We start from the raw sequence: 932,500 nt of genomic DNA, 5'->3' as shown, positions 1-932,500 counted from the left end.
AAAACATTACCCTACTCCACTTCTGCCCCTTCCGTCCCCACCTACTCTATTCCCCCCACTAATCTCTCTATTCTCTCTCTCTCTCTCTCTCTCTCTCTCTCTCTCTCTCTCTCTCTCTCTCTCACACACACACACACACACACACACACACACACGCACGTGCACACACACACTCATCATCATCATCATCATCACAACCACCACTGCCATCACTGGGACTCCTTGTATCTGATTTTGCTACCCCAGTCCCAGCCCATGGCCTGAAATGACTCCTGGTTTCCCCTGAAGTGCCCTGATCCCTTCGCTACCAATCTAGATTTTTTACCCAGCACATAAAAGCTGAATTTCCTGCCATAGCACCCGCTCTGAGCCAGTTGGCCCAGCAGCCCTTCCTTGGACACTGAGAGAACAAATTAACTCTATTACTCTTCATGTGCCTAATCCTAGTCTGAATGAGAGAGCTGTGAGTGAGGAGGTGGGTATCAAAATATCTGCTTTATTGCAATTACAGCCTCCATTGGAGGGCATGGCTCAGATGTTGGGTTCTTGCTCTTCCCTTCCTCCACTATCAGCACCCACCAGTGAAGCTGAGAACCTGCAGGGGAAGGTTGCTGTCTCTGATGCTGACACACCTATCTAGGTTTGCTGCCTGCCATTGATTCAGGATGGTGGAGCCGAAAGAGGTTCTAGAGAGGCATGAACACATATACTTCCTTTTAGTGTTCTAGATGTACTTAGTCTAGGATCATGGACTATGCTGGCCACCCACTAGCCAGATTCCCACCTCATCCCCCTATGGAAAGAAAAAAGAATGTGACAAGACCAGGAATGCTTTGGGGAAATAGTGGAGTCTCCAAAGTCTTACTCAGATCTAAGCAATAATTGTAATTTCTCATTATTGCTAATATTAGCATCTTCTTGTATCAAGAGAAAAAAATTAGAGAGGGCCCCTTCTCTTGTAATAGGAGACTAAAACATTAATATATAACTATATGTATTTTATATATGATATAAAATTATATATTTATATAATACATAAATAAATATTAATATATACATTTCATTAATCCTCAGTTGTAGAAAGTTAAAATGCATGAAACTGTTACTGTCTGGCCATTTTGACTTACAAAAATGGTGATTTCTAACCTTAAACCGAATTGCACCCTCATTCTTACATATAAGATCACTGAGGTCTGGGTAAGTCAATCGACTTACCAGAGACCGCGCGGCCACTAAGCCTTCCATCTGTAGCTTACCCTGGGCTGACCCCACAGTCTCTAGTGGGAGATACATGGTGAGATGGGCTGCAAGATGCCCCAGAAAGACTCCTGGAAGGGTGTGAAGCTTGTGTCACACAGCGTAGCAAAGTCCCCAACTTGTCACTTACGAGGAGAGAAACAAATGAGAGATCAGTAAGATCTGTAATACATTAACTTAAAGGATTAGCCTCTTGTGCTGGCTTCATACAGTAAATGTTCAGTAAGTATGTTTAAAGCAGGTAAATCTTTCAAGCTCTGGGGCTTCTTACATCCCCAACAAGAGGAAGCCCAATGTGAGCCACCTCCAGCCTGTTAGTCAGTCTTTGCTGTGTAGGAGCTAACATGCACATGAGATCTGTGTTAGCCTGCTTTCCTGCTAAGCACCTGATTAAGGGCTGAGAGTGGTAATAACTTAGCCTGCTTTCTGAGGACTCTACTTTGCCACTGTTCAGAAGCCAGCCAGCTAACAATAGAAATCAATGCAGGTGAGGGAGAAATTTAAAGAAATTCAAGAGATTAGAAGGTGAAGTAATCTGAGATTTTTTTTTTCCTGAACATGAATCCATCCTGGACTCTCATGCCCCACATTCTTAGGGTGAAGGTCTTCCATAAGGTTCTGTCTGCCCCATGAGATGGGGCAGTAGGAGCTACATCCTGGCAAGCTGATTTTGCCTAGTTTTCAATATAAAGGTCTGGAGGGGTGTGCCCGATTCTGCTGTAGCCACAGACCAGAGTCAGGTGGGTAATAATCTCTTCTGCAAATTACGAATCTGTTAAGAACAAGAAGCCAGCCTGGATTAAGTGTCTGAATCTGTTCTGGGTTGCTATGACAAAATCTCCCATAGCTGAGTAACTTTTTTGTGACAGGATCTCTTTAGCTAATGGTACTGGTGGCCACGGGGTTCCAAGCATTATGGTGCTGGCATCCTGGGGAGGGCTTGCTGGCTGCACTACAATAAGGTCCAGAACCAAGCAGGGAATCCTGTGTACGTGCAAAGGCCATGCATTTGGGCTGTGAGCCTTGTACTACTTACTGGAGAGACAGCATTCATTTGCATGTGAGGATGGACTGTGTAACCGAATTACTTTTCAGAAGGCCTTACTTCTTGAAGACTCTGTCACCTTTTGTTGAGGACAAACCACATGACAGCCATAGCAACAGGGTTACCTGGGAACCCTACAGAGGTTAGCAAGGTCTACCCAGGGAGACTGGGGAAAGGAAGCAGATTTTCCTTGCTTCAAAGACTCCAAACGTTGTAATTTTTTTTTTTTTTTTTTATAAAGCCAAAACACTAAACTCTGACTGAGATAGATATACCATTAAAGATAACATTAGTACTTTTCAAGCTTCTACTTAATATATAACTAAATCCAAGACATAACGTTGTATTACATGAAAGCCGATACAACTATTTGCTGTGAGCATTAAGAATGCTCTCTAGAGCCTGGAGCTCTGAGTACTGGAGATCTGTTAAAACCCGATATAATAGTTCTAAGGTGAAGAGACACTGTCAAAGATCCCAGGGTAATCCTGTGGGTCTCATCCATCACTCTTGATGTCATAGCACAAGAGAGACACTGTCAGTGAGATTTGGTCCCAAAACACTGAATGTTCTGAGAAGATAATAAACATACGTTATGTGTGTGTTCACACTTGGTCTCATCTCACAAAGATGGGGGAGGGTGGGTAACTTGAAATGTAAAATTGAAACAGGAAAACATCAATAAATGTTAAGATACAGTGTCAAGGCAAGAATGCATTGGAACAGATGTTATTTGGGGAATGGAGGGGAAGAGACAAGAGCTCATTTCTGTTTTTGTTGTTCGTTTGTTGATCCAGGGACTCACTATATATCCCAGACTGGCCTCGAATAAAACTTTGAACATCCTGCCTCAGTCTCCCAAGTGTTGAGATTACAGCTACCACGCCTAGCTTAGAACACAGTTCTAAGCTTTCACAGCTGAAAGACCCTCTGCTTTATAATTGGAAGTGCTGGCAAGTTTAGCTTGTGTTCTCAAATGCCGAAGCAAAAAAAGAAATGTGAGCAGCAATATTCATCATCAGGCTGAGAGCTGTATCTCAGACCCGCACAACTTCTAAGTGCAGTGCTATGCTCTACATGATACCTAGCTCGGCACACCTTGGTTGGCAAGTAGCATTGAGAAATTTCAGATCGCACTGAGACGGGTGGAATGGAACTTTATTTTATCCTAAGTAAAGTGATCTCCCATCGCTAAACTACAACAACAACAACAAAAAAGTCACAACCTGCTCTGTCCTTATACGTCTGTCCCAAGGTTCTGAAAAGGAATTGGTCCAAAACTCACTGTGTCCCAGGCACTTTTTTGCTTTGACAAACACTGGAGTGAACTTTCCAAGTCGAGCCTCTGGCTTCTATGAGTGCTGCCTGCAGCCAGCCCACCAGGATCAGCCCAGTTTAGCAACCATCTGGGCTGAAGGGAACTGCCTGACCTGGGGCTCCTGGCATCTGATGGCCATTAGTGTTGAGTAAACACGCTCCAGCCCCTTATCTCAGTTCAGTTTGGGACAGTGTCGCAGGGACATCCTAGCTTCTGTGGAGACTGCGTCACAGAACAGCTTTTCTCTCTCTTCACTGTACTCTTCCCATGATGGTTGCTATTGTCAACCTGATAGGATGCATAATCTCCTAAGAGACAAACCCGATCCTGTCAGTGAGGGGGGTCTCTAGATAAGGTTAGCTGAGGTTGGAAGACACACCTAAATGTGGGCAGTAGCATCTCATGCTGTAGAGTCCCAGAGTGAACAAAGGGAGAACAGCAAGTAGAGTGCCAGCATCCATCTTTCTCTGCCTCCTCTCTGCAGACATAACGTGATCAGCCACCTCACAGTGCTGCTACCATTCATTGCCTTTCCCCCATCATAATAGACTGTGATCCGGGAACAAAACTCCCTTCCTTAAGTTGAGTTTGCTGGGTATTTTGTCACAGCAATAAGAAGTAATTAGTGCTGCCGTTCTTTCCTACAGGCTTGAATCCTAAAAGCCTTTTCCTAAAGAGCCTTACTCATATCCTCAAAGCAAACTCTTGGGAGAAGGGAAAGAGATACTAGGTTAGCTGTTGTGGGTTACAGTCCTGCTACCTCTCCCAGAAGCCACAGCGGAGAGAGGGAGGGAGGATGCTTCCTTGGAAGACAGGAGGGAGAAGGATGCTTGCTTCTTAGTGTTCCAGAGCCTGAGCAGTTCAATGTGCAGTTTCTTTCCTTTGTTTGCCTCCTATGGGAGTCTTGGGCTCTCAAGCCTCTTTCTCTTCTTTCATCATCTTACCTTAGGAAGCTGGAGAGATGGCTCAGTGCTTAAGAACACTTGCTGCTCCTGCACAGGACCTGAGTTCTGTTCTTAGCGCCTGCATCAGGTGGCTCAAAAACACCTCTCACTCCACCTACAAGGGACCTGACATGCTCTAATCTCAACTGGTATGCACACAGCAAGGCATACACTCACACAGACATATACACATAAATAAAATATAAAAATAAATCTTTAAATTCTGTTGATGTATTTTTAAAACTAACCTTGAGCTGTTTCCTTATGTTTAACAAGAGGGAAACAGACTCGGTGACTTGAAAGCACCGTAATTATAATCCTTAGAATATTTAAAGAAATAGTCATGTTCTTTTACATCTTAATCCACAGATTTTAGAAAGCCCCGATTTGTGTGAATGCAAACTAAAGGAGGCCACAACGTTGTACTGCTTGCATTTTCAATACTGTATTTTAGTAAATACATTTACGTCACCATCATTGAACATTCAATGAGCATCGACCAGATGTAGCCTATAGCACTTGAAAAATCAGCAGGATGGGATGTTGGCATGTTTAAATTTGGCTCAGATTACATGAAGCAAAATGCCTGCATAACTTAGCTTAGAAATTACATTTCTACTACATGGCTGTTGTTTCTTCTCCTTCTTCCTTTTCTTCTCAAGCTGCCAGATGGTGTGTATCAAATCAGACAGCCTGTATTTCTGCAGATGAGTATCAGGGTCAGTGCAGATTTTTGTATAATCACCATACCAAGGACAGAATAGCCCACCGTACCCCACACCCCACTAGTCATGGTATTGAAGGTTGATGGTGGATACAGCAACAGTTTTAAACGCCTATTGAGAATTTCTGGAATAAGTCTGTTTTATGCATTTTTAAATCTTTATTAAAAATTTAAGTTGCAGTTTTAGGTTTTGTTTGTTCATTTTTGAGTTTTGTTTCTGTTTTTGTTGTTTCCAGACAGGGTCTCACTATGTTACTCTGGCTATCCTGGAACTCATAGCAGAGAGAGCCAACTGGGTGGCACACATTCTCCAACAAGGCCACACCTCCTAATCCTCCCCAAGCAGTGCTATCAACTGAGAACCAGGTACTCAAATATATGAGCCTATCAAATATTTGAATTATCATTCAAACCACCACAATCATCTTCATTATAAAACTATAGTGGGGGAGGGATGAGAAATATAAGTAAATATACGGCTCTCTGTCAGATACATGGCAAACTCTCAGAACATATATCCGCTATTAAACTGCAGAAGATTTGAGCAAAGGAAATGTCCCCCAACATCTCAATGTTGGGTCTCATATGGAACCTTCACCTTGGGGGAGCTTAAAACATTGGTTGTCCACCACATTTAACCAGGAATGGCTCTAAACATCTGGATATGCACTGAGATGAGTGTGTGTGTGTGTGTGTGTGTGTGTGTGTGTGTGCTTGGTATCTCTCCAACACTGACAAACACAAAAAACTGAAAAGTGTCACTATTTATGTTCATATTCTCAGACAAAGAAATACAATATTGACATAGAAGATAGCTCAGTTTACATATAAGAGAGCATCAAGATACATAAAGGGAAAAGCAAGATGCAGAATATTATAATTTATGTAAAATTCATGGATATGTACACGTGTATGCATACACATACACATATGTGCATAGACAGCATAGATATATGCCTACATGGATATATATGACATCCATTCATAAGTATGCACAATATAGAGAGATAGGCAGAGACATATGACTAATAATATGTAGATGATACATAGGGGCACAGATGATAGATATAGATAGTGAGAGAGGACAGACATGGAGACACAACATCTATATTTCTTAATTTGAGTTCCTCTAGAATCAAACATTGAGCAAAGACACAAGTGTAGTCTATGTATGACCACAGAATGCTCCATAGGGCACTGGAGTGAGCTGAGGAAAGCCAGTCGACCAGGGGCATTATCTGCCAGGTTACCACTGATAGCAAGTGTGTTGCAGCCCTGCTAGGGGGATGCCTAGACAGCCAGGTGTGCAGAATTCCCGACTGAGCTCACTCACTGCCAACACGCCACTGAATATTTATCCCCTAGGTTCCACAACTTTGGCTGTGGTCCATTTCCAGAGATACCGACTCTCAGGCAATTCCAACACACTGATAATGTCCCAGAGGCCAGTGGGAAAAAAACCAAAAACCTCCAGGCAAGAAGGCCAGGTATGCACAGAAAGCAAGATTCAATGTGCCGAGGTGAAAGATGAGGGGATAGTAGGCAGGCCGGGAGCTGCTGTCGATGGATGGGAAGAGGGAGGACAACGGGAAGAGATGAGGAGGTACTCGGGATTGCTGTGCTCCCAAACTCTTGAAAACAGAAAATCCAGTGACACCTGGACAACATTCCTACAGTGTCTAACGGCCAGAGCTAGGGGGCAGTGTTGACTGTGAGGATGACAGAAACCTGTCCACAGTGTTTAAAGTCAGGGGTTAAGCTTTCTCTAGGAGCCACATGGCAGAGGGTAGAAGCAGGGCTGAGCAATGCCACTTCAGATCTCTACTTCTCTGGCTTGACACTTTGCTGTCTTCAGCATGTGAGGCTTGCTCCTCATGATCTCAAGATGGCTGCTGCATATCCAGCTAAGTGATTGTGCTTCAAGCAAAAAATGGAGTGAAGAGGACAAAGGGCAGAATCTCCCCTAGCAAGGCTCTGCCCTTTTATATATGAAAGTCTCTCCAGGGTCTTCTATTCACATCTTAAAAGTCAGAAGTGAGCCTTTGTGACAACATTTACTTCAAGTTGGTCTAGGGCAATGGTTCTAACAGGGTTGCCTACGACCACAGGAAAACACAGTATTTGCATTATGGTTTATGACAGTAGCAAAATTACAGTTATGAAGTAGCAACAAAAATAATGTTATGGTTGGTGGTCACCACAACATAAGGCACTGTATTAAAGGGCCGCAGCATGAGAAAGGTTGAGAACCACTGTTCTGGAGGATTGACTACTTTATTGCCTCCAAGGCTAAGGAAAGAAAAGAGTTGGAAAGGCTGAAGAATTCAGATTAAAATACCTCTGCTCACAGAGTCTCTCAAGTCAAAATTGTCATCCACCCATGATCTGGGCAAGTATCTGGGCCCACTTCCTCTGCCACTGTGTACCATATCTGCTGCTATTTCCATTGGAGCCCTACGTAGCATCAGGGCATGCTTTCAGGTGTCTCTCCTGCAACAGAGACCTTTTAGGTAGACATAAGTCTCTGAGGTCCCCTGCACCCAGCTAATCTACTCCAGTCTCAGTCACCAGCTTCTGCTCACATCTAGGCAGGGATAGTTTACATCCTGCCCTAAGAAGTGATGGAAAGTCACCAATCCATCTATTCAAAATCACTTTGAAAGATACGGACAGTAATGAATATAAGTTCAGCATTCCGGAGGCTGAGGCAGGAGAATTATGAGTTTGAAGCCAGCCTGAACTAAGTAGTGAGTACCATGCCAGCCTGGACCGCATGAGATGTTGTCTGCTACCCATCATAAAATCCAGAGGAATGTTGTGAACTGCCATCTTTGGACATGACGTAGCCATTGCTCTCATGAACCAACTGCAACCATAACTATCTGCGTTAAACTTGCATAGGATCCATCTGTCCCCATTTCCAGCAGGATGTTGGAAGGCACATGAGGTCCCACCCCTACCTTGAGAAACTACTGGCAATTAAGGGAGATGGAGTTATTTTTTTCTTCAGGGGGGGTATGGTCAGACTTGAAAATAGAAGGGGAACTTGTTGGAAGGAAGAAGGGGACCAGAGGGAGTGGGAAGCCTGTGAGAGAACTGGGGGTGAGACTGATAAAGATACAATATATACATGTATGAACATATCAACAAATACATTTTAAATGACCACTTTAAAAAACCTTGACCATTGAGCGGGGCCAGAGCAATGGGGGATGGGGCGGAACAAGCAGGGGAGTGGGGAGAGAGTGGAGCTGGAGCAAGAGGGAGAAGGGAAGAGGAAGAAAAAAAAAATTCTTGACCATGCTGTCCACATTGTCATGGACTTGGTAAACAGTAAGAACATCCTTTCGCTACTCCACTGTTCTGTTCTTCTTTTGATTGACACTGGTGGTCTCCTACCATATTTCAAGGCAGGCTACCGAAGTTCCAAGAAGTGACCTCTATTCACTACAATGATATTAGTGATTTATAGAAAGTCAAAATTCCACCCCTCTCAACACCCCATTTCATCCCTGACTGCCATTTTAAGGAAGCATACAGCATCCGGTGTGGTGCAAAGGCCTAAGTATGCAGCAAAATGAATCATTTGTAAAAGCCCAGTAGTCATTTAAGGTGTGAGCAGTCTTTCCATGAATTTATCAAGAGGAAGTGTTGAGAAGGAGCCACCCTTAGCTGGCGTATATAACTCAAGTTGATGTGGGACCAAGAAGATTAGGTTTTTAATGTTAATGATACCTAGAGATGAGGAAAAAAACAAAAAACAAAAACCTTTGGGTCCCATTAAAAAGCAGAAGGCAAAATGCAGGTCTCAGACACACCAACCCCCTTTTCCCCTTTCTTCCTCTGGATCCCTCTCTGCTCATAGCTATATTGTTTTCGCACCTTTCCCCTTCCTGGCCCCTTCCCCCACTCCCACCCTTCCCACCTACTGGTGGACTTCAGAAAGCACTACTAAAGGCTCCGCACATTTCTACACAAAGTATTAATTTGGCTCCAACACAGATATTCAGATTTATGCAGGGTGCCAGCCCGAAGTTGCTTATTCACATGCACTTCATGTTGAGCTTCACATCAGTGTTCAAAACCGGAAACTCTGGAATGTGCAGCATTGCGCAGAGCCCCTGGCAAGGTTTGCCTCTCTTAATTTACTTGCTCAAGGTAGTATCTGCCGCAGGGACTCTTGGGAAGAACAAAGGTCTCTCCTTTAGTTAGCACCGTGACCCCGGTGGGCTTGGTTGCTCAATTGCATCTGTTCACCGCCATTTGACAGATTTTTATTTTGAGCTCTTCCTGCACCCAGGCACAGCACCGAACCCTGGGGTTTCAAAGATTCCCTCAAATATGCTTAGCCTTCTAGAGCTCAGCCCCTGAAGGAGTCTATTGTCCTCTGTATAAGCTTTCCCTCTGTAAGAGCAGATCACCGGAAGATCAGTTCTTGTGGAATCTGTGTGTCAGAATTCTCTGGAGTCCTGGTAAGAGTGTCAGCTTCAATGCAGTCCATGTGGGCTGGGGTCCCAAAGCTTGCAAATCTAACAAGTCCCCAGGTGAGCCTACACTGCTGGCCTAGGGCCACACCTGAGGCAATGCAGTCCTAAGGGTGGGTGTCAGCCAGGAAGAGGAAGCCTGGAGGGGGCTAAGAGAAGCCCTGGGGAGCAATTAGAGGCTGCTTCCTCTCCATTACAGAAGCCCATGCTTCCGAAACTCCAGTTAAGTAGTATAGTTAAGTCCTTTTTCCAGGCTTTGTCCTCACAGTAAGGCCATGGTAAGGCCTGCTATTGTGTTGTCATGAACCAGAGGAGCATTTATTTTTCAGTTGTAGGCAGCATCTCAGGAGATGCTTGGTTAGAAAGGATGCAGGGAACGATTGCCTAGGAATGGAGCAAAGGAGCCTAATGACTGTTCTTTGGACATTGTGCTAGGAGGGTTTTAGTGTCTCCTTGACACAAATTAGAGTCACCTGGGAAGATGGAAGCTCCGTGGAGGAATTGTCTAGATCCTGTTAGTTATATGAGCATGTCCATGGAGCATTTTCCTGATTGCTAGTTGGTGGAGGAGGGTCCAGTCCACTGTGGGCAGCCCTATCCCTAGGCAGGCATATCTGGGCCATGTAGGAAAATCTGCTGAACATGTACTAGAAGGAGCTATCTAGTAAGCAGCATTCCTCCACGGTCTCTGCTTTAGAGCCTGCCTCCAGGTTTCTACCTTGACTTCCTTCAGTGATAACCTATGACCTGGAAGTGCAAAATGAAATAAACCTTTCTTCCCCAAATTGCTATTGTTCATGATGTTTATCTTAGCAGTAGAATGCAGACTAGACCTGTCTTCTTTTCTCTTTGCTGTTGTCATTGGGAAAAGGTGTTTGTGCGTGCACCATACCTTCCATGTTCTCCATGAAGGCCCTTCTCACCCCCTGCCCCTCACAGCTTGCTGCACTGGTCAGAATTCTTAAGGCTTTTTACACAGAAGATACCCAATAAGTGCTTCAACAATCTTGAGCAGAAACACATACTCTTGATGTCTTCATGTTGTTGTTGTTGTTGTTTCTAAAGATGTGGCCCGATTATGTAGCCTTGGCTGGTCTGGAACTCTGGAACTCACTATGTAAACCAGGCTGGCTTCTAATTCACAGATATCTGTCTGCCTCTCTCTGCATCCTGACTGCTAGTATTAAAGGCTTGTGCCACTGGACCCAGTCAAAGCTGTTGCCTGTTAAAGCTTGAAGCCAGATTCTAGTAACAAGATTTTATCTTCACCTCCTCTCCGTGTGTGCGTGTATGTACATGTGCGTGTGCGTGTGCGTGTGCGTGTGTGTGTGTGTGTGTCATTGCAGACTTAACTCAAAACCTCTTGTATGCTAAGGAAACACCCTTCCACTCTGCTATCTCTCCAGCCCTTTTGTTCCTTTTTTTAAATAAAGCTATGTGTCAGGAACCCTCTGTATGGGAGCCTTTGTAAAATCAGTGACTTCTCAGTCCCTCTGTGGTGTTTTGAATAGGTTTGGGTTCTTAGCTTCATGTGTTTGAATATGCTTAACCCTCAGGAAGTGTCACTATTAGGAGGTATGACCTGGTTGGAATAGGTGTGACCTTGTTGGAGGAAGTGTATCAGTGTGTAGGTGGGATTTGAGTGCTCAAGCTCCACCCAGTGTGGAAGAGGCCCTTCTCCTGGCTGTTTTTGGATCAAGATGTAGAACTCTTGGCTCTTCCAGTACCACTGTCATGCATCCCATCATGATGATAATGGATTGAACCTCTGAAACTGTTAAGGCAGCCCCAATTAAATGTTTGCCTTTATAAGAGTTGCCTTGGTCACAGTGTCTCTTCACAGCAATGAAACGAAGGTACCCTCAGACTCCAGACATGTGCTATTCTATGAACTAAAGATGTGAAACAAACAAGAGTTTCTGTTTTACTTTGGGGTTTTGTTTGTTTGGTTGTTTGGTTTTGTTTTGTTTTGTTTTTTGAGACAGGGTTTTTCTGTGTAGCATTGTATGTCCTGAAACTCTGTAGACCAGGTTGACCTTGAACTCACAGAGTTCTGCCTGCCTCTGCCTTCCAAGTGCTGGGATTAAAGGCATGTGCCACTAGCATCTGCCTAAGTAAGACCTTCTGTAATACTTAACTGTTCTTGCCTCAGGAAATTGACTTGGAGGTTCTGCTGCTGTAGACTGGACTGGTTCATTCCTGGAGGTCACCCTGTTGTCAGAAAACTTAGAATGGTCCTGGAGTGACCAGGCTCTGCTCTGTATGTCCATACTGTCACAGGCATATTTTTAATGGGACCAGTAGAGACAGGGACCCAAGTGCTTGTTTCACACTATGTCTTCTTAAATTCCATTCCAAAAAAAAAAAAAAAAAGCCACGTGTCTGGACCAGAGTGCAGGTAGAGGAGACTGAGATTACATCGAAAAGGGTCTTGTTTCCAGAAAGAGAGAAAGGCTGGGCTGCTATGCAATCCATTGCCTGGGCTTTCGCAGGTCACAGAGGAATGTCAGTCACAGTTGAGCTGATCCAAGCAACATCCCTGCACTCAGTACACAAACATCCACCCTTCCCTGCTCTCAGAAAGACAGAACAGCTGGGGAAAGTCAGGAGAAAACAAAGGCACCCAAGAGGAGGGAGCACAGCGGAGTATTTACTGACAATGTTCTATTCATGATCCATATTTAATTCGGGCTCAAAAGGACGCATTCACAATCTGCCAGGCTTTAACTTCCCCACCCTTAAGAGAGGCTCTGCAGCGGCAGAAATACCAAGATTTCTGCCTGTTGCAAAAGCAATGGCGTGAGCTGGCAAGGTAAACAAAGGGAAATAAAACAGCAAATGGCAGAGTGTGGAGTTGTGGGGAGATATCTAGTGGGGTGCCATGGGACAGGACGAGGCCTCATTCATCATCTTCACTAATGATCTGAAGAAGGCATGAACAATGCACTGATTATCATCAGAGCAATGCTAAATTGGGAGCTGTGGCTTCCACCAAAGATAGGGACTTGAGGACCAGGCAAAAGATACAACCAGCTTGGAGAAGGCCAAAGGTACCTAGGAAAACTTTACAGTATCACCAGGAAGGGAGCTAGCTGCCTGCATCCTATCTGGAGCTAACCAGGGTATTTACAAATCAACCAGAAGGACAAACCTTTCCAATAAGAAGGTGTCCCAAGAAATGAGATATAGACAAGTCGTGGCAGGAGAAGGAGAGATCAAACATAGGGATATGAGCAGAGAGCAGGGGCAGGGGAAGCTTGACACCTTTTCCTTTGTAGCCTCTGTCCCCCTAGGAAGCAAGCTCATGGGAACATAAACCCATGATTTCTGTTGATTTGTTTTAGGCTATATGCCCAGGACCCGGAATTATGCACATACAACACAGACATCCCTTGATAAGTATTTGTTAAATGAATTCCAAACAGAAGAGAGGAAGGTAGGTCATTGTGGAAGAAAAGGGAGTCAGTAGGAGAGGGTGGGGTACAAGACAGGGTGACGGGGTGAAGAGAATCAAAGTAAAGTGTGTACATTTATGAAAATGTCATAATGAAAATCATTATATGTAATTGATATATACTAATAAAAAACACTGGGGTGGCAAGATGAAAGCACTTGCCATTAAACCTGAGAACTGGAACTTGATTCCTAGAACCCACGGGTGAAAGAAGACCTAGTTGTTCTCAGACCACCACATGTGCATTATGGTCTGACCCCACAAATAGATAACAGATATATGGATGGATGGATGGATGGATGGATGGATGGATGGATGGATGGATGGAAAAAATGGATGGAGAGGTAGATGATAAATATATAGATGATGATGATAGATAGATAGACAGATACATAGACAGATACATACATACATACATACATACATACATACATACATACATACATTTGAAATTTTTAAAAGCTGGGCCTGGTGGTACATGGCAGAAGAGGCACACACAGCCAACTTGCAAAAAACCAGACTTCTAAAAAACAATGTAAGGGAGACCTAAGAAATCTTTAGAAATAATGTATGTCAAAATTAGACTGGTAAAGAAATGCTGAGACTTTTTTTTTTTGTTAAATTTAACTTAAAATAAATAAAAGTAACGTTCCTCTGTTTATATTTTACGTAACACTGGCATTAGAAGGAAAATAGAGATCAGATGGTGGTGGCACATACCTTTAATCCCAGCACTCGGGATACAGAGGCCAGCAGATCTCTGAGTTCAAGGCCAGTCTAGTCTGCAGAGTGACTACCAGTAGAGCCAGGGCTACATAGAGAAACTCTGTCTTAAGACAAAAAACCTAAAAGTACAATTAAAAAAAAAAAAACAATCATATAAAGGGAAACAGGATGGAGGAAGGATGAGGAAGGAGAAATGGAACCAAAAGGCAACCAAAGATGCTTCGTCTCCGTGAGGATCATACCAGCATCAAGGTGGAGCAAAAAGAAAGCAAAGAAACAGAGCAGAAGCTGGGGGTAGAAAGACCGTGAAGCAAGAAAGAGCTAACCGAGTTCCCCAGAAAGCAGAGACCCATTTGGTTTTGCAATAGACCTTCTACTGGAAACAATCATAGTGCCTGACCCTGCTCTCTGGGTTTGGTGTGCATTCTGGATTCGCCGACTCAGTATATCACATATGCTCTGCATATACCTTCACATTACTCCCATTTTATATATGATGAACAGAGAATGAAGAAAAGGTCCCAAATCTGTGGGAGTGTCAAAGATCCATTAAACTCACTGGCTTTGAGGTTTTTGTTTTGTTTTGTTTTGTTTCCCTACAGTCTTATTCTGCCTCCCAGGCAGGTTTGGGGGTGGGGAGAGTACAGGTTAGAGAGAGACTACTGGGGAAAGTAAATAACCAGTGAAGATTTTTACAAAGATTCCTCCAGCCTGCCCGCAGGGAGCATGCCCAGACTCCTCCAGGAACCACACCCAGGTTCCCAGGTTGGAGCCTGAGGCTGCAGACTCACAAAGTTCTTCCCTGTGTGGTGCCAGGGTGCTGTAGCTGTAGTCTTTAGTTTTGTATTTCACTTCTCTGGAACTATGCAAGAGAGAGAAAGAGAAAGGGAGAGAGAGAGAGAGAGAGAGAGAGAGAGAGAGAGAGGTTTGAATATACTTGGCCCAAAGGAAGTGGCACTACTAGGAGGTATGGCCTTGTGGAGTAGGTGCAGCTTTGTTGAAGGAAGTATATCACTGTTTAGGTGGACTTTGAAGTCCTTTGCTCAGGCTCTACCCAGGGCAGAAGAGACTCTCCTCCTGGTTGCCTTTGGATCAACATGTAGACTCTCAGCAACTCCAGCACTATATCTGCTTGCACACTGCTTTGCTTCCCACCATGATGATAATGGACTGAACCTCTGAAACTGTAAGCCAGCCCCAATTAAATGGTTGCCTTTATAAGAGTTTCTTTAGTCATGGTGTCTCTTTCTAGCAATGAAACCCTAAAAACGTGTGTACTGGAGAACAGACACATCATATATTACTAACCTCTGTTGTTGGAATTCCTTGAGAGCTTGTTTTATGTCACGAGCTATCTAGGAGAGGCTAAAGCTGACAGGTGGTCTTCCTAAAAGGTGGTCCACTATTTTTGCATGGTCTTCAGTGGGTGAGCTCAATGGTAAGATCCCAAAGAGACTTAATCTCAGGATTGCATCTTTCAGCTGACATGCCTTCCTTGTCATTATTAAATTAATATAAAAATCCCTAGGCATTAGCCCACCCTATTGATCAGATTTCCTGCAGATCAACATAAAGATGAACTTTTATGAATTAATGCTGTTTAGATGATTAGTGATTCTATAGAATTCCTGATTTGATTAAAATATTTTTAGGAAGAAGGTTTTTAAGAGATAGTCTTAGTTGCTTTGCTAGAAAGATGTAATAAAGTTAGACTCAAGAATATAATGTGCCCACTCCTCATATAATAAGTAAAGGCTGAATAATAAGAAATATAATGAGCTTTCATAATTACACTGAAAAGAGAGATAGACTTGGGACAAACTTGTATTCAAGGAATAATATTTAGGTCCAAGGATATAGCCTCAGGTGTGCACTATGATAAGGCAAGGCTATGTAAAAACTGTTGCTTTGAACTTTTAATGAGTATATTAGAACGAAACACTGCTTTGAACTTAATAGCAACATCCTTCTGTAACTCCCATTTATGTAACATTTTATCTCTGAGCTAATTTTCTAAAGAACTTTTTTTCTAAGAAGGTCCAGATAAAAGAAATAAAGTTGTTGGTTGGATGGTTTGGCTTGGAGGGATTCTGTACCATCCATCCATCCATCCACCCAAATGTATATTTTGTCTGTACATATGTGTGGAGGTATATGTGTATGTATGTAAACATGCATGAATACTTGTGGAGTTAATTGAGACAGACAGTCCGGCCCACCCAAAGTGTGTATGTATGAATGTATATGTGCCTGTGCATATTTGCCTGTAAAAAGCAGTTTAGTTATTTTCCTTTCCTTCCTCTCTGGTTCACAAAGAGTTAACCAGCCTAGTTAGAGAGGGTTTTGGCTCCTTGGACAGAGAAGGGAGTGATAGCAATAAAATTTTTATTTAATTCTCTGCTGCTAGGCAACAGGTGTTAATCTCCCAAGCCAATGGTTTTTAACCATAAAATAACAAAAATGTTTTTAGCATTTTTTAAAAGTTATTAGCAAGTATTCAGTATAGTTAGAGGGCTAAAAGGCCAGAGACCATCAGTCTTTAAAGCTACCTCAGAGATCATCAGTCTTTAAAGCTACCTCTGAGGCCATCAGTCTTTAAAGCTACCACTACATCTAACTCTGTATCCCACTTCAGCCCGTTCTAGGCTGGGCAGGCTCCTCGAAGTCTTAGGGTTGCTGTGAAAAAACCACCAGGACCAACAGCCAACTTGAGAAGGAAAAGGGTTATATCATCTTAGAGCTTGCAAACCATCATGTAGGGAAGTCAAAACAGGAACCTGAAAGCAGGAATTAAAGCAGAAGCCATGGAGGGGTGCTTCTTACTAGCTTGCTCCTCATGGTTTGCTCAGTCTGCTTTCTTATAGCACCCCAGAACCACCTGCCCAGGGGTGGCCCCACCCCCTCAATGGGCTGGGCCCTCCCCCATCAATAACTAACTTAAAAAATGCACTGCAGGTCCCACAGGCAGCACAGCAGGTGATACCTTTAGCATGGAACCTTAAAGGTGACAGAAAATTCTTTCACTTTTGTTCACCTCGACTCTAAAAACAAAACAAAACAACAACAACAACAAAACAAAAAACAAAAAACAAACAAAAAAACATTGTCCTGGGCAACTCTTTGCATTAAACTACTCTGGGTTCCTTGTCACTTTTGCTTTAGGTGAATTTAAAATAATTGTTTTGTCTGATACTTACTGTTTTGTGAAGTTTCCAAGGGAAAAAAAAGCCAGCTTCTGTTAACAAGCTTAGAAGGCTGATTGACTACCAGAACTTAGTGATTGTGGAGGGTTGGAATGTTGTAGACCCAGAGCCAAATTATCTTTGGCTATCTTTAGCTGCCTTAATAGACGTTTATTACCCAACTCTGTGTCTGACTTAACACCCCTTTGACTATCCTTTTGGAATGCTTTAACAGACCACTAACTTCCACCAACCCCAATGCTAGGGGTCATCAGACAATATCTAAGGTCTGTTGCAGAGGTTTCCCTACATACATGTCCTCCACCAGTGTATTTGAAAAGATTTAGGACTTTCCTCTGTTCTGTTACTATAACCTGGGTAATTAACCATTATGTGTGTGTTCCTGGCTGAGCCATTCAAGTTCCTTCCAAGGATCCCAGATGTGGCTACATCATGCCATGTGTCAGGATGGTCTTGGGCCTTACTTCTGTGACTGGGCACCTGGATTCCTTGGAGACCACTGTGAACTCAACTTTGATGAATGTGCCAGTCAGCCAGGTCTCCATGGAGATCTATGTGTGGATAGAGGAAACAACTCCTACTGTGTCTGCATGGGGAGTGGGTTCACAGGGACACACTGTAAGACCTTGATGCCCCTTTGTTGGTCAAAACCTTGTCACAATGATACAACATGTGAAGACACTGTTGACAGCTACATTTGTCACTGTTAGCCTAAATACACAGGTAGCCAGTGTGAGCCAGACATAAATGAATGCAGTAGCAACCCCTGTCAGTGTGTATGGGGTGGAGATGATACGCTGAGCTGTCCTCAGAAGATCTATATGAACACATTGCTTGCCTGCCTTTCTCCTTCAAGTACCTTGGAGCCTCAGGCTATGTTTGTATCTGTCAGCTTGGATTCACAGACAGGAGCTAATCATAACTGTCCTCTGACCCACAGTCAAACATTAGACGGAGCTCAGGAAGTCTCATGGAAAAGCTGAGGGAAGGATAGAGGAACCTGAAGGGCATAGAGACTCCACAGAGTCAACTAACCTGGACTCTTGGGGGTTCTCAGAGACTGAACTACCAACCAAAGAGCATACATGGGCTAGACCTAGGACCTCTGTACATATCCAGCAGAAGTGCAGCTTGGTTTTCATTCTGGTCCCCCAACAACTGGAGCTTGCCTGTCGATCCTGCTCCTCTAACTGGGCTGTCTTGTCTAGCATCAATGGAATAGAATGTTCCTAGTCCTACAGTGACTTGACTTACCAGGATGGGTTGGTTCCCTGGGAGGGGTCTCCCCCTTCATACAGGTGAAGGGAAGGAGAATGGAGGAAGGGACCATGTGGGGGTGGGGTGGGCTAGGAGGGAAGGCTGTGATTGGGATGTAAAGCGAATAAATGAATTGATTGATAGGAAACAAAAGAAATAGAAGTAATTTTTTTCACTTGATCCGTAGATCATGCATTCTGGGGTGTTCTCCTTGACAGTTAGTTGTCTATTGCTGGGATGGAGGAACAAGTACTCTTTGATATCATTCTTATGACTAGGGAGTGAATTCAATGCTTAATGGACTTTCATACCATTAAGATATCTAGCTCTCTGGAGTCGTAAGCCAAAACAGGCTCTTCTGTAAGTTACTCATGGTCATGGTGTTTCACCATGGCAACAGAAAAGCCAATAAAATAAAGCAAATAAAGGTGATATCAAAGATAAGAGGTACCCCACCCTTCCAGCTCAGCGTTATGGAACTGCCAAGGAAAACATCCCAGAATGTATAATCTAGGGATCCAATGAAATAAACCCTATTCCTAGGTGAGAAGGAACCCTGTTGAGAATACACACACATACAGGCTGATCACCATGTCTTGAGTATCCCCTCCCCATATCTCTCTGTCTTGTGCAGGACGAACCTGAGACACAGCAGGTATGAGAACACATGGAGCTGCTTCCCAATGCAATGCATAAAGATCATCTGAAACACACATTTTCTATGGAGCATACAGAAGCCTGAAATTTTCAAAGCTAGAGATTTAAGGAAGAGGGAAATTTGGGGGGGGGGACTACCATTTGCTATTCCAGATTTTTTTTATCTTTGGTAATTGTGTTAATTCAACTTACGAGTATCTAGAAAAATGGATAAAGATCACTTAGTTTACGTGTCCCTCAATTGGGGAATATTTAGTTCAAAAAAATTCATACTAAATCAATTCTAGACAGTAGAAATAAAACTCATGAATGGGCAGCCTACTATACTTTTTAAACATCTCAGAAAATAAAAGATAAAATCACTAATTTATGAAAATTAATATTTCAGAAACCATATCTGTGTTTAAAAGGAGATATTAAAAATTATTAAACTTAATAAAGAAACTCTAGAGGTTGTCTCAGAACTAGAGACAAATTCTAGACTCATTTATGTGTTCTCAATTCCCTCCCCTAATTCTCACTCTTTGACCTTTCCCCCTCCCTCTTCCACCTTGATCTCCGAAGGGGATACAAAATTCTGTATCAAAGGAAAAGATTGTTATGGTCCATTTTAGAATAAAACCTACAGGGAGGAGAGATTTTATATGAATATTTCATATATTTCAAAGCTCCCATTTGTAAGGACACCTGCCTCTGGTGATGAGTGCTTTCTGAAATATTTATTTTTATTAATTATTTGTATGTGTGTGTGAGTGTATGTGTATGCGCATATGTGTGCAAGTGCCCACATATGCCAGAAGAGAGCATAAGATCCTTCTGAGCTGAAGTTACAGGCATTTTTGAGCCATGGACATTATGAGCTACAATCCAACATCCTTACACAGATATACATGCAGACAGAACCTCGATGCACATAAAAAAATAAAAAACTATGTATGAATGTCTGTATGTATATATGAATATATATGTATATATGTATGTCTGTATGTATATATGTATATTCATATATACATACAGACATACATACATAGGATACTGGGATTCAAATTTGCCTCCTCATGACAGGACAGCAAGCTCTCTTAACCACTGAGCCACCTCTCCAGCCTCCTGGTTAGCTCTTAAACAGGGAAATATAGTAACCTAACTCTGCATAACAAGCTTCATTTAATCTTACTTTTGCTGGGCCTTTCTTACATCAAAATCATACAGAGATGCAAAGTTCACATTTTTGTTTTAACTGAGAAGCAAGCTCACTCTAAGTTAATGTAATGGTGTTACACATATGCAGGATAATTGTTTTTTATGTATCATTCTGAGTATAAAACAGCATGGGGCAAAACTCCCTATGCCCTTGAAACTCATGAACATACCAGAATAGCAAAACATAAAGCTATTTTGATTCATATTTTAACTTATTGTGAACTAAAATTGAAATTCTCAGAATGGCTAATTTAAGAAGTATGAATGAAGGGACTGGAGAGATGGCTCAGCAGTTAACAGCACTGGCTGCTGTTCCAGGGAACTGGGGTTCAAGTCCCATCAACCACATGGAAGCTCACATATGTCTGTAGCTTTAGTTCCAGGGAATCCAACATCCTTACACAGATATACATGCAGACAGAACATTGATGCACATAAAAAAATAAAAAAAGTATGTATGTCTGTATTATATTCACATATACATACATATGAATATAAATGTTTTTTAGGCTCTGAAGAAGGATAGGAAGAGGAGAAAAAAAGAGACGGTAGGGAGCAAGAACTTTTTCAAGACCCTTATCTTGGATGGACCAAGACAACATACAACTGGAAAAGCCTGAGATTGGAGTTTGGAAAATATGGTCCTTTTAAAAGCAAACAAACAGACAGACAGAGCTGGAGAATAGCTTAGAGATGAAGAGCACTGAGTGCTCTTCCACAGGACCCAGATGTGGTCCAGATGTGGTGCTTTAAGAATTTCCAGGCCAGCCAGAGCCTAACAGTGATACCCTGTCTCAAAAAACAAAATATAAAAAAATTAAATAAATAAACCATGCTTCTTGATTAAATGGTATCTAAGGGTCTAAGGGTCTGTAAGGTGGCACAGTGGGTAAAGGTACTCGTTGCCAACCTGAGTTCAATCTAGAGACCTACATGGGGGAAGGAGAGAATCAAGTCCTGCAAGTTGGCCCCACCCACCCACAAACACACACAAAGCAGATACGTGCTTATTTACACTTTAATGATTCTTTAAGGTGTTCTATGGTATAGTTGACTAGGATAAAGGAAAGTTAAACATTTATGTTTTGTTAATAAAAAGCAAAGGACAACATTAGGAAGTGACTTACTGGGGTTCTATTTCCCTTTCTAAATATAAAATAAAAATAAAATTAGGGCTATGCCCACAAGAATCTATAGAATCCTGATTTCTCCCAAATCTGACTTCCTTTTAAAGACTAATTCTTATTTTATGCCTATGAGTTTATCTCCTACATGTTTGTCTGTGCATCACTTGCATACTTGGTACTTAAGGAAGCCAAAACATCACATTGGGTCCCATAACTGGAGTTACAGATGACTGTGAGCCACTGTGTAGGTGCTGGGAATTGAAACCCGGTCCTCTGGGAAAGCAGTCAGTACTCTTAACTGCTGAGCCACTTCCCCAGACCTGACCTTCCTTTTTTCTTTTCTTTCCTTTCTCTTTTTTAAAGATTTCTTTACTTATTTACTTACTTACTGTATATTTAGGCTCAGTCTGTATAAATACCTAGAGGCCAGGAGAGGGCACTGGATCCCATTATACATGGTTTTGAGACACAATACAAGTGCTGGGAATTGAACTTAGGACCCCTGGAAGAGCCAAGGAAAAGATGAGTTTGTCAGAAGGGGTTTAAGGTGGTATTGTATTATCTGATTTTTTTCCATTTATTTCCCCAAATTCAAATCTAGTAAAACTCTAAAACAATAAGACAAATGAAATTATTAGTTCTAAATAAAATTTACAATCATTTAGATATTGAAGAACAATCTTTCCTAGAGAAAAAAATGAAATTAAAAGGTAATTTAATTTCTTTCAACTTATCCAAATGTAAATAAAACACTTATAAAGCACAAATCACTATAGATACAGGGGACACATATGGTCAGTCAGCTAAAACATAGATTTGCTGTTTGGTGAAATTCCTGTTTTTCTTCAACTGCTATCTTTTCTTCTGTAGGCCCTGCTGTGTTCTTGATTATTTTTCTAATATTTCTGTATATTTAAATGTCATATGTAAATGTTAGTTCTGATAAAGAGGGCAGGAGGAAAGTCAACTTAGATCATCATGCCTGATAATTTAAAGTGATCCAGAGATTACTTCCTTAATGACTTTGCCAACTGTTTTTCTCCTGAAGACTGGCTTCCTGCCTCTTTATCAGCCTCATCTTTTTATCAGCTCCTAGAAATAAAGTTCTTAGCACCACGGGACAAAAATCGATATTTGGCCTCCATTTGCATCAGATGTGATGCTTGGCCAGTGAAGGCCACTGTGAACTGAAGTCCCAAGGAAAATAGTTGAGCTGGTACTAAAGATTCTACAAGGCTGTTGACCGAGCAGGCCTGTGACTGTGGGACACTGGAAAATCAAAGGTCCAGCTCAAATCACCTTGAGCTATTTTTATCCCCCCCCTCCTTTCCCAATAACCTATTCATTATCCAAATCTGTATTTGACCAAATATCTCTGTGATTTCTGGAGCAGGCTGATGCACCATTTGTTTTACCAAACCCAATGCTTAGAATGTCATCGGAAACATCTCAGGCTTATAGCAGGAGTTCCTCTGCTTTGCTGTACCCCGTCTACCTTATATTCCCACCACTTTAAAGGAGCCTTGAGATATGACTTTCTTTTATTCTACTGCTATAAAAACCCCAAGAAACTATTACCACATTGGAAGAGCGACCTGAATCCCTGTTCCCAGACCATGGTCACTCATATTAAGCCATCTCTTACTCCCTTTGGGGTGAAAGCTGTGCCTTTGAATCAAAACCATGAATCGCTGAAGGATGTGTATTTTGGTCTCTAGACTCACCATCATCTATGGAGGCAGCAGGAGCCTAGGGAGAAAAGCTTAGGAACAGGCAGATGTTTGCAACAACTGAAAAGAATTGAAGAAACACCAAGAACAACTCTTATGGCACCCAAAGGTGTTCTAGTTCCTGAAGCTAAGGAGTTTCTTCCCCAAATTATTTACTTTATTTTTTTTTTTTTAATTTTTATTTCTGGTCTCCGTGGGCATGTCTGTCTGTCTGTCTGTCTGTCTGTCTGTCTGTCTGTCTGTTTCTGTATGTGTGTATGCACATACTCATGGCACATATGTGGAAGCCAGAGGGACAACCTTTGGGTATTGGCTTTCTCTTTCTACCATCTGAGGCCTTCTCCAAGTAGAATAATACTAAATATCTTTTTTATTGTTTGTCGTTTTGAGAGCCATACGCCCACTCTGTTAAAGGCTCCGAGTCTTCTAGTGCACTGACTAAATGTCACTCAAGCTAGTACTTCCCAAACAAATCCTAAAAGATTTATTCTCAGTAACACTACCAACCCAGGAACTCTGTGTTCCAGAGCACAGACTTCAGAAAATGTTCCCCATAAATATGACTAATTCAGATAATAGCGTGAGTTACTTGCCTGCTTGAGAGACCTGAGCCTCCAGGCCTCCAAACTGAAAATACCTTCCTCCCAAGTTCCCTTTGGCAGTGAGTTCTACAGTTTCCTACTCTAAAGACCTTCTTCTAAGGGATGTGCAGTTATAATGGAGTTAGGCATTATGTCAGCTAGAAGGAATAACTCAGTAGCTAGCTAAACAGTAGCAATAATTAGTTTATCTAAATAGCCACTCACCACCCATTGATTCTGAATGGAGAACCAGTCCCCCCAGGAATGGTCCCCATGAGTGGAGTGAGGTAAAAAGGGTCTTGGTGTGGAATGCTAGCTTGGCCTATACCACAGTGTAGTAGGGCAATGTGATTCAATGTGCTCTGCTAATGACCACTGGTGTTTCTCTGCTCCTTTGTAGCCTACGTTTTAAAAAAGCACTGTCTCTCTTGCTGTCTGGGAATATGGTTCAGTTCGTAAGTGTACTTGTTGCTTCACACACATGGACCTGAGTTCAAATTCCCAGCACCTACTAAAAATAGACAGACAAGAGAGGGGAGGAGAAGCAGAGGCAGAAGATTTGCTGGTGCTTACTGGCCACCAGCTTACCTCCAGGACTAGTGAACGATCCTGTCTTAACAGAACAAAGCAGAAACTGGCAAGGCAGGACAGCCAATGTCCTACCTTTAGCCTCTGTACACGTGTAGGTGTAGATACATGCAAATATACATCACACATACAAACACAGAGAGAGAGGGGGGAAGGAGGGAGAGGGAAAGGGAGAGGGAGAGGGAGAGGGAGAGAGAGAGAGAGAGAGAGAGAGAGAGAGAGAGAGAGAGAGAGAGAATAGTCTCTCAAACACCAACTGTGCAGTTCCATTTGTAACTTTCCTCTCATGTTTGCTGACCTGTCTTTCCCTCTTGTCAGACAACGCTTACCCCTACTCCAGCCACTGGCATTCTAGAAAGAGCCTCTATGATCTTCTGAAATCCCACCTTTTGGTTCCTAATAGTTTATATAAGTCCTGGACCAACTTGAGCCATCACGAACTTTCCTGGAGGTACTGGCTGTTCCATTAGAGTCAGCAAGTCCAGTTCAGAACAAGGAAGGTGGTGGGGAAAGGTGGCCACCAAAGCTATTAGATTTAAATCTGAATGCTGCCAGAAGCCATTTTTTTTTCCAGCCACAGGGAGAAAGCTTTGATTAGAATGTGTCCCCAAAAGTTCATAGGCTGGGAACTTTACCCCCAAGTGGTTGTAGCAGGAGAGGAGGACTTTAAGAGAGGCCTTATACTTAGCATCAGATTAATGCCATTGTTACAAGAACAAGTTCCTCATACAAAGATGGCTCTGTGTTCTCCACGCCCCTCCCTCTGATTCTTCAGCCATGGGACATCTCCCATTGGATAGGATTCAAGAAACAAAAAGGCTCTTGCCAGATGCAGCCCTTTCCAACTTCTGGGATGTTGTTCATCACAACTTCCCATTCTGTAGTCTCTATGGTAATAAGTTCCGGCAGGTAAGACTTTGACCACGCTATTGACCTTTGAGGTGAAGTTGTTCTCTTTAGGGAGGCTGCACTGAGTCACATAGGATGGTGTGTTGATTACTTTTCTATTGCTGTGATAAAACCTCATGGCCTGGACAACTATAGAAGAAAGAGTTTGTGTGGGCTTATGATTCCAGAGGGTTAAGAGCCCACATCCTGGGAGATGGCAGGAAGCATGGCAGATGAAGGCTGAGAAATTACCACAAACAGGAAATGGAGAGTGTACTAGAAACAGAGTATGGCTATGAACCCCACGCCCACCCCTTCCCCCAAATGATGTACTTCCTCCAGAAAGACCACACCTCTTAAACCTCTCCAAACACTACCAACAACTGGGGGACCGAATGTTCAAAAGCATGAGCCTATAGAACGAGACGTTTCTTCAGATTACCATAGATGGTTAGTTTTCGGCCTCTGTACGATTGATGCCGATAGCATCTTCCCCTGAGATGAGCTAGCCACACATCTCTCCAAGTGCCGGCAGTGCCCTGGAAAGGGGACAAAAATCCCTCCCCATCCTCAGGTGAGAAGCCCTAGTGTAGAGCATGAAGCTTACACTCAGAAAAGAGGACAAATGGGACAGGTGAGGAGAGAGTGTCCTGGTGACATTTAAGGCCTTGGCGCCAGCTGTCCCTGAGGCTCAACTCGCTTCAGTTCTTCCTGTGGATTGATTTCATGAGCCAATTAGCTCTACTGTTTTCCTCTAAGCCGGTTGAAGTTAAATTTCTTAGTTGCACACAAGAGTACTCTGTTAATCTATAATTTCCATTAGGATTTCTGACAAACTGCAAATAGCTTGCTTTCTTTCTGCTCGGCGCCTCCTCCCCTCTCCCTCCTCCAGCAAGTCCTTGACTACCATTGTAGGGCCTGAGAGCCCCAACTGACTGTTCAGCAAGAGACCAAAAACCATGAGGCTTGAATGGAGACTGTGGAAGCGAACTGAATCCTGAGAACTGTCAAGTGAGTGGACCCACCCTCTCCATCCTCTACCTGGGCAAGTCACAATAGCTGCTGGTGAACACATCAGTTTATTTGTTTTTTTTGTTTGTTTGTTTTACTTTGATAGATAGATGATAGATAGATAGATAGACAATAGATAGATAATTTTTTATTTATAAAAAATATTTGTATAAATATGCACACACACTTATATGCTTTGTTTTATTTTGAAGACAAGTCTTACTATGTAGCCCAGTTTCATGCATAACCTAGGATAGCCTTGAATTCTGAATCCTCTGGATCTTTATCCTGAGTGGGCTGTGTACCAGCCCAGTACCACCATGTTCCTGACTGGAGGGTATGTGGAGGTAACTGGGAAATAAGAAAACATTTAAAAAAAATTTTTTTAAAGAATTATTTATTTATTCTATGTATATGAGTACACTGTGGCTGTCTTCAGACACACCAGAAGAGGACATCAGATCCCATTTCAGATGGTTGTGAGCCACCATGTGCTTGCTGGGGATTGAACTCAGAAAAGCTGGAAGAACAGTCAGTGTTCTTAACCTCTGAGCCAGCTCTCCAGCCCAAAAACATTTTTTCTTAATGGTGGTAACAGCCTAAGGAAAAAAATGGAAAAAACAGAAAGTTGATGTTTCAAGGTCATAGGAAGACTATTTGTGTGTGTGTGTGTGTGTGTGTGTGTGTATACATATACATATACATATATATATATACAAGGAGAACTTTCCTAGCCAAGGTTCTTCAGAGCTTTAGAGTGGGAGCTGAAGGCCAAGGCCAGGGTACTCAGACTGGATATACCGGGGCAGCAGTGAGGTTAATAAAGCAAAACAAACTGGGATACTTTCATGCCAGCCGGTGAGAAGATTTTCTTCTGAGCCCTCTTGCCGGGTGGGGGGTGGGGTAAGGGGTGGAGTGGCTTTGCCAGCTCATCTTCTCCTTATATCACCCTGGAGAATGTGATGCTCCTGGAAGTAAAGGCTTAGTGCTTTATGCCAGGCAGCCCTAGAACCCTGCCTCAGAGCAAGCAAGCCTGCTTCTTCTCTGATTGGCCAGTGATAGTACTTTACTGGATATTAAGTGTTCTGAATATCACACCTGTAAAGGGAATCCAAATCCTGAGGGATGTGTGGAGGACTAGGCTGATTTGATCCTGCTCTGAAGTGCAGCTGCCTTGCTGCCAGCTCTTCGTGGGGCACACTCATTCTAGAAGCACTTGGAATGTGCACTCGGTGATGAAACAGCCTGGGCTCCTGCTGCAGGGCTCAGGGAGCAGGTGCAGTAGCAGAGAGAAGATGTGTGTTCAGAGCCATGGGTAGATAGAGACCTGCTCCTAGCAGGAGGCTGGGACAGTTGTCCTTTCCCGTGGAAGTCAGGCTATGGCTCTGTAGTTTTCTGGGGAATTGGGATGGATTGGGCAGGCTGCAGCCATGCCCCTTTGGTCCCTTCTGGTGGGCACCCGTGGGAAGTTCACAGTCTTCCTGACTCAGAAGAAGCTCACCCAACTCCTTGTCCACATCCAGGCTTTGCTGTATGACTCATTGGGCCACCAAGGCCACATGTGTACCAGGGGACTCATGCAATCAAGTACAGCTAAATATAGACCTGAGGGGGGTGTCATAGCTATTTCCTAGCATTGCTCTTACTCTGCCTAATTTAGGCAAAGCAAAGCTATGCCAGCATCTCTCCTTAATTCAGCGGATGTTCAGGTCAAGGAGAAATGAACCAACCATTTTAAATCCACTGCTGTTGAGAAGGCAAAGGAGGTGGCTGTGGATAATGGTGAGCAAAGTTCACTTGGACCAAAATAGAAGAAAGACCAGAAAATGACCCTTCCATAAATACCCTCTCTCCTTCCTGAATCTTCCACACTATGGCCCTGTCCCTCTGCTGTCCTGTGCTTTATTAAAGCAGGATCTTGTGTTCATTCCACAGACAACCATTAGCTGATAAGGCTTAACAACTCCCAGTAGGTATTTGCATTTTAATAGAGAATTATTGAGAACTGAAAAGCTTGCAGGGTCCACAAGAGCAAAGCAAAGAATTGGAGGCTGTAGGGTGATGTTTCGGGGAGCAGAAAGTTGAGCAGGTCATTCTCAAGTTTCCCTGTGTTTATTTCATTCCCTTGCCAATGGCCACTGCTTGTCTGGACCTTCTGACATTCTCTTCTTACACAGTCCCATCTCCCAGGATGCATTTGCTGGCTTCGACTTGTTTGCACACTTGCAGAAGGAAGGTTGACTTTGATCAGGAGAAGGGGCGAGTAGGGTGAATTGAGAAGTATGTGGATGGGGAGCTTAAGTCATGATAAGAAAACTGAAATAGAAAAGGTAAGAACCATTACGGAAAAAAAAAAAAATAGATGCATGGAGAATATGGAGATGGCTAAGCTCACAGTAAGAAAGGTCAATTAACTTTTAAAATAGGAATGCTGTTCTAGTTTGTGAGGAGTGCATCCTGGCACTGGAGACAGCCTCAAGCAGAATAGCAGAGTCCTGGAGGAGGGATGGCAGCACATGGGAACTGTCAGTTACAACACTGATCTCAAAGGTGACCCACTGGTCCATTCTGGGTAAGTCAGCCAGGGCCTCTGCAGCAGGACCACAGTGTGAGCTCACCTTCAATCTAAAGCAGCTCTCAAATCTTGTAAAAGGGATCCAAAGCTTTCTGTTGGTGATGCTATATCCCTTTTGTGTGTATTGCCATTATCAGTGTACACCGGCTCCATCATCATCTGCAGAACAGGGGTAAGTAATGGAGCCCACCAGAAGTTCTAAGAAGTGGCTGCAATTTCTACCCCTTCTGGAATCCATTCCCCTCACAGTGTAAGTCTTGGAACTCTTCACATCAGGAATTAAAATCTGTCTCTTCATTCCCTCGGTCTGGGTTATCTTGGAAATTATCCTTGGTCAAATGAAAGTGCATCAGAAAGGAGTGTATCGGATTTGGCCCAGACCCTGCCAGGAGGGCCAGCTAGAGCTAACACACTGGAGAAGACCAGATTCTAAAACAAGTAAATTGATTCAGCAGAGAACTTTCCAGAGCTGCCAGCTCCCTCCATCCCCTCCTCGCAGCAGCCCAGATGCCCACAGCCAACAGGCAGCTGCCCTGGAAGCAGAAGGGCCCAGCCAATCATGAATGAGGGAGCAAAAATAAATGTTCTCTGCTGAGAGTTTATGGCTGTTACCCAGTCTCGGTATAATAGATAAGTGTTACAGTAACACTTTCACTGCAGACGGAAGCATATAAATGTGCAGAACTTGTCCCAGTGCCAAGACCAGGATCCACCCTCCTTAAATGTTTCTTGTTACTGTTGTTGTCACGGTGGCACAGTCAGAGCATGCCCTGGAGTCTGATTGTTTGTATATCTGCCAGGTTCTCCTATATAACTAGCAGTTCCTGGGTGATGGGAAATCTGATCCCATTCATCCTGCATGATCTATTTCTCCATATTCAGGAACATATAATTCAACAGGGAGATTGACAGCTATATAAAGCCTGCAGCAGGGGCTGGAGATAGTAAGCATCCAAGAGTGCTGAGCAGGGAGCTAGCAGAAAAGTCGATGTAATGTACTGATAGAGATGATGATGGACAGCAAACATCCCTTGCATCGGGGCATTTGTGAACAGGCAAGATGGACCAGAACAGAGCCAGCCTTCTCCTGCGCTAGGCAAAAACATGGTCAGGGCAATGAAGGGCTGCTCTAGCTGTTTTATAGCCTAGCTGTGGCTCCTGCTTTCAGGCTCCCTCTCTCTCAGGAGGCTAACCGGCACATGATGCAAAAACTAATTAGAGCAAGCGTGGTGCCCAGAATAAGCGGCCTATTAAGAGCATGTGAGCCAAAAGAATGCAAAGGACATTTATTGTAAATCTACTCTTAACAAGTATTTATTTTTGTTCTTTCCCAGCTTTCCTAGGGGAGTTTATTGTTTCAGAAAAGGTAAAAACAAGAATGTTTTCACAGTGTCCCTCCTGGTCCCTACAGAGATCCTCTCTAGGGCAGCAGGCTGCATAGAGCCAGCTCCCCTTAGAAACACGCAGGCAGCAAGGTTAACAGAGACTCGGGCAAATTCATCTTCATTTCATGTCTTCGACAGCCTCTCAACTTAGGTCAGGTCCAAGGAAAACCGAGTGATTTTATTAGAGGTAGGGAGAAGTGGTGAGGAGCACAGGCACTCGGGCTTCATTCCCAACTCCAGGACCCACAGGCGTGGAGACCTTGACTTAGCTCCTTCATTTTTCTGAGTCTTTATTCCCTCATCTATGAAACACGTATAATAAGTCACCTTGCTGGGCGTGGTGGTTCATACCATAATCTCAGCACTGGAGTGACGAAGGCAGGAGGAGCTGGGATTCAGTTACGTGGGAAGTTCAAAGCCAATGAGGGCTACGTGAAACACACACACACACACACACACACACACACACACACACACACACACGAGAGGGGTGGGGGAGAGAAGAGGAGGGGAAACTGGTAGGAGAGTCAAAGAAGAGATGCCAGTCATGTGAGTCACAGTGGTGAGAGTGTAGGGTTGGCTAGTCTGGTGCCTGAGAATCAGGCTTGCAAGTCAGACAGTCTGCCCCTTGCTAGCCATTTTACCTCTGTGTCTCAGATCCTGTAACATGATCAAAGTGGGAAAAACAATTGCCATCTCTGAGGAAACCATGATGATCGAATGAGTTATCATTATAGCATGGCAAGTCCACTAGGACTGCTGTTTAAACCTCGTTACTAATAGAGATCTCTGATGGCCAGAGACCTTCTAATCACCTCACCAAAGTCCAGACATCAGCTGTGGTGTATCAGCTCAGACACACAAATGGTGAGCGTGGACTGAAGCAAATCATAACTCAGTGAGTCACCATTCCAGTTTGTAAGCCGAGAAGCAGCGTTCAATTTTTATAGGCAGCTGGGCTGCTAATTAAGAAGCCCTTAATCGCACCACCTGCCAGAGAAGCCCCGCCCCGCCCTTGCTCGGCTGCCATTTCCTCACCCCTCCCTTGCTCACTATTGCTCCATGTGTGTGTGCCTGTGTCCATTGAGGGCACGTCAGTTGTCAAAAGACTCAGAAAACAACAGTATGCCTGAATCTGGAACTTACATACTCTGTACACTGGGAAAATAATACGAGGCTCCCCATATTGGTGAGTTTGAGGGTGATAACCAACCGGGGAGCCTCAAGAGTAGGGGAAGCAAATGATCCATAGAATGTACCTAAGGAAACAAAAGCTTTAGTTTATACAAAACTCTATAGGTAGCTTTGTGTAGGAACTTTGTTCATACTTGTCCCAAAACCAGAAGCAATCCCAGTGAATGGCTAAACAAACCATGGTGCTTTCATACTATGGAATAGTATTTAGCAAACAGAAAGGGCAAACTAATCGTTTAATGAGAGTGATGCATTCTGAGAAACATACTCTAGAAAGTTTTGCCATTGTGCCAACAATACAAAGTATCCTTACACAAATATAGACGGCACAGGTTAATCACTCCACACAGCCTCTGGGAGGTCATGGAGAGACACAGCTAACACAAGATTGATGGGGCCACTGTTAGTCTGGCTTGACATACTGTATTATGGTTGGCTTTTTCTTTTATAAGTAGAAAAACAGAAAGTAGAGTATATATACAATGACACAGTTGTTTCTTGTCATTAGCAAGGGTTCTGCGCTATGTATGACTGTGTGTCAGAGTGTCTTATGACTACGGCTTTACGAAGACTGCTGACACTAGATTGCAGACATTTTTCAGTTCCATTAAAATCTATGGGACTACCATTATATATTAGTGTATCATGATCTGGTACAGCGGTTCTCAGCCTTTGGGTCTTAACCCCTTTGGGGTCCTGCATAGCAAATATTTACATTATAATTCACAACAGTAGCAAAATTACAGTTATGAAGTCACAACAAAAATAATTGTATGATTGGGGGTCACCACAACATGAGTGACTTTATTAAAGGGTCATTGCATTAGAAAGGTTGAGAACCATTGAGCTAAAATGTTGTTATATAGAGCATGCTGTGTTAGCACAAACACAGTATGGATATGTCTCAAATGACTTAATTTATGTACCCTTCCCCCCACCATGAGCTGGCCTGAGAGACGTTGTTTACCACAACAAGGTCAAGTGATAGGATCTAGGTGGAGTTACCCACCTTGGCTGCCCAGAACACAGAAGCAGAACTGCCCCTGGGCTTGCCTTGAGACATCTCCGGCCGTGACCTGGAACGGACTATGGATTATCCCACCCATCTGAAACCAGGAGGGGTTGTGGGTTGGGTCTTCCCCTTTAAATTGAGAACTGAACATTAAAACTTGGGGCCTTGATCAGAGAACTTTGTCTTGGCCTCATCTCTTCTCGCCCTCCTTCCCCCTTCAATTCCCAGCCCCCCTTTCAGGTGAACCCAGTTGACTTGTGGCCACGGGCGGCTACAAATTTAAGCAAAAGAAGGCAGACGCCAAAGGATACATGTTATACCTCAACATACCTAACCTGAAAATAAACACTTTCATAGGATCCTTAGAGCCACAAAAACAACAAAAAGAGACCTTAGTACCTCCCAAAGTCAAACAACCTATATTTAAAACAAACACACAAAACAAAAAACCAAAAAACGTTTTATGCTGCTTGTTTGCTTGTTTCACATGTGTGGTGTGTCCAAGCACATGGGGTAGATGAAGAGGTCAGAGGTCAGGCGTCCCTCACTGAGCCTGGAGTTGGGATGGAGGAAGAGGTCAGAGGTCAGGCGTCCTGCTCTGTCCCCCCTCACTGAGCCTGGAGTTCGGCTTGCAACAAGGAAATTCAACTGCTCTCCAGTCTCCACTCGCAACAGCAATGGGAGTTATCGGTGCTGAGGCTTAGGGCTTAGGTCCTCATGCTTGTGCTCCGATTGCTCGTAGACACAAAGCCATCCCTCCAAGTTCAACTGCGTCCATTTCTGAGGTACTTGTGAGTCTCTAACATGTAGTTTTAACAGTAGGAAATAAGTGATTTCATCAAATGTGGCAATGCAGGCATAGGAAAATACTTCCATTCTCAAGTAAAATCGACCTTGGAGGAAGAACCAGATACGAATTCGAATTCCGTTGTGCTTAGTGCCTGACACATCCTCCACAGGCTGATGTTTGGGTCACCTGTTGCCCAGCTGGTGGCGCCCTTTAAGGTGTCTGTGCGGCCTTTAGGAAGTGGGACTTGGTTAGGGGTAGTAGGTCTCTAGGGACTGGCTTTAGAAAGTTATCCCAGGCCCAGCTTCAGGTGCTGCTCTCTCTGATTCCTGATCTGTTCCTGAGTGAACAGCCACCTTGTATTGCACCTTGTGTGCCACCCCTGCCCTGCGTCTTCCTCACCCTCCAGGCTGAAAGCTCTTTGAATTGATGAGCCAAGCTTTTTCTCTTGCATATGCTGGTCACATAATGCAAAAATAATTCAAATCCCACCAAGGCAAACAGGTCCATATCCTTTCTCCAAATCAGATGTTGGATGTCATAGAAAGCCTCCAGAGAAGAAAGGAAAGGGACACCTCGGTGCCTTGCCCAGGCTATTCACACTGACCTAGAATAAACACTTCAAAACTCTTTCCACAAAACTAAGGCAAAGTTAAACACAGCTGAAGACTGGGTGAGGCTCCCAGAGTAGAAAGTGTCCAAGAGAACAGTCAACGTAGATAACAACCCAGGAATTCTCATTTAGAGTCATTCCAAACTTCTCAGGGCCTGGTCATGCACAACAGACCTGCTTTTCACATTCTATAGCAATATTCAAAGGAGGACCGATTGATGAGAGTTACCCCTCTTTCCAGTTCAAACCATTTCTCCAGCTCCAAACACACTTCACTGCTGAACCGTTAGTGCTAGCTACTCAGAAGGATGGCAGCTCCCTGGTGTCGGTTGACAGTTGAATACTCCAAGGCTGGGTGAATGTGGAGGAGGCCACCAGCAACACTAGCCAGACAAGATTATGCCAAGTATGTGTGTGTGTGTGTGTGTGTGTGTGTGTGTGTCCCCTTGTCAAGTCCCACCCTAGCCAACAAGGAGCATGTTATCACCACGGTACAGACAGGAGATAAAGGCTTTGAGAGGTGACACCATCTGCTCTTAAGCATTTTATATCTTCAAATGCAAATGTTCTGTGAGCCTGTGTTAAATAGAAATGGTGATTTCTGAAATAAATTTAGACAGGTTGCAGGAGGCAAGCGAGGAAATAAAATCATAAAGGAGTGGGCAGTGGTAGCTGGTAGGGATTTAACAGCCAGTGCTGGCATGGGGCAGGGAGTCACTTATACAATAAATATTCCTAACACTGGTCACATTCAGGGGATCCTCCTGAAGCTTGCAGACTGCCCACAAATTTTACAATTAGCTCTCCTGAAAGGTGCAGGTAGGGAGTGTGTGTGTGTGTGTGTGTGTGTGTGTGTGTGTGTGTATGTGTGTGTGTGAAAATATCAATGAAAGAAAATGTAAGAAGCATGTTAGCGTAGCAGATAGTATCAGGGAGAAGGACAGGGTGACTGAGGCAAAGAAAAGCTGAAAGGTGTAGGGAATGATAGAAAAGAGAAAACCCAGGGGTGGCTTAGAGGCCTCCTCTTACTAGATGGAGACCTTGCTGGAAGTATAAAAAAGTCAGAAGAATCCCAGATACCTTGACCTCTAAGGTGAAGGCTTTGAATATGGTTGGTGGCTGCTTCTGGAATCCAGAATGAGTGTTAAAGAATTTGTCTTGTTTAATAATTGCCATGAGATGGAGTATATTTGGTCAACTTGACACAAACTAGAGTCACCTGGGGAGAGGAACCTTTAGTTGAAGCATTGCTCCCATCAGACTGATGTGTAGGGCATGTCTGTGAACACTTTCTTGATTAGTGATTGATGGGTAAAGGCCCAAACCACTACGGGTGGTGCCATCTCTGGGCAGACTTTCTTGAGTTGCATAAGAAAGCAGGTTGAGGGGCTGGAGAGATGGTTCAGCAGTTAGGAGCACTGGCTGCTCTTTCAGAGGTCATGAGTTCAATTCTCAGCAACCACATGGTGGCTCACAACCATCTGTAATTGGAACCAATGCCTTCTTCTGGTGTGTCAGTGACAGCATGTTCATATACATAAAATAAACATTTTTAAAAATTAAAATAAAAAAATAAAGATCGAACAAGCCAGTATTTTGACAGAACGACTTGCATGCAGATCTTCTGTAACTGGAGTTATATACAGTTGTGAGTGGACATTTGGATGCTGAAAATTGAACCCAGTGCTCCTGGAAGAGCAATCAGTGATCTTCAACCAGCCTGTTGTCATAGTTCTTGAAGAAGCCTCTGCTGAAGAAATGGTCAGGAACACAATGATTACTGGGCAGGGTTTAGAAAGTAAAAGGATTACCTCTTCATAGATGGATAAGCCAGTTATGTCTGTCCTATGAATTTTGCATTCATATCCATTGTCCATTTCTCTTTGGAGCTTTCATCTTTTCTATGTGGATTGCTATGAACTCTTCATATGTTCAAAGAATCAGACTTTTGTGTATGAAGAACAGTAAGGGTTTTTTGTTTCTTGTTTAGCTTTTATTTTTGTCTATGAATGTTATTGATTGGGGAGAGACTTCTTTTGCATACACATGTCAGAATTTGGGGGAAATATTTAAATAATCAGCATTATTATTGGACATGAATGTTTCACAATTTATGTCATATTTAGTACAGCTGTGTCCATTCAAACTTAAAACTTATGCTTTTTTCTAGATGGTTGATGATTTATGGCATTCCTTTGGGGGTTGGAGCCATTGAATCTCCTTTGGTTGAAAGAAGTAATTCAAGTGGCCTTTGTCAAGTGGTTTTCCCTTGTTTGCAACATGGCTTACTGATGAAGCAGGAGAAAGAGTGAATGGAGCCATTGCTTCGCTACTGTTGAGACCAGCTCTATTCTAAATAGCCCTCATGTGTGTGCATCTTTTCACTTATGAATTTAGATCTTCTTTAATGGACTCTGTTTCCACACCAGTGCACAGAGAGTTGACCACTGTGATGTGGTCAAACACTTAAGTATTTAACAGATGTATTTCCCTATTTAAAATGTTTTAATTAACTAGTTTGTATGTATATAAGTACTTTGTTCACATGTATGCCTGTGTGCTCTGTGTGTGTGTGTGTGATGCATGTTGAAGCCAAAAGAGGGAACCTGATCTTCTAGAACTGGAATTATAGACAGTGGTAAGCTACCACAAGGATGCTGAGAATGTAATCTGGGTCCTCTGGTAGATTGTTTTAAATTTTTTATTTATTTATTATTTTGAGACTGGCTAGCCTGGAATTCACTATGTACACCAAGACGACCTTGAGCTCTCAGAGAGCTGCCTGCTTCTGCCTCCCAGGTTCTGGGACCAAAGGCGTGTGTTTTGGAGTACTCAAGTTAGGCAATGCAGAAAAAATGATGCAAAGCATAGTCCTTGAGGGTCCTCGTAAGATCTCATAAGGTGGAGATCTTATGGGATGATTGTTTCCGGAGCAGGATTCAGCTGTAAAACAGTTCAGAACTGAAGCAACTCCTGGGCAGGGGTGATGGACTGTGTTATAAATGTAGGCTTGCAGAGTTTAAAGAAGGGCTTACTTTGCTAAAGATTTGGGGGGTGGAGGGCTTCCAAAACATGGTGTGTTAACTGGATTTTGAGGAAAAAAAAATAAAACTACTGGAAACTTGATGTTTTCGAAAAGATTTTTCTAATTAAAAATACCTTATTTGGTAAATATTCATTAGTAGCAGGTACAATTCATAAGTATATCTTCATAAACATAATTGAATTTGTTAGATATCATATACATGTATGTTCACACATATGAGTCTTAGCTTTGCTGCATAATACAAGTACTTTCCCAGCTAGCATTATTAATTTCTACAGCACAGAAACGCAAGAACTTTACAGTTAAATTTGTCACTTCCTGTTTAATTTCTCCCATTGTTTTGGTCTTTCGAAAGCTACCATCTCTACAAAGATCTAGTCAATAGATTCTCATTTCGGCCACATTTTAACAGTCACGTGGAAGTTCTGAACAGCATCCAAAACATGACAAGGAATGAAAAGTAGGTTTTCATTTTTCACAAGTAAAAGTGAAAATAGAATGGACTAAAGAGAGAACTCTTGTATTGTCCCTGCAAATAATACAGAAGATGATGAGCAATAATTGTCCACATCCCTTCATCTGGGTGAAGAGGAAAACTGTGAAGAGCAAATTTTCCAAAAGGTTTTGATGAGCACAAAGAAGAACTTATTTACTATCATGATATTCAACTAATGGGAAAACTTTCAACAAAGGTGGGGGTCCTGCCGCATACATCTTATTCTTAACGATTCATCCCAGTGCTCTGTACAGTTTAGAAGTGAGATCGCAGGAGTTCTTTGGAGAATCTCACAAATGCTCTTAGCTGTAATCTGACCTCTCCTAGCAGAGGTGTAGGAGTTCTTCGGGGTGGCTTGCAGGACTGAGCAAAGGGAGAAGGTAGGACCCAGCACCAGCTCAGGCCAAGGATCTATTGACTAAGCAGGAGATTGGGAGAAATGGGTCTATCCTGTCCTCTGTTGTCAGGCGGAGTTCCTACTCCATAGAGAACCCAGGATCTCTTCTCTGCATTACTTGATATCAGTAGTCAAAGTGAAAGTGACTTTCTTAAAAATATCAATTTCGATGATGCATGATGGGTAAGAAAAACTAGACATGTAAGTCTGATGAACTGAGTTCCATTCCCAGACACTACATACAAAGCCAAATGTGGGGGCTAGAGAGATATTTCAGTGGTTAGAGCACTGGCTGTCCTTTCAGAGGACCTGGGTTCAATTCCCAGTGCCCACAGGGCAGCTCACAACTGTCTGTAACTCCAGTTCCAGGAGGTCTGACACTCTCACACAGACATGCATGCAGGCAAAACGCTACTGCACAGAAAACAAAAATAAATAAATCCTTTAAAAAATCCAAATGGCACATACCTGTAATTCTAGCACTCCTACAGAGAGCCAGCACTCCTACTGTAGAGACAAGAGAATTGTCCCAAAATGTGCAGGTCAAACTGGAGTGCCCAGTGTAAAAACAAAACAAAACACACGAGAGGGGCTAGAGAGATGGCTCAGTGGTTCAGAGCACCACACACTGCTCTTGACAAGGACCTGAGTTCAGTTTCTAGTACCCATACAACTGTCTGGAACTCCAGCTCTAGGTGTCTGTGGATGCCCTCCTTTGGCCTCCAAGAGCACCCACATTTACTGCCACCCCCATGTATTCTCATAATTAAGAATAAAAATAAAATAAATAGAACACATCCTGCCTAAAAATAAGGTGGAAGGAGACAGCCAAGTCCTCTGACTTAACATGGAATTCATGGCATCCATCCATCCACATTCACACACACGCAAGTGAGACTTTATATACATATAAACGTACATACATACATAGATACACACATATTTAAATATACAAATGTACAATATATTTTACATAGACTATATACGTAACTACATATATTACTCATTTTTTTAAAAAATGAATAACAATTTTGAGCTAGGTCTGATGACATAGGTCTGCACTCTGAGTCTGAGACTAAGGTAGTTGAAAGATCTAATCTCAATTCTCTGGAAGAACATTTTTAAAAATTTTATTTATTTATCATTTTGAGATTGCCTGGCCTGGAATTCACTATGTAAACTAAGATGACCTTGAACTCACAGAGATCCGCCTGCCTCTGCCTCCAGGATTAAAGGCATATGCTTTAGAGCACCTAAGCTAGACAATGCAGAAAGAATGATGCAAAGCATAGTCCTTGCTCTCTGCCTTCTTATCTGACGAGTGTTTCTGGGAGGGACTGTAGGAGGCCTTGTCAATTGAGAGAAATACTGACTCAGTATCTTGTAATCACAATAATAGACTAAGATGAAGGGCTCAACAACAGAGCCCTTAGCTAGTGTGCACAAAGCCTTGGGTCCCATCACTAGTACCACACACATACACAAAACAAGAAAAAGAAAAGGGGCTGGAGAGATGGCTCAGTGGTTAAGAGCACTGGTTGCTCATCCAGAGGTCCTGAGTTCAATTCCCAGCAACCACATGGTGGCTCACAACCATCTGCAATGGGATCTGATGCTCTCTTCTGGTGTGTCTGATAAACAATCAGAGAGAGAGAGAGAGAGAGAGAGAGAGAGAGAGAGAGAGAGAGAGAGAGAGAGAGAACACATCAGGGGCTAGACATGGCTCAGTAGTAAAGAACACTGGCTGCCCTTCATGGTTCACAGTTCAATTCTCGGCACCCACATGGTGGCTCTCAACAGTCTGTAATTCCAGTTCCAGGGATCTGACCATCCCTTCTGCCCTCTGAGGTCGACAGGCATATCTGTGGTATGCTGACATAAATGTAGGCAGAGCATCCATATACATTAAATGCAAAAGGAACAAGTAGATAACCCACTTTGGGTGACTGTGTGACTCTGTGATCTTTACTAATTCATACTTGGCCTTGGACAAATGAGTGAACAGAGACCAGTTTGTCCCTCAAATGCAACATGTTACAGAACTATATCAAACAACCAGAGCATGGAGAATATCATTTTCTGAAAGGAGAGAATTTTTAAAGCAAATTTTTCTGTGACTGAGAAATACTATGTGGGCAGGAAATGCTATGCTAAGGTGTGTTAGATAAAAATAGTTTAACATGTTCCCAAACTCTCAAATTAACATGTATTTATTTATTTATTTTGGTAGGGAAAGCCTATTCGGCAGAGAAGTCAATGGTCAAAAGCTGGTCTTTTGGTAATTTTGAAAACAGACCTAAAGATGCATATTTGAATTTTGAACCGTCTTTAATCTGACTACTGGAGCCATGGTAAAAGGAGATTAGAAAGTTTTCCAGCTGCCTGAGATTTTCAATGAGCCCCCTAAGAATGTAGGTGGCTATCTTTGATTTTACGATGGAGCCGATCAGTGGGAAGGAAACGGAGTGTCAGGCATTAGGAACACATTTTTTATTATCGCACATTTGTGCCGTTCACTTCCTCTCTGAATCTGAAGCATCCTTCATAGTGTCTTGGTGAGTGTGGGTGAGGGTACAGTGTGGGTGAGGGTACAGAGGCTGCAGCTGGGCATAGAGACAGTGGTGGCTGGCAGCCCAGTCAAGCTGCATAAAACTACCTTGTAAAAGGAAGGGTGGCCACCGAGGCCCAGAGTCCAGGAACTCCAACTCATCAGAATCATGCAGATGTGAGGACAACTGACTCACAAACAAGCAGACTTTCAAGGTAGAAGACTGAGGGACTGATAAGAGAGACCTTCAACTGCCAAATCCTAGGCAAGCACTGAAGAGTTACTTTTAGGGAAGAACTGGCCTATCACAGTGAATGGAAGAACAACAGAAAGTTTCTACAGCAAGCTGCAAACACAGAATTATTCCTAGGAGAGAGAAAGCATCAGGATTTAAAGTCAAGAGCAAAAACCATCTTACTGAAACCAGTTGCTTAAAGCAGGTAGGAAAGGGGCCAGTGAGAAGGCCCAGCAGGACAGGGCACCTATGCTGTTGTCTGACTTCATTCCCGGGGAAAACATGGGGAAGGTGAGAATCAGCTCCCTTTCCTGTGCATCGTGTGTGTGTGTGTGTGTGTGTGTGTGTGTGTGTGTGTGTATAAAATAATAAAATAGTAAAATAATACATGAAAAATAAAAAAGCTTAGGAGGACTGGTTTAGCTCAGAGTTGCACGTGTAGAGCTAACACAGTTTGTCCTTGTGTTGCTCCTGGAGCTGGGGGAGTTGTGTGTCTACATGTGGAACACGGAAGACAACTTAGTAGTCATTCCGTAAGTATTGTCTATCTTGGAGTTTTGGTTCATTTAATTTTTATGTGTGTGTGTTATTTTTTCTACATGTGTGACTGTGCACCTTGTACATGTAGTGCCCTAAAAGGACAGATGATGGCAGATCCTCTAGGATCTGGAGTTACAGACAGTTCTGAGCCATCACATGAGTGCTGGGAATTGAACCAGAGTCCTCTGCAAGAGCAGCAAGCACTCTTTGCCATGGAGCACGGTCTCTCCAGCCCTTCTCTTTTTAAACGTTTTTTTTATTTATTTGTTATTTGTTTTATGTGTATGGATGTTTTGTCTGTGTGCCTCATGTGGTGCCTGGGGTCTGCAGAGGCCAAAAGAAGGTATCAGTGCCCCTAGAATTGGAGTTAGACAACCATGAATCACCAAGCAGGTCCTGGGAATTAAAGCCAGGTCCTCTGGAAGAACAGCAAGTGCTCCTAGATACCGAGCTATCTCTCTAGCCCCTGTCTATCTTGTTTTGTTTGTGATAGAGTCTCTCAGCAATGCAAAACTTAACAAGTACACTAGGCTAGATAAACAGTAAGCGCCATCTCCCCAGCCCTTAAGTATCTTTCATGTTCCAGGCACTGTTCCAGGCATCTGAATAACATCAATGATTAGGATGACATGATTGACTCTAGCAGCTTTCTTTTTCTGGTTTTGTTTGTTTGTTTATTTGGTTTGTTTGTTTGTTGCTGATAAGAGAAAGGGTCTCACTATGTAGCCCCCAGCTGTCCTGGAACTTGCTCTGTAGACCAGGCTGCCCTGGAACTCACAGAGATCCACCTACCTCTGCCTCCTAGGTGCTAGGATTGAAGACTTGCAATATCCCACCAGGCCTCTCAGAGATTTCTTATATAAGCAGATAAATAACAAAAGTGTCTCATGTGTGACACCTGTAATCCCAGCACTTGGGAGGCAGAACAATATCTAGAGTTCTACATGGCCAGTCTGAGGCCATCCTATTTTACATTAAGCTTGATCTCAGAAAACCAAAGCGAAACATAAACATGTTGGTGGATCAGAAAAGGGTGAGAGGTATGAAACATGAATTGTGTCAGGGTAGGAGGATGGGTTCTGACTAAGTAAGGCATTCCAGGATGGCCTGTGGGAGGAGTGAAGAAAGTCCTCTTAGCACTCTCCTGGGGAAAGAGCATTCTAAGAAGCAGAGAGTGCAGAGGCACAAGGTTGGGAGGGAGTATGCCTGACAGGTTGGAAGAAATGCAGAGAAGCCACAGTGGGAGAAGCCACAGTGGCCTGTGAGAGTAAGCTGGGAGAGTGGAAGGGCTGAGGCTGGGGGTCACAAGGATTGAGCGTCTGTACATGTCCCTACATGGACTTTGGGGATGACCTTAACGGAAATGAAGGGCAAGAGTGAGGGAGTGTATGGAGGAGTGGAGAATTGAGAGTCCTAAATGAGGGAGGGATGGAGCCGAATGCATACCCAGTCAAGGGTGACTGCTGAGGACTGACTGTATGAGGGGCAAGAAGAGGCATGGGGAAACCAGGGATACAGCGAGGGCAGTTTTGCTGCTCAGGGTTGAAGTTGGGAGGGGCAAAAGTCACCTGTTCGGAATAGTTTTTTGAAAGTAGTGGGAACAGAAATTTCCAAGAGAGTTATGGATAACCCATGTGTAGTCTCACAAACTGAGTCGAGATAGAAATCCCTTTGAGGTCACATAAAGTTTGGAAAAGATGAGAAGGGTCAGAGGGCAGTTGGTCAAAAGTTCCATTTGGAGTTGTATTGAGATTGGTCTAAACAGATGTTCAAGTGCAGCTGTCAGTAGTCAGGAATCCAGCGTCTGGAGCCCAGGAGAACCCTGAGAAGAGATACAGACTTGGGGGACTGTAAATACGGGCATTGCATTTAAAGACCTGAGACTGGATAAGGCATCCACATAGGAGAGTGCAGACACGGAAGAGACAAACAATTAAGAAAGGACAGCAACCAGACTGTCATAGGAGAGGCGAAAAAATACTGTAAACCTCAAACTTGACTCAAAAAGAGCAATAACAAGAGAAAGCTAGAGGGACCAAGAAACTATTTAGGGAAAGGGAAAAAAAAGAAGAAGAATCCAATGCAGAATGGAATCTATCATATCTTTAGGTGAAAGAGTGTATTTTTTATTTATTATTTCAAATTACAAGCATTCAGACTGATTGAACAAGTAAAACAGCACAATTATGTGTAAAAGAAACAATCCACTATGGAACCCACCTCTACTCCCTTTGGGGTAACAACATAGCATTTGTCCCTTCCTATCATTTGCATGGCACAGTAGCAGTGTAAGCATTAACCTAACTCAGCTCTGTAGACCTTCTTGCATGTGTCCACTTTGCCAAAAATAGTGTTATCACATATGTTACCATTTTTTAAATTTTTAATAGTTTATCAATCACATTCTCAAATACTTGGGTATATTTAATTCCATCTTGTTCTAATATAGTGTATATTATTGTATGTATATGTACATGAAATATACACATATGCATACATGCACACACACATATACAATGTTTAAACATATGATTGTGGTCTGGATGCAAAGTTTCTCGCATAAGAATGGGTGTTTGAATATTTGGTCTCCAACTAGTGGTACTATTTGTAGACGTTGTGGGACATTTGAGAAGTAGAACCTAACTGGAGGAAGCATCTCTCTGGGAGAGGACTGGTGGACTTGAACTTTATTGTCTACTCCACTTTCTGTCTCCTCTCTGCTTTGTGTTACACATAGGTGTGAGCTAGCAGCTTTAAGAGATCCTGTCATCACAACTGAAAGCTGCTTCTCCCACCATGGTTTCCCTGCCATAATGCCTCCCTCCCCTAACAAGTGTCAAAGCAAACCCTTCCTTCTTTAGTTGCTTCTTGTCTTGACTTTGGTCACAGAAACAAGAAAGGCACATAATAAGCTCAGTAAGATGAAGATGCATTAATAGCATATCACAATAGGTTTTTGTTGTTTTGTTTTGTCTTGTTTGAGACATGGTTTCACAGTGTAGCCCTGACTGTCCTGGAACTCCTTCTGTACACCAGGGTGAGTCAAGATCAACCTTCCCATGCCTCATGAATGCTGGGGTTAAAGGTGTGAGCCACACCTGCACCTCTAACACTAGATTTTTTTTTTTTTTAAATCTGAATGACGTTCTTAGAAACTTTAGATCGGTATCTTTGTTCACCTCCCTCCTTTCAGCATCTCCCCAGATCTTACCCCAGAGTGGCAGAGCCATTGTTAACCCCATGCAGTCCATGCCTTACAATGTTCTTAATCTCATGCCATCTTAAAAAGATAGAAGTCTGCTTACAAACATAAACACACACACACACGCACACGCACACGCACACGCACACGCACACGCACACGCACACGCACATGCACACGCACATGCACAGGCACACGCACACACCAGTGTATATCAGTCTGTCTCCAGGAGCCATAAGACTCCAGCGGCTTGCCCTTCTCACTTCCAAGCTTGTGAGAATCCTAGTTCACAAAGAGTTCCAATTCTTCCTTGGAAGTCTAAGCCTACTATTTTATGAAGCAGAGACACTATTCAGCATATTTGTAAATTCAGCAAAAAGAGAGATTTATTAAACTCTTCCCTCATAGGTATGCGTTCACTTTGCTTTTAATTTTTTGCTACTACCATTTTGCATAAATCCTTCCGTATTGGCTTGTTGTTAATTATTTCTACATGCCCAGGGGTTGAATCACTGGGGCAAAGGTTGCGTGGATTCTTTAATAGATGTCTTTAAGACTATTTTCTCTCCAAAGACAATAACAGTTCACAGTTTCACAAACACTGCAATAGTAATAGTCTTTTGAATGTTTTTAATCTCATGGGTGTAAAGTAATGCCTAATATTTAGTGGGGGTATTTTATTTGGTGTTTTTTAGGCTGGGTCTCATGAAGCTCAGGATGACCTCAAATTCACTATGTAGCTAAGGCTAGCCTTGTTTCTCCTGCCTCTACCTTCTGAGTGTGGAATGATAGGTGTATGCCTACACATCTGACTAGATACTCATTATCATCCTAATTTCCAATACCCAAATGCTGGTGAGTTTAAAAACCTTTGACATGATTATTAGTTACTTGCACTTATTCTGTGAATTCCCTGATGCCTTTTGCCCCTTAAAAAATGGAATGTTTTATCTTTCCTTTATCAATTTCTCTGAGTTTGCTGTGTGTGAGAAATATTTACCCCTCATGTGTTATCTGTGTTTCACATGCTTTACTCAAGTTTTGACATGACTTGTCTTGGCATCTTTTGCTGTTTAAAGGTTTTGAGTTTTGTTACCACACATTTCCCATTTCCCAAGTTCCTGGTTTCAGTTTTTAGAACGTTTTCTCTGTCACCCACATTTGAATGTAGCTACCTGAATGTTTCTCTAAGGCTTACTGCTTACACTTAAGTTTTTAATCCATTTAGAATCTGTTTTGAGACTTGTGAAATTGAGACCCAAGTTCATTTTGTTCTAGATGAATAGCCAGTTACACCAGCACTGTTTATTAAATAAGCCATTCTTTCCCACAGAATTGAAATACTGCCTTTGTCACATATTAAATTATGATATATGCTGAGATCTATTTTTGGATTCACTGTTCAGTTCCACTGATTTGTCTGCCCCGATACCGATACCATGTTGATTGTGTTACTGTGATTTTTATCACTGAGGCTTTCATTCGAAGACAGGCCTCTCATTATTTATCCTCTACATAACTTTTTGGTGGTGTTATTATTCAGGCTTAGGATACTTGCGTGTGGATTCTTTAATGACTCTGTCTGACTTACTCCACTTTGTAAAAGGGAGAACCATCCAGACTGTAACTCAGATGCTACTGCTTTCTTAAAAACATTGCTGTTCATTGGAATATGTGAAAAGTTCAATAGCATTTAACATGTTGCTAATTTGGGGGGTATGAATGTTTTGCCTGTGTGGTATGTATGTGCACTACATGCATGCAATGCCCATGATGTTTAATCCCCTGAAATTGGAGGTACAGTCAGCTGTAATCCACTGTGTATGTGCTAGGAACCAAACCCCAATCCACTACAAGAGCAGCAAGTGCTCTTAGCCATTGGACCATCTCTCCAGTCCATTTATCATATATTTAAAATTAAGTGATTCCTGATATGAGGATATGTCTGATCATTGTTCTAATTCCCCAGTTATCTCACGGCTTATTTGGCTAGATTTCTAATAGATAAGCAGTCAGTGAGGCTGACGGTGGTAAGTGTTTAGGTTGTTTTAACCCACGGAATCCTCCCTCTTCTCCCATTCTTTTCTGAAGAAAAGTGGTTGTTTCTCAAGAACATTCCCTTAGCCTGAGTTTTGGCATCTGCACTCTTGTGGTGTCTTCTAATGTCTGACATTCATTTAGATAGCAGAGAAGGCCTAATTGTTGTTGATGCTGTCAGAAGCTCATCCATTGATCTGCTAGGACCTCCACAATGCTGAACAGATCCATCCTTTCATCTCTGTTAACTGGAACAGCTTTAGAAGATCCTTCAACAACAGTTGGCATCTTTTCCAACCATCTAGTGCCTGGGAATGTAGAAGAAAACAGAACTGTTCAGAGGATATGGTCTCCTTGAACCTGCTAAAGACAGCAACTATGTTTTCTTTGCTTCCAAACTGTCAGATATAAGCATAGTGGATGATGGTATATCAATGTAGCATAATTGTTAATTTTATTTGTTTCACTGCTCAGTGGCAGCTTTTTCAGATTGCTCTTGAGTTTTTGCATAGGGCTGGTGGGTCTTTGAATCTGACAAAGAAAGAATAAGAAAGGAAGGAAGGAAGGAAGGAAGGAAGGAAGGAAGGAAGGGAGGGAGGGAGGGAGGGAGGGAAGGGAAGGGAAGGAAGGAAAGGAGGAGTGGAGAGGAGGGAAAAGAAAAAAGAAAAGAGAAAAATCAGGTGCTCAGATCAGGTGCATTTCCTACCCAGACCCTTCCGGGCTGCAGCCCAAGGGGTCCTTCTGCCCACTGGAGGGATGTTGTCCGGAAGCACTGACACACTTGCGGAGTCATTACATTGGAGTTTTATCTGAAGACAGAGGAGAAAGTGGAGTTGGTTTACACATTTGTATGTCCTACACTTATAGTGGCATTTCAGACTAACTCACCTACAGGATCCCTAACTTGCTGATGTGCCCCCTCCCACATCTAAGACCTGCAGTTGTTGACAATCTCAACAGATCTGCTTCTTGAACTGGGGTCAGGAGTTCTTAAATATTTTTCACTTGCAACCCCTTTTCACTTGAAATTTGTTTCAGGTGCTGATGATCAAACCCCCTTTATACATGCAAATACTCTACCACTGAGCTACAACCTCAGCCCTTGCCTCAGTGTGTGTGTGTGTGTGTGTGTGTGTGTGTGTGTATACACATACAGATACAAAATAAAACATTTGCTGGAAATATAAAGAAATTTACTTTAAAACAATTATTTTGTATAGATGCATTTTAAAGACATAGGGGAGTTGAGACAGGGTTTTTCTGTGTAGCCCCAGCTGTCCTGGAACTCGCTCTGTAGACCAGGATAGTCTCAAACTCAGAGATCCACCTATCTCTGCCTCTAGAATACCAGAATTAAAGGTGTGTGTAACCAATGCCCAACTGACATTTTTAAATATATTTATGACATTTTTATTGAGTGTATATGTGTATATATGCATACACATGCCACAGAGCACGTGTGAAGGTCAAAAGACAACTTGAAGGGCACTTCTTTCTTTCTACCATGTGGATTTTAAGGACCAAGCCAAAATCACTAGTCTTGGCAGTAAGTACCTCTATCTACTGGGTCATCTCATGGACCTGGTGTGATAACTAGTGTACTGTCAATCTGACATAGGCTACAGCCAGTTGAGAGAATAGAACCCCAATTGAGAAAGTGCCTCCAGATTGGGCTGTAGGCAAGCCTGTAGAGCATTTGTTAAATTTTAATTAGTGATTGATGTGGGAGGACCTAGCTCATTGACTGATGTAGATGCGGTTATCCCTAGGATTATGGTTCTAGGTTCTATAAGAAAGGAGGTAAATATGCCATGGGGAGAAAGCCAGAAAGCAGCTCCCCTCCATGGCCTCTGTATCAGTTCCTGCCTCCAAGTTCCTTCTCTGTTTGAGTTCATGTCCTAACTTTCTTTGATGAACAGTGATATGGAAGTGTAAGCCAAATAAACCCTTTCCTCCCTGCTCCCCATGTTAATTTGGTCATGGTGTTTTATCACAGTAATGATAGCTCTAACTAAGATACCTGGTATGGAAATCAAATTTGCATATTAATTACATGGATGTGTGCTGTGGTTTGACTGTGGATCATCTCCAATAGGCTCATATGTCTGAACACTTATCCCTTGCTGTAGTGCTGTTTCAGAAGGGTTTGGAGCCCTTATATGGCAGTCTTGCTGGGGATAGTAGTTCAAACACATAAACTTTTGGGGGATGTAAATAAGTGTAGGGCCATCCTCTGGGGCATGAGCAGTGTACCACCCTCCCAAAGAAAAATTACTTTCCTAATGCCTAGTATCTGTAAACTGCCAATAGTTCCCCAGCTAGGAGTACAACCTTGTGAGCTTCCTGCATCTATGAACCTCTGGCTGTCCTAAAACGTGTTATATAGACCAGGTTGGCCTCAGACTCATACAGATCTGGCTGCCTCTGCCTACCAAATGTTGTGATTAAAGACATGTAACACTATGCCCGGCTATTTAATTCTTTATGTAAAAATAAATAAACATACACACTTCATTAGTATGTAAATTTGCTTTCATCTTTGATAAATGATAAAATTACATGCATGCTCGGAAATTATTTTAAAATATATTCCTTGAGTATTTATAATCAGTAAATGCTCGCTGTATGTGTTTACTTTATACACCTATATACCCGGTGTTACATGAAAATTCTCTGTATAAAAAAAGTCCAAGAAGCCTCTAAGTAGATGATTTCAGAAAACTGCTTTAGGAAAAACCAAAGTGAAGCTATTAACCCATGATCTCACTCTGAAGGGTCAAAAAAAAAGAAAGAAAATTTCCATATATCCACCACCTAGAAGGTGGTAAGAGGTTGTAGAGCAGGTGTATCCTGGGAAGTGGCAAGATATGTAGAGTGGGTGTATCTACAGAAAATATGTGGCTGGGAATGGTGGTACACACCTTTAATTCCAGCACTTGGGAGGCAGAGGCAGGAGGAACTGTGCCAATTGAAGGCCATCCTAGTCTACATGCATCCCCCCCCTTTTTTTTTCTCTTCATTTTTAATTTGGCTTTTTACATTGGCTTGTTGAGGACAGGTGGCCAGACCTGTCTTGGGGCACAAGTTGTTACTTTCGAGTTCTATAACAAGACCACAATAGCTGACTACTTCAAGTGGAAAAGGGACAGTATATGACTTTGAGGAACACTTGTAAAGAAAGCTGTTATAAAGAAAGCTGTTAAAGAGTGAACCGGCGGTGGCGCAGCCGTAAGGCGTCCACCTGCAGAGGGCATGGGGCCCTCTGCGCGCTCTCTCTCTCTCTCTAACCCCATGTCTCATGGGGGGGTGGGGTGGGGAAGAAAGCTGTTAAAGGAACTGTGATGTTCTAGAATCTGATTCAGGGAAATGGCCACCTATGGATCACCTGACAAGGAATGAAAATTAATTGGGTTCCAGGAGTTCAGTAATCCACAAAATAAAATGGTGACTTATAGTTACAGGTCTGGGTAGAGTGTATATGAATGAGAACTTCTGAAGGAAGCTGGGTCTGTACAGCCTAATTGGTTAGAACTGCAGTTCTGTGGAGGCCAGGGCTATACAGTCTCAAAAACAAAACAAATGAACAAAAAACCCAAACAAAACCAAAAAGCTTTTTAATCCATTAAAGCAAACCACTAGCTTCCACCAAAGCAAAAGCTAAGAATGTCGTCAGACACCATCTTGGGCCTATAGAAAGCTTTCCCCATCTTGCTGCCTCTCTAATGTGCCCGCAAATGTATTTTAAATTGCCTTGGTTTATGGTTGGTTTTGTTCTGTAAAGCTATCAAATTTCATGAAACCACTTCCACATTGGAACATGGAATTTGGGGAAAACTGTATCTGGACATTTGAGTCATTATCACTCAAGATGACTCCAGAATAAACTATCTCTTATTCCCTTTAAAAAGAGAGCTGTGGATTTGTGTGCTTGCATGATATTCTGGGCTGGATCCTATAGCAACAGAAAGACAAGAAAGAAGGTAAAGCTGTAGTTCAAAATAAAGAAAACAACATTTGACATGAACAAGCATAACAAGGGGATCAGAATCTGAAATAACTGAATGGGAATTCTTGGAGCCCAAATGAAAATGCAGTAAGTCATGTCAACACCATAATCAAGAAAAAAAAATTTGTGAACTGGATGGAAGTCAGCTTACTTGAAATTTTCTAGTTAAGAAGAAAAAAATGAGTTGAGCCATTATAGTATACATCTTTAATTCCAGCACTCAGGAGGCAGAAGCAGGCAGATCTCTGAGTTTGAGGACAGCTTGGTCTACTGGAGCGAGTTCTGGCATAGCCAGGGCTACACAGAGAAACCCCTTCTCAAACAAAACAAAACAAAACAAAACAAAACAAAACAAAACAAACAACAACAACAAAAAAAAAACCAACCCAAAACATCCAAAAACCAAGCAGACAAAAATGGAAGACAGAATTTTGAAAGTAACATAAGCAACCAGTCTAGTGATACACAAGGGCAAGCAAGCCCTGTCTCCAATAAGATTGGCTGTGAGTTTCTCAGCAGAGTGCTGGAAGAAACTGCCAGCCAAGGATACTTAGCCCAAGGAAGCCACCCCTGAGAAATACAGAACTGATAGGATGTTCTCAGACAAATAAAAGCATCACCACCAAACCTGTTCTACAAGAGATGTGAGGGATGTTCAGGTCCAGATGAAAGGACGGTGATTAGTAGCATGAGAACAGGTGACAGGATTTACTCACTGAGTATGTTGGCAAATTAAATTCTCTAATATAATGCATGTGGTGGTGCATGTCTGAAATCCTAGTACATGAGAAGCTGAGGCAGGAGGATCACAAGTCTAGTGCCAGCATGAGTCTAATCCTGTCTCAAAAACCCCCAAACAATTATTTAAACAAAACAAAACAAAAGATATTATGTTCTCTCTAGGACAGTAGAGCTCTAATGTTAACCCCTTACCACTCTCCCAACGAAAACAAAACAAAAAACAAAAAAACCCAAACAAACAAACAAACTCTCAAAGCCATGTGAAGGCTAGGGATGAAGGGATGTGATAGAGCACTTTCCTAGCATGCAAGGGTCCTGGGTTCACTCCCTAGCACTACATAATTTGAGAAGCTTGGAACAGGCTTGGAAGAAATGAAGACATTCTGAAGATACACTTGTCTCTCCCATTCTAAAGAAATGGAAATTTCTCAGGAAATCCTATACTGGAAGATGAAAAAGGCTTCAGCCAGAAGTCTCTAGAAAAATGTCACACAATGATGAGTTGGTGATGGGTGACTACTATATGACCGGATTGCTTAGTTGTATATCTGGCCTTCTACTTAAACTTTAACTTCAATTCAGGATCCTAATAATAGAATGGTGGGTGGTGGAGTGGGCTACGGAGTCTCTTTGTTCTGCTTTCAATGTGGCCATTTTGAATAAATCTCATCTTTCTGCTTCTTACTATTAATTTGTCTGCTGGCTTGGGTGGGTAGCAGAATCTGACATCTTGGGAGACAGACTGTGACCCCCAAGTTAGTACCAAATTGGTTAAGTCTGTAAAGACGATGACTACCAAGCCTGAAGACCCATGTTCAATCCCAAGAACATAAATAATGAAAGGAGAAAACTGACTCTCAAAAGTTGTTCTCCGACCTCTACATTTGTTCCACGATGCATGTGCCCATCACATACGATAAGTAAATGTTTAAAAAAACCCAACTTTCTAAAAATAAAAAAACTAAAAACTATATGAGTTGATACATATACTCATATACTAATTAGCTTTCCTTTGTTAACGATTATGAAATGTTTATGTATATAATTGATAAAATTGTATGCATATGTCCTGAGCTCTATAAAAACTATTGAGTAGAATTGCAGGTGTTCAGAGGGCAGACACTGTTCTTTGCCAAGTGTATCCTGGGACTCAAGAGGGAAGAAAGTCAATGGCAGTCACCTGCGGACGTGCTAACTCACAAGAACAAAAATCAAAAGGCAAGACGGCACAGTGCCTATAAATCCCACTCAGGGGATAAATGTGGACCAATGATATCAGGCTAGTATTGGGATGCTGAAATGGTGAGCTCTTCCTGGGATTTCCCCAAGAGGAAAATATCTGCAAAGTGTGAAAATGTAGAGAGAGAAGAGAAGCTGTGTGTAAGCATCCCATATAACTAAAGCTCCTGAAAGAATGTGTGCCTAGGAGGTTGGAAAGTTTAGTGGTCCATATGTACCATTGAGGGAAACACACCATAAGAGACCCTGGAGTTCATCATACGAATAGTTTGTTAGACTCCAGGGACCTGAGGCAAACTGGGGTATTTGCAAAGTGGAGAAGTTACCTGTCTTGCAGCTCTCATCACAGGAATGCAGAGGTCACTAAGACAGCTTCTTCAGGCCCAGAGACAGTATATTCTTAGAATAGTATTTCAGCTCATGTAGAGATGGCATAGAAGGAGGTCCAAAGCTTTAAGTTGGCCCCTCATACCACATGACCCAGAAGACCCTATAGTATAAGGGTATTGAGTGAGAAAAAAAATGATGTGTAGGTTTTATGACAAACTCCAATAGGAGAACCACAGTGTGGATTCTAGATCATAGCCATACCAACAGCAAAAGAGAAATATGTATCTTTCAAAACAATTCATGGAGCAATGCAATGTGCAAATAGAAACAGAGAAGTGGGAACATGGTGTCTTAGTTAGGGTTTTACTGCTGTGAACAGATACCATGACCAAGGCAACTCTTAATAAGGACAGCATTTAATTGGGGCTGGCTTATAGGTTCAGAGGTTTAGTCCATTATCATCAAGGCAGGACCACAACAGCATCCAGTCAGGCATAGTACAGGAGGAACTGAGAGTTCTACATCTTCATCTGAAGGCTGCTAGCAGAATACTGGCTTCCAGGCAGCTAGGATGAGGGTCTTAAAACCCACACCCACAGTGACACACCTACTCCAACAAGGCCACACCTACTCCAAGAGGGCCACACCTTCTAATAGTGCCACTCCCTGGGCCAAGCATATACAAACCATAACACATAGGAAAGCAAAGTTTGTTTCCATTATGGTTGATTTCCAATTATCAATATGGCATCCACAGGCCCACAACAGGTTTATTAAAAAACATAGAGAAGTGGGCATAGTGTACCTATTAGAAGGCATCCATTATACAGAAGATGCTAAAAAGCCATATATTATCCCATTACATCAGCCAGTCCACATCAGACTTATTCTATTACATTAGGAACAAACACACAAACTTAAGGACTATTGTGATATCACATATTGTAGTTCCAAGAGCCACTTTAGAGGCACCAGCTGGAGGGAACACCTTACAAAAATGGCATACTACCCTTTAGAGCACCATGTACCTTTTGAATGGATGACCTCTAATGAAGCTATTTCCCTAACAGTAGAATACAAAGGACCGGAAATCAGAAATCAGGAATAGAAATCTCTTTGCCTGTCTTCATTCCCAACAATCTATCTTTAGTTGTTCTCTTCTAATGAAGACTCTAGGTGTCTAGTACTAAGAGTACTTTTGGGGGCAGAGGGAGTCATTTTGGTTTTTTTTCCTATCTATCTATCTATCTATCTATCTATCTATCTATCTATCTATCTATCTATCTATCTATCGCCTGCCTGCCTGCCTGCCTGTCTTAGTTAGGGTTTTAGCATCTTAGTTTTAGTTATTGCTGAGAAGAGACACCATGATCAAGGGGACTCTTACAAGCGACAACATTTGATTAGGGCTAGCTCATAGGTTCTGAGGTTCAATCCATTATCATCATGGCATCATGGCAGAAAGCATGACAGTATCCAAGAAGGCATGGCACTGGAGGGGCTGAGAGGTCTATATCCCATCTTATTCCAAAGGCAAACAGGAAAAGACTGTCTTCCAAGGAGCTAGGAGGAGGGTCTTAAAGCTCACCCCCCCACCCCCCACCCCCCACCCCCGCTCCCAGTGACACACTTCCTCCAACAGGGCTACACTTTCCAACAGTGCAACTCCCTATGGGCCAAGTGTATTCAATCAATTAATCTATCTACTCTTTTTTTTTTTTTTTTTTTTTTTTTTTTGAGACAGAGTTTCTCTATTTAGGTCTAGCTGTTCTGGAACTTGCTTTATAGATCAGTTTGGCCTCAAACTCTGAGATTTGCCTGCCTCTGCCTCCTGAGTGCTGGCATTAAGGGTGTGAGCCACCACTGCCCAGCTATTTATTTATTTTAGGTGTATGAGTATTTTACAGACAACTCAAATACCTTTTAATTTTTTTATTAAAAAATTCTCCAGTGCCTTGCCCTTTTTATATACAGGGTTTTACTACATTGCCCAGGCTGGCTCTGAACTCATGATCCTCTTGCCTCTGGCCTCCCAAGTGCCCATATATATGGAGAACAGAGGTCTAAGGCTCAGATTTGCCTCTTAAGGATAGAGTTTAGGGATGGTTAACAAGTAAGAAGCAGGTGATGTAGGCACCTGAGAATGTTTGGATATGAAGAAATCAATTTCTGTCTATGTAGGATCATGGCTCACTTTTGGATACATCTTCTCAAAATGCTGGTGTTAGCATTGTCTGATGGTTTGATGTTGGCTTCCTGACATAAAAGAGCTTACCCACTAGATAGGTGAGCAAGCCTCAAGAGTTAAAACTGAACCAAGATCCTAAAAAGTAAACCAGGCAGCTGTCAGCATAATACTTTTCAGTTATCTCTAGCCAGGCTGGTGGGAGGCTGCTAGCATAGCCCGGTTGTATGCCTAACAAAATTATGACTTGTAAAGTCAACTAAAGGTACATGACACTAGAGCTTCAGTTATTCCCTCAGTTTTTCCATCATGACTTAAGGGGAGTGCTTTATCTCTTTCCAAGTTCTCACTTGGCCTTCTCCCACTATGCTTGAGTTCTGATACTTAGTCCTCAGTTTGCTCTGCCTTCCCATAGCTGCTCAGAAGATTCTCTGGTCTTTTCTGTTCTGTTTTTTTGTTTGTTTATTTGTTTTTTGGTTTCATTTTGTATTTGAGAAGCTGGCGGCCTTGGGCATACTACAAATTGTAGAGTAACAAGGCATGCTAGCATTTGCCTGTAATCTCAGTACACCAGATGTGGGGGCAGGAAATCCAAGAGTTCAATGTCTTCCTTGACTAGCAGGATGAAGGCCAGCCTAAGATACACGAGTCCCTGTCTCAAAAAATAAAATAAAAATATAATGAATACATTTTAGGGTAATCACTCCTCTTAAGTTCTTGTCGTCACTGTTTAGAACTTTGTACTTCCTTTTCTGAACATCACAGGATCTTTCCCATGAGATCTGTCCCATGGTCTGTTCTTTAGTACACTGCAGAAAGTTTCAGTGACTTGACCAGTTCCTTGTGACAGCTCTGTTTTACTTTATACCACTGATCCATTGATGGCAGAAATAGATTATTAATTCCTTATCCAATCACAGAATATGCTTTCTTGGATCAATCCTGGGCTCAAGTATTTGAGGTTGGGTTCCATGAACTGTACACTCCAAATCAAAGATGAATGGTCAGGAAGTTTATAAAATGGCATACATAGGATCAGCAATGAAGGAATAATGAAAACAGCTGGGTGTGGTGCCATCTGCCTTTAATCCCAGCCGAGGAGGTGAATCATTTTGAGTTCGAAACCAGCCAGGGTTATGTAGACTCTGTCTTTCTTTGGAAAAAAAAAAAAAAGGCTGGGCAGTGGTGGTACATGCCTTTAATTTCAGCATTCTGGAGGCAGAGGCAGACAGATCTGTGTGAGTTCAAGGCCACTCTGAAACAGACCTAGTTCCAGGACAGTAAGAGCTTCACACACACACACACACACACACACACACACACACACACACACAAAATCCTGTCTCAAAACAAAACAAGACAAAACAAGAATCAAAATGAAAAAACCTAACAAGGCATAGGCGATATAGCCAATGGTAGTAAAGTAGTTACTTGGCATGAGCAAAGCTCTAGGTTTTAAGCTCCAATATTGGAGGAAAAAAATTCCTATACTGAAACTCAACAGAGCTTCCTGGCTTAGGAGGACGATGGTGCACCGCAGGGTCACATGTCCTGATACTATGGGATAAAGGCCAGATTGTATATCCCTTACAGTGAACATATTGCTTCTTTCAGTGCTGCAGATCATTCTAATGAATTGTTAAACTGCAACTTGTCCTTGGTTGAACAGAGGCCAAGGCAGTGTGAGGGAGGACAACTGAGTTTATGGATGGCACCTAGGGAGAGGAAATCTTCAGATTAGCTGTTGTTGTTGTTAGATTTATTTTATTTTATGTGTGCGTGTGCTTGTATTTATGTGTACCGTATACATGCCTGGAGGTCAGAAGAGGGTGTTAGATCCCTGGGAAGTGGAGTTGCAGATGGTTGGGAGCTGTGGGTATTAGGAACTGCACTCAGCTCCTAGGCAAGAGCAGTGCAGCTTTCAACTACTGAACCATCATCTCTCCAGCCCTGAATCTTCAGTTTTATTAAGGACACTGACCTTAATTTTTGGGGTCTGAGGTAACATCACATAGCTGATGACCAAATTGCATGGGGCTCCAGAGATGCAATCTGTATGGGTTGCTTCTCCATCACTGTGATCGAATGACCAAGCATGGCAGCTCAAAGGAGGAAAGATAAAAGCAGGACGTTAGTGCTTTGCTGCTGTTTTAGCTCTTATATCTTTCAGCTCTTATATCCAAGCTGCACGTAAGTGGCCTGTCTTAGCATCCAGAGGATCACACCTCCTTATACAGTATCTGTTGTTCTCTTGGGGCCTACACAGAAATCTCTGAAGTTTTAGGATTTCTGCTTGAAATGCTTTCCTCCTTTTCGTCCTCCAACTCAGAGATGCATCTGCCTCTGCCTCCCGAGTGGTGCACCAGAACCTGGAGACTTTCTATGACCCTTGTGGAACTTTATCTAATATCTCTTTTCTCAGAGTCTCTCCTCCTTCTCCTCTTCCTCCTCCTCCTTCTTCTTTTTTTCTTAGTTTTTCGAGACAGGGTTTCTCTGTGTAGCCCTGGCTGTCCTGGAACTCACTCTGTAGACCAGGCTGGCCTCGAACTCAGAAATCCACCTGCCTCTGCCTCCCAAGTGCTGGGATTAAAGGTGTGTGCCACCACTGCCCAGCTCGGAGACTCTTCTTTCAACCTCAGTGTAGACCAAGATCACTTATCATATGTTCTCACCACCAGTCCTCTATAGGTGGCATTCTTAGGACTTGTCACAGTCTTGCCAAAGCAGCTTTCCACACACTTGGCTGTTAAATGCTGTTTTTCTCCTTCCAGTAAGTTTCATGAAGGCAGAAAACATAGCTGTTCTGTTTTGTTGTTGTTTGTTTGTTTGTTTTTTCCAGCTTCTCTAGCACTTTACTCAATGCCTGACACAGGCTTAAAAAATATCCATTGAACGAATAAATTAAAGATTGGTTGATGGATAATCTTGATGCCAACTTGACTATATCTAAAATCAATTCAAACCCAAGCAGCTGGGCATACCTGTGAGAAATATTTCTTTCTTTTTCTGAGACAGGTCTCATGATGTAGTTCTGGCCATCCTGGAACTCACTAAGTAGACCAGGAGGGCCCGGAACTGATATCTATCCTCCTGTTTCTGTTTCCTGAGTGCTGGAATTAAAGGTATTCTTCCACCGTCTTGGTGGCAGCCCCTATAAAAATAAGAATGAAGCTTTTGCTCTTTTCCGGCTTATCTTCACGTTCACTGGCAAGGTCATCTGTCCTGCTGCTGGGGTATTCCTTCCCTTGTATTAGAACCTATTTTTTGGAACTGCCCCCCACTCATAGACCAAAGATCAGCTGAGACATCCAGCCTCATGGACGGAACAACTACTAGATTCTTGACCTTTCTGTTGGAAGACAGTGACTAGCCAGAGCACAGTCTATAATTCACTTTAATAAGCTGATATATATGTATATATATTCATTCCCATAAATAGGACCCTGACTAATGCAATTACATAATAATAGTATAGAGTAGTAGTTATCTCCTCTAGTTTGGACATGACTATCTGTCTTAGTTAGAGTTTTACTGCTGTGAACAGATAACTGCTGTGAACAGACACCATGACCAAGGCAACTCTCATAAGGAAAACATATAATTGAGATTGGCTTACAGGTTCAGAGGTTTAGTCTATTATCACCAAGGTGGGAACATAGCAGCATCTAGTGCAGGAGGAGCTGAGAGTTCTACATCTTCATCTGAAGGCTGCTAGCAGAAGACTGGCTTCCAGGCAACTAAGATGAGGGTCTTAAAGCCCACACCCACAGTGACACACCTACTCCAACAGGGCCACACCTTCTAAAAGTGCCACTCCCTGGGCCAAGCATATACAAATTATCATACTACCATTATCCTATATCAGAGAAGTTATGATGGTAACACACAGGAGCTCCTCACTGGACTGACCCATTAATACACATCTTGGAGGGAAGAGGATGATCATGGGATTTGCAAGGCTTAAGAATCTGCATAAGAACCTCAAGAAGCCCCTCCTGTCCAGGAACTATAAAGAGGAACACAACAGACAGGGGTGGGACTCTTCAGAAATGTAGTTGCCTGTAAGATGCTTATGGGACTTTTCAGTGGCCCGTGTGTGTGTGTGTGTGTGTGTGTGTGTGTGTGTGTGTGTGTGTGTGTGTGTGAGAGTGAGAGAGAGAGAGAGAGAGAGAGAGAGAGACTTACTATTTAGATCTGCCTGTCCTGGAACTCACTATGTAAAACAAACTGATTGAACTCACAGAAATCTACTTGGTTCTACCCTCTGGAATGCTGGGATTAAAGGCACTCACAACCACATCTGGCCTAATAGGTTGTCAATGTACATTTAGAAGGTTGTATTGGATATTATGAAAGTCGTTTTTATTTGTATTGATGAATTTGTTACAGAAATAGAAGCTGTCATCTGCCATGTTTCTGTTGTATTTAATCTTAGGGATTGTCCTTCTGAGAATTTTCAAGGGACTAGAGCCAAGGGGCAGCCAAGGAGAGTCTTGACAGGAAGTGATACCCTGTGTTTGAGCTGATCCTTAGACCTCTTTCTCCCACACTTCTGGAAATGATGTAATTGAGCAAGCACATAGGCTAAAGGGAGAACCTCGTAAGTGTTACTTTGCCTCAGCCACTTGCCATTACAGTGGAGTCTTAGTGGATGAGCTATTTGTTGTTTTCCATCAGTCTAGGTGATCACATCTATAAAATGTCTTTCAGGGTTCATTCTACTAAGGAGCACAGCAACTAGGCGTGCTGGGGCACGCTTTTAATCCCAGCACCGGGAGGCAGAGACAGCGCCTAATCTCTGAATTCTAGGTTAGCCTCTTCTACAGAGCCTGTTTCAAGACAGCCAGAGCTACACAGAAAAACCGTATCTCGAAAAACCAAACCAAACCAAACCAAACCAAACCAAACCAAACCAAACCAAAACAAACCAATTAGGACAGAGAGAGGGCTAACATCTCCGAGTGCCTAATGTGTACACACGAACGGAGAAAGACTAGGGCAGAGGATTGGAGGCAAAATAAGGTGCTCAGTATGATTAGCTCCAATTTTCTGAACCCTATGCAAAATACCTATAGCTTGAATAAATAGATGTTATCTGTTCCGGGGTAAGTGGACAAAACGAGTCGCATAAATTAACATTTTTCCCACCGCTACTGGGCATCTGACGAAACAACTGCAAATTCTTGTTCTGGAGTTATAATTGTGTTCTCTTCTGCCACTTACCAGCTGTGTGACCTTGTTTTCTTAACCTTCCTGAGCTTCAGACCCTAAAAGCAAAAGTAAATACACAGCTGGATAGATTTCCTACATAGGACTAGGCTTTTTCAACTTTCCGAACGAACTCCAGGCGGTAAGTGACAGCTTTGAGCTGCGTCTCAGTCCTTCGCAACCGCTCAGATCAGTTCACTGCTACGAGAAGGGAGGAGCCCGCGAGGCGCAGAGCCATTCAGCCAATCGCACAGCAGGTGGGACGGGAGTTCCCGCCTCCGGACGGCGTGCGCGCGCACCACGCCGGCACGCCCGCCGCGGAGGCGCGCGCGCAGGCCCTGCCCTCGTCGCGGCCGCCATTTTAGCTCCTGGTTCGGGCCGCACGGAGTGGACTGTGGTGGCGGGAGGGGTGGGGGTCCCCGCGAGTTGAGCAGCGGGCCTCTTCTGTGTGGATCCGGCTGCTGGAGCCTCTCTTCTTCCTTCCTTTCTAAGCGTCTGCTCTGGGAGTGCGAGGATGTCCAAGAGGCATCGGTTGGACCTGGGGGAGGATTACCCCTCCGGCAAGAAGCGTGCGGGGACCGATGGGTAAGACAGGCCGGGGCGCGCAGTCGCGGCTCGGGCTTTGTTGGTTTGTGGCGGGGAGTAGGCCCGGCAGGCGAGTCTTTGTCTGCCGTCGGCCGGCTGGGGCGCGGGCCGAGTGTGTGCGGCCAGGGCGAGAGGCCTGTGGTGGCCACGAGGCCGCGGGCGGCGGGCGTGAGGAGCGGGCCGCGAGGCCTCGGTGCTCGCGTGAGGCCCGCAGCCGGGGAGAGCGGCCGGAACCGGGTGGCCAAGGGCACTGCCCCGTGGGCGGCCCCGGCCGGCGGCAGGGCCTGACTACTTGGGGATAGAGGCGAGCTGACCTCGGGGCACACGGTTTGGCGGGAGACGGAGGGCCTCCTTCCATTGAGACACTTCAGAAGAGGCTGTTGCCAACTTCCGCCCTCTGCCTCCCCTCCAACCATCTCCTTTATTTCCTGCTTTGCTTAAAAACCGGCCTTGCTAAGCATCACTGTGGTAGGCCTGTGAATATACGTATTCCCCCTCCGCTCTGTAAGTTATTTCTGTCTCCTCCCCACTTTGGACGCACTTTTCAAAAAGTGATCTTAAGCGTGTTTGAACAAACAACACCCACGTGCAGATTGAGAAATGCTTATACCGAGTCTTGGTCTGGCAGTTTGGTTCCTTTTCTTAGACTTTGGCAAAGACGAGGCATTTTGCGTGTATTATCATTTTCCAGTTTTTTTCTTTCACAGTTGATATTTAAAATGTGCTTTTGTTTATATTCCTACCCTCCCATTTTAATTACTTGTATGTTTATACTTCGGAAGTACAGAGATGTTTGGTTAATTTAAAAAAATATCTCCACAGAAGTCCGAATGTCCAAAACTGTTGTATGATTTTATCATTTTCTTATGTCCGGTGATACGGATTCGCTGTCAAGTCAGATGTGTGGTCTTTTGAGTTCTTGTTATCAGAGAGCCATTTGGGATTGATTTCTAACTACCAATGTGAAGTATAGGTCAGGATAGGATGTGTTCAGATGCTCTCCTTAGATTGAAATACTGACTATGGAAAGCAGGTTTGCTATGTTTTGATTGTGTAGATTTTTTTAAAGCTTGTAATAACAAGCATTGTAATAATACAACATCCCCAAAATTCCAAATGTTAGTATTTGAGATCAGTCAGTTGTTAGGTAGAAACACAGCTCATGACTATTCTCCAAGGGCGAGCAGAGTTACAGTGAGCTTTTCCATAGTTTATAGTAGCTTCTAGAATTCTTTTTCTCAACACGAAACTTAGTACTGTAGTTAGGGATTACCACCTGTCATAATGCCATTTATATTGGATTGGTAAAGTGGGAACTTCTGTGAAGTAAAAGTGAATGTCACATTTGCCTAAGATGCAACTAATTTTCCTCTTTAGAGGTCACATTGGAATGAACATTGTGAGATAGTTCTTGAAGTGTTTTGTGTGTGTATGTTCACTACTCAGTGCGATTAGTGCCTCCTTTACAGTGATTATGGTGAGTTCTCTTGGAAAACTTGACATTGGTAAAATGGTCTTTTGGTATACCATAGTAGCTTCATGTTTCCTCTGCATATTTCATATTTGTCAGTAAGTACAGGAGAGTTCAGTTGTACAGTAATTCCTTAACTTCTAGAGATTCTGGAGGGCAGTTTTGCAGTTTTCTAAGTTTTTTGAGTACCTTTTCTTACAGAAAGGATTGTAAAGAACTGGTGTTCTTTAGCAATGAGTTTACACAGTATTTGTGCTTGGTGTCTTTTTTTTTTTTTTTCCCTTCCTCACTTACTTTGAAGGCACTTTTGACTGTCAGGGATTCTTTCTTCCCGCCCTCTCTGCTCTTGTTTAGTATATTTGACAGCATAGGCTTGTTCATTTTGTCACCCCAGCTGTCACCAAAGCCTGCTGTCTCCATTCCAGCGCTTTTGAGTGTGTGGGTATATAACCACTGCTTGTGTGGCCAGCAGAAGAAAACATGGAGTCAGTTACCTCTTCTTGACCACGCTGGCCCCAGAGGTCAACTCAGTTTTTCAGTCTGAGCAGTCTCACCAGCTCCAGAAAAATCTGAGGACATTTTTATTCTAATGGTTCTTAGTATTCCTGATCAGAACTTGGAATTATGATTCTTTGTAGGTTAGAAGTGTGTTTCACTACAATCCTGTAGATGAAAAGTATGAGTATCCTTATGTATGCATGTTAATGCATATGCTTAGAAGTTCTGAAAGTGAGACTGTCAGAAAAAAGTAGTGTTTATATAAAATATCTGAAGTAGATAACTAGTTTCCATCCTTAGTAGCAGTACATCAGTGCTTGTTATTCCAAGTACAGTTTAAACTGAAACATCAGTAGTGACCAATGTTTGTTGGTTCATTTCAGATAGTTCAGGCAACATTACATGTATTAGCTTATTAAATGTTTTTAGTTCCTTTTCAAAAGCCACAGCTTACATGTGAGCAAGAAAACACTGTTCTTGATAATTGTCAGTGTTGACTAAAGTGCTGTTTAGAGCACTTTTTCTTTCCTGCCTGCTTTCTCTCTTCCCTCCCCTCCACTCCTTTCTCCCCCTCCCTCCCTCCTCCCCCCCCCTTTTTTTCTTTCAAGAGACAGCATCTGTCTACATAGCCCTGGCTATTAGAAACTCACTATGTAGACCAGGCTGTCCTCCAGCTCACAGAGATCAGCCTGCCTCTGCCTCCTGAGTGCTGGGACTAAAGGCATGTAACCACCACAACTGGGATTGTTTTTATTTTCTTTAAAATTAAAAGTATTGTTTCAACTAGAAAATAGTTATGAACAAAACTTTTATAGTTAAAAGTTCCCATATAAACAAGAAAATGTTTACATGGACATGTCTGCATTGTATACAAAGTGGAGAGGTTATGACCCAGTTGACAGACCTTTTAATGCCATCATTCAGAGTAGCCAGTGTGAACTGCAGCAGCATTCCTAGGCATTGCATCAGTTTTCTGCATATTCCTAAATGTTTTCTTGATAGTTCGTATTTTTCCCACTTTCAGAGTAGATAAAGTGAGTGTTAGGCCTTTGCAACTGTGGTTGCTATGCCCCCCCCCCTTTAATTTAAATTTTCACTTCACTGATAAACAAATCCTCATGTTTTGCATTGTATTTCTTTCTCTGTTATAGTAATGAAGCTGTAGGTGAAATGCGTCTTAGAAAAAGGTGTGTGTTAGTATAGGTATTAATTTATCACATAACGTTACATGGACTGCTATGCTTTGTATCTCTCTTTCCTGAAGTTTTGTTGCTTTGGAAAGGTTATGTCTTAATTATCTTGGTAGTATGGATGATACTTATTGAATTTCTTTTTGGCTTTCCTAATACGGTAATAACTACAAATATGAACCCTTTTAAAATTTTCTGTGTGTGTGTCCATTTGTTTGAGATGGGGTCTTACTGAATTTGAAGCTGACTATTCCAGCCAACTCTCAAGATTTGTCTGTCTCCCTCCCCTCTCACCAATACTGGGGATACAGGCACCACCAGGCCATGCCTAGCTTAAGTGGGGCCAAAGATTTGAACTCATGTTCTCTAGCTTTCACTGGACCATTAGGCCTGAAGGGTATATCTAGTCCTTGAGCCATTTGAGTTTATATCCTTTCTTTATCCTTATTTTGAGGTGCTATAGAGCCCAGTTAAGGAGTGCCTAGACAAGAAACAAAATTAGAAACAAAGGCGATGGTTGACATCTATTTCAGAGACAGACTTAGCTTGTAAAATTTTGAGACTTCATTTTATATTTCTTCTTTTCCCCTATTTTTCTTTCTATTAGATGAAAAGAGTTTAAATTTTTTTATTGAAAATAGATTCTTCTCATATAACACATCCTGACCATAGTCCCTGTTCTCTCTCTGTGTCTGTGTGCATGTGTGTCCTTATTCCGCCCCTTACCTATATATTTTTAATTATTTTGGATTTAGGTTGGCTTGTGAGGCTTTGTTTAGTTTTTTGTTTGGGGAGGTGGGTGTGTGTTTTGGGGTTTGGGTGTTTTGTGTGTGTGTGTCTGTGTGTGTGTGGCAGGGGAGGGGAGGAGGTTAGTTTTGGTCTTTTTAGACAGGGTTTGTCTGTTGGCCTGGCTGTCCTGGAACTCTCTGTAGACTAGGCGACCTCAAACTCACAAAGATTCACCTGCCTCTGCCTCCCAAGTGCTTTATAATTTTGTGTAATGGTGCCTCTGCCACCAGCACCTGCTTTATAATTGTGTAATGGGTAGACATTAGAATGGAAGAAGAGAAGTCACTGGCTAGTGAGGCTTTTCTTCACTGTAAGATTATATGGAATAGAATCTCATATTTTAAGAATAAGATTGGATAAAGGTACCAGTTTCCACTGCTGTGGCTGAACCATTCTCACACAGTGCTGTGTTTAGTTAGCATTTTAGCTGTGTTCTGTTTAAGGTCTTTACTGTTGCTCCCCCATTGGACTGTGGAGAGTCAGTGTTCTTCCTTGCTGAAATGGACTTTATATGATGTAAGTAAAGAGCAATGACAGGTTTAGGCGTTTGTTTCTGTCAAATCTCCATATTGCCTCATTATTTTGGTCTGGGTCCTAAAACCTATGGCAACTTACGGTGTATGAGTCGAAGTAGGGTTAGAATGAGTGAGTAGACAGGTTTCTTCCATCACTAATTACTCAGACCACTTTCAGATGCAACTTAAAGCCATACTGTTTGTCTTCATTATAAATTATTTTAAAACTACCTCATTAGGAATAGCTGTAGTAGATACCAGAAATGACTGCTCAAAATAAGTTCAGAAAAGTGGATTACTTAGTTTTTAAAACAATTCTGAATTTTGTATACACTGTTTTTAATTTGACTACATTTTATTTTGATTGATCCAGGTCTGTAGATTTACAAGGAACTCACTTGCCTCTCTGTCTCCCAAGTGCTGGGTTCTTAAAGGTGTGTGCCACTATACCGAGCGTCAGGTGTTTTTTGTTTTTTTAATTACATTGCATTTTGTGTTGAGGATGTGTCCTGAGTATTGAATTAAGGCTTGTTGGACTTGATGGCTTGTGGTTCATTTCTTAGTGTTTTAGAAAGATGGAACTAGAGACTTCGTGTAGTAAAGGATGTTTATGCTGTATGTGAAGAATCTGGTCATAATTTTTAATAACTAATTGAGATCACTCTGAATTCTATTTTTTTTTATTTCTAGGAAGGACCGAGAACGAGATCGGGATAGAGAGGACCGATCTAAAGATCGTGACCGTGAACGTGATAGAGGAGACAGAGAGCGGGAGAGGGAGAAAGAAAAGGAAAAGGAATTGAGAGCTTCCACCAACGCTATGCTTATCAGTGCTGGATTGCCACCTTTAAAAGCTTCTCATTCAGCTCATTCAACCCACTCGGCTCATTCAACACATTCTACACATTCTGCCCATTCAACACACACAGGACACGCAGGACACACATCGCTTCCACAGTGCATTAATCCATTTACTAACCTGCCCCATACTCCTCGATATTATGATATTCTAAAGAAACGACTTCAGCTCCCTGTTTGGGAATACAAGGATAGATTTACAGATATTCTTGTTAGACATCAGTCATTTGTACTGGTTGGTGAGACTGGGTCTGGTAAAACAACACAGGTGAGTTGTTAAATACCATGGTAAATATGTTATGTTCGTGTTTAAATTTAACTAAATGTGCTGATTGTGTCTTGGTAGTCCTTTTTCATTGTCTGTCAACTCATTTCCAGTTGTTTTATAGAGTACCTTGACGAATAGTACTTTGATGAGCACTTTTTAGTGACTTTAAGGGTGTGGTTCAAGTAGAGAGTTTTTAGTTTTTTCCGAGTCCACATAGGAAAATAACTGGTATGTTCTTCATTTTGTAAGGTATGGCAGGAATAATTTTCAACACGTTTTACCCCTGGAACAATACAGATTTAAAAATACAAAGTTTTCTAGTGCTTGAGTAAAGAGATCTGAACAACTGGAGTAGTTGTTGCCACTCCAAGTATTTGGTAAAATATTTTGAAGTATGTGAATAGTGTAAAAAAAAGTTAAAGTTGCCAGTCATGATAATGCATACCTTTTAATTCCAGCATTTAGGAATCAGATAGGCAAGCTTCTGACTTCAAGTTCAGTTTATCTATATAATGAGATCCTGACTCACGAGAAGAAAATGAGTGCTACAAAGTGTGGTTGTGACCTGCATCCGTCTGCCTCCAGTGTATAGTACTAAACATTGTTAAAGGTGTCTCATCAGGTGCCCACAGTTTTTAAACATGAACAAGCCATTACTTGATCTCATTGATAGACATGCAGCCTGTTTTTGTACATTATTGTGTCTATTTATATGTGTATATTTTTGTGTGGATGTACCCATGCCATAGCATATGTGTGGCAATCAGAATAACGTAGGCAGAGTTATTGTTCATCCTGTGGGTATTGAAAATTGAACTCAAGTTGTCAGGCTTAATGGCCAGTGCCTTTAAATCACCCAGCTGACAGAGCAGCCTTAGGCTTTGTTCAGTGACTTCAGGGACATGTATGTTTGTAGATTTTGAAATGGCTAGAGTCATTGCCGTTGTGCTACATGCAGACATGTAGCCCTTCTTTCCTCATAGAGCACATCGACTTAGTCTGTAAGCATCCATAAACTGTTTGCTTATATCCCTGAACTTGAGTTCTGTTAATCTGAAGGTTGAAAGTAGTACTTGTGGGTTTAATAGGCACTTGGAAAGCCATCAGTTAAGAGTTTCATTTTGACTACAAAAGTTGTTGGATATGGTAGAAAATTTCTAAAATGCCGGAAAATACTAAAATTAACTTAATAACTGCCCATTTTTATATGCAAAGATGAAAAAGCATTTATTGGTTTATTCTTTCGTTTTTATGAATGTAGGGTAAACATTTATAATTGACATGCTGCTAAGCAAGTACTCTACCATTGAGCTGTTCAGACTCCCTCTCCCCTGCCTCCCCCCTTTAAAGGAAGGCTCTTGCTATGTAGTCTGTCTAGGCTTGTTTTAGTTTGCTATGCCCTCCTGCCTGAACCTTAGGTGTGGACCACTGTATCTGGCTTAGGATTTTTTTTTTAATTACATGCTGTAGATCCAAAACTAAGTATTTCATAGAGACATTTTGATACTGTAGCAACCAAAAATATTAAAAGACTTAATTAAGGGGCAACTTGATGTTAATAAGAACTTAAACTTTTAGCTGTGGATGGTGACACCTTTAATTTCAGCATGTGGGAGGCAGAGGTAGGCAGAGTTTGAAGGCAGTTTGGTCTACAGAGAGAGACCCTGTATCAAACCCTTAACTTTTAAATTTAATGTGTTGAACTCTTTTTAAACGAGTCATGAGAATATAGCTTTAACTTTATTAATGCCAATAGAATTTTAAATTATTTCAGATGCTGTTAACAATCTTTGTTTAGTTAGTATTTTTGGAAAGTCAAACTACATGTATTTTTCATGCTTTATTCCATTTTAAGGTTTTTTGTTTTTTTTTTTTTGTTTTTTTTTTTTTGATAGTTTGCATTGTGCAGATGGACAGACATAAAGAGAACCAAGTGCTGTCTATCAGGGTAGACACTAGAATTGGGAATGGGATCTGCCAAATTAACCAAGATGAAATTAAGTTGTTCATTTCATTGGAATGGATTTTTTTTAATCTGAACTGTTTTAAGAATTAAGGAGTTAAATGTTCCTTTAATCTGCTAGTCAGTCCTTTGAATTTCACATTGTTTGATCACCACTTTTTACTTTTTTTTTGTGATGGGTTGGTGAAATGAAGGTAGATCCTTAAAGCTTTCCTAGAGAAGCACTATGAATCTGTTGTTTCTCAGAGCTAGGAAGATAGTGTTATTTAGTTAGTCGTTTTCCTCATTGGGGCCCTTGAAAGGCATGTACTATTTTCTTTGGAAAAACAGTATAATTGTCTCCCCTTTGAGTTATTTGTTGAGCTAGTCCAGTTGTAAAAGTAATCATAACAGTGTATCAGTCAACATTTCTCATCAGATGTCATACAAATACTGAGGTCCAAGCCCTCTATATTCTTTAGAATCTGTTTAGGATTTCAGAAGCTTTGATGAGACAGATCTAAGTACTTGTAGTACTTAGTATTTATTTATTCTTACTGAAGGTTGTGAACATTGACATCTTCCTATTCTTTTCAATTAAATGGCCAGATAACCAAACCATGAGAGAAGCCCTTCACGTCTATATAGTGTAATAGGTCACCATAATGACCACCTTGAGCTTCATATTTTCTTATCATGCTTTTCCTTGGCTGTTGTTCTCAGTCCTTTTGAACTTGAAGGTGGCAATTTTGAGAACTTAATTTTTAAGATGGTATCTAAGGTACTGTCACCACGCATAATATTGTTCCTGAGGGAAAAGTTAACAGTGTTATGATGACCTTTTGATGGCTTGCAATTTGGCTTAGAGTGCTCATGTTATTGTAACCTGACTCTTAACTTCTTTGCACAATTGAATTTTATTTTAAATAATGATAATAAGATAAAGTATTAGATACATATAGTTTGTATGAGGGCAGAGTACAAATAACTTAAATGTGAAATTATTTCATAGATACCACAGTGGTGTGTGGAGTATATGCGGTCCTTGCCAGGACCCAAAAGAGGAGTTGCCTGTACACAGCCCAGGAGAGTGGCTGCAATGAGTGTGGCTCAGAGAGTCGCTGATGAGATGGACGTGATGTTAGGTCAGGAAGTTGGATACTCCATTCGATTTGAAGACTGCAGTAGTGCAAAAACCATTCTTAAGTAAGTAGTCTATCTTTAAAATGGATACTACTCTAACTGTAGGTTTCTTTCCTTAGTTAAGGAGTTTTACTAATGGAGTTACCAGTTTTAAAATTCAATGAAGCAGACATGCTAGGTGACGTTTTATTTATTTATTTTTCTTGGTGGTAATGTATTTAGCTCTTCAATAGAAATTGTGCTTCAGTTTATTTATGTGGTGCCATATCATCTGTAAAATGTTACTAGTAGCATAAAATGTGGTGTTTGAGATTGTTCAGTTAAATGTGTTAAAGGGTAAAAATGTTAGTAAAAGTTACTTTTAGGACAAATGATATGTGGGTGGGATATGATTTGTTTATAGGTAAGGGAAATTGAGTAGTTCTTGGTATGTGTGAGGTCACGGAGGAATTTTGTTCTGTAATAAAGGATACCACCTCAAGATCCTGCTTCTTTATACCTGCTATATTTTTGACCATTTTGAGTCTTGTAACTTATTTATGTAATTGGGTTTTTCTTTGTCTTACAGTTAACATTCTGCTTAAGAGTGATATCTGTTGTCCAACAAATCTTACTTTTCCTGTTGATTTTATGCATCCACATTTATAGGCCATTTAGTCAGTTGTAGAGATAACTTGGTCACAGTGCAGTTTTCAGTTGTACTGTAAAACAGAACTTGGAATACGTGGTCAGTGACTTGAACCTGTGGTGTGCATAAGCCCTCTAATAAGATAAATGAGATTAATTGGATTGGGAAAAATGGTGTAGTAGCACAGTATGAGATAGTATCCATCTTCAGCCTTTTGATTTCATCCATATTTGAGCATTGATCTTAAATATTACATATTTTTGTTTTTGAATATTTAGGATATATCTTTTTTAAAAATTTATAACTTAAAAAACAATTCTTTAATTAGAATATTCTGTTACTTTTTAGCTAATATTTCCCTTTTTTAAAAAAATTCTTGGGTATTGTTTTATTTGAATTTCATAATTTTTTTAATAGAAAATGAACTTTAAAATACTAATCAGCTTATGTTTTTGACTTTTAAGGGATGTATTTTTGGTTTGGATCTTAGTTTTCATTGGATATAGGACATTATCTGTGATTTAAAATTACAGCATAATTGACTATATTTGCATAAAATCAGCTCTTTTTATATCAAGGACTTGAAAATAAAGGACAGATTTATTTTCTCATCTCTAAAAGGACTATCTTTTCAACATTTGATTGTGTACCGAATTTTTCTCAGTAAGCTACAGTTAAGGGGATAAAACAGTTTGGGTTTTTGAAAAAGTTATAAGCCGTATTAATAGCCTGTGTGGTAAAAAGTAGAGGAAGGATAGACTTTCAAAAGATGAATCCTGTGAAAGACTCTGTTTATAAAGAATAACAAACAGTTGCACTAATTCAAAGTGAAAGTATTTTTGGCACTGTCATTTTCTTATTAAGCAATTCTCAGAAATTATAATTAAGCTTTAAAAAATTATTCTAGATAAGGTAAGCTTATTGGTATTATACAATCTGTTCACTGTAGGGTAGAACTAATCTGGTATTGTTACCGGAATTGGAAATGGGTATATTTTTTATTTTCTTCAAGGAGAGAAAAATTGTAATGCAAGTCTTAGTAGGAAGAGTGCTAGTGATAGTTTTAATTGATAGGACTGCTTCACTGAGAAGTGTTGTTAAAATCCCTGGATATATTTGCATTAACTCACTGAAAATCCAGATAGTAAAAGCTGGTATAGCCTTAAACGGAAGGTCAGTTATGTATTGAGTAGGAAGAATGCATGTATAGACAGGTCTTTACCCTGTCTATTATTATTATTAGCTATTCTTCAGCCTAGAAATTAAAGTGTTTACATATTCATCAAATAGTCAAAGGAACTTTCAATACAAAAGGATAGTAGAGAAGACTGAAATTTTAAAGATTTTTCTTGAATATCTCAGAATTTAGACAGTTTGAGGCTACATTTGTATGTCTTTAAAATTGGTCCTATATAGTATCCATAATATGTTCAATGTTTGAGATGCATTAAATTCTACATTAGATACTGTGCTGTTTGCAGAGGATTTGATCTTGTACAAATTAGTCAACCCGGAAATTATGAATAAAAATCGACCATAGCATCAAGGAAGCTAATGAAACAGTCTAGTCTGAAAACTAGTGGGTTAGGGGTAAATACCATTGTGACAGTTATGTCAGAAAATCATGATTGATCATGATGTTTAGAAGAAGACATTGATTTGTAATACCATTGCTATGGATTGAAGGATTTCTTAGTATGAATTGTAACAAATCATAGATCATTTCTCAGTTTATTTTCAGGGAACAGATGACTTTGGAAAGGGAACAGTTTGATATTCATGTCTGTAGAAAAAAATATTTTAGAGTTGATTTTGTAGCTAATATTACTGGCAGTTGAGGTGATAAGACTTTTTCTTCCAGCTACACAATAAAGAGTAGCTTGATATTGAGGGAGCCCAGCTGTTTACCAGGAAATACTCAATACTTTAGCCATTAAACAGTGCTTTATATAGTAGACAATATAGTAAGTAGTAAATTAATCTGGTTTTAGTAGTAAGAAATTAATCTGGTTTATGTCTATCATGAGCAAATAGAAATACAAAGTTTCAGATATATGGAAGAATAACTTAAAGATTCACATTTGATGGAGAAATTGGTTTCTTGGTGGTGTTGTGGAGTCTAACCCAGGACCTTATGCTTGCTAGGCAAGTGATTTAAAATGAGCTGTATTTTAGTCTTGTCGGTAGTTTTGGTCTAAAATCCAGTTGAAGCAAATAGAAAGATTCAGGTATCGGGTGAAAGAATTCCAGGCTTATGGGATAATGTTCTTTTCCCCCCTATTTTCTTTGTTCCCTTAAGGGAAAGGTTAGCTTTTAAGCCTTTAAATATATAATTTGTGTGTTGGTTTGAGCATGGCCAACCACAGTACATGTGTGAGTATATATCAGAACAAGTTATGGTTCACCTATTGTGTGTGTACATGCTGTTTTGAGACAGGGTCTCTAACTCTATAGCCCTACCTGTCCTTTGTTTTGCTCTAGAGATTAGGATTGCCTAGAACTGACTTTCCTGACCATGTGGAGCAAGTTAAGTTTTTTGCTTTAGAAAGTACCACAGTTTGTTTTTAATAAAACGTTGTAAAACATTTTAAGCATTGAACAAACTTATACAAGCATATTTATTTATTTATTTATTTATTTATTTATTTATTTATTTATTTATTTATTTATTTTGAGACAGGGTTTCTCTGTGTAGCCCTGGCTGTCCTGGAACTCACTCTGTAGACCAGGCTGGCCTCGTTGAACTCTGAAATCCGCCTGCCTCTGCCTCCTGAGTGCTGGGATTAAAGGCTTGCGCCACCACCACCCAGCTATATAAGCATTTTTATGCCAGATTACTTTAAGTTATTAAAGAACTAGATTATGGACACGGTATAAGATCAAAGGTGGCATTTTTAAACTGTCTTGCTTAGTGGAGCTACAAATTTGGGACAGAATTTGAGTCTGTCTCCTTTGCTTGCCTTGTATGTGGAACTTGGTGGGTTCTTCCCTTCTCCACTTATTCTGAGGAAGGTCAAATGGGCAACAGGAATGTGAAACTTGTGACTACAAGAATCTTGATGAATGTTTAGCAAAATTAAGAAAAGGGCAGATTCAGTAAAGGACCTTTCTTTGATATCCTTTAAGGTTCTGTTGATGAAGCAGAGCATGGGGATCTAGTGATTTATATAATTTCCTTTTCACTTTGAATCTTTTTGGTTATCTGATTAACTTTAGTTTTGGGATTTTAAAGGAGACTCCATCTGGAGTTGGTATATAAAACAAAATATAATTTTTGAGTGATATGAGTTTGTTTTGTTGACTACTGTTCTGAGACTCTACTGAGAATTTTGTCTGGTATATAATTTGAGGATAAGCTGCTAGGAAGCCAAGAAAAGGTAAAGACAAGAGGACATGGTTGAAGTATCTGATAGGGAAAAATGAATGGCAGTCTTGAACTTCATTGTATAAACTGCTCCATGTAAATCTTGAAGGAAATAGATTTTTAACAAATAGTTTTATACAATTTAGATAAAAATTTGTAGAGTTGTTTTAATATCAAAGATAAATTCTTTATAGGCAAGAAGATGAAAGAAGCCAAAAGATACTACCAAGCAAAATACACTAAGTAAGGATTTTGGTGTAGGGAACATTTAAGGTTGGCACAGAGGCTTATGATGTATTACCTAGCAAATTTAATACTGAAGTGCTAACTGTATAAGAATCTAAAGTCTGGAGCAAAAGCCAACAGGGCACTGCAACTTAACAGATGGGGAATTTGAGAACCACAATCTAGGGTCTTGAGTTGGGTCTCAGCCCTATTAGTGTGATAATTAGTTGCAAGTTTTCAAAGGAAAGGGCTGATAACTGCCTCAAGGATTCTGAGTATGTTAATCTGTGCAGTAATGACATATTGACCCTCAGATTAACAATGTGTAGTCAACATGGCTAATATTTGCTGCTGGTGGTAGTGGTAGTACATTTCCAGCTTGATATAGAGTAGATTCTTACTGCCCTAATCAAACTAATCTTAGCTTTAGTTTGAATGAAAGTGGTTTCCATGGGATCAAGTAGTTTTGAACTGTTTGGGAAGGACTCCTCCAAGGAGTGTTTGAGGAGGTGTGTCACTAGGGTGGGTGGGTCATTGTCTATCTCATGCCTCCCCAGCTGTGAGGAGATAAGAAAGATTTGAGCTGCTGCTTCTGCACCTTGCCTGCTGCCATCCACCCTGCCATGATGGTCATGGACTCACCCTCTGAAACTGAAAGTTGTCTTGGTCTTGGTGTCTTCTCACAATAATAGGAAAGTAACTGGTGTCTACCAGCTAAACTAATTTAAAAGGAGCTTAAGAAAGCAATGTAATTGAATTACAGTTGAGGAAGGTTAGCATGAATTAAAATTTGATGTTTGTCGTTGTGGAATGAATGTAGGCAAATACCCTTAGGGCTTGAGATAAGAGGTTTTTACAGGTCTGCTACTTCTTTAAACCACAATTGTACAATTTAAAAGTAATTTATAGTACTAAGCTCCATTCTTATTGAAGTATAGTATGTAAGCTAAAAGATTTAGTTTGATCTTTGTGTTATTAGGCTGGGGAGTAAAGAATAATTGCTTAGTTGAGAATTTAAGCAGCTGAGTGAAATACTGTTACTTTTCAAGTGGAATCATTTCTTTTAAATCTGTATGTAGGCAATGTTCTGTACCACTTATGGAGGTCAGAAGTTGGTTTCTAATCATTAGATTAAACTCAGGTCCTTAGTTTTACAAGGGAAATGGTTTTTTTCCCTCTGCAAATAGAATTCTATTGACTTATCAATGTAAGTGAACTTGATTATCTACTTATTTCTAATATCTATCTATGCACTTGCAAAAAAATTACTTTTGGAAGGCTCGCTTAGTTTGCACAGTGCCAGTGTTTGAGAAAATATTGCATAGAAATTACAACCTTAGCTTTCTGTCATGTTTTGGGGATAAAGAGTATTGCCTTCAAAATTTAGAGTTGGAGTTGTGAAAGTATTTAAAAATAATTTGGTTTTTGTTTGTTTACAGTTAAATTTTTAGGCTGTTTCTTGATTAGGTCCCCTAAATTTAAAGCATAGGCTAAATATATTTGACATAAAAAACTGGTGTGTTTGAGTAAACATTTCAGCCACGAATGAATGTGTATGTATATGTGTCCATGTGTCACAAAGGGGTTTGATGTTTCCTGGATTTTGCTTTGTTTTATTAGAACATTAAGGTACTTAAAATACTGCATATTTCAGTTTTAAATGAGCACCACATCTAGTATTTCTCATTGTAACTGTAATGTGCTTTACATTTTGTTATTGAACTTGATCCCCTGAAAATTACCAAAAAATATTTTTGATATACTGAGCTACCTTGAACTAGTAGTAATGTTACTACATTAGTAACTACTACTATATTACTACATTAGTTTCTACATTAGTAGTAGTAATGTTTTAGATAGATAGGTAGGTAGGTAGGTAGGTAGGTAGAGAGAGAGAGAGAGAGAGAGAGAGAGAGAGAGAGAGAGAGATAGATTATTAACTATCCAAACTTTGTTTTCTTTGGATATGTCTATAACATAGCCAGGGATTATTATAGACTGTTTATAAAGAGAATTAATATTAACAACAGAATATCTCCCTATAAAACTGTTTTCATATTCTAAGGTTTGCTTGAAGTTTTTGTTTATTGCTATAAGTATTTTAAGTTAGCTCATCAGAAGTCCCATATTTTTAATACATAGATAAGCTACAGTAAAGTTGAACTTCTCCCCAAGGTTTAGGGACTGTCTTTTATTATAGATCTGTTTTCTGCTAAATGAAAGCCGCCTTTGCTTTGTTGTGTGCATTCTTGTTGTCATCCAGAAATTTTTCAATAGCTAACTGCTGTATGCTAAAGAATATAAACATAAATAGTTAGCATTGTTGGGTTTGCATTTGTGAAAATGAAAATTGAAAATAGTCCGGAAAAAATCAGTAACTATATTAAACTTGAACACTTGGTGTTTCCTTCCTTAAACTGTAAAACTTATGTTTTGTACATCTGGAAACTAAAATATATGTAGGAAATTGTTCAGAGTTACATGAAAATACTAATTTATATTAAAGACTTCAGGATTCACACAGATGCTTGGTGTACTGAAACCAGTCTTCCAAGGACACCATATTCAAAAGTTCATAATGTCTTTCAGAAATGTCGATTCTTTATAATTTAAAGAATTGTATTTGTGTGTATTTGTTTTTTCTCTTTGCTGTGACCATATGCCAGACAAACAATGTGAGGGAAAAAGCTTATTTGGGCTTACCTTTTAAGAAGGAGTGGGGTACATCATGAAGAAGAATGCCTAGTAGTCAGAAGTGTGTGGCAGCTGATCATATTCTGTCTGCAGTGGCAAAGCAGAAGTTAAGCTCAGGTGTTTTCTAATCTAGGACTTCAGCCTATGGCATGTTTACACCCACATCTAGAGTGGGTCCTCCCCCCCACCCCCACTACTTTAAAGTTTCTGAAAACACCTTTATTGGCACACCCAGTAGTTTGTTTTTATAATCATTAGTTAGGAGTCACATACAGTTTATTGGTCTATGTTTTTTGTATATATTTGTTAAAAAATACTTAAGCTAGGTTAGTGCTATTTAACAATTCTGGCTTTTTGTTTATTTTCTGTTGCTTTAATTTATTAAATAATTATAATTGGAAGCCTGTTCAGGTTACTTGTAATATGTCAGCTTTGCAACTTTCTTATAAATTGAGATATATCTTAGAATCAGTGGAAGTCTTGTAATTGATAAGAGTTGGGTGTTTGTCATTTCCTGTGAATATTTGATATTGATCTAGTTTTGTATCATTTAAAATACATAATGTGAATTTTTGGAAATAACAGGCAGAATTAATATGCCAATTAAAGTACATTCAGAAATACAGGGTTTCCTATTGCAACTGATGGTTTAGCAATGTGTAGAAACAGTCCTGAGGTATAATGGGTATTTGAACAAATATGTTGAAATAAGAACCACTTCTTTCATGTTCCCCTAAAAGTTAAAACAAGAGTTTTGTATATATGTAAGGCACTTATTTGCATTTACTTTGTCACTTGGATTGCCTAGCTCATGTCAGTAACTCATCTGAAAACAAAATTGCAAAATGCCCTCAATAAGATGAAAAATTTCAAGGCATCTAGAAGCCATAGTGTGACTTACCAGGTACCGGGCTGGATTGCTAGGACATTTAGTCATTGTTATTGACAGTGATTTTTCTTTTATCGTCTTAAAATAAAATCTTGGAGTTGATTGCAGAAATGGTGATGGTTTATTTTGAAAAGAACACTGTAGAAACACAAGCTGTATAAATGGGGACCAGGTCTGATAACTCTTGCCAGCACTCAAGAGTCCAAGCCAGCCAGAGCTATGTAAAAAGTCCTTGCCTCAAAATTGACTCACATGCATGTAGTGAAGGTATACTTGTTTGCCACATGTTTTAATAAGTTTAGAATTACTCTTAAAGTAAATAAAGGTGGGGTCACTATGTTGTCTGCTGAACTTAAGAGCTTCAATAGATGGTATAAACTGAAGTCAGTTGGTTTATAAAAGGTATGGTTAGATTACAGCACAAAGAATCAAAATTAAATCATAAATAATGGCTTTGATTTTTGTTATGCCATTTACATTTCTAAATACAATAATGGCCGTTTATTTAACTGACCATGAAAGGAGATGTTAGCATTTTAAGGCATGCTATATTTTTGTCCAGGTGCCAAATTTAAGGATAGTTGTTGTGTATTAATGACAGCAGTGACCAGAGTGGAATGGACAGGAAATGGCTGACTTATACAATGTCCTACAAAGCACCCTTGATCTGATACTGACTCTACATGGTTCCTTCTGTAATGGTTGGATTCCATACTAAATGCCTTCTCTGAAGCCATACTAAGCCTCTTTTCTTTTCTTTTCTTTTCTTTTCTTTTCTTTTCTTTTCTTTTCTTTTCTTTTCTTTTCTTTTCTTTTGTCATCGTTTAGTTTGATGTTATTTGCTTTTGATTTTACATCTAAGTGTCAGCATTCTCACGGTGCTGATGCTGTTGGTTATTCCCAGAGCCTTTATGAATGAACTCATATTGTCCTTTAGGTCATTTCATTTGTGGTGTTGATGGGGGATAGTAAACTTGTGCTGTCAGCTCTTGTTACATTTTTGCCTTAAAAAATTTGGGTTTCATTCTACCCCCAAAATGTACATTGTTGCATGTAGTAAATTGTTAGTAGTGCGATGGAATGGAACAACTTAAAATGGTTTGTTTATTGGCTTGTTCTAAATTTTGGGGATTTTTTTTTTCTTTTTTTTTTTTTTTTGAGACAGGGTTTCTCTCTGTAGCCCTCGCTCTCCTGGAACTCACTCTGTAGACCAGGCCCTGTTTTTTTTTTGTTCTTTTGTTTTTTTTTTTTTTTTTTTTTGTTGTTGTTGTTGTTTTTGTTTTTGGGGTTTTGTTTTGTTTTTGGTTTTTTTAAGGAATTTTTTTTAAGCATTTAAACGACAAATTTAGTTTTAGCAGTTGTAGGAAACCGTGTGATCATTCTATGCCACAATTAGTTGTATAGTGTTTCTCAGTATATTGTAGTATTTGGTAAGATTTTATGATAATAGAACTTTTTAGTGTCTCTTTAAACTGTTTGGAAGCTTAATTTTTGCAGTTTTTTACTTATGTTAGGATAATTAGTTTTAAAATTACATAGATGAGTTTTGACCAATGTTGTCTTTGATTATAGGTATATGACTGACGGGATGCTACTTCGTGAAGCCATGAACGATCCCCTCCTGGAGCGTTATGGTGTGATAATTCTTGATGAGGCCCATGAAAGAACATTGGCTACAGATATTCTCATGGGTGTTCTAAAGGAAGTTGTAAGACAGAGATCAGATTTAAAGGTGAAGAAGTAACTTTTTAATTTTTAAATGTGTGTTTGTGTATGCATGTGTAGAAGTATGCACATAACTGTAGGTGCTTGCAGAGGCCAGAGGTACTAAGTTCCCTAGTATAATAACATGGTGGGAATACACAGGACCTTCATCCCCAAAGAAACACTTTTGCTTTTGTTGTTGTTGTTGTTGAGACAGGGTTTCTTGACCTGCTAGCCCTGGCTTTCCTGGACTTGCTTTGTTGACCAGGCTGGCTTCGAACTTGAGGAGTTTCCCCTGTGTATGCCTCCCGAGTGATGAGATTAAAGGCATATGCTTGCTTACTTACTTACACCCAGCTTACTTACAGTCTTGTAATCTCAGGGCCAAGGAGGTAGATAATGGGAAAAACCCTGTGCCTTGCTAGCCAGCCAGCCTAAAGACCTTAGCATTTTTTAGATTTTCAAAATGTAATGTATTAATTACATTAATAAAATGTAATTGTATCATTTAACAGCTCTTTACTTACGTGGTGTATAATGAGTATACATAGGCTCTATACATTGTTTACTTATCATATATTCTAGTATTTTTAAAATGTAAATAACTCAGCTGCATTTTATTCCTTTTCTATATTTTCGTTTTGTTTTTTAAAAACAGGATTTCACTTTCTAACCCTGGCTGACCTTGAACTCACAGTGATCCCCCTACTTCTACCTCTTTTGAATGTTAGGGTTTAATGTATGTGCCACGACACTGGCCTATATTTTTAATGTTTCTTTAAAGACTTTTTTTTTTTTTCAGGGGTGGTGGTGAGACAAGGTCTCAGTATGTAGCTCTGGCTGTCTTGAACTCATTGTGTAGACCAGGTTGGCCTGGAACTCAAATGTGCCTGACTGTGCCTTTCTAGTTCTGTTCTGGGATTAATGATGACATATACCATCACACCCAGGTTTCAAAGCTGTCTTTATAGCTGATAATATATACTTATAGAATAGTAACTACTTTTTTTTTCTTCTTTGAAATTATCTAGAAATCTTTAGAGATAAAGCTTGAAAAGTAATTTTCTGTTTTCCTCCTATAGGTTATAGTTATGAGTGCTACCCTAGATGCTGGGAAATTCCAGATTTACTTTGATAACTGTCCTCTCTTAACTATTCCTGGACGAACACATCCTGTTGAGATTTTTTATACTCCAGAACCAGAGAGAGATTATCTTGAAGCAGCAATTCGGACGGTGATCCAGATACATATGTGTGAAGAGGAGGAAGGAGATCTTCTTCTTTTTTTGACTGGTCAAGAGGTATCATCATTTGCTTTATGTAGTTTTTATGTAGAAATGTCCAATAGCTAGCAACTCTAAACTTATATGACCAAGGCTGGCCATATTTTTTTCATCTCAGTTCTTCCAAGTTTTCAGTGTAATTGTTTGAATATATGCAATATTTAACCACCTCTTTTTGGGGTGCATATTTAAAGGGTGAAGAAAGTATACAGTCGAAATGGTAGATGTTTGTAAATTCCTTTAAATATATGAGTACCTTTTACAGTAGAAGGTCTGAGTCCTATTCTAGAATGTCTGTCTTAAGTATGATCTGTAGATTTCTAGTTTGAAGGAAGAGAATTTGCTCTAAAACAAGTTATGGTTTCTGTTGTTTGACATAAGTGAAGTTTAAGGGAAAATACGATGTCTGCAAGTTCTTTGGGTCATTTAAGATGTAGGGTCAATTTTCCAGAGGAGTGTTTTATTGTCCAAAAGATCCCCACTATGATACATAATGGCGCCTAAACTGTGTTATGGAAAATTGAATCTCATGCAAACTGAAGGCACGCCTCACTGCAGCAAAACCTCTTTTTATTGTGTCTAACTCCTATAGAATTGTTAGCTGGGTGATATTTTGGCACATGCCATTCACTTAAGAGCTATGAATTTGGGATAATTTTTTTAATCCCAGGTTTTGTGGGGGTTTTTAGTTTTTGGGTTTTTTTCTGGAATTGTCCTTATGATTTGTGTCTTTGGACATGGTTTTCTTAAATACTGTTTACATTGTGAGTTTGAAATTTTTGTGTTCTCAGATTCCTGTGCATTGTTGGACATTTATCAGCATCCCAGCCTTTCATATTAGATACAGCAATACTTTTTAGGCATAGCCAGCAAAGACATTTAGATATTGCCAAATGTCTTGGGGAAAGGTATTTGTGAATTCCTTTCCTATAGACATTCCCTTAGTTCTTTTGTGAGCTAAGGTGTGTTGAAAATACAGTTTTTTGAATAGTCTTCCCTCTTTCGATGCTACTTAGCCTTTTTATGCAGTTAAAGTGGAAGATTTTCTATAAAACTTCTGAATGACTTGACTAGTTGCTTTTCAAATGGCATGTACACATCATTCATGCTCTAACCGTTGAAGCTAATACTAGAGGGTATTCATTTTGTCCTCTTGTGTTTGGTCTCTACAATTTCTAACTTCCTCTTGACTTAATCTACTCTGACGAGGCGTATTTGAATAGTATTGGAAGTTTCAGCTGATCTCATGGAGAGAACCAAACAGGCTTTTTTTCTGAGTCAGCTTAGTGTAATTCATTTCATTCATCGGGGAAAGGAAAGCAGTAAGCCTCATGTTTTCAGCTGTGTGATGGCATGTTGTGAAGTAAAATTATAGTTGTGAACTCAATACATTTTGAGTTTGAACAGTTTCAGGTGGTTTGTTTTGCATAGATTTATTTATTATGTTTATTAATTAATACATGAAATGTAGATGTTAGGCTTATCACTTACCTGTTAATGTGAGCTATATAAACAAATCTGAAATATTAGGAGTCTAATTTTCTTTATTTAAAATTTTTCCCACTCTGATCTTAATTCCGAATTAACATGCCAGCAGGGGGCATTCTGATCTACATAGAACATTTAAAAGCAGCCTTTTTTCTTAAAAAGACTAATTTTTTTCAAATAGATGGCATTGATTTTTTTTGTTTTCTAGAAACTTGAGATCTCCAAACAAACTTTGGATTCTTAGTAGTAATTTCCTTCTGTGAAACAACCTTATGATGCTTAAGAAAATTGCTATTTCTTAGTAGGCAAAAAAGATTGTTCTATCCAAGGATTTTATATTTTTTAAAGATTTATTTTAATTTTGTGTGTATGAATGCATGCTTGCATGTGTGTATTATGTTTGTGCATCGATATGTACCTTGTGTTCTCAGGGCAAGAACAGAGGACCAAATACACTGAAACTGGAGTTATAGGTGGTTGTGAGCTACCATATTGATGCTGGGAATAGCCAATACTTGTAACTGCTGGCCAACCTCAAAATTCACACACACACACACACACACACACACACACACACACACCCTTATTTTATGTTCATTGGTGTTTTGCCTGTATGTATGTTTGTGTGAATGTGTCAGATCTTGGAGTTACAGTTGTGAGCTTCCATATGGGTGCTGGGATTTGAACGCAGGTCCTCTGGAAGAGCAGTAGTGTTAACAGTAAGCCATCTCTCCAGCCACAAATTTTATATTCTTTAACACGGAAACTAATACAAGTTGGTTTAAAATCATTGTCAGGAAACCTAGTTTGATTAAAAACCAATTTACCTGAAAATCCTTTTTTTCTCTTAACAGTACTCTCTGAGTAAAGAATTTGTTACTATAGCTGACTGCCTAGTTAATAGATGAAAGATTGTTTAATAATTGTTTAATGTATTTTCAAGTTTAATTGCTTTGGCAAAACATTTATTGTCATCATCAGCCTTCCTTTCTAAAGCCATTTGCTACCTCCAGAGCTGCTGCTCCTTTCTCACATGCATTTAGTATGTCTTTCTTTAAATTTGTATGTGAATACAAATGCAGTGGATTAGTTTGCCATGGTGGAGAACATTCTGATGTGGCTCTAAGGCATGTGTGTCAGCATACTTATGAAATATCTGCTGATATTGTAAAGGTGCTTGTTCTTATTAGACACAATGAAGCAATTCTTCCATATAATTGCATTAGTGATATGTGACATTAAAGCCTAATTGCTGTATTTTAAATATCTAGCACATCAGTTTCTTTCAGATTGTGAAAATGAAAAGGTTATGAGTGCAGTTAAATATTTCTGGGTGAGAAATTTCAATTTTAATATAATTTGTTGAGAATTAGGATGTCTGAGTCTTTAAGAAAAGGGGTATGGAATGCAAATATGGTATTTACATATTTGGCTCAATACAGAAATCAAAATTTCTTTGGTTGTTTCGAAATCACACTGACCATTTTTTTAAGTTTTGGTTATCAAATTTGAAATACGTTATTCATGAATGAGGGCAGATTATAGATATGTCAAATGGAATGTATACAATGAGGATGAATTTTGTTTTCATACTCTAACATTTTTATTTTGTAGGAAATTGATGAGGCCTGTAAGAGAATAAAGCGTGAAGTTGATGATTTGGGCCCTGAAGTTGGTGATATTAAAATCATTCCTTTGTATTCTACACTTCCACCCCAGCAGCAACAACGCATTTTTGAGCCACCACCTCCAAAAAAACAGAATGGAGCAATTGGAAGAAAGGTAACATTAAATATTCTCTATAGTCATTTTATTGATAGTAGAAAACCTGTGAGATACCATCGTCACTCATAAAATAGAAGCTAGATGTCATGGTACATGCCTGTGATTCTAGCACTCTGTGGCAGAAGAGGCGGGATGATAAACTAGCCTAGGTTATGAATTCCTGCCTTTAAAAAAGGAGCTAGCACAAATTCAAGGCAGTCTTGCTTGATCTGCATAGTGAGACCCTGTCCCCCAAAAGAAAACAACAAAAACCCACAACCACTGCCATGGCCAAAAGCTATGAATGAGTAATTGGCCACACCGGAATAATCTACATTTCAGAAGTGAATGGGAAAATGTATCAAAGTACATGTTTGGACCCTTTAAGAAAACGAACTACTTCCTCCCACAGAGGCAGTTTGTTCTTAGCAGGTAATAGAGTGCTTAGGAGAGTTGGGGAAAGGGAGGGGAAGTTGGCCAAATATTGTCTTGTTAGATATGACACTCCAGAACTAAGTGACATTTTTTAAAGTTTGTGCTTTGTCCCCTTCTTAGAATTTTGTCTAAGAGAATAAAATTTTAAGTCGACAAGTGTTAAATGTTGACTCTATACAGAATCTGAAGCATTAATCACGCTGAATAAATACATGAATTCCTTGAAGGCAGAACCATATTAACATTCTTTGATAGAGGGATATGTAGTTTTCTTGGGTGAGGGAGCAAGGGCACTTCAACTGAGTCACTGTGCTCAGTACCAGTTTCAAAATAAGTTAAGATGTTAAGATTTAGGTCTTAAACTGTTGAAAAATACCAGAGCATAAATTCAACTTGAGAAAGTTCTTGCTAGTGCTTCATTGGGTTGAAGTTTTCATCAGTGCATTCTCTAGGACATCTTAAATCATTTCTGTGGTAGTTAGTATGCTGTCCAGGAAGAGCCTAATGGACTAAATTTGTGGTGAAAGTATTTATATTTTGTATATTTATAGTTTTAATTATTTCACCAAGCTCAAAGCTACGGCAGGATGTAAAAAGAAAAACTCTATAGTCTAGTCTGGTCTTGACAGTCATTCTATTTGAGTTTTCTTAGTGTTGGAATAGCATGAGGCACCATTCTAAGCAAAAATAGTTGGGTTCTTTTCTGTTGCCTAAGCTATAGCTAATTAATGACTATTAAGCCTCAAAATCTGAATTGCTTAGTAAAATGGGACATGGCCTATGTGGAGATGGTTCCATGGCTTTGAAGAGAGGGTTATTGATCCTGTTATTTAAAGATAGTTAACTACACAAGCTAGTAAATGTTTTTGAATTGAAGGGGAACACCCCTCATGTTCTGGTGACTAAAAAAATGAAAATTAGCTTAATTGAGGTAATTATTGTGAACAAACAGTATTCAAGCATGGCAAGCCAAACTCCCTAAATTGTATTTGAAGAGCAGTTAGTGAAGTAAATACTGGTTTTATTTAGATACAGGTTATTGACTATAACTTAAAGTTTTTCACACTGATGCCAACTGAGGGCTTGTTTTCTACTACAACAGTACCTTAAGATAGTTTCATAGTCCTGAGATGTTAACACTCTGCTAATTTTGAACACATATTATAGTCTAGTACACAAGTTATAGTCTAGAACAGGCATGCAGCATTCCTACTTTTTTTCAAGTAAATTCCTTGACTACTTCAGGATCACTGCTGACTAGTTCCTAATTCAATGGTGAACTGTCACATCTAGATCAGATTTACTACTTGCTTTACCTTATTGATGAGATTGCAGTGCAGCTCTATAAACCATCTCTTGCACATACTTATTCATTCGTTCATTCATTCATTCATTCTCTCTGTGTGTGTTGTATGTTACCTAGTTGCAGCTGCTATTTTCAAATTTAGTGGTTAAGTCTATAGAAATAATCTTAGTTGTAACAACTTTTATGAAAATTAGCAGTCCTTTTTGTTCCTAAAACTACCTTTTATGGTTTTTAAATCCTGTCTTTTCTGTGGTAGAGACTTCCGTGACTATCAAGCAATAGCGCCAGACTAGTAATGCTCAGCTGACCTTGTGGGATTTGACATATGCCCAGCAACAGATACTTAAGTAATGACATGGAGCTTGCTGAGTTAGCATAATCCACTTTCTTAAACATGGAGGCTCACATGTATATATGCATAGGGTTTTTTCCAGAAAATTTACAAATTATATATATAATATATATTTAATATAAATAATATATATATTAAAATTGGAGCAAGAAACTCTGCTCCATAGTCTTAGTTTTATTGGTGTTACTTGTGGGCATCATAATCTTTAAATACTGAGTTTTAAGGAAAAATATAATTCCCAAGTTTTAAGTTATGTACTATTTTAAGATGCATGATGACATTTTCACTACCTAGTTCCCTTTTTGCACACGCTGTGAATCTTCCATCTGTTTATCATGTCCAGAGGGTGTATGCTACTTGAAGATTATCAAGTGACAAACAGTGCTTATGTTCTAACATGGATGCTCATTTGTAATTCCTTCACCTTGGGAACATTGCGAAACTTTATCACATTGTATATTAGAAGAACCCTGTGAAATGTCCTTTAAACATAACAGAAAATAATTGTCTTGCTTCATTGTCTTAAATATATTCAGAACCATGATCTTTAAGAAGTCAAAAGTACACATGATTCTAGGTATCAGATCTCTAATCTTGTTGCTCACAAACCTGTATTCATTAGTCTAATATGGGGAGTTTTAAAAGCAAATTGATGCTTGGGGATTTTAATACCTTTGTAGTATTCCGTTTTGATTTCTATCTCTGATACTTGGTTAACTTTGTTCAAGCTATAACAAAACTGACTTTTTACAAGAATAGTGCAAATAGGTTGTACTCTGTTACCATTAATGTTAAGCGTTATATGTTTGTTTCCCTTCTAATTGTCGATTGTATAAATATGTGATCTATAGAAAGTAAAAATAACTTCTGCTATTTGTCAGTGTTTTTCTTACGTTGACCAGTGTAACAGACTTTTTTTTATATTAAATCTGAAATATTTATTGCTAGCTGTCAAGGTTTTCTGCAGTATTTTGGTAATCTTCCAGTTAAATATGAAATAAGTAATGAACATTTGTCACTGAATTTAAGGTTTTTGAATTAAGGTTGCTCTCTTTTTTTCTGAAGTAAAAGAATGGCAATGAATACTAGTTCTTTCAATTCTTGTGTTTCTATAGTCATACTTATATATAAGCCCTGGGCTAAGCTGACCCTCTGTTCTGGGAATTTTTGTCTTAACATTTAGGCTCTAGGCTAAAAAGCTATTTTTATCTTTAAGTAGAAGATAACCTCATTTTAAATCTCAAAGCATTTCTTTGTCATTTACACACACTTTCAATGTCTAACCTCACCTTCCAAATTATAAAAGCTATGTAGGAGCAGACTTTGATACATTAGTGTGAACTTCTTGCATATATGTCTCCAAATGTCAGCATTACCATCAAGAAATAGACATCTCCTTTTATTTAATATCATTTCCCAAGTAAAACCAGTTTTGTCTCCTCCTCCCTTTTTTTTGACCAAACCTATTTTTTTTTTAACTTGCTAGTCAAGCACTCTCTAAGCTGAGTGAGCCCCCTCAAACTAATTTCTGAAGACATTCTAAAAATCTAGGAAAAACATGCAAATTCAGCAAGACTATCATAATAGTATCAAGTACCATTCCCTTTTAGTAAAGTTTTTTTGTGTGTGCGTGCGCACGCGTGCTAAACTATGCACTCTTCTTCCTTTTTTTTTTGGGGGGGGGGGGGGTCAAGACAAGGTTTCTCTGTGTAGCCCTGGCTGTCCTGGAACTCACTCTGTAGACCAGGCTGGCCTCGAACTCAGAAATCTGCCTGCCTCGGCCTCCCAAGTGCTGGGATTAATGCACTCTTCTTCCTAAACCCTTTACATTTCATTGTGAGGATCTGCCAATTCTTACTGGATTGTACCTTGGTTTTGTTGGTTTTGTTTTTATTTATTTAATTTATTTTTGTTCACTCTGCCATTTTTTTTTTTTAAACTATTGACGTGTGGTTTTGTGTTATACATGTGAAATTTTCTTTGTAAATATTGGCTGAAAATACTGGAATACATGCTATGTGAACTTTGAAGGGATATTCAATCTAAGAGATTTTATAAACTGTGCCTAATAGTGTGTTTTATTACTTGCCTTTTGATGTTACATTTCTATTTGTATAATCACTGTGCTTTTGATAATCATGTATTGATAAAGAATTGCTATTTGAGATAAGTTGAAATGATTAATATTGCACTTTTATAAAGTTCGTCTTATTTACTAGTTTAAAAGTTCTTTTGTTAGTGACAGTAGGTTAAGTCGTGTTTATTTTGCTTGATTTTTGAACAGGTGGTTGTGTCAACTAATATTGCAGAGACCTCTTTGACAATAGACGGTGTGGTGTTTGTAATTGACCCTGGATTTGCAAAACAAAAGGTAGCTATGGCTGGAGCTTACTTTATATGTGAGCTGAGGTGCTAATGCTTGTTCATCTTGTGGCTGAAACAGTTTTTCAGGGTTACTTTCCTAATTTTGGGTTTCATTTTCAAATTTATAACAGGAGCCTTGTGTTCTCTCTTGCTCTGAGAAATTAATGCTCAGTAATCTGGGCCACACTTTTCCACATGCTCCAGTATAAAGTTTTGTGTTCCATGTATGATGATGGTGCCTTAGGCATGTGCTCTCATGTATGGAGAGAAGTGGTAGGTAGTAATAAAAAATTCTGGATCATACTTATGTAGGTCAGCCAACTGTCCAGAATTAGTTTCTATATTGTATACTGGCCATACTTTTGGAATACTTTAATCCTCTAGGGAAAGGAACACCAGTTACTTCTAAGAGAATAGTTGCTAAAATGTTCAAACATGTTTTAGATAAGTTATTACATTGTAATCTTTAGGTGTATTATTAACAGAAAACTTAAAGTGAATGCATGTGACATTTATTGCCTGTTCTTAAGAATAGTTAGTTATTGCTGTCTGTTTTTCTTTCCTTGGAGTAGGGGACAGGCAAAATTCTTCACTAAACAACATGCCCAAGTTTACGTTAAGAGAGACAGATATAAGCCATCTGTATGTTAGACATTTTTAGCTTCAGTCTTTTAGAATGGTAGTCAGACTACCTAAAAGAAAGGTAGGCCATAAGATGAACAGTGTGGAAGCTGATTGTCATGGTCAGCAAACTACCCGTTATTTGACATTAATTGTGGCCTGTGAGTGTTGGGTTGGGTTTAATTTCGTGTTTTACTGAAGAAAGAATAAACTTTCTTTCCCAATAGGTATATAATCCTAGAATCAGAGTTGAGTCTCTTTTGGTGACAGCAATTAGTAAAGCTTCAGCTCAGCAAAGGGCTGGTCGAGCTGGACGTACCAGACCTGGGAAATGCTTCAGGCTTTACACAGAGAAAGCTTATAAAACAGAAATGCAGGTAAGGAGTACTGCTATACCTTGTGCATTTAGAAGAGTAAATATAATGTTCTAGTTGAAGAAAAGGGACTTCCTTTATTTTAGCTAACATTTTTGAACAGTGGTTCTTAACCTGTGGATTGCAATCCCTATGGGTGTTCTAAGGCCATCAGAAAACATGGATATTTACATTACAATTCACAGCAGTAGCAAAATTACAGTTACAAAGTAGCAATGAAAATGACGTTAATGGTTGGGGGGGACGGTTTACCATCACATGAGGCACTCTGTTAAAGGGCCGCATCATTAAGAAGGCTGAGAACCACTGTTTTAGAGCCTTAAGTGCCTTACCTTTGCCCCAAATCAGTTATGGTATAGTGTATTGATACATCTGATTTATATTTAAGATTTCAAGTTGAGGTGGCTGTCTCCAAACTTAAATATTACAGAAATAGTTGGAAAAAAGGTATTTTTTTTTAAAAGAATAATCTCAAGTGTTTTTTTCCCCTGTGAGATAGTTATGTACAAGTTTTATATTGCCAAAGCAAAGATTAAGGGGGCAAGGACAGAGGGTATTATTACCATAACATGTGCTTTTACTTTTATTAGGATAATACCTATCCTGAGATTCTACGTTCTAATTTAGGATCAGTTGTATTACAACTGAAGAAGCTTGGTATTGATGACTTGGTACATTTTGATTTTATGGACCCACCAGGTATGACTTAAAACAGCATCTTTTATCAGCTCTGTTAACTGAAGAAGTTTTTCTTTAAATTTTATAGAGTACATATGCGTTACGTACATTTTATCTTTTGCTTCCATTATGCATTAAGATTGATTTTATGGAGTAGTTTTAAAACTTTTAAAATTGTGGCAGTTAATTAATGAGAGCAAGTTAAATTCTGGGAATTTAATTATTGTCAGAGCAAGCAAGTATAAAAGTTATATTTTGGGGCTGGAGAGATGGCTCAGTGTTTAAGAGCAATGACTGCTCTTCCAGAGGTCCTGAGTTCAGTTCCCAGCAACCACATGGTAGCTTACAACCATCTGCAATGGGTTCTGATGCCCTCTTCTGGTGTGTCTGAAGAGAGCAATGGTGTACTCATATACATAAAATAAAATAGATAAATCATTAAAAAAAGAAGAAAGTTTTTTTAAAAAATTTTTATTTCTATACTTCTATTTCTTCTAATTTTATACTTTTAATTTTTCATGGAAAAATAATTGTCTGCTGGCTTTAGTCATACTAACGATATCATTGAGTTGATCCTGGCTTCTAAATAAATTATAGGCATTTCCCACAATGCCTGGCTTGAAAGTCATTTTAATGTAGTATTGTTTCCTCTATCTGTATTAGTGAATTTGATGATGATTTGAGTTCTGAACTGGATCCAGTAATGAATGAAAAATGAAATTGCTTACAATAGTTTGTACTTTGTCATATTTTTGCTTACTTAAGACAACTTGTCTAATAGATTGCCTTTTTCCCTTAGCTCCTGAAACTCTGATGAGAGCCCTAGAACTTTTGAATTATTTGGCTGCTTTAAATGATGATGGAGATCTGACTGAATTGGGATCCATGATGGCAGAGTTTCCTTTAGATCCACAGCTCGCTAAAATGGTTATTGCAAGTTGTGACTACAACTGTTCTAATGAGGTCCTATCTATTACTGCTATGTTGTCAGGTAATAGAGGGAGAGGGACCAAAAAAAAAAAAAAAAAAAAAAAACAGCTCTTCAGAGTTTGGGTGGACTTCCCTTCTGTTGGTTACTATTATTATTATTATCATTATTACTACTCAGTATGGTAATAGATTTTACAGATGGATTTAAGGAACTTAGTTTGTTTCCTAAATATCTTTCATACAAAAGTAAAGTTTTTGTGCACAAAATATAGTGAAACATTGGCTCTATTGAGTACAGAGAGAAATTGCAATAAGAATAAATGCAATTGCAACTGCATTTTTTTCTTTAGATCCATTAGTCCTATTTTAAAGGTTTATTGAAAGTACACAAACTTTGTTGTACTTGATACTATTCACTGAGCCTGTGTTACATTTAAATTGAACCTTTTCTACATGTATGTGTATTCAGTGACAAACACGAGTTTCTGATTTAGTGTCACATAGAAGTAGTAATGTATAATTTGGGACTTAAAGTCAAAATCTGATTTTGATATTCTTTTACAATGGCAGAAAAACCTGTTTAAAGAAATCCTTTTTATAAACTTGATAATTTTTAAACATTAAGTGTTACATAGTGCTCTTTCTTAGTGGCAATAAAACTCTAATCTACCTTGGAAATTAGATTTCCAGAAAGGAGAAGAAATACTGCAACAAAAAGGTGGTTTTTTGTTTTTTTTTTTTTTTTTTGTTTTTTTTGTTTTTTTAAAAACAGCTAAAAGTAATCATAGTACTGTATGTACTACTAGTTTCAGTACTGGAGAGAACTGACTTAATTGTAGAGTGGTTTATCAGTTTTGATTACTTATTGTCATAAATTCAAAATTACGGAATTAGAGAATTAAGTTTTCTAAATTATAATTATGGCATAGTTCAGATGTATGGTATATTCTAATGGTGTGACTTTTACTTAAGAAGTAGCTAAATGTTTTCTTGCAGAGTTATGACTGATCAGACTCAGAGCAGATGGGCAGGGCAGTATCAACGTTTTAAATAAATTGTCTCATTTACAGAGGTGGTGGTAGGTTGTTGTCTGCCTTGCGTATATGTTCGTTACATTCTCCCAGTTGTATTTCTCCCAAAGACTTTAGTTTTTAGAGAAAAGGGCAAGAATTATTAGTGTGATTGTGTTATTTGCTAGGATTTTTTTTCTTTATTATCAGACATGGTAAACAGTACTTTTGTTGTGTTTAGAATATTCCTTTACAGTTGGTCATTCTGGTGAGATTGAACTCATCAAGCTAGATGTTAGTTTTCTGTGTACTAGAAATTACGAAAAGCACAGAATTTACTGGTGGTTGTCTTGACACTACTGAGAATAAACATACATATAGTGTTTTTTTTTTTTTTTTTTTTTTTTAACAAGCCATTTGTGAACAGTGTTAAAATTGCAGTGAAAGAGAAGTCAGGACAAAAAGCAATTAGAGCTTGTGAAGATTTTTTTTTTCCCCCCTCTTTTTCTTTCTTTCTTTTTCCTTTTCTCATTAGTTTGAGGTTCTGAGTTGAAAACCAGAGGCCTATGGGCTCTCATGTTAATGTTTAGAGCTGTGAGATGTTTCTGTACTTTTATGAGTTACCTTGCTTCAGTTACATTAAGCAAGACCTACAATGCTTACTGTGATTGCTTTGACATCTTTTATTTGGCTTCTTTGGCATCTTTAAGGGGAAAACTATACGGGAAAGAGTAATTTGATGCTGTGTTTGATCTCATTGTTGATTATTCCCATTATTTTCTATCTGAATGATTTTTACTGGTAAGGTTATAAGAGCTTCAAAATATATTGAACAGTCCCAAGCTTGTTCAGTATTTATTTTGATACTGCTTTTTATAACTATGGAATTGCTAACGTGAATTAAGGAAGGCTGTAGTTCAAAAAAATGTAGTGTATACTTTATAAGAACTTAACAGTTTGAATTAATCTTGAGGCTCTAAACAACTACTATAGTTCAATATTTTTATGACCCTTAAATATTGACTGTTTCAGACTAATTGTCAGTTCTTTAATATTGAATTTACTTTTATATTGAGGGTTTGATTCAAAATTTTTTAAACTTGGGGCTTTATTAACTGATTTTTTAATTATTATTAAAATGCTGCAACATTAGACTGAATATCCCAGCCTTCTGGAATTTTCTTAATTCTAAGGCGGTCTAACCTTCCACCACTACTGCTATCATCAAACCCACGATTTCTTGAATCTTTTTTTTAATTTTTAATGTTTACATATGCTTTTGCTTACCGGTGCTAATAGTGATACCCACCAGTTGGTAATAGCCACAGATTTAGGGAAACAATTTTGATAGAAATGTGGCAGTAGACTGGTTGTTTTAGTTACTCAGTGGGCAAGTACAGCTTCAGCTTCCTAACTACAGCCATTCAGTGGGTTGTATGGATGGCCTTTTGAAAAATTACAGTTAACTAAAAGGCTATTGATACCATACTTCTGGTTATTGGTAGAGCTATCAGCACTGGTTTTTGAAATAAGTTGAGCTTTCTAGTAATTTGATGGCCTTCAGAATAGCTGTTTTGATGCCTACTTTTAGATCTAGTTAAAATAATCAGGTACTCTGTAGCTTTGAAACCCTCTTGTCTTACAGATGTGGTTAGGTGATGTACCAAATCAAGGTAGTAAACAGTCCAAGATGCAGTTGGAGGCCATCCTGCCCTGCCCTATGCTCTGTGAACTGACCTAGCTAGGCCTTGTTCCTCTGTCTGTGAATGCGTGACTCATCGATATGGGCGTTTGTGTTGGGCCCATACCAACCTTGTTTAGTCCCACAGTGTTTTGTTCGCCCCACGGAGGCCAAGAAAGCTGCAGATGAGGCCAAGATGAGATTTGCCCACATAGATGGAGATCATCTGACACTGCTGAATGTCTACCACGCTTTTAAACAAAGTAAGTAAAATTAGATTGAAGGTACTCTTTTGTCTAAATGTCACTTGTAACATAGAAAATGTTTTTTCATCTCAATTTCATTTATAATCTATGACAAGGTTCATTAGAAAAACTCCAGACTAGCATTTAAAATAGAATTGCTAATCTCTTCCAGAATTGTTTAGGTTTTATAATCAAGGGAAAGACAAACAATTACAGAAAACTTGAAAAATACAGTGATATAAATAAGACTTGTATAAATATACTGCCAACATAGAAATATTGTGATATGCTTCATGTTTTATTTCTAAATGTCATATTTTTTCAGTAATTTTGTATTACTGATGTAATCTTCACTAACATTTTTATAATAAAACTAACAAATTGAAGAAGCAATAGGTTTGAGTTCTGTTCTTGGTCATACTGCAAGTGGTCTGTAAAAGTTCACTTGCATTGTTTCTCACCTATAAAATTCAAAGTCATTAGTTGTCCACTTTATTATTATTAAATTTTTAAATTTTATATCAAGGCAGTTATGAAATTCAAATATACTAATAGAGTTTGTATATGTATTTTGACTTTTGGGTAGGTGTTTGGTGAAAATATTAAACAATGGATACCCAGATATGTCTACTCTGCCTATTGTATTAGCAACAAGTCAGAGGTGGGAAATGAATTGGAAAGTAATAGTAATTCCTTAGAGGCATGGTTTTTAATTAAATGCTTGTAGCTACCAGGAAAGGGGTGGTAAGCCTTGGTGGGTTTTAGACCTGTTACTCTATGTCCTTGTATTATATCAGAGGCAGCAAATGTATTTAAAAGTAGAACTGTTAGTCTTATTCACTAACTGCTACCTTTTAAAATATAAACTTTTGGGGCTGGAGAGATGGCTCAGTGCTTAGGGACCCCTTTCTGTTCTTCCTGAGGACCTTTCCGGCACCTACATTGGATGATTACAACAACTGTTACTCTAGTTCCAGAAGGATCTGAAGACTTAGGCCCGTAACTCACCTGCTCCCACATACAGAATTTAAAAACAAAACATGAAATTGCAATTTTAAAAAACAAAAATTTCAGATCACCATACCATTATTTGAATTTCTCATTTTGTTTATTGAATCTGAGATTTTTATCTTGGAAATATGGGGAAGCTAAGATGTCATGTTAATAAAATGACATCTTAATATTTGTACAATATTTACAATTAAAAGATTTTAAGTTATTTTTAAAACCTTTGTATGTAGGTAGGCCTCATTCTAATGTACAAGTGACTTTCCCTTGAATATTTAGAGTAGCCCTTGATGTTGTAAGGGGTGGTTAGCAAACATTGGTTTAGATTTTTCTCTACCCCAGTTATTTATTTTATTTTATTTTTTTTTATCAATTTAGAAATCCAGTAGAGCCATGAGGTTATCTTAACTAACATTGTCATTTGATTGGTCAGTTGTCTAGTTAGTTGATTTATTCAAGTAGATATTAAATTTGGGTGATACTCTCTTTCTGAGTAGCTAGGACAACAGGTGTGTTTAATCACGGCAAGCTCTTAATAGTCTTTGATACTTGAGTTTTAAAAATTGGGGAACTTTAAAAAGCTGCACTCTTGATTAGGGTATGCAAATCAACACTTTAATTTAGAGATCTTCATTGCCCAGCTTTTGGTCATATTTAGTTGGAAGATGTATTTCATAGTCCTGCTTATTCTTAATTCTAAAATGGTGTAGTGTATTCTGTACAATGATAAGTCTATCTACTTACAAGTCTGTTTAAGACTTGATGAACATTTCAGTTGCTTGAATCCCAGCACCAAGTAAAAATTGTATGTGGGTAATAGCTACTAATATAAGTACTGCAGATAGTAGAGTAGCTGAGGAAGATCAGCCTGGTTCTAGTTTTTAATGCCTTTTTTTTTTTTTTACACTTTTTCAATTTTGCTACACTCTCAATTTTATCAATATCAAAAGATCTGTGAGCAAATGATGCAGTTTCCCTGTGTGACTGTCATTAAAAATAGGCTACTCCAAAAGGATTCTTTTCCTTTGATAATTTTGAGCTCTGAATTGAATGATACTGGTTTGAAAGTTTTTCAAGAAATCATTAGAGAATACCTTTTTAAATAATATATGTAGTAAAAATGATTAATACTTGGCATGCTTATTCATAGGCCTTGGAAGACACAGATGACAATAAAATCTTGCTTGTAAATTCCTAGGCAGGTGTTGCAGTCAGGATTTAGCATCTTGGTGTAGAGGACTAGTTTAGGCACAGTTAGAGAGCATCATGCTACTTGTTTGAAGTTCACTTCATTAACGTTGTATTTGATTTTCTTCAGCTAAGGCTGTGATTTCTTTGAAAATGAGCAAAATCTGGCATTTTACCAAGTTCTCTGAATCTACCAGTGTCTAATAAATCCTTTGTTGGAAACAGCCAGGTGGCTGTAAATAGGTAAATAATTCAATTTGCTAAGAACCATTGATTCAAAATCATTGTTTTACTACCAGTTAGCCAGAAACCTTAGTACTGTTTCTTTGAATTCATTTGAATAAGGTTTATTGCTTGTTTTAAGAAATGTTGGTAATTATTTAGAGATGTATATAAATGTTCTCTCTTAGTTGTTTGGTTTATACTTCTTTCTTACTAAAGATTTTGTGTTATTTGTGAGCCTTTGTTTCTGTCTGTTTGTCTATGGGTAAATGTAAGTGCCTGAGGAGACCAGAGGCTTCAGGTCCCCCTGGACCTGGAGCTGCAGGTGCCCCAATATGAGCCACACAGCAGAGATGCTAGAAACCAACCTCTGGTTCTCTGAAAAAGCAGTACACACTTTTAACCACTTAGCCATCTTTCTAGCCCCGTAGCCAATTTTGTTTTTCTTTTATAAAAAGTTGCCTTTCAAAATTTTCTACTATATGGATGATTCATGGTCCCCTCTTTTTTCTTCCCTTCTACTTTTTAGATCATGAATCTGTTCAGTGGTGTTATGACAACTTCATTAACTACCGGTCCCTGATGTCTGCAGACAATGTACGCCAGCAGCTATCAAGAATTATGGACAGATTTAATTTGCCCCGTCGAAGTACTGATTTCACAAGCAGGGACTATTACATTAATATAAGAAAAGCTTTGGTTACTGGGTATTTTATGCAGGTAAGTAGTTAAATAACCAGGTAGTGTTTGCTTTTGGTTTGGTTTGAGTTGAAGAGTATATAAAAATGTTGGTTCTTACTGTTGGTCTAGTTTCTTTGAATGACTTATGCAGAATCATGTCTAATGAGTAACAAGTTAGTGCCTTAATTAGCTAAGTTAGAAGTTTTGTTTGTTTGGATATAATTTTAGAAGTACATGGTTTTTGTAACTGGAGTCTTTGTTGTAACAAATGAGTACTTTGACTATTACAGGTACAAATATAAATGTTAGCCCTTGAGTTTTGATAAATCTATTAAAGTTTCTTAAAATCTTGGTCTTAGTTTAAAGTGTATAAGACCACCAGTGAAGCTATCATAAGTCTACAGTCTATCTTCTATTTTCCTCTTTAAGCATTTTCCCATTTATTATTTTATATGTGACTGTTTAGCCTGAGTGTGTGTGTACACTGCAACCCACTGGAAGAACAGCTAGCTCTCTTAAACTCTTGAGCCATCTCTCCACATTTAAATAACTACCTGTCTTTTGTGTTTCTACACAGTGCTTATTGATATTTATGACTAACTTTGGGCACTGTAAAATCCAAGTGTCCTTTGATTTAAACCATTCTGAATTTTACCTTCTAAGTTATTTAATTGAAATGTATGTATTAGGGGTCATTGGAATGGTAATAAAAAAGCAGATAAATACCCTTCATTTTATTATGTGTCGGTATTTTGTCTGGGTAACTTGCATGCCTGGGTGCAAGTAGAGGTTTCAGAAACTCTGAAATTGGAGTTAGAGTGGGTTGTAAATCACCATGTGGGTGCTGGGAATTGAACCTGAGTCTCTTGAAAGAGGAGCAAGTACTCTTAACTGCTAAGCTACTTCTGTAGCTACTGAAAATTTAAAGAGTCAGGTAAATCAAAATAATGTTTGAAAACTCTTCTGGTAGTTAAGTTCAAACTACATTGCTTGAGTTAAAATTATTTTTTAAAATAATCTATCTCGTGCTTGTTTATTCTGTCTTTGGATGTTTCTTAAACCAGTTACATTAGCCTTAAAGCCATTTGTGAATCTGGATGCATTTGGTTCCATAATCTAAAATCAAATGAGATCCTGTGAAGTGTTTGTCTTTGAATTAAAGTATCGGAAAAAAGTGGATTGATGGTTTGTGAGAATGACTCCCACAAAAGGGTGGCTTTAAACTCCAATGGTTCTTTTGCCTTGTCGAGTGCTGGGATTGCAGGTGTCTGTAGTTCTATGGCTAGGAAGAACACTTATTTACAGTACAATGAGGCATTTTTTCTCAATTATATTTTAATATATACTGGTGGTATGTACTAGCTTTTTCTAGGTATTTTTCTTTTTCTTTTTATTCTTTGACATGCCTTTATTGCTCTTATCGACCAGATGAGATGTGACTTTAAAACTGCATAAAGGTGTGCTTCACAGTATATATATACACTGTGTGTGTGTGTGTTGATCTTTTCTATTCCTATCTTTTATTTTTTTTTTCTTTTTCCAATCTTTTTTTATTGGATATTTTATTTATTTACATTTCAGATGCCATCTACTGTCCCCATTTCTCCTCCCTAGAAAACCCCTTCCCCCTCTCCCCCTTTGCTTTTATACCGTTTTAATTACATGTAAGTATTAAGGTCAGTTCTAGGTTGAGGAACAAGCAATACAATAGATGCATATAGTCAAGGAACAAGCAAGATAATAAACATACACATTGGCCAAGGACAAGGAAGTGGACTTCAGGCAGGAATCTGACATTAGGCTAGAGCAAAGAAGTAATTTCAGGCAGGAATCTAAATCTTAGGCTAGAACAAGGAAGTAATTTCAGGCAGGAATCTAAATTTAAGGCTAGAACAAGGAAGTAGGCTTCAGACATGAACATGACTTTGGGCTAGGACAGGGAAGTAGGCTCAGATATTTTGGTCATCCTGATAAGCCCTTAGAAACAGTGGACATGAGAGTTTCTTGGTATTTCTTAAGTTTCTCTGTCTGTCTCTGTGTCTCTCTCTGTCTCTCTCTCTCTCTCTCTCTCTCTCTCTCTCTCTCTCTCTCTCTCTCTCTCTCTCTCTCAACACACAATTGATAAAGCTGTGCTTAAGAACTGTAGTCTCATGGGCTGGAGAGATGGCTCAGTGCAGTGAAGAGCACTGGCTGTTCTTCCAGAGGTCCTGAGTTCAATTCCTAGCAACCATCTGTAATAGGATCTGATCAATGCCCTTGTCTGGTGTGTCCTATACATATACGTAAAATCCATAAACCTTAAAGAAGAAAATTCTGAATTCATATACATAAAATACATAAACCTTAAAGAAGAAAAAAGAAAAGCAAACTAAAGAACTGTAGTATCTCAGCTCTTATTCTAAGAAACACCAACAAGTGAAATGGTACTTGGCACCTAGTATATATTTAGTATAAATATTTACTAATTGTCATTATTGAGTCATATACTCTGTAGAGTTGGAGAGCTGGGAATGGCAAACATTCTTGTTCTGCATTATTAGTTAGGTATTATTGGTTGTTAGGTATTATGAATGTAAGTGTATAATTTGGAAAAGAAAATAGGAAAGAATTACGTGATCTTTCCATGTTACCATTTTCTTTTCTTTGTAGGCTGCTGCTTTTGTGCTTAGGTTTCTTTTCTTCGCCTTAGTTATGTGGTAATCTTTGTCTACTTTGTAGTTAGTGTGTGGTGCTGAAGAGACATGCCTGAGATAGGAATGAGGGCTGGGGAGATCACTTAGTGGTTTAAGACCACTGATGATCTAGAGGACCTGGGTTCAATTCTTAGCACCCATATAACATCTAAAAACCATCTGTAACTCCAGTTCTAAAGGGATCTAACATTATTTCTGACCTCCTCAGGCAGCCACACACGTGGTATGCAAATAGGCAAGCAAAACATAACAGTAAAAAGCATGTATACACATAACAGTATAACAAACTCAAGAATATTTTTTAAGTTTTCATGTAAATATCCTCCTAGTGTTTTGTAAGTATTTCATTGAGAGCACTAATTATTTTTGTTTCAGGTGGCACATTTAGAACGGACAGGGCATTACCTAACTGTGAAGGATAACCAGGTGGTCCAGTTGCATCCCTCTACTGTGCTGGACCACAAGCCTGAGTGGGTGCTTTATAATGAGTTTGTGCTGACAACAAAAAATTATATCCGGACATGTACAGATATCAAGCCAGAATGGTAAGAAAGCACACTGTTTTCAATTTTGGTTTTAGTATTTTGTTGTGTTTATAGAATATGCTTAGTAGACATATCCTTGCTCATTGTATAGCTTGAACTCCTCAGCTAGGTATGTATATTCTTGTACTTAGACGGAGGATTAGCAACATAGTATGTTTTTTGTTTGTTTGTTTGTTTGTTTGAAGTCAGTGTTCTGGTGAGAAGGCAGTGGGAATGTTTAGTGTGGGCAGGGGGTTAAGTACCATCAGGAGTTTCTTGGTGCCATTTTGTAGTCTCTGTTGGCAGGTGTTTGTCTTAATATTTTTGTTGGTTTTTTTTTAAAAGTGTTTATCCTTGGTTATTTATTAAATGTTGGGGTGGGATTTTTTAACCTATATAAAGATAAAAGTACATCAAATTATTCCCTAGCATATTAGCTTCTAAAACTTGTTATTAAGACTGGCTATTCAAGTTTTAGCAAAATGGTAGCCTTGTGATTTCTTTACCACCACCATTTTTATAAGTTATGGGAATGTCAGCCAAGAGTGGACTGGAAAGCATTTATATTGGGTTGTGTCACTTAATATTTTGCAGCTTCCATCTATCACTGACTTACGGCTTTTGACATTTCAGTTGTGTAGAACGTTACCATTTTACTTATGTTTTGCTGAAGGAAAAATGTATAGTAAAGGAGATACAGTTTATATTTGTAAAAGTTCTTGATAATGAGAAGTTATTTGACTATTGAAACCATAACCTTTAAAATACAGGTTGAAGTGTTGGTGAATGAAACACTCAATAGCTTTGTGTTTTCATATTAATGTAACTAAAGTATTAGAAAAATTAATCTCGATACTTTTTTCTAACTTGATAAATTCAACAGATGTTAAGTATTTTTGCTAAGCTGATACTTCTTAAGCTGATATTTGTAAAAATGTGGTTTTAAATCTTTTATCATTGATTGGTATTTGCACATTTGCCTTCATTCAGCAGCAGTGTAATTATTAGCAACTCTAGTACTTAAATCTTGATTTCATAACTTTCCCCTCCCCTCCCCCCCATTCTGGACAGGTTGGTGAAAATTGCCCCTCAATATTATGACATGAGCAATTTCCCACAGTGTGAAGCAAAGAGGCAGTTGGACCGCATTATTGCCAAGCTTCAATCCAAGGAATATTCCCAGTACTGAATTCAATGCTTAGAACTGAAGGGATTCAGAGGACAGCTTTAAAAGATGAATGAAGTCAAGTTCAAGTTGTGCTCTTCATGTTGGTTCAATAATGGCCTTTATTTGAAAGCTTTTTAATTTTTCTTTACAGTAAATATTCCATTCTGATTTCATAAATTAAACATTTATGCCTCCCTTTTGTGTTGACACTGTAGCTCATACTGGAAAAGTCGATCAATGTTTTGCAGTTTATTGAAAGTAGTTCTATATATAACAATGTTATAAGCATTTCTTTAGAAATGGTTGAAAATGCTTCTAAAATGTGATTATCGACCATGGTATGCATGATCGTTGTAATTGTTGACATTCCTTTTAGAAGTTGTGAAATGTTACAACTTGTGCTTCTGTAGACACAATCTTCTGTCTCCATACAGAGGCACTGACTTCAATAAAGTCTATTTATACTAATCTTGGCCCAAGTCCTTTCGTATCTTTTATTCTAAGAGTCTATAGTGAATGGCTGCTTTTCCCGAGTATTGGGATTTTTCTTTTTTCATTGTAATTATACTGTTACTACATATTTAGCATTTTTTAAAAGGAGTGCTTCTTAGATACAGAAGCCATTAAACTTGAGTTTTAAAGAGCATAATGTAGCACTTTCTTAGGTTAATCAGTATGTAATCTAATGGGATAAAGTGTGTAATATTTTTTGAAATTGGATCCCCAGAGACAGAATAATGGAAGAATGGCTTTGTCCTCATTCTTAAAGCTCATTTCATAAGGCTGATAGTTTATTACCTTGTTAAGTGCCTTGTGTCAGGTCTTATTGTACGAAGATGAACAGTTTAAGCACTCCAGCCCCCTAGCACATGTTTATTTGTATTGGATAGGAGGGAACAATATTCTGGATCACCATTAGTTTTCCTAAATATTGAATGTTGGAAGCTTTTATAGTATAATTTGTATAATGTATTAAAATGAGAAGATGAGCTTCCTATTAACAGGCAGTAGACAAACTGACTTAAGTTCCTTCTGGAACCTAAAATGAGATGGTTAACATAACCAGTCAAAAGTACTGCTTTCACTTACTGACTACTGTTACTAAATTTGGATGTGCCTTTCTTTTGTTATTTTGCTTTGTTTTAAGACAGGGTCTCACTATGAAGTCCTGGGTGACCTGCTGTTCACTGTAGACTAGATTGGCCTCAGAAATCACTGATTTTCCTATCTCTGCCTCATTTTTTTTTTTTTTTTAATATGAAAGGGACATGTATAGTTGTGATCCATCGATGTGTCAGTTTCAGGTGATTTGAATACTTTTAGTGAACCTCTTACTCTTAATACATGGTGCTTTAGTGGTTCAGGATATCTAGAAACCACATCAGAGAGATGGGGGGAAAACAGAACTGGCTTATTGGCCTTGTCAGTAAGAGAAAGAAAGTAAGTTATCTACAATTGTTTCTGTCTTGCTCAACTGTGTCTTAAAAGAAAATCAGAACCAGATTATTAGAGACTTGTAACCCAGCATTTCTAGTGGAACCTCCTCAGAGGCTATAAAGAGTGCTCAGGCATACTAACGACCCTAGAATTCTAGGGCTGACTCAGATTTCAGCTGATTAGAATTCCTTTCTGATTCTGGCTTACGAGCTCATTGCTCGTTAATTTTTGTTACTCCTATCGTTCTACCACTGGGTCTTGGGGATTGATCTTAGATTGTTGGGTTTGTTGAGAAGTGTCCGAGTGATGCATCTCACTGGTGTAAAATCAAATTTAATCCATATGAAATTTAAAATTGACTAACTTGGTAGATACTTGCTTACACACTGATTATGTTTTGAATATAATATGTATTAGAGGACTTGGAGAGGGGGGTCACTTCAGATTTTTTTTTTTTTACTGATCCCCCATAAAACCGTACATTTTAAGACCTATGAATACAACGCTTCACAGGCAGTCATTACACAAGGGTAAGTATTTAGCCTTGCCACCAGTAAGACAAGTATTTCAAGTTATGGAAACTTGAGTTTTACTTTGAATTGTCTCAGGCCATCTGAACTCAGAATAGCAGAAGTGTTCCTTGGTGGCCTTCTCATTGCTACATAGGTAAGTTCAACTTAAACCTGAGTGTTTGGCAAGTGTCCTACACTTTTTTAAAATTACTGTGTGTTGAGGGTTTTTTTTCCTCCTTTTTAGATTGTTGTAGACTCATGATTTATAATCAGCAGATTGTAGGCATTGGAGGAGGAGTATTGTGGATTGAATCTAGGATATACTCCACCAGATTTATATACCAGACCCAGAGTAGATTGAACTTAAGACGTTAGAAATACAAGAACACATGGTATACAACTTTGTAGCTTTTTTTTTTTTTTTTTTTTGAGGGGGAGGGAGAAAGATAAAAATGTATGAATGCATTGGCCAAAGTCAGTGTCAGCTATCTTCTGTTACTCTCTACCTTACTGTTTTGAGAAAGGGTCTCCCATTGAACTCGAAGCCCACTGATTGCCGAGACTGGCTGGTCAGTGAGCTGTGGCTATCCAGTCGCTAGTCCATCTTCTCTACTCCTGTGTGGCTAGGGCTACAGATGAGTGAGTGCCACAGTGGCACTGTTTTTATGTGATTTTGGGAGTCCAAACTCGGGTCTTTATGCTCACATTACTGACTGTTTAAACCCTGGGCATTGTGTGAGGCTTATCTCTAAAGGTAGACCTGGTACTATCCAGGAAGGTCTCAACATAGGTCTAGTTGACTTTTTAAAAACTTTTCCAGAGAGCTATAGACGCCAGGTACAAGGAACATAACCAAGGCACCAAGGCAGGATTAGACAAGTTTTTTTTTTTGAACAAAAAACTTTTATTAAAAATGTTTTTCCATACATTATATTCTGATTATGGTTTAACCTCTTCTCCCAGATCTTCCCCAGCTCTCTACTAACCAGCCCTATACCTTATATTGTCTCTCTTTAGAAAAAACAAGCAACTAAATGATAAATAGCATGAATAAAATAAAATAAATAGCAGAATAAATAAAAAGCATGAGAAGAAAAACACTCATGCACACACACAAAATGGATATAATCACAAAAACCAGAAACCATGATATAAAAGCAAAAGATCAGTAAGGTAAAAAAAGTATCCAAACAAAGCAATGTGAATCAATAAAATCTGAAAATAACACCAATTAGTTTATTTTGAGTTGATCTTGTACTGCTGAATATGGAACCAATCCTTACCTGTAGTTTGTATGCCCAGTGACTCCACTGGGAAAACTAAGTTGTCCTTTGTATGTGGTTACACAACTTCACTCATTTTCTGATTTTATTCCATTGGTAATATCGTCAACATGGGTTTAAATGTGGTATGGCAGGCACTTTTGCTTTACTTCTTTACTGATGTGCATCAAAATTTGTTGGCAACCATCCTTTAAAACATTAATAACAATGTCTTTTTGACATTGGTGACTGGGAAGCTGTATTGGACATAGGTTTCTGACCCACCATTGCTTAACTATACCCCTGATGGGACAAGCTGCCTTGCCTCAAGTTCTTAGACCTTGTGGACTAGAGAACCAAAAAGAGAAGTTATAATGCCTCTTGTATTGTTACTAAATGTGACCAGTTATTCAGTCTCAATCATGGACTGGTTTAGAAATCGGTCCAATACTGGAAATAACAGTCCTCATTTGGAAGTCTGGTTCTGGACATTTTCAGAGACATATAAGGAAATTAGGTGCATTTCTCTATGATAGCAAGAGAGAAAGTTGGGGCAGGATCTGGATTTCACACAGATGTTAGCACATGTGTTAAGGCTCTTAATTGTCAAGTTAAAAATACTGTTGTTTCTTTTACAGTATTTAAGTTGCATCGATTGTACACCTTCAAATAGACAAGTCCTTTAAAGACACAGGAGTAAAACCAGGAAGCAGAGGAGTAAGTCAGCATGAACCATTGGGGTCAGCTACTTGTTTTCACCTGGTCCCCCTTGTGGAGGTTTAATGGGTTTACATTCCTAGATGATCAGTAGTAGTATAGCTAATACGGTTTTTAAAGGTCTGTTTTATTGAAGTATAATTTACATATAAGAATTTGTCTTAGGAATATAGTTTGGTAAAGTTAGGCAAATACACAGTAGTAATTATATTACCAGCATTTTTTCATTGCCCCTCGAAATTACTGTGTGTAACCTTTGTTCTCATCAGCCATTACATTTTTCTAGTTTTAGTTTTGCCTTTTAGTGGGATCATAGTGGAATTAGGCCAATTTATATCTGGCTTCTTGTTAAGATTTAAATGTATGTATCAGTGTTGGTATTTATTACTTGTTACATATCGTACTTATATATTTGCTAGTTAAATATATTTAGATTTCTATGAATAATGACATGGATTTATGGATCTTTATGTAGGCACTTTATATTTCTTGAGTTAAGCTTAATCGAGGTTGTTAGATTATGCAATTAGTCATGTTTAGTTTCGAAAGCTTCCAGTTTCAAATTGCTACACTGTTTCGCTACTGGCTTAACAGATTTCATAATTACCCATTTTTCTTAAAATTCCAGTAAGCAAAAACAAAAAGTAAAACATTTTAGCAAGTGCCTATCACAAAACAGACTACCATGGTGAAGGTTGTGAATTAGAACTGCTTTGGACTTAGTTTGGTTTTTAGCTAACCAGCTAATTTAGGTTTGAAGTAGAGGCAACAGGCAGGTAGCCAAATGAGTCAGATGTAGACTACCCGTATGTGTGTTGTATGACCCTCATGAGATATTTTTAGCCAAATAGTCATTTTAATATCCAAGAGGGAACTCAATATTTTTCTAAACATGCACAAATTGATCATCTGATCTCTATGATGTCCAGCATGTAAGAGTAGGCTTATGCCTGCAGAAATAATTGGACATTTTAAAGAAGAAATTTTGATTTACTTAAATCTGAATAGAGGACCAGAATGAATTAAGATGTGGCTGTTTTAGGGGATGATAGACCATCAGTGAACAGAAACTTAATGCTTAATAATAGCTGCATGTCAGTTTAGACTGTACAACTGTTCCCAAGGTATGGCGCTAGAAAATACCTTATGTATTTGGTTATCACAATTCAGTGTCTTAACAAAGGACCTGATATTTAATCCAGGGGACAATTGACCGGAGTTAGTAGCCACATTCTCAAAAGGGGAAATGTGTTTATTTTCATGTAGTCAGTTACTTTCAGAATTTTTTAAAGCTGATTCTTGATAGAATACAGTTACTTTGTGCTTTTTAATGAATGATCTGTATAAAAACATACTGAGGCCTACTTGGTCAAAATAAGATTCTTAAAACTTTTTATTTGTGTGTTTTATATAACTTAGTTCCTGTGTTTAATCATTCATTTCTAGTGAAACTTTGGACTTGAAATATATTTATATTTTATTTTTCCTTTATCTTTCTATACCTGCAAGGAGCTGACTTTGAAGGAACTCACTAAACTTTAGAGTGGTGCACCTGTATCTCACAGGGCCTGTGTACAGGAATTCTATTTCCTTCCTGTAAAAATAGATTTCACAAAGGGCTGGCTGCTGTAGCAGTGTCTTGAGTACATAGATCTGCTCCTGGTAACTTTGTAGTTGATGGAAAGAAGACTAGGGAAGCCTCCAAAACCCAAGTTACCCACAGATGTTGTCATGTGATGACAGATAGCTATGTTTTGGTAGAGTACTGATTGTCCGTGAGTAGCAGGTTTTATCCAGCAGGCAAGGTTGCAGTCAATAGAGAAAGTAGCATGGTGGGAAGAAAGAAAGAAATCAGTAATGATGGATGTTTCAGGGACTCAATTTCAGATCATAATTGAGTGTTACACATAGCCCAGGGCAGATGACCTTTTTCCTGAGTTTGGAAGAAGTGTAACTAAAGGTCACTGGCCCGGTCATCAGTGTTCAGCCATGCCAACTGTGCACAGTTTGGTGGTATTGACCTGTGTTATCCAGTGCTGGTCCTTGGTCAGGTGCATGCTTCTAGGATTGTGGTACTCATAGTAGTTTTGAAAGATGCCCAGGCTCTGCCCTAGTTCCTGGTGGACCTGGTGGAGCAGCGTTGTTGGCAGTTTTGTAGACTTGGCTCTGTAATCTCAGCTAGTCTTTAACATGACAGCACTCTTTGCCACAGGGATTACAGGTCTCCCACCATACCCATCTCCCCAATCTAGTTTTCCACTCTGATGTACTAATCACAAGAAGTGAGCATGAAAGAGCAAATAACAATGAAGGTTGGAAGAAGTAGGGTTTTTGTTTAGAGCTTTTACATTTTTTATGTGTATGGAAGGCATGTGCACTGTGTGTGAGCCTGGTCCTTTTAGCGTTAGTGATGGCTGTGAGCTACCACTTTTGTGCTGGGAACTGGACCCAAGTACTTTGGAAGATCACTCAGTGATCTAACGGATAAGCCATCCATCCAGCCCCAAGGCGGGTGTGTAAAGCTAGTGGTTACCTTATTCTAGTAGGTTTTTGTACAGTCACTCTTGATGGTGGCAGTGGAGTAATGCTGGGCACATGTGAGCATGCTTACTCTTAAGGTTTGTTGGCTAGAAACCTTGCATGGTAAACTTCATTTTCTGCTTACTCACACCAAACTGCCTTTTGTTGAGACTGGGAGCCATCCTTTCCATCTCTAGACATTTGAAATTCAGAGCAGTTTTCTTCTGCTAGACTGTGAGAGCCGTGTTTTTAAGTATGTCCCTAATGTAGCACCAAGACCAGCATGCTGTAATTTTTCAGCTTTTATTTTTACTTTTTTAGTTAATGTTTTACATTAACACGTAAAAAATCCATTTTATTTTTGCTTTAAAAAAACTATCACTTGTGTGTGCACCCATTCCTATGGCATGCCTGTGGAGGTTAGGGGACATTCTGCAGGGGTCAGTTCTACAGTGTGGGTTCTAGAGATCAGACTCAGGTTCGTAACTCTGCTGCAAGAGCTTATACCCTCTGAGCTATCTGAGGACCCTCACTCTGGCATTTTTGTGTATCTGCATTTGGTTCCCTGCCCCCATGCCCTCTGCCTCTACCCCTAGCAGATCTATTAAAAATGTAGCTGCTTTGACTCGTTTTTATGGCTGGCTCTGTCTTCCTCTGTCGTTCTTCACTCCTTTTCCCCTACTAAGCTAGAAACTGGACCAAACCCCAAGGTGGAGTGAGGTAAGTAATCTGAATGTGTAGAGGATAGCAAGCATCCTGAACAGACTGATTGGGTTTAGACACTGGCCCTGCACTTTTTCCTGTGTTCTTCTGGCAAAGAGATGGTGGGCTAGTGACTTTCTGGAGTCATCTCATTTACAGAAGGGAAGGACTGGTTACTGGGAGTACCTAACACACCTGGTCAGCGGATTGCCGTAACTGGCAGTTTCTCAACCTTCACCATTGCAGACAGAACTGAATAAGTAGTAGCTGTGGAATGCAAGTGAAGTCAGGAAGTCACACAGACTTTGAAACATTCCCTGGGATGTGTGAGAGATCACAGTAATCCCCAACTCTACGGATTCTTAGAGTTTCCTGAAGAGCGTCCACCTGGAGATGTGGACATCACCTTGTGACTGGAGGGCTTCACTGGGTGCGAGAAAGAACCACACGTTTTCTATCCATGGAGAAGCCACATTACATTATTGACTTTTGTAGTGTTTATGGTAATGCTTGTCATAGATTCAGTTGAAATTAGTCTGACTGCAAGTCAATGGCCCGAGCGTGTGTGTCTACAAAGGGAATTTGGGGTGTGCTATTAGGTTTGCAGGGAAAGAGACTACTTGTTCTAACCCTCCTTGTCAGTCTCCAGAGGATGTTTGGTTCCTTCCCTGCAGAGACGGAGAGGAGCTTTTTGAGATACATCACTTTGGTTTGTACTATTCCTCTACCCCATTCCCAGTTCCAAAAACAGCAAAAGGCATACTCAAGTGGTACAAGAGAGGTTCTTAGCCTGCTGGACTTCTATTAGAAATAACAAATGGTTTTTGGGTGTTTTGTTTTGTGGCCAGATTTTATCTACTTAGTAATTCTGAGTAGTTTGAGCCTTCTGCTTCTATTTGAGTGATTTCTTACAGCTAGAAGTAGTACTGCTCTGAAAGCGTTCCGTGGCCATTAGATTTCTTACAGAATCTCTTAGGTCGTTTACATTTCTCTTTGTGGTTGCTGTTTTAAATTATGATGTTTACTAGAAAAAATTATAATTAAAAGTGAAATGTCATTTCATCACTCCCATGACTTTTTCATCTAGGTTATTATTTGGTTTCTGGCTACAGCATTACCATCCTAATTTCTTTCTTTTTTTCTCTCTCTCTTTCTCTCTTTCTCCTTCCTCCCTCCCTCCCTCCCTCCCTCCCTCTCTCTCTTTCTTTCTTTCTTTCTTTCTTTTTTTTTTCAGTGATACACTAAAGCATTTGTGATAAGCCCTTAGCATTGAGTAAAGAAAGCCTGGGCTTGGTGGTGAGGGTGTAACGAAACAGGATAACAGGTTCTGAAATGATGTTGTCATAACTTTCAGTGCATAATAAATAGGGTTGTTGCCTTCTGACACTATTTGAGTGAAGGCCGTTTAATTGAATAGTTCTGTTCAGATAAGCTCATGAATCCACAATCAGATTTGTGAATGCTATAGTTAAGAGTATTTTTATTATTTAAGATTTGATTTCTTAAGTGATTTTTTTTTCCGTAAGTTCCACTTTACATGGAAAGCTATTTGGAAAATGTCTCACTGTATCCATTTCTGGGAAATTTAAACTTAGAATTGTAGCAAAATCCAGTAACTATAAAAGGTTGGAGACACGAAAATATGTTGGTAGTTTATTCTGCTGTGACTCTTCTAATGTTGTTAAAGCAGTCAGGCAGTTCATGTTATGAATGTGTAGGGTTTTTATCTGTTACTTCTTGAAGACTCCCTGGTGACTGAAGGTTCAGCTTCTAAGCATATCCCATTCACATTTCCAGCCTTACTGCTCCTTATGACACAAACAATAAACACTCAAGCCACTAAGCATTTTCCTACCTACGCAGAGAAAGGCAATTTGAAATAATTTTTGCATGCTTTGTCAACTTAGATTTTATACTAGGTTAAAAATCCATTTTGCTTTTACTGAGGTTGAGTTTTATTCTTTTGAGTCAACCTGTCTGCTATTTGAAAGAGGTTTTAGCCTCTGCAATCATGTGACACAAGACTCTGACTTTGAAAATGATACTGTGTGTTTTCTTTTTTGTGGAATGGGAGGGCCACATGGCTGGTTAACTTCTTTGCAATTGGAATAACTGTCCTAGAATCAGAAAGGAGAAATGTCCTAGAATTGAAGGAGCTAATAGTCATTGACTTCAAACTCTCATTTTCATCTAAAAATGACTTAGAGATAAAAGCTGTGTTCAAGGTCATTCAGATTGTTATTTATCTCTTCATTCCAAGGGAGGGCATGTTCTCTGTATACATAACAACATTCCTGCTGCCTTTTTGTTTTAAATCCAACTTGATCTCCCCATTTTACCTAAAGAAAGTTTTTTATTATTTTGTGCGTGTTTCACTTGCATGTGCTTTATGCATGCTTGGTGCCTGCAGAGGCTGAACGAAGACATTGAATCACCAGGAGCTGGAGATACAGGTGGTTGTGAACCACCAAGTGAGTGATGGGAATTGAATTCAGGTCCTCTACAAGACCAGCAAGTGTTTTCTAGCTGAGGGTGATAGTGCAAGTCTTTAATCCCAGTAGAGGCATGTATCTTTCTATGAGTTAAAGGCCAGCCTGGTCTTCAGAGAGAAAACGAAATTTGAACTGTACAAGTGGCATGAAGGTAAAAGATGTAAAATGTGATAATTTTAAAACAGTATTTTTCATTTTAATGATTTAACTGTGGAGGATAGTATAAACCTTTGGTCATTTTCTAACCATGTGATTAGATCCTAGTAAGACTATGACATCTTGGTTCTTTATAACTAGAGTTGAAATTTTCTTTAATTAGCAGGTAGATACTATCATAACCGTATAGTGATTATCTTAAGAGGAAGTTTGATCTATGGAAGACAAGTTTTCAGTTTGGTTGTACTCCTACTGTTTGAACAGTTTGTGTTGTATGGGTACAGTCCTAAGCACTACCACTTGCTATTCGTTAACGGAGCAGCCAAAGCTAGAGAACACTGAAAGTATATTACCAACCCCATGGTGTAGTGATACTCTGTTCCAAGCCTTGGCAGCACTAGGTGAGTACGGCCCACAGTGCCCATCCAAGTAATGTCTGCGTCATGCAGTGCCCCGTGCTCGACTCCCACCCATGCTCTTTGTACCACACATCTATGGCTTCTTCGCTTCTTCCCTTCCTCCCGTTGGCAGATGTCAGAACAGACCCGGCCACATCCTTACAGTTGGAAATTTCAGTCATCAGGCAGCTCCACTGTGCTTTTAAAGATGTAGCTCCAGGTGTCCTGGTGCCAGCAGCCTTTCAGGTTGTCTTCTAAATTGGTGACGGTTACTGGCCATTCCTGCCTCATCTTTAAGTCAAGAGGAAGGACTGAGGTCATAGCCCTCTGCTGTCTAATGAATTATTTGTACAGATTAGGACAGATGAATATTGATGTGTCTGCTTGCGTGAGTGACAGTTTAGTAAGCTTTCCCTGACATAAGTGATATACTTGGGCCAACTGGTTTTCAGTTCTTTGGCAAGTCTCATTTGAGTTCTGTGGGCGTAATCAAGTGAGTGGTAACCACCTCTTTATTTTCATTCCTCTGGTAACTGATAACCCATGGTCAGGCTTTCAGATCAGAAAACTGAAAAATTCTCAGCTTTCTGTTTCATACTCTCCACTGAAGAAGCCGCTGAAGTACTGGGTCAGGGGCCAGCTGCCCAGAGTGTGCTCTCCATTGTAGAATAGAAACACATTCTTATTCCATCCAGACTTGGTTCCCAAAGAGTGGGTAGAGATGTATACTAGATTTTTTTTTTTTTTTTTTTTTTGAGGAATGATGTGCTTGGATTTTGTTCAGATATGTGCATATAAAAGAAACCTGAAAATGGGCCCATAAAGGAGACCCAGGAGAATGAAGAGGTGGGCCAGCCTTGAAAGAGTCTTCAGCCTTTGGCTAGGGTGTTCTACTAGTGGGCAGAGTTGTTCAGAACTGTTATTTGCGTTTTCTGGTTGAATCCACATTTGCTGACACCTAATTCAGTTTTGAATTTATCCTGTGGGGATTATTGTGTGACAAATGCTGTGTAATTATCCCTTTGGTAGGCTTTGCTCTTCAGGTATTTCTGGTTTAAAGACTAGTCTAGGCCAGTGCAACTAGGCAGAATGAACAGAGGACAGAGGATGATTCTAGAGGGAAGTAGAAAAGGAGAATCGGTGTACAGCTCAAGCTTCCTCCACTGGCACTGCTGCAGAGCAAGGCGTGGGAGAGTGAGCAGACCTTGCAGCATCAAGTGGACTGAGCTGGTAAGAACCACCCATACCAGGGCGTGGCTTGTTGATACCTTGTAACTGGTGGCTCTGAGAGCTGCATTGTACAGATAGTCCTTAAGAGATACAAGTCAGAGGTGTATGGTAGAGGCAGACCTTTCCATGGTGAGGGTTTTGTTTAGGTTTGGGGTTTATTCTGGAACTTAGTTTATATATAGCCAAGGCTCAGAGATATTATACAGACCTCAGACTCAGATCCACCCTTCTCTGCTTCTGAAGTGCTGGCACTTTTGTACAAAGTGGACAATAACTTTCTAATTTCATTCTTCTGTAGATGCCCAATTTTGACATGCCAGTTTGCTCACTTCACTAGGCTATCATTTTTCTGCTGGTATTTTGTTGCCTTTGTCAGGAATTAGATGACCATACATAGCTTTATGGGGTCTACTTCTAGGTCTTTTCCTAGACCTGATACACACACACACACACACACACACATACATACATATACATATATATAGAGAGAGAATCAGGTATTGCCATGTCTACTACATTTCTGAGAGCAGCATACCAAACTGTTGTGGAATGTTCTTTATTTTCTTTATTATATATTATGAATTCTCCACTTATTATATTGTCATATTCACTGAATTTCCATGTATGAGTGGGAAATAAAAGATTTACTACTTCACAGTGTGGTTTACACCAGTTCTCACCAAGTTTGTAGCCAAAGCTTGGTATATTGAAAAGAATACATAGTTGAGAACCGTGGTGTGAAGTCAGTGGGCTTGGATTCAAATTCTGGATCTGCTGGGAACATCACTTGTCATCTTTTAGATTTGTACATTGTTGAATGGGTTTGTAGCACCAATTGTATTAAGCGAGAAAGTATTTATCAGCATATCTCTTAGCCTGATCAAATGCTTGGTCAGTTTCTGTGGCTTTTTTTAGTGGGACAGTCACATAATAGTAGGAGCAGGAGAGAATGCCTCTAATTTTCCCTTCTTGCTCTTATTCCCTCTTTGTTTTTTGCACAGTGTCTGGGAATCAAACATGAGGCTTTGAACATGCCTGGCAAGCAGTCTGCTTCTTACCTACATCCTGGGCCAATGTCTGAGTGATGCAGACCCAGCAGTGATGAGGTTTCAGAGCTTGCCTGGGTTCTCCTGTCTACACTAGGATCTTGATTTCTCTAATCAGATACTCTAGTCATCTTTTCAAGAAGTCTCCCTCTTTAGATTTCAGCTTCCAAGTGGCATCAGAGGGTTCTCATTAGCAAAAGGAAAGATCGGGGCCTCCTTGGAGAGTATGTGAACTAACAGAGCTGCCTGAGAGCCTCCTCAGCCCAGGCTCCAGCTGCTAGACAGTCACACTTACCTGGGGAAGAGCCTTCTCTGTGTGGGAATCTACCCACTGGAGTCAGCTACGGTCTGCAGTCTTGGAATGGTGGGCCTCAGACAGTGGTGTTAGCACAGCATGGCTCCACATGCCCAGGTGAAGTCAGTTCACCCACCTGGGAGTCTGTTTGCACATCCCAGGTTCTTTTGCATATGCACTCAATGGTGATAGAGCTCACCTTTTACAGTAAGGATGAGTATACTGATGGGTTGTTACCCAGTTGTATGACATAAGGGATACCTTAATATTAGTCATAAAAGGGGTCATAATAATAGCATTAATGTGTGAGACACTTGTTTTGATTTAAAAACATCTGAAATACTGAGCATGTGTTTGGTCAGTGTTGGCTCCTCAATGACAGTAGCTATTGTCAGACTTCATAGGACATTGTTGGCTTCCCCATCCACTTGAGGTGAGACTACCCTCAAACTTCTCCCTGCACTGAGAGCGGACAGTAGCCATATATGTATGGCCTTTCCAGGTTGGTCCCAGTATGTTGGGTGTGCGGCTGGTCTTCTGATGTCTGTCTTAATCTGGAAGTGTGGACTGAGCCCACGTGGGTTGTGGGAGGATATATACCTACTTTGTTACTCCAGCAGTAGCCTCTGGCTGGACGAAGCAGTATCTAAGTCACCAGGACTCTTGGAGGTTTGTTACCTCTCAAGTGGATCCCGCCTTTGTCCTGTGAACACAGGAATATTTAGGCCTTGTTATGTTGGCGACTCAGCCTACATTTTCTTATTTATGTGGGGGTGGGAGGGCATATGTGAAAGTCGGGGGACAGCTTGGAGGAGTCTGTTCTTTCCACCACGTGGGTGCCCAGGAGAGAAACTGGGTCGTAGGGCTTGGTGGCAGGTGTTCCTACTGCTGAGCCATCTCCCCAGCTCCTTTGGGTTTTAGCCCCAGGCACTGGAGCTCGTGTTAATCACACATACTCTTCAGTAAGTAATGCCATCCATTGAAATACCGTTCTGACAGTACATAAGAAACGACCATGGCTGTGTCCATTGTGACTGAGTCTTGGGTGGGCTAAGGTGGGATCTGACCTGAGCGAGGGCTCTAGTGTTTAATGCCCACTCCCAGATAACTATCCTGTGCTTCGACAGGAACTTGGTTTTTGTGTGTCATTCTGAGTGGATACTTTGGTTTTTCTTTGGGGGGGGGGGGGTGCGTATTTTGAGTTCAGAACCTTCCTTTTCCCCTCTTTAACTAACTATTGCCCTCAGTATTGCGGTGGGCACGTCTCTGTTGCTCCTTACCACCCCATGCTGGTTACAGCTTCAGCTTTCACCTCCTGGACACACACAGATCATTACGGGCAGCTGCCTCCTGTCTCCATGCTGCTGCTGTGGTCCTATGGTGCTACACAGGAGACCAGAGTCTTCCTCAAGCAGATGCAGTGTTGGTCTCCCCATGTCTTCCCCAGTGCACACTACATTGCTGCTGCCAGTTGGTCTTCGTATGTCTTCTCACTGTTGTCAAGTTGACAGCCTACTGTTCTCAATTCCATCTCTCTGCCAGTGAGTTTGCACACGGCCTCATGCGGATAGAGGACTCCACATTTGTAGTGAAAAAAACAAAGAGTTCACATTTCGAGTGAACCATTTCAGACCCACCACAGGACAGCTATTATACAGTGAAGTCCAATGCTTCCGTCCCCTGCACCAACAGGGGCCATTCTGCCAACAACTTTGTTACAGCTCTTGTCTCAGCTTTTTGTTTGTTTGTTTCGAGACAGGGTTTCTCTGTGTAGCCCTGGCTGTCCTGGAACTCACTCTAGACCAGGCTGGCCTCGAACTCAGAAATCTGCCTGCCTCTGCCTCCCAAGCGCTGGGATTAAAGGCGTGCGCCACCACCTTGCCTCAGCTTTTTAGTTGACACAGGAATGCTCTTTAGAGACCTCATGTCCTTACGCTAAAATTCTGTTTGCAGCTCTGCCATATCTGGATGCATTTTAAAGCAGCAGGCAGGTCATGAACCCAAAACACAGTCACTAGTTCCTCACCCAGGTGTGAGTAATGGTTTGCTCATGGTACCTGTGTGTCCCTTTATTTCTGGGTCTCTCATCTTTAGGTATACCAGTGGCTTCCCCACCTGACAGTCTCACCTGTGTGACTGCCCGCCCCCTCCCTCTGCTTTCCTGACTACCCTTAATGTCCAACCCACTCATTTACTGAGTGAGCCCTTCTCTGATTTCCCCACCCAGACCTCAAGAATGTGAAAACTGAGGTCCTAGCATTTTGACTGGTCAGAGGTAGGCACTGTACTCATGTGATAGACCGAATAATGTACTATCAAAGTTGTCACCATCCTAAACTCTGAATTTTTGTTACCATTCATTCCAAAAAGGGACTCTGCAGGTGTGATTAAGGATTGTAAAATATGAAATATTCTGGGTGCTTATCTTGACCCAAAGTAGTCACAAGGTAGAGGGATCAGAACGGCCACAGTGGATATGATACATTTGCAAAGGTTGGAGTTTTGTGAGGAAGGGAGGAATGCCTATAGCCTAGAAAACCTGTACTGGCTGGTTTTGTGTGTCAACTTGACACAAGCTGGAGTCTTCCTTGAGGAAATGCCTCCTTGAGTCAGCTGTAAGGCATTTTCTCAGTTAGTGATCAAGGGTGGGAGGGCCCATTGTTGGTGGTGCCATCCCTGGGCTGGTAGTCCTGGGTTCTATAAGAAAGCAAGGCAGGGGAAGCAAGTCAGTAAGTAACATCCCTCCATGGGCTTCTGCTTCCTGACCTTACTTCCTTTGGTGATAAACAGCAGTGTGGAAGTGTAAGCTGAATAAACCCTTTCCTCCCAACTTGGTTCTTGGTCATGATGTTTTGTGCAGGAATAGAAAACCAGAGAGGGAAAGTAAGCTGTATCTCCTAAAGCTTGCAGAAGGAATGCAGGTCCACTGACAGGTCCAGGTGTTTTGTTGTTGGGTTTTGTTTTAACATCAGTGAGCTTTGTCCTTGCAGCAATAGGAGACAACACAAATAATTGTATGATATGCTTCTGTAGAAGCAGTTGATCACTGTGACAGCCCCTTCTAATTTCCTGTCCCTGAGATGTCTCCCTCACATACCATGTGGCTTTCCTCCTAACCTCGATCACTTCCTTGAGCCTGGGACGCACATGTTAGAGGACTGCTTCAAATTATGCCCCTCTACAGGATACTCCTTTATCTTTTGTTATATTGCTCACTGCAACCTGACATTACTTGACGAGTGTCCTTTTCTGTGTAACTTTAAAATATTTATTCATTTATCTTGTGCGCGTGTGTGTCCCCACACATGTGTGCGTGTGCACATTCCAGAGTGTGCATGTGGCGGTCAGAAGACAACTATGAAAGTGGGTTCTTTCCTTCCCTCTATCGTGGGTTACAGGGATTGAACTCAGGTCATCAGGCTTGACAGCGAAGTGCCTTTACCTGCTGAGCCAGCTCTCCAGCCAGAAAAAAAAGCTTCTGTTTTTATTTCCATATGAGAGCAGCAGCTTAGTACAGCTCACTCTTGCCTAACAGAGTGAGGATCCATTAAGTCATTGATGAAGAGGAAAGGAAGGAAGGAGCTTGTTCGTAAGGATCTTCCCACTTAAGGGCTTCCTAAGTGATGTTCCCACTTCACCCATGTTCTTAACAGTATAGAGTTCATATACTTTTCCTTAAAATCTCCCACTAAAAAGACGATACTACTTCAATTGTGGATTTCTTCAAACACTGCAGATTCTAGTCCATTTGACACAGCATATGACAAAAATGAGTGCCCTAGGCTGGGCCAGCAGCTTCATAAAACCACAGTTGCAGGGATTTAAACTGCTGTGCTGGGCCAGGAGCAAAGGGGAATGGTGGTTCCCAGTAGGGCCACCTGGGCTTCCCTAAGCCAGGCTGCCCAGTAAGGTTGGATCATAATTCACCACCTAAGGTTAGCAGAGAAACTGGAGCTGAGTGAGCGGAGTTAGGTTAACCAATTCATGCCCTGCCTTGCCCGTGTGAGCCAAAACTATCTCCGTGGTGACGTGGTAGCTGGCTCCCGAAACACCGATTCTTTTCTGAACCCTGGCTTCCCAGGCTTCAGCAAAGAACTTGACAGGCTTTTTGATGTGGTTGGGCTAGAAGTCCTGGCTCTCTGGCATCAGTGCAAAGACTGACAGGTAAATGGTGACCTTATGACCTTTTAAATCTAATAGTGCAATCCCTGCCTTTGGCAGGATAGTCAGAGTTGCCTGAAGTTAGTGTGTCTCAAACGGCCTTGAGCTAGTCGGGAAAGAGGCGCTTGGCCAAGGCCTCTCCTTCAGTGGAGTTACCCAGTGTCCTCTGATTGGCTGCCTTCAGCTATCTCACCATGCCTGTTTGCTCACAGGAACACTGGGAAGAGAAAGGACAGTGCCTACCACAGGTGTGTCTTATGCCCACGAGGCCTCTTTTGTAACATACCATCGACTGGATAGTTTTAAAACAGCAGTGTATTTCCCACAGTTCCAGAGGTTAAGAACCCCAAGATCAAGGCACTGCTAGACTCAGTGTCTGGTAATGCCGTTCCCTTGTTTACAGACGGCATCTTGTCAAGTTGCTGTGCCTTCAAATGATAGAAGGGATGCATGAGTTCTCTAGTCTTTTAAAGGTCCTAATCCTCGGAAGTGTTCCAGGGTTCCGCAGTCATGACCGGCTTACCTCCCAGGCTCCCTGCCTTCTGATACGACCACTAATGGTTAGAATTTCAACATGAGAATTTTGTGGGCGGGTCACATTCAGACCACAACGCCTACAGGTAATAGTGGTCTCAGAACATTGTCTCACCCACAGGACTCACTCAGCAAACATTACTTTTACTATAGTAACCCCAGTAAATCTTTCAAGTGTTGTAGAAACTCCAACAAGAACGAAAGTGGCTTGGTTGGTTAATGAAATGATGGATCTTTCATAATGTTCCATCTGAAGATGGCAGGGCAGGACCGGTGCTGGGTGGGACAAGCAAGCACTGATTGGAATAGACTGGAGGGATGTGCTGGCTCAGCGGCTGCTCTTGTGTCTGTCTGTCTGTCTGCTCTTCCTGAGCACATGCACCCCAGGCTCCTTGCTGGTCTAAGTTTCTATTTGTCATCTAGTTGTGCTGGTTGACATGCTCTGTCCTGTACAAGCCACACCCTTAAATAATACACCGACTCTAGCCTCCAAGAGGAAGTTAAACATACTTGGAGAACTTATCTGAGAATCTCACTTTAACTTCCAACGCTTTGTTTTTCTGGCCCATGCCAAAGCCTACAGCATGTTCTTTTAAGCAACCTCCGTCTCTCCAGGCATGCCAGGACGTTCCACTAGGTTATTATAGGAACACGAACTTCTTTTCACACTTGTTTTTAAATAGGTTTCATAATATGTAATGTGAGTGTAGAAGCAAAGAAGTAAAATAAATGCTTCCGGTAGACGGGCCTCTTCTCTCTTTTGTCTTATCTGTGTGTTTTCAGAATCGGAATCTGCATCTACCTCATAGGGTTCAGGTGTCTGTTGTAGGATGGAGTAAACCAGCCTTGACAGCTTTCCTTCGCAGACGTTAACTCACTAGGTGGCCATTTGGGGGCATAGTCAAGTTGATCTTCCAGCATGTCACCAGCTGTGGGCATCATCAAATGGTCCATGGGTAATAAATAAGCTGCCTAGTTGAAAAAAAAAAAAAAAAACCAACCAAACAAACCTACCACATTATGTTTAGTAAAGAGGCAGGGGAAGGGCTCTGAAGAAGATGCCTTGTTCCGGTTGCAAGCCATGGTCATGCCATCACTAGAGGACAGGTGAGAGATAGTGTATCTGTCCCAGCAGGTGATAAGGAGCATATAGAGATGGGAAGGACCCTCCCCACCTCTGCCGCTGTGCATGAGACATAGGCTCCTGGCTCTCATAGCATTATAGAGAACAACACATGGGAGTGGGTATCATCTGCCGGAGATGCAGCTCTAGACAGAGGTTCCATGAAGGCAGGCCCAGGATTGTTGATTGTCCATCTGCGTCCAGTGCCTGGCGAGTTATCCATAACCTGCAAAGACTATGGAAGGGATTTAATTCTAAGTGTGAAGTGCACTCCTTACGGGCAATAAAGTGTTGAGAATCAACGCTTAAAGGTCCAGTAACAGCTGAGCACGGGGGTGCACACCTCTAATACCAGCACACACCTCAGTATTTGAGCCAACCTGGTCTATACAGCAGGTTCCAGGTCAGGACTGCACAGTGAGACCCTGTCTCAAAAATTTCCACATTACAACAGGATTCTTTTCACTCATTTCCCCAGTGGGAGCTGGTGGATGGTTGAGTCATTAGACCAGGTACTGGGAAGCCCTGTAGTGGCTAGACTGTTAGCCTAGCTTACCAGAGAGGGGCCCTCGATTAGATTCCCAGCACCGTCTACAGTGAGGTGGAGGCACCCAGGCTCTGCAGAGGTACAAGTTGGGACTTTTAAGTTTGAAACCTGGGCTATTTGGGGCCCTGTTGCTGAAACAGTGATGGAAACAATAACTCATTCATCCAGTATGTGAAGCCAGTTCTGAGACTGACGGGTCTCTGGGGATTATGTGGCCTTGAACTTGGGTGATAGATACTCCTAGAGCCAGCTGCATGTGGTACAATCCACAGACACTGAAACTTTCAAACACTGCGTTTGTCAGACAGAAGAACGCTGGTACTTTCTAGAAGTACTTTCTGATAAAAAAAAAAAAAAAAAAAAAAAAACTGTTCATTGCACCAACAGTTTCTACACCTTTGTGTGATTCACTGTATTGGCCTCCTGAAGGGGTCCGCACTGAAGTGTCCTACCCTGGTGCTGGGCACACCACACACAGCCCCAGTGCACGGCTGCTCTGGAGGAAGCGCCATGGTTTGCTTCCCATCAGGTTCGTTCCCACTTTTTTTTTTTTTTTTTCCTGCACCAGGATCCTGAGGCAACTGAGCTGATTCTTTACATAATCCTGTTGAGCTCAGGTTTTCAGCATCTAGAGCAACACTGCTCATACTAGCCGTGTGGAGTTTTGGTTTCTTAAAAAAAAACAAAAACAAACAAAACCAATAAGTTGTCTTTTTCATGCCAGGTGTAGGATATGGGGTGATTCAGGTTGTCCACAGCAGTTGACTATGATCTGCTTCACGCTCTGGTCGGGGAAGGGGCGTTAGTTAATATTGCCAGCTGCAGATAGTTTCTGTGATTGTGTGACAGTTGGAATTCTGGGGACTCTTCAAAGGGTATATAAATTTTAGGGAGCCTCCCCCCCCCAGGCGGGGTGGGTTGTTGGTTGTTGGTCGAAGTTTGTTAAGTACAACAATGCATTTAGATATCCTGATGGCAAAGAACGAACTTGCCCCAAGAAACTTGACACTCCTAATCAGCAGGAAGTAGTCCAGCCTCTGACTTTATTCAAGGATCTCTTTCCTCTCTGTCCGTTCTCTCTTATCTAGTGTTAGAGGGTTGAAAAGGGTGGAAGACAAAAGATGGAGAAGGGTAAAAGAAGAATCCAACAAGTCTCAACGACAGCCAGCTACATAGCCGAGTCTCTGAGACAGGGTTGTGTGCTTCGTGTCCTGTTACCTCAGCTGAGTGTGGGCTTTCAGATCGTCAACTCCCAATGCCCACAACCCAACTGATACTCGGGCTTCAAAAATAGCCCAGAAAGAGAGAGACATCCCCTACTCCCCACCCCACTGGGCAGAAGAAACTGCTCTGTGATTTCATCCCATTTGGCTAGCTTTTTCTAGCTCCTAGTTCATCAGGAATGCACTTACTTCAGTAAACGGTAGACTCTGGGTGAGAAGGGGTCCCAGTGGATCCAAGCTTTAGACAGAAGTCCATTTTACCCCTGGCTGCCCTCAGTTCAGCCATGTACAAGTAGACCTAGAAGATAGAACCCACATTTCAAACACTCTGTGTGGTGCGGGGTACCCACTGGTTGGGCTTGACTCATTGAAAACTTAATTGTCAACTCATAACTGGATTGAGAATTGTGGTTTAGAAAACTCCAGGCATCTCGGTTCTCTACAGCCTCTGTGAAGATGGCACCTCCGTGATGTGACAATGGCTAAGGGGCCAGCTTTCCTGTGCTGCCCTTTAGTTGCCTTGACTCCATTCTGTGTCTGTTCAGGATTTCTCACATTCCTCGAAAGTAAAGCCTCAAATGGACCAAAAGCCTCTTAAAATAGATATCGCACATCAGGAAGGGTCCTTGGCCCTTTTGCATGGTTTTCTTAAAACACTCCGGCGTCTCTGAGAGAGTACTCTCTCCAGAGAGAAGTTCAGTGTATCTGTTTCCCTGGAGATTTTCACCTCTGCTACACTTGTTGCTAGGCTCTCTTTCCCCAAATTGCATGGCAGGGTAGAGTCTTAAGATGGTTAGTTTTATATTTGAATCTGGCTAGACCACAGAGCCCAGATGTGGTTCAACATGTGGAGTCATGTGCTGGGTGTCTAGATTTGATGTTCCATTTAGAGGACTGAGTGAAAACCAATTCATCCACCCTTCAACTTATCCTACTCCTCCCCCAACACGCACATATGCACGCACACATGCACGCACGCACACACCTGCCCATCCATTTGCCCATTTACTCACTGTAGTATAGCTGTTTCCTCGGGGCTGGATATTACTGTTGACGTCCTGAATAGGAGAAGATGTGATCCCACACACAAGCCCCTCCAGAGAGCATTCCTTTGCGCAGAGTGTGGGAAGACTCAGAATACTGAGCCTTCTCCATTTTGAGATTATGTAACAGCCAACTGAGGTGGGACGTTGGACATCATGGTAGTCTATCTTCCCAGAGGACTTTCTGGCGATGTAGCTGCCTTTGAGTCACCAATGCGCTTGTAAGTAACCCCAGTAAACCTCCTGGTTGACCACACCGGACTTGAACAGACGAGTCCTTTCTTTGGTCTGTCAATGTTCTCTCTGGAGTGAATATGTGGTTTGTTTTTTATGTGTGTCTGGGAAAAGACCGAACACCGACCACCCACCGCCCCACCTGCTCATTCATTCCTTGGTGCACCCATCCCTCCCCTGTTCTGCCTCATATAGTCTACTTAGATCCTTTGTTTGCAAGCGTTTGTAGACTCAAGAGGGGGCAACAGATGAACGACAGGAGGCGTTAAGAAAGGCAAGAGGCAGGCAGACAAGCAGGGGGAGTCAATTATTGGTTGACTTGGCTCTGTTGCTTGCCAGGAAAAGCGCCTGTGACAGCGGAATGAGAGCACATGGGTGAGCGGGGTTTGTGAACTCAAAGCCTTATGGGTGCAAGGAACACTTACCTGACAGATGGGCTACCTGACACTCTGCCAGACACACAGTAGGTGCCCTATCACACAGTAGGTGCTATTAGGAAAGACTAATGGCAGAGGTGGAGAGCAACTGGCACTTGAGCCTTGCTCACTTCTGTAAAGATCTTAATAATATGAAGGCATTTCCCTTCCAGTCTCATGCCTGTGGCAAAACTGAAGCCCAAGGAACGGAATATTTACAGGAACATTTTCCATCGTCTGAAGCTCTTAGTTTGTGTTTTATTATTTTACAGCACTCAAGGCCACCAGCCAATCTTCCACTACCTGTTTGATCTTTAGAATACGTTGTAGGTTCCTACTTCCCTTATCATTTAAGGTCTTGGTGATGAATACAGCAGATTTCCTTGTGTGGCTTTGAATATGTTTTAAGATTTATTTTTATGCGCATGAGTGTTGCCTGTATGTATGTATGTATGTATGTATGTATGTGTATGTGCATGGAATGCTCACGGAGACCAGAAGAGGGCATTATATCCCACAGAGCTGAAGTTTTAAGCAGTGATTGGTCATAAGGGTGCTAGGAACTGAACTCAGATCCTCTGTAAGAGTAACAAGCCCTCTTAACTGCCGAGCCATGTCTCAATGCCCCATTGCTTACATCTCTCAATGTCCACTGTTAATCTGAGTCGTCATTCTCAATGAATGTGCAACTAATGATTATAGAGACATCAGGGTTTGAAAACCAGGCATGGTGCTGCACTAAGTATTTCATGGTCATCCTCAAGTACACAGTAAGTTTGAAGCCACCTAGGATATGGGAGACCCTACTTCAAAAACGGAGACCGGAAGAGAGAACACACAGTACCTACTTGGGCATCTTCCACGTGGTATCAGTGCAGTTAAATGGTGTTTGAGTTATCTTTGCTGTTTAATAATTCACCTCAAACATAGCACTGTAAAACAACCATTTTAGCCTGGTGTGGTACACACCTGTAACCTTAGGACTTAGGTGGTAGAGACAGGAGGATTATTGCAAGTTTGAGGTTCCCTCCGGCTACATAGTACGATCCAGGCCAGCCAGGGCTACATAGTGAAACCCTGCCTCCAAAACAGCGATGTCAGACTGTCATTCAAATGCACGATGCCTCACTTCCTTATTTTCAACGCGTTCCTTCCTCTGCCAAAGCATAAGTCAAACTGATCGTTTGCGCATATGATGTGTCTTTATCAATCGGTATATCTAGCAGGTCTGGCTGATCCTGGGCAGCTTCAGCAAAGCCAAACACACCCGCTTCTTTCGTACAGGCCTTTCTTAGGACTACGCATTTTGTTTGAGAGAAGCTGGCCACTGTCATGCCTCGCTAACTTCTAACCCCAAACCTCACAGAGGACTACCGCCTGGCGCCCATGTTCTCAGGACAAACTGGGTAACAGCCCCACACCCGTGCCTATTTGGGGTTACCCACATTCTTTTCCCTTATTGCAGGCAAAATCCAGGGCTGCCCTTCTCTGGTCCTAAAGACTGCTTGGCAGAGCAAGAGAGGCTCACTTTCTGTCACTCTTAGCTCTGAGATCCTGGGTGAGTTAACTAATTTCCCTAATCTCAGATTTGTTAGGTTTAATATGAACAAAATTCAGCCTTGAGCTGGGCAGAGGAGGGTCTTGCCTGTGCTGATACACACAGATGGGCCCCGAAGGTTCCCAGCTCGCCGTCCCTCCCCAGCAGAGCCTAAAGAGAGAGCGCACGCGCCCCCTAGTGGGCATTTCTGCCGCTGCCGCCTGAGCAGAAGCGAGAACACGTGGGTTGATTGCTGTTCCCTACTGATGTGAAGATGGTTGTCTTAAGACTAAAAAGGCAAGAAATTAATTCAACCAAGGTAAGAGGTTTGAGAACCGGGGTTATGAGCACCATCCCCATTTTACAGATGGTGACCTTGAGGTCGCATAGAAGTGACTTGATGACACTAAGATGGATGGATGGGTGATCTCTATACCCCTAAATGTCTGCGTGGACAGTAAAGGACATCTCTAATATCTAAATTCTTTCCAAAGAATACAAGTTACTTATTCATGTATTTATCATGCTGGGGATTGAACCCAGAGCCTTGCACATGACAAAGTGCTCTACAACTGAGTCACATCTCCAGAACAATAGTTACTGTTTATGGTGAACTTCCTCAGCCGGGTTAAAATGCTTCAGATACTTAATCCTCACCCCAAAATGGTAGAAAGGAGTCTCATTTTACAGCGTGAGTGGAAGCACAGAGCGACTAAGCCAGTTGCTTAAGGTCACACAGCTAACCAGAGAGGATGCCATTGCTTAACCCGGACAGCCTGATACTTAAGCAGTCTAGCCAGCCTCTCAGGAAGCTACCTGTTGGCCCCACGGATTAGCCAGTGACTGTTTCTGATGTTCCTACAGGGTGCCCACCTGTGTGCTGGAGCTGTGGAGAATACAAAAGATTCATGAGACTATTTGGTATATATGATTGCTCCAAAATTGGTTTTGACTACTTAATAAACGGTAAAATCCCTGGGGAAATACTGTATGATGAAATTTAAAAGAGTGAGTTTTTCAAAGTAGGAAGAAACTGGTTAATAGCAGGCTGAAGGGCAAACATCTTAAAAAAAAAAAAAAAAGAAGAAGAAGAAGCAACCTAGGGAGAAATCAACACTGTATTAGTGGCACGTATGATTTGTATGCCTGTGAGCAGAAAAAATGCAGAAGTGTGTGTGTGTGTGTGTGTGTGTGTGTGTGTGTGTGTGTGTGCGCGCGCGCGCGTGCGCTCCATCTCCCTGAGTAACTGAAGCATGGAAGTTCGTTAGGACTCTAAGGAAGTGTTAAAGAGGAAACCCGCCCTCCAGAGCATCAAGGGGCTGGAAGATAAACGATTCCGGATAGGTGCAAATTGGAAGCTGCAGAGGCACAGGCATGATCTGAGGAATACATTTACAAAAATATCAGATAAATAATAAATTATTAAATATGTTAAAAGCTAAAAGGATCCTTGCGTCGTCTGCAGGGCTCTTAAACTCAAGAGGGGGAAAAAAAGATGTCAGGTTGGTTTGGTCCTACAGGGTAGAGGGAGGGGACTGGAGACTGTCTCGCTGGATTGATTCACCTCTGAAGATTCGGGAACACCCTGGAAGAACATTCACAGGAAATCATGGGCCCAGCCTAAGATGGGAGGCTCCTCAGGTAGTGGTGGAGCAAGTTCCAAACACTGAGACAGACATTCGGTGCATGGGGGATCCCAGTCTTTATTCTTACCCGGGAGGCAAGGCTAGGCAGGAGGTGGCAAGCCCCAGGCAGGGAGAGCTGAGCTACCAAGGCTCCTCTCTGGACTTGCCTGAAGCCCCTTGACTGCTGCTAGTTTCCAGCTGTTAGCTGCTGCTCAGAGCAGCCAATCTGGAAAGGGAGTCTGAATACACAGGAGGTGGGGTGTGAGTATGTGAGTGTGAAAGACAGGGAGACAGAGACAGACAGAGACAGACAGAGACAGTGTTTGGGAGAGGAGGACCATCCACTTTAGGGTGGTTTCTTCCTCCAATCTGCAGGAATTGGTTCTCTCTTTGGTTTCTCATGATGTGGGTCACAGACTCAAACTTCAGATTTGGCAGCAATCCCCTTTCCCCATTGAAACATCCACTGTTGTTGCTAATCCCCGAGATGACCAATTTATGATCATGGTTTTGTTCTTGGTTTTGCTCTGGGATGATGGCTGCACTTCATGGCAAAGAATACTGCTCACCATAATTATGGCTGGAAAGAAAATGAAATGAAGAGACCAAAGGCATCAGTTACTTTTCTAGTTATGACCAAATACCTGCCAAAAAGCAGGGTGGGAATGAAGCACTCGGGGTAGCTTACAGCTGGAGGGGATCTGTCTGTTACAGCAGGAAAGCCATAGGGAAAGTAAGAATGGCTGGTCACACTGTACCCACAGTCAGGAAGCAAAGGGAGTGGAATACTGGGCATTTGGTGTTTGTTGAGTCTGGACCCCAAGCTGGTGGATCCATATTACCTACATTCAGACTTCAGAGTGGGTCTTTCCAACTGTAGTGGTTTACATGGGAATGGCCCCTTTAGTCTCCTGTATTTGAATGTGTGGTCCTCATTGGGTAGGACTGTTTGGAAAGGATTAGGAGGTGGCCTTGTTGGGGTCAGTGTGCCACTGGGGGTGGGCTTTGGGGTATCCAGTTAGCTCTCCAATGCTTGTGAATCAGATGGAAGCTCTCAGGTACTGCTCCAGCACCAAGCCTTCCTGACTGCTGCCATGTTTCTATCCATGATACTCACAGATTCCAACCTGCTGGAGCCATGAGTCCCAATAAACGTTTTCTTTTGAAAGTTACCTTGGTCCTGGTGTTTCTTCATAGCAATGGAAGTTACTGAGACACCAGCTCAATTAACCTTTCTTAGAAACACCCTCATAGACACACCCAGAGGGATGTTACCATTGTGATTTTGAATCCCACCAATCTGACAAAATTAACATCACATGAGACTCCCACAATCTATTTTAAACACATGTCCCAATAACAGGAAGACCTTTCATGAAACACCACCACCACCCCCCCCCTTCCCCTAAAGGTTTCACACCTTCCATAGACATCACAATGGTGATCAGGTTAGAAGCAAGCCTTCGGCAGCAGGCACTCACAATTCCTATGACAGCACTCCACGCATTGCTGTAGCTTCTAGGTGGTTTCTTCCACTTTGCCTGTGAGAAAGTCCTCAAGGCAGATCACCATGTCTTGGTTTCTGTATCACTTTTCTCATTTATAAGGATGTATTTCCTTCAGGGAGACATTCCACTGACCATTAAGGGGCATTGGTACATTGTAAGACCACTTATTGTTGTGGTGATCCCCTACTGCTACTACTATCGTGAGCTATCCAGAGACAGTAAAAGATGACGAAATACTGTGTACAGTACAACTGTATGTATAGATTGAAATATCGATTCCAAAATGGTGCTTGTTCTCCGTGCAGAAATGCTTTATCTGGTTCCGTCCGCAAGATGGCTCAGTGGTTCAGTGTGATTGCCACCAGCTGGGGCGCACATGGCAGAAGGAGAGAACCCACTTCTGTGAAGTTGTCCTCTGACCTCCACATATGTACTGTGGTATGCATTTGCCCACACATACACGCTCACAGAAAATAAGTGTAAATAAAAATGTAACAAAATAGAAACAAAAAAGGAATTTTTTTTTTGCTTACTTTTTCTTTTCTGTTCTTTTTTTCTCTTTCTCTTTCTCTTTCTTTCTCTTTTTTTCTTTTCTTTTTGATTTTTCGAGACAGGGTTTCTCTGTGTAGCCCTGGAACTCACTCTGTAGACAAGGCTGCCTCGAACTCAGAATCTGCCTGCCTCTGCCTCCCAAGTGCTGGGATTAAAGGCATGCGCCACCACCGCCCGGCTTTTTTTCTCTTTCTTTTGTAAACAAGGCCTTACCGGAGAACAGACTTGCCTTGACTTTCCTTGACTTTCCCAAATGAGCACCACAATGCTAGCTCCTCTTCTCTTCTTCTCTTCTCTTCTCTTCTCTTCTCTTCTCTTCTCTTCTCTTCTCTTCTCTTCTCTTCTCTTCTCTCCTCTCCTCTCCTCTCCTCTCCTCTCCTCTCCTCTCCTCTCCTCTCCTCTCCTCTCCTCCCCTCCCCTCCCCTCCCCTCCCCTCCCCTCCCCTCCCCTCCCCTCCCCTCCCCTCCCCTCCCCTCTCCTCTCCCTCCCCTCCCCTCTCCTCCCCCTCCCCTCCCCTCCCCCTCCCCTCCCCTCCTCCCCTTCCCTTTTCCCTCCACCCCTTCCTCTCTCCTCCCATTTTCTCTCTTCTCCTCTCTTCTCCCCTCCTCTCCTCATCCCTCCTCTCCTTTCTCTTCTCTCTTCCCCTCTCTGTCTTTACCACTCTAACTGTTGTGCTGTCTTTCTTCTTCATAAATATGGATTACTTTGTGTAATGAAAAAAAAAAAAAAGGACCCAGCATAATCTAAAAACTGGAAACAATAAAATAATAAACTGAGCAAAATTCTATTTCCAGGGACTTGGGAAGATGCTCTGGTCTCCCTTCTGTCATGATGCATATGCCCCTCCCCCATATAAGAGGCGTCAGAGCGAGATTACAGGAAGTCACACTCATCAAGTGCTCTTGTGATGAAACAGACTCTCCCTAAGCCACTCATAGACCTGGGTCACAGGCCCTATCATCACCACACGGTAATGTCTTCAGATCAGGAGCATCCGATCCCTTGGCCAGGAGTCCCAGCTTAAGAGTCTCCTGTGTGATTCAGAGCTCCAAGTCTATAACTTACTCACTGGAATCATAAGCTTCAGGCTGAAGCAGGCCAAGCAATGCCAGGAGCTTTCTAGAAAATACAGGTACATAAGCCCCATCCTAGCCCAGCTAGGCCAGCATCTGTCTCCCAGAGATCCCTGGTGGTTTATGTGCCCTGCGGTGCTTAAGAGTCTCTGGTCTCTGCTGCCTGCCTTTGGTACCTCCCTTGATGCTTCCATAGTATCAAGTCCCCGTCTCATTTTAGGATTTCCCCACTGCCTGCCTTCTTCCTAAGGGACTCTGATATCATCGCTCTGATGTCTCATTCTCCAGATCTCAGCAAAGGTGAGTTGCAACGTTTGAACCAGTTACTCTGAACTGATCTGCAGCTTCCAGACAAAGGTTTGATGGAAAAAAAAGTTTGAATCTGTAGACCTGCATGGGCTTATCTACTGAGTGTCTCTATTCCCATGATCCCTTTCCGAATAGTAAGCAGTAAATAGGATATTTTTTTTTTATTTAGGGGAAAAGTAAATACTGCAGGCTTCCAAACCCGAAGCCTCTGTGATCTGTTCCAGGGCAGTTTCGGAGGCCCTGATTTAAGAGCCTAGTGGTAGAGAGCAAGGTAAATCCTCCTGCTGTGGTTATTCATACACAATAATCAAATGCAAACACACCTCGTTTGGCTCAAAAAGCAAAACTGGAGAAAGCTATATCTAGGTATTAAACTATACAGGGCTGAGTGTCAGTGGGCTGTCTTGGTGGTGGCCCAGGCTGGGAAACCCCTAGTCGTCTCACATGAAAGGCATTGCAGTGGGCAAGAAGGATGTGCATAGAACACTTAGCAGAAGTTTGCTGTGTTTCTGGCTTTTTCTTTGTTGCTAGAGCTCTTGGAGTTATAATCAACAACAACAACAGCAGCAACGGAAGGTAGAATTGAGTAGCATGCTTTGTGTATATACATGTAAAAACACAAATACACACAGATGTACACATACACACCGAGATGCACACATACAGACACATACATACACATACACACACGCAGATGCATAGACACATAAATGCATATATACGTACACTCAAATTCACACACTTGCATGGATGTACATAGTCTCTCTCTCTCTCTCTCTCTCTCTCTCTCTCTCTCTCTCTCTCTCTCCTCCCCATTGGGCATTTATGGGAGACCAAAGGTCTTTTACGAGGACTAGGGAGATACTTCAGTTGGAAAAGTGGTTGCCTTGCTAGAATAAGGACCTGAGTTTAATCCCCAGGTCCCATGCAATGCAATGAGAAGCTGGGCGAGGTGGCACACACTTGTAATTCTAGTGTTGAGGCAGAGACAGGAAGATCGTGGGGCTTGTTGGCTGGCCAGCCTAGACTACTTGGGAAGAACACTGAGCAACCCTGTCTTTAAAAAAGGTAGCCATCTCCTGAGGACCAACACCAGATGTTGATCTCTGTCTCTTCCTGCTCATACTTACACACACACACACACACACACACACACACACACACACACACACCATCTATGGTAACTTGGTATTTAATTCTACCTGGATAACAGTTGCATCGGGAGCAAACCCTTTCTCCCATATTATCTGTATTTATGGACCACACAACCAGATAAAAGTCGAGGGCCCAGGCCTCAGCTCTTGTTTTTGCCACTTTCTTATGAAATATCAGGGCTTTTACACCAGCGTTAGAGCCAAGGCAGAGAACTAGAAAGATAAATGATTTAATTCAGCCTGTCAGATTCTGTTTGTTTGAAGCAAGGACTCACGAGGAGAAAAGCACATTAATTGAGGTCCCAAGGTGGTAGTAGAACACATTTTCTTTATTGCGGCTCTCTGTGTAGGGGATTGCTTTTTTTTTTTTTTTTTTTTTTTTTCCCTTCTTGTTCTTTTAAAGGTTTGTACAGTCTTTTCCAGTCAACTTGTATTGAGCAGGTCCTGAGCTAAATGCAGAAACCCAAGGTGTGCAGCTCAGCTTGCAGGAAACGACATTTGTGGAGAGAAGACACAAGGGTTACAGTCGCTGAGACCAGGATAAAGGGCTGTCCCCATGAAGAAGAGCTTGTCTCCAGCTTTGGAGCTAGAGCTTGGGAAGGGCTTTGCTAGACTGTCAGGGAAGGAAGGGTGTTTTGGACAGAACAAATATAAATGTGGAATTATACCCTAGAGACCATCATCGCTGAGAATGTCCGTGAGCTGGTCGTCCTCAGGCCACATGGGGCTTGGGAGACACAGGAAAAGGTGCTTGAAATCCAAGAGGCAAGATGCAGGTATCCCGTCCTGATGGCCTTTCCGTTCCTTAAAGGAACTGTAGGGTTGTGGAAAGCCATGCCAGGTATGAGGGAGGGGACAGGCAACTAAACTGAAGGAATTGGTGTCATTTTTCCGATAAAGATTTTGACCCAAAGATCAATGAAAGTCATCAAAGGGAGGCTGTGACTCCACACATGTCTGGGAAAGATAGGTCCCTTTACATGGTGAAGCATGCATGGTAGAGGGCAAGCATGTATGGAAAAGACCTGCTAAACTTCTACTTTAAGGCGAAGGTTGTGGTGGCAGCAGGGGGGAGGGGAGCTGCTCCAAGTGGCTGAGTTGGAAGGGGTCTTGGATACAGACGGTGAGCCGGTAAAGCCAGACCTTCCCTCCAGCATGGTCCACACTGCTGATGTCCCTTCTCTTCATATGACTTCTAGGACTTCTAGGTTTGGCCCACAGTGGCTTCTATGACCATTTTGGTCATCTGACATCTAGGTCCATCACCCAGCAAAGGTTGGCTGAAGTCAAGCTGTGTGACCAAGAACCTGATGTTAGGCCCAGCCAGCACCTTCCCTGTAGTGGATGCCAGCCATCTGCTCTATAATAGATACTGGAAGTTTAACTTACTCCTCTCTACTCCAGCACTCTCGCAATTAACTCTAAGGCATCACAAGGCCAGGAAGTTAAAAATTCTACTTCTCAGATGTCGTTGTAGGTTAGACCATGTGAGCAAGGATTCTGGTTTCTTTCTGTTGTTATGACAAACACCATGACCAAAAGCAGCTTAGGGGAGGGAAGGGTTTGTTTCATTTTACACTTCCAAATCGCAGCCCATTACTGAGGGAAGTCAAGGCAAGAACCTGAAGGCAAGACAGCATCAGTTCACCCCGCATCACCTCCATCCAGGGAATCTGCTCACCACTAAAACACAGCAGGAGCCACAAAGGATGCTGGTTGCTAGCTGGATGCTAGTTGCTAGCCGGCTGGCTCATGCTTAATTAGTTTTCTTACATAGCCCAAGACTAGCTGCCCAGGGATCAGAGCCTTCCTATATCAAAACAGCTCTCCACAGACACAGACAGAGGCCAGTCGGATCATGGCAGTCCCTCAACTGAGACTCCTTTCCCAGGTCACTCTAGGATATGTTAAGTTGAGGGTCAAAACCAACTATGAAATCAAGGTACTTTCAAGAAAACCTACTATCTCTAGACATAGGCAGAAGTTCTTGGCTAAGTTCAGAAAGACCTAATCTTCTGGCAGACAAAATGCTGGGCCTTCCTCCCTTCCAGGGCAGAGGATGGCAGGGGTGCTGGTGGTGTCTCATCCCTAGTGACACACAACTTTTTTATCTCTCCCAGCTTTGCTCCCTTTTGCATCATTCAAACCCATTTCTCTGGACCTTCAGAAATCGCACAGCTTCCCCAGGATTTTCTGCCTGATGTATTCAACGTGAGTTCTATTGCCAGCTAGTTAAGAACCTGCCATTCATACCTGAGTTGTGGCTTCATTATTTATTATTATACAATTCCTTCATTTGTACATGCAATGGAGCTTTTCTCTAAACATAGTCGGAGCTTCTTAAAGACAGGAAGGGGGTCATGTGTCTGTGGTGATCTCAGCCACTGTGTAGATGAATAATGGATGTCCCATGGAGCGCTGCTGTTTGTGTGTAAGGGAGCATGTGTGTGTAGATATGCATACATGCAGGCATGTGGAGTGTGTGTGTTTGTAGGCAACCTCCAGTGCCATTCTTCACAATCTGACTACCTTGTTTTTTGAGATAAAGTCTCTTATTGGCCCAGAAATCCCCAGTTTGTCTAGGCTGGCTGATTAGTAATCCCCAGGCCCCAGGGATCCTCATATCTTTACCTTTCTGGAGCTAAGACTACAGGTGCATGTCACCATGCCTATTTTATTTATTTATTTATTTATTTATTTATTTATTTATTTGTTTGTTTAGTTTGGGTTCTGAGGATTGAATTCACATCATTGGACTTGGTTACAGACACGTTTATCTGATGAGCCATCTTGCCGGTCCCCGAGAGCTGAGCTCTCTCTGTGGCCCCAGTTAGTGACAGTTTTGCCTGTTAACTGTCTGCTCATCTTTCTTATGGATCGAGATGAACTTTACCCTAGTTTTCCTCTAGGGAGTCGCACATGTCACCCGGGCTCAGTCATTTGATTTGCTGAGCCCAGTTCTAGAGAAATAGGTGATTCAGCCTGGCCAGTCTGAGACTGTATAGGCATACACCAATGAAAGGCACTGGAAACGAAGGGAGGGAGACAGCAGGGGAGGGAGGGAGGAGAAAGGTTCTACTAGGGGCCACTGATAGAAAAGAGAAGGTAAGCCAAGCATTATTGGTGTTTGCTGCCAAAGGCAAAAACAAAACCAAACAAACACCCTGAAAAATAGCACAGTCTTTAGCTTTTTCAGTTAGGTGAGCCAACAAAGGTCGCTTGAATCTGTTTATGTATTTACTTATATATTTATTGTTCTAACATAGGTCTTGATACTTTGTTACTTACAACCAAGGATCCTGACTAATACACAAACTGTCCATAAATATCCCCCAGAGAAGATGTGTGACACTGGCTGAGTTGCTAGAAATTGACCTTAAGTTGGTTTAAAATTAGAAAAATAAATTGGCTTATGCGCCTGGGACGTCTAGGGGAGTGTCCAGCCTCTGGCTGGGCTGGATCCAACCTCCCTAAACTCTGACAATTATCTGTTCTCATGACAGTAACACCGTGTAGAGGAGCTTCGGCCTCCCTCTGCTCTCTTGGCAGAAGAGGCCTGTTCCCAGCGGCCTTCGTATAACCCAACGCAGAGGTTTTGTGGGGTCAGATTGGGTTCCCAGTGTGCCCATGAAGGGAGGGAATTAGGGCCCATGGAGACTGAAGGGAGGTGGTTCTGGAAGGCAGAGCAGGGACCCGCTGCTAGCTGAATGGGAGCAAGAGCTCCAGTCTACACTGCTCCGTTGTCTCCTCCTTGGGGGACCTGGAGATGTGGCCATTCCCACTTCATCAGGCTTGTATAAGATAACATAACTTCATGCTTGGGCCAGATGTTATTGATACCCCAGCCACATTTTCACAGCCCTTAACATCTCAGGCACACTGTCCCCATAGTTAGCACCTTCAGCTGATGGACTGAAGACATTCTCTCTGCTGCTGAATCCCACCACACCTGTCCTGGCCACTGGCAGGGTGTGCCAGGGAGGTGACAACACTGCCAGTAGCTGTCCACCAGGGAATTGGGCCACCCGAGCCACCTCACTCTTGGTGTAGGATACCAAAGAGACATGATCCACACTGCCCCTAGAGAGTCCAAATGGGACTGAGTCCTCCTGGCCTAGAAGTATGTTGTACAGCTTCTTTCAGTTTTCTCTACTAGTTTTCTTAGATCTCTTTCCAAAACAAACAAACAAACAAACAAACAATAATCCAGACTTTGGCTGACACTGTAAACTTCTTGGAGATAGGTTTAAAATATTGGCTTTCACTTTGCCAGGAGTTACCATGGCAAGTTAGAACTCTTTGGTTCAGACCCAGCTATGCCACTAACAGCTGTATTCATGTTGCTGGAGGAGGAGGAGGAGGAAGAGGAGGAGGAGGAGGAGGAGGAGGAGGAGGAGGAGGAGGAGGAGGAGGAGGAGGAGGAGGAAGAGGAGAAGGAGGAGGGAAGGGGAGGGGAGGGGAATTGGAAGACAAGCCAGCACTTTGATTTCAGTAAAAGAGAGAAACTGAGAAAAGAGATCCACTTTGTCTGTGCACTACATCTGTTTCCCATCTGCAGTTTTAGCCAAACTATCTTTTTTTTTTTTTTTTTTTTTTTTTTTTTTTAATATCCACATCTATAAGAATTTGGCCTCTTGCATCTGCAGAACTGAGCAGCCAGTCACTAAATTTAGACGCCCTAGTGGTACTCGAGTGTTACTGCAACTCATTTATAAACAAGGAAACCACCACTATTAACCAATTTCCAAAGTGAGATTCTTGCTAACCTTATGTCTTTGGGGGAAGTGTTTGCGAATGAAGGAGGCTGGTTCATTAGCGGGACTACAGCATGTCAGCACATCATGCATTTTTTTCAGGGTGACAAGTCGTGACTTGGCGTTATAATAAAGGAAAGCACGCTGAAGATGACTGTGGTTTGTCTTGAGAGAGAACCAGCCACTGTGGATCTGGAAACCAGAAGCTTGCTGCTGTGGGTTTTCATCTTCAGACGTCTGTCTCTTGCACAGTGAGGAGCTGGCAAGGTGACTGGAGCCATCCTTTCTCAATGAGCTTGCGGCTTGCTCCCAGGGCTTCCCAAGGGGCCCAGCTCCATCTGTGCTGGCCCTGGGGGGTTGAGTGTGTGTGTGTGTGTAGGGGGTGGTTTGTTTTCATGTTGCTGAGAACTAGCAACGGAACCTCCACATTACTGTGCTTGTGCCAGTTGAGCAAACCTACTGAGGAGGGAGGAATTCTTTTGGGGTGGCAGGGCTGCCCCAGGAGAGGGCCATGTGGGACAGAGAAAGGAGACAGTTTATCAGAAACTGACTCCTGTTGGTCTTCTTTTGGGTGTCCTTATTAAAAAGTTCTAGAGATTTGAAGGGAGCCAAACGTTGATGCCTAGAGACCAGCCTTCATGTGTTCGGGTGTCCCTGAGTGTGCCAAGGAAGTTCTTGTCACTTGGGCCCTAGGCATGTTTGGTGGTTGCATATTTGTATTTTCCTGTGTGTTTAGTAATGAGAGAGACCATATTTCAAAGAAAGAGAAGTATTGAACTGAAAAGCCTTCTGTTGAGACCCAGGTGTGTAGGCAGGAGGGGAGGCAAGAGTTTCCTACCGAGTCTTAGTTTATTGATCTATAAAACAAAATTAAATCCAGGTATGATGGCTCATATGTTTAATTCCAGCATTTGGGCCTGAGGCAGGAGGATTGCTGTGAGTTGCATACTCACTGCATAGTGAGTTCCAGGTCATCTACAGATGCAGAGTAAGATTCTGCATCACAAAGCTCAAACCAAGCAACCCCTGCCCCAGCCCAGGATAAATGTCTACTTGTTATCAACTGGGGGCAAAGGGAAGGATGGGATTTCCATTTGTGAATATACATGTGAAGTAGCCAGTGCAGTGATGCTCTCAGCTGTACCTGAGTTGGGGAGGCAGATGAATTAACAAGCCTTGCATTTCACACTTTTCACGTCCTAGCTGCATGACCCAGAACATCACTCAGCCCATTTCCCTGTCTGTATAATGGAGGTAAATCCTTCCAGAGATTTTGTGATGAATACATCCATCTGTTCAACAAGTAGGCAAACTGATAACGGAGACTGAAGTGGCTCCCTTTGGCCTGGAAGGGGAACAGGAAGTAAGGCCCCAAATTAACTCAAGGCTTTGTGCCTGACTGTATTCTCTAGTCCCTTTGTATCAATATGTGTAGGGTGGCACCTGATCATCGAGATTGAAACAGGAGCAGGGTGAAGGGACCCTTCTTCATCTCAGCCAGGCTACCCAGGAAGTAGAGAAGCCTCTAGTCAACATGAATGAGATCAGTCACGGGGATCTGAATAGAATTCCCATAGGCCTAAGACTTTAAAGAATATAGTTGCATCTTTTATGCTCAGCCAGTTAGTGGTACTTGGTTCTGAAGTTACTACATTAAATTTCATCTCATAATGTTCTTTCCAACATCTGTTTTGTTTGTTGTTTTTGAAAAACACCAATCGTTTTCTTCCCTATTACAAATCTAAATGGTCAGTACATCTAGGGACGAGTGAAGGGACCCAGAAGATAGACTAAAAAAAAAAAAGTTACTAGACATATCTCAAAAAGGAGAGAGAGAGAGAGAGAGAGAGAGAGAGAGAGAGAGAGAGAGAGAGAGAGAGAGAGAAACAGGCGTTTAGCCGGACAGGTAGTATACAAACCCAGAAACACGGGGTCCATTCTGTTTGCAAATAAAAAGGGAGCCGTCTTTTTAGAGAGATCCTTTCTTCTTGCTTTATTTTCCTTCTGCACCCATGAGCAGAAGGTTTGTGACGTCACCAGGTTGCTGTGGAAATGTTTACTCCACAGAGGAGTTGGGCCTCACGTGGGGAATTTAGAAGAGGAAGTACAAACTCTTGGAAAAACAAAATTGATCTGAGAAAGAGGAGATTCAGAAAGAAAACAATATGAACTGCTAAGGGGAGGTTTGCAAATTTCCCCGAGAGAAATCAAATACTCAGAAGAACATCATACACAGATATGCTTTTTTTTTTTTGAATTTTACTTTCTATAAATATCTATATCAAGAGTCAAGAGAAGTAAGGAAAGAATATCCTGCAGTGAGAAAAAAGTTTCAGCTACTCAATTATTGGGCCGCAAAGATTCGGTCTTGAAATACCTTGGCGAGGGGAGGGGAGGAAATTACATCCATTTACATTTTTATTACATATAATGGACTTAAGAGGCTATATCTCTTTAAAGAATTGTAATTCTTGGGGCCTGACTCTTAGGGCAGAAGCTACAAAATCGTTTTCCGTTTTGAACGGTTAAATCAACAGAACACCAGACCAGAGCCTTTCTTCCTGCTGGGGCAGTATTGTCCCCTAAATCCACTTTCCAGCCCTCTCAGCCTAGCCTAGTTTGATGTAGCACTGACTTCGCCTACTACAGCAACCGGCGAAATAAGTGGATTTGCATTTGGAATGGTTGAGAAGGCAGCCACCGGTGTGTGTGTGTGTGTGTGTGTGTGTGTCTATGTGCGCGCGCGCGCGCGTGAGTGTGTGTGACTGTCTGTTTGTGCTTACAGCCGGGATTAGGGTGGACTAGTGGCTCCGGACAGGAAGAAAATCGAGACATAGCAACTGGGTGAACGCAATATTCCCGTGGCTGGGAAAAGAGTCCCTGCATGGGAAGACAATTTTAGGAATTAAGATGAAAAAGATTTTCCAGCAGAGTGGGAGGAAGGCTCAGGTTGTAACGGGGTGTTGTGTATCTCCCAGGCATACTCTCTCCCCTGGCCTGGTCCTCTCCTCATCCACCCACCTGCCCGCGACAGCACCTGCGCCCCCTGCCGTCTCGGGGGCGCACAGCCAGGAGGGGAGGACCAGGAGGTCCGTCCGGCCTCAGGGGCTGCAAAGGTCTGGTGGCGCGGGCTGATTTAGTGGCCAGGGCTGTAGTACAGGCTGTCCCCGGCAGCCGGCGGAGTCGGGGAGCCCACGTGATGGCCCCGGCTCTCCGGTGAGCTCCCCAAACAGACGCACACCCAGGCGCGCGCGCACACGGGGGCGCGCGCTCACACACACACATACACTCACACACGCACGCACGCACCCAGCCTCGCGCGCACACGCCCGCCCGCCTGCTCTGCCTCTGCGCCCTGCATCCCGGCTCGTTCGTTCTCTCGCCCTCTCGCCTCCCCTGCGGTCTCTCGCTCTGCGCGCACACACCGCACACACGCACACGCACACACACGCGCGCATACACGCAGCCGGCACAGGCGGCGGCGGCGGCGGCGGCGGCGGCTGCCGGAGTCAGGACGAACCTCTCTAGGTACGGTCTTGAGAAGGCGGCAGCAGCGGCGGCGGCGGCGGCGGCAGCGGCGGCGGCGGCGGCGGCAGCCCGAGCATCCCTGCTCAGCCGGAGAGGGAGCATCGCCGAGAGTTCCCGTCCCCTCGGCCATTCCCTTCCCCCCTCCTTTTCTTTATTTGCGAGAGAATTTCAGCTGCCTTATTGGTTTCGTTTGATTTGGAAACATTTTTGGTTGCTTTGTGTGTGTGTGTGTGTCCTGTTTTTTTTTTTCTTTCCTCGTTTTATTTGCATCCAGAGCATGGCGGGCTGCGGGCTGTCGGAAGACACCTTCCTCTCCTCCTTCTTTTACAACTACGGCTCCTCCTGGGAAACCCCTTCCAACCAGGTAAGGGGTGGCTCAGTGCCGGGCGGCGTCTTCCCGTGCCCCCCGCTGCTCGCTCACTGGGCACCAGGCGGGTAGACAGACTCTCGGGAGGGGGTGGGGAGGATGGGGGGCCAAGTGGGTCGCACTGTCTGGGTCAGCGCCAACGGGCGACAGAGGTGTTCCCCCTTCTCTATACCCCCATACATAGCCCCAGCTCTAGGGGCTGTCGCGTCCCTCCAGTGCCCATTTTGCCATGGACACCTATCTCGCCCCAAACCTCCCAGCCCAGAGGGAACCCGAGAAAGAGGCAGGAGCTGGCGCGTTACCCCGGACAACTCCAGGCAAAAGCAGGGAACTCGAGCGCAACCTTCACCAAGTCGCCGCGGGCGCCGCGCCCCTGTGCGCCGGGCGTTCGCCCGCCCTCCAGTTGAGCCCCCGGGCTGCCTAGCTGTGAGACCCCCCGCGACGCGTTGTCCCTCCCTCCACTCCCTTGGGGCCCGGAGCCACCTCTTTCCCTAAAATGGCTGCAATCTCAAGTAGATGCGTCCCCTGACCCGCGGGGATGGGGGTGGTAGTGATAAGCAGAGTGGATGTTCCACTCCTCCCGACCCCGCACCTCCTCGGGCGCGCAGGAGCACCCCACAAACACACACTTAACTTTGATGACTGTGCAATGCAGTCCGGCTGCATCGGGTCCTGCACGTTCCCCGCTGCCGGCCTGTAGGTGTGTGAATCTGTGTGGCTTGGGGGGCCGGGGGAAAGCTGGAGGTGGATGAGGGAAGTGGGGGCGTGGAAAGAGACCGGTGTCCTCCGGCCACTGATTACCTGGAGAGAGACAGGCATGTGCTCAGGTTCTGGGAGGGGGGTGTCAAAGCTATTCCAGGAGCTAGAGCGAGAATTAGAGGGAAAAAAAATTCCTTTTAATTAAATAACTGTTGTAGTCTGCTGCCCCCACCGCTTGTTTGGTGAAAGTCTACAGGCATCTGTCATCTTCAAACTACACGGGGAAGTAGAGCTAGGGTCTAGGGATGGGAGGAGGAGGAGGAGGAGTGTGTGTGTGTGTGTGTGTGTGTGTGTGTGTGTGTGTCTGCGCACGCTCGTGTGTGTACGGCTTGGGAAAGTTGGGGCCAGAAGCTAGGTGGAAGAGCATTGGTGAAAGCAGCACCAACTCGGTGGGCTGGCCAGGTCGCCGGGAGTTCTTGGGCCCCGTGAAGCGCGCACCCGTGAGCGCGGGCCCGCGAGGCTGAGGGTGCCGAAGGGAACTGCTCGGTCCCGCACGGCTCCCCAGGCTGCTGCGGCGTCTCTCTCCCGGAGCCCGCCCGCCAGCCTCTGGCGGCTCACGGGGCTGCCTGCCGCGCTTGCCCGCGCTAGCGCGCTCCCTCCAGGGCCCAGATCTCAGCGCGCTCCTGTGAGCTCGCGTATAGGGAAAAAAATTAAAAAAATTAAACAAACAAACAAACAGACAAATAAATAAACCGAAGCCCTGAAGTTAAAGAACCGAAAAATGTATTCCGTTACTCCCTCATCACCCCCTACGTCTCCCAGACACAAATATCCAAAGTAGTAGTGGCCAGGTGACGACCTCGCCTCCCCGGCGTGGGCTCTCCGGATCCCGCCGCCGGAGTGAATAATACATAAACCGCTCGGGAGATCCAAAAGGCTCCCGCCGCCTCAACCTCCTGGGAGCCGGACCACAAGATCCCGCCAGCCGGCCGGCTGCCGCTGCGATGGGGCGCCGGGCCGCCCCCAGATCAGCCGGCAGGTCGCGGGGCGCAGACCCACGGGAGAGAGCAGGCCCGGCTGCGAGCCGAAACTTGCAGGAAACTGCCGAGGTGGTCGCGCTGGCGGTGGAGTTGGGGACCCTGGAGAGACACGGTTGGGGTCAAGGGGGCGCCCTGGTTGCAGGTTGTAAGCGCCCCGAGGCTTTCCTACCGGCTACCCCACCCCGCGTGGCAGGCTCTGGTTGCTCTCTCCACGCCTGTCAGCTTTTGCTTGCCGAAAGCCACGGACCCCTCGGGCTTGGCAAACTCCAGGAGCCTGCGTGAGCGCGCCTGTGTGTGTGTGTGTGTGTGTGTGTGTGTGTGTGTATGACGCGCATGTGGCTGTCGATGAGTCAGAAACCAACCCCAGCTCGCCTTTGAGGACCGAGGCGCGGACCTGAGGTTTGAAGCACAGCCTGGCCACCAGCCCCGGGGGCTGTAGGGGATTCCTCGGCAGCGCCGCGCCTCCCATTCCTGGACCTGAATGCTTTAAGCTAAGTTTCCGGGCAAGTGGCTCTGACCAACACCGCAGGGAGCAGAAACTCGACCGCTTGCTATTCGTCGGGAAGAAGAGAGAAGGGAGACCCGGTGGGTGTCGCCAGGCACTCAGCAACGCCGCTCTGGAGCCATGGGAGGCTTCGCAGCATCTTTAAGGAAATAGGAAAGGAGTCCAAGAGCTTGGAAAAGCCTAGGGCCAGGGTCTCCTTTCGCAAGATAGGCAGTCACGTGCAAACTCCTTGGAAGCCCGAGTTGGTGGGCGTCAGTGTGTGTGTGTGTGTGTGTGTGTGTGTGTGTGTGTGCTAGGCAGGCTCGTAGGAGTCAGGTTGGGAGACCTGGAAATGATGAGAACCTTTTCGAAAGAGGCAAACTATTGGTTTCTCTTTGGGTAAAGTTAGTTTAACTTGATTAGAAAAAAGCATCTCCCCCAAAGACAACATCTTTCTTCTAGAAAGGGGCTAAGAAAATGGAAGGAATTTCTGAAAAAGCAGCTGGTGCCGCTCTGTGGAGGGTGGTTAGCTCACAGACTGGTACCGGGGAGCGAGCTAACCTGAGTGCATTGAAATTGGATGGCGGGGAAAGCTGATGATTTGAAGTATTGATTTCTTCCACCAGTGGTACGGTATGAACTTTAAGATAAAGTGCAGAAACAAACGAAAGACATGCATTGTTAGAGGAAGGGGCGGTCACTACCCAAGCTCTGATTGTCCGGTGGGAAGTGCTGGCGAGCAGTGCCTTACCGGGACTTGCGGTTTCCGGCTCAGCCACCACCATCACCATTTTCAAGGAAGGAGAATTATACAGTGTATGCATTAGGCCTTGCTCCAGTCTGCTCTTTCAGCATCCGAGCTTGGGCAAATGACTACGGAGACTGCTTGCAACTGTTCCTACGAAGAACAAGGAGAAGACAAAGGCAATAGTTTCAAATCTTATCCCAGGATTCAGGCAGCGCTGACATGGGGAGAGAGGCCTGGGCCAAATTTGAAAGAGTGAGACTTATTCATGATTTTACCTGAACTGCTGCCAAAAAGCTTACAAACCCTTCATTCCCTAAATATAGCAACGTTCTTCAAGTATAATTTGTTTACCTCAATTAAAAATAAAACCCTCTCCTTAGTGTTATAAAGTGCTTATGAAGGTAAGGGTTGGCTGTACTAAAAAAAAATCAAGCTTTTTATTTCTAGATCAATATGATGTGCTTTCAACATCCAATACCATGTAAAAGGAACCTTTTTACAACATCAATAGCAGGCAAGCGTGTCTACTAAGAACCTCCTTTCCTGGAATCACGAGGTGGTTTGATTTCTTTCGTTTTCACAAGAAGCACGATTATGACACCGTTCATTATAAACAAGGGATTGAAAAATAGGACGAGATGGAAAATCTGGAAAGTAGCGAGTCATTTATTCACTTCTCAAACCAGGCAAACAAAAACAAGCAAATAAACAGACATTAAAAATACTCCAGCTACGGGGATCATTGTCAAAGGCAAGGATTTTAGTTATTCGGTGACATTTATTGAAGCTGGAGGGGGTGGCTTGTTGATTTTTTTTGAGAGAGAGAGAGAGAGAGAGAGAGAGAGAGAGAGAGAGAGAGAGAGAGAGAGAGAGAGAGAGACTAATGTGTATTAGAGCCGAAACTACATCTGTTACCATTTAAAAACTGGGAGATTCCATCCTGTCTCTGAGACCATGCTGCAGGTATTTTGCATGGGCTTTCCAATGTGCAAAACAAACCACAAGTGTGTGTGTGGGCAGGAGTGGAGTGTGGGGGGAGCATCTGCTGAGGAGGAATCTGCTTCAGTTAGAATGAAACCCCCAATTAAAGTGTATCTGTGAGATGTGTCTGCTTTGGCTCAGTGCAGCAGACGGCAGCCCGTTCTTTAATTTACAGTTTCACGCCTAGGGATGGCAGTAGAGCAAGCTTCCAACACTCAGCTTTCTCTTTTTATGTTTTGCCTTTCAGCCTGGGCTTCTCCCCTGGAGTTGTTTAAGTGTTCTGGCTCCATGCTCTGCTGTGGCCATTACCTGCTTGCATTTAGGACCTGGGTCACCTTATTAGTTGTTACTATGTAAGCCCAGATCGAAGCAGGCCAGGTCTGTATGATACGGAATCAATCAGTTCAAAGTGAAAAAAATGAAGCCAATTAGCTGATTGAGAGGGTGTCTCAGAGGCCAGACATCTGACTTTCCTCACCTGATTGACCAGTTCTTTGGTTACCTGGTAGCTTAACCCCAAGTTTATGAAAGATGCATCACTATCTGGTGTGACTATGCATTTTAACTTTTTTTTTTTTTTTTACCTCCTGCACTACCAAACTCTAGGCTTTTAATATAAAATGGCCTCCTTGGAAGAACAACCCAGATGTATCTTTGTAGAGCAGGCAGGTTTCCTGCTGAATTCGGCTCTATATTTTTTGCTACTCAGTGCTTGTGGCTCTTTGTATTCTCTCTTGTCTAGCAAGGTAGAAGTTTTAATACAGGCTCATTACAGGAGATAGGTAAGTTGTTGAACACTTCTGTCTGCCTTTTGTTTTGGGTAGGAGGAGTAGGAGATGCTTGGCATTAGTTCCAGGAATAGAAATAGACAAAGCAGGAAACACCAGGTAGAATTGAATATATGTATGTTTTCTTTCTGGCTATTCCACAATTCTTAAAGTGATAACAGTGTTTAGATCCATAGAGATGTAACAAGGCTTGCAGGGAGGAATTTAACTTTTGTCCCCAGCACCCACGTAAGCATCGCAGGTGTAGTGACATGCTGGGGATGCAGAGACAGGAAGATGCCCGGGGATCACTAGACAGCCAGTTCAGCTTAGAGAGTGAACTCTGGAACAGTGTTGACAGTGGGGATGATAGTGCCTGTGAGCGTGGTACCTGAGGCTGTCCTTTAGTTTCTACATGCACACATGCGCATACTCATCCATGTATGATGTATGTCTGTTTACACATACATGACCCAATACACAGTAATGGAAAGAATTGTAACATACATAGGTTTGTTGTGGTCTTCCTGTAAGATGAGCTTCCTTCTTGTAGCTTTGGTTTGAAAATATCTTGCACCTTTTATAAATTTCTATAAACTTGGGATCAAAGGATTTTTGATGGTGGCTATTATTTTTTTTAATGTGGTTTCAAACACTTTACATGTGTATGGCTCTTTTAGTCTCCATAACAACATGGGATAGAGCCTTGTCTTGTTATTCCTGTTTTACAGAGAATGCAAACAAGACAGAATCAAGTGCCAGTCAGGAGATGTAGTGGGAACTGCTTTTGCAGCCTGAAGCCAGCTTCTTCTTACTGTCTCCACTTCATCCATTCCTCTCCGCAACACAAAGGCGCTATTAAGTGATGCTCCTGGTTCTGCCTCCCAGTTTGGAGATTTTTTTATATGGGTGCTGAGGATATTGCTTGAACAGCATCATTGACACTACTGACTGGTCCACCCCTCCCCCCCAGTCCTATTTTTCTTTGTTTTATATTGTAGATAGAATTCTTTGGGGTGAAGTTGTCTGTTTTGGTGGAGCCAACCGTAACCACCTGATGCTTTTCCCCTTGGTGATGGACCTTCCTAGATACTTGAGTTTATACTCTATTTGATTTGGATAGTCGATCCGGCCAGAGAAACAGGCAGTCTTTAGATTGATTAAATTCCTGAATCAAATAGAATAATTTTATAATTACTCAGACACATTAAAACTCTCTCATACACACACACACACACACACACACACACACACACACATACACACACACACGTGTATATACATTTAGGCATGCACTCATGTCCCTTTTATACATGAGCTCATATCAGTTTGGTTATGTTTTCAATTCAGACTGAGACTTGCTTTTCTCATCAACCCATGTTTTTCCAGGAGTCTTTTGTAAGGAGTTGGGCACCTAACATTCCTGTTCCTCAGGGAACTTTCTTGCCTTTTTGTGGTTGGGCCCTTATATCATGTTCTTCCACACTGTAGTCGTGGGAAGGGGAGAAACGACATTTGATGTCAGCAGCAATACGGGGAGGATGGTTCTTGCTGGCTTCACTGTTCCTGTGGCCCTAGCGGAAATATAAAAGTGCAGGGTTTGCATTGGAATGAGAATGGGGTCACCTCCCCTTTGTAGTCATCATCAAGGAAGCAGAACTTCCTTCCAAGAGACCATAGGAAATCAATGATCACACCTTGCCAGCAAAGAGGTGAATGTGTGCAGCAGATGGCATTAAATCAAAGGGCAGCAGAAACGTGAGACACTCTCTGAGACAGTGTGACTTTTTGGTCCCTTCAAAGAATTCACATTTTGATAGAATACTTGTATTTCGTTTATAATATGTTTCCATTTCGTTTGCACTATAATATGTTTTAAGAATGAAGAAAAGAGGAAAATGCCATTGCCCTATGTTACAATCTCTTCTCCCAAAGATACTTATTTAAACAAAGCCCAGTGCTTTTCAGGAATATGGCACCAGATCTATCTCTCATCCCCTCCCCCCTTTTTTGTTAATAAGAATCAATGCAATTTATGGAATGTAACTGGGCTTGTGTGCAATTATTTATTTCTTTGGTGTATTTACTTAAGCAGAAGGGGAGCTTGCACTGGCCAGAAGGGACTTTGGTACAAAGGGAACCTGGGGTGAGTTAGGGGGAAGATGGCTGATGTGTAGGGAGATGTAGGAATGGAGACTTAATGAAATGTGGAGAAGCAGGTGTGTGGCTCTAATACGCTTCCCTCTGTAGAGCACACTTCTGATTGCTTTGTGAGCTCGCCTTCCTGTACATTTGAAATTGAGCTGCAGGTAATAGCTAAAGATAAAGGGAATGTCTGGTCTGTACTAGAAGAAGACAAGACACCCAAGAAATCTCTGGGGGGGGGGGGATAGTCTTAGAAATCAAACTGGCTGGGAAAAGTCAAGGAAGGAAGAGGAAGGAGACCCAGCAGCAACCTTAACCACATTCTATTCCAATTTATTATTTCCAGTAGCGGTTTGTCCCTAATGTTAACAATGAGTGATTATGATTCCGTAGTTTCGTTTACAGCATAAATTAGCATTTTGTTTTCCATTACAGCTTTTGAATGAGGAATTATAATGTATAATTTGCTGAAAATAGATGTTATCATCTCTTAGGAGGAGAACAACCACATAAACTTGAACAAATGACAAGAATGGAATCAATTACGTTTCAAATGGAAGTAGTTTACAAACCTCCAAATACAAAGTGGCACGAGTAGCTGGTTATTGTAACAAATAATTAGTTTTTTTTTAAAACAACGTTTATTGAATTCCATTGACAATTTGGTAATTGTTCCCACCCAGTTGGCTGTGGTGCTCCCTCTGCTGAGTTGGAACTGGCTGGGGATGACTGCGTTTTATAAGCTGCTTTATGCCTCATTATTTCATGGTACACCCAGAATATATACTTCGATTTACTTGTAACTCTTCCTGAATAATAGGAAAACAATTCGGTCACCAAACTTTGGTGACAGTTGATTATATAAGGGCTGGCTGGTGACTGGGGCATTTTCAGGTTGCAGCAGGGGAGGGAGGAGGTGGTTGGAGTGAAGATGGGAGTAGGTAAACTTCTGGAGGCTGAAGGATGATCCTTTTACATGACCTATCACACAGGCCAATCGTGTTCTGATTTGACTTTCTCAGCCCCTCCACTTGCACCCTTAACTTTTTCTCTCTTGATGGTAACTCCTTATGTGTCTCTGTCATTGCACCTTCTGCCGAGGAAGCTTCTTTGGAGCAAAAACCATGGCTCTCAATGTTCCTGGTCCCTCATCATGCCCAGCCTGCAGCAGACAGCATGTATGTGCTGGAAACATGGCTGAGAGATCAGAAAACACCCCCCCCCCCTTTATGTGTGTTACTTTATATCTCTGTGTTCCATTGCTTGGGAAGATGAAGTCAATTCTGCGATGTCATTTTTGAAAATGGGAATCTGACTTGGAGAACAAATGAATTCTGTTTCTATTAACTTGTCCCCAGGGAAGAGCATGGTTGGGTTACCATAGGCTCAGTTGTACTTCTTAATTTCTAAAATGAAAAAGTATGAAGTATATGCTTAATACACTCAGAAAGTATAAGGGGATAAGTGAGAATTAGGGGGGAGGTTACACCGTCACGCTCTTTGGCAACTGCTACACACTGAGTGGATCATTCATTTTTGATTATTTCTAAAAGATTAATCCATTTCTTTAAAGTTAATGTGCAAAGAAATATGTTCAACATCTCTTTATTTTTAGAACCCACAATTCAGTCTGAAACAAATCAGTGGTGCATTATACACACACAAGAATGTATCTAATGACGGGGGTGAGCAGATGCTGGAAAAGATGCTTCTTTCCCAGAAGTCAGATGAAGCCGAGGGAGCTGCAGGAGAGAATCGGAACAAGTCTCTAGAAGTTGGAGGGCTTGCGAGGTGAACACCGGGAGGCAGCTCACTCACCAAGCTTTCAGTGTGCAGGGCAGAGCAGAAGAGACCGCTCAACCTCAGCACAGTTGGTGAGGGTTCAGAGAGACTATGGAAACCAGAAGACCTGTATTGAGAACACTTTAGGGCATGGTTAAGACAGGACTTCTCACCCATCCAGTTTTCTATGGGATATCTACAAGGGGAGAGTTTAGGACACAGTAGAGTCTCAGTAAATTATGCTGGCCCGTCACAGCAAGATCCATATATTGAGTATTTATTGTAACAGTGAGAACCCATTAAAGTGATTTCCATGATCAACTCTTCAAAGCAGCTCTATGTGGTGGCCACTAATACCAGTATTGTATATAATAAATGAAGCAGCCGAGGAACAGAGAAGTGAAGTGGCCTAACCAAGATCACACAGCTGGCAAGTGGGAGAGCTAGGATTTGTAGCTAAGCATGCATTTTTTTTTTAAAGTCAATGTTTGAACTCTCAAGAAGGCTACCAGCAGCTGGGTGAACAGATGGGTGAGTGGTCAGAGGAGCATCGAAGATAAAGGAAAAGTTTGTACAGCATGGGGACCCTTACTTGTGGTCAGAGTGATTAGAAAGTATCTGAGGGTCAAAGGAAGGACCATCACTGGTGCAATATGGAGGAGGCGTCTGCCTTCTTGCTGGAGGAACTGCAGAGTTTCAGAAGATCATGCCGTAGGCCATGCACTTTGAGGGATAAAAGATACAGGCAAAGAGGATAGGTGTGCAAACAAGACAAAAGAGGGCATTCCAGTCAGAAGGAAAACACAAGAGGGATGTATCTCAGAGTGGGGAGTTACTTGGTAAAATTTTTTATTTGGTAGAATGTATCACTTTCCTTGTACTTGTGTTATGTCTGTTTATCAGGATATATAACTTAGTAGGTTGTACACACACACTCATTTGCCTATAGTATGTATACGCAAGATAGGTGCATAGCTAGATAAGTGCCACCTGCATTACATATGTCTCTATATAAAGCATATAGACACATCTATTCATATATAATATATGCATATGTTGTCTTCTTTTGTTTATCTTCTATTCATGTATATGTATTTACCTGGCTGTCATCTGTCTGTCATATATCTGCCTATCTATGTAAGTACCTATGATCTAATTATCTCTCATCTGGTCATCATGAACTTTTAAACAGAAGTGGACAGGGAGCCACTTTTCAATGTGAACTTGAGCCTTCTTTGGGTTGATTGACTTATTTATCAGACACCACCCCCCACCCCCCACCCCCCACCCCCCGTCAAATTCTTCCTTAGCAAAGGAAAGGGAGATGGTGCCATTGGGATATCATGAGCCAGACTGTGGAGTTCTTTTATACATTGTCCTATCTCACACCAGTCAGCAAGCAAAAAAGCTTTCAAACTTGGGTGAAACTTAAGATCTTTGCACCACTGAAATCTGCTTGGCTGACAACGTCAAAAGAACAGTTTAATTAGTAAGTCAAATGTAAAGTTTTATTTTGAGGTTTTATTGCACTTCAACGAATTGCTAAACTTTTTATGAGATTAAAATTAGTCACCCAAGCTAGAGAGTGAAATAGTATCAGAAGTCGGGGACACACTCTGAGGCCCGTGCAGCCGTGCTAATGAAATCCTTGACGCCTTGCTTTGCATGATGTCAACCTAAAAGGGTTACAGGGCTTTGAAGAAAAGAGTCCAAAACATCACAAATAGGAGTGGAATCATCTCGGCAATACTTGTCAAAGCCTTATGGGTTTAAGAAGTAAGATTCCATTGCTAATTGATTTTTCTGACCCTGATAGTAATAGTTGCATTAAAAATAATTTAAAAATTATTTCCCTCGACTAAACTGGTTCAAAAGAACATTGTTTACATGTATTGCAAATAAATATTTATTTTAAAAAAAAACTTGGTCTTGTTTATTATTTTGCTATACCAGTATAATCCAGTATGAAGACTGTTTGGGGCATGTTTGTGAAATGTAAATGGATCTCTCTTGGTCATTCTCGTGATGGAAGAAGAAGATGCCTACGAAATGGAGGCCTGTTAGCCTTGAGTCCAGACCCAGGAACAGAATAAGCATTAAAGAACCATATTGGCCAATTATTCAGGAAGTTATGTTAGATTGCTTGTTTACAGTGACATTTAACACTTGCATTGTGGGTCCTAGGAGTCTCATGGGGTCTGGGAGTCACGGGGGCCTAGGAGTCAGCCTTATTAAATTTCTTCATTGTCTGTATAACCAGTTATGACCTCTCTAAGTATCCCCTCCTGTAGCTTTTATTGAGGTCATCTCAGGCTAAAGAGTCTTCCCCAAGCATCACTTAGTTGCTTAAATAAAGTAATTAGAGATTTGTTTGTAATGTGAGAGTGGTTGAAAATACTCAAATATTTCCTTTCTAGGGAATTTTGGTTGAAAATACTCAAATATTTCTTTTCTAGGGAAATATTTCCTTTCTAGGGAATTTTTTTAAATCTTGTATGTAGGAATAGACCATATTCAAGAAAGGTGCAAGCCAAGGTGTGATGGATCAAACTTGTAATCCCAGGAGTTGGGAAGCTGATGCAGGAGGATCACTACAAGTCTGAAGGTCCCTAGCTGATCTAATACTAAGCTGTAGGCTAGCCCAGTCTCTTTAGCAAGACCCTATCTCAAAAATTCCATAAAAAACCAACAGTATATACACATTAAGCATTGTTTGAAAGTGAGTTGTTACTAGTTTGTTTATATCCTTTGTATTTAGAGTAAAAATAGAGACAGATTTTTGTCAACTGTCTTAATTTTTTTTATATTGGTGTTTGTGTGTGTGTGTGTGTGTGTGGTGTGCATGCAGATGTATTTTGGTATGTCTCTGACATCACTAAATGACATCACATATCATTTTCAACATTAAATACAGCAAAAAGCATAGGATAGGTGCTTACTAATATTCTACTGGTCATTTATAAGAGAAGCAACCTGGAACTCACTCTATCAGCCTAGAAACACGATCTCATAGTCACACAACTATGAATTAAGTCCAGGAGCTAGAGGTCGAGGAAGATTATTTTGAGCACTTCCACATAAGGACATTTTCTGAAGAGTGGAGATTTTCTCTTGGACCTAAGAGGTTAGGCTCCCTCCTTTCCTCCCCCACCCCCCACTCTCTGCATTCTAATTTATAGAGAATATGTCTCTATATTTTACTGGCTAACTTAAACATATATTTAAACTTTGTTTCCTGGAGTACCATTGTTGGAAACTATATCTGGAGAAATGATTAAAGACTTTTTTTTCTCGTTATAGATATTATATTTCATGATGACCTTATTGTTTTGAATTTTTCTTAGAAAAAAATCAGAAAAAAGGAAGAAAATCAAAACCACCCTTAATCGAACACTTAAAGAGAGTTACAGATCACATTTCTATGCATATCATTCCAGTCTTTATTTATTTCTGTGTTGTGTATGAATGTGTGGATACATGTACTATAGTGTGTGAATGGCTGACAGGAGAACTTACTTCATCAGCCCCAACTTTTTCTCTAGGCGTTACCTGTAAATGTTTTTATAATGTGATATTTTAGTCCATTTTCCATATGCTGCTTCATAGTCCTCTGTGACATATGTGGCTGTAAGACATTCTATTGCATAATTATAGTACCATTTGCTTAATCTTCCTGTACCATTAGGTATTTAGGTGTCACGAATTAATACTAGATGATGCACATCATAATTCCTTCTTTAGGACAATGCACAGTAGTAGGAAGTCTTGGATAAAGAGCACACAAAACTTCAAGACTTTGTGATCACTATCTCTCTGTGAAGAAGAATCAGTTCATCCCTGGCAGCTCTGTGCCAGGGTACCAAATGGTGGCTGTTTTAAAATGAGCCCTCTTTCCCCAGAATATTCTCTATCTATTAAAATCTCACAAACAAACCTTTTTAAAGTTGCCATATGAGTCTAAGGGTCACATTCATTCCAGAAAAGATCTTTCTCCACCTTAGAGTCTGCAAACTCAGCTATTGGACCAAAATGTCTGGCATGGGCATTCAAGGCTGTAGTGTGGAGTTTTGACCCTGGTTAGCAGGCAGGTCCTTGATTCTCTCCTTTCTGTAGCACTGGCACACCTACCAGCTTAGTTCCTCTGAGACTTACAGAAAATGTCTTTCTAGTCACTGAGCTTCTTACACTGGGAACGAGAAGTCAGCCTGGACTCCTGGTCAAGTTCTTACGCCATTCACAGAAAAGTCTAAGACCACCCTTGTAGAATATAGGAATGCATCATGTTTCTGGTGTGGACTGGACCCAACCATGACAAACCATGAATATTTCTGTGAAAATAAAAATTTTAAGCAAAGTGAAATGTGTCCACGTGGTGCAGACGGTCACCGTGCTTGCTCTCCAGCATGGTCCTCTTCTGTCCTCAGTTGACAGTCACAGCTTCCTTGGATCTTGTCTTTTCAAAACTAACTCTTCTCCACATCTCTCTCTTTCTTACCTTTGCTTAAGAAAGGACAGAGGGGAAGGGGACAGGAACTACTTATTTGTTCACACCCTTTAGACCTGGAGCAGAGTTTCTCAACTTTCCCAATGCACAATTCTTCATGTTGTGGTGACCCACAACCATAACTGTCTTAGGATACCATAACCAAGGCATCCTTATAAGGACATTTAATTGGGGCTGGCTTACAGGCTCAGAGGTTCAGTCCATTATCATTAAGGCGGGAACATGGCAACATCCAGGCAGGCATGGTGCAGGAGGAGCTGAGAGTTCGACATCTTCATCTGAAGACTGCTAGCAGAATACTGGCTTCCAGACAGCTAGGATGAGGGTCTTAAAACCCATGCCCACAGTGACACACCTACTCCAACAAGGCCATGTCTACTCCCACAGGGCCACACCTTCTAATAGTGCCACTCTCTGGGCAGAGCATATAAAAACTATCACAATAAAATGATTTATAAATAAAATGATTTATAAATGATTTCCCCCCACCTATAATCTTCAACCACCTGCTGTCCCTATTCCCTGGTAATGAGTAACAAATCTCAGGATCCATCTCTTAAATTGTTATCTTGCCCAAGCCACAAAGACTACAATCTCTTACCCTCCTATATCTGTCCACAAAAAAACCAGTCTTCCATCAGTCCAACCATCCTGCATGCTTCATCGTATGAACCATGGGGTTGGATAAAGACCAGTTATTCCAAAGAATGACATTGAAAATGTATTGTCCCCCACCTTAGTATCATTCACTGTCTCTATCTGCAACTTCAAATACTCTGTTACTCTTGACTCTCTTGACCATCACTGGGTTCCTTCCCAAATAAGGATTCCTGGTCATCCAAGTTTTCTGGCCTCTTATCACCAAATCACCACTGTGGCTTACCTTTCACCAATGCTATGAACATATCTCTTTCCTTCTTCTAGACTTTGATCCAACACGTATGACTTCATAATTCAATAAAGTTCAGAAGGAATACACCCAAATCTATTTGAAGAAATCCCTCAGTGAGCCTTTCATTTCCACTTGAGGGCTGTCTTCCTCCTTTCTTTTACTGTGTGTTATGAAAGACTCAGCTTATACTGGAGATCATAAGTTTTAATGATGTCAGTTTGTATGCCTGAGGTTGGTTGTGTTCTGTAGCTCATAGGTTCTTAAAGCAAGAAGCACATAATATTAAGGCAGAGTGACAAATTTGTGCTACACTCAGCAAGAGAATTGTATTCGCTCATGATTTTAAATCCTATTCATTCTTCTTCTTCCTCCTCCTCCTCCTCCTCCTCCTCCTCCTCTTTCTCCTCCTTCTCGTCCTCCTTTTCTTCTTCTTTTCTTCTTCTCTTCTTCTTCTTCTTCTTCTTCTTCTTCTTCTTCTTCTTCTTCTTCTTCTTCTTCTTCTTCTTCTTCTTCTTCTTCTTCTTCTTCTTCCTTCTTCTTCCTTCTTCTTCTTCTTCTTCTTCTTCTTCTTCTTCTTCTTCTTCTTCTTCTTCTTCTTCTTCTTCTTCTTCTTCTTCTTCTTCTTCTTCTTCTTCTTCTTCTTCGTGACCTCTAATATGAATTTGACCCTCAACCCTTTGCTAGTCTTGTGGTAATGTTGTTCTAATTCATAAATGTTGGAACTCTATTTGTCTTAAATATTGGTGCAAGGTGTGTTGGTGTGTGTGTGTGTGTGTGTGTGTGTGTGTGAGAGAGAGAGAGAGAGAGAGAGAGACAGAGACAGAGACTGAGATAAAGAAAGACACAAACACAGACACAGACACAGACAGAGACACAGACACAGACACAGACACACACACACACACACACACACACACACACACACACACACAGAGAGAGAGAGAGAGAGAGAGAGAGAGAGAGAGAGAGAGAGAGAGAGAGAATACATAGCATGCATGTGTAGGTCAGGGGCCAGTCTTTTTGTGTCTGTTGCTCCACTATGTACCCAGGATAGCTGTCACTGGAATGTCCTTGTCCTTGATCTTGCTCTAAGATGAATGGAGTGACAGATGTATAGGTACTGGATCTGGATTTTGTTGTTTAAATGTAGGGTCTAGGGATCTGAAATCAGGTTGTCAGTTTTTTTTTTTTTTTTTTTTAGACAGAGACAGGGTTTCTCTGAGTAGCCCTGGCTGTCCTGGAACTCACTCTGTAGACCAGGCTAGCCTCGAACTCAGAAATCCACCTGCCTCTGCCTCCCAAGTGCTGGGATTAAAGGCATGCGCCATCACTGCCCAGCCAGGTTGTCAGGCTTCTGTAGCATGCTCCTTTTTTTACTGAGCCATCTCCTCATAATGACATAAATGTTGAAATTTTATCAGTCTTTTTTTTTTTTTTTTTTTTAAGACAGGGTCTCACTGTGTAGCCTGGGCTAGCCTGGAACTCAAAGAGCTCTGCCTGCTTTTGTTTCTCTAGTGGTAGGATAAAAAGTAGAAGGCACTATGCCTGGTTTAGCCATGTGCGTGTGTGTGTATCTATGTATTTATGTATATCTATATCTATGTTCCTATCTATCTATCTATCTATCTATCTATCTATCTATCTATTGATGTATCAATGATTTGACTCTGCTGAGTACTACCTTTTTCTTCTGTGGTCTTTCTATTATCTGTTATCTTGTCTCTTCTCCCTTCTTTTTCCCCCCTCCCTCCTTGATTCTCTTGCTTTGTCTAACCTTAAACGTTGATTTTGAGGTCTTACTATGAATCCATTCCCTCTTCATTTTTTCTTTCTTTTCTTTTTTTCTTTTTTTTAGAGGAATCTCCCCACGAATGGAAATCAGCCACCTCACTGTGTTTCAGATTTGTATTTCAGATAAGCCCTCTCTCCTGTGTGTTTCAGTATCTTGTAACCAGCAAGATACTAAACAGTCTCATAGACATTACAGAATGTTGAAGAGAGAATTTTCACCCAGATTGCTTTGCTTTTGAATTACTTATCTGGGTAGAAGGTAACAATACTTAATCTATGTTTACAAAAAAGTGCTGTTACTTTTTTGCAGTATACTAGAAGTCACCCCAAGACTCTGGTCTCAAACAGCATCCATGAGTAAATGTACAATATACATCAAGAACACATGTCGATGTCAGCAGGGCGCTTCTTCTGCTGGAGTCTGTTGTGGGATCACGTGTGTCTGCAGCCAGCCAGCAGCTGGTAATTTTGCCTATGGTGGCAGATGACTGGCTACTGACAGGAGAGTGGGCTAACTGAGCTGTGAGTCCATGTACCCATCAATCAGAGATTAGCTGAGTACCAATAGTAATGATCACAGGATTCCTAGGAAGAACGAGTGTGAGGTCTTAGGAGGCCTGGATTGGAACTCACAAGAGACCACTTCTAGATCACCCTATTAGTCAGAGCAAATCACAGGGAGCCCACATTCAGGGAGCAGAGGAAGCACTTAACTCTTGATTGGAAAGTTTCTCTTTCAGAGAGTCGTTAAAAACATACCATAAGGAAGTTTCATGCATGTGTGGCACAGGGAGCAGCTTACTGCATCCGTGACTCTACCCGACTTACATCATGTGTTCATTCACTCATGGCTAGTCATTAGGTCAAGATAATGGTGTCTTGATAGTGGTTCCCACTTGTCTACATCTTTAACTGCTGCCCAACATGATTCTCACACTTGACGTCTGCATTAGTTTTCTAAGGCCAGTGTAGCAAAGTACAAGAAACTGGGTGTCCTGAACCACTGATACTTACTTGATTGCAGTCTGCAGGCTTGAGGTCTGTCATACTGGGAGTTTGGATCCTTTCCCTGAAGATGGCCACCTCCTCCCTGTGTCTCATAGATTACTCCTGTTCTATGCATCTCTGTCCATGTTCCCTCTTCTTATAAGGGCGCTGGTCATGTTAGATTAGGGGACACTTTAATTTTGTCCCATGCATATACTTATACCTACAAGGACCCTTTTTTCCAATCCGACCACATTCTGAACTTCACCAAAGTAACACTGTTAGTATAACTTTTTATCAACTATTTTTTCAGTTTCACTCCACTGTGGGTTGAGGCGATGGCTCAGTGGGCACCTACATAAAACTGGACCTGGTAGCACATCTCTACCCTCCTGTAGGGCAAAGGAAGGCAGAGACAGTACAGTCTCCAGATGCTCTTGGACAGCTACCCAGGTGTACCTAGCTGCCAACAAGAGATCCTGTCTGAAATAACCTAGAAGGTGAGGAGTAATATCTGGGGTTGTCTTCTGACCTCCATATTCATCCCAGTGTGTACGTGTGCCTGCAATCACACACACACAAATATAAATGTGCACACACATAGAACAATGCATTCTGGGTATGAGGCTGAGATCTCTGGTCCTTTGTAGGACGGCTAATGTTAAGTGTTACCATCATTTTTCCCTGCTATTCTAGACTCCAAGCTCTTTGAAGGTAGGATATTTACCTTCATGTCTTCTAAGTCATGGAAGAGTAGATCCCTTGATACACAATGACTACCTTGAACAAGAACTGCAAACTTTTCCTGCTTATAGAAAAAGAAGTGAAATTAGCTACTATGAGGACATGGTCTGCCAGAGACATGACGATCTAAAGATTTATAAGGTCAAGAAGAGTAGCGAATGCAGATTTAATGCTTTTAGGCTGACTATCAACATGGAAGTGACAAGATTCTGGTCTTCAGTCATTTGCAGCAGGATTCTGACCAGTACAGAATGATAGAAGATTGACAGAGTGGGACTTCCTAGACCTGCTGTGTGATTAGCACATGTTCTGTTAACTAAAGAAATGGAACACCTTGCCAATGACAATGATGTTACAATTGTCTGACTCAGTCTGTATTCTTCAGGATTCTCTAGAGAAACAGACAAGAGTGTCTATCTATCTATCTATCTATCTATCTATCTATCTATCTATCATTTATCTATCTATTTTCATCTATCTATAAATATCTCTTCTACTGGATCTGTCCATAATTAATTGGCTCACACTGCTCTAGAGACCTGGTAAGTCCAAAATCTGCAGGGTAAGCCGTCAGGCTTGAGATGCAGGGAAGAGCCACAGCTTAACTTACAAGGAAACCATCACACGGCCTTCATCAGACTGGACGAGGTTTACCTGCCCCGGAGAGGGTAATCTGCTTTGCTCAAATACATTCATTTAAATGTTGATTGTCCAATTTAAACACTGCCATAAAACATTCAGAATAATGTCTGGTCAAAGCTTTGGGCATTGTGGCCCAGTCAGTGAACATTGTACAGTAAATTGTATCATACAGTCCATTTTTGATAATCTCATGGCAGAGAATGTCTGCCATATTGTAGAGAATGCCATGGCCATATTATAGACAAGAATATATTAAAATAATCTAGCCACTGATTTTTATACATGGGTAGGAGTGAATGACCTTGAAGATATCACTAGGGTACTTCCTGATTTAAATGTCAGTCAATGTTTAAAAACATACTCAGTAGTTTCAAGATAAATAGCCATAGGACTTAGGGTAACTACTGTTGAAGATAGGGAAAACCCTGAATATTTAAGGAAACTTTAATATTATTATTTAATTAAAGGGTTAATTAAATTCTGGTCAATAAGATACAACAGAAATATAGAAACAGTATTCATTTTTTATGCAAACATAAAAATGAATCAAAGTTTATGGTGTGTGTGTGCTTGGAGTGGTACAACAGTGAAAATCATGACAGTGTTTGATTAGGAGGGCAGGCTCAAGTGCTGACAGCCTGAGTTTCCTCGTCCTCTCCCAGTATCTACTGTCTGTGGTTCTCATCAAAAGTCTGATGCTTCCTGGTTTTGAGCAGATGCAGAGGAGTTTGGAGAAGAAACCACTGTTTTCTTAGACAGTTTTCGGTTTCTGAGAAAATCTTTTCATAGCAGAAGCAGTGTCCGTGGGTGGCCATTCATGAGGCAGGAAAGGGCGGGTCCCTGCATTAGAACTTGGGACAAGCTAGTTTCTTTTCTTCAAATAGCCAGATATTCAGATGATGAAATACTCTCTTCCAAGATGACTGTAGGCACCTGGCCCAGATTTAATATGCAGTGTTTATAAAATCAAAATGTGAGAGAAAGGTTACTTGGAGTGATAAATTCAACAAGGCTGTAATTAATGCTGCCATCATTTTTCTTAGTGAGTGTCATCCCTTCACTTTTGCCACGAAGACTCCTGGAAACATTTCTATCTTCCTAGGCAGACTTGTATGAGAATTCTGCCTTGCTTTAACGTTGTAGCCTCCCCAACATAAAATCCTCCTACAGGAAAACTCCAGAGGGAGTGTGATTAGATGTGACAGTGAAGGTCTCACGCTTCACAGTTGGTTTTGCACATCACTAACCCTGTCTTCTGACCTGTGAAATGGACCTTCAACATCTACTTTCTGATTTTAAGAGTTAAATGAGATTATAGGCTTGACGAGCTTAGGAAGACATTTGGCATGGAGGGAGCGAGTGGTGATGTCAGTTTTATACTGAGAGACAGATTGGTCAAAGTATAGAGAACAATTGACTGTTGAATGCTCAGACATAGTGGGACATCTGTACCCCTCACCCAAACCCCAAGGCTCAAAGTATAGTGTGGAAGAAGGGACAAAAAGAATGTAAGACCTGGAGGAGAAGGAACGTTGTAGAATGTTGACAGAGGGCATGACATGGCTGTGGTATCCTTGAAGTCAGAGAAGCTGTGAGAACCTGTACAATCTCTGCAGAAGCCTGGGTCCATCCGCACCGTATCAAGGAGAGGGAAAGAGCTTTGGGGTACTATTCTTCCAGTTATTTCCAGATAACGGTTGGTAGGGGATGATGGGACATTTTCTTCAGTGGTATAGCAACCAGTAAGGCAAACATTCTCCTGTAAACAAACTCTTTCAAACAAACTATTATAAACTACTGAAACCTAAATGGAACGCCCCCCTCATACACAGACATGTACACATGCATCATGAGTGGGAACAAAAGAAAGACCAGTTGGGAGGAAGAAGGTTAATGGGGATGGAAGTAGGGATGGGGACCAGAGAGGATAAGAAGGGGATATTATAGAAAACATTATGTACATGTATAAAAATGTCATAATAACCCATTATTATGTATAATTTACATATATTAATAAATCATTAAGAATGAAAGAGACAGAGGGATGGTATATTAAATGATATCAATTAGATATACAAGAGACCATTTTGAGAAACCATGGTCTATTTGGTTCAGCTATCCCATGCTGGATTTATTTCCAGAGATCATGAGGATGGTGAGTTCAGTTTTGGTACAGTATTTTCTAAGAGTGAACTTGTTTATTGCTTTATCCAGAAGCCTTATGCTCAAATATACACAAGTCAGGTCATTTCTAGGAGGTTTGTAGTCTGATTAAGATTTTAATATTTCCCTCCTGATTTCTGCATGCAAAAATGGAGCAATTTGCCCATTTATTTGCAAGGAATAAAAACATATACTACCGAAGAAAATTAGAAGGCAAAACTCTAGAATAACATGATTCTTCAGAAAATACAATCCAATTATAGAAGACAGGTAATATCCAGTTCTTTTTTGGTTGACCTATAATAAATGCAGATTGTCTAGGTATTTAATATAGAGTGGTATTTCAAAGCCAAATGGTGGCTATTATTTCTATTATTGGGGGGAAAGTAATATCAAGGTGGAAATTAGTACTCGGCTTAGAAATGGGGGAATGTCTTATGAACAAAAGTGTCTCAAAAACACCCATTCTTTTGAGCACAAGCTAGGAGGCTGTCCTTCTGAATAATGGAATAATGCTTTGGGAGTGCCTATGGCAGAGCAGGTCCTATTTGGGGACTTGGAAACAGGGAGCAAGAACAAAATAATCAGCCCAAGAACACCAGACAGAGTGGCATCAACACACAATACTATCTGAAAATGTCTGTGACTGTCATAAAAATGGGCCACATGACTGAACAGTCACCTGTGACAGGAATGGGTCACGCTGCATGAGATGGGAAGTGTCCAGGATGGAGGTTGTCACCTTCCTGGGGAGGGCTTGGTTGAGCCTTCTCTCAAGGCAGGCTCCAGGGGAAGCATTGTCCACTCAGCAAACTATGGCTGGGGAACATAGAGGGTATGGTTAGAGATAAGTTCAGGGGTCACATAGCTCAGGTTGTGTTGAACTGCAGGCCACATGAGGAATCTAGAATTGACTTCAATGACATTAGAAACCACTCAGAATGTTTCAAGCAGAGGAAGGACTAGGCCTGACTGATGCTTTCTGAAGTCAGTCTCCTTAACAGAGAAGGGGTAGAATGAGGTCAGTTGGAGGCTCTCGTGTGAGGCAGGTGAGAGGTGGTTTGGTGGAGATTAAAGGGAATTGCTAACTATGGTGCATGGTATTAATTGTCAACTCCATAGAGTCTAGACTAACATGGAAATAATCTCTGATATGCCTATGGGGATTATCTTGATTGCATTGATTTAGGTGGGAAGATGTGCTCACTCTGGGTGGTACCATTCCCTGGCTGCCACCCTGGATTGTCAAAACTGAGAAAGCACGCCGAGTACAGGAAAGCAAACATTTAAAGCTTTCTGCTTTTTGAGTGCAGATGCAGGGTGACCAGCTCCCTCAAGGACCTGCTGCTGCCAGCTTACTTCCTGGTTATCTAGGATGGCAAGCCAGATAAGCCCTTCCTCCCTTAAATTGCTTTCATTAGGTCTTTTATCACAACAATAGTGTCTTAGAAGAAGCTAAGACACTAATTGAAACCAAAAAGCATTTGTGCAGCTTTTTCTGCTTGCCAGCAGCATGCCAGGCTAATGGGCAGGCTTGGTGAGAAGAGCATGGTAATTTGAAGTCGATCCCTCAGGTGTTGGACAGCAGACAAACCCTCTACACCCAAGGTGTGCTGAGCCTCTGGCTCAGGCAGCTGGGTTATTGTAAAGTTCTGAGAATGTCCCATCTGCATATGTAAGGAAACCATCTTTATTTGAGGGAGAGACTAGAGAATTTAGCATGGTAGAAGGTAAGGGCGGGCGTTCATGTTTCTCTCCCATGAGTTGGGATTCCATGGCTGATAAGGATGGAGACAGGTCCTCTGAACTCTGTAGAGTTTTTAACACTAGAATGTTTTGGATGTAAAAAAAAAAAAAAAAAAAAAAAAAAAAAAAAAAAAAACACCAAAAATCAGACAGCTGTTCGGTTGGTTAGGGAGCAGAAGAGCTGCCCAGTTGAGGAATAAGCCAGAACCACATTTCTGGGAGACGTGAGTCATAGGCTGCCATTGTCTGGTAGAAAAGAGTGACTCTTGGAACTGTTTCAAGCCAATTTTTTTCTCTTTCTAATATTGAGGGGAACCTAAATGGGACAGGAATAGGTTATGTATGTGAGAGAGGGAGGAGGGGACCAGGGACACAGTAGAACCCTGGGAGGACTCTGGTGGTACTTTGCAGTCCATGGTCAAGAGAGAAGTGAAGCTGTGTTTCCTGTAACATAAGGCCAGGAGGTTCTTAGAGCCCAGTTCTGTTCTGACTCACCTGGGCTTGAGTCAGCAAAGGGCTGCCGGCATGTTCTGATCCCATACTCTCTCCATCTCAGGATCAGAGCCATCTCTTTGTAGCACTCCGTCCATCTCTGCTTCACTTGTCCCAGTTTTAAAGAGGGCAGTTAGTGCTTTGTGGTCAGCTTTTGGATTCACAGGCCTCATCCTCATTAGTTAAAGGAGCCTGGGGCCCTCCGGTTGGGCAGCATGTCAGTGGAGCTGGGTAGGTGATATTGGACATGCACTATTGTCTGATGAAGAACCATCTTCTGTTTCTCAAAAGGCTGGCTGTCATGTGGCAGGACACAGAGGACAGAGAGCATTTCTGGTCATTCTTGAAGAAGGCTCTGCTGGTGTTCTCCAGCTGGCATGGCCTGGGGAGAATTGCACAGTCTTTCTAAGGGAGGGCTGGGGGAACACAGGGGAGAAGAAGCAGCAGTCAGGTGGATGAGAGAGCCTGGCGGGGCACAAGGACATTACTGGAAAGAAATGTGTGTGTGTGTGTGCGCGCGCCCGGGCATGCATGTATGTGCAGTTTGCAGACAGATTTGCAAGAAGAGGCAAAGATGTGAGACAATTCTCTAGAAGATTCGGTTTCCCACGTTCTCTGCTGTGAGAGCCAGACCTTTCCCCAGCATCTTCCATGTTATTACACAAACAGAGTCTGTGTCTCTTTCCTTTTCTTGATGGATTAAAATATGTGAAGAGTTTCTTCACTCGATAGTGTAAACCCCAATGGGTTAAAGCAGACTCTGAAAAAAAAAAAACAAATACCACATGTTTTCTCTGCTATGGAGCTTAAATAGTGTGTGTGTGTGTGTGTGTGTGTGTGTGTGTGTGTGTAATTTGTACAACATGAATCTAGAAGTGGGATCATGAGAGGAGCTTTTAAAAAAGGATTATGTGTACTTGTACGTGGGAATAAGCATATGAACATCATCTCACAGAAGCCAAGGGAGTCAGATCTCCCTGTAGCGGGAGTTACAGGTCATTGTGAGCTGCTCTATGTGGGTGCTGGGAATCAAACTTGGGTACTCTCTTAACCACCAAGCCACCTTTTCAGGTCTGAAGGGAGCAATCTTTTGGGAGGACGAAACAGAAAGCGTAGTGGGACTTCTGTTAGAAGAAAGCAAAAGGCAGGGTGGGGGTTAACTGTGGGGAGAAGGAAAATGGGTCAGAAGGGGAGGAGACACCAGTGAGGGAAGATGGGGAGGAAACAAAGAAGAATAAAGTATAAGGACACGTCATGACGAGACCCACTACTCTATGTGCTACCTTAAAAAAAAAAAAAAGAAAAAAAGAAAACTACCTTAAAAATGTAGGCCAGAGACCTGAATACAGTCTCACCAGGAGAGGCACAGAAGTTCGAGACAGGTATGAGAGGATGCTCAGTCACTAAAATAGCAGGGAAATGCCAAACAAAACACACTTTGATATCACCACGCCTCTGTGTGATATATAAAAACAATATACTATAAGCTATTTATATGTGTATTATAAAATAATTATATAAACACTATATAAAAACACTAAACCTGAGAAATAGAAGCAGTGCCTGTTAGTGAAGATACGGAGAAAGTGCACTGTCCACTTTCTGGTTCTGGCTTTGATGCAGGCCAGGTTCCAGAGCAAGGTTCTGTTGGGAATTAGAAGCCCATTTCGGTGGTGTTGAATGAACACCTGTTTCCCAGAAATGTTCTCTGCACTCTCAGAATGTACGCATTTGCCCACTAAACATGGAAGTGGCTTAAGATTCTTCAGATTATTTTCACACATCTCTCCTGCCCTACTCAAACCCGAGAACCTTCAACATGCTAAGGACCGTGTGCTCTGGACCACTGAAACGCTTTAAACCTAAAGCCGAGCAAACAGCACATTTCATCCTCTGCACGTGAAATCATTACTATTGTATAATTATAGTAAACCCCATCCCTGCTACTTTGAAAAGAGCCTGTGTGAAATAGCAGGATACGGCACTGACAGCCTGGTTTGTCGGCAGAAGAGACAAAGAGGAATTGTCAGTGTATTGATTTTTGTCTCAACACAGCCTCACAGACACATGATTTAGAAAATGCTTAAATGAAAAAGCAGTCAGGGATTATGTGCCTTCAATAGAGCAAGACGATCCATCTTGAGATCTTATTCAATGGTCACACCTGTGGACACCACTGACCATAGAGTCTGGCTTGATGTAATGATCGAACATGGATGTGTGTTTGCGGTAGACCTGACTTTCCAGCAGCCTAACACTGGGAGAAGGTTTCAGTGGAAGATTCCCTGAGATGACTTCAGGCCTTGCAGTCTGAAGCATGGCTGGGGTGAGGTTATCCAAAGACCCATCCTTTGTTCTCCTTTCTCCCAGGCAGATGAGAGATTTAGTTGTTCATTCCATACAAACTCAAGCCACTGTTTCCTGGTAAGGCACGAGGCTAGCCCATGGTTTTGGCTCACAGTCAAGATATCATGTTTCATGACAACCTTCTTACTGTAGGGCATCATGTGGCAAAAGATCTTACCAAACTAGGTCACTCATGAGAGGTCCCATTTACCATTTATCCCTTCCTTCCCTAAGGCTAAATCCTCATTCCCTGCCTCTTAATATTTTACAATAGGGATTACAATTTCATATGTGTGTGTGTGTGTTTAAAGGATAACTGGTTTCAGACAATAGCAACTTTGTATTATTCTCTGTTATTTATTCATCTAGACAAGGCATCTCTGTGTAGCTCAGGGTGGTTTTGAACTCAAAAGAGTTCAAGAGTGCCCAGAGTCCTGAGCACTGAGATGATAGGTGTGCACCATCACGCCCAGCTGTTCTGATTTAGTGAATTAGTTTCCTCTTCCAGTTGAATAGGCGCTTCCCTGCAGGTGAAAATTCCCCAGTCCCAGTTTTTCCTCTTTGCTCTAACTTTAGTTTATGTGTTTGCATTTATGTATTTTTAGCTTAGACAAGTTCCATAGACTATTAATTTGAACTACCTAAAGTCAATGTTTCTAAAACAGAAGTCTGGCTGTGATAATCCCTTTTAAAAAATACTTTCACGGGGTGGGCAAAGTGACTCCACATCTGTAATCCCAGCACTCAGGGGCTCAGGCAAGAGGATGGAGAACACCAGAGTAGCCTGGGCTACCTAGAAAGTTCTAAGCCAGCCTGGACTCTGACCTGGTTGCTTGGCCATGTGCAAGCTTTGTGGTATCACTTTATTGCTTCACATAGTTCCTTCCCTAGTGCCGGAGTGATCAGGAGTTCTTTTTTGGTGTTGATGTGTGGCAAAGGTCTCAGGCCACTGAGTCTTGGCTCTCAAAGGTCTCTCTGACCAAATCTTCCCCTTCAGCTCTAATGCTTCTGTTTAAAAAAAAAAGCTTCATTTTTTTTGGAACTAAAATAGTGATATTAAAACAAAAGGAACAGAGGTAAAGAATATAAGAATCTATGAAGATTGTTTGCCCAGCCAGAAAAAAAAATAGATATTTTGTGCAGGTTAAAAAAGCATATTAATAACTTCACGAGGCTAACCAATTTAGGACTCAATTAGGAATGTGATCCCAGGAACTACATACAAATTATTGTAATTATCGTGACAGGAAATGGTACTCCTAGGAAATAGTAGGAGGCAGAAATTTAAAAGGGGGAATATATTATTTAAAAGTCAGGCGGCTTGTCTTTGTGGCCCTAAGAGTTGAACTGGGGAAATTAAAGAGCTCAGATCATAAACTAGCAGCAAAAGGAAGCCCCAAGCTATCCACTCAGCAAAGAAACTGTGCCATGACAGAAGAGCTGGGCTTGTGCTTACTTAATGGAAGCGAGTGCTGAATCGTGTCAGGGCCACTGTGTGCCATAGATTTAACATACCATCACGAACATATTTTGCAACTTGGACAATTAATTCCACACCTGTACTGTCCCGCATCCAGCTTTATAAAACATGTCATCCCCATAAAAATAAATGTAAGTGGCAAATAGCCTTCTCTCCCGTTTGCCAAAAAAACAGATTACTATCAGGATGGCCGAATTATCACCTGCTGTCAACAAATGGATTACCCAAGTTAAGGTCATTATTGTTGCTGTCATTATGGTGCATATTAAAGCTGGCGTATATGAGCAGAGGGTCGAGATGGATGGGCCAGAATCTAGCTGGGGCCGCTATTAGACCTTTGTGAACTTCATTGTGCATGCTTGCAAGATGATGAATTAAATCTATCCATGCAGCCCTTCAGGTTTTTTTTTTTTTTTTTTTTTTTTTTTTTTTTTTTTTTTTTTTTTTTTTTTTGAACTGCTTCTTTAAATGAAGACTTTTTCTTGCTTGCTTGCTAAAGGTTTTAGATTAACTCAGCATCCATGAACTTTTACATGTTGTCATCACCTGACATTTTTTCCTTCTGGATTTTTAGAAATATAATACAAGAGAAAAATTCACTTGGATTTGAAACGGCACGGAGTAGAGATAACCAGGATATTTATTTAGTTTACTCTTCTGCTTTTTTTATTTTCCTCCCTTGTTGTTTATGGAATTTATATTTCTCTCCCCTCCCCTTTAAGAAGAATGAATACCTTTTAAAGGCTTTTGCAGTTAACTTTGATTTTCATGTTTCTATTTTATTTAATTAAACTTTTTGAAGGCATTTTTCACCCTATTTAAATGAAACATGACTGCGGAGGAGATGAATATAAACATCTTTGCATAGCTGATATGTTGAAAAATGCATGACCACTTAAATGTCACAACTCGGCGGAGCCTTTTCTTTTCATTCTTGTGCTGTTGAATTTTAAGGACAAATTGTACTTCACATTCCTTGCCTTGCTTAAATCAGGTGGTGCCATGTGCTTCTGGGTAGGAATCCATTCTGTGAGGAGCCTGCTGGGTCTCAGGGGTTCTCCTGCGCTCTCCCCTCCTTCCCTTTCCCTCCCAGCCATCCCCTGTTGCCACTGGTCTTCCTATCTCTTTCCTCCTCCCTGCTTTTCTATCTCTTCCTCTGTATTTCCGTTTCCTCTCTTGGCAAATAGCCTGGTCAGAGGGGATGACAGATGTGAGGCTGGCCTTGGCCCGCGCCTGCAAGCTGCACTTTCTGGGCATTGGCCCTTCCTCCTGTGCCTCCAGGGCCAGAGACTGAGCTCTCTCCATCCTGCCAGGCCTAGCCAGCCTTAGGAATGAATTTTGTTGCTGCTAGCCCTGCCCTTGGCCTGACCCATGGCCCCGCCTGTGGTCCTGCCCCTGCTCCTCATTGACTTGCTTCAGAAGCAAGGCTGCAGTAGCCTAGACTCTGAGAATGAGGTAAGGTCTGGTTCAGATGTCCTACCAACAGGATCCCAACAGCAGGAGCAGGGCAGGGGAATACTAATCGGAAAAGGAAGTGGAAGGACACAGAAGAAATTAGGTAATTATAGCGAGAATAAATCAAAGCAGGGAGAAGAGTGTCAGGAGAGGGGAAGTGGGTCAGAAAACCTGTGCTAAGAAAACAGTGCAGGTGGAACCCTCCCAGGACTACAGCAGTCTGGCTACGTGGTGACTAGAGCATGTGTTTGTCCTTTGCTACAGTCACCACTCTCCCACAGTGTCTCTGCTCAGTAAGTGACAGCTGTTCAAAGGAATGTGAAGTTGACATAATCTCAAATCTTAGCTTCACGCTGCTCTAAATTTCTTGGCAGTGCGGGGGCGGGGGCATTGTAACCAAAAAGAACTTCATGTCTGCAGAGGAGGCAACCTTTCTTAGTCCATCAGTGCCCTGTAGGTTTAGCTTCTTCAGCGTAAGTAGTTATTCCAGTTTTACCTGTGTGTTTGCTTATTTTGCGGGTCTGATGGCTTTTAAATGTTGACAACCAAAGAAAAACTAAAAAAAAATGTGAGCATTACCAAATGAGTATGTTGGGCTGGGGTGTACATAAATGTGTCCAGGGTTACAGGTTATCGTTAGGTTTCATGTGATCTATTTTTCTCCCTTCCTGGTCTAGCCTCGATTGCTATTCCCCTTGATAGGAGCTAAAGGAAGAAATTGAGGAGGAGCTTGGAAGAGACTTTGAATTCAACAAATGTCCCCTGATACCCACTGTGTGCAGGAAAATGTACAAGGGTTTCTGTTCTGTAGAGACTTCTGGTCAACCTCAGAGCGAATGGAGGGGTATCTGTAAATGTTCCCACCATTAGACTGAAATAATGTGGTATTATTCTCAGGATTCAACAGCAAGTGAATGACGTAGATGACCTTGTTACAGGAACTCTGAGGAAGAAGGGAAACCTCTTTTTGGGCTTCATAGGCTGAAGAAGCTCCATGAATCAAAGGAACAAGCATATTACCCAAGACAGAGAGGATAAAGAGAATCGAGTTCAGAGTGAGGGATCTGGGTAGCTTCTCTTTGGGGAACATTCCTTCTGGAGAAGAGGCTCCAAGGTAAGGGACTTGCAGAGGCATACACAGGAGGTAACAGCCAGGAAAGCTAGGGCCTTAGGTCTTGCTGTGTGTAACTGTCTACTGGTCACCTTATTAGATGAGTCTTGAACCTCCGATGTCCAAGGATGAGAATAGTTATGACAAAGTCACTCCATGCCACTTCAGGGTTCCCATGTATGCTAGTTAGAGGTGGCATGGATTTTTAAAAATTTCTCTGAAAAAAATTGTTTTAAAGTAAAAGCAGTTGCTATTGGAACCTAGATGGTGGCTGTATTGCCTCTGGATATAAGAGTCTGCCCAGTACCAGTTCTACATTGTAAGGAGACACTGGGACTGCCTTGGACCTGAAAAAAAAGCCTGGGGGCAAATTATTGCAAGGGGGTACAGCAAAATGTGGAAGGGATCGAGCAGGCAACTTCTTCCCAGCATGCATCAGGAGCCCTCACTGCTCTGGAGAGCTGTGGATTTTTAGACCTGATCTTATTAACTGCAAAGCCCAGTGCTCAGCAGAATTTCTCACTCAAAACCCTTAAATTTAAAACAGATGAAAATGGTTCTCCCATCTCCCCACCAAGCCTTCTTACCGGGTTCTGTGTTTAGCCCTGGGGCTTGGGAATCCAATATTATATCAGTTTCTCTCTTAAAAGATGAGAAAGATGGAGAGTGTGGGAAGACAATGTTCTAGGCCAGGGCTCTCCACATCACAAGGATATTCCCCAGGCAAGTTCCCCACAGTGGGGAGAGGGATGGAGACAGCAGGTCTGTGTGACTCTATTTACTCTGTTTCCTCAAGTTCTGTCTGGTATATGGGCCGTCATATGCATCATATATTAATTAGCTCAGTGGAAAATGATCACAGCTAAATTACATTTTATTATATAATAAATTGAACATCAGCATATTTTAGGGGTATTAGCAAACTTATTATTTTTTTTTGTTGTTGATGAACTATAGTATCAAAACTATCTGGAGACCACACAGTCCTAGATTATAAATGTCAACCTTTGGTATTGCACATCCTATCCACTCCAGGATCTAATTCCCACTATGGCAAAATCGAGAAGCTCAGCCTTCCCAAGAAGAGAGTTTAACTGCTTAGGGGCCCTTGGCAATTTGTCATTTATGGCAGGTTTTGAGGACATAAACATTGCAGTGGTATTTTTGAAAGGAAATGTTTATCATTATAGCTCCCAAACACATCACAAACAGAAACAATAATTTCATTAGTGGCTGAAAATTGTAATAACGCCGTTGAATATAAATTTCACAGCTATGGTAATTCTAAAACACAAGGATGGTGAATAAATAATCACAGCAGTATTAGTGGGAATAAACTTCATCGCTGTGAGTAAGACGCAAGTGGGAGGGGCTGACAGAGATGGCCGTTTGGGTGATTGTCTTCAGCTGGGGGTCAGGGCGTTGCAGGAGGTGTGTATCCTGTTCTCCAGTATCATACCTTGGCCGGAGACTGTGATGACAACCCCTCACTCCAACCTGAATCTCACATCTCCTGTGCTTTAAGTCTTTTATCCACCTCTTCAGCTCCGAACTCTTACAAGACCCAAGGGTCAGCCTCCCTCTCTCTGTGTTTCTTCACTCTGAACCTCTGAAGACGCTTAGCTGCTTCAGTCCCTGGATGGTGTCCGGAGTCAGTCACTCCTTCCATTCCTCATCTGGTAGCTCCTGGTACAACAGACCCCTGTGATGCCTCCCACTGTCCTATTCTATCCTGTGTGTTCCCCTCCAACTGAGCCGTCAGTAGACTGAGCATTTATTACTACTATGTGGTCCCTGGATAAGCCCCTCTTCAGCTATAACCTGCCCGTGGCTTCCTCTTTCTTATAAAATCAGCTTCAGACTCTGTAACTACTCTTCAAACCCATGGGACTGCTTCTTCCCATGCACCTTTCTTTCTCATTATTTCACTTTGGAAGCTTAGACACCAGCCTGTTTCAGCCCCTGATACTCCTCTCCCCTCAGCTTATAGCTGATCTGCGCCCATCCTTCAAGACTACAACTGCTAGTCCCTTTTCATAGGAGTGCCTACCTTTTCAAGTCAGCTAAAATATCCCTGGGGGCTTTTACTCCTGTCTATCTCCCCAAAGCTGTGGTCTTCGGGCCTCCAGGGGTAGGCATTTCCCCTAGAACATAGGGTGGTCGAGATGCCCTTGAAACTCTTCCAGGAAGCAGTCCTCCATCATTTGTGGCTTTCAGGCTTACAGCTCCACTTCTAATGAGGACAGGCATCATCACACTCAACAAACAAAATGCTCCCATGTCTGTAGACACTCCTCTGGGCTCTTCACAGAGCAGGCCAGACATCTGCCATTTCCTAACCTGCCATGGGCCTGGGCTGAGGTGTCTGATAGATGTCAAGTTGTCTGCCACCTCTGCTTACCCCTGAGAGCGACAAAACTCAGAGCAGAGCCTCATGCAGCCACCTTGGAGCTCAAAGCAGTGCAAAGACCCTCTCTTTGCCCACTCTGCTTTTCTGCAAAATGTAGACATTTTGCTGATTATCAGATGTTTGTCTTTCTCTTCCCCTCTTTCTTCTTCCCCACTTAAAAAAGATTTCTTTTATGTATATGAGTATTTTATCTGCACGTATGTTTGTGTACCATGTGCATCTCTGGTGCCCACAGAGATCAGAAGAGGGCATGTGACACCTTGGGACTGGTACCCTGGGACTGGAGTTACAAATGGTTGTGAGCTGTGGAAATGAAGCTGGGCCCTCTGCAATAACACCATGTGCTCTTAACCACCGAGCATCTCTCTAATTTCCTCTCTCTGACTCCTGAATGTCAGATGAGTGATATGCCACCGAGACATTGACGTCAGAGTTTTTTTTCTGTATGCATATGGCATGCATGTGCACATATTTGTACAGGTATGTGTTTGCACATATGTGCATGTGCAGGCGGAGGCGAGAAGTCAACACAGGATGTCTTTCCCAATTTCTCTACCCCCTAGTTTTTGAGACAGGCTCTGTTACTATACCTGGAGCTTACCAACTTGGCTATGTTGGCTGCCAAGACAGCTTCAGGATTTCACCTGTCTCTGTCTCCTCGGTGCTTGGATCATGAATGGGTGCTGTTGCACCCAACTTTTGATATGGATGCTGGGGATACAAACCCTGGTCTTTATATTCACATAGCAAGCTCTTCACTGGGCAAGCTGTTTCCCCAGCCCTGCATGTCAATTTTTAAACGCTGCATTGAATCACTTTTTTGCTTACTGAAATTCTGGTGACTTTATGTTTGGAATCCAAGATGAGTGCCTCACCTACTCCACTGTGTCTCAGAACCATGTTGACCCAGATATGAGGGCATCTCAGGACCCAGAGAGGTTATTTTAACTGAGGGCAATGGTTGACAAGTATCACAGGTTGTGGCTGTATGGATGCAACCTAGTTTCCTACCCTGCCCGCCTGACACAAAGAGATCAGAGCTGAGAACATTTTTTTTTTTTTTTTTTAAATCATCCAGTATTGGCTGAGGTCCGAGAGCAGGTTTTAACACAGAAAGAGCAGACTTTGAGGGTCTCGGGGCTTCAGGCTCAGGTTTTGCTTTTGCAATCTTGCTGCACAGTCTGAGGCAAGGTAGTATCTTCCTAGAGCCCTCAAGTCTCTATTAGTCAAATGGAGAGTTAAAAGAGAATCTGTGTTAGGTTGTGGGGAACATGAATGAGACATTTGGCTCATCCCATACCTTCTAGAGAGGGCCCATGGTGTGCAGGTCTTTCATGTAGTTCTGGGATTGAGAGGTGAGGAGGTAATAAGAAAGGATTGTCCTCGCCCCCACCGCCTGGAGCCTTCGAGTAGAGGGGACAATGGAAAATTTTCTGGGTCATATGTGCTTTTGGGTTCCGTGTGCTCACTGCAAGTTCGTGTGCTGTGAGAAGGCAGGGGAGGGCCTCCTTGGGGAAGCTAGGATTGCGGTGATTACAGCAAGTAGGAGGGGCCTCCAGGCAAAGAAGGGCTTGGGCAAAGAAGGGTGGAGTGGGGAAAAAAGGAGTGCAGGACATTCATTTGTGCTGCCACTTTCTCATCACCAGTCTCTCTGCTGGGCCCTGGGTGATATAAGCATGAATTCTAGAAGCTTCCCTGGCTGACTAAGCTACCCTTGGAAAGAACAGTTGAGAAGTTTCCAGAAAGAGCCAAGAGAAACCCCATAGAGTGAAGAAGGAGAGAAAAAAGTTAAGTCAGAAGAGTCAACCTTATGATGGACAGGGAGTAAACAAGAAGGGACGTTTCTGTGTCACCTACCATTTTTCTTGGGAAATAAAGTTATTTTCCAGAAATAACTCAGGTGTTTGGCAAGAAAAGGTCCTAAGCTGTGGAGGGAGCTCCAGTGTTGGGGAAAATTCCCTAGTGTGTGAATATTTGTGAACTAACTATACAGGCAGTTTTTATGGACAGTATCCATTTGCCCATGAGGCAGGTGAGCTAAGGGTTACCATAAAGATTTTAACTGGTAGCTGGTAATATGTTTCCATTGTTCTGTCAGGAATGGATGAAAATTAAGAGCCAGGAAGAACAAAACTGTTGAGCTGTAAATGTCATCTCAATGCAGCAAAAGGAAATTTGCATTTTTTGCAGTATTTGATATTGGAAGAACTATTTCCCCCAGAGGTCACAGGACAGGTGGAGAAGAGCCACTGTTTCTGTTCCTGAGCCTCATGGTGTGACCTGAGAAAGTGTGCGCTTCCAAGTCCTGCCATGAAATGTGGTGGAAACTGTTGGTCACTCAAATGGCATTTGTGCAGCTGATATAGCCTAGACACTTATATAGAATCCACCAGAAGGTCTCAGCTCTTGCATCTGAGCCAGGGATGGAGAGGTGAGAAATCCTATGTTCCATTATGAAGTCCCTTTCCTCTCCAGTCATCCCAAGAGTGCTGTAACACCGAGGGCCATGTGTGGCATGCCCCATCAGCTCAGGAAGAAAGCTACATCGGATCGAGAGCCAATCCGCCAGCCAAACCCCATGATGCCAGCTTGGCAATTAACAGTTCCAGCTTTCCTGAGGGGGCTCGTCACCACCAAGCTGCGAAAAGTCCCATCTGAGAGGTGGCGGGTTGACAGCAGAATTCCTCTGTCTACTGTTGTTAATGTCTCTCAGCCTGAGTTCCTTCTTTCCTTCAGGGAGAGGAGGTCATTCTCATCAATAGTCTTCCGGGATCATGGGGGACATAAGTGAAGATTGGTGTGCCATTCAGAGGTCACAAGGTGTTGACAGTGATGGCAAGAGAGCCATTCAACAAGTTGTCCTGCCGTCCACGGCTTTGGAGGATGGGGGAAAAGCAGCGATTTTAGAGGCCAGTGAGCTTGGAGCCATTTGTGAGTCAAGGCTTTATGAGAAACGGGAGTGCACCATCTGGTCCTGGTCCCCTGCCAGGCTGAAGACACTTCAAGCTTCTTGAGTTTCTGCAGTGAAAATGGGGGCCAGAGTGTGTGTTCAGGAACAGTGAAGAGCTAGGGCTTAGTTGACAAAAGGGGCAGGAGATGGTCCAGAGGTGGATCACGGTGTGACATGCAGTCCATGGAATGGCGAAAGAGAAGAGGGCAGGGACACGGGAATCCTTACATCTGTGGAAAGACAGACTATAGGTCTCAGTACCTTCTGCAAGGATGTAAAAGGTATAACTCTGGCTGCAGCTTTGTATCCCAGGTTACCTCATTGCCTGTGGTCTGTGACTGACAGAAGGGAGAGATAGATCTTGAGGTCTGAGCTCTTACTCCAAGGATAGGGAATGAAAACAAAACAAAACAAAACAAACAAACAAACAAAAAAAAAAAAAAAAGAGGAAGAAATGGTTGGGTTGGTAGCTGATGTAAACCTGTAATTCCAACATTTCGGAGGATGAGGCAGAAGGACTGCCATGAGTTGTGGGCTAGCCAGGGCAACAGAGTGAGATCCTGACTCAAAACTATTGAAATGAAGAAGCAGACAAATAGAACAGGGTGCAAAAGAGAGTTACTATGGTGTGTTTAGTATCCCAAGTATACCCAGGGTCGGTGAATGGGTGCATTGGTATGTAAAAGCCTGCCTCTTGTTCCTTGGAATAAAAGACCCCATTTGTCAACCTAAAGCCTCATAGAGTGGCATGGGAGGTGGGGGTTCCCAGGAATGCTCAGCAGATTATGCTAAAGGATGTTAAAGGAGACAGATTTTTCTCATCTATGAAACATATAGGCCAAACTAAAGCCTGGTGACCTGTTGCATGAAGTAAATGACTGCAGGGTTGGTTGGCCAATCGCCCCCCCAGAGAGTCGCTCATCCCCTCCCCCCAGCAAAGCAAGTTAATATTTATTCATAGTATTAACATTTTTAAATGAAGTCATCCAGGAGCAGGCTCTGGAGAAAGAAATAAAAATGTGCAGAGACACTGGCTAGAAATGTTGTCACAGATGAAGACCATGGAGGCAATTAACACTGAGGAAAAAGTCAATCTAGCAAGCGAAGAAACTGAAATATTTATATAAAAAAGTTTTAAAAATCCCATTAGTTATTACCCAGGTGGACATATCACCATGTAATTATGGAGTCTGCTAACAAAAGAAATTTCTCTCTCTCTCCAGTGCCATCTCCAAGACATCGGGTTGGCGGGGCTTCTCTTCAAGGGGAAGTAATTTAAATAGACAGGGAGCAAGTTTAGGGTTGCTGTAAAATTTTCTTATTTTATAGGTTAAAATTGTGAATCCCAGAGCCGGAAACCACTGGAGAGAGGAGATGGCATGTGCCGTGTGGATGCTCCGTGTGTGCTCAGGGAACCGTATTATGAAAGATGGTGGAGATACTGTACCATGGGGAGTCACTGAAGCAGCAGCATGAACAAGGTGCAGGAGCTGTCAAAATAACCATCTTGTCTGCACTAGTGAGACTAAAACACACACACACACACACACACACACACACACACACACACACACACACCTCTCTCTTGCTCATTCTCGCTGACTGTGTGTCTCACTGTCTCTTTCTCTCTCTGTGTGTAGCAGTCTATTTGGGATGAAATGCTGGTCCTCTTACATGCTAGGCAAGTACTTTACCACTGAGCCATACCCTCACCGTTAGGGACACATCACAACTCATGATTATAGATAACCTTGCAGAAGAACGGTAGCATCTCAAGACCATAGCATCCTACCAATGTAGGTGTTCATTGTTCTGAGCAGCAGAGGAAAAACAAGCAAGCAAGCAAACAAACAAAACTGAGCTCTCTAACTCAGAGCAGTTTTCACGCCAAACTGGTTTCTTCTCTCCTTTCCGAGGCTCTGTGCCTTGTTCAAGGGTGATGGTACCAGCTGATACCATGGAATGCCGTGCTTTTCAGCTCAGCCTCTTAGATTACCCTCCTTTAGATTCTCTTTAGAGCCACTCAAAAGAGGTTCCATCACCCTCATCTTCCAAAGAGAGGACTGGGATTACATCATTTGAGGACAGCTTCATCTCCCTTCCGTATGCCTAAGCATCTGTTCTTGACAAGCAGAGCTTATCTCCCAAACATCATCAGGTCAGCTTCTCAGTCTTCCTCTAGGCTATGTGTCTCTTTCACCCAATTCATGTCCTTCACTTCTGGCTTAACTTTCATTTTCTGGCTGATTTGCTGAAATCTACAATTTGATCTCAGGTTGCTTCTTTCTATCGTCCCTGAAATTAATCTTCCACTCCCTTGATCCAGCATCCTATCTCCACTTTCTTCTCCCTTGATCCAGCATCCCATCTCCACTTTCTTCTCCCTTGATCCAGCATCCCATCTCCACTTTCTTCTCCCTTGATCCAGCATCCCATCTCCACTTTCTTCAAAGCCATAGTGATTTAACTTTTCTATCAACATACTGCAATGACTTTGGCTAAGCTCACTGGTAACCTAATTTTCAAATTTAATGACCTATTTTCAATCTTCCTTCTTTCCCGATTCTTTAAAACAACTCCTCTATTTTGAAAGCCTTTCCTTCATTGGTTTTGCTTTGTTTCTTCATTTGCTTCATATTTATTGCTTCGTACTAAGTGCTAGGGGGCACATTCTAGAGACACATCTGGAGACACAGTTGTATAATGTATTCTAGTGAAGAAGCAAGTAATGAATACTACAGAAACAAGGAGAAAGATGATGGTAATTAATGATGTGGCCAAGAAGCATCTTCCATGCCTGGGCAACCCTGCCTTTCCCAATGCCATTGACAATATCTCTGGATATTCTTCCATCTGGTTTTTCGGTATTCTTTGCCTCAGGCCCTCTAGGAAAGCTTGCTTACTACATATACCTCTGCAATTTTATTGTTGATATATCTAGTAAACTTGATTCTTTCCTTCCTGTCACTTACTGGACATATCCATTGGAATGTCCTCAAATTTGTCAAGTTTGGAGGGGCAACTTCCTATCACCCATCTGTGTTCATTGCCATGGTTACAGACAGCTGTCTCTTGATCTAGAACTTGGCCCCCATCTATACTGTAACAGTTGCTAAGGGCAACTTTGTACCTCTGAGATTGGGACATAGAATTCTGGAAACAATTGGAGATTGTGTGTGTGTGTGTGTGTGTGTGTGCACATGTGGGTGCTCCCCACACTTACATACACATAAGAACATGTGTGATATAGGAAGGTGTGCATTATTGTCATGGCAGTGATAAATGTATTTACATATTCTACTAACACTGAGTTCTTTGGGTACCTTGTGGCATTTTCTACCTTCTCCTCTATATCTCAGGCCAGATACTGAGCTTGAGGCTAAAATTCACAGTCTCAAACTAATGAGATGCAGACTTCAGTGAAATTGTGCAAGCATTTTGTCAGGTGGCAGCAGTAGTGTGACACCTGTCTCTGTCCTTGTCTTGGGTCTCTCATCACTTATGGAGGGCAGTGGCTGGTGGCATTGGGTCCATGTCTTCATAAATCTAGAGCCTGATTATACCATGGCCCCAGTCTGTTGGAATAAGGATGTGACTCACATCCATTCTAGGAAAGACAGGGGAGTAGATGACCAACATAGCTCAACTGCTTATGGGTATCTTTGAATGTGTTTCAGAACATGTCTGCTACCTCCTTGCAGGGAGACCAAACATCCACAGGCATTCTTTACTGTCAAAGAACACTTGGTCATTAAATGGCCACAAACCCAGTTTCATCTGAGCTACTTTGGAAGTTGGTGACTTTAACAAGATACTTCTATCTATGACACTTGGTTTTGTTTTCTGAGAGTAAAGGGCAGGCAATTGTCCTTGTAGGAGTGTTGACAATCATGTGGATTAAACAGCTCTGGACCTTGGACATACTCCAAATGTGACATTTCAAGGAAAAGAGAAAGTCTAGAAAGCAGAACACAATGGGACAGGGAAATGGGGTTTGGCAAAATGAAGAGATGGAAGACAGTGGGAGCAAGGGGGGAAGGAGAACAGGTTCATTCTGGGTAATTTTGTCAGCATGGAACAGGACACCTTTGACCTTTTGGGGTCTGATGATTCTTTGTCACAGGGGCCTGTTCCATGCATTCCCCCTGAATACTTGTAACTACCCCTGTCTCATTCTGTTAGTTGTGACTAATGTTAGGTACGCCAAATGTGTCTAGTCATTATTCAGAGTCCCCTGCAGACAAAAATCACACTATGGAGTAGCAGTGCTTCAGACAGAGCACACCATAGCTGTGGAGGAGAGCTGATAGTGTCAGGTGGGCCACCACCCAAACATCAGATCTGAAAAAATGGTCTTTAGTTCCTTCAACTAGAGACCCTACCAAGCCCAAAAAAGTGACATTACTTCCCAGATAGGCAAAGAGACAATGAGAAATTTGGTACTAAGAAAACTGGCAACTGCCCAGGCACATGCACCTGTAATCCTAGTATCAGAAGCTAGAGGCAGGTGGATGATGAATTCAAAGTTATCTTTGGCTATATAAGGGGGTTTGAGACCAACCTCTGATACATGAGGCTCCTTGGTGGTTTGAATGAGAAATGATCCTCATAAGCTCATGTCCTGAGCTCTTGATCCTTGGGAAGGCCTGGGAGGTGTGGCCATGCTGGAGAAAGTATGCTCCTGGGGGCTGGCTTTCGAGTTTCAAATCCTTGTTCTGTGTTTATGGCTTGAGACATAAGCTCTTAACTCTGCTCCATCCACCAGGCCTGCCAGCTGCCTCTGCTCTGCCATCATGGACTCTAACTCTCTGAATTCATAAGCTGAAATAACGCCTTTCTCCTGTAAGGTGTCTCTGTCATAATGTTTTGTCACAGCAACAGATAACTAACTAATACAGTCCCCTTCTAAAAAAAAAAAAAAATCAGAACTACCTGATCTATCCACACAACTAAATAATCAAACAAAACTTCTAGTGGCAAAACCCAAGTTAATTTGAAGCTACTGTCAGCTTTAGGATGTGGCTTTGATTGGGCTCAAAGAATATCAGGGCAGGAATGTTCTGGGTAATGAATTCATAGGCATAAGTAGAGAGGGATTGGTGCCAACCGTGGTCTATCTACTTTTGTGATTTACTGGCCAAACATCCTTGCAATCATGATTTTGTTTATCTTCTTGGAATTGCCGAGTTTTTTGTATTCTCCCTGTATTGCTTTGTTAAGAAACAACCAGTGGTCTTACTCTGAGTCCTTGTAGTTATTGATGCATCCAACAAGTCTTTTTCTCAAGCTTTAAAATGTCCAATAAAATTTCCCATCAAGCATTGCTTCTAGACTTCAGGCTTTTTAAAAACTCTTATTCAGACCTGCTTGCAAAGATTATTTTATGTAAAAAATGGTATTCTGATTTGTTCAGCAGAATTTCAAAGAAGAAAATGTATGCAACATTTTTTGGACATTTTAAAAATAGTTTAAAAGTATTATGCTTATAATTGACACATGAAAATTGAGCATCATCGTGGGGTACCTTTGAAGTTTTTTTAAAAAAATATTTGTCCTATTTTTATTAGTCTATTCACTGAGTAATCAGCTTCTTTATGACATTTTAATACACATGTGTCATATACTTTGTTTATTCTCTTTTCTTGTGGTCCCCTATATTACTTATTTTTCTATTGCTGTGATAACACATGACCATCTAACAGAAGGAAGGGTTTATGGTTCTAGAGCGATACAGATTTGTCATCATCATGGGGAAGCTGCAGGCATGGTGACTGCAGCAGCATGCTGAGAACTTATAACTTGAAGCACAAGCAGGAATCAGAGCGAGAGAGAGAGAGAGAGAGAGAGAAAGAGAGAGAGAGAGAGAGAAAACATTCGAAAATATCATGAGTCACTAAACTCTCAAACCAGTTTCCAGTGACATACCTCCTCCAACAAGGCCACACCTCCTAACCCTTCCCAAACAGTGCCGCCAACTGGAGACCACATATTTATATGTCTGAGACTAGGGGGTGCATCTCAGTCAAATCACCAAATCCTGCTTTATAATTTCACATATTTCTAATTTTTCTTTATTTTTGATAATTTCACAGATGCATAAAGTAAAATAAAATAAAATAAAATAAAATATGATCTTATGTAACCCCTTTCCCTTCTGCTCCCCACATACACTTCCAATATAACTCCTGCCAATTTTATGTCTTTTTCCCCTTTTCTTTTCTTGATAACTCACCAAGTCTAGTTACTGCTGCCTATACATGCATGCAGCATGAAAATCTACCAGTGACCTCATCCTCAAAAAGCAATGACTCTCCCATGTTCCCCCATGAACTGTCCACTGTAAATAGCTCCTCTGTCAGGGTTGGGGCCTAGAGATCATCGATTCCATCTGTGTCAGGACTTTGTGAAAGTAACCACAGCTGCTGCAGGTTCATGGATGCCAGTGCTGTCTCCTGTCCAGAAGACAGCATGTCGTAGCACTCCTTCCCAACCTGCCCCCTTCAGGTTGACCATATTTATCTTCTTAAATACTCATCATTTGTAAAAATAAAATTGCCTTCATTTGAGACTCCAAGATTGTAGCCCCCCCCAACAGTAACATTACCTTGCTTTCTTCCTAGCAGGCAGTTTGGTGCATGTGTGTTTTACTTGTTGGACCTGTAAAATGGGAATATTGATGTATCATTTCCCAAAGGTGAAGAACATATTACCTAAGGTCCTTGCAGCTTTCTGAGCACCTGAGGCTTAAAAAGGATAAGATGTCCCTCAGGGTCTGCTTGCTTTAGTGCAGTCTGCCTTCTGTGTATGTTTTCGACCACACTGTCTGGGTCTTTATCTTTTCAGGATAGCTCTATTAACCTAAGGTACATATTTTTCCGAACATTATAAGATTCCTGGTGTGATAACAGTAGAGGAAGAAAAATCCATGCATGTGAGCCAGACGTGGCGTGGTTTGAGCACTTACAGCAGGATTGCCTTGGCTGTTTGGAAGCTCCACATCTGCAGTGCTCGCTAGGCCATACTTACCCGTAATGCAGGGTTTTAAGGTCACTACCGGTTATTATCTGGCTGGTAATGACCACAGAACTATACATTATTGCTATTAGGAGCCATTTTGGTCCTATTTCCAGTTTTCCTTTTATTGAGTAGCTGCTGACACCCAGACTTTCAGAGGCTGGATTACAGTAGCTGGAAGTCTTGGTCACTCTCTGCATGTTGTGTTGGGGAGGAGTTGTGTACAGCTGCTGCTTTGTTCATCCGCTGTCAAGGAGACTGCAGAGGATTTGAAATGTTCCTTTAATATTTAAATGGCACTTGAGACTTTTAACCCCGAGAAGCTGTGCTTTCCAGCCCCTTTCAGTGGGGAACTAAGATTGAAGAGTTGGATTTGCTGGTTTTCTTACCTGTGTTTTTTTTTTTGAATAATTAGTAATAAAGCTCAAGGGAATCCCAGTGTCAGGGATATATATTGCAGAATTAGGAAGCATCTCATTGGGAGCTCTTACCTTTCTAAGAGGTGAAATGAGGATGGGCCTGGAGTTAGCCCACTGTGAGCATTTCCTTGCCTTGTAATTGTAGATTATTGTATGATGAAGATGCATATGCTCCTGAGACTGTGGTAGGCCTGTGGAGAGAGTCAGTAAGGCCTTTGGTTTTCAAACATGCAAGCAATCCTTTTAGAAATATTTACTGTGAAATAAAAAAGAAAATACCATGGGTCTTTTCTTTCTTTTTCTTTTCTTTTTTTTTTGTAAGAACTCATTTTATCTTCTTTAGCGTTAGTCAACCTTTATTTTCTGTGGAGATTTGAATATATCTATTCAGAAAGTGATACTAATATACGGGGAGGGGAGACCAGGATTGAGACATTATGGCACTTGATCCAACATAGGAATTTTCTCCATGAAAGTGCATAGGGATGAGAGGAGTTTTATTCAGCCGAACAGTCGAGTATAAAGGTCTTCATAATGAAACCTCAGTCTGACAGCTTTTACTGTTGGACAGCAGCCTTCATTATATTTGCCTTGTTGATTTATTATTTCCAACTCCTTTTACATATGTATGCGTGCCGTGCAGCAACTTCCCCCGTATCTTTTCTTTTCCATCGCTACGTGGACTTTTGCAAGAGCATATTAACATTTTTAATGGGAGATTTTTATGTAGGGATAAGGAACAACTAGCATTAATTATTATACTTGTCGAAAGTAGAGAAGAATCTAAGCCATATATCTTTGTCTATTTATGTAACTGTCTAGTGCTGGATAAATTATACCCTAGTTGCTGCAGTAAATTAAAAAATAATAATAATCCAAGCTAGGGGAGCTGTTTTATAAATCTATAGTTCTATGGAAATATTTTAGGAGACAATGAAGTTTGCCCAAGACTTTGTTATTATATCACATCCAAATCTTTGCTGCTGTGAGTCACTGTGGTCCAGTTATTGAGACAGTAATCGTGGCCTGTGATATTTTACGATTTTCTCTACAATCTGTGGTCATCATAGTTTTTCTTTTACAAGAGAAATCAGATGGGTGGCAAGTTGCATCTTTTGTGATTCTTTGCCATCCTAGAGGGCCATTGAGAATCTGGATGATGACAGAATGATCTTTTATACTCTTAAATACATAATCCCAAGAAGGTTTAAATCAATGTGTTAATTGGCAAGTGATACTGTAATTATATGCATAATCAGGGAAAATTTGAATGTAGATTATTTACTTGCTCTCAGGAAATTAATCTGCAGAGGTCATATATTAGATTGCTTGTTTATTAAGTAGAACCCCTGTAGTTACAAAATGCTGGCTGCTTCTGCCCTTCACGAAGTGTTCCTCTGGATGTTCCCAGCAGGTGTCAACGGCACAGAGCCCCAAGCGCTTATTGATCCAGATTCAAACAGTTCATTAATCTAAGTACACATTATATAGATTTTTCAATGTAATTTTGAGAGGGTTGAAAAACTATATTGAGTGATGAGATATGATACTTAAATTATGCTTTTTCATAGCACATCTCCCTTGGGATGGTGGCATTTGAACTGGGGTAAATATGTAACCCTAACCCTGAGCATGCGCACTTTCTTCCATTTCTCTTTGAGTTAGCTACTTGAGAAGGTTGCCTAGTATTGCTTTTTCCTACTAGTCCCCCCCACCATCCTTTCCTATTTGGTACAACTGTTGAGGCTCCCCAAACAATGATCAAACCATCTCTATTCTGTAAAGGCTGGAAATATCACACACAAAGCAAAAAATTTTTTTTAATAGGATTTCTGTTTTTCTTATGACTACAGTAAAAAATTCCTTAAAGTTTTCATTTATTCTCTAGACTTTTGGTTTTACACACATGCCTGGTAGCTTCAGATAGTATATTGTGTCCTTGAAAAACAGAGAGATGTCACTGGGCTCTATAAGGAGTTGTAAAAAGAGTTAGTGTACAAAGGTGGAGTACTACCATTATGGCCACAAGTTTGCATTTTTCTGTCTGAGCCAGGTGAGTGTCCTGCTCCTCCACTTGGCAGAGTGGCCTACTGTACCTGTTAGTCTGTTCAATTTGGGATGATGCCTTACAGTCACTATTTAATTGTGACTATTAGAACCAAGGCTGTGTCCAGAAACTGTATTATTCACATAAATACAAAACTACTGGCATATGTCCTGAGAAAGAAGAAGTAGAATGAGTAGATACTAAGAGCTTGACAGGAAGAGAAGGCACAGGAAAGAGAAACTTTAAGAGGGCATTGACTTCCTCCACACCACCCAATACAATTTAAGTTTTACCTCAACAGTCAACAAAGCTTGATCACGAGTAGATGCTCCCTTGATTAGTGAGGAATATTTACTCAGCCTTGTTTTGTCTTCCTAGATTAATAGAGCATGTGTTCACCTTCTCGTTGGGTTTCGTTTGGAACCATTTTGATAGAAATGAATGGACTGAGATGTCAGCCAACCTTCCCCACGACAAACATGAGGCACTGGTGAAAGTAAAGTAAATGGGTTCTTTGTCTTGAGGCAGTTAGGTCACTGGCTTGTCACCAGATGTGTGGTGATGGCAAGTTGAAGGTGCTGGTGTTACCACTATGTAGAGAGCTCCAGATGAGTGGCAAGGAGTCTGGGAGTAAGGAAAGAAGGCTTATAAGGTGACACGGAGTTGGAATTCATTAGGTGTAGGGTGTTTCCCAAGGTTTGGGAGAGTTTAATATCTCCACTCGCGCAGTAGGGATATAGTTTCATTTTCCTTTAAACCATGGTGGCCTACGTGTCCTCATCTGCGTGAACCGGCTTAAGCAGCTCCAGTATCGCTGACTTGTTGGATTCCAAAGCTATCATGCTTAAGGATGCTGAACGAGTGGTGTGCAATTATGCTTACTTGGGCATTTGCAAGTGATTAAGGCATTCTTCCCTCAGCCTACCCATTGTTTCAGAAGTAATTTGTGCATGATTATGGAAGCTACTGTGTTACCTATTTATGCGAACTTTAACATGTTCCACACTAAAAAAAAAAAAGTGAAGTTATTGCAATCAATTTGCCTTCCGTGGCTATAGTTTTCTATGAGAAAAAAATTTCCTTTTTCATTTTTAAGGGGAGCAAAACAAAAGGCGTGTAGATGCCTTCTTACTGCCGTGTAGTTCAGGTTGTGAATCTGCCAGAGTTAATAAGGGCAAGCTTACTAGAAGAAGTGGATTTTATTCTGAATCTTCAAGCATGACAACAAAGGGTGGAACACTCAGGAAGAAGCTTAAGAAAAGTATGGGAGGGACGTTCATAAAAGGGCTATGAAGTGGAGATGGAAAGCCCTGTGAGCTCTCCATGTCTTTATGTCATATGGCCACTCTGCTCCCCAAAGTCCTCATCTTGGAGACTCTCAACGTTCTCTCTGTTAGTTAGACTATCTGGTTGAATGAAGCTCTAGGGGAAAGGTCAGTAAACTGCTTGCTTGCTTTCTCTCTCTTTCTTTCTTTCTTTCTTTCTTTCTTTCTTTCTTTCTTTCTTTCTTTTGTTCTTTCCTCTTCCTCTTCCTCTTCTTCCTCTTCTTCTTCTTAAATTGGTGAAAGAGTCCAGACAGTTAATTTATCAGGTTTTGTCTGCAACATGCTCTCGGTGTTCTCCTACTCTGTATGAACACAGCCAGAGGTAGTACAAAGAAGATTGTTGTGGATATGGCCCAAATAAAGTTTTATTTGCAAAAACAGAGGGTGGGCCTGCTTTGAAGACAGGACAACAGTTTTCTAACTGCTACCTGAGTATGTTGCTTTAGTCCTTTTGGCACTCCTGATTGGACATCACTTACCCTGAGCAATGTCTACGCTGTTACTCACTCAGCTCCTTCCTATTGACTTGCTTTGTTTTATACTTTCATTTTATAAGGGACTCTAGGTCACCCTTATAGAAAAGTGGTATTATGTGTTGCTAAGATGGAGTTACTGCAAGTTAACAGCAATGAAGACAAAGCAGTCTAGTCATTAGCTGTTGTGATTTCCTCCTCTACTCCTCCCCCACATCTTCTACCTCGTTCTCCTCTTCGTCTTCATTTTCTCATAAGATCATTTCAAATCAGTTTCTCAGAATGGGTGGTTGTCTCTTGAGCATCTTAGAAGAATGTAGTGAAGCAGGCATCATCCTAGAGACTAAATGAGAAAGGGCTGGAGCAGGGAACTGCTTGCTCTATGAAAGAGTGGGTCATAATATAACAACGAAGGGGGATCCTGGCCTGGGGTTTGGATCAAGAATAGAATATAAATTAAACTTGAATTCCAGCTTGCATTAGTCAAGGTCTCTAGAGTTACAGAACTTATGAAATGTCTTTCTGTATTAAGGGAACTTATTGTGATCGCTTACAGTCTGTAGTCCAACCAACCTAACAATGGGCAGCTGTGGTTTGGAAGACCAAGAATCTAGTAGTTGCTCGGTTCCACAGGCTAGATGTTTAGGTTGGTCTTCTGTATAAGCTGGAATCCTGAAGAAGTAGATTCCAACAGACGTGCTGGCAAGTAAGTACAAGCAGGTGAAGAAGAGTGAATCTTCCTTCTTTCAATGTCTTTATGTAGACCTCCAGAGGGAAGTGTAGCCCAGATCAAAGGTGTGTACCACCATGCCTAGATCTGGGAGTTGCTTTGTCCCAGGCTGACCTTGAACTCAGAGCTCACCTTGCTTCAGTCTCCTGGGATTAATGGCATGTACTACCTTTCCTGGGCCTATGCTTTTCATGGCCACTATGCCTCAGGATCTCCATGCCAAGATCCAGGTCAGAAACCTGTGTTTCCAGCCTCAAGATCTGTATCACAGGTGAGCCCCCAATTCTGGATTGTAGTTCATTCCAGATATGGTCAAGTTGACAACCAGGAATAGCCACTAGACAGACCAACAATCATGTTTTAGTATAACTATATCCCCAGTATTAATTATATTAGAGCATGCTTCTAATAAAAAAATCATTTGTTTTTAAAATTTGAAAGTTGAACTTAATTGGTGTCTGATTTTTCTTATTGTTAGATCTGGTGCTGTAGTCTCAAAATGTGTGTCTCATCGTGGGGAATAGGCATTCGTATGTTGAAACTCACATTTACAATTCCAATAGTGTCAGAAGGAGAGGCTTTGGATGCTATTCTATCCTCATGAGTGAAATTAGGACCTTCATAAACAGGCCGGAAGAAGCTAGTCCTGTTTACCTGGTGCATCTAGATACACACAGTTAGATGGTGCCATCTATGAAGCAGGAAGCAGGTCTGAGCAGACACCTACCTAACTATTCTAGTACCATGATTATTGGCTTTCTAGACTCAGACCTATGAGATATGATCCTGGTATCTGTAAAGTATCCAGTCTAAGGTGTTTTGCCTGAGACACCTGGTTACAGCAGAGGCTGGTGAGTGGAGGAAGGATGGCATACTGGTGCATGCAGACAGTAGGCACAGAAGCATCAACTGGTTCACATGATAGAGCCCATAGAGGGAGAGGACAGATAATGCTGATCTCTTTGGAAAGCTTGGGTCAGAAATAAAGGCAGATGCCCTGACTTGGCATCTCAGCCAGAATTCTGTGCACGACCAGGTTCTGTGAGAGGAAACCACCGGAGGCTTATGAGAGGCTACGTGGCAGGACGGAAATGAATCTTTGAAACAACTTGGTGTTCGACTATTTATGTAGCTCCATCATGCCTCCAGTGCCCTGGAAAAACAATCAAAGGAGAATTTAGAGCTGTTCTCGGATTGTCAGTTTTTCATCTAAAAATGTTAATGTACATTAAACTTTTAATTAAAAAAAGCATATCCCATCACAAACTATTTTTAATATGGAATATTTAGCGGTGATGCACACATTCTGTTCTGAGCTCCAGCAGGCTATTAACCAGCATAATTTGGGTTTTAAAAAATGAATGGAATTAGGTTGTGTACCCTCAGGTTAAGTCCCAAACACATCACATTATTTAAATTGTCATCTCGACAAGGTGTGTACATGTTTTCAGTTGTTCTCTGCAGGGTGAAGCTGCGATTCTGTTGTGATTGTCTGATGCCATCAGACATGCCAGCGACTGACAAAAACATTTATGGAAAAGAGAAAAGAGGAATCTCATTACAGGTCTTTAGAACCTTTAGAGTTGGTCTTTTATTTTTTTCTTTGAAAATAATTTTATTTGTGTAATTGCAGGCCTGAGAAATTTGAAAGGGCTCCGGGTTGCCTGGATTTAGCTGTAACTACGCAGTTGTGAGCTTGCATGAGGATGCATTTGGACATGAAAACCTAAAGTTGGCAGGATCTTTTCTCTCCTCTTTTGTCTCTTCTGGTTGATTTGGGCGTGATTATAATCAGGAAATAGTTTGAATGTGCTAGGACCCCGATGATTTCTAATTCCAGCTGTCATGTGCACCAGCCACTTCTGTTTCTCCTCCGGGAAGAACTGAAGAGTCAGCTGATAGAAGTTGCCTTTTCAGACCGAGGAGAACTGGTGCACGCCTAGCTCACCTGGCCACTAGATGGCACTGCAGCCACAAGGAAGTGTGGTCACAGTTACATAGTTCGGCTGTGCCATTAAGGAAGTACCACTCCAAGGCTGAAGTTGGAAAAGGACAGCCTATGAGTCTCTGACCTCCCTAGATTGCAGGGCTCTTTGGATCCTGCTGCATGCTTGATGTGCCAAGGCTGCTGCAAGCAAAGAAGATTATTTGGTTAGGATGTGAGGTTTCCCATCGGTGCCGTGGTGTGCACATGCACACATAAGCACTTGCGAATGTTGAGAATTTGTTGGGATTTGTGTTAGTTGAAATGAGAAGTGGGTTCTGAGCTGTATTCTTTGCTCCAGCTGGACAACAGATGGTCTCCTGACCCTACCTTTTTCTTTGGTGTTTATGTCCTGGAAATGTACTCTTCACAGAGTTCTGGAAGCTGGGAAATGTCACAGCATCTCTCTGTGTGCCAGCCTTCTCTCCCGATTGTTTCCTCTGTTTCTAACCACTGAAAAGTGTATTATCTTCCAGAAGAATGCTCTTTGCTTTTCTCTTTACAAACAGAAGTGGAATATTTGAAACCTAGAAGCCTTATTTCCTGCCTCACAGAAGACTCTAGTAAGACTATCAAACATTAAAACTAGGAAAGCGAATTTGCCCTTATAATACAAGAATTGCCAATTTTAGCATTTTGGGCAGGGAATCCGTAGATTTGGCCTAATTGGTGAAAGATGTGATATTGATCAACATTGAAAAGTGTCTGGTGAAATAAAAACTTCTATCAAATAACACTAGGAAAAACTGCTTAAGAGTTTTGGTTAGAATCCTACGAACAATGGGAGTCAGAGTACATACAGTAATGGGTGTGTTTGTTGAGATCCTACGATGTGTCAGACACTACTGTGTTTAGTGTTTAGCATTTAGTGTTTAGCCTGGGTCTATGAAATGGATATTATTATTTGGCAGGTAAAGACATGTAAGCTAGCACCTGGCTTGGGCTCTAATGGCTTCAAAGCTCCAAAGAGAACTAGACCTGTTGGGTTGTGACCCATGTGTCTCATTGATTGGGAAATAACTTGGTAATGAGACATGAAGGTCGAGACAGTCAATATTGCTTCTCAGTGTAGCCCGTGGGATGCTGTAGAGTCTGGCTTGTTCATAGTCGGACTTCAGCACACATTTGTCCAACCCACAGATAACTATCAGAGAGCTGGAATATTCCACGGTGTTGAAACAATGTCTGCTCTGATGTATGGAAGACTGGAGTAGCTTCAGAGATGTGTGTCTCTTTCTAGGTTGGAAGGATGGGGACTTATTTTATTTCAATCAACCTAGCCTCAGTCTTGAGCTCACTGGGGTGGCTAGTATCACTGAATTACAACATGAGACACGAAGATTAAGAACCTTCCAGAGCCTTCGCTGCTAGAGTCCAGGTTGTCTGATTTAGGCTAAAGGGTGGTTAGTGAGGCTCCATGGAGAATGTTAGCTCTTAGAAATTCAAAACTTATATGTAATGAATAATAGCCTCATTTTAAAAACTTGATGTGATCCACATTTCTAAAAATAATCAAAATAGTTAGTGTAATTTGGAGGTGGCATGACAGACTTATAGAATCCATTTCACTTAAAAATATCCATGTTAATAAAAAAAAAAAAAAAGACATGAAAACAGAAAGGAGCTTGCTGGGAAAAAAGGGGAGTCCAGAGAGGGTGGATAAGAGAGGACGGTGGGGAGAATATGATCAAAGTACTGCGTATGTGCATGTGTATGTATTTGGATATGTATATATGTGTATATGTATAAATGTGAAATTGTGAAAATAAATAAAAAAGTTTTAGCTATAAGAAGTGTTTATTCTAGAAAAATAAACAGTTACAGAAGAGCAGACTGAAATAAGTCAGCGTTTTTGTTGAGAGTGAGAGACCATCATCATTATATAAATATATATATATTATTGTACTTATGTAATTTTAAAGAGATCATGCTTTGTAATTTGCTTTTGAAGTGCAATAGGTTGTACACATTTTATGTGTCAGGAAATTATTACTATGTCATAATTTTTAATGGCGGCAGAGTGATCTACTCAATGGATATAGCATAATTTATCTAACCAGCCCCTACTCTTGGCCTTTTGGGTTGTTTCCAGACTTTGAACTGTAATAGAAAAACATGGCGATGAATATCTTTGACTAAGAATCTTTGTGCAGTTGGCCTTGATCCACATGTGACCCGAACAGGTGATTAGGGTCACAGCATCTATCTGGTGGCAGTGGCCATTGTGTCTCAAGACTTCTGGGAGCCCTTCAGGAGCAGAGCAAAGCTATGCCTGGAAATGAAGCCAAGTGCAAAAAAGGCGGATCCAGGGGCGTTGTTAACCCTTAAATAGGACTCAGACTGTGGTTCCCCCTCTTGCTTTTCTTCTCCAACATAGTACTTCCTCGGTTTCCTTCCTGGTTTTGTGTCCTCTTCCCCTTCATTTCCTCACTACCCAACAGTTACCAATACATCTTCATTTCTTGTCCTCGAATTTCTCTTCTTGTGACTCCCTCCCTGTTTGAGTGGCTTCATCTATTACTGAATGATATAACTCTGAAACCCCAGTTCTCCTAAGTGTACTACTGTCTACCAAATGCTGGGCAAAAACATTCTGGAAGCTTCTAACGGGAGCCACTGCTGTCTGTGGGCTAGGTTTTTTACTCATCTGGTTCTGTTTGCTACACTTTTGTCTCTCAACTCTTGCCAAGTCTATCCAGCAAGCTCTGAGTGTCTGGCATCTTGCCCTTGCCTCTAGGCACCACCTCTTCCCCGATTCTTATTCATATCACCTTTTGCCTGGATGCTTGCAGTAGCCCCATATGGTCCCATTGCCTCCTAACCATGGCCAAGGTGTCTTGCACAGGCTTGGCAAACTCACTTTCCCAGATAGGTCACTGGCCTGTTCCCTTCAAGACTCTCAGTAACTTGACCCCAAAGTACCTCCTGGCCTTGGCTACCCTGTTTTTCAGTGTAAAGAATCTGAACCAGTATCCCGAGTAGCTTAGGCAAGGACTCTGCCTCTGAGCTGCAACCCACTCTGCCCATTTCTCTAATGTACCCACCATGGCTAGGTTCATCTGGGCTCCTTCCTATACTCTTTGCTCACATTTTTCTCTGAGCTGGGACACAGCCTGCTTCTGCCTTTTAGGATCTTAAAGCATAAATGCTACCTCTTCCAGGAAGCCTTGCTTGGTTTCTGAAGCCAAACGTGACTGGGTCCCTCTTGTTTAACCTCATCCATTTGCCACTGACCTGAAATATCTACTGTAGCTACATTGCTTTGTTGCTTAGGCCCCATTCCAGATTTTAATCTTTTTGTGGGTGGGAATCTGAATCCTCCTCCTCTCAGGTCAGCCTCAGTCTCTCAAGAGAGACTCAGCTCTTACTGCTATTGCATGTTCTCAAAAACTACTGTTTAAGCAAATAAATTAATATGGGATTTTAAGATATTTTATATCAATATTTGTTGGACACATAATCACACTATAAAGCAAACTCTAAAAGCTCAATATTGTGAACCCTTCTAACCTGTGTTTGAAAGAGCAGTTTCATCCTAGGCCTTCTCGTTACTCAATGTCCTGGCAACATGTGTGAATGGGATTCAAAAGTAGCTGCTCAGAAGGCCAGTGGAATTGTCTGGAGAGTTCTACTTTTGTAAGTGGGAACCCTTTTCTCTGTCCTTAAAATACACTCTGCCCCATTCCTAGCAGAAAGGTCACAAGACCAGAGCCAAACAAGTTGGAAACAGTTGGCCTCTGCTACTTGAAACCGCGTAATCCTAGGCAACTTTTGTTACTTGTGACAAAGTGATGACTACCGTGTTACTTAAAAATTGCATTTGGCTGTTGGTCCCAGACATTTGAGATGATGTCTTGGAAATAAAAAGATTTATTTTTTTCTTGTAATAGTCTGAAGATAACCCAGAGTTCCTAGGACATTGTGACCTCAGCTCTTACTATTTTTGCCCTTGGATATATATATATATATATATCTCTTAAAGCCCATATTAATTTATTTACTTAAACAGTAGTTTTTGAGAATGTGTATACAAGCACACACAAATATATATGTATATATATGTATATACATATATGCATATATACATATGTGCATACACACACACACACACACACACACACACACACATATATATCATACACAAGGCAACCCCACAGGCCAATGAACCCCAGCCATCATGTGTATTTTTCTTAATAATAAGAACTCACAAACATTTTCCTCATAAATTCTTCCCAACAACTTTAGTTTAGTGCAGACTCAGTGCCTGGTCCCAACAACATAATCAAAATACATGGGAGGCCTTAAAAATATCCATCCTTAGACTCAATGCAAAGAAATTAAGTCAGAATGTGTGTGGTTGGGGGACAGAGTCAGTTTTCAGATTATTTATTTATTTACTTACTTATTTATGAGACAAGGTTTCTCTGTGTAGCCCTCCGTGTCCTGGAACTTACTCTGTAGCCTAGGCTGGTCTCAAACTCATAGAGATCCACCTGCCTCTGCTTGCCAAGTGCTGGGTTTAAAGGCATGATCACCATTGCTCAGCACAGAATCAGTATTTTAAAAAAAAAACAACCCAGGTGATCTGATGACACAATCAAGGTTGAGGACCACTGACCTAGGGCGAGTATGTGCTTACTCATTCAGATCAGGACCCTTGAGAGGTAGGAGGGCCACATGAATAAGGCAAGCTTGTGACAATGATATAAGCTGAGCTTGTCTCAGGTGAACTCAGAGGGACAGTGAGCATAATTATGTCTCATCTTGTCCCCATCTCTCCAAGGTGGCTAGACACATAGCTTTAACCTTCCATTATCCTGGAAGAAGAGAGAACGGGAGACAAGACGTTAGCAGAGCACCCAGCACTCCATTCTTTTCCCAGCCAGGCTCTGGGTAGCGTGCACTAAGCAAGAAGAAATCATTTTGTAAGATGCATATACTTGAGGGATCTATCTAGAATAGTAGATATAGCTGTATCTATTCTAAGAATTGCACCCAGAAGAGCACTAGTTTGACTTTACTCAGATCCTGGTGGGTTAACTTAGTGCCTTATCTTAACTAATGCTAACAGAGTGATGGTGTCCCTTGCCTCCGAGGATGGACTTTGAGATGGGCCAGCATAGGTTCAGATCCCAGCTCTGCTTCCTCCTTTGCTCCTTGTTTGTATGGTAATTTATCTTTTCTATATCTTTTTCACTGAAAAATATGCCTGGCCTCTGGGGTGCTTACAAGGAACTAAAATGGACAGCCAGAATGGCTCAGCAGGTGAGGGAGCTTAACTCCAGGTCTGATTAACCCAAGTTTCATCCCAGAAACCACATGGTGGAAAAAGGGAACCAGGTCTAGAAAGTTGACCTCTACATGTGTGCTATGGCACATCTATCCATCTATCTGAGCTCTTGCACGAATGTGTACACACACACATGCACACGCACACACAAAAAAGGAAAACAAAGATAAAAGCTTGAGCTGTTGTTGCAATGGTTATTCTGTCATCATTGCTCCTAAGGCCACCTGGGATTTGCCAAATATGGACATCTTTTCATTTTCAATGACCTTCAGTGACAGAGATTTCCTTGAGGGACACTGGGTAGCGTCCTTTCTCTTAAATGCCTCCATTCCAGTGGTTCCTATCCTTTCTGACCACTAGCAAGGGTCTCGGCTAGCTGGAGGTCTTACTTAATGGCCAGAATGAAATCAACAATTTCAGTGAGTCACCAGGCACTTTGGGAAATTTACACCTTTGCAGTCACCTTTGCCTGTGGCCATTCTGTCTCCCTACCCTCTTTTCCCCCACCCTCCTCTTGGCCACTGGCCACCTTGTTGCTGGAGTAATCTCCCTTTCCTTCGCTGTCTTGCTAACTTGTACACTTTCTTCCCCAGGGCTTGCTCCTCTAATCTTGCCTGCTCTGAGTTTTGCTGGAGTCTTGTCTTCCTTTATTCCTTCTGCTTTGCTTTTATCTCCTTACCTTTCCTCCTGCTGAGTGTAAATAAACCTTAAGGCAAAGGGGGAAAAAAAAAAGCCAGACAGTATACTGTTTAGCTCCCTTGAAGGGAAAACGCTGGCTAAATCTTAGAGACGGCACTAGGTCCCGCTGGCAGAGTCAAAATTCAATACTTTCTACTTGTAGCATCCTGCCTAGACAATTCAAAGATGTGTAGGAAAGTAAGATGGCTCCAGGGAGGGATACCATGAAGGAAAAGTGCTTCTCAATCGGCCTGCCTGTGTCCTGGAGGATGGCTACAAAGCCTGCCTTTGTCTCACAGGTGTGATGCTTCTAATTGTGTTTGGGGCATGCCCACAAAATGGCTCCTATACACCTTGCAGTCCACACTACCTATTTGGTAAGTGCCTGCCCCACAGCTGCTTGGTGCAAAAGCAGCTACAGGACAGTGAGTAAGTGGTAGGCGTGGCTGTGTTGTCAATAAAACTTTATTTGTGGACACTGACATTTGAATTCCTGTAATTCTCACATGTTAATGCGTCTATTTGTTTAAACTCGTTTTTTTTTTTTTTTTTTTTTTTTTTCAACAGGTATATGTGGGGCTGGGGTTTGGCTTGGTTGGTAAAGTGCTTGTTTCATAATCACAAGGACTTGGGTTTGGTTTCCAGAACACACCTAAAAATACCAGGAATGGTGACATACATGTGCCTGTACTTTCAGTGCTGAGGAGGCAGACAGGAGGCTCCCTGGGTCTCAGTGGATAGCTGATTTGGCCTAACTGGTGAGCTCTAGGCTAAAGAGAGACCTGTTTCAAAGGTTAATGATAATGACATCAGAGGTTGTCTTCTGGCCTTCACATGTGCTCTCTCTTTCTCTCTTACACGCACACACACAAACACACACACACTCAAGTGTGTACATGTATACACACATATATGTGTGTACACCCTCTCCCCCATAAGAAAAAAATGTATAAGTCATTCTTGGCTTTAGGTTGTAGGACATCGTGGGTGGGACTTGACCTCTGGGCTACAGCTGCTGACTTCCTAACCTAGTGAAATGCAAAAAACGCAGTAACAGTTCTGATAAAACCGAACTTCTGGGTACTTCCTCTGGAGGCTAGATTCTATTTGCTTATTTAAAAAAATTAGAAAAGCTAGCTATGGAGGCACACAGAAGGCAGAAGCAGGAAGAATCTGCCACAAATTTGAGGTTATCCCAGTCTACATAGTGAGTTCTAGGTTTGCCCGAGGTATACACCAAGAGTCTGTCTTGAAAACAAGCAAAGAAACAACAATCCCCGCCCCCTCCAGTATCCCAGAGTTCCATGCCAGACTATGGAGTAGTCCAGTTCATTGACAGGGTGGACTTTCATTTATTGTTTGAATGGAAAGTGGAACAGCCCCTTTGGAAAAAAGCCTGACAATTTCTCACAAAATGACTCCCCCTGTAGCCCCACCAACCATCTGGTTCACAGTCACATTCTACCCAAGAATGAAAGCTTATTCTCTATCCTAAAATTTACATGGGGCTATTTTCGATACTTTTATTCATAATTTCCCAAGTTTGGAGGCAACTGAAATGAATGTCCTTTAATATTTAATAGGTAAATAGAGAAATGAACTATAATATTACCTTACAGTGGAATGTTATTCAGTGCTAAAAAAAAAATCAACTATTAAGCCATACAAAACCTCTTTGGAAACCCTAAAGTACAGTAGCCTGTGTGACAAACCTTCTTATCGTATGATATCAACTTCCTGACATCTTAGACAAGGTACAACATGAAGGTAGAGACATGGTCAGTAGGTACCAGGCCATGGAGTGGATGAGGGGTGAGATGGAGCATAGGTGACTTAAGCCAGAGAAACTGTTCTGTGTGTGTCTGTTATATATCACTGTAGCACCAATGGAAGCTTCACGGAGGACAGGCTCCACTCACTTTGGTGGGGCATGGTCACAGGAAAGGAGTCCATGCATATGTGGGGATGGGGAAATATAGTCAATCTCTCATCATCTCCTCAGTGGTGCATGCCTTGAGTCCCAGCACTTGTGAGAAAGAGACCAGAGGAGCTCTGTGAGTTTGAGGCCAGCCTGGTCTACAGAACAAGTTCTGGGTGGCCCTGGCTACACAGAGAAACCCTGTCTTGAAAAACCAAACCAAACCAAACCAAACCAAACCAAACCAAACCAAACCAACCAGCCCAGGGAGGTGGCCCAGCACTTTAGAATGCCTTTTGCTTTTTCAGAGGACCAGGGTTTGTTTACCCAGCACCCACATGTCTGCCCATAACCATCTGTAACTCCAGTTTCTAAGGAAAATGATACCTTCATTTGACCTCTTCAGACACCAGGCATGCATATGGTGCACATACATCTATGCAGGCAAACATTCATTCATACACACACACACACACACACACACACACACACACACACACACACACATCAAAAAGTTAAAAAACAAAGGCTACCTAAATGTTTTGATGGAGATGTCTACGTGTTACAAGGATAACAAGGATGGGTGATAAGGAGGGACTGAATGGAGCTGGTGAGGACTGAGGCCTTCATGTCCTCTTTCATAGAGGACCCAAGGTTAATTGTTTCTTTGCTTTTAACTCTGCTCTACATTAACTTTTCATTTTTAAGGGATGTATAGTGTGTAAAATACATTGGAACCAAGAGCAGTGGTTCACACTTCTTTTTTTTGTCAATGTAAGTTTATTTTTCTAAATTGTTTTTATTTATTTACATTCTAAATGCTGCCCCCTTTCCCAAGAGTTCTGCACCCCATCCACTCTCCCCTTTGCCTCTGAGAGGGTGCTCCCCTTTCCCCCAAACCCCCTTCTTACCACCCCCAATCTTTCCTCTATCCCAACCCCCTATCCCCTTCCCTGGGGCATCAAGTCTTTACAGGATAAGGTGCATCCTCTCGCACTGAGACCAGACAAGGCAGTTCTCTGCTACATGTCTGCCAGGGGCCTCTGACCAGCCCTTTTAGCCTTAATGAGGTAACCCAGACCCAAAAGTATATGTGGTATGTACTCACTGGTAAGTAGATACTAGCCAAAAAGTACAGAATACCCATGATACAACCCACAGACCCAATGAAGTTTAACAAGAAGGAAGGCCCAAGTGGCTCATACTTTTAATCCCAACACTGAATTGGCCAGCCAAGAGTACACACTGAGACCCTGTCTCAAATATGTATTGATAGTGAAAAAATGTAAACTCCAACACGAAGTGCCACAGTTTTGTGTTGGCTAGTCTTACCTCATAGAAGTTCACTGAGATGTATAGATTTTGGTCTTGTTAATTTCACTGCATTTTTCAAGGTATTTATAATAAAGTTTTAATTAAGGAAAAAAGCCAATTAAATATAATATCTGTTCAACTTAACTCACTATTGTTGAGTGGATATGATGGGTTAGTTTTGTTGGTTTGTTTGTTTTGAGACAGGATCTCACATAGCCCAGGTTGGCCTAGAACTTACTGTGTGGGCAGCAATGACTTTGAACTCCTAATAGACTTGTTTTTACCTCCCAAGTGCCAGGATAACAGGCATTCACCGCAGGGTTAGTTTGTAAAACAATTCTTGAACAGGAAGTAGCTGGAGTGTTAGTTACTGTCTCTTCTTTCCCCTGGGTGCTCTCAGAAACAAGAATTCAGAGAAATATCTCTTGAATAAAACATGTCTGGGTACCTTTTAGAGATTCACAACATACACAGTAATGTTTCTGAGGAGACTTGTCATTAAAAACAACTGTCACCAAATGCAAAAATCTCATTAAGGTTGTTTAACCCCACATTTCCCACACAGATGCACAACTTCAAAGTCAGCTGACAAGTGTAACAGCATTAAAATGAGGTGTCCTGGGGTCTGTGTCACTCTTGGGACAATGCTAGCTAAGGCGTTTCAATTAATGCCACAGAAAAATAGCTGCATGCTAGAGATAAGTTGGTGGAGAGCAGACGAGCGATAATGTCTTACCCTGATGATATTCGTTCTACAATTTGATGTTACCTAACACATTGTTAGGCTTTATTAGAAAATTATCAGCCATTAGCAAATGTATGAATTTACACTGACTTCTTAAATGCAATTGGTTAAGTGCCCCTCCCCCCAATAACAGATTATTAATATAGAAAGGCAGGGTCTAGAGGGCTGGCTCACTCAGTAAAGTGTTTGCCAGACAAGTATAAAGACCTGAGTTAAGGTACCCAGCACCCCCAAAAAATGTTGGGTGGAGAATGTTGCTGGTAAGATTAAAGTGGGAGGATCCCTGGAGTTTAATAGCCAACCAGACTAGCCAATCCATGAATTCCAGGTTCAATGAGAGAACTTTTCTAAGGAGAAATTATTGAGAAAGACACTCATCAGCATTGACCTCTGGTCTCTGCATGCACATACATGGGCAACCGTGCCCACACATGTGTACACCCAAGTGTACAGGGGAAAGGCAGGTTAATAGAATTTGTGTCTCAGGTCTTTTTCTTCCCTCCCTATAACTAGTGCATAAAGAGATGCACTTAGAAATATGGCTCTTGATATCACAACACAGGTTTGTAGATTAATTTAGTTTATTAGTGAAGTTAGTGGCTTGCTAGCCTGTTTGGTGTTGTTTGTGAGAACAGTTAATTATCCAAACATCACTGATAAATTTTGAGCAAGTTAGTCAGCAGGCTCTGACGTGGAGTTACCCTCAGTGAGATGCACTAAGGTTGACTTCTCATTGTGAGCACATAAGGCTTTCTGGTCCAAGGAGGACATATTCCTGGACTGGACTGACCATCACATACTTTCTTGAGAAATCCCGTTTCAGAAGGCCCTGAGTGATGAGCATGTGCTTACTCAAGATGCCCCATGATCCCAGATGAACAGTACAAACTGCATATGGCTTGATTTTTCATGGGCTTTCCAAAACATCCTCCCAAGTGAATTCTATTCTGCAGGTTTCCTGGGCGTGATGTGTGTTTGAGAACAAGAATTTTGCCTCCTTGGCACCAGTAAGCATATGTAAGCATCTTCAGGGATATGGCAAGGACCTTGGGAGTCAATGCCTTTTTTTTTTTTTTTTTTTTCTGTTACAAGCTCAAAACAGTTACATGCGTATGTTTATGGTACTTCATAGTATCCAATGTCCCTTTAACACTATAAGAAATGGCAGTACCATCAGGACAAAAAGTCTCTTTTTACATGAACCAGCAAATCCCAGAGAGAATGGAGAATGTGGCCAAGGACTTCCAGCTTGAGGTGAAGCAGGGGGGCTTGAAGATTGCTGTGTCTCTAAGTTCTTTGTTCTCTGCTGTCTTCTCAGAGGTGGACGTCCACACATGGACAGGTAATTATGAATGCACAAAGACTGGTCACTTAATTAACATCTGTGGTTCCTTATCCCAGGTAGAATCATCTGACAGCCACTAATATTTCTGTTTCCTGTGTACTTCAGACTGTGTCCTGCTAAATCTAGGGCTCTAACAAAGAACATCCCACTAGAAACCTTTTTTAAAAATATCCAAGAGGAAAGGAGAGGAGAGGCGTATATTCCCTCCTGATGCCTATCCTCATTTAAACAAAATCACTCATGGCTAAGCTTATTTTAACAATTAGCTGGATGGATTTGAAGATCTCAAATAGATACTGTTTCTTTTTCCTACTAACATCTAAGGCTGTATCTCCAACAGATTCAGTTTTCTAAGTATTTTGCTACATAATGGATCCCTTTCCAAACTTGTGGCTTGGATGCCAGCTTACAGTTATCCCTCATGGTGCTGAGGGCTGATTGACTTCATTTAGAGTTCAGTGTGACTACCATCAGCTTCCCATGGGGTGGCAACATCTGGAGATGTATGAGCATAGATCTCTGGATCTCTTGCTCATCTGATGCTCAGTTGGCTGTTACCATCTTAGAGAAGCTCACATGTGTCTCTTCTCCAAGCATAGTTGCTGAATTCTCAGGCCCAATGTCCCAGGAGTGAGAGTTTAGAGCTACATGCAGAAGTTGGAGACTCTAATGACCTAGTTTTGAGTTATAAACTTATAGTTGTTTCTATTGAAGAAGCCAATCTCTAAGACTACCAGAGACTGATACAGGAATTACACTCTCTCAATGGACAGAACAGCTAAACAAATAGAAATAATTATTATCACAGTGATTCAGTGGCTGTTCAAATTGATCTAATTTGAACAGTTTTTCCCCTCAAAGCAGGATCAAAAAGAGGTCTACATATTCTGTTTGGTGGATGTGATATCCCAAGTTGCTTTGAGTCTAAGGTCTCTCTCCTTCCTCCTTTACTTGTAGTCATTTGTTAAGAAGCAGAGTGGTTCACCTGTCTCACTTCCTGGTCTGGGTGTTGCCGCTTACATCCTCTGTCTGCTTCATTTCACGTTTGCAGACTGACTGACCTCTGGATCCAGAAGCTTGACCACACTCAATTTGGAGCATTTGGTAGAAACACTTGGTGGGTGGGGGCGTGTAGTTCTTAAAGCATCACTCCAGGAGGTGCAGAATCAGTTTTCCCCTCTCTGGAATTAGTGAGTTGATTTGTGGGTTCAAGAGTTGGATTTTGGGCTTTTGGCTCCAGTTGAGCCTTTAAAAAAAGAAGCTTTGAAGTACTTGCCTACCAGCTTGTAGGCTGAAATGTCATGTGTCCAGAATGGGTCTACCTTCGTTCATCTCTGCGTTTGCTGTGTGCTAACCAGGTGCTGGGCATCTCTTTTGGTTTATTATGATTTATTTTTCATTGATAACCCAGAAGAGGGTAAGTTTGAGTGTCCTCATTTTACAGACAGTAAACAAGGCACAGACCCTCTGTCCCAAGCCTCTAGGTGGTGGGTGTCTATTTATTCCTTTTATCCTCAGGTGGGTTAGTTCTATTTTCAGGATTTCTAGGGAAAACCAACCTTGGTCCAGGAGAAAAAAAACAAACAAACTAGGTTGGTATGAGGGAGAAATGAGGATTTTACAGATGTATTTACTCTCTCTAAAAAAAACAAAAAACAACAACAACAACAACAAAAAAAACCCAAGGGTCTCTGGAGCAGATCCAGGAGAATCCAGAGGCTGTGAGTAAATTGTGCCACGGCTTCCCTGTATAGGAAAATGATGTATTTCACATGAATATCCCCTTCCCTGTGTGTTTTCACTGTGTGATGGGGTCAGCAGGGTGGGGCCACTCCCTTTGTAAAGGGTGTAGGATGATGCCCCAATGGTTTACCTGACCGCTATTTGTTTTACCCAGGCACAGGGTGCCTGCAGGAAACTCAGAAATGACAATTTTATTTTAAAGAAAATATTTGCAAATGCAATTTGCAGTTTATACATGAAGAGTAATGAGCAAAATGGACGCAGCTGTCTCTTAAAGGAACCCTGCTGTGCCACCCTGTATTGCTTTCCTACTGAAGTGAGAATGCAGCCAGCTTTTGTGCCTGTCGTGAGGACTTTGGAGCTTTCTGGAGCCTCAACGTGAGAGTGAGTGGGGCTTAAAAAATGTGTGCATGCTTCGTGGTGCCTGCTATGTATTGTTGGCTGCCCGGGCTGAGAAAGAGAAGACTGGAAGGTAGCCAACCCAGGGAGAACACAGAAATACATAGACTGGCTGTCCCGGCTTAAGTGCTGATGTCTGGTCTCAGGAGCAATTCCCGTCCTCCCAGGAACATAGCTGAATTACAGCAGCCTTTCCTGCATTCCTGTAGAGCTGTCTTAATGTGGAATAAAAGAGTCATGCTCTATCTACCTTGTAGGCTTGTTCACTGCCATCTTGAGATGTTCCCCGACTGCTGTGCTAGAATAGAGTTACTTCTGTCCTCAGAGTAAGACTGTTTTGGATTTCTGATTTTCCCTGTGGGTATGAACGTGGGTAGCTTGGTTAGTCTCCAGGATCATGGACTTCGGATGTTGACTAATGTTTGAAAGGGCAAGATGACTAGTTCTGACAATCTTTTGGCATTCCTAGTATTGTCTTGTAGTTGCGTTAAAGGATAGGGAGTGAGTTAAATTCATTACTATAGCAGACACAAAGATCGTGCCTGTGACTCAGGGAAAGATGACAGGTACCTCCGATAAAACAGGGACATATGTTCCTAGGAAAATTTTTGGTGCAATGAGGAGCTAGGATTTACTTGGAAATATCATGACTACTTACATAGAGAAATCCTGACTTTCTTTTTGGGGGTCTTAGTTGTAGCTGCCACACTGGCACCTGATTTAACTTGAGCGCATTGGCCATAAAGGGTGAAGGTATTTCTACTGGCCAATTAGTTGCCCCATTAAGAATGTAATGACATGGGGTTGGAGAGATAGCTCAGCTGTTAAGAGTACTGACTATTCTTCTAGAGGACCCAGGTTCAATTCCCAGCACCCACATGGCAGCTCACAACTGTCTGTAGCTCCGTTTCCAGGGAATCTGGCATCTTTACAGATATACACGCAGGCAAAATACCAGCATACATAAAATAAAATTTTTTTTTAAAATGTAGGAACCCTTTAGGTATGGAATGGCAATGGCTGCTCACTGCTTACACTCTGTTTCGATAGCATATGCCTTTCCCACAAAGAGCCATCATGTGTTTTTTTGGTTTGAGTTGTAGTTTTTATTTTGTATCAGTATGACAGGGAGGAAAAGGGAGAAAGCAAAGGAAAAGGATCTAGTAGAAAGGGAGGAGAAGGAGTGGTGGAATGGGATGAGAAGAGAAGACATACAAAATCTTGTATTGAGCTAGGTTTGGGAAATCTATGAATGTTGAATCGGCTGAAGCCCCGTAGACTTGTTTGTCTATCTAGTATCAAGTGAAGAGATTCTTCTCTTTTGGCTAATTAGAAGCCACCAATAGTTCCACTTCAACTTAGGAGAACAGTATGGTGTCTCAGGTGGGGTACCATACCCATGGGTGAGGTAACAGGAGTTTCTGTCTCACTCTTGTATGTCATTCACACAGCTAGGCATCATGGGAACTGGGCTGGATTGATGTCCTCTCCAAGAATAGCACTGATTATAGAACAGATTTTCCCATATCCAGAGCCATTTTTAATTCACTGCCTACCACAGCTGCTTGCCTAGAGAGATAATTCCTTCTAGCAGAATAGTTTTAGTTATTATAGGGAAATAAAATTTGCATCGAAGCACTCTCGTCTCCCTCTTCCTCCTCCTTCTTCCTGTCTCTGTTTCTGTCTCTCTCTCACTTCCTGGTACTAGACATATACTTTCAATTATCTCTGTTGAATGAACTCTTTGGGAGGGGAAATACATTGGCCACCTGCATTCTTTCTATATAACTGAAAAAATTGTAGGACTTCCATTTTGGGTGACAGTTTCCATCCAGTACTCACTTTACCACATTCCACATGCTTTTCAATTCAAGGGACTGTTTAGTTTAGTTTAGTTTAGTTTTCTTTTCTTTTGATAGAGCACCGGCACCCAGAATATAAAGTGAACATTTCTTGCTTTGAAGTGCTTATTTTATTGGATTTATTCAAAAATTGGATGCAAAGAACAAGGCAGGCATCCTCAGGTTTATTTTTGCCATTGAAGAAAGTGAAACCCAGAGGAGGAATTTAAAGGCCAATGGGAAAGACAGTAGCTGGCAACCAAAGGGTTGACAGTGGGGTGGTTAGGGCCTAGTGTGAGTTTATTGTGTGACAGGTACTATAATGCTGTTCCACAGGGGGAAAGACTACCACTGCAAACTGTCAGCTGGAGGTTGCTTGTCTAAACCTTTTAATTGGACGTCATTTACAAATCAGAAATCTCTACTTCCTACTTTTCCCAATAAAAAGGCATTTAGCTTCTCTAGGAAAAGCTTACAATCCATGGCAACTCTGAGACTCCACTAATTAAGACTGAGAGGCCATTGGCTTTTTCTCCCTTACCCTTGAGCCCCTGAAGTCACCCATGGAAGCTCCCAGTTAAAGGTTTTCCTCTTTCATTGCTTAATCTGAAAGAAGACTGGGATTATGAGGGCTTTATTCAGAGCAGCATTCTTGAAGGACTTTTACAATAACTTCTCAATTTTTCCATGCCATAATTTTTCATTTTAAAAAATACCTAAGCCTCCCAAGATTACCCTCATGGGTTCTCATAATGACCCAAAATTTGGAGATCTGAGAAAGATGTTTACTTTATGAAGCACTATAGGCTGGTGCTCCAACCACTGCAGGCTGGTGCTCCATCTGTGTTCTTGAGCAAGCATGCATGGCTATTATCAGCATAATTGCTATCTGTTTCCTCATCTGGTTTAAGACATCTTTGGGGGGATGAAGAACAAGTGGAAGTTTATCCAGTGCCCGCATTTGCACCTGGGTGTTAATTTCCCAGTCTTGTAGGGTAAATCCCTGTGCAGTATCTAGTCTCTGCTTAGAAGGGAAATGAGGATATGGGCTATTACAAGAAACAGAGAGATGAGCATGGCACTGAAAACTCTGTAGATGCAAGGTGTTGCTAAATTCTAATTTGCTGTGCAAGCTTAATTGAATCATTTGATTTAGCCATGGGAATTTTAGGCTAGACAGATCACCTAGGAATCTAAAAACAGCATTGAAGTTCAAGGGACTTTCTGAGCAAGGATCACAGGCTTTCTTCCATATGCTATGCTGTTACTTCTCAGCAGTTAGGTTGATGCAGCAGTCTGCTGAGGGTCCCACACTGAGCAAGGCATTGCCTCATGCATCCCTTGCATAATCTTGCAGAACTGTGATTGGAAACTGGGGATGCTGTTTTCCATCCACACTCAGAGAAGGTGGCCTCCTGGAGCAGCATGATTTGATTTTAAAGCTACTAATGGCTCTCCTTTATGCCCTGCTTGCCCCTCGATATATTTCTTTCTTCTCAGTACTTAAAATTCCACGTAAGTTGTGTTGTTTTGGCTTTAGGCTTTGATTTTGTGTTAAGAAATCAGTTACCAGCTTTTCAAAGTGCAGTGTTTGCACAACACATTCAAGTTCCTTCTCTCTCTCCATCTTCACAGTAGCCCGAGTAGGGGAGTGACATGGTCTCCTTTGGGAATAGGAGATACGATTTGGGAACCAGATATGCTGCTTTTGAATTTTGTCCCCACCATTCATTAACTTGAGTGACCTTTGATAGGGGATTTAATTGCTTTGCCAGCATGCATAGGATTCAGATTGTACTTCACAGAGTCACTGTGAGGAGTGAGGTGCAGATTTTCTTTGGCTTACTTATTCATGACTCATTCATTCTAGAAATATTTGTTCAGTTCCTTACCGAGAACGAAGAACTCATCATAGTTCAGAGATGCAGTAGGAATCAGGAACTTGTCTAGTTCAGACATGTAGTAGGAGGCTAATCAGGCTCCCATTGTACCCTCATGGGGCTTAGAGTCTAGAGCAAGCACAACTCTAATGGTGTAACAGTCCCTTAATAAGAGAATGCTAGACGTGGAGCCATGGTGAATGCAGACAGGAGATAGGAGCTAAGTTTAAGCTCAGGCCATGTCTCCAAAATCTTTGGCTACTATGGGAGCTTAAGCTATTTTACTTCTGTGATCATCTCTGGCTGATGTTTTAGGAGAACACAGAAGGACTATGACCCACTTCTGAGTTGAGCCCCAGCTCTGCTATTTAACTACAGTATATCTTTGGACAGTTGGCCCAACCACTTCAGTTTTAAGATTCCCTATCTATAGGAAAGGGAAACTGTTGTCTTTGCCTCAGTAGCTCCTCATGAGGGTCATGTTGTGAAGCCCCTAGAATGCAGCAATAGGCTTGATCAGTGGCGGTGGTGGTCACAGGCTCTCAAACAGTGCCCATGTTGCTGGGAAGACATGATCTCCATCTTTCTCAGTATTAGTCACTTCATGGCTGCGACATGGAAGTCAATGGCAGGAGTTAGGCTTGAACATCTCTCTCTGTCTCTAACCAGTCATCTACCTCCTCTAGTTAGAAACTATGCTAGGTCAAGGCAGGTCAAGGGTTGACCAGGCCCAGAAGTTAGGACTTTACTTGTTTCTATATAGTTGTGTCCTGGGCAACAGTATGTGAATAGATGTGGGCTTCAGGACAGAGCTCTGATTGTGTGGGGAAAGTGCTGTGTATCACCCTGCCTCATTCAGTCAGGGCCTGAAGTAGAGGCTCTGAGTTCAAGTCCCAGCTTTGCCTCTAAAATGTAAGTAGTCTAATCTGACTTCCTTTTAAAAAAAAGCTTTGTTTTTATTATTTTTAATTATGCGTATGTGTGCATGTCTGTGTGTGAGTATGTGCACATGAGTGCAGATACCTTCTGAGGCCAGTGGTATCAGATCTCTCTGGAGCTGGAATTACAGGAAGTTTTTAGCTCCCTAATATAAGTGCTGATAATAGAACTTAGGTCCTCTTAATCTCTGAGCCATCTCTCCAGCATGTGAATCAGACTTTTTATATCACATTCTGTTTCTTTTTCTGGCAGTACGGTAGTAATAGTTAATCTCTGCCTCGACTGTTCCTGAAACTTCCAATTTACTAACCCTTCTGCCTCAACCCCTGTGTTAGCCCCTGTCATTATGCCTACCGGTAGATCAGGACACCAAGAAAGTGAAATTGCTTTGCTCCAGGTCAGTAACAGAACCAGTATTCAGACCAGATACAATGATTCCAGACTGCTGTGTTCCTCCTGTTTTTTTGGGTAGTGGTGGGGGGAGGGCGGTTTTTTTAAAGATAGAAAGAGGTAATCAAGGAAAGCAGTGAGTATCAAGCCTGACATATGCTCAATGCTCAGAAAATATTAACTGTGTGAATCTCTGAAGGTGGGGTAGCTTTCTACCTGAAATCATGCAGGTTTTTGAACAGTAGATGTAAAGTATCCTTCATAGGCCCTTGGTTCAGTATGCAGTATACCTTGACCTCATGCTGGAAGCTTGGAACCTGATGTCCATGAATTGTAAGGTGATAATACACACTATCATTCTTCTGCACTAATACTAATATTCCTTGTGAGAATAGAGTGTGTGTTGGGTGTCTGCATATGTCTGATGAGATTTCCAATGCACCATATATGATAAGCAGCTTTGAACCCTGTTTTGTCCAAACAACGAAGGCTTCATTTGTTCTGCACTGGCTTTTGTATTTAACCACTTGGCCTGTGAACCTCACATTTTTTATGAATGCAGTTAAAAGCCACTGTCCATCACTATCAGGAGCCTCATGATCATTGTAAATAATATTGTCATCTAGAATGACCTAGATCACTCCAGAATCCAGCATTGCAAACACACAAGGAATCTCCTTGTCATACACTTGAGTCAGGGGAAACAACAAATGGCAGAACAAGACCCTTAAGTATGCTACATGCTACACATCAGAGTTACGATGACACAGAAAAACAGTATGGAGAACGAGGAAGGTAGATTTAAAATGTACAGTGAAATCAGAGACCTGGAAACAAGAACACAGAAACAAACTTATAAAATATATATGGACTCCAAAGTCTTTGAAAGAAACTAGGAAGATTTGAAAAATGAGCAAAGCCGGGCGGTGGTGGCGCACGCCTTTAATCCCAGCACTTGGGAGGCAGAGGCAGGCGGATTTCTGAGTTTGAGGCTAGCCTGGTCTACAGAGTGAGTTCCAGGACAGCCAGGGCTACACAGAGAAACCCTGTCTCAAAAAACCAAAAAGAAAAAGGAGCAAATAGGACATGGAAATTAAGTTGTTGAAATCAAATTTAAACTGTGTTCTTTGTTCGATATTTGAACAAAATTTATCACTAACACTCAGAGTGGGCAGTATTAGTTATTTTTGTTCAATCCATGTGAAAATTGGTAAGTGTGCTTCCACAAGGCAAAATATTTTATACAGGTATAATTTTGGTTGTTAAATTTACTTTCTTTATAATAAGCACCCCAATGTATAGAAATAGAATAGAAACAAGGCTTTCCATTATATAAATGCTTTCTACTGTTAGATTTATGCATTTATTTGCTATTACTAGCAACACTCCAGGAACATGTGACAGAACTTCTAGCCCTTCTTAATGGAGTCTTCTTCTTTTTGGAATGTGGGAACGAATGACAGGGATATTACGTAATTGACAAGTAGAGAAGAGATTTCCGTATCTTACTGTGAGGGGATTGGAGTTTCCCGAGTCCTATGTTTGAGTTCATAGCCTTTTTCTGTAGGATCTAATTGTGGAAACTAGAAGAACTTTATAGAATGGGATCATCCCCCACCCCAAACAAGAATAAGTGGGAGAAAGGTAGTCATGAAGGGTATTAAATCCTTGTGTCTGAAGCATAAGTCATGACCAGGACAATACTCTTGGATCATTGAACTGATTGCTAGGGACATCTGAATTCTAAGAAGAAGAGGGAGAGGGAAAGAGACACGGAGAGGAGGGGGAAGGAGGAGAGAGAGGGAGAGTGGGAGGAAAAGATTGCATTCAGAACCCAGAGCAATTTACCTTTGTTGTTTCAACGTAGAGTAGGTTATAATAATTGTACTTATCCTACAGAGAGTGCTTCATAGACAGACATCTTGTCTGTTTTTTTTTTTTTTTTCTTTTGTGCTCTCAGTAGACATAGTCTCATTTAGTCTGCATCACAGTGTGCCCAGAGCACGAATACATTAGAGCACTTTAGCACTGGACTCTAGAGGTCAAGACCCAACGACTCTTTTATTTTTGCTGAAAAAAAAAATCACTATAGTTATATTATATTCTCTGAAAACTATAATTTTGTTAGAGCATTACAAAATATTAGATTACATTTTAAAGGAAATAAGACTTTAAATAGTATATATATTACATTTCAACAATGAATACATCTATAGACCTTTTAAAACTTGTTAAATTCATTCAATAATTTCATCAATATATATCAAATAAATATGCATGCACTAAATGTAGATTACTGTCATCCTCCCCTCCCCACTTCCCTCTAGTCTGTATTACTCTCCCCATTTCCTGCAAATCCTTCCCCCATATTTGTGTCTTTTGTCTTGTTTTGTGACCTGCGAAGTTTAGCCAGGACCATCTATCAGTAGGTATACAACCCAAGAGAGTGTCTTCCCTCCCCTAGAATCCATCAGTAGCCCATATTTCAACTTGGAGTGATAGGCCCATGTAGGCCCTTCCCCAGTCTATAACTGACTGTTGACAGACCTAGTGTTTACAGGCTCATTGTAGACAAACACTGAGCTCATGACTGCACTGACTGTGCCATCTCAGAAGACAGCATTCCACTGCCCCCTTCCCTATCTTTCTGTTCTCATGTTCTTTCCTCTTCTTCTTCTGTGTTGTTTTCTGAGCCTTGGAGGATGTGATATGAATATCTTATTTAGGGCTGAGCACTTGAAGAGTCTTACAGAAAGACTTTCTCTTAGAGATTATTAGACGGAACTTTCACCTAGCAGAGAGAGGTAGAAACTTGCCTGCCACCCCTAACTTGCCAACTTTGGAAGTGAATCTATAGCTAGCCCCTTCCTGCAGGTTTAGCTGTCTCCATGCCTACACCATCACTCCATCTGTCCTAAGTGCTGCTACTATGCACACGCTTTAGAGTGATACCACTCTACTGCCTACTGAGTCCTTCTGCTGTGTGTGATTGTCCTTGAGAGTGGTACAGTCCCCAGTATCCTTCTGGCCTTTTTTCCTGGCCCCATTACTTCCAGTAGCTTGGAATCAGATAGGTCCCATTGTGATATGTCTGAATTGGTGTCTTCCTCTATGTATTGAATAGTGGCATGTGGGATATTTCTTGGGCATGGCATGAGGCTTAGGTTATGGTGAAGTTTGAAAGATTTTATAGAGTAGTATCCCACATATTAAAGGGATGCTGTTTCCTTACCATAAAAAGCCCTGAGTCCTAACCTATATGGTACAGCAATCTACGTATCCTTCTTCAGATGGTTTATAGGTACAGATTTTCACAGGTATGTATTTGTTATTCTGGAAGAATCTTGGAGCAGGAAATTGTGGGAAGTTTGAGTGTGACATTGTATGTAAGCTGATCAACCAAAATGAATGATCTCATATAGAACCCAACTCTATTTCTTGTTGATCAGTCTTAATATCTGTGTTATTGCTGTGGGCATCAATAAGGCTTGTGCCAGTGGGGATGCTGGATTTTTGGATCTCATAAAATACAGAGGAAAGCAGTGTTACTGGCTAATGACCACTGCCATCATGAGATTCTAATTGCCATAGCTTCTGTTGGAAGCCACTTCTGGCAATCTAGTCAGGAAGCTGCTCAGGGACCTTAAAGTCTTCCAATGTTGAATGAACCAACGCAAGTTTTATGATTTTGTTACTCATTCAATTTCCATGGCTAGTAAATGATGGGAGTGGGACTTGAACCTGGGTATCCAGGGCTCAGGTTGGAATCATATCTCTATACTGCCTGGTCTTTAAAGAATGACAGTCTATTGCTCTGTTTCCACCCAGCAGGGCATTGTACCAGATACGCCTGTTCATTGTTTTCTGAATACCAATTAACTTCCAAGGTCTGTATTATTTGCTTTAAAGCAATAGTGATTAATAATGTGTCTCATTGATTTCAAGACGAGTACCCCCCACCTCCATTTTAGCATCTCTCAAATTGTATGCTTCTAACAAGTGATGGTGTATCATCATTTAATTGGCAGCATTTTTCTTTCTTAGTGGCACATAAAATAATGGTGTAGCTCACAATTGATAACATCTTCGACTTGATGAAAAGCGCTAATAACGATTTGGCTCGGAGAAAGGATGAGCAGTGTGGGGGAGCATCAACACAGTGTGACATGGGAAGTCAGGGCAGGGCCCTGCTGAGGGCAGCATAACCTATCTTCCATCCCATCTCCTGCTGTTCCAGCTAAGCCCGTTAGTGTTTCCTAACTGGATGGGTATCTCTGTTTTCCTCATCTACATTTTTTTAAAAACCAGCTCCTGACTTAGCAGAGCTCACAATGACTACAGGAGTGCCCTAAGACCCACCATGCTAGGAGTCCGAGGTACCTGAGTGACTGGATGAGTACTGGATGCAGTTTGAATTCTCTGAGCCACTCAGGGTATCTCAAGGAGCAGGTCTTGGGTTTGACGATGTCAAGTCTGTCACATCCTGTTACCATGCCTTCCTTCCCTTTGTTTCTTGTTCTTTTTTTCCTTAGCATATATTAATTGTACACATGTATGCATTTCAACATGGACATTTTTATGAGATTTGGTTGCCCACCCCCCTGTTCCCTTTCTCCTCTCAGCTTACAGTCTGTTCTGTAATTTTCTTCTACTTCAATGTCTTTTTCTTAAACTTGGATTTTGCATGGGAAAGAAAGCATGATATTTGTCCTTCTAGGTTTGGCTTATTTTACTCAACTTTCATCTATTTTCCTGCAAACAAATGATTTTATTCTTCTTCATGGTCAAATCATAACTACTCTGTCACGTAAACTTATCACAGTTTTTTCATCTACTCATCCACTGAGGATGTCTAGCCTGATTCTGCATTTTGGCTGTTGCCGCTACTGCCTCAGTAAACATAGGTTTGCAGGTATCTCTGCGCTGACTTTGAGTCTTCTGGGTGTATCTGCGAGGAGTGGAATAGCTGGTAGATATATCATCCTACCTTTGTGAGAAAGAAAGGTTAGGCTCAAGAAACCTTCTGTCTTCACTTCTTTTATTTTTATAGTTCTGTCATATGTAGGTCATGAGACATTGGCTTTCCAGTTATAACAGTGACTTGGAATTGCCTTTTGTAGTAGAAAGTTCAACGTGAGTATCAATGATAAAAACAAATAACATTAAGCACCAGGCAATGTTATGTTGCTCTATCAAGAATGATGAATGTGAAAGTCACTCCATAAACATGAGGTGGTGGTGACCCATCTCAGGAACCCCCTCTTCTCCCTGTGCTTCCCCATTCTGCTGCTCAGGCCCTTCTCATAAACATCAGAACCCCACGTATCCTATGTGAGACTTTCCCTGCCAAAATAGAGCCTGTATGCTCACAGGATGCTACTTGATATTTAACTGCACCGTGGCTCTAATCTTTCTTACTACAGTCAGAGAGTTACATAGCTATCTCTGTTGTGATGGGAACCTTACAGATAGGGATTGCTTTTTCACCCATCCCTGTGTCTTCCTACGACCTTCTGTGTAGCTGTATAAGAAAAGACAAAGAATGATGGAGTTACCAGCCATTTTGTACAATACCCCCTCATGCAGATATTCAGCCAGGTGACAGACATCTCCCTGGCTCCCTTTACTTTTAAGTATCACCTTAAATAATGGTTCTGGAAGCGTCTGTAGAACCCACATGGTTTATCAGTGGAACTATTATACATGAAAGGTTATTGGGTCATGTACTACCCCTCACGAGGTAGGGAACCCTGGGGTAAAGCTAAGGAAAGGCCGGGAGGATGTGTGCATTGTATACCACTCTGTGTGTGTGTGTACCCATGTGCACATCCACCGAGGAAGCAGTGCTCAATTGGGCTCAGAGGGTGTCTTCTGCTTGACTTCACTCTTCATTTGAAGTCCAAAAGACAAAATTCAGTGACCAAAGATAATGGTAATCTAAGCAGAAAGGAAGAGAGATAAATAAAATACTAGCAGTTTTTATACTCCAGCAGCCCTGTTATCCTTCCAGGGTCTCAGATAAGGAGCTCTGCTCAGCCTGCACAGCCCCGGCAATGGGAAGTGTGTGGAATCACAAAGACAGATACTGTTTTGCCAAGAGAGCGCTTCTTCTGCCACTGGTGCTGTCTCCTGGGGGAGAGAAAGCCAAAACCAGGATTCCAGACCACTAACTACCCCATCAGTTCAGGTGGACTCACGGTGCTTAAGCAGCGCCTCATAAAGCCCCCTTGTTTACGAATCATATCTCTGCCAGCCGGGACGGATGCCAGAGTCCACCCGCTGAAGGGAGGCGATAAAAATAGGAGGCAGCTTTATGGGACACACCTTTTATCTTCGTGTGAGACTTTCAAAGCAGATCGCGCCGTTCTCTATCAAAAATAGCCCTGCTCAGCTCACAGTGTGTTCTTGAAGAATCTGATGGGGGAGGGAGGCTGTGGCAAGAGGCCTCGTGGTGCGGTGCGCTTTAGGGCTTTCCGTTACCCCTTTTAGGATTCGCCGGCCCTGAGGTGCTATCAACATGATAGGTTAATTGTACTCCAAGGACCGCTCTCGTACAGTCCAGACTGACACTGACATATGCTGGTCTATGGCGTGAGAACCTTTATTTTTCAAGAAAAGATCTGCACCGAGCTGTCACTCACTTATAAAGGAGAGCTGGATGTAATGATTTATGGCAACTGGGTGCATCTAGCTACCCTCGCTGCCTTGTATCCTTGGGTCTTAGCTGACAGATCCAACTGGAAGGGGTAGATAATATGCTTCTCCCAGTATCAGGGTTTTCTAGGGTCTCCCTAGTGCTCTGGCAAGCTGAATTGGAATGATAATTAATCTGGTCAATTTGCCATTAAGAGTTAATTTCTGCTGGTACCTTCTGGATCCCATGGCAGGTCACAATCCTGTGGTCCACTGATCTTTAAAAGAACAGACAGTAAGTCTGTCTCTGAGTCCATTGAAAGTGATTTACCAGTTTCATGTTAAATATATGGGACAGTTGGTCTTGCGACAGCAATGCAATTATTCTGGAAAAAAATTTTCAGTATGAAAATAAAAGAAAGTTAAAATAGTCATAATTTACTGCTCCCGAGTATGGGGCAGCTGTTTTCTGCCTCGATCTGTATTCTAATAAGTCTTTTAAATGAAGAGATTTATGAGATTATTTTAATTTTGATGTCTTTTTAATGCTTCATGCATTTTAAATACAACCTTTTAATAGTTTTTGAGATTGAAGAATTTAATTTTGTTTTATACTGCAGAAATAAATGTATTCTCAGGAGACCACACCATGATTGTAGTTTTTTTCCTTTGTGAAATCAGCATGTTCTCCGCACACAACTCAGTTGCTAACCAGAACCTGTAAAGTCAGACTGCCACCAAGCATTTTCTAGGTGGGGGACCGAGCATACGAGAAGAATGTGTGGCTGTGATAGATTTCATACTTTTCATTTGATTAATTAATTGATTACTTGTGTGTGATTGTGTGAAGGCCTGTGTAAGTGTGGGTGTGTGTTTGGAGGTCAGAGAAACTCTTTGGGAGTTGGTTTTCTCTTTCACCTTGTGTGTGTGTGGTGGAATGTCTTCATTTCTGCTGAGTATGCAAATTCTGAGTATGCATGCTGACGTGTGAGCTGCCAGCCTGTTCTCCTGCCTTCACTTCCCCATCTTGCTGGGATTATAGATGTACATCGGCACCTCTGTTTTTTCCTACGTGTGTGCTGGGATTGGCTTTGGGTCATAAGGTTTGAGAGGCTAAAGCTTTTGCCCACTGAGCCATCTCACTGGACTAGAACAGACTTCTTTAAAAATAATTATTATTAACTAATTATTTTATTTATTTACATTCCAAATGTTACTCCCTCTCAGTACCCCCCTCACAGAGTTCTCCCCATCTCCCTGCCCCTTTGCCTCTGTGAGAGTGCCCCCTCCTGGACATCTCCCCTCCCTGGGACATCAAGTTTCTACAGGATTAGATGCATCCTCTCCCACTGAGGCCAGATAAAGCAGTCCTCTGCTACATATATGCCAGGAGCCTCAGTCCAGCCTGTGCCTGCTCTTCAGTTGGTGGCTCAGTCTCTGGGAGCTTCCAGGGGTCCAGGTCAGTTGATACTGTTGGTCTTTCTATGGGGTTGCAATCCCCCTCAACTCCTTCAGTCCTTCCCCTAACTCTTCCATAGGAGCCCCTGACCTCAGTTAAATGCTTGGCTGTGAGTATCTGCATTTGTCTCTGTCAGTTGCTGGTAGATCCTCTCAGAGGACAGCCATGTTAGGTTCCTGTCTATAAGCAAAACATAGAGTTCTTAATGATGATGACACTTATTGATTAATCGGATATGTTTATAAACAATTATAAAAAATTATAAAAAATTATAAAAAATATAAAAAAAATATGTCTTATGAACAATTGGGGTTGGTGGTGGGATGGGGGGGGCACAAAATCAAACTCTAATCACTGTTGTGTGTAAATAAAACTGCTGAAAACTGCCTTGGGAATAGTTTTATGAGGCCCGAGAGATGGCTCAGAGGTTGAATATGTATTGTTCTTGCAAAGGGACAGAGTTTGCTTGCTGGCACCTATGTCCAGTGGCTCACAATTACCTGCAACTGTAGCTCCAGGAGATCTGACTCCTTTTCTGGACTCTGGACCCCACAGGATTATGAAGAATATTTATCCAGAAACATATTTATAGAAAAATAACAACCTTCTAGTGAAACTGCACTCATGTACAAAGACACACACACACACACACACACACACACACACACACACGCACATAATTAAGAATAAAATAAAGTAAATGCTTAAGGGACTAGAGAGACTGCTCAGTAGTTAAGAGCACTTAGTATTTTTCATAGAACCTGGATTCAGTTACCAGCACATATTTGGAAGCTCACAACTATCCATAACTCCAGTTGGAAGGGATTCCATGTCCTTCTCTGATCTCTGCAGGTACTATGCATGCATGCAGTGCACAGATATACATGCAGGCAAATATTCATACCCATAAAAATAAATCTTAAGAAATTAAAAGGAAACCTCTCACAGTATTATGAATAATATTCGTCCAAAAATGTACTTTTAGAAAGTACCAATCTTCTAGTTAAATCAGATTTTAAAGAACTTTGTAATAATACTTTCTTTATTCTTATAGTCAGCAGACAAACCATAGAGCTAAGGAAGGTTTTGATACCCAAACACTTGAAGTACTCCAGGATACCTAGAAGATGCCAACACAGGAATCACTCCTTTTTCCTAATATTTTCAAGGCAAAATGCATCACGGTCCTAAGTTGCTTTAACCATCTGTACATGTGCTAACTGGAGTCGCTAGGACGTCATGACTCTTTGATCTATTGTGTCAGAGAGTTCTGAAACACAGGATTCTGTTAAATCTACTTACTTTCTCTCCCCCCCCCCCATCTGACTTTCTGTTTCTGTGGCTCTCTGGCTTTCTGTGTCTCTGTCTGTCTCTTGTGTTGGGTCTAGAACCCAGGACCCTAAGCACAAGCACACTAACACTCTACCACTGGCCTCTCTCTCTAAAGAGGAGTAACCAAAACCCAAAGATTATTAAAAGTACCATCCCAACAATAGCTAATACCAGGGGCCGTGTTCCTGATGAACTGTTGAATGCAAAAAGAATAGAACAAACCAGCATGCTCAGAATCCCCTTGATGAGTGAGTTGTGTTTGGAGACAATAATGACTCATGAAGCTACGATGTGTATGGAGGGATATATGTTCTCCTTTGAGGTAGGTATGTAAGAACACAAACACAGCCCGGTGTGATGGCATGTGCCTTTAAACCCAGCACTTGAGAGGCAGAGGCATGCAGAAACTTTGAGTTCGAGGCCAGCCTGGTGTACAAAGTGACTTCCAGGACAGCCAAGGCTATACAGAGAAACCCTGTCTCAAAAACCAAACCAAACACAAATCATGCACATGGAGAAAATATAGGAAGAGACTGGCCAGTGACTGGAAATTAGAATGAGTTGTAACTGTTCCCCATAATTTTCTATACAAAAGGGGTTTATGTATAGCTCTAGACCTGATGAAGTGCACATACTTCTATAAAGCAATTCGTAAAAGCAGTCAGGATTTATTCTTTAAATTGCTAAAAAAAAATCCTCCCTTTTGTTGTGATCATAGTCTTTTTCAAACAGTGATCTTTTAATTTGTATTCGAGGGAGAAGAAGTAGAAACTTCCTGTCCTGGGATTCAGATCTCATTTCCCAGCTGCACCCACAGGCCTGTCTGAGAAATAATCACTTCCCAGGGCTCCCTGGATCTGGCTGCTACAACAGAGCTTACAGACTGCTGCTTTTTGCAACTTGCTACTTCAGTCTTTTTCTCTGGGAAAAAAAAGTTACTTACAAGTCATGCCTTGGTTAGTGATTACTCCAGTTTTACAGTACCATTAAAATCCCTAAACTCATCTAAATGACTTTGTCAACAAAAACGCAGACCATAAACTCCCAACCAGCTTTCTCTCCTCTAGATCATGTCATGACAGTTGATACTCTCCAGCCTCCCTCCAATTTGTAGCTTTGGAACAGAGCCTCTCTCGTCCCATTACTAACATCTCTATTTGGAGGGAAAGCCTCCAATTGATTTATTTTTCAGGACCTCAGTTTTCTGAGCTACCTGATGGGTCTAAGATTTGACTTTCAGGGCTGCCCTGAAGTTATAAGATGCAAATGATAGTGTATATGCAAATGATAGTATGTATGTAAATGAGGGCATACATTCAGAGAGTGGTTTGCATGCAAAAGGTATAATAATTATGGCTGTTGTCCTTATTTATGTTATAATTATTAGGTGTAATATGAACAGGCTTTCTCAAGGCCAGAGCTCTGGTTCTCCCAGAATCCCTGTAGTCCCTAATAATAGCAGCCAACATTATTATCAGTGTGCTTATTTTGTTTCAGACATATCTCACATTGCCCTGCATGCATTAATCTCACTTAATATCTGCAAGACCTCCAGAGAGGGATACTCTCTTTCTATTTTGCCAATGAGGAATCTGAAGTACAGATCATTTCTGCAGCTCACGGTGGGTCTCCAAGCTAATAATGAGGGAGCTCAGATTTGAGACCCTCTGACATGCAGCCCTCTTGTAACTATTATAATCCTCTGAACTAGTAAGCAGAAACATCTGTTTGATGAGACATTACTGTCGGATGTAAGAAGTTTAGTGTCTTGGAAACGTTGGGATATAGACCTCGAACGCCTGAATCCCCTAATGTTAAAACACGGCCTGTTGCTAACATGCTCTTTCCAAGTCTATCTAAGGCTCCTCATTGGAATGGATTCAAAATCTGGCTGAAAATATTTTAAAAATACAATCACCACGAACTCAAAGCAAGCCAATAGTTAAGGGCAGCAACAGTTTATGCTAGAGCCGTCGGCCATCTTGGTTTTCAGAAAAATTGATCAAAAAAGATTGGGCCGGGCTGTGGTGGCGCACGCCTTTAATCCCAGCACTTGGGAGGCAGAGGCAGGCGGATTTCTGAGTTCGAGGCCAGCCTGGTCTAAAGAGTGAGTTCCAGGACATCCAGGACTACACTGAGAAACCCTGTCACAAAAAAAAAAAAAAAAAAAAAAGAAAAGAAAAAAGAAAAAGAAAAAGAAAAAGAAAAAAAAAGATTGAAAGCTATTTGCAGACACCGACGTATAGATAACAGGGTGCCTATCAATGATGCGTCCGTGATGCTGCAGTGAGTCACCCTGCATATGTGTAACTCCATTTAACCTTGATTCAGTTCTAAACAGGGCTCACAGTGTACGGATGAGTCACCATCTACAAATAGTCTACAAACATGTTTAGAGACCTTTTTTTTTTTTTTTTAGAATTCTTTTCTTACTTAAGACGACTTCCTTCCTATTGGTTTCGTCCCTCGATTATCTTCCCATCTACCCTCAGCCTCCTTTCTTCTTTTCCCTTCTTCTCCTCTCTCTTCCTTCTAAATTCCGCATAGTCTCGCGAGAACACTGAAGGGAAATTTGTAAATAGCAAGGAAAATAATTCTTATTCCTCAACATGGCTCTTTTTTTATTTTATTGCTTTGAGTTTGCATATTATTTTATCTTTGGGAAATTTTTTAGTTTGCATACATAATTTATAATTATATGATTGCGGTCGAAGTGAACAAACAATCTTACTCAGCTTTGTTTCGTGCATTTAATGAGTGTGCATTATTCCATTAAGCTGAAGTCCATAATTTATGTTGTCTTTTTTCATTGCTGATTTTTTGGTTGTTTCTAAAGGTTTTGTTTTTTTAGGCAGTGAACGTGGTTTTGCATTTAGCCTTTGCCTCTACCAAAGTTCCTAACATTAAATCAAATACTTCTGCGTCTAAAATGAAACTTTTAAAAATTTGGTTCAAATTTCTTCAACTATTGGTGCTACACAAATGGATTTTTTAACCCAACCAGCTTCAAGTCTACTTAATGTTGCAAGAATTATTCAGTTAATTAAATCTTGACTACTTGATACGTGATTTAGAAAAAAACTAATTCAATCCTGTTTTCAAATTATTTATAGCAGTAACTGAATGCTTTATATTAGACTTTTTTTTTCAGGGACCTGGTAGCATCAATATTTAAGGTAAGACTTTAGAAATTGAATCTCAGGATTTTTATAATTAACAGTTGACTGTGAGCATGAGTGTTAGCTAGATGATTCTGGCATTTTAAGAACAAGCATTTGGACATGTCTGGGTATATCCGTGTTTTGTGACTACATGATCCTGTTTTCTCTCCTAGCCTGTGACCACTGCTAAGGCTGCTGATCTCCTCCCCAGTTCATGATGGCGTTGGTAGGAGGAGCTGGTCTATTCCCACTCTTCTTAAATTGAACCCAGCCTTCCATCTAAACACCTGTAATTGCCCCAGCAATGGACAATGAGGATTTGTATTATCAAACATACAAACATTTCTGACCTTACCTCACTTGATCTCTGACAGCATTTCATTCCCTGAAAAAATCTCTACTCAGGTCTCACAGTGTCAGACTTTGGCATCCCCATGTTGGTCACTTTTGCTGACTCTGTGTGTTTTACTCATTGTGGAGAAGTAACCAGGTCTGCACTCCTCAGTTTGCCTTGCATTCTACAGCAATCCATCCCTATACTACACTATACTACACACCTACACACCTACACACACACACACACACACACACACACACACACACACACACACACACACATCCACACACTCATATACACACTCACACTCTCATACACGCACTCCTCACCTTCTTCTGCCTTCTATTCATATACACAGGGCTCTGTGCTCTGTGTTTTTAAGTTTGTTGCTTTATAATCACCCTTTGCTTTTGTGGGTTACATATGGGTCCTTGTTGGCTACTGTCTACTTTTAATGGGGATAGGTAGAGTTTTGTTTGAATCTATACTTCCCAAGTCTAATGCTTCCTTTGCTCAGATTTTACTCACTCAGATAATGATAGCCCTTTCCACCCAGTTACCTTGTCTAGAAACCTAGGCCATAGTTACATTAGCCTTAGTTTCTCATTCTCTAATATCTAACCCAGCACTCAGATATACTTATTCTGTTTTTAGTTGGAGTTGAACACCCTTCTTTTCTTTGCTGTTGGATAAGACTGTGGAACTACACTAATTTGTATCCTTGGATCTAGTCTTACTTTTCTCCAAGTCTCCTCTTGCTTTAGCCAGAGTGAGTAAAATTACTCACTGAATCCCCTCACACTCTTGAGCTGACCTCCACTGATGCCTACCTCTGCAGAAGTCTCCTTATGTCATCTAGAAGGGATGATGCTCACTCTTTCACAGTAGTCAGACTCTGACCAGCCATGCACCATCTCCTTCATCATCTTCTAATAGTGTTGGTCACGCTCTGCCACAATGGCTCTCCTTGAGTTTCCGTGCATCTCTAGGTTCTGTGACCCAGAATGGTATTTCTTGCCTTGCCTGTGCTGTCCTCACTAAGTGCTTGGTCCTCTTGTAAGATGTAGCTAAGGGCTCCCCTTCTCTGTCTACCTTGCACTTGTATTAAACTCAGGTACCCTGAGATCTCTTCCCACCTCGAAAGTCTCACACAGACTGATGATCTACTACCTTTCCAGTGAAGTCTGAGGTCTTCAGGACAAGAAACAAGCTCCTGTTTCCCTGTAAATAAAATTTATGCCCTACAATTTAGAAAGCAAAGCAAAGCAATCTCATCCATCTGGGCTGGTCCAAGCCTCTACTCTCAGCTGCGGGAGAGGCTAAAGGAGAAGGATAGGAAGCACAGCTTTGAGGCAAGCTTGGAGGAATTAGCGAGACCCTGTCCCAAAACAACATTCAAACAAAAGGACTGAATAGGTAGCTTAGTAACAGAGAGGTTATGACAGATGCTCAAGGCCTTGGATTCAATTCCTAGCACTGCAAAAAGCAATCAAAAACCACTTTATATTTTATCATGATCTCATGTAGCCTAAGCTGGTTTTGAACTTACAATATAGGTAAGGATGGTCTCCTGTCTCCACCTATAAATGGCTGTGATTATAAAGGTAAACCATCATTACTGCTTTTATGTAGTGCGAAGACCTGAATCTGGGGCTTTATGCATTCTAGGCAAGTGCTCTATCCACTGAGCCAACCTCTATAACTATTTATGTAGAGATTCTTTTGAACTTTAAACCAGAGAATGTTTCATGAAAAGACTCCTGTGTATTTAAAAAACATAATTTCTAATGACTGCATTATATTTGACAATATTATGTCATATAGATATACCATAATTTATTTAACCATCCCTCATTGATGCATGCTTAATTTTTTTCCAATTTCAATATGCTAATGCTTCATTGAATAGCTTTTATTGATATTTAACAGATTTTATGAGATAGAAGAGTACAAGGAAGATTGATCTTAAGTTTAATTTTTTTCAACCTTTACTGAGTCAGTCAAAGAGAGATTTGTTTGCAAAGTAGCAACTGCTCGGTGTATTAAAAACTTTGTTAACCCTTTAGATTTTTCCACAATATTGATGATTATACATGTTTAAAATATATAACCATTTCTGCCAATCAAACACAAAGTGTGTTAGGAGTGTTGCTAAGGGAACCCTGGCTTTTCCATATTCTGATTGTGCAGCAATATAGCTTTTTATGTAACCAGTTCATATTTGTGAAGTGCTTTGAAGATGAAAGCTATTATGTAAAGGCAAAATCACTTCATAAAAATGTTACACATAAGATACAAAAATCCATAGACGGGCTCTAAGATTTTCAAAGTAACATCAACTCTTTCATGTAATCGTTTATAACCGCCGTCTTTAGACTAGTAACCCAGCATTCATCTATAGATTATTCTCAGAGTATTTTAGTGTTATCTGTTGCAGTGAAATTGTTTTTCCAGTCAAAGACAGCGGTTAGGAATGACGTTACTCGTTTTTAACCATGGTTATTGAAGGTGTAGCACATTTATAAATAGACGAGGATAAATAAAAATTGGCCATAAGTATAAATTATTTTTTTCTGACACCCAGTGTTACAGCTCCAAAGATTGGTATTTGGAAGCAAAAGATTTCATCGTGTGCCATGTAGGCATTTGTAAATTGTAGCAGATCATTTTATTTCTGTAGCATGATTAAAGAAAGAGAATGGGGGCAGGGCGGGGTCTGATGAACCTGGAGAGGAGTCTTTTCTTTTCCTGCATCTCCAAACACCACCCCACCTGCTAAACGCACCGTCCCCAAACTCAAGGTGTACCCTGTGAAAATTGGAAGGCTTTCATTTTAATAACGATTTTAATTTTTGAAGCATCACGTTGGTGTTTGGGAGATGGATCATCAGGTAAGAAGAATGTTTACTGCACAAGAGTGAAGATCCAAGTTCAAATCCCCAGAAACTGAAAAAGTCAGGTGTGTCAGTGTGCACCCAGCACTTGAAGAGGTGGAGATATAAGGATTGTTGGAGCTTGCTAGCTGCTACCTAGCTCTAGGTTCAGAGAGAAATCTTGTCTCAAGAGAATAAGGCAGACAGTGCTAGAGCAGGATATCCAGTGTCCCCCTATGGCCTCTGAGTGTAGATACTAGCTCATGTGAATATATGCCACACACAAACATTGCACAATACCCAAAACCAAAATAAAATACTGGCTGTGAAGTTTCTCTGGCTCTCCTCTCTCCAACTTCTCTTACACATTGCTGCTGTCCCTGAAACTGAGGCGACATATTTTGAAATAGTAGTCCCTTTCATTATGTCTCATATCAACTCATCAGATCCAGATGCTCACCAGACCTTTTAAAAAAAAATTTAATTTTTATTTATATGCATTGGTGTTTTGTCTGCCTCACACATGTATGTCTGTGTGAAGGTGTCAGATCTTGGAGCTACAGACAACTGTGAACTGACATGTGGGTGTTGGGAATTAAATCCAGGTTCGTTGGAAGAGCAGTCAGTGCTTTTAACCAATGAGCCATTTCTCTAGCCCCTCACCAAACTTTCTTATGGTACATGTTTTCCTTGGCTAGAATTGAAAGTCAATTATAGTGGAGTTAATAACAGGAGATGCAATCACTGCGGCTGAGGGCACCAAGAATAGGAACAAACTTCTAGTCCACCAGATGCATCATGGTGGAAGTCTCATGCTTTGGCTTACACTTCTCTTTTGGGGTTTCGGGGTATGGATGTGTGAACTCAGATTCTTTAGCCTGGTGGCAAGAGCCATGACCCACTGGGCTGTCATGCTGGTCCTCTGCTTACCTTCTCGCTCACCTAGTTTTAGTTATTAATCTTTCTTCCTAGGCTCCTCTTCCTGTGTCTCATCCATTTAATTGAGACTCATGCCCTGTACCAGGCTGAACCTGGTTAGCCCTTTGGGGTACTGAAGCCCAGTACCCCAAAGGTCTTTCCATTTAATTCCCTGTCTTTCTTCCACCAAGTGTAGAAAGAAATCTACAAATTTGGTTTTACAATAGAGCATTATGGGGTCTAGTAATTCTCCAGTTTATAACAGTTTGGTAACTGGTGCTTTCCAGCATTTCTTATTGCACATAATTTTGTTACTAAAAAGGTTAGGCCATTTGGCCATTTTACTTTTAGACTAACCAGGAACCATTGCTCACTGAAAATTAAAATCCTGTGTCATTTCAAACATAGCCAACATTTAGCCTTTTATTTGGAGGTGGTTCCCTTAGGCTTAGCATGAGAACCCAAAAAGCAGCGTGCATGGTCAATGGGCTCATGTCCCTGGAAAGTGGGTAGGGTGGTAGCACAGGTGGACGTCTTGCAGGCAAGCCTTCTCTCAAGGAATCAGATGAATAATGATGGTCTTCACTGCACTCTCCATCTAGTCAGCTATTATTTTTTCCAGAACCCCAACCTCTTATCAGATGGTGAATTCTTTCATTCTAATGTGCCAAGGAACTGATCAGGGAACTGCTTAGGGGAGACTCTTTCAAAGTCTGTTTTACTTTCTGAATGGCTTAAGTGTGAATGAGAGGATGCTAAGACAGGATTTTCATAAGCCTTATAATGTTTTTTGGTGATTGGGAAATGAGAAGATGCTTTGCACAGTTGGGAATCTTTTGAAAATTACCCAAAGAGAAAGATAGCCTCCTCTACGGAGTGGGTGGGGTATGTCCTAAATGTGTCCAATTTTCACAGATATCTGGACCCTTTTGCAGTCTGTCCTCCCCACCCTCTGCAGGGCTGAAGTGTGTGTGCACCATGAGACATGCAGCAAATACTCAGTTGCTTTTGGACTTCACCCGTTGATGAAGGGCTCTTGCACTGGTCACTGTGGAAAGTGATGTAGTTGTGTGTGCTCCATTTATTAACCAACTGCAGTCACGCGTCAAAGAATGGTGTCTCAGCTAGTGACTGACACAGCAGTGGTCACATGAAGGTGTATTGCTCAGTGGTTGTGTAAGAAGTCTACAGTGTTAGTGTTCAAAGGTTAATGAATGTCCCTAGCTGTGTAGTTCTCAGAACGTATCCTATTGTTGAATGACATGTGACTATATGCATCGCAGTTAAAATTTTCTTAATGAGTCGATGATAATATTTAGTAGTGATGATTTCCCAAAGGAAAGTAAATGTATGGGCTGTTAGTGTTTAACGTGTGACTGAAGAGCTCTCAAAGGGGATGGAGAAGCCAGCGAACAGTGTGTTCTTTCTGCTTTAAGGACTATTACTTGTGCAGCTGATTTTTATGGCACCAGTGATTTTTATAATATCATTTGGCATCTCAAGCCACCTCAGGTCTTTTCTGCCTCTTTACCCTCAGGCTCCTCTCACTGAGAATATAAAAGCCTCACTCAGGATGTTGGGCTTTCTCATTTCTTTTTCTTTGGACACTAAGGTCATGGTGGCTTCCATCCTCTCCTTCTATGTCAACGTCAATTTCTTCTCTCAAGGGAGGGGTAGATGCCATGCTTGGTCTTTGTTGGCAACTCAATTGAACCAAGAGATGCTGAGAGGATCCGGAAAGTGTAACTCTGATTATGCCTGTGACGGCATTTCTAGAGACAATTGGATCATCAAGGCTCTGACCTAATGAGTAAATTAATCTCATGACAGAGTCATTGTCTGGCAGCACTATTAGGAGATGGTGAAAGGCGGGACCTAACTGGAAGCAGTAAGTCACAGGGGTACATCCCTGGAAGTTTGTTTTTTTTTTTTTCAAAATCTTTAAGTTCTTTGATAATTTCATCCATGTATATAATATATTTGGGCCACTCTTATTCCCAGCTTTCTTAGTTCCTTCCCTTTCTTTCTCCCATTCCCATCAACATCCTCTCCTCCCTACCTGTCTCTTTGCTAGGTTCATGACTTTTGGTTTTGTTTTGTGACCTATGGATTGGTGAGATGGAGACCATCACTGGGTACAGAACTGAAGGCAATGACTCCTCTGTCCCTGCATCTGTTGGTAGGAAATAGGTCAGCAATGATTGATAGGGTCTTTCTATCCATGCCTGCTGTGGATGGCCCACTCTTGTGCAGACCCAGTGAAGTCATCTGCAGCTTTTAGAGGCTGTGACTGTGATGTCTGTGTATTATCCATCATGCCCTGGGAATGGTGTCCTACCCTGTTTCTAGTCCCTTTCTGTTTTCTTACTGTCCTGACATGAGTGCTCTGCTCCTCCATGCCATATGCTATGATTTACTGACACCCCTGGGCTATGACAAAGTTCTTTTCTACTTAACCTGTCCTCTCAGGTCCTTTGGTTATAGTGACAAGAACTTAACGAATACAGTGGCCAATATCTCTTCATCTCGACCACAACACACTTTCTATGTCTCTTGTGGCTTTAGACTCAGTTTATAATGATTTTCTTTATTCTTTTCCCAATGAGTTTTTATTGTTTTCCTTATTGTTTTTCAGATTACAAGTCTTTATGATACTCCCTGGCTTGGGGTGGGTGCTGAATTATAAATATGTATCAAATAAATTAATCGGTTAATTGATAGAAAAATGCTCAACATAAGAATAATTCTTCCTTCAGCTAGGTGACATGACAGTTTTCCTTTTTGAGCTGTCTTTTGGGCCTACCCTCTGTTTACCTATTGAAGAAGCTGACTGATTTTGATAAAATTTGGTACACCGCAGAGCACGAGTCCCATCTTGAATTGGATTTATAACTCAGTCTGTCATCTTGAATCCAAATGGTGGCAGATAAACCTTGACAAATGGGACTTTGAGCAGATTTCAGTACAGTTTGGTACACGGATCGATGTACCATTTAATTGAAATGTGTGGAATCTTACATTTAACAAATCTTAACTCTAACCTGAACCTACCCCAACCCAATTTTCCTTTTAACGATACTGATTTCTTCAAAACTTAACATGTGGGGATAGATTAAAAGTGTCTTGGGAGGTGAAAATCAACAAGGACTTTTAATCGTGGATGTTCAGCTATTTTCTCAAAATGTCTTTGCATTCCTCAACCTGACAGGGCAGATGATAGACACAGTATTTCTGCATGACTTCTGTCAGCAAGACCATGGGGAAAGGCCTAGAAGGACAGAGAGGGTCTGTGGCGGTCATTCTCAGCCATACCAGTATGCCATGGGTAGAGGCAAAAGGAAAAAAAAAGTACCAGCCTTGGGTCAATTGAAATGAGCCTTTCCCAGGTTATGTCCCTCATCAGGGCTATTAGGGCTCTGGGTTTCACCACAGGAAACATTCTGAACATATTGGGAAAAATTTCTCTCTGATATTTGGCCTTTCTTCTTTGAAATCCATGTCATGGTGTAGAAAGTTTCACTTCTTTTATTTTAGCTTAAACTTTGTATGTTATGTGTATGTGTGTATACACTGATGTGAGCCTAACATGCCACAGTGCACACGAGGAGTCCTGTGACAGCTTGTGGGAGTCAGTTCTTTCCTTTTGCCACTTGGTCCACAGGGATAAACTCAGGGAATCAGGCTCCCTTACCCACTGAGTTCTCCTGTGTTATCATGATGGGAGAAAACCCGACAGATGTTTTAGGAAAGAGAGAAATCTGCATCCTTGATTTTCTTTCATGTTCTGTATGCCTGGGCTCGGTGCAAGGTTCTTTTGCTATGATTTACTGACACCCCTGGAATACCATGCATTGGCATGGGTGTTCCTTGGAGGCTTATTTGTGTTTGCAATCACATAGCAGTTCCCAGCAACTTCCAAAACACAGGAAGAGTCTGTGCCAACATGACAGGCAAGAAAGGCAAATACACTGACTATGAGTTGTTTGCTTTTTGTAGCAGCAAATTCTGACCTAAGTACCCTCTGGAAAGTGGTCCTTTGAGTGAGTAACCATCAAAGTTTCATTTGATCTGTTCTTAAAAACACAAGTCTCTCTTGATGGCTGACTCCTGTGCACACTTCCTTGTCACCCCAAGTCAGGCACTTCTTCCTCCTTAGCCTTTCCATCTCCTCTTTACAAGCAAAGACAATACGCTGCATTCCTTCCTTTTGATGCCCCACAATAAAAGACTTATTTTAATTGATGTATTGTAGATTTGCAATCTGCATATATATATATATACATATATATGTGTATATATACATATATACATACATATATACATATATATGAACAAAAGTCACTCACAGTTCAATACTTAGAGATTAACTGTATTCACATGGATTTAATATTTCCTTCCAGTCTCATCTCTTAGCCTATGTGTGTATAGATGGGGAGAATCTACTCTGTGGCAGAAATCTTGCAGCCTTTTCCTTTCCGCTTATTCTCAGTGGTCTGAGAAATCCATTCAGCCGAAGATGGAAAGAACAAATATCTTTTATTTGCTTGTCTGTCCTTTCTGTCTGTGCAGACACCTCTCTGCTCTGCTGTCACTAGAGCGACTGTTGGCTCATTTGCACCCGTTGACCGACTACCTCTCTTCTCCTGCTCTCTTGGATGCTGGAATCCAGGGCTGCCCTACTTATCTCCTGGCCTGCAGTTCTCGAAGTTCACACTTGTAGCTTCTCCCTTCCAGGGTGCTCAGAACTGGATCACACTTTTTCTGCCTCTGAGCAGCTGATCGCAAGGAGGATGTGGCCGCTCATGGGAGGGAGGCTGAACCTTGAAGCTCCGAGTGTCTTCCTGGCTGGCACAGATCTGCCCAGCTAAAGACTTAGGGATTCTAGAAAAGTCCAGCCTGGCTTTTGTCCAGCTATTTCTACTATGAACACAGAACAGTCCCATTACCTCTGCTCTGAGCAGTAGGAGAGGGCGGCGAATGATGGAGTCTTTTCTCTGCGCATGCTCACTTCTCACCATGGCTTAGAAAATAGATATTATAAACCCATTTTGGTGGGGGGAAAGCCAAAGCTTACGGAGATGAAGTGACCCATTAAGGTCACCATTTGATGATTTGTTTGTTTTCCAAGACTGGGCTTCTTTCTCTAACTTTGGATGTTCTGGAACTCGCTCTCTAGACCAGGTTGGCCCCGAACTCACAGAGATCCACTTGCTTCTGCTAAAAGTCATTTAATCGTGAGGGATTAAAGGTGTGCATCACCACTGGCAGGCTACCATGTGAGGGTCTTAAACCAGATCTGCTTGTCTCTAGTGCTTGTGTTTCTACCGTCTACAAAGTCTTTTTGGGGTAGGAAAGGAATCTTCTGTCTTCAATGCTAGCAGTCTCTTTTGTTGTTGGCTGCTGAATGCAGTCTGCTAGAAGCACATACACTGGCATGGATTCCTCTCTTCCAGCCTCCCATCTTTCAGTAGGAGGCTGGGGTCACAGAGTGGATCCTATGGCATCGGCTTTATTTGGGTTCTGGGGATTTGAACTTAGGTCCTCATGTTTGTATGCCTAGAATTTTTTTTTTTTTTTTTTTTAATCCATGGAGCCATTGACTTAGCCCTAAAGGTGACAAGTTTTTGCCTTTTTTTAAAAAAATTTTTTCCCAACAAAACAAGAGCAAAAGAAAAGAAATAACAGCAAACAAACAAAAAAAAAAAACTGCCAGGAAAACAAAACAAAACAAAACAAAACAAAAAAACCAACCAACCAACTGAAGTGGGGGAAAAAAGACTCAGATTTTATACATTTTGACCTGGTAATTTTATTTTCCTTTTTTTTTTTTTGACCTTCAGAAATAGTCGCAGAAGAAATTTCACATTACTATTTTAAATAGAAAATCACTATATCATGCTGAAAAGAGAAACTGAAAGACGCTTCCCCCCAACCCCAAAGTTAACACATTTAGGTAGACCCTGCTGCCTAAAAGCTGTGAACTGAAATGTTAGAAGGCTGGGGGCTGATGCCTGCTGTCCTTTGTTTAGAAGGAGTATAGACATAGTATAGAATCTGTTCTTTGTTAAAAAGGAGAGGGTTCTGAGGGGGAAGGGGTGGAGGCTTGTTGTCTCCAAGCCAAAACATTTTTTGATGGAATCCTGAGAGCAGAAGCAGACTGAAGATGAGGCAGCACAGGGTGAGTGCTGTGTGCAACCATTGCTCACTGAAGGCCTCCACTTTCTGAGCCCCAAGATGTGGTTGTGACTTGCTGGGCCCCTGCTAGCTTGCCAGGGTGGCGGGCACCCAAGCCTTGGCTTCCTCTCTTCATTGTGACTTAGTCAAATGTGTTGACGGTGCAGTAGTGTCGTCTTGAATGATTATGCAATGGCAAATATGCCAAATTTTCTTTCGCTGCATTTATAGCTACAGCTTTGCGGGGTGTTAAAGAAGCATGGCAGGCTCCCAGCTATCATGCTTTTAAAACAGTGAACGAGGCTGGTGTTTTCTATTTCTTTCTCTCTGTGACCAGCGCATTCTCCTGCTTCCCCTGGGGCTTCAGTTCGCTCCTGTATAAACTGGCTTCTGTTCAGCCTCCCTTACCTGCATTCACAGTTCACAGGATTATGATAATGACGGATGAGACAGTGATTGGCAAGCGCATTTACGATGTAAAGTATTGCTATTACTCCATTCAAATTAATTTACCTGTAACTCCCATGCCACTGAGCAGGGCTGTTGTAACCCTTGCCCTGGTCAGCGAGGATGAGCTTCTAGACCAGCTTCTTATTCCTGAAGGAATAGCCACACTCAGAGTTTGAACATGAGGTGAGACTCTGTTGGAATTCAATTGTTCCATGTTTAAAATAACTAGCTATTTTATAGCAAGACTGCATCAAAGTAATATGTGCGCTTATTGAAAACCTCGGTGAAATGGAAGAAAAGCCCAGAGAAGGAAGTCTCGATTATCTGTGTACCTATCTGTTTTTTTCTCCTCCCACCCCCGTTGCTATTAATGTTGCTATTAATTACCATGGGTCTTCAAGTCCTGTGGCCTTCGGGTAAAGACAAGGAGCTTGCCCAAGCTCAGACCTCTCTGCTGTGGTGTATGACCAACCAGATGGAGTGCCAGTGGGAGGCTGAAGAGATGCAGGGAAGGTTCTCTGACATGTCTGCATCCCTTCGTTGGAAGCATTTGTGTAAGTTCTTCCAGAGGAAAGGGATGGAGTCCACAGGTCATGAGAGACTTACCCTTTTTCTTCTTTTCTCTGGATCCTCATGTGTCTCCCGGTGTACACACTACATGGTAGGTTTAGCATTAAGGAAAGTTCTGATTTGATGCATATTAGGTTTTAACTACCTCCCTTGTGTACAACGCTTAAGAAATTAATTAAAAATACTAGTCAGTTCCTGGGACAGCCCATTGCTTATAGGATACTAAATTGTTCTCCTCATCTTGAGTGGTATAGATAATATAAAACAAGTATGGAATAGCATGTTAATATTTTAAAAGCCCTTTGTTCAGGGGATCTGCCTTCAGATTATGAAGGTACAGCTTGAAGGGAGAAACTCCAAGATTCAGTCTATTACTGTAGGAATCATGGATACCCAGCTTCATATACGAGTATAGTAAAGGGTAGGATTGCATTTAAAGTCAAGAGAAATTTTTTTCTTTCAATTCTAAATTTGCCTGTGAATACAAAATCTATTTATCACATATTGAAGATACCTGGTTAGCCTTTGTTGCCCCATCCATTATTTTAGAATGGCTACTCTGGGATCCATCAGCACTTCACAACTGCCCCCTGAACAGATTGCCGAGTCTGAGCTGGAGAAGCCCAGATAGTATGCAAATGGGGTTCAGAACTCATCCCATCTTCCTGTAGCTTCCAGTGTGCATTTGACCCAGCTGGTGACAGCAAGCATGTCTCACATCTCAACACAGCAAAGTGTTTAGATGCTGTGACTTGAAAGTCAATGAGAGATTTCTCTGTCATTTTGGCAAGTTATAGGAAGGTATTTTTAGAAAAACCTGACTTATATAATTTTGGTGTCTCTTACTTCCTCTTTTCTCCATGTAGAACGGTAGGTGCATAAAAGCAGGGCATCTGGGGGAGCGATAATATATGTTTCCCTTTGAATACAAGATTGCATTTGCTAACTTTACACCGGGTGAGATGGTCCCTGATTGCTGTGGCTGTCCCTGTTTGCCAAGAGTGTTTTACCATTTCTCTTGGCGTTTGATCCAAAGCACCAGCTCTCTTTTCAAGCATAAAAGGAGACTAAAAGTGGTTTGATTGACTTGCATTTTTTCTAACAACAAAGAAACAACAATAATATCTTCATTAAGACAGTATAAATATTAACATGTATTAACTCAGCAAGAATGTTTATAGACATTAACGTGCATTTCAAAGCAAGCAGGGGAAGATTTTTTTAAGGCAATTAAGGACATCTCCGACATGTTCTCCCCTTCCCTCCTAAACTATGTATTAATTGAAATTTATCTGGGGTTGTTTTCATCTTTCAAAATGCAAATTGCCAGCATTGTTTGTAGATATATGTGGCTTTTCTGACAAATCCTGATGTAGTAGGACTGCCTGTAAATTTCATTTTATTCAGAATTCTAGTGTTTGAGCCTTTTATATTGGTGTACTTAAGTAAGTGCTTTCGAAGTCAAGAGGTGCACTTAGGGTCTAAGTTTTCCTTGCCAAGTTTATTCATTCAACTCGATTCCAAACTAGATAATTTGAGTCTTATGATCACTCAGGTACAGTTATGCCTGGTTAGTGTTTGTTTCTCTTACGATGGAAGTGCAGGGTAATTTTCCTGATACAACCTCCCATTTCTTCCTCAGGTGCCCACTTTTCCTTACACAGCCGTGACCACTAACCCTTGGGCTGTTAATAGCAATAACCAGCCATTAGCCCAAATGCTTCTCTTGACAGCAATTGCCTTTCAAAAGGACTAAAGTCACATTTCAAACAATTTCATCCATCATGGTCTATTTTGATCGTATACAGCAGAAGAGAGCAAAGGTTTGGGAGCACACAACCTCGTCATTCCTTCACAAGCATCCACATAAAGTAGCACTCTCTCTATCACTGCTTTCTCCCCTCCTAGAATGTTCCTGGATGGCATCCCAGCAGAGCTGTCATCTTGTGAGCACGATCAGAGTTGGAAGGTACTGGGGAAAGAGGAGAAAAATCGTTCACTTTTATTTCAGAGATGTGAACCCTCTTGCTTATGGCTGGTCCCAGTGGACTTTCCCTTTGACTAGCCTCTGAGAATGGCCTGTCCATGTTAGTTAGCTTTTATTGACTTTAAATTCATTATGAGGAGGGCGTTGCCTAAAAATAGCACAAGGGTTAAACCGTAAGGACAGACAAGAGAGGCTTCATCAAGTCTCAAGTTTTCTTTTTTTTTGGGGGGGGGGTAACATCTGACCAGCCCTTTGGAAATTCCAGGATGCTAGTTTAATAAGTGTCAGTTTGTGTCTCCCTGTTTGAAATAGAGGAAAGCACCTACTGATAGAGCAGGAGTAGCGAGACTAGTCTTAAAATACAGAAGAAGTAGACAAAAGAATAAATATCCATTTGTAGCTAGAGTCCTAGAAGTTGCATTACACATTAGAGCAGAAAAAAAAAAAAAAAAAAGGAAATCACTGATAAACAATTTCTGGAAAAGACAAGCTTCAAGTAAGCATCTGCTCTCACATACATTGCACAGTCAATAAAAATTGGCCTAGTCATTTGAATAAACATGACATGATTTCTTTTCTCATTAAAGATTTAAGGAGTCATGCTATGTAAACTATAACTCTCTCCAGTGAATGAAACTGAATAAAGTATGTGAAAAAGGATTTTTGGCTGGCTTTCAAAGGAGAGAGATGCTGGTGTTTTGGTTCAAATGCCAAGGAATTCCATTTTTCTACTTAATATATCTGAGGTGATTCAGTTCTTGGCTAGGAAGTTCCTGACTGATGGGCCTTTTAGGCTCAAAGGTTCTCATCCAGTAATTTGGAGAGCAAGGGTTAGTTTGCTTCTTCCTCTGCCTTATCCCCGCTGCCTCTTAAGTTCATGATTATGAGAGAAGCCAAAATTAGAAGAGTGTAGCATAGCAAGTGAGCTGGCTGTTCTAAAATTTTCATTGTATATTCTCTAATCTTGAACCTGTCAAATGTTCTCTGTCAATCACCTGCCTATAGCTCTTTAAGATTACAGGGTCGTGAATGTGCATAAAGAGATTGACTAAATCCTGTGATTAGCGAGGAAACCTGCAGAAGAAATGTTAAAGCATTCAGTTAAAAGAATACAAAAACATATTTCTAATAAAGATCCCAGTGTTCAGTTATAAAAAGTAGAGAATCCATGATTGGGAAAACGGCCTTTTTTGAAGACTGCCGCCCGACTGGAATTTATCTGATGTACCTTTAATAATATAACGACGCTGCCGCACCTGCGATGCTTAAGAACAAGAGAGATGATTAGATTTGTGCATGGAAGGCAAAATTACTGCAAAGAATTGCTTTGGGGAATATACAAACTCTAGGAAATGAAATGGGATAAAATAAATACAGGGGAGAATTCTGGTTTTCCCCATTGCTGGGTGCATTCAATTAATTGCTAATATCTCACTGAGCTATGAAAGACTCAATCATGGCCATCGTTTCAATTTTGGAAATTTTTTCTTAAATACAGATTCATTAAAACAGCAAAAGTCACTGGGTGGAGAATAAGCTTATGACTTCCCATGCTGATTGTCACCGTCAGCTGTAAAACAGTGAAATATCGTGTGGAGACAATTTTAAACAATTCAGAAGATACTCACATGTCTTTACTTTGGCTTTATTGTCCTTAAAAGGCCTGTTGGAAGCCTAACTAGTTCAGTGAGCTGGTCTGGTTTTCAGAGCTCACTCTGTCTGTGGTGTTACCCTTGATGTTTAAGGGTCACAAAGTATAGGTTAGGGAAAGAGTTCGGGATTTTGGGCTCTAACAGGTCTGGTTCAAACCCTAGGCTTTCTGTTTTCCAGAAGTATATTTCTAGGTCGCAAAACTTCTCTGAGCCCCAGTTTCTCTGAGGCATACGGCGAGGGCTAGTGTAGTGTAAGCACGCACCCTTTAGGCAGCATTATTACCCTGGCAAGTCTTGCGCTCCTAAGTAGCTGCCGCTCATGCTTATTGAGAACTTGGTTGTGGTTGGGTTTTATGCTAATTAGTTCATGACCAATATGTAACTGTACTGTTGTTATACAACACGTGTATTGCATACAACAATATATGTGTACACATAAACACAAACATATATATGAAAATATGGAAATGAATAATTATAGAAATGTTGCGGTCTGCTCTCAGGAGTCAATGTTCTCACCAGAGATATCTTTACATTTCTTATTTTTTTCTTATTTATGTATGTATGTATGTGTGTATTTATTTATTTATTCACTTTACAGCCTGCTTACTGCCCCTCTTCCCAGTCACCCCTTCCACAATCTTTTCCCCCTTTTCTCCATCCCTTTTCCTTTGAGAGGTTGGGGTCCCCCTGGGTCTCCTCCCACCCTGGCACATCAAGTCTGTGAGGCTGGGTGCATCCTCTCCCACTGAGGCCAGACAAGGCAGCCCAGCTAGAAGAACGTATCCTACAGACAGGCAACAAGTTTTCAGATAGCTCCCGCTCCAGTTGTGCACCCACATGAAGACCCATCTGTACATCTGCTACATAAGTGTGGGAAGGCTTAGGTCCAGCCCATGTATGTTCTTTGGCTGGTGGTTCAGTCTCTGAATGCCCCAAGTGTCCAGGTTTGATGACTCTGTTGGTCTTCCTGTGGAGTTCCTATTCTCTTAGGAGCCACAGTCCTTCCTCCTACGCTTCCATAAGAGTCTCCAAGCTCCATCCACTCTTTAGATGTGGATGTGTGAATCCATCTGAGTCACCTGCTGAGTGAAGACAGCCATGCTAGACTCCTGTCTGCAAGCATAACAGAGTACCATTAATAGTGTCAAAAGCTGATGCTTGCCTGTGGAATTGGTCTCTAGTTAGGCAGGTTATTGGTGGGCCATTCCCTGAGTCTCTCCTCCAGCTTTTCCCATCCCTGCATTGATTGTAGGTCACAGTTTTGTGGGTGGGTTGGATGCAGGAGGTGGCCTCTTCAGGTTCTATATCCACAGTGCTGTGAGTCACAGCGAAGGTATGTTTACATGTCTATATTCCTAACTTTTCTTCTTACTGTAGAAGAAAGGGGCAGGCTTGGTGTCTCAGGCCTGGAGTACCAGTGAGGCTGCAACAGGGTATTAAGTCCAAGTTGTAGCAAAATAAAGAGCTGGTTCAAGGCCCTGTCTCTAGATGAAAAAGTGCAAAAAGGTGTGGAATATAACTCAGTTGGTAAAGTGCCAAGCAGAGTGTGAGGTCCACTTTCAACCCTAGTACAGCTTCTCGCATCCCCCCTAGGTAAGAAGAAGCTTGACTACATCTAACTGAAGCAACTAGAAGACAGAGGGACAGTATGATGAAAGAGAAGCCCAAGACCTTGGCCTCCTGTGATAGGAAGAAGAGGGGAGCTTGAGGCATGCTCTCTGAACACAGCATAATGCATCCATGGTGCCCTTGAGTTATTAGCGTGTAGTTATCAGTGCGCATGCACAAACTACACATTGAGCTTGTTCCTCCTCATGCCCTGCATCCTTCCTTTTCCCATCTCCTCTCCTCTTGATCCTGTCTGTTCCATAGTACGTTCCATCATATATGTGTATGGTTTTATGTACATATCGGTACCACAGATAGGAGACATGTCACATGATACTTTTCTTTCTGAGATTGTCTAAATTCACTTAAGATGATCATCTGCAGTTGTATTGATTTCCCTGCAAATGACAGGATTCTGTTCTTTCTGGAAGTAAGGTCCATTGTGGATATAAACCACATTTTTTCTGTCCCTTCCTTTGTTGCTGGACACAGGCTGGTTCCATATCTTAGCTGTTGAGGGAAGCCGCAGTAAACACCGGTGTGCAAATAATCCCTGTGACATGATGATTTAGCATCCTTTGAACAAATACCTAGAAGTAGTACAGATGGGCCACATGGAAGATCTATTTCATCTTTGAGAAACTTATATACTGACTGCCATAGTGGCTGCTGAGTTAGTTTTCATTCCTAACAACAGCTTTTACTATAACACTTCTTGTCTGAACCTTCCTTTGGCTAAGGGTTATACTATCAGACCTGCCATGCAAAACACAGTTTGCAGTTCATTAATGCATAGAGGGGAGAGTGTAGCTGCGTGAAGAAATCCTCTTCTATCATTTGAATGTCTTTAAACAAGCCTTAAACACTTGAACCCTTAAATCTCTAAGCAGTCTGCCTTGCTTGCAGTCCCTGCGAACCAGGAATGCTGGCTCACCCACGGTTGCTATTTGCAAACCATTTATTTTGCAGTTGTGGATGTTTTAAAAAGGGATGGACTTATTAGGGAGATCTTGGACATCTAAAGCTTAGTCTCCTGAGGAAATCTGTAGCCAAAGTCAGGTTTTTTAATCGCTATGTTAGTCATCCTACTGATTACATAAGGAACCCAGTAGGAGCATTCAAATGCCACCAGCTCTTGGCAGCAGAATGACAATGGGGAGGAAGCATTAAAAAACAGGTACTCAGAAGGCAGACATGGAGAGGGACCTCCAACTCCCTGCTCCAGAATATGCCTCTACATTAATCCTGATCTTTTATAAGAGAACTCACTGGAAGAGAAGCATAATTTGAATTAATTATTTGCACATATGGTGCACTCCTGATGTCAGCTAATGCTACATTAAGGACAGACATGCTGGGCACCCATTAAATAATCAAGTAAATATTTGTATTGTTTATGATAAATGCGTTCCTTCTGTGGATAGTTTCTGTGCCTTTGTAAACATTCCTTTAGGAGGCAGATTCTGCTTGTTGGGGGCTTCATACCGGGCTTAAATCTGACAGAAAGTGCTATTTAAATTCCAAACATGACAAAGAGACCTCACACCCACTGTGTTTTTTGGAGCTAAGTGAATATTTAGTAACACTTTAATATAATAGCCAGATCATTATGGCGTATTACCAAGCTGAAAGCATGCTAGGATTAGTCATGTGCTCCCATTCTCATCCTAGCCTGTGTGTTGTAAGTGTGTCTGTATGATCCCCACTATAATTCAATAGCAATTAGCGACACAATTATTTCGAACTGGCACCAAGTGTGTATATTGAACCAACACAAGTGTTGGGGTGCAGCATGTAAGTGAGCCTGGTCTCTGGATATGTATCAGGGTCAAGGCCAAGTGCCTTGGTTTTTCTTGGGTGACACGTATTACACAACTGGAATGTTGAGCATACCCTGAAGGTGTGATCCAGGTTGACTCTTTATATTACCCAGGGGCAATCACATGCTCTTTGGGCATAGTTTTCTGCAAAGAATTCAGCGTTTGGAAAGATATCTGGGAGGGACTGATATCAAGGCAGGAAGTTCTTGGGATATGAGTGCCCACTTCTGAGTATCCATTGCTAATGACTGTGAGGGCCCTCTGAGGGGAGCCCTAATAATGATCCCCAGTAGGCTTTAAGGAACCTCGACAGTCATGGCATGGTGTTTGAAAAGAGCTTGTGTGTACTTCTTCTTTAACCTTCTGGGAAGAAGGTTATTGTGCATTTGATTGTTCTCATAATACAAATGGGGAAGGGCACAGTGGCGCTCGACCAGGATTGTGCGGAAGCTGAACAAATCGTGTCTGACTGTCAATGAATGGAGACCAGTGGGGCCATTTGGATGAACAACCTCTAGATATTTCTTGGAAAGTTAGAGGCAAGATCTCAGTCCTTTTCGGAAAGTGGGGAGAGTGGGCCAGCAAATGCTTTTATCCACTTTAAGACAATGAGGCTTATATCCTTGGCTACTTCTCGGCTGTGGACTCTAGTCAGCAACAAAAAAATATTAATCATTTCATCTCTCCTTGCATTTTATTTTAAACAAAACAAATGTAAAGTGTCTTTACTTTTCCTCTGACCTCAAGGAAAGAACTCTGATCTAATGAATTCATTATTCATCTGGTCATTTTCTGGGCCTTGGATGTAAGGCTGGGTGATGAAGGTGAAGCTGGAGCCTGGAACTTGTGATTTGGGTGTGGGGAGGGGGGGGTCACAAAATGAGAGGGAGGAGGTGGACATTCCTAAGACTGAATCTGGTTACAGCCAGTCTCTGAGGTCAGTGCACTTCTGAAAGAGCAGGTACTGAGAAGAGCACCCATGAGTGTAGGCTTTTATGATGCTGGGTCTGGGCTGTGAGGAATTTTGGACCGATTGCAACACAGAATGAATACAAGTTCCAAATAGGATGTTCTCTGGCTGTCCTTAGAGCTTTATAATGACAGAAAACTCTCTCAGAAGTCTGGATTGGGCTGTCTGTTACCTGGTTCCTTCTTTTTTTATTTCTCTGTCCATTCCTTCCAGACTCTTTTTTTTTTCCTTCATTCACTGGGATTGGACCCAGAGCCTTTTGCATGCTAGGAGATCTTTGTTTGACTGAGACACACAACAGACTGTGATTTACCATTTCTTTTTTATTTCCTGTATTGGAATTCATCCAGACCATGGCTTTAGTCCGAGAGAAAAAAATCTGTTGGTGGCTGCCATCTTCCTGGATTTCCGGATGTTGGAACACAGTCTTTCAGCAGATCCTAGAGGCCTCGGCCCTTCCACAGTAGAAAGTTGCCCTTGATGGTGAGCTGAGAATGCAATGGCTTTCTTTTGTTGAGGTTCTGAATGTTAGTTCCTCAGCCTTGACATGGATGCCTTGCATAAAAAATAACTAGAATTTTCTCTGTGACTTTAAGATTCAGATTGGTTTGGGCCAACAGTGGCTAATCCAATTCAAGGTGTTACATGAATATCCCATTGTCTTAGTTACTTTCTTATTGCTGTAAAGAGACATCATGACCAAGGAGACATACAAGGTGAAGCATTTGATTTGGGGGTTCATGGATCCTGAGTGTGAGTCCATGCTCATCATGGCAGGAAATGTGGCAGCCGGCAGGCATGACACTGGAGCAGTAGCCGAGAGCTTACATCGTGATTTACAAGCACAAGGCAAGGAGAAAGACAAAACTGAGAATAGGGTGGACCCTTTGAAACTTCAAAGCCTGCCCCAGTGACACACCTCCTTCAACAAGGCAGATTTTTAAATTCATCACAAATAGTTCTACTAAATGGGGAACTATTCAAATATGTGAGCCTATGGGGGTTATTATTTAAACTGTGACACCCATCACTATACAAAGAAATAAGACAATGTGGAACGAGATATGTGTTAGATATGTACACATGTGAATGCACACAGAGAGAGAGAGAGAGAGAGAGAGAGAGAGAGAGAGAGAGAGAGAGAGAGAGAGAGAGAGAGAGGGAGAGGGAGAGGGAGAGGGAGAGGGAGAGGGAGAGGGAGAGGGAGAGGGAGAGGGAGAGGGAGAGGGAGAGGGAGAGGGAGGAGAGGGAGAGGGAGAGGGAGAGGGAGAGAGACCTTTGGAGGAAAGCACATGACATGCATCCTAACACTGCCTTGGAAAGATAAAGAGTCCCCTCTTTCTTCAGACCTTGTTTGCTGACTGTTGCTATAGGAACTGAATCTTTAAGCCCTTGGACTGTCTGAGGTGCATTCTGGAGTTTTAGTACTCACTATGACTTGGCATGTCTCATACATGCTATTTAAGATAGGTGTTTTCCTTTAAACGAGATCCTTTCCACACTACCCTCTGAAACATTTGGGACTGTCCTTGTTGTATGAGTCTTTGGTCTCTGCTCTTGACTGGCCTGCTGTGGCCTCTGTCATGTTTTTCTATCCTAACAGCAACTAGGGGTCCTGATGCCTGGAACCTTATTTGAGATCTTGCTGCCTCATCTGCTCTCTTATGTCTGCAATTCTCCCTTTTCCCAAGGGCCCTCTGCCCTGAAATAGTGACTAGCTAGCATCTCATTGAATTGAATTCTCAAGCTATACATCAACACAGCCATATTTAAGTCATATAACTGATTTAAGATATAACTGATCAAAACCAAGTTACGCCTTCTACTATGCAGAACATGTGGCTGTCCTATGGATTAGGTGTCCCTCTCATTCCCCTTGTTGAGATGACAAGATAGATGGAGACTTCAGAAGGAGCAAGCTCTCCCCTGTTGGCACCACACCTGCCATTTGGTCCTTTCTGCCATCTCATTGCTCAGCAGATGCCCTGACAGTCTCTGATGAGCCAGCTATTGTTTTGAGTGCCTGAAAAAAAAAAATGGTACCTAAATTCCTGACCATGCTCTTATGGGGTTTCTCTTCCAAAGAGGGAGGTGGGGTTCACACCAGTAAGGTAGTAGACTATAAGACTGGGGCAAACAAGCTTTTATAGCTTCTGGTCAGATGGGGAGATCGAACTGAGGTAGAGGGGCTGGCAAGGAAGCTAGAGTATTGAGGTCCAGAGAGTAGAAGGGTTAACAGGGAGGCAGGCTTTTGAATTCCCAAGTAGAGTTTGGATTCTGCTCCAAAGTCAAAAGGTAGTTGAGCAAAGAGTGACAGACAGTCTGGTTTATGCTGTGTTTGTGTTCATGTGTGTGAACCTTCTTCTGGCTTGCCATTTGCCTTGTATTTTGAGATGGGCTCTCTAACTGGAACCCAGGACTTGCAGATTATGCTAGGCTAGGTGGCTACCAAGCCTAAGGAATCATCTTTCTCTGGCTCCTCAGAACTGGGATTACAAGCACATGTCACCACACCAAGCTATTTATATGGGTTCTGGGGATAAAACTCAGGTTCTTGGTAAGGTACATGATAAGTACTTTATGAGCCATGCTCCTAGCTGTGGGTCATGGTTTTGACAGCAAATTCTTGCAGCTGTGTGGACTACAGATTGTGGTGGACTGAAAGTGGCCAGTGGGAACCAGTAGACATGCCTCTATTCTTTGGTCTGCACAGCCAGCAATTAAAGCTATCACTATACAACAGAATAGTATGGACCAAGCAACTATACCTTCCACTGAACAGTATCTACAGTGCTTGGGAAATAAGTTATTAGTGCTTGTGTCCATTTAATTTGTTTAGAGAAGTGCCCATAATGGCAACTTAACACTGTTGGCCACGTTAAAGAATCATGTGTGTCTGACACATTGAGGACATTTATCCAGTCAGACAGTAGTTTCATACTGAATAGAGAGCCTGTAATTTACTTACAGGTATCTGTAGTGGGATAACTCAGGTTAATGTCTGTGAACACAGACCAACAATTAGCAAGTTAATTAGGGTCCTGATTTTAGTAGCAGAGGATAGTCATTTATTAGCTTAGGTCAGACCCTGGGTCTTCCTGTGAAGTGACTTTGTGCAAAAATATTGACTGAGAGTGAATCCCTGCATCTCCCCCCACAGAACTCACATGCGCTTGGGAACCTTATTATTGCACAGAGACAGCCTGGTGGACGGCACGAAGTTTTGACGCTTGACTTTGACCAGTGTGTTTAAGTCCATGGCCTTAGGATAGGCAGAGTTCTTATATGATATAAATACAAAATTGCATGTTTTGCAATTGGGGCATGCTGTTTTTAAAGCTAATCTTTTTTTTAATTAATTTAATTACTCATTAATCTCTGTGCATGTGCTTGCGAACATGATTAGGTGATTTGTGTACCATGGCACCCGTGGAGGTCAGAGGACAACATCAGGGAGTCTATACTTGCCCCTCAATTTTCTCTGAGGCAGGTCTCTCTTGTTTTTGTGTCTGTGTTCTCATGAATTTCTGGGGGACTCTTCTTCCTCTGCCTCCCATGTCCTGTAGAGAGGCTGGCATCACATCTTTCTCTGTGGGTCCTGGGGATCTCATTCTCACCATCTCAGGAAGTGATTTTGCCCATGGAGCCATCTCCCTGGCCCTTGGCATGCTCCTTTCTACACAAATCTCAGATACATTAACATTACCCCAATCGGGCACTTACCGAGAAACAAAGCCGAACACCCTACAAAGGCCATTGTTGCAGCTCAGTCAGGAAAGGCATTAAGAAATAGTCAGCTTTCCTTTTTTTTTTTTCTTTTTTTTTCTTGTTTTTCACAGTGACAGCCATTGACCCACACCTGGGATTCTATACAAAAGGCTGGAGATTATAAATCCAATTTGGAGAAGGGGAGAGGGCATGGATTGAAGGGTCAGCTTGCAATGGAGGAAGGCGGAGGCCCGGTTCTTCTTTCTCCGCAGTCAAAGGCAGTTCATTGTGTCTGTTGTGGTGGCGTTTCTCTCTCCCACCCTTCCCTCTTTCTTTTGGCACTCGTGTCTGCTTAGAGCAGTGGCCAAGTTGCTTAGCATGTCCCATGCCTAATAAGGTGGGTGGTTGGCTATGCTTCATAAGCTATAGAAAGGATGATGGACAAGGCTTTTAAAAATCTGTTTGGCTCCTGTTTCCTACTCCATCAGTCATGAACTGTACATGTGAGTTGTTTCTGTTTGTGAAACAGAAGTGGCGGCGAGCCTGAGACAGACGCAGCTTTGGTAAGTCACTTCGGCTTTCCGAGAGAAGTCAAAGCAGGGTTCTGAGACATTCTTGATCTTCCTTGGCTGTCGGCATGTTACCTGTACACATCTCTCATGTTGGTTTCAGTTGACGCTGCTCAAGGAAATGCTCGATATTAGATGCTCAAGTTAAGACAAAAGGATGGTTTGAAATGACATATGACTTTTTTGGGGGCGGGGGGGGAGAGGCCTGAAAAATACCTTGATAAACTAAAATTTTAGCAATACAGGAAAACAAAGTGGCGCTGACAGTTGTGGTAGGCTCAGAGCAGTTACACAAGTCTTTCATCGTGGAGACTGTGTCCTAACCTTAGTGTGTGTGTGTATGTGTGTGTGCCTGTGAGACACACACACACACACACACACACACACACAGAGAGAGAGAGAGAGAGAGAGAGAGAGAGAGAGAGAGAGAGAGAGAGAGAGAGAGAGAGAGAGAACACATTGGGAAGGATATGGCACCCACTGCTGGTTCTGAGATATAAAGGGCTGTGTGCACAGAACCAACATCAACCTTTCACAGGCAGTAAATGATCCTGCCCCTGAGGCCCAGACAGGAGCTCAGTCCTGACAAGGCCTTGATTGGAGACCAGTGAGATGCCTGTCAGGGTTCTGAAGCACACTAAGAAGATGCATTTGTTTTGGCTGGAGCCATACATTTGTAGTCATCTGTTGTAGGAATGATGGGAACCCGTACATCAGCTTTCCCGCTGAGCCCAGGGTCTGTATGCTGCAAGCAGACTAGGCTGTTAAACATCCTGAAGCAAATCTCTGCCGCCAGAGTGTTTCCGACAATCCTCACCTGAAGTTGCTAGGAGGTCAGAAGATAGGAGAGATGGGGATGATTTGAGTGAATGATCAGGTGGATCTTCGTGTATCCAGCTCTGCTGGATCCTCACCGTGTGTTAACCTGCGATGTCGTCTGTCATGTGGCTATCATGTTTTACACACGGGAACCTAGTTCTGAGACGTTAATATCTTTCCCAGGCTTTTTTGCAGAAGTGTTGACTGACATGATGACATCCCAGACCCCCAGAAAATATGCTCATTTCCCATTCTGTCACTTCTTAACAAACATCAGGACATTGACATTTAGTGGTCCCTTCTACCAGAGAAACCAATAAAATAGAGTCAAATGTGGTGGTTTGTATCTATAATTTCAGGACTCGGGAGGTCTACATAGTGACTTCCAGGCCAGCTAGAGATCAGAGTATGCCCCTAGCTTTTAAAAAACAAAAAACAAAAAAACAAAAAACAGAAAAACAAAAACCAGTAGAAACTTTCCAGTCTCTCCTTAATGTTGCTCCAGTTACTGGAACACAGATGAAAGTTGAAGACATTTTTCTCTGCATGTTTCATAAACCTCTAGTGGGAAGGTGGGGCCCAGAGGAAATGGTTCATTTCTGTGCCCACATAAGTTCTCTGTGGGTTGGGCTTCCTGGCCATGACCAGCAATGCGTTGTAGCCCGCAGAATGAGCATCTAGTTTGTTAGCAAGGGAATCCGGTTGGAATTTTAGATGGAAAGATCTGGGGGAAAATGATTATTTCAAAGAGTCATTTGGAACTGGCTTGGGGAGGGGGATGCACATAATGTGAGCCTGACATGTAGGGTGATTTTCTTGCCACTTACCATTCATTACACATTACACAGAGAGAACGCTGGCCATCCATGGGTTAACAGAGCCCAGCGCTGGAGTGTCATGAGACAGCTTCTTTGAATGCAGCAGGAGTACTTATTGGGAGAACACTCCACAGTATTAACTCCAGGACAACAGAGAAGCAGCATACAAAGTGTACCAAGCTCCCTAGGATCTCACTGAAGACAGAGAAGATTGATTGTAACAATGAACGGGGGTCTGAGAGTCCAAGTGCTTGCCTTGTGAGCATGAAGAGCTGAGTTCAAACCCTAGTACCTGTATAAAAGCCTGGGTGTGCTGATGATATTTATAATCCCAGGGGCTTGCTGGCCGTCCAGCTTAGTTTAGTCAGTAAGTCCAAGATTTCGTGAGAGTACATCTCACAAAACAAAGTGGTGGGGCTGGAAAGATGGTTCAGTGGCCAAACGCAATTGTTTCTCTTGCAATGGATTCATTCCTGACAGGACCCAGCACCCACCTGTTGGCTCACAACCATCTCTAACTCTAGTTGTCGCAGATATGACTGGCTTTTTTGGCCTTTATGGGCACTAGACATGCACACGGTGCACATACATACATGCAGGACAAACATTTATACATGTAAAATAAAAATCAGTCTTAAAAGGGTGTAATTTGATCTCTCAAAGAACAAATAAAAATGAAGATCATAACAAAAGCAAACAGAATGGCCCTTCAGAAATGACACTTGGATTGACCTCTGGCCTCCACACACATGCATCCACGTATGCATGTGACCCTCATATGGAAACACACACACACACACAAAGAGACAGAGAGATAGAGACAAAGAAAGACAAAGAAACAGAGAGACAGACACCCCCACAGACACATGCACACACACACACACACACACAGAGAGAGAGAGAGAGAGAGAGAGAGAGAGAGAGAGAGAGAGACAGACAGACAGACAGACAGACAGAGACAAAGAAAGACAAAGAAACAGAGAGACAGACACCCCCCACAGACACACTCGCGCGCGCGCGCGCGCACATGCACACGCGCACACACACACACACACACACACACACACACAGAGAGGCACTTTGGTGAACAGATAGTCTTGTGTTTCATGTGGAGGGGGGGGAACTCAGAGATTATCTGACTGGGTGTGGCTGTTGGTGGCATATACCTGCTCACTAGTTGGTTTGGAAAAGTGGCTCTCAATGTGTGGGTTTTGACCTCCGTATCAGATATCCTACACATCAGATATTTACATTATAATCCATAACAGTAGCAAAATTATAGTTATGAGATAGCAACAACATAATTTTATGATCAGGACTCGCCACAACATGAGGAACTGTATTTAAAGGTCACAGCACTAGGAAGGCTGAGAACCTCTGCTTTGGAAGGATGCCCAAAGCATCCTTGCAGCTTAGAAAGTCTCAGCCCTTGACCTGGTTCTGATGGCTGGACTTGAATATCTTATTCTAGAGCCTTGTAGCCAGATACACTCCACCTCTGAGCTATGGGGAAAACTGTACATCCTCAGGGCATCTTAACCCACAGGGACTGGGTGCTGCTAGCTATCCATTTGTTGTCAGGAATTCTCTTACTTAGAGTTGTGCCTGCTTCTGGAACTTTCTCTTTTGCCCAGTATTAGGGTTTGGCCTAATTGTGCTGGCCATTCCTGCTCTAGCTTCAGCCTTACCTAGATTAGAGTTGGCACCACCCGTCATGTGCCCCCCTGTCAGAGACAGATGCCTGTGTGTATTTGTCCCAGCTTGCCACTTGTCCTCAGGCTTGAAGTCCTCTCTCCCTGCTGATTTCTGTATCTGGGTCAGTTTCCATTTTTCTCCTGGTCATAGCTGCCCCCGTCCCAGTGGCTCTGTGTAGTTATAAACACACCTCATTTGGGAGTTGGAATAGAAACAGAGTAGACTCCAAATCAGTTCCTATGGGGTCTGCTTGATTGACAGCCTCAGGTTTTCAGCGTCTTCTCTTTGAGGTTTTTCAATGATGCTAGAACCCAAGGAATATCATACCCAGCTCTGCAGCTTTTCTCCAAGCAGGAAAGAATTCAAATCCGTGTCAAAACCACAAAGTTACCCGGCTTTTCCTTGTTCCTACAACCGACTTAGATATTTTCTGAGTCTCCGGGTCAGTATAATGTTTCCCAGCACCCAGCAGGTAAGTACTTGTTAATTTATTTTTTCTTTACAGTAAAAAAAAAAGAAAATACATCATATATAGGTACCTTTTCACTACCCATTCATTTGTTGGCGGATAGCTGGGCTGCTTCCGTGTCCAATGTATTGTGACTTGAGTAACCATCAGCTCCGATAAGCTTCCATCTCTGTGGTAGGAAATCAAGTCCACTAGGTGTATGCTCAGAAGTGGTACAGCTGGATCATGTGGTAGACATATTTCCAGTTTTCACTTGGAACTCTCACTCTCATTTTCATAATGGCTGCAACCGTCACACTCCCACAAAGCAGTGAATAACTGCACCCCACCTGCCACCACTTTGCCAGCATTTGTTGTCTTATGTTATCTTCATCTTAGCCATTCCGACTAGGGTAAAATGAAACCTCAAAGTAGTCTTAATTTGTGTTCCCCATGGCCGAGGGTGGTGAGCCCTTTAACATTTGGTTTCTTAGCCATTTGTATTTCTTCTGTGAACTGTGTGTGCAATTCCGTAGAGTGCATTTTTTTTAAATCCATTCTTTCACACTATTACACTAATCCCCCTCACCTCTCTGTCCCAAAGTATCTATCCTCTGCCTTTGCAACCTCCCCCTAAAGAGAACAAAACAAAATGAACAAACAAACAAAGCATCTAGCTGTAGACCCGCAGTGTGTCAGGATGTGTCACACAGTGTGCCCTTTGTCCTAATAGCTTCACTTGTAAATATTCATTGCAACAAGTCTCTGGTTAGGCTCTTGACCTTTGGTTTCTGCTGCACTTCCAGTACCGGATCCTTGGGGGGGGGGAGTTGGGGGGTTGGGGGGGTGCGGGGGAAGGTTCCTCTCAGATATTCTGTTGTTGCCCTATGTCACAGAGACTCTGAAGCTCTAGTTCTCCAAGACCGGCTCCTTCACGCATGCCAGCAATTCATAGATAGGGTAGATGTTGGCTTGGGCTAACCCAAAGCCCTGCATCTGGGCCTCGGTAGTAGCTGAGTCGGTCTGCCTGCCAGCTCTCCCTGGACTGCGCCACTGCATGGCTGGTGAGGGGTGGGGCCAGCTCTCCCATGCTCATCTGCATGCCTGCAACCAGGGTCAGCTCTACCCTGTCCAGTGCTGTCCAGGCAACGTGCTGCAGTTGGCGAGGGTGGAAACCACAGACCCCCTTTTAATGGGGTTACTTGTTTTCTTGGTGCTTCGTTTTAAAAGTTATTTGTATAATCTAGACCTTAAGCCTCTGTCAAATGTACAGTGCCAACAATCTTCTCTTCCCATTCTCTAGGCTGCCTCTTCGGGTCAATTAGCAATTTCCTTTGCATCAGAGAAGCTTTTGGTTTTCACGAAGTCATGCTTGTTGATTGTCGATCCTATCTCCTGGGCAGTTATCCTACTCAGGAAGTCCTTACCTGAAGTTATATCCTGACGTGTGCTTCCTATTCTTCTGGAAGTTTCAGAGCTTCAGATTTAACTCTGAGATCCTTGATCCATTTGGGATTGATTTGTGTGTGGGCTGAGAGAGAAGGATCAAGTTTCATTCTTCTACATGTAGATATTCAGTTTCCGAGACACCACTGGTTAAAGATTCTGTCCTTGATATGTATTTTTGGCATCTTTTTCAAAAATCAGGTGGCTTTAGGTGAATGGTTTTATACCTGGATCCTCAAATTTATTCCATCGAAGTATGGGTGCACTATTTCTTGTTTATAAATGTGACTGTTTAATGCGTAAGGTAACATTTTTACTTCATACCAACACTTATTCAATGCTGTTCATCCATAAAGAATGATATTATGCCATTTTTGTGAAAATGGATGCTACTAGAGACTATCAGTAAGTGAATTAAGCCAATCTCAGGGAGATGAATATCACATAGCATTTTTCTTGATAACCAAGTTTTCAAGAAAAATATTTGTAGTCAAAAGTCTGTATTCGGCCTGCTATCAACAAAGCCATTCCCTTCTACCCAGAACTTTTGAGTTGTTTCCTGTTTTTTTCACCCATCTTTTTTGCCTTCCTCCAGTTATAACTCGTTTTTTCATTTTCAAAAGTGTGTATGTGTGTGTGTGTGTGTGTGTGTGTTTGTTGTTTTGTTTTAACACTTCTTTCTTCATCTCTGCTTGGTTGATGATAATCATGGAGACTCTAACATCAGAGCCCAGGGTCAGTCCTGGTCTATTATTAGCTGTGTGATTGACAAATTGCTCAGTTTGTCAGTTTCAGCATTCTCTGGTAAAAAGGAGAACAGTATGACCGAACATCATCTTCTCAGGCCTGATAGGAAGGTCAAGGGTATTCTTGGGAGTGAGATGCTTTCTGGGACACTGGAAGCATTCCATTAGGTGTGAGATATGATCACATTCCATCCTGAATAGATTTGAATAAAGGAAATAGCTATGGCCTGTTTTTTGTTTTGTTTTTTGTTTTTTTTTGTTTTTGTTGTTGTTCTCATACACCCACCAGTGTATATAGTTTTTTGTTAGGCTTGTTTTCAAATTAGTCTACCATTTAGGACATTTTAAAAAGATGCTATTTGTATTACTGTGCCTAAACACAGTGTAACTTTTTTGGAGGGGCAGGGATCAGAATGTACCAACTGAAACCATTTCACCAGAGAAGCATGCATAGAAATCTTGCTTTCAGCCCCAATCTCTTGTACATGCATATGTGGTATTATTTTTAATCAAGAAAGCCAAATATATTTTAGGTATGGATCACTAGCTTAGTCTGCTACAGCAAAGTGCCATAGTTAGTGCAATTTACAAACCATAGAAAGTTACATCTCACTGTTATGGAGGCTATGTGCTTCCTAGGGAGAACAGAAGGCAGGATGACCTTGGCTCTCACGTATCTTTTTTAAAAGAGTCTGTATCTATGAGTATATAGATCTCTTATGGCCAATCACATCTAAAGGACACTCTTCACTTAATACAGTTGCTCTGGGGCTCAAGTTTTGACTTGAATTGTGGAGTGACCCAGGCATTTGAACCATAGCCCTTACTTTGCAGGACTTATTGCTCTGTCACTGGTTGGAGCTTAGGAAAGCGGGACAGACTAATTCATCTATGAATATTGGTTAGGCTTGACTCAGGAAACCGTAGAAGTAGTGTTTTAATGGTGGCTCTTATTATTTTGAAACTTTCTGTTCTGGTTCTCTGCCCTTCTCCCCTCTAAAGGAATCCCATAAAATAATTGACCCACAGGTCTTACCTTGAAGCTCACTGAGAATGGCAGAAAATGAGAGGGCCACAGTGGGCTGTGTTTCTGGTCCCTAACTCAGCTTTAGGAAGTCAGTTACTTTTCTCTATCAGTCAAGAAACAAGGCACCTCGGTGGTAAGGACACGCTGGGCACCATGCGGAACCCAGAGGAAAAGTCAAAGGCTCAATATCAAGGTCCTTAAAAAGTTTCAGTAATTTAAAATTGGTTTACTGAAAAGAGGTAGTTTTGTTTTTAATCATTCCACCCATTTGCTCTAACATTTAAGCACTTTGATTTTACCATCATCTCAAGATGGAAATGCACTTAGAACCACACATTTCAGTCTTGATAAGTAATCCAGGAAAGGCTTCAGTATGCACGTGGCAGCTTTGATTTAGGTTTCTCTATAAAGAGAAGTCGGTGGGGTTCTCATATTTATATATTAGTTGAGGGAGGTTGGGATAGTGTAATAAATAAGACTAGAATATAAGAATAAAATCTAAAATTTGGTGATTGTTATATGATCCTGGTAAAGTTTCTTTCCTAATGGCTAATCCTCAGTGTCGACTGACTATTGAGAGTTTTCCAGAGGGTTAGTAAAGCATGATGTGGGTGTGTCTACAATGGTGTCGCCAGAGGTGATTTATCATGGGGACTCTGGCCTGATAAATGGATTAATCCTTTGACGGCTACATAGTAGGATGGTGTGATTGCAGTGATTCTCAACCTGTGGGCTATGATCCCTCTGTGGGGCAAATGACCCTTCCACAGAGGTCACCTAAGACCATCAGAGAACATAGAACTTTACATTAGGATTCATAACAGTAGCAATACCACAGTTATAAAATAACAACACAAATAATTTTATGGCTGGGTCATAATAACATAAGGAACTGTCTTAAAAGGTTGAAGCATTAGAAAGATTGAGAGCCACTGTATTATTGGAAGGTGGCAAAAGGTACAGCCAAGTTGGAGGAACTACTCAGCTGGGGAGTATTCATAAGCTATATCATGTCTTAGGCTTTTCTTGTTCTGTTTTATTTTTTATTTTATTTTATCTTTTTATTGTCCACTATTATGTGCACTGCCCTGCTATATGTCCTCTCTGTAGCAAAGGATTGAACTCTCTGAAACCATGAGCCAAAATAGATCTTTCCACATTCCAGTTGTTTCCTCAAGTATTTTGTTAGCCATGAAGACATATCAAATACACCTCTATGACAAATTTCTCAGATGACATCAGAGACAGATACATTTTAACACACATGAACAGGCATTTGCAGTTTTTTTTCAAGTGTGGATGAACTAATACTTAAGGAACACGCTAATGACTCAGACAGTGGGAGCTACATTGTTAAGTACTCACTAAATGTCTTTTTATTCCACGAACACAAAAGGGTCAAGGGCCACAGAGATGGACACAGTTTGAGGTTGCTGTATAAAGATATGATATGATATCATAGCGGCTCCTTGGAGGTAGAGGGAGAGAATCAGAAGTTCATGGTCATCTTCAGCTACATAATGAGATTGAGACCAACCTGGGCTATGTGACATCTCAAACAACAGAAAAGAACAACACAAAAACTACAAGATGTGGGAAGCTTGTGAGTTTCAGCAATAAAAGAAGACAGCTGGCTGGTGAGTGTTCAGAGGAATGGTGGAGATGCCTTTCAGGTATCTACCAGGCTGTCCAGAATCTGGGTGCTCAACATCCCAAGAGCCTAACATTAGGATTCTCCATTTCTTGCTTGCTACACTCCACCTATACTTGCCACTTTCACTGATATAATAGTCACCCAGCAGAGATGCCATGAGCACAGGATGTGTGCCCGACACTTGTCTTTGTGGAGTGGTGAACAATGCATCCTTGAACCCTTCCAGGACACCATTTTGCTGCTGCCTCACATCATGCTTTGATGTGTTCTTCATGTCAGCTCTGGTCCTATCATTTTTATTTTCAGTTTTCCTCCCTCCAGGAAATCTTGCTGATCTCTGAGCCCAAGCTCGATCTAAGTGAAATGTTACCATTATCCTTTCTTAAAGTGTCCTTCACTATGATTGCAGAACATTTAGTATGGTTTATCTGTGTCATTGCTTCCTGCCTCAAACACTACACTGGCAGCTCCATGAGGTCACAGGCTGTGTTGGCGTTACCATTGTAGATGCCCCGTACAGGACTTGACCGCTTCCAGTCAGGTTCTTAAAATACGTACCATGATTGAATAAAATAATTGATGTCATATTGAAATATATTTCATTGTATCACTACAGATGGGCATGTGCAGGGTTTTAGTGGCAATACATGCATTTAGATTGGTAGGTTTGTTTTGGCTCTTTCAAAAGACTTTATGCCTGTGTGTGTTTTGTATGTATGTATGTATGTATGCTTTAATTGTTAAAGTGTGATCCCAAGGAACTGGTTTTTATCACTGTGGAGCTTTCTTCTTTCCCTTCTTAGAGGATTAGTTCTTAAGAGTGCTATTTTCCTTGGGAGTTTTGAACCACCTTTCATCTTTGTGATAGCATGGGTCCCTCAGAATGAAAGTCCTTGGGTGTTGCAGAGGCTCAGTTCTCCATTTGCCAAATGTAAATCTCTTCCTTGATTTTCCATGTCATCCGAGGAAACCCAAGTGCCTGGTGATCACTTTAAAACAAGAGCAGATAGGTGACATGGCAACACCAGCCACCCATTTGTTTGCCTGGAGTTGGGGAAGGGGAGTTCTGTGGCCTTAGTGTTTAAATGTGTATACTTGATAATAGTGTCAAGTATTGGTCAAACAAACTTCATCTTTTTGGCTAAATTGATGGGGCCAACCTGTGGTGTTGCTCTGTTTTGGAAAAGGTGAACATCCCAAGTTCCAATACTGCTATGAAAAAAAAAAAATCCGCCACTGTAGCAATGATGCTGTTGGACTCGGACGGAGACCCCATAAAATCATATGGGTGATATTAATTTAGTCACCTACGGCTTAATAGTCATTTTATGGACATTAAAAAAAAGTTGTGTAGCCATAATGTTTTATCTGTCTTTATGGTCTCTTATGCTGTGTTTAATCAGTGTAATTATGAGAGGAGATAATTAAACATAGTACTATACAGTTCTTAAGATTTTAGTGCTGTTATTACTAATCTAACCACAAAAACGATGTGTAAGAACTAATGGCAAATCTTAAAGAGAAATATCCAGTCAGGATTTTCAGAAAGCAATCTGAATGATAGAGAAGTTGTTTCCCTTTAAGCTTATTTATATCATTTTAAGTATACTTTTTGGTTATAGCTAGCAAGGAAAATCAAGAGAAAATGATATTTGTCCAAGTTATATATCTTGACTGCTCAAGTGTTTATATCAGAAATAGTTTAGTGTCCCCAAAGGCTAGTCATGACTACGGTTTCACACTGAGATCACACATGCAATCTCTTATTATGTATGTATGCTCAATACACACTAGCCATAATTTTACTCAGATATAAATAAAAATAATTACATTTAAGAAATGAAAACAAGATTGCCACATAACTGACAAAGCAAACCGCCTTCTTGGAATGGCTAGAGTGAGCTCAGTAGCATGTCTGGTGTAACAGGTATTTTTAAAATAAACTATTTTGTGTGCCCTCACACGTGTGCGTTTGCATACTGAGGCACATGTGTGGAGGTCAGAGGGCACCTCTGCGAAGTCAATTCTCTTTACTTTCTTTTATCTGGGTTCTGGGAATTAAGGCCTCAGGGCTTGCTTTCCAAACACCAATTGGACCATCTTCCTGGGCCCCAAATCAAGTATGTAATGGAGACCACAGAACATACAGGATTTATGTTCAAGAAATCAGAATGTGAGGTGGGAGAAGATAAAAAGTCATGAAATCTCTGGAACAAAGGTAGTGCCCTCCTGCCTAATGGTTGAGCTAGGGGGTCTGCAGACCTGTGTTATGAGAACTTAGGAGAAGAAAGGAAAGTCTGTCAGTGTGGGAGGCTAACCCATGATGCAAGGGAATACAATGGACTATTACTTAGCTATCAAGAGGAATGTTATTCTAAGACACACACAGCATGAATGGGCCTTGAAGATGCTGTGATTACCAAAGCATGGCAGATGCTGAGTGAGTCCTCTTGTATGGAAGCCCTAGAAGTAAAAGTCATGATGAGAATTATGCTAGGCTTCTAAAAGATGGGGGAAGGCTGAAATGTGGGTTCCCTTTTGATAGGTACCACATAGGACCTGTATATATCAATCTCAATGAACTTAATAGCATGAAATACACACTTAAAGTGATTAAAGTGGTAAATTTTATGATATTTATATTTTTGCACAATGAAGAAAATAAAATCTGTAGGGACTGATTTCTGCAAACAATGGGAAGAGGTACTGTGGGCTTACGGGTGGGAGGAGCTGAGCAGAATGGAGGGTCTGGAATGAAGCCACTAGTTTTCTTCAGCTGTGAAGTCGGGTTGACAACTGTGCTGAAGCTTATTTCTGTATCAAACACATAGGAAGATGCATCTTTGGTCCTTGTAATGTTAAGGCGTGAGCAGCGTTGGCAGGTGTAAACTTTTGATGGGAAGGGTTTAGTCGGATTGCAAGTCGGAAGGCAGGAAAATGACACGTATCCTCTCTCTCTGAAAGGCTTTTTGGCAGTGCAAGAGTCATTTTGATTTCTTTTTGTACTTCTAGAAAACATGAGTTGGATGAGACAGAAGGGCCTAATGCTGTAAGTTAGCAGCCTGGAATTAATGGAAAGTGTGAGACAAGATCCTCTGTCTTTAGAGTGGTTTTGTGTACTGAATTGACGCGATGTTCTTTTCCATTCCCCAGGAAATATGTTCTCATTGTGTGCTCCAGGAAAATGATTAAAACACATCATTAGAATACCTCTCTTCCTTTCTTCCTCATTGGAAGATGCCACAAGTGCCTGACTTTTCAATTTGAACCAAATTTTTGCTTTTCTTTCGTTCTAATAGTTGTGTGTGGTTTGTTGTCTTGTACAATTTCACAGCCCCCCCCAAAAAAATCAAAAAAGGGGGTACAAATCATCATAACTCATCTTGTTTTAGAGACAGAGTTGGAGGGGGCTAGAGAGTTGTCATCGAATCCTCTTAGAATTCTATTACTTGTCTGGTGGTAAGAACAACTGGTACAGATAGTCAAGGTGACATATATTGGGACATGAAACTCAAGGATGAAGAAACGACCCATAGCACAACCAGAGAGAAAATTTGGGAGGTGAATTCTTGGAGGACAGAGACAGGTAGGCATCTCAGACAAAGCAGCTTGGGATCGGGGAAAGGGTGCACTTAGCATCATGTCACAGTTCCGGTCTGTGGGACCTCACTTGCCTTGTGAAGTTTTGAAATTAGAACTGGGTCTAAATTCAAAATTCATCATTTTTTCATTAATGACTTTTGGATAAATTTACTTCTCTAAACTTTGGTTTTGCTATTTGTGAAAGATTAACAATATCTTACAAGTGGAACTATTTGGAGACTAATGGAGACAGGGTTTGTAACTGCATGTGTCAGGAAAGATAGCCCATCACCATGTCGTCAGAGAGTCACCATGTCATAGGGTCACCATGTGATTGGTCACACATCACCCCACTGGTGGTCTTTCTGCCTCCTCTGTTCTCATCCCCTGTCCTTGAAGGAGCCCATGGCACATCCCAGGCTCATGCATGATAGCATTTCTGTCCCTTTAGAGTGATTTGTTTATATGTCTGTCTCCTCACAGCACCATGGCTCCTTTAGGTTACTGTTCTGGTCAAGCTCATAGCTCACACCCTGAGAGTAACTGTCCAGTAAGTGATTGGGTGAGCAATAGGGGAATGGCTTTGTTTGACTTGACTTACATAAAGGAGGAACAAAACTTGTGACTCTATGTAGGTGATGTGTACAGGTAGTGGTGAGAGGTAGGGTAAAGATGGGTGTTTGTCTTAAATGGAAAGCCAGGATATGATTATTGGATGTCTAACATTTGTTTATGAAATTTGTTGCAAGATACTTTACTTGACAAAGGGACTTGGAGAGAGTACAAACTTTTTGGATTATATTTGAACAATAGAAAGAAACTTAAAAGAGTAATAAATTTTAATCCAATTATTCTAGTTTTTGAAACTGTTTACTAAAGAAATAATTGAAAATTACAGAAAGAACTTTTTTTGGGTACAGTTGTTCACAGTAACACTATGGAGTAGCAAAAAAAAAAAAAGAAGACAAGCAAGATGACTCAGGAAGTAAAGGTGATGGCCACCCAATCTGACAACCTGAGTTTGATTCCTGGAACCCATGTGGTGGAAAGAGAAAATGGACTTCTGAAGGTTGTTTTCTGAACTCCACACAAGCACTACAGCACCTATGCCCTCTCCATTAAATAAATGAATGTTAAAAAGAAATAAAAAACAAACAAAAGACAAGTATTTACCAAAGAGCACATGGACCAGTGTATTTAGATATATTTACATACTGGAATAAGATGCAGCCATTAAAACTGATTGTTATAGAGATTATAATATCAAGGATGAGACGCATGTATAAAAATATATCCAGTTATATAGTATTTCTTAAGTTACAAGAAGAGCACACACATCTGACAGTGATGGCTTTCATATGTATTAAGAATTGTGGTTATTGTTTTTAGTTTTCTGTATTTTCAATAAGTATTTATTACTTTTATAATCAGATAACAAACTCCTGAACAAAGTTCAGTTTCCTTCCTCCTTTTGTAATTAGACAAGGCTGCAGTTGGGCATAACTTTCTTTATGTATTTCAGAAGAAAATACCCTCTCCCCAGATGTACCCACTTCCCCTTGTGTCTTCCTAGCAGCAGGAGAGGATGGTGGGACTGTGGGTGGATGGCAAAGCTCCCAACATCAGAGAGGTGGGAGCTGCAGAGGAGGCAAAGGGGCAACCAGTCCTCCAGAGGGAAGCCAGGACAGGCTGAGAGAAAAGACACAGAAAACAGGAGCACTTGGCAGAAAAGGGTACTGGAAGCATGGGGAAGGGGGGTGGGTGGGAGAGAAGGAGAGTGGGGGGGACGGAGAGAGAGAGAGAGAGAGAGAGAGAGAGAGAGAAAGAGAGACAGAGAGAGAGAGAGAGACTATTTTAGGGGGATTTCTTTTGTTGTTCACTGCCTCCTTGTGTTCTGGATAATAAAACAACAGGCACCTTGCTGCTATTTATTTAGCAATTGTAGCACTAAATAGTAAATAAATCGGCAAATCCAAATCCACCTGATTTCTGTCTCTAGGAAGTGTTTTTTAATTCAAATCGGAAGCCAGGCAAGATTTTCTTCCCAAGAGTTCCTGCCTCTTGGAGCAGCTGGTCTCCCCTGTTCAGGTGCCTCAGCCTTGTGGCATGGACGGTGTATGATTGTCATCACACAAATGTTCTATATTCCTGGTGACAGGGTCCTCTGAAGTATCTTGCAGGGAGGTGCAACTGTTTTATACCATGCATGGCGGCTTCCTGAGATTAATGATACCCACACTGTTGGCATCTGGCACGCATGAGCTGGCCTCTTACCTTTATTCATCACCTCAGCACTTGAAAGTATCAGTTAGCTTCTCAGCATCTCAGGTTCCTCAGGGGTAAATGAGAGTAGTCAGACCTGACTCATGGGACATTGTGAATGACACCTGTCCATCACCTCACACGTACTTGGTGGCCCTTCACGTTAATCCTTCTTCCACTCATTGACGTGCCTATCTAATGCCAACAAGAATGCTAAATGATTTCCAGGGCTCCTGCCTGGTAATTTGGAGAGACAACTCCCACTATTTCCTCCGAATGCAATAAAGTTGTTTTGAGTACTTCCTGATAAGTAATTGCTTCCCTTAATGATACTCCAGTGGAATACAATATGGAAACCTCTGAAGGTTTTTATTCTCGAAACTAATTTTTAAGTACAAGTGCTTCCAATTAGTCCTGGCTCGGTGTGATTTGTAGCATACCAAAAAGACTTGGGATTCTAAATATAGAAATCAAAACACTTTGTATCCTCTGAAAGCCGAGTCAGAAAACCTTACACAAAAGGAGAACAAGCCTACATTATTCTCTAGTGTAACCATGTATCACATCATAGGGAGTGCCTTCTCGCCAGCTGAAAGGTATCTCAGAAAGGAGAATGTTCAGTCTCTTAATGACTCATGCCTTGGGCTGGGGAGACCGCTCAGTCAGTAAAGTGACTGCCTTTTAAGTGTGAGGACCCGAGTTCAGTTCCTAGAATCCACAGGGAATGGGGGATCTGGTGGGGTGGGGGACAGGGGCAGTTGTGGTACATGCTTGTGATACCACTTCTGGGAAGGCAGTCATACAATAGGTGGCTGTCTGGAGGGTACTGATCACCCAGCCTAGCCTTCTTGGCAAGTTCTAGGCCAATCGAAGACCTTGTCTCCAAATAAAGTGGGTGGTGCTTGAGGAAAAACACCTGAGGTTGTCTTCTGGCCTATACGTGCATATATGTACACGTGCATGCATACCCATACATATGTGTGCATGATACACACACACACACACACACACACACACACCCCTCCTAACCTCTGCAACACATAAAAAGAGTCCTTAGAAAACAGATCCAGTAATTTAAAAAAATCCCAAATTATAGTTAGTAATAGTTGGATGATGGGGTACTTTATTAAGATGATGGCTCAATTTTTTTTTTTTGTGCAAATAAGAAAAAAAGAAAAAAGCACGAGATTTTTGTCAAGTGAGACTTCCTGAAATTCTACCTTAACATAACAGTATGCCTTTCCATGTGAGTTTTCTCTAGCATGTTTCAGGAAATTCCATAGTCTGCCTTTGACTATGCTCAGGCACACCTCTCTCTCTCTCTCTCTCTCTCTCTCTCTCTCTCTCTCCTTTTTTTTCTTTCTTTTGGTTTTTCGAGGCAGGGTTTTTAATGCGTAGCCCTGGCTGTCCTTAGAACTCATCCTGTAGACCAGGCTGGCCTCAAACTCAGAGATCTGCCTGCCTCTGCCTCCCAGACACTGGGCTTAAAGGCGTGTGCCACCGTCACCTGGCTCACATCTGTCTATCTATCTTCACAAAGTCTCCGGCGCTAGTTTCCTGGGAGATGAAAACAAGAGACCGCAGATTGCCTACTGACTTCCTGTGGCCTGTACTAATTTGGGTACCCAGCAAGCTGCAGTTTACTCAGTAGGGTTAGTTTTTTCACCTGTAAGATGGTGCAATGATATTTACCTCGGGGACTGTTGGAGAGAATCAAGGAAGTTGATCCAGGAGAAAGTGGAGTGCTTGGTTCCTCAAGTCTGCATCCCAGGCCACCAGTATCACCACCACACAGAAACTTACCAGAAAGGTAAATCCTGCTCCCTGCCCCAGACATCTAGATTGTGCTAAGATGGGAAATTTGATACCTTGTGACTTTAAGAGGCTCTCTCTGTCCCTGTCCCTGTCCCTGTCCCTGTCCCTGTCCCTGTCTCTGTCTCTGTCTCTGTCTCTGTCTCTGTCTCTGTCTCTGTCTTTCTGTCTCTCTGCACCTCTCTCTTCTCCACCCCTTGGCTCCACAACAGGATCCACAGTTCAGATGCTCCAGAGTGAATTTCCTGGCTCTTTCTCTCTTCCTCTGCCTAGCACAAGGTTGAGCCATACCTGAGGCACAAGTTCCTTCACTCTCAAGTGGGGAGACCAGAATAAAAACTCCAGTAAAGAACTGTATAATCATTAGCAAGTCTATTTTTTACAGATCGAATGTTTGGACTGAACATATATAGTTATTGAAATCATGTCATGAGATTTTAGAAACAATAAAAATGCATTGAGACACATTTTACAATTTTAAAGGTGTCTGAAGGAATTGGGATGTCAGAATGGGGAAGATGAAGAGTGAAGCTGTGAGCTCAAACCACTACACACGTGGCTTGTCAAAGTGTTTTCTCATCTATTGTATATTGGATGGATTCGGGGCATTTCAGGGTTAAAAACAGGCAGAGCTGTCTTCAGCATGCAGATGAGGAAACAGACACAGTAGCCTCAGTTTCCACTTCATAAAATCATTGACATCCAGTGTCACATCTTTCAACCATTTTCCCTCTGGAGTCAGTCCCCCATTTTTCTCAGTGGTGTTAGAAGTCCTGAATCTCATCTTATTTGTGAAGAAAGAGTCATTGGACTGCCCATGCATTTTGGTTATTTATAGCCGCCTCCAAAGCCGCCCCATAATTCAATAGCTTAAATTTGCTGTTCATTCTCCCAGTTTGTGAGTCAACTGGGATCTGATGCATGCTGTAGAAGGGGATTCCTTTTGTAGTGTGCATTACAGTCAGTTGAAGGTGGGACTGGACTGGGTAAGCCTCACGGTGTCTTCATGTACCAATGGCTTGGTGTCTGGGAGATTGACAGATATTCTTTCCTGGGACCTCTCTCTATATCCAGCTTGGGTTTCCTGTGTGACTTCTTACATGACATCTGACTTCCCTCAGATGAGCAGTTCTATGCAGAAAATAGAAATGTGAGGCTGGAGAGGAGGCTCAGAAGATCTGAATTTGCCTCCTCAGTGCACACATGCACATACACACACACACACACACACACACACACACACACACACACACAGATCCACACACCCACACACAATTCAGGGGCATCACTGGGAGACAGAGACAGAAAGATCCTTAGGGGTTGTTGGTTAGCTAGTCTAGGCAAATGGGTGAGCCTGAAGTCGAGTGAATAAAGCAGAGAATAATGAAGAAAGTATCTGACATCGACTTCTGACCTCCACACGCATGTGCACACACAGAAAATGGAAAGAGGCAGTCATATGACAGCTCATGTTTCAAAGTAAGTGACAAAGAGCCCACCAATAAGTGGGAGGAATGTCAGGGATCTGCGTCTCTGAAGTCATCAGTTGGTATAGAACACTTAACAATGAACATAGAACAGAGCATACCTTCAGTGATGATGACAAGGGAGAAAGCCAGGTGGGACATTATTAGAACAGCCCTGATGCAATAGTGAGTCACAGGCTGTCCTTATGCTACACAATAGGAAACTCAGCCCTTTGCTTGTGCACTTGCAACACAAAGCTTCTGTCCCATTGGGCAGTCGATGGCTCTTGCATACCATTTCCTTAATTCATGCTTTTGAGCCAAGAAACATGTGGGCTAATGTACTCAGGGCTAGATATATAAAAGTCTTACCAATGGTGAGTAAAACATTTAACCAATAGTCCCTAATGGATACTTATTTGTGATTGGGCCAAGACTGAAAAATGAACATGCAGGGTCTCACAGGTCATTAGAAGACAGCTTTGTCTCTGCAAATAACACTGGACCTGGAATGGGCGGGGGGTGCTGCCAGGTAAAGAGTGGTCACAAAGGCTGCTGTTGAGAGGAGCAGAGCCACATTTGTGTCAAATACAGTATTCCGGGAAAGGGGCCAGTGCTGGAAGAGGTCCCATAGGTCCCACAACCTATCACTGCAGAGCCTCCTTAAGGCCTGGAGATTTAATCCTAAGGGTAACAGGGTTCACTGCAATGGTAGTATTTGAAGACTTCCCCAAATCACCAAGTTTTTTTTTTTTTTAACCTGAAAAAGAAGAAGGAAGGGAAAAAAAGCTTAAAGAGATGGGAGATGGTGTTGAGGGATGAACTCGGTTGGTTTCACTTGGACAAATAAATCACCGGGTGCTATTTATCTCCAATCAGCAATAATCCCAGCATGTTCACCCAGGGTCAGTCTGGACAAAAGCAGCCCACTCAGCCCCTCTCCACATTTGCCAGCCTGTAATAGCATCCTTATCAGAGGAAATCTCTCGATTGCTCCCCAACATAAACTGTTTGCTGGGCAGCCAGGGTCATCGGTGCCTGCTAAGCCAGCATACTGACCCAGGTGCCCCTGTTTGAACTGCAGACGATTCAACAGAATTGAAGTGGCCAGGCTGAGGTGGTGATGTTTACCAAGGCAGGTATGAGACTGGGACTAGAATTTCTCTGAGCTTGTGAAGAACACCTGCGTGTGTTAGTTCACGGGCTGAATGGTCAGGCAGTGAGTGCAGCCAAAAAGGACACTGCTTTCCCATTGCTGTCCTCAAAGAATTGAGCCATTTAAAGCTAGTTCTCTACATGCAAGGAACAGAGTTTCCTATAGATTGCAGTGGGCTGTGTGGAAACAAAAATCTCCTTGTATTACAAAACAAAACACACAAACAGCATACATGGACATGACTTTTCTTGTGGCATTGAGAAAACAAAAATAGCTGTTCTCGACGAGGAAGGTGAGTTTAAGGGGTTAACTCTTTAACTACCTATCAGACAAGCTGCCTGGCCCAAAAGGCGATTTCAAACTAGCAGTTTGGACTGGAAAAAGTCCTCCCTACCCTCAAGGGTTAAACCATGGACCACATCACAGGATGATCCCCTCTTCTTTTGTTAATGGGAACTGACATTCCCTACAATCAAATGGGACAGAACTTAATCATATTCTCCATGACAGAAGAAATTAAGGTCTGTGGTAAAAGACATTATAATCTTGACAGAATTTTCATGCCTTCCAAAAGCCCAAATTACTCTGTTTACCAAAATCACATGCTGGCGGAGCTATGTTTTAATGCTCTGATTGGGGGGCCTGTTAATTTCCATTTCTTGAAGGAGGGGCTGGCTGTGTTATCCCTGGCTTACTGTCATTTATCTTCCTATGCGCTTGAACAGATAAGTGGCCCCATCCCTCAGCCCTTTGACTGGAAACTGTCCCCCATGCCGATGACGACTTCAGGCTTGCCCTGGCCAAAGGCAGCAGTGAGCACTGAGTCATTTTGCTTGTCTCTAAGGCCCAGCATGCTTCTTCCTTCCCAAATGATCTGTTTGGGATCTAGCAGCAGTGAACTGCCAGGGATGCATTCAACAGAATACCTGAGGTCCAATCTCTTTCTAAAAGAAAAGGAAAAAAAAAAAAAAAAGGGCCCATTTAAAATGATAGAATCTGGCACTTTTCAATTCTTACATCTAAAAGGAGACATAAGATTACTTCATTTGGTACATAAAATGACAATCAAGCAGTCGGTCACCATGGTTATTGCAGGAGCTTGGCCACGTTGACACAGTAGTCAGTCAGGATGGAGGCTGGTGTCATAGCATGTGGATATTTACTTAACAACTGACTCTCCATGCATGGTTTTCTGCAGCGTGACTTACGCCCATCCAGGCCACTTTCAAACTGGGGATGTGCTATTAACTGGCATTCAAAACTCCTACAAATTTGGCAGTTGGCTCCTCTCTGGAAGCAAATATAAGTCTATTTCAGCACTTCCCCCCCCTTTTTTTTAACATACACTGTCTGCAGTATGTTCTATCTTGCTATTATTGTCCTTGCATACACATGCAGATCCACATACACCCTAGGCAGACTTTTCTTCTAAAAATGTGAAGTTACAAGTGACACAGGCGCAGTCAGGCAGGGAATAAAGACTCTGAAGTGTTACCAGGTGAACCATCAGTGTGGTCAAGAGAAGCGCTGGCATTTGATGATGTCCTGCCAACCTGTTGTGTGTCAGCCACGAACTCAAGCTTCATCTTCAAAATGCGTTTCTCCCCAAATACCTCAAAAAACTTTTTTTAAAAAAGAGAAAAACATGCCAATTGAGGAGGAGAAAATAAATTTGTATCTTGGCCACCAGTAAAGCCAGCTTTGAAAGTTACCAACTTAAAAAAAAAAAAAAAACATTTTCAGATTTGGTATGTGGGTAAAAGGAATGAAGACTGTAATCAGGAAAGCTCTGCTGAGAGGATAAGAACTCTCCAGCATCATGGCTGGAATAGCTCCTTGCAAGTCTTCTTGGGGGCAGCTATGTTCTAAGAGTGACTGATGCGTCTGTTAGGTCAGTGTTCCACAGTGTTCCTTGATCTATTCTCCAGACAAAAAAACCAACTGTGTACAGTCTGTGAGACTTTTGATTTGAGCCCCTTGGTCAGTGGCCAATCAGTCCTCTTTCGTGGACATGTCCAGAGTTGCAGCTGGCAAGTGAAGTCCTTACAAAGAATTCTAATAGGCATCCTGCTGGGTTGTTGTTGGCTCCTAAGTCACTTTTCATTTGAGCTGGTAAGAAATAGAGAGTTGGCTGGAATGCTGCTCTCCTCAGAAGTGACCTTTGCAAAGCTAGACAATATAACCAACATTGATCATCACCCATCGCAACTAAATCATGGCAGTAGAGTTCTGGGTAACAGATACAGCTCTTGACAGACATGGCCCCAGCCATCTATAACATATCTACTGGTACCCTTTGGGACCTGGAAAGTGGTTACATTGTGATACTGCTGTGAAGGAATTAGGGAAATCTGTGCATCATCATTTTTTCCTTTTGCCTTGATTTCTTTATATACTGAAATTAGTTTCTGATTCCCACTTGGGGAAGAAAATAATACAGTAGCCCCTAGTGGGAAAAAAAAACCTGTCTTCAGTTATATTTAGAAAGGAAATGAGTCAAACTACTGAGAAACTGCCAGCTTCATCATTATGGGACTATGCATTTTAATGGGGCACAAGTTCGAAGGCCTTCTGGTTTGAGAGTTACGTCACACACGGTTCATTTTTCCCAGGCCCGAAAACTAGGAAGGTTTTAAAAGCCAGGTGCTGAGTGACCTCTGTTTCCTTTTGCTTCATTTTAATCACTTGATCCTTCTTACATGCATCCTTTTGGATGGGGGAGTCGACACCAGAGCATTTAATTCTAAGGGCACCTCTAGTTTGGAAGCTTTACATGATGACTTAGCAGAGAAATGAATTTCCTCTTCTTAGGAGCTTGCTTAGGTAATTCAGGTCTGCATAAAGAGGAGTCAGGCTTTACATTTTAAGCTCTCTCTTCCTCAGTTCAGCTGGGACTCCTGTAAGAAAATGGGATTGTAAATATCTTTGTGGCCACGTCTGGCTCACTTTTGGAAGGGGCTGGAATGGCTTAGCGTTATGGAGGACTGTCAGAGCCAGCTTTCTTGGGCACGGGGCATTTCTGGCTCTTGACCTTGTTTGTACAAGTTCAGATTTTGGCAAAATAATAACTAGGCATTCACCAGTCTATCATTTATCTTCCCACAGCCTGCCAGCTTTCCTTTCCCTCACTTTAGTCTTCAGTACTGGAGGGTCTGCATGCCACACTGAGAAGTGCTCTTTTTTTTTCTTCCTAAATTTGAATGTTATTTTATGTGGATAGATGCTTTGCTTGCATGTATGGCTGTGCACCATGATCATGCAGTGCCTGCAGAGGTCAGAAGACAGTATTGGATCCCCTGGAATTGAATTATGGGTGGTTGAGAGTTGTGGTGGGGAAGCTGGGAATTGAACCACGGTCTTATAGAAGAGCAGTCAGTGTTCTTAACCACTGAGCCATCTCTCCAGCTCCCCCTTCTACCCTCCAGAAGTGTTCTTATATAAAGCTTTGCCACACATTCCCAGGAGCTTCACTGCACTGTCCAGAAGAGTAAGAGAGAGAGAGAGAGAGGGGAGAGAGAGAGAGAGAGAGAGAGAGAGAGAGAGAGAGAGAGAGAGAGAGAGAGAGAGAGAGAGAGAGAGAGAGAGAGAGAGAGAGAGAGAGAGAGAGAGAGAAAAGACCTATTCACTGGCCCAGTCCTCCAGACTCGTATCTCTGTCTTCATAGAAGAATGCCGCTTTTTTTTTTCCTCCCAAATGATATTCATTACCTGGCAAAATGTTTTCAAGTTCTTGATACTTACACATATTTGGGAAATGTCAAAAAGTGAAAGGCAAGCCTCCATCTTGAAGGCATTGCTTTATGATGAGAACAGGGAGTAGGAGGGGCATATAAATCATGACTTGTATTGAATGCTAGGATTGTTTACTGTCCTTTGGAATTGGCCAGGGGCATGTAAGACTGGTAGGATAGAATCAGATGTAGAATGGATCCTGCAGTATTTATATTGTGGGAAGCAGCTATGTTACATATTCCAGAAGAAAACGGAGATGTAAACTTTTCTTCTTCTCTGCAGTTGATATAGGGTTGGGCAGGAAAACATTATTAAACCTCTAGAAAACAATGCACCTCAGGAAGGGTTAAAGGCATCATGGTAGTAGTTCATAGCAAATACAAGTATTTTAGGGAAATCCACTATTTAGAAACTTATAGGTGCTCTACTATTTTGTTAAAGAGAGTTTCTCCCTCTCCCCATGCCCCCCCCCCCAGCAAACCATTCAGGACAATGCTAGTTACCCTGGTTGTCTGATGCTGTTGTTTTTCTGGAGACTTAGCCTTATATAAAGCAGGACACACCGGTATCCACAAGGGCTCTTGGAGAACAATTGTCTTTCTTTTCGCTGAGTCAGCTTTTGTAGCACTAAACGTGAGAAAAGAAAAAAAAAATGGAAAAAGAGAAAGAATTACTGTGAAATCAACAGTGTCCCTGTGGACAGACACGGACACTTTAGAGAAAAGCCAGGCATCCTTCTTAAAGCGCATTCAACACATTCTGCAGAAATGGAATGGGAGGAAAAAACTTCTCCCAGACCTGGAATGTCTGCCATGAGTTACGAGTATCAATAGCATTAGCTGCAGCTACAGATACAGTCGTTACTTGAAGGGACATCCAATTCTATTAAGAAGTAAAGTGTGCCGAGATGTTTGTGGGGAAGAATACCCGCACCAGCTACCTCCAAAGCTAATTGTGCTTTGATCAAGGTATTCTCTCAACCTGTTTATTATTATTATTTTTTTATTTCCTTAATTTCATGAAGACTTCCCTTGATCTTGCCTTATGGTCCAAGGTAACAAACCCCACCCATCTGGCACAGTCCCAAACTTCACGTATTGATTACCAAGCTCCTCCTTCATTCTTGTCACTTTGTTCCTTACATTCTCTTCTCTCTCCCGATCTACTTTTACTTTCTTTTTACCTATTGATTCATTTTGATCTGTTTCTCTCTGTCCACAGAGTTGAGTCATTCCTGGCAATGGTGTTCCCTCGTTACCTTGTTTGTAGGTTGTTCAGGCTTTATTGGCTGGACCACTAATTTGGTACAACTAGTAACATGTTGTCATCTCCTTTGTACTTGTGAGCTCACCAGCCCGGACGGCATGTTCTTGAGGGTGGGTGTGTAGAGGTCCCCGAGTTACACACCTCATCTTCATCAATGCTTTTCTGGTTTACATCAAGATCATCTGATAGCATCAGAGACGGGGTAGCACACAAAGTTGATTCAGGCCACAGCATAATAATATTTTTCACACATAAAGTTGGCCATCCATGTCTTATCTGTCTGGAATCACCCGAAGTGTCAATTAACCACACTCTGAATTGTGGAAAGCACCGAGAACAGAAATATATCACTTATTCTGAACCAATAAGAGTAGAGATTTTTTGACTGGCTTTACAGACACTTTTCAGATCATAGTGCTGGTTCTTTTTAATTTTATTTTTACATTTTTCCCCAGAATTTTATGCATGGTAAGGTATTTACATAATTTCTACTCCCTCCAACCCTTCCATGTTCCCCACTCCCTCTGAAAGTCATGACCTCTTCTTTTTAAATTATTGTTACACACACACACACACACACACACACAGAGAGAGAGAGAGAGAGAGAGAGAGAGAGACAGACAGACAGACAGACAGACAGACATAGACAGACACACAGACACAAAAACATACACATCACCTGTTGAGAGCTTATTGCTGCCCCTATGTATGCTTGTTTAGGGCTGACCGTTTGGGATTAGATAACCTATCGGGGGCTTGCCTCTAGAGAAGACCGACTCTTCCTCTCTCAGCAGCCATTTATTCCCTGCACCTCAAGTTTCAAGAGTTTTAATTGGTTTCACAGAAGATCGGAAGCATCTCAGAAACGTTTCCCATCCTCCCATTATTCTAAAGCTAGGAGACAGAGAGGCACAGAGGATGTAACAAAATGCTGATACTGGGCCAAGCTCCCCCACCCGGAGCAGCTCAGGGCTTTTTTTCCCCCATCCTACCACGTGGTCTCCTGTCATTAGCTACTTGCATTTTTCTATTTACTGTACTTCATTTGACAAATCATTAAAAATAGATAGCACAACATTGGCCTCGAGACTAATCTTTGAGCGGCCCCATTATTTTTAGCTTCCCATGTGGAGAATTGGCTATTTATTCCTGCGCTTCGGCTCCTTTCGGTTAAGAAGGCTTTAATCACGACAGAAGTTCACCTTCTACCCTACAGTTCCTGACTAGCTCGCCTGGCTTTAATAGCCTCCTATGAGAGAGACCTTCCCAATAGTCTTTAGAGAGTCTAAATAAATTATGCCCACAGATTCCTTTTTATCTGCTGTTTTTAGCACACAATTTTCCCAAACAAAAAAACCGGGCCAGAGTGCACGTTTGTTTCTGTAGGTGCTTTGAAGCGTCTTTCTGTGGAGTTTCGCTGTCTTGAGGCTCAGGCAAGATGGATGCTTGTCTGGCGCTGGGGCTGGGGCTGGGGCTGGGGCTGGGGCTGGGGCTGGGGCTGGGGCTGGGGCTGGGGCTGGGGCTGGGGCTGGGGCTGGGGCTGGGGCTGGGGCTGGGGCTGGGGCTGGGGCTGGGGCTGGGGCTGGGGCTGGGGCTGGGGCTGGGGCTGGGGCGAAGGGGCATCAGCAGCTTTGCTGAGAAAAACCCTGCCAACAACTGATGTTGAGCTCTGAGACGCCACAGAGTCGGCTCGCCGCATCATTTTTAGCGCTGGCACTTTTGGAGATCGCCTTCTTTTCACTCCTATGCTCTTAATACTGGGCCTCCCCAAATACCTTCTCAGATGAAGCCCTTTGTTAGCTTCTTTTCTTTCATCTCAATCTGCCTTCAGTCCACAAAGCAAACACGACTTCTTCCTTAGGCCTCGTGGGTACACCTTTAGTTTTCAATCCTGTGCTGTGGCACATCTTTTTTTTGGCTTTTCGAGACAGGGTTTCTCTGTGTAGCCCTGGCTGTCCTGGAACTCACTCTGTAGACCAGAGCTGGCCTTGAACTCAGAAATCCACCTGCCTCTGCCTCCCAAGTGCTGGGATTAAAGGCGTGCGCCACCACCACCCAGCACGCTGTGGCACATCTTATGTGTGACTTTTACTTGAGAGTAGCCAGAGTTTTCCAGGCATCTGCTAGTGTGTGGGGCAGTGTGTTAGTCAGACCTTTTGGAACTGTGACGAACATCTGAAACCTTTTAAGTAGACATGATACATTTGGACTCATGGCTTTAGCAAGTGGTCAGTTGGCTCTATTGCTTTGGGTAGCACATCATGTCAGGAAACAAGGGCAGATGATGCTGCTCACCCATGGCAGGCAGGAAGCAAAGAGAGAGGCAGGAAAGGGCCAGAGACAAGAGATGCTTCAAACATGCCCCCAGGGACTACCCTTCCTCTAAGTAGATCTACTACTATTAGGCTATACATTCATCATCCTTGGATATTAAACATAACAATAATAACAGTAATAGATAGGGTTTATATAGCCATGGTTGCATGCAGAATGTACCTGAGTGACCATGGGTAGGGTGCTTATGCAAACATTTTATGTGTGTGTTCTATGCTTTTGTTTTTGCCATACTGAGGATTGAATTCAGGGCCTTGTGCATTTTTAGCCAGTGCTGTGCCACACAGAGCTATGTTCTTAACTCAGGTTATTCTTCCAGGCCTCATCTTTCTCATCTGTGTAATGGGGAGACTAGTGTGTACCTCCTAGAAAGGTGATGAAGGAAAAGCCACAAATACCCTAGAATTATTTTTAATTCTAGTTTGATATTACTTTACCTCTAAATAAAAAAAAAAAGTGATTTTTCTCTCTACCTGCATACAAGGCAGAAATGAAGCGTGGGCCCTGCTGCAGGGCTGAGGGAGTGGATATTTGTAACTTTGGCATTGCTATATTTGTGCAGCATGCTCTGTCTTCTCAGATGACTACTCAAGATTAGTCACTGTTTTTAGGACATTTGTATCAATAACCAGAAGGCAGGAAAAATCGTGGAAGAGGGGGTGGAGGAAAAAAAAAACCCACGAATGAGCCAGAGGATGGGGAGGCATGCTAAGAAATGATGTCTTCTGGCTACAAACAGACATGGCTTTTGTACTTGTGAATTTAAAGCAGCTATGCTGACCTGCACAAGATCTATATAAGATCGAGTCAACTGACTTTCTAGCATGGATGGGAGAGGTACTCATGAGTCTCTACCCCAAGCTAAGAAGAGTTTGCCTGTTGATGGCTTCTGGGGTAGGGGATGTTGATTTTCTTTGTGGTTGTGCTCCCTGGTATGTTTTCCATGCCACAGTGGACCATCTCACACTCTCACATTTGAGCGGCACTAATCGACTTGGATTTATAAAAATAAAAACAGGCTGAAAGGGATACTATGGGGGGAGGGGGTTTCTGGGAGATGCGATACATTGTATACATGTATTCAATTGGTACAGAATAAACATACTCATTTTAAAATTAAGACCTTTTTCATAGTTCTTGCAAAGTCCAGGCCCAGTTCATATATGGTCTCAGTAATTCCTCAGAATAAGTCCTTACTGATGAGTTTTCATTCCCATTTTACAGGTATTGAAATAGAAACTCACAGGACCCAGAACAAGGTTATTGCATGAATAAACATCAAAGCCAAGTATGAGCTTAGGGTCTTGTTCCCATTGTATGATTATAGTGGGGTCTTTGACTTGAAAGATGGCATGATATTTAATATTGCTTAAGCACCTCATAGAATTGACAGTCACCTAAGAAACAAACCTGTGGTCTTTTTGGTGAGGGAGTTTCTACACTGGGTTACTTGTGGTGGGAAGACTCAACATGACTGTGGGTAGTACCACTCCCTAGGCTGGAGTCCTGGACCGAGTAAGAACTAGAAACCAAGCCTAGCAGCTCTGCTCACATCTGCTTCTCGACAGTGGATGCCGTATGACCAGCTGCCTCATGCTTGTGCCGTCGTGCCTTCTCTTCATGATGGATGGTACCCTCAGACTGTGAACCAAAATGAATCCTTCCTTCCTGAAATTGTGTCTTGACACATTTTGTTGTAGCAATCAGAAAAGCAATACAGACACTGTCACGAGAACCAATATGGAGGGTTTAAAGCATATTTTCACTAGTTTACTGAGAATTTTGTACATGCGTACAATATAGTCTGGTTATATTCACTCCTTCACTCCTCTTCTTTCCCCTACCCTCCTTAGATCTACCTCACCCCCTTCCACCTGACTCATGTCCTTTTTTCCACCCACAATCCTATTTGTGCTGCCAATGAACTCATGGGTTTGGGGCCAGCTACTGGAGTGTGGTTTGATATAAGTTGGACCACACCCTTAGAGAAAACTGACTCTCCCTTCTCCAGAAGCCGTCAACTGTCCGGAGTTCTGTAGCAAGAGCCGGGGATGCATGATGCTCTCCTCCTGGAATCCTGACTGACTCTATCTTATGCAGCAACCCCGGCTGCTGTGAGTCATGAGGGCATCATTCTGTCGTGTCTGGAAGGGATTTTCACCTCAGTGTTTCCCAAAGTCTGGCTCTTAAAATCTTTCTAACCCTTCCAACATGATAGCCCCTGATCCTCAGTGAGAGGGCATTAAAAAAAGTATTCTTGCGTTAATGTTTGAGAAAGAGTTTGTTTGTAATGAAGGCCCAGCAGCAGCAGCAGCAGCAGCAGCAGCAGCAGCAGCAGCAGCAGCAGCAGCAAGCAGCAGCGGCAGCGGCGGCACTACCACCACCACCACCAGTTCTCTTTATTTTTACTTTCACAGGGGAATATAATAGCAGGATATTAAAAAAAAACCAAGCCAATTAAATAACCGTTGTGCATAAAGAATTGGGGCTTTGTGCTGACTGACGTCAGAAGTTCTGGTTTAGAATCTTGAGAAGATTTCCCTACTGACTCAGCAGCTGGCAAGATGCGGCTTGCTGTTCTGCCCACATATCCATCTTTCCTTGTATAGCTGTCTCTGTATATTGAAGATAGAACCTGCTGGGGCAGACACATTTGGTTTTGACAAATACAGCATCACTTTGGCTGTCCCTTCTATCAGAAGTGGTTGTGATCATCCGGTTAGACTAAGACAGGTGAGAACATTAATGATCCAAAAAAAACCATTCTGGAATCCAAGAGAAGGGACAGGCTGAGAGAACCCTCAGTCCATGTAGGTCAGACTGAAAACAACTGTGTTCAAAGGCTGTACCTTTGACTTGGTCTAGGTGAGCACTGGGTACATGCTGACCTGAGGCACTTTATGCAGCCTGGAGCTTCAGGAAGATACTATCCTTTAAGGCTCTATCCCAAATGCAAACTTTACATCCCATGCCCAGTAAGTTTGGCCTGGTCTAAGGGGAGAGTGTCTCAGTTCTGGTTCATTGACATTTGGGGCCGGCTTTGTCTTATGCATTTAACTGTCAGATATTTACCAGGTTTCTGTCTACTCTTTGCCAATAACATTTTTAAAAATGTGCTAGCTGTAATGTCTGCAGATGTTGACTGTTCCTTGAGACAACAAAGTTGGCCCTGATGGAAAAACACTGCTCTATGGTCACTGACTTGTGAAGTCTTTTTAGTCTGGTCAGAGTTAGTTAGTTAGTTTGTAAGTCATGGTTTAGTGACAACTTTTGTGGCCTCAATATACTCTTCAATCAGCAGCTAGATTGGGTAGAGTGTAAGCAGTAGCAATCTGTTCTTCATAGTTTTAAAGGCTGGGAAGTCATAGATGTAGGCAGCAGTGAGCCAGGCATCTGTGAGGACTTGTTTCCTCTGTGTGGAGTTCTAGAAGTGCCCTCACTTGACATGAGGGATGAAAGGTCTAGTTTACTTCCAAGCTCTTGTGCATTGATGCAAACAGGGTCTTATAACTTCAACACTTTTTAAATAGGGTGCCACCCCTTAATACCACCACCACCAAGGTTAGGTTTCCATGTAAATTTTCTAGAGGGGGCACATATAAACTGTACCATGAATCTTCACTGGTAAATGAAATACTCCTCTAATCCCTACCTTCTTACTCTCCCCAATCTTTTCAGAGCTACCCCGTATTAATAGTTTTCTGGGATGGAGAGATGGCTTAGTTATTAAGGGTGCTTGCTACTATTCTGAAGAATCAAGGTCAAGTATCAGTACCCGTGTCAGATAGACTGTAACTGTTTGAACTGAAGTTCAGTTCTGGGGATTCCAATGCCCTCTTCTGGCTTCCATGGGCACCCACATATACATATGGCACTCCCATACAATAAGTCTTCAAAAATTTATTATATGTCTTACTAGTGTATTTCCTACTGTGTGAAAAATTTATTGTTTTGGGGGTTATTTTAAAAACTTTGAATAAACATAGTTTATTCAAACCAGTGGTTAAGAGAATTGAGTCTTTCAGAGGACTTAGGTTCAGTTCCTAGCACCCACATGGCAGCTAACGACTATTCTAGAAAGATCTAAAGTGTTCTTCTGGCCTTGTGTGGGCACTGCATGTAAGTGGTGCACAGACAGCATGCAGGCAGTAAAGGAAAATGAGATCTCAGAAAAATCCAAAGCTTTTTACACACATGTTTACATGCTATTTGTTTTTCGTGTAAATGTCTTTCTTTCAAAATGTTACTGTTAAAGCTGTTACACATTCTTAACACTCAAATTGATTAGGAGTTGAAAGCTTGTAATGCACTACAGTTTCTTCTTAAAGAAATTTATGTTGTTACCCATTCTTCTTGCTTCTACAAACAATCTTGCAATGAACAACTTTGTAACTTCCCTAGGAATTCCTCTAGTGTGTCTAGCAAACGGTGACACTGGTGGCTCATCTGGCATAGACATCTGAAGTTTCACTAGGTAATGAAAGTTTAAATATTAATATTTATTCTTAATAGTAAATAAAATATAAGCACATTACAAGGGAATATCAATGTTCTCTGCAACTAGATAAATTCCCAAGTTATATTTCCACTAGTAGGGATTAGAATTGCAACTTCTGTATGCTCTCAGGTGGGTTGGATGACAATGCCTTTCTCTTGATTGATTTTTCATCAACTTGTCAGCTGAAACTTCCTGGACCTGGTGGAGGTTTTGAAGAATTTTAGGCTCTCTCTCTCTCTCTCTCTCTCTCTCTCTCTCTGTGTCTTACTGGCCTGTGTGGTTTGGAGATCTCTTCCTTAGATATCTTCAAACTGGCAGATTGTAACTGGCCTCCATCTGACCACAGTATGAAGCTTTTTAAGTGTTAAGAGAGAGTGAAGGAGAGAGAAATAAGAGATTCTGGGCTCTCCTATTTGAGTCTCTAGTGAGGCCACTGCTCTGACTGGAACATGGCAAATACCTCCTTTCACGGTTCCATTGACTTCTGGCTCCCTTTGATGTCTCTATTTGAGCTGAGCCTCTCTCTCACACATAATAAAGTTTTTCTTCTCCTTCCTCTACTGCTCTATTCTCCAGTGTGAAAACGGATGCAAATACATTATTTAATCTCCCTGCACTCGCCTTATCTTTCCAAACATCTCCTTCATGCCCAGCTTGTCTCTCCAATCCACTGATCTCTTTGCAGTCGTCTTATTTCTGACGTACTTAAAGAATTTAATATTATTTGTTGTGTTATCATTGGCTGTTTGTTTTCAAACACCACTTTTAATCCCTTCTAATCTATACTTTACATCTCACCTGCTAAAGTTGATTTTTCTGTAAGCCTTATACTGGAATGGATTTCAGTGCTTTGAAAAATTTTTTATCTTTGGTCTCAATAAACTTATGAACTTTGATGCTATTTTTTGGACCATATTTTTGTATGGTCTTGCTACTGATTATAGTTTTAAAATTTGGAACCTCTCTTGTTAGAGGCATTTTCTAAGACAGATTTATAGGAAGACTAGTTTATACTACTCAACTGTAGATGAAGCAGTGAGCAAATCAACCTAGGTTTGTTTGTTTGTTTATTTATTTATTTATTTATTTATTTATTATGTTTCAATACATTGTTGCCCTTTGTGCTACTGGTGAGGTCCTAGCAACAGTGTAGAGGGAGCTGTTGAGACAGTGAGTCAGTGAAGTGGCCATCTTTCTCCCTTTAATAGTTCAATGATACCCTCTTCTTTTGGGGGATGGATGAAGTAATGGAATTGAGCCAAAGGAATAACAAAATATTAAAAAAAATCACTATTTTCTGAAAAATAAAACCAGGGTGCCTTTTCTGTCTTCCTTGTTGGTTATTCTGTAGAGCCCCCTTGGTGTCACATTATCTCCATCCATCCTTAGATAGCACCTTGCTTTTGTCCAGCTGGATAACCTTGTCTATCAGGTCAGGTGATGTGCACAGACTAATGAATATTGTATTACAGGGCATTGAAACACTGTCTAGTTTTCTCAAAGTCATACAGTGTCTATGATTCATATATATAGTGTCTATTATTCATCCTGTATATAGTATCTGTTATTCAGTGTTTGAGGAAAAGCAAACAAAACAAGTAGAAATACTTTGTTTTATATTTAATGTAATTCTTTAAAAAATTAATTCTTTGAGAATTTCTTAATGCATTTTGATCATATTTATCCTCCAGTCACATTTCAGAATTCTACTTGGTTATTTTAAAACAATTTCTAGGGTTTACTTTTCCTTGTGATAGATTCTTTAGAGTAATTTATTGCATCCTTTTTTTTCTTTTCTAAATGTTTTTATTAGTGTGGTGGTTTGAATATGTTGGCCTAGGGAATGACACTATTAAGAGGTGTGGCCTTTTTGGAGTAGGTGTGGCTTTGTTGGAGAAAGTATGTCACTGTAGGTGTGGGATTTGAGATCCTTCTCCTAGCCACATGGGAGACAGTCTGCTCCTGGCTTCCTTTGGATGAAGATAGAGAACTCTCAGCTCCTCCAGCACTGACTGGACATTGCTATGTTTCCTGCCATGATGATAATGGATTGAATCTCTGAACCCGTAAGCCAGACCCAATTAAATGTTGTCCTTATAAGAGTGGCCTTGGTCATGGTTCTGTTCTCAGCGCAAAACCCTAGGTAAGACAATTAACATATATTGATTATATTTTCATGTATGTACACAATGTATCTCAATGATATTCCCTCTGACCAGGTTATCACTTCCAGATAGGGCCTTGCTATGTTGTCCAAGATCCATGACTTCTGACTTTCCTGCTTCTGTCTTTTAAAGGCTGGAGTGAGTTCCTGACCTGTGCCACTATGCCCAGCAATAAGCATTTTCTTTCCCTTCACTGAGCATAGTTCTAATAATTTCTCTGAATCAAATCTGTTATGTCACTATGTTTTTCTTATCCTTTTTGTTTGTTTGGCTGTTTGTTTGTTTTGAGACAGGGTTTCTTTGTGTAGCCCTGGTTGTTCCGGAACTTGCTTTGTAGACCAGGCTGGCCTCAAACTCAGAGATCTACTTACCTTTGCCTCCCAAGTGCTGGGGTGAAAGATGTGAACAAACACTGCCTGGATACATTTTTCTCAATTTTAAACCATTTCCCCCAAGTTTAACAATATGTTAAGTAATTTAAATTATATTCAAGATATTAGAGTTTTATGTTGTGGAGATCCAGGCTGTGTTACACTCCTCCAAGAACTACTTGTGTTTGTAGGCCATGAATTTGGCTGAACTCAGAACAAAAATCCATCTTTTGGGTGGCAACTGAAATCTCAGGTCCGTTGTTTCCCCCTTGGCTGATCTAAAGCACCAGAATGTTGTGTGCAGGGTCACCAGGGATTTGACTCTCCAGTCCCGAAGAATAGGCTTTTCTGTTAAATCAGCTAAAGCCATAAAAACGGGAAGCTCCCGTGACAATATCTTTTATCCAGTATTGATTTCTTTCTGGAATCTGCCTGCTTTTATTTACTTTCTAGAGCCTTCATGCAGTTGTTTGTGTTATTTTGTCCAGAGTTTATAGCTGTTGTCCTCTGGTTACTCAACCTGATAGGGGTGTTTTCAGCCAGACTGGACTTAAGTCTCAGGCTTGTGTTTTAAAATACAAGATCTATATGCATGCATAGAACATGTTTTAAACAAATATATATTTTCTTCATTAATTTGTTTATTTATTCATTGTACAGCCTGATCAAAGCCACATCCCCCCATCCTCCCAGTCCCACCTTTATACCTCCTCTCCCTCATTACCCTCCCATCTTCTCAGAAAAGGGGAGTCCCCTCATGTCTACCCATCCACCTTGATACATCAAGTCACAGCAGGACTAAGCACATCCTCTCCTACTGAGGGAGACAAGGCAGCCCAGCTATGGGAAAAGGATCCAAAGGCCTGCAACAGAGTCAGAGAGAGCCTTTACTCCAGTTGTTAGGGGACCCACATGATGACCAAGCTGCACATCAGCTACACATGTGTAGAGGGTCTCAGTCCAGCCCTGGCACACTTTTTGGTTGGTGGTTCAGTCTCTGTGAGTCACCATGGGTCCAGGTTAGTTGACCATGTAGGCCTCTTGTGGTATTCTTGACTCCTCTGGCTCTCTTATTCTCTACCTCCCATTCTTCCACAAGGCTTCCCGAGCTTCACCTGTTGTTTGGCTCTGCTTCTCTGCATCTCTTTCCAACTGTTGCTTGATGAAGCCTCTCAGAAGACAGTTATGCCAGGCTCCTATCTGCAAACATTGCAGAATATCATTAAGAGTATCAGGGGTTGTCTCCCATGGGATGGGTCTCAGGTTGGCTGGTTGTTGGCTGGCCTGTCCCTCAATCTCTGCTCCATTTTTATTCCTGCACATCTTGTAGCAAGAACAACTTTTGGGTTGAAGGTTTGGTTGGGTTGGTTGGTTGGTTGGTTAGTTGGTGTTCCCCTTCTTCCATTGCAAGTTCTGCCTGGCTACAGGAGGTGGCTACATCAGGCTCCATATCCCCTGCTGCTAGGAGTCTCAGGTAGGGTCACTTCTTTATCCTCTCTGGAGCCTCCCCATCTCAGGTCTCTGACTTGTCCCATAGATCCCCCCATTTCCCTTCTCTCTTCATCCTCTCACCCCAGCTCTGCTCTCCCCACACCTGTTCCTCACCCTTGATCCCCTCTCCATCCTCTCTCCACCTAGTTCCCTCCCTCCATCCACATCCAATGTCTATTTTATTTCCTCTTCTAAGTGAGATTCAAGCATCCTCTCTTGGGCCTTCCTTGTTACTTAGATTCTTTGAGTCTGTGGTTTGTAGCATGGTTATAGCTGATTACCTCACTCAGAGTGATATTTTCTAGTTCTGTCTATATGCCTACAAATTTGTTTTTAATAGCTGAGGAGTATTCCACTGTGTAAATGTACCACAATTTCTTTATCCATTCTTCATTTGCAGGACATCTGTGTTGCTTCCAGTTTCTGGCTTTTATGAATAAAGCTGCTATGAATATAGTTGAGCAAGTGTCCTTGTGGTATGGTGGAGCATCTTTTGGGTATATGCCCAATCTATGCCCAGGAGTGGAACAGCATGGATTTGGGATAGAACTATTCCCAATTTTCTGAGAAAACTCCAGATTGATTGCCAAAGTCACTTTACAAGTTTGCACTCCCACTGCTTTCCCCACATCCTCACCAACATCTACTATCACTTGAGTTTTTGATCTTAGCCATTCTGACAGGTGTAAGATGGGATCTCAGGTTAGTTTTGATTTACATTTCCCTGATGTGTAAGGATGTTGAACATTTCTTTAAGTGCTTCTCAGCCATTCAAGTTTCCTCTGTTGAGAATTCTGTTTAACTCTGTATCCCATTTTTTTTTTTTAAATTGGGTTATTTGGTCTGTTGATGTTTAATTTCTTGAGTTCTTTGTATGTTTTGGATATTAGCCCTTTTTCTGATGGAGAATTGGTGAAGATCTTTTCACATTCTGTAGGCTATTGTTTTTTTCCTATTGATGGTGTTCTTCTTCTTTTTTTTTTTTTTGCCTTACAGAAGCTTTTCAGTTTCATGAAGTCCCATTTATCAATTGTTTATCTTAGAGCCTGAACCACTGATATTCTGTTAAGGAAGCTGTCTTCTGTACTAATGCATTCAAGGTTCTTTCCCATTTTCTTTTCTGTTAGATTTAGTGTATCCGGTTTTATGTTGAAGTTCTTGATCCCCTTGGACTTGAGCTTTGTTCAGGGTGATAAATCTGGGTCTACTTTCACTTTTCTACATGCAGATATCCAGTTAGATCAGCAGCATTTGTTGAAGATGTTCACTTTTTTTCCATTGTATGATTTTGGCTTCTTTGTCAAAAATCAAGTGTCTATAGATGTTTGGGTTTATTTCTGGGTTTTTGATTTGATTTCATTGATCAGTTTGCCTGTTTTTATGCCAATACCATGAGGTTTTTAATTACTATTGCTATGTAGTACAGTTTGATATCAGAGATGGTGATATCGCCAACAGTTCTTTTATTGTACAGGATTGTTTTAGCTATCTTGAATTTTTTATTTTTCCATGCAAAGTTGAGAATTGTTCTGTCAAGGTCTGTAAAAAATTGTGTCGGAATTTTGATAGGAATTTTATTGAATCTGTAGGTTGCTTTTGGTAAGATGACAATATGGGATTAACGTATGTATTGGAGATCTTTTCATCTTCTGATATTTTTTTCAATTTCTTTCTTCAATGACTTGAAGTCCTTGTCATACATGTCTTCCACTTGCTTGGTTAGAGTTACACCAAGATTTTTTTTATATTATTTGTGTCTATAGTGTAGGGTTCCTTTTGCTTGTTTGTTTTTGCTGGGAAGAGAATAAATTTTCTTATTTTTTAAAACTGGTATTTTTTATTTACATTTCAAATGTTATACCTGCTCCAGGTCTCCCCTCTGGAAACCCCTTATCTCACCCTTCTCCCCCTGCCTCTATGAGGGTGCTCTCCCACCCACCCACTCCTGTCTTCTGGTGATGGCATTCCCTTATACTGGGGCATTGAATCCCCACAGGACCAAGGGTTCCTCCTCCAACTGATGTCCAACAAGGCCATCTTCTGCCATGGGTACCTCCATATGTACTCTTTGGTTGGTGGTCCAGTCCCTGGGAGCTCCAGGGGTCTAGCCAGTTGACACCATTGCTTCCCCCTCACGGGGCTGCAAACCCCCTCAGTTCCTGAACAGTGTTTTTTCCCTAATTTCTTTCTCAGCCCATTTGCCATTTGTATATAGATGGGCTACTGTTTTTTGTTGTTGTTGTTGTTTTCTGGGGTTTTTTTTGACTTAATTTTGTATCTATCTACTTTGCTGAAGGTGTTTATCAGCTGAAGGAGTTCTCTGGTAGAATTTTGGGGGTCATTTATGTATACTATTATATCATCTGTGAAGTAGTGATACATTGATTTATTTCTTTCCAATTTGTATCCCCTTGATCTCCTTTTATTGCCTTATTGCTATAGCTAGAACTTCAAGTACTATTTGGAGAAAGTGGGCCACCTTGTCTTATCACCGACTTTAGTAGAATTGCTTTAAGTTTGTCACCATTTAATTTGATGTTGGCTAATGGCTTGTTGTATACTGCCTTTATGGTGTTTAGGCAAATGCCTTGCATCCCTGATCTCTCCAAGACTTTGAACATGAAGAGATGTTGGATATTGTCAAAGGCTTTATCAGCATCTAATGAGATAATTATGTGATTTTTTTCAGTTTGTTTATATGGTGAATTGCATTGATGGATATTTGTATAGTGAGCCATCCATGCATCACTGGGATGAACCCTACTTGATCATGGTGGATGATGTTTTTGATGTGTTATTGGATTCAGTTTTTAATTATTTTATTAAATATTTTTTATCAATGTTCATAAGGGAAATTGGTCTGAAGTTACCAATCTTGGTTGAGTTTTTGTGTGGTTTAGCTATCAGGGTGACTGTAGCCTTATAGAATGAATTTGGCAGTGTTCTTTCTGTTTCTATTTTGTGGAATAGTTTGAGAAGTATTGGTGTTAGCTCTTCTTTGAAAGGCTGGTAGAATTCTGCACTAAAACCACCTTGCCCTGGCCCTTTGTTATTGTTAGGAGACTTTTAATGACTTCTTCTATTTCTTCAGGAGTTATATAACTATTTAAATTGTTTTCCTGATCTTGATTTAACTTTGGCAAGTGGTATCTATCAAGAAAATTCCATTTTGTTTAGATTTTCCAATTTCGTGGAGTACATGGTTTTGAAGTAAAAGCTAATGATTCCTTGGATTCCCTCAGTGTCTGTTCTGTCCTCTTTTCATTTCTGATTTTGTTGATTTGGATGCTGTCACCCTGCCTTTTAGTTAGTTTGGCTAAGGGTTTTTCTATCTTGTTGATTTTGGTTTTGTTGATTCTTTGTATTGTTCCCTTTGTTTCAAATGTACTGATTTCAGTCCTAAGTTTGATTATTTTCTGGTGACTATTACTCTTGGGTGTGTTCCCTTTGTTTCAAATGTACTGATTTCAGTCCTAAGTTTGATTATTTTCTGGTGACTATTACTCTTGGGTGTGTTTTTTTGTTTGTTTGTTTGTTTCTTGAACTACCTGCAGATCCTATTGGATTTACATGTACCCCATCCTTATAACTAATTAATATTGAGGCTGGAGACACGACTCAGAGGTTAAGAGTACTATCAACTCTTCAGGGTATATAAGTTCAATTCCCAACACTCATATGGCACCTTAAAACCATCTGTATCTCCATTTTTATGGGTTCAGTGCTCTCTCCTAACTTCCATAGGCACCAGGTACACAAGTGGCATACAATCATACATGCAGGCAAAAAAGAAAAACCTACCATACATATAAATATAAAAGTTTAAAATAAAAAATAATTAATTGACTTCTCTCTGTCTCTAATATTACTCTCTGTCCACTGTTGATCTTTTTTCTTGACAAATGCAAAGTTCTTAAACCTTGATCTTCCATGGATCTACCCCACATTTTTCAAAACATTTATATATTTATTGTACCCAACTCAGTATGTTCTTCAAAGATAAACCACAGTATGCGATTCTCTGGATAGAATTTCTGTGTAAATTATATGCATTACCTCTATATGAACTTGAAGTTCTATGACATTGTTTATATAGCCAGCTGACTTCTGTTCAACCTCTCCAACCTTATCTTTGGTACTTTCTCCACTAGAGCCCAGGTGCATGGTCCCTTGTCTACTTCTGCAGCAGCTCCCAATTCTTTTCATGCCTGGAGGTTTGCACTTACCATCCTTTTTACTTAGAATTTCCTCCTCAGCCCTTTTGCATGGATGCCTTCTCATCTTCCTGCTTGATTTCAAATACTATCTTCCTTAAACGACCTTTTCTAATCAGTCTGCAGAATTACTGTGCCTCATCACTTTGTTGATTTCCCTCCTGGTGTGTATCATATTTGTAATTATTTTGCTTATTTATTGGTTTGTCATCTCCCCTTCCAAATTTGGACCCTGAGGTTGATGAATACAGAATTATGATTCTATCTGGGTCATGTTTCTTCAGTGCTTGTGTGGCATCTCTTAGGTGGCAGGTACACTATAATAAGTGTTGAATAAATGACTGAAAAGAGTCAGGAATGCTGAGTTATCTCCTTTCTTTAATATATTACTCTCTTAACTCATCTAAACCTTCTCTTTCTTCTGATACATTATGTTGGGGAGGTGGTTCTTTTTTTTTTTTTTTTTGTGATTTTCTATATTGATATCAATCTCCTCTGAGATTTTTCCCAGTCATGTAATTTATTAGCTGATGGTGTTGGGTAAGACTTCTTCTTTCTTAGGGTCCTGATTTTTGTGTGTGACATAAGGAATCAAAAAACAATTAGCCCTTGACAATATTGTAAGCATTAGGAAAACTTCTGCTTTTTATTTCAAATGAATTCTTGTATTGAACTTCAACTGGATCTACTGATAGCAAGGTGAAAGACTTTGCCCAGCCAATTTCCTGCTTGACTCTCTGAGACTCATATTTGGAATCTGAGGTCTTCAGAATACAACCAGGAAATTGTGGTTCTTTAAGCCCAAGCAGCCTCTAACTTTATAAGATGATCAATTTTTATATGATGAACCACAGATAATAAAATTCTGTATTTTTACTATGGTAAAATATAATTAGTTCTTCTGTACCAAATATATATATTTGGTAGGCTGCTTTGACTTGTTAGTCTATGCTAAAATCATTCAGAGGATTTTTTGTTCTCTGAAATCACCACAACCAAAATTTTTAGTTTATATTTTTATTTTTAGTCCACTAGGTTATTTTGTTTTAATAATTAAGCTAATTAATTTAAGAACACACACACACACACATTCTTCATAGACAAGTTAAGACAAAGAAATGTGACTTTTAACCTATAAAGTGAATAAAAGTTAACAGGATATAAATGTACCTTCAAAAATGATCTCCACACTATTTTTTAAATCTTCTGAAGTTATCATTTTGCAACCCTCCCTCCATTAGTAGGACAAAGCAAGAAGTTGGGCATCACAGGCCTGGAGAAAGAGTCTGTGTGCCTTTCCATTCTGTAAACACAAGACATGGAATACCACACTGTAGCACTGTATTGGGTATTCATTAAAGAAGGAGGGCTGGCTAGTGAGAAGAACCATGACAATGTAGAAGAGTGGCTCATGCGTCAGCTGGGATGGAGGGTGCTGTTAATAGTTCAAAGATGTTTCATCTTTGGAACCAGGTCCTCTGCAGAGACTAAATCAAGGCTTCCTTTTCTTTATGTATACCCACGACACTAAGAGAATCTTCCTTCATCTAATTCACAATAGCCTTTGAGTCTTCGAGGTGTTTTACACAATCTCAGCTTTCCTGATTCTCTCGCACCATCTCCAATGGCAAAATATAGTGGCATTCATCTTTTGTTTTGCCTTGTGTAACTTTGGGAAGAGCAAAAGCTTCTTGAATCCAAGGAGGGTATATTAGCTATTTGTCTAATGGCTCTGAACAATACCACAGTAAAACAAGTTAAGGCAGAAAAGATTTGTTGTGGCTCATGCTTTCATGGGATTATCTGTCATGATAGAGCAGGATTGTTATGAGTGTGTGCACAGTTTATTTATCTCTTCACTTCCCAGCCACAGACAGAAAGTGGTGAAAGCTACAGTAGAACCGGAGACTCAGAGCCACCTCTATGGGGATGTCAACTCTGCTTCTTGTTCCAAATTCTTTATAACACCAGAGCCACCATCTGGGGACCAAGTGTCAAACACATGAGCCTGATGGGAGGGCATTTCATATTCAACTCATAGCACAATATGAAAATGGCCTCAAATTCCTTGACACTGCAATTTAACACATGTTTAGGAAAGCAGACTCCTCTCTGCAAAGGCAATACATGTTCATTGTAAAAGACTGAAGGGCAGTAGGAGCCTCATTCCAAAGGTCTATTGGAGGCAAGTGCTTCCATTGTCTTTCTGGATCTTTCAGTTCTAGTTTTCTTTCCTTTCTTAATGACAATCTCTCTACAGTGATTTCCATGACTCATAGAGTTCTTCCTGTATCTTTCTTTCCAAAGCTTTTATCCCCTTAAAGAAGACTTTCTGATATATTTTCTGCCATACATATCACCATAGTTATCTCGTGCAACTCTTCTGAGGATATGCTGGCCATAGTGCATTGCAACTGGAGTCCAGAACCCCTTTCCCTACTCTGACTTTATGTCCATAGCCATCTTGTTGGATATCTTGGAGAGGCAGAGGTGTTGGAAAGAGAAATGACCCAGGACCTTGATACAGGAAGTCTGAGTAAGTCTAATACTTATTGTGACACAATTAGGATGTAGGTTGGTTTTATTATTTCTATTTGACCATATTAAAGACACCTTTTTTTTCCTCCAGAGCTCTGCAGGTTTCTCATAAGGCTTGGATAGACTGATATTTCCTGCCTCAATGGTGATGATGCTAGTATTTTTGAAAGACATTCTGATTTTATGTCTTCAATGACATAATAGTATATTTACTGACAAAGATGATAGTGTGTTAGAAATACAAGGAATAGCTACAGATTTTAAAAGGACCTTTGGTTTCTGGATTGTCTGTGGCTATTATTTCTCACCTGGTTCCTTCCAATCATTGCTTTCCTAAGCTCTAAACCAATGACTGACAAAAGTTGACCAAATTTGCCTACCACTTGTTTGTGTTGATAAAGTTTTATTGTTACACTTCTATGTTTATTTTTACATGTTTGATTGCATCCAACTCTAAGGATAACATATAATATAAATAGCTCCTGTAATGTTTTGTTTGTAGACAAACTCTTTTTTTTTTTTCCAAGTTTGTTAGCCTATGGCCTAGACCATCACTCAAAACTTGTAGATAAGGAGACTAGTATGCCCAATGTTTACTCTACTAGCAAGGCCTTGGGTAAGTCATCAACCTAGTCAAAACTCAATAAAAAGACCAATTTTGTTCACCTTTTAATCTGCTTCTAATGGTTGTGTTCTTTTCATTTATGGGCTTTCATTACCCCACCATACTCTATTTTTTGGTACCATTTAGATTTCTTCCATAGGATGAGGGTAAATATTTGTTATTGTGCTTCTCTTCTCTTCTATAGGCTATCTTCAGTTGTGCACATCAGGTAGCTAATGATTCTGTTAATTCTATACACCTGTTTGCATCTTGGATGTGGAGATCCAGACACCTCCAAAATGATAGTGACCAACATCTATTCAGCAACAGCAAACATCATACTAGACATGTAACCCATAGCATTTATCATCATGTTGCAACCAAGACATTATACTTAAGTTTTATAGACTGAAAAGTAGATACTAAGTAGTTACTATGTGTCTAAGTCATAGAAATAGTGAATAGTAAGGGTTAGATTAAAATTCAGCTGTATTTCACTTTAAGATCATGGTATTTTCTATTGACTTCATTCCAAGTGATTATCTCTCTCCCTACCCCCCACCCCTGTCTCTCTGTCATCTACTTTTTGGTTAAGGAATAGTGTCAAGGTGGTACAGAGGACAGTTTTTCCTTTATATGTGTATATGTATGTGTCTATACATGTATATATTATATACACATGTAGCGTGTATATACATATGTGTAGTGTACACACACAGACACAGACACAGAGATAAACACACACACACATACACACACACCAGCCAGAGTATCCTTAAAAGCTATTCTTGATCATATTGTCTCATAAAATTCATTTCGATCCTCACAACTTACTTGCATATAAGTTTCAACTGGGCAGGGACTTTGACTTATTCTCAGCCACAATTTAAATGTACAGTACAGTGTTTGACACTCAATAGGTTCACAGTACTTTTGCTTAAATAAGTGGGCTGACTTTCCCACCCTTTCTATTCTTTCTTGAGAACTAATGACTCATGACATTTTTCTTAGCCCTTTCCTCTGTTTTGGAACTCTCTTTATAACATGTATATATTCTTTATAATAAAGAGGACTGTATGTTCCCATTTTCTAAGGATAGTTAAAATTTGCTTTTGTTAATTTAGGATAATTATTAGAAAGACTTACTCTTGTCCCCAGGAATGTCCTGATTAGGTGAATGAGTTATGTGGCTACACACTAAAATGTTGCTGAGCACAGAAGAGTTGAATTTTGGGGCCTGGCAGAGGATGGTTTCAAATATAGTCTCTGGAGTCAGACCTTTGGTTTCTAATTCCCACACAGCCATATACCTGCTGTGTATTTTGGGCCTGTAAGTTACCCTTTTTTGGGATTTACCTCACAGGACTGCTGGCAAGGTTACACCAAATGATAATGCATTCGGTGACCATTCATTAATGATCACTGAGTCATTAGATAGGCATGAGTGGCAGTTATTAGGAGTACTCCACTCCAGCATCCAAACTGCAGTAACATGTCCATCTTCTCAGATCATACAACACGTTGTGGCCTTTGTTAGAAATATCTGTTCTTTGATGCTTCATAAAATCCAAATTAACTCCACTACCTCCCCATCCCCATTTCCAAGGCTGTCCCTTTGAAACAGAAGCTGACGAACAGCAGGAACTTTATTGGACCAAAATGGTCCGTGTACCAAGGGAATTGTTTCTTCTAAATACCCACAGACCTTCTGAATTGTGAGCTGCTCCTTTGAACAAAGATTCTAGAGAAGAAGCTTTTCTTTGCAGTCTCTGGACAGCTCAAGGGAATCAGGGTGTGGTTTGCTCCTGAAAGTCTGCTTCTAAAGTAGGAAACCATTCACTGTGTATATTTCTTATTGAGATTAACTCCACAGCAGAAACATTCTCCTTTTACAGCACTTCCTGCTCCTGGCACTTGTTTTTAAAGTGAGAACATGTGAGGAGTACAGAGTTTAGTTAAAGTGGACATGCAGACTCTGCCTTAAAAGACACCATGAAGAGAAGCCCACTGGCTTCAGCAACCCCATTCTTCTGTACAGCAGCGTTTATTAGACCCAATGATGTCCTCAACTCCAAAACATTCATATGGGAAAAAAATTTGAAGAATTGTGATTAAAATTGATTTTTTCCCGTTGGGAAGTTGGAATCAAAAATGGTTACCTGCTCATTTATGAAACAGATTTATTCTGTTGACATGGAGGCTTGTTTGAAATGTAATTGAATTTCTGTTACCTAATGGAAGGTGACAGTTAACAGTATTTATTTTCCATTTGTGCCTCAGCAGATAACATAACACAATTTTGATTTGTAGTTAGCTTTGGAATCTGAGATTGTTCTATCTCTGTAATTGAAAAGATGTGAGTGTGATGGCCCCAATACAATCCTTTTTTTGTTGTTGTTTGTTTTGTTTTTTTATACAACCAGCAAAGGTAGCTTTAATACAGAAAACAGGCTCTCTCTCTCGTGCTGCTAATGGTTCTGTTCAGATTTTGCTGCGGATGTCCTGTCTTTCTTATTAGGCTCCGACACATCTCTTTATGCTGATAATCTCTCCATTTAGATTCACAGTTTTTTTCCCCCTCTCTGCAGCTAATTTCTGTAAATAACCTCAACTCTGGTGTCTGCCCTTCCATCTAGTTCAAAAATAACTTTGGTGGTGGAAATAAAGTGAATCTTCCAAATGATGTTTAAACCGAGCTGGTGGAGCTGCCATTTCTGGGTGCTTTGTGAATGGCAGAAGGAAGGTGAGGAAGGATAATTTTGGAAGATGGTGGAAGTTCCATCAGGCCTAGGTTTTCACCACAGGGGCAAGGCTTCTTTCTTTTGCATGATGTTACACCTTTTTTTTTCTTTTTTAAAAAAAGAGTCTTGACTATGATCTCTCACTTCCCTATACAAGATTACAATGACATCTAATGCAGGCTGACAATGGAAAAGAACGTTTGTTAAGCTCGGCTTCCTTAACACTGGAAGAAGCTGGGATCGGATCGTGAGCATGTCTCATGGGGTGGCAACTCATTTGTCTTCCTTTAGCTTCATTCCGTGGATACTTTGCTTTCTCAGAAACCCCTTTGGATGGATAATTCCTGACTGCCATTTGAGGAACAGCCATATGTGTGTGACAAATGTCAGATATGGAGGTTTCATGGCCATTGAACTTGATTATAGAATGCCCCGCCTGGCCCCCTGACTCACTAAGTGACTGTGGGAAGCTCGCTCCATCCACCTGCTGTAAAGGAGGGGTCTGGAAGGCCTTCAGCGGTGGTTGGATGAAAGGTCTTGAGCGAAGCTATGGCGTTTTGATTCAATAAAACTAGCCCTCTGCCTCAGGGCCACTTCCATCAAACACTCTGTCAAAGTGCCCTGGTTGAAGACAAGTGGCTGCAGTGGCCTGGAGGGCAGGGCCAGGGAGGAGAGAAGGCAGATGGTCTCATTCATAACCACAGCCTGTGAGGGGACAGGGGACATTTCCGTGTCCACTAATTTCAACATTGTCCATCAGTCTTTGTGGGCAGTGCAGATCTCCAGAAATAAGCATTGCAGCAAAGACAGAAATCAGAACAGTTTCAACTTCTTCTTCTTTTTTTTTTTTGTAAAGAATTGTGCAGCCATGAATTCAAGCCTTTTTATAGGACATAAGATAGCATAACCATCAATTATTATTCTGTCATCAAACCATTTCCTTGTTCATACTGAAAAATGAGGCAAGAAAGAAGATAGATTTCTGGAGGTGGCTTGAATCTAGAGGAGTAAGGGGGTCTGAGAATGCAGTGTCTGTCTCCCTGGGACAACTTGGGAGGAAGTGACTTGCTAAGAGCTCCAGAAATGGTATTCCTATGGGTCAGGGAGCAAATGCCCACGAATTAAGCAGCTGTTTCCCAGTGCAGATCAGTACTGTCCCCAGTGTGAGTCTGCATGATGGTGGCTCCTTCAAGGGGCAGTTATGGGGACCTACCTTCTGCTAGGTTAAGAGAGCAAGTGATAGAAAGACCCCAGCCAGGATCTTTGAATCCTAGGGAGTCAGTGACTAAGAAACTTAGAGCGTGTTGCTTTAAAAACACATGCACATAGTTTTTGATTGTTGGTTGTAGGTAACGGGGAATACACTTTAAATGCTGACTGTAAAGAATTTTCTTTGGTGGCTTTAGCAAGCTGACTAAGGTCTTGATTAACTGGTCTTGGTATTCACTAAACAGACCCCAGGCTACTTAAGATCTGATGACTCAGTTTCTCTGTCAATAAACCTATGTAGGTAATTTTACCTATCCCACCGGGCAAATTGTAATTTGCTACAAATTTCAGAGGTGTTAGATTTAAATCTCTACTGATGTTATTTACTTAACAGCTAGAGTTCAGAGCTCATCAACACGGACCTCGTTAACCTTGGACTGGAATGAGTTTGCTGGACAGAATCCTTCCAATTCATGGCATCCGAAATATCCTGTGCTTTTAAAGGTGTCATATATTAAGGCAAAAATCTGAATTGTGTTTATTTATTCACTATTAACAGGCTCATAAGTGACGATTTTTATTTTACTATGGATCACATAAGCATCCTATATTAGGTATCAAATGCATTCTGGCTTAAATAAGTTTAGAATTTTTGCGTATATGTATGTATGTGTGGTCATATGTTTAAGTGTGTGGTCATATGTTTTGTGCTCACATGTTTGGAGGCTAGAGAACAATGTCCTGTGTTTTACCAGTTACTTTCTACTTTCTTTTTTGAGACATGGTTTCTCACTGAACACAAACCTTACCACTTGGCTAAACTGATTGGGCCATAAGCTCCCAGGATCCTCCTGTATTGGATGTCTTCAGAGCTGGGATTACAGGCACATGTCACTATACCCAGGTTTTTACTTAGGTGCTGGGGCTCTGAACTCAGGGCCTCACGTTCACATGGCAAGAACTTTAGTGACTGAGCTATTCATCTTCACAATGTAAAAACCTCTATTAGCGAAAGGTAGAAACAAGCTCTATATTGGTTACACTGATGTGGCAGCTTCAGTGTGTATGAAGGACTCGGATTGCTTCTGTCTCTTTCCTCTCTCATCTGTAGTGTGTCATCTTTTATTGTCAAGATAAAACATAACTGCAGAATCTGCCAGCCATTATTTTATCCAATGAGAGAGGGAGAAAGTGGTTTTTTTTTAAAGAGACGATTTCCAATTTTATTTTGTTTTTAAAAGTCGTTTCTTGGCCATCCCAATGACCTCTGCTTGCACTTTGTTGGCTGAGTATCTCACCACCATTAGCGGCAAGAGGAGCTGTGAAATATAGCTTGAACTGGGTACCTTGGTGCTCAAATGAAATTACAGCTTTATTATTAAGGAGAAGGCAGGAGTGAATCTTAGCTAGGTAGATGACTTATCTGATAGATATTAGGTAGTCAGTGTCTGTCACATATAAACTGATGGATCCATTTAACTAGAAGGTTACTGCATATGTCAGTTTACTGCCAGACATCAAATGTAAATAAGTTTATCTAACTGGAAATTGATATTATCCATTTATAGTTATGTATGTGGGTGTCTATGCATACTTATTTTCACACATATTTTGATATGTGCTTATGCAGTGCCTCACCATATAAGCACATATCCATGCCAATTGTGCCTCCGTCATGTAAGTTTTTAACTTTGGCAAAAAAAAAAAAAAAAATTCTAATTTGAAAAATCTCATTGCTAAAAAGGATGAAAAAAATAAAAAAAAATTCTAAAGGTATTTGTAATGTGGTTTTGCTTTATCTCTGGACGATGAAGACCTACATATAGAAATGTGCAAATTAAACAATAGTCTAAAAATACAATGTCACAAATAAAAAGTGCAAACTGCTCCTAAGAGGGTAGCTGCATAGACAAGGGAAGCAGGAGAGACGAGTCTTGAGGCTTGCCTCACCTTGTCCCACCTCATCAGGCCTGACCTTTAGAAGGCTCTGATGCACTGGGGACCTTAATCAGATTGGAAATTATGAATCAAGCAAAAGCTTCAGTTGCAGCTATGAAAATGTCTAATTTTCACACCCCAAACACAACTCCACATGATTTTTCTGCTCCAGACTCACATCACTTCAGCACACATGGTTCTGGTCGATGAGGTTGGCGTACACATCCAATATACAAGGATTTTTATAGTTCAGAAAATGGGACTTTCTGGCTTGGACCATGGCTAAAGTAATGCTATTCATACTGTAGAGAAGATGGTTCTTTCCTGAAAGATCCAACCGTTCCAGTTTGTTGTTTCTTTTGTGGTCGCGTCTAACACCAGAACCATTCATATGTTTGGGAAGGGATGAATCAGAGATGCCCTAAACCATGAAGATTTGATCGAAAAGCAACCCATGTCCAAGTGGCCATTCATATAGGCACTGGCTCTTCACTCATCTGAGTTAGACTAGAATGTAGCAAGCACACAGTTGCTAGATTCAGCATAGCCAGGTTTGCTTTTTAACCCAGGCAAAAGTTGGTAAGGTGGTTAACCATTTCAGTCCTTTCAAGAAACCCTAGTCAGCAGATTACCACCCCAGAGCATCCTGCAGTCTTAGGAAGCCCATCTGCTCGCTTCTAAATGCCTTCTGTCACAACTGCTTAGGAAAAAAAAAAATGTTCATGTACAAGATGTAGACTTTGACCATTGGCATGTCAATATATTTTATGTTCTATCACAAATATGACTTCAGTGAATAAATTTTATTAGCAAAAGTTGCACTCATCAACCAGAGCCTGTGGTCAGCAGTGGCTATCTGTGCTGACAAAGGAAGAAATCAGGGATATAATTTAAAACCAGACCCTTAGAGGGGATGTGTAATAAGGAGGATAAAATTCTCTCCGCAGCTGTTCTTTGTGTTTGATCTGTGTATTTGGCCATGACTCTTGGCAGCGTGTGTGGTTCGTTTTGGGTGTGGAATATTTTATCCCTTTCATGATAATGAGACCTATGGATTCAGTTGACTCAATTCTGTACTTCTTTTTTTACTGTGCCGTCCACCAGTGGCCTATTAGCTGCTGTATTACTGTAGCAAAAGGGGTTGTTTAGGCTCTTATCATTAAACATTTAGTGTGCACATTTATTAAACACATATGTAGTATAAACACTGTTTCACAGAAGGGAGGGGTGAGTGCATTGAGATGTTTACCTTTTGAAGAGTAAATTTTTATGATAGGTACTAGTAAAACCCAAGAACTTTATAGGGACTCTGCCTCATGGACAGCTGTTTGTAGGTTTTATTTTACATGTCAAACTGAACATTTTAAAAGCCATACTTTACTGAGACACTAAACATTTTTTCTTACTTTGTAAGCGCGGACAGGACCTTTTTGGTGATTTTTTTCAGTGCCTATCCCAGAATCTAGTGTCTGTATGTGGTTACTTAGCAGATGAAATGAAGAAGACTGTTGTGGAGGCCAAATGCCATCATCAGGAGAGGTAGGCCACATTGCTTAAAGCATAGTGGGCAGTGGCAGTTACACACACACACACACACACACACACACACACACACACACACACACCAGAGATGGATTGATGATCTACATTTATGGAATAGTGACAGTATGGTGGACATAATCCTAAACCATTTACACGGGTTAAAACTTAATCCCTACAACAGCTCAATGAGACACTTAGTATCATCGTTTTGTTCTATAGACAAGGAAGGTGAAACCACAGGGCTCAGTAGCGTTTCCAAGGTTACATAGCTAATAAGACTCAGAGCCCTGGGAAAGCCAGCTCGGGGTCTGAACCTGTAACTACAAATTCAATATTTTATCCCGTCTAATGTTTTAGTCTGCCTACACATGTCCTCTTTTCTTTTCCTTTCCTTTACCTACTATTCTTTCCCCCTGCTCTCCTCTCCTCTTGGTCTTTCTTTTTCAGTCTTTTGGTAAGATTACCTGATTTTGGTTCATTCACATGGGCTTCAAGATTGAGACCAGACCATTCTGAGCCTCTCTACTAGATACTAGAAAGCCAGCATCTTTGGCACTGAGTAGGATGGCAGAAGGTGGCTGATCAGGAGTTGCGTTGCATTCTCATGTGGGTCCTCTGAGCTAACTTTTGTCCTTGATGCAGTTTTGGTACTCCCATCTTTCTTTTAGCCTATATGTTTCCACATGGCTTTATGTTTCCTCTTTGTAAGAAAAACAATATATAGGTGTACTTTGCCAAAAATAGCTTCTGTTCCATGCTTCTATAGTGATTGACCCAGAATTTTGCTGACAGGGGAGTGCTCGTTCTTACTAATCATTTTGTCTCCAGTTCTACGGATAGAGAACAGTAGACACATTGGGCTTCTGTAACCACTGTCTTACTGTCTACAAATAGCATTCTCATCCAATGTTTGAATTACATAAAAACATAGGACTCTCACTCTCTCCTCTCTCAAAGTTCATGTGTATGCACACATTTTCCCTCATTCCTGGGATGGAAATGAGCAAATTGACCTTTCTTGACCTTCTGGTGACAGATTATTTTATATCTTCTTTTGGATTGGTCCTTTTCTTCTAGATATGAAGTCTATACAGGAGGAATGCATTCTGTCCATTGGTTTGTATCAAGTGCTACAATCATTCCCACCATGGCTCATGGGGGACAAATCATGCTCATATATTTAAGATGAAGGCAAAAGCTATGAAGGATTCATGGGTGTGAAAGAGATGCTTTCAAAGTATTTTTCTGTGAAGGCTGTCTACAAGGACATCACAGTGGGTCTGAGTATGGGCCATGTGGGAGAGGAACTGTGAGATCATGGGTTTGATGTGGGGATCAACTTCTACTCATTTCTGGAGAATCTGTTCACCTCTGCCCCATTTTTCCTTCATGACATCAAGGTTGTAATGGTTACCTTCTACCTGCTTTGTGTAAAGTTTTTACTAAATGCCTTCATTATTGACAATAATGATCTGATGCTCAAACCTTCTAATGTGTTAGCATCTTGTGAGAGTTGCTTTGACATGTCATTGTGTCTTTCATTTGTTTTGCCTCAGTGTATTGGTCTTGATGACTAAAATCCCTTGTTGCTTATCTTTTTCCTTCACCTCCACCTGAGTCAGTACCCAGATCTAACATGGTCCTTTACATGGGATATGTGTACAATTCAAAACTGAGAAACAAACAAACACTAAGGATGAGATAGGAGAGTGTGTCCTGGGTAACAAGCCAAATTTTTATATACATTTGGTTATCTTCAGTTAGCTGGGTGACGCTGGACGCTTCCTTGCAGCCAGCCAAGCAATAACAACAACAACAACAACAACAACAACAACAAAACCCAGGCCTCACAAGGAAGGGAGGACCACGTGAGCTCATGGTATAAAGTCTAGTATGCTAGATGGTCTCAATGACAGTCATTTCTGGCTTGGAATGTGACTAGGCTCCACTGTAAACTCTGCCCCTCACCAGCACACCCAGGTCAGATATGAACACATGTTTAAATTACTAGCTGCTAATTATGTCAGGATGAAGGCCATGCCCTGAAATTGTGAATGTATCAAGCAAATAGTATCTAGCCTCAGTGGTAAAGTTCAAGAAGTAAGCTTTTATTTTGCATGAGGTGCCTACAAGACATGACTTCTTGTCTTCTTAGGAATAATCTTTCAGAGAAAGTTCCAAGTTAGATATGTGATACTCATAAACCTTGGTTTCAGATAAACAGTGGAAATTACAAGTATGTCCCATTAAATATTTAAAAATATTTAACATTTAAATTCAAGTGGATATCCTATATGCATACATGCATACGTTTGTCTGCGTGTATATGGGCAAATATATACATTTGTTTATATGTTTGTTTTTCTTCCTGAGCCTGGTAACCTTGTGTGGAGTTTCCACAGCAGCTCCCTTTTAATTTGGCAGAGGAAGGTAAGAGCAAAATCTCATAGGTAAAGTTGGATTTTTCTCCCCATATCTGACATTCAGAATGCTGTCCACTATTTCTCCTGATGCTTTCCCCACAAAATTCCAGTAGGATCCTGCTTAACCTTAATTTTGTGCTCATCTATTTTAATCCCATTCATCAGATGAATAGCATTCACTCATTCTATTTATATATGATCTATTTATAGCTACTGCAAAGGAGAGGAGATGTTTGGCAGGAAAAACAACTCTTATTTAGCAACTGGTAAACGTCAAGAGAGGTTTTGGCTTCAATAAACATCTTTCAAAGTTGTGATGGAGGGAAAGGGATCATTGCCATCGTCTTCTTGTAGGCAAACTGAGAAAGTGAAAACAAACATGTAAGAAGCCACCACACTAGTGAACGGAAAGAACTTGTTATTGTCCTTGTACAGTAGCCCGAGACTGCCTGCTGCTCAACTCCAATACTCAAGGGATTAACTAAACAGTTTTTAACTGGAAAGGTAGATGGATTGAAATCAAAGGCTGTTGATTGACCACAGAATGGTTCTCTACCCCGCCTTCTTTTATCCAGAAAAGGTATCACTTATAGCCTCAGATACTCCATATTTATTCCCAGAGACTTCAGGACTAAAAGTTCAAAAAAATTAATCTTCCTATGGAGAAACTATAATATACAGTTTGAAGATACTGCCCACATGTTATGAGCATCAAAGTACCACTCAACTCAAATTTTCTGAGTATCAACTATGTACCAGGAAAGGCCTTGACACTATTAAAATAATTATGTTAATAACTAGGACTGTTATATGTTTTCTTTCTACCAAATTAATTCAGTTGTAAGTGTCTGATGTAAATTGACTCATTGCATTTATATATTTACCCATTACTTTATTGACAGTGTAGAAATAGCTTCAGTTTTGGCATAAGCCTAAAAAAATACTGTAAGACGGAGATTGAAGAGATATTCTTATCCGAGCTCTTTGCTTTGAATTCAAAAGAAAAGTTTTTTTTTTTTTTTTTTTTTTGCCTGTGACAATCAGAAAACAATTCAAGGTGATTTGTAACACCAGAATTCAGAGCAAGAGAAGGGAACTTGGTGACAAGGCTTATTCTAGAAAGACCAAAGGAAAAGCTAAAGTTCCTGAATTAGGGTTGAAGGAAGCCTGGGTTTGATGTGATAGAGAGGCTCTGGGGTAGACAAGAGCATGCTGGGAAGTAGGACTGGCAGCCATGACAGGTGACATTTCTGTGGCTTCTCTGCAGAGTGTGTTTAGGAGATGGAGCATCAGACCCAGGGTACCACTTATTTCTAACTGACATTTTCCATAGAGCAGTGGACAGCTTTCCTGACCTGTTATCTCTTCATACTCCCCCTTTCTCAGAAGGGATCAGAATTGGCATAATCAGGTCATTCCAAAAAGCTTGCAACAGTTGCTTCTTCCAGTGCAGGAAGTGTTTGGTGAATGGATATTTTGTGCTTGGAGATTTGAATGCATTCTTCTGGGGTTCACCAGTGTGCAGGAGCCAGAACTTGGACCAGCTCCTATGACAATCCTTGGTGAAAGCTAAGTGTTTTGAGATATCTTGGTGCAGATGTATTTGTCACATCCTCCTAGATCTGTGTCTTCCTTTCGATCTAGGCCCCTGCCTTATTCTTCACCTATTTCTCTTGTTCTCTGAAGATGCATGGTCCCTCTGGCTGGTTTTCTGTGGCTGTCATAGTAACCCCTTCCTTCTTTGGTACTCACAGGAGCCTGAAGGAACTCTCATAGCTGCTCTAGCCATTTCTCCTCAAATTCACTTATGTCTTCATTTCTTTCATTCTCCAAAGAATTCTCTCTCTAGACCTTTCACTCTCCACTGGTTTTGTACCAGATGTTTCTCTCTGACTTGCTGCTCTCTTCCAGCTTCTTTTCTCTTTTAATTAATTTACTTATCCTCCATGTCTCCTAGTTTCTACTGCAGCTACACCAGCCTGAGTTCAGCTTCAGAGTTCAAGATGGTTCAGATCATGGGCTTTGAAGGCATCTGGGCTTGGCACAGGACCCAGCCGGTTCTACTGCTTCAGTAACTGTATGTTTGCAGACAAGTCAGTTTTAGCCCCCTGAGCCTCAGTATTCTCATGCCTGGAGATAAGACCCATGGAGTCTTCAATATCTTGCCTAGCAGGGAACATGCACCATGCACCAGAGAATGGCAGTCATGGGCTAGTATCTGTTATTTAACAACATCCTAGATGGTATCAGATTCAAGAAATTCTGCCTGCTCCTTGCCCCCTCCCAACAAAGTATAATGGCCAGAGATAAATATTATGTGTCTTCGTCTATTAGTCTTCCCCCCACCCCAGCTCTCTCTCTCTCTCTCTCTCTCTCTCTCTCTCTCTCTCTCTCTCTCTCTCTCTCTCTGTGTGTGTGTGTGTGTGTGTGTGTAATCCTAAAGCCCACTCTTTTGTCTTGACTAGCCGTTCAACATTCCCTGTCCTGGCATTACAAATGTTCTCTGTTTCATCTGGCTTTTATAAGGGTGTTGTGGACCCCAAATCCGATATTCCTGCTTTTGTAACAAGCATTTGACTCACTGAACCAGTCCCCAGCCCCCTCAAAAAGTACTTTTAAGCAATGTAGATGCATTTTCTTAGAATGTTGCACATGACTCCTTGTCTACTGCAAAACCAAGAAAGGGCAAATGGTGGGAAGTAGTTAATTTATTATGTCATTAAGACACACACACACACACACACACACACACACACACACACACATATATACATATATATATGTGTGTGTGTGTATATATTATATATGTACATACATCTATAGTAAGAGAATGTAATTTTAAGTTTAGTTTTTAAATTTTTTTGAGGCTGAGTTTCACTTGAAAGCCTATTCTGGCTGGGATTTCCATCTAGCCTGGGTTGGCTATGAACTTGTCCTTTCTCCATCTGTGTCCTGTGCACTGGGATTGCAGGTGTGCACCACCATTTTAGGGGAGAGCATTTTAAACAGGCAGAGGTTTTAGACTCAGGGTCTTGGGTTTATTAGAAAAAGCAAGGAAGAACAGCTTGTTAGACAGAGAGATACCTGTCCTCGTGGGATTCATTTGGCTTTTGGATGAAATATTTTAGAGAGACTGGAAGGAGAAAGCACACAAGGGCCAAAGTGCTGAGTTGAGAGGCAGAAAGTGGGGTGAGACCCAGATGAAAAGGAACATAGTGCCAGCAAATAGGAAGACACGGACACGGGATGCACTGGTTAAGAGGTAGACCATGAGGCTCGATTTGACGATAGCTATGGCTGTAGCTTTGTTTTAAAAAATCAAAGGGAAAGAGACATGGAACTAAATTTTAGTCAGTATGACTCAACTAAAATAGTGACAGGTTTTGTGCCACATCAAATAGATTTCAAAGTGAGAACCTCATAGGATAGCAAGAAAAGGGCGTAACTGGAGAGCAACAACGCTGAGTCACGAATTGACATGTTTTTACTTCACTAGTCATTAAGTGCCTACTGTGTGCCAAGCACAAGTCTACAAACTAGAGATATGAGCCAGCAAGGCAAAACCCTGTCCACTTGGAGATGACATTCAGTCCAGACCAGAAGTCAGGAGTTTTGAGATGGTGTCATATTCAGCATCCACTTCAATTGTGCTGCATTATGTCTTAATTCAAGGAGAACTATGTTACGGATGCCACATTATCAATGAGAAAAATTGAGACTTAAAGAAGATGACATGGGAGAAAGCAGAAGGCTGTGGATTGAGTTTTGTAGGACATTCACCAGTGAAGCTGCAAGGAAGTATAGGAACAGGATAGGTCAGCACTTGGGCGAGAGACAGAAACAGGACAGTCATGGTCACTGCTAAAGTGCCTTAGGAAGTTAAAAAGAATAAGAATTCAGAAAATAGCCCAGGACTTTGTGCAGATTACACTCTTGATGACCATGTGGCCAATCTGTGTACTGAATGCAAGTATATGCTGGGGTCTCAGAGTCCTCCCCACATGGAGGAATGTTTAGTGACAAAACAGATAGAGAGTGCTCATTGCGCATATCAGAGAAAGAAGAAAATCAAAGCACCAGCTTATAAACATGACACATGAGGTTGTTTGTTTAGAGTGGAAAAAGTGTCTATGAAGGCAGGTATGGAGGGGAGAGGAGAGGCTGTTGCAGAGGAGAAATGCAACAACTCAGGTGGCTGGTGACAGATGGGCAATCTTGGGTTGGAGGGCAGGAAGGAGAATGTCCCAAGAGGGGACATAGAGCCAGGCTTTGCATAAGGAAAGAAATGCAGAGTGCGGAAGGGGGTGGGGCCCCCAGCTTCACATAACTCAATTTTGTGCTTAGCAATAAGATCCCATGGTATCAGGTGCAACCCATCAGCAAAATGGCTTGGGGATGAAAAAGAGGGAGAGAGGCTTGCCAGAAAGTCCCTGGAGAACCCACCTAACAGAACTCACCGTGGGTTGGTCCCATTGCTAGTGTGTTTTGTTGCCTACTTATTTATTCAGGATTTTAAAAATAGCCATTTCTCTTATCCTGTTGGTGCATGTCTTGCTCCCGTAGAAGAATGTTGGTGATATTAAAAGGAAATTTGTATTTGCACTTTCGTTAGTCTTTCACATCCTCTTCCTGTCGACTTTATGAGTGTGAAATGCCATTAGTCATTACAATGTCACAAAACACATTTTACAATAATACTATTTCCCCCCTCCAAGATTTACCCTTACCGTTCTCAGAGATATTTGCATTGGAAATAGCTTTCATTTTGAGCCTTTCATCTTGAACTTTATAGTTATCATCAGGACTACCACCCCTTAGTCGATAATTGGTTTTGGATGCCTGTTATAAGATTTGAAATCTCCCGAAGGAGCTCTGGAAAGAGGTGGTTTAGGCCCATAAAAAGACCACAAAGTATTGAACAAAACAGACCATATAGCCTTTCCCGAGGACAATTTGTCCAAAGTCTGGAGGTTAAGAAAGCCATGCAGGGTCATAAATACGGTAGAGAGGACTGCTTTTTCTGGGACGGTGTCATGAGGTAGAGGAGGATGAGCTGTTGATGGCTCTGAAGGATGAAGTTCAGGTCCTGCATGCAGCTTAGGATTGGGGTCTGAATATGGAACTAGCCTGAGAACTGGAATGAGTTGAACGCTTGAAACAACGAATGTAGACTGATAGTGGAAGGGGAGGGGGAGGGGAGGAGAAGGGGAGGGGGAGGGGAGGAGAGGGAGAAGGAGAGGGAGAGGGAGAGGTGAAGGGAGAGGAAGGGAGGGAGAGAGGGAGAGAGGGAGAGAGGGAGAGAGGGAGAGAGAGAGAGAGAGAGAGAGAGAGAGAGAGAGGAGAGAGCGAGAGAGAGAGCTGTTTTCTCTTTTGCCCCATAGTGACTAACGCTTCTGTATGGTGACATTTTCTCCTCTATTTTATTTACCTACCCAGGTTTTTGCTGAATGTGTGGGTGTTACTAAGTACTTAAGGAATTCCAGATGGTGTAATACAGCCATTCATTTCTACGGAAGTGGTGGGATTCTTTTTAAAATTGCTACTCTTTGTATTCTGACATCTATTTCCATCCAGTAAAAATGCACACGATGGAATCAGCTGCCATGCTTCTTTTAGGCATGTGCATATGCACATATGTGTGTATATGTGTGTGCATGTGCGTGTAAAAGAGCAGGTAACTGAGAATTTCACTGGTCAGATCCTGGAGACATTGGTTGGGTACCAGGGTATCAGTGCTGTTGCTCCTTTGCTAACCATGCTGTTTACTTGATGTTTTAACTTACCAGTCTTGAATGACAGGAGAGAAGCACCTGTATCAACAGGTAAAATAAGTGACTAGTTGCTTTGTGTCTGTATTCTTGGCTTCCAATAACCGAAGGTCCAACATTAAGGGCCTTAAACACCAGAGGAGCTGATCATCTTATAAGGCAGGCAGAAGTTTGTTGCCTTCAGGATGCTTCTCCCAGACCCATGCTCTTTATGCCCCCGAATATGGACTTGAGCCTGGGTCTTGTAAGAAGCCACTGGTGCTAAACTAGGGCGATTTGTTCCTTTGGAGACTTTGGCTTTTGGTCATATTGTCTAGTATGTAGAGAACAGGTGCTGTTATACATCCCAGCAATGTACAAAACAGTGCCTCCTTCCCCAACAAAGAATTGTGCAATCCCAACCACTAAAAAGCCTTTTCTTAAAATAACAGACTACGACAGGAAATAATCTGATGCCATTTCTGAGACTGGGTAATAAAGAGAGAGTCTTTTGTCTCAGATGCTCTCAGCCACACTCCCTTGATTGCTGACTATTGTGGAAGCCAATGCACTGTTGTTGTCTATGGAGTGGCCTGTGTAAGGAAATTTGGAAGTGGACCTTCTTAGTTTTGCCAACAGCTCCATCAGTGAGCATTGGCTTGACTATAGCCTAGGCCAGCATCTTGATGGTGGCCTTGAACCTGAACCTGTTGTCTTGCCTCTGCTAGCTCTAAGATGCCTGACCTACCAACACTGTGGAATGTTTGTTATTAAAATGCTGAATCTGGGTGACTTGTTATGCAGTGTCAGACAACTCACATACAAGGAACCCTCGGGCAGATGCTTCTAGAACTGGCTCAGAGATTTATGATCTCATTCAGGCCTAGCACTTGCTGTGCCTTCATCTCACCTTCTGCAAGTTCAAGTCACTGCTCATGATCATAGGTATATATAGGCCTCAGATACACAGGCAGAGGGAAGATTCTTCTTAGCTGTACTTTTAATTAGAGATGAAAACTTTTTCTCTACAGACACCAATGGATCTTTCTCTTGGGGATTCCTGTGGTCCTAATTAAGACATGTGCCAGTGGATCAGTTGTGAGACAGGCTGAGAAAGTAAATATTAAGCATTTCCAGTCTCTATCATGATAAGTCGTTTTTAATCACTGAAAAAGAATGACAAGGCTGAAGAAGAGAAAACTCTCATGCTTTGTCCTCTGTGACCAGGAACCTGTAGCTTTATATATGACTTTCTTGGTGGAAATAGCCCTATCTTGATTCAAAGTTCTGGTGAGGTCTCTGGGCTCCTGGTGCTGTGGTAATCCTCTGGCTCCCTCCTGATTAATTTGTTAGTTCGAAAACTCAAATACTTTTCATGACAATCAATGCTGCATTACAAAGGAGCACACTACATTGGAAATAAAGACAGGAATCTCTGCTGACATTAGTTGTCAGCGTGTCTGCAGCCCTTATATGACCAGCTACTGTGATCAGTTTTGATGATGATCGAAATACAGAGTTATTTCTTCTAACTAAAGATTTGTTTTTGAGAATTTTGTACATGAGTTCTGTATTTTCATCATCTCTATCTCCTCTTTAGCCCCCCAGTTTCTCCCATGCCCTTCCCCCACTTTATATACAAACCTCCCGAGTCCCTTTGGTGTTGCTCAGATGTACACGTTTGGGACTGACCCCTTGGGATTGGGTAAGGTGTCAGGGATCTCATTCTTAGAGAAGACTATTTCTCTCTTAGTGGCCACTGATTGCTTGTAGTTCTTCACATAGGGGTGGGGCCTTGTGAAATTCTTCTTTCCTCATTGGCATGCTGACTGTTGCTGTCCTATGCAGGCTTTGCTTAGTCAACTGCATTGCCGAGATACCACCGGGGCAGCTTCCTTGTCACATGGAGAAGACACACCTTACATTGTGCTTCCTTGTCCTCTGGTTCTTCAGACCTTTTTTGTCACCTCTTCAGTGAAAGGCCCCAAACCTTAGGTATAAGGATTACATTATAGATTGGGTACCAATTGTGTCTGAGCATCTCATAGCTACTTATTCTCTGGTAGCCACATTTGACCAGTTGTGTATCTTCGTAATGGTCTCCATTTGCTGTGAAAGACAGTGTCTTTGATGAGGGCTGAGAGATTCACCTATAAGGCTGGTCTCCTCATCATGGCTTTATTTGCAGTGGATAATTCCTACAGAGATAGGCGCATATGCAGAGGATTGGTAAAGGAAAGTGGGAGAGAGAATATGAGTCTACGTATTTGACTTCTGGCTGCTGGTTGTCCCTCAGGATAATGTGAATAGAATACTGAGCATCATTCCCTTGGAATTTGAGGCAGAGGAGCTGACGAGAGATGAAATGTGTCTTGATCATTTTGCTTTGCCTTGAGCTCTGATGCTCCTGTTTCTGATGCTCTGACCATACTTTTCTGGATGTGGTGGTAAGATCAAGAATATATATGAGGAAGAAACACTATAAATCCAATGGCTAAATGATGATTCTGCCTCAGAAATAGAGACCCAGTGGACATAAGAATTGTCAGAGTAGATCACTTAGGAGATAGGCAGGGGACATGCACTGCACTTTAGATAGTGGGATGAGGAGAGACACTTAGCAGCTTAGCACTGTCTCTTATTAGCTGTGTGGTCTTGGGCAAGTCATCCAACTTCTTTGAGGCTCAATTCTATAATCTGTAGTTCACTAGGACGTGCAGCAGGGCAGGCAAACAGGAATGATAGCTTTTTTATGGGAGCGAGAATCTTGGTTTTTGTTTCTCTTTCTCTAGGTTTTTCCTTTAAAGTCTTCTTTCCCCTTCTATGTCTTATTCATTCCTGGGGGTGTCAAGGGTGTCTTACCACTTGGAAAAGGGATTCAAAAAATACAGGAAGAGCATAGGTGCTGCTAGAGGCAAAGAATTACTCTCTTCTGTATCTTATGCACATTTGCATTTTGAAAGCAGATGTCTGGATGGGACCAGGCTTAATACAAAGGCATGAACCATGACCTGCAAGACATCAGTGGCCAAACCAAACCAATCCAAACAATATAAGACCTCAAACAAACCTGGACAGTGGACATGTTCCTTCTATATCATCATTGCCATCATCATAATTATCATTAGAGACTTTTATCACCATACATCATCATAATCATCATCAGAGACAATGTCTTGCCATTTTATACAGGCTGGCACTGACCTCAAAAGTTCAAGTAATTCTCCTACCTCAGCTTACCATGTAGTTGGCGCTATGTGCAGGTGTCACTGCACTTGGTTCTTTTGTGACCTCTCAAATCATTTTATTTAGGCAAAAGCTTCTTCCTTCTCTGCCCAAGGCTGACATTGCAATGTCAGAGCTCTTGCCAAAGTGAAGGACTATACACAGCCTTGCTTCCCTCTGCCTCAGTGGATGACTTGAATTTTTCTCTTTTGAGTGTGAAAACTCTTCTGTTGTGTCTCATATCTTATCTCAGGGCAGATGGGAGTTTTTTATTCTTTAAGAAGGGTGAGAGAGAGAGAGAGAGAGAGAGAGAGAGAGAGAGAGAGAGAGAAGCTACCCCTAAGTTTGAAACATTTTAGGCAACTTGATCCTACCCATTAACATTCCACTAACATTGGGTAACAGGGTGAGTTGTCCTTGTGAGGACCTTTTCTCTCCAAAATGCCCATTTTCAATGGATGCCCAAGGCTGGAGAAGGAACCTATAGCTGAAAATCAAATGAAGAAAGGAACGGATTGGTTAAGAATGCATACCCTGGCATCTGACTGCCAGGCTGAGGTCTCTATGCTTCCATTCAACAGGCATGACCTTGAACACATCATTTAATTAACCTCTTAAAGCATTGGTTTCTTCATCCATAAAATTGGATTAATAAAATTAATAGTCAACAGTGCTTATCTGAGCTTCTATAATGTACCCAGACCTATTCTTACACATCATATGCATTGACTTATATAATCCTTGCAGCAATCCTGAAGGTCCTGCACCATTTTTCTCATTTTGGGTGTATGGAACTGAGGTCCAGCAGGGTTGAGTGACTTGCCAAGGTCACAGTGCTAGTAAGAACACACACCAGGAGTACACATAACTGCCCTTGTTCTTAGCTGTTTTCCTGCCCTGGCTTCACAGCATCCCTTTGAAGATGTATTGAGATGATGCAGGACAAAGAGCACAATGCCCCTGACATGTAGATAACTGGTGTTCTTATTCATTTATTATTATTTGTGAAGAAAACATGAAGTGCATCTTTAGAAGTCAGTGAGATTAAAGAATGAGCTATGATGTCCCTTAGAAATTTCCAGGAAAGATCAAAATGAAGATACTTCCTTATTTTGCATTGTCTTTCAAGTTCAGATGCTAACAGTTGAAAAGAACTTGTTAAACATCTGAAAGTGGGTGGGGAAGTTGTATGACCCTCATGTTGAATACAAGAAACAGGATGCAGTAATGAATCACGAGACTGGGTTGAGCTATATTGAAGACTCCACCCTGGTAGCTTCCTGCCAAACCTAGAGATTTCAGAGGGGTGTAGGTAGCAGTGAACCTTGCAGCCAAGAATACTTATCTTCCCCATCAGGACTTGATCTTGTTGGATCAACTGCCATCACCATGTCCTGACCATCCCTTTGTGTATCACAAAGCAGTGGCTTGTGGCCAGTTATGTGTCTCTCCCTTAAAATTGTTGCAAAGGAGAAGTGAAGGCCACCGACCAAGTCGGTTTGTAAGGGCCATAGGAAGTAACAGCCGTATTATTGAAGTTGACCTTCTGTTCAAACCTGTAGCTGTTTCATCAATCACCCACTGTTGGGTCTCCTGAAGGTCAGTCAAATGATTCTGTTAATCGCCTGCTCATTCTCAGGTCCTCGCTTCAGGAGTAATAAATTTTTAAAACTTTTTAAAAAGTGAAAAGTTGCCTGACAGGTGGGCCTGGAAGAAAAATAATCAGCTGGAAGAGCAGTCATTTAGGAGCATGAGGACGGAGCAAATGCTGGAAGAGGTAAAGGTTCCCCGTAGCTGAGGAAGACCTCTCTGGGCCGCAGAAGGATGGACAGACAAGGACGATAAGGTCTTTGATTTGATGTTTGTTACTAGTGCCATAGGTTTCAGGTATCATTCGGCATGAGGTGGTACCAGTCCTCAGTGAGATGCTCAGAGTCACATGTGGTGATGTTCAGTGCAGAGTGTACCACACAGATTCATGATACCATCTGTCGGACAAACTTCCTGAAAGCTACTGACCTGAATCTCTTTGGTCACATACAGTAGCCATGTCTTAGTTAGGGTTTTATTGCTGTGAACAGACACCATGACCAAGGCAACTCTTATAAGGACAACATTTAATTGGGACTTCCTTACAGGTTCAGAGGTTCAGTTCATTATTTTCAAGGTGGGAACATGGCAGCATACGGGCAGGCATCATGGTGCAGGAAGAGATGAGAGTTCTACATCTTCATCTGAAGGCTGCTAGCAGAATACTGACTTCCAGGCAGCTAGGATGGGAGTCTTAAAGCTCACACCCACAGTGACACATGTACTCTAACAGGGCCACACCTTCTAATAGTGCTACTCTCTGGGCCTAGTATATACAAATCATCACAAGCAGCCTTTCTGTTTGATTAAAGCTTATCAAGTGATTACGTTATGTCTGTATTATTGAAATCAAGCTTCTTTGCTTGTAGAAATAGAAGCTATTATTTGTGAGAAAGTGAAGTAGAGTCACTGACTGGGAGTAGAGTGCAGTGCCTTGCTTGGTCACTGCAGAGTTTTGAAGATCATGGACTCTCCTGTCAGAATGACCCGAATTCTATCTCTTCTCAAGCTGTGTGAATTTCGGCTAGTTACTTAACCTTTCTGAGTCTTACCTTCCTAATTGGTAGGTCAGAATCATCATAATTGCTCCGTAGGGTTGTAATTCCTTTACTCATTTAAAAAATTACTGCTGGAATAAACATCTTAAAACAGCATAGAGGTTACAAGTGTAGATTTTTGAAGCAGAGCAATGGTGTGAGTGCTGTTTTCAATGCTTATTTGAAAAGGACACAGAAGCCCTATGAGAGGCAGATTATATAGCTACCAAGAAGGAAAACAAAAAGAAAAGAAAACAAAACAAAGCAAAAACTCAAACAACAACAGAAGCAGCAGCAGCAGCAGCAGCAACAGCAGCAACAGCAACAACAACAACAACAACAACAACAAAGACAGGCCTGGGAAGATGTCTCAGGATGCGCAGACATAAGAATCCACATTTGGTTTCACAGCACTGTGTACATGGCAGGCACGGTGTGGCACAGCCTGTAACCCTGGTGCTGGGTTTGGGTGGACAGGTGGAGACAGGAAACTCTCAGAGGCTTTCTGGATAGCCAAGTTAGCCGAGAAGCAAGCTTTAGGTTCAGTGAAGGACCTTAACTCAAAACAGACCAAACCAAAACAACAACAAATAAAACCAGAGAAATGATTGAGGAAGATATCCCTGTATCGTACATACCACACAAGTGAGCATCCCTCCACCCTAAACACACACACACACACACACACACACACACACACACACACACACACACAGAGAGAGAGAGAGAGAGAGAGAGAGAGAGAGAGAGAGAGAGAGAGAGACAGAGAGAGACAGAGAGAGACAGAGAGAGACAGAGAGAGACAGAGAGAGACAGAGAGAGCACAGAACAGGACCCCATGGAACCCTTTAGGACATGTTACATATAGCCAGTCATATTTATATAGTTATACAGTTAGTTATGTAGTTAGAACATTTACCTGGTTAGTACTAATGCTAGTCACTGTTGTGGTAAGACCATGGGTGGCAGGCAGAGGGAAGATGGGTGCCTTTCATGGAATTTCCATTCTACCAGGGGAAGTCAAGACATACTGTATGCTATTGAACAGATGAAGTGATGCACAGTGAGTCTTCAATAAATGATAGTACTGAGTACTGTTGCTAAGTTGACTGGGTCTGTGTCATTAGAGGCCAGACATGCTTGTGCTTCAGGCTTAGTTCTCCCATCAAGCTGCACCTCTTTCTCACCTCTCATTTTGCATGTAAAATAGATGTTTCCTTGGAGGTGGGCATAGAAATGGAGGAGGCTGCCTGGCACCTCACTCCGAGAGTGGCTTTTCACCCATGATGACAAATATCATTCTCTAACCACGGTTAGTCAACGTGGCCTGCCATTACCTAGTCCAAGAGAACATAGACCTGCCTGAGTATCTTGAGAAATGAACTCTACAATTGTTTCAAGTTACTGTTGAGAAACATGCCCTAGAGAGTCAGAGGACCAGGAGCCGCAAAAGGCACAGACATGATGTCCTCACATAGGCAGTGGAGCGAGTGAAGGGTCACATGAAATGAAGCACTAATTTTCATTGAGCAGTTGCAGATTAAGTCCCGTGAAAAACTACTCTACTTTCCATAGAAATGTGTTCTGTAGTAAAGAATATGGCTGTGTGTGCCTCTCTATCCTCCCTCCCTTCCTCCTCCCATCTCTGAAGTAAAAGAGCATCCAAGGCCCAGGAGAACAGAGACTCACAGGAGCTGTCTGTAAGGGAGCAGAGCTGAAGCAGGTCATAACACATTTTTGAGAACAAAAACTGTGATCTCCTGCCCTCTCTGCTTCCTGGGAAGTTGGTTTCTTTATTTGGCATTTGTTTAGCATTTATTTACAAAGTTTAGGCAGCAGCTGTGACTTCAGCAGGTACACAGAGAAGAGAGCTAGCCGGCTGCCAAATTCCACGAGTACAAATCAAATGGAGTGCCATGTTTTGTGAGTTCCCAGCATCATGTGAGATTAAACTTTGGACGGTGGAGCTGTGATGTGAGAAGAGAGACATCCATTGATCTCGGCCAGCCAATGGGCAGTATGAAAGACCAGATCCCTGGGAGTCCTGGGGCACCCTTTTTGGAAGGAGTGGGGATATGGGGGGCATTGTTTCAGGAAGAGCACTGGGGCTGAATATTGGCTCTCAGGTTGAATTGGGCTAGGGCTCTCTAATAATAGCTCTCCCAGGAAAAGGCCAATTTGCTCTCCTGCTGTTTTCTAGAATGCTTAAATTCCTTTATCTCAGTGGCCCAGTTATGTACCTTAAGCATATGGGGACTCCAGCAACTATCTGCCCCAAATCACATACCCAGAGCACATTTCTAGCAGCATGCAGTTTTAATGGGGGAGCTTGAAGAAGGAGAAGGGGGAGCAGAGGCTGGCCTCTGCCCACGTGAGCATGGGAGCCAATCATCCATGCAGGAGGCTGCAGAGGAAGTGACAGTGCCTGAGGGTGCTGCCTGTGTCACTGGAGCTTTGTCACCATCTGTGGCAGGAGTGGGCAGTGAGGAGACCACGTGTGAGTCAGGACTGAAGAGCCTGCCGGATTCTGGCTTGAGAATTCTTTGTTTGACCTCTCCCACCTCATTTTGTTTGTTTGTTTGTTTGTTTGTTTGTTTAGAGAGCTAGACATGGGATACAAGATGGAAAGAGTTGTTTGTTTGTTCTCTTCTCTCCTCTGATATTTTTCTTGATCATCCTGAATGTCTGTGGTCACTTTTCCAGTTCCAAACGCTCCCCCCTAAGTGACCCAAATATTGGAGTTGTACAAGGGACACTCAGAAGGCTCACGGTCAGTCTTTTACAGCCGTTTCAGAAATCACTCAGCCTGGCTTTGCTATTCCCCCACCCCGACCCCCCAGCATTTGGACAGATTCAGGATCCTCAGTTATCTGTCTCTCATGGTTACAATAAGCAAACAAACAAAAGCAAACCAAACCTAGTGACCGGTGGCTTCCTCAAGCCAAAGGTCACCTTATTGATGAAGTGTGCTAGAAGAAGCAGAATACACTTGTTCTTTCTTCACCAAAGAAGATCATAGAAACCTAGGATGAGGAGATTAAAAAATGGTTAAATGTTGAAAATGGCCATCACTGGCCAGCGGTAGTGGAAATTCCAACACCATCACTTTCCTCAGTCTTTTGAGGCTTTCCTGTTTTTCTGGAAATCACTTCCACTGACTGTTAACTGACTGTTATTGCTGTGGAAAGGAATATCTGGAATCTTCTTGCGTGGGCACAGGAGTTGCAAGAAGGGATATAGGAGAGAAGTTGATGTCAAGCTGACTTGTTCTGAGGCAGAGACGGAGCCATGCAGGCTGACTCCGAGGATGGATACTTTTAGTAGGGGGCAGTAAAAAATTAATGAGACTCTGTCCTTTCTTATATGAATCCACAGTGTAAGGGAGCTGTCAGTTTGTTGAGTCAAAATACGACCCTGGTCAGGGGTCATGAGAATCAAGGGCAATAGCTATAGTGGAGGTCACCAAAGGCTTCCAGAGAACAGACAGGTGTCATCAACCACCATGAAGGACAGAGTGCTGAGTCTGTATATGAACTTATGCAAAAATGCATTACTTGCCTACCATCTGTTTCATCTTACTAGTAGCCTTAAGCATTGAAATTATAACCTTTTACAATGAGAGATCAAATTGGGGCAAATTCCCAGAGCCTGGACAAAGCCTGACCCACAGCTTATGTTCAACAAACATCAACTGAATGAATGAATGAATGTGCCTTATTGATCATTGCTTGGAATTCTGGGAAGAATGAATGAATGTGTCTTATTGATCATTGCTTGGAATTCTGGGAAGAATGAATGAATGTGCCTTATTGATCATTGCTTAGAATCCTGGGAAGAATGTAGAGATCACTTTTCAGTTGCTAATGATTTTTTTTTTGCATTAAAAATTTAAAGGTAGATATGTGTTCCTTGTGACAGCTGCCATCCTGAGTTGCTAAGACAGACTTGGTATGTTTCAGTCTATCTAATTTAATCTCCCTGTAACCCTGTTTGTTATTCTACTTTAGAGGTGATGGAACTAGAGTTCAGAGAGGGTGAGTTACTCTCTGATGGCAGATAGGTGTTCACATTAGCTTTCCTGTCTGGCTGACCCCTCCAGCTGGCACCCTGCCCCCACTCACCTTCCAAGTCACATTAATGTTCATAGTTGATTGGAAAGTCAGTCTTTTAAACAAGGGAATAAATGAAAAGTGAGAGAATTTTATTTCCCATCAGATTTTCTCTCCCTCTGAGAGATTTATTTCCTAGGATTGTATTTCATGGAAGCTTTTTATGACTAGCTAGATTTATAGGTGATAATCAATATAGCGCCGAGCTGGGTTTCTGTTGCATATACACACTCTTCACAAAGAGCAGGTAAAATGGATCTGCTCAGTTCCTCAACATCCAAGCTAAGCTGATACCAGGAGTGGGGGTGGGCTGAGTATGACATGGGGGCTGGTGGGAGTTTCAGAGAAGAGGCAGAATCCATGCTGGCCAGGGTACCAAGGAAATAGCAGGGGTTGGTGTCTATACTGGGGAACGCAAACCACCAAGGAGGTCTCTCTGCTAGACGGGGCATGGTATGGTTTCTACATCAAAATCTGAAGGAAACCTTGGTAGCCTGGTGCCTCCTAGAACATGCCAGGAATATTGGGAATCCTCTTTGCTGTCACATTATACTCAGCCTTCCTCATTGAGGAAGCCCAGATGGCTGACACATTCACCCATGGGCTCACTCAGAGGTTGTGTATGATCAGAGAACCATGTGTGTTTCCGTGTGTGGGACCGAGTCTCTTCCTGTGACTTTGTGTCTTGAGGGGGGGCGGTCTTCATGTTTCTCTGTTTAATTTCTGTAGACTTCCAGTGTCATCCTATAAGAGAACTAGAGATATTGCTTCTCCCAAGCAGTTTAATTTTAATACCCTCAGAGATCAGGAAACCTTTAAGGCAAAGGAATGAATTGCTAATTATGAGATTCCAGGCTTTTGAGAACTGCATTTAATCATTTCAGGAGCAAAAAGCTCATCCCAGATGCACCTCACATATGACCACTGGGGCCACTGCTCTCAAAACTTGGAACTGCATAGGAATAACCTTACAGCTTCTTCAATGTTTAGGATGTCGAGAGCAGGGCTCATGACATAGACAGGCTTGGTTGCCAGAGGACTGAAGGACTTTGCTCTGTGACAATCCAATTGACGCCACAATCCAAGGGACTGCTAAGCCTACTTTTCTGTGAGGAATGGGAGGGATGGTGTGAGTATAGTTAGGTCCTAGGTTTGTGTGGGTCTGTTTCTTCTCTCTAGCATCCCAATTGTGAGTTACTACCAAAGCTGTAAACATGGCTCCTGTGTCAAGAGAAAACAAACAGTGGGCATTTTGCTGAAGGACTGAGATTCCCGGGCATTCTTTGAGTCGTGGGAACTCCAGAGGGAGTGTTTGGTTGGATCTGATAAAGTTTCCCACTGGTGGTCTACAGCCTCCTGGATGAATGAGCACACCCAGCTGCAGGACAGAACGATTGCTTTTCACAGTACGTGGTCTTTCTGCCTTCCACAGTCCTGCTTCCTGCATTACACTAACATCTTCCCTTCATTTATTCTCTCCTTCTATCTCTAGGGGAAAAAATCAGTAGGACACTCAGTATTCAGAGAAGTAGTGCTGTAATTCTCTCCACCATCCTGTACATAATATATATATGCACATCACTTACACATTTGTATTGGCAGGACAGCTTATAAATGCTGCCATAAAGCTAGGCTCTTCCATCCAGGATGGGAATGGAGCTGTTAAAGACAGCGATGAGGTGGCATCTGTTGGCCAACAGCTTTATGCTGCAGTAGCTCTAAGCAGATAACATTAATAGGAATCACATTTTAGAGTTGTAAATTTGATGTAAAATACTAAATTTGACAATAATTGTATTATAAAGCAAAGATTCTATTTATCAAAGGCTCCTGCCTCTTCTTTGTGTAAGGGGCTCTGAAATTCTTGCTGGTGCCTGCCCCTAGCAATTATCAGACCTTCTCTAAAATTCTGTTTTATTTTTCCATTTTCATAACAACTACATTATGATGTGACATATTTTTTCCAGATATTTTGCTTGAATAAATAAATAGGATATTAAATTCAACTGGGGTATTAGATTATAAATTAGTTCTGTAATAGGCGTCATAATGTTATTTAGATTTTCAGTTTACACAGACCTTGTAGCAACTCCCCAGAGCTATGCTACAGAATTAGAAGTAGATAGAAGTTGATGTAAGAAAATTGGTTTTTGTAATATGCTGATGCCAGTAGAGTTGTACTCTGTGCAAAGGTATTTAAATAGAGCCTTCCTCCTTACTTCATGATGCAGACAAAAGAAGGATAATGACTCCAAATGACAGATTGGTTGATGCTTCTATTGGCCTTGTGCGCAACTAAAATATTTATTCCACAAACTAAGCAGTAGTTACTCAGGAAGCCTAAAATCTTAGGTTTCAGGGCAACCTCATATGGATGGAGATTTCTCCCTCATCTGGTTAGGTAATGAGGCAATCTTATGGCTTGTTTTGGTGACTGCACAGTCCATTAAGTTACACTGAAAGAAAGATGCCTTACCTAGGAACAACTTGTGGTCACTGAAACCATTAGCTTATTGAACTATTGTTTTCCCAACACAAATAGAAAACATGTGCATTTAAGAAAAAAAAAAAAAAAAAAACCAAATGTGTATTTCTCAGAAAAGTCTTAATAGTGACAACGAGCAGAATTTCTCTCTACTTCCTCCTCTTTTCCTTCCTACCTTCCTCCCTTCATGCCTTCTTAACTTCTTACCTTCCCACCCAACTCAGGGTGAACTTGAACTCACAATTCTTGACTTAGCCTCTTGAATGCTGGGATCTTTTCCATTGATAGTAATTAGGATTGGTCGAATTATAGTGTGTGAGACGGATCACATCCACCGCTTGTTTGTGTACACTTCAACAGCAAATACTGAGCTTTGTATTTTCAAATGGGTGGGTGAAATCAAAAAAGGAAGACTCCATGACACAGAAACGGCAGGAAATTCTGTCTTGGTAAAAGTTTTATCAGAACAAGCCATACTCATTCACTTACGCATACATCACCCATGTCTGCTGGTGTATAACAATGGCAGAGTTGAGCAGTTGCCATGGAGACTAGCCTGAAACAGCCATATCTGGTCCATTGCAGAAAATGTTTGTTGACCCCTGCTTTAAACCAAAACAAGGGTGGCCACATCAGGAAGTCCCTTGGTAGGAGGTAATTGAACAGGGAGTAGATATTCTCTGGGATTTCTGGTGATGGTCTTGATTTAAAAAACAAACAGATGAACAACAACAAAGCTGATTTGTATAACAGTATGCTATGAGGGATAAGCTTACTTCTGAGTTTTATGGATACTAGAAGGTGGGTGTTCCATGGGATTTTAAAAAAATATGCCTTACAGAGCAACTGTGTTTTAGAATCTCATCCACAATTCAACAGAGTTGGAAGGGATTCTGAGCTGGGCACGTGAGCCCCAGTCTTTGGGGTCTTTACTTTAAACAACACTAGGAGTTAGGAAAATGTCTGCTTAGGGCCTCAGTTTCTTTATTTGCAAACTAATGTGGACAGTCTTGGTGACCTGGGAGGTAACCAAGGTACCTCTGTGTCTGGCCTTAGCTTGAGAAGGTCCCACTCTCAGGAAAGCATGTGTCTTCTCCCTGGCATCTTAGTTTCTTGCCTCTAAAATTCTGCATTTCATTAAGGGTTCACAAGTCTTGACATGTTTGTAAAGAAAGACACTGCAGGAATTCATATGCCTTGTCTTATAACAAACACGTTGTGAATAACCTATATTTGGAACCCAATTTGTCACAGGGATGCAGGCAGAGTTTTAAGTCTGAGCAGCTTCAGAAATGCAGTATTTTGTTCTTCACGGTAGCTCCCAGGGCTCCCCCACTTTGCACTTTGAAGGGAGTCTTTATTGGAGAAGCTGCTCTCCATTGCCTAAGAAGAGGGGCATTTGCATTAAACGATGCAAGAGATGCATTGTAATTTCATGAGAATTACCCTTTCCAATGAATGTTAGATTAAGAACCAAGTAAAATCCCTTGAAAGTGGCTGGAAGATAAATTAGAGCTGAGCCGCAGTTAGGTAGAACTAAATTTTATTCCTTCCCTTTAAAATGGTTTTTAATTGATTTGGCATACTTTTTAAGTTAATAATGAATACTGTACCTGGGTCTGCATGATCACTCCTGTGAATTAGATCTATGGCGCCTGAAACAGCTTTCTCTTACTGAGGACAGTGATTTTAATGAACAGTCTTTGCTTATTGCACCAATGGAAATGTGTTTCATGGTGGTTCCAGACAGTTCTCTAATTAGCAGTCCAGTCTTTTCTCCCAAATATTTTATCTGAAATGGTATGGAAATGTGGAAAGAGAAGGTGCTTTATCACAACGCTGGGAGGAGGCCTGTTTCACTTTGCATGGAGGTCTTAGAGCTGGGAGAGGCTTGTAAGATGGAAGATCCAGAGATTTATAAAGAGATGGAAGTGGATAAACACAAATAGTCTCTGTGTTGAAATAAGTCACTTTGTGTAGTCTCCCTCCCTCCCTCCCTCCCTTCCTTCTCTCTATCCCTCCCTCCCTCCATCCCTCTGTCTGTCCCTCCCTTCCTTCCCTCCTTCCCTCCCTCTATCCCTCCCTCCCTCCATCCCTCTGTCTGTCCCTCCCTTTCTTCCCTCCTTCCCTCCCTCTATCCCTCCCTCCCTCCATCCCTCTGTCTCATCCTTCCTTCCTTCCTTCCTTCCTTCCTTCCTTCCTTCCTTCCTTCCTTCCTTCCTTCTTTCCTTCCATTCTGGGCATTACATTTCTAAGTTAGATCCCATGGACCGTTTATGTGGGTTATGTTGTGGGAAGAGGTGGGAACTTCATGGCTCCTCTGCTGAGCTCCTTGGGGATGGAGACTTCCTGGTGCTTCTCTACTGCTGGTGGCCGACCACAGCCAGAGTACTGAAGACATGCTTAATGGTCCTGATAGAGCACAAATAAAGGGTCAAGAGAAGATGAGCCAAGATACACATTCTCAAGAGCTGAAAATGTGAAACAGGACATAGCTTCCTACCTAGCCATCAACATTGAGTGAGAGGGGACATAAAGCTCATTTAGAAAAAGTGAAGGAGAAAGGGTACATTTATTTTGAAGAATATGGTATTTTTTAGAGATAGCTAGAAAATGGCATTTAGCATGTTCAATGTTAAATGAAACACTGGATTTCTATTATTTAGAGTTTGAGCTTGAAAGTTTAGGAAAGTGATGTGTCTATTAATATAAAATAATAATAACCATGTTGTATTGAAGACTTCCCATGTTCTCTATACTAGGCTAAGCATTGCACACAAAGTGATTGCTAGATCTACCGTTACAGCCCTCGGAAATAGCTATTCTTGTTTTCCATGAAAAGTTTACATTTCTTTATTTCAGAGTGGGATTGTGTGACATTGAACATGTGGAGGTCAGAGGACAGCATGTTTGAGTCAGTTCTCTCTACCCTGTGGTACCTGAACATCAAACTCAGATTGTCAGGCGTTGGTGGCAAGCACCTTCATGCAACTGAGCCATCCCACTGATCCCTGTCTTCCATTTTAAAGGACAGAAAACAGAGGCACAGAGAGATTACCTTTATTTAAATTCAAGTGCTCAGAAAGTGACAGAGCAAAGATTAAAATCTTTGGAGAGTAACTCCAACTCTCACGCTGTTCCAGTTGTGCTGGGAGATTGGGCTCACACTATTATTAAATTGCAGCCAGGGTTAGGGCAGAACCCAAGAGCGGCTAGCTCCCATCATGCACTTGGAGAAGGAGACTGCTGCATGCTCTCCAGCTACCAAACTGTAATTAAAATTATCATACAGTATAATGATTTCTAATACATTTCAGAACAAATCACCATCTTATATCTGACATGTTGTTAATGTTTACTACCGTAATTACCAATTTGAAATATAAGGCAGCAATTTTTATTAGTGTTTGGTTATGTGTAATTATGTCAAATATGAGGCTGCAATTTAGATGGGACTGTATTAGCTGTGATCGTGCAGAATGATGATACTGTATATTTGACATCCTGAGTGTTTTATATATCTATAGATTTTCCCCCCTCTAAACCATAAACAATCGTTTAAAGATAATTCAAGGGTTATTTATACTGGTTTTCATTTTAAACATTTTAGAACATAGGAATATACATAGTCAAAATGGGAACTACAGAGTCAGGCTTACCCTGAAAGGGATGCAAGGCCTCATCAGGACTATGCTATTTGATTTCTACCCCTCTACCTGATGCTTCAGAAAATTACTTTAAAAAGTGAAGTGCCAGTGCTGACTCACAGTTTTGTAGGTTTCAACTCAGGTTGCTTGGCTCTTCTGCTTCAGGGCCTGTGGAGGCAAAACATCTTGATAGGGGGATCTACTCACTTCATGCGGCAGGAAGCAGACAAAGGGCAATGGGCTGGGGTCCTAATGCCTTCAGGGACATGTCCCTAATGACCTAACTTACTTCTAGCAAGGCCCACTTCCTCAAGGCTCCACTACCTGACAATACCTTCTCAGGCTTGGTGTCAAGCCTTTAATTCACAGGCCTTTAGCAGACACGCAGGTAAAACACAGCATCTATAAAATTAGTAGTGTATTTAATGAGACAGTTTAATTATTCTTGTTTTTTTTTTTTTTTTTTTTGTCTCCATAGTGGTAGTTCCAAATCTCCAGAGAGAAAAAAACCAATAGATATTCTACATACACAAAGGCGTTCACACACACACACACACACACACACACACACACACACACACACATACTGATTTATTGATTGATTTTTACGTATAGCTTATAAAGTCTTAGAAGTCCCCCAAACTTACAGCCTATGGTCCGAGACTCAAGTTTCTTCTACAAGTCTCAGTGACAAGAAAGTCTAAGGCATAAGAACCAGGAGGATGGTGGTGTAGGCTCTGGTCCAGGCCTAAAGGCAGATGAGCCAGGCCCAGCTAGGAGATCTCCAGGCAGAGAAGAATTCTCTCTCTTAGCCTTTTGTTTTATTCATGCCTTCAGTGGCTTGAGTGAAGACTTCTTTGCTTTGGGAAGGCTTGCCTCATTCACTAACCCACTGCTCCAGATCAGAAGTTGACCTCATTGAGAAACACCCTCACAAACATGCTTGGAGTCATGCTGAACCATGTAGCTGGGCAGCCACATTAACCCCTGAAATTGACACCCTGTATATTTTCTCACAAATAAGTTCTATTAGGTCTATTTTAGAGCAAAGAAAAAAAAATCACCTTTAGCGGTCTGAGGGAGGTTTTATGCAAGTTTGTGCAAATTCACTCATGAGAGGGAAATTTGGAACTTGCACTGAAGAATTCTTTTTTTCAAATTTATTTATTTTATGTCTATGAGTACACTGTAGATGTGTCTTCAGACACACCAGAGGAAGGCATTGGATCCCATTACAGATCTGCTTTTCTCCTTTTATATTTACATATTATTCCATGTTACAGTTTTCTGAAAAGTCTCCACCCTATTAACATACTTCAGAATTTGGTGATCAAAATGTCCACATGTTAACATTTCAATGCTGATAGTAAAACAAAATGTAAAACCACAATCCTGGAAAGTTATTATTATTATTTTTTTTGTGAATCATCACATGATATAAAAGAAATATTTTAGATTTTGAAAGATTAATTATAACCCTTAAAAACACTGCCTTAAAATTACAAAGCAATTGATTGCTATCAGAGAAATGACTTCCCAGTGAAGAGACTTCTGTCTTCGATATTTTCAAATTGTATTTTATCTTTCTTTATTGATCCAAAGCTTAAGTAATACACTCCTGTGTCATAGAAGGTTATTCTCCTTGGGTCCTACTTGGTATCTATTGAAATCCTTTCAATAAAAATGTCTTCACAGTCACCCCTTATTACTTGTCTATGAGGTCCATGGCTAGCTACCTGAAGGTCATCTATTCTGGTTTCTTCAGAGGTGAGGGCTTGCTGACCAGCCACCACTGGGATAGGGTTTTGTCACCAAGATAACATTAAGAACCAAACAAAGCAAGGTTTGAGCATGCATTTGTTGAAACTAACCTTGCTGGGCAAATATTGATTGAACTCAGAGCAGTGGATAATGTAAAGTTGTTCTGTTTCAACCAAGGATGCCAAACCAGAGAATACTGGACAATAACCCATCCTTTCAGCCAACATGGGGGAAAAAAGAAAATATTTTGTTTATGATCACTTTGGTGAATTTATAGTAGGAACTCAACATGTTGGCTTAAAAGGTGTATATGTTGGAGCTAGAGAGATGGTTCAGTGACTAAGCGTGGGCATCTTCTTGCAGAGGACTTGAGTTTGGTTTCCACATCCATGTTAGGTAACTCAAAGCCACTTGTAACTCCAGATCCAAGGAATCTCATGCTGCCTTCTGGTCTCCCAGGACACAAATACTCACACACAGCTATGTGCACATGCACACATAAACATGCAATTAAAAATAAAATTGTAAAAATGCACATACTAACATCCAAAATACCAAGGAACACAGCAAAATTTCTGTTTTAATAAATCAAAGTTATTTACATTTCCACATATTTGATTATTTGTTTCAAGTGTTCCCCCATCGAGGAGACACGAACAAACCCTGTCAAGGATTGTCCTGAAAAAGAGACTCATAAATCCTTTAACCTAATTCTGCAATTGATCCCCTAAGAAAAGTTAAATAGCACCATTGTTTGTACATTGCTCGATCACCACAAAGATAATTCTTTTATAAATACAGATGGCACCCTTGTGGAAATGACATGACAGTAAGTAGATGCCAACAGAAAAAAAATAAAAAATGAAATTGACATGCTGATTAGCTGGCGACATAGAGTTCAGGAGAATTATGCTTCTCTTTCTGTGTACCTTATTTGAACTTGTAATGCCCTGTTTTTATTCTGGTTTTTAATACTTGTTCTTTTTTGAATGTAAAAAGAGTAAAATAATAAGAATTTGATTGTCTTGAGGTTGCAATGCTCATTACGGGCTGGTGGGGAATCAGCTTGTGAAAGTTTCTTACTATCTTTTCCTACTGTCTTCCCACCCAGACCTTTTTTCTTTTTTTCTTTTTTCTTTTTTCTTTTTTCTTTTTTCTTTTTTCTTTTTTTTTGTATCAGCCGATGAAGCTGCAGCAATTGCCAGAGGGCCAAAACCACAGCACTAGGCTCATAAGGACCAAAATATGAATCAGTGATTATGATTCCAGCCAATTGTTGATATAAAAATGACTTCTATTTATTCAGGACCTAGTATGTATCAACTGAGGACCCAGTATGTGTCACTTCACAGAAACCATTCTAGATATGGTTTTTTTTTTTGCTGGAACTTTTTTTAAATTTGTTTCCTGTGGCTTATACAGTTCCAAATTACGATCGCATCTTCCCTTTCTAAAATCAGTTTAACAAAATATGTGCAGAGGAGCAAACCTGGGCATCACAACCACAAAGTGGAGGCGGTTTGCATACCAGCACTGAATTTCCCATGTCTGATCCTGTGTTTGTTGGTGGATGGCATGTCGAGCAATGTTGCCCAACCTCTCAGAAACAGCACGTGAATAATCCCGTAATCAGTGTAATGTATTCTGCTCTGGGAGTAATCAAGTCATTGAGCTTTGAAGTAAGATCCAATTTTTGGAAAGTGGCTGATGAATGCACTTTTCTGTATTCAGAGGAGGCTGAGGTACCTGGACTATTTGGGTCTTCTGGTTGAATAAGGGGGGAAAAAGCACTTGAGGAAACTCAAGTGGACTATTCTAAAAATAATCTAAGGTTCGGGATATATTTTCCTAGCGGCATAGTATGCAATTTGAGATTTTAAAATTAAACATGTCTGTGTGCTTCTGAATTTTAGATGACAGAGAGAGAGAGAGAGAGAGAGAGAGAGAGAGAGAGAGAGAGAGAGAGAGAGAGAGAAAGAGAGATTGCTTAGCTGGGAGGGAGGGGTGCGGGAGATTTGTCTGAGGATCTTACTTTCCCCTCCTAGGCTGTTCTTTCTCTGGATTTTTGCAGGTAGAGTCCTCCTTGTTATTCATGTCTTAACTTAGAAGTTCCTGCTTCAGACATTTCTTCCCTGAGTTTATTTGCTTTGCCCTGAGCCATAAAACCAGAGTTACCGTTTCCTTCCCTCTCCTGCCCTGTCTCCCTTCCAGCTCTTTCTTGCTGCTGTCTTCCCCCTTCTCTCCCCACCTCTCTTCATTCTTTTCTTACCAACCCTCCTCTCTTCTCTCTCGTCCTTTCTTTCCTTTCCTCCTCCTGGCTTCCCTCCTGCTTTCTTTCTTTTTTCTTTTTCTGTATGTACACATGTGTGAGTGTGGAGAACAGAAAACAATGTTTACTGTCACATCTAAGGTTCCAACCAGTCTCCTCCTGTCCCCATTTTGTTTTGAGTTAGATTTCTTACTAATGTGTAACTCAGGGATCTGCCGGTTTCCGACCACCCAGCACTGAAGTTACCACCCTCTTGGCTTTTATTTTATTTTATTCTTTCCTGAGTCAGGGTTAAAGCCAGGTTCTCATGCTTGTAAGCAACTCAGTCACCTCTCAAGTCCTTCTTCTTAATTATCACCAAGGAAAATTCTTACAGGCTTGTGCTTGCTCATTTGGCCTCCTCGGGAGATGATGGGCTCCTGGAAAGAGAAACAAGGGGCTGCTCGCCTTGGTACTGACAGCCATGTGATAGTTCTTGGGGGCACTGGTGAAAAGACTGACCTACTGAATGAATGGGGATTCTAACCCAGGAGCTCCATAATTCTGGGACATAGGCAGCTGCCTCCACCTGTCAGTTCCATTGCTAAGTGGTTCTAAGAAGCTGGAAGCATTTTTCCTACTACACTCTTTCTATCATTATAGTGCAAACCAGCCCTAGAGTTTCATACACGGGGACCAGGCTTCCTAGATCCGTTTGATTCCAGGTTGGAGGCTGCAGCTAATTGGGCAGCTTCTGTTCTCAGGCAGGCTACAAGCTGGTAGTCAGGGGATAAAGTGTTCGTGGGTGCAGTCTATCCTTGGTTCCCTTGGCTTAGCATTCTAAATCCTGGTCATGCCAGAGCCCTTGGATGGTCTAGCAGTTGTCTCTTACAGTGCTGCACTGACCACTCTCCCTTGCTTGTTTCTGCATTTTTTCATTTCACACTCTCTCTTCATTCCTTTACTTCCTTCATCTCCCCACTCTTTGTCCCTCTCTCCCTTCATCTCCCCTCACTATCAATCTCTCTCCCCCTTTGTATTCTGTCTCAGAGAATGGAGCAGAGGCTTGTCCTGCCTTGGCTGCTAAGCACAGGAGGAATGAGGTCAGCCCAAGTTCTCCCTTCTCCCTCATATCTATTTCCTGTTCTAATATTACGAAAAGCATCCATGAAGGTCCATCCATGAAAATTTTTGTGTAAAAGCTAGAAATGTTTGGACTAATCATTGGTGTTAATAAATGATTAATAAATAATTATTAAGTAATAAATATAAATACATAAATGAAGGGGTTTAACACCTCTTCATTTTATCCCCTACCCTTAGATATTTTGCTCATGAAAGTAATGCATGCTCACCGAGAACCACTGAACTAATACAACCTTGGGTGTGGCTCCAAGCAGAAGACTTTCTAGGCGTATCTAGAAGGGGATTTGGCTTTCAAGAGAGTAATTAGCACAACTATTTTAAGAGGTTATTTGCTGTGGAAAGTGGGAGAATTACCTGTCCAGGGGAATGTGAAATGTTTAAATGTTGGCATTTCCCCGATTGCTCTATGGTCCTGGAATAATGACTCTTTTATAAGAAAAGGAAGAGAAGTTACTGGGGTCCAGTGGTTAGTAATCACCACTGTGAGGCTTTCTTGGTTTGTAGAAAATATGTACAAGTGTGTGTTTTCAAAGAAAGCCACCGGAGCACACCAGAACCAAATGGATTCACATTTCTTTTTCTTTTTTCTTTTCTTTCTTTCTTTTTTTTTTTTTTTAAAGGAGACACAAACAATGTTTCTCCAAGTCTATTCCACAGAATAGCTATCAAATGTGATCTTTTCATGTCCAAGGGTTCTGGCTGATATACATTGGGGAGTCATTCTTAATGCCATTGTTGACATTTCTTGTGGGTACATGGTGTCAAAGGGAACATTCTTTCATTTTTTTATTGTTTCTAGAATGTATACAACTATGGACTATTTTTTTAAAGTAATATTTGTTGCTGGAATTTCCAACCCCGATAATCCCATATAAAAACCACACAAGCCAGTTATTATAATTTTAAGCTATATGCCTAGATTAGGCGGATCTAACACTATACTAACTTAGTCCACAGTTATAAGACCCCTTGCTACTTATGGTTTTTCTTGGCCACGTGGTTCTGGTCCATCCTCCTCCTCCTCCTCTTTTTCTTTCTCCCTCTCCTCCTCCTTCTCCTTCTCCATCCTCTCTTCTTCCCCTCTTGTCCTCTTTTGCCTCTCTCCCTGCCCCTGCTCTCAAACCTCCAGTCCCACCTTGTGATCATGACAAGGGAAACAGTTCTGTACATATTTAGCACAGATGAACATTTTATTTTTATGGTTTGTGATTTATTGTTCAATTTATAGGTGTAGAATCCATGAATGTAGAGGCTGAAAGGCTGACTGACTGACTGTATGTATGTATGTATGTATGTATGTATGCATGTATGTATGCATGTATTGTCTATCTGTCTGTTTATCATCAACACCATCATCATTATCTGTTATCTATTTATAATCTACCTATATATCCACCTATCCATCCACCTGTCTATCTTCTATCTAAATGTTGATTTCATGACCTGAAACATAGCTGGAGCCCAGTGACAAATATTTCTTGGCATGAAATGGAAATAAAACCTATCTGAAACACGCAAATGTCTGTGCAATCCTTAACGTTCTCTGCTCTTTTCCATTGTGTTTTTCAATCTTGCACATGTGTTTACTCGCTTGCTTGCTACTGGAGTGTCTCCTCACCTCTGAGTATAAGACTCTGTGTGGGGAAAGATCTCTAGGTCATTTGTCAACCACTGTAGATCTACAGTAGATGATCTGTAAATATTTGGTGGAGAAATAAACAGACTAATGCAAGTTTTTATTACTACTTCAGCTTCCTGGAAGCGCCTCAGATTGCTTTTTTTTATTCATCTACTTCTCTCTCAGGAGTGGTTAAAATCTACTTAGGGCTGTAAATAAAGAAAGTCTTCATTCCTAGCCATTCCATGTGGCAAACACTGAAGTGTGAGTGCATGGGTTCTGGATGCACTATGGAGACAGTCGTGGTCTTGTCTATAGGCAGAAGTGAAGCCATAGGGACAATATAAAAGGTCACCACTCTGCTTTGTGCTTTACCTTATGACTTTCATCGCACAAATCTTTTCTGCAAAATCCCAAAGCCCCTCCAACCCCATCCCTGCCCCAAGTATAAGCTCTTCTGTCAATCTTCCCAAGCCACACCCTGCTTGGCTCCTTAACCCAGAATAGAGATTTCATACCATTAATGTTTTCTGCAGTCCTCTACATACTGTTCTTGGAAGGGGCCTGTTGATTTTGCCAGAGAACCTGGAGGATGCAGAAAGGCAAAGACTCCCCACCCCTGAAGAATTACTGTCTTGTAAACCTCATGGGTTATTGTGTGGTGCTTAGGCAAGAGTAAAAGGTTGAATATGATTTTTCTTTAATCTTTGAAATTTAGAAAAATATCTGTTACTGCCCTTTTTGCCCCTGCTTGCCAACTCATTAGAACTCACCTCCCCCCATTTTTTCCCTTCTCCCCTCTCCATTTCTCTCTCCACATATGCACATATCATGACTCTATGGCAGAAGGATGATTTAGTGACAACAACCTTCATTTCTGCAGAACCACCAGAAAAGAACACAGGACTCTGACCCCAGGAGAAATGCTGAGCTGAGTTGAAAGGCACTCTGCCAAGATGTTTTCCCTCCCCACTGGTAGAGACAGAAAGAGCCAGCCCTGATTGGATTAGTACTGCCCACAAGCACTTTAATCTCAACTGCTGCTACCTGGGGAGGGGAGGCAGTGTCTGACTTGTGGGAGGTGGGAGGCTCTCAGATACTGAGCCTCTTAGCAGCTAGGGCTCCTGCAGAGAATATTAAAGGGCTCACTCCAAAGATAAAACAGGGGATCCCTAAGAATGAGTCTGTGGATGGTCTGGATCCTGTGGGTTATAATTGTTAAAACAGACTTTGAACATATACAGCCTGGTGGTGGCAGGTTGTACATCAGGAGCTGATTCTATTCAGAGGATGAATGGAAGCTTGAAAGGGTTAGATATGAGGGGGTTGAGGCAAGAGCTCAGTCACTGAAGTGCTTGCTTTGCAATTATAAAGACCTGAGTTTGATGCCCAGAACTTAGATAAAAAGCCAGGCATGTTGATGAGCACTTACAATCCTAAAGCTGGTGAGCTGGTAAAAGATGAATCCTGGAAGGTCACTGGCCAGCTCTCCTAGCCTCCTTGTGAGTCCCAGGCCAATGAAAGATACCATCTCTCAAAAAACAGGCTGTCCAGCTCCTGAGGAAGGATATCTGAAGTTGTTCTCTGACCCCTACATGCATGCACAGGAACACACAGACACACACAGACACACAGACACACACACAGACACACACACAGACACATACACACAGACACATACACACACAGACACACATACACATACACACATACACACATACAGACACACATACACATACACACATACACACAGACACATACACACACAGACACATGCATAGACACATACACACACAGACACACACAGACACACAGACACACACAGACACACACAGACACACAGACACACACAGACACACACAGACACACAGACACACACACATACACACATACACACACAGACACACACACATACACACAGACACACATAGACACACACAGACACACACACAGACACAGACACACATACACACACAGACACACACACATACACACACAGACACACACACATACACAGCCACACACAGACACACACACAGACACACACACAGACACACACACAGACACATACACACAGACACATACACACACAGACACATACAGACAGACACATAGACACACACACACATATACACATACACACATACTCAGACACATACACACACAGCCACACACAGCCACACAGCCACACACAGACACACACACAGACACACACACAGACACACACACAGACACATACAGACAGACACATACACACACAGAACACACACATACACACATACACACATACTCAGACACATACACACACAGACACACACATAGACACATACACACACAGACATACACAGACACACAGACACACACATACACACATACACACACAGACACACACATAGACACACACAGACACACATAGACACACACATAGACACACACATAGACACACATAGACACACACAGACACACATAGACACACAAATAGACACACACATACACACATACACACACATATAGACACACAAATAGACACACACAGACACACACACAGACACACACAGACACACACATACACACACATATAGACACAGACACACACACAGACACACACACACAGACACATCCATAGACACACACAGACACACAAACACACTCAGACACACACCCATAGACACACACCCATACACACCCATACACACACAGACACACACAGACACACAGACACACACACACACACACACACACACACACAAAGGTACACGCTACATTGAGTGCAAAGGTAGGAGGATGGAGGTAAAAATAGTGCTGGATTATAAAGAAGGATCTCTCTGAACAACCAGAGGCAGCGAGCTAGAAGAAGAAAGGAATGGGAGAAAGAATGAATGAGAAACAAAGGGGAGAAACGCCAGAAACACAATCAAAAGAATTTGTCCGATTACATGCTGATGTCTCATGTTAAAGTAGTTGAATTAGTGAAAGTCCATTCTAGGAACACAGTTTATTTCTTTGACCACTCTGAATAAATAAAATAAAACAAAATATAAATAAATAAAAGAAATCACAAGAGATGACAAGTATATACAAAGCAAAACAGCAGAATAGAATACATTTTGAGACCCTAAAGGCTGGACCACTTGTTCTTTAGGCTCAGTGAGAGAGGGATGCGAGCACTGTGATTAAAGAAGCTGGTTCAATGGACGGCACATAGAGAGTACATGGCATTGGTGTCTGTGATGGATGATACAGCAATGAGTGATAGAGGCCAGGGCAGAGAGACAAGTAATAACTGGAACATTCTTGACCATGTGAGGACTTTCCCAGCAGGGTGAAAGGTTGGGAAGTGGGGAGTAGATTTCTGACTCCTAGAGGGATTCTTCTCTCTCTTTCTCTTTTTCCCAAACTCTCCACTTTTGAGTACAATATGCTTTTTAAGAGATTTGCTTATTTTAATTTCATGTGTATGAGTGTTTTGTCCCATGTCTATGAGTACCACATGTATGCCGTGGTCACAGAGGTCAGAAAAAGGCAGTAGATCTCTTGGAACTGGAGTCATAGATGACTGTGAGCCACAGTGTAGATGATGGGGACCAAACCTGGGTCCTCCGAAAGAACAGCAAGGACTCCTAACTACTGAACCATCTCTTTGAGTTTCTAACATGCTTTAAAAAAGATAGTCTTCACTTTCTCATTGAAGATGTTATAGGTACACACAATGCATTTTGCTTATACCCAGCCCCACTTTTCTTTTTCTCCTGGACACCCCACCTTCCAACATTTCCACTGTCCAACTTCATGTCGTTTTTTTAAAAAAATCTAATTAGTTTAGGTAGTACTGTTTCCATACACTCAGGGGTGGGAACATTTACTGGAACATGGACAGCTGTCTAAGTAGCTTTAACTGCCAATTGAACATAATCCAGAGTCAACAGAGAAGGATTCTTGACTATGGGATTGTCCGGATCAGATTGACTGGAGAACATGTCAGACAGGGTTTCTCTGTATAGCCTTGGCTGTCCTGGAACTCACTCGGTAGACCAGGCTGGCCTCGAACTCAGAAATCCACCTGCCTCTGCCTCCCAAGTGCTGGGATTAAAGGCGTGCGCCACCACCGCGCGTGCGCCACCACCGCCCGGCTTTTTTTTTTTTTTCCCCACAAGATGCGGGGAAACGGGACGGCGGGACTCGAACCCGCATACCAAGAGCCGAGCCACCGGCGGTTCGCTGGGAGAGATGTCTTGATGTGCCTTTTAGGGGTGGCAACATTGCCTCAGAAGGTTGTTCTGGGCTGTGGAAAGCTGGATAAGCATGACTCTATATGTGAGCCTGCAACCATTGTTTCTTTGTGGTTTCTGCTTTAAGTTTCTGCTTGACTTCCTGTCCTGACCTCTCTCAATGACAGATTGTGACCTGGACGTGTAAGCTAAAAACAATTCTTTCATTTCCTGAGTTGCTACTTGCCAGTGTTTTATCAGAGCAACTGAAAAATAACTACAACAGAAATCTACTAGTGGCCATATTCCTGAAGAAAAATACCTCTTCATCCTCTGGTGAGCTCCAGCTCCCAGTAGCTCCTCAATTAGGAGTGGGTCTTGTGAGCTCCTCTCTAATCCTTACTAGAATATTGACTAGCTTGATCTTGTAGTAGGCCTGTTCTGGCAACTACAGATGCTGTGAGCTCCCGAGGTGATGGCCTTGTCATATGCAGAAGACAGTGATTTCCAGAGATGCTCTTTAATCTCTGTCTATCCCAAATTTTCTGCCATCTCTTCCTTAATGCCCTCTTAGCCTTGGGTGTGTGCAGGATGGGATGATGGAAGTCCAGTTAGGACTGAGCACTGGAGTAATTCTTATGAAATCAAATCAGGAGTGTGGACAGGGTCAGATCTCCCGAGAATGGGAATTTCCCATCCTTCTGGGTTCCAGAGATATACACACACACGAGTTAAGTGGGAAACGTTACCCAGGAGTTGCAAGGTGGAAATCCATAGCTATTATTTTTGTGGCCTCTAGCTATAAAAGCTAGCAGGTGAAGATAGTCTAGAGACCCAAAGTGGGGAAAATGACATTTTAGCATTTTTGTCAGGTAGGCAATTTAAAAATAAACTTGAATTCAATGTATACCATTAATGCTAGAGGTTCTGTTATAACGATGCCAAAATGCCTTCTTCTTACTGGCAGGTAAAAAGTAAAAATCTATGTTGTAGGGGGTGGGGAACCTTATACAGAACAGGCTTATATGACGGTGAGGTGACAGCAGCCTACAAAGCCACTGAAATCAAACCAAGACTGCGCCCTGCAGAATTAGCACCGTAACCTATGTCAGAGACTTGCTATTATCCTAATATCAGCTTTTGGATTCTGTCCAGTCCCATTAGTAATTCCCATGTTGATCGCTCTGTTACTCGTGAACGTTAATTGCTTCTAAATCTCTTTGGATGTTCAGATGCTTGGAAAAAAATTCTGACTGGCAAAGGTGTGAGTTTTATTAATGTGGAAGCAAACAGGAAATCTGTTTAGAGACCTGAGTGAAGAGTCTGTGACTGAAGAGCCTGTGAGTGGCAGAGGTGGCAATGCTCTTCAAATGTCTGTCACATGTTAGCAGTGTGAGAGTGGGGGATGGGGCACAGCTCAGCAGAGATCTCTCTGGTGTTCCTTTAAAGCTTGAATGCATTTAGATAAGCCTAAGTGATCAAATTGTGCCCCCAAGGGTCCCTTCTTCACTTGGTTTGAAATGGTGACCTTGGTGACCTTGGGGACCTTGGGGACCTTGGGGACCTTGGTGACCTTGGGACCTTTGAGGTAAATTTGTGCTTAGTTAGAGCTATCAAATCAAGAGACGCAGAAAGGTTTGGATACGATTTGGTCTGTCACTCTGTCATTGATCTTCTCGGCTTCTGAAATAGGAGAAAGCTGGGAAATTTGCACTGGCAGTTTCCACACTTTACATATTGGGGAACAAGGGGCAATGGAGAGAAAGAGGAGAGGGCTGCAAAGGGGCAGTGAAGAGCTGGCCAAGCAAGGGGTTCACTCAACATTTGGTCCAGTGATCAAGAGAAGAGAAAATAAAAGATAAAATGGATGTTTATTCTGCTTTGTTTTGGAACCATCTTCATGAACGTTAGAGAAGTTTATGTTTTTCTTTTGGATGGTACAAAACATCTATTACTTAATATTGACATTCATTCATTACCAATTATGACAGTAAGTACCCCAGTGAGAGGGAAAAGAGGTGGATCAGAAAGGAGAACCAAGACCCATCATGTTTTGTTGATTACGCATATGGTTTCTTTTGGTCCTAAATTTAGCAGACAACAAAATATGCTTTGCTTGGTTTCTGTTGTAGTAGGCAGACATAGAAAAACAAAGAGATGGGCCATATATAACAGGGGCATGGTAAGTCTGAGAAATAAGGAGAAGACAGAGAGGGGAAAAAGTGTATGATGTGTTGCAATTCCTCTAGTTGTAATTGGAGGCAGTTTCAGGGGTGGGTCTTTAGTCAGTGATCCTATTGAAGAGGTGGGTAACCTACAATGCCTCTGTAGCAGAGGAACAGATTTTTAAAAAGAGTGGAAATACTTGGATATCTGAGGAGAGAAGAGATCAGTGTTGCATGGGTGAATATAGAGAAGGCCACATGAGACTGTGACCCTGAAATCATATGTGTTTGAAACTTTAGATTCATACTTTCTAGGAAAACTATGTTTTATCATTTCTGATAGCATGGCTTATATGTAGAACTCAGATTCACCATTTTGAAGATTTTTTCCTAAATATACTCTCTTTACAAGTGCCCATGACTTACTAGGAGTGTCCAGAAACGTACAGAACATTCTGGAAGACTTCTGATCATGGTGATTACATCTGCATTAACGTCACCAAACCACAGGATTAAAATTTTCCTCACGGCAAGACCACATTCTTGTGTCTTCTAAGAAGCCACATTTGAAGATAAACCTCCTCGTAGTAACAACCAAACAAATATCTTCTTTTTTTATGTGTAAACAATGGCCCATGAGTGGTAGAAAAGACGTGATGTTTTAGAAAGATTTGTTAAGAATACACCCTTCTAAAAATGTTGTTGTGAGATCCCATTTGAAGCATTCTGACTCCTTTGGAATGTACTTTAAACACAAGTCCATATGCTGAGATGTGAACATACGTACAACGAACTGAGCAGTAGAAACATTCCTTTTAGGCCAAATTTCAGTTGGATGATTGCATGTTGTCTGTCTTATTCTCTCTCCACGTTTTAAACAGAACTTGAGAAGTGTGTCCTACCTTCTCATGGCATTAAAAGGATGTCAGGGTCTGGCTTCATAATAATTCAGGCCTTTACCTCGATACTGCTTATCTGGGGTAACTGTGTGTAAACTGAGATTGTGATAAGAATCTCATGGGAATATCAGTCTCTAGGGGAGGAATGGGTGATAGTGTTATGTTGAAAATGGAAGACCTAAGTTATAACTCTGTTCTTCTCCCCTGTCCCATCTCACCATCAGAACCCTATAATGTGCCCCCTTGTTCTACTTCAATGTCCACATCTGCAAAGTGGGGGTAACACAATCCTACCGTCTCCCTTTCAGGTTTTTTGCGAAAATCAGTGAACTAATATTGGTAAAATTGGAGCCCCATGGATGAAGGGTACTTTGTAAGTATAACACATTCTTGTCATGTTCTTTTTTTCTATTGCTCCAAACTGCAAATACCAGATGTCTGCTTTTGCTGTATCAGGAATTCAGTTACACCATGTTTCACACCCAGATATTGATAAACTGACTGTCTTTGAGGAATTTAATGTTTCTGACCTCTCTAATGTTTTATCTCCATGTTGGATGTAGAAAAATACATCTTCCATAAAACTGTAAATTCATATAAAGTTGACTAGATAATTTGGAATAATAAATGTCTGCACAGTGTGTAAAAATGTTGCTATAAACTCTTGATATAAATTCCAGGTGTTTTTTTTATCTCTCTCTCCTCACCATTCTCCCCCCCCCCCTTTCTGTTCCATTGAAATTGTGTTTTAAGCCCTCAGTTTGTATTTCAGAGGAGGGGCTGGTTTCAATAAGGGTGAGTGACATGTTGATGATGAATGTCAACTTGATGGTTTGCTAAGTATTGTGTTTCTAGACTTGTGGAGAGGAAAGGAAGCCAAACAGGATGGTGAGCTGGGTGCAGACCACCTCTCTTATACATGACTACTGTTTTGGTGACTTAAAGTTGCCTCGTATTCATCAGATGGAGAAGGTTTCAAAGCCACCCAGCCGCAGTGTAGGGCAGAAGTAGGACTGTTCTCCAGCAGCGATTTCACTTGAGTTTCTCATTGTAATGGTACCACGAGGTACTTGAATCAACCAGCATCTTAGAAGTGGTATTTGACCATGGCCTGGCTGGCTCTGTGCCCACTACTTAACTCAGAGAATTTTCTTTGGAAAAAGTAGATGGTACCTTTTAAAAATCCCTAACCCAAAAGGATTCAGAAACTTCCTGGAGCACATTTTAATGCCCAGCCATGGGACTCAAGTATGAGGTTGTAGAGCTTACATCTGTTTGCCAATTCCAAGGCCTCCCTCTCTCTATTGCTTGGGCACCCCCAAAGGGGCAGAAATGTTACCAACAGCATTCATTGTTCCTGAGTTGATGATAAGTCCATTCTTTAGGCACCTTCCCTGAATTGAATCTTAATTTTACTATCTCCACAACAAACAAACAAACAAACATCCCCCCTTAAACAAATAGTTATGGTGGCACCTGCAAGTCCATTAAGGATAGTCTCAGGTTAATTTCTATCCATAAGGGGACTCATGGTAAGGGTCCCCAAATCCTGCCCCTTTGGAAAGGTTCTCATCTGTTCATATCTTTCTTAACAAGCAGCACTGAGAATTTACCTTCTCCAGGCCCCATTCTGCACCTCAGTGTCAAGAGAGGTAGTCAAAGGTGGAAGAGAACTACCTCAGAAGATACCGGCTGGAACCAGGTGTGCCCTTGGATTGCTTTGAGCATCAAGATGCAAGGCTCCCAGCCCTCTGTGAGGTGCAGATGACTGACAGGGAGAAAGTTGTTTTGGTTAATAATACAATCTGCTTGCCTCCCGTAGACACAGCAGTAGCTTACTAATTCGTTAGAAGTGAATTAAGGTTGTTTACTGATGTTTTAAAGTAACTGTCAGAGTGAAAAAAAAAAAGTTCACGCTAAATGAGACCACTCACCTACTTCAGAGTTGTTGTTTATTTTAAGCTGAGTGCATAAATAATATATTGAGATCCAAAGGGTGGTTTCAAGCATTAGAACACGAAGCTTCCTGTTTACTAACTGTCATTGGGCTGAAGAGAATTTAAACAGCTCTGAACCTTTTTGTCTGTGGATGCAAAGCATGAAATTAACTTTCATTTCATAGTTAGCAGAAATCATGATGACGGTGTCTTGTTGTCCTGTCTCCTGCCTATCTGGATTTTTTTTTTTTTTTTTTTTTTTTTTTTGCTATGCAAGTCAGCATAGCAGCAGAATGTTTTTTATTTCTCCTTTCAAACAAGACCCCTTCATTCTGCACCCCCCCACCCCCCCAAAAAAAAATAAGCAGAGACCTGTCTGAACCAGTCTGCTGGCTTTCTCTCGGTAGAAAGGTGGGCATATCTGAAATTCCCCTCTCCATTAGGAGATTTGGAATAATTGCATGTACTTCCATTGCTTGGTGGGAAGATAGTGAGACTCCCATGAGGTCATTGTGATATAATTTTAAGAGGTCAGGTATTGTAGGTAAGTGACTTGATACCAGCTGCTAATATTGTTAAGGCCGGATGCTAAAGCAAGGCTCAATTTTAAGTGAATTACATATACCAGCTCATCATATCTCAGCTGTCCCGTGGCATAGGAGCTGTTAAGATCCCAAATCTTACCACTCCCAAACCGAAGCAGAGGCAAGTCATATGCATCATCCTACAGCTAATTCAAAAGGGACGTTAACAGGGTCCGGAGTCTGTCTTTTACTGTTACCTTTTGGGGAGGAAGGACTGCTTTTCCTCTGTGAGATGGTACCTCTCATTCACACACAAGGAAATGAGACATCACCTCTAAAAGCCTGGACCACATTCAGGCTAAGAAAATATAAGAACAGCTTCTCTATCACCAGGGAGAGCTCCAGTTAGGTAGGGGTGTAGCAGACTGTATGGGTTAATTATGTTTTATGTGTAAACAGCCTGGTGATTCTTAGCTGAAAAGCTCTAAATGAAAAGACCTATTACTTGTAAATGCTTCCAGGAACAAGAAATTTGATTCCCTTTCTGTCCCCTTAAACTCAAAAGTGTGATAGCCTATTTGGAGTATAGGGAGAGTGTTAGAGAATGAATAGAAAATGTATGGAATGTTTAATTTTGCATGATTGCATTTCACATTTGCTGTAGCAACGGAGGCATCAGAGAACACCTATTTTTGATGTTTTGATGGCATGCTTCAGGCTTTACAGCGTGATTTATGAACTTTGTGGGATAAATTCTTATTAAGCAAATGAACAGAAATGCATTTGTGTTCACATCGCTGAAAACATGCAATTTGTACAACCAGTTTTTAAAATTTCTATTTACACTATATTTATTGGAATTTTGAAAGAGAAAAGCCTAAAGCAGTTCATGGGAGAAAATGACATGAATTTTGTGGACATTTCTTCCCCTTTGAAATAGGTTTAGTTTGTACTGGGGTTAAATTTAGACTGGCAAACAGTGAGGGTCTGACTTGCTTTATATTTCTGAATGAAGCGGTTCAAAAATAGAATCATTTCTATAATCTAGAGAAACGGATGGACTCCTGAGAAGTAATCAACTAAGGGAAAGAATAAATTTTGTCCTTCCAAAGAGCCCGAGTCTCTAGCAACTGCGGCTGTGCTTTGGCGTTTGTTAATACAGTAGGATAATTGCATAATTAAATACACTATGGAATCCCAATAATTGGAAACTTTGTTTCCTCGTCACAACACACAACTTGCTGATGCTGAAAAGCTCAGGCAGTACTTTCAAACGCTAGGACCATTCTTTCCCCGACATGTCCTCTGCAGTGTTTTGCGGCTCCTCTCGCGGTTCTAAGACTTGTCCCTTGCAGGTTATTTTTAGTCTGTTGGATTTAGAAAGGTGAATTGAAACAGGAAGTCCCAAAGTGTGACCTGCCTGCCCAGGCCATGCGGGTTGCAGATTGTTTTTCTGAAAGTCCCCTTGGTGATATTTAGATAAAGTGACCTGAACATGTTCAACTCAGGGAAGCTCCATTCTGTGTGTGGTTGGGAGGTAGCTCAGTGGAGCCTCCTGCAGGTCAAATCTGGTATGGCTTCTTTTCATGTGACTAAAAAAAGTTTTTTCTTTTTGCTTACTTGTAAAAGAAGTTTACTAGTCACATCTTGGTGTGAGGTCTAATATATAGAAAGGCCTTAGGAAGCACAGGTATATCATAAATCTCTAATAGATAGTGGCGACGTTACTGAGGTAATCCCGGCTAAGGCTTCATATCCATGTGAACCATAGCAAATCCTGGAGTAAAAAGTGAATAAAGAGACTTAAGTCCCACCATCCAAGAAATTTTTGTTGAATCCTTCAGGTGCCACTATCCTAGATGTCAAAGAAATAAAGATTAGGTAGTATCAACTCTTGACTAGCAATAGTTCAATCGAATTGGGAAACAGGTAGAAACATGAAAACATCTTTGATGTTCGGTGACAAAAAGTACATCAAACTGGTGCCTAGTGAATAGCAGAGAGATTTTTGATGCCAGGAACTGGCCTGTCTTCTGTGTATCTTGTATCTCATAAACGTACAATTTGGCTTCTTACCCTTTGGTTTGGAATTCAGATCAGCGTAGGAGCGCAGAGTGTATTTCTAACACTGAGTGGTTACTTAGCACCAAGTGGACTCATCGGATAAATGACACCAGTAAAATGGGCTTTAAGGAGTCAGAAGGGGTTGCCACAGGCAGTCTGTGAGTATAGATGTTTGCTCGTGTTGGCTTCTAGGGTAAGCCCTAGGCAAGTTAGGTGCATAGGTACTAGACTATTAAAGTGGCTGTCACCCTAAAGATCAGATGAGTGCTTCCTTAGTCTTTGAACCTTCAATGCCTCATGTACCTCACCAAGACCCATATCTGGTTGAATCCAGTAGTGTCACTGTTGTTTACGTCTGACCGAGCTTTACTTGTATCTGTGTATGAACTTTCCTTCCTTTATTTTGAAGAACTTGAAATCTATGGAAGTTGAAAGACTAGGGAGATTTCCAACCCATATCTATCAACCTGCTGATATTGTGTCTTTTTTTCTCCATACGCAACTGTGAATCTTGTTCTAATTCCCAACATTCACATCTTCCCACCACATCGTAGCTGCCAAACAACCTTTCTTCCTTCTGACTTCATATCCATAATGTTAAATTTACCTTCTAAAGTCCGTGTTTCCAACTTATAAGTATTGGAAAGAAAGTCAATAGCAACATTAAAAGAACTTTTCTTACAATTTTTTTAAAAAAGCTCACAGTTTAAAACCTACTTCTTAAATCTTATTTTTAGAGAGCATTCCAACATACTAAGAATGTGGTCAATATAAGATAACTAAAACTTAAAGGTTAGAAGATTTTTCTGGATGCTGTGACATTCTCTTCTATAGAGGAGGTTTTTTTTTTTTTTTTTTTTTTTTTTTTTTTTTTTTTTTTTTTTTTTTTTACAAATTCCCTTGGCCATCATTTTCATGCGAGCCTTTCAAAAGTAGATGGTAGTGTAATTATTAGTACAGAGATCACTGCTGTTTCCCACAGTAGGAATATTCACTGTAAGAGGTGACTTTTCAAACATACCACAGTGGCTAAGCTGTAAATTGGGGGTATAGTTTCAATCTGAAATAATTATACTATGGATTTGTATGACACTGACTAATTAATATGGGTCCCCTCCCCCTTTTCTGGTAGCCTTGACCATTTGTTAAAAATAAGCTATCTGTCACGAAGTATGACAAGATGTGCCAGACAGCTATTCTATTGTTCTTGGCCCAGGATGTTGTGAAGGGTATGTTGATGGAGACCAGGAACCGGGAGGGAAACCCTGGGGATTCTCTCAGGCCCATAAATTAGCTCTGAGATGATATGCTTCATTTTCGGCATCTGCCTAACAAACAATTTGTAAGAAAGTGTGCTATATCTACAGAAAAGCATTTTGGACATCACGACATTAGTTGGTAGTAGAAGAAATTGGAGATATTCATCCAGCCATGTCGGTTGGCAGTGAAAAGAGAGAGCTGTCAAGTTGAAGGGTGGGAGAGGTTGGAAAAAGCATGAAAAGCAGACCTAAGAACTAGAGTCCTGCTGTATCTGGGAGTGTTAAGCAGGGTCAAAAGCCTGTACATCCCCTAAGGCGGTGGTTCTTAAATTGGAATGATTCCTGCCCCTTAACCCAGAGGTTCTGATTCAATAGATCTGGGGAGGGACTTGGGAGTCAAGGTTTTTAACAGTCACCCTGCACCACTCAGAGAAAGCTTGCCCTGCGGTCATGTTTACATCACAGAACATGACAGTATTTGGTGTTGTTAAAGATGACCAGAGTTGTAAAGAAACTGTTTAGTCTAGTGTATTGCAAACCTTTTTGAAAAATCAGGGAAGTTTTAGAATGTTTTGCTCTCAAAACGCATAAAGGAGGAACAGTTACCCTGAATAATGGGGGTGGGTCACAGGGCAGACAAACAGCTACAGAATTATATTACAGTATAGAGTTACCAAGCGCTGGCAGAGAAGGGCACATGATAGGGGAGAGCAGGAGGCTGCATCTGACTAGGCTGTGGAGTGAGCTCTTGGCAGAGGAAAATTATAATAATGTCAATGAAATGGACACAGACTTTGGAGTTAGACACCCTGGGTTGGAGTCCTGACTCTCTGGTTACAAGTGATGGGAACTGCTCTCTAAGTCAGGGCTTTCCTCTTAGGGTCAGAACGAAGACTCAAGTAGATGAAATGTGAGGAGTACTGAGCACAGCACTTCCAAGTTAGTGGATACCCAGGAAGTGGCTGCAGTCACTTTTGTGTTTAACTTTTGCGTCGTTGGCGAATGTGCTGTTGATTGGCTCTGGCTTTGGTTGAAGTAGGTGAATGACTCCAACTAATACACCAAGGAGAGAAATGACAAGGTCAGCAAACCCTGAGGTAAAGGGTGACAGAGAGTCTTAGGTTTAGTGTTTCCAAAAGTACTGTTCATGGGGGGGGGGGGAAGAGCAGGGAGTCTAGGTGGCACAAACCTTTTACAAATATTACTGAAGCAGAGAATATTTAAATTGCCCAACACCACAAAGCTAGCAGGGGCATAGCTATTTTCCTGATTGCTTTGCTATGCTGTTTTATTAATAATGAGCATAGGAAAAAAACATGGTGTTATTGATATTGGTGTCTATGACAATGGTAAAGTTTTACAAGTAAAACTTTTATTTAATTAATTAATTAATTAATTTATTTATTTATTTTTACAAAGTAACTTGATTTAATGAGCCATATGAGATGAAGAATGGAGGAAGGCAATCAGAGATGATGAAAGTCCTGTGGGTGCTCCCCAGATGAACTGCCTGGGATGTTCTGGAGCAGTGAATGATAGTGGCAGGGATAGATTGGGGGTCCTGGGGGACCTGCTATGTTGTGTCCTCTAACTCACTGTCATGTGTAAGCAACAGCAATAAATTCTTTAACTCTGGATGCAGAGGAAGTAAGTTGGTCCTGGATGGAAGCTCAAGGAAGGACTTTGGAGCTTGAGAGAATTTTGTTTGCATTCTCCGTATGCCATGGGAAATCCCCACAAGGCCTTGCCAAACTGCAGGGACCTGGGAGACCAGATATTTCTGATATTCTCTCCCCCTCTTCCCTGAGACACTCTCCCTTCCTTCCTCTTCTTTTAACCAGTTCCCAGCTATTTTTTTTTTAAATTGTGTACGAAGACACATTTTAAAGGGGCCATGCACCAAGACTCAGAACGCTTGGTTCACTACACAAGTTGAACACCCCTTGCCCCCATATTGTTTTAACTTACTTTATCCAGGGAGGGACCTGTATCCACCCCAAGTCTCTCCTTCAGCTGTGGTCAGAAAACCCCAAAGCCCAGATAATCTTAAACCAATCTTTGCTTAAGCTTTTATATTTGCAATGGATTTTCAGTTTTTAACAACCCGATTGAGGCTAATATTAAAGTGGGGTTTCATTCTCTAAACAAATGAGCACAGGTGTGAGTTCATAAATTGCAAGAAACCATCATGGAACCAACTCCAACCAGGACAAGGAGTGGTTGCACCTCCCAACTGGAGTCAGGGTCCCTATGTGTCAGAATTTGGCTCTACAGTTTTGAGATGTTAGATGTTAGTTTAGTCTCTCTCTCTCTCTCTCTCTCTCTCTCTCTCTCTCTCTCTCTCTCTCTCTCTCTCTCTCTCTCACACACACACACACACACACACACACCAGGCTTCTTTACCCAATTTGGCCATTTGCTTTGTCTAGGGTTGAGGCAAAGGGTTCTCATGTCATCTTCCTCTGCTTCTACCATCTTGAGTTCTGGTGGGCCAAGGATCTACTCTTCACAGTGGGCTATTGCCCTTTGAACAACCGGTGATATCAATAATTCACTATTCCTCAATTCAAATTATGCTTAAGCAAATATTTATTGAGTGCCTACTACGCCTTAAGACCTCTTCATTTGCTGAGGGTGGCAAAACTGAGGCTTGGGTTGCAAACTTTTGGTTCTGTGCAGTTTAAGTGAGGATAGCTCTATGGGTAGGTTCAGCTTTCTGTTTTCTTACAGTATATTTCCACATGTTACAAACATTCAGGGAGTAAGTTTCTTCCCCTGCTAAACTGGGGGTTTCTTAAAACTGACTCTGCAGCATCTTCATTTGCCCACAAGGAGGTAGACCATTCCCCCTGTCCTCATAGCATAAGACACGAAGTGTCATGAAATGCTATTTCCTATTGTGAGCCAAGGCACAAAAGCTTCAAGGACTGCCTGCAAAAATGCTACCAAAGAAACTCTGTCCATGCCCCAAAAGCTGCTCCACAGATTAAAATAGTTGTCACAGTAACTAGAACATAGAGTTGATTAAACCTGGCTTTAGAATTGGTTTTGGGCAGTATGATTTTCTTAGCACAGGCTAAAGGGTAAAAAGAAAGAAACAGTGAGACTTCAGAACTGTTTTTCTTTCCTGTATGTTCATAGTGGTTATTTATATCTGGAAGTTTCCATTGGGATTTAGTTCAGGATATAGACTTGGCAGGGTGGCTTCTGCACTCTGTGGTGACATTTGACAGACTGCAGGCAAAGCAGGATGGATTTCTAATATCTAGATGGATGGATCTAGGGACGTAGTGTTGGGATTGGACTGCATTATGAAATGGATTTATTGACATGAATCTAAAAGCAGCCCTTTGCTTGTCAATATGCAATCTGTATCAATAACTTTTGATAAATTAGGGCTTCGACCTTTTGCTTTGTTTGTTTTTATCAACTCCAGTTTAGCAATAACAATAAAAGACTCCAGGTGGTGTATGGTGAATGGCTTATTGCACTCCTCATGAGCGTGACTGACCCCGGGGCTCAGTGCTATGATCTTGCACATGCTATCCATACCCAGAAGTGTGGGTTGCTGTGCCTGACTTCCTTCCCAGAATTAGATATTCCCCCATTTAGTTGCATCTCAATATCAGCCCGCTGCATTAACCTTGAGATGCTGTGCCTGTGATGTACGTAGCATCTTCATTTTCCAGATGAGGAAATTAAGACCCAGTGAGGTCCAATGAGCTGCCCAGGGCCACACAGTAAATCTTGAATACAGCTGGGTTCCAGACAGAGGTGCCATGGTTCTTGTGTGAGGGTATGAAATTTTCTTCTTCTGTGATTCCAGAGAGAAATCAGTTGGCAAAAAGCTTAGGCACAATACCTTTCCCCCACATGTGGTGAGGTGGACATCTTTCTCTCTGAGGCGTATACAGGGGAAGTCCATGGGTTTTGTGAGAATTAGAGGGTGTCTTTGAGTGTGGGTAGAGAATGTTACCACAGAGCAAGGTTGAGGATTTTCTTTATCCCTATTGGATGTCTTCCTTCAGGGGTGGTTATTATCATGCCTGGGTATCTTCTGTAGGGGAAAGTTCTGTGCCCAGCCAGATAGATGTTGGACCAAATGGGTGAGTTATGTGATCTTCTCCCTAAAGACCTATGTTTTAATTGTTGCAAATGTTGGATGCTAGTCTCTCCCCTCTGGATTCTTCCATTTGTAGGCCGATAGAAAATGGTATATAGAAGGGTATCAGGCCTTGCAGCTCCATTCTCAGGACTGCAGCCACCAACCCAAGCACAGTAAGCAACTGCACCTGCTAAGGCAGTTTGCTTTATTCTCTTACTCAACTCAGCCTGTGAGCTACCTGAAAAAAAGTTCACAACGCTATCCCCAGGCTGGCACTCAATGCCCTTGGTCCAGGCACGGTTCCAAGTAGATAGTTGATCTCTTTGATGTAAGTTATGTTACTTGTTTGCTTTTAAGCATCTTCAGGAATTTTAAATTAAAGTTACTTTACTGCCATCATAGTGGTAAGCTGGAATAACAAATGAAAGGAGTGATTATCTGTTGAAATACGGTGTCGCGTTTCATAGACGAGGGTGCTTGGGAAGCAAGCTGAGCTTTTACCAGACTATCTAGTGCAAACTTGAAAAAAAATTGACTTTGCTTGAAAATTCTAATGCATTTTCACTTCCATATTTCTGTTTTTAATGTCCCGGTATGTATTATCTAATGATGTAAATCAAGTTTTCTTTTTGTCAGGCCTGTGGGGTCATCATTGTGAGCAGGTATTTTATTTTATTATTGTATTTCTGGTGCATTGAGGTCACCAAGAGCCCTAACCAGGTAGGTGTCTTCAACTCAAAAACTGTTACATTGGGGATTTTTGTTTGTTTGTTTTTCATAAGCAGTCGGCTTATGAACTCATTTTTCATAATGTCACTATAGCCTTCTTATGGAGTAGGTGGAAGACCTCCTGCCATAATGTAAATATGTCTTCTTAGGCTTCATGTGCTGGGACTGTGACCTCCCCTACCCACCCCCCCCCCCCAAATTTTTTGCTAATGGCATTGGAAATGTAAGACCTTTGGAAGATGGAGTCATGAGAACTCTGCCTCCATGAGTGAATCAGTTTGTGAGTTAATAGACTATCAACACAAGAGCTGTGTTTTAAAAACAACTCTTTCCAGCATGCTTGCTGTCCTACCACCAAGCCTCTTATCAACTTGGAACTGTGCAAAAAAGGTCCCCACCAGCAAAAAGGTTTCCACAAGGCAGTCCCTCAACTGTGGACTTCCCAACTTCCAGAACTGTAAGAAAGAAAGGTTCTTTAATAAGTTATCAAGTCTGATATATTCAGCTGTAGCAACAGAAAAGGAAGTAATCAAACAGACATCCCAAATTCGTATTATCCAAGACTCATAGAAAGTGCTGGGAATACAGCTCATTGATACATGCTTGTTAGAGTCTGTGAGGGTCCAGATGTGCCCGCCATCATAAACAACAACAACAACAACAACAACAACAACAACTACAACAAAACCCTGAAACCAACCAGGAGCAGAAGGACAGTTTCACATGGAAATATGGTTAGAAGTCCATCTCCCTGAGATCCTGACCTAACTATGTTGGAACAGCTGCTAGAAACCATCACTAAACACCTAGTACTTTTCTAACATCACCTTAACAAGCATGGAAGGGTCTTTATTTATTTAGTTAGCTTGAAAATTAACTTCTAAACTTAGCTTAGAAAGCAATGGCCTCAAACACAGGCATCACTATGTTGTGTTCTTGCTCGTTTCAGCTCCTGTCTCCTACCCTCTTCCGCCAGCCCTGTGCCCATCTAGCAAGTTTCTTTGCTCCTTCCAGACAGTCCCACCTGTTTTCCTGGCATGAGTATTTACTAAATAAGTTATTCCCCACCTTCTTTAAGAGCCCTTTCTGTTCTCTTACAATTTCCTTTCTATTTTGATGTTGTATACAACCATACACATATATTTAAATGTAGATCTCTTTATATGAGAGAAAATGTAATGGTTTTCTTTTTCCGAGCCTGGTTTATTTTGCTTAACTTAATAATCTCCAGTTGCATCCCCCACCTTTTTCCTTCAAATATCATGGCCTTGTTTTTGTTTATGGTCAGATAAAATTTCATCAAGAAGATGTACCACATTCCTTTATTCCTTCATCTGTTGGTGGACATCTGGGCTGTTTCCATTTCTTGGCTGTTTTGGTGAGTGTAGCTAGGATATGTATTTCTAACAAGTATATGTTCTATGGAATAACACACTGAAGCTCAGTGTCTGAGAATTGTCCCACGCAAGCTTCGGTGAGAGAAGTCTGTATCTCCGGACTTTGAAACATGGCTCCATGGTTTGCTTAGGGGTAGCTTTTAGTCAATGTCCAGCTATTTCCTCACTCTCATGGAAAATGTAGGCTGTCTTATCCCAAACTGAAGTACATAAACATTCACTGATAATATTCCCTTTTGAGTCCAAAGTCTGCACGAGAAACAGTAGAGCACAGGTCACAGTGAATCATGTCTACCCTGCAACCAGGTCTGTTTTCATCACGGGGAGAATGTATTTCATGCAAAGCGTACATATTTGATTGATATCAAATTATAGGAAATCTGTGAGGAAAAAATCCAATAGCAGCAGAAAATTATCATATTAAAGTTATTCATCCAGAAATTTGTGTGCCGTGCAAACAAGCAGCCTTTGGAATCCTTAGTTTCACTGTGTACTGGTGCAGTTACTCTCTGAGCCCATTTCCTTTACCTTCAAAACAACATTATTGTGACTGAGGGTGTGCCCGTGGGAGTCTGTGCCCATGTATACAGCTTGTGGGTGCACAGCCATAAACAGACCACAGACTTATGACAAACAGGCAACAATTTAATTAAGCACAATTTATGTCAAAGTATCCAAATAGGCATATGATTATGTAACTATATGTAAAACTTTAAGGAAAGAAGGAAGCTTTTTCTTTCTCCATGTTCACTTCCACATTCCTCCATTCCTCCAGTGTCCAGCAGCTGTTTTATTATTTTTTTTAAGCTGCCAAGCTGGGTTGAGACTTGGGCCAAATCTTTTCAGAGGGAATGGTCTACACAAGCTGGCAGGCTGTCAAGCTGTGTGTGGTCCTCGTACCAGCAAATGAGTAAATCAGAGTTATAAGTTGCAAATGTGCCTCAAATTAACTTCTGCATAGCAGGGAATGCGCTTGGCATAAATGTGAGTTCGGCTCAGAGACAGCCCCATCTCTCTCTGCAGCTGAATCGAAGGGATGATGGGATATTTAGGCCTGGTGGGTCCTGGAGCTTCCATGGGGCATGAACTCAGTGTACTGTGCTTGAAATGTCACATTCCAAGGGCTCCTGGAATTACCAGGCTCAGTGTCAGGTCACACTGTGGGCTCCGTTCACATGATGCAAGTCCTTGCTTATCTGACCAGGTCTAAAATAAGACACACGGATGCTTTATTTATGAGCTCTGGGCCACCCAGGCCCATGATGTAAGTAACCTTGGGGTACACAGCATTTGATCACTTCAGTTCCCATTAACTACCTGTTTCTAAATGGGGAAAGGCATTTGCCCAGCACATAGTGTTATTCATGAAGACACAAAGCAGCCCCTTGTGCTGTCTCTGTGCGGATTTCCATGTAACGTGACTCCGCTATTGAGGGCTGCGGGTTGCTAGTTTCTAATCTTAGTTTTCTTCTCCATTTCTTTTATCTCAGTTTGTTTTTTTCTCCCTTCTCTTTCTTTCTATCCCTGTCCCTCTCCTTTCTCTTCTGATTCCCATTCTTAAAAAGACCTTTTCCAATTTCAGACATTGATGAGCAGGTAACTATATATTAAGAAGTTACTAAGATAGAGAAAACCCAGGAATTATAACTTGTTTTGAGGAAGCTTAGTTGAAATAAAGAAGTTACAGACTTCTCTTATGTGTGTGTGTGTGTGTGTGTGTGTGTGTGTGTGTGTGTGTGTGTGAGAGAGAGAGAGAGAGAGAGAGAGAGAGAGAGAGAGAGAGGCAAAGACATAGACATATATAGAGACACAGAGAGGGAACACATGTGTATCCGGAGACCACAGGACAATCTCAGTTGTCACCCTTGAGGTACACTATACCTTGATGTATGAGACAGTCATTCATTGGCCTCGAGCTTATTAAAGTAGGCTAGATGGGCTGTCCAGTGAGGTTCAGGAGTCTGTTTCTACCTCTGTAGTGCTGGGATAACAAGCTCCGGGTACCTGGCTTTACTTATACAGGTTCTCAAAAGCAAGCTCCTTATTAATTGAGGGACCACCCAGCCACTACTGCTTCCGTTTTCAACACAGGTCAAAGCGGGTGTCAGGAAACCGTTGTAGATAATGATGAAAATGTCTCATGCAGAGTGTCTGGGTTTACCTGGCAGTTTTTCATTATATGGACTTTCTTATAGATTGCAGGATTTTTTTGGGGGGGGGGAGGGGAAGGGAAACGACACCACTCCCATCCATTTACTAGCCCCTACTCATTTGTGACAACTAAAAATATATGCAGACATTTTTAAGTGCCTCTTGGGAGCAAGAGTGCCCTTTGTTGATTTAGTTTGACAGCTTACTGGGATTGGCTGATGAGAAGTCTCATGGACTCTCACAGAGACCGCAGTTGTGTTTTTCTGTTTTTGACACAGCAACAGGAAATCTGGGTTTGAATCCTGGCTCCAGTGCCTCCTGTCTATTGTGCTATGTGGCTGTGAGCTATTCAGCTTATGTAAGCCTTTAATTCTCCACTTACCATATAGGCATAATCACACATAGCCACTAAGATCATTAAAACACAGCAAAGTAATATGTGCAATGAAGAGAGTACATCAAACACACATAGAAAATTGATGATCTGGCTCTAAGACCTATCATATGAAATATTAGATACATGGAGAATAGTGAGAAGCATGACCTTCCAACCATGTGTCTTAGTTCTGGGGTTTTTCCTTGGTCCTTCTACTCCCAACTTCCTATCCATCCCTAACATTCTAGAAACACAATGATTTTGGTTAAAGATAGGAGGCTGGAAAAAAAAGATGCTGAGGAACAAGATTTTTTTTTTCTGGAAGGACCATTCCACTGAGAAGTTCCACAAAGAGTTATGGGAAGTATATTTAATTTCTTGAATGTAAACATATAGATAAGGTGCAGTTATGGGTGATGAGGTGAGGGTTTGCTGGGGAAAAAAAAGGCAGAGACCCACCCAGTGCACTAGTGACCTGAGCACCATTTTCTACTCACTAGACACCAGGTCCACCTTGTTTCTTTTGCTTAGAAGAAGTCACTTTTCTTCTATAGCAGTGAGAATGACCAATACTGTCACCCTCTGTTTTCCCAGGAAACAGTAAGAAATGACTCCATGTGACTAGAGCAATTTTCTGCTTGACTCTTCAAAGTCTGAGTCCCTTCTAAATTGTATCTAAATCTAAAATAAGAGCAAGAATAAAGAGGCAAGAACTGACCTCAGATGGCTGGCTATGCCCCAAGTCTCTGACATCATCTCTAGTCATGGCCCCCATGTTCACAGAGCCTCTCAGGACTACTACCTGCCAGAAACTCAGATAATCGTAATAGAAGTCCCAGTCTTCCTACTTGCCCCATCACTTTCCATTCTAACTAAGGGTGTTGAAATCTAAGCCATTTCTGCAGCCATCACTGTCTTGTGTCCCACTTCCTTATAGCAACACCATGGAAGACGAGTGTAGGAAGAGAGAGGAGAGGGAGAGACCATGTTCATTGGTTGGACTGTTTCTTCATAGTTTTGCTGTGTCTGCTCTTTCATTGTATGACTCTGGAGAGAGAGAGAGAGAAATCACTGTTTATACCTTAGCTACCAAGTCTAGTTATAAGAGACATGGAAACTGTCTTGGTATCTATATCTGCCCCAATCATACTCTTAAACATGCCCTAATAACCCACTATATGTTGAGATCCAAAACAAGTAAGATGCAGCTTCTGCCTTGAGATGGAGTGCAGTTATGGCCAATGAGGTGAAGGACTGCTAAATCATTCATTTATTCACGTAACACACCTTCCTGAGATACTCTGAGGAACCAGGGACCTAGCATAACACACATTCATGAGATACTCTGAGGAACCAGGGACCTTGCTAGGTCCTTGGCATGCAGTCATCCTGCTCCTGAATAAGTCACAGTCTAGTGCAAGAGGTAGACTTTCAGAAGTTCTTTGGGATAACTGAGGAAAGGAGGCTGATTCTGAGAGTACACAACTGGATTCTGACTTTGGGCAAACAAAGTGAAGATAGGGAAAATGTGCAACAGTGTGGGCATTAAGAGGTTCTAAGGTCGGAGAGAGGCCACTGTCCTAATTGAAGTGTAAGTATGGTGACGGGAGCAAGCACGAGGACATCAGGTATCCTCTATGAGGAAGCCGGCTGAGTTCAGAAGCATTTCAGGGAGCTATCAGTTACTGTTTGTTTTGTTTTCTTTTGTTTTGCATGAATGTAAAGTCTATGAAGTAATAGAAGAATTGTGATATTGTCTGAATTAGTCATGATCTTGTGGATGGAGAGGGCACTGAGATAAACATCCAATAGTGCCAAGGCTGCCAGAGCAGACTCTGCTAGTGATGTCATAGCCACTTTCTGGAGATAATGACATGTGAGTTCTTGAATAAGAAAGAGAAGAAAGAGCAGTGTTCCCCTAAGCTAGCTCCAAGGGGCAGTGTTCCAGGAGGGGAACAGTAACTACAGTAGAAGGCAGGCCTAGAAACTGCAGAACCTTCTAGAGCATACCTAGTTCTCTTTTCTAGGCTGGATCTCAGGACCAAGGGCAGAAGTGAGCATCAGTACCCAAGGTTGCAGGTTGGGTATCACGAGGCTTGGTGTGCAAGTGTCCAGGGATGTGGGTTTGTAGATGCTGTCTTCAGGAGAGCAAGGTCCTCACATGATGACTTAGAACTGCCCCCTGAGCTGCTGTGTGGAGTTATCAGGACATCAAATTCCAAGGAGAAAGGAGTCAACAGGAGTTAGAGTTGGGTGTCTTTCATGACACAGACACATAGAAGGTGCTTCTCTATAGCTTGGCACATGCTGGCTATGTTAAGCTGTTCTGATGTACAAAATGCAACTTAAAAACAAACTTTGCAAAAAAAGCAAAATGCTGCAATATTAGATCGCTTACACAGACAACAGGGAGTTTTTCTTATTTTTACCTGCTCTTTAGAATAGTATATGCATCTGTTTATCTTCTTTGTTAAACGTAGGGTATTAGTTATCAGATCCTGCATTGTCCTTCCTCAGACATCTGAATGTTTGATGATGTACAGACATGATGTTTAGATTTTGGCTTGAAGTTCTGCCTCTTTTTCTAGTTGTTTGGTGTCTGAGTGAAAACACTCAGGAATCTTAGAGAATATTTGTATCATAAAACTGGATGCTTAACATAGCCAGGGCCTCAGATGCATTGGAGGGGCTTAAGAAAGTAAAGAAAATGCACACACACACACACACACACACACACACACACACACACACACACAGTGATGAAATAACTACCTGAATAGTGGGTTCAAAATAGAATTGAAAATTTTTCTGACTGACCAAAAAGGATTGTGAAAGTTTATTTGAGCTCCCAAGGACTTCTTTCCCCTAGATAAATGCTTACATAGTACGGGCCATGGTAAGGTTGGGTAGAATACAGTTGTGCCTGTGGAGGAGGGTCCAGATGAATTAAAGTTGATCGTTTATCTAGGCTGACAAGGAGCTGAAGATCTTGTTGTCTGAGCCCATCTTACCCTTCTAAATAGCATCTTGTGACTGTTACACAAAGTATATTTTAGGCTTTTTGACGTCCTCATTGTGGCATTTTGTGAAAGAATGGCCTCAAAGGGTTTGGGTCACCATTTAAATATAGAAATTATACACAGATTGTAGAAAAGTCCTTCCATGCTGTAAACTCTGGAGCAGAAGGAAAATGCATAAAGGACTCTTTTGTCCATCTTCAACTGCTTGAAACTGTCTTGGTCATTCCTTGAGTGGAAGTTCTTTGCCTGTACCCCTTTGCTGTTCCTCAGCAGGGATGGTCTATTTGTCCACAGGTGTCTGTATGTTTAGGTGCGAGAAGGATGGGACTCTTTATAGGCCATATCCCCATCCATATCTGGGTTCCATGAGATGATAAAGTCCTCTGCCTTCTGCCTTGTGCTCCCTTCTTTGTGTCCTTCCTGGAGACTGAGGCTTGCTGGAAAGCCCTTCACTGCATCCACACCAAGTAGAGCTGCCTCACGGCTGAGTGTGCATCTTATAGTTGCATCCCTCTGCCAGCACCACCTCCCTTTGAACTACTGTCAAGGCAAAATTGCTTTATTTCCTAATTCTGATGATATTAGCAAATACATGTAATGGGAAATAAAATTAATCAGTTTGTGCTCGTGAAATTGCCTCCTGTTTACCTCAGCCTTGTAGCGATTTCCCCCCCTCCTACAGGGGTTATTTTAATTAACAGCGTGAATTTTTGGTAGTTTAATTTATTTTATGATTGTGTAAAAATACTCCTTTGTAAGGGTTTATATATAACTAGCCAGCTAATTAGCAGTAATATTTTAACAACAGCTGTAGAGGCAGGGAGTCCCATGAAACATAGCTTCTCCCTTCAGACCGCCACGATATTTATTGGTGCCTTTTCTTATCAGTCCTGGCTGAAGGCAAGAGAGGAGGGTAGTGTGCACATCAGATAATTAAAAGAGAAGTAAGCATTCTAGTCCTCCTCCTACCTGACACGCACAGCTTCCGAAGGACTCCGTGTCTCTAAGCTTCTGATTTAGGACTCTGTCTTCTTTCTTCTTTTTCCAAAGCCTGTTATGTATTCCTTCTGGGACTCTGTATAAGATATACCTTTCCAGAAAATTATGAGGAGTCTTTTAAAGGCATTAACTTGGACTAATAACGGTCACCGATATTTATTCTACACTTTCTGCTTATGTGAAGCACATTAACACATAGTGCGGGTCACATTACACTCATTTAGCATGCTTGATTTCAAGGATTCAAACTGGGAGAGAGTTCAGGTAGGTGTGGGGAAGAGATGGGGAGACTCAGAGGAATGGGAGCATAGAGAATAAAAGAGTGGAGGAAAGGAGAGAGTCAGGGGACACAAAGATGCTCAGGTAGGAATTACTGGGTGCATAACATAAATCATAGTATGCTGAGCCTGTTTTCCAATGCACACCTTATTGCCTGTAAATTTCTGATTAATAGCTTTGTATTGAACCTATCAGTTTAATGGTTCTAATCTAAAAATACCGCACATGCTGTGGTGGTATACACAGTACCTGAAACACAGGAAGTAGCTCTGATGTTAACATTATTTCTCCAACTTTAATGACATATGTATAGAAAATACTGTATAACATTTTCCAGGGAATGTTTAAATACAGATTCAGTAGAAGAGGGCCGAGGATGTGGCTTAGTCAGTAAACTGCTGGCCATACAAATGTGAGAATTTGAGTTTGATTCCCAGCACCCATGTGAATTGCTAAACACATTGGCATTTACCTATAATCCTAGACTTGGAGAAGTAGAGACCAGAGGATGGCAGGGGCCTGATGACTGTCAGCCTAGCTGAGTCCATGAGCCTCAGTGACAGATCTTGTCTCAAAAATTAAGGTAGAGAAGCAACTTAGTCAGACATTTTATGGTTGGTCTTTGATCTCTACACATATGCACAGGTGCTCTCACACCCATTTACACAGACAGCTCTGCCCATTACACACATACACATACATACAAATACAATGTATCAAGTCACACCCACACACTTAGGAAAGCATATTTATGTGTACATACACACATGCAGACAGTGTCGCCTTGATGTGATTCCACAGAGGCAAAATGTCCATTTGGGGATTAGGTAGAAACTCCCCAACAAGTAGAACCTGCCTTTACATTAGACACTCCAGTGATCACAAATGGCTTACACTTGTGAACCCTTCTACATTTACATCCTGTGTGAGTACCTGACAGAGCTGGCCCCCAGTGTATACCTGATGCAAGGCTATGTGATTTCATTTGGCCTTTATGATAACCTGCATGAGTGGGTGCTGTTATTATCTCTATTTGGCAAATGAGGGGCTGTCAGAGAAGTTAATGACCCTGATGTGAGTTCCTGAGCTGATCAATGACAGAGCCAGGGTCAAAAATCTCTGAAACCTAAGCTTTATTCCTTGTGAAAACAGGCAGTGGAGTCCCTAGAGAAGTCTGCACGTAGATAGAAAACAGCTGAATATGGAGGTAGCTCTCAGGTAGACGGAGGGGTGAGTACCCTCACCAATGGCTGCAGGTGAAGCTTTGTGAGCCATGGAATTTTGACTTTGCCTCTTCCTATAACTAAAGACGTTGGACACTTCACTCACAGCCTAACCTCTGTGTGTCTGTTTCCTCATCTTTTAAGTGGAAGCAACGTTAGCCCTTATCTTATGGTGTTGCTTTAAGGATTATGGGAGATGGTGCCATTGATTGAGACCTGCACACATCCTCAGGACTCAAAGATAGTTTCCTAAAGTAGGCCCACATCTTTTGCAGTGCCTCATATCTAAGGTTACCTCCTCCCCTTAATATTATTAAAGTATTTCCATCTATGTTAATGAAGGCAAATAGTTGTGAAGTGGAAAGAGGCATGATGGGAAGGATTTTAAGAACATCTTTGAGGAATGGACGGCATGTGGGAGGGGATGTCCCATGACTGGCAGCTCAACTATCCATGATGGATAACTGAACTTCATTTACTGTAATTGTTGGTGAGCACATGGCCACAGCGATCAGCCTTGCCCAAATGCCATGTGTGACGATTGAAAATTCAGCTCAACAGAAAGAAACATTGAAAAATATAAAAAATAAAGTCGGCCCAGTCAACTAAAGACTGACTTACAGCCTCCGTCTTAATTCCCTTTACTTTCTTCCTTTCTCTCCCTGTTAAGCAGCATAACACAACTATTGTGAAAACCACAGAGGAAGTGGCATTATTTTTAATAATCTCGAAGAAAAAAAAAAATCCAGAGCTGGGATCACTTTTGATGGGGAAACAATAAAATGTTAGATAATTCCCAGGGTCTCAGAGCAAGAAAACAATAATTATATTTTGCATTTTATTAGAATAATAGGTTCCCAGCTAAATGCACAAATCTAATAAAGTGTAATACAAAGCTACAATGGACTTCATGAATTGGAAATGGGGTGCATTTAAATGTTTTTCCGCACCTGCCACCCAGCTCCCCAATAAGATTTCTAATTTCCTGATAAGCATGTGCATGCCTCTTGAATTTAGCTCCACTGAGGGGCCAAAGCCTATTTCCGGTGCTTATGTTAATTTCTTACTGGCCTTGCCAGGCCCACTCTATCATGGCAAACCCCTTTGCCATTTAAAAGCAGAGAGAGCACAGGGAGAGATTTTCGTGACTTTAAAAGGGACTCGAACATATAATTAGCTATACAGGACCCAAAATGGTGAGTCATCTTGGGCCTATTTAAGTGTCTCTGAGGCACTGGGCATCATTTGTACATACCCAAAGAACATTGTGTTTGTAGAAAAGGTGAACACCTGTGCATAAGGGTTACCGTGGAAAAGTGCTGCCACCTGGACCTGAGTGTCCACTTTAGACTGGAGAGTCCCTTTCTCAGGACAGGGCATGGGTGTCATTAGTGGTTGCTGAACCCACCTTCAGTGGAGTGGGAGATTGGAGAGATGGGGGGTCTCAATTTTCAGTGTAGAATCTCAGCCTATGAAGAGGTCTCTCAGCTCAGAGCAGATATTTTACTGACCCTTGTTCATGTGTGACTTGGGGTACCACACTCTTTATAAAATAAGGAGAAGAGGATCTGATGCTTGTGGAGTTGACTTCATCTAGGGTCCCATCACACGGGACCTTATCTCAATTCCATGTCCGCAAAGGGATTCATGAAGAAGCCACTAGGAGGATCTTCTGTCTTTCGGGAGATCTTGCTCATGCCATCTAATGACCCATATGGCACTAGATGGCTGCAGTTTATGGGCTCAGCCCAAGAGTCTAAAAAACTCTTGCTATGAAGTCTTCAAGCATGTGGTAGTTTTTTCAAAATTGTTGGCTCCTTCACGAATAGTAACAATTAGGAGGTGTGCCCCTTTGTTCTCCTACTTCTGCAGCTCATAGCCAGGAGTTCATCCCTTAGGTTCATAAGAAACATTTGGCCATTGATAGTAATCTAACTGCTAGCGCTGAAAGTTCGCTACATTTAGTGTGTATAATCACGAGATGAGAGGAGACGCAGCTCTAAGAACATGCAGTGTTCCCACAGAATCTCACACCTCTACTGCTTTCGGCTTTCTTTGCTCTCCTCTGGGGCTTGGGAAAAGCAGTACAGTTGAGCTGCCTCACATGCTACGATCACTTCCTTATCAGCACGGGTGAGTTTACCTTGCCTTTGCCCCCAGTCTCATTTAATTAGATAAAGCCTACCTCAAAGTCATTTCATTCGGTTTCTTAACATTGACCACTGTTTCTTTTTTGGCTAACTCCTTGCCTTTCCCTGTGATTGAGGCAGTGGAGGCTGATAATTCATTTTGTTCCACCATTATTGATTTGGTGGCTCTGATCCAAAATTTGAAAATTTCTCCCTAGGTTATTCTTGCCCTTGTTTTTTTTTTTTTTTTTTTTTTTTTTTTTCTTTTCTTTTTTTTAAAACAAAGACATGGCGTAAAATGAAGGGTATGGGTCAAAAATAGCAACACCAGAGCTACTGTAGGGTACGAGGGTCCACTTTACTTTGTGAGAGAGGCTTATTGTTAATTACAGAGATTTCCAAGGGCATCACACTTCTCAGGACTATACCTGGGGAAAAAAATCCTTCTTACAAATGCTTTCTGAACTGAGAATGGATTTGAAAGACCATTGTCTGCCCAGGCTCAGAAATTATTCCCTCATAAAGGCCTTGTGTAAAGGTTTGCAAGATACCTTTATGTGGAAGATAAACTATGTTAAGGGCCCAAGAGCTGCTCACCACATTTTTACTGAAGCCTTCCTTTCTTGATTCTTATAAATGTCAGTTCCTTAAAGTCACCAGCTCCCCTGGATTAAGGGTTCTGACCCCAGAAGGAGAGGTTTCTTTTTAACTCCGGGTGGACTGGTAGCTGTTAAATGACCAGCAAAGGTTTTTTTTTCACAAAGGTTTTAGATCATTACTAAAATGAGATTATTGTTAGTCTCTCGTTTTGCCTCTAAAAGTCTTTCTAAAAAGGAGCTTTTCGGAAACCCCAGGAAGCAAGGATTTGTGTTGTTGACTCTTGTAGAGACTAAGACATCTGAACCCGCTACAGTGACAATGCTTTATTTTCATGCTGTAAATAGTTTTAACAACCGACTGTCCTTAAAGAAAACAAAAGTTGGGCTGGGGCTGTAACTCAGTTGGAGGATTGCTTGCCTAGAGTGCACAAAGCCCTGGCTTAGATCCTTAACACTGCATAAACTGGATGTGATGTCACATACCTGTAATCCCAGCACTCTAGACGATATAGGAAGATCAGAAGTTCAAGGTCAACCTTGGCAACATGGGGAGTTTGAGGGCAGCCTGAGATACATGAGAGCCTGCCTTAAAAACAAAACTAAGGGGGCTGGAGAGATGGCTCAGCAGTTAAGAGCACTGGTTGTTCTTCCAGAGGTCCTGAGTTCAATAAGCAGCAACCACATGGTGGCTCACAAGCATCTGTAATGGGATCCGATGCCCTCTTTTGGTGTGTCTGAAGACAGTGAAAGTGTACTCCTATACATAAAATAAATAATTCTTTAAAAACGAAAACAAAAAATAAAAACAAAACTAAGTAAGAACAACAAAAGTGAAAGTTATCCCTGCCAATAAACATGGTAAACTGAGCACATGACCACGAACACCTCTCACTGGATTGCAAGAAGGGGTAATGGGAAGGAATCTCAAGCATTATCTCCTCTGATGCCTCTTCCTTTTATGTGAGATGGATTCTTGGATTTGGCACACAACAGTGGAGGCAATGTTTATGCAAACTTTTCTTCTCCAATTTTTTTTTTTAAATGACAGAGCTAGAGCCTGTGATACTATCTTGTATTTTTAGAAAGCTGGTAGTAGACGCCTTCCAGAGACATCCTTGAGCTTCGGCTGCATTCTTCTCTCTTCCTTCCCAACTAATTTAATACCACTGCTCTTTATAAATCTATAAAAGGCAAGATGAGTTTATCATTGGCTTAGAGATCCACTCAGCCTTGACCTCATGGCTGTAATGAACTCAGTTTCTCATAGCAGAGAGTACCAGAATTGAAAAGTGTGATTCTTGAAGTCGTGCAGAAAACCCAGAGGCACAGCCATCTCCTCAGAACTTTTGAGCACGCTCCCTCTCAGCCTGTGAGGAACACTAGAAAAAGTGATGGGAAGAGGTTTATGAGCCCCACTTCCTGGCAGCTCTCAGAGCATCCAGCCTAACGTGGGGGAAACTTACGGTTTTTAACATTCTGGCTCCATGCAGCAGAATCTGAATCTACTCATCTTGCTTTAATTTCCATGGGCCCTCTAGATTGTTAATTACAAAGAGGCTAATTATGTAGTGCAAGCTCTCCCACTCTGGACGCTCACAGCATGCCTCTCCTTCTCCTTCTCCAGTATTGGACTGTTCACTCCCTCCACCCCCGCCCCAACCTTGTCAGACTAAGATTTAAATCCTTAACCTGACATTCATTGTGTTCTTGTATCAGCTTTTCCTGTCTTTCTGAATTACGTGCCCAATAAAGTTCTCATTTCTGTCATAGGTCAGGACTTGGTCTTTTATAAATTCTTAGGCTGCAGCCATTTAAATTCTGTTTTTGATTTTATCCTGCCTCTTCAAATTATTTGCCTTGTAAGCGCTTTCACTTTTGGCCTTTAGCTCTAGCTTCTTAGGCTATTAATATATATATTTAAAACTGTGTAACCATTGAAACACATTTACAGAAAAATCTCATGGACAGTGAGGCAGGTCCATTCTGGAGAGAAATGTTTGGAAGGTCCTCAAATATGCACGTCTGTGTATATGCACACACGTGCACATGTGAATAGATGCATCTTCTCAGCTTTAGTCAATGAAGGATTTTTCAATTAGCAGAGTCTCCATGATCCATGTACTTCTTTAGTGTTTGGTTGTCATACCGATGAAATACTGCTTTAGTTTCCATTAAATCTAGTTGAGAGATGAAGAGAAGAAAAGAAAAATATAAAGACACCCCACTTTTTTTTGTAGTAGCAGCCTTGGGGATCAAATCAATAATATTAGGCAAGTTTTGTACTAGGCCTTTTGTCTGCTTTTTAGTTTAAATTGAGACTAGGTCTTGTTAAATTGCCAAGGCTGCCCACGAACTCAGTCTACAGCCTAGTCTATTCCTGAACTTATGATCCTCCTGCCTCAGTCCTGAGCAGTTGGGCTTATAAGCTTTCATTGCCAGACCCATCAGAGATACAAGTCTTTAGTAAGGCTTACAAAGAAACCAAAACATTTGCTTGGTTATTGAGTGATTTACTAAACTATTTTGTCTTGTGGTTTTTCAGTTGGAGATGAAATTCTTAAAAATCTCATTCCTCTGAGTGCCTCTGAGTGAGATGTTGAATTGAGACACATTGATTTTGCATTTTTGTTAGGAGAAAGGTCCACAGCACTGGAGGAGCGGCAGGTAATGCTGAGTGTACATTGTCAGGGCTTTGGTGAAATCTTGGGTATCTTTCCTGGGTATTCTAGTAGCTATAGACATTCAGAATCAACTCTGCCCCATGTTCCCTTCCACTCTGTGCCCCACCCACCTACCTGTTTTTGACCCATCTTTTAAGGAGTTGCTTTCTATCAGCCAGGTCAGTAAATATATTTGTGCAAATCTCCCAGACTCTACTGATAGGACAAATATTTGCATTTTAATGGGCTCTTGTATTTTTTCTCTTTCTATTTTTTTGAGATAGGATTATTATCTAGCTTAGACTAGACTCAAATTCAAAATATTACCTCACCCTACTAAGTGTTATGATTATAAGCATGCATCACCATACCCAGCTTTTAACAGACTCTTTCTATAGTCAATGCTCTAAGTGAAAAAGATAGTATCCATTGTTAAGTATTTCATGTGATACTGTAAATGTCTCCTGATCAGGCTGGGCTGACAGCCAGCTTCTTTATACTAGCATAAGAAACTAGACCAATTCTACCAAGACAATAATGGCATGTCTTAGCAATTTAAAAAAATCTATTTATGTATTATGTATATATCTATTTCTGGGTGGGCAGTTTATTGATCTCAGCAGCTGTTGAATTTTTATATGCCATTTATGATTGTTCATGTGAAATAGTGAAATAGTCAAGGCAAATTTGATCAGTGTTTCTTTAAAAGGTCAAGTACTTCTGTACAGTGTTAGTCTGAAGACATTCTAGGACGTTCTCTGCTAGTCCTGAGGGAGTCAGGTAGGTAGGTATATTCGACTAATAGAGTCTCAGATGGGAGGCTGGCATTATGGGAGAGGTGTTTAAGCAGTCCAGGTTCTGTATTGATAGTGAAACTGAGTTGCTATCTCTTTGAGAGGGGACAATCCAATTCCACGGGGTCACTTCCCTCACAGAGACTGTGACATTCTTCTCTTCCAGGATATTCCCCCTTTCTCTCTCCGTCTCTCAGCAACAGCATCTGAGAATGATAGCAGTTGGTCAGCTACAGCCTAATTCAGTCATGTCACAAGCTGAACTGCCTGGTAATTTCATTGTCACACCGAAAGACAGATTGAGACATATTTCAAAAAAGTGTTTCATGGTGACCTGGAAGGTTATACATTTGAAGACGGCTTCAGAAAAGTAGACAGTGTATATACCATTTTGTGTGAATTTGAAAAGTTTTTTTTTCTCTTGTAAGTTGAAGGGGAAAACAGGGCTGAAAAAATAGACCAGATGCAGGGATATTTTCTTTGCTAGGATAGTTGCCACTGGCTTTTTTTTTTCTGGAAAAATAAATAGGTTACTATCTAGATCTTTGTGTTTTTCTCCCCCAACTTGGTTGTATGTCTTGTCAGCCTTACTCTGGTAGGATTACATTTGACAATGAGAGGACTGGATTCTGAGTTGGCAGAACAGAGGGTAAAAACCATGGCCCAAGTATTCAAACAAGGCTGTCCACTCACCCTCTCTGTTTTCTTGTGAAACTCATTCTTTCTATGAGTGGATGTTTCTTATAACTGGTCTCTTTTATAAACTGAAGCTGAGTGAGACTGCAATCTTCACTTTTGCCTAGACACTGTTGTCCAGGTAAAATTCCTACACATGAGCTGACTCTTAAGATGCCTGAGACTGATCCCTTTGGACTGGGATAGGCCAGGTCTCGTGCCAAATTCATATTGGGCACCCTGAGAAGAAAAAACAAACCACAAGAGTGAAAACTTTACATGGGTTGGAAATACTTCATACCTACAGGCTGCGAATGGTCTGGTCTGGGATTTTGGTGGAAGTTGTAGGTCAAGTTCCCTAGATGTAAGGTGTCCAGGGAGGGGAAACAGCTTTCTGGTGTCACATGACAAGTTAAAGTCTGAGCCCAGAGACAGGTTTTTCAAGCCAGTGGTAGTTGCTTCCCATACAGGGTTCTTCAGTCTCATGCTAGCTGAGGAGTATATAGCTGTCCAGAGCATCACGGAGGCATGGTGGATACAAAGGACTGGATCAGAGAGGAAGTTGAGCTGAGCTATGGACAGTTAACTTCCCCTCAGAAGTACCATGGAGCCCCTTTACCTATCTCTTCACGTGCCTCATGCTGCTTTCCCTTTGTTCCTTTTTCATTCATGAAGAGACTTGTAGATTAGAATGATCTTACCTCTTGTCAAAAAAAAATCCTATTAAAAATACCTTTTTTGATCTATCAGCTACTCTGCCCATATGCAGAGAGATGAAGACCTTTGACAAGAATTGTTTCCCTTTGAAATCAGTACTAAGCCAACTAACTTGACCATTGTGGCTGGAAGTCCTTTGTCCAGCTTCACCATGCTTGCGCCAGATGAAGGAACAGAGGCTTCCCTGTGTGTTTCCTTCCACAGGGACCTTCCCTAACTTCTGCCTGGAGTCCCCTTCCTTTCTCACAATAGGCAGAGCCTTCTGTAAGGATGTTTTCTTGCTTTTGTTGAAATTCTAGTTCAAGTTTAAGGTCAAATACTGGGACAAAATATTGAATGGCTCTATATTTAATAGTGAATGGCTCTAAGCTTATAGAGGAGTTAAGGAGTAGGCTCTACTGCCTCCACCAGCAACCAGCTGGAGACTTGGGGACATGAGCACACTTCTTGTCCATACCTTATCATTTGATCTTTGAGGTGAAGCAGTCCTCGTAAGATGGAAGCCAGCTCTTACTAAGGTTGGCCACAGACTGTCCTAAACTTGTCTCCCTCAGAATGAAGGGAGATTCATTCTTTTGTCTTCAACTCACTGTGTTATTTTTTTAAAAAAGGGGGGGGGCTTGTTTATACACATGAAGTCATGTAAGAATGACAGAAGATGATAAAATTGGGACTTGTTGCTGAGGGCAGAGCTGTAATCCACAGGGCTGCTGTGGTAATGACACCAATATGTCTAGCTAAAGAGATGTAAATTGCACTTCATCTGAAAGCAGGTTAGAGCCACAGTGGAGCAAGATTGGATGGGGCACTGGGCTGTCAGAGTAATGAGTTTTGATGCTGGGGTTGGGGCCTTGGGATAGCAGTACACATTGGCAGAGGTGCATCCGGCTACTATGTTGTCCCTTTTTGAGATGAAGAGTGAAAGGCTTGCCTTGAGAGGATGCACCACTTAAAGGAAGCATTAGAATCACCTGGAAAATTTCTAAAAAGTGAAAATGTTGCAGGTTTATGCATAATCAAGGAAATATGACCTGCTGGGTATAGGGCCTAGACCACAGCTGAGCTCTCCCATTACTCTAACATGCAACCAGGGTTGAAGACTTCCAAATCAGTTCGTGACTCCTAATCCTACAGGATGAAGCCTGGGTATGGATGTTTTAAACAAAATTTCAAGAAGACCTGGGCAATACTAGAGGAGAAAAGGAGGAAAAATCAGTCTACTTGCCAGAGGAGGATGAAAAGAAATGAATTTTGGAGCCAGGGCTGGTGGTGGTTAATTTCTGTAATCTCAATACTAGGGAGGCTGAGAGGCAGGTGGATTGCCCAGAGTGCCAGACCATTGAGGGCTGTAGAGTGAGATCCCATATCAAAACGAAACCAACCAACCAACCAAACCCAAAGACTGAAGTTTTTTTTGTTTTTTTGTTTTGTTTTTTTTTTTTTTTGTTTTTTGTTTTTGTTTTTTGACTTGATAATTTGAACAGTTTACAGTCTTGGTTATTTTCTGGTATTTCTTGTTGCTTGTCTTGGGTGTGATGAACAGCACTACAGTAGAGACTAAGGCTGCTCCTCATTGCAGGAGACTTCTGAAGGGTCTGACCTCTCATTGCCTTTCCTGAGTTTTGAGCAGACTGAGAAGTGAGTCAGTTAAAGCATTAGAAGTCAGATTAAGGCCTAGTGATTGAGAGAAACACTTCTGCCATACTTCTGGTTCTACAGTGAAATCCTTCTACTCAGGAACCTCTGCTCTTTCCTCTGCATTACCAAATAGGAGGAGCTGATTCCTCTGTCCAAATGCTATAACTTAGTATCAGAGGTTAGGCGGTTTATAAAGGACAGAAGTTGGTTTGGATCATAGTTCTGGAGGCTAAGATGCATGAGACCATGGCAGCAGCATCAGTTGAGCTGCAGTGAAGGCCTTCTTGCCATTAAATGGTGGAGGGAGTCACATCATAAGATGAAGCAGTTGTGCAAGCTTAGGCATCTCTTCCTACTGAGGCCACAGATGTCATGGCCCTACTCTCATGGCTTCCCAAGTGTCTTAAGTCCATATACCATTGATATATAAATCAACAGTTTAATTTCCAACAGAAATTGGAAGGCACATTAAAACTGTAGATTCTTTCATTATGAATATTCACAACTTAGGTACCCATGCTCTCATGTCTGAAAATGGCTCCCAGGGGCTTTACTAATGTCTAGATTCTTTTCCAAGGTAAGGATGACTCAGGGATGGTCCAAGGCTTGGAGGACTAGAACATGGGAGACTGAGGGGGAGATTGGAGATGGTGGAATGTTAGGGGCCTCTTCATCACCTGAGTCAATGACCCTCAGTATAAAATTACCAAATTTGAAACATCTGAGGTCATTTCTAGGGGTGTGTGTGTGTGTGTGTGTGTGTGTGTGTGTGTGTGTGTCAAGATTGACTAACAGAGTTGACATTTTACAAAGCTGGCATCTTTGATGCTTCTAACAACTTGGGTTTCTTTGTGTTACACTGGATCCATTTTATAGATGAATCCACTGAGTCAGAAAGATTTAGTCATTTGTTCACTGTTGCATCTTAAGCATGTTGGAGTCAAGAATTAAAATTCTTCTTTGGGTGAATGCAAGGTATGTGGTCTTTTTTCAAAATTTCATGTTCCACTACTCTGTTCAGAATAAACATCAAGACCATTGTTTTTTTTTCTAAAAGATCTCCAAAGAAGAAATTATAATTGGAGGTAAAGGATTGAGACCAAGTTTTCTGATTTCCCTGCACTTGTCTCTCAACTTCTGTCCTTAAGCATTTCACTATTTACTGGCATTACCCGGTCATAGACATAGACCAGCAGCTGAAGGGCTAAGAAGTCTTGGAGGGCAGCTGCTCACTGTTTTACTTCCTCTAACGGTGACAGTGAAGTGCTGTGGTGCTCTGTGACTGACTCAAGATGATGCAGCAAAGAGGAGATAACGCCATTTCCAGAACCTCTGGATAAATGAAGCTCCTCATCTTTGAATGTAGAAAATTCAGAGCCAAAGAAATAAACCCCAAGGAAAGGCCCATGGGAGGGCTTTCCTGGGATTATCCCAGGGGATCTAACTTGACTCTTAGGCAAGGTGTTGGAGTTGCTGACTGGAAGATCCATCCCATTGCTTTTCTTCAGTTCATATCTATACCCTTCCATGGGGAACAGCCATTCTCAAACTGCCTAAGGCAAGAATGCAGAGGCAAGAGCTTAGACTGGGTCTCATCCCACAGCAAAGCTGCTAGAGAGGACATGGGCTCTATCAGATCCCTTCTTTGCAGAAACCTGGATACTCTGCCATGCTGCCAAACATCCTCATTCCCTCTGATCCCATAGCTCAGCTGGGATGAGAAAATTGAGTGAAGACAAATGTATACAACCTTAGCTTATCTCTGACACTTACAGAGCCAGAGCATGGCAGAGTCAGACCCATGCTCAACTAAGCAGTCTAAAAGGAAAAGGGAAAATGGGAATGGGAGATAGGTGAGTCCAGACCTGACAGCAGGAGTCCTTGGAGCCATCTCTCATCACCCTTTGCTGCACCCTTCCTTTAGCTTTCATATCTTTTATTATAACTTTCTAATTTCCTACTATATCAGGTTCTACCATGAGCTTTACTCTCCCCCCTCCCCCATTCATTCAACATAAGATCGTGTCTTCTGGACAACTCTTCTTGAGTGCAAGTTCATGATCAAATGTGTCATGTCCCCAAAAAAGTTTCTTGTTTTCCTTCCAATGATTCCTATGGCTATTCCCATCTTAGCACATAGACAGTATATTTCTCCCTTGGTTTAGACCAAAGATCGTGAGGTCATTCTTGACCCCTCTCTATCACACATCATATCCAGTTTTAAATCTAATGGTATCCATGTTTAAAACATCCCTAAGACCCAACCATGTGAAGTATGTATCAATTATCATCCTAGTTCACATCTCTTAGCTAGATGATTATTAAAATAGTCTCCTCTGGTTCTTTTCTCACTAAAACGTATTATTCTCAAATAAACAGCAGATAGACTTTTTCTAGTCTCAACCCTTAGGGATTCCCAGTGTCCCTCACACTAAGGCTTTGATTTCAAAGTCGTCTCCAAGCTCCCAAACTGCCCCCCTTCTCTGAGCACACGGATGTACTCGTACTCCATCTGTACTGTTTTTTGCTGATCTTTGCACATGCTCCGCATACTCCTGCCCCAGAGTCTTTGTGCTTGCTTCTGCTTTGTCCTTCCTCACATATCCACCTGCTTTGCTTTTACAGTTCTTTTTTTTTTTTCTTGGATCTTACCTTTTCAGTGGGTTTCCCCTGAGCATATCACATAGAGTCCCAAGTCCTCCTCTTACCCTTTCTAATATCCAAGTCCCTTTACCTCTGTGAACACATGCATTTCCTTCATGTGTGATGCAATGGGAGTTCTGATTTATTTATTTGTTGTTCATTGTCAGCAACCTGCACCTTTCCCCTCTACTTTCCCTTCACTCCCCACTAGAATGAAAGCTCCCTGAAGACCTGGAATCTTGACTGTTTTGTTCAAGGATTTATCACCCGCCTCTAGGCCTTGTCTACCATATAACACATGTTCACAATTGTTACGTGAATGAATGAATGAATGAATGAATGAATGAATTAGCAGTAAGTGCATGAATGAACTGATGAACTATAGCCAAGTGTGCAATAGCCTTTAGGCATAAGTCATTCTCTTACTGATTCCTTTAATAAATAAATGTGAAAATTCTCTGGGTGGCATCCTCGAGATGTTCCAAGCCCTCTCTTTTACATTCCCCTTTCAGGACTCCTTTGCCATCTCTACAGCAACCTGTTGATGCCTTCTTGCTTTTACCTGCTTCACTTGTGCCTCCAATCTTGTCACCATCCATCTCTCTTCTTGTGACAGTTACCCCAGGTTCCCCTCGGTTCAACCTCACAATAGATACATATTCTGAGAAAGCTGCTCTTTTACCTCTGGCTTTGTCTTTGCTTTTAGGCATCTTTACAATGCCTGGAGAATTCAAGGTAGGTCTGAAGACAGGCAGATAAACCCAGGAATACGACTGTGTGCTCTTCCTCATTTGCACCCTGCCCAGATGGGCTACAGTGATGGCATATTTAGCTGGTCTCATGGCTACAATGCTTCATAGTGCTTCCAAAAAGATGCTGCTTGCATCTTGCATCTGTACTTAATTTTATCTTTACCAGAACTAGGTATTACAATTTTTGTTTAGTTTTTTTCTTTAGTGTTATATCTCAATAAGTGGTTTACACTTGCATTATTCTGCTTACTTGGGGGAGGTATAAGATTTGTTAGTCAACTTATGATTCCTCTAGAATGCTAGCAAAAGTTGTTTTCTCAGACTAGAATTTGTTCTTTAATGTCCTGGCCTTTGGCAAAGGTGGTAGAGAAAATTGAATTAACAGAATTATTGAAAGAGAAAAATCAATTTTTTTTTCTTTCTGAGAACAAATCTAATTAGACTTTTCTTTTCCTTTTTTTTTTCTTTTTTTTGCCATTTTCCAAAGGACCTTTTAGAGTAGGTTCTGCATCTCACCTTGGAATTTTCAAGACCTTGTTAGGAATGCTGATGTTGCCTCTTCCCATTGTCGAGTGGATTCCACACAGCCACTTGGAATACATGATAATAATAGTGGAAAATGTTTACAAATGACATTTACCATTTGATGGACAAAGTCACCATCATTTTGTATGCATTCGCTTCTCTTGAATTGTCACAGTGACTTCATAAAATAGGTATTATTATTGTTATTCCTATGGATGGATGAAGAAATTGAGACCCAGAGAGAGTGATGTATCTCATACATTAAAAAGCAGGGCTACCCAAATGATGCAGGCTCACTTTAAACCCATTTTCACCATGTCAAGGTACCGCCTTCCACTAGCTTAACGCACTGCAGTGTGGATGGGAGGTCGATGCAGAGTCCAGAGGACTTTCTGTCTATGCTAATGAGCTTCACTTCCCACCCCTAGAATGGAGGAGATTTATTCTCTTGACAACCGAAAGCACATTTTTCAGCCTCCTCTGCTTTTGACTCAAGTCCAGAATCATACACCCTGATGATATCTTTTGCCCTTGAAGATAGTTCCTGAATTATACTTCTCTAGTGCTTTTTCCTTCCCTCGTGTTATCAATGGGTATCTCTCAGTAAAGCAGATGTTTAGAGCACTAGGGCTTGCTAAAATTAACACGGACATTCTGAACACTGGCGTATCTGGGATGTTTTTAGTACATTTTTATTTCCCTACCGTAAAGAATGATGAACTTTGAGTGAATGAAGGTCTTATTGTTATTAGAACAAACCAAACCATCTCAAATAGCTAATTTAATTGCCACAAGGCCATCGCTCATCAAAAGCACCATTTTATCCTATTATATCATGCACAAATGTCTCCTTTCTGTTTGGTTGTAAAAGATAGTTGAAATTTTATTCGTACTTGGCAGTTAATTCAGTCCAGTGATCAAGAGCTTGGGTTTAAGAGTCAGAGGGACCTGGATTCAAACCAGGTTCTACCATCTCTCTTCCTGTGACCTTGGACACTGTATGATTTCTTCATGTGTGAAACAAGGATACTCCCATTTTATCTAAGAGATTTGCTGTAGAGAGTACATAAAATTACAAAGTATATAGGCAACACCCAGCATGTTGCAAGTGTCCAATAAGTTAGATATTCATAGTATTTATGTAATAAATATACAGGTAAAGTCTCACCTCAAAAGATTTCGGGGGTGCATATCATCTTTTTCTTGCTTTCTCTCTCTAATTGAGGAACTCCTCAATTATTGTATGAGTGAGTATATCACCTCACACATTGTACAAATTTCCCATTTTATCTTATCTAAAAGGGAGAATGGACATTATTCTCCCATAGACATTAATAAAAATGACAGTTTTTTTTTTAGTGAGTGTTAGAAATATCTTAATTTTGCCTCTTTATATTTCAGGAGAATAGGTCATCTTTAGTTTCTAGAATCAAACAAAAGAGTTACAAGTCAAGAAGACTTATTTAAAAGGAATACATTTTCAAACTTTATGCCTAATATAGTTCAAAGAAAAATGACTTCTCTGTAATGACATTAGCTTGCTATTGGTGTTATCATCAGAAAGTCCCCTCCACCCCGTGTAGGCCACTTAGCAAGAAGGAAATGCCAGTGGTGGTATTCCAGACTAGATGTAGCCTTGGTGTTGGGTCATCTCTGAGTGCCCTCAAATACTAAATCCAAGGGACTTCTCAAGAGCATTTATGTAAGCCTCATCACACTTTCATGCCTATAACCAGTATTGGGGCAGGGAAGGCAGGCTTCTGGTGTTTAGTCAGAGACTGCATGTCTTTAGTGAAGATAAGAGTTAAGGGAATAAAGGAGAACACCTGGTCAATTGATAGATTGTTAACTGAGTAGGACCCTGATCTCAATGCTCTATCTTGATAGTGGCCTTCAGACTTTAAAGGCAATGATGCAAGCAGTGATGAAGAGTTGACCAAAGGAGTTTGGAGAAGCAAATCCACATTTGCGAGTACAAACAACTGGTTGTAGGATTCTGCCCAGGACTGTAGCAGTTCCAGCAGGCATTGATTTGACAGCTGCACTTGGCGTTGGAGAGACACTCAGGGTCAGATGCTGCCAGATAACAAGCATTCAGAGCCAGATATGCCTCCCCTGGTGGCATGCTGGCACTTGGAGAAAGGTATAGCTGTCTCCTTGGCTCCTTGTCCAAGGGTCATGGGGCCATGAAGACTCTCCAAGATGTTTGGCTGGGAACCAATTACCTTATATGCTTACCTTTCTGCTGTCACTGTTCCTATATCAGTTGGAAGCTTGAATTCTAAGGGGAAAATTTGTGCTCCACTCTGACATCAACCCATAGATGACACTTTTGTTAATTGGAAGAAGGTTACTTTACGTGTTGTTCATTTGTGGTCTTGGTGAGAAAAGTACTGACCTCATGACATCTCAGACAATGCAGAATTAGGCATAATGGGGTGTACATCTCAGACACATTTAATCAGCAGTGTATATGAAGAAAGCAGTGTTGAATTTCTTTCCATTCAAGGAAGAGATTGAATGGTGGCTGAGGAAATTCTCTGATTGTGATGTGTAGGCTCCATGAAGAGATATGTTGACTAAAGAGGTTATTTCCCAAGCTGCCTTCTGAGATGGATTCAAAGTGTTGGCTGGCTTAGTGAGTAGAGCACAAAAGTCCAGGCCAGAGCTGAGTTGTTGGGGACACAACAGAGAAGACCACAGAATCAATCCTTCCCATCTGAGAATCGCAGTTATACTTCTGGAAACATCTTTCCCTAACATGCAAACACCTTGTTGAAAGGTTATCCAGTGTTAAGTTCTTTGGTGCAACCACAAGTTTTGGTTCTACTGTGCCCACTCTACTCTAGTTGACAAGAGCCACTTCCTTCTGTCCTCACTGGCTATTTACCTCATTCACTGTCTACTTTTTTTTTTTTAATCCACAAAGTGTGAAGAAACCTGTGTACATAGCTTATTCCATGCTTTCCACCATCTTTCATGGCCTCTCTATTCTGGCATAATGACTGCATTCTATCTTCGATGTATCAGGCTTAGTAGGAATGGTGGTGTTCTTCTTTATATTACTCTCCCTGATTCCCAGAGTAGAGTTCATGGCATTTATTATTTTACAAGCACGTGTTGAACACTAAGTTGTTTCTGTGTACTCTACCAGCTTCTTAGGTTCAGTATCTCTCAGGAGCTTCAGCACTGTTCTGCACCCCATGCTCCAGACTTCCTGCTCCTCTAGATTTCCTACGTTTAAATAGGTAACACCAGCTCTCCCAGGCACCCAAGGTTAATACCTGTATTGAAACATATATTATTTACTTTGACAATTTCTAAGCCTTTTGTTATTTTTATATAAATGTTAGTCATTTGTTGGAAAAACATTAGAAGAATAAGTAATTGCTGAAAACAGGAAAGCATCACTTGCTATTTTTAGCCAATTACCAGGTCCTGAAGGTTCTCTTATATTAAAGCCTCCTTCCTTGTCTCCATGGTCACCATCCAATACCCTCCAAGACCTCGTATTATTGTAACTGAACAATGACTACAGGTATTGTGTGCCTAATACCTTCTAGTCTCCATATCCTTGTGTGCTTGGGGCCGACTTGTGTGAAGGTGTGGAGTGGTTCAAGGAAGATCATATAATCAAGATAGAACGTTTATTCCTACAGTTTCTCAGCCAGTGGTTTATTCTGTTTTTCTATCTTTGGTTATAAAAACCATGTCACAGTGCTTTAATCATCCTCATGATCCACTCCTTCCAAAGAATATGAGTGTTGTACAAGTCAGAAAAAGTTCAGCTTGAGCTATTTGAGAGAAAATCCTTAAAGGACCCACATGGTCTTCATCTCCTTAGCCCCTGTTCTGTGCTTCTAACCTGCTTAGTAAGCACGTCTAGATTCACACACCTTAATTCCAGAGGCCGCAGAGACTAGTGGAACATACACTTAGCACATTGAGGACCTAGTGAGAGTCAAGTGCTATCTGTCATGTGATCTTTTGACAATGGTGCAGATATTATTGTAAGTGGAAAGATTTACACACAGAGAGATTAAACAATGCACACAAGGTCACTCAACCAGGTCTGCAAGCTTGATGAATACTCCCTTAGGGAAACTCTGAATGCCTAGAAAAATCCAAGAAGGGCTCATTAGCATGATCCCTTCTTGGGTAAGATTTACTTACTACTTTTTTTCCCCCTGGTAATAAGATTTGTCTTTAAGTTCTGGAAACTGTCATTTTAAATCCACTTCAAATATTTGAATAGAGACTGGGGCCCATGGATGTTTATTTTTAAGCATTGCTTCATGAAAGAAATAATTTGGGCCCAAACCCAAAATCACAAAAGAGCAGAACCAGTCTCCATGAATCTCTTCAACTTGAAAGAACATGATTATGTCCTCTCCATACCAAAACCAAACCAAACCAAACCAAACCAAACCAAACCAAACCAAACCAAACCAAACCAAAAAACAACCAGACAAACAATTGACATTAAGTCAGTGGGGTACTTGACTTTCTGTTTTTTTCAAAGAGAAGTCTGCAGAATGGATGGGTCTAAGTCATAAGGTCATTGTGTAGGTTTGGACAGGCCAGATCACTAATATCTAACCTGAATCCTATCCTAACACTAACCTTAGCTCCTGCCTTAGGTGTACCTATTCAAAACCCATTGCAGAGGTTTACACATACATGTAAACCAGAGGTAGGTTGAGTTGTAGAACACACAGCCCCTTGTACCACACCTAGAGTATTCACTGTCTGTCTTTAAGGTCTGGGGTTGGCTACAGGAACAAATGGACAGAAAATTTTATTCTCCACAGGTGAGTCCATTTCCCCAGACATCTCAGCATTAAAAAATCCAACATGTTCATATTGTAACTGAGTATCTTCTGTCCTAATTTAGCATAGGGTTTTCCCCACTATGATTTTCTGGCTCTTTCCAACATGGACCTACAGAGAGTGAACTGTGGATTCCCAGGGTGATGTCTTATTTCGTCTCTGTCAGAACATCGTTTTTGTTTTAAACTCCATTCATTTCTCTCTCTTGTGCATAATAGTACAGTAACACTGCAGAGCTGCAAGTAAACCATGTAAATAGATCTATCAAAAGCTGACGGATGGGGCTGAAAGTTATAGTTCAGCCTGTAAAATGCTTGCCTTGTATGTACGAGAACCTGCGTTTGATTTTCCCCAGAGCCTAAGTAAAATAAACTAGGTATGGTAGCGTGTATTTGCGATCCCAGTGCCAGGGCAACAGAGACAGGTGTGTCCCTGAGGCTTGCTGGACAGCCAGCTCAGCCTACTTGGTGACCATCATGCCAATGAGAGATGGTTTCTCAAAAACAAGGTGAACAGTAAGACAGGAACAGCAGTCTGTTGATCTCCTGCCTACACACACACATACACACACACACACACACACACACCACACACCACACACACACATACACACTCGCACACATACATGCACAGATATACATTCCTATACATTCACATGATCTTGTGTACATGTAAACACACACACACACAATGTTATTATTAAAAGAAAATTTATATGTGAGATTATGAAACTGGTCACTATAAAAGGCAAGCTTCATGACTGAGGCACCTGAGTTAAACTGGGCCTGGTGTTGCAGCTCTGTAATTGTAGTACTGGAGGCCAGTTTTGAGTTCATGACCAGTCTAGAGTATGTAGCAAAATCTATCTCAAAGCATTATTTTTTTTAAAAAAAAAAAAAGACCTCCCTCTCTCCTGCTTTTCTTTCTCACTGTCTTTCTAAGGATCTTAGTAAAAATCATTTTAATGAGGCCAATAAGCTCTCTCTGCAGTCAGTGAAATCCAACTGTGTTTCTAAGCCAGTTCTGTGCAAGTGTGTTCCGTGTCTGGGCAAGTGGGCATGATCTACACTACACTACTCAGGGCTCTGTGGCTGCAAGAATTATGAGCCGACAAGACACTGGTGAATTCACAGAAGCGCCATTTGTCTGTGTGCAGCCTGGGAGAGAAAGAGCGCTGTGCCCCAAATGAACCGTACTCGAAGCTGAACCTCTGAACAAGAGAGTCAGCATGGCATGCCCTTGGCTTTTACCACTCAGATCTGCTGCCAGCTGAAGGAGCATTTGGTCTACAGTGGTGATCCAGATTCTTTGTTTGTTTGTTTGTTTCCTGCTGTATTTCTGGCTTGTAGCCACACACCCAAAGATCCATGGTTCAGAGCTATTTGCTTGGTCACAAAGAACAAGAAGTGAGCCACATGCTTGGTGCATGTGTTCCCCCTGCTATGAGTCCCCTGGCTCTCTGGTCCCGTTTCTGCTTTTTAAAGAGTTTGCTTTTTTTTTTTTTGTTTCCTTTGTGGATTCTGAGATTTCTTTGTTTCTCACTTTCCAGATCTTGACTGTTGAAAGAGTATTTCCGTTATGACAAGAGAATGAAGCATGGGCTGTCCTGGGTACATCTGCTCTCCCCTAACTTGCAGGCTCGCTGGCTCTGGGACTGACCTGGCCTTGTGGTTGAGCCATCCTTACTCCACACATATTGTGGATGCTATTCCAGTGACTACAGACTCACACACTGCTCAATATGTCAGGCGCTGAGCACTCTGGGAATTGTCTCTACCATAGTCGGAATGGCAGTTAGCTGTGTTATCTGCAAGGTGATATTGCCCATTTCTTTAGTTTTTATGGTTTTTCTCTTTCTGTTTCCCAAATCTTCCCAAGATGTTTATGGAAAGCCCTTGACTGTAATTTTTTTTCTGCCCAACTTTTCTACGCAGGGCACAATTTTCTAGGCATGCATAAAACTCTCTCACCACTCACACAGGCTTCCCTAAATCCTTAGGAAAAGAACATAAAATAGTGCTGTTGTTTTCGGGGAAGCATGTCATTTGTTTTACCAGTCTGTAGTTGATTAATTTGCAAATGATATTCCCAATAAAGTGCTTAGAAGTAGATAATTACAACTATATTAACAGTTCCTGGTGAAGCAGATGGTATTGCGAGGATCTGCCATGTAGCATTAGTGCTGACGCGCCACTGTAATGTACCATCTACCCCAGAAAACCTCAGACACCACGCGCAAATCCTGCTGATAGTCCAGATTGGGAGGAAATTGTGCTTTTGCCTCACATTCCGTTCTTGTCGGAATGTTTATGTGTGTTTTCTCCATCTCTGTGGTGCTCAGTGAACTGGTACCTTTTATGTGGAGGCCCATAACTCTTCAACTCTGTGATGCTGAATTAGTCCCATATTAAGCCCCTGCGAAGTGTGATTTTAAAGTGTTCATCAGTGTTCCTCCTCCCATGCCTGATATTTTGAAACGTAGATTATCTCTGTACAAACATATAATTTCAATTTTCTCAATTACCTGAGCCAACATGCCATGCTAGATAATCAATTGGGGGATATCTGAAGGCTTAGCTCCTGATCTTTCTCCATCTTTGTGTGTCATACAAAAATGGACACATATGTGTATATAGACACATATGCCTTCATGTATACAGGTATGTGTGTGTAATACATATGCAAGCACATGGACACACCTTTGTCTATTTAGCATCCATATTTTAAGTTGATTGTTGGAAATTACATCTCAGCTGCTAGCTCTCCAGAGGAAAGCCACAGTATGGAGACATTTGTGTCTGTATATATGGATCTGGAGGCATCCCTCTTAGGTAGGTTGAATTTATGTGAGAACACACAGAAGGCCATAGGAGTGAGCCAAAAACCCCTCGATACAACCCATGTGTCACAAAGTTCATGCTGGCAATACAAAATGAAGTGTCTTTGGCGGTGGCTGCTAGACTTTTGCTGCAGGTAAAACAGGTGACAAGGACTACCCTGGTCAAGGGTTAGTCTTGAACTGTTGCCATCCCTGAATTCTGATTGGTTTGCAGAGACCATGCATAGACTATAATACTAGCCCCAGAAGTAGTCTCTGGCTGACCTCAGTCCACAGGCATAATGGTGACTTCAACTACCAAAAGAGTGTACAAGGCTGGCGACTTCTATTCTCTAAGCTTTCTTCTGCGAGCATTTAGGGAGAGGAACATGGCTGTAGGCTGCTCATTACATTGTACTCTTTTTATCCTTTAAGCAGGATAAAACCTAGTAGATTTTTCTAGAAGCAGGCTTCATGGTTCTTTCTGGAGGAGTATGCATTAGGGAGCTTAGTTGGATATGCGAGTTGGCAACAAGAGCCCAAACAAGTTACCCAATTTTTCCCATCAGCCTCCTTACTATAGAGTTTAGTTTCAGATGCCCTGTTTGGAGAGCAGCTCCAAATAGGAAACTCTTCAAGTATATCACTCCATTTAAGTCTCAGAGCATTTCCTTACATTAACAATATCTCCATTTTATCAGTGAAGAGTCTTAGAGAGCTTATTTAACGTGTTTCAGGTTATATAGCAAATAAGTGTCAAAGTTTAGATGGATACCCTAATTGGCTTGTCACCAAAGCCCAGACCGTGACTTCTGAATACTCAGCTATGTTATAAAAATAACTTAGACCAATCTAGGTGAATGACAAGAAGGCACTGGCTAGGATGGGTGAGAAACAATGGCAAGTAATGTCAAAGAGGAAGGGTTTCCAGAAGGATGTCCAACCTTAGATGTTGCAGCATGATGCTATGGTCTATAAATATGCTCAACCACACTCATATATACCCTGTGAGGTACTTGGCATGAGGGATGCAGGTTGAGCACACCAGCTAGAGTATTTATTAGTGTGTGGTGCCCATGGGTCTGTCAGTGTAAGCATTTAAAAATACTTGAACTCCTTTAATCCTTATAATACCCTGGGAAGTGAGATCTATTTTGTCTGTCATTTTATAGATGCAAAGATGGAGGAACGAAGAGATTAAACACTCACCAAAAGTAGCGTTGCTGTTTTAAAGTGCTAAATTGGATTCAATTTTAATCTGTTCACTCCAGATGCAGAGGTCTGGTCTGGCTAGCCTGATGTTACTTCTTGGAACCCAAGGAGTGTCAGAGTCTACCTTGTCATTCTCCATACAGGTCAACCATACATTAACACTGAAGCATTTATATCAGGTCTGCAGAGCAAAATATGCCTAAGCCATAAGGGAAGGGAATCGACATGAACTCATCCTGAGAATTCTTCTCCTGCTTCTTGAATCTTGGCATCACTTTCTCTAGCTGTTCTTGGGGGAGTAACAGTCACTTTTTCCCCCCATTTACCTTTCTTAAGTAAGGATTGCCTTTGAAGTTAGAGTCTCTTGTATATCTAGAATTAGAGATCAGGAGACTTAAGTGCTGGCCTTCTCCATAATTTAGAAAAGCATGGGCTGGGGAGATGGCATGTTTGGTGAAGTGCTTGCTACTTGAAGCTACTAGTATAAAGACCCAAGTTCAGATCTCTAGTGCCCATGGGAAAATCTGGGGATACCAGGGCTAAGGAGACAAAGGCAGGAGAATCCCTAGGTCTTGTTAACTTGCTAGTCTAATCAAATGGGGCTCCAGGTTCAATGAGAGACTCTGTCTCAAAAAACAACGTGGAGGAGCTAAGGCTGTAGCTGAGATGGTAAGGTACTTGCCCAGCATTCGTGAAGCCTTGGGTTTGATGTCCAGCACCATATGTGTAGTTATAATTCAGCATGGGAGAGGTATAGGTTGGAGGATCATGAGTCCAAAGTCATCCTCCGCTATATAGCTACAAGTTTAAAGGAAAAATAATACAGTGGAGAATAATCAAGAAAGGCACCTATTGTTGAGCTATGACTTCCACACATAATCTGCACACACACACACACACACACACACACACACACACACACACACACGCATACACACAGAGAGTAAAACATATTTGGACACACAGTGTAAGGTGTTCCCCTCACCCAGAGCTACTTACTGCTGTAGTTGTTAGTTTAAAAAAAAATGAGACTGGCGTACCTGCTGTGGGTCATGCGCATGCCAGGGAGGCACCAGGGGTGCTGAGAAGAGGCGCATGCAGGAGCCTATAAAGAACATAGTATCTTATGCTGACATAAGTAAGCAATTGCAGTTTAAAGAACCGAGGCGAACATGTTCATTACTCCTTTAAAAAACTGAAGTGCCTTAAAACGGTGAGCTATTATTGTTATTAACTCTAGTAGGGAGAGTAAGGGGGAAAAGTCAGAAAATGCCAGTAAAATCTAGGTTGGGGGTTGAGCTCTCTGCATCTCCTAGGCTCCTACTGGGCAAGGTGCCAAGAGCGCGGGGCCCCTCCAAGAGCACACACACCCTGGCTCCTGCTTGCTTTTGACCTTTCTGGAGAGTGCTTATATGAACACACTTCATTTTCAAAAGTTTAAAAATACACACTTGGAATTGTAGATGATCAAGCATGAATCCCAGGTCATACGTGGGTGGTAGGATCTGTGCTGATCTGGAAGTGCTCGGGGGCCATGTGCCCTGCGATTTGACGTCAGTCTAGTCCAGGAGGTAGTCAGCGTCTAGGCCGGGCTGTGTGGTCAGTCTGTGAGGCAATGTGTTTTCACAGCCTGTGAATCAATTCCCACTAGCAAAAAAAAAAAAAAAAAAAAAAAAAACCCACACACCACGCTGATCAACCGGATTTACCACTGTTGAAATCCCTGATTTTGCAATACTTAAGCACTTTCTCAGCTGAGAAGGTAAAACAGGGTAAGCAGAAAATAAAAAGCCATACAGATTCATTTGAACCAAACCCTTTCCTTTTTGAATGTCGACCTTTACTTTTCCAAATTGGGTAAAAGAGTAATTATCAGAAATCCCTTGGTAAAAGGTTGTGTGGTGGCAGTTTGAGGAAACAGCTTTATATTTATAAATCCTCTGAATTTTTTTTTTTTTTTTTTTTTTTTTTTGCTAGTTACCAGCATCCTTCTGATTTAATCTTTCGTGCCTACACTCTGAAGTAGGAGGAACATTCACAACTAGATTTTAGATGATGACACTTGGGTCTGACAATCTCTGACTTATCCAAATCCCTTAAACCTAGGGCAAAGCAGGAGAGAGAAGAGATAGGGGAACCAGAATTACTCAAGCAAAACTCCATTGGATTTAATTCTTTGCACAGTCCTGTGGGGATCAGAGTTCCCATTCTCCCTATAAGATTGCTAAACAGAGGGTATACAATTATTAGAGTTGAACTGAAAATCTAGTGTAGATCTCCTAGAATTCATATCTGTATTCAATACTCCATTAAGTTACGAATGTAACTCATAGGTGTTTGCTTTAGGCACCCAGCACGTGGGTTGTGGCACTCTGCAGGTATGAAAGACATATGCTAGGTAAACAGTGCAATCCGTGACCTTGTGTGGATGATGTCCAAGAACCAACGGTGAGTGTGGGAGATGTGAAAGGTTGGAGTTAAATTGAAAAAGGTCTTGGTAGTGCCATGGAAGGGTTTAGATAGCATCTGAGAGGCCATGGGGGAAGCCACTGGAAGCCCTATCGTCTCTCTGCATCCCACTTTGAAGCCTACAACCTAAGCTGTGCTGCTTTCTCAGTATCACTGAGAAAGTATGACATCTTCGCTGTCATTGATTAGAATAAGGAATGCCCACGGCACTAGTGAGGTGCAATTTTGGACTTGTCTGTGTATCTGTCAATGCTGTCCCAGACAGGCTTAACTAAGGGACTATGACCTAACCTGAGTGTTGGCAGTGCCATCCTGTGGACTGAGATCTTGGATAGACTAAAAAGGGAAAAAAGATAAAAGTTCTCAAGGACTAGCATGGCCTCTGTTTCCTGGCCCACCAATATGCTGGCAAGCAGTCTCCCTGTAGCCACAGTCAGGAGCTACTCCTGTAGCCTTCTCTGCCACAGTGGACTGGGTACCCTCACAGCATAAGCCAAAATAATCCTCTCCCTTATGAATTAATTCCTGTTAAGTATTTGGTCACAACAGTAAAAAAAAAAAATGTGAATATATTAACAAGCCAGCACACACAATTCTGCCATAAAATCCAGTTTATTTGAAAAATCCACCAGACAGTACAGACATGTATCAGTGTAGCTTCTCGAAGTGGAACTGTTAGCATTTGGGACAGGTCATTTTTTGTTGAGCTGTACTTTGCTAGGCATTGAAGGATGTGGAGCAGCATCTCTGGTTTCTATCCATTAGATTCTAGTAGCATCCTTTTTTTTTTTTTTTTTTTTTTCCAGTTTGACAGCTAAATGGATCTTTAGATATTGCTGAATGTCTGTCTCCCTGTAGAGGATAAGGGAGAAAAGTTTTCCCAGCTGGAAACCACAATCTTAGGGCAATGCCAGGGATCTTCTCTCCATTGCTTATGCTCTACAAGATGGCACACAGCAGTGTGTGTCTGGAGGCATTCTATCTGGCCCATTTTAGATGCATCCAGAGGACCCTTGGGCTTGAGTCCAGCCTATATTCGTCAGCTCTTATGGTTGGCCAGCCAGAAGGGAGGGCCAGCTGTTCAGGGATGATATCAGCCTTTGGACGGCTCTTGACCCATGAGTATTGTGTCTAATTTTAGTTTCTTGTGCCTCACTGATGATGGACTTGGAAAATTTTCAGTGTAGCTGACCATTGTTGTCAGTGTCACGGAGTCCAGGCATGGTGGCTTAGAGCTTGGGGTTCAGATTTAGGCAAATATATGCCCTGGCCTGAATTTTTTCATTATTAATCTCTGACCTGACCTTGTGAAGCAGTCTTTGTCACCTGTAACTTGGAGACAAGACATATGAGGAATGAGATGATTATGTCCTGAGGTTATCGTACTTGGTACATGGCTGCTCCTACTTCTTATCAAATAGGATGAGCTGTTATTTTTGTGATGATGATGATGATGATGATGATGACAGCATATAATAGACCCTTTCCTGACTTACAGTAAGGACTCATGAATTATATGTATTAATGCAATATGTAATACGATATGTAATATATGTTTCTGAGTTTGGCGAGATGATTTCAAATTCCAGGAAATGGACCTGTCTTATGTGTCACTGGGTCTCCTTCCTCTAAGTCAAATGGATTTTAACAGAGTGCTGAATGTCCCTAAAACGTCTACCTGTCAGAGGCTTGATCCCTGAGTAGATCTGTTGGGAACTGGTAGAAAACTATAAGAGGTGGGGTCCTTGAAGGAGGTCACTGGAGGTGTGCCTGCCTGTGAAGAAGCCCATAGACTGCCACCCCCCCATTTCTCTTTTCCTCTATTTCTTGGCTCATGATACCAGTGATTTGCTGAGCCAATTACATGAGCCACCATGACATACTACCTTTACCAATGGTTCCAAACAGTGGGTCATATAATCTTAGATTTCTCCTAGCTTTCAGAATTATAAGCCTAATAAGTCTTTCCAGTTTATAAGCTAATTGTTTCTACTATTTTTTTTTATGTGAGCAAAAGCTAATGCATAGGTAGTCAGTCTTCAGTGTTGACTCCATTTGCATGTGGGTTGTTCCTTGTAAACCATTACAAAATGCAATGTGACTGTTTTCTCCTAGTGTATGTTAGTGTAACACATAATGGCCTTGACCGGGTACTTAGTTCTAGAAGTCTCCTGGCCCTGTCACGCTATTCAGCAAACAAGAGTGAGTGGAGGCACTGGGGAAGGGCAGCTCCAACTTCTCTGATTTAGGGCATGAGGTCAAAATGAACGGGTTCCTCATCATCTTGTTTCATCAATGATCTTGCAGAAGCCAAGTTGTCAGGACTGTCTAATTGTCCCCTTGGTTACCTAGCTCTGTTTCCTAATGCAACTTTACTTACTTTACAACTTTACTTGGTTACCTAGCTCTGTTTCCTAATGCAACTTTACTTACCTGATTTTAGGCTATTAATGTACTCTCCTCCTCCCTTCAACCTGGGTAGTTTAAGAAAAAATAGAACCTTTTTAGGCTTTACAGAAATAAAAAAATATGTTGAAGATTTTTTTTTTAAATACTGGGAACACATAAAAATTCATCTATAAGTCCAACATAACAATGCTTGATAAATTCAGGGAAGAATTGATTGCAGCAGCAAGAGCTGATTTGAGCTAATGCCTAGTTGTGTCATCACTCAAACAAACAGGGGAACAGCATCCATTTTAATTTCAGTCTTGCTTACAATGAGTGAGATTATTTTTCTCTAATGACTGCAGATGATCTTCATCTTTCCATTTAAAAGAAAGAGAAAACTTTTCCACTGTTCTCTGACTCACTAGTGTTGTAGAGTCTTTAAATGCTAAGCACCTCAAACCTGTAATTTTGGAAATCTATTTATGAAAGTAGAATTAGTGGTGTTTGGGCATGGGGATCAGGAGCATGCAGGAGAATTGTGGGCATAAGCATGGATGTGCATGTTGTCTCTGAGCTAAGTGAGCTGTGCCCTTGGAAGCATCATGCATTCAAAGAAATCTATCACCTCTTAACTTCACCAAAGAACCTCTTTTTAGGTATGAATGGAGCGAGAGGCTAGAAACCACAGTCTCATGCAGTCTGGGATCGCTCAGAGACTACTTTGTGTTGAATTACATGTAAATGTCTAGCTGCATCACAATAACTTTTGAAATAAGAAAGAAAAAACATTTTTTTTTGCGTTTTCAAGACAGAGATCTGCCTGCCTCTGCCTCCTGATTGCTGGCATTAAAGGCAGGAGCAACCACACCCAGCCATGTCTGATTATTGTGACACTGTCTTAGAGAGGATTCTGTGCCTCAAAGTAAGTAAATGACAGGGGCATAGATGGTTTCAATTTTCTACATTATGAAAGTAAATGAAAAAATTAGAAAACTGGAAAGCACATAAAGGACATGAATAAAAGTTATAGGGAGTTTTTGCTGTCTCGTTGTTACCACAGTTAACATTTTTATATGGTCTTAAGTGGATTTAGTCTTTATTCCTATAAATGGGTTTTAAAGAAAGAAGCAGTGATACTACCCACACATATTTTCTCCTGGTTTATATCTTTTGTTTTAAAATTAACATATATTTAAATTGTTTTCCCCTTCTCTTTCCTTCCTCCAACTCCTTCCATGTTCCCTTCCCCCATTGCTCCTTCTCAAATTCATGGTCTCATTTTCTATAATTGTTATGATTAAATATACAGATGCATAAATGTATAAATACAACCTCCTGAGTCCTTTTGGTGATGCCTGTACATACATGATTTCAGGGCTGATCACGTAGCATTGGATAACAGATTAAAGGACTCATCTCTGGGGAAGACTAGTTTCCTACTCTGGGCATCCCATAATTATCTGTAGTTCTTTGTCTAGGGGTGGGCCCTATGAGAGTTCCCCCTTCCATGTTAGTGTGTCTTCTGGTGGTGCCCATGTTTAGGTAGCCATATGGTTGAGGTGAAGTTTTTCTGTCATTTCCAGGGAAGAAAATCTCACATCAGATTTCCTGGAGGTCCTCTGGCTCTTATAACTCTTTTGCTGCTTGTCTGTGATGTTCTGGAAGCACTAGGTGCGGGAGTTTTGCTGTAGATCTAACTATTGGACCAAGCAAAAACAGCTGTTCTTTCTCCTTTGACCAGTTATAGTTTTCTATAATGCTCTCTATCTATGGCAAAGAGCAGCTTCCTTGATGAGGGGTGAGGTATACACTTATTTGTGTGCCTGCATTTTTTGAGTGAATTTTCTTCTATCTTTCTCATAGTGGTGGATCCATAGTGGTGGATCCACGTTGCTGTAGACTTGCAGAATTCAATTTCTATATCAATGAGTAAGCCAGAATTGGCCAGCTTCTTCCTTTGTTGTTAGACACTGAGGTTGTATATTAAAGTCAGTGCAGTATGGCTTAAGTCCTTTCTCTGGGTCTTGTACCTTTCTTTAAATAGTGTTTTTTTAATTCTTTGAAAGTTCCATATATTTATACAGTATGCATTAATCATTTCCATCTATCACTACTCACCTGCAACTTCCCCCAGAGTTCTCATCCTATATCTTTCTTAGCTTCATGTCTTCTTTTTTATTTTTTGTTATTAATAACCTCCCATTCCCAATTAGTGTTGCTTGTATGCACATAGGTATGTAGCTTTCCATTAGGAGCATGTGTAACAGGCATATTCCCAAAGGAGAGTGACTCTCTTACTGTCAGCAACCATCAAGTACCTTGTGGCCCTAATTTATCTTAGCAAATTGGCCTGGGCTCTTGGGCCATATATCTTGTTTTCACTTGTGTGTGTGTGTTTGTGTGTGTGTGTGTGTGTTTGGGTGTGTGTATGTTCACACACATGCACACACATGGGTACTTATACAATTGGAGGGTACCTTTCCCCCAGAACTATTCATCTTTTATTTGAGACAGACTCTGGTTGGCCTGGAATTGACTATGCTGGCTAGCCAGTGAGTCCCAGGGATTCTCCTGTCTTTCGTGTGGTGCAGGATTACACATACTTGCCCTCAAGCCTAGATTTATCCCATGAGTTCTAGGGATTGAACTCTCAGCTATCTCCCTGATACCCCATATCTGATTTTTTTTAAATTAAAATTTCTACCCGTAAGCAAAGGTTAGTCTTAGTCAGAAGGCACCAAGTGGCTCAATGCACATCACAAACAGCTCTTAAGCCCGGGCAGGCAAGCACCATTGCCCTTGACCACAAGAATAGATATTGAATTGTCCTCCGCCAAGACAGGAATCCAGGCTAGGTTTTTGTCTTGCTTTTCAATGCTGGGTTTAAATTATTCAAGGTTTGCTTCCTTCCAAACTACTTCTAATACTAAATTGTCGGAAGTTTGTTATGTTTAGCATTGTGAAGAATTGCAGGTGTTCTCTTTTGGGTCGGAGGAGAGCAGCAGAGCATGGGGGGCAGGCTATGCAGAGCTCTTCAGCATTCAATGGTCACCCAGATGTTACACTATAGTTGTCATGAGAAAGGCATTATCTGCTATGTATATGCACGTTCCATATACACCTGTATTCCCAAATTTTCTCTCTTGGATAGGAGTTATACGCTTTTGGTCAGAGGTTTTTCTACTTTCTTTTCCTTTCTTTCTGAGATTCTTGCTCACAGCAATGACAGATACTGTTCTCAAAGGAACTTTTCGTTGCTTTCCAGTGTATCAGTGAGCTCTATCCATGTTCTAAAGTACTATGAAGATGAGGAAGATGATTTGCTATGGGCTGGATAATGTCTTTGAGATGCTTGGAAAGGCTGATATTGCCAGATACACAGGTGTGAAACTTAGCAAACAACACGGGATCACACAGTTTCCTGCTGGCAGTTCTTCTGTGGCTAACATTCAGCCTTGAGATTATGGGGCATCTATGTAGGTAGTTGCCTGGATCTGTGTCTTTACTTGTGCAGGGTCAAGTAAACAAGAGCTAACACAAAAGCTGTGAAGAAAATACTATAATACTGGGTAGGAGGGGCCCTGCATCTGGTACTCATGACACACAGCTTGGATGTCATCTTCTAGTTTCCCACTTCCTGATACGTGTAGGAAGAATTTCCGAGAAAATTATCCTATAACTATTTACCCACCCCTTCTCATTCCTTTATTGATTGTCAGATGTAGCCAACAAATCCTTATAAAGCAGGTTCTATTTTCCAGGCTGGGTTAAGAAAGCCAACAGAGATGGGGTTAAGAGATCTTGTCTTTAGAGACCTTATAGTCCAGGGAACAGTTGAGTGGCTGTCACTGCCCTGAAACAATGCCTTATTGTTAACCTTCCAGCAGCTCTACAAGCTTCTGTGTTGGTGCTCTAAACAGGAGCTTCTCCTTTGGCTCCTGGTAAGTCTGAGTCCTCTTTGCTGGCCCAGTGTGAGTTTTATTAAGATCATGCTATGTTCAAGGTGGTCCTTGTTAAACGTTTGTTGATCAGTTGGCTGATTGTGCTAGTTTCCAGAGGAGATATTTAAGTCATCCTTTAAAATTATATATATATATATATATATATATATATATATATATATATATATATAGTGACTTTTAGCTGGTTTTCAAGCGGGGCTCCCTGGGAGCTCACTCAGGGATGGCTTCAGCTATGTATCTGTAGGAAGCAAATCCTCACATCACTGACTCCTGGGTGTTGTGCTCTATTATAGAAACTTAATTTCATAGTGGTATCCAGCCATATACTTCCCAATGAACACTTCAAAGCACCCATAGGTGTAGCTGAGTCCCCGAGCACATTATTCACTCAGAATTGAAAGCACTCCAAGGTCTTTGGCAAAATCCTTTCCTTTTCAAGATCTCAGAGTAGTGGTTTTTCTTCTACTAGATCCTTCACCATCAGACATTCGTAGTGGGTCTCATCACCATCTTGCTTTCTATGAATCTTCAGGTAAATGGGTGATTTTTTTATGCCTTGTGTTTTAAAGATAAGATCATAAATTCTTTATCTTTATTTTCTATGCCTTTTTATTTCTTTATTTTGTTCTTGTTCTCCATTCTTGGAATTGTTACTTATTTCCATATTGAAAGGGTGAATTTCAGCTACTGCCAGTTAGTAGTGCAATATTTGTTGTTCCCGTGGGCGTTCCCACTTGGTGGGCAATTTAATACCTCCCATCAAGAAGTCTTCCTGGTTTCTAGTAGTTCTTACTTTCCTCTCTGTGGGTTTAAAAACTCACAGTCTCACTCAGTTCACGTGTGCATTACTATTGTTGTGTTTAAAAACCACCCCCCACTCAACTGGTGATAGCCCATTGCTCAGAATTGCTTCTCTGCTTTGATATGCTCCTTCTGAGGCCATGGGCCTTTTGGGGGGAAAGACTCCATCCTGGCAAGTGGGCAGACAGTGTCTTCATCCCTTTCTTGGTGACTTTCTCTCTTCAAAGGTCGTGTGCACTGTGGACTCTTTAAAGCTTGTTTATCTGGGAAAGGGCTTTAGAAGAGAGATTGAATCCTGGCTGTCAATGGCTCTTTTCTGAAACAGGGCAAGCAGATAAGGAGAGTTCATATCACCAAGTAATAACCTTGCTTGGATCCACTCAAGAGAGACAGTGGCACGAGCAGCCTGGCAGGTGTCTTCCTTGGGAGGTGTTTTTCAGGGTGATGCATGAGTTGATTCTTTGCCCTAAGGTATGTGTCTCCTCTGTTTCCAGAGGACATAAAAGGGAAAGGTTGTCTCATATGGATAGTTTCCCAGATTTTTGGCATAAATGCTTAAATCTTTTTAAGTTGCTAGAATAATTCAATATTTATTTGCTTAGAAGGGACCACTTGTCAGCTTTTACTCTAGCCACTAGAGGACTAGAGATGATGAGAGACCCAAGGTCACAGTCTCACTTGGTTCATGTGTGCATATGTCTGGCTCTTAGTTAATTTCAATGGAACCACAACAAAAAATATGACATAGTTACTCTTTCCTAAGAATTTTTTTTGAATCATACCAGGGCATAGACATATGCCGCAGCTGGAAAATAGTGCCCAGCTGTGTAGAAGTGAGCTTCATGTGGAAATGAATTTGCAACATTACTTAAAATTGCAATGAAACTAGAGATACTCTTGATGTCCACCAGAATGGGAATACTTAAAAATGATGATCTAACTAAACTGTAGGATATTCTGCACCTGTTATGATGAATACTGCAAATAGAACCATAGGTAATGACATGGAAAGATGGCCAAGACTATTAAACGGGGTTAAAAAAAAGGAGTACTTTCATATTAAAAGTACTCAGCTATGTTCGTGAATGTGGGCACATGTATGGAAAGGAAGATCTCATCATCTTTATTTTTGCACATTTGTTTTTCTGTTTCATAAGGATAATGCATTCATGTTGTTTACATAATCCAAAGAATAGATAAGAATCTAAGTGCCAGCTTATCTGTAATGAGAGACATGACAGCTGAGGGACACAGAGAGTGTCCTCCTCTGTCCCTACTCTGCATGTTGAAAGAGAGACTGGGGAGGTGGATGGTGTTGGTTTTCTGGAGTTCTGGTCTGGGAAGTGGTTGTGATAATCAATATGGCTTTAAAATGGCTGATTGTGCTGGTGGCGAATGCCCAAACGAGGGATCTACCATTTGTCTTTATTTTCTGCTCTGTACACAGTGTTTGTGTTAATAAGGGTGAGAGTTGGCAGTGTATCTTCTGGCTCTGTGGCCTCAGGAAGGTTCAGTGTGTTTTCCTGAAGTGGCTTCTTAGATCTTTAAAACAATGTTTTAATTTAATATTTTATTTAGTTTTATGTACATGTGTGTTTTGCCTGCATATGCATATGTATGCACCCATGTGCTCTCAAAGGTCAGAAGAAGGAGTTGGATCTCCATAAAACATGAGTTATAAAGATTGCTGTGAGTTACCATTATGAGGTGCTAGGAACAGAATCTGGGTCCTATGCAAGGAGAAGTGGTCTTAACCATTGAGCCATCTCTCCAGCCCAACTTTCATAGATCTTGACAACTTCCATGAGATGAAGAGTTGGTATTATATTGATGACTTTACTTTGTTTTTTTATACTAGCACTAGCCATACACTCATAAAGAATAAAGTGCTTTATGTTGATATTCTTTGATGGCATATTATAGCTACAAACTTATCTGCTCAGGAGCTACTTGACAGTATGTACTCTTTATTGACAGATTATGTAACCATTGAAGGTGTGCTGTCAGCCTGTAGGTATCTCCTTCAGTCGTATAGAATGGTAGAATTTTATATACTGAAAGTTTAGTAAGTACCTGTTGGCTGCATATATGGCTGGATGAATGGAAGAAGTTGTCAATTCGATATAAATGAGGTCACAAACTTAAAAATACACGATTAAATATGTCTGTCTCTTCAGCAAAATTCCTTGGGCCGTTTTTTAAAATATGCAATATTTCTAAACAGTGAAGACAGAGAAAATAATATAATGAATACTAATGCCCAAGAAGCTCCCATGTGTTTAATATCCATATTTAACAAATGCTATGTTTGTCATGTCTGCATTAGATTTGTATTCCTTAAGAAATGAAACATTTCAGTTATGGAAAAGTGCTGTTAACTATCTTTCCTATCTGTTTCTTTCAGTCACCTTTCTGATGTAGCTACTATTCTTCTATCCTATAGCAAAATATAATGATATATATATATATATATATATATATATATATATATATATATACATTATGCCATCTAGAGTCTTAGAAATATTAAATCTCACATGGTTGCACCAGGCTCTATACCCTGTTTGATGACTTGCCATCTTTGGTCAGTATTACTATTCCTCTATGTTGAAAATATAGATAACCTAGTGTCTTCATTTTAGCTGATCATTGTTTTTCTTTAATTTATTTTCTGACTATTGTTACATACCTATTTCCCCAACTCATGCTATTTTTTTTCACTTTTGCTAACTGTGGCATCAAGAACCCCCTCACCATTGTCTCCTGCACACAAGAACAGACCCTTTAGACAGGTACATGGAAGTGAAATGGCTCAACTATTGTTATTATATTTTCAATTTTACTAGATATTGGTAAACTATCATCCTCAAAGGTATTTAATTAACATTCCCATGTAGCATCACAGGACAGCTGCATACTCTGGCCTACCCTCGATGTCATTAGACTCTGTCTCTCAATTTTCAAGTAGGAATTTATTTCTGGCTTGTCCCGGCTATGTTACAAAGTTCATCTCTCATCAGCATCCTTCATGTTCCAGGTTTGTGTAATATAGCATGGCCTCATAGCACTGCCAAATCCATCACCTTTTCTAGGAATGCCTTTTTTCTTACCCATGATATAATGGACTAAACCTCTGAAACTGTAGTGCTTTTTGTGTGTGTGTGTGTGTGTGTAAGAGTTGCCTTGGTCACAGTGTCTCTTCACCATAATAGAACAGTGACTAAGATTCTCATCATAGTTTGCCAAGTTCTAGTTGTTCTCAGTGATCACAAGCTCAGGGTCCTACCTTGTGCTGGCTCTCTCTCCTCTCATTTTAATTTCTCCATTCTTCCTTCTCCTCTCAAACCATCTAACAGCCATTCTACTCCCAGTTCCCCACCTTCATCTGGAAGAACAGCCATAGAAAGTGCTGAAGGGGTAGAGAGGGGATACTTAGGGGAAGAACTTGAATGGAGGACAGGAATAAAGACAGGCTGAGTTTGTAAGGACATGAAGGAAAGCTGTTTCAGAAGGAGGGAAATGGAAGTCAATGCTGACTGCAGGCTTCAGGAAGAAGTGTGTTTGAGTTGCAGTTATAGGGAAGAAGTAGAGATCATGGGGAGAAGACACTGAGACCAAGGCAGAGAGCTGGAGATGAGGTAGGATCCTGTGAGGCCAAAACAGTTCATTCTTAATGAAAGAGCACAACAGATCTGGATAGCAGAGAGGCAGGGTGCACTTTAGGTTCGAAATGAGCAAATGCACACATGCATCCTTCTGACTGAAACAGAGATATCCAAATAACTGTTTTAGAGCTTCCAAGTCATGGAGGTCTGAAAGGCAGTCGTGTTCCATGAGACAGCACTGAATCACATAACTAACGATTCTGGTCAGGACCAGTTAGACTCTATACTTAGATAATCTTGGGGCTAGCTGCTTTCAAGAGCTGCTTTTGTAAGCATGTGGCAGAGGGAGATGTAAGAAGGAAGCATAGACAATAGGAATCCGAGGCCAGTTGGAATCTGAGAAGTGCTCTGGCTTTGGAAGTACTATCTGAAGTGCCAGGGGAAAAGGCTGACACTCTTGCCTTGGGATGGGTGACTTTTTATAGTCAGTGTGGACTTGTTGGTATTATACCCTAGCAGGCAGATTAGAGGACAAGGGGAGCTTCCATCCAAAAACAAACCACACAGCTATGAGGGTTTAGCCAACCCTTCAGGTTTGCACATGAGAAATTGCTAATAGCCAACTCAATGGCTTTTCCATTTCCTATGGTCACACAGGCTGGGTTCTGTGCACCTTCCTCTTTTATTGCCGGGAGTGGGGGTTGGAGGCATTTTGAAAGTGGCATTTATTGACATCTTGGTTGGAAAACAGGTATCTTGGTCAGCTTAAGGAATATGTCAACTCTCTGTTTAAGCCTTAGGAGTAGAAGGGCCTAATTATACAGGAATTCAGATATGTGTTGAATTCCTCAGGCCAAGCCATCAAGGTGTAGGTACTACAGAGAGACTGAAAGGAAGGAAAATGATAAAAGTTCAAAGGCAAGAAATGCCCTTTCTCTTCATGGCAAGTCAGGAATGAATAATCCCATGCTAATCTGGCTTTCTTTGGGCCTCCTGTTCATTTGCTCAGCACACATTAAATTTATCATCACTGGTGTAGCTGGAAAATGGAGGTCAAATTTCATTTTGGCCCTCAACGTGATAAAAATGACCTCCAAAAGGTGGATGACAGGTTGTTATTTTATGCCTTAGAAAATTGCAAAGATCAGATAGAGCCTCTTTGATGCTTTTTCATTTCTTCTTCCTCCCACCTTTCTTAAATGGTGGATACTAACTTTCCTTTCCAATACACCGTAAATGCGTAAATGCACATCCTGATTTGTTAGAAGTGCGAGCAAGGTTTAAAACAAGAGCAATCTATTTCTAACTGGCAATTTCCATCAGTCCAGGTTGACTAGGTACCTTTCGCTGTGTGAGTTCTTTACGGAACCACTGACAAGTCATAAAAATATCCAGCTCACAAGCGTGACATTCAAACACACTGTCTCCACTGCGTATAGTTCATTGACTCCCAGAAGTCATCTATTTATAGCAATTAATGATTTCTGAGCAATTAGATCCCCCTGCTTCAACAACGATCACGTTGTAGGATAAATCCTTCCCCACTGAAATGCGCATGGCAGGCAGTTTCAGATATGGGAAGAGATGCTGAAGTTGGCTTGTCCAAGGAAAGGAAACTCCCTGCCCTCCCCCTAGAAATTGAGGTGGGCTAGGGGTGACCTTAGATAAAAATCATCAGGGATGCTCTCCAACATCAAGAACTTTCCAAACTCCAGAAATGCTTAATTGCCATATAGTTTCACCTACAAGGCTGGTAGAATTGGCATCTGCTCTACCCTTTCCCTCCCACAGCCTGGGTACTGCATTGCAGCCTTCTCCACTGGAGGTCCTTCATGAGACAGAGCTACTTTTCTCTGCTTTGCTTTTCTCTGTAAAGATCATTGCAAGGGCTTATCTTGGGTAATTGTTATTACTGCCATCTGCATTACGGTATAATTACCTTTCCAAAATGCTCGATCTCTTTAGCTGATGTTTAAAGATAAGTAATAGCCAAATAATTGCAAGGCTCCGGAGACAGAGCAGGAGCCCTGTTGTAAAAGGTGGGCTGTGGGGTAGCACATATTTCTTTCTCCCGCTTTCACTTTCTGTTTTATGTTTATGTAGACTAATAACCAAGAGTTGTAGGATTTATCCTCACTCCGGTATGACAAGATTGGCAGGGTCACGGAGGCGACAACCATCAAACCTAATGTGTTGCGTAGAGGCCTTCTGGGCTGGAGAATTTTTCTCTGCTCCTGAGTACTCAAGGGTATGAAAGTAGACAAAATGTGTAGAGTCCATCCTATGCCAAACTTGAGGATGCAGACACATGTAGTGGAGTCTCTTTCCTCCTGACTGGAATAGTTTTTCTCGGTGGCCCCTTTCTCTGAACTTCCTGGGACAGTTTAGTGATTCAAGCATGGACAAGTCTCTGCTAGCATAATCCATCTTCGGGAACCCGTGAGCCTAGTGATTTTTGCTATGAGTCATAGTATATGTTAAAACCTAAAAATAGAAATAAAGAGACACGAAAAAGGAAGAGAACAGTACAGAGAGCTAGCTGAAAGATGGCTTAAATGGTAATATATAGAAAAATTATGTCAATACCCTAAAGAATTGTGTAAAACATAAATATTGAATTTGTAGTCTCAAATGCTACTTTAATTCATGCTAACTATTCAACGTTCTTGTTCTTCTGAAAATTCACTTGACTAAGCAAAACTGGCCCAAGTACTTACGCTCCTACGTTCTTAAGCAAGTTAGGCAGACGAGTGACTTGGAGCGTGTGGAGTCAAGGGGTAGTTATAATGATTACAAAACATTGAGATAAGTATTAGCTTGAAAAATGCCACCCACCCCCAACCTCATCTTCGCAATGAGAACGTTTGGCAGACATAATTAGTATTATGGAGATATTTAAAAATTCCAACCATCTGAAAATTACTTTTGCTACCAATCATACTAATCCTTCCATTAGAATTATATCATTTAATCTTCACAAGAGCCCTGTAGGTAAAATTGTGATCTTTTCAGTTTTATAGATAAGGAAACTAAGCCTGAGGAATTTAAATTAGTTGTCTGAAAGTACACAGTTAACACAGCTGGGTTTTGAACCCAGGTTTGTGTAAGGCAGGTCTAGAAGCCCATACTCACAATTACTTGGTAATGTAATATTTATATTCCCATCATGTCATGTAGGAGATGCTGTCTATGTTTGTGTTTGTGTGTATATGTGTATAAATACACACAACTACATAAATATACATATGTGTATATACAGACACAAACAGAGAAGAGATTATATTGGAAAAATATATCGACTATCTAGTATTTATTTGCAAAGCTGAGTATAAGTCTCTTCCCAGTAGAAATCCCATTTCCTGTCTTGTTCTAGTCTCATGATACACAGCACAGTCATCTTACCAGCATTAGACCTATAGCCTTTAATTTAAGAATTATTTACATCTATCTGAACCAATATTTAAAGAGGCATATACAGTAGTTTCTTTGTGTAAGTATATATGTGTTTTTCTCTCTCTCTCTCTCTCTCTCTCTCTCTCTCTCTCTCTCTCTCTCTCTCTCTCTCGTGTGTGTGTGTGTGTGTGTGTGTGTGTGTGTGTGACTCCCTAATTTATGTTTTGGACCACTGACATCTGAAATTTGCATCTTTGACCTTGACTATTCTGGCAGACCATTTTTGGTATTCTGTGTTCAAGGATGGCCTCTGAATTGACAGTAATTGCAAACAGCTTTATCACATGTTTTCTAGAAAACCAGGCAGGAGTGAGAGGAGGTAAAGAAAACATGAAGAGAGTGACTGCTGGTGGGAATTGGAGGGTTCTGTGGGGCTAGAGCGACTGCATAGGGCAGGTTTGGTAATATTGAGAGCTGGAGAGATAGCTCAGTGGTAAAGTGCTAAAGTGGTTGCCTTGCAAGCAAGTGCATCCGAGTTCAATCCCAGATTCTATGTTTCAACAACTGAAGCATGCACTTGTAACCCTGGTACTGTGAAGACAGAGATAGGTAGATTTCTTGAGGAAATGTTTCAGTCTATTGAGAAACCCTGTCTCATTAAAAAGGAGACGGCACCTGAGAAATAACTTCAGAGTTTGATCTCTGATCTCTACATGTAGCATGGACATGCCTATACACACACACACACATACACACACACACACACACACACACACACACACACATACACACACACATACACACACTCTCTTCCTGTCACAAATATGACAGTGAATTCTGGGTGTTGATCTACAAGTAGTGTTCTCTGTGTAGAAACCCCACTGGAAGTGAGAACTTGTCAGGCAAATATCTTTCTAGAGTTTCTAGAGTTAGTTTCCAGGTCTTCACGAAGCCTCTTAACAGCTTGCAATTAGTGGAGGTAAAGTAGATTAGTCCTCTTGGGGTCTCAGCGTGGGGTATTCCCTGCCAGGAGGCACTTCTGAAGGGCTGGGGAGAGGTGCTGCTGTTCAAAGCCCCTCCCAGCATGCCTCTGACATCTCTATAGTGAACTTGAATTAAATTTTAAAGTGAGGTCCCACTTCTTGATCCTGTGGCGAACATCTCAGTCACTGAAGCCCCTTTCCATCTTATGTGAGCCCAGCCTTGCCTCCAGTTATGTACTCAGGAGCTATGGCTAGGGACCATCTTAGTAAAGACAAATACATCCTGAACACACAGATTAATATATTCTAAGGAGAAAAAAAAAAAACAGAAAAGGCTATGCTGGATAGTTGAATATTTGTGAGAAAAGATGCTAAACATCCTTAAATTTGCATTACAACCTAAATACGCTTAAGCTTTTGCATTTATAGACTCAGTGGTAATTGATCTAGAAGTCTCTTTGCGCTCTCCCCTTCTTAATGTTCTGGTGCTGAGAAAAACCACATTTCTAATTTACATGTCCAAATTGGTTTCAACTTACTTATATTGAATGATAATAGATTTCTTTTTCTTATAATTAATGTTGTCTGAAAACATAATGCAGATTTAACTTATCATTGTAAAGATCTTAAGATTTTAATATTTTTTTTCAGAGGCATAAATACAGCGTGGCTATAATTATTTCATTATGTATGTGTAAAAATAGGATACGGCAACAAGTGCACGGTTTCCCTCCCTGATTACTCCTAATGTCTCCCAAATTTCCTGATTTACAATATTCTCCAAGGATGTAGATTTTTCTAATTGAAGTACAGTAATTTGCATATTTTTAGACCTTGTTGACATAGTTAATTGATATGTCATTACTTATATCATGCTGAATATAATTTGTGATCTTTATTCACAGCCGACTTACAATGCTGTCCTTTTGGGGAAGAATTCAGTGTTCTTTGTCTCGCTGCTTTTTCTTTCTGCTGGGCCAGAGGTGATTCCAGGAAATTCAAAATGGTCAATCGGTAGGGTTTTCTGTTCAGCGTAATATTGACCAGATCCTCACAATCTGGTAACACTCACTGGTGGTGACTTACATTTTCTCTAATGGTTTCCTATTTTCAAAGTCTTTTCACAGACTATCACCTTAGTTATTCCCCTGGAACCTTCGAGGCAGGGATTTGTACACTGTTTTTACCTGTGACCACATGGAGGCTGAGGGGGCCTGGAGAGTGACTCAGGCTCAAGGGCTGGAGCACTGTGGAGCTGCTGTGGGACATAACACATTTCTTTTGTCTCCAGGACAATGCTTTTCTTACCTGAAACCCACCAGAAAGTCAAGGGAAAAAAAAGAGCAAAAGCATATGCAAGGAAGAAGTAGAAGCTGAGAAAGAAATACTGGCGATTTTGTCAAGTATGTAAGGTGAAAGGTCACCTGGGGCTGTCTACCGAGTGTGTCTGGGCAGCTTCATGATCTGCTGTTGCTCTCTCTGAGAGCTTTGAGGGTAGGCTCCAAGCTTGTCCCTCCCATAATGCTTTGCTATGTGGCAATGAGGCACTCAATGCTAGTTGCTGAATGAACCAATGAATGGCATTCTTCATACATTGACTCTGTCACCTTACCATTCTCCTGATCAGTGGATGTGTCGATGCCAGCTGTAGCTACCCACATGAGACCTCCCTCATCTCTCAGGCCCACTTCCTGAGGGAAGATTCCTTCTTGCTTTTCTCTTTTTTCTTTCTGCTTTTCTCCTTCTTTCTTTCTTAAAGCCCCATTGTGCAAGCTGGAGAATTCTCTTATTTAAAAGACGGCTAGAATTCGGCCTTGCATTTGTGTGGATTGCTAAAGATGTAGGATCCGCTTTTGGTGGATTTCCAAGTCCAAGCCACTGAAAAATCACAGCAAATGGAGTCCGGAAAGCATGCGAAAGCAAGACATTATCGGATAATGGGAAAAGCATTGGCCTGGGAGTGAGACAGGCCTGGGCATTGCTCCAAAGTCTGCTATTTGCTATCTGTGTAACCCCTTGCAAATCACCCCTCAGAGCCTCAGTTTACTTCTCTGCACAGCAGGGCTCTAGTTAATGCCTCTCTCTGAAGACAGTTCATAGATTGGATGTACAAATGCCTGGCCTAGTACCTGGCACCTGTTGGAGGCAGATGTTTTTTCTCTTTTCTCATTTTTGTCTAAGCTGACATTGGCTTCACTGAGATGAGATGTCACTTCAGATCAGAACTGGAGAACATCATTTCATTTTTCATTCACCAACCTGAGACCCTATAGCTTTGTCATGCTTTTGGAAGTATGTATGCAGAGATAGATGGCTGTGTAGGTCTCTCAGTTCAACTCTAGGAGAGGAATGTTGAACATGGCTGGAATCTGCCTTTATTTCTAAGAGAAGGGGGTGGGAGGATTGTAAGAGCCCACCTAGGCCACAGGGACCTGTACTGAAACCTTATCACACCTGGTTTTTTAAAATCTACTTTTAGATTCTAAAAGATTAGAACCTTAGGACTGGTTGGAAATAATCGTTATTTTCACCATTTTCGATAGATTACTTAGGATCCTGATGTATCTATGGGCTGAATTGGGAACCATGTATTGAGACCTCACCACAGGCTGGTCTATAAAGGAGTCTGCTGTAGCTAAAGGCTGATGATTCTTGCAGATATTCTGTGACTCTGGGCTTCTCAGTGGATTCACGGCCTAATGCTAGCTGAGGAGACTCTGCTTTATAAGGTTTGATGCTAGCAAAGAAATTGGTGATTGGATGCACCAGTCCCATCCTTGCATCTAAGGCAAAGACTTGCAGAAATGGAGCACAGAGCAGCTTTTCTGCCTAGGAAGAGGGAACCAGGGAAGGGCAAAAGGCACAAAGTTTCAGGAGGCAGTGAAGAATGCTTGGTAGGATGGCTGTAATTATGTATAGCATCTATATATAAGAAAAGAAAACATGAAAATGACTTTGATTAGGTAGGTTGTTTGCAAGGTGCTTCTGACCTTGTGAATACAAGTGGGGGGTAAAATGATCAGACATGCTGGGAATGATGTAAGAGCTGGCAGTGGCCAAGTTGGGGATCTCAGTTGTAGTAGAGGCAATTAAGAATGGCTTCATGGGAATGACGACATTGGGGTGACCCTGCACACTGTGCCTCAGCTACACTCACTGCTTTGTTCTAGTTTCTGGAAAACACTATTGTCTTTCTAATCCCAGGCCTTGGAACACACACCCCTTCACATGGAATGTGTTCTAACACAGTTTAATGTACCTTCTTCTGGCCACCCTCCTGGTATTATTGATTTAGTTTTTAAAATTTTATTTTATTTTGCTTTTTAAAGTTTTCATATATTTTGATCATGTGCACTTCCCCTCCCCCACATCCTTTCAGATCCTCTTTATCCTCCCTAACCACACACTTCCTGGTTTTACGAACGAAAACTGAGAAAATGAAAGACAGACAAATCCCAACCATAACAAAAGCACGCAAAATATCATGTAGCCTGTTCTCTATTGGCCAACTACTCCTAGGCATAGACCCTGCCCTGGAGTAATACCCAGTTTTACTCCATGGGAGAAAACCAATTTTCTTTCCCAGCAGCTGTCAATTGCAAATAGCTTCTTGGTTAGGAGCAGGACTTTTGTCTATATCCCCTTCTCAGTGCTGGATTTTTGTCTAGTTTAAAGCTGTGCTGGCTTTGTGCACGCTGTCACAGTCTCTTAGTTCCTATGTGTATCAGTCCTATTGTGTCTGGTAGATGCTATTTCTTTAGAGTCATCTATCACCTCTGCATCTTACAATCTTTCTGCATAAATCCCTGGGCCTTGAAGGGAGGGATGTGATAAAGACATCCTGTTAGGGCTGACCACTTCATATTCTTTTACTTTCTGCACACTTCCCAGGCCTTACTTTAAGTATGACAGCCTTAGTGGATTCTCAGGCTAACATAGTCTTCAATGCTATTCTTTTCCAAGGGACCCACGACTTGCCTTTTTGCTATGTATATTCTTTTTGTCTTCTATTAGACCCTGAGCTCCCAGGAGGCATGAAGCTGGCCTGATTTCCTTTCCCTTTTTGTTTTTCCCTCTCTCTTTTTATAAAGACCACCATAGTGCCTAAACTATACCAGATGCTTAACGTTCAATTATGAATCATTAGATGTACGGCTGTATGGACAAATGCATACATCATATAAGTATTGATCTGAAGGGGACCTTGGCAGACATCTAACATGAAATGTTTTCATTCTTGGAAGAAAACACTGAATTCACGTCATGTAGCATCCTAAGCCAGGGGAGGACAGATGTCTACATTTAAAAGGAAGTCCCTGGTCCAGTGAAGTCTGGATGCCCCAGTGTGGGGGAAGTCATGGGTGAGGAAGTGGGAGTGAGAGGGTGGGTGGGAGCATATCCTCATAGAAGCAGGAGGAGGGATATGGGATAGAGGGTTCCTGGGTGAGAGGGAAATGGGGAAAGGGGATTACATCTCAAATGTAAATAAAATATCCAATAAAAATAAAATAAAATAAAATAAAATAAAATAAAACCACCCTGTTGGTTACAGAACCTATTGATTTTAGTTTCATGTAATGTGAAAGCAGATTTAATGTGGTGGCCAAACATGAAGATTCTGGAGTCATCAGCACAGGCTAGCTATACAACTGTGGACAAACTTTTCATCATTTCAGTTTTGTCACCTGTATATTTGGTATAAAGACTCTGTACCGTGTCAATGGACATGAAAACACATGGGGTAGTTTGGAAAAATCCCTTAAAGATTGGTGGTATTGTAAGTGTTTGAAGAATGGCTGCCCTTAGCATCACACCTCCAGTGCCACCATCATTTTCAGGTAACAAGCATATTTGCAGATGTCCAGTGGCACTACCTTGAGGTGCATAGGCAAACATGATTCATATTTATGCTATCCTCTTGCTTTAGAAGTCCAACGTCCCTCAAAGGCAATGGGAGCCGCAATCACACTGTCCTCTCTGTATTGTCTGCCAATTAATAAAAAGTAAAGTAAAACACATACTCAGTTTTCCTATGAATCAATGCTGATCTTAGAAATCTCTCTGCTACCTCTGAGAGAGTAGCCTTAACACATGCAGCAGACAGAGAGGTTTTGGCTATCAGTCAGTGGCCCCTTTTCTTAGGCAGCCTCACTCATGGTTGGGGTCCCATAGATTAGAAGAACAATCCTGTCCCCTTGCAAAAAAGGCATGTGCTTTAAAAAAGCTCGGACTGGGTCCTCACTTCTTTGTAACTTACCATCAGAGACTGCATAGCTTTAGTAAGTGTACGAGCAGTGGATGTTTGAAATGCCTTCCTTACCATTTGACACTGTCTGGGGCTCATACTCTCTTATGAATAAGAAAGCTCCCACTTTCATACTCAGTTGGTGATCTAACAACCCTGTTTACTGGGTTGTATTTATAGAGTAGGTCACTTAGACACAGCAGATACGAATAAACTGCCTAAGGTCATCCTTGGAGGATTTGATGCATGAGTGTCCAATTTAGAAGAATTCCTATTTTTAATGAGGGGTCACTAGAAGCATAGCTGTATTAGGTTATTAGTGGGGCTATGTGAAGCCCAAACATGTATCAAGGTGCTTGAGTCTTAATCACTGGACTTGACGAGGGTCCTCCTTGAATTCTGAGACACAAAGAATGGTGCTTCTTTATCTTGCTAGTCTTTTGGGGTATATCCTGTATCTCTTGATCTACTTCACAATAACTTCCTCGTTCATCTTTTCCTTACTCACTACTTCACAGAAGGCCAGTTTCCAGCTTCTGTACAGTCTATGCAGCTGATATTCAACACGTAGGATGAACTATCAACAAGCCATACATTCATGAATATCCTAATTAAATTTTCTGTACCTGAGTAACCAAAGATTCATTTAAGGATTTGTTTTTTCTTTATTTCCTCCATCCACCTTCCTCACATATATGAAAATAGAGCCTGACCCAGGGATGCTTCCCTGCAATGCTTTTGCTACTGTAATGGATAGAAAAGAAGTAAAGTCTAAAGTCCCGAAAGAAAGCCATACTCACACCTAAAAGAAAATTTATTCTATCCAGTTATAAACATGCAATAAATTACCTATACAGAAAGCCTGATCTTCATCCTGAAAATTGGCAATGCTGTACCTACTTTTTGGACTGGTAAGGGGGGGGGGAGTGCAAAGCCAACACCTCTACCCTTGAGGGAGAAAGGTGGCCTGTATTGATTGTGTGTGCTTAGAGCACTTTTGGGGTACTGGCAAGATGCTCAATTAGTGCTTTTGGAAAATTCCTGGCTGTGCTTTGTAAACAGAAGCAGGACTTAGCCTTTGCGTCTCAAATGAGAACACCAGCTAGCTGCCTTTCAGTTCGCTGGTCTCTGACTTAAGAATTTTAATGATTCTGAAATTACATCATGACAGGTTGAGTTTCTTTGTGGAGGGTGGTGAAGGACATAATTACGCCAGTTTCAAGAAATATCTGGTATTTCATGAGGGAAAATGTCAACATTGGTACATCTGATGATTTCATTTTACATGTGTGAAAACAGAGGCAAAATGTCTGTGTTTGAGGAGAGTAATTGTGTAGATCAGTGTCAGCACTTTTCTCAAATGCACTGTTAAAATCATAATTAAACTTCTACACTTGGTAGACAGTGAGCAGGCTCCCTCTGCTTGGAGCCTGGTGCCTCTAAGACGTTCTCAGGTTCAGTATGCTGCATAGCTATTTCTGGTGCTTCTTACCCATTCCCTCTTTCTCTGCTCCCTTGTTTTCTCTGTCCACTCCACCCTTTCAAAATTACACTCATTGTTTTCTTTATTTCTCTTCCGAGGCATGCCATTTCTTGACTCAATAAAACAATTTTAGCCAGGACACTGGAGATAGTCTGGGCTCTGGTACCTCATTCTAAGTTTGTTGGGCAAAGCAACTGCAATTTCAAGTTGCTGAAGGACAAAAAAAGATGGCAAAGGCAAAATGTCATCAGCATTTGTCCAGTGAAAATGAACATCATTACTTTCATCTGATCCAGCATAGGCTGGCACAGAGGGTGTGCATCACTTCTCAACTGACATTATTTGAGCACCTACTGAGAGCAAGGCATTAGGCAGTGTCCCATCAAGTCTCCATTGTTATCATGGTGACCTGATAGGATTGATTTTGGAAAACCAAACATACCACCAACAGATGTGTTCTAAGGACCTTTGACTAATTTTTTTGCATCCTTCTTTAGCAGAAGATTTAAAGGTCTTAAAAGAGCCATGTGGGAAGTGGAAGAGAAAAAATAATGAAATTTTAATGCTCACCATAGGCTGTATTTTTTCTGACCAGAAAACAAGCCATTTTGGGGGGGGGGGGTTCTTTTCTGGTACCTTTGCATATCCCTTTAGAAATCAGTTTTCTAGCTTCCAAATTTTGTAAAATAAAATTATAAAACCCTATGTGACTTCCATAGGTCAGTAGCCAACATGTTATGATATTTGGTCATCATTAGCTGCTATTACTATTATTGTCTCTATTGGCCACAAGTTTGTTGGCTTCCTAGAATTCTCATCACCAACTTCAGATAGTTATCAGTGCTTTTCTAACTCTACACTTTACCTACTGATACCAGAGGATAGAACTACAAACATAAAAGATGGAGACCAGTCAGCCATGAAGTACAGGGATTTTTTTCTTTTAGAATGATTTTTGTTGACAGTTACTAGACAAATTTTAATATGGCTCTGAAGTTAGGTATGGAAGACATTCTACTCTTCTTTGTACCAGATGCTACAAACTGTTCTGTGCATGTTAAATGTACTGCCCTCAAGTGTTAGAGCATGTAGATTGTTTTCTAGGGACAGCCATGGAGGAAGTCTTTGAATAAAGGATGAGCTGCTGCAGACTAAGTCACTTGGATGCTGCAACTGACTTGGACACAGGTAGGAGGGGACCAAAGCTGCTCCTATACTCTCGATGAAGTGCATTTTCACAAAATAAAAACAGCTACAGGAAGACTGGAGGGCTGGCATTCAGAGTAAAAAGGTGTTTCATCGCATCCTCATGTACTTGGTTCTTATACCTTTTCTTCAGCTTGCAAAACAATGTTTTCTCAGAATTCAGACTCCTGTACTATTTCATCAAAAATCATTTTGTCCAGGTGAGGCACTGTGTAGACGCTTGCATTCTCCCTTTTTCCAGAAGCAGATCCCATTTAAGGTCACATATTTCTGATGTAGTTTAAAAGGTCAAGGAAGGGAGAATTAAAGAGAGAAGTCAGAAAGGAAACCCACTACACACAGTAAGATTATTCTGCACCATAGAAACGAACTTCCCTCATTGCCAGCCTCTTGTGAACAGACTTGATTTCATTAGACTCTAGTGTAGGGGGCTGCAAACATACAGGGAACCTAGTAACCTTCACTAGCTCTTCTCGAGATCGCAAAGAGACATCCTAATTTTGATGGATGCTGCTGTGCAGCCTCCACACAAACAAGATGTTTCTTTGAGTTGGAAGGCAAGACTGGGAAGAACTCAAGCTTTGGAGCCAAACTGACTGGTCCACAGGCAGCATCTTCCTAACTTGTAATTAATCTGACCACAGGTGATTTTGTAAGCCTCCTAGGATTCAGTGGTCTCACCTGGCTAATGGGGCCAGCAAGACGTCTTCTCCCCCAGCAGAGTTGACTTCATGTCGCAGGCTACTCCTTGAGAACGTTTCCTTTTGTGCCTGTTGTGCCTATCTCCAGCTAGCATCCTACACCACGCCTTTTGACAAATGCTTCACATAAAACCTGTCACTTGACTCTTATTTCTGTCTGGTCCCTTTTTATAGCATTTCCATGTGAAATTGTCTCTTTAGCACCACAGACACAGTTTTCTCTTTGTTGCTTTCCAAGTCTCATGTCACTGGTGTTTCCTGTGTCATGTGACTGTTGGTTTGCTGAGGGCAGAGGGGATTGCTGCTCAGTTATTGTACCTTTTCATTTCTCAACCTCTGCAAAGCCAGGGGTGTCTGGGAGCTGGTTGTCTGGCCAGGCATAGATACCCTCCTGAGCCTGAGCTCCTTTTCAGGTCTTAGTTCCAGCGTTTTCTCATTCACCTCACTCCTCTTTGGATATGGCACAGAGCGCCGAGCATCATGTAGCAGCCCAGATCTTGTTGGCGCAGAGCATTTTGGGTGCACTCTGTCATGAAAAACGGAAGTCTGTATTTTCTAGGGATAAGGTCTTGGTGGTTTTTCTCACAAGCATTTTATCCGCCTGCATCTGGCCAAATAGACTCGCTGAAGCAAGATTTTCTTCACACAATTGCAGCTGATCATATAAGACTTTACTTTTGTCCCTGTCAAATGAAGTTTTCTTGGCTCTCTGCCCAAGTTTCTGTTTGTCAGAGCGCCTTAGACCTTTCATTCTGACATCTATTGTGTGACTTCTCTCTTATCTTCACTTCTCTTGTACCTAGTTAACCTGTAGGATTCATAGACCTTCCTTCAAGGAACTGAAGGGGCTGCAGAGGCAGCAAAAGAGTATCCAGTGTAGATTTCCTATATTGCTGTGTATGAGAAGCATGCTTGAATTATCCCCAACAGCAATGGCTGCTGCTGCTTACTGTATGCAAGGCTGTTTCCTAAGGGGAATGGATAAATGAGCTTACTTAATATTCAGAAACAGCCTACATGATAACTATTATCACTGCCATATATGTGTATCCGGTAACCTCTCTTAACCTAGTAAGAGAGAGCCCAGAGATTTACCCAGAACACTTAGACAATAGAGATATCTAGATTTGAATCTATCTTCAGATCTACACTGTTTTTTTTTTCTGATTAGTCCTATAGATTTTGACCCATTACTACACCCTGCTTATAGTGAGTTTTACTTCCTAGTTATAATAGCTCCTGGTTATAGGGATCTTTGACTGTTAGTAAAAATATTTCACCTCAGAGAGCTATGCTATTTTCAAAGACAGCACAGTGCAATTTAACCAATGTTTTGTATAAGTTAAGATTTCTTCTGGGGGCTGTGGACATAGTTCAGTAGTAGAACACTTGCCCAGCATGTGTGATACCCTGGCATAAGTCCCCTGCTAGTGAGTATGGGGAGTATGTACTTTAGTTAGGGTACTTTATTCCTCTCTCTCTCTCTCTCTCTCTCTCTCTCTCTCTCTCTCTCTCTCTCTCTCTCTCTGTGTGTGTGTGTGACATGGGTCAATGCTTTTGTCCCAGAGGGTAACATCTTGAGTTCTGAATTTGATTTTGTAAATGGCACAGGAACAGTGGCTTTCAACGCCTCTGCTTTAGAGCTTGTATTTAGGATGGAACACATTTCAAATGCAGTGGCTGACTGGAAACAGTTTAACAACATTTGCACAGTTATCTTCTGGCCCATGTGGACAGGGATTATCAGTCAGAAACAGTCTTACAGCCAGAGAGCCATCAGAGGACCTAGTGACATTTACCATGCCCAACTTCAAGTTGGCCACCCAGATCGTGAGCACTCGCCAGTGGAGAGTGATTCTGGACTCACAGTTACAGTTGTGCACAATTCTTTAGATGGCAGGTGTCCTGGTTTTGTTTCTGTTGCTGTGATAAAATACTCCAACAAAATCAACTTTTAAAGGAAAGCAGTTGATTTGGCTCATAGTTCCCTATGGCAGCCCATCATTGTGGAGAGGTTAGGCACTACTAGTCACATCACACCCACGGTCACTGGGAGAGAAATGAATGCATGCAAACTTACTGTTCAGCATGTTATTGCTAGTCTTAAGAAATTCAGGGCTCAAACTCAATAAATGGTACCACCTACTTTTAGGCTGTATCCTCTCACATCAGTTATAACTAAGAGAATGTCTCCCACAGAAGTGTCCAAATCCAACCTGATCTAAACGATCACACAATGAGACTTTCTTCCCAGAGGATTCTATATTGTGTCAAGTTGACAATGAAAACTAACCAGCATGGCTGGGCATAGCAGAAGTAAGCAGTGAGTTGTCCTTACTATCTGAGTTTCCTCTGGCTGATAAAGGCCTGGGAAGGCTCAGAAATATAGGGAGCTGAAGGAAACCAAACATGGCGAAAGCAGCATTTCTAAGACTCACATTGAATAATTTTAAATGACACACAGACAAATATACACACCTTTTATGTTTGTTGATACAATATATAAAATATAAATACTTTATAAAATAAATTATTTCATACTGTTCAAGAGTAGACAGAGTGAGATGTGGGAATCAACTTGAATTTTACTTAAAGAAAAACACTTACTAAATCATAATAATAATATAGGTACTTTACAGACTTGGCAAAAGTTGTATCAAGAATACGTAAATGATCAGAGTTTGAAGAACATTGGTTTAATGTGATGCTTATTAAAATACAGTATTGTGTATATAAATGACAGCAAAAGTTTTTCATGCTCATTGTATTTTCAGAGTTCAAACTGGGCATGTAGGCAGAGTAGGTGCAGTTACTCAGAATGTTAAGAAAAGTTAATTAATAGAGGGCCAGAATAAAGGTAAATTCTTGAAAGACATCACTTTTTGGTAGAATGATGGTATGGTTTTTGAAATAAATAAACACACACACACACACACACACACACACACAGAGAGAGAGAGAGAGAGAGAGAGAGAGAGAGCTCTGATTGTTTAAATGAAATAGAGCTACATTAAAAAATTCCTTTTGTGTTACTTTAAATTACCTTTCTCCAACTTTTATCTTTTAATTACAAGTCAAATATTTTATGTAAAAATAGAAACATACAAGGCAAGATGAATTTTACCCTCTGAACTTCACTTTTTACTTTTACCAGTGACATGTATTAGTTACCACTTGCTGAGTAACATACTATCCAAAGATTCAGTGGTTAAAATTGTCCTATGTCTCTCATGAGTCCATGGTTCAGTGGGTTGGTCCTGTTTTATCTGGGTTCATGAACAGGACTTTAAGGAGCTGATGGTTCCTTAGTTAGATTTTCACTTGATTCTTGGTTAGGTATCACCTATGGTGATTGGTCCTCATGTCTGGTCTTCTTCATGTGGTATAAAAGGCCAGAAGATTCTAGAACTGGTGCAATGCTTCTTTGCCCACATGGGTATAGCGGAGCAAGTCCAAGGCCAGTTCAAATGGATGCTGCTGAAATTACATGGCAAAGAGGGGAGGTTACTGTGGAAGGCAGTATTATGGCCATTTTTCAAAGTCCCTTCCAACCACTTGGCTAATATATCACCTTGGGGCAAGTCACTTCAGTTCTGCAGGCCTTAGCATCCTTATGTGTAACAACAGGGTGATGTACTAGTCCTTCAGCTGTCACAGCTGTGACACAAAGAGAAGCAGTCACAAACTCCACACCATGAGTGCAAACCACTTAGCCCACTCCTGGCGCAAAGAAAAAAATCCCATAAATTGCCCAGGCTTTTATTTTTTTATTATTATTAATAAAAGGAAGATAAGCAATAGGTGCAAATGCTGAGTAGCTTGTGATTAAAAAAAAGAAGCAAAAACCAGGAGAGAAAGCAGACCCATTGTAGTGAAATATGAGCTTACCCCTCAAATCTACAACAGCTTTGCTATAAAATGTATTTGTTCGTCACCGGCTGATGGCTTTTGAAATCATTTATTTTTATTGTCTAACAAAGAGCACTTTGTGGAGTGCTTCAATATCTGTAGAAACACTTTAGCATTCGCACCAAACCCCGTGCTCTGATGTGGGCGCTGGCAGTACCTCTTAGTGATAATTTTCCAGTTAAGTATTATGCACCAGGTAAATGATGGTGCATACAAATGCTCACTTTAGAGTGTGCATTAGCAGGTAGAAATGGACAATCTTCTCCAGGAAATAGTCAACTTTTCCCCCCTACAGTTAACTACTTCTAGTAAGATTGCAGGGCATGCTGTGTTGTTGTACAAAGTCAGATTAAAAAGAATAATAATAAAGGTCTTCAAACTATTAGTTAGCGCTTCCAAGGAAGGACTCGATGCATTTTCTGTTTCCTCTCCTCCCCCCATCCCTGACTATATAGCCTTACACACATTTATAGAGTTATTTGAGTAATGAAGGTAAAGGAAACCTTACTACTAATAAAGTGCCATTTAGAGCTTGTGGTTTTAACCCTCCGCACCCATTATTTTAAAGTATAGACACAGACTGGAATAGCAGGCAGCCTCTAGCAAATGTACTTCCATGGGCTCTGGAAGACTTGGACTGGGTCTTCCCTTAAATCTTAGGGACTTGCAGGTAAAGAGAGCTTAATAAGATGAAGGAGTTGTCAGACAGAGCAGGGGTGCATCACATCTCTTATTACCTTAAAAACCACCCTTTAATCCAAATCCTCCCACCAAGACTGTTTCCTGTTATGTCCCTCCCTGCCCTCAAGGCACCCTTGCTTCTGGTTTGCAGAGAGTAAAGTATCCAATACAGAATACAACTTTCGGAAATGTAGATGATTTTCTAAGGATCTAATCCATGCGATCTTACATAAGGGATATTCACTTACTTGTGTCTTGTGTCCTCAGATGTCCCAGTGGCCATGGTAATAATGAATGCTTTCTGTGCTGGCACATTCCCTCTGAAGGCAAATTCCTTAAAGATGTAGCAACCATCTCTTGTCACTTATGTATCTCAGAATGACTGTTAACTAGTTAGGTACTTAGATGCCGAAGAATTCCTCAGTGAGCTGAAGACCTTGCTGAAGCCCTACCTTGAAGGAGTTTATTGACTTGTGTTGAGTCAGCAGAACAGTTGGCATCTTGGTCATGACCTGAGGTGTTAGCTTGTGGTCCCTGTTTTGGGCTTTTGTCTCCTGGCTCTACTTCCTGTCACAGTTCTGTTTTTAGCATGTGGGTCTTATAGGGGTCCACCCTCAATATTACTGTTTTTCTCTATGAGGTGAGGTCTTCTCTGAGGAAGCTGGTAAGTAAGAGTCTTGTGGCCCATGGTTCAGATACTATAGCTCTTGCTCAAGACTCCCAGGGATGTGTCCAGCATAAGGTCACATACCTCCTGTCTATTAAAAAATACAGTCAGTAGAATAGAGTTTATATATTTTCTTTTTCTTTCTAGTTTCTTGGTTTGGTTCCTTGATTATACTTACACACCCTTATAAGATCATGTTAACAGAGATCACAAAAATTAAAAGAAATTATATTTTGCATACCTGCATAAGTCAGTCAATCTCCTAGTTTAGAGATGAAATCTCAGAAATATTCAGAGGCAGAGATGAGGTCAAAGTCACTTGAAGTAGTTTGATTAGTCCTCTAGAGCCAGATACAAGCCTCCTGGTAATACATTTTTTCCCCCTATTTCATAGGTAGGGTGCTCAAAGAGAGGACCAAGGTGCATTCCTACATGGAGTGGGCACACAGGAATCTACACAGAGAAATGATATCCCAAGCTTGGATTCTTTGCTGAAGGCCAGGGCAGTGGTATAGACAGGGCCTTCTCACACTTGTTACTTGTTACTTGGAATTTTGATTCTTCAGCTTTTATCTCATGACTGCTAGAATTATGTGAGTATGGCATCATACCCAACTTGTTTTCTGTGTTCATGCTATCCTGTCTTATTGCTAGAATTTGTGAACGTCTTCTCTCTTTAAACAGCACCTCAGGACTTGTGTTCACTCTACTCCACCTTTCCAGCTGTTTCTTGTGTTATATCTTCCTCCCATAACAGGTTTATTTGTATATTTTTATATATTAACAGTATGAAATCTGTACTTCTAGTAGAAAGAATCTGGGCTTTTTACATTCACATGCTTTGAAACAGCTACTCTACCACTGAACTATACCCTTAGCCTTGCATTACAAATGTTCCTTCATGTCAGGACTTCAGGCGATGATGGAGACAAAGGAAATTAAGCCGGTGTAATAAGTTATTTGAAGCAATTCCCAAAGTAGAGATAAAGAAACCACTAGCTTCAAACGTGTATCTGCCATGTCCATGCTATGCTTGTGTTAGGGACAAAGGTGAAGAAAAGAATGGCCAAGTTACGGCATGCTAGAGACATGGAAGCAGAGGCCTGCTGTGTATGTACACGTTTACTGTACATCCCAGGAACTCTGGAACCTAAAGTAAGTCTGGGAATGCAGCTGTGCTTTCTAGCTGGTCTACAGTTGTAAAGCACAAAGAAGTAAACATTTTAGACAACAGAGAAGAAAACAAAGTTATTCTTCAGAAAATCTTAATACAGGGAAGGGTAAACCTCTGTTTTACTTATGACCACCTACTCTTGATAGTGGATCAGTTGTCTATGAGCCTGGATCCTATACTTCCAAAGGCTCTGGTAAGCAAGAGGACATGATAGGATGCCTGTATCTGTGGTCATCCATGTGGTCATGAAATGAAAGAGATTCGGGGGGGGGGGGGGCTCTGCATTCTCTTCCACTAGGCAGATTTCTGAATGGGATTCAAGTGATTTCTAATAATATTTATTGTTTATGTATAACCTGAGATTATCAGCTATATGCACTATTTGAGAAAAGCAGCAGAAAGATTAAAAAGAAGTGTCACCAGAAATCGGAATGAGCCCGAAGTTGCTATTACAAATGGGAATCTCACTTTATCTGGAAAAGTATGAGGGGAGAGGGGATTCCTGCCTCCCAGCATGGCCTTCCATTTTTCCAGTAAATAATACAGGGTTCCCCCATAATTACCTGCTAGATGGGAATAGCTCCTTGGGATCCATTTCAGTCTATTGAGTAAATGATATGTTTTCTAATGGCATTTTTACCTAACAGTGAAGCCTGTGAACTAATGATACATACATATATATATATATATCCAGGCCTCTCTAGGAAGCTCTTTGGAGGCAGTAGCTACTTTTATAGAGTTATATGTCTAGTCTCTGTGTTACAAGATTCCAGGGAGACGACATTTGTATTTAGTATTACCGGAGAAAATAAACACTTTGTAAGGACATTCTTAGGGTATTTTCACAGGATGTCTAAAGTGGCCACGTGTTGGGCAAAGTGCCATCTCTAACCTGTGGCATCCTCTTTGGAAGGCAGCTGTCTTTTGTAGCTATGGAAGACATCCCAGTTAGTCTGGGAAGATCACGTGGTGAGTCTCAAATGGGGATCTGGATTGTTGGTTTCGAATTCTTGGATGAGAGCCTGATTTAGATCCCCAAGGTAACCATGGGATCATGGAAAAAAGTCCTGTGAGGAGTCCAAAGGCTTGGGCTGGAACTCAGGAGCAGTTCTCTCACCTCATTGAATGTTGCTGCCTGTCTGAAGATGAATGTGTGATGTGAGAGTAAAAAATGAGCCAAGTATAGTAGGTCCTATGTATGAAAACATCACGTGTTAGGGATGTAGCTAAGTCCTGGCTTTGAGCCCCAGCAGGATATAAATTAGGTGTGGTGATATATCCCTGTAATGCTAGCACTGGGGCGACCAAGACAGAAGGATCAAAGTTCAAGGTCTTCCTTTACTACATATTAGGCCAGACTGATCTACATAGCGTCACGTCTTAAAAAGAGAAAAGGTCATAACAGTATCTATTATTTTGTATAATTTCTGAGACTTGAAACAATGACCAAAAAATTAGGCATTAATATCTTTTCATCAAATAGATACCAGAGGGCGGGGGGGGGGATGGACCTGGGGAACATGACTTTAGAAAGGTCATATAAAAGCATATAAGAGGTCTCCAATGAGTGCTTACTGAGAGCATGAGTCAACAACTGGTGGCTTGTCCACTATGTAGCAGGTCTACAAACATACCTGATCTTGTGAATGACCCAGGATGCCTGCTAAGATACAGATGCTGTGATTGTCTGCCTGACCTCCTAATGGAGTCAACAGCTATTCCAATGTTTCTGTGTTTTGATGATTGTCTTAGGTGATTATTGGAGTCAATAAAAAAAATCAGTAAAGCTGAAGAAGCTGCAAAATATTCATTTGCCGACTTTTTCTCATCCCTGTGACTAAGTCAAGTGCATGGCTGATCCTATTATATATCCCAGCCATGTAGCCCTTGATCTGCAATTAGCATTATGACCCAGTCATTATGAGCAGTGGCATGTTGACTCAGGTATATGGAACAGATGTGCCCTAGGTCTCTGTCATGACCATCTCAGGGTGACTTGGCTACATTTCTTTGACAGACTGAGGTTTTTGTTGTTATTGTTGGCATAACTCCAGATTTCAATGCACTCAAATGTTTTCTAAGCTTAAAGTGAGTATGAATACAAGACTCATGGTTCTAAAGAGATAGAAATGAAACTGACCAGTCCACACAGCCATGTCAGAGTGGACCTAATGAGATTTATGTACTGCTGATGTCAGATGATGGATGGTGTGGAGTTATCATTCAAATGTTTCCTATAGTGACAATATATCTACCTAGGAAACCCTTCAGCTGGATATTAATGCACTATGCTAATGGTGTCCTGTGAATAGGCCCTGTGGTACAGGTAGCTTGGCATTTTTTCTGGAGTCTCCCTCTTTCACACAGAGAAAAGGCTGTCCCACTTAGGGCTTCTATTGTTATGATGAAACATCATGACCAAAAGCAATTTGGAGATGACAATGTTTATTCGACTTATATTTTCACATCACTGTTCATCATTGAGGCAAGTCAAGGCAGGAACTCAAACAGGGTAGGAACCTGGATGCAGAGGTTGTGGAGGGATTCTTCTTAATGGCTTGCAGTCTGATCCAGTTTTTAAATGTTACCCCATGTGTCCTCCAAGGTAGCTCCTACTTGAACTGATTGGCAGTTGTGTTACTAGAACCCAATTTCTAACCAAGATGATTAATCAATGTACTGATGTAGTTTCTTTATACACAATGATATTTCTGACAAATTAATATGCTTGACGTAGATGGAGTCTCATTGGTGCTGTTCTCAGACCCTGCATTCTTGCCTTTAATTTGGGTGACTCTTAGCAGTTTGCCTTTTCTAAACAGTCCTGTAAACTTCTTCAGGGAATGAGCTTATATTTCCATTGTTCTTCTATATAATCTTATGGATTTGTCACCTCCATTCTTAGTAACAGAATCTCAGGGCTCAAAGGGGGTTCAGTGATGCTTTGGACCAACCCTCAGTGTTAGCATCTTACCTATTCCATAAAACTCTACCAACCTTTTGCCAGAGCATCTACAGCAGTGGTTCTCAACCTGGAGGTTGAACAGCCCTTTAACAGAGAACACCTAAGACCATTTGCATATTAGATATTTACATTACAATACATAACAGTAGAAAAATTACAGTTTTTTTGAAGTAACAAAAATAATTTTATGGTTGGGGGGGTCATCATAACCTGAGGAACTGTATGAAAGGGTCTCAGCATCAGGAAGGTCAAAAACTACTGGTCTACAAGCACAGACAATTTGTTACCATTACATGCCATCTGCGAGGGTGTTTGATGGCTTTCTCAATGTTCACATTTATACCTTTCTACAGATTTCTGTCGGCCTAATGGGGAAGATTCAAAGCAACCAAAATAGAGAGCTCAAAACTTAGTGGATGCACAAACACAGGACATAGGATCCCTGGGTATTTGAAAAACAGACCTCTGAAGCAGCTTCACATTGAGGCCGGGAGCGTGGTAGGAAGGTGAAAAGGGAGGCCTCTCAGTCACATGGGGCTGAGGGAAAGGAAACACTGCAGTGTTTTCAGGATTGCAGGGAGAAAGTCTAAACCAGCAAAGGTAGAGTGCCCTGTTTGCATCTTATTGATTTCCTACATATTGATTTCAACGGATGAACTGTCTGCCTGTGAGAAATGGACTGAGAAGCTGAAAGTGAGAAGCTGAAGCTGGGGCATAGGGTCGGTCCTCCAGAAGGGGGGTACATAGAACCCCCCCACCTCATTTCTTTTTTTCACATTTAACCCGTGAGAACATTCCCAGGCTTTAATCCTTCGGAATACTGCACAGAAATAGATTTGTGGGCCCCAATCTGTTGGGTAATAAAACCAGGGAGATTCCTTGTGTTTGATGCCTCAAAGTATCTTCAATACCTAGCCACTGTGCATACAAATGCGGATTCTTCATGAGTTGCTCCCTTCCTTTGTAGGGAGAAGGGGTTTCAGGCATTTTGGAGCTGGGGTTTGTGGGAACATGGCGTTTCTTTCTGGATGAGACATCCCAGAGGGGCAGGGCTTGTCCTTACTCCTTTGTTTTCATGGTTCTGGTGTAGTAAGTCCTGGGAGGCTTTGGGGTTCAGTAGAAGTGTTTACCCACTTTGCTAATATGACAGGGCATTTTTTTTTTCCCTGTGGTAGTAGATGTAGGAGGCATTCTTCTGTTCCCTATGAGCTTAGCATGCAGTCATAGAATACTTTCTTGCTGGTTCCAAATGTTTTCAATAAGGGAAGCACTTTGCCAGTCTCTATGCAGAAGATGAGATGAATACATGTTTCATATGTGCTTTGGAATTCCTCATGCAGCACATGAGAAACAAGAAATCAATGATATCTATCTATCTATCTATCTATCTATCTATCTATCTATCTATCTAATCTATCATTGTATTTTCCATACTAGAGGCCAACCTTAAAAAGAGCGTAGATAGCTGGGTCTGGGCTGCTTGTATAGTATACACAAAGCCCTGGATTCCATTGCTGATACTGTGCTCTAAACAGTCAGTGATAAAAAGCCTGCAATTGAATAGGAATGGAAGGCTGAACAGTATTACCTGCATCTCCCGAGAATGTTATGCTCTATAGGTAGCTCAGGGGCTCTTGTAAAATGAGATGTTCACCAAATACGAGGCTTTCTTAAGAGTTAAGATTTGAATCATTTGTACATTTATATTAAACATAGGCAAGAGGTAGGTTAGCTAGAGTTGAGGGAGAGGGGGATGTAATATCAGCCAAATGGGATGAAGCAGGGGCATGGTGTTCTTGGACAGATCCTTGGCAAGGAGTGAGATCATTAACCCCCAGTGAAAGGCAGAAAATTTGTTGTCAGAGATGCTGTGCTGATGGATGAGGCACAGTGGAGACATAGATTTTCAGGTCCCTAGCAAGACCAAGATGGCACCATGATTCGGTGAAATAGAAAGTAGCTGTTTGAGTGCTAAGGGGGTATGAGTGATGGAGATTTGAACCCAGGCTCTCTGCTTGGGATGTGAGCCTCTGGGATCTAGGCCTGGCTTTGTTGCAGTAGGGATGGGAATTGAGGGAGCTTCTAGGAGTTCAATACAACATTTCATTTCATCAAGTGGAGTCTCACTTGGGCCCCCTCCCTGCCATGACAGTGCAATTTAGCTCAATTTAAAAATCAAGATTTTTTGCTCCCCTCAGTAGATTATACCCTCTTGGTAGATAGGTAGGAGGGAAAATAATTTCGTTTGTGCAGCTCCAACAGGTACTTTATAGTACATTAATGTCCACTTAGCTGCCACATGGATTGCTCTGTCAATACCCAAGGCATTTAACATTGCAGTTTTAGGAACTCTTTCCCGATGGGTGCAGACACACTCAGGCTGAAGCTGTTGCCTCTTCCACCTCCAGCTGTGAGGGACTAACAGACTGTCACCCTTCACCACCCCGCTCAGTGGAGAACTGTTGGGACTAGAATCCGATCTTAGGGAGTGCCACCTGCCACATAGTGTTTATAAAGCTTTCCTTCTCTCTTCAGCAGCTGTGGAGTCTGGTCTCACATCGGGCTGTTGAATGGTGGGGAGAGATGGGCCATGCATAGAGGATGGTCTTATTAAATGTTTGTTGTAAAACATTTGTTGACTACACATTCAGTGTGCTGCAATGACCATAGCACAGGGATCTCGGTTAAGTGTTTTGATGGGCTTTCGAGTGGGGCTCATGATAAAACCTGGGAAAGAGTCACCACACACAACCATCACTTACAGGATTGAGTTTCATGCCACAGCCTCCTAGGCAACATGAACCCAGGCATGTCTGGGAATTTTACTGTGTGGGAGATTTGACTTTTCACACATTTATTTATTAATCCAATCAGAGATTTATGGTCTCATGGATGTCAATGTTCATTTTTTTTTTAAAGCTGAGCTCTTCTCAGGTGCAGTTATAGCTGTTATATCTTGTTATAGTTTTTGCTTGTTGACTGAGCTCTATGCTTTGGCTCTTGAGTCCCTTTGATAAACTTCCATGTTTTATGTGTGTATGCACAGACAGAGGGAGCAAGTAGTCATGTCACAAAGTGCTGCTGGCTGGAGAGACATGTTTGTGTGTTTCCTGGGCCGAGCCACTGTAACTACCACTAGTAGTTTCATTAGAGAAACTAGAGGGACTTTGGGTCTCTGCTCATAGCAGACCCCCTTTCCCATTTCTTCTTTTAAGATAGAATTTTCTAGGCTACTAATTTAAAACAGTAAAACAAATCCAAACCAACTCCTCTCTGCTTGATGTCCCTTGTGTAAATCAGCTAGATGGTAAGATGGTACATATGTGGTGCGTTTGTCCATTTATATGTATATATGACACCTGGAGACACAGTCAGAGATTGATCTCAGCTCAGAGCTATCCATCTCTGGTGCCACTTCTGTCCTGATGACTCCATGCAATTGTCTCCAGCTCTGGGCTCTAAACAACCTGAGAGAGGTGATGAACCATCTCAGCACGAGGGGGGGGCATATTGTTACAGTGCTGCTGTGTTTTGCTGCTGACTAGAATTTTAAAATGTGGTCGGATGCAGGAAAAGAACCCTCAGCTCTTTCCTAGCCACCAGGGAGAGCTGGGTTGTATGCTTCGTTAGCAGGCTCCAGCTTGGTGTGGCTACAAATGGACTCAACTATGGCTTCCTCTGTGTGGAGCTTAGAGCTCTTCACACTCGTGCAAATCCATTTTTTTCTCGTCTTTCCTTTTAATTAAGAGCTCGTGTTGGGAGCAAGAAATAAGGATGCAAGGAAGATAGCTGATTGTTTTTACTCTGGTACACAATGCAGAGATGTTTATTTTGAAAAGGAAGATTATTTGGTTCCAACAGAATTTCTATTTTGCTATAAAAAGACAGCATAAGGTGAAAGGAACAGGGGAGAGTAGGTACGATAATGGAAGCCTATACTGCTTTAAAATGTGTTTATCTAAATGAACAGGCATGGCATTTCAAGACTGATAGTGGAAGGAGGTCTTTTCATTGGTTTGGAAAAAGCTCCCTGTGGGCTGTTCTTCTTTAACACAGCCTAATGGAGTGCTACTTAATGAGAGCCATGCGGATCTCAAATTCAATTTTGTTTCTAACTGGCTAACGCATGTATTTAACTTTGATCTGTAAGTAGGAATGAGGAGCACGATTGGCTAATGTTTGACTTCCAGTTGGTCTAATGAGATTTTATGAATATCAATATTGCTACAGCATCATAATGTATTTGCTGGCTTTTGTGGCAGGGAAAACATATTGCTGTCTATTAGGCAAGTGACTTAGTTTTCTAACACCACAGTAATTATTCCAAATTCCCTTCAGTGAGTGTGGGACCACGTCTTAATTTTTAGAGACGTCAGCATATTTTTTTAATTGAAGCTTAGTTGGACTATACCTAATGTCAGTCAACTGTTGTTAATAGGCTCTATTATAACACGAAAGTGCTGATATTAAACGTTGCTGGCGAACCCCGGCCATGCTGAAGAGCTGGGCTTGCAAGGCCACACTAGGCATACAGCAGCGGTCCTGAATTCATGTGGTTAAATTCATTTTAGCTACTGAAACTTGACAACTAATTTTGGATAAGAATGATTGGGATTGATAAACTCCCTTATTTTTAGAAGTGGCTGTTTTTCAGAACAAATCTTTTATCTAGCATGGCACATAATTTAGTGGAAACATACACAAATTGGCATTGCTGTTGATCATGCAGGCCAGAGACTGTTCAAATCATTAGGCCCATTATTATTATTATTATTATTATTATTATTATTGTTGTTGTTGTTGTTGTTGTTGTTGTTGTTGTTGTTGTTTTTTAGAAAGAAATGAGGAGTGTTGCATGAGAACTGTGATGCACACACGGAGTAAAACATGTGTAGCAACACTATGTAAAATATCATTTTTCAGGAAAAGATATTCAGTGTTTGTTATATACACATTGTTACTTTTAGAGGAAAATGTAATGAACACTTGAGCATTTCTGGCACAGCAGAAAATATAGCAAAAAGAAAGTAAGGGTTGCTTCCTTTATGAAGATGTTTACCTGTATGACAAGCCCCTTACATATGCTTCCATTTGTTCTTCATAGAAACTACCCAACGTGACTATCTCAGTGACTTTTCTGTGACATTAGAAAAATACCCTGACAAAAGCAACTTGAGGGAGAAAGGGTTTGATTGGCTCACAGCTTCTGGGGCAAACAGTCTATTGTGGCAGGAAAGACATGATGGCAGATGGAGAAGGCATGGAGCCAGGAGTAGGGGGTGCCTGTCATGTTGTATCCACAATCAAGAATCAGAGTAGACACAAAGTAGGGCAGAGTGTAAAGCATCAAGTCTCCCTCTTCTCCTTCAGCGACGCACTTCCTTCAGAAAGGCTCCACTTTCTAGAGGTCCTGTAAGCTTCTCAAACAGCACTACCATCTGGGGACCAAGTGTTCAAACATGTGAGCCCATGGGGAATATTTTGTATTTAGAGCACAGTAGTGGCTAGGAGTAACCTCACTTTACAGTTCTGGAGAAAGCTTCTATAAGACTGAGTTACTGATACAAGACTAGTTGCTAGACTATGGCTGAGTTGGAGTTCCTGCTCAGACCAGCTTGCTCCAAAGCCTTTTTCCTTTCATATGAGTGGATATTTACTGAATGGGTGGTTCTAATTAGTGTTCACCTCTGTGTCTTCCAGTATCTGTGGTGGCATTGTACACTCAAAGAAACGTAGGTCCCTGCCAGTCCCAAATCTGACTTTGGAACTTACCCTCTGAACCCCTGCCTCTTCTCTAAGTTCTTTCTTTGTAGTTTATACTTGACAGTATCAATGCTCTATTTATTTCCTGTCTATTCAACTTTCATTATAAAAGAAGTCCTGTATCTCTTATGACAACCTCAGCTCTGAAGTAGATCATGTTAGCTTCACCTCCAGGTGAGGAACATGGGCTCAGGGGAGTTAAATGGCCTTTTCTAGGCATACATCTCTGATATAACTGTCCTGGGGTTAGAGCCTACATTTTCCCTGTTTCAAAGTCTGGATCTTTTCCCATGGAATCTGAACTGGGGCTTGAAGGAGGAGATAGAACTCTAATGTTGGGCACTCTGAATGAGGTGGGTGGGATTAATGAGTGAAAGCTTTGAAGTGAGCACACACACAACCAGTCTCAGGAAAATAGAATAAGGTCATTAGGATGCAGGATGCTTCAGATGGGTCCACTTACCTCTGGGCTACCCCAATTTGAAGTCATGTTCTCCTGATTCAGGACAGTTCTTGTGACTTCGGAGATGTTTCATTGGAGTTTGTCTCTGGTCCTTAGATAAACTCTCTTATGGCCACCCATCCTTTCAGAAGAACAGTTCTTGTATCTTGTGTGTTCCACACTGTGTGTATGCTACAGCCTTACTCTAGGCCAGCAGTTCTCAACCTGGGGATCATGACCCCTTTGGGGGTTTGCATATCAGATATTTACATCACAATTCAAAATACTACCAAAATTATAGTTATGAAGTAGCAACAGAATAATTTTATGGGTTTGGATAAACACAACATGAGGGTCTGTGTTAAAGGGTCACAGCATTAAGAAGGTTGAGAACCACTTCTCTAGGCCATAGGAAGAATGGTTCAGTATCGCTGGACATGTTACCGTCAAAGCTGAGGGCACTGGGGAAAAAAGGCATCATTTGTTTTTCTCTTATGGCATTTGCTGAAGTCACCTCCCAAGGGCTTTGCTATGAGGAGAGAGAACATTTACCAGGGCTCTCAAAAATCTATTGCTGATGAAATGCTTCTAATTTTTTCTCCTTGTTCTATTGTTAAGTTACTTGGCAACCTCGCAGAGTTAAGAAATCAGACTATAGGGCATGGAGAGATGGCTCAAACAGTAAAGAGATTGCGTTGCAAGCACAAAGGCCCAGTTTGATCTCCAGTTCCCACATAAAACAGCTGGATGTGGTAGCACATGCTTATCAGAAGACTACTGAGAAGGCAAGAACTGGTTGATCACTGTAGCTTGATGGCCTACTGCCCTAGATAACATGGCAAGTTCTAAGCCAGTGAGAGCTACTGCCTCAAAATAAAAAAGGGGGAGATATTTGAGGTTGTTTTCTACACCCATGTGCACATATGTGTATGCTCACATGCATACACATACTCCCCCTCACATATTTACAACACACACACACACACACACACACTGGCAATCAAATAACAAATAATTCCCATCATGCTCTTGTGGGGTATTATGTAAGAGTTGTAGTGCCCAGCTTGTCACATGTTTATTTTAGATAAGTAACAAAGCAAAATTCTCAACTGTTCAGGTCTTGCATTGCTTAGCTAAGTGGAAGAGGAATGTCTTGATTTTCTACATGTGCCTTCTGACAGAGGCTCCTGTCCTGTAGATTACCCACCTTCTTTTCTCTGTCCCTATCTTGAGACCCATTGAAGCTGGCTGGTTTTCTTGGCAAACAGCCCAGTATTTCCTCAGGTCTTAGGAATGACGAAACCAGGCTAGTGAGGAGGTAACTTCATCTCTTCTCTTTGTTTCCAATGTCTCTACCTGACCAGGGCTCTGAAAACACAATGCCAGGCACATCCAAGCCAGCCAGTCTTTCTCCTCAGTGCCGCAAAGCCAGTGTCTGTTATGTGGTGGGTTCTGGTTTAGACCTAAGGAGGGCTTGACAATCCAAACAGATGATCTGTCTGTTTTCACCGGCTTTCAGAATACCTCTAGGATGTTCACCAGCAATAATTCTGTACTCCCCACAACGTCTCTCTGCTGGGTTGCTGAATTCCAGGTAGTGCGGTGAACTCTCACTGCCCCTTTATTCAATCAGCTCAGCATTTTGTGAAGCCGAAGAGACTGTTTTGCTCAGCAAAGCTGGAGAGTTTTGTGTATCCGTCTATCTGGATCATTTATAAAAATATTAAAGAAGGCTGACCTCAGCGTGGCCCGTGGGGCTCCCTTCAGGTGCACTTTGTCTTATCTTTAAGCCGATTTACTCGACACTGGTTAGGTATATACTAAGTGTTCAATAAATATCTTGTTGATGCATTGATTCCCCATTCCTTGTCAGCCTACTTCCTACAATCCCAGCATGACTCAGTGTTTTAATGGTCCCAGATCTGAAATACTATCAGAAGTCTCTTCTGAGAGCAAAGAAACCCTATGAGGTTTTTTTCCCCTCCTTGTTCCCATGCTTGCCCTCTCAGAGGAGTTACCTGATCAAGCAGACCTAAGTTCATTGCCTCCACCGTGAGCCATGGCCCCATTTTCTTTGTAAGTTTGTTATCTTCCTTGTGTAGCAAGATTACTGCAAGCATTGATTCTGAGAGTTTGCAGGCCCCACAAACTAAGCGGGTGGTTTGTCTTCCCATGGTCTGGTAGTCTGCCTCTCCCAGTCTCTCACCATATACTTGTTATTGGTAGCAACAGCTTGAATGTTTGGTTTGTGAGGCCCCCAGCTTTGCCCTTGAACTAAAAAGCCTATTTACGACTTGCAGAGTCATTTTTCCTGTAGTTCATTCTTGCAAATATTAAGTGCTAAGATTTCTGCTACGTATGAAGAGTAGAGGGCTCTGCATTCAGGGAGATTTTATTCTGGTAAGAGATGGCAAAGTAGCCAAGCTATCATACATAATAGTGAGGATTTCAGATTGTAGGGAGAGTGGTGAAACATAAGAATGTTGGGGGGCCTACAACAGTGCCTGGACTATAAGAGCTAATCATCCCCATGGAGTGGATGACTCTTGTCTGGTTGTCTGATGAACAGTTAGTCATATCATGCATGATCTTGATAAAGAATGCTTTTGGGAGAAGAGACCCTGACACAGGAGAACATTCTGACTGCTGTATTCAGAATTTCTGTATGAGTTTCAAGTGGACAAAAATTCCAGTTTTAGCATTTCATGTGACTACATGTACCTAACATTTTCACAAATTAACAAATACTATTCTAGACATTTTACCTCCATTTGCATTAGTTACTAGGATGTAAGCCAACTAAAGACAGACCCACTCACCAATTTTATTCAATGGTGTATCCTACATGGCCTAGAAAGTACTTAGTGAGTCCTTGGCAGACTCTTCCAGATTAGAATATTAATGTTTAGAGAGGTAATTTGGGTCAAGAGAAGAGAACTAGAATTGGATGAACATCTTTTAAAACCAAGGCATCCCTGCCACCTCCCATTTTGGGTAAGTGCCTAGGACCCACCTGCTTCCAGATTCTTTCTTTTTCTGAGTACCCCTTGAGTTCAGATCAAGGCAGGGAGCTAATTTGCCTGTTTTGCTCTCTTTTCATTCCTCAGAGAGTAGTCCCTTGGGGGCTCCATCATTAGAGAGCCCCACTGGTTTCTGAGCTAACATGCTGCCTTTGATATGAGTTCAGATCTTTTCAAAGGCCAGACCTCAAACTCTGCCTGCCAAAGTTTGCCTTCCAAGAGGTTTTATATGAACCACAGATACTCACATGCTTTAGAATTTGCCAAGTGCATATAAGCAGAGAGAAGTCAAGGAATTGAATGCCTACTAGGTGGTTCATTGTGATGGATATTTTGTGTTTTTGGTATACAACCGAATTTAATAGTAATTATCACAGGCACAGGGTTTTGAGAACTGGTCTGGGTTCAAAAAGAGCTGGATTAAAAGACAAGTTTCAGCATTTATAAACTCGACAACTTTGGAAAGTTACTTAATCTTCCTGTTCCTTAGTTACTTAAAAATAGAGCTAATGGGATTTATCCCAGACGCTGATTGTGAAAATTAATAAAATAAGAAAACATTTCTACATTCTCGCCTGAAGCCAGCATTCAATAAATATGACTTATCAGAATTGCTATGCTTTATTGAGTCTAAGATGCAATATATTAAGGACCATTATTTTACATAGCACTAAGAGAACATGCTGTCAGCTCAACTCTAATGCACAATCAAGTATGAGGCATACTGAGATACAAGATGAGAAAATGCACATTCTTCAATGATTGAAATATTGTATATAGTATTCATTCTGTATCCCATTAATAATGACAATAAATTATCAAAGCATCCAAAGCAAATAATTGGTTAATCTTTCTCAAACTCTAAAGAAACTGAGAATTGGCACCTTTCTTTATGGCCTCTCTCAATTATTCATGACCTTCAAAATCAACACAATTTTCTTACATTAAGTCAAGCTGTCCCACAACAATTTCAGCCAGTCCTTGCTTATTTATTTCTCTCTGGGGGTAATGAGCAAGTGGCCAGTGTCCTCAGAACGGCCATTCATCTGCTTATAACTTAAAGTCTTTTCTCTCAGACTAATTACAAAATAATTATCTGGGCCTGCAAAACATCTCACCAAAGTAATGTGGATGAATTCAGGGCATTAAGAGATTTTAAAAGCTGGCCATCCATCCATTCAACAGATATTAATGGTGAACATAATGTATGCCCGGTCTTTTACAATGTTGTAAATGCACGTGCCAGCCAAATAAGGTCTCTTCTTTCATGAAATTTGGAAGAGACAGTTAATAAATAACTGGCCAACAATATTCTGGATGGTCTTGAAGCCTGTGACAGGATAAAGAGAAAGTGACTGATGTTAAAGTTATTGTAGAGTACTTTAGAGTGCTGGGGAAGGCCACTACTGGCCAGAAGCTAGAGTGATGGGAAGAGGGAGCAACAATACTGCAAGGGGAATGGAGTAGACTGTGTTGGGTAGAGCATGGAGTACGTGCACAAGACAGAAGGAAAGAGGAGGTCAGGAAGGGCTGGATCATGATGGACATTGGTGAGGCAGGGATAACAAGGGTTTGTTCCATATGCAGGGTACAAAAGTCTTGAGTAAGGAGTGGACTGCAGGCTAAACCAGGAGGAGATAATACCTGCTTTGATTTTATTGTTTTTAAGTTAAAAAATGCTCTTGCTTCATAACAAAGACAGCTGTGGAGTAGGGGGAAACAGGGACTACCATCAAAGCAGAAAGAACACTTACTTAGAAGGGCTTAGATGTAGAGAAATGCTTGGAGTACTGCAGATTTTTTAAAATATTTCTTTTAATTTCTTTTTGTTCTTTTAAATTCTTCTCTCATATATTCATCCTGACCAGTTTCTTCTCTTTCTTCTATGACTTGTCCCTCCCCACCACCTCCGTCTTCTCCAGATTCACTCCTCTTCCTCCTCTAATTCCTTTCAGAAAAGGGCAGGCCTCCCAGGGATATCAACCAAATATGGCATATCAAGTTGCAATAAGACTAGGTACATCCCTTCTTATGGATAAGGTGACCCAGTAGGAGGAAAGGGGTCCCAAAATTCATGGACAGGCTCCCTCCCCACTGTTAGGAGTCCCATAAGAGCACCAAGCTACATAACCATAATATGTATGCAGAGGACCTAGGTCAGACTCATATACTTTCCCTGATTGTCAGTTCAGACTCTGTAAGCCCATGTGAACCCTCATTAGGTAATTCTGTGGGTGATTTTCTTGTGCTGTCCTTGACCCCTCTGGCTCCTACAATCCTTCCTACCATTCTTATGCAAGACTCCCTGAGCTAAGCCTAATGTTTAGGTTTGGGTCTCTGCAACTATTCCCATCAGTTGCTAGATGAAATGTCTCTGATGGTGTCTAGTCTACAAGTAGAGCAAAGTACACCCTACTCTGTCTGGACAGTATTATTTGTATATATATATTCAGGGCTGACCATTTTGTATTGGATAACCAGTTGGTGTGCTCTTTTCTTCCAGGGAAGACTATTTCTCCTGGTATCTATCTATCTATCTATCTATCTATCTATCTATCTATCTATCTATCTATCTATCATTCTTTAGTTGCCTGTAGTTCTTTGTGTGGACTTGACGCCTCCTGGTCTTTCCCTTATCCACTTGGGCATGTCCATTGTTTTTGTCCTTATTTAGTTCATGTTTAGGCTGTCATGTTGGTGAGACTTTATGGGTATAGTTTTGACATTTTTAGGAGGTGCATCTCACAGAAAACTCCTCAAACTGCTGGCTCTTTCTACAGTGATCCTGAGCCTTAGATGTGGGAGATGCTTTTTTGATGTATTTTTGGGGGGCTGAACTCCATCACTCTGTATTTGGTTGGTTGTGTCTCTCTATTGTGGCCTCCATCTGTTTTAAAGATAAGTTTTCTGGATGAGAAGTGAGAACAATACTTTTCTGTGGGTTTCTGTGGGTTTAAGGACAAATATTTACAATGTATGTAATGTAATATTTATAATGTATAGGGATTCTCATTTACTATAGTAGCAGTTGTATATTGTCCTCCAATTCCATGGCTTCACTAGCCCTGTGTTGTTGACTCAGTTTCCAGAACCAGGCCTAATTTCTGTCTTTTTGAGTGGGTCTTGTAAATCCCATTAGAGAGCCATTGGTTACTACCAAGGTATGTGTGCCACAACTGCATCCTTAAATTATTATGTTATGCTGGTTACCAGTGTGGCTCATACATATCATCATAGCTGGGTAGGACTGTTAGTTGCTTTCATCCTTTGGAAGCTTGAGTGGTACCTTGTGTACCATGAGAATTAATAGGTAGGAGGATTCTGGATCAGTTCTAACTCAGGGATCTCTGGCCTTACATCTATGTCTTCAGTGAGTATTGTGGATTTTTGAGGCACATCTTTTGAGGTATGGATTTGGGTGATTGACAGGAAGAAAAAAATCAAGATGCTTTCTCAGTAATTGGGATGAAGCAACAGAATGAATGGCACTAACATATACCAAGGCAAAAAAAAAAAAAAAAAAAAAGTCAGAGAAAAATATATCCAGGGAGACGTCTGTGGTTCAGGGACCACTGAGATGTCTGACAGTCATATGAAAAGTGATAGAAAAGAAGAGTCACACATAAAAGTCATGGTTTAAAAGGAAAAGATATGAGAAAGGTGCAGTCAGAAATTAATGGTAATTAATTCCCAAGTTGAGCAGATATTTAGAGGTAGAGAAGACTCACAAAGAAGATTCTGAAAGAGACCACAGTAAGTCACTATAGATGAGAAAGAACTCCATAAAACAATTAACTGGAGTAAAACAAACATGAGATTGAAGAGAGATTTAGCATACCCGGAGACAGATCATAGTGCAGTGCAGTTGCCTGGGGGAACATGGAGGTAGACTACCCTAGCAGTAATACTGATACTGATCAGAGAAGCAGCCACATTGTAGTCCACCACAAGAAAAACTGATAACTTAGGTGACTTGGCCAAGGTTGTAATGAAGTAACAGAGCTGGAATTTGAATCCAGAGATCTTTGTTCTAGTGTGTTGGTTCTTAACTCTCACTCCTACCCTATACTGTCTCCGTGTGGGATCTTTGAATACAGCAATGGGAGAAAGGCGATGGGGCATTTCAATATCAAAGGAGCAGAGTCATGGGGAATGTGAATTTGCTTGAATATATTTTGGTTGGCTTCATGGTTCGGTAATGGTGCCATTTTGGATGATAGAGAAGTGAATAAGCCTGATTTAGAATGGAGAGAGTGGGCAGAATTCATATTCTCTCTTTTCCAGGTATTCTAAAGAAGTAAAAGTCATCAATATGTCATCTGTGATAGAGAAAGAAAGGAAAAGGGGGAGTGAGAGCAAAGGCAGGAAAGAGAGAGAGAGAGACAGAGAGAGACAGAGAGAGAGAGAGAGAGAGAGAGAGAGAGAGAGCCATAAGAGCCAAGTGGCAAGCTTAATCTTCGCTATTTAGAATGATGAAGAGAAGTAATATGTGAAATCCACTTAAAATATGATTTCATGTTCTAATATACATTTTGAATTTATGGGGAACTGACTTCTGCCATTTATTCAGAGAGCAAAAAATGCATATGCTACGCAGCCGAACTTATCATCCTGTAATGGGACACCTAGCATTTTTCATACGTGATTGATCTTTCCCACCCCCGAACAGCCCTAGCTTAACTGTTACAGAAAACGGAATGCATTTCAAGCTTCTCTTGCATAGTACAGAAACCAGAGAAGGTGCTCACACTCGCCAGCTTTAGTAAAGGGGAAAAAGGTGAAGGGTGGGGGAGCGTTTGCTTTGCTCTGCAGAACGGGAAGGGGATTTCAACTAGGAGAAATACCCGGAGGTGGGTATGTTAATTGGAATATTCCCCGCTAAGGTTAGATAGAACGTAAACACTGTTTGAAGCTCACGTTATACATCCCCCCAATACACACTGAACCATGAGCTAAAGAAACTGAGTTTTATTTCCAGCTGTGTCGTTGATTTGAACAAGTTGTTTAGCTTGTATGAAGAGCTCAGTTTATCCATCTTCAAAATGAAAAAAAAACAAAAACAAAAACAAAAACAAAAAAAAAAAACAAAACACAGCATTCGCCTGTACCCAACAGAAAGCCAGATCCCTCATTCAAAGCTAAGGGTCCTGTTTCAAATTGAGGAGAGTGGATTTGTTTGTATAAAATGTCCGTAGAACTGAAAATAGGAAGACAAAGAAATAGCTGTGTTTAGTAGGGTGGTCAGGATGCATGTATCCTTCTTTAATTATGCAGGTCATAGTACCAGAGCAGTCTCGTTTCTCTATCAGGACTTGTTGCTTGGACCTCTCCAGGAGGATGGACTCATGGTGAGTTCCTGGTTTTTGCACAGAAAACTCCATGTCCTGGGAATGTCTAGCTCAAATGCAGATAGTCGATCACTCCAGATGTCATCAAGTCTTGGGTCCTGCTTGTCTTGGTATTTGTTTATGTTGGTAGCTCAACCTTCAGCTTTGGAGGGCACAGAAAGTGAAACATGTTTGTGGTTTTGATGGTTCATGTTGGGTTTATTGTCTACCCGCTTACAATAAAACACCCACTGATTTGTTCTAAGTTGTACTTTAAAATTTTAGGTATCTATCGTCTGTTCAGACCTCTTGCTAGGAAAATTTTGAATGCATTATTATACTTAATACTGTAGACTGTTGAGGGTAGGAGTGACCTTTCTACTGTGAGTAAAGAAACTGGGATTCAAAGGGGAGAAGAATACACACCAGGTCACCAACTGTCCTGACAGTTGTAGTGATGAGACGTTGAAACCTAATTCTTTGCAGAGCTATGTCCTACCCCCTGATTAGACATCTGGTATATTGGGAACCTGCAGCTTCCTAGTTCCTCATGTGATTGGAGGATGTCTGATGTACCTTTCAACAGCTAACCCAACTCTTCCAAAGAGCTTTCCCCAATATCTTAACACGGGTCACTGTTACTCTATCTGTCTGGAATTTAATCTGCCTGGCCTTTTACCTTGGTTTACATAATTGTATCTTGCTTTATCATTTGTGGGCAACTGTGTATCTTGAGAAGAGATGAGTTCCATTCTCATCGTTTAGTTCCCAGTGTTCATTTGTCCAGTCAACCACTGATTCATCAAAGGGTCCATGATTTGGCTAAAGGAAAGGGACATGCACTGTGTTTGTCTTGAAGGCAGTAGTAGGCAAATGTGCCAGAAAGCAGAGAAGACCTTGAATGGTGTGGGCTAGCTATATTTCTTGAGTTTATTTACATGCCAGGGTACTGGGATACATAGCAGACTCTTCCCATTTTCTTTCCTATTTCCCCCCCAAAGTACAAAACTCTACTAGACCATACACATGTTCAGGTTTTATGGATATTAAAAGAAGTGCTTTAATGGGTTAACTCACTTGACAGATATGTTTCTGAGTGTCTCTGGTAGCCGGGACATCATGTTAGGATATGTTGGAGACTGAAGAATGCAGAAATGGTCCAAATGGTGAGTTCTAGGATCAGAAAGAGACTCTGTCTCAAAAAATAAGGTGGAGAATAACATAGAAGGATACTTGAAATAAGCCTCCGGTCTTAAGCACACACAAACACGAGGGTGTGCTTACCAATGCATGCAGGCATGCGTGTACATGCACACACAACACACACACATACACACATGCATGCACATGCATGCAAGCGCACATCTTTAAAATAATAAAATTGTATCCCCAGTACCAACTTTCTCTAATAGGAAAGTTTTCATGACTTTTTATCATGCCCCAATAGTCTAGCCAATTGTGAGCTCACTGAGGAGTGAACTCAGTGGTTAGGGGAGAGCTCTCTCACGTCTCCAAAAATCCATCAGCTGGTAAATGAGCCTTTAACCCATGAGTCTTTGGAAGACATTTTTCGGTTCAAATTATAACACTTGTCATTTACAAGGATCGGTTTCAGTTTGGGAATCCTGCTATCGCTATGTGTGGCTTTAATTGGGTCGTATTCCTAGGCTCCTATGAGGGAAAACTCCATCTCCAAATCAGAGCACATCACTGTCGTTCATCAATACCAGTGTCACCCGCCGTCATTAACACAGCACAGAAGATAATATTATCAGTTTTTCATGAGAATGAAGAGTTGGGGGGAAATGTTTACAGCATTTTATGAAATTTTTATGGACTAAGGAGTGATTGACATGTTAATAAACAGCAGAAAAAAATATTTTGGCTTGCTTTTGAGTTATCCTTGTATTTCCTACTGGAAACCTGTTGTTAACAGGCATATGCCTTCCATGCCCAGTGTACACATGTCTGTGGATAATTGCTATTTATACTTCATTTATAAAGAAATCCTGCAGGAACGTTAAAATACCAATCTGTAGCATCTAGCTTCATTTTTATTCTGATCATATCGTTCTGTTGGTGAAAAGAAAGGAAGGCAGCTGATGCTTGAGTTTTTTTTTTTTTTTTTCTCTCAAAGCGTGCCATTTCTTTGAAATGTTTTTAAATTATTTTATTTCTGAGTGCTGGGAGCCTGGCAAATATAATTGAATTGTCAGTGTTTGGTGCAAATTCAAATATCCAATGACTAGGCTATTTTCAGTTCACTGGCATTCCTGGTCCTCATCCATGCTGCTTATAATCAGGGCAGTTGCAGAACTAGTGTTTTCAAGCAAACATTTTATGCTTCTCTGAAGTTACCTTTTCCAGAATCCAAAGTGTCTCCTGGAAATCAGATCCCAGCTATTATTACTGTCGCTAACAATAGCTCCTGTCCACAGCGGGGAAGAACAATTAACAAATTCATCAATTGTGTTTGTTTACAAGTCTGAGCTCAAGGCTAATTATTTAATTAATGTCTTCTGTCTTGAATAGAAGTGTTAGCACATGGAAATGTTGCCGAGTGGCAAACAAGGTGAGATTAGCTAAATTCCAATTTATTTGTGATACGTAAATAGACATTTATTTATTGAAGGCCTAGAGTTAGGAAGGGAGTATTTTTTTCATCTCAATGGTTAACTTTGGGAATGGTAGATACAGAGCTAACTAATCAAATTAGCTCATGTCTTTTGCAGTCCTTGGAAGATACTTTATAATATGACTAATTACAATGATCAAGAATAGCCACATGGTTACATATTTTGTAAAGCTCTCTCACACTCCATGTTGTAGGACTGCACAAATGTAGTTGAGCCCTAAAGCCCACCTTGATCTCTGCCTGTTCCCTCCCAACACTTTATGACTGTTTTGAGGTGATGTTTTAACTGGAATTGTGCTTTACAAAGCTGCCTCCTTGTCTGTGACTGTTGGCTTGTGCCTTGGAACCCCACGGCCAATGGCAGTGCTCCGAGCATCCCAGGCACTTTGCAAACCTTCACATGAATGGAAGGCTGATTTTCAGAGTTTCATTGATTTTAATACCAACCGAGGAAATAGTTTGCTTTTTAAGTCACTTGCCTTTCAAGGCTAGAAATACAGATAGGAAAGTGAGACAGTTGCAAGAGCTTTGTGGTTGATTTAAAAAAAAAAAAAAAAAAAAAAAAAAAAAAAAAAAAAAAAAAAAGCCTTTCTTGAACTAACTCTGTGTTTGGGATGGAAGTGGCTTAAAAGAAGAAAGAATGACCTTGAGTGACCTTGAGGTAGCCAGAAACTCCATCAGATGAAGAGTGTCATGGTGCCTTTTGTTCAACACAACAACAACAAAAAAGGTCAGTACATCACTGTGGAAGCAAGCAAGTCAGATGTTCCTTAAGATAAATTTGGAGTTTTATAAGATATATACATGTGTATACGTGTGTGTGTGTGTGTGTGTGTGTGTATCTCTGCACGCATGTGCAGGTCAGACAATCTTGGGTACTTTTCTTCAGCAGTCATCTACCTTTGTTTCTCCACTCACAGTCCCTCACTGCTCTTGGAATTACAACATAGTCTGGACTGGATGGCTAATAGGCCACATGGATCTGCCTGTTTCTAGCCCTCCAGTGCTAGAATTGTGTGTGTGTGTGTGTGTGTGTGTGTTTAAACATGGGTTCTGAGGATCCAGCTCAGTCTTCACCCTTGCAAGGCAAATAGTTTCCTGAGTGAGCACTCCCACAACCCTTGCAGAGTTTATCTCTGACACTTTGCATTCTTTACCTATTTTGACCTGTAATTCAAGCACTTTGATGGATGTGGTTCTGAAGCACAGACCTGTCTGGAGATCCCATGGTGTCAAGTATGACTTCTGGAACCTGACTATCTGTGTTTCTTCATTAGCTCACGGCAGATTGGCTGTTTCTCTGTGTTCCTGTGTCCTCTTTCGTAGATACTCACTGGGACTAGGTAGCTGGATGTAGGTGCCTATGGTAACCAAATGAGTTTGTATTTGTAACCAATAGAAAGAACTTAGAAAGAGTAGTTGGCATGGAAACATATGCAGTTGGTAGGTATTAATTTGGTGCTGTTTGTTCCTACAAAACTGATGTGGCTAGCTTACTCACAAATATGATGATCTCCAGAGGTGGGACCTTGGGAAGATGAACTGTGAAGGAGGCCCTGTCATGGGAGGTGTGCATCTGTTTCTAAAGGAAGCTTCAAGAGATTTCTCTACATACAATAGGAGATGATATAGCAGGAAAGAAGCTGCCTACAAGCTATAAAGGGAGCCCTGACCAGGAGCCAGATGTTCTACTACTTTGGTCTTGAACTTCTAGCCTCTAGACCTAGGAGAAATAAATTCCTCTTGGTGAAGCCACCTAGACTATGGCATACTGTTATAGCAGCCTATGTTATGACCCCAGGCATACAGCCTCTGCCCGCAGACAATGATTAACATGGGGAAAGAAGCAAAGCTGAGAAACCCTAAAGGTAAGTGCTGCCTTTAGATGCTACAGAAAGTGACTTGCTTGCCTGAGGAAGCGGGACACTATGTTTTCCCAGAAAGCAGGATTGCAATGAAACTTCGTGAGTGGTAGACTTTAGAATGTGACAGGATCTAGCCCAGAGACGCTTGTGTGAAAAGACTGTACATATGGCAAGGCATATGATATGTAGTGGGCAATAAGGATGGGGGATATGTATGGATCTTGATAGCAGCACCCAGCTACATACAGTGCACAGAGCATAGGCTTAGAAATTAGATTTACTTGGAAGTGATCTCAATTCTGCCTCTTTCTACTGAATAGGGCTGGATATCATTCTTTTTCTTTTCATTTAAGTTTGTAACTTTTTTGAGAATTTCTTCCACAGATACTGTATTTACACGTTATACCTTCCCTATCTTTTAACTCCTCTCATTTCCCCTGACTTGGTCTCAAATTCATGACTTCTTTAATTGTTGTGTGCACACACATGTACATTTGTCGGTGTGTGTGCATATAGGTGTTTGTGTGTGTGTGTAAATATACCCTACTGAGTTGTTTAGTGTTGTTCACATGTACCTGCATTTGGGGCTGACTGTTGGGATAAGGTCATCTAGACAGGGGCTTGTCCCTAGGGAAGATTCTCCTGCCCTCAGCAGCCATTAAATGCCAGTAGCTCTCAAACTATAGGTTGGACCTTGTCAGATGTCCCCTGTCCATGTTGGCATGTCAGTTGATATTGTTATTGTGCAGGTCTTGATTATGTGACTTTAGTTTTCGAATTTGATGGTTGAAGCTTCCTTGTCATGTAGGGAAGACACTATCTTGCAGCAGATTTTGTAGTCCTCTGGCTTTACAATTTTTCAACTCCCCCCCCCCCCCAAACTGTGTTCTTAGAGCCTTAGGTGTAGCACTATAAACGGATCAGTTTGTGTTGGATACCCCATGGTTGGTTGTTCTCTGCATTTCGCTCATTTCCTTGGAGTCAAAAACCTCTTCTGTAAAATCAGTATTGTTTACATGTTTTTTGTGCCCTAGGTGGTCCACAGATGGCTGCAATCGGTCTACTCTTAGCTAGCGTGCAGCATGGAGACTTTGGAATCAATGAGTTAATGAGAACACATATAAAAAGTTAAATTGCACAAGAATGGAGAGAACCTGTGGATGGTAAAATTTCAAAAGAATTAGACTAATTGCAGAGGGTCAGCCCTCTAGTTTTAATGTGAAAAGCTTAGTTGAGTTTGACAAGGTCTCTTGTTTTGAAAATTATTTCATCAAAAGCTGAAGCAAGAGCTCTCACTCATGCTCCCAGGAGACACACAGAGCCTTTAAAGCCACCATGGTACTTGCTGAAGGAAGTTCAGTAAGAGTATTATACATTAATTGACATTTGTGTAGTGCGCCCTTTATGCTCCACCACTTGTCTCTTCTGGATTGCAAATCCCGTAGCGAGCTGGTCTCTACTGACCTTCTTGCTTGATAGTTCACAAGTACACCATCCCAAGAGCAATTTTTAACCACAGGACTCAGCCTGGTGGAGCTTTCAGTTCATGACTAAGGTTGAAATAAGATTGTCTCGTCTTGTTTGCACGGCTGATCTGTTAGCTTTTTATTGATTACAGACCTCAATGTGCAATTTGTTTTTTCATCCTAAGTTAAGGATATTCTGTGTCTGTCCTCTCATCTATGAGTTATTGATTCATAATGGTCTGTAAAAAACTCCTTTGTCCCCAAAGTTGGAGGGTGCACCACCTTCCTAAAGGGTTTTGGAAAAGACAGTCATCCATTCTACTCCAAATCAATGCATGTTGGCTTTGCCTCTGAGGTTTGCAGTTAGTACAGAAAAATTAGATTTAGATTTAGATGAAAACAGTTTAGGCTAGGAAGGGTCCACTCTTAATTTTTATTATTTCATAACTGGCTTATTGCAAGGGGATCTATAAATACACATAACCACGTAGCAAAGCTTCCACACCGTTCTTCATTTTCTACCACTTGTTTAGGATGGCAGGAAGCCTGACATCACTACACATCTAAGAACAAGTGTGCCTGTTGGGCTGTTAGAAGGGAGCTTATCTGAGCTCTTCCAACCACACCACTCATTCATGGAAGAAATGCGTGTAAACTATAAAATATGTGAAACTCAAACCTTGAATGGCATCAAACTGATTCTCTAAATGAACAAAGTAAATTAGTAATAAAAAGAACCCTTCGTCAGGCCTTTTAGCTTTAACCTCAGCCCAATCCTGAACACACAGGTTCTGTCTCTTGACTGCCAATTTATTACCTTTATTAGAATACTGTCATAAAAGATGTTAGATATTAAAATCTTTCCCAATCTGCTACATCCAACAAGTCATTAATACTGCTTTACCTCTGTTTTATATGTTAGAAATATTGGTGTTAGGAGGCAAATAACGAATTATGGAAATACATACAGGTGGCATGTCTTCATTATTCTTGATTTACCATGCAAGATAGCTAGAAATAATAATAGTCATACTCATATAGGGAATGATCCCTCATGCCCATTTTCTGCTTACTCCCATGTTGCTATGAGCGTTCCTTTGCAATTTGCCTGTTTTATTTTTGTCATTCATTTAAGCAGGTGTTCTTTTTTTAAACCTCACTTACAGATAAGTATGGTAGTAATTTGAATGGGCACAGTGAAGGGGAAGACCACCCAGAGATTAATATTTGGATACAGCATGATATGAACACAGCTTCTGATGCTGAGCGGATGCTGGAGTTTTGACAGATCCATCAAGCAAGCGTGTGTACCTTGCACTTAGTGAGGCATTTATTCATATGTCTGTAATGGGTTTTCTTGGCTACTGTTCCCGAGCGTCCTTACAGATGAAGAGATGGCATTTCTCATCTGCCTTAGCAGTACATATCATGTTCATGTTCTCATTATAGAAACCTTCATCCCCCGGTGTTGAGCAGATAGCTTTAGCTTTGAGATGTACCATGACTCAGTAATTTGTTCACCTAACTCGGTCTGTTTGAATATGGAATTCCATTTTAGACCTGGAGACATATTCCTTCCCTAACCCTTCTAGGCATCCCAGGGTTCCTAGCCCACTTGTTACTATTTAGTTGTACATACTTTGTGATGTACTGCATATTGATATACAAAGAAGTCCTTCACGTACTGCTAGGCACTCCTTATATCTAGAGACTGTCTTTTTGGTTATCTATCCATAATCTAGTAAATCACATAGTAGATGCTCAACAAACAGATGATTTCAGAAAGTACTATATGACTATAGAGTACTTTTGCTTGGGATCACTGAAGATTTTAAAAAGTAGATAGAAGGGCTAGAGATATGGCTTAGTTGGCTAAGGCTTGGCTTGCAAGCATGAAGACCTGAGTTGAATCCCTGGAACTCATGGAGCATGGAACTCATGGCTTCTATTTATAATTCCAACAGCAGAGAGATAGGAGGTAACTGACTGGGGATGAAAGCCATGTTTAAAACAAAAAAGGAAAGGTATCAGAGAAATGATCCATAAGGTTCTCCTTTGTCTTCTGGATGCAATCACACACATGTGCATGTGTGCACCTAGACACACATGTGTACCCTTCCCATCACACAAACACATCATAAATAAGATGACAGTTCACCCATGAAAGAAAGGTATTCCCAGAAATAGCTCTTAGGAACATCATAAAGGGCTGAGGTTTCAATCCCTACTGCCACAGAGCTTGTTAGCTGCAAAGCTGCCATTCTGGTCAGTATTCAATTGAATGTAGGGAAAGCCACATGGTTGAGTTCAAGTACAGAGAGTGTAGGATGGAGCCTGATACAGCATAAAGAAATTCAAGTGAATCAGATCTCTGGTGAGTTGGAGTTAGTCATGTGAGACCAGAGCAAGACATCTCTTTCTAGCTCTGTTCTCTGCCACAGAGAACAGAGCGGTCTTTCAAGTTTCCCTAATCCTGGAAGCTCCATAGGGCTCCCTTTCTACCTTCTCTAGTCCCTTTCCTTATCCTCACTCTGGGGCCATTTTGGCTACATTCTATGCTCTAACTAGACCTCACAATTCTACTGTACATGGTCAGCATGCTAGTCTCAGTTACTCTGGGCACCCTCTCAGAAGAAATTTGGGTATTCTCTCAAGATTGGTTGGATAGAAACTTGGGGTTTCTCTCAAGACTAGTTGGATAGAAATTTGGGACAATTTCTAGATAGTCAAGATAAAGTAAGGAGACAGGCAGGCTTATAGGAGATTGAAGGACCAAGATTAAAATGAATGGTAGCCAAGACAGACAATAAAACATGCTCGTAGAAGTTGGGAAGGAAAACATGAAGTCATGGGATAGAGTTCTTTGGCATATTTAAAGGCTTTCTCAGGTACTCTGTCACCTGAAAACTGGTATACATGGCTGGCATTGACCATTCTGGTTCAAAAATCTTAGAAACAATTCTCATGACTCATGTTAATTCTGAGTTCTTGAAGAACATGGTCTTTTGGCTTGAGTATAAACCCAGGGACATATATAAAACACTTACCTCTTCACCAGAGCTTCATCCTTTTATCCACCTCACTCTTAACTTCTTTCCTTCTCTTACTGTGATTAGATGGCAGTCCCATGTGAGTATGAGGAAGCATGGTAACTGTACTGATTAAAATCCAAGACTGCCTGCCCCAAGGTATCTATTTCCTGGAGTCACACTTTCCCAAAACAGTGGATTCCTTTGACATATGACAGATATTTATTGGGTGGATACTCAGGCAAGGAGTTGTGGAGATGAACTTGATACATGTATTCCCAACTCTAAAAAATTGTGGTCCATAAAGGGAAGGCAGACAATCAAACATAACAAAATTATAAGAGACAATGAATGCTACAGAAAATAGAGGTATGAGTTGGGAGTCACTGGGCTGTTACATCAGAGAAGGTGGTCAAGGGAGACTTTCCTGATGAAGGGATAGTGTAAGAAGGGGTACATGCTTGCTGTAGAGAACACCCCCAGTCTCTGTTCCAAGCAGCTCCCTTCTGAGCTGCTGGCACAGTAGCCTTGATTTTTCTCTTTCAAGCTTCATTTAGGGGGCACATAGCTTCCCTTCTAACTGTGGCTCATCATTGGGAAAATGCTGATGGGGATCTTAATGTGTGTTCCTACTAAGGTTCTGATGGCATTGTGCTTCTTCTAGCAGTTGACAAAGATGCTCCAAATCCCAAGGTAGAATTATCCGAGGTCATGTGGAACTTTTGGCTCCTATAGACAGAGGGGAGACCTCTCTAGAGGGCTTTGTTCTTTCCTTTGTGGTAATCTAAAGGTGTTCTTCTTATTGAGGACTTCAAGTCTGCAGAGGTGTGCATTCTCTTCCTTTGCCCAGACCAAGAACACACATGGATAATAATGACTAAAGTATCAATGTGCATTCTCTTTATACTTTGGTTTCATATTCAGTACTGGGTCTGTCTGTGATTCCTTCTTCTAGCTTCCATGAAACTATGTCTTAATGGACCAACAACCAGCGAGGTAAGATTTATCCCTTTTTGCTGTTTCCTGGGTCAATACTTCCAGAAAATCTGACATAGTGTCTTCTGTCTTGCCGACCCAGGAAACAACACTATCTTGTATTTTGATGGGGATTGTGAATGGAAAGAAAACTTTGTGTTTTAGTGAGGTGTATGTATATGCATAATTGTTACTGAGCATTGTTCTCTCTCTCTCTCTCTCTCTCTCTCTCTCTCTCTCTCTCTCTCTCTGTGTGTGTGTGTGTGTGTGTGTGTGTGTGTGTGTGTGTGAAAGCTAGTAGAACAAAAGGAAGGAACAGTGGCCTCTTGTTCAGTAATTATCTTTCTGTTTGTTCTTGCACATAGCTCTGAGCAGCAGAGAGTGACATCTTTGCAATCTTCCTGGTCTTCACAAAGGTCAGGCATGATATGTAGAATGGTTCATGTGCTAGGCTTCAAATGTGTGTGTGTGTGTGTGTGTGTGTGTGTGTGTATGTTTGTGTATGTATGTATCATGTAACTCCTACAACATTTAAAACTGGGACTTACAAGCACTTTCTCTGGACAGTCATCCTTAGAGCTACCAAAAAGGTCCCTACACATACCTAACTGGGTGGTGTAGTAACTCCATCAGTGTTTCATCGAGTGTCTTCGCTATACCCTGCTCTTTTCTAAAGTTAACATTATAAATAATATACGGCACTGGGGTGGAACATTTTGAACATTTGTGACGTTAAAAAGTAATCAATACAGTTGACACCTGTCCACTTTATTTGCTACATACACACACACACACACACACACACACACACACACACACACACACACTTGGAGGCCAGAATTTGATGTTGTTATCTTCTGTCGTGGTCCACTTTCTTTGGAGACAGTGTCTCTCACTGAACCTGGAACTCATCTATTTGACTAAGCTGACAGCCAAGGGCTCCTCCTATCTCTGCTTTCACAGCATTAGGGTTATAAGATGTGCACCGCCATGTCCAACTTTGATGTGAGTATTTGAGATCTGAAATCAGAGCCTTGTGTTTGCGCAGTGAGCAGTTTGCTTACTGAGTTTTGTCCACATTCTTAAAGTGAAAGACGCCTCTTTAACTTCCTCCAACTTGAGTGAACCCTCATCCATTTTCCAGGTCATAAGAACTTGCAGTTAGTCCAAGGGAATGTTTGAAAATATTCACTGGCTCTGCATCTCCCAACACGGAAGTGTAGGACTCAGAGGAATCCACATGTCCTCATGGAAGTTTCAAGCACATTATCACTTACTTACAGGCACTAATGACTTCGATAATGTAGTGGAGTTTAGCATAAATAGGCTCATGATTAAAGTTGATGGCAGAAGTATAAACAAGGCCCACACTATTAAATTTGCTTTGTTCGTTATGCGTCTAGAATTATCCTGTCGTCTCTAGCTACTTCATACTGGATACTCACACAGCTTAGTATATGATATATATATTTCTACCCCACCCAAAACAATGAGGTGATTTTAGAAGCACATACTCTCCCATAAATGGAATAGCTAATGCTGGGAAGCACAGTCTTCTGTGTTTCTGAGGTGACACCTGTCATTCTGGTTACAGGTTTGCAGAGTAGAAGGGCTTTACAGAAAACACTCAGTGACAAATTCAGAGAAGTGGATTGAGACTCTGAGGGTGTGGTTCCTGGCACAGCATTTATATTCATTGACATATTTCTGTTGTCTATTGGCAGAGATGGCAAAGTGACCTTATCTATCTCAGCAAGTAGCAAGGCATCACACTCTGAGAGTGGCAACTATGGCGTGGGTTTGCAGTTGGGCGGGCTGGTCATGGCTGTTTGTTAATACAAATAGTGACTTTAAAAAGCCACTATTTTTCTTTGTTCCTCCTGAAACAGAACTGATAATATGGGGGGTTGCAGAAATTCAGTGCTTAGGGCTGTGCTCAGTGTTTGTGCACACACACACATGTTCATACATATTCACCACACTATAGCTTTACCATGAAGTAGATGAATTGAAACTGTAGACAACCATAGAGAACCATGCAATAGTTCATGCCATTGGGTTTTTGTTTGTTGTTTTCTCTCTCTTTCTTTTGTATTTTTCAAGCTAGGGTTTCTATATGTGGCCCTCATTGAGGTTCTGGAACTCTCTCTACAGACCAGGCTGCCTTGAACTCTCAAAGGTTCACCTGCTTCTGCCTCCTAAGTGCAGGGATTAATGGTGTGTACTGCCACCACCCAGCTATACTATTGGTTTTTAAAGATCCAGATGAAGACCAGAAAGAACCCCTGACATTGTTCTTTGCCTTCCCCATGCTTGCATGTTGAACAAGTGTGTCCTGGCAGAGACACAGAACAGTGCTTAGGTGGTTTTGTTCAGCGTCAACAATGGGAGGGAGCTAACATTTATGTGAGCAGCGTGTCCACTTCGCAGAGATGCTGTTGATGCTCTAGAGTCTTGCTGAGATGACCATGAAGGTTCAAGAACAGGTAGAACAGTGTGTGTGTGTGTGTGTGTGTGTGTGTGTGAAAGCTAGTAGAACAAAAGGAAGAAACAATGGCCTCTTGTTCAGTAATTATCTTTCTGTTTGTTCTTGCACATAGCTCTGAGCAGCAGAGAATGACATCTTTGCAATCTGCCTGGTCTTCACAAAGGTCAGGCATAATATGTAGAATGGTTCATGTGCCAGGCTTCAAATGTATGTGTGTGTGTGTGTGTGTTTGTGTATGTATGTATCATGTAACTCCTACAACCTTTAAAACTGGGACTTACAAGCACTTTCTCTGGACAGTCATCCTTAGAGCTACCAAAAAGGTCCCTACACATACCTAACTGGGTGGTATAGGAACTCCATCAGAGTGTCTCATCGAGTGTCTTCGCTATACCCTGCTCTTTTCTAAAGTTAATATTATAAATCATATACGGCACTGGGGTGGAACATTTTGAACATTTGTGACGTTAAAAAGTAATCAATACAGTTAACACCTGTCCACTTTATTTGCTAAAACACCTGACAATCATCCCAGGATTAAACATATAGTTATTTTCTTGGGATGCTGTGTATATTATAGTATGCTCCCTGGCTTTTGTACCTTACCAGATAGGCTATGAACTTTTTCAGCGGACACTGCCTTCCTTCTCTGCCTTTTATCTTTCAGTGCTAGGGAGGTACAGGGCATGTGGTCAGCAGGGCCCAGATGAGTGCATGGATACATGAAAAGCACAAACAGAGAGATGTGTGCTAAAGAAAACTAGTGTAGCTCCTCTTTTGGCTTCAAACTCACCGCAATCTTGGAGTCACACTGACAGGTTCCTCTGAATTGTTGGCTCTTCCCCAATTTGTTGTAATGCCAAGTAGCAGCTCTTGAGATCAGAGTTTTGCCTCTGATTTGACTTAAGCCTTCCTAAGAACAGGAGCAGTGTCTGTGATATTTATAACCCCCTTCCCAGCACAGTAGTGGATAAATGATATATGGTCAATAAACGCCTATTGGTGAACACATGACATAAAACGTTCTGTAACAAAACATAACCAAGACTCAAACCAGCCCCTTTCCTACCTTTGTAGGCTTTCCTTTTCTTTCTTGACAGATGCTCTTTCTAGGTAGCCCAGGCTGGCTTTGAACTCTCAGGCCTCCTGCCTCACCTTCCTGAGTACTGGGATTGCAGTTCTGTACCATTACAGCCTGTTACAGGTCACATTTATTACTATAACAGCTCTTTTCATTTCTGTCACCCCAGGTTTCCTGTTAGAAGCCTTTCTCATGACTCTTGTTTAGTTCTTTCTGCAAGTTTTGATTCTTCTGGGTTCAAACCAAGTCATCTTGGTGAAACTTTCTTTTGCCATTTTCTCTCTAACCCCCCTTTCCCTCTTGCAGACATTGCCGACTCTTCATGACACATGTTGCAGTTTGTACCAGTGTTGGACTTTGGTGGCGTATCTATATACTAGCTACCTTTCCTCTTGATGCTATAAGATACCTGACCAAAGTAATAAGAAGGAAGGTGTTGTTTTGGTTTCTGGCTCCATAGTCATTATGGGAATGGGAAGGACATGGTGGCAGAAAGAGAAATGACCCAGTCATATGACATGCATAGTCAGAAAGCAGAGAGAAATGCATGCATATATTCATCTCCATTTTCCTTTTAGTTAGTCCTGGACCCTATCCCCCCATCCCATGGAAGGATGGGTTAACTCAGTTTACTTATTCTAGACATGCCTAGAGATTGTTGCAGTGGCAGTTCTAAATCCCATCCTGTTGAAAATCTACGTTAACACTATAGTTTAGGAGGCCAAGGCCTCTCTCTATCTGTATACCATTTTGCTCCTAGGGCCCAGTACACAGCAGACACTCCATAAACATTTTATAAATAAACAAATTAATAAAAAAATAAAAGAACAAGAAGCTACTTTAAGTCTTCATCATCCTTTTTTTCTCAAGTTGATGCTTCAGCATATGTTCTTCTGTTTAAAAATACATGGATCAACCCGGTACAGTGGGGCACACCTTTAATCCAATCACTGGACAAAGATGGGAGTATCTATGTGAGTTTGAGGCTAGGCTCCTGAGTGTGAGTTCAAGGATAGCCAGAGATACCTGAGACCCTGTCAACATCCCCAATACACACACACACACACACACAGACACACACACACACACACACACACACAAATTTTACAAGCATAGTTTGCTCCCTTATTGACAGCTTCTGTAGCAGCCATAATATTTGTGCTTTCACTGTTGCTATGGTTAAACACAGTCACAATGTCCTCCCGGTTCTTTGTACATCCTAGGAATGCTCCAAACTCAGAGACTCATCACATGCTACTCCATCTTTCTGGAAATGTCGTCCTTTGAACGTCTACCAAACGGGTGTCAATGTCTGCACCTTTCTTATATGTTGTTCAACCATCAACACACAACTGCACTGTTCCCAGTGGGATCTCCTTTGACCACCACTGCCACCTTAAAATTACAGCTGCAGCTCTTTTCCCTCCTTCTCAGCTTACATTTTCCTGTAGTAGTTAGAACCTCCTCATGTAATGCATTGTTCTACTTGTTCATCAGATCTTCATATCTAAGATGCTCATGTCAGGAGGGCAGCAAATTTTCCTGTGTCTTCTCTTCTGCTGTACCTTCAGAGCATCAGGACCCGGAACACTTCACCAAGGTTGGTTCCAATTTCTATGTGTGGAGCAAGTTACTCCTGCATAACATCATGGCAGATGTTTAGGTCACACAGTGGCTTGCCAACTCTCTTGTAACAAATACAAGAGAGATAAGGAGTTCTTTGAAAAAGTCTTAGGGAAGCTTCACAAATTAGTTTTATGAGTCTTAAATTTGAGCTCAAAGCCAGTTTTTCAACTTCTACTTGGTAGTACTTTTTTTTTTTTTTTTTTTTTTTTGGTCTTGATTAGAAGCCTAGTTCCCCTTTTCTTGTGTTTCTTCTTAGGACCTGTTAGTCTGAGGTTTTGTTTTGTTTTGCTTGTTTGTTTGTTTTGTTTTTTGTTTTTTTTTCACTGAAGGAAACTGAGTGTCTTCCTTTTAAATGGTCACATCTCTAGATCCTGATCAGAGTGAAGGTACCATTTTATTTTCTTAGGACTCTACATGCTTTGCTTTTAAATAAGTAAGACACTCCTCCATTTTCCAGGCCTTCTCTCATTTGTATTTTTGACACTACAGTGGGGATTCTAGGATGGTAGCTGGTCCTCTGACCATGACAATATATGAAGTGGGGAGCCTTTCTTCCATTTCCCCTATATCACCTGTTTTTACTTCATGAAGTAATTTCTTACATGCCATGCTCTTTGTCTCTACTTTGCTGCCAGTCCCTACTCATTATTTTGAGAAGTACAAAGTGCGGTTGCTGGTTAGTAAACCACAGATCTGGAGCAGAAGTGTATCAGCATGGTTGACTCCTGATCAATACCCACTTGGTGATAAGACTTCACACCTCCCGGTGTCAGATGTATAGCTGTTAAGAACCCAGAAGGCTGGATGAGCTGTTACAGCAGGTTTCCTAAGATGTAGCCCCTGAGGCCTTTGGCCAAGACTTCTCTTGCCTTTTGAATGTACCACTGATTTATGAGCCACTGAGGGCATGGTCATCATTGTATTAAGCTTTCTTTGAATGTGGGGTGACTTCTCCCCATTTCCCCACATTTAAAAAATATGTATTTTTATTTCCCATGTTTATGATGTATATGCAGGTATCCTCAGAGGACAGAAGAGGATATTAAATCATTAGGAACAGGAATTGTGGGTAGTGATGAGGGGCCAGATGTGGGGGCTAAGGAGCCGAACATAGGTCCTTTGGAAGAGCCAGAAACACTCTCAAACCGCTGAGCCATCTCTCCAGCTTCTTCTTCTTCTTCTTCTTTTTTTCTGTGTTGTTTCCTAACTGACTGCTGTAAGGATCCTAACTCAGCAGGTCCTGGTGGCTCTAAAAACTGTTTAAAGCCCATGCATGGTGATTATTTCTCTCTGGAGTTCTCTTAACTCTTTATTGGTCTTTTTGTTAGGAGAATTATCTAATATGGTTCAGAGGAAAAAGAACAGTGGAAATCTGGCCTGCCAAGAGAACCCTCATCATCACTGGTACACTGGTAGATGGGATTGCGTCTCTCATTGTTTTCTTTCGGGGGAGGGGGGCTAGTGAGACAGAAGATATGTCGCCAACACATTTGAAAAGAAATACCTTTTGCTTGCTTCTGAAGATAAGTATACTTGGCAGCAACTGAGGGCTTGAAAGAGTTCTCCTGTCACGCCTCTCTCAGCCATGTGAGCACAAAGAAAGAGAGTCACCTTTCTTTGTCTCTCCATTTTCATCAGCAGAGTCCTATTTTTAGGGTGCTGGCATATAATCCAGCATCTCTCCCAACCAGGGGCTGGCACTCCTTTTAGGAATTTTTGGAGGCATGGATGGAATCCGACGAAGTTGAGGGCACAGGGTATTATCCTTTTCTGGTTGTGCACAGACTTGGAGAAAGTGCTATTTTCAGAATGTCTTCAACGTGGCATTGTCCAGTGATCAGCCACAAAATCACGGCTCTTCAGTGTTGCTGTGAACAAAAGAAATCCCTTGTTCTTGTCTTGAGGCTGTGTGATTACAGGACCTGTGATCAGATAGGTGACCCAAGACGGATGCCTTCCCGAATATAACTCAAGTTTATCTATAGCTGTCCCCACCTTTATCTGTGCATATGTCCTCAGCGTTTGAAGATGGATTTATTTTCAGCTTTGGCTTCCACCATGCTTTGTTTACCCTTGGGATTGGTACTGAGGGCGAACACATTCTCTCACCTGTTCTCTTATGCCCCCATGTCTCTTGAAGCCAGATGGCAAGCAGGCAGACATTGTGGGCAGTTTTTGGCTCCTGACCCAGCAATGCTGTCCATATGATCTCTGGAGCAGTAATACAGGAGACAGGCCTGTCTGTGTTAGGTCTCTGAGTATCTCAGTACCTATTCCTACTTCTGGGGAAGGAAGTAGCTTGTTTGAGTTGAGTGGGTAGTTTAGAGAAAGGCATTCAGCTAAGTCATTAGATACCCTTGCATTAGGGGGTTCTATGTCTTTTATTTAATCCCATGGACTCCTCCTGGACAAGAGTGTTATACAGTCCTCTTTAAGTGTGCACTCACTTTGCTTATTTATGCTCAGAGATGAGTGCTTCCCTTGGGTGTCACTGAGTGTGTCCTTTACCTGTTCTACATGCTCAAGTGTTTGTTTATGTGTGAAGGGAGTGCATAAAATAAGTGTCCAGTCACGGAAGGGTATGCACAGGATTCTAATGTACAATCAAAAGTCCTCAGAGCCAGGAGAATGGCAGAAAATTCAGGTGACAAGAACCATATTGGAATTTTGTGGATTTGCCATGAAATGCCCATCATTTAGTATTGTATCAATTAATAATAAAAATCCATTCTGTGACTTGAGTTGATGGCTCAGTGCTTAAGAATGCTTATTACCCTTGCAGAGCCTAGTGTGCTCCCCAGTACCCCTTTGAGTAGTCTACAAACCCCTGTAACTAGGCATCTGAAATCTCATTCTGGCCTCTTTGAACACCCATATGCATGTGCAAATACCCACATCAATATGAACGTATATACAAAAATAAAATATAATTCTTTAAAATGTCTGCTTTGCTTTCCATTTATGATTTTAAAAAATCCTTATTTACTCAATCAGTTTGTGTTCTTTTCACAGATTCATTCATGTTGTTGATTAAAACAATCTTATAGCAAAGAAAACCTAAAGAAAGCAAGGAAGAAAGAAAGAAAATAACAGAAAGGAAAGGAATGAAAAAAGGAAAGAAAGAATAACTTGTAAAGTTATTGGAAGTCTCTGATAATGGAGGAAACTTTCCTGGCAACATGCTTCAGATAAAATAGTTTAACGCACTTTGCATCTACCAAGGGAAGAAACACAGCCCTGGAGAAGTCCATTGTGTTGAAGGGGAGACATTGTTAATGGAAGTTAGCTTCCCTTGGTAGATCACAATATACAGCTCCAAACACAAGAAGTTAAAAGAGGTGTGGGATTGAGGCCACTGAGTGTCTTGCAGGTTAAAGGAACAAGTCTTAAAATCAATACTCTTGCTTAATAGACAGTCCCTGCTGGGTTTCCAGATAGGGAGAAATATATTCACATGCACACACTAGGGTTTTTGCATTCAGGTGAATTTCTGGATTTCTTTTGATATTTCTACCTGAATTGAGTCTGTGGGCCAAAGGGAGGGCTGAGTATTCAAATGCTCAAAGGCCTTTGTACTGTAAGGGGGGAAGAAACACACACACACACACACACACACACACACACACACACACTCACACACACAGGCGCACACATACATGCACACATGTGCATACACACCCACCAGACAGAGAGACACAGAGAGACAGAGAGACACACAGAGAGATACACAGAGAGAGACAAAGACAGAGACAGAGAGAAACAGAGAAAGACAGAGACACACACAGAGAGACAGAGAGACAGAGAGACAGAGAGACAGAGAGAGAAAGAGAAGAGTTGGGAGGAGAGAGGGAGACAGAATCCTCTTTCATTTTTTAACCCAGGATTTTGTAAAGGCTGGGAAGACTTCAGTGATTTATAGCAGAGAACACTTTCACATGACCAAGTTGGTTACTCCTAGGCACATGCTCTGGAGTTTTTACCAGGAACAACCAGAGGCCCCAAAACAAACAGCCCTAAAGGATTTGTGAACAGGAAGTGTACCTTCCCTTGTTGACCTTAACTTATATGTTGAGTAAACATGTACCCGGTTCTGCACCCTTGTATATCCAAGGCAGCCACTTGGACTGTGTCCAGTTGTCCCTTTGGTTGTGGTTCTTAAAACTGCCAAGGATTGGAGCTTGAGAGAGACCTGACTCAACTAGAGACACTGAATTGGAACAGGTACACTTCTTGGGTCTCAGGTGAGTCACCTGACCTTCCAGGGGGGATCAAGAGGGGCACACATGACTTGGTGGCCCCATTGGATTGTAGTTTAACTACAGACCTGGCAGTGTGTTTGTTGTTCTAACTTTTGGATGTTTGGTAGCTGGTTTAATCTAGTGAGCACACAGCCCAGGGGTATGGGCAGTTCTATACTCAGAACCTTGGCATCCACGGTGATGCTGGCCTTCTGGTGTTTCAGCTTCCTTTTGGCAAGGAGCCTGGCAGATGCTTGTGTGACAACACAGAGACAGTTCTGGGAAAATTTCATGGAAGATGGCTTTTGGGGCTGGTCAAAGTCAGTGACTAGAATCATTTTTATCATAGAGTTATTTGATTGTTTTACTTACATTTGAGCTTGAAAATGGGGTAGATATTGCTTCATTGTTTGGCTAGGACTATAGGGAAAGGATTTTGTAAAGATCATTGGCTTTTAGGCAATGATGGCAATGACTTCCGGCTGACCTCTTTTTGATGGCTTAGTCACACTGAACTTATGCTGAGGCAGGAAGCTGTTTATGGCAGGAAGCCATTCCTATTCTCTAGGCTCTTCAGTGTGATTTCCTACATTCACTGTGCTACAATCTTAATGTGTTTTTTGATTATATATATATATATATATATATATATATATATATATATATCATACACACATATGCATACTATACACAGTTTTGCATTATGTAAGTTCACTTTAACACAAGCATATATTGTATATTGAACATGTTTCTGTCCCTATGCCTGCTACCCATCCCTTCTGCACTCCTTTCTACTCTTACTTCCCCTTGTTCCCCTGGATCATTTTGCTTCTACTCTCATGCCATATAGACATACACCCATGGTTTTATGTAGCTGTATTAAAACTAGGGGTGGACCAGTAGACTGGGCTGGGTTTCTGAATTTTGGAAGGTGACTTCCTACTTCTTTGCTCTTAGCAACTTTAGCTAATGGATCTTGATGCATTTGTTACCTTTCTGTTTCTATGAGATGGGGCTGGGGAGGATGGAATGAGAGGGAGCCAGAATTCCTTGAGGGTCTGTATTCTCTATTGAATCTGATGGCTTTGATGTTTTCTAACCTAGCCTTAGTTGGGTCAGGATGCTGTAATGAAAATCTACTGACTAGGGGCCTCACATAACATAAATTTATTTCTTCACCATTCTGGAGGCTAAAGTTGATGATCAAGGGGTTGGCAAATTGAGTTTTATTCAGAAGCCTATTTCCTTAGTTAGTCACGTTGACTTTGGTCTCAAAATGGTTCTCTGTATATGCCTATGCTATGGTGTTTTTCCTAGTCATATGACTTCCAGACTTACCCACATGTTCTCACTCTATTTAATTATCTCTGTAAGGGTTCTTTCCCAGAATACCCAGATATGGCCTTGGTCAGAGGCACTGGGACTTACATAAAGTTTAACATAAGAATCTGAGAAACCCTTGAGTCAGCCCTTCACTTAGCACCTAAAAAGGGAGTGAACAATACTCTGTGTGGGACTAGCAGCCTGCTTAGGCTAGACAGGGTTGTGGAGTGTATTACATAGAAGGAGTGGGATCTAAATACAAGATCCTGTCTGCCTTGGGCCCTATTTGGCACTCTGTTTGTTTCTCTGCTTCTAATGGGACATACTTCTCTCCTGGGGCTGCTTGGCACAAGGACTTCTCAAGTGTGCTGTTGCTGCCATATCACCTCTGATGGTTTCTACTTATGTGCACATGGCTATGCACAGTCACTGGTGATGATCCTGGGTTCCAGGAGATATCTAACATGGGGGACATGGATTCCAGAGATTCAAAGAACATTCTTTGTGGGAATTGCAAGTGGACTCATTGTTACCTTTGGATGACCCCTTTTCTAGCCCAAGTTAGAGAATAAACACTCATTGACCCAGTTGACTATCCCCTTCATAATCTCTAAATAGTTCAATTAAGCACTTGTACAGCATCCCCATATGTTGGCTAGATGCAAGGTGCCAATATTTCGACACTGCATTCTCATTAAAATGATCAGGGCATGAGCCTGGAAGATTCCAGTATGTGGCTCACCTGGGACCTCCCCAAGGGACATGTGCCTGCCAAGCAAACCAGAAATAGTGTTAGGGAGGAAGCACTTCCCTCTGCTGGCTCCCCTCCTGGATGGGGTCATTAAGGAGCACTTTTTACCCTTGGCAGGGTCAGGTAAGCTGGAGAAGTGCACCTCCTGTGGTGTTTAAACACATTCCAGTTACTCCCATGACAGCAATGCATGGAGAATCAACATATTGACCCCCCAGAGTATATATTAAATTCTAAAGGATTAATCAAAACTGCACCATGTTGTGTGCAATTAAACCCTTGAAAGGCAAAATAAATTTGCCAGAGCAAGTAGCAGCTCTCGTACCACTTCTAGCCAGAATGAGGCAGTTTTCAGCTCTGTCCTAACAGATGACTTTGTGCTCAGAGCTTTTTCTCAGAATGTAGGATAGGCTAGAAGGAGCCATCTACAAATCCTTCCATGGATGGAGAACAAGGAACCAAACTCATATCATCTGGACATGGGTAAATACCAAATAAAACCTTTGTGTCAGCAGGAAAGAAGATGTGTCTAGAAATACAAGTTACAGGGAAATTGGAGGGCGTGACATTTAGGACATTTGCAAGAGGGCCACCAGGAAGGCTTTGTTCACTTAGTGATGCATGCACCTAACTTACGACTGGATCTAGGTGAGCAGAAATATAGAAAAAATTCCTTTTTTCCCACACAACTATGCTTGTGTTTACTCAGGATAGTACCTCGTGGAGATAACTCTGCACTTCACTGAAATGTCTGAGTTTTGCCAGAATGCCAGTTGTGCAGTCATTTTGGTTAATTGTGGTTTGTAAAGAGTCAATTAAAAGCTGTTGCAAAGGGATGAGAAGCAGTCTGTCATTTGCCAAGGCTCGACAGAGAAAGATGTTGGCATTGCATTGCTCTAAACATCTAGATATACTATAGCCACTGGGCTGCAGAAACACTGTTTCTGAGCGGGCCTGAGTACGAGAGAGAAGTCATAGACAAGACAAGGCAGAAAGGAACTTAGGAAGTTAGTATTTTCAATGAAGGTATGGATGAGAAGAATTCCATTTTTTTCTCATCTGTTTTGAGCAATCAATTTCCTGTGTTCTTCAGAGTGCCGAGGCTGTCAAAAGCTCCTGTGGATGTAAACTGAAGGGTGCTGCTAGGAACACAAATTCATTGCCATAGTGCATGTTCCACCTTAAGAAATCTTAGTGAGTCAAAATTCATACATTGTCCCTATTGAAACTTGTATGAGTTTGCAAGAAAGTTATTATGTAGAACGATGGGAAATTCTTCAATACTGCACATACACTGCAAATTAGAAAAATAAGGATAATGTGCCTAATTTATACAAAGTACATCTTTTTGTTTTTGTTCCTCTCTCAAAGTTCAGAAATAAATTTTATTGGAAGATGCATCGGAAAGTCTCCTGACATCTGGAATATGGAAGTCTAATTGCTGATTCAATGGTACTGTGAACACGCAAACATATTTCCTTGGTGAAATGTCAAAAAGATAGCAATCAAAATGAAGCGTTTAAGCATTAAAATGAAGAAATGATGACTGGCTTGATTTGTAAACATTCATCTCAGAGCTTACTTTATGAAAAAGAAGGGATAACTCAGTGTGGGATGGCGGATTTGCACATTTCAAGCCCTTAGAATGCGGGAATGGGTGTCTCAAGACTCGGGGTGGGTTCAACCAAAAGCTAACTCTGATAACCCCACTTAGCCTCTTATTGGGGATCTCTTATATCATAATAAACAACAAAAGATTGTGAGAGTATAAAAGAAGAAATGGGCTAAGGTGAAGCATTTCTCTTCAGACTTGTTTTGGGATCATTAATAACCCTGTGGTGTTATCTCATGTCAATATTTATGTTCATGTGTTACTGAAGAAGACAGGGAAGGGCCTCCAGTCATATAGGCCTCTTGGCACTGTGGTTTGGCAGCATAATTGTGACTCTTTCTTAGAGATCATTGTTCTGAAAGCCAATGTGGATGTACTCTAATGTAGACCCAGGAGCAGACAGTGACCTCGGGGTACATCTGAAGTTCGCTGTCTCTTCTAGTACAAGGGGCATCTGGCAACTGTCAGATGGGACATTAAATGTAAAACCAAAATGTGTTAATCCACCTAACAGTGAGGAAAAAAAATCAACTTATTAAGGTGGTTCTGGAAAATTATCAAATCAACAAAATCTTTGCCTTCTAGAGAATGTCCTGTACAATTTTGGTGGGTCAGTAAACAAATACTCTTCCAAAATGAATGTCTTTTCTGGGTCTCAAATTATACCAACAATCCTCTTCAAGGAAGACCCAAGAAAGAACTAAAATCTTTGCCCAAAGAGCAAAGTTGCTTTTCCCCAGGCCATGCATTTTGTAAGGTTTCCACGGCATTGTGCTTGCAAATAACATTTATTTCTGTAGTGTAAATATGCAAGAGTTCATTTTAATAAAAAGTAAGTCCTAAAATAAGATAAAACCCATGACTAGACTTGCATTTGAAGATTTTAGAGTGTATTCATCTGCTGGTTTGGGGTATAAATATTCATTGGATTTGAGCTCTCAGGTGTTGGAACTTTTAATCTGCATTCAGATGGAGGCGCTTTAATCAGATGGTTCATAAAAGTCTGCGACACCCCCCTCCCCAGGAAAAAAAGCCACAACAGAGTCACAGAGAGAGTAGGGGTACCTGCACTTCACAATAACCCACCAAGCTGAACTGCTTGGTGGAGGGGGAAGAAAGTAAACATCAAATATAATTTTGTACCATAATATCAATATTCTATTAAAAATAAATCTCTTGCTGTTAGACGGAGAAGTCTCAAAAACCTGTCAGTTGACTGCAGTCTTCAGAGATGACTGATAATGGGTAAAAAGTCCCATAGCATCTGTTTACCATGTCCTCACACAAACTGTTAGGGATGTTTTAAAATGTCAGCAGTAATGTATGCGTATGTATTAGCTGTCACAGAACAACTCTGAGACCAATATGGCACTGGGGACTGCTCTAAATTAGGTAGGTCAAGTGAGGAAGGTGCCTGAGGAACTCTTGAAAGGAGGCTGTTTGTCTAGGAGGAAAAAAAATCAGAGTTACAGATGTTAATGCAGGAATATGTGGGAAATCTTTTCACTGGCTCTTGAATGGAGGATGAAATCTCATGAAGCTTTACCTTCAGGATCCTGGTGCGAAGGTCAGTTCTGGGAGAGCAGAAGGTGGGAAGCAAACATTTCACATGAGCTATGCTCTGCATTAGCAGGCGCTCAGATTTCTCTCAGTAACCTAAGCACATAGCAAGAGAAGAAAGTCATTGAGTAACAAATGCTGACTAAACAGTGTAGAGGGTGACAGCGTTATTAGGAGCTGCTGCAGGTCTGCAAGAGCTCTGTTCTGCTTAACTACTTAAGAGAGGAATCACTGTTTATTGTCCCAATAGAGACACTGGGTCTCTATGAGATCGTCAAAGCAGGCTTGCCCAGTAAGGATGGCTTCACAAAGTTATGGGATAATTGACAAGTGGAAGATGGATTGGACCCCACCACTTTCAAGAGCCTAAATCCACACATGCCATTTAACAGTCAATATGTCTGCCTCAGGCTACACTTTCTCAAAATGGGGACAGTCTTAGAAGTATCCTCGTAGGGATATTGGAAAGATTCACTGAGATAATTCATCCAAAGTGTCCATAGCATTCAGTAAAAACTGAAGACAGATGCAGAATATGGATTAGTGACAAGCCTCACTGTGCCATGTTCACTCACATAAATGCAGTTTGTTACTGCAGGGGATACTCATATGCCCTATAGAGAGGCTGGCCTTAAGGGTTCAGTGCAAAGAGCCTCAGCTCACTTGCTCAGTTCCTGTGTGTGTGTGTGTGTGTGTGCGCACACACGCACACATGCACTTGAGTTTCTAGAATGGTTCTTTCCAAGGTATTTAAGAGAATCAGCTTTCTTTTGTGATGTCATTTTCCATATTAATTTGTTTCTTAAACTCCTCAAAACCTATATGCATATTTTATACATATATTATCTATCTATCTATCTATCTATCTATCTATCTATCTATCTATCTACCTACCTACCTACCTTTAGAATGTCTTCTTACACCTAAGATTTTGTTTTAAATTGTAATGTTTTATTGCTTGGCTAGTTATGTAAATTTAAAAAGGAAAAACAAAATCAATGTAATGCTTTCCCCTTTCATCAAGTCTAATTAGTAAAAGACATCATTGGAAGGATGCATGCCATCCCTCTTTCTGGTACAGTGTGAAAGCACTCTCTTCTATCTCATGTCATATTATAGAATAAGCTGTTGAGAGATCAACTCTGCAGGCCTCCCACCTAGCATCTTTGCTTTACAAGAGCAGGGACTTCGTCTTGCTTTTTGGAGTGTCTATGTTCTCAGAATGTTGCCTGGTATTTCCTGGATATTCAGTAACCTTTGTTGACTGAGAATAGTTGTGTAGGGCAATGGTGGAATTGGTATTCAGCTTCTAATGGTTTTAGATCAAGTGGTGAATTGTGCCTTTTTTGAGGCTAGCTACAACTTCAATGCTCAAATTAAAACATGTAAACCCTTTCTTAGACAGCATTCTTTTTCTTTGCCTACTAGGTGAATATTTGTGAAAGAAGAGCAGTGTTCTGAGTACCTGAGCGGATGTGGTCCTGGGGTCAGGAGAGGGAGATAAACAGAACCAAAGAAGTATTGGCAAATAAAAGAGGCTTTGAGAAGACAGGTGACTTGGATGTCATTTTAGTCTGACCTGGCTGAGAACCATTCCTCCATGAAGTGTGTGTGTGTGTGTGTGTGTGTGTGTGTGTGTGTGTGTGTGTGTGTTTAGGGTAGGTAGTGGAAGTGAACAGGCTTTAGCGAGATAGAGAGGAAAGAATCTTGAGCAGAAGAGTCAAAGCCACTATAGCTCCCAGAGCACATAGGATGATAACTGGATATAAGAACAACGTGGGTACTTGAGAAAAGAGAGACTAGGAAGGACCAATGTCTGGTATTAAGGAGGCTAGAGGATGACTTGAAGGTAGGCAGTGGTGGGTGATGACTGACTCACAAGATGAGTTGTTCTTCATTTACAGGAGCATTAAATGCTAGGACTGGAGGCAGACTCAGGATAGACCCTCTACTTTACATTTCAAGGTGGTGACACATCACAGGAAACTCAGTGGAGTGACTTCTATTAAAGCACCACATAGACAAAATTGAGATGGCTATCTTATTAATAACACCCCATCAAACAAGACACTCATTTTCTATTAACCTTAGTTCCTTCATGTTTAAAATGGAGATAGCAATTTTGTTTGATGCCCAGCTGGACTGACAGTATTGTAGGGCTTGGAGCAGGAAATGCCTATAAAGGCCTTTGGCAGCTAAAGAAATGCAGACATGGTTTGGTTACGCCAGCTTCTTTTCCTCAGTTTATCTGGAACCCACCTTTAGTTGCCCCACTTTTTAACTGAACAGCATTGAGTGAGCAGCTTCAGTCTTGGCCCTCTAGTTTTATGGCAGTAAAAATATCTTCTACCTGATTGATTGCCATTGCCTTAAATGATAGCACAATTACAACAATGTCATGTTAACACTCCAGACTCTTGTAAATGTATCCATTATTAATATATTACTTTTATCACGACATGTCTTATACTCTTCCTAATATGCCATACAGAGTTTCCATAACTATCTCCAAGGCTCTACAACCAGAAAGGACTCCTAGTTGACCAGTTGTACATTATAGATGTTACTAAAATGAGGTGCTTGTAACATGATGGCATAGAGTTTTTGCTTGATGGTGCTGATGTTATAGAACAATAGCATCAGTTGTGCCTCTCAACTGAGCAGCTCATGGAGGATTTTGGCACTTATTCTAGTGTGATATGACATTAGATTGACAACCACAGTGCTCCTTGGGCCTTAGTAACTATGTCAAGAATTGATATTTGAAAGACGAAATCTTGTGCTGCTATATATTAGTTACATTTTTATCATTCATATTTATGATTCAGATGGCTAGAACATTTGGATTTATTGTCTCCTTAGCTTAAAATATAGGTATCCTTAATATATGGAGTCATGTTTACAGCTGCTGCTGCTTTCCCATGATGCATTCTTGTTCTATGAGGCACCATGACTCCTTAGGAGAACATTTTGTACTTCTTTATAGAATGATGTGGGTTTGTCACTCAGAAGGTGAAGGATGTTTTATAACTCTCTGTGCTCATTGTCTTAGTGTAGCTTTGGTTGGTTGGCAATGTCTTCCTTCTTCATTTAACCAAAAGGCTCAGAGTTTCATTTCTGCTGCAGGGAAGTCAGCAAAAGTTTCACAGAACCAGACCTAAGTTGTTCATAAGAGAGAAGAGACATATGATTCTGTTTTCTAATTCATCTAAATGTGTCTAGTAATATGAAATAGAATTGAACAACTTTCACCCACTGTCCCATGTGTGTACAATGATTTAGTTTGTGCTTTCTTATTGCTGGACACACATGCACATGTGTTGCATATACAATGTGATAAATATTAGAGTTAACTCTGATACTGGGGGGTGAGATCACCCTTAGTTCCTTTTGCTATTGTCACTCAACTTTTCAGAATTGAACAGACGATTCATTCTTTTACCAATCTAATAATGATAAATTCAATGTCATTTTTGTAGAACCAGTTGTGAGGTACTATTTCTGGGACTTTATAGTCCACCATCAATTCATTTGATTTTCACAGTGCTCCATATGAGATGTATTACTCATCCCATTATATAGAAGCACAAACTGACTTACAGGGATCCTAAGTTATTGTTCCCAAACTCATGAAAGGTAAGCTAGAATTTGGGCTAGGCTTTTCAGCATCATGCTACTCTACAGACGATGCTGATGGAGACATGCTTCCCAAGGCCGAGTATAATGAGTACAGCAGTAATATTATCTTCTCTCATATCTACATGTATATGAAGGACACTGAGAGATTATTCCAGATAAGGTTCAGAGACAAACTGATTGTAAAGTTTAGCAGAAGGGTTTGAAATTTCTACTTGGAGTAAACATTAGTTATGGAGTATGGACCAAGCATTGGTGACTCTTCTGTAGCTCACTCTATTCTAAGGCATGTATACTGGGGCTCTCATTGGTCTTTTCTGGCTGGATGTTTAGCATTTCTGTTATTATGATTGTATTATCACCATTGCTGGGACAGTCATGCACTAATCAGTTTTATGTAACTTGTTCATCCAGACCCATAGAGCCCCAGCTACCTGGTGCTTCTGGAACACTGTATAGTGAGGAGAGAAGGAGTTGTCTTTCAGGCCCAAATGAAAGTCTCTCCTGGAAGAAATGTGAAGTGGTAATGGAACCTAGAAAGTTACATTTTCTGCAACTAAAGATCTCTCTCTCTCTCTCTCTCTCTCTCTCTCTCTCTCTCTCCCTCTCTCTCTTACTCTCTCTCTTTCTCATACACACACACACCTCTCACACATACAAACACACAGAGTGTATCTCCACGTATATGCATATGTCCATGTATGTGTATATATACACACACATACATAAGTTAATCATACGACTCTTGAAATTTGTCCAGGTGATTTTAAAATCACCAAAAGATGCTCCATTTCTGTTCCTATCTCCATTTTTATCAGATTCCATATTTTTACACAAATACTTTCCTCTTACACAAGCAGTCAGATTTTAGAAAACTTTGGTGCTTTGGTTTATGATGCAAAAGAAGTTACTGATCTCCATGCTGCCTTTCCTGGTTTTTATTAGCATTTTCTAAGTGCAAAGCCATTTAAAACTTCTCAAAGACTTTGGCCTTGACAGCTAATGGTGGACGGTGCCATGCTTAGGGAGTTTCTCAAGGCTAATCATTTTTCAAAGGGAGAAAAATAAAAACAAAACCCCAAGTAGATTGATCAAAAGGGCACGGTGTTCTCAATGAGGCAAACGGGATCTCCAGGCATGGCTCATCCCCTCTTTTAATTATCCAGTTCATTTAGTCAGCTGTGATCCAGGACTTTAGCAGGTCACCTGCAGTACAGAGAGGCAGGCAGGGCAGCTGCTGACCTACAGCGTGGTTCAGAGATGGAAAACGGCCACCCAGGCTGACTTGTCCTTTAACAGATGGAAGCTGGAGAGCAGGGCTGCAAACGTGGTATTGATCTGAGAAGTCCTCTCGATGCCCCAAGCTTCCTTGAACCTCATCATAAAAATAATTGTATTTGAGAAACTGGGTTGGCAGCCAGCTCCTGTGAGGAGTTCTTCACTGGAACGGAGAAAGGAGACTCCAGAAATAAAAGTTACAGGTGCTGGCTATGGGAAGACACACAGTCCTTAGGAAACCACAGTTATCAGTAATGTTGTCCGACTCCTAATGTACTGCTGGTTTCCACCCTTGCTGGACTGTTTGATGTGCGTGTGTGATCTTCTATTGTTTTCTGCCACCATAAGACAACCACTGAGACATCATCTTTAGTCAGGGAAAAGGGCCAGGGAAACTCTTCTTGTTCCTTCTTCCCCATATTTAAGACTCACTTGTCCTAGGGTGACTCAGAAAAGTAGGCAGCTCATCCTCTACCAGGCTTCTATTTAGTCCTTCTGAGGTTATGTGTCCCAAGCAATTTGCTTCCTGTTATGCAGCACATTTAAAGTTAAGAACTAGAGGCATGGTTTTATCCTTTTTTATAACAACTTTATATTGCAAAGGGAATTAATTGTTGATTAGTTGACTTGGAGAGACATTTAATCAAATTATTCAAATGAAATTTCTCTGTCTCTGTCTGCCTTTGTCTCTGTCTCTCTGTCTCTCTGTCTCTCTGTCTCTCTGTCTCTCTCTCTTTCTGTCTCTCTGTCTCTCTGTCTCTCTCTGTCTCTCTCTCTCTCTCTCTCTCTCTCTCTCTCTCTCTCTCTCTCTGTGTGTGTGTGTGTGTGTGTTCACGTTCAGTAGCCAGGGTCAGTCAATGCTTAAACCCCTATCTCAATATTTACCACTGAGAGAGGTTAGCTATTGTCAAATGATGCAGTTGGCACTGCCTTGGTTCCTGAGGTACTGCTGGCATCTGCATTGGTTACTGAGCCAGTGTGATCTGGACTTGAACCTGGTTGTGTCAGTTACAGTGGTTCATCATGACCTGGAAAACCGCTCAACGTTCTGATATGAGAATCTTTCTCTTATTTGCAAAGTAGAAGGGAATTGTGGCTACTTCAGTAGGTCAATCTGAGGATTAAAGAACCACCTTGTCTTAGTTAGGGTTTTACTGCTGTGAAGAGACACCACGAACAAGGCAACTCTTAGAAGGACAACATTTAATTGGGACTGGCTTACTGGTTCAAAGGTTCAGTCTATTATCATCAAGACAGGAAACACAGCAGCATCCAGTTAGGCATGGTTCTGGGAAGAAGTGAGAGTTCTATATCGCCATCCAAAAGAAGCCAGGAGCAGACTGACTCCCACATGGCTAGGAGGATGATTCCAAAGCCTACCCCGACAGTGACACTTCCTCTAACAAGGCCACACCTTCTGATATTGCCACTCCTTGGGCCAAACATATATAAACCATCACACACCTTTATTTCAGATCCAAACAGTCAAAACATTCAAAGAATTATATTTCTTAACTCATGTTCCTCTAGCAACCTTAAATTTATAGGCATTTTGTTAGTGCTCTCATGGAGAAAGAACCTGGCAAGCTACTCACAGGCCCAGAATGATAATAATAAGTAGAAGTTAATTATGTGGTCCCCATCATGATTAATTTAAGATGTGTTAAATTCCATTGTGTCGGACACTATATAACAGAGGATCGTTATTCTGCAGGCAGCTTGTGCTGGTCGTAAAACACATTCACAGTTTTTTTTTTCAGTTTTACCATGAGCTTCAGGTATTTTAACTTTGGCTCCTCCATGATGTCTAGCACCTTCCCGTTATTGTAGGATCTTTCTGGGCCCATGCTCATTCAGATTCCTTCTTTTCAAGGATGGAGTATGAAATATTTGCTCCAAGAAATTGCAAAGCCAAGGGAGGTTTTCTGGAATTCTTGTGCTCTCGTGTGTTTACCATAAATCTGAGCCAGTGATATGATCAGCAAGCTTATTTATGTCTGAATACAAAAAAAAAAGAGCAAGTAGAATTTAAACCAAGCAGCCTCTCCCATCAGACATTGAATATGAACCTGACAGCCATGCTGGCCAGTCTGTCCCACGATCAGATATTGATTAGTCATTTGGTTTGCAGTAAATTGTTCTCTGTGCTAACATTTACATATCCTTCTTTCAAAAGTCGCTTCTACCTTCAGCTCCTTCGCCAATGTCATTTGAAGACTGCATCTGGCCAGCAGCCCCAGATTCTCCCTCCCCCTGCTGTCTGAAGAACAAGTCACTTTCAGCTCAGACATGTAGTAGTCCAGGGTTTGCCAGGCTGCTCTGGAATGACACCTGAATTGTGGGTCATGCCATATACTGTCAACATAAAGTGTCTGCTGGCATCAATAGGACGACTCTTCAGGAAGTGATAACTTTAAAAATGTATGATGAGTGCCACTGAATTAAGACAGATGGGTTGATTTGTGTTATTCCTAAAATAACTGGCAAGTAGGTGTTTATCTCATTTTGCAACAGGACAAAATTGCTTTTGGAGTGATTCATTTGTGAGCCCAGCTAAGCTGAACTATTAATTTACTTTACTTCTGACTGGTATATTTGCCTCCGTATTTATTGTGTTCCCCACCAGTATTGTCAAGCTATGATGCAGCTATGGCACCTCAACATTTGCATTTAGATTATGGGGTTACAGGTTCGTGTGGAGAGAGAGTGCATCCAGCTAGACTTTGGAGTTTAAAGGAGGTATCCATAGCTATTTCTGATGTTTTTCCTTAGGTTTTGCATGTGCAATTCTGATGGTTATTCTAACCCTCTGGCATGTTCTCCTGTCTCTAATCTCTTCCCATCTATCCGATCAGCCTCCCTTTTCAATACCGTGCTCCAGTGAACTTTTTAACATGCAAATTTGATTCTGATGGAACTTCTCTTCCTCTCTCTTTTTTAAAGCAAACTCAGATTTCTACACATACCAGGCTTCACAAACACAAGCGTCTAAGTGTGGCTGTACCTATGGAGATGTAGAGAAAATGCTCCAAACCAATCCTGACAGAGCAATGCTGTTCTGACAGAAAAAAAGATAGCTCAGCTAATCCAAGGAAGACAGAGAGACCTAGGACAAAGCAGGACATGGAAGTATTTCCCAGGCCAAACAAGTCACATCAGTGTCCAGCCTTGACTCTGACTCATGAGTGACATCATACATCTCTCCATTGCATCTCAAGAAGGTGTCCCATCTCTTCATTATGGATACACAATTCTTCATAGTGAGGCTTCCTTTCTGCATATATCTTTTACCATGATATATTCCATCCATACCAATCTTTAGTGCTACTACTCACCTTGAATCGATTACTGTGAAAATCTTATATAATCTGAAGAATGGCTGCCAAGGAGTCAAACATGGAGAGCAAGGTGGGAGGGAGCACAAACTTTGGTGCATAAGATGACCGGGAAGACCCTTGGCAGGCTAGTTACTCAGGTTTTATAGATTTGGTGCATGAGTTAGAGACATCTAGTCACATTTGTAGCTTGGTATAATCAGGTAGTACATGTCCACTCTGGTTACTAGTTGAGAGGAGTCCTTCTGGTTAGCTGAAACTTTCAGAAGGAGTAGAACAATTCCTGCAGTCTCCAGATGGTTATTACTTGTTTCATTGGCTCACCCTGGAGCAATCAGAACTGGGGAATGTCTGTCTTATGGGAACCTGCCAGAAACAGAAGCATGTGCATGAACAACACACCCTTGCTTGTGTACACACACACACACACACACACACACACACACACACACACTTACCAAAGATATTAGCCCTTTCCATTTGGAAATCGAGACAGGAAAGAGAGCTAGATTATATTCTTAGCTCTATCTGAATTCACATTATTTCATGACATATTATCCTGAGTTGTTCTTGTACTGGTTTCTCAAATTCCAGCTGAGTAGTATTTAGCTCTGGGTTTTTGGAAGAGCTGTTCTTTCTGGTGGCTTCCCTCTGGCTAATTCCCTAATCTATTAGGATTGGCTCCTTCTCATTTAACCACCTTCTTGAAGTCTTGTCTAAGACCCCATTGAGAATCAGATATTTTTCCTTTTCAGGCTTTTGATGCATCTGAATAGCAGAGCATACCTTTTAAAATTGGCACATTGCAGTTTTAGGTCACAGGCTAGTTCCAAGTTGCTCAGGCACAGAGACCATGCTCTCAACTCTTTTCTTTCCCAGGACCTTGTGGTACCAAGTTCTGACACATTTATTGAATGACTGGGTTAAGATACAGCACAGCAGAGTATAAGTTAGTGTTGAAAATAGGGATAAGCAAGGACTCATGCTATCTCGCCTCTCTCCTTCTTAATTAACTTATTTTTATTTAAAGCTGCATAAGGCCATTTTCATGCAAGTACATAATGTCCTTTGAGTACATTACCCTTTTCCCCTGACTTTGCCTTGTTTCTCTCTCTTCCTTTCTTTTCCCAATAGCCTCCCAATAGCGACAGTTTAGCTACTAGAGTGCACTGGGAACATTTACCTCTAACACCTAGTGCCTAAAAAGGAGAGAAAATTTGTGATATTTGTCTTGCTGAGACTTGATGTGATTATCTCCAGTTCTTTCTCCTACTTTGTTGTGTTTGGATTCATAAATGTGCTTTCAAAAAAAAATCGTTCTTAAATGTGAAAATACACTGTAATAGTTGTTCAATGCAAGCCCTAGAAGTGAGAATAAAGACATCATAACTTCAGAATACAGAAGAGGAGAGACAGACCCTAAAATATAGTGCAAGCCAGTGGCTGCAGAAAAAAATTCCCACGCAAGAAGCTAAAACTTTACCTGGATAGAAGCATGTAAGGGTGGATATCTGCTTCTCTCTGACTGTCTCAGTCCCTGTGCGGGCTAAGAAGCTAGAGTGCCTGGGGATACCTTCCTCCCCACCCAACCCATCCGAGACATTATTCCAACACTTTGGTTTTTCTCTAAACTTCCTGGCCCAGAACAAAGTGCTCTAGGAGGGAGGCCTTTCTTGTTGCTTCCTGGCTTGGCTTGAAGTCAGACAGAACAGAAGAACCTCACAAATAGGTCTGCACTTGCTGGCCAGCCAGCCAAATTGTGAGGACTTGCTATGCTGGTTGAAACTCAAGTCCTAAGCACAGTGCCATGGGGGAGCCGAAACTTGCAGCAATCTTGCTGCTCTTCCCAAACCCTTCCCTGCTCTTGTCCTTTTTTTTCTCCCATGACTGTTCTGCCCCTTTGAGTCAGCATCAGTTATATGCTCTTCCCAGGCACTCCGCATTGAAGTCTTGCTAAAACAAAGTTCTCAGGAACAAAGGGAACTTGAGTTCAGGGTTAAGATGCTAAAATGAGATTGTTCTCACTGGCAGTAAATTGGTATGCCGCTCTCACCGCTGCCACAGATAAAATTAACCATGCGTTGCAGTCATTGCAATAGGTGGTGTCATCAAAGCTTATTTGTAATGAAAATATGATGTTTCAGACCTAAACTCAGGAGCATAATGGATGTAGGACCATATGTTCCCCTCCCACGCAAGGCTGTGGAGAGGAGACGCCATTTAAAATATATAGCTGTGGATGAGGCTGTGGTGTACCCTTCTCTCTTGTCATTCTGAGCTATTCGGAGAGAGCAGAGGGCACAGGTGACTGTCCTGGCAGGGTAGCTGTTGGGGTTGAACTGGTATCACCAGAGTCTCTCACTCAGTGGTGCTAGTCCACCCTTGTTGCTTCCTGTGAACTCCATTTTTTCTCATGGGTGTGTCTAGATAAGGCTCATTCTGAATCCTGTGACCAGTCCACTGGCTCCCAAGGGCAGGTTTGGCTGCTATTCTAACTTGTTGGAGAAACAACAACAGAGGGAAGATGTTTCCCTCTAGTTTGGAGACCCTTGTTTTTCTGGGTAGGATTTTCTTGGTCACAGCAAATTCCACAGGGACTGACCACTGGCATGTGACTGGAAATCCTGGCACTTCAGATACACTTGAGTCCCAGTGGTATGACACTGAGTTCTGCAGTTCTCTGGCCAGAAACTTAGTCTCCTGCTTTTTTGGAATAAGACAGAGTGTGCCAGAATGGTGGCCTATGTGCTCAGTTACTTCATGTGTGTTGTTGCAGGAAAGCAGAACATGGATGAGTCCAATGACCTAGTTTGACCGTGGCTTTGCTATATAGTTCAGTCAGGTGGAATGCCAAAAGTCTGGGAGCAACAAAATTGTATTTTTCATCTTCTGGAGATGGAGACACCCAGAGCACAGTCATTTCCTCTTGCTGTGTTCTTCTATGGTAAAAAGGAAGAGCCATCTTTCTCAGGTCTCTTTAATAGTAAGGAATTCCATTCATGGAGCCTCTGGTCTATAGCTGACATACTTCAAGAAAACTTAACTTCATGTGATCGTTATTGTTGTTATTGACAACTGAACAGAGGCTAGAATGAGAATTTTTCTAGAGTAGATTAACCGAGGGCTGGGGGTGGGGATGAGGGTGGAGGTGGGGTTAGAACCACCCTTACTACAGACAGTACCATCCCATTGGCTGTGGAACAGAATGGAATAAAAATGATTAAGGTAGCTAAACAGCATCATTTATCTCTCTCCACTTTCTGACTGTGGAAGCAATGTGGCCAGTTGCCGCACATGCCTGCCGCCATGCCTTTAGCACAATGACGGACAAACTACAACCACAACCTGTGATCCAGCATAAACTCTTTTTTTCTTAAATTGCTTTTGCCAGATCTTATTATTCTCTTAGAGAGATGAGGAAAAAATAAATTTACTCCCTAGTACTTAATACCCGGTGAGTTAGAATTTTAGCTTATAAATATTGGAGGGGATGTATTCAGGCTCTGGCAGCCACTTAATAAGCCGTGTGGCCATTCATACATCTCTACTTTTCCTGAGCCTTGATTTTCTCATGTGTAAAAAGGGGACAACATTCATGTTCAAAGTCTTTAGGGGAAAACATAAGATATTGTTTATAAAGGAAGGGGTCAGTGGTGGTCAGTAAACCTTGGTTGGGAGCATAGAGCTGTTGCCTCCCTATGGTCTGTGTAGTAAGAACTGCCTACCGTGTCTGAACCAGCCCTACTACATCCCTTCTGAATGGCTTGCATGGGGAGGAACTGGTTAAAGGGTGTGGGGTCTGTTTTCTCGGTTCTCCAACTGGCTGATGCCAGGATGTCCAGTTTCCTCACAGTGTATTCATAACACTGACATACACTTACATACTTTCACAGAGTTGTTTACAAATATTACACATGGCAACACACACATGTATACACACACACACACACACACACACACACACACACGGTTCCTGAGACATTACAGGGTTTTTTTTTTTTTTAATTTTTATTAATTTTTTTGCCTGTGAGAATTTTTGTTTGCTTACTGGCTTAATTACCTGGCTCTGGTTCTTTTATTGTTCTCAGGCTTGTTGGAGTATTGTTTGTCCCGGGGATATTTGGAATCTCTGAAAGGTACTTAAAACAGGACTGACAATTGAAGCAATGTATTTGAGATGGACAAATGGAGGGTATCTAAGAGTCTGTGAATCAGACATGGGTTTGGGTGGGTCTTATAAGGTGGAGGTTGATTTGCGCCTTCAGTCACATCTCAAATCAATGAATACATTTGTTTTCCCTTTACTGCCTGCCCCTATTAGAGACCTTATTATCCAAATAAGTATATAAACTAAAGTCAGTTTATGTACATGTATGTATACATACAGATGCATGTATGGATTTATGTATATATGTATGTATATATATATATATATATGGTATATATTGTATGTCACAAATTTTGTGAATAAATATATATGCTATATTATTGTGATGCTGGGCAAGTCTCCATTTTTAATTTGGCTTGTTAAAATAGTGAGGTGCCAACGAGGAAATACTCCATTCAGGTCTCTCCCTTAATGCTATTTTACCTTGAGGCAGCTCCACCCCTCTTGTTGTCACAGAGAAGACCTTTGTCTCCTGTGCTTTTGGTATTTACAACTGAGCAGTGAGAAGGGCAGCCTCTGCCTTCTGTCCTCAGGTCTTGGGAAAAAGTTAAGATCCGTGGAGCAGGCTGCATGTGCTGCTGGGGAGATGCAGAACATGAGAGACAGAGGGCTGTCCTCTTTCCAGCTTGACTCTTTCATGGAGAGTCTTTCTTGGACCAAGGAGAGGGCAGCACTTATGGAACAGGAGAGGAAGTATCCCTGCCTCATCCCCTTTGGTTTGATCAAAGTCTTTTGGAGAGGTTTCGCTGCCTCTGCATAGGAACACAGGCTTGGCATTCTGTTTTATGTCGAGACAATGCAGAGCAGAACACCTCTCCAATGACTGCCTGATAAAGGAATAAATTGACTGTACAAGGTGATGCGTTTGATAGGTCATTCTTGCCGATGCACTAGAAACACCTTCTATTAAGAACAAAATGAGGACAAATTTGTTATGCACCTTCTGTTATTTTTAGATTGCATTGACATTTTTCCCCCCTCCAGGTTGGAGCCTATTATTCTGGACTTCCTAAGAAAACAGCAGTGACTTCGAAAGCGTTTCATTGTGTTGACCTCTACTTAATTTTCTATGCAAGTGGAAAAAACGATTACAGAAGGCCAATCAACACTTTAAATATCCCATGTGTGTATGTTATGCTTATAAATAGATGTGGATATAGAGTTTGAATGTATTTTTATCAGCCTATGTAAGGGTAAAGGGCTTATTAAATATATATGTCTATATTTATCTGTTTCAGAGAAGAGGGGAAAATGGTTCATTTAAGGACCATTGTGGTTCAAGAGACCACGTGGGTGCTCAAATGTTAAAACGGGATAGTGTTCTAAAAATAATAATATTCCGCTGTGGCTTGCTTTTGGTGAGAGCTGTGCGTAGGGCAATTAGGCAGCAATGCGATTCTTCTAACGGTTCCTCTTTGGCAGAGGGCACTGATAGAGAGTTGAGCTGAAATCCCCACAAGGAGACCCAGGCATGGGAAACAGCACCTTTGAACATTTGGGGAATCTTTCTTTGAATTTTCTTCAAATGTTCAAACTGTGAGAGGGTGGGTTCCGCAGCTGTTCGTTGAAGCTTCTCCATGGCAGGCTGATGAGAAAATCAGAGAGCTGCCTAGGCCGGTAAATAGCAGGAAGGTGCTCTGTTTTTAAATGCCTGTGCAGATCATTGACTGTGCACATTATGGCTGGGATGCTAATGGCTTCTGTGGCCTGCAGGTGACAGGAAGATTTCTGCAGGCAGGGCTTTGTTGTAAATCCAGTCTGCTGCTGCCTCTTCTGGATCAGAGGATTAAAGGTGCTTTCCAAGTAGTGATCTTGGCCTTTTTGAGTTACGGTTAAGAGAAGCAAGATGAATGACCAGGCGGCCTCCCGCAGCTGGTGTTCCCAGCCTTCAGAACTCCGGAGGCTGCACACAGAGAGTCTATGCTGGAGCAATCTGGGAAGAAGAACAGAGACCTAACTTGTATGACTTGTAAAGTCTCTACTAAAGTGGAGACTTTAGCCAGGGTGTTGTGAGAAGCACGTAGAACTTTGTGGCCATGTTCTAGAACCATGGAGGCCACAGCGGTAATTGACCCAGCTCCATACATCTTCCTTAGCAATATCATTGATTATTAAGAGAGGCTCACTGTATCCTGTCCCTGCCAAGGGCCTTTTCATCCCACAATGTCCTTGTGACTGCCATCTAGCCTTGTCCTCATACCAAGTGGTAGACATTTCTGGAAGAGGAAGTGTTCACTTTAGAAGGGCCACCAAGCTTTCATGATTGTCACAGTGTGCCAGGTACTACTGAAAATGCTAATAGTGAGGAGAAATTGTCTACCTATCAGGCTCATGGGCCAGAGAGACAAGAAGACTCAAAAATCATATGCATATAGGAGCTGTTTTCTATACAATCATTTAAAATAATTTTAAGGAGGCAGAGGGAGTTTCCCTCTGTTGCTCTCTGGCCTTCTTCTTCTTTTTGTTAGTTGGTGTTTTGAGATAGAATCTCATGTAGCCCATGGTGGCCTAGAACTGAACTTGCTATGTAGCTGACAATTAACGTTAATGCCTAATACTTCTGCCTCCATGTCCTACGTGCTCGGACTATAGGTCTGCCACCATGTGTGACCTATCTCTTTTCTTGTGTTGGACTTGACAGTCTAGAGAGGTAATGTTTATAAGCAGGGGCAACAGGGTATACCTGGAGTGTCCTTGCTGGTTCACTTCTTGATTCCCTTATTAAATGGTCAAGGCCACCGTGCAGGGTTGTCATGGCTATTCGCTGCTATTAGTTCTGCTCTATCCAACAGAAAATAGGCAGAGTGAGCTCGGGGCCCTGAAGCAGGTAAAGGCATTGGTGGAATTTGAATGTAGGCCATTTGATCTTGGAAAACTACAAGCCCTTCTGTTTAAGGGGAAATGATTACTTCAAGATTCCAAAAGCCTGGAGGGTCACCCTTGCTCAGCACAGACATAATCCTTTCAGAGGCATGGTAAACTTTTATTCCTGTGGTTATTTACTAACTTTGCTGGGTAGGGGCAATCATTGAATTTTTTTGTTTGTTTATTTTTTAATTTTCTGAAGGCTGGATTAGAAGCTAGCTGGAGAACGTAGTCCAGTTCTGAGGATGGGCTCCCCCACACTACCAGAAACTGTGTACAGAAGGACACAGAAAATTCATTTGACCAATGAGCTGGCTATGGTATAGGAAGTGATAGGAATAGAACCTTAAAGGCATGACTTTGAGATTTTCCAGACTTTTTATACAATCCCATTTAGACTTTGATTTCATCCCCGATAAACGTGGAGCTATGAGAATTAGTCTGCTCATTTATTAATGTCCTGTCTCCCTCCTATAATTGCTGTTCTCTCTGAGCCTTTATGAGCACCATTCTTTCTACTTCTTATGCCAAGTTGGCCCTTCTTGTGTCTTTGTATTGGCTGTCTGACATTCTCTTTAGCTCCCAGGTTAACATTCACATTGAGAGCCTCCATGGTGTTACATTCTGTTCTTTGTAGCATTCATTTCTTTTCAAAACAATCTTTACATTTGCCTAGTTCTTAAAGATCTGCAATGCCACATCTTGAAAGTGGAACCATGACTAGTTAATGAGATAATCCTGTGTACAGATCCAGGCCTGCAGCAGGCAAGGCATTGAATAAACACCTGTTGAAACAATGAATGCAACAATGCATAGCTATGCTATCTATGTGGAGGGATATCCAGGATCAAGAGATGAAAAGCCAGCAGCACAAACCATTGTAATATCAAGCAGAATAGGACAAACTCAGCTCAGTCTAGGTCACTCAGATGTTCTGATGTGCTCTAGCAGAAATCTGCTTGGGTAGCTGCACCAAGCCTGCTCTCTCTGCCTCTGTCAGATCCGATAACCACGATGTAAGATAATAGCTAACTCAAAATTAAAAAGCCTCTTCTCCACATTATCCACACAGTAGTGCTGGTGGATTTCTTGGACGTGTGCTTGATTGGAATTGAATACAAATCAATGCCCAGTGAAGCCTGAGGCTCCCTTTAGATCTCAGGCAAAGCCCCACGTCTCTGATCTCATCAGGAGGACAGCGGAGGGAAAGAGGCTGCACTTAGGTGAGCCTTTGGAGAAGAAGGAACTGAAGATGAACCATTAATGATCTTCTGAAATTTTGCCAACAGTCAGGTGTGACATTGGTGTGACACTAAGGCCATGTGGCTCTGGAACTACATGGCTGCGTGAAAGCATGTGCTCTGCCATGCTTTCTTCAGGTTTCCTTAAAATAAAGGATTTTATCTGATTGATAATGTGCAGAATCTCAGAAACTCTGATCTGGGATAAGCTTTCAAGATAAAGTTGGAATTGAGATGCTCATTTTTACACAGGTGGGATGGAGTGTGCGACAATTCTCAGGTTTGTTTTTTTTCTCCAAGCCAAAGGATTTCCCCAAGCACATGTGATCATCTCTGCTAGCTACCCTTCACCCAAAAAATGTTTATTTAAATATTGTACCATCCCCTCATGCACTTTTATTATTTACCGATTTAAAAAGAATGTCATCATTACTTTTCTTCTGAATTTTTTAAAGCGACAATTGTGCAATTAAATTACTGAATTCATTTATATTTAATTGTGCTTTTCGTTTTAATGTGCTATTGGACGACATTTCTTTCTGGGGCTGTTAGTTTTCCATGCAACACAGAGAATCTGAGGCTATATCAAGGAAATGTATTACATGGGCAAGACAAAGTCTCATTAGTGTTATTTATAGCATGCCGAAACCTCATTAGGGGAAGGTATGCTGGATTCAAAAATGCATTACCGGGAACGCTTTATTTTTTTATTTTTTTATTTTTTTTTGTGCTGGAGAAATTGCTTTTATTGTGTTTCTTTGTCACAAGTATAGTGGCTACTGGACATTTTGGTTTCTTAAAGTATGAAATAAATTAAGTTAGAAGAAAAGAGTGATTAATCTGCTGGGAAGTATTGGCTCCTTATAAGCAGCATGGGACACACATGGTTGCAAGGATTTCTATTTGTTCATGTACCTTCTTCTCCACCAACCATTAATTTATAGCTCGTTTCACCTTGAACAAAAAAAGCAGTATTTTTCAGGGCAGTAGTTTGCATCTTAAGCTGTAATAACATTCTCTTAGTGTATTTCAAATCAGAGGTGAGTGAAACTTGAGGTACGGAGTCACAAACTGTCCAATTTAGGAAGGTCTGTCTTTCTAAGAGGCCATGTATCTAGTCCAGTGTAAATATGTCCACATGTGTGCCGAGAAGCCTGCAAGTAACGGAGTCAGCAGTGAGTCCCTGTGTTATCCATCTCAAGAGGAGATGTGTGCAGTATGTGTGGTGGCTGGCTCTTGCTCAGTCAGCCTAGTGACATGCAGCTGAGGATCCTAAGTTATGATAGTGAAAACTGTTTTTCCCCTTGCTGGAGGGAGGGTGGCAGAAGTCATTCAGACCTTGTCACTAGTTCCTCTTCCCATTGCCATCTGGCCTGTGGGTGTTTGTTGTCATTTGTCTTTTCGGGTGAAAGGCTCTTACACTTAGGTTTAATTTTCACTCTAAACTCAGAAAACCCAGCTCACAGTTGTTTGCTCTCTATGATTTACTTGCAGGGAGATCTGTGGTCCCAGAGTTTATCAGCTCAGCTCTGCCATGGAAAAGAGAGGTTCTGAGCATCCCTTTCTGCTTATGTTCTCCATTGTTTCTTATCATAACGATAGCCCCATGATTTCAAGAGAGCTGCCACAGCCCTAAGCATCACATCCACATACCTTGGATATTCTAAATAAAGAGGCCAGGGCAAAAAGCTTGTGGATTTTGATCTTTTTATTTTCTTCCATTGAGAGGAAGCCCTTCCCTTAAGTGCCACGGGCTTCTCCTTAAGTTTCTTAGAGTCACTGCACCTCTCTCTCAGACAAATTATTAACAGTATCAGCCAAATCACCAGGTTTGAGAAAGAGTCCTTGCTGCCTACGATCTTGGGTTCTCTGTAAGGAGGATAAAGAGAAACTAGGCTTATCCCATTGAACATTCAACATTATTTTGTCTGCTTTGTTGGGCACAAAGCAATTTATAAGCAGTTCTCTGTATCACGCATATTTCCACTAGTCATCTTTCTTCTAGGGGCAAGACAAAACAGTATTTTTGTTTCCTTTCATTAATCCATCCACCCACCTACTGGGCACTTGCAGTGAAGCTAAAACTTGCTGTGTACATATTAAATGTTCAGTGGCTCAAAAAGATATATTAGACATGGAGCCCCGATTTATTTTGGAATGTTATTACATACATACCCAAGCAAGTATTATTTAAAATAGAAAGGTAAGTTCAAAGGTGAGGGATCAGGGCAGCTTTTTGGAATAAGCCATCAACTGGGCAGTCTAGATCTATCATGGCACCTGTATTTAACACAGCAGTCATTTCTGAAGGTTTCTCATTGGAAAAAAAAAGTCATGATTCTCTCAGGAGTTAATTTTGACAGCTCTTCAGGACTGTGCTCTTGTGGCTGCTGGTGACACATCTGTGGTGAAGTCTCTGTTTGGGAAAGGAGTGGGGATAGTGCAGGAATGGGTCTTGACAGTCTTGTACTTCACTTGATAATGAGTGCATTTGAATTTGTGGATGAATTGGGTGGCTGGTTTTGATGAGATTGCTATTGGAATTATGTCACCGGTGACTCCAAGTGATGCATCCAGGACAAGATCACAGCAGAGAGAACCAAGAGAGGAAACAGAAGTCATCAGCCATGTTAATGGCGGTGAATGGTCAGGACATTGATAGTGTCTCATTTTTTTTCCCTCATAGAAGCAGACAACCCAGTACCTGGCTATGTTTCTAAGACAAAATGGCATCAATAGCTCTTAGATGTACATCCAGTTATGGCCTATCCACTAACTGCTGATTGACGTCAGGAAGCATTGAGGGCAGAGGAGTAAGCTTCAAGCTTATGGGTCAAATTCAGTGTTTGTATCTCATCATGTGTACATGTGCTTTCAAGAAATCCAACAAAAGACAAAAACTCAGATTTATAGATTTTCTTTGTAAAGTAAAAAGATACATAAGCTCTGGTCCCACATTCCTACAATGATTTCTTGGGTACATCCTCTTCAGTTGGCCACAGCACTACCACTTGGGTACCACTGGGCCTAGCAAACTCCCTTCTGTTATATCCTTAGCTTGAAGTAGCTCATCTTTAGGCAAAAGACAACAATACATTTCAAAAGTATTCTACTTATCTTTGAAAGCCATCAGAGTAGGGCTAACCATTGTCTTCTAAAAGCTTTGTCTAGAGTCAAGTGTAACTTTGTGTTTGTGAATAGTCCCCTTAACAGTGGGTTGCCATTTTATTCAGTTTCAAATGGAGCAAAAGTATTTGAGCACAGTTAATCTAGTTGTATAAATTAATATTTCTTCAGATAATATGTTTATAGACTTGTATACATATGTGGACACATGGTGGGCTGGGAGGTAATTGGAAGGCATTTAAAGCTTTCTAAACCTCTCATTAAATGGCCTTAAGTGTATTGAAAGAGTTAACATACCTCCCAAGAATGCAATTAACTTCTTTGGGGCACTGCAAATTACAATCTTGGAAAATTTGGTTGAGTTATTGCTGTTGTTACTATTGCTGTTAAATAGTAGTAATAATGGATTTATGTAGCACCTTGACACCACAGAGCTAAAAACAATTACATTTAAATATCAATTTAATTTAATGTGAAACCATGTTTTCTCTAATCATTGTAGCTAATTGCTATCCTTTAAAGGCACCTTCTTCAACATGTTTATTCACAGTCAGGTAGCAAGTTAGCTGTTTGGAAGTTTCTTATATAAAGTGTCCTATATTGTGAATTTATGTTCGTCAAAAGCTGTCTTTTAAAATGTATTTACTGGCTGGTATGTATATAATGAATGACCTGCTAAAGACTGGAAACACCACAAGAGAGAGCTTGCCTTTAAATTGCCTGTGTCTGGAGAATGTTCAGGAAGGAAAGATGAAGGCTTCAAATAATGAAGTCAATGTATACAATTGTGCAAAAGGAAATTGGCTTGCTTTCCCCTTTTGTCAAGCAGGAATCCCTATTAACAATCAATGAGCATTCAATAGATAGTCAGTGATCAAACGGTATTACAGTAAGTGATGTTTGCTGTGAGCTCCCCGGGGCAATGGGAGATATGTGGTCTCAGAACAGCAACAAGAAAAGATTAAATACCTCAAATGCTTTTTCTCTTAAGCTTTGAAAAAATAAGGAATAATGAAAAAAAGCTAAACTCAGTAGGAAGTAAAAACATTTACATTGTTTATGTGTAATGACTGCCCCTTCTTGGCTTAAATCAGAAGGTCCAAGCCTGGTTCAGTGGCTCACACCTATCATCTTAGCACTTGGGAGGCTCACGTTGAATAATCATTGATGGCCACTTGGGATACATAGGGAGTTCCAGGCTACCATGGACTACAGAGTGAGACACTAGCTAAGCAAAACAGAACAAGATCTGATCTTCAGGCACAATTTTTCTACTTTTTAAACTGAAAGTCCTTAAAGAAAATTATTAGATATTTCAGCTTCCCTGTCAGCTTCCTATTTGAAAATGAAAACCATCTTAATATGTCTCCTAGAGTTAAAATCAGATGTTATCTGTGTAGGTAACTATTATGCTTGTCCTGTGTTAGTGTTCTTTAATGTTACAAAGAAAAACTTTTTTGTTTGTTGTATGTCAAGAATTTTCTAGAATGGCTAATACTGCACTAAGCTTATGAAAATGATTTTACTATTACAACCAGAGACTTTTGGCTTGGTCAGAATATGCTTGAATGGCTTCTGGTAACTGAGCCTGAGCCTTATTTGCTATTGACTTATCTTCCTCATGATTTTGTGATTCTTCTTGTTGATAGAGATGGACTAGAGTCTATAAATCCCACAGCAGCACTCAATTCACTGAATGAGCCAAGCAGAGGTTTAGTATGTGCTGTTTAGACTGTGTAATCAGCCAGTAGCTGATTTCATGTTCAGGAGAACATAAAACCCATTTAACTGAGATATTTCAAAGTGAAGGAAAGCCTGCCAACCTCTTGGGCTACCATCTAGTGGCTTTTTTGCCCATTTGTTTTTACCATGTTTGGGTTTTCACCATCTGTAATATGCTTATTGGTCGTTCCATTTAAACAGTCAGAAGGAGCAGGGTAGACCAGATGGTTAGGTGTGACTATTGGCATCCAGTCCAAGGAGATGAAGCTTGCTGTGATACACAGCTAAGTGTTGGGTAGGGTTAGTAAGCGAAGTGGAAGGAACTACAGTCTGTCACCACCTGTGAAGATGGAGTGCTTTGTGAGCAGAATCTGTCATTCCTGCTGGGAGACAGTTGCTGGGGAGCCCTCTTCCCTTTATTTGCTATCTCTTCTCTAGGCTCCTGGGGCTTCCTCTTTTTTCTTTCCCCTGTGGGATGCTGAACTGACTTGTAGCAGCTGGTCGAGGATCTCTGGCTCTGTGCCACCATTCCTAAGGAGGTAAAAGACGAAGAAACACAAGTTCAAAAGCCTCATCTCCTTCTCTCCCTCTTCTTTTCCTGAACCATTGCTCTTCCTTTTCCCTTATGTCTTTTTGCTCACATCTGTGTAGAAGCCTAGAAAGGAAAAGACATATGACCTGAACCCACACCAATACTCCATGTCTGACTTCAAGGTTGATTGTTGGGGGATCAATAATTGAACAGCAAGCTCTAAATATCAAGTGTCATATAAATGCTAAATAGACCTATAATTGATATTCTAATGTTCTAGCTAGCAAATGGAGAGATGGGGAGAGAGCAATAGTTCTCAACTGTCCTAACTCTGCAACCCTTTAATACAGTTTCTCATGTTGTGCTGACCCCCGACTACACAAGTATTTTATTGGTACTCCGTAATTGTAATTTTGTTAATGTAAATATTTGATATGAAAGATGTCTAATATGCAACCCCTGTAGTAGAGCATATCTTTTATGACATTTATATGCCCATTTTCTGGGTGGAATTTCTACTATGTGGGTGGGTGGGTATGACACATGCCTATGTATGTGAACATACACCCAAATGTATATTAACATTGATTTTCTTTTTAAAACCTCTAGAGTCAGGACTTTCCTTATGATCCCCATAGGACTTCCAAGTTCCACAAGTTTACCAATATCAAATCCATTTCTCCATACTCCTCCTACCATGTTTTCAGGCTTCTTCCTCCTTCCATATTTTCCTTTGAACATGTTTCTTTTTTTTTTATTCCCTGAGTTGAGTAGCGTCTTTGGACATGCATGAAATCCAGGGACCCTCTAGAAATTCCCTGCTTAAAGGTTCTTGGGAATTGCTAGAAGGAGCATAGTCTGCAGAAGTTTCATGAGTTATACACAGCTGGCACATAAAGGTCAAAAGGACAGGCTCTGTCATCAGCTTTGAGGCTTCCTGGAAGTTACCTCATCTTTTAAGGTCTTAATTTTCTTATCTGAAGAATGGGCATAATGGTTCTTTCCTAGAAAGCCTAGGTGTGAATCCAAGAGTAGACCCACAGAAATTTTTCTGTGCATGTGGCCCATCATCCAGACTGTCATAAGAGGGGTTAGTTGCACACTTCCTGATTATTTCCTCCATTCACTATTTTGAAGGATAATAGTCTTTCAAAACAGTATTTTAATGGTATAACTAGAATGAACCATGAAATCATTGAGCTCATAGTTATTTTTTAATGAAGGGAGGGAACCTCCTCCTTCTTCATTCTCTCTCTCTCTCTCTCTCTCTCTCTCTCTCTCTCTCTCTCTTCTCTCTCTCTCTCTCATGAAATTTGGCAGAGAACTTTCATGCAGAAGAAAAGGAAATAAAGTTCAGGTTATTGCCAAGCAAAAGAAGCCAGGTGGAGTCTGTCTATCCTATACTCCTTCAGGTCCTAGCTTTTTCTTCTCTGACATCAACTTCTAAGACTCCAGGAAAACACCAGAGCTTCTCAAGTGCCTTTAGAACAAACAGAGCAATGAATGGAAGGAAGGGGCTGACTCTAATTGTCACCCAAATGCGATGTAAGCATACCTAAACACTACTTGTAAATAACCATCATACTTTGCTTTCTTCCCAGAAAACTTCTGTAGTGGAGAATTGACTCAACCAAACTTCTCCACTCACCTTCCCTCGTGTGTTCTGTTAAAGCTCACTTTCCCACAGCACAGTAACTATCTAGTAACCCAAGGAGGTTTACATTATCTCCCATTTTATGCAAAGAGTATAACATTGATAATCTCATCCTTTCTGAAGCTCTCTCACCTCAGGCTTAGCCAAGTCCACAGTAAGGACCTCAGTCACCCCAAATAGTCTTTCTTAAAGGATAGCTTTGATGACATACTTCCATGGTCAGAAATCCTCTATAATCCATTTTCACCTGCAGAATTTAGGACATACACGAGATCTATAGGATACTAAGCTTTTTTTAAACATTAAGTTTTATGAATGCCTTAGACCTTTCAACCTGTGCATTTAAAGTTGGCAATGTCCATAACATGACTAAAGAAAGAAACTAAAACCAAAAGCAAACCAAACCCTAATGGTAATATTAGGACTCTGCCATCTGCTACTGGTAAGATGAGGAACATCTGAACAGTAGCAATGGTGGCAAGGGCATTGCCTTGAATCCATTTCTTAAAGAATTGAAAGAGTACTTGAGCATGTCCTTTGTTAGCCCTAATAGATGGGAGTTATTTGAGAGCAGAATCTGATGTGTTTTTTATCTTCAGAAGCCCGTAGAGCACACATAATTCTGTTTACCTTAAGCATCAACAATTGAAGACATAAAAGAAGAAAGGGCCACTTGAATTTGAAGTCTAGTCAGGTTAAAAAATGATATGAGCTAATATACTCTACTAATTAATAGATTAAACCATTTGAAAAATGAAAACTAATATAGAAATGAGTTTTTATTATCCAATTCCCTAATGTGTTCTTTTTAGTTTTTATAAATGATGTACTTATGCTATTACAATATGTTTGTGTTCATTAATAATTTTGCCAGAGGAGAGCCAGTGTCCTCTTGGAATTACATGTGTACTTGGTCTTTTTTATTGTGGCTTTTCAAAGAAAGCTATGCCAGCTTTTATTTTTTTTTTTCCTCCAAAGAGAGACACATCACAAATCGCCCCAAAACTGGGTGACTTAATGCAGTCCCCACCATTAGTTCATTCTTTTTTGTTTGTTTGTTTGTTTGTTTTTTTCGAGACAGGGTCCATTAGTTCATTCTTATGGATGTGAGTCTCAGTAGGACTCAGTAGCTCTCAGCTGGGCTCATTGTTTTGTGCCTGAACTAACTACCCGTCCAGATAGTCAGGTGATCTCAGGCAAGCTCAGGCCCCTTCTTTTGGAGAAAGCAGAAAAGAGAACACAGAATGGGTAAGACCACTTGGCCTAAGTCACCATATTATATGTAGCTTAAGCACATCACAAATGAACATATATATGTTCAAGGAGTAGGGGTAAAAAAAAAAAAAAAACAAACAACTCATAGCTTGGGAGAAGTTTTAGAGTTTCAAAGCCAAAGGAATGAGTGGGTGTGGATAGAGGCAGATACACCACTGGTTTATAGGTCTCCAATAGATCTCCCACATCTCTTTTCTTTCTTTTCTTTCTTCTTCTTTGTTTAAATTAGCACGTCAAGGAAGATGCTTGAAAGATCTGGGCTTCCTCTTTCCTGCTTGAGACTCAAGTTGCTAGTGAAAGATGCTGAATGTTACTGTTCGACCTGTCCCTGAAATGGAAATGAATCTTTTAAAGCTAATTCTACATTTTTTTACGGCCTCTTAGCTTCTTATCTTCCTGTACAGGAAATGACAGATCACTTGATTTGTTGCCTTAGTATCTATAATGAATAGAGAAAAGACACTGGGAAGTTCATTGCGGACAGATATGTAGAGAAACTTCTCCGTTGGCTCTTCCTTGGCATGTTTTATGAAGGAAAAAAAATCTATAATGGCGAAGAATATGTGAGGCTGTGTTTTCTGGCTTGAGAAGGTTCTAACTAGGTGCGTGAGCAAATGTGGGGAAGAGGGAGCAAATGGAAATGCTGATCTGGGGTATTGGAGGGCATGAGAAGAAAGGGACTGATCAATAGCTATTTTTCAAGTGTGGAACATAATTTGTGTCTGGCTGCTGAGATGACTTAGCGCTTCGTAGTTAATGGCTACGAGCATATCCCTTCATTTCAGTCCTCTCCAAAATGTTTGCCATCAACAGTTCTTAAAGGCTAAGAATGATTCACAGCCACTGTGAGTAATGCCCTGGAACTTCATGAGCTGAGGCTTCTCTGAAAACCTCTTTCCCCCAGACTTCTTATGTCTGTAAGCTTAGTTTCCGGTTGGCAGGGCCCCTAGCTCCTCCCACGGATCTGCCATCTTGTTTATTTCACTTTCCTATTTTGTAAGTTGAGGCTTTCCTTGTCTACCCACTTAGCTCTTTCTCGGGTGATAAGAACATATACGTTTCTTGCTGAACTTTTCACTTTTCACATTCATATGTTAAGCTCCGCATCCTGAGAGTCGGGAATTAACCCCGGGTGGGCAAGAGCCTGGAACCTTGCTTCAGACCTGGGGAATGAGAGCGTATGCTTCAACGAAATGCCTAGTGGCTCAGGTGCGCAGGCTCATTTGAGTAACACTGATCTGATGCTGCTGATGTCTTCTTTGTCGTTTGTGTATACGTGGGGTACATTTATGGACATGTTTATGTGTCTCTCTACATCTATGTGTATGTGTCCATAGGCTAGCAGACAAAGTCAGCTGTCTCCCTTAGTCTCTCTTGAGAGAAGATCTCTTACTAAACATGAAGTTTAGCCATTTACCAGATTGGCTAGCCATCAAGCCCTAGGGATCTGTTGGTCTCTGACAAGTTCCGTGATTTGGGATTACAGATTACTGGTTACAGAGAAGCATACACCAGTATGCCCAGCTCTCTACATAGGTGCTGGGGATAGAAATTCAAATCTTTAAGGTTATGGGGAAAGCACTTTACCAATGAGAGCTCTCTAGGTTCTTCACATTGATTTTTGCCTACTGCGAATTTTATCTCCTCACTGTATACATCCCTGAGCCCTTCCCCCTCTGGCCTTAGATTAGACAGTGTTCCCCAACTTTTCACTTACCTCCCTATTATTCAGAAGTGGCAGGTCTCTACGATATGAGTAGAAATAAAGTCCTATTAAGAGGTAATCCATTTGTCAAGGCTGCATATTTACTCTGATAATTGAAGGGCAGTGGTGTCTGCAGGAGTTTCTTACTTTGCCAAGTGGTGGGAACCACACAAAAGCAAGCAGTGCCAAAGGGAGAGTTCTTCTTTCCTTACCCTCACTGCCTTTGCATTTTATCCAGACCTTTCTACCAGAAGAGGCACTGCACACCCAGTTTCAGGCGTTTGAGTCTGGGTAGATGTTGTGACGTGAGTTGTCTGCCTTCACTGAATCCTCACCACAAACACAGATGAGGGCCATACATCCGTGATAAGACAGAGCAGCTCCAGGAAGAATGATCTCCATTTTTACAGATGAAGAAAACTGAAGCTCAGGGCAGCGATGTTAATCACTCAAATTTCAAGTACGGCTGAGAAACCACTGTACTCGGCAAGAGCTACATTATCGAGTGTCCTGTCATGTGTTGTAGGTTCTGTTCTTTAGCATTAAACAGCTTTTCAGACTCTGCTTCCCATGTTTATATTTCAGAGGAAAGGAATCACAGTTAATTCCTGACGTTTGACCCTGAGGCTTAGGCATTTTGAGTGCCCTGTCCCTATCCTTGATTCCATTCCCTGCTTCAGGTGTTGTCACCAGCTTCCTGTCTATTCTGATCCCCATCAATCAGGCTTTACCTCTCTCCTTTCTGCTCTTGCCTTTAGTCTCTGGCAATTTGCTTACTCATAGAATTACCTGGCACCCATGCCAACAAGGTCGCTGCATCCTCTGCTCACTTCAGCCTGCCTGGCAATGTGCCTGCCCATCACAAATAACACATATTTGTTCAGTGAATTGAATCTCAGCTGATTTTCCTCTGATAGGGACCTTGGGAAAGTCAGAGGCCAGATGTGGGGGAAGGTGGTGGATAGAAGAGAAATTGCAGATGAGAACTATGCCACACTTCCTAGCCAGGGCCAACCCAGACTTCTCTTATAATACAGATGACACCTTGAGAAGCAATGTTGGCGGATAAATAATAAGTGGCAGAGTATGTGAGTCATATAACTGACACCCTGGCCCCATCTCCCACCAAAGGGGAATCCGATAGACTTTTAAGAACACTTGTTACTTAATAGTCTCACTAGTAAGACTCAACTAGGAAGAAGACAGAGAATGTTTTCAGCTTCCTCCTGGAAAGCTATCCTATCTTTGATTTTTTAGAATGTCTCCAAGAGATTTAGGTCTATTTTTAATACTCGTGAGACATGCTGGAGAGCTAAATATAGGGGTCACATCCCCCTTTCTTTTATTCATTGGCCTTAATCTTCTGAGGAGAAAAAGAAAACGTCAGACACATTTCATCCCAAGCAGCCGTGACGTTTGCCCTGTTGGGTCCTGGCGAAAGGAAATTCATAAATACTCTGTCGGAAAGAAGGATAATGAATGAATTCCTTTTTCGAGAAAAATACTAAATGGGAGTTTATTTATATTAAACCTTCCCAGTCTGCTGAAGACTTCGAGGTAGTCCCTCTTGTTTTGCTCAGGGTCTTTTGGGGACAGCAGTCAGCCTGTGTTACTAGAGTGAGCCTCAATCCCTTACCAACAGAATCCAGAGGAGCAGAGTTCTCAGCCAAAAATAACACACAGCATCAAAGCTGCAGCGATAATTCCGGTTCGTTTTATACTGACAAGGCTTTTTCTTTCTTTCCATATTTCTTTTTTTAAAAGAAGGCATTAAACACATCTTAAAAGCAAACAACTTTGAGAGTACTCATTGGGCCAGCAGGGACAGACATGTGCTTCCTTCAGCAGCTGGCGCCCCAGGCTGGGATGAAGTGCTTCTCTCTATGTCCTCCAAATTCTTTAACGCCTTTGTGTGTGCCACATGCTCTCAGGCTCCCACCTGTATACCTGTTTGAGAGGAATCCTCTGTCCTCAAGATTTGTTACGAAGTTTGGAAACATCACTGAAATTGCATCCTAAACGTGGTACAAGGGGCCATCTTCCTTTGTTCTGTTATTGGCATTGACTGATTGCAAGAAGAAGGCAACGGGGCATGAGCGCGCAAAGGTCTGTGGGATTTCTCCACATCTGGCCGAGGCCTTGCCCTTTTAAAGTCAGGGAAACTTTGGAAGCAATTATTCAATTTCTCCATGCCTCCTGTTTTCTCTTCTGTGAACCAGGGACATTTTAGAGTTGTTTTAGAGATTCAAGTGCACAGCGTGTAGCCAGTAACAAAAGGCCAGACCAGTAACCCTTAGCTTTCTGCTCAGATTCTAGACAGGACTTCAAGCTTCTGGCTACATATATAATCACTTTCTGTATCCGTGGGCTTCATATTCACAGACCTACATCAGTTACAGAACAAAGATATCAGAAACAGTGCATTTGTACTAAACATGTAGTAACTTTTTTCTAGTTATAATTCCGCAAGCAAACATTGTAACAACTATTTACCCAGGGTTTCTGTTGCATTAGGTACATAAGTAATATAAGTATGATTTAAAGTTTACAGGAAGCTGAACACAGGCATATGTAAATTTGACATTTTATATGTGGGGACTTGAGTGTCTGCTGATTTGCTATCCCAACGGACACCCAGAAATGCCTATATTTGCTGTTTTAACTACCCTCTGGGGCCAGCGTCTTGGCTTGATTTTGTTCTTAAGTGTTCAGTTCTCATTCCCAGTGTTGTTTTAAGCTGGATAACAACCTTAGCTTTAAATAAGAAGTTGTGTTAGGAAACATAGTATCCGATCCAGGTCCCTGCAGACATCCTACTCTCTGCCTCCCACTCTCTGCCTCACTAAACAGGAGAAGCAGCAATCCCTGCCTAAAAGGCTGAATCCCAGCTGGAAACAGTACAGCCTCTTCCAATGAGGCAGAAATCAGAAGGTCTCACTCAGCTAGCCCTCTTTACATCCAAGCCTTTGAAATTCAGTCTTACCATCCCTCTCAACTTCTCTAAAGAGACCCTCCTTTTCAGTCTCTCTGCTCTTAAGCTCAGTTTGAAAAACTCCTTGCATCTTTGCAGGTTTTGGATTGGGCTGCCTTTGAAATGAACATTAGGAGAAATAGGACCCATGGGCTATCAGGAGGATGTCTATTCCATATCTGTTCATATAAATCCTTGGCTGAACTCCAACAAAAGGGGCCTTCTGTATGTATGGCATTGCTGCTTTGTAGACATCCCTGGATGTTTGGATAGGGGCAGAGTCTGTTGAGTTTTCCTGCTAACAGGGGACAACAATATCAAGGATGCTCTTCTCTAAGTATACTGCAAAGTGTGATTGAGGACTCCAGAGAATGAACCCCATCCTGCAGAGAGCTGGGTTGGGGTGCATTCCTGAAGTAGGTTGGGCAGGTCTGAGTCTGTGTAAACCAGATGTTACTTACAGATGCAACAGTTTTTTTTGCCTGGCTATTTCATAGTACAGTGATGGCACATGTAACATTTCTTTATTTGTCAATCATTATCCCCTAACACCATGCTTGACACATAGTAGGTGTTTAGTATATGCTTAATGAATTTATTAATATATTCTAGGGCAGTTTAAAGAATGTGAAAGCCTGGCCTTACACAGGTTCACCCATGAACAGAGACATTTTGATTTCTGGTATAGGATGGCATATATCTACAATGTAGTAACTCTGTTAGGGCTTGAGTATATCTAAATTTGAATGTTGAAATCTAGTTTGGTCTATCTATAAATTCATGGTTTGTCTGATAACTCCTGGAGGCACATTTACAATATAAAATAAAGTGGTTTAAATAAATTGTAGAATTTGTCTCTTTTTCTCTTACCAACTGTTCTCTGAAAAATGTTACAATAAAAAGTGTGGGCTGAATTTTACAGAAGCCAGGTTAATACACAGTCGGCATCTGTAAATGGTAGTTTATTTGTTGTAGAATCTTAAAAAAATGTATGGCTGTGCTGACAGAGGCTGGGAAGTCTGAATTCAGCTCTTATTTTGTAGTTTCTGTCATGATGCATGCCTGAGGGAGAAAATGAACAGCTCTGTTTGTCACAAATGCCCTTACCTCTAAATTATATTGTTTTCCTGTGGTTTTAAGCCAGACCCTTGATGTTACTTTAACTTGGTTTGCACGGTTTAATTTATTTTAGTTGGTAAAGATTATTCATCGCTCATTTAATTCCAAGGTTATCTATTGATTCTTTTTTCCTCATTTGGTATTTTCTGACATTTTGTGGCACTCGATATTGATTTATACAAAAATCAGTCATCTGAATGTCCAGAGGAAGTGTCGTTTGCTTGTCACCAGCTGTTTTTCTGAACTAATAAGTGGGATGGCCGTGGACGTCCAGGGTGTTGAGTGATTTAAGGTCCCAGGCCCTGCCCTTCACATCAACTGTGTAATTTGTAGAGGAATCCTGTACAGAATGTTGAAGCAGAGATCATAGAAAAGGTTCTAGAGCCACACTCTTCCCCATTATGCCAGGCAGTCATTCCATTCAAATCTACAGCCCAATTTACAAATAAAGAGAAGGAAGGGAAAGGAAATATGGGAGGAAGGTAATTGGGCAAATGTAGATTGTGAGGGCAGCTCCTCCCATTCTCTCCAACTCACTACTTCTTAAACTTTAGCAGCCAACCCTGTTAAATCACACTCGAAGTTCTATAGGTCTGGAGTGTTGGCTCCAAGATCAGTATTTCTAATCAATTTCTTTCCTCCGATACTGGCCTCTAACATTGAATAAGAAGGCATTAAGTAGCCCATCTTCTGAGCATGTTGTCATCCTAAGCCATTCATATTTTGAAATGTAAGACTGCATCGGAGGTTCCTATGACACTGGGAGGTTAGTAGGTAGGGTAGAGAAGAAAGATGGGTTTCTCCCCCTGAAACCCCAACATACATTTTGTAGGAATCATGAGAACCTCATGTGGAACCCTATGAGATTAGTTTTAATAATCAATGATCAAAAGAATTCAGTGGTTTTTCAAAGCTAATTTTTAACAAGTCTTTGGACTTATTTTTGTAAATATCAATTTGGGGAAGCTTTGGCATTTGTCACCTCTGATCCAGGCTCTTCTGAGATGCTCTTGTTGCACTACTTTCCAGGACTGGCTGCTAAGAGTCTCATTCTCTTAGATGAGTTAAAAAGACTTATCCTTTAGTGTGAGGCGAGCAAGGTTTTTCATATCACCCTCAGGAGTATTTGGAGTTTCATAGTCAATCAAAAAAGTGTCTAAAGCAGATAATGTGGTCAAGTTTTCAGACAGCTGGAAGATGTGAGAGTGAGAGAAGCGGCTTCCAGTTTGCTTTGTATACTTCATCTGCCACTCCTCATTGTGCGTACTCATATGATCTGCCTCCCTACACCACTCATTAGCTTATTGGTTACTTTTTTTCAATGGAGGCATATGACTGGTGATCTTGTTTAGAGCAAACTCTTATAAGAGAACATTCTGGACATCATTTCTACTGTGCTTAATGTTTACCAAGTCTGTCCTCTACTGTCTGAGGCCTTTTGATGTCCAGTACATCGTAGAGTCAGGAAGAGGATATAAACATACTAGAAGGCTAGAGTTATTTTTACACTGAGTTGGGAAGGGTGGAATGTCTCCACTTGGTTGGAGTTGAATTTAGTTCTTTCTGAATGAGGGACAGATTTATCTGAAGAGGAAAACTGAGGTCTCTATCCTATGATGTCTTATAATTTTCTGCTTTGTTCTTAGACATATGTAGGTAATTCAGACACAGTGGGTAAGTCATCTGACTTCTGTCAGTGTGTGTCTCCTAAACCCTTCCAATCATAGGTATGTGCAGTTGTGTCATGCAGTAATCAATTGACAGGTACATGACATAAGCTGCTTCTCACTGAAGGGTTGAAATGAGTCTGTTTCTCAGTTTGAATATTTAAATCTATTTCTTTCGACCTCTATTTATTGCATGTAGGTTAGGACAAAAGTCTGCCTGCCAGCCATTTTTTTTTTTTTTAATAAAAAACATTGTATTCTATGTAATTGAAAGTGGCACATGACCAGTTAATTTTGCAAACTGAACAAGTTGGAGAATCATAAATTACATACAGTAAAGACCTTTCAGCTATCACTTAAGGTACACAAATGCATATTAACTTGATACTTTGTTGCTACGGAGGCATGGCTGTTGCTCTGGCTATGGGCCATTGGGGTGATATTCTCAAGACTTTCCCATGTAATCTTGTAAATGTTAAAGTGGAGTCTTTACAATTTCATTTTTAGATAGAATGAATTCATAGTCAGCAGATGCTAATGACGACATAACTTTGGAGTCTGGCAGTTTATATGAGCCCTGGCTTCCCTAGGGTGATTCTCTTATAGCAAAATTTCTTTATGGAGTCATTCCAAAAAGAAGAAACCACTGGACTTGATTTTATAAAAGCAACAAGTCCCATTCCATGCAAACTCATATTTTATAGATATAATTATTTGATTAAATTATGTAATTACATTAGCAGCGCTACTGGCATAAACAGGATTGGGAACAAACACAGATGAATCTTGGCACCCACTCAGAGCAAGACGAAGGCTGTGAGAATACTAGAGTTGCTTCTGCCAATCACAGGTCTTCCATCAGCCAGAAGACTGTAAAAATGTTCACTTCCATTTAGATACTGTATAGAGAGAATGGCAACATAATTATCCCCGTGAAACAGTGAACTCAAGCCCTACACTTGAGTTTTCTGATGAAATACAATGGTTGTAGGGCCAGAGGTGGGTTTCAGATCTACAGCTCTCAATGACATCTGACTTTCCTTTTTCTTTTGTTGAGTCACTATACAGATACCTCTGAGAGTGAGGCCTCAGTAGATCATTAGACTTTGTGTTGCTGTTACTGCCTCGCCAAATACAAAAACAAAAATAGAACTAAAGCTACAAGATTCATGGGGGACATGTATTGTTCCTGCCTTCCTGGGTTAGACGAGTTCACTAATGCAGATTTAAATTGGAATATATAGTAAAACAGGTAGTGCAGACTTCTGTAGTCTGGCATGAAGTTAAGTACTAATGTGTATAGCAGTCTATGTGTGAGAAAGACCATTGTTCCTATGTCTGAGGACTCCTTGGCTTTCTGCAGTTTTTGCTTGAGGTCCTCCTGAGTTCCTCCACGGAAGTTACTTTTCATCTTTCCTGTCAGACTGAAGATATGCTTCTCATAGAGCAGAGTGCTCTCTTCCAGCGTCTTTCAGCACTGTAGAGTGTGTGGTTAATTCTCCCGGAAATCACTTTATGGTTTTAGTCATTAAATGAAGTATCCAGCCACATTTATTTTGTAAGTTAAAGGAATTTGCCTTAAAATCAAGGGAGGATTGGCTGATTCACTTAGTATAGAATTTTCCTTTTATGAGTTTTATATGCAACTTTTTTTTATAAGGGAAGTGTTACAAATTCCAGAATCCTTTCTGTTTTTTATTAGTCAGCATGTTTGTAATATGCTGCTTTATCTTGAGGGAAAAGTAGTGAGAGTTTTCCATTACTTTTTGACATCAATTTGATATTATTTTCTCTATGGTACTAGCAGCTGAACCACCTCACTGAGGGCCCAACTCCCAATATAATAAACATGTATTGTTTATTCAGAGACAAAGAAGTATGGGTAAAAAAGCTTTTATAATGTGCCTGGATCCATCTACTTAAAAATTAAATTCTAGCATATATTTTGAAAGAAGGATGCATTGGTCTGCTAAGGATGTTAGAGAGAGGTCTACAGTCGAGATGGATCAAACACCAGTGATGCATTGTCTCTCTGATGGAAGCAGGCATAGGTCCTCCTGTGGACTCCAAGGGAAGAATCTGGTCTACTATATCTCCAAACTGTCAGTATTTACTGGCAGTCTTTACAATACTAGAAATGGCTGGAAAATGCATCATCTTGACCTCAGCCTCTCCTGCCCAGGATGTCTCACGTGCATATGTCTCTGTGCCCAGTTGTCCCGTTTATAAAGATGCCAGTGAAACCATGCCAGAGCCTATTCCAATGACTTCATTAACTTTGATCATCTTTGTAAACCCCTTGTCTCCAAATATGGTCTTGTTTTGAGGCGCTAAGAGTTAAGACTCCCACTTAGAGTTCAATATGATGCAACCTGTGGAACAGGGAACAGTATAAGCACTTGCACTTGAAAACCCTACAAACAGGAAGACTCTCAAAGCAATGTCTCAAAAATAAGGAATTAAGAGGCATAAGAGTTTGAAATAAAAGACTCTAGGTTCTTGAAGTTCAACATGAGATCTGGTAGAGGCATTTCGGTGGCTTTGATTACCTATTTATTGTCATAGTTGATACTTCATTGAGTGAATTAAGTTATCAGAGACAGAAGCAAAACTGACTTTTCTGCAAGACTAGCAAGTAAGAGCCTAGCTACTAGCTATTAAGAAATTCCTGTGTTCATATACTCTTGTTATGTTTATACTAGGAACTGTGAACTTCCTTTGTCAGGAATAGATTCACACCAGTCTCCATTTATGATTAGAGGCTTTATATTTTTTCTTTTGTTAATTTTCATGCCAAGTGATAAGTACTACTAAAGTCATGGTATTCTGAGTTTGCCTTTAGAGACAGAGGGACACTATTGTTGAACACATCTGCTTCCTCTTTAGAAATTATATTTCTGAGACATCTACATAAAAGGCCACAATTTCTGTTTGTTTCTAACCTTTTATAGCAGGAAAAATCAAGACTGTCAAACAAGGAGGGAATAGTGGAGTGTACAGAATGGGTAGAACAGACACATCTCCCAATTAAACCTGTTTTATGGAGATATTGCAGGTTGATTTAATGCCTGTGGTCTATACTGTAGCTATGTTAGATTTCATGTTGTCCTTAGAAGGACAACATGTATTGGTCAGGCTAGGTTATGTTGTAATAATACACAATCTTGGGTATTCTTTTCTTGTTTATATAATGGTGGCTGTGACTCTCAAGACAACTCTTCTCTATGAGCTGGCTCAGCACTCCAGTCAGGTTTGATGTCAGTGAACATCTAATCAGCGTGGTTCCCCTGTCGCTGCAGTGGAAAGAGAGGGCAGGCTGAGAGTTAAGTGCTAGGGACAGAGGCCTACATTTGAAAACTAATCATTTTTTTTATATGTCCTTGTTCCAACAGGAGTAAGTGTGCTTCCATATCAGGGATGTGTGATTGTCCAGACAGACAGTGGCATCTGAGAAGGTGGCATTATTGCAAGGATTGTAACTAGCATGAAGTAGGCATTTGAATCAGGTCTGGGATAACTTCTGGTCCAATCACCTAGGCTAATGCCTTCATCTTTCTTAGATTTTTCTCTCTGTAAATCAGAAGAATAATGATGACTTCAGAGATTGTGAAGGAGAAGTAAGAAGAACTGAATGAAGGACATGGCAATACTGGGCATTTATGTCTATAAACTGTAAATGCTGCTTTTATCACCGTGTGGATGGTTTTGCATGAGATCTTTTTGAGAAGACATGTGATTATTTGCCTCTATTTGCAGTTGTAGGTCATTGGAAATATTATAGTCACTCTTGGGGCACTGAAGTTGTGGAATACATTTGAGGTTGGCCACCAGGGTGGAGAAATGACCCAAAGCTGTTTTTTTGTGGTTTTCTAAAGAAACTAGCCATCTTTGACCTGGGAAGTATAGTTTTCAATAGAGACTTGAGGGCATGAGTTACCACGATCTTTTAAGAATCTGTAGGGATGTTTTGAATACTGAATAGGCTTCAAGCTTATTTGTACAGGATTAAGAATCATTATGTCTACAGGTAGAATGTGCAAGAAGGTATCAGATCACAAGCAACCAATCATAGGACAAGGTTGTCAGGGTTGGAGGAAATCCAGCGACAGATGAATGATTAGGCTAAGGAAACCTTAAATGATTCTTAGTAGTGACTTCAGTGATTCATTCATTCATCATCTATTCATTCATTCATTCATTCATTCATTCATTAATTCTCTCTCTGTTTCATCTGTCTTTCTGTTTCTCTCCCTGCTTTCTCTCTATATATGTTTGTGTGTATTTATGTGTTTGTGTGTGTGTATGATATGTACATTTATGTGTTTGTAAATGTTCATGTATGAATTCTGATTCTAATTATGTCTCCTCAATGAAAGGATATGTACCCTTTTTTTTCATTAAATAAAAGCATCAGTGTTAAGTCACACCGGATGTAATGCATTTGTAACCCCAGTTGTTTGAAAAGCTGAGGCATAAGTTCAAGGCCAGCCTGGACTACAAAATGCAACTCTATCTAAAAATACAACAAAAACAAAACAACAACAACAAAAATCCCAGTGCTTTAAACTCCACCACAGCCCAATTAAATGTGGACCTCTGGGAAATGAGCCTGAGCTCTAAAGAGCAGAAGACACATCTCTTCAACAAGAGTAGTTATGACACAGGACAGACAATTGTTTAGCTTTGACTTACGCTGACTCCCCATTTGGAGGTTCAAATGGAAGTCAAAGATATTTTTAGATATGGACATGGGAAAGGGCTGAGATTCATAGTCAGACTAAAGTGCTTACTATGAATACCTTGAAGGCGAGGATTGAAGATACCAGGATACAATTGTAGGAATGTATCTGTCTTCATCTACTTTTCAATAATGCATGCTTATTGACAGCTGAGTGATTCTTATGCTACATTTTGGGGGAGACACGTTCAAATGAAACATATTTCTACTGTAGAAAGGACAATATTAATTCAAGAATTCACTGGTTCACTGATACAATCCTACAGAACAACACAAATTCTGGTGTGTGTGTGTGTGTGTTTCTTTACACATCACAAAGGCATGCACCTTTGGATAGGATGAAAAGAAATACCTATTTCTAGAGCATAGGACTGGCCTCCATTCTCCACTGACCTTTACATCAGAAGCATAAGAATGACCCACTGGCCCTGGAGCTTGGTTCCTAATCTCTGGACACTTGTGGCTGAGTTGTCTTTTAGTCTGGTCAGCTGGCAGCTGGCTGGCTAGCTCTATGTAGCTTACATGCTTCCTTCTGCTCTGTTCTTCATCCTCTCACATGGCATTTTCTCCATGACATTCTACCCCTGAACTGCCCTCACTGCTGCTTTGGTAAAGGCTGGCAAAAAAAGAGACTAACCATCACCAGTGAATTCTACTTGTGCAGACAGCATTAACAATCAATGACACCTCCTCTGTGCTGGAAGGACACTAGAGAAAAAGACTTTAGAGAGAAAAGGGTTGGCACGTAAGTGATGTCCCTGACCTAAGAGGGGACCCAAATTACTCTACTCTTTGAGCCCCAAGTCTCAGTAATACACATGAATGTATTTGCAGAGCTGTGTTATCTGCAGGCACATCTGTTTGGGACAAACTATCATTAGTTTCGACTTCTTTACAAACCATTAAAACCAAAAAAAAAAAAAAAAAAAAAAAGGCAGATTCTCAAGCAAGCTGATAGGGTTTTACAAATCTATATAGATGATGCTAAATTTATACCTTCTTAATAAAGGCCCTTGAATTAACAAGTTGCAGGTGCATATCAAAGGAAGCACACAGATTTGGTTTGTATGAGTACAGGTTCATTGCAATATAAAAATTTAATAGAACACCTGTCACAAGACCTATGCTATGGCTTTACAGTAGCTTGGAAGAAAGGCTTGGTTTTAACTTATTTTAATGAGGTGGCTATTCTTTCAATATGGCCTGTATGCCCTCTTTATTTATGCTGGACTCATCAGAGGTTAAAGCTGTGGTATGTGGAGAATTCCAGCTAAAGGATTCATTTTGGCACACAGGTAGTTTTCATTAAAATATGCAAAGCGGTGATGTTTATACGTTACAATACCTATTTCGAATTAGCAAAATTATATGCTCCCAGTCTCATAAGCTGCCAAAAGAAATCTCTTCCTGAACCCTGCCGAACGGTTTGCTCAGTCTTCTCCTTGCACGTTACATACCTTTAATGCATATTGTTACACATCCACTCCATTGCCAGTTAATTAGACAACGACATCAAGGAGCAATGACTGAGATTTTTTTCCCGTAAAATGCCACTATCTTGTGGGAAAATACACATTCATGCATAAAACCTATCTTATGGCTGGTATTGGCTAAAGCCAAACTGTGATTTTTTTTTTATACATTTTGTTTATAACAACATTTTTATGTGAAGATGATGATTCAGGATAAGTTGATTCCCACCATCCATTTAAAAAAAAAATCAACCAACCAACCAAACAAATAAAAAACCCAAAACAAGTCTCCCATTTAAAGTAAGATTTCTTCTCCTGTCTGTAATAGATATTTTAGGGAACTGTGCAACTGTACTGACAGGTGAGCTTCCTTCTATGCAACATGATGTTAAATAAGGCATTTCAGGAATTCTTCTTCTAGCTTACCATGTAATTGAAATCCGTCTGCTTTGACTGGGACATTATTGAGAAAGCAGGACCATATAAAACAAACTCTGCTTGCCATTCTGAGGATGACATGTGGGGAGACATCAGGAGCTCAAGCAAATATCCAGATATTTTATAACATGCTAATGACTAAACGGACTTAGATGATTGTTTTTTGTCTTTTGCTTATGTTTGTTTTCCTTTAGAAAGTTGTCATTTTATATATAGTCTCCATTTTAAAGGAGAGTGGAGGAAGGATGTGGAGAAATGACTCCGAGGGCTCTGTGGGTAAAAGATTTAAACGAAAACCACAGAGTCCAAATGTTTGTGCTGATGGGTATCCCCTGTTCCTGTGAGCATCTATGAATCTGCAACTTGGTAATTTTCCAAAACAAAGATAACACAAATGTTCTTGATGCTCTAAAGGTGTCATTTCTTACAGTTTTTTTTTTTTTTTTTTTTTTTTTTTTTTTTTTTTTTTTGTTGTTGTTGTTGTTGTTAGCTAAAACTCTTCCAAAGAGCTGGTGGAGTTAGTAGTTAGAGACAGGACATCCCATCTCTGTTTTGATCATTGTGACCCTCAGTCCCAGCAGGACTATCACATAATACAGTCTACCGTTTCACCTGCTCCGGTTCTTCTCCAGCATTCCTTGACTCTGTCGTATCTTCACTCTGAAGTTGTCAGTAATGCTATACAAGGTTACCACATGCATGAAATCACCCCACTTACACCAATACTCATAGTATTCTTCATGGTGGATTTTGTTATACAAGTGAGTCCTTACTTCCATACACTTTTACAATGGTGGTATAAGGAGAAGATCAAAGATTGAAGTTATTATTTTTTGAGGAGCCTTAAATTATGATGGATGTTAAGGTTTAGTTTAGCCAAACAGTGAAAGCCAAGCACTTTCCACCTAAGATTTAACATCCACTGTGCTATGAGGTGTGTATATGTGTGTGTGTTTGTGTGTATGTACTTCAAACATATACATGTTATTTTACATTTTTTTAAATGAGGAAACTGAGGTGCAGGCAGTTAACATAGTCCTTCTCAAAGCCATCCAGGATCTAGTTCAGGCATGTTTGACTCAGTGTTTGAGTTTTTTCCACTAGCTTGCTATGCCATATGTGTTGAATTTCTTCTCATTTTTTAATCTTATGGGATAATAGCTTGTAAGCAGCTGTGGTGTGGGCAGGCAGGAAGCAAGAAGGAGAGAGGGAAACAGCATGATGATCTTCTAATGGAATAATCAATCTCTGAATCATTAAGACATTAATAAATTGTTTTTAATAGTGTAGTTTTAACCCTTATTTTAGACCAGGCACTGAGCTAAAGTGAGAATTCTTACAAACGCTCTGACAGAGTCAGTCCCTGTTGTGTCAATAGGGAAACAGACTCACAAGGCACCACTATTTTACCTGCTTCAGCCTCATTCCCAACAATCCAAGACTTTTGTCTGCTGTCTCCACTCTCATGTCATCTGTCTTGCTATGTTGCACAAGACAGACCCAAAGTCACATATCCACTGAAATGCTAAACCAGAAGTGGATCTATTTAGCATGTTCCTGAACCTTCTATGCTTTTTAATGAGGTGACTATTAGAGTGTGCTTCTGAATTCCATTTGCTTCATGCACTTTTTGAAAATTTGAATTCTTTGCCCTCGTGATGATGTAATGGGCTTGGTCCTTGAGAAGTCCCCCCAATAGTTTCTTTTGAACATAAATAAGACTTGGGCAAAATGCCTCGTGTACTTATTTCTTCAGAATGCATTTTAATTGGATGCAGTTTGCCTTAAGTGAACTGGCTTACCCGTGGAGTTGGAAATGAGCTAGATGCAATTTCTAAAGTCAACTGTAAATCTGAAAATCCAGTTAAGCATATAGCCCATACTGGAAAACCAACAACAGCTGTGTCATAGTCACTGTTCCTGGCTCTTGGGAGTTCTGCCAGCTTTGAGAGAGAGGAATAGAGAGGGTAGTGGCTCGTGCCTCCAGAGAACCTGGGGGCCAATGGCAGATTCACTTGAACTGGTACATCATTTCTCCTCTCATCAATTGAGATACCGATGCTTGGATAATGCCTTGATAATTCTTCATTTGCCTGGACAATTGTCAGAAGATACCAAAGGGCTTAAAAATGCATTTATGGATAATATTGTATCTAGGGGTATATTCTTTTTTAAAGTTAATATATTTTAATTAATTTTTTTGGGATAAGCTGTTTTTTTGCTATGTCACCCAGACTGGCCTTGAAATCTCAAGTTCTTGGATTGGTATGCCTTAGTTTCCCAAGTAACCAATATTCTAGATACATGGCACACTCACTGTCTTGGTGGTTCCCTCTTAAAAAAAAAAATAACCCACATAGCTGCTGTGTGGCCATTTTGAACCGATTTATCAATATTGCCTGTCTGTGGCTGTCTTTCACAAGAAGATGAATTCTTCAAGGGTAGAGGTGCATCACCGAGCCTGCTTCACAATAAACCCTGGCTGGATGTTTGCTAAATTGAATGGAACTGCATATTTGATCTGTAAGGAAGTATAGACACGATCTAGCTCCAAGGCCTTGATTTTCCACTTGAAGAGGGATGGAAAGTGAATGCCTTAGGTGGCAGAACTCTAGGTGAGCAGCAGGGATTGCCATCTCCTAGCCCTCTCTCACTTTTTTTCTCCCAGGCTCTTTTGTTGTAACTCCTTCCTAAGCCTTCACATTCCCAGAGAGTATCTGATGTAAACCTTCACAGACATCTTTATAAGAATACCCTTCATTGTGTGGCATTAGAACACAGTAAAGGTACCACTAGGTACATGTGAACAAAATACATCGTATTCATGTATTAAACTGTCATAGTGAAATTTGCTATGAATAATTAACATCCACTAACAAGAAACAACAATTCTAAGCCAAAGTTCTGAGTTCCATCTAAATTTGGTGGCCCAAGTTACCAACTGTGTAACAGTGGTAACATTTAAAGTCCCTCTCTCTGCTTTAGTGTTCTGATGTGTGAAGTGGGGATAATTATAGCCGCTACTATATAAGATTGTGTGGATTAAATGAAGTAATTTAGGGAAAATGTTTAGAATACTTTAACAACTGTTGTTTAGTGACTCATTAGCTTCATAGTATGTGGCCGTTATTACTTACCTATTATTGCTATAAGAAGAACCATTTAGTATTATTTGAGTAGCTACCTACTATGTGGGGACCATGTCTAAGAACAAAGGTGAAAAACCTGATAGGTTGCCTTAGTCCTGGTAGGGAGAGCATAGTAGGTCCCAGGTGACCCAAATGGGCTCAGTAGCCTAGATGAGTGGAAGAGCTGCCTCCAGGCCAGCCTTGAAGGGAACATGAAGAAAATGTTACTAATTATCCAATAAAGAGGAAGCAAACAGGGGACATCCCAGGAGAACTAGAATGTCCCCTAAGGGCAAGAGACAGAAAACATCAGAGAGAGAAGGAGATGAATGCTAAAATATGTGTTGAAAAAAAATAGCCAATTGTCCTCTGGTACTAGCCATTCAGACTGAAGCAAGAATCAACAATATAGTTTACATAGACAGGCAGGAGAAAAGTTCTAAACAGCTAGGATTAGCATCTTCCGTGGACAAGGGAGGGGCAGAGATGATGGACTTAGGTTTCAGAAATGTGTCTTTTATAAAGATCATTCAAACTTTGGTGTGGAGGATAACAGAGTATATGGGAGGAGTGGAGGGTGGAAACCCAGTTAAGCTGCCTTAGAACTGTAGATGAGAGCTGGCTACACCATGGAAAGAAAATGGATTTGCTGTTAGATAGACCCATGCCGAAATAAGGGTATAAGAAGGTACCGAGGTTGAGATGAATGTGATCATCTGATAAGAAATTTTCAGAGCAAGACTGGGGAGGAGGTAGGTATATGGTGAGGTGGATTGAGACTAATATAATTATGAGTATGTACCATACATAGTATGTTATAGTAGGAAGATAAGCAAGCCTAGTGAAAACATGAAGACATACAGTTCCAAAACAGAAAGGAGTTAATATTGATGGTGATTTCTTCCATATCAAGGGCTACTTTGTGCAGTTGCAGAATCATTAGGAACTATATCAATATTAGGAGATGTACCTATGGTACCATTTAGTACAAGACATAGGTTGATGAGATAACTATCCTAAAGAAATTTGGGGTTATTTGGCTCCTGTCTGTATCTATCCTTGTATGGAATGATGACACTCTGAAGCTAGTATACCCTAGATATTTCTGGGTTCATGGGACTGAGGCTCAAGATGTATATGTTGAAGTTTATAAGCAACCACTGGAGCTGAGGATAGAGGTGACGTCACACCTCTAAAGCAGGTATTTTTGGAGAAGCAGAACTTTGCAGATAGAAAACTGAACTAGAGTCTGGACTTTTGCTGGTTTTGGCCCCTCTCTGCTCAGTGTGGATATAGCTGTCTCCTTTATACAGACATCCCAATAATGTTAAATCATTCAAGTTTTTAAAGGTGTTACAAGCTAGCTTCACAGTGCCTAGCAGATACCACACATGGTAAAAGAGCCACTAGAGAAGCTAGGCCAGACCATAAAAGCTCAGCGCCCGGAAATAGGCATGACAAAAACTGCCACCTTAGAAACAGTCAGCCCTGACTGGAGGTCAGCTAGTCCTAGCTATGTGGCTTCAGGCAATTTTCTCACCTCCCAGAGCATTTTCCTCCTGTCTAAGAAGAGAAGAACGGGGTGGAAGAGAGGATTCAATGGTTAATAACATGTTCTTTTCTTACAGGGGACCCAAGCCTAGGTCCCAGCACCCATATGGCCATTCACAACCACCTGTAACTCTCGTTCTAGTGCAGTGGTTCTCAGCCTTCCTAATGCTGCAACCCTTTAATACAGTTCCTCATGTTGTGGTGACTCCCAACCATAAAATCATTTTGTTGCTACTACAGAGCTGCCACTTTGCTACTCTTCTGAATCATAATGTAAATATCTGATATGCACGATATCGGATAATGCGACCTCCCGAAGGCGTCATGGCTGGCTCTGACACCCTCTTCTGGCCTCTGCAGGTATCAGGCACGCAGCAGAGGATATACATACATGGAGGCAAACCAATTCTATTCATAAAATAAACATAAGTAAATCTTAAAAAAAAGATGAATGATCAAAAACACATTGTGCAACATTCTCTAAAATCTGATACTGAAAAAAAAAGAAGAAAAACATTGCTAGTAAATGACCATTCAAGTAAGGTATGAGTGAAGGCCCTTTCTCACTGTAAGCGTTCTATAATCGCAAGACTTACCTTCTACTGACCAAACTTAATATATGATCATGTTGTTAAAAACAGCAAGGATAAAATAGTCTTCGGTATTTTCAGCTTCTGTTTCTATCAGTATTTTGTGTTTCAGTCTTCATGGAGATGGGGAAATAAATACATAGGTTTGGCATGGCTTTCTGCTGCTGGGAGGATTTTCCCCAACCACTGGCATTAACAGTGGCTCATATGTTGGGTTTAGCTTATCTTTAGAGAAATCTGCTTCAAGATACTGCTATCATTATTTGAATGAGTAGATGGTGATGGTTGGCTGAAATCAGCATGTGAGGATTCGACCTGGCATGTCTTGACTATATGTTTAATGCTGGGTAAGATTTAGAAATAGTTGAATTAGATTAAATTAAGCTTTATGGCTTCATATTTATAATCAATTATTAAATTTCAGGCTAGGCCAAGGTACTATGAGAAGCCTCTGTTGCTTACATTTCAAAATCATTTTTGTTGTTGTTGCTTTTAAGTGTGAGATATACTCATTTATCTATTTATTCCTTCATGGGATCAGGGAAGGGGAAGTACTTGATGTATTTCTTTGATTCAAATATTATAGATTCCTAAGACTGGGTGGGACCTTGGGGCTGTTTGTTTTTGCCCCTACATGCCCCTCACTCTGAGCAGAAGCAAGTCCAAAAGGCTAAAGATGGATAACGTAATATTGCCTGCTTCCATAACTCATTCCTGGGTCTAACAAACGATTCTTAGGCTAGGGAAATTCTTCCTTGTGGCAGCTTTAAACTGTGCCCATAGCTACAGAGGCCTGTTTTCTGCTCCTTCATCCTCCCTGGAGGTGGAGAAAAACAGTTCTGTCAATGTCCTCAGGCATCAGCCTTCCTGGCCTTGAAGATGATTATGAAAGCAGCCTTCAGCTTTTGTGTCTCAAGGCAGAGCAACCTACATCCTTAGGTATCATTCTTCATTTCCATCTTCCTGACTTTTCTGAACCCTCTCCAGATCTGCTCCTTACCCTTAACTCTATCGCCTAGAACTTTCCAGGAGGATCTAGATAGGGGTTACCCAGCCCAATAATGTAATCATTCACGCACTTCATGATTACATAGTTACTGCCTTCTTATTATAAAGATTAGAACTTGCAGCCAAACCCTGGGGGCAAAACCCAGTTGGGGAAAAGGCAAAATAATAAAGCAGCTAAGGTGGCTGTCATAGATCATTCTGTAGTCAGATCACTGCGAATGTGTTATTTTAATTTCTGAGACAGTTCTCTCATGCGTAATGCGATGGCAGTATCTGTCCCATACAGTTGTAATGAGGTGTTCATAAAGAAATACACATAATGAACTTGGGAGAGTGGCTGGCATCTTGTCACAGCCATGTTTGATGAGCAAAGGAGAAGTGAACTAAGATACCGGACACTGTTTTGGGGTTACATCCATTATTTTGGTCAGGGTGCACTTATAGCGAACAAACAGCTAAAATCCAGCATGACAAGGCTCTAGAGGAAGGGACTGCTCAGAGATGGGGAAGAAATGTGACTAGAGGTATCAAGAACAGTAGCACAGATCTGGAGGACGACATGTTTGATGGGTTTCTTAGCAATGCGTGGCATTTGCTTGTTGTGCATTTCTTTAATGGATAGTTTTATTAATTATTTGAGAATTTCCTGCAATTTATTTTGATCATATCTACCCAACTCCTCCCCCTAACTCTTCCCAGACTCCTCTCTACCATCCTATTCACCCCAACTTTGTGTCCTCTTTCTACATATCAATTTTATATCCTCTGGACTCCCAATGTGCTGTCCATATATTTCTGGATTGGCCTGCCAAGAGCCAAAATTGCAGTTTTACGCTGAAGATCTCCAAATTGGGCTATGTAGGTTTGTGAAGATGGTGGAAAACAGTCTAGGTAGAAAGCGGGGTGAACAAAGACCCAGAGAAGTAAATGAGAATCACTTGCTTGCAGAACGTGATTTGGGACAGTTGCTGGTGCTTGTGTTGTAGGTAGCACGTAGCTGTAGGCCTTGCCGGGCTGTTGCTTTGTCCTTAAGCTGGTTTGTACTTACTATGCTTTATGTCTATCTTAGAAAGACGAAGATCAGGTAGAAAGGCTACCAAAGTCTTTGGTGTTTCTCCTCCACAGACTGAGTATCCCTGACCTGAAAGTCTGCAATGTGAAATGTTTTGAAATAGAAATCCATTTAAACACTAAGTTGATAATCACAAGTTAGATAACTCTGCATCATAAAATTCTCTCTCTCTCTCTCTCTCTCTCTCTCTCTCTCTCTCTCTCTCTCTCTCTCCCCACACATGGCTGTGTGTGTGTGTGTGTGTGCATGTGTGTGCTTATGCACTCATGGAGATTCAATGAGGAAAACATCAGATTCCCTTGGAGCTGGAGTTACAGGTGATTATGAATTTTCTACTAAAGTACTGAGAACCAAATCTGAATCCTCTGAAAAAGTTGTAAGTGCTCTTAACTGCTGAGCCATCTCTCCAGCCCCCTAATGTATAGGATTATTTAAAGATTCTCTACAAAATGATCTCCAGCAAATGTTATATGAAGAGTTATGAAAAACAAATGAATTTCATTTTGGCATATATAAGTCCCATATCTAAGATATCTTGTTATGTATATTAAAATACTACAAGATCTGAAAATAATACAGAATCCCAAAGATTTTGGCTCCCAAGCATTTCAGATAAGAAAATGTGCCTGTAGTGGTTCCTTTTCACTGTGTGGGATCAGAGCTGTCAATACTGGCATCTTATTTACCTGTTTACTTCCTGAGAGCCAAGCACTGCACCATATACAGAGGCAGTTTCAGTCATTACATGTGTTGGGATCAAGTTCATGTCTGATCAGTACCCAACTGTGCTTATACACAAACGAATACACACAAATAAATGAGTCTAGGCATTTAGTTTTTTACTTTGACTCCAAGTACTTCTTGGGATGGGAAATGTCAAGATACTGAAATGCACATTTACTTTTCCTTAGTTTTCTTGGCATTTCCCCATCCAGTTTCCTGTACCCCCTTGGCTCTAATGAATGCTCAGTGGTCTCAGACAGAGTGGCGACTTCCACAATCTCTGCCCCTAAAATCACAGCCCAGACCCCTAAAGGTTACCATCCGTGCTTGAGACAGCCATATTTGGTTACTTTTCTCATTACTGTGACTAACCACTTGAGAAGAAGCAACGGAAGGAAGGAAGGAAGGAAGGAAGGAAGGCAGGCAGGCAGGCAGGCAGGCAGGCAGGCAGGAAGGAAGGAAGGAAGGAAGGAAGGAAGGAAGGAAGGAAGGATTTTAGCTCACAGTTTTCAGGACTGCGTGGTTGCAGGAGGATAACGTAGCCGTTTGCATTGCATCCGTAGTCAGGAAGCAGAGACTGATGAATGCAGGTGTTCATCTGTTATGACCTCTTAAATATTCAACCTGAGATGCAGGACTATGGGATGGTGCCACTCACCTTCGGGGTGGGTCTATCTTTCCACGTTACACCTCTTTGTGAAACACCCTAATGTCCCCAAGATATGCCTCCTAGGGTGACTCTAAATCCAGTCAAGGTCATAATTGTTAGCCATTATGCTAACTAAGGACCATTCTAGACAAGGAAGGCAGATTTTAAAAGTGGCCGAGGAGGAAAGGCGTTTCACAGTTTCTAAGAAGGCCGTTACGCTTTGCATCAAATCCTCCCTGTTAGAGAAGATGTCAAAAAGCAGTGAGAAATACTCGAGTTGCAGCAGCTGGTTGAACGTTGCAATTCTCTTACTTAGGGCACAAAAGGCACAATTTTCTATCTAATTCACTACTCAATCATTTCTTGGCCCCTGTCTCAAGCTCAATTTAAGCTCAGTCCCCAGTACACAGAGCCACTGTACGACTACAAAGAAATGACTGGCCGAGGGGACTGAGGGAAGCAGAAGCCACGTGTTGACCCAAAGCTTGAGTTATCAAGTGGCCCCGGGACCCCGTGGCATCGCTCTCCAAGTCCTCTCATCAAGTCCATGTAAAATAGGTCATTTCTCCTCCAGCCTCTGCGTTCTGAGGATCACAGCCTGATAGGAGAATAGGATCTTTTAAAATGCCTGCTGCGTACGTTGGGGAAACAAGACTCATGTACTCCACAATCAGGGGCAGTGCCTGGATTGAAAGTTTGCTGCCTCCAGGGCTTTGAATTGAAATGGAATCGGCCGGCTCTCAGCAGAACTCCATTACTGTTGATGACTGTTTGTCTTTTTCAGAGGAGTTCGGCTGAGCAATAAATATGACTGCTCTTTAGGGAGCGCGTGCCGAGAACTGTTGGATCTTTCCTTACACATGTCAAGTGTATTTCAGTTTTTCAAAAGCCCTTTCCCACCTATAATCCTTTTCCAAACTCAAGAAAGCCCTACCAAGGAAATGGCAGCTACGCTCTAAGTACCAATCATGAAATGAATATCCAGAGGGGTTTCAGGGAAAGAGCCTTCCCCAGCCAGACAAGGAGCTGGAGTACAGGGCTAGGCTTCGGGTTCAGACAGAGCTTCCTCTCAGTTCAATGGCTAAGGGCACATTTTCCTAGTTTTTAAAATGTGTTCTCTGCTTGTTGTTGACATGTGTCACTGTACCTCCTAGGCTGGCCTCAAACTTTCTATGTAATCTGTCACTGGTCTCAAATTCAGATTTCCTGCCTCAGCCTCCAGATTATTGAAGTGATAGACATGTGTCACTATTCCTACCCCATCCCTAATTAGCTCCTCCATTGTCCCTTAACTAAAAGAGATTGGCATGTTTTGCTAAAAACTTGGGCAGAGATGATAACTCAGTGGGTAAAGTGCTTGTCTTACAAACTTGTGAATCTAAATTCAATCTCTAGAATACACACTAAACAAAACAAAACAAAACAAAGCAAAGCAAAGCAAAACAAAACAAAAGATCACCAGGCAAGATGGTGTGTGCTTATAATCCCAGCATTGGGGAGAACAAGACACACAGATGCCTGGGGTTTGATGGCCAGCCAGTAGGCTTTTATGATGAGTTCCAGGACAGAGCAGGATGCAGTCTCAAAAATAAAATAAAATAAAATAAAATAAAATAAAATAAAATAAATAAGCTGCATGGTGCCTGAGAAAGAACATTAGGGTTTGCTTTTGGCTTACAAGTGCACATGCAATCACAAACTTATATAATAACATGCATCAGACATGACCCTGCATGGGGAGAGAGAGAGAGAGAGAGAGAGAGAGAGAGAGAGAGAGAGAGAGAGAGAGAGAAGAAAGATGAGCGAAATCTTTATGTATGTAATCATTTTTAAGGGAGAGAAAGCTTTTCCTACCAATGCCAACAATGAAATTATTGGTGGGAAGGCAAGATGTTCACGCTTCCTGAGCTGATCACGATGCTCGGGGCATGGGTTTCTTGCAGTGGTGGGAGTCCGGCAGGGCTATTACACAGTCAGTAATCTGGGCATATGCTGGAGAAATACATAATTTTGTGTAACACTCTAAGAGACTTTATTTTTAGCATTGCTGGATCCCCTCTTTCCTTTACTAGAAAAGGAGGAACACTATCTCATCCAACTCAGCTGCTTGCCAAAATGAGACATCCCCAGCCCCAATCACCATAACACCACCTTTCACATAGATATGCAGTGACTTAGATCAGAGCTCATGAGGCCCAAATGCTTTTTTTCAGAAAACCTAGAAACTGAAATTTGGAAAGTGAAATGTGGTAATCAGATGAACATTCTTAGTTGTATTGTGTTTTGGTCTTTGAAGTAAATTCTTTTTTCTTTTCTCATTGATCTTGAGCTAAAGGAACACATCTTACAGCATGCGTTGCTTGCATCATTAATGTACTTGTGTCAACATGGTGTCTGATCAGCATTCATTTCTCTTCTTTATCTCCCAACCTCTCTCAATCCAAACAATCAATCAAACAAAGAAACCAACCAGATACTAACAAAACCTCCTAGTTATGGTGTGTGTGTATGTGTGTATGTGTGTGTGTGTGTGTGCGCGCATGTGGAAGTCAGATGAGAACACTGGATGTCTTCCACAATCTCTCTCTCTCTCTCTCTCTCTCTCTCTCTCTCTCTCTCTCTCTCTCTCTAATTTTTTGAAATAAGGCCTCTCACTGAACCTGAAGGTTGCTGATTCAGCTCTCCTGGTTGACTACTGACACTCAGGAATTCTCCTGCCTCTCCTTCCCTGTTGGTCAGTTACAAGTGCATGATATTCTGCTGGTGTCTTGAATGAGTGATAGTGATCCGAATTAAGACCCATCTGCTTGGGTGACAAGTTGACTGACTGGGCCACCATCTCAGCCTCTTGTCATAGTCATCCTCTCAAACACCCACCCCCATTCACAGGACTTCTTGGAATACTAAAATACATGACTGGCAAGCATTACCATTGCTGTAGTTTAGCTGAGTCATTACTAGTTGAGTAATTTATTATATATTTCTACTTCAAAGTTTCAGGTTTCCCATTTCCCAAAAGAAACCCCAGTAGTAACTTTCTTCTCAAAATGACTGTGAGGATCAAATGAATTTACACACCTAAATCCCCTGGTAGAGTCACTAGCAAAAAGGAATTCCTCAGTAAAAATGAACAAGTGTGATCCCTATTGTAGAAGTATTTACCTCGACTAGGGTCATCAGAATGTTATCTATAGTTCTACTGGTGCCAGCCTACTACTACTTAATACAAGAATGTTATAGAAATGAGGAGATAGACATTACTGTGTTATTAAAAGAAATCATTTTCACAAGAAAGAGGGCTGCTTAGAGCAACCAAGATAGCCAGAGGAACAATGAGAATGGAGCTAGTTGATGAAATATAGAATAAACATTTGGCAAGTAATAACTTTTTGCCTTAAGAGTGATAATTAGTTAGAAAATATAAAGGTAAAAGTCACTCAGGATAGCATTGACATATAAAACATCCAGGAATAAATATATTGAGTAATTATGCTGACTCTGTATGAAGAACACAGTAAAACTTTAGCAGGAGGTAAGAAAGAAGCCTTGGATGCAGAGAAATAGGTGTCGGCTTCCCAGAGAGGAGCAGGGCATGCTGTCAGCACTTTAATACTTCCCAAATGAATGTGCATGCCTAATGAAATTCTCATCGAAATCATGTTGCCCCTGTTGTTTTCTGGAAACTTCACCAAGTATTCTAAAGTTCATCTTGAATAATAAATGGAAGGAGAGAGCTCAAAAATAATAAGAGTCAAGAAGAACAGCAAGGCAGGCATTTCTCTAGGAAACACTAGAAGATACCTTAAGAACATTGGTAATTAAAGTGGGAGATTCCACAATAAGGCTCATTTAGTCAATAGGGCCCACAGACTTCACTAATAATAAGAGTTTAGGATATGGTCACGCTTGCACAACAGTTGAGGAAGTGACAAGTTATGTATGTCATCAATGGTCACCTGGTCAATGGAAAATGAGAAGAGCAATGAAAATTCGAAGGAAAAAAAACCCTCAAAACATACTTCTAAAATGGCTGAAATTATAGAATGGCATTCAATTTTTTCATGGAATGGGAAGATGTCTAGATATATAAAAAAGGGTGATAGAAAAATTCTTTACATGAGAAATAAAATAAGCAAAAACATATGACAAATAATAAAGTATAAGATGTTCTTTATAGATCTAGACCAAAAAATATGATATTTTTTTAAAATGAAGAATTTACACAAAGAATCTTGAAGCCAAGGCTGTGAGCATAAAAGGTCATTGCAGAATCATAAAGTCCCGATTTCAGATTCCAAGCACTCATGTGAATGCCGAGAGTAACTGCAGACATCTGTAAACCCGGGGATTGTGCACAGAGACAGGCAGATCTCTGGAACTCACTAGACATCTAGTGAAGCTGAAATGGTGAGCTCCAGGTTCAGTAAGAGACCTCAACTCAGAAAGAGGTTGGAAAAGCAACTGAGGAAGAAGGCATCCATTATTTCTTTGGCTTCTGCATGTGCAGATACCTTAAGAACACTGTTAATTAAAGTGGGAGATTATACAATAAGAATAAGTTGGTAAATGGAGTAAACAGAGTTCATTAATTATCAATTATAGGCAATCACAACTGCTTGCATACACTGTGTATCAGAGAGAGAGAGAGAGAGAGAGAGAGAGAGAGAGAGAGAGAGAGAGAGAGAGAGAGAGAGTGGTTTAGCAATCTACTAGGGAAATGTAGGAATGTAGGTCTGGAACAGAAGCAACTAACAGAAGATATATGCTACTAATAAATACATGAGAATGTGTAATGGTACTTATCAGCAAAGAATGCAAATTAAAACAATAATGGGACACAGCTGGCAAAGATTTTGAGCGTGGATAATGTCTCTGATGATGCTGGTGATGGAAGGATGAAGCCCATGTGGTGACGACCTCATTTCAGAGGAGAGGAGTGATTTAGAACCATCTTTCTGGAAATCAATCAGGTAATAAGTGTCAATAACCAAAATAAAAATTTAACAGTATTGTTCTAGAAATAAGTCTTAAGGAAAGTACCAGAGAGAGAAAGACCAAGTAACCACTTCATATGAAAGAAATTTTGTACCAGTGTTGCTGACTCACCCTACAATTCCAGTCATAGATTCATGGGTGGATAAACCAGGAGGAAGCCCTGGAAAGTGACATTTTTAGGGCCAATGTTGGGGAGTCATCTTTTGAAGTAAAATTAAGTGAAAAATGTTGAGATTGTACTTTGGGTTAAATATGGCATCTTAAGCCTTATGAAAAGACAGGAAAATCATAAAGAAGACTTAAACTTCAAAGGACTAAGAAAACGAAAGAGCAGATGATGTTGGTAGAGAAATGTCAATAACATTTTGTAAAGATAAGAAGAGAGCAAACACACTAGTGAATGCTGTCTGACTTGGCACAGCATTAAAATAAGATGGAAACGCAAGCTTTGAGGAAAAGAAAACAAGACAGCCTGGCAGGCTGCTTTGCCAGCTTCTGGAAATGCCCAGGGATCAGAGGTGCCAGGTACCTTAGATGGCAAGAGAAAGGCGTAGAAGTTAGGTGAGCATAATTATAGACAGAGAAAATTGAGGAGTATCTCATTCCTAATCAAGCTATAAAAGAATGTGTTCCCTAAAAGCTGAGCCAGAGATCTGGTCTAGGGAAATCTGGCACAGTGGAGGGAACCATAAAGAACACAAGAAATCCATTGAAAGTCTGTATAGAGGACAGTAGACTCCAGTCTCCCTTCTGTTCACAGTGTTAGCATCTAGATTTACACTTGACAGAGAAGACAGCAAGGGATTCCCTTCTGGGGAAGCTAGCCAGAGCCTCAAAAAAGTCTCTAATGAAAAGATATTTTTTCTCTTCCATGTTGTATGAAGACCCACCTCATTGAAGTTCTTTATGTCTGCCCATCTAGCTAGACTTAGATGTTTTGTACTTAAAGAGAAAAAATGAATATATATTTCTGGAAGCTTTTTAATATGAAAAAGAGATCACAACAGAAATATGTAAGGGTAGGGAACTGAGGCATCACGGGACAGATAGAACTTTCAAAAAATCTCTTTATCATTTGAGAGGTAAGAAAATACAGCATACCTCTCTTTTACTAAAGGTCAGTTTTATGAATAAATAATGAAAAATATGCACATTCACAGACATATATACATGTAGGCACTTTATTGGATATATATGTATATCAATATATATTACAATATATTATAATATATGTAAATCAATATATATATATGTATGTGTATGTGTACATGTACCTGTATCTATCTATATCTATATCTATATCTATATCTATATCTATATCTATATCTATATCTATATCTATATCTATATCTATATCTATATCTGCATGCTATCTTAGTTTCTTTTCTGTTGTTGTGACAAAACACCATGGTCAAGGCAACTTATAATGAAAGCACTTAATAGAGGGCCCACAGTTTTTGAGGATTAGAATCTGTGATAATCAATGAGGAATGCATGGCAATAAGCTTGCTGCTGGAACAGTGGGGGTGGGGGAGAGAGACAGAGAAACAGAGAGACAGAGACAGAGAGAGACAGAAGGAGAGACACAGACACAAAGAGGACACCCTGAGAATGGCTTTTGAATGCTACAGATCAGCCTCCATGGACACAACTCCTCCAAAAAGGCCACACCTCCTAACTCTTTTCTGACAATTACACCAACTGGGGACCAAGCATTAAAATATGTAAGCCTATGGAACCCATTCTCATACAAGCCACCACATACGGAATGACTGGAACACACTAAAATTTCTAAGAAGAAAATAAAATACATTTCTTTACCAAAGACTGAGAGTCACACTGGAACACACTACTTTACTACTTGAAGGTAGTATTCTGTCGCTGTCTCCTACTGGCATGGGAATAAAAGTAGAAGACATCTTTACATGAGAATACAGACAGAAAGGTAACAAGATTATGGAATAGAATGAGGTGTCTTTAGATACACAAGTGCTTTACAAACTCTCTAAAAGATACTGAAAGAAGCATGTGCCATAAAAACAACAAAGAGGGAGGAATGGGATCCAGGAAAAAACAGAGGTCCATGCCTTTGAAAGAAGTCAAGGACTTTGTAGTAGAAGAGAAACAAGATGCACAGAGCTGTGCTCTTCAGAATACCTGTGGAGAAGCTAAGATAGACCAGAGTGGGAGGATTAAGGGCTCCAAAATAGTGCCTCCCATGAGTGATGTGCGTGTGTGTGTGTGTGTGTGTGTGTGTGTGTGTGAGTGTGTGTGTGTGACTGTGTAACTGATCAGTTGTCAGATAAGCTTACATACTGAGGGGACTTTAAAGGAACTTAGCATATTGCTTCCTCAAAAACATATTAAATAAGACTATTAATATTATCTAGTGGAAATGCATTTAAGAAATATTATGTAATGATAATGTACTGTGTAACTCAGTAATGAACACAATTTAAATAGTTACAGTATTGTAAGCATTAAATATTCATTTAATAAAGTCATGAAGCTACTGCATTGGAAAGATGAAGGGAGAAGTTACATTTGTGTGTTGATTATGTACCTGGTTCTACTCTTCCCTATTTGAAAGGCAGCAGATGATATCTGAGACAACAGCCAAGTGAGATAGGCCATTATGATTTGCAAATAAGGAATAAAGGCAAGACTGCCGGATTTCTTTCCCCAGGATTCATGGCTAGATCTGGACGCTGGCTGCTGGGTCCCTAGGTTTACTACTGAACTACTGGGAAAGATCGGTTTAAATGTGTCCTTTCTCTTTCTCCGTATCTACAAGTTAGATCACTAGATAAAATGCTCCTTCTCAGGAAACAGTATTTAAACAAGTAACCATTGAGTTTTATTGTCTTTCATGTGGGGTTCATTTTAAAAAGCTAAAAAAATGCAATTGAGAAACTATTTTGTAAAAAGAGTAACATGCATGTACATGCATACACAAACACATTTATTGATTGATTCATTTCTGGGTTATTTAAATGCCCTGGGTCTGGTTTAGAAGATGACTCTTATAGAGAAGAACTTTCCAATTTTCAATTTCTTGGGCAAGCTAATGCATGTATCCCAAGTCTTGGTTTTCTCATCTGTAAAATGGGCATTAAGGAGTGGGCATCTGGCAGGACTAAAATTAAACACAGCATATAGATCATACACAATCTTGCCTGTCAATCACAGTGGTAAGACTAGCAGTCCCTTTGGGAACAAGGGGCATGGAAGGCAGTTGAACCCAGTGGCCTGCATGCAAGTACTCTGCCTTTGAAATGTATTTGCAATGTTAAAATGATGTGGCTGCTGGAGACTTGGAGGGAAACGTTACAGAGAACCATGGAGTAGGGTAGAAAAGCCAAAGTAGGTAGAGCTGTTTTGGAATCTGTTGCCATCACCTGGGGGTGACATAAATCATAATTTGACTCTCATGGTGTCCAACAATTGAAAAAAGGTTATCTTGAGCCATGTTATAAGTTGTATTAGTTTGTCAAATTATCCATAGAATACCTGAATTATTAATGACACATCACTGTAAATAAACCATTCTACAATTTCATGGCTATGGTTCAGAGGGATTGCTAACAAAAAGTGGGAAGCTTGGCCTGACTCTTTTGTCTTTATCAAGATGTCTCTCATGAAAACCACTGTCATCTAGTTTTAACACAAGGAAGCAGTGTGGACTTATAGGTCACCTGCTCTGTCATGTGAATCCCATGTGGCGATTTTCTTGTTTTTAAGAACTGTACCACTTGGGACAGAATTTTCAGGACATGATATATTATTTGATGACAAGCCCTGATATCTGATGGATGAGGTGGAGATAGGCTCATAGAAACATGAACGTTCCTGGGGAAATGAGTGCTTGTTTCCCCATCTAGGGAAATGGTGCATCTCTCTATGGTGATCACCTAGGCATCCCCAGATCAGGAAGCAGGAATCAGTGAGACACTCTGTGTATGCGTGTCTGTGTGTGTGTGTTGGGGTGAGGGGTGTCTTCCTTCCTTCTTTCTCTTTTCAGGGAAAGGATTCTCTGCCTCTTAGGGGAAGTGGGGGCTTCTAGTTCACTGTACCATGTTCATATTTATGGCTTGGAGAGTCCAAACTTATCTCTCACGTGGAAAACACAAAGACAAACAAATGCAACTAAAGGTGACAACACACTTTTCAGCACCTCCCTGTACCAAGCAAATATATTTAGCTCCAGAGATATGCAGGGAGAACCTTTTATCCCAAACTTTAGACACTTCTATGGACTGAAAGAATGACAGAGTCTCCCTTTAGGTTGGTTGAGATTGGGGAGGAAAGGAAATATAAGCAACATGCCGGGGGTGAGGATCACTTCCAAAGAGGAAAGATACATAAAGAAGAAACGAAAATGTCCTTCTGATTAAATTGCCATCATGTGTCAATCTTATCTGGTAAGTGAAATGTATACACTTATATTTGCTGACTATATTCTAGTAAAACTGCAGGGAAAGGCTAAGTAAGCAAGAAAGAAAAGGTCCTAAAATAGACAATTAGTGGATGGCATCTTATAGCAATGCTTAGGTGTATGTGGTCATATCCATTCACCTCTTAGGACAGAGTTGTAGAAATACATGTATAATCATTCCCACTCAGTTGTGGAAATGAGAGGATGGAGAAGTTAGGCCTCTGTCCATGTATGCAGTGGGAGATAATTTTCATTTTACTTCCTCTGGCCTAGAAAGCAACCCTTTTCTTTCTCCTGTGTGAGGGAATAGTTAACTCTTTTTATTTCCCAGTATTTCCCAGTGTCTTCGAACTTCGTTTCCCAGGAGTTGTTGTGACAGTACAATGTTCCTTGCAGGAAAGATTTGCCTTAGCTGAATTCATTGCATCCTGTGCACAGGATGGCACTGTTGGAACCTAGGTTCACTACTTCACTGGCTGTCTCTCCAGAGGTTATAAGCATCATGGCTTTCTTCATGCCTTCTTCCCTTCCATGGGAGTATATTTTACACTGTGAATCAAGTTAAGTAGTCCATCCAAATAAATGTCTGTAAAGAGGAGAAGACTGATTAAGGCTTGTCAGTAGCAGAAAGCAGTTCAAACTCTGTCTACTGCATGATTATTTTAACTTTCTCCTATTCATGTGAACTTCAGTTTCTTGTCTATAAAATGATAACTGGCATCACCATCATCACTGCCACTATCACCACCATCACCACCACCACCACCTCCACCATTTTCACCTTTACCAACACACCACCAACATCAGTACCACTCCCACCCCATCCCCCACCAATACCACCATCACTGCCACCACCACCACCATCACTACCACCTCCACCATTACTATCTCCTCTACAACCACCGCTACCACCATTATCACCACAAACACCATTACCATCACTATCTACCAGCACCACCATTGCTACCATGGTCTTCATCACCTTAGTATCCTCTGTTAGGAAGATGTACATAGTAGGTATCTGACTGGCTCTTTTCACTTGAGTTAACTTTGGCTATCAGAATCTAGGATCTGTAGGAATAGGGGTCATTAAGGGATCAGGATTCAAGAGAGGAGTGTAGAAACTATAATAGTAATTGTGAATAGGGATTATGTAGAAAAGTTTGGGAGTTCTAGGAGGCTAGTTGGACTTTCTTGATCAAGGAATTCTTTGGTATATGGGGGCTATAGACTCTCACCAATGGGGTGAGACACCACAGGAAAACGCTCAATGTCATTAAGAATTGAGTTTTTCTATTGTGAATGTATTTGAATTCTTAATTTTTAGTTTTTTAAGAGGATGTAATTGTATCACCAATTAAGTGAATGAGAACAATCTATAAAACTAAAGAAATGCTATTATTGTGAAATAATATATGTACATAAAATTAGAGCATTTCAGCACTGCACAGTTTTAATGTTCTTTTAGATGGCGTGACAGTGAGGGCTGTTCTCACCAATTCCATTACAGCTCTGTTTTCTTTCATTTCTAGGAAATGTTTCCCTTAACAAAAACTCTAATGCTTTATTTCAGCCCGAAGGGATAAATCTCATGCAAGATCTGTTTTTAAATGATTTTTTGAAGTTTTGAGGAAATAAAATATTTTTTATTGTAATCTCATTAATTTTTTTGTGGGTGTGTATGTCGGGAAGACATAAACACAGATGAACTTTAAAAGTTGAAGTTTACCACCTGCCTAGCTCTTAGTGGCTTTGCTCCTGAGCTGGGAATAGCTCAGAGAGAAACAGAGCAGACTCAGGAGGAGGCAAATGTAAAAGGGCTAAGACTGGGAGAGAATTCAGCATCATTTTGTCCCACTCAGTGACCCTGAAGGATGTCTGTAAGGTCACTTCATGACTAATACTCAATAGTATACCTAGCCTCACTCATCAAAAGGTGAACTGGGAGAAATTATCATTCCTCCACTAGCTTTAAGCTAAACTTAAAATTTAAATATGACATAAAAGCCAGGTGTGACAGCATATGCCTACAATCCCAATTCTTTGGAGGCCGAGGCAGGAGGGTCATGAATTTGAGGTTCACTGGGTTACACAGTTACTTCAAGGTCAGCCGTGGGATACATAGTGGTGCGCTGCCTCAAAAATATATTTAAAATGTATACTAGTTTTATGATATCTTTTACAAATAAAATTATATAAAGTATGTATAATAAATAGCAATAATTTCCTGGCCTACCTCTTTTAAATTTAAGCCCATTTTTAAAAAGACAAATAGAATTATCCATACTTCTTTTTAGTGTATAACAAAATAAAACCTTAAATCTGATTTAAACTGCTGCTTAACATTTTAGTACTTTTGTGATGCCAAATAGCATCACAATTGAGTGAGCATTTTCCCAGAATTGAGGAATAGAGAAGGGGGCAGTTCTTGTTTCAGACAAACTCAGCTTAGACTAGAAGTGAAGAATCCAAGGTCCAGACAGGTTTAGAGCTTGTCCAAAGTCAGTTGATGACACCCTAAGGTGGATGTCGGCTCTGATGCCCTTTTCATTTTCACTGTGATGTTTCTTGGGGTTTTTACTCTGACACAATTCAAGCACCTGCTGACTACTTTGTCTCATGAGCTTGGTCTCTCCTTCCAAAAGTGAGGTTATTTAAAAGTGACTGTTAGAGTGGATGCACTAAAAATGGTGCTGTTGATATTTAAAACTGTGTCACATCTCATCTACCTGTAAAATTATTATGTACCATATAATGGACCCTTTTGAAAGAAATAGAAGGAAACATACAAACTGGAATAGAAAAAAACTATATTGTTATTCATAGAGTCAGTCGCTAGATATTATGAAATGTAATTAGTAGCAACTTTCCAGAGTTAATGTTAAATTCCAGTTCTGTCTCCCCATATGTGGTGATTCCTCCAGTTTGTCATTTCATGCTTATTGGATGAGGATCAGAGCACTGTTGGTTTAAGGTTATGGAAGGTTACAGAAAATACCATCATAGTGAGATAGAAGACATATACAGGGTGTGAAGACTGTGATTATAGGTACCGATATTTATGAGGGTGTGTGTGAGTGATGGAGAGAGAGAGAGAGAGAGAGAGAGAGAGAGAGAGAGAGAGAGAGAGAGAGAGAGAGACAGAGACAGAGACAGAGACAGAGACAGAGACAGAGACAGAGAGATTGACATCGGTTGATACAAAGTCTAGTCACCGGGCCTGAAGGAGTTAGATGAGGAAGTAGCTAAACCATGTGAAGTCATTTTCACAAACTGAAAGAAAGCCTAATTGGCTTAGACAAGGGCTTGGCAAAATTATTCTGTGAAGGGCCAATGAGTAAAATATTTTGGCCTTTGCCAGCATAAGGCCATTGCTGATATTTTTCAGCTCCGCCTTTGTGACACACAAGCAGCTGTGGGTAATGCAGAAAAAGAGGCCCATAGCTGTGGTTTAGGAAGACTTCATTTGCAGTCACAGACATACTCTTATGTTCACCCATTTAAAAATATGAAATTATTCTTGGTTCACAGACAGTGCAAAAACAGGTAGGCTGCTTGACTTGATCCAGTATATTGACCAATGGGCTTCAAGATCTAGCTTTTGAGAAATGCTTCTTTGTGTTCCAGAAAAATTGGCAGAGATGACCTGTAATTCTTCTTTCTCCCTAATTTTGTAGTTTGTGGAATATCAGTGTTGTCTGTTTTGCTTTAATTTCTATGGACCTGAGATCATGACTGAGACAAGGAAAGGGGCCTGTGTGATGTTTTTTTTCTCATAGGCCTCATTTCCTGGTCTACAGTAGATTAAACAGAGGACTCTTCATTTCATCATACAGACTCATTACTAAATATGTTTGTCATCACTTCTAGCATGCAGGTAGTTTCTTGTTCTGCTGCACACATCTTTATTCTGGAAAGCTTTGTAGGGTATATGCACTTCTTAGCTATATCCCTCACTGGTCACCTTCTACCCCCATTCTTATCTCTAATCTATGAAGTTTGATTGGTTGTGACTCTTATTATGACAGCAATGTCACATGATAATGGCATTGTCTCTTCTACATAAAACTCCTTTACATATGGTAAAGCAATGCTTAGGAATACCATGCAAGGAGAAAGAGAAGGCGCTCCAGTTCAAGGCCAAATGGACTCCAGCTGCATTGTTCTTCCTGCTTGCCTCCAGTTTAAGAGTTGAAAGGGCTGGCAACCAAAGCCACTTGTAAAATTTGATGTGATGAGGTCAATTATTCTTACAATTTATTGCCAGTGGAGAGTATTTATGCATTTTATTAATGTGTTTGCACCCCATAAGTTGAAGTCATTGACTCTCATGTAGGAGGGCACTTTATGCCTTGGCAAGGGAAGGAGGAAAGCTCTGTTGCAATTTGTTGAGCAATTGCTCCCTCTTTCCCTCTGTTAGCCATGGAGACTTTTGACTTGACTTTCAAATAAAATAGGTACTTAAGGAGATAAAGGAATTTAGCCAAAAGGTTAAAATATAGCTTGAAAGTATAGTTCCTTCTATCCTAGTGTCCTTCCACATAATGGATGGATAGAGAAGTACCAACTACTCTTACCTCAGTTAATTTACAAAACACTTATTTTCCTCCCAATCTATATCTTCTACACATAAATGCCTGCAATATTCATTTATCCTGACTTCATCTAAACTGTTTTGAAGATCTATTCTCTTAACTGACCTACCATTCATGATGCTAAACTGAAGGGACTTCAAAGAAGATACATGTCAATGTTGATAGACCAGTGGTTGAAAAGTTTTTGTGAAATAGCGCAGACTGAACGTGGGCTGTGGAAACCATTGGAGTTTGGAAGAGCCCTTTATGTCTTGAGTGTGAGTGGCGTACAGGTTGGCTCCTGAAGTTATAAATTTAATCCTCTTCACTACCATCATTACAAATGCATTTTGAATGTAAGGAAACCAAGACACCAGAGCAGGATGGGCCATCTCAATGGTTAAGAACACACTCTTGGGGCAAGTTTCCTGGTTGTAACTCTTGGTACTACCCCTACACTAACCATGGGATCATCTGAGAGACCCTGAAGGTTTCTTCACCCTACCATCCTTCTTTGTAAAGTACAGATCCTAAAGGCAGCACTCTCAGAGCATTACTGTGAAGTCTGAGTGGGTTGACGAGTAGGAAGCACCTGGCATGTATTAAATGCTCAACAAATGCCACATATGGTTCTTGCTGTCAGTGTTGAGTTCCTGCTCCATAGCAAAGCTGAGACTAGAGTGTGGGGTTGACCCTAACTCTCTTCTCAGTTTGTTACAGTGCAGTGATAGAAGGGGACCTTGGAGTGCAGAATTAGGACTCATGGAGATACTGTGAAGGCCCATGGTTGGAACTTTGAAGAAGCAGCAGCTGTGAGATGATGAGAGCAATGAGGATAAGTTGGCTCTGTAGTAGAGAAGTCCCCTCGAAGGTGCACTTAAACAGTATGTTATAAGATCAGATAACCACAATTTTCTACCTATTTCTTCCACTGGAATTCATTCTGTGAAAGTCATTTTTTGATTCCATCTTCCAGCTGCAACACACACAGAGACACACATACAAACACACAAACATAGACAGACACACACACACAGACACACACACACAGACACACACACACAGACACACACACAGACATATACACAGACAGACACACACACACACACTGACACAAACAGACACACAAATACATATGTATGCATACACATATGCACACACAATTGTGGAACTCAGCAGTAGCTTGTTCCTAAATAAGAGTGAAATGAATCTGCCAGGCATACCTCTGAATAGTTGGTTCTTAGTCCTCACCCCTTGCTGCCTTCTCATCACACAGAGTCAATGAGTGATTCCCCAATCATAGGATTGTAAGTTCAGAAAGGGCAGAGTCCATGTGTCTTGACACCCCCAATATCCCTTGCACTTGATGTAGTGCCTAGAATACTAGGTACTCAGTGAGTGGTGGGTGGGAAGTGTGATGTAAGTGCTTGAGCACTCTCTTTCCTTGAGCTTCTTATCTTTGGTGTCAACATTGTTTATTTTCTGGTTGGCTCAGTTCTGTCTGTTCTTCTTCCAGAGTCCTAATCTGCTTCTTCCTTAAAATTTGAGTTAGATGTTGACATGGAGCTCCAGCTCTATGAGGCTGATCGCAGGGCATGGCAGCCCCTTCTTCTCTGGGCCATTTTTTTCCCACCAAATAGTGGTCTTCTGATGATATAACACCACAGGACAACACAGAGAGTTTTCAGTTCAGTTCCATGGACCCTGAGCCCTACAGACTGTCAGCCTCCCAAGAAGACCCAGAGTGTATCTGAGAGCACAAAGGGACTATGTATATTTTATTGTCTTTTAGGATCATATATTTATTCTGGATCTACTTGGTTCTGGCTTTTATAGGAAGTAAGTCACCAAAAGTAACTGGAGACTGAAGGCCATGGGTGGTTTATGGGGGTTGAGGGCATGTGGCTTGGTCAGCACAGTTAGTCTGGCATTTGGAATCAGAGAAATCGACAGTTGACCATAGCAATGGAGATCTTGGAAGTAGGAAGTCTGTAATCAACCTTAGGATCTTTAATGAAGGCTTGCTAGAGGAGAGGAACTAAAGAACTATCCTAGAGTCCCTTGCCCACTTTAACTGGTCCTTTTAGCCAGTTTAGAGGCCAGATAGTCTTAATATTTAAAAAAAAAAAAAAAACTGGAAGAACTTAACCCCCCAAGCATCCCTTCCAAATAAATTTAAGCGTTTGGAGCTCACTTTTTTGCCACATGCAAACATGGTACGGTGACTTTTGCAACAGAAGCTTCCAGCTCTGTTTCTGAGCATGTTGTCATTATGAACACACACACACACACACACACACACACACACACACACACACACACACACGCACACACGCACACTGATGTCAAGCCCTTCTGCAGTTTCATGTCTTGCTGTTGGAAGTATTCATGAGAGCGGAATTCTTGAGGGGGGGCGGTGGTGATTCTTGCATGTGCTTTGTGTTTCCTCTGGTTTTAAAATGCACATTTAAAGCTAACTGTTTACTCCCTGGCTGCTTCAAAACCAATACAGAATTTCCTACTAATTTGGATGCTTCTTTGCATTAAATATTTTTAATTTCTTCCCTAGCAAATTGAAATACTTGGAACATTGAATTTTTGTATTAATAATATGTATGATAGAAGCTGATAAATGCGAGATTAATGGCCAAAAAGAGACATTTCAGACGGATAATTTAGATTTTTATCATTTATTAATCATAGAAAGTAAACCTGCTGTATAAGTAATTTTAGTTTTATCAAGAAGATAAATTGTCCTGGCTAATGAATGTATAGATATTCTATGCCAAAGGCATTTGGAGTAATCTGTTAATCATTTAAGTGTGTCAGGGCATATGCTATGTCTTCATAAGGCAATTAAAACACATAACATTCTCCACTGAAATGTGTGTTGGCCTCCACTGCCTAAAGCGAATTAAAATGGCATTTGTCTTAGACTGTGTTTTTACTGGCACAATATCTATAGCCAGAAAGATGGAAGACTGTATGTAGATGTCATGGCAAAGAAGGACCAGTCAGTCTCTCTTATGTGGGGCAAACTTGCAAATCACACCCAGAGTGGAGCTGTGTTAATGAATAGGGACTTTCTGGATCCCAATGTACCTGCCATAGTGGAAGGTTTTTTGGCAGAAAATACCAAAAGACATCCTCCTTCCCAGTGCCTGGGGATCTACATCTGTAGCTCTCATTAGCACTAATGGGTGTTCCCTGAATACAAACCATCCTTTCTGATGGAGGGACAGACCCTTCAATAATATTCTTGCTTCATTTATCTGGCATGTGAAGACAGACCCTGAACTGTATTATTGGGACTTGATGGTGAAGGGATGTCATTATGCTAACAGAGATGTGTGTTGCACTTATTCCTCTTGTTTTTGTTGTTGTTTTTTTTTCTCTCTCTCTCACAAATCTACAGTAGCTGCTGCCAGGGCAAAGAAATGGCTATTTTACTCACCTGTCAAAAACTGACTCTGTTTAGTTTTCACATCTCCTCCGCCTGATCTCCAGATTCAGCCTGTATACTGCTGGCTTGTACAGTTCTGGCAGAAATTTCCAGGCTCTGTGAGGAAGGTTCTCTCCATAGAGGGCTTCAAGTGGCTGATGGCAAGAAAGTAGGAAATAGGGGTCCAAGATGTTTTCAAAGTGATGTCCAAATCTGTCACTTTAGGAACTGGGCTCCAGATCTCTAGGGTCAATAGGACCCTTATATGACAGGGAGGGATGACATGAGCCTAATTTCTATCTAGGTTTCCTGGCCTCTAGAGGGCCCCGTATGTTACACTGTTTCTATGTTGAGCATATGAGACATGTATGGATATAAGAATGGATAAACAGGCTTGCTGTAGTTTTGTTCATTTCTCTTATGGGCAATCCTTACTCCCTACTGCCTCAGTTTCCTCTTGTGTAGGAGAGGGAAGCTATTTCCTCAGATCTTCCTGAGCTGTCAAAGAGTCAGAGCCCAGCCAACAGGCACCTTCTCTTTCCATCTTTATCCAGTAGTCTTAATTTTCTGAGTTATTCTTTCCTTGTTGGAAGTTCTTCAGATATTTTTATGCTCAAATAAAACTAGCTTCACTTCTTGACATGGAGACCTGTACATAGCCTTCCGTTCTTTGTTTCCTTGCTTCGGGGGCCTGAACCTCCTCTTCTGTGAGAAAAGGGAGTGATGGCCACAAGCAGCTACTTGGGCAGTTGGGATGCGGGCACCGGGCCAGCTCCGGAAGGCTGGCCTGCTCCTGGGTCGTGAACACAGGGTCCCTGCTGAGTAGCATGTTGATGCCAGCAGATTGCCAGGCAAGATTTCCTGATGTTTGCAATACACAGGTCCATATCGGCCATATGAATATCCATATTAATATGATGCTAAATGGAGATTTCGAGGCATGATAGGAGAGAGGTCACCAGTGAGAACCAGAGCCCTAGGACTTGAGGAGTGGCAGGCTTGCCGGTGACCGTGGTGATGCGTTAGCAGTGGGGGAAGCTTGGGCTGCAGCTGCCCACATTATTCTTGGTTCCAGTCCAGTGCCCCCTCTCTCCTCTTTCTCATTGAATTTGATGCTTTATGGAAGCTGCAACGTCATAAAAATAACACTCTGCTGCATCCTTCACCCCAAGATCTCAAAGCCCTCTATGAACATTAATATTTATCGCTAGAAACCTGGGATGTCGGGTGAGAAATATTATCCCAATTTTACAGATGAGGAACTTGAGATTGGGTGGTTAAGTGACTTGGCAGAAGTCACTCTCTACCTACTGAGTGGTGGGACCATACCCTGGGACAGATCCCAGAAAAGTATGCTGAGCCTTTGCAGAATGAGAGAGTGCCCTTTGTTTAATGGGAGGAAGAGGGTACCTGGGACACATTGGAAAAAGGCAGAGCGGGTGTCTCATCTCCTCTCTCTGACTTTAGTTTCCCTTTGCCAGAGTTGAGAGAGCTGACTCTCATGGCCTGTTTGCTTTCTCACTTCTCTGCCAATGAAGTCTGCCAGGATCTGTGGCTGGCACATAGCAGACAGCTTTCTTTCTTTCTTTCTTTCTTTCTTTCTTTCTTTCTTTCTTTCTCTCTTTCTTTCTTTCCTTTTAAATAAAACTTTTAGCAAGGATGAACGAGCTGCTTGGGAGAAGGGCATCTCTAATGGTCAAAGAAGAGGGCCTCTGAAGACTAAGAAAGCTGTGAGGTAAATAGCCCCCAAATCAAAGAGGTCTTAGAGAGGCATTTAGGGAGGACAAAGCATTAGTGATAGGGCTAGACTTCTCGAACTCTGAGTGTATTTTCATCTTTCATGTGAAATCTCTCTGGAGGAGTTTAACATTCCTCTGTGTAAATATGAGCTCTTTTGTGTGTGGAAAAATGCTTTGATGGTCTTTGTGGGTGAGGTCTCTATTTTGAACAGATCTGTTTGGTTTGGTAACAGGAAGACAATGCTACGAGTTTTGTGCTACGCACTTAGTCCTCTGCCTAAGAAAGACAAGAACCATTGTTTCTCCACTTTGCTCTCACTTTGATCAGTAGCAACGCTCTGACACAGGCGTTAGATTATACACCACTAGGAAGATGGGGACACATGGGCTGCCCTTCTGCCGTCCTGGGAGGGCGATGCTGAATTGGTGAGAGCAGCTGGGCATGGAAAGGAAAAATTATGGAGATGTTAGAAGAGCCATTGAGATAGAGAATTGGTGTTGTGGAGACTCTATGAAGGAAGTGGTCTGTGCTGAGGAAATTCTCCTCACAAAGTGTAGAATTTTTTTTTTCCCACACTAGCTGAGGTGAAGCTGGTGTGTTGTACCTAGAACTTTTAAACATTGACCACCTGTTTTTTTTGTTTGTTTGTTTTTGTTTTTGGAGTAAACAAAAGCTGTTCAGAAATGCTTAACTTAGTTGAATACAGTCATGGCCTATAGAAACTATAAGAGGCAGCAGGAATGGAGGCTCTTGAGTCTCATTTTGTAGATATTATAATAATGCCTTTTTCTTTGTCACTCTGGGTGTTGTTAGAGAAGATGGGGAAGTAATCAGGTTAGCGGTCAAATCATACAATTTCATAATTGTTTATTGTTATTATTATTACTAATACTACTATTATTATTGCTGTTTTGATTAGTAGTAGTAGTAGAACGGTGTCCTCGGATTGAGTCTCCACAGGTTTTGTATCTTACTAGAGATATAAAAAGAGTAGGCTTGTGGCATGAGTCCTGTCTGCTAAAACCTTGACCAGACTGTAGCTATTAACACAGTAAGGATTCTCTAGAGGCAACTAGTACTAACGACGAGGAGGTGAAGGGAGCCATACTAATTAGTCATGGAGGCTGTGTTCTCCCCAACCTCCCTGGAATTCAAACCCCAGTTAGATTACTGGCCCAAGACAAGATGCTTAAAGACTTCCTTATCCACTCTGGGTAGAACTAAATAGCTTCCTTTCTCTTGGTCCCATCTGAGGCCAACAATAGGTGGATGCCAGTTTCAATCAACTGTTCCAGAAGAAAGGATGTTGAGACAAGGGTATCAGAACCGGCAACCAGACAGATATATAGGGAGATGACTCAGAAGCTTGAACATCTTTCTTCCTCACACCTAAAGCATCCCTCTCTGTATGGTATCATGAATCAGACTATGTTCTTCCTTGTTATCTGGACTCCTCTTTGAAGAGGAAGTACGGCTGCATATGATGTTCACTGTGTTGAGTCCGAGTACCTAGACGGGGAGAAGGATCTGTTTGCCACTGACCCATAAGAGTCCCAGGGAAGTAGAGAGAGATCAGTTTTATGATTTCATCCTATCCCTCAGCTTCTCATCTGGCCATTCTTGCCCAGTGGAGGGGAAGCAGCAAGGACTCTGCCCATTTGCTCCAATGAATTAAATCAAGTCATCAGGCTCCCAGCCAAGGTGGCTGTCCTTTGTCACTGTGAATGAATCAACCTCTGCCCACCCTCTAAAGCAAACTGGTGGAAACGGAGTCAGTTTGCAGAGAAAGCTTATCAGGCCCGCCTTAGTCTATGATTGAGGTTGTTTCATATTGATTCCCAGGAGGACATTTAACACAATCTGTAACTCTTCAGCCTTTTTTGTCCTGTATCTTTAGAACAAAAGGCAGATGTTTGTGGTATGAGAATAATAACAAGTGCTTCAAGAAGTAAAGAAATAATTACATCAATATTTATCACAATCTTAGGCCTTTGGTAGATATCTTTATGTTGTCACCTGTAGACTAGGGTTAAGTATTATTTGACCCTGTTGCTGTGGCAAGGCAACTTACAGAAGGAGGAGTTTATTTGAGCTTACAGTTCCAGAGACGTAAGTGTCTAACAAGGCAGGGAAATAAAGCATCAGGCAGACATGTTGGTCAGAGCAGGAAGTTGAGAATTCATATCCTCACTGATAAATATGACACAGATAGAGTGAACTAGAAGAAGGTTCAGGCGATGACCTCTCTAAGCCTATTTTCAGTGACATACTTCCTCCAGTAAGGTTATATGTCATAAATCTCCTCATAAACAATTAGGGACCAAGTATTCAATTATTAGAGAATACTTCTTCATCAAATCACCACAAGTGTCCTGCAACTCTCCCAGGCAGAACCTGTGACGAATTAAGTAGGTTAATTCATATACAATGTTGGCCTGCCCTACCTGACATAAAGTAAATACTCAGCTGGTGTTACTTGGAATAGTTCAGGCTCATTGCCATAACTTTTTAAAATTAATATAAGGATGTTCAAGGAAAACCTTATAAAATATTTTCTATTCCTTCTTACCAGTTAATCTTCTTTGTTAGATCTTCATTCTCATTTAGTGAGTGCGTGTGCGTGCACACGGAGGTCAGAGGACAACCCGCTGAAGTTGGATCTCTCCTTCCTTCACGTGGATCCCAAGAATTAAACTCAGGTTTTCAGGTTTGGTAGCAAGAACTTTTACCTGCCAAGCCATCTTGTAGGCCGTCCCCATTCCTCAATTCCTTATTAAGAAAAAATATTTTATTTGAAAAAGGTCAAGGAACCAGACCACCATGATTGCTGACAGCCTGGATTGTAAGGCACCTCTTACATACCTTCCTCCCTTCCTTAAATAACATCCACCAAGCCTTAGAAAGTCTTAAATATTAAAATGCAGTGCTTAGGTGCTTTTGTTTCTACACATTTTTTTTTATTTTGTTGCTGTTGTTATTCTATAAAAGTACCTTTAAAATATCACAATCCAGCATTAGACAAATGCTTATCCGATTACATAGGCACATCAACCAGGAAAACCTAATAAGGTAGAGTTACTAGAAATTCTAAACATGAGAAACAGGCATATTAAAATGAATGAAAAATTATAGGTATTACTGCTGTAAGCTGCTTGTAATATTTTTAAGGGTATATATTTTCGGTAATCCTGTTCTCAAGTGAGTTGCCTGTAACATGAATGAAAGCCAGTTTCTAGGTCTGGCCAGGAAACAGGACACAGAACCATCCTATACTTTCAACCCTTTGTTTGCTGATTAGGTCTTTGTTTTTGTTGTTGTTGTTGTTTTTTTAACCTTGAGTCCTACAGAGTTTGATCTCTTCCATTGGAATCTTTAAAGCACATGCTGAAAGTAAGCCTAAAACATAACTCAAGCGAGATTCTTTTTGGATCATCAGAAACTGCAGATTCTTGGGGATGGAACTCCCTAGTTGTGACTGTGATTGTGTGCTGCACTGGTCCCCACAGCAGAGAGGCAGTTCTAAGCATCATATCTTCCAGAGTGGGGACACAGAAAATAGGGATGTAGGTGTCTCTGAGTGGTTTGGGCTTTGAAGGAAATGGGTGATTTTAGGTTATATTGCCCTAGATTTAGGTAGCCCTGGGAATAACCAATGAAAGAGCTCTTCATAACAAAGGATGAAGAAAATCGGAAGGAGGCCCCAGAGGGAGAGCTGGAAGGGAAGTTCTCCTTTGCGTTCTGAGCCCAGAATTGTGAGTGAAGTTGGAGACCTACAACTCTTCTTGTTTAGGGGGTGTCGTGTCTTGATGAAGCTGTGATACCTTTCAGGGAAATGACTCTGGGACAAGAGTGTGTGGCAGCCACAGCTGTGTGGGAATGTGAACTTGAGGAGCTCTGGGCAAAGGGGTGGGATATGCAGTGCAGCCAACAGTGGTCACCTTTGTCCTTTCTTCTCTCCCATACCAAAGACTTCCCCAGAAGAGGCCCAGTGCTTGTCAGGAAGATGAGTCATTAAGTGGAAAGTGAGTGCTGTGGGCAAACAACTCTCTCTGCCTCTAAGTTGAGGACAGTACATTCCTGGACCACCTTTCTCTCCAGGAAGCTTCCAACCTTGCAGTTCCCACCTAAATAAGCAATACCTAGGGTGGATTTGCATCAATACCTTGGATGAGTTCTGAGAGAAACCCTGTGATGAAGGAGCTTGGTGATCTAGCAATTGCTTCCCTTGTCAAGGCCAGGGTGTTGTCACAGCAGGAAGCCCCCATGGAAGGTTTGTTCCCAGTAACTCAATTCTGCTTTAACTGCAGATATTTTCCCTTCAGATAGCCACCATACTGGAATGTTCTTATTGGTAGAAGTGACCTTGATTTGCTGAAATATACATGAAAATGAGCTTTCAGAGAGCGTGTGGTGGCTTTCACTGGTAAAGCCCCTCAAATAACACCTCTCCGTGTGTATGTACTGTCCACCTCTTTCCCTTCCCTTTTACCTGGTCTCTAGTCCTTAGCACGTACGCACAACCTTACTTTTATCTTTCTCTTTCAGCCTGAATTTCCTTCTGGTTGACCCGAACCCTCTCTTTTGTTTCCTTTCCAAGATTTACTGTTTATCTCATAAACACAAGGAGGGGGCTGCCGATCAATGCTGCCCGAGTGTGTGATGGGCAGAGGGCCTCTCGGGCGGGTGTGTTTGTGAGTGCGAAGGCAGCAGAGGTAAATTAGCTTGCAGATTTCAGCAGAGACTGTTATCAGCGTCCTCTGCCAAGGATCATGCAGAGTGCCAAATTACAATTGATTTCTCAATAAAATTGAGTTCAACCTTCCCAGTATAATCCGAGACAGAAATGACAGAGAACTGTCTCACTTTAAAATTTTTATTCTTTTCAGTCAATTTTGTTCTCGGAGGTTTATGATTGTTATTAGCCTCGGACCGTGAGGCACTCACTTCCGCTGTCTTCCAGACTTCCCAAAACAGGCGAGGGAAGCTGAGAAAGTCCAGAAGCCAGATTCCCAGGCCACCCCTCTTGGGCGGGGTTTCTCACCTGATGCTACACAAAGATGAAATTAGCCTTTAGGACTCCAACACATAAATAAAAGTTTGTGCCCTGTAGTTTGAGTGAGTCATGCTTAGAATATCATAGGTTATTCATGATAGATTGCTTCTTTTCTCTCCAAACCATTTCTCTCCCCTTGCCCTCTCCCATGCATGTGCCTGCTCAAACACACATGCTTATCCCCTACCTTCTGCTCTGAGCCCATTTCTCTAAGAACCACTAACCAATCAACCTAATTAAAACACATTTTTTTTTCAGTCACTGGAGAAATGCCCTGAATGCTTGTCCTTGCCAATGACGTGTTAAGCCTTCTCAGCATACTACCCTGGATTCACCTCCCCCTAGAAGTCACCTTTGTGGCACAAGAAATCAATCCCTTTCTTAGCATGTTCTCTTCTGACCCTGGTAGCATGCACCTTTCAGGAAACCAACCTCAACCTAGGAGAGACATAGACATGCCCCACTGAGACCTCATGATGACCTCTACCACCTACAGTACCACTACCATCTATCTCCAAGGCCGCATTTGCATCATCTGCCCCAACATCAGTTCAGCATCTTTCACCACTGATGTATCATTGCCCTGCCTCCCTCTAGTTAGTTGTCTCCAGGGTTTTCCTTTTCAATGAAAACATTACATCACTGCCTCTATTTCGTGTGTGTGTGTGTGTGTGTGTGTGTATGAATGTATGTGTATGAGTATGTTGGCAGAGGTCAGAGGTCAATTTTGGATGTCTGCTTCTATTGCTCTCTATCTTGCTTTTTAAGACATGGTCTGTCATTGTGCCTATGACTCAGTCATTCAGTGAGGCTCGCTGGCCACTGAGCTCCAGGGAAGGCTTGCCCCCTGTGGGCAGTATCATTCCCTGCTTAGAATTCTGGACTAGGCAAGTAAAGGAAGAGAGCTGAGCAGTGATCCATATTCATCCCTCTCTGATTCCTGATTGTGGATGGGATACAATCTACTGCTTTAAGTTTCCTGCTGCCTTGATTTCCCCACAGTGATGGCAGCCTTGAACTGTGAGCGAAAACAACTCCTTTCTCCATTACTTTATTCTTCTCAGGGTATTTTATTATAGGAACAGTAAAAGAAATTAAGACAGAGACCAATCACTAGTTGTTCTGTACTGACTCCCAGCTATGCAATGGAACACATTGCATTTCCTTATTTAAATAAGATTTCTTACATAATTAATAAAGTATAGTGATTGTAACTCATTTACCCATTGAGTGAAATTATGTTTTTATCATGAGAGTTAAATATGCATGCACAAATGTAAATGATGCGAGATTTCTTTTTTAACCTGGTTGAAGAAACTCTTTAAGCATGTACCACACCAGAGTGTAACTTATTCCAGAATTTAGATAAGATCAGCAGCAGAGGGAAGAGAATAGCATTCCAAAACTGCTAACAGTCTTGCATAAGCATAGAATTAGAACTGCCATGAAGTCAAGGCCCCCAGTGTACTCTGCCTTTTGTTTAATGCAAGATTTTACCAAGTTGTTCTCTCAGATGGGGGCTTCTGTATCAAGCGTGTGTAGGTGCCCATCAAGAGTTTTCTTAAAGTTTTGAAAGAGGATATTGAGAGAGACTGTGCTCTCCAGCGGCAAACCATGCCATGCCATCCATACAAAAACATGCTCCCCTTTCCCCAGGATATTGTTCCTTAAAGTCACACTCAGGTTCTTACCATTTCTATACCATGCAAGCAGCTGGGTCGGATCTCCAACTCCTTTCCTATTAGAGATCTCACCGCTACTTTTGAGAAGTTAGCTGGTGATTCAAATCTCCCCAATCCTAAGCATTCGTAATGTCATATCAGCGAGTGTGTACCGTCCTAATTTCTTCCACAATATTTTTATGCCTTCCCTATCTTCATGGCACTAAGATGATTAAAGCACCGTATGTCCAGAGATTTGTTTGGTTGAGGAGGTTGATGGCAAGTTGTAGAATTCTTCTGATTGACTTTAGCATCCTCTACAGTGTAAAAACTTCTATATTTTTTGTACCTATCACACTTTAATATTCTGTAGATAATAGTTGCATTTCATCATGCAGTTTGCTCTGGTCTATGTTCTCAAAGAAAAGCATCATCTCATTTCACCTTTGCAACTAACCTGAGGCTTTGCCTTCAAGCTGAGGAACCAAGCTCTCTTATCTTGTTCCATGTTTGTGATTGGCAGAGTGGTAAGATTAAAACACAGGTCTAACCTTGAAACCCATAGTGATTGATCTTTACAGTCCACTTGCTTGGATTGAGAGATACTCACGATTAGTTAAGCACCCTTCTGGGTGTATTTGAGATGATTACTTATGGGGTTCTCACTGAACGTGGGTGGAATCATCCCTACTAAGACATGAATTAAGGATCTCTGCTCTACTGCACCTTTCCAACATAGTGTTCTGGAACCCAGAAACTATACAACCAGGCAAGCATGATGGAGGCAGAAGCCAAGGTAAACCTATTCTCTCTTTAAGTTTTTTCTGGTAAGTTGTCACACTGGTGAAAGCCCTGACAAACAGAAAGCTTTTGCTATTACTTACTATAATGTAGTATTTGGAGGGAAAATCTATCTGATTATTGCATTTTTTTTGTGTGTATGTGTGTGATTGCAAAGATTTAGAGTGGATGAGCCCTTGTCATTTTCCTTTCTTTCTTACCCTCTATTTTTTCTTAAGTCTCAAGGCCCAAAAAGATTGGTGGTACCTAGCCTTGAACCCATACATATCATCCCATGTCCCTCTAGTTTGCTTTCTTTCTACAGCTTATGTATGTTTTAGAACTTAGGAATAATTCCCTAAACAATAGGATGGCCCCATGGATCTTCTGTTTGATTTATATTAGGTATATCAATTTGTCAACCTGAAACTAGACAGAAGTTGGACTTCAAATTCTGCTGAACTTAAAAAAATGGTAATATAGAGTTTTGGGGGGGGGAATTGCATGTATAGATCAGAATCCTTATTTGACCCCTTAACCTAAACACAGAGGTAAAGTTGTTCTGTTGTTTATTTACTGTTTTTTGAGCCAGGGTCTTGCTATCTTTTAGATGGCCTGAAACTTTGTAGGTAGCTCAGGCTGTCCTTGGGTTTGCAGTTGCCCTCTTACTAGCTCTTATATGTATGAACTTGTCTGAATTCTTAATGAAAAGTAATATACATGGGAGTGTGAGGTCAATGCCCAGAAGCTAATGCTTTTCACTTTCTTAACCCTTCATTCTCTCATCTGTGAAATGCAGTAAAAGTGAACCTAACTCTTTGGGGCAATGTGAACTTTGTAGGGGAGGTTAAACTTGTAAGGAACCCTTAGGAGAGAGCAAATCCACAACCACATTGTTGGTCACTTATGGTAGAATTTAGTTTACAAAATGTTCTGTTTCTCTCAAATACAAAGATGAAACCCACTCCCTTCCACCCCAGAGAGCACGAACCCTACCTTTCACCAGGCTCCCAGTTCTGAGTGAAGTATCTGGTATCCTGTAGAGCACTTGTGTGGATGGGTAGAGCTCTTATGGAAAGACTAGTTCTCCAATACACTGCTGATTGGATTTGGTTGCAAGGCTGATAGAACCGCTTTTGAGATAAGCCAGTTGTCAATGTGCATTTAATGATCACACTGCAATTTGTAGAAATGGGTTCCACAATGCCAGAGAACAAGAGAGCCAACAATATTTCCTTGAAGCAATGGGATTAGAAAGGGAAGGTGTCAAGGAGCCAGACAGGCTGCTTTACATGAAGAGGGACAAAGTCACACTACTAAAGAACTCGGATTCAGGGGAATTAATTAGTGATTTTGGCCTTCCCCCTAAGTAAATTACACAGAGAAGAAGGTGGATGGAGCCAAAGCCAGGCAGCTTTTTGTTACGAGAGCAAGAAAACTCCATAAGAAGCTAAACCAAAGAACATTCTCAGCCACTAAACTACATCATATAAATCAGCAGAATCATAATATTTATTCCAAGGATTTTTTTAAAGAATGAATAAAGGAAATCATTCATGAAAAATTAACTTCAAAGAGTATAGAGTGAATATTAGGAACCATGGAAATAAATAATTCTGTACACAGTCAACCCTTGATTAAGCACACTAATAGAGAAGAATAGAGACAAATCAAGTTCTGGATCCTCTTCAAGTTATTGCTTTGTTTTTTTTTTAAATGCTTTTTTTTTTCTGTCTCCTTTGCAGAAGGACAGCAGACCTGCTAACTCTATTGCTAATGTCACACTGGAATCCCCAGATGCTATTGACTAGTGTTGGGAGGTGGGAGGTGATGTGTCAAAAGGGCATGCAGAGGTCGAAGTAGGCTGTTCTGGGTTCCAGCAGGTGGAACCAACCATAACCATGGAAAATGGAAAAGTGAATAATCCACAAATAACCTTTATAAAGCTAAAATCCCTCATGGAAGACTTTGCAAAGCTCAAAGGAAAAGAGCCATGTACAGTCATTTGTTTTCACGGTTCCTACTTTGGCTGATGTTGGAAAGTAGGACACAGGGAGCCGCCACTGCTCCTTCCGTGCTTGCTTCCTTTTTCAGATGACAGTGGCCACATGGGACAGAGCTCACTCTCCTTCCAGGATTTTCCCCGGATTCACTCCAGTTGCCTAACTGGTGTGTTTCCCTTAAATATGTTCTTGATTTTATTTTACTTTTTCAGAACAGATTTTTTTTCCAGTGCTACTTCTCAACTTCTCCTTCTCTCTGGTTATCCTAATAAATCTATTAAAACTCAAAAGACAATGTCACAAGAATTTTTTATTTCATGAAAATTTAAGGAAAAAGCTATGAAAATAAATGTGATGTTCTCATTATAAACACATGGATACTTCAGAATTCCATTAATAAAGACACTCAAAGGACTGAGTGTCATCTCCACTATATATGAGAAGATAACCGTACATTCACCAAAGGTAGGAAGACATCTTAAGTTTCTTTAGCCAAAACTAATTTATCAAGTGACTTGGCAGAAGGCTAGGGCAACATTTGAGAAGAGAGGCATTTCGTTGATGCTGCCAATGCCTGTTGGAATCCTGTCTGAGCCCTGATTCCCTGGGACACCATGTTGGTCCATTCATGCTTAATTTACCTTCTCTAGAAAGAATTCTCAAGTTTTGAGACACTGAGCTATTAATTATGTTGATTGAAGGAAAGCCCTCATGCAGATTACACTAGCTGCGATTGCTGAAGAACATTGATGAAATCAGTGGCAAAGTGAAGTATTGTCCAGAGTAGAGCAGAGCAGAGCAGAGGAAGAGAGACTTGAAATGGCCAGAGGTGCTGGGAGAGGAACTTGGAACAGAGTGGAGATCAAAGATCATGCATGGAGTACGTATCTGTGGGTTTGTGTCAGGGCCCTATCCTACTCAATGAGAGGGAGAGAGAGAGAGAGAGAGAGAGAGAGAGAGAGAGAGAGAGAGAGAGAGAGAGAGAGAGAGAGAGAGAGAGAATAAGGGTGGCAGGAATGATGAATGGACTAGGGCATGACTTACTGCACAAAGAGAGATTGAAGCAATATCACATAGATAGCCTAGAGGAAAAAAATGGTAAAGGGAAGGGAAAATTGTTAACACTGAGACATCGTTGCATGAATAACATTCATCTGGAGGCTTGAACACATCAAAAGACGAGTTTAGTATAGTATGAAAGATCTGTATTTTCCCATTTACCTACTAAGTTCAATGGTGATGAACCAGAAAACGCAGGAAGTGAAGTGTAAAGTCTAAAGAGTTGGAGAAAACGTTTGAAGCATTTATGATCCCTCCAAGGAATAAGATTAACTCACTGCTCTGTGTGATATGGGGTGACAATAAGCATGGCCAACAGAGCGCCTCCGTGTATCTTCATAAATAGAAGTTTGGGTGGTGTCTCAGCTTTCTGGCATCCTGGGATTGGTCCGCTCCACTTTCTTGGTAACTGCTGGATACTCTCTGCTGATTGAAAGGGAATCATTTCAAATCCCAAATGAGTACTTGTAGTGTGAGGGTTCAATATCCAGCTGTCTGTAGGGGTTCAAATCCTTACTATGTACAATTAATGTATACTCACCATTAATTGGAGCCTTTGTCTTCTAAGGTAATTGTCTCTTCACAGATATTCCCATTCCCATATTACAGTATTTCTTCTGCAGAAGAAATGAAGGCTTGGTGAGGTAAGAAACTTGCCTTGGTGCACTGAGCTGGTGCACAGAACTGAGGTCTTCTGGCTCGGTACACATTCTTGGAACTAGGGTGATTTTTTTTTTTTTTCTGTGCAAGAATTAGGATGTAGGCTCTTGCTGAGTCATCACATGCTACCCAGGGAAATTAGGAAGCAGTGACCCTGCCGCCTCTGAGCCATGCCCCTGAGGACTTCTGTGCCTGGTAAGGCTTAAACTACATGTCTGTTTAGAGAAGTTTCCCCTTTCTCCCTGTCTGAGCATTGCTCAGGACGTGCAGAGGACAAGTGCAAATAAGGAAGTGTCCTTGGCTGTCATGCGTGCTGCCTGCGTAGAGGTTCGAGGACTCTTGTCCACTTGAAAGATTTCTTTGGGTGTTGCACAAGTGGCCTTCCCGCTGCTGCAGAGTGGAGTGTACATTCCAGTGACCAGCCTTGCCAATTAACTGGGTGGCTTGTGCTCTTATGGAACACTATGTCACTGTGTGTCATTTTGAGATCTGCCCAGTGCTCTTAAAGCCCAGATGTTCCACAAACTGAACTCAGTATGAGTGATGCTTGCAATATCTCAGAGTGGTTACTTGTGCTTTAGCTTAGATGTCCTGTTCCACACATTCAGGCTTCAAGATACCCTTTTCTGGATGAATGAAACCTGAAAGTGCTTGTCGGATAAAAGGGAAGTGTCAATTTTTTGCTAAAACAACCCCAAATGGCCATTCTGACTCCACATAAGGCTGTTGGGAAGCCACTATGATTTTGACTAATGATGTTTTATTTCTAACACTTTTGTCTGTGCTTGCAGGCATAGGGGTGGTTCTTTTGAGAGACTTATCACAGTACAGCTCAGATTAGAATCTAGACCTGAAGGTCTTTTAAAAGAGGACAGCATTGTTAGAGAAATGGTGGACTGAGGTGACAAAGAAGCATCTCATTTGGGTTCTATGTGAGTCAAGGAAATCTGCAGAGGAAGCAAGTGCTGGCTCAGTAAAGGTGGGAGGAGATTCTACTGAATCCAACTGTCCTCTTGCTCAGAAAAACGTCATCATTTGTGGTAGTTTACCACAACTAAATGAAGCAGTTGATGTTTCTAAGAATGCAGTTGGGGTTATGTGCTGATCCATTTGAAATCATCAAGGTAAAGGCTGTGTTGTTATATATTGATCTCGGAATCAAAAACATCGGATCTTTGACCTAGAAGTGAGGTTTCTTTCATATGTACCCCATCTCTTCTTACTAAGTGGTGTAAGGGGCAGAAGAGGGTGAGAAAGTAAACAAAAGGCTATTAAAGTCTCAACTTCCTAGCTTAACTTGTTTAAGATAAATTAGCAATTGTAACCAGCAATATCATAAAAACCTTAACTGCATTAATTGTTTAACGTATTTAATTCTTGTCATTTTTATTAGCAGCCTCATTTTGCAAACAGATAAACCCAATTTCAAAGTTTACAACTTGGCAAACTACTACCAGATGAATCACTGAGGGTGAGCTTGGGGACAGTGCGTAGGAAGGTATTGAAATGACGTCATCATGTGTCATAGAGAGGTCATATTTGAACTGTCTGAAGAAAGGCATCTCGTATTGACAGAGGACAGTTAAGCAGAGACATTTTTATAAAATGCATTGTATCTCTGGTGAGTGAGTTGCAATCTACTCGGGACCCACAGTAACATAGAGAAGAAAAGCAGGAACTAAGAGGGTGCCATTGTCAGAGTGAGAAAATCTTTGACTTTGAATGCATAGAGTTCTCATCATTTCTCTTTTCACTTTGGCATAAGAGCACTTGAAGGGGTTGAGCAAAGTGAGTCAGGGAAGGTGACAGTGGACCATCAGGGCTGTGCTTTTAGGGAGATTAACTTGGCAGAGGTATGTTGGCTGGAGTCAGGGGCAGGGTACATAGGGGAGCAAGAGAGAACAGGATGAGATGGTCCTCTGGACTTCTGAATGGAATTGCGAGTACTCTAGATGAAAGAAAAAATCATCTCCTCGTTCCATAGAGAGGATCAAGATGGGAAGGGGATGAAAGGCAAACGTTTCTGTGTATTAACCCCACTCAGCTGCCCTTAGAGATTAGGAAGTCATAACTTTGGAGACAGATCATTTAATATTTATGAACAATGTTAATGAAAGTTACTTATTTATTGCTTATGAACAATGTTAAAGAAACTCACCAAAATAATCAAAGAGAACTTTGCTAATAAGAGACATAATATAGGATAACAAAGAAAGTACTGACTAACAAGTCATGAGTGTTACTGACGTCATATGTTGTGCTCTTTAAAATCATGACCCCAGGAGCATCTTTTATCCTTATCCATGTTTGAACTAAAAATAGAGAGGTTAATTTATATTCCCATAGGACATACCTGAGTTTATCTACACTCTGTCATGATATTTAAACAAATGTATTTTTCCAGAAGAATGACTTCAGAGTACAGGGTCGTTAAGATGTTTGACATTATAAAGAAGACACGAACTAAAGTTTTTTTTTTTTTTCACTCTGTTTTCAGTGACATTTGTCATGTATCTACTGCATGGATTCTTTTGTTGCCCTCTGAACCACACAGAACATGGGAAGAAGCCAGGAGCTTAAGGAATATAAGTAGTACACATTTAATGGAGTCGAGGATTTTCAAGTGTACTTTAAATTTTAATAGCCACTGATGGAGACCTCGAGAGACTGAAATATATTGGAGTGTTGGACTTCAACCTTTCTTTGTTTTCCATATAAATCTGCTCATGCCGAACCATGGAGGAAGTGTACAGGCAGGGCAGATGACCACTTGAAGTAGATTTTTCCTCTCTAGCATATGCATGTTTTCTATGGGGGGTAGCTGGGTGTATACATTTTTAATATTATGAAGCCATGAGTGTTAAGAAAAAAAAAAAAAGCCAGATGAATACATATCAGCCTCCTGGGAGATCAGGCATTGGAATGCTGAGTGGGTTTGGTGTATGATAAAACTTTAAGAAATCTTTTCCAGTGATTTTAAAAGACATTTGCTTATCTGTAGTCCAGATGGCAAGTACTGATGATGAATAGTGAACTTCACAAGTGAGTAAAACCATGGCTGATGGAAAAGGAGTCCAACTGTCTACATGATAAAAACACACATGATTTGAAAAAGGAGGAGAGAATAAAGAATAAACTAACAAAGATGCAATATTAAGTAGTATTTGACACCCTAATTCATTGTTAAGAGAATCTGGCTTTTGGTGAGGTGCTTCCTTATGAGTTCTCTCTCTCTCTCTCTCGTGCATGTGCATGCATGTGCAGGTGTGTGTGTGTGTGTATATGTGTGTGTGTGTGTGTGTGTGTGTGTGTGTTTGTGTGTGTATGTGTGTGTAAACATGTATGTGTGTGACATCAGAGACTAGAATAGGGTATAGTATTCCCTGATAGTGTAGTTATAGGTGCTTGTTAGTTGTCTGTTGTGGTTTTGTGAACTAAACTCCAGCCCTCTGCAAAAGCAGAAAGCACTCTTAACTTCAGCTCAGTCTTTTCTCCAGCCTCCCCCTTCTTATAACTTCTTATCTCACAACCAGCTACTCTAAAGTAGGACACTTCAACGATCAGGAGAGTGCCCCTACCACCCATATCTGAAAGTAAAAATTCACCTTGCTACACTTGTGTATTACTTTGAAGTCCATCCATGCATGTGCTTTAAGGTATCTTTCGACTCTTCGAAACTGTATCACAAAATTCATGTTCATAGACCATATGCAGTTCTGAAGAGAGGTCTCTGTAAATTTTTTTTCTCATTTAGGTTCTCTAAAGGGTTTTGTAACCCTCCACAGGCAGAGAACCACTGGGTTAATAGAAGGTAGCCCTATCAGTCAGGATTCTGGCAGGTAACAGATGGCACACTCAAATGGGGTTAGAGTTTAATGAAGAGACTGTTTTCAGAAGTATGAGGAAGGATAAAGGAAATCAACAAGTGTCTCCCCTCAGGCTAAAAACAGAGGAGACCTGGAGATGGCCGAGGAACAAGCTGGTTCTGTGTCCAGCGAGCTATAGCTATTGCCAGTGAAGAGGATGTATTTCAAGAATGCAGGCTTTGATGGAGGAAACTATCTCTCCCAACCATGCTCAGCAGAGAAGGCATGGGAAAGTGCAGACACACTTCATTTTATTGTCTTCTTGGCCTTGACGCTATTGTTAGTGCCTTCCTATGTCTCAGACTACTCAAAGGTCAGGCTCTAGAAGCACAGATGGTAGAGGAGGGCATATCAAGGATCTGAGGAACCATAGAGAATACCCTATGCTACATTAGCTAGAACATTTTATTATAAACCCAGTGCCTGCTCCCCACCTACCAGCGGCGACTGCAGCCAAGTTCTGCCATCAAAACGTTCTCAGCTTAGAAACAGTTAGAACCTAGAGTAATGCAAATGCGGTTTTATGGTTTTTCAAATGTTGGCTCTATGAGCTTATTCCAATTCAGATCTATAACCATTCGAGGGTCAGCAGCTTAAAATTAACTTCATGTTAAGGCAATTGTGATAGATAGATGTTCGGATCATTTTTAAGGCATTTAGATGCCATGAGGACCTTTTTTTTTTTTTTTTTTTTTTTTTTTTTTTTTTTTTTTTTTGCTCCAGAATGCTGGAGATGCAAAGAAGGCAAAGAGTGGTTTCCTCATACCTGTGGACCAAAGTGTCCCGAGTGGAACAGAACATGTACTTGGCTTTATTTCAGCTAGAGGCTTGAATTTGGAAACTCTGGTATTGCATTAACTCATTGTATGGAGTTCATCGTTGCAATTAGACTGCTTTTTAAGTTTATTAGTGGACTCACTAATGTACTCTTAAAAGGCTTTATCTGGAAGGCAGTCAATACCCAAAGCCAATAAAACTGAAGAGCTCTGCCACATGCTCTTTCGCTGAAAATCGTGTTATCAATTTTCATGTGACTGTTAATCAATTAGAGTGACAGAGAGATGATTTGAAGTCAATTTTCTGTTTATTGCTAAATTAGCATTTGATCACATGTGCTTATTTTGGGTTTTAAAACGGCTCTGAATTCTTTTGTTAGGAGGCAGAGTGTTGGGGAAGTCAATGATATGAATGAATGATCCTTTGTGATTTCAGAAATATTTGCATGTCAAGATGCAGAATTTAAAAGTAAGTTTTTCAAAGGATGGCATCTCTACTATACAATTTTGCTGCCACATCTAGCAGGTGAAAACTGATCGTGAAAAATGTCACACAACAAGGCAGACACACCTAGTCAGAGGGAAGCCAGAGAAGTGAGCCACATGTCCAATGTTTTGTGGTTGGTTAAATTATATTTCCAAATATGAGCAGGAATCCAGTCATTCAAATCAAAGGAGTATGCCACAGATAGAATTTCCTTAAAATAACTGGTAAAGATCTGGCCATTATGTATCATGCTATCTCATGCCCAAGTTATTGCTAAGATATTGACAGCATCAATAGAAATTAAATGAATGCCTGGGACTTGATGCAATGACAGGATTTGGAACATGGTGAAGATGTGGCAGTAGTTGTTATCTCCTTACTGAAGTCTTGCTGGGGGCCCTCACATATTGTAGAGTGTCTTTGGGAAAGAAACTTCTGTCAGCCACTGGAGAACTTGCTATAGGCTGCTCTTTGTTTTGCTGTAGTCTTCCCAGTTTAAAAGAAATAAACAAAGTCCGCTCTACATGACTAGCTATTACTTTCTATCTAGTTGTTATTGCCCCTCTTTCAAAGGAAGGGAAGCTGCACTGCAATGGGGAGCAGGTTGCATACCACCAAGGGTAAGTTTCGTCCAACTCTCAAGAAGCAAAGGCTACATAATGGTAAAATTTCTAACTCAGAGCACGAGTTCCGATTGGCTTCTCTTTGTATTTGTAAGAATAGACTCATGTTTGGGCTTCTTTTCCTCATGTGAAAAACAAAGGATTAAGCAAGATGACTCTAAGAACTTCTGTAGCCTTAAATAATCAGTTGAGAATTACCCGGGGGAGGGGGTGATGCCTCTCAAACATAGAATATTACACCAATATTCTAATTATAAATCAAATAGTAGGGAATCTGGAATGCAGACATTATATTTCTCATAAGAACTTCAAGCCCTTGTAATTGTGTATTTTCAATTACTCAGCAGTGTAATTGAATCACTAAAGTATGGCTCCTTAATTTATGTTGGATAGTAGGTAGATAAGCTTACTATCACAAGTGTTGTGCCTTCGGCGTTTCTCCCTTTAAGACACACTTCCCATTGAGATGTGAAATAGATTACTGTGGATTTGTGATGCTTCACAGTTATGGAGGGAATGTTGTTAAAGTGCGGGGATGGCAGACTGCATTTTGTAAATATATCTGGACAAGTGATGTTGAGTTTAAATTACTTATGATCATACTTAATGGTGGGCCAGCACATACACTGTTGTCTTTTTTTGTGTGTGTAATTAAATTGTGTTAGACAAGACCTCACTGTGGCTCTTAGCTGTTAAATCTCAGTGGTGACGAGAGGTGAGGCTGCTGGTGCTTGGGGAGGGGGGTGGGGTGGGGGAAATATCATGACTTAGGAGTGAAGGGAGAGGATTCGCTGGCTTCTTCCATACATCGGCTGCTCTATTTGAATTCTGAATGCCTGTTTAAGTATAGTGTCTTGGGTGCACTAACAAGGTTTAATAGAATTAGCATAGAGCTGAGTTCATTGTGGGAGTTAGCCATTTGCCTTCATAAGCACAGGATGAGTAGGGGAACACTGAAAGAAAAAGAGAGAACAAATATATAGAAAGAAAGCAAAAAGAGAGATTCCCCTTAGAGTATACACTACAGAGATCCCAGTGGGAATGTTACCTTCTGGCAGGGTACTGGGAACATTGTCAGGACCTGGATGGAGGATGTTGTTCCTCTAGACTTAGTTGAAAGAGGGAATCAGAATCACAAGTTGGTTCCAAATAACCTTGGAGGGTTAGAGTCAGGAGAGGCAATTATTCCAGCTCCTGTCCCTGAACTGTAAATATCACTTACAGACTTTGGTTCCAAACCTGAGTTAATTGCATTGGCTCAGGGGGATTCTGGGTTATAGAGAATGGGTGCTATTGATTTTGTCTATTTAAAGAAGGTTTAGGCAACCTCCACTGCACCTGGGTCAGTCTCTCTTACCTGAGTACCCTTTGAGTTACAGCAGTCGCATCTAGAGGTGACAGAGACATCCAGATTCAGATTTACTGAGGAGACAGCAGTGATCCTAAGTGAGAGAATTAGGCACAGTGCAGCCATAGGTGCTCCATGTCCGTTTTCTTTACAACGTCATAACATTCTTTTGGTGATCCAGTTACATATAGGCGAGATGTACAAAGAAACTCGATTTTCAAAACAAGTGGGGCAATTCAAAGCCAGTCCATTGTCACCTGGCAAGACCATGTGCTCTGGTGAAAAACAATGGTGGTGGTGTCCAGTTTGATTTTTTTTTTAAAGGGCCATCATGTAGATAGCAGCCGCTTGGGTCATTCTAGATATATAGGTCAACACAGAATTGTTATCTACTTTGCACCAGGCACCACACAAGGCTCTGGGGGTTATGGAATGAACCAGTCATGACTTTTGCTTTTTTGAGTTCTTTAGGACCTAGTGGTGTTGAGGGTTGGCTAAGTGGATAAAGGAGCTGTAGTGGGATAGACTGCATTGGCTCAGAGGGATCCTGGGTTATAGAGCCTGGCTACTATTGATTTTTGCCTATTTCAGGAAGGTTTTGTCAACCTCCCTGGGTCAGTCTTCCTGTTTGTCAAGTACTCTTTGAATTATGGCGAGTAATCATATATACATGCATCAACACACACACACACACACACACACACACACACACACACACACACACACACACAAAGAGGCACTATATGGTTTGACAAGTTCACCAAGGTGCAAATACAGGCAAGCCCACTGCACATGTGTACCTGTGTATTTTTTCTTTTGTGTCTTTGGAAAAACTGTCAGGAATTCGAAGAGGAATGTAGGTACACAGTTAGGGAGGCTCTGCTTCTCTGCTTGTAATAGAACAATGCTTAGAAATAAAGTCATAATTGACTGCCATATTGACAGGTTTCTTTCAGAAGCATGGCTGGAAATAAGCCGGGGCTTATGTGCTCTCTCTTAGGTCACGGCTGCGGAAACATGAAACAAAAAATTGAAAAAAGGCAGTCAAACAAAAATAACCCAAAGAACATGGTCTACTTACTTGACTGTAATTAATGAAGCCACCATTTTCCATTTGTTACTTTGGGCAACACTCTCTGAAAATGACCAAAGATAAATGCAATCTAATAATAGCAGTGGTCGCAACTTTTCAACAAGCATCTCAAATGTCGGCCCGCTTCTACCATCAACCATGTAGTAGCCAACATGAAGAAACTAAGGCTAAAGGTTATGTCTATTTACAAAGGTTAGCACATGGCAGCACCCGGAGTCCAAAGCAGACGCTTCTGATTCCCAGGACTATTTGGCTGCTAAGCAATGATGCTTATGAAGGAACGTCAGTGCTTATCCACAAGAGTGACTTATCCACTCTTTAGGATGAGGACAGTCTTTCGGAATATTAATGTCTCCATAATACATAATATCTCCTGGCTTCTTCAGAAATTCTTGGAGATGATGACATGTGTAGAACACTAACTAGTAAGAAAAGAAATGTTAATAGTCTCAAATAAGCTTCTGTGCTTACTGCATACCTGACATCAGTCTAACTGCCTTACAATGAGATCTCTTTTCATACACATATAAAGATGTGATAATAAGTTGTACAAACTGCATTTAAGTGAAGTTTACAGCTAAGTGGAGAGTTTTGTCTATGTCGACTATTTCCAACACCTAGAAACTTCCACAGTGCCCTTTTAAAGTCAATAGTATATATGAGATTATTTGTATTATTACCAGTGACTTTTGCCTGGTATTGTACTATATAAGTGGACTCATCAGTATTACTCTGTTTTCTTTGACTCCTTAAGAAACACCAATAAGACATTGCTATGTTATTTCATGAATCAGTGTCTGTTTACATTTTTTTTTTTTTTTTGCTGTGTGATTCTGTATTCTGTATTTCATTAATTTACAACATTTCACTTAGTGCTCCTGTGTATGGACACTTTGGGTTGTTTTGAGTGTGGGAATAAGTTCTATAGATAATTACTTTTGGACTCAGTGGATACATTTTTTTATATGAACTCAGAAGTCAGATTTGGGGGTCATGAAGTGGGCTTTTGTTTAACTTCAATAAATATGGCCAAGTAGTTTTATGCAGTGACTAGACCCATTTACACCACCCAAACGCACTGAGTCTTCCTTTTGTTCTCTGCGCCCATACTTGATGCTGTCAGTCTTTTACATTTTACTCATTCGCTTTATACAGTGCTATCTCTTGTCTTTTTTCACCTAAATGCTTTACATTTAATTTTCATCGGAACTCCATGAAATTGGAATTATTGTTCTCATTTTACAGATGAGGAAACTGAGGTAAAGACATGTCAAATTAATTTTTTTTCAAGCTTATATAGCTAGTCAATGAAAAAAAAAAAAGAGTCAGACTGGCTTCTACAGTGTGGATGTCCATGAGAGATAAACACGTGGCTATGCTTCAATATACTTCAATATATAAGATACTATTTAGTGAATAGTAACTTCTAGTACAGTTTGCTGCTCCAGATCTTAACAATGGCATACATATTTATTTAATAACTTAAGATACAGATTACCGTAGCATTTCCAAAGTACTGTAGCAGTGTGAGCACTGATTACTTTTATATTAGAAAGGGTTCAAAATAAATATAAACTGTGCATGGTATGTCATGCTTGTAGTGTAATCTTTACTCCTTGAGAGGCCGAGGCTAGAAAAGCACACTGAGTTTAAAGCAAGCCTGTACGATACAGTGTTTCCAGACCAGCCTGGACTACAGAATGTGATGCTGTCTCAAAAAGACCAATACACACACACACACTCACAGAGAGAAAGAGAGAAAGAGAGACAGAGAGACAGAGAGATAGAAAGAGACAGAGACAGAGACACACACACACAATCACAAAGAGAGACAAAGAGAGAGACAGAGAGACAGAGACAGATACACACTCACAAAGAGAGACAAAGAGAGAGACAAAGAGAGAGACAGAGAGAGACAGAGATATACACACACACACACACACATACACACCCAGACACTAAATATGTATTCCTCAAAGGTGAACCACACAAAATCACCTCATGCACTATTGTAGCAAGCATAACTTATAAACATTTGATTTAAACTGTATGAATATTGACCTGAAAAAGTACCCACTTCACCACTTTCTAAATATTTGTGACTCTTTATATATAGGTTAAATATATTGTTATATTCAGTGCACTAGCCCTGTAGAGAGACATCCACTGCTAACCAGCTGCACAAGTGTGCCTTACACAATTTATTTTGTTTTAGATCTTACTCTGGCCTCTCAAAAGCAGAGAAATGGAGGAACCATGATTATCCATGGCTGAACGTTTTAGTACTGGGCAGTACGCCATGGGTTCATGTGGTTCAGAGATGCTCAGGGGGGCGATATTTCCTTTGTGCACATGTACACACACACACACACACACACATACACACAAACACACACATGTATACACATACATGGAGGTCAGAGAACAACTGTGGGAATTGTTCTTTGGGCACCTTCTTCTTGTTGTTTTGAGGGTGAGTCTCTCATGGGCCTGGAACTTAGGCCAGGATAGCCAGCCCATTAGCAAGCTTCAGGGTCCACAATCTCACCTGTCATTTTGCACAGGTTCAGGGACTTGAACTAAGGTCTTCACGCTTTTGAGGCAAGAGCTTTACAGATTGAGCTGTCTTCACGGCTACATAACCTAATTTATTTACTGCCTATCAATTGTGGCCATTTTCTGATTTAGGGTGATAAAATAAAAAATAGATACTGGAGAGTTTCTTTTCTCCCAATCTTATGTATATTGAAAGGAAAGACCCGCGACTAATGTCTGAGCTCTTTTTCAGGAAGATAACAGGCATCTTTGTTTGGGATACATTGCTGGTGTCCAACAGACATCTATCAAGTCAGTTATTTAGTGATGCTCTGCCTCCATTGACCCACACCATACTGTTCACACGTGTGCATCTGAAGATGAACATGAAAACAGATTCTCTGGAGCCCCAGGCTTCAGAGCCAGGGCTTGGCCACAGGGATATGAATGGTGTTTTTGAAGAAAAACTGGTTTGAAAGCAGCTTAAATGTAGCAGTAAATGAATATGAGCCAGAGTTAAGCACCCATCGCCCGCCTCCATGCAGCCCCATCTCTCCCAGACATTTGGAGCCATTTCTGCTGAACTCCGCCTAGTCAGTTTCCCACCGGGTAACAGCACACGCCAGGAATAACGGCTTTTGCCTGAACGTGTGCCTGCTCTCTCCATCAGCCACTTGAAGGCATTTTGGAATTGTGTGCTTTTCTTTAAAAAAAAAAAAGCATATAAAAGTAAATTGAATTCAATGCTAGTAAAAAGGGTGGCTTATGTCTGAGACAAGGATGTGTTCTTTCAACTCTAAATGGAATGGCAAAAAAACCTGAATACAAGGTGTTATTTCCTGTGGGGCAAAGAAAGATTATTTTCTACTGTCACACTCTCTCTCTGCACTGCTCTTGATTCTCTCTCGTACTGCTCTCTCTTTTTCTTAGAGGTGTGTGTGCGTGCGTGCATGTGTGCGTGTGTGGGAACGTGTGTGTGTGTGTATGTACTTCTGTGAGTCTTGCCTTCCCAATTTTATTATGAAAATATAAGTACAAGTGGGCATGAATTACTCTCTAGCAGGCTCAGTGTACAGTGTTCTGCAATCATATTTTTAATCAGAACTCTCTGTCACTCTTAAGCTGTGCCGCTTTACATAAGCTAGTTAACATCTCTGTGCTTGCACTTCCTCTCTTGAGAAACAGAGGCAATCACAAGGCTTTGAGGGAGGAGCTGTAGTTATTCTGTAGACTAGGATATAGGGAGAGAGGAGTTCCTGGTCCTAGGTCATATAGGTATGAACTTGAGGATAGAACTTGAAGGCTTGCACACTTCTAGCCCATAAGTATAGCTCTCAAGTCTGTGTCTCTCAATGCATCTGCATTCAGTATCTTTGAATTCATGTATGGGAATCATGAAAAACAATATATTTCTTCACTCAGAATGACATACTTGTTCTTTTTTTTTTTTTAAATTATTCTCGATGAAGATGTGTGAATTGTACATATGAAAGGGTGTTTATCAGCTCCTTCTGAACTCTTTTGGGGACGGTGCTACATACCAGCAAGGTAGTATTGAGTGCATTGATTGTATTTGTGATGTGGAAGTATACCTTATGCAAAGTGTCTGAGTTCAGTTGAGATAATGTTAGATAGTTGAGATCACCTGATCTAGAACAGGTTCCAATGATAGGTCTAATATGGGTTACGAGCATCTGTTTAACAAATATTCTCTGCTTCACTTGAGACCAGAGGATGACCAGGATAGACATGGCTCACTGTCTCCTTGAAGCTTCTTGTTTAGTGGAATCATGCACAAAATAGATATACAATGTCCCCTCTGACAATGTTGAGAGAGAAAGAAACTACACTTAGCTTCATGTGCCACGCTGAGGGTTTGGCTCTACAAGCGAGGATCAGTGAGTTCCTGCTGGATTTGATGGATGCCATCAGCTGCTCCAGATCACCAGAGTGGCTTGAAAATGCAAATGCTGGGTGAAAAGGAGTCTGAAAAGGCAGAAGGCAGATCATGGCTGATTCAGCAGGAACTGCAGTCAACTGAAGTGAGGAGGAACTAGAGGCCAGTGGTCAGTGGGGAGCTGGACTCCAGGGGGAATTTGAACTCTGAGAGACACCACAGAAGAGGGAAGAGAAAGGGCATGCTAAATTGGCACCCCATATGAACAGTCTGGGCAGCTGGCCTGCTCTGGGATAGACTATGGTCCAGGTCCTTAGTCTTGGTGAGCTTCTCTCCATTGTGCACAAAATATAAGTAGTAATACTCAGCAGGATTTGTATAATTTTGATGTGTAAAGGTTGAGGATGAGTGCAAAGAGTTCTCAAAAGGCTGCTTAGTGCATCACAGCTATTTGGCGTTTGCCTTATTATTTTTGGTACGCATTATATTTGTTCCAACTTCATTATTTTAAGGAAGCATCTTATATAATAAAACAATCTGCTAATACAATGTTAGCTTTCTTGGCCTTTAGAAACGACTGAAAGAATGGCCTGTGTAATGGTGGTGTGGTAGAATGCTTCATCTGAAACAGGGAAGAAGTCTATCACTTGTTCTACAACTGTTGGTAGGTGTTTGTAGGCAACTACAACACTTCAGTTTCTCTTCTTTACAAGAAAAATCTTGAGTTGGCCTGGGTCCACCCAAGGTCTTCTCTAGTACTGAGATTCTATGGCCATCACTGGAGACTCCACAGGTGAGGATGGCCAATGGACATGCCATCTCCTGCCAATTTAAACTTAATGCAGTGCTTCTCAGTTGGAGTGATCCTTTCTTTCTCCTGACCCATGTGCATTTACTAATATCTGGGTATCTTTGGTTGTTACAGCTGGGTGGATGTCAATATGTCTATGAGGTCAGGGGTATTTCTAAGCACCTCAAAATACACAAGACAGACCTTTACCCAAAAAATGACTAAAGTTTCACTCGGGCTCAGCAATTCTTGTTTAATGCTTGCCATATGTTTTCAAAACAAAAGTAGTTAGTCACAACTCTCTGTATTTTACCATGTCTTTTGGCCTTTGGACGGAGCCACAGAAAGCTGAGCTATTTAGAAGGCTTTGCTTCTTGCTTTTGCTGTCTCCTGACCAAAGGGAGCTGAGAATAACAGTGATGGAAGACATGGTATTAGCTGCCTTAAAGGAAGAACATGGGACGTCTTGAACATTCATGGCTAGAATAGGAGGGGAAATGGGTCTCTATCCACATTGCTAGGTGACTGACAGGCAGTGAGTGTTAGATTCTGGTGAGACTTCTTTTTGTACATACTAATTAGATACATACTACTTGTATTATGGTGGAGCAGACTCTGGGCTTTCACTGAAGACAGAGAAAAGTTGAAGAGCAGAGCAAGTGTCGGCTAGCTCTATAACACGAGATTCCTAGAACTGGACTCCCAGGCAAGTCCTATTCATCCTTCCAGACTCCCTGTAAAGAGGCCTCCTCACCCAGATCTTTATTTAGTCAGTTGCTTATCCATGTACTTCTCCACAGAGGCCTCTCATACAGCCCCAGCCCTGATGCTGGACAGATACTCCAAACTTCACCAAAGGAATAAGTGAACAAATGAATGAGTTAGTGAATAAGAAATGGCTTTAAATTCCATGGCTTAAAACTTATGCAGAATTTGAGATACTCCCTTTTGGCTTCTATCCCAACTTGATCTGTGTATCTCAGATTATAAAGGGAGATGCGGGAGGGAAGCAGGGGTTTTCTGGTTGACACCTCATAAGAGGGCAGGGAGGTGGTAGTCACTTGGAGAATGAGAGGGTGTGGACTCAGAGGGTACTTTAATACAAGTGAGAATTGTGGGTAATCTGGTGTGGCGGGTCACCAGCAGGAAGGTGATCAAGGGGAATAATAGGGCTGGTAACTGCTCTATTATGGGGAAGCATTAATGGTCTCTATAAAGATGGTATATGGCTCAAAGGTATTATTTTTAGTAGGTGTCTTCAAGTTGTGTGAATTAAAAAGGAGCAGCTTGGGTAGTGGAATTCATTAACTTCTCAAATCTACCTTATTTACACTGAATGTAAACCCTTTGGAGACTGGTAGCATCAACCATTCCAAATAATCCACCCAGAGAGGACAGTATTTTCTAGTAGGACTGTATTTTTGCCTTAAGACATGGGGTGGGGAGGGGATTATTGGATGTTTTAAATACTCTTTAGAGGTGCATCATCTGTCTCCAGTAACCCCATTGAACCCAAAAGTTCTGAGTCACTTTGCGACCATTTACAACTAATCTCACAGGGTTTGTTTGTTACAGACCATTGTGGAACATTTAATTCACTTGTCTCAGAATCACTCAGGTTGGTCAATGGTCTCTTGTGTTTGTCAATAGGTGATTAGTGTTAATTTATAATGGAGTTCTGAATGGGAGCCTCTCCTGATCTTGGCTTGCTCTTACAAGCCTCTTTACAGGTTTACACACCTTCTTGTGCAGAGAGAGGCCTTTATGACACGTGATTCTCAGCTATCTCTTTATGAAGGCCTTTTCTCTCAGGGCTTAGGTAGCATGGCTTCACCAAGAACACTTTTCTCTTTTCTTTTTTCTTTTCTTTCCTTTCCTCTCCTCTCTTCTCTTTTTTCCTCCTCCTGTTTCTTTTTTCCTCTTTCTTCTCCCCATCCCTTCCCCTTCCTCCTCCTCCCCGTCCTCCTCCTCTCCTTCTCCTCTTTCTCCTCCTCCTCCTCTTCCTTCTTCTTCTTCTTCTTCTTCTTCTTCTTCTTCTTCTTCTTCTTCTTCTTCTTCTTCTTCTTCTTCTTCTTCTCCTTCTCCTTCTCCTTCTCCTTCTCCTTCTCCTTCTCCTCCTCCTCCTCCTCCTCCTCCTCCTCCTCCTCCTCCTCCTTCTCTCCTTTCTCTCCTTCTCTCCTTCTCTCCTTCTCTCCTTCTCTCCTTCTTCTCTCCTTCTCTCCTTCTCTCCTTCCTCCTTCCTCCTCCTTCCTCCTTCCTCCTTCCTCCTTCCTCCTTCCTCCTTCCTCCTTCCTCCTTCCTCCTTCCTCCTTCCTCCTCCTTCCTCCTTCCTCCTCCTTCCTCCTTCCTCCTCCTTCCTCCTTCCTCCTCCTTCCTCCTCCTTCCTCCTCCTTCCTCCTCCTTCCTCCTTCCTCCTCTTTCCTCCTTCCTCCCTCCCCCTCCCCCTCCCCTCCCCCTCCCCCTCCCCCTCCCCCTCTGCTCCTCCTTCTCTTCCTTCTTCTCCTTCTTCTTCTTGCTATAAATGAAAACCTCTGCCTTCCATATCAATTTCCTTCCAGGTATTCTGGGGTCTCATAATTAAATTAATAATAAGAATAAAAGGACTCTGTCCTTATATTTGTCATTACCCTCTTTCCATCTTCACTAGTGAATGCTGTCTCAGGTCACCTGCTGTGCAGAGAGAGCAGAAAAGGAGAGGGAGACAGAAGCTCCTGGGAATTCTTTGTACTCTGTGCCGTCTTATCTTTCTTATAGAAACTATTTTCATTCAACTATCCAGAAGTGGAAATCAAGGTCCAGTGATGATTGGTTACACATTCAAAAATCACATGGCTAGTTCAGTGGTGAACAAAACTTCCAATCCAAGTGTCATTGCCTAAACCAGATAAAGCTCATCAAATACCTACAGTAGGAGAAGGAAGGGACAGGGGGAAGGTTAAGCCAAGACCACAGAAAAGATTTATAGCTGAGAAAATAGGAGGGAGCATCTCTGATATGGAGTAGAGTGGAAATAGGAGAAATTGAATTCTTTTTCACTCTGTACACTGATGGACTCCATGGAAACTCATTGATCTGCACCAGCAGAATCTTCAAAATAGACTCGTGGTTTCTCCCTGTCAGTCCTGAGCCAGAGCTTTGGCTCAGACAAAGTCTCATCAGTATCCTGTGTCCCCAAGTTCATCATCATGTTGCCTCTTTTGCAGGAAGTAGAGGAACAGTGTAGCAAATATATCAGCAATTGACATTTATTGGGTGTACTCTGCATGGCGGATAAGCTTTGAATATAAAATTTTTAATATATCATTGAGTCGTGCCCTATTGAAATATGACTGAATAGATGGAAAAATGAAAGTTTCAATGCCTTAAAAAAACACAAGCCCCTTGTATTATTATTAACACAGTCAGTGAGTATGAGTTACTCTCTCATACGTCAGTACTTAGCTAAGATGCTATCACGGTCCATGACTCCATAAAAGTAGCCTGTCTATGAACAACTATCATTCAGTCATTTACTCATGAGGGACTTATTTATCCCGTGTTATAGACAGGGGATAAAGTCACTGAAAATGATTTTCCATAGTATTATAGCTAGTGAGACCAGGAGCTAACACTGGAAGGCAAGTTCCAGAATCTTCCTTGTTAACTTCTCGGAATCTTACCATGACTCACAATGCAGATCTTGGACTTGGAGTCAAGGGAAACAAATGGAAACTCAAGTACTGAGAATGAATGTCAGCAAGCATTCTACTTCTGTGGCTTGTACGGAGCTGTAATGGAAGGAAGAATGCTGCACATGGATGCCTGCATACACATGCACATATATACATATATGCACACACACACATGCACATATACAGATACACACATATCACACATGGCTCAGCCTGAGGAAAAATAAACATGATCCTCTTTCTTGGGTCTAGTATTTCTCCCACTCTGGATTTTTTTTGTCCCTCTCTGCAAATGAAGGGGACGTTGATGCCACTTGAAAGTCGTTTCTGCCACTGGAAACCTCAGAAACATGAGTTGAAAGCGGATTTCTCTCTGTGTGTCCACAACATTATTGACACATCAGGTAGCAGCCATTATGTAAATAGCTTCATTTCTACCTAGACCCTATTTATACAATTCTGGGTAAAAAAGGCAGGGTAGGGGGCCCAACAGAGCCATTTAAGACTCGTTACCAGCTTCTCACTTGGGCTTTGATTTTGGGTGCTGGCTCTCATTCTAAACACATACAATTGCCCTGTGGCTGGGAAGCTTGAGCGGCTGTGCCTATCCACAGCTTTCCCGTGCTCTCAGCCTCTTAGATAAACTGCACATGATTGCCTGTCGTGCAAAGTGGCCACTCCGTGGCTCAGAGCAGTGGATGGACAATTATTTAGTGGAAGCGTGTGTCTAAAGACCTGACAATTTTCCCCTGTGGAGTCTTTGAGCGCCTGTGATACTGGTAGTGGCCCACTTGTTGGTTTGCAGAATTAAAGAAAAATATCTTGAGGCTTAGAGTTTTCCACTCGTATCTTGAGGATTCATTTAAAAGCTGCCTTTGTGTTCTCAATTACACACAGCAAAAGGGGGTCCAAAAGATGCTTACATACGTGCTTTATTGTACTGTCAAGGAAGCCGAAGGTCAGACAGGGGATGTGGCCAAGCTTAAGAATCAGTAATGGATGATGTATACCAACAGTCCCACAAAACACTGAGCCTCTACTCTGATTTTGAGTACGCAGTTCTCCTGAGAGAGACAGTCTAGGAAGGGCCAGAAACTCACGGTTTCACAGGTCATGCTAATGACTGGCGCAGCAGAGCACAATTTAGTGAGCTGGAGGCCACTTGCTCCATCCTGAGGAGCAGTTGCTATGCAGAATCAGCTTGTGGCTACTAGAAGGTCGTATCTACATGGGGCTGCCACACTTTTGGACATAAAAACTAGCAAACCTTTTGGGTCCCATCTAAAACATTTAGATTTTAAGTGTTGGTTCAAATGCACGCAACAATCTTCTAGGCATGGCAGTGGCCAGTCATCACATGTTTCAATCGAGGAGACATCATGGACCATCCATGTTTCTGAAGACCAAAGGTCACTAGCAGGAGATTCCACAAATGGATCTTGATCCAGGAAACACACAGGGCCATCCCATCTCAGGGAAGGATAATTACAGATCCAGACCCTAGTCATTGCCCCCTTTAATGTTTTGCATTGGGGCTAGTTTAAAAATTCACCTGATCCAAGTATTACACAGGGAACAGTGGGCAGCTACACATTCTATTTATGCCTGTGCCTCTTTCCATGTCCCTTCATCTTGTACACTGGAAGCCTTGTTGGCTTCTATGTCCCCTGCTTTCATGTTCACTCCATCTTTCCTGGTCACAATGTGAGACGGCAAAGCACAGGTCATAAAGGACAGGCAGCTCTAAATGAGTCTTGTAAACAGGAGAAATCCTGTTAAACAAGAGAGATGAGCAGGGGTGTGGGCCAGGCAGAGGGAACTGATCCATGATTCCTGGGGAGGGAAGAGAGATGTCTCTGCTTAAGAGAGTTGGTATAAATGAATGTGAATTAAGAGAAACTGGAGTCTAACACTGCAGATAAATCTCTGCTGTGCTCTCCAAATCCAGGGCCCTCCCTGTGACAGAAAGATGATGGTGTTCATACGAGTGTGTGGAGACTCCCACAGATGTTTTTCTGAAGTTTGGTGTTAGTAAAAGACATAGCAGCCACCCTCAGTATCTCTGTTCATCTTCCAGTCTTTGTTGCTTGTCCTTTTTAGAGTTGGAGATTTTTTCTCTTGGGAAAAGGCATCACAGAACACATGGCTCTAAGTGCATCAGAGTTTTGAACCTTGAGGGCAATCAACTCCAAGTTCATTTCTCAACTTTAGGTAAGGAAACCCCACGTTTCTTTAGAAAAGGGACATCTTATATTATGACTTCCGAAGATTAGCATTTTCAGCTCCCCTGTCAAAAGGACTTTGTTTACCTGCATTAAAAGTACTAAGTAAAATGTCATTACTTCGAGAGCAGTGGGAGATAATTAAATCTTACACACTTTAAGGAATCAAGCCAGGGGCAGAACTGTTTTGCATACAGCACGCAAAGATGAGGTGAAAGTAGCCTGTTTCGGCTGTCACTCAATATTAGATTAACTATTGGATAAGAGATACAGGTCCATGGATCACAGAAGCTATCTGAAAGACCCCCCATCCTCCACACTGAGCTCTGGCATGCCCTAGCACTCACATAGATGGGGTGGCTTAATAAACTGAGAGGCTGGAAGAGCTGGCTGCCTGTTGGAGGCTGTATGTGATCTGGCTCCAGGATAGTCTAGTTTTAGTACCTTGAATATACGGAAAATGACATAACAGGAAATTTATACATATTTACTTGGAGTTTCCTATGCCAGATAATCTTTGAAGTTGTCCCTGCCAAGGACTTGGACAGTATGAAGTAGATCTGATGGAACATGGGGATTGTCACACTATACTGGGTATATATCATGATATGATGGGGCTGTTGAATGAAGTTGAAACTGGAACTTGAGCCAACTAGAAAGATGCAGGTAGACTGTGGGAGTATAGGCAGAAGCTTCTTTCTGTGAACTAAGCCAAGCAGAGTCCTAACAGAGAACATGGCACTGAGGTCAGGTACATTCTGGCTCTTACTCATCCCTAGTATGATTTGACTCCTGGCTTCAGTGTCCATGCATGTAAAGTGGCCACGTGAGGAGGGTTGTAAGGCATGCAGGATATCTGGGTCAGAGCTGGCTAAGGAGACTGTTGCTGTGCATGCTGGTCCTGGCAGCATCAGTTGCCTGACCCTGCTTTTAACAAGGTATCCACTGGTGAGTTATGTCTAAATACTGCTCTGGACATAGCGTGGCTGCTAGCTATCACTTATTCTTGTTGGCCTGGTTGGTGTTGCTTTCCCAGGGTCCCATCTATTGATCACACCAGAGGGAGAGCAGACACAGTGGATCATGAGCTGTATGCAACATAGATATCATGGGATGGTAGCTTAACTATAAACTGCCTCTGAAGTTGGCCACACTTTGGAATGCTCTGCTAAGAGAAGCTTACATTTCACCTGCTTTGAAGGTTTAGAACAAGGCCATTTCTGCTGTCCACTGTAAAGGGTACCACCTGCGTTCCTTTGACTCCTCTTATGCCACCAGGTATTTCAGCCATGTATTTGAAGTTTTGCAATCTCCTCTGGACCATATTGCTGTGTGGCCCAGCTTTGATGGAGCCAGACCATCTGGTACAGTGGTTCTCAACCTTACTAATGCTGCCACCCTTTAATACAGTTCCTCATGTTAGGTGACCCCCCCCCAACCTTCCAAATAAATTATTTTCATTGTTACTTCATAAGTGTTAGGTTTCTATTGTTATGAATCACAGTGTTAATATTTAGTATGCAGAATATATGATACACAACCCATGTGAAAGAGTCATTCAACCCCCAAAGGGGTTACCATTCACAGATTAAAACTTACTGGTCAAGTAGTTAGTTACACTTGGAGATCAGCTAGTATTTATTGATTGAATAAATAGCTTAATCAAAGTTTGGGGAAGATTTTACTGACCTGTCGTAGTTTCTTTTGTATCAATATGCTACATCCCTTATAATCCAAAGAAAGCCTATGGATATATATATATGTGTGTGTGTGTGTGTGTGTGTGTGTGTGTGTGTGTGTGTGTGTGTGTGTGTGATTTCTACTTCTGAATAATGAAAGTACCATGGTTAGAAAATCCTGAAGTCTTGTCAAAAGTGCCTTTGGCCATGAAAGCAGAAAGACTAAAGTGTAACATAAAAGTTGACTCATATTACCTTCTTCACGGATAGCCCATCAAGTGATCCACTCCTGTTTATTTTCCAACCCATCACACATCTGGGCAATCAATAGATCTGCCTATTATCAGTTGACATAGGCCTTCACTTCTGTATGCAAAATTTTAAGCTTTCCTATGATGTGAATCAGTTTAAGTTAGGTTCTGCCTATAATTTGCTGCCTATGGGACCAAAAAGAATAAAAAGTAATTTGACTTTACACATTGATTTTTAAGTGACCACTAAAATAATGTCTTGACAAGTATTCTCAAGTAAGAGAAAAATCCGTAGTGTATGTACTATGTACTGTATGATGACTGTGTAACATCATGAACATATATGTATGTATGCCACAAGCTAGTATTAACTACAATGATTACATCAGAGTTTTTGTAACCAAGAGTAAATTGTAAAATATTTTAATGAATATGTTAAATCCTGCCTTCTAATTTTCTCTTTTTTTCCCAAAATGATGGACATACATTCATTTCAATTTCTATTATAGTTGCTGAACTATTTTCAACTTAACATGTAAGCATTAGTTCAGCTTCAATAACAAACACCCCTAAACCTATAAAAGGCAAAGGGCCTTTGTCTTGTCTAAGGCTTGTTTCCATGTATGGTTAAAAGTGAGACTCTCCAGAATTACTGAAGAACTTTGGGGTCTAATGAGCTTTGGCTTCCTCTAGGCTCACACTTCCCCCAGGGGCTGGGTATTCTCCAATTTGCTACCAGCTTTACCACGTATTCAGAATCCTACTTAAGGAGGCATCTTGTACTCCTGTTATTGAGTCCCCTTCCCACTCACCTTCACTACCATTGTACAGTGGCTAGAGTCTCTGGTGGGTATTTCTCATGGGACAGATGTGCTTCTCCTTGCCAGGAATATACCAGTGAGCACATATGCAGTAGATCTCTGCCAAAGGTGCCCTACAAGCATGAAGACCTGAATTTGATCTTAAGCTTCCTTAGAGAAAAGCTGGGGCAGCAAGCACTTATAATCCTAATGCTAAGAAAGAAGAGATAGACAAATCATTTGGGTTTGTGGAGCAGCCAGTCTACTCAAATTGGGGAGCTCTAGGATCAACCGAGTCCCTGTCAAAATGTTTGACAGTGATTGAGAAAGACACCCAGTGTTACCTTTGGCCTCTATGTATATGTGAACACACACACACACACACACACACACACACACACACACACACACACACACACATGAGGGGTGGGGCAGGGACTCAAGAAGTGGTGTGGAGATGGACAAAAAGAGTGAGACACATAGATAAACAGGCAGAAAGAGAGCCAGGAGATAGCAACAATGTAAACAAGCACTCATTCTCCATGCTCTAACTCTGTCACTGCCCCTGTTGCTCACAGCCTGACCTTTACCGTGATTCTTCTCACAGACCCTCCACATCTAACTAGTCCTCCCAGAGTTAGCCATTTTATTACCTCCTTCCCCCGCCTTTTTTTTTTTGGTCTGGCCATCATCAAGTATGTCAGGGTAGTATCTGTCTTTAACTCTGGGTGTCCTCTTTCTGTAGCCTATTCTTTCTGTTACCTTCTGGCCTAGCCACACCATATAGAATGGCCTTTCCTGGTAAAGCTTTCATGTCATCTAGACTTCAATGGCTTCTTTGACCCCAGATTATACCTTTGCATGAATCCCAGGTGACCTGAGTCAGGATGTCAATGCCATGCTATGAGCCTGGCCCAGTGTTTCTCAGGTCTTAACTGTTTTCCTCCTCCTGATGACAATGCTCAGTGCTGGTGACATCTGCATTTGAGTGGCCATGATGCTGTGGCAAGGAGTTTTAGGAACTGCTTAAGGATATACTCCAGCTTATAAAGTACTAGAGAACCTACTTTTCCAACTGAAACAGATATGGACAGGTTGTACCCATTCCTACACTAAATTTATCACAATTTTGTGATATTTCCATATCTTCCCTTTGGTCCCATCCTCCCTGCCCATCGTCCCAGATACCACATCCTGTGAGCTATTTGGGGACTGGACAAACAACTTTGATGCATAGCTTAGCACCTGGCAGGGAGTCAGCTCCTGCAGAATCTCTGAGGAAAGAAAGTGTTACCATTGGAATGTTGTAAAGTGAAAGGCTAGCAAGAGATGTGTCCATTTCTTAGTGCAGCTCTGAAAAGCCTTAGTGACCACTTTTTGGTATGAGACAGAGTGCTGTAGAAGGGCTACTCTAAAGTGCAGATGTACTTGGCAATGGATGGTCCATACCTCTGGCTAGGAGTATCTATGTAGTATATCACATGTCTGAAAGGGGAAGAAGGGACCAAGGCAGGCTCATCAGCCTCTAGGGACCAGGAACCCTACCTGTAGGCCAAACCTTCAGATAATAATTCAATAAAGTTTCTAAGTGGCCATTATACTCAGAGGACCACACAATTTACAATAGCTTCAGAAACATTGTTAAGTAAACTGTGGAAGGCCATGCTGGCTGTGGGAAATTTAGGGGGCTATTTCAAGACTGTATCCTCCATGTTCTGGAGAATCTGGCATAACTAAGAGAGGTGTTTTAGAGACTCGAAATACACAGGGAGTCTGTACATAGTGAGAAAAAAAGGATACGTTGAGCCATCCGTGTGTTCGAATCAGGTTACAGAGGGCGAAGGAGATGAAGATGAAGATGATGAAGTGGCTGATGCAGCTCTGGTCTCTGCTTCCTTTTCCATCTCCACCCTTAACACTTACCCACCATAGTGACATCACAGTGTTTTAACACATGCTTGCCTTCTGGAGAGCGGAGGAGCTTCCCCCTTTCCAAGCTTGAAGTGACTTTCTCTATTAGCTTAAGCCATGAAGCATTGCCTTGTGGGGATAGAGGACATTGAATGCAGGAGTTAAGCACAAAATAAATAAAAGCTCCTAAGTCAGTCGGTATTGATGTTATACTTATGAAACGTAAAATCCCTTGCTGACTGTAGAAAATTAATGAGAAGCATGGTCAATATTAATTGTGCTTCCAAAAAAGACAGGGGGAAAATTCCTCCAAAATGAGTGTCAATGTAGTTCTCTTGCCAGTACTGTATTGAGTCTTTCTCCCCAAAATAAGTATTTAAAAAAAAAAAAAACTAATGACAGAATCACGTAGGAAAGCACTTACTTGGTCTAGCTAATGGAAAATCTTGATAATGATCTTCGAACAGTAAGGTTTAGGAGTGTCTGCTCTTAGGTGGGTGAACTGTCTCCTCTGTCAACACTGCAATCTTTCTTTGAACTGGGAGCAGTCTAGAGGAAGGGATGGAAGTAGCTCTGATACCTGATCTTCTCTTAGAAGTGTCCCTCCCCCATCTTGTGGCTCATGAATTATTAATCACAAAGTCAGCCTTACACACAAGAGGAAAAAGGAGATAATTTTCCTCTGAGTGTGCTGATTAGCCAGTCGTTCAGTAAAGGGAAGAGTCCCATGTTCCCGGTATCTATCTATCTATCTATCTATCTATCTATCTATCTATCTATCTATCTATCTATCTATCTACCTACCTATCTATCTATTTATCTGTCTGAGGAAATGGAGCAGAATCCTCCCTACATCTCCAGTGAATGATTTTTCAATTAGCCCGTAGTTTCCTCTGTGTATTCCCTTCATAGTCCTTTGTGGGTGATGCAGAGCAAAGGTTTAAGAGGTTTTGGACAGTTTATGTGGTCTGGAGAAGCTGTTTGTCAAGAAAGAACATCTGTAACAACTTTTATGCTCCATTTGGGTCCTGAGTCTTTTGCTTATTTTTACAGCACTATTTCTGAGGTGTTAAACCTAACTGAAAGGTGGTGGTTAAGTGGTGTAGGAAATGTTTCTGGAGAATTCTGGAGAGCTGGACAAACCTCATGACTCCATATACACAGTGAATAAATGGCTAGCTTGCAGGGCCTTTTGGTCTGTCTCATCAAAATACTTTGAAATGTAGATACGTTTTGATGTGGAATTTTTACTTTCAGTGCAGTACAATAGGGTGATCAAAGAATGTGTTTGGAATTTAGTCACATCTGGGCCATCTCTTCCCCAGGACAACATTGTTTATCCTTCTCACCTCTTCATTTTCTAACCTGTAGAGCCAGGAGTGGTACAAAGATTCAGAGAGATAAGGGAGTGGAAAGTGTGGTATCAGAACTCGATAAGAGGTAAGCAAGTCTTTGATTTATGTTTGCTGCTGTTGCTAGGAATCTAGACTAAGACATGGCTGGAGAAATTGAACAAAGGTACAGCTGGAAACAGGTTCTGATAGGCACTGTTTACAATAGAGAAAACTCGGGTGGACTGCATATATGATGGCATATAAAGACAGTGACTGATTTGCTTATTAAGACCCACATGATTGACAGTTGTTTACCAAACAGTATTCACAATAATTTAAATGAAACGTTAGGTTACAAAGGAGTATCATATGCACCTCTTCACATTCATAAATATACCTGAGTGGTACCCTTGGGTGATAGAAGGAAAATCTTTAGGGCTTGTGATTTTTACAATGTCCATGTGCTTTCCTTGGTTAAAGTCTGTTTAGTCTTTATTTTATTGGAAGAAAACAAAGAACCTTTTAGAGGGGCTGAGGTTCCCTGGGTAAGAGATCTTCTTCACTATTTCTGTTTTAAGTTGAAATGTCCGTGAGCCTTTGTCTGAGAGTTTGGGCTGTGACATGAATATGCTGGTGGGTAGAGGAGTTACTCCATCAGAAAATGTAAGGAGTGGGTGGGTGGAATGAAGGAACATTTGAAACCAAGACCATGAGGCATGACAACTATGCAGGCACTTGACAAACATCCCCCTTCTCCATTTGCTTCCTTTACTAGAAGACTTGCTGACATTTGCGATGTGGAGACGTGTGCCACAAACTTAGGGTTGACTGGCATTTATGGGTAGTATGAGGCCTTATTTGCTCCCTGCCAACATTGCCACACACCTAAGCCCTCGTCCACCCACCTTCTGAATTAAATTGTGTGAGCTGTAAAACTTTCTAAAATGGATCTTTGCAGAAATAACAGTTGTCATTTTCAAAATGTGACTTACCTGGGTGGAAATTTGAAAAAAAAAATGACTTGTGACATTTTAAACACTATTACTGACTCTTGTGAAAAAAAAAAAAAAAAGAAAAAATAATAAAGGGGAAAAAAGAATATTGTACCTGGTAGGAGAGAAATGGGGAGAGCAGCTGAAGACAACGCGTTTCCTATCAATGCGTTATTGAAGTATTTGGGTCTAAATCCCAGTGAATTTGTAAAAAAATGAACTAATGTTTGAAGAGAGCATACGATTGCCATAAATATCTATTTATATTCGTACTTCAGGAATGGACCAGTTCCCTTAATTTTCTTCATAAATGAAAAATTATTTTCATGAACAGGGATTTATCATTCTTATAATGCTACAACGTGACCCTGAGCATTGTAGCGCTTCCAGCTGAATATAAATTGTAGTGTCTGGGTGCTTATGTAAACCTGCAGTTGAGTGCTTCTGGATATGTCTTTTCATCTCCAAAGGGTTAAGGCACATTTATGAACATTTTCTTCCTTTTACTCCAAGAATACATGTGTGTGTGTATGTGTGTGTGTGTGAGTGTGCATGTGTGTGTATGTGTGTATGCACATGCATGTGTATATGTGTGTGCATGTGTGTGTGTGTGTGTGTGTGCACATGTGTGCATATGAAAATTGTATTTGTTCCAAACCTATGTGATTCTCAAAAAACTGTCCACAAACACTTCTTATGTATCAGTTAAATGTTTTTGATTCCAGGAACATTGCATTTTAGTATAGAATCTAGTTTGTTTTTATTACATCCAAAAGCTGAGTATCATAAAATATGCTGAATCTTCTTTGTATTATTTATTCATAAATAATGACAGCATTATTGCTGTCACTAAAACTTTCTAGAAACAATTTTGCGAGGAAGTCTTATAATTGCAAATATAGATGAATTATGTTTATTTCCCCCAAAACGCCTATTTCTGCCATAGTTTCTCTCTTTGGTGAGAGATGCCCCCATCTCCATGAAGGTCCCAATCTCTCTGCTTATTTGTCTCATCTTTCCTTTGTTCTGTTTGCTGTTCACTGTTGTTATGTGCAGAGATCACCTCCTTTTCTGGAATTTTCTTCCTGAAATGAGAGCTCAGCTTTCCAATAAGACTTACCATCATTGTTCATTTCTTCACAAGCCTTTTGGCTGCTAAGAAATACTGTTTTAGGCCTCTCTCTCTCTCTCTCTCTCTCTCTCTCTCTCTCTCTCTCTCTCTGTGTGTGTGTGTGTGTGTGTGTGTGAACACACACATGGGCACTTTTGTGTTGTGTATGCATGCGTAAATGCTCGAGTGTGCATGCTTGGAGTTCAGAAGTTGATATCAGGTGTCTTGCTCTCTCTAGACCTTATTTTTGGAGACTGAGTTTCTCATTGAAAGCATACCGATTTGGCTAGGCTTCCTTGCAAGCAGGGCCCTGAGATCCTGTCTCTGTCCCCCACCCACCCAGTGCTGGGATCACAGGTGTGAGTCAATGGTAATTATTTTTCTTGGTTGCTAGAGATGTGATCTCAGTTCCTTATACTTGTGCAGCAAGCACTTTGCCTACTGAGTTCTCACCCTGGAATTTAGGCTGATTTCATGTGTAGTATCAGAAGAGACATACACTTTAATGTTGCATGTTTTATAATCAAGGTCACAACTGGCTACCCGGTGACCTATTTACTCTAAGTTCAATGGTGTGTAATTTAGTTTAAATGATTGCTATGGCTTTACAATTTTATGTGAATATTTTGGTATTTTTTTAAGTCAGAAGATTTACCTATGCTGGGAACATTTCCTATACAATGGTGATCTGGAATGGTGGAAGGAACCTACATTCTCCAGCCCCAGGTCTCTAAAGACATGAATCCAACTGTGCAATAGCCCTGACATTGGTAGGCATTTTATTTTGCTGATCTACCTCCCTTCTCTTCTTGTTCCTGCAATCCCTCTCCCAGCAACTTTTGTCCTCCCACCTAAAAAGGTGAGAATCATGGGAATTCTGGCTGAACCTGAGATAGAGGATGCTGATATCCACCCACATGATACTATCATCCAAGGTCAATGATACCTGAGTCAACCAGCCAGTTCCATCTGTCAGTGTAGTTCATCATCTGGTACTTTTCCAGGGTGTTATTCATTCTTTTAAACTTTGGAGGATGTCATAAAGTGGGATTAAACGTATCTTGTCATAGTTTGAACAGTAAGAGCAGTTGCAAAGACACATTTATGGGCGCCTGTCTAGATTGCAGTGGTACAGTCATGCTTACCATTATGAGATTTGGAAAGATCCTTTCATGGGACAGCACTTGTGTTTCTCTTTCCTTCTTTACTCTTGTTGCTTCTGGCTGTGGAGATCTTGTTCTTACAAGATTTTCTTAGTATTTGTTAATGTGTCATGTGGATAGTACCATCCTGGGCTAGTGGTCCTGGATTATATGAGAAAGCAGGCTGAGCAAGCCATAGGGGATCAAACCAGCAAGCAGCATCCCTCCATGTCCTCTGCATCAGCTCCTGCCTCCAGGTTCCTGTCCTGTTTGTGTTCTTGTCCTGGTTTCCTTTGATGATGAACAGTGATATGGAATTATAAGTCAAATAAACCCTTTCCTCTTCAACCTGATTTTGGTCATGGTGTTTCATCACAGCAATAGAAACTCGAAGACAAGGACAGAAGAAAGTAGACCATTTGTGCATCTCTGATTTGTTTATATGTTTATTTCATCTGGCTCAAGATCTAATGTATGTTTCTGTATGTATACAGAGTGGAAATACATATATATATATATGTGTGTGTACATATATATATGAATATACATATGTATATATACACATATTTATAGGATACATACCATTATATATTATCTATTTCTATTGGTAAAAAATGAAAAACACTAGGACCTATTGGTCATTTTCTAGTGTTCAACCCTCAAACTCTGAACTCAGAATAGGCTCCAGTCTCTCTTCCCCCACCTCCTCCCAACTTTGTTTTATGCTTGAAAATTAATAAATAAGGGGCCTGAATTGCCACAAGAGAATAGCAATGTTGTACTGGGCAGAAACTCACCACAATGCCTGAGCTCCTCAATTTGGTTTATGAGTTTCTTCGCATTCAAGCTTCTCCCTCAAGTTCAGCTGAGACATCTGAATGCGATATGGTGACACTTAGCATCAGTGAAGGAAACGTGACATCTGGCAAAGGTGAAACGACTTTTCAATGGGATCAATTTAAGAACCAGTTGATAGGATTTAATCAAGTAAATTCTAGGCCTGAGTGGCTCTAACCTTTCCACATGAAAGGCCTGGGTAGGACCAGGTCCTTTCTTAAGAGAAAGTAACTCTCCTCAGTTGACAAATTATTAAAGGGACTGACAGTATCTAAGACCTGAGGGTCTCAGTCTCCACAACTTTAAGTGTATAAATACTGAGAAGAACTTGGGCTGTGGAAGAGGACCCCCAAACCCTATCCGAGAGCATAACCATTGCTCAAAGTCTTGTCAGTTCTGAGCATAGCTATGGTATGCCCATCCTCCGACCTTCAGCAGCCATGACACAATAAATGTGTTACTTTAAGCCATGCAGGTTTTAATGGTTGGTATCTCAACAATATCAAGTGAGCATGAACATCTAAAGCACTGTGTGTTCAGACAGTGGGTCTATGGTATCTGTGTCTGCCTCCACCTACCTCTTTGTCATCTTCCTTCATCCACTTCTGTAAGCAAAAGCAAAGCAATGATCCGTGCAAGCTCCGTGCTACCTGAGGGCTTCATGCTTGCTCTGGCTCCAGCTTGTGCCTTTTCTCAATGTCCACAAACGCAGCTTTATTGGTACTTTTCTTTATTCTGTTACAACTACAGGGAGAAGTTCTTCTTTGGCGAGAATAATACTTAGCTTGCTTTTGCTTTGGCAATATCAGATACTTGATTCTAGGGATGTGGATTTGGAAGTGAACTCGTAATAGTGTTATATCCTACAGCAGTGCATGAGGAAGAAGGCGTGTGGCCATCACAATATACTTCTTTTATGTCCCTGCTCTCTTTTTAAATGTTCTTTCCTGTTCAGGCTGCTGGGCTTTTTCTTCCTCTTTCCCTTTGTGCTGTGGCATTTGACTTGAATTTTGATGAGGGAAACTTGGTCCCTCCCCAAGAACTTATTTGGGGGTAATTAATTCTTGGCACCATAGCAGTGCTTCACAACTGTGACTTCCTTCACTATGAACTGACTGATTAAATGTCCAGGCATGGGACATGTGCAATTATTGCATTTCGTTTTGCCAAAAATTTAATCGCTTATTGAACTTGCCCTGTTGGGAATGAGAACGGTGATTGACTGTGTAGGAGAGGAAGGATGGAATTCTTATGAGGACTGAACAGGCATCGTTGAGAACTTGTTTCAAGTTTCCTCCTACACAAACTGGAGCTGTCCAGAAAATGGAGTCCATACCTGAGGGAGGGGATGGTATCCTCAGACAACAGCAGACCACAGTGATTGTTGATGAACTTTTGATGGCCTGTACAGCAATGGGTGCAAAGAGAGGTGGGAGAACAGAACAGGAAGGACATGTGGCACATTGAGAGCTAGTGCTTCAGATGCGGTGGCAAGGATCAGGGAAATCTGGCCAGATGTAGGAAAGGGTGCCATGCTGAGGAGCTCACTAATTATTCAAGAGAAGATAAATTTGGACTTTGAATTGTGTATAGTTTCAGGAAATCTTTTACACTGCCTAATGCATGACAAAATAAAAACTAATTGATGCTTTACTATTTTAAATTTTGCAGCCTGGGGGCGCTGCCAGGATACAGTTTTCTGTATCTAATTCTACCTTGGAGCTACGAAATCTTATAGGTAGTCTATGCTATGCCTGTAGTCTATGCTAAGCTCAGTGAGGGGATATAGGAATTAATTTCACCAACAAACAACCTGCTACAAGGGCTCTTTCTTTCTGTCTCTTTCTCTGTGTGTCTCTCTGTGTCTCTGTCTCTCTCTGTCTGTCTCTCTCTCTCTTTCTCTCTTTGTGTGTGTGCTTGTGTGTGTGTTTGTGTGTGTGTTTGTGTGTGTGTGTTTGTGTGTGTGTGTTTGTGTGTGTGTGTTTGTGTGTGTGTGTTTGTGTGTGTGTTTGTGTGTGTGTGTTTGTGTGTGTGTGTGTGTACATGTGTGTCAGTGGAAATGCGTATACTCATGCATGAGGAGACTGGAATGGACATCCAGCATCTTTCTCAATCTCTCTCTACCTTATTTTCTGAGACAGTGTCTCTCACTGAACCAGTATCTCACTACTTTAGCTAGGTGGGCTTGCTAGCAAGCCCTAGTGATTCTCCTGTCTTCACCTCTCCAATTCTGGGATTACTAGCACACAGCACAGTTGGTTTTTTTTTATGAAGGTGTTGGGGGATAGGATTTAGGTCCTTAAGCACTTTATCAGTTTGGCCATCTCTCCCAGTCTCACAAGCATTTTATAATATGATCGTTTGTGTGGTTGTATTTATAAACAAATAACTAACTAAAGAAGCAGAAGATTAAATTGGAAACAGCTTACATGGCCCCGACTGCTTAACTGGGCCTTATTTCTCATTCACTAAAGCAAAGCTCCACAGAAACACTGCAAATCAAAGCAGGGATAGCAGGCAGATTCAATATGTATTTTAAACGTAAAGGTTTCTTTTTAAAGTTAAGAACAGTTTTTATTTTACTAGTCGTTAATGTCCTTTCCCATCTGACTCTCTTAATGAGTCAGGGTTTCATGAGGCTTTGTAAGAGACTTCTCTTTCATACTTCACCAGGTATAAGGACACTGAATACTTTGGAGGCCAAGGAGCGCACCCGGTTTGAGTGTAAGACAAAGTGACTTCAGTCTAGAAAGTCTTACAGGTCCAGCCTCAGATCAGAAGAACAACTCAGCACATGGCAGGTCATCAAAGGGTTGGCACAGACAGGGTCCAATACAGATGGACAGGCAATGGCCATAGACTATGCCAGAGGCAGAGATCCAGCTACCAGCTGCTTGTGGAGGGGAGGCTCTGGAGAAACAGCAGAAGTTGTATGTAAGGTTCAAGGAATACATCAGGGGCACAGAAAGTTCAGGTCAACCATGGAGGTGTGCCTCAAGGCAAATACTACCATCACTCTCACCAGACAGTCACTGACTCTGACGACGCAGTCTGAGGAGGTCTGGTAGCTCACAACATAGGTTTTTCTTTCCAAAGTCCTACTTCTTTGTATACATGTAATTTTAGGCTTTTTCTCCTCTGGAAAGACTTTACAAAAAGTTCTTGTCTCACTAGGCACATGGTGGTGAAGTTGCTCCATCACTAATTTTTAGGGAATAACCTAAGTGCTTCAGTGAGAAGTGGAACATACGAAAGGTATAATATTTTTAAAAAGCAGATTTCTATTTTGGGTGGCAAGAGGCTGAGTGCACAAAAGGCCCTTTCCTGGCTTATACATTAGATATCTCATTAACTTAAGAACAGAATTCACATGTAAATTATAACCCTTGTTACTGCTCATAACTGCAGTTCAGATACGCTGGCGGTTTTCCCATACCTTCATAAACCAGTAACTGCCAGAAGAAATTACATACTGCACCCAGCACCTAATTGTCATTAAAGAGGCAATACTTGTTCAAAAAAGTTACAAGGTGGCTGCAGATTTTGCACCACACTACTGCTGCAAGTTCATGGTGATGCTGCTAGTCATCTTGCCGGTTCCCTGGATGGGGAGAATGAATTCAGGTCTTGCCTATGAAAGGGCTGGATTTTTGCATTCAGTAGTAATGACTCTGAACCAGGGAAAGCTGATGTTAAGGAACATCTAGGGCAATATAAACACAGCAGAGTGCCCTGTGAACAGCTTTCACACTGTCTCTGGTCACTGTCACTTGAAATTGTAAACTAGAAAGCTAAAACCTTTAGTGTGAGTCTCTCAGGGTTAAAATGCCTTCTTTACTCTCTAAGAGTAGGGGATGAAACAAGCCTACTATGTTCATGCATGGGGGCATGCATGAGTGCTTGCATGTGTGCATGTGTGTGTGTGTGTGTGTGTGTGTGTGTGTGTACCCGTGTGTGTATCAATCCATCAAAAGCTTGTTCTTCCTGCACCTATAATGGGAAGAGACTGTTCTGCTGACTCATAGTATCTTCTTTACATGGACATGTTATCCCAAGAGCTCAAGAGCAATAGGTAGAAAGTTCTCACATTTTTTAAATGGATGATTTGGCTTTGGAGGGCATTCTTTTGCAGATGACTTATTTTTAGGTTAAGGGAACAAAAAGGGATGAGAGCCTGTGGTTTTACAGAGAGCCACAGATGATGGTGGCCAATCACTTCTATGGGTTCTTGAAATGGCCAAGGTCCCATATCTGCTACAAGTTCTTCCTCTATCCTGGCACATTCCCCAGAGAAGCCCCCTGTCCCTCATTATCAGAGTTGAGCAGATGGTCCCGAGCAGTTCTCAGGATTTCTGCATGATGCCAAGTGAAAATGAACACTCATGGGGACACTGCTTGTTATTCTAAGACCAGGATCTCAGTGCTGCTGTTTAAAGACACTACCCCAACCTGGGAATGTGTCTGTAGTCATAATTTCCAGCATGCTTCAGCTTCTTAGGCAAGTATTATAGGAATACAGTGCGCCTAGAAGAGACTGTGGCAATCCTCCGCTGGTTCTAATTTCTGATCTATCTGTTATTTTTAAAGTGGAAGTTCATGTTTTTTTTAACAGTATTAACTTCCCATACAGAAAAATGTTATATAAACTCAATGGCATGAGTACATATTAAATAAGTTATAGTTTAAAATGCATCATTTCCTTCTGATTGCCTATGAATTTCCTATGTTTCTTGTCTAGTCTTCACCTTACCAACCCATGGTAACAAGGCAAAAATAGTTTTATTTGGAGATACCGCAGGTATTTCATAATTATTTGTAAATAAATGAGCAGATTACCTTGGATCAGCGACCAAACACTGGAGACGATGATAAAGTCCTCTTTGTGCGTGTTTCTGAATTGCCTCCTCTTTTAAATACTTCCCCCTGCATTTGGTCACTGTGAAACAAACATTTCCAGAGTGGCTTGTTGGGTTCTAGATGCTGCAATAAGTGCTTAGTTGGACAGTCATTTCATCTATACTTTTTAAAGCCATATATACAATGATGAGAGTCTTAGTAAAGGGAGACATGGAACTTCTGGAGAGGCTAAGGGCTTGCTTTAGAACATTGTTATGCGTTGTTATGAGGAGTACTCCAAAGTTTTCTTAAGGTCTGGTTATTTCCAGAGTCACATCTGAAACATCTTCCCAGTGTGTCTTCTAAGTTCATTGACTCAGCCAACCAGTCTAGTGTGTGGGTTTTCGAAATGTAAAGCACCCTGCTGAGTACCTGGCAACATAGTCCGTGCTTAGCCTATACCCTACCTATGTTTGTGGAGGGGTTGTTAAGTGCAATGAAGGGCAGGCTGAGGATTGAGGGAAAGGTGGGTCTGTGTACACTAGCAAGTCTAACTGCTGAAAGTCAGCTAGTGCCCTTTGTGGGTATTCTCAGTAGAAGGAGTGATGGACATTGAGGGCTTCCATTGATGGATATAGAAAGATACTCCTGATCCCAGACTGCACTGGTGGAATACGGCTGTGATACCTGTCAGGTTCCCTCATCTTGCTGAACCCAGAGCTGTCACTGAAAGTCTTAGTCTGGTCCGTTTACTTCCCTTCTCAACATGGAAGTTTCACTCCAGCAAAGAGCCCAAGAAGGTAGCTGGTAGGATCATCAGCCGGACAATGCTCATTCCACCCCTCTCATCCCCAAGGGCTAGCTCTTAGAGATAGGTACATGTTTGTTTTATTTGAAAGTCTTTCACACTGCTCCACAACCTTCATGCCATACAAGAAGGCTTCCTCTTCCCAAGATGGAGCTTCTGAAAGGAATAGAACAATCTCCCCTTTCTCACCAATGGCTGCATCACATCTCTGCCAGAGATATGTTCCATTCTTCACAATTAAACTTTCAATTCATTACACAAAATAGTGAGTTAGCTTCAGGAAGTTTTGCCTCTTCTTTTTCCCCTCACTTTCATAGTATATGTATTAATAGGCTGCAGGGCACGTTGTAGCAAATATTTCACATGAGAGTTTGTGCCACCATGATAATTAGAGCCAGAAAGTTATATGAAGGTCTTCCTGTATTAAGTAAACCAGCCCTTGCTGAGAATGGGGAGATGAATGACAGAATGCTAAGATGAAAGCTGCTGCAAAAATGACCAAAGATTTGAGATATATAGACTGGGAAAAGAACCCACATATTTTTATCTTTGCTGAGAAAGGTTACTATTTTTTTTTCTAAAGACAATAACAGAATAATAACATTCTCAGCCAATAATTGCATGACTATATGACCCTCCATGCCTATAGATGTTGAAAGGGAGAAAAGCAAAACAAAGAAATTAACAGGAAGCAATGCCTTGCACGGAGTTTGTTTGCTGCCCTTCTCATGATTAGATTCTGTCAATCAAGGAGTGTTTTCATACAAAAGGCCATTAGGAGTTGGAGCTTCAGTTCTCCTGAAGGGCAACCAAGCTTGAATGCCGTCAAAGATAGAAGGTCTTCTATGGTTATGCTATCACAGGGTGAATTATAGCTATTGGCATTTAACTGTGTAACCAGTGCTTACCTGGGGATTTTAATAAACCATGGATTTATGTTTTACGTTTTCCCTTCCTAAGAACATAGAACATTTTTATGCTTTGACTTTATTAGTTGTTTGTGTGGCTTCATCAAATCGCAATTCAGGGTACATGTATAAAGCACTGGAAATAGATATTCCAGCCAGCTGAGGAGCATTGGTTTATAAGTCAATATCCGCCAAGGGGGGGTAAAAAAATTCCTAAGGATATTTTGTGTTGCCTTTAAATAAAGAGCTCTCTTTATTTCAGGCTTCAAATAAACTTTTATCTTACCCAAGTTGACTGTGATGTCTTCGGTGCATCTAATGAGGACCCAACTCAAGGTACAAAAGGGGGACCTGGCACTGGAGTGTTCAGAGTAGAGGGTTAGGCTCCACATTCTGCTTCCCAGCTGGGCAAGATCTGGCAGAGCACGTGGGCTGGGTTTTCTGCTTCTCTTGCATTCCCATGGCCCTTGGTTGTGTGCCTTTTTTCACAGTGCTCTTCTATCTGAGACAGGAACCTTTGTTGAAAATTCTGACCCCATTCTCTGTGTATTGCTCCCAGGATGTCACTGTAATGCTTGTGGAGAGTATAGGAGGTGACAGGCTGAGTGACTGAGACAGAACAGAACTCAACACCAAGTCTGTCTCACCTGGCCTGCTGCAGTAATTGCTTAGCTAGGACTGCTTAGCTCACACCCCTTCTACAGCGTGCATACTCTCTCACATGCTGCATCATGTCTGTGCTTTCTAGTTCTCCCACCTTCCCCTTGGTCTAATCTTTTCAGGGCCTCTAGCTTGTTCCAGGGATGAATACAGAGCAATGACACCATCTGACTTCCTGCTTTTCTTCCCCACATCTGTGACCCCCTTATTCTCTCATGCCCTTCTTAAAGTTCTACTGTTGAAAGTCACTTCTCATTCAGACCTATCTGTCCATTGTTCTCTCCCTCAGTGCTCTGTCCCTGCTGGATTGAGTCAGTGTGATATTCTATACTCCTATTTACCCAGACTCCTGTCCATTGGAACATAGGTGCTATAACTGCAGCTGGCATTCGCTCTACTTAATCAAAGTCTATAACCTCTACTAGTAAGCTTCACAAGGTCAGAAGTCACTTCTGTTTAAATTCTGTTATCTCTAGTAGCTGACACCCTGCCTGTTGACAGAGGGGGTCTTTGGTAAATTTTGATTAAATTAAGGAAAGGACAAAGAATATACAGAGAGAAAATGATGACAATAATACTATAGATAAATAGGTAGGTAGATAGATAGATCACTTCTTCCCTCACTGGTGGCCTATGGATGTCATGATGGTATAGCTGTTCATTCCTGTTTATAATTCTGTACTTTATTGACTGTAAGATCCTACAATTGTATGATACACTCTATATCACTAAGAAAAATGACACCATCAAGTACAAGTAAACTATGAATAAACATTGACTGTGAGATGGCTTTCTGTTTTACACATCAGAATTCCAGAAGACAAAGTATGGGACTATATGCCTTTCTGCAATAACATGTATTAGAATTAAGCAATGGCTTTAACACCAGTCTTAGTGGGTAATCTGAATTCATTCTGATGCTGCATCTGGTAACCTGAACTCATTCTGGGTGGGAAGAGAAAACTGACTCTCATAAGGTTTCCTCTGACCTCCTTATACATGCCATGGTACATGTGTGCACATGTGTACACACACACACACACACACACACACACACACACGCATAACACACATAACACACAAAATAAATAAGATGTACAGAATACTTAAGCTAGATCAAATCTGGGAAAACTGAGTTGAACTGACAACATTCTAAAGGGTAAGCTGAAAATGTGAACCTTTGGTACAATCAATCACTCTAATACTGATTCTATGGCATGCACTGGGATAGATGGAGTGGCACCTGAGCAGCTTGGTCAGCTGCTGAGAGGCAACCCCAGCACTTCTGGTGTTTGGGACTGTAGGATGCAGTGTCTAATGTGGAAATAAGATGACACTGTGACTTTCAACAATGTAAGGATTAGTAAGTCACAAGCTACAGAGTACAGAGATGAGAGCTGCCCAGTTCCTGTCTTCTCCTTAGCTCTTCGTGAATAACACTGTCATGTATGGCTCTGAAGCTGTTTCTGTAGCCTGTTTATTGGAAGAGAAATTGATTCACAATGGCTTGAACTGTTATCTAGGGATAACCCATGAACCTTGAATCCAGCAATCTCTACTCCCTCAAGTAGTAACAGCCCCAGGATGCCCCTCCACATATGGGTATGACATCATTTCTCTGCCCTCTAATCTGGTAGTACTCCCAATAGAAAGATGGCTGCCTGGCCAAAGATCAGGGATCCTGAATCTTGCCTTGGATTGTAACTAAATAATGGTCCTTAGTGTTGTGTGTTACTCATGTGGTCTTCAGTGGGATAACACACCTCCATGAAACTTCCAACACCTAACTCTTTATCTGAGACCTTCCCTAACCCATGTGATAATGGGGTCATAAGATTTCTGGGTTTTGGAAAGACATGCTTTATCTTCAGTCTGTACCCTGTTCTGCTTCCGATCTTGCTTTTCCCTTAACAAATCGATGCATTCCCAAGCTGGTCACTACTCTACATCTTCTCCTGCCTCTCACCTCCTATTACATTTCTCTTTATTCTTGGGAGTTGTTTGTTTCATAAGTCTAACCCTTTGTGGTTCCCACATCACAGGCTGAGCACTTCAGATTCACAAGTCTAGTAGTATCTGTAAGAGAATCTCTGAATACTGTAGCACTCAGTCCTATCTTCTCAGTCCCTGTGAGCTTGGGGCAATGAAAGTGTCACAGTGCCAGAGCCAACAGAATCTGCAGGGATGTCTCAGCTAATTAGCTTATTGAACAGATGAGCTGGCTTTCACCAGAGGTGACCCAGCTGGTGGTGACACATTAGGACTTGACTCTCCAGGCTTCTGCCCTCAGCTGGCTTTAGTTCAGGAAGCTGAATTCCTTCTTAACAATGTCTGAGACAGGCCATTTCTCTACCTTATTTTAAGTCTGTATTTTTGAAGACTCATATCTTTTGCCAAAAATCTTTTTAAAATCGCACATTAAAATAGAAATCGATTTACATGTTTCAAATGAAAATTTTTATTGATTCTTGGTGAGGTTCACATCGTGCTCCCTAGTCCCACTCATCTCCCTGACCCCCTCATATCTGTCCTCTGCTCCTTTAACCACCCCTCCAAAAGAAAACAGAAAATAAAAATAAATAAAATAAAAACAAACCATCTCATAGTGCAATCTGTGGTGTGTCATGGTGTGTTCTACCCTTTTACACATACAGCTTTACTTGCAAATGTTCATTGCAATAAGTCATTGGTCTGGTTTGAAGCCTCTGGCTTCTGCCACATTATCAACACTAGATCCTCTCCTGGAGTCCTCTCAGACATTCTGTTGTTGCCTTGAGTGATGGAGATCCTGCAGTTCTGTATTTTCAGGACCCTTTCATGATCACCAGCAGTTCATACATGGGGTGTATGTTGGGGTGGGCCAACTCAGAGCCCTGGATCCCTGGATCTGGGCCTGGGTGGAAGCTGAGTTGGTTATCTCATCATCTCTCCTCTGCCTCCAGCCACTAGGACCAGCTCTCCTGCCTTGTCTAGGAGAGGTGTGTGGCCAGCTCTCCTGCTTCCCAGCTTTCTGAATGCAGTTCTCTAGAGCAGGAGAGCTGACCCTGTCCCTCACCAGCTACGGTGAGCTGCACCTCACCTGGGCAGTACAGTAGAGCTGGCCTTGTTTTATATGTTTTCATAATTTTCACTAAGAGACTGGCTTTAAGATTCTGGCCCTTTGTTAAATTCAAATCTGCTTTCTTAGGAATAAAATATGGACTCAGAAAATTTCCTCAGGATTTTGTTTTAAGAATTCTCACTTGTCTCAAGGTTTCATCTCTGTAAGGACTATGGCAAAGTGTTTGTGATATAAAGGTGAGTCAAATGGGCGGAGAGTATAGTTTTCTTGAGTGCCTATAATGGGTCTCACAAACATAGGTGCATTTTAGCTGCCTCTCCAAATCTGCCATGGTGGTCAACATGACTTAGAAGCAGAGATCTGTAAGTTATTCAAATGGTAAAAGGTGGAACCAAGATTCAAACTCAGATCTAGTTCTTTATGTTTTCCTGGCTAGTTTTGTGTCAACTTGACGCAAACCAGAGTCATCTGGAAGGGAGGAAACTTCAAGTGAGAAAATGCCTCTATTAGATCCAGCTGTATAGGATATTTTCATAATTTGTAAGTCATGTGGGAGGGCCTAGTCCTTGTAGGTGGTATTATCCCTGGGCTGGTAGTTCCAGGTTCTATAATAAAGCAGGTCCTGCAAGCCATGTGGAGCAAGCTAGTAGTCAGCATCCCTCCGTGGCCTCTGCATCAGCTCCTGCCTCCAGGTTCCTGCCCTGTTTGGACTCCTGACTTCCTTTGATAATGAGCAGTGATGTGGAAGCATAAGCCAAATAAACACTGTCATGAATTGTTTTATCATTCTTCACGGCACTAGCAACCTTAACTAGGGTAGATTTCTAGTAGTTTGACTACTCAAATTGAAGATATTTACTTTTCCATAATGCATAGCTAGTGTTACTACTCAGCTGCAGAAATATTTGGACTTTGGTAAAGACCAGTAACACAGTCAGTTGTTTTCTTAAAGAGATTTATAACCTGTCCCTATCATGTTTTGTTTTATCTGAACATCCCAGGGAATTCATCATCTCAAGCCATCTTTAAGGTGACTCTCTCTGGGCTAACAGTGTAGAGTCGTTAGTGAATGGAGAGTGATAGAATTGGTTTTAATTTGTCTCTAAGGCAGGCCTTTATTTTATTTCAGGAAGTTTCTACTTGTGTGAGGTTCGTATATTATCATCTAATAGATTGGGAATTTGGACTTTAAGTCTAGAAATATTATTGGTATTTTTCATCCAGGGGCTTATTGCTCTCATTTGCATGCTACTTTTCCTGGAAGCTGGACCATCCGCGGGCTATATAAAACTACTGCTTACTCTGTATTCAGCTTGTAAAGCTTAGGTGACTCTGAAATGGTCACAGATTTGAGCAATGAAAACTCGCCTATGTTGAAGCTCAGAATTTCTCAGCCTTCTGTAGCAACACAGATGGATGGGTTCTAGTTTTATTTTACCTGTTTCAAAGGTCCTAAATTTATTTATTTTTCAGAACATGGACAAACTCTATGCCTTTGACTAGTCCTAAAATCTGAGACAATTTTTGAATTATCTGCTTTATGATATTTGAAGATTGTATTGCTGTTTGCGTAATGACATCTACTGCTTCCGTTTGGGTTTTGCCTTAACATATTTCTTTCAAAAGGACTTTCATGTGTGTTATCTCAGTTCTTCAATCCATTCTTTAAACTGTGGCTAAAGTGATTTGGGGGAAGAAAAAAATATGAATTTGATCTTATCGTATCCCTGCCTAACACCCTCCATTTCCTTCCTGTTGCCACTAAAAAAATTCCAAATTTCTTTCCATGGCTTGAAGCTTCCTACAGTCACTGATGGCTGCCAACCTCTTTATTCCATCACTCCGTTTTCCAGGTAGACACTTTCGTCTTCTTCAAGATCTCAGCTGCTTCCAGGTTTCTGCTATTTCCCGACTTTATCATGCCTTTTGTGCAGTTATGTGCAGGGCTGGCTCACTGAAACTACAAATTCATGTCACCTAATTATGTGGGTCAGACATTCAACAATCACACACACACACACACACACACACATGCTCACACACATTTGTGAGCGTGTGTGTGTGTGTGTGTGTGTGTGTGTGTGTGTATTAATTTATTTCAGAGATCAGGATTGGAGCCCTTTAAAAGAAAATCTTCATGTTTGTATCTTTCCATTCTGATGCTATGTTTTGGTTTTGCTCTAAAAGCCTCAGTTCAATTCAAAAACATACTTAAAAACCTACTAAGCTGAGCTCCTACTGAAGGAATGAATCTCTGTTTCCTTCAGGTTTCTTCTTCACTTGGAGGATAGGAAGAGATGAGGTTTGGCTGCATATAGAGGAGCATATTGAACTTCATATAAGAAGCTGTGGGATATACACTTGCTCTCTTGCTAAGCACTTGTGCATGTAGGCAATATATAGTATTCTCATATGGCAAATGGGAAGGTTTGAATTTCAACTTGTTTTGTAAACTCATGTTCAGGAGTTTTAAGCATGATTGTGACCTTGTGTGATTATAAAGGTGGATTTCCATGTGTTGGTTTAGAGAACAGTCATACTAAATACGTCTATCAACACTGAAATGAGCATAGCTTTCCATTTCAATTTTTCTTGAGATGTGGCATTGCTGCATGGCACAGGTTAGCATAGGGACTCAGTATCCTCCTAATTCAGCCTCTAGAGTGCTGAGATGACAGGTGAGTGTTAACACACATGCCTTAAATTTTTATACTGTAGGAAAGAACCAAGACTCTGTGAGACAGAGCCAGTTGCATATAATATGGGTATATTTCACCATCCTGCCACAAAGCTGTGTTTAGCATGTATGACAGGAACAAATAACAGGGAAAAATGCAACAGGTATGTATGGCTTTCTGACTAGCCACATTCAAAAGGCTGGGCAATGTCAGCTGATGAACGATGATGCCAGGGGCCTTTTCTGGTTCGTTGTCTTTTGGCTCCTGTAGAGAATATGCCAATTTAATACTATGCCTCTAGTTATTTTTGCTTATGTTGTTGTAGCAAGCAAAACTAGAAAGATAATTAATATTGGGGGTTACTACAGGATCTCACGCTTGGTTATTTTTATCATGCCCCATTTTTTAAGCAACTCAGTAGCAAACTTTAAGATTACTCATTTCTTCTCTCTATGTGTGATGTCTCTGGTCCAATGCAGGGATATAGCAGAGATGTGGGCCAGGTTTCCAGGTCCTCACCTAATGTATGTTCGTCAGCTTCTGCCTTCCTGTGGGATTTCCCAATTTCTGTGAATCACATAGAAATGTACCTCTTTTGGAGGTCATAAAAATGACCTCCTGACAGTCATGCCAAGCAACTGGCTGCATGTGTCCTTACTCCAGTCCTCGGTAAGCCTTGGTCTTAGTCTATGGTTTGGCTCTTCATGCCCCTTTCTTCTTGAGCTGATAGACTCATTACATCTCTCTTTGGTTCTCCGGTACCCACTTTGGCAGCACACTCTAATTAAAGGGTAATGTCAACTGTATGTTTATGGTTCTTTTACAGCTTTCCTCGCATTGCTCAGTGGAATTAGCTTTCTCTGAAGACAGGCTGAAGTTCCTGAAGGAGATCCATAATTATCCATGATGAATGTTTAATGTGTCTCCAGCCAGTGCCACCTTCACCCTTCTATACTACAAAATGTAGGGAGAAAGGGACTTCCTAACAGCAGCTTTACCATGGTCTTGGTTTCCTTTACAATGAAACGTTTTAGTCTGGCTTTAAACGTACACCTGCGCTTAAATAAAAATCACATTATTTCCCAGTCTCCTCTGCCATGTTAGTCCCTAGATCATTACTATGTCTTTATACAATAAATGGGGCTCCTTTTGAAGATGTACAGTACAATGTTTTCACTTAAGAAAATAGAACGAGGAAGAAAAAAGTATCAGTCACTCCTAGCTCTCTATTGCTTCCAAAGGCAATTTATATCATTCGGCATGATAGTTAGTGATTGGTGCAAAGGTTAGCTATGGACTCAGTGTACTGTAAAAACTCAATGTGAGAAAAAGAGGTACAGCCTGCAGAGACAGATCATTTGCCTCCACTTCTATGCATTCATAGGGTACTATTACAAAGGGAATCACAGAAATGTGCAGGTGTGGTTTTACCAGTCAGATTTCTCAAACATGGTAAACTCAAGCTTCCTCTCTATTAGTTTTTGCGTGTTGTTAACATGATATATGGATTTTTCCTTTTGTATTATTCAACTGTGAAAATATTTTAAAGAGAAAAACACACTGTTATTGCCATTTTAAAAACCACTGAAGGGGATAAAAGGGATGTATAATAAGAACTGTATATTTTTATGTCAGAAGTAGCCTTTCTATGGTACTCTTTAGATAAAACTGAATATTGGAAGAAAAAGAGGGAGATAAGTAGCTTCCTTATTTATCTTAGTCCAAAATCTATTTTCCTCACTGCTGGTTGCTGGCATTGTGTGATGATATGACACCGAATTGGAGGATCAAACTATCAGAAAAAAAAAGTGATTCTCAATTTAACAGATACTCACTAAAATTTTCCCCTTATCTCCACATCGCAGAAAAATAAGTAGCTGTTAAATTTCTAGTCCTGCAGTCTTTCTGATTTATCATCAAATTGTGGGTGCACTTAGCTGCCTAGTGTTGGGGAATCCAATACATCCTGTCACATAAGAAAATAAGAAAAAAATTCCTATTGGATAATAGCTTACAGTCTCCCCCACAGTGATTTATTTCTGTCACAAGACTTAATTTTATCATGAGGCAGATGCTCTGTCTGTAGCAGCACATTCATTGCTGCATTTATCTGCTTCATTAACACAAAAAGCACCTGCTGCATTTGGGGGATGCAGTTGGCTTCTTTATTATATGCCCTAATGACCTGATTAGTTGCTATTTAAGCACATCTTTAATTTTCATTCTTTTGAGAGTTGAACATGTTTAGTTGTTTGTGATAAAGTGAATCCAATGGGAAGCAAAACCCAGCAAACCCAATGGTAAAGAGCAGCAATGACAGCTAACACCATGCTCTCTGTACCAAGTCCTTGCGATTCATGTCAGAGGGGATAGGCAGAGCTTAGTGGGGTTATGAGCTGTCACCTAGGATCAACTGGACATAAGTTGTTATAAATTGGTGTTGGTGCCTGGTGTGTGGCAGCAAACATTGCTTTTCGTGGAATCTGTAGAGAGACGTAGAAATGTATTTAAGGGAAAGACAGAAAAACATAAAGGAACGAAAAGGACAAAGGGAGGGATGGGGAGTAAGGGAAAGAGGGGAGAAGAGAAAGAAGAAATGGAAGGGCAGATGGATGGAGAAAGGAAAAGAAGTGGGGAGGAAGAAAGGGAGAAGGCAAACAAGAAAGAGAAATAGAAAGGGAAGAAGTAGAAAAGATGTTAAAAGGAAGAAAGGAGAAAGAAAAAAGAAAGTAGAAAATAAAGAAAAGTGTAAAAAAGGAGAAGAGGAAGGAAAAATAAATTTCTCAGAATTTCCCTTTTGTCTGTCCCCTGCTCCTTAACACAGAACACATAATGGTGAGTTTGTGTCTCATCAGCTCAGCCCTCCCTCCAATCTGCTGCTTAATATAGATCTGCCGCTCTGAATAACCATCCTGTTCTTGGGGACAGCAGAGGGCCACAGGTTGGAATGCTCCGCCAACTGTCACCATTCCAGAAGAGCCTCTACCTCTGCATCCTGGCTCTGCTCTGCAGTCCTTCCTCAACTCAGAATGGCAGAGGTCTTCTTCCTCCTGCAGGGGTTCTCAGGAGGGAGTATTGGAACTGTCCCATCAGCTTCTGAGAGCTGTCAATTCCCCTCTGATGTGTCATGCAAAGGGCAGTCTTGTTGTCACCTGCCAAAGACTAAGGACTCACTGTTTCCAGAGTCCTCTACTCACTTGGCTTTTCTCTTCTTCATCTAGTCTCTCTTAAATGAAAACTCAGCAGACCCTTGTGCACCTTTTGCACCCACCAGGACACTGGTGTTAAGGTGAACTGTTAATGGTGAGTTCCCCAGGTTTGCACTTCAGCGGCATAGCTGCAAGAAAGCTAATAGACAGGAAAGGAGACCAAGCTAATGACAAGTCTCGAAACAGCTGTTGTATGATTCAGCTTCACTACTTCAGTTAATTAATCAGCACCTCGCTGGCAACTCTGGGGGAGAGACTCGTTAGATACTAGGAGCACACAGACAATGCTTTCATATCAAATATGTTCAACATCATCTAATACAGCGATAACTTGCACAGCAGCAGTCAGGGGATACAAGCTTAGACAGATACCTGGGAAACAGCCTGGGTGGTCTTATGGATATGTCCTTTGTAGAAGGGCTGAAAATGCTGCTGGCTTTGTTGTGTGTAAGTAGCCCAAACAAAACATAGGTGAAAGGATCTCTAGGGTTCCTTGATACCATAGCAACCTATTCTTTATTGTAATAAATAAATACTTACATGTGGGTTGAGTGTGATGTGGATGACACATAGGAAAATCAAGCATCCTCATGTCTGACTTTGGTCCCCATCTCCCATTAGGAATTTTAATCATGGAAAGTGCCCTCCAACTTGACAACTAAGAGAGAGAAAAACAGTCAAATGCAGTCTGCTCATTAAGCTCCCCCAGCATTTAGTGAGAAGTGTTATTGAAAGTCAGGCTTTCCCCTGACTTTCCTACTCTAAAGGGAAGCAACCTCCTGTTCATAGGAAGTTGATAAAATCATACATATTTTGTGAACGGTAATGCACAGAAATCTGAAACAGACACACACACACACACACACACACACACACACACACATATATATATATATATATATATATATATAGAGAGAGAGAGAGAGAGAGAGAGAGAGAGAGAGAGAGAGTACTTTGCAAGAATTTTGCTTACCCAAAATTGTCAGTATAATTGGAACTGAGCTTAGTGTAAAAGCTGTATTATCTTAAATTCCTGTTGCCCCAAGATCTCTGTAGATTAATAAATAATAGATCTCTGTAGATTAAGGTTCAGGGGACAGGTCACTATGACTCTGCCTATAATTCACTCGCTCTTATCTAAGTTGGTACTATCTGCCAAGGCTGCCTACTTAGAGGCAATAATTAAAATGTTAAAATGTTTAAAACCTTAAAAACTTGGCCTGTGTTAGTTGCCATCAAACTGGTACATATTTTCCAGTTACAATTAACTTTTTATTGTTGGTGTAAGAAGAAATTATTGATAACCATAAATAATACACATGATTATTACAGAATTCTGAAAAAGTCCATAGTAAAAGTGTTGTTTATTTATTATTTTATTTTTGTGGTACTGAATGTTGAACCTAGGACCCTGAACATTCTCACCCTCACTTTGCTCTGTATTCTAAAGTAGAGCCTAAATTGCTTAGTCTGGCCTTGAACTCATGACGCTTCTTCCTGACCTCCTAAATATCACTACCAGACCTGACATACTTATGTTTCAATTCATGTATCACTTTGTCTGTATTTATTATTTTCTATTCTCTAGGGATAGTTTTACAAAGTGAAAATTGTCTTGTGTGTAAAAATTGCCATGTTTGGGAAATCTGTTTGAATTCCCTCATCTGCTGTTCTCAAAACTGGATTTATTCTAGGGCTTTCTGCCCACCTGCCAGGGCTTAGGAGAACTTATTACCAAGGACTTGAAGTTGTATCAACCAATTCATTTAGATGATTTATCCCATTGACCCATGTATTCTGATATCCACAATTATGGCTTCAGTCCTTTAATGCATCCTACACGATGGCAGAAGAATACCGGAGAATCCGTAATACTCCAGGGAGCCATAAGGAGAAATGTCCCTTTTAAATTAGCTTTATGACACCAAGGCTTTATGTATTTACTTGCAAGTTTAACATTAAATCAAAGTAAATGTCTTGAACCATCTCTTTTGTCGGCTACAGCACTGCTTGTAGCGAGGGCTCTTTTGGAAGTATTAATGTTGAGTTGATTTCCAACAGAAAAGCAATCCCATCCGCTGCAGTTGCTTCTGCTACACAGAAAGCAGGGTGCTTCCTTAAAGATGGGTAATGTGGCATACAACCTCAGATAAAAATGGGAATCTTGCTTCATCCAACTACTCAAAGTGTGATTTACTTTTAGATTGCATCTATATATATGCTGTTGACTTACTTTCTTCTTTTTCTAAGTCAGGAGTTGCCGATTTGCAATCCACTTAAGAAAGAACAGATAAGAAGTTTACTATGGAATGAGGTAGAGTGGTCCGTTGGGCGTTACCCAGCTTTGGTTGATCTCAGGCTGCTTGAAAAAAAAAATATGAATTCCTTCTTTAGAAACTTATTTAAAGCTTAGCTAACCTGGCAAAACTGGTGCATGCGGCACAGTGATGCTTCTGACGTCCACAGCAGACATCCCGAATTGATCACTCACCCTCTTGAACCTACCTACAGAAAGTCTTAGAGTCTCCCTGAACACAGAACTTTGTGAAGCCATCTACCCACTAATCAAAGCTGGATTGTGAGACAAAATTCATTCACTGTTCTTGGCCTACCCCAATGATGGAAAAATAGAAAATTAGAGCCAAATTTGCCTAGCCACCTATTTTTATTAATGAAATTTTATTGCAATATGTCAATGATAAAGAATGTATATATTGTTCAAAGCTTGACCTAACACTAGAAAAATACTTGGTTTGTAGAACTTTACAGAAAAATTTACTGATCACTGGCCTATTAACTATCCTATCTAGATGTTACTTCTCCCCCCTTTCCCTCTATCTCTCCCTTTTTTTTGGAAATGGATAACTTTCCTATCTAGTTGTTTACTTTCCCCCCTTTTCCCTCCATCTCTCCCTTTTTTGGAAATGGAAAATGTGAGAATTGAATCCTACTGAGGAAAGAGCAGAGACAAAAATCATCTTCCTACCCATGTCCCAGGATCTTATCTCACAGAGTTTGGCTAGATTACCCTGTTACTCGGAGTGGCAAGTGTTAAATATGCTTGACTAGAGATTCTATTCTGACTGAAGCCTGGAATGTCCTTTTAGTGGATGTTATGTCAGACCAGCAGAGGAAGGGACTGCTCTCAACCTTCATATGCTGCTTTTAGTGGAAGGATGTTAGGTATGCCATCATTTCACCTGAGCTAGGGCTATGGCTGCTTATTCTCTGTGTGGCTTTGGACTTTACATTATATATGGAGACAATGCCTTGGGAAAGATCCTTGTAAGTCCAAAGTCCTAGGACATGTCATCTTGTGTCCTGGGGTAAAGATGACCAGAATTTGCTTTCTCTCTAGTATCTGTAGAAGTTACTGGAAATATAATCTCTATTGCCTTTGACTGTGATCTGGGTTTGGGTTATTGTCAAGTGTCCCATGGAAAGCTGACTAGAATTTACTGCACTTTCAAAAGCACTCTACGTTGCTGAAAGGGAGTCTTCATTGTTTCATCCAGCTGATCAATGACCATATAACCAAATATAGCTCATTTCCTCTCCACAGTCTACTGGCAAAATAAGCAGATAAACAACAATTAGGACAGGGAAGGAAGTGGTGGGCTATGAACCGTGCCAAGGCCCGTGGAGAGTCACCAAGACTCCTCCTGAGAAGGAGAGCTAGTCTGTCTTTGCACAATTGAAGAAGGGATTAGAGGCAGGCTCAAGGACTGTAAAGAATAGTTAGGATGTAAGAGAAAATTAGTCTATGTGATAGTTCTGGAGAGTGGTGGGTGGAAGCTATGAAGAGAACCACAAAGGTACTAGTGTGCACAACTGAGGGTGTTTGATTTTCAAAAATTATACCACTGAAGGACAGCAAATGGGACAGAGGCATGATTGAATAAATGGGGGACAAGTTTTTAGAAGATGACAGAGTTTGTAAGACAGAGAACAGGACACTGACATGTGCTGCAGGAGGATAAGTTCATGCTACCATGGAAAAGTAAGATCTTCTCCTATGTATGTATGCTTGGGTGCATATATTCATACCCTCGTGTATGTGTGTTAGTGGTTCTCTTTCCAACAAAGTCACTCTATAGGATCTTCTGACTTTGTATGCAATGCTGGCCGATAGGAACATGCCACTCTTTTTTTTTTTTTTTTTGCGTGCTCTACTAGGCTGGCAGATTTACTTGGACCTATGTTTTGATATAATAGACATGTTTGCTAACTTTTGATATCAGTATTTTTGCCACAATGAGAGATTGATTGCATCATAATGATTTTTGGCTCACCCTAACTTGTTTTAATGTGCTCACTTAGGGACAGTATCATCAATTTCACACCTGCTCATACATGTATTTCTTTGGGGCCATTGATCCTTCAAGGACAGAGCTGGCACACATTTTAAGTCTGCAAAGCTCTCACTTGTATTATGACTTTTATTTTTTATTTTTGTTGTCATCTCCTATAAATGCTTTAGTTACCAAATTCATTTCTTAAGAGTATCCTGTCATGGTAATTTCTAGTGGGACTGTTGGGTCCTTTTTGCAGAGTTTGACTAACTTCCTCTCTTTCCCGGTGGTGTTCTTTTATTTGTAGCTATTTTATGCGTTTTCCTGGATTTTCTTTCCCTTTGCATGCTCTCTTCTAGATCACTGCTGCATCAGTAGGGTGTGTGACAAAGAATATAAGGGCCATAAAATTCCACAGACATGAAGTCTAGAAAAATGCTAGCTCCAGTCTTTGCTCCTTGGGCAAAAGTTTTGTTCTCCTTCTTCTGTCCCTTTGGTTGGGTAAATGACATTACTAGCCCCTGTCTTGCAGACCATTGTTAGTTTTCAAGTATAGCTATGCAATGTGCCTGGTATGGTATCTGTACAGGTTACATGCCTGGAAAATAGGTTCTGCCCAGGATGAGGGTTCAGGAGATGTTTCTTTCCTGGTCTCTACAAAATAAACACGTTTATTTCCTCCAGCAAAGTCTAATTTATTACTGGAAAGATCTACTTTGCCATAGACCACTTCTCTCAGTCCCCTAGAAGACTTTCATAGCAGCAAATAGAGCATCCCCTTCCTATAATTCTTTCCAACCTGTTCATTAAAGTCTCTCTGCTAAATCTTGTAGGCCGGATCAAAAGAACTCCAGGCTCCTGGAGCTTCAGAGCATTTTAAATCTGCTCAGGAGCCTTTGACTAGCTACTTTTTACAACATGGGGATTACATAGATGGGGCGAGATGGACTTGTAAGCCAAGACAGAGGGGAAATAGCCAGAGTGTTAGCACAGAGAGTGCTTGGAAATGAGGTGCCTGGCATTCTAATCCTCAGCTTAGTACTAGCTCATGGCCTGAGCATCTGACCAGCCCAGGGCCTTTTATCTCCAATTCACATTTTCTGGCAACTTTACCCTGTCTTTTTTTAGCCTCAAGAGGAAATGCCAAAAACAAATGACAACCTTTTCAATAGTGAAGTCCTTTTAGGAAGGGAAAGTTGTCTGATGGATTGTTTTAAGTCCCTGAGACACCACTGAGAAAATTATCCTTAAAGGTACAGGAGGGCATTGGGTATTGTCATCACTCCAGACATGACTAAGTCTTCACTGTACTGTTTGGAAGGAGAAATTGTTTTCTTTGTTCTGTATTCTGAATCCCCACTGACTTCCCAATAGTTCAGCATCCATATATGTAGCTGGCAGCCATCCTGACAGCAGGTAGACTTGGTAGTCAACTTGTGTTTGTTCTAATCTGTCAGTTGCTTGCGCAGACTGTCTGTCTTTGTGTAACTTATTCGCCTTTTTCTAGCCTTTGTTCTAACATCTGTAAAATGGAGCTGATGATATAGTCAACACAGTTTAATTTGGAACAATACATGCTGAGTAGCTCAAATAAGCAATTAATGACTAATTTCAAATCTGATACCATAGAAGCAAATTTATTTTTGGCCAACAATTCTGTTGTATGCATACTGGTAAAAATTTTCTGATTGGCAGTCATTAGAGATGCCATAGTTGGCTAGTATTGCTATACCAATCCAGTGCGTTTCTTCTCTATCTTCATTTGCCTTTTTCTTTATATTTTGCAGGGCCTACCTTTACTCTACCTATAGAGAGTCAGTGTCTGACATGATTTAGCATTGAATGGAGAAGTAATCTGTACTTGGTGTACTCTGTACACAAGTTAGCACACAGTACAAACTTAATAATTGCCAAATGCAACCAGTGTTCTTTCTTTTTAAATATTGATGGATTGTGTATATATGTGTGGGCATACATGTGCCATTACAGGCATGCGAAGTCAGATGACAATGGTGGGGTTCAAATCTCTCCTTCCACCATTCTGGTGCTGAAGATAAAAACTTTGATGGCAAGCGACTTTTGCCTGACCTGAGTCATTTTCCCATTCTAAATGCTATCAATGTTCTTAATAGCTTCTAGAATGGGTGACTTTTAACATCATATTTTATACCTTGAAAAAATTATTATGTACACGGAGGTGGAAATCTTGTTCTCTTGTGTGTGTGTGTGTGTGTGTGTGTGTGTGTGTGTGTGTGTGTGTGTATGTGTGTGTGGTTTGTTTTAGTGGTTTTTATTTATTAATTAATTAATTTACATCCCAAATGCTGTCTCCCCTCTTGGTCCCCGTCTCCCAGAGTCCCCCTTTCCCAGAGTCCCCCTCTCATAATGTACCAGTGTAAGGGGATACCCAGGGTGGTGCCCTACACTCTCAGATGCTTTTGGGTGTTAAGGACAGGCAGAATGGAGCCAATTTCCCTCTAGCACTAGGGGGTGAAGAAGCTAATTTAACATCGAGGGTCACAGTTAAATGGCAGCGATATTTAGTTAATAAGAAGATGGGATGGAGAGCTCCTAAAGCTCCTAGAAAGAGCACACCATGCAAATTAAGTATTGTTCAGTTGAAAAAGGAAACTGTTTGGTCCCAGGCTCTCCAAACATTGAGGAGGAGTCTGTGGCCTTCCTTCTCTGTGAGTATACAGAGGACAAGGGGGGCAGAGGGAGGAAGAATGAAAACAAAGGCAGGAAGGCCCGCAAAGGGGAATTGAGGAGATTTTGATACAAGTGGGTATAAAATTAATGGGCTATATCAAGCCTTTCAATCACTCTTTTAAAATGGGAACATGAAGCTTGTCAAAAGGTACGATTAACGCTCACAAAGCCCGGCATCCTCCATTTAGCTGCGGCTGAAAAATGGGCCCTGGTGTCAAACTCACTTGACTTCAAATTCCAACTTGACTCTTTTCTACATGCAAACTTGATAGGGAGTTATATAACTCTTGGGCTCTCTCTCTCTCTCTCTCTCTCTCTCTCTCTCTCTCTCTCTCTCTGTGTATGTGTGTATCTGTGTGTCCGTGTGTCTGTGTGTGCATGTATTTTGTAATAAAGAAAAACAAGTGACCATTTTACAGAATTTTTATGTAGCCTATATGAAATAACACATACAACATTCAGGATGATTACTAGTATATAGTAAGAACAGAATATAATAGTTATAACTATATTATCTGATAGTTATTGTAATATCAACAGTGATGCAGTTATGTGCATCTCTGCCTCCTATATTAGCCCATTGGCATAAAGAGAATGACTAAGAGAGTTTTAGTTTCTGTGTGACAGAGACAAGGGAAGGTGATTGAACCTCCCTTCAGAAGGAAGGAGAGCAATGACTGGGAGCAAGCTGGGGCCAGGGTTATTTTCTTTCTTTTCTTTTCTTTTTTTTTGCTTAATGCACACTACAAAAGAAAAGGCAAAGTAAAGTCTTCCCATATCAGTACTTGGAAATTTTCTATTCTGTTGAATTGAGGTCTTGTCTTGAATAGGGAGTAGGGATTTGCTAGATATGAGGAAATCCATTTCATACTCTTCTGGGCTTCCATGGACTTGTACCCCTCTGCCAAGATGTCTCACTATGTCTTCCATTGTCTCTTCCTTATATCTTGGCCTCTCACCTTTGCCTCATGTTAATTTCATGCTTATTTGCAAAAAATACCCATGAGCAGAGAGAAGAGGTCACTGACTTTTAGAAGTATGCACTTGTGATTCTGTTATACTCTCTTTTTTTATTGGTGTGAAGAATTTAATTGTTTTCTTATAGATATATAATGTATTTTTGATTGTCTTCTGGCACCTTTTCTTGCTCCCACTTCTCCTGTTAGTCTTTTTTATTCACTAGACAATTCAGATCTTCTTTCATATATTATAGCCATATACAATTTTGTGTGACTATCTAAATGTTTGGAACTGTAAGGGAGAAAAAAACATGATATTTGTCTTTCTGATGTGATTTTAATTCATTTAATAATAGTGCCTACAGCTGCATTTTCCTTCAAATGACATCACTTCATTCTTTTGTTTTAAAGGGTTATTCACTTTTATTTTGTGTATTTGGGTGTTTTGCCTACATGTATATCAGTGTAGCAAGTAGGTACAGTGTCCATGGAGACCAGCAGAAAGGCATCAAATTCCCTCCACTTGGAGCTACAGATGGTTGTGAGCCACCAGGTGTGTGATAGGAACCAAATCCATGTTTTCTGGAAGAGCAGCAAGTGCTTCTAATTGCTGAGTCACTTTTCAAGCCTCACTTCATTCTTTTTAATGGCTGAAAAATAATTCCAGTGTGTGTGTGTGTGTGTGTGTGTGTGTGTGTGTGTGTGTGTGTGTGTCTGTGTGTGTGTACCACAGATTCTTATCAGTCCCTCTGTTGTTGGATGCCTTGGTTGGTTCTATAACTTAGCTATTGTAATGAGTGTGGCTGGAAACATTGAGCTACAAGCATCTCTGTGATATATTGACTTAGAGTGAAGTGAGTGAAGTATGAGCAACTCGTATAAGCTCCAGAAATGACTTGCAGGCTTGCTGGGGAATACACCCAGGGAGTGAAGGTCAAGTTTCCAGAGTGAGCTTTGAGTCTTATAAATCATTGCTTTGGCCTTACAACTTTTCCTCTTAGGGTTTCTCAGAATGTCCTTCTAAAAGAAAAACATGCTCCTTAAATGGAGAAGACTCCGTGCTTGAAGGGAAAGCAAGCTAGTGTATGTTTGTCTGAATCTTTTCCTCAGGGTCAGGTGCTTCTTTGAAAAAGATGTTTTGTTAATTCCGGGTTAATGGATTGCTTGATTTACTGAACACATATTTATTGAGCTCTATTGTTCCTGCATTGTTCTTTATGAATAGAGAAAGTGTAGTTTTTAAATTGACAGAACCTTTGTCATGTCTTTCGTTTCTCCTACCTGGGCAGCAGAGTTGTTTATCCGTTCTTTCTTTCCTGAATTGGTGTACCCTGATTTCTAGACAGGGAACAGCCCATCCTTCGCTATATCTGCCACTGAAGTTCCTCCTGATGAATGGTTTAATTTTTGAAAGCTCTCTCCTTCCTCATGGGTAAGTGGGGACATCGAAAAGAAGCTGCATTTAAGCAAGTTTCTGCATTCAAGGTGATTTGATAGCAGTTGCCCAACTCTCCTGGGGTGAAATATTACACTACTGCTTTATCTTAGCATTTGTAGAAGAGTTTTAGGAAAAGATTCAGATTCCTGTCTTAGAGGGAGATGTCTCTCCCTGTCTCCTCCTGGGCTAAGTGTCACTTATTCAGGAATATGCTTTCATCTGGCTCCCCAGTTAAAGACATTAATTGAAGATTATACATCATTCGTGGTGCCTATTCATTTCTACTGATCACTTCTGAATTCCTGGTACTGCCAGAAGTTTCATCTGTTGGCATAGCTGATTCCACTTCAGAGTGGGGAACTGGACCTGAACAAAATGTAAGGTCTCTAGTGGTGTGGCAATACAGGGTTCCCAGTGCAAGCTGAGGCCTCAGAGAGGACAGGAATGGAGTTCATAATAGATATTGTTTTTCTTTTCTTTTCTTTTTTTTTTTTTCGATTCTTGAGAATGTGTGGTGGATATGTAGAATTCTGGTAATCACCACAGAGAAATGATCTATGGTAATGCATATTAGCTCTACTTAGTAAAGTCCAGGGTGCATTCCTACATGGTGCAGTGAGACCATTACACAACACACATGTGACATCAAGCACTATTTGAAGAAGACAGTACTAACAGGAAAGAACTTACAATGACTGAACTGCATGGCCTTTGGAATGTTCAATAAGTTTCCAAAAGATCTGATTCACTTTTACTTTAATCCTTGCAATAGGTATTTATGCAATAAATATATACATACATGTAGAAGTCCAGAATATATATATGTGTGTGTGTGTGTGTGTAATAGAACATATGTATTGATGCAAGTAAGTACACATCTTGAATTGTTTTGTGTACATATAATACCATTTCTGATATTCTTTCATTCCTACCTATATAGGTATGAAATTAGTGATAATTGTATAAGTACATTATTTAAAGAGACAAAGAAAATAATATGACTTGCCTCTTGCTTTTTAAGGTGACAATAAATTTACTAGTTGTCTGTTTTACACAATTATTTTAAATTATTTTCTTTTAAGTCAGTTTTAATGCTGTTGAGGAATAGACTGAGAACAATGGTCTTTAGTTATCAGTGAGCTCATATTGTGGGAACCAAGAAATCAGAGCCCAGGCTCTCTTGCTACAGAAAACTTCTGTGTGTGTTGATTGCTTGCTTCACTATATTCCTTATTTAATTCAGTCAATGTGTATTGAGTATCCACCACACTTAGGGGGCAAAAGGTGAAGGAAGGAAGAGACAGCCTCTCTGCTCCCACGGAGCTCATGGGAACATCAGTAGATAGACAAGTCTTCACATTGCCGTTTCTCTACTTCTGTGAAGCACAGGAAGTATGTTACATTTTCTTTCCTCTTGCTCTTCCTGTCACACAGGTTTCCACAGAGAATTGTGATGTTTTTAAGCAGAAGCCACAAGGAAAAGTACTTTGAACATGGGTTCAAATGTAAGGCTCAGTGTACAGTGCCATGCTTCCATCGCTTGGCACCCACATGGACAAGCTTAGTTACAAAGACAAAGCTCACATCTAAAACAACCTCTCTGGATTGTCAGGTGGCCCCCAACTGCTGGAGAAACCATTAATTCCTGATAAGAAACGATGTTAGGGGAGGGTTGAAATACATATAATTGAAAGAAAACCCCACCCCAAATACTAATGTCATTCTGTATCTAAAATATATGTATATACACATTAATTATGTGCATATTACATGTTGTCTTTATAAGACAGTAAACCTGTGTCTACTATTTGGTGATTATACTATTAAGAAACATGGACATAAAATACACACTCAATAGAGCAAGGGAAGTTACTAATCTTCAGTATGCTAAATTTCTAACAAAAAATTTCCATGTTTCATTCACTGGAAAATAGTTAATGAATGTGGACATTCTAACGATATTGAAGATGTTCATCTACAATGCACCAAGATGGAGCAGGACACTGTAGATTCCATGGGGACAAACTGAAGCCCTGTCCTGATGAGACTTTGTGAACTGCAGGAAAGCAGACAAGTGGTTGTTAATGTGGAAGGTATGTGTTAGAAGGCAAAGATGGTGAGAGTCTGTGGGAATGTACAAGCATTGTGCTTTGCATGTATGTGGTGTGTAGTACAGTAACACATGGACATATCAGTCAAGAAAGACACAGGGATCTGGTGTGTGCAGGGGGGAGTATCATACGTTGTCTGGCTGAAAGGCCAGTACCCACTGGGACACAGAGACTGCAATAACATTATGGTCTTAGGAAACCAAAGGTAGTTCTGGAAGGCAAAAATGGTTTTAGGAGGGCAGCATGATGAGGGATGAGTACATATGTTAGTTTTAGTCAGTTAGCAAAAATTGCAGTCCGTAGCAGAAGAAAAGTCCTTGCAGTTGTATCACCTTCTGTAGTTGTTTAGATTTGGAGGGGTTTGTCTGTTGTTTGTGGCTGAAACACAGACCTGTCTGTGACAGGAAGATGTGACACAGTCAACGATAATCTTAGCACTGTCTTTATTAGGGGAGTTTTATAATTCTGTTCCTCCAGCCTGTTATGTCTTCCAGTCTCCCCTACAGGAGATCATACCACACCCCAACATGTCTTTTGTGAATTCATATCTGAAAGTGAGCCTAGGTATCTGAGAGTTCAGCTTCACTGCTTCTGTGTTCTTTCTCCAGGCACTAAAATGAATCATGAGACACTATTCCACACTTGTTACTTCTACATTACAGGAGAGAATGTGAAACTAACACAGAGAAATAACATTCCTGATGTTTGATATGCCTTTTGTTTATTTGTTATTGTCTCTTTGAATTTGTAATTTTTTTAAAAAATGAAAGCTAAGAAATGCAGCAATGTTAAGTCATCTAATGTGGGGCAGAACATTTACAAATGGCAAGAACCCACATATTTTAGTTTGAATCCTGTTACCGCTGGGTACTAGATTATATGACACAGCCAAATTTGACATTTTTCTTTTCAGCCTCAACTTCCTCATCTACAAAACGTAGCTGCCATTAACAACTGTCAGTTTGAAAGTGAAATAAGTCATTTATATACAATGCTTGGAATAGTCTGAGTTTCCATGGGCTTTATCTCTCAGGATGGTGCCTATCCTGCAAGGAAGATTCAATTTCTCTGAATCTTTCTTAAAATGTATTAATTCTTTGAAAGTTTTCTGTGATGTGTTTTGATCTTAATCATCTCCCCTTCCTCAAACTCATCCCAGGTCACGTTTATATCTATATTCACCCAACTTTGGGTTTTGTCTCTCTTTTTGTAAATCCAAATACTTTCTGGTGTGGGGCTTGTGTTGGAGCAGGGTGGATCTACCAGGTGTCATGCCCTTAAAACCATTGTTGTCTCTCCTAACCACTATCCAACCCTTGCCAATTGCTCTTTAGCCAAAGGTGGGATGCGGCTTCTTCTTTCACACTCTCATTTATTCTGGTTTGAGCTTGTATTTTGGTTTTGTGCATGCTATAGCAACTAGTATGAGGTCATATGTGTAACCTCTCTGTTGTGTCCAGAAAACACTATTTTATTATAGGTCATTAATGGCTTCTGACTGCCACAGTCTTTCATTTCTTTCTTCTACAATAGTCCTTGAGCCTTTGCAGGGTAAGTAAAGGCAAGTATGTGATATAGATGTCCCATTTAGGCATAAGTACTCTGAAATCTCTCATTCTCTGCACAGTAAATAGTCATGGGTGTCTGTGTTAATAGCTACCTACTGAAAGAAGACTTTTTAATGAAAGTTGAGATTATGCATATAGCTAAGTCACCAGGAATCATTTTTAATATTATGTCCATTTAGCAGAACAATAACAATATGCTCTCCTCCAGGGTTTTTGTTTTATGTAGCCACATGTCTTAAATCCCAATATTGATGCCATATATGAGTTCTATGTTGTGGAACAAACCTTTAATCCAAGCAGAGAGTGGTTGTTTTTTTTTCATAACACTGTCATGATTATTGCACCAATGGTCATATCATGTCAGGAAAATAATTATTTTAGTTCCTTGGTTTTTGAGAAGTCACCTAATGCTTTGTTCATTGGTTAAACACTCCATTGTCTTGCAAAAAGGCTATTATCTTTGTATTAATGTTACCTGGACTCACATATAAGTCATTTTAATTCCAGAGCCTCAGTCATCATGTAGTTACACCTAAGTTTAATTGGTAAAGAATGCCATGAAACAAAGTATAGAGAATTCTCTTTTCTGAATAGATTATCTGTATTAAATAGATGTAAATATTTTAAAGACTTTTAAAATGCTGCCTTAAGGCATTTCAATTAATATTCAGATGTATCCCAGTGTGTACTTCAGTTTCCAAATGTTTTCTAAAAAATTTTTAGTTTTCTGTTAACACAAAGGAGGCCTTCAGCATGCATCTTACCTTTAATGACTTCACAATGTGACACAAGTCTAGACAATTTTAAAGCCATAAGAGTGTAAGTCACCAAGGCCTCCCCTGTTGAAGGTGAGATAAAGAGCATGCTCCAAGGTCCTATGACTAGCCACCAAGGAATGCTTACGGTTAGGGCTGAAGGGCAGGTTTTCCTATTCCTTGAGTACTATCTTTCAAGTTTGGTTACCACGTTGCTTCATCATTTTCTTACTGAAAACTTGGTTGGGATGTAATTTATAATATGCCTTTGGCATGACTGTTGTGTATGTGTTATAAAGCAAACATTTTATATCACACTAGTTAACTTTTCCCTTACTGTGACAGAATACCTCATGCAAGCAATTTTCTGAAGGAAGAAAGGTTTGGTTTGGCTCATTATTTTGGAGGTTTCTGTCCATACCATTACTTTTGGCAGGAGTAACTGTCAGGGGTTTTTCTCACTTCATGTATCTCAGAGGTAAAAGGGAAACAGAAAGACTGGGTTAAATATCCTTCAAAGTGCATGTATGCAATGCCTTAACTTAGGTCCTGCTACTTAAAGTTTTCTTCCTTCCCAGAAATAGCACCATCTGTTGGCAAAGTCATTTTTCATTAATCTCTAGATAAAATTAGAACTCCACTTCCTCTATCCTAGTTCTAAGAGTTGTGATCAGTGTAGCATTCCATTACCCTCCATTTTTAAATTTAAATATACTCCCCACTTTGAGAAATAATTAGCAAAATTATCGCTCTTAACCAAATATGCCTTTTCTCTTTAGCCAAAATATTTCTTCCTTAAATGAAAGTCATTGCCTTTCTTCAGCGGTGGCAAGCAAGAGAAACTGTAGGATGTGTCTGGTTGTTAAGATCTTTTCTATCTTGTACAAAAAAGAGATGTTAACATAAGCACTGTTGTTCTGTAGGACCCAAGAACATGTGGCTCGTTCTCTCTGGCTTGGCATCAGAAAGGACATGCTGTTTTTGTTGGGTGAGCCTTTATCACCCAGTAGTCTTAGAGGACAAGAAATATAAAGTGATTTCTGATATCCAATAACCTTTATGCTCTCTTGATACCTACATCATGAATGGAACATATTCTTGTATAAGTGAACACAATTTCCCATTTATTGGGCATTTTCAGTGGTAAAAACACAGTTGTTTTTCTACTCCTTTTGTGGCAACATTGATGGACTTGTAATCTTTCTTAGTCCCATTTCCAGGCCTTATATTTCCTTTTCTCTCTTCTGACCCCTCTGGGATGTTTATCTTTGTTACATGGCATTGTAGCTATTATTCTCTGACAACTCAGAACTGTATCTTACTAAATGTATCAAAAGTTTCTCATGTTCAAAGCTCCCTCAGCATGCCATGCCAGATAATGGCCATTGTGGACTGAGGGTTGGATGATATAGGCTTTGGTTAATATTTATGCCACCAACCAGCTGTGTGGCTTTCATATTATTATTCCAATTCTGTGAGTCTCTCTTTTCTTTTCTGCAAAATGGGGATAAATACTCATACCTCATATATGGAAAAGTTGCTTGATCTATGAATCTATTACAGCAACTCTTAGAAGATGCTTTTACAAAAATGAAAGTGACTTCATCTTTATCATTATAGTTTATCTGAATTTCTCTCAGCAGCAACCTCTTGATAAGACATTTCTTATTTTCCATAATAATATTTCAATACTTTGAAACTCTCTGCTTTAATAGAATAATATATGTATCCATTTAACTAATTTACAACTACTATTATCTACAATGCACCAAAGCATTAATGAGGAGACAGCCTAGTAACAAGAGCTGATGTGATACTTCCTTTATTAGAGGCAGAAATTGGCATTTAAATTGGTTGTTAGCCTTGGTGATGAGGTGCATTGGATAGAAGAGAAGAGATATTAATTGAGTTAAACAAACAAACAAATTTTGAACTATGATGAGTATCATGCCAGAGAATTGTAAAAAGCTACAAGAGTATGAAAGAGAGAGTCCTCATGGTGCAAAATGAGTTTGCTGAAGGAAATGACAATCCAGAAGAGGCCTGATATATATGTAGACCTTATTTTTTTTCTACCCATACTTTAGTCATTGAGTATGTGTATAGTAGCTCCTGGCACATCAAGCTTCACCGCCGTGGGAATTATACCAATGATTGAGTCTAATAGAGATATACATCTAGACCAAACACCAAGTTTAGCTCTGTCTGTGTCATTTGGCATGCAGGTGGTGCTGTTCTCATAGGGCCAATGGTGACTATACATCAAGGGGAACAGAACGAGACTGGGAGTTGCAGAGCGTTTACTGTGCACTTGACACTTTCCTCGATACTTTCCAGCATTTTTCTCTTTTATTTTTTACAATAATGTTGTGAAATATGTACAATGGTTCTGCATTGCAACCCAGGGAAACAATGTATTTTTGTAGAGTAATAAAAAAAAAAAAAGATTTGTTTGATTTTATAGACCAGGACTCAGTAAACATTTTCCTGTAAGGACCAGATAAGATAGTAGATATTTTAGATTTTTCTACATATATCATTTCTGTTATAGCTTCCCAGCTCGGCCATCCTTGTACAAATGCAAATGCATACCATATATGACCAAATAGGCATGGCTATCTTCCAGTGAAACTTTATTAACAAAAATATGTGGTGGGCCAAATTGGACCCATGGGCTATAGTTGGCCAATCCTTATTAAAATAATAATATTAATAAATTATTAATTACTGTCATTTATCAACTGCCACTTTGTGAGCCAAGTGCTTTCTACAATCCTAACAATTCTTGCAATTCTCCATTGTGTGGAATCATTTTAATCTTCTCTTCTATATATGTGGACAGTGACAACTAGGGGTGATAATTTGTTTAAGTTTTGCAGCTGGTCAGCAATGGAGCAGGGCTCTTCCCACTCTCTTCTGTTTGCCGTCTGCTGGAAATGTCACTGCTTGTATCTCAGGGTCTACCCCTGCCTCTTTGATTTAAGTTATCTGAATGACTTAAAGACTGTGGCTCCCTCTTTTTCTTACAATGATAAATGACAATCTAACCCTTCTAGCACTGGAATATGACTCTTTTTCAACTTCCTAGTTTAGGAAGTTACTGTTGAGAATGATCTATGAGAGCTGTATTTCAGGTTTTGAATGAATGAGTTAATGAAGAATGTTGCAGACAAAATAGGCAGTAAAACATCATCCTATTGGGCATTTACAACTTTCAGCAGCAGTGACTGGGAAACCCCACTGAAGTGGTCAAACATTTCAAATTAAGAACCTTGGACAGAGCAGAGTGGTCTCTTCATTGATGAGCTTCTGACTTCTTACTCCTACCGGAAGTATTTTTATACTCCAAGACAAATAATACTGGCCTCTTTTGTTAATGATTTTCCTTCTTGTTATTTCCAAGGATGTAATTTTTTAAATGTTCCTAGATGTCCACTCTTCACCTTTCTGCCTGTTACAGAGCCTGGAGGCCAGCCTGACCTAGAGAAAGTTTTACAGGACATTTGATATAAATATGTCCATGTCTGGGATAACAGTCACTCCTTGCTTTTTGAGTCTGTTTTCAACAAATGCAAACATCACATGATATGTTACCAATAGAACTTATGATATGCATAGTCTGCAAAGGAAGGAATATTGTCATATCCTGAATCTTCCCACTGACTAGAATGGAGTCAGGGCATTTCCTAAAGTATCTTCAAATTGAGAGTTGGAATCTGTATACTAAGGACATGTGAAAACCTAGCATTGTTTGAGCTGAGCTGTTATTTGAACCTGTTATTTGAACAGCTATGGGAAACAAAGTTTTCTTTGATTTAAACCAGTGATTTTCAACCTTCTTAGTGCTATGACCCTTTAATGTGGTTGTTCATGTTCTACTGACACCCAACAATAAAATTATTTTGTTGCTACTTCATAACTGTATTTTGCTAGTGTTATGAATTGTAGTGTAACTATCTGATATGCAGAATATCTGCTATGTGACCCCTGTGGGGTTAATGACCCACAGGTTCAGAACTACTGGTTTAAGCTATTATTGTTTTAGGCATCTCTTAGAGCATCAAAGTCTATTTCCTGCCTAATATAAAGGCTAATTTCCAGAGTAAATAGTAATATTCTTGTAAGTATCACAGTGATATCTGTGGATATTTGTAGACAGTAGCATGTGTGTTTTTAAATTTTTGGAATAAATGATATGAAAAAATATAATTTTCTTGGTGTGCCAAAGCATCTTACTCTTTTCCTGGTAAATTCTGGCCCTTGTCTTGATCCAATAGTTTTGCCCCCGCCTCCTCTGATTTCCTATTTTACTCATTTTTAAATTCAGTTAGTCTTGTCCAACCCCGGCCTTCTTTTCCTCATTGGCTCAGCATCTTTCCAGTTTCCCATTTCTTCATGGCCTCAAAGCAAACTGCTCTAGAGTCTGCTGCCAGCCTCTATGTGATCAAACAAAGCCAAACAAAGCCAAACAAACTGATTATAAACACAAGATGCTGATAACACTTAAGCATAACACACACGGAGAAGCCTTGCAAGTTTCCAGCACTTCTGAATACAGCAGGTCCTAGGACCTTGACTACTGGTGCCCTTGGTGGAGTTTGAACCTGTGCCCTTTCTCTCTTTGGAACCTTCTGCCTCACCCTTACTCCTCTCTGTAGTTAATGATGCTAGTTCTGCCCTCCAGGACCAGTTTTCTTTTACCCATTTCTAGTCTTCCTCCTGTGCCCAGTTGGCTACAGTAGCTTCCGTAAGAGTCCTAAAGGGGAATGTCTCAGTAGTGGTTTCTCTGCCTTCTTCCATGCTTGGCTCTGATGTTTTATGTTACTGTGTAAGCTGAAAAGGAAACTTCACTATGTGAAGCTGTTTACTTTTTTGTTTGTATTGCAGCAATGTGATAAAATCATACCCAGAGAATGCAGGCCCTTGACTTGAGTGTTTGTGGCATGTTACTGATATATATGTATATTACATATCAAACGCATGCACACACACACACACTATATATATATATACATATATATATATGACAACATATAAAACAATATATATATGTATATATATATACACATATATATGTGTATACATACACACACACACACACACACACACACACACACACACACACACACATATTGTTTTTAGGAAAGACGTTGGCTATATAAAATGAAATCTAACAACCAGAGCTTCTCGAGTGCCTTGTGGCGGGAAGATGATTTCCAAACCATAGGCAGGGAACTAAGGACAACTTAAGCAGATAGATGATATTTTTAGATATGAGCTTAGAGTAACAGAAAGACTAAGCTTCTAATTCACCTTCTTGTTGGCTAGTGGTTTGAATTAAGCCATGGGAACTTATGCTGGCTAAATTAATCAAGGGAGCCAAGATAAGCTGTGGGAGAATTGTCAGATAAGAAGGAAATGGCAGAAAAACAGGTTCTCAGCAGAACAGTAACAAAGCTCCCCGAGGAGCTTAGAGGTGGGATTCCTAGAACTATCTTTTGCAACCAGAGGACTCTGTGTCCACCCTTGCCTAGGAGACGGCCATGTATCCCAGGTAATAACCCAATAGGGCCACCCAGAGAAGGTTTTGGCTCTCTAGAAAGTTAAGATGCTATGGCCAGATAAAAGGAGGTGATGTCCATTCTGTTTGTTCTTTGAGATATTCCTGGGAACGCTGTTGAGTGCTGAATTATCAAATCACAGCCTGAGATGATCTGAACAGAGGAAACAGAAGACTCCATGCATGGCCTTCTTTTTTTCTTCTTGGGTAGCAGAGAAGCATGGAAACATCCCTCCATAGGTTTACAGCAGCTTCTCATCCCCCCTGCAGGGTTGTGAATTGGGATCATTAAGTTTTAAGTTGCTCTGCTGTCTTCTGATAAGTGATTGTGCAAATATCAGGAAGCTGGATGGGTGAAGCAAGTACTGGCATGATTCTTAAGCTCCTGGACTATTGCTTATTAACTGGAATCCAGAAAATGGTCACGAAGAGCACCCGTAGCCCCCAAATTGTAAGCCAAGCCTACTGTAGTTGTAACACACCATCTCAAAATGGCAATGCTAATAATTGTAACCATGTAGATGCAGAAACCATTAATGTTTCTCATGCCCTGTGGTGGGACAAAATATATTAAAAATTGATTTTTGGTTTTAGCCTTTGTCTGTGTAACATTTCTAATAAAGGATACTGGAGAGTGTATCCTTTCAAGTTGATGTTTCAGAGCATTTTGGGTATGTTGGTGTTAAAATAAAATTTTATTAATGGCTTCATAGTGCATGACAAAAGGTCAACATCTAAATATAAATTTTATCTCCTAAAAATGAGAGATGTTTCTAGTGTTCTTCAACAACGATGCACAAATGGAGATTTCTGCTACCTCACTGATTTCAACCACTTTTAAATTCGAAGTTTTCCTCTAGGTGCGATGTGAGCCGGTAATGTACGGTTTATTCATCATCTTCTATTCTCTGGGATTTTTCCTGTCCCCATCTGTGTGTGAGAAGGCATGGCTTGCTTCATTCCTAAGCATACAGCAGGTGGGAAGCACAGCATTCTGACAGTTCTTTGTTTCTGGGATTCTATTATCACTTTATTTTTTATAATTGAAGAAGCCTTGTTCATTGGGGAAGAATGCATTTCATTTTATTTGTTCCCTCCGAAGCTTTCTGGACATGATGGGATGAACACACCATCCTGTGGGTGTTTTCTCTTTTCTTTGTTTCTGTCTTCTTCTTTTTGTTGTTTTCCTCAGCCACTTTAAATAAAATATTCTTCTAAAACGCCTGCCCCATTTACTCGGAATGTTTTTTGAATGTTCCACAGCTGTAATTCTCTAGAAATGAAATGGCGTGGTGCTTTTCTGATGTGTTTTCATTAATCTAGCATAGTTTTTACTGCTGATCTGAGTTTATCAAAGAAGGTTATAACCTTATAGAAATAACACTCCCCAGTGCTTGGATTTATCATGTGTTTTATAATTCTGTAGATGGTGCAGGCAAGAGGGATCCGCATCAGAAAACAGCCTTCGATCGAGACTCAGATGAGCTGCCAAAGCCGGACACGTTAATTGCCCAACCACCTAAAGTGTCTAAAGAATGACGCTTTATGCTAACTCATTCATTGTACTTTTAGAAAGTCCATGAGATAGATTAATAAAACATATCAAATTTTCTGTGCAAACCAAATGTTTATAATAAATGGGGCATAATCTAACTATTCTGTTGTAAAGTGAATTAAAGTAGTCTCCAGTCAGTAAACTCAAACAGAATAGAGAAAGATGACTAAGGGACCTTCACAGGCAAGAATTTCACTATAGAATACATTATTTCCTTTCTGATAGCCCTCCCCTGCCACATTGAAGTGGGTTCAGTGTAAGGCTGAAGTCTTTTCTTTAGCCAGTAAACAGAGCTAGATGCACACTGCATGCTTCGAGGCTGGGGAATGGAGTGGTAACTGGTTCCATCATATCTGAATGGCCCATCTACTAGTGTTCACTGGGACTTCTGTCATTCTGATGTGCTTGTCTTCTCTGTTGCACAGTAGCATAACTTGTGATGCAGATCTACCCAGTGACTTCTACCACAGAACCACTCCGAAGCACATTTACACTGTACTTATAAATTATTGGCAAGCAGGTATCATGTTAGCCTTCAAATTAGGGCTATTCAGAGGTGACCACCACAAGTCTTAAATCAGAGCAAAAAATGGTTTGCTTTTCTTTGTTTTTATTTATTCTGCCCAAAGTGAAATGCTTCTTAGGTATTCTAATGTTATACCATAACCTCATGTAAAGGTGGATGGCTTCTTTGAGGTTCTGTTTAGTAATTTGGTTGTTTTTTATAATGGGAAGTTTTATGGGAACCTAGCTTTCCATCACAGACCTCTTCTCTTTAGAACAGCGGTGATTTGATTTGAAATTCTATATTACAGTGGGATCACCGCACTCAGAGACAGAAGTGACTACAAGAGACGTTGAACGTGTTAAGGGTTTCAGTCCATAGGCCCAGGAAGTGGGATGGATCCACCCAGCATCAGTCCAGGGGCTGAGCATCATAGAAAGGCAACAGTCTCCTGCTCTCAGATAAGTCAAAAAAGGGCACCTTAGCCATGAAGATAAAGATAGCCATCAAATATAAATTAAATTACATAGGCTTTTGGTATTTTCCAGAACTAAGTTATACTGTGCTACTCTTAAGAATGAAATAAGTCAATAGCATATATGATAGAAACAGGCTCCCTGAGTTCAAATTCATATTCAGCCATTGGCAAGCAGGAAGCCTGTAGTTTAATTTACCACTTAAAATAATGAAGAGGCCAAGGTCTCACATAATTCTTATTTTCATATGGACATGCAATGAAATGTCAGACAACATGCTCTAGGCAACTAAGGTTGTTAATATTATTTCATATCATAAATAGTTTTTTAACCAGGTTTGAATGTGTAAATAGCATATTGTCTACATAGTCTCAAATTTTCACAATTATGTAAATAGATTTCAGTGCTTGACTTTAGTGGATAAAGAAGCTGATAGGTCAACTAAGTGGTTAGGACAGGCTATAGTTCAGAATGTGCCCGACAGTGCAAGTGGATTTTTTTTTTTTTTTGCATTACAATCATACCTTTTTCCACCTTGCTGGTTTGCCCTGTGTCCATACTCTTGGCTCCTAATTCTGTGGCCCCACAGTTGTCTTATTTGAGGCAGTATTACCTAAGCAATATATAGACACGGGGATAGTACAAACAAGCCTGGGAAATGACTTACTGTATAGTTTCCTTATCACTTCAAAACAGAAACTCAGTTTTCTTCTCATAGGATGGGAAAGAGTGGTCATCATATTAAGTCACTGTTCGATTACTGTAAAGATCAGTTAGGACATTTAATGAATATAATCACAGCAGATAAGGCTTTGGCCTCCAAGATCATGGACAATACTTGCAAACGGTTAGCACAGTTTTCCTATATAACAATTCAACCGCTGCTATGACATGGAGATATTACTGCTGTTATTAGTATTATTTTGAATGCCCTGAGGGTATTTATTCTGCTGTCATACAATGATGAAAACACATTCATGCATTCCTAAGCAGAGAACAGTTTTTGCTCTTGGTATGTTATTGTTGGCTCCTCAGTAGATTCTGGACCTGATGTAACTTTCCTACCTATCCACTCATCACTTGTACTTACTAGCTGTGTTATTTTTCCCTTTTCATTCTGCCAGGCCATTAGAAGTCCTTTTCTTTTGTTTCCGATAGCCTTCAAATTAGCTAAAAAACATCATTTACTTCCCAAGCCAGTCTTTCACCCCTCGGCATCCCCACTGTATGTTGGTCCTTTCTGTAACCTATGGTGGTACTTCTCAGGAGTTACCAATGCACACTGGCACCGGCAAATTTGCTATGTTTTATGAATGTTAGTGTCCTCTGCCAATGTTGTTCTGTGTTTTCCCTTGAGCTGTTGATTTCATTTCAGAAGTACATCCTATATATTCAATTAGGAACACTTAAAAAAAAAACCAACCTTTTTTTTTCCTACTGGTTTATGGTCCCATCTGGAGGAAGGGAGTTACTTTGCAGAATAAATTGAGTGTGAAATTTGGCTATGCAATAAGAATTCACTTCCGTTAAGGCAAGGAGAAGAGATGCAGAAAATTCAAATCATGCATAGAAATAAATGCTTTATCTTTAAGAAACATATAAATAGACATCAAACACCATGGAAACATAGAGGGTTTCCCTTCCTTTTTTAAGAAATAAATTTGTGTGCAATTTCGGAGCAAAAACTTTGCAAGGGAAGATTGTGCATGTCCAATGCTGATAAGACTGCCCAAATATAAATTTTATGATGCATTTCCTTTACAATTCCATCTTTATACCAGCACAATCAGAGAAAGGAAAATAAAGTTTGAAAGCCTTTGGAGAGCCAAGGGCAGGCACCTGAGGAAAACAGGGAAAAATTGAGAACCTGATACTGTAGCTAATGTGTGACATTTTTGCTAAGACTGCATTCCTCAAAAGAAGGTACTTACTCTAAATCTTTTTTTTTTCCTTCTTCATCTGCAGGATTGTCCTTTCTGCGCACAGTTGTCAGTGATAAGAAAAAAAACGCAGAGTAGGAAGAGAGAAGGAGGAAGCAAGAGGGATGTTTGCAATCCCCCATTGTGAGCCAAGAAATCTGTGGTGGAGGGACTTGCATCTTGATCTAATGCAGTTGTCACTTTTTACATAATCGGCATCCTCATCACATCGTGGCCACAAATAGCAAGTCGCAGGTTACAGAATGGGGAGTTTCCTTGTAGGGTCCTCATTGTAAGACAGCTTGCCTTAGGGACAGAAAATTTGCCTTTCAAAAGACTCTCAGTAGCATAGCAATAGTACTACTTTATGTTTTGGGGAACACATTTGCCAGATCATGACATGGGCAAATGGTATCTAGACTTTGTTAAATTTGGAAACTACTGATTAAACAAAGAAAAATAAAATTTATTTCAGGACTTTTCAGAGTCTTCAGTATATTCATGAGTGTTGTGAATGTCTAAGAAAGGGATGCAGTCTGGCAGAGTAGTTTTGTTTTACAGTAAACATTTCACAAGCCTGTGGTTCTTTGGAACGTACATGAAGCCATAATGGCACAGTGCTCCGCCACCAATGCTCAGCGCTGCTGATACTTGGAAAGGGGACAGGTGTATGGTCCATGGAGGATGTGCTGGATCATGGTGTACCAGCTCAGTACCCTGTGCTTACCTAAGACGTGCTTGTGCCTCATCTGTGATACTAACTTCTGCTTTGTCTGTCTGGACTGAGGATTCTTTGAATCTTTCTGTCTTGCACATCTGTGCTTTCTAATTTTAGAAGCCAATGTTTATTTGCAGGAAATATTGAATTCCTCTTCCCAGTCTAGGTTTATGCCGCTGGTGAGAGATCTCACATTTTCATTTTTATCATTATCTCTTTAAACCTGATTGTGTTTAACTTCCTCTAGTTTCATTACTCCTGTGTGCCACCTCCGAAGCTTTATGTTTCACGTTTTCCTTGCTTTAAATGTCTGCCACTGTCTTCCTTGGTTGGGTGTGAGGACAGTAAATTTTCTCTGTTTTATCCTGATTAACTGGAACGAGCAAGGGTAGTCAGAGCATGCTGTTTACAAGTATGGATGCTTCTCTTGGTGACAGAGTCTGTGTTTAGTTTAGTTAAAAAATACCACTTTTCGTTTAAAAAACACTAAAAGGAAATTCAAGAAATGAAGTTAGAAGCCTGACATCCAGGTCCAAGGTGCCATCTTCATCATGCGACAAGAGCATTGCTGTTTTGAGCTGTTTCTTAGCAGAGGTGGGTTAACTTGTAGCAACTAGCAAAAGAGGTCATTATAAACATATTGAACCATACAAATGCCAAGAATTGTTACTGTATATTACGGTATAGTCACTGTATAGTGGTGAAACTTCACCTCCAAGATCCTCTTAGGCATTCTGCATTTAGTATCCCACATATCTAAAGATATATTCAGAAAATTTACACATATACATATACTTTAATGTGTGAGTGTGCATATATGTATCTCTTTCCATGTGCACATGCACACGAGAAAGAACAGAAATGGGAGACAGGGGCTACATCTAGACCCCTTTAGTCATCAGAAGTCTAGATTGAAGTCTATTGCAGTGCTGTGCTAAGTACACCTCTTTTACTTGTTGGCTTCTAGACAGCTCTGTAAAATTATGGGATGTGCATCTGATTATCCAAGTAACCAGAAAATATATGCTTTAAATGTTAACAGTGGACATAGTTGTACTTTGCTGATACCAGACCAGGAAATATCATTAGAGGGGAGTCACAAAGTAGAAATAGTTATTATTTTTTACATGGAAAGGAAGACAGGGACCTGAGTTATCCTTTTAAACTTCAATCAGAAGGATTGACGTTGAAACTGTGGAGAATGGAAACTACCTTGGTATTCTTTCCACCAAGGTAGAAAGGAATTACATTAGGTGATGGCCCGGTCTCCCTTAGCTACAGCTCACACATTTTGTAAAGATCAGCAAACCTTCGTAACTGTTAATTGATCAAGGCAAAGAACATAACATATGACTCCATGGATTGAATCCACAACTTTTTTTGGAGGGTCAAATTCTAGTTTTTAATTGTGCTAAGCTTCCAGGTGGCACTTCCCCATGGTTACCTGCCTCCTCTGTGATCATGTATTGCAATGCCTCTTTTAGGCACAAGCAGCCAAGCAGATAAATCATGATTTGAAAAACTGGAGGGGCTAGACTGGGACATGTGGCTAACAGCTTGTTTTCTGCTATGTTGCAAAATAGCAGGGATGTGCTCAGAGCTGCAAGGTTCATCTGACTTCGGGTCTCCTGTTAACTCCTTCAGGTTTGACACCAGTAGCAAAGTTCAAAGAGGTTGTACCACAGCCTCTAAGTACAAAGTAGCTGCAGGTGAAGCATTGTGCTGCCATTTGGCTTCTCATCCTACCCAGTGGTTACTGCTATGATGAGTGGGGATGTGCTTTGCCGCAGTGTTTACTCTGGTCCTCTGCAGAATTATGCAGGGATCCTTGGCTTCAGCAGCAAAGGACAGCTCAAGGAAGAGTCTGAGTGTTAGTGAGTCTATATTGCTTTTAGTGAATGCAGCACTGGGTGGTCATATTCTTAACATTCTATAGGATATTCAAGGTAACAGGCATATGTATCTGTGTCATTGTATGATCCTGTTGTATCTGCTTTGCAGTGTTGGAAGTTGTTTCTGTATCTCAGTGGAAGAAAGAAAGAAAGAAAGGAGGGAAGGAAGGAAGGAAGGAAGGAAGGAAGGAAAGAGAGAGAGAGAGAAAGAAAGAAAGAAAGAAAGGAAGGAAGGAAGGAAGAAAGAAAGAAAGAAAGAAAGAAAGAAAGAAAGAAAGAAAGAAAGGTAGTGGAGAGCCCTAACTTACTCTATAGGCAACACTAAGGGACAGAGTAGGACATTTTGAGCAGGTAGTATGAAAGATGCCTCCTGCAGAGACTTGTAATTGGTGGCTCAGCAGCTGCCTTTGTGGCAGGTGTGCCTGGGAATTCTACTGTAAGCTGGACCAATGAATAACCTAGCAGAAGAAAAAAAAACTCAACTATCACAACATCTGTGAGTTCTGTAATGGATAACCTAGCAGAAGAAAGAACTCAGCTATCACAACATCCATAAGTGGCAAGAGCTGAAACTGAACTTAAGACATCAGGGGATGTTGATTGATGAGTAGCTGAAATCATTGTAGGAACCCAGGGAGAATACCAACAATGGAAGCCACCAAAATTTCCAAAAAAAAAAAAAAAGAAAAAAAGAAAAGAAAAGAAACTTAATACTTCTGATGATTGATTGAACTGCTATAAATATTAACATAAAGGTATTTACTGAAGCACTTCCGTGTTCATCTTGTTCTTCCTATTCCTGGAAGTGTCCAGAATGTGTTTTAGAAGTTGTACCACAAAGGTGGGTGGTACAGATGTGAGCTGGAAAGTTGGTCAGGTGGGAGTCACAGCTGCCTCACTTAATAGGCTAATGTAACACCTTTGTGACTCAGTTTCCTTATCCATAATGAAATGTTTTGTGGTAGTAAAAACACATAGGGTAAACATTCAGCAAACTCTAGCTTCTTGCTGAATTTTAAATTATGACTCCAGGCAGACATTGATTCAGACTCTGACAGTGGTACTGTGTGGTTTGAAGGATTGAGTTCTAGCCTCAGCTCAATCCTCAAGCAGCTGTGTAGCTTTAGACAAGCCACTCAACTTCTGTACTACCTGAATGGCATTCTTTCTTACATGGAAAATGAAACTTTCCATATTGTACAACAGTCTGGAGGGTTATTCTGTAGATCACCATAGTAGGTCTGTTGATAAGCAGTACAGTTGTGGACAAGTACAAAAATCCTGTAGGTATTACCCTAACATGGCATTTTTTATTAGGAATGAGATGCTGGCATCTAGTTGCAGAAGTGAACGCATATAGGAGAATATTGCTATTATAAGATGGCATGGAAAGAGAATGGGTACGAAAGGGAGGAAATGCTAGAAGTCTGGGAAGAGGAGAGCCTCAACAATCTAAAGGGGCTTGTTGAATTTGGTGAAATCAATAGTGTGATTCAAAGGGAGGGATAGGAGACCAGAGACTAGGTTTTATGAGAATAAAGTCAATAATAAATAAAATATTTATTTATTATACAATAAATATATTTATTTATATAAAAATATATTCATTTTTATATAAATAAATATATTTTTATTTATAAAATATATTTATTTTATACACAAGGTCACAATCTCTTTTATTTATGAGCCATTTTTTTAAGGTACAGAGTACTCATTTTATTCTCACATTCTGAAACAAAACACCTCTCATGACTCCCATTTCACAGAATTGGAGACTGAGCCTTTGGAACATTGTTCACTTGTGTGAGCTCACACAGTGAGTTCCTGGTACTTAAGGGATATGGATGTTTCTGCTGATGTTAGGGCCTGGGATCTCATCGTGGAGAGATCTCTTGCCTCCAGGTAAATAGAGAAGGCAGAGAGCAGGTCTGGACCTATCTTTCTCTTCACCCATCTTCTCTCTGTCTTCTGCTTCTATTTCATTTGCTCTTTTAAAGATCCCTTTGTTCGTCCCACTCTCTCTGAAGTCCTTGCATGCTTTCTCCAGCACAGTCCTTCCCTAGGGAGGAGATCATGGAGATTCACCTACAGTTGATAAGCTATTGGCAGTTGTTGGAGGCTTGGAGAAGGACAGTTGTTTTTCTTTGGGTTTGTGGCCCATAGTTCAGTGAATGGTCCCATACCCATGCACATATTCGAAGAACCAACTGGATGTAGTGGGATGTTAACAACAACAACAAACATAAGACAAGAATTTGGGAGAGAGATATATTGCAAGGGCCGTAGAGATTGAGAGGAGTGATGAATATGATCATAATATGTAGCATATATTTATGAAATGCTCAAAGAATTGGTAAGAACATTAAAAAAAAAAACAAGGATAGTTTGGGGTTGGGGGGTTGTTTGTTTGTTGTTTTTTTTGTTTTTGTTTTTGTTTTTATGATGAAACCTAAAATTGACTCTGAAAGTTCAGACTGTGATGTGGTTTTTAAAATACTCTTTAGGGCAGAATTCTTGCATGTGTACTACTCCCATGGGAAATATTCTCTGCTTTGTCTTGGACTTTAAGTACTCAAGAACCAATGAGAACTGACTCCTGGGTTGGCCAGCCAGTCCCGTCAGACATGAACGGCTGTGTGTACCTGCAGCTGCTTACCTGTTTGGCTAACATGTGGGTCTCATTGCTCAGAGCCATTGCAGCCAATTTGGTCGATAATCTGCAAATTAAAAATTCAATAAGTAGTTCCCAGAATCATTTTCCAAAGCTAGGATGTAGAAATTAACATGTTAATAATCAGTGCAGTAGTGTGGGCTTTCTGCTGTGGGTTGTCATTGCTTTAATTTGATATTACAAAAAGGCCACAGGATACATTTCTTTAATTTTGATGTGCCAAGTGTAGGCTTTTAGGGGTATTCTGTAAGTATTGGTGTCAGTAATGATATTGCACATAGATTTTGTGACAACTTAGGCAGGAAATAAATAGGGTGTGGCAAGATTCATCAGAATTTCCTTTAGTGATAAGGCCTTAACATTCTCACAGGACTTTTGCGTTTTTATTCATTCTCAAATGACTCTTGGATTTGCTTTCAGCATGCTTGAGCTGTAGACAGTGGCAACATTTTTTTTTTCTATAGTCACACGCAAATACTTTGGTAAGTGTGTGACCCTACACTGTAGGGTGTGATGGAAAGCTGGCTTTTTCTGAAAGTTCACACCCTTTCCTCTGAACATAGAACTCGTGTGATGGGCTAAAACACTCATGGTTGCTCCAGTGGTTCAGGTCTACTAATCTCAAGTCAAAGGGCTTGTTCTGAAAACTATTCCAGGAAAAGCTAGGCTTTGATGGACAGATCCAGGTTCAAGTGTCTGCTCCATTATAGATTAGCTTCGTCACCGTGGACTTACCACTAAAACTATGAAGGATTCGAGCATCCACTTCAAACAAGTGTTGGAGAAACAACTACCCCATGAGGTCACTGCAAAGATGAAAGCTGAGAGAATTGGTGTTATACTCAGTTGAGCACTTAGTGTGACATCCGGTATTTACTGTCAAAGATATGTGGGGCCAGGTATGAGAAATAGAAAGTTCTGAATATTCTGTACCAAGATCTCCATATAGTAGTCACTCTCTTTGGCCATTTACATTTAAATTCACAATATAATGATAATAATAATAGTAATAACAATAATGTTTCCTTGTCTCATTACCTACATGTAAAGTGCCTAGTAAGTAGCCACATGGGGCCAGTGGCTTCCATATTGGGTAGCATAGATACAAAATGTGGCGAGTCATATGGGTCATTGCAACTTTAGGAAAGAAGATATTTCCAAGGAAACAAACAGGAGAGACAATAATTAAAGTCTCTGCTACATGCTGCCATAAGAGAAGGAAACTGGGAAGTTGTGGACCAGTGTATGCTCACTTTCTTTTGTTTGGCCACACTTCTTATATTGGGGGGATAAGCAGACTGAGCATAAGGGACCCAGTGCTGTGAGCTTAACAGGCCCACTCCAGAACTTCCTGCTGATAATTGCATAGAGCTCTGCGAATGGTGGGTAATTTCCTCTCAGGTGCCTGTTCGACACGCTTGTTTGGCATGCTTTATTGTCGGGTGGATTTACACTCCGCATTTGCCATAAAAACTGTTTCCAAAAGAAACAAGGAGCGTGGCAAGATAAAAAGCGATATAAAAAGGGTATTTTGTGATTTATTTATGTCAAATTTATGGAAGATGACAGGAGGCATTACAGTCTCAAAATTAGTTGTCACAGTCAGACTGTAAATCCTGTAGGACAGGAACTGGAGGAATGGTTGGGGACTGAGACCCTAGGTCTGTGAGGGACCTGTGGGAAAGTCAGAGAAGTCAGGAAATCTCAGAAACCATCCTCAGAGGGGCTTAGATGGCCATCTTTCAAGATGCGGAGTTGATCTGTGATAGCTGGCCCAGTATCAGGTACTGTATTGTGAGCATTTTCAATGTCCAGTCTCCCACTGGCTTTGGCTATTTTTCTCAGTATGCCTGTGCAGATACTGTCACGTAAGGCATATACCTTGATTAAGAGGTAGAACCAGGACAAAAGTGATGGCCAACTTGGGTGTACCTACTCTGGATTCCCAAAAAGCTGAAATTAATTTCAAGTCAACAGTATTTACTCAACACTCATGTGAGGCAATCGTTATCATGGACTATTGGAACAGAAGTGGTAGTTAAGGCTCCTGCTATCTGGAAAGCTTTGTTTTAGCAAGGGATTGAACTAATACACAGATAACTGTAATCTGGCTCACAGCAACACAAGTGATTGTGGTATGAGTACATGCGGCTTACTCTGAGACAGTGAAGCATCGCTTCTTTAATCTTTATCAGAGTGTCTGCATGAGCTCTGTGATGGAGGAGCCTCTGAGACTGTGGGGATGGTCTCTGAACGGTCAGAGACCAGAGGATAGTCCCATTTAACTTTTCTTCAGCCTGTAATTTCGTGAGATGGGATGGCACCAATACATCTAGACTGTACTACAAATTCCTGTGTAGTATACCAAAGAAGTAAGCAGTGGGAGATGAAGTCTTACTTTCAGTGTAAAAACAAAGTTTTATTTATTTATTTTTCCATTTCATAGATTTAATTCAGTGTAACAGCGGCACGTAGTCGTGGACTCTACTGTGATGTTATAATATGCATAGATGATATAAAATGATGCAGTCAGGGTCATTAGCGTACCCATCATCAACCTTAATCATTCTTTGTGGTGAGGATATCCAAGCTCCTGTGTTCCGTCTGTTTTGAAGTATACCAGAAATGATTGTTAATTACAGCCAGTTATTACCCTGTACTATAGAACACTAGAGTGTGTTTATCATGTCCAGCTGTAGTTTTATCAGCATTAACCAATCAAATCTTTCCTTTTCTTTCAGTCACATCCTCACCATTTAGTAACTGGTACCCAAGTCTCTACATCCTAATTGAACCTTAAACTAGGATAAAAAAAAAAAAAAGATTGTGAAACCCTCCTTTTTCCTGACTGACTCAGTCCTTGCTCTCCTTTAACCATTTCTGTTTAAGCCTTAAGTATTGCTGTCCCCAGGCATGTATCCTGGAGAGGGATTGAAAACACCGTGTTCAGGAGGCTAAGGTAGAAGAATGATGCTGTGGAGGGCAATGTGGTCTACATGAGACTCTGTCTCACAAAATGAAAGAAAAGAAAACAATTAAAACCTGTTCTCACAGGGAGATCCTCTTCTCTTAAACTCGGCCAACTTCCCTGTGTGACATCATCCACTCATTTCCCCATCTAGTTTTCAAGTGATTCTTCCAATATAGGGCCGAGTGGTGAGACATTTGCCTTGCATGTCTGAAGACCTAGGTTCAATTCCTGGTACTTTAAATAATGATAAATGAATGAATGACAATGAATGAATGAAACTGGTATAGAACTTTATTTCCCTCCTTAAGTCCCATAAACAAAGAACTATAGTCATTTGATAATATAATAATTATTATAATGTATACTATAATATAACAACTATTACTAATTTTTAAAGGCTTATTTTTATAAGTTCCAAGCTGGTGTTTTTCCTTATTTCCCTTCTCCATGAGAGACGTAGAGTATCACATATAGAAAGCCCAGAAGTCAGTCAGTAGCCTCTTCTTTCTCTATCCTAATCCCGAATGTATCTGAAATCCACCCTACTTCTAAGCTGTGGCCTTGTGATTCATCTTAGCTTATACTACTGATGGGATGACACAGGGCACAGGTCTTAGCGGCTTTGATCCCTGGCTCGGTGACTTCAGTCTTAAGTTTCCTCATCTCTAATATAGTTATGACATCTAATATCTGTCTTGAAATTGTGATGATTTCATGGATAGAGGCACTGCTCCTGGCAGGGGTGAGCACCATCAAGTGGTAGAAACTATATAATTGGACGCAATTATAACATAAAATATAAAATATAAATAAAATATAAAAACTATATAATTTATGATACAAGGTGTTGTGTGGGGTGCTTCACCTTTATCTCAACACTATTAAGATTTCCACTAGTCCCATGGTAGAGATGACAGAGAAGGAAAATCAATCCTTTTGATACTAGGAAGTAACAAACAACATTCCATCCCACTGCAAGCCCAGGCCCAAGCATGCCCAGGTCTATGCAATTGGCTTCCTATTACTAGAAAGACTTCTAGACCAGCCTTCATTTTACCAAGAACACCCAATTAAGATATTACAATTATTGGTATTTTCTCCCCTGTCTGCAATTCTTCACTCCTCCTTTAGATGTTCCCTTTACTTCCCAAGCACTTGGTCAACTTTCCAGTAGTATGTGAAATAAACGCAGGCTTTCAGAGGTCAGCAGGGACTGAGTACAACACACCTATGAGCGGCTGCCCTGCTGGAGAGGGCTGGAAATTTGTACTGACTTCCCTCTAAGGCTCCAGCTGGGAATCCCCCTCCCATGGGGACCCAGAATCCTTTTAGGCTCTAGAATCTAGAGTGTCTCTGGTTCTGCAGTGGGAAGATGCTTCTTATTTTAAATGGCCTGTGAGTCTTAACTAGTGATTACGAAGGGCTCTCAGGTGCCAGAAGACAAAGGCACCGCACAGTAGCCATGCCGTAGAAATCATATGTGGCTAAAAAGAGACCAGGAAATTAGATCAATCAGAGGTCATTCATTTCCTCAGCTGGGTTCTCCAACTTCATCCAGCTTCATTTCTTGTCAGGAGTGAATGGATGTGAAAGTAAGGATTTTCCATGATATTTTGCTTACAAAAAGTTTCCTGCAGTGGCTAAAGAATGATATTCCTCATAGTAATAGCAAGGAGAGAGGTTTAGGAGAGAGAATAATTTGAAACAAGAATATCCCTTGCTATTTTCTTTCAAGGAATAATCATGGAAGATCATCAAGGTTTAGAGTACTTCAGCGTCTTTGCTTTCTGAGCCCGTGTTTCAGAAACTGCTCGATTGTTGTTCTTGTATGGAGACTCTGCCACGTCAGGAGCACAAAATGTCACTTTGCAGTTTAGATGGCCCCTGTCTGAAAGGCACTGAGAGAGGCCAATTGCAATTTGAAAAATCTCAATTTTCGAATATACCTACAGCTTACTCCTGGTGGGAATCACTTTCCCTCCTCATGGGCAGGCTAAGGGTTGTGCTGAGAGAAAAGGTGGAGAGTGCTCTTTTGAGAGAAAAAACATTTGCAGCTAGGAGCTCAAGTCTCTGGAGCTTAAGAGGCCTCCCTTCTTTTAGGGATTCATGCTGTACAGCTTTCCTACGGCCTCAAATAAGGACCAGAGACACAGGAAGTAGACCAGGAACAAGGCATGGTCTAAAGACAGGCACATGCATCACTGTTTCCACTTGGGCCTCAGTCAAGGTTACAGTCTACATGTGCAGGCTCCCAGAAGACCAGTTGACCCAGTAAGCTCTTGGCAAACAAGAGTCTTCTATTGATTTTGGGGATTACTTAAATTCAGACAAATACCTTCCTGGCTAGGAAGAGATGACCTCCTCAAGCTGCACCACCCATTTCAACTTGGAAATAATCCTCTCTTACTGTCAAGCTGGCTGGCAGCCTTGAGCTCAGAGACAGTGAACTCCATAGAGATCTCCTTGCTGGAGCAGTGAGGACAGACAAGAAGTCAGAGTGCAAATTGTTGCTTCCTGTTATTCTTTCTAGAAAATTGCTTCACCTCCAGTAGCCATTCACCTTCTCTGGGCCTCAGTTCTCTCCTCTGTAAAAGGTTAGTAGCTTCTTATATACTCTGCTTAAGTGACCAATGCAGATTTTTTTTTCTTTCAAAGTTTCATGGCCTCCTCTAATGATGTATAGCAGAGTTTGACAATCATTGTTACACAGATAAGATATTCAATCCCACTGTACATTATCTAGAAGAAAAAAAAATAACTGTCTGCTATTTCTGCTTCCCTTTTTGCTGTCATTTAAGACACAAGAGAAAGGGTTGCATCTGAGGGACCCATTGGGCTTTTTCAGCAGATTTGCTATTTGATTCCCCCCCCACCCATAACCTTTTTCTTACTGGCCAGAGGGTTTGACTTAGTTGAAAATGTCATCTAACAGTGAAAATGCTCATTATCTTTATTGGTCATGATCCACAGACCCATTTTTCTGTCCAAAGCTTTCAAAACAGCTTATTAGTTAACATACTCATTTCAGTACCTTTAGGACTAGTGTCACTGTGTAAGTTGCTGTCACCCCATGGGGGAAGGGTGATTTCAGAAGAGTTATCTGTGATGAGCATCTCATTGCTGCCTACAATGCACAGGAGATGATGATGGGCAGAGAATATGGCCATTCCATACCCATACCAATTACCATGGTGAAAGGACAGTCCTTATACCCCGTGGTTCCAATGCAATCACAGGTGACATGGGAGGCGAGAAAGGAGCACGCTGTCATTCATCCCAATTGCCACACATTGCGTTGAGACTGGATTCATACTGCAATTGCTCACATACGTCCTAAACATTTATAGAAACGGAAGGCCATAGTATAGCGGTCAGCAAGAGAGCTAGTCAGGCTTCTCAATAGATTATGAAGATACATTTAAAAATTATGAGACCTTGCCAGTACCTTGTGTTTCTTTGGAAGCACAAGGATATATTATGCTACATACTTTAGCTAAATCCCTGGGATCTCCCAAAGTGACACTTCCAGGTTCTCATCCTTGACTGAAGAGCTTCTGACCTTTCACCTGATAGAAGTCTGGTCAGAGGGAAACATGTAAACTGATACTTTGTTACCAGAACTTCTGCTATGGGTTAAGATCTTTTATGGGAATGCAATGTTGTTATGAGATGGGACCTGTCATGTGGTAAGCTTTTTTTCCCCTAGGAATATCATTAGTTAGGAGATATGGGATAAACTAGAGAGATGGTTCAGCATTTATGGCTATTGCAGAGGACCTGAGTTTGGTTTCCAGCACCCAGGGCAGGTGACTTATGACTGCTTATAACTCCAACTCTGGGGGATCTGACATCTTTTGCTCTCTCCACCCACATGCATATGTCCTTATGTGCTCATATCTATACATAGACACACTCATATACATACTGTCAAAAATAGATATGTGGTTTTTAAAAAGAGCAGCATCTAAAAAATGCCTCTTCCCCAATACATGTATGTGCATGCATGCACACACACACACACACACACACACACACACACACACACACACACACAAACACACACCTCTCTTAAGCCAAATTTTTGAAGATTTTATTCACCAACATTTACATTCAGCTAAATTAAGACATGGAAGTATAATTAGTGTAATTCTTTATAAATTACATCATGGATAACACAAGAGGCTTACTGGTCCTTTGAGTAGTTATTCTAACTACCATTGTTTTTGCTGTTGCTTAGAAGCCCAGCTGGCTCCCCAGGCTCTCAGAGAAATTTGAGTGACTTATGTCAGTGATATTATGAATTTGGGCAGATGAATGGGAGTCTGAGGCCTCGGGCCATATTCTAGTGTGATGGCTTTCCCCCTGGGTAGAGGTGATAGAGCTAATTGAGCATGCTCATTAAATCTTAACCATCTGCAAGACACATCCTACAATTCAAGATGATGGGGGTTCTCTGTCAGAAGTAACAATCACTTCTACATCTTTTTCCTTTCTGTCATTTCCACAAGGCATAGCTTCCTGACAGAGGTCTGTAGAGATTTTACTGGACCAAACTGTTCCTAGTGGAATTCATAAAGACTGTGGTTTTCTCTCGTTCCTGGCTTCCAAATTCAGATCTAAAGATGACCAGTTTGTTTAGTTAAACAAATGTGCTATAAGTTACTCACAGCTTACAGTGTATATTCTAAAGAAGTGTTTCTTCAAAAACCTCAATATGAATGCCATTTTAGGTACTAGCTCTGTATTGAGAGTTTCCCATGTAATGTAGAGAGATGAACACCACCTCTGGCCTCTGCCCACTGGATATTAGTAACACCTTCTCTTCCTGCCTTACCAGTTGTTACACAAAAACTATTTAAATATTTCCAAGTTTCCTGAGGGGGGGCGGCGGGTAAAATAGCTAAAGCTTTACTGATATTTCCGACACAGGAGGATGTGAATTCTACCTTCTACATCTAATCCAGAGGTTGAATCTTTCTGGGCCTCTTAGAGGGAGAGCACCAATCAGTTTTTTAAAGGTTAGCTGGGATTATTACCTGATTCAACTCAGCAGGAAAAATCATACCATGTTGTGTGTGAAGTGACTATAATTTATTAGCTCATTAGTCTGGCCTTGAAATTGCCATTTGGAGCGGTTGCCCAGGCTGACAAACTTTGTGGGTCGAGTTGCTTTTTCACAGATTCAAGGTTTCCTCTCTGCTCTTGGACACAGATTGCTACAGCTCCTGAGCTTCCATGGCCTGGTGCATCCACCAATAAGCAGCTTCTCCTTATGCACCTAGGTTGTGCATTCCAGGTTTCTGCACTGTCACCTTCCCAGCTGATGTGGGAGTTCTACTCAAGAAACAGAAGGACAAAAAAGGGTGCGTGGGGACAGTTAAAGGAGGAACAGACTCTAGCTGCTGTACATTCTTTCTTTTGTATACCTTCCCAAAAGGCCATCCAAGTCTGTCTGGGCGTCTTTCTCAATTACCTCAATGGAGATACAGTGAGTCATTAGCCCCAAAGCCGCTTATGCTGGTATGCCCCAAAGAGGAAGTGAAGCAGAGTCTCACCATCTAAGAGTCATTGCTTCTTGTACTCAACTTCTGTGGAATTAAAAGTTATACTGGCCAATTGAGGGGAGTTTTTCATTTAGGGATCTGTCATACACTTCCTAATGTTGTAATCATTACAGAAACATGCAAGAGGGGCACATTGCATTTTGGACTTGATGCTTGAAAATAATTTGGAGACTGGGCAACCAGTTCTTATATCCTGATGGATTTTTATTTGACCAGGTGTTCACTTTGTTCCCTGCTCAGCTCTCTGTCAGCAAAGAGCTCCTGCACACGTGGGCTTGCATGGAGGAGGACCATATGGTGGGCTGTGCCTGCCCTTCAATCAGTGTGTTCACATTTGCACTGGGCCTCTGCAGTGATGGTAAAGCGGAACTTCCTCTCCTACAAAGAGAATCTTTTTGGTTAATGCAGCATTCACTTTTTGCATGTGTCAGAGACTTTGTTTTGTTTTCTTTTATTTTGGGTAAATATATCAAGAGTACTAGCTTGAGTCATTTCTTTGCATACTGAAGTTCCAGGACATATTCCAAATTCTACTTCTTTTGTCAACATGAATAAACCTTTGGGGAATAAATAATACTAATACTTACAGCCTTGGGATGACTGTTGTTTCATTTGTATGGCTAACTGCTAACATTTTTCTAGACTGTAAAAGCGAAAGGGCATGTGAATCTAGTTTTGGTGCCATGTCTGAGTCTGTGTTAAAGACAATTTTATTTTATACATAAGTTTTAGCTCTTCCTAGATATAATTTTACTATAAACATTAGAATTATAAACACATTCTTTTCCATTAGCTTTTTGTATTATTTTAAGTGCAGTGACTTATGTTCACAAGCACCGGTTTGTATTGATATCCACATAAAACCTCATTTATTTGAAAACTGCCGTGCATCAGAGAAAAACTGATACCATTAAAATTAAATGCATTGTTAGAGCAATTTACAGTAAATGCAGACAAACTGACTCAAAATAAAGCAGAATTTTAAGTAATGTAAAGAGACTTCTGAGTCTTAATCTTTGAAGCCTTTGAGACCTCTGAGCTCAAATCTTTTTGCTGCAAACTTGCAGTTCATCTAAAATCAAGTTATCTGCCACTTGTCATATCAACACAGTGACTTACAAGTTTGTCTTTTGAAATTTTCTGAAAAACATAGGAAGAGTTCAGATTCTCCCTTTGGATAGACTGTTTATTAGAACTAGAATTTTACATACAGTAAAAAGAAGTGAAGATAAAAAAATATATAACAGTTATTATTAAAATACTTCAGCACTGGGGACTTGATTTAAACTAGATTCAGAATTAGATTTTCTGTACTTCATGTGGAACTGAACAAAAACATCATTTCTCCTAACATAACTGTTTCTTAGGCTTTGGGATGTTTATTTTGGAGTCTCCCCACTTTCATTGTTTAAAACATACCGATTTCAACATATGCCGAGGAATGAAAATATTAGTAACTGATTATGTCTTTTGCCACAGTCCTACAATACTTAGACTCAAAGAGAAGCATGTAACCAGCCTCTATGCTTCATTTTTTTTTTTTCTTTCACTCAGTACTCCAAGTATATACCATATTGGCAATTCATGTCAGTTAAAGCCCAGAAAAACCCACATCCTTTAGTTTTTATGAGAATTCTTATATGCAGATAATGTGCTTTGTCAAATACAACCTCTACTTCTGTCCCTCCAATTCCTCCTTTGTCTGTCCCCCAACACACACATTTTTCTTCCAACTTCATCTACTCTTCTTAAACCCACTGAAACGACACAGGGCTACCAGTATGTGCATGGGTGTGAAGCCGTCTACTGGAGTATGAATATCCTATCAGGGGTTGCATCGCTGAAAATAGTGACTTCCTCCTCCAGTGCCTGCTTATTACCAATAGTTCCTCAGCTATGGGTGGGACTTCATAGTCCCTCCCCTGTCCAGGCATGGATTTAGTCTAGTTTGATCTTGTGTATAACCTGTTTTCTGTTTATGCACGTAAGAGTGATCAATAAACTTATAAATGGCACCTTAAGTAGACAGAGAATTGTTACACATGTGTGTATATCAATAGAAAAATCACCTTTTTTCTCTTTTGTAGTACAATTCTCTCTTTCTCATAAGCAGTCTATAAATGACACAACAATAGGGCATTTGTTTTCTTTGGTCTTGTGTGGTAGGACCTCCGCCGTAGATACTCAAGAGATAGTGCCGTCGATGTGTGAGTGAATGAACAAATGAATGAATGAATGATAGACCTTCATGAGAACAAATGAAAATTTATCCAGTTCAATCCTTTCTTTACACAGACATGCAAATACGGCTAAGAGCAATCTGCTAAATTGATTGACTGTCTATTCATTTTACATTCTTCTTGTTCATCCATCAAATATGTATTAAAGATCCACTAAACACCAAGGCTAATATTAATGGGTACCAGTATTAGAAGCAAGTAAAGCAGAGACACCCCCCCCTTCTGCAGTGAGATCAGTGATCATAGGGAAAAACAGTCTGAGGGAAAATGATGGTGCTATATATTTTTTTTCCTTGGGGAGAGAAAAAATGATGGCAAACCCTCAGAGAGGGTGATGTGAATTGATTATGAAAACAGTAGGAAAAGATGGAAAATGTTGAGTCTCTGAAGGTTTATGAAGAGACTGTTACATGGCTATCTCCTATGGCAAGTACAAAATAAGGCACTGTGTTGCTTAAAGCATGGGCTTGGAATGAGTGCCTAAGTACAAATTCTAGATATAGAACTTTAGGGAATTAGTTTTTGTTTTCTTATGTGTTAAGTGGAAATAATGCTTGCTTTATTCAATAGTCTCTAAAGTGGGGACAAGACAAAATACAGCTTGCTGTTTACCTAAAACCAACTCAACCAAAGTTATTGATTGTTGTTATCGTTTCTATAATTAGTTAAGAATTAGAGTTTGTCTGGTGACCTTAGGAAGAAATTGCATTTGAATTTGATTCTATGAGCATTGAGATGGGTGTAAGTTAGGGAGAGAAATACTAGCATTTAACTTTGAAAAGAAAGAACTTCCAGGTTACCAAATAGAGAGATGACCTTATATGGATCAGATTTAAACAAACAAACAAAAAAACAAAACAAAAAAAGAACCAAACCAATAACAGAAAAAACAAGACCAGGATAACGGAGTTGTTAGAAGGTATGGTTTAACATTGATAGTGGAGACAGGGAATTGGAAGAAATATCTAGAGAAATAATCCAGAGAAAGTAGGGGAAAGGTAAGAGAAGGATCCTTAGGTTTCTAGCTGAGACAACTGTAGCTAAAGGAAGTTAGGGAATGGCAGCAGCATATAGGAACAGTGATGTGCTTAGGGATTGCATACCATAGAATAACTGTCTCTGCCTTCACACAGCTACCTGATGAAGTCACAATCACATGAAAACTGTGTGCACTGTTTAGAAACTGGGCCTCAGTATTTTCTGAGATAATGGTAGTCTACTGTGGGCATGCTCTCCTGATGCTGAAGTAGCCATGAGCCCCATGCATGTCCCCCTCATCCACAGCTGACTATCAATAGACTTCCCTCAGTGTCATGTTTCTACATTGTGATGTTCTATAGGGAAGAACATCTTTCTGCCCCTGACTTAAAATATTTTCAGCTTATGATGTAGGCATTCATCATGGCATTATTGCAATTTATGGAACATCTGAGTTGGCCTATGGACCTGCAGCATCAACATATCTCAGAAGCTTTCAAAACCTGTTCCAGGCCTCTGGAATCAACAGCTACACTTTAGCAGGACTGTCTGGGGATGTACACATATGTTGCAGTTAGAAAATCACAAGACTAGAGAGTTATCAGCAAATTTCATCTCCATCAGGTCCAGTCCCCTGTTTTATACAATCTGAGCTAAGATTGCTTTTTACATGCTTAAATCCAGGAAATATTTTATAGTACATAAAGGTATGTGAGATTCATGTGTAAGGAGATGGCACATTCTCATAACCTCATTTGCTAATGAAGCTGAGATGCAAAAATCACAAGTTTGAGACCAGCCTGGGCAATGTAGTAAGATCCTGCCTTACCATTTAAAAACAAGAAAACAGAAACCCACTCAAATGAAATAAAGGGGGGGGGTGATGCAGAATGTTTGCCCGTGTGCCCCAAGCAACACAAAAGAAAGGTAGACTCAATAAGATGCCTTAAAACCCTTTGTTAAACACATAATATGTATTTACACATATGTGTGTATACCTGGTATTCACGTTTCAGTGTCCATGAACAAAGCTTTATTGGCACACAGGCCTATCATGGGTTCTGACATTCTATCTGGAGCTGTTCTCATATGATGGTAGACTTGAAAAAGCATGGTGCAGTTAGCTGAAGAGATTTGCTGTTTGGCTTTAAAACAGATACACTGATTTCTGCTCTGGAGAAATAATTTGGGAGGCAGGAAAACTAAGATTTCGCCTTCATGCTCCTCCTCAGCACATGAGAAACTCTCTACTACTAAATAACTAGTCCACTTCATTTTGTTCTACATAGAAAACAATTAATTTTCAGTGCCTACACTTTTTCCTACTGAAAAAACAAAGAGATTTAATCTAAACCCCAAGGGATCGTAAGAAGCAAAGCATTTATACTCATCCCTGAACCTAAGATGTAATATGTGCCCAATGTGTATTTTTCTGTTCTCATTGATAAACGCAGGAGTCAGCTCCTGAGTGAGTTATAGCCCGCATCTTTTACTTTAATCTTTTTTCTCGTACATTCAGGTGTTCCCCCACGTTGACGTGGCACTGGTACCTCCCTGCATGTTACCTTCGTCCCTTCTCATGTCCAACGAGCCTGTTTTAGAAAAATATGTAGTAATAAAGAAAATTGCTCTTTTACATCTGAAGTTAGGCCTCATGAATAATGATATTTACAAGTAATAACCTACAATGTGGGGGTAGATACTGGGGAATAATTTATTTGGTTATTTTTATTTCATCATAATGAATTTGTTTGTTATTCATTATAGCTCTACTTTCAAGGCATAAATCAAAGCTGTTTTATATTCTGGACAGATGCTGTGAGTTTCCAGATTTTTTTTTAGGTAAAAGAATTATTATTTATTAATAAAATCACAATCATTGGACATTTTTAACACATTTAAATAGGATCAACAAAGAGATCACTGCCATGGGTATTTCCCATTTTGAGAGAATGTTGTAAATAACTATGTTGGTATTTAATACTTGAGACCTTCATTTGAATTTAAATTGACTGTATATAAACATTTTGTTTATCTACTCTATTGAAGTATAACTTTTCCTCAAAAGAAAGATCTTGTTTTGAGGAAAATGAATGCTATTGCCTTTTTCCAGCATTCACTTCTTATTATCTATACTGTGGCATCTTACCTAGCAAGTACTGATGGTCACTGATGCTTACTGAAGAGAGGAAGATGACAGCAGAACTTAGGATGTATAGGCTGCTGGTTCCTGGCTGTAAATAGAACATTTGGGTAGGGATGTTAAGTATCAGGTGATTTCCTGAAATCTTCAATTATTATGAATCTCTTCTCTCACTATAACCTTCATGGGTATGTAAATAAGGAAACTAACTTAGATTTCTTTTAAGTTGTGATTATTAAAAAAAAAAAACAGAATTGTGTCAGAAAGGTGGCTCAGAGCGGGCTGAGCGAGGTTGCCCATGGGAAAAAAGCATTTGCAGCCAAGCCTGGGTACTTCAATTTGCAAAACCTATATGGAGGAAGGTGAGAACTGACTCCTATAAATTGACTTGTACATGTACACATATGCACATGCATGCACACCCTTCACACATAGAGAATAAATATAATAATTAAAATAAAATATAATTTAAAACAATAAAGTATCATTCCTGAATGAAAATGTCCCCAATAGGCTCAGGTATTTGAATGTTTGGTCCCCAGTTGGCAGCACTGTTTGAGGAGGTCACAGAGACATGACATTCCTGGAGAAAGTCTACCCCTGGAAGTGAGATTTGAGAGTTTAAAGACTTGTACCACTTCCAGTTTGTTCTTTTTGCTGCATGCTTATAGTCAAGGATGTAATCTCTAGGCTTCCTGTTCTACCACTATGCCTACCACTGTTTGCTATGCTGCCCCACCATCACAGACTCTTATTCTGCTGGAATTGGGAACCCAAATAAATTCTTTCCTCAGTAAGTTTCCTTAGTCAAGGTATTTATCACAGCAACAGAAAACTAACCAGCATAATGCCTAATTACGAAACAGTCTAAACTCTGTAGGGACAAACATGGCTACATTTTCCTACCCATATTCTCATTACCAGTTCTTTTTGACCTTCTAAGCCAAATACAATCCACATACTTTATAGACATCACTAGAATTTAATACTGTAATATTAAGACTATGTCAATTAATACTGTAATATTGAGGGGATTTTGAGCTTTCATTCCAACTTCTTCAAATAAAGGTCTTAGGCCTGATTATTTTTCTAGAAGAACTTGAGTCGTAATAGAGCGTGAACAAAGCTCCTTCGGTTGTTTTTAATGTAAAAGAATACTTGTTACATTAAGTTATAAATAGTGCAAAACAGTCCAAAAAGCTTTTAAAGGACTGCTGCGTGAAACGTGTATATATTTGGTTACTGACATATGTCTGGGTTGAGCCTATTAGGAAAATAATGGGAACTGTACTACTGCAGTTGACATGACTCAGTCTCCACAGCGGGCAAGCTAAGTTTATTTCCTGTGCTGCAGTTAGCATTGGAAACCTGCTGCACAACTCTCCTACTTTTAGAAGTTTGCTTTCTAGATCAGAAATGCCAACACATCAAAAGTTTGAAGACATACATTTTTGCTTGATTAAGAAATATATCTAGAATCCATAAATGGTTTAAGCTTTATAAATGACTTTAACTTTTAGCTGTAAAAATAGTTTACAAAGCATAAAAATGATTGTAAGAGGTTAGATAGTTAAATGATTATATAGAGGAAAGGAAAACACATTTCAAAAGAAATTTAACTGTCAGGTAGCTGGCCTATTTGGTTTTTTTGTTTGTTTGTTTGTTTGTTTTCTAGTGTTGGCCAACTGTTGGCTTCTTGAATACTAGGCAAGTGTTCTGCCACTGAGATATAGCTTAGCCTTTACCAAAAAGTTCTTCCCTGTAGGACAGTGTATTCTTAGGAAAAGTCTTTGTAGCAAGGGGTTGTACTATTCTAATTTGAAATACCACTATCAAATTTGATGCCTGGAATATGACTATATATTTCTACATGTGGCAATATAGCCCTGGATTTTTTTTCTTGGACTGTGAGTTTCTAACTTTGGTAGAGAACATACTTTAACAGCTTGAGTTCATTATAAAAATGGCCACCATTTCTTTTGTTTCCAAGTATCCTATCAGTGAGCATTTCTAATGACAGGCTCTGAAAATTGAGCTGAATCAACAGGTCAGACAGTGTTGCAGGTTCAACCTCAGTGAGCGTTAACTGTTGAGGTTAATAAGACCACAGGTACTGCACGGAAGACATTGACCCATAATTTAACGATTTTCTAACTTTTACCGTGGAATTTCAGAGTAAAGGAGAAAGGTTGCTCATCTCAATGTCTGAACACAATGTTTGAAGAATATGTAGTTTGTACAGTTAAGGCCAAATCAACATCATTGCATAATAAAGTTGTCTGATTTTGTAACTTAGTAATTCCTTGTGCTAGGTAGCTAAGAGGTTTATTCAAAAGCCTCAGCAGGAAGTGATTTAGAAATGCTAGCTAGCTGCACTGCAATTACAGCAACTGAAAATCAGAGTTGACCAAACATGTCTTTTGGAAAGTAGTATCATATTTCTTTTATGAACGTAATGAGTGTGTAACCAACACATTTAGCTTGTGACCTGCTTGGGAAGCTTGCAGTAGAATAGCCTGTTTCCCGGCTTGGTTTAGTTTTGCTTATATTTTAACTTACTGCCTCTGGAAAGAAAGCTAATGTTCAGATGTTAAAGTGAAATGATTTAGAGTATACTTTAATGTTTTCTAAGTAGGCGGGCATAAGGAAAGAAAAAGAGATTGTCGGTCAAATCCCCACATCACATTATATGGGCTGCTGGGGACAGATGTCATCACCACACAGAATTTATGCAGATTGTTGTAGTGGAGTAGCTTCCCCTATAAATGGAGTAGTTAAAGATATGTGATCATATATAAAGAACAAATAGGCATATGGGAGATGGCACGAAACTGACAGAAACTGGAAGTCTTTAGCTCAGAGTGTACTGAGCATGGGGCAAAATGAAGTTTAACCTTCAGGGTTTTTCATATCCCCCAGAGCCCGTCTAAAGCCCTGAGATAGGCCAGTAATATGCTCCAATGGTCATACTCTTTATATAGAATTTGCAAACTTAACTATATCAGATTTAAGCTCCAGGAAACCTAGATGTCTTTGGGAGTTAACTATCCTGTGGCCAAAAGACAAGAAGAAGCATAGCCTCTCAAATGAGACCCACAGAAACTGAAATTATGGTCACAGAGCCAGAAAAGAGTCAAATTAGAGAGCCAGGATCCTTAAAGGATATTGGTTCAAAAGGCAAGAGAACAACCCTTTCCCACCCAGGTTTTTTGGTGTTTTGATGAAACATCATATTGACTGTATCTGGTCAGAAGCCAGCTTGCGTGTGAGTCTGAGAGAGATTGTACTTGTGTTTCCTAAGGACAAAGTGGAAGAGAGAAGGAAGGAGAATTTAGGTAGGGTTAGGGGAAAGAGGGAAAGACAGGGAAAGTCACTGAAATCATGAGAACAAATCAACAGTGTGCCCTGTTTTCTCTTTCAAGCATTACTTTATTAGTATTGTGGCTGTGTCCTTATATGTATATGTGTATGTATGCATGTATATATGGGTATGTGTACATGTGCACATACATGCCTGTAGAGACCAGAGGCTGTTGTCAAGTGTGTTGCTCAGTTGCTCTGCACCTGACTGAAGATCACTAACTCTGCTACCTCAGTTGTTCAGGGGGCCCTGTGGATCCACAAGCTGTCTCTTCAGTGCTTGACTTTCCAGCAGTAGTGCTGCTCCTGGATTTTGTGTGGATACTAGGAATCTTAGCTAAGGTCCTGATTCTTGCATGGCAAGCACTTTATCAACACAGCTATATATCCATCCCCTCATTCAGGAGTTTTCCAAATACAATTTCAGCTTCTAAATTTCCTTTTAGATATTACTATAAGCCTATGAATATAATATGTTCTCATAATTGCACATTATATGATGACTATAATTTAATACAACATTTAAAGCCATATACACTACCATCATGTGTTTGTCCAACACCCTCATATATATGTATATATATACATATATACATATATATATACATACACACACATATATGTATATGAAACATATTATGAAACATATGTGTCTACACACACACACACACACACACACACACATATATATATATATATATATATATATATATATATATATATATATATATATATAGTGAAGCCAGGTCAAGATGTTCCACAAAGGAAACCACAACAGAGAAGTGACAGATATGACCATAGGTTGCAAGGAGAGCCATTCTATCTACAAACTGCACAATTGGAAAGCTGTCTTCTAATCTGAGCTTTCCTTAGAAACTGGTCAAATATTTGAACATCAGTGATGAATGTATATTCATCTGAGCTCTGAGCATTGTCTTGGAGACAATAGCTTTTCAAATGGTATAGAGGGGCAAGAACTCAGTGTTCATGAAGAGGTGCTAGGTGAGACACTGCAAATATTTATGTCAATAAGCCACGAGCATTAGGGCAGGGATGGCTAGTTAGGTTTCTACTAAACTCAAAGTTTAGGAGAGATTCAGTTGACAGTCATCTTTTCAGCTTCCTAGAGACAAGCATTCCATCACCATCCAGGCCCCATTGTTCCCTAAGTAGGGTAATAAATACATTTTTGAGGCATGTGTGTTTTCAGTCTAGGTTTTAGAAACTGAAAGTCATTACAGTTATATGTATTTATTATTAAATCATCTTAATCACTTACTTAAACATTTACATTTTAAAACTGAAAAATGTTTCATTTTGGAGAATTTCATAGACTGTATTTTGATTATGTTGATCTTTACTTTTAAGAAAATCTCATGATGTGTGGATAGAAAAAAAATCCCTTGAGGCTGTATCAGATTCTGTCTCTCACTTGTTTATAATCTACATCTCTGTAGCCTTGTGTTCTAGGTTGTTGTCTTTCGTGACTACTTTCTAGTAAGATGACCAGTGCACAGCTCCTTGGAGACTGTTATGGAATTGTTTTTACTGTCCCTTTGTTTAGAATACTCTTTCTGCTTATATACATTCATCCAATATTAACTCATCTTGGCTCAATCTCAGCATCCGTCATTGTGAACCCTTTGTAAATCTTCTAAATACTTCTAGCTTTTTTTTTTGTTTGTTTGTTATTACCACAACAAAATCTATCCATTTGACTCTACCTCCTAGAACGTGCTTCTCAGGTCAGAGGAAGAGTCTAATTCTTTATAGTCTCTGGAATACGTGGGCTCTAGCATGCAGCATGTCATCAATAAGTATTTGTCAAACCGAACAATTGTATAATTGCAAAATTTTTCCTTTTTCCCAAAGCAGAAAGCTGTGTGTAATCCTCAAGGTAGCCCTGGTGGCCTAGTTAAAACTTAGTCCAATGTGTAAAATTTAATTATCTCTCTCTGATTAATTGGCTCCTGAGATGACTTCTGGATTTTCCCTATGCTTGGGGTAAAATTAGCCCAGTGTCTACTTTCCCACTAAGCTGTTTGAAAGAGTAAGTTGTACTTTTTGTTGAGACTAAAGGGCAGATGAGGTAATATCTTTTATATGAACCACTAGGGGACAGAACCATGATGCTCATTCCTTATCAGGTGTACAGCAAGGAGATGGTAATGGCATTGCTTGTAACCCCACTAGATTCTCATGCCCATTTGATGGGTACCAAATAAGGTTCTTTTTGTTTTGTTTTATTTTTCAAGGCAGGGTTTCTTCGTGTATTCTTGGCTATCCTGGATGCCATGTAGACCAGGCTGGCCTTGAACTCACAGAGATCTGACAACCTCTGTCTCTCAAGTTCTGAGATTAAAGAATGCACTACCATCACCTGGCCCAAATAAGATATTTTAATTTTTTTTAATTTAATTTTTTAATTAAGTTATTTGTTTACCTTTTATCCCAGTTGCAGCTTCCCCTTTCTCTTCTCCTCTCTGTTTCTTCATCTCCCCTATCCCCATTCATTCCTCCTGGTTCTTAGCTGCAAGCTCTTAGCCATTTCCCCCTTGAGTCACCACTCTCGAGGAGGGTGAATTTGAATCCCAGCCTTCCTAAGTTATGGCCAGTGCTTTTTGTCCTGTTTTCCCCAGATGTGGTCCCACACTGCACAATTCTCCATTGTGATAGTAATTTTGATTCTGACCATTGCTACCATTTCTTGTTACCATCTACAGCCACATTAAAGTTCCATCTTTCTCTAAAGGCCCTCTTGTGTACTGGGAAAGTGATGTATCATCCTTTGCATTTGTAGACAGTTGTCTTTGGAGATGCTGTCAGAGAGGAAGGGGTTTTATAGAAGATGTGGGCAAAGAAATGCTAGAAATGGATAAGGTAGGCAATATATATCTGTGGGCAAGAAAACAGACTCAATTGTAGATAAGATTCTCAGGGAAGATTTATATTTGTTTTCTTAAAGATGTATGCAACATATACCTTCCCAGCTAGTGGAAGTGAAATCTACTTTGCGGCTATACCTATGACGAGTCAATTTCCTGATGGAAGGTTTGGGCATTGGACTTTTCCCTGTCTGCCTTTTCTAAATACTCAAGTGCTTTATATCCCACCAGACCTCATCTATTTCAGTGGAGAGCCCTTTTTAAATGGGTTTCCATCTCGACTCAGCCACACTTTTAGTGCACAGTGAAAGTCATTTGAATAATAGGCCTTATTTCTATGTACTTTCTCCAGAATTGAGAGCAAGAAAAGAAAACAAGGCAGATTTGTAGGGTAGCTGCAAAGTGAAAAGAATCTGCATTTGAGTGAGTGATGACTGTGATTATTTTCAGTCTCCATCCCTTGTGGATAATTCCCTAGAGTTTTGTAGTTGGGGATGGGTGGCTCTTGACCTTGAATTCGCATCAGGCTGTGTCATTGAATCCTGTGGCACTTCACAATACAGATTGTAGGGAAAGAAAACATTTTTGAGATTTGCAGAATCTAAAGAGACGAGACAAAATGGAATCCATTCGCTTAAAATGGTGGGGAGTTTATTTACTGGATTAAGTGTGAAGTGTGTTGATAACAGATGGACTAAGTGATCACGTGACATATTTAAATAGTCTAAGGATAACCTCCATGTCCTGGTCAATGTTCCTTCTCTCAATTAATGCCAGTGCTAATTAACTGGCACAAGTGTTCCTAGCCATATGGGGGATGTTGCTGAAAGCCGGCTGGCAGTCTATCTCCAGCCTCTACCTGTACGTAATTTAGTGCTGTGCCTAGAGCTTTGGGACTTCCATGATGGAACAGCCCAGCACTGAGAAAGCCTATGGTTGTTGGCCTCATGTTGTTTTCTTTGTTTCTTTTGTGTACACCAATCCAAATGTGCTTGAAAAATTAGCAAATATATTGACTTCGTGAGGGAAAGGAAAGCTGCATGTGGTCCAGGACCATACCTAGGAGCGCTGAGTTTCTGAGTGGTGAGCTGATTGACCTTTATTCTGATTTCTTAATAATGGACATCTAACTCATAAATGATGATCACTGAAGCAGAGCCATGCCATTGAACTATCTATTTGCCCCTTGACTTGAAAAATGAGGGAGAAAACTAGCTAAGGCAACAAAGAGTAATGCAGCTTGAGAGTTAGATGTTCCCTTTGCATCCAGCAGTGGTTCTCATAGGAAGCAGGGATTCTAGGATAAGGAAAAGAGCAAGGAATTTGGGATCTGATAATTTGGGGGAGACTTTGATGGCCCCCACCCTTTCCATCTTAAGTCCTCTCACAGCTGTTTTGGAACAATGACTTTACCTTAAACAATATCAGCCAGTTTTCCCAAAGCTAACTCAAATAAAAACATAATTGCAGAACTGATAACTAAATAGTTTATCATGAAAATGGAACACTTGAAAATGGAAGAGAGATTAATAAGAATTACTAAGTAACCACAGGCACTGATTTGCCCACAGAAACCAAAATCCACAGAACCACAATGTACTTTGGAAATGCAGCTTAAGACATGTCCCCAGTCATATCTGCAGGCGTTTAGTTGTCAAAGGCTTTCTAGAGATAAGTTTCAAAGGCTTCACTGATTTTGAAAATGTGGAACTGTGCCCCCTTGTGCCCATGTGAGTTTTAAAATGAGGGTTACAGTACTTGGTTCAGAACTGTAAGAAGCATCGTTTCACATGGGAACTGTTTCTTATTATTCCATTGTCCTCCGAACTCTGTCCTTCTCCATCTATCTATTCCATGCAGATACAAAAGAAAACTGATATGGATATTATAATAGTTCTTGTCTCATTGTCATCATAGAATACTGACAAAAGCAACCTACAGGAGAAAGACCTTATTGTACTCACAGTTAAAGCCATGGAAGCCATGGTAAAAAAATTTTGAGGCAACTGTTGACATTGCCTCTTCAGTCAAGAAGCAAAGTGATTGGATGTACCTGCTCAGCACTAGTCCTTTGTCCCTTTTTATTCAGTCTGAGAACTCAGCCCATGGGTGGAACTTTTCACCCCAATTAATCTAAATTCAATAATCCCTCACAGGCAATGCCCAGAGGCTAACCTAATCTAGATAATTCCTCCAAGACATGCCCAGAAGCTTGTCTCTTGAGTGATTCTAGAGTCTGTCTAATTGACAATCAATAGCAACCAAATCTGAGATGTTTAAAGCAAGAAGTTATGTATTTTTTTTTATTTCCTATTACAGTCTGAGACCTTGAAAGAGAGTGCCAGTGTCCAATTAATTTTGTCCCACTCCTGTCCTGCCTGTGATAGCATCCTTGCTCAGTAACATTTGTTGGATGGATGGATGATACCAAGAGTAAATGAAAACAGTCATTCTAAAGTAGAGGTTTGAGAGGCAGAGTGAGGTTAAACTCTTAGCTGGTAACAATTCAGGAAGCACACGAAGGCCACATAGTTCTTTCCAGATTGAAACTCAAGCCAAGGGTAGGACAACAGGAAGGCTCCTTGAGGGGGCCTGTCATTGCCCAGGGAGAACTGTGCCCTTTTGTCCTTGCTTGGCTTCCCTATTCCTGGAGGATTTCTGAGATGGAGCAGAAGTCTATATGGAGCCCAGCACAGCAGGGAAGGAAAAACACATGTAATTTCCCCTGTGCCCACTCGCTGCCTCCCACACTGGCAATTACGTAGCTGCTTTCCTGAAGACTGCTCTGACATGCTGCCACATGCCCAGTGTGCAATGGACAGATCAGGAACCTAGGAATGTCAGTTTTCACATTGGCTGTAGGAACAATGCATGTTCTGCACACAACGGCTGGGAAGTCTAGAAGACACATCTTTGCTTAGTTGTGAGAGTGCTCTGGGGAGTGGGATGAGCAAATGTTCTTTAGGAGACGATGGTAGTTCTCTGAGCAGTGGATGGGCATGCAGGCCTTGGGGTTATGCTCTTCAGTGTCAAATACTAGCACTACTGCTTATCGGCTGGGTCACTTTGAACACTTTGGACAGACTGATCCAGTACTTTAAATTTCTTTCCCTCTCAGGCCATAGATGTGAAAATAGCCATATCTACCCATCAGGATGAATATGAAGACAACATGAGATCATCCATGTACTTCAGTACTCAACACATGGCAAGCATGAGGCATCTATGAGCTGTTCTTTTTCATATCTATGCTAACTAGGATTGTCAGTATTGTCTTCATTATTAATGGGTTCTGAACCTGTTCTTTCATTGACTAGACTCCCTCAGAGAAGTGATTGGTCCCAGTTGTCTAGCATCAGGGAACTCAGGATGTAGGGGGAGAAGGTGTTCTAAGAGAGGGACTTGTCACATCAAGTACATTATGTACTGCAATAGCCAAAGGCTGATTAGTACAAATTGAGTTTTGCACTAACCTGCCAGAGGCAGATTGAGCAGTTGGGCTCTGTCGGCTGAATTTGATTGTTATAAGGAGATATTTACACTAGAATTGTTCTGAGGCTATTTGAAAATTCCATCCTTGTAGCAGTTAACCACAGTGACTACACTTCTATTCCCAGCCATGCTTTATATAGAGATGTCTTGATCAATAACAGACAGCATATATAATCGTGAATTCATAAGGTTATGATGAAAGTGAAAACTCCTATCACCTTTGACAGTGGAGGTGACTTAGCATCAGAGTACAATGCATTCCTCACACATTTGTACTGTTGTTGGTGCGGACAAACCTGTGCTACCAGTCCTACAAGAGTAGGGAACAATTATGCATCACGACTGATGCCTGATATTTACAACAAATGACCAAATTGCCTGTTTATGCATTTAATGCACTGTACTTGCAATTGTGACTGTGGAGTGTGCTCCTTCCACTTACTATAGTAGTATTGTGTCATGCAGGCAACACCCTCTTATCACGTCTCTTGATTCCAGCATTTTCTCTTGAATATGATTTAGTCCCGTTTCTCATGTGGTTTTTGTCATCATGATTCTAGGAACAATGTGTATATGTGTATGTGTATATATATGTGTGTGTATATGCACACAGATGTGTGTGAGGGTGGGTTCATGTATATATGTGTATAATAATATCATATAGTGCATGTGTAATAGACTAACTCATCTACATTTCAAATAATAATGAAAATATCTGTGTGTTTCTCAAAACAAATCTGTGTTTAAACAACACATGGATGAATATAATTTTTCTTACCTGCCACAAATGAAATATAGGTTTCTGAAAACTACTTCCAGATGTGAGGCTTGAAGGCCAAACTCAACACTTGGAGAGTAAGAAAGCCAGAGCGAATGAGAAGAAAAGAACAGCGGTCTCATGTGCTTTGAGAACAGGATTTATTCCTGTCTTCTTTTCTCTCCTGCCTGTCTGCGTTTCTGTATCTTTGCCGTTCTTCCTCCTGATATTATTCTACTGTCAAGTTCCTGGCACTCCAGAGTAGGAAAGAATTTTTCTCTACTTTGAGCTTGAGCTGGGCTCTGGGAAATCCTCCTGTCTGGGATTTGTGGCGGCAGCAAGGCCATTCTTCATGCTGCCTCGGCTTTGCATTTTTGGCAATTGTTAGGTCCAGCCCAGCCTGGGCTTGTGATGAAGACAAAAGTGAGTTTCCCTTTCATACCTCCACCAGAGGCTCTCAGGAACCTGCTCTAACCTGACAGGGCCTGGGCGATGAGATCTCTCTGAGTCAGCATCTGCCCTCACTGTTGAGCAAAAATCTATATTTAAATTCTACTGGGAGACCAGCTGGGTGCTCTGGGGGAAAGGGGGTATACATACTTGAATTGTGTCATCAGGGAACCTAAGCAAGAGTATTTCCTTGCTTTTGTCCTATCCATCCTCTCCAAGAGCATAGAAACTGCCCCATAAACACCAATTCAGAGCTGAGCTGTTTTGGGGAGGGGGGTCTTCCAGGGAAGGAGGGAAGGACAACTGACATTCTCTGGCCAACTCCAGCTGCTCTGGTTTGTGCTAGTCCTAAGTCTTCAGCCGCTTGTGACTCACATTGCAGGTCACATGAAGCTGACCATCATGACATGTGCGTCATTGGCACTGCAAACACAAACTCAGAAATCAGGTTAGGCTTCTTTTAGTCTTTTGTTCCCTTTTTGGTGCAAGGGGAACAGATTAGGAATGGTTAATAAGTGTTTTACTGTTGCTTAATCAGGAGTTTTAACAAAAACAAATGTGGAGACAAGGGAAAGACTCAGGCATATATAAAGATGCAAGAGTAGGCTGTGAGCTTATCATACTAGCAATCTGTGACTTTCTCTAGCCTCCTGGTTTCCAGCAGACACCTCACCATCTCTGCACCCTTCTGTAGGCCAGCTGTCCTATCAGAGCCTTGGCCCCCCTCCTGTTTCGCCTTATCCTCAGAATTGCTTCTTTTGTTATTTGCTCATCAGTCACTTTGGAGGTGTCTTTTACATTGTCTTAGCAAATACTTCTTCTTCTTCTTCTTCTTCTTCTTCTTCTTCTTCTTCTTCTTCTTCTTCTTCTTCTTCTTCTTCTTCTTCTTCCTCCTCCTCCTCCTCCTCCTCCTCCTCCTCCTCCTCCTCCTCCTCCTCCTTCTTCTCTCTCTCTCTCTCTCTCTCTCTCTCTCTCTCTCTCTCTCTCTCTCACACACACACACACACACACACACAGTTGTGACATCCTTGTTCTCTTTGAGTAGATTGTAAAGTCTTTGTGGGACAAAAACAGTACCTTCAGAACCTTGGTACTTATCATGTACATGCTTATGCATGAATGTTTTTATTTATTTCCTTTGGCTAATCTTTTCAATAAGTATTATTATATGGTTTTAGTACCTAAAGTTATACAGACAAGCAAAAATAAAACTAAAATAATTGAAAAGTCTTAAGATACCAGTGTTGGTCATGGTAAATATCTAAGTTTAGTAAACTTCTTTTAATCACAACATCTCCACTATGATGGTGATGATGATGAGGAGGAGGAGGAGGAGGAGGAAGAAAAAGAGGAAGACAAGGAGGGTAGTATGTAGAAGAGAGGGAGAGAAATATGTAAAGGGATCATGTAGCGTGGTACCTAATGTTGTTTGAGCACATGCGTATTCATTCTCTCCCATGAAGTGGTCATTCTTATTCTAATGATAAGAAAATCGAAGCTCAGAGGTATGAAATGACTTGCTCAGGATCATATGGTTCATCTGTAATAGGACATGCTCTACACAGTAGTTTCAGTTTTCTTTTCACTTAGCAGCATAATAATGCCTTCAGTTCCTTAAAGGCTGTTATGCAGTGGTTATGTGTTATGCATAATGTTGGAAGACATAACACTATGTAGTATCAATCTCTGATATCCTGAAGTCCAGATGAGACAATTTTTAAAAGCAAACACATATAACTGTGCTCTATGATAGAAATTCAGCATCCTCTGGAGGGAAATAGTGACACATTATTTTATTTAGAGATAGTTCATATACTGATTTCTCATACTTGCTCATGACTATTTGTCAGATAAACATTGTATTTTAGAATTAATTTATGTCTATGTATAATTAGTTAAGAATAATGCAGAGAATTCTCAAATACCCTTTGGTTAGCTTTGTCTAATTTATTAACTTGCATTATTGTTGTATGTGTGTCACAAGTAATGAACCAATAACGAAACAGTTAATAGTCTTAGTTTTTCATACTTTAGCCAAATTCTCTTAGATGATCCACAGCTGTTCATTTTTTATTTTATGAGTCTACACCAAGTTTGAGTTTTATGTCTTTTAAGATACTCTCAGCTCTGACAGCTTTTTAGATTTTGTTGGCAATGATAATCTTGAGAAATACTAGCCAAGTATTTTTTAGAATATTCCTCAGCTGGAGTTTGTCTTATGCTAACTGATGGTTTAGATTGTAGTCACAGGGTTTTTTTTTTTGGGGGGGGGGGAGCACATAGGAGAAGTAGGGCTCCAGACCATATCAAGGGTACATATTATCAACATAAATTCTGATGGCAATAACCTTGGCCCTTTGGTATGGTCATGGGTGTCAGGTTTCTCAGTTGTGATGTTACTTCCTACCCCCAATTTCATTTTGTGAGCTTATCTCTATTAACATGTATTACTTATACGTAATGATAGGTTTTACTACACCATTTTCATAAGTATATAATGTAGCATATCCAATTCTCATTATCCTCTCCTGTTCCACTCCCACTGATCCACCCCCACGAAAACTAATTTCTTTATTGCCTTCTTCTTTTCTTACTTTCTCTCTAATTCTTTCCTTATGCCCTCTTTTCTCACGTCTCTTCCCTCTCTCCAGCTTCTCTCTCTCTCTCTCTCTCTCTCTCTCTCTCTCTCTCTCTCTGCCTCTCTCTTTCTCATAGGTTTCATTAAGGCTGTTTACAGCATCCTGAGTTATTTACTCCTCATGTGCTCTTTACTTGTAGCTCTATTACTGAAGAAAATCTCTTACCCTCAGCAACCATTAACTGCCTATAACTACCTATAGATCTACTCAAGGAAAGATAGAGACATGTAAACCTCTCTTCCCTTGCTCACCCTTGCTATCTGTCTTTAGTTCCTGGGATGGTAATGCTCATTGCTCTTTTTATCTTCCAATGATAATATGCTGTCAGGCTTGGTCTTGCATAGGTCTTCTGCTGTCAATGACAAATACTGTGAACCTAAGGGTGCAACAATGATTCTATGTTCTCCTGATGGCGTTGTATCTTACTTTAGTCCTGTCTCTGCCTCTTATACTCTTACAATCCTATCTGATATACTCTTGAATCTTTTTGATATATTCTTTAGTAATTACTACATATTATTCATAAGTAAGAGGTGGGTAGTGATGTTGCATGTTCTTGAGGAAAAATATATTTGCGCTTTTAATTTTTTATTTTAAAAATTAATACAAATCTTTAAAATTCTTTGAGAATTTTATATATGCATACAATTTATTTTGATCACAGTCACCACTCCTCCTTAACTTCTCCCAGGTACTTTCCATGCCTTCTTTCTTAGCTACGAGGGAGGGGTAATGTGTTCATGGATGTACTACAGTTATTTTCCAAGTTTCTTCTTAAGAGACATTGAGGTTGCTCTATTTATCAAATATTCCCTGCAATGTCACACGAACGTTCCTTACAAATATCTTTGAGACATTCAGGTTCCTTTATTTAGAGTAACCCTTTAATAAATTGGGGCCAGCATGAACATCTTTATAAGCATCATTAAGTTTATATTAATAAATTAATTTCTAGAAAATTAGCACCTATTTACACTCAGGAATACCAGTTTCTCCAAGCCAGAGTAATGCTTCATGGATACTACTGTCTTAAATAATTGATTTGATAGGCGAGTGATTGAGGTATTTAGTACATTTATAATGAAAACAAGTAGAGTTCAAGTTCTATTTTCACTGAGAGATCAAGACTGACTTTCCTTATTTCAGAAGGGAAGAAATTGGAGTTAACTAAGAAGCTGACTGCGTAATTTTTGGGCCAAGCACTAGACTAGGGAATAGTCCCTACTCTCAAATATTTTTCAGGGTAGGGATGAGCTAACATAGAAAAACCCCAATTATTCCTGCAACTCAAATAACACTTTCAATTCAAATTGTACTTACATTTATTCCATTAGCAATTCACAAAGTGCCTCCTTAGACTGTCTACATGACTTTTCATGCTGAAGAAAATGATGAAGATTGCTTCGGGTATTTTTGTAGTGCTAAAATTTATTTAACACGAAATTTTGAGACCTACAGAGATGGAGAGGTTATTGGTGCATGAAGGAGCCTACACTCCAAACAGAAATTGTTTATGTAAATATTGAACTCTAAACAGATCTTTCCTGAGGAAACGTGCCTTTGTGAGTTCACAGATGCCAAATGGGAGGTGATTATGAAAGAATTATGAATTCCAAGATGTAGTTTTACATGTGCCTAAGTTTGGATTCCCAGAGGGACCAATTTACTAATACCAAGTGGATGAGGGCTAAATGGGATATGGTGAAAACAGAGAGGTGCAGATTCAGTAAGTGTAGACATGAATTTTAAATAAATAACAGTAATACTGGCATTCCAATGATTGGGTCTTGTCCCAAACTCTGAACTGGGTTTATCTTCAGATTCTGATCAGAAAACATTCTGAGGGTATAGGTAGCAAAATCCATGTTTTGTTCAACCTGACCATTGAGAATTGGTAAGAAACAGGGATTCATTTATATACAGTAAGAATCTACATATTGATACCAAGTTTTTCCCCAGAGGAATGTCTTCATATTTCTTTGGTGAATTCAGTATTTATTCTGCTTCTTTCTGATGCTTTTTTGCATGTGTCCTGAATCAATGACTAGACTTGGACATGACTGTTTGAGAAAATGCTTTGACTGGTATGGCTAGAAGGAAAGTTGGAAAATCACAAGGCTACCTTCTCTGTCCTTTGCTTTTTGTAGATGTATATTACCTCTGCTGATGGAAATTCTACATTCCCTTATTTTATGTAATGATCCTGTTGTGTGTTGTTGATTTTAAGAGCTAAAGACTTCTCAGCTTAAAACAGGGAGGACAAAGAGCTCTGGCCAACCTCTGAAATGATGGTAGGTTTTAAGTCTCCAAATCTAATTAAAATCTTTCCTAGTAGTGCAGGTAAGCAGGGAAGGGGAAGATATTACAGTCATTCTTTATAATGTAATTGTAGTGGTGGGCAATGTGGTAGCTGGGCTCTTGTAGTGAGTTTTTTAAGTGACAATATCCAACAAGGACCCAGGAAAATAAACTCACGGAAGGATGGATGTGTATGAAGCCTGCTTAGTTGTGACACTGTGCCCTGAGACTGTGCATGACTCCCATAAAGTTAGAGTAGTCTTGAATCAGAATACGTGCTCCATAAAAGCTGCAGTACATGCCCTCTGACATGGAAATGTGTCACCAGAGCCATTCTCCTTTCTAGTAGGAATATATGTGAAATGGAACATATATCCTATCGACAGAGTTTGTATGTCTATTCTGGACCAAGTTTAAAGGTAGGCCATGGTTTCTATTTTAGAGATGGTCTGGAAATTCTTTGTTTCTTTGTTTGTTGGTTTTTAATTAGCCACTTATCTGATCCAGTCTGAAGGGTTTCATGCTCTAAACCAGTGGTTCTCAACTTTTATAAGGCTGCAACCCTTATAGTTCCTCATATTGTGGTTACTGGCAACCGACCATAAATTTATTTTTATTGCTACTTTATAATTTTGCTACTATTATGAACTGTAATATAAATATCTGATATGTGACTCCTGAGCAATGGTCCTGAGAAATGCCCCCAACAGGAATGGGGACCTACAGGTTGAGAAATACTGCTCTAATCTATACATCAAATTTTGTCCTTCTTCTTACAAAGCAGTGGAGATTGGTTAGTTTGTATTAGACACAAGCCACTAAAAGTTTGCTCTGAGTGACTCAGAATTCTGCTTTTCAAAAACCTGAATTATTTACAATTGTGTATATATTATTTTATGAGTGTGGGCATGTCCATGGAAGTCAAAGGACAGCTTTGTGAAATTCTTTCTCTTCTTTTACTTTTATGTGGGTTCTTAGGAAATCAAGGTCGAACCCAGGTCATCATGGTTGTACATCAAGTGTTCTTCCATGCTCAACAATCTTACCTGTCCAGAATTCTACATTTACAGAAGGCCCCTGTTTGACAAACATTAATATGGGGGTATCCCTAGGAAGTCACAATCTTAGCCTGTGGATTGCAGAAACATCTTTATATCCAGAGCTTCACAGTTTATCTGCTTCCTACTGTGCCATAGGGTCTAAAGGGGTGTGATCCTAAGCCAGGATATTTAAGTAGCAAGCAAACAAGAAAGGCCTGGGAAATTTAGAATCGACTCATATAAGCTTTCTCTGTAAGGCCTGGGGCTATGTTGTCAAGAAGCTGGGAGAGTGAGAGGGTTGCACTTACTGGCTAACTACACATATTACATCAGCAGAGAGTTTCACTTTCTTCTCTGTCCGTGTCCTGTCGTTACATGTAGCTTCTGTTGTTGCTGTTCACTTGCAATGTATTCAACACTATCATAATGAGTCAGCAAGGGTAAGAGGCTGGTGCTTCATTTGGTTTTTAATGAGAGATAGCCATATCTGTTGCATGTTTTTTTCAAGTGAAATCTAGACTGTTTCTCCTTTTCATTTTGACAATTGCCCATTGAAGCCACATTAAAAAGATCCTCCATCTTTTTAAAAAGTCTTCAGTGTGATGTCATCTCCTTCTGAAGTTTGGCAGATGGACTGGCACATTCCCTTCCACATTCTTGTGGCCCCAGTGGCAGTTTTAAACTGGAGGAGGAGGAGGAGGAGGAGGTGGAGGAGGGGGAGGGGGAGGAGGAGGAGGGGGAGGGGGAAGGGGAAGAAGAAGTTAGTTCGAAGTGGTTTATTTGTTTATACCTCTTGAGGACCTCATGACAGAGAAGGTATTTCTTTCACCTCTCTATATGAGTGCCGGACTCATTACTAAATGAAGAAATACTCAAGTAATTTGCATAGGCTTTCTTAAATTGCTGATTATATTTTTGCAATTTAGATGTATGGGGGTGGTTGAGAACTTGGAGTTCTTGAGGAGATCCTAGGCATTATACAAGGTTATCTCTAGAGGAGATACAAGGTTATGTATTTTTGAATCTGTGTAATATTTCTGTGAATGCTTACAAGAGAGGAAAAAGAGGTGGACTAAACTAACGAAGAGTCCAACACTGGCTACTTTTGGAAGAAGAACTAGATTAGAAGATTCTTCATCTAAAATTTTCATTTGAGTGATGTGTCCTTGGATCTCAGTGATCTCTCATGTAATGCCAAGGTAATGCCACCTTCATGTAGAATTGTTGGAGAGGTAAACTGTGCTATTGTTTGCTTGGCTCCCAGAAGTGATGTTTGTCATAATTGCTTATGGTAGCACTGTTACCCACGACCTTAAGGGATCTCTCATGCCCGGCTCAGGGTAAAAATTCATTCCCCAAAGACAGAGAAGCTCCCTAGGATCTCCAAATACCATAGAATCCTGAGGTCCCAGTTGCTTCTGCAGTGTGCTTTTAGATCCTTTACAAGAACCAGGTTTAGCAATAAACTGTAGCTGTCATTATCTTCTAAGTGTTCTTTGACCTACAGGGTGAGAAGGTGAGATGCACATTTCTGTGGGTGCTTGTTGCATCTAAACATTATTGTTGCCCATCTGTCAGTGCATTAGTCTTTAATTTGGGCTGAGCCAATTCAGTATTTCAAAACAAACAAACATTTTGAGACGACACTGAAATATCTCATTATGAATTTTAATATGTTTACTATGCTTTATTTTGGAAGATTTTGATATGCAAAGTTCCTATTGAAATGCAGAGGAGGTTGCCACCATTGATTTGAGTACTAAAAATAAGATGTAGTCATGTTCTTCTTCCTTTTTTTTTTTCCTTATTTGAGTAATTGTACGGTAGAAAACTAAATGACAAGGAAAACAGAATGCTAAAAAGCAACAGTGGGTAAGCTGCCCAGGCCGGGCAATCATCACCATGGACCCCATCCAGTCCAAAATAGCCTCACTGAACATCTAAGCAAGCGCAGCTGTGGAGGCTTCTCCTGACACCAAGGGGGCATCCGACGGGCAGCCACAAGATATCATACTGCCACCAAATGCTGATGTTTGCTGGGCAGCAGACACAGTGTCTCCTTGCACCTCTTTCTTCCCTGCTGTGATTGTAATTTCCTGAAGGGCTGTATAGTTTACTTCCCTGCCTTTGTTCACTTCTTTGACATTTATTTGGTTCTAAGATTCTTTCCTAAACTTTCATCTTTTCTTTGAGACTCCTATCTTTTTAAAGGGCTTACCATACATCCTCTCCGTGAAGCATCTTGTTCTTAATGTTCTTGCCTTCCCATATGTTGTGCATAGAATTTTATGCATTCTATTTTTCCAGGAGGCCCTTGTAGCCATTGTCAGACTACATTATTCTGTTCTCTTGACTGCCTTAGCATTGCAGAATTAAGTCTATCCTTGAAAAACGGGTTTTGCTTTCTTCATAACAGTTTCTTGAAGATATGTTTCTATATGAGTACCATAGTAATACTAGGAAATAATCATGGGACACCGGGTCATTCAAAGAATAGCTGAAGAATGGAGTAATATTAAAAAGAATTATTACTTCTAAATGAAGATGTGTTTTTTGAGGCCTGGGCTTTCCCATAGTGACTGTTCAAGGTACATCAGGCTATCTCAAACAGCTCTTTATTGAAATACTCAAAGATGCTAAAATGAAATACACTGTAAGATCCAAAAGCTATCTTAAGCAAAAAATGAATTTCTACTGGATTTTCTGTCTCTATGCAATTCTTACACTTCCTCTGTACACTCATTTTTCCCTGTTAAGTCCCTGGAGCCTTGAGTCTGGATCTCATAGGACCATCTTAGCCATTTCAAACGTCCCATGTGACCATAACAGATAGTTTCTCTTGGACCAGTCTCTGAGTCCATTTGTGCCTATGCATATTTTTCTGACTTTTCAAAGTCTTATTGAGATGAATGGGATGTTTGTCATGGGACTTACCTCTGGGACATGGTGCAAAGAGATTGATTCTAAATAATGAGAAGATGGAGAATTGAATAGGTTGGGATGAGGATGCAGAAAATATCAACGTTTTCCAGCTCTCTTCTTCCTCATGGAGAAATGAGAGGCGGCGAGGTCATTTCTGCTCACAACTGGCTTTTGACTCAGAAGACTTTTAGGGTGTGTGAGAATAATAACCCAACAGTGGAGTTGTCTTTATGTATTGACAAGTGGACAGTACCTTCTGACCTTTCTAGAAGGAGGAAGCCTATTAAGAATAGGCAGAAACGTTACTCATTTTAACAATGACAAATTGGTAAAGGAAGTCAGTAGTGTCTATATCTTGTTTTTGTTTTTTTTTTATTCTTTTTTCTAGTAAGGAGAAGATGGAATTTCTGGATTGGGAATGGGAACTCTTGGGTCTGGTTCACACTTCTTCCTCTGGCTTAGTTCCAAGTTTTGCTTTGGGCAGAAGTGATGGAACTTTCTGCCCCAATTTCCTGACAGAGACTGGGCAATAGCACTTTGAAGCAGCACATGCTGCATGGGAGTGTTTTGAAGATTAATCAGTATCTTATGTTAGTGGGAGAAAAACATTAAATAAATGAAACATGGATTTCACTTGTAAAAGTACCACAGAGACAGAGAAGGTAAAATAAATCAGGAGAAGCTGAAGCTATATGGGGACCACGGGGGTATTTAAATCATCTTACAGTGTCTGGTACTCTCATTCACAGTCTCTCTCACATACACTCGCATTCTCTCTCTCTCTCTCTCTCTCTCTCTCTCTCTCTCTCTCTCTCTCTCTCTCTCTCTCTTCTCTTCTCTTCTCTTCTCTCCCTCTCCCCCTCTACCTCTCCAACTCCCCCTCCCCATCCCCATCTATCCCCCTCCTTGTCCCTGCCCCCTGGCTCCTGATCTCACTCATTCATGCCTCTCCCATACATGTAAAAAGAAGGTATGGTTGGGGAATGGGGAATGCACATTGATGTTCATGGCTTGTTACTGTGGCAACTGTCCTTCACTGCATCTGTCCTGGCTTCTGATCCTTTTAGTAGCTCTGTACAGATGATCTTCTTCATTTTTGGGTATTGTTCCAAGTCCATGCTTTATGGTGAGTTGGTGTTTTTTTTCCCTTGTTTTGATAATAAACCTACTCCTTAGTTAATTTTGCACAATTTCTTGCCTGCTTTGGCTACATCATTTTATTTTACTGTCCCATTGTAGAACTATGTGCCAGTGGAGTAGAACATGGACTACATTGTCTGGCTCATATTCTGGCTCTGCCTTCTAATCGCTATGATTTCTGACCAATTTCTTGCCCTATCTATGCTAAGCACTGTCAATAACCCTGTCTACTTTCCAGTAGTTCCTCCTTATTTACTGTTTCACTTCCTAAGCAGTCAAGTATTATCTGAAAATTTAAACGGAAAGTTCTAGACATAAATAATTTATAGCTTTTAAATGTTGTATGATTCAGAGTACATAAATGCCAACTCATTTCTTCAACCTGAGGCATGACATCCCGTCCTTTATCCAGTGTACCCATACTGAATGTACTACCTGCCTTGTAGGCACTTAGCCATCTCAGTTATCAGGTCTACTGGAATCATAGTGCTTGTATAGAAAGTTTGATAGTATCTATAGTTCACATATCTGCTAGTGTCTTACAGTATATCCTTCACAGACGAGGAAGACACAATATATAAGGATGTTTAGGGACTGGGCAGCAAGTGGCTTAGAACGTAGTACCAAGCACAGAGAACCTGCCTAGTGCATTAACTGTGGCTGCTATATCATAGAAGCATTTTGGTGGATCAGCTGTATTTAAAGGCTCTGTGGTGGTATCGCCTTATTTAAAATTAAAAAATTTTAAACTTCTTTCTGGACATGAATTAATATGCAGTAGTGTCAGTACTTCATATTCTCTAAGCTAAGAAATCTTCGATGTGAAGAAGAGAACATGTGACTTTTTGCTTTATTGTCTTTCTCCAAAAATAGAATCAAAGGACTGCTTACATATAGGGCTGATATATAGATGCATATCTGCTTTGAATTCATCTTTTGAAATTCTGTTTGTCTTTTACCCTATGACATCAGCTAATGGAGCAAAATAGCTTTGAACTCAAGAAGCTGTGAATTTGAATTCTCTTTATATTTGTTTTTGAGATAGAGTTTCTGTATGGCTCTGGTTGTTCTGGAATTCATTGTATAAACTAGGCTGGCCTCGAACTCAGAGATCCTCCTACCTCTGCCTCCAAAGTGCTGGGTTAAAGGTGTCAGCCACTGGGCATGACTGAGTTTGAATTCTTATTCTGTGGTTTGTCAGAAGTGTTCTATGTAAATAGCACAAACTCTTGTTGTTCAGCGCTTCTATTGTGTGTAAAGCAGAGGCACTAATACCACCCATGGTTTAACTCTTATGATTAAAAGAGATGTTGCAGGTAAACAATCTTGACACCCAGGTGAAGGCAAATGTCTTATACAGAAAGCCCCATTGCCCATCTCAGGAGAGACAGTATATACACTGTAACCCATCAGAGCATCTGTTGGAGTTGTGTGGAAAATGGTCCTGATCTAGACACTGATAGCTACTACTGTGATATTGTGATGATCTGTCTAAGAAAGGGACCTATGATCTGAAGTCCATGGCAACTTCTCTGCTAAGATTATCAGCAGAAACAAAACAGTCCAAATTACTATGTCGCATATGCTCTTGTACCTTTTTAATGTCATTAACTTGTGTCAGAAATCTTTTCCTGAATGCATGTTGTATTACACAACGATTAAACCTATGACTTATGAAACTTACTAGGGGAAAGAGTAGACGTAATCTTTTTTTGCTGGATGTCCTGGTTGCCAGGGCTCAATCTGGCCAACCCCACCTGCCATGCACGCGGGTATTGTAGGCAGCTTTTTCAGGAGGTGGCACCAGGACATCAGTAGTATTTTGCAAGCAGGATCCTTGGCTTAGCCTGTGGAGCAGAGAATGTGATCCCCAGCTGGGAGCCAAACCACAAGCATGTGAGCAGAGAGCCTTGAGCTTGGTCTCTACCCAAGTACATGTAGGGGAGTGGCAAACACAGGGAACCTTTGTGAAATACTGCTGCTCACATGCAGAGACAATTCTGCCAGGTCTCGTGAAATCTTCCACCTCAGTCCAAAGGAGGAAATGCAGTTGTAGCTGTTTCTTGCTGACCTGGAATCATCTCCATTAGAAGAGCCTGATCATCCACTTCCTAGAGTTTGAGTCTTAGGCAACCTGCTTTGCCTAAATGTTTCAGTTTCTTCAGTTGAAATTCCTAATAACTATTCTGCCTGGACCATGGTATGTAGCTGGGATATGCTGTTCCATTGGTGTGTGTAATAAATCTAACCAATATAGTCAACCTCTCCAGTGGAGTCAACACACCCACTTCTGTCTCTTAGCATTCTGATTGGTCAGCAGAGTCTTTGACCACTGCTAGCAGGAAGTCAAAGTCTCCTTCATGAAGTTTCTTGTCATTAGATTAGGGCCAATGTTATTTCAGTTAAGGAGTGGGGTGATTCTCATAGAGCTCCACCGAGTTTTCATTTATAATTGTGTGTGTGAGTGTGTGAGTGTGTGTGTGTGTGTGTGGTGTTTGTGTGTGTATGCATGTGTGCATGTGGAGATGAGAGGTCTATATTAAATGGCTTCATCCATTGCTCTCCACTTATGTTTTTAGGCAGAGTCCCTCACCATATCTATTCAGCTATCCTTACTGACCAACAGCCCCAGGGGTTTTCTTTCCGCATTTCTAACAGTGGGCTTATATGTGAGCTGCCATTTTAATAGACACTGTCTGACATTTTTATAGACACTGAGGTACCAGATTCAGGTCCTCATGCTTTACTGACTGAGCCATCTCCAAGCCACTTCTTTGTTGGGTTCCTTTTGAACATAAAGCTTCAGGGGAAAAACCGTATGTGTCAGGTTGCCAATCAATGGTCAATGCAGTCTCAGCTACTACCATTCAGGGCCACCACTGATCCTGAACAGCACAGCACACACAGGCTGTCTCCTGGCTTTGTGAAGTCTGCGTTGCTACAGCAGCCACACAGACCCAAAGATGTCACTGTCCTTTCTCTGATTACCATTAGTATTCTCAAATCATTATGCCAAGACAAGGTAGCATCCAGCCTTCTTCTTGTCACCCATCAATGTGTCTACCTTTCTTCCAAATCCTCTTTTGCAAATTCCTTAGGAGAGACTGCTCCATTCTACTCTAGGGGTTCTAATACCCCTGGTCACTAAATAGCACCTTTCAACTTTTCTTTTCACAAGTCTTCTTACACATTTTTCAATCTGTTCATCTCGCCCCTGTGGATAGTACTTCATAGCAGAAGGCATTGAGAGTCACTCTACATAAAGCCCATTACTTCTTTCTCAAATGGAACTGGTGCTGTGGGCTTCAGAGTCACTTAACTAGAGTCTTGTGTTGCTTACTTCCAGTGTACGAGTGGTTGGCAGTGCCACTACCCGAGGGCACATGAATGACTAGTATATATGGCAGCACCCTCTAAGCTGAAAGACTTCATGGGAAGTAAGCTGTTATGAGTACTATTTAGTGGTCAGAGATGATTAATGCATGCAGTGTAAGGAAGGGGTAACACTCATGCACTGGGATGATCATAAGCTGCCTGAAACACTGCTCTCTAGTACCTTGCAGCAGGCAGGGGTGCTAGGCCAGAGTCTATAATATTGAATCATGATTCTTTTCATTCTCTCCATTTTCACATTAGTTTCTCTACTCACAGTTCCATGAGCTTTGAGCTGGCCTGCAGCATAAAGGAGATGACCGGACACACCAAACAGTGGGAAGAGGAATCCCTAGACAGTCCTGAAAGCTAAATAAAAAAGAATAATGCTCATAACTTAAGCATATGAGACACGTGTGTCCTGTCATTCTCATCAAATCCTCAATACAAATGTTTATTTCTTTTTCTTTTTCTTTTTTTCATGGGGTGAAAGAGATGGAGGCAAGGAACTTCCAGGACATCCCTGCAGTCACCATCCCCAGCCACTGTTTGTTCCTGTCCTAGCTTTCTGTTGTTGATTAGAAAGAGAATGGTCCCCACTTGAGAAAATGTGCACACAGCTTTCAGACATTTTGGCACCAGAATAATTGAGAAGAGAAACCAGGCAGTGGCTCCACTCCATCCCTTGGAGCCTTACTTTCTCTTTGGGGTTTCCTCATTTTTATCCCTCTAGAGACACTGTTTGAGGATGGGTCTGACAACCTGGCCAATACAAGTGTTTCTCTTTCTTAAGCTATGTCTCATCAAGTGTTTCTCTTCCTTAAGCTTATGTCTCATGTTAGCAGCCCAGAGCTCCAGAGAGATTCCAACCTCCAGGCCCGGTGTACTAGTGACATTCCAACTCCTGGGCCCTGTGTACTGATGACATTCTCTTCAGAGCCACTTGTTCTGGCTTTTGTCAGGGAAACTAGAGATCATGCAGCACCTCGGCATCAGTGGAACATGCTATCAAGAAAACTTCTGTATTAACCTTTGCCACTGGAATCCCCCTTTCTTAAGTTTCCCATGGTATTCTAGCTTCCCCGACTTATCTCTGGCAACTGTCTCGCCGATGAATACAATATTTATTGTCCCATTAAAAAATCATTTTGTTAAAATATTCTTCCTTTTAAAAATTAACTAGTTTCTCTTTCTCCATCCCTGCAGTGCAAACAGAAAATTTCTGCTGTTCATTGCTTTGTCTGTAGTTGCTGATTTTATTTCCATATACATATATGTTGTGGTTTTTCTTCTTTATAAAATCATCTGTCTTTTCTAAAGGATTTTATTAGCAAAATAGGCCCTGAGTTTATTTCTCTTTCTGCTGCTTTTTTGGCTGTATGATCTTTGGAAAGTTGCTGCCTGTCTCGAGAGGAGTGGTATCATCCCCCATAGGAAGGAGCGTACACAGGGAAATTCCCATCAAATGATCTGACCTTGGTCCCTGTGGAGATATCCTGTGCTGTTCTGGTCTCCTGTGCTTAGATTTTCTTGGAAATCTTTTGATCTATTGATCACTGCCTCGAGGTCTTATTTATATATTCTGTACAGCTTTGTACTACTTGAGATTTCCATTTGTTGATTGCATGAATAGATTGCCTTCTTTTTCTTTCTTTACCTTCTGCCTGTGCTGTTATAACCAGTCATCATTTTCTCTATATCTACAACACTGGGACTCTGGTCTCAGTGACTTCTTTTAAGATCTCTGACAGTTGTGTCTTGTTTTCCCCATTTTATGCTAGGACACGGGAGCTCTGCAAGGTGAGGTCACATGCTAATGAGTGGTGCAACCAGACATTGTACCTGGGTATATCTGACAGCAAGGATCATCCTTGCTCTCCAGCATCCTCATACCTATCACTTGCTGGCACTTAGCACGCATCACCTCTTTTTATCTTCTTAACAGCCTTGTAAATTAAGTATTATTTTTTCTATTTTACCGCAGAGGATAAAGCTTAGAAAAAGACGTTAGGTAAGTACTCCAGAGGCACACAGCCAATAAATGTTCTCAAATCCAATGTCAGATGACATCCTTCCACTTCCTTTCTGCTCTCTGCTTTGTGAATGAACCAGTGAGTAAGTTGAATGGGTCACCTTCCTTCCTTACTCCCATTCTAATAGTCTGTACTAGGCTTATTCTTCTTAAAAATATGCAAGTCTGCAAATAAAAAGTATAAAACATGCGGTAGGTTAAAAAAAAAAAAACACGTGGTAGAAGAGGGAAATACAGAAAAGCCATTATACCAAAGCCAGCGTGGAGTAACCTTCCACCCAGAGTGGTTGCTTTCCTCCCTCACCAACCCCCCTTTCCTGCCCTTGGCTTGTGTCCTCTTACCCAACAGTCACATTCTTTCCCTACCTCTTCCAGCACAAACTCCCTTTGGGGGTCCGAGTTTCCCTGCTGCGGCACTTGGCATAACGTGCTACACACACATTTGCAAAACTAATCAAGTGTGGAAGGGACACAGAGTCCCAGCACTCCAAAGGTGGCAGCCACCACAGCTGCAAGCCCCTTTTTGCTAGCGCCAGAGGTGTGGATGTGCAGGTGACTCCCCATAACTCAGCCTCAGTTGCCCTTCTCTGAGACTGTGGAGCAACAGAGGCCATAGCAACGGAAAATGCCACTGAACACTCCACGCGGTGGCATGTGCTGGCTGCTTCTGGGAGCCTTACGTTCTAAGCCAAAGTTCAGCTGAAGGGCAGTACCCGTGCCAGCGAGTCATGCGGCTCTCATGTTGGTTAGTGTGTCACTTTGAACAGTTCTTATGTGATATTATTATGACTAACCTAGTGCTGACAGCATGAGACAGATTATAGGGTCCATGTGACAATTTTTGAAGACATCGCTGACTGAACTGTACAATTTATATTAACTCATTGCTTCCCAGATTATGATCCCATAGGAATTTGACTTCTAAAGAGGCTGGCTAGGGAAGAAAGGGGAGAGAACCAGAAAAGTACCTTTAATCCTGAAGAATCCCACTGGTTCCCCATTTGGGTGGGCTTCGGGACACAATTTACTTTGTTCAATAGCCTGTGTGGTATTTTTTTTCCATGTAAAAATGTTTTCTAAAAATCAGTGGTGATAGTTGTTCATGTTTCAATATCTTTTTTTTTTCCTTCTGCCTTGTACTGATCAAATGTTGTTGTGCTTTTGTTGTGGTTAAGGTTGATCTTTATGATACCAGAGAACTGAATGGCTTTCCTAGCCAAAGAAATAGCCCTTCAGCCTTGTACCTAAATGTCAGTGCTGAGAGGGTGTTACACCCCACCATATGATTGGCATCTTGAATGGTGCAAAAGAAACACAGGAATTGCTGTTATTTATTATTTATATGTTGCCCCGGCTGCATCAGGGAAGGCACAATGATAGGCAACCCCGCAAGGACTGTGCCATCAAAAATGGCATTCACAGTCACTCACAGGGCAGAGAAGGATTTTGCTGTGTTTGAAGCCAGGTGCAACAATATAAATGGTCTTTGAGTCTGAGTGAAAAGAAACTTCAAATCTGGTTTGGAGCCATAAAGGTAAATAAAGCAGGATGTCTGGATGAAAATTCTGATGTTATCCTTGGAAGCTGTGCAGGGCGCTAACATACAAACAGACTATGCTAGAATGACAGACAGTGAGACTGGTAAACTTGTGAAAGGAGTTCCATAGCAGCCATGGTAAGAATGTTTCTTTGATGAGCTTAGGGCCTCTTTAACACTCAGCTATAAAGTGGAACAATACTAATACCTTCCTCATAGGGCTATTAAGAAGATTTAATGAGAAGAGCCTTGTAAAGACTTAGTCTAGGGCAAATGAAGGCTCAGTAAATGGTGTCAGGTGTTACCCTCCTCATTATTGCCGTTATTGTTATTATCTCTAGGAAAATGCTCCATAGAAGACGGCAGCAAAATGTGAATCCTTGATTGAAATGTTGTCATTTCTGGGAGGATTCAACCTTGGGACTGTCTCAGTCTTTTTTCGTTGACATCAAAGCCACTCTAAGCATTGGCCATTCCACACACTGAGTGCAGTATTTCCTGTCTACAAATACCTGGTACTGAACCTGTTGTTGGCATCTAGCTGCATGCTCAGGCTACCATGGTAGGGAGGCATCACTTCCAGCAAGGACTGCATAGGAGTCTAGGAGAGCTTTGAGTCAGCAGACTGAGTTTCATCCCTGTTGTCCCAGGAAATTCAGTTCTGGCTCCAAACTTGCACACGAAGTTCTATCATGAAGACTTGTGGTTGACTTAGCCTACATCTTTAGATGGTGGTTTAATGCTCATGAACTATGATGTGAGCAAAAGCCGGGAATTTGTTCTTTTCATCTTTATCCAAGTCTTCTTCCTACCATGCACACAGCACATGGTCTCATGCTGTGGGCACCATACCTTAGCATCATTGTATGCATTGGTACTCTGTGCAGTTTTCTTTTGATACAACACTTCATTCAATTTGTGTGTTGTCTTAAGTTATATGTTTAGGAAGATTAGTTGAGGGCACAAAGTAATTTTTCTGCCTTAATTTCTCTGCCAGAAATAGCATTTTTCCTTCTAAGGAAATTCTATTAAATATACCCAAGAACAATAATCCATATATCCTAAACCAGATAAATCAGATGGAGGTTACTGTTCAGCTGTGGCTCACCATTGTTGATGAACCTCTTGTCGAAATACCCAACACTAGATGGTAAAGAGCTGCTGGGGAGGCTTTCTGAGTTTACTCTTGGGACACCTTTGGCTGCTTTAATATCCAGGAACTGACAGATTCATTCTTGTCATCCCATAGTCGCTAGGCACATTTTGATTGGTTGTCTGTTTCCATTCTGCTGGTTATCCTTAGGAATGTTTTAGTAGAGAGAATAGAAGTCTGTTCCATGAGTTGGAAGTAAAGCTTCATAATGTGCTTTTCAGTTGAGAGAAGTATGGTGGTACAATCGAAAGACTTGGGTTGGGTTAAGATTCCATGTCTCCCGGTTTATGTGGTCTTCAATGTGTTCTTCTCAGTGCTTAGCTTGTATAGATGAGGGGTGGGTATAGTAACGCTCAGACCTCACACTAGCAGAGGCTGATGTGACAATAAATTAATTTGGACATGTAAAACAATGAGGACAGAGCTTCAACATGACAGGCTCAGGGAGGACTGAATATGTATATTATTAGAATGTTGGGTTAAATTCAAGCTCAAATTAGATTGGTTTCAAGAAAAGGTGAAACAGATCCAATTACCCTCTTCCCTCACTGCAAAACAAAACAAAACAAAACAAAACAGAAAGAAGAAACAAAGGCGCCATGAATTTTTTTCTTTTTAAGCATGTTCGTAAGAGGATTTTACTTTACGGACATATCATAGATCTTTAAATACCTATGTGTAAGATGTATATGGCATGTGTTTTATGAGAAATTGCATACACTGAATAATTACTCTCTATTACGTATGTTGAAGGTATTCAAATGAATAACAGAGAGAAATTCTGCTGTTTATGAGTCTGTGTATGGAGAGACAGAGATATGGACCAATCAATGGCTCTAATATGCTGGGGCAGTAGTGGACTGAAACATTAGACACCCAAAGAGCTCTGAGGCAGGAGGGCTCTTTAGCCTCCATAAGTCAATGAGACTTCCTGAAAGAACTTGTCTGGGTGTGTCTTAGGGTTTTATTGCAGTGAACAGGTACCATGACTAAAGCAAGTCTTAGAAGGGACAACATTTAATTGGGGCTGGCTTACAGGTTCAGAGGTTCAGTCCAGTATCACCCAGACAGGAGCATGGCACCATCCAGGCAGGCATGGTTCAGGAGGAGCTGAGAGTTAGTTGTACATCTTCATCTAAGGGCTGCTAGAAGACTGACTTCCAGTCAGGTAATGGTAAGGGTCTTAAGCCCATACCCACAGTGACACACCTACTCTAACAAGGCCACACTTATTCCAACAAGGCCACAATGTCTAGTAATGTCACTCTCTGGCCCCAGCATATGCAAACCATCACAGGATGATTCCTCTAGAAATAAGAGTTGTAGATATGGAGAGATGGCCTGGAAAGAATTTCAGAGAAACTTGAGCAAAAGCCTAGAGAAGAGATCTTGATGTTGGGCCCTCTTTAGAAAGTTGGAAGCACAGAGTGGAAGGAGTTCTGACTGAAAAAAAAAAAAGGTGGGACCAGCTTAAATAAAGCCTCATAACCAGGATCAGGAGGTCTTTAGGTAAATATGGAGGCATGGAAGTGATGTATTTCTAGGTGTTGTGTGGCCAGAGTTGTGATTTGGGAACCTCACTTGGCCTGAATAAAGGCAGTGATACTGCAATGGTGAGGAAGGCAAAGATTTCAGAATGATAAGTTAGCAGCAACGGCATTCTTGTTTAGGATAGATAGTGTTGTTTTCAACTGATAGAGACAGCTTGGTTGGAGAAGCAGATGATGTTGGGGAAGATATTAAAATCCATTATGGTGTACTTTATGGCCCTGGATCTTCAGCATGTTGGTGGTTTGGTCAGCAGGCAGCTAGCGCCAAGGCTATGATGGGGTGGTTTGCAGTAGAGCTGTCGATGTTGGAGCTAACAGTGCACAGATGCAGGAAAAGCCCTGAGTGTAGCAGTGAGAGTCTTCAAGGAGGACTGAGCAACACAGTGAAGTGGGGGAAACTATTGCATTTCAGGGAACACTGGCAATTAAGGACCAAGACACTAATAAGTAAGAGAGGCTAGAAAGACAAAGAGGAAAACAGACCACAATGAAAGACGAATTTCAGTAGGTCAGAGGGAGACACAAGCATGCTCAGTGAGCACCAGCCCCTTCCCCCTGCTTCTGTGGTCACTTAGTAGGTGTTGGTTTTTATGGGAGCTAACCTTGACTGAAGGATTCTTTTACTTTCTATCAATTTAAATTGACTTTCTTTCTTTTAACTAACAGATTTCACTGCAGGTAAACTACCCAGCACTAACCTGATCACATTCCCCCGTGCTGTAGCCGAAAACTAAAATATAAATTGGGGCGTGAGAAAACGATTGTGCTCTTTGCTCGTCCAGTGAAAACTAGAACCATAAACCCTTCCATTCGAGTCCCGGGCTGGAAGCTTGAGGTCAATTCTTCTTTTTTAACTGAATCCATTCCATTTCCTCTCATCATCCTCCAGACATGTTCTTTTCATGGCCTTTCATATCCTTTTATGAAATGTTTGTCCTAAATCTCTTTCATTTTGAGTGGCACTTATAAACCCGAGTCTAGCACTGAGCAGATGTATTCATTTAATAGTTTGCTTTGATGGCACCTTTAAAAGGTTTTCTAATCTTTCTATTTTACCATTGGGTTTGGTGTTTTATGCTCCTCCGGCAGGTGTATTACCTTCGTCAGATGTTTTCATTTTAAGCTGTTGACTTATAAACACATGGCCTGCGGGGATTGGTGTGCAGAGAATTTACTCGCTTACCGATTTATTCTCCTGTTCAATTTTTTTATTTAGTGCAGGGAAACCTAGACTGATTGATAATGACAGTTCATTGGTAAACATGGCTCTTTCAGTGACCAAAATAATTGTTTCTTCCAGTCGACCAAGGGTCGGTGAGAGATCACTCTCATATGTAGAGGATTTTGAGGAAAAGTTAATTAAAAAAGAAAATGCTTTTATATTTAGCTTTTCTTGCTCTGTGTTTTAGCAGGATAAAAAAAAATGTCACTTTTATATTTCTTCTGAGGACACTCAGAGGTTTGTGTTTTAAGCCTTTCTGTCTTTCAGGTTGCCTATACTGTCGGAAACAGAATGTGCTTTGTTCAAAGTTGACATGTTCTGGTCTTACACACCAGGTACACAGCCATGCTTCTATAAAAGATAAGAAATGGGGGGGGGGAGAGCACCCTCTTTCTGTGTGGTGTTTGGAGTGGGACAGGGCAGGGGTATTTGATGAGAGCTGTATGTGTAACATGAGAGTAGTCCTATCCCCTAAACACTCTGATGGTATCAAGAGGGGAAGAACTTCAGTGAGAAACCCTGTGAATAAATTGGTCCTGCCTGGGAATGGTGCTGCAGAGAAGTCTGTGTATACAAAGGAGGGTGTCCCAGAGCCTCTGACTTGGAGGCCTTTCTAAGAAAAGACATAAAGCCACAGACTTTACTTTGAGCTCTGAGTATGTGGATATCTCTATGAACATTTACTAAAGTGTCCTTCTTCCAAATTCTAGTACCTGAAAATGGCTTGGGACATCTCCAAAGAGCAAGTATCTGCCAACATGGAGTAAGGATGAGAAAGTTTAGGAGTGTCTCACTTGGTGTCTCTCTCGTCTGTTTCGTAGAGTGATATGATAGGTTTGCTGGTCCATTCAGTCTTCTATGAAAGACTCTCTTCCTCAACAGGCATTGTGAGTGAGTCCATCTGCCTAGGAATCATTTCTACCTGTGCCCAGGAGGGGCCAGGACTGAGCCAGCATAGAAATGGAATTGCACGGGGCTTCCTGGATAAAGAAAGGGCCTCTCTTTAGTGAAAGATGGGAGTGTGGCCAGCCGTGGGAAGAATGCGCCTGACTGCCCTTTGTATTCTGCCCTGTGGTCCTTTCAAAGAGGAGGAAGAATCAAAATATGAAGAAAGCATGGGATGTAGGAGTTGAAGTAAAGGAGAGGAGGCTGGCAGGTGATTTTGAAGATAAACTTTCTTGAGAGGTATTTTCTCTGGGAGAAGAGAAAATGACGGGCTCTCTACCACTTGAGTAAATCAAGTTAAAATTTCATTTCGGTATAATGAAGAGCGTGCTTGGGATCTGTTCCAAAATACAGACAATTCAGGGCACCCTTCCTCGCCCATTTGTAACTTCCTTCTTTTCTTCCTCTTCCCCCTCTTTATTTTGACAGTGCTTTGATAAGACTTCTTTTCCTGACAGCCATTTAACTCACACTCTTTTCTTTTTGTATCAAAAAATATTGGTCAGTATTTCCCCGCCCCCAGGGTGGAGAGGCACACCCATGCTTATTGGCTGCTTTGCTTTCCTCGGTAATATCCAGCAATCCTTTTCTTACTAGGCAACCATTTGTCAAATGTGTGAGTAAATGGCCCAATGCCTGAGCAATTCAGCAAGTGAAGGCTTATGAGTGTCACATACTGGGACAGGATTGCTGTTGAGGGGAGGAATCCCACATTCAGCTTCGTGCCTCAGTTCCCTCTTCTGGCTTATATACACAAAAGGCTGGTGACTCAATGCCATCCTTCAGTCCACCTGCCTAGCCTTCAGGGATCTGTCTTCTACGTTCAAAACCACAGGTGTTAGCGCTAAGCAGCCCTTATAATCTTAAACAAAACAAGCAAACCAATCCACCCCAGTGTACGGAAGCACTGCTATTTTTCGAGAAAACACCCTGGCCCTGAACGGCACCGGCAGCGTTAAAGGCGGGGGAGCGAAATGAAAACCCAAAGCTCCTGGGAAAAAGTCAAGAACCAGAAAATGCAATAGTTAGCTGATAAAATGTCTGCTTCAGTTTCGGCCAACTTCCTTGAACCTTGCCCCACTGCAGTGGCCCCCAGCTGAAGTGGCAAGGAGTTGTCAGTGATAAATCACCCTGCCATGAGACAGCACAAACGTTAGTAAATTGTGTGTGGAGGCCAGAGTGGGCTCAGTAATGGTGCAGTCCCAGCAGCCAGCAGGCCCCTGTGGGGCACAATACTTGTTCCTCCTTGGCCACGGGATGCTTTCTGTTCATTCATAGATGGAAAATGAGTTGAGAAGTTTTCACTGAAGCATTCCGTTGTATCTGTCAGAAGGAAACCAAACAAATGCCCATCCCCCCGCCCCCAAAAAGCTGGCAAAATCTTCACCTCACCACTGAGAGGGCCGAAGACTTACAGTGGACCACTGAAAATCAGCTTGTGATTTCTAATGTTATAGAAATGACAATAGGTGAAAGCCCTCACAGAATCGTAAAACTGCTCCTTTTAAAACGTGACACAGGGGAAAAAAATAAAGTAGAAGCTTAGCTGTTATGTGAAGCATCTACTTCCCTGCTGGTACTGCCAGAAGGAATGGGGAACCCTCAATAGTTATAGAAATTCAGGCCACGCATAGGTGTGGACCTGCATATTTTGGCAAGAAAGTGGAGTTGCTTAAGACATGTTCCCTTGTCGATACGATCGAATGTTGAGGGCTCCCCATCTTCTTGTGGATACCTGAGCCCAGTGGTACACTTTTCTCCAGCTGAACTCAATTTCAGATGGAGTGCCACACACCCAGTCCTTTAGAGGACTGATTCTAGCGTGCCTAGCATTTGTACTTCCCTCCAAAGGATCTTTGGTGCTTGTGTACTCTCTATATCCCATGTCTCCTAGCAGACTGCAGATTCCATAAGGTCAAAATCAATCTCCAGTTATCTGGGTATCTTTCTTTGGTCCGATCACCCACTAGCAAAAAGGCACGTTTTATGAACACCATGCATATTCCCCAAGCACATGCAAGATGAATGAATGATAACAAACCTGGCCCCTGTGATCCCTGACATTTTTTAGTACCAAACTATAATTTGGGAACCAGTGATGAGGTTTGATTTAGGTGAATGCCTTATTTTACTTTCAACCCTACGATTATTATTTTTCCTTTCAATATGGCCTCTCTCTCTCTCTTTCTCTCTTCCTCTCGATTTTGAAGACAGACCCCAAATAATTCCCTCTCCTCCACTAACTGAATCTAAGAGTGTGTACTTGACAAGCATCAGCCTCTGTCTGCTCACTGTGCCATGCCCAATTCATTCTAAAACTGCCTCTTAGGAAGAAGTGGTTAGTTTGGGGGCCTCTCCCCCACCCACCTGCCTGCTCCAGGCCCAATAGGAGCCTTTTCAGGCTGTTCTGAAGTTGCCAGTGAAATGTCAAACAAGGTGGCATTCAGTGTGCCTGGGGGCCTCACGTGATGGGCTGCCTGGCACTCCGGTGCCTTCACATGTAAAGGCAGCCAAATCAAATCCCACGCCTGGCTCAGGCTGAGATCTGGAGAACCAGGAAGAAGCAGTATTTAAAATTACAAGGTGTTTCACCCACATGCATTCTCTCTGTGGAAACTCTTAAGGGGTGGTGAAGAATCCTTCTCATTCATTTGAATTCTTTAACACACGCCCCACCTACACACACACACACACACACACACACACACACACACACACACACACACGGTTATCTGAGGACAAGCATTGACTTGTTTACTACTATTTTCCCAGGGTACAAAGTCTTGAAGAGTTTAATTGTAGATGTAATCTGAAGAATCAAAGTCAGCCTCATTCCTCAGAAGAATGGTGCAAGTGTGGGAGACAGGGATTGTTCACTCTGCAGTGCTTGAGTTGTGGAACCAACTCTTTCTCTTTTCCAATGTGGAAACCCACTCCCTTCCCTTTGAGAAAAGTGGTGGGATGGCTCAGCTGTCAAAAGGGTAGGCTCACAACCAAAAATATAAGAGAAAAGTGGTGGGACAGGGCGTGGTGACAGCTGGACTGGTTCACTTACCCTTTTTAATGGAAGAACCTGGGCCTCATCCTGTCACTGTGGTTCACACTTTCAGCTGGAGCCCTGCTGTTTACTGTGGACCAGCCCAGGCTGACCCTGTAGGTGGTAACTCAGGGAGAGCAAATGCTGGTCAGGGCAGGTTCCCTGTGGCTTGGACTGGTTTGAAGAATGGGAGGAACGGTTCTGCTTCCAAACAGGAGCCTGAGTCATTTCAATATCAGGGCAAACAGGAAGGAGGCATCTGGAAGCTGAGTGATAACCCTGTGGAGAGATAGCAGAGACCACATCAAAGAATTACAGTAAAACTCCCCCTTACTTTTTTTTTTTTCAGGGGGAAGTTTGAAATTTAGGGAGACAGGTGGAGCAAAGTTGAGGAAGAAAAATAGAAGAAGCAAGATAGAAAGCAAGATAGATAATTTTACTGTTTTGTTTGTTTGTTTGGTTTCTTTTTTTTTTTTTTCCTTTTTTGGAAAAAGCAGGATTTTGGAGGAAAAAAAAGTCAGCTTTGCTTTGTCTAGGACCTGGGCTTCATGCCAGTCACCCAGGGGCAGGAGGCTTGGCTCCCTCTCTCCTGAGGTTCAGCTCCCAAGCTGCATTTGCAGGCTATTTGTCATGCCATGTTTTGTGCAGTAGGGTAGTCTTGACTAACCACATAAGTAGATTACCATTCTGCAGACTAATACAGACCTGAGCCTTGCTTCCATTTTCATCCTTTTAAAATTTCGATCAACTTAGAGTAGCCAGAGGCACCTTTCCTGGACAGGCTTTGCCAGGTTGAGTTAGCTCCTCACTGGCTACAGCAGAATATGTCCCACCGAGGGTACGTTTCTGCACTTGATCTTAACCCATACCATTATATTTATGATGCTCCTTTGAACACTTTATGTTTTATCTTTTCAAATCAATAGGTTGCTTTTGACAGATTGGGATAGAACTTCTTTATGCATACGACTCTTCTTGCTGAGTTAAAAAAATTACAGACTCTAAAGTGATTTCATTTACATTTGATCTTATGTGAACTTCTCGGGTCAAAGAGCACATCAGACTTTTGAATCTTTGCTCTTTTCTTAGCCTTTCCTCTTCTACTGGGTCAACCTGCTTCCCTCTCCCTACTGTCTGCATGAATATCCTGGCTTCCCTTGCAGCATCATACTTGGGTCTTTTATCCACATGAACCTTTACAGTGCGGTCTGCATTCTCCCCACTGAATCTAACTCTCAGGTACATTTTCTTTGTCTCCCATTATTTCTGTGTGTGCTCTGCTAAGAGACTTTGTCAGTGTACGGGAAAAGGAGAGTGTTCTGTCAATAAAAACATTTCATGTAAGGGCTATTCTTACACTCAAATCCTATTTTCTATTAGTAAAAAGGGTCTCTCTCTCTCTCTCTCTCTCTCTCTCTCTCTCTCTCTCTCTCTCTTAAATGGCTTGAAATAGGAGGAGAGAATGAACATTCATCTATTGGGAACTTACAATACTGAGTGAAAGCTAAACTGTTTCTCAAGGGGATTTACAATTTACCTTGTTTTAAAGAAAAAAAAAAAAAAAAAAACCCAAACCTCATTTTACTAAAAAGAAAAGAGACCGAAAACTCCAGGAGACTTTGGGAAAGCACAGTGTTCTCTAAGATATGAGAAGTCAATGACCAGTAGTTATACTTGCACCTCAGAGATTTTTATCAAGACATCTCTACTTCAGGGACTGGGAAATGAAAGTACAATATATTTGCATGATTTGTGTTTTTTTTTTTTTTTTTAAATCAAAATCCATGCACATTTTAAACAGAAAATGATCATGTGTAACTAGGCATTGTGGGTTCCAGTCAGGGCTTCTCCTGGCACATTCATATGAAATGTATTTGTTGGGTCTCTTTCATGTTGCTAGCTGGATGCTGAGTGCTGTACATCCTACACTACAAAGAATGGGCTATAAGGCTGATCCTCTGAAGGAGATTTATGGTCTGTTTCTGTGGAGTATAAGACATTTCCAAGTGGAGGAATTAGAGAAGGGTGAGGCTTGATATGTAATCAGGTGCGAGCTGGTGTGCAGCGGAGAGGAGTAGCCTTCATTATTCACCGTGTTGGCCTGTGATTTATATAACAGATGGAGCCTAAAATAAGTCCCGAGGAGCTAGTAGAATGGAGTCATGTAGTATGACCAGGAGAGGATGGAGAAGCAGGGTCAGCATGAAATAAATGGGATAGGAATAGCAGTTATTAGATACTTCACCCACTCACACTACATTCTATTCATGACAGCTTATTCACTGATTTTAGTACATTTCTTGAAGTCGGTTTCTCAATGTCTACCTCTTGTACTACACACACACACACACACACACACACACACCACACTACCACACACACACACACACACACAAACACACACACACACACACACACACACTTTCTGTTAGCCAGTATGAAACAGAGCATGCAGGAGACATGAGACAATAAAATTATTTGCTACTACCCTCCATATTGGGATAAAAATTCCTTCTTGGGGCCAGTGATAGAATCCTAGCTTAATATTAGAAGATAAAAGTAATAAACGAGCTTTGACAGTCATAAGTAATATTTGTCATGGTGAACCATTGTTGAGAGGCCTGAGATATTTATAGATAATATACTTTGCATTTCAATTATTTTTTTTGTCAGGCTAAACTTCCCCAAATCCAGCACTTATTGCAGTGCCTGAGATATATTGGTCATGCAGTAAATATTTGTTGAATGAGTGAAACTCATAGAGAAGTTAATTGTAGCCTTGAAAAGGTGAAAGGCCAGAGTTTTATAAGCTGAATCCATCCAGCTCATGCTGGGACCTGAGCCAGGAAGTAATACATCTGCAATACATCTCCATGCATAAACTCCCTTCTCCTGTAAAATTGGTATCAGCAGGGTCTTCCAGTTCCTGCCACGTATGTTTGCTGTAAGCTGGAACACTAATTAATGGAGAAATTTATTGTTAAAAGTGTAGCCATTCTAACTTACTTATTTTCATGAATTTCCATATCTGACTCAACTCCATCTATCCTCAAATAGTATGGCAGGCTTTATTTACAGAGAATAGATTGGCATCTTTAATTTCAGCTGTTAATCAATGAGATTGTAAAATAGATGCGATCTGGGGTTTTGGTCTTATATTTCACCTTCTCAAGCACTAAAGAACTTTTCTTAAGTGTCTCTGCTTCTGGAGAATCGTACTGAAGAGAAAAATGAGGTGTTATTCCCAGTCTCAAGGATCTCTATCTGTAGATGGACGGTGGTGCTGATCAATATATCCCCCAAGCCTGCCACTTACAGAGTGTGTCTCTTCCCTAGGACTAACTCAGTGAGCACTTCTAGGCATCATCTTTGATTGTCTTTATATCTTCAATTTGGAGTCAGCAAACCAACATTTTATGCCTCATCCATTCCAGTTTCAAAATGGGTACTTGAAGTTCATTGTCAAAAATGAACTCCAAGGCCGCACATAGATTCAATGGGAAAGGGCAGTAATTGGTAAATGATGACAGTCTGTGAGCAAAGGTGGGTGGGGTAGCCTGGGCAAAGGGAAAGGGCCATCTTTACCTTGCAAACCAGCTCCTGGAAATAGTTCTCAGTTCTGTCTTGTCATTCAGCCTCAGAAGTTCATAGGATCCTCTCAGATCCTGAGTTCATGCACTTGGATGGGGACCCCTAAAGGTCATGTTTTTAAAATGGTGCTGTGCATATAACCAAATGAAAGTATCCCTTCTCAGGGACGTTAATGAAACAGTAGAAGAGATCATGTCTTGAAAGATCAAGGATTTAATAAAAACATCTAGATGTTTACCTTAGGAATGTGGATGATGACATGTAACATTTTCATATTTCTTTGTAGTTTACAAAGCTCATTCACAAACTGGGGGGGGGGGAACCCAGCTGTGTATAAAAGGCGAGTTGGCTAAGTAAATCAAGGTGGTTCATAAAACAGAGAACTAGCAGCCATAATGCAGAATGCTTGTCACCCACAATAAGTTTACAAAAGGACAGGTGGAACAGTAGTGCACCGTGTGTGTCCAACAAAGCACACATGCATATGTATATGGCATAGAAAGAAATCTGTACTTTATAAAAAAATAATAATAGTGGTTCATCTCATCTTTGGAATACAGAGGGATTTATTTTCTTATTTCTGTATTTCTAGATTTTCTAAAACTATTTCAGTGAGCATATTCTATTTCCATAAAAAGAAAGCAAACAAAAATGATAAAGTCAACTATTGAAAATTTCAGCTTCTTTCTTTATTTAAGGTCACTTCATACTTAAAACTAACCTGTGGAGAGTGAGGGCCAGGAGTTCAGACTAACTGGCAACAGTTTTCCTCACAGCCTAGCAATGTTTTAGATGACTGACACACGAAGTTCATTTAACTCTCACAGCATCCTTTGGTCGATGTACGAACATTATCCCACACTCTACAGATGTACTTCAAAGCACAGGGAGGCTATGTAAAATTTCAGAGGTCACAGAGTTTATGTGGCAGAGCGAAGTCTTAAAAGTGGGTCACACCACTGACTCCAGCATTTGGAAGCTTTGTTTCTGTTATGTTGCTTGATAGAATGGAGGGGGTGGTAGCTGCTGGATTCTGTGGCTTCTATTTCTCACACTCTCTACATTGCATTTACTTTTTATTTGATGATTCGTATGACTATCAGGTTATAATCTCCCCACTCTAATGTAACCTCCCAGCCTGATGTAATGTTTTTTGTTCGTTTGTTTGTTTTTAAGAATACGATTTCATGCTAAATTTCTCTTGGAATTCAAATTTAGAGTAAAATCTTTCTCCCTTCTTTTTCCCCCCCTCTTCATCCTTCATTCTTTTCCTCTCTCAAATCTTTTTTTTTTTTTTTTTTTTTTTTTTTTTTGGGTTTTTTGAGACAGGGTTTCTCTGTGTAGTCCTGGCTGTCCTGGAACTCATTCTGTAGACCAGACTGGCCTCGAACTCAGAAATCCACCTGCCTCTGCCTGCCTCCCAAGTTCTGGGATTAAAGGCGTGTGCCACCACCGTCTGGCTCCTCTCTCAAATCTTACCCCTTTTCTCTTTTCCCTCTGTCTCCTCCAACCTCCCTTGCTAGAGAGCTCTCTCTTCTCTTGTCTCCCACCTATCATTGTGAAGGAACTCTATTTGGAGCTTGTGGTAAAGCAAGAAACAAAAATATAGATGAATATAAAATATAAAAAAGTATACATATAAAAGTATGAATAAAAAGCTGTGTCCTTTTTTAACGTATTTCAGAAAAATGAAAAGGAAACAACCAAAAGATACACAACTTAAGATATTGATACATGTTGCTATGAAAAATATAGAGGGAAGACAGATAGATACCAATGCCCAGGCACCAAGAGTAAGTATGGTGTCAATTTAGGAGCACAGGGAAGTCCTATTCCTTTTTCTTGGATAAAATATTTACCCAAACCAACACATTTTAGTTTTAATTAAAATTTCCAGGGAACTCAAAGCAATACACAGAAGTGGCTTATAAAGTTGCAATGCACTCTGGGTATAGGCCAACATATACCCATAAATGCCTTCTCCTTTTGAGCAGATTGATCTGGGTGTTTGTTTGTTTGTTTGTTTTGCTCTCTCTGTGTGTACACTTATTTTCTTGTTTACCATAGTTAACTTTGTATGAAACCTGAACTTCCACTTTCATAGTTAGTTACAGTGCATTATTTGCTTCTTTTGTGTGTGGCAGAGGCAATGGAACCCAAGGCCTCACACATGCTAGGCAAGTGTTTACTCTATCACTGAGCTCCATCCACAGTCCTGTAATTTACTTTATTTCTATGATACTGACGATTGAACCTAAGATTTTTTTTCATGCTGTACAAATGTTCTATGACTGACCTCTTCCTACAATGCATAAGTTACAATTTTTAAACATTCTTTTAAAATGGAACTTATGAAAAGTATAAAAGAGATAAGACACTTTGTTTCCCTTCAGCCCTAAGTAACCTTTGATTTTTCATCCACACTATCTCCTCTCTCCTTTGACTCCTCCAGATATGAATGGTATATCCACATTCATAGGTTAGCATGCAAGTGCTCTTTCTTAATACTCACCTCCAGGAAGGCTTAGACTTAACTTTGTAACGCTGAAATGACTTTTTCCATTTAAGATACTAAAATATTGTGCTTAGGTGTGGTTGCTTCATCAATAAAAGTGCTTTCCATGCAAATAAGAATATCTAAATTACATCTCTAGCACCCTTGTAAAAATGCTTGAAAGGCTAGTGATGGAGAGATGGATATAGGAAGATATCTGGAGCTTACTGGCCTTGCGAGAACCCCTAGATTCCATTGGACATCCTTTCTTAAAAGCTGTAGTGGACAATCTCCTGAACAATAATGTCCAAGACCTTTGTCCAAGATCTTTGTCTTCCACAGTATGTACACAGATCCCACATACATGACAAGATACACACATATTTATACACACCTGTACTCAAACATTTTTTTGAAGGATAGTGAAATGTTTGCTCTTTAGTTATCCTGACCTTTTTGAAGAACTGTGGAACTTTCTAGGACCTGAATAATTCTTGGCAGGAGTCATGAATCTTAATAGATGTTGTAGTTTTCCAGAGTAATTAAGACTACAGTTATTTATAAGGCTTCATTTTGAAATTGCTGCAGTATATACTTGCTGCTAACTGATGGCAAATACATACTATTTATCAGTAATGCAAGATATCTATGCCCACATCTCCTGTTGTAGGGCTCAATTTTTTTTTCTTTAGCAATGAGAAGTCTAGAAACAGTGTCTCATGCTACAACAGTGGCCTGAATATAAATCAAGATGTTTTTGACTGACATTCTGGAAGCTAAAAATGGATCAGCCACACTGAAGAACAGTTAATGTATAACAGTATACACGGTTAGTCATGTATACATAAAGGACAGATTCTAGATTTCAATATAATTTTGACAGTATCTTATATTTTAACAACACCAATCCCTGGTTACTTTCCTTATATTAGTGTTAGATAAGGCACTCCAAACTCATTCCAGTTGGTTATGTTCAAAATGTATATTCTCACAATTTTGGCAAGTCTGGGAGGTGGCTTTCCTGTATATAGGACGTGGTCTTTGTAGAGTCAGACATTCCAAAATTGTGAATCTGTTTCTCTAGATTTAAGGACAGACATTATTTGTTGATTAATTTGGTGGCAAACAGATTCTTTTGTAGACAGTAGGTGCTCTGTGAGTGTTTGAATAGCAAGTACATGAGTTTATATCTGTATGATGGTCTTAGAGGAAAATGTGTGGAAATGACGACCCAATTCTTTAGTGTATAAAAAGAACAAGTAAATGAATATACACAGCTTAAGAAAATGCCTGTTATAATAACAAGGCAATGCTTGTTATGATAAAGAGCTAACCAGTATTAGTATTCTACTGTGAATCTTTTGGTTATTTCCAAGGCAGAGAATAGTGCTCGGCCAGAGCTGAGCTTTGTAACGACATCAGTTAAGAACTGAATGTTACAGGAGCACGGCTTTCCTTGCTAGAAGAGGTGAGGCATCCATTCTCTGGCGATTCCCAGAATTCCATGCTTGGTTTTACTCCAGTACATTCTACTTATATGACTGGACTTCATTCACCTGCTCATGTACTAACTTGTGCATGCTCCAAAGGGGAGAATTTAGTCTGTATCCTCAGAAAGATGAGGGTGGTACTCTCTGGGGAGTATGGAGGGTGTAAGATGCCTGTCAGTGGAATCGACAGATGGACAGATAGACAGATGCATGCTCCTCTACAGTTGTTTGTTATTATCTTAGAAGAGAAATAATGGGGCTTGTGACTCTTACTTTAGATGTAAGGAAAGTGTCACAGAGAGAGCCTGTCTGGAGTTGCATGGTGGTGACAGAGATCAAATCAGAAGTTGGCTAAGGCTCTGTGCTTCCTACCAGGCTGCACATCCAGTATAGAGAATCTTCTTTTGAAAATATGTTTTTTCTCACCTAGAATTCTCTTTTTCTTGATCTTTCCTAATAAACTTTATTGTTTATAAATTGATTTCTCGGGGCTAGAGAGATGGCTTAGCAGTTAAAAGAGCTTTCTGGTTTTTTTTGCAGAGGACCAGGTTCGGCTCCCACACAGCAACTTCCAACCTTCTGTAACGCTACTCCCAGGTTCCTGATGTCCTCTTCTGGCCTCCACTAGCACTGCATGCAAACGGTGCAGGCAAACACTCATACACATAAATTTAAAGGTTGCATTAAAAAAAAAGTCTCTAATATTGACTATCGCTCTTAAATTTTTCCAGATTAATTTTAGTGACCTTTTAAAGATTGCACTTCTCTTTCCTATTTTATGGTTACTCAGCTCATAACTGTTATGTTGGGTGACGGGCAAATCCAGAGTTGCTCTCAGGATTACAGTTCTTAAAAACAGGCATTTTTTTTTTTTCTTTTTCTGTACATGGTAGCCCATGCCTGTGACCTCAGCACTTGGAAGACTGAGGCAGGAAGAGTGCCATCAGTGCAAAGGAAGCCTGGGCTACAAATTGAAACCCTATCTCCTCCACACCAAATTGTATAAATAGGTATTTTTTTTTTAGTTTTAGCCATGAGAAGATGTTCTGTAGATGTGTTTGTAACTTTGTGCCCATGGGTAAATGTATTACAAATATGATGAAGACTTAATAATACAGCTATTGTATTAAAATTCTTACCACAATAATGAAATTAGGTTTTTTCATCACACAGTGTGATGTACTCTTTGATACAATTTTTGATGAAATTAAGGTGCATTACTGTACACTCTATAGTCCTCATTCAATGCAATTTTTTCTTCAACTGACTGATCTGTTTTCAAGTTTATACATATATAGTTAATATAGTTTATACATATATGTAAAGTGTTATGATTATAGTTTATAAATTTATTGCTTTAATATATGATGGTTTATTTTGATTCATCGATAATTACCAGCAGAGAGTCTTGAGACTTCTGGCCCATGAAAACCACCAGATAACTGTGAGTAGGTGACATTGTATAGTAATACCATGGCTGTGTTTGTATATCATGTATGTCTTTTTAGGATCTTGGGGCAAACTGCAAAATGTACAGCTGTGCATTCAAATGATTTGTATCCAGATTTGGGTCTTCTTAAGATCTTAAATGCCTCATGGGCTAGAATGCATTTTGTTTAGATTTATAAATAAGATTGTTAGACAATACCATTATCTGGATGATTCAAAGATGCAAGGCAGTTGCTCTCCTAGTATGTTAATATTTAGAATGGTTTCAAAGTAGAAGAAGGAATTTTTTTTTCTTTCTGATAATAGCATCTCACCCTCCCATCTCCTCTAGGCAGCCTGGGTTTCTCAAATGTTTGCATTCCACTCACAGTGTCTTTCGGATTCCTTTGTGGTTCCAGAATCAAAGATTCTATTGTTTCTGTTAAGACTGTGGATTCCCTGAGACTAGGAACTAGGTCTTGCTCAACTTTCAGTTTGAATATTTCCCAGAAGTTTAGGCAGTAAAAAAAAAAAAATCTAAGGCATCAATAGGTGGTAGAGGGAGGCAGGTATCTGGAAAATGAGTGCCCTCTCAGAGACATACACTCTGCAATCAGGCCACCCAGGACTAAGTCCCAGCCTTCTTGTTTAATTCCTTTGAGCCCTTACATAAATGACGTGAGCACTGAGCATCTGCCTCCCTTTGACAAAGGAGGGATAACAATAGGTTTTCTTTATAGGTATTGTATCTCTAATGCCTTTAGAGCAGTAGTGGATTCATGATGGACATATTAAGTTAGATTAGACACAACTATGCATTTCTATTTTAAATGGCTCTCTGTTTTATATCTGTGGTTGTCTTATGATTTTCATACATTATCTGGACTAAAGACTGACTTCCATAGTGAAATCATGTTAGTGGCTATAACCACCTGCTTGTTGAAAACGAAAACCTCTCTCTCTCTCTCTCTCTCTCTCTTTACCTCCCTCCCTCCCTTTCTCCCTGCTCCCTGTTCCCTCTCCTATTCTCTTTGTATTTGTATAACAGCAACCCATAACCTTGTACAATTCATCAGTTGTAATCAAGACACTTGATTTCTTAGCTCCCTCAGTATTGAAGAGAAGTAACATTTACCAAATGTCTGTGTGGTGCCAATCCAATGTCTGACTCTTGATTGCTCATGTGGACAGTGGTGCCATCTCTCTTTAAGTTCCTTGAATCATCCAGAGCTAGGAAACATCACAAGCTAGTTCCACCTCACATCAAAGAGAAAGCTGTCTTCTCTGCTACTTTATTATCTGTTTGTCTTTGGTCTGACATCTTTCTCAGGGTCTCAGTATGCTCTGTCCCCATCAGTTCACTGATAACCAGGAATATCTCCATGACGTTTTTCCAGCCAGGCATGCCTCTTACAAACCTTTTATTTTTTCTGGATTCTAGGCCTTGTAGCAGAGGACCCATGAATGGATGGCTAAAGCTCTGGCAAGCCACTGCTGTTTTCTTTTACTTGTTTGTTGGCATCCACACAGGCTTACTCAATACCACACTAATGAAGTGATTGGGCACCCTGCAAAGCAGGGGACCAACATTTTTGCTTTGAAAGACCATTCATTCTATGAGATTCTTTTAAAGCAACCACTCATACAACTGATGTTATAGAGATTACGTCACTGAGTGTCTGTACATATGCATAATTTAGGAATGAGTCTGCTTTATACTTTTTGAATTACACATGAGGCAGGTATCTATAAATATCTTTGTGGGCCTGTATATATTTATGAGATTAATTAAATCTATTTTCAAGCTTTTAACTGATTCCCACCGTTGCTCCCACAACACACTCACTATTGTTGTATTCACCTGTGGGAAGTTTGATTGATCTGGTGTCCAACTCTAAGACTATAAGAGCTTTCAGTAAGATACTCATAAAATCGTACACAAACTAAGCACCTGGCATGATGTTAGGTTATCTTTTGAAGCATATCACCACATTCTTATAGAATTGTGTCCTAAGCATTTGCAGGTAAGTATAGTCCTACATATGTGACTACACAGGAGAATGTTTTGGTGTGTGTGTGTGTGTGTTTGCTTTTCAATGGAGTCTTTTTGTCAAAAATGTTTAGCTTAATTGAAATTTCTAGGGTCAATTTCTTCTGTCTTTGCAGGGAAGGAAGCCAAGACAGTTCATATTTAAAGGCTAAGCATACCCCTTCTTCACTTTCCCCCCAAAACAGTTTTTGAGTATCACATGACAACCATAAAAAAAAAAAGCTTTACACTTGACTTCTTGCTAAGATATTATCAAAACTCAAATGCAGCAAGACTCTTCTATGAAGTTACTTCCAAGATTTGTAATGTATTTGTGAACCATAAATGAATTTGATATTTTGATGTGAGTCTCATTCTCGATGTATCTCACTATATGGATGCAGATATTCTAAAATATATAGAAGATAAAAACATCCTGGACTCCAGAATACTTCTTGGTTTGCAGAACTCCAGATACAAAATTTTGAACCTATAGCAGGCAGAGTTCATGTGAGGGAGAAGGAAGTTCATTCTGCCACCTTTGACACATCTAAAGTTACAGTCTGGGGCTATAAATAACCACTGCAGACATGGGTTAAAGAGACAGATTCCTTGTGGTTAGTTTCCCATGTGGAAAGGTGTTTACCATTTTGTTCCCCACCACCCTTTTAATGGTGCTGGACATTGATAGTGCTTTGAAAAGGTAATACATAAACCATTCCCATACATGTCTTTTCTGCTGCCAATCTATTTTACATATTTCCAGCTCTGGTTACTTCCAGAGTAGTTTTGTGATGTAGCTATTCTAAGAAAACTATTATGATTTCTCTTTGAGCAAAAAATTCACTTGCTTGGGGAAGTTATGCTTTTAATTCTTAAAATATCTCATCTTTGATGACTTTTCCTGTGAATGCCTAAAAGGACACTCAACAAAGAAAAATGCGACTTCACATTGAGTTCTTTCAGGGTTCCACTTAGCAGCATTTTGCACTGTCTCTTCGCTCGTGTGCGTTCATAAATTTCCACAACTAAACAGTTGTGGGTTCAAATCTTGCATTGAATTTTCTTTTTAAAACTGTTAGGATTGTTTTCAATGCAAATCTTTTATGTATCTCTTACACACTTGTCGATGACTTCATGTTCCCAGTACCATCTGAGCTTCTTCTGCCTTCTCTGTGTAAAGGAAGAGAATATGTGCTACAGTAGTGTGCAGCTCATGTTTATTTTTATCAACATGGTATTGGAAGTACAGACATATATTTTATTATATATTCCCCAACTAAAGAGTGACACAGAACTTGCTGGAGGTAAGTACCTTGAACCAGAAAGGAAAAATGGGCATGGAGAAGTGCCCACTGCATTATGACTCAGTAGACATTAACTCATACTTTATAAGAAAGGCATGAAGATTAGTTCAAGGGCTGTCATTGAAATAGCACGGGCAAAAAGGAATCATGTTTCCTTTGCGTCTCTGGTGCTTCTGGCTAGGTGTGTGATCAAGATCAGGGCAGCCAACATATTTTGAGTCCATCTGGTTCTGATACCACTTTGAAAAGCTTCTTCTTAGTGGTGTAATTAATATATATGGATGTGTGGTTGGCTTACGGGGCCCAAAGGAACCAAATTTCTTCTTTGAAAAGTCATATCGTTCACATCCGATCTGAAATATTACAATTGAAAACCCTCTGCTTCCTTTCTCACTAAGTTGCACTGTAGTTCATGAAGCTGGGGTTGTTAGGTGTGGTAGTGATAGTGACCATGGTCTAATTGACACAAGCATATAGCCAAAGACTATCTCACATTGCCTTTGTTCTTCTAAGGAGAGAAGGTGTGATGATATCTGACAGTTTTGTTTTCTGAGACATCTGCTATTAACTCACTAGATGATGTCTACCAGATGCTTCGGATCTTAGCTGTAATAGCTGTAAAACTTAAGCCATAGTCCCACAAACCTGTTTTATTGGGGGGCAAGTGTGTTTAATGGAATATTTTTGAGGCAGGCTCTCACTATATATAGCCTTGGCTGGCCTGGAATTCACAGAGAGACTTTTTGAGTACCGGGATTAAAAGTGTTCACAACAGTCTATATTCAGTCTTTTCTTCCTCCCCCTCTTTTTCTTTTAAATCACATACTTTCTAAGTTAGGGGAGATTAGGAATTATACATTTTTGTTCCCAGTCTTTGAAAGACCAATACAAAGGATTTTGAGCAGCCCCAAATTTTGTGAAATTCCCATATCTGATTGCATTTCCAGAGATGAATTATCTATTGGAAATTGATTCTGTTGTTGATGGTGAAAGGCAGCAAGCACATCTATGTGTTGAGGTCTAGTCAAGATTAGATGCTACATTGAAGGCACTTTACTGAATAGGCTTATAAGAGAGTACATTTGTAGCATGGAAAACATCTTCAAGATGGTTTGCCATGTGGTTTAGATGTATGTGTTTTACTCTGCTCATTATTTAGAGTCATCATGCTTGAAATGAGACACTATTCCACCTTTGTTTCTTTTGGGAGTATACATCAATTGGCTGGATCAAACACTCTCGGTTCACGGTAGAGGCTGATCTGCAAAGAAAGGAGCATTCCTTTAAATGGTATTCAAGATTAAACTTGTAGACACTTGTAGTAAGACTTCCTTTAATCAAAGCAGGGTATCATATCCAGGTTGTGTTCTTTGAATTTTGCATATATACAACATTCTTGGCATTTTATGTTCATATGTGTGGTGAATTTTCTTTCTTCCTCAACCCAAAGCTGATTTAGGAGGCATTTTTTAGATGCCTAACTTATATGACTGTTTGGCCAGAAAAAAAAAAAATGTTCTTTTTCTGCATAACCTGGTTATAAGAGCAAGACAGAATGAGACAGAACTTACCCAGAGAATCATTTTCTCCACAATCCATTTGTTTATTTTCAGGAAAGTTTCTTACATTTACTAAACTTCAACAAGCTTATCTTTAGAGTCAGCAGAACAAAAGTGTTCACTTCTATTGTTAGTGTAATGATTGAATGGGAAAATCCACATACCTGCTCAGCACAGTGTTTGGTACATAATCCCCCACATGCCAAGCATCGTTTCTTTCTTACTATTACATTTACTCTGTGCAAAGACCAGGAATATGAACACAAACACACACACACACACACACACACACACACACACACACACACACACACACACACAACCAACAGCAAAAACAAAACAAAATAAGGAGGACTTGGAAGACTTGATTGTTGAAACACTGTAGGATGAATTCAGAGAGGCAGGGGACCTTGCCTCATTTCTCACTTATGATGCCTGTAGGCTACCATGGAAACATCTAGGATTAAGGTGGCATTATTATATAGAAGACTGAATGAGTGTCTCTGCCAAGCAACAAGCAAACCAAATCAAGTATACATTCCATAAAGTAGTTTGTAAATGAAGGTGTTATTTGAGGAGAAAAGAATAGAGCATACCTTGTGATTTTATTTTATTTTAATTTTGTCTCCTGGATTTAATTGACTCCATGGAAACTTAGGACCAGAAGTTGAAACCAGGATTGTTTCTCTGTGTTTGCCCCTTTGTGGGCCATTCCTTAAAGTTGTCAATAGTTATGGCCAGAATTTCCAAATGGGAAGCCACTCTTTACATGCCAGGGAGCGTGGCTTTCTGAAATAGATTCTGCAGCCGAAAAGAACTCTGAGTGTTTTCTGAGGAGGGCTGACCTCCTTTCATGCCACTTACTGTGAATTAAAGCTGCAAGGGAGAACTAGTTTGGGCATGTGGCATAGCACTTAGCACCGCTGCTGCCAGGGAACAAGATTTGTGTTTCTAAGGAGATACAACAAAAAGGAGAATGCTTTAAGAGCCAGCGGCTGTCAGAGTGTAAAAGTATCTATGTTGAGAAAGAGAAATAGAAGCTGAATTAAGTAATTTTATACACACATTACAGGGCACCCTTCTGCTAGTAATTCTTAAATTCAAAAGCAAATAGTTGTGACCACAAAGGGCTTAGTACATCTCAGCTGATCTAAGCTTGCAGACTCAAACTGGCTGTGATCGGTACTGACCTGAGCCTTGCACGTGATTTTAAGATGCCCTGACTCTTGTCTGTTATTTGGTTGGGTTGTATTAATAACACGGAACAAAGAGTGACTTGTCAAACAGAGGCTCAGGCAGCTACTTGACAATATATTCTGAGTAAAGACGGGAGGAAAGTTCTGCTTCTAACAACTAGAGTACCAAGAGAGCTCTCACCAGACTCTTTAAATGCCCAGATCAACCTCTTTGCAAATGTTCCCTCCTTTGCTGGGGTGGTAGGATGTCCTGGGATTTAACTGGATGAAGTATCGCCACAGGACAGAGATCACAGGGAGAGTGTACCAAGGAAAAATTACAGTACTGCTATATTTACCTAGTGCCTCTGTACTAGGGTTTTATTTTCCACAGTTGGAAAGGGAACCACCTGTCTCAACTGCTGATGTCAGAGAGCTCCCTCGAGACTCAGGCTGTTGGAAAGCACATGATACTGTACATATTTGCTCTTACGTCCATATCTGGCTGAGATCAGGTTTCACATTTGTGTCCTATTGTGGAATTCATTGAGCAGTGACTCCCAGGTGCCCTCCCACGTCACTGAGCTCGAGTGAATTAAAAACGTAGCTGGTGCAAGCCCCTTCTGTGAGTCCTGTCTGGATTGGCCATAGGAGTATCTGCACTCCAGCAGATGACTGAGTGACATGGATGTTGGGATTGTCATCCATGGATTCAAATTTGAAAGTGAGTAACAGGAGGCAGTCTCTCCACACCTCAGATCCACTATGCTGCTGGTATGTAGGAATTTGTCTCATATCTAATGATGAGAACAATTTTTAAAAATGACATAAGATCAGGAGGTTGTATGTGCATGCTATTATTGTTGTTATTTAGCAGTAGGATATGATTCTAGAGCATCATGCATGGTTGTCAAGTACTCTCCACCAGGCTATATACCTTCCCAGCCTTTATGTGTTTTTTACTGAAGAGACAGAAAGAGATTAAACTGCAATACAGCACTCTTTGCATGAGTATAAAGAAATCGTTACAGAGCAAATGAATTCTGTAAGCTAGAAAGACTGAAAATTATCAATGTGCTTTTGTGGCAATATACTGCATTTTGGGTTGTCTTGTTATGGGGGGCTTTTGTTTAGAAGTGTATAACTCAGCAATTAAGCTCTTTGTGGCTGGAAAGAATTAGATCTTTTAAATATAACTCCTTAAGGAGATGTGAGGGCCACTATATTGCACGACTCCAGGGGGTACCATTTATGTCATAGTCAGAGTCTCACACTTAAGGTTTCCTGCTGACTGTATGTAGTCTCAGGAAATATGATCCCATCATCATTACTCAAACATTGCATAAATATAGAATTGTTCCCCACAATTGCAGAAGGCTCGCCATTAGTGAAGTAGTTTATTATTTTAATAGGGCCATGAATCTGAATTTGAATATCTTTACCAACTTGCAAATTATACAGCTATTATACAAAATAGGTAGGAAAAATAGTCTGATGATATGAATTACATTCTTGGGCCACGTCAGAGCAATGTCTTAGGGACCAGTCCCAGGGTTCTTAATTCCCAGCCTTCCTATGATGTATAATTTCAATTAAATTTATGTCTGAAATGATGCTTGGTATCTTATGCTCAAGTCCTAAAAATAGAGCAAATACGATCGGCTAAGACCCCTCTGTTCATCTAATCTTACCTCTAGTGTAGAATTTCCCCTGAACCATTTAAAGTGTTATAATATATGATTGATATTAATTAGTTTTCTGTAAAGTACTGTACTCCTCAACATGAACTCAACTAGAAATAAATATATTACCATGAATTAAGGTTTTATTAGTTGAGAAGAATTGGATGAAGGCACCTATGTGAAATCCTAAGTACAGACATCAAGTTGAATTAATGCCAGCACTGCTCAGAGATTAATTTGACTACCGAATAAGAAATAGTAGACTGTAGCATTACTCTGGTTACTGAATCATTTTGGCATCAAAAACTAAAGCTTATATTATAGATGTAGCAACAAGCTTCACACACACACACCTTAGAAGAGAGAGGCAAGAGCATTTTATAACTAAAGAGAATGATAGCCTGTGAAGACACAAAAGCTGTCTTCTGGAGAACATTGCATACTGTATATATCCCACACTGTGTGTACTTAGTGAGCTTTGGGCCTCTTCTGCAACCAAACAGAGTTTTATAACATGATCATTTCTAGTATCTACAGTCTCACTTTCAGAATACTGGGTAAAGCTTTCACATTTGCATCTCATTATTATGTATGTATTTTTAAAAAGGTGTGGAAGGTGCTGAAAAGATTTATAGGCTTGCCCCAGGGATATTGTTGAAGGGATTCCTAATGATTTCGAGGAAGGATAGATTATGTAGCATTTAATACAGGCCCATTCAAGCACTGAGCATTGTTGGAGATGAATCTTTCTAGGCTAATAGGTGTGGCGCCCCCTGGAGTTGTGCAGGGATGGTGCAGCCATGCTCATCTGTTCCTTTTCATTCCCTAAGTCCCTATTCCCATAGTTCACTGATTTGATATTTCATCTCTAATATAACCTGAAGACTAAATAAAGGGTTTGCACTGTTGAAGAGGAATATTATACACATCACACATGTAATTTAAAATTTTCTAGTAACTGCCTTTCAAGAGGATAAATTTAATTTTAATAGGATCTTTTATTTAACAGGGTACATGCAAAAATTTTTATCCACATGTAATCTATAAATTATTAATGAGATAATTCACATTCCATTTCTTATACTGAGTTGGAAATCATAGGGGCATTTTATGGAATATTTCAATTTTGAAAATTTAAAGCTCACAACATAGCAAACAAAATATACTAAGATCCCACTTGTGTAACTTTATCAGTTGCAAAGGTAACTGTGTGATTGATAAGAGATTTCCCATTAGAGTGAATGCTAAGGCAACCTAGTTGATAGCCTACTGGGGGCAAAACTGACTTTGCACTGCATTGTTCTGATACCCTGGCTTTGCTTCTCTACCTGCCTTCTGTGTCTGATTCACATGCCATGAATGCTCTTGAGGGTCCCACATTGGCAAACTCATAATTTCTTGTCATTTTTTTATGCAGTATATGGTTGCTTCTTAATATAAAATTTCTTGAAAGTCTTTGGACCCAGATACTTTTAATGGCCTGCTTGAAGGTTGGAAATAGATGGTCTTTCCAGAAGCAGAGCCAGGTCAGGTATCCAAATAAAATATTTTAGTACTTTTATCTTTAAAAAAAATACAGGGACTTTTTGTTTGTTTGTTTGTTTTGTTTTGGTTTTGTTTTGTTCTGTTTTCCTTTTCTTTCTGTGAGCAGAGAACTCAACAGGCACTGGTTATGCCTATCAACTGTGTTACTGAGGCGTTCAGAGAAAGTCAGTTTAAGACAGGCTGTGAACACAGCTTGGCTGGGGCTGTCTTCCGCAGCTTGAGGTATCTCTCCATCCCTTCATTCCTCTTTTCATTGTTTCTTTCATTTAGATGAGGAAACAAGGCAAAAATCAAACTCTACTTTTGCTTGATATTAAATTGATTTTTCAGATGTTTGTATGTGAATAATAGGTATTGTTATTGATTACATGCATAAGCTAGTCACAGGACCAATAAATACCTCATTTAACCCTAATGTCAAATAGATATCTTCATGCTGGTGCTCATTAGAGAGTTCACAGATCTACAGAGTATGACTCTCTGGGCTATTTCTAAGGAGAAGGAGAACACATTTTCAAACTAAGTCAAATGTCCTTAGTAATGAATTTTGAGCCAAAGATAAATGTACTAAAATATTTGATTTGGAATTTTTTTTGTTACATATAACACTTAATCACATCCATAATCAAACAACAACAAAACAAATAAACAAACAAAGATGTAGGAAGTTAAGTGGTTTGTCCAAGGTCAAACAAACAAACCCCAGACATCAGGCCTTTTGGTTCTAGTTTCTTTTCTGTCTCACTCCTAGTCTTCTGAGTGGTTCAATGACCTAAGAAGGTAAATTGAAATTTGAATTTTTTATTAACAGGAAGGAAACAAACTTAAACATGGTGGTATAGAAATATTACTATCTTTTTCTTCTCAATGTATTTAATCCTTTGCTGGGATATAATGTCATTAATTAAAGTCAACCCTCATCAAAAGGGCTGAGATAAATTTATTTCCCCTAATTAATCATACCCATGTAACCAGAACAGACAGCAAAACAGAGACCATGTAACGTTTGCCCCAGTGCATTCTTGCCTTTGGACCACCTCCTCTAGCTGCTACCAAGTGCAGCCAATTCTGTCCTCCAGCTGCATGGGTTAGTGGTCCATTTTGGTGTCTTATTGAAATGGAATCATGGGGATTATAGTTGTGTGTGTGTGTGTGTGTGTGTGTGTGTGTGTGTGGCTGGCTGGCTGCCTTTGCTGTACATTATAGTCATTGAGATGTCTACTTTTGAGTATGTGAAGTTTATTTATTTTCAATTTCTCAAGTATTTGAGTCTTAATAGTCAAATCATAATATTCAAAATAGAAAAATTGAAGGAATATGTTTATTTACCATTAATTACTATTTTAAAAGTTTAGGGGGATTTGATAGCTTTAAAAGTAACATCACACAGCTGAGATATGGTTCTCAGTACGTGACACATTCCAGCAAACCACTGGCAAAAGCTCAAGGCTTTTACTTACATACGATGAGGCCCTAGGTGATGAGCTAAAGGAGACAAAGACCAAATAGGCTGAAAATACCCAGAGCAGCGCACCAGGTTGGACTGTCTACTTGGTGCTTTGTGAAGCTGAGGGAAAGGTTAGGTGTAGCCTATTTTTAGGTGCTCTTCATGGAAACAAATCTATGAATATGGAGGATAGAAAGTTCCATCTTGAGAGTAGAGACTTTTGTTGTGAAAGGGGGTGAAGGAGTAACCAATCTGCTTAACTGCTTGGACAAAGCATGACCTGGAGACTACAGAAAGGCATAGAATACAGGTTATTCAACATGGGAAATCTCATCAGCCCCTTTCACAAGCTGATTAATAGACACTGAACTTAAGCACCCTTGAGCTAGTTGTTTTACTGTCCATTTTCTTTGGTTGCAGCAAATTATGAAGCTTTGCTAAGACATAGCATTGGCTTGGAGTTGGCTGATGCTATACTAAGGCATTGTCTCAACTGAGGTTTATGACTTAACCTGTTCTCTTCCTAGTCTCCTGTCACCATTAGCTCCTCTCCAAATTTTTTGGTAGAAAATTTCAAGTGCTTATGGCTATTCATTTAACCTGAAGAGAATCTTTCAGCCGGTAACAATGAAAGATGCTGAAGAACAAATCATATACCACTTGCTAAAAAGAGTTGAATGCACAGAGAAAATACTTTAACAAGGAAGCCATAATCCCTAGGTCCATCAACCTTCTATCCTTCACTGTGTTCCCAATACATTAATACATATTCTAATAATTTTATGCTAATATACAGGCATATGACCTTTTCTTCCTTGGCACTGTACGACAGTCTCACCCGAGCATCTCCTTCCAAATTCGCATGGAATCTTTTATTCAATACAACAAGATTTTTATTTAAGAAGTGTGACTATGATATTAGCAGGCAAGAGGGGTACTTAAAATGGTGATTAAGTGCTACAAAACTCATTTATGTTTTTACAAAATCGTAACCTTAGGATTCAGTTTCTTTCTTCAGTCTTCTTTCTGTAACACTGCATTCTTTTTTTTTTGTTTTGTTTTGTTTTGTTGTTGTTGTTGTTGTTGTTGTTGAGACAGGGTTTCTCTGTATAGCTCTGGCTGTCCTGGAACTCTGCAGACCAGGCTGGCCTCGACCTCAGAAATCCACCTGCCTGTGCTTCCCAAGTGCTGGGATTAAAGTCGTGAGCCACCACTGCCCGGCTTGTAACACTGCATTCTTATCTTAAAAAAAAAAAAAAAAAAAAAATTAGATGTTGGTACATCATTATATTCTGTCTCTATGCAGATGTAAGTAAACAGTCACTTCCATGCCAGTTGTGTGGTTTTTAGACTTACTGTGCAAACAGTGGCTCTGTTTTACATGTGACATAATGTCATGTGGCTTACAGTGTGAGAGGTATCAGTTCTCTTGAGTTCTTTTCCAAGAACAGTTAGTAATTAAATCTCCATAAGAAGGGAAAAAATGAAGCTGTGCTCTCTTCTACAAACTAGCATGAAATTTGCATGTTATTACTGACCCCAGAATCTATGACTTAAGATGTTTGTGTTCACCTTGTGCAAAGGTTTTCCTGATTTGTTTACTTCTGTCAATGTGGTCACACCACGGTATTTTAGATCTTAGACATAATTGAATCTATCTCTTCTGAAAGATGAAGAGACTAAGGCTTGATGTCAGTGAATGAACTATCCATAGTCATATCGCTGGCTAGTGCCTCAGTCATGTGAGGACTAAGGCTCTATCCACTTTTGCTTTATTCTTGTACTTTGGGCTGAGTTAAGAACCACAAAGTGACATTCATAGAGAGACTTGAGCCTCCAGGAAGTCACCTGAACCCTCTAGTCTTGGCTATTTATTTTGCTATTCCTCCTTATGGTCAAAATAATCACCAGTCACATGTAAGAAGGAAAGACCTGAGAAACTACAGGCATGATAAGTTTAATTGATACATAGTCGGGTTTCCATTTCTGCTGATTCTTCTCTGGGAAAAGGAAGATGAATTGGTCCCATTTGCTATTTGAACGTTCCTTCTGTAAAACAGGACGATGCCATGTGATCTTTTATGTAGGCAGCTCCACATTTGGAGACTCGGTGTTTTAGAAGGTCACTTTGCAAGACACTGGTTTGAAATGGGAATTCTGTTTTCCCTATGAAGGCAATTCTAGATCTTTTGTAGAAGCCCCTTCTAGAGCAGGTGTTGGTTAGCTTTCCCCTAACTGTATACTCTACCTTCAAGCCCTAATCCATAGGCTCTCTTCCTAAGAAATGCTCTTAGTCTTTAAGTCAGATAATGCTTGAGACATTATTCTCTCTTTTTCATTTTTTTTTTTTTTTGATTTATGCTCCTGACCTGTATGCCAAAAGGGAAGGGAAATCAGGAATAACAAACAGATACCTTACGTAAGAGGGTAAAATTTTAGCCCTCCCAAGGATAATTATAGTTTTAAAATCGTGTGTGCCTAATTTGATAACATTTTCAGTAAGTAAACAAAGTAACGATGGTAGTGACGTCTCAGACGGTGACTCCTCTCAGCATTGGGCTAGACTTCACAGCCTTGGGGGAAAGGATGCTAGACCTTATAGCCATGGCTTCCTCTTAAACAAATGAGGAATATTTAGGATGGCACTGGATTTCAGGGGCTGTTCCTGCTTGTTCTGTCTCGTGCTTGTTAAGAAGCCATGACCCTAGTTCTATCTCTCTCTATTTCTTAAATAAAAAAGAATAGCTAGTCCTCTTCTGAATATATGTGATGTATGTATAGCTAGGAAAATCTGGAAGTTATAGACACACACTAAAGAAAATTAATACATGTTTATAGTGCCCTCAGCTCTTTGAACATCGTGTCTGTTCTCAACCACTTCTCTCTTTCTGTCGTCATGTATTTGTGCATAACTTTTTAGGTAGTTTTTTTTTTTTTTTTTTACAATTATTATTACTTCAAATCTAATGAGAAATCTCAATATATTTTAAACAATTTCCCATTATGCTACTAAATGTATTTTATAAGGTTTTTCACAATAGCATTGGTGCTATGTGTATAAACCCTGCTTTATAATTTGTTAAGTAGATCACCCAAGGCTTTTACATTGTGTTCAAATTTTCAACAATACCAATGGTATAGCATCATTTATTTTCACATTGAAAATCTTTTAGGCACTCTTCTATTATTTCTTTGGATAATTGTAGAACTCAATTTCTAAGACTATGTAGATAGCCACTTAGATATATTTGAGACATATTACCTATTTGCCTTCTAGAAAAAAATTATCTATTTGTAACCCTATCAGCTATATATAATATCTATACTTTTAGATGTAGTTATGAAAAGTGAAGGTATATTCTAGACCTGCTATTCTTTACTAAGGAAATTTCTTTAAAATTCCCATGTCTGACTTACTAATATCAAGTAAGATTTCATATATTGTACAAAATTTATCTCTTGTTCACCTACCTTCAAGCTAATTGCTAGTTAGGATGATAATCCCTGTATTTTCCTTCACACTGTGAAGATGCACATTTTAGCTTGCTAGAGTGAAATACAAATCAAGGTACTGAAAAAATAAAAATATGGACAAAAAGAAATACCCCCCAAACCTTCCAGGCTATCTGATGTGATCCAGAAAAGAAAAACAATACTCTTTTATTCTTCTTTTCCTCCTCTTTTTTTCTTTTTCTTTCTTTTTTTTTTTTTTTTTTTGAGGCTATTTACAAAGTACAGTCTTCTCCCATAAAAACAAATGGTTAAGCTGATAAGTATGAGACTCAACTCCAGAACTAACAAATAGGAGCACAGTTTGATTTCTTTTCCTGTTTTTCATTTAAACAATCCATATACATATTTTCCCCAGTCCTCACCAAACACAGGGAATAAGATAAAAAACATGTTCTTACTAAATTAAATATCATACTTAGGGGTAAAAAATTAACACTTTTTAATACATTCCACATTTAAAATATGCAATAAGTTCTATTTTTTATTTCAGAAAATAATACTGGTAAAAAACGCTGTTAAACATTTCTTATCTAAGTAATCACTCTGAACAGTATAGATGAATTAACCTAAAAAATTAAGATAAATGAAAATATCTGTAGCTTCACAAATATGTCCAATTTAAACATCAGACAATATCAGATTTTAATCAACATTTTATTATCTCTTATTTGTGTTCCTAGTGAGCACACTATTGCTTTCTTCTCAGATTAGTCCAATACTAAACTACTGCTCAGATTAATTTTCATGATATTTTTGGTTGTTATATTAAAAACAAGTGAAAAGCACATTTTGAGGTCTAACGGAGACTGGTTGTATTCCATGGGGCTTTGCAGAAGATTTTACTGGGGATGAGAACTGTGTTGCTCAAAATGTTGATCAAATCTTGCTTATTAAAAAAAAAAAAAGAATGAAAAGAAAAAAAATACACAAATGCTAACAGGCATTTAAAACTGTCTACCCACTTTCCTTCACTGTTTCACTGAAAGATCTTTTGCTCTTTTGGATAGAACCATCCCCTTAGTTATAAAATCAGCCTGGGTTTGGGAACTCAGAGTAGAGACCTCTGTTGCATTTGAGCCGGCTTTCAATCCTGAAGCCTTGTACAGTCTGAGCTTCTAACGAGAGTCCCGGAGTATGTATTCAGAAAGTGGTGTGGGGGTGCTGGGATCAAGGGCCCTTTAGGAATTAAAAGCAAACCGTTTACGCTTCTTACCAATGATTAACTCTACAAATGTTAGTGATTCTGGACAGGCCCCTGTTCATTCTGTTAGAATGCTCCACGAAGGTTGAAGTCCTGGGAATGTTGGTTTCCTTTTGTACCTATGTCTTTCCAGGGGTTGCCTTGTGAATTTTTGCAAGACCTTTGATTTGGGGGTAAATACTGTAATTCTTCTATGAAGGGCTTTTAAAGATCTGTCTGTCCGTTCTGGCTGCTGTATTTTTCTCAGCTGTAAAGTGGGCATATAACTTTTTTGATGGAGAATTCTGAGGACCACATTGATTAGTGTGTCCTCTAGGGTATGCTGCTCTTCTTGCCTCTGGCTGCTCATGGTTTCCCTCTCTCTACTTTCTTCTTTAAAGATTTGGCCTCCACTTCACTCTTGTCTACATTATTTCAAGCTTATAAGGGCAAGAGGGCGAAGAAAATTATGTTGTGATTCTTCTGAGCTTTCTTCTTAGATCATAGGACAAGTTAACGTCGAAATTCATGGTCTTGCTATTGTTCAAAGTATTTGGCTTTGAATGTTTTGGTTTGTGTGATTGTTTTCATGTTTTAGAAATGTACTGTTATAGAGTATGAAAATACACACACACACACACACACACACACACACACACAGACAGACAGACGTACAGACATAAGTCTATACTTTGCGACATGATCGGGGAAGGAAACACACGCAGGTTATCAAATATATTTAATACAATGTTGAAATCTCTTCCCCATCCCATTGGGTCGCTATCTCCACCTGCTCTACCCCTTCATATTATCAACTTAAAAGTTAGGTTTTCTTGCCTCCAGCAATGGTGGGATATTGGAAAACAAATGTGAACAGAACTACTGAAAGGAGAAATTCTAGGGACCTGGATCTACCCAGTGTAGATACACAGCACCACAGGCAGCCACCATGTGTTAATAAATACCTTTATCCATTGTTTTGAGAAAACATGGCTTGATTTGGATTTGACTTGGGATTATTAGCATAAGAACTTTGTCCCTGAAAATGGCTTGTTTTACAGAATAAAAGGGATTTTTGAAAAAGATGAGAGACTTCATGTTTTGTAGAAAATGGTTGTCCTTCCTTAGGGTTTAGTCTTCCCCCTCCCCAAATGGTAAGTAAACTCCTTTGTGTTCATGTTGTATGCACTTTCTGTCAGCCTTTGCAATGTGCAGCTGAATACACTATATAGTTTCCATAGACATTAGTTTATTGAAAGCAAACATTTGGGAATCTTCAATACAAAGTTGTGGAAGAAACGAGAGGCAGGCTACACAGAGAAAGTGAGCAACCGTAGTCAAGACAGAGAATTAAATATAGAAACTGCCTGGGGAGCCAGAAAAACCCAAGGTTGGTGAACAACTAACAATTTAAATTCTCTTGAGGACAGAAAAAAGCTGGACAGAAGAGGACTTTTAATTTGAAGAGTTAATTAACCAAATGATAAGACTTCTAAAATATCCTTCTCGTTAGAGTTGTAATTTCGAGACCCAAGAAACAAGTGGAGGGTATTCTGACTTGATCAACAAATTGGTTAGAAATGGGCTTCTATAGCAGCAAAAACACAAGGGGAAGAGGGCAGTGTGTCTGTACTTACCAGCCCCGTGCTCTCTCTATCCCTACATAGCCTTCTTATAAAGGTAGAGGACAGAGTAGCTCTTTCAAGCAGATTGTTTGCATCATGGATGTGCTGGTTTAGTTATTTTTTCAAAGTAGAATTAGGTGGCAAAGAAGAGAAGAAAATAAAATAGATAAAAACCCTGCCACCACTCAGTGTGAGCAAGTTAAAATATCAAAACAATAATGCAGAGTGATCTAGTGCAAAAAAAAAAAAAAAAAAAAAAAGTGTGAGTGGGCTTTTTAAAATGTATGGTGGATACCTAACATGACAAAGAGAAACCAAAGTATCGGTTACCAACAGGATGGCAGTATGGCTTGATAATAATTAATAAACATCGACTCCTTGTAGCTAAGTGGCCGGCATTATTTCACAGTTGACTGTGTGGAGGGTAGAGCCCATGACCTTTGTCCTGAATTTTAATAGTTTACTGAAGTTTTACATTAAGTAAAAATCTAATTGGGAAGAAAATTAGTGTTTCTTTGTGGGAGTACAGAGTAAGGCTACTAATTGCATGTAGAAAGTGAACCCAGGGTTGTCTTTTCTGGCTCTCTCTCTCTCTCTCTTTTTTTTTTTGAATTAGAAAATTAAATGCAGAATGCCTCTCTGCTGTCTTGAAGAGGACAGTTGTAGCAGTGAAGTCTACTCGCCTAATTTAGAATGCCAAAGCTGTTGCCCATCTTGTTCTGTTCACTGATTGACAAACTGTGGATGTCATTACCTTCTTCACTGGCTACTAGTTGTGTACACCCGAGCAAACAGACCCCTTCTACAGGGTCTGAAGTAAGCAGCAGGCAGGTGGGCTTTTGTTTGTGTTGTAGTTCTTTCTTTCACTTCACTGTTTGGGTAACTGACTAAATAAACTGAGAGAAGTCACCAATGTTTTCCTTCTAAGGGGATACACAATAAAGAACACATTAAATTAACCTCAGTGGAATAGGAGTTTAAATGAATGGTGCTTTATAAATTATATTTAGATGCATAGGGACTTTTTTTTTCTTCTTTCTAAATTACTGTCAAGTAAAGGAAATGAGCTGGTTTTTGAGTCTGTGTGGTTCGAGGTGTTATGAACATATGTTTTCGAAGCTCCCCCGTGTATTTCTCCCTGTGCCTGGAAGGGTTAAGTTTGAGCACCCAAGTGTTATGGAAAGTGCTGAGAGTTGGTTATGTATTCAGTATGTAGTGTCACAGGAAAAACAGTTGCACTTGCATTAGCCTTCGTTGACGCAGGTACGACAGAAAAATATTAGTAAGCAAAACTCAAGAAATGAGCATCTCGGCTGATACCATTTCAGTTTTTTTCCTTCATTCCCTGGGCATCCTTGATTTCAAAAACAAACTGTACAACCCAGGGAACTAGAGTTGGAATCCAATGTTTATTCAAAAAGGCACCCGAGGCCACGAGGAAGAAAATGCTACATGTAAGAGAAGAAAAAAGTCCGGGGGGGGGGGCAGAGGGGCAGTTGAGTCGCTAAACTGTTTCAGGGATGGCAGCGGCAATTGTATTTACTAACATTTGTTTTCTGGGAGCCTATGAGAGCCACAGAAAGAGTCATGAGGGGAACCCAAGAGTCTAGGGTGTTGTGGTTTGCTCGCCTGACACGGAGCAAATCAAACTGCAGTAACAGTTTTGGAAACCCGCATTCCCTACTGCCAAAGAGACAGCTGATTTCGGGTAGAGGAGTTTGTTTAGAACTAAACAAATGAGGTTGTTTTGTTGACCAAACAAGAACAGAAAAAAGGAAGGAAGAGAGGAAGGGAGGGAGGGAGGGAGGGAGAGAGAGAGAGAGAGAGAGAGAGAGAGAGAGAGAGAGAGAGAGAGAGAGAGAGAGAGAGAGAGTCCTTGCTTTCAAACACTCCCCTAATAGGGAGAAAAAAAAAAAAAAAGAATCTCATGAAAATGTATCACATGAGGTGCTTTTGCTTCAGTTCCAAGCTGAGTCTGGGTCCACTCGGAAACCAATCCTTCAAGCACACACATTTTAGGCAAGGGTGTAGTTACTGTGTCAGTAACAAGGGATCTTAGCTATTTGCCTGTTTTGGATGAAAAATAAATTTAAAAAAAAAGATTGCAGGAGATTAGAGTTATTATATGACCAGCGCTCCGGTTTAGAGATGGTGGCATTCAAAGCTGGCTTTAGTCACAGTGTGATGCTTGAAGCCTCCCAAAGGCCAAGTGTTTCCTTTCTTCTATTTTCCCCCCCCCCCCCCTCTCTCTAAGCGTTACTTCACTGAGGCAGAGGGCTGCCTCGGAGTGACGTCAGGAGTTTGAGCAGCAAGCTGCACAGGAGAAGGGAGGCTGGGTGAGTGACAGCCCAGCCTACTTTTTAATAGCTTTGTCATGTGACTGGGGACTGTAGTAAGACAGGTGCCTTCAGTTCACTCTCAGTAAGGGGCTGGTTGCCTGCATGAGTGTGTGCTGTGTGTCAGAGTGGAGTGGAGTTGAAAAAGCTTGACTGGCGTCATTCAGGAGCTGGATGGCTTGGGACATGTGCAGCCAAGACTCTGTATGGAGTGACATAGAGGTGAGCTGGGGCTGGGCATTGCAGGACCGGAGCTTCCCTCAGATGCAATGATTCCTGGAGGGGGGATGGGCTAGGGGAAAGGAGGGGACACAGAAAGTAGCTCAGCGGGAGCTTTTGGAGAGGGAAATCTCAGTCTTATCTTAACTCCAATAAGTTTGCTATTTTAAGGTGGCTCGGAGATGCCTTGAGCAAATCAAAGCTTAGCTGCTGTCATCAGTATCTGTAGCAGTTAGAAACTCTTTCCATGTGCCTTTGGCTCTGTTTCTACTCATATGCAATATTTATGCTCTAAGATATTGATATGAATCAGGAGCTGAAGTCTTTCCAGTGTTCAGTGGCCTGCTTGGAAAAATGCCATTTCTATTTATAAGAAAATGAAGATAAACATTAAAATGGATTGTGTTCGTTTTGACTCTCGTCAGGATTTTTATTTTTCCGCCCTCCTCTCTCTGTTCATTAAACAGAGAATTTACAAGATCCTAAATAATCCTGCTGAGGCTGAGTTAGATTGCTTTTCCCACAGAACACAAAACGATAGTGCTGTTCCCTTTAAAACACTTGTGTGTGGCTGAAAGGGTTGGCTAGCGAGTTTAAAAAAAATTCCCAGCATAAGAGAGCAAGGTTTTCTGTTTGCTTCTGTGGCGAGAGAAACCGAACGGTTAAATCTCTCTACCACGGAGAGCTGCCTGAAGCTGGGAGAGAATGGAGTTTATGCAGACCGTGTGTGGAGCTGCTCAGTGCTTGTGTAAAAATAGACCGCAATACATCAATTCCACAGTCTCTGCTGGCTACAATTCATACAGGGGAGGAAAAAAAACACAAGCAGTTTCCTCGTAATCTCTGGAGTCTAGCTGGGGCCAGAGGACTTCAGCGTGTTTGCATTCAGTACAATGGAATGTTCTCGGGAAAGTTTGGGCAAGTTGGAAAACAAGTGAAACTTTTGTGGACTCTGGTGAGATGGACCCGAATTGAATTGCGCGGAGGATCGGAGCTGCTAACTAACAATGGTGCTTCCTCCCGGTAGCGGGGGCACGTAGGGTAAGGGGGAGGGTCAAGTGCCACACGTGATTTGATTAAATAAGATGTCCGTGTGGTGCAGTGATACACATCTAAAGTGAAAATGATTTGGTGAGGCCGCCTGCGAATGCATTTTCCCTATCTAGCCAGGCGTGCCCTGGGTCCTTAACTCTTTGCTGGGTCTGCAGATGTTGGCTCCGTTTGTTTTCCTCAGGCTTTGGCAGCTCGGATTTGCGGGTTATAATTATTGTTATCTTGTTGTGATTTCTTGGCAAGGCAGAATAGATATGGATAATTCATGTGTCCTGTGGCTATTGGAAGTCAGAGTTCTAAGTGGCTTCAAAGTCCTAATTGTTGGAGTAGCCAGCGTAACCCGTGGGTGGTTGTCTGGCTGGCACCAAATCACTTTCATTTTTACTCTTGGATCGTCAGAGATTGAAGTGCTGTGTTCTAAAGGAGATGAGGGATATTTGCCTTAGTAGTCAAAATTCCTGTAGTTGTTTGCAAATAAACTTCGTAGCCATTTATAATCAGGGCTTTAAGCTTGTTCTTTTTTTGTTTTTCTTAAGGAGTTGGGGATAAGGGCTCAGTGTCCAGCCTTAGATTGAGTCTTGGGTCAGCTGTGACTGGCCAGTTAGTGCTGCACAGTAGACAGCCAGCTGCTAGAAACCCGTGCCTTCGAGGCTGTGGCTCTGGGAATCTTCCGTGCCTATGGAAATATTACAAGCAGCAGGTAGCGTGGGCAGCTTTCATTTTTTGAATCATTAATGTTTGCTGTCATCTTGAAACCTATTATGCCCTTTCGCACATAATGACAGGACAGTGTATTGGTTAATAAAAGCCCAAACCACCAGAGCTACTCAGAGTCTCCTGGTGTTTCACAGTTTAATGGAGGTGATGTACAATAAGGTTACTAAGATTGATAGAGACAGTTCACATGACACACTTCAGGAAGACTGTCGTTCTATACTGCACCGCCTCCATTACTCCTCCCGGCTCAGCTGATGTGCTGATGTTTTTATCAGAAGTTAAGATTTTTTTTTTATTAATATAATTAATGCTACCAAGTCCACTCACTCTCTCCTCTCTCTCTCTCTCTCTCTCTCTCTCTCTCTCTCTCTCTCTCTCTCTCTAAAATTTACCATCAATGGCACCAAAACCTCTGAAAGGTTAATGGAGAATTATACTTAATTATAATGAATCATTATCATCCATGCAGTTAAGCTAATTTATTGCCTGCTCCTTAACTAAAGGAAAAGACTGTCTGTTGGGGTGAACTAACGTACAATAATTAGCCTTTTGTGTTTAGAGACTGCGTTAGCCTCTTAAATCTTATTGTAAAAACTAAGACTACAGTTGTGAAATTGCTTTCACGGTTGCAAAGTGGCTGTAGAGTATCTGTGCGATTGAGATACTGTGTGTGTAAAAGACACACCTGTTACAGACGTATAGGGGAGCCATCAATATCAGCATGTCAGACAAGGAACAGTTACTAGCCTCAGCATGCTAAGTCTGGCATTGTCCAAGTCCAAATATGGATCAATAACAGGAGGAATTGCTTCTATGAATGTGTTTTAGATAAGTAGGGTCATGCCATATTCAGAAGCATTGGTTTGCTCAGGATGTCAACATTGGGAAGCACACACTATTTTAAGCCAATAGTGTAAGAGTAAGCATGAACACACATACACACACATACACACACACACCGAGAGAGAGCGAGAGCGAGAGAGACAGCCAGAGAGAGCGAGAGACAGAGACCGCGAGGTGGGGGGCAATAGGTAGGGGACTGAGGGAAAGCAAAATAGAGAATACTAAAATTAATCTTAGGTGCTCAATAGTTGTCAGAAGTTATATTCAAATACATTTTTTTCCTAAAGGTTAAAGGGTCTTTAAACTAGTCTCCCTTAGAGGGAGTGGCTAAAGAGAGATGGCAAAAAACTGTCTTCCAGGAATTCGGTGTGACAATTCCCCATTCCCAACAATGACTTCTGAGCTCTAGAACAAAGTAGCACCAGAACATATGCTGGGCTTGTTCTCTGCTTTAGTTTTCCTTTGGATGTTTGTTTTGGTTGTGGTCCTTCATGTTTTTGTTTGTTTGTTTGTTTTAAAGAAATCCTCCACCCATGACATCCTGGGTGTTATTGGACACTGTTGACAAAGTTCTCCCCTCATCTCTGCGCTGACAGTGTTGGGGAAGAGTTAATAGAAAGGGGTTGTGCTCTGAGGATGTGCAGTATGGATAAGACGGGAGCCTTGGAATTGTTACACCCATAACAAAACACTAACTGTATCCGGACAAGATCTACTCTTTTTTAGCCAGCCTCCCACTTACAAACGTAGCCAGGTTTTCTGATCTGTAATTTTGGGCTGACTCAGATGTTACAAAGAAAAGCCCAACAGGATGAGAAAGAAGGCAGCTCTTTCTTGGCATGGCCACGTACCTGCCTTTGGGGATCCTCTGGGGCCTGGTGGTCTTCCAGACAAAGTGCAATGATATGCAGACTCTGTTTCCCCTCTCCTTAACCTGTGCCTACTCCTCAGTGCGTGGCTTCAGATCACACTGCTGCATGTGACCTGTGTAATACAGGCTGCCAGGGATGACAGGGGTGCCCCAGAATTAAAATCTGCATAAAACTTATTTTATTCAAAATCTAAATGTCAAGGAGCTTTATCAGCTTCTTGTCTCACTGCGGCCTGCACAGGAACCACTACATCCCTTCTCTGCAGACCTTGGGAAGCAGAGGCAGAAGGGCCTTGTTTCTCTCTATGTGGAGTGCCTTGATTCAGGCAGCTGGCTGCTGAGAAGATAAAGTCCTGGTGATTCTACTATCATCACACCCCCATAGTAGGAGTTTCTGTAGGGTTCTTTAGAGCACAGGGACTTGGCTCAACAGCTAAGTATCTAGTTAAATAGGAGACAATCTCATTGCTAAGGGGTTGGTTCTGATAGCCTCAGAAGGCAACAGGTCAGGAGGTTGGAAAGACTATCTAAATGCTAGAAGGAGGCATGTATATGTATGTATGTATGTATGTATGTATGTATGTATGTATACATATGCATACACACATATACACACATATATAAATGACCTAAAATAGTTTTTCTATGAAATATTTAAACCTTTTAATATATTGAAACCATTTTGTATCATTATACAAATACCACTTTTAAATTCACCATAACTGTAGTTTTGACATACAATAAAATACAAAATAAAATTATGGTACAAAACTTCTGTTTTTTTTCTTTCTTTTTAGGTGACAGGTTACCCTCCAACCCAACACACATGCATGCACGCGCACACACACACACACACACACACACAAACACACACACACCTTGCAAAAATATTTCTAGTGAAAGCTATAAGGGTCACATAGAAAAAGAATAGGAATTTTGTTCTTTAACTCAAAGAACTTGCATTTGACCTGTTAAGGATGAAGTCAGGGAACTCATAAAAAGTCAAGTGAAAGTAAATGATTTAAATAACAATTCAAGAGAGCTGGAGATGAGCTAGAGGACTTGCATCATTAGTTGCTAAATGAATGATGCAGATTATAATACTTAAAGGGAGTGGGCATGGAGGAAGTTTTCCTAGTCTAATCCTTGGGTTCTGTTATCTCAGTGAGCAGTTGTTCATACGGGTATCTATTATATTTGATGGCAATTCCAAGGCATAAATCCACTTGCAAACTTCTCTCAAACAGGTCCTGCAGTAAGGACAGAATAAAATCATGTGCATAGTTAACTATAAGAGGGTTAAAACCCATCAAGTGTAACCATCCTGGAGGTAGGAAAAATTCCTGTTAGTTTCTACCTGGAAGAATCAAGGAGGCCCTCATGGAAACATGGTACTTAGCTTGGATCTGGGCTCAGAATTTGGATGGAAGAAATTAAACAAAATACCCCCTTGGGAGCCAAGAGGCAAAAAGAATGGAAGGAGTTTCCCCTGGTGATTAAAGCCCTGGATGCCAGCTTTGGTGCTGTCATTGAATTAACCAGACTTAATTCCCATCACATGCCAGTGCCCTTTAGTGAATTCCTGCCATTAATAACTGCTGTGTCTTCTTTGCAGTGTGCTGCTCTGGTTGGTGAGGACCAGCCTCTTTGCCCAGATCTTCCTGAACTTGACCTTTCTGAACTTGATGTGAATGACTTGGACACAGACAGCTTTCTGGGTGGATTGAAGTGGTGTAGTGACCAATCAGAAATCATATCCAACCAGTACAACAATGAGCCTGCAAATATATTTGAGGTAAGCATCTCCTCCGGAGAAATGGACATCTTTCTGACTATGGCTTGTGGTGCTGGGCGTCAGCATCTAGGGGCTCTTCCATTGTTGCCAATGGAAATGTGTCATCACAGTTAGAGGGTTTCTGTTATGGAAAAAATGATATTTGGAAACCGGTGCTTTTTAGAATTAAAGCACTAAGTGTGTTAAACTGTGTTGAAAGGCAAGGGGTTGTACAAGCTTTGGGGACAAGGAAGAAAAATGTGTAAAGCTGCTTACTCCTCAGTTCCCACAGAAAGGGACAGAGGAGCAAATGGTTCCTGATATGAATTGATACAGAAGAAGGCATTTCTGGTCACTAAGAGGTTAATGTCTGTCGCCATTTGTTTTACCTTGTCAGTGAACGGTTTTGATTATTGCCATTATATTATTGTTTCAGACCCCTAATTTTCTCGCATGATGGAAAATTTCTAAACTCAAAAAAATCTAGTATGTACTTATAAATTAGTCAAAATTCATTTTCCTTTCAGTAGTGAGAATTACCTCCCAGACTCTAGACGCCTATTATGAGTCTACCCTATAATAAAGAATGTTAATCTACTCCTATTAAAGTGTTACTCAGAGAAACGAGGTTCACTCTCACAAGATCGGGAGTCATTTACTTGAAAATAAATCATTTCTTATAGTGATGAGCATTCATAGAGCACTGTGACAAATGAATTGGGTGCAAATTGCCAAATCAGCTAATTTTCGGCATCAAAATCAGCATTAGTAGCACCATCATCTGAGGGTTTCTAAGCCCCTCTGTGCCAGGCTGCACAAAATAAAACTTCTGTTAGCCACCAGTCGGCACATTACTATCTTCCCACTTACTTTATTATAATTTCCATCCTTCAAGAGAGCCAAGTTTTATAAGAATTCAAATTTTTCTATCACTGGGTTCATAGGTGATACTGAATAAATAAATGATTGTTTAATGAGTGCATAATAAAAGTGGCAACATTGAAGAGAAATAATTAGTAGCAATGAGGTCAATTATTATGGAACACTTCTGCTTTCTGTATATTGTTACACACATCCCTTTATTTTCATGTATTATTCCATATATATATATATATATATATATATATATATATATATATATATATATATATATATATTCACTTTATACATGCAGACTCCGAGTTTTAAAGAAAGTTAAATGATTTCACCAAAACCACACAGTTGACAAATAAAGATCTAACATTGAATTTCTAAATTTATCTGACTTCAATGTCTATATCATTGATAAAAATAGGGAGACGGTACTTCTTGGGTGACAGCCATCCTTTACAAAGATGCATCAAGCTGCTTCTTTGCTCGATATATTTAAAAATAGAATGGAATGTCTCCTCTTTGTGTTGGCCTGTATGGAGGCCCTGGGTAGTTGGTGAGCTGACATGCCGTCAGTTCTATGGATAGGTAAGATTCAGTAACATGCCTGGGGCATTATATGGGTCTTAAGAGCATGCTCCAGGTTGGGGGGGGGGGTGAGTTAGGGATGAGGAGTGAACAACAAACAAAGGTTTGTGGTTGGTTATACTTTCCCAGGCTTCTCTGCTGGGCTTTAGAAAGTTCATGTGAGGACTTGACTGGTTAGAACTGGTAAATTGGACATTCCTCACCCAGTACACTTGTCAGGTTACAGGCCCATTCTAAGTCATGCAGTATTAAATAAACAGTTCTTTCAGAACATGTCCGTCTCTATAGACCTCCTATCTAATGATCAGGTATGGCTACTCCATATTGGGTGAATGCCACACATTTTACAGATGACGGTGTTGGTGTTGGGATAACTGGAAATTAGGGGGAGGTTATGTGGTAATCATTACCTCCCAGGGAGGCTGGTTTCAGAACTTTCCCCATGACCTTAAGTCCCCATATTTCACGTTGTGGAATCTGCATAGAGTACTTCTCATTTGTAGCTTCAGGAGCATTGGCTCGGCAGCCAGTCAGTTATCTATATATAGATGCTTAATCTATGCTATGCCACTCTTTTTGTTTCCCTATATAACTTCCCACACTGATAGAATTGTTTGCAACGCTCTAAAGCGCATGGTTCATTTAATTTAATCTCTCATTAGGTCATTTTAAACCAATGATTCTCAACCCAAGGCAATTTTGCACTCCCAGGGGACATTTGACAGTGTCTGGAGGTATGTTTGATTGCTAAGAGTAGGTTACAAGGTGATAGCACTGGTACTTTGTAGGTAGAGCGAAGGAATGACACGACGTACCTTACAACGTACAGAGCAGCCCATTGCAGAAAAGAACTGTTGATTACAAATGACTGGTGCTGAGCTTGAGAAGCCCTGGTTGTTGGTGGTTATTATTATAATGCAGTGAAGAGTGAGGTTCCTTATAAAATTGTAGAGATGCCTGAGCCTGAGAACTTACATGTCAGCTATTCTCAACAACAGAGGACTAGAGTGACTATTTTGACAGAGGCTCATAGCAGTCCTCTCTGATGTCACAGGATCCCTTCTTCTTTGTCCAGGCAAAGGGTAAGGTCATATGTGGCAACACTGTCACCAGTGACAGCAGCAGCGTCATGAGCCCTTGCAGAGAGTGCTGACTCCCTCAATCTTTGCCCTCTAGTGTTAAACTCACACACGTCTCTCCCATGATGGAAAACAAAAGTGAGCAGCAGGTAAATTCTAAAGTTGAGTATTTCCATATTTAGGGACAGAGTCTTCTTTGCCTGGCCATAGCCTTGTGTACCCTCTGCCAAAGTAGCTTCTCACAAGAGCTGCTTCCCAGGGCCGTCCACTCCCATGGACTTTCCTCCTGTGTTCCTTCCCCTTCTCCTGATCCTCAAAGTCCTGCCTCATCACATTTAAGAAGGCCGTAGCCTTGAGCAAGCCAAACAGTCCCAGCTTTGCCTGTGCTGATCTGTCAGTTATAAGCATTATTATGTACCTCTGCCTCCCAGGATAAAATAAGCTATTGAGGAGTTAAACATTTTTCCCTGACTCAAGTTGCACATTGATGACATTGCTGGAATCTGGCCATAGGGTTCTGAATCATAATCAGAACAGCGAGGGAGGTTTAGGCTGGTATGATGGTACAGCTGAACCATCATGTGATGTTTGTTGAGTGTCCGGAGTGTGGAGTATTCACTTCCTTCAGCCTCTAGCATATGTGCAGATCTCAAGTTTAGTTTTTACTCAACATTAAGAACATAGAATAAGGAACAATAACGGAAGAATGGAATCGAAAGGCTAGGAAGATGGCTCGATGGATAAAGCACTTCCTGCACAAGCATGGGAACCTAAATTTGGATCCTAAGCACCCCTGTCAGAAGACAAGCATGGTAGTCCATGCCTGAAACACTGCTTGGTAGGCAGAGGTTCCCAGGGGCCTCCTGGCCAGTCAGTCTATTTAACTGGTCAGCTCCAGATTTGGTGAGAGATCTTTTGCCAAAATTAAGACTGAAATTGATTAAAGACAACACCTGATGTCAACTTCTAGCCTCCATATTAGCATGCTTGAGCACTTGTGTGTGCATGCATGTGTCACGAGTGTGTGCGCGCGCACACACACACACACACACACACAGAGAGAGAGACTACACATACACCCTATACAAACATACATTATTTATACACACAAAATAAGGCAATTCAATCTCACAATTTATGAAAGAATAAACTCTAACTGTGGCAAAAGCAGTGCTAACATATAGTTGGCTAGGTCATTCACTGGACACAAATTTACCTGTGCTTGCAAAACTCATACCTGGATGTGTAAGTGAAGGTGACTACTACGTATCACCCAGAAGCCACTTTGGAGAACAGGGCAGAGAGCCCATAAGGACAACCTCCAGTGCTTGATCCATGTGTAAAGAAAACAGGATGCTGTTTGTGAACAAACTGGTAGCAAGATTTATGTTTTAGAATATTGCAACATTACTTCCTTCCCCAGTTGCCTTTGTGCATTGTTTGGTGGAGAATAAAGGAATGCTTTCAGGGCACAGGGCTGTGTAAAGACGAGTGCTACGGAGTTCAATTAAATAGCACCCAGGCCTTTCTGGGTCACTGTAAGCCACCTTGTCTGTGTTTCATTTTAACACCTGCTTTAATGCCTTCATGATATGAGTGAATGGACGTCTTTCATTCATTTGTCTGATCCTTCTGAATGCAGCTGCTTAGGATTCCTTAGAACACTGGCATGTGGGAATGCAATTGTCCGGAGGTCATTTCCTACAATGGACATAGAGGGGAGCCTATGGAAGAGGACTCAACAGTTTTAGCCAGCACTCAGCTTTAGTAATGACTGCAACTTGCAGTAAGGTTTGAGGTTCTGAACTTGTGTAGGCAAGGATGAGTGTCAACTCCTTGTTGTCTGTGTGGAAGGTGTTCTCCTGTGCACTGTATAGGAAGCAGGTGATGGAATCTCTCAAATCACTTGAGTATCTTGGTAGGAGTACAGGTGGCTTCATTATTTTTTTCTATTATATTCTAATATATTCTATATGTGGTTTTCTATTATATTCTAACATTTTCAATCATGGGGATATAGTATGTACAGTTTTAAAAAGTTCAAATAACCAATCTTGGCAAATTCCCCAGACCTTTATTTCTGATTCAAAAGGATTGGCTGATTGTTGTCACTGAAGATTTCCCAGGTAAAAAGTGATAAATAAAAAGTCAGTTACCTGTACATCTCAAAAGGAGGGCTGTCTTCATTTTCTAAGGAAATTTAAGTTCAATTTGGGAGGCCAAATGCAGAAATGTAAAACAACTAGCCAAAAATGGAAGTCTATAATGTGCATGTATGTGCACAAGTGTGTGCGTGCTTTTGTATGTTAACAAATGGAAAATAATGTAGAACTGTACAGCCATATACATGCATATATGTGCATAATAGGATTGCCTAGCACATACAGACATACATATATTTATATTGGCAGCCAGCAAATATTGCTTGATCATGTTTATAAGTATACACGCATGTATGTGTTTCTAGCTAAGGTAGGAAACAGTAGGGTAGACTCACCAAGGCTGGTGAGAGAGTGAAAGAAAGGTTTTTCAGAGAATGGGGCTGGAGGTGAAGAATTTGTTTCACTCAAAAGCAAATATGGACCCTCGGGAAGATGTGGTGTGAGTTTAATTTAATATAGTTGTGTTGCTATGGCAGGCCATATTGGGAAGTATTCACGAGTTTGTATGATAGAAATTAGTGCCCCACAGGAGGCCAATATCACCAGGAGGTGATACCAAAGAGAGATCATACTGGGAGATCTAAAAGGTAGAGGCAAGTAGGAAACGGGGGAAGCCAGACAGTATGCATGCAACACCAGGGCAGGCAAGAGAGGAGTGAGAGGGATCTGGGAAAGATTCAAAGAACCTTGAAGGAAAATTCCATCAGTCCTGATAATATGAGTTATATATAGAGGGAGGTGACAAGTAATGTTGACTTGAACACATTCCAAAGGAATCAGGTCTTCATGGATAACTCTCCTGGTCACATGACTACTCAGTGTTTCAAACTGAAGTACTTCCTTCAACTTGTAAATTGTTTTATAAACAGTGCTTCATTTCCCTATGGCTTCAAGTAGACCATATGAACCCTAATCCACAAATGTACATGATGTCTCTTTTTCCTCTCTTGTTTTCTTGGAGGACATTTTACAGCCTTCTATGGTAATGAGTTCCTGCCTCTGATTGTGCCAGAGTCCAGGAAGACTATTCTATTTAACAAAACAGGCAAGAAAACAAAGTATGTAAAAACAAACAAACAGACTTACATTCATGTAATCATAAAAAGAGTAAATTTCCCTTTGTTGTGCAGAGAGTGAATTCATTTACAATAATCACTTTGTAAAGATTTCTAGGATTCCCAATTTGCAATCAATAAATGCTTGCCATTTAAATTAAATTTACAGCCCACAACTAGATTTTTTTTTTTTTTTTTTGCCACACTTGGTAATGACACTTTCCAAGAGCATAGACTTCAAGTAAGAAAATAATAGCCATTTAAATGGGGAGATAATTGGTTGTAACATAAGAACATTGAAGAATGTTGAAGCTCACAGAGACTTATGGAGTATTTTAAAAATTTATGTTGTACTTATCTTCACATTTGTAGTCTACCACAAAATTCCAAATTCTGAGCATAAATCAGTTAGATGTTCATCTTGGAGACTCACAAATCAGAAACCAACAATCTGATCCAGTCTGTGTGCTGTTGCTGTTGCACTTGCTACTGCTAACATCAGCTTAGCATACAGAGAGACCAACTGGGGCTTGGCCTGTGTGTACAAGCTTCTCTCTCTTCTCTCTCTCTCTCTCTCTCTCTCTCTCTCTCTCTCTCTCTCTCTCTCTCTCTCTCTCTCTCTCAGTGTGTGTGTGTGTATGTGTGTTCATTTATGCCCCTTAGGTAAACACTATTTTAGACTTCTTGGCTTGATAACATCTGGCTTATCTTGGGAACATCTGGTTTATCACCCGATTTTCTCCCTGCCATTATGCTGACCACTGGAAAAATATGGCTTAGGAGTTCTGCCCCACAGGGCTGTGTCTTTTGGCATCCACTCTTGCTAATAAATAGCAAGTCACAGGATGCAGGTTGCATAGCCATGGGTCACTAATACATACTTCTGCAGTTGTAGGTCTTGTTAAGGAAAGGACAAGGGACGAGGCTGGCTACTCTCCATCATGGAAGCTGATCCAATTACTAGCCTTTGTAATCTAGAAAGCAAGAATCTATGTGTGTAATTAGACACACTGATTATTTTTTACTTTTCACTCATTGTCTTTGGCAGTGCTGAGATTGAACGCAGGGTTTTCTGAATACAAGGCATGCAATCTACCTGCTGAGCTTCATCTCCAGCCTTAACTTTATATAGTAGTGATTATCTTGTGATTTGGTGAGGGGCATTAGAAGACATTTCATGTCAGATACTCTTTGTGCTTTTAGAAGTGGGCGAGATATTTGTTTGTCTTAATGCTTTTTGGTTTCCCAGAATCTCAAGTGAGTTATTTATAAACAAACATTCCTTTGTTTGGATATGTTTAGGGAGAAAGAGAGAGTGAGAGAGAGAGAGAGAGAGAGAGAGAGAGAGAGAGAGAGAGACAGAGAGAGAGAGACAGAGAGAGAGAGAAGAGAAAAGAGAACGAGAGACAGAAAGAGGAGAGAGAGGAGAGAGAGAAGAGAGAGAGAAGGGAGAGAGAGAGAGAGAAAGAGAGAGAGAGACAGAGAGAGAGAGAGAGAGAGAGAGAGAGAGAGAGAGAGAAGACTCGAATTCACAGGACTAGAATTCTGAAGTTGAATCTGGAAAAGAATGACTGACTCCTTTGGTTACTTCAAAGCTGTCCATCTAGGTTAAAGCAAACAGTATTCTGGGTTCTGCATTGGGCAAACAGTCCCTGTGCACAGCACCTGGGTGCTGTGTGGTTACCTCTTACGTATGCTGTTTTTATTTGTCCATGGACATCTAGCTATGTGTGTTGTCATAGATGCACAGCCCAGCAGATGGCTCACCTAGGAACGAGAAGAACCCACAAAGCTGATACAAAGACGAATGTTGTTAAACCAAGAGCCAAATTGTTCTTGCACAGTCTCTTGTCCCAGACTTCACATTTTTTTAAATACAAGGTTAATTTGTCCCTATAATTATGTGCCTATTCTTCTAGAAGTGAAAACTTTTATTGTGGGTTTAATAAAATGAATTGCCTGTGATATGAAAAGATTCTGGAAGGCTTAGTTCTATCTTTTTTCCTTAACCTCTCAAGCCTCCTTTTAAGATTGTACACTATACAGTTCAGATGGATGGCAAATCAGAAGACCTTATTTTGCTATCAAAGAGGCTGACTTATAAGTAGCCAGGATGAACACAAAGGGAAATTGGAGAGAAAGATACGGTGAGGTGTCCAGGGATTACTCTTCTTAAGGATACAACTTTTCAAAGCAAAAGTAACTTCTTATTCATGAAACCACACATTCTGAAATGACGTTAGATGATGCTTGTGTACCTATTCTTTCCAAAATTTCTAGAATCACAATTTTGGGTCCATCAACTAATACTGGGCACACCTGGTATTCTCTAGCTATTCCTGCTGCAAATTCTCCATTCAAGGTTCACAGCCAGATGGATTAATGAATTACCAGATCTTGGGGAAAATATCTTCACCTGACTTTTAAATGCAACTTTCTCTTTCCCTGTCCCTTTAGTCTTGTGATTGGTGTTATCGCTTCTACAACTTGTGCCTCTGTTAAAATCACCCCCCACCCCCGCCGCCGCCCTGAAATAACTTGTTTAAGCATCCTCTCCACTTCCCTATTCCTTCTCAATTTATGTTCACAGGCAGTTATTTAAAGAGGCACAGTACGGCCAGGTTGGTCAGGCAGCGATGGGAGGAAAGGCTCAGTAGCCAAATCTTTGGTACCCAGTGACCTTCCTGATGCCAAATGTGCATGATTTCCTCTCTGCTCAGCCTCAAGAAGAATGTGCTGCATAGGGTTCCTTGCTCAATGTGTATAGCTGGCGCTCTGAACTTTGCAGCAAAGCCTTAGAGCTATTTGAAAAGTGCTGGAGCTTGGTGAATACTAAATTACATGTAGGAAATAGTCTACAGTACTAGTTACACTTCATTTTTATTCTTGACACAGACACCTAAATCAGAGAACAGTAACATTTCAGAGATTATGCAAGCGTTTTGGGTTTGTTCCAACACCATAATAGGATCAGAATTTTAAGGCCTTTTGTATTATTACCAATACTTGCTTAGTTTCTACTGCAGTGTACTTTGTAGGGAATTACAGCTTTTACTAAAAAGATTAAAATGCTATTATGCAAATGATTGCAGTATGTTATTATGTTTACAAATTAACATCCATGGCTCAACACACAAATTAACTAACTATTCTATCTGTGTTATTAAGGATTTAATAAAGTAACTGTTAATAAAAATGGGTAACTTGGAACACTTAATAAGAAACAAGTATGATTTAACACACATAACTAGAGTCTGGTGCTTAATGTTCTAGGTGATATAATAGTAAAATCAAGTTGAGCAAAAGCTTTAGAAAAACCACCATTGTGTGAATGGTGGAAATGTTTGCTTGAGATGCTGATGAGGAAGAACAGAATAGCTTCAGGCTCCAATATACAGTGGGTAGTATATCAATACATCTAAGCAGCACACACAAAACATCTTCTATTAAAAAGTATCTCATTGAAATGATAATTGCCCTCTGTTCCATGTCTGATATGTTCCACACTCCTAGAGAATACTTACATTATTCTAAAATGGAGCTCAGAGCACATTTTGCTGTGGCGACTGGGACTTAGCTGCCTAGTATCACCGTGTGATAAAAGAGGGAAAGGCTAGCTTCAGACTAAGATGGCTTTACAAACAGGCTGCAAATTGCTATTCCTGGCTGTTCATGAGAGATCATAAAAGCCAGCAGATAAGAGCCGCCAAGGTTCCTGAGAAATGAATGTGTGTGATTATGTTATCTCTCACTTTGGATTTACTAGATGGACCGACAGCGCCTTCCCTTTAGCCCCACAGGAACAGTAGGGAGAGGTACAGATTTTGGATAGTAAACTTTGGTGGGATGGGTTTAAATACTAAAACCATATCAAGTATTTTTTTTTGTATGAAAATGTCCTTCTATAACTCAACACCAAATGCAATGGATTACAAGTAATGAAAAATTATATTAAAGATGATTCTAAAATATCTTGTTTTGAAGAAACTAGACTCAAGAGGGACCTAGGATTCTAGTATTGGAATCCCCCAATAGGTCTCATGATAAGAGATAGGAGTTATTACCCCTATTAAGCAAGCTAACAGACAAGAGATACAGGAATTAGTCAAGAATGTGTCAGAAATCTCAATTTACATTTCCAATATTTTGAATTTATTTCCTCACTCATCAAAGATGAAGATAACTTTAGAGTCTGCAAACAGTTACCTGTTTAGGTCTAACTGCTGAGATTAGTAACCTGACCTTCCGAAATGGAAGAGCTGAATGTACTTAGGGAATGTACAGGCAGGGAAGCCATCACAAAGTTGGCCAAGGTTTGTGTAATTTATTTTGTTCCAAATAGCACCTCTGTTGTTGTTGGGAAACTGCTTATGCAAATTTTTGATATCTAGCTTTAGCAAGGTGCCTGGTTCCTTCATTTCCTTCCACATTTGGATAAATTGTGTTGTTCCTCACTCTTCCAAATTTGTCCTTGTGGAAGTGAACACTTGCAAATCGTTTGAAGCTTCCGAAGAGAAAGGCAGAAAAAAAAAAAAAAAAAAAAAAAAAAAAAAAAAAAAAAAAAAAAAAAAAGGAAGGGAGGGAGGGGGAAAAATCCTGACCAAAAACAGTTTCTGTGACAGCTTATGATTTGATGGTGTGTGGCCTTGTCCTGTTCCCAGGCACCTGATCAAGAAAGTAGTACAATCCTGTTATGCAGGCATTCCGGAAATCTTGCCAACATTCACCTGACATGACCAGGGTTTAAAGTCCTTGAGGTAACTTTATGAAACAGGATAGAATGCTCTCTGCTTCTGGATATGGGTGACTATATACTCAGATTATCTTATTTTATAAAGATGAGGTGGGGACGGGGTGGGGGTTGTGATCTGGGATCCTTGCCACAAAAGGGCGGTAAAATAATTAGTCCAGGAGACAAATGTCTTGGACCATGTTTAAACAGAGCTTTAAGGACACAGTGTTCCCAACACTCACATATCTAAATACAAACGGGTGTCAGCTGTTATACAGACCAAAGCGTAACAGCCTGCTTCCACATAGGTCATCGTCAATCCACTTTGGTCACAGTCACACTGCACATCTGTTTCTGCGAGCTACAGCTTCTTAAGGTGGCATTTGGACTTTGTAAGAGCACAAACAACCGAGCTATAAATTGCCACTGCTGGAGTTATTTTGAATAAGTGTATACTGTTTCATATTTATAATGGTGAGGCTTCATAATAGTCGCAGTGAATATATAACACCCATCAGTTCAACAAGCATGAAATTGTATGTTGTCAACTTGTCTCATAAATAGAGTCATCTTCTGGCTCGTGATAATGTCAAACTAACATTTTTTCCCCCAGAATTGTCAAGAGGGTCACAAAAAATTAAAGTTAAGATTAAGAAAAGAAGAAGAAGAAAAAGCAAGCAAGAGAAAGCAAAGGAGGCGGTGATTGCTTTAGGTAGCTCCTTATAAAACTGAGTTTTCTGTTGCTACCTTCCTTGTTCCTCTCTCTCTCTCTCTCTCTCTCTCTCTCTCTCTCTCTCTCTCTCTCTCTCTCTCTCTCATCTTTTCTTAAATGAAGACTAACTGGTTAATTGGACTTGTTTTATCTGTTGTCCAGGGATGCCATTTCTACCCAGATCTTGCAGGGTTGGTGCATTGTGCAGGTTCTGCTGAGTTGTGCATTTGTGAGCATTTTTATTTCTTTTAAAGAATTTTTTAAAAAAAAAATAATAAATTCTATTCTTGTTATGAAAATCGGTGCTAATTGTTACAAGACCCTCTAACTCTGTACTCTGTCAAGCTTTCTGCTTGCCTTTGCACCCCAGTTGACTCTTAATTCACTCTCAGAGCAATAGGAAGAAGTAACAGGAAAACACTTGCTTCAAACTTTTCCGAGTCAGAAAATGGAGAGAGAGAGAGGCAGCAAAGAAATGATTGTACCAAATTTGCAACTTGCTGTAAGGAAAAAAAGGAATGAACTACGCTCGCCGGCAGCTAGGGGGTAACTCAGAGGCTGGTTTTCACAGTGGTTGAAATTTCTGCACCAGAGGCACAAGGAGAAACCAGTGCAAGTCTTTTTCTGCTTTTGAGAAATTCTTAGATGTGTTCAACTCTCCTCATCTTTCTTCAAATGGCCCGGAGACAAGAAAGCGCTTCAGCCTGTATCTGCAATCATTTTGACTTAGCCAGTTAAGTTGCTAACTTTAAGACCTCGGGACACTGTCTTGTCTTAAATCAAACACTATGCAGATATTACTGAGGCTTATGGCTAACTCTGCTCTCTTCATCGTGGGTCGTCGGCGAGATAGATGGTCATGTCTTCTTGTGGGAGAAACGATTTGCTGGCCAAAGCTCTTGGTCTCATTTTTGCATTTCTTTGTGCTTTTAGGTTAGGAAGTTCACCCACTCCTTCCTTGATTTATGTGTCCATTCACCAGAAAATAATTATTATCATACCTTAGCATGTTCAGCTACTTGTCGATTGCTAGGGAGACAGTGGCTTTGAGCAGACATGTCCCCTGACTCCAGGAAGCTCATGGTGAGTGACCAGAATAGGCTTCTAATACTGAGGGGGAGGGCTAAACATCATAGGAAAAGGAGCACAGAAATCTGCTGAAGGGAGCACAGAAATCTGCTAAAGGGAGCATAGCAGGGCTTATTTCACCTTAGTATATTGTTCATCAAAATGATAAATTCTGCTCTTCTGTCTCTTTCAAAAATACTTGAAATATATTTCAAAAAAACTTGAAGTGTTTGTCTTGAAGTGAAGTCTTTTCTGGAGCCAACTTCCCTCAGCTACAGGACCTTTCTCTTTCTAACTAGGAGCTGAGGGTATAGGATCTAAAACCTCTAAGTCAGAGGCTCAGAATTTTGAAATTCGGAGCCTTGAGATGGGCAAATCAGGAAGCTCATTGGGTAAACTAAGAGTTTACCATTGGAATTGCTGAGGGAAATCAAGAGGAAGCCAATCGACAAGAAGACAGCCCCTCTGTCAGCAAGGAGCTCTTACAAACTGCCTCTGGCAATGTGGGTTGGGGTTACCATGGACCAAAACCATTTTGTACCATTTTAGGCTTGGTGACCTTTCTCTCTGAGAATGATATTTCAGTCCAATTGGAAAGGCCAGCATGCTTTTGGCTGGTAAGAAGCACCCTGTATGGGTGACATTGCTCTCTCTGAGCAAACTGTCTCTAACCCCCATGTCTAACTGCCATCACATTACCTCCTTTGGAAGAGCAACTGATGGACTGTCCTGTCCCCTTTGGCGAGGCACCACAGGAGGAATGTCCGGTATCCCTCCACTCTCCTCTCTGGAAAAACCAAAAATCATTTTTTTTTAAAATGAGTACATCCCATTCAGATTTCTATAATGCTCTATCTTAAGTCTTGCCTCCCTGGTCCCCTTTGAGAAGTCTATTTCTCCGGTTGAACAGCTTGTTTTCTAGATGAAAAAACAAACAAACAAACAAACAAAGAAAACCTCTATTAAAGGAATGCCCTTGATTTTTCCATGGACTCTCTGCCTAAGGATATTAGCTTCCCTGGGTGTCATCTCATCTGCTCAGATGTGAACTTGGAGCCCCTGTATTCCAGACATAGTTCTCTTGAGTGTCCAAGGAACCTAGCCAGCTCAGATTCTGTCCAGAAAGGTTCTCATGTCAGGATCCTCTTGTGTCTTGCCAGCCAATTCTTCGCAGGGACATCCTGCTCTCCTCTGAGCTGCATGTCTCCACCTGGCTTTTTTTTGGTAGTGCAGTCTAGTGGGTAGGCTCACTTTTTATTCATATTGGAGGAGAGCCTAGCAAATGCCTGGGAATTGGAGCACAGTGATTCTCCACAAGATAAGTGGCTTCTTTTCTCCTGCTGGTTCCCAATTCCAGGGCTCTGCATGCCACAGATTGGAGAGTTACATTAGGTCACAGTGCTACTGTCCAGATCCTTTAATCCTCAATCCTAGCTGTGTGGCTGCCATCGTAGAGGAATTTGTGTCAATTTCTCCTGGGATAGATCTAGCCTGGGCTGCTTTGCAATATTTGTTCAAACTGACAATTTTGACAAAGACATTCTGTCCACACTGAGCTAAAGAATTTTCCGTGTTTAGACATATTTGGAGGTAACTAGATAATGCCTGGTCTTAGCAGATAACTGAGCCTGTGACTCCGCCTAGCTCAAGCCCTACCCTGTTTAATTTGACTTTGCATGGCAAATGTGTTTCTTCTCTGAGTCAGCAGACATGATCGCCTCTGCCATTCTGTGTGACCTGCCTGCTGCTTTAGGATGCAGAAGAACAAAATATGAATCATACGTTTTACCTTCAGTGTCTGGATCATTGTGATTCCTGACTACATAGTCTATGGCAGAAAGCAAGGTTGTCTTTCATGTAGAAGATGCATGTCTAACTCAATCACAGGGGCTATTTTTATAACTTGCGCTAGAAGACCTCATTCGCTGGCCATTATTAACGTGATTAATTGTCTGAAACAGAACTGAGAAACACACCATCTTGTAAAGTTGTCTTAGAGAAGCCGGAATAGATTCAGATAGATTCTCTCATATTTAACACATTTTACTCCCAGATAAGCTTCTCTGGTCCTCTCTTCACACTTCTGTTGAATGTGCAGCCTAGATGAGTCTTAGTTACTTGTTGTTCTGAACACATAAGACATGGGGTAGCAATGATTATAAAAACTCAGAAGATGGCAGAGACAGGGATATTATGGGGGAGATTTTCAGGCTGACCAAAAGAGGAGACTAAAAATTACAAAATTCAACACCCAGAACCAAATTATCTGGGTTATTATGAGGGCAGCCAAGATCTGTGTGCCTTATTATTTTTAAAAGAGCAAATGGTGCCACAGAAATCAATTCTCATCTTTGGCATGGCTAAAATACTTCAAACCCCCGTCTCTGTGCACATGTATGTCCACACTCAAGTAAGTAAATTAGTGTAAAAAAAAAGTTTGCTGTTTACATACATCAAGTTCTTTGATTCATCACACAGGGCCAACTGGGTTAATTCTGGACCATTCTTTTCCATGGTAAATGAGAGAATGTTCTTTGAATATTTTAATATCTATTATTAGTATTATTATTATTAGTAGTGGTGGTAGTGGTCGTAGTAGTAATAGTAGTAATAGAGACTTAGTAGTAGTAATAATCTCTTGCAATAGGTCTTCACTTAACAAACACCTCTATTTATATGTTCAACAATAATGACACCTCTGGTTATTTTATTTCTTGGTCATAAAACTCTTTGGATACAGAGAAGCTTATCTTTGTGGAATTCAAATACAACTCAGCCTGCTCACTGCTCTGTCATTCTTCACACTAGAATGACATTATCTATGTCTCCCTTTCATTATTTCCTTCTTTATGGAGACCCCAATAACCCACAGCCGCCCCACATCCTATCTAGAGCATGTTAGAACATCGGCACCGCCAACAACTCCTCCCTTTTTCATTCCCCCTACTTTGCTTGGAGACTTATAAGTGAATCACTAGACGTATGGCCTGCAAAGCAATTATTAAAATTCACTACTCGCCTTTGGACAGAGGATTTTAGTTAATGTATAAGACAAAGTTCCTTAAGTCTAATCTTCCCTTAGAAACCCAGGGACTCCTTCAGCTGCATCTTCCTCTAGATTTTTCTGATTAGTTCTCATACCTTGTACCTAAAAGTGAACAGCCTGAATTTCCCCAGTGTGGACCCTCAGCCTTTGTTAGGCCATGACCCCTCATTAATATTCAAACTTTGACAATATCAAAGAGTGCTGTCTTAGCCACCACTGCCCCCCTTGGCCCCGTCTTGAACTTATTCTTGGTCGAGAGGCATTTGTGTCTTTCTTCATGTCCCTTTTAGGAGCAATTCTTTTCCTTGTCCAATTTTTCCCTTTCTCTTTATGGCTGTCATAATGGCGCCTAATGCCATCAGGCAGCCATGACCCTGTCTATCACTCACCTGCAAGCTATTCCTAAGCTAGTAGATGGTCCCTGAGTGGTCAGATTAATTGTGCCAGTGCTAGCCCTTTCCACCTGACCTTTTTGTCTAAGGCGTAAAAGCTGATTCCAGGCTGTGTGTGAGTCAGGCTGCCCTGCTGTCCTGTGCTCTCCATGGATCTGCTCGGTGGCAAGGGCAGCAGCGTCAATGCAAATCAAGTGCAGAAGCAGGGCTGAACGAAGGTGCATGGTTGCAGGCTGCCAGAGATCAAATCAGCCCTTCGCCAAGGGCCACTGGAAGTAAGTCTTAGGGAGACAGGATCCATAAACAGTACTGTAACAATGTGCTATTTTAAAGTTGGGTTCTTTTGTCTCTTTCTAGCTGGAGGCTTTACCAGGCACAGGATAAACTCTTAATTCTCCCAAATTTAGGAAGATATTTGTGGTCCTCCTTGGAATACAGTGAGTTGTTGTTACATAGGCTCAACCGTGGCCCTTTTTCTTTCTATAGGTTTTTGGATTATGACACAGGTCGTTGATTCCATGTCTCAATATACTGTGGGTCACGTGAAAGAAAGCTGACTGTGTGTTTGCTTCATCACTGCCCAAGACAATGTCATGCCCATTGTGGCTGCCTCCGGTGCTTCTTAATGGATGGCTTTATAGTGGTTCTACTGAATTCAGAAAGAGAAAAATCAGATGACCTTCCTAGCCATTCTGACCAACGAGGCTAAAAATAAGACATGTCAAAGATCTGAGAACATGTTCTCCAGGAGATGGTTTATAAACAGAGCCAATGGTGACAGTGTCGTGCTGTATGCCTGCCAGCATGGCTGCAAATCTACCTTCTAACTCATTGAACAGATTTGCTGTTCAGATTAAGATATAAGGGAGACTTCGGTGCTGATGAGATACACAGCTGTGTTAGGCCATGTGCCTACACAACACGCTGCTAAGGGCGCGTGCCATCAGCTTTTCACATATATAGTACGAGATCAAGGTGGGAGTCATTTTCCACATTCAGTGAAGTGCTGAGGATCTGGTAGTGTTCTAGGGTTCAAGGGTCATCTGGGTACCTCTGCCTATATTTAAGGAACTAGGTAAGGCCCTCCCCCCCCCAAGTTCATAAAAATGACATTCTGCAACATTATAATACATTATTCCCAACACTGTATTTCTATCTCCAGGTCTCTTTTGACTTTCAATATTTTGCAAGCATCTTATCATAATTCTTGTAGTTTTCTTGTCAAAAATCACAGTGAAAATAATTTGCTTCTTGTGTATAAGTGATTATAAGACTGTGCAGTTTACCAGAACATATGTATAGTGGTTACCTGGACTCTTAGATGAATCAAGCCCAGCCTCTAGTAAGGAAACCTGGAGGGGCTCGGAGGATGGCTAATTCTTAAGGTCTGTGGGTTTCTGGCAGCTGTGAATGTTCCTATTCTAGCTTTCTTTTATGAGCTGTGCTGGAGTTCAGGATGCAGAAGGGACAAAGGTAGATCCCCGGCTTTTCCTGGTTTCTCCTGTGAAGCTGCCATTTTGGTCACTTTTGTAGTTTTTGTAAGGGCAGTGGTGAACCTTCCTTAGATGTTCTGTCTACAAGTTGAGGGCATCAGAATGACTTCCATGTCAGGCAGTCTGTTCCTTTATTGGATGTCCTAGGACAGATCTGATCTCCTTCATTTGTTAATGGACAGAGTTATCAGTCATTTAAGGAGCAGCTGGCATGGAGCTGGCTCTGTGCTCACTCCACTGCAATGCACTATGTACATGAGACATACAATAAAGGAACTCCCCTTAGGCGTTGCTTGTCTACTGAAGACGCTCCAGAGTTAAAAGACAGAAGATGAATCCTGCAGCAGAAGGAGAAGGGAGCATCAAGGAGACGTCACAAAGATGGCAAGTGTCTGCTGAAAAGGAAGGAGAGGAAAATTGGTCACTGTTGTATCATATATTTACTCCTGAGACATGAACAAATTGGAGGTAACACAAACTTCTGCTTGTGTATAAATTACATTTCCAGAAAGTAGACAAGAAAGTGCATATATGTGGCAGCTATGGTGTTTTTTGAGACAGGGCATCACACAGGTCAGGCTGGCGGCTGTGAATGTTCCCATGTAGCCACGGATGACCTGGAACTTACGATCCTCTTGCCTTCATCTCCTAAACACTGGGATTACAGACAAATGTCACCCCCACAGTGCTGGGGTTTTGTGCATGCTAATCAAGATCTCTATGGACTGAGCTACAGCTCCAGCCCCACATAGTAGGTTTTTAATGACATGTTTTAATGAATTTACCTTCTAACCAGCTCTGTCTACTCTGTGGCTGTGCTTGGCAATCCAGCAGCTCATTAGATTTCAACAAAAGCAGCCCAGCTAAATAAGAAGGGTTCCTTAGTCAAACACCCCTGGGTGATATCTCTGAGAGCAAACGTGACAAATAGAATCAGAAATGAATTAAATAGTCAGCTACAGCAAGCCAAACTAAGAAGAAGAAGAGGGGGGAAAAGCCCTGAAATGACCAAAAATGGAAACATATTACAGTTATCTGCATTCACTGTACAGAACAAGTTTGGTCATATTTAAGATAATTCTCTAGTGCCTGCTATTTTTAGTCCAAGGGTAATCTCCCTTAAGAGCCTTTCCAAGCTGCATCCCTTTAACCTGGCCCAACAGACTAAGCCAATAAGCTGTCTGCCTTGCCCTGTCCATCCAGGAGGAAGAGAAATGGCTAAAACAAACCATTTACAGGGAGAATGCTCAGCCTGTCTTGTATTAACTGCTTCCTTCATATAGATTTTTAAAACATCCCACTATTGAGTGTTGCCTGTCAGGGACCAAAATGTCCAGCCTTGCTGTTTGGAAATTGTAGACTCACGGTTATGAAAAGAAGATTTTATAGGCCTGACCTAATGGAAATAAACATTACCCCATTACCTTCAGTAGAAGCAAATCTTTACAGTTCAAGCTATCGTTATTAATGGCTATGAGAAGAAAGAAACATTTCCAGGGGGTTACTTATTTATTTATTTATTTATTTTTTTTTTAGGCAAAATGAGGACTGGTGAGCTGTACCATAGCAAATGAAAGTTTTCTTAAAGCTTTCTCCTCGATGACTTTGCAGTGTGTAATTTAAAAGCAGAAAGCAAAAAAGAAGCAGTTTTAAACAGTAGGCTGTGCTTCTCAACCCCAACAAGTCCTGGGGCAAATGCTCAGTAAACTATCCCTATCTTACTGAAAAAAAAAAAAAAAAAAAAAAAAAGTAGGCTGCCTGTTTCTGGTATCTTTCTTACATATTCACAAGCTTTTGTGAGACTCTTGCTCTGCCTGTTCTTTTCTGTCTGTCTGCCTGTCTGCTTGTCTGCCTGTCTGCCTGTCTGCCTGTCTGTATGCCTGCCTGCCTGCCTGCCTGTCTGTCTGTCTGTCTACACAAACACATACACACACACACACACACACACACACACACACATGTATGTATATATATATATGTGTATATATATATATATATATATATATATATATATATATATATATACATATATATATATACATACATTGTATTCCAACAACTCTATCACCTCTTAGCTTTTACTATCTTCATCAGAGTGAGGGAACGTAGTGTTTATCCACATGTGTGCATAGGTACAGATGTAGGCTGTCTAGGCAGAAGTCCAATCATGGGTCACAGTACCATAAAATGTGTTAGCTTCTGCTCTGGTCATGAAAAACAATGGTTCTGACTGTTCAAGTTTTAGATTAATCCCAGGCTAGCTAGTCTACCCCAGTCAGAAGACTGCAATAGCTACTACTTCAGCACAAAGTCAAATTCAGCTGCAGATGCTAAGCATGAGGCATCGATTGCCAGGTGCATTCTGAGCTCATGTGTTTTACATCATGTTGGGTAGGTGCAGTGGGAGAAAACATGGTTGTAACCCGAGGCCTCAGTCTTCTGGCAGTTGTGTTCCAGGGCTGTACAACTGAGATGTTTTTGCCCATAGAATAGTCAAGGAGACTGAGGACTATTCCTCTGTTCTAGACATCGTATGTGCATCTTCCAAGGCTAATCTAGAGTGCAACACTGCCGGCAATACCAGCCTTCTCATAAATGTTTTATGGGTACCTGGTAAGTGCCAGGTACTACCCTTGGTTATGTATGCTTTCTGTCTTTCCACAGATTAGGAGTTTAGAAGTTAGTATTTAACCAGGCCCCATTCCTGGTTCCCACTGTTTCCCTTTAGTGGCAGCAAGGAGAAATTGCCATTCTTCCTCTGCAAATCTAGGAGCACTGGCTACCCTCATGGCTGTCTCCAAGGGGAGAACTGTCCTACCCAGGCTATCTTTTGAATCTTAGCTGATCAAATGGGACCTGGGATCTTTTGACAGTCAGGGTCCTGCAGGGCAGACTGCCAGGAGGTGTTCGGTGGTGCTTTGCTGGCCCTGCCTGATCTTTAGTCCCCTTTGAGTCTCGCTGTTAATCTTTAGCACAAGGCTGACACTGCAACACAGGGCACACAAGGTTGCCTAACTTCTTGTTTGTGTGCTCCTAGGGATCAGAAGCCAGGGTGTTGTTTCTCCTAAATCTCAAGCCTCAGATCTCTATCTCTGTCTCATGCCTGTTGTCTTACCACCTCCTGTGTATTCCATAAAATGTCTGTTGCAGAAGACTTCCTCTCTGCTCTTTGATGAATGCTCACAGTCTTTATCGTTTTGAACCTTCTCTATCTGGTGTTTAAGTTGTCATGCCTGTCCCCACACCCCCACTGCTTACTCAGCCCTGCTCACTACTGCTCTTGTACAGTCCATATATTAGTTTAATATGAATCCAAAGGCTGTACTTTATAGCTTCTTCCATGATCCTTGAATTTTGCAAGAAATTATGGTACATAAAAAAAGAGTTATCTAGGATCCAAGGATCCCCTTCCTAATCTTAGAAGTATACCAGATTTACATATGTGACACAGCCACCAGCCACAGCTACTCTGTAGATTATTGCTTGACAAAGCTTTGTTCTGGGCCTCCTATGGAATACATAAATTCATTAGCTTGACCCTGAACTCAGTGTCCATCAGAGGCTAATCATGGCATAAGGAAGCATGTGGCCATTGGTAAGGGATTAGCAGATTTTTAGGGGTAGGAGGAGATCCTTTAAATTTGTAGGAGAAAGGGAAAGCAGCTATCTAGGATAAGCATCTTCTAGCTGGGCAGCCTTTTCATTGGTAGAGTAGAAGGTAGGTATTTCAGGCATCAAGTTTCTTTGCAGTATTCCTTTAGTAAATATTTAACACCTTGTGTGTGCATTTGTTAAAATGGAAAATTGATAGAAAAATGTCATCAAGGCCATGGTTCACGACACCCTGAGATGAACAAGAGATGGAACTAACCTGGGTGGGTGGAGAGGACAGGAGCTACAATGAGACAGAATTTGTGAATTGTTAAACACTGATATTTTTATCAGTCATCTTGAGTCTTGTATGCTCATTTCAAGTGGGGACACTGAGGTCCAAGAATTTTAAGTTGCATCAGATGGCTTCTTAGAGACCATACAGAAAATGACTTGGGAGAAAAGCTGTAGAGAAGGGCTGAGGGGTGTCTAGTTAGGAAGCTTGAAGTCATGCAAATAGGAGGGTAATGGAGACACTGAGAGGAAGGAATGGATATTACAGAGGTTGGGAACAAAATAAAACCTCTTGATGGAGATGTTGCAGTGTAACATGACTGTAGTTAAACAGTTTGAGTGATTTAGAGAACTGAGGATTAGTTAATAAAAATAGAATCTTGTGATGAGGGGCTGTGTATGGCTCAAGGATACAGCAAAGGAGAAGGATCCAGAATATAACCTAAGTAGATCATCAGGCGTATACTGTGGTGGCTATTGGAAGTAATTTGGTTCACCAAGTATGGAGCAGCCATGGAAGGCAGCTTGAAGAAGGTTGTCCTCAAAGTCATTTGGTAGATATGTCGTGGAGGAGATCGCAGAGTTTCCTTTTTGTCCTGGATATCAAAGATGTTTCATTTTTGCTTTGAGTTCCACAATTGGTGGACTAGATTTCTTGTAGCCAATAGTTTGATGTGTGTGCCTAATAGTGTGGGTAAGTGGGTGGGAATCATCTGTAGGTCAGGCACTTGGGCTATTAATATTCAAACTATGTTTTAATGTAAAAAGATCACTTTCCTTCTATCAAATTACTTACTAAACATACTACTTTTGGTTAATTCTCATAATCACCATAAATGTGTTGGAAGTATTCACCCATTTAACAGTTTGGAAATTGGAAGTGGGTAAGCATCTTGCCCAGGGCCAAGTCTCAGAGTAGATACCAGAATAGATAAGCATTTCTGAACTACAACTACAAAATTCAAGTTTTCAGCCATTCCCTATGCTGCCTCTTAATTAGTACTTGTATTGGCACGTATTGAACTTCTCATCCCCTGGACTCCCAACCTCTTTCAAATTTTCCAAATACCTAAGTTTATTTCTGTCTCTTTATTTTCGGTCCTCCTAATTTAAAAGCCACAAGAAATCCCAAAGTTCTGGAATGGCTCTCTGCTTAATTCTACTTCTACGTGAAGACCTAGTGTAGTCATGGATCCTTTTCATCCTGGTGTGTAGTGGGAAGAGGACCATGAGAGTCCATTCTACTGCAGCAGTCAGCGAATGAGCTCTCATGTCCTGCAGCTCCCAGAGCCGTGGATGTGTCCATCTGTATGCATATTTTCTTTTTAGGAGATGCTAGCAATGGGAGGTTGGGAGGCTTAGTTCTTCATCCCTAATGTGAATTTTCTTGGCACTTGTGATCTGATTGACTAAAATTTTTCTTGTTGTTACATTTCATTGAAGAGGAAGGCAATTATGAAGTATTAATAATGCATTCTACACTTGGCTCTAAATTCATCCATTGGGCCCTTGGAAATGTCTTTGTAAGGTATATCCAGACAAATGACTGGAAGGTCTCCTGAAAAATAAAGTTCAGTGGGAACTACAATTCCTCCCTCATACAGTTCTCTTATTTTCATTAAGTGATTCCAGTTATCCAAATCACCCAAATAGAAAACTATAGCCAGCATTATTACCATACATCAATATCAAAACTACCACCTTTTAAATACAATTCAAAATACAAATGTTCCTGCAAATAAACAATGTTTTATAAACTACACTTAGGTCCAATCATTTTCCTCTCCTTAGTGAACATCAAATCATTTTGTATTAGTGATTATATAAATTTTCTTAATATTTTATCTTCCCTCACGCCTATGTAAAAGTGAACAATTGTTCCTCTTTCATCTTTCTCTTACATGCACTTGCAGTTGTTACATGCCTTAAGTGGTAGTGTCCTGTATCAGCTCAATGATAAGCAGAGAGGATTATATTTTTTTTAAATTATTATTTCTTTTGGTTCTTGTGTTCTCCAAGCTCCCTGGGATTCAGAGATTATTATTATGTAGATAAACAGAACTGAGTAGCTAGCTGGTGAATAAATGAATGAGCACATGACATTTAACTTATGATCTTCTAAACCATTCTGGAAGTGTTTTTAGGGGACCTGGAAAATTACTTGAGTAATTGGATCTGTTGAATAACTGCCGGACTGGGTCTGGTGACTGCATCACATTCTGCAGATGGGTCAGTAATTTTGCTTTAGTTTGCTCATTCTTTGTCTCAAATAGTACAGGTTTCTGGGACTTGATGTTTAAGATACAGTGGCACCCATTCTGCAGTTCTTGTTATGTTGCCAAAACAGTGTTTTATTGCTGTCTACACCCACTCCCATTGCTGCGCCTGAGAAAGGATTACTGTGTGTCTCGGCCCTTCTGGTTTGGGTGGCAAATTATTGATTAAAGTGTTATGGTAACAGCTGTATTGCTGATTGGATGAAGATAAATATCCAAGAATGCAACTCGTATTTTCTGACACAATTGCTTTTCCTGGGAGCTCAGTCATACCACGAGGTTTTATAGGAACGTTCAGTAGGTGTGTATTTGGAACTTTGTTATAGGAGAGGACAAACTTATGCCATCAAATTCCTCCATTCATTCAGATTACAACTCTCACCTCTCATCTATCTTTTTATCATTACTTTTTATTGTTTTCCTGACAGGTTAGTTTTTTTCTGTTTTCCCTTCCATCTTTCTTTCCTTCCTTCCTTCCTTCCTTCCTTCCTTCCTTCCTTCCTTCCTTCCTTCCTTCTTTCCTTCCTTTCTTTTAAATGCTTCCTAAGGTGGTTTTTGAAGGGTTGTGAGCCAATACTACCATTGCCTATAATCCTTTTGCTCTTGAGTTTAATGTTCCGTCTTCTGATTTCCTCAAGTGTCTTTTTGGACATTCTTTCTATTTTACATATTAAAGCTGTACAACATCATATTTTGGCAAACATTTTCATAGTGAAACAATTTCTACCGGTAAGCAAGTTAACATAACACTCACTTCAAATATTTTTTCTTTTGCTATAGAAGCATTTAAATTACGATTTTAGGGAAATACCAGAATACAGACCAATATTGTTACATTCAATCGAAGTACAAGTTATTCGACTTTATTATTCTACAACTGCAAGTTTGTAGCCTTTGATCTGCTTTTTGTTTCTTCCATATTCCTGTCTTTCTTAGCACTCTTTTGGTTGTCTAACAAAAGTAATTTGTCAGGTCTCCCTTCTTCATGAATTTTCTGTGCTATTTGAATATTCTCCATTGGTCAGCTTGTAGTGAAACTATATCTTGGTTAGTGTTTAATATAAATAATTGAGGGTTTGTGACTCTTCTTTATAATCTAATATTTTTTCTTCCATAAACATCTTTCCTTTTCTTTTTTCTGCTAGACTATCCTGAAGGTACCTCTCTCATACACATTAAGTATTCAGGTAGACTAGAGCTAACTAGGCAAGCCAAAGAGTATGTCTGAAATGGCTCCCTGGGGCCTCAGTGTCTGCTTATGTTGGCACCACTGGACTAAGAACCCTGTCTTGGCCTGACTTTACACTGGCATTGTAAGCAATGCCTCCTTTCTTTAATTAACAGAGACAATCTAAGGGAGAATGCTTTGTGAAATGATACTCAAGTGGTCTTTGACTATCATCTCATTCCCTGGGGAGTCTATGGAGCTGATATTTCATCCTGAACAATGTACTAGAGGGCCCTAATAAAGGATAATTATAATTAACACTTTCATTTATAAGTACATTTTCTTACATTATATAAACTTCTCTTTGTATATTATCTTAATTTATGTTATACACTATAAGCTATATAGTTGTGTACCTTAATTTATTTTTATAAATCATTTCATAGAGACAACCCATGCAGATTCCATACATTCTTTCTGTTTCCCTAACTGAACTAAACTAAAGGACAATTGTTTTGCTGTAGAAACGAGACTCAGTGAAGAGCCCTGCCAGTCTGTGAAGTAAGAATAACAAAGATGAGCACTGGCCTTAAACTGACTTCCTAAACATTAAACAGATTCACAAATTCAAGAAATTAATACCATGTGGCAATATTTTATATGTGCGAAGACTTCTGTAAGCCACAGAGAGACCATGTCTCCATTTCCCAAGGATGGACCCAGAATTCAGGAGACCTTGTCAAGTTCTTTGAGGTCATCAGACATCATTTTCTTCTTTATACTTCATGACCTCAGAGGCATTATTGTAAGATGGCTGGGGAAAAATGAGAACTAGAGTCAGAAAGAACTGCTCTTCTTATGCGTCATCTATCACTTGATTCAAGGGGGATCATGGATACATTTCTTTCTCTCAAAACCGTTTCTAGCTTTATAAGATCTTTTATTCATTCAGTGAACATTTACAAACCATTGTGTTACATGTGAGAGTTCTAGGGACATTTAAGTTAAGGAGCTGGATTCCTTTTCATCGAGCTTCTGTTCTAGATGATTGTGTGAAGTCTGACTGAGAGGCTCTATTAGGAGTGCTTCCCAGTGCCATGAAGCCAAGGGCATGCAATAAATGTTGCTGACAAAATGCATACAAAGTCCATGAACACCTGGAGGCAGTAGCAACTGCAGTCATACATAAATACATTGACAAGGAAAGCCAAAATATTAACAAACTCATTTCATGGAAACCATTAATATTTAGTCACAGTAAAGGGGTTTTGTAATTTATAGATCTTCAGTTACAAACATCATCATCATCATCATCAAAAAAATCAACTCTAGCTTCTTCACACAGAAGTGCATGTGTAGTGGATAGAACTGATGAGAGGGAACCAAGTTGGTGTTGGCAACTAATATCTGGAACACAGAAACTGTGCTTCATAGTTTTGATCAGTTCCTATTTTAGTAGGTTTGGGATAGGTCTGTGCCAACCCCTGGGAGGAGTGGAGAAAGTGAAGGATCTGCCCACTGGCGGCTCCCAGTGTGAATCCAGGGGAAACATTCTGTAAAGAGTATAGTGTCATTCTTATATATAAAGTTATTTGTGATAGATCTTGGGCTTTAAAGTTATATGTGAGATCTTGTAAGCAGAAAATGCTTGACATTAAGAGAAAGAATAGGGATACTTCTTCCCAGTAAAACAGTAGGAATTCTACCACCCAGTGGCTGTCCTCTGAAATTCCACAAATTAAATTAGTGCTCATGTTCAGTTACTTTGTTTGCCTTTAAAACATGTTGATTAAATACTTATTTATTTGCACATGCATGTTTGTACAGGCATATGGGCCTTAAATATGTTTTGTATAACTTCATTGCTTATCTTAAGTGTTACAGATAAATGCTCTTTCCCCATTTCTTGTGCTTTCTGTAGATTCTTGGAAGTTGATACTGTGTATTCATTGTTTCTTTTATTGTTATAACAGCCTTAGAAATTTAGTACATAAGTGATAAGCATTATTGTGAGCCCAATATTGTGCTAACTTTGGAAATAGACACAAATGTTTGACATTACCTGCTGTTCTTGAGAAATCGGCTATGTGTTTCTATCTAGAAACTTTGTTTTTCAAGCTAAAAACAAAGCTTGTTTGTTTGTTTGTTTGTTTAATCTGTGTGTGGGTATATTTGGAGTCATGGTATATTTGGAGGTCATTTGTTCAACTTGAAAAGGATAGTTCTCTTCTTCTACTATGTGTGTTATGGGGGTTGAAGTTAGGACATCAGTCTTGGCCGTAGGAACTTCTACCTGCTGAGTCAACCCACTGGCTCTTTTTGAAATTTATTTAAGTTTTCTAATAATATATGTAGAAATAACATTAGGAAAATGCCTAGTTTGATTTTTGTTCTTAACTTTTAGTCAATAAATGGCTACTTGCAAGAATGTCCAATACAGTAGATTTCTTGGATAGCTCTATAAAACCAAAAATGTCCTTGGGAACAAAGTACATGAAAATTCTGGTGAAGATTCAATTTCAAGGGAAAAAGCATCTAATACTTGTCCCTGGCCTCTGGAGGAGCCCTTTAATGAGAATGAGCTTCTGCTTGCTGCCTATCCAGTGTGGATACATTGTATACTTGTATCAAAGACAAATTCCATGGGTCTGTCTTATACATCATTCACACTCAGAACAGTTCCTAACACATAGAAATGATCTTAAAAATGTGGTTTGGAGAAATGACCTAATTGGGAAGCTCTAGACAGAAGCCAGAGGGAAATGAATAAGCTGTTTGCTTGTGTAGCAAGGATCATGGTTAAAAACAACCCTCGGTGAGTATAGTGCCTAGCTAAACTTTATCATGAAATGCCACCTTGGTCAGGGAGACAGGCAACCAAAGCTCTGGGCTTCTCTCTGATGTGACAAAGAGAGATCAGCAAGCAAAGATATTTTATATATAAAACCACACTCCATTCAGTCAGAGATGTTTGCAGTGACTAATGGGTCCTGGTAAGCAGAAACCAGAAGGTCCTGGCCTACTTGATGGAAAATATCAACATAGAAAACTTTGCTCAGAGCATTGGCTCCAGAAGTTTAGCATCTGACATTTTCAACAACGGCTGTGTGATCTGCTTTATGCTTCTGATGGCACATTCTAGAAACACAATAAGTTCTGATGTATCTTGTGCCAGGTCTAGGAGATGGATATGCACATATAAATGTTTTGTCTCCTATTTTAACTGTGGTAACACATTTCTATATACCATATTTTATCTTGGTTCAGGGTGAGAAGACCTGGTTTTCATGAATGCCAACTGGTTTCTATAATCTGAGAGTAAGCACTCATTTATTTGATGAATACTGTATGCCAAATCTGGTGACCAGACATTTCTGAGTGTATAACACATTGATTTGTTCTGATGTGGGACCCCTTATATATTATTCTTTATATACTGAATTCTTAATCTCAACCATCATTCCCTTCCTATATTGTTACTAAAATCTGGTACTGTGAGATAGCCCATCTGCTGCCCTTGTGTGCCCGATAGCTTCTGCCCAGAGTCCCTTGTTTCCCTATGTGTTCATACTCTTTTCTTCTTTTTTCAACCTGGTCTCAGAAACTGTGTTGTGGCATTCCTTCCCTTCCCCCACATCAATTATTAACTGAGTTTGTTAACATAGTGCATACTTATAGGTTTATACTGAATGCTATAAAATAAGATACTAAATATTCTAAAATTATTCTTGAAGAACTTTAGGCAAAGTACAACACTGGGTATTTCAAGAAGCCCCACGCTGATGGGGTACTTGGCTTGTGTTGAAAGGGATCCCCTTGTTAACTCATCCATCCTCATTTATTCAAAATATGGATTTTGAACATCTAGCCTGATTCTGGTTATCAGAGTTTCCTGAACTGAAGATCAGACTTTAAAAATATGACTAATATTTGAAATTACTTGTAGTTAATGACACAATGTAGATTTTTCCAAGCATCCAGGGTTTAGAATTATCTGGAAGAACAGGTGATTTACAGAGGCAGATAAAATGTTGCAGCCTGTTTTCTCTTGGGAAAAAAAAAAAGACCTTTCTGTCCCCTCCTTCCTGCTTTCCTTCATATCTGCTCATCCATCCATCTGAGGGTCATTCATTCTTGGCTTGCTCCATCTTATTAGATGCCTGGGATACAAAGATAAATGGCACATGCTCCCCAGGAAATGTACATTGATAAACATTTTTTAGAAGTTTAATCTATCTGCCTTTGAGTGAAACATTTCAGTACAATGCTTATCTTCATGTAAAAACTCACCTTGCTAGGGCAAGGCCACCCTCGTTTACAGACTTCAAATTTCATTTCTAAAGCCAGTTTGCTATGCTAAACTTATGGAACTGTTTATGTCTGAGGCCTCTTGGTCTGGCTAAACACTGCAGCACAGTAGAAACATGTCTAATCTCCAGTGGTCAACTAGGTTCCTGCTAAGACTTATTTGACGTCTAGTCTTGCTCTTCCATGTTACTTCCTTTTCCTCTGTTCCACCCTCCACCAGAGGCAAAGCCTGGATGGCCTCTTTTGTCCAGATGGGAGGAGAATTCTGTTCTGAACAAGTTGTTGAAAAGATTTCCATGACCAAAATAACATAACTATTCTAAAAGTCCTGTGACTTGATAAGAAATTCCTTGCCCAGATTCTTGGCAACATTATTTAAAACTCAAAATGATTCTCCTCAGAGCACACACTCCTTATCTGAGTGACTTATCTGCCACTTGTCATGTACACATAGCCTTGCGGAGTTAGTTATATTTTTACTATTCCTGTCTCACTTCCTTGACTAGATTATAAGCCCTTTGAGGATAATAAAGTGAACACTGATGATAGTTAAAATTTATGGACGGCCTGTATGTGTCTGGCAGCCTTCTGAGCATTTAACATGTTTTAATTCATCCAATCCTTGCAACAAGGCACACGTTAGGTATTTAATCATTGTCTTAACTATGGGTGGGGAATGGAATACCAGAGGAATTTAGTAGCTCCCGGAGGTGCCATTACTAGGCATAGAGAGGACTCATGGCCAGTAACCTTACTTCAGATCCTACAGCCCTCAGCAATCAGCTTTGCCAGAGATCTCACACTTTAAACTACAGGCTGAACTACACCTGGAAGATGCCCCCCAAATATTAAAACATTGATTTTTTTTAAAGTCTTTTTCTAAATGTTTTCTGTGATTTTATCAAAATTTTCTATACCTTTGTGGGTTTGACATAGAAAGCAGTTGTCTGAGTATCGTAGTGAGAGTATAGACAATGTGAGGTGTTCTTTCAGGTACGGGAAGCATGTTTACATAGGATTTCTCCTGACTATAACCATCAAAGGTTTCCTGAGGATAAATATATCTTGGATACAAATATGCAAATATGTTGAACCCTAAATTTGAGATTAATGTATTGTATGTTCGGCTCTCTAAAATGTATCTCATTTATCTGAGGTAACATTGAAATATAACAAACTTTCCTTCACCTGTTTAATAAATGATAATCCAAAGGCATATTGTCATGGTGTCTAATAGAGTATATGTAATATACTCTATTAAATTATATATAATACATATATAAATGGTGTAACTTAAATATTTCATTAATATTTATTTTTGCTTAATTTTATTTATTTTTCACAATTGCACACACACATTCAAAATAAGTAAATGAGTAAATGAATAAATAAATAAATGTAATTTAGAAGGTAAAAATCTTACAATGAATCCCTTTTTTTTTTTTGTACAAGTAATGAACATTCACTGCATATTTTAAAGAATGGAACTTAACATAATACACATAAAACCAAAACGAGACCCTTGCTACTCAACCCTAACTGTGAGATGCCTATGTGATAAGTAGCTTATGATGACCTGGAAGCTTGTTAATGGGTCAGAATATCTTCACTCCACATATTCCAAACCAGAACCTGCAGTTTATCATCTTCACATGCTTTGTGTCCACATTAATGTCCTGGGAATACTGGCTTTGGTGTACTTCATGTTCTTGTTTCTGACAGGTTCGGTAGACAATGCTTAGAGCAACAGTTTGATCAGACAGCAGGTTTTCAGGGAGCCTTCAATATCATCAGTGGAACTAAGGAACAACAACCTCATAAAGGTTTGTTCTCACTGAAACTGAACAGAGCAGTTAATATGGTAATGGTGACATATTTAGCAATGTATCCATAGTGCTAACCCCTGTACAAGAACCTGATGAGCTAAACATGATGCATCACACAGGCAGTGCATTCATTTGGTAATCAGTTGTTTGCCTTATATAGTCAGTAAATTGTTAAATCCTGGAGAACTGATAAGATTATTTGCTTTCTCATTTTTATTTTCAATATTGTGCAGAGCCTCTAGTATAAATTGAATAGTGTGACCTTTTGGGACTCTGTGAAATTGACTGCATTCCCTAAGATTCTTTGGTTTCAATTACCATACATTTTTTTTTTTTTTTTTGATATTGAGTCTTCAGCCATTGTGTGGATTCCAGCATAGCACTCTCCAGTCACTCGTTCTGATCATACCATCTGCAGCAGTACAAGTTACTAATGAGGAGCTGACCATGGGCATATGTGTTCCCAATCAGGACTTCATGTCAAGTATAAGAACAATGTGTAAATTACCCAAAGCAAATTGAATCACAAAGTTGATTGCAAAATGCTGAGTGATTTGGGGCCCAGTGATGGAAACTGTGTTCTAGGTTGCCGGATCTTGAGTTTGTGAGATGAATAAGTCAATTAGTGGCTCCTCAGTTTATTAGCAACTTAATTGTCAGAATGTAATGAAACTTCTGAACTGCAACAACTCATTAGAAGCAATGAAACATGTGACTTTTCTTTTTCTAGAATATTCAGTGAGCTGTATTTTCCCCCCAAAGACATCTTGAAAATAAAATGAACAATTAAGTGTAATTTTTTTTAAATCTTTGAAGCACAAAGAGATTTAAGTTCCCTTCCTAGAAAAATGCTCAGAAAAGGTTAAGTTCACTCAAGAAAATAAGACTCTGCTCTAATTCCCACTCTGTCCTGTGTTTGTTATATCACCTGTGTTGAAGCCTTAATCTCTTCAAGGCTCTGCCTTGTTTGTAGAATAGCACAATAATGATTATCGAAGGGATTATTGTGTAGCTAGAAGGAAATAGCACAGTGTAGTGTATAACAATATTCTTATCACGTCACAAGGTCTTTTGTCTTTATCTTGAGATAACAAATTTTATTTTTGGAGACTAAGGTATTATTAATGAGCACGTAGACCCTGTATGATCTGTCATACATCAGGTGGCTGTATCTTGACGGCTTCTTGTACCTTGTATATATGGACTGGTTCTGAAAATCAAGATTCTTGTAAATGGTGACTGATTCTACTTGACCTCCATGGGAGTTGACTCTGATAACTGTATCAAAAGCTCAAAGATGAATCTGTGTGCTCCTTTTATACTTTATTATCACTATGGCTAACAAAGAGAATCTTGATAGTGTTAAGAATAAGGAGCCATTAAAAAGTCCTGGATGGTGATTATAACTTTAATTCATATTTTAATGGCAGTAATTATTTCCCAAAGTCCACAGAGTCCTAAAGAGCAATAGACAATGGAAAGAGTGCTTCATCTTCAACTAAAAGTGAGAATAACATCAGGTATCCATCTATTCTCCTAGTTTCTTTTTCTAATTTTTTTTCTTTTTCTCCATATTACCATTACTTAGTTCATTTTTACCTTAATTAAAAAAGTAATTTAATTTGCTTGTGAATGAATGAATGAATGAATGAATGAATGTAAGTTAGCAAGGATGTTTCACTGTAAAGCTGGAGATAATGTTTTTTCAAGTTTACCTTTTCTCCCCTACTTGCTTGAGATACCTACCTTCCAAAGGCATTTCCTCAGCCTAGTGGATAAAAGATGAGAGGGAAGAGCTGAACAAATAAAATATGACATTAGTCTTGGGTCAGCTTTGCATATATATATATATATATATATATATATATATATATATATATGCTCTGTCTTCAGACACACCAGAAGAGGGCATCAGATCCCATTATAGATGGTTGTGAGCTACCATGTGGTTGCTTGGAATTGAACTCAGGACCTATGGAGGAGTAGCCAATGCTCTTAACCGCTGAGCCCATTGCCCTTCTATTTTGATTGAGACAAAATATCTCTATATATTAAGGGTTAAGTATGATAGTGTATTATGACTATACAATAAATCTTTTATTAGGGAATTTAAATAAAATATCTACCATATTTATTGAAGACTATGTTCTCTAGTCACATTTTTAAATAAGACAAATTATTTTATTTTTTCCTGTATCATCCTCAAAAACTTTTTACATGTATATTCATGTATATTTTTCTGTTATATTTTCTATTGATTCCCGTTTTTGTTTTAAAAAAATAATATTGTTGGTGTTAGGAGCCGACTTTTAGCAGAAAGCGGATATCAGCTTTGTAGCCATCTTGAGCCATATACCCTGACATGAGACTTGTTTTACATCAGCCTACAACAGCTGAGCACATTCTGATAACATCTTGGTTTAGGTACCCAGGATCTTTCCTTCGGTGTGTGAGATTAAAGGTGTGTGAGATTAAAGGTGTGTGACTTAAAGGTGTGACTTAGAGATCAGATTTAGAGACAAGACCTAAGGGCATGATTAAAGGTGTGACTTAGAGGCATGGCTTAGAAGTGAGACTTATAAAAGGTGAGAGAATCAGACACTTTAGAGAGTACAACTTGGAGAACAATTTGGAGTAACAGAGATTCAGACACTAGGAGTAGGAATAGACATTAGACACTCGGGAGAGAACAACATTGAGTACAACTAGGAACTAGAAGGAGTACAAGTAGGAACTAGGATGAGTACAACTAGAAACTAGGAACTAGGAACTCAAGACTTGGGATTTGGACTTGGAAGAGAGACTGAAGAATAAACAGGATTGAATCACACTCTGTCTGGTCTCCATTCTTCGAGTCCATCCTCACTCTCTCTCTTGCTGAACCCTGATCTGCAGACCGGAGCGGCAGCTTGGGCCGGGGAACAGTGGCTGCCAAGCGTGGAGTGGAGAGGGCTGCAACATTTTTGGCCGCCCAAAGTGGGACAGCTCGGGCCTCAACATTTTTGGCGCCCGAACGTGGGCTAGTGCGGTTCTCAACATGTTAGCCTAGGTGGGTGTTCTGAACTAAAGGCGGTATCTGTAGACCTTTTAGTCTCTGGATTCAACCACACTGATAAAGATTAGGCTGTGATTAGGCATTTTAGGTAATAGATTAAGACCTTATGCTATGTATCTCCCTGCAGTTTCTTTGGAATGCTTGTTCTTTGTTGATGATGTAACATTTTGAAAATTCTTTGGAGTAGGAAATATTTCTGTGGAGGTCTGTGGAACACTTTGTGTATAGTATCACATACTTTTACCGAGCAACTATCTCCAGCGGACAGTGCCAAGTTCAGCAGCCCCAAATGACTTTTCAAATGACACAAGCTTCTACATGATAAAATTAGAACTTAATCTCATTCTTCTAAGGCAAAATCCCATAAGACTTCCAATCTATGTCTTGTAATTATTCACAATGGACATGATATTGATGAGGAAAGCATTGAAACGAGAGGCCTTGGGTTAATGTTTGGAGAATATTGAATGCTCTTCTAGGGACAAATTGAGCAGCAATTGATGCTTTAGTGGCATCTAACTATTTTGCTATTAATTGCTAAAGGCTGATGTTTGTATACTGTGCCTGGAGGCGAAAGGATCCACTCTGGGGCCAGCCAAGTCTCACTGATAGCATCAGATCTTTGAGCCCTGAGTGAACAGATTACAACTGCTGGCTGGCACTGTCCCAACAGTACTGGGAAGTTTGTCTATCACTATTGTTCCCAGATAGGTTACTGAGGATTCAGAGCAGGTTAGGGACAGACACTATGGGGACTCTGCTGAGCCAGGGCCTTTGCTAGAGTTTCATACACATTCTGTTACTGTTTTTACACTGGCTGTTATTTTCCACTTGCTGTCGCAAAGTTTTATGAGCAAGAAATAAATCCAATCCAACTCTAAGTATAATCCAAATTCAGTAAATATTTTGAACAATTTAATCTGAAATGGATGTCTGAAATGCATGCTATCACATTTGTGGTTGTAAAAATACTTCTTGTACAGATTCTTCTGGGTGTCCTTTTATTTTTACACCCAACTTAAGTAGGCTCTCTGATCTATGGGACCTGATGTTATTTTTGTTTTGTTTTGTTTTGTTTGTTTTCTTGCTGGTTTTGTTGTCTGTTGTTTTTTCAAGCCATTTAATTTGACATTAACAGTAAAAGGTCTTGGTTGGTGGGTACCTCTGTCCAACACTAGAGGTCTGGTCTACTTAAAGGAGTTGTAGGTCTTCAAATAAGACTAAGATAGGTAAATTAGTTTTACTTGTACAGGCTCTAGGACATGTTGTAGCATCTGTATTCCTTAGGCATGTGAAGGTTTCTGGGCATCCTGAAGCAGTACAGGTGGACCTTATCTATTGGCAAGCTCTGTTTGTTTGATCTCATGATGGGAACAGTCATTTTTCTCTTTCCTCAAAGGCACTACCATTTTGTCTTTTATAGGAGTGATTCTCAGTCCTGGTTTCCATTAGAATTCCTCCTGGGAAGCTTTAAAAACACTAACTCCCATTTGCAAAGGTACTGATTTAATTGCTCTGGATTAGGGCTAAAGCATAAATATTTTTAAAGCACATACATGATTCTATTGAATAGCCAGTATTGAAAATTACTGCTCTCCAGCTACCTTTCATTTTATATAAAAGATAGTAGCAAACTGTTCTGTGAGTCAAGTCCTTGTAGTACCAATTATATTTTCAACTTTAAGTGCTTCTAAGCTATCTCAGTGTGAAGTCTTTCCTAAGAAAACTATTCACGCTTTGCTTTTATAATTAAATCTGATTTTTAAATATGTTTGGCTTTTCTTAACTGTGAGTAGCATTCATATTGCTTCAGCCATTCTTTTATTCTTCACCGTTGTTTATTGTGTTTATAGTAATTTACGTTGTCAGTCACTACACTCCTTTCTTGCTCAAAATAAGCTCTCTGAGGGAAAGGATTTTATGTATTTTGTTCATTGCTATATTCCCTCTATCAAGACTGCCTGGTACATAGTGACGTCTCAATCAGTAATTGTTAATGTTGTGATGTGCAAATCACAATAGCTACCTCTAAGGTGCACATTGTCTATCGGAAAACACAAATTTAGATGCATAATTTGGTAATTATGCTCTATTATTTCTTTGGAAGTCAATATAGAGATTTTTTTCCATCCATGAACTTTTAAATGATGTTGAGACTTAAAGAAAAAAAAATAGTACTCCAAAAAATAGATACTCCTTCAATGTTACTTTCTTTTAGTCTCCCAGGAAGCAACAGAGTCTATTGGCAAAATTTACCATCTTACTGGCTTATATAAAAACAAATGCAGACATAGATCAGTTGAGAGTTAATCTTAAAGAAGTTTGTTCAACACCTTGAATGTCTTCTTGATTTCTAGGTAACAATATTTCATGATTTGACTCTCCACTCTTCCTATCTGTAGCTTGTCTATTACTCCATCCTGGAGTAAATGACTAAAGAATAAGTGGTTAAATTATCCACTTTCTCCTTTTGTTGTTTTGTAGCTCTAAAATTCTTATCCAGATTGGCCTGTTCCACTCTTGTTATTTCCATGTTACTACAGGGGAATGTGCTTTTAAAGGCCCTGATATGAACTCACTGAAAAAAATATGTTATGGATGTTATAGGCCAATTTATCTAAAGGGTGTCTCATGCTACCTCACTATGCATGCACCCTGCGTATGCATACAAATCACTAGTAACCACAAAGGAGGCTGCATTTAGAACTAACTCAGTGGAAAGTGTTTAAAGATTCTTCATGAAAGGTGCACTCAGTGTGGCATTAAAAGGAAGCTCAATATCTAAATCCTAGGAGATTGCAAACTTATTCAGAAGCTTCAGAAAGTAAACCACATGTAGAACTGTTAGATGTGAAATCATTGAGAAAATGAAGCTCTCATATTGTATTTATCTGGCAACTATTTATCGACAACCCACTCGTCTGTGCAGAGCACTTTAGTGGGGTAGGAAAGTTGCTCAAGGAGTCTCTGATCCAATCTCAGCTCTAATGGTTTCTGCTCTCTTGGGGAAGGGCCAGGGACAGCACAGAGGATTACCAGGAAGCGCACTTTGATTTCCTTTACCCCAGATGGCCCCACAGAGGACAGGCTTGCCTCTGAATAGCTTGCAGCTACCCTGAGACAATTTTCGTTCATTCTATGCTATTGCTGGTATAGCACAGTAATCAGATCATGTGACACTGTCTGCTTCTTAGTGTACCCAACCTGAAATGCCACATAGATCCAGGTGCTGGGGATCTGCAGCTGCATAATCTTGCATGTATCCCGTGGTGTTCAGTCTTTGTGAACAAGTAACATTGACCTTTTTGATGATGCTGTCTAAGCAGTTTTTTTAGGCAGAAAATGTACTATCATATATAGAATAAAGATTGCTTACATCGTCACTCCAAAAAAGTACTGTCTCTGTCCTTGATTCATATAGTCTGCTAATTTGACACAAGAAAGCCATGTAAGTTATTTACAGCCACCTCCTATCTGAAGATTTGGTGCTGATGTCCAGACTGATTAGGGCTCATGGATGATTACTGGTTAGTGCAAACTTTATAAAGTTAGTTTTTAGTCACTGAAGTTCTCATCTTAGGTTTTATAAATTTATTATTGCTTATTACTCAACTGCTCTCTCTCTCTCTCTCTCTCTCTCTCTCTCTCTCTCTCTCTCTCTCTCTCTCCCCTTCCTTCCTTCCTTTCTCTATCTTCTTTTCTCGCTCCCTCTCTAGTTCCCTTTCTCACTCCTATGCAGACTTAGATCAGTTGGGAATTGATCTTGAAGAAGTTTGTTCAGTGCTTCTCCAAGCAGCACTGCCTGATTTAACATTATTATTCTCTTTCTATCTGTTGTTCGTATGTTGTTATATCTCACTATTGTGGAAGCCATTACAAATGACTGGTTAAATTACTTGAATTCTTCTTTGTTTTTAAATTCTCAAATCCTTATCATTACCGTTTTTGCCCACTCACTATTTTCAGTGCTGTTATTCTTCTGATGTTGATCTAGAAATCTGGATTTAGTGAACCACGATGGGCTTCAGAACTTCATGTTTCTGTTCTCAGGGCACCTGTTATTCAAATAAAGAAGCAGGGAACTTTGAGAGGTCTAGAAAATCTGGGTTTGTGCAAAACTACCGAACAGAGGAGAGAATGTTTAAGGTCAGCTTTGATATGGGGGTTGTAGGAACAAATGAAGGAAAGGGAAAGAACATTCTAGCAGAAGAACCAATCACATTACTAGGAGTAAAGATGGATTATGATGTAACATGAGACAGCAAAAACAATGAGAAGCAATTTTAAAGTGATCCCCTCTTTTCACACGGAAGATTACATGTTTCCTGCAGTATACTTGCATGGACATCTTGGTTTTTAATCTGTTGATAAGGATACATAAGACTTCTGATATGAAGATAAATTAAAATAGCACAAGTTTACCCCTTATTCCTATAATATTTTCTCTTCCATAAAATTTCAGTACAAAACAGGAGAACTATATTTTATCAAATACGTTTAGCTTGACATCCAACTCTGCCTCTCATTAGGCACATGATTTTAGACTAATAACAGTGTTAAATGGATAATTTAAGTGAAATAGTACACCTATGCTGATTAATTCAGCATTAGACACATAGGAAGCATTCAGTAAAATCAACTGCTGTAGCTATAGTTGCTAGCACAAGACCTACACAAGATCAAGCCAGCCAACATTCTGAAATATATGGGAGAGGGATATACACTTCTCTACTCCAAGATTAGGATCCATTGGCAGTTGATGACTACAGTTGAGTTTCTTTGGGGTGTGACCCCTGGTAGGTTGTCAATGCTCTATTAGATGGCTTTACATCTATGTACACACAGACAGCCACTAATTGGATTCAGTGGGTTATTTAAAAAGAAACATGAAGAGGCTGCAAAGTTAGGAAAGTGACTTAGCAGGGAGCAAGATAAAGCGTAGCAAAAGGGTTGAATATGGGTATGATCAAAATATGCTGCATACAGAGATGAAATTCTAAGAGGATAAATAAAAATACTATATTTAAAAATAGGCTGTTCTTTCTTGATTCTTTAAATTAAAGTAGCACCCATCTAAGAGAATTATAACACTAAATAAACAGAAAAAATTTAGCTGTAAGACAATGATCAGTATCTTATAATTACTTTTAGCAACAGATTATTTTGTATTTTGGTTTAATCAAAGAGGATTGAGAAAACTGAAATGTTTGCGTCTCCAGGTTCACACTGCTCTCTCTCACTTTTTAGTTTTCTTTCTTCTTTTTTCTAATCCTGAGACAAGCCCAAAATGACTCAGTTGTGTGGTTTATGCAGTGGCAATGTCTCTCTGTTCATTTATAAGCTAAATAATTCACTGAAATTGTTGCTTTCTAAAACACACAAGCCTTTAAATCCAGTGACATAATGGCATAACATACACCAAATTGATATTCACTATTGATTCTTACAGCAACTATACTAATGACCACTGTTCCACAGAAAACCAATTTAAAGTCCCTGGATAAGATGAATATACACACACCACTCAGAGAAGACCCTTTCATGCAGTGATACAGGTGATCCTGATAGACTGTATCAACATTTTATTCTCTTTTGGTCACCTGGGATTCCAAAGGGGGTAGATTATAAGTTGGCATGATTTTCTCATCATAAAACCATTCTGTTTCTTCTAAGATGTTTGCAAATTGGCTGCTTGGTGATGTGTTTCAGTTTCTGCCCCCAAACAGGGCTGAGATGGAATCATCACTGCATTTAAAGGGGTCATTACAATTTTTTCCTAGGGATACTGAGTCCATGGGGGCAATTTCAGAAGTAGCCCCTCTGGATTCCTAACTGTTCATATTTTCTTCTTTCCCATCAAAAATATATTGGCTGCTTGCCTGGACTATCATGTGGTATGTGTGAGATGAATGCAAACTAATTTTAAATCATAGTCAAAGATAAACATTATTAAGAAGATAAATATGCTGGGCTGGGAGTGGGTGGAGGTGGAAATTACAGAGAAAAGTAAAAACAAAAGAAAAACGAAATGTCACAATATATTCTGGGTGTTCTGAAAAGTTCTTACTCATTTAAATTAGCCATATCCAATATGCTTAGTGTCTTTTTATTTTCTGTGCTAAGGCCCACTGCTCCCTACGTGCTAGTCCAGCTCCCTGCCATTCAGTTCTATCTGCCAAGTATCCTAATGCTAATCAAATTCAGAGATGTCGTTTTAGATAGAATGTGAACAAGCAAAATCACTAAGAGACACGATGAGCTGTAGAGACCAGTGTCAAAAGAGTAATAGGCTAGAGAAGGTGGCAAGAATGGGCTAGGATCATTGGGAAGTCCTCACTGAGAGGGTCTATTTGAGTGAATAAAGGGAAACGAGGGTAGAGCATGTGGCCGCCAGGCAGGAGAGCCTTAGAGGAATAGGAAACATCAAATGCAAAGGCCTCATGAGTGAATAACTGGTTCTTTGTGGACCAAGGACAAGAATTCAGGCAGGTTAAATGGTGGCATTGATGATGAGATGCTGCTGCCATAGAAAAGGATAGCCACATGCCCTATATAACCTGTGATGGTGTGAGTCAACCCTGTGAGCCCGTTCACCATGGTTTGGATAACAAGTCATTTGGTGAACACCTAGCTAGTATGCAAACCCTTTGGATTTGGGGTTTTATTTTTGGAGATCTGAAGGGGCATGGGTAGTAACTGGCAAGGAAAGGGGTGAGACTCGACCCACTTTCATCATGGTTATTTAGTCTTCTGTGTTGATAACGGAGGATGGTCATTCTCGATCGTGCCATGCATCCAGATTTGAGCATCTTCACTGGAGGCTGTGCAGCTGCTAGCACTGAGGATGGGAGCATCTGTTCTCTTAGTCTGCTGTCTGGTGTCATTGAACTTTCTGCAATGATGTTTCTCTTCATTTACATCCAAGGTCGAACCGAATGCCTTGCTGGCTCTCCTCGGGTTTATTGAGCTTCCTGCCACCACTTGGTTCCTTCTTCTTCCCACTGTAAGAAACAGATATGAAATGTCACTTTTTTGTTTCTCCTCTAAAATAGCTCATTTTGCCCACACCAACCATTATATTGAACTTCTGTATTTACACTTTGGTTCCTACAAGGGCTTCAGAATAATGAATTCCACATGTTCCCTACATGCTTATTAACTCATGAGTATTGTGATATAAGTTAATAAGTTAGCATGGGATCTAAGTACAGATGTGAATATGAATTTTATGCTTGCTTAAATAGGGCCATATGTATTCATGGGAATTAAATGGATTCCTACAGATCTAAATATATCCATGCAGAAAGGAAAAAAAAAAAAAAAAAAAAAAAAAACTTCAGATTTTCCTGTATTTTATTTCCACTCTCATTTTATTTCATCTTTTAAAGAATTAACCTTAGTTCTTGGTTATTGCATTCCTTGGTTGAAATGAATAACTGAGACAAAGAGAATAAAGGGCTGATTATATATTGTAATCTAGTCAACTACAACTATGCAAGAACAGACTAGAGACTGACATATATATATGAGACTAGATAATATTTTAAAATGTGTACTTATTTTATATATACATTCATGGGTTCTAAGAGGGATATTATAAATGTATATTAAATGGTCTGTATGTACACCCAGATAAAGAAATTTGTATTCTTTCTCTTGGCCCTTAAAATTTAGCACCTTAGCATCCCGCAGAAGTTGTTGCTTCTAAGGATAAATGGCAATAAGCAAACCCTTGGAGTCTCTATAAAATATAAAACCACACTGAAGTATTTTATAATGTATGCTGTAAACCAAGGCAGTCTGTTTGAAATTATTGTCTGTTACTTGCATGTGCTTGTGGGGTTTTTATGTCATCCTTTTTCTGCCTTCAAGTATCATTACCTTGTTCTAAGTTTTTCCATTTGGTAAACAGAAGTGAGTGGGGGTATTTTAGGGACTCTGCTTACATAATGGGGAAAGGTGTAGGATCCCCTGTGTAGGCCATGTGGAGATCTTACCTGTTTCTTGTTGGTCATCAGAAAAAGGAGGCAAGCCAGCTGTTGGTGTCCCTGCTTGGAGAAGCAAGAAATGCCACAGTGGATTGTGACAGTACAGGCAGGGAAAGAAGAAAGTGGGAAAGAGTTCGTTAAAGACAGTCAACACACCTCCCTCCCCTTCCCACCAAGAGTCCTCTGGGAGCTCAAGCAAGCACTAAAAAGAGAAGCAGTGTCTGCACTGACTACAGGGAGGAGGGGCGGTTATTCTAGATTGCTCTCTTTTAATTTTGTTTCTGAATACAACAACAGCAACAGCAACAATAACAAATAATCTTATTTTTCTTTACTTTGAGTGAAGTTTCTTCCAAACCCTGGAATGTTATGCATCAAATGCAAAGCTCATACTTGCAGATTTGGTTGTCATTATTGTTATACCAATTCATATATGAACTCTGCATGAAAAGAGACTCAGGTGAGGGTGCCTGTGATCAATTGGGTTCCTCAGTGAGCTTTCAAATACATCATACAAGTCACTTCTCTATTTACTTATTTGAACTCTTGCTAGGATGTAGTGGAATGAATAATCCAAAATAGTGGATAATCCAAAAATGTCATTTATATTTGGCTTTGGAATACACGACCAGATGTTACTCTAGCAGATTTCCCTTCCTAATTAGGGCTCACTTAAAGTAGAAGTTAATTTCATCTTCATTAGCTGTTTCCAAATCAGCAGGAGAGGGCAAGAAAGAGGCCTAGGGCATGCTGGGTACTTGGGGGAAGTTGGCCCAGAGTGGAAAGGCAGTGGTAGATTGTGCACATAGGAACAAATTCAAGTGTGAGTAATCAAGATGATGGGTGTGTACATTGAAAATGCTTCTGAGAACCAGCTTGAAGAATTCTCAAGTTGCATTGACACTTTTTCTCCTATTAATCATAAATTCAGAAGGAGAAAAGGGAATTCTGCAGCAGGAATGAGGCAGAAAACCTGAAAGTTTGCACAGAAAAAAAAAATTAGAGACACTGGAAGGTTAAGTGACCTCTCACACAGATTGATCTTTGAGTCAACAGTTCCTAAGAAACTGAAATTGATTAATGAGTGATAAGAAGACCCCCCCCCTCCGGTTTCCTTCTTATTGATGATTTGAATAATGAGGAAGCCAGAATTCTCATGGCCTAATTCACATTAAGAGAGCTAAGATAATGAAGCTGTGATTAAATGGCTATTAAACTATTTTTATCAAACAGAGATCAAGCGAGTGTGAGAATCTGGGGATGCAGAGTGTAATTGCAATTCTACAAGATGCAGAAAAAATTACTATCATAAGCAGGGCACGGTCCTTCCATAATAGGGTGCATTTAGAAACCTTCGGGATGCCACATGCGGTTTTCCTCTGTTTCTCCCTCCAGGTGTCGGTTAGCAACTGAGTCCTTCATCTTCTCCTTGATTGGGTGGATTTATTTGCTCTCTAGGGTATGTGGCTGGATGAGCTGAATGCACTGTGTGCCCAACCACCATGTCTTTCTTCTTTAGCAGTTGGAAGGTCCTTTTGCTACTGTGCACAAAGCAAGACATCCCAGTTCAGTCCTGGAGTCTGGGATTTAAATCTTCGGCTGATCGTAGGGACCCAGAGGAACATGGTCTACCTTCTTCAGCTGTGCCATTTGGATTATGTCCCACTCAGTGCACAAGTCATTTCAGGACACTGGAGTCTCAAAGAGCAACGATGAGCCTCCGGATTCTGTTGACTGTTCAAAACCATTATTTATTAATGACGAGGCATGGCTTAGGAATTGTTGCAGATTCTAGATTTTGGCTCGTCAGTGTAAAAGCCAGTGTATCATCTGTCACTGGAAATTCTTTACACCTGGAGTGAGTTTTTGTTGCTGTGCCTCCTTTCTTCCTGGAGAGCCCTTGGAGAGTGGAGTTTTACAGACTCGCAAACTTTTATTTAGGTCAGAAAAATCGCAGCAGAATTGTACCATGCAAGAAGAAGCCAGAACCCTTCCTGTGCCCTCCGCCCTTCAGTCCCCGCCCCTTGCCCAGAAATGCCCTTGGTAGCTTCAGAGAAACTGTGGAGATGCTGGTTAACCAAGGCTTTCCTGTCTCTTCTGCTGCAAGAAATCCACTGGGAGTTGGTGATCTCCACACAGCCAGTGTTGATTGGCTTTCTTTCTCCATTCTCTACTTTTCAATATTTTAGATCAGTGATCCTCAACCTCCCTAATGTTGCAGCCATTTAGTACAGTTTCTCGTCTTGCGGTGACCCCAACCAGAAAATTATTTTCTTGCTACTTAATAACAGTAAGTTTGTTAGAAAATGTGAATATCCGATATACAGGATATCTGATATATGACCCCCAAAGAGCTCTTGACCCACAGGTCGAGAACCACTGTTTTGGCTAGAGCCGAGAAATACTCCATTTTATAAAATTGTAATTCCAAGAGACTGCAGAGTAGGATAAAGGCCAAGGCTATGTCATCTTGCAATGTCTCCAGGCTCGCTCATGCACTGCCATTCTCTGTTACTTATGAACAGACATGTGTTCATAGGCCACTGTGCTTCATCTGTGGCAACTTTGATTTATTTGCTCTGTAAATTGGGACCAGGGCAATAATGGAAAGTGACATTAATTGTTTAACGGAGTCCTCTTTGTCACATCCATTGCTTCTCTGGACCAATGACTATGGAAACTCAGACAAAATTAATTGAAATTGCCACAGTGAGGGACAGCATCTACTCAACTTTACATGTAAGAATACTCGTTGATTTTTGACACAGAGGCATAGCATTGTGCTCTCATAATTAATAAGAAAAAAGTTTGGGATCATCACATTCATTCTTCCAAAATTCAGGATAACCATTATACTCTTGGAGAATACAGGGATAGTAAACATACCTAATGCATATTCTTAGTTAACATAGCATAAAAATGGCTGGTCTTACTGATATGTACTGGTTGAATAGTAGCCTCACTGACCTAAGCATCTCAGCAACATATGTACATATTCTGTGATAGCCTCCCTTTTGCAAGCACTCCCCTCCCATTGAGCTTTCAGGAAAGAGGAGAATTAAAATAGTTGGTGGTTTAATCAGATCTTGTAAATTAATTATGACAGTATCAAGCTCCAATATTTCTGCCACTGTGTGTGGTATACATTCACTTGTGCTTATTAAAGAAATCCGTGAAAACTAGTTAATTTAAGTGTTCTTTGTCATCTTGACTTGACTCGAATTATCAGAGTTTGTTTACACAAGGGATAGAGCTGAGACGCTATTGTATTCTATGATGGAAAGCAAATAGCAGCTTGTAGTATCACTGGAAAGCCAAACATAAAATTTAAATCAGGATAAACAAAATTATTCATTTATTTGTAAACATTCTTAATTTTTTTGAGTTCTTTTTGAATTCAGCAAACTGAACCTTTTTGAAAATGGGATAGGTATTCATGAAAAATGTCCAGTTCAATGAAAGTGCATTTGTACCTTGGCTTGCATGTGTATTTGAAATGTCTCCGAAGATTATTTTATTAGAAAATACACTCACTTATAGTAGTGCAAATTTTATTATTTTGATAAGAATTCATAGAATATTTTATTTAATACAATCTTACTGAGAAAATTTATGATTTTCAATTTCTTTTTTTTTTTTTTTTGCCATATGGTGGTAATTAGAATTTCGGAATACTTAAGATGAGTCACCAGAATTTTTGGATACTAAATTATGATAGAAGACAGAAAAAAAGAAAAACATTTCACCGTTTTTATTATTGGGAATATACGGACAGATACAGGGGAGCTGGGGGGACTGAGGGTTGTTTCTTTGTTTGCTTGTTTTTTTTTTTTGTTTGTTGTTTTTGTACACTTTAGATTTTGATGAATGTTTAGCTGATGGAAGTAAATATGCCATTTAAAAGAGACTGTAAAGTTCTGGTTGGATTTCTCTTCTTCATTAGAAGTTAAGATTCAATCATTTGTCACACTGTAATGTGCCTAAAGTACATGACTATTGTCTCAAATCCAGGGACAGTAGGAACATGCCACATGCAAATATTAACACCCAAAGAGAATAAAATGGCTCTTCTGTGCCTCTTAAATCCAAAAAAAAGCAAAGTCTGTTGTTTGACTTCCAGATAGAAAGTGATCAGTAGTAATAAGGGAAAACATTTTTTTTCTTGTGAAAATAGAATGTCTAAGTGATAAGGCCCTGCCTCATTTCTCTAGTAATACAATTTGATTTTCTGATTAGCTGTCTTTTTCTGTGATTCTTGTAATTTTGTCAGGTCAATTAACTAGAGTTCAGTGCTACTGAGAAAGGAAGTGTGGGCATCTCCAGCTTCATTAGATGTCAGCAACTTAGGTGTATTTTGTAATAGAATCGTGTGGGATAATTTAGCCATATTGTTAATATCATAGCTTACAGAACTTGACAAAAAAAAACATAGAAAGAAAGATTCTTTGACAACAGCTCAACTTGGACATTTAATGTAGAATGCTAAAAACAAGAAAGAAAAGTGGTGTACACCTTCTCTGTGGGTGTCAATAAATACTATCAATGAATTGTGCAACTAACCATTGACCATTTCTTCCATGTGCCCAGCACTGAGGCTGATTGTTTACATGCATAGTCAAAGAACACAATGTCAAACATTCTAGTTTTTGTACAGAGATCCCAAACTAATATTATCTCATATAGTTTGTTCATAGACATTTTTTCCAATAGAGGGAAGAGTTCAGTCTCATATTTCTTTCTATCTTCAGTCCTTCCCATTTTACCCCCAAAGACTAAGGCATCCAATAACATCTGTGGAAGACACAATTCATGATTAGCTTTGTGTAGGCATACATGAAAACGAGTTCATGCAGAAGTTACAATGCATTGCAGAAGCCCCTACTAAAAACCTTGTGTTATACCTCTGGACAAGAGATGAGTCTGGTTAAGATATATTGCAAAGGAAAGTTTCTCCTTAGCACCTAACTTCATAGCAAGGAGCCCAGGTATTGCAGAGTACAAACCTGAAGAATTGATAGTCTAAAGAAGTTAAGAGAAAGGGCGGTTTTGCTCTGAAAGGTCTGAAGTTTGGGTTTTGGAGACAAGAGAGTTATAACACGGTAGAGTATCCAGTAGGCAGAGATTTATGACTTAAGTTTGGAGAGATGTCAGGGATAGAAATAAATGATTTCAGAGTGCCCAGTGATGAGGTTATAATTGAAATCACAAAAGTGTGTAGATTCCCTTAGTATATACTGTTCAAGTTTCTGATGGTGTCCAAGTGCAATGTTATCTGAATATTTGGAGTGCCATACTGTGTGGGAGATCTAGAAACTATATATGAAGATTAGATGATGCTTAAAATTCTCTCAACGCTTGAGATTTCCTGAGTTAGAAACAGAAGGCATTAAGGATATAAAAATGACTATAATACAACAGAATTTGATGCGGCGGTATTAAGAATTGACCTAGCAGACTGTCAAATCAGATCAGTAGATGTATGTGGTAATCCTATGATTCAGACTAAATGTGAGTTAAGAGTTTGAGAAAGACACATCCTTTGTGTTCTGCCGTGGCCACTGAAGATTTCTCATACAGTTTCCTCAACCCCCCCCCCCCCGAACATGCTCAACCTCTGCTGATCAATCATGGTGTCTACTTCCTCATGTCAACCCACTCATGTCTTCTGTATTTTTTTTTCTGCTTCTGCAGAAGATAGATGAAGAGAATGAGGCAAACTTGCTAGCAGTCCTCACAGAGACACTGGACAGTCTCCCTGTGGATGAAGACGGATTGCCCTCATTTGATGCACTGACAGATGGAGACGTGACCACTGACAACGAGGCCAGTCCTTCCTCCATGCCTGACGGCACCCCTCCCCCTCAGGAGGCAGAAGAGCCGTCTCTAGTAAGAACCCTTCCTACTGTTTAACAGTGGTCAGATTTGCCTCTGGCTGGCCAATGCATGGCTATGGTGTAAAACAGTCAAGTTTGGATTCTTAATTCAGACCAAAGTGAAAAAAATCCACAACCCTTCCTAGATTTGCCCATTTTGTAATTCTCTATTAAAAGTGTTAATAATACATTTCTTGCATGGTGTAATGAGAATTATTTACAAAAATAATCTTTTATTCTTCTTATGTATGTGATTGTATGTCTTAGGATTATTAAAGTTCATGGTAAAAGCTTACAGTGCAGGTCTAGAAAGAAAAGACTAAACATTTACCTGTGGTTCTTAAAATCTTATATCAAAATTATTCAGTATTTTTGAATGTAAAATTTATGACGATTGTCATTGAATTTTTTGATTTGTCAAATTTTTATGCTTTTTAAATTAAAATAGAATTTTATTAATTTCCTCATTTTTTATAATTCCTCCAGCCCTTCCTAGTATATCCTTCTTCACCTCCCCATGCTCACCATTCTCAAATTAATAGCCTCTTTTTCAATTATTGTTGTTATACACACACACACATGTGTATGTAAACGTATGCACAAATGCGTAAATACAACCTACCAAGTCTGTTTTGTTTTGCTGTTGTTGTTGTTTGTTTATATGGTTTCAGTGTATGCTGAACTTCTTAGTGGTTACAAACTTTTTTTTTTGGTTGTTTGTTTTTTGGTATGGAGATGTTATGATTTATTAGGCAATCCAGCATGGTGAAACATTTAGTTTTTTCCTGTCCATGTCTTTGCTGTTAACAGATTGTATAATAATGTTTACCTGTCTTTGCCTATGGTTCTAAAAACAGAATTGCAACGTCAGGCACTGCCCTATAGCTTAAGTCTTTCAATCAGCATTTCTTACAAAGACGGAAAAATAGTAGCTGTTCTGCAGCCCAAGTTACTGAAATCTGTGGTAGGCAATGGAGAGTAAATTTGTTGGCCGTGAGAAGTGACTTTTATTTTCAACAAAATGCTTGACCAGAATTTTATTAGTTCTGAGTACAGTTTGTCTCCTCATCTATGATAGCCATTCGTCATTTGCCATAAATCTCATGGAAGAGCAATGCTCTGTAAATTATTGAATGCCATTGTTCTAACATTAATAAAACACTCTGGCATGCTGTTTGGAGGTTGATTCTCTCAAATCGTTAAGTCTGAAGGAACTCTACATGAACATATGGGGATCTGCTTGTTTCCTCTTTGTAGTCTAAGATGTCTGTTCTTGAGGAAAAGCATTACATGTGTAAATTATCACTCACTCACCATGCCTTCCATGTGTCACTGGCTCTATGGTCTAATATCCTAATTCCTGAATGAGGATTCGCATCTGTACAGTTTGTTCAATGGGGGAGTGTTGTTGGATCAAAGACATCCTGTCTGTCAGAGCAGGGTGGCTCTTGAGAGTGACTCATACCAATGAAGAAACTGGGTTGATAAAACAGTAAGTGGTAAAGCCAGGCATCGTAGTGCATACCTATGATCCTGGTGCTTAGGAGGCTGAGGGAGAAGCATGCCCAGTTTGAGTATTTTTAGGGCTGCATAAGGAGCCCCAACTCCAAAAGCGAAGATACGAACAAACAGAACCAATAAATACTTGGCTGTTAAACAGCAATTCTGTTTACAAATCCTTCCTTTCATTCTCGCTCTAATGATAGTCACTGCCCTAATCCACATATTTTTTTAATTCCATAATTTATACATTTAGTTGTGAACATGGTTAAGAAAATGTTCTCACTGACTATCATGTGAGCTTGATGAGCCTAGAGAGGAAGCTTTAGTCTCTGACCTCTGCCCCTAAAAGCTTGGGTGGGCCAGGCAGCTTGGTATTGCTTGGAAATCTGTTTTAGGAATGGTTGTGTCATTATTATGTAAAAAAAATCATTTAAAAATTAAGGATAACAATGTCAAGTTTCAAATAATAGAAAAGAAAGTATTTTCCTAGGTAGTACTGTTGTCTTAAAATCCGTTCTTTTAAGTGAAACTATTTTCTTTATCATTCTTGTTGTAGAGTGTGGTGTAGTTAAAAATATATATATATAATCAATTCTATTCAACTTTTAGCTACTAATTTGAAGCCTAGAAGATGTCTAACTTTTCTTGTTTTCCCTTTCCTGGTATGTGTCTAGCTTAAGAAGCTCTTACTGGCACCAGCCAACACTCAGCTCAGCTACAATGAATGCAGCGGTCTTAGCACTCAGAACCATGCAAACCACACCCACAGGATCAGAACAAACCCTGCCATTGTTAAGGTGCGCATGCAAGCATTTTAATACAGGGGAAAGTAGGGGTGGGGCAGGAGGAGTTGCATGAATCTGTGTAACACACCTAAAGTTTGTATGTATTAATTTAGCTAGGATTGGCAGCTGCCTCTAGAGGGGAAGCACATTCAAAGTGAGTTTCCAAACACTGTACTGGGGCTTAGGGAAACTAGGATGAGTTCCCTTATGCATTGCTTTTGCTGATTATCAGAACAAGCCATTTCTTTCCCACTTGATTAATACGTGCAGTGGTCTGCCCTACAACCTACAACACAATTTACTGGTAGGTTGGTAGCTGTGGTCTGCGGATGATTTTAAGACACCGGATGGCTGTTTTGCCAGCTGTTTAACCTGAGAAAGACTGTTATGGATTCACTGTGAAAGATCCGTCTCTGCCATTAATTGGAGAAAAGGCTGGTAATTCTGTTAGCGGGCTGTATTAAACAATGTTTGTCTTGCCATTCGCTGTGAGCAAAAGCGCAGCGTTAAGGGGTACTTAAGAGAGTTGTGAATACTGGGCTTCAGCAGTCAGCGGTAAATTAAGGTTTAAAGCAGCTTTTTTTTTTTTTCCTTTACTCACAGTAAAGGCGCTGTAGGGTCTTGTTAGTTACATGTTGCTGAGTAAGAACATCGGGATGTAGGGGAAATGAAATAAAAAGCTGCATAAATGACATTTAGGAATTTTAAATGTAATTTTCTTCCTTGTTCTGCAAACAATTATTCACAGCTCATAGATCCAGTACACTTAGACTGAGCACTTCACCGAAAATCTCATCTCTTCAGAAAAACCTATATCCATTCTGATAAGGTTCACTTCACTAATTTTAGCTTTCTTTATGCCTTGTTTTTAAGACCGAGAATTCATGGAGCAATAAAGCAAAGAGCATTTGTCAACAGCAAAAGCCACAAAGACGTCCCTGCTCAGAGCTTCTCAAGTATCTGACCACAAACGATGACCCTCCTCACACCAAACCCACAGAGAACAGAAACAGCAGCAGAGACAAATGTGCTTCCAAAAAGAAGTCCCATACACAATCGCAGTCGCAACATGCTCAAGGTAAGCCAGGCTAGGAACAGAGAGCAGCCAGCAAGGGCGCTGAACACAGGGGTGATGTGTGAGCGCATGGACCCTGCACTTCATCCCATTTGTGTTTGTCTGAGGCAAGGGGAGGAAGGGAGTGTGAAAGTCTTCCACGGAGACAGATTGATTAATCCTATCCCATTCAGCTGATGGGCAGCATGAGAAATGAGCTCTAAAGACACCTGGATTGTTAGCTGGGTGGAGTGGGGCCGCAGGGATTACAATACCTTTGAGGTTTATACACATCTGGATTACTGCGATCATTGACTGTTATGTGCGATCCTTGGCCAATTCTTTACAGACTCTTTGATTTTCCCTTTCCAGTCGTGGAAAAAAATGAGACACTGGAGATCTCCTCCATCTACCTTGAGAAGCAGCAAATAGCATTATGTAGTTTCTCTGATTAAATGCATTCTTGTTTTACTTTTTAAGACCACCTGCTATGCTCACAGACTTTTACTTTGCATATAAGATTTTGGAAATTTTTTATTTCCTCTGCCTTTCGCATTTAGAAAATATTACGTAGATTAAACAAAACATCTGGGTTGATCTTTATTAGTCCCATATGTAGCCAGGAGGCTGATGCTTTGAAGGCAGATTTGGTAATTTGGGGAAAATCTCTCTTGGCAGAGATACAGTTTTCTCTCTCACCTCTTCCCCTTCCAAATGTTGAAGTCCAGGAAGCATAGAGTTTGATGAAAGTATTTGTTGCTTTAAAACACGCCAGCTTTTGCTTAATAACTGGAATCATGTCATAGAAGCACACATATTCTGTAGGAGCCACAAACATTGCCTCTCTTGTGTTTCTGGTTCGCTAAACTACAGCTTCAGGGTAGTAAGTAGTCCCTATTTTGTTTGAAGCATGATCATTTCATACAGATACGCCGCCGCTTATGATGACGATGATTTTAATAAGAATTATTTTTTCTTTGGATTTAATTCCTCTGCCTTTGTATCTTAGAGTACTTTTAGGATTTTTTCCTTTAATGTTTTCAATCAGCTTTACATTAGATTTTGTTTGTTTGTTCTTTCCTTGTTGGATGTGTCAAATTTGCTGTTCATCTCTGACTGTCACCTTGGAGAACTAAATGTCACTAACGGACCAAATGCCCGTACAGCTTTCTCTGCCGGGATTGGCCGCAGAGCGTACTCCCCATCATTTGTGTGTTGGTTTTGTTTTAGTAGACAAATTGATGATGTTGATGATGGTCCCCATCATTTATTCATTTTCTAGAGCTGAACTGAGAGATTCAAGCTCTTTGAAATCCTGTGCTCAGGAATCTGGTCAATAAACATATAGTTTCAAGTTCTCTCTCTCTCTCCCTCCCCCCACCTCTCTCTCATATTCTTTTAGAATTTAAATTTTTCTTAAAGTTTACTTACTATTAAATATTACTGTAAACTTTTACAGACAATGGCATTGAACAATTAAATAGTTTCCCAAAAGATGGATTCCCTGAGAGAGACCAGCTGTATGCATATTTTTTTAAGTAAAAAACTGTGCTAAGTCCTAAAAGGCTCATCACAGAACAAAGCCTGCTGATTCAAACGAAAAAGAAATGCCATAGTTATTAGAAGCCTGGGAGAAATGAAGCCTGGCATGCTATTAATAACCAATAGGTGCTTACTCTCCAAGATTAGTTGAGTTATTCATAATCAGAAAGTAGAAATTACACGGACAGTCAGAGATCATTTGATGAGAATAGTTAGGTGACTTTCTTCCTGTGTTGGCATGTTTATGCCTGGGCTTTGATCTGTTCTTTGTTATACTGCGGCATCATGCACTTTTAGTTCCTCATGATAACTGCCTGGTTGATAATGTGTGCTGAGTATCATTTATTCACTCACACACATAGATGCTATTTAAAAATAGCATCTTCATGAAGGATAATGTGAGGGTCCTAGCATCTTGTAGTCAGGGAGTGCTTGGATAGCACCAGTGACATTCCCTATAAATGAACTCAGTGGTCCTCATGAGATAGTCTGTATGATCTAATGTCAAGTCAGGGCTCCAGTCTGAGGGTGGCTTTCAGACTGTACCCTTTGCTCAGGCCTTTCATTTCCTACTTGCTTCTGCTGGCATTCAGCATGCTTGTGGACAGTTTTCCCCTCTGTTGCTTTAGGCTTCCCTGTACCTAGCTATCTGGCTGTTTGAAACATTTATATGAGCACTTAATGTGCCTATTCTATATCCCCATTTCTGCTTTTCAATGTGCATTTATTGTGTGATTTAAAGGTTCGTTGTTCCTTATTGGATAGTATTTTCTATAGAACCCGTGTAAATTATCCTGGCTATTAGAGAAATACCATAAAAGTGAGTAAAATTTGTTCATAATTTCATTCTTTTTGAAAGGCTGATTAAATTAGGCATACTCAAAAATTAATGTACAATCAGCTCATCTATCTGAATATATGTAAAAGCCAATTAATCAATGTACCTAATTTGTAGAAGACAGCGTGAGCTTCATATTTCTGGATGCACATTGGATAGATGATATACTTACTATTCAATTGTTTAAAAACTAAGTCCTAATCCACAAATTAAATATGTAAATACTATTTTTCCACATAAAGTATCTTATTCCACACTAATTTGGACATAAATAATATTTTTACATTTCAAAGGACCTTAATTACTAGGGCTGATTAACTTACTTTAAAGTGCATTGAATTTAATTCCTTTTTATAATAGAAGGAAGGACATATTGAAGTGCCTAAATCTGGCAGGAATCAGTTTTATGGTCCTGTAGGCGTCACTTAGAATCTTTGTGTCTCAGAGTATTCAACCATAACGTAAGAAACTATTCTAGAGACCATTTTTGTCTCAACTCTATGACCTTCATTACACAGCTACCCCTTGACTTTTGGAAAGTAGTTAATGGAAAAAGGACAAAAACTTACATGCATACATCTCCATAGATAAGCATTTATATACACATAATATATTTCTCATCATCTATATTCTTCCCACTCAAAGTTGAGGATTGACATGGAGCAGTAGTTAACATATTAGAATGGGAAGATTCTTACTCATGCATTTTTGGATGAGAAACGATGCCGAAGGGAGTAAGATTGGGTGACACTCAAGGAGGGAATGGAATAGTGAGCTTTAGAAAAATATCTATTGATCTTTTAACTGACAACTATGATGTCTTCTGTTGTCTATCAGATTGGGAATACAAAGTCCATTTAAGCCATCTGGGTCAATGGCCGCAATTTGTCATCATCCCTCAACTAATTTTCAGAGAGTTATTGCTTGAGCCTTAGTCCTCCCATAGAAGTTTCCTATTCTCAGAGCTAGATATAAAACTATACATTTTAGGAGTGAAATCAACTGAATATTCATAACGATCTGTCACCTTGTAGTTAGTCTGCTGTTTCCTTGTCTAAACAAACCGTGTACTGATTCCAAATTAAAACCAGAAAACAATATTTCTCTTTGATAGTATAATGCAAATTTGGTGTCCTTAATGAGATGGCTCATTTGTTGGAAAATTCTGGGTTTGTATGTGTTCTCTAATGCGATTGCACCGATTCAAATGTTGTTTTGGAGTTTGTTTTAGTGTAAAGGACTATAGTCTGACTTCTAGACAATATTCAGGGGTTTCTTTAGTTGATTCTTCTGGTTGCCTGGTTGTTTCCTATGTAAGCATAGCAGAAAGTCGATCTGAAAAAAACTCAATATTTTATAATTAGTTTCTTCTTCTTTCCTTTAGCCAAACCAACAACTTTATCTCTTCCTCTGACCCCAGAGTCACCAAAGTAAGTATTAATAAATGCAAGCATTTTCAGAAAGGGAAGGGGGTCCTACTACATTTGGCTACAGCAACTCCATTTCAGTTTGTTTTTATAAATGTGCCATATCTTCCAGTGACCCCAAGGGTTCCCCATTTGAGAACAAGACTATTGATCGAACCTTAAGTGTGGAACTCTCTGGAACTGCAGGTAAGCTTTTATTTCAGTCAGAATTTCTCTCTGTGAAATACATATTCAATGCTAGGCTATGTTTTAGGAGGGATCAACTGAAAGAGATACAAGTGGAAACTGGATAAGAAGATACCTGCCAAGTGTCTTCAGTTGCTTACTTCAAAAACAAAAACAAAAACAAAAGAAACCTTGAGTTGAAAAATGTTTTAAAGAGATAGCATTGACTCACTATCAGAAGGAGCCCAGAGCTTCTCATCCATGTTTTTGTCACGGATTCTCACAGTGCTACTTTGGGTTAAGACAACCAAACATTAGTAGGAGGAGAACTGAACGTTTTTCCAGTTTCTTATTATTATATTCTTTGAGAATTTTATGCAACATATTTTGAACTTAAGTAACAACTTGAATTTCCCACCCAGTAAGTGTGCTTGACATCCAAATGGTTTTAGTGAAGTCGACAGTGACCTCATGAGGGTAGGGGTAGGTTTTTTTGTTTGGTTGTTTAGTTTTGTTTTCAATATTGAGAGGAGAAAAACAAGAGTTAGTGATACTAAATAATGTGTAAAAGGGAACCTTGGTGGAAAACAGAGGCAATGCTTGGATTCAGATTTATTATCAGTACTTTATTAATAATATTTTCTCACTGTTTGCCACACTTAGCAGCATAATGCTGTCATATACATCTATCTATCTGTCTGTCTGTCTGTCTATCTATCTATCTATCTATCTATCTATCTATCTATCTATCTATCATCTATCCATCCAAACACATATATATGTATATAAATATGTCTATACACACACACAGACACACACACACACACACACACACACACACACACCATGCACAGTATTTTTATCTTTCCAGCAAAAGAGAAAATTGAAAATATACCCTTGCATCAAGTCACAATGTTCTTGTATATTTTCCACCAAGAGCCCTTGTCTTTATCCTTCGAGATCTTTGAACTCTGTCTAGTCCTTGTGTCACATGGAGACAAAGGAGCAAAGACAAACTCTTGGACTATCTACAGGTTCCCATACACACTTCTGAGCTGGTTGCAAATGGTGCTTTAGATTGAGGCTCTTAACATCCCCCAGAGAGTGAGTCTTAGGATGTCTAAACCAGAGAGTTCTTGGCTCTGGCCATTGCTGATAAGGATAACGGAAGAGTAAGTTAGACAAGATGCTTTCAACCAGAACTGTGGTGGCTATACGCACCACGATCATTGTTGCTAAATTTAATTTCACACTTTGAGTTGGCCAAATTACCTTCTTATCAAAGGTCTACTGCATGATTGCATGGTTTGGTCAAGCAGTAGAGTAGTTAATTTCATGGCATATAAGTAATGTATGTATGCAGACTGCACATAAACACATATACACATACAAACACACACATTCATGCATGCATTTACTTGTAAACATATACATAACTTTGTTTCTTTTTATAATATTTTATTTTTAGTTTTTAAAATACTTTTACATGTGTGTATGAGTGTGGATTTGTGCATGTGACTGCAGGTGCCCAAGGTACAACAGAGAGCAATAGATCCGATTGGAACAGGAGTTACAGGTGGTCTTGAGCTACCAGAATGAATCTCAGGTCTTCTTGAGGAAGAATACATGCTTGTAGCTCATGAACCATCTCTCTAGCTGTTATGTCGATCTCTTAAACTAATAATAACTTACATATATTAATAGCAAAATCATTCACATGCACATATCTGTATGAGAGACCTTATTTAACCAGCAAGGACAAATAATCAGTGAGTTTGTTTGAAAAGTTGAAACACGATTCTTCATTTTACTTTTGCTTGACACATGTAAATATTTATTCAAATATCACAGTTTTGTTAGGAGACAGAAAGCATGGCATTGAGTTTCAGTGTGCTAACCAGCAGTTCATTAAATTTTCTTGCATAAATCACACTGGTAATATCATAAAGTTCTCCACTTCTTACTTCATGTTTTTTTTAGGGATAACAATCTGAGTGAATTTTGATGGGAGGGATTTTTGTGATATTGTGAGTGCTTTGCAATAACACACACACACATTTGATAGTATGTGTTCTAGAAATTTACATTAATTGTGTCTTTTAATAGGAATAAACTTTCATATTCACATACTGTTCATTTATATAAAACTTTATCATCTTACCTAATGCCAGTCACTGGGCCAACAGATAGTAACAGGTCTGAGAAGATACACAACTGTGCATCTTAGTAAAATTCCTGCTGAAAGGGATCTGTTAATTGGAAGTGTCCAGAACTTATGGAGTTAGTCTCTTTGTTTCTGAAAGGGGTAATAGAGTTTCCTTAGTTATGTACCAATGCCTGACTTTCCGTTAAAGAAATATTTATTATGAGTGAAAATAATGTCAGCTAATTAGAAATGGCACAGATATAAGCAAATTGAGAGATTCCTCATAGTTCTAAAATGAAAATATCCATAGCTTTGTTTTCTACAGATATATATATATATATATATATATATATATATATGCGTTTGTGATCATTATGTATGACAGTGCATCCTGATGTAATTTTAAAGCCTAAATTTTCACCTAATGTAAGCTGGTTTTTGTAATGCCTCAAAGTGTATTATCAGGATATAGCAGCAATATATAATATTCATTTTAGTAGGTAAATAGAAATTTTTGCTCAAATGTGTAATTTTACATATTTAGGTTGTTTTATAATGTGACTATTTTGAAATAGCAGTGTGGGAAAATCTTTATGCATAAATTTTTAAATCTTATTTTCTCAAAATAGATTTGTAATTGGAGTTAATGCCAAAAGTAAGCACTTAAATATCTTAGGACATTCTGATACATGCATTGCTACATTGATTTGCAAAATGATATTTCTATTTATAGCCACATTAGTACCAAGGGGACATCCATGCATCATTACTTCCAGGTCGATATTGAATGTTTTCATGCAAAGGTGTCTTTCTAGTTTATAAATATGAACACATCATACAACTTGTGTTTATTCCATTAAAAATATTATATTATGAAATACTTATTTTTGTTTTCTTCTTTTATTTATTTCTGTGGATTTGTTTTAGATTTTATTTACTTTTGTATTTTTATTTGATGGATGTTTTGCTTACATGTATGTCTGTGCACTATATTCATGCAGTGCCAGCACGGGCCTGAAGACAGTATTGGATCCCTGGGACTGGAGTTACAAGCAATTGTGAGACTCTATACGGGGTGCTAGGAACATAGCCCAAGTCTTCTGGAAGAGCACTCAGTGCCCTTAACCACTGAGTCATCTCTCTAATATACATTCATTTACTTTTGTGGTGTTTACACGGAAGCAAAGTCATTGAACTTACTAGGCAAGCACTGTACCACCAAGTTGCACTTGCCAACCATGTGGAATTTTTAGTTTTAAATAATTTACTTACACATTTGAAATTTTAGTACTCTACTATATGGAAAGGCAGGTGGAAATTATTTTATGAAATCTAGACATACTTAGCATTTTATAGAGTACATTTATTTTTGTCAGGGATTTTACTTTCATATTGTTAATTAAAATCCTTCATTCTTTGTATCACTGAAAGAATATTTGGTACAGTGGAAACCTAGTTACCAGGATTGTTTTTCTCTCTGTTCATTCTTGGCAATATGTCAAGTCTTGGTGAGAAAACAATCAGTCTGAGGCACAGAAGTAATTCCATGTCTAGTGCTGAGAACAGGGTCTGGCCATAGGAAGTACTAAGTAACTGTTCTCAAGTTTGAGATATCTTCTAATAGCTCATTGAGAAAAGAGTGTTCATTGATAAACAGTATAAAAGGAAAACAGCTGATCTATATATAATATTTTGGCATCTTTAAAAAAAAGATGCACCTAAAGGGGGTTTTTAATTTTCTAAGCACGATGTTAGCAACTATGTAGGGAAGCTGAGGTGAAGCAAGATTGTGTTACACAATTGAGAGAATTGGGATGAGGAGATGAGAAGACACATGGAAGAGCTGAAAGGCACGAAGGATAAAGCATTATAGTTGGGATAAAGGAGGAGATTGGGTCGTAGGAAGTATTTTATAGTGACATTCACTGAATTCTATTCAGTGAGATATGCCCATCGTTACCACTTAGTAATCTTCACTAGAATGCACTGCTTAATGGCAAATATTGGGCATCAGGAACCACAGAGGAGACAAGTGGTCATTAAAGAACTCCTGTGATACCTCTTTCCAGTTCAAGGAACTGTTTGCCCAGAAGATTTAGATCTCTGAAGGCTGCTAAGGGTGAGAAGGAGTCTCACAGCAGTGTCATTACTCTCGTGAACAGCATAGGTGATCCATGGGAAGGAAACAACTTTGAGTAGGCTCAGTTGACTCAACAAGTCTCAAGGAAGGGAAATATTTACACTGCAGTTTGGATCAGGGTAGAAGGAGAGAAGCAAGAAGGTGGAGTCAAAGGGATGGTCAGATGACAATGTAAGTTTATCATTGATGAAAGCAACAAGGGACTAAGGAAGAAACCCACAGCTCTCCCTTTCTACCTCTTGATTGCCATGACTGTTCTGTGTCCTTAGTCATTCTGCAGTTTTAAGGTTATGTTCATAACTACTAAATGAAACTACTTTCATACTCCAAGTAACAAAATACAAGTAGAAATAAAATATTCATAGTATTTAACCATTTGCGCCCTACAAAATAATGGCAACTGCATGTAATTCAACTTGAGTTTAAATACTTTATAAACAGTAGAGGTAAAAAAAAAAAAAAAAAAAGTAGACTATTAGGATTTTAAAAAGCAGCATATCTTAGTGAAGTTATACAAAACCTGGCTTTGATGTTAGACAAACTCAAGTAAAAGTCAGTGACCAAATCTCTGTGAGTCTTAACTGAGACAGAGCATGACAGCCGGCATATTGTGCAAGCACTCAGTTCATATGAGCCTCTAGCGAGGCCACCTCACCTTGTTTCTCAAGTTTTCAAGTCTGTCTCTAGCATTGCTGATCTCTCTGCTGTGGATCTCTCTGCTGTGGCCTCTTTGGCAATGTCACATGCCATGTTTCCTGTTTTGCTTTGTGGCGCACAATCGACCACTCCTACTTCAGCAAACATTGGATAAATACTGCTCTTGGTACAGGTGTAGGATGTAGAAAATGGAGGTATGAGCACCAGAACTAACTTTCAGATTCTGTCAACAGCTACTTCTGCTGCCACCAATTCTGGTGATTCTTTGCTGGCAGTTGAAACAATATCTTTTTGAATCCCTGCCCATTCCATTATCTAGGAAACAGCTATATGTTGACAGCAGCTTCCTGATGAACCCTGAGTTCAAAGCAGCTCTGACTGTGGATTTCTTTTCTGAATTTTAAAGATAGTAGTTGGCATCTGTTATGTTAAATAGTTTTCTTTCCCTTTGCCAAGTGCCATTGATTGGTATTGGCTGCCAGAAGCACTGTGTTGGGAAAGATTCTAAGGCCAAGTTTGTACTCAGTGGGAATGTCATGATCAATTAGTGATGTCTGCCATGGGTGCAGCAGGGGGTGAATGGAGCAGAAACATCATCCATACAGTTGATTTGTTGATCTTTGATCTACATGCTTATTTTGTTTGGTTGAGACAGGGAAGGTAATGAAACCGCTGGGTGCACACTCCTAGTGTCTTCTTTTACTTTACTCTAAAAAAAAAAAAAAAAAAAAAAAAAAAAATTGTAGTGAATTTCCCCAGCCATTTAAGTGGAAATGTAAAGACTCAACAGAATTCTAAGACCTCCAGAATAATGTGGGTGCCCCATCTGTAGCATCTTTGGGAGGCAGGAGGGATGAGATAGGGAGTTTGTTTTATTAGGTATTGCCAGCTGCTCTGACTTCCTTGTGATTGTCCTAAGCTAGCTCATTGTGGCTGATAAGAAAAACTCTTCTCTTTTACAGGTGTAAAAACTAATTTGGTTTCAAAATAGCTGTTGTTAGTAAAGCAAGATGAGAGAAAGGAGGATGTTCTTGTGGCAGAAGGCATTTAAATCTATTGCATATGGAGATTTTTTTCAGACACTACCAACAGGATTTTATGTCTGAAATGGAAATGGCAAGGCAATGTCATCCTAACAAGGTGATGGTTTGAAACACAAGACATGAAAGAACTTTCTTAGGGACCAAAAAATCTGGATCCCAATTTTTATGTACATGCATACATGTTTTGGTTATCACTATAAACATTGTGAAAGCAACGGAGCTATTTTATAACTGATAAAAAGATGAACAGAACAAAATAATCAACTGTCTTATCATTCTCGGACCACTGGGTTCTGTTCGTATTTCCTTCCATTCACATATCTTTGGTTACATTATTTTAAATAGTGTGGACATGTGGTTAATTTGGTTTGTTATTATATTATTTGTTATGAAAATAAATAAGGATAATGTATTTGCATCGTTTCCAACCCCACCCTTCCCCAAACCACCCATCTAAAATTAATTTCTTCTTTCTCGATAATTGTTTTTGTTATATATTACACACACACACACACACACACACACACAGTGCAATTAGTGTTGCCCTTATTTAGGGTTGCCACTTAGGGTTCAGGTCTCATCCCTGAAAAATAAAGAAGAAAAAGAACAACTACACCAACTTCCTTCAGTAGCCATTCACTGCCTGCAGTTCCCTATTATAGGTGGCATCTTGTGAAACTCCACTGTCCAGGGTGACTGGTGTATTCTATTCAGGTTTTGTGCAGGCAACCATACTGTTTGAGTTTATGGCTTCATCCATGCCATATCCAGAAGCTACTATCCCGGAAAAGTCATCCTGGTCTTCAGGTTCTTGTAATCTTTGAGATGATACCATATGCACACACCCATGTGCTACCACACACATGCATAAATTAATAACAACAAAAAGACAACAATTACAATGTAATTTTTAGAAAGGAAAGTACAAACTAATTTTGGAAGGTTGTTTAATCCATTCTTATTTAGGAAAAATTCATGCATGGGAAACCCAGCAGTCCCGTTGTAGATGTCCTATTTGAGGCTGGGCTCTCCATCTGCATTTTATGATGTCATTTATTTTTAACTTAGTATTTTCCCTTGGTTGAAATAACTAATCATTCAAAGTGCATTTAGTGAATTTGTGATTAAAACAAGTACATATGAACCAATTAATTTCTAATTTCTTCTATTTTAAATTTCTCATTTAAGAGAAAAAAATCTTTATTTTTCTAAAAACAAAAAACCAAAACAAAACAAAAAACCCAAAATATTGGTTAGTTTCCATGTAGCTTGTCCTTCTGGTAGCTATTTCTTCTGCATTTGATGTGCTTTGAGAAAAAGAGACAAACGCAAACTTTAAAAAGTAGCCAGTAGTTTTTCAGGAAAATACAAAAACAACTTTAGAAAACTGGGAAGTGAACCAGTGAGTTGGTTCAATGGTTAATTCACTTGTTGCTAAGCTTGACAACCTGAATTTGGTTGCCCATGATAGAGGGAGCAAACCAACTTCTGTGGCTTGTCCTCTGACCTGCATAATCTGAAGCATGTGCATGCACACACACACACACACACACACACACACACACACACACACACACACGCACTCATATGCACACACCCATGAGCTACCACACACATATATAAATTAATAACACCATCAACAACAGCAATAATAAAAATAAATTTAATTTTTTTTTAAAAAAAGAAAAGTACAAACTGACTTTGGAAGAATTTTTGATCCATTCCTATTTAGGAAGAATCAATGGAAGGGAGATGCAGCAAATTTTCTTTAGAGCCCAGTGCAGAGGTTGGCAACTCTGATTGTCAGGAACGCTGTCCTTTATCCTCTTTTTTTTCAGCCTCATTCATCTCAGCCAGAAGTCTGTAATGCTCACACCTTCTTTTTCTGTTTACTTTGCTAGAAATGATAGCATCCCATTGCCTATTTTAGCCAAAGATAACAAAGGAACTTCCAACCTCACATCAGCCTTGGGCTTTAGTAGTAGATAACTATAATTACAGGTTCCCAGCACCAGATCTATGGGACAATTATTAAGAACTTATCAATTATTAATTATTATTACAATTAATCAATAAGAACTTCCACTTGGAATTCTACAAGTGAAAATTGTGGTATTAGGCTTCTTTCTTTCTTTCTCTCTTTCTTTCTTTCTTTCTTTTGTAGGAAAGTCTTGAAGATAATCTGCTAATTCAGTTGCATTTCTAGTGATTAGGCCTGATATGCAAAACAATTCATGACATCAGGCTGGGAATTCCTAGTCAGTGTGGATGGATACCAGCCAGAGAGAACTAGAGCAATGCATAGGAGGCCTTACTGTGCCAAGTGTTAACACTTTAGTGGATGGATTTTGTGTTGCATGAGTGACTCTTAGGAATTGTGCAAAGGACAGAGGACATTGTAGGAACCAGGATCAGCCAAATAATTTAGCACCTATTAGTAGCTACTGTCCCACTGTATTAACCATCTCTACGCTCACTCTCTTGACATGCACTCTAAGTTCTGAAGCTCTGGGGTACAAGAGAAAGACAAGGCTGCTTGTCTTTGCCCTGCCTTCTCATCTTGGTCAACTTTTAAGCTAACTTAACCAATCCATTACTGGGGATTTTTCCCTTCAAACCCTAAGTTGTCACTCAGCCAAAGCAAAGTCCTGCTAAATTAACTTGGAAAAAAACGTCAGAGTCAGCAGGAGATTGAGACAGATTGTAAACTGTACACACACACACACACACACAGAGAGAGAGAGAGAGAGAGAGAGAGAGAGAGAGAGAGAGAGAGAGAATAAAGTCCTGAAAAAATATAGGTAGATATGAGTGCTCAAGAAAAGGTTAGAGGCGTCACCATTTATTAGAGTCATTCGATGAAACAAACTCCAAGGAGAGCTTCTCAAAGAAAATCACTTCGTGGCACACAATGAAAAACAAAACAAAACAAATCTAAACAAAACTTGTCTCTGACTTTTTTTCTTTAAATAAAAGGGCTGTTTAAAACGATGACTTGTCGAGTATGTGCCACTTCTCCCAGATCGGCTGTACAGAAGTGTGAGGGAGTGTGAGTGATGTAGAGGTACTTGTTTATTATAGAGCACATTTCAATGCAGTAATCATAAATATTGCTAAGGTTGTGCTCTGTTGAAATATGACCTACATACTCTTGATTGTTTGTGTTACGTGATTTGTCTGACACCCATTACATTCTGGGTAATAGCAGCCATTTGTTGCTCTGCACAGCAGGCTCTTTTGACAAAAGAAAATAGGCAGCAATAAAAAAGCTATAGTCTGAATTACATTCTGCACGGAGCTGTACTGCTGAGAGTTTGTGCAAGTGTCTTAACAATGCTCTGAACTGCCTCTTGTCAGCCTTCAGCCTGTAATGGCCATCTGTCCTCACATAAATCTGTCAAAACCTGCTAAGTTCAAGAGAGAGCATGGAATATACCTTGTACTGTCAACACTAAAATGTACACATTCCCCAGAAAAATCAACACACAGGAAAGGAGCCAGAGGTTATGGGAGGCATTAGCACTGTTGATTTAGGCTTGTGGCATGAAATTGAGAGTCCAGCCATTAGTGGAAAGATGAGAAAGGAATTGAGCATTAAGGAATTGAATGTTGACCTCCCCCGAACCACAGGGGAAGAAACTGTGGGCAGAGCAAGTCAGGTTAGAGAAATATAGCTGATTCAAGGGCCAAGAGGGGTAACCTGTCCCATCAGCAATGCTTAAAAGTTTGACACAACACTAAAAGAAATAAAAAAAAATGTTCTTTGTGCTTTTGTTTTACTTTAGTTTGCCTTAGGTCTCGATTCTATCTGGAAATAGATTTTTCAATTAAGCACCAAGTGATACAAAGTCTGTCATCCATGAGATTTCTCAATCTCATGTAGATATAGTCTCTGATTATGGGAGTTTCGGTAAAGAATATAAAGAAAATAGCGAATTATCTAAGATCTTTCCTCTATTCTCCCATGCACCAACAGTGAACTGTTTCGGTCTGATGAGCAAGTAGAATTTGATTTAGCAGGTGATTTGGGCAGGACTCTATAGCCTTGGAGTTCCACCCACAGCACACAGTTGGTTTTCCCCAGAGCATTTCCACCCATTTTAAGCATATCTTCAACAAAACATAATTATTTCAAAATTGGAAAAAAAATGACTTCTTTATTAAAAGGAATTGTGATGTTCCCTGGGGGTGGAGTGTTTAATGTACCAGCAGCCTGTGTAGCATCCAGCACATAGTAGGTGCCCTATAGATGTCTATTCAGTGGGAAAAGTTTCTCCTCTGGGAACATCATAAAAAAGCTAGTCTTTAACAGAAATGTAGTACAATCACAGGATCATGACATCCAAGAACAATTGGAAAATCATTTATTTAGGCAATAATTAGCTTAGATACTGGGACAAGGGTTTCAGATGTTCAAGAGTAAAAGAATTTCTATATTTAAAATCCCTAGATAGACAAGGTATTTTTAGAGCAAGTCTCTCTTTTATAGTGGCCTAATTTGGCATTTCTGAAGTTCAGGGTTTCTTTTTATACATCTGGACTGTCAGTCAAAACACAGATATTTGGAGTAAAGGCCACGTGCTATCCAGATGTTCAAAGACCTTGGCTCTCAGTATGTGGCCTGGGAGCCATCTCATTAAAAATGTGTAACCAGCCTCCGAAGTGACTCGTAGGCCACTGAGACCTGAGACTAACTACTCAGAGAGAAACTGAAAAAAAAATTGAAAATGAACAAGATAACCTGTAAGACAATTAAGTCCACACAGCATCCTACAAAGTACTCACAACCCCTGCGGAGAAAGTGACAGGTTTCTTGTTAAAAACAGCAACAGCAAAAGACAAAGAGATTTAGAGACATGCAGCACACAGGACATGGGTCACCCTAACAGGAGTCATTAGAAAGTAAACCTTACCCTTAACTGAATGAGCCTAAAGAGATTTATGCAGGTTAATCCTGGGCGTTGAATGGCATTCACTCACTCTGGGGTCAAGGGTCACTTTTTCCTCTTTCTTTCTCTCTCTCTCTCTCTTTTGTTTGTTCGTTCTTTCTTTCTTTTCTCACTTTCTCTCTTTTGTTCTCTCTTTCTGTCTTTCTTTCCTTTATCTCTTTTGTTCTTTCTCCTCTCTTTCTGTCTTTCTTTCCTTTCTCTATCTCTTTTGTTCTTTCTTTCTTTCTTTCTTTCTTTCTTTCTTTCTTTCTTTCAGTTTGCTTGGCTGGCACTTATAGGCACTTATTCAGCTTGCTTATCATTAGTGTGTATATGTGTGTATATGTATGTATCTATGTGTGTGTGATATGGTATATATGTCTGGAGTAGATAGTTGCTGGTGTTGGCATGTGCATGTGTGCTACACATTGTGTAGGTGCGTGTGGAAGCCAGGTTTTAGAATCAGATGGCTTTACTATGTCACTCTTCACTTATATTTATTTATTCATTTTGAGACAAAAATCTCTTACTGAACCTGATCTCATGGATTTGGTGAGGCTTTCTAGCCGATAAGCTTCAGGAATTCATTTGTCTATGACGCCCATCACTTAGATTACATTCTGCCACACCAGACTTTTGACATGGCTGCCGAGTATTTAAGGGCAGGGGAAGAGTACTTATGTTTGCAATAGAAACTATACAGTTGAGTCCTCTCTCTTGTCCCTCATCATCAGTCTGTGAGCATCTTTGGCTCCAATGGGGAGTGTTCAAGAACTGACATCTCCTTTTTTGAGCATGAATACTTTAAAATGTGTTGCCTTGTTCACCAAAGATAACCTGTGGTAGAAATCTCGACAGAAGAACAGAGCAATACAAAGTATAAACAAAAGGTATAGGAACAGCTTAGTCTGGAAACAAGTCTTGCTCATCTCTAATGGAGAAGGGTACAAAAAAAATAACATTCACTTCAATGGCACAGAAGTTTCATGCTGGATAAAGGTTGCCTACTTCTCTGCTGAAGCAGAGAGTGAGTACATGGACAAAGCCAGCTCCTTTGCAACTCAGGGGTGCCCAAAGGAAGAACATCGGTGCCTGTGTTGTGTTTCTGAATGTTCTCTGCCTTTCTCCACTGAGATAATTATTAGCTCAACAAGCTAAACTGCCAAAGATTGGTGCAAAATCTTTTTAAAGAGAAAACATTAATTTCTTCTACATCTTTATCATCAAGTAGGAGAACAAGACAAAATTTATATTTTATAACAAAATTTCATGTGGCTCTCTGTGACCTATATGGTTCTTGACATTATTTATATTTTTCCCCACCAAGGTAGGAATTTTCCCCCCTTGAAATGCACAGTTGCCTTACATTGTCACCCCAGGCTTGTTAACTGGTTTGAAGTCTTTTTTTTTTTTCTTTCTGAATAGCATTCACCCATTCTCCTACGTATAAAATTTATTGTAAACTAAAATGTTTCTTTGTAAAAATAAAACTATTTAAACTGTAGCCTGCCCTCCTTCAAAGTCCCTTGGACAGTGGAGCTTCACAATGGTTCTTCCTGGGCAGGATGGGATGAATAGAGTTTATTCATGGGTGAGTCTTAGAGGTAACGACTATGTCTCAGAATATCCCACCCTTTAGAATTTTCTGTAGTAAAGCAGACAAGGCACCTACCCATAGGCACCCTGGCCTTCCTTTATTTGTTCCTTATGTAATTAGCTGCTGAAGCTTGGATTCGTTTCAGTCCTTCTATCTCATCACCCCAGTGATGATGTGCTCTAAATAAAATGGTCCCCTGGCACGGTGATATTTAGAGCTACTTTGCACTTAGCTTTCTGTTGCAGAACCATATTTTAGACAGAATGTATTAGTTATGCTTACAAGAATGTATTATACCTACATTAGCCATGGTTTACTAAGTTAATGAACTGTGGAGACAAAGACTCATTGCCTTCAAGTTGTGGAGGGGCTCTGGTTCCCCGTGTTCAGTGGGGCCATCCGATTTTGTTGAACTTGTTTCAAAGATGTCTGTGTGTCTAAGTTCCACCATGAATACAATTCGCTGCCGTTATTCTTTTATTTTTATTTTCAATATTGCCCCACAGGTATATTCTTCAAAGAGCCTTGAATCACTTTTTTTTTTCCTTGCATCATTCTTTGCAGACAAATGCCACCAAGGCTGTTTCATGATTCTCGGGTCCCAACACATCAATTCCCTTTAAGTGACCCCAGCAACACCCATAAAAAACTCCAGTGTTGGTGATGCCTGCTTCTGAGTCAACTGGCAGTGACACATTCCTGTTTTCTAGGCAGCAGGATTTGTTAGCATAGATGTTTGATCTACAAAATATCACAGCCTTCGCAGCTGCCTGCCACTGTCTATCCATCTTTGCTGGGTGACAGAGGCCTACGAGAAGAGTCCATTTTTCTTGTCATGACTTTAGTTTCCTTCTTCTTCACTCGGTTTTAACTATGGTCTGAAATCTAAGAAAAGTTAGGAAGTATGTTCATCCTTGAAGAACATTATCTCCATCTTTGTTCTCTCTTTTTCTTTTTCCTACATTTCTTTTTGTTTCTCTTTTGTCATAGGCCTAACTCCTCCCACGACTCCTCCTCATAAAACCAACCAAGATAACCCTTTCAAGGCTTCGCCAAAGCTGAAGCCCTCTTGCAAGACCGTGGTGCCACCGCCAACAAAGAGGGCCCGGTACAGTGAGTGTTCTGGTACCCAAGGCAGTCACTCCACCAAGAAAGGGCCTGAGCAATCCGAGTTGTACGCACAACTCAGCAAGTCCTCAGTGCTCAGCCGAGGACACGAGGAAAGGAAGACTAAACGGCCCAGTCTACGACTGTTTGGTGACCATGACTACTGTCAGTCACTCAATTCCAAAACGGATATACTCATTAACATATCACAGGAGCTCCAAGACTCTAGACAACTAGACTTCAAAGATGCCTCCTGTGACTGTCAGGGGCACATTTGTTCTTCCACAGATTCAGGCCAGTGCTACCTGAGAGAGACTTTGGAGGCCAACAAGCAGGTCTCTCCTTGTAGCACCAGAAAACAGCTCCAAGACCAGGAAATCCGAGCTGAGCTGAACAAGCACTTCGGTCATCCCAGTCAAGCTGTTTTTGATGACAAATCAGACAAGACCAGTGAACTAAGGGATGGTGACTTCAGTAATGAACAATTCTCCAAACTACCTGTGTTTATAAATTCAGGACTAGCCATGGATGGCCTATTCGATGACAGTGAAGATGAAAGTGATAAACTGAGCTACCCTTGGGATGGCACGCAGTCCTATTCATTGTTCGATGTGTCGCCTTCTTGCTCTTCCTTTAACTCTCCGTGTCGAGATTCAGTGTCACCGCCGAAATCCTTATTTTCTCAAAGACCCCAAAGGATGCGCTCTCGTTCAAGATCCTTTTCTCGACACAGGTCGTGTTCCCGATCACCATATTCCAGGTCAAGATCAAGGTCCCCAGGCAGTAGATCCTCTTCAAGGTAAGGCTGTCAAACCCCTCCCAGTGCTAAAGTCTTCCCCAGGAAGTCGTAGAAAGTATCCAGCCTCAGGGCTGCTCTTCTGGAGCCTCTCAAGTAACAAACTGAGGGTTGTACATGCCTCTCCCCTCTACCTTTTCTCACACACACAGCTCTTTACCTTGGCCAGTCAGAACACATAGAGCCACTTGTAAGAAACTTGCTTGTGTAACTTTTTTTTCCACTCCCTAAAAAGCAGCCCTATCCCCAGAGTGTTGAGACATATGAATGATAAACCTGACAGCGTAACCTTCCCTAGAGCTATGCTAATATCTGTACAGATTTGGAAAAGATGTTGATCACTTCTTGGTCTCCAGGCTCACTAGCCAACCGCAAGCTGTCACTGGAAGATCTTGCTCGGAAAGAAAAGGCGATCCAATGGTCCCGGTAAACTTGCGCTAAGTAGCAGTTGCAAATGTCCTTTTGGTTTTCTCCTCTCTCTCAGATCCTGTTACTACTATGAATCAAGCCACTACAGACACCGCACACACCGCAATTCTCCCTCGTATGTGAGATCACGTTCAAGGTCACCACCCTACAGCCGTAGGCCCAGGTAATGGCGGCCTGTCCTCCTCCATCTGCTCCCCATCCTTCCCTTAGAAGGCAAGACATTGCCCCAAACTCTTTCTCCCCTTCCCAAATGCTGATGTCTTTTTCCATGCATGGAGATAGTTGACTTAAATGATGAAGTTGTGTCTCCCAGGTATGACAGCTATGAAGCATACGAACACGAAAGGCTGAAGAGAGATGAATACCGCAGAGAGTATGAGAAGCGGGAATCTGAAAGGGCCAAGCAGAGAGAGAGGCAGAAGCAGAAAGCAATTGTAAGCAGCATGGAGTGGATTTGTTCTCTTTTCTTTTCCTCTGTGAATTTTTTTTTTTTTTTAGATTAAACAATAATTAAAAGTTAATGCTTTGTTCACATGGAAAATATTTGACTCTTTGGTTTTAAAGAGTCTTAAGACCCTCTTATTTGAAAAAAATGGTGTCACAGTTACTATTTCTCATTATAGTTGAGTCATGAAGTTCCTTAACTTTGCCAAGTTTTGTTTTGAAAAATTGAGAAAGAAAAGGTATCTTTGGTTTGGTAGGAGTTGGAAAACATGGGGTTTTTTTGTTTGTTTGTCTGTTTTTTGAGCTGCTTCCTGATGCCTCTCCTTTGAGTAGAGCGTCAGGAGTTTCTACATCCCATTTATAGTCCTAGAGGAAGTCTGGCTAAGAAAGTCAGCATTTCTCACCTCCGATGGCTAACATCTGACTGGAGGGTGAGGAGATACAGTCACCTACCATGTGGGCAATGCTGATTGATGCCCATGAGTGAAGATACAGATTAGACCGAACCTGTTTGTTCCCTAAAATCCAATACTGTCCTTTACTAGCTGTTAATATGCAGTCTGGACCCAGATTTCTCTTGCTACTACTAACCATCATGGACTGTGGATGGCAAAAACGGTGGCACTCAGGTGGTCAAAATCCAGCACATGCCCATGGCAGACATTCTTAACCAATCACATAACTCTGTCCCCCTGAGGTCCCACAGAGCCTTAGGGTCTTTCCCAACATAGTGCTCCTGGGAGCTGTGGCTAATCAATGAGATATGGCACTGTTTTGGTTCATTGCACCTGCTGCCTGTCTGTGCTAGCTGCTCCAAGTCACTGCTGTGCAAGGCAGCATTTGACATATTTTGCTTATAAGCTAACCAAGCTTTAACGAAATAAGCTTTAGCCATTAAAGCTGAGTTCCTGTGATATAAAAAAAAGTAATATAAAATTTGATAAATTCACTGATGGTGTCAAATCAAGTCTTAGCTGATAGTCACCAACTAGAGAAGAAAGGTTAAATGGGAGGTTTAGTAATCATAAACACTGAAAGCAACAGAATCGAGAAACAATGGAATGGTTAGTTTGAAGTTCTGGGTGTTGGCTGCCATTTAATCCCAGATCTACCAAGGGCAGAATCAAAGGCATTCTGCAAATTATAACACTTTATCTCATTTTTTTCCCTTGACTTTCAAATAAGCTGTGATGCTGAGATTTGCCAGAGTGTCATTAGTTCACACTTAGGAAGACTAATGAAAATGAACATCTCAACTTTTCTAATACCGCTGTATTTAATTAATGCCTTATCCAACAATTATCATAACTCACATTATGAGTGCTGTATAGTTTACAAAGACTTTTCACAGCATACAGTGCAGTTTCTCATCACAAAAGAGAACTGCATTGAGAGACCATGCATTGACAGTGTTCGCCAATTCACTGCATTTACTGTTTGTAAATTCATATCATATAAAGTTCTTGATTTTTTTTCCTTAAATATGGGGTATTTGCTCATTTGGGCAAAATACAGTGCAGTTCTAATCAAAGACAGATGAATTTTTAATCAAAAATATGTAGATAAATGACATGTATTTATTTTGTGCCTACCAAAATAATTTAAGTCTAGATACTTAATTAGAATAACGGAGGGAGACAAACAGCTTTTGCTGTCTTAAATGTCTCTAAAAGCATCTTGTAATTTGCCATTAGTCCCGATGACACGAAAGCATTCTTAAACTCTCCCTCACTTCACTTTGTCTCTCAAATGTTGATTTAATTCTTTGACCAAGACAGTCTTTATCAGTACCGTTTGACTGAGGACTTGGAGTAACCCAAATGTCAGTTTGGCTATGTGAAAACATTATGGACTAAATACTAGGCACTGGTGAGATTGTTGGCATTGGTATTTATTTAGATTTGAAAAGGCATTTGAAAAAGACCTAGGGAACAGAAACTGTTTACTAACACAGCGATTTATAGGTTTCTGTTGAACACACATGGAGTCTTGTGACAAGTAACTCCAGGTGCTTGAGATGTAAATTTAGGTGAGACTTGGTACCTGAATCTAAAGAGCTTAAAATCAGTTGGCAGATAGAGATGTATAAGCTGGAAATAAGATGTGATTAGTGGCATGACAGAGGGTTCATCTAAGGTACGTGGTTAAAGGTGGTCACCAGCTTTGTGGGTGAGAAAGATCAAACTTGGAGAAATTAAAAGTGATCAAAATTTTGAAGGTGGGGAGGGTAAAGGTTTGTTTGTTTGTTTGTTTGTTTTTTCAGTTAGCATGTCAAATATGGCACCCTAAATGAGTCACATGGAATTAAGTTGGACTGTGTGATTGGATTTTGAAAACTTAGTACGAAAAACAGTGGAAAAGTTCCAAGTGCTTTTGCATCTTTCATGAGTCAGACATTTTAACAATTTTGAGATAAATAGTATGTTTTATTAGTATTTTTTCTATTTCTTTTTATGTTAATGTGGCTCTTAGAAATTTTTTGATTATTTACATTGGACTATGCTTTTATTGAACATTGCTATTCAAGGTTGAGGCTGTGCCTGGGAAGTATCTCTGGGAAATAGTTCATTGTACTTGGAACCTTTAGCAATTTAACTCTAACACTAGGGTAGGATGGACCAGAAATCAGCCGATAGATCTCAGTGGCAGGAAGGTTTTGGAGTCTTGTAACTCATGCTAAAGATTTTGAGCTGTTTTGAAAACACAGTGGCGCTGTGTAATGACTTTAACCACAGGAAGATTTTTGTAATTGATTTGCTTCTTCCCATCCTAAAGGTTTTCTTTCATGTGCCATGATGCATTTAAAAATAAAACTACTCTTATAGGTTTGAGCACAGCTTGCCTACAATGATTACTGACTCATTTGCTTTAAATTCCATTCAGGAAGTAGCTATGGAAGCCACAATAGGCCACCTAAGTTAGCTAGATAGGCGACTTCCATTCAGTTTTTTTTTTTTTTTTTTTGAATGCCCTTAAGAGTAATGGGATGAATAGACACTTGAGTTTGCGATGTCTTGGATGCAATGCCGCATGATCTATTAACCAGAGTAATCATGTACCTAGGGAACCAGCAATTCCTAAAGAAAATAGTTCCGAAAGAAAACTTAAAAAAAAAAAAATCTTAAAATGTGGTCATTGGTCATTTTCAGAATACACGTTCCGTTTTGTCTTGTGGGCTGCACTGCATTTACATTGAATTTTTCAAGTAAGGTGGTCTAGGAGGGCTACACACTTGTCATGAATTGGAGGTGTAAAAGTCTTAGCAGAGCCCAGTTTGAGCAAATCTTCATAAAGCTATGGGAACAATTAGCAACTGCAAATACAGAATTCTCTGTCATGATTGAATATTACCTTTGCACCAAAGTCGGCTTTTGTGTGACTTCCATTGAAATGATCTCAAAAAACCAACGGACTCCCCACCTTTCTCTGTCTCCTAAGTTTAAAATAATTCATATTACTCTGGAGCTATGAACACCAGATATTAGGACTTAGTGTCTGAACTGTCACTGTTTTAATTTCTTGTTGAAATCCAAGTCCAATTCCATATGCAATCTGTACAGTTTCTGCCAGAAAACATGATAATGGGATGTTAATTTAAAGAACAAATCTAGACAGTATGATGTGGCTCAGTGCTTAAGACCCAACCAAGATTCTGAGAAATGGCTATCTTCTCACAGGGCTCTCCTCTGTTAGTTACTATATAGTCAAGGGTCCACAAGCAATACATCAAAACTGTCGGTTATGAATGTCTTTCTCCAAATGTAGCTATGTCCGTTATTCTTCTTAGAGAAAAGAGTCTAGTTTTCTATATAAGCCTTTTTTCATGGTTTTAGAGCATTTAGCCTTTTCAAGAAATTTTCATTAAAGATGTTAGATCTAATATTAAGTGCACGCACACAACACACACTACACACACACACACACACACACAGAGAGAGAGAGAGAGAGAGAGAGAGAGAGAGAGAGAGGCAGACAGACAGACAGACAGAGGGAAAGCACACAAGAAAACAAGGAATTTAATACCTTATTATAGTCAAGTTTTAGCAGGTGCAATCATATGTCAAAATTAATCAAAATATTTGCATTGAATAGTGCAACTTTTATATTCTAATTATTTTCAAATAAAGCTTTTAAAGAATACTATTATCAGTCTATAAGTTTGGTTGCATCTCATCTTTTACTTGATTGTTAGCTCCTGGATTGACTTGGGGGAGCCTTACACTCTAGCCTGGAAGATTCTATATAGTATTTACCTAGAAGTAGTTTTGGAAAATTTAATGTCGTATTTTTGTTTCTGTCCCCAAAATGCACTCTAGTGGGGAACATTTAGTAAATTGTTTCTCCACTACTTAAGTATACTGAACATTAAGATCAAGGACAATATTTTCTTCAGTTATTTTTTAGTTATTCTTTCTTTCTGACTAGCTATAGATCTAGGTGGCTCTCACTGTGTTACCTTTTTAGAAGATAAAATTATTTAACTCGACTGTACAGTTCTGCATAATATACATAATACTGTGTGTGTATGTTTGTGTTTGTGTGTGTGCATGTATATGTATGTGTGTGTGTGCATATGTGTGTGTTGTGTATGTTGGTGAGGCTGTTGAATGTGGAAAGACTTTATATGCTCTATCCCAAAAGTACCATGAGAATTTGTCCTGAAGTCATTTTGTAACTACTCTAGAATTGAAAACAAAAATCTTTTGTTCTGAAGGTTTAAATGGATTTTTCTTTGTAGAGAAAGAAAAATTAACAATTTTTATGGTACTCCAAACTACAAATGTACAATGAAAGTACTGGGAACCAAAATTGAAATTATACCAGACACACTGGTATCTATAAATACAGGCCATTTCCCTGAGAAAATCCAGCTAAAAGTATGTAACACATTATTCGGCCTATCTATCGCTCAGCAAATGTCAAGTCACGGCTGCTTCCCATCTCTCCTCAGTCAAACCCCTCTTTTAGAGAATTACTCATTATTTCATGAGAAACAACCATCACTTGATTTTCCCAGCTAACCAGCAAGCTCTACTCTTCCTGATAAAGATTTTAGTAATACAAAGTCAGTTAATACCGTCAGACTTTTTTTTTCTTTATTTATCTCCTGTGTTTTAGTGTAGGGAGGATTTACTGCAGCGGTTAATGCAACATAAATCTTCAATTTTATTATCCACCCCATCAGCAAACTAGCCTTTGTGAAAATTGAAGCTAAAAGTTATTTGATAAATGTTCCATCCTCCTCAATAGTGAAAACTGGTCTGAAAATAATTTTTCAACCAGCTGTTTCCAAAGGTTCTGAGTTCCTTCCAGCCCTTAAGAAGTTGAAAATGTTATTAAGCATTTTGATTTCTTCTCCTTTCATCTCCTGTTTAGAAATTAATGTCTTAAAAAATTGGATGCAAATGTTATTTTTTTTTAAAGATAGCAACTCTATTCATTCTTCTAATTCAACTTCAGTATGTTAAAAGTCTGATTCTTTGCTGGAAATCTTGGCCAATCATGGATAGATTTTTGTCTTTGCCTTAAAGTCTAGACCTTAAGGTCTCTTTCATCTATTTTCATGTTTAGCATGTGGGAAACAAAGGACTTCAATACTTTTTACAGCATTCCAGCTCGTCTTCAATCTTCTGCTCTTTGTAAGGTAGCAGGGCATGTCCCAGGCTTGTGTTTTGTAAAAAAGCAATTTGAGCAATGGAGGGGCAACTCTTTCAAACTCTATCTTCCTGCCTTCAGGGCAGAATCTCTCAGTCCTAGAAAAGGTCCTCTGGGTTACGCCTTTTTGTGAAGATCATTGTTGCATACAGCTTTGTATAAAGGCGCAATTCAGAAACTGTCCCAATATGTCTGCACATATGGTCGATTTTAGCTGTAAGTTCACATTTCCTTGAACACATAGGCTGAGTGTATTCCCATAATGGTAGCTGAGCAATTTCTGTGCTATGGCTCAATTTCCTTCTTTTTCTTCTGCAGTTCCCTCTCCTTTCTTTACACAGTAGTAACTTTTCTAAAAGGGAAAAAAAAAAAAAAAAAAAAAAAAAAAAAAATAACACCATGCAAGCCAGCGCCAGGAAGCTTAAGTTTAGATAACAGTCCCATCACATTTGTCTGTTGGGCTGAAACTGGATGAGTAAATAGAATGTAATGTTGTGTTATGATTCCCTTGATAATGCATGCAAAGCATTGCTTAGACTTGAGCATCACCAGCCATTTCTAGTAACTGACCATCCAACTGTGTTGGATGCTCCAGAAATACAGTTTTAGTCTTCAGCTGTGACATGCAATCTACATGGAAACGAATAATGTGTCTGCTTGCTTTTCTTCATTGGGCTAGTTAGTGGGCTTGATAGCTGTGGTCAGAGGTATGATCTAACCATCTGAGTGCAGTCTCCCCTCTCATTTCGAGAGTTCCTTTTAAAATGAATCTGCTTGTATAATAGCCTAAAAATGTACCTATTGAATAGTTCTCACCCTCCAGTCTGTTCCATTTGGTAACTCACTCAGCTGAACTGCCTAGGCAGGGCTTTTCCCTTAATAGAGGACCATACTCTTATAGCACCAATCTCGTGTTAGACTATCACAGAAAGTAAAGACCTCTCTGAAATGGGTTAGTGTTAGAAAGTATTAATTGGGGACTGGAGAGAATGCTTAGCTACTAAGAGTACTATTTTCTTGCTCTTGAAGAGGATGCAGTATTGACTTGGGAGTTCAAAACCATTACAACACCAGTTCCAGAGAATTCAATGCCCTCTTCCAAACTTCATGGGTATCAGGCACACATGTAGACACATGATGTGCAAACATATATGCAGGCAAAATAATTGTACTTATAAAAGATAAAGTAAAAATATTAATTGATTTTAATTAATCTTATATCAAATACTTATTGAGATTCCCTTTTATATTTAACATAAAGAGCAGCATAGGAAAGATATAGGTTCTGGTTTCATAACTTCTCCATTATATAAGGAAGAGAAACATTGACCAATGAATGAGCTATAATGATTTAATTGTATTTAAACAGAGGACTACACAGGAAACACAGATTTCGTGAGATTAGCTAATAGCACTTCACCTGAAGTCTCAGTCCAAATGAAACAGCTGTGGAGCTTAATGTAATTCTAAAGAAGTCTATCTGAGCAGCTTGGTGTACAAGTTAGGAAATATGGTCCAAGCTACAGTGGAACACCAAATGCAAAGACTTTGAGGTTGAAGGAAAACAGTGTAAGTAGGGCCCTGTAGAAGTTCATCATAAAATCTTAAGTCACAGAAACAAAGAATTGTGGGGAAAAAAAAATCCATGCAGACAAGTTCTTGTAGAAATGAGCCACACCCCTCCAAATCTGTTCCTAAAACAGGACTAGATTTATTTGCAAAGTACAATTTATATATATATATATATATATATATATGTATATATATATCTATATATTCAAATTTGTCTCATAATCTTCAGAGACCTATGGCTAAAAATGGCCTACATTTTAAGACAGTTTCTCAAATGTTTGTCTTTAGACCACATACTTTAGAATCTGTGTGTGTCCTCACTATAATGAAGACTGTCATTGTTTTTTTTCCTGGTAGTTTTTTTGTTTTGTTTTGTTTAGCTTCTGGATAAAGTCCAGCAATCGAAGTTTGAACATGTACCTTCAGGCACTTTTTGGTGTATTAGTGATTAAAACGTACCCTTTAAGGAATTCAAAGCATGTATATTTTCTGATTGGAATTCTGAGTTGATGGGAAATTAAATACTTTTGTTAGCCAAGGTTGTTATTGTACCAATTCTGAAGATTACTAACCAGGTCATAAAGGTTCACATACTTCAAAAGTACTGGAATCCACTCAGTGATTTAAAAACAAATAAAAGAATTCATCACATGAATCTCTTTTCTGAATATAACGTAAGAAAGACAAGAGTGGGACAGAAAAAGTAGGAAAGAGATCTGTGGAGAAGAAAGCTTAAGTGGGAACATTAAAAGTCAAACTTGGTCCCTATGTGCCTTTTTCTTAAATGTGGTGTCTGTTTTGCTCTAATGAGATTGCTCTGTGAGATTTCGTACACTATTATGTGTTCATGGATGCTTCTAGTGGCATATCTTCATTTTGTCTCCAGAGCAAGAAAAAGTCTCTCCTTCCTTTTTGCTTATAGGAAGAGCGCCGTGTGATTTACGTTGGTAAAATCAGACCTGACACAACGCGGACAGAACTGAGAGACCGCTTTGAAGTTTTTGGTGAAATTGAGGAATGCACCGTAAATCTGCGGGATGATGGGTGAGAATCTTCAAAATTATTTCTTGTTTAGAAGCTGACGTATGTAAAAAATTATGACCCTAAGATTACTGGGATGGGAGTTGCCAATGTAAGTGCTTTGACAGATGACAAGTTGAGTTCAGAACCTTATTTATTTTCTTTCATCCCTATTTATTAATCTTTCTAGTTGAGATTTCCTGTCTCAGAATAAGTATTTAGCTGCCTGACAGGACAATCACACTGATAAATGGATGTGGTGCCAGAGATGCTAGCCCCAGTGATGTCTCCTAAAGTAGAAGGGGTAGCAGTCCTCTGTGCTGTTGCTGCCTAACTAGCTTTCGATGTCTCTTACCTGCCCACTGCAGAGACAGCTATGGTTTCATCACCTACCGTTACACCTGTGACGCTTTCGCTGCTCTTGAGAATGGATATACTTTACGCAGGTCGAACGAAACTGACTTTGAGCTGTACTTTTGTGGACGGAAGCAATTTTTCAAGTCTAACTATGCAGACCTAGGTAAGATATAGAATTATTTATACATGGAAGGATGAAGCCATAGCATAGAGCTCGAAACGGAAGTGAACGTGCTCCACGAACATCTTGGGTTTGGCCATCACTTGGCTTTCCCGAATGGAATATTTGAATGCAGTACCTTGCTCATTTCAGAAGCAAGGTACTTAAGTCTGAGTCATAAGGGGCAGGTATTCTCGTACTCTGTGAATAGATGCCAAGCCTTCACCATTTATGTGTGTGTGTGTGTGTGTGTGTGTGTGTGTGTGTGTGTTATTGTCTTGTGTGTGAGTGTGTTTTAGGTATCTGTGTCTACATTCATTCGAGTTTAACTCATGTCTCTGTAGTCTGTGTTTTGTCTCTATGCTTACTTTCAATCCTTCCCAATACATTCAAACACTGTCACTGTTTTGTGGCACAAGGTATGCCAAGGGTTTGGTCTCTCTTCCTTATTATGTCGCAAGCTCTTGGAAGCACTCTCATTATTTATGCGTTATACTTGAGAAGAGAAAACTGAAGGCTAAAGGACCACATACTTACTTTTTTGAACATGAAATACAACAAAAAAACAAGTTTGTGGAGTGTTTCTACACTCTACATATTGCATAGGAAGTTCTGGAAACATTTCTCATTTAAGAGCAAATAATAAGAAGTCTATGCTGTTATTGTACATATGGTTAAAATAAAAACCGTATAACTATTTACTGTATAAAGGAGACTGTTTAGATGAAAAGTAAAAATTCCAATCAGCTTATTACCGATGGATAATACTATTACCAACTAACTTCAGAATTTTGCTTTAGACTGCTTTCTTTTTTTTGTAGTTGAGATCATGATACATATGTGCACATGTGTGCTTATACCTGCACATATAGTTAAAATACCCTTTTTAGCAATAAATAGATATATTACTCTCCTGATGTGATTCACAAGACTAAAAATAACTCATGTGCATATTTTAATGTTTGCCTACTATTTTGCTGGGCATGTAGCATCATTATATTAGATAATTAATTGCAACTCTATTTGTGTTCAATTTTTATTATTTTTTGATGTTATAAATAATGGTACAATGGACATCTTAATTTCCTTTCTAATTTTAATTTTGTTCCATTGCACTCCATTCCCTATCTAACATGTGCATTATATGCCCCTTAATTCTTTGAGGAAGGAATGAAGAAAGGTGGCAAATGTGCATATCATGATTATTTTAAATTAATTCATAATAAGGATAAAATTAGCATACGCATCTATTCCTCAGCATTATTAGCTATCCATTCACAATTGCTCTGATATTATATAAAGACAAATGTGAATACCAAATACTGGGATTTCTTTCTCCCTTCCAGCACCGTTGTGTCTTCCTGGAATAATTGATATAGGTGCTGTGCATTGTTCAGGGGAATATGCTATAATTCACTTCACAAGCTAAATAGATAGAGGGGAACAGGGAAGCAGAAGCTGACTGCTAGAGAGATAGAGGCCTAGGGATGAAAATATAAAACCTGGCAAGCCATTTGTTCCAATGTTGGCTGATAAAAACAGTCAAGACAGATTGAAGCCTTGAGTTGATTTGACTTATTTTCTTTAGTGATGAAGGCTAGGGTGTTTCCACTCTCTCACAACATCTAGAGTTTAAAACAAGTTACCTAGAGGGGTCTTTAGATCACAATTCATCATGGCAAAGGGAGGACTGGATGGTCTTTCCAAATTGAACTGGCTAAAGTATTTCTAAGAAGAATGTTCCTTCTCAGCTCGTTATCTTCCTGCCTAGCCAGCAGCCATGGCAGCTTTGCCATTGCTAGGCATACTCACTATTTTTTTTTTGTTTGTTTGTTTGTTTGAAACACATGCTTGATGCACATTGCAAGACCATGAGATATCGAAGCTCCCTAAAGCATATCAGAGTCATCAAGGTGTAAATGCTCTGACCATATTTATGAGGTAGACAAAAGAGCTTCAGCATTGGAGTCATGTCTCCCAGTGTTTGAGTCCTGACTCTCTGCTGATCGTGGATAAGCATTTCAGCTTCATTAGCTTCTGATTTTATCTTTTTAAAATAACTCATACTGTTGTGGAAGTATGTTAAATGTCTGCGGAGAATTTGACATCACAATGTCTAATATCAAATAAATAGGTTACAACTAAAAGTGTGAGAATTAAGAAGTTAAAGATTTTTGATTGCCTTGAAACAGAAGAATTAACATTAGGTTGTAGCTTTGGAGATCAATGAAAATTTCAAGTGACTCATCTTGATTTTCATGAAGAATTTAGGTTAAATGTTTCAAGCCACATATGATCCCTAAATAAAAGGAACACAATAGTGTATTCCAAACATAAAGAGATTGGAAGCTCATACCTATATTAAAATTAAACAAAACCAACATAATACATATTAATTTTACTAAAGTGGGAAATTGTGCTACCATTTTAGATAGATTTTTTTCCCTATTTTATTTGCTTCTCCAAATAAAGTTACCCTTCAAAGACATCCTATTTCTCTTACCACAAAGCTGGTAAATGATGTCTACATTACTAAATGTCTACAATACAGTGATTCCAACTACTATTTATATAACAGAGTGGAAATTTCATGTGAATTGATTAGGGCTATGTGATCAAGCCAGGATTTGAAGAAGAACTTTCTATCTGCTGGTTCTGTCTACTGCCATATAAGCAAATGGTTCTTACTAACAAAATACCTTGATTAAAAATGTTAAACAGGGCTAGAGGTATGGATCAGCAGTTAATAATACTTATTGCTCTTTCAGAAGGCATGGTTTGATTCCCTGTACCTAAATGATGGCTCACAACTATCTATAACTCTAGTTTAAGAAGATCTAAGACCTTATTTTTGGCCTCCACTGGATGAGGCATGCAAAACACTCATGTATATAAAATATTGTAAACAAATCTAAATTTTAAAAAATGTTATACAGGTAAGATGGGATCAGATGGTGAATTTCTATTAAGAATACAAAAGCTTTGATTAAGTATTAATTATACACAGGAATCGTGTTTAGGCATATATGAAAAGTGAAATAATCCATTCACCATCAATTCTTTATTTACTCAAACAGTATATTATAACATCAGATATTGATTATCTGTTTCTTTGCCATTTATTGGTAACTAATTCCCAGGTTGTACATGAATATTTATTTTTAGGCATGGTTTTTATAGCATGCATGTACTTGAGATTAATGTCCCTATTCAACAACATTAATTTGAGAACCTAGACTGTGCCAACAGTTTTCCAGTTGCTAAGAATACAGATATTGGATCATTATTTATAACAATTTCTTTTGAAAATAAAGAGAGTAGCTTTTAGTTTATTTCCATATTTTTCATCATATCTTACTGTGTTCCAACATGTTCTTGTCAATATGAGAGGGTATGGTGGAGTTTCTGCTGTTGTCTCATACATGACCTTTCCTATCCACAGGATTATCTCTTTCAGATGCCTATTAAGAGACATAATGTGTATGTTTGCTTACATGGATGTCAGTACATCACAGTCAAGAAACTCCTGAGAAAGAGTGTCTCACAACTTTCTGAATATTTATCAACATTAATATAGAGCATTAAATTCTGGATTACCATTAGGATTATCCAACAGAGGCAACAGAATTCTTCTCTAAATTCCCTCTAGGAAAAAGGTGCAAATTGCCCTTTTTGATCCCCTGACGATTTATGTTCTACACAGTTCCTGACACTGGACACCCAGCCTCAGCCAAGCATGTATTCACACTGGGATTTGTTTCCATATTCTCTGCTTTTGCACTTCCACCACTTAGCTCTTTATACTGTAACTTAGCTTAGGAGGAATGCAAAGTGCTTATATGGTTAGTAGAATTGTTAATCTGTTCCTGAAAAGCCTTATTTCCCTTCAAATAAATACTTCCCAAGAAAGTAATTTATTCATAGGAGGCTTTGGTTATATTTCCAAGAAACCCTTTCCCACTTGTAAGACTTGCATCAACTATCTACCTTTTTTGTAGATATGAATAGAGAATAGTTAGACGTGTTTAACAGAATTTTACCTTACACACATTGCTAAACACAACTATTAAAAAATTTATTTGAAATAAAGCATGGGCTATTCCATAAAATCTGATTTGAACTAGGTGAAAAGTCCAAGACATTATAGAAGGAATTTTATCCCTCCTATTCAACAGAATTTTATGCTCAATAAAGTTAAGTCCATTGAATGGGAAGAGTATTTCCAGCTCCTACTGTACCTTTGCTTCTAAGTTATTGGAGATCCACTGGCAAACCATTTAAAATGCCAAGATAAGAGAAAATGGCCACTTATAAAGATCTTAACTATTAAACAAATATTAATGTCTACTACTCCTGTGTACTCTGAGTTTTTAGGTATGCAATGAGCTATAGGTTTCTGTTTTTGAAAGTTAACTTCTCTGTTTACATGTATCCATCCAATAAAATGTAGGCATTGTTTTTAAGTACATTGATTGATTAGCTGTACTGTAACTGAACCAGGTATCTTGAATAGCATTAAAGGTCATCAGGAAAGCGTGCATCTAACCTGGTTTGTGTTTCTTTCAGATTCAAACTCAGACGATTTTGACCCTGCTTCCACCAAGAGCAAGTATGACTCTCTGGATTTTGATAGTTTACTGAAGGAAGCTCAGAGAAGCTTGCGCAGGTAACATGTTCCCAGGCTGAGGATGACAGAGAGATGGTCAATACCTCACGGGACAGCATGTCCTTTCCCAAGACTCTTGCAAGTCATACTTAGGAATTTCTCCTACTTTACACTCTCTGTACAAAAATAAAGCAAAATAACAACAACAACCATACAAGAACAAGAACAAGAACAAGAACAAACAACGGTTTACATGAACACAGCTGCTGAAGAGGCAAGAGACAGAATGATAATCCAGTAAGCACATGTTTATTCACGGGTGTCAGCTTTGCTTTCCCTGGAGGCTCTTGGTGACAATGTGTGTGTGTGTGTGTGTGTGTGTGTGTGTGTGTGTGTGTGTGTACTTGTTTGGGAAGTACATGTGTACACATGTGAGGACTTGGGGCACCTGACCAGAACGAACAAGGGCGAACCCCTTCAAATGGCAGCATTTCCATGAAGACACACTTAAAACCTACAACTTCAAAATGTTCGTATTCTATACAAAAGGAAAATAAATATAAATTAAAAGGAAAGAAAACTCACAAACCACCCTAAAATGACACTGCTGATGCCTGTTGTCAGCCTCCGGTACCGTCTTTTCAGAAAGTGCAAAAGCGACCTGCAGCAAGCTCTCTCAATGTAATGATTATGTGACAATCCCGAAGACACTACAGGTTCCATAGAACTCATACCCACCTCTCTCTCTCTCTCCCTCTCTCTCTCTCTCTCTCTCTCTCTCTCTCTCTCTCTCTCTCTCTCTGTCTGCTTCTCTTTGTCTCTCTGTGTCTGTCTCTCTCTCTCTCTCTCTCTCTCTCTCTGTCTCTTTCTCTCTCTCTCTCTCTCCCTCCCTCCCTTCATCCCTCCTTCTCTCTCTCTCTCTCTCTCTCTCTCTCTCTCTCTCTCTCTCTCTCTCTCTCTCCTTTGTCATGGATTCTGGGTGGGAGAGTACACTGCAGGCACCAGACGCTAAAGTTTCCTAACATTTTGAAGTTTCTGTAGTTTGTCCTTTGTCCTGACACCTATGTATATGTCCACAATGTTGATCTTTCACTGCAAATTTTGAAAAGCCTTGTCATTGGTCAAGCGGGGAGTGTGTTCAGTGGTTCCTTCTGAGGAGCAGACGTGGTGTTACATGACTACTGAGAGTTGAGTAGAACTCTCTGGATGTGTTCAGATAGTGTAATTGCTACATTCTCTGATGTAGTTAAGTATTTACAGATGTTAAATGGAGTATTTTTATTTTATGTACATACTCTACAACTATGTTCTTTTTTTGTTACAGCTATGCACTGTAAATGCAGCCTTCTTTTCAAAACTGCTAAATTTTTCTTAATCAAGAATATTCAAATGTAATTATGAGGTGAAACAATTATTGTACACTAACATATTTAGAAGCTAAACTTACTGCTTATATATATTTGATTGTAAAAAAAACAAAACAAACAAAACAAAAGACAGTGTGTGTGTGTGTGTGTCCGTTGAGTGCAAGTCCAACAAAATGGCGCTTCACGCACATCCATCCTTCTTAGGTGAGCTTCAATCTAAGTATCTTGTCAACAACAACAAAAATCCTAGGCCCCTCAAGGTATTAACCACTTCTGCAATATTTTTCCACATTTTCTTGTTGCTTGTTTTTCTTTGAAGTTTTATACACTGGATTTGTTAGGGGAATGAAATTTTCTCATCTAAAATTTTTCTAGACAATATCATGATTTTATGTAAAGTCTCTCAATGGGGAACCATTAAGAAATGTTTTTATTTTCTCTATCAACAGTAGTTTTGAAACTAGAGGTCAAAAAAAATCTTTTTAAAATGCTGTTTTGTTTTAATTTTTGTGATTTTAATTTGATACAAAATGCTGAGGTAATAATTACAGTATGATTTTTACAATAATCAATGTATGTCTGAAGACTATCTTTGAAGCCAGTATCTCTTTCCCTTGGCAGAGTATGATGATGGTATTTAATCTGTATTTTTTACAGTTATACATCCTGTAAAATACTGATATTTCATTCCTTTGTTTACTAAAGAGACATATTTATCAGTTGCAGATAGCCTATTTATTATAAATTATGAGATGATGAAAATAATAAGGTCAGTGGAGACTTTCTACCCAGGGTGCATGGCGATTGTCAGGTTGGAGTGTACGTTCTTCATTTGGGAAACTCAGCTCTCACAGAAGCAGTGTTCCATCTCTCACTAGCATGGCCTCTGATATGACCATGATGTTGTTCTTGGTGACATTGCTTCTGCTAAATTTAATAACAATAAATGTCAGAAAAAAAAAAAAAAACCTCCATTTTGAGCATCGGGGTTTCATCTGAGTATGGAGTCCCTGCCATGGAAGTCGCTAAACTTTGGAGTGTATATTTGATTTCCAAATTGAGATGCGTTTACTGTTTGGCTGGCATGAATTTTCTGGAAGATGTGATAGACCTACTACTTAATCGTTCTTTTTTTTCCTCTCACCCAACACGATCTTACAAAATGGGTTTCACCCCCAGGCCAATGCAGCTAATTTTGACAGCTGCATTCATTTATCACCAGCATACTGTGTTCTGAGTGAATCCACTGTCTGTCCTGTCGGATGCTTGCTCAAGTGTTTGGCTTATCATTTCTAAGTAGATAGAAAGCAATAAATAACTATGAAATAAAAGAATTGTGTTCACAGGTTCTGCGTTACAACAGTAACACATCTTTAATCCGCCTAATTCTTGTTCTGTAGGTTAAATGCAGGTATTTTAACTCTTTGTGAACGCCAAACTAAAGTTTACAGTCTTTCTTTCTGAATTTTGAGTATCTTCTGTTGTAGAATAATAATAAAAAGACTATTAAGAGCAATAAATTATTTTTAAGAAATCAATATTTAGTAAATCCTGTTATGTGTTTAAGGACCAGATGCGTTCTCTATTTTGCCTTTAAATTTTTGTGATCCAACTTTAAATACATACGTTCTCTTGTTTGCCCTGGATCATGGACATGACTGAAATATGTGGTTTCTTTTCTTACTTATCAAAAGACAACACTACAGATGTCATGTTGAGGATTCATTGACCTCCCTCACCCTCTGGCCTGACAAATCTTGTTACCATGAAGATAGTTTTCTTCTGTGGACTTCCAGTTGCATCTAAAATTAGTGAAGCTTTTGTATCTTATGCAGACACTGTGGGTAGCCCATCAAAATATAAGCTGTAAGCTGTGTTCCTTTCATATTTTTATTTTACTTCTTTTGGGAGAGAATATTTCCAAAAAACAAAAAACAAAAACAAAAACAAAACATGCACCCCACCATCAGGGGAGGCAAATTTCAGCATAGATCTCTAAGACTTTCAGATGACCATGGGCCATTGCCTTCATGCTGTGGTAAGTACTACATCTACAATTTTGGTACCCGAACTGGTGCTTTAGAAATGCGGGGTTTTTATTTAAAAAAAAAAAAAAAGAAAGAAAGAAATGTAGCAGAATAATTCTTTTAGTGCAACAACTCAGTTTTGTTAAGGACTCTGAGAAAGGTTGGGCTGTCAACACCCAAAGCAGCAGAGAGGGAACTTGGCACTATTGGGGTAAAGTGTTTGGGTCAGTTGAAAAAAAGGAAACCTTTTCATGCGTTTAGATGTGAGCTAACAGTAGGTAATGATCATGTGTCCTTTTTTGATGGCTGTACTGAGAACTTCAATCACTGTAGTCTAAGATCTGATCTATAGATGACCTAGAATAGCCATGTAATATAATGTGATGATTCTAAATTTGTACCTATGTGACAGACATTTTCAATACTGTGAAAACTGCAGATTTGATGGAGCGACTTTGAGATTTGTAGGTGAAAGTGTGATACTGTTGGTTGAACTATGCTGAAGAGGGAAAGTGAGTGATTAGTTTGAGCCCTTGCTGGCTCTTTTCCACCTGCCAATTCTACATGTATTGTTGTGGTTTTATTCATTGTATGAAAATTCCTGTGATTTTTTTTTTAATGTGCAGTACACATCAGCCTCACTGAGCTAATAAAGGGAAAAGAATGTTTCAAATCTACTTCTGCTCTTCTTATTTATCGGAACCAAATGGTTGGCATGTTTCTCAGATCAGTACACATCACTGCTTATTATTTGATTTCTTCTTGGGCTCTTTCCTTTTTCCTGGCTTTCCTGTATTAATGGATGTGCTTTAGCTCCAAGGACATGTGCACCTCCTGGGTTTTACCTAGTCTTTTCAAAGTGTGAAAGGCAGGTGTGGTGGTTTTTTTTTAAATAAAGGTTGAGAGGTGAAAAGTGACATGGAGCTTTATCAAGTGGCTTCACTCTGTGTGCACGTAGCCCTGGAAACTATATACTTTTAAGGGTAAGCAATTGCCTAGTGGGTTATCAGGTATATATTTAGAGTGGAACATGATTCTGTTATAGATGGGTTGGATACTTTTCAATGACTTGCATCAGGAGAAAGGCTTTGTACTATGTGTCTTACCAGACTGTATATGGAATATGCTGGTAGCTGCAGATGTGTCTTGCTCTCAAGCTGTGTGTTATGCCTGGTAGCTGGTGGTGGTCTTAATGACAGAAGGCATAATTACTATAAGAGCCTCTCAAACTTCATAGGGTCCTCTGCACTCAAACATTTGCTTTGCAAGAGCAGTATACACACAGCATTGGGAGGATCATGACTAAATATATCTTCTCCCTCACTCCACCAAATCTAGAGTAAAGAGTTTGAATATTGAAATGTGATGAAAGTATCAGATGCATTAAAATCTGCCAAATAACACAGGGCACGCTCTCCATGGAACTACTTCCATTCTATATTATTAGTAAAACTCATTAATTTACTTTGTTGACATGCTAGATTAAAAAATGTTAAGTCATGCAAATATTGTATTCACAACTATAGATCTTAAGTATTTCTGAGACTTGACTCACCTTCCATTATTACTTAGGCACCTTTGTATTTTCTGGCTAGATGCAGCCAAGATATCAACAGATTCTTCTGAAAGGGTTAATTTTTATGCTAATAAACCTTTGGGGGATAGATAGACAGATAACAGGGATTTTAAGCAGTCATAGCAGCTAGCTTCATATTGGGATATCTTGATGAGAGAGAAATGACTTGTCTCATACTACCTTCATAATATTAAACCACTTCCATCCATGATGATACTTTTGTCAAAAATCATTATCAAAACCAAATGTAACAGACAACATAATAGGAATAGTTTATTTAAAAGAGCTTATTTTACTTAAAAATTCTTCAAGATTAAAGCTACCTAAACTATATATAATGTGCTATTGAATTGAAATTCTTTTCCAACATTGCTAGTATTCTCTTATTTGTGGGGCTATTTAGCAAATCTCTAGATGTAATTTGCAGCTCCAATAACATTATCATACTCATATGTGTTATTGGATACACAATTCTAACTCAGTATTAATTATGGAATATTTTAACAAAACCTACTTTTGCAATATTTATTTTATATTAATCTCATATTGTGCAATTTCTCCTTGGCCCCCTTTTCAGTATACGCTATTACAAATCAATGTTTGTACTTTATCTACAGCAGAGACTAATAAAGAAGGTCACAACTCAGAGAAGTTCCTTGGAGGTTTGTAACATCATGATTTAAATCTCAGAAAGATTTAATCAAAAGATGAATTAATCCCTGAGGAAAAGATGTTATATAGATTCAATTGATGGGTACAAAGCAACCTCTTTTTTCCCACTGGTCTCTAATGATATGTTGAGGGAAGTAGTGGCTTTTCTATGAGGAGGAAACTGCCTTTCTATGGGGAAGGACATGGATTCCTTAGTTTGAAAAGACAGACAACTGATCTCCCTCAGGTCAGCTTGCATCTTTCCATGGTTCTTTCTTTCTACTTATGGGGATGCTGTCAACGTTCCTAGTGCATAAAGTTAAACGTTCTCCTTCTTGTTCTCAGCTATCCCATGTGATTCTGTAACTTTACAGTGTCCCCAAAGCTGCACTCCAGTGAAGCATGTGGAATGTGTGGGTCACATGGGTTGCTTTCCAGGTCTCCTCTGTGTAATCAGGTGATTGCCCCAGGGCAAATTCTCAGCATTCAAGGACACCAAGAACTTGCAGGAAGAAATGAACATAAAATTAGAATATTTCCAAGGCTGGGCTCTTCTGAAAAGCCTAGCAGTGCTCATTGACTAAGGTCAAGTTGCTGCTACCTTCCCAGTGTCTTTTGATGTCCACAGTTCCATAACAATACAACCATGTCCTTGCTAGCTTGATACTCCTTCCATATTACCGGAAGACTTATGGACAAGGCAAAGTGGAATTCATTAGGTGGGAAAAAAGTGAGAGACCTTTTAGAGGAGAAAAATCAAATGATCCAGTAATATTTTCATGATTAAATTAAATGAACATAATTATACATGCACATATGCACACCCAGACATTATTACAATCAGGAATCTTAAAATATTGTATTGTTTCAAATTTATGCATATAACACTTACTGAAGGCAGCTAGCTAGTGTGATATTTGAATTTACATATTGACCATTTTCATATATTTTCATATATTAACTTTTAGTAGGAAGAAGCTGAATTCTTAGTGAAAAATCCTAGAGTGCTTGAGGAAAAAAAAATATTGTTATGTTGCTGGGCTGTGAGCATCAGGGCACTTAGGAAAAATTTCGCCCCCACCATACACACTCATCATTCTGATAGATTTCAGTAAGATGACATTCAAGTGAAAGCTGAAATTCAATGTGAAGGAAGGAATGTTAAGTGGTAAAATCCTAAATAGCTTATTAGACTACTTAATTGGGGGGATTTATTTTTGTGGCTGTTAGGCACTCTAGAGTCAACTTTCTTTGTAGCAATACTACTTGATGAGAGTAGTTCCATGATTTCCACACAATAACATCCAGCAAATTGTTTAAGGCAATTCACAGGTTCTTTCCTTTGATTGGCTTTTGTGTTCCTGATGATGTGGCCCTGTCTTCAATCGTATCTTCCCTTTCTCTCTTCATTTCCAATCAGGTACCCCACTTATTCTTACCATGGCTTCACAGGACACTTAAAAGTCTTACTTAATACTTAAGAAAGTAAAGCCATTCTTTCTCCTCACTTAACCACTTAGCAGGTTTTCCATTGATAACTGAGCCCTTTCATTAAATGTTTCCTACTACTTAGAGATATCACCCTTTGAAAGCATGTCTCTAGCCATTGGAGAGGCTATGTGTTCACTATCACAGAATGAGGACCAGTTGCCTTACAATCCAGAAAGGGAAAGTTAGTAATCTGTATGTATATCATGTGATATGGCTACATTACTTTCTTGTAGTTCCATGATCAAACACAACACATGATCTAATGCTCTTCCATAGACTAAGAGGGGAAAAAGCATCCTGAGGTTAATTCAGTGAGTGGCTGTCCCCTGGGCCTATGGTCTGAATTGTAATGTAGATTTCCAGTAGGAAAATAATTGCAGAGAAAACTTCAAATTCACAACCCATTATTTGGCATCAACCTTTGCAGTTTGGGATGTCCGTACTTCTTGCTGGGTTTTCCCACTTCCAATAGCAGCCGCATTGTAGCACATAGGGGGATGTATAAGTGCATGAGCCCAATGAATAAAATAATTCATAGGGAGCTGACAAGAGTTCCTTTGTCACATGGTGCCAGTATATCACACCATCACATGGACTAAGCAGAAAGGTCATCTGAAGAAAAAGGAAGGAGGAAATAGAAGGCTAATCAAACACCTTTGAACATCATGTACAAAGCAAGGTAGGCAAAGATATCTCGTGGACTGGTTGCCTTTTATGTCTACACATTTCTTGATATCACATAAGCAGGAGAGATTGTACAGGTAGCTAGCTGATCTATGAAGGAGAGAATGAACATTGTAAGGCTGGATCCATGAGTGGGCTTGACTGTGTTTTCTTAGAGGGTCTGACTAAAGTCCTGTTTAATGCCTTGCTATTAGATTGATGGGAACGTAGGTAGGTTTTCAGATACAACATTTAAACACTGATGTTGTGCAGTTATAAAATATAAGGTCCACACCACATATAACACAAAGGGCATTCCATATTTATAAAGAGGAGTTCTTCTTTTTTTTCTCACAATTTTTTTTTTTTTTTTTTTTTTTTTTTTTTTTTTGCCATCTCTAAGTAGCTCTTTGCAACAAAGAATCTTGGCAGGCTTTCAGTAGTTAGATGCTAATATTAACCTCCCTTAAAAGGCATATCAGTTAGTTAACATGAGCATATGTAAATGTGTGGCATTGGGGATATTGAAAGGCATCTTGTTCTCTAAACATAGCACTGTTAATTTCATTTAGAAACATAATCAACTAAGGAGACTTCTGTTCCTAGAGCCCACTATGGGATATACCTGGTTGTTACTATTTCCCAGAAATTGGACCTCAGATAAAGGTGTGGCTGGACCTGAAGCTTGTCCTTAACAATTAAGATAAAGCTTTCACTGAAAGAATGCACACGTGAAAAACCACCTTCAAGTTGAAACTGCAGTAGGTAAGAGACCTATGAGACTGTGAAGATACTGAAAGTTACAATGACATATAAGCTAAGACTTATTATGCTTTACCATCTCAGCACTCACTTTGCTTAGCTGATTACAGTGTACTTTCTCAATCAGTCTCTATAACCAGAGGATAAGGAAGAAACATAACCCTTCCCATTTTAGAGATGAGGAAAGAGAGGTTTGGGACAATTGCTGTCTAGAACAGAGCAAAGTTAAACTGACCTCAAAAATAATTTTTTCTGTCATGCAATGTACAATGCCTCCAACTATAAAATATTAATGCTTAAAAGGGGGAAAAGCCTATCAGAGGTAACTGACTATTTTTAAACATTTGTTTAGCTTTGTTGTTTCCATTTGGTTGGATCCAAACTCTTCCAAGTATACATCCTTCCACTCTACATTGATAAAGTTCCAACATATAGAAGATTGCAGCCTGTACCGGGAGTAGAAGGGATTAGTTGAGAATCAGATTCTACAGCTAAGTACTATTACAAAAAAAATATTAAAAATGTAAGTTTTCTAAGAGTAATAGTAGGGCATTCAAAGCCTCTGTGTGAGAAACACACACACGTTCTCACTTGCCATGTTTTCTGAAAAATATGTTGTACAGCAATGGGAAGTGAAGAATATATTACAATAAACATATCAGAAGTTGAAAACATCATTTAATCAGAAAACATCCCAAACATTTCTAAGACTTCACAGTTGACGAGTACCAGAAAATGCAGAGTACTGTCACCTCTCACCTGAGCTCAGGAATCACCGTGAACTATAATCTTCCTACTGGTCCAGTGCCACAAAGAATATTCTGTTGAGCAACAGCAGCATAAGAGAATATCAAAATGCAAAGTGTAATTTTCAATAAATGTGTATTATTTTCATACCATCCTAATGTAGAAAGCTCATAAAATAATTATCTTAAATCAGAACTCTCTCTATGACCAGTGCCTATGAAGACTGAGGCCAGATATCCTCTACAAGAGGAAGGGTGTTGTGCTGTGAATTTACAGCACACAGACTCCATTAGAAGTATTGTACTTGCATGAACCAACATATGGATTTGCAACATTTTCTAATTAAAACTTTGAGTGGTTTGTTAAGGAATCTGTGATAGGTCTGTGTTATAGCCATTGTTAATCCAATAATTACACTAAAGGAGATTTGGAGATTTAAGTTGTTGTTGCCTTACCAACAAGGAATGAAATAATAATAAAATAATATCATATATAGTAGTTCTCTATAATTTTTAAGCAGATTTAAAAGCTTCTGGATTTAGGCTGGGGTACCTGACAAGCAGTGGATATGCCTACAAGCCATTCTTTGAGCAGATATTTCCTTATTTCTGTGGCTACAGTGATGGGTGCTGTTTATTACGACCATCTTCCTAACGGTTCTGAAATATGTGTTCTTGGATTTCTTTTATGCTAACCTGACCATACTTACATTCTAGGTTCACTGTGAGAAAGAAAGGGCCTCAGTCTTCAATACTGCAGAGTCTGGGGCATATCCCAATCAGTGATCAGGCTCAGGGAGAAACAGGTCCTTTGAAATTAAGATCTAGTAAAGAATAGAAATCAATTATTGATTTTTTAATTTTTGGAAGTCTTTGACCTGACATTTTTAAAATGTGGGGTTTTCATAATGAGTAAAGAAGTTTCATTAATTAACAATAAACAGGTAAGTGTATATCCGGTAATAGGAGGGAGCCATATGAAGCTACCACTCAAATTGATATTTCAACATTTTATGGACAATCCTTAAAATTGTTTTTGTTTGTATTAAATGATTCTTATTTCATGTGTTTGAGTGTATTGCCTGCATGTGTGTAAGTATATAACATGCACACAGGGCCTGAAGCATACCAGAGGAGGATGTCAGATCCCATGGGAGAGGCATTGCAGTTATTAGTCACTATGTGGGTGCTGGAAACTGAACCCTGTTCCTTTAGAAAAGCAGCAAGTGCTCTTAATTGCTGAGCCATCTCTCCATCCTGAGTACTATTCCTAAAACAAGTGATGTTCTTCTTTTCTCTTTTGCACCTACTCAATAGCTTCTTTGGATTTTTCCATTGACTTTTTCATTTTTCCATATATCCAAAAGCACAATACAGAATTATCTTGTATGTTTTGAATATTTGCATAGTGTTCTCCTACTTCACATATCCCTTTTGCAATTTTCCAGTTATGCCTTCTAACAAAAAATGTAATTGTGGGACAGTTGAACCTTTGATGGAAGAGGGAATGAAACCCTTCTTTTGGGAGTGGAGTTGCCTTAGCAGTTTGTCCCCCTGTTCCAGCTATTCACTCTTCACTGTACTTATGACATTCCTCTTTTTTTTTTTTTTTAACATTTATCAATTTGGCTCATGGTTATAAATGTATTTAAGCAATAGCTGTAAAAGTCTTTGACCTTTTGGCTCATACGTACCTTTGCCTTGTTTATGGGTTGTTATAAAGTTGTTCTGAGGAAAAAGAAAGCAATAAAATCACAGCATAAAATAGAAACCAAACCTCAGGTTAGGTGTGTGTGTGTGTGTGTGTGTGTGTGTGTGTTTCTTGCCTTTTCTTTAGTCATAGATTTTTGCTAGACTTCTCAGAATACCGGTCTCAAACATTGGAGCATGGTCATGCTCTTCCAGGGAGAAAAACTGGCAGCCCTAGCACAGGAAGTTACTTTTCATAACTTTTATAATACTAACCAATTAATCTACCTCGTGGAGCACATGTTTCCGCACTTAAGTTAGTTGAACTGTTTCAAAGTAAACATGATTCTAAATTGTTTCAGTATGCCAAAGTACTTGAGGTGTGCAGGTCTAAATGTGGGGGTAGGGGGAAGTTATTGAATTGATTTAGAATGTGCAAGTAGTGCACACAGCGCTGACATTTAGCTGGATGATCTGATAACTATGCAGTGTGCACCTTGAAACTGAGTGCGGGTTGTTTCTCCCCATCTCTTATGCAGAAATCTACTTTGAAATGCCTGAACGGTAGTGTGATACACAGTAAGGACAAGTCAGATTGCAATTAGAAAGAGAACTGTGTGCATCAGGGTTTTTCCTAACATTTTTCCAGAAAATAATCTTTTCATAATTCATTTCATTTAGTAAGAAAAAAATTACTGAAAAAGAATGAGCTTAATAGAGGAAGTACAGTAGTGTGTGTGTGTGTGTGTGTGTGTGTAGTGGGGAGAACCTGGGATCAAAACTGGTTTATGAGTCTGTTTGCTGGGCACCACTCCATGATATGCTAGTCCTTTTGTATCGGGCACCATTGAACATTATCAATGATTATCTAATGTTTAAATGGGGTTGGCTCTGTGGAGAAAATTTGATGTCCACCCCATTACCTAATACATACACAGACAAAATTCCATTTATACAAATTGCCATTGCTATAGTTTTTCTGGACTCCTACATAGACCAGGGAAATTGAGTAGGAAGTTGTTTGAAAGACGTTGATGGATTGAGAATAGACCTTAAGGAATAATCTTGAGCAACAAGTAACACAGAAGCCCCGGAAAGCCTCATATTTCTCCACCATCACTCTTCTGATCCCAAAGAAACCCAAGAAGATGAATTTCATCCTGCACTGGTTGGTTTTGTAGACTCTATTTGAACAGATAAAGAGGTATGGAGAATTCGAACTGACTTCAGAATGTGATTATTGCAGAACATAAAAGGGATGCTCAGAGCCACAGGTGGTAAAACCTTGAGTTGGGACAGTCCAAGTGAGAATAGAGTTGTTTGTTACAACAGAAGACACCTAGTCGCACAGAATATTAGAATATGAACCAGAAAGCTCTTAATCAGAACATACTCATGCGGAACAATCTATTATAAGAACTGAAAAAAAAATGAAATGGCCCATCAGATGTGGCTGGAAAGAGAGACAACATCAATAGGAGAGTCAGGCAGAGAATGAAGTCCGAATAAGCATATGAAAGACACTAGCTGGCACAGAGAAAAAATATAGACACCTTATCCACTAGTGCTGCCATGTAACACAGAGAGCATATGCAAGAAAGTGCTCTATGCAAATGACTTATAAGGACTCAATCTGCTAAGCACAGAATAATTGTGCTTCTGACTTTTCTTCAGCTGTGGTCCACTTGCTATCTTAATAAACAGTCTTTGCTTCTACCATGTATCACTGCCCAGTATCTTGTTCTAAGATATAAGAACTAAGAAATACCAGGAGGCACCCACCAGACTCTCATGTCTACCAAACCACTTCCTATGCAGCTTACAATTATCACTGAGAGTTTCACATTTAGTGACTTATGTATATTAAATTAAGCTGGAAAAAATAAACTGTGTACCAGTGTGCTCTTGCTTAGTTCATTAAACATGAGAACTGGGTAGTCTGCGATAAAAGTGAGAGAATGTGGACATACAAGTTCTCAATACCTGATGAGAAAAGGAAGCAGAGATAGTGTGTGCTCCGAGAAAGGGTGCATGCAGAGAATACGCCATCAACGTCACACACAAGACTGCATTTAAGTAGTTTCGTTAAACTTTTTCTGAACATGAACTTTGGATACCTTGCCAATTATCTGAGGAGCAAATTTATTCATTGCTACCTTCAGGGAATGCCTAACCAAGTATAAAGATATGTACAATATCTGACAAGTGAAAGAAGTCCTACTATGTCACAAGCACTGATTCTGTCATGAATATGACAAATATAAGTTCACAAGCTACCCTGACCTCAGGCAAGTTGAGATTCAATGAGTGCATTCCTGTAACTTGGGTGGGGAACTAGGGAATATCTCAAGGCATATAGAAAGACTTGCCTAACTAAGGAGAGAGGATTTGAAGATTCCACAGACACTGAGATAGTCCACGATGTGTGGAATGGTCCAAACAGGAGTAGAAATTTCTTCTTCTAGGCATGCTCTTGAATTTAGAGCCTCTGAGGTTGTTTTTATCCATTTGCTTACAAACACCACCATCCAGTAAGCTAAGGTGCTGTGTATGCTGCTGGCTCTCCTCCTCTATTTCCAGATTTTAGACTTCATACCTCCTTTCTGGTGTCTTCAGCACATTTACCTATCTATCTAGTACTGAGAATATCATATCATATTCAGAGTTGTTAGTTCACTTTTATTTTGCCCATAGCAGTTGTATAGATGTTGGCTGATTGAATGAAGAATTAAATAAAAGCAGATAGAGTTTTATGGTTACCTAAACTAATCCCCAAGGTATAATTTATGAATTACTGATAGAGTGTCATTCTTCTGAAACTCATATAAATGACAACTTCTGGCTCTTCATTTGGAAAAATGATCCTTTTGGACTTTTTCAAGGTGTTTATGAGCAACACTTGTGGAATGGTGTTTTTTGCTTTTCATGGCTTATTCCCAGAACAATCCAGGCCACAACAGTCTGTTAAGATACCATGGTGAGTTCTCACTTAGGGGATGAAGAATCTCAGTGAGTTATCCTCATGTGATCTTTGCAGAACATGGGCAATCCTTGGAGTCATGGCCTAAGACACTCCTGGAGGAGGAAGTTATGTGCAGTTATCATTTTTCTATGCATTACAAACTTTGCCTTCTAAGCAAAGTATGGCTTGTTTGCATTTTAGGACACTCAGGCCAAGCATCTTGATTATTTACCCAGCAGAAACTTGAGTCAGCTGAAGGGGCTCTTGAGGATGGGGGTACACAACCAGTCTTCCTGTCATTTTGGCCAGCTCTGGTAGTTACTCTTGTAAGGGTCTCCATGGAGACCTACATATTTTTGCTGATACTCGCAACTTAGAAAAGCTTGAAATGTGGTGCAAAAGGCTTTCTTGTAATCAAATGGATGAAGTCTGGGCATACTTGCTCAAGATTTCGGAATATCTATTTGAGAAATGTCTCATTTCTGCTATTTCTGTGGCCAAATGAATTGTCACATTCATGAGCATAACTTACCCAGCAATCTGTTTATCAAGAAAGAAGCCAGTTGCCTCCTAATTTCTGCTTTCCAGGTGACTGATATTAATTAGTTTGCAGCAGGCATGGTTTATCTCTGACTCAAACCAAAGCATATGAAAATGCTTCTCTGAAGAAGTCTCTTTTTTGCTTCTACAATGAATGGGATGAAGATACTTATCTGAGAGAACAGGTTTTAGTTGGAGCTTCCATCAGTAGTCATTTGAAATGCATTGTTAGACCATAGCTGATCCAGGTAAAGAATAAAAATGGCATGTCATATTGTGATTGCATTAACTCGTTTCTACACAATCTGTGAGGCCCTTGCACAATGGGAGGCTTTCTCTGCAGGGAGCATAGAACTGACAATGTCTACATAACTCTAGAGTTACTTCTCAATTACGACCAGTTTCTCCAAGATTGTGTCAAATTCACAAATGCAGTAACATTGCATTAGAATTGATCTTAGTCCTCCAGTATAGAAACTAATAATTTTAAAACCAGCCTACTCTTTACTAAGTATTAATAAAATTGCTCCCCGAAAATGATCTTTTAGGAGTAGAATTCATGTGAAGGAAGCAATGAACTTCAAGAAATAGAAAATCAGATCATTAGTACTGCAGAATATGATATAGCTATTTAAGTACTGGTATGACTCTATATTTTGTAGCCTCAGTTTCTTCAATAGAGAAATGGGAAGATATAGCCCATTTGGCAGGGATAAATAAGGCATTTCCTCTTATCATCTGTCCAAAAGAACCTGTCAGCCACCATTCACACTCTTCTCTCAGTGGCCAGATGAGATGGCTTTATGAAAATGGAAATTCCAGGCAAAGGGAGACTGACCTGATGCATGTTACCAGTTATTTGTTTGAGTGCCATGCACTATTCTGCACACTGAGGGCCAAGAAAACAGAAAGAAACAAAAGCAAAAGGGAAAAAAACCAAAAACCAAAATCAAAACCAAAGGCAAAGAAATGCCAGCTTGGGTTAGAATCAGAAGCGTTGGCTTCTAGTTCTAGCTACAATATTGGCCAGAAGCAAGCACCTTGTGAATATGTATGTCTCCTCCTACATCTGTAGCATGAATAGACAGACAGCTCCCAATAGGGGAATCTCAGGAGAACAGAATGATGTATCTGCCTACCACTCCTCTATGTTTTTCTTGGTATTCTAGTTGTTACTTTGCATTGCCCTTCCTTAGTCCCTTTCTTTACTTGAATCTCATCCACCGCCTTCCTTGGTCCTTCTGGTCAATTGTCTTTGCCTTTGTGCACCTTCTCCTTGAGACACTCTGGTCGATGACTGACTTCACTGAAATCATGGAGGTGACTTCTGAATCTATTTGTCCCATGAAAGTCACCTTTCTGAGCTTTAGAGGTTTAGGTAGCTGACTACTGGAGATCTCCTTTTGAGTTCTCCATCACATATCAGGCCCCATACTGAGCACACCACAGTTGAATTCCTCTTTTTAGAGTTTGCCAAACAAACTGTACGCAAATGTAAAAGGAATCATGATAAATTCACCCAGACTTTCATAACCACAACGGATTAATTACCAAACTTTGTTGACTTCGATTTTCAAAGTCTCCAAATTAATTCCCTTTATTATCACTGTTTTGATTGTTAAAAATATCAGTACATCTTTTAAAGCAAAACATTGCTTCCAAAACTCTAATTTTATCCTCCCTGCCCTTATTGAAGCTTATTTAGAGCCTGTGGTAGGTTTCAGCTGACTCCATAGAACCAAATACAAAGTCCCTGGTATCAGTGAGTCTGTGAACAGCCCACTAACATCTCCAGGGTATTTTCACAGTGTCTTCTGCCTCAGTATCCTCCTGTGCTACAGTTGCACACTCATTACAATTTTGCAGGTTCTGGAATAGATAGACTCTTCATACTTACAAAACTTATGAAAGTGGGAATGGCTTCTCTTTTTCTACCAAAGGGAAGTGGATATGTTTCCAGATGAAGTAAGGTCAAGTCTTTTGAGTAAGACTTACCTGCAACACAATACTTAATCCAGTAGTTATAATGGAAAGAATAGTATTTCATGATCAGTGTGTTCTAAAGACCAAAAATGGAATAGTTAGAACAATACATGCATGATATAGGATAACTAATATGTTTTCTTTTCAATTGAGTTCTAAGCTTCTTTTCTCCTTATCCTCACCCATACTTCCAATATCCAGATTGTTTAGCTCTGTGAGCGCACAATTGTTTAGTATTTATCACTGTGTCTGACAGACAGCAAAGTTGTCACAGAGTAAGTATTTCCATCAAAGTTCAACTCAATACCACTTCCGGGAACCTTCAGTTGAACCTGAAACTTCCCTCAGTATTATATATTACTTTAAAATAAGAGGTTCTACTTATATACCTCAGAAAGAATTTGCCTTCTTCTCTAGATGCTTGCCTTTCTAGAGCTGAAAGAAGGCATCAGTTGTCTTATAGAACTGGCATCAGTTGTATCACGGAGCTTCTACCACCTTCCCAGCTTCACACAGTACTGATAAAGATGCCTTGTGAGAAAATGAGTGCTTAGAAACAAATGAATTCCTCTTTCCTTCACCCATGCTTTTTCTCTTGTCTTTTTCTTCTTACTGTGCTCCATTTGTTTTCTAAGAACCAAGTGGATCAGCATCTGAGGAAGCTCCCTGTTCTTACAGAGAATCAGAGTTGGTTCATAGCACCCCTGTCAAGTGGCTTACAACTGCCTGTGACTCCGGTTACAAAGGATCCTATTTTTTTTCAATCCACACACACACACACACACACACACACACACACACACACACACACACAAGTTTACAAAAATAAGAAATAAAAATCAAGCAGAGAATCTAGAAAACAGTTGACATGGGCCTCGTGAAATCACCCCGATCCCAGACTAGACACTATAGACAGTCCCCTGGTCCTCTAATGAAATTAATGTTGATGGTGGCACCTGGGGAGAGGGGCTTTCCCATCAAAATAACTTTTAATAGCTTTCTCTGAGCAAGGGCATCGAAATGACACAAATGGGCTTGTGGGGAACTCTGCAGACCTCCCTAAAAGGCAAATTGCAAAGCTGGGGTAGATATAAGTAAGAGTTCATCATAGGACTATGCCCAAGGAGAGTACCAGTGAGAATAGGGGAGGATTGTGTGTTTCTCCCTAATCCCTGGTGAAAGTGATTGACAGCCTACAATAGACTTCTTTACCCTCTTCCTTGACCATGGCCTCCAAACCACCTTGCAGTCAAGGCAAGAAGCCCAGCTGACCCTGATATGTATGCATCAGAATGAAAGGGTTTGTGTGCAAATCAGGGAAAAATCTCTTCAGCACCTACAGGAACGGTGCCAGGGAGTTAACATTTGGAAGCCTCAGCTCAGTGCCAGGTAGTTGTTTAAAAAGGAGCAGATCTTGAAGCAAATGCCAGGGAAGAAGTGAGGACAAGGACTCTAGGAATTATAAGTTCAATAAAAAAAAAAAAAAAAAAAAAAAAGTGTCCAGACACCTGATAGCTTTCTTTCTTGTCAAAAGAGAAGGAGAGTGAGAGGCACTGGAGGAAGCGATCTTGGAAGCAGGTTGCTCAGTTTCCAGGGGAATTGAGAGGGCAGATGCTGCAAGGTTATTGGAGTCAGTGTCAGATGTGAGAACAAAGTGTCAGCGACATGAGCCGAGAAGTGACTAAGCACTGGAGGCCTGGAGCAGCTAAGAGCGGATCCCACTGCCAAATGCAGCAGTTGTCTAAACTTATTTGAATACTTCTGAAGAGGTGATGAAAACCTTACAGGAGGGGAGGAGTCTCTTCTATGCAAGCATATCCCACAGTGGTGAGATAATGTTGCCTAGCTGCAGTACTGGTGGTTGGGATCCATCCTTCTCCTAAGTCCTCAGACTGGTTTATATTATTTTTCTGGTGTCAATGAGTGTCAATCTTAGAGAACTTGATTGGAGAGACCTTATTTCATAAGGGGTGGTTTTCTATTTACAGTTTAGGGCTCCTATCTCCCTATACGAACTGCCCAGGGCTTCAAGACCAGAGCAGGCAGGTCTGATTACTCTAGAATATCTCTCTCCCTTGCCTTTTCTGTTTCTCCTTTGATCTCCATTGCTTGTGTATATTCAGATCCTGATGCCTTGGGTTCTGTAGGACATAGGAACAAGAGCAGAGGACAGGACACCCGAAGAGTAGCAGAGTTGACATGGGTACACACATGTTACAGATCTGCCTACACTTGTGTCTCCCTCTCCCTTGTCATTTGTCATCTCCTTGTCATCTCTTCCTTTTTGCTTTATTAACAAAGGGGTTTTCATGAAAAAAAAAAAAAAGGATTTTTTCAGAGTCCATGAGATGGCTCAGAGGTCAAAGGTTCCCGTTGCCAAACCTGATGACCTGAGTTAAGAAACACATACCATGGAAGGAGAGAACTGACTCCAGAAGATTGTATTTAAAGGACCACTTAATAATGACAACATCCATTGTTTACTTAGTACCCCTTAGCCTCTGACTCTACATCAGGAGTTTTATGATTTCGGTCACATTTTTCTGCAGCGTGGAATACAATGGGCAAATAGACTTGCTTTACAAGTGAGAAGGTTAAGCTAAACATAACGTAAGTCACTTGGCCCTGTCAATAAAAGTGATGGCACTGGATTCCCCAGACATTACTGTGCTCCACCATTTTCCTCCTGCCACATTCGAATATAGCTCGTTGGAGATGCATGCAATCCTTTGGGCATGTACCCACTGGTAAGTCCTAGATGAGGAGTCAAAGCCTGTGACATAAGTCAAGATAGACATGTCCGAGAAATGACATCTGTAAGTTGACTTGTGGTCTTCACATTCATGTACACAAATGTATATATACTCACATACATACACATGCACCCTCACACACTTGAACACACACACATTTATATACATTCATGTACACACACACACAGACACACACACACACACAGGGGGGAGGGAGAGAGAGACAGAGAAACAGACAGACACAGAGACAGAGATAGAGACAGAGACAGAGAGACAGAGAGAGATGATGTTGGTAGGAGATTTTTTTTAATGTAGGGAGTCCATTACAAATGTATATGGTAGCTCTTCCCGACCCTTTCTTGCTCATAAAAGCCCCAGTGAAAAAAACAAATGTGGAGTTCCAACCTTCTAGTTAGGAATGACTTTCCTGCTATGTTACATTTTCTCTTCTTGAGTGCCAACTATACTAAGCTCTGTTCTCAGAGCCAGTGGGAACAACTCCAGTCCCTGGGAGGAATTTCCTTCTCTGTTCCTGTCTCGTTGGACAATTTCATACCTTGTTGACCACTTAAAAAGAAATCTTTGAAAAGATCAAGTAGGTGGCTAGGGAGAAAAGGGATTAAGGAATAAAAAACGGGGATATTCATTTTAAACTGTTCATTTAGAATAACTAGTTTCAATCAATGACAATTTTAGGGTATTAAATGCATTCTGGAGTAACCTGTCACACAGAGAAGGAAAAGGTGCTATTACTGATATTCTCCAAGGCTTTTCTAATAAGATCAGGGTCAGTGATGGGAAATAAGCTGGAAGATGAATAGGATGTCAGAATCCAATTGAGTTCCAAGGAGTTATTGAAAGTTCCCAGTAAATACTCTATGAACAAGTTTTGTTCCAAGATGATGGTCAGGGATGACTCTGTTGAAACTGGTCCAGGGAAGAGCTGCCCTTTCACCACTCAAAAGAGTAAAATAAGCTGTTTAAGCTGCGGAAAGTAGTCCTAGCTATTTTTCTTTGAGTCAAAGCAGAAAAGGACCACAGGAATCCTCTCCTCTTCTGGTTCCACACTTGTTTGAATTTCATCAATATCTCCAGAGACTATCTACAACACATGGCACATTCCAGTTTCTTATTGTTTGGTTTCTCTGGCCAAATTTGTAACTTCTTCTAAACCTCAGTCCCCAAAGCTGGGGAATGGGCATAATAGTCTTCTGGCCAATCCTAATAGCACACACTGATGAAGAAATTGTGTCTTCAAAAACACTGCTATGGTAGACACTCAGCAGCTCAGTTGTTGCTTGTATGCACTTGCATAAAAAATATCACAACCATTAGTAGCTCAACAATTAAGTGTCTAGGTCCCACATCACTAGGAATGACTTTTTAGAGAACCATGGTTATTTTCCCCAAAACACAAGTGATGTGTAAAATCTGCAGTGATCATCTTTCCTGGAAGGAATGTCCGTTATTTCATATGCAGCTCATTTCAGAAATGTAGCACTAATATCTACCAAAGAGGGTGTATTAGCTTGTGTTACACAATATACGTTGAGTGGTTCAACAACAGCTGTCTTCAGAAGTGAGAGCTGAGAAAACCATAGTTTCTAAATCTACAAGACTGGATACCTTAGCAGTCTTAATCATCGCTTAAAGACCATGAAGATTCTTGGAGAGGCATTGGTATTCAGTCTACAAAGGACAGCTGAAGAAGTTTGGTTTTGATGTCAGTGAAGAAGGCAGTAGAAGTAGCAGCAACAGAGTAAATGTACTCATATACAAGGGGTGAAGGTGGGCAGGTAAAAATATTTCTGGAATTTTTGCATCTGGGATGCCACTGCCAGAAGGGCATTCTAGGGGAGTGACTTTTCTCCCATTTAATTCTTCTAGGAAATAGCTTTAGAGATCAAACCAGGGCCATGTCTCTTGGCTGAATCTACATTCAGTAAAGTTGACAACAAAGCTTAGCCATCAAAACTTCTTCAACAGACAGATAATGATCCTCTGCAATCATGAAGAAGTCCTCTCAGGGTACTGAATGCCAAGACCCATGAGTCAGCTTCCTGTTATTCTAATGAAACAACTGAGATAATTAGCATATAAAGAAAAAGTTTGTGTTGGCTCCAAGATCTGGAAGCTTCAGTTCAGGGGCAAGTGGTGCCAATGCTTTGGGCATCCACAGTAAGACTGAGCCTGTGTCTGCCATCTGCTTACCTCCATTATTCAGAAAGCATTGAGAGAGAGAGAGAGAGAGAGAGAGAGAGAGAGAGAGAGAGAGAGAGAGAGAGAAAGAGAGAGAGGGGAGAGGGGAGAGGGGAGAGGGGAGAGGGGAGAGGGGAGAGGGGAGAGGGGAGAGGGGAGAGGGGAGAGGGGAGAGGGGAGAGGGGAGAGGGGAGAGGGGAGAGGGGAGAGAGAAGAAGAGATGAGACAAGAGACAAGAGAAAGGATAGGGTCACAATCCCCTTTGAAAGCATGTTTTCAATGACTTAACTTCTAAGAAGGTCTCACAGTCTATATTCTCTACCATTTGCCCATAGTGTCACCTTAGGGATTAACTTTTTGATATAAAGAATTATGGGGTACAGTTAGCATCCAAAGTACAGCATGCTTCATTGAATTGATTGCAAACTTATGCTGTCTTAGTCCATTCGAAAGAGCTATAATAAAATACCTGTGTTCTTTGTGACAAAGTTTACTTAACCCAATATTTAGGAGGTACAATACTATTGAACTGTAATGAGCTTTTATCATCATCATCATCACCATTATTATTATTACTTATTATATGTTTGTGTGTATATTCCTGTGTGATTCCATGTGTACCTCATAGAGACTGTGGAGGCCAGAAGAGAGTACCAGATCTCCAAGAACTAGAGTTACAGTCATTCTGAGCCAAGCATACAGTGATGGGGAACCCAACCAAGAGCCTCTATAAGAGCAGCAAGCAGACTTTATCACCGAGCCATTTTTCTAGCCCTGTGGCAGGAGCTTTTGGTCACTGTTTTATAATAATCTTTCATAGGAACCCAGTGAATCAAGAGAAGCCAGCATTAATCCCTTCATGAATATAACATCACATTATTAGATCATCTCTTTAATATTTTCTCCATTTCAAAACTTGAGGACTAAGCTTCTATGACATGAAACCTTGGAAAATAAGTCATACCCAAACCATAACCAAACTACAGAAAATGCCCATTAAATAGTCAGGGAGGGTACTTTTATGCAATCAAAAGATATTTTTGTCGAAAGATTTTCACAACCCTAATTCAACTTGCACAAACACAAAGTAAAATAACCAGTGTTACCACCTGACCCTGACTTTGTGACCTGTCCTAGACCTGTTAGATTTGTCCTAGACATCTCATCCTACCAAGGGATACACATATTTCATTTTGAGCAGAGCCCTTCAGTACCCCTTTCCAAGGTCTCAGTCCACAGGAAGTGTGCTTTCCTTAGAAAAGGAAGGAAAGCATTTAATCCCTAAGCTCCTCTCTCCATGCCTACTAGCCTCTAGTCTTTTCTCTACTTCACTCTCATTTAGGAATCTGTAAGAAAAGAAAAATCACTTAAGGGCAACCAGCAAAGGTTGCTTCTGTATCTCCTAACCACATCTTAACATATTGAGCTACAGTTCTTCAGGGTTACAGTTCAACAAAACTTCCTAATGTCTTCTATATGTCTTTTTACAGATCCTCGACAGAATCTTTCCTGATTAGTTAAGAAAATCCTATTGATCGGATACAATTTTGTGTTTTAGTTTGTTTAGAGCCATTCAGGTGACTTGGAATGCAAGAGTGAGGACAAAGGCTAAAAAAAACCAAGCCCTGGATACTTTGCCATGGACAAATGATGATACCTACAAAGGTGACTTCTGATGGTTCTGTTAAAGGCTAGAGATAGGTCTACTTCCCAGACTTGTCCTAGTCCCTGAATTGCCATGATGTTCCTATAGCATCTTCAAAATAATTTACTTATTATTTTAATGCACATCACGTATTAAAGGAATTATACAGTATCTACTGAATGTTCAATAATGTGGATACTGTAAAGAGCAATCCCAGGTTCTTGCTCACAGTCTTAGTTTGAGAATCAGACAAGTAAGTTATTGAGATGTGTGTAAAGGTCCTGGGGTTCCTGAGTGCTTTTCAAGTAGCAAGAGAAGCATCTGCTTTTCTATACAGGCCAGAGACACATCACAAACATGTCCAGAGACAGTATAATAGAGCAAATCATAGAAGTCAAGGATGAGGTCTTAGGAAGGGATGCAGAAGCAGTGCCATGGTTAGCTCTCAGCCATGCTCAGATTCTGTGTATGCTACATGTGAACTCTGTTAACTGTGACAAGCTCTGATCCTGTCCAACTGCAGCTTCTTGAGCTCTAAAACAGATTGGACTTTGCAGGATTTCTGTACAAATTAGAACATACTCTGTACATTTCTAGGGTCATGTCTCATATAGATATGCAAATATTCAATACATGGCAATCTATTATTTTACTATGCATAGTAAGAGGAACAATACAATGAAAATAAAAATTTGAGTAGATAGATAGATATAGATATAGATATAGATATAGATATAGATATAGATATAGATGATATAGATACTTTCAGTTTGGCTGATTTTTACAGTGATATAAGGTAAAGAAAAATAGGAAGATGTGCACTAAAGGCCTTGTGTTCTCTATTTTGGATTATAGGTTATTTCTTTAAGGTGGCTAGGGCTACTGAAGGTTAGCCATATTTTAGCAAAGACTGTGGGCAAGCAATTAAACATCTCCATGATGACCTGGTGCTCCTATCATCAGCTATTTGATCGTGGTCAGGAAAGCCTTGGGTCATTTACCACCTGGCTGTGGAAAATAAAAATCTATCCAGCACTTTGCCTCTGAAGAGCTCTCAGCAATTTTTTCGGAGTAAAATATTTTCCGTGAAATTCCTGCGGATTTCTCCCCCTCACTCTGAAAGGCCCTGCATTTCAAACAGCTCTAATGTTGCTGACTCATTTCCAGTTTCATAAGGATCTGGGTTGACTTGTCATATGTTATAAATCTCTACTTCACAGAATTTCTCCTATTGCTGTAAAGCAGACCTGAAAGTGTGTCATAGGGATTTGAGGCGGGCTAAACAGGTGAGCTTAAACAGCATCCCATCATTTTGCTCAGTTTCTTCCTTCCTCTTTCCTTCCCTCTCCCATCCTCTTCCTCCAACTTTCTTTGTTCTTTTTCTATTTCTTCTCCTGTTTTAGTTTTCAGGAGAAATATAAAATTTAAGTTTGTTTTAAAGTACTCCCTACATGTTTATTGTATTTATGTAATCCCTATTATAGAGTAAGAAAAAAATCTACATACTACTTCCATACTTCTTCCATTCTCCTAAATAGTCCGGTATAATTTTCTGCTGTATTCTAAATATGTATTGTTACACCCACAGGTAGGGGTAGCTCTCATCCCCCATTATAGAACTATTATTTTTCAGCAAATGGAGACTATTACAAAACCCCTATGACTGGTCAAAATTCAGAAAACAAGTGACCCTAGGATTCTCAATCCAAACTGATAAATGTACAGTGCAGACCCTACACATAAAGTTCTGAGAATACCACAGACAAGAGAGCAGAAAAATTGAAAGAGTCAGAGAACTGGATGATCTCTATGGCACCATTTACTATATATGACAGGGAAGTTGCTTCCATACAATTTCAACAATATGGTAGCCTAAACCAGACCTCCATACTAATGTACACCAGTTGTCTTGCCAAAGTGGATGGGGAAATTTCAAAGGCTCCACTCATAGAAGAAAAATTACAGGCAATCAATGGCTCCTGGAAGAGAGACAATTGGTTTTCTCCAAACCCACAGGGCTGAACCCTTATAATATATACATATGGCCAACTCTAAATGGACTCAGTAGGGTGTGTGTGTGTGTGTGTGTGTGTGTGTGTGTGTGTATGAGGGAGAGATGGGGAGGGGAGGAGGGGGAGAGGGAGAGGGAGAGGGAGAGAGAATAACAAGTAGAATGAAGGTCATGAGTTTGAAAGGAGTGTAGAGATAGAGGAAGGGTGGAACCTCAATGTTATTACAGAAGACTCGGTTTTGTCCTGAAGAAATGTTAGGGAATAGGCTCTCAAGTCATATGTTCATGGATTTCTCAGGGATTCTCATAAATTTCATAGAATTTCAACTTCAGTCATGCCAAAAACATGTCAATCTTCCTGAGGCAAAATTTCTGGTTTTAAGACTTGATGTGACGACCAGCTACTTGGGAAACTGAACTAAGACCAATATGCTGAATAGAAAATGCAAATACATGAACATGTATGGCAAGAGAAAAAGAGCCAGGGCTGAGACCAATATGGCTTATGTCACAGTTTTGTTTTGTTTTCCCAGGAGTCTACTGTATTGGCAAGTCTATTGAGTAAACACCAGAAGATTTGACATATGAGTCTGTCTTATACCAGAATAACTCTTCTCTGCTAGAAAAGCTTACCTATGTCTTTGTACAAATTCCTCTCCCCTTATAGAACACACAGATGAATAAACACATGAAGTAATATATGTGGGCAAGCGGAGACAGGTAAACAGCAGAGAAGATGGATCAGTAGCTACCTAGGATTCTAGCCCTTGTCTAATACCACAGTGGCTTCATCTGTTGTCGTTTATGCTTTCTTCCTTGAGTGTTTTTGCAGTGTTGCTTATTCTGCTACATGTTGGTTGCCCTCTTTCCTCTCTTTCATTTTAGCCTCCATGAGCTAAAACCATGATCAGATAGGCGATACTGGGAAACTTAACTTCTACTATTTACCATGGAGGGTTTCTTTCCGGAGGTGATGCTGACTCGTAGAACTGGTCAGGTGGGTTTATATGCAAATGCATCATTTTCCTCTTACACAGATTTTGCTAAGCAGCAGGTCTGTGGAATGTGAGGAGCTGCCTATCAAATGCTCACCTCACAACCTTGCACAGTATGGAGTAGTGTCAGCTCTAGTTTTCCTTGTTTGCATCATCTTTTTCCTTGACTAGAAATGGAAGCTCCACATGGGCAACGGTTTTAAGGTTTTTTGTAGCTGATGTTCCCCTTCATTTCCAACCCCTTGCACAAGTAGAAACTAATTAAATATATGAATAAATTACTGATTGAAAACAAAGTCAATACGCCATTGTAATTCTTTTCTTACTATGGCTTTATGCAGACTTCTTGTATCTCACTGGGGAAAAGGTCCACAGTATCCCCACAAGGAAGCCATTACCATCAGTCTTCAAGATTGTGCCATTGTGAAACAAGGAGCTAGGAACTTAAGGCTAATTCTGTCTCACTGACCTCAGAAAACTGCTAATTAACATTTCTATAATTTTTATAATCTTTTAATTTCTGATTTAGTTAAGAATAGGTTTGTTTTTCTTGGATTATTGTTATGTAAAAATATTCATTTCTAAAATGTCTTCACACTTAATTTTTATTTTATTTTTTATAAACTATATTGTATTTTCTTTATAAACTCTCAGTTGTCCTTATGTAAAATTCTCCCCTTTTGAGGCAGCAGATAGAAATACCGGAGCCTCATGGTAGAATCTCTCTTTACTGTGGTAGCTTCAATAATGCTTTTTAGCACTCTTTCCATGTATTAAAAGTCAAATAAATTCCTTCCCATTTACTTGGTGAGAAGGTAAGCATTGACTCCTGGAAGCTTGTTCCTCTTTATGTGTTCTTCCACTTAAGTTGTAGGATAAATTTGAAGTAGAAAGTAGAAGGTTACTCAAGAGGATCTATTTTCTTGGATAGGAGAGTCATTAGTCTACAACTTGTACCGAGAAGCTAATTCTCTCTAGTTCTAGTTATAATTTCCCCAAAAGGACAGATTAACAGTCTTTTTAAAGAGGCAGTGAAGGCATCATTGTGTATATAACAGTAAGAATAGTCATAGTCACATTTCAAATGCTCCAATGCAAGGCAAAGAGAGAGATAAAAGAAATCAATTATTGTTATGAAAGGGATAGTATTTGCCTGCATCATAATGAGGAAATTTGAATAAATTCAGTAAGATTCTATGTGTCTTGTTGAGTAGCCATCCAGATAAAGTTAATTAGGGCTCAAGGGAAAGAGGAGAACCCAGAAGATGGCAGAAAACTCAGCATTCCTACTTTAACAAAACAGTATATGATGTCTTTCTCGGGGAGCAGATCTGTGTTTTGATCATGAACAGTATGCCTACATAATGTGCAGATGCAGTTTCTAAGAATTGAAGCCTGCATTCAGATAGGGACTGGGGAGATGGATCAACAGATAAAGAACTTTCCATATAAGCACAAAGACCAGAGTTCAGTTCTCTAGTGCCCATAGAAAGAGTCAGGCTACCCACTTGTAATTCCAACAATTGGGGGTGGAGAAAGGGAATTACCAAGGGCAAGATGATGAGTTCTGGGTTCAGTGACAGTTCTGGCCTCAGTAAATAAAGTGAAGTGTGATCAAGAAAGATAAATGAAGTCAATTTCTGGCTTCCATTTCTACACATATATACAGAAATACAAGTGCATTAACATCTTTATATGAGCATATACATAAGTGCTCACATATGTGAACATGCATCCATCCATACCTGCCAATACACACACACAGCACACACACACACACACACACACACACACGTATTGTAAACAAAACACAAAAGAAAACCATGGAAGGTTCCACATTATATGCCAGCTTAGTTGACTGGCAGTGGCTCCTGGAGCTGTATGTTGGGGACATTCTCAATGTTGAGAGGGATGTGGGAGAAAACGAGGAATGACCATCAGCAATGTCTTTCATAGACATTGATCTTGGGCATGTGGGTCTGCATTCTACAACTTTTTTATTGTTGATTCACATCCAATTATTGCTTCAAGGTATGTTTCATTTGCTGCCTATAGTTTTATTATTGCTGTTGTTATTTCTAAATTTTATATTAGACATTGTTTCTGAAATGATTGATATATCCTAAAATTCATCTGGCCCTTATATTGTTTGTGCAGTTGGGTCTGTTACTAAGTTGTATCATATCTGTTACTTTTGACAGATTCTATAGGATAGAGCAAATATCCCGTCTGGATTGAAAAGAAAAATACTTTGACCTAAGGAAGCAGGGAGATATACAAGGAATTATTCACTTGGGTTTTTTTTTGTTTGTTTGTTTTGTCTTTTTTTTTTTTAATTAAGAAACTGGTCTAGACACCTCAACTACACCACAAAGGACTTTCAATTGCTCTATGCTCTCAATTGTGAACAATCATAAACAGAGTCAACAGTGGCTTAATGTAATTTGAGCAATGGCTTCTCACTACACAAGAATCAGGAAGCTGATTGTTGCTGACATTTGTTTAGTGCCACAATAACATGGGGTTTCTCACGACTCTACTACTTGGAGTTTTTCCCATCAATATTGCTTGCAAGCCACATTGCCAAGTCTCTCATCTACCTTAGAAAGTGTGGAGTCAGGGAAGGTATAAAGTCTTCTAATCATTTTCTAAAGAAAAAAATATATACATGTTTTTAGGCCTTTGTCACCTTTTATTCAAAATTTTATCCTGTAGCTCCACTAGTGGCATGGGAAATTTGCATGGCATGTTTAACTTTTCTAGGTAAACCAATAAGGGGCAAGTATTACTTGCTTATAACTATTTGTATCTGTCACAATGTAGCCCTCAGATTACGGGCCTTTGTACACAGCTTTCTTCCTGTGTGTGCATATTAAGGCTGTTTACTTATGTCAGTTCCATAGAGGGTAGCTCCTTGCCATTTGTTTTAAAAATTTAGCTTAAAGTGCAGCATCATCTGATGATAAATTCTCCTCATGATCAGATCCAAATGTGGATTTTCTGGTCTAGTGACTAATACCAAAAGACATGTTTCTGTTTTCTCTCTCTCTCTCTCTCTCTCTCTCTCTCTCTCTCTCTCTTGGTTTTCTGAGACAGGGTTTCTCTGTGTAGTCCTGAAACTCAGTCTGTAGACCAGGCTGGCCTCGAACTCAGAAATCCTCCTGCCTCTGCCTCCCGAGTGCTGGGATTAAAGGCGTCTGCCACCACTGCCCGGCCTGTTCTCTTTTTCTAGCACGCAATGTTGACAACAGGCCAGGATAACTAGAGTAACAGTCCACCTTAGAAAAGAGAGAATAAGAATAACCTATGTATATAAATAGGAAAGATTTTGCACTCTAGTGGAGTATATTCCTGTATTAGAAACCCACTTCATCCTGTGTTTTTCAGGAGAAAGGTTAGAATCCAGAAGGACAAGGAAGCAGGCGATGGCTATGCAAAATTTCCTCACTGCCACACAATGCAGAGTTTAGGGAAGACGTTCATCTAAGGAATAGTAGCTTTCTAGTTCATTTCTTATTTATGGTGATCCAAGGACCTATGGTCATGGACAGTCTTTTGGCATTTTTTATGTGGGATAATGGGAGAGAGAATAAGCAATGTTTGTGGAGATACTGTATTAGCTCACTTCCTCGTGTCTACATTTAGGAATTTGTATAATGTGCAGTCCCCAATTCAGATATGAAAGATGTGGATTCCTGGTTTAGGACACCATATCAAGCACGATCTGTATGAAGGAACAAGTGGAGTACTTAATGATTGTTGGGATTATGCCTTAGTGCTTCGGGAGCACTTTACCCATATTTTGGGTCTATCTCCTAGGAACCCATCTTTTAGGATCAGTACTTGCCATCATACAGGATTCCTTGAGGACCTGGATCCAGTTATTTTTGTCAAAATTATTTTCATTCTTCATGGTCTTTGCTTTTGATGGGGAGGTCTAGTTTAGATATGACTTTGATGGCCACAAAATGTGCATTCAAGACTTGGCTGTTGGGTGACAGCCAAGTCTTGAATTATTGAAAAGTGGAGCTTAATATCTTGAATTATTGGAAAGTGGAGCCTAATAGGAGGTCCTTAGGCCATTGAACATGCTCATAGACAAGATTTGGGAACTCCAGTCTCTTTCATCTCTCTCCTTTTGACATACAGCTTGGTGATATAAATTCTACCCGCATTTGGTTCTGCTGTTGATATGGCATGTGGAGATAGAGGGCTTGCACCATGTACTTGAACTTTCTAAATGCAAAGCTAATTAAACTTCTTCATAAGAAGACTATGTCAGGTATTTCATTAGCTAAATGAACTAATGTGCTGATATATATATATTATCACATCTGGCATATGTCCAGTTATGGTAACATAGAAGTGTATTCCTTGTTATAAGGGCCCATGGAACAAACCCAAACATTTTTCAAGGCTAAATCACATTATTCAAATCTTAATCAAAGTCTTTTTTAAAAGAACCATATCAAGTTGTAAGTTACAAGGAAGTAATAAGTATAAAAAAAAGGTTAAAAATAGGTTGGTTAGAGACAATGTATGAGTTGGTTGAAAGTAGATTCAGGAGGTAATTATGCTAATGCAGACCAACTGCTGTGGCATTCCTTTCCTGTGTATCTTGGCACAGTTTAGTGCCCAGGGGCATGTTCTTAAAGCTATTGACCCCTCCTGGATATAGGCCAAACAAGGAAGGGTGAAGAGCAGAAGCCCAATTAATCAGGTGCCTCCAATGTGGGCAGCCAAGAGACCAAAGACCGGAAGGTCAGCTATGACAGGGGGGAGCATGAAGGTATAATAGATCTTAGAACACAGGCAGGGTCCAGAGTCTCAGAGGTTATGGATTTGGCAGAAATAACTCTAGTAATAAGAGTTGAACTTGGACCCTAGGGCAGAAAGAGTTCCATTGAACTCATTACCATAAGACCTGATGAATGTGAGTGAATTGCTGTATATTGTCAAAAGGCCTAAAGCTTTTTCCTGTCCAAAAGTAGGCCCAAGATGTCAGTAAGACCTTAGGTTTTTATTAGCAAACTATGTTTTTCACCCTTAAATTTTTTAGTTATTAATTTAGTTGTAAAATTTTCTGGTAATAGCTGATACTCTAAAAGAGATTGATTAAAATATGCTAGCCATATGGCCTTTTGTGTCATTTTTACATAACAGAAGGATATAATCCACTACCTATTTTACATTATCTATACATGTTCTCTATATATTTCTTTTTTTCTTATTTATAAATTTATTTATTTATCTACTTGCTCATCCATCTATGTATCCATCCATCCATCCATCCATTCATCCATCCATCTACTTAACACATTGATATCTAGGCTATTGTGATAGATACGAAAAATGCAAGAATGAACAAAACTAACAACCTTTTTTGGACTGTTACAATCTAGTAGGAGAACCAGACAATTAAATACACAATTATGATACAGTGTGATAGTTACAACAATAAAACTAAAACTATTAAAAAAAAACCTGTAAATTTAGAGAAGAGATATTTAGTCTTTTTCAAGGGACAAAAAAGATTTTCATGAACACATCTAAAGGGAAAAACAAAATGTCCCTAAACATTCTGAGATAGGAGACAACATGTTCACAAACTAGAAAGGTGAAATGTGTTGATGAGAACACAGTAAAAAAGGAGAAGGAGAAAGATTAGAAAAAAAAAAAAGGAAGGTAGAATGCCAGGGCACCAAGGGCAGGGGACTTGGGTTTTATTTTGATGACACTAGGAATTTTTTGATGAGTTTAAAAGTTAGTTCTTTTAATTTTTTGATTTTATATTATAATCACATCATCTCTCCTTTCTTTTCTTCCTTCAGGTTCTCTCATATAACCTCCCTTGTTCTTTCTCAAATTCATGCTCTCTGCTATTATTAATTGTTGTTACATACATAAGTATGAGCCACTCAGTCTGTATGTTACTTGTACATATGTTTTCAGAGCTGAGTACCCTTCCCTGGAGTAGAAGAGAGGCATGATTCTTTCACTTTATGTTCTAGGAACAATGTTCTGGCTGTGATGTGGTGGAAGGCTTGAATGGAAAATGACCTTATGCAGTTAGCTGTAGTCCCTAGATGAGAGTCGGTGGTAGAGAGAACCATGGCAGTGGCCATTAGAAAAATTTAAAAAGTGGATGAGGTAGAGTGATAACTAGGAAGTGGAGTTTTCCAGAACTTGCCGTGGGCTTTCTTTATGGAATACGTAATGCTGTGCATATATTGCAACTCATATGGAGTAAATAGTACTGAGTTAGGATCTCATGCCATATTTTCAGCATCTAATTGAGTGCCTGGGGAATTATGGAAAAGCTGTGCCTCCAAATGTACATTTTTTTTTTTTTTTTGCACTTGATAATACATGACAAGAGAAACTCTCGTTTTCATAAGATAGAGCCCAATATTTATAGCTGAGGGCTGGTTACATTACAGCATTAGGGCCATAGATGATATTTGAATTCATTTTTTCTCAATTATGGATACAAGGGAAAGCTACACTGTAAGGCACTGAAATATGGGGCTCAGTGGGGAGATTGAGGGGAACTCTTCTTCCAATAACATTTATTTAAAAAAAAAAAAGTTGTAGGATGTTTCTGTACTGCTGCACCACAATTCTTCCTTACAATTCTCCCTTAAGGGAAGGACTTAGAGCCAGATTCTAAGAAAACAAAATGACAGTAGAAACTTGGAAGAGTCAGCTCAACCTAGATGCCCAAGCTAGTCTATGATGTAAAACCCAGAGAAGCCTCATTTTTCATCCATTTTATAACCAGGAAGTACATGAATAGAAGCTCCTTTTTGGAATTATATTGCGTCCCTATTGAATTTAACTTTTGTCCAATTGAAAAGACTCATATTTTACTGCCAGTCATTTCAGTTGCTATTCAGCAAACTATTGAGACAAGATTTTTTTTTCTTGCATGTGATACATACTTGTATTATTGTCGTCTCACACAGTATTTTGCAACCTGTTCATTTCTATGCTCTGGCTAGCTAAGGCCTAATTATTAATGTGTCATTCTCTGAAATTGAGCTCCTTGTGCCTTGTCTTATGAAGAATTGTATTACATATTTAAATTGGCATTCAGGTGAAATCAGATATAGGGCTTATTCTGGCCAACATATTATGACTTTTATTCCAATGCATTTCTGCTTTATTGACATTTCCAAGGCCCTTCAGAGCTTAGGGACATTTCTCACCAATGGTCACAGAATGATTACAGGAAGGAGAGGCATGTGTTCCTGGGGTACTATCATCAGCTCTAGCCTGAATGACAGCAATTGCCTATGTTCTAATCTCTCCAGATTTCATTCCTCAACCCTCTAACATGTTTTTCAATCTGCAGCTAAACATAACCTTATCTGTGCTGTTTCCCACTGTAATCCCTGTGGGCTATTAGGGCCTTTTATAATTTCACCTCTTACTAACTCTCACAGGAGTTTACAGTCTATCCAGACTGCTCTTTGTATTTCTGAATGGGCTTTGCTTTCATTGCCATCTGTAACTTTCATATGTAATTCCCTGGGTCTGAGATCACCATCTCATATTTCTATCTATTCAGCCTGAGTGTAACCTTGATTGTCTCTAGGAAGTCTTCTTTCTGTAACCAAAATCATATAGTTCTCTTTTTTTCCAGTAGTAAATCTCCTTCTTTTTAAATTCTCTGTTCACATATCTGTCTTCCCTCATGGATGGTAAGTACTTGAAACGGGGGCTGTATTTTTTACCTTTGATGAACTAGCATCCAGCACAATGGATACCATGTAGAGAAAGCTTGATAAATTCATATTGACTGCTTAGAGTTGTAGGAAAAAAAATGTTCTCTCAGCCTCACAACAGAACTTCTCTTCATTAATCAAGGGAAGTATCTAATATTAATTAATTCATTCATGCCTATTCAATAAATATTTTCAGTACCTATGAATATGCCAGGGACTGTTTTGAGCACTGGGGATATGGAGATGAATGTGGCATTTTCCTTTTCCTCAAGACACTCAAAGTTTATGTGGAGAAATAGAGAAGTAAGTAGTTATGATGTGATATATGTAATACTAAATAAATGCATAAGTTGCTGTAGAACATAAAAATGCAGTGCTTAAATCTGCCTGCACATCTAAAGAAACCTGACGTACACAGGGTGTTGATGAATTTGCGAGTGGGTAGCAGTCAAGCAGCCGGAAAAAAGCAACTCCTAGCGGGGAGGAGTCGACAACTGCAGAGGATCAAGTTGATAGGAACATTGGCACATCTAGGAAACTGAACAAATGGTCAATACAGTGACTGATTATGGTCACTCATTGGACCTGTCAGACATGTGAGGAGCTAAATCATTGTCTTTTGATGCAAATACAAACAAATGGGACCAATTGATTAACTTCAGGTAGGAGAGAGAGAGAGAGAGAGAGAGAGAGAGAGAGAGAGAGAGAGAGAGAGAGAGAGAGTCAGTGCAGTGTGTTGCAAAGGAGCACTGTGGAGGTGTGGAGGCCTGGATGAAGGAAAGTGGTATAGAGGCTAATATGCCCCGTTGGGAACCATTTTTACTGATATTAGTGAGAAACAAAGAGCATCTGCATAATAGTTTTGGGCAGTAGACATGTGGCGAAACTAGAGCGATCATGAGTGAACCTGGAAGTATAACCGCCATGTTTTCTGTGTTGTTTCTTCTTGGAGTATCTTATCCTTCCTTTAGCTAATCTTCATTCTACCATTCATCTATTGTCATTCCACTGAAGACTTGCCTCTGACAAGTTTCTTCTAGCTCTTTCACCTCAGTCTGCTTAGACTCCCCTTCCCTGAAGTACTCACTGAATACACACTATGCCGCCTCTGCCATACTGAGCCCCAAAGCAATTAGAGAGCAAAGGTGATATCCAACTCTATTTCAAAATGTTATTAGAGTCTCTCCAACTTGGTGGGTGGCCAGTCCACTTATTATATGGAAAGGTGGGATGAATGTGGCTAAGTAATGCTGAACAATCAGAATGTTAGCAAAAAAATGAATCAGTGGGATCCTCAGATTTGTCTCTTGAATAATAAGTAACATGGTTTGGATAATCACAGATTCAGAGATAAGAAGGGAAGAAAAAAAATGTCATAAAAAGTCCTTAGGGAAAGTGTCAATGGAGACACCATGTTAGGAAAATTGGATTTGGGCTGCTTATTAGAAGAACTCAGGAAAGATGAGGTCAAGAGTTATGGCTGCTTGATGGATAGGTAGATGAATCTGGAAAGCGCCATGTGCTTCAGTCATCTAGAGATGCTGAGAATGAGACAATGTTTACCAGACAAACTTGAGGATCGTCGATATATTGTATGACAATAAAGACGTCAAGGAGACCCAAGAGAAATGGGTAAACATTAACATAAACATTTGAAGAGAATATTGCTCCAGAAGACAGAAGAATAAGTCTCAGGAAATAGTCAGCAATATCAAATATTTCCAAAAGGTCAAGCAAAATAAAGGTTGAAAATGTCAAGTTCACAGAAACGTATGTCAGTCTTCAGCAGTTATAGCAATAGAAGTGAAGCCTCTCATATGCTAGGCAACTGCTTTACCAAGGGCTCCACTCCAGGCACCTTAGTTCCAGTTTTGAAATTACTTACTGTCTGTGAAGGATAATGTTAATGGAGTGTTGAGGATGCCATAAAGTTGGGGGTGGTTTGAGAAAAGGGAATTATTAGAGCCAAGAAAAATATCTAAAATGCTTGTCAGGAAAAGATAATTAGTGGAGTAGAGAAACTGAAACTTGAGAAATAGTACCCAGCTTTGGAGGAAACATCTCCTTTCAAATAGAGGAAAACAAATATGGCAGCATTTTGTGAATAAGCTGTAATTTCAGAAGTGCCATTAGTAGCATGAATGAAGATGGTTTCTGTAAGAAGACATAGGCTAGGATGGATCCCCAGTCTCACTACCCCTAAAGATCACAGTGTATAAAGGGGATATCACCTGTCTTCTGAAATAAAGAGAGAAAGTTGAATTTGAATTTGAGTTTTGAGAATTCATATATACTGGGTTTCTTGTTTTTCTCTAAAAGGTAGTGACATGATCATCTGCAGTGAGTAAAGCAGGAAGGAGCAATAAAATGGATGTTAAATGCTTGTTGGCTAGCTTTTGTGGTGATTAAACATGGAACTTAACGGAGTGATGAAAAATTATTGTGTAGCTGTGCAGACTTTGCGAAAATGGATAAAAGCATATCTGTTGTTTCGTAATTTTCACAGTTGCATGATTTGCTTAGCATCAAAAAACAGCTTGTGTCAACCTAAATTAGAGAACACAGATAGCTGTAGTGAGGCAGATGAACATTAACTGGGTACCTACATGGATTTCTACCTTGAGACCCATGACTTAGAGTTCATGTGCAACTTCAGGAGTAGGTATCTTAGGGACTTCCAAAAGAAATACAAAATATTTGTGCCTATAGAGAAATTTATGGAGAGGCAATAATACCTCTGTTTACATTTGACATTAAAGTATTTTCAATTAAAAAGTCAGATTACAGATTAGGCTGAAGAGATGTTTCAGTGGTTAAAAGCACTTTCTTCCATTGCAGAGGTTCAAGGTTTGATTGCAAGCAACCACAATCATCTGTAATTCCAGTCTCAAGGCATCTGATGCTCTAGTCTGGTCTTTTCTAGACTAGACATAGATAGTACACATTTATAAGCAAAACATTCACACACATAACATTTTAAAAAGACTAAAAGATTGAAAGAAAAACATAATACTTGAGAATAGTTGAGTAATATTCAAAAGCAAATACAAGAATAAAGATGAGTCTTTTGAGTTACTATATTTTGCAAGCAATTTTATACTAAAACATACACATGCACACACACACTTGCACACACACACATATATAATAACATACATGTGCACAATCATACACAACTGAAAATGATTAATAGCCAGATAATAAAAAGAACCATAAAAATTTAATAGTAAGAAAGGAACACAAAACAGGAAAAATATTTGAACTGACATTCAATGGAGAAGATATATGAATAGCAAGCAATCACAGGCAAGAGTTACCAGTGTTAGCCGAGAGGGAAATGCAAATGCCAACCATGAAGAAATATACTGCAATCGAATGACTCGTTTAAAAAGTGCAATCCCATATATAACAATTATGCAGCTGGGTCTTCAAGTGGAATTCCTAAAACTGAAACAGGGGCTGTCTCTGACTACATTGTCTGCCTTTGGATCCCTTTCCCCTAATTAGACTGCCTTCCCTAGCCTCAATAGAAGTTTCTCCTTGTCTTACTACAACTTGATATGCCAAGGCTGGTTAATATCCATGGGAGGACCCCCCTTTTCTGAGAAGAGAGAGAAGGGTGGATGGGAGGAGGAGGGGAGGTGAGAGGGAGGGACTGGGAGAAGAGGTGAGAAAGGAAGGTTCAATTGGGATGTAAAGTAAAAATACAAGTACTGTAAAAAAAAAGAAAAGGGATATTTATACAGCACAACTCATAAATAAATAGATAGATAGATAGATAGATAAATAAATAAATAAATAAATAAATAAATGCAAAGTGCAATCTAAAATTTTGGTGATGATGTAGAGAACTTGTAGCTGTCATTGCTTCACACCGTTGTCATTGTGGCTCAAAATCACTTATTTGAGGAGCTTATTTGGGCAGGTTTCTTTGTGCAGTAGTTAAGGCAGACACTCAAAACTGATAAAAGTCCAGAGCAGAAGTGTCAGTGGGGTGCACAGACACAAATGAGACATCACACCTCCACAGGTTCAGAGTGTATCATGAAAGAGGGAGCAAAAAGATTGTAAGTCTGGAGTCAGGGCATGAAGAGGTGTCTTTTGAAAACGTCAGGAGTGGTACACTCATGAGCTCACAGCAACTGTGGTTGCCTGGCAAGGCCAATGAAAGTTAAAGCCAGGAAATGTTCTAGCACTGAAGAGAGAGACTCAACAGCCTCCACCTCTAACTGAAAGGCTATTAGAGTTTATGACTTCTGGGGAACGAGAGTCAGTTTTCTTTAAGTGTGTGGCCCCACACCCAGGAGTAGATAAGTAGCACAAATCTGAACGGTTGGGTTATTAAAAACAGTAACAACAAAAGAAAACAAAGAAGACCTGAAGTTGGAAGGGAGGGTGTGTAAACTTGAGAAGAGGTGGGGGAGGAATCAGCTGACTATGACCAGAAAAACCATATGAAACTCTCAAAGAACTGATAAAATATTATCTTGCAATACCTGTTTACATAAGCTCATGAGAAAGTTTAGTGCCTTTATTCATAACTCAAAAAATTTGAAACAATTCAATAATCTTCAGCTGTGAGTGCTTTTTAATAATGTGGTATAGCGTACAATAAAATATTACTCATCAAAATAAAAGGAGGAACACAAGTTTGAAACGTGGAGCCAAACAGAAAACTCAGCAGTATTAGAGTAAATGGCAGAATTCAAGGGCAGAAGGTAACAATAACCATGTGTTTCCTTTATGCCACATTCTGAAGAAAGCAAATGGTGTCAGATTGGAGTTGGCAAGTTAAGAATGAGATTGCCTACAAAGAATACATGGGGAAAGGTAGAGAGAGGGCTGTGAAGAAAAACTACCCCACCTAATTTGAGTGGTTCTAAGCTTATCAAATGGGTAGAACAAAGCATCTGAAAGCTAGACTACTTTATCTTGTATGTGAATTATCCATGTGAGAATATGTGGGGGAAATGGTGCACAGAATTCTACAAAGAAAACAACAGGGCAGTTGTAAATTATTTTGGACTACATTTCCCTCAGCATCTCCTTTTGCATAGAGCTACCTCTCCTTGATAAAAGCCCTTCCCCAATTAGAAATGCAAAACACAGAACCTTCTAAGGTTGTTGTGAAGATGAACTCTGGAGGATGACACTCCATGTGGTAACAGTCGGGGAAAGAACCCCACTGGCAAGATGAAAATGGATGGAAAACATCTGGGTCTTCCCTACCTCGAGTCTTTTTTCCAACTTACATTCTAGGAAAACCTTGATCTTATTCATAATGACTTCCATTGCCTCATAGCATCAACACAAACACAAGCTTGTGCACTAAGAAAAGGCAATTGGGTTAGGGTTTTTTTCCCACATCCATTTTATCTTAGAGAATGATACTGATTATGCACTTACTAGGTCTTTGCACACTGACTAAGTCTTTATTGGAATGCATCCAGGGTGAAGAAATTCTTGTAAAACATAATTAAAAAATGCTTGCTTCTATGAGGTCCAAGCATAAATGGGACACAGAACTACTAGGCTTTAGCTGATCACACAACAATATCTCATGTTTGTTTTGGATGCATGGTATGAGAGAGGGATGATAGAGGGGAAAGCAAAAATGAAGATGATGTGGGATAAAATGATAATTTCATCCTCATTGTAACTCTGACAATGCTAAGAACATGTGGCTTAAGTGTTCTGTGTATATATTGAGGTTTGATTAAGAGCAAACTCTATTTAGTTGAACCAAATGGCCTAAATTCAAGGAAAAAGGAAGCTATGAGTCTTTTCTCTGGAAGAATAGGATTTGCTGAGCATGGAAACTCAAATATTCACCACAAAGTGATTAGAGAACTCAACATAAGTCAAAAGTTTTTCTCCCCCAATTTTTTTTTTTTTGAAAATCTTAATGATGGTGGTAGTCATGAGAATCTCATGGACTATAAGGTCTCTGTTTAACTTTAATACTTGTTGTCTTTTCAAAACACTTCAGTGCTAGTATCTTGTAATGACAATTGACATACTTCAAGAAGAATTCCTACATAACATTCAGAAGAGATATTATACTTAACCTGCACATATGTTAGTTTATCCATCCATAGCATCCCAAGGAACCAGAGTCATTATTAAACAAGACATGATTCATTTGAGCTAAATTCTGAATAAAAAACTTATTTCTTCTAGAAAAGAATCAGAATAAAATGTTCCCTATCCCTGCACTGTACAGTTTATAAAAAGTGGGTAATCAGAAGAGGGAGGGGGAAGACAGGCTATAGTGAGAAATGGCAGGCAAGCCATTGTCAGATGAGGTCATTTTAAAGATAAGAACCAATCAGAAATTTTCAAGATTTCAATGTAAAATGTCTTATGGGGGCTCATGTTTGCTTGAAGATTTGGTTCCTAGCTGGTAGGGCTATTTGGTAACTACGCTGGAGAGTTTTTGTCAATTTGACACAAAATAGAGTTATCTGAGAGGAACAAACGTCAATTAAAAAGATGCCTCAAAAGCAGGCTGAAAGCAAGCCTGTAGGACAATTTCTTAGTAACCAATGGGGAGAGTCCAGCCCATTGTGAGCAATTCTGTCCCTGGACTGATGGTTCTCAGTTCTCTAAGAAAACAATGAGCAAGCATATGGAGCAAGCCAATAAGTAGAACCTCTCCATGGCCTTTGCATCAGCTCCTGCCTCCAGGTTTCTTTCCTGCTTGAGTTTCTACCCTCATTGCTTTACATTACAAATAGTTATATGAAACAGTGAGGGAAAGAAACCCTTTCCTCTCCATGTTGCTTCAGAAGGGGTAGCTTAGCTGTGAGTCACTGAAGCAGGCAGGCCACATGGGTTGTAACACAGCCTGCTTCAAGCTAAGCTCTCTCTGCTTCCTGTTCCACTGAACCATGAGGCAAACTTCCAGTACCACGAAATTCCACCATTCCATTTCTGTCACAATGGACCTTTGTCAGTTATGACCCCAAATAAATCCGTTCCTTCCTCAGCTTCTTTCTATCCAGTATTTTTGTCTCAACAAGAAAAAGCAACTGATGTACAAAGCATACATTTTAGAAAATCCATACATAAAAATGTAGATAACCCAGGTGAAATTTAAAGCACTAAAGCAATGAACTCTTACATGTTTACTGAAAAAAAAAATCACATAGGTAGGAAATTCATATGTACATAGAAAAGGGACCATCTAACACAAATGGTCAAGCATCAAGGCATCCCAGTTCTCCCCTCTGAGGACAGCTAAGTTTAAGAGTTTATATTAGTTTAAGTTCATAGCCAGTGGGAGGGAGAGTTTATTTACATATAGCTTGAGTTTTTAAAAGTATGATTTATTTACCTATGCAGAGAGTTAAGCAATGCTGGATTTCTGTGCCAATCAGGTCCTGAGAAATATATGATTTCATACTCAAAGAGAATAATTTGAAGAGTATTTGAAAAGGAAAATGTTTTCAAAGCAATAGTGAAATGCAAGTAAGCAAAACTCAGTATGTAGAGACTATTAAACTAAGGGCGCATGGTGCTCAGAACCTGTTACAAAGATAGGGGGGAAGAAAAATAGTGATTAGAGCCAAATGAGAGGAAAATGAGTCATAGGCCAGGTCAGAGGCCCTCTTGTCTTGTGAGGCGATAATGGCCATTTTCTCAGTGGTTCTCTCACTGACTGAGTGAAACAACATGACATCTTTAACTTCTTTTCTCTTAGTTTCTCACTGGTTTCCCATTGCCTGCCTCAGAAGAATGCCAGAGTCCAGAAGTTCATTGATGTAAGATCTACAGTGTCTTTTCAAGGCCAAGAGTAGAGTGAAGCAGAGAAGTGAGCAGGTCTGCAATGACAAGAATTACTTGCAAGGATACTTCCTTGACAACCATCTTGTCCCATCTACTACATGATTACAACAAACAGAGAGACACAGATATGATGCTATGTCAGTGTGAAGGGAGAAGTAATTACTTGTATTACTCTAGAAGAAAGCTAAAATACTAGATGGCGATTATGACATAAATTAGTGGGAAGACAGAAGCATTTAGTAACCATGACATTTATTTCTATCTTACCTTAGTAACTATACATGAAGGCTAGTTTGTCAGTCTTAACTATTACCTGAGGTTGTATGTCTGAGTCTCTTTCCACATTCCATTGGCCGGATGCCTGCTAAGTAGATGATGACCTGAACTCTCATTCTCTTAGAACTCTTTTTTTCTTCAGGGACATAGCTTCAACTTTATATTGATTATCACCATAAGGCAAAAGATGATATACTTGTGTTCTTGGTAGCACCCTTTGTTTTATCTTTTTGGTACTCATTGATGACAACAGTACAATGTCCTGAGATCCACCACTCATGGAACAAAAGTCACCCTTCTCTACCTGGTAGGTTAGGTACCATACCTGATATGGATAAGAAAGAAAATTATGCTTCCTTGTCCCATGTCAAGGGACTCAAGGTCCCTGTCATGTTCCTATCATTCCCCTTTTTAACCTGAGGCCTTCTAAATTCCTTTGGTAAGACTTATGTAAGCTGAAACTACTAGTTGTCATGAGTATTTGTTTCTCATGATCCTTGCATTGAATGTGACTTAAAATATGCCATCTAGTAGGCAATATGTTTTGGAAAGTACTATACTAGTTTATATGCAAACATAACAAAGTACTGAAAACTGTGTGGGTTAGAAAACAGAAATTTATATTCTCACATCTATAGGTCAAAATATCAAAGGTACAAACTGGGAAGAGCTTTCTCTGAATGGTGTATGACAGACCCTGTTGCAGACCTCTTGCCCAGCCTCATGGAAGAATGTATCTATTCTCATAGTATTCTTTTTGGGTGTGTTCATGTGTGCTTCTCTTTCATCCCCTCTTTTATTGGGGGAAATATACAAGTATGGTATGAGATTACTAAACTACTTGTATCTTCTGTGACCATATTTTCAAATGAGGATCCACATTCATGCATGCACACACACACACACACACACACACACACACACACACATACACACACACACACACACACACACACACATACACACATACACTTACTTCTGAGTATATGTAAGTTGGGACAAATCTAGGAACAGTTTCTCAAACACTATTTTTTTATATTATTGGGTCAATGATCCTGCTGTTCTTCAATATTTTGAAGTTGAGCATATAGCTCTCGCACCCCCCACACACACATACACACACACACCATATCACAGAGGATATAAACAGCTATTTGTATGATATATGATCTCAGTAGCAATAAAAGACTCTTGCCTCAGAGTCAATCTTTCTCTAACCCACTTTAAATTCTAGAATTGTCACTTTGTTCCAGGCAAAAATCCTCCCTGCTATGGTATTCTGTGCAGAAGTCCTTTGTTCTAATGAAATTTTCTTCCAGACTAAGTATGTCTGGTACAGTGAGAAGATGACAGAATTGGGGATGTAGAAATAGAGATACTACTTCGAGTTCTGTCTCTAGTTGTCTATACAGATGTGACAAACTGTATTTGTTTGGTCCATGTTACATTATTTGAAACATAAAGCAACTGATAAAAATCAAGGTTGTAATAAGTGACTGATCAAAAGAATCAAATAGGATACCTACTAAATGATGGCTTCCAGACTGTTCACCTTAGTCTTTAGAGTACACATCAGTAGTATTTCTGTATTCAAATTAAACCCTACACGGAATTCTGTGTTCTTAAGCACCAACAATTTAGGAGAATACCGTATTAGGTTATTTCTAAACTTCATTCCTCTTGCAAGTAATTCTGGAAACTAAATAAAGGCCACTGTATTGATTAACCCATGAGCTGATATTATTTCAGTTAGAATACCATCAAGAGGAATTGTCTAAGATGGGTAACTTCTGATCAGCAGACTGTTTGATGCAGCAGGAGGCCCAGATGTCAGGTGCAACTTGCAGAACTTGAGGACAGAATAAGGCCCAAATGGATAATTTGGACACACACACACAAAATCCTGAAAGTATGTATTATCTATCAGTGCATGTGAATATATGTGTGTATGTATATGCACTCATATATATGACACATATATGTGTGTATGCATATGAAACATTAAATTCCCCAATTATAGATACATTTATAGAGACTGCTAAAAATGTTAGCACAAATCTATATTTACTGAAACAGAAAAATGCACACCATGGATTTCCATGTGGAAATCAGCTTCTCCACAGCTTTTACTTTGGAGAAGAAATACTGCTTTTGGATGTGGAGACTATATTTTGGAAAGCTGGATGAATTTGAGATAGGAGATCATAGTTAATTTTTATGCCTTCTCTTCCATATTCAGTTAAACTCATTTTTAAGAGTAGAAATGTAAGTTTACAATCATAAGCAAAACAGTAAAGCTATTTTCATTGTCCTGATAAAAGACATGCTAAATTTCACAGCAGAGACAAGGATGGTGGCTCTTGCTGGACATATGAAGACACCAAATGAAAAAGTATGAATGGTTGGATGGATAGCAATGGGACAGCATTACTAGTAGAGGAAAACTCAGTGCAAGAGGTAAAGGGGAACCACAAAGACGTGTAAGGCCTGCTTCTCCTAGGTCAAGGTTGCCTTGCTCTTGAGCTCAGGTAGGCTAACAATTTTTCAGTTTGTGGTGTTCTACAAGAATAAGAAACCTCTGTGTCCATACAGTAGGGATAATTGCTGTGAGTGCAGACCATACTGTGTTGTTTAAGATTTTAGTCCTTTGCTTCCTGTCGCCAGCCTACAAGCTTGCCTGTGGCTACCTGCTTCACTGACCAATGTATTTATTTCTGTGTGCAACCAGCATTGCAGGGTTGACTAGCAGCTTGGAGGGTAGACAAGGGAACAGAGGTTATTTATAGCTGACAGGAACAAAGGTTTCCTTTCTTCCCGTTAACGCCAGTTGTATTTCTCTGAGACTCTGCCCATGTTGTGCTGAAATCAAAAGGGCAAAAGAATGAGTTCTCCAGAGCGGGATGCAAAGTTCCTGGGCTCTGTTTTTAGAGCAAATCTGCCAGCTTCAGAGGAGGTTGCAGCCACCCTCGGATTCTAAATCAGCTTGATGGCGGTGCAAATAGATGCAAATGAGGGTCAAATCAATTTCCATAATGAACAGCACAAGCAATGTGGGCCTCCTCTCCACCTGACTCAAAATTACTAGAAAATCCAATGAGGGGAAAAAAGAAACAAAGAAAGCAAGGAGATGCTAACATCTTGAGTGACTTGAAAACTGTCCCATGAGATTGGGAAATTGAAAACTCAAAGGTCCAAGGATGATGATGATTCTGGATTCATTTTGAAAGCACACACACACACACACACACACACACACACACACACACACGTATACATACATACATATATATATACATGTATATATATATGTATATGTGTGTACACACGACTACTGTAGCATAGCTCTCCTAAGAATTTTTGTTTTCATCAGGTTTTCTGTTTTCTTTGCTATATTTTCTTTGTATTTTTGTGGTTCAAAGTTCCACTTGATATCACACCCTTGTCCATGATAAGTTACTGGATCTTTATTAAGATGTGACTTATCTATTATAAAATTCAGCCCTCTAAGTGCCATCAATTTACTACATCATAGAATTACATAACTATTGCAAATAGCTTATATCAGGGTTTCACTACACATAAAAGGAATTCGTAGCCAATAGTAGTTCTTCCTCCCTCCCTCTTGCAGCTGTGTTCATTTGCTTTCTAGATCTGTGGGTTTGACTGTTCTGAAAACTTTGCATGCATGGACTCATGCACCATGTAGCACCTTCTGCCTAGCTTCTTTCACTATACATAATGTCATTTTTGGAAGCATGCTTCAGTACTTGTACTTTATTATGGTGGCTCAGATTGTTTAGGAAGAATGAACCACGTGTATCTCTGTAACTGTGTGTCTCCAAAGATGACTGCCACTTACTCTTCTGAAAACTGTAAGAACTTGGAGGTGATAGTAAAATGGCCCAAATTTATTACTTGGACAATCAGTTCTTCCTGAATGTACTTTGCTCTTGATTTCCATGTATTTCAGAATTTAGATGAGTTCCACTTGATTAATATGAAGATCTAAGTTGACTGACATTCAAAACTAGCAGATCCTTTTGTGGGCCTAAATGTAAAGATATTCATTTCCAAAAATTATTTTTGTGCTTCTGGTAGGTCCTTTATGCTAAATATGGTTGACAAGCATAACAGAAAGTGACAAAAGTGGTTACAACTACACATCTTGGGCCATTCACTAAATCAGCTAAAGGGTTTTTAATTGGTATGTGTGTAATATAATAATGTATAAGAATGAATTGTTTTAAATACTTAAAATATAGATATATTAATTGAATGGATTTTTTTTTTTCCTGAAGGACACTAAATACCTGTGGCTAGCCCTAAATTTCTCTCTCTAATGTTCTATTTCCATAAACGTCTATATCTGAAAGACATATATGACAAAGGTTTCTCTTGTGTATGTCTGCATTTTGAAGCAGTGAAATATGTGTCAGTAATTATGCACAGAGAACCTTCTTTGTTTGATGTCTGAGTCAATAAAACCTCACATTTAATAACAGAAATACACAGGGAGAATAAAAACCAAGTTTGTTGAACCTTCTTGGGAGGCAGTGCTTATATCTATGAAAGACCAAGGAATCAATTGTAACCTCAAACTCTTTTTCTTGCTACCATGACAATTTCAGAGAATGTCTGATAGATGGATAGAAAGAGTGTGTGAGTAATCTCCAGGCAGTTGCTTCATGTGTTCCATGTCTGATTTGGGAACTCATCCTTAGGACATGAGTTCTGTTATACTTTGTGTCAACCAATTATCTGTGTATCTGCTGTGTAGATACAAATAGTAGACCCAAAGATCTGGGGCAAGAACAAATATTAATATAATGTTATGGAGAGGGCAAAATTTCACCAAAGGTAGCACATCAAATTGAGTTAGCATTCATATAAGATCAGATATCCACTGAATGTGATTAGAAAAATTTAAATAAAACACACATGTACACAATTACATTTTCTAAAGCAAGAAAAAGGTAAACACATTGGCTATGCAGAGTAACTGACATTACAAAGGGACCAATGATCTGAATAGAAAGACTCTTTAAGACATCTTGAGTACTGCTAGCCTGAGGCAATCACCTCCACACATCTATCAAATAGAAAATCACAAGATAAAATCATTTTTGTGTCTATGTCATACATGTAAGACACAAAAAAAATTGTAGCAAAGTTTAGCTTTGCACAAAAGTGTGTGTAACTTTAACATGCCAAGAGTTTTAGCATGGTAGAATAAGCATGCACAATGCCCCAGAGGTTCTGGGGTAGCAATGCCTAGATGTAGCTATGGGTTGGGGGGTAGAAGGATATGAGACAGAGTTCGATGGAGGTTAAAGGGTAAGAAAGAGCTGAAGGAATGGGTTAACAATATAATTGCATTGTTGGTACCAGTGGTATTAGTGAAAGGCATTAGACAACTTCCCAGATGGAATTGCTGTGGTCATAGCCTGACTACTCTAAGATCCATTTGTCTACTATTAGTATACCTCCTTATTTGGTGAGACTCATTGATGGGAGAATATTAAGACTAGGTTAGTAAGGTTATTAGGGACTTTGAAAAGTCTGTACTGGCAGAGTTGGATGAAATCCAAACAAATAACGATGATTTGAACTGGAAAACAAAACTATACTATTGAATATACTATATTCTAGGCTTTGTGCCAAGCATTTACATTTAGAGTCTTTCAAAATAACTCTTTGAATTAAACATGTTTATTACATTCATGATACAATCAAAGAAACTGAAGCATTGACTTAGCCTTATCTTAAAGGAATAGTCTCAGAATTCACCAGGATCTTTCCTAGCCAATGTCCTTTGCCTCTATATTGTATTGTTGCCCACATTATAGCTTCAGCAACCTGATTTTTATTCATTCATGTATTGTGTCTGTCTATTTCTTTGGTTACATCTTGAACACATTACTTAAATCTTTAATATTTATGCAGAAAGTGACAGCTATTTATATGTATTTAAGTGGACTCTCCTTACAGGTATAAATAAATTCACAAGTAAATGTGTGAACTTTATGTAAGAGAAGTCTTGAACAGAAAGAAAGACTAGTATTAAGCAAGCATTTCATTATTGTTTAGCTCTAAGCATCTTCAATGACAAGTAAAAGGAAGAAAGACAGGCTTCTTGGTCAGTGTCATAGCAACATTGTCAGTATCATTGCACACTTTACTTGTTTGAGAGAAGTGACACTTGGAGCAAAATCTTAAGTCATAAAGGAAACTCAACATTATACATGGATGTAAGCCCACCCGAGCCACTGAGGCAGCTTCTAGCTGAATGTTAGTCATGGGAGCTGCTGATCAGTTTCTTAACCTTTAACATGAAAATGGGGCTTCTATCTGTCCAATTCTGCAAAAAACCACTTGCAGAATGCTTCAATTCCACCATCTTAGATGTATTTGCTTTGACTTTGATGGGACATTCCATTGTTCAGTGGAAGAGACCCACATAAATGGCTCATTTGTAATATATATCAATGTATGAGAAGAAATAGGAAACAGAATAACATCTACTAAACAGATAATTGTAAAGAGAAAGAGTTCTTTGCACAGATTATGGGGTGGGGTTTCCCAGGAAGAGAAGAGAAGAGAGGAGAGGAGAGGAGAGGAGAGGAGAGGAGAGGAGAGGAGAGGAGAGGAGAGGAGAGGAGAGGAGAGGAGAGGAGAGGAGAGGAGAGGCAGTTGGAAGGGGAACCAACCAATGCAGGTTAAGAAACATTTATAAGATAGATGGAGAAAGGAGGGTAAGAAAATACATGTTATATAAAAGCAGAAGGAGAAATATTTATGGGAAAGAAGGAGATCATCCAAGTAGACAAAGGAGGTTGGGAAGAGACAATGTAGAAGGGGCTGATAAAAATAAAGTATATTGTGATGCATATGAAAATGACACGATGAAACCCATTACCATGCATGTTAATATAAAGGTTAATTTATCAGAGAGAGAAAAAACAAGCTCATACTCGTCCTGAAGGCTCAGGATAGCTCAGTGTGGAAGGAGAAGGAGAAGGCCTTTGTGTGACATGAATGTCTAATTTTGAAATGAGCCGCAGAGAAGGCAACATTTGATAGGTTATTTCTGAAGACTTCCCTTGAAGAGTTTCCTACATCAAGAAAATAAATCTCGCTTGTACCTGGAAATTTTCTTGTACCTGACAAGAAGACATTACATCCTGTATAGGGATAGTTATTGAATGTTTGTATGGTGAAGATGATTATTGGTTGGCGTTATGTTGATGCATTGAAAGGAAGTATTAAGGAGAAGTGTTAAAAAGGTAAACCATTTTGATGTCATCCCTACATTGATGGAACACTCCATACAGATGGTCATTGTCTCTGACGTATCAAAGTCGAGTTCATTTTCTTTGTGCCACTGATATGACCCTATAGCTAACTCATCTACATCTGAGTCTCCTTGGTTCCTAGATACTTCATCTAAGGCCTCATCTCATGTGTCATAGTTTCAGCCACAGAGAAGCCCCTATAAACCCCAGGCCTTGAATATTCTCAAAATACCTGAAGGCAATCTGTGGATCATTCCACAATTTTGTGTAATTCTTCAAGCAGAGGGATAACAACGAGGTTGAGTTGATTGGAATCCAAAGTGTTTCTCCATAGGTCTTCCCCATATGAATAATAGCTGATAGAGAGAGTGGTGCTTTATACCCACAGCACAGCCGAGCAGATGGTAATGGCTGGAACTCAAAACTGGACTGTTGCATAGCTATTTCCTCTGAACTGAGACATTCCCTTTGGAGGGAGGGAGAAAGGAAGCTCATAAGACTCATCAAATAAACAAAACTTACAAGACTCAAAAAATTTCCGAAGCCTAAAACATTCACTAATCCCTTCCCCAAGTCACAATTTCTAAAGAAGGGGCTATCCCTGGCCAGCTTTGCTACCTAAATTGTATAGGGAGATCCAGGAAGGAAGCTTTCATGGGTTACCCATCATGCTCGGTTCTACCTTGATGATGTAATTGCCTTTGACTTACTTATGCTCTGTAAGTAACCCCAGTAAACTCACTTGTTCATTTGTGGCTCAGATGAAGCCTTTTCTTTGGTTCATTATCTGTATCTTGTATAGGGTAAGGAGTTGCTTTTTCTTGTCTCTTCAAGAAAAGGCACACAACATGATTGTATTGAATAACAAAGAGTAAATTTTATTATTCTCATGATTCCTGATATCTTCAGAGAAAGAGAGAGAGAGAGAGAGAATGTGTGTGTGTGTGTGTGTGTGGCATAATAAAAAACTCTATAACCTATTACTGAACACAATTTAAAATATAAAATTATTCCTTGGGTATGAGGTTGTAGAAATGATTGGCTAGAGTTAGAAAATAAACAAAAGAAATATACCTATATTCGCATTACTCATACTGGGCTGGAAACATTTCCAGAGATTTGAATTCTGTTTCTGATGTTCTCTTTGTAGTTGGTTTTATGATATTGGCCAAGTCAATTAACCTTTCTACTCCTCAGATTAACCTCAGTAATCTTAGAATAATAGATCACAGCCTGCCTGACTCCCAAGCACTTGAGGTGGAAAGGGTTAATGGGAGAAAGTTTAGAAAGTATCCAAGGTGGTGTTTATCAGAAAGTCTACAGTCAGTTTTGATAGGCAATCTATGAATGAGGGTGCTAGATAGTGGAGGGTTAAGAGACCTTCGTCAGAAAGATTACCTGGGCACAGCTATCTTTCCTGAAAGCCCTGAGCTTACAAGTCAATGAGACCTCTGTCCTGGATGATATTCAAGGTTAGAGAAATCACATGCCTCGCGACTGTATTGTAACAAATCAGTTAATTACAGGGCAACTTGTTCTTAATAGTCCTGGAATCCCCGCCTGACCCTGTATGAGGGCTGTGAACAGATACTTTCATGACAAGGAAATAACCAGACTTATGAAGGCTTTCCCTTTACTCATGTATTTACTAGGGTTTCTAAGTGCAGGACACATAATTTCCTCTGAAAGTCACCACACCTCCTTTCTATGACTTCTCAACTGCGGCCAGAAAGAAAGTAGCAAGTGCCAAGGGGCAGAGTTTAGGGTTGTTCTCAGACACCTGAACTGCCAGAAAGTAGAAGGCTGCTGATGGAACAGGGGTCATTTTATCATTGGTTAAGAGGTGACTGGGAGAAGAGGTGTGCTCTTTTCAATGTCATGTTGATATTATATTGGCAAAACTGTAAAGGGTGGAAAAGAAATGTCAACTTAAGCAGGCTAGGTAGCATACCCAATTTGGGGGCTTATTTGGCTGTATGTGTGAAAATTACATTTTTACATCTTCTGTGCCCTAGCGATTTTACTTTATAGCCCTAAAGAAATCAATCATCCATGCGTAAAGAGCCATGAATATGGACAGTCATTTTAGCACACCTGGTAATTTTTTAAAAGGCAGAAAGGAGGCATACCTTACATATCAACAACAAGTAAATAAGGAAAAGAAGAGCCCTACAATGAAATGTAACAGGGAGACCTAAAGGAACGTGTGAGGCATGGCCTATCATTTCTAAATCCTTGTAGTTTTTCTTCTACAGTCTACTGTGTATCTGACAAATTCTAATCATTCCATTCTAGACAATTGCTTATCCATCACTGCTTTTGTGGACTCAGAATCTTTTTCTGGAGTCTCATCTCTCGCTCTCTCTCATCCACTGCAGCCCATTTTCTACTGGGCAGCTAGTGTCTCCCATATGCAAATGTGATCACATCAGTGGGATGGTTTCTCATCACAGTGGGATCAACACCAAAGGTTCTTACTGAGGTCTTCAAGGCCATCAGGGTTTTGAGTCTGGCTACCTCTTCCAATACTAGCCTTCAGAGTAGGTGCTCAGTGAAGCATTGCTGAATCCATTAAAATGACCTCTAAATTCATTTAAATTGAAAGAGCAATAACACATATAGGCAGTGATGCCTCTGACACATTGATGGTCAATTCAAAACACCTAAGTTCTAGTTCTAGATTCACCTGCTGTATTACATTTAGAGCTCACTCTACTTTATGCATTGGAAACGTCTTACCTGGAAAATGGAACTGCTATCTCTTAGGAATGTTATGAGTTTTAAATAATCAAGTCAGATAAACAGAAGAATTATGGCTTACTCCCAATGTGTCTCAATTAGTGCCTAGTCACAACTTTGTAGAGATCCTGTGAACTTTTTTGGTTTTTCTGTCTTTGTTACTATTCTATTAAAACAACAACAATAGCAACAACAGCAACAAAACATTTGTTGGGAGCTTTTTTACAGTTTCAGAGGGTTAGTTCAAGACCATCATAATGGGAACTACAGCAGCAATCAGAAAGATATATGCTAAAACAGTAGCTGAGAGTTTACATCTTATCCACAAGTTGGAGGCAAAGAGAAAATGACTGGGCCTGGCCTAGGCTTTTGAAACCTCCAAGCCCAGTCCAGTGACCCCTCTCCTGCAACAACACAGGCCAAAACATTCTATCAACTAGGGAGTTATCACTCAGGTGATTGTTGTAGCAAGGGGTAGGGCAGGGAAGCAGAATACTACATAACTGTTCTGGAAAATACACATGGGTGGAGGGACTAATTCAAGCAAATCATCTGAGCTGGGGATGTTCCTGAATGTTCTCGATAAAGTTGCACTGTGCTACATGATGACAAGGGCAATACTGCCCTGTGGTACATGATGACAAGGACAACACTGAGGTCCCTAGAAGTAGTGACACATCACAGAGCTCTGTGTTGCTCTCTCACCACAGTAGTAAGCCCGAATGCTGTGTCACAGTGTGAGGCTTCTGTAAGAGATACTTAAAGATGAAGATTCCAGAAGACACAGGAGTAAAAACCTAGAGTAAAAACCTATTTACTTTTGATGTCTCTAAGGAACATTAGGTATGAAAGCATTACTCTGCTTAGTTACATGCAACACTCCCCAGTTCTCCTTGTTACTGCCCACTGTTTTTGAGCACAGGTACTTACTCATTGGTACTTAGTACACCATCTTTTATTTGAATCTTACTATGGCAGTGTTAGTTTCTCTGTCATCCGACTCAGAAAACTGAGAATTAAACACATGTAGTTACTGTATACGGGTGATACCAGGACAGAGTTTCCTAAGGTTATTTCACAGAATATTAAGTGCTATGAAAGAAAATGATGATGCTACAAGATTGGGAAATGTTAGATTAAATCAATATAAGCATGCTTTTTAACAGGACTTCTCAGGTCATTAATATGCTAATAGAACTTTGCAAGGGCTTTAGCATGCAACATTTCTCAGTTACTTGAGCACAATTTCTTTCCTGGAGCTCCTCAGAAGTTTAATACTAAGAATAATGTATTTCGGGACATGCCTCTTTAGGTCAACTCAACCCTGAGGAATGATAGATGTCTGGGACTTTGTTTTATTTTTTAATGACATTTCTTTCAAAAAAACCTCTCTCCGTGTGAGGCCACAATGCTACAAGCATCTGATACTATCTCATATTTCTGATTTCTCACTACAATCTGGGCATAGGTGCACATTTTGATTGATGTGCCATTGCTGGTCATACAAATATGATTTCACCTTGATAAATACTCAGCGTGTTCGCCTTATGAATAGAGTCTGGCCACACAAAGGTTTTCTTTGGTTAGGTTAAGCCACAAACCATCACCCCAATACCACGGTGATTCCTTGGGCCATAGTTGCTTTAAACAGTCTGGTTTGTTTTTCCCTGCCTTTAGTCTCCTTAAGTCTGATATTCTAGACAATCAATACATCTATGTAGCCTTAGCTGTGGAAATGAGAGAGTGGTACCCTTTGTGAGAATGGCAGCTTTTTATAGGGTCATGAGTCATAACTCTTTATTCTAACTGGGCCTACATGGCTGGATAACTTTGCTGCTCTGGTCTCATTGATGAGTCTTCTACCATGGTCCCTTGGCAATCCTCAATCCTATGAAAAGAAACATAATTGATTATTATCAATATCTACAGGGGTCAGATATTGATTGCAGTGTGGATTTAAATTCAGGACCTGGGTCTCAGTAAGCTGCAGAGAAGCGCCTTGGGTAGTGAGCTACTCAGACTTCCACATGTCTAACCCAGAACTTCTCCAGCTATTTGATTTATTTCTCTTATGATCCTGATACATACATGACAACAACTGGGTGTTACTTTACATGAATGTTAATTGGGTCAGAATCCTGTTGAGGTCTTCGACATGAACTGATAATTATTTTATCAATCACTTTGCAAAGTAAATATAATTATCTCTACTTTTAAGAGAAGGAAACAACATCAAATTAATAATTTGCTGAACATATTGTCCCTACTTAACTTAGGGACAAAATTGGGACTCAGGTGCTTTGGGGCCTGTTTTCTTAACACTAATTTCTTCAAGTATTTAGGACACTATACTTTACTTAAATCTGCTTGTGCTTTCTTTAATCTAGATTTATTTAATATTGTTCCTATAAAGTAAAGTTACCCATGTCAGACTTTATCCTTGTGTTCATTTGTTAATCAAACGTTTACTGAGGTATAACTAAAGAATGAATTTTTAAAAAAACTACATTATCCATGACTTCAAAAGTCTCTTGGTTTTTAAAAAGATGGAAACATAAGCCCATGTATGTAGAGAACCTAATGTTGATTCTTTTAGGTAGTTACTGCTTAAATATGCACAGTACTTTAACTCAGTGGAATAATTAATAGGCGTCTGCAAGCCCCATCACCTTAATGTCTATAAACCGAATATGTTTCAAAAAGGACCATGCTTATTCTAAGTACGCATCAGCAACTGTACATATGATCACATGAAACCTTCATTCTCTTCACATATAGGTTATAGTAAGTACTCTCTGGAATCCTTTAGTATATCTTCCAGATATTTGAAGAATCAATTATAAACCAAGGTGGGTACATACAATTACTCAAAAAGGTAACAAGATAAAAGCCCTCTTTTTGAAACTTCTTTGTTCTTTAAGTTCAAACTCTCTACTACTTGAGTAGAAAGGCCCCGTGAATTTGAACAGTTTGAGCCAGAAATGTTGGCATTAGATAGGATGGTGCTATCCTTTGGTAGCTATAATACATAACTAGTTCCACCTGTGAGTGTTAGAGAGACATAAGTATATCTTCAGGCAAAATGGCAGACAGCCAGGTAGCAAAGGATGAAACATGATGGCCGATGAAGCAGGCATTTTTAATGAAGTAATTGTGTTGGGCACAGAAAATATGTAGTAGAAAGGCTTTTTTTCCAAGGATGTGCAAAATAATTTGCTTACTATGATGGTCTAGAGCTAGGTAGATCTAAGTTTGGATCACTAGCACATATATCCATGTAGAAAGCCAAGCATGGAGGTTATGCTTGGTAGAAGTCTTTCTTTCTTTCTTTCTTTCTTTCTTTCTTTCTTTCTTTCTTTCTTTCTTTCTTTCTTTCTTTCTTCCTTCCTTCCTTCCTTCCTTTCTTTCTTTCTTTTCCTCTTTCTTTCTTTTTTTTAAAATTCCAACACAATTTTCCCTCTAACCTCTCCTTCCAGTCCCCACTTCCTATCATTCCTCCTCCATTTTTCTTCAGAAAAGAGCCGTTCTCAATGAGTTCAATAAGCCATGCATATAAAGTTACAGAAAAACTATGCACCTCCTCTTCTATTAAAGCTAGACAAGACAATCCAGTAAGGGGAAAAGGTCCCAAAGGCAGGCAACAAGTGTCAGAAACTCCCACTGTTAAGAGTCCCATAAGAAGATAAAGCTACACAACTATAATATTTGTGCAGAGGGCCTAAGTCAAACCTATTCAGGCTTCCTGGTTGTAGGTTCAGTCTCTGTGAGCCACTATGAGCTCAGGTAGGTTGATTCTATGGGTTATCTTGTGGTATCTTTGACCTCTCTGGCTCCTGTAATCCTTCCTCGTCCACGTGTTTCCCCATTCTGCCTAATATTTGCTAGGTAAAGCCTGTCTGATAACAATTGGGGTAGACTCCAATCAATGTATAGCAGAATATAATTAGAAATCATTTCATCTATCCAACCTCTGGCTCCTGGCCCTTTGGGCTATATCAGAGTTAGGCATCCTCTCATGACATCTAGGTCTCAAGCTGGACTATTTGTTGGTTGGCCACTCTCACAATTTCTGTGCCACCTTTACCCCAAGTGTTGGGTAGTATTATGTCAAATTGATGCAAGCTAGAATTATCTGAAAGAAGGGAAACATCAATTGAGAAATACTTCCATAAAATCCACCTATAAGGCATTTTCTTCATTAGTGATTGATAGGAGAGGACACAGCCCATTATGGATATGGCCATCCTTGCACTGATGGTCCTGGGTTCCATAAGAAAACAGGCTGAGCAAGCCATGAGGATCAAGCTAGTAAGTAGCAGTCTTCTGCGGATTCTCTTTTGGCTCCTGCCTCCAGGTTCATGTCTTATTTGAGTTTTTACCGTAAATGTCCTTCAATGATAGACTACAATATGGAAGTGTAAAACAAACAAACCCTTTCCTCTTCAACTTGCTTTGGCTGGGGTGTTTAATCACAGCAATAGAAAACCTAACTAAGACAGTGGTATATGTCCATAACCCTATGTGGCTAAGGCAGGGACAAACTGAAACCTTGGCTAGTCAGTTTAGCCAAGAATCTGATCTGCTTAGTCTCTTGATTGTAATTATATGTTTACAGTATCAGCCCATTTCAGCTATTCTAAGAAGTAAAATCAGGGATGTGTACCAAGGTCTGCATCAGAAAGAAGGTGAACTTCCCCACTCAGTATGGAAATGGATAAGAGTTGAGGAAAAAAAAATCCCAAGGGAATGCTATAAACTCATGGTGTATCACCAAATAGGAGGTTAGTAATTGAAGGTCAGCAGTAAAATAGGGAATACTATACTACATATTATCCCAGAATGTTCATTACTTTAAATTAATTAAACTAATTCTCATTGACTTAGCTTTGTACCCATAGACAAACACATGCTTAATCCACAAAATTGGTTGGTGGAGGGGGTGGATCTGGGCAAGAGTTGAGGAGTTGAATATGATCAAAACATATAGCACCAAACTCTCAAAGAACTAATAAAAGAAAATGATTACAAAAGGGACACTGGGTCTCCAGAATTCCCCGACATACAACAACAATAAACAAATAAACAAAAAACATGACAACAAGAGAAACCCACCAGCTTCTTTAGATTGTTGTTTTTACTAGTTTCACTAGTAAATGGGAGATCCAAATGTGCTGGGAAGAAGAGATCGTCATGGACAAAGGTTAAAGCTGATAATTAATATTTGCCTTGTCAAATAAGACCATAGTGCTTTCAGAAGTCTTAGACAAGTCTGGGCATAGTAGTGTAGCACTCAGCACTCAGGAGGTGAAGGCAGGTGGATCTTAGAGCGTTCCAAAGATTACAAAGATATTCCCTGCTGAAAAAAATAAAGGAAGAGAGGGAGAAAGGGAGAGGGAGAAAGAAAGAGGGAGGAAAGAAAGAAAGAAAGAGAGAGAGAGAGAGAGAGAGAGAGAGAGAGAGAGAGAGAGAGAAATAATATGAAATCTTAGGTGGATTGCCACCATCTTTCCTCTCAAACAATGTTCTGAGACCCATTTTGATACACTTGGGAGAATTTTTACCTTTTAAAATCCTAATATTGTTGAATTGCTAAAACATGATAAGGAAATATGCCTATGAATAAATGAATGCTGTCAGAGTCTTGGGCTACAAACAGCTACAGAATCCCTGTTTCATCTATAATAGTGGTTAGAGTTCCCCCAAATATTGAATATATGAGTCCTGTGTTTAGAGAAATTCAGAAGGCTCTAGAATCTCAAAATAGAACCACTTATTAATACTGATGGTTAAGGGTAGCTTCATAAAGTAGGTGACACTATTTGGAGGCCAACAGAATGATTCTTTACAGACATTAGGTCCCAGAGGCTAGCACTGAACTAACTAGATTTGGGAGGAAACAAGTGTAAGGTCCTTGCTCCAAAGAGTCTCATGTTTCTTTAAATATATAAATAAGTAACTTCAGAAATTAGCATAACCATGAGGCTATAAATGATTATTCGCTGTGATGTGAGGTAGAGCTCGGTTTATGGGAGGTCCGAGGAGGGAGAAGATCTCTGTGATTATCAGTATGGCCAATTTATAAATGACTTAATTTGGATGCCCACTCTGATACTTTGCCATCTGCTTTAAAAGAATTTCCTTCCATTATGTAAAACACTAGATCGTGGGGTGTTGCTTCTATTAATGGATGTTTTTGCTGCTAGGGAAGCCTCATGTGCTCCATATCAAGTTGAGCCTCAAAGTCAGATTACATTAGACACTCACGCTGTTAGCCACTCGGCAATTCTCATCTATCAACAGATGTCTGGGTAGAGCACTTTTGTGCATAGAGCCTTTGGAGGAAGTTAGAGCTAAAGAAACTCACCCGTTCCTTTAGAGACAAAAACACACAAGGCACACGCATTCTAATCCAATCTTTATGGCTGAGCAGGAGACCCACAGTTCAATTTCAGACTGTTTCTCGGCATGTAAAATCTGTTACTCCTGAAACTTCAAAATGTACATATTTTCCCCAAATGAGATCTAAGTCTGTTGAGTTAATTATCATACAATTATAGCAATGGAGAAGAAAACCCTAATCAAACGTGAACAGCTTGTCTAACTATTAACCAGACCGTGGTGAACCATTACTTAGCTCTGACTTGCATGATCCATCATATAGACTCTTGGCCCTCTGTGAACAAATGTGTAAATGAGTCCATGGCCATTTAAAACTGAGAGGCCCAGCCGCCTGGGATCTTGTGATTGTCTTTAAATTGTTTAGTCATTATATTTTACTGGCGTGAAGTTATTATAACAACCTTCCAACTTCCCCCTGTCTTCCTGCAATGGGAAAGAGTGGGCTGCACATCACATGAAAGGGAAAGATGTAGCTTCCTGGGACTCTGACCTACTAACATGGTGATTTGTTTAAAAAACATCTCTGCTTACATATTCCCTTAAGCTACTAAGAAGCATTAGAAGTCAAATGCCTCTGGATAAATTTCCTTTCAAGGAAGATCCCAGAGTCCAAAGCATCTAATTCAAATATCTTTTAATGTAAGTCCCGTTTGAGCTGTCTTCAGGCAAATTCAAGTTACTGCCAACATAACAGGCATCTAATACAAAAAGACTCAGGTGTGGCATAATAAATTTTTGCTTACAGTCTGAAATACAGGAGGTCAGTTTCTACCAAAATGGGGGCATGAAAACCTAGTTTACTCTTATTAAATAGGGCTATAGGTTGTTAACCAGATTGAAATTTAGAAACAAGAGGCAGAAACAAGGAAAGGAGACTCAAGAGGAGAGTATGACTTTGCTTTTAATATTAATAATCAGTCAATGGGTTTGTTTTATCCCTGGCACAGTGAAAAGTATCGGCCCCACCCAGTACCAGCAGAACATGTGTTTACTGTAATCTGTTTCACACCAAACTTGCTTTTATATCAGCCATGAGGGGCTGAGAGTTGTTGGCTTCTCAGGAAAACCAGGACTGGGCCCATGTTCTAAGATACTCTTGGTATCACCTACAGAGTTAGCATTCAGGCTGATTAAATGTGGAGAAGACTCATCTATCTCTTTGCAAAGACTTTGCAAAGTAGGGTGTTAAGAATTGGAAACAGGGGGCTAGCTTAATGCATCAAACACAAGGCCTGTTACTCTAAATAAGCTTGGGGTCTGAAAAAAAAATCCAAATAACATTTTGGGTTTCTCTTGTTCCCTGGTACAGAGAGAGGTGATGGGGTTGGGGTGGGGAAAATGTGGAGGTGAATCCCTGCTGCTGATGTTTTGACTCTGCCAAGGCAACCACCAAGGGTCACAGCCCCAAGGGCCCTATCTATAAACAAACAGGCTGCTCCCAGGAAAATATCAGACTCATAAGACCAATATGAGCAAACATATTGTGTCCTTCCCTTCTCCACCCTAGCTGTGTCTGCTGAGAAAGGCAAACATCTTGGGTATCAGAACTCAGTTGGGGGTGAGTATTTTAGGATGTTCTGAATGTCAAGAACTTACTTTCAAAATTTACCTTGCTTCCTGTTAAGTGTGTGTATGTGTGTGTTTTCCCACAAAAGATGAAAATTAGCTTTTGAAGAAATCCCAAGTAGAGGTTTGCATGGGGAGAAAATGCCCGTTAGAGTGAAGTTTGTAAAAAGATGCCAGACAAAAGCTGAGCAAAAGTCAAGATCAGAAGTTACAGAACAGGAAGTATGAGGGTCATGTGTAGACAAGTCTACAGCAAAGAGGAGGGAAGAGAAGGAAAGGAAAGAAAAGACGGATAATAAGCCCCAGAGGAGGATGAGAAAGAACTAGCCAGAGTGGGTTCAGGCTGAGAGTTGGAGTAGTCAAAGATTCCAGGAGTGTGCTAAGTGAGTCTCTAGACTTAAACCTATAATTGATGGGTCCACTTTCAGGCATATCACAATGAAGGCACTTCCTGAAGAAAAAATGAGATAGAGAATTCTTACAAAACAAGATTGGCTGGGTGAAGGTTCTCACATACACACCTTCTGCTTAGAAACAAAGGATAGGACCTTAGGAGAAACTAATGGCCCGATGGCAGGATGAATGTCAGATCTTTAAGGAGGTGGGACTCTGGAAGGATTGGTTGCCAGGGGTTACATCTTAGCATTGGAGGAACCCATCATTGTTCCTATCACCAGGACTCTGAGCTGTCATAGCTCAGAAGAAAATAGGCAAAGTTCTGTTCAACTGCATTATATACCCTGAAGATGTGGTCCAGCCGAGATTATGGAGCTTCCAGAGACTGCTATTCCCTGTTTCTAGACACTATTGGCAACCTTTTCCCTTGGCAAATATATGATTGGAATTGAGAAAACTGTTGTTGATAAAGTGATAAAAATAAACAACAGAAACAAACAAGGATGACATAATGAGCTCTTGGGCTGACAACTAAACAGGAATATTGCAAAAGAAGCAAATCAGATTTGTTTAAAGGGCCAATAAAATTCTAGGATTGGTGAGCTCCACCAGTGCACTTTTTTTTTTTTTTTTTTTTTTGTCTGCTGCCCAATAGAGTTCCCCCGCAAAGGTTAAGTCACCAAATTTAGAAAACAAGTTTTGCCCTTTGATATTTTCAATAAATAGTAGAAAAATGTGTTTAAATAGACACAAAAGAGTCCATCTCTACAGAGTCTTTTGTATTGCTTCTATCAATTACCTGGACTGGTCTACTAATCAGTTCTTATTTCTACAACATGGCCTCAGCCTGGAAATAGTTGCGGTGATGGGGCCTCTCCTTTTTCTTGTCCTCATTAGTCATAGTATTTTGTCTATTCTTATTTCATTCTTTTCTTATAAATCACAGTGGCACTGAATAATTGAATTACTTTAGTTATATTGTATTAATTTAAAATGGAGCTTTTCAATGAAAGTAGTACCAAGCGTACCTTGCCTAAACATTGTTCTAGGGGAAGCACTTGCCTTGTGTAAGTTGTCTTCTCTAGCTTCATGAAACTATTCATGTAATTATTTCTAAAGCTATTAGATGGGTGTAAAAAATAATCTTTGTGCTTCAGAGAGTTAATTGCAGTTCTCAAACTTTCCACAGTTAGGAAGGGATGGAGCAGAAGCCAGGATACAGAGACAATCTGACTTGACCCGATAGACATAAACATTAGGCTTTGTTTATTTGCCTCCAATGGGATGCTGTCAGTATCTATGATATGCATTAGAGTTGGGCTTTGTAACTACTCAGGAATAGGAGTAAATTATTGCAAGACTTGTCTAGGCTATATAGCAAGTTCAAAGTCAGCCTTGGTATTTCAGTGAGACTATTCAGTAAATGGCTAGAGTTTTTGACAGAAATACCTGATAAAGCAGAATATTCCTTAGTTTTAAACTTTATGCTATTATTTAGATTATCTGGACAAAGTACCTTAAGCTTGTACATTATACATTTTTTTAATTTACTCATGAGATGCTACATAGGTGCCTTGATAGATAAGAGAATTGTTTAGATATCACGTTCAATAAATTGTTAAATGAATGACTTTTGAATGTAGCTCAATTTCAACTCTTTTTATACAGCTTTGTGTGTGTGTGTGTGTGTGTGAATATTTTGTTTGTATATACAGTATTGCACCATGTGAATGTCCAGTGCTCATGAAGCCTAGAAGATGGTATCGTGTCTAACTGGAATTAGAGGCAGATACAGGCTACCATGTATGAGCTAAGAACTAAACTCAGGTCCTCTGTAAGAACAGCTGAGCAATCTCTCCAGCCCCTGAGTTTCATCTCTTATGACTGGAAATAATGTACTCAAAGTTGGAAGGTAATGAACTAAATATATAACGGCTTAGAGTCTTTAAAATCAATGTTGTTCCGGAAGAAAACTATGATGATCAATCGAGGCTCACACAGTTCAGTATAAAAGTGTTTGCCTTGCATGCATGAGGTTCAATCTCTAATATAACACAGAAAGACAAATAAGTCATTACTCATAGAATTGAACTAAATTAAAAACTTAACTGAAAACCGTTTCTCAGTAGACATACCTTCGGGATACTTCTGACATAGGTATCTGCCTTTTAGTCTTGTAGCCAGTGTGAATTGTGGATTCTGGGGTATACAGATGTGTACTCCCATTCCATTTTCTTCTCTTCTTCTGACTGTGTGTTCCAGATAATGCTAGTTAACCTTTAAAGGGTTGTATCAAAAAATGCTCTCACACATACACCCTAGAGTGGTTGTATGGAACACTTTATCCTGCCTCATTCTCACGTAACACAATGCACTGCTTCAACTAAACACACTGGATACCTAACTCAGACAGGTAGAGCAGACTCTTCAGTCTTTGGTTCGTCAGCTCAATCACTACCTTTGAGGAACATTGAGTCTCATTCCCCTTATACCACATTTTAACCTTTCCACATTCAAATTCATATATGATGATGAATTTCCCTTATTCTCTCTTTTCAAAAGGTTCTTTTAAGAAAGTTGTGTCTATTTGTGGGAGTGTGCACTTGTTGTGCTGCACATGTGGAAGCCAGTAGACAACTTGTAGTAGTCAGCTCTCTCCTGCCACTGTCGTTGGTCTCGGGGATCGAACTCAGGTCATCAGACTTGATGACAGGTGCCTTTACCATGGATCTATCTCAGTAGGCCCTCTTTCTAATGCTTTGATTCATGACAAGCTGCTGACAACATCCCAGTAAGTAGGCATCTGCAAGTGACAGGGGCTTTTTGCAAGTAAACATTGTCTATTGATTGTTGGTTCTTCTTTTCATCAATAGATGTTTTCATAGTGATCAAGGGCAGAAGTGCCAATTCAGGGCCCATTACAGATGAGTTTGGACTTGACTGAAATCTGTAGAGGAGGGCTAATGGGCTATATTGTCGCCCTGTAGATAGTGCAAGTGCTTCTGTGGTTTACTTAATTTGAAGGGACATTTCATAATTCTAGCTAAATTGGAATTACAAGTCAGATGAAATTTAGGAACAAATTATAGTGCTCTTGCCCTCCAGAGGTCTAGGAAGAATGGGTTTTGCCACATCTGGTAATGGTTGTTGATAGAGGTTTTTTTTTTTTTTTTTTTTTTTTTTTTTTTTTTTTTTTTCCTTCCTCAAGAAGAAAAGCTACTATTTTAGGAATTGAGAGTTTCTGGGATCCAATGACAGAAATGATCAATTCTTCCCAAACCAAAATGGCTCATGATTAAAAAGAGTGGGGAATATTAGTGTTCAATGAAGCAGTGTGGAATTAAAGTGCTTTAAGAAATATCTCAGGAAGGCATAGTGGTTACGAAGGAAATGGCTGCATCCAAATTCGGCTTCTAATGTCCAGTTTAGAAGGGGAAAATATTAAAAGTGATATTGAACAGTATTTTGTACATGAAGAGCTGTGTTAAATACTACAAACTTTATTTCATATAATTCTTACGACCATATAAATCATACCTACATTTTAAATCTGTAGCTTATAAATATTAAATTATTCCCTTCAGGACATGTAGTTAGTACATTTCCCAATTTCAACCAACAAGATTTGTCAAGGGTTGTGTCTGTTTTTCAGCTGTTACTTCATGACTTTTAACCTTATTATGGCAATGATTGTCAACCCACTCACACTGTACCATATTTTTTAAAATTTTATTTCTAGTTTCTGCCTTTTGGTCATTTTGAGGGGCACAACTAGGGCTACCTTTAGTATAATGCCAAAGATTAACATTAGCCAGATCTCATTACAGAGAAGCCTTGGATCAGTTAAGTGAGAATACTAGGGACACTTGAAGAATATAATTGAAATGGTAACTTCCCTGTGCTTCCTTTGGAATGCATGTGGGCATTGTGTATTGCCTTCTGCTCTGCTCAGGGATGTTTAAATACTGACGAGGGAGATAAGAATTCCAAACAGGAGCTAACACATGGACTTAGCTGTACAGAAGCACACGTTCAGGAAATGACAGTGTGTTCAGCTATGAAGCCTGCAATGGTCAGTTTCCAAGGATTTCTTCACTTGCATTTTTATGATAACTGCATTACCCAAATTTACCTATAATATACAGAAGGCAGGGATCACAGAAAAATAACGAGCAAAGTTTTGTATTTCATGTGCTTTAATAATTCTCTCTCAGAAAGCCTAAAAGCTACTAGAACAGGATTGGGTATTTTGAGTTTCTTGTTCACTGATTTGTTCTCAATAGTGCTGAATGAGAGGGTGTATTCTGCCAAGATCCACACCTGGATGACATATCTCAAAACGTGCTTCTCCTACCATTTTCCTTGTAGAGATGAATCTGGACAACTCTACTCTGAGGCACATGCTCTCAGGACTTGAATTTGGGAGAAGTCAGTCTTTGTGGGAAACGGAAATGTTGTGGTGTAGGTACAAGGTCCACTGGGCATGAAGGGAGGCTGGAACAATCAGCAGGAAAGAGTGTGTCATTATATCCTCAGTCTTCCCCTCTCGGAGTTCAGTCCTTCTCCTGCCAGCCCTCGGTATGGTTGCCCAAATCAACAGGGAAAAGTAAAAAACAAAACAAAACAAAACACAAACTGAAAAGCTCAGCAGCTGTTAGAAGTTTTCAGTGACATGATCTCAGTCAGCTTCTCTCCTTGCTACAAATGTTGGGTGAAAGAGGGGTCATGAACTAGCCACTCCCACCTGGCCTGTCAGACCTCAGACTCATACTTGGGTCCTTTCTTGTCACAGCACTTTGGTTCTGGCAGGTTACCCCATGCCTAGAATGAAGGCAATGTTTCTCCATCTGGCCTTTTGCTTTTGGACTTGGAGGAATACAAAGTGAGCTCTCAATACATATAGATTGTGTGTCTGCCCAATTCGATTTTTAAAAAATGAGGTAGATCTTTGGGGGTGAGATTTGTTCAAGTCACTGACAGCCAATAGTCCTTGAGACTGCTTTCTACCAAATTGAAAAATAACTCCGACATATGAACACAAATAAACTGATAACTCTAGTCCATTCATTTGTTTCTTCATTCAGTAAGTAGTAATTTGAGTGACTTCTATGCAGACGACATGGCTCCGGGCCATGAAAACACAGTGGCAGATTAATAGATACAGTCTCAGCCTTAAAAAGGTTCACAATCTCATAGAGGATTCATCTAAAGTAAGAGAACCAAGGGTACATACATCATACTATTTTATATTAAATTATAAGAAGATATGGCTAGAGTTATGATTTCAATGTAAAAAAATACTTTTATACACATGTACTTAAATATTGCCTAAGATTTTTATTCTTCTGTATAACATTTAATCACATCTTCTTCCAGTTGGTAGACATAGTAAGTGTATATAACACCATAAATAGCCAATATTTTTAGTACTTTTCATGTTGGTTATTGTAAAGTTGTCAAGCTTTGTCTCACATTGTGCTAAGTATTTAACAGAATAAGAGTTAATACTATTGGGCTGTCTTCTAAGCCAATTATTTCTTCATAATATTAATTCAATCCTCATTTTATCTTTATGAAATTATTACTATTAGTACATGTAAAATAGCCTGGCCAAATTCATATACCTACTAACTATCAATAGTCCAATATGATCCCAGATGGTTTTCTTTCATAGAGACCATTCAAAAATACAGTGCTGACCACACTCTAGTACACTTTAGAACATATCAGAATGCACTACAAAACTTAAAAGACAACAATTCTTTCAATGATAAATATACATTTATAAATGTATACTAGTTGTATGTATATAGGATCACAGTATGCCCTTCACTTGCTATCTAACCATGATCAGAACAACTTGGCATATCACTCTTCTTCCCAGAACACTTTTTTATTTATTTAAAAGGGATTACTGAAGGCTGGAGGTGTAGTTCAGTTAGTGGAGGATACAGTTAGTAAACATGAAGCCCTGAGCTGTATCCACATCACCACATAAACAGATCATGATGGTGCATGCCTATAATACCAGCTCTCAAGGGATAGAGGGAGGAGGATCAGAAGTTCAAGTTCAAATCATCTTCTCTTATGTAGCTAGTTGGAGCCTTGGGTGAGCTACAGGAGACTCTGCCTCAAAACACAGAGATACACACACACTTCACAAACAAGACTCTGAAGAGAATACAATGTACTCATTGTCTAAAATGGACGTTTTCTATTTTACATGAGTTTGGTGACCAGGAACAATTAGATTTACCTCCAAAATCTATGACGAAAGATGGCAAAATTCCTGATAATTTTGTTTCTTCAGTGAAAACGGCAATAACCAGATTTTCTTTGTAGTGTTATTGTAAGACTTTAGGTTTAAATCATGTGACATATTACTCATACTTGATAAACGCTATTCCAGATGATGTCTCTTTCTCTTGTCATCCCTCAATTTATAATCTGGGTAAACCCGAGACCCCGTTCAAGAAATTCAACAGATTCTGCTAGTCTTCGGAGTGACCCTAAGTCATTGATACAGTTCTCACTTCAAACCATTTGCTTGGGCTGTAGAACCTGAGAAGTAACTTTCCCATCTGTTCAGGAAATAAGAGATTCAGGATAGCCTACATGTTAGTATCTGCCAACATGCTCCACCAATTCCTAATCTCTGAGCAATTCAGTGAGGAGGATATATTTTGGGAGAAAGTAGGTTTGCTTCTCCAGGCTTCTCTATGACTGTGATGTTTTGGAAGAGGAAGTCATTGTGAAAAGGTTAGAAGGAGTCAGTGAGTTTAATGCACTGATGCAATGTAGAGATTTGAAAGCTTTGGAAACCCCCTCCTAGAACACAGTCCCATGAGAGCTCTAGAACCTGTATTTTCTCATTTGCTAGGATCCTCGCTTTGAAATGAAAAACACAAAAACAAAAACCAGATGCTTCTCACAGCTGGCTTCACCTGTTATCTCTTTAATCTGTCCTAGAAGAAAGCTTTGCTTCTGTAATAGCAAGGTGCTCAGTCTGGGTAGATGTACAAGATGCTGGCCTGACAACTTTAAATTGCAAAGGAAATACTGGAGAAGAATTTTCTTTCTCTACTTAATAAATTTCCTCCGATTCTTGCCTTTGATTCAGGCTCTTCTGAACACTTGCGCTCGCCTCCAACCCCATAACCATTGTTGTGGTTGAAAGTATGAGTGGACAACTTAGATTCAATCAATCCTCTGCTACCTTCAGATACTGAGAGACTGTTGTTGTTGTTTTCTTGTGTGTGTGTTTTCTCAGCAGCATTTGCTTTTATTTGATTCACAGTTCCAATAATTGGGAAATGGAATCTTCACTGAGTTGGTATAAATAAATGGGACCTAAGAGTTGCTCTTCAGCTAGAGCTAAAAAGGAGACAAGCAGGATGAGGTTTATTGCACTTGTCAGAGCTGAGATGTTTGTTTATGGAGAATACGTATTTGAACAATTCAATAAAATACAATCCTTGTAACCCCTGAACCCTTAATCATGATTGTAAATGGCAGTCTTTAACACACACACACACACACACACACACACACACACACACACACACACACACACACACACAGAGAGAGAGAGACAGAGACAGAGACAGAGAGACAGAGAGAGACAGAGAAACACACAGAGAGACACAGAGACACAGAGACACAGAGCAAGGCAGAGACAAAGAGAGAGAGAGAGGGAGAGAGAGAGGGAGAGAGAAATTGTTCATGTTCATTTGTTTTAGGTTTCTTTTTTCTTTTCTTTTTTTCCTGCTCTCTCTCCTTCACCATCTCCTCTCCTAACTCCACTCTGTGTGTGTCTCTGTGTGTGCACATATTTTATTTCCAGCTTGTTCCTATAGTTTGTCATTACTAACCTTCAAACTAACTCGTTTGTTTCACTTCCCGTCTTCCTCTCAAAGCCCAGGTTAAAAAAACAAACAGTGGCCATCAGCCATAGGCTTTCACAGACGCAAATACCAACTAAAACATGGCCAAAAGTCAACTAAAGGAGAAAGAGAACAGATTGAAATTCCTTGCGGCTCCCCTCCTGGTTTCTTTCAGGGCCCCAGGCAAGAAGTAAGCATGTGCTAATTTGCATGGCTGACTAAATGGCATGCTTACACCCCAAATTTGCATCTCTGCTTGGGATCTGAAGTGAGTCTCTGAACCAGTTTCACTTTGATTGTGTTATTTCTCACTGGCAAGTTAAACCCCTTTGGAAATGCTACTCACCAGGGTACATCTCTGCAGAAAAGCAATAATGCATCCTTGCCATAATATATTGTACAGGCGTCTGGTCCTGATGTAATGTGAAAAGGAGGGGAAAGCCAGAGATGCAAGACAGAGAAGGGAAAAAAGAAGAAAGGCAGGGAGGGAGAGAGGCAGGGGAATGGTAGGGGTGGGGAGCAGCAGAGGAGGGAAAAGGTCATACACACAGAGGACATCAAATTTCTTGTCCAACTCTTACCATGTAAAGACCACTGTACTCAGGTTGGGAGAAGAGAGGCTATCCACAGTTTTCTAGTTGTTTTCACCTTCCTAGATCTTGATGCTGGGAGCAGAATGGGGTTCAAATCAGCTGAATGGGTTCAGGCAAACCATAAATGTCTCTGTGTGTATATTTCCTTACCTGAAAAATAGAAGGAATCAATACCTCTGTGTATTCAGTTCAGTGAGGTGTGCTGGGGGCTTATCATGGTCATGTGGGAGGCAAGAAATGAAAAGTCAATCTTCATCATGTTGTTCTTCTACTGAGAAGGCAGCTGAAGCAGAGCCATTGTCCTTGAGGAAGCAAGTTGGGCTAGGTACAAACCCTCTGCCTGGATGCTGTGCCTCTCCTGCCTGCATCCGTCTCCCTGATCTCGTTCACCACAAACCTTTCATTGATGCAGACATTAAAACTGAACTGAAGTAAATTATGAAATCCAACTGTCAAAATGAAGTATTTGGCAGAGGTAAAGCCATTATACATTTATGCCAGTGATGAGAACTTTATCAGATTGCCATTTCCCATTTTGTTTCAGAGGAAATTGAGCTCAGTAAATAATACCCAAGTGACGGCATGAGTTTGAATGTGTCAGCAAACTAACCCTTAGCAAGCAATTGACTAGAGGTGTCATTTACCTAGGGTGAGGACAATGGCAAAGTTGAACAAGCATATGAGAGTGGAGGAAGGGTCAAACCGAGTCTTTTGAACAACTTTGATGGAGGCTTCAAACGCGTCTCAACTTTATTATTATTATTCTTTTCAGTGCCTGTTCTGTTTCTATGGTATAGATTCTATGGTATAGAATCACTTTTGTTTTTTTTATTTTTTTGGCCACAAGAGGGAGACTGTATCACCCACTCCCTGTTCTGAAATTGTTAGCCTGGGGAGAACAGAGATTGGTGGAGAAAGCAGGAAGCACACAGACTGTGCAAGAACATGGCAGCACCAGTCATGGGTGTCTTGGCAGCATATGGAGGAGGCGGGTCTCTGGAACATTGTTTTCCCTTTGCAGGTAGTGTTTGTGGTAGAGTCACTTCAAAGAGCTGGTAAGTCACACACAGCCACACACAAGCAAAAGCAGGCTGACTCAGTGCCAGAGTTCTCCCTCCACAGGTATCTGAATCTGCTGTTGTCATCTATCACATTGGCTTAAAATGTAGCTTTTTCATATGGTTAGGATTCCTCAATTCAAGTAAACGACTCCAATTTGTGCTGCAAACAGTAAATTGAGGCTTGTGATAGTCATGCTACTGTGGGGTCCACACATGGGCCCTTCTTACAGTTTCAAGAAATACTTTTCCTGGAAAAACTACTGTTTCATGATCCAATTTATCCCCTCAAGTGTGATAGGAATGCCTGAACTTTACAGACATGGGCTGTACTTCTCATAGGAGGCTACTTCATTCTTGTTTTAAAAGCCTGGGATGCCACATATAGCATGAATGTTTCTTTTACCATTGTCAAGAAAATAAGTCACATGTAACCTTCAGCATGACCAGTAATTAAACAAATCAACTAACCACATGCTAAAAGGAAAGATTAAAAGCCCACCCCAGGCTCCTGTGTGACTACAAGGGCAATTGAGGTGACATAAACAAAAAAGGCTCAAACCCTCTCTGAAGGTGCTGTTTTCATGTTCCAGCAAGGTATTCCTGAGATTAGAAATGCAGGACATCAAAACTGTAAAGAAAGTGTTTTAACTACCTTTAAAGTATAGCACTTTATAAATCAGTAAGTCATTGTTATGTTCCGGGAGAAAGAAGGCTTTCCAAATAAAATAAAACATCTCAGAAATTAATTGTATTTTTTTTTCTAGTAAACAACCTCTTTTGCCTACAGACATGGCTGAATGCAAATGAAGGTGATGGTTTTATATTCATAATGGATCTTAGGCTTAGCTATATCGTAGATTGAACTAGGCCAAGGACTGTATAAGGGGATAGTTATTAATTATATATTTATGACAGCAGTATTGTTTGGATCTTTGTCCCAAGTGGAATGATATACCCGTAACACTGGAGAGGCAAAATTGTGGAAGGAGAAAGCAGGGGTTTTTGTTTGTTTGTTTTTGTTTGTTTGTTTTGTTTTTTTAATAATAGAAAACATTCCCAATACTTAGTACAAATAATGCTTACTGAGCAGTGATCACTATAGTGGCAACTTGAATGCACCAGGAAGAATACTGAGTTTTGTATAAATGTTCATAGCAGGGCTGGTGAGATAGCTTAGTCAGTAAAGCACATGCCTTGTAAGCACAAGGACTGAGATGGATACCCTGAATCCACATAAAAATGATGGACATGTGAGAGAGAACACACTTGTAACCTGTATGCCTAGGAGATGCCTAGAGGAGCCCTGGCCTAGCTGGCCAGTCAACCAGGTAGGTCTGGGCTAATGAGAGACCTTGTCTCACAAATAAAGTAGATGGTATCTAAGGTTGTTTTCTGATCTCTAGGAACATATGAACACACAAATTCTTACAACAATCCCATGCGATATGTTTATCTCTAGACACCTGAAAACTGATTCTATGAATTTGACACAGACAAAGTCATTCCCATGGTCAGGCTCACTGCTCCACACTGCCTCTGCTTTGCATTCAGAGGAGAGAGGGAAACACACACACCAGAACCTAGACAACTGGCCACTTGGAATGTGTCTTCAAGTTTCCAAGTAGATTGTTAGAGTTGAGACTTCTAAAAGTCCCTTTTCAGCTTCACATATTTATGAATGTGCCAATGAGCACTTTAAGAATATATCTATCAATATCAAATGTGGTTTTTTAGCAGAAACCTTGAAAAAATGGCAAAATTATCCTCTGAAATATTACTGCTATTATTTTTTAAAATTGCAAGAAAATGTTCTGCCATCTCAGACCATTTATCTCTGTTAACAAGACACTTTTTTAGTTGGATAGATAATGTACACCCATCTGGCGTGTGGTTTCTTCATTTATTCTGGTAATAATAACTAAAGACATTCCTCCACACTCTGGCATTGCCCAGGCCATTCTTTTGTCTTTGCAGCTGTTGATGTGGCTTGAAAAAGGCAAGAAGGAATTTAGACACAGAGATAACTCATGGAGAAGTCGATGTCAGTGTTGAGGGAGCAAATAGTGTCTACATGTTCATCAGAACAAAACCTGGATAAAAACAGTAAAAGAAACATATAGCTCTTACACTTCCATGTCTCCTGCTGCTGTGGTCCAGACGTTAGGTGTATATTTGCCCCTCAAGGACTTCATATGTTGAAACTTGGTTCTCAGTGTGGTAAAACTGGGAGCCGGTGATGAACTTTAAAGAGATGAAAGCTACGATAAAGTGACAGTCACTGTAGTCATCTTAGTGCACAGAAGGGGTTAAATACTTCATATAGGACTGTAGTGGGCTCTATAATGATAAGTGGTCATGGAGTGAGACCAGACCCTTTCCTAGACCACTGGCTTCCTGTCTCACATTTCTGTCTCTATGCTCTGGTTGTTGTGATGCTATCTTCTCATAGGTCCCCAGTTGAACCTATGGAATTATGAAGTAAGTAAATTTCTTTCTTTCATAAACTGAACTTTGTTCAGTTCTCTAACATGCGAACATATCTGTAAAGAAGTATGTGATTCAAATGTCTTTTGCCTGAGTTACACAGGCAGATAAAATAATTAAAAAGAACTGGACCAACTTTTCATTTGACTTAAACCCTGTTTCTAGTAGAAAGAGAAGAAAATCATTAAGGCCATTTTCTGTATAGTCCAAAGTAAAGCTAGAATTTGTTTTGATCTCTTTGATATTCCTTTGGTGTCCAAGGTGTCTGCCTCTTCTCCATTTTCCTTCCTGTGTTTACAGACTTGGTACATTGGCATATCTTCTACCTGGGGATTCCAGAGTGGCAATTAAAGAGTTCATGTCTTTGTTTTTGTTAGTCCAAAGAGCTGAGGGTTCATCACTCTAAAAAGTTAACACAACAGAATACATTTTAATTTTTTCCCCCTTGTCCTGCATGTTGTTGATTTTATTCTCTGAGGATAATAGGTACCATTTTTGTTTTCTTTTATTGGAACTTTAAAAACACACAATGGACATACAGTAAGCAGCATACATTAAAGTGCACAGAAGCACATATTTTGGCATAGGCATGCAGCTTCCATTCTGAAAAAACATATGAAAACATTCTGGCTCCTATGTGGATTTATTGCTTAAAATTGACTGCTTATTATAATAAGACAATACTTTCTTTTATTTTATATGTCTTATTATACTTTGTCTTATTATAATGTGTTTGTACTTGTGTGTGTGTGTGTGTGTGTGTGTAGTTACATATGGTAAATTTTACAATGCAGCCTACAGATGGATGAAAGCACATAAGAGATGATATAATACGCCTTCATTTTCTTGATGAGGAAACTAAGGCTCCTGGAACTAAAGTCATTTACTTACTCTCAAACAGTTTTCCGGGTGTTGTCTGGCAGGTCCTCCTGATTCTCACTCTGATGGCAGTTATCAACATGCCATCTGTCATTTCCAGTGTTGATGAAGGGAAGAAAATTCTGAAGGGAAAGGAATTCAACTTTATACTTTAAGTCCTGATTTGAATGTAAATTTTCTTATTATATTTATAAGGAAGTAAACAAAGAAAAAGATCCTCATACCCCTCCTGCTCTTGAAATCACCCTCTTTCTCTCCCCTCTCTCTTTCTGCATTTAGAAAGATTCATTCCAATAAACAAGGTCATGAGACACAGATATTGGCAGGTGCATAAAGAAAGATATATTGTGTTGAGTTAGACTTTTTTTCTATTTAATAAACTTGCACTGACTTAAAAATACAACATGCACCATATAGAAACTCCACACTCACAGCATGTAGTACAACAAGCTTCTTCTTCTCTTATCATTCTTGCTTATGATGTCGCCAAGTCTGTGCGGCAGAAATTTCCCCCAAGCTTTTCTGTTGATTCTTCTTGGGATAGTAGTCCAGGTGTTTTAAAATCAAATACAGTGTTAGACAGGGGTGTTTTACTTATTTATTTTTATTTTCTTTTCTCTTTTTGCATATTTCCCTGTGTGTGTTTGTGTGTACGTGCATGTGTGTGTGTGTGTGTGTGTGTGTGTGTGTGTGTGTATGGTGTTGGGGGTTGAGCTGAAGGTCTCACCCATACATGGCAACTACTCTTACCATTGAGCTATATCCCCAGGCCCAAGAAGGTGCAAGCTACACAAAAAAATTCTTTTAAAAAGGATGAAACAGCATAGGGGGTTAGATTGTCTTCCTAGGTACTTCCCCCAAATGAACTATCATTATAAACATTTGGTATCTGAATAGTTAAAAAGAGGCACAACAATTGCTGGCATGGATGCAGGTCAAGTGAATACTTACTCATGCTTGGTGGGAGTACAAAGTAGCACAGCCTCTGTGGAGATCAATGTAGAGGTTTTTCATGAAACAACACATGGACCTACCCCACGAACCAGCTGTCCCACTTGTGATGGCCATTTTTGATAGCTATTCTTGATTGTCAACATGACCACACCTAGAATTAATGAAAACCGGAGTGGCTGGGAACATGTGTGAGAGATTTATTTTTAATTAAATCATTTGAAGTGGGAAGACCTACTTTTAATCTGGATCTTTTGAGGTGGGAAGATGTACCTATAATCTGGGCCACACCTTCTGCTGACAACCTATATAAAGGACATGGAAGAAAGAAGCTTGCTCTCTGCCTGCTGCTCCTCTTGTTCTTGCTGGCAAGTCCAGTCCTTTGGCTACTCCTTTTTTTTTTTTTTTTTTTTTTTTTTTTTTTTTTTTTTTTTAATTCTGGCCTGTACTGAAGGCCAGCTTAGATATCCAGTCTTGTAGACCAAACAGCTAATGGAATTTTGGGACTTCCATTGGTAGACTTCCATTGTTACACCGGCTGGACCACAGCCTGTAACCATTCTAATAAATCCAAAATCTAGTAAGTCTAATAAATTTTTGTAAGTAAAATATCTATTCTTTATGTTCTGTTCTTGTATATTAGTTTCTAGAATAATATGCCACTCCTGGGCATATTCCCAAAGGACTCTATATAGTACTAGTAATTCATACTCATTCTTGTTCTTTGCTGCTCTATTTGCAAGAGCCAAAAATATATATGCCTATCAACCGATGAGTAAATAGTAAAAAAATTATTAAATTTATATAGTAAAATATTATTCAACTTTTATTAAATGTTCAGGCAAGTGAATGCAACTAGAGATAGTCATTCTGAGTGAGACAACCAAGACCTAGAAAGATTAACACTGCATGCTTTCTCTCATATGAATACGCTAATGTAGAATCTTTAGATGTTTTTATTTTAATTGGATTATCCATAGATGGTAGGAAAATAGAAAGGGCCCATAGAGTGGGGATTTCAAGGAAAGGCTAATTTAACACAAATAATTAGAGGGAGAAAGAGGAATAATGAAACAGGAAGTCATTAATGGGATAGCTTATAAGGACAGAATAGAGGAAGGATCACAGAGGAAGAATACTAACTCTAAAGACCTTTGAAAAGGACTGATAGAAACCTACTGTTGTAGAAACTTCCTAAAATGTATACATATACATACACAAAGGGTTTTGAAATGGAGTTACCTTATATTTGAGGAAAGAAGTCTCCCACTATTAGATATCAAATAAAAAGCCCATTGCCCAGTACTAGTTATGGGTTACCACCTTTTGAGTTGTTGCTCAATGAGGTCGCATACACTCTACCCCAACATTTTAGGCTATTGCCTTTCCTCTTTCTTTCCCTGTAGAATATGGTGGTAAGACATTATGGCTGGAGATACCACTTATCTGGGTCAAGAAGTGTATAAAACGAAGGCTGGAAACAACTGGAAGCATCATTTTTACATGGTAATAGAAGGTTCTATATAGACTCCTGAGGAGAGAAAAGTCAGCACCTATCTTATCCATCTTATCCATCTTATCCTGGGAGCTATAACAATAATTGGTCTGGCAAGAGGTCCTTTAGTGCAATAGTGGCAGGAACATTAGAGAAGAAACCAGCCACTTTATGTTTGGATTCAAAACCTGCTCTGTACATTGGACCCCATACCAGATACTGTACCAAATGATGTTAAACTGGGCCTAAAACCCATGAATGGCAATGGAATAGGCCCTGGCCGAGAACTTAGTGCTATTGTTTTGCTAAGTGGACTTTGTAAAAAATTTATCCCTGAACTTCTTATCTTTATGTCCAGAGACTAGTGTCTCTGTCGACCGTCATCAGGAGCGTTTCTTTCTTGTGGATGGTGATTTATATAGTGCTCCACTCTAGGTAGAACTCCTTTAGCATATTCTGTCTCCTGGATGCACAGGAATCATTTCTCAAGAAGGGATAGGATGGCTGTAAAAGCCAGAGGGAGTAGATATGTTACTTCAGTGGCCTTTGCTTGGTTTGACAGCATAGTTGCATATATAAACTCACAGTGGCTGGCATTAAGTTCAAGCCAGCCAAACTCCCAGAATGGATGGGAGAGGGCCTCATGGAAGCCCATCCCTATATAAGGAGATGGTGGAAGATGATAACTACACACACACACACACACACACACAAACATATACATTCACACACATACATAATACACAAGACACAACATTGAGATTTCTCAGAGGATATTAATTTCGTTTTAAAGAGCACATAAAATTAAGAGGAAAATTGGGTATTTATCAGAGGAGGAGTTGGAGAAGAGGGCATGACGGATTGATTGAAGCCCAACATATTATACACATGTATAAATATTAAATAAAAATAATTTAGAGAGCATTATGTACATTTTTAGAGAACGATTTTCTTTCTCTGATATCAACCCAGAAAGTCGCAAGTAAGAGAACTCACAATTTTAAATGTTATGAACTAATTCCTCTTTATATGTGAATTTAGTGAAAAATATAGTTTTTTAAGTTTTTTCTTTTTTTCCTTTTTAAATTTAATTTTATTTTATATTTTATTTACATTTAAGATGCCATCCCCTTTCCCCATTTCCCCTCCCTAGAAAACCCCTGTTCCATGCCCCCCCCTTCCTTTTTGCTTTTATACAATTTTTTTAAATGTTAATCAAAGGATCTATAAGTTTGGTAATGCTCAATCAGAATCGTAACACAATACCCAACCTAGATATAAAAACTATCTTTGACTGGTGGAGATATGTGAACATCTGCCTCCATGCCCCCTCTCTCTTTCTCTCTCTCATCACCTAGCTTCTCCTCTCCTTCATCTTCTCTCCTTACTCCATCTCTTCCTCTCAGTACTCCTTCCCACTTAGCTCCTCCTACATATCACTCTTCCTGTTAAAGTAAAACTTTTCTCTCAAAATACAGTTAGAGCATACTTATTCTTAATTGTACCAGTGAGGTACAAGATAGTCCTAATACCCAGTCCATCATTTTGTTGACTAACCAGAACCTCTGTCATCTCTTCTAACTAAAACACTTACTTTTGATCCTGGCTTTTTTTTTTTTTTTTGCTTTAGAATGAATGTCAGCTGAAAACCATCTACTCAGATCTTTTCTCTCAGTAAATAGCCAGGATTGGCTATGAGACTATAGGTCTTCAACCCTGTCAGAAATCCAGAATGACTGAGTTAACTGAAGTTATGGGAAGCACTAAACATAGCTTCTAAACTTAGCCAATTTATAGAGACCACTGAACACCTGAAAAGCCCCTATACTACTGAACATTGGAGCATCAAATCTTCAGCCTTCTGGCCCAGAGTCATCTGACAGACCTTAGTGATGCAGGATTATTAAGGGCTGATTACTCTGTCTAGGCAGATATAATCAGTCGACTATTCTGCATGTGTGTCCTTTTCTGGACAGCAATTTGTCTGTAGATGGAAAGAGGCAATTCTTGCCTAGTGGCTGTCACCACACAACTGGCGTAACTCCAAGGATGCTCAATTTCTTCTTAGAATCCAAGACAGGAAGCTGTCAGGAGCAGACAGGTCTCTAATCAGAATGGACATTAATATATAAATATTTGTAGCATCAATTCTATGGACTTCTGATGTTTTGAAAACCAACTGTCCATGTAAGGTAACCTGGACTGTTGTCTGTTCACTCCTCTCAGCTATTTCTAATAAAATATGGGAAACCTCCTAACAATAAACTCAAAGCCATGAATTTGCTATAGTCCCTTAACTCATAGGTTAACCGTCCCAAATCAGTTAAAAAAGTTAAAGAAGGAATGGGTCTAGGCCTTGTATTCCTAAATGTGTTATACAGGCACAATGCCCATGACAGTATCAATATTCATCTCACTTTTATATGAATAAGAAGCTCGTACCAATGAAAACCTTAAATTTGAAATCAAAGTAAATTTTGTACCATTTAAGAAATTATAACTTCATCTTGATAATAATTATACAGATTTCTACCAATAGATTATGGCTATACAATAAGTCCTAGCTAATCCTCCCTGTTCCAACAAAACCACTACCTTTCCCTAGAAAGACAGACCATTATTAACCACCTTAGTCCCCAAGCCCAGGGAATAGGGGCGCTGACTCTTCTTTAACTTCTTCAAGCTGATTATGGGCATTGAGATATTAGAAGAGGGGTGGGGGGAAGAGTAAGTTGATAAGCCTCTGACGTTGTGTCTTCACTGAATCCAGATGGAATTCCAGGACATCGGATATTTGGGCAGGCCTGCTCAGTATGCTTGATGAGTAGATACACCAAGGCTGTATATTCTGCAATATACAATTCTCAGAACAAGTTTTAGTATCAAGAAAAAAAAATTATCCCCCCTAGGGGGCTGACATTTTTTTTTTAAAGATGTTGGTTCTAACAACTTTTTTTCCCCTTTTTAAAATTGGTTGTAATATTTACATTTCAGATTTTATCCCCTTACCCCACTTCCTCCCACCACCCAGAAACCTCCTATCCCATCCCCCTCCTCATGCTTCTATGAGGCAGTGACCACACCTACCCCCCACTATCCCCTCCCCACCCTCACATTCCCCCCCCACTCTGTGTTTATTTTTTTATGGGACCAAGAAATTCCTCTCCCACCTATGCCGGACAAGGCCATCCTCCCCTACATATATTGCTGGAGTCTTGGGTCCCTCCCTATGTGTTCCCAGGCTGGTGGTTTAGACACTGGGGGGCTCTGGTTGTTTGGTATTGTTGCTTTCCTCCTGGGGTCACAAACCGTTTCTGCTCCTTCAGTCCTCTCTCTAAGTTCTCCATTGGGAAACACCTGATCATATCAGTGGTTAACTATGAGCATCGTAAGAGATATTAAGGAAAAATGAATGTTGTTTCCTGTTATTTTTGTTATTGGCGGTGGTGTTATGTTTGTATAGCTACCTTCTTTTAGGGTTGTTGGAAGATTACTTTCTTGCTTTTTCTAGGTTGTAGTTTCCCTCCTTGTGTTGGAGTTTTCCACCAATTATCCTTTGAAGGGCTGGATTTGTGGTAAGATATTGTGTAAATTTGGATTTGTCATGGAATATTTTGGTTTCTCCATCAATATTGATTGAGAGTTTTGCTGGATAGAGTAGTCTGGGCTGGCATTTGTGTTCTCTTAGGGCCTGTATGATATCAGTCCAGGATCTTCTGGCTTCTATAGTCTCTGGTGAGAAGTCTGGTGTAATTCTCATAGGTCTGCCTTTATATGTTACTTTACCCTTTTTCCTTACTGCTTTTATTATTTTTTCTTTGTTTTGTATATTTGATGTTTTGATTATTATGTGACGAGAGGTATTTCTTTTATGGTCTAGTCTATTTGGGGTTCTGTAGGCTTCTTGTATATTTAAGGACATCTCTTTCTTTAGGTTAGGGAAGTTTTCCTTTATAATTTTGTTGAAGATATTTACTGGCCCTTTAAGTTGGGAGTCTTCACCCTCATCTATACCTATTATCCTTAGGTTTGGTCTTCTCATTGTGTTCTGGATTTCCTGGATGTTTTGGGTTAGGAGCTTTTTGCATTTTGCATTTTCTTTGACAGTTGTGTCAATGTTTTCCATGGCATCTTCTGCACATGAGATTCTTTCTTCTATCTCTTGTATTCTGTTGATAATGCTTGCATCTATGACCTCTGGTCTTTTTCTTAGGTTTTCTATCTCCAGAGTAGTCTCCTTTTGAGATTTCTTTATTGCTTCTCCTTCCATTTTTAGATCCTGGACAGTTTTGTTCAATTTCTTCATCTGTTTGGTTGTGTTTTCTTGCATTTCTTTAAGGGCTTCTACCTGTTTACCTGTGTTCTCCTCAAATTCTTTGAGAGTGTTATTTATGACCTTCTTAAAGTCCTCTAACATCATCATGAGAAGTGATTTTAATTCTGGGTCCTGCTTTTCTGGTGTGATGTGGTGTTCAGGACTTGTTATGGTGGGGGAACTGGGTTCTGGTGATGCCAAGTAACTTTGATTTCTGTTGTTTACATTCCATTTGGTTAGCTGCAGTTCTACTCGAACTCACTGGTTCTGACTGGAGTCTGCCTTTCCAGTTATCTTGGTTGTATCAGAACTCCTCGGGGTACAGATTACTCTATGATCCTGAGCTCCAGCTGCTCTGGGTTCAGTGGCTCCTCTAGGATATTTCAGGATATGGAGTCTCCACAGTGGTAGACCAGCTAGGTGTTTGCTGTTCTGAATGTAGTTGCTCCTCTAGGATGCTTCCGGATATGGTGTCCCCTGCTATGCTGCTCTGTGGGCTGTGTCCTTTCTAGAATGCCTGCAGCTCTACGGTACTTGACCTCTCTTGGGTGCCTCTGCAGCTCTGTGGTCTGTGCCTTCCCTAGGGTGCCTCTGGACTCAGTTTCCAGAGGGGAGCAGATCAGCTGGGAGACTGCTCGAGCCACTGGTATCCAGGCCAGAGGCGGAAGGGGAGTGGTTCTCTGCAGGGGCAGGGTCTGGCTGCCAGGTGCCCTCCGGGGGGCTCTCTACTGCCAGTTGTGCTTCTAAGGCCTAGGGCTGTGGGCGGGTTCTCCTACCTTCTGCTCTGTGACCTGTGCCCTCCCTAGGGTGCCTCTGGACTCAGTTTCCAGAGGGGAGCAGATCGCCTGGGAGACTGCTCGAGCCACCGGTATCCAGGCCAGACTTTTTTTTTTAGCTTTTAATCTGTATAAGTCCTTATAATTAGAATTGATAGGGTGCCATAACACTACCTACTCAAAAACAAGATCTGAATAATCAAATATGTTTACATTTAAAATGCTGGCTTTAAGCTGGTTCAGGCAAGAGATAACATACTCACTAATACACTCTCAACATGTCTTATACTGCTATAGGAATATAGCATCACATTAAACACTTCTTTCTGCTGTAGTACTTACAAGAGATCTCAGCAGGCAAAGGTCTTGTATTTCTTATTGACTGATATATTCCCAGAATCTAGTACTTTGCCTAGTTAGATGCTTAGTAAAAGCTAGTTCAGTGAATGGTCAGATTCAACCCTTTCTAGAACTTTGTCCTAATGGTTCCTCAATGGGAAGAGTAGACACTAAGAATGATGAACTGATGTAGCCTGGGCTCTTTCTATCACTTGCTAACTCCCTTCTAGGTGACTAAACACTTCGATAGGTTCTGTATGCACAGCTTTTGATAGCCACAATCAAGGCAGACAAGATGAATATGGTAAAACTGAAAGCTGCATGTATCTCAAGGTTTATTGTTTTGTTTTGAAAACAAAACAATAAACTAACTGTGGTCTGTTTGCTGAGAGGGTGAAGAAGGTAGAATGTCTTGGTTGGTCACATTTGGGGGGAGAGTGACACAAAGGGATAAAACTAGTTACTAGGGCTCTGTGCTCTAGGCTGGTGGTTTCCAACCTTCCTGAAGCTGACCCTTTAATACAGTTCTTCGTGTTGTAGTGACCATAAAATTATTTCGTGGCTACCTTGTAATTGTAATTTGCTACTGAGTGGTGCTTCAGTTCCTAAGCCCTTCAGAAGCATGTGCTTTCTGATGGAGATGACCGATAGGTTGAGAACTGCTGGTTGCACTAGGCAGTAGCAATAGCAACTGAGAGGCTGACACAGGACCAGGAAAACTTGTGTAAGGAACAGGTTGAAGGTTGCCTAGCTATGGTTGATGGAAAAGGGAGGCAAGCAAAGGGAAGAAACTGAAAAGGACAGCAAAGACACAAGTCAGAGCAGAACTTGGATATCTGCTGTGTGGCTGGTTTAATATCTTTAAATAAAATAAATCTCTTTCATTAAATATCAGATCTCATGTCTTTTTGTTTCTTTTATAAGTCTTCTTAGTGAACAGCAAGCTTTTAAATTTACAGTTGATTTCTATACTTTTAAAAGAACTATGATGTTAAAAAATGCACTAGCTAGAGACCTTGGAACAGGGGAGGCTCCCGTGAGTCTATGGGGTGACCCCAGCAGGGAATATAGAAACTGAAGTAGACACCTTCTTTAGCCAGGAGAGACTTCCAGTGGAGGGAAGGGGGCACCAACCCAACCACAAAGCCTTCAACCCAAAATTTGTCCAACCTACAATGTGTGCAGGGATAAAGATGGAGCAGAGAAGAATAGCAAATCAATGAGTGGCCCAACTTGAGATCTATCCCTTGGGGGATAGACAATCCATGACACTATTAATAATATTCTGCTGTTCTAGTCGACAGGAGCCTCGTATAACTGTTTCCTGAGAGACTTCATCAAGCAGCAGATGGAAGCAGATGCAGAGATCCACAGCCAAACATCAGGCAGAGCTCCAGGAGTCTTGTGGAAGCGTGGGGATAGAACTGAATCAGTGGGAGGAGTCAAGGACACCACAAAAAAGACCTATAGAGTCAACTAACCCAGGTCTATGAGGTCTCACAGAGAATAAATCAACAACCAAAAACACATGCAAGGGCTGGACTAGCCTTACTAGACATTTGTAACAGAAGAATTGTTACATAAATACTACATAAATAACAGAAATAATTGTTACATAAATAAATAAATAGTCAGATAAGATACTTTGGTCTCTCCCAGTGAAGAAATAATTCGGTTATAGGTTATATTAAAAGTTGGCAACTTTTAAGGTTAAGATGGCTAATAATAAAAAGTTGAGAATCTAGAGACAAAGCTCTATGAACTTGGTAGAAATTCAAATAAGGTGTATGTATACTTTAACCACATGTAAAAAAATGAAATTTACCACTTCCACTATTTTAAATGTTACATAACTATTTATGATGGTAGCAAAGCATTTTGAAATGTAAATATCATTCTAAACTTATAAGTCAGGCAAAACCAGAAAATGAATGATAGCTGTGAGTTAGTTTGCCAACATTATGTTCATGTAAATATAAGAAATATTCTTTTCAGCAGAATAATTAATGCCACATAAAGTGTGGCATAGGCAAGTTTAATTAACATTTAATATAAGCTTTAATATCAAAAATATTTACACGATCCCTGTGTTTTGCTGAATACAGATTTTTTTGGTTTTGAATGTATCAATTTAAGAAAGAATTGATCAAATTTATACTGGGAACACTGAAACTGGAGATATTTCCTGTGATAGTTTATTTCATGTGTCTGCTTTGCTAGGTTATAAAGCCCAGATGTTTGTTCAAACACTTATCTAGCTGTTGGAATAAGGGTTTTCTGTAGATGTGATTAGCATCTGAAGTTGATGGTAGGAAAGAACATGGTAGTGTGATGGGATCTCTCTTTATCAGTTGTAGGGTTCAAGAACAACCATGTCTCAGAGACATGATTCTGTCTGAAGATGGTGATTTACAAACTCTTGCCAGAGTTTTTAGGATGCCAACCCAGATACATTCATATAAGTACTATTTCTTTTCTTTCTTCTTTCCTTTAAAATTAAGAAACAGTCTGCATAGAGAGTATAAACTGATATCATTTTATTATTATTATCTTTTCTCTGCCTCTGTTCCTAAGTAAAATAGGCAACAACTACCATGTTGTTTTAGTTACTGTTCTGTTACTGTAAGGAGACACCATGATCAAGGCAGTTTATAAATGAAAGCTTTAGTTGGAAACTTGCTTACAGAAGGGAGGGAAGACAGACATGATGATGAAGTATTAGCTGAGAGCTCACTTCTGATCCATAACTTGCAGGAAGAGAGAGTGAGCCTGAGCCAGGCAGGGACTTTTGAAGCTTTAGAGCCCACTCCTAATGGCACTCCTCCTTGAGCAAGGCCACACCTACTCTAGAAAAGCCACACCTCCTAGTCTTTCCCAAAGAGTTCCACTAACTGGGAACCAAATATAAAAACTTACTGCCTCCAAGGGCCATATCCATTCAAACCACTGCACATGTCTTATCAAAAGCCAGTTCCTTATGGATAATATACAGTTTATATACATAGAAGGTACAGTCATCTCTTTGTTCATGAGGAAGTGACTCCTGAATTTCTACAGACATTAAAATCTGCTGATATTCAAGCCTATTATTGACAATGGGGTACTATTTATGTGTAACCTTTGCATATCCTCCCATATAATTAAAGCTGTCTCTAGGTTAGAAATATTATCTAATACCTCGTAAATAGCTTTAATGCAACATAGTTCACAGAATACTGACAGAGAAAGAAAAACACTCTCAATCTGAGTTCAGAATGAGTTCTGAATATATTGATCTGTGGTTAGTTAAATTTAAAGATATGAAACTATAAATGCATTATAAAAGGCTACATGTGTGTACATGGGTATGCATATGTATATATATACATATATATGTATGTGTGTGTGCGCATGTGTGTGGACTAGTGTTTGTGTATATGTGTATATGGGCAGTGGATATATGTGTATATGTGTTTGTATGTATGTATGTGTTTATGGATATGTCCAAGTGTGCATTCATGTATATGAATATTTGTGCTTATGTATATTTGTGTTTCTATATATGTACACATGTGTATACATGTATGTATATGTTTGTGTGTAACTGAGTGTATATGTATGTTTGTATACATTTGGTGGGTGTTTTTGTTATACATTCTCTGTTTTCTGGAGAAACACATAGAATACAATTCCCTTAGTTTTTTTCTCAGTCCCTTAGTTTTTTCTCAGGTCTGAGAAGATGATTGAAGATTGCTATGACTTTTAAGAATTCATCCTTATTGTTCAGCTGAGACTACAGACTTGGCGCACATTGAACGAGACAGGAATTAACTTAGAAAGAGGCTAAGAATTTAGAGAGTTGCAGTCCTGAAGCCTTTTCCCCCTCCAAATCTTACATATTACCTACATTAGGAAAGAAAACCCAAAAATCCCTATGGTCCATAAATAGAATTTACAATTGTTCAGCCATTGGATTCATTCTATATTCAAGCCTTTCTATTTGCATGTTTCCTCCCCTGGCCTTGTAAATAACCCAAATAAATCCTCCATGTATAGTTTATGGGAGTGCCTACACTCAATTAGGAACAGAATGCCATAAAATGGCTGTATTCGCCACAGAAAGAATTCTCTCTCCTCATTAACTCATAGCTTCAGAGAGCTCAGTGCCTAGGGGAACCCTTGTCTTGTACCAGGGTTTCAGGCTCTGTGATTTTTTTCTCCAAGAATTGAATGATTGTGCTATTGGGGAAACAGCATCACCAGTGACAGATAACTTCTTTATGGGAAAAGATGAGTAACAGTGAGTGCGGCATTGATATCATACTTAAAGCCTAAAGGGAAGAAAGGTGAGAGCAAGTATAGCCCAACACCTGTCCATAAGGCTCATGATTCATCATGCTGGAGAAGTCCACAGGAATAATACATTCATTGTGTCATGGCTACCAAATCTTCCCAAGTTTAATAGCAGCTGCAGACTCACAGTGCAGGAGAAGCCTCTGAATTAAGATGATTCAGTAGGTCCCAATTCATCCTAAATAAGTGGCTGTCTAGATAAATGAAGTTCATCAAATTGCAATGAATACCATATAACAACCTTGCTGGGATTGCATGCCCCTGGGACATAGACCGTGTCTAACTGTGCACTAGGCAGAGATTCCTGTGCACAGCGCTTTGCAGTCCATGTTAAATAGTAACAATGTGACAATGGCTTTGCCCTGAGTCATTTTGGTTCTTATCAGCAAAGTTAATGCTTTAACTACATCAATTAAGTCACTTAAATTCAACCAGGTAATGAAATGTTCTTATGAAACACAACCTTGGAACTTTTTTTTTTAAGTAGCCAGAAAAGAAAACAAAAAAAGTCACTATAAATTGCATCCTATTCAATGTATTTTAAAAGGATAACTGTAACTCAGCTTTATTTTAATTAATGTACTCATTGAGGAGGCTTCCTCAGCCTAACAAATCTTTCTCTAGATGCCTAGGATAGTGGGAAGATATTTGATTATTGATATAGTACCCAGAGAGGAGCCAAATCATCATAAAATGACCCGGACCATTCCTGGAACCCTTGAAGATTGAGGCTATAGGAATAGTTCCTTCATTCATGACACTAGCCTCAAGGAGAGGAGCTATACACAAATCCTCTTTCCATGGTCCTGGGGCTTCTTTATTCTAGGAAAAAGACTACAAGTCCCCATGGCTCTAGGGACTCCAGGTGCAGATGCCACCCACAAACACCTGGCACTCACAGTCAGAATGTCTGGTACCCACCAGCTTGCACATTCTCCACAGATAGGCCTGCTTCCACACATTTGTTCACAGATGTCAGCATGAGGCAAGTGGAGCATGGTCCCACCCCTTGTCTGTAGTTAGATGCTGCCTGTAAGCCAGGTTCTGATCTTTGGCTGCCTCTGTGAGACAATGGGATCGATAGTTGAACTTGTCTTCCCTTTGCTATCTGACCTCTGGCTGGTAGATGATATTTCATTACACAAAAGTTCCTGTATACGTAATCTTTAACTTATCATGAGACTTTGTGAGACTTAGTGTCAACTTCATCATCAAAATGGTGCTGATTCTGATGGACTTGCTTTGCAAAATAAAGCCTAAGATGGCTCTTTAGGGGTTCTTGTTTCTTGGAAGTACATCATTTCTATTTCTCAACATGAAAAGACCCCAAAACCCCTTGGTAACAAGTGGGATCATCTCTTTGCTCTCGTACATAGAAATGAAATGCCATGTTTCCTTGCTGCTGCTGTGTGAAGCTGAGAGTAGAGATGACCATTTGATGTACCTTTTGAACTCTTCTGTCCCCAACGCTTAGCACTGCCTCTGTTGGTGTTCTGCTGTGGTGCACAAAGAGCATCTTGTCTTTTGCTACTCTGGAGTTTTTCGTGGGCTGATAATCAAGATTGTGTTTTCTGTCTTGGCATACCCAATAGGAGAATGAACTTTGGATAATACGTCTATCACAGAGTCCAGATCACCATTTTAAGACATATCACATTTTATAAATGCTTTTGTGGTATATAGAGAAATCAGAAAATGTTCAATTTGAATATAGGATGAGAACTAGAATTTAATAGAGACTTTGGTCTCTCTGTCTCTTGGTATTCAGATGCCCACTAGACAGCTTCTTTTGGATGGTATCTGAAGGGTTTCTTTGGTGAAACAACTTATAAAATAGAATGCTATAAAGATGATATTAGAGAATCTTTTTGTGGTAAAGGGATTAAAGGAATCATCCTCATAAAGTTAAATATACTGAAGGCAGGGTAGGACAGCATAGTGAGAGAAAGTGATTGTTATACAGGCCTGATAACTTCAATTAGATCTCTGGGTTCCACAGTGGAAGCAAGTAACTCTGGAAAATTATCTTCTGACATAACACACAGCACAAACACATACACACACACACAGCACAAACACATACACACACACACCATCGCAAACAAATGTAAAAAACCACTAATAATAAATAAGTTAACATGTAAGTAGATTAAATTAAAAGTAATATATAGTTATTCAAGAGTAGACTAAGTTCTACCTAGACCAATGGGTGGTAAGAGACAGTTAAAGTTACAACCCAGAAATTCTCTTTCTGTTATCAGCTTTTTTCTTGGTGTGATAAAGATTATGGCTTTAGGTCTCATTGAAAAAAAAAAAGCAAAGCAAGAAAATTGGGAAACTACAGATAACCTCTCCAATGAATGCATCAGTCAGTCAAGTTCAACTGCCATCCCTATTTGACCTTCATGTTCTGTGGGCATAATAGGATCTAATATGTGATTTCAGCAGGATCAGTATGAGAGAAGAATTGGGGGTTGAGCTTTTTGATCCATTTTAGTTTCTATGTAAGAAATAACGTAAGTTTCTTTGAAGGTTTTATGCATCTCTGGGCCTCAGATTGCTTTTATGTTAGCAACATCTGGTAGATTCATCTCTTCCTTCTTTATAAGTATTTGTAGGGACCACTTCTAGTTTTGAAAATCGATCTCATAGTCTGCAAAACTTAAAACCTTATGGGTAGCTCAATAAAGGTCATTTACTATACAAATTCCCAGTTAAAGTAGAGTGTACTTATAGTAGAAGAGAAGATTTGACCTCGAGTGAATTTACCTTTATTTCATGGACTCAAGCCATTCCTTTTCTGTGTTTATAAATGTGCAGATACAAATTTTGTATGTCATTTTCCCCCTACTTCTCATAAGGTTGGGTTCAATATTGCTGAACATTCACCTGGGTGTTTCTATCCAGCATGCTATTTCCTGGCTGCTATATTTTAGTCTCTACAACATAAAGCTGTGCTATCAAGTCACAGAGAGGGGAACTTTCCCTGAGCAAGGACTTTCTGTTACTGGCTAGAAGAGCAAGGACAGGGATTGCTTGTTCTTCATTCCAAGGCATTAGGATCTGCTTGTACCTTATCTGGCTCAGCACACTCCGTCCTTGTGTCCTTGTGGACAATAAATCACATGCAGGGCCTGAAGGGTAGACACATGAAGGATCCATAGCCAACTGCTACTCCCAGGAAATCAGCACTGCTGTCTTCTTTAGGATTACTAAAGTTACGTTCCTAAGATCTTTCCTGTGAGAGAAAAGCCAGATGTAGATATTTTACTTTCTTCTGTGGCAATATGAAAGGCAGTATAGTAAATGAGTGGTGCATGTCGCCGGTGATAATGATCAAACACCATTGATCCTCCTTTTGCTTTTCTCATTCTATGTAACAACAGACAAGGTCAGCTACTCCACCTAATCACCTGGGCCTTGGCTCTACAAGATCAATTAATGTAAGGGGACAAGAAATGTGTGTTCTAGTGTGAATATCTCTGGGCAACAGATGAATGGGCATGAGAAAGTTATAAGGCTAGATTATCGATGTGCAATACCTTCTGGAGAACAGGAAGCAGTAATGATGGAAAGTATAATGAGTACTAGAAAGTACTAGAAAGTACATCAGGAAGTCTTTGTGTCTATTTTCTTCTTAAACCAAAAGGAGCAAACATGTAGTGATGAGAGGAAGAAGCATACATTCAACATATTCAGAAACAATCTCAGCTACTCACTAGACACACTTACGTCCTGATCTTCTAGTTTTACATGATGCTATGAACTAGGAATTTAGGACAGAAATAGGAGAAAAATGGAGAAATACATTAAGACTTTGTTGGGAAACACCTTGAGCTATGTATACATATTCAAGATTTCTCTGTCAGAGAAGCTAAGAATCTCTGACGTGTAAATTAATTAGCACTGATACCGAGTAATATTGCCCATGGGAACCAGAGTGGGACAAAAACACATAGAGGCAAATTTTATACAATAGGTGAATGGAAATTATAAGTTATTGGTCAGAAAAAATAAAGCACTATCATTGATATTTCTAGCTAATGGACTCTCTAATGTAATAATACAGAAGTATCAGTGATCAAGATAGACAAAAACTATGCATTAATGCAACTTAGTTTTTTTAATGCAACTTCCAGTGGGATATAGCAAGGTAATTAAGAGGGGAGTTAATAAGTCAAATTGATTATGCTTATATCCTAGTTATACAGCTTCTTAGCTGTATCAGCTGGCTACTGTTATAACAATACTGAGTAACAAAACTTGCCAAAATCATATATGTAAAAAAAATTAGGATTTTTTAATGACGGGTATCAATAAGACTATTGCAATCTTTTTGATATAATTGAAGCTTCTGTAAATGGTATCAGTCAATGTGCTCTCCATTGACCCTTTATTCTTCTGAAAACAACAAGCTACTATGCTATGTTTATATACAAATGTGATCGCTTATTTTCATTGTCAATTTGAACATATTTAGACTCAACTCAGAGATTAAGGCAAGCCCTGGGTGGACCTGTTAGGCTATTTTCAGAGATGATTAATTGACAGGAAATGACTTGCTCAGAAGGTATGTGATACTGATTGTTACTTAAAAATTTATGACAGAATAAAGGAGGGAAAGGGGGGACTGAAGCAAAGTCTCTCTCTACTTCCTGGTTTATGATGTTCGCTGTCCCACTAAGCCTTCCCCACCACGACATTCTTAAATTATAAGACAAAATACATTCTTTCTTTTTATATTTAATTGCTGTTATTAAGTATTTTGTCATACTAATGGGAAGTAAAATGCACAGTGAAGGTAGGTGTTCTGGAATAAAGTACCAACTGCGTGCATACATACTTCACACTTTGCTTACACATTTCCTGCATACTCAATCAAGCCCCAAATTAAGTAGTAGTGCATGCAGCCCCTTTAATAATTCAAGTTTGATATCAGTGGGGACAAGAAACAGTCCGCCCATGTATGCTGTGTTGGGAATGTGAAGGTTGTTTATGGAACAATAACCTAATTTACTATCCTGCCTCTGTGACCTTGAATATTTTGTTTAATCTCTCTTTGACTAAATTGCAAAGCAAGTAATAGTTTGCTCATCAGAAAAGGGGAAAAACAAAGGCAGAGCCTTAATATTAAATTGGCTATTATACTTAAAATCTGTAAGAAAATGTCTAAGTCTATGGTAATTGTTCAATCGCTACCTATCATCTTCCATAGATTTTACTGTTACCCCTTTCCTTGATCTCCATTTAGGCAATCATAGATGAATTTTGTAGTGATCATTTAATTGTAAGCAACGGAAATTCTTTTGTTGGGTTGAACAATGAAAGGATTTTAATGTGGGGTAAAAACTGGAAATCAAGCCCAGGAATGTACTAGAAAGGAGCCAGGAAATTTAACTTTGACATACATAATCTGTTACTAAGAAGTACCCACTGCTCTCTGGCAAGTTTTGGGGACTTCCTTGTTGCAAGGAGTCCACATTCAGTTCTGCTCAAAAGCCCGTGGCTGGGAAGGCCATAGGCCCTTGCTGGGAAGCAAATTGCTATTGTTTTGCCAAATGAATATGATGTGTTCATCAAATTGTACTCTAAACAGCTATTTTTATAGCATCAGAATAGGGTTACCATCAGCTTTGGTCAGAGGTACTAGTTTTGTCTGGGGCAACAGTAACTGCAGAGTTTCATATTTTGGACTTTCAGATCATCTCCTCCAAGGCTTAGTGAGCCTTGCTGAAGACTGGGCAGAATGAATCAGAGGAAGGAGTTGAGTGTGTTATTATGTTGTCCTTGGGGCATAGGATTGATTTTACACACTTGTATTGCTTTTGGACTCTTGATTATGTAACAGTTGTTAATTGCTGGCACAAGAGTTACACAAGATTAGACCTGTCAGAAAGGCACATGAGGCCATCCCCTTCTTGAGTAACTAAAGAAGGTAATGGTTGCTGGGTAAGCTTAAGGCATTTACCTTCAGTGGTGTAGACACAGGTAAGGAGGTTCTGCTTCTGTAAATAACCCCTCTTCCAGAACCCCATAACCAATCCTAATGAAGTTCATTCTCATTCACCTGATGTACAGAAAGAAGACAGGTAAAAATATATAAAGGAGATCACAATGAAGTCTCCACATAATTAGGGAGAAGGAGTTTCAACTGGCTATCACATTTCACAGTTTCCACTACTAGGACAAGGTTACATTCAAATGAGTTGTTGGCCAAAGACGTGCCATAGAAATCCCAAAATAACCCAGGCTATTGCCAAGACAATAAGTTGCTCTCCACAAGCTGACAGCAGGGATCTGATGATGAAGACAACACCCACACAACTCATTGAATACAGAGAGGTAGAGCTAGTGACTTCATAGAGCCTTCACCTCCTTATTCTAATATCTTTGGTATGAGAAGGTTATGTGCAGGCTATCAAAAGGAAAACATAAACATGAGCCCATTCACAAGATTAAAAAATCTACACTGATGTCCTTCCTGCAAAATCATGCTTGCCAATGGTGGTACAAAGAGATTGTGGAAGTACCTAACCAATGTCTGATTTGACTTAAGGCCTAGTCCACAAGATAAAGTGCCATACTTGACACTGCTTAGGTGACCAGGAACCAGAGACTTAATAGCCCAGAGACCTAGAGTAAAAGCAAGTACTACTAGTCAAATGAACAAACAAAAACAAAAACCCCACAAAAATAAAACAAGAAAGAAAAGAAAAATAGCAATAAATGACTCCTACTTACATTCTGCTATACCTATAGATTCATGCTTTATTCAGCAGTGATCAGAGATGTTTCCTCTTGCAGCATAAGGGAGTAAATACAAGGATCCACAGTTAGACAGTATGCAGAGAGTCACTGAAACTCACTGCTCTAAATGGGATGTCTTCATGAAATCCCTCACCTCATAGCTCAAGGAATCCCACAGGAGTGGAGGCAGAAGAAATGTGGGAGCCACAGGAGATGGAATACACAAAGAGAACAAGGTCCTCTTAATCAGATGAGCAAACCTCATATAAACTCCCAGACTGAAGCAGCAAGGACAGGGCCTGCATGCGCCTGTACCCAGTCCTCTGCATATTTATTATAGCTTACAGTTTAGTGGGTTTTATTCTTTTAAAGAGAAAGAAAGACAGACAAACAGATATGAAAATAGAAGGACTAACTGGGAAGACAAAGAGAATTCTTCTCTTTTGCCTGGGAGAAGGCAAGGAATAGGATGGAGTTATGGGGGTGAATAACATGATCAAATTATATTCAATGCATTGTTAAACCTATTATTATAAATAATTAACATATGACAATAACAATCTCCTTAAAAATTCTATCACTGATGTAAGTTCTGCATATCACCATGGTTTTTCTGTTGCCTCTTATTGTGGGATCCTAGAAGCTAAGGACTGTTCCTACCTACAACCCACCTTGGATAGACTCTCCATAGCTCCAAATTCTTACCATCAGTTCTTCCTGGTAAGTGTTCTTTGAGATAGATGCTACTGGGTGATTTTATGTTACATGAATATTGTTTTGTTTTAAGTATAAAATACACCTCCTAGGTGTTTTTGAGGCTTGGCTTCAGCTGTTGAAAACTTTAGGAAGTGACTTTTAAATGGTAGAAGTGGGCATCTTAGAGGCTTTCTTTTCCTCCAGTTTCTTCTGACCCTCTGCTTTCCATCCATCAGAAGCTGAGAGCCCCCTGCCATATTTTCATACTATCATGATGTTCCATTCCACCATGAGACCAGAATCAATGGAGATAAGGACTATAAACTGAAAGCAGAAGCTGACCTAAGAAATCCTTCTTCCTCTTAGGTTGTTCTTGTCAAGTATGCTAGTGTCAAGATGAAAACTGACTAATATCTATATGTCAAAACAGATCACATGGAATCTCTCAATACTCACAAGAAAAAAACAGTCTGACCTAAATAAAAAAGGCTGATGCAACTATGGATTGCCATGTTCCCTATTGCCTGTGGATCATAGCTCCCGTAAGGCTTAAACATGTTATCAGTGTTTCTTTGTGAATCATGCATAGTCTCAGAGTGAAATTCTTTCCATTTATTTTGTAGCATTCTTTATTTATCTATTACACATGTTATTGTGGTGGGTTTTCAGTTTTCCCCAGTTTTTAGTTCATGCAGTCTATCCAATGGGATTCAAACAGACAATGTGACATGAGGCCACCATATTTGCCTTGAAGCATTTATCCATGGGCACATGTCTGTTATAAGAAGTTAGCAACTCAACAGATTACACCATTGGAAGCATTATCTGACATCACTAAAGAGAGTTGCCTAATTTGATATGTTTCTAGCTAACACTGGCAGGTTAGCCTCATGTAAGTGTTGTGTAGAAAAGACTTTATGAGTATATATTTCAGGGTATGAATTATTACTGTTGGTTACTGTGAATCAGTCATATAACTGCCTTCTTTCTGGGACAATGAAATATTTCTGCTTTTTCAATTGTATAACTTTGTGACATATGGAATCCCTTAGGTTATTAGGTTATTTGACTACAGGTTATATGCTATTACAAAAAAAGAAATTTAAAAAAAGTTTTCATTGCATGCTAAATCTGTTATTCACATCCCTTGATACTTTCTCTTTGATGTGACAAAAGTTGTCTGGAATAGATAATTGGATTACTTCATTCACAGCTGTCAGGTATTCCCCTCACCTGTCCATGAGGCATGAGATAGAATGGATTGGAAAGATTGTCTCATTGCAGGAATAAACAGATGCTGGATTAGAGTAAGTTCTGTTATAATCTTAGTTCCCAAGTCCAATAAGACCATAAAATCCATTCCCGTTGCTTCCAAAATAGCGTCAGCAACACCAATTTAGGTCTTGCCGTTTTTACAGAGGCCTGGGAGTTGTCAGGCAAGCACTTGCTCTATTAGCAGTGGGTTGCCTCAGGACAACAGAGTTTAGTTTTGTTTTGTTTTTCTTGAAAATGTTCGGGAATACTCTGATCAGCCATCAACCCTGAGAGGTAACTTTAGATAAGTAACTGGGCAAAGAGACTTCATGCTAGTCCTGGTATTTAGTTGCCTCATCATGGCAGTTGTTTCAAGCCTGATGATGCTTCAAGGGATTGCTATGGCCTTGACAGCCTCAGATCACCCTCAGATGACACTATAGTACTGATAACTCTGCTAGTAACCACTCTGTGCCTCATGCTATCTATTCTGGTTGCAGAAGAGAAGGAACACATTCTCTCTCTCTCTCTCTCTCTCTCTCTCTCTCTCTCTCTCTCCCTCCCTCTCTCCCTCCCTCTGTCTCTCTCTCTCTCTCTCTCTCTCTCTCTCTCTCTCTCTCTCTCTCTCTCTCTCCCCCCCCCCTCACCCACGCCCCCCGCTCCCCCCCCCTCTCTCTCTCTCTCTCTCTCTCTCTCTCTCTCTCTCTCTCTCTCTCTCTGTGTGTGTGTGTGCACATGTGCATGCATGTGTGCATGCATGTGTGTATGCATATGCATGCGAGTTGCTTTTCCTTTGCAGCAGTGGTTAGGAGACCTCTGTCCAGTGTTCTGCCCCTAAGATACAGCATAGGAGCAAAGGATCCAATAAAGCCTCATGTGAGCATTTCTGTTGCCTTTTTACATTCTTTCATCACAGGTAGATTGGTGTTGATCTGATTGTACAAAAACCAGACTGTTCTTAGGGGTGTCCATTCCAGACATACTCAGTAGCAGCAGAACAGTGGCAGACGAGTTACAGAGAACAGTCGGAAGCAGAGGCCAGAAGCTGAAGTTCTGAAGGAATATGGGATGGCAAATAAGGTGAGAGGTGATGAAGAGCAGAGTCAAAGGAAAGGGGCCATGAGGAGCAGAGACAACAGATAATACAACAGGGAATCTGCAATGGCTGTTTCTTTTCCTTGGTTTTTAAATGAAAATAATAATACATTTATTTAGGCTCATTTGATGAACAGTGATATTAATCTTTGAAGTATCAGGAGTCATGATGGAGCTGAGTGAGAAGCTATTTTGTAGTCTTTAAACTATTTTATGAGTTACAAGGATGCTGAGCCCATGGTTGCTAACAAAGGCCAATAGCTAGAGTTTAATTAATGAGAGACTACTATGATGTAGGAATGTTTGAAATCTCTCATCGCATTAACTTATTTAAAGTCCATACTAAGTCTTACAGGAGGTAGCACTGTTACCATCACATAATGGGTGAATACCTCTCCCAAATTGCCACACATAGTAAATGACAAAATACAATATGAAGCCAAGACTTTTTTTATTCCAGAGATGTATCATTCATATTTCCAAACCACAGTCTTCGGCGGGACCATCCTGCCTCTAGAGGATCTATTGGATGTTGCAAAGTCTCCATTCTAAAGCTTCTGGCCTATCTTATACTTGGTCATCAATGTAACCAGCTTCAATCTTCTCTTCTCTGTTTTTTTTTTTTTTTTCCTTTCTCACTGTCTGTTCATTCATTATTTTCTCTGCATACCTTTCTGAACTTGCATGTTTTTCTTAAATTATCCTTTGTGGTAACCTTTCTCAAAGCAATCCTTCAAACCTTTCTCCTACATGATTTCTTTCCTTTGTAAATCCTTCAGTTCCATCTTTGTAACTATTTCAGGGATCCTTTTTAGAATTCTAGAAAGTTCACAAGACTCCACGAACCAACTAAGATTACATGTCATAATTTTTCACCACCTCATCAAAATGTCACATTGTTGGGTTTAGATGTCGGTTCTCTAGTCATTTCAGTCTGTGCCACAATGTTGCTCAAGAATTCCCAGAGTGAAGTGCCTGGTTGGGGCTTTTAAATTAGAAAAGTTTATGAGCATCGTGGGAATCACAATTAACGTATGTATCATTACAGAATTTCCATGATGAGCTGGGAATTGCATAAGACATTCTAGATACACTGGCTAATATAATTATGAGTCTTTAAGGCAGGCATTATCATTATTTCTATTTTACAGATGGCGATACTGAGTCTTCTAATATTTCCCAAGGGTCCACGGCAGAAAACCACCAAGCAGGCATTCAGAACATTTGATATTTTCACTAAACTAAACCAGGAGTTCAATTTGCGCATGTTTATGTTATGTTTTTAAATCCCTGCTTCTTTTCTACCTGACATAAATAGAACACTTGAAAGTCACCACTACTGTCAATATTAGAGATGTGTCAAATCCTGTCACTTAGCCAGAAAGCTGCTTTGGAGTAACTGTGTAATATTATACAATATGACAAGCTCCTATCCACAGTGGCAACATTAAACCCAGGGACATGTGGCTTGTGTAAAACCCCAAAGCCATTAGCTGAAATCCCTGGACCAGAAGGCTGAAGAATTAACCACCCAACCCAATATGGTCTCAGCCCTGGATACCAGAGGCCCTCTCTGCATGGGTAGGTTATTTTCATTCAAGACAGAATGTGTGCTGACATTCAGCTTTCTGTGCTGGAGCTAGCTGGGCACATTATCTTCTCAGTGTGGATTGGATGAGGGAGGTGAGAAGCAAACAGCAAATTCTTGGCAGCCAAAGACAGGCAGTAACAGAGGAAGGGAGGCGAGCTGTCAGAGGACTTAAGGAGAGTCATTTGACTTTTGGGATGTTCCTGCCATTTTTCTTCAGTCATCAGCCTGCCGTTTGAAAGTCCCTTGTGATATATGAGGGGTGAGAGGGAATCCTGAGAATAAAGATGCAGGGAGGGGTCACCTGATTGCCTCTCAGATTTCATCGCTACATCAGCCAGAATTTTAGCAGTCACGATACTTCTAGAAATAGGAATATCCACAGTACAGAGGGAGAAAAAAATCCAATAACAAAAGTGATGAAAAGTAACTAAGAATCTTATGTAACAGTAATTTTCTAAATCAGAATAGGCTGAAGGAATCTTTGGCACAAAAGCATACATGCTTGTACATGTACACACACACTTACACACAGACAACCCCCCCCAGACAGACAGACAGACACACAAAGAGAGAGAGAGAGAGAGAGAGAGAGAGAGAGAGAGAGAGAGAGAGAGAGAGAGACTCATACACATTCTTTGTGTAATAAGGGTTCCATATTTACAATATGGTAGCCAATAGCATGTATCCTGCATGTTCCCTGGTTCATCAAATGAGAAAACCACCCTCAGGTGTTCTCCCAGCAAAGTTTAGAATGTTGTCTGGCACATGTGCTATCTGGATCACCTGTGGTCTATTTGCTTCACTTGAATCCAAGCATATTACCAGTCCAATGACAGTGGTTTTCCATGTGCTTTGGCGGTTAACTCAGACCAGCTGAGACATCAGCTTGAGCTCAGGATGAAATCATCTCAAGTTATACAACAAACTTGCACAGAAAGGTAGTTTTCCATGTGTCCTGCTGTCCACTAGGGGAAAAGAGTGTATTCACAACAAGAAGGCAACAGATCACAAGGCTCCCACCCCATCCCTACCGTGGGCATCATGGGAATCGTATTAGCAAATCTCCTCACTAAGCTCCCCTAAGCCTGTCACTCTAGCCCAGCTTTGATGCTGTTCCCACTGAAACAAGTGACATTTTAGCATCTCTTCTGGTATCCAAAGTCTGTTAGAAACTCTTCCTATCTGCCTGTCCCTCCTCTACAAACAACTGTAAATCTTTCTTCTACCCTTCTGGTCCCAGTTCATTCTTCATCATTCTTCATCTACATCAGTATAAACGTTCTGCTAAGAGGCTGTTTAAGACCTAGCCATCTCATGTATTCAACACCACCTCATTCTCCCCTCCATCACCAAAGCAGCCTGATTTGCTTTTTTCCCCCTTTGCTTCTTTCATCCCCCCTTTTTACTTTGCTTTCCTTCAAGACTGTAAATTCTTTCACGCAAAGATTCAAGGTCTTTATGCTCAGTGTGTGGCACCACATGGCATAGTGTAGATATTTGGTTACTGAAGAGACTTTTGCTGAGTAATTCCACTTGTCAATAAACTTTTACTGTTAAGTCATGTGAGCAAATGTTTGCAAGAAAACAGAGTCAAAGTCGATTAAAAAACTTGAGGAGCTATATTGACTAGAGTATGAAGCAAGCTTTCCTCCATGGAATTTTAGTTTCTTTGACTCCGAGCTGCATCTCCATCACTTACAAAAAGAAGGTGATGTCCAAAGCTTGGCATTAAAATATTATTGTATTCTCAGGTCACACCACCAAGTTCTTTCTTTTTTTCGTTTTCCTAAGAGATGATGGAGAGAAAGAGGGTGGTTGGTACTCATGCAGAAATGTCTGTGTAAATTCCTGGACACTTGGAGACACAGTGACGATTTTATGTGCCCCTCCAGTTCTGATTCTAGTAAGCAAGGTGAATGGTGAGTGCTACTTCTTTGGATACTTGTCAATTTTCTTGGGTGAGAGTTGAAAAGTACATCCATTTCAACAACTGATTCCAAACTGGGAGGAAAGAAAATATTGTATTAAGGAGTAATGTATAAAATTTAGTATCAGCCTCAGTCTAGTTTTTTATTCTGGTGTTGTTTTATTTTAACTCACTGCACAATAAACTTGCACCTAATTTTTAACTAATATTTCATTCTGGAAAGCTCCTGGTACATAATACTATCAATGATATATTAGCCTAATTAATTACAAACTAACTTACAATTATGCAAACAAATGAAGAAAAAGATACTTTTGTTATGCAGTGGCTTCCACTTATTCTCTCTCTCTCTTCATTTCTTTTTGCCTCCTTCCCCCAACCCCTTAGCTTGTTAACTCTGAATTCAATAATCTGTACTGAATGTCCATGCATTAGTATGAATTAACAACACTCTACTGTAATTCATTGTAATTCACCAGAGATGAAGTTTTGATAAATGGAGAGTGAATTTTGAACAAAAATCACTGTGGCGAAGCCACTTTCAGTGGAGTCTGGGTCCCTTTGGTAATTATGCCTTCTTTCCTTTGGTTGCTCTACTCTGCATCTCTTGCTATCTTGTGTGTGCATGGGGGGGTGTGAAATAAATAAAACCCTTTAAAAAATCCTGTAAACTTGAACCTGGATTTTAATAAACTTAACATTAGTAAGAAGTTCAGGTGATTGGAAGAAGGGTTTTTAATCAGTCCAGATAGATAAGATCACAGTCATAATTGCTTTGGTTGTTATTATTTCCTTCACATGTACTTGTACCAAATGGAAAATAAAGTCTTGAGATGTCTACAGATGGAAATGAAAATAATGGTGTTCGGTGATAATTTGATAGGAAGTAATTGGCCACCTGAAGAGAAAAACCCTCATCGTGGAAATAATTATAAATAATTGGTTATTCCAAGGTTGGACTCTATTTGATACACTTTGTGCAATAAATACTCCTAACTAAAGATGCCAACTTGAGGGTACTAGCAATTGCATAAATTGGAGATAAGACAGACACCAGACAGGGTAGCCATGATCTTGTTTTGGTACATGGACATGATTTATTTTTATATTTAATTAGCTGCCATTTTATAACAAATGAAGACCTTGCTTGAGATTGGGATGTATTGCTTTTGTCCCAAAGAGGAAGAACAATGACAATATAGACCCTTTTTATTGATTATTCTATTTATTTACATTTAAAATGTTATCCCCCCTCCCAAAGGGAAGATAGAACTTGTAGAGACCATATTCAGTGGATAGGCACTGCTCCCAGTTGAGGGCTGGGACTACCCACCCATCTCAAAAATATTAATCCAGAATTGCTCCTATCAAAAGGAAATGGCAGGAAAAAGAGTGGAGCAGAGACTGAAGGAAAGGCCATCCAGAGACTGCCCCATCTAGGGATTCATCCCACCTGCTGACAATGAACCCAGACACTATTGCTGATGCCAAGAAGTGCCTGCTGACAGGAGCCTGGTAGAGCAGTCCCCGGAGAGTCTGGCAGAGCCTGACCAATAAAGATACGCAGCCAACCATCAGACTGAGCATGGGGACCCCAATGGAGGAATTAAAGAAAAGAATGAAGGAATTGAAGGGGTTTTCAACCCCATAGGAAGAACAAAAATGTCAAGCTTTTATCACCATATTGGGAAACAATCATTTGGAGAGACAAGAGCTCTGTAGCACAAGTTGATGCTCTTCTGGTACCCAGCAGCCAGCCTCACTGTGAGTGATGCTGAATGTCGCCTCTTCTGGGCACACCCCTTATATTCTTGCAAAACTTTAAAGTTTGTATAGTGAATCCACATTTCTTAACTTGCATGATCTTTGCAATGTTCTGGAACAAATAAAATTTACAGAAAAATTAACTATGGTTTTATTTAAGAAAGTTATTGAGGAAAAAAAATCTCACTGTTAGAACATGTCAGTTAAGGAGGCAGTCAGCGTGTGGATCTAAGATTTTTGGATTCTTTTTTTTTTCTTATTTATTTATTTATTTATTTATTTCACTACAGATTTTAATTCCTCCCCTGCACAGGCACCCTTCTAATGTTCCACATCCCATACCTCCTCCACCCCACCCTGTCTCCACAAGGATGTTCCTACTCCTCAACCCCCCACTTAAACAGACCTCTAAACTCCCTGGGGCCTCCAGTCTCTTGAGGGTTAGGTGCATCTTCTCTGAGTGAACCCAGACCCACAGTCCTCTGTTGTATATGAGTTGGGGGTCTCATAGAAGCTGGTGTATTCTGCCTGGTTGGTGGTCCAGTGTTTGAGAGATCTCAGGGGTCCAGGTTAATTGAGACTGCTGGTCATTCTTCAGGGTTGCCCTCCTCCTCAGCTTCTTCCAGCCTTTCCTTAATTCAACCACAAGGGTCAGCAGTTTCTGTCCATTGGTTGGGTGCAAATATCTTCATCTGACTCTTTCAGCTGCTTTTGGGTCTTCTAGAGGACAGTCATGATAGGTCCCTTCTTTTGAGCAATCCATAGACTCAGTAATAGTGTCAGGCCTTGGAACCTCCCCTTGAACTGGATCCTACTTTAGTCCTGTCTCTGGACCCTATTTTCCTCGGGCTCCTCTCCATTTCTACTCCTGCAGTACTTTCAAACAGGAACAATTCTGGGTCAGAGTTTTGATTGTAGGATGGCAACCCCATCCCTCATTTGATGCCCTGTCTTCCTGCTGGAGGTAAGTTCCTTCCTCCTACTGTCAGCATTCCTTCTAAGGTCCCTCCCTTTGAGTCCTGGGAGTCTCTCGCCTCCCAGGTCTCTGGTGAATTCTGGAGGATCCCCCCCCCCCCGCCCCCGTTTTCATTCTTTCCATTAGCTCTCAGGGCTTCAGTCCTTTTCCCTCGCCCAATATCAGATCAGGTTCCCCACCCCCACCCACTTTCTCTCCCAAGTCCATTTTGATTCTTTTTTTTCTTTTCTAAAATTGAATATATTTACATTTCAGATTTTATTCCCTTACCCAATTCCCCCGGCCCCCCACCCAGGAACCCCCTATCTCATCCCCCCCTCCTCCTGCTTCTATTAGGATGTGTTCCCACCTACCCCCCCCACTCCCATCTCTCTACCCTTGAATTCCCTCCCACTCGGTGTCCAGCTTTCATGGGACCAAGGATCTCTTCTCTCACCTATGACGGACAAGGCCATCCTCCCCTACATATACAGATGGAGTCATGGGTCCCTCCCTATGTGCTCCCAGGCTGATGTTTTAGACCCTGGGGAGCTCTGGTTGGTTGGTATTGTTGCTCTCCTCATGGGGCCACAAACCCTTTCATCTCCTTCAGTCTTTTCTCTAACTCCTCCTTTGGGAACCCCTTGATCAGATCAATGGTTAGCTGTGAGCATCCGCCTCTGAATGTGTCAGCCTTTGGCAGACCTCTAAGGAGATAGCTATATCAGGCTCTTGTCAGCATGCACTTCCTGACATCCACATCAGTGTCTACCTTTGATGACTGCACATGGGATGAATACCCAGGTGGAATGGTCTCCAGACGGCCCCTCTTTCAGTTTCTGTCCCACAATTTGTCTCCATATTTGCTCCCTTGAGTATTTTGTTACTACTAAGTAGGACCGAGGCACCCACACTTGGTCTTCCTTCTTCATGAGCTTCATGTGGACCTTCACATAAAACCAGATACACTGAAACTAATAGAAGAGAAGGTGGGGAAGACCCTTGAATACCTAGGCACAGGGGAAAAGTTCCTGAACAGAACACCAATGGCTTATGCTCTAAGATCAAGAATTGACAAATGGAGCCTCATAAAATTGCAAAGTTTCTGTAAGGCAAAGGACACTGTCAACAGGACAAAACGGCAACCAACAGATTGGGAAAAGATCGTTACCAATCCTACATCTGATAGAGGGCTAATATCCAATATATACAAAGAACTCAAGAAATTAGACTCCAGACAACCAAATAACCCTATTAAATATGGAGTACAAGATGGTGTACAAAGAATTCTCAACTGAGGAAACTCAAATAACCAAGAAGCACCTTAAGAAATGCTTAACATCTTAGTTATCAGGGAAATGCAAATCAAAACAACCCTGAGATACCACCTCACACCAGTCAGAATGGCTAAGATAAAAAACTCAGGTGATAGTAGATGCTGGCGAGGATGTGGAGAAAGGGGAACACTCCTCCATTGTTGGTGGGATTGCAAGCTGGTACAACCACTCTGGAAATCAGTCTGGTGGTTCCTCAGAAAATTGATTCTTAATCATTCTTTCACTGAGCCCTGCTAGCACTGCTCTGAGATCCTTTGTAGAGCTCTTCCCAATAGTAATGTACACCACACTCTCTTGGAGACTCTCTCACTAGGCTTTCATCTTAGATGAGATTATTTGTTTTATGTGAGAAGCACTAAATAGCCAAGAATCAAGACATAGTTCTAAATTCTAGCATACACAGAGACTTCTAGGAAATCTCTAGGGGCTGTTTGGTGAATTAAAAAAAGGACACATATTAAACTCCTACCCCTAAACAGCTTAGGAAGCTTTGTCCCTGGTAGGGGCATACCATCTATTTTACTGAGCACTAATTTCCAATTTGTTTTAACTTTGATGAGTTTTAGGGGAATCAGAACCAAGACACAAGCTATCTGGAGTGTCCTCTGCTCTCTCTTGATTTCTGAATCTTGGCATAATGAGTCTGTCCTCCTCTGCTGCCTCTGTTCAACTGTGCTTTCCTGAGGATACAGCATCTCTGCTTCATAAAACTCCTCTATGGCATCAACCCATTTTACTGCTTTTACAGATATTTCTACTATGTGATTTACTCCCTAATTGTTTATTATTTAACAGTGATTAGTTGCTGAGTACGTTGTAGAGGATTTGGTTTTTTACCCCTTCAGATGTAAACTGCAATTTGATCACTCTACATGTACAGCATGAGCAAGATGCTCAGGAAAGCAAACTGTGGCTCCAGGAACCTGAAGATTTTAGCACATCTGATATGCATCACCTCATGAAGAGCAGCCATGGTCCGGAAGGCTGCCTGAGGGCTCCAGACACAAAGGGGCAACCGGAAGAGAAGTAGCAAGGACCTTTATCTTCTGGGCAAGAGTTAGTGCTGTCAAAGGCTTTCCTTGTACCAGTTTGGCTCTATTCTGTCATCTTTTCACACAGTTTGAGCTCCTGACCCTCTGCTTGTCCTACACACATTTCATTCTGAAATCCTGCTGACTCATTGTCATCATTCTGACTTGTATATCCTGCATCACAATTTTAGATTGCTCTAAAGCGAAAGGACCAGGCAAGTTTGTTGTGGTGCTGGAGACTGTATTCACAGCCTCACACATGCTAGATAAATACTCTACTGCCAAGCTTCACAACCAGCACACAGTATAAATATTTTGGCATGTAATTTCAAAATACCAACGTTAACATTAATTCTAATGTCTTGACAAAATGTAAATTATGATTGTGAGCAACTTCTGCACCAGTGCTCCCTAACATAAATATAATATAAACCATATAAATAATTTTAATTGCTAAACATTTGAATGAATGACTGAAATTGTGATTTATTAATAATGACTAGGGCAGCCACATTATGGCATAAAAGAGAACAGGGAAAACATGAAATTAACAATAATGTTACAGATATACATGTATACTTAATTCTATAATATATTAAGCAGGTAATTAGAATAAAAGCAGTAGAAATTTTTAATTTGTACTAAACCTTTGGGATCTAGTATTTGCTTTATAATTCTGGCATCTCTCAGTTTGTACTAGACACACTGTAAAATGTTCAATAGCTACTGCAGGGGCCAAACAGTTTTGCAGTTACCCTTCAGACTCCGTTGTACCCTAGGAAGAATTAAATTGAGTTTAACCTTTTTGTTAGGGTATCCTCCAGGAAGAGGACTGAAAAACTAGACTCTTGATAAGATAAAAAACAGTGTCAATGTTGCTGATGGTCTGAAAGATGGAATGGAAAGGGGAACAGAGCAAAGAGAGGTGTGCAGCACTGGGTTAATGAGAGTGATGTTCAGAACAGAGAAACTTCTAGAAATTGGGTCTGGGAGAACATCATCTCTTTTCTCAGCCCCACTTCTCCCAATTCTATTATCTTACTTTTCTAGTGTTAAGTTCCTTAAAATTCCTGACGAAAATCATCCCTACTGCAAATTCCAGAATGGAAGAGGAACACAAAGCAATACTGGGATGTAGGTGAATTACCAATAAGCAGAGGAAAAAAAGTTCAGCTGGAACAGAAGAACTGAAACCCTCATATAAATACCTTGGAAGGGTTTTGAGCAATGGAGAGCAATGTACTTCTTGAACTCAAAATAACTTTATTTCTGAAATTTATACATGTGTGTGAAATAATCATAGGAGAAAAGAGCACATTTCATCAATCAAAACTTCATAGTGCATTTGATGGATGTATAATCATTAGATTTATCTAATTTCATTGTTATTAACCTGTATTTTAATGATAGTCACCTCAGTTGCTCCTCTAAATCCACTCAGCTACACCACCATCTCCCAACCCCATCACTTCTTGTCTCACTTCCATCCCTTTTAAAAAATAAGCCATGGGATCCAATTTGTGTTTCCCATATTCTCATGGAAGTGGAGCTATCCACCAGAGAGTTTTCAGTCTATAAGAGGCAACACACTTAAAGAAAAGTATTCCTCCCCTAGAAGTGGTCAATAGCTCCTAATTTTTTTTTTGCGAGAGATGCTAAGACCCTACACTTTTCATGATATAATGTTGATTGGCTTCACTTTGTGCAAGCAACACCAGGTGCTATGTGTTCATAAGTACAGTTCCTGTTAAAGTCAGAGGACACTGTTTTATTCTGGTCCTCCTTTATCTTTTACAATCTTTTTATTTCCTCATCCATGGTGGTCCTTGAGCCTTGTGTGTGTTGGGGGTGGAGGGCAATAACCTCACTTCAGACACTGAGTACTTCATTGATGTGTTCTCTCTACCATGTCCTTGACCAATTATGATTTTATTCATTAACCACCACCCACCACACAAACCAATTTCTCTGATGAGTTCTTAGAGCTGCATTGGTCTGCATACAAACATAAAAATGTAGAGGACAGTTTAACACTGTCTTCATTTAGCAGAATAATAGTAGTAGCCTTCCCATTGGAACCTGGAGTTACCACCAACTTTTGGTCATGGCCAAAATACCAGTCATGTGTTTTCTTCTGCAGAGTAGGCCTTAAATCCCATGCACTATGACATCCACGCCACTATTACATTCACAGGTGTATCTTGCCATGCCACTCACTACTGTAATTCACAGGTTTCACAGCTATGTAAGACTGTTGGTGGCCTTTCCTCCTGGAAGCTGATATAGCGCCTTTCTACAATATGATTGCTAGCTGGTAGGGAGGGAGCTTCCTGATCACTACAAACTTGTTTTTTTCATGCCCTATGGCTCACCTCTATAGTATTTTTAGCAATAGAGTCTTCCCATCAAGTCTTGAAGGACTACCTAGGACAATGACAGTAGCCTGCATTGTTTTGGAGGTCGTTAGGACAACCTAGACCAACAACTTGGGGCAATATATACAACTCCAAACACTGGGATTTCTATTTGGCAATGTGTGGCCCTTGGGAGAACATTATCCATTGTCTAAGCTATCTATGCAATGGTTTTGGAATGTATTTTGTCTGTTTTTTTTTTTTTTTTTTTTTTTTTTTTTTTTTTTTATTCAAAGTTCCTAAAGCAAAGAAATCTACTGTCAATGCTTTTTTTTTTTTTTTTTTTTTTTTTTTTTTTTTTTTTTTTTTGTCAAACCATCATCTGTTGACCTTTCTTGATGGACAGATTTTGATTCAGGCCATCTAGATAGTTAAATCAGCTATGGTAGATGTGCAGTGATCCCCACATGGCTGTGAGTGACTAGATATACTCAATAAAATTTTTTTAAAGCATACTTATGTATTACACAAGATGGAGAGCCAGCTGTCTGGATTGCTTAGCTTCCTTAAAAGCAGTGTAAAGTGATGGATGAGAGAACATGGATTAAGAGATTGTATGGGTTACAACCTCAATCTTACCAGGATCTGCACATACTTCAATGGCTTAACCTTTGCAAATCTCTCATCTGTAGATAGAAATCCTGATGGTATCTATATCTTGGTTATTTAGAGGATTAATTAAAATAATATATGGGAACTATTTGAATATACAAAGTTGAATTTGAATTTGAATTACACAGTTAGTGATGTAGGTGTGTGTGTGGGGGGGGTGGGTGCACAGTTGCATATACAGATTTTTTTTCTCTCATTTATGCAGAGCTAATCATATATTCAGAACATAATGCTTTCGTTCTGTTAATCTTTCTAACAACTAAGTAAAGGAGTACTAAAATTTTTATATAACCCATGATGTAACCATAGCTAACAAGAGTTAAACAACTCCACCCCAACTATACAAAAAAACATAAGACAGAGTTGGGACTTATAAATAAGAAAGGATGATTGAATTCAAAGCCTAATTCCCCTGCTTCACAAGAATTATTTCTCTCCCAAGAGACCAAGGATAGAAATGAAGGTGAGTGTTGACAGTCAGTATCCTTTGGGGGAGTTTTATTTCTATGGCACGCGATAGATTACCACAGAACACATTCCCTGGATTGTATTTTATTGCCATGCAACTTCATATCCAGCCCCCTGTCCTATTCATTTCTATGCATTTGACTGCCAAAATTCAAGACCTGCCAATGAGCCTGGGTGCTCTGTAGAGTCGGGTCTAGCTGCCATCAAGTCATCAGTGATGTGTTGGAAAGGTTTGTTCTGGTTTGCCTTGCAGAGAGTGAACGATGCCTCTTTGGACCCAAATCAGGCACACTGCTTGAATAACAGGGCTGTAAGAACTCAATCAAGAGGTTTAGGCTTCTGCTCTGTGGTTGCAGTGATAGAACAAAAGGCAGCCTTACTGTCATTCTTTACCACTACAGTAGCCTAGAAATGGTTTGCACAGCTGTGCAGCTTGACCAGAACATTTTTGCAGTTGCAAAACATTGTTTTGGCTTTTGAAAAAGAGGTTCAGGTTTTGATCTGATCTCTGTAAGACAGACTTTGCATTTGGAGCTTTGGAACACACACACACACGCACACGCACACGCACACGCACACATACACACACCTGTGTAGAAAAGTGCAAATGTATTGCATTTAAAGGTAGAGCCATTATAAAGCCATTGGTTCTTTTAAGTTCTAAAAATCAAGGATTGGAAGGAATTGCCTCCTTTGCTGATTGCAGGATAACTAGTGCAGGTAAATGGGCTCCAGACACTACTGGAATAGCAGATCCCCATGTGCAACTACAGAGGAATAGATAAGAAAGAAAAAGACAGATGGTGTACTTAAGTGCACTTAAGTCTGATTGCATGAGTTGATAATGAATGTTTAAATATGGCACTCCCATAAAATCAGATACCTGTAGACAATACTAGAATAAGTACAGACTTGATATAGGGGAAAAAATGAAGTTGTGGATTCTAATTTTTGTTTTTGTCATTATTATGATTGTCTATTTACTCATAGGGGAATTTTCATAACTCTTTCAGAGCCTAATCACAAAACATAAAATACAATCAGTATCACAGAAAATAGAGTTTCAGAAATGCAAACAGATTTAAGGATTATTATGATGCTGTAGAAGTTTGCAGCCAAACAGGTGAGATGATAAAGGCCAGGGAGTCTTATTCTTCAGTCTACCTCCTTGTCCCATGCTTATTCCACCACAAAGAACCAAACTTATTTTTAAGATTTTTATTTCAAAAGATAAGGCAGGCAAGGAACAGAATAATAACACTAGACAACCAATGTTGTTCAAAGTGGTAAAATCTACTCACTCCCATCAACCATTATGGTTTTAGTGGACTCAAACCAAATTAAGTACAGTTTTTTGTTTGTTTGTTTGTTTTTAAGGCACTGGGGACAGAGCTCAGGTTCTCATTTATGCTAAGTTTAAATAAGGCTTTTAAACTTTTAAGAATAAATAAAAAACATACATTAATGCTTTTCATAGTGCCTTCAGATTTTAAATTGTTTTCAAGCATACACTGACCAAGTGGCTCTCCAGTTACAATATTATACTGCCAAATCACATAGAGACAAACCTCATGATTTAATTAGGTACCAAGAAATGACTATAGTGTGAGCTAGGTCTGGGAAAAGCATTGCCTACTCAGTTGCGTGTAGGGAAAGTGAGGGAATTGAAGAGAAACAGCCCAGATTCCCAAGTGCATGGTTCCTACAGAAAGTAGACATCGATCAAAAGCTGTAAATAAATCAGACCTGGCACCTTAAGTGCCTTAAATGTTGGGTGTTAAACCTTCTATCGCATCCTCATCCTAAAGGTGTGTGTGTGAGCCTCCTATCAAAGAGACTGGTGGCACAATCACATGGGTAAAAATGCTGAGTTCTGAAAGGACTTCACAGTGTGAGTGGGAGAGATAGTTCCCAGTGCAGAGAGCAATGAAAGTCCGCATGTCACTTACCATCTGGGTGGTTCAAGATGCACATACTTTAAAGCCAGAGTGCTGACAAGCATCAGGAACTTTCTAGATGGTTGGAGATATGCTGTCCACTTGTCAACTCCAAGCAAGGTTCACATCAGGCTGCCAAAATGGCAGCTCTTGATAGAAACCTCATGGTTAAAATTGGTGTTTGAAAACCATGGAGGACATTTTCACATATGATCTGAAATAACCCAATAATTCTGTTTGAAAATCATGCCTACATTATGTAGGCTAATAAATGCTGCTCCCACTCTTTATATCCCTCACAAGGATAAATTCAGAAATCAATTATGACATAGGTGCCCTTTCTATAGCTTTTAAATAATTTCTATTTCTCATATCACCAAAACAGAAATTTGATCATTAACTGAAATTTGGAAAGGCAAAGAAAACACTTTAACATTTGAACAGTCCCCTGTGATGCAACCTTGAGTTTGAAATCAGACTTGCATGGCTCCAAACACCATGTTAGATGTGAGTTCACATCATATCAACACTTACACCTCAGTGATGTGGCAGGGGGGATGTGCTAATGTGCTCTGGGGAGTGTGGAGAAAGCTAAACCCTACATTAAATAATGACGTTCCATAATGCTCACAGGTGAGGAAGAGCTCAAAAGACTCTCAGGCAAATATATTAGTGTGAATAACTCCTTCAACTGGAGTTATTATATCCCATGGGAGAATTTAAAGATGGTGTTTGCCAAGGCAATAAAGAATTCCTTTATGAGATGGATTCAAACTCACAGAAATGTTGTGATGCTTACACTAGAAGGTTCAGGTCCTGTACCAAAGATGCTGCAACATCAGTCTTCTTGTAGCATTAGAAATGTAGGATCCTAAGTAGAAAATGCAAGGGTCAGAGTTCCATGCTCAGAAGCCAAGCAGGCATAATGATCATGGTAACAAGTTTGGATGGAGTGATATCCAGGAAGACTTTATCCACAGATCTATGAAAGCTGAATGTTAAAAAAAACAGTCCTCCAAATACTCATGACATGTGCTATACTAGCAACAGAAATGAGAATTTTGTTATCAGGAGATTGAATGTAGTTATACAATAAAATCCTTTCCTTCCCCCTCCTGCTCCCCGTCCTTTCCTCTCTCATTTCTTTTCTTCCTTTCTTCTATTTTTCCTTACTGTATTTCTGCATATCCTGGTTAGTGTTTGTCAACTTGACACAGCTTAATGGTATCTGATAAGAAGAAACTTAATTAAGAAAGCACCTCTATCAGATAGCCTATAGGTAAGTCTGTAGAATATTTTCTTGATTAACTATTGATATGAGAGGGTCCCTACTGAGGATGATTCCACTATTGGGCAAATGGTCCTGGATTGTGTAAGAAAGTAGGATGAGCAAGCCATGAGAGAGTACTAGGAATCAGCAGTTCTCCATGGGCCTGTTTACCTTTTTAACGTCCAGGTTTCTTCCTTGAGTTTCTGTCCCGAATTTCCTTTAGGAAGGACTGTGGTCAGATGAGTAAGTCAAGCTGCCTTTTGTTTTGGTGGTGTCTATTACCCCAAGTGAACGCAAACTAAGACACAGAGTATTTTCACATTTGATCCGTGGGTGGAACAGAGGTCAGGTCGATCAGGAAAGCACTGTAGGACTTATGGTAAGTTTAAAGTGTTTTCTTAAACTTGCCAGTGGGTCCACTAGCCACAGTGGGGAAGGTGAGCATGCAAATAACTCAAGAATGGAGTCAAACTTAGTTTTCCTTTTTCTCTTTTGCTTTGCGGCCCTGAAGAGAACACTGTGTACCAATGTGCACCCATTCATTGTGCATACCACAACACCAAAGTAATGAGTTGGCTTGTTCAATCACATGCTGGAGGCTCTAGAACTACTAGAAGGCTGAATAACCTAGTTCTATTATAAGTTTACTTTTCAAATATTAGTGGAATTTGTGGGAGGGGTATTCCTGAGACATGCTGATCCATGATGACATCTTGTACTTTACCTAGTGATGTGAGCAGAATACCTCACAGACGTTTTAAGACTTAAGAGACACCCAGTGCACACGTAAGAACATTGATCTAATCCACATACAATGTGATCCAAAAGTCAGACACATACAAGGAGCTCAGAGCATTAGAGAACCTTATAAGTTTGGAACTCTACAAAAATGACCCTACCACTTGTATCATCACTGTTTCTTGTATATTAATACTTTTGGCATTGGCAGTTGAAAAAAAGAAATTGTCTTAGTCTGTTTCTATGACAAACACATATAAACTGAGTAGAAGTTAAACAATTAGAGTTTGTTTCATAAGGACCCAGAGGCAGGGAAGTACTATGCTCAGTGGCTTTACAGGTGTAATTCCTATTGCAGTAAATGCTGGTTTCTTGTTTTAAGAGTAATCTTCCAGTCTCACCTGGCAGAAGGAGTGGAGATCCTCTCTGGAGCTCAGGGCATTGGCTCTGTTATGAGGGCTCCTTCCTCATAATCCAATCACCTTTCAACTGTTACTCACCAAAATACCATTTACTAGGCATGCGGATTGAATGAAATGTGTTTCCAGAGAGAGTCTTGGTAGTTGAAGAAAGAAATAAATATAAAACTCCACCATAGAACAGCTATAAAGAACATGTTCAGAGTAAGTCAAGAGTGTTTCAAGCTTTATCTTACTCAGAAAACTGAATTAACTGAAGAAGCATAATTGAGGGTCAAAAGAGCCACATACATATCATTCATATATATATATATATATATATATATCATATATATCATATATATGATATATATCAATATATATATCAATATATATCAATATATATCAATATATATATATATATATATCACATAGTTTCATAAAAATTTCATGAAATGACTGGGCATAGATGATCCCAATGGAACAATGATGAAAGCTAAATTTTCAGAAAATTAAACAACTAGATAACTTCACAGATCCTTTTCTGGCTGCAAATCTTTTCTTGATGACTAGAAAATAAATTATACTGTTTATGGTTGAAACAAACTTTTCCAAATTATGCTTTTAAAAATCACACACACACACACACACACACACACACACACTCACACACATACTCATGCATGCACACATGCAAGCACTTGCATGTACATATGCATGCACATGCATACACACACACACATTTTCATCTTTTTACTAACCAGAATTGAAAGATTCTGCTTTCTATTTTGTCAGTTTTGGGGAGGTATATTGTAGAAAGTTGCTTTCAACAACAATAAAACTACATTTTGGGTGAGTAAATTTTGTGTCTATTCTAAAGAATTTTCACATATCATTTAGTTAATCCTTTAAATATCTATTAGAAGTAGGAATAAATATGTGGCTTTATTTAGAATTTTTTGAAAACTGAAAACAGAGCAATTAAAAACCTTATTTGAATTCCTAAGTGGGAGAAATGGGATTTTAATTCAACCAGAAAATCTTTAGATGTGATAATCAGTTTCAGCAAAGTAGCAGTATAGAAAATCAACAAATAAAATCAGTGGATTTTATATATACCAATAATGAACTTGCCAAAAATGAAATTAGGGTGAAATTACATCCATGTTTTGCTTCAAAAATACTAAAATACCTAGGAATTAGCTTAACTTAAGAACTGAACTACCTTTAAGATGAAAATATTAAGGCATAAGAAAAAAATGGAAGAAGGCCGTAGTAAATAGAAAAATAAACCTTCCATGCTCATGGATCGGCAGAATTAATATTGTGTAAAATGACTTTATTGTCAAAAAGCAGGATTCAGGATAACATCACCAAAATCTTAATAATGTTCTTCACAGAACAGTAAAGACAATTCTAAATGTACACAGAAACACAGAGACCCTGAACAACCAAAGCAGTGCTAAGAAAGAACAGTGCTGGAGGCATCACAATATCTGATCTTAAATTGTGCTACAAGACCACAGGGACAAAGACAACATGGTACTGGCCCTAAAGCAGACAGCTAAGCCAATAGAACAGAATAGATGACCCAGATATAAATCCACAGAGCTGCAGCCACTTCATTATTGACAAAAGTGCAAAAAAACATACATAGGTTAAAATAAACAGTCTCTTTGACAAATGGTGCTGGGGAAACTAGATATTCAAAAATTATCTCTAAAGCTGTCACCCTGCAGAAAGGTCCCTTCAAAATAACCAAAGATCTTAATAGAAGACTTGAAATATCTAAATTCTTGGAAAAACATAGGGAAACACTTAAAAATGCAAGAATGGACCCAGAATACCTGAAAAGAATTCTAATAACACACATATGCATGCACACAAACACACACCACATACATACACACACATGTATACTCACAAATACATTCACATACACACAATCACATGCACACTAATACCCATCCACACATGTACTCTCTCTCTCTCACACACACAGACACACACTCACAAAACACACAGAAACACAAAATCACACACACACACAACCATGCACATACTCATACCCACCCACACATATATTCTCACATACATACCAAGTTACACATATTCACATACAATTACACACACACACTCATGCCCACACACATACACTCACATACACAATCACACATTTAGAGACATACATATACACACATACAAACACACACTCACACATATAAGAATTGACAAAGGGAATTAAACAGATTGAGAAACTTTTGCTGCACAACAAAGAAAACAATCTCCAGTTTAAATGCCAGTCAGAGAGAGAGAGAGAGAGAGAGAGAGAGAGAGAGAGAGAGAGAGAGAGAGAGTCATTGATAACTACCATTCAAAGGTTTAACAGCTAGAATATATGAATTATACGAACATTAAATACCATTTTCTCAAGTCTTTCAGTCAATGTAGAGACTAATGGATTAAATAGAAATTCTAAAAAACCAAAAATAAAACCACAAAAGACCAATAAATATTTGAAATAATGTTCAGTATCCTTGGCCATTAGAAAAATGCAAATTGAAACTACTTTGGGAACCCATCTCACCTCATTCTGGATGAATAACTTTAAGAAAACAACACACAACAAATGCCAACAAGAATGTGGGGAAAGAGGAAGCGTATTTACTGCTGATGCCAGTATGAACTGGCATATCTACTATATATATCAATGTGAATGTTCCTTAAGACACTAAAAATAGAACTACCATATGATCCAGCTCTACTATAAATATTGAAATGTACTGAGAGTCCTACCACAGAGATGCTGGCATGTCTGTGCTCATTGCTACACTATTCATAATGGGCTAAGAAATGGAAGCTGCCTGGATATCCACTAAGAGATGACTGGGATAAAAAAAACAGTATATACACAATGCAATTATATTGAGTCATAAAAATAGAAGTTAAATTTTCAAGAAAAGTAATGGAATCAGAAATTTTTATGTAAGTAAAATAAGCAAGACTCAGAAAGATGAATGGGCTATAGGCTGTGATACTAGAAAGGAAATCATAAGAAGACAAGACAGGATCTTAACAGGGGAGAAAGAAAGAAAAAGTAATAGAACACATATGACATAAAGGCAGAAACAGAGCCACAAGAAGGGCAGCAAGGTGGGGACAAGAAAGAAAAGGATGGGAAGAGGCATATGTGGTGATGAAAAACTGACCAGATGCAATTTTCAGGGGAAAAGATTTATTTCAGTTTACTACTTACAGTCTGCCATGAAGGAAAATCAGGGCAGGAGCTCAAGTCATGAACTGAGGCAGAAACTAAAACAGCAGTCATGGAGGAACCTTGCCTACTCTCTTGCTCTCCATGGCTTGCCTAACTTGATTTTTTATATAACCCAGGACCATCTGCATAGGATTAGAACTGCCCACAGTGGACTGTGTCTTCCCACATCAGTCATTAACCAAGAAATGCCTGCAGAGTTGTCTACAGGCTACTCTGGTGGAATAAGAAACCTATAAGTAAGGTTTCTTATTTCAGATGACCATAACTTTTGTCAAGTTGACAAAAGAATAGCTGCTCAGGGCCAGTGAAAATAAACTATAATTTGAGAATGCTAGAATGAAACCCATCACTTTCTGTGTTGACTTTAAAAAGTAGTACAGAATAAAAAAAAGTACTACAGAATAAAAGAGAACTCATTAAAATGTGAAAAGAAGACATGGACCTTTAAGATATATGATCTAGCTTACTAACCAGATGGCATGAGAGGTACAGTAATTAAAACTGTATAACTGAACTTAGTACTGAAAGAATGGCTCAGTGGTTAAGAGAACTCAGTATTCTTGCAAAGGACATAGGCTCAGTTCCTATCACCTTCATGCCTGCTTACAACCACCTGTAACTTCAGTTCCAAAAGATTCAACAGCTTCTGTAGGCCCAAGACATGGATGTGGTACACATACACTCTTGAAATAAGATAAATAAATTAGTCTTTTAAAACTGGGAAATCCCAGCATCTGTGAAAGTCTGAATCAACTCCCAGTTCTCTTTAAATGTTTATGTGAGGACTAGTAACTACTGGATGACAAAGGAGTGGAGTATTTTATATTCCAATTGCACAGGGAGCTTTACAGTTGGCAATAAAACAGATTTGCTTTCTCTGCTTTCTGAACTGTATTGCTAACATAGAGTGCTGGTATCTGTTTTATGTAAGAAACAGCCAAAGAAATTTGTATCTCAGTCCATGTTTTGACATCAGTGGTCATGAACAGCATAAGCCCCACCATTTAACCTTCTGTGATCAAGTGTCCTCATGGGTGAAGAACCATCAATATTCACACTTTTCAGACTCATTTGATGATTGAATGGGAGCAAAGTTTGCAAATCACTTAGCACGATTTCCAGCGTCTCATGACAAGCAAGCAAACACACCACAAATAACAAAGAATGAGAATTTCTAATGTTCTAGGAATGAACGGCCCTCTTTCACCAACCAGTACAGAGCTATCTGCATTCTTAGAGGCCATAGAAATTCATTGAGGTTTTTGTTCTCACAAGCCTTTTCTACAGCTCTCGTGCATTTGTCATAGTGTACCAGCATTGTGAAGGATTCCACTCCCTGATGTTATAGTCCTAAGGATTCTTATAGTGGCTCATAATTCTGTAATGAATTAGTACATCAATTTTCTGCTTTTTTCATTTATATTTTTCTTCTGATAGTAACATGATTTTCCTTTTGAAAAGCACCAGTTCATACATTTCATGACATATAACTGTTAGTGCACTATGGTCATCTCACTTTTAGCCCAAGATGAATGGATGTAAAGAAGAGATGAGGAAAAGTACATCCTATCATCTAATAAAATTCCCTCTTGACTTACTGCTTCTGTGTAATGTATGTACATATATATATATCTGTGTGTATGTGTAATATATATGTTATATATATGTGTGTATGTATGTATATATGTATGTATGTATGTATGTATGTATGTATGTATGTATGTATATATCATTATAATTGTGTGGTAGCTTCCTTCCCATCATGAGTGAAGACCATGGAACCAACATAGAAAGCACAGTTAAGAAATGGATAAAGAAGAAGACAATTTGATTTCTTGTGGATCTGTCTGGATGTGATGCTAAATTGTGACTAAGAGTTTCCAGGTCTAACAGATTATTTTCCCTTTAACTAGACAAATTGGTACCCTATCACTTGAAAGTCAACAATACCAAGGTGTTCTCTTTAATTCTAATCACTAGAACAAGCAGTGCACTTGGAAACACTCATGTGAAACAACTCCAAGCCTTTTAGGCTGCTTACCCATGCTCTGTAGACCTGTCTTAACTGAGTACTTACTGTTGAGATTCAACTAGTGAATTAGTTTTCTCAACTTCTGGTCTTGCCACCCTGTCTTTCCCTTAAGAACCTGAGTATAGCATTTGAGCTTTTCGTAACAGAATAGCAAGATTGTTTTGCATAAACACACATGACTTCTTTCAACTCATTCCCAAATTAGTCTTCTCCATCAGTGCACAGAAATGCCCATGACATATGGCTCAACTACACTATTACATTCACTTCCTACAGAGATTCTCTGGGTCAGCTCTGGAGACAGTAATTACTCTTTGCACGGAAGTAGCTATGCACCATCAAGGGACTTGTATAATTGATGTTTCTGATAGCTATGTTTCCTTTTAGGGATGCCTTGGAGAGCTGCAGACTTATTTATTTGGATGATATTTGCTTTATTTACTTAAAAATATATATATAATTTTATGATGAACTTATTCCAGAATTACAAAGGCCCTAAATTCATGTCAAATACATCTCCTTGATAATCATAGATTATGCCTAGAAAAGTCATTGAGTACTTTGGAAGAAAACAAACTATTTAATTATTGATAATTATGACCTCACCTCCTGAAAATTCAAATTAGCTTTTATATATGAATATTATAAAATCCATTTCTCACACCAAACATTTCCTTTCTTGGGCTTTGAAGACTCACTTTTTCATTTTCTAGGCAGTGCATGTTCTTGAAAAAGAAAAACATGAAAAAAATGTCATTTGTTTCTACTTTCTGAGAATGTAACCTTTCACATTTCACAGTCTTGAGATTCATAATCACCGTGCAAGCTGCAATCACCAGAGCAGCCTCTCAGCCTAATAGGAAGGTAGAGGCGCGAGTTTTAAGCATGCACACATCTGATAGAGGACCTTATTTGAAGAACATTATAGCTAAACTGAAGAGAGCATAGGGCAACAGAAATGATAAATGGAAGGGAAGGGATTACTGAACATATGAGAAGAGATTAAGAAAAATGGGGTTGTTTAGTCTTGAAAGAAGATGAGTCTGAGGTGAATTGATTGAGGAATTTGAACTAGCTAAGGGCCACAATGCAATTAAGTTTGATCCATTTGAAGGTGTACCTTCAGGCATAAATATGTGAAAGGCAAATTAAAGGGCTCTTATTTTACAGAAAGCATGGTGATAAGCAAAGAAAGGATTTGTAAGTACTAAGCTAAAATAAAACAGTATTATCCTACTTCAGAAAATATTTGTAGTGTTTAATTGAAGACTCTCACAAACAGGAAAAAGATAGTGGAAGTTGGCAGCCAAGTTGTCATGTTTTATAGAGGCAGACATTTATTCATTTTTTTTACTAATATTTGCATTAAGATATCAGGCTTGGGTTTTAACTTTTTTTCATGTTGTTTGTTTGATTTTATGAACTGGTTTTCTCGTCTACTAAAGAGGCTACAAATCTAATGCTTGCATTACTTCATTAGATATTAAACAGCTTAATAAAATTTGCAAATTCATTACTTAAAATATAAAATATTTGATATATAAGTAGATGTGTAACAATTTACCAATGCAAATACAGTTAAACATGGTTTTAAAAATGTATTCAGTTTTTTATTCTTTGACAGTTTCATAACTGTCCATATTGAATAACAGACCTTCTTCCCCCCAGTTACTCTCTCTTCCCTCTCTTCGAGCTGAAACTCATTCTTCCCAGCAGATTCCTCTCTTCTTTCATGTATTTCTATCTGTCTGTGTGACCTATAAAGTTGCAACAGAGTTTGCCATAACTAACTATGCATTTGCTTATTTCTTTTTAAATAAAATGTATGTGTGATGGTTTGAATGATAATAACCCTCATAGACTCATATATTTGACTATTTGTCCAATGTGGTTGGATTAGGGAAAGGACCAGCAGTCTCAATTAATCTGGACCCCTGAGATCTCTCAAACACTAGATAACCAAAAAGGCAGCACACACAAGCTGATATGAGACCCCCAACACATATACAGCGGAAGACTGCTGGGTCTGTGTTCAATCAGAGATGATGTACCTAACCCCCAAGAGACTGGAGGCCCCAAGGAGTTTAGAGGTAAGGTGGAGTGGGGACTGGAGATGGGGACAGCCTCGTGAAGACAGGGGAATGGGTTGGAGGTATGGGACATGGAACAGTCTGAGGGTGAACAGGGGGGAAATAAAATCTGGAATGTAAAAAATAAATTAATAATAATAAAAAAGTAAATATAAAGAAATCTGAGTAATCATATTAGAAATGTAAAAGACAGATACTAACACGCTGGGGATGTAGCTGAGTGATGAAGGGGTTGCTTAGTGTTTATGGCTTTGGTTTTAATACTCAGCCCCGGCTGGATGTTAGCTTAGTGATAAAGTGTTTGCTTAATGTTTATGGCTCTGGATTTAATCCTCAACACTGCAAGAGACACTTACAAGTAAGAGAAAAACAAATTATAAGCAAAAACTTGAGAAATTTATTATCATTTTTAAAGCAGGTGGTATAAATCTAGAAAAGACTTCTCATTTAAAAAGAGGGACCATGGATGTTAATGTAATTGCCTTTAATCTGTAAATGAATGTAAGTGACAAACTAGATTCCAAATGTCACCAAAATGGACTTAAGTTGAACTTTTTTTAAACATTGTGTTGTTGCTATGATTTGGCAGCATAAATAATAAATTTTGCAATATTATTACTGTAAGTCAGAAGTTTGTCACAGTATCTTTGAGGACGGTCAAATATGTTGGCAACGGGTGCACTCAATTTTAAAATTTTTAGGAGAGAAGCCATTCTCCAATCTGGTCAAGTTCTTAGAAGACATTCACATTTCCTAGAATGTGCCCCCTTTTTGTCTTAAAAGCATGTTAATAAAAGTAGAAAAAAATCATGAAAAGGAGTAAATTAAAGAGAAGCAAACTACTTAAGATGACAAACATATTGAAATATTGGCATTCACATACAGATACCAGTATTGTTCTGCAGGCAGGAATCATCAATTTGTTGTAGCTTACTGGCAAATATTCATTGTTTCTGAAAGGCAATTGTTCAGTGCACATACTAATTTTATCAAATATTAAAGTTCAGTGCTGTTATTAAAATTGTATTAAAAGAAAATAGAATATTCAGAAAATCACAGTATCCTATTTATCATCTTATATTAATATTACTGCTAATTCTTCATATGACTAATATGTATCTATTCTATCTCTGTATGGGAATATTTCCTAATGGCCCACTGAAAAATTTCCAGCATGCATTCAGGCATGCTATATTGTGATTTGGAGTTGATTATTTCAACGGCACTTATACCAGGAGAATTAGAAGACATTGCAACTCATAGATTGATTTGTTGTTTTGATTTATTGTCTAGAAAGTGGCAAAGAATATGCCAACTTTGCCACTTAATTATAATCTGTATTAGCAAAGAAATTTATCTTGCTAAGGTGTCAAGCTTTGATGTTTATCTAATTTCATTGTTATAATGTTTGATGATATAAGTAAGCCATAAAACCATTCATATTCTGTATATATTTCTTTGTTAGAATCAAGCATCACTTTGATGGAGCATATAAAAGTTTGAAAAAAACTCAATGGAAGCATTTTGTGAGAATTGATGGTATAAAATTTATGAGAGTATTGTCTATTTTTATCATTATTTAACAACTTGGTGCTATTATATATCAGGAAAAAGCTTCTTCCTTACAGAGGCTTCATTCTAAAAAACACTCAGCAATTGAAATTTCAAGTCAGGCATGCATTATTAGCATGTATGAAACAAACTGCAGTGACATGGAACACTGTTAAGCATTTCTTGTCTCCTGTGACCTAAGGCTGGTTGCGTCAGTGGTTTAGTTCCACTACTCTGTGCTGTGAAAGACGTTTGTGCCACATGTGACTATCTTAAAAAATAAAAAATTTATGTCAAATATTTAAAGTGCATTTTTACTGAAGATAACATTGATTTTTGTCCATCATGAAGTTGAAAATATATAATTCTTCCATTGAGAGAATTTGCAACAATTTATTTAATAACTCATATATATGTATATGATGTTATGTATATGATGTATATGCATAATATGTATATGATGTATTTGTATATGTATATGATTTGTATGTTTATGTATATACACACCCCTCACGAATGAAGAATAAAGAAGGAACAAAATATATTTGTAAATTAAAGACAGAGTTTAAGTGTTGAGTTTTCTCAAAGAAAGTAAACTTATTACTGTAAAGAACAACATGGAAGCTGTAATTCCTGAGATTGACAGAAATTGTATAATGAACTGAGTAAAATAATACACAGGACATGATACTACTTCTTAAATGTAAAACAGAAATTCGATTCATTTTTACTCAGTGTGATTACTGATCTATTTGGAAACAATTTTATTATTTTGCTTTTAAAAGTATTAACTATCATTTATCATCTCCCATTCCCTTCCTTTTTCTGTTGTTTGTTTTTTAATAAAATATCTATCTATCTATCTATCTATCTATCTATCTATCTATCTATGAATCCATCCATCTTTCTCAGCATATATTCATTTGTGTCTGTGTGTGTATTCTGAGTTCATTGTTTTTAATTTTACAGATCATTAAGTGATCTTTTAGGTATACTTTTAATGGCATCATAAAGTACCATTATGGGTGTTATTATTTATTCTCTTTCCTATCAACACTGCTATCAGTAATATTGTTTCTCACGTGTTTCTTTGGGAACTCTCTCATTCCCACAAAATATATTCTTACAAATATACTAAAAAAAAAGCATTACTTCTTTTAAACTCTTTATGTATAATTAGATTACTAACTTTTTTCAGAATGGTTGTACTAATTTATAGTTCTTCCAGTTAAAATATATTCTTTTCATCCAAATTTCTTTAACATTGAGTACCATTACTTTAAAAAAAAAATCTTTACCTGTCTTTAAAACTGAAAATACATACCTTATTGACATTTTCATTTTAAAAATTCTATTAAGTATTTTTCAATTTATTAGTATCTGGATTACTTTTCAGTTTCTGGGACTAAACACCATGATCATGGCAGCATATCAAAGAAAGTGTTTGGTCTGGGACCCTTGATTCCAAAGAATTAGAGTCCATGACTATCACGCCACGGCTCATGGCAGCAGGCAGCAGACATGGCAGTGGAGCCGTAGCTGATAGCTTACATCCTGATGCATAAGCAGGAGAAAGAGAGGTCTAACTGCAAATGGCTTCGAGAGCTCAAAGCTGGCACACAGTGATACATCTCTTCCAAGGAGACTACATCTCTCAATCATTCCCAAACAATTTCAACAACTGGGGACCAAGTACTCAAATACTGGAGCCTTTGGAGGCTATTCTCATTCAACCATCACTAGTGGTTCTAAACATGTCTTATGTGATTTCTTGGTTCGTGTCTTATACTTCAGGTTCCCAAATTTATCTTTGTTATTAGCGTTTTTCTTTGTTATTAGCATACTAATTTTCTTTGGTGTAAATTTTACTTTCTCTGTAAATTTGTATTTGAACCCTAACACCTAAGTTGATGGCTAGCATTTAGAGGTAGATGATTTGAGAAGGTTTCTTTTTGATGATAGTGATTACTGTCCTTACAGGAAACACCTAGAGGCTTCCTTACCCCTTCGATCTTGGAAGGAAAAGTTGAAAGGTGCCACCTACAAGCAGTCCTTTAGAATACAACATGTGCTAACACATTGATCTCCAGAATTCTGAGAGATGGATTTCTCTCTAATCACTTAATTTATGATATTTTACTATTTAGAGTATTTTACTGTTCATAGTAATCTATAGTATTTTAGTATTTACAGCATTCCAGAAAGACAAAGGTATTTGAAATAAGTCATCAGCCCATAGAATTGTATATAACATTATCAATCAATTCACTGCTGTTTACTAAGAGTTATCAGCCTTTATACCTTCAAGGGATATGAAAATGTATAACACCCCAAGAGACTCATATGCTTAGTGGAAAGCTGTTGATTCATGTAAGAACATAACCCAGTTCAAATACATGACGAAGGCCAAATGCATATTCCAAGGAATAAACACACATGCTAAAACTATTATTAAGTGGAAATGCTTTTGGATAGAGTTTTGTATGTTTGAAGGAAAAATAAGTTGCAGACTGAAGGAAACAGACAAGAAAAAAATGAATGAAATTCATGAGATAGATGAGCAGAAAGTCAGATTTAAGGCCTAGCGTTTTGAGTATATGAGCTCACAGCAACACTGAAAGCAACGGTTGGTATTGGACGTAAGGTTTGATGAGTCCTCATCACCAAACAGCCTATCTCCACCCTCCAATCCGGACCATTTTAATGACCATGATGAAGGCAAACAACACAGACTACAGTGACATCAGCAGTGAGAGGACAATGTGTACTCCGGAAATGACAGCATGCCTAAGTCATTGCTATGCAGGACTCTGTGGAAAGCTAGAATACTGCAATGATTAGCATCCCACACGATAGGGTGCTTTAGAGCTGTACAGATGACCAATGAGATGAGATGCACCTCTCCACACTCAGAACAACTGTGCCATGAATTCAGAGTTTTCATGGACATCTCTTAGGCTTATCAGTTTCAAGATACCCCAGGCAATTTAAATGTTTTCCTTTCAACCCCTCCTATTTTATTTAAAATAGACTGCAAACACAACTAGAACTATTCAAATTAGAGAGGATAATTTCAAAAGCAGTTGATTTAAAGCTGAGTCTTAATTGAGACTGGATTTTTTTTCTCCTGCTACAAATAACAAAATAATCGGGCATGGTATACAAAATAGCTATCCTGAGATGCAGAAACTGGCAGCTGTAGGACCAAGGAGATATTGTATGGCAGGTCCTGTCTCCTATAAGAGTAGAGGGGTAAAGTTCTGAACTGGACTGCAAGGAAGAAGGCCAATCTTATCACTGGGACTCATAGAGTGAATGAACATGACTCAGAGAAAGAAGACTGTTAAAATATTAAATCCAGATGCTGAAGAGATGGTGCAGCTGGTAAGCACATTGGCTGTTTTTGCAGAGGATCCAAGTTTGGCTCCCAACATTGATATCAAATATCTCACAAACACCTGAATCTCTAATTCCAGGAGGATCTGAAGTCTGATGTCCGCAGGCATCAGTGTGCACGACCTCACATCCACACAAACAGGCATACATACATATAATTAAAATACAATGAATCTTTTTTTTTTTAAAGATTTATTTATTTTACTTATATGAGTACACTGTAGCTGTCTTCAGACACACCAGAAGAGTGCATCAGTTCTCATGACAGATGGTTATGAGCCACCATGTGGTTGCCGGGAATTGAACTCAGGACCTCTGGAAAAGCAGTCAGTGCTCTTAACCACTGAGCCATCTTTCCAGCCCACAATGAATCTTAAAAAATACTAAGTCCAAAAATTTCAGCCCCTCTCCAGGCTTTTTCAGTGGATAATGAGATCAACTGTTGAAAAATTCTAAGCTCCACGTTTAACCCTATAACCTAAGTAGACAGAATGGAGTAAAGAAAAGGGCACTGTGATTATTCCCTCTGTTTAAATATTTAACCCATTATTTTTTGTAAATTTGTATTTTTTGAAATTTGAAATATAAATTCAAATTTTGAGACGGTATAGTAGTTATCTTTCTATGAACTATAAACTAATGAAGAAAGCCGGGTGGTAGTGGCACACGCCTTTAATCCCAGCACTTGGGAGGCAGAGACAGGCAGATTTCTGAGTTTGAGACCAACCTGGTCTACAGAGTGAGTTCCAGGACAGCCAGGACTACACAGAGAAACCCTGTCTCGAAAAAACAAAACAAAACAAAACAAAACAAAACAAAACAAAACAAAACAAAACACAAAAACAAAAACCAAAACAAAACAAAAAACTAATGAAGAGCTGTCTTTTATTCACTCTAATTTCTAATACCATGAACACTGAAGAGATTTATGTATCTAATAAGGAATTTTGTGGTTTTGGAGGTTGTTGTTAGCATGGTATACACAAAACCTTGTTTCATCCCCAGTAGCAAATTCACAATCAGTCAGTTTAAGAAGAAGACTTCAATAAAGCTTTATCAGGACTAACCAACTCATGGTGTAATCTGTTGCGATTATTCAGGCACTGACCACGTTTCCTTCTCACTTACATAGTGGTTTAAATGAGAATCCGCCCCCTACTCCCCCGCAGGCTAAAGTATTGGAGTTCTTGGACCCCAGTTTGTAGTGCTTTGGGGAGAAAATTTGAGACATTTGGAGACTTGTTGGAAGGGGTACAGCACTGAGGTCAGACCTGCAGAGTTTATGGCCTTCTCCCTCTCTCTAATTCCATTTTCTGGAAGACTTGTGTCATGTCTCTCTCCCAATTAAGGACACCACATCTGGAACCTTAAGCTCAAATAAAACCTCTCTTCTCTAAGTCTGCTTTGTACATAGGGCTTTATCACAGCTACAAAAGTAACTAAATCTTGTAAACACACATTTTTTTCCTATTCAAAGACTTTTTTTTTTTTTTTTATCCTATTCCTATTTTAATTTCCTGAAGAGAAAATTCCCAATAATCTCTGGGTCTGGGAAGGCAGAGGTGCTTACAAGGAAAATTAAAAGGGACTTTGAAAAAAAAAAAAAAGAAAGAAAACCTGGAACATTTTATCATATAATGGACATGCTGGATGCGAGAAAGAACTGGGGAAGATAGCATAGCATTGAGCCCATTTAGTTATTGAACAATAAAGATAGCATTATATGCCTGCTTCTAATACAATCATGGTTGTTAGTGGAAGGAGCCAAAGGAGAGGTAGGAGTTAAAGTAGCAGGACTCATTTCTTGGCAAAGAAATACTTGATTTGACAAAACCTTGAATTCATTTGAAATTACTTGGATCTCATTGTACTAAAAAAAAAAATCCCAGAGGGAATGTAATTTATTTACCATTTGTTTTATCTCTTTTTTTGAGATTGTAATATGATTACATCTCTGTCCCATTTTTTCCTCCCTCCAAGTGGTTCTATATAGCCCTCCTTGCACTGTTTAAAATTTGTGGCCTTTTGATGCATATATATCAACAGTATATATAAATTCCTAAATGTGTAATACCTGCTCTGTCTGTATAATTTTACTTGTATGTGTTTTCAAGCATGAACACTTAGTATTGGATAAACAATTGGTGTGATCTTCTCTCTTGCTTAGCATTTCTTAGTTGCCTACAGTTCTTTTTTGTATGGATGAGACCTCCAAGACTTCCCCCACCCCTCCCACTTTAGCATACATATTATCATTGTCTTTGTCCAGCTCAAGTTCAGGCAATCACATTGGTGAGACTTTATATGTGGAACTTCTGACATTACTATAAGACACAATCTCCCAGCAAACTCTATGAATCTCTGGTAACACCTTATTGGTTACTTTTGTTAGATATAGGTCAATTATCTGATCTAGTGAAAGGAAGAGCTGATTTGGGGGTTTCGAATGAGATAAGTTTTGGGAGTTTAATTAGGAGTGGTTATGTGACAGAAATGGAGAAGAACTCAGTGGGGAACAAACTTGGGTGTGTGTATACTATATAGTAATAGTAATCATGGTAAAAATATAATCATTAATAAATACAGATTGTAGAATATACTTGAAATGATGTTAATTGAGCATGTGAAAAGAATTTACTGAGCTTATACAAAGCTTGTAGATTTTCAGTAGGCAGCTGAATGTGTCCATTATATATCTAAGAACTTGCAGAGATGGCATTCCATGCATAGTGCAAATATTGACATTTAAAATAATAAAACTCATAGATTACACTTTAAATGTTTCCAATACAAGGCAATTATCACAATGATTAAGTATTTACTAGCACTCACTGAAGATAGAACAGTTTTAAGAATAAAGGCATTAATTTCACTCTTCAAATTTGTACTTTTATTCTACTTCATCCAAAATTTTTATCTTACTATCATGTGTTTTATGCTTGGAAGGACTTTATTGATTGCCTTACCACACAACTCTACAATAAGCTATATACATGAATTGAAATTTAATTTTTTTTAAATGTTTTCTGTAACTATAAGTCTGTTAAGTATTAATATCTTCCACGATGAGTTATAGTAATTGGTATAAGCACACCATTGATCAAAACAACATATTATGTCTCAAATTTTATTAATAATTATTAAGCATAAAAGTAATCTTTTATTAGCTCTTCATCTCTTAATGAGATGAATATACCTTGTATATCTTTTTATTCATTCCTTAGCTCATGAACTGCAGATGAATGCAACTTATTACTAGATCTACATAGACCCTGACTGACTGATACTTCTGGTGTTGGGTCTGTAGTCAAGAGCACTGAAAAGCTTCATAATAGGACAGGTAGAATATCTACCAATGGATGACCATCCTCTTTTTTATAGAATGAAATTTTAAAGTAGCAGTTTTTCTTAATCCAGCTAACTCCCAAATAATTGAGACGGAGACTTAGAGATTTATTTAACAAGTTTTAAGCATAAAAACTGAGCAGGTAGTCCCAACTCTCTACCCTATCCTAGCTATATCCCAGCCATATATCTTGAGTTAATTGCATTTAGTCTCTCCTTGCCTTGCTCAGCATGTAGATGTCTGTTCTCATAGAGATCTCTTTTAGTGACTCTTCCTCATGCCTGACTTCACTACCTTCTTCCTTCCCCTTCTCCTCTTTCTTCTTTCCTTCTTCCTCAATATTTTTCTTTTTTAATCAATAAAAATCTATTTCTTTCAGGACAAAGGTAATTGTTAACTTAGATTTTCATAATAATTGTGCATAATTTTTAGTTCTTTTATGCGTGATATGGTGGTATTTGCATTTGCTTTTTATTTAAGTCTCAAATGCTTATATAATTTTGGTATTGAAGTTTTTCCATGCCATTTTTTGTAAGTTAGCTATTTGAAGTAAGGACTCACAATGAGTTTCTGGAGGTATGATAAATAAGCAAATTCAGTCAGAGCATCTTGGATTCCGGTGTGTTGACAATCACATTTCACACCTGTAGTATGTGTTTACTCTAAGCCAAGAAAAGTTCAGACAATCTTGAAGCAAAACATCCTGTGCCACGGTCATTTTAGTGCGATTATCATTCCTGAGTCATGACCTATTAAGGATAGGGGATTCAGATCTGTTTGTCAAATATTCTTCCTGTTTTTCTTTCTTTCTTTCTTTCTTTCTTTCTTTCTTTCTTTCTTTCTTTCTTTCTTTCTTTCTTTCTTTTCTTTTTTTTTTTTTTCATCCACTTTGCCACAGTAACAACCACCTTTTCTCAGGATCAGTAGATACATTTGTGATAGTTAACAATTAACTGCCAGAGGGTTCTCAAATTTAACATTATTTCTGGGCTGTCCCTGAGGCTGTTCTAAATATGATTAACATTTGAATTGATGGACTCACTCAAGCAGATGATCTCTCCCAAGTAGGTGGGCAATCTCTAATTCCCTGAAGAACTTTTTTAAAAGGGGGAATTTGTCTTATTTCCAGCCTCTCTGCTCCAGTCAGAATTTATGGCCTCTTATTCTTGAATTTTAAGATATGGGCTCCTTGGGTTTCAAGAATTGGGACACTCAGACTGAATTAGTGTCTTGGTCTCCAACTTGAAGAACAGCATGTGCTACATTTCAGCCCCCCCCCCCCCCAATTATTTTACTCTATTCTTCATTGAATAAATACTTACTGCATTGATTGTCTTTATTTTGTATTTGGTGCCTTTTCTGTGACCTAAATATTTTTAAAAGCTCATTCAAATTTTAAATGTCATGATATACTTCCTAAGAAGCCTGTAATTCCCTCCTCACAGTAATCTACTGAACTAGAGAGTCGTCCTCAACTTTAGTTTTCTAAGGTCGGCCAGGGCATTAACCTGTTCCCAAAATCTTCCTTCAGTTATGACATATTTTACAATATTTGCCAGAGATTATTTGTTGTTTATGAATCGGCAGTGTAGACATGCGTTACTTTCATTATAGTAAGCACTTGCTCCCTGTTGTTTGTTTATAGTGGTTGTTTTCCACTGGATTTATGAAAGAAGAGTTGACGTAAGAATACCTTAGTATTATCTTTAAAAATGTTAAGAGCATTAAAAGCACAATTTTTAAAAAAATGGGAAGGATTAAGGTAGAGACATGAAAAATTAGTAGGCTGTACCACCAAACTTGAATATGTAAAACTACAACAGGAAAAACTACCTAGGATATATATATATATATATATATATATATATATATATATATATATTTGAATGAAGTGGAGAAATCTATAATAAAAAGACAATATTGAAACATTAGTTTGGAAGAAAGCATTGAGAATATGCAATGTAGAGTTTCACTCTATTTTGTGGGCAATCAAGAACTATTGAATAAAGTTCTTGCATTCTTTGCCTGCATAGCAAAAGCTAGATATACAATACATGTTTAGAGGGAGCAATCTAGGCTTTTGGCAAAAGGCTGAAGGTTATAGTATATGCAGGGAATTCTATTAAAGGGTATGATACTAGTTTCTCTGTTCATTTTCTATATTTGCATAATAAGTTCTGTGTATATAGAGAAACTTAAAATAAGTTCAGTGGTTCAGGATTCTGAATGTGCCTCAGAGCACAGAGGACTTTGGAATTTCTCTTAGTATTAGACAAAACTAAAATTAAGATGTTAAATAGTGCCAAGGGCGGTCACTGTGGCTTCACTCAATACTGTAGCTAGCACAATTCATACTTTGTTTGATGGTAACTTGTTCTTTGGAGCCATAGGATACTTGGTCTACAGGAAAAAACCCAAATACTCTTTTAAAAGGCTTTTTTTTTTTTTTTTCTAACATTATTCAGGAAAATTATTCTTTTAGATTCAGTTCAATTGAGGTGGACCCTTTGTATGCCTGAAATACTTGTCTATCCCTGGATTACCTAGAGCCTAATGAAGTCAATGAGTGAGTCTGTCAGTTTACCTTTGCAAAATTATATTACTTTTTCATGGTCATTCAACTCTAGAAGGTGCAGCTCATAGGGCATCTTAGAATTCGGCTTGCTATTTGTCAGGATGCTCAAGCAGGGCATGCAGAAAAGACTTTACAGGTATGGATCCCAGCACAGTGCTCCAATATAAACCCTGTGGAAGTTTAATCCAAGAATTAAATAAACAGTGGTAAGCATGCAAATGAAAGCATACATGAGATAACATATACAGTAATGGTTTGTCTTCAGCTATTTTTCTGGATAAAATCACGTATTACTTTTCTTGGAAGAAGTGTTTCTTGAAGGGATGGAGAAGATAGACGAAGTTAACATAGGCCAGACATGTAAAGCAGTGGGAATTAATTATCAGTGGGTAAATATTTTAATATTTACAGTATTACATGAACCTTAGATAATGATTCATGGTAGATTTTTGCTTTAGTTTTGATTTTTGAAATATTGTATTAAAACATTATTTTTAGTGATTTTTCTCTGGTGGGGGCATTCTTTCAAATTTTCCACTTGAAAAAATTTAGCAGAACTACCCAGGGAATATATATGAAGGCATTGCTGAAGTAGAAGGAGAAAATGGTAGGACAAAAGTGGCTGGGATAGAATCATGGGAAATGTCGACTTGCTATTTGAGGAAAGATGCAAGAGACTTTCTCTGAAGAATCTTAGGAAAAAGCAATGGTTTTGGACCAGAGCATGGCCAAGTAAGACACCCTTTAAGAACATTATTTCTGCAGCAGACTTTATGCTAATTTTCAAAGGATTGCTTTTCTTTGTTAATGGCGGCTAATTGGGAGATGACTATAATTATCACAAGACTTAACTCATTACAGTTCTGTTATCCTTATGTTTGTAGCACTGAAAAGTATTTTAATTTTGAGTTACACCAGGCGAAACTGTGGAGTCTTTTTGGAGAGTATGCTGGATGGCTTTTTTGACTCTGTAAATGGTAGACTTTTTGTTAATTTTTTTTTAATGGCAATCACATTACAGTTGAAGCATTTCCATAACTATAGGCAGCTTATTTCACCTGAGAAAATGTTTTTGATAAGATATGATGTTCTGATACATGATGCCAGGATTGAGTCTGAGCCTATAGCTTTTATTACATTTATATGCAGTGACGTTAGGTTAGGAGTAAGGCAAATGAATTCTCACCATACAAAATTGAACAGCCCAGCTTTATAATTGCTTCAGGACAGCCGATTGCCTATTTTGTCTCTGTTCAAAGTACCCAAAGGAAATCTTGCTAGGGCTGTTGAAAATATCAGAGTCTGCAGATGGAGATCATAACTATATGGTATTGGCTGTATATTTAATATACAACTAGCAAGAATGATTCAAGGGAGGGAGCCAGGATTACAATTGGATGCTTCATTGGAAGGGCTGATATTAACCAAGAGGCCAATCTATAAAAGGCTCTTTTACATAGTAAAAGAGAAGCATATTAAAAAAGTATTTACTGCCTTGAAAGATTTTAAATATGCAAAAAGTAAATGCTGATGGAATCATGAAGCCATTTTATGTGTCAGTGTTATTTAGGATCTCAGACCCCAGCCTCCATTCCTGCAGACTCATCACTTAGGCTTTTGTAGTTTAAATTACATAACTTTACCCATCCCAGATTGTTTTCTCCTTTGGAGATAGAAACCCAAAGCTCCCATTTATTTTATTGGGGTTTGTCTTTTTCAATTAGAATGGAGCTTCCGTTTTGTGTTTCTTCTCATGAAGAATGACCATCAGGTAACTGTCATGATTGGTTCTTGAAATTGGGGACAGAGGTGTTAATTTAAGGATTGGTGGGGAACAAAAGAAGGATCCAGAAGATCAAGGCCAACATCTCCATGCATCCTGTGAAACTGGAGGACATTTTTCTGAACTCATTCCTCCGGTGAGTTTTTTGGCTTCTTTGGATTTGTGGGTAAGGAGGTCCAGCTCCCACAAGACACTCTTTATAGATTTAATCCCAAAGCAAGGCAGAAGGAAAATGCATGCCATCAGCAATGAGAGGTGCTATCTCATACCTGTTCCAAAATATCTACCATACCCACTACCATCTAAATATCAAGGAGAATGACACTCTGCATTGGTGATACAAATATTGTGACAGTTGTAATAGAAGGCACTACAGAGATTCCTAATGACATTAGAAATAAACTGGAGAAAATTACAATTTCTCCATCTGCAGTCCAAAAGCATGAGAGACTGTTGAGCTAATGAACAAGGATACTGTGATCCATAAAAGCAATAGAATGAATTGTGGCATGGGAGGCAGTGGCAGGCAAATTTCTGTTGAGTTTTGAGGCCAGTTTGATCAACAGATTTTGAGTTCAGGGGCATCTAGGACTACATAGGTGAGATCTTGTCTCTAAAAATAATATTAGGATCTTGAAAGAATAAGATCTTGCCATTTATGGCAATATGGGTGATTCTGAAGTACATCATGCTCAAACAAATAAGCAAGACAGAGAAAGAACAGTATTGTACAATCTTAACTATACATGGAATCTAAACTAAGTCAGATATAGAGACAGAAAAGAAAATAGCATTCTCAGAGTGCGTTTGGAGGAGAAGCCTTTAGTTTCAGCGTGTAGAATATTGGTGAGACTTATTAATGTACTTCTTGAGTAGACTTCAGCTAAAAGACAAAATAGAGGTACTTTGGTTATGACATTGTGGGTATGCATATTTGGTTCACTACTATGAAATTTCAAACTCTGCACAAGCAGCTGGTGTGTCTATTTAACATATGAAAGTGGACCTGGCCTCCAGCATCTCCCAGCATCCCTCAGTCCCTACCCATACTCTGCCTGCTACCCTGAACTTTTTTAGCCCAAGGAGCTTCACTGCCCTTCCCTAGAGGCTTGTCACTATATAATCCGGACATTTTACCTGGTTTTCCCTTCTTTTCTCTCTTTTCCCATTCCCCTTTCCTCACATGGCTCAGGGTCATGGCCACTCTAGACTCTTCTGAATGTCTCTGACTCTGGCTATGCTCACCTACATGTCTATAATAAACTATTATTCTGTCATATCTAGGAGCCCTCTTGTCCTTTTTTCCTTTCCTTTCCTTTCCTTTCCTTTCCTTTCCTTTCCTTTCCTTTCCTTTCCTTTCCTTTCCTTTCCCTTCCCTTCCCTTCCCTTCCCTTCCCTTCCCTTCCCTTCCCTTCCCTTCCTTTCCTTTCCTTTCCTTTCCTTTCCATTTTTCTTTTTTTTTTTTTCAGTCAACTCCACATTTTTTTTTTTTTTAATTATCCACATGCATCCCACAGAATCACATTGTATACCTTAAATATTATCTATAATGGCTGGGAAGAGGACTCAGAAAAGTGATTGCTCTATAGGTTGAAGACTTAAGTTTGGGCTTCTAACAGCCAAGTAAAAGCCAACTAAAGTGCTGAATATCTGTAATTTCAGTACAGAGGCCATGGAAACAGGCTTATCCCTGGTGATCACTCATCAAACAGAAAGCCGAATGGATGAGTTTCAGGTTGACCGAGAAACACTATCCTGAAACTCAAGATGGAGAGTGATTGAAAAACAGACTTGACATCTAACTCCGGTCTCCACACAGTTGCATACACATACAGGCACTCCTGCACATGCACATACAAAAGAACATGTACATATACTACATATATACAGAAAACATACAACGTAACTTATTTATCAAAACCAAACAGGGCAGATTCTTGCTTCCATATGGGGCCTCATTTCAGAAGTTCCAAAATTGCCTTCCAGAATACACTATACTTAAAATCCCACTACGCACCACACAGCCTTTTATTACATAACAGAATTTGGAAAACAGGGTTTAAAACATAAATCTTCCTAAGAGAGTTTACATTTTAATTAAAATTTTATTAAAGCAAAAATTGCTAGTAGCTGAGCTTCGCCTGGGAGACTCCACATCAAGAGGAAAGCTCTGCTCCAATTTGTTGATGCCATATTGAGATATGAAGGATGGAGAAAAAGAGCCATGTTGACCCTCCTCCCTTTCTACCTTTGCTTATATTACTTAAAAGCAGCTATAAAACTGTGAATATTAACTACCAATAAAACAATTCAGTTTGATAGAATCTTCAAACTTGAGAAAAGTATATAAAGTAAAATAAAATTCAATTATTTTTCCTACAAGTCTGTTTCAGATCCCTCTCTATAGACCATTGTTAAGGAAGTTTTAAATACTTTTCTAGGAACACTCTCAGAGTATACATTGATATTTGTCCCTTGTAGAGAAGATAGAGTATTATGGTGGCCAAAACTGATTATCAGTCTGACTGGATCAAAAATCATTGAGAACAAGATCTCAGATCAGGCCTGAAAGGCAATATCCAGGTTGAGCTAGTTGCAGTGGGAAGACCCATTCTAAATCTGCTGACATCGTTTTATGTGCTGGAGTTCTGAGTTGAAGAAAAGGAGATTAATAATACATTATCTAGAGCCTATTAATAACATATTGTCTAAATAAGCTCAACACTGGCTTGCATTGCTCTATGCTTCCTGACTGTGGAGTTAATGTGATCAGCCACTTCAAGTTTCTGTCGTCATGACTTCCTCACTGTGATGGACTGTAAAGTCAACCATGAGCCTAAATAAATGCCTGTTTGTTATTAAGTTGCTTTTACCAGGTATTTGAACAAAAACTTAATTAACATGTCTATACTCTGTGAATACTATGAATGTGTTTTTGCATAGTTTTTAGTTATACTAGAAAGAGTAGATAGTGTCTTACTTCTATCAATATGCGTCAAAACAACTCCCTTGCTCCACACGAAGACCTTTCTTCTTTCTTTTCAGGGCTGGCTTCTTCTTGCCACCACAAACATTTGGCCAGATTACTATTTATTTGGGAAGGTAGTCTAGTGTATTCTAAACTGTTTAGCCATACTTTTACTACTCATGATATGCCATGATCATCTTTGTGACAACCAAAATGTTTCCAGATATCACCAAATGTCCCCTGGGGTACAAAGTACTTCCTGGTTGAAAAACACTGTTTTAGAGGGATCTTATTATAAAACTATGTACTCCACTTTAATTTATACTTAAGTTGTTACTAATTTTAGAAATCACAAAGCAGTTCACACCAAGCACTTTTTATATCCATGTATTTGAGTGAGAAGCCTATTAGTAACATATTATCTAAATTAGTTCCTGTGTCAAAGGATTATGTGTTTTATATTTGAGCAGGTATTAGCCCATTGTGTTTCTTTTATATACAATTTTCACATTGCTTTAGTTCTACTCTGGTCGAATTCACTTCTGAGTATGAGGTGGCAGATTCTAGAAGATTCTCAGTGAATGTTCAGATCATGCATTTGAAACTGAAGATGATAGCAAGCCATTAATTGCCTTGATTGATACTCTCCTGGAAGAGGAGGTAGCATGTTGAGAAGCAGTTAAAAGGCAGAAGGAGAGAGAGAGAGAGAGAGAGAGAGAGAGAGAGAGAGAGAGAGAGAGAGCAATGAAGAAGTAGGAGGTGACGAGGGTACAAACATTTATTACACACCCTCCATGTCCAGGTGCTAGGATGTGCACTTTACATGTGTTAGCTCTAGTGGGATAGGAATTATCACTGGAGCCTCTGCAGGTATTGGCTGGAGTCTCTGGGCAAGAACCCAAACCAGGTGAGAAGGCTTATTTAAAACCTGAACTCTGCCAGCATCAGTGCAGGTGCTGCTTCCCTTGTGCAGAGAAAATACAGTACTACCTCTTCAGCAGCCGGAAGACAGTTTCCGTTTCATAACTGGTGTATGTCAACCAAATAGTCCATTCTGTCAGTCCCACACAGAGTTCTATGATAGATGCCTAAAATACATGCCAAATTCCCAAACTATGGACTAGAAGGTTGGAGTAAGCCACAAGTGTGGCTAATTTGGCTAGTAGTCTTAAAAAATTTTTTTTGAGCCAATATAAAAAAATTATACAAAATCTTTTAAACACTTTTTTCACTTTTATATTCTTCTTTATTATAAGGGCTCACACCACAGCTCAGTCTGGTGAAACTGGAACTTACTACATAACTCCACCTAGATTTGAAATCATAACAATCCTCCTGACTCAGCTTCCTAGGAGCCAAGAATACAGGCTTAAAAGGCACCACACCTAAGTAAAAATATTGAGTTTTGTTTTCTGATTTAAAAAGTGGGTAGATGGAGAGAAAGTTCAGTGGCCACCTGTACTTGTTGTTCTTGAAGAGGACCTGGTTTTAGTTCCATAGCACCCACACGACAATTCCCAACCACCTGAATCATTCCAGGAGATCAGTTACTCTTTTCCGGCTTTCACTGGCATAGACAAATGTTTGGTACACACATGCAAACATAAACATAAATTACAAATACATTTTTGTAAAGCTGAATTTCTCTAACATTGGGCCTGCATTTAGTAGCAGTTGATATGAACTCCGTAAGGCAGATGCCCCTTAAGACAGGCAAGCATTGTCCATTTCATAGTGTTCCTTCATCTGCCCTGATGATTTACATGCATCTCCTCTGAGGACAATGTGAACATCCTGAAGTCATAGGAGATGAAAAAGAATCGCATGTCTAATTCAAGACAAATCTAATTCAAGAATACAGTATATTAGAAACACCTGGCAATTGTTTTATAAGGATAAATCTTTAATCTTACCTCTTTACCTTTACTGAGTCCAGAGAGGTCCTAGACATAGTGGGTTATAGTGCTCACAAATATCACAATACAGAGGGCTGGTGTCTATATCTAAGCCTGTGCTCACACCATCTATAGGTGAGCACTTCAGTTTGAATTCCTTGCCCATGGCCAACACCTTTACCATCCCACTTATAAAACCCACAGCTTGAATCTTAACTTGAGGAAAGTGCGTGTTCAAAGCCAAGCTTACTGCTGGGCATAATAATATACTCGTGAACAAGCTTTGAAAGTTATAAAGTCACCTGAAATCTGGGCTCATTACCTCTATGTCTTCATATGTTAACCAATTAACCTAGTCTATCTTATCTTTACCATCAAACTATGTGTGTTTGCTGTGTCTAGTGTGCTTTCGCATCAGTTCGCATATTGAATGAACTCAGACTTTAACTGACATGAAGAAGATCATCTTCCTGATGAGAGGCAAGCTTGCCGTCTTTTCCTATGGTTCTTGTTGTAGAAGTATCACTCTTTTCCCCACAGCAATTTTTACTTCTGCACCACTCCCTGTCTTACTTTTGAAAGTGTTCAACAAAGACAAAGCCTTTTATTTCTCAGTGAGAAAGGACTTGAGGGAAATTGCCCCTAGAGGGGGCAAAGTAATGAAACAAAGCTATGTTGATGTGTGACTAATTTCATGTCACTTTGTTGGAATCAAATATTGTCTCACTACCTTTGTATAGGTACAGGAGTTTCAAATGTTGGAAAATTTTGGAGACTAGAGAAAAATAGAAGACACTGTAAGTTATCAGAGAATTACCACTCTTGAAAATCACTCAATATTTTGATGTAGTTTTTTTCTTTTTAACACTTCTTTTACTTACCCACTTATCTCAACATCAAAATCATATGCTAGATATGATTTTCTCTCTAAAATCATTGTGTAATAGTATATACTGTCTTACCTATTCATTGCAAATGCTTAGAGATATTTCTAATGGCTGAAAACTATCTTAGTGTGTTGAACTGCTCCAATTTATTTGAGCAGCAAGATATTCACGATGCTAGAGATGGATTAGGAAAGATGTGAGGGTATTTTTACAAATGGACAAGGGAATATAAGGGCTCCTAGCCCCTTTCTGTGTCAATATCAACCGGACTGGGTGCTTTCCCAAGAAGCACAGCTGTGGCTACTCTTTGCTCACGGCTGACTATTTGATGTGGATTTGAAGTGAGTCTTTGGAGAGCCTGGCTTATTGCAAGTCTTGCAAGGGAGGGAATTGAATCAAGAAAAAAAAATGCAGCCTAGGGAAACAGTCAACAGAAGATTTCATGAAGTTGGAGATGCACACAAACAAATGACATCAACTCCCTTTCATGGTGGACAACTGTGGATTCAGAAGATGAATATGTATTTGAGAATTCAATAACTTGCTCTGTAATTAATTAGAGATTTTTAAACAATAATATTTGAGCATTATTCATTTGACGGAAACACTGTGCCAATCATAAAGGATCTAATAGTGGACAAGACATGTATAAAATTCACTTTCTGGCTTTTGGGAAGTTAAATATCAATAATTCATGCTCTTATTTTCTCATTTATAAAATAGAGCATCTACAGATCCCAATTTAGCAATGAAACATTGTTTTCTCACTTCATACACCTATTTCAGAAATATTTAATAAATACCTACTGTGTTAGATACCCTCTGTTAGTCGTTGCTGATTCCATGTCACATGACTACCAAGAACTCAAAACAATGAGTAAGGTAATGGCAGTATAATTTCAGTGAAGTGCAATGGCTTCCTCTTATGAAAGAATGCCAGGACAAGCCTGCTTTCACCCAAAAAGACTGTTTTTCTGAGAAGGAATGGGAAGTCTTGCAAAGCACAACAGGGAAAGAAACAGAGGGTGGTCACAACACATGAGCCAAAGCTTTGCAGGCAGAAAATCTGGAAGTGCTTTATGGGGTTCAGCAGCTCTGACTTGTGAGATAGCATGATGTATTCAGGATATGCCTGGTAATACATGATATTTATTCATTTATCCATTCCACAGGCACATATTGCATATCAAGCATGCCCAGCATTGTACTGCATGCTGATATGAAGACAGTGAATTTCAAGAGCTTAAAACCTGTTGATAGACCCACATAGGAGACAAGTAATCACTTGTGAATATGAATATAGTAGTTACAATTTATGAAAGACAATTCTTAAAATGGTCTGTGTTAGTGATATTACTATCCCCCAAACTAATGTCTGAGATACTCAGCTTATGAGAATATATTTAATTGGATAACTGTTTTAAATGACTTGGTCTGTGATTTGGAGGCCACATTGTTTTGTGCAAAAAAGCACAACATGGCAAAGGCACATAACTTTGTGGCCAATAATTGAGAGAGAAGATTAGTTGCCATAGTTCAATCAAGAAGGGAATACCAGTAACCTGAAAACCAAGACTCTACTTTATCTCCATCATCCTCCACTAGGACTTCAGGTTAGAATCCAAGATTATTACATATGGGCCTATAGAGGACATTCAAGATCAAGCTACAGAATTACTCCAATTGACTTTCCTGAGGGAGACAACAGTCTGTCTATGTACAACAAAAGAAGATTGGGAGGGAACGGTTATTGGAATTTCTAATGTCATCTCACTGAGCACAGAGGAATGATGAAAGGCCCCACATTGCGGCTGAGTTAGAAGCCTGGTTTAAGAAAAAACAAAACAAACAAACAAACAAAAACAAAACAAAACAAAACAAAAAAACCCAAGCTTGTAGGCCATTACACACCAAGACCAAGACTTACCACTTTGATCACACTCACCATCACTAATTCGATTTCTTTTTTTTCTTTTTTTTTAATATTTTATTTACATTTCAGATGCCATCCCTTTTCCCCATTTCCCCTCCCTAGAAAACCCCTGTCCCATACTAATTCAATTTCTATGTCTTATGCTATCTGTCCTGGACCTAGAACTAAGTTTTAGTGGGTCTGTGAAATGCACTATCATTTCTTTTTTAGGACTTTTTTTTTCTTATTGTCATGATCACTAAAAGACATGTCACATGCACTCACACATGACGATTAGTCTTAGAGATAAATATGCTCCAAGGTAGTCCTACAGTGCTACCCCCAGATTCAGTTCATAATTGATTAGTTTATGAGTTTACAGCTTTTCTCAGATGTCCTGTTCTCTGATAATTTTTCTTTACTTATAATTACAAAGGATACATAGTAGCCATACCATTAGTAGAGAGTGGAGATATTATCCTATTTATGCCTATCATTCACTATTGGGCAGGGGTCTAGTATAGGATATGAATTATGCCTGAAATAATTAGCAATATGTTCATGAACAGGAATGTCTGAAAAAAAACATACTCCAACTTTCAGATCACATTGAATATTGATAGGATAGAAACAAGGAATGTAGATTATTTCTAATACCAACAAGTAATAGGTATCACTGAACCTAAGTGTTGGGACAGGAAATATCAAAGACAGAGGCCTGATCTATCTGTCTTTTTCAGAAGAGCTCTTGAGAATGTCTTCAGATTGTAAAACCAGTGTCAGCCAACACTGTTGGCATTTCTCTCCAGTCTGGCTTAGACTTGTTCATACTGAACCCCAAACTTAAATAGGTAGAAAATTTGCCCCTTTTTACTTATTTAACTGAAAGTGCCATTGACCCACCACCCTAGCACATTGAAAGAGTAAATCACAATAAACTTATTTTGGTCACCTGGACAGTGGTTAATTACATAGTTATTACATAATAATTTACATACAAATGTCACCAACAGAGATACTTGTCTTGGGCTTTTGGGGTTCTCTGAATGAGAAACTCTACAAGAATGCAAAACTTGTAAGATTTTGACCAGAGAAAATAGTTTCTCTAAGGGATAAGAGAGCATGTTTCCTGACACAGCAGACAGAACCAGAAACAGGAAAGACATCACAGCCAGGCCATCTTACTACTTCCAAAGAAGTTGCTTAATTCACAACGTATGGTTCATTGTTACTGATAGGCAATCTATTGTGTAATAGCATACCAGGACTTGTTGCTTCTGGCTGCCTGAAACTTTTTCTCTACTGATCAACTTATTCCTGATTTTTTTCTTCCTCCTACTGTTCCCCAGGCTGCCATAAGCATCTTACTCTTCCATAAAATTAACTCATGGTCCCAGCAATGAGTGAGATCATGTAAGACTTGGCTATCATATTTGTAATGTGGCCTTGAGATTTTGCTCAGCAGTAGAATTTGAATTGTTGGTTTAGGAATAAAAGAAATGTTTAAGTGTATAGTGAGGAGATATGATAACATGCACAATGAAATCAACACACCAAGCAATTAACAAACAAACAAACAAAAAAATGGGTATGGTATCCACACTTGTACTCCCAGCACTTGGGAGATGCAGAGAGTTGGAGATCCCTGGGGTTTGATAGCAAGCCATCCTAAGATACTCATCAAGTTCAAGTGAGAGATTTTGACTCAAAAAAAAACCAAGATGGATATTATCCAAGGAATGATGCCTAAAGTCATGTACTGGCCTTCAGTTGTAAACACACACACACACACACACTTGCTGGAATACATGTAAATACATGCATTTGTCTTCAGACACACAGGTATATTCATACATACACATAAAAGAACCATTAGGTTCCTTGTATGTTACACATTTCCTGATGTCCTAAAGTTCATGTAAAGAGATACTTTTATTTGAATCCAGGCTACTTGATTCTACAAGGTGTAGTATTTTCTACGTGTTAATGAGACTAACACAAAGAAGCAGAGTATGGGACTCTCTGATGGTGCATGCCTCCTGTAGGAGTTCATGTTTATCACTCAGAGTGGGTTGTTTTGACTGTCAATTATTGTTACTTCTATTCCAGGAAAATTAGGGAGGAAGAAGGAGATAAAGACATCCACATTAAAAAGAAAAATGGAGGAAAGTTATCTATCACTTTGGGTAAATAATATGATTTTATAATTAGGAAACCTAAAAGTTCTACCAAAAATTGAGTTAGTAAACTGGAGAATACATATCCAACATGCAAAAATCAGTTGCACTTCTGCACACTAAAAATTAAAAACCTGAAAGATCAGAAAGCTACCCCATTTACTAAAGTACTCAGAAAAAATTCCAGGTTTCTTTAACTCACGAAGTCAAGACTTTTCAGGGATAGAGAGAAGGTTTGGTGCTTAAGAGTGCTGGTTGTTGTTCTTCCAGAGGACTCAGATAGCTAACATCCCAGCATTCTTCTCAGGCAGTTCACAACTGTGTGTAACTCCAGTTTAAAGGTATCTGGACCCCTCTTCTGGCCTCCATGAGTATGCACACATTCACAATGATACACATACATGCAAATAAGTAAAAGTAAAATGAATCTGAAAAAAAAAAAGAAGTAAAGGATTTAATATACCAAAAGCACACCATATCAATGAAAAAACAATTCTGAATGCACAAACAAATGAAAAATATCCATTCTAGGTTCATAATTTAAAAAGACTGAAATGTCTAATCTTTACCAAGTGGTGAAACAATACACTAGAAATTATTTTCTCTCTAGTTTGCTATGTATTTCCAGGCTGTTCTATAAGACTTTTCCCTGAAAATCCTTGAATAAATATCTTCTTTACCCTGGATACAAATCCAAAACAGATCAAAGTAATATTTCCACCAAAGGTCCTTTGCCAAACCAATGAGTTCACTGGGATTACCTAGGGTTTATGAATGATTTATTTACATGAACATGAAGAATTCAAAGATAGCTGTATTACTGTAATACCTAGCTAGAATGGATAAAGACTCAGTGAGTATACACATTCTAGTAGATCTCTGTATGACTAATAAGCAGATGGAGAGGTTCAGGCTTCTTCTCCAAGCATTTCACTTGACTTGCAAACCTGCCACTCCCTAAAGTTATTTACTGCTTATATAGCTTTAAAGAGGGACCTAGTAAATCTATTTTAGTTTCAGAACCTTCCTGAGACTTATGAGATGATTCCTTCCTGAGTTTTAGGAAACTCTCCATTGTCCTGCAGAGAACATTTTAACACTAGGGAATTTTGCACAAGGCTCTGTTAGGAAGTGATTGTAGTGGCTCAGCTTACCTACCATTGTGTGTTTTTTTTTTTTTTTTTTTTTTATACCTATTCAAGTGTAAACCTAACACTAGTTTCCACTAACTTTGTGAGTTTCTTCTTACTCTTCCACTAATATCATCTAGTTTACGTGTCCATTGCATTTCCACAAAATGCTGGTGATACCCACATGGACAATCAGCCTGTCTTGTATCACTAGAAAATGTTTTCTTTTAACTCAATACAAGGAAGCAATTTCAACATTCGGATAAAACTAAAAATAAAGCCGAAATTCTATAATGTCATCTTTCCTACAAGAATTTTAAAAAAGTATCAATTCATAAAATTCTAAGCCTTAATGTATCAATTCTAAGCCTTAAATTGTGTTTTTATTATGTATTATAAACACATTTTAGGCTCTAATCTGAATTAAGAATTAATATTCTCATATGACCACAGACAGGTGGACTCTGGGGATTAAATGTCATTTTCCAAATTGAAGCTGAAGACTGCAGTGTGTAGTAGAATCTTTAATTATCTGATGTTCCTATATTACCTACCTTCTTAGATACACAGACTTCCTTTGTCTTTTTTGTTTCTTTCTCCTGCTGTTACTCTGACTACTTAAGACCTTTTGATGAGAAGTCTATATCTTTTGGCCAGTTGGAAAACACCTCAAAAATTGTAGAGATCAGAGTCTGAATCTCCAAAGCCTTTGTAATTCAAATCTTTCTGAAGGGGTACATTGGATTTATAATAATTCTCAGGACAGCAGAGGCAGACCAAAGATACCAAATGTCAGCCTGTTTCCGACAGTCTTTTACATAATGACTTTTCCCATGGCAGACATCATTCAAGGACCTTTAACTCACTGAGGAGAACACTGCATTAGAATCCTTTCAAAGAGGAAACTTTAAATTTTGCCTTTGGAAGAGATGTTGGTCTTTCTGGTCCTATTTATTTACTAGAAAGCTAACCAAAGGAACACATGGGACTTGTAAATATATTTCTTCAAAAGTATGCAAACAGACCCACAACCCCTCTGTAGTAACAGTGCTCAGGTTTGGTCATGTGAGAAGGCAGGGGTAGAAGTGGGTGGGTGGATGGGAAGACTATGCTGGCTTAGTCTGTCCCTTAGCACAGACTCCTTCGTGGTCCTAGCTAACCTGGAAAGAGTGAAAAAGCCCTTCCCAGGCTTCCAGTCTTAGTGGTTTCAGCAGCATGAAGCAGCACTTGCAGGACTCCAGTGAAACCCAGAATGGAAGTCTGCTTCCTCTTACAATAGAGGTGACAGGTGTGAATTACCACTTTAAATCTTTCCCTAGTAGCAGATAGAACACCCTTCTTCCTCCTGGGCTCTTTTCCCCAGGCCAATTCTCTTTTCTGTTTTTCTGGAAAACATCTCTCTTACCCTTTATCAGGGGACTACATAATAGTCACAAGGTGGTGGCAGCTTGTCTATCTTCAACATGCTTTTCCGTCGATGGACTGTGACTGTCTAAAGCAGAGCATTCTGGTCCTGCCTAGTCTCACCATATCCTTCCTGAGACATGCTCTTGATCCCCTCCCTTAGCAACATGGCTCCCCAACCTTTCCTCATCATTAAACTGAAGCCTTCCACCCTCTTTTGTATGTATAATTTTGTTATAAATTCTGTATTGTCTTCTGTCTCTCCTTACTTCTTTGTACCAGGTAATATAAACATTGGAGAAAGTCCACAACCATAATGAGGTCACACATGGTCTCTGTCTTTAGAGGTCACAGTTTAATATGGCAACAGAAAATAAATTACATTGCGTAGGACAAGCAGCAGAAATAAACATGAGCGTTGTGGGAATAACAGAGAGGTCTCTGAGCTTCCATTTCTGGATTGCAATGTCTTCCCGGATAAAGTAGAATAAAATGAGGGAGTGGAGGTCAGTTAGGTGAGTCAGGTGGTATAATAAACCAAGGAAACAAGCTTTATTCTTTCCATTTTTTGTCAGCTGTAGAACTGATTCATCTGTATTGTGAAATGTTGGAACAGTAGAAGATGAGAAAAACAAATAAAGAAAGTAATTATCTTGGGTCCTACCATCCAAATATCATAAACCATTATAATCATGCTACTTTTTTTTTTCTAATGATGGGTGTGCACTGGAATGGATGGCCTGACAGTAATCTAAAGATGAGCTAGACTAGAAATGTCTCAGAATATTTGCTGCATATACAGTTTTCAATTTTGCGCTTTTTTAAACTTATAATTGTACCATAGGCTTTGTTTCACTCCATTAAAGCTTTCAAAAACCTTTTCATGGCTCATTTGGTTTTTCTACATGAGTCCCTTCTAGTTTCTCTCACTCCCATGGTCACCCAATAATCCGTCTTGTTCATGCCTCCAAACCAGAATTGCCTTCTTAATGCTCCTTTGGAAGAGGTGTTACAGGTCCTGTGAACATTCTGCTTTGTTTGTGTGGATGTGGAATGAGTGGGTGTCCCCACATGATGAGATACACACACCAAAAACAGGGCACTGTCATTAGAAAGGCCTTTCATAAATGATCAGTAAGTGTTCCTGGCTAATCTATTGATTGATGTTCCCTTAAAACATAAACAAGAATCAAAAGTTAACACGAATTGGCTGAATCTACTCCCAACCTTATTTACTCCTCCCATTGGGCAACAGCTAAGTACATCACACTGTGAGCTATTGATTTTGTCAGGCGTCATTTGTCCTAAAATTTCCCTTTATTTGGGTGAAAGTAAAGGTTAGGACACCGTGTGCCAGGTATTTGATGTGCTTTCTTTCTTGTTGAACTAGGTAACACAGTGGTTACCATTCCACAGATCTGTGCACTGAAGTCACAAATACATTTCTGTGCCTATATATCACCCTGTCCCTCAGCATTTATCACAATTAGAGATATCAGTTACAGCATGCTTCTTCTGCCAGGCACTGTGGCCAGCTTAGGAGCAAGATTCAGATAACATCATTACATTTTCAAAACAATCTTCCCAGGTAAGTGCTAGTTATATTTCTACTCCCAAAACTTTAAATGAAAACCTAGTTAGTACATGACTGGGTAGACAGACAAATGATATTTATTGATTCCAGAGCATACTATATGGTTTTAGAAGAAAAGGAATATGAGAGGTTGTGGGGCATGTGTGCATAGGGCAGGGAGTATAGGGGGAGAGCCGATAAACTTGCAAGAAGCAAGAATAGAGAAAGAAGAGAGAGATTAGAAAAAAAAAACCTTTACTTCAGGAGACTTGAAATAACTTGCTAGATTTATCCAATTCCATTAAGAAAGGGCAGTAGGTAAGAACAAACAAGCAGAACAATAACAGAATCTTTTGGCAAAGAAAACCCAGAAACTTCTATGAAAAAGAAGTACGTAGCTCATTTCTGTCATGCACTATGGCTTCCCACACCACATGTTATTGCTTTAATGATTGCCAGTGTTTACCTTTGTAGATTCATTTAGTTCTAGAATCACAGGGAACCAAGGAAGAGAGGGATACCATGCCAGCACCTTAGGCACGTTGTAGAAGCTCATAAATCATCTCTAAAACTTACACTGAAATTTAATTACCACTGTGAATACAGAAAGAGATGATTAGGTCGTGAGGGCCCTGCCCCTATAAGCAAATGAATATTAGAATTTTGGAAGTAGGACAATTGTCACAAGAGTCTGACCCATATGTTCTCTGTGTATCATTGACCCTTTGTTTTCTACATGTTATGATACAAAATGAGGGCCATTCTCAGATTCCAGAACTGAGGGAAAAACCAACTATTTCCTTAAAATGAGTCCCTCTTATTCTGTTATAGCAGCAGAAAGCAGAGTCACTGGCTTCTTAAAGGCATACTCCCAATTTTCTTTGTCTACGTTTCTGTTTCTCTCCTGTTTGTCTTTTTATATCTACCTTAACTCTAAGTTCAGCATAGGAAATATACAGATGCTAATGTGTGGCTTTAGAGCGCCATAGTGTAAGATTCCCTCCATGATCTCTGTCTCCTGCTCCATCTCCTCAAACAACTGCCTCTGCTTGCATGTGGATGGGATCTCTGCCTTGCTTCTGCTAAGTAGAATAGGCTAATATAAGAAAGCATCACTTTTTTTCATTATGGTGAAATATGTACTATTCTGTCTCCCTAGTGGATTAATCCTGATAATCTCATTGGCTAGATGAATTGATTGCTTATATTGGAGAAGCATTCATGCTAATAAGGGACAGTGCAAGTTATAGGTTGTTTCCAGCTAGGAGCCAGCAATGAACTGGGACTTCTAGAAAGCCTCTTTTAAGAACCTGAATGCAGTGTAGGGGAATGCCAGGGCAGGTAGACTGGAGTGGGCTGGTGGGTGAGGGAACACTTTCATAGAGGCAGGGGGAGGGAGAATGGGATAGGGGTTTCCGAAGGGGAGACCTGGAAAGGCGAAAACAATTGAAATGTAAATAAAGAAAATATCTAATTAAAAAAAAAAAGAACCTGAATGAGCCTAGAAATAAGGTTTCTAACTCAGGAGACATGAATAAATCCTATTTTCACCTTGGTTGTGGCATTGTGAGATGCTCAGGAGAAAGAGAACCCAGCTAAGCTGTTTCCATATCCCACAGAACCTATGACAACATAAACGTATTCCCTAGAGCAGATGAGTCTGAGGTCACTTCTCATGGAGCACAGTCAACTGGAGAACGTTTGAGTGCAAACCCCCTTCACTTCTTTTCCTTCCATCAACTCATTCTAGTAGAAATAACAAGGTGTTCAAATAGTCAATACAGTCAGCCTCTGGTCTTTAGTCTATACGCAATTCAATGATATCTGGTCCTACATTATTTCACATTCTCGTATTTTTTTTTTTTTTTTTACTTCACAGTTTATCTGGAAGCAGAAATCTGAATCAGTGTAGATCGTTTCCAAATTGCACATGACAGGCCTTTCCTGGAAGGGGTTGATTCACATTTGAGAGGATGAAGGTGAGACCTTAACAAGTGACTATGGTGACAGACCTCACAAGTGACTGCAGTGAGATTCTTCCATAGGATGTTGACACCCAGTTTCATCCCCATTAAAATGCTTTGCTTTTCTCAATGGATAAATAGGTTCCTTCAAAGTTCTAGTCCATTTTCCTCTGCTTCCTGCTGATGGTCAATGTTTTACACTGTCACAGTTTTAGAAGCATCTCTATGTTAATGAGTCAGAGGACTCTCTTTAAAACTTCACTCTTACCTTGAAACTCTTGAGAGTAGACAAGCTGCTGAGAAAATCCTGTTGGGTTTTTCCAAGACTGCGATGGCTAAGATGCTGACACCAGCCTCCCCCATTCCATCCAATGCCTGTCTTCCTGCTTCCTGCACTTCATTACGTAATAACAGCCACTCACTTTCGTATACTTCTATGAGAAATCTGGAAAATTTAAAATCTGAAAATCTTAAGCTTTACAACCTTTTAGTGACTCCTCATTGTCTAAAGAATGACTCTGAATTCTTTGGTCCCAAAGGACCATCTTCAAACCCTTCTACAGCTTTAAAACCTATCCTCCTCATCTTTCAACACTGCTCATTTTCTCAAAGCTACCAGCACTTACCATCTAGAAATTTCTACTTTTTTTGTTTTCTTGCTGCTTCAGGGCTTCCAGTGTTTACTCTCTAGGTCCACATCTTGTGGGTATGTCAATCTCTCTCCTTTGCGGTATCACTGGATGTAGTCACAAGCTCCTCTTGGGTTGCCAAAACATTTCATGAATACGTCTCTCACTAGTTTGTATAATATTGATTTTCTTTTATATTTATATTGCTGCCTTCTTCTATGAAACCATGATTGCCTTGAGGGCAGTCTGTGACTCTTCTTAGTATCCTGGGGTGTGTCGTTGATTTTATACTTCCAGTACCTTGACGTGTTTTTGGTGCATAGAAATTGTACAGGGAAACTGAACATTGTTGAGCTGACTGACAATAAATAGAAGTGCCATGGTTCTTGTGAACTGTGTGCGGAAATGAAAATGGTAAGAAACAGGAAGTGTGCCAGGTATATCTCTGCCTCTGCTTGTCTTCTCTTTCTGCCTCTCTGTCTTGGTGTGTCTCTGTCTCCACCCCCCGCCCCCCGCCTCTTTTTCTCTCTCTCCTTCTCTTTTTTCTGTTGTATTTATTTGTACATATAGGAGTGTTTTGCCTGCATGTTTGTGCTTGGTGCCTCGGGTCCCCTGAAACAGTACTTACAGGTGGTTGGAAAGTACTCTGTGAGTGCTGGAACTCAAACCAGATTCTCTAGAGGAACAGTATGCCCTCATAACAACCGAGCTTTCTCTGTAGTCCCAGAAAAGATCTCTTAATAGTTGTCCGTGGAAGCAAGCCAAGGCCTAAAATTTCCTTTTTCCTTTATCTTCAATGTAGCTTGTATTTTCAGATAATAGATGGTATCTTGAATACTTTCTCAGATTACTGAAGACTATGAGACTAGGAAAAAAACAGCATTATGTGCTGATTTTCTCTGCTTTTTGTTGTTTGTTTTTCTTCCAGTCTTGAAATAGCGCTATCACTCAAACTCAAAGAAGTCTTAAGCTTGGGAATGAAAGTCACAACCAATAAGTTTTAGAAAAAAAGAACAGTTCCCTTTCTAGACCCCTTTCATAGGATACAAATGAGACTGTGGGACTGTACAGAAAGCAATAAGGGAGTACAAAATTTAGGCTTTAAAAGGTGGTAGGGAAAGGATACATATACTTGATTCAACCAGATATATTTATGATCGACATCTGTACTACGGGCTGGCAGACATATCAGATGAAGCCGACTGGAATGCAGTGAGGTGTGCATGTCTCCCTAGCAGATGACTTGAAAGCAAAATGTGATAGGTGGAAGCAGACATACTTGTAAATATGGATGGTGCCTGAGGTGTCTCCAATATTTAGATGTAGAAAATACAGCTGTTCTTTGAGTATCAAACCACTCCAGCATAAGCAGCAAGTTAAATATACCAGACCGCTTAAAAAGATGAAGGAGTTCTTGGGCTTAACAACACTGAACTATTGCCAGATCCTTAGTATCCAACCAACAGGCTTTTAATGCATTTATTAAAAAATTTTAGATCCCTTTTCTGTGCCTTTATATTTATAGATATTATATATACTTGCAGTTGTTGAAAAACTTATTTTATTTTTTTAAACTACCATTTTATAGCTGTCTGTTAAATTTAAGTTATTTTCAAACATGATGCTTATATCTCTTCTCAGACTGAACCAGAAAATATTAATGACATGAACAAAACCAACAAAATTCATCTCATCTAGACTGTGTTCTCATGCTTGTCCTCCCTTTGCCAAAGTGAAGAGCTCGGGATAGTTTTATATCCCAGGTAATGCAAGGAGTAAGAGAAGGAGTTTATATATATGTACAAGTTCATGAATAAGTCATGTGCAATGTCTCCTGACATTCAAAAACTCCATTTCTAACCTGGTCATTGAACAAAAGGGATTGCATCAAGAATTGACCATTTAGACCCATAGGGATGATACACTTTGAAACCAGAAATAATCACAGACTAATCAAGACTGGTCTCCTGCAGCCTCTCTGTATTCCCCAGTGATGCCGAGCCTCACTGCACAGTTAGGGAATGCTGGGGGGAGCTGTGCTCTGACTTCCAATTTCTAATAGAAACATGATCCCTTTTCTTCCATAGTATGATTTGGAAATATGTATAAATAAAGATATATTTCTTTGAATTGAACATGAAAATTCATCAGACTACAATGTGGACCGTGCTCTACCAGTGGCATCTGTCTGTCAAAGTATGAAGTTTTTTTTATTATAATTCTCCATGTTAGGTTTCTTACAAGAAAAGTCTCAAAGCAAAGCAGGCTTTCAAAGCATTGGTGAGGGAGCGGGAATGTGGAACTAGTGATTTTCAACTGTAGCTTCATGTTACATGAATGGTAGTGCTAAATATAAGAAAGAATGTGGCATGGCTGGCGTCCTGTCTCCCAGAAATCCCGAGGGTCAGCTGTTTTGTGGGCGGGGCTCAAGCATCAGTATTTCTTTGAGGTTCTTGAGGTGATTCTAATTATGCAGCAACATGAGTACTGGAGGAGGAGGCACTACTGGCTTGTGGAGAAGCAGTGGGCTTAACCGGGAGACACACTGGACTTCCACAGTTTGAATAGAGCAACCTGCGTTTGGTGCTCATTTCTACAGCATGCGAAAACACCATCAGTTGTAACATGGCTTTGCATGTCGATCTGACTACACAGGAAAACCAGCCTCCTTGTGTTGCCACCAGAGTTTGGTTTATGAGATAATTATATCTTTCCTTGCACATTAATTGATAGAGTAGATTCTCACATTAACTCTAGTCTCTTCTAAAACTGAATAATAGAATTAGTTTCTCAATGTCTGTTTAATTTTGAAGCCCCTAAAAGCTTTGGACTTGAAGAACCTAGACCACATAAAAACTATAGAAACTATAAAAAAAATTAAATTAATTTGAAGAGTCGCTTCATTTGAGCGGGTTCTTTTGGTTTTCATCTTCCTATATTTATTGGAAACACTATTAACTCTCTGGGGAGAATGTCTTCTTGACAGACCACATTTGTTTGATAATATCTGATAAATTTTAATTACCTTTAAATAAATAAGCTAAGATAGTATTAAGCATGTTACATTCTCATCTTACTGAGCTTGAATCGTTTATGTCACCATTCACGATGATGAGAAATAGTCATGATATTGAGCAAGCACTATGTTCTTTCATATGGTAGCTGGTCTCTGTGAGAGTCATTGTTGTCTTATTTAAGATAAGAATAGAAGATTATCTGGATATAAGCCAAATTTTACCTGTTTCTAATAATATGCACATATACAACTATGAATTTTGAAATCTGTTTTCAACTTAAAATAACAGAAACATAGAAATTTGAGATAATAAAATTAATTCATGTGTTATTAGTAACTCAGAATAGTATAATGCATTTACTATAAGTAATAAAAATGTAAAAACATTATTATTAGCTAAAGATACCATTCCATTAGGATCTGCTCAACTTTTGACTCAGATCCTTTTAGTTCCTGAATCTCATCCAAGACACTGTGTTACATAGAGTGGTCATGCCTCTTAAGTCTTATTATTATTACATTTCCTTGATTGCTCTTGGTTTCAATGGCCCAGTTCAGGTATTTTGAAGAGTGTCTCTCATTTTAGTCTTGAGTTTGTCTCGTGACTAGACTGGATCGGTGGTTTTACACAGAATCCACAGGAGCAGAACTGTTCTTGTTGCTTGAATCAAGATGCATAAACCAGCAGGACTGTCAGTGCTCCTGTTGACCTTGGCCATCAAGCTAAGGGAGGTTTTTTTTTTTTTTTTTTTTTTTTGCCAGTGATTTCTCCACTCTAGATTTACTCTTCCTTTGTCTACTTAAACTGTCTGCATTCCATGAAACAAACAAACAAACAAAAAATACAGAACAAACCAAAACAAGTACTGTCCAGCCCACACTTAAGGATCAGGAGGTATAATGTAGCTGGTGGACTATAGAATGATGAAGATGCTTGGATGTCTTTTGAAAAGGATTTGTCTCTTGCCCTCCAGAACTTAATATTCCTTTAGATTAGTATGGGCTTATGCATATTCTTTATGTTTTGATATCTTATTCTATTTTACATTTTCCTTTTTTCTACTAAATCTTAGTTTGTTCTGTGATACCTCTTTATCTCTCTTTTCACTTATATGTATTTGTTTATTTATTCACTTATTTTTCAGTATTGGGGAGAAGCCAAAATCTCACAACATGCTAGCTGCATCATTGACCTTCACGACTAGCCCTAAATCTTCATCGTTTGTCATCTTGTGTGTCTGTTCAACTTCTGGCACTATTGTACTCTCTAAGGCATTGGCACACTTTCCAACACTGCTTTCAAATAAGACATTTTCCCAAGGAATCCTGGTCCCATTCAATGGAGAATGGTGTTAGCAATCAAGGTCTTGTCTCTAGATGAACTCCTTGCTGTTGGGGTGTTTTGTCTTTAGGTATGCTCAGCTGACATACCTAGGGAATATGTGATCATATATAGTAACATGTGCATGCATAGGTATCTATAAATATGTCTACGTGCAACAATCTGTATCTATATTTTGTTATATATAAATTCATACTGATGTCTGTGAATCTAATCTTGCAATTTAGATCATTTGAGACTTTTCCACTTATCTATATCCTCTACTTCAACAGTGAGAAACCTGGCTCCTACCATCTGCCAACATTTAACTTTTCAATTACTGTGTACACATACAGACGAATCCAAGTTATTAACCTCTAAGCCCAGGAGACACAGCTTTATCAACTAGAGTACAGTACTTATGTCTAGTTTCTTTTGCCTTTAGTCTTACAGTCTGTGCTCATTTCCAGTTACTTAGATTAGCATCCCCCCTCCTGCTTCTACCCCCTTAGTGATGTTTGCTTAGAATGCTACTGGAGACTGTGTTATGTCACATTCTACATCCCATTCTAGAAGCCTTTGATTTCCTAAGTTTTTACAGTTCATTGATGTTACTTTCGTGGATTATTATTTGCCCTCCAGTGATTTAGCAGGGAAATAAAATCTTATGCATATGTACCTCTACTGAATGTATTGTTTGGTAGATTTCAAGGAGTTAATATATTCTAGAAATTCAGTCTGAAAACTATCTTTATATGTATGTATGAATGTTCATATAAATGTATATGGCAACTGGTATAAGTAATATATATTTTTCTACATTATCAGAGTTCTTAGCTGAATGTATTAGATTAATGATATAAGCAATTAATGTTGGGTGATGGGTTGGCAGATAATAAACACTTTGTTTTCAAATTAAATCAAAATGCTTGTACAATGTAGAGCATTTTGATGGGGCACATTAGTTATTGTTAGTCTTCCTGTTTTGGCATAAAAAAAGCTTCCCTCTTTTTTTGCAAAAGGGTCCTGATCCATTGAGGAATCACATACAGATCCAAACTGAGGGTAGTCAGACATATTGCTGTGAGGCTATGAAGCATATTTTGTATTAGCAAATACAATTACATATAATATTTCCAATTCAAATTTGTATTACAAAGATTTTAAAATATTTCTGTAGGTAAATTCTTGTTTTTTTCACCTACTGTCAAAGCTTGACTTTTTGTAAGATTACATTCATGAGATTACTTAACCTCCATTACCATAGCTTACATAAAATAATTTTAAAAAATAACATTACCTTTTGCTCCAGGAAGATTATTTAATGTGCTTCAGCATTGTTGCCTTTTAACTATTAATATTACAGAAGATGCGTGATCAAGAGTCCGTGTTTTAAAGTCACTTGAATGCAATGTCATCATAATCATGTAATCATGTCTTCACCTTTGGTACATTTATGATTTTGCATTGAATTAATCATTTTTTTCTGCAAGTTGATGTAGAGGTATAAAAGTGTCCCTCACACCCTTCTCGGACTTAATTCTTGCTTTATTTCTCTTCATACCACATCATGCTTAATACATTTCATGTTTATTATTTCACCATCTCAAATGCTTTAAGCTATGTAAAGCCACCAATTATATATATATATATATACATACATATAAGGTTATATATATATATATATATATATATATATATATATATATATAACCTTGGCATCCTCTGGAACATAACAATGTGTTGGGTATTGGCAAATAATTGTTGAATGAATAAATGGCATACTTTGCATAAAATTGACATGTAATAATAATTCAATAAATGATGATTCCTCTTCTATGAATTTTTATTCTAGTGACTTTTGCTGTTGCTGTACTGTAAACACCCCCTAAACACATTTATTCATACATACACAGTGTATTCATAAATTTTTAAGCGATTTTGCTTCATTTTTTGAGTTGCATGTTTTGGGTTATATGTTCTACATACTCAAGCCATTGTGCACTGCAATTGACTGAAGGTCATGACATTTAAGAGCGCCCCTTTCTGGACATTAGTCATGCTGTTTTCTTGTATCCTGGACATACTCCTGTGTTCCATTATATCTGGAGTACTTGCTTTCCAGATTACAGCAGAAAGTCCCTCCTCTCTGTGTCTGCATTGCACAATTAGAACTCCAGCTTGGAGCAGCATCTCTCTTGGTAGTTATCACAGAGTCAATTGGAACTCAATATTGCTACTTTCAAGTAAAATGTACTTTTATGTTCTTTGCATGGAAATAGCCAGTAGCCTTGATTTTTCTTTCATACTTTTCAGAGTAAATTGCCTGAGATTGAGGTGGAGAATTGTTTATCCAGCAGAAAGTTTAGAGAAGTTTGTCATTTTGGAAAATGTCTATCCAAATGACATTTCACTGCATTGTCAAGGCTCCAGCAGCCAAGACCAGGGGAAGACATAGGAGCTGGGTGCTGTAGTCAGGACATTTTACAAACATGATGAGAAGCTGTAATCACTAGTTCATGGCCTTTTAAATGCCACAGAGCAGGGCAAATGTCAAAAGACAAAGGAAAGAACCAACATTCATCAGCCATAAATTGCATGCATGGCACTGTGCTGAGTGCTAGGTCAGAGGCACTCAGGCACTTTTTAGAGACATAAATGCCTCTCAGCTCTAAATAAATGATGGCATAGGAGAATCCATCACTTTAACTCTCCTAAACCACGGTTCTGTTTGTTTGTTTGTTTGTTTTGTTTTTTTGTTGCTCTGTTTTTGTTGTGGTAGTGGTTGCTTTTATTGTTGTTTTGAACAGGGTCTGGTTACATACCACATATTATTCACAAACTAAGGATTCTCATGCCTTATCTCCCCTCTCCCCAAAGTACTGGGATTATTGATCTGCACTACCATTCCTGACAGAATCTTCTTGACTCTGCACCCTACTTTACTATTGTTTACTTGTGTTTTGCCTCTAAAATCCTATGTTATGGGCTGAGCATTTGTGCTACCCCCAAATTCACATCTTTAAGGATAAGCAACACTGTGATGGAGGTGGGGCTTTGGGAGGTCACAGATTATGAGTGCATGGACTTCCTGAGTGAGGATTCTGCCTTCATGAAAAAAGGCAGTCCTAGGTGTGGCCTTGCCCTTCTACCAGGTAGGGAACTGGTAAGAAGACCGCACCTATGCCCCAGGGTGTTGACTCAAATCTCCTAGTGCCATAATCCAGACTTTACAGCTTCAGGAATGCTGTAAAACATTCTTTCCCTTGTACTCTGCTTAGTTCATTATGTTTTATTATTATTGCCTAGATAACCTAAGGTAACTGATGTAGTTTTAAAAATACATGGAACTAGAAGGAGAACTTAACAGTTAAGAGTACATACTGTTACAGAGGACTTGAGTTTGATTCCTAGCACCCACATCCTCATTGTAAAGCTCACAACCCCTGTAACACCAGCTCCTGGAGATCCACCTCAGTCTTCTGGATGCTATGTGCACTCATGTACACCCCTCAGCATAAAAACACATGCACAGATAATTTAAAAAATAAGAATAAATCTTTAGCACATATTCATTTCAATTTACTCTAATGTTTTTACTTTATTATTTTCCTTACCAAAGAATATAACTATTAGAGATTAATTAAATTTTTATCAAATATTAATTTTATTCTATTATTTCACAAGTGGCCTTACTCTCTACTTTGCCTGAACAGGTTTGGCATCCTTAGCTCAATTTCAGACTATTTGAATGGTAGATTGGGGTTTTTATGTCCTGTCTGCCTTTATTGTGATCATAGGTCACCCAGATGGTGTGAGCTGAAAATTGTCTCTGCCTCTTTATACTTTCCTGGCAATCTTGTTATTGCTAGGAACTTCTTCATTCCCAGATGATTCTGTGAACTAGCTTTAACTTCATCTTGGGTAATATGTAGCCTTTGTGGTTAGAGGAACTGGAATTAGGTCTTCCATTCTCTGCCAAGCTTAAAGAGCCATGCTCCCATCCTACCACGCTCTCTTGTTTGTTCAACATTTACTTTCCCACCTAAGCCTTCTAGTATACAGAAAGTATAATACTGCGAAGAAAGTGCAGAGAAGTAAAAATTGAAACTCTTTTTTTTTTTTTTTACAATCACTGCCACGTGAGATAAACAAATCCATGTATTTTAGGATTCTGAGCACAGTTGATACATTACAACTATGTTTTTATAATCTTTATTTATGGGTAGCAAAATATATAAAGAGAATGTAGAAATATACAAGGTAATGCATGGCCAAAACTGAGTTGTGTCAGACAACACACTCTCCCAAGTCAAAATCCTGTAAAAGACGAAAGCCTACCGGCATTTTAAAGATATGATATGCGGGGTTGATAATCCCTCTTAAACTGACAAAAACTCAATCATCTTGTGATTCAAATAGCTGCAAAATATATATGTTTCTGATTTGAGCTGTACTTAAGGTATAAAAGAACTATTTTCAAAGAGCCATTTACTGTTCAAGAGCCTCACAAATAGGATCAGGTGACTCACGGTGGTTGAGAAGATCTATTTCTTGTTTCAGTCTTAAATGTGCTGAAATGATATCCAATTCATAATGCTACTATTGATATGCCCAGAGGGTAGAATCCTGTGACTACTTAATCTCATGTTCCATGAGAGGCAATGACTGCATAATCCTTCATTTTGTGAGGGTACCATCACTCATCTGAATCTCTCTCTCTCTCTCTCTCTCTCTCTCTCTCTCTCTCTCTCTCTCTCTCTCTCTCTTTCCCTCTCAGATATTTAGGATGTTCCTTTGCTTATATGAAAAATCACTTGATTATTATTTTCAACTTCAATTTGCTAGATAAAGGTTGTATTTTACTTTTAAATGGGGTCTTTTTGTTTATGAATCTGAGATGCAAATGTATACTGGAATATTTTTTTAAATTCACTGTATGTGTGCTGTGCATCATTGCATTGGTATGGCTGCCCTTTCTTCAGTGACTTAGAAGTTCACAGAAGGCCAGGATCTTGGTTAACCTCTTTAATATTGTGTTTCTAGGTTCCAGATCAGTTTCATACACAAAACTAAGCAAGCTTAAATCAGCAAGGTGTTCTATAGTTTATCTTGGATATATCAATGACAACCTTGTTTAGAATGAACAATTTACAGGTGCTGCAAACCTGCAGTATGAGGTGTTCTTTTTCAATTCTCAGGTTTCTGAGTTCAGGATACAGGGCTTTCAGGTATCTCACAGATCTTTCGTGGAAGGTGAATGTCTGAATATGCATTTTCTCACTATTAACTTTTACCCAAAACGACAGAGAGACAGAGATATTCAACACAGTTCCTTTGGACTTCCAGGTATTGCATTATAAGATATTCCGGCGGGGGGGAAGGGGTGCAGGGAAGAAAAGGAAAATGAAATACATATTTGTTTAAACTTAATTGTGGTTTACATTTAAAGTAGTACTTACAGCATCATCTGGTCAACCTTTTGGTCCCTAGCTAGTGGTGATTTAAGGAAGTTCTGGAAATTTAGAATTAGGGCCTGGGTGAAATACTAGGCCAATGAGAGTGAGCCTTTGGACATACTGTCCCACCTCCCTTTTGTCTTTCTTTGTCTTCCTGTCTACTGTGAATTAAGGAGTCTTACATAGTCATTTTATACTAGATTCAGAAAAATGAAGCTATGTGACATGGCTCTGGACCGATGCCTTTGAGACTATGCGCCAAAACATACCGTTCCTCTTTAAGCTGCTCATCTGGTGTTTTAGTGACCACAGAGCATAGTGATGAACACATGAGATAGATAGCACTGTTCTATGGGTTGGGGTCCTGGATGCATACACAGAAGAGAGGAAGCCTACTTCCTGCATCCATCTCTCACCTTTCTGGTCTGAGATGCAAGAGTTAGATGACTAGGAGTGTTCAAGAAAGAGGGAGGAACATACATGCGATAATTAAATGTACAAAGAACATTGATTGGTACGAGCAATTACAGAGCACAATGGAAATACTACTGAGTTTGAAACAAATGATACACATAAAACCAGAAATTAAAAGGGACAAATCATAGGGAGTATCTATCAAGTTATTTTATGTCCCATAGGAAGCAATTCCCAAAGTTTTCTACATCAGCCATGTTCTCAGATGTTGCTTGACCTCAACTCCTCAAGACTGTTCTTATCTTTTTTTGTTGTTTTTTTTTCTTTAAATTGTTTTATTTATTTACATTCCAAATGCTGTCCCCCATCCTGTTTCCCACCAAGAGTTCTTCACACTAACCTCTCCTTTGCTTCTGAGAGATTGTCCTCTTCACCCACCAACCCCCCTCACACACCAACCTTTACTCACCTAATACCCAGCCCCCTGGTGTAAGGTGGATGCTTTCCCTGGGACATCAAATCTCTATAGGATTAGGTGTGTCTTCTACCACTGAAGCCAGACAAGGCAGTCCTCTGCTACATATGTGCTGGAGGCTGTGGGTCAGCCCATGTATGCTCTTTGGTTGGTGGCTTAGTTTTGGGGAGCTAGAAGGAGTCTGGGTTAGTTGATATTGTTGGTCTTCTCATCCGGGTTGACATCCCCTTCACCTCCTTCAATCCTTCTTCCATAGAGGTCCCTGATTTTGGGCCAATGGTTGGCTGTAAGTATCTGCATCTGTTTCAGTCAGCTACTGATAGAGCCTCACAGGGGACAGCCATGTTAGACTCCTGTCTGCAAGTACAACATGGTATCAGTAATATTGTCAGGGTTTGGTGCCTGTCCATAGGATGGATCCCAAGTTGTGCTGGTCACTGGAAGGCTTTCCCATCTCTCTCTCTGTTCCATTTTTTCCTGAGTTCTTTTAGACAGGAACAATTCCAGGTGAAAATTTTTGAAGGAAGGTTGATGATACCATCCCTTTACTGGGATCCCGTCTTTTTCCTGAGGTGGTCTCCTTGAGTTTCATCTTGGAAATTTGGGTTATGGTCATCCCCATTGAGTCTTGGGAGCCTCTCACATCCCAGGTCTCTGAAACATTATACAGGTTCTCCCTATACCACATCCCCTGCAACTGCAAATTTTCATTTATCCTGGTCCTCTGGGCTTCTCTCCTGTCTCCTCCCATATCTGCCAGCCTTTTCTTCTCCCCCTTCCATCTCCCAACTAGTTCTCCTCATCAGTCTGCCTCCCATAATTATTGTTTTCTTTTTCTAAATTGGATTGAATCACCCTTACTGGGGCATTCCTTCTTAAACTTTTTACAGTCTATGGGTTGTATCATAGGTATACATACATACATACATACATATATACATACATACATACATACATATATACATACATACATATATACATACATACATACATACATACATACATACATACATTTGTACTTTGCTCATATTCACTTACACTATTCCCTATCTCACTTCTTCACCCTTGCTCATACTCTGTAAATTGATACATAGTTAAACTAAACCTTTCAGAATTTACCATGAACATGCTAGTTATCAGTATGCTTAAACTGCATTATTTATTTAAAAAGATAAAAATCAATGTCAGGTTTTAAATATTTAATTTATATATGACTAAAATATATAAAGTATACATGCTATGAGGGTTTAGTATCACTTTATATCATGACTTACAGTATGTTATACTGAAATCAGCATTTCTTTATCCATGCAATCTCTTACAGTCATGCAGGGCAACTCTTATGAAGATCCCACACATGAAGCAGAACAGGCAGATTTTATCTGTCTGTGTCTGGCTTAGTTCACTTAACACTGCAGCATCAGGTTCTATTCATTTGCTGGAAATGACAGGATTGAATTGCTCTTTATGGTGAAATAATATTTCATTGTATATAAAAACTACTTTATTCCTTCATCTGATGATCATCACTTTGCTTGAATCTATAGCTTAGCTACTGTGAATAGTGCTGGAATAAATTTAGGCAGCAGGTATCTCTTTGCTATGTTGATTTCATTTTTATTTTCATAAAAATGTGCACCTGAAAGTGAGAGAGCTGTGTTCTATGGCAGATCTATTTTGTTTTCCACCATAGCTGTAATAACTTATTTTTCCCACTGAGATTCTGTGCATATATCTGACTAGTAAGATGATGTGGGGCAATTTGTTTTGCTTTATTCTGACTTACATATGTGAAAATGTGTGAAAGACATTTTTTTTAAAACAAAAAGATCATATTTAATAAAACAATTGTAAAGAGTCAAATAAAATCTATGAATAAGATATAAAGACAGTTTATTAATGGAATTACCAAATAACAGGAGAAACAAAGCCCTAAATAGACATCTCCTCAACAAAGGAAGCCTCCAGTGACAAGAATAGTATATATATATATATATATATATATATATATACACACATATATATATATTTAAGTTGTTGGACAGACAAGCCTCATAAAAAACACCCCTAAAACCCAGGCTTCTACCAAGTTTATTGGTTGTTCTTTATAAAATGAGGGTGAAGTCATATTGCTGAAGAGAACACCTGCATAATTCATTGAATGTGGAGAAATCAAGTTGGTGCCTCTCTAGATCCTTCACTCCTACTGACTAGTACTGGAAGGCACTCTGAACATTTCCAAAGAAAAACATAAAGCCTAGCCACCAACCCTTTGATCTACAATGTTCTACTGCCTGTGTAATACACTGCTGTAGTGGTGGTACAAAAGCTGTGGGAGTAACCAACCACAATTGGATTGGATTTAAGGACCATTCCATAAGATGGAGTTCATTCCTGTAACTGCTCCTGTGTCCAATGAACAGGAGACTAGATAGGCAGGGACATAGTGGAAAGCCAAATACTACTGTCGTACTATTGGAACAAAGCAATAAAATTACTCCTTGTGACATAGTGCTATGCTCATAGACGAGTGCCCAGATCAGCCATCACTAAAGAAGCTTCCTTGTACAGTAGATAGGAACAAATACAGACACTCAAAACTGGCAAGTGTGCATATGAACTCAGAAGGACTGTGACAGAGTGAATAAGGCCTGGAGAGCTCTCAGCCAGCTGAGGCCCCAGTGCTGAGAAGGAAAGAGACATAAATCCCATCTCTAACTCAGAAGTTGTCTCCAATCAAGAACCACTCATAAAGGAAAAGCTAGTTTTCTCCAATGGAGTGTAGGTGAGTCTACAAGCCACACTTAATATTAGGCCCTATGCCCAGCAATAATAGATAGTCAACAAAACCCAGCCAGTGGTATTTTGGGGAGGATTTTGTCTCATAATGCTTTGCTTGGGCATTTTTTAAAATGTTACCGGTCTTTTATTTATATATTATGGGCTTCAATTTTGTGTTTTTGTGGGATTTCTGTGTGTACATTTGTGTGCGCACATGTATGTCTGTAGCTGTATGCTTCTTCTGCTTTTTTTCTGTTGTTTCCTTTGTTTAGTTCTGTTCTGCTTTGTTTGCTTGTCTCTAGTTGCTTGCTTATTTTCTAATGAGAGAGAAAAAGAAAGGGTAGGGATTTGGATAAGTGTGGAGGTAGGGACAATCTGGATGGGACTGGGAGAGGAGAAGCCGTCAGCAGAAGATATTGTATGAAAAAACATACTATTTGTAATTTTTCAAAAACGTGTGGGAAGAGATGAAGATAATTTCAGTGTGGCAAATAAAACATACAGACTATGCACAATGAGTACCTCTGTATATTTCAGAGAAGAGCTCGTATTAGTACATATTTCAACATTCAGTTTCCAGTGGTAGTATGTCAGATGTTCTCTCTCTCCCATCCAAGCCCTCTGGGTCTGTGACTACACAGCCAGTATTTACCACCAGTATAATATGCTCTTGTGATGCTGCTCACTTATGTCTTAAATACACATGACACTGACACTGCTTTCTTTTTTTCTCATTTGTGTGATCTTCTTCCCAAGTCTTAGATATTTTATTGCATAATTTTAAATTTGAGTTCTTGAGGATGACATTCTCAATCCTTCATACTCAGGCTGTTGAGGAACACAAAAGTCCTAATTTGTAAAATCAATACTCTTTGTCTTCATGATAGTCATATTTTTATTGAAAAGATGAAGTGTAATCTAAAAGCAAAATGGCAGGTCCTTACATAGTTGTCACAATGTTGTCAACACTTTTCCTGATTTGGACTCCTGTCCTCAGCTTACCATGTAGTGCATTCATTTAACCCAAGGACACAAAACAAATCTGAGGAAACCGAGCTTGGGAGCTTGACCAAATAAATGTTTTTCTATGATTAAACTCAGAATTATGTGAATCAAGGCCTAGATCTACATGATAATTTAATGTTGTGAATGTGATCAAAACAAATCTGTATTATTTGGCTTGAAATATATAAAATACTTTAAATTTTAAAAGTAGTTCATGTAGCATTGCTTATATAAAGATAATGTTCATATAATTGCTTCATATGAAGAGATTCACTAAATGTATTTCTCTCTCCAACTGTTTCTATACTTACCTTTGGCCAATTCTGTACCATCCTGTTTGTATTGATTTCTATTTGAATAGAAAGATGTCTTCAAGAGTAGTTTTCAAAATGGCAGCAGTATTTGTTTCTGAGTAAATGAGAATTGGGGTTATATTAAATTTTCTTTAGTTTTCATAAGTTTCTACAATTATTTGAATTTTTCAAATGGTCACTGTGCTTTGGTCCTAGACTCCAACTGAAAACACCTGTGTTTCTGGTTTGTTTGTCATGTATATAACCCAGCATCTTGCACTTGGTAAGGGAGTATGCTGCCACTAAAGCATATTGCCAGCCCTAAATCCTGCTTTTGAGCAGAAGATGTATAAAGAAAATTATGGGCTAGCCATTCACTGTTATATTCCATTAATATTTTCTATGTTTGCATGATCTCTTTAAAAATGATCATGTTCAGTCTCAAATACACAGTTTTTAAATATTAATAGTATAGTTAGTAGTATTTCTCTACAGTAAAATGTAAAATTTTTAAATTTTTCTTTTTTTCTGAAATTTTCATATTTTTTAAAAGTGCACATTATATTCATGCAGTGACAAGGAGCTCTGATCACAAGCACATTGAAAATTCAAATGCCAGCCACATACATATCCCACATTAATAATCCCTTTTATTGCAAACACTGTCTCATTGCACACATACAATATGCATTATCAAGCCTATGTTTACAAAGCTTATATTTTCTCATAACTATAACCATGTGCCTTTATAAGAGCCGAGTATATTCATATCTAACCTGTTTTTCTTTCAGGCCTTCATTCTGTCACTGACACATGTGTCTGTGAGGTTTTCTTCTTCAGTGTGCATTTCTTTTGCAGATTCTAGAGTTTAAACTCATCATCATTACTTCTCCAGTCTTAATGTTGCCCTTTCTTGCTTTAAATGCAGATTTCTATTCTTTTATTCCAACTTTAATCTCCTTCTAATCTTTATCATTCCAACCTGTTGTGCTTCTTCCTGACTCTTAAGCCCATCCCTTCTTATCTCAACTTATTTTCATATAATCTCATTTTTCATCTTTTTTATTCAGAGACTGTACTTTTTTATTTTATTGAGATTACAGAGCAGAAAACATTTCCAATTTCTGTTTCCCTTTGTAACTTTATAAGTGTTTGCTTTCTAAATCTTAATTGCTTTTTAATTTTCCATAAAATGTGTAGATTTGGTATTAACATAAAAATATGACAGACTGAAGTGTTTTAAGTACATCAACATGCAGAATTTTTTCTAATTCTAAAGTCTCAAACTTGAACTTATAATTTTCTTGTTTCAGGTTCGTTGGGATTATAGATATATGCCACCACAGCTCTCCTGAAAAGAATGTATGTGTATACACACACACACACACACACACACACACACACACAGACACACACAGAGACATACACACACACGAATGTATATAGAATGAGGAAGAATTGACAGACTTCTATATTAAGTTAATCATGCAGGGTCGCTTGGCTTGTAAAATGTAGGGTAAAACTTAAGCAGCATGACAGCCAGCAAGGTCTCCATTTTCAATGTTTATAGTAAATACTTGCTATAATTATGACCTGAAAAAATTATTTGTGGGTAATCTAAAGCAGTAAGTTGTTTTTATTTTCTGGATCAATAGGGCCAATTATTCTTAGATTTTCTCCAAAATATAAATATGTCACCATAAAACTCTGTTGCCCTCAGGTTTAAAACATTCCTGAAAATTATTATCTCTTAGTGTATTTTTAAAGATCAATACAAATTGGGGAACCTGGACTAAAATGCACATACATACATTCATACACATGAATGTACATGTATGGATATATGCAAAGATGCACAGATGCTTTGGAGTCAGTGTTCACATTGTGTCTAATACAGTTATGGCTTGACAGTTCTGTGCCTGCTACTTTTCATGGATTCTGCATTTTCCATCCAAAGCAAAGGGAATGTGGTGGTCTCTTCCTTCTGCTATGTCCTTCACGTTGGCAGTTTTAGTCTCCTGCATGTGACAAGCTATGTGCTAATATCAGCTGACAATTGTGTTTCTCTTTTCCACTTCATGAATATTGTAATTAGAGGAAATTCCTCTAAGATTTTGGCAGTAGATTAGTTGTCAATCTTACTTTCTTGGTTTATTATGCACTCTCGTCTCTTCCTGTGTTTTCCTAGATATTGTATCATGAAAATCACAAGGACTAAAATGGGGAATGATCTTCCAACACTTTCTTAAGCTGCCTGCTTTTCTGCTTCACTCATCTTTTCCAAGTACTTATATGTACACAGCTACACACATGCATGAACATGTGTGCACACAAACAGCAGAGGAGTCCAAACATATTGTCTCTAACATTATAACAATAAGAGTAATCTTAGCATAATATGAAAAAAGAAATAGAGTGATTTCCTTGAGAAGTTTACTCTACCACCTTAGTCTGATGGGCATAGGCTATGAAATTAAAAGAGTTAGAATATGCTTTCTATTCTTCATTGTATATTTCTACCTTCTTTATAAAAAAATCAGACATCCACAAGTGCGTGGATTTATGTCTGAGTCTTTGATTTGATTTTATTAATCCATTTGTCTGTTTTTATGCAAATACCATGCAGTTTTTATTACTACCATTTTATAGTACAACTTGAA

The 932,500-nt window shown here is 40.2% G+C and overlaps 3 protein-coding genes and 2 long non-coding RNA genes across 14 annotated transcripts; 3 read left to right on the top strand and 2 right to left on the bottom strand.

The window, feature by feature from the left end:
• Positions 1 to 36,888: 36,888 nt before the first annotated feature.
• Positions 36,889 to 60,180, bottom strand: LOC117712814 (uncharacterized). 5 transcript variants are annotated; one of them, XR_013111836.1, is made up of 6 exons: positions 59,986 to 60,180; positions 57,744 to 57,913; positions 56,744 to 56,864; positions 52,574 to 52,737; positions 46,968 to 47,070; positions 36,889 to 46,569 (listed from the first exon to the last, which is right to left on the bottom strand). XR_013111836.1 is itself a non-coding variant. In XM_076938494.1 (5 exons), the coding sequence occupies exons 2-5, from the start codon at positions 57,782 to 57,784 to the stop codon at positions 46,439 to 46,441; spliced, it is 396 nt and encodes a 131-aa protein (XP_076794609.1). In that variant the 5' UTR covers positions 57,785 to 57,913; positions 59,986 to 60,180; the 3' UTR covers positions 36,889 to 46,438. The 5 variants fall into 5 exon arrangements, 1 of the variants encoding a protein (XP_076794609.1); XR_004607342.2 differs by lacking the exon at positions 57,744 to 57,913; XM_076938494.1 differs by lacking the exon at positions 52,574 to 52,737.
• An 85-nt stretch (positions 60,181 to 60,265) lies between these two features.
• On the top strand, positions 60,266 to 101,216 carry Dhx15 (DEAH-box helicase 15). The gene is made up of 14 exons (XM_034508545.2): positions 60,266 to 60,555; positions 65,709 to 66,144; positions 69,099 to 69,292; positions 78,602 to 78,761; positions 79,816 to 80,034; positions 83,119 to 83,286; positions 87,646 to 87,732; positions 88,574 to 88,723; positions 89,311 to 89,419; positions 90,198 to 90,389; positions 93,160 to 93,282; positions 96,212 to 96,402; positions 99,432 to 99,601; positions 100,652 to 101,216. The coding sequence occupies exons 1-14, from the start codon at positions 60,485 to 60,487 to the stop codon at positions 100,767 to 100,769; spliced, it is 2,388 nt and encodes a 795-aa protein (XP_034364436.1). The 5' UTR covers positions 60,266 to 60,484; the 3' UTR covers positions 100,770 to 101,216.
• A 37,394-nt stretch (positions 101,217 to 138,610) lies between these two features.
• Positions 138,611 to 769,237, top strand: Ppargc1a (PPARG coactivator 1 alpha). 4 transcript variants are annotated; one of them, XM_034508742.2, is made up of 14 exons: positions 138,611 to 139,200; positions 330,450 to 330,514; positions 683,197 to 683,376; positions 730,750 to 730,944; positions 733,109 to 733,231; positions 734,093 to 734,297; positions 738,038 to 738,083; positions 738,193 to 738,266; positions 751,747 to 752,662; positions 753,144 to 753,251; positions 753,402 to 753,522; positions 761,682 to 761,803; positions 762,148 to 762,299; positions 766,863 to 769,237. In XM_034508742.2, exons 2-14 carry the CDS (start codon positions 330,497 to 330,499, stop codon positions 766,964 to 766,966), a joined length of 2,364 nt encoding a protein of 787 aa, XP_034364633.1. In that variant the 5' UTR covers positions 138,611 to 139,200; positions 330,450 to 330,496; the 3' UTR covers positions 766,967 to 769,237. The 4 variants fall into 4 exon arrangements, with proteins under 4 accessions (XP_034364633.1, XP_034364632.1, XP_076794606.1 ...); XM_076938491.1 differs by lacking the exons at positions 138,611 to 139,200; positions 330,450 to 330,514 and adding exons at positions 678,737 to 679,107; positions 679,687 to 679,850; XM_034508741.2 differs by lacking the exons at positions 138,611 to 139,200; positions 330,450 to 330,514 and adding an exon at positions 677,930 to 678,100.
• LOC143442967 (uncharacterized) lies at positions 453,446 to 456,825 on the bottom strand. Its single transcript, XR_013111594.1, has 3 exons — positions 456,765 to 456,825; positions 455,282 to 455,647; positions 453,446 to 453,943 (listed from the first exon to the last, which is right to left on the bottom strand). It is a non-coding gene; the product is annotated as an uncharacterized LOC143442967 (long non-coding RNA).
• Positions 769,238 to 826,633: 57,396 nt separating the features above from the next.
• LOC143443100 (uncharacterized) lies at positions 826,634 to 867,453 on the top strand. Of its 3 annotated transcripts, none has more exons than XR_013111834.1 (6): positions 826,634 to 826,741; positions 859,641 to 859,720; positions 861,867 to 862,030; positions 865,428 to 865,555; positions 866,043 to 866,127; positions 866,938 to 867,453. It is a non-coding gene; the product is annotated as an uncharacterized LOC143443100 (long non-coding RNA). The 3 variants fall into 3 exon arrangements; XR_013111832.1 differs by having other exon boundaries at positions 865,951 to 866,127; XR_013111833.1 differs by lacking the exon at positions 861,867 to 862,030 and having other exon boundaries at positions 865,951 to 866,127.
• The last annotated feature ends 65,047 nt before the right edge of the window (positions 867,454 to 932,500 follow it).

The sequence above is a fragment of the Arvicanthis niloticus genome, chromosome 7, assembly GCF_011762505.2.
Source record: "Arvicanthis niloticus isolate mArvNil1 chromosome 7, mArvNil1.pat.X, whole genome shotgun sequence".
In the NCBI taxonomy this organism is placed as follows: domain Eukaryota; kingdom Metazoa; phylum Chordata; class Mammalia; order Rodentia; family Muridae; genus Arvicanthis; species Arvicanthis niloticus.
The sequence above is the reverse complement of the archived record's forward strand: the minus strand, read 5'-3'. Positions and strand labels throughout refer to the sequence as shown.

Coding starts and splice junctions, on each gene's coding strand:
- Dhx15 (XM_034508545.2), top strand. CDS start 60,485: ATGTCCAAGAGGCATCGGTTGGACCTGGGGGAGGATTACCCCTCCGGC. Junction 88,724..89,310: donor CTTATAAAACAGAAATGCAG/GTAAGGAGTACT, acceptor TACTTTTATTAG/GATAATACCTATCCTGAGAT. Junction 89,420..90,197: donor TGATTTTATGGACCCACCAG/GTATGACTTAAA, acceptor TTTTTCCCTTAG/CTCCTGAAACTCTGATGAGA.
- LOC117712814 (XM_076938494.1), bottom strand. CDS start 57,784: ATGAGACCTGTCTCAGAAAAAGAAAGAAATATTTCTCACAG. Junction 56,865..57,743: donor GAAAGAAATATTTCTCACAG/GTATGCCCAGCT, acceptor TCCTCCTTTGAG/CTGCCATGCTTGGTCATTCG. Junction 47,071..56,743: donor CTCAGACCCCAAAAATTAAG/GTCAGTGTCCTT, acceptor CTCTGTCTTCAG/ATAAAACTCCAATGTAATGA.
- Ppargc1a (XM_076938491.1), top strand. CDS start 678,996: ATGTTCTCGGGAAAGTTTGGGCAAGTTGGAAAACAAGTGAAACTTTTG. Junction 753,252..753,401: donor CCCTACAGCCGTAGGCCCAG/GTAATGGCGGCC, acceptor TGTGTCTCCCAG/GTATGACAGCTATGAAGCAT. Junction 761,804..762,147: donor GTAAATCTGCGGGATGATGG/GTGAGAATCTTC, acceptor TGCCCACTGCAG/AGACAGCTATGGTTTCATCA.